The sequence below is a fragment of the Heterobasidion irregulare genome (assembly GCF_000320585.1).
Source record: "Heterobasidion irregulare TC 32-1 unplaced genomic scaffold scaffold_04, whole genome shotgun sequence".
Taxonomy (NCBI): Eukaryota; Fungi; Basidiomycota; class Agaricomycetes; order Russulales; family Bondarzewiaceae; genus Heterobasidion; species Heterobasidion irregulare.
Genome location: NW_009258200.1, coordinates 1,296,594 through 2,303,812, shown reverse-complemented (window position 1 = coordinate 2,303,812; position 1,007,219 = coordinate 1,296,594). Strand labels below are relative to the sequence as shown.

The following is a 1,007,219-nucleotide window of genomic DNA, read 5'->3' as shown; positions in this document are numbered from 1 at the left end:
ACCATCAGCGACCCGAACACGGGACGACGAGCCACCATTCCGACGATCAGACGAGGACCCCCTCGAGTCCTTCACCGAAGACAAGCGGGTTTTCGCGACTCGATGAATTGATCCGAGATCAAGGAGAAGTTGCACTGATCATTTCCACCGATCATGATACCCCCCATTTCCCACTTATCGAAGCGTCCTCAGATTTCCATTCTCCATCTCCCTCTCGTCGCGATCTTTGTCTCAAGTACATTATGGCCTCCGATTTGGGGCCCGAAAATCATCTCAAAAACAATCTCGATTCCGATATGTTGTCCTTATTCTCCTCAGTCGTTCCCGGTTCTCTCCATTCCACTAATATCGCCGACCCGGTCGCCATTTTCGCCGCCAAGCGCAAGTACAAACCGGTCGCACAGAAAACACGACCAGTCTTGGCCGACCTCCCCGAAAAGTTCCGAATCGTTCGGAACATCCTCGGTGACCCTCTCGCTGCCCTTCCGACGCTGACACCGAACCCCCCACCCTTCACGCCGACCGGCAGATACACAGCCGAACGACGCGACCTCACCGACAAAGTCCACTCGGACGACTTCCTTTGGCCGGCCGAACGACAGCTCATGCACCATTTCATGTGTCTACAAGAGAGGGGATTTGCCTGGGACGATTCGGAACGCGGACGTTTCCGCGAGGATTTCTTTCCTCCAGTCAATATGCCGGTGGTCGAACACAAGCCCTGGGTTCAACGCAACATTTCGATTCCACCAGGCATCTACGACGAAGTGTGCCGACTTATCAAAACCAAGATCGCCGCTGGAGTCTATGAGCCGTCGAATTCGTCCTACCGATCGCGCTGGTTTACGGTTGTCAAGAAGACGAATAGCACCTCCACGGGCACCAAACTCCGAATCGTTCACAGCCTCGAACCCCTGAACGCCGTCACCATCCAGCATTCAGGTGTGCCCCCATATACCGATCAGATCGCTGAACAGTTTGCAGCTCGCGCCTGCGGCGGCATTCTGGATCTCTATGTCGGCTATGACGAACGAGGGCTCTCCGAATCATCTCGTGACTTCACCACGTTCCAGACCCCATTCGGCGCCCACCGACTCGTCACCCTACCCATGGGATGGACGAATTCGGTCCCGATCTTCCACGACGACGTCACCCACATCCTCCAGCCAGAGATACCAGACACCACCATTCCTTTCATCGACGATGTTCCGATTCGGGGCCCACCGACCCGATACGAACTTCCGAACGGCGGCTTCGAGACGCACCCCGACAACTCCGGCATACGACGATTTGTGTGGGAACACTTTCAAGGCCTCAATCGAGTGGTTCAGCGAATGAAGTATAGCGGAGGGACCTTTTCGGGACACAAGGCGACACTCTGCGCAGCCGAAATCACGGTGGTCGGCCATCGGTGCACGTATGAAGGACGATTACCCGACGAATCTAGGGTAGAGTCAATTATGAAGTGGGGACCTTGCAGGGATCTCTCTGACGTTCGGGCATTTTTGGGGACGATCGGTGTCGTTCGGATCTTCATTCGGAATTTTGCACACAGGGCGCATGCACTGACAATGTTAACGCGCAAAGATTTTCCATTCGTGTTCGGCCCAGACCAGATAGCGGCCCAGGACGACCTCCAGTCGGCACTTCTCGAATCGCCAGCCCTGCGGCCGATCGACTATGGGTCGGCAGCCAACGTCATCCTCGCCGTCGATACCTCTCAAATTGCGGTCGGCTTCCACCTCTGTCAATGCGCACTCAACAATCCGCGGGTTCGGTATTATGCCCGATTCGGCTCCATCACCCTTAACGACCGCGAATCGCGATTCTCCCAACCCAAGCTCGAACTCTACGGCCTCTTCCGTGCCCTCCGATCGCTCAAAATGTATCTCATCGGCGTTCGGAACCTGATAGTCGAAGTAGACGCACGCTACATCAAGGGCATGCTCACTAACCCGGATCTCGAACCCAGCGCCAGCATCAATCGGTGGATTGTCTCCATCCTCACCTTCCATTTCACACTTGTCCACGTCCCCGGCACCTCTCATGGCCCCGATGGCCTCTCCCGACGACCACCACAACCCTCCGATCGACCCGAACCCGAAGACGACTTTGACGACTGGATCGACAATCTCTACGGCTTCCTCCATCAGATCAACAACACGTTCCCCACCTCCATCTCAACCTCGACAACTGCCATCTTCACCTCCTCGCTCATAGGCGACCTCCTGACCGATACCGAGTCCGACGACGAAGGCCCGACCATCGACTACTCAGATATCCCAAGATCGCAAAAAGCTTTGGAAGCCGAAGAACGCCTATGGTTGGTCCGCGACTGGCACCGAACATTGGTTCGGCCCCCTTCTCTCTCCGACTCCGAATATGCGACTTTTCTACGATATTGCACTGAGTTCTTTATCGCAGCCGACAAGCTATGGAGAAAAGACTCACACGGCCGACACAAGATTGTTGCAGCCCCCTCTAGTCGGATCACAATTCTCACTGCCGCCCACGACGACGTCGCTCACAAGGGTTTCTACGCCACGACTGCCTTGATCGCCGAACGCTTCTGGTGGCCGCACATGAGGCAAGACATTTCCTGGTTTGTTCGGACCTGTCACCTTTGCCAGATTCGCCAGACTTGCAACGTCCTCATTCCCCCGACCGTCGCTACGCCTGCACCACTCTTCGCGAAGATGTATATGGACACCATGCACATGCCGACCGCTGGTGGTTTCAAGTATCTCGTGCAAGGCCGCTGTTCGGTATCACACTACCCCGAATTCCGCATGCTGCGATGCGAAACAAGCTCCGCACTCACCGACTGGATCTTCGAGGATATCCTGTGCCGATGGGGAACACTGGTAGAGATTGTCTCCGACAACGGACCGGCATTCGTCAAGGCGCTCGACCAGCTAGCAAAGAAGTACCACGTTCGGCACATTCGCATTTCGGGCTACAATTCCCGCGCCAACGGCATCGCCGAACGACCTCACTTCGACGTTCGGCAGGCTCTGTTCAAAGCCGTTGATGGAGACCAGGCCAAGTGGAATCGTGCAGCTCATTTCGTATTCTGGGCTGATCGTATTACTGTTCGGCGCCGAATGGGTTGCTCGCCATACTTCGCAGCGACCGGAACCCATCCCCTCCTTCCCCTCGACATCGCCGAAGCCACCTATCTTCTACCACCACCGACCACGGCCCTCAGCACCACCGACCTCATTGCTCGACGTGCCATCGCTTTGCAGAAACGACGATCGGACCTTGCCCACCTTCGCAGCTCAGTAGTCGGCGCCCGTGTCCAGGCCGCCATCCGATTCGAACAACAGCATTTGGCCACACTTCGCGACTTCAATTTCCACCGAGGCTCGCTTGTCCTGATGCGCAACACAGCCATAGAAAAGGCGCTCAATCGGAAGATGCGTCCACGTTATTTAGGACCTTTGCTAGTAATTTCTAGGAATCGGGGAGGAGCGTATATTTTGGCCGAACTCGATGGATCGGTCTTTGATCGACCAGTTGCAGCATTCCGCATTATTCCTTATTTTGCTCGCAGATCTCTGAAGCTCGCCGACCTTGAAGCCCTCCTCGACATCTCGCAGGAACGCCTTCGGGCCATGGAAGATTCCCGATCGAGCGACGACGACGCCGAAGACGATAGTGCCGATGAAGATACCGACACCAGCTCAGTCCGATCGGCGGAGGACGACGACGCGGCTTCGGCAACCTCCGACTAGATCCCACCCTCCCACCCTTCGCTCTCTTCGGTCGGTGACTGGGGACAGTCACGATTTCAGTAGGGAGGAGGATTCACAGATATACCCATTCCTTATCTTCGTTTATTCGTCACAGACATGGACTGACACCCAATCATTTCTACATATCTTAGTACTTTTACCACCGACCGATCGCCGACCGAATAGTCGGCACTCATTTTCCCATCACTCCTTCAAGTACCAAGCCGCATTGAAGACTTCTTCCGATTTGCGCAAAACCATAGGGTTTTATGCCTGTGATGACATACTGAGGCTTCCCCTAAATATTCCAATTTATTTTCTGCATTTCTACCGAACGCTTCGCTTACAACTACATTCACACGCAGTCATTTTGCCGACCGATTTCTCGAACGACACCTCTAGTCTTCGCCAAAAACGTCTCATTCAAACTAGGACAGTCCTTTCACTATTATGTTACATTTTACTGTACTACAGAAATCGCCGAAACTATTCTACTCATCGGGTACGAAATCGCCCGACACAGACATATCCGAATCCTCCGCCGCCGACGAATCCTCGACCAAGACGACGTCCGAAGACGTAGACGGACCCGCCTGCACCTCGAGCGACTCCAACTCCGCCTGCCACATCTTGATCGACCACGCCAACGAAGCCCGCGTACCCTCCGCCACAGCGATCCGGTACCGAAGATCGGACGCGATGCCTTGCGCAACGATCGGCGACAAACGAGACGAGTCGGACAGGGCGGGGACGGCGACAGAACGGGAGCGGGAGGAGGAGGGAACGGCACGGGTGGTGGTGGGAAGGCGTTGGACAGGCTTCCGAGCCCGCACACCTGAGACAACCCGATGAGCTCCCATCCCAGCACTAATCAAACCGGTACTCACCTCTGGTCTGCGCTATGCTTGCACCGACAGAACGTTCGGGCATGAGGACCTCGACCTTGCGTTTTTTTGATGGGCGCAACAGTTCATTCGCTTCCGACTTGTCGGAAACCTTCCCCTTCGACTTCCCCTTACCCGTCGACTTTCCTTTCCCCGTCGACTTTCCTTTCCCCGTCGGTGTCCACCCGGGCTGGAAACTGCACCCCTTTTGCTGGTCGGCGCACTTGATACAAGACACCTGACCAGGCCGGGTGTAGCAACGAAACGCCACGGTCGAGAAATCGGAGGAGCACCGACTACAGGCGTACTCGGCCTAGAAAAGAAGAAGGTCAGTCTCAGGAGGCGGCAAAAGGGAAGGGACGCACCAGGCGATCACCAGATACTAGCCCAGGGGGGTCCTTGAAGACCTTACCGGCACCATTCCGTTCCTCTGGGGCCCGAACCGTCGACATCCGGCCGTGACCAGGGCCCAGCGGAAGCACGACGCGGCCGGAAGATGGCGTCCGTTGACGCGCGAACTCGACAACAACAGCAGCCGCCGACGGCTTGCCGTTCACATTGGTCGGGGCGGCCGAAGCGACCGGGTCGACGCTCATGCGATGCAAGGCGGCGGTTGCGGATGCGAGGTCGGACTCGGCGACCGAGGGATGAGGTTGAGAAGGCGAAGGGGCGAAGGAGGGCTCGGGACGAGAGGAGGACGCGGCAGGAACGGATGGAGAAGGAGAACGAAGAAAGAGAGGGAGGGGAAGAACGGACTCGGCTTCTAGGGCGGCCATCTGACGATCTCCCTCTTCCGCATCGAGCAACCCACTGAACATCGCCTCCACCAGTGCCTCCCGGCGACGTTGACGACCTTCTTCGGCCACCCGAAGGATAGAAGCAGCGCGCGCCACCTCAGCCTCCTCAGCCTCGCGTTCGGCAGCGGCTACCCGCGCAGCTTCCTCCTCCAGGGCCTGTGCCTCGACCGCTTGTTGCTGCGCGGCAAAGCGCACCGCACGCTGCGGCAAGATTCGCGTTCCCCAGGCTAGCCAGTGGTCGGTGGCCATATGATCGAGGCCGCGCTCGGCCTCGGCGATCCAGTCGGCGAGTTCGGGCACTTCCTGCCCACGCGCCGATCGGTCGAACACAGCCTAAGAAGGTGTCAGCATCTAAGCACAAACAAGAGGAAGAGCCGACTTACCACTCGTTTGGCAAACCCCTGCGCCCAGGCCTCGTAATCTTCGTACTCGGCGGCGCCATCGGGAAGGGCGAGCATGTACTCCCCGAGCTTGGTTTTGAGGACAGAGAGGAGGGAAGACATGGTGGGAAGGCCGAAAGGAGTCGGACGAGGAGACGAAGTGGCGGGAAGAGGGCGATGAGGGACTTAGTCGCTGGAGAATCAACGATCATCAGGTGATTGTGGTCACCTGACGAAGCCCCATGCCACTGCGTTTGGCAGAAGCCGCGATACGCGCCACCGCTCTTTGCCGACACGACTCTCACACCAGCGTCTAGTTGGGACACTCTAGGTCTCAGCCACTGCCTCACCTAATCAGTTGCCACGCCACAGGACTTTGCCAACTCAGCCCCGGTCTCTCTTGCGCGCCGACCCGGTCCTTTCTACGACATCTCCTTGCCGATTATTCACCTGTGCCACATCTCTCCCACGCACCCACCCCTGTCCACGCCACCGCTCATAGCCGATCTTTTCCCACGAAACTTGCCACACCGCTCCATTTTCCACGCCACAGCTATTCTTTCCACGCTATCGCTTGTTACCAACTCTTTCCCACATTTTCCACACCACTTTTTTTCCGCTCCGACTCATAGTCGCCGACCACTGACTGAGGACAGTCAGGATTTCAGTAGGGAGGAGATGATGAGCATGCACCCGCGCTAGGGTCCGAGGGAGGTCTTCGGGAAGCTTTGGGGAGATACCGAACAGCGCTCGACAAGTACCGAAGATGCCGACTTTTACCGAACACGATCGGTCCCTACCCGACCGACGACAAGCCACCGAAGGACGTCCGGCAGCACTTGGGTCAGTTTGCCCACACTTCACGTACTTACCATGACCGCATAGGAGTGTTACGATAAGTGTTTACGAGATCGGAGCCAGTATTCTGTATCGGCCGATGTCCTCCGTGAGTCGGTCGGTCCTTATCGCTTATCTTCCTGACTTCCGCATGGTCGGTCAAACGCGATCTTGCACCATTGCTTGGCCACCCCGGTCGTACGACACCTCTTCTTTATTTTTCATTGGCTCTCCAACGCCTGTTCCTGCTACCTACGCTCGGGCAACGGATCCCGAACGTTCGGGATTTCGACATCACTGATTACCTTTTACCTTATCACCTTCGGAACCCATATGGACATCTCACCTACCTTCTTATCTTCTCTGATCGCTGGGGCTTGGCGCCCATTCGACATCTACTCTCATTTCGGGTTCGATATTTTACTTAGGGGCGCTGTTTACTATAAAAACCTACATACAACTCTGGAATAAACCAGCTTTCGCACCCCACAGTTCAGAGCTCATTCGCACTCGTCTCAACCATCGAAATTGTCTTCATCGACTCCCGAAAACTTGTCATCCTCGTCGTTCGGCCTCATTCGCGTTCGTACTCGTCTCTTCACTCGTACCCCCATCCTCCCTCGTATATTGTCAGAGTCCCGTGTGGCTCTTGAAGCACGTAGTTGTCGGTCGCGACACTACCTTCTCGTTACCGACCGAATCCCCGACACGACCGACCGAACGTTCGGTCGGTGTTCGGCGCAGTCCCGAAACCGTTCGGGCGCTATAATCTCATACTCCCCGTTGCTCCTCAGTACGCCATCGATTTCTAAAGTCATCACTAACAATTCCTTGTGTATTAGATACTAGCTCCAGCACCCCCTTGCATTAGAGGTTGTTTTGGTGTTGTGCTCGGCACTTAGAGCCACCTCTAGCGTATCACCGTGATCGCCAGGAATCGCCGATGATAGTCGCCGAGTTCGCTGAGAGACAAGATGCCGACCCTGCTCGTTTTGCCGACTAGCTTGTCCATATCCGATACCGACCATTTGCGTTCTTCCTCCGATCCAGGGTATAGCCTGTAGACCTCTTCGCAGAACTCCTTGAAGGTCTTCGTGGCGTCGGTGAAAGTGGTGAGCGATTCCCAAAGCTCACAGGTGTCGACATCTAGGAATCGGCAAGCGTGTTTCTTTCTTTCTTGTTCGTCCACTACCGCAGACCGAACAAAGTGGAAGTCCAGATCGGAGAAATATCGTCTCAATTCGCGGGGTTGATGGGGGTCAAAGGTCGGGGCCGTTCGATCTCCACGAGCAGGCATGGATGGGGTCGCCATAGTGAGAAAGTCAAAGGTGGGGGAGAAGGTATTGTTTTCTAAGGTGATCGGGGATGGAGTCGCTGGTTCGAAGGAGCATTCTAGTGAAGTCGGTCGGATGGTCGGCGTCCAGAAGACGGGGCTGCGTGGGATTAACGGAGAGATGGAGTCGTGGAGAGATGGGATAGGAGACGGGGGTGATTGTTCTAAGAGTGCAAGGTCGAGGATGGGGGAAATCGGCGGGAGTAGCGATCGGTTCGGCGACGAAGGTGGGGTTAAGAAGAAAGTGGAGTCGGGTGGTGGTGAGAGCGATGGCGAGGATTCGAGATCAAGGTAGTGATGGTGGGATAAGTGTTCTGGGACTATATCGGCGTCTCCGAACAAACTTCGGTCAGCAGATGTTTCCTGAGTATTGAAGCTATCGATAACTGTTTGTCGTTCTTCGCGCTCCGCTGTTGGTCGGGACGAGCGACGTAGATTCCTTGAGGTAATTTTGAATACTAACCCCTCGCGGTGGGCTCCAAAATGATACGCTAGAGGTGGCTCTAAGTGCTGGGCACAACACCAAAACAACCTCTAATGCAGGGGGTGCTGGAGCTAGTATCTAATACACAAGGAATTGTTAGTGATGACTTTAGAAATCGATGGCGTACTGAGAAGCAACGGGGAGTATGAGATTATAGCGCCCGAACGGTTTCGGGACTGCGCCGAACACCGACCGAACGTTCGGTCGGTCGTGTCGGGGATTCGGTCGGTAACGAGAAGGTAGTGTCGCGACCGACAACTACGTGCTTCAAGAGCCACACGGTGTCGCGGAGAGGAATGGTTTCTCCCCTAGATACGATCGGGGTTTCCTGTTTTTCCGGATGTACCTAGTGTTCGTTTGATTGCTGTTCTAGATGATACCTTCTGGTGTTGGCACGGTACACAGATGTTGCTCACAGTTATAGGCAACGATGAGAATATCTTGAGCTATTTAGCGAATTTCTGAAGTGGTGCCGGACCACTAACAAAGACAATACTCCGTAAATGTTGAGAATAATGAGGAGAGGCTTAAGAACTTTGTGATTCAAGTTGCTGAGGTGCTACACAGATTGAAGGCGAGCTACTAGTTCGTCTAGTATCCCTACAAGTCTTGCAGCTTATCTCCAACTGATATCACTCAAAGAACTTATTGACTGGCACTGACTGACTGAGTAAAAGTAAGAGGGAGAGATGGTCTCTGCCTGAAGCAGGACAATCAGCCTTCTTATATACTATTTCAAGTGGGAATCTCCTTCCTAGTATATACAGGCTGAGTAGAGTCATTGTGAGTCACAAAGAATGCTGTAGAAATAAAAAGAATTAGGAGGAAAGCAGACGAACAGAAAGGAAAGTAAAAGAAAGGCTCAGAATGTGGTAGAATATTCCTTCAGCTTCCTTCAGAATTGCTCAGAACCTTCCCCTCCTTTCAGCTTGGAATGCCCTAGACCTTCCCCCTTTCCTAAACATTCTCCATCCTTCCACTAAAGCTCCCTTCTATTCTACCAGATTCCACTGCTTTCTTTCCATTCCTTATTGTCTTGCCATGGTCTAGCCCTTTCTGAAATAGACCCTAGGCTCTGGAATCTGTCCCAAAAGCGAATTATAAGTATGAAAAGGGATAGGAAATCAAGTTTAAGTGGTAAAATACTCGAAAAATATGTAGAAAATCGGAATTAAATGTCCTGTCCCTTCCAGGTTGTTTCTCTTTTCTTTCTTCTAGTCAGATATTCTGCCCTCCATTCTACCATCACTATTTGATGCCTAACAATGTGCGAGCGCGACATCCGCGGGGCACTAGCATTCAACCGTCCCCGGTTGACGGTATATTCTTTTTAGGCTACGTGATTCCATGATTTCAAAAAAAAGAAACTTGGAAGTGCTAATGAATGTTAAAAAGATTGTTGAATCGTGATACCAAAGGCATGTCCATAGAAACTCAAAAGGGAAGAAAGGATAGACTGTAAGAATGTTTATGGAGCATACCGTAAAACAAGATTAGGCATGACGAAAGCGACGAAATATCTGAGCCCCTGCTCCTCCTAATGCCCGCCTGGTGATTTCCTCCACATCCTCAGTAGATGTTACTTCTCGTTCACGATCGGCAATAAAAAGAGCACGAATGTACTCGCCAAAGTTATGATACAGAGCGTATCCCATGGGAGAGGGTGAGTTGACCCGATGAGTAGAGGCGATAACGACGATCTGCTTGCCACTTGCTTTTCCTGAAAAGACCACAATCCTATCATCCCTCCAGATTCTCTGCCCCAGGACAATTGACTGATAGTCAAATACTCCGTTTTCCTTCTTTTCGATAACGTCAATCGACACTCCTTCCTCCAACCATACTCCATCTCGCTCTGTAATCACCGTTACTCCCATCATTATTCCTCCTGCCTGCATTGGTGGCATCCGAATTCCAGGCTCCACGGGGGTAATTGCTATGGTACCAGGCACATTAACTGGTGTTTCTGGAACAGTGATGGATGGTGCGAGTAATGCGAGGTCGACACGGTGTATAGGTTCAGATAAAATAGATGAGAATGAGCGTGGGGGAGGAAATACTGATGCAACATCAATCAAATCCGGCCGTGGGTGAGATGGAACTATAAGTGGCTGGAAGTCCACTGGTGGCTGAGGAAAGATGGTGCTCCGCTTGCGGAATAATGATCGAGGGAGAGTATTCCACCACGACAACTGATCACTGTGGTTAGTCGACATGATGGTTGATACTTGACACGCTTAGTTAGCCTTAATATATTCCCATAGATTATGCTCCCTTCTTGTAATTTGTCCATAGCCAAGCTTTTGAACCCTTAAAGCCGCGACCGCTCTAGATTTTCCGGTATCAACCTTGTGTCGCCACCACATATGCTCCTAAATGCTGAAACCGTCAGCTGTATCTTCATAAGTTCCTGAGTAAAAGTAAACTGATAATAAAATGACAAAAAGCAAAAGTGGTATGAAAATTGTCTGCTCCCCATAGTTATAGTAGAAGAGATTTAAGAGAAATAAGAAAGATTATCTGTTATACTGCCATTCCTTGGTCTCCTTCTCGTCACGCTGAAGTCTGGAAATGAACGCAGTGTGCTCAAATGAGCTGTCAGCTATCTCGCCAAGCCTTGGCACAAACTGTAAGTAAGGACGAGCAAAAAATAGGGTAATGTCTGGCATTCTGAACGAATAAGTGAGGATGCCCATAACATCTGCTGCTACGCTAGGCACCAGAATATGGTCTGCCCACCAGTTAACTTTTCCTGGTTCTTCGCTCCGCACTGATCCTCTAAACAAGCTCACCATCGGGTCTGTTCCCAGATACTGCTGAATATTCACCTCCATCCATGCATCCTCTTCTTCACATCTGGTCAGCAACTGCTTCCCTTCCCATACCGCATCCAGTCCTGCTTTCTCCAAAATCCATACCTTCTTTTCTATCCTTAATCCTCCAGGCACATTGAACAGATTAATCAATCCACGCGTTAAGGTGGGTGCCGCTGAACATAGAGTTGATGGGTCCCCTTCCATGTGCTCCATGATACAGATCGTCCCTGTCGTCGAGCTCTGTCCGGTAGTTACCGGTATAGCGCTATAGGGATAGATATTGATTCCCTGACCAATCTTAAGTAAAGGTTTCATGGCAGATGAGGTAGACGACGTGTTACTGAGGGTGAAGATGATGGCGAGTGGAATGAGGAACTTTGTTTTACAACTTCCCTGTTTCTTTCCCCGTTCATTCCTATGTGCGCTTGTGTGTCCTGATTTTCCGAGCTTCCCTTTTTAATTCCTTGGCATCAGGCTCATGTTAATCCACGTCTTCTTTATCACCGTTCTTCCAGCTTCTTTTCTATTTTTAGTCTTCCTCTTCTGAGCTGCTGTCTTTAGGTTCGGTGCTCCCTCCTCTGTATCTAGACTGCATGATTCTTTGCGCCTTCCTATCTCTGGCAATATATGGTAGAATCCTAAATGCTGCATATTTTTCCCTCATAATTTCCCCGCTTAATTCGCTAAGAATGTAGGCACCGCCTTGATTACGTCGTACTATTTGATAAGGCCCTCTGTATCTTGGCTTGGCCTTCCTGTCTAGACTCTTTTCTATTTCTGTGTGTCGCACCAAAACCAAGTCACCCGGATCAAATGGTCCAAATTGCATCCGCTTTTGGAACTTCTTCTCAAACTTCTCTTTTGATCTGATCCTAAACTTTGTCAGCTGGGCTGCTGCTCTATCCAAATCTGTCTGCCGCTTCTGGATTTGCCGCATCCTCAAAGTTAAAAGATCTGCTCTTGACATACCACTTTTGAAGCCTTTCACCAAAAATGTAGATTCTGTTAAGTCAAAGGGCAGAACTGGGTGAACCCCATGTAAAAGATAGTATGGCGAGAATCCTGTGACTTTGCTGATTGTGATCTTATCAGCAAAGAATGCTTCTTGTACCTTTTCTGGCCACTTCGCAATGTTTCCTTCGCAGGCCTTGACAATTGATTCTCTGATAATAAAGTGCCCTCTTTCAACGACTCCATTGGCTTTAGAGTTATAGGGTGAGATAGTGATTTGAGGGATTCCCATTCGTTCCAAAAGAAGCTTGAATGCTCCTTTGACTTCTGATCCATTATCTGTGACGACTTCGCCGACTGCTCCATAACGACAATAGATTTGTTCCCAGAAGAATTTCATCAGTGTCTTAGAGTCTGCCCTACGCAAGGCCCGTCCTTCTGAGGCTCTAGATAAATCGTCTCTGGCTGCTACGATATATCTGTATCCTTTAGCAAGCGGCATGAGCATTATGTCAACATAAATCTTACTCCAGACCGTACTAGGTGTCGATATTGTCAAGGGCACTTCAACTCTTCTAGTGCTTCTGATTTGGCATTCATGACAAGATCGCACATGGTGACGCACGTCATTGAACATATGCGGCCAAAAGAACCTGATCCGGATAGTTTCAAACACCGCTTGTTCTCCTCTGTGCCCTAATCCTTCATGCGCTCTTGTCAGAATATCTAACCGTTGATTTTTGTCAAAGATAACTTTTAAGGGTGGCTTATCTCCATTCCTTTTGAACATATTGCTTTTCTGAATAAAAAATTTGGTAGCTTTCTGTATAAACCTCCTATCGTCTTGGGTGGATTTAACATATTCCGGATATTGAAGTGTCTGCAGAAATTTGAATATGTCCTGTAGATTCTTTTCCTGAGAGATAGCTGCTGCAAATGTAGATGGAAGGTCTTCTACTTGATAGCTTCTTGTCTTTTGAATGCCTTCTGTTGGGTATTCTTTCCCTACTCCGCCGACATGATAAGTAATAGACTCTAACCAGCTATCATCGTCGAATTCTGCTTCTTCATCTTCTCCTAACCTTCTTCTTGATAGGGCATCCTCCGCCTTGAACCTTTCTGCTGGAACATGGACCAGTGTGAAATCAAAGAGCAAGATTCCTTGAATCCATCTATTAATAGCTGCATTTGGTTGTAAGTCTGGCGAGTTTAACATCCCTTTGATGTATTTTGCATCCACCTCCACATAAAGATTCTTGACCCCTATGATGTATAGCCTATAGTGTCTGAGTGCTCTGTATAGTCCAAATAATTCCAGTTTGGGCTGAGAATATCTAGACTCAACTTCGCTCATTGGTAGCGATCCGTACCGAGCGGGTCTTCTTCTTCCTTGATCATCAAGCTGAGAGAGAATGAAACCTACAGCTACATAGCTGGAGTCAACTGATAAGATGATTGGATTTAATGACTCATAGTCAATTGGTCTGAGTGCTGGCGCCGAAGATACGAGTTGCTTGAGCATATTGAAAGCTTTTTCCCTCCTGTCATCCCAAATAAAATCTGTGTTCTTTCGCACAAGTTCTGTAAGCGGCCTAGCTATCTGTGAGTAATTTGGAATCCAAATCCTGACGGTACCGCATAGTCCTAGAAAGCCGCGCACTTCCTTTACTGTGGCCAGCGTTGGCCATTTAAGAATTTTCTCCACTTTCTTGTCTTCTGGTTTCCTCCCATCAGGAGTACACTTCTGTCCGACAATGACCACTTCCTTTCTGCAAATTTGCGCTTTGTTTGGTGAAAAGGTACCGCCCGCGTGCTTCATTCGATGCATAATCCTATGAACATCAACTGCATGCTCCCAAATAAATCTCCTGATTCCTGGATTTTCTTTTAGAACTTCTGGGTTACCGTTCTCATCAGGATAGGTAGTTTCTGGTCCTGAAATCCCTAAATCATCTACAAAAATGTTTGCTTTATCAGGTATTTCGTCTTGCAGAATAAAAACCATGCTATTCTGAAATTCTGCAACCGAGTTGGTAAATCCCATTGGCATCGAAGTTAGCCTGAGAGCACCTAAAGGAGTCAAAAAGGCTGTCAGGTCCCTGCTATCTGTATGCACTTTTCTTCCGTCAAAACCCCAGAATAAATCAAAAACTGTAGTACAAGCTCTTGCCGCAAAAGGTTCTACAAAGTCATCGACAATTGGAGGAAGTCCTGCATCCCGAATAGTAACCTTGTTTAATGGCTGAAGATCATGAACAATCCTGAGTTTTCCATTCTTCTTCAAGACGCAGAACCATCTTGACCGATATGCCGATTGACTGTGTTCATACACTCCTGCCTTTATTTTGTCTTTGAGTAACTTGATAACCTTGTCCTTGATTCCTGGAGGAATGGGAATATTTTTATGAATCCATGGTGTATGAGGTTCAACTGGAATAATATATGGAGAGAAATATGATTCCTTGAAAGTCCCTCTCTGCTCTTCTTTGAATGCCAACGCCTCTTGATTTAACACCATAATATGTTGAAATAACTTGATTTCTTCTGGCCAAAGCCATCCTTCCTCATTAATAAGCAACATCTTCATTCCCTCCTCTGAAATCCTTTCTGTTGGCTTGAATTCCGGAGGATTAGGAGTCAAAACCGGCAGACTAAGCAAGGGATCTTCCGGGAATTGCCTCGTGACTCGGGCAAACTCCGGAAACGTTCCAGCCACTGGCTTCACCTTTTGATCGACTCGCTTATACATTGTACCCGAGAACTGATTCTCAGGGTGGCTCGGCATATTCCGATTTGCCGCCACTGCGTTCACGTGTGCCACTCGGACCGGTTCCGGCTCCTTGGACTGAGCTTTTGGTGAGCTTGATTTCTCGTCGACATAGCTGTAGACGCGTTCACATTGCTCTACAATATGCGGGCATCTCCAGACCCGTAAAAACCAAGCATACAAGCCTGCTGTAAATGAAAAATGAATGCCCTGTAGGCTCAAAAGAAGCGCGCCACCCAATCCGATCAACGCGAGCATAAATCGCCCATTCTCAAAACGTGCAGAATCGTTGTATCGTACACACAGACCGAATGCATAAGCCAAAAGCATCAAGCAGTCCACTATCATATCAGAATCATTGTAAGGAAGACACATACTGAAGCAGAAAGGAAGGCATAAAATGACTGAGCAGACAAAATATGGAAGTGCGACTGAGAAATTTCGAGATGTGCCCTCAATAGGACCGAGCTGAATACTATGGTCCTCAGGAATTTGAACATATAGGAAACTCACATATGAGTGTAACCAAAATTCGATCCAGCATGAAGAAACAAGGTTTGGGTGATAGAAAAAATGAAACTCGGATGCTGCATGTAAAAAGAAAATAAGAACGAGGCATAGCGTGAAATAACAGAACACTCGCACCCTAATCAATCTCACTAACCTCTGAAGAATTTTCCCCAGGGTATGCATACCAGGGATCCTCACGCAGGATGAGCGCGTGGACCTTCGCTTCTGCGCGCCGAAAGGAATTGTCGTAAAGATCTTGGTGAGTGCTGCGCTGTGGATCCGCGAGGTTGCTGTTGACTAGCCACCGTATAATGTCGTCATCTGCAAAATGGAGTCCTAGCAGCGTATGCAGAGCCTCAGCAAAATCCCACCTTCCAACGAGCCTGAAGTAATCGATGGTCGTCCTGAAGAATGCGCCCTCTTCCACCGTGAAGAGTGGGCTCCAGTCTCGTGGATGCACCAGCAAACTTGCAAAATCCGAGTGACTTCCAGGTGTATCAAGAAGATGGATAACACACGGGTGCTTTAATTCCCTCTGGACCTCTGAGTCCTTCTCTATTATTTCCTCCTCTGACGCCTCCTCCTCCCGTTCTTCAAAGTTCTTTTTTACTCGCAGGACCAAGCGCTGGATCCTTCTTCTCCAGAAGACAACCACTGCGATTGTTGCATGAGCTAGAGCCAGCAAGTACGAAGCGCCAGGGATAAAAGGAAAGATAGGGATGTTCGGCACCATATTAGGTGAGTAGCCGACAACCGTTTGATCCGCAAGTTCAAAGAAAGTAACGGGATGTGTGTGAGCGATGTCGGATAGGTACCCCGCATCAGGGAAACTGCTCGGTGCCTCGTCAAGCCTTGCTACCACTTCACCCGTACTGGCCACCTCAACAAAGCTTCCCCTACGGACGAACTGAGGCTGGTCGTCACCGGCTGAAAGCACTTCAGGTGCCGCTAATGAAGGGATAAACGCGGCCTGCCTTCCATACTGATCTCTCAAATCCACTGAAGCGTACTCCCCACGCGCCATAACAAACGCGGCTGCCTGCCTGTCGTCTGAGCTGTGAGTCCCTTCTTCTTCCCTCTGTCCTACTGATCTGTTTTCCAGGAATCCTTCCCTCGTCGCTACCGGCTCTCTCTGCATGCTAGCTGGTGCGCATTCCAAGAGCAAGACCGATGCCTCGCGAGAGTTGTTCGGAGCAGGAGTGGAGTTATAGGAGTCGACAAGCCGATGAAAAGGAGGCTCTGAGATTTCTGCCATGAGCAGTCCAGGATCAATGGTTCCATCGTTGAAAGGTCCGTCCCCCTGACCTATATTCTGACGCCTCTCGTCACCTTCCATCCAGTCTCCCTCCCTTTCATTCAAAACCCTTCCTTCCCTTTCCCTTCTAATCGCCTCGATCCTCTCAAGCAGCCTCTGAAAACGCACCGACCCTATCCCTTCATTTGCCTGTACTGACACTGGTCCAACCATAGGTCCTTCGCGCTCCTGGTCCTCAAGTTCGTTGTCTTCCGGTAACTGTAGAGTTGGAGCTGGTGAGTCGATTTCTATCGCTTCAATGACCGGAGGTGCGTGAATGCCTGTCGGCGCCGTATTATTACCCTGTAGGTGCGTTTCTTCTTCAGTAAGCTGTCCGCTCACAATTCTATTCACAGGATTTTCCGTATTGAAGAACAGTACCTGGCTTCGAAGCGTAGGGTACTCAACCCTTTCCGACACCCCTCCCGACAATCCAAAATACGTCTTGACGAACGAATGGCCGATCCGCAACGACAAAGGTTCCCCGGGATGCGAAGACAGCTGAGCAACATGTAGCATGATCGAGGAATGATAGGTATATCCATTCTCAATACCGGCATCAAGAGCGATAGAATAAGGTGAGGTCAAAATCTGGTCAGTGAGCTGGTGAGTACGCCGTAGGTATCCAATTTCCGTGAGCCCTTGCTGAATAGCCTGAAGCGCCGTCTGCCTCGCGCCTCCATCCCACGTTGGGAGCGGTAGGTTTGCGACCGTCTCAACGAGCGGTATGTAGTCAAGGCGTATCTCTGCGGTGCCAGACATAGTGGAAAGGGATGCTGGTACGTCCTCTTCTTTAGCTATCTTGTTACTTATACCTTTTGCTTTTATTTCTAGGTGTTTCTCTTCAATTCTCGCTCCTACGGTGACGCGTCCCTCCATCCGGTCCTGTGATACTTTCTTTTGTTCCTCTGCCCTTGCTAACTCTTTTTCTTCCTTTCCAGCCTTTTCTAGCTGATTCTCGCCCATACTCGACCCTTCTCGATCCGTTCTCGAGTTGTTATCACTCGGTGAGTCCCCTACTTCTATTCCCTTCCCTGCATCCACTTTATTGACTTGTCCTATCTTATTATTCCTGGCAGCTCCATTTATACCAGTGGTACTCACACTCGGGCCCCGACGCGGTCCCACAAAATACTGGTGTAAGATTTCGTCCGGATCACCTGGATCTTTGAACAAAAGGTAAGTACCATCTCGTAATTCGTCTAGAGCCACTAGATTAGTTTCTTGCCAGGCCCTACCAAGCAGGAGCTCAAACGACACATGCGGCGCCACAAATAAATCGGCACGCGTTTGAATATTCCCGCATCGAAGCGGAACATTTGCTAGCATTCCCGGTAAGTAACCTTCACCTCCGTTTGCATCTTTCATTGTTATCCCTCGTTTCATATTCATCGGCCAACGCGCAGCTCGTTGCCAAGCATCTTTACTGATTATGTTGATGTTCGAACCAGTGTCAAATATTCCTTCAAGAATTATGCCATTGATCTCAACTGGTATTTTGATCAATGGTCTATGCGACTGATCATCTGTCGATTCATTCTCCAAGGTATTTCTTTCCTTTCCTTTTGAATTTTCCTGTTGATCCCTTTTTGCCATCAGAGACTTTCCTTCTACCTCCGAAGATGTAACCGGCCGCAGATTTTTGGTAAGCAGATTAGCCAGTTCTTTTGACGAGCCTAAAATATCTCCGACAGGCAACTGAACTGGTGACCGCAAGATTTGTCCGAGCACTGCCATAGGGTCTACGATAGTGGAAATCACCGACTGCCGAGGTGTCCTCTTCTTAGCAGGATTTCTCTTGGTTTTGTCCTCTTTTGTAGTACCTTGTGTAGCATCTTCCATAATAAAATCGTCATCATTGTTGGGATCAAACCTCATTGGTTCTTCTATTGGTGTGATCTCCACCTTTCTACGTTTTGGCTCCATCACTCTTGGTGGTAGCACATTCTCAGGCATACTTGCCCGACTTCCTGATCCCTCAGTTTGTTGAGTTCTTCTTGCTCCATCACTATCGCGGTGCACTTTAATTGAAGGTAACTCTTCCTCCTCTTCTTCTTCTTCTTCCTTCCTTCCTCTTGTTTCTTCCCATTGCACTCCTCTTCTTTCAGGTTCCTTACCTTTCCATCTCTGAGGATGACCAACCTTTTCTCCAGGAATTCTAGTTACTTCGATCGGCCTAGGAATTTCTTCCTTTTCTTTCTGTTTCTCTTTAGCTTGAGATTTATTTCTGGGTGGTGGGTATACTCCGTCAAACTCCATTTTTCTTTTCTTGTGCAGAGTCTTCTCTGTCCTTTCGACTGGATATACATCCCATAAGCTGCCTTCTGTCTGCTGTACCATATAGATTTCATCCTCTGAACCTGCGTCTGAATCAGATTCTGAATCCAGATCTGAAGTGAACCTTGCTGTGTGATAGGAATGATGATTGGGTGTGCTTGAACCTCCATCAATGGTGATCAGATTACTTCTAGTTGATCGATTCCTTTCACGTTCAGCAGCTTGAATAATGAATTCCCCATTGAATCTTTGGATTCTTGCTCCATTTCCATGAGTAAGTCTTCCTCCATTATCCCTAGCAAGCATTCCATCCTTGATTAGTTCTGCAACTTTAGCACAGTTTGAAATTCCATGGCCCTTTTCACCACAGCCAAAGCAAATCATTTCAGAGATTGGTGGTCTAGCAGGTGGGAAATTTGGCTGAGAAATTCCTGACGTCATATGGGGTGGTGCTTCTCTAGCAGGAGCCCTACGATCTGGCAAGATTGATGGTGGAGGTGTATCTAATCTAGGAGCCCGCACGACTGCTGCAACTGTTGGATCAAGCTTTAATGCCCTATAATAGACTAAGCCATAGGTTGGATCATTGATATTCATCTTGCTCATTTGCTTGATGAGTTCTTCAATCTCGTCCTGTTGTTCACTCTGTCTTAGTTTCGCAGCAGAAGGAGGTGGTGTACCTCTTCTTTTTGGTCTGCGCTCTTCCCCACTTCTTGGTTCCTTCATGCGACTTTGATGCTCCCTCTCATATCTAACCTTCTTCCTACTTTCCTTCTTCTTCCTCTCTGCTTTGGCTTTCCTTGCCTCGACTACCCTGATATCCTCATCTGTGCTCTCTTCTGTTGAAGATTCTGAATCGCCAGACCAATCTGTTCCAAATTCATCACTGTCATCCGATTCCACATACTCGTCGAATTTTTCTCTCTGCAGAATTTTTTCCGCAATATCTGATACCTCCTTCATAAGATAGGGTTTAGAGTTATCCCTAGTGGGCTGAGATGCAAGCAGTCTTGCTTCAATCCTAGACCGCAGACCACGTCCAATACCTGCCCAGAAGTAAGTATTCAATTCATCTTCAGTAATCTTACCTTTTCCTTTTAACCATCCACCAATCTTGATATAATCTCTAGCATATCTCCACCATGCTGCTAGGTCTCCCATACGCTTGTACTTGGTCTTCTTCACAAACTCTGTAAGATCCTTCTTCTTGAAACGCTGAGTATAGAGAGCAGCATCATAGTACTTCTCTAGATCCTTCTTCAATGCATCCCACTGTCCATCAATAAATGACTTCAATCCTTCAATGAACTCAACAACACTTATAGAGCAGTAGAGTCTAATAGTCTCGCACTTGTCTTGGTCTGAAGTGATGTCATGTTGTTGGCACAACCTTTCAAAGTGTCTGATAAACCTTGAGACTTCTCTGTAATCTCCAGTGAACTTCTTCGGTGCTTTCTTGTTTCCAACAAGAGGTAGGGTAAGAATGGATTCTGCGGTATTGATGATGGGGTTGGTAGGTGCTGTAGTGATGTTATGACCACCACCCATTGTGGGAGGTTGCAAGCCTTGAGACATGATGAATGTATTGATGACTGACTAGTGACCAAAGAATATTCGATAAAATAATAGTTTCTGTGTGAAAATACCTCAACGATGTGAAGGTATATAGCCTAGAATGTCGGCAACAATACCCCCCTCGCGGTGGGCTCCAATTATGTCGCGGAGAGGAATGGTTTCTCCCCTAGATACGATCGGGGTTTCCTGTTTTTCCGGATGTACCTAGTGTTCGTTTGATTGCTGTTCTAGATGATACCTTCTGGTGTTGGCACGGTACACAGATGTTGCTCACAGTTATAGGCAACGATGAGAATATCTTGAGCTATTTAGCGAATTTCTGAAGTGGTGCCGGACCACTAACAAAGACAATACTCCGTAAATGTTGAGAATAATGAGGAGAGGCTTAAGAACTTTGTGATTCAAGTTGCTGAGGTGCTACACAGATTGAAGGCGAGCTACTAGTTCGTCTAGTATCCCTACAAGTCTTGCAGCTTATCTCCAACTGATATCACTCAAAGAACTTATTGACTGGCACTGACTGACTGAGTAAAAGTAAGAGGGAGAGATGGTCTCTGCCTGAAGCAGGACAATCAGCCTTCTTATATACTATTTCAAGTGGGAATCTCCTTCCTAGTATATACAGGCTGAGTAGAGTCATTGTGAGTCACAAAGAATGCTGTAGAAATAAAAAGAATTAGGAGGAAAGCAGACGAACAGAAAGGAAAGTAAAAGAAAGGCTCAGAATGTGGTAGAATATTCCTTCAGCTTCCTTCAGAATTGCTCAGAACCTTCCCCTCCTTTCAGCTTGGAATGCCCTAGACCTTCCCCCTTTCCTAAACATTCTCCATCCTTCCACTAAAGCTCCCTTCTATTCTACCAGATTCCACTGCTTTCTTTCCATTCCTTATTGTCTTGCCATGGTCTAGCCCTTTCTGAAATAGACCCTAGGCTCTGGAATCTGTCCCAAAAGCGAATTATAAGTATGAAAAGGGATAGGAAATCAAGTTTAAGTGGTAAAATACTCGAAAAATATGTAGAAAATCGGAATTAAATGTCCTGTCCCTTCCAGGTTGTTTCTCTTTTCTTTCTTCTAGTCAGATATTCTGCCCTCCATTCTACCATCACTATTTGATGCCTAACAATGTGCGAGCGCGACAACGGGACTCTGACAATAGACAAGGGAGGATGGGGGTACGAGTGAAGAGACGAGTACGAACGCGAATGAGGCCGAACGACGAGGATGACAAGTTTTTGGGAGTCGATGAAGACGATTTCGATGGTTGAGATGAGTGCGAATGAGCTCTGAACTGTGGGGTGCGAAAGCTGGTTTATTCCAGAGTTGTATGTAGGTTTTTATAGTAAACAGCGCCCCTAAGTAAAATATCGAACCCGAAATGAGAGTAGATGTCGAATGGGCGCCAAGCCCCAGCGATCAGAGAAGATAAGAAGGTAGGTGAGATGTCCATATGGGTTCTGAAGGTGATAAGGTAAAAGGTAATCAGTGATGTCGAAATCCCGAACGTTCGGGATCCGTCACCCGAGCGTAGGTAGCAGGAACAGGCGTTGGAGAGCCAATGAAAAATAAAGAAGAGGTATCGTACGACCAGGGTGGCCAAGCAATGGTGCAAGATCGCGTTTGACCGACCATGCGGAAGTCAGGAAGATAAGCGATAAGGACCGACCGACTCATGGAGGACATCGGCTGATACGGAATACTGGCTCCGATCTCGTAAACACTTATCGTAACACTCCTATGCGGTCATGGTAAGTACGTGAAGTGTGGGCAAACTGACCCAAGTGCTGCCGAACGTCCTTCGGTGGCTTGTCGTCGGTCGGGTAGGGACCGATCGTGTTCGGTAAAAGTCGGCGTCTTCGGTACTTGTCGAGTGCTGTTCGGTATCTCCCCAAAGCTTCCCGAATACCTCCCTCGGACCCTAGCGCGGGTGCATGCTCATCACCGGAATGGGTTAGTCATCACTACACCCCCACTTCCACCCAGAGTTGCTGTCTCGCCACTAATCTGAGCTCTTGCTAGGAGTGCTCTGCCATAGCTTCCTCCTCGGCTAGCCAATGCTCTGCTAGCTTGAGCCAGGTGGTACCCCACTTTCCCACCACCTGGTTGAACATATCCAATTCCCTCTTCATATACCCTAGACAAAGCCCTAGCAGGGCATTGGTTTGCCATATGTCCTTTTTGTTGGCAATAAAAACACCCACCCTCAGCTCATAGCCTAGCTTGTTCATCATCAGTGAGGGGAGTGTGGACAGCATCTATAGCCATGGGTACAATTGAATTATTCATGGAGGCAGGAGCATTGGAAGAGTCGTAGCGGAAGGGGTTGTTGCGACGGGGCATCATGGTGGGGACAGAGCTTTTTATGCTCTGGAGCTCTCTCCACTGGTTGTCAAATCTTTGGGTGTATTTTACCCAGTCATTCATTGTAGTCGGCATTTCTGTTAGTCTATAGATTTGTTTGAGGATTTCCAGGTGTATGGCTTGGTGGAAGTAGTCAACAGTGGATTCTAGGTCAAATCCACTGTCTCCGGCAGTCATGAGATAGTCTGTGATGAATTCATCTGCTGAGCGTTTTCCCATCCTCATGGTAAACAGTTTTTGTTATGCCTTCTGTTCTAGACTTTCATCTTTGAATGTGGCAGCTAATTCCTTTAGGAATTCTTTGAATGTTCCCCATGTCAGCTTGGTCTCCATTGCCTTGTACTCTTGGAGTTCCCTGTTGAAATAGTATTTTTGGGCGAACAGTGAGGCCGTTCCTTCCCTCATGTACAATAGTACCATCCAGATTTTGTCCATGTCTGTTGTGTACTTGATTGGGTTGGCCAGGATGTCCATATGGCACTCGTAGATCCATTCTCGGTATTTGGACCTGGTTCCATCAAAGTCTTTTGGTTTGTTTCTTTTATTTGATGACATTTTGTCATTCATGTTTGTTGCTTCTGTACTTGGTGTTGGATCCGGGTTTGGGTCTGGGCATCTCGGGTTACTCAGTCCTGGTGTGGGTTCTGGGTCTTCTTTATCTACAGGGGTTAATACTCCTGTCGGGATGACTTCCTCTTTGATGTCTTCTTTAGGGATGTCAACTGGTGTGTTTCCCTTGAGGATATCAATCGGGGGTAGTGCAGTTTTAGTTCGGGTCGGGGTTGTGACTGTTCTGAGAGGTGCTTTCCTATTTTCCCAGGCTACTAGTAAAGCGTTAATGGGTTTTCCGTTGGCATTTGATTGTCCAAGGGTGGTATATAATGTTCAAATCTAGCTATACCAATGGGGCAGAAGTCTCTCTGACATTGGACCAAAGGTGGCCACCAATTATATCAACCATACAAGACTATTTATCTTGGGGTTCTTGTTCTGTGTCATCACTAAGAGATATTTTAAGATGAGCTATAGGAGGAATTTCCAACAATTCAAATAAGCATGTGGCAGCAGCAAGCAAGTTTGGATAAAAGTAGAAGTGAGAGAGATGTGAAAGCCAAATGACACTGTCATTTGGTTCTTTCATTTTGTGGAAATGGCACATGTAGAGGGCTTCTAGCAAAGGAGTCCATTGGAGCACCTTATATATATCATGAAAGCCTTCCACATTTTCTAGACTGAGATCACGGAGGTTGAACAAGAGGGATGAAGTGGGTGGCACAAATCCACAATTACGAAGCAATAGTCAGTGTAACTGAGGTGTGTATTCAGCACACAGATCTTCTTCCAAGCAAATCCAATTAAACTCGAGAACAAGGGTTTCGAGGAATGGTGCCAGGGTTGACAGGATCGTGGCAAGATGTTGCGTGCTCTCGTAAATTCTCTCCTCGTCGTTGTCATCGACCCCATACCCCAGATAGAGCTCTCTCAGCCGCAAAGGATTGGTGGACAGATGCTTTTGGAAAATACCGTTGATTATGTAGGTTGCGCTGATCTCAACAATCATTGGCTTTGGACTCGAGCGAGATTCGCGGTGATATGTGTCTAGAGACAAGGGCAGTTGAGGGCAATCTGGCGCCACCGACGGCAGACGTGAGTGATGCTGATCCAATCTGGAGAGTAGGGACGCGACCAATGAGTTTTTTTGGGATCAGTACCCGGTGGTTGTACGGCGCACTCGATGAGAATGTAATCGAGTAATTCAACTGGGAGTTTGTGGACAGAATGCGGTACAGCGAGACTATTTAAGAAATGGCGTTGTCTCAGCGGCACAATGTCGAGATCACCTCTATCCATGATGGCTCTATCAGCCTGCGAAGAAACATAAGGCCGTCGAGCGTTTGATCTGGAACGATGAGGGCAGACGTCGATGCGAGAGGCCTACCGGTGCCATGGCGGCTGGTGCTGGAGTATGCACAGGACGGCTTGTGCTCTGTGTTCGGTGCTGGTGGAGCACTGGAGGACGGCTGGACAGGAAGGGGAGCGTGGGGTGCGGAGGTGCTGTTCCCACGCGGAAGGCGCAAACACGTTGTGTGTGCGAGGCAGCGAGGACGCGCAGGGCTGTCTGGGGCTGTCTGCGCTAGCTGCGAACGTCTCCCATGTCCCCGATTTTCTGATTTATCTCCTTGATAGCTGACACACGTCCGCCCTCCCCCAGATTGCGTCAACCCCTCGCCTGCTCGTATCGCTCACTACTGTATTACCCCGCGCTCTATCGCTCACGCCCTAGTCCATGCCCCGCGGCCCGCCGCCGGTCTGACTCTCCTGAGGCCGTCCTACACGACAAATTCGACAATGAACTCTTTTTGGAGCCTGATTTCCCACTATCTCCCCTCGATCCGCATCTACAACGACCTCGAGGACTCTGCGTCCGACTACGACACCTACGACGACGACACCTACGAGCTCCCCACCACAAACACGTACTTCCCCGCCAGCCCCCAGCCCCAGGGGCAGCGCCATGATCGGATACCCGTCATGGACGACCACCCCGCCACTTACAACCAGAACCGCCACAGATGGGACCCCAACGGTCGTGGCGAGGCTCGAACGGACGAAGACGAGGGGCGCCACAAAAAGGAACTCGAGGACCTTAAGACCCAGGTGCACACGTTGCACCACCAGCTCGTGGACCTCCAGTCCGACCTGTCCTCGACCAAAGACGAGCTCCAATTCCAGAGGTCCTCCAACTCCCACCTGCTCTCCCAGAACAACCGCATGGAGAGCGAGCTCGAACAGGCTCGCAACGCGCGCCGCACGCGTTTCTCCGAGATGCAACAACTCCGCGCTTCCTACGCTGACGTCTCTGCCTCCATGCGCACCCTCGAGACCCACAATGAGGAGCTCGCGACGCTCAAATCCTTCCTGAACAAAACGGACGACTACACCGGCGCCCAGATCCTTCAAGCCGTGCAAGATCTCAACACGGAGATCGTGCAGCTCGCTGCTGTCGTCAGCGAGGAGTTCCCTCTAGATCGGCAGAAGGGCGATCTGTCGAAGGAGTCGGATTTCGATATCGTCCGCAACTCGATCGGCGAGGGCATGCTGGAATTGTTGCGGGAGTGCGATCACAACGGCGATCCGACGGTCGTCCAGCTGGCCGTTCAAGCTTGGGAAACGTGGTGTTGTAAACAGATCCTAGACTCTTTTTGCTTCGGGCTTCCCCCAGAGATCAGCAAGTTCCTGAACGAAGTCTTCCGCGAAATGCAACTCGTCGGTATGTGATGAACACCGCTCACCGCAATCGCAGTCTCTCATATTCTCCGCAGAACCCCAACCCACGACATCACGCTGGCGTGCCCTCACCCATACTCACGCGCGCACGGTTTTGTCAACTTACCCTCGCGAACCTGCCCCTGCCTATCCCACCGTCAAAGTGCCTGCATACTCCAGCTCCAGCTCCTCATCTGCCCCCACGTCTCCCCTCTTCCCGCCGCCCTACCCAACGCCCCAGTCAACCCTTAACAACACGCCAGCCTCCCAAATATATGCCCTTCCCCCACCCCACAGTCGCACGCACTCCAACTCGTCTGCCTATTCACTCTCGACCGCGACGTCATCGCACATATCGAGCAACATCCGCGGCCTCCTGGCCATACTGGCCCTCTCGGGGTGCACGGACGAGCGCGGGATCCATCGCGAGCCGCTGCGCGCGCGCTTCGGCGATCAGGTGACACATGTCGCAGACCGCGCTGAGACGCTCTCCAGGATGATCAGGGAGGGGGTCGGGAGCGCCTGGTTCGAGGTGCTAGTCGAGAGCGCGCCCGAGCCAGGCCGGAATGTCCGGAGCCGGAGCGTCGGGAACGAGGTCGGGGTGGATGGGCTGGCGACCGCGCAATGGAAGGAAAAAGAGAAGGAGAGCGCTGAAGACCGGGAACCGTGGCGGCGTATGTTCGATCCCGCGCTGATGGAGAACGTGTATGCTGGGCATGGTAATGAGCGGTCGAGGGTGCTGTGTTCGGTCGAGTTTGGCTTGTCGTTGGTGAAGAAGCGGCCTCAGGCGAGTGTGAACGGGGCTGGGGATGCGTGGAAGGGACGAGAGGTCAAGGGGGCGAGCAACGCCGATGCGAGGGATGATATGCTGGAGAGCACGTTGCTGCTCAAGCCGAAGGTGCTGCTGGAGAGCGTGAAAGAGCTGCTGTGACATGCTATATCCGTCGCTTTGGAGCTTGAGCCCTGGGCAAGCACACGCATTCTCGTTCCTTTCCGCTTTCATTCTCAAGTGAGCCAAAGTCCGCCCTAGATCTATCCTACGAAACGTTCTCACGCCTACTCTTAGCCTCACAAGTCCCTCCCTTTTTGTGACACGTACCAGCACGATCCACCGGCGCTAGATCGTATCCTATGCTTGTGAACCGCATGTTTTACGCATGATTCTCCGCCCGTGAACTTCGATCTACTGCCGGCTTCAGGACCCCCGCATGGACGCTGCACCGCTGTCGTCCGTGCGAAGACCCGAAGCCATCCATTTCCCCCGCTCATCATGGTCGAGTCTAGCTTTTGATTTTCTCCTCGCATCCACCAGTCTTGACTGGAACTGTCCGGTCGCATATATACCTCCCATCCATGTACTTGTCGCTGTCTCGGTCATCCGCCAGATTCCTCTCGTTTTGTGGTTCACGGTTCCTAGTGCTGCTGTCCTGTCGTTCTCGCTCAACTGTTCTGTTAACATTCCCTGCACGATGTATACTACTGTACCACTTAATATAATATATCACTCGTCGCTTGCAAAGTACCGCCAAATGCAGCTAGCTAGTCATTGCTCGCTCGGAACGCCCACGGCCGCGCTCGTTTTGAATTTAGTTACACAACGAGCAGACGACAGTTCATAAGAGATCGCGATCAGAAGACACGATAGAACACGCCCGTTTCGGTACGTCGACTTTCTGGAGTTCCAAGCTGCATACATGCCACCGCCAATGGCACAAGATCGTACACCCCTCACTAAGTTGCCAGGTGGGTGCCAATCACACTCGGGGCGTCTGCGAGTTCCCATTTTTGTACGGCCCACTGCTCCTCAAGGACCATATTGCTTCCGCTCTTGGCGGGCCTAGGCGCTACCGGTATATACTGGGACTGGCGCTTTCCAATGTTGTGCAGCTGCGACCAATGTCGGCGTCTGGAAGATGATCTTTGCGATCGTGCACGATGCACCGGCACGCTTCTCACCTGCACCCTTTGCTGCCGGCGTGTGCGCCCCCTGCTTCTCCCTTCCTCAAACGATCCTCAAGCGCGCGCAATTCTAGAAGACTACACTCCATCGACCGAAGTGTGAACTGCATAAAGTTCCGTCAGGTTCCGACATGCGATCGATGTCTATCTTATCAGATAAGATCGTAGCAGTGGCGCTTAATGATAAAATACATAGCCCAGGCCCACAGGACCTCGAGAAATAATAATACATAGGAAGGAATGGGGATCTAATCCACCGAAAGCGCAAAACGGCCGCTCCGCCCGCGCCTTTGGGCGGGCTCGGGCTCTGCTTGGGGTGCATCGATCAGGTGACGACGATGGTGGGGACAGGCGCAGGGCCGGTCTGCGCGGTGGTGGGGATGGACGCGTGGGCGACCGCGGTCCTGTAGTTCGTTTTGGCGACTTTGACAGACGCGCAGGGGCCGTCGTCCGTCCAGTCTCCGGCTGTGCCTGCGGACGAAGCGTGAGCTGCCACGAAGTCACGAGCCCATCGGACGTGCCGTGGATGTGCGCGAAAGAGAGCTTACCTCCGGGGACGTCGCCGTAGCTCCACCACTTGGCGGTCCATAGATGGCCGCTGGAGGTCGTTGAGCATCGTCGCAGAAGCCCTCCGCGTGGATCGATGGTACTCACTTGTAGGTCACTTGGTCTCCACCCTGATACTTCACAAGACCAATCGAGTCAGAAACGTAGCCGAACAAGGAGCAGAGAAGGTAATTACAGCAATGTTTCTCTGCCAAGCGGCGACGACGCCACAGCTCCCGCTCGAGGGTGCAGTGGTCGTCGTCGAAGGAGCAGAAGAAGTCGAAGTCGAAGTCGTTGCCGGCTTGGACGTTGTAGTCATAGTTGTACTTGTCGTCGAGGTCGTAGTCGAGCCACCAGAACCTCCGCTAGCAAGCGCCTGCTTGATCGCAGCATCGTACCGGCCATTCTCTATCAACAGTCAAGACCCGTCGATGATAAGCACGCTTCCTTCCGAGCAGAACAAGATATGGGATGACGAACCATAGGCTTGCGAGGCGTCCCAAAGCATCACGCCGCCGAAAGAGGAGTATTGGTTCCGGGTGGCCTGTGCGATGCTTCCGAGCGTGCCGACGTCAACGTATCCGGAGCCTGCGGCTGTGCTCGAGGCCGGTGCGCCGATATAAACTTTCACGTTCGGGTTCGGGGAGACGGTCTTTGCCCACGTATCCCTAGAGAAGGCTCTTCAGTGGGCGCACGACGCACTAGCTAGGATGACTCTGTACCATTGGTCGAAATTCCAGTCCTGACGAAGAGCATGATTAGGTTTGTCGTTAGTGAGACGTGGCGCTGCTTACATTCGGATTGTTGAAGTTCCCGAGGCCGCAGTAGTTGTTGTCTGGTATATATCGATATCAAAAAGTGAAAAGGGCCGCAACGAGATCTCTGCGTACAGAACTGAACGTAGACAGCATCGAAGCCGACAGCGTTGATGATCGATCCCATGTACGCATCAGGGAAGGGACATTGCGGGGCACCGGTGACATAGTACCTGAACAGGTTGTGTTGGAAACGCCGTATGAAGACCATAGAAGCACGTACTGCTTGCTGGCACCGCTAGCATGTGACCTGATCTGAGTGATAAAATCAGGCCAGAAGGATGAAGAGCCTCCTTCGAGGTCGAGGTCAACACTTCAACAATACCCATGACATTAGACCTTTTGGGAATCTGGGGCGAGGGAGGGTACGAACCCATCCAGGACGGCACTACCAAAGGGTCTGGTCGAGCTGGAACCGCCAAGGAACGTGTTCCAAATCGTGTCGGCGAAACCTTGAGCTTGGCTCTGGGACGTGAAGCTGACGGCTCCCGTCGCACCTCCAATGCTGATGGTCACGATCTTGCCCTTCGACTGACACGTGGTAATGTCTGAGGCGAGGAAAGAGCAGTTGGGAAGGTTGGTCCCGGCAAAGACGGGGTCGTCGTTGACGTTGCATATCTTCATCGGTCACACACGGTCAGACCAGCAGGCAGAGCAGCAGCCGAGCACACTCACATTGGCAAGGTCTATCGATGGGAGGTTACCGGTGCTGAAAGCCACGTTCAAAAATGCGATAGGGAAGGCGTCGATGCTGTCGTCCTGGTTCGGGTGAGCCAACGTGTTCTAAGATTGTTATCGCGAGGCGTGCAGGTGACCTACCTGGCAGTAAAACGCCAGCTTCTGCTGCCAGTTAGCGGTGTCACTGGTATGGGTAGCGCCATAGGAGTTCTGCCCCCAGTACCTGAAGCGAACGGTCAACTGGTGAACTGGCGGTGACAGCATGTGAAGTCATACACGGCGACCTAACAAGTGAACGTGTGAATGATGTGTATTGAAGAACAAAAAGATATCAAGAAGCTTACATTATCGTTGCGAGAATTGTCGAAGCCAAAGGACAAAGATGCAGATGTGAGAAGTACAAGGAACGAAGTCAACCGAACGAACATCTTGGAAGCTGGTTGAGAGCGAGCACACTGGGCCAGACTCGCAGTGCCTACCTGGCTTTATATGCCCTCAGCATGCGCCAACGCCGACAACGCCTTTATTAGCCTATGGGATGCGCGTGCAGCAGAATGATGAAGCAAGATTGAGGTGCATTGCCGATCGAAGCAGACAAGGTGTGTTGGCCCTGAGGTAGACGAGTATGTCCAGTGTGCAGCTGCGATGGGCCGTCACTGCATCAGCTGCTCTCCCTAGATACCGCTCGCGGAGAAGGTCAGGGATCAATTTCGAGTCGCCGGGTGGTACGCAACACAGTCTCGAATCAGTATGATGCCGGCGTACCCTCGGCCTACTCTGAGAATGGAACATTCTGCTTGAGGACCCTAGCTCGATAATCAGGGAGAGTCAGATGGATGTAGCAGCCCTTAATTTATGTCGCGCCGAGACGATCTAAATGTTGAAAGGTTGTGAGATAAAAGTGGCGCATCAGGATGGCTTTTGAACAGGGGACGACATTGAGGTATGCCAACTGTAGCCGAAGCAAGCGATGCATGTGCAGACAGTTTCTAACGATGCATATCATTCGATAAGACACAAGATTAGCGTAGCTGCACAGATCAAGAACAGAAGCAGTTCGGGAAGGAGTCGCATGCCATGGGTGCACGCGCTGACCCGCATCTAGTTTATGTTCGGGTTCGAGTGATGTCATTCCCAAATAAGCAGAACAAGTATCAGCGATCCACCGCGCAAAAGTTTGCGAGCCTCCATCAAACTCTCGCCTACGAGTAAGCGTCCAGGCTCCATATAGCACGAGAATGTTGAACTTAAGCAAGCACCCTGCCTTCGATTCAACGGACTTGCTGTGCATTATCAACCAACCGTTTCGGGTTGACGACTCACCTCCAGCCTTGGAGAAACAGACGTGCATTACCCCGGGCCTGTCAACAGCGTGCATTGCCAGATAAAATGGTAGTATGATGGCCAGAGGCCTGAGATTTGAGAAAATGAAGCCTTCCGGCACGTGCTCTGACCAAGGGGAGTCGTGAAGCTTGTGTCGGTGAGACCTATGAGGGCTATTCTGGTACCTCACGCAGAAGAGCTGCTCGGCCTTGCGCCATGGGTGGAGTGCAGCACCAACAGAGAAGCATGCCCGGATGCGCACTCTCTCAGGGGATTTCGGATTCTGCCGAACTCACTGATGCCGCAAGTGTCACGTCCTTGGTCTGAAACTCTGTAGCTTCAAGCTTCCGAAAACGGCTTTTCAGCCATTGAACTGTCAGTTATATCCTCGCTTCCTGCTCGACCGTGTGGTCCCCAACATACCAGAGACGGAGGAACAGAGCACGCCTCTACATACTGGCCGCAGCGTGATATCATCGCGATCACATGACCTGCCCGCCTCTCCCTCCGAGATCGCGAGATCTCCTCGCGCACGCGACGGACCGACCGTGCGAACGAATCGATCCGCCCGAATTTCTGCGAAAAAAAATCATCTCTGCTCTGCCACTGCTCTGCTCCGCGGCGAAATCTACTGAGATTCAGCCAGCCTCACCTCGTCCGACGCTGAATCTCCCGAAATAAGGGCTGCCTTGACCCACAAGCGGGTGCTATGCACGAGCCAGTACGTATTCTGACAGGTCCCGCACGCGCCGCGCCGCGCACCATGACCTACCATGACTCGTCCGGACTCGTCTCCTCTACTTTCCACATCCTCCCACATCTTCCCCCTGCACCAAAAATCGGATAACTTGTGCAGTATGACAGCTGCATTCTCCCCGCCCTGGAGATAGAGCGAGGCCTGGCAGGCGAGGACAGACCATGCTTCTGGCGAGTACAAAGCCCTTGTACTCTTTGAGCCTCTTATTTTGACCGAAAACAAACCAAAGGTTCTGCAGGTGCACTGTTATATTCGAGGGCTTGGTGCACTAATTGGATACTTACCCATCTTTGCTCTAGCATTCGCCCTCCTCTCAAGGGCTGGCTTTTGGTTGGGAATTTTCCACCCAACCGCGCGTCCGGACCTGTTCTTCCGATGCCCTGTGCAGCTCGGATCTCGCGGCGCAGGAAAGGCACTTGTCTATGTACCACCACCTGGCTCAATCGGTCGGTTTACAAACAATCCTGCTATACATTGACTCCACGGCGCTATGCTCAAGCCCTGTTGCTAAAATATGCATAATCCATTGCGCCATAGCCAAATACAGAGAATCAGCGGAGGGAGTGCGGCACCACGCTCAAAATACGGAGGATAGAAAGGATGGCAGATAAAGACGACACCCAGTCCATTACTTTCGCAGGGGGGAATAAGGTAAGTAGACAAGACGGGGAACACCACACCTATAGATACAGGTTCGATTAAGCCGGTGGGGAGGAGAAAGCAGCAGTAAGGACAGGGTATGTTCGACCGAGAATGGATGGTAAGATAAGCCCAACATCTATAATGTCCAGGTCAGTGGACAGATTCAAAAAACATATACAATCATGAACGAACCATTGATAATTGACAATCGTGATCAAACAGAAGCACTGAGCCCCATCGCGCGGGCCCCCAAGCCTATTGCGCCTTCCCAGCCCAAGAAGCGCTCGCCGCCGATCGTCGCAACCTTCTCCACGTTCCCATATTCCTCCTCCATCTCGTCCCTGTAGTGCATGAGACCGCGCGTCCGCGCCCACACAGACACGAATAATATTCGTTTGAGCTTGCGGTTCAAGAAGAACCAGTGCGAGCTCCACAGCAGCGCGCCGTGGCGCCGCCCGTGTACATGGCCCAGCACGTCGTCGTCGCTCGAGATCCGCGCGCGGTCGCCCAAACCGTGCGCAGGGCGGTGCCGAGCAGCCTCATCGACGTCGTAGTCGTCAAACGCAAACGTCTCCTCGGGTTCGTCCGACGACGTGTCCGAGTCGCCGACGCTCGCGATGTCGTCTTCGTCGTCGGAGTAGTCGTTGGCGTGCGGGTCGGACTCGATATCGGGGACGTAGGAGAAGACTTCGCACTCGGGGAGGCCAATAACGTCGTCGAGTATGCGATAGAGGGACGGGTGCGTGCCGGTGACGATCTGCGGGGGGGCGAAAGGGCTCGGGAGGAACTGGGGAGGGGAAGAGGAGGTGGGGAGGGATGAAGGGAAGAACTCGGACGAGGTGGGCGGGTAGGCTGAGTATGTCCGCGGAGCCCGCATGCCCGCATGGTGCGGGGCGACGAGGGTGGTGCTGAGAGCATTGAGGACGCCGGCGCCGCTCTCTTCCTTGTTGAAGTGAGCAGGTTTGACGTCTGAGAACTCGTGGTCGGGGAAGGCGATGTTGAGGGTGGCTATGAGGAGGTAGAGGGTCTTGCGGGAGGCGTGCTTGTCGATGGGGCCGAAGGGGGTCATCTCGGCCTCGCGGTCGAGGGCGATGAAGGAGGGGACCGGGGGGGAGTTGGAGACCTCGTCGTTATACGCGTGCTCGAGGGACTTGAAGAGTTTCTTGTCGCGCTTGATGTTCTTGCAGCTGTAGGCCTCTATGCGGGTGTGAACGGAGCATTCGGGGCCCTCATGCGATAGGGCTTGCGCGAGGCGAGATAGCTCTGGAATCTCGATATACTTCATAGGTGGTGTGCGCGAGCGGGTGGGGGTCCTCGGGATGGGTCGTCAGAGGAGGCGTCGAGGGTGGGAGCAGAGATAGAGGATGGCAGTGAGAGAGGATGGGAAGCGTCTGTTGAGTTGAAGACGGAAAGGGGCTGGAGAAAGCGCCTGATGGACAAATCAACCCGGCTGCCTTTCTTGGCCAGGTGGCGCGCACGTTGTCGCGGCGACTCTCCTGCGCTTGTCTCGCTCACGCAGCACACGTTTCCTGCGCACTGCTTGGCTGGCTTGGATCTGCGCATCACGCTCTACCCTTGCATCCTATGGCGGTAGCAGCAAACCTGCTCCGCGACGGTGGGCCCAGCCGCAATCTAAGCAATGTGACGTCCTCCGCCTGACCAGCTTCGCTTCGAATGGGGGCGAAGCCTCTGTCTTGCAGGTCAAGGACCTGATTTAGAGCTCTGCGACCTGCGGAGAACTGGACTGTACTTCGCCCCATGACGCGGCCTCTATGTATGAGTACATGCGCAGGGGCGCACAGAGGCGTATGGGATGCTTAAAAGCGCATCGCTTGCATCCAGTTCGTTACTTTTCATCTTCGTCTTCACCTTGTCGTGTATTGGTAAATTTGTCATTGCCTTCATGGTTTACAAGAACGATGATGCTTCGCTGGCCCGACAGCCTTGGACGTTCATGCCGCCGCAACCGTAGATGGAGGCCTATGCTGTGGTCTTCCATTCTGCGCTCCTAGGCATGTCCAATCCCCATCTGAATTTTACGCATTCTGTGTGCCTTCGGCTCAACATTGTCTGCAATAGCGTCGCTTTTCACGACCTCCGCATAAAGTTGACACTTTTCGTGTTGCTGATCTACCAGCATCGCTCAGTGTGCATTTGTTTCATAGGGTTCTCCATGCGTTTGGGGCAGTCGAAGGGCCACGGCGCGCTTTCGCGCCCATGCACCTGGAGGGCAGAAGCAGGTTGTGTTTGATGTAGATCCAAACTTCGTCCGATCGAGAGCCACAGTATGACGCTATGCACGTTTGAGAATAGATGCCGTTTGCAGGTTGTCCGCCGGTAGCATAAATCTTGTTTGACCAGCAGCAGTATATTCAGATTTAGCACGGACAGCCTAAACTCAAATGTGACGTCATTGTCTGCTTGCGAAACAGGCTGCAGCAGGCCCGTCCATTGCGTTCGACCTTTGGCACGCGCCATCGCACATCGTACCACATGTTCCGTTGTTCCGTGCAATATACTCTATAGCCCCCGTTCGGAAAATCACCGTTAGGTCACTGATATTATACGGATGCGATGAGGGGCCTAGTGGACCAGGATATCACATGAAAGACCTGCGCGCCAATGCAGCACCTATTTTATCCATCGCACCCCAAGCGTCTCGGACTTAGTGCTTCTGCATCCTCCCCACACCCCGTACCCCCACACTCGTCACCCTTCCGTAAACACGTCGTCTCGCCATGTCTGACATCAAAGTTGACGGGTTCAAGGTAAGCGCGCACCGTCCTATTCAGATAGGAGCGCTCGAGACTGATCAAGAGCGGCTGAACCTCCGGCGTGCGTTTCGTGGATCGACAGACCTCAGATATCCTCGCGGGCCTCGCGCAGGTCTTCGAGGCCTACTCAGAAGAAGAGAAAAAGGCGCTCATTCGCAAGGTCTGTCCTCCCCCTTCCCCACCCCTCTCTCACCCCTCCTCCGCCCAATCGTACGCGCGCGCTCAATACCCCACCGTCGCTCACCTATGACAGACGAACGGCATCTTCGAGCTGCGAGTCAAGAACGCCGCGGGCGCCGAGGGCGTCTGGACGATCGACATGAAGAAGGCGGGCACGGTGTATCAGGGCGAGGCGAAGCCCAAGCCCGACGTGACCCTCCTCCTGTCCGACGATACCTTCGCCGCGCTCGCCGAGGGCAAGCTCGACGGCCAGAAGGCGTTCCTCACGGGCAAGCTCAAGACCAAGGGGAACATGATGCTTGCGACGAAGCTCGACGGCGTGCTCAAGGTACATCGCTCACTTGATTCCGCGCGACGTGTAGGTCGCTGATTCGTCGGGGCGCTACGTACAGGCTGCGAAGACGAAGGCCAAGCTATAGATCCAGTTGTACACACCCGCACCTATTTTTCACCGCACTCCCTATCTGTACGGTCTACACCAGCATTTCTATTTGTATTATGCCGTAAAAGTATACCTTTGTCCTGATCATCCGTAGTCCCTACGATCCGCCAAGCTTAGAGGTGGGGTAACATTAACGACAACACCGAATATAAGAACATGTACAACGTGTAAGAAAATCCACCCAAGTGTGAGAAAGTCAAAAAAGTCGAAAACAAAAACAATCAGAACATGCCACCAAACAGTCCTCGTGGACGACGAGGGGTGGGCTGCGCGTCAGTGCGAAGTGTTGATAAGCTGTTCAGCTGTTTCATGACCTATTCACGCGCCAATGTCAGTAACAACGAAAGACGTCCAGCTCGTCGGGAAGAGTGACGCACCTCCTCGAGCTTGTCCTTTCGCTCCTGCAAGTCCAGATGTTTCCGCACCACAGGGTTTTCTCGCGCAAAATCTACGATCTCTTTCCGGTCGAGATTGTAGAGCAGTCTCGAGTCGACCTCCCGAGGGAACTGATAGAAGAACTGGTCGAGTAGTTCGATGTTAATGAACATTGATGACGTGTACGCCAGCTTGTCGGCGACAACGTTCAAGAAGGCTTCTGGGCAGAGGAGGTCAGTCTCTGGGCCTGCACGACACCGTTTGGATTTGAGGGCGGCGAGGCGGAGTTTGAGGATGCTCAGGCGATCAGTGTACAGGGTCGCGTGCCGAGCTGTCAAACGTGGATCAAACCTAGGACACGCTCGCGGACGGAATGCATGACATACCATCGAGGATCTGGCCTGGAGGGTATTTGTAGGATTCTTCCTCGACGGGCGAAATGTCCTCTTCGTCGCCTGCCGCAGCCATTATGAGGCGCTTCTTTTTCCTCTCCTTGTCCTTCTCTTGCAGGTCCCGCACATACGTCATCAGGTTGTTCAGGCGCCTGCTCCCGCCGACCTTCTTTCGTAGCTCCTTGAGCTTCCCCTCGCACATCCCCACCTCCCGTTCGAACAGGTCTACCGCATCCTTCCGTCCGTTCTCCCACTCACGCTGGTCCACCTCCACCTCGTATTTGTACGGTTTGATGCAGTTCTCTACTTGGTCCGCCGTGAGCGGTATCCGATCTCGCAGAATCATGTGCGCGAACTGCACTAGTCGCTCTGCCGCTTGCGGATGGTACGTGAACGGCTCGCCCGCTGCAATGCTGTCGATTAGCGCCCGCAGACCGTCAGCCACCAGTAGCGTCGCGTCGCGCCCGACACCCGACTTGGTCAGCAGTGACGAGGCCGCTTCGAGCTTGTATCTCCAGTATGGCTCCACGTTCTCGGGCTTGACCTTTGTGTCCGCGCCCAGGACCGTGAACTCGCCGACACGCTTGTCGTTCCAGTACAGCTGTTCCAGCACGTCCATCACGCGATCGTCCAACATGCCCTTCAGCTTCGCGCGCACGGCGGGCTTGCGGAACTGCAGCGTAAATTCCTTGAACCGCGCCTTGAGCGCATCGACCGTCTCCGCAACGTACGACTCGGGTGAGATGCGGCGGTCGTTATACTGGACCTTGAACTGGTACTGTGCCTCCTCGAGCTCCAACTGCACTGCATTCGTGATGCCGTGCAAAGAGGAGGCCATCGAGGACTCGAGAACGTCCATGAGGCGTTTTCGGAGAGTGTCGGTACCCACCATGAGAGACGAGGAACCGTAGAACTGTTCCTTGTGGGCGCGGAAAAAGTCGTCCCCGCGGCGGGTAACTGCGTTCGTTGTCTCACGGCGACCCTTCTTGCCTGACGGCTTGCACACCACGCCAACATAGCCCAGATGCAGAGGGTACCTGTTGCCGGACAGGATGACTGCACCTTGATCCGCAGGGACGAGGTCCATTTTTGTCACGACGCCAATGGTGCGCAGACCCAGTGGGTCAACCTTCCGGCTCGCGCGGAGAGCGGGCGAGTTGGCGAGATCGACATCGGCGGCACAAACCGCGAGGATTATGTTCGGCTCGCGGATATATCTTTCACAGAGCGATGCGATCTTCTCTTTCAAAGACTCGGGCTGGTCCAGGGACGCGATCTGCACGTATCCGGGGAGGTCGATAAGGGTCAAGTCTGGGACGTACGGGCTGTATATGCGGAGGTCTATCGGCTCGTTCGAGACTGCCTCAGAAGAGGGGACAGCGAGGTTGAGGTCAGTCAGGGTCTTTTGAATCTGTGCGAAGTCTGTGACTTTGCCGAGTCCGAGCGCAGGGAATTCACCGTATTCCACTGCCTGGGAACCGTTTGTTGCAGGGGTGTGGATGAGTGTCAACTCGATAGGACGGCGGGTGACCATATTATTCCCCCTGAGGTACATAAGAATATATATAATCGAAATATTCTGGGAGACTCACTTCGGGAGGAACTCGTGCCCAACTATAGCCTCCAATACCGAGCTCTTGCCTGAACTTTGGCTGCCAATAACCACGATGCTCGGCAGCTTGAGCGCGTCGCTCTGGTCAATGCTCAGCAGCATGCTCCGGATTTCAATCAACTTTTTGGTCAGATGCATGAGCCCGTTCTGCCGCGAGTCTGAAACGAAGTCGTCCGTGTCCTCGATCGTGACCGTAGAATCCGACGGCGAGGACATCGTCGCCGCCACGAGCGCTGCGATTGCAGCGTCTTCGCCATCTGGTCGCCCGCCATGTGAGGACTCTCCTCCCTTATGATGCGATCCCTCTTGGTGGTCATGCTCTCCTTTCGACGCGAATAAATCTTTAATAAATTGAGGTGTCTCGAACTTGGGCAGTTTGACTTCGGACACACGATCCGACACCGCCCTGAGTCCGTCTGATGCCGTGTCGAAAGCGTCGGTGGCGGTATCCTTGACGGAGTTAATCCATCCTTCTGACTTCTTCCTGAATTCTGGCAAGCGATGGCTATAGCTAACGCATGGGAACACGCACGAGATTTGCTTACCTTCATACTTGTAATTGGCGTATGTAAAGCCCCCGGCGCCTACTGTGGCACCTGCGATGGGCACCCTGAATGCCCGGAGAACAAATTTGGGGATGGCAGTGTATGAGAGCGCGCGAGCATTGGCATGCCGGAATGCAGCAGCAGATGAGGCATAACGCGGTCGCAGACGAGCGGGGTGAGGCGAAAGGATGGTTGTAAAGTGTCTATGCGTATATCTCAGTACCTCCGTCTGTCTACGAGACGCATTCAAGCCGTAAGTCACAGTCTTCTGCGAGGACAGCGAGCGGAAGAAGACCGAAGACATGGTGCTGATGTGTGCGCTACCGACTGTGGGAGCTGTCCGCGGCGCGAAGGAGTATTTCTCAGGTGCAGATAACCTAGAAATTCATAAGATTTTGACAACCGCCGAATCCGAAAAGACGGAGAGTGAGGAGTTATGGCGGCGACTTGGAGGATCGAACTTGGAAAGTGCTCCGATGAGCAGTCGTCACTTCCGTTTCCTTCGGCAGCCTCGGCAACGTGACATAACGTGACAATACAATGTCATTCGAGTCACGCTGTATCAGTCAGTCCCCTGCTGTCCCTAACGCTGTTGACGTTCAATCTGGTCAGAGCTATTGATGCACACAATTATACCATAGGATCTTTGATTAAAGACGCATTACTGGTCGACATATTGAGCTCTCAAAATGGCGGACATTACCCAGACGGATGTTCCACGTCCCTCCGCACTCCCCACAGCCAACCTCCGCTCTCGTCTGGCCCCGTCACAGCCATTTGTTGACCAGACCTCCAATGAATACCTGGACAACATCGAGGAGGAATGGAACAAAAAAGTTGACGTGGAAATAGAAACGCTCGCCGACGGTATGGTAGACCTGGTAAACTTGGCCTCAGTGAGTTACACACGTGAAGATGAGGGTGGCAAACACTGAAGGGCATGCACTCGCGCGTAGATCGGAGACAAGGATAAGTTCAGGATAGCGCAAGAAGCGTTCCAGGCTCAATTTCGCGCAGAATCGATGGTACGCACATATCCAGTCGCCTCATTTTCTAGACATGGAATGACCAGATAATGTGCATAGATCCGAGCGGCGAATTCACTTCTTTCCATCATACACTCCATGAAGCTGCTCTTATTGCTTTCTGATGAAGCCCAAATTGTCAACCGCAGAGACGCCGAGTTCAAAGTCACACAGCGAGAGAAAGAAGAAGCGAAGAAGCAAGTAGCAGGGCTCCTAAGTGAGCTGCTCCGACCGCCCGCCGCTGCACGCAGTGCAAGAAGCCGTGACGATACACTCTGAAGCTCATATTTCCTACTTCGGCACCTTTTGGATATAGTGATGTACTTGATCGTGCATATGAGGGGCATGTGATGATCGTCGCCGAATGTGAGCGCGCATATTACTTTCCCTTATGAGCAGTTTGTTCTGACAGCTTGGAATGTGGCAGGACGTCGATTAGCTCGCCCTGCTGTTTTTAGCCGCGAGGCTTCCCTTCTGTCGGTCTGGCTTTCATCCCTTCGTCCTGATGATTTGGGTTTGGCCCTCTGTTCAACTCTATGGGGGTATCGTCTCAAAGTTGTGGCGACTTCTGCCCCCTGCTCTATGGATGTCTAGGGGCTGGATGCGGAGATAGCCATCGGTTATAAGCCAGTGCTCGCTTCGCTCTATTCGCAGCAAAATTCCCCTGAGATTATTATGTTATCTCTCTTTGGGTGTGTTTCCGCCCTGTCTACGCATTGATGTCCCTTGATGTCCCTATAAGTTGAAAGCTATTATTATTCGATGCCGCGGTGATGAACGGCTCGAGCAGGACGTTATGTTCACCCTTCACGAACCCTGCAACAACTCTCATTGCTTGTTTAGCACCTCCAAAGTGACCACAGCGGTTAGTCTCGAAAGCGAAGAGGCGTCATACTAAGACTCGTACGATACCCTTCCTTCTCAGGTGATACGTCCGAATGAAGTCTTCTGCAGATTGCACAGTTGGACTGCAGTGCAGTCTGTCTTGACGTTGATCACTCGAGGATCCAACTGACCATACGGTGACCACCGTCCAATCGATGCAGTAGATATTGTGGTCCCGCGGACATATTCGTACCTGAGACGTCAATAGATGTTCCCGAGTCGAAGCAGTTTTTGCATCCCCTTCCAGGACTGCAGAAGCTATGCATGGTGTGTACAGAACCTCATTCTATCTGAGACTAAACTTACACCCTCTTCTCTTTCGCCTTATATTCGGCAGGTACCTATCCCCCGACGGTGCTTTCATTTCTGGGGGGTCAAACAGCTCTTCATTGAGGATGATCAGCCGCGGGGATCTGAACTGGAAGGTTGCCAGTGGTCTTGAAATGACATCCTTGGCGAAACAGCCTATCGTAAGTACCTCGGATCGCGTTTGATTGTGTATTCTGGAAGCCTGTGGAAAGTTGACTTCAGGCACTTTTGCTCCCAGAACCTCCTCATCTAGGCAAACGTGATCGCGATCGCACTCTCAGTCTTGTGGAGATAGAGCTTCAAGCCCTATAGGGCGCCATTTATCTCGAATCGCGAATGAAAATATGGAAGTCGAGGTCTATAAAGAGCTCCAGCTTACCTTCATTATGTGGTGCACTGCTCGTGGATGGTTCGAGTCATGCGTTCTTCCAGGTTTCTCGCTTTTTCTTCTCTTGTCGCTGCCTTCGTCGGCGGTGTGGATGCGAACGTCTTCGGTCCCATCGCCATAGATGCGCCTGCCCCTGCAGGTGGATCAGTAGCCAACGACCAACCTCCGACCTCTTTTTTCCAAGGGCATTCGCCACCCTTCCCTACTAACAGCTGGTGGGCCGGCTATGGCGCAGGCGCAGGCGATGCGTAGGTTTTAATGTGGCGAATTTGACTTCGTCTATTAACGTCCCTTTTATTCTGTCACGTAGCATGTGTGCAGGACCCTTTCCATTTGAATCCAGCCTTTCCGCCGATAGCATCCAGTTTGGAATTTCGACGGACCGACAATTTGATGGGACGTCGATCAAGCAGCCTACTCAGACAGATTGGTCTGTGGGCTTTGTCGAGCACTCGGGCAACATGCAAGACCACAAAGCATTGTCGTGGGTAAATCAGACCTTACTCCTTGACCTCTGCATGATCCTGTCCTGATGGCCTCTTGTTTGTTGATAGGATTCCCAATCGGTCACGCTGCAGTACTTCACAGGATCAAGCACATTGACAGCCTACATGGTCCCGGGCTCGCCATATTTGACATTCGTTTTCAATAGTGCGACTCCCCGCTTTCTCAGTGGGGCAGGGTTTGTCACATCTCTCGGTAACACGTCAGTTTCTAGTAATAGCCGTGGTACGTCGTCTGCGAGACCACGGCTGCACATGCCGACACTAACGTATCACAGCTATGGTCTCTGGAACAAAGTTTCTGGTGTCCAATAACGTCGGGGCATATTTGATCTATTCGCTCTCTGGACCCATCACCTTCAACGCCACCAATTCCAATGGTGTAGGAACAATTGTGGCGTCTAGACCGTTCACAGGCGTTCTACGGGTGGCAAAGCTAGATCAAGCGTCGCACGAGGCATTGCTAGATCAATACGTTGCAAACTATGCGACAGCTGTTGAGACAGACTATTCGTTTTCTTCTAGCGACCCGACTGCTGTTCTGCGTTTCACCTGGACCGTAGTTGGGAACGCAGATGACCTTCTGATGCTCACTTGGCCTCATCATCGGTAAGTCTGTTCAGGGTCACGAATACGTCATTCTCGATGGATAAAGCATCTCCTCAGGATCACGATGCAGTCACCCAACTTCCCGTCGACGGACTCTCTGAATTACCTCACGACGAAAGGGTACATGTACCCTGCTCTCGGTAATATCTGGAATTTGGAATATGCCTTGCCGACCATGGATTTTGCTGCACCTAGAGCTCCGGATAGCTCTTGTACTGCGGCGATTATTCAAGGCTTGGAGTATGAAATAGCAAATCTAGGTGACGCCCCCGTGCCGGGAGACTTTTATTACTGGGGTGGTTCTATTGCTGCAAAGGCTCGACTTGCGTAAGTGCATCCAAGACAATGTCGCTCTGTCCGAAGATCGCTCACAATAAGCCTTGCCACGACAAGTTTGATCGCGGATGAGGTCGGTCGCAGTGACCTCATACCCACGGTCCTTGCTTACTTAGAAACCAGTTATGAATACTGGGTGAGTGCTGGGGCCTGAGACTGTCATATATTTTCGGTCCGGACTGATGTGATGACCAGTTTTTATCGTCTTCAACTACCTTACCCGCCTATGAAACTGGATGGGGTGGTATCATTGATGCTGCAGGTTATAACAACGTGAACGTTGATTTCGGCAACGGGTATTACAACGACCACCATTTCCATTATGGATATTTTCTGACAGGTGCTGCGGTGATTGCGAAGTATGCCCCTTTTTATTTCGCGGCTACGTCATACTGATGGCTAACGAAACCCATACAGATATGATAACAATTGGTTGAGCCAACATCAGACCTATGTCAATTGGTTCCTTCGAGATATTATCAATCCCACGAACGCCGATCCTTATTTCCCCGTCACTCGTCACCGAGATTGGTTCGCTGGCCACTCTTGGGGTAAGCTGCCAATGCATATGTATGTCATGGCTTCCATCTCATGGCGCTCACAGCGTCGGGCATCGCGAATGGTGCCGGATCGCGCGACCAGGAATCAGTGGGAGAAGCCGTTAATGCATACTATGGTGCAATGCTATGGGCTATTGTCATCGGGGATACCGATATCAAAAACTACGCTCGCTTGCTTCTCGCATCCGAGCAGCACGCAGCTCAAGTTAGTCTTCGTCGAATGTTCATGGTCAATCAACTGATCATAATGAACTTCAGACGTACTGGCACATGTACCCTGAGGCCAATTCTACAGGCCGCGATCAGCCTTACCCGGACCCGGATATTCGCAGTTTAGTGACCATTGGCAACGTCCAGGATTGGCAATCAGGTGCTTGGTTGTGAGTCGCGACTGTTTCCAGTCTATGTCCCCCGGCGATGAACTATGCCTGACGAGTTCTGCGCCAGGTTCTGGGGTTCTCAGAAGGTCGAGATTGCAGCCATCCAAATGCTCCCGGTTACTCCAGTCAACGAAAATATGTACGATGCGGCCTGGGTGGAGAACGTGTATCAGTACGCATCCGACGAAATCGCCGATCCGACGATCAGCGACGACTGGAAAAGCGTGATCTACCTCGCATACTCCCAGTATGACCTGAAGACCGCCGCCCAGTTATCTTCATCTCTCACAAGTTGGGGCACCGGCAACACGTTCACGAATCAGCTCTACTTCCTGTCGACCCGTCCAAACCCATCCGGGGGAGCGATCTGCTCCTCAGCCTACGCGAATCCGTTGGGCAATTTCACTATTCAAGCTGCCGCTTCCGGAAAATACGTCGTCTCTTCCGCGAGCAACACCAACCTCGTCGCATCCTCGACTTCCCGATCGTCTGCTGCGGTGTTCAACTCTGGCTTCGCGCCGAACGGAGGAACCTTGCAGTTGAAGTCGACGAGTCAGTTTGTGACCGCGGACCAGTCAGGGAATTACACGCTGGCGTCCATTCGCGGAACGGCCTCCAGCTGGGAGGTCTTTATCATCCGCCCAAAAATTGGGACGGCCACCAACGTGTATTCGATTCGTGCTGCTTCTAATCGGCTGTACGTGACAGTGGGGTCGGATGGTGGTTTGATTAATAACGCAGTCACGGAGGCCGCGAGTGCTGGGTTTATCCTGACTGCTGCATGATATGCGCACTAGGTATCGCTGCCTTATCAGGAGCCATTTAATACACGTTATGGTTTTCGCTTGTAAAACGCAGTATGAAGCTTAGGCTCGACCGACCCCCTCCCGAACGCCGAACGCGTGAGGGGCTCGGATCAAAGTAGTTATCAGCTAGGGTGGCGTTATCGGACCGTTATCAAAGACGATAAGACAACGATTTCCATAGATCAATAATGATTAGATTATATTTTGCTGAGATCAGCATAGATTAGATGCGCCGTCACATCGACCGCAGCGCAGCGCTCTCTTGTCTTGACCCCCTCGCCATCCCCTATAAGCTGTCAACAGCGGCATCTTGACAAAATAAATGCAGTTCTCTTGGCTATTAAGGCACAAAACTGGTCAGTCAATAAGTCCCTCATTGCTTTCTACACCTCTGAGAATAAGAGAATCCGAGCTCAACATCAGCAAACCTGTAACCAGTCCTAGCCAGTCCCAGAGCCCCAGATGCTCCTAGATGCTTAGGTCATCTGGGGATATCTGGCTAGATGTCTGTGTATGGCCAGATCTGGGCAGATAAGGTGCTCTATCAATAAGCTGACTAAGAGCACATTTCCGGAATGCAGAGTATGTAAGATTCCCACAGTACCAAAAAATCAAGAAATACATTTGTTGGACTTCAAAGATTTCAATCAACATTGGTGCTATCTGTTAGATTTCAGCTTGTGAGTGGTATTGGGACACTTCCCTGTATCACAGCATTTGAATAATGTATCATATGCCATCATTCTTCTATAGATAGATGCTAAAAATGCAAAAAGATGCTGATTTACCCTACACCATCGACAACCTCAAACCGCCAACTTGACCAACCATCTTCTCCTTCGTCAATGTCCTGCACCAACTGGAAACACCCCTGCCTGGCACAATCATCATCCCTGACATGTAAAAAATGTATCTGAAGAATCTACAGCCTGGTCAGGTTCCTTAGCCATTGATAGTTGCTAAAGAGTGTCTGCCCTAAGGTCCATTGTTCCCCTTGTCAATCATCAGCAAGAGGTTGAATGCATCATTGACCTGGGTTCCCAAGTCATTGCCATGTTAGAAGGCATTTGCAATGAATTGGTGCTCATCTATGACCCCAAAATCATCCTCAATATGCAGTTGGCAAATGGCAAAATCAACTGATCCTTGGGCCTGGCATGCAGGCGGCCATCTGGAAAACCACCCCTTTGTATTAAGCTCTAATTAGTTCTATTTATGCATAATTAAGAACGATTAGGATTAGACATTTTTAGCTTACCCTCCTTCTAAACCTGTTCTAATTAGACATAATTTTGCTAAATTAGGAATTATTAGGATTGATTATAACTTGAAATTTCGGAAAAATCATAATAAATCAAGCATCACAGTTCTCATAGCCTTCTTATAGAGTCATGTCTATTAGAGCACTAGTGTTATGATCACGTTCTATCGGGCCTACACGGCGGTCTATACCGATACGATCATCACAAATATCACGCGGCCTCACAGGTTGAGGCGTACAGACAAGGTACAGATAATAACCTTGGTCATCCACTCCCAACGGATCACCTTATCGTTGGTCGAGTATCACGGGCCTATTGTATTAGCGGGCATGGAACGCCGCCTTATAAATTACTCACACGCAGGGCATGAACCTCCTAGTCTCTCCTGGCCGGAAGGAGACCAACGGAGAAGCACAAGAGTAGTCGTTATTGAGAGAGACGACTTAGAGAATACCTACAGATACATATTCGGTATTCTCACGCCCTACCTCCTAAAGTAGTATAAAAGGCCCATAGAATAGGCTGACGATCTTCAGTCTATTCTCTTCGTTCACTGTGGTCTTCCTACCACAGTACTTCGTTCCCCTGTATCTCCACATACAGGAACCTTCGTTCAGTACTGTCTTCCTACAGTACTTTCTATTGCTACTCTGCAATACACTCCAGGCTCCTGTGCTACACGTACAGTCGAGACCACCGTTCCACACATCCTCCACGAGTGACCTAGGGAAGAACCTCCTACTCTTGGGGTTACCGACGAGCAGTCGTAACACTAGAATAGACTCTTCTGCCCCTACCTTGCTCGCACTAGCTTGCTGCCACACTCTCTCTCATAACCTTGCTCAGTGGGGATATAGACCCCCATTGAGAGAGCGTTACTGCACACACTCTGGAGCAAGACCTAGGCCAGGAATACCCACCCGGCACTAGACTTATCAATAACCAACTCCGTCACAACAATCGCCCTATCCGGCGCGAAGGGGACTTCTGGGTCTACGAAGACAACAACGGAACTGCCCCTCCGAATTACGATAACTGCTCATACCGAAACGGGCGTTATTACTTCACACTTGAAGACGGAACAGTAGAAGAGGATATTTGGAACGAAACAGAAGCTCAGTGGGAACTAGCCCCACAATACAGGGAACCGGCGCCGGTAATCCCCGAAGACTCGGAGCAAGAGGAAACAACCTCGGAATCAGACTCCGACTCACCAGACCAAACACCGATCAACACCCGAAACGAACCACTCGCCGAAATGTCGGGACAAGCTTCGACTTCTACAAACACCCCTTCCGCGACAGTACAACCCGGAAGAGGAAAAGTCAAACTCCCAGACAATTACACAGGCAACCGCATTGAATCCCAGAAATTCATGCTCCAATGCCTCCTTCTTTTCGCAGCAGAATCCGATCGGTACAAGACCGATCAAGACAAGATATCCCTTGTGCTCTCATGCATGAGATACGGCACGGCGGGAGCTTGGGCGGAGAACTTCCTCCTCAAATCAGTAGGAGCAGACCCACCTACCGATCTAGGCACCTGGAAGGACTTTTTAGCCAAGTTCAAATTACAGTTCAGGGAGACGGGCAAAACCGACAAAGCGCGAAGCGCACTCATGGCCTTCTCCCAAGGACGAATGACGGTTGATGAATACTCCAACCAATTCATTCTCATCGCCGCCGATGCCGACATCTCCGATAAAGAGCAGGTCCCTTACTTCCAACGCGGGTTAGACCCGCGCGTCATGGACAAAATATATGACAAGGAAGTTCAGCCAAAGGATACTATTCAGGACTGGATCAATACAGCCTGCGAAATAGATGGACGACTGCGAGCCAGAACCGCTCAAAAGGCCATCCTCGCCAACTCCACCTCCTTTCGAAGCGATTATCTGAATCGTTTCCATAACCAAATCTCTCCCCGCTATAATTCCACAAACGCCCCTCGAAGAATGAATAACCAGGTGGTAGACATGGACATCGACGCCACCAGGAAGCGTAATGCCGAAAGTCAAAAGAGAAAGTTTGACGGCAAGCAACCAAAATGTTATAACTGCGGGCGCAGAGGACATTATAGCGCTGACTGCCGATCCGCTCGTAGAGGCGTTCCACCAGTTCGAGGAAACTCGAAAAGACGCTTGGGTACGACAGGGAGAGGAAACCGCGCGGTTGATTTGGAGGGAGAAGACGACGCACCCGCTATGGGAAACCAAGCGGGAATATATCGAGGAATGGAGACAGAGGATGTTCATCGCAACAACCAGCGGGTACCACAACCTGGTCCTTCGATGGAACGTCCTCACTCTACCCCATCCGGACGACCCCAGACGAACCATGGGCAGCGCACTATGCTACCTAACGGACGACGGGGAGACGGAGGCGTCAGTCATTCTGCTCGAATCGGAGCAGTACTCGGAGAATTAGGAGAAGATGAAGCCAGAGAAGTAATCTTGGGACACGCGGAGCGTTTTTCCTGACCTCTCCCTCACCAGCGAAGGAGAGAGGTCAAGAACGACCCGAGTTTGATGCCCGCACTTGTATTCGTATCGGAGCAATGAACGACCGTATCATCACCCCCATACGCCTGAACGTGAAAGTATCAAACAGGAGTCAAAACGCTGGAGCAAAAGCAACCATCGACTCGGCCTGCGAAGGGGTTATAGTAAACGAAACTTGGGTCAAGAGACATCGTTTCCCCACCTATACACTCAACAACCCCATTCGCGTCCGGAACGTCGATGACACCATTAACAAAGCAGGTCTCATCCGATCCGCCTTGGACGTGAACCTCACCATTCGGGACATCAGTGGACGAACGCATACCGAGCGCGTCCAGATGTTTATCTCCAATCTAGGAAAAGACGACCTTATCCTGGGAACAGATTGGTTGAAATACCACGATCCCTCCATCGAATGGAGGCGACGTGAAGTGCACTTTGATCGGTGCCCCCAGAAATGCCAACAACCATATGGGTTCACTAGGGCAAGGGAAGAACCGCCATACAGTAGGCGGTTATCAGACGTGGAACCACGGCACAAACCACGCATCAATGAGCGCGAGAAACAGCGCCTCGAACATCTCCGAAGACTATCGGAAGATGTAGGACTCCGCGATCACAGCGGAACGTTTGGTGTCCGACTACGAGCATACCTCAAAAGGAAATGGCTCCTAAAGGACATAAGGAAATACGCAGAAGAGAAACGAAAGGCGCAAGACAAGCCATCTCTTTCACCAAACGAGGGAGAACCTGATCTCCCAGACAAACCCTCAGGAAAACAGGCCACCCGGGACCCAGTTATTCGGAAACTGGCCCCCGAACCGTCAGGATTTGCCAGCTTCGACCAAGACCTGGAAGACGAAATCATCGTCACCAATCTAAAGGAAAGAGTTCCCAAGGCGCATCACGAATTTTTGGACATCTTCAGCGAACGAAAGTCGCAGCGACTCCCAGAACACACTTACTGGGATCACGCCATTGACTTAAAACCAACCTTCAAACCTCAAGTGCCCAAAATCTACGCCCTGAGCCCAGAAAAACACGATGAATTAGGAAAATTCATCAAGGAACATCTGGAGAGAGGAACCATCCGTCGATCCACCTCGCAAACAGCAGCCCCATTTTTCTTTATAGGAAAAAAGGATGGAAAACTACGCCCGGTACAGGACTATCGCCACTTAAATTCGCACACCATCCCGAACGTGTGCCCCCTTCCACTAATCCAGGAACTACTGGATGTGATAAAAGGGGCCATCATTTTCAGCAAATTGGACGTGCGATGGGGATACAACAATATACGCATCAAAGAAGGAGATGAGTGGAAGGCGAGCTTCATCACTCCGTTAGGTTCTTACGAACCCACGGTGATGTTTTTCGGCCTGACCAACTCACCAGCCACCTTCCAAGCTATGATGAACATGATCTTCAGAGAGCTCATCACAGCCCGGAAGATAACCGTATATATGGACGACATCCTCGTCTTCTCCAAAACCATGGCGGAACACGTCAAAATCCTAAACCAGGTTTTCCAAATCCTACGCGACAATGATCTATATTTGAAACCCGAAAAATGCGAGTTTTACAAGGAAAAGCTCCAATACCTGGGATATACAATTTCAAAAGACCATGTCGCCATGGAGGACTCAAAGGTGGACGCAATAAAAGATTGGCCAATCCCACGAACAGTCCGTGACATTCGCTCCTTCCTGGGTCTAGGGAATTTTTACAGGCGCTTTATTGACAAGTTCTCACTCATCGCGCGCCCCCTACACGACCTCACCAAAAAGGACGAGAAATGGAACTGGACTACAAAATGCCAAGAAGCTTTCGACCGATTAAAGAAAGCTTTTATCAGTAAACCTGTCTTGAACTATCCAGATCCCATGCACCCATATCGACTAGTAACTGACGCATCACTAATCGCCTATGGGGCTACCCTTCTACAAGAAGGAAAAGATGGTGACTGGCACCCAGTCGCTTTCCTCTCTGGATCGTTTTCACCAGCAGAGCGAAATTACGACGTTCACGACCGGGAACTCTTGGCTATAATCAAAGCGTTGGAACATTGGAATCACTACCTCGAAGGCGCACGACACCCCTTCGAGATTTGGACAGATCATAAAAACCTGGAACACTTCCAAACGGCGCGAGACCTATCACGACGACACGCCCGTTGGAGCCTTTATTTGAGCAGATTCGACTTTATACTCAGCTATAAAGCAGGATCGACAAATCACTCTGATGCTCTGTCCAGGCGTCCAGATCTAAGTGAGGGGGTAGAATCTGACAACAAATCTCAAATTTTACTCCCGGCCAAGCTTTTCAACAAATCCGACGAAACATTGGTAGAACCGTCCCCGACACGGCATATAAAATCCACGGAAATTGCCTCTTCAAACCTCATCTCCCTCATCCGACACTCGAAATCGGAACACGACGCCTTAACAAGAGTAGCTCTTGCAAAACTCTTACGAGTAGGACCACAAGGGATGAGAGGATTATTGGGACATTGGACATATGAGGACGGAATCACCAGACGCAACGGCCACATATGCGTCCCCAAAGATGACGTCATCCGAAGACTCATCGTCAAAACACATCATGATGCACCCGCGGTAGGACACCCGGGTAGAGCAAAAACATTGGAAATGGTGCAACGACACTACTGGTGGCAAAACATGACAAAATTCGTCCATGAATACGTGGATGGATGCGCCATATGCCAATCTACGAAGAATTTGACACACAGGACACACCCACCTATCCACCCTCTGGAAACCACCAACGTTCCCTGGCGATTCATCTCGACGGATTTCGTCACGGACCTACCCGAAAGCAAAGGTTTCGACTCAATTAACGTGGTAGTGGATCAAGGTCTGTCAAAAGGCATAGTCATCACCCCATGCAAGAAAACGATCACGGCAGAAGAAACAACCGTGCTTTTCCAAAATAACGTTTTCAATCGACATGGACTGCCGACCAAAATAGTGTCCGATCGGGGCCCTCAATTTGCGGCCAAATTCACCCGAGAACTCTGGAAACGGCTAGGAATCACCGCCGCTCTCAGCACGGCGTATCATCCCCAAACAGATGGAGAGACGGAACGAGTAAACCAGGAGATCGAGCAATTCCTGAGAACGTTCTGCAACTACCATCAGGACAATTGGGTAGACCTTTTGCCGTTCGCCGAATTCTCACACAACACACGGAAACACTCGGCCACCGGGAAATCCCCTTTCGAAGTGCTATACGGTTTCAATCCCCCCTATTCAGCTGACACGGCACTGGAGACAAAGGTACCTGCGGTAGCTGAACGCATTAGGACGATCACAGAAGTTCAGGAAGAAGCCGCTGCTAGCTTACAAATAGCCAGCAATTACGCCAAAAACCGGGATTTTCACAGGAAACTTCCCCAATGGGAGGAAGGAGACCAAGTATGGTTAGAAGGAACCCATATCCGAACAACCCATCCTAAGTTTAAGCTCGCCCCTAGGCGATATGGCCCCTTCAAGATACTGGGAAAAGTAGGAACCCTGGCGTACAAACTCCAAATTCCTCCGCAGTGGAAAATCCACCCGGTGTTCCACGCCGCCGTGCTCACCAAATATAGAGAAACCGAAGCCCACGGAGAAAACTTCGCGCGACCAATACCGGAGGTATTGAACGATGAAGAACATTACGAAGTAGAAATGATCGTGGATTCAAAACGGCAAGGACGGGGAACCAAATACTTGGTCAAATGGATGGGATATCCCGAAGCAGACAACACCTGGGAGCCCTACACTCTCCTAAAGGGAACAGCGGAAGAAGCCATGAAAGATTTCCATGACCAATACCCAGACAAACCCCGTCCGGGAACAGCCTGAGAGGAGGGACGAAAGATCATAAAAGGAGCGACAAGAGGACTCCAACAAAACATCTTCTCACCTTCTTCCCCTCTCAAACACCTTCCCCCATTCGAATGCTCCTCCACGACGACCACGATGCTTCGTCTCCATCCAGAAACTCCTCCCCCGATGTCGTCCTTATGGTCGCCAATCCAGATGTCGAACGAGTGGAAAGAGGAACAAGTCCTCACCGACCAGATGTTGGACGAATTGATAGAGGAACAAGTCCTCAACAACCAGGATCTACCGGGGTCCTCCTCACCCCTCACACCAACAACTTCTCCGACGACGACGCCGAAGACTATGCCAAGTTCAAAGAAAGGGAAAGAACCCGAAGACCCTCACCGGAGAGGGCCTCACGAGGTACACCACGGCATGAAAGTTCTGATGACCGAAACCAGTCGAGCCCTGGCCCATTACCAGTGGGAGTTCCACCTCCTAGTGAAGGCACGCGTCCTAGTGGAGTTGCAGGTCCCTCGGGATTTCGAGCAAGAACGGCAGCTCAACTCCCAGGCCATGGAGAAGCTGAACCAATACCAGTTCTATCAGAAACTGCACCTCCGCCAGTACCAACTAGTGGACCGATTCCCAGCTCCATGGGAGGACCTACCCCTCGTACAGATCCTCACACCGGAGAACTGGAGCGACACGCGGACGCGCTCCTCCAGCGGAACACCATCTCCGCGGTAATACAAATGGCCACAGCCATGGCCCTCCAAAGACTCGCTAACTTCTCGGCAGGACAACCCGGGAATGAACATAGCGACGTACCTCGACGACTGGCTAGTGCCAGTCTCCAGATCAGAGCGCTCGCCCTCCAAACCGACCCGGACACAGCCTCCTGGTACGCCCACAACGACGGGCGACCCCGAGCCCTCCTCATCCACCCTGACGAGTTCTCCCAATACGTCAACCGAGAGCTCCTTCCAGCTCTCCTCTTCGGAGGAGAACTGGGAAACGTCCAGCCAAGTAGAACCGACCCCTTCCGAGTTGTCACTTGGAACGTACCACGTCCCGGAGAACATCCCACGTCTGTACCAAATCCAAGGAGGGTTCCGCGTACGGTCGTGGAGCGCCCTCCACCGAGACAACGAGAGGTTCCTACAGCGCATAGCCATACCGCGACTCCCCCCTCTCACCGGGTACGAGGTCTTCCCCTATCCCAAGGAAATACCGACGAGGAGGAACCGCCCGTCTATCGAAGAAATGAGGGAAGACGAGGTCGGGGAAGCCAGGCAACCCTCGGACGCGGAACAACTGCTGGCCGGAGTGTTCGACACCGGCCTAGATCGCCTCCTCCTAGTGCTCGATTTCGTACGAACGAAAGAGAGGATAACCGAAGTAGCCGCAGAACTCGCCGCATTGATTCGGAGGCTCGAAGAAATAGCTCGTGGACTAGATCCGAGCTCGACGCATGGGATGCTCTAGACGACCCAGGAAATTACGACGAGGCGGACCCCTACTACCGACCTGACGAAGGCGGCGGGGATTATCAAGGACCTTTTGATTATTAAAAGGACTAATAACAGGGCATAGGGAAAAGAAAGGGGGTAAGGAAGTTAAGGAACTCCTTCCCCTGACAAAAATTACATCCGAAACGATGTAAAACTACAATCGTCCGCAACGACGTAAAACTAGGATCGTCCCCCAAGACGTTAAACTGTACGACCTCGTCCGAAAGAGACGTTAAACTACCGCGCGTCCGGAATGACGTCTAAACTATCGGACCTGCATGTCTTAAAACTGTGAAAAGATAAGAAGGCAGGGGAAGTACCTGACCATTAGTCCTAGGTTCAAATGATGGTACGAATCAAGGACAACAGCGGGCATAATTCCACGTACAGCCTACGGCGGAACCTTTCACATCCTCGCTGTCAAGGAGTTAATCTGACAGATGCATCGAGCGTCCCATTTGGATCCTCAGTTTTACAGGGTTTTTTCCGCATTAGGGAACCCTCTACATGACATATACTCTACTCGTAGGTGTCGACAAGCAGGCCCTTCGCCTTGGTACAGCGAAGTGCCCATACATAACCGGTTGCAAGTCCGAGTCAAGAAATTATGATGCATAACTCGTATCGTGAACCCTCACAGTCAAGGTCTGACTGGTGTTTTGGGACGTCCCACTTTGGATCTCCCGTTTTACAGGATCGTTTCCGCATTAGGGGATCCTACAGCTGGCGCATGAGATGATGTAGAGAGCGGGCCGCCTCTACCTCACAAGTCTTCCTAAATGATGCGAGGCCACAAATTACATCCGGAACGATGTAAAACTACCAAAGGCTTGGTCCGCAACGACTATAAACTACTAGGGTCCGCAATGACGTTAAACTAGTCTTCGTCCGAAACGACGGAAAACTACCCATCGTCCGAGATGACGTTAAACTACCATTGACCAAAGGAGCGTGGTTGTATTCTGGCGAAGCGCGGAAGGACTCGCGTCACAGAACCCTGCCTATAAAAGGTCAAAAGCGCTTCCGATATTCACTCGCTTTTCGGTAAAAGAATATCGGGTCGTCTTGGTTCAAATCCAAGCGAGGGGTCTGGGGACATGGAAGAGCAAGCATCTCTTCATGGAGCGCTCAGTCTAGTCCTGGAGTCGAAGTACAAGAAATTCCGCTCCAAGACCTAGTCAGGAGGCAACTAGGACACGTGCCTCGAGTCAAAGATCTAGTAGGAAGGGACTAGATCACGCGACTCTCGTCTGGCCCACATAGCGGAAGAACGACAAGAGCGGGCCACTCATCCGAAGTCTATTCCGCCAATCGTCCGCGACGACGTAAAACTAGGTCTCGTCCGAAACGACGTAAAACTAGGTCTCGTCCGCAACGACGATAAACTACGAAGCGTCCGGGATGACGTTAAACTAAGCATTGTTTTTCCACAATATTTGTGGCGAAACAACGTCCGCGATGACGCTAAACTATTGTCCCTTTCCACATAGGGATTGTTCGAGGCCAATGGCATCGACGTCCGCAACGACGGTAAACTACGGGCATCCGGAATGATGTAAAACTACTGTCCCTTCGTTCTAGGGATCGTGCGTGGCGATCTTGACAAGATACCATGCGTCCGCGACGACGTTAAACTAGTGCCCCTGGACCTAGGGGTTGTCATTGACGTCCAATCCCCTGGACACCAATGCGTCCGCAATGACGATAAACTACTCGCTCCCGATCGCATGGGAGTTGTGATTCATCAATCTGGTGGATCGTCCGCAAATGACACAAAACTATTTGCTCCTTACCGTATAGGAGTTGTGGATTGACCGCCATGGTGTCAATCGGTCCGCAATGACATTAAACTACGTGCTCCTTACCGAACAGGAGTTGTGATTGTTGACCAAGACCCGGGTCATCAATCGTCCGCAACGACGTTAAACTACTCGTCCCTTTCAGTACAGGGATCATCGGTCGACATCATCCTTGACGAGAATGTGTCGACAACGTCCGAGATGACGTTAAACTACCCTCATCCTCGGAGGAAAAGCCTATCGTGACTCGAGGGACATAGTCAGACGATAGTCCGCCTATCGCACGGCGTTAAACTGCAAGCCGCCTATCGCACGGCGTTAAACTGCAAGCCTGCCTATCGCACGGCATTAAACTGCGAGGATGCCTACCTCACGGCATTAAACTGAGCGGTCTCATAACATTGAGGCGTTACAAGTTATCCGGTTTGATATAGTATAAACCGTCCATCATGCCTCAGTGGAATCTGGAGCGGGTAAAGTCTGGTCTATGGCCCTATGCACACAACCGATGGAAATTCCGGCGTGCAGAAACATCTTTCCCCACAGGCATTCCATGTTGATGATGAAGGACGTCCGCAAAGACGATAAACTACGGATCGTCCGAAACGACGATAAACTACGGACCGTCCCGCATGACGTTTTAAACTGCCAGTCGTGGATATATCTCGCAACCCGACAAATATATCAGCTGTGGTCTTGATGTCCATTCGTGCAAGCGAACGGGCCGATCAGGAGAAGGAGTCAGACTCCTCCTTACTCCTCACGGCACCCTTCAAGTCTAATTCTCTTCACATCCTTGCCTCGAACCCAACACTACACGTGGTATTCCCCACCATAGGCCCACGTTTGTGAAAAACAAACTCTGGACGCCGTAAACTGCCTCACCGGAGATGAGTCCACCGTATGGGGACAATACTGCTTGGGATTTGGCTGCAACCTCACCGGAGATGAGCTCACCGTATGGGAGCGATACTGCTTGGGGCGTTATGACTGGTAGCCTGGAGAAGTAGGCCTAAGCCTTCGTAAAGCGATCAACCTACTTGTCCATGGGCGCCATCCACTGTCGTCAAGAGGAACAACAAATCATGAGGATAGACGACTATCCTGGAAACACTGAGGTTTGGCCCTCGGAGAAGGAAGAAGAAGAACCTGATGACACGAATCGGAACCCACACGCTAGAGTTTCTATTCATCCACACACCACTCGCATTCATACGCCTTTCTTGATACTGTTCCAGAAGAGGGCTGGAAGTAAGACCGCGACAAGCGGCAAAATCAATCCCACGGGTGAAGGAAGAACATCCTAGAGAGCGGAGGCTTGGATACCCTCACGACTCGACAAACAAACAGCTCAACGGAGATGGACAACTCCTAGAGGATCAAACGACGTAAGTCGGTCTTCCTCCCAGAAAACGAAGTCATGTCTCGGAAGTCGCATCCGAAGACCATCGTTGAATCAAGAAAGCAAATCGTATATGGAGTGGCGATGAAGCGCACAGCGCTGTCCTACCAGGCGAATAGGACGTAGAAAGGGGGTATTGTTATGATCACGTTCTATCGGGCCTACACGGCGGTCTATACCGATACGATCATCACAAATATCACGCGGCCTCACAGGTTGAGGCGTACAGACAAGGTACAGATAATAACCTTGGTCATCCACTCCCAACGGATCACCTTATCGTTGGTCGAGTATCACGGGCCTATTGTATTAGCGGGCATGGAACGCCGCCTTATAAATTACTCACACGCAGGGCATGAACCTCCTAGTCTCTCCTGGCCGGAAGGAGACCAACGGAGAAGCACAAGAGTAGTCGTTATTGAGAGAGACGACTTAGAGAATACCTACAGATACATATTCGGTATTCTCACGCCCTACCTCCTAAAGTAGTATAAAAGGCCCATAGAATAGGCTGACGATCTTCAGTCTATTCTCTTCGTTCACTGTGGTCTTCCTACCACAGTACTTCGTTCCCCTGTATCTCCACATACAGGAACCTTCGTTCAGTACTGTCTTCCTACAGTACTTTCTATTGCTACTCTGCAATACACTCCAGGCTCCTGTGCTACACGTACAGTCGAGACCACCGTTCCACACATCCTCCACGAGTGACCTAGGGAAGAACCTCCTACTCTTGGGGTTACCGACGAGCAGTCGTAACAACTAGTTCAATACCTAAACACAGAATATACCTTATAACAAACTTGCCTTCTACCAGAGTTGAACCAACAACCTTATGTATGCAAGCACCCAGGACAGATGCTCTAAGTGTCACAAACAGCTGTTCGAGACGAGGAGATCCTAGGCCACAAACAATACTGAAGAGTGTTAGAGGGAGTTGCGGGACTGATCAGACTAATGCCTTGGAATCAGAGGAGACTGTGTGAACAGCAGTCCTTAGATTGGACAGAAGTGGATAGCCTAAGGCTTCCACCCTGCGCCGCAGTATCTATAAATACATACAAACAGGAGCACGGACCAAGTATCAATGGAGCAGGAACACAAGGTATGGTTGGGAAAAAGGTCCTACGAGTCCTTATCAAGAAGGTGAGAAAAGTAGGTAAACATAAGCAAGGCATTTTGTAACATTACCCCCCCCTCTAGGCCGTCAGTGCCAGAGACGGTAAGTAATAGTCCAGGAAAAACATAAGCAATGCGTGTAAATCGAGTCGTACAAAATAATACTTAGGGCACAGATTCTCGCTGCCCACAGTCGAGCCATGATGCGATAGCCCTTGAGTACGGACATCATGATACCCCACCTTGTTACCAACCATGCGGGGACTGCGTTCTAGAACCGAGTCCCTCGTCTCATCATGGCAGTGGGTACCGGCCCAACGGATTCGAACCGTCATTTGCCCCGGCAGTTTTACGTCATACCAGACGTCATTGTCTCGTTTTTCAGGCACCTCGAGGGCGGAGGACGATGGGCTGGGTGTCGGACTCACTGGAGTCATATTCGACGAAGGGGGGGGGAGGTCGAGTTTGGGTAGAGGAGTGGATTACTCCCAGTCGCGCGGGTATGACGTGGTAGCATGGTGAAATCTGTGCAAATCTATAAATATCCCTTCCCCTGCTGCGTTCCGTGGGATAAGCCCCCGGCATTGGGCGAAGCGGCGCTCCATTTGAGGCCGAAGACGAGGCACAAGATACCACAGTCGTGGTAGGCATGTGATATTCAGTGATGGGGGTGATGTCGTCAGCGGGATGAAAAGAGTCTTGGAGGTGTGGAGTTTGATTCAAACCCATAAGTCTCCTTTCACCTGCATTGATACGGGCGATGAGCATTCCTTCCCTAATCTGCAGAGCCCTTTGCGCTTGTCGGACAAAACTCCTTTCCTCTTCCAAAATCTCCAACGCTCTCTGTATCTCTGGTCGTGTGGGCCCTGACACAAACTCAGTGTTTGGTGTTCCTTCGATGAGTCCCATCATGTAAGCGACGGAGTCGTCAGGTATGTCTCTCTATCAGGAAATATGATCCCTGTGCCCTCTGTGCGGATAAGGGGTAGTGGGGAGGGAGAGCGGGAAGGTGAGGGTCTGTTGAAGTCCTCTGTGAGTCGTCTGATCATCTCGTCTTGTCGTCGTTCGTCCTTGTCCAGTCCCTCCAGATACTTGCTAAATCCTTCTTCTGCTTCCCGCGCTGCCTGTTCTTTGTCTGTGTCCCATGGTACGGACCGTTCTTCTACTATGGACATCTTGGGAGTCGAGGGAATAGAGGGCTCAATGGAGGGTGTCTCTTCGTAAGGTCGTTCGACGAGAGTGTCTTCAGAGGAGAGGTAGATGGACTCGTTGGAAGACATGCTTGTTGGAGGGGTGAATAAGTGATTGAAGGGACAAGGGAATTGTAATGATTGAGTTTGGGGTTTTATACGTTTCGGACTTTGTTTGCTCGATGTTTGCGAGAGCTGCTCGTAGTGGTAGGTTATGACGTTGCGCGTTGTATGCTTCTAAAAGTTCTTTAGCATTCCCTAGGTTTGCTCTTGTGACCCATTCATCCGCGGAGCTCGGGTATCCTTTCCAATGTATTAGGTATTGATACCCGCGTCCTCGTTTCCTCTTATCAAGAATCTCTTCGACTTCGTATTCCTCCTGTCCGTCTATGAGGTCAGGTGGTGGTTGTTCGAAGTTGGGGCTGTGTGCGGCTGTTTCTTGATAGGGTAAGATTAACGAGGCGTGGAATACGGGGTGTATTTTCCATGTTGGCAGGAGCTTTAATTTGTATGTCACTGGTCCTAGTTTGCTTTCTATTTCGAATGGTCTATGCAGTTTCGGGGCTAGTTTGTCTTTCGGGTGCGTGGTGGTGATATTTTTTCCTGATAGCCAAACTTTCTGTCCTGCTTCTAATTTGACTTCGTTTTCGGCTGTTTTCCTTTTCATTAGTTCAGCTGCAACTTCTAGGCTGGCCTTCATTTCTCGTCGTAATTGTTCCAGCCTTTCCAACCTTTGTTCTACGCCTGGGATGTCAGATCTTGGCATGATCGGAGGTACAAAAGTTGGATTATAGCCATACATGAGTTCAAATGGCGATTGGTGAGTTGCTGAATGTTCCCTGACATTGTGTGCAAATTCTGCATATGGCAATAATTCAGGCCAATTCGTTTGTTTGTAGTTGCAGAATGCTCGCAGGTAATGTTCTGGCTCTTGATTGACTCTTTCTGTTTCTCCATCTGTTTCTGGGTGGTAGGCAGTTGATAGTGCTGTCATTACTCCTAGCTTTTTCCATAGTTCCTTTGTGAATCTGGCCGCAAATTGTGGACCTCTATTGGATACAATCTTCCTTGGAAGTCCGTATCGTTTCCAGATGTTTTTCATATAGAGGTCAGCGGTTCCTTCAGCATCTATGGTTTTATCACATGGGGTGTAAACAACGCCCTTGGTGCTTCTGTCTACTGTCACGTGAATGGCGTTATACGGTCCTACTTGGGGAAGATCCGTGATGAAGTCCATTGTGACTGTTTGCCAGGGTCCTTCTGGTATTTCGTTTGGAATAAGCGGGGTGCGTGTGGGGTGCGTAATGTTTTTGGTATTTTGACACGTTGCGCACCCTGTTACGTATTCCTTTATGAATGTGGACATTCCTGGCCACCAGAAGTTGTCTGACACTAGGACATAGGTTTTCCATCTTCCTGGATGTCCAGTTGCTGATGAATCGTGATATATTTTTGTGATTTGTCTTTTAAGTTCGTCGTCTGGTGGAACATATATTTTCCCTCTATGCCAGATGAGGTCGTCTTTGTAATTCCACTCTTGTAAGCCTTTTGAGAGTGCTCTGGGTCCTGATGCTTTGATAAGCTCCATTGCGTCCGTTACTTCTTTATCTTTGGCCGTGACTTCTTTTAACTTTCGTCTCAGCTGACTGTCAAGTATTTTAACTGTTCCTCGTCCTGTTGCGCTTTTGATGAACATTTGGGGTTGTAGTAATACCTGATCTTTGTTGTCAGATTTTACCCCCTCTTTTAGGTCTGGACGCCTGGACAGAGCATCGGGCCGGTGGGTAATGCCTGGTTTGTGGACAAGGGTGAAGTCAAAGTGGGAGAGGAAGAGTGACCAACGTGCTTGGCGGCGGGAAAGAGCTCTTGCAGTAGAGAAGTACAGGAGGTTCTTGTGGTCGGACCAGATCTCAAATGGGTGCCATGCACCTTTGAGGTACACGCGCCAGTGATCGAGGGCGTGTATGACAGCAAGTAGCTCCTTATCGAAGATATCATAATTCCGCTCGGCCGCATTGAAAGATTTGGACAGGTAAGCAACAGGGTGCCATCCGTCGTTGGGCGTTTCTTGCAATAGGATGGCGCCAGAAGCGAAGTCCGATGCATCGGTTTCAAGGCGGAATGGGCGATTACCATCTGGGTAAATAAGGACGGGAGTAGATGTGAAGCAATGTTTCAGCTGTTCAAAGGCCTCGTTCCTTTCGCGAGTCCATTCAAATGGTACATCCTTCTTTGTGAGGTTGTTGAGAGGTCGGGCTGTGGTAGCAAAGTCCTCGATGAATCTGCGGTAGAAGTTTCCAAAGCCAAGGAAGGACTGTACTTCTTTCAGGTTCTTCGGGGTTGGCCAGGCGGCGATTCCATCGACCTTGACTAGGTCCATGGATATATTATCCACAGAAATGATGAACCCGAGGTATTCGACTGTGTCTGTCTCGAAGGTGCACTTGGAAGGTTTCAGGAATAAATCGTTGTCCAAGAGTATTTGCATGACTTGGGTCGTTACGTGTCTATGCTCTTCTATGGTCTTTGTAAACACCAAGATGTCATCCATGTAGACTGCAAGGACCTGTGCAACAATGAGATCATGGAAGATGATGTTCACTATAGTTTGAAAAGTGGCGGGTGAATTGCAAAGACCAAAGAACATCACAAGGCATTCAAACAAGCCAAATTTAGTCATGAAGGCTGTCTTCCATTTGTCACCTTCTGCTATGTGAATGTTGTTATACCCCCATTTTACGTCGAACTTGGAGAAGATCCTTGCTTTCGATTTGGCAATAGTTCTTATTACATCGTCAATTAGGGGCAATGGGTATTTGTTTTTTATCGTCCACTCGTTCAGTTTCCGATAATCTTGAACCGGCCATAAGCTTTCTTCCTTCTTTTTTACGAAGAAGAAGGGTGACACTTGCGGGGATTTGGATATTCTAATGGTTCCTCGCTTCAAATGTTCTTGAAGCATTTCGTGTAGCTGGTCCTCTTTTTCTTCTGTCAGGGGGTATAGCTTACATCCCGTCGGTTCCCATCCCGGTTTCATGTCGATTTTATGGTCCCATTGTGAATGTTCTGGAAGTCGTTGCGAAGCTTCTTGGCTGAAGATTTTGGCGAATCGTTTAAGAACATATGCCAGGACTATTTCCTCAATAGGTCGTTCCGTTTTTGTTTTGTTCGCTTTTTCTGCTAGTTATTGTGACTTGTTTCCGATGGAGCTGATGTGAATTGCTTTGAGGGGATGTACTTCTAGCAAATTTTGGTAATACCATTCTTCGTAGAATTCGGAAAAGAAGGTATCTTCAGTTTCATCTTCTTCCAGATCATCTTCTATTCTGGAATACCCAACTGTTCTGTTTCTTCTTTACTGGGTGGGTACCAGCGCCTGTATGGTGAATTTAGATTGGCTGACTAGACATGTGGTGGCGCAGGTGGAGAACGTAAGACTGTTCTTTACCCAATTGATTTGCGGGTTATGTTCATGTAGCCAATCCGTTCCCAGGATTACGTTTTCTCCTCCTAGGTTAGCAGCTAATAGTTCACATCATTTGTCGTGATAATCGCCTTCTTCGTTTGTCATTCTTATAAGCAGGCAGGCTTTGTCGGTGATTTTTCCTCCATCATTGGCTGTTCCATCCACGTTAAACACAGGGATAGGTTTGTTGATTTTCTGCATCGATATTCAAAAATATTGTTATTTAAACAGAATTGTTTGTCAATGAGAAGCCCTTCTGCTCCTGAATCGATCAATACTCGGGCTTTGGTGGTTCCCTTCTTATGTTTTAGATGCACGTTTATCCTCATAGATGATTTCTGATTGGATTTGGTAAGCCGTATGAATGTCTTTACAGGGGAATTTGGAGTAGGTCTATGGTACACCGGAGCTGTAGGCCTATTTAAAAATCCGACTCTTTCCGCTTGCTCATTTCGTTCAACTCCTGAAGGAGTGCTTCCTGCTTGTCCCATCTCATCTTTCCTATAACCTTTTGGATCTCTTCTCGGCTAATCTCAGGCTCCTCCTCACGTACAAGCGCATCCGGTCTGGATGCGTGGGCTTGGCGAGCTGCGAGTCTGGCTCGGAACAGGTTAGTTGTCGCCATGCTTCTACCTTGCATCGTAGTGCCTCCCTGAGTACTGCTTGGAGTTCCTGTCAAGAACGCTCGGCCATAGCCGCTTCCTCCGCCTCCCATCCTGCTGCTGGCCTGAGCCGAGCGGTTCCCCACCGTTCTACTACCCTGTTGAACATGTCCAGTTAACCCTTCATATACCCTAGACGAACCCCTGACAGGGCATTGATTTGCCATGTGTCCTTTCTGGTGACAATAAAAGCACCCACCCTCCATTCTGAGGCGGTTGCACTCTTCGTCTGTGAGGGTCGTTCGGACCGTATCTACGGCCATGGGGACAACAGAGTTGTTCATAGACGATGGAGCGTTAGAGGAGTTGTAACGGAAGGGGTTGTTTGGTCGAACGGCAGCAAAGGGTATGGAGCTTTTTATGCTCTGTAGTTCCCTCCATTGGTTATCGAATCTTCGGGTGTATTTTACCCAATCGTCCATGGTCGTCGGCATATCAGGGAGTCTATAGATTTGTTTGAGAATTTCCAGGTGTATGGCTCGGCGGAAGTAATCGACAGTGGATTCGAGATCAAATCTGCTTTCTCCTGCCATCATGAGGTAGTCCGTGACGAACTCGTCCGCTGATCGCTTTCCCATTCTCATTGTGAATAACTTCTGTCTCGCCTTCTGTTCGAGACTTTCATCTTTGAATGCAGCGGCTAGTTCTTTCAAGAAGTCCTTAAACGTTCCCCATGTTTTTTTTGTTTCCGTTGCTTTGTATTCTCGAAGTTCCCTGTCGAAGTAATATTTCTGGGCAAAGAGTGACGCCGTTCCTTCTCTCATGTATGATAACACCCTTAAGGTTTTATCCTTGTCGGTGTCGTATTTGGTTGGGTTGGTTAGAATGTACATGTGACATTCGTAGATCTATTCTCTATATTTCGACCTCGTGCCATTAAAGTCTTTTGGCTTGTTTCCTTTGTCTGACATTTCATCCTCATCATCTGTGGTTCCTGTGGTTGGTAAGGGGTTCGGTTGTGGGTTCGGATTTGGATTTGGATTTGGTTGACTCGGTCCTGCTATAGGTTCCAGGTCTTCTTCGTCGACTGGGGTCAATACTCCTGTGGGAATTGGGGTTTCTTTGATATCTTCTCTGGGGATATCAACTAGTGATAAGACGGGTCTCGTTCGGGTGGGGGAGTCAACGGTTCTGAGGGGTGCTTTCCTATCTTCCCAGGGTACTAGCGGGGCGTCAACTGTTCTTCCACTATTCTGTCCTCCCACGTAGACCCAGTTTCCTTTGGAGGTTCTTCTGATAGGTTGTCCAAAATGGACGTATGTGTCTGAATGTTTCAAGTAGTTGGTTCTGTGCGGAACTCGCCCTACGTGTCTTCCTAAACCTTGGGAAGTCGTCTTGTTAGATGAAAGGGCCCGCGCTAGTCTCGACCTGATCAAGGTTCGAGGGTCAAGGCAACAGCAGCTCTTCCTAGCTGGGTACAGTATTTCTGCTTCTGGTATAGTACCGTACATAACGTTGAGTGCAATTGTTTTGGTCGTACCTCCACTGGGTTGATTACCAGATAGAAGTATTCTACAACCTGAAACGACCCACACTAAAGTGGAGTCGTCCAATCGTTTGCTCGAAGTGTATAGTAACTATTATGGTCGACGGACGCTTGTCTTTTGGGACTGCCTAACGCCGTATGTAACTAGTCAATGTTCTGCTGCAAGGAAAAGGCGGAGTAGGATTTTTTGTGAAGAGAGGCTATCCAGATGTCACGAACGGCTGTTCGAGACGAGGAGATCCTAGGCCACAAACAATACTGAAGAGTGTTAGAGGGAGTTGCGGGACTGATCAGACTAATGCCTTGGAATCAGAGGAGACTGTGTGAACAGCAGTCCTTAGATTGGACAGAAGTGGATAGCCTAAGGCTTCCACCCTGCGCCGCAGTATCTATAAATACGTACAAACAGGAGCATGGACCAAGTATCAATGGAGCAGGAACACGAGGTATGGTTGGGAGAAAGGTCCTACGAGTCCTTATCAAGAAGGTGAGAAAAGTAGGTAAACATAAGCAAGGCATTTCGTAACACTAAGCCACTAAGCCACAAAGTCTAAGATATGAACTTGGTAATATAAATAAGTAGACATAATATAGGCAACCTCAACATTTCTGATTCTATTTAACATTTATCTTTTCTCTATCTTATAAATAAATAGGTCAATAAATACCTAAAAAGTCAGATCTTTCAGGATTTATTTTAAACACCAGCTAAGAAGATAATAAACCAATGGAAAATTGATAATACACTTTATATAGGATAAAAATAAATTATGGCACTTATACAATTTGGACTAAGAATGTGTAAAATTATGATTGAGTGTAATATTCAATGGGACTCTACTAGTATAGACAATGCTACCTGAATTTGCAAATTTGATCAAAAACATGATTATGAATAATCAAGATCCAATAAGAGAGAGGGGTTTTCCAAATAGCCACTAGTGAGGTAGAGGGTGGGGACAAGAGTATATGTATGGCATGCCTATATATAAATAAGCACAAGATTGTTGGAGGTGATCTTAATATGCTTAATGCATATATTTCCTATATGGCAGGCAAATATATCATTCTGGCACCACATACCAATATGACTGTCTTTTCCACAGCCTAATAGCTAGAGAAAAACACCAAGTTTGAGCATCTTCTGTATAACAAGGCAATAAACAATATAAATAGTGCTAAAAATTGTAATATCAATAGTGATGATGATTGTGTGCTGCACAAGATAGTATTCATCACTGTACTAATAAACAAGGTCTACAAGGCTGCATATAGCATATCCCTAAGTCCAACCCACATGTTGTGTCCTATAATGACTAGTAGCAGGCATTGGCTAACAATGACAACTTTAATAATCTTGTGTGCAAGGACAAGGTACCTAGGTCTTCATAGCCTCTTGTGGCAGCTGCCAAGCTGCCAACAAAGTGGCTGGGGGCATTAATGCACATTTCTCTCTTTCTATATCCCTTATAAAAGCAGCTGGAAAGTCAGCAAAAGAGCTACAAGATAATGGTATAGGCATATATGAAGGAGAGTAATATGCTGAAATAGTATAGAATGTGCCACATCTTTATCTTCTCACTGATAGAGCAGTAGTACTTACTATTTCCTACTAATAATTAGAGACTTCTTAGTATAGAATTAGTGCTAATATCATGAAATTAGAAACCAATCCAATGTTCACAATGTGTTGCTCCCAATTAGGAAATTAGACACTTTTAGATACTATTAATACTTTTGGTTACTTTTAGACACTATTAGATATAATCCGGAGCTAATACAAGGGGGTGTTTTTCTAGATGCTAAATGTTGAATAAATCAGAAATGTTGAGGTTGCCTATATTATGTCTACTTATTTTGATTACCAAGTTTATATATTAGACCTTGTGGCTTAGTAGCTTAGAGCATCTGTCCCAGGTGCTTGCATATATGAGGTTGTTGGTTTAACTCTGGCAGAAGGCAAGTTTGTTATAAGGTATATTCTGTGTTTAGGTATTGAACTAGTGCTCTAATAGACATGACTCTATAAGAAGGCTATGAGAACTGTGATGCTTGATTTATTATGATTTTTCCGAAATTTCAAGTTATAATCAATCCTAATAATTCCTAATTTAGCAAAATTATGTCTAATTAGAACAGGTTTAGAGGGGGGGTAAGCTAAAAATGTCTAATCCTAATCTTTCATAATTTAGTATAGTAGAGCATGAATTATAGCTAATTAAAGCTTAATACAAGGGGGTGGTTTTCCAGATGTGCAAGGAGAATTGACATGAAAGAAAGATTTAGCAAATCCTTACCTTGATATCCAACAGTAGCACATACTATATGCATCTGGAGAAGCCTAAGATGCTCAAGTCTTGTCAATTTAGCAGGTTTCAGTGCTCTCAATGTGTCCCAGTATATGCAAAAAGCTTGGTGGCAGAAGAATTCCAGTAAGTAACCATTTACTAGATATATCACCTGACAATGTTTGTCATCATCTAAAGATCTGCTACAGGGAGAGCCTGGCTTCCTAAGGAATCCCCTCCTAATTTCCCATATCCATGGAGAAAATGATTAAGTTTTGTGGCATAAGAGACTTGTAGCTATTAAGTACTCATGAACAATATGTCATCATAGGGAACATGGACAATCATGTACCACATCTTGTTCTGGATAGAGAAAAATATTAGAGTATGCACCATATGCTTCTACTCATAGGAGACAGAGATAGACAGAGATGGTACACTAGGTATGTCCGGTAGCAACATCTTTATTTAATGTATCTGACATTTTACTGCAGGCAGTGAATAGAATAGCTATGGACACCTGATGATGCATAATCTATGCCTTACCATTCAGTTTTTTCTTATAAGAAAATTACAGAAGAAGCATAGCACAAATGAACACCAATGACAACCTTAAACCTGGCACACCACTACCAACCAAGCATGTCCCTAACCTTGACCTTAAACCTCAACTGCTTGTACTCAAATATAAGAAACAAGCATAGCAAGTCCTGGATTAAAGTATGAGTTATTAGCAAAGCATCCGACAGATGTATTGACACAAGCAACACAAACTCAAACACTCCCTATTTATGGGACAACCAAATTGACCAATCATCAACTGGGCATTTCTAGACCACTACCGCAATCAATAGACAACTAAACATGAGGTTAAGGGTATCATTGCTTGATACTTCAAGTATCTAGGAGTGAGAGCAGCAGAGATTGAATGAGTGAGTATTCAGTGAGTCTGCTTGTGCATGCATTTCAGACAGCACATTGACATTTATGCATAGTACCACTATGCATCACTTCCAAGATAGAAGGGACTATGTACATGTCTGTATTTATATGGATGATGGATGCCATTTGCATATCCTGACAAACAACCACAAGGGACTGCCTTTTGTGGCCTTGCACGTTCTGAAGTATAAGTGGCAATGGCTCAAGGTCAAATTCATTGAGCAGAGCCAATGAGTTGTAGTCTCTTGTTTCAATTGTAGTCTGTATTATTTGTTTTCTTGAGCATGCCAACATGTTACAATCCAAATACCTTATGGTGCTTTCTCAATTGCAGTGAACTCTTAGGTTTTTTACTAAGTAAGTAGCATTCCTTATACTACTTACAATCTGAGCCCTAGTACTTATGACTACTTACTAGACATGCTGGTAAGTACACTGAGCTTGCACAAGCTCAGGATGCTTGTGACAGCTTAAAGCAGTCCTGCATGCAATTGACACTTGCACAAGCAATGCAAGTCCCGCTAAGCACAATAAGCTGGGTAAGAAAATATGCCTGTTTACTGATGTGAGTCCTGACAATTTTTCACAAAAGGCAGATTTGATTCCGGAGGTATGCCCACTAGCAGGTGATTCAGTTCTGTAAGAACAGTCTCAAAGTTGATGTCATTTGACTTGGTGGACATGGCACAAGTGGGGGGAGTGGGTAACAGGATGTCCAGAGCAGGAACCAATGCAGTCTAAGACTCTGCACTCCTAGACAAAATTATTATTTCACAGGGAAGACATAATTGTACAGCCACAACCTTCAATATTTCCACCCGGCCCTTGCCCAAATATGTACATTTCAATGTAAATTCAAATGCTGATCATTATATACAATTTCGAACATTATTAACATTGTTAGCATCAACATTGTGCTCCCCTGGAGGGGGCCTGATAATAACAGTGTTAATAACAGTGTGAATAACAATGTTAATAGCATAAGTTATTAATATGTTAGCAATTCAGGGATTACTCACGGAACCCTAGTACACGTACAGATAAGCATGATGAGAACACAACGTCTCAATTGCAGTCTTCTCTTTGCCATCGATCGATAGTAGACAGCGTGTGCCGGCTGCCAACGACCAGAGGTATAAAGACCCAGGGAGAACCTCCCTGCTCCTAGCTATCCACTCCCTACCATCTGCTCCTGACCGGCCTGACCCATCGACATTCTTGGACCTCCGCTAGCACACAATATCATGTCTTCCCATTCTCAGCCGACAGCAGCAAGGACCCCCAAAAATAGGGGGGTATGCCTGACCCCCTATCCGGAGAAAATTTGTGAAAAAAAGGCCTAAAAACCAGAGTCTGTCCAGACAAAATGCCACGCTGTGGTGGTAGGCCTGTGCCGTGGTCTGGATTTTTTGGGCTATTGTCGCAGAAAAGCTGATGCCGGGTCCGGATCTTTTGGCAGTAATATGGATGATGAGTCCAAACTTTTGTATCGGTCTTGTAGTGCAATAGAATGACCAGTTTGATTTGAACACAAGAGTATGCAAGATACGAGGTTCGAGCCACGGGCACGGCAGTTTTTTAGCTCAAGGAGTAGAAGGCCAGTCGGGTCCAGGAAGTCCCAAAAATGCTTCGACTTTTTCGTTACGTAGAACAGGCGCTTCTCTCGCGCTCGTCTCTCTTCGTCTCTACTTCATCTTTCTTCATGTTCAACCATCTTTCTAAAGCTGTTCACCTGAGATATCTTCCCTGTTTTTGATTTACAATCTTGTACTAGTCAGAGGCCACTGTAGACTTATTTGTCAGCTCAGTGTTACTATGCAAATATTAGTATTATCTGGCACCGGTCTGGTATCATTTTATTTGCTTGATACAATGACCGAAATTATCCTCCACACATCCGACACTAGCTCTGACATGGCACTGGATCCTCAACTTGATATTCCTTTGGATTATACAAAAATTCTCCCTCATCAACAATTATCGATCACCGAGCTCGTCCACTGCAGCAGCCTCCCCTGTCAGTCATCCGCCATGGTCCTCATGAAGGCTTCCGATGCTTTCAGCACGATCCCTGCTCGAGGTTATGCTGGAATTGTCCTTGAGGATTGTCTAGTCCCGCCAGCTCCATGGCTTTCCCAGCTTGACACTGCTTACACACGCGTCAAGAATACAGCCGTCTGCTCGGTAGTTGATCCTTTCTTCAAGGACATTCAGTGGCCGGTGTGAATAATTGCATTATGGCAAGAACTCACGGTCATTCATAGAAATAGAACACTCTGGATGGCTGCGTGCGATTGGCTTGCTCGCTCTAATACATTGAACACTGAGGCCGAGGTGCAACAAGAGACAAGAAGAGCACAGACCTTGATGATGTCCCTTCCTTGGGGATCTCCACTCTGTGCTTCGGGCGCTTTAGGGACCATGAGCGACCTCACGACACTCCTTTCGAACAGCTGGCTGGGAGATGAGATCATCGACATGCTACTTCAGGATCTGCATCGTCGGGTCTGGTCACATTCAACCCTCAAAGAGACGGAACTTGTCGTACCTGTGCACTTCTATAACCAGATAGTCAGCTGATTCGCCACGAAGAGTTGGGATCAGTCGAGAATGTTGCGCCGCTATGCCACAGACATCTGTGACAATGGTCGAAAGAATCTTTATATGGCCGCGTTCATGGGAGGCAATCATTGGGTTGCCGTTTGTGTTGATTTTGCACAGAAACATATTAGATGTGGTGCGTGTAGTGATCTATATATGGGACTTAGCTTGATGGTCATACTTGCAGGGAATTCTTTGCCAAACACGAAGACCGAGCGGCAGATCATGAGGAATCTGCAGGCATGGTTGAAACATGCTTTCAAGCTGCAATTTTGTGATTCAGGAAACATGCTCACCTGTGGGAAGCAGCAAGACTCTAACTCATGCGGTGTCTGTACAATCAAAACTATTGAACATCATCTTTTCGGCACAGAGGTCTTTACACATGCCAAGCGTCAATCTTGGCGGATTCGTTACTTTATTCGTCTAGCCAAATCCCACAATGATTCCATCGTGAGCATATAAAGCCTGCCGTCAGGAGGTAAAAAGATGCTTACACTGTTTGATTTAGACTACAGAATCTCCGAAAGAGTGCGGATTCTTTCCTACCGGACCTTTGGATTTGCTACAAGACAATGATAATGTGCTTGAACATACCGTGGATCCCATGCCGACAATTGATGTCCCTGCTAGCGCCAATGTTGGTGCTATGTCTTCCCCTGTGCCAGCGCCCGGTAATAGCTTCCAGTTGTCTCCTATGTAAGTCAGCGCAGATATACAAGAAAGCGGCATGGCTGTCGTCGGCACAGATATACAGGAAAGCGGCGCAGTCATTGTCGGCACAAATATACAGGAAAGCAACACAGCCGTCTTGATAGTCGATCTCGGTCTTGACAGGTCAGCAAGTGATACGGAGAAATTCAAGAGTGGTCAAGATGATAGTGGGGCCGAAGTCCCTTGAGCTATGGGGGGCACATCAGCCGTACGGAAGAGATCACAGTCCAAAGTTGATTCAGATGTGCCGCTAGTATCCTCCACTGCAAGCCTCACAACACCGACAGCCAAACGAATGAAGACTTTGTTAGTCAAATCCAACATCGGTTTGGAAGAGGATCTCACCAAAAACAAGTCTCCTCTTGTGCCCAAAATGATGGGAGTTTTGTCAATGCCAGTAGTAGCCCCCAGGTCAATAATGGGTCCCATTGGGATCAGCCGTTCTGCAGTTGAAAGCCGAAAGCTCAAGAAGTCTATGGTAGAGGGCACGTTTGTCATTAATCAAGCCAAGCTAAAGAGATGGAAAGGCGAGTGCTTAGCTTGCAATTTGATGGCAGAGTTCCGCCCTACAGGAGAATCATGGCAGGTTTTCCATTCGCGCTGCGGTAAATGGATCCGGACAGGCAAGGCATATCTTGTGACAAAATTTGCCCAACATGTCGCAGGATGTCGATCCAAGGATTCTAGGATGCACTCGTCAACCTTGCATGCATGGTTCAAAAGCGACTCACCGGAGGATGCGTTGGCACCGCGAGTAACTCTGATTAAACTATCCTCCGAGACTCATGGTCAGATCGAACACTGGCATGCAAATCTCGCATGCACTGGAATCGCTGTCAAGATGGCTTCTGGCGTCTTGAACCTGCTGCAGCGTGGCGTGAAGAGTGGAGGAGGCGTGAGCGAGCACCTCATTGCACAGAAGACATATGGTTGATCAATCTCTGTGTTAACGACTGGAGAGAAGGCTGAAGTTCAACGACTTCAAAACCATTCCCACATATGGGAGCTGCGCACTAGTGAGCACGCCGTCTTCGCAAAAACCTGCCAAAAGACAGTCAATGTCTCTTCCAACTTTGATGGGCCAGTCGTTTGTGGATCCTGCAAGGATATTCTAAACACAAAGCAGTTCAAACATTCCTGCTCTCACCCAGTCCCTTTGAACAAGAATATGAAGTATCTCAACACCCACTATCGAGACAAGGGATCGGCAATCGTTTATGCAAAAGCCTTAGGGCTGCAGGATATATTTGAGGAGGTGCAATTTTTTGTCATTTGCGAGAGACACGTACTAAAATGAAACACCTCTAGGTTAATCAGAAGTCCATCTACGTTCGCTATGTCAAGGGCGTTCTCAAGGGCGAATATGACGATCATCGCGTGTTCAATGGCTTGCTTGCAGCCATTGTCGATGGACGTGAATGCAGTCAAGCCGGCAAAGGACTTCAAAATATGCAATATGCACCTAGTCTCGATAAATTCTCACATATAGCTCTTATTGAGAGCCCAGGTGTGTATAGGTTTATGGCACAACATTTCAATCTTCATAGTGCACGTAGTTTCAAGTTTGTTTTCCTTTCTTCATGCTCCGAATCCGAAACTAAACCAAGCCGGTTGAATGTAGGATGAAACAAGCAGCCATGCCTCGCTTTCCAAGTACAATAAGTGCAGCAACATACGATTGTGTCCGACATATGCTTAAGGCTTTAGATTACAATGGCCCTCTAGGCATCAGCTGCGATGACACTAAGCTACATGCCACGCTGCGGACGTACTGGGACAGCCAGGCGGACCAGCACTTCTTAGTCGGTCACACGGGTGACCCTATGCCCATTGCTAATCCCCAAGAACTGCAGGAGATTCTGCGCTCAGCGGAGCTCGAGAAAGCCACAAAGTTATGGCCTTCCACGTCACTCAACCCATAACATTGCTGTAATAATGCTTGCCCTGTCCTAGGTCCGTGTGTGGACTGTTCAAGTCCTGCTCCCTGGAGCACCCTCAATCATTGCTGCCGTGAAAGCGATCCCAAATTCCATGAGTGCTGAGGCTCTGTTTCAGCTCTCAGACAAAATCCTCACAGGCCTGTTGGAATGCGGCCTCAATATTGTATTGTATGCGTGCAACGGCACCGAGACAGAGCGAAAGCTCCAATGTCTCATAGTCTCAAATTCACCATCCTGTATCACATATATTGTTCCGCATCCAGCTCCCTCACTTGCGCTCGAACCGCTTGTCATCAATCTCCCGACGTACAATGCCCGGCCTCTCAGTATAATCCAGGACCCCAAACACGCACTGAAGACCATGCGGAACAACAACTGCTCGGGCGCAAGGTTTCTCATTCTTGGCAACAGTGTCGCTGCATATTCTGATGCGCTGTCGCGGAGAGGAATGGTTTCTCCCCTAGATACGATCGGGGTTTCCTGTTTTTCCGGATGTACCTAGTGTTCGTTTGATTGCTGTTCTAGATGATACCTTCTGGTGTTGGCACAATACACAAATGTTGGTCACAGTTATAGGCAACGATGAGAATATCTTGAGCTATTTAGCAAATTTTTGAAGTGGTGCCGGACCACTAACAAAGACAATACTCCGTAAATGTTGAGAATAATGAGGAGAGGCTTAAGAACTTTGTGATTCAAGTTGCTGAGGTGCTACACAGATTGAAGGCGAGCTACTAGTTCGTCTAGTATCCCTACAAGTCTTGCAGCTTATCTCCAACTGATATCACTCAAAGAACTTATTGACTGGCACTGACTGACTGAGTAAAAGTAAGAGGGAGAGATGGTCTCTGCCTGAAGCAGGACAATCAGCCTCCTTATATACTATTTCAAGTGGGAATCTCCTTCCTAGTATATACAGGCTGAGTAGAGTCATTGTGAGTCACAAAGAATGCTGTAGAAATAAAAAGAATAGGGAGGAAAGCAGAGGAACAGAAAGGAAAGTAAAAGAAAGGCTCAGAATGTGGTAGAATATTCCTTCAGCTTCCTTCAGAACTGCTCAGAACCTTCCCCTCCTTTCAGCTTGGAATGCCCTAGACCTTGCCCCTTTCCTAAACATTCTCCATCCTTCCACTAAAGCTCCTTTCTATTCTACCAGATTCCACTGCTTTCTTTCCATTCCTTATTGTCTTGCCATGGTCTAGCCCTTTCTGAAATAGACCCTAGGCTCTGGAATCTGTCCCAAAAGCGAATTATGAGTATGAAAAGGGATAGGAAATCAAGTTTAAGTGGTAAAATACTCGAAAATATGTAGAAAATCGGAATTAAATGTCCTGTCCCTTCTAGGTTGTTTCTCTTTTCTTTCTTCTAGTCAGATATTCTGCCCTCCATTCTACCATCACTATTTGATGCCTAACAATGTGCGAGCGCGACATCCGCGGGGCACTAGCATTCAACCATCCCCGGTTGATGGTATATTCTTTTTAGACCACGTGATTCCATGATTTCAAAAAAAGAAACTCGGAAGTGCTAATGAATGTTAAAAAGATTGTTGAATCGTGATACCAAAAGCATGTCCATAGAAACTCAAAAGGAAAGAAAGGATAGACTGCAAGAATGTTTATGGAGCATACCATAAAACAAGATTAGGCATGATGAAAGCGACGAAATATCTGAGCCCCTGCTCCTCCTAATGCCCGCCTGGTGATTTCCTCCACATCCTCAGTAGATGTTACTTCTCATTCACGATCGGCGATAAAAAGAGCACGAATATACTCGCCAAAGTTATGATACAGAGCGTATCCCATGAGAGAGGGTGAGTTGATCTGATGAATAGAGGCGATAACGACGATCTGCTTGCCACTTGCTTTTCCTGAAAAGACCACAATCCTATCATCCCTCCAGATTCTCTGCCCCAGGACAATTGACTGATAGTCAAATACTCCATTCTCCTTCTTTTCGATAACGTCAATCGACACTCCTTCCTCCAACCATACTCCATCTCGCTCTGTAATCACTGTTACTCCCATCATTATTCCTCCTGCCTGCATTGGTGGCATCCGAATTCCAGGCTCCACGGGGGTAATTGCTATGGTACCAGGCACATCAACTGGTGTTTCTGGAACAGTGATGGATGGTGCGAGTAATGCAAGGTCAACACGGTGTATAGGTTCAGATAAAATAGATGAGAATGAGCGTGGGGGAGGAAATACTGATGCAACATCAATCAAATCCGGCCGTGGCTGAGATGGAACTATAAGTGGCTGGAAGTCCACTAGTGGCTGAGGAAAGATGGTGCTCCACTTGCGGAATAATGATCGAGGGAGAGTATTCCACCACGACAACTGATCACTGTGGTTAGTTGACATGATGGTTGATACTTGATATGCTTAGTTAGCCTTAATATATTGCCATAGATTACGCTCCCTTTTTGTAATTTGTCCATAGCCAAGCTTTTGAACCCTTAAAGCCGCGACCGCTCTAGATTTTCTGGTATCAACCTTGAGTCGCTACCACATATGCTCCTAAATGCTGAAACCATCAGCCGTATCTTCATAAGTTCCTGAGTAAAAGTAGACTGATAATAAAATGACAAAAGGCAAAAGTGGTATGAAAATTGTCTGCTCCCCATAGTTATAGTAGAAGAGATTTAAGAAAAATAAGAAAGATTATCTGTTATACTGCCATTCCTTGGTCTCCTTCTCGTCACGCTGAAGTCTGGAAATGAACGCAGTGTGCTCAAATGAGCTGTCAGCTATCTCGCCAAGCCTTGGCACAAACTGTAAGTAAGGACGAGCAAAAAATAGGGTAATGTCTGGCATTCTAAATGAATAAGTGAGGATGCCCATAACATCTGCTGCTATGCTAGGCACCAGAATATGGTCTGCCCACCAGTTAACTTTTCCTGGTTCTTCGCTCCACACTGATCCTCTAAACAGGCTCACCATCGGGTCTGTTCCCAGATACTGCTGAATATTCACCTCCATCCATGCATCCTCTTCTTCACATCTTGTCAGCAACTGCTTCCCTCCCCATACCGCATCCAGTCCTGCTTTCTCCAAAATCCATACCTTCTTTTCTATCCTTAATCCTCCAGGCACATTGAACAGATTAATCAATCCATGCGTTAAGGTGGGCGCCGCTGAACATAGAGTTGATGGGTCCCCTTCCATGTGCTCCATGATACAGATCGTCCCTGTCGTCGAGCTCTGTCCGGTAGTTACCGGTATAGCGCTATAGGGATAGATATTGATTCCCTGACCAATCTTAAGTAAAGGTTTCATGGCAGATGAGGTAGACGACGTGTTTCTGAGGGTGAAGATGATGGCGAGTGGAATGAGGAACTTTGTTTTACAACTTCCCTGTTTCCTTCCCCGTTCATTCCTATGTGCGCTTGTGTGTCCTGATTTTCTGAGCTTCCTTTTTTAATTTCTTGGCATCAGGCTCATGTTAATCCACGTCTTCTTTATCACCGTTCTTCCAGCTTCTTTTCTATTTTTAGTCTTCCTCCTCTGAGCTGCTGTCTTTAGGTTCAGTGCTCCCTCCTCTGTATCTAGACTGCATGATTCTTTGCGCCTTCCTATCTCTGGCAATATATGGTAGAATCCTAAATGCTGCATATTTTTCCCTCATAATTTCCCTGCTTAATTCGCTAAGAATGTAGGCACCGCTGATGAGCATGCATCCGCGCTAGGGTCCGAGGGAGGTATTCGGGAAGCTTTGGGGAGATACCGAACAGCGCTAGACAAGTACCGAAGACGCCGACTTTTACCGAACACGGTCGGTCCCTACCCGACCGACGACAAGCCACCGAAGGACGAGTCGGCAGCACTTGGGTCAGTTCGCCCACACTTCACGTACTTACCATGACCGCACAGGAGTGTTACGATAGGTGTGTACGAGATCGGGCCAGTATTCCGTATCGGCCGATGTCCTCCGTGAGTCGGTCGGTCCTTATCGCTTATCTCCCTGACTTCCGCGTGGTCGGTCAAACGCGATCTTGCACCATTGCTTGGCCACCCTGGTCGTACGATACCTCTTCTTTATTTTTCATTGGTTCTCCAACGCCTGTTCCGTCTACCTACGCTCGGGCGATGGATCCCGAACGTTCGGGATTTCGCCATCGCTGATTAACTTTTACCTTATCACCTTCGGAACCCATATGGACATCTCACCTACCTTCTTATCTTCTCTGATCGCTAAGGCTTGGCGCCCATTCGACATCTACTCTCATTTCAGGTTCGATATTTTACTTAGGGGCGCTGTTTACTATAAAAACCTACATACAACTCTAGAATAAACCAGCTTTCGCACCCCACAGTTCAGAGCTCATTCACACTCGTCTCAACCATCGAAATCGTCTTCGTCAACGTCCGAAAACTTGTCATCCTCGTCGTTCGGCCTCATTCGCGTTCGTACTTGTCTCTTCGCTTATACCCCTCGTCCTCCCTCGTATATTGTCAGAGTCCCGTGTGGCTCTTGAAGCACGTAGTTGTTGGTCGCGACACTACCTTCTCGTTACCGACCGCATTGCCGATACGACCGACTGAACGTTCGGTCGGTGTTCGGCGCAGTCCCGAAACCGTTCGGGCGCTAAAATCTCACACTCCCCGATTGCTTCTCAGTACGCCTTCATGTTCTAAAGTCATCACTTACAATTCCTTGTGTATCAGATACTAGCTCCAGCACCCCTGCATTAGAGGTTGTTTTAGTGTTGTGCTCGGCACTTAGGGCTACCTCTAGCATATCATTCTGGAGCCCACCACGAGGGGTTAGTATTCAAAATTACCTCAAGGAATCTACGTCACTCGTCCCGACCAACAGCGGAGCGCGAAGAATGACAAACAGTTATCGACAGCTTCAATACTCAGGAAACATCTGCCGACCGAAGTTTGTTCGGAGACGCCGATATAGTCCCGGAGCATCTATCCCACCATCACTATCTTGATCTTGAACCCTCGCCATCGCTCTCGCCACCACCCGACTCCACTTTCTTCTTAACCCCACCGTCGTCGCCAAACCAATCGCTACTCCCGCCAATTTCCCCCATCCTCGACCTTGCGCTCTTAGAACAATTACCCCCGTCTCCTATACCATCCCTCCACGACTCCATCTCGCCGTTAATCCCACGCAGCCCCGTCTTCTGGACGCCGACCATCCGACCAACTTCGCTAGAACGCTCCTTCGAACCAGCGACTCCATCCCCGATCACCTTAGCAAACAATACCTTCTCTCCCACCTTTGACTTTCTCACTATGGCGACCCCATCCATGCCCGCTCGTGGAGATCGAACGGCCCCGACCTTTGACCCCCATCAACCCCGCGAATTGAGACGATATTTCGCCGATCTGGACTTCCACTTCGTTCGGTCTGCGGTAGAAGACGAGCAGGAAAGGAAGAAACACGCTTGCCGATTCCTGGACGTCAACACCTGTGAGCTTTGGGAATCGCTCACCACTTTTACCGACGCCACGAAGACATTCAAGGAGTTCTGTGAAGAAGTCTACAGACTGTACCCCGGATCAGAGGAAGAACGCAAATGGTCGGTATCGGATATGGACAAGCTAGTCGGCGAAACGAGCAGGGTCGGCATCTTGTCTCTCAGCGAACTCGGCGACTATCATCGGCAATTCCTGGCAATCACGGTATTTCTCCTCAGCAAGGCACGAATCTCAGTCGCCAAACAAGGACACGCCTTCGCTAGAGGATTCCAACCGGAGCTATGGGCAAGAATCTCTCAATGTCTACAACTCAAGTTCCCCGATCATTTCCCAGACGACCCGTACAACCTCCAGGACATCCACGATGCGGCCCGATTCGTCTTGCACAGCACCACATCCGCCTACAGCACTACGTCTACTGACATCTCTCGAGCAGCCCCCGCCGCGCCGCCCACCAACACAATCAAGGCCGAAGACCTGGCGACCATGTTCGAACGGCTCACTGACACCTTTGTCAAGGCTATTGCAGCTCAAGGGACGTCCAGGCCAGCCGATCGACCATCCCGACAACCAGGACAAGGTGGCGACAACTGCATGTTCTGCGGCAGTCCCGAACACTTCATGCGCGCCTGTCCCGAGGTCACCGAATACATTCGGATCGGCAAATGCAAGAGGAATATCGAGGGGAAGGTTGTATTGTCAAGTGGAGCATTCGTACCCAGAGAAATCACGGGTAGTAATCTGAAGGACCGAGTGGACGAATGGCACCGCAGGAATCCAGGCCAGTTGGCGACGGGACAGATGATGTTTACGGTAAACACGGCGCCGACTCACCCGATGACAATAGCCTCCCGTCACGATTCACCCTCATTGCTGGAGGTCACCCCGACTTACCAACTCACCAACGTCCAGCGGATTGCAAGCCTTGAACGCGAACTATTTGCGCTCCGAACACGGGGCGCAAGGGCACGAGAAATGGCGCAGACAGGACGTTCGGCACCTACCCCTTCACCGGCCCCTGAACGACGAGCGAGGACCGAAACTCCCGAACCCGAGCCCCGACCGACGTCCCCGACTCAGCGACCGCCCCCGGTACCAGCCAAGGACGATGCGCCAATCCACCCATACGCCAAAGCCCAGGACGCCACCTATGCACCACCGCACGAGCGCAACATGGGAGCCCCGGCGAAGATACCCTCGGCAAAGAAGGATGCTCCGGCCTACAGGACTACGGCGCCGATCTATGACGAGAAGGTAGCAGCTGAGGTCTACAACAGGGCGATGGCCACTCAGGTGACGCTTACCCAGTGCGAACTACTCTCCCTCTCCGCCGAAGTCCGTTCGCAGGTCAGGGAAGCCACGTCAGCACGCCGATCACCTACCAAAGACGCCAGCAATGTTCGGACCTTCTACCAAGATGCCGATCTACCCTATGCCATCGACGATCTCGAACCACCAACTCGACCGACCATCTCCTCCTTCGTCAATGTCCTGCACCAACCTGAAACACCTCCACCTGGCGCGATCATCATCCCCGACACGTACGAAACATATCTGAAGAGTCTACAGCCCGGTCAGGTTCCTCTGCCGTTGATAGTTGCTAAAGAATCGTCTGCCCTAAGGTCCATCGTTCCCCTCGTCGATCATCAGCAGGAAGTTGAATGTGTCATCGACCCGGGTTCACAAGTCATCGCCATGTCGGAAGGCATTTGCAATGAACTGGCGCTCATCTACGACCCCGAAATCGTCCTCAATATGCAGTCGGCGAATGGCGAAATCGACCGATCCTTGGGCCTCGCACGCAACGTCCCATTCCTCATCGGCGACATCACCCTGTACCTCCAAGTCCACATCATTCGGAACCCCACCTACGACGTTCTCCTCGGTCGGCCCTTCGACATCCTCACCGAAAGTATTGTCAAGAATTATTCAAATGAAGACCAGACGATCACCATCAGCGACCCGAACACAGGACGACGAGCCACCATTCCGACGATCCGGCGAGGACCCCCTCGAATTCTTCACCGGAAACAAGCGGGTTTTCGCGACTCGATGAATTGATCCGAGATCAAGGAGAAGTTGCACTGATCATTTCCACTGATCATGATACCCCCAATTTCCCATTTATCGAAGTGTCCTCAGATTTCCATTCTCTATCTCCCTCTCGTCGCGATCTTTGTCTCAAGTACATTATGGCCTCCGACCTGGGGCCCGAAAGTCATCTCAAAAACAATCTCGATTCCGATATGTTGTCTTCATTTTCCTTAGTCGTCCCCGGTTCTCTCCATTCCACTAATATCGCCGACCCGGTTGCCATCTTCACCGCCAAGCGCAAGTACAAACCGGTCGCACAGAAAACACGACCAGTCCTGGCCGACCTCCCCGAAAAGTTCCGAATCGTTCGGAACATCCTTGGTGACCCTCTCGCCACCCTTCCGACACTGACACCAAACCCACCACCCTTCACGCCGACTGGACGATACACAGCCGAACAACGCGACCTCATCGATAGAGTCCACTCAGACGACTTCCTTTGGCCGGCCGAACGACAGCTCATGCACCATTTCATGTGTCTACAAGAGATGGGATTCGCCTGGGACGACTCGGAACGCGGACGTTTCCGCGAGGACTTCTTCCCACCAGTCAATATGCCGGTAGTCGAGCACAAGCCCTGGGTTTAGCGCAACATTCCGATTCCACCAGGCATCTACGACGAAGTGTGCCGACTTATCAAAACCAAGATCGCCGCTGGAGTCTATGAGCCGTCGAATTCGTCCTACCGATCGCGCTGGTTTACAGTCGTCAAGAAGACGAATAGCACCTCCACTGGCACCAAACTCCGAATCGTTCACAGCCTCGAACCCCTGAACGCCGTCACCATCCAGCATTCAGGTGTGCCCCCATATACCGATCAGATCGCTGAACAGTTTGCAGCTCGCGCGTGCGGCGGCATTCTGGATCTCTATGTCGGTGATACGCTAGAGGTGGCTCTAAGTGCCGAGCACAACACCAAAACAACCTCTAATGCAGGGGGTGCTGGAGCTAGTATCTAATACACAAGGAATTGTTAGTGATGACTTTAGAAATCGATGGCGTACTGAGAAACAATGGGGAGTATGAGATTATAGCGCCCGAGCGGTTTCGGGACTGCGCCGAACACCGACCGAACGTTCGGTCGGTCGAGTCGGGGATTCGGTCGGTAACGAGAAGGTAGTGTCGCGACCGACAACTACGTGCTTCAAGAGCCACACGGGACTCTGACAATATACGAGGGAGGATGGGGGGTACGAGCGAAGAGACGAGTACGAACGCGAATGAGGCCGAACGACGAGGATGACAAGTTTTCGGGAGTCGATGAAGACGATTTTGATGGTTGAAACGAGTGCGAATGAGCTCTGAACTGTGGGGTGCGAAAGCTGGTTTATTCCAGAGTTGTATGTAGGTTTTTATAGTAAACAGAGCCTCTAAGTAAAATATTAAACAAGAAATGAGAGTAGATGTCGAATGGGCGCCAAGCCTTAGCAATCAGAGAAGATAAGAAGGTAGGTGAGATGTCCATATGGGTTCCGAAGGTGATAAGGTAAAAGTTAATCAGCGATGGCGAAATCCCGAACGTTCGGGATCCATCGCCCGAGCGTAGGTAGACGGAATAGGCGTTGGAGAACCAATGAAAAATAAAGAAGAGGTATCATACGACCAGGGTGGCCAAGTAATGGTGCAAGATCGCGTTTGACCGACCATGCAGAAGTCGGGAAGATAAACAATAAGGACCGACCGACTCACGGAGGACATCGGCCGATACGGAATACTGGCTCCGATCTCGTAAACACTTATCGTAACACTCCTATGCGGTCATGGTAAGTACGTGAAGTGTGGGCGAACTGACCCAAGTGCTGCCGAACGTCCTTCGGTGGCTTGTCGTCGGTCGGGTAGGGACCGACCGTGTTCGGTAATAGTCGGTGTCTTCGGTACTTGTCTAGCGCTGTTCGGTGTCTCCCCAAAGCTTCCCGAATACCTCCCTCGGACCCTAGCGCGGGTGCATGCTCATCATCTCCTCCCTACTGAAATCCTGACTGTCCTCAGTCAGTGGTCGGTGGCTGTGAGTTGGAGCGGAAAAAGTGGCGTGGGAAAAGTGGCGTGGAAAATAAGTGGCGATGTGGCAAGTTACGTGGGAAAATGATCGGTAATGAGCGGTGGCGTGGGAAGACTAGCTGTGGCGTGCGCAACAGTGATTGAAGCGGAGTCGGCAAAGTCCCGTGGCGTGGAGACTGGAGTGGAGGCGTGGAAAAAACTTGAGTGGGATCGGATTAGGTGAGTATGTGGCTGAGGCATGGGAGTGGTGCGGCAAAAGGCGGTGAATCGGCAAAGAGCAATGGCGTGGAAAGACCCGGGTCAATGTGCGAGAGAGACCGAAGCGGAGCCGGCAAACTCCTGTGGCGTGGCAACTGATTAGGTGAAGGGGTGGCTGAGTCCTAGCGCCCAAGCTAGACGCTGGCGTGAGAGTTGTGTCGGCAAAAAGCGGTGGCGCGTATCGCGGCCTCTGCCGAGCGCAGTGGCACGGGGCTTTGTCAGGTGACCACGATCCCCTGCCGATCGTTGATTCTCCAGCGACTAAGTCCTTCATTGCCATCCTCCTGCCGCTTCGTCTCCTCGTCCGATCCTTTCGGCCTTCCAACATGTCCTCCATCCTCTCTGTCCTCAAAACCAAGCTCGGGGAGTACATGCTCGCTCTTCCCGACGGCGCCGCCGAGTACGAAGATTACGAGGCCTGGGCGCAGGGGTTCGCCAAACGAGTGGTAAGTCGGTCCGTCCCTTTGCCTTCTGCTGGCTGCTGACGTCCTTGCAGGCTGTTTTCGATCGTTCGGCGCGTGGGCAGGACGTGCCCGAACTCGCGGCCTGGGTCGCCGAGGCTGAGAGTGGCCTCGATCATGTTGCCACCGACGACTGGCTTGCCTGGGGTTCGCGCATCTTGCCGCAGCGTGCGGCGCGCTTTGCAGCGCAGAAACAGCAACAAGCGGCCGAAGAACAGGCCCTGGCAGAGGAGGCTGCGCGGGTCGCTGTCGCCGAACGTGAGGCTGAGGAAGCCAAGGCGATGCGGGCTGCCGCTGCCTGTCAGTTGGCCAAAGAAGATCGTCAGCGGCGTCGGGAGGCCTTGGTGGAGGCCATGTTCAACGGGTCGCTCGATCCTGAACAGGGTGATCGTCAGCTGGCCGAGCTGGAGTCAGAGTCCGTCTTTCCCATTCCTCTCTTCTTTCGCTCCCCTTCTCCTTCTACCGCCGCGTCCTCCTCTCGTCCCAATCCGTCCGCCGACTCTTCTCATCCCGACCCGTCCGCCGATGATTCGGAGCTTGCGTCCGCAACCGATGCCCTGGACCAAATGAGCGTGGGCCCGGTCGCCGCCGCTGCCCCGACTGACGCGAAGGGCAAGCAATCGGCTGCTGCCGTTGTCATCGAGTTCGCGCGTCAACTGACGCCGACCGCTGGACGTGTCGTGCTTCCTCTGGGTCCTGGCACAGGCCGAATGTCATCTGTTCGGCCTCCTGTGGAGCGGAACGGAGCTGGTAAGTTGCTGCAGGATCCCCCGGAGTTGTTGCCGGATGACGTCCTCGTAAGTCCCCTCCCTCTTGCCGCCTTTTGTTGCTTGCTGACCCTTCTTTCTTCTAGGCCGAATACGCGTGCCATCGGTGCGCCACCGAGTTTACCACTGTAGCTTTTCGGTGCTACACGAGGGCCGGCCAAGTTTCTTGTACGAAGTGCTCCAAGGAGCAGAAAGGTTGTAGCTTCCAGCCCGGGTGGATGCCGAAGGACAAAGGGAAGTCGAAGGGGAAAGGGAAGTCGAAAGCGAAGGCGGCCGAAAAGTCGGGGGAGCCGGAACCATCGCGCCCGACTAAGAAGCGTAAGGTCGAGGTACTCATCCCTGAACGATCTGTCGGCGAGAGTATCGCGCGGACTAAAGGTGAGTAATCAATTCGTCATTGCTGGGCTGTGAGCTCATCGTCTTGTCTAGCTGTTCGGGTTCGGAAGCCCGTCCAGCGTCTCCCAACCACCACCCGTACCGTCCTGGCCCCTTCCCGTCCCCGTTCTTCTGCTGTCCCCGCCCTGCCCGACTCCTCTCGCCTGTCTCCTGTCGTCGCGCAAGGCATCGCGTCGGAGCTTCGGTACCGCATTGCTGTGGCCGAAGGTACTCGTGCCTCGCTGGCGCGTTCGATCGCGATGTGGCAGGGTGAGTTGGAGGTTCTTGAGGCGCGTTCGGGTGGATCGGCGGTTTCGGATGTGGTGTTGGTGGAAGACTCGTCGGATGCCGAGGATTCGGGAATGTCGGTGTCGGGCGACTTTGTTCCCGATGTGTAAAGTAGTTTCAAGGTGTCGGTAGTACAGTAAAATGTAAAATAACAGTGAAAGGACTGTCCTGAGATGAACGAGACGTTTGGCGAAGACTAGAGGTGTCGTTCGGGAAATCGGTCGGCGAAATGACTGTGTGAATGTACTTGTAAGCGAAGCGTTCGGCAAAATGAAGAAAATAAATTGGAATATTAGGGGAAGCCTCAGTATGTCATCACAGGCATAAAACCCTATGGTTTTGCGCAAATCGGAAGAAGTCTTCAATGCGGCTTGGTACTTGAAGGAGTGATGGGGAAAATGAGTGCCGACTATTCGGTCGGCGATCGGTCGGCAGCAAAAGTACTAAGAGATGTGGAAATGATTGGGTGTCAGTCCATGTCTGTGACGAATAGGTGAAATAAGGAATGGGTATATCTGTGCATCCTCCTCCCTACTGAAATCATGACTGTCCCCAGTCACCGACCAAAGAGAGCGAAGGGTGGGAGGGTGGGTCTAGTCAGAAGTCGCCGACGCCGCATCGTCGTCTTCTGCTGATCGGATGGAGCTGGTGTCAGTATTCTCCTCGTCGGCATCGTCGTCTTCGGCATCGTCGTTGCTCGATCGGGATTCTTCCATGGCCCGAAGGCGTTCTTGTGAGATGTCGAGGAGGGCTTCAATGTCGGCGAGCTTCAGAGACCTGCGAGCAAAATAAGGAATAATGCGGAATGCCGCCACTGGCCGGTCAAAGACCGATCCGTCGAGTTCGGCCAAAATATACGCCCCTCCCCGATTCCTAGAAATTACTAGCAATGGCCCTAAATACCGTGGACGCATCTTCCGATTGAGTGCCTTCTCTATGGCTGTGTTGCGCATCAGGACAAGCGAGCCTCGGTGGAAATTGAAGTCGCGAAGTGTGGCCGAATGCTGTTGTTCGAATCGGATGGCGGCCTGGACACGGGCGCCGACTACTGAGCTGCGAAGGTGGGCGAGGTCTGATCGGTGTTTCTGCAAGGCTATGGCACGTCGGGCGATGAGGTCGGTGGTGCTGAGGGTTGTGGTCGGCGGTGGCAGGAGGTAGGTGGCTTCAGTGATGTCGAGGGGGAGAAGGGGATGGGTTCCGGTCGCTGCGAAGTATGGCGAGCAACCCATTCGGCGCCGAACGGTAATGCGATCAGCCCAGAATACGAAATGAGCTGCACGATTCCACTTGGCCTGATCTCCATCAACGGTTTTGAACAGAGCCTGCCGAACGTCGAAGTGAGGTCGTTCGGCGATGCCGTTGGCGCGGGAATTGTAGCCCGAAATACGGATGTGCCGAACGTGGTACTTTTTCGCTAACTGGTCGAGCGCCTTGACGAATGCTGGTCCGTTGTCGGAGACGATCTCTACCAGTGTTCCCCATCGGCACATGATATCCTCGAAGATCCAGTCGGCGAGGGCTGAGCTTGTTTCGCGTCGGAGCATGCGGAATTCGGGGTAGTGCGATACCGAACAGCGGCCTTGAACGAGATACTTGAAACCACCAGCGGTCGGCATATGCATAGTGTCCATATACATCTTTGCGAAAAGTGGTGCAGGCGTGGCGACGGTCGGGGGAATGAGGACGTTGTGAGTCTGGCGAATCTGGCAAAGGTGACATGTCCGAACAAACCAGGAAATGTCTTGCCTCATGTGCGGCCACCAGAAGCGTTCGGCAACCAAGGCGGTCGTGGCGTAGAATCCCTTGTGAGCAACGTCGTCGTGGGCGGCAGTGAGAATTGTGATCCGACTAGAGGGGGCTGCAACGATCTTGTGTCGACCGTGCGAGTCTTTTCTCCATAGCTTGTCGGCTGCGATGAAGAACTCAGTGCAATATCGTAGGAAGGTGGCATATTCGGAGTCGGAGAGAGAAGGGGGCCGAACCAATGTTCGGTGCCAGTCGTGGACCAACCATAGGCGTTCCTCGGCTTCCAAAGCTTTTTGCGATCTTGGGATATCCGAATAGTCGATGGTCGGGCCTTCGTCGTCGGAGTCGGTATCGGTCAAGGGGTCGCCTACGAGCGAGGAGGTGAAGATGGCGGTGGTCGAAGTTGAGTTGGAGGTGGGGAACGTGTTGTTGATCTGATGGAGGAAGCCATAGAGATTGTCGATCCAGTCGTCAAAGTCGTCTTCGGGTTCGGGTCGATCGGAGGGTTGTGGTGGTCGTCGGGAGAGTCCATCGGGGCCGTGAGAGGTGCCGGGGACGTGGACAAGTGTGAAATGGAAGGTGAGGATGGAGACGATCCACCGATTGATGCTAGCGCTGGGTTCGAGATCCGGGTTAGTGAGCATGCCCTTGATGTAGCGTGCGTCTACTTCGACTATCAGGTTCCGAACGCCGATGAGGTACATTTTGAGCGATCGGAGGGCGCGAAAGAGGCCGTAGAGTTCGAGCTTGGGTTGGGAGAATCGCGATTCGCGGTCGTTAAGGGTGATGGAGCCGAATCGGGCATAGTACCGAACCCGGGGATTGTCGAGCGCACATTGACAGAGGTGGAAGCCGACCGCGATTTGTGAGGTATCGACGGCGAGGATGACGTTGGCTGCCGACCCATAGTCGATCGGCCGAAGGGCTGGCGATTCAAGAAGCGCCGACCGGAGGTCGTCCTGGGCCGCTATCTGGTCTGGGCCGAACACGAATGGAAAATCTTTGCGTGTTAACATTGTCAGTGCATGCGCCCTGTGTGCAAAATTCCGAATGAAGATCCGAACGACACCGATCGTCCCCAAAAATGCCCGAACATCTGAGAGATCCCTGCAAGGTCCCCACTTCATAATTGACTCTACCCTAGACTCGTCGGGCAATCTTCCTTCGTACGTGCAGCGATGGCCGACCACCGTGATTTCGGCTGCGCAGAGTGTCGCCTTGTGTCCCGAAAATGTTCCTCCGCTGTACTTCATCCGCTGAACCACCCGATTGAGGCCTTGAAAGTGTTCCCACACAAATCGTCGTATGCCGGGGTTGTCGGGGTGCGTCTCGAACCCGCCGTTCGGAAGTTCGTATCGGGTCGGTGGGCCCCGAATCGGGACATCGTCGATGAACGGAATGGTGGTGTCTGGTTTTTCTGGCTGGAGGATGTGGGTGACGTCGTCGTGGAAGATCGGGACCGAATTTGTCCATCCCATGGGCAGGGTGACGAGTCGGTGGGCGCCGAATGGGGTCTGGAACGTGGTGAAGTCGCGAGATGATTCGGCGAGCCCTCGTTCGTCATAGCCAACATAGAGATCCAGAATGCCGCCACAAGCGCGAGCTGCAAACTGTTCAGCGATCTGATCGGTATATGGGGGCACACCTGAATGCTGGATGGTGACGGCGTTCAAGGGTTCGAGGCTGTGAACGATTCGGAGTTTGGTGCCAGTGGAGGTGCTATTCGTCTTCTTGACGACTGTAAACCAGCGCGATCGGTAGGACGAATTCGACGGCTCATAGACTCCAGCGGCGATCTTGGTTTTGATAAGTCGGCACACTTCGTCGTAGATGCCTGGTGGAATCGGAATGTTGCGCTGAACCCAGGGCTTGTGCTCGACTACCGGCATATTGACTGGTGGGAAGAAGTCCTCGCGGAAACGTCCGCGTTCCGAATCGTCCCAGGCAAATCCCATCTCTTGTAGACACATGAAATGGTGCATGAGCTGTCGTTCGGCGGGCCAAAGGAAGTCGTCTGAGTGGACTTTGTCGATGAGGTCGCGCCGTTCGGCTGTGTATCTGCCGGTCGGCGTGAAGGGTGGGGGGTTCGGTGTCAGCGTTGGAAGGGTAGCGAGAGGGTCACCAAAGATGTTCCGAACGATTCGGAACTTTTCGGGGAGGTCGGCCAAGACTGGTTGTGTTTTCTGTGCAACCGGTTTGTACTTGCGCTTGGCGGCGAAGATGGCAACCGGGTCGGCGATATTAGTGGAATGGAAAGAACCGGGGACGACTGAGGAAAATAAGGACGACATATCGGAATCGAGATTGTTTTTGAGATGATTTTTGGGCCCCAAATCGGAGGCCATAATATACTTGAGACAAAGATCGCGACAAGAGGGAGATGGAGAATGGAAATCTGAGGACGCTTCAATAAGTGGGAAATTGGGGGTATCATGATCGGTGGAAATGATCAGTGCAACTTCTCCTTGATCTCGGATCAATTCATCGAGTCGCGAAAACCCGCTTGTCTTCGGTGAAGGACTCGAGGGGGTCCTCGTCTAATCGTCGGAATGGTGGCTCGTCGTCCCGTGTTCGGGTCACTGATGGTGATCGTCTGGTCTTCGTTTGAATAATTCTTGACGATACTTTCGGTGAGGATGTCGAAGGGCCGACCGAGGAGAACGTCGTAGGCTGGGTTACGAATGATGTGGACTTGGAGGTACAAGGTGATATCGCCGATGAGGAATGGGACGTTGCGTGTGAGGCCCAAGGATCGGTCGATTTCGCCATTTGCCGACTGCATATTGAGGACGATTTCGGGGTCGTAGATGAGCGCCAGTTCATTGCAAATGCCTTCCGACATGGCGATGACTTGTGAACCCGGATCGATGACGCATTCGACTTCCTGTTGGTGATCGACGAGGGGAACAATGGACCTTAGGGCTGAAGACTCTTTAGCGACTATCAACGGCTGAGGAACCTGACCGGGCTGTAGATTCTTCAGGTACGTTTCGTACATGTCGGGGATGATGATCGCGCCAGGCGGGGGTGATTCCGGTTGGTGCAGGACATTGACGAAGGAGGAGACGGTTGGTCGAGTCGGTGGTTCGAGGTCGTCGATGGCATAGGGTAGATCGGCATCTTGGTAGAAGGTCCGAACATTGCTGGCGTCTCTGGCAGGCGATTGGCGTGCCGACGTGGCTTCCCTGACCTGTGAACGGACTTCGGCGGAGAGAGAGAGTAGTTCGCGCTGGGTAAGCGTCACCTGAGTGGCCATCGCCCTGTTGTAGACCTCAGCTGCTACCTTCTCGTCATAGATCGGCGCCGTGGTTTTGTAGGCCGGAGCGTCCTTCTTTGCCGATGGTATCTTCGCCGGGGCTCCCATGTTGCGGTCGTGTGGCGGTGCATAGGTGGCGTCCTGGGCTTTGGCATATGGGTGGATCGGAGCATCGTCCTTGGCTGGTACCGGGGGCGGTCGCTGAGTCGGGGTGGTCGGTCGGGGTTCGGGTTCGGGAGTTTCGGTCCTCGCTCGTCGTTCAGGGGCCGGTGAAGGGGTAGGTGCCGAACGTCCTGTCTGCGCCATTTCGCGTGCCCTTGCGCCCCGCGTTCGGAGCGCGAATAGTTCGCGTTCGAGGCTCGCGATTCGCTGGACGTTGGTGAGTTGGTAAGTCGGGGTGACATCCAGCAATGAGGGTGAATCGTGACGGGAGGCTATTGTCATCGGGTGAGTCGGCACCGCGTTTACCGTAAACATCATCTGTCCGGTCGCAAGCTGGCCTGGATTCCTGCGGTGCCATTCGTCAACTCGGTCCTTCAGGTTACTACCCGTGATTTCTCTGGGTACGAATGCCCCACTTGACAATACAACCTTCCCCTCGATATTCCTCTTGCATTTTCCGATCCGAATGTATTCGGTGACCTCGGGACAGGCGCGCATGAAGTGTTCGGGACTGCCGCAGAACATGCAGTTGTCGCCGCCCCGCCCCGGCTGTCGGGATGGTCAATCGGCTGGCCTGGACGTCCCCTGAGCTGTGATGGCCTTGACAAAGGTGTCGGTGAGCCGTTCGAACATGGTCGCCAGGTCTTCGGCCTTGATCGCGTTGGTGGGCGGCGCGGCGGGGGCTGCTCGAGAGATGTCGGTAGGGGTAGCGCTGTAGGCAGCCGTGGTGCCGTGGAAGACGAATCGGGCCGCGTCGTGGATGTCCTGGAGGTTGTATGGGTCGTCTGGGAAATGATCGGGGAACTTGAGTTGTAGATGTTGAGAGATCCTTGCCCATAGCTCCAGTTGGAATCCTCTAGCGAAGGCGCGTCCTTGTTCGGCGACCGAGATTCGTGCCTTGCTGAGGAGAAATACCGTGATCACCAGGAATCGCCGATGATAGTCGCCGAGCTCGCTGAGGGACAAGATGCCGACCCTGCTCGTTTCGCCGACTAGTTTGTCCATATCCGATACCGACCATTTGCGTTCTTCCTCCGATCCGGGGTACAGCCTGTAGACCTCTTCGCAGAAGTCCTTGAAGGTCTTCGTGGCGTCGGTGAAAGTGGTGAGCGATTCCCAAAGCTCACAGGTGTCGACATCTAGGAATCGGCAAGCGTGTTTCTTTCTTTCTTGTTCGTCCCCTACCGCAGACCGACCGAAGTGGAAGTCCAGATCGGAGAAATATCGTCTCAATTCGCGGGGTTGATGGGGGTCAAAGGTCGGGGCCGTTCGATCTCCACGAGCGGGCATGGATGGGGTCGCCATAGTGAGAAAGTCAAAGGTGGGGGAGAAGGTATTGTTTTCTAAGGTGATCGGGGATGGAGTCGCTGGTTCGAAGGAGCGTTCTAGTGAAGTCGGTCGGATGGTCGGCGTCCAGAAGACGGGGCTGCGTGAGATTAACGGAGAGATGGAGTCGTGGAGAGATGGGATAGGAGACGGGGGTGATTGTTCTAAGAGTGCAAGGTCGAGGATGGGGGAAATCGGCGGGAGTAGCGATCGGTTCGGCGACGACGGTGGGGTTAAGAAGAAAGTGGAGTCGGGTGGTGGCGAGAGCGATGGCGAGGGTTCAAGATCAAGATAGTGATGGTGGGATAGATGCTCCGGGACTATATCGGCGTCTCCGAACAAACTTCGGTCGGCAGATGTTTCCTGAGTATTGAAGCTATCGATAACTGTTTGTCGTTCTTCGCGCTCCGCTGTTGGTCGGGACGAGCGACGTAGATTCCTTGAGGTAATTTTGAATACTAACCCCTCGTGGTGGGCTCCAAAATGATACGCTAGAGGTGGCTCTAAGTGCCGAGCACAACACCAAAACAACCTCTAATGCAGGGGGTGCTGGAGCTAGTATCTAATACACAAGGAATTGTTAGTGATGACTTTAGAAATCGATGGCGTACTGAGAAGCAACGGGGAGTATGAGATTATAGCGCCCGAGCGGTTTCGGGACTGCGCCGAACACCGACCGAACGTTCGGTCGGTCGAGTCGGGGATTCGGTCGGTAACGAGAAGGTAGTGTCGCGACCGACAACTACGTGCTTCAAGAGCCACACGGGACTCTGACAATATATGAGGGAGGATGGGGGGTACGAGCGAAGAGACGAGTACGAACGCGAATGAGGCCGAACGACGAGGATGACAAGTTTTCGGGAGTCGATGAAGACGATTTTGATGGTTGAAACGAGTGCGAATGAGCTCTGAACTGTGGGGTGCGAAAGCTGGTTTATTCCAGAGTTGTATGTAGGTTTTTATAGTAAACAGAGCCTCTAAGTAAAATATTAAACAAGAAATGAGAGTAGATGTCGAATGGGCGCCAAGCCTTAGCAATCAGAGAAGATAAGAAGGTAGGTGAGATGTCCATATGGGTTCCGAAGGTGATAAGGTAAAAGTTAATCAGCGATGGCGAAATCCCGAACGTTCGGGATCCATCGCCCGAGCGTAGGTAGACGGAACAGGCGTTGGAGAACCAATGAAAAATAAAGAAGAGGTATCGTACGACCAGGGTGGCCAAGTAATGGTGCAAGATCGCGTTTGACCGACCATGCGGAAGTCGGGAAGATAAGCAATAAGGACCGACCGACTCACGGAGGACATCGGCCGATACAGAATACTGGCTCCGATCTCGTAAACACTTATCGTAACACTCCTATGCGGTCATGGTAAGTACGTGAAGTGTGGGCGAACTGACCCAAGTGCTGCCGAACGTCCTTCGGTGGCTTGTCGTCGGTCGGGTAGGGACCGACCGTGTTCGGTAATAGTCGGCGTCTTCAGTACTTGTCTAGCGCTGTTCGGTGTCTCCCCAAAGCTTCCCGAATACCTCCCTCGGACCCTAGCGCGGGTGCATGCTCATCATCGGCTATGACGAACGAGGGCTAGCCGAATCATCTCGCGACTTCACCACATTCCAGACCCCATTCGGCACCCACCGACTCGTCACCCTGCCCATGGGATGGACAAATTCGGTCCCGATCTTCCATGACGACGTCACCCACATCCTCCAGCCCGAGATCCCAGACACCACCATTCCTTTCATCGACGACGTTCTGATTCGGGGCCCGCCGACCAGATACGAACTTCCGAACGGAGGCTTCGAGATGCATCCCGACAACCCCGGCATACGACGGTTTGTGCGGGAACACTTTCAAGGCCTCAATCGAGTGGTTCAGCGGATGAAGTATAGCGGAGGAACCTTTTCGGGACACAAGGCGACACTCTGCGCAGCCGAAATCACGGTGGTCGGCCATTGGTGCACGTATGAAGGACGATTACCCGACGAGTCTAGGGTAGAGTCAATTATGAAGTGGGGACCTTGCAGGGATCTCTCAGACGTTCGGGCATTTTTGGGGACAATCGGTGTCATTCGGATCTTCATTCGGAATTTTGCACACAGAGCGCATGCACTGACAATGTTAACACGCAAAGATTTTCCATTCGTATTCGGCCCCGACCAGATAGCGGCCCAGGACGACCTCCGGTCAGCACTTCTTGAATCGCCAGCCCTGCGACCGATCGACTACGGGTCGGCGGCCAACGTCATCCTCGCCGTCGATACCTCACAAATCGCGGTCGGCTTCCACCTCTGTCAATGCGCACTCGACAATCCACGGGTTCGGTACTATGCCGATTCGGCTCCATCACCCTTAACGACCACAAATCGCGATTCTCCCAACCCAAGCTCGAACTCTACGGCCTCTTCCGCGCCCTCCGATCACTCAAAATGTATCTCATCGGCGTTCGGAACCTGATAGTCGAAGTAGACGCACGCTACATCAAGGGCATGCTCACTAACCCAGATCTCGAACCCAGCGCTAGCATCAATCGGTGGATCGTCTCCATCCTTACCTTCCATTTCACACTTGTCCACGTCCCCGGCACCTCTCACGGTCCCGATGGTCTCTCCCGACGACCACCACAACCCGCCGACCGACCCGAACCCAAAGACAACTTTGACGACTGGATCGACAATCTCTACGGCTTCCTCCATCAGATCAACAACACGTTTCCCACCTCCATCTCAACCTCGACAACCGCCATCTTTACCTCCTCACTCATAGGCGACCTCCCGACCGATGCCGACTCCGACGACGAAGGCCCAACTATTGACTATTCGGATATCCCAAGATCGCAAAAAGCTTTGGAAGCCGAGGAACGCCTATGGTTGGTCCACGACTGGCACCGAACATTGGTTCGGCCCCCTTCTCTCTCCGACTCCGAATATGCCACCTTCCTACGATATTGCACTGAGTTCTTTATCACAGCCGACAAGCTATGGCGAAAAGACTCGCACGGTCGACACAAGATCGTTGCAGCCCCCTCTAGTCGGATCACAATTCTCACTGCCGCCCACGACGACGTCGCTCACAAGGGTTTCTACGCCACAACTGCCTTGGTCACCGAACGCTTCTGGTGGCCGCACATGAGGCAAGATATTTCTTGGTTTGTTCGGACATGTCACCTTTGCCAGATTCGCCAGACTCGCAACGTCCTCATTCCCCCAACCGTCGCCACGCCTGCACCACTCTTCACGAAGATGTATATGGACACCATGCACATGCCGACTGCTGGTGGTTTCAAGTATCTGGTTCAAGGTCGCTGTTCGGTATCGCACTACCCTGAATTCCGGATGCTGTGACGCGAAACAAGCTCCGCACTCGCCGACTGGATCTTCGAGGATATCCTGTGCCGATGGGGAACACTGGTAGAGATCGTCTCCGACAACGGACCAGCGTTCGTCAAGGCACTCGACCAGTTAGCGAAAAAGTACCACGTTCGGCACATCCGTATTTCGGGCTACAATTCCCACGCCAATGGCATCGCCGAACGACCTCACTTCGACGTTCGGCAGGCTCTGTTCAAAGCCGTCGATGGAGACCAGGCCAAGTGGAATCGTGCTGCTCATTTTGTATTCTGGGCTGATCGCATTACTGTTCGGCGCCGAATGGGTTGCTCGCCATACTTCGCAGCGACCGGAACCCATCCCCTCCTGCCCCTCGACATCGCCGAAGCAACATACCTTCTGCCACCGCCGACCACAACCCTTAGCACCACCGACCTCATCGCCCGACGAGCCATAGCCTTGCAGAAACGCCGATCAGACCTCGCCCACCTTCGCAGCTCAGTTGTCGACGCACGCGTCCAGGCCGCCATCCGATTTGAACAACAGCATTCGGCCACACTTTGCGACTTTAATTTCCACCGAGGCTCACTTGTCCTGATGCGCAACACAGCCATAGAAAAGGCGCTCAATCGGAAGATGCGACCACGGTACCTGGGACCATTGCTGGTGATTTCTAGGAATCGGGGAGGAGCGTATATTTTGGCCGAACTCGACAGATCGGTCTTTGATATGCCAGTGGCAGCATTCCGTGTTATTCCTTATTTTGCTTGCAGGTCTTTGAGGCTCGCCGACCTTGAAGCCCTCCTCGACATATCACAAGAACGCCTTCAGGCCATGGAAGATTCCCGAACAGGAGATGACGACGCCGAAGACGACAATACCGATGAAGATACTGACACCAGCTCAGTCTGATCGGCGGAGGACGATGACATGGCTTCGGCGACCTCCGACTAGATCCCACCCTCCCACCCTGCGCTCTCTTCGGTCGGTGACTGGGGACAGTCACGATTTCAGTAGGGAGGAGGATTCACAGATATACCCATTCCGTATTTCATTTATTCGTCACAGACATGGACTGACACCCAATCATTTCCACATCTTTTAGTACTTTTGCCACCGACCGATCACCGACCGAATATTTGGCCCATCATTTTCCCATCATTCCTTCAAGTACCAAGTCGCATTGAAGAATTTTTCCGATTTGCGCAAAACCATAGGGTTTTATGCCTGTGATGACATACTGAGGCTTCCCCTAAATATTTCAATTTACTTTCTTAAATTCCGCCGAACGCTTCGCTTACAAGTACACACAGTCATTTCGCCAACTGATTTCCCGAACGACGCCGCGGGTTGGCCCACGGGCATTACTGTACACTCTGGACAAGTTCTATTTTACATTTTAAATTTTTCTACACTAAAAAGTTCTACAAAACTCAGTCATCGGGCACGAAATCACCCGACTCCGACCTGCCAGAATCATCGGCCTCCGACAAATCCTCGACCAGGACAACGTCTGAAGGTGCTGAAGGACCCGACCGAGCCTCAAGGGCCTCCAACTCGGCTCTCCACATTGTAATCGAGCGCGCCAAGAAGGTGCGCGATCCCTCAGCCACGGCAATCCGATATCTGATCTCGGACACGACACCACGGGCAATGGACGGTGACAGGCGTAAAAGCTCGGGGGAAGGGGCGGCGGTAGAGGTCGGGCGAGTAGGGCGACTGGAGCGAGAGGGGACAGGAAGGCGCTGAGTAGTAGTCAGAAGGCGCTTGACCGGCTTCCTACTCCGAACGGCTGCACAAGGATGAGCTCAATTACCATGATCACCAAACAACCACTCACCTTTTGACCGTGCGATGCTCTCACCAGCCGACCGCTCAGGGACCAGTACCTCCACCTTACGCTTCTTCATCGGCCGCTCATTCTCCACCGATTTCGCACCCGACTTCGCCTTCACCTGGCCTTTCCCCTTCTCCTTCGACGTCCACCCAGGCTGAAAGCTACACCCCTTGCGATCGTCGGCGCACTTGAGGCATGAGACCTGGCCCGGTCGGGTGTAGCACCGAGGGGCGACTGTGGCGAACTCGGTCGCGCACCGATGGCAAGCGTACTCGGCCTGGAAAAGGAAGAGTCAGCAAGCAGTAGAGGCGGCAAGAGGGAGGGGACTTACAAGAACGTCACCCGGCAACAGGCCTGGGGGATCCTGAAGAAGCTTCCCGGCTCCGTTCCGCTCTACAGGGGACCGAACGGTTGACATTCGGCCCGCTCCAAGACGAAGCGGGAGGACCACCCGACCCTCGGTTGGTGTTCGCTGCCGAGCGAACTCAACGATAACGGCGCCGGCGCGCTGCTTTCCCTTCGAATCGGCCGACGGAGTAGGGAGGGTCGAGTCCACGCTCATGCGACCCAGGGCCTCAGTCGTGGAAGCAAGGCCGGCGTCAGCAGGGAGCGGGAGGAGGGAAGATGAAGCGGCGGGAGCGGGAGCATCAGAAAGAGTGGGAGCGTCAGAGGGAGAGGGAAGGAAGAGAGGGAGAAGGCCGGCAGACTCTGCCTCCAGCACGGCCATTTGGCGGTCCCCCTCTTCCGGATCCATCGATCCATCAAACATGGCCTCCACCAAGGCCTCCCGGCGACGCTGACGATCCTCTTCGGCGACACGCAGGGCAGCAGCAGCCCGCGCCACCTCAGCCTCCTCAGCCTCGCGTTCGGCAATAGCGACCCGTGCCGATTCCTCCTCCAGGGCCTGTGCTTCGGCCGCTTGTCGCTGTTGCTGCGTGGCAAAGCGCGCCGCCCGTTGAGGTAGGATACGCGTTCCCCAGGCCAGCCAGTCATCGGTGGCCATGTGGTCGAGGCCACGCTCGGCCTCGGCAATCCAGTCAGCGAGTTCGGGAAGGTCTTGCCCACGCGCTGAGCGATCTAAAACAGCCTGAAAAGACGTCAGCGAGCAGCAGGGACAAGAGAAAAGAGCCGACTTACCACTCGCTTGGCGAAACCTCGCGCCCAGGCCTCGTAGTCCTCGTATTCGGCGGCGCCATCCGGAAGGGAGAGCATATACTCGCCGAGTTTTGTCTTCAGGGCGGAGAGGAGGGCGGACATGTCGGAAGAGACGAAGGAATTGAGCGGCAGGCAAGCGGCGATGAGGGACTTGGTCGCTGGAGAATCAACGATCGGCACGTGACTGTGGTCACCTGACAAAGCCACGAGCCACTGCGCGCGGCAGTAATTGCGATACGCGCCACCGCTCCTTGCCGACACGCTCTCACACCACCGTCTAGTTGGGACACGCTAGGCTTTAGCCACTTCCTCACCTAATCAGTTGCCACGCCACAGGACTTTGCCGACTCAGCCCCGGTCTCTCTTGCGCGCCGACCCGGTCCTTTCTACAACATCTCTTTGCCGATTATTCACCTGTGCCACATCCCTCCCACGCACCCACTCCTTTCCACGCCACCGCTCATAGCCGATCTTTTCCCACGAAACTTGCCACACCGCTCCATTTTCCACGCCACAGCTATTCTTTCCACGCTATCGCTTGTTACCAACGCTTTCCCACATTTTCCACACCACTTTTTCCGCTCCGACTCATAGCTGCCGACCACTGACTGGGGACAGTCAGGATTTCAGTAGGGAGGAGATGATGAGCATGCACCCGCGCTAGGGTCCGAGGGAGGTATTTGGGAAGCTTTGGGGAGATACCGAACAGCGCTAGACAAGTACCGAAGACGCCGACTATTACCGAACACGGTCGGTCCCCACCCGACTGACGACAAGCCACCGAAGGACAATTCGGCAGCACTTGGGTCAGTTCGCCCACACTTCACGTACTTACCATGACCGCACAGGAGTGTTACGATAGGTGTGTACGAGATCGGGGCCAGTATTCCGTATCGGCCGATGTCCTCCGTGAGTCGGTCGGTCCTTATCGCTTATCTTCCCGACTTCCGCGTGGTCGGTCAAACACGATCTTGCACCATTGCTTGGCCACCCTGGTCGTACGATACTTCTCCTTTATTTTTCATTGGTTCTCCAACGCCTGTTCCTGCTACCTACACTCGGGCGACGGATCCCGAACGTTCGGGATTTCGACATCACTGATTACCTTTTACCTTATCACCTTCGGAACCCATATGGACATCTCACCTACCTTCTTATCTTCTCTGATCGCTAAGGCTTGGCGCCCATTCGACATCTACTCTCATTTCAGGTTCGATATTTTACTTAGGGGCGCTGTTTACTATAAAAACCTACATACAACTCTGGAATAAACCAGCTTTCGCACCCCACAGTTCAGAGCTCATTCGCACTCGTCTCAACCATCGAAATTGTCTTCATCGACTCCCGAAAACTTGTCATCCTCGTCGTTCGGCCTCATTCGCGTTCATACTCGTCACTTCGCTCGTACCCCCTATCCTCCCTCGTATATTGTCAGAGTCCCGTGTGGCTCTTGAAGCACGTAGTTGTCGGTCGCGACACTACCTTCTCGTTACCGACCGAATCCCCGACTCGACCGACCGAACGTTCGGTCGGTGTTCGGCGCAGTCCCGAAACCGTTCGGGCGCTATAATCTCATACTCCCCGTTGCTTCTCAGTACGCCATCGATTTCTAAAGTCATCACTAACAATTCCTTGTGTATTAGATACTAGCTCCAGCACCCCCTGCATTAGAGGTTGTTTTGGTGTTGTGCTCGGCACTTAGAGCCACCTCTAGCATATCACCGCCGTCACAATCAGATCTTTAACAAGCATCTTCCGGCGCTCCTTGCAGACAAACTGACTAACGCAATGATCGGGGCTACTTCTGGACAGCTACCCCATCATCGGCCTTTGAGTGCCGGAGAGTATACTTATGTCTTGAGCAAGGGACGTCTCTACGTCGCAAAGGGTGAGAAGACCATTTTATCATGATTTATCTCTCACTAACAAGCTCCCTTACATTTATTGGCAGTCTTCTCCATCTATTCGCAAGGCGGAGGCAAATCAGCACCGCATGCCTGGCAACGGAGCTCAATAAGTATCGGCGCTGTGTCTTATATTTCTGCTCAACTATACAAGCAGTCTTATTCCTCAACATTCCAAGCTGTCCACATGTGTTTGGCAGTACTACAAGCTTACCGGTATGAGCACTTCACATCGGACACACTTTTGTGTCTAATGCCGAGTGCCCCAACCTTCGACCAAGATGGCCGACATCTTCAACTCAATGAAGTATCGCTGGTTACCTACATATACCTAAATAAGTATGCTCGGAACCTTGCTATAGCAGTGAAGGAGTTACAGACATTGAGGCACTGATGAAAGCATGCAGCGGCGACGTAGGATAGCTCACAGACACTCTCACATATGCTCTCTTGTATATTATCAGTTCAAAAATGACTTTCTAATGTAGATTCTAACAAAATTATGTCTTTAAAGGCCTGATCTATGTTGTCCGGCGAAAAATTGGCTCTTTTGAGGCCTGATCCCAGCAATCCGAACATTTTGGACATCCGGGATGCCTGATGCCTCCATCCGGCAAAATTATGGATATTGGCCCGAAAACCAGAGGCAAATCCGAACATGTTGAGCAAGATTTGGCTCACTTGTCCGAACTTTTTTCAGGATTTACCAAAAATGTGACTCAGGCATACCCCCCTATTTTCGGGGGTCCTCAGCAGCACCGGCACATAACCCAAACAGGAAAGTCACGCCCCCTGACCAGATCGGCGGCTTGAACCCAACGTTCGCTGCATTGAAACTCGACGTCACTCCCTCGAACAACATGGGATCGACATCGAACGCCGTCAGCGAAGGATATGAGGACTACATGTAGGTTATGCGACTGCGCTCAGAGACTATTGTCTACTCGCTGATTGCTTGGTTCAACAGTGTGAACCACGTCAAAGAGTGGATTGCGAACGACCTCGAAAAACATGAGAAGTGCAATGTCGATGACATGCTAGTGTATTTTCTCAGGCAATGTCTTCACGGCCAAACTCCCGCTTCGAAGGATACGAGCTCGACTTTCTTGCAACCATACCTCGAAGCGGTGCTTCCAATCTGCAACAATGTCCAGATAATGAACCAGCTGACAGAATAGTGCGTCCTTCGTCCACACTAATTCAATCAAGGATTGAAAGACAATTACATAGTTGCGAAATTGGAGGCACCGAACAAGACAGATATCGACCTTTTGTCAAGCTTTTCAATTTAGCGCTCCAGAAACTACGCAGCGTCAAGGTGCCCAACGTTCGTTCCGCGAATGACGATCTTGGGATACTCTTTTATAGAAACAATCTAAAAAGGATAGAGGGATACCACAATAGTGATGTGTCTGATCGTAGCCCCGATGTGGTTGTGGTCTCCCTGGCTGCAGCTCGGGACGCAAGTGACTCTATTAAAATGCAATGGCGGCATGCCACTGGGCCCGCTCCTGAACAGCTTCGCACCGCGTTCGAGTGGTCGCAGATTCTCTGTGTTTTCGAGTTCAAGCGAGTTGCAAAGACGTTGACGCCGCCGCCCCTCAAATACTCTGGTTTTGGGGCCGTCCGTGAACCTCAGCAAAACATATGGAACCTGTTCAATCCCGTTCTAGATCCTTCCGGAGCGACCAGTGCGGAAGCTCATCCAGATGGCGACAGATCTGAAGCGACGGGTGTGAATTCAGGTGGCGGTGGAAAGAGGCCTCGAGCGACAAGTGCGAGCTCGAGTGCACGCGCAAACAAGAAGCCTCGAGGAAGAAGTGCGAACTCGGTTCCACCGAAGATGCACAACACTCGTGGTAGTAGTGCCTTAGCGAATCAACCTCTGAGCGCCTCATCGGCACCCATTGCGCAGGAAGTCGAAGTCAGAATGGAACACGTGGAGCGTCTGGAACCGCCTATTGTCCAGTGCGGATTGTATGGCGTTGAGATGTTGTCACGGGGGCCATGCGTCAACCACGCCATCAATGTACTTATCATCGGTGAGACACGATGAATCTTGTTGTCGCGGGAGGTTTCTCATTTTTCGCCCCAGACGATGTTATGTGGATATGGTGGTACGACAGACAAGGCGCGATCCAGACTCAGGGAATCAACTTTGTTCAAGATCTTCCGCGCTTTCTGATTCTGCTCTTCGCGTTTCAGAGGTTCAAGCTCGAGGATTGGGGGTTCAACACCATCCTAGACCCCCAGTCCAAGATCGTCCATGATCTCAAGAAAGTTCATCAAACCAATCGTTCCCTTCCAAAATCGCATTTCGTGTTTCCGCCACCTGAACTGTCTGTCAGCGCACCGGTTGAGACCACTGTCCTGACGAAATCTCCAGTTTACCACGTATATAGCCTGGTGGGACGAGGCACATCTGTTTTCAGTGGTACTGCGTGTACGAAGGCTCCTTCGACCAGAGGTTCTGGCATACCTCAAGGCTCTGGCAAGGGACCCGTGGCTGTCGATGATATATCATTCGCAACCCCTGACAAGGATGAGAAAGTGGTAGTCAAGATCTATTGGCCGGAAGAATCACGCTTGAGCGAAGGCCGCATTATCAGCGAGGCGTATAAACGAGGGGAGGGCAATCTAGATATCGTGGAACATCTTCCGAAGATGTACCTCGAGCACGACTTCCCCGAACATTCGACAAACCATATCAGGGACGCGCTTCGACTGACGCGGCCTGATGGACGGCGGGCTACTCGTATCCTTCGGCTTGCCGTCTTCCTCAAATTGGACCCTATCATCGCATTGGGCGGGGAGGAGTTCATGAAAGCATATCTGGATTGCGTCCGCTGTGCGTCAAGCTTTAGTCTCAGTGGCGACAAATACTGACCCAAAGGTGCAGGCCACTTTGCTCTTTGGACACTGGGTATTCAACATAGCGATCTCAGCCTGTCAAATGTGATGATCAATGACCAGAAACGTGGTATCCTGAACGACTGGGATCTCGCCACGATCGAGGGAATATCAAAGCACGACGGGTGCGATCGCACTGGGACAGTGCCCTTCATGGCTCTGGATTTGCTGAAGCCGTCCTATTGGGAGGGCAAGATCAAGCGCCAGTATCACCACGACCTCGAAGGCTTCCTGTGGATTTTGCCATATGTATGCTTGCAGTACAAGGATGGTAATATGGTCACGAATCCGCTCAAGTCGTGGAACACGGGACATTACGCCATCTGCAGAGAGAAAAAGAGCGATTTCTTGAGGAATCTCCGCACAAAACCTCACCTGATACCCAAGGCGACCTCTTCGTATGAATGGGAATGGCTCGTATTTCATCGATTTGTACAGCGCATTGACAATAACTGGCGATCACCCCTTACCAATGAGGCCATAGCCGCAGCCATCAAGGGAAATATGGAACTAGCAACGTCGGTACCCACCCCGATGGACATTTATGCGGAATTTTGGGCCAACATCAGGATAACGGCAGAGGACGACAGCGGACACTTGTTGTATCTAAAGAAGTATGTGCCTGACGGCTTTTGAGCAGTATCCTTCTTACTGCCCTAGGCATGACGATTGAATTGTAGCTTGATGCTCTCCTCTGTTGACTTGAAAGTTTGAGCAAAGGCTTTGCAACCACCTGCGACAGATTTCAATTTGTGGCGGTATTCGAGAAAGTTTGGACCAATTCCTATTCTTCAGTGCAGGCTGTATGGCGTTGAAATATTGTCGCGAGGACTGTGCGTCAACAATGCAGTCAATCTATTCCTCATCGGCGAGAATTCTCTGGTCTGATTCTTCTTGCATGGTTCGTTCAAGTTGCCATGTCCTGGATCAGACAGATAAGTGTCGATGTCGAAACGCGTGTGCCGACGTGAATCGATATCGACCTGCACTTCTGTGGCCATCTGTGAATTCGATATATGTTCGATTTCGCCGCCTGTGAGCGGCGCTAGCCGGATGTCCTCAGACCACGACAATTAGTCTCCCGAAGGCAGGAACGTTGACGATTCTCCTTCAACCTCTGACGTGGTCCCTGCATGTCAATCAATACGGTATGCTGCGGACCTGCAGTGCACCATGTAGTACACGTACAAGCGAGGACGACGAGAACTCGACGTCTCGATGCAGTCTTGTCTTTGCCATCGATCGATAGTAGACAGCGTGCGCCGGCTGCCAACGACCAGAGGTATAAAGGCCCGGGGAGAACCTCCCTGCTCCTAACTATCCGCCCCCCACCATCCGCTCCTGATCGGCCTGACCATCGACATTCTCGGACCTCCGCTAGCACACAATATCATGTCTTCCGCCGTGCACTGACTTAAAACGAAGGCAGGTGGGAGTCCACATAGGTGACAAGCGAGTGTGACAAAGTGACCACCACCGATCTGTCTCTCATCTCCCATAGCCTACTTCGCGCTTTTGTACTTTCTTTCAGCATCTGTACCGGTTGAGGATTCTCCAACAGCTCCCTAGAGCTTATTGTCAATGGCATCGTCGTCTTCAAGCTCTAACAATGCCCCCCCAAGTATCATATCTGACGCTGAGCTAGAGAAACTGCTCAACCGCGAAGCCTCTGCCTTCCAGCGCGAGCTTGAGGTAGAGCGGATTCTCCAAGCTTTCAAACTTAAGTGCGTTCATCTCCATCCGGTCGAAATACAAGTTATCTCATCGAGTATCCACCAGTCCATACGATATCCTAGATCTAGACGAGACTGCCAAGCCTGAGGATGTGAAGAGGAAGTATCGACAGCTCTCGCTATGTGAGCATCCGGCGTCCCGCCCCCTCGTCTTGCAATATACACTCTGGTGAATGCATGGCTAATGGATGGATTGTCATTCGTACGTTTTCTGGCTTACAGTCATCCATCCTGACAAGACCCCACATGCACGCGCTCCAGAGGCTTTTGACATATTGAAGAAGGTGTGCATATATCTGCTTTTGCATTGACATATTGACGCTTATCGGACTTCCTCTGTTTCTTAGGCTGAATCTGAACTCAGTGATACTGCGAAGCGAGAGGAGCTGGACGCCACCATCACACAAGCGCGTTCGGTTCTTCTGAAAGCCCTCTCTCTCCCTACCAATACTCCCGATGACCATCCCAAATTGAAGGGACTCGAACCCACATTCAAAGTGCAGCTCAGAATAAAGTCGAAGGAGCTCCTCATCGATGAGGAAGTAAGACGACGAAAGTACGCGCTTGAATCAGTCATCTTCAGCCTACACCCGTCAAATCTGACAATACGGGTAACTCGTTCTGTAGAGCGGTTAAGATGAATCTGGCAAATGAAGGGTTTGAAGCACGCAAAAAGGAAGAGGAAGTCACTGCAAAGAAACGCAAAGCGGAAGACGATGCAAAATGGGAAGGTGAGCACCTTGCATCTTCTCACTCCCCCCGAACCCTAAGTTCACCGCATCATATCATGAATTCAGAGACTAGGGAACAGCGTGTGGGAAGCTGGCGCAGTTTCACCAACAACTCGAAGAAGAAGAAGAAACAGAAGGTCAATATTCTGGGGTGATGTCCGCTGTTTTCAACATGGCCCCTCGCATATTTTCCTAGTCGACATACCCATCTTACTTCGCCCTGTGATACTAATAAACAATAGACATAGTTGCCTCTGATGGCAGGCGTAGTCGCTAATCCGAAATATCGATCACATCTGTGTCGATGTATTCGATGCGTCGTCGCACGCGGCGCGTCAGTACAGGAACATTCTCTTTATCGCCTTCCTCGTCGTCCTCTATTGTGATGACATCTCCACTGATTGCAGGCGGCAACCTATGAGCATGTGAAGCGGACAGCGCATTCGAGGGTTGCACTTGCGTGTTTGCGGCGCTCGCCGATTGGGACTGGGACTGATATTCCTTCTCTATCTGATCCATGAATAGGAATATCTCCTCGTTCATAGGATCATCCCCGAATTCATATACAGTGCTTCCATCGGACCGGATCAGTGGCTTTGGTCCCGACCTAGTCGATGCAGCGCTGCCGCGCGGAGGATGTGATATGTCATCATCAGTGTCTCCAATAGAGTACAATGATATAGTACGCGTTTGTGATAGTGCCCTTGTTGTGGAAAGTTGGTTGACTGCGCGTGCGACAGAAGATGAGGAGGCTGCGTTAGACGTGCTGCCGAAATAGGAGGATTGAACAGCGGTCGAAGTGCTGGTGGACGCAGACGCGTTGCTTGGTTGGCTGGGGATGCGGCGGCGACGAGATCCTGGCTCATCGCCATGGTAGGATGGTATCAGCGTTGGAGAAGGGGATCTGGTGAGTTCACGAAGCGGGGAGCGTGGTTCTGGTTTTGGTGGCGTTTGTGTAGGTGCACGAGGGGGTGCGGGAGCTGTTAGAGCAGGAGGCGGCGCCAAGACTGGGTTGGTAGCATTCACTGGAGCTATTTCAACAACTTCATCCGGCGGTTGCTCGTCGGGTTCGGGAAGATCCTCGAGACTAGAGCAATCAGCCAAGTAAGCTAGAAATCTGACCGTCACGTAGAACATGGACCAACCCCATGCGCGAGCGAAGGCCCCTCACAAAATCACGGTCCTGGTGAGCTTCGAGATCCTCTGCTTGGTGCCCCTTGAGTATGGCATATTTGGGCTCTAGAAACACAATACCGCGCCTGACGAACGCATTTTTAAGCACAAGCTATACACATTTCCACTCAGGCCATTTTCAGCATATGAGGATTATGGTACTCTACCTTGTAACCTAGAGGCGTTTCTCCGAGAATTAAGTCAGGCAACTTGCGAAATTCAATGGCGTTTATGGTAGTAAAGCCGTCGCTGAGCTGTAATCGCAGCATAGACCGTGGGTACCTCAGAACGGGCCCCTCATCTTCTGCATCGTCTCCTCCAAGGCCCGCGAGGTCGGCTCGGTCTATACGAGTCTGTCTGATGTTTTGAAGGGTGAAGGCGCTATGGCCTATCTCTGTCAGAGAGGTAATTTGAACAAGAACAGGAGGGCCTGTGAGGCGACCGTCTTCCATTTCCCCAACGTTCAAAGGGAGCCCCGTTCCTTGGAGCATAGAGTCTTGAAGGTCGGATTGTAGGAGCTGTGCTTCAACGAGTTGGTATATTTGGTCCAGATCGGTCGTGGGTTGCAGCTGGTGTTGGTCTATGACCCATTCGTAGCAAGGTTCTAGCCATTCCTTACTCCAAAGTGTGAGTAGGTGCTACTTCGAGCCAGGATATGAACCCACCGGATCAATCTTGGGTTTAGGATAGAACCGACTGAACCGCTGAATCAGTTGTGCAGGAGGAGGCATTTATTAAGATGCCAGCAGCCTGGTATCAACACAAAAGGATTATGCAACTTTTTTGAGGAGAAAGGCGTTAAATGAGCTCGATTTATTTCTTTATTGAACCAACTCGAAGGCGAGAGTCAAGTTGAAGCATTTGAACGAGAACGATCCCGAGATGCTCGCGTCGCGTCGCGACCAGGACTACCAAAGGGGACTGTGACGTCACCAGCACGTGATGCACTCCGTCACGTTCGGGTGATTTCTTTCATGAAGTGACTCAGTCGCCTGCTTCAGTGAGCTTGCATCGTTAGCCTCGCTATCTTACCTGCTGTCGGGGGCTAATGAACCATTGTCAGACATGTTCTCTGGATTTCAGAGCACATTAGCATGAAACTCAGCCTTTTACCATCTGCACGGCATCATTTCATATCGGCGAGTGCTCGTTCCATGCGACGAAGCTCGACTGGCGCTGCCGCCCCGCGCTCTCCTGCCACTCTTCCTCGTCTTCCAGTGCCGGATCTGCATCAAACATTGAAGAGGTACACTCAGTCTTTGGTACCGTTTTTCCTGGAGCAAGAAGCCCGTGGTGGTCCTTCTCATCATACCGCTTTAAAGACAGCAGCTGAGCGCGCTGACAAGTTTGAGCAGGGGCTCGGACTCACATGTCAACAACGTCTGATTGGTGACTTTTCCCACTATCACTCAACGATGCTTACGATGTACTCATAATGTCCATGTTTGTTTTAGCATTAGACAAGGCTTCGCCGCGAAATTGGCTCGACGACAATATTTGGCTTAAGAAGGCCTACCACGAATGGCGCTCACCTCTTCTCATCCATTCAAATTGGTGGTTGGCGTTCTTCAATGATGTCACAGTCCCAGACATGGTCCTTCAAGGGCGCTCAAGCTCTGTACTGGCAGGAATCACTCCTTGGCAAGTCAGACGAGCCGCTTGGTTGATTCATAGAACACTTAAATTCAAGCATAAATTAAACCGGTATGTCGAAGACTTTGCTCCTGCGTACTGCCTTCGTTGATGTCATGTTGCTCATAGTCAAGACCTATACCCTGATACAACGCATACCGGTGAGTCTCGTTACTGCTTAGAAAGACGCCCAGCTAGCTCATCTGCCTTCTTACAGGCGTATGGTTTCGGGAGACAGTATCCAAGATGTTTAACGTCTGTCGGATTCCTTGTTCACAGTGCGATACCCTCAGTACCCCTTCATTATCGGCCTCGGATAGTCGGAAGGTTCTCGTTATGGTACATGACTGGTTGTATGCCATCGAAGCATACGACATTGATGGGACGCCCATTGCACCGAATGAAATAGAACAGCGCCTTAGGAGAGTCGTTCAGGATGCGGCTAGCCGCATACAAGGGGGCGAACGCGCCGTGCCTGTCGGGTTGCTAAGCGCAGATACCAGAGACCGTTGGGCTGAGGTACGTATAAGCATCGCGATGGAGGGAAGCGTGCTGATGCCTTCATGTTAGAATCTTCAATACATCCTTTCCCTCTCGTCAACAAACCACAGCACTTTTGGCACAATCAAGGATTCGCTCTTCGCCCTCAGTCTTGATCACTATACCTACACTCCCAATGTTTCTGATTCTACCTTACCACCTGTGACGCCTGCCGTTGATTCCCCAGAAGAGATTGATTTTCACCTCCATAATATCCGGTCGTCTTCCAACGCGCGCAATCGATGGTTCGACAAGGCATTCACCTACATCGTCGAATCCAACAGCAGGGCTGGCGCAATGGGCGAGCATTCGCCCTGTGATGCCTTGGTGCCAAGCATAGTTGCCGAATACGCTATCATTCAGAGCATAGATGAAGCGTTATTTTCTGCTTCTGAACCTTCGCACGACTTTTCACAGGCTGACGGTGGAATAGGATGGCAGCGTCTAGATTGGGTTACTGATACCTGCGTTGAATTAGAGTGTGCACAGGCAGAAGAGCGGGCGAAAGGTATCATCGCAGATTCGGATGACAGTGTTCTTTGGTTTGACGCGTACGGCGCAGACTGGATCAAGCGGACAGGTGAGCTCTCGTTGAACCATTGTCTCGTGTCATCGCTAATAGTTGCTCCTTTTCAATCAGCTCGACTGTCTCCCGATGCATATGTGCAAATGGCTTTACAACTAGCTTGGTTCAAGACTCGCGGCACATTCACAGCAACGTACGAGACTGTGTTGACACGTCTCTTCGATCGTGGTCGGACGGAGACAATTCGTACTCTAACTGCGGACAGTCGTGCATTCGTTCTCGCCATGATGGCTCCTTCGAGCTCTGTATGTCCTCTATATTGCTCTCAATAAGGCTCGCCTTCTCATCTCATAGCGCGCATTGATTAGCGTGCTGAACGTCAAACGCTACTTCGTCGCGCGACTCACACTCACACCACGTTGACGCGTGAAGCTGCCACTGGCAAAGGCATCGATCGACATCTATTGGGCCTTCAGCTGATGCTACGTCCTGAAGATGGCGAGCGAAGTCCTCTGTTCGAGGATGAATTCTTTCAAGAGAGTAAGGCTTGGAAACTTAGTACCAGTGGGCTGAGCGCTGGACATCTGTTCAGGGGAACGGGGTGCGTGGATGGTGCTCTACATCAAATGCGATTAGGTCTGATGGTCAAATTTTCGACAGGTTCGGCGCGGCGTATAACGACGGCTACGGTATCAATTGTGAGCATCTTCCCTTTCGACGAAAACATATGTTCTCATTGCGCGTTCAGATCTTGTGGGCCCAGACCTCATAAAACTCGGAATCGAGTCGAAACATTCATGTCCTCACACATCGACTGCAGGTTTGCAAGCCGCCATAGTTGAAGCTTTACGAGAAATGGAGTTGGTCTGTACAGAGGAGCAGACCATTGCGGATCACCCTCGTCATGCTCGTCTCTAACATCGTGAGCTAAATAGATTTGCATAGAGCATACTATAGAACTCTACATTCGTTTCGCGCGCGCGCATTGCGCCTCTGGTCTTATGTTCCACCTCATCAGAAGTTCCCTCCGACAAGGTCCCTCCAGGATATCCAGGCACTCTCACCGAAGTGCGCCGCCATCTTTCCTACAAGGGAGCTTGCGCCCTTCCCGTCCAAAAACTTCTTGCTCGAGGCAATGTACATGCCTCGCTTGCATCGCGTGAGCATCACATTCGTGCGCCGGAGGTTTGAGAGGAATCCAAGATCCTTCGAGCGCACGACTGAGATAATAATGTAGTCCTCTTCGTTTCCTATATGATTGCTTCAGACAGGGTATCTCGACTCGCTACTGAGTTGGCTAACCTTGGAATGAGTCGACATTGAAGCATTTGTCTGCCCACTGAAGTCCTTGCTCTTTTAGAGCACTCTCGATAAGGCTCCGCTGGGCATCGTATGGGGTAATAATACGAAAATTTCTTCCCTCGTCTTGAAGGCGCTGAGCAAGAAGCATGATGGCCTCTATCTCTTTAAGATTCTGAAGCCATCATCAGAGTTGTCGAGTGCATGCCCCTTATATGGAGCTCACCTTCCAACTTGTGCCGTCGTGTTGTTCAAACCCGTCTTCGACATCAATAAATTGACAAGCAATTGTGGATGATTTAACTGGATGGAGAGGATTTGAGTCAAGTTTATTGTCATAAACTTCTTGAGAGATGAAGCTTCCAATCTGAGGAGGCATCCGATCTGGGGTACAAATGTCCAGTTTAATGAACCAAAATTATGAGCATAAAATGCATGCTTACACTGAGTATCCAAGAAATTTCTCTGTAGGTGAGGTTTCTCAAAGATACTTTGCAGATTTTGAATTTCCTCTTGTCCATAGGGAGGTACTATTGTAATATGAGTAAATAAGTTAATCATATGTAAGAAGAGATAAGATAATGCAAAACCTACATTGCTTATCATCCCCAATAAAGCAAACCTTACGGATTGTGTCAAAAGATGTAAAGATAGAAACATAATCTCCAATCTCAATCTGACTAGCCTCATCAATAATAAGGGTAGTTAGAGGTACTGCTCTAATAAAGCCAACATCTCTTAGACGAGAATTGGAAAGCATGGAAAGTGTGCAGAGAAGAACTTGTGAGCCATCCAAGGTTTTGCCTAGTTGAGTGGGTCCTCGAGGGAAATCAGAAGATGGAATAAGGTTGCGAGAAATCTGCTTATAAAGATGTTCATGCCTAAAGCAAATTATAAATAAATTTGAACATTTAAATTGAAATTTCCGCACCAGTCAAAATGAAAGTCCTTAGAGACTATAAGTCTCCAATTAAAAAACCCGACAGCAGCCAGCTTTTCAGCAATATTTTTGACAGCTACATTAGACTGAGCAACTAGCCAGATACCCTTTTGCCCAGCTGCAATGGCAGATAAGACATAAGTAGCAATGACAGTTGTCTTCCCTGTACCAGGAGGCCCTTGGATCAAGGTGATAGGTATGATGGGAAAGGGAGTAAGCATATCCTTTACTGCAACAATCTGTGAAGAATTCATAGGCCGATCAGGATCAAGAGAAATAGGGATCTCAGCAGACACAGGAAGAGGTGTGAGATAGGATTCTGGCCAGACCACATTCTCAGACATATCCCAGATTAACTGCAACCAAGGATTATCAGAAAGAGGCTGAATACCCTGTAGCATGTGAAGAACAGTTTGAGAGCGCTTTGTCTCTGCCTGAGTCAGACTTTGCCGACCAAGAGTAGTAATAGATCTGACAAGCTTTTGATCAAGATTACCTTCAGTTTGAAGAGTGGCCTGACGGCCTGAGACTCTGGAAGCTTGTCCATAAATGGCATAGTTGCCTCCGGAAGCATCTTGTACTTCAACGCGGATCCGCTCGAAGGAAATCAGAATTGATTAAAGAAATCTAGACTTTTCTTCATACCTGATCACCATTCATCACACGAGACTGGAAACGTTCGGATTTGACCTGAAGCTTCTTCTTCTTCCTGTCCCACTCTGCGGTGGAATCATGGGTAACAGAAGTGGCAGCCTTGCTGTTGAGCTGCTGAGAATCAGAAGCAACCTTCGACATAAAAGCAAGTTGCTGAAGAGAGGTATGCAATGGGTCGTCAATATATCGAGCAGTAGCGGAAGGCTTACTTGTTCATTGAATTTTTTTGTGTCAATTTTCGGTGCTTTATAGAAGAAATCCTGCACAGAATCTAACCGAGCAACATAGGAAGCGAGCCATGCTCTCTGAGCCAGATCGGTAAGCTGTTTGGGGTCCCAGATCATTTCTTCGAAGAAAATAGATATGTTCTCAGAATTCACGGGGACTAGATCACCCACCGCGAACTTGACCGCCCCGAGAGGACTCTGGGATAGAATGGGAAAAGCGGACTGGATGTCCACCCCATTCGTAAGATGGAGTTGGTGGTTCCGATGGAGGAGTAGAGCAATGGGACCTAAGTCAAAGGCATAGATGTGAAGCTTATCGCTGCAGAGGATGTCGCTCTCGATCAGACCCCTGCCAGTCAGATCACGCGCCGAGCGCGATCCGTTCTCGGGTTTCGGGCTGTAGAAATGGACGATAAGGATGAGGTGATCGACGCTGAGAGCGATAGCAAGGAGGCCACCGCTTTTCGAGAACGCGGGCGCGATCCCAACAGAACGAGGAGAGTTCCCTGCGCCGACGCGCAGCAGAAATTCGATGTCTTCGGAATTGACGTCGGATTCATGAATGGAATGGACTGTGATGATGGGATGGAATTCGTCGACAGCATTCTGGTGGATCTGTTTAGTAACAACGTTGCGAGGAGCCATCGCGAATGAGGACGAGAGAGAGCAAGCTACGAGGCGACGATGGGCGGTGGTCAACAGTAGAGTGCCAGCTTATCGATGGGTGGCTCGCGCAGTGGCATAAGGTCAGAAATGCGATTATGTCTGAGACTCGGAGTTCGGGACGAACAAATTGGCAGAAAAGAAGGCGTTAGACAAAACAAGACGAATACAAAGACTGACTACGACACGACGAAAGGAACAATGTACCGACTCGATATATCTCTACCACAGCTCGCAACGGAAGTTGTGGGCATATAGCGCAGGTGCGGGACATTCCCAGCCACAAAAGCGTTGTCTTCACGGGATTCACGTCAAGCCGGTTTCGATGAGCTGTGGTCCTTTACGTCGATGGATTTGATCTGGAAAGTCGAAGACATTGGTCACAGAATCAAAAACTAGTATTGGTATATGATATGCAAGGGCTGAGTTGTAGCAGGCGTGCAACACCCTGCTTGAGATGCGTGTACGAAGCATGACGAGCATACAACAATCCGTCAGTGGCTCGTCAAAAGATCCGTGACAATGAACGACTGACCTGTGGTTATGCATTATTTCAAAGGCGAGATACAGACTTGTTGAGAAGGATTGAGACAGCGGTAGCCAGATTTCGAAGAGAAGCCCAGCGTAGGTTGCAATTAGGTACGGTCGATGACAACTGGATCTCGGACGAATGATAAAAAGTAGATGTCAGTCGTCGACATAGATTCGGAAGGTAGGCGTACCATGCATTCCGCTTATACTTATATCTTCGTGCACAAGTTTCCTGTTCGATACGGCTTCAGAGAGGGTCTGAGGATTAGTCTCAAAGCTTGCAGATTATAGCCCAGTATTTAAATCGTGGAAAGGTAGTCCCTCAAGCTTCAGGTCCCATGGCAAGGTTGAAGGAGCAGGGACATGAAAGGCCAAAGAGTCTTCGAAGCAAATCAAAATTATCAAGAAAATAGGTTTCAGCTAGTTGCGATTGAATGACTGGAGGTGCCGGTGACTGGCGGTGTCGGTGAGCGGAAGCAAGAGAAAGAACGAGGTTTGCTGGATAACTCGGCATAGTTCCCACGCTCACTTAATTCCTCCCTACTCAGTCGGCCACACATGGCGACCCCGGTCATCTTTGGTGTTGGTGCTGTTGCAGCTGCATTAGCAGGACGTCACCTCTTGCGTCGTGGTATCATCGGAGGAAAGGGAGCTGCAGAGCAATGGGTGAAAGGGGGGTTCAAGGCCAAGATGGACAGGAAGGAGGCCATCGCGATACTCGGTCTCAAGTGCGCCTCACGTTTGCTTGCGGTATACCCGAATGCTGACCTCCAGGACAATCAAAGGGATGGCCCACTGTTGAAGACAAAACTGAAGGACGCTCATCGTCACATCATGCTTGCGAATCATCCTGACCGAGGAGGTGCACCTTACTTGGCCAGCAAAATTAACGAGGCCAAGGACCTCCTAGAACGCGAATTGAAACGATAATATCTGCTCTCATCTGCTTTGGTGCGTCTATTGTTTCAACAGTGTCTCGTGCCATGGCTTACCGTTTTAACCTCGCAGACCGCGCCTTGTAGTACTTATGTATTCTATAATGTCTTGCATTCCTCCTACATTCATCTCTCCTCACCTACATCTCATTCTCTGCCTATTGAGAGCAGAAACACTACTTCTTCCAACGCACTGAGCTTCCGACATTCGAGAACAGGCTACAGCCATTCTTCGGAGTCTAGAGAGATGGACTATCTGCGTGTCGCCGGGGTTTCCCCAACCCTGAATGCTTATCATGAGTGAAGAATATACACCGATATCATGCACGACAGTTGAGACGTTATTGGGCTCTTCCTCCTCGTCGTTTAGTGAGAAACCGCCTACAAATATGTGCTGACCAAGCCGAGGATGCTATCTTGTACCCTGTCCGCCATGAGCGCAGACGACCTCCAGCCATCGAAGCTGGGCACGAAGCAGCAGTGAGTTGCGGCAGCCTGCGATATCTCCCAGTATCCCAACCCGCTCTCCATAGCTGGGACGATGTCTACCAACGCGAAGTCGCGAACTTCACAGAGACGGGTGACGAGGGCGAAGTGTGGTGAGCTCCCCCTCCCTTCAACGACGCAGCCAAACCCCGCCGCCCCATCGCTCACCGCGCGGTGGAAGATACTCAGGTTCGGCGAAGACAGCGTCGAGAAAATGGTCGACTGGGCCGCCGAGCACGTCCCTCCCGCATCTCAGCCCTTCGTGCTCGAAGTCGGCAGCGGCAACGGCGCACTCCTGTTCTCGCTCTCTGAGGTGGGGTACGACGCCTCGCGGCTTGCGGGCATCGACTACAGCCCCGACGCCGTCACGCTCGCTCGGCTGGTCGCCGCGAACCGGGGGGCGGAGCGGATCACTTTTACTGTCTGCGATTTCTTGGCCGACGTCCCTGTGGGGTTGGACGGCCGGCCCGGGTGGAGTGGAGGCTGGGATCTCCTGTTGGACAAGGGAACGTATGACGCTATTGCGCTAGGCGAGAAGGATGAGGACGGGAAGTCGCCCGTGTCGGGGTACCCTGCGCGCGTCGCAGCGCTGCTCAGGCCAGGCGGACACTTCCTCATAACATGTACGTGCTCGCTCTAGGTCGTATCGTGAGAACAGGGTTCATCCCTGGACAGCGTGTAACTTCACAGAAGAGGAGCTCAGAGCCGGTTTCGCTACTCCGGAAACACGCCTCGTGTACCAGTCAGTCGACCCACCTTCGTTTTATCCTTCGTGCAACTCTCACACACTTATGCAACCCAGCTCTCGAATAAAATTTCCCTCTTTTTCCTTCGGAGGACACAGCGGAAACGTCTACTCCAGCGTCGCTTTCCAAAAGGCTTCCCTCCCGCCATAACACGCCGAGATTCTCCATAGAAAATGTAGAGTAGCAGTGGGTGTACCGAGCCATTGCTCAGAGTGTAGAAATAGTATCCAGCCCCATCCGCAACGTATCCACCGCGACATCTCTCGCCCATGTCACAAAGTTGCCGTCGCCGCCGCCGCCGCCCTCTCCGTCAGCCCTGCGGAACGCGTCCGTGAGAAAGTACACCAGGCCGACCGCGAGCGCCTGCACCCGCGTCGCTCTGGCGAAGACCTCTTGCAGAGGGCCTCGATTCCGCGTCGACGGCATGTTGGCGACGTGGGCGGTCAGGACGGGGACGGACGACTGGCTGCTGACGAACAGCTGCATGCAGAACTCCTTCAAGAAGGCCCGCGCTTGGGGCTTGATCGCCATGAAATCAACCGGCTGCAGCGCGCGACGAGTCATCAACGGGCGGTCCTTCGCCGCCACGCAGCGAGCAGCAAACGCACCTTGAACACGGCGAGGGTGATCGCATCCTTGGCCACCCACCACGCATAAGCCCTCGCCACGTTCCGCATCCTCGAAGACGAGATCTTCTTCACGTCAAAGCCGACGGCGGCGTTGTCGTCCTTGAGGTTTTTGATGACCTCCGCCCCGCCGACGTTCGTCTCGCCGAGGTCGCGCAGAAAGTCCCACAGGCAGAACTGCATCGTGACCTTGTACGAGTGCGAGCTCCGGCAGAGATGCTGGCCCACGAACGTGTAGTAAGGGTTATACGACTTTTCCTGGAGTTCGTCACGAGCAAGGTGAGGCGAAGTGAGGACGCGACGTGAAAAGGCATTCGAAACGCACGTTGCCGCAACAGTGTAGCAGGACGCGGACGATTTCCCTCTGCTGGATCTCCGTAAGGTTGAGCTGCGCGAGCCGCTCGCACGCATCGACGTAATCCTACAATCGTCCATCAGCGATCCTGAATCGGGCCACTCTAATGACGTCGCGGGACTCACGTCGCTGCTCATCAGCACGACGAAGACGCTGCGCCGAATGTCCGTGTTCATCCCCTGCTTCCTCGCCAGCTTGACCAGCGAGCTTTCCGACGCGCTCTCCGGCGGCGCGGCGCCCCCATCGCGGTTCGCGCTGGCTTGCTGCTGCTCGAGCAGAGGGTCGCCGCCCCACGCGGCGCCCACGAGCCACCACTTCCCCTTGGTCTCGGCGGAGTGGAGGTCGTTGAGGCTCACGCGCAACGGATCGTGGGCCGCCACTGCGTGCCCAGCATCGCATCCTGATTTGAGAACACCGAAGAGAGCGAGAAGAGAGACGCGTGCGCACCTTGTCGTTTTTTGCTCAGTCCCGCGAGGAACTTTTTCATGCGCTCGACGGCGTCGCCCCCCGCGTGCTGCGTCGCCGAGCGCTTCGTCTTGTTGTTCTTGAGGTTGACCAGGGTCTCGACCATGAACCGAGTGCGCGAGCTGCGCAGACGTCACGCGTGGTCAGCTGGATGCACATGTGCCATCGATGCTCCGTCACGCCCACCTCGCAGACTGCTGATCGCCCGACGTCTTCCCTTGGACGATCTGGATGATATCCTTCAGCGCAGACGGATCGTCCTGGCGCAGCTGCTGCCCCGAACCTAAACCCACCAGGAGCGCGATCGAGCGATCGAGCGAGACAATGAGCGTGAATCGACGAGACGACGAGAACGCGTCACGCACTGCGCAGGAGCTTCAGCAGCAGCTCGACCCTGAACTCGTCCAGCGCGCCGTCGAGGAGGTTGCGGATGACGTCGTAGACCAGGACGCAGGAGATCACCTGGAAGTTGTACAGCTCTGAGAGGAGCACGATGAGGTTCGAGCACTCCTTCCCGCGCGTCTCGGTCTCGTCGCCTGGGCCCGCCGGCGCGCCCCGCAGCGCGTCGTAGTGCCGCTCGTAGAGGGCGACGACGTGCTGCACGAAGTAGGCCGCTGGGGGACGGCGTCAGCAGGCGACGGCGCTAGCATGCGGAGCGCTATGTAGGCGTACCGAATTCGACGCCGACGATTTTGTGGAGGCTGGACACGAAGGCGGCGTGGAGGACGACGTACGAGTCGAGCAGAATAGAGTGAGCCGCGATGCCCTCGGTGATGAGAGACGTCAGGCAGGAGGTCACGTCTACATGCATGCATGCATCAGGCATCTATTAATATGGCACGCATTTGACATACCGTGCCGTCGATGTTTTCTGTATGCTTCTTCGACGTCGTCCAAGATGGCCGCGATATTTTGTTCGCTCATTCTGATCGGGGACATATCCGTGTTAGGAGTGCAAAGAAACGCGCGACGCGTGGGAGGTAGGACTCACCGGTTGAGCAGGCCTTTTAGTTGCCTGGTAAGTTTAGTCAGAGCTTCTGATTTTTGGGCATCCACCTTTCGGAGGTGCGGGGGTACATAGGCGGAGCCTAGCAGTCGATGTGAGCGATTTCAAAAAAAGAAGAGCATGCGCAGGAGCGACGGGCATACATACCTGCTACAGGGGCGGGGTTTGAGGTCGCTGGATCTGGGAGCAAGGGGGGCGCTTCATCGGTGTCCTCGCCCGCGCTGTGCTCTATAGACTCTCCGAATCCGCTCCATTCCTCGTCGATGATATCTGTAGATTCGGCCTCCTCCAATTCAGCGCCGTCTTCATTCTCAACTCCTTCGTCCTCTTCGTCCGCAGAAGGACTTTGAGGAAGAGCGTCCAGTTTCTGAAAGAAGCATCAGCATACCCGAAAATAAGAAAACGACGCGCATACATCTCGCGAAGAAGACGCGCCGATCGAGTCGAGGTCCATCAGCAGATCTTCGAACCAAAGCGAAAACCTCAGCCTCAGCACCAGCACCAACGAACGCGACAACCACGAAAAAGGCCCCACGCACCGCCAAGCCCGTCCTCCTCGAACTCCTTCGCGAGCCCCGCGCCCTGCCGCTTCCCCCTCTGCTGCGCGCCTAGCTTGCCCTCCAGGAGCGCGATGTACCGGTCCTCGTGCTCCTCCGCGCGCGTGCGGAGCACCGGGCCCGTGCGCACCGCGAGCTTCTCCAGCTTCGTCTTGGGGGGCGCGCGCGCGGACGACGCGACCTTGGGGGCTTCCTTCACTTTCTTGCTACTCGCGGGGGGACTGGCTGCGACAGCTGCGACAGCGGCGAGCCGCGCATCCTCATCGCGGACCACCTTGGCCTTTTTTCGCTTCGGGGACGCCGCGTGCTCCGCCGCCGGCGCGGGGCGCTTCGCCGCGCTGCCCCCCACCGCGCCCGACGCGGACGATATCGCGGCGGCGGCAAAGTGGGTCGCTTTTCTCTGCTTCTTGGCATTGCGGTCCTGCTTGCGCGCCTCTTTGCGCGACGGGCGGGCGGCGCGGTGCGGTGCGCGGCCGGGGGCGGATCCGTAGGTGGATTCTGGGAACGTGAGCGTGTGAGCGTGGGTCGAGGCGCCGATCTGGGCGAGGAGGCCCTGGGGCAGGCGGAGGGACGTGTGCGAGGCCATTGCAGGCCGGATCGAGCGCCACACATCTCTGCGAAGTCTCTGCGAGCGCTGACTCAGGCTCGCTTCGTCAGCCGCGACTCCCACCCAGCATGGCACGTGGGCATGCGTCTTCATTCACTCCCCGTCGACGATACGGTTCTACATTCCTAGCTTACAATGCACGGCTCGCAGCCGCCTCTTTTGCCCGACCCACCACCCACCACCCGACACCGCGCGCCCCGCGTTCACACCTCCCGCCCAGCGAGCTCGCTCGCGAGCGCGAAGGTCGCCTGGACGAACTCCTCCACCCGCCGCCCCTCCTCGTTCCTCTCCAGCGCGCCGTCCCCGCGCCGCGCAAACAGCACCTCCGCCCGCCGCCCCTCGTACGCGCGCCGCACGTTCTCGCACACGTGCCACACCCACCGGCGCACCCGCATGCCCGCCGTGCGGTGGACGTGGCCGAGGTACAGGAACCAGTCCGCGTCGTGCGGCGTCGAGCGCGCGTGCGCGAGCGCGAGCCCGGCCGCCTTGGCTTGCTCGTGTTCGCCCGCGAGCGGCACCGCCCAGCCGAGCGAGAGCACGAGCCGCCGCGCGTGCGGCTGGAATGTCGTCAGCGCGTGCGTGCGCAGCGTGCGGCAGGTCGAGGTGAGCGCGAGGTAGGTGCGGACGTCGAGGTGGGGCAGCAGGTGCAGCAGCACGTCGATCGGGAGCGTCGTCACGCGGTCCGTCGTCGCCTCGGGCCTGCCGACCGACCCGAGCCGCTTCTCGCTCACGGTCGCGAAGAACCTGGGGAATCTGCGCACGGCGCGTCACGTCAAGTCTCGCCCCCCCCCCACGACACGACGCGGGAGATGCAGAAGAGCGCACGCACACGTCGGGCCTGTTGAGCGTCCACGCGAACTCGCTGCCCGCGAAGCCCTCCCAGTCCCAGTTGCGCCCCTGGTACGGCGGCTTGGGCAGCCAGAAGCGCCGCAGGTCGACCGGCGCGCGCTCGCACGCGACGTGCTCGTAGTCGACGTGTCGGAACCGCCCGGCCTCGCGCCCACCCTGCGGCTGCCCGAACACGGACTCGAGCTCGAACAGGCGCACGAACGTCTCGACGGTCCACGCCTCTGCGTCGAGCGCGTGGCGCAGCAGGTCCGCGCAGGTGGTGTGGAAGAACATGCACTGTCGCGCGCGCGGGCGGCGTGGCGGCGTCAGGTCAGCCAGCGGCTCCGGGTCGTAGGAAACTCGCGACTCGCCGTTCCGCCGTCCTTCTCCCACGTGTGCACGATGGGCATCATGCCGAGATCGGCTCCGAACAGGTTGTTATCTGGGTGCGATCAGCTCGCCGCTCGACGTGCGGTCCGCGATCGCGATCGCGGGCGGCGCGAGCACGCACCGAGGTAGTTGAACTTGAGCAGGAGGGTCATGATGCTCTGGCCCCACGCGATAGCCGTCGAGTGGTAGCTCGTCTGCGCGGCGCTCAGGATCCCGCGCGGCGGCGGGTGGGGATTGGTCGACCTCTGCTCATTGGGGACGAACGGAAGGCGGCAAAGGGAGCAGGACATCGGGAGGAGGGGGGATAAGAGGAGAGGGCAGGTGGGCCACCCGTTTTATACGCCCGTGGACTTTTGTCGTCGTGCGCGGAGTCGCGGATCTATGCGAGCGTTCCCCCGTTTTGTGGATGTCACGCCGTGATGCGTCACTCGCGAGCACTGCGACTCGAATAATCGTACACTGGCTTGTACTTCCGGTACCATTACAATATACTTACATAGCATACGCACGGATCTGTCCACCACCACCCCAGCAGCTCAACAGACCCACCACCACCACCACCAGCAGCAGCAGCAGTTGTTGTCCCCAGCGCGCTCACGAGAATCACGCAGCAGGGTCCGCAGAGTGCTCCAGGACCTGCGCGACGGTGTCCAACACCACCTTCGGCTTCAACAGCATCGTGCGCTCCATCCCGTCCTCGCTCACGCTCACGCCCACGAGCGCGAGCGCGTGCTTGCGCGTCGCACACCGCAGCCCGAGCTCCGTCGTGCACAGCACCTGGCCGCGCCCCGCCCCCGCCCCCGCCCCCGCCTCCGAGCCGAGCCCCGCAAACGCGTTCGCCATCGCCACTGCGTCGAACGCGCGCGCGGGCTCGGCGAGGACGACCTCGAAGCGCGTCGACATGATCTCCTCCGCGGTGACGCGCGCGAGGCGGCACGCCGCGAGCGCGATGCGGCGCATCTGCGCCGCGAACTGGCGCTTGAGCGATTCGGCGGAGGCCGGGTTGCCCGCGCCCGCGCTCGGGCTCTGGCTTGGGCTCGCGTTTAAGTTTGGGTTCGGGCTCTCGCCGCCCGCGTACCCGCAGAGCAGAAAGACGTCGGCGAAGGACCGGGCGACGGTCTCGATGAAGTCGCCCACGGTGTCTTCTTCGAGGGCCGGGTACAGCTGCCGGAGGTGGCTCGACGCGAGCGCGCGCCAGCGGGACGACGTCGCCTGGGGCTCTGTTTCGCGTCTCAGCACAGCAGCGGCGCGCGCGACGCAGGGAGAAACGCGGGTGGGAAGCCCGCGGGGGACACGTACCGGTGGCGTGCATGTGCGCGTGCAGCTGGCAGAAGAGCGCGTTGGTCGGCGCGGGGAGCCCGACGCAGAACATCGCGAGCAGGCGCGCGGCGTGCGCGGCGGCGCAGGCCTGCAGCGCGCACTGGATGAGGACGGAGTCCTGCGCGTGGTCGCGCGTCGCGAGCAGGCGCGCGAACGGCTGCCCGAGGCGCGCGACAGTGTCCTTGGCGGCGTGCGCGAGGCGCGCCGTGGCGGCGGCGGCGGGCGACGGCTGCGGCTGCTGCTTATTGGTGCGCTTCTCGGTCGCGGGGACGAGCTCCGTCGCGGCTGCCGCGAGCTGGAGGATCTCGGAGTTGAGGTCCTGGACGGCGACGAGGACTTCGGCGCCGGACCAGCTGTCTGTCTTGGTGAGGAAGGGGTCGTTTGGTTTGGTCGAGGAGGAGAGCGAGTATGAGGTCGAGGAGGAGGTCGAGGAGAGGGTGGTCGAGGAGGAGGAGGACGGCGGGGAGGGGTCTATGGTGCCGGAGAGCGGTCTCTGAGTCGGCGGGGTGGACTTGTGTCGACGGCTGGGGAACGGGCTGCGGGGGCGTCCGTGACGCTTGTCGTCGAGATCGAAGGGCGCGTCCCTGCGCGCGGCGGGGCGATCACCCTGGCGCGAGTCGGGCCTCAGCGGCGGGGCGGGGCGATCGGGCGGCTGGGCGCGAGACGGGCGCTCGGCGAGCAGCTGATCCAAGTCCTTGCGGAGCTGATCGCGGTCCTGCGCGATGCGGTCGCGGTCCTGCGCCAGCTGGTCGCGGTCCTGGCGCAGCTGGTCGCGCTCGCGTGCGAGGCCGTCGAGGTCGTTGTCGCGGGCGCGTGCGGCGTCGGCCGCGTCCTTGAGCGCGCGGTCGAGGGCCTTGCATCGGTCTGCGAGCTTTGCGGCGTCGGCGTGGGCACGGGCGAGGTCGGCGCGGGCGAGGTCGAGCTCGCTGCGGATGGCGGCGATGGTGGAGGGCGGGGGGTCGGGGCGGGGCTGGGGCGAGCGGTTGCTGGTGGGGGTGGGGGTGGTGGTGGTGGTGGTGCTCGCGGGGCGGCGCTCGGCGGAGCCTGCGTCGGGCTTGCGGCGCCGGGGGGCACGTCCGCGCGGCAGCTTGTCGGGACGGAGGGGGACGGGGGCGATGTTGCTGTGTGTGCGGGCCTCGTCGTGGGAGGCGGCGGGGGCGGTGCGGCGGGGGTCGTCGCGGGGATGTGAGAAGCCCTGGAAGGAGAGGGCGGGGCTGCGGAGGGTGAAGAACTCGACGGAGGAGAGGTGGAAATCTGCGGTGTGGGGGAGGGCATCGTCAGCGACGGGGGGCATAAGAGGAGGGGGGAGAGGACGGTACGGTCTGTTCAGGCAGGTGGCTGGCGACGGGACAGCGCGCACACAGAACCCTGCCTGCAGGCACAGCACGTTCCCGGGCGAGTGACGTATTACGCGCTCCTGCAGCCCTCGCTCGTGTCCGCCTCGTGTTGGGCCGTCCCCCGCCCAGGCCACGACACGCCCCGCAGGCTTCTTATCCGCCGTCCTCGCCCCTGCCTTTCCTCTCTGCTATTGTCCCCCTGTCTCTTTTATCTCTGTCTGCTGTCCGTCCAATCTGTGTCCATGACGCTCACGGGCGACACTCGCAAGCCCTATGGCGGGTCCTCGCGCTCCCTCGTCCTCGCCTTCGATCTCGGCACAACCTTCAGCGGCGTCTCCTACGCCATCCTCGAGCCCGGCGAGGTCCCCAAAATACACGGCGTCACCCGGTCCGTTGCTCTCTCCTCCTCCTCCTCGCACAGCGCCCCGCCGCCGTTCTGAACCCCCCCGCGACGTCGACCGCGACGACAGCTTTCCGGGCCAGGAGCACGTCGCGGGCAACTCCAAGATCCCCACCCTCATGTACTACGACAAACACGGCAAGATGACCGCCGCGGGCGCAGAGGCCGACACCGCCGCAATGGCAGACCTCGCCGAGGACGACGGCTGGCTCAAGGCAGAACTGTGCGTCGTCGTCCCCACCGCCGCCCGTCCAAGCAGCCCCCACTGACCCACCCACCCACCCACCCGGCGGACAGGTTCAAGCTGCGCCTCCGCCCAAAGACGATGGCGCTCAAGATGAACGGCATGCGCCTCCCCGCCCTCCCGCGCGGCAAGAGCTCCGTGCACGTCTTTGGCGATTTCCTCGGCTACCTCTTTCGCTGCACGCGCAGCTTCATCGTCGACACCCACGCGAACGGCGGCGCGATGTGGCGCGCGGTCGAGAACGACCTGCAGTTCGTGCTCAGCCACCCGAACGGCTGGGAGGGCGCCCAGCAGACCAAGATGCGCCGCGCGGCCGTGTACGGCGGCCTCATCCCCGACACGGACGCGGGCAAGGCCCGCATCCGCTTCGTCACGGAGGGCGAGGCGAGCCTCCACGCGTGCGTCCTCAACGGGCTCGCAAACGACGTGCTCTCGGTGAGTCCCCGCCCGATCGCCCCGCGGTCCGTGCCCGACTGAAAGTGGGCGCGGGAACGCGCAGAACCCCTCGGGCCACGGGTTCCTCGTCGCCGACGCCGGGGGCGGCACCCTCGACATCTCGTCGTACGCGATCCGCGGAACCTCGCCGCTGGTGATGGAGGAGATCGCGCCGCCGGACTGTGCGTCCTCCGCCCCGCCCGGCGCTCGCTGCCACTGATGAGAGGCTCGATTAGGTGTGTTCGCCGGATCGGTCTTCGTGAGCCGCAGGGCCCGCGAGTTCTTCGAAGGTAGGCCGGCCCCCGTCGTCCGCCGATAGCAGTTCACGATCCGCCCCCCGGCAGAGAAGCTGCGCCACTCCAAATACGGCGCACCCGAAACCCTCGACCACATCGCCAAACGCTTCGACGAGACCACAAAGCGCTTGTTCCGCGACCGAAACGACCTCCAGTTCGTCCCCTTTGGCTCTCCCCTCGACAAGGACCTCTCCGTCGGCATTCGCGCGGGCGCGCTCAAGCTGACCGGGTAGGTCCCGCCCTAACTGCGTCTCCGTCGATCTATGTCCTCATCGTTGTCAGAAACGAGGTCGCCGCCTTGTACGAGCCATCGGTGGAGGCCGCCGTCATCTCCATAAAGTCTCAAATCGAGGCCACAAAGGGCTTCGTCAAGGTATCGTCGCGTCCGATCCCGCCTGCGCGTCTCACACTCAACGCGGGATGCCGCTTTTCAGTCCGTGTGGCTCGTGGGCGGCTTTGCGGCAAGTCCCTGGCTCTTCAGCCAGCTTCAAGAGCGCCTCAGCCCTCTGGGCGTGACCGTCAGCCGCCCGGACAGTCAGACGTCAGTGTCCCGCCCCGCTTGCTCTCACACTCCAAACACTCAGATTTTCGCTCGCAGCTCAAAGGCAGTCGCCGATGGCGCGATTGGATTTTACTGCGACCATCACGTCTCTGCGCGCATGTCCAAGTTCATGTACGGTGTAGAATACTTGCGTGAGTTTGACCCACAGGATCCAGACCACGCGGCACGGAAGGACAGGCTGTGCGAGTTGCCGTCTGGCCCGCGCTTGCTGCCGGATGCCTTTGACTGCATTCTCTCCAGAGTGAGTGCGCGTCTGTCACGGCGATCGCACAGGCTCACCCCGGCGCCGTGTTTTTTTTTTTTTTAGAGCGTCCGAGTGAAGGAGTCGACCGTGTTCAGCCGGAAGTACTGCACCGAGGTCACCAGCCTGTCGACGCTGTCCGTGTTCGAGGTGGAGGTCTGGTGCTTCCGCGGCGGGGACATGGTCCCCAAGTGGATCCTCCGCAAGGACGAGAGCTTCTCGACGCTCTGCGTCGTCCAGGCGGACCTGTCGCCCCTGAGCGGGAGCGCGCAGCCGAAGCATGGCAAGAACGGGAAGACGTATTGGACGATCGTGTTTAGCGTCGAGATTCATTTTGGGCTGACGGAGTTCAAGGCCAGGATCAAGTGGGTGGATAACGTGAGTGTCTCTTCGCCGCCTGGTATCCGGGATTTCGCTGAGCGCCGCGGTTCCCAGGGAACGACGCGATAGTCAGTGATCTTTTGATTTTTGTTGTTTTGGCGCGCGCCCTAATCGTTCACTTGACGCAGCGGGCCGGCCTCCATCGTGTACAACGAGAGCGGGCATCGAGCCGATGAAGACGAGGCAGACAGCGGCGGCGAGGAAGAGGTGGGGCGCTCCGACAGTAGGCATCGATCTTCTCGTACCTCCCGTGCCCCGTCCCGCGACGAAAAGATACCCCCACAGACTCGAGAAGTCACTCTCCCAGTAGCGGAACGGGTCTACCGCGACGTCCCCAACACCGAGATCCGGACCCCGAGCAAGACGGCGTCCCGCTCGCGCACGACCTCGCAGACGGCCTCGCAGGCGACGGCGACGGCGTCCCCCAGGACGGAGAGGAGTGATAAAGGGAAGCAGAGGGAGAGCGGCGCGTTCGGGGGTGGGGCGTCGCGGCCGCTGTCGGGCGCGAGGGGCGTCGGTCCTGGCTACGGCGTCGGCTCTGGCTACGGCTCTGGCTCGTTCGATCTACCTCCCCCAATAACACCGAGTGAATCCTCCTCTTCGCGGCGCAGCGGCTCCGCCCGCCTCGCCGAAACGCTCTCGTCCGTCTGGGGCACCGCCACCGCCACCACGACAGCGACAGCCACAAACGCGTCGTCGGCAAACGCGTCCGTGCTGCCGTCCCCGCGCGAGGAGCGCGCATCGTCGGCTGGAAGGAGCCGCCTGCCGTCCGTAGCCGAGGTCCCTGCCGCCGCCGTTGCTGCGAGAACGCCGCGAGCCGAGACCCCGCGCGCGAGCGCGAGCGCGTCCGCGCCGCGCGGTGCGTCGCCGCTGCAGGCGGGCACGCCTACGCAGGCCGAGCCTCCTGCCGCTGAGCCTCTGGCCGTCGCTCCTGATCTTCCGGTCGCGCCCGCCGCGCCCGAGCCCGAGCCCGAGCCTCCTGCTCCTCCACCCGCGCCCGAGCCGCGGCCCGAAGTGCAACCCGAATCTCAACCCGAGGCACAACCCGAGGCACAACCCGAGTCACAACCCGAGCCGCAGCCTGAACCGCAGCCCGAGCCCGAACCCCCAGTCGTGGAACCGCCACCGCCGCCGACATTGGGCGCTCCCACCTCCAAGAAGGGCTCCAAGGCCGCAAGCAAGGCCGCGAGCAAGGCTGCCAGCAAGGTCGCCAGCAAGGTCGCCAGCAAGGCCGCTAGCAAGGCCCCGAGCAAGGCCCCGACCCCGACGGGGGTGAGGACGCCCAAGCCCGAGGAAGCGCCCGCAGGCGAGCCCCCTGCGCCAGAGGCGGCGCTCGCGTCTGTCGCCGAGGCCAGTGCGGCTGCCGAGTCTGATTTGGCGGCTCCTCTCGAGCCTCCTGTCGAGGCTGCGGTGCCGGCTGCAGAGGTTGTTGCTGAGGCGAACCCGGAGGTTGCTCCTGCTGAGGTGCTAGAGCTCACCGCGGAGGCGGCGCCGGCTGTCGAGGTGGACCCCGCCGTCGTGGGCGGGTTCGATGTCGTGAACCCCGCGGACGCTGCGCCGGGCGGGGACCAGGGTAATGCGGGGTCGACCGGGAGCGGGTTTGGGTTTTCTAGCTGGGGCGGCGGATGGGGTGGTGTGGGTGGGAAGAAGGAGAGCGCGGCGGGTGGAGGATGGGGGAGCACCTTTGGCTCGCTTATCGGCGGTGCGGGGCAGGATGTAAAGGCGGATGGCGTAAGCGCAGGCGCAGGCGACGGCGGGGGATGGAACACGTCTGGAGCGGGCGCGGGGGCCGGGACGGGAGGGACGAGCTGGGGGAATCCTGCGTCGTCGTGGGGTGGAGGCGTGGGCAGTGCCTTTGGAGGCGGGATCAGCAGCTTTTTGGGCTCGTCGGGCGCGTTTGGAGGGCCGGAGGCGATGACGGAGTCGGTGCCCCTGGAGGATGTGGTGGCGCCGCACGTCGAACCGCCGGCGGTGGAGGTACAGAGTACGGAGGAGCTGGCGAAGGTCGAGGAGGGTGCGGAGGGCGCGGCGGCTGTCGATGCCCCTGCTGCTGATGATGGTGGTGGTGGTGCGGCTGCTTGGGATGCTGCGCCTGCTGGAGAGGAGGCGACCGCGGCGGATTGGCCGTCAGTAGAGGCGGAGGCTGTCACGGAGGCGGCGGCGGCGGCGGCAGAGACGGAGGCGGTGGTCAAGGGAGAGTTGCATGTGGAGACGCAGCTGGATCCGGATTCGGCGGCTGCTTCTGCGGGTCCGACGACTGCTATGGAGTCTTCTGCGGCGACTCCGCAGGCTGGTAATGAAGAGGAGGGAGATGGGAAAGAGGAAGAGGAGGAGGTGAAGGAAGACGCGAAGGAGGAGGGAAAGAAGGGGAACAATAAGGGGAAGAAGGGTCCTAACAAGGATGATCCTAAGCCTCCGGTACAGGTGCAGAAGAAGAAGGGCAAGGGTAAGAAGAAGTAAGTAGAGACTCGAGCTCGGTTGGCTTTGAGGGTTCGTGGACTGTCTGCCCCCGCGCTCAGAGGCCGGTTTCCGCGTGTTGCGATCTTGCTCTCTGTGATATCACTTTCCGATCTGGACTCTGTCTCTTTCTGTGTGTGTGTACAACTGCCATCACCATCTACGATTTGTCGATATATCCTTACGATCTTATAGCCTATGTTTTTTTCGATTGCTTGTACGATACCTGTTTTTGTTGTGTTAGATGCGAACGCCGAGCCGGTGTTGCTGGATGGAGGCTCGCTTTGTCGAATTATTCTTGTTTTGGTACCAATGAATTGATAAACAAAAGCGAGAGCTGAGTCCTGCCTGAGCCGATGATCATATCACACATGCTTTGGAGGCATGGGAGCGAGGAATTGGCGCCTGCAAGCGCCCACAAGCGGGTGCGGCGTGATACTATAGCAGGGTGACCGAGCTGTACAATGTACAATGTTCACCCTTTTTTTTGTCATGGCTGCTTGTTCTCTATAGGGAACGGTGTCGTCGACTACTCATACGGAGGCTCGTTGTTCTCGCTTTTGGTCAGACTCGTGACAGGTCTCTTTTGCCTCCGCCACAGCCCGCTTGTCAGCACTGTTCATGGGCTTGGAACGACGATGAATTTGGTTCCATGCGCGCGTCGCTGCGCGTCGTCTCTTGGACTCGGGGTTGTCTGTCCAGTGGCTCAACGTGGCTTGATGTGGCGACTGGTCAACGAGAAGTGGCAGGGACACCGTCTACGTACTCGTACACCCTGGGTGCGGGCATGTTTTTGAATAAAGTTCATGGGCATGGTCGTGGCGGCTAGGGCGACGGGCCAAACATGGGCCAAACAGAGGAGATATGAGGACGTTGGAGAGCACGCGCCTGCCACACCGTTGCTCACATCTCGAACCCCCACCCGACTCCCGCGTGCACTCTCCGTCGTCGTCGTCCTCGTTGCCAGCCCATTTTCATGTCCTTCTCGAGTACACCGCTCGGTCAAGGCAGACGTCTCGATCACCACACTTTCCTCAACAACAAGGCCCCGAACCCTGCCGCCCACGCGCGCGCACCCAACGAGCCCCCGCGAGCGGACCGCATCCCCGCCTCTTACGCTTACGGGTGCGTCACACCCCCTTTTCGTCCTCGGCGCGTGTCTTCATCTCACCCCCCATTCAACCCAGCGCACCCACGCTCACCACACGTTCTCCGCCAAATCACCCCGCCCGTGATCCACGCGAGGAAAACGCAGAGGACGGCCAGGACGACCCCGCGCTCGTCCGCTTCGCTCGCCTTAAACAGCGCGAACAGGCCCTCAGGGCTACCGATTCCGCACCTCGAACCATTCCCGACCCCCCCAACCCCACCAGGTGGGCCGTCAAGGACACCTCTGTACAGATCGCGAGCGCCTTCAACCAGGCCGCCGCGACCTCCACCTCCCAAGAAATGAACCCCAACGACTCGTGGGCCTCCAGCTCACGCACCTACGTCCCCCGCAGCACCTCCGTCGAGTACGAAAAGGAGACTCAGACGACCGCAACGCGCAGACTGGCGCCCCCTCCCAATCGATTCGCGCCCCCCGCCCGCTCAACCGGCGCTGCGCGCCGCGGCGTCGTCCGCAATCACTCCTCGCAGTACGTCCCGGACTCGGAGGAGGAAAACGCCCAGCAGGCGAACGGGGACGCCGCCGGCAAGACCGCCTTTGACGCCGTCGTCGACTTTGCAAAACGGACCGCGTTCTATCTGCGCCAGCCCTCGCAGGAGCCCGAGGGCCCAGAACCCCCCGCCGCAAACGGACACGCGAATGGCCATTCGAACGGCGCCATCGACCCGTCGTACGATTATTCCGCCGAGGAACGCGAGTTCCAGGCACAGCAGAGTCAGAACCAAAACGGTGCATCGCGCAAGCCGAACGCTACCCATCGCCGGAACCGCATGTCCATCGACAACAAGGCGTATCGCCCTCCCCAGTCCGATGTGGACGAGTCGGACGAGTACCTGTCGGAGGATGGAAAGAAGGGACGGAAGAAGAAGTCGAAAAAGAAAGATACCGCTGGAGGCCCGCTCACCACGCTGCCAGTCACCCAGTATGATAAGAGGCGGAAGCGGAGAAAGTCTGGAAAAGGCAATGGCGCTGGGGCCGAGGAGGGAGAGGGAGAAGGAGAGGGAGACGAAGGAGAAGAAAGCGAGGGCGATGAACAGGTGCGCATCGGCTCGCGTTCTTTTATCACCTGGCCTCGTATTCACCATTTTCATAGTTACAAGAACGAGCATCTGTCTCCCGCGTGTCGCTACCGCCTCCATCGCGCGCTTCGATCGTTCGCGGATCCGTGCCTCCTGCCCCACCGTCACACTACGATCAGCCCGTCAACGATGCCTCCTTAGAGTCAGCGGAACAGGGTCTCGACTCGATAGAGGAAGTAGAAGAGCGCCATGACTATCAGAAGAGCTCGGACGAGTACGAATACGAGTACGAGCCCGCTCCCTCCCGCGCTGCCATGTCCATTGGCGGTGCCCTGGGCAGACTCGTCCACTTTGGCTTCCGATCCGTTGGATCCATCGTTGCGTTCTTCCTCCGAGCTCTGGCAATGGTCACGGGTCTCGCTGGACGAGCTTTGGGGATCACCTTCAATATCCTGTTCAACCAGCCGGCGCGATGGCTTTCTAGAGGACACCTGGGCCCGTGGTTGAAATACGCACTCGTGGCCTTTGTGCTATACGCGACATGGATATCGCTCCGCGGCGTCGACTTTTCCAACTTTATTCCATCCCTGCCTTCCCTGTCCTCGTCTCAGCCCTATAAGGCTCCCGACACCCCGCCCGTCGATATTTCTGCTCTGTCTGGCCGACTCATGGAGCTGGAGAAGCAGCTGCACGATATTTCTGTGCGCGCGGCCCAGACGCAGCATGGCGATTTCGAAGCTCGATCGCAGCTCTCGTCGCAGATCCGCAGACTGGAGTCGGAAGTCAAGACGGACCGCTCGCGCGTCTCCGAGATGGAAGTGAAGCATCGAGAGACGGCGAGCCGGGACATCAAGGCCGTCCACGTCGAGATGCAGCAGCTGAGGCATCAGCTGAAGGAGTCGCAGAACAGCCAGTCGGGGCGGGCTGCCAACGACGAGGAGGCGCGGGCGAAGCTGCTCGCCCTCGAGGAGCGGGTGGGGAGCGTCGAGGGTGGCGTGCGGGAGGCGCTCGAGCTCGGGAAGACGACGGCGAAGGTCGGCGGGGTCGCGGCTGGCAGTGGCGCGGCGTGGTGGAACAAGCTGGCCAACGCGGTGACGATCAAGTCGGCGGACGGGCAGGACGTGACGGCCCTCATCGGCCACCTCGTCGAATCGGCCGTCGCGCGCTACTCACGTGACACGATCGCGAAGCCCGACTTTGCGCTCAACTCGGGCGGGGCAGGGGTCATCCCATCGCTCACGTCGCCGACGCTTGAGGTGCGGCCGCACGGCCTGCGGAGCTCGCTGCTGGGGATGGTCACTGGCAGCGGGTACAGCACCGGGCGGCCCCCGATCACAGCACTGCACCATGAGACCCGGAATGGGCACTGCTGGCCGTTCATGGGCTCGCAGGGGCAGCTGGGGGTGCAGCTTGCGCATCCGGCGCGGATCGAGGAAGTGACGATCGACCATGTCGCAAAGGACGTCGCATGGGACATGCGCTCTGCGCCGCGGGAGATGGAGCTCTGGGGCCTCGTCGAGGGCGCGGAGAACCTCGAGAAGATCCGGGTGTGGCGGGAGGATCGGCAGCGGCGCAAGGAGGCTGCGCGGCGGGAGGCGGAGGAGAACGGGCTGGTGATCGTGTCGGAGGAAGCGGAGGCGTACCCGGCGACACTGCCGCGGGACGCGCCGTACGTGAAGGTGGCGGAGTTCGCGTACGACATCGAGGCGGAGGCGAACGTGCAGACGTTCGCCGCGCTGGAGGACGTGCGCGCGCTCGGGGTCGACTTTGGGGTCGTCGTGCTCGTCGTGAAGAGCAACTGGGGCCGTGAGTTCACGTGCCTGTACCGGCTGCGTGTGCATGGGCAGCGCATCGAGCAGGCGCCGGTGCCCGCCGGTGCGTCTCCAGAGGCGGGCGCGAATTCCGAGTGAAGAAGGGGAAAGTTGAATCTGGCGAGTGCTGTGATCTGCCGTTGTATGCTGGCGTGCTGTAGCTAAAGCGTCGAGTCTCTCGTCTCGTGGCCCTCTCTGGCTACCGTTCGTGTCGTTAATCTATTTCTGCTCTCTATTCTAATCGTTATTTGGGCGTCTGCTGCTTGTTACATGCTCCATTTGCTTCTGCTGCGTCTCGTAGTAGGATATCGCGCGTCCGTCTGCTTCTCATTTGCGTCTGCTTCACTGTAACTCATGATGTGAATGCCCCAGTGTAGTACCATGAATCGCTCGGATACATAGACGGTTACCCTGTTACTCTCAATCTTGTACATATATTTACATTCCTATCTCGCTCGCCGCCAAGATTTAAAAAAAAGTAATTCTTGGATGGCCGCCTGGCGGTCGCCTTGCAAGCGCCGTCATCGCGCGTCTCCCTGATTGACATCGTACCACTATGTTGAGCGTCGATCATGTCCCCCTCCCACGCCCCGCGCTCCCATACGATGCGACGCGTCCCGGCGAGCTCACCGCCAGCCAGGAGGAGATGTACGCAAAAATGCTTGCGCACTTCGACAGGCCGGACTACGCGCTGCCCCGCGCAGAGAAGGGAGAGCTTGGCGAGGAGGAGCAGTTCTGGCTGGTGAGTGCCTCTTCGGGCTCGCTCGCTGTAACGCGTCTGCGAACTGTATTGTACTGGGTGTGCTCACTGCTCGTGCGTGGGTGAGGGTTAGTCTCGGGAGTGCATATTGAGGTGGGGTTTCGTTCGTCTGTGGCCGCACTGTGCGCCGTGCACTGACGCGTTTTGGGTTCGATCGACCGGCCGGCGATTAATTGCGTGCAGGTACTTGCGGGCTACGAAGTGGCACCTTGAGCCCGCAATCGTGCGGTTGGAGGACACGTTGAGGTGGAGGCGCGAGTTCGGGCTCTATGATTTCGCTCCTGCAGACGTTGAGCCAGAGGTCAGTGCCGCAAGTCTACGAACATCTGTGCTTTGCAGTCATTCTGAGGGATTTTTTGTTTTATTTAGGCCGTGACTGGTAAGGAGATCGTGTTCGGGTACGACACGCAGCGGAGGCCCGCGTTGTATATGGTTCCTAGTCGGCAGAACACGGACGAGTCGCCGCGACAGATCCAGTACGCTGTGTGGATGCTGGAGCGCACGCTCGACCTTGCGGGGCCTGGCATTGAGTGAGCATCTTGTTCTTGCCACAGCCCTTGCCTTTGCCCTTGCCCTTGTCCTTGCCCTCCCATGCATTGGTGATCGTGTATATGCATTGATCACGATGTATTCCTCTCCCAGGTCGATCGTGCTCATGATCAACTTCGCAGACCGAGCGAAGAATCCGTCTTTGGGGACCTCTAAAACGGTATGCGTCCCTCCTTCCACCCCCTCGCCGTCCCTGACGTTCCCGTTCCATTCTCACTTCTGTCGATGACAGGTCTTGAATATCCTCCAATCGCACTACCCCGAGCGCCTTGGAGCCGCGCTGATCCTGAACGTCCCCTTCCTGATCAACGCCTTCTTCAAGCTCATATCCCCGTTCATCGACCCGCTGACGCGCACCAAGATGAAGTTCAATCCGAGGCCGGTCGAGGACGGGCTGTTCGATGCGGCGCAGCTGATGAAGGACGGCGGATGGGGCGGGGACCGCGAGTTCGTGTGGGACCATGGGAAGTACTGGCCCGCGCTGCTGAAGATGTGCGCGGAGACCCGGGAGGCGCAGCACGAGCGGTGGAAGGCGCTCGGCGGGAAGGTCGGGATCAGCGAATGGGATTTCAAGAGGGGCGCCACCGACGGGACAGGAGAGGCGGTGGACGTGTTTGCGAGGGACGCGCCGGCGGAGGTGGGTGCTGCTGTCTGAGGTCGTGGACTTGTGATACCGGGTTTTCGCGCGGTATGTTGTTTACTCTACTGGATACACATTTTTTAGCTCGCGGTAATAGATGTAGAAGGCGCGAAGAAACGCCAGCCGCCGGCTGGTTGCGTCCTCCTCTTGCTCATGGTCACATCATAACCGCGACACCGCCGTTCTGTTCTCGGAGGAGTTTTTTTAACTGACTAAGACTAAGATCCTGGAAGGTGAAATTTGACGGAGCAGACACAACACCCCATGGCCTTTCACCGATTTTCGGGTTCCATTGTGGTGTCTTAGTAGTCATGCTGCTCTGAACACGTCGTGCAGGTGTCCAAGAGCTGTGTTGCCCTGACGTACATATACACAGGCTCCGCACCACCGAAGCGTTTTGACGGAGAAAATGCGGGAATAATGATTCAAGGTGAAGTGGCCCCCACCTTTGCTTCCATTGTACGTACCGCTATCCTAATCATAGTTTCTACAGCTCCGTCGAACTTCAAGACGAATTCGACTTGCACATCGAGGCCCTGCCGTTAATTTTGTAACCGATGTTCGATATGCTTCGTGAAGACAAAGAAGTGCAAGCCATTGGTAGTAGGAATACGACTTCCATGTCCGCCACCTTCTCGTCGTGTCTCCGATATTACCACTTACAGCGCCGTCTTTTACGGAACGAGAGGCTCCGTAGGTTGAAATCTGAAAACTATAATGGGGCATTTGAATGGCATGAAGGAACAATTCTAACTAATTATAGTGCCTTCGTGGATCTTGGAAGGATCAACTCGATTCTCGGAGGGCTGCACAGAACTTTATTCGGATATTTGGTTATGAGAGGAGTATTGTGACGCGTCGATGTACGTCGACGCGCCGAGGGAGGCCCTCACGTGAGCAATTTTGCCGATCATATGTCTCTTCGAGTTATGCAAGTATGTTCTTTTGTTAATCCTCGGTAGCTCTTCGGTATTTGGTGTGCGTACAGACTTTCTGGCTCGCGACCGGACCGTCATCGGTAACATCCAACATCACCAGTCGAAGCGACTCGATCTTCTCAAAATTCTGCAACCGGATACTCGTCGGTCACCAGTTCAGTACCACACGATCCGAAGGCATGCCAAACCTCGAGACTCAGCGTGCTCATCAAATGGGTGATTTTGTCGAGGAGCCAAGGCAGAGCCGTCGCTGACCACCAGATATCTTCCGAAGCATATTTGCCGAATGCCAGATATTTTCCGAGCCGGCGTGGTATATAACCTGCGGCAGGTTGTCCAGAATCTGCATCGACTCAACCTCGACACTCTTCGACCATGTACCGTTCGGCAGCTCTTCTCTCCTTCTCCCTCCTCGCTGTTGTCTACGGCCAGCAGGTCGGCACACAGACGGCGGAAAACCACCCCAAGCTCACCGTCTCGCAATGCTCAGCGGGTGGCAGCTGCACGACCGAGTCTAGGTCTGTCGTTCTTGACTCGAACTGGCGCTGGCTCCACACCACGAGCGGCACCACGAACTGCTACACCGGCAATACCTGGGACGCGTCTCTGTGTCCCGACCCGGTAACCTGCGCCCAGAACTGTGCGCTGGACGGCGCCGACTACTCAGGTATGTACTACGACCGCCGTCCTATGTTCCACCTCTCACAGTAGAATAGGTACCTACGGTATCTCGACCAGCGGCAACGCGCTTACCCTCAAGTTCGTGACGAACGGCCCCTACTCCACCAACATCGGCTCACGCGTGTACTTGATGTCGGCCGACGACACCAACTACGAGATCTTCAAACTCAAGAACCAGGAGTTTGCCTTCGACGTAGACATGTCCAACCTGCCATGCGGCCTCAACGGCGCTTTGTACTTCGTCGAGATGGACGCCGACGGTGGTCTCTCCAGGTTCCCCAACAACAAGGCCGGTTCCAAGTACGGAACCGGTTACTGCGACACGCAGTGCCCCCAGGACATCAAGTTCATCAATGGCGAGGTATGTTTTGCGTATGTTCTATTTGTACGATCGCAATTGACACAAATTACTTAGGCCAACATCCTCGGCTGGACCCCTTCGTCCTCCGACAGCAACGCCGGAACCGGCCAGTACGGCTCGTGCTGTAACGAGATGGACGTTTGGGAGGCCAACATCAACTCGGCGGCTGTCACCCCTCACGTCTGCAACGTCCAGGGCCAGACCCGCTGCTCCGGTACTCAGTGCGGCGACGGTGACGAGAGATACGACGGCATCTGCGACAAGGACGGCTGCGATTTCAACTCGTTCCGCATGGGCAACCAGACGTTCCTCGGCCCGGGCAAGACGGTCAACACCAACTCCAAGTTCACCGTCGTCACCCAGTTCCTCACCTCCGACAACACCACCACCGGCACGCTCCACGAGATCCGCCGCCTGTACGTGCAGAACGGCAAGGTCATCGCGAACTCGAAGACCAACATCGCCGGAATGAGCCAGTTCGACTCCATCACGGACGACTTCTGCAACGCCCAGAAGACCGCGTTCGGCGACACCAACTCGTTCGAGAACCTCGGCGGTCTCAACGTCATGGGTCAGGCCTTCGACAAGGGCGTCGTGCTGGTGATGAGTGTCTGGGACGACCATGAGGCGAACATGTTGTGGCTCGACAGCGACTACCCCACCACCTCGTCCGCCTCCACCCCCGGTGTCGCTCGCGGCACATGTGCCACCACGTCAGGCGTGCCCGCCAACGTCGAGTCGCAGAACCCCAACTCGTCGGTCGTGTTCTCTAACATCAAGATTGGCCCCATCGGCTCGACATACACCGCCTAGAGGCTGGATGTGAGCGTCGGATGCATTCGCCTTCTGACCGTTTGAGCTGACGACCTGCTTCGGTTACAGTCCCTGATTTTACGCATGTCTCGTCTGTAGTTGATCGTATCGCTTGTTTCTGCTATGTTTGTTTGTTGCAATTTCATCATGGGCTCGCATCAGTACATATGTACGTCCCTCCTTGATGTTTTTCACAGCTTCACCATTGTCGCTAATTTTTCCCTACTTCTTTAGCATGATCGCTCATTTGTGACTACGTGCAAAAATAAAATGGGTATGTGCATTGTCTTCAGTGTCTTGAAAATCCTTACTCATTCAGTGGTTCTCTGCAGTGTACCATGCATTCTGATTGCCAAGATTGTGAACTGTGTGAATCATGGAAATGTTACCAACTAATTGCCTCCTTATTGTGTTGCTGACGCGAAGGGCTGAGCGCTGATAGCTTACAGGACGAGAGTCTCGCAGTGAAGAGTGTCTCTTGTCGGTATTTATTGGGATGTTCCACTTGAATCGTTTCTACGATATACAACATCGGATTGTTCATGATGTCCGCGCTCTCCGGGGTCGCTTTGGATCGAAGTGCCCACGGATGATGTCTGTGATGATGTGGAGTTCGTTTTTCGGAGGATCGTCAGTATGACACCGCCTCGGAAGATGCCGTTGAGTTTAACTCCAAGTGACAGACGATGAACCCGAGTCGATGAACTTGTGGGGATCCTTCAACGTACCAATGCTTGCTCTTAAATTTTGATCAAGGCCGCTACTGAAAACTGTTGGCTCACTGGCATGGAGCTCCCGACCTTTATCGCGAATACTATCTCTCTGCCTGATCCAAGGTTCCGTCACCCAGCGACACCCGCAGCACTACTCCCTGTCTTCGCCTGCTACTATTTGCACGCCATCCTCGTTCTCCTTCCTCAGACATCGGCGCTCAGGTTTGCTTTACTCCCTGTGACCGTATGGCAAGCATGGTATGTGGCAGTGCACTATGACCTTGCTAAAGGCATAGCTGGGTTTCTTGGAGTATCCAGTCACGAGAGAATTGTCTGCTGGAATTATGCGTACGTTGTGAGTGAGCTGCGTCTTTCAGCTATTAATCGTTAGGTGCTCATCCTCAATTGTCAAACTTGAATCAGATTGCCATGTGTGTAATCGTTCTGCGGGCTATAGAATGGACTTCCGTCAAAGGAACACTCAAGCGTTATAGAACTCCAGAGGATGTAGGAAAGGATCCCAAATATCCCCCAACTATACATGGCGTCCTTCTCGATGCTGTCGATCTTATCTTTAACCAACGTGGACAGTCATGGTCATGGTCTCGGCATCCATTCCCCAGCAATTCGCGCGAATCACAATCTATCCCCCGGCTCCTCAGCTCGCTAGTGTTTAAATCTATCGTGTTCGATGCTACACACTATGCGCTGCAGTATTTTTGTCCTTCCCTGGATAGACCAGAGGGTGATACGGTATTTGACACCTCGCTTCCTCCAGCTATGCGCTATCTTAAAGCAATCTATCTCACCATATCTTCCGCCATAATAGTGTATACAGCGGTCGACCTCTTATATTTGACGGCCGTCATTCCTGCCCGGCTTTTGCTTAGACACGATGCGTCCCGCTGGCCTTCTCTTTCCAATAGACCCTGGTTATCGACGTCCCTCGCCGATTTCTGGGGGCGCCGATGGCACCAGTTCTTCCGCCATATTTTCATCGCTGTTGGCTCGAGGCCCTTGTATCCATTGTTCGGCAGACCAGGTGCAGTCCTTGGTTCCTTCTTTGTTTCGGCTGTGATACATGATTGGGGGCTGTGGGGGCTCGGCCGCGGGACGGAGTTCCTCACCGTCGGCGGCTTTTTTGTGCTCATGGGTGTGGGTCTAATCATGGAAGAAATTTGGGCGAAGGTCTTGGGGAGAAAGGTTGGTGGGTTCTGGGGCTGGGCGTGGACGATGACGTGGACGGTCGGTTGGGCAACAATGATGGTAGACGCCTGGGCGCGGAGGGGCCTTGTGGGAAGTGACTTCATGCCTCAAGGTTACAGACCGGGAAAGCCATTGGTTGATGTTATGTTAAACCTTGTACGCGGGACGTAGGTGTTCATGCAGCGCACTACCTGTTCAAACTTCAATCGCTGTTTCCGCAGTTGACACAAATACATATTCTTGGTGAATATCCGCTAGAGCTTGGGGTCATTGTGGAAAGACTCGTCAACCGTGTCTTGTCCAATGCCATCATTCTATCAGTTTATGGATAAAATGCAGTACTTTCACACTTTTATACGGGATTTTTTGGGAATGGATTTCTACGGAAAGCGCGAGCATGACGTCTGTGACTCGGCGTCGGCGTCACGGTCGCGAAAGTCACTTCAACGCGTTGCTGAACGCGTCGAGCACTCCAAGCGACTCTGCAGGTAAGCCCTCCACAGTTTCGTGTCTTCTACCCCGGGGAGAAAAACACAGAGTGAGTTGCACGTTTGCACAATTGAACTTCAGGGTCCTCAGCTTGTGCTCGCAGGAACTTGCTGTCTACATCCACGCAGTACCACGAAATGCCATCTACACCCCCAGCACACAATTATGCCATACCCCCGATTCCTCGTCTGCCTTCACCATCCAGCTCGCGCCATCCGCGGACCTCCATAAACAACTCCTTCTCCTTTGGCCCTCAGTCCCTCGTCAACTCATTCCTGGAGGCCAGTGCCTCCGCCGACAATCATAACTCACTCGCACTCGATCCCAACCGCTCTATCCTCCCTGCATCACCTCTCCGATCGTCTCCGCGTACGCACAGGCGAATAAGGGAAGGCCCGGGACGCCACCCTCTTGCGAATGACAGGACGAACATATTCCAGGACACAGACGACGACGATGGAGAGGACAAGGGCAAAGAAAAGGAGAAGGACGAGGAGCCTGAGTGGCCGGCGATTGATCGCATGCGCCTGTGGAGACACGATGCGCTCATGCAGCATCTGTACGACACCGCTGCCTTTTGGGGAGACAAGATCGTCTCTTGGACCAGTACGTCGCCAATGCGATGCATCGGGCGCACATGTTCAAGTCTCGATTTTATTCAGATGATCCCAACGACGCCTTCTGGCTCGCGCAGACCTTCTTTCTGACACACCAGTACTCGCGCGCTGAGCGCCTGCTCACACGTCCTTTCCCATCGAGGCCACCGTTTCGCGGCCCCCCCAGCTCGCGCTCGCAGTCTATGACCAACGGATTCGGTTCCCCACCTCACCCTTCCAAGTTTGCCCCGCATCATGCCACCGGCATACCCTTCCCTGATTTGAAAGGAAAGGGGCGCGAAGAACCCCGTATTCCAGTTGGTCCGGCAGCTATGATTGATGTTGCGGCAGAGCAGCAGGAGGGCATTTCCAGGCTAGTCGACATGAGTGTTGTCTGTCGATATCTGGCCGCACAGTGTTTGGTGAGGCAGGGAAAATGGGCAGAAGCTACGGAGATGTTGGGCGAGGCGAACCCGTTCAGAAACACAGGTCAGCCATAAACTCGCGCGCGCTGCGCGTTCGACCTCTTGGACTGACTGCTCACTTGTTCAAGGTCGAAGCGGTCCAGCCGTGCCAAATGTCGACGGTGGCATAAAGGTTCGGCGATCTTGGTATGCTGATAATCCAGTGGTTGATCGTCATCCATTCCTTACAGGTTGAGGCGTCAATGTGTCACCTTCGTGGTCTTTTGATGCTAAAACTTAACCGTGGAGATCAAGCAAAAGCTTGCTTTATGGAGGCGCTTGCTCTTGATGTCAAATGTTACGACGCATTTGATCAACTGATTAGCGGTGAAATGATGACCCTTGAAGAAGGTCGTCCACTCTCTTTTGCTCTCAAGTTAGTTGCTGATTGATCAGCTTTTGTTGCCGACGGTCATCACAGAGTGGGAATTTGTGCAGTCTCTCGCGTACAAAGAACAAACGCCGGAAGACGCAGAGTTCATTCGACTCATCTACACCGCCCGTTTGCGGAAGTACAAGCACGCCAATGAACATGCTCTCACACGTCGTCGGCTCGCAGAGGAGTTTGGGCTGTCAGACAATCCAGACGTGCTATTCAGCTTCGCAGACGCGTTATATGCGCAATTTCGATGGGCTGACTGTTTTGTCATCACCTCTCGGTACGGCTTCCATTTCGTCCTTCATAACACCACGCCATGCTAAATACGGCTATGGAACACAGAATATTAGGCTTGGTCTCAGTGCACGCGCCGACGATGCCTTTGCACATCGCGTGTTTACATCATCTAAAACATCTACATTCGAAGCTGTTCGTTTTGGCACACGAGCTCGTAGAGCGGGAGCCCGAGTCCCCAATCAGCTGGTATGCAGTCGGTGTGTGGTATTTGACTCAGAAGAAATGGTCAGATGCGCGAACGTATTTCAGGTGTGTAGTCGTGTAAAGTTCGCTGCTCGCCGTGCTGTACACTGACGGGCAGCCCTATATCATCTCGGATCTTGGATAGCAAAACATCGTTAATGGATCCGCGGTTTGGGCCTGCGTGGATTGCGTTTGCGCACACGTTTGCGTTTGAGGGGGAGCATGACCATGCTGTAACCGCGTATTCAACATGCGCGCGGATGTTCACTGGGTACGTACCTGTCGTGGATCGCTCCACTGACCCACCTCACTATGTCATTGATAGATCGCATTTGCCACTCATGTTTGTTGGCATGGAACACATTGTGCTTTCGAATTACGGACCTGCGGATGAAGCTCTCAACGCTGCAAATTCGATGTGTGACGGCGATCCATTGCTCATCAACGAACGTGGTGTCATGGCCTTCAATCGTGGACAGTGAGTGAACAAAAACTCCTCGTGGCTTCGAAATTGATAGCATCGTGGCTAATGTGATCGTTCAAGGTACGCAGACGCTGCTGCGATGTTCAGACAAGCGCTAGATTATGCGCATGTGACACAAGTGTCGCAGTCGTCGTGGGCAACGACATATCTCAACCTTGGGACGTGCCTACGCAAACTTGGGTAAGAATCCCGATTCTCTAGAGGTGTGCATACTACATGCTCATGATATGTGCAGGCTTTTGGAAGAAGCAAAGGACGCGTACATCAGAGTGTTGGAAATCGACAGCCGTTCGGCAGCGGCACTTGGGTTTCTCGGCCTGGTGTACCATCTTTCAGACCGGGTGCACGATGCGATCGTCAAATACCACGAGGTCCGCTGGTCTCGTCTGCTCGATTCTGGATCATGCTCATCACTCTTGTACGATTGTAGGCACTCTCGATCAACCCCCTCGATGGGCATGTCCTCGATCTTCTCAACCTCGCGCTCGAAGCTACCCTCGACGAGGGCATGTTTGGAAAGAACGGTCTCCCGGGTGGCGAAGCCGTGTGGGAAGCGCAGATGAAGGCCCACGCGGACAGAAAGAGGAAGGCAAGGATGACGCGCAGCGCTACTACGCTGCTGACGGGCGATTCAAGTCGTGAGACGGACTCCGTGTTTGGGAACGGCAGACTACGGCTCTCGCCAGGCGAAGAGAGCATGACTATAGGATGAATGTGTTTTTTTTTGTCATTAGCTCTGTTGTATTGATTTCTGCCAAGCCTTGGACGAAGCACTCGCGATAGATTATTGCGGACAATGCAAGAACCCTTGCAGAATTTTGTTAACCAAATTATTATTACGCATTTCCTGTACATGCTTTAGAAAAGAAAACACAACCCGATAGGCAGGTTGCACCCTATGCTTGATAGCATACGAACGTCCAGGGCTGTCGAATGAAAGACCAGAACTGGGCGCAATGTATGGGCTTTTGTAATGATAGCTTAGAAGCCACCCTGTTAGGAGACCTTCATCAGGGAAAAGCTCCACATCAAATTGACCATAGTTAAGCATAAATCTAGCTAGATTTTTGCCAATTAACTATTAAGGATTTTTAGCTTACCCCCCCTCTAATCCTGAAATTATAAGGTCTAATTAGAGCTAATTATGCTTTATTGGAACTCACATTATCTCCACAATTATTCTTGTCTATCCTTCATACACTTACTTAACTATAATCACAGATTGTTCATTTGATTTTTAGCTTCATAGCACACACAAATATGTATATTGGAGACTAAATTAGAAGTAATTTATACTAATGCTCATCAACACCAAGTTGTTTGGCATTGGCTCCATCCCATCCTCTGCCCTATCCTCCTTCAACATGGCCAGCTTGTTGCCCTTGCCATCAACCTCCTCCTTCTTTATCTTATCCAGGCAGGCTGTTGTTATCCTTTCCCTCTACACCATCCCCACATGCCGGGTAGTGCTTGTCTATGACTGCAATGATCTCACTGCTCGTGCTACCTCTACACCACATGCACATGCATGCACTCCTCCAAGCCTTGCCTCTCTAGATTCAATCACTCTATTGTGCCCCTTCTCACCAATGCTGCATAGCCACCCAGTGCACCACCAAGCACTACCCTCTCAAACATGCTTATCAATGGCTGCAGTATGGAAGTAGATGTGATTAGGTTCTGAGGTTAGCAAGGGCAAGTGTAGTATTTACTAATTAGGAAATATGATCCAGTATCTGCAATGTGTGTAGCCTGATTAGGGAATTAGACACTATTAGATATGCTAGAGTCTAATTGCATTTAAATTAGGAAGGGAGGTTTTCCCTGATGCTTTTGTCTTTCCTATGATACATTCCTCACATATCTTCCAAGCAGGTCCACTATACCTTTGATATATTAACAATTCCTGAATAGTATGCTTTCCAATTCTAGTCCCGCCTTCTTTCTTTTTGGTATGAATAATACCCAACATGCAGGATTACTCTTATCTAGAAAATGCCCTTCTTGTATTAAGCTCTAATTATTGATAATTTTATGAAATTTTACTAAAATAGTATCAGCATTTTTTTTTGCTTACGCCCTGTTATGAACTGCTTGTTTGGTAACCCTAAGAGTAGGAGGTTATTCCCTAGGTCACTTGTGGAGGAAGAGTGGAACAATGGTCTTGACTGTATGTGTAGCACAGGAGCCAGACATGTATTGCAGCATAGGCAATAAAAGTGAAGTTATGTATGCGAAGATACAGGAGGGGCGAAGAGTACTGTAGGAAGATAGTACTAGAATGAAGAGAATAGACTAAAGAACATTAGCCTATTCTATGGGCCTTTTATACTACTTTGAGAAGGGTGTGAGAATACCATATATGTATCTATAGGTATTCCTCTAAGTTATTGTTCTCTTTAAAATGACTATTCTTGCTTCTCTGATTGCCTCTTTCTGACCAAGAGGTCAAGGGGTTCCATGCCCATGTGTGAGTAGTTTGTAAGGCAGGGAAAGTTGCCTGCTGTAATAGGCCTGGGATACTTGACCAACGATGGGTGATCCATTAGGAGTAGATGACCAAAGGTAATATTTGTACCTTCATGTATGCCTTGGAATATGAGGCCACCTAGTAGTTGTGATGATCCTATGGGAATAGACCGCTGTGAAGGCCCAATAAGTCATGATCATAACAATAACCTTATAACTATACACACTCCAAATAGATGCTCTAAGTTACTAAGCCATAAGATTTGAACTGATATCTTGGTAATTCAAATATATTGACATAATTTCAGGCAATCCCAATATTTCTGATCTTATTACTCACTTATTTTTGATCTATTTTTGATCCAAAAATATTCAAAAAAAGCAGGGCTTTTATGATCTCAACTTATATACTAAATAAGGATATGATATACTAAATAAAAATAAAGAATACACTCTATGTAGGGTAAAAAAATATTCTGGCACTCACCCAAATTATGGAGTCTATATTATTGTACTTGAGTTGTAAATTTTGAGTAAACTCTAGAATCATAATCAACATGGTGCTTATTGCAGATTTGATTGTAAAGATGATTATGGATGATTATTTATAATACATTCTAATTATCTTAGATAAGCATTATCAATAATTGGGTATAATTTGGATCTAATATAGGGGGGGGGGGGTTTCCAGATGTAGGATTGCAGTGTGTTGAGATAGGACTCTGAGTAATTGTATGCCAAATAGTGAATAATAGTATGAACTTGGGACATGGTACATTATTGGGTAGTCTCTGGGGCTAACCTTTACACAGGAGACAGTCATTATATGTAGTTATTGGGTAGCAGGTGGGTTGAGGAAGACCTGGGAAGTGGGGCTCTGACATCTTTGATCCCAAAGAAAGACGGTCTCTAGTATGACCCCAAGGACTTCACATGACTTAGCTTGGTACTATGATAGTAAATATGCTCTCACAAAACATGAGCATGAAATTGCAGCCTACAAGATGAGATAAGGCTATAGGCAATGCATGTGGGATAATAGATGAAAGTACAAACTGAGGTGAAACATGGTCACCCTGACCACTATTTTCCTATTTCAGACACAGCCTATTCAATACTCCCTTCTCCAGTCCTAGAATTATTTCCTTCGCCATTCTTCCCTTTTTTCTTCTTCTAAGGGTGCCCTTCATGAACATAGAACCTGACAAGCCCACATTTCAGCAGGCACAAATCGTAGTGAGCAGCTTGACATACAAGTCATCTCAAGGCGAAGAGGAGACTGAGGCTGTTTATGCACAGCCCTCTTTCTCCCCACCCCTGCACTCACGGTTGTCTCCTCCCACGATGGAGATGCCCTAAACCCCTATCCCAGCTGGCTTTGTGGAATCACGCAGCCAAACCCCCTCATTAATGAGTAAGGATCAAGAGAATAGAGATGTTATGATCTCCATCCCCTTGTTCCTTGCCAAAACTGATGCTGTTGACCAGCAGGCTTCCATGGCTATCTCTGCGCTCCACACAATCTCCAACTGGCTTGAAATAGTCGACTGGAATGATGTCTTTGCCCACGCGCCCATCGAAACAGAACAACTCAATACACTCCCCCTCGTCAGTGCAGCCAACTGGGCTGTATGATATCTTAACAAAGGCCTATCAAGCCAAACCCAAAACATGGCAGAGGTAACGCCCGCCGTACCTCAGCCACAACATATGCACATGGCACCACCGCTTATGCACCCCCAGCCAATCCAAGCTGCTCTGGCCTGCTCTTCCTCTGCCATGATTGTGGACGACTCATTGACAATCTCTCCTGCACGCACTTATGTGCAAGCTGCTGCACATCTGTCTTCTGTAAGCCGAGGCAAACATCCAGCCATGCTAATGCGCTTGCAATGGCTCTGCATGCAAAAACACAATACAAAACACACCATTAAACACAGGGTAGGTGGGGAGCTGACTTCACTATAAATATCAAGAGACCCTTGTAAGTTGCAAGACAGGGTGTGAGATATATACTGCAAGATATCGAGGTATCTAGCAAGGTGATGCGAGGTCACACAAGAATACTCTCATGTGAAACAAAGTGGTGGACCGTGGGCCAAGGCGTGAGTAACCAAGGCAACTTTAAGGGCAGTGACAAAGGCCCTGATGATAGCAGCAATGAAGGTGACAAGTGCTAAATTGAGCAAGTGCAATGTCAGTGCGATGCAATATAGGCAAGATCTTTGTGCAAAGTTGAGCTCTAAACAGAGGGGTGTTTGAAACTAGTGTATTGCAGTGTTGTAGGCAGGTATTTATAGTAAGTTGAAGTGAGTATAGTAAACACGAACTCGTAAGGTAAAGTAAATCAATATTGCACCAAGACCATGACATAGAAAGATAAAGAGAAACCATGCGCAGAGGTGCTTGCAAACCATGAGGTTCTGTCATGCCACAGTCGAGAGACAAAGCAATATTTAGTAAAGAGGTGTAGCAGTGAGATGAGGTAAACTCTAGGAAGGTGGAGAGGCAATGGGTCATAGGACCTGTATTACCCAATAAGCACATGCAATAAAGCTTTTTGCAATATCGTGTCACAGAGCTATTTGCAGTGCAGTCCGTGCGGTCAATGCTTGTGAGGCATATGGCGAGAGCTTGGTGAGGTCTTTGTGGGTGCAGTAGGCTTGAGGTTGTTGTGCAATACGCGTGGGGGCTAAGTGAGATGATGCAAGGCGATGACTGAGGGGTGCAAGACAAGACCATGTCGGCCCAATACTGTAATGCTGAGGTCGTAGTGGGCATTGGAGGGAATTCTCTGGGCTGTGGGGCTACCTGGTGGTATCTGGGGTATTCCCTGAGGTCAGCATGCTAGTGCTTGTAGAACTGCGAAAAATGGGGTCCCAGCACGTAGAGAGGTGGCATGCTCATCAACATGCTCCCCTTCCATCCATGCCTCTAACAGAGACGGTGACGTGGCCAAAACCCTTTCCTGCCTGTCCATGGCATTCCCCAAGCTCCTTCTCCCAGAACTCCTCGATATGCAATGGCGCATCTCTTCACCAAGAGCAGCCAAGAAACCCCACACCTCCCTCCTGAAAGGAAGGAACCGTACCACCATGGCCTCCTTTAGTGAACATTGGCCAGACCCGGCTTCTGTTAATATCAGAGAGTCGACAATCTGGCTGAATGTACAGCTCGAAGCCCTCTCCAAGGGGCTGGAGTCTATGCACTAGACCCTTCACAACAACATCACCCTGTGATTCCTTGAGCACCCCTCAGACAAAGCATTAGAACTCGCACAAGCCTTCCTTACTGGGGCATTCCCAGCTACTGCTAGTGACAAGATTGTTCTCACTTGGCCTCATATTACCTCCTCCATTGTCTTCCGCAAGCTCCCGCTACGCAAGCACAATAGCTCTGCCATCTCGCTAGATGACCTTGCTAAGTGCCTAGCAGACAACCCCTTTTGGGGTAATATTGAACTTGCGTGCTCACCATGCTTCCTTACACATGAGGGCTCCAACATTGGCACTCTCTTCATAGACTTCTACAACAATGGAGTGAGGATAATGCAGCATGTAGCCATTAAGTGCCATGTCTTCTTCTTTGACATTTATACCAAGGCCCAATTGACCGAGGATAGGGCAACCATGCACTACTGCACGACATGCATGCAATGGGGCCACTCGGCCCCCTACTGCAAATCAGAGGACCACTGTGATAGGTGTGAAGGCCCCCATAACACCTACTACCACTGGGGGCTAGCAAAGTGCTGCCACAGTGCTGAGCCCACCCTGGCAAACACCCTATGCCCATACCCCTCCAAGTACATTAACTGCAGGGAGGCTCATAACACATCCAACCATGGGTGCACCTTCTAGACCCATCGCTACAATGAGAGATGGCACAAAGCCCACCGCCCCAAACCCACAGATAGTGCATGGGCCTCAACGGGCTGGCCTGTGACTTGTCTGTGGCCTGCAGCCCCTCAGAGGGCCCAAAGTAACACTCCCACCCGCAATGTACGCTTTGCGATCCCCCTCCACTCCACCAACACTGACTCAAATGGCTGGCAGACAGTTTCATCTTGCACTCGCCCCCTTTCTACACAGGGACCTGTTGTGGGTCCCTCATGCTCACGCTAGTTATATATGATTATATGACTTTTATGCCACAATGTGAATCGGTCTTCACACCAAACACACTCCCTACTTGAAAGTAAAAGAGAGGAGTTTGATATTCTATTCCTCCAAGAGCCTTACTGGGGTTTCCTACACAACATACCTTCTACTATATCTGCCACAGGGGAAGGGCTAAATAGCATGCAAGTTCACCCAGACTGGATCCTCCTTGAGAGAGGGGGACCCACAAGAGTCTCAACATATGTCCACAGATGACTGGCGACACTATAGCCCCACCTGTGCACACACATCATTAACCACCAGGACATGTTAATAATATCTTTTTTAGACAACGGAATCCCAAGATATTTCATCAACATATACAACAATAGTGACTCGAGCACCCTCTTCTCTCTCATGGAAAATTCCACCTCATTGCCTTGATTCAACGCCATTATGGGGGACTTCAACCTGCACAACAGCATCTGGGACCCAAAATGCCTAAACAACGATGCTAGAGTCCCCAACCTCTTAGAACTAACCAATAGCCTTGGCATAATCCTCCTCAATATGGATGGTAAGGCCATACATATACCACATGTGCAAACAGTTGAGTGCAACCAAACTGTGATCGACCTGCATTAGGTCTCCCAAATATATGCTGAGTCCCTAGACACTATGTTCCAAGTTGATGCTGATGGACGTATGCTGTCTGATCATGCAATTCTGGCTCTCACTATTGAGACCTCTTTAATTGCCCTGCCTCTGACACCCTGCATTTCAAAGGGCTCAGACGTGGAAAAGGCTTTCTTCGCCACATGTGCTCTTGGCCTCCCTTGTTTCCGCAACCATCCTCTCTCTTCATCTCAGGATATTGAAATGCTATGCTCAGACATGGACACACTAATACAAGAGGTGTATAAGCAACACGCCACCCTTCTGAAACCCTCTTCTTGGTCCAAAAAATGGTGGACTGACGCATATACACAGGCCCGCAACTATTTCCTCATCACGCAGACTCTTGAAGACCACCAAGAATTCAAACATGTCATCAAAGACACACAGCAGTGATGAGCATGCCACCTCTCTAAGCACCGGGACCCTGTTTTTTGCAGTTCTACAAGCACTAGCATGCTGACCTCAGAGAATACCCCAGACACTGCCAGATAGCCTCGTAGCCCAGAGCGATTCCCTCCGATGCCCACTATGACTTCAGCATTATAGTATTGGGCCGACATGGTCTTATCTTGCATCCCTCAGTCATCGCCTTGCATCATCTCACTTAGCCCCCACACGTATTGCACGACAACCTCAAGCCTGCTGCACCTGCAAAGACCTCGCCAAGCTCTCGCCATACACCTTGCAAGCATCGACTGCATAGACCATACTGCGAGCAGCTCCGCGATACAATATCACAGAGAGCTTTATCACGTGCGCTTATTGGGTAGTACAGGTCCCGTGATCCATTGCCCCTCCACCTTCCTAGAGTCTACCTTGTCTCACCACTACACCTCTTTACTAAATATCGCTTTGTCTCTCAACTACGGTGTGACAGAACCTTGTGGTCTGCGAGCACCTCTGCACATGGTTTCTCTTTATCTTTTTATATTATGGTCTTGGCGTGATATCGATTTACTTTACCTTACGAGTTCGTGTTTACTATACTCACTTCAACTTACTATAAATACCTGCCTACAACACTGCAATACACCAGTTTTTGAACACCCCTCTGTTTAGAGCTCAACTTCGCACAAAGATCTCGCTCATATTACATCGCACTGACATTGCACTCACTCGATTTAGCACTTGTCACCTTCATTGCCACTATCATCAGGGCCTTTGTCACTGCCCTTGAAGTTGCCTCGGTCACTCATGCCTTGGCCCACGGTCCACCACTTTGTTTCACACAAGAGTATTCTTGTGTGACCTCGCATCACCTTGCTAGATACCTCGATATCTTGCAGTATGCATCTCACACCCTATCTCGCAACTTACAAGGGTCTCTTGATATTTGTAGTAAAGTCAGCTCCCCGCCTACCCTATGTTTAGTGGTGTGTTTTGTGTTGCATTTTTGCACGCAGAGCCACTGCAAGCACATCAGCAGTATTATTATGACCAAGTCACATATGAGACTGCAGCTAAAGGCAGAGTCTGGGACCTTATGGCATGGACCAGACCACGCCCACTTCCCATGTACTGGGCCCTTGTCCATAATGGGCAGCCTCTCACTTCCATGAGCTCCCTCGTTAAAGGGCTACAAGAACAATTCTACTTGGCTGTTAACAGATAGGTCAACCTTTCATTCTTGGATACCATACCTGCCAAACCTGTGCGAGACTGCTGTCCTATTTCTCTGCAAAAGTGCCATGACACCATCAAAGGGTGCTCAGCACATCCTTCCCCAGACTGTTATGAATGGCTGTTCAGAAAAAGAAGTTCATAGTCCACAAGTCAATACTCCCAAGAATAGGGTGATGGATGTGAAGGAGTAAAGCCGATGATGAGCATGCACCCGCGCTAGGGTCCGAGGGAGGTATTCAGGAAGCTTTGGGGAGATACCGAACAGCGCTAGACAAGTACCGAAGACGCCGACTTTTACCGAACATGGTCGGTCCCTACCCGACCAACGACAAGCCACCGAAGGACGATTCGGCAGCACTTGGGTCAGTTCGCCCACACTTCACGTACTTACCATGACCGCACAGGAGGGTTACAATAGGTGTGTACGAGATCGGAGCCAGTATTCCGTATCGGCCGATGTCCTCCGTGAGTCGGTCGGTCCTTATCGCTTATCGTCCCGACTTCCGCATGGTCGGTCAAACGTGATCTTGCACCATTGCTTGGCCACCCTGGTTGTACGATACCTCTTCTTTATTTTTCATTGGTTCTCCAACGCCTGTTCCTGCTACCTACACTCGGGCGACGGATCCCGAACGTTCGGGATTTCGACATCACTGATTACCTTTTACCTTATCATCTTCGGAACCCATATGGACATCTCACCTACCTCCTTATCTTCTCTGATCGCTAAGGCTTGGCGCCCATTCGACATCTACTCTCATTTCAGGTTCGATATTTTACTTAGGGGCGCTGTTTACTATAAAAACCTACATACAACTCTGGAATAAACCAGCTTTCGCACCCCACAGTTCAGAGCTCATTTGCACTCGTCTCAACCATCGAAATCGTCTTCGTCGACTTCCGAAAACTTGTCATCCTCGTCATTTGGCCTCATTCGTGTTCGTACTCGTCTCTTCGCTTGTACCCCCCGTCCTCCCTCGTATATTGTCAGAGTCCCGTGTGGCTCTTGAAGCACGTAGTTGTTGGTCGCGACACTACCTTCTTGTTACCAACCGCATCGCCGATACAACCGACTGAATGTTCGGTCGGTGTTCGGTGCAGTCCCGAAACCGTTCGGGCGCTAAAATCTCACACTCCCTGATTGCTTCTCAGTACGCCTTCAATTTCTAAAGTCATTACTTACAATTCCTTGTGTATCAGATACTAGCTCCAGCACCCCTGCATTAGAGGTTGTTTTAGTGTTGTGCTCGGCACTTAGAGCTACCTCTAGCGTATCACCGATCAGACCAATGCTTAAGAATTAGAGAAGACTGGTTAACAGCAGTTCCTAGATTGGACAGAGGTGGATAGCCTAAGGCTTTCCTACTGCACTGCAGCTACTATAAATATATACAGGCAAAAGCACAGACCAAGTAGCAATGGATCAGGAATGTGAGGTATAGTTGGGAGAAAAGTCCTATGTGTCCTTATATGGATCATGGGAGAAACAAGAAAGATACAGTAGGTGGTTCATAACATGGACCAAACAGGGTGACGTGGCTCTTAGTTGCCTTACTTATTACAACAGACGACACTGGCCTAGTGCTGGTGCACCTATACAATGACTGCCTCAAACTTGGCCATTGGCTGACACAGTTTAAAAACTCCATCATAGTCATCATTCCAAAACCAAAAAAAGACAACTATTCCAAACTAAAAGCATATCGCCCGATTGTGCTACTGTCATGCCTTGGAAAACTCATGGAAAAGGTGATTATAAACCATCTCCAGTGCAAAGGGAAAAAATTTGGCATCCTGCACCCCAGCTAGTATGGGGGCACTTGTTTTCACTGCACTGAGGATGCGGGGGTGGCACTAACACATCATGTGTGCTCCGGATGGCACAGCAAGCTCTTCACTTCATGCATCGCCTTCAACATTGCACAATTCTTTCCCTTTCTAAACCATGAGATCCTCCTCGGAACCCTCCGTCAACAGGGCTTCTCCAAACGATACATAAATTTTTTCACATCCTTTATTGCTAACATGCGCACTACATTATCATGGAATGACACTTGTTCCAAACCATTCATGGTCAATGTTGGACTTGGACAGGGTTTGGCACTGTCCCCCATCGTCTCAGGACTATATTTAACCCCCATCCAACATGCCCTTGAGCCCCCTGGTCAGCGAAGAGACTAGAACACCCTTCTTTTCTATGTAGATGATAGACTCCTTGTGACATCATCTGCCAGCCTAGATGACAATTGTGCCGCACTAGCAGAGCACTACCACACGGTTGAGACCACACTTGCACATATAAGGCTCATCATAGAACATGACAAGACTGAGCTAATGCACTTTACTAGAGAAGCAAACCCCATACTTCCCCCCATCCATTTGCACAAACAAGACATTGACCCATCCACAACATGGCAATACCTTGGCTTCTTTCTTGACAGGTGTCTCTTCTTCAAGGAACATATTTATTTCTATGCTACACGTGCCATCAGCACTGTAAGATGCACACTCTGCCTCAGTAATTCCATCCAAGGCCTATCACCTATGCAGAGGTGCATGATCTACAAATCGTGCGTAGTTCCTATCCTTACATATGGGTGTTGCCTGTGGTGGTGACACAAAGGCATCAAAGGACTGCTATCCTAGCTGTCCAAGGCCCAAAACAAAGGGGTGAGGTGGATCCTTGCCGCCTTCCAAACATTACCAATAGGAGGCATAGAAGTCCTCACTGGAATCCCCCTCCTCAATCTGCACATTTGGAAGCTTGTAGCATGAGCCACTCTGTGATACTCACACCTTCCCATGCACCACCCACTAGCAATAGCACTGCAACCTGACCAAACACATGTCCTTGCAACACATGTACCATTTCCACTTTGACGATCCAAAGCGACTGCGCATCTGCCTCTATGCGAGGTCCGAGACACCCTTGCCCCTGATGCAGAAGAGTTCATGCCACTCCATCCAGAAGCCCAGCTGGGCCTTCAAGTTATCGATCTATTCCACACGCATATTGCATGGAAACTGGACCATCCATCCAAAGCCTCATTGGAGTTCCCAGCATGGCTAGAGAACCTTTATGCACAGATTAACGCTGCCATCGTAACACTGCAAACCATGGTGTGCTTCTCAGATGGCTCGTACTCCCATCACAGCGGCACCAAATCTGGTGTGGCTTGCATTGTATTCCCACTGAACTGCACCCCCACCATAGAGCAAATAGTGGCATGCGGCAAAGCCATCTCATATAACGCCAAAGCCACTGCCTCGGCCATGGCCATCCACCATGCTACACAGGTCACGGACAGTGACCACCTAATCCTGTATGTTGACAATGAAGCAGCCCTCCACTCACTCCTCAACACATCACTGGATCTATCGCAGATGTGCTCTATACTCGTGTGCCAGCGCCTGAGGGCATGGCTCTTGCGCTCTCCCAATCACCAGATCACTTTAGCCTGGTGCCCAGGGCACGTCAATATCACACTGCAAGAATGTGTCAATCAGTTAGCCAAAAGGGCCTTCAACCTGGAGGCCCCAAATTTCTCATCCTTTGCCCATCTCTGCCATGTCTCCTATAGGAACATGATGAAAGGATGGAGCTTACTTCACAAACATGAGCATACCTTGGTGCCAGCTTCCCACTACACCACAGCCTTCGAAAGGTCACATCAACTAAAAGCCAAATGCTAGGGAAAGTGCAGGATTCTAACACCCTTGCTGCATGGGCCTGCCATCTGGTCCTGAATCATGCACCCACTGGCGAATATAGAGCGCGGTTCTTCCCACATGAAGAGACCAACTGCACATGGTGTAACACACTACAAACACGTCTGCACATCATCTTTAGGTGCACACACTACCAACAACCCCCCTCCCTCACAGAGGCACAGTTTCGAGCAGCGGTCGACCCTGTCCCGCTAATAGTCAAATTCCTTAAGGACAATTTATCCACTTTCACATTCCCAGACGCTCCGCTCAATGCGGAGGACTTAATGGCTATGCTGTTAAACGCTTGAGACTGTACACTCATCTCGCTACCCGCCAGAACCTGCTCGCTGGCAGACATGCATTAATCCTCTCACTGCGGGGATTCACCCGGGCCTTAACTGAGCCATTCACGGCCTAGATTACTAAACCTATCGGCCTTATGCCCCTTACTTACACACCGCCACTGGCTTGCGCTGCGCGGAATATAAATATTTGACCCCCAAAAAAAAAAAGAGGTGAAACATGGTGCGTGGCAGAAGGTGGACACTTGGAAACAGCCGCCGCCTCTATTAGTATGACCCCGGGGACTTTATGGTCCCTCCCGTGTCTCTGCAACCATTCACTGGTATTCCACAACCATACGCATAATTCATCACTTCGATATGGTCCTCGGAAGACTACTCCATTATGGCGTTGACGCCGTTCTGCTCTCTACAGTAGTCGCAGGCATCAGACGGTCTAGTGGCTTCACGTATGTTCCTGTGCTTGCTCTCTGTTGCTCGTCTGATCTACGTGCTATTCGTCATTCCTTCAGGCCACAGACTGAGTCTATCGCAGACCCCACCATACGATCCGTTGCAGAACGGTATCTTGGAATTGGAGAGACCATCTTCGACGTGGTACAGGCGACCGTGGTTAACAGCCAGTATTTCAAACGCGATGGGCAGTGACAGGAAGTGGTCTGGGTCCGGACTATAGAGGGTGGATTCTGTGAGCTGTATATTAGGGCGCATGCACGATGAATCTGTGCTCGGAGACTGGATCGGTGTGTACTTAGGGATCATCGCTTCCTCATTTTATCACCTATTTCTTAGAACTGCCTGACTAATTGGAAATGACTTTCCGTTGATGAGCATCTGCATGTGCCCGACAATGATAAAAGAGCGCACATTCAACAACAAAGCGGGTAGTTGTAAGTACATGCCGGAATTTTTTTGTTTTTGTTACAAGGTCTTATCATGCACCTTACGTCGACGTTCGGCATTAGATCATTTATTGGCCCTACAAAGAGGTGGGACTCAAAATGAACTCCTGGCGGAGAATAGGACCAACATTCAGGATGCCCTGTGTCTCTCCGGATGCAACCCCAGTCATGCAACATTGAACCATGAGAGGTTAGTAGAAGACTTGTTGTTCAAGTTCTATGTAGAAGACGTGCTGCTTGGTAGCTAAACTTCTGCTTGAGAAGAATGATAGTTCGTTCATGAAGTTTACCACGCACCTATATTCAATCACAATATTTCTATGTTACCGAAGTCCAGCACGATACTCGAATGTGTGAACAGAGGAGACCCACGTTGTCGAGTCATCGCCTATCTACGAGGTGATACTTAGAGTTCGCCTCGCTGCAGGTACTGTAAATGAATGCGCGCCGCATGAAGCCGCTTCCTTCCCCCACTGATGTCGGTTCGTCTCTCGTCACTATCGTCGCCTCTCCCACCTACACTCCTCCAACATCTGCGCGATATCAATGTGAGAACAGCAGCTGATTTGATTCTTACGCCGCCGGAGGCACTCTTGCGTCTCCTCCCGCATGGTAGCATGACACTTGGCGAAGTCCTAGACTGCGTCGAAAGCGTGACGCACCAGGTTACAGGGGAGGCAGTATTAGGGGATGCGCTTTACGAGGCTGCTCTATCTCACGAGGCTGAGGGCGAAGATGTAAAGAGCGGGGTGGATGGCTTGGATGCTTTGCTTGGCGGAAGTTTCGGAGGCACGAGTGGTGGAAGAGTCATCGAAATCTCAGGGGACAATGGAGGAGGGAAAACTGTAAGCTCAGATATCTTCTCTTGTACACGAGCTCACCCATGACAAGGTTTTCTTTGTGTGTGGATAGGCCCTTGCGCTACACTTGATTTTTCGTCATTTGTGTGATCATGCGCGGGCTGTCGCCGTTTGGATGGACACAACTGGTGACTTATCTGCGGACCGTATAAAACACACTCTCCTTGCATATGCGGGGCCAGTAAGTTCACTGATGCAACTCATTGCGTCGATTACCTTAACACTAATTCCAAAGGCAACGAGCACGGTCCTTGAACGTCTACACATATCACTCGCTTTCGACCTCCCGAGCGCTTACGATGTATTGGAGAGCATACGCTCTGTGTTCATGGTAAGCTTACACTCACTCGTTTTCCCGAACCCGTATTCAACGAGTATTCAACATTTCCGATAGTCCCCCGCCCCATCTGACACCACGCCTCGTATCTTGGTCATTGATACGATCACACCACTACTTGGGCCACATCTGAGTGCGGTATCATCGCAAGGTATACTCTTTCTCTGGGGAGGGAAAAAAATTGCAGGCCTATAGTCGGTCTTACTCTCCTAAAGGTCATGCAGCCATGGTTACATTCATGCGAACTCTCCGCATACTTGCTCAAACTCATCTCCTGTGTATCCTCGTGCGTCATGTTTGGACTCTATGCTTGAACAACGTGATCATGTCGCTCATGCGCTATTCGCTCATTCGCCCCCAGGTCATCAACTCTAGCACTATCGTGAAGTCTTCGAATCTAGCTTCTATATTGACCACAGCAACCAGAAAACCAGCCCTCGGGCCCTCATTCACGTTCCTCACGGACGCAACTCTTTGGCTTGCACGTCCACCTGCATCCGAACTCGGGGATACCTCGCACGATGCTGCGAATCAGGGTGAGATAGATGAAAAGTCAGCTAGTGATTTGCGCGTCGCAGAGGTGTTGCGTTCACGGATTTCAGTGCGTATAGAATTCCCCTTGTTCGTATCTTGCTCTGGGACAAGTATTCTCATGCATCCCATTCGTGCAGCTATCGAGAACGTCGTGTGCATTCCGAATTCACGACGGAATCATCGGACCTGCCTGATCATATCTAGATTTGACGATCACAGTCACGGCCATGTGCTTTTCGGTGTATGAGGGGTCGAGCCACCTCTACACAAGCAGCGTACCACAGACGTCTTCTTCACCTCAATCTCTTCAACTAAGCCAGCAACACAGAAAAAAACTGTCCAAAATCGAATCGGTGCATGACGAGTGCCTTGTGCTCGGCTGTTGTGCTTCTTGCTGCGGTCGAATGCGATACAGTATGTACATACGAATGCCATGGTCAGCTCTTCTTCCATGTCACAGGGTTTTAATGCGGCGCGCATACGAATATTACGCCATCTTCTCCGGCGTCTGACTGATGATACATAGATTGATAGCTACTGACCTTGCCAATCGACTCCCCGCATACTTCATGACCTCCATGATGAGAGAAAAGATCGACTTTAGTTCTTTTGAGCCGGTCAAACCACAGAAAGCAGCAGACACGAGGGCGCCCTTCGACGATCCAGGAGCAGACATCATCTTACGCTCGTCCGATAACGTCGACTTCCGCGTCCACACCCTCATCCTCTCCATGGCCTCCGATTTCTTCAAGGTTACACTACATGCCTCTTCTCTGTCGCAGCGAACCACTGGTACAGACGGCCTTCCCATCGTGTCTATCCCAGAGCCTTCTCACATCCTCGACATACTCCTCCGCTCATGTTATCCCCGGCGCTTACCGTTATCGAAAACGATACCGCTCATCGACATCGGGCTCGTTCTCGACGCCGCCCAGAAGTACCACATGAACGCATTCGACGACGTCGCAGGATCGCTTTTGATGAACTTCGTCGACGAAGAGCCGGTCACGGTGTACGCGATCGCATGCTGCCACGGCCTGAAGGATGTCGCGGCTAAGGCTGCCCTGTGCTCCCTGAAGCAACCCTTCATGTCCTCCCGCCCTCAAGAGCTAGACAATATATCGGGCACCCAGATGTACGACCTCCTGCAGTACCACCGCACATGCGGCGAGGTTGCCAGTGCAGTCGCATCGTCCGCACAATGGCTGTGTGCATGTTCCAACACGATAACCAAGACACAGCTCTGCACGACGTGTTACACCAAAAGGGCGGGTTCTCAGTGGTGGGCACCGAACGGTATATGGGACCATTTGGTCAAAGCGGGTAAGGTGTTGAAAGGACACCCCTACGGACAAGCGATCTATCGCGAGGGCATCATGCAGCCCTCCATCACATCTTGCAGGTGCGGCAAGGGCATGGATAGGCTAGATGGCCTGGTTCAGCTGTGGCAAATGTTTGCTGCTGAAGTAGATAGGGCGGTATCTGAGGTTCGTCCCAAAGTTTCTGCGTGACGCATGCATGCATCCTCAACGCACTACGGCTGTTGGGCAGGTTCCTCCTCCAAAGATCTGACTCGTTATGCTCGAACTGCTCGTCAATGCTTTTCAGAGCACGTCTGTATTTCTGCCCTGTATTTTTGCATCTGTTATGTGCCGTTACTGTTCCTCAGGCTCTGTATGGTAAAGCTGTGTGCCAACGATTCAATGGTCATACGTTTCTGTATTCTTGGCATCGACGAACCCTTCGGGACATCGATCATCTGTACTGTTTATCAACGCAAGTGCATAAAGAGTGATTACCGAGATATAGTCCCGCAGACCGCACCACAAATACATTTTACAAAACTAACTACCTCAAGAAAAGTGAATGGGTCGGCCAACCATCTACGCCAACTAGACGCACAGGTGCCTAGATATCAGAGAACCTGGGGACCGTCGAAGGTCAGCCAGAACAAAAAGCGCCATCGGGCAGACACAGATCGGACGCACCGATCGGGCATAATCACAGGCGCGAGCAGACTCCAAATATACAAGAGCATGCATACCCACGAGCTAACGATGCGCATCCACATCGCAGTCTCTGAGCGGCCGATGGAGACGTCTTCCGTATCCGAGTCCGGTGACGAGCTCGCTTTCATCACGTTCCTGAAGCGCCGTTTATCCAATTTGAGAATTGAAGATATATATGGGGAAACAAGAAACATACCAGTCTGTGAGCAGCATGGCGACGTACATCGCTCCAATGGCGAAGATGATGTGGAACCAGGTGTACTGGGCGCAATGGAATAGTAAGAAATGGCCAACATATAAACTGGACATACACAACGCACATTATAGCGGGTACCAGACCGTTCATCGTCTCTCATCTCGCCCAACTCAACCTCTTCCTCTTCGCCCTCCTCTTCTTGCAAGGCAGATGCTGGGATCGCGCTGTTCGTCCACATAAAAAAACCTTAGCAAAAACATGACGGAGGTTTTAAAGGCGAATTCATACCCGGCTTCAACAGCTGCAAGCAACGCCTGATACCTTGGAGATTCCGTCCTGCCCGGCTGCGTGCTGACCACACTGACCTCGTGTCCCTCTTCTGGGTCGATAGGCAGCTGCACAGATCCGTACTTCTTCTTACCGACCAACGCTCTGCTCTGCGTGGCTGCACGAGTCGTCGAGTACGCGATGGCCAAAAAGGTGAACGCGGCGCCCACAACGACAGTAGTGGTGCGTGTGCCAGTGGCCGCGCCAGACCGAAGGGGATTGCAGGTTTCGTGTGCGTGGTTGCCCACGGCGGACATGACGAGATACGTGCAGTACGCGGCTACCATGCTGCTCTGTGCAAGGCCCGAGCGGGGGTTATACTCCTGCACCATCGGGTGTATACAGAGAATCGTGATGAGAACACACAGCGCAAGGTTGAAAGAGATAAAGAATTTGTTGAGGGTGCACCCCGACGCTGTAAAAAACGCGTAGAGCACGCCGGTGAGCGCGATCGTCGCGAGATACATCCCGCCGGTGGACCCAATGAGGATCCATTGCCAGAGATTTGAAGACGGAGACGCTTCCCAGTTCTCGAGGCAGGTCTCGGACCATGAATGAGCAAAATCAACAAGGAGGACAAGGCCGAGGAGGAGGAAGATAGTGGCACCGATGAGGGAGACGTAGTTGCCCCAGAAGATGAAGAAGTCGTTCGGGATGAGGAATGATATGGCTACGAGGACAAACCAAAGGAGGACTTTCGGTCCCCACCACCTGAAGATATTCAGTATGAGCGTGATCGGATGAAAGGGATCAGGAATCGCTGCTCACCCGTTCTGAATTGCCGCCCGCGTGTCTCTTGTGTCCTTCACTCCGATTAATCCAACACTCAAAATTGCGTGAAACAAGGAAAGTGCAAAGCATATACGATGAACCTTCATAGTCAACGAGCCAGTCAGACAGCAGGGCTGCACACAAAGATTGTAGGACGGACAGCGAGAACACCATAACATTTATCGCCTTCACAGTCCATCTTGATGTAGTCGTAACTCCATTTCTCGATCTGATGTATCATGAACGACGTCCTCATCGTCCATGCAAGCATGGAATTCAGCGCAAATATCATCTATGTGACCATCAACTCGGATAGAAAGAGGAGTGAGGGCCATGCTCACTGCAAACCCCACACGGGTTGCAATAGAGGAATTGCAGTTGCACGACTTGAAGAACATCGACGCTGGCAATGATTATGAATGGTCTGAGTAGCGTTTGATAACCACGTATACTCACCTGCAGTCGAAGTGAAGCAGAACGCGAACCCAGCAAGACATGATGAAGCTATGGCTCCTAAGGGACCGGCCAAAGGAATCGAAAGTAGGAGGCCCATGATGGGCTAGTAAGACTCCAGATGCCTGGGTTCCTGGTCGATGGCGTGCAACGCGTTCGATGTGGTGGAGGTCGGCGAGCGAGGGTGCCTAAGAAGGGTGGTGGTAGTGGTAAGAGATGAACTGGGTTGGACCCGCGTCATGACACCTTCCGCAGCTGCACCCACACTTTGCAGTCAATCAGAGCTATTATATCTATCTTTTCCATTGGTCTTGTTGTCCCACAAAACATAGAAACATGTCGAATTATATACAGCTGTCTGCTCGTCATGATCACCTACGGGATGCGATGGGCGATCGGCCGACGGTCCGAGGGACAGGTCTGAGTGAATCCTCGCCATCTCGAGTGCTTAGTTCCCACCGATATCGTTCAAATTAACTGCTATCCAGGTATGTAAACTCCAATTATACTCCTGCCTGAGCTGGCAGTGAGCGCTAGTGAGCCCGCAGCCAACTCGATACAAGAATATTGCTTCATCTGCTGCAACCATGTCCCGATCTCTTCCTCCTCCTCCAGGGATATACGTCCCCGCTGTTCTATTTTTCAAAGAGGACGAAGAGCTCGACATACCCGCGATCAAAGCGCATGTCCTTCGCCTAGCCCAGGTCTGTCCCCTTCTCTTGCGTGTGCGATGATTGTCACCTAGATCTCATCTGATCTCAGGGAGGAATCACCGGGATCCTCGTCCAGGGTTCCAACGGCGAGGCCCAACACCTCTCGCATGATGAGCGAAAGCAAGCCATCAGCCTCACCCGCCAGACCCTTGACGAGAACGGCTTCCAAAATACCTTGGTCATTGCCGGCACGGGCACGCAGTCGACGAGAGAGACTAAGAAACTCAACGTCGATGCTAAGGAAGCAGGTGCTAGCCACGCACTCATATTGACGCCCTCCACCTGGAGGCCGGCGATGACGAAGGACCTTATCCTTCGCTTCCACCGTGAGGTGCGTTGGGCATATTATAATGTACTCCAATTTACTCAAATATGGCTACGCTGTATATTAGGTCGCAGATGCTTCCCCAATCCCAACGATGATCTACAACTTCTCCGTCGTCACTGCTGGAATCGACCTCGACTCGAACACCATCGCCACTCTAGGCGAGCACCCCAACATCGTCGGGACGAAGCTCTCCTGCGGCCACCTCGGCAAGCTCACGCGCCTCGTCACAACATATCCCACGAGCGAGTTTGCGACCTTCATCGGCCGCTCTGACTCTTTCCTCCCATCGATCGCCATGAAATCCGCAGGCGGCATCATGGCCCTCGTGAATATCGCACCCAAGGCTCACCGTCACTTGTGGGACTTGTGGGACGCCGGCAAGGTGGATGAAGCTCGCAACATCCAACGCGTGCTGAGCCACTGCGACGGCATTGTGAGCAGGCTTGGAGGTATAGGATTCCTCAAGGCCTTCATATCTCACCACTTTGGATATGGAGGGTCAACAGTGAGGGGGCCATTGGCAGCATCCTCGGTGGATAGACTGACGGGACGCGATGGTGATTATATGGAGGAGTTGATACAGTTGGAAAAGGGCCTGTAAAATATATCACATCACGGCTGCTGTCATACACAAGTTCAATCCAGAATACGTGGCAACGTTCAGAGTAATCCTCATTTTGAGCAAAAATGGTCTACTCCTGGCAAGGCGCTACCAGGGCTCGAACCTGGGTTCCAGGAATTTTGGATATCAGAATCCTGAGTGATAACCACTACACTATAGCGCCATTCTTAATCTTATCATGTGGTTATATTCATCGTTGAGACAGCTCATTTGAGGTGAAGAAACAGCAAGCTTCATACTGCATCTTACAAGACAAAGGCTACCGGGAACCATAACGTGTATTGAATGGCTCCTGATAAGGCAGCGATACCTAGTGCGCATATCATGCAGCAGTCAGGATAAACCCAGCACTCGCGGCCTCCGTGACTGCGTTATTAATCAAACCACCATCCGACCCCACTGTCACGTACAGCCGATTAGAAGCAGCACGAATCGAATACACGTTGGTGGCCGTCCCAATTTTTGGGCGGATGATAAAGACCTCCCAGCTGGAGGCCGTTCCGCGAATGGACGCCAGCGTGTAATTCCCTGACTGGTCCGCGGTCACAAACTGACTCGTCGACTTCAACTGCAAGGTTCCTCCGTTCGGCGCGAAGCCAGAGTTGAACACCGCAGCAGACGATCGGGAAGTCGAGGATGCGACGAGGTTGGTGTTGCTCGCGGAAGAGACGACGTATTTTCCGGAAGCGGCAGCTTGAATAGTGAAATTGCCCAACGGATTCGCGTAGGCTGAGGAGCAGATCGCTCCCTCGGATGGGTTTGGACGGGTCGACAGGAAGTAGAGCTGATTCGTGAACGTGTTGCCGGTGCCCCAACTTGTGAGAGATGAAGATAACTGGGCGGCGGTCTTCAGGTCATACTGGGAGTATGCGAGGTAGATCACGCTTTTCCAGTCGTCGCTGATCGTCGGATCGGCGATTTCGTCGGATGCGTACTGATACACGTTCTCCACCCAGGCCGCATCGTACATATTTTCGTTGACTGGAGTAACCGGGAGCATTTGGATGGCTGCAATCTCGACCTTCTGAGAACCCCAGAACCTGGCGCAGAACTCGTCAGGCATAGTTCATCGCCGGGGGACATAGACTGGAAACAGTCGCGACTCACAACCAAGCACCTGATTGCCAATCCTGGACGTTGCCAATGGTCACTAAACTGCGAATATCCGGGTCCGGGTAAGGCTGATCGCGGCCTGTAGAATTGGCCTCAGGGTACATGTGCCAGTACGTCTGAAGTTCATTATGATCAGTTGATTGACCATGAACATTCGACGAAGACTAACTTGAGCTGCGTGCTGCTCGGATGCGAGAAGCAAGCGAGCGTAGTTTTTGATATCGGTATCCCCGATGACAATAGCCCATAGCATTGCACCATAGTATGCATTAACGGCTTCTCCCACTGATTCCTGGTCGCGCGATCCGGCACCATTCGCGATGCCCGACGCTGTGAGCGCCATGAGATGGAAGCCATGACATACATATGCATTGGCAGCTTACCCCAAGAGTGGCCAGCGAACCAATCTCGGTGACGAGTGACGGGGAAATAAGGATCGGCGTTCGTGGGATTGATAATATCTCGAAGGAACCAATTGACATAGGTCTGATGTTGGCTCAACCAATTGTTATCATATCTGTATGGGTTTCGTTAGCCATCAGTATGACGTAGCCGCGAAATAAAAAGGGGCATACTTCGCAATCACCGCAGCACCTGTCAGAAAATATCCATAATGGAAATGGTGGTCGTTGTAATACCCGTTGCCGAAATCAACGTTCACGTTGTTATAACCTGCAGCATCAATGATACCACCCCATCCAGTTTCATAGGCGGGTAAGGTAGTTGAAGACGATAAAAACTGGTCATCACATCAGTCCGGACCGAAAATATATGACAGTCTCAGGCCCCAGCACTCACCCAGTATTCATAACTGGTTTCTAAGTAAGCAAGGACCGTGGGTATGAGGTCACTGCGACCGACCTCATCCGCGATCAAACTTGTCGTGGCAAAGCTTATTGTGAGCGATCTTCGGATAGAGCGACATTGTCTTGGATGCACTTACGCAAGTCGAGCCTTTGCAGCAATAGAACCACCCCAGTAACAAAAGTCTCCCGGCACGGGGGCGTCACCTAGATTTGCTATTTCATACTCCAAGCCTTGAATAATCGCCGCAGTACAAGAGCTATCCGGAGCTCTAGGTGCAGCAAAATCCATGGTCGGCAAGGCATATTCCAAATTCCAGATATTGCCGAGAGCAGGGTACATGTACCCTTTCGTCGTGAGGTAATTCAGAGAGTCCGTCGACGGGAAGTTGGGTGACTGCATCGTGATCCTGAGGAGATGCTTTATCCATCGAGAATGACGTATTCGTGACCCTGAACAGACTTACCGATGATGAGGCCAGGTGAGCATCAGAAGGTCATCTGCGTTCCCAACTACGGTCCAGGTGAAACGCAGAACAGCAGTCGGGTCGCTAGAAGAAAACGAATAGTCTGTCTCAACAGCTGTCGCATAGTTTGCAACGTATTGATCTAGCAATGCCTCGTGCGACGCTTGATCTAGCTTTGCCACCCGTAGAACGCCTGTGAACGGTCTAGACGCCACAATTGTTCCTACACCATTGGAATTGGTGGCGTTGAAGGTGATGGGTCCAGAGAGCGAATAGATCAGATATGCCCCGATGTTATTGGACACCAGAAACTTTGTTCCAGAGACCATAGCTGTGATACGTTAGTGTCGGCATGTGCAGCCGTGGTCTCGCAGACGACGTACCACGGCTATTACTAGAAACTGACGTGTTACCGAGAGATGTGACAAACCCTGCCCCACTGAGAAAGCGGGGAGTCGCACTATTGAAAACGAATGTCAAATATGGCGAGCCCGGGACCATGTAGGCTGTCAATGTGCTTGATCCTGTGAAGTACTGCAGCGTGACCGATTGGGAATCCTATCAACAAACAAGAGGCCATCAGGACAGGATCATGCAGAGGTCAAGGAGTAAGGTCTGATTTACCCACGACAATGCTTTGTGGTCTTGCATGTTGCCCGAGTGCTCGACAAAGCCCACAGACCAATCTGTCTGAGTAGGCTGCTTGATCGACGTCCCATCAAATTGTCGGTCCGTCGAAATTCCAAACTGGATGCTATCGGCGGAAAGGCTGGATTCAAATGGAAAGGGTCCTGCACACATGCTACGTGACAGAATAAAAGGGACGTTAATAGACGAAGTCAAATTCGCCACATTAAAACCTACGCATCGCCTGCGCCTGCGCCATAGCCGGCCCACCAGCTGTTAGTAGGGAAGGGTGGCGAATGCCCTTGGAAAAAAGAGGTCGGAGGTTGGTCGTTGGTTACTGATCCACCTGCAGGGGCAGGGGCATCTATGGCGATGGGACCGAAGACGTTCGCATCCACACCGCCGACGAAGGCAGCGACAAGAGAAGAAAAAGCGAGAAACCTGGAAGAACGCATGACTCGAACCATCCACGAGCAGTGCACCACATAATGAAGGTAAGCTGGAGCTCTTTATAGACCTCGACTTCCATATTTTCATTCGCGATTCGAGATAAATGGCGCCCTATAGGGCTTGAAGCTCTATCTCCACAAGACTGAGAGTGCGATCGCGATCACGTTTGCCTAGATGAGGAGGTTCTGGGAGCAAAAGTGCCTGAAGTCAACTTTCCACAGGCTTCCAGAATACACAATCAAACGCGATCCGAGGTACTTACGATAGGCTGTTTCGCCAAGGATATCATTTCAAGACCACTGGCAACCTTCCAGTTCAGATCCCCGCGGCTGATCATCCTCAATGAAGAGCTGTTTGACCCCCCAGAAATGAAAGCACCGTCGGGGGATAGGTACCTGCCGAATATAAGGCGAAAGAGAAGAGGGTGTAAGTTTAGTCTCAGATAGAATGTTCTGTACACACCATGCAAAGCTTCTGCAGTCCTGGAAGGGGATGCAAAAACTGCTTCGACTCGGGAACATCTATTGACGTCTCAGGTACGAATATGTCCGCGGGACCACAATATCTACTGCATCGATTGGACGGTGGTCACCGTATGGTCAGTTGGATCATCGAGTGATCAACGTCAAGAGTCCAATCTGCAGAAGACTTCATTCGGACGTGTCACCTGAGAAGGAAGGGCATCGTACGAGTCTTAGTATGACGCCTCTTCGTTTTCGAGACTCACCGCTGTGGTCACTTTGGAAGTGCTAAACAAGCAATGAGAGTTGTTGCAGGGTTCGTGAAGAGTGAACATAACGTCCTGCTCGAGCCGTTCATCACCGCGGCATCTAATAATAATAGCTTTCAACTTATAGGGACATCAAGGGACATCAATGCGTAGACAGGGCGGACATCGCCCCAGAATATTGACCTTCTGTTTCTTCTTCTTCTTCGAGTTGTTGGTGAAACTGCGCCAGCTTCCCACACGCTGTTCCCTAGTCTCTGAATTCATGGTATGATGCGGTGAACTTAGGGTTCGGGGGGAGTGAGAAGATGCAAGGTGCTCACCTTCCCATTTTGCATCGTCTTCCGCTTTGCGTTTCTTTGCAGTGACTTCCTCTTCCTTTTTGCGTGCTTCAAACCCTTCATTGGCCAGATTCATCTTAACCGCTCTACAGAACGAGTAACCCGTATTGTCAGATTTGACGGGTGTAGGCTGAAGATGACTGATTCAAGCGCGTACTTTCGTCGTCTTACTTCCTCATCGATGAGGAGCTCCTTCGACTTTATTCTGAGCTGCACTTTGAATGTGGGTTCGAGTCCCTTCAATTTGGGATGGTCATCGGGAGTATTGGTAGGGAGAGAGAGGGCTTTCAGAAGAACCGAACGCGCTTGTGTGATGGTGGCGTCCAGCTCCTCTCGCTTCGCAGTATCACTGAGTTCAGATTCAGCCTAAGAAACAGAGGAAGTCCGATAAGCGTCAATATGTCAATGCAAAAGCAGATATATGCACACCTTCTTCAATATGTCAAAAGCCTCTGGAGCGCGTGCATGTGGGGTCTTGTCAGGATGGATGACTGTAAGCCAGAAAACGTACGAATGACAATCCATCCATTAGCCATGCATTCACCAGAGTGTATATTGCAAGACGAGGGGGTGGGACGCCGGATGCTCACATAGCGAGAGCTGTCGATACTTCCTCTTCACATCCTCAGGCTTGGCAGTTTCGTCTAGATCTAGGATATCGTATGGACTGGTGGATACTCGATGAGATAACTTGTATTTCGACCGGATGGAGATGAACGCACTTGAGTTTGAAAGCTTTGAGAATCCGCTCTACCTCAAGCTCGCGCTGGAAGGCAGAGGCTTCGCGGTTGAGCAGTTTCTCTAGCTCAGCGTCAGATATGATACTTGGGGGGGCATTGTTAGAGCTTGAAGACGACGATGCCATTGATAATAAGCTCTAGGGAGCTGTTGGAGAATCCTCAACCGGTACAGATGCTGAAAGAAAGTACAAAAGCGCGAAGTAGGCTATGGGAGATGAGAGACAGATCGGTGGTGGTCACTTTGTCACACTCGCTTGTCACCTATGTGGACTCCCACCTGCCTTCGTTTTAAGTCAGTGCACGGCGGAAGACATGATATTGTGTGCTAGCGGAGGTCCGAGAATGTCGATGGTCAGGCCGATCAGGAGCGGATGTTGGGGGGCGGATAGTTACGAGCAGGGAGGTTCTCCCCGGGCCTTTATACCTCTGGTCGTTGGCAGCCGGCGCACGCTGTCTACTATCGATCGATGGCAAAGAGAAGACTGCATCGAGACGTCGAGTTCTCGTCGTGCTCGCTTGTACGTGTACTACATGGTGCACTGCAGGTCCGCAACATACCGTATTGATTGACATGTAGGGACCACGTCAGAGGTTGAAGGAGAATCGTCAACGTTCCTGCCTTCGGGAGACTAATTGTCGTGGTCTGAGGACATCCGGCTAGCGCCGCTCACAGGCGGCGAAATCGAACATATATCGAATTCACAGATGGCCACAGAAGTGCAGGTCGATATCGATTCACGTCGGCACACGCGTTTCGACATCGACACTTATCTGTCTGATCCAGGACATGGCAACTTGAACGAACCATGCAAGAAGAATCAGACCAGAGAATTCTCACCGATGAGGAATAGATTGACTGCATTGTTGACGCACAGTCCTCGCGACAATATTTCAACGCCATACAGCCTGCACTGAAGAATAGGAATTGGTCCAAACTTTCTCGAATACCGCCACAAATTGAAATCTGTCGCAGGTGGTTGCAAAGCCTTTGCTCAAACTTTCAAGTCAACAGAGGAGAGCATCAAGCTACAATTCAATCGTCATGCCCAGGGCAGTAAGAAGGATACTGCTCAAAAGCCGTCAGGCACATACTTCTTTAGATACAACAAGTGTCCGCTGTCGTCCTCTGCCGCCATCTTCATCCTAGCCCAAAATTCTGCATAAATATCGCCAGGGTTAAGTACCGACATTGCTAGATCCGCCTTTTTCTGCTTGGTGGCTGCCGCTATGGTGCCGGTAAGTGGTGATTGCCAGTTATTGTCGATGCACTGTACAAATTGATCAAATACGACCCATTCCCATTCATACGAAGAGGTCGCCTTGGGTATTTCGGTCGGGTCTGTGCGGAGATTCGCCAAGAAATCTCTCTTTTTCTCTCTGCAGATGGCGTAATGTCCCGTGTTCCACGACTTGAGCGGATTCGTGACCATCTTACCGTCCTTGTACTGCAAGCATACATATGGCAAAATCCACAGGAAGCCTTCGAGGTCGTGGTGATACTGGCGCTTGATCTTGCCCTCCCAATAGGACGGCTTCAGCAAATCCAGAGCCATGAAGGGCACTGTCCCAGTGCGATCGCACCCGTCGTGCTTTGATATTCCCTCGATCGTGGCGAGATCCCAGTCGTTCAGAATACCACGTTTCTGGTCATTGATCATCACATTTGACAGGCTGAGATCGCTATGTTGAATACCCAGTGTCCAAAGAGCAAAGTGGCCTGCACCTTTGGGTCAGTATTTGTCGCCACTGAGACTAAAGCTTGACGCACAGCGGACGCAATCCAGATATGCTTTCATGAACTCCTCCCCGCACAATGCGATGATAGGGTCCAATTTGAGGAAGACGGCAAGCCGAAGGATACGAGTAGCCCGCCGTCCATCAGGCCGCGTCAGTCGAAGCGCGTCCCTGATATGGTTTGTCGAATGTTCGGGGAAGTCGTGCTCGAGGTACATCTTCGGAAGATGTTCCACGATATCTAGATTGCCCTCCCCTCGTTTATACGCCTCGCTGATAATGCGGCCTTCGCTCAAGCGTGATTCTTCCGGCCAATAGATCTTGACTACCACTTTCTCATCCTTGTCAAGCGTTGCAAATGATATATCATCGACAGCCGCAGGTCCCTTGCCAGAGCCTTGAGGTACGCGAGAGTCTCTGGTCGGAGGAGCCTTCGTACACGCAGTACCGCTGAAAACGGATGTGCCTCGTCCAACCAGGCTATATACGTGGTGAATTTGAGAATTGGGATCGATAGTGGCCTCAACCGGTGCGCTGACAGACAGTTCAGGTGGCGGAAACACGAAATGCGATTTTGGAAGGGAACGATTGGTTTGATGAACTTTCTTGAGATCATGGACGATCTTGGACTGGGGGTCTAGGATGGTGTTGAACCCCCAATCCTCGAGCTTGAACCTCTGAAACGCGAAGAGCAGAATCAGAAAGCGCGGAAGATCTTGAACAAAGTTGATTCCCTGAGTCTGGATCGCGCCTTGTCTGTCGTACCACCATATCCACATAACATCGTCTGGGGCGAAAAATGAGAAACCTCCCGCGACAACAAGATTCATCGTGTCTCACCGATGATAAGTACATTGATGGCGTGGTTGACGCATGGCCCCCGTGACAACATCTCAGCGCCATACATTCCGCACTGGACAATAGGCGGTTTCGGACGCTCCACGGGTTTCTTTTTGACTTTGACATCTTGCGCGATGCGTGCCGATGAGGCGCTCGGAGGTTGATTCGCTAAGGCACTATTACCACGAGTGTTGTGGATCTTCGGTGGAACCAAGTTCGCACTTCTTCCTCGAGGCTTCTTGTTTGCGCGTTCACTCGAGCTCGCACTTGTCGCTCGAGGCCTCTTTCCACCGCCACCTGAATTCGCACCCGTCGCTTCAGATCCGTCGCCATCTGGATTAGCTTCCGCACTGGTCGCTCCGGAAGGATCTGGAACGGGATTGAACAGGTTCCATACGTTTTGCTGAGGTTCACGGACGGCCCCAAAACCGGAGTGTTTGGGCGGCGGCGGCGTCAACGTCTTTGCAACTCGCTTGAACTCGAAAACACAGAGAATCTGCGGCCAATCGAACGCGATGAAAGGCTGTTCAAGAGCGAGCCCAGTGGCATCCCACCATTGCGTGCCGATAGAGTCACTTGCGCCCTGAGCTGCAGCGAGGGAGACCAGAACCACATCGGGGCTACGTTTAGACACATCACCATTGTGGTCTCCCTGTATCATTTTTGGATCGTTTCTATGAAAGAGTATCTCAAGATCGCCATTCGCGGAACGAACGTTGGGCACCTTGACGCTGCGTAGTTTCTGGAGCGCTAAATTGAAAAGCTCGACAAAAGGTCGATATCTGTCTTGTTCGGTGCCTCCAATTTTGCAGCTATGTAATTGTCTTTCAATCCTTGATTGAATTAGTGTGGACGAAGGACGCACTATTCTGTCAGCTGGTTCATTATCTGGTCATTGTTGCAGATTGGAAGCACCGCTTCGAGGTATGGTTGCAAGAAAGTTGAGCTCGTATCCTTCGAAGCGGGAGTTTGGCCGTGAAGACATTGCCTGAGAAAATACGCTAGCATGTCATCGACACTGCACTTCTCATGTTTTTCGAGGTCGTTCGCAATCCACTCTTTGACGTGGTCCACCCTGTTGAACCAAGCAATCAGCGAGTAGACAATAGTCTCTGAGACGTCGCAGTCGCATAACCTACATGTAGTCCTCATATCCTTCGCTGACGGCGTTCGATGTCGATCCCATGTTGTTCGAGGGAGTGGCGTCGAGTTTCAATGCAGCTAACGCTGGGTTCAAGCCGCCGATCTGGTCAGGGGGCGTGACTTTCCTGTTTGGGTTATGTGCCGGTGCTGCTGTCGGCCGAGAATGAGAAGACATGATATTGTGTGCTAGCGGAGGTCCGAGAACGTCGATGGGTCAGGCCGGTCAGGAGCAGATGGTAGGGAGTGGATAGCTAGGAGCAGGGAGGTTCTCCCTGGGTCTTTATACCTCTGGTCGTTGGCAGCCGGCACACGCTGTCTACTATCGATCGATGGCAAAGAGAAGACTGCAATCGAGACGTCGTGTTCTCATCGTGCTCATCTGTACGTGTACTAGGGTTCCGTGAGTAATCCCTGAATTGCTAACATGTTAATAACTTATGCTATTAACATTGTTATTCACACTGTTATTAACACTGTTATTATCAGGCCCCCTCCAGGGGGGCACAATGTTGATGTTAACAATGTTAATAATGTTTGAAATTGTATATAACGATCAGCATTTGAATTTACATTGAAATGTACATATTTGGGCAAGGGCCAGGTGGAAATATTGAAGGTTGTGGCTGTACAATTATGTCTTCCCTGTAAAATAATAATTTTGTCTAGGAGTGCAGAGTCTTAGACTGCATTGGTTCCTGTTCTGGACATCCTATTACCCACTCCTCCCACTCATGCCATGTCCACCAAGTCAAATGACATTAACTTTGAGACTGTTCTTACAGAACTGAATCACCTGCTATTGGGCATACCTCCGGAATCAAATCTGCCTTTTGTGAAAAATCAATGTTCACAATTGTGTTCACATTCAAAGTCACAATGCCTCAGAAACTAATTCTTGTTCTTGGTGCAACTGGTGCCCAAGGCCTCGCAGTGGTCAATAATCTTCTCGCACCTACTCATAATGGTTTACCCTCACCATACGCTGTCAGAGCTCTTTCTCAGAACCCCGAGAGTCTCTGTGCAAAGACTCTGAAAGCCAAAGGCACTGAGGTCATTCAAGGTGAGCAACATTTGTAAATCATGGTGTCAATGTTTCTGATTCCTCAAAGGCGACACAAACGACCTTGCGTCAGTCACAAGGGTGTTGAAAGGTGCATACAGCGTATGGGTTAACACTGATGGATTCACTATTGGTGAGCAGAAGGAACTTTACACTGGCATGAGGATATTTGAGCTAGCTAAAGCTATGAAGATGGTGAAACATTTTGTCTGGAGCAGCTTAGACTATGGTTTTAAGATTGTATCTATCTTTTGCTTGATCATAGCAATGACTTATCTAGAGAATTCAACATTTCAGAAGGGATAATCCAAATTGATTTATTGCTGTGAACATTACAATGGCAAGGGCCATGTTGCTGACTGGATGAAAGCCTAGCCATTTATCGTGAACGATGCAGATATGACATGGAGCATCGTGACTAGCAGGCCTTACATGGAGATGCTGAAAATGGTAAGTGCATTCACATTCTCCCTCTGTTCATTGATTTAGATGTCAATTCTTTAGCATATGTTTGGCCCCATGTATGAGCACACCGATAGCACACTTGTTTTTGCATCCCTAATTGGGGATGGTTATGTCCCCATGATCGGCATGTCGGATCTAGGATTTTTTGCATGTTACACATTTGACAATCATGCCCTCACCTCCGGCAAGGACCTCAAGATCACAAGCAAGATGGTTGGTTGGTACCATCTAGTCTTGACTTTTATCAAAGTCACTGGCAAGAAGGCCGTGTTTGAATGACTCAGCCTCAAGGAATGGTTTCACCATATTTCTGGCGCAAATTTACTGGTTGCCACGGAGCGGAAAGCTGGTGATGGGTCAATGACATGGAAGCAGAATTTCTCTGGATGGTGGTCCTTGTTTCATGACGATGTGTCGAAGAGGGACATGGAGTGGATCAGGACGGTCCATCCACATGTACACACATTGGAAACATGGATGAGAGAAACAAAGTATGACAGCTCTTGAGATCAAGGAGTACTGAAGCTCATTGAGGACAGTCATAGTGGTCTTCATAAATATATGAAGCCACACCTTGCTGTATTGTAATATACTTGAGAGATTGTACATGGTGCGGTCAGAAAATGTCTGCAATCTTCAGAGGTGAAAAACTAAAAAGCAATATGGGAATGTAATGCTGATTGGAGCCCGAGACTTGAGAATGGGCCACTAGAGTCGAGATCAGGCCCAGGCAAAGCTCGGGGGGATTCGCTTGGTTTATCATGTGACTTCCCATCTCGCTCCGAATCGCGCTGCAGCGCGACAGCAGTGGCAGTTTCTCATCAACCTCGCCTTGCAGTGAAAGGAAATCAAAAATGCATGCCTTGCGATTGTCTGCTAATCGAACGCCAAGTGTCGCTCGGGTGCGTGCAGATCTGACGTTCCCATCCTGTACCAACTGAAACGCTGATCAGGCTTTCAGGCAAGGACCGCCGACTGCCTTCACGCTTCATGATATCCTATGGCAAAATACTACGCGCCTGCCCTGTTATAAGGCTCCGCGGAGGCCATTGTCTACACAAATCCCCCAATCTTCTGCTCCTCATCCGGGTCCCAGATATGTCTCGGCGCGAGAGATGTACGCGCAAAGAAATCGCAGCCTGCTTATGTATACCTCTGCCGTGGTATGTGCTCGCCCACTCCGTCTTCGGACCAAATGACATTCACACCTCAGAAATCTAGATAGTGTTTGCGGTTGGTGTGACTTACGCTGCTGTTCCTCTTTACCGCATGTTCTGCGCCGCGACTGGATTCGCGGGTACCCCTATGGTCGGTACAGGAAAGTTCGAAGCGGAACGCCTAGTACCAATAGAGGGTGCCAGGCGCATCAAAGTAGTTTTCAACGCGGATAGATCAGAGCAGCTGCCCTGGACGTTCACTCCTCAGCAGAAGTTTGTTACTGTGCTTCCGGGTGAAACAAGCCTGGCTTTCTATAAGGCGAAGAATACGTCCTCTGAGGACATTATTGGGATTGCTACGTATAATGTAACACCAGACAGAGTGAGCCTATTCCCCTCCACCCTGTAAATTGAAAGGTCTGTCTGCTGAAGTGCAAGTCAGATCGCTCCATATTTTGCGAAGGTGGAGTGCTTCTGTTTTGAGGAGCAGAAACTGCTTGCGGGGGAGGAGGTAGATATGCCTCTCCTCTTTTTCATTGACAAGGACGTGCTCGAGGATCCGGCGTGCCGAGACCTGGACAACATCGTGCTGTCCTACACGTTCTTCCGGTAAGAGATCGGCCTAGTCGTCTGATGCGCAAATTGCTGAGATTATGGGGTCACTCGCGCCTAGCGCGCGTCGGAATGCCCAAGGACATCTCGAGCCAGACGCGTCGGAAGAGGTCGTGCAGGCATCGCAGGGGTTCGGCGAGTACGAACATGCGCCAAAGACCGAGGTTCGAAATGCCATCGCAGTCGGAAAATCAGCGTCATCTTGAAATCATCCGTGTGCGACTATTGAGATTCTCTGCGGGCCGAGTCCGGACTGGGTTTGCGACATATGGGCGTAGATGTACGGACGATGTCAGTTGTTGGCAATTCATAGCACCTGCATCTTTCGTTCACCGATGCAATATTTGGCGCGCACTCGCAGTCTGGAGGGAGACTGTGACAACGAAAATGGGATCAATATTTAGTAGATGGGGTGACAGGCACTAGACATTTGGCGAGATTATCACAGTTTATTGTGGGGATAGGCGCGGGCTCGGCGCCACTGCTGATCGAATAAGGCATGTTGTAACCTGTACCACTACCCTCCACTACCACCCCTCCGTCCTCAGTCCTGCCCTGTCCCACTGCGCTTGTTTCGGCATCGACAATCATTCTATCATGTCCTCAACGAGCCCCCTTTGGGATAGCAGGAACCGCGGCTTCATTCCTCCTTCCGAACTGCAACAGCTCCGACGCTCTTCCGTGCCGCCGCCGGTCAACCACGACTTTCACTCTCAGGACAAGCCTCAGCCAAACCGCCCTCCAAGCATGGCTCAGCAGCCACCACCCCCGCCAGCCAAACCCACGATGCACGGGCACGCGCGCTCTTCGTCCTTCTTTGGCTTCCTGAAGCCTAGTAACGACCATTCGAATCACCCGGCTCAACATTCCTTGACCATGGGGCCCCAACAAACGGGCACTCAGCCTTCAGACGAACATGGACATATATCTATTAGCGAGATACAGCCTCCCCGGCTCCCTCCTCAGCAGAGCCTCTCGAGCCCTCCACAGGGGCGCCGCTCCTCGATGATTGCAGGCCCTTCCCAACCACCGCAGCTCCATCCCGAAATTCGCTCTGTCGTGCAGCTTACTATGGCGCACGCACACAAGGTGTACTTTTCTGGCCCGCTTGTTCGCCGGATTGAACGACTGCCCGATGGCCATCGGCCGGTGAAAGAGGAAGGTTGGCGGGATGTATGGGCGCAGCTGGGTGGGACAACACTGAGCGTGTGGGATATGAAGGAAATCGAGGACGCAAATAAACAGGGGAAAGAGGCCCCTCCTACGTATATCAATATCACCGACGCTGTGAGTCTTCTTCCTGGTATTTATTGTGCTCGCCGGACATGGTAGGTGCAGCCGCATGCGCCATACAACCTTGTCGTGCACGAATTTGCTTGCTCGTTGCGGCTGTTCATGTGGTCAACGAGCAATGCACGACAGGCTTGGCGATGAAGAGCCAGTCCTGTCGTCTTCACGGCTTCTTGGTATGTAATATCCTTGGTCTAACGAATGATATACCAGTTTGTACAAGTACTTGGGTCTGTAACAATACCCGCGACACCAACCTCTCCAGCCCAGAAATACGCAAATGTTGTCACCGTCAATAGTGCGGGATCAAATCTGTTGCTGTTCTCATGTCCATCTACGGCGGCACTCATCTCGTGGGCCGCTGCGCTTCGCCTTTCTGCATGGGAAAAGTCACGACTGGAGGAAATTTACACAGCCCATCTGATCCGCATAACCCTAAACGATGGTAAGTTGACATCTTCTGATGCACAATCGATGTCATCGATTTCGATACACCCAGGACGCGATGAGCCCTCGCCTCTCATTCGTGGGCGCATGGAAGGGTGGGTTCGCCTCCGTGTGGCCGGCCAGACCGACTGGAAACGCCTATGGATGGTGGTCGCCAGCAGCTCGACCGAGGCTCCAGGATCTCCACCGCAGCCCGAGCATCGACCTAACTCCCCTAGTGCTCCGCGCAAGAGGCGAATCTCTTCCCTCTTCGGCTCGCGCGATGAAGGGTCCCTCGACATCGCCTCGCCTGCGAGTCCCGTGATATCCTTCTATCAGTCACAAAAGGGTAAGGACAGGAAGAAGGCGATGTTGTCGCTCCAGAATACGACACAGGCTTTTGCGGTCTACCCCGAACGCCCAGAGTTGATCAACAGAAGCACCTTGATAAAGGTGGAGGGTTTGATCGGGGACGAAGAGGTAGCCGGTGGGATGAGAGGTAGAGAGGGTTGGGTTCTGATCATGCCAGAATTTGAGCCCGGAAGCCCACAGACGAAAGAAATGCTGAGATGGCTCATGGGTAAGTTATTCGTAGACAGTCGATCTATCTGTGCTGATTTCCGTTCGTCAGCTGTGCATGATGCTTTCCGGCTGTACGGCAGACCCAAACAATATTCTTGGGATCCTCGTGACCCGGCATCTCTAATGTTCGCGTATCCTGTGGGTCCAAATCGAGACGTGAGTGCCCTACATATTTCACATAACATCTCTGTTGAGTACACCCAATAGTTGCTATTTTTGGATCGTGAAATGGCGGAATCCATGGACCCTCGGGACGATCGCACGTCGGCCGTTCGCTCGAGATTATTGAATACGCTTTTGGATCGTATGCAAGGAAAGCCATCTCATGCGCCTCGAGCCAGTTCAAGTCCTCCGACCCTTCCTCCAATTCCATCAGCACGTTCCGAGGAGGAGCACGAGGACGAAGCGAGTGGATCCCGACTTGCTCCTATGCCCCAACTGCCTGCTTTGAGCTTCGACGCACAAGCGCAAGATAGCAAACGGATCCTTACACCAATATCCGAAAGCGAAGGGAACGGCCATAGTCGACCTATGACGTCACAGCAACAGGGCAGGCAAGACTCGGGTAGCAATGAAGTTATGCTGGATAAAGCAGTGCATGGGAGCCCGACCATGATGTCTGCCAGTGAGATTTTTGGGCCTGTTCGACGCTCCAGTGAAGCTTCATCACGGAATGTCAATACATCAAGGCCCGATTCGAAGCTCAGTCACTCTTTTGTAGGCAGTGGGCCGAAATCGAAGACACCAACGGACGATAGCCATGGCCATAATGTGGAGCTCGTGAACATCGCACTGCCAGTGTCGCCGGCGCCAACATCGCCTAGCGTTGGTAGTCGGTCGTTCACGACATCGCCTCCGCCCATGTCGCCCCATTCTCGGAGTGGAGGCATGGCAATCGTCCCACCTCGAACGCCGTCTCCGGCCGGGTTCTCCATTCTGACCTCGCCTCATTCTGCTATTGACTCCCCGAGGCACGGATCATTTATGGCGCTATATGAAGGCTCAGAGCGAGGCGCGCGTCCTGAGGTCTCGGTCATGTCAACGCCAAAATCTGCCAGTTCATCGCTTCCCCTCACGCCATCGAAACTGTCACAGCCTCCTGCCTCAGTACCGAATCCGAGCACATCCGGAGACTCTTCGAGCAACCTGTACGAAGAAGCGGGTGCTCTGTACTACATGCAACAATTCGATCAAGAGACGTCAAGTCAAGCTCCACTTCGTCGTGTTCCACCGATTGATGAGGATGAAGATGAAGACGAAGACGCAGATTCATCCTCAGAGTATGGGCCTACTCCCGCTCTGACTAGTCCTTTATCATCGGGGAGCAACCCTGTGAGCCCGCCGCGCACGGGTGCCAATTCCCCAGCGAGGCATGGCATTGCTTCACGGAACCTTGCGAGGACCTCGACGCTACCCACGGCAGATGCCGGCGCTCCCCTGAAAGTGGTTACTCCTATAGGAAGGCGGCCGTCCGGCGCACGTGCACCGCCAAGCGGACGCCGAGTCGTGAGTGACCAAAACCCTGAACGTCGCGACTCTCCGCGTACCAGCATGGACGAGTCCGACCTTGCCTACAATCGAGCAACATCCTTGAACTCACAAATGGACGACCCCAACGCCGATGCTCTCGCAGCACTCAGTTTTCTCGAGCAGGAAGACAAGCCTGCACCCTCGCGCTTGCCAGCCAAGCAGACTTCTCAGTCGTCATCGTCCCAGGCGGCCTCGCCTCCACCAATCGATGGATCCGCACCGCCCACAATTGTCGAGCCTGAAGACCAGGGACGATCATCGACGCCAGGGAGTGACGCCGCCTCACAGTATCGCTCTTCGTTCGCTCCCTCGAAGACTGCCATGCAGCGCAAGGCGAAGACGGAGGCCCAACAGGCTGCGCAGGAAGCCGCTGCGCATCGCCCTGGTCGCGTGAATGGAAAGCTAAGGGCCAAGACAGGAAACACAGGAGCTTGGGGCGATAGCAGTGAGGAAGAGGAAGACGAAGACGAGGACGAGGACGAGGACGTCGATTCGGATGGAGGAACACCAGCATCGGCACGAGGCAGGGATGACCGTTCTGCTTCCGGACAACCCGTGGACAACCTCTCGCTTCATTCTCAAGCACGAGGGCCGTCACCAGGAGGACCGTTGGCCGATTCGTCCTACCACCCTCAACTACGCCTACCGCGTAACTTGCCGCAAGTTCCTGGCCCGAGGCCCCAAGGTGAGGACCTCGATTTTCCCAACTCATACGATGGTGACGAACGATGATTAGTTCCAGAAGGTGACGAACCGTATGCCCCATTACCGCGAAGATTCGTGTCGGATCAGTACTCAGAGGCTGGTAGACGAACCACGTACGGCGAAGGCATGCCTCGACCACCTTCGGCTGCCAGACCTGGATCCGAATACCCTCCACAACTTCAGGCCCCACCACCAATGCCTTCACGCCAGACTATGTGGAGTCAGGTTCTGGACCCTGGCAGGCAGCCAGGTGTAGTTCCCGACGGATCGAATGGTCGGGATACATTCGTCCAAATTGAAGCTCCAGCTGCAGCGATGACGAAAGCATTTACACCTCATGGACTTCTCTCTGTTGGGCTTCAGGACAAAGAGGACCGGTCTGCCAAAAAGCAGGAAGAGCTTGCTCGGGAGACCGGCGCATCGCTTATCAACGTTCCATATAAGCCTCCACCCCCTCAGACTGGTCTTTTAGGTGCTATTACTGCTCACGAGCGCGAACGCAAGCGCGAAGGTGGTGTCGGCGCGACTCTCACTGAACGTGAGCGCGAGAAGCGCTTAGCAGAGGACAGGCAGCGGAAGCTTGATGATCTCCAGCGACAGCAATTGGACCAGATGCAGCAGGGCGGCTCTGTGTATGGGACTCCCCAGCTCGGTGGCTACAACCCGATGATGATGGGGATGAACCCTATGATGACCGGCATGAACCCCATGATGACGGGTTTCGGTATGGGATATCCTGGGATGATGGGAGGTTACGGAAATCCTCAACACATGTTTGCTGCTCAGCAGGCTGCCCAGGCGTATCAGCAGGCGATGATGTCCTTCTCGCAGGCTGGATCGCAAGCTGGTGGGGAAGCTGGCGGAGGCGGTGGTGCGCTTAATCCTATGATGACTGGCGGAACCATGGCTGGGTTCGACCCCAGGTTTTCGATGATGGGTATGCCGATGATGAGTCCGATGGGTATGGGTGGGGGCATGAATCCCGGGATGGGCGGTGGCTTGAGTCCTGGGATGGGTGGGGGCATGAGCGCCGGGATGGGCCCCATGGGTATGCAGATGACAGGTGGATCAATGTTTGATCCACGCTTCTCTCAATTCGACCCAGGTGCTCAACTTCCCATGAACGACTTCGCCGCTCAAGGACGATTCACCCCGCGCAACGGCTCCGGACAAAATTCGCCTGGGGGTCCTCGGCCTCTCGATTCGGGAGAGGAGGCGCCTAGAAACTCGAACAATGCTAGCCCCAGACCACCACAGTGATTGATCATAGACATAAAATTTGGATATCCTCACGGCATTATACCGCACATTCTCGTTCTCTCCTTGCTCACACATTCCATGCTCTTGGGTTTACGCATCCTTTGTTTTTTTGGTGAAACTATGAAGGCTCACAAGTTTTTTTAATAACCGTCTACACTTCCTAGTCTGTGTTTCGCTTTGTTACACAATAGTTTCTGCCCAAGCTTCTTTTTGAGATTACGTGTGACAACGCGCTTAACGCGTCGCGACAAGTTCGGCATTCGCCTGGCTAGCTGAAATTCACTCTCCATCACTCCTACCACTGGAGTGTCTGGTCAATGACATCCTCCTTCACGCCGTTGGCACTTGAGGAAACGCGACTATGGGTGTCAAGTCATTATGGAGCTTGCTAAACCCTGTAGGCAGGCCGGTATTGTGCGTGAGATCTTCATGCGTGCATTGCTCGATCCGTGCTTGACACATTACTCTCAAGGCTCGAGAATATGGAGGGAAAGACGATGGCCATCGACTCTAGTATATGGATCTACCAATTTCAGGCTACCATGCGAGACAAAGAGGGCCGCGGATTGGTGAACGCCCACGTCTTGGGATTCTTGAGGCGGATATGTAAGCTTTTGTTCTATGGTATAAAGCCCGTTTTCGTGTTCGATGGAGGGGCACCGGCTTTGAAGCGTGCCACTATAGTGCGTGACATCTTGGAACTTCTGGGTGAACATGGAGGACTGACTCGTTCCGAATGATAGGCTGAGCGAAAACGCAAGAAGAGTGGTGCCGCTGCAAGCCATGTTAAGGTTGCAGAAAGACTCCTCGCAGCTCAGATGAGGCGTGCGGCTCTCACTTATGCTCAACAACAGAAGTAAGTTGCGTTGCCCTTCGTACCAATACATCGTTCTTATCGTTCTTAGCTCGGCGAAAGACAAGAGAAAGACGTCTACCAATAGTCTTACTATCGGCGAGGATACCGTTTTTCTAGAGGATATCGATAATTCAGCACCGAAAACGCCAGCGAAAAAGGGTCACGACGACAAGACAACAGGTCCATCACCATTCTCATCGTCCAAGAAGAATCGTTGGCACGACCATGACCCTTATCGACTGCCTGACGTCAATCCAGAAGAGCAAGTGGCTAATGTCACCAAGGCCACGGCTCCAGACCCTCGCCTTGCTACAGAAGAAGAGCTTCAAACCTTCATCGACGAAATGCGCCCGGAGGACTTTGATGTCACTTCCCCCGCATTTCGTGAGCTTCCTACAGAAGTCCAGTATGAGATCATCGGCGATCTTCGCCTGAAATCTCGCCAGACATCATATGTTCGTCTTCAAAACATGCTGAAAAAATCTCGTACCCCTCTCGATTTCTCGAGGCAGCAGATCAGAAATCTTCAGCAGCGAAATACGCTCACCCAACAGCTGTTGACCACCAACGACACAATTGGTCAGGCCCATGTTTCGATTCCTGTGCGCATTGCTAGTGAGAGGAATAAACAATATGTCCTCGTGAAGAACGAGGGTAGTGAGGGTGGATGGGTCTTGGGCATACGCGACGAGGGGACAAAGGCGAAGCCTATCAAAATCGAAGACGAAGAAATAAAGCAGCCAGATGATGAAAGTGAAATGGAAATGGAAGAGATTGAAATGTACGTATATTATTTCTTGAATTGACCCTAACATCTCTCAATAACACGTTGAAGACCTCAATTCGCTGTCGCAGATCCTGATTTGCGGGATTATCATCGAGAAACAGCACTCTCTGCTATTTCTCGAAGACAGTCTTCCAAAGCTGTTCGCTTATCGAAGGAATCTACCCCGAGACAAAACACAGAACAAAGGCGCCAGCCACTATTTGAGCCAGATGACGACGAGTTACCTTTGCCGCTTCACCATGATTTACCTGACGAAGACCCTGAGCTCATGATAGCTATGCAGGAATCTATTGATCAAGAGGAAGAATCATATCTACAGCGAGCTCTAGAGGCCTCGCGAATGTCTACTGCCGGCCCATTACCTACGGGAATAGCCTCTAGCGTCAGTTTCAATGCAGCAGCTAGTGCTATCCGAGATGCATCGGACGGCGAAGATCTCTACATCCCTGGACGTCTTGAGACGGCGCTGGCTATTGCCAATGCCGGCCCTCTGCACAAGCCTCTGTATATGCCACACAACTCTCCCGTCTCACGAGCAGAGTGGCGCCCCACTAGATTGTTGATATCTAAGACTGCTCCCCGGGCGTCCGCCTCGCACATCGTAGTGCATGAATCTGACGACGACATGGAAGAGATTCAAGTCCCACTTGCTGTTTTAGCACCGTCTGTCGAGGCAAAAGCGAGATTTCATACAGAAATATCACGCACACTTTTAGAGCCTGCTTCTCATGCGGTCTCGGAAGCTGTGATGTCCGAATTTGATGATGACATGGAAGTCACTCTTGCAAGCGAATCTGCCACTGTGGACAAATCCTCCAGGAACATGATTGCTGGTGGACTTACATCTTTGTCATCACAGATCCCTATCCTTGTGCTTAAGAACGCAGCATCTAGCTCAGACGATGATATGTACATGTCAGTTAACGAAGGTCATGCCGCGCATATGTCTCCAAAAAACGAATCCGAGCGAGGCATTGTTTCTATTCCATCGTCACCAGCTCCTCCCCTCGTAACCCTGAACACGTCTCGTGAAGACCGACTCACGACTGCTCGTGACGGTGACCGCATCGCCGAGGACTCAGATTCAGAGGACGAACCCCTGACAGACTGGTCCCGGTCTCCATTGCCAGTGACAGGTAGGAACCAGACTGCTGCTCAACCAGTTAGCGAGAATTGGGATGCAGCAGAAGAAATGGACGTTCTCGCCGAGGAAGGCGAGTTCGCACGTTTTGTATCTCAGGTCAAGGGGAAGGATCTGGATTCAGTGCGCCGCGAGATTGACGAAGAGATCAAAGCGTTGAACGAGCAGAAGAAAGTGGCAATGCGAGATTCGGAGGATATCACTCAGCAAATGATCTCGCAGATCATGGTGTGTTGATTTCAAGAAAGATTAGAGGAATACAAGGCTTAAACTTACTATTTGACAGATTATGCTGCGCCTGTTTGGTATCCCGTACATTACCGCGCCTATGGAAGCTGAGGCGCAATGTGCGACACTTGTTCAGCTTAATCTGGTGGAGGGCATAATAACCGACGACTCCGATGTCTTCCTTTTTGGCGGTATGCGAGTATTCAAGAACATGTTCAACCAGTCCAAGACCGTGGAATGTTTTCGCCTTGCGGACTTGGGTCACGAGCTCGGCCTCGAGCGTGATAAGCTCATTCAATTGGCCTACCTTCTAGGTAGCGATTATGTTGACGGCCTTCCAGGTGTTGGGCCTGTTGTAGCGATGGAGTTGTTAAAGGAGTTTCCTGGAAACGATGGTCTGCACAAATTCAAGGACTGGTGGCTAAGAGTACAGTCTGGAAAAGACAGGCCGGAAGACAACAAGAGCAAGTTCCGGCAACGATTTGTGCGTGCGTTTGCGCTTCGGATTGGCCTGACTTCATTTCGGAATTTACAATTTAGAAAAAGAAATTCAAAGACTTGTATCTGCCTGATGATTGGCCCAATCCCGCCGTGGTACGTTTCATTGTGCAGCCTGAGATCGTGTATGATTGATCATATTTCAAGAGGGATGCATACTACCATCCAACGATTGACGAGTCTGACGAGCCCTTCAAGTGGGGCCTTCCTGATCTCGACGGGCTCCGCGAGTAAGGCCCCAATACCCGTCTTACGCGAGTCAAGTACTCATAATGCCCTTCAAAGTCTTTTTCTAGAGGAGCTCGGTTGGAGTCGATCGAAAGTCGAGGAACTCCTCCTTCCGATTATTCAGAGGATGAACAAGCGGGGTCAAGTACGATCTCTCCAATTCTCCCACGTATTTATCCTCACGGGTTGACATCTGCATAGGCTCAAACTATGAACAAGCAGGGAAACCTGAACGATTATTTTGATGTGTTAGGACGCAACGGAGCTTCTTCTGCACCGCGGAAGCGTAATGCGTATGCGAGTAAGAGGTTACAGCAAGTTGTCAATGATTTCAGGGAACAGCAGGCCGCGTCACGGAAAGCGGGTTCCAAATCAGGGGGTTCGTCATCTGCAACTCCTGCTCCCGATGCAGAAGAACTGTCTGAATCGGATCAGGAAAATGAACTTCAGGATGATTCCATTGCGGGAAAAGGGAAGGCCAAGGGGGCACGCAGTGAACGCAAGATTGACGGCGCTGCCAGAGGCAGAGACAGGGCTAGAGGACGAGGGCGAGCCAGTGCCAGTGCCAGTGCCAGAGCTTCTGCTACATCAACATCACGTAAACGCAAGCGGTCCGCTGCAGGTGAAAGTGAGGGTGAGGCATATGAACCTGGCGCTGGTGGTACCCGTGCTTCCGAAGAAGTAGAGGTTACACCGCCTTTGGCGGTGAATCTCCGGCCTCGGGCCCGTCCCGCATTCAAAAAGAAGTCTGGCGAATCAAAGAGCGTCGATGATGAAAGCGCAAGGTGAATGTGGGTATACGTTCCAATTCATTGTCCCATATATTACTTTACCACAGATGCGATATAGTATCGTTTACCTCATACGCAACGGGGAGATCTGGAGTGAATCTTGGAATTTGTCTGTGAGATTTTTGAAATCAGAGCAATGGTACAATGTCTATCTAATTCTGACAGTTGATTGACTACACCATGTGTGAGCTCCCGTGAGGGAAACTCTCTATGCGCGCATCCAGGAAACTCAGGAGAACGTTGGCCGTCATAACTCCCCGGTGTCTAGACTCTAAAGACGGCCGTCTTCTGAAGCATACAAAAAAAAGACCAGTAAAAGATGAGGGAAACAGACGGATGAAAGGGGGACCGGAAGGATTCGCGATAAGCGTATCTAGTTGGGAACTGTGAGTAGCGGGGAGAACAGGTAAATTCTATGGAAGGGAGCGTACATGCTGCGGAAGATAAAGAACATAGATGGAAGAACAGCCATTTACTCAGAAGAGTCGATGTCATTCTGGAGCACAATCCTGAGATGAAATTGGAAGCCCTTTAGCATGACATTCCATGGATCGAGAATGGAACCCACCTGTAACGCACGTCGCCCTTGTCGACCTTTTCAACGGCTTCTGTAGCCTTGCTCATAGGCAAGACCTCGATCCAACTACGCAGATCTTGCTTGCTTGCCAGTTCGAGCATCGATATGGCCTCTCTCTTGTTACCAAGATATGATCCGGCAATGGCGCACCCGTTGACAAGGTCAAAGGCCGCGATCTCAGGCAAAGGTTCTTCGGGCAATCCGACGCATACTAGGTGCCCACCTACGGCGAGGAGAGTGAGCACCTTTTTGAGCGGGAAGCCAGCAGAAACATTTGCGGTCTGTGTTTGTGAGGGCTCGGTTAGTATATCATTCCCGCGTCATTTCAGCGCAGCACTGACGCTAATGATGATATCCAATTCCCCTCGGTACGGGTCCGCGAAGTCTGCTTCGCCAGTATGTAACTAAGGACAGGAAGAGGCATTGAGATTAATGTTCACAAAGATCGCGTGAGATTGAACATAGAGCCACCCACGATATAGTCGCCACCCAGCTTTTTGATATCGTCGTCCTTATCCGTGCTACGGGTCAGCGCATATACTTCTGCGCCAAGTGCCTTCGCCCTAGAGGTGTTGATTAGCACCTCATATAATTGCAACGCAGCGGAATTTTACAAACCACATGATGGCAAAATGGCCCAAGCCACCGATGCCTATGACACCGACTTTCTTTCCAGGCCCGCAACCGTTTCTGACAAGTGGCGAGTAGGTTGTGAGGCCGGCGCAGAGCATAGGTGCTGCGATCTCGGACGGAAGTTGATCCGGGATGGGGAAGACGAAGCGCTCGTGGACGCGTACAGCCGTGGCAAACCCACCGGTCGTCTAAGAAAATGTGAAGTAGAATGAGTCCCGAGAACCTGCCAGATAGTTCTGAAGCAATCAGGAAGATCTTCTACCTTGTCACCATTGGGGTATCTGTCGTTGTATGTGTCGATCAGATCATGGCAGTAATTCTCGTTGTCGTTCTTGCAGTTCTCTTCGGAAGCATGTGTCAGTGCGATTCGAGGTGGTGAGGCAAATGATGATGCAAGATGACGCACTGCAGTCAAAGCATGAGCAAACCTGCGCACCGACACCTGCTCGATCACCGATCTTGAACTCGGTCACTTTAGGTCCGACAGCAGATACCGTGCCAACAATCTCGTGTCCAACAATAACGGGAAGGTCTGGCTTTCCCCACTCCGCCTTTATAGTATGCAGGTCAGAGCCGCAGATTCCACAGTGAGTTATTCTGAGTATCAAAAAAAGTTTAGATGATAGGATACAGATTGGTGAAAGTCGGTCGCTCACGCTATGTCGATGTCATAATCGCCTGCAGTTTTAAGGTCATACGAAATGAGCTTGAAATCATTCCACCTAACGGCGAGGTGACAGGTTAACACTGTTGCTTGGCCCAGAATTGTCGGAGGACAGAGGGAGCATACTTTGTGGTGTCGTGAATGGCGTAACTGCAATGGGCATAGCCTCGTGAATATGATTCCCAATAAGCCGTGAAGACGCGTACCCTTTAGCAGACATGATAGTGATGCAGTATGAAGTGCGGGTTCGTTTTCCATGCTTCATCGAAGACTTATATAGGACTCACGCTGCCGAGACTGCCGCTCCGAGAGCAAGATGCCGAAGAGTATGGTTGAAGCAGCCCGCCGCTGCCGACGTCGGGACGTTGCTTGCGACATGCGCAACATTCACCGAAGTGTGTTGTCATCCGAAGCGAACAGAAATATTTTCTTCTTCTCTTCGAGTCAATCACGGCAATTTTCGAAGCCTCGGAGCTTCCTAAGGGGTTTGACCCTCGAAAAAAGCGAAGGCTTATTGATAAGTGGGGCCAATGTATTTTTGGACGATTTATACCACATACTTGAAGGACATTGCTCTACTCAAAGGAGACCCACAGGCATTTACTGGCGCGCACGCAACGTAGTGACTGTCGATGGGAACACGTGTTATAGCCTCAGAAAGCCTTCCAGGCCTCTCGAGTCTTCTCAGAAGTTCATGGTGATCCCTGCATCCACCAGCTTCTTGCTCGATAACGTCAGAGATAGAGACTGATAGAGGTCCCATAATAGACGACTGACTCACTAAGAGTCACTGAGAAGCTCTCGAACAATAGGCCGTGACTGAGCATGTTCTCTGATATAATCGTTCGGCTATAACCTGAACGACTTTGGGTCTTTAGGTATCCTAAGACATGTTATATTACGATGCATCCACATCTATTCCAGGAGAGTAGAGAAAGCTGACCTGATCGCAGAAGAAGAACAAGGGGACAGGGGATTGCGCGATGCGAATTCGCGAAGAACGATACTGGACCACGCGTCCTGTTTGCCTTTTGTGGTTCCGGTCATACCAATCCGAGACCGCTAACACAGTCGGCAAGTCTGCGGAAAGGACAGGTTACGTGTCTAGTCTCCGACGAATGAAACAGAGGGAAACTGTCAGTCCATGATGATTCGGAGCGTAAGCAATGTCATTGGATAGGATGTGAGGTATCTACACAGACCGCGGCTTTGTTGTTCCGTGGCGAGTGTCGGATTGTCTGGGAAGCTCTCAAATATACCAGAGCGGCATGGCCTCTCCTCCGTAGACCTCCGTAGCCATGAGAAGATCCGTGGTTCGAATCATTTCCCACTAATGAGTTGGCATATCAGGTCATCAAGGGGGTCTACTTGAGCAAAAGCGCAGTTCCAGTTCTCTCCAGTGGAGTTTCGGACGGTGGCGACATAGCCCTCGCGATGACTTATATGTACTCAGACGTACCCTAGGAGTCAGTTTAAGTGTGAATATTAGAGTCGCGAGATCAAATTTGCTGAGATTCATTCTACAGCCTGGACTAGCCGGAACATTCTGGACGACACTGATACGGTGACGGTGTGACCTCGTAGATCTGTCCAAAGGCCCGAAATCAAGAGTATAAACTACTGATTATTATGACAGTAATGCCTAGCATGGATCGCCAAGGATGGAGTGAGGCTAGTAAGGAAGATAGGGATAATAAAAGGCGCCTTGGTTGGACATGATGACAAGTGAGTCGTCAATCGATTACCTACGCAGAATAGGGTTCCGTGAGTAATCCTTGAATTGCTAACATGTTAATAGCTTATGTTATTAACATTGTTATTAACACTGTTATTAACAGGCCCTCTCCAGGGGGGCACAATGTTGATGTTAATAATGTTAATAATGTTCAAAATTGTATATAATGATTAGCATTTGAATTTACATTGAAATGTACATATCTGGGCAAGGGTCAGGTGGAAATATTGAAGGTTGTGGCTGTACAATTATGTCTTCCCTGCAAAATAATAATTTTGTCTGGGAGTGCAGAGTCTCGGACTGCATCGGTTCCCGCTCTGGACATTCCGTTACCCATTTCCCCCACTCGCGCCATGTCCACAGAGTCAAACAATGTCAGCTTGAAGACTGTTCTCACGGAACTGCATCACCTGCTATTGGGCATACCCCCGGAATCAAATCTGCCTTTCGTGGAAAATTCTCAGGACTCACATTATGCATGCTTCCTCAACTTCTCTCTGGACCCTGATCTGATGGAGAAGATCGAAGATGAGGTCGGGGTATTCAGTGAACAATTCAAGTCAGTTTTCGGCTGGCAAACACGGTCGACCGGAGATGGAATCATATCGGAGCTGGTGACTTCTTGTTATTAACACCACTTTCTTTATTAACATGTAAATAAATCAGTTTTTAACATGTTAATAATGCTTTATATACAATTGTTATTAATCTGTTATTAACTCATGTTAGAAATTCCTCGGAGAGGCAAATGTTATTAACATTTGTTAATGACTGTCCGTGAATTACTCACGGAACCCTAACGCAGAAGCATCGATATCATTTTTCAAGACGACTCTGATTGAAGAGCAATTCAATATGCTTGCTTGTTAGTTCAAAAGTTCAAAGAGTCCTACCTATAACGCACGTCTCCCCGGTCAACCTTCTCAGCGCCTTCTTTGGCCTTGCTCATCGGCAGCACCTCAATTCAACTACACAAGTTCTGCCGGCATGCAATTTCAAGCATCGAAATCACCTCTTTCTTGCTACCGATATGCGAGCCTCCAATGGCGCACCCGCCGGAAAGGTCGAGAGGAGCGATCTCGGGCAGTGCATTTTTGGGCAACCCGTCACATATCATGTGCCCACCTACGGCCAGGAGAGTGAGGGCCTTTTTGAGCGGAAAGCGACCATAATGATGATATCTAACTCCCCTTGATAGGAGTCTGCAAAATCCGCCTCGGCAGTGTGCAACTAAAACAAGGCCAGGTTTTGGAACGATGACGCACTGGCAATTTGTGGAAGCACCTACGATGTAGTCACCATCTAGCTTTTTTATATTATCATCCTTGTCCATGCTGCTAGTCAGCGCATATACCTCTGCGCCAAGTGCCTTTGCGCCAAGTGCCTTAGCCCTAGCGAGGTACATGAGCGTCCTCATATGACTGTGTAGTGATGTGCATTACTCACCACATGATGGCGAAATGTCCCAACCCGCCGATGCCTATGACACCGACTTTCTTTCCAAGCCCACAGCCGTTCCTCACAAGCGGCGAATATGTTGTCAAGCCAGCACAAAGCATAGGCGCTGCGATTTCGGACGGAAGTGGCTCTGGGATGGGGAAGACGAAGCGCTCATGGACACGAACGACTGTGGAGACCCCGCCCGTTGCCTACGAAGTCGCAAAATCTATGATTTATCAGTTGTAGTGTGAGTGATTGTCCGCGGCAAGTAAGAAGATCTCATACCTTATCGCCGTTGGGGTACTTCGCACTATATGTATTAACCTGTTTAGAGCAGTAGTTCTCGTTATCATTGTTGCAGTTTTCTAACAATGTATACGTCAAGATTCTCGAAAACGATGGAGGACTATCACACACTGCGGTTGAAGCATGAGGAGACTTGTGCACCGACACCCGCTCGGTCGCCGACCTTAAATTTAGTCGCTTTGAGGCCGACACGAGTGACAGTGCCGACGATCTCGTGTCCCACAACGACCGAGGGGTCTGGCTTGCCCCACTCTGGCTTGATGGTATGCAGGTCAGATCCGCAAACTCCGCAGTAAGTTACTCTGAAAGGAGGGGATTGGTCTTTACGAATCGCGGAACGAGCGTTCATGGTCACTGACGCGATATCGATATCATAGTCGCCTGCTGTCTTGAGATCGTACGAGATGAGCTTGGAGTCGCTCCACCTTAAAGCATGGTCAATAATATCAGCCTTTGAGAAACGAGAAGTGACTTGGGAGCCGCGTACTTTCGAGTGTCATGGATAGCATAACTTGGAAAGTCGTAGGGGCATCAGTATTGTTGGCGATTCACAGAACCCGCGGAACTAGCTCATCCCTTGGCGGACATTATGTACGAAGGTGTAGGAGTTTTCTATTCTTCGACAAGGCTTTATATACCCTCCTATGTCTATCTCCTACGCAAGTGATGAACTCCGGTGCGCACTTATGACGTGCCGATATACGTCCGACCAACTCCCTCGCCGATCTGAAGCATAGACGGCGCCCTTTTGTCGCGAGAGTCGTGACGAAAATGGATCTCTTGAGCTCCATCATCAACTTGGCTGAAAAAGGAAGGCGACTTGCTAGAAATTGGCATAAGGGCTAAAGGGAACGTCGAAAAATTTCGCTACCATACCTGTACGCGGCGTGCTCGAAGCAGAATATCAGAGATATCCGTTCGCAACGAGGATTGTCGAATTGTCTTGCTATCTTTCGATTGTAAGGAGATCACTGCTTTGTTAGAACGAGGTCCTAGGAACGCAAGACTGAACCGGTGCTGAACCATGAGCATCATGTCATCGTGGAAGTTCGCTCGAGAGCCGGGAGAGCGAACTTCAGTGAGAATCCTGATCTGCTTGTGGTACAGAACACCGTAAACAAGAAAAAAAATGAAAACCATGTTATGCACGACTCCGATTGGTATCAGGTCTACCTACGCTCTGCAGTATCTGGCATGCGCCTTCCAACACCTAAAGCGCAAGAAAAAAAGACTCCAGGATTGCATGTATTCCCAGATCCATTATTGGACTTCTCTTATACAGGGTTACGAGCGTAGGAAAGTCTTCGGGCTTGAAGGGAATTGGTAGTGAAATCGTTGAGATCTCAAAGAGCCAACTGGTAAGATGACAGCTACAAACTACTGATCAGCTGATGTTTTGAATAAAGATAGAAAATAGGATTATCAGATGAGATATGTGAGTACTGGCGGGATAGATACAGTTAAGATCTGTTCATTTAAAAATGTCGATGTCATTCTCCAAAACGACCCTAGGATTTGAGAGTTACTTGAGATGCCATCCTGCCCATCAAAAGTAGAAGAACACACCTGTAGCGCACGTCACCCCTGTCAACCCTCTCGACCCCTTCTTTGACCTTGCTCATCGGCAACACCTCAATCCAACTATGCAGATTCTGCTTGCTGGCCAACTCGAGCATCGCGATCGCCTCTTCCTTGTTTCCGAGATGCGAACCGGCGATGGCGCACCCCCTAATGAGGTCGAAGACGGCGATCTCGGGCAGAGGCTCCTCTGGCAATCCAACGCACACTATGTGCCCACCAACAGCGAGGAGTGACAGAATTTTTTTGAGCGGGAAACCAGCGGATATGCTGACAGTCTGTGGTTGCGGTGCTCGGTCATTATCGGCGGAAGGGTTCAGGATGTCAGCTTCGGCTTACGTTAACGATGATATCCAGCTCCCCAATGTGTGAATCCGCAAACGTTTGCTCGCCCGTGTGCAGCTGGATACAGGAACAGGCGTCTAGCTGGTCAAGATAATAACAACTTTATTCAAGCGAACTCACGATAATATCGGCCCCCAGTTTTTTTATATCATCGTCTTTGTGCGTGCTGTGAGTCAGCGCGTAGACTTCTGCACCCAGCGCCTTCGCCCTAGAGGTGTGAATTAGCGTCCCATATGATTGCAACACAGCAGAATTGTGCATACCACATGATGGCGAAATGACCCAACCCTCCTATACCTACAACGCCGACTTTCTTTCCAGGACCACAGCCGTTTCTCACGAGGGGCGAATAAGTCGTCAGGCCAGCGCAGAGCATTGGGGCTGCGATTTCAGATGGAAGTTGATCCGGAATGGGGAAGACGAAGCGCTCGTGGACGCGTATGGCTGATTCGACAACAATAGACGTAATCACAGGACAGATCAACGCCTGTAGGTGGCCAATGAAGATAGTCCTCACCCTGTCGCCATTGGGGTATTTCGCATTGTAGGTGTCGACCATTTTATGGCAATATTTTTCGTTGTCATTGTTGCAATTTCCTGGAAATTCATAGGTCAACATTTCCTGACATTGATGAAAAAATAGAACGCACTGCAGTCGAAACACGAGCAAACTTGCGCACCAACACCCGCTCGATCGCCAACCTTGAATTCGGACACCTTAGGACCGACGCGGGATACCGTGCCAACAATCTCGTGTCCCACGACGACCGGGAGGTCTGGCTTGCCCCATTCCGCCTTGATCGTGTGCAAGTCAGAGCCGCAGATTCCACAGTGCGTTATACTGTTGAAAAACAGGCAAATGGAGGGTCAAACGAGAGTAAAATAAGAGACAGTGAGGATTAACGAACGCGATATCAATATCATGGTCGTCAGCGGTCTTGAGATCATATGAGATGAGCTTGAAATCGCTCCAGCTAGATATGAGGTCAATTTTATCGGCATTGAAGCGGAAGAGAGGCAGCGTACTTGTTGGTGTCATGAACGGCGTAACTAAAATTTCCATAGACGTCAGCGTCGGGCCACTTGATCAACAGCGCAATCGCATTCAAAGAGCTCACCCTTTAGCAGACATAGTGCGTGATTAGAACGAGCGAAATTTTCTGCTCTTCAGCGATGATTCATATACCCTCCGCCGCGCCAGGCGAGGCCAGGCGCCTCTGCCCCGAAGTAGCCGACCCGCGAGGGGGATGCTGACGATTAGACATTAGGCTTTATCTCCCCGACGTGCTCTATCGACGCGATCCGTCCGCCAGCTCCGTTGTCCATCCGGTAGATACAGGTGGATACCTGTGGATACAGTGCAATCTTTCGTGCTGCGTGCACGCCGGCGGAGCCCTTGTGGGTCTCGACTGGCGTTGGGTTAACTGAGAAAGGAAAGTGACCTGCCAGATTGGTAAGGCCTTGATGGCTTCATATCGGGCTGTCCTCAACACCCGTCAGATCCTGTTCAATGTGGCAGTAGAGCCCGCCGATCCCTTTTTCATGAATAGCGCGTGTGGAACGACAAGATCAACAGAATATGTCGAAATTGGGTTTGAGGAATTCTGCTGGCTGATGTAGGCATTTCCAAAAGCCGAGCGTGGCTCGCGCTGAGTTGTGCTTAGCCCTCCTATATCTTCATCTTCAAATGGGAATGGGACTCACCAATTCCTTAACACGACCCGCACGGTCATCCAAACCAACTGCGACATTGCATCAGTATTGCACCACGCTAACGATCCCTGGATGGAGAGCCAATTGCGTCAATCTAAGGTAAGCAGCTCACTTGATCTGATCATAGCCACGCACGCGGGACATAGCAAGCCTCCGACGCTCGCGCACGACTGGCAGAAGAAGAGGGAGAGCTGATACGTTACCACAAGTTGCCACGCAAAGCGGATGTGAAAATGCTACGCCTTCCGAGACCACACTAAAAGCAAGCGATGGACCTGTGGAGTTACGACGGGGGTTACAGGTATGCAGTAGTTAATGTGTACGGCTAGGCGAGACATGGTGGCAAATGCATCTTCTAATAGGAACCCGAGGCAAAGACATAGACGCGGGGCTATCGACTATCACGGACCGCTGCGCTCTCGAGCCTGAGTAGCAGCTGACGAGGCAAATTGGAACAGCGGTTGCCGACCGTGTTCGCATGTGTCGACCGCTAACTGGGTCGACAGCGGCGCCTTTGGAAGACTGATCAGCGCATGGCTATCGGGCCATTGCCACGAAGAAAACAGAATCTGGCGATCATCACTCCTTGTGGCGAAAGGGAGGCGAGTCGGAACTTCTGGACCGAGGGCCCATCGAAGTTCGCGCCCGGTTCGAAGACGCACCCTTCAAAGATTTCTGTCCGATTCGCATCGGCGACAGAATTCGCGCGGTGGAGGAAGTCGGCCTGGACTCCCTCGAGAACCCACGTTCTGTATACTCTGGCATTTCAGTTGTTGCCACACACCACGCGCAAAAGAGAACACACATGACGCACCTGTTGCAAACCTTCTGATCGAACTGTCAGAAGGTTGGAGCATGTCATGGACGCTTATAAGTAAGCACAAGAGGACGCGGCCAAGGCTATTCGTCATGATTTATGTTTGCCACGCATTTCGCTTCGCAAACGCGTTCGGCACCCTGCTGTAGCCTGGCCCACACCTCAACGTCACAGCATCAGCGCCCTCGCGAGGAAGACGCGGAAGAAGACGTGGCTGAATCAGTGAGTGGCTAGGAGTGGCCTGACTACCTAGCATTACGAACTGGCTAGCATTACCCTGCGGCGAAGAAACGGGCTAGAAGACCCAGTGTGCCGTCATGCTGAAGTTTTCACTGGCACTCGTGTCATACCCACATACTTAGATCTAGTACGCAGCTCCTAGCACGCACAGTCACCTTGTGTAGCCTTGTGTGGACACGGCCGGCGGCGTAGGGTTGGCGCCAGGGTCAATCGCAACCAACAATCGACAACAATACACGAGCTATGACGGCAACTCTTCAAGCTTCACGCGTCGCGCCCAATGCGAGTCTTATCAACTCAAGATCTCGAGTTACTTATAATGCACCCGGTCGCAGTAGGACCATTTGATGGATGGAACCTGTGTGGTTGCGATGAGACTGACCCAAGGCCAAGGAGGCCGCCCCGCAAGAGGTGAAAAAGGACGCGACGGGCTAGTGCTCCGGTCCTTGTTCCTGGCCGGGTCTTGATTTGGAGTAGGTTTCTGAGTGCGAACGATCGTGGGTGTATCTCGCTAGTATATCGTTACCTGTTAGGGTGTCCGGAGCTTTCGATGGCTATCTCGGCCGGATTTTGAGCTGCAATGCGGCGTCGATCGAGCGGGACGAGAGTGGGTCATAGGGCAACTTCGCCGAGGTTGTGACTGAGTATGGCGGTGGAGCACCACAAATAGAGAAAATCGAGGGTCAATGAAGCCAAAGGAGATGCAACACAACCGTGTTGGGAAAGAAGTCAACGAAGATGTCATTCTGGATATACAACGGTCACTCCTCGTCCTCCAAACTTTCTGCGTTTTGCTTCACGAAGCATGAATACACGAAGTCCCGTGTCAGATGGCGGTGGATAAACTTACTTTGTTCTCCTCTATTCCACCCAATTCCTTGACCAGACCGTCATACGGGTACTGTCGGGGGATGGACGGGCGCTCGGGTATGAGGATGTACTTGCAGGCAAAGCCAAAGGTAACGAAGCCGAGGGTGGCGATGGTGAAGTGTAGGAGAGCCGTGGGAGGAGGGACATGGGGGGCGTCTGGTCCCCACATCGAGTAGAGCTCCTCCTGCTCATGCAGCTGTTGGAATGAAAGCGAGGAGTTCACATACGGTCAAGGGCGCGGTGGAGTGAAAGGCGGACTGTGTCACCGAGGTTGCGCCTCATCTGCATGTCCCACCAACCCCTGGGAGGCAGGGTCTGTCTGGAGAGATCTGGGAGCTGTGGGTAGCCGTTGAGCTGTGGGTCCAGCTCTTTCTTGTGGAACACGGCGGGGGTAGCATAGCGCCGAAGCGGAGAGGAGGACGAGGTGAGGATACGGTGTCTGGCCTCGAAGGCGACACGTAGGCCTCGGGCAGAGCTCATCGCGGTGCAGGTACGGTTCTAGAGTAAGTGGTGCGGTGCGGTGAGCAGGCGGTGCCAGAGGCGTCGGTCTGGAGGCACGGGACCCCGGGGAGCAGCGGCCGGTCGGACGAGGTCGGATATGTGTGAGCCAGCGGGGCGGACTCCGTTTCCCCTTCGGATTGGGTTGCGAATGTATTTTTCAGCATGCGTTTGCAGATCTCGATCGGGCAGGCCCGCCGTGGTTCTGGAAGATTGGGTGGGACCTAGCTGAGGGCGCGTCCTGACATGTGGTCCCTCAGCTCCCCGCTCCCTCGACAGTAATTACTCAGTTTCCTCCACTCTCCCTTCGTCCACAACACTCTCTCAAGCTGCCTCATCCAACCCCCTCACCCCTCTTCACCCCGCCCCTCAGATACTTTCCCGTCGCCCTCAGACGGAAAGCAAACATGGTGGTCCTCCCAGACCCCCCCACCGTTAAGGACGTCGAACATGACCTGCTCAAAGACAAGGCCCACAAGAGGCAGCCATTCAATTATCCCTTGATCTCCTCTAGTACCGACATGGTCGATTTGTGCGTTCCATTCGACGTCCTTCGTTCCACTCCGCTGACACCGCTTTCCCGCCTCTACAGCAGCGTCTGGGACCACATCTTCCTCACCTCCCTGGTGGGCGGCTTGACCATTCATCAGTTCGAGACCCCTCCATCCATGATTCTTGATTTGGGCTGTGGGTGTGGTTACTGGGATATCGAAATGGCGCGCAAATACCCTGTGAGCTCTCTATCCGCTCCATATTCCTGCCTCTTCTGACACCACAGCGCAGCGTTGCATGGTCGTTGGCCTGGACAAACGCCACATTCAACCAAATCTTCATCGGCTCCCCGACATGGCCAGTATCGCCAGTCGGGTGATATGGGACCATGGCGATTAGTGCGTGCAGTCACATCGCTCATGTCTTCAATTTCTTACCATAGGTCGCCGGCAGCTTGGACAAACTCAATTATGATGCTTGCACGTTCGACATGGTGCGAATATCCTATGGTGCCTTGGGAGTTCCTGAATTCGAAGTGAGTCTCCCCTTGTCGAATGGCGACTGGAGACCGTAGCTCACGTTCGGCGTGTCTCATTTTCAGTGGCAATTTCTGTTGGAGGTCTGTCTATCAGTCTGAGGCTTTTTTCAATTACTTATGGCTCATCGCTGACTCACTCATATAGGAGGTGAATCGCGTTCTTAAACCTGGCGGTGTCTTCGAGGTGAGCTGTTTTGTTCGTCATGAAGCTTTAGTCATCGAAACAGCGATATAATTTTTCAGCTCTTGGAAGATGATCTCATCTTTCCAGGCGGGCGCCCAGTCTCCAAACCGCATCACCAACCGTCATCACCTGAAGCTGAAACTTCAACACAAACATTCAAAACGCGCAGTCGAAACTCGCTTCTCACATATGATACCCGATCATCCTCCTTCAAGCCAAACACCTCATCTGAAGGATTAACCAAGAGCAAATCTGGGAGTCAAGATTCATCTCAGTATCATTCACCAATACCTTGGGACGATGAGAACGTAGAGGACCCCCTCGACCACTCTAAACTGCTGGCAGCATGGCAAGAAATGCTCAACTCGCGCTGGCTGAATGGACAGCTCACCTCCGTTGTCCCACTTTACCTCGCCACCATCTTCCAAGATTATCGCGCCCTCCCCGCGCTTGAGGTTCTCTTGCCTCTTTCGGACACGCCCGTCGTGTCTGGCCGCAACTCCTTCCGTTGCAAAACAGATGGCTCCACGCTAGATCAGATAATCGATCCTGCGCCGTTTCGGCATCTGCGACCTGCGACCGTCAAGGATGAACCGGACGCGTCCTCCATCAGGTCCGACAAAGGTCCCTCACACCACCTTTCTGCGTCGGCACCGATGCATCTGGCCCGTGCGGTGCAGGTCGTGAAGGGGTGCAAGGAAGCAATCTGGGAGGCATATGAGAGGCTCTATGGGAAGGATCCGGTCGTTAAGATTGTCCGGGAACATCCAAAGCGAAATACGGCCAGGGACCAGTTCGAATATGCTTGGATGAACTGGGAGAAGTGAGTAGCTTGTTCGATCGACTTCACACCGAAGCCCTTCTTTCCTTGCTATAGTTTCTGACGATGTATTTACTTCGCAGCGATATGGCAGATCGGATGGGGATGCGCGATGTGGTTCAGGCTTCGCTCGGTTGGTGTCCACCCCCCGATGACCCCCCCGACTGGCGCATCTGGCGCGATCGCATCTCTCGACAGCCTGAAAACATCAGATACAGCTCCGTATCGTCGTCCTCAACTCGCTTCGACATTTGCCGATGTGTGCGCGGATTTGTCGCCTGGAAACGGACTACAGACGAGGCTCCACCTGTTCCAGACAAATCGGAATACGTGTCGAATCGCTCGTGACGATTGCTCCGAAGCGCAAGCTCAAGGGTGTTGTCTTTATAACAGTCTGTTTTCGAGGACTACGTACGATTTATACTAACTTAGTCTTCACTTCGCGTGCCCATTCGCGTCTTTTCGCGCATCTGGTACACACATACATAGATCGACATTGTCGCTGGCGCGCCAGTCTCGCTGGGATCATACGTTTTGATACCCCATCACACATACCATATACCTGCAATCTGATTTTTTGGTACCAATCAGGTTGACCTCATAGTACTACGTTGACCACTCATATACATTTTAGGCTTCAATTGCATCTTCTCTAGCATGACTGATATTGAATGATGGATCCCATAATAGCTCACAGTCAAAGAGTCCGCTTCGATCCGTCAGAACAGTAGACACTACTATAGCTTTCGGAGTGTGAAAGATCACTAGATCTTTGTAGCCCATTTTGTAGTGACTCGCAGCCGCTTTGGAACCGTCGCGCATCGATTCCAAGCTTTTTATCCTCCAATCTCTCTCTGTATCCCCCCCTTGCACATATGTCTGATACAGAGCAACCCGCCACCGTGCCCGTCCCCTCGGCAGAGAAGCCTCGCTCTACTGCGGAGGCCGATGTTACGAAGTACAAGGTCAGTTTTTAAGCATGCTTGCCATCAACTTTCGAGGGAGAAAAAGAGCTGATCGGACCTTGGTTTTCGTGGAGATAGGTGGCTGCAGATATTGTAAATAATGTCATGAAGAAGCTCGTCGAGCTGTCTGTCGAGGGGGCAAAGGTTCTCGACCTATGCATCGAGGGCGACAAGCTGGTCGAGGAGGGCACCAGTGCCGTGTATAACAAGTCCGTGAAGGGTGTCAAAGTTAGCAAGGGTGCGTCTGCATTTTCTTCCCTTTCCCTGCGCTTCCGTCACCATGTGCGATCGATTGACGATGGAGTCGGTGGACTTAGGTCTCGCGTTCCCTACTAGTATATCCGTGAACAACTGTGTAGCACACTTCTCCCCCCTCGCGTGCGTCATCTTCTCTTGTCATTAGCCCTCTCTGATCTCACATGAATCCGCTCTTTTCTTGAAACCCTTTTACACGGGTGCCGTGGAATACAGCTCGGATCCTCTTTCTTCTCAGGCCCTCGCGAAGGGTGATGTCGTGAAGCTCCACATCGGCGCGCACATTGACGGCTTTGCTGCGATCAGCGCCGAGACTCTCGTCGTGGGCGCGTCTGAGTCTGACCCCGTCACTGGACCGCGCGCAGATGCGCTCAAGGCGGCCTGGCACGCGGCCGAAGTCGCGATGCGTCTGATCAAGGTCGGGAACAAAAACTGGGCGGTCACAGAGGCCGTCGGCAAAGTGACAGCCGCGTGGGACTGCAAACCTGTTGAGGGTGAGCGCCGCAGCCTACTGTTGTTCGCGAGTTTTTTTTTGCGCGGACGGCTCTGGAAGGTGTATTGATCGCGTCGACGGATTGCAGGTATGCTGTCGTGCCAGCAAACGCAAAATGTCATCGATGGGAAGAAGCGTATCATCCTGAACCCATCGGAGGGCCAGAAGCGCGACTTCGAGGCGGCGACATTTGCTGAGGGCGAGGTGTACGGCATGGATGTCCTTGTTTCCTCTGGTGAGGACGGAAAGGTCAGCTTACTGCCTTCGACATTTCCCTGCGCAGTCTGTTACTCATGACTGAGCACAGGCCCGGCTGGAAGAATCCCGGACCACGATCTATCAGCGGGATCACACCGTGACATACCAGCTCAAGCTGAAAACTTCTCGCAACATCTTCTCAGAGGTGCAGAAGAAGGCAGGACCCTTCCCTTTCAATGTTCGCGTACTAGAGGATGAAAAACGCGCGCGTATGGGATTGCAAGAGGCCGTGCAGCACAACTTGGTCAAGCCATACGAAGTTATGTCAGTGTCAAAACCTCCTCTCCTTATATTGCAGCTGATCATCTATCAAATGACAGTTACACACCATCGAATACCTTCGTTGCTGCGTTCCACTTCACGATTGCCCTCCTGCCAGCTGGCCCTATACTGTTGACGCACCCGCCGATCTGGTACAAGCCTGAGCTGGTCAAAACTGAAAAGGAACTAGAGGACCCAGAGTTGAAGGAGCTGTTGACCAAGAAGCTGCGTGAGACGAAAAAGAAGGCGAAGAAGACGAACGGTGAGAGCGAGGAGGCAAAGTGAGGCGAGAGATGCTAGGGGCGATTACATCGATGATGGACTTGTCAGAATAGTTGCTCGGGGATGAAGCAAACAAATGAAGCGAAGTCGGTCGTTGCTACAAAATGTATTTTTTTTTCTTGACACGGAGATGCTATGATGCCGAAGCTATTAGAAGTCGCTCTGCCTCTTCACCAAACTCGCTTATCGTTCGCACGACGAGATCTACGCTTTCGAGGAATCCGTTTAGAGTCAGTCGAGCTAAGCGAACTGTCAACGTCGAGAACGTCCTGCACGCACAAAGCGCATCAGCAACTTTGCCGGAGCCTCCTTGACCTCAACTCACGCAACAAGGACATCGCCCTCTACGGCTAGCTCTCTCTTCACAGCATGGGGTTGGAGCTCCCGGTCGACCTCGAGGACCTGCTTCGCGATCGTGGCGTGTTTGGTCGTAGCGAATGGAATTCGGAGTGATCTTTTTGCGGGGTTTCAGCGGTGAGCACACTAACTTGCAATGCAACTATAATTGTGCTCACATAGTGTGCCAATCGGTCACCGCACTTGTGCTATCCAACATGGTGATAGAGCAGGATCTTGTGCGGTCTATATTTGGTTTCCACCACACGAAGTACTAAAAGGCAAGTCAAGTCACTATATCGCTCAACACCACTGCTGACTCCTGAGTGCGAAGATCTCAGGCTCATCTGCCATCTTCAATCTGCTTCAATATCACAAGTGTCAACTAAGGAAGCTTGAAGCATCCTGCATGCCCATTCATCATTCTGAAACACCCTCAAATCCTGGCCGGCTTTTTACGTGCACTACCCTCATTCATCTCACTAAAATTGCTGCAATACCTGGAGCTCTCTCAAGTGGGCTTGGCTGGCCGGGAATCTGAGGCTCTGGACTGAAGATATGTATCGCGCTATAAAAGCCATGCAGCGGCATGCGCACTGACGGTTTCAATTGACGTCTTCAGCACGTGTCCCTAGTGCCGCTCCAAGCCCTCTGACTCTTAATGCGATGGATCAACCCTTTTGTCCTGAACCTAGACTGGTTGTCGCAATAGCATATCTCATACGGATCTACAATGATACCCATACAAGCTCTCAGTACCAAAGAAGCTACTCTAGAGCTACTCGGGCAGGTCGTCTCGGAGCGTCTCGGAAAAGAAGTCAAGGCCATCGATGCCATTGGCAAAGGTGGATTCCATTCTGCTCATTCCGGAGTACGGTTTCATTCACGTCCTAATTCCTCTTGGCTCCCTCAGATGAGCTTAGTAGGGTAAGTCCCGACGTGTTACGCGCTATCGTTCGTGACATGCAGAAATTAAACCATTGCACAGACGTTCTCTGTCAAACTACATGAAGGAGATATGATCGTTGCTCGTGTCGCATCACCTCACATGCCTTCCATAATCATCGAATCAGAGGTGCATCGGATACCCCTTGGTGTCGGCATCTCGCAATACTGAAGACATTTTACGCCTGGTCAGGTTGCGACCATGAAATACATCGCCGACCAAACCACACTTCCTGTGCCCAATATTCTCTCGTATGAACTGGATCCGAAACACCCACTTGGTCCCTTCATCCTGATGGGGAAGGTTGGTCTCGTCTTCTGTTTGGCATTTCCACGCTCCTACAGGTGTCACAGGCGCCAGGTGTAAAATTGGAGAGCATCTTTGATCGCCTCTCTCAAGATACGCAGGATGCTCTGGTTGCACAAATCGCCAGATTTATGCTTGAGATTTCTCATCATCACTTTTCCTCCATTGGCAGTCTTCAATTTCTACGCACGTCTCTCACGCCTCCGTCACCTCCATCGCCTCTCGCCGAACCATTCCAGATCGAAGGGAGCACAGTGGTTGGGCCTCTCACACATCCGTCTTTCTATGTCGACGGGCGTGTCTCTATTCCCCTTGACCGCGGACCTTTCCCCTCCTCTCGTAAATACTTCGAGGCCTGTGCCCAGCGTGAGCTTGATTCTTCTCGAGCGCTCTTCACGCAAGGTGCCCCGGAAGCATACCAACGCGAACTCGAGGACGGCCAATTACTAGTCGAAAGATGTGTCAGCCTCATACATAACATCATCCCCCACTGTCAAACGCTAGACAACGGGGACGCAGAGCTAGCAAAATTCTCGCTGGACCTTCACGAGCTGGGGCTTCAAAGGGTGTTTGTAAACCCGGACGATCCGGCCCAAATTGTACGTCATCCGTCCCACTGGCAGATGCCTCCGATCGTCTGCGATCGCCTCATTTCTGTTGACCCCTCTATACGTAGCTCTCCATCGTTGATTGGGGATCGACCACGACCCGTCCTCTCTGGTGCTGCGCACGATTGCCGCATTGGCTTTCGCCTTCCCTATTGAGCGACCACCACGACACCGACCAACCGAAGCACAGGCTGTCCAACGTCTTTCGAAGGACGATCATGGAGGCAGAGGGGCCAGAGTCTCCGTACTTGCGCGCATTGGACAGCGATGATGTCCGCCATGCGCTTGATGAAGTAACGGAGTATGACGCGTTCAAAGACGGCTTCCTCGTCCTGCCAACGCTCGAGAGCATGTACGCATATCCAGGCCTTCGTCACCGTGTCTTTTGCCAGAAATGTGCTGATCTTTTTGTCTTCGCTTGCTAGACTTGCCACCCTGCCAGGCAAGGAAGACTTGGATGGCCTCAAGAAACTGTTCGACCCAAAGACGTTCACCGGCAGAGCTGCCCGGATTTCCCTGATGACACACGGCTCGAACGCTCTCTTCCTGGCGATGTCTCCTCCAGCAAGCCCCATCCAAGAGATGCCATCTGCGGCTAAGTTTCAAAGGCCCACTCGATATTCGCCACAGCCGTCAACGTAACTAGCTGACGACGGTGCCTCAAGTCAGGTTGTTTTGCACTGTAGGATACAACAGTGTTCTATATGCATCGTCACTCTAGTAGATTACGATAGTATGCGGCCATCATATGTACAACATCTGTGTTGCGGGCCAGCTTCAGTTCGACAAGATAAAAGTGCTAGGTGTTTGATTTGCGTTGCTATGTATGACGGCGCGGGGCCGACAGGACCAACCCAACGCAAAACAACTTCTGTCGGCTCACTTCGTCACGATACACTATGGTACCTATTATTGTACCCCACAACAGAATGACTGTCTGGAGACGGTTACTACCTTGCTAAATCTCAAACGAGCTTAGGCACACCATGATAGAGAATCAAGCAGACGGCAATCAATAATAAAATGTGTTCAGCCATGAAATAATGATAATATATCGAGGTTGAATCCAGATTACCCCCGAAACCGTCATGCTACTCGACATCCCCGCAAAACAAATAGAAACCCGAAGAACCCGCACAGGTCCCACCCGTGACGCAGGAAGAGTAGAATATGCATCCGATCGTCGCCGGGACACCAGCATCGAACGCCATCACGTATGGATAAAACTCGGCAAGTGGAACCGATAGAAAATGAGATAGATAAAGAGGGAAAAGGTGATCTGCGTCAGAGGCTACTTCGCCAGAAGGCCCTCGTGGCGCAGAGGTACAACGACGCTAGCAGATCGTGTGGGTATATACGTATTGTTTGTGGTTACTGGTCTCGCGTCGGAGGGTTGCATCGTTTAGAGGGCGATGGCGAGTGCTGCACCGAGTGCGCCGAAGATCATGGCAGGCTTATAGAGCGAACGAGCGGCAGGGGCACCGCTGCTGAAGGGGTTGGCGCCGGCGTTGGCAGCTCCGAGAGCGCTTACAGTAGCACCGGAGCTCGAGCTGGTGCCAGATGCTACGGCACTAGTAACAACGCTAGCGGGCTTGCCAGTGTATGCGATGCTCAACCTAAGAAGACGAAATTAGCGGAGGCAACACCAAACAAGGAACGCGAGCCCGCGCACGTAGTGGGAACAGCAGAGGTGACGGCAGAGGCGGAAGCGATGGCGGAAGCGATGGACGAAGCGGCGGCGGACGCAGACGCAATGACGCTGGAGGCAGCGGCACCGGAAAGGCAAGAGGTATCGTTGCTAGGTTGGACAACGATCTGCCAAGCGGAGGGTAAAAATCAGCGCTTGGTGGAAATTGTACGGCGTGGGACGGAGCTCACATCGGCGCTCCAAGCCTCATCGGAGGAGCCATCTTCAAGTGAGAGCATCACTTTCGTGCCAGCGGCAAGGTTGACCTTCCAGGTCATGGAAAGGCCATTGTGGTCGCCGAGGTCAGCACTGATACAAGCGGTCAGCATTCCTTTCAAAAATTTGAGCGAGTTCAGATGTAAGCTTACAGAGAATCGCCGCAAGGATCAGCACTTGGGACAATGAGGAGGTTGTAAGGGGCCTGAGATTGCGACCAAGTGATGTGGGTATCCTGGCACTAAAAACGCGAGTACATCATCAGAGATACCATTCGAGAATCTACAAGTCTGTCTGCCATCGCCTCCTCCCCCCTCATATGCTGAGGTGGCGGAAAGCTAATGAACTTGGGACAGGTTACTTACTTGAGTCAAAACGGGAGTGTCGATCGTAAAGGCAGCACGGGCGCCCTGGATGGCGAGAACAGAAACGAGAGTGGCGGAAACGAGTGTGGAGAACATTTTCTCAATCGCGGGAGTGAGAGGGCGAGGGGGGGCGAAAAAGAGGACGGCAGGGATGCCTTTGAGGACTCTAAAGCACGACGAGAAGAGGGTGCGGAAGGAGGATGGAGACGGCGTGGAGCGCCCGTGCGGTTCATAAAACCGGCATTTTTCCAACTCGGCACCGAGCAGGTGCTTGGCAGGAGATTGCCCGTGACCCGCACGTGGCTAGCGCGTTGTGTTCCACGTGTTCCGTGTCTAGCCTCGCGCTAGAACGCGTTTATCGTTATCATCATCGATATATTGCGATCCCAACAGCATACAAAACCTAGTCAAGACACGGGCACTCCCCGCAATCACATCCCAAGGAGGAGCATGTACAAAAACAGAGACCTTCAAAAATGACGGGCTCATAGCTTGGCCTTGCCTTTGTTTGCGGCGAGCATTGTCCGCTTGGTGATTCTAGAGCGGAACCCTTATTTACCACACTGCGATGGCAACTGATTATCTGAATGTACTCACCCAGAGTGCTGAATTGGCCGGGGAGATGCCCGAGCGCCTTCCACTGGTGTTCGCTCCTCCACGGGAACGTAATCGCGTTTGCCAGATCCGACATATACCTGTGATGCAGTGATGATCAATATCAGGACGGAAGGCGATGGCAGGCGTTTGTTCGAAAAATTCGCACCTGTCGTGGGCGCCAGATCTTGACGCCTCCCTCCTGCAACATCATCTGAAAATCAGAAATAACCGTGTCAACCTCGTGGAGACTGCGTGGACCCGGAGACATCATACCTGTCGCCAGTGCGCAAGCCAGCCGACCACACGAGGCACTGCGAACAGCACGGGAAAGAAGTCAAGAGGGAAGCCTATACGGCGCGGTGATGTCAGTTGCCGTCAAAATTACATTTTGCTGCACAGCTATTCAGAAAAGAGGGTTCACCCATGGCGCGATAGATCAGGCCACTCCAAAAGTCGACGTTGGGGGCCAGCCTGCGCTTGACAAAAAAGTCATCTTTCAGCGCAGCATCGTGCAGAGCCATGGCTGTGTCCAGTAGTTCATCCTTGCCAGTCCTGTAATCAGATGTACGAAAGACGTCAGCGTTTGAGTACCGGGCGCGAGGGAGTTGTATGTACACTGCAAATACTTCATCGGCGATTTTTCGAATAACGAATGACCGAGGGTCAGACTAAGAGTCGCCAAAACAGTGAGTCAAACAATGGGAGATCTGAAGAAGACTAGACGCTCACTGTCTTGTATACACTATAAAAGCCACTCATCCTCTTCAGTAAAGAGCAATTTCAATGCTCGCAAATTCATACCGGTGGCCAAAGCCAGACAACACTTTCTCTCTCCGCTTGACCGCCTCGATAAATGCGGGGACATTATCCGGACTAGGAGAATTGCTGTCAGTAGGTACATAGGACACGCATCATGTTCAACGACGGACCTGCCGACAGAAATGAGCATACGAATTACAGCCTCGTTCGCACCTCCTACTCAAGATTCAATACGTCAGTGATCAGGTTTCCAATTTCATGACTGAGAACCGCGGACCGTGAAGAGGACCGCTACATCAAGTCATCAGCGACAGACATTTCGAAGGTAGCAGACAGAAAACTTACTATAGCGAGGCACAGCCAGCGCTGTATATATTAATGGTTGTAAGCGCCATGCACATTGTACGAGATATGCAACTGATATGTCCTCACGCGATAGCAGAGTACGGATCTACCAAAGAACTCCCAGTCTGGAGAACCGTTGTGCACGACGCGTTCAGTTCATGATCCGCATGAAGCAGGAAGAGGACATCGAGTGCCTTCTCGAGTACAGGCGACGGTTTGTAGTCTTGTTGTCCGAGGTGATCCATCTGGTATAGGAAACTTTTCAACGCGAAACAAAAAAGATGAGGAAAGACAATATTCAAGGTAGGTGAAGCGGACGTACGAGCCAGTGTAGCTAAGGCCTGTGGGAGGCGTGACGAATTCACGTCCTTGTCGGACGCGATAGGCCATCCTGAAAAGATATGAATACATTTCATGTAAGACATTCGGAAAGAAAGTGAACTCACGCGGCCAAGGTCGTGGCCTTCCCAATTAATCGGTATATCTGCTTGTCCATATTCGCGAGCGATGCTGGGTTACCCTTTGTGAACAGCGTTTGGCCTGGTGATACGTACATAGCGCATTATGCAACATGAGACGGCCAATTCTTTAAAATGTAAGTCGGGTTTCTGGCGTACCTTGCAACGACGGGTTCGCCTCGCTGTAGTAGGATCCCAAATACGCGAAAGCGCTCGTCAAAATGGCCATCGGGTGTGCGTCGTAGCTGGGCATAGCGCAATCTTGTGAGCTCGTATGCTCACATTGTTACAGAAGAAACTCTGAACAATACCGGAAAGAACGAAAGAACCCTTCTGCATCTGCGTGCACGATGCTGTGGTGCATGGTTTCGCGTTCAAACGTCTTGAACTGCTCCTTGCTGGGCAGGGAGCCATAGATGAGGAGGTATGCGGTCTCGAGGTGAGACGAGTGCAGGGCTAGCTGCTCGATCGGGTATCCTCTGTGTACGCATATTCATATCTAGAGTTTTGGGGGAACATTTGTCTCTACACACCTGTATCGCAAGACTGCAAACCTTTTTGTGAGTATATGCAGCTCTAGCCCAAAACAACGACTATGCATACCTCCTGCCTCTCCATCAATATAAGTGATTTGGCTCTGAATGACAGCCGTATTCAGAAATCCCTTGTCCGATACTCGGAGGCCCTTCTCAGTTTCGTTCTCCTCCCGTTCACCAGGTTTAGGAGCGGCCGCAAGCGCCTTGAACGCGGTCGCCGATATTGTATTGTTGGTGATTCTATAGAAATCCCAGGTCCGATCGCGCGGCGCATGAGCATGAGCTGAACTTGGCATATCGTAGTGCCAGACGCGTCACCTACGGTATGGTGTATGTCTTGCCCGTGCGGTTATCGCGCACGCTGAGGCTCTCGTTGTTGGACTCTGCAGCAGTTGGGCGGCCCATTGTGGTTGATTGCACGACCTATACAAGTGTGTGGGGTGGTGGTTGCGCTTGAGATATATAAAGAGAGCATATGTGAGTGCTACCCCAGGCAAGGCCAAATCACATGGAGGCGCGTAGGCCGGAGAACGTGACGTCGATGCTTGAATTGGGCTCCTTACGTCACTGAGCCGGTCACCAGCATTTCCCGCTCGCTCGGGAACGCTTATGTTCTTCCCAGATATCAGCTCTACAATTTCACCCATCCGAAACCCTCTCAGTGTCGTCTCTCACTACTAGAAGCCCTCAGGACGTAGTGTCGGCGATCAACAAACCAGCGAGAGTCATTCACACAGAGTAACGATGTCCGCGACGGATTTGTTCGCGTCCTGATATAAAGGGCCTGTAAGTACCAGACCATGTGTCATCCCACGCCATGTCTTCTGAGACTCCCTTCAAGCTCGCTATTCCCGACGCCGACCTCGCCACCCTCAAGCAGAAGCTTGACTTGGCTCGCTTCCCCGACGAGCTCGACGGGGCTGGCTGGGACTACGGCGTTCCTCTCGCAGACATCAAGCGTCTCGTCGCGCGATGGAGACAAGGGTATGACTGGAGGAAGCACGAAGCCGATATCAATACGCTTCCGATGTTTACTCGGGGCATCGAGGTGGATGGTCATGGGACGCTGGAGATCCACTACTTGCATCAGAAGAGCAAGGTCAAAAATGCGATCCCACTGTTGTTCGTTCACGGATGTGAGTCTTCACCCTTTTGTGTCCTATTTCTGCCGTGCTTCGGGTTTCAATGGCTGACACTTACTCAAGGGCCTGGAATCTTCATCGAGGGTCGCAAACTCCTTCCTTTGCTGATAGCGTCGTCGCCGGACCATCCTAGTTTCCATGTCGTTCAACTTGGACTCCCTGGCTACGGTTTCTCAGAGGGGCCAAAGAAGAAAGGATTCGCTGGCAAAGAGTATGCTCAGGTGAGCTCATTCAGCACGTGCTCCAGAACCTCGTGGCTATAGCTGCTTTCGTTTTTGTGTAGGTTGGACATAAGCTCATGCTCGCGCTGGGGTACGACGAATACGTCACGCAGGGCGGTGACTGGGGATACTTTGTGCGTACCGTACTCGTCTCAGGGCAACGGCTCGGTACTTACCTCACTGTGTACTTCCGTACCAGGTCACGCGTGCTATAGCCGGCCAGTACGGGCCCAAACATGTCAAGGCCTGGCACACGAACATGCCTGTGTATGTTCTCTCTCGTTTCCTGTCTGTCCTTCGACTGCTCACACGATTGATCTACGAACAGGGCGACCCCACCAACATTTTTTGGGCACCCATATCTCTATATCAAGCATGCACTGTTCTCGTACACAGAACAAGAACTTAAAGGTCTCGCACGTATGCAATGGTTCCGGCAACACGGAAATGGATATTTCCTGGAACAGTCGACGCAGCCTCAGACTCTCGGATACTCCCTCGCAGACTCCCCTGCGGGTCTTCTCGCGTGGATATACGAGAAGCTCGTAAATTGGACGGACAAGTACGAGTGGGAGGACGACGAAGGTGCGGCCGAAACCTAGCGTGACATCCAGCTCCTCTGACGCGTCTAACTGGTCGGCACGCAGTGCTCACATGGATTTCAATCTACTGGTTCTCGCGCGCGGGCCCTGCGGCATCGGTCCGTATCTACTACGAGACGCAGCACTCGGGCGAACGCATGAACCCGCCGACGTCCACCATTCCGTTCGGCGTGTCGTACTTCCCGATGGAGCTCTTGCGGGCGCCACTGACGTGAGCACACACCTCGCCCATAATATCCATCAAAGATTGACCTCGGCTCTTCTAGATGGATTCAGACTATCGGCAACGTTGTGTTCCAGTCTTCTCACGAGAGAGGTGGACATTTCGCCGCCCACGAGAGGCCGGACGATCTAGCTGATGATCTGAGGAAGATGTTCGGTAAGGGAGGGGCTGCGTACGGCGTTGTACCAGGGAAGGATGGGTACGTCTGAAAGTAGTGTGACGTGGGATTGTACATACAGAGATCATGCATATCATGGCTTCGTAAAGTCAAAGTTCGGGACAAATATACGGATTCCACTCGGAGACATATGTTAAGATGTACTGCCTTAATCTCATGTTATCATGGCTACCTGGCGCAATGGTAGCGCGTTTGGCTTCGATTGCCTTACGTAATCTGCTACCAAAAGGTTGCAGGTTCGAGTCCTGCGGTGGTCAATGTTTAGAGAGTGATGTATTTTTTGCCTACGTGAAAAATACATATGCTGATTGCAGATTTTCATACCTCTGAGATGTTGAACACAAGCTAGCCACCAAGACAGCACAGAGTGATTGATAAAATAATAAAGCCCACAATTGTTTAAGGCTTTAAGCTTTAGGTTTAGGCTATATGTTTGAATCATGTGGTAGTCATTAGTAATATACTTTTTGCTCACACAAACGCATATGCTGATTATAGTATCTTGCCAAGTCCCTCTTGCTGCTATCTACATTATTGGCAACTTATTAGCTCTAGTATTGCTATAGCATGAAATGACATTATCACATTGCAATTAAAAAGAAAAGAGCATACACACTTGGCTTTTTTTATTATATAAACCTAGATCCCAATAGCAATTTGTGTAACCAAGTATAGAAAAAGCCTATATAACACTATTTCATTTGAGCTAGCTATATAGAGCTTTTACTCTGTTCAAAAGTGGTAAATTATAATTGAGCAACTAACATTAAGAGCAAGGCTCACAATACATTAAGGAAGCATAAGTGAGAATACAACCCCAAAACATAGCAAGTATATCTAATATGGGCACTTTGATATCATAATCTGATCCCTTAGGCAATTTTCCAACTAGTGTAGTCAAGGTGCCCCTTATGGGTTATTGTGGTAGAGAAATACCCTACAAATGACCAAAAGCATCATTCTTGGTATAAAGGCACAAACTTATACCAAACACAACAACTGCTATGCTCAATAGCATATAGTAATGAACCTATTGTTTCAAAGCAATTAAACAAGGCAAAGGTAGTAGAAAGAGTGTTGGTAGGCAAATATAGTGTGTTTGGTATAAATTACTCAATGGGTTTATATTAGGGTGATAATAAACTGGGCTGCAGTCAGAAACTATGACTTTTTATAGGGAGGACATCAGGGCATCGGCAGGACAATAATCCAGCCACCAAAACCTGATATAGTTGGCTACTTGCGACAATGGGTGCTCCGATAGTGTCAGCATGGGTAAGCCTCATCAAAAGCTGGTGTGTTCGTGTGGCTTTCACATAGGACATGGATGCTCACCATATTGCCATCTCCAGACTTCAACAGAAAAAGAACTCGGACATTGACACTGGATCGTGAGTAACTGAAACACACATGACCTTGACATCATACCGTGGGTAGATGTACTGAATAATTGGAGGAAATCATTGAGCACAGCAAGCGTATTCAGCATGGGCAGTCATGATGGGATGATAGAACAAACTGGATTTGATGAAGAGGCCGGATCCGACCGAACCTCGTAGGACCTGGCTGGCATATGTCGCACTTTGCGTAGAAAAAGAAAACTGCAGTCAATCATGCAAATACAATCATAGGTACAGGCCCTCTGGTGTTCCCTCATTCTTCCGGTACAGCACCTGAACATATTATCAGAGTGTGAATCAAGCAGATTCAAGCGCACGGTTACCTTCTCTCTAGCCGCGGTGAAATCTGCCTTATTCACCCGCATACGCCTCTCACGCAGCGCCAAGAGTCCAGCTTCAGTACATACGGCCTTGATGTCAGCACCGGAAAGATCATCTTTCGTCATGACAAACTCCTCGAGGTCGACATCCTCGTTGAGGCTCATGCGCGATGTGTGAAGTCTATCAAGGACGTGGATCAGTACTGCGGTTCATGACGGTCATGACAGGAGGAGCTTGCTTGAAAATATGCCGCTTGGTCTTGACGTCTGGTAATGGGAATTCGATCTTTCGATCGATACGTCCTGGTCGAATAAGTGCAGGATCTAGCGATTCGATCTTGTTTGTTGCCATGATAACCTTCACGTCTCCTCGGGTGTCGAAACCATCTAGCTGGTTCAACAGCTCCAACATCGTACGCTGGATTTCTCGTTCGCCACCCGACGTCGAATCGTACCTGTGCCACATCGTAGAACCTGCGAACCACGCAAAAGTAGCGTCGAGGAACGCACCGTTTTGTACCGATTGCGTCAATTTCGTCAATGAAGACTATACTTGGCGCGTGCTGCTCCGCCACGCGGAACAGTTCGCGGACAAGTTTAGGACCGTCACCGAGGTATTTCTGTATTAGTTCAGAGCCAACGACGCGCAAAAAGGTCGCAGATGTCTGATTTGCCACAGCCTTCGCGAGGAGTGTCTTGCCCGTTCCAGGTGCACCATAGAGGATGACACCCTTTGGTGGGCTGATACCCATCTCCTCATATAGTTCCGGATGTGTGAGAGGAAGCTCCACAGATTCCTGAGTAAGGAGCGTTTAGTGAGCGTATTTGCACTAGGAATTGAAATGTGGACGCACCTTGATTTCCTGAATTTGTTGTTCCAACCCACCAACGTCTGCGTAACTCTCTGTCGGCGCTTTGTCAAGCTTCATAACGCTAACCATGGGGTCCGTGTCATCCTGCAGGATACCCACAATGGCTTGTGTCTTGTGGTGGAGCAAAACCTGACAGCCGGGTTCCAGGAGATCTTTGTCGACAAAGCTAAGAATCGGGACGTAGAACTCTGGCCCAGAGGCCGTGCTAATGATCGCATGGTCATCGTCGACCATCTCTTCCAAGGTACCAACCGCCATGGGGCTCCCACGCAGGTCATCTACCTTCGTGTTGTCCTCCTCATTCTTCTCTTCCCGCGTCTCTGGCTTCAGTCGTTCCTGGTTCTGGATGAACTCCTCCTCGATGAGCAGGTAGTCCTTGATACGCTCCGACTTGAGCAGTTTGAGGCGGCAGCGAGTGGTGGGGAACACGGCGGGAAGCTTAGAGGCGGCAGCGGGGCCGCGTTTCTTCTTCTTACCGACGCGCGTCGGGAGAGGAGGCTCCCATTTCTTCTTCTGCTCCTTGGCCTCCTTGGCCTTCCCGTCCTTGTTCTGATTGTTGTCGGGTGGGAGATGCGGCAGCATTCCGGATGGTACGTTTCCCTTGAGTTGTGGTGAGTTAATGGATGAAAAGGGCTCAGAACTCCAAAGATACCATTGTGTTGGAGACAAAGGAAGGAGGTGGACGAGGCTGGAATGAGCCAGAGACACTGCACGACGCGTCAGTCTTACCTCTTGCGGCCGCGTCAATTATGTAATATTCTGTCATACGTGTGCACACAACAGTCTGCACCAAGCCAAGGACAGCGCATTCGCCATGGACGCCTCCACACCGCTCACCGCAACCTCCCAGTTCATCCAAGCAGGTAACGTCGACCTTATTTTTTTCTTTCTGTTCTCACCCGGTTACCTCAAGATGACGACGACGACTTGGATGAGGATTCCATCCCCGGATACTCGCACCCCGACCCAATATCTCCTCTACCCGACAAGGGCAAGGCACGCGCTCCCGAACAGCTAGCATCACCTTCCTCCCTACCAACTATCTCTGGAAACATCGGGTCCTCATCGGGCGCGCCGAGGCAGCCCTCAACAAGACAGACCGTCGGCGGGTTGCGAGTTGAAACACGGTGCGCGCCGTTTCCACAAGTCATGATCACCGCATTTTTTAAATGTCCCCTCACTCAGAACGAGCGGGGCCGATACTCTGGACGAACCCATCACGGCCACCATTGTATGTGTACAAGCTTTCTAACGCAACTGATTGTAACCCACATCGCTGCGTAGGGTCGGGATTTGCTATCCATTTACAACAAGCTAGTTCAAGTGCTATACCCTGTGCGCAAGGGGACAGGCAGAGAAGTTCTCAGGTAAGATATCTGCCGCTCGCTTTATCGACTTGGTTTTGAACATAAACAAACAGAGATTGGGACCTCTGGGGGCCGCTTATATTATGCTTGCTTCTTGGGATTATGCTCAGTGTGAACGTGAGTACCTCCAGGTACCTCCTCTCCCAGCTACCCGTCTAATTCAAAATACTTAATTGGGACTTAGGCACCTCCAGATCAAGCCCTCGGTGTTTTTACCTCAGTTGTTGTGATCGTATGCGTTGGTTCACTGATTGTGACTATACAGGCAAAGGTAAATTGCTCCCTTCGACGTAACATATTGATATCTGATTCTTATGATAACAGCTCCTGGGAGGTCGAGTGTACGCCTGAAAAATCCATGCAGTGCTGTCTCCTTCTGACATCTCCTCTTCTCTAGATCATTCTTCCAGGGCCTGTGTGTGCTCGGTTACTGTGTGGCGCCGCTTGACATAGCTGCCTTCATCTCATGTTTCGTGCGCATCATCTACGTCCGGGCACCAATTGCCATCCTCGCCTGGGCTTGGTGCATATGGGGTACGATTTGTTTCAACTCTCCTACCTAGACCAGTTTCCCTGATTATACGCAGCCTCCGCCAATTTCCTCGACGGAACAAAAATGGATCCGCAGCGCATTCTCCTTGCTGTATATCCTCTCTTGTGAGTATTGATATATTGCTGAACTGACGGTGACAATTTGACAATCATCGACATGCAGGCTGTTCTATTTTATCTTGGCTTGGATGATTCTTATCCAATGATCGTCGTCACCGTTCTACGCATATGGTGTTTGCTCTGCAATGACACTGCAATGTTTTCGATGCCAACCCATCACCTCGCTTCCTTGACTTTTCAGGTCAGTCTGTCCTACAAGAGTTCACAACACTGCTCCCCAATTGTGAAGCCAATTCAAGCTCATACCGATCAAACTCCACAGTGATCAAAGATTATAAGTCTACCCCGTTTCTTAAACTTTTTCCGTTACTTATGTAGCAATGTGGGCACAACTAAACCGTGATATAGTTTCGTGTTTACCGCAGAATCATCACCTGACAAGTTTACAAGAGTGCAGTACAAATCATGAGAAACATCACCATCATAAACGACTCTAGCAAATCCTTCCGCGGTACTCATCCCGAAAATCTAAACCCGAAGAATTCGTAGTTCTGCGTTTGTGTATCGTTTCGTTTCGTTCATTGGTCATTATGAGCCAGGAGGTTTACAGTTCCAGATGCTAAAACGGTGAATGAGTATCGCTTGCCTGAATATAAATGCTCTCGAACTCACGGATTCCAGTCAATACCCCGCTGAGACCCAAACCCTTGAGCGTGGAAGTGAGGGATGCGGGAGAGCTGTTGCCGTTGACGCTGATCAAGTAGGCGAGCAGACCAGCGACGTGTGGAGTGGCCATGGAAGTACCGGAGATGGTGTTCGTAGCCTGAGCGCATTCCCAATCAGCTGCTATTCGCCTGGGGTCGGAAGGACAAGCAGCAGTGAAATACGCACGGTGGTGCTGCCGATCCAGCTGCTAGTGACATCAGTTCCTGGCGCGAAGATGTCTACGACGGAGCCGTAATTCGAGTAGCTGGTATCACAGTTCAGCCGACGTTTCTCCTCAGCTCTCAACGATGAGATGTACGAACCTGGCGCGAGCATCGGCAATCGTAGTAGCTCCGATAGTGTTGACTGCGGTAGCGCGTGCAGGGCTGGAGCTACTGGCATCCGTATTCGAATTTCCGGCAGCGACCTGTGCAAAGAAGGTATCAGTTACAAGAATGCACTGTGGACGAGGCAGACAATACTGACTGTAACATGGATACCTTGGTTGACGAGCTGTTTTGGAAGATTGTATTTGAGATTGTCGAGACGTGTTGAAAATACGACAGCGTACCGAAGTGACGGCGTTATCCAGTGCGGTCGAGGCGGAGCCACCTAAGCTTAGAGTCGCAATAGATGGTCTGCCTGAAGATGAGACTTGCGTGGCGACCCAATCCAAGCCAGAGACACTGCAGAGGCCCAGCCATCAAAATGGTGACAGCAGGTGTAGACCGCTGGCAATCTGCCTACATGTCCGAGACGGAGCCAGATCCAGAGTCACTAAGCACTTTCACTGCAATTAAATTTGCCGCCTAAAAGGGAAGCGCAAATCAGAAAGTAGAACAAGGAACTCTGAAAGGAGGTTACTTTAGCGACGCCCCAACGAGTGCCCGCAGCAGTGCCACTGTAACGAGGCCATCAATATCAAATCATCTACACAATGCGGGGATTCGGTCTCACGAGACGTGAGTTCCATGACCATTACCATCAGCATCCTGATACGGAAGTCAGTATAGACGCAAGAAAATAGGCAGGGATACCGGAACGTACAGCGTAGCCGCCGAAGGTAGCCCCCCACCGAGCACGGCCGCCGAAGTCCGACTAAAAACGGACTTAAGTATGAGCACCCGGACGAGAGCAAAACGACCTACATGGCTGGTGTATATGCCTGAGGCGCGCTGTAGAATCAGATCACATTCAGATCGAAGGACCGTGAATCTTACCAGTGTCTAGCAACCAAGTTAGCGCTGAATACGAAGAATAGAACAAGAGCCGCTGGCTCACCGATAACGTAAATGTCAACTCCACTGCCAGCTGCGCTGTTGTATGTGTATGTGTACGAGTTCGCGGTATCAGATCCGCTAATCGCAGACGTCGAGCTTAGTCTGGCGATGCCCCATGGAGCATTTGTTCTGTGGAAGCCTCCGTTGAGACGCGACGGCTAATGAATACTTGCGAGAGCGTCTTACTCCGTCACCTTGATGGACACGACGCCATCTTCGCCGATACTCTCGACGTCGGGGGAGGCGCGAAGGGTTCTCAAAGCATTGTCATCCAAGTTGGCTAGAGCGCAGTCAGCGATGGTAAGCGGGTCCCTGGTCGAGAACATACCGGCATAACCGTTGACGAAGTCTGGGTTCCAGTCGTGGGTGATGTTCGCACCAGCACCAGCAGCTTCATTGACCCATGAAAGATGGTCCGACTTGACAGTGTCAGCTTTCAACGTGACAATGTATCGACCAGAGGTTTCCCCATCGTATCTCTCGACGGACAAGAGACGGTTTGGGGCGCCGAGGACAGAGCTGACGAGCAGAGCGAGAGACACAAAAAGCGCAGAGAAGATCATCGTTCAAAGTGCAGGAGGCGCTGTCGCTTGGGGAACAGTATCGGAAGACACTGAGAAGAATCATTACTCGGTGCGTCCTTTTTATCAGTACCCGATGATTCTCTCCAAATGGTCATGTGAGGAAAATAGAACGCACTGCATCTCGGTCCATGGTACACGTTGAGCAGACGAATGATAACAGAGATCGTGCTCCTGTTGCAATATCAGAGAACCTGTGGGGTGCAGCAGTATACGAGCGTCGACACCCAACATTAGAATGCCAAGACTTCCACTTCAGTGCGTGATCACGCATCCTCAAGCGTCATCACCAGGAATCTCATGGTCTACGAAACGGTCGCCGCAGAACCCTACAGCAAATCGATGTTTTGGGGAGATAAAGAGTTAGGGGTGAGTCTGAGGTTCGGCAACGCGCCGATTGATATGATCCATCGGAAATTCTTGGTGATGGGTGAATTCTTTGAGAAATAGCGATATGCGAGAAGGCACTTCAAAGCGTCCTAACTTCAAGCAGCTACTAGTCCACTGGTGTCTAGTAAGACTGCATGTGATTCTACAGAACAAATGGTACTCATCCATGGAGTCGCGTCAATTCAACGACGAAGCCGAGACCTGAAGCTTGACGACAGCTCTTGGACCCAACCAGTGTTGTTTCCACCCTTCTTCGATAGTTTTCCGCTCGGACATTGAAAGATTCCAGCTGACACGTGCGGGTGAATTTGCAGGGTCATAAATTCGCGGAGTTTTAACTTTGTCTTTATTGATCCCTGCTTGAACGCCTTCTCTGTTCCCTCACTCACACCATCTCTTGTGCAAGGGGTTCTTCATGGTCCCTTTTGTTCCTCAACACATGGACATCGAAATATGCCAAGAGCGCCCCCTCAGTTTCTCTATGTGTATCGTCATTCAGTAAGTCGCGTCTCCAGAATTCCGACCCGACTCCGAGAGAGGGCCTACGTCTACCTAGTGAGTTGAGTCGTATCCTTTGTACGTCGCGCAGAATCATCATCCTACGCCAAGGTGTAAGCCAAAAATGCTACACCGTCGTCTACATCTACTCTTCTGTAAAGAGAGTCCCAAGTCTTGTTGGTGGCTCTGAACCCCTATCTTCGATAAGACGCCATCCTTAGGACTGCTTTACCATCCGCCGAACACCAACAACCATGCGGTCCTCGTTCATGTACATTTCGACAGGTATGTCGGCATCGGCGACATTCTGTAGTCATCCGTCGAAATGCTGGTGCGCAAGATGGGTCCCAGTCTTGACCCTGCCATGTCGCACATGCATCTATCACTCACCATGAGGTTATGGTTCTTCGCGGCGGTCCTTGTGTTCTGTGTATCCATGCTAGTCGCGCTTGGACTTGCTACTCAGATTCTGCTAAGAAACATGTTACGCTAGGAAGCCTCACAAATCACCAGCTTTCGCCTCAGGTGCATGGATGGTACGTAAAGCTGCATACATGTTGACACTTCTTCTTCGAGCGATCCTTGGCCCTGCCGCTATCAGATTGCGCGACGGTGTTGAACGACGCATGCGAAGAGATTTTCTCAAGGAGAGCGTCGACCGCCAGCATACTATGTACGTACGTGGTTGTGGGCCGCGGTGACGGGCAATCGAATGCCATGCTCTTGTTCTCTATGCAGCTATTCTGCTCGATGTCCAACCGTCATCTCGGACGCCCGATGACCCTTCGTGATGCCCAAACCCTCAGACCCTCAGCGTGAGATGATCACTGATACATGAGAGGACAAGACCAAGATCAAAACCGCATCCTTGATGGAGCTCAAAGCGACGAGGTCAGACCATACAAGACAAGAACGCGATCATTCGTCCTCATTTATCGCACAAGTTCAGCGAACCTCACGAAATGCTTTCTTCGGTCCCTCGGTACTCCAGCAAATCAGGTGTGCGAGGCAACGACTGAGGTTCTAGTCCCGAGACACTCGTCGCGTGGGCCCGCCTCAATCCGACTGGCATAGGACATGTCCAGACATGGCCTGTATGTCACCGTGTGCGCAGTAAATGTAGATCACAGGCTTATATATGAGGGGCGACGGGTTGAGCGAGAAAATCGTGAGCAGCGCGCGAGGTGGTGGCCAGTAGTGTGAAGACGCGCGAGAGGGAGACAACGATGGGCTATTCAAGTGCCCGAGTGAGGCTATATATATGAAAAAGCAGAGCAGAATACCAAGACGCTCCTATCGGATCACTCGAGAGCCGGCCTTGAATCCCATCATGGTGCAGTCTCCGCACAGCTAAGCGCGGAGAGGAGGGTAGACTTTCACATATCGTCGTCACAAACATTATCCACGCCAACGCCAACGCCAACGCCAACGCCAACGCCAACAGCAGTGCTAGAATCTATACCAATGCTAGAAACCACACCGGGGCACCGCTGGAAGCATCAACGAGAGGGGTATCGAGGCAGCCTGGACAGGTCGTTGAATTCCCCGGGGTACCGCACGCCTGGTGCGGCAATGATCTTGTGGATCTTCCGTGAGCTGGCACAAGTGCGCGACCCCGCGCCCACGTTGTCCTCGAGGTGCTGTTCCGAAACCACAACATGATCGGAGCGCGTTCCACAGAGGTGGATAGAAACAAGAAAGGGATAAGGGATCAGGTGTCTTGACCTTGTTGGTGCTGTGGACGGCGAGGACCTTGGGAAATAACCACGCAACCACGACGGAGGTGACGCAGTGCTTAGCGCCTGTGGTGGCGAACCCGTCCACGAGCTTGACGAGCTCGGGAAAGTTGTCCGCGGTGAGAAGGGGAATGTGCACGGCGCAGCGGCCGTCGGAAACCGACTCTGCCGTGCGCTGTACAAGGGCTCGAGAAAAGAACAGCGAACCGTCGACGAGAGGCCGTTCGCGGTGAGCAAGTAAAGCGGAGGGATCACGCACGAACGAGCCGGTGAGGAGACTGCGGCCGAGAGGGGAGCAGGCGACGATCGCGATGCCAAGTTCCTGTGCGGTTTGAAAGAGGCCGAGCTTCTCGAGCTTGATGTTGAAGGCTAGCAGCGAATATTCGACCCGGGGAGCGGCAATAACGCGCATAGACGGCGTGCGCGCGACAAAGTACCGATGCAGAGATCTCAGAGACACCTATGGCCTTGACCTCTCCCTTCCAATTAGAAGACAGGCGGCGAGTCTAGTTTGTCTTGACGACATCAGGTAGTAAAGGTCGACGTAGTCGGTCTGGAGGCTCTTCAGCGAGTTCTCGAAAGCGACCGTGACGTGTTCTGCAGAGCCGTTGGGCACGCGGGCGAGGTCGGCGAGACCGAACTTAATGGCGACGCAGATATCGTCGCGCTTGTCGGTCCTGACGAACCACTCGCCAGTCAGCTCCTCGTTGTCCCGGTATGCATCAGGGTGCCCCAGAACTTGCAGCCGCACTTAAAAACGGCGTCAAGGACCTGGAGAGCACCAGGACTGTCAGACCAAGATCGTGCGCGTCGTCAAGCCCCTTTCAATAGAATTAATATCGCCGTATCCGACCGAAAGAGCCATCGGGTGCACGAGGGCGACCTGCGAGTCTCAAATCGGAGGCAGGCCTTCAATACGATACTATGAACCAGATCCAGCGCTTAGGGCCGGAGGGGTGTATACAAGCCGATATAGGAGACATGGCACCGAATCGGACAGTAGTGGCGGTGATGGAATGGGTCCCATCAGAGCGTCGGAGCGGTGGGATTCTATTGCGATACCGATCAAGGTAAATGCTCCCCGGACGAGACAGAAGTGCAGTAGTTAGTCGGCAGACGGCAGTCGAGCTTCCTCTTGGGCACAACGTCGGGCTGAGGGCTCAGTCAGCGACGTCCTCCGCCGCACGTGCGTTTCGCGGTCCCCCGTTTGTGCAAGTACTGCACACGCCCCGGCGTCGCAGGGATTGTTCAGCACGTCTCGATGGCGCATGCGTGCGTGGGCTCCTCGGCCTGACGGCCTGAAGGCCAGCCCCGCACACCGAAACTCTATACCCGCCCGGGAGACACGTTGAATGGAGGCGCTGTCGTCAGCCTAACGACTGCCTCGGCGCGCCGACCCATACCCATCTGTACCCATATCAATCGAGTCGAGCGATGACCTGCGATGACGACGGCGCGCAACCCTTTGGCGTCGAGCTCCAGGATATCATGGCGTCATGAGCGTGCATGGCTGCGGGCGCCGCTCGGGACGCCCTGCCGAGGATGCCGCTCTGCCGCTCCCCACCCAGCCCCACCCGCCTGGACCGCACCGCACCGCACCGCACCGCACCGCATCGCTTGCCGCCTCTGCGGCCCTCGTTCTTTTTCCTCATCGCCCCGTCCCGCCCGATCACTCCCGCTGCGGCGGAGCGTCGAGTAGCTGTGACGCGCAGACGACACAAGTCGTTCTCTCGAACGCTGCACTTCTTCCAACGTCTCGTCTGCAATGCTACGTTTCGGAATACGACGGTGGGCGCGCGTTGAGACTCGCGAGCCCGCCGGGGTTATCCGTTTGTCATGCATGCCGTCTATAAATGGCAGCAGCAAAGATATTCGTTCAAAATAAGTTTTGTATATACGTACGGTCCGCTGCGTGGGGCGCCGGAAAACGAGGGTGTTGGGTGGCGGTGGCTGTCCCGGCCGGGGGAGCTGATTTCGGAGAGGGAAGGTAAGGGTCCGCGGCAGTTCGGTGCACCCAGCGCAGCTGGAGGGTAAACACATGGGGGAGTGCCGCGGTGCGCAGCGTGGGGCGGCTCGCTAGAGGGACGTATGTAATGGACTTGCAGGCGCCGTCGGGTTGTCAGGACGTAGGGCAGACGGGCGCGACCGCTCCGATGAGCGACCGTGAGATGATGCGGGTGCCGGTGTGAAAGGTTCGAGACGAGGCCAGGAGATGAAGAAAGAAGGGCTGTATGGTGGACATTTTTGCTGCAGGCTGTCAGTCGGGGAGGCCGCCGATCGGGGGGTTGTGGAGGTAGTATGTAGCTCAAGTTGTCAGCAAGGACGGTGGGATGAATAATGATAGACGGTGCGGGAAATGGATGGAGAGCGGGTGCTGTCGGGCGCTCGATGAGGAGAGGGTCGAGCGAAGGACGGCTGCCTGCTGGATGGATCGAGGCTGGCGATTGACGTATTGAGAGGGCGATGGGACCAGGGGAAGGAAAGCGAGATTGGATGCAATATAGAGCGCCCAACGGCCGGGGCACGCAGCAGCGGCACCGTCATCTCGAGAGCGCCTCACTCAATATATCAGGGACGCACAGAGACCATGGCTCCCGCCCTGCTCGCCCCTCCCCTTGCCTGTCCCCTGTGTCTGTGCTGCCCCACATGGACGCGTACGACAGCACGCCCCCGCTCTCGTCCTCGCCGTCCGACCGCTCCACCCCCGACAGCGACTCCCGCTCCTTCCTCGACACCCCGCCCAGACCCCTGCCCCCTGTCCCCACCGCCCGCAAGCCGGCCCGAGAGCCGCGTCTCCTCCCCGTTCCCGTTCCCTTCGACCTCTCTCCCCGTCGCCTCACCGTCCTAGCCCCCCGCTCGCCCACCCTTCCAGCTCTCCTCCGCACGCCCCGCGTCCTCGCCTCCGTCCTCCCCCACCTCGCCTGGCCCGACATCCGCGCCCTCGGCCTCGCCTCGCCCGTCCTCGCCCGCGCCCTGCTCCAGCCGCGCACACCCGCGCACGACGCCCTCCTCGCGCGCCTCGTCCCCGGCCACCGCTACTGCCTGCACCATGCCGACCTCCGCGCGTACTACGACGGCCACGACGCCCGCCCCGTCGACCTCGACTTTCGCGACCTCGACCTCTTCCGTGAGTCCCCCCTGTCTTCCCGGTGCCCGCCCGCTGACAGCCACGGTCTGTGGTGGTGCAGTGGAGTCGCAGAACGTCCCGCTGCACAGCTACCCCCTCCACGCCCTGGCCGTCCTCTCAGAGGCGCCCCCGTCCCGACACCACGACGCCCAGACCGCGCGCCTCGCCGCCCTCGCCCTCGCCCACTCCCGCGTTGTCCTCCTCCTCCAATCCCTCATCCACAGCTCCTCGATCCCCCTCCCCCTGTCTCCCTCCCCCTCCACGGTCACCCTAACCCCCACTCCCCCGCCTGCCCTCGTCCGCCCCCGCCCCCGCTCGCGCTCTTTCATCCGCGAGCTCGTCTTCCCTGCGCCCCTTTCCTTCTCTCTCCCGCCCTCCGACTCCGTCCCAGGGTCTACCCCGTCGGGAACGACAAAACACACCGGCCAGCGCCGCGCCTCCCACCGCTTCTCCCTCCTCGGCAAGCCCAAGGTCCCGCCCCCGCCGCCGTCCGCAGACCCCTTCGCCCTGCGCGTCTACGCCGACAGCTGGCGCGGCGCCCGTCGCCGCGCCGCGGCCTCCTCCTCCACGTACGACTCGATCCCCCCCTCTGCGTTCGTCGCCCCGCGCACGACGACGTTGCACCACAGGCCGAAGTCCGCCCACAAGACCCTGTCGCTCTCGCTCTCGTCCATGTCGGCCTTCTCGATCGCGTCGCTCGCGGCCTCGGGCTCGGCGTCCACATCCGGGTCCGCGCCGACGTCGGACGACGAAGGCGCGCTCCGCCGCGCGACCACCTCCGTGCACACGTATTCGTATTCCCACTCGCGCGCGTCCTCCCCCGCGCACACAGCCCCGCCGCTTCCCCCGCTGCGACCTCTCCCCGCTCTCCTCGCCGCACCTTCCTCCGCCTCCGCCTCCGCCTCCGCCCCCACCTGCCCCCACCCCAACCCACACGACCCACACGACCTCCTGCACGCCACCTCCCGCGCCCGCGCGCCCGTCCTCCGCGTCTTCGTCCCCTGCGCCGCCCTCGACGCGCCCGCGCTCGCCGCGTGCACCGCCCAGCTGCGCACCGCAGGGCTCTGGGAGCACCTCTCCGCGGGCGACGTCGTCTGCAACGTCGGCTACGTCCCGCCCGCGCCGCGCCCCGCGTCCTCGTCCGCCGAGTCCGTGTGGGGGTACCCCGCCGACGCGCCCGGGGCCGACGCGGATGCCCCGCCCGGCCCGTGGGAGCGCGCGCGCGACGCCATTCAGGACCAGGACCAGGACCAGGACCAGGACGTGCGCGGCGCGCGGCGCGCGTGGCTCGTCTTTACGGGCACCGCGCTCGTGCCGCACGCGCCCCCCGCCCCGCCGCCCGTGCCCGACCCGCGCGCGCTGCCGTCCCCGCTGTACTACGCGCACCTCGCCGCGCCCCGCGCGCGCCCCACATTCGCGCGCCTGCGGCTGCCGGTGCCGCGCGCGCGCTTGTCGCCTGCGCGCGACTTTGGGGCACACGAGTTTGGCGCAGCGGGGCTGCGGCTGCGGCTGGGCCTGAGGGGCGATGCAGGGGCGGCCGTCGATGGGGACGCGGACGCGGATGCGGAGCTCGAGAGCCTGCTTAAGCTCGTGCGCCTCCCAACGCGCGTGCGCAGCCCGCACTCGCCGTCGGGCGTCGCGCTCGCGAAGCGGTACGTCTGGCTCGCGCGCCTGCCCGGTCCGCGTCGACCCGTCCCCGCCCCCGCCCCTGGTTCTCCGCACTCGCACTGGCACTCGCACCTCGCGGCGCTGCCCATTCCGCCGTTCCCGCGCTCGAGCACCGGACACCGCACTGTCGACAGAGACAGAGAGGCAGACGCGGAAGGCGTCGCCGATGGGGATGGAGACGAGGACGTGTGGGCGGGCGTCGGCGAGGGGTGGCGCAAGGAGTGGGTGCTGCAGGCGGAGGGCACGGTCGAGGGGCGGACGGCGCTGCTGGACGCGCTGCGGGACTCCGCGCGCGCGGAGTGGGCGGGGCGCGACGAGGCGGCGGGGCGCGTGTGGGAGATGGTCGTGGAGCGTGGCGCGGCGGGGTGTGTGTGGCTGAGGTGCGTGTTTCTCTCGTTCGCTCTTTTGTTCGATCGCTGGTGCTGTTGCTGCTACTGTTGCTCTCATTCTCTGAGCCGCGGACGGTTTATTATTGGGGGCTTTCTCTCTTTTTTTTTTCCTTTTTTTTTCTGAGAGGCTGGGTTGGGGTTCTTGGCGACGGAGCGCTGATATCCGTTGTTCTCCAGGTTGTTGACGCCTGCACCAGCTTCGCAGCAGCGCCGATGATCTCCGCGTCTCTTTCCACCCTCGCCTCACCCCGCCTCGCCCACCCTACCGCCACTCCCCACCTTCCCACCTTCCCATCTCCCAATCCCCCTCCAGCTCCTCACGTCTCTCCGCTCCGTCCACGCGCGCGTCTGCCCCTCCGCCGTTCCCGGACTCGCATCTCCCCCATTATCTCCCCTTGGACACCCCAGCAGAGACCAGTAGCCGCTGTCACACGTCCTAATGAAAAAAAAAAACACCAACGAGGCACGTCCGTCGACGCGCGTCCAACGCTGTCTAATAACGTCCACCCATCCATCACGCACAAATCAAATCGCGAAAAAAGAAAAGGAAAAGGAAGAGAAAGCGCGCGTGGCGTCGCCGTCCGTGCCTATTATGCTCGACTCACCCGCGTCGTGTCGCCCACCCGCGTCCTCGTCCGAGGATCCGCGCCCCTCGCCACAGCGTCGCCGGGCGCTCCAGCCGTCTTCCAGCCGTCTGTCCTCTACCTGCCTGCTGCAGGACGCCTCGTGTGCCCGGGACGTCCGGCCTAACTGCACCCGCTGCCCGATCGCCCTGGTCCGCCCGCCTAGTGTGCCTGCCTTCGACCGCGTCGTCCACTTATTCGATCGTCCCAGGAACGCGCGCGTGCATAGCCTGGGGCCTGCTGGAGCCTGCTGGGCGGTGAATAAGTGAACACCCGTCGACGTTGTGGACATCAGGCGAGCGGCGCTCGACGCTCAGCGTGTTTCTGAAGTGTTTCTGATGCCTTGGCGGTCGTGCTTGTTCTCTGATGATGGAGGGCGCTGTCGGACGCTGTCGAACTCATGGACTTTTCGTATTAGCTCGGGCGATGAACCCGAACTTACTGAACCTCACCTCCTCGACTCTTGCATCGTCTCTTTCTGCTCATACTGTACACTCCTAAAGCCTCCGCGTCCCCCGCGCTGGATCGGGGCGCTGCATGGACTACTCGTGGACTACTCATAGACTCGTTTTCTTTCTGGTCTTCGTGCATATCGTCTATCTAACCGATCCATTACTTCTGCGCATCTGTGGTCTAACATTTTATCAATCAGTTCCTAGCATTTATCTCTACTTCTATCTTACAGCCGTACATCTTGTCAATGTTCACATGTCTATTAGCATATGGCTGCAGCTTACACGACCTTCCTATCAAGATCTAAAGACGTTACTCCATTCCGAAGAGCAGGCAAATGAACGGGAACCAAAGCCTTGGGATCACGTACATCTCGGGGTGGAATATACCTGCTCTACGGGCCGACCTCGCCACTGAATGCAAAGCGGGACGATCTCGGGGAGCAGGCCTGCCAGACAAGCAGTCCGTCTCCCTAACCACACGTTCAAGGCCGCCGCGTGGAGCGTGCGCGGGCGACCCCAAATATCAACGAGCCAGGTGTAACTTTCAAAGAGCCTGCGCATCTGCGCGCCGTGTCGCCGCCTGGCTGCGAAGCGAGTTCCCGCGCACGGGCCTTGTCACGTGGGCCCCTCCGCGGGGGCATATAAGTGCTGATAAAGCGCAGGGTTTTTTCTTCCTTACAGTCGACCGGCCCCCGTTGTGCGTGCGCGCGCGTTCGGCGTGCAGATTTTTTTTTGCTCGTTCGTGTGCGCGGATACGGTGCGGGGGCTCGGGAGAGGAGCTCTCTTTTGGGGTCAGTTGCTGGGCATGCCGTTCATCGTTTTACGCTCGACTGGTAGAGTGGCTAATCAGCGACTGATACATTGCGTCGTTGCGTCGTTTGTTACTTTTTTGCGATCGATGGAGGTTGACGTTGTTTCTTCAGTGCACTTGCGATCATCGTCCGATCGTGGTGTCTCTCGAATGGCACGACGTCATCGTCAGCGATTTTTGTCAGGCCAGATAGCTTCGTCGCATACTGTACTGTACACCATAGATACAGCACTTTAATGATAAAAAAGATTAACTTCTGTGATCGTGTTTCCGCGAATTCCCCAGGGTTCTTGTCGGGCTTGTGAATCCTCTCGCCCTGCTCCCTCGATCTTAGGCGTCGCTCAGAGCAACGATCTGGCCATTGATAAAGTCCTGCAAGTCGAACTGCCCACCGGTGGGTGACTGGACGACGCCTGCTGCCTCGAGAACCCTGTGCGCGGTGGGGAGGACAAGTCAGCTTTGAGATGAAAGCGCGAAAAGGTCAGCGCAGGTCAGCGCGCGCCTACTTGAGCGTGTCCGTCAAGACGTTTCTGGGGATCTCCGCGCAATCGGCGGGGTACGCGACGGTCTCGAGCCACGCCTAGCGGCGACGTGTCAGCGCGCAGAGCCGGGCAAGCGGGGCGAACGAGCGCACCTTGACGTCTTCCTCGGGGTACCCGAACTTGTCCGTGATGAACGCGACGTCGGCGCCGGCGCGCGCCTCTGCTGAGTCGAACGCGCGGACGTGGGCGGAGAGCGCGCTGAGGAAGGTGCGGAGCGCGTCGGGCGGGGCGCGCGTGTGCGAGGGGTGCGCGGCGATTAGCCATGATGGCCAGGGCGTGGGGACCGAACCAATCTAGGGCGCGGCTCGCGTGAAGGAGGGGAGGGGAGGGGGGGGGGGGGGTGAAGAGCGCCTGTGCGTCAGCGTGCCGGGTGCTGGAGCACGGATGTGGACGCGGACGGCAAGGGTGCGGTGACTTACGAAGCGGACGGCGCCGGCGTCTGCGAAGGGCTTCGTCGTGAACCATTCCCACATGAACGCGCTCGTCGAGCCGTCGTTGACGGAGGCGATCAACCCGTGGATGTCGTTGTTCACTGGTCCATGGTGATGGTGGCGACGATTACGGCAAGCGTCAGACAACATCGAAAAGACGCTCCCGTTGCGAAGGCGGACGACGTTGCGAGGATTGACTCACCCTTGAACTCCAAGGCGGACGTGTCCCAGCCCTGCTGAAGCGCCATCACGCTCGCCATCGTCTGACTGCCACTACCGGGACGTGAGATGCCCAGCGGCGTGCCCTTGAGGTCGGCGATGGATTTGTATTTTGAATCTTTGCCAGTGATCACAGCCCTACGATACGGAGTCGACGTCAGGAGATACCATTTGGCCTACCAGCTTAGCGCCTGGTGCTCACCAATTGAGCGGCGTGTTGACGTAGCTGCCTATAAGCTTGTACGCCTTGGATCCCTTCGCGATCCCGGAAATGAGGGGGTCCGTGAGAGCACTACGATATCAAGGCCATTCAATAGAGGGTCAATAAGTTTACGAGGAAGAAGCCCTACATCGCGACGTCGATCTCGTCGTTCGTGAGGCGCGCGATGAGCTGCCCCGTACCGCCTGTCAAGAATGCACTGCTGGTTGAGATCGACGTGGTGGTACTATGACGGCATCATACATACTCGGACACTCGACCAGCGTGAACGTCTTCCCCTGGTCGACTTCGGCATACTGCAACAAGGGTGAAGAAAAGTGCTCGCGAACTGCACGAGGCGCGCTCAGCGAATCATCTAGTCATGCCCGTTGATTGACGAGCATACCGTATCCGACCCTGAGAGGCATGGTGGGTTCTTGCGAAGACTGCGATCGGTGGAACGGAGGTGAAGGTGAGACGGAAGATCTGAGATCGAGATCCGAAAGGGATGGTGGGTGTGAGATGCGCTCTCCTGCAGCCCGTCAACGATATTTGTTCGATGCAGTCTCTTACTGCATTCGTTTCTTCAGCCTCATGGAACTGACAATAGCATGTTTAATTTTCGTTATCCCCGTCATCTGTATATGAGGCCCGACCAATTTGACACCGAGTGCTGAATGAATCATACATCGCATTTATGGTCGCATCGGAGCAACAACGATGATCTCGTTGGCTTCGTTGGCTGAAATCTTGGTTTCTACCAACCTTCAAATCCGAACGAGTCCTCCAGCGCTGGAGCTCTACTGTGGGAGGCCGAGATTTTGTCAAGATATTTTGTATCCGCACTGTGTTTGGCCTTGTTGACGCTCAACATCGGAGGTCTTTGCGCCACAACTCCTTATTCACAAACACACACACCAGCACACCATGCCCGACGTGAGCCCCCGCATCCATCGGCGCCGATGCCCTCGCTGACATCCCACCGCAGATACGTCCGCCACAGCAGACCCGCTTCGCAGAGCGGGACATCTTCGGGTCCGACTCTGAGCTCTCGGACGCACCGGACGCAGATGGTACGCCCCGCCTCCCGCCTCCACGTCCCTCCCGCGTTCTCGCAATCGCGGCTGGTTGTTGACGCCGACATGACAACACCATACAGACGAAGAGCTCGAGCGCCCGATCCCCGTCCCTGCGTCCACCTTCGCGCTCGCAGGCGCCGTGGACGACGACGAGTCCTCGGGCGACTCGGGCGACGAGTACATGCAGGACCGTCCTGCTGCGGGGGCGGCGAAGAACAAAAAGCGCGCGGTCAGGCGGTCAGGCGCGGGCAACGAGGGCGTGAGCGGGCGGAAGCGGGTGCAGAAGAAGCGGAAGCGGGCGCAGAGGACAGAGGAGGAGTTGAAGGAGATGCCGCAACATGAGGGTGCGTGGTGTTTTTCATTCTTCCTTCTGGTCTCGCTCTCTCGCTCGGGGCTGACGGCGCGTCGTCGGGTGTGTCGGTGGTGTCGTGGTTCGTGGTCGGTGTGGGGCTGCAGCCGATAAGATGCGGCTGGACATGGCAATCGACGATATTCTCAAGCCAAAGAAGTCTTCGCGGCCGAAGAAGCGCAAAAAGGACGAGGACGTGATGGACCGCGTCGCAGATGAGGAGGTGTCGCGCCTCCGCGAGGCAATGCTCGCCGCCGCCGAGGACGACGAGAAGTCGCGGTCCAACCACCAGCCCGCGACGATGAAGCTCAAGTTGCTCCCACAGGTCATGGAGGTCCTGCGAAAGTGCGCCCCACCTCCTCTTTCCCTCTCTCTCTCGGACGACGGCTGACGCACCCGGCGTGCCCTGGCGCGCAGATCCGGCCTCTCGCAGTCGATCGTGGACAACAACCTGCTCGAGGGCGTGCGGCGCTGGCTCGAGCCGCTCCCCGACCGCTCCCTCCCGGCGCTGAACATCCAAAAGGAGTTCCTCGAGACGCTCCAGAAGCTCGAGTACATCGACACGAACGTGCTCAAAGAGTCGAAGCTCGGGCGCGTCGTGCTGTTCTACACCAAGTGCAAGCGCGTGACGCCCGAGATCGCGCGCGTCGCCAACGCGCTCGTGTCCGCGTGGTCGCGCCCGATCATCAAGCGCTCCGCGTCGTACCGCGACCGCGCGATCCCCGTGCTCGAGGACGCGGCCGAGGACGGGCCCGCGCCGCGGCAGAACCGGCTGACCGCGATCCTCGCGCGCGCGCGCGAGGGCGAGAGCGATCGGAACAGGGTGCGCAAGAACGCGGTGATGATCCCGCAGCGCGAGCTCGGGACGTACACGGTCGCGCCGCGGAACCACGCGGTGTCGGTGCAGTCGAGCGTGACGATGGACACGGAGCGGCGGCGGCGGAACGCGGACCGGATACGGAGCCTGACGAGGAAGCTGTCGCAGAAGTGAGCGTCCGCACGCGGGCGGCGGGCGACGGCGGGTCGTTTGTTTGTTGGGGTCTGTTCGTTTGTTTGTTTTGTATGTACGCTCCGTGTCTCTCGTTGCGCCTTGCGCTTCGCTTCTCTTTTCGGCTGTGTTAATAAACGCTTCGATGAATTAGGGAGCGATACATCGGGCTGTAATTATCTCTAGGCTATATGGGTAAGTAAGTCCATTAAGTAGGGTGTATGTAAGGACTTGGAGCGAGATGCGGGGAAGCTTCACGCCTGGTGGCCAGAGGAAAGTCTATCTAGAAGAGAAGGCAGTGGGGAGGGTCAGGCGACGCGTGCACGTTCGCGCGCCCCGTCGTCCCGAGTTGCGGCTCTGGGCGATGGATGATGGTGATAGTCTCGCGCTAGTCTCGCGCTTCGCCCCGAGAAAGCAGGAACGTGCCTGGGCGCACGGGTCATCTCAGTAACTTACCTGCAGTCGGCCCTGGGGGACTTGCACCCAAGGATCGCTGGAGAAGCGTGGGCGGGGGCAGACAGAAGAGTCGGAGCGGCGACGGATCTGGGGAGGATCGATGTTGATCAGGGGATGACGATTAAGATAAAGGGAAGGCCCGAGGGGGAGGGCAAAGGCTGGCAAAGGAGATGACACGGGGATCGCGTCCGATCGCGCTGCAATAGAGGGTGATGGAACGGCATCGTGGGCGCTCGGAAGGCGTGTGACCTGCAGGGACCAGGGGTGGATCGAGGCCAAGTGCGTGTATTGAGTTGGATGGAGGTATGTCGGGGCGGTATGATGCAGGCCGGGATGTTCCTGGGGCGTGAGAGAGTGCGCGCGGGCAGTGGAGGGCGCGGGGGATGGGCCGGATTGGGAGAACAAAGGGACGCGGGGGGGTTACGTGTGTGCGAGGCGTGCGTGCGCGGGCGGGGGGCGATCGTTGATCAGAAAGGCGGGATGGAAGGGACGCGTTGTGGCGCGGGGAGGGACGTCTGTTTAGGGCGGGCGTTGGCGCGTGGGGACGGTACTAAAGGGCGAGGGCGGACCTTGAACCGGGCGTGAACGTGTTTGCGAGCTCGGCCCCGTCTCTCCCTCCCTCTCTCTTTATTCCCAAAGGCTACCCCCGGATGCCCTCGACGCACTCGGTCCCTCCCCTCGCAGTCATCATGCCCCACCCGCACCTCAGACTGCCCTCCGCACGCCTCTCCCAGTCCTCCGCCCCCCGCACTCCCAGCTGCGGCTCTCCCGTCCAGCCCTCCTTCTTTCTCCCCTCCAACAGCAACAGAAAGAGCTCAGACAGCTGGACGAGCTCCAACTTTGATCCGGACGAGCTCGAGTGGGAGTGGAAGCCAGATCAGTCTTTGCTTCTGGCCAGGGTGCGTGTTTTCTCAGACGCCCGATGCACGCGTCTGCTCTTCCCCTGTCCCCTCGTCTCATCTGTGCCCCCCCTTCCTTCCTGCAGACCCTCGATGCCCTCCCTGCCCACCTCCTCACCCCCTTCATCGGCCCCGTCCCCCCGCCGAACCTCCTCGATAAGGTCGCCCGCGGCGTCGTGAAGGCTAAAGGCCCCCTAGACTGGCCCCATTCGGTCCGCGCGACGCGCTCAAAACTTATCGAGCTCTCTCGCCAGCGCGCCAAGGAGGCACAGGAGGAGAAGCGCAGGAACACGATCGAGGAGGAGGACTTTTTGTACGACGTCGACGGCTTCCACCCGGCCGTGGGACGCCCCCTCTACAGACAATCGAGCATGGACTTTATGCAGTCTGCCAGGCTGGACGTCGGCGACACCGACGCCTTCTCTCGGTCAGTCGCTTCGCTCATCTCTCTCTGCCATCGCTCACGAACAGCCTTGCCCCCAGGGCCATGCACCGTCTCCAACGCACCGAGCGCGCCATTGCGAACCCCCCGTATCATCTTCGTCCACACTCACCCGATACGCATCTCATCTACGCTCACACGCTCAACCCATCCACTCCCTCATCCACCACTCTGCACTCCACGCGATCGGCTCGCTCATCCAAGTCTTCCCTCCGCCGAACCGCGTCCACGCTCTCCAATTCTTCATCGGACAAACATGCGCTACCTGTTCACGACCCTCTCGCAAAGACCGTCCGCCGTACTGATTCTTACGGCAACCTTCGTCAGCCTCTCAAGCGCGCGCCTTCCTACGGCGTCCCCGTCAAGCGCGAGACGCACGCACTACAACAACGCAATTCGCTCACGGAGCCTTCCTCCGACGAAGAGGAGAAGGTTCGCACCAAGACCGCAAAAAAGCCCCGCAAACTATCGGATTCGTCGCCCTCGTCCAGCACGCCCACGACGTCCGATTCGGACCTCGCCCGGAAACCCCCCAAGACCGTCTCTACCACTCCCAAGGCAGCCTCGACCACCGGCGCCGCCGCCGCCGCTCGCCGCCGCGCGAACCCGCAGCGCAATCCGTCCATGTTGGGCCCCGAGCTCCTGCTGCACGCTCAGCCTGCCCATGAGCCCGCATATATGCGCACACAGATCCCCTCCTTTGAACCTCAGCCTCACGCTGTCCTTGCTCCGCAGTCGCCCCAGACCCCGCGCTCGCCTCGCACGCCGACGCGAACGCTCCGCCGCGTGCGCCAGACTGCGTTTCCCCCGCGGGCGGCGCGCCGCATCAGCTTCGGCGGCCTCCTGGCTCCGGCTGAAGGCGACGCGCCCGTTCTCGAGAGTCTAGGCGCAGGCGAGGCCCGTGGACTGGGGTTGGGCAGCGCCTTTGAGCTGCGGTGAACCTTCTTCTCCCCCCGCACTCGCGCCTGCGGCTCGCGGGGTTCGAGGGCCCGGCCGCCCTCTTGTACAGTGTATAGTTGTACGATGTGTACCACCAGCCACTACCATAAGCAAGTCGCGCCGGCTCGGTTTATACATACTACAGGCCGACGCAAGAATCATACTTACATCAAGAACAAACCAAGGAATATCTCGGATTCTCCACTTAGACACTATCGCCTTTTTTTAACCACCCGTCCGCTTCCACTGTGCCATACCTCGCGCGTTCTCGCTCCATCCTCCTTCCGGCTGGTCTGGCGCTAGTGTCCTTGCTTCGCTGTGCATGCTTGTTATTTTGACACTCTTTTCTCTCTGTTTCCTCCCTGTACATCGTGCTTGGCTTTCGACTTCTCTCACTTACACCCGCAGCATCCACGATCCTTGATCGCCGCTGGTTCTTTTTCGCTCGTTTGGCCGGTCGGTCGAGGGCGCAGGATGCCACGCTCCACTCTCCTTCAATTGTACTTGTCTCGGCTTCCCTGCCTCTGTCTCTTCTCTTCACACACATACACTCACACACTCTCTATCCTCATACATCGCGCCTCACTGTCCACGAAGCGGTTCGAAAGCAACGCCACCCGCTCGTGCTATCCTGTCCCTGCTGAAGTTTTCCCTCACCCTCATTCTTTCCATCTCTAACTCTTTGTCACCCCTCCTCTCCTCGCCAGTCTACTCACCCGGTGGAGAGGACTATCTGGAATTCGACCGTGCGGTCGTGTACACTCGTTTCTCCTCTCACTGATCACTCTCATCCATCCCCCTCACATCATCCTACCTTTCAACCCCAGCTCTGCTCGGTCGCTCTATGGCCGCCACCTTGCTCCCATCTCCCCGAAGCGCGGACGGACGGACGGACGGCCGTCTCTTTCAGCGTGTCCCTCTGACGCCTCTTTGCCTCTGTTCTACCCGCCGGCCCGACCGCATGGGCTGTGCCAAACAACCGACAAACACCTGTACAAGTGTGGTGTATTACTCCATTTGTGCTCCATATCTGTTTTTTTTTCTCTGTTCTGTTTTCGCGTCGCAGTCTCTGCTTTGCCTCGCTTCTGCGCACATGTTGTGTGCGTGTTCGGACCGTTTTCTTGGTCCTATTTTTTTCTGCTCAGTTCGATGTTGAAGTTGCTTCAGGGTGCTTTGGTTCGATTCGTCTTATTCGCTCGTTTCGAGAGCTTGTATGTAAATGGGTGTCAGTGCCCTGTCTGTTTCTTATTCACCTTCGTCTTCGTCTCCCACTTCTGCTCGCAAATGCTCCTTTTTGGAGCTTGCGATTGCCATCACATCCCACCCCCACTCGCCTTTCGAGTCCGACGCTCGCTCACACACTAAATTCGTATCTCTTCCCGTGTTCGATCTTTTCATGCTTTCTCTTTCTTGCCGGACGTTCTGCGAACACGGGTGTTCTTTTTTGGCGCTTGTCGCTGCTTACCTTTGTTTCATTCGGGTGCGCGTCGCTCACAGCTGTACTATGTGTGCATATATGCATTTGCTCGAGGTCGTGTGTGAGGTGCAAGCCCAACGCCGCGGTGTAAGAGCGAATGCTCCTGGCGTGAAGGGCGTTCGGTCATGACGGTTTACAATTCCGACGAGTAGCGACCGACGTTCGACGGTGCATAACTGTGTAAGAGGGGGAGGAATGTCGTGATCTCACGCTGAGCGGATACTAGGCCTTTGATCGCCGTAAGAGAGGATCATTTGGAAAGAGTATACACGACCGCGTCCGCTCTCTGTACATTCTGTAAGCCTGACGGGGGCAAGAGACGATCAACAAAGGATCTCGTCCGACCGCACGCATGGAGTAGTAGCGACGAAAGAGCGCGAACTCACGGTGATAATATACACCCGCCCGTCCACGCACTGCGCCCCCGCCTCCCCCCGCCCTCGACCATCGCCAACGCTCATAGGTCCGCGAGGGCGGCCGCGCCATCCGCCTCAGCCGCGGCGATCGCGCGCTGTCTGCGCGCCGCGATCTCCGCGCGCTTCTCGGCGATGAGGACGGCCGCGCGCTCGTCCCACTGGTGCGCCCAGTACCCCGCGTAGCCGAACGCGAGCATGGAGATGACGTGGCCGCCGGGGTCTGCGCGGCGTCGGCGGGCGTCGTGGTCGAGATTTAGAGTGGGAAACGTGGTGGGGGAGGGGGGGAGACAGGATGTGAGGATGGTGGAGGGGGAGGGAGGGGAGGGAGTCTACGCACTGTCGAAGAGGTTGCGTTTTTGGATGCCGAGTTGGCCGAGGCGGGCGGCGAGGCCGAAGAGGGAGAAGCCGAAGATGCTGGTGAGCAGAGCCATCGGTCGGTGTGGGGTGCGGGATGTGGTGTTAGTGGTGGTGGTGAGTTACGGTATCGTCGGGACTCGGCGTCGAGGACGGTGGTGAGGGGCGCGGCAGTGGTCGACGGCCGGGAACGGAAGGTGGTCAATAGACGTAAATACTGGACCCACGCGCTTGCAGAGCTTCAAAATCCCTCGTCGAACTGTCAGCCGCGCGCCACCAACCTTCAGTATCAATTAGCATCCCTCGCTTTCTGCGCCTTTGATCTTTTGCTCGATAAAACATGGTCGCGATTCCCGACAACACGCCCGCGGAGGTGAGGGCGAAGCTCGAAGTTGCTGCGCTAAAGAAAGACGTCGGCGACCAGGCATTCAAGGCGGGCGACCTGAAGGCAGGTGCGTGTCTAGTTATGGCGCTCATGATCGGGATCCATTGCGCGGCGTTTTGACCTGTGCGTCTGCCAGCTCTGCGAGGGTACCACGAGGTGAGTGTGGCGCCCCCGCTCTCGCACGTCCGGTGCCGCGTCTTATTATGTATGGCTAAAGTCGTTGCTCTATCTCCAAGGGATCGACAAGTGAGTGTAGCCCGCGCGGGTCTTTTCTCTCTCTCTGTGTGTGCGGGATGTTTTCTGACAATGTATCTGTAGATCTGGCTTGAAATCAGCGCTTTCGCCACCAAGCGCGGACGGCTCCCTGCCCCAGCAAAAGACGGCGGTACGTCCACGTCCACGTCCCCAAATGGCCGACAGGGGCTGATAAGGGACACGGCAAGGCGGACGAGATGATGGAGAAGATCTACGCCAACATGTCCGCGTGCCACATCAAACAGGAGAACTGGAAACGCGCGGTAGAGACCGCGGACAAGGTGCGCGCGCGCTTGATCCCTGCACCCCCCGAGTTCGATCGACGTTGAGTTTTGCTCGAAAAAGGCTCTGTCTAAGAACGACACGAACTACAAGGCCGTGTTTCGCAAGGCAAAGGCGCTCGGCGAGCTCGGATTCTTCGAGCGGGCAGAGCCCCTGCTCGAAGATCTGATCAAGAAGAGCCCCTCCGGTGGGTGCTTCCATCGATTTCACTCCTGAGCCGGTCTTGAACCGTTTTTGGTTGCGCGTCAGATGCCCCTGCCGCGACTGCCGAGCTCGCACGCCTCCGGGCGATGGACAAGGAACGCGACCGCGCGCACAAGCAGAAGTTGAAGGGTGCGTCGCCGTCTCGTCGTCGTTCACCCCGGCGAGCGGGGGATTTGCTTGCTGACGGTTTTGCCGTTTGTGTAGGCTGGTTGAATCGCGATAAGAAGACGACGCCGGTGGAGCCGCATGCGGGTGCCCAGTCGTGAGCTCATTCGAGGACGATCGCTGGCGTGAGTTACAGAGAAGTGGATTAGCATTCGCCTGTGAAAGATCTGTGCGTGGATGATGAACGTCTTAAGTAGCGTGGTCTTTGGTGTCTCTTTGCATATCTGTACATATGTACGACGCGTCTTGTCGTTGAATATCCAAAAAAATTGGGCAGGGACGCGTTGCCATTTAGAGACTAGGATCCGATCGCGTAACGGTGTGACAAGACGCGTCCAGTGCCAGTCGCCGTCTTCCCACATCCACGTCCCATACACCGTCCTACATTCGCTCAGATTCATTCGACCGGCCATGTCGAGCACGCCGAGAATCACAACGTTGATTCTGCAATCCTACTATCCGACCGTCAGAGACTTGCGGTCGTATCTGCTTGAGGTCCTCGAACCGCCCACGACCAGCAGCGGCTTTCCGCTCTTGGCGACCGACTCTGAGCACTTCAAAGCATTCATATCGGGGACGCAGGTCGCTTTGATGCGTCGGAGTGTGTCCTTGCCGGGAAGGGGTGGTTCGCGGCTGAAGGTGGAAGAGCCGATGGTGCATATGCGCGACGTACGCACGCGTGTTCTCCAGCCGACGGAGTGCTGCTTACTTCATGTTGCATGCGTGGCATAGATCATCGACCGTGCACAGGAGAAGCTGATGTGCAAGAAGAAGGCTCCCAATATTATCACTGCAGGTTACCGCTCGGTAAGTAGGGCCGTGTCGAGCGTGCTCCCGTCCCATCAGTGTTAAACAACGTCATCGACAGGCCTATGACAAAGGCAATCACAGAAAACCGGGGATGGCGCGGTTGGGGGTGTCAAACTACTTCGTGAATACTATAGTCACCGCGCTGCAAGGTCCCGAGTGGGAACGGCTGCTCAAGAGGCAAGCATATACCCATTCTTTTGTCCTACAAACACCGTCTGACAACAGCTAAATGCGTCCTAGAATCGGAGAGGACGCCATGTTTCACCTCTTGACGGAGACCTGTCTTTTTGCACCTTTGCCTAATGATTGCCTGTGCCAGATGACAGGCGAGCCGATCGTATACATGAAAGTGCCGCTGTTTAAGAGAGTGCTGGAACCTGCCGCTGCTGTAGCCGTAGACGAGCGCATCCGAGCGAAACGGAAAGCTCAGGGCCCGCCTGAGGGCGGCGAGGCTCGCAAACGCATGCGTCTCGCGGACGGCTCGGCGTCTTCGTTGCGAACCAGTTCCGCGAATGCTTTGTTCGAAGAGAAATTGACAGCGAACATGCACGTCGTTTTTAGATCGAATGTTTTGCTTAGACTGGTGCTGACTTTACTCGACAGTCGCACGGCTGCAGACGTGTCGATCGCGCGGTCTCGTCTTTTCTACGCGCGGCCGTCATTTGTGCCACACAAACACCACATCATCGTTGGCCTCCCATCGAAGCGTATGCCATCAATCTATGTCTTACACATACCTTTGCTCACTCTGACAATGAAGATATATTGAATACACTAAATCCATCTTATCATAAGAAAAATAACGCCCATCCATACGAGCCGCCAAACCAACGGAAGCAGATGCAAGACGCGCGTCACTTATCAAAATACGTATTTCCCCGGATGTATGCGCTACCTAACGCCTTCACCCTTCCTGCTTCGTCAAATTACAAGACCTATGTAGTTCCAAACTTCGAAGACAGAGAAGCCGAAATCAAGGTTTGCCGATCTTTTTGTTGGCCGTGCCACGTTCAGAGTGAAACTTGCTTTCTCCCAGTTGCAGGGGAAATGCAAGACTCCAAAGAGGCTTGCTTCTGTGATCGGATACCTGGAAAAGCTGATCTACCGGCATGGCAAATGCAGGTACAAGTCTCTCAGAGATCATACCTGTCCTTCAAAGGTAGGCCAATCTCTCGCTCAGAGCTTTCCGATATTGAAGCTATTCTGCACAGTTGAGAGATGAGCAACAGAAGATGATTGATAGCTCCGTCATATTGGTCAATCGGCCTACATCTTCCCCGACTATCGTTCCTCTGCTGACATTTTTCTGCGTCGTCGACAGGAATTAGTCTCAGAGCAGTCCATCCGCCTCAAGTCGCAACAATCTCTGACCACTGCCAATCGATCGATCGACTCCCTGGGGTGCACGATAGTTCCCGGGGGTACCACGCAGGCCCGAGTCGACGTAAAGAGTAAACCCAGATTTACCGAGTTCACATGCAGCCACGTCGAGGTAGCTTTGAACTCGCTGATAGATAGGACAGCTGCTGAACTTCATCCTAGATATTTCGGTACGCGGTTCTTGTGACAAAAGCAGTCATTCCGAAGGCGTTTTGGGGATCCGACAAGAATTTCAAGCTGGTCATGAATTGTACGTCGCTTTCGATCAGACAAACCAGCGCTGACTTGTCTTGTATAGCTGTCAAGAACTTCATTACATTTCGACGTTATGAGACCTTGACTGTGCATCAGATTATGCAGGGATTAAGCACAACTGAGTGCGAGTGGCTGGCACTACACAAATCAACTTCTGAACTACGGAAAAATACCTCTATCTCTGACTCCTTGAAGCGACGGGAGCTGTTGGAAGAGTTTCTCTTTTGGTACTTTAGTTCGTTCCTCTTGCCTTTGTTAAGAGTAATAATTTCATCCCGTCTCGTTCGCGTTTCTCACTGATATCGACCGCCTGTAGACGTCTTTCTACGCAACCGAGTCTTCAGCGTTTCGAAACAGAATCCTTTACTTTCGGCAGGATGACTGGCAGGTTCTTTGTGCGCCGTTGATCGAACGTCTTAGCTCAAATACGTTCCTCAAGCTGGAAGGGGTACGTTCGGCATCTGCATTGTTTCAGGCGAGCCGCGGTTAACATATTCGAAGACCGAAGCAGAAGAGATTCTGCGCCAACGCAAACTAGGCTTTTCTTTTGTTCGCCTGTTGCCAAAGGACACCGGTGTTCGTCCCATCGTGAATCTGAGAAGGAAGAGGCTTCAGCAAAAGGTGCAAAGACCGCATCAACATCTTTGTCGCTTCTAAATTTCACACATCAGGGATCGCTTGCATCAAATCCCCAATCCATCAACGACATCCTACAAGCTGCATTTCAGATTCTTACTTATGAAAAGGTGTGTCACTTTGTGTTAGAACAGACGAATACAAGAGTATATCCATCGAGTGCCATTTACAGAATGCTCAGCCGCACTTGTTGGGATCATCTGTTTTTGGTCCCAACGAAATCTACGGCCAGCTCAAAGCATACAAGTCCCGATTAGCGTTCGATAACCCCACTGGCAAACTGTAAGCTCCCACAAATCTGTGGTCAAAGCAGAGGTTGACGTCATCCCAGACCGAAGCTTTATTTTGTGAAAGTAGATGTTCAAGCCTGCTTTGACACCATAGAGCAAACAAAGCTCTTGCAAATTCTACAGGATGCTATATCCGAGGCGAGTAAAATCTCTGATATTTGTGCAGACGCGGAACAACGTCTCTTATAACAGTGAATACAGGATTCATACATGCTACAACGTTTTGGACAGGTGACGCAGGGCGCCGGAAAGATTAAACGCATGTTTGTAAAGAAGGCGACATCCGGTGGTAAAGGAATTTTCATCTCAATGCGTACATTCACTCAAGTCTTGTCTAGACGAGCATTCGCATTTTGTCCGTTACGCATCGCAACTCGCGGATTTGCTTAGAAATGCAATCTTTGTCGATCAGGTACGGTCCTGTCTCTGACGCTCATCCGCGTGTGACCTCAGATTGTTTCAGGTTGTGTACCCATTCTCTAAGAAGCAAGAGATCCTCGAACTTTTACAAGAACATATCACGGAGAATATAGTCAAGGTAACATGATATTTTCATGGCAGATGAATCATTTTTTTAATAGTGTCTTAAGATCGGCCAAGACTATTATCGACAAATTGTAGGCATTCCACAAGGCTCTGTTCTCTCCGCCTTGTTGTGTTCCTTTTTCTACGGAGATCTAGAGCGCGAACATCTCAAATTCACCAAAGATCAAGGAAGTGTATGTCCGTTCGAAATATGCGTTCTCGCTGCACGACTCATGAGTTCCAGGTGCTATTGAGATTGATCGACGACTACCTCTTCATTACGACCGATATAACCAAGGCTAGGCATTTCCTCAACGTGATGAACAAAGGTACTTGAATTGGTTCATATTACTTTAGTTGTTTGATAATTGTCCGCAGGCCACTTGGAATATGGGTGTTTTATCTCGAGGGAGAAGACTTTGACCAACTTTGATCATGATTCCCAGATCCTGAATGTAACGAGTCCAAACCAGAGGTGTATGTACATTGACCGATTGCTAGATGCTGGGACTGATCACCTCATAGCATTCCCCTGGTGTGGATTCCTCATCAACATGTCCGATCTGTCGGTAACCGCAGACTATGGTCGATACCACGACACCTGTGAGAGCTTTTCAGTCCCGTAGGGTACATCTGCTTATTCCTCTTTCGTAGACGTGGTCGACTCGCTTACTGTCGAACGCGGTCGGCGAGCTGGGGTGGCTTTTCTGAACAAGATGCTGCAGTGCTTATTCACCTAGACACCGGTCCTCTACCCACCCTCTGATTCTTTGTTTCACATCCATCATAGACTAGCAAAATCGAAGAGCCATATCGTGTATTGCGACACCGACCTCAACTCCGAACACGTCGTGTACTTCAACTTGTATCAGAACTTCTTGCTCGTGGCCATGAAAATGCATCACTACCTGAAGTGTTGGGGAACGAATGTTCACAGAAATGCGAGCTTCATTTACAGTGCGTTGGTTAGATGTCTGAGCAATTGACAATTACTCACCTTGTTGTTTGTGTATAGCCACTATCCAGCAGGTGATTCGTTATACCTATGCTACAGTGCGTAATAAGGCGTCAAATAAGGTAGCGCTCGCGAATGCTGGACGGTGCGGGATACAGAAGGCATCATTGATATGGTACGCAGCCTCCTTAGAACTGTTTTGCTGGTCTCTCATTCATATCAGGCTTGGAACGAAGGCATTTCACACAATCCTTTCTCAGAAACCGACTGCGTATGGTGCCCTCATCGCACTTTTGTCGCACGGGCTGAAGAAGGGCCCACATTCCAAACGACTTCGACGTTTGGTCATAGATGCAGGGGCGATGATATCTCAACTATCTTTCTGAATTCCTATCCTGTAACTTTCGACGAGACTACGCATTAGCACACAGACTCGAGAGGTCTGTTTACATGTGCAAAGTTATAGTTTTCGAACGCTAATGTTACGCCTTCATTGATCCAGTTCGTCATGAAGAAACATCACTATAGCTATCGTGGCCCTGAGATCATGGTACGTTTATCATTTATGGACTAATCACATCACGGACAAGATAGACACTATTTTTTCGACGCGGACATGGGGATTCCCGACTGAAGTCAAGACGTGCTTTTCCCGAGCAATCTGCTAAACCCACTTTTCTGTGTTTCTTGTCAGCTCTCCGCCAAATATCATATTCGTGAAGGAATGCTCACCTCGCCGACTAATGCCTTCATCTTGACCGCCCCTTCTCTGTCGTCGGCTTGTTTCATCATCCGCAACCTTTCAACCTCGTCCATCTTGTCTCGCAGCATCTCAGTCGTCTCTCGAGCATGTTTTCGACTCGCCTCGAGAGCCTGTTCAGCAGCCTTGAGCGCGGCTTGACCACGTTCGTGCGCAGTGCGGGCGGCCATGAACTGCATTTCGGATTTGTGCGCTTCGCTGAGGGCGCGGGATTGCATCGTATGCGACTGGGACTCTTCCTGCTCTGCGTGTTAGCATTTAGCGTTCTGGGGACTGTTACAGACAAACCTTGACTGCCTCTTTCTGTATCCTCTGTATCTCTCCGAGTTGCTTGATCGCGACTTCAAGGGCTTGCTTCTCTGCCATTGCCTCACTTCTGATGACCTTCGACAGCGTCCGACCATGTTTATCTGCCATCGTATTCGATTCGGGCTAAATGCTAAGCAGACAGCAATAACGACTCACGTTCTTCTTTAGCGATCTTCGCTCTGCTCTTTTGTCCAAGTCCTTCGTCCGCGGCTGACATCCTTTGTTGTACAGTGGGATCTATCTCCCGCTGCGCCATCGAAGCGGTGGCGGCACCTCCTACAAACGCACCGCCGCTTGCATTCTCAACCCCAGTCTTGCCTGCATTATTCGCTCCGACAGATGCCTGCTGGAACCCATCTGCCTGTTGGCTGATGGACGTGTTCCGTGCCAATCCACCAGAGACGGGAGCATCATACTGGGCAGGCGCTATGGCTGAGCGGGGACTGGACTCTGTGATAGGAGCATTTTGCGCATCATAAGCATTGTTAAGCGAGGCGATGGCTGCGTTAGGATCATCCCGGACGCCAAACGGTTGAAATCCAGATCTCTCATTCGTCATTGTGTCGTTCGCAAGTGGATTGCGTGGATTGCCGGCTTGACCTGCAGATTCCTCCTGAATGGTCAGGGGCTGTGGTTCAGCATGAGATGAGGATCCGAAACCGCGTTGGTCGGTGGGCGCATGTCTGGTGGGAAGGGGCGATCCTGCGCCAGCCACTGAAGGCTGTCGAGCTACATCTACACCACCTGAGAAACCTTCGTCAATCGGGTCGGCCGTGAAGCCTGGTTGTATTTCGTCCACTGGATCTGTTATACGAGTTTGGTCGACCTGATCTATCATCCCTCTGCTGCCGCCGCCATAAGTATCGCTGACTGAAGGTACGTTCTGGGCCATGAACTGGGTCGAGTCAGGCGAGGGGCCCCCCGGATATACATCCGTATCAGCCGCGTTATCCAGAGTGTCGGTCGCACTGGGCTTGGATTTGGAAGAGAACAAGTGCATGTTGACGTATAAGGGAAGGGTGTCGTGGTTATAGTAGGGTGAGTGCGAAGGGTTGTGCAGAACGATATGAGATTAGTGGAGTCGTAATTTGTTGCAGTTCCGCCCAGATGAGGCCGTCTTACCTCTGGGTGGATGAGAGCGATCGGGGACCGGTGACGTCATCCATCTCTCGCCCGGAGTCAAATTGATTCATCGTGGCCAATGGATGGTCTATATCATCTGGTCAACGCGATTACAAAAATCAAAACAAAGAAGCCGAGCATTGATCAAACAGACAATCCCAACTCCTTCACCTTGACAAGTAAATCATCAATCCCCTCTTCGACCATCTGCTGCCAACTCTTCCACTGTTTGATCTCCAAAAACTTCTCCGCATTTTTCGCTTCAAACTTGGCGTATGCCGCCGGGACTGGCTCTGCATTTTCTAGATTGGGCAGACGGTCCTTGAGCTCGGGCCGCACCTTTTCTAAATGTTTCACCGCGTCCTTCCGCAATAGATAGTCGGCATCTACAAGGATCCTCTTGCGCTCCGTTGACGGTGCTGTCTCTAGTGCAAGGACATGTGCTCGAGCCACATCTTCGACGTGGACAACGGCGGGGGAAAGGACACCAGGGCCGGGTACCGGGCGCCCCTTTGGACCCGAAATAAGGGAGTACAAGATGGACGGCGTGCCAGTGAATTTGTCGACGGCTTGATCGGGTGCATGGGGTCCGCTTTTCCCATTCTACTCCAGAGTCCTCTCGGGGCGGTCAAGTTCGCGGTGGGTGATCTAGTCCCCGTGAATTCTGAGAACATATCTATTTTCTTCGAAGAAATGATCTGGGACCCCAAACACAATTGCTTGTCAATTTATTGATGTCGAAGACGGGTTTGAACAACACGACGGCACAAGTTGGAAGGTGAGCTCCATATAAGGGGCATGCACTCGACAACTCTGATGATGGCTTCAGAATCTTAAAGAGATAGAGGCCATCATGCTTCTTGCTCAGCGCCTTCAAGACGAGGGAAGAAATTTTTGTATTATTACCCCATACGATGCCCAGCGGAGCCTTATCGAGAGTGCTCTAAAAGAGCAAGGACTTCAGTGGGCAGACAAATGCTTCAATGTCGACTCATTCCAAGGTTAGCCAACTCAGTAGCGAGACGAGATACCCTGTCTGAAGCAATCATATAGGAAACGAAGAGGACTACATTATTATCTCAGTCGTGCGCTCGAAGGATCTTGGATTCCTCTCAAACCTCCGGCGCACGAATGTGATGCTCACGCGATGCAAGCGAGGCATGTACATTGCCTCGAGCAAGAAGTTTTTGGACGGGAAGGGCGCAAGCTCCCTTGTAGGAAAGATGGCGGCGCACTTCGGTGAGAGGGCCTGGATATCCTGGAGGGACCTTGTCGGAGGGAACTTCTGATGAGGTGGAACATAAGACCAGAGGCGCAATGCGCGCGCGCGAAACGAATGTAGAGTTCTATAGTATGCTCTATGCAAACCTATTTAGCTCACGATGTTAAGCATGACGAGGGTGATCCGCAATGGTCTGCTCTCTGTACAGACCAACTCCATTTCTCGTAAAGCTTCAACTATGGCGGCTTGCAAACCTGCAGTCGATGTGTGATGACATGAATGTTTCGACTCGATTCCGAGTTTTATGAGGTCTGGGCCCACAAGATCTGAACGCGCAATGAGAACATATGTTTTCGTCGAAAGGGAAGATGCTCACAATTGATACCGTAGCCGTCGTTATACGCCGCGCCGAACCTGTCGAAAATTTGACCATCAGACCTAATCGCATTTGATGTAGAGCACCATCCACGCACCCCGTTCCCCTGAACAGATGTCCAGCGCTCAGCCCACTGGTACTAAGTTTCCAAGCCTTACTCTCCTGAAAGAATTCATCCTCGAACAGAGGACTTCGCTCGCCATCTTCAGGACGTAGCATCAGCTGAAGGCCCAATAGATGTCGATCGATGCCTTTGCCAGTGGCAGCTTCACGCGTCAACGTGGTGTGAGTTTGAGTCGCGCGACGAAGTAGCGTTTGACGTTCAGCAAGCTAATCAATGCGCGCTATGAGATGAGAAGGGGAGCCTTATTGAGAGCAATATAGAGGACATACAGAGCTCGAAGGAGCCATCATGGCGAGAACGAATGCACGACTGTCCGCAGTTAGAGTACGAATTGTCTCCGTCCGACCACGATCGAAGAGACGTGTCAACACAGTCTCGTACGTTGCTGTGAATGTGCCGCGAGTCTTGAACCAAGCTAGTTGTAAAGCCATTTGCACATATGCATCGGGAGACAGTCGAGCTGATTGAAAAGGAGCAACTATTAGCGATGACACGAGACAATGGTTCAACGAGAGCTCACCTGTCCGCTTGATCCAGTCTGCGCCGTACGCGTCAAATCAAAGAACACTGTCATTCGAATCTGCTATGATACCTTTCGCCCGCTCTTCTGCCTGTGTACACTCTAATTCAACGCAGGTATCAGTAACCCAATCTAGACGCTGCCATCCTATTCCACCGTCAGCCTGTGAAAAGTCGTGCGAAGGTTCAGAAGCAGAAAATAACGCTTCATCTATGCTCTGAATGATAGCGTATTCGGCAACTATGATTGGCACCAAGGCATCACAGGGTGAATGCTCGCCCATTGCGCCATGCTGTTGGATTCGACGATGTAGGTGAATGCCTTGTCGAACCATCGATTGCGCGCGTTGGAAGACGACCGGATATTATGGAGGTGAAAATCAATCTCTTCTGGGGAATCAACGGCAGGCGTCACAGGTGCTGCCGCGTCACAGGTGGTAAGGTAGAATCAGAAACATTGGGAGTGTAGGTATAGTGATCAAGACTGAGGGCGAAGAGCGAATCCTTGATTGTGCCAAAAGTGCTGTGGTTTGTTGACGAGAGGGAAAGGATGTATTGAAGATTCTAACATGAAGGCATCAGCACGCTTCCCTCCATCGCGATGCTTATACGTACCTCAGCCCAACGGCCTCTGGTATCTGCGCTTAGCAACCCGACAGGCACGGCGCGTTCGCCCCCTTGTATGCGGCTAGCCGCATCCTGAACGATTCTCCTAAGGCGCTGTTCTATTTCATTCGGTGCAATGGGCGTCCCATCAATGTCGTATGCTTCGATGGCATACAACCAGTCATGTACCATAACGAGAACCTTCCGACTATCCGAGGCCGATAATGAAGGGGTACTGAGGGTATCGCACTGTGAACAAGGAATCCGACAGACGTTAAACATCTTGGATACTGTCTCCCGAAACCATACGCCTGTAAGAAGGCAGATGAGCTAGCTGGGCGTCTTTCTAAGCAGTAACGAGACTCACCGGTATGCGTTGTATCAGGGTATAGGTCTTGACTATGAGCAACATGACATCAACGAAGGCAGTACGCAGGAGCAAAGTCTTCGACATACCGGTCTAATTTATGCTTGAATTCAAGTGTTCTATGAATCAACCAAGCGGCTCGTCTGACTTGCCAAGGAGTGATTCCTGCCAGTACAGAGCTTGAGCGCCCTTGAAGGACCATGTCTGGGACTGTGACATCATTGAAGAACGCCAACTACCAATTTGAATGGATGAGAAGGGGTGAGCGCCATTCGTGGTAGGCCTTCTTAAGCCAAATATTGTCGTCGAGCCAATTTCGCGGCGAAGCCTTGTCTAATGCTAAAACAAACATGGACATTATGAGTACATCGTAAGCATCGTTGAGTGATAGTGGGAAAAGTCACCAATCAGACGTTGTTGACATGTGAGTCCGAGCCCCTGCTCAAACTTGTCAGCGCGCTCAGCTGCTGTCTTTAAAGCGGTATGATGAGAAGGACCACCACGGGCTTCTTGCTCCAGGAAAAACGGTACCAAAGACTGAGTGTACCTCTTCAATGTTTGATGCAGATCCGGCACTGGAAGACGAGGAAGAGTGGCAGGAGAGCGCGGGGCGGCAGCGCCAGTCGAGCTTCGTCGCATGGAACGAGCACTCGCCGATGTGGAATGATGCCGTGCAGATGGTAAAAGGCTGAGTTTCATGCTAATGTGCTCTGAAATCCAGAGAACATGTCTGACAATAGTTCATTAGCCTTAGGCTCGGACACAGCCGGTATTTCAAATTCCGCTGCTCCGCTATGCTCCGTCAAGGGCTCCATGAGAGACCGGCTGGTCACGGTTTTGGCGGGGCGCGCCAGGACCCCCGAAAATATGTTGGGAGGCCGGGTGGAAATTTGTCAAAAGTCGGCAAAATTGCTCGGACGCAAAACCCCCAAAATCAGCCAAATTTTGCCGGATAAATTCAGGCATGTGTAAGATTCGCAAAAAATGCTCGGATTGCCAGATCAGGCCTCAGAAAGTCAAAAATTTTACCGGACTGGCCAGATCAGGCCTCAAGAAGTCAAAAATTTTGCCGGACTGGCTAGATCAGGCCTTCCAGTGCCCAAAAATTGCCGGATCGTTAAGTTCAGGCCTTTTTCAAGGCCTACGAAGGCCAGAATGAGTAGTATACAACTAGTATACAGCATAGTAAACATGCAGAATGCGGCAGATGAGAAAAACTACCCAAAACAATCACAACTCGTGGACACAGCCGTCGCCATCCTCCCCTGCGCCACCACTACTCTTCTTGCCCCCCGCGCCACGCCGACGTAACCCTTTTAGTTGCTTCACAGCTGCGACAATAGCCATGGTATGTTTCATTAGACAAGAATAGATTTGAAGGGAGTCTTCGTCGAGGTGAATATGTTGCCGGTCTTGACTGATGGTTGGATCGCCTGGTAGGATACAGAGAAAGTGGTCACAGTGGATGTGTGCAAATGTGTAGGACTGTACAACAGCTACACAACCGTGGATGGCTCGAAAAAGAGCGGTGTACAAGGCCTCATATACCTGCATAGATATGTACAAGATGCCTCCAATGCTGATTGAGGTCTGCTGCCACGAATGGGCACCGGCTTTCCCACCACTCTGAGAGTATTGAGCAATGACTGGCCAATAGAAACATTATCAACATTTGTGGTTTTGAGCTTAGCTGTTGTACTTACCGTGGCCCACAGCAAGACGGCCTTCATGAAGAATGATACCAAATCTCCTTGCCATCAAGACATGTTGTCCCGGCGCCATGGTCTCTGTGCCAATCATGGCACCTCTCAGTGTTGCGACCAGAGCGGAGGGCAATCCGTGCTCTCTGAAAACGTTTCCCCGACATGAAATGACCTAAAGGGTTTGTGAGAAGATTGTCAAAGTGCAATAAATGGAATCTACATCAGGGAAAAGCTCCATACTAAATTAACCATAGTCAAGCATAAATATAGCTATATACCATTAAGGATTTTTAGCTAACCCCCCCTCTAATCCTGAAATTATAAGATCTAATTAGAGCTAATTAAAGCTAATTCATTATATGGATTTTTGGAAAAATATCAACCAACCCAGTTCTATACTTTCCCTAATACTACTACATTTCTAATCATAGAGTCTATATAGAGCTTACTAATCAAACTAAAGTCACACCCTATAGTAAACTTGCCCATGACCAGAATTGAACCAACAACCTCATGCCTACACACCCGGACTAGTGCTCTAAACCACTAAGCCACAAGGTCTAAACTAATTACCTGCTAACCTAAATATGTTGATATAAATAAGGCAATCTCAACATTCCTGATTTTCTTACATATTCATCTCTTATCTATTCTATATATATAAGGGTCAATAAATATCCTAAAAATCAGGGCTTTTAATATTTGAATTTAGACACCAGAAAATAATATAGTAAACCAATAGAAAATAAAGAATACAGTAAAAATAAAATTGTAGCACTCATATAATTTGGATTTGGGATATGTAAAATTGTAATTAGGTTGTAGATTTTAATAGGACTGTAATAATATAGACAATGTTGCCTTAATTGCAAATTTAGTCATAAAGTTGATTATGAAAAATACATTCTAATTAGCTTAGATTAGTATTTTGAACAATTAGATCTAATTAAAAGAGGAGGTTTTTCCAGATGTACGTACAACTTCTGCACGTTGAGCAGCCGCAAGTGCCGCATTCGCTGAGTTCCCGCTGGAGAGACCTCTGGACGCTAAAGCCTTCCACCTTTCCTTGCGCTCAAGACCACTTCCAATTCCCCTGTCTTCCTGCTGTAAGAGAAGGCCTTGCATCTCGCGGATAATCTGCCTCTGTAGAGTCTCTTTGGCCACTTTCTCACTGCCGGAGGATGACACCTCCAGGACAGCATTCTTGCGGACACCCTGAGCTGCGCGACATGTCTGATGCACTCGTTGAATGTCAATGATTGTGGTGAAATTGAGGTTGTCGACTAAGGAATAATGGAAATCGAATGCATGACAAGGTTTAGGAGGTACATCAATGGGAGGGAGCTGTGCAATCCGGAGTGCTGCCAAAAGATGAAGGCGGTCTTTCTCAAGGTTTGCCTCATGTTCTTCTGGTGGAAGCTCCTGGCAATACTCTCGTCTAGATAGAAAGGTGAGTATCTTGAGATCACTGATACTGAGCAATGGAAGCCAAATTAAGATAACTTACAAACGAACCAGGTCTTCTAGGTTCACAGCAACGGCAGCGCACTCCAAATTAAACAAACGCTTGTCCACTGCATGCCTACAGATGCCTGAATCAGGTAATGCTTTGACCGACTTGTCCAGTTCATCAGCGTCACCCATGTCACTATCACCTTCTTTTCTTTCATCATCAGAGGCATCAACGTCGCTCAAGTTGGTGTCTGCCAGTGGATCCAATCCCGGTGCGTACCACAAATCAATACTCGGGAGGGTTGGATGGGAAGTGGAAGCTGAAAGGAAGTCGGACGGTGAGACCCCAAGGATACTGAACAGATTTGCGGCTTCCCCCCAGGCATCTTGAGCGATTGACTTGATCTCCCCATCCAGAGGGAAGCATGCTAGAAGTCCGAGATTGATCCCATGAGAGTCGAAGTAGGTGTGAGCGTAGCCGGCCACACGGGCTTTTGGGTCTGTCGTGACGTTGAGGAGGACTGCAGCTCGGATACTTACATGTAGACGGGGCATCATCTGTATCAGGTCTGTAAATGCAAAATCCTTGACTAGTTTCCGGCACTCTGCAAATACGTGCTCGCAGACTTCACTGGAATGTATCCAGGGAAGCAGAGGGTAGCGTTCATCGCCCATGTGATCTCTATGAACAAAGATGAGGCCAAGGAGCCCCTCGATAATGATGCAAATGATATTGGTGGCCTCATGGGAGATAAAATGCTTGGATTTGACATATCCAACCTGGTCGATAAATAAACTCCAGATGTCCACAAAATAACGTATACGCAAGACCATCTTGATGCGAGCAATGTGACTGATGCTACGATTCTGGTAGGTGTCTATGAGCTCTCCAAATATGAAGAGATAGATGATCTCGCCTATATGGTCGGGAAAGTGGGTTGACAAATACTTGAGGGATGATGCTGAGAATAATTGATACACTGCGTTATCATCCTAATGGTTGAGGTTTTCAATGTCGTGAGGGTATAGCGGGTGAATTCCTGGGCCAAACGCTGCATTGCACGTGTCCGAGTACTTTGCAGTGTAGTTCCCCAACATGAGAACCTTTGCTCCTGAGAAATTATTGTTGCGCATGGTTTTGAGACCATGCTTGGAATCCTGTATCATGACAATTGGCTGGCCCTCCCTTGTTGCAATAACGACAGATATTGCCTGAAGGTGAAGAGCTAGGACAGGGTGTGTGATGGTGTATGTAACGTGGGAAGGCGAGTCTCTAATCAAGCAACGTTGTACCTTGCACTTGGTCTCTGTACCATCACAGGCATATGAGATGATTTTAAGGCCACGACGCACAAGACCACAAATGATTCTGTCTGAGTAAATTTGAAGGTTTTCGGCAGAGAGAGAATTTGGTATGGCCATGACATGTGCGACAATTGAGCTAGCTTTGGGCATCGGTATTTGAACACACCAGACACGGACCTGTGAAAGATTCATCAATCATTGTATCAAGCCTTTTGGTTTCTTGAACTCACCTTGGTCGCTTTTTCCAGCGTCTCAGACTTCAGCAATGCTTCAAGTTTGGCAGTGTCAGCAATAGGGATTGGCTCACCAGTATGGCCAACCAAGAAAAAGCACTCGGCCTGCGCATCCCAGTACGTGCGCAGTGTACTAAGCAGCTTTGTATTGTCGCAACTGAGGCCAAGTGGCCCACTGTAATTGAGATCCTTCGTAATGTAATTGTACACTCTGTCAAAGGTTTCATCACCGAGCTTGATGGGAAAACGGGGCAAAGCTGCACGTTGCATCCTGGGCTCACACAAATCAGTGCAAGGATATGGAAATTTTGTTAGAACTTACTGGATGCTTTGAGGGGCACGAAGTGGTATGTGATTTCAGAGGAGCTTGTAGACCTCAGGGCTTGTCATGAAGGCAACATGGGCGAGCTCATCGAGCACCAGCAGATAATGAAAATTTTGCATCCCAGTTCCTTTTTCCTTTTGCTCCTGTGCCTCCACGACCACCGCAACCATTCCATTGAAGACTTGACGGTCCTTGAAATTGCCTTTCAGCACGCCTTTGACATAGCATATATACACCGGACCCTGATTGTCCTGTAGCACAACAATGAGCAAAAATTGTTGAAATAGAAAGGATTGAGTCCACTTACTTGTTGAAATACATCTTGAAGTCTGAAGGCTCACGCGTATGCCATGATGGTAGATTCATCGCGATAACAAGTGTTTAAGTATTTAGCATTCTTAGGGAGAGGGACCTTACAACACAGGGCATTCTTGAAATCAATTTGCATGCAAGGCGTGCAAACAATGGGTCCTGTGAAGTTGAGAGAGAGAGAGAGAGCTCTCTCACAATTTACGGTGGTGACGATCTTGAGGATAGGATCGCACTTCCAGGTGTGGGACACTGTTTGCAGGTGCCAAACCTCATCCTTCTCCATGGGTGTGAGATCACGGAACTCTAAACCAAGCGAGTCTCAAGAGATATCGAAGACATTCTGTCCTCCTCCACTCCTGACGCCACGCTCGATTAGTTTGGCAACTTCAGGCCAGATGTCGATGGTAATCCCATTGTAGGGACGCACAACGATTCCATCTAGACGAGCGCTCTCTGGCTTTGAGTGGACTTTGTTCTGCAAAATCTGCGGCGCTGGTTGTAATTTGATGGCGGACTTCACTGGCTTGAACCACACATCTAGCGTCGTTGCTCGTGTCGTCTCCTGTGTCTTACAGCGAAGAACGTGCTGCACAAACCTGGAGGCCAGGTAAGCCTCAGTGATCTTCACCCACTTTCCACAGCGCGAGTGGAAGACCTCCCAGCGTGAGTCCTCGGTGCAGAATTGGGCCATAGAGTCATAAGCTGAACACTCTCCTTTAAACCTGGCTAGCTTTTTCTGATTCATGGAAAATGTCCCTTCCAGCATGGCAGCTTTGAGTTTCTTGCTGGCCATTGCTGAGCGGCTGATTCCGACGCGTGCGCTGATATCTGACCTTTCAGTCATAGTCAGTGTTGGCTGACGTGTCGCTTTGATAGCGCAAGGTGCGCCCTGATCTATCTCTTGAACATTCTTCATTTGCTTTGTTTCCGTCTGGGTAGGTAACTGTGACTCGGCCCTCTTGCGCCATTTGCTGATTGTCTCTGCAGGAATAGACGGTGGATCGGGGAGTGTGGTCAACTCATCCAGAGTTTCTAGGTACTGATCAAGACAAGGAACTGGGGCCGGCATCGGCAGGTGCGAGGTAAGAATGTGGGTTCCTTTGCTGTCACTTGAGCTAACATTATCGCTTGCTTTAGATGTTAGCGCATCCGTCAGAGACCCTGGGTTCGTGGCACTAGAAAAGGGGTCCTTTGCAGTGGGTATGGATGGAAGCATATTGATGCTATTTGACGGCATATCCTATGAGTCCACATTTGGTTGTGTCTCGTCGTTATCTAACAAGTCCGCAGGATCATGCAGAAAATAGCCTTTTGTTGGCCACACATTCTAGGAGTCAACATCATCAGTGCGCTGCCAAAGACACAGCAACTACAGTACCCACCGAATAATCATTATGAGCCTTTGCCAGGCAATTAAAATACCGGAGGCGCCAAATGCGATGAGCAGTGTGAGTATACAGCTCCACGCCAAACACGTTATGCTTAATGCAGTTTATAGTGCAGATACCACAGGAATGAGTATCTTCCTGGATGCCATGAGCTAAAAAATTCCTAGCATCATGAAATAAAGTCTTGAAGGCATATTGGAGCCATGACTGTAAGATCTGGATGGCTTTCTTGAGTGACTGCGGGTTCATTATTGAATCCCCTAAGTACAACATCAGTATTGATGGTAATATCAAGCATAACACATTACTCACCATATTCGATACAATGTCTCTGAAAGTCAACGTGCACCAGGACCCAATGGTTCCCATTTACAAAGATGGGCAAAAAAAGGTATCTTCGCCAGGGGTTCTCCCTGATCTCTTTCTCGTACTGAAAGAGCATCTTTGACTGACTTTAATTTCCTAGTGCCAACAGTGCCTCAAGCTTCATGTAGAAGTACACCGGTGCAAGCATCACAGTCTCGGCCTGAACGGGGTCAGACTGTACACATCTGGGTAAGTCAAACACAAGCATGTTGATAATGTCATCACTAAGCCATCTATCCGACAGCAAAGTAGACAGGGTATCCATCCCAGTTGAAGCTCTACATACCCCTAGCTAGACACCCCATGCCAGTGATGACATCAGAGTCCAGGCCATCAACGCTTCCTTCTGGGTCTTTGCTTTGATGTCATAAGTGCACTTCGTGAGCCACTTGTCCAATTGCCGCCATAGATCTCTGCTGTACTGAACAGCAGCTACCCTCTTCCAGAAGATGATCGTCTATAGCGGGTGAAGCAAACCTTTCAAAAAGGGGTTTTCAAAGGAGCACGAGCCCCTCGTGGCCTCTTTTTTTAGTTGGATGTCCAGCTCGGCAAGCTATTTGGTAGGGGGAATAGTGTAGTCCATGATGTTGTGTGCAATAGGATATTCAGGCAGTAATCAACTGAATGACGATGAGGCCTTTTTGAGAATGAGTGCCGAAGACTGTGAAGGAAGATCCACATTGAGAAAATCGGCAATTGAGAGCTGACGGTCTGGAAAAAGACTGAGAAATTCCAGGGGAATAAGAATATGGACATTAAGGGGGGCTTTTGGTTGAGAAGAGGTGAGGTCAATAACTTCAATGTCTGACATTGTGATTGCTGAATGTCACTCGAAAACCGTCAGTCCCAGGCTGACAGCTTATATAGCTTGAACTTGAACTTATAATTTAAAAAAAGTACTCTACAAGGTTCGAACCCGAGGGCCCGCACCAACTAAGTTTCCACACCCAACCGCTAACCATTGACCACTACACTATTCCCACCATGAATTGCCAGACGCCGATCAGGCATACCATCTGGACGCGATTATTTGCAGGACAAACAGGTCAGGCCTTAGCACCACGGAGAGCTATTTTTTCTCGGACTGGATCAGGCCTAGGGCCCAAAAAGCCCAAAATTTTGCCGGATCGGCCACCTGGCCTCCCAACATATTTTCAGGGGTCCTGGCACACCAAATGTGAGTTCGACTTAGCCAAATTTCGTGTAATCTTCAGCCACCACTACTATACCTTGCCTTTCTCCATCCTCTCTCCCTCTCCTGTTTAAACTGACTGTGTAATATTTCATTCATATGGTTAAATGTGTCTCTATATATGAATCTGATTGATTATCATCTGGAAATTCATCTTCAAAATCATCAAATACAAGGTTATCATCCCCCTCCTTGGCATAGTCATCCATATCAAGTGCTACATCCTCCATGGATGCCAAATCCAGGTTGGGTCAAACACCCTGGTTGAGATCCACCTTGTCAAAATTATCTACACTTGCATCACTGTGCCCATCACTATTGTTGGTGATCACATTAGCATCTGCCAAGCTGTCAGTCAGAGAAAGCCACCACATTGGCATAACACTCTTGAGCAATAAAACATACCCATCAATGGATTGCTATCCATGACACTAGTATCAGAAGGGGTTGTTTCACCTTCACAATATTCAATGGCACTGACTAATGGTTTGACTCAGTGCTGCCCTGTTGCAAGTTCTAATTTTCAGGAACATTTGGAGGCAGAATAATATGGATAAACAATTTATTTGTTAAAATATCTACATACATATTTATTTGCTAAGAGAAGTAATGAGTGTGGAGGCAAGGTATAGTAGTGGTGGCTGAAGATTGCACAAAATTCAGCCAAGTCGAACTCACATTTGGCGCGCCCCGCCAAAACCGCGACCAGTGAGCCCAGGCGGTATAGAGCCAGCCCGGCTTGCCCGGCCGTAACGACTCCGACGAAAACGCGCCGTGGCTTTTCAATACCCGCTTGGCCTATTCCGCTTGGTAAGCACGAGGCTACATTAGCCCCCGACAGCAGGTAAGACAGCGAAGCTAACGATGCAAGCTCACTGAAGCAGGCGACTGAGTCACTTCATGAAAGAATTCACCCGAACGTGACGGAGTGCATCACGTGCTGGTGACGTCACAGTCCCCTTTGGTGGTCCTGGTCGCGACGCGACGCGAGCATCTCGGGATCGTTCTCGTTCAAATGCTTCAACTTGACTCTCGCCTTCGAGTCGGTTCAATAAAGAAATAAATCGAGCTCATTTAATGCCTTTCTCCTCAAAAAAGTGGCACGATCCTTTTGTGTTGATACCAGGCTGCTGGCATCTTAATAAATGCCTCCTCCTGCACAACTGATTCAGCGGTTCAGTCGGTTCTATCCTAAACCCAAGATTGATCCGGTGGGTTCATATCCTGGCTTGAAGTAGCACCTACTCACACTTTGGAGTAAGGAGTGGCTAGAACCTTGCCACGAATGGGTCATAGACCAACATCAACTGCAACCCACGACCGACCTGGACCAAATATACCAACTCGTTGAAGCACAGCTCCTACAATCCGACCTTCAAGACTCTATGCTCTAAGGAACGGGGCTCCCTTTGAACGTTGGGGAAATGGAAGACGGTCGCCTCACAGGCCCTCCTGTTCTTGTTCAAATTACCTCTCTGACAGAGATAGGCCATAGCGCCTTCACCCTTCAAAACATCAGACAGACTCGTATAGACCGAGCCGACCTCGCGGGCCTTGGAGGAGACGATGCAGAAGATGAGGGGCCCGTTCCGAGGTACCCACGGTCTATGCTGCGATTACAGCTCAGCGACGGCTTTACTACCATAAACGCCATTGAATTTCGCAATTTGCCTGACTTAATTCTCGGAGAAACGCCTCTAGGTTACAAGGTAGAGTACCATAATCCTCATATGCTGAAAATGGCCTGAGTGGAAATGTGTATAGCTTATGCTTAAAAATGCGTTCGTCAGGCGCGGTATTGTGTTTCTAGAGCCCAAATATGTCATACTCAAGGGGCACCAAGCAGAGGATCTTGAAGCTCACCAGGACCGTGATTTGGTGAGGGGCCTTCGCTCGCGCATGGGGTTGGTCCATGTTCTACGTGACGGTCAGATTTCTAGCTTACTTGGCTGATTGCTCTAGTCTCGAGGATCTTCCCGAACCCGACGAGCAACCGCCGGATGAAGTTGTTGAAATAGCTCCAGTGAATGCTACCAACCCAGTCTTGGCGCCGCCTCCTGCTCTAACAGCTCCCGCACCCCCTCGTGCACCTACACAAACGCCACCAAACCCAGAACCACGCTCCCCGCTTCGTGAACTCACCAGATCCCCTTCTCCAACGCTGATACCATCCCACCATGGCGATGAGCCAGGATCTCGTCGCCGCCGCATCCCCAGCCAACCAAACAACGCGTCTGCGTCCACCAGCACTTCGACCGCTGTTCAATCCTCCTATTTCGGCAGCACGTCTAACGCAGCCTCCTCATCTTCTGTCGCACGCGCAGTCAACCAACTTTCCATAACAAGGGCACTATCACAAACGCGTACTATATCATTGTACTCTATTGGAGACACTGATGATGACATATCACATCCTCCGCGCGGCAGCGCTGCATCGACTAGGTCGGGACCAAAGCCACTGATCCGGTCCGATGGAAGCACTGTATATGAATTCGGGGATGATCCTATGAACGAGGAGATATTCCTATTCATGGATCAGATAGAGAAGGAATATCAGTCCCAGTCCCAATCGGCGAGCGCCGCAAACACGCAAGTGCAACCCTCGAATGCGCTGTCCGCTTCACATGCTCATAGGTTGCCGCCTGCAATCAGTGGAGATGTCATCACAATAGAGGACGACGAGGAAGACGATAAAGAGAATGTTCCTGTACTGACGCGCCGCGTGCGACGACGCATCGAATACATCGACACAGATGTGGTCGATATTTCGGATTAGCGACTACGCCTGCCATCAGAGGCAACTATGTCTATTGTTTATTAGTATCACAGGGCGAAGTAAGATGGGTATATCGACTAGGAGAATATGCGAGGGGCCATGTTGAAAACAGCGGACATCACCCCAGAATATTGACCTTCTGTTTCTTCTTCTTCGAGTTGTTGGTGAAACTGCGCCAGCTTCCTACACGCTGTTCCCTAGTCTCTGAATTCATGGTATGATGCGGTGAACTTAGGGTTCGGGGGGAGTGAGAAGATGCAAGGTGCTCACCTTCCCATTTTGCATCGTCTTCCGCTTTGCGTTTCTTTGCAGTGACTTCCTCTTCCTTTTTGCGTGCTTCAAACCCTTCATTGGCCAGATTCATCTTAACCGCTCTACAGAACGAGTTACCCGTATTGTCAGATTTGACGGGTGTAGGCTGAAGATGACTGATTCAAGCGCGTACTTTCGTCGTCTTACTTCCTCATCGATGAGGAGCTCCTTCGACTTTATTCTGAGCTGTACTTTGAATGTGGGTTCGAGTCCCTTCAATTTGGGATGGTCATCGGGAGTATTGGGAGGGAGAGAGAGGGCTTTCAGAAGAACCGAACGCGCTTGTGTGATGGTGGCGTCCAGCTCCTCTCGCTTCGCAGTATCACTGAGTTCAGATTCAGCCTAAGAAACAGAGGAAGTCCGATAAGCGTCAATATGTCAATGCAAAAGCAGATATATGCACACCTTCTTCAATATGTCAAAAGCCTCTGGAGCGCGTGCATGTGGGGTCTTGTCAGGATGGATGACTGTAAGCCAGAAAACGTACGAATGACAATCCATCCATTAGTCATGCATTCACCAGAGTGTATACTGCAAGACGAGGGGGCGGGACGCCGGATGCTCACATAGCGAGAGCTGTCGATACTTCCTCTTCACATCCTCAGGCTTGGCAGTTTCGTCTAGATCTAGGATATCGTATGGACTGGTGGATACTCGATGAGATAACTTGTATTTCGACCGGATGGAGATGAACGCACTTGAGTTTGAAAGCTTTGAGAATCCGCTCTACCTCAAGCTCGCGCTGGAAGGCAGAGGCTTCGCGGTTGAGCAGTTTCTCTAGCTCAGCGTCAGATATGATACTTGGGGGGGCATTGTTAGAGCTTGAAGACGACGATGCCATTGATAATAAGCTCTAGGGAGCTGTTGGAGAATCCTCAACCGGTACAGATGCTGAAAGAAAGTACAAAAGCGCGAAGTAGGCTATGGGAGATGAGAGACAGATCGGTGGTCACTTTGTCACACTCGCTTGTCACCTATGTGGACCTATGTGCACTCGCACCTGCCTTCGTTTTAAGTCAGTGCACGGCGGAAGACATGATATTGTGTGCTAGCGGAGGTCCAAGACAGATGGCCACAGAAGTGCAGGTCGATATCGATTCACATCGGCACACGCATTTCGATATTGACACTTATCTGTCTGATCCAGGACATGGCAACTTGAACGAACCATGCAAGAAAAATCAGACCAGAGAATTCTCACCGATGAGGAATAGACTGACTACATTGTTGACGCACAGTCCTCGCGACAATATTTCAACACCATACAGCCTGCACTGAAGAATAGGAATTGGTCCAAACTTTCTCGAATACCGCCACAAATTGAAATCTGTCGCAGGTGGTGGTTGCAAAGCCTTTGCTCAAACTTTCAAGTCAACAGAGGAGAGCATCAAGCTACAATTCAATCGTCATGCCCAGGGCAGTAAGAAGGATACTGCTCAAAAGCCGTCAGGCACATACTTCTTTAGATATACCAAGTGTCCACTCCGTGAATCTGCCGCTATCCTGATGTTGGCCCAAAATTCCGCATAAATGTCCATCGGGGTGGGTACCGACGTTGCTAGTTCCATATTTCCCTCGATGGCTGCGGCTATGGCCTCATTGGTAAGGGGTGACTGCCAGTTATTGTCGATGCGGTGTACAAATCGATGAAATACGCCCCATTCCCATTCATACGAAGAGGTCGCCTTGGGTATCAGGTGAGGTTTTGTGCGGAGATTCCTCAAGAAATCGCTCTTTTCTTTTCTGCAGACGACATAATGTCCCGTGTTCCACGACTTGAGCGGATTCGTGACCATATTACCATCCTTGTACTGCAAGCATACATATGGCAAAATCCACAGGAAGCCTTCGAGGTCGTGGTGATATTGGCGCTTCATTTTACCGGCCCAATATTGCTCGTCGAGTAGTTCTAAGGCCATGAAGGGCACTGTCCCAGTGCGATCGCACCCATCGTGCTTTGATATTCCCTCGATCGTGGCGAGATCCCAGTCGTTCAGGATACCACGTTTCTGGTCATTGATCATCACATTTGACAGGCTGAGATCGCTATGTTGAATACCCAGTGTCCAAAGAGCAAAGTGGCCTGCACCTTTGGGTCAGTATTTGTCGCCACTGAGACTAAAGCTTGACGCACAGCGGACGCAATCCAGATATGCTTTCATGAACTCCTCCCCGCCCAATGCGATGATAGGGTCCAATTTGAGGAAGACGGCAAGCCGAAGGATACGAGTAGCCCGCCGTCCATCAGGCCGCGTCAGACGAAGCGCATCCCTGATATGGTTTGTCGAATGTTCAGGGAAGTCGTGCTCGAGGTACATCTTCGGAAGATGTTCCACGATATCTAGATTGCCCTCCCCTCGTTTATACGCCTCGCTGATAATGCGGCCTTCGCTCAAGCGTGATTCTTCCGGCCAATAGATCTTGACTACCACTTTCTCATCCTTGTCAAGCGTTGCAAATGATATATCATCGACAGCCGCAGGTCCCTTGCCAGAGCCTTGAGGTACGCGAGAGTCTCTGGTCGGAGGAGCCTTCGTACACGCAGTACCGCTGAAAACGGATGTGCCTCGTCCAACCAGGCTATATACGTGGTGAATTTGAGAATTGGGATCGATAGTGGCCTCAACCGGTGCGCTGACAGACAGTTCAGGTGGCGGAAACACGAAATGCGATTTTGGAAGGGAACGATTGGTTTGATGAACTTTCTTGAGATCATGGACGATCTCGGACTGGGGGTCTAGGATGGTGTTGAACCCCCAATCCTCGAGCTTGAACCTCTGAAACGCGAAGAGCAGAATCAGAAAGCGCGGAAGATCTTGAACAAAGTTGATTCCCTGAGTCTGGATCGCGCCTTGTCTGTCGTACCACCATATCCACATAACATCGTCTGGGGCGAAAAATGAGAAACCTCCCGCGACAACAAGATTCATCGTGTCTCACCGATGATAAGTACATTGATGGCGTGGTTGACGCATGGCCCCCGTGACAACATCTCAGCGCCATACATTCCGCACTGGACAATAGGCGGTTTCGGACGCTCCACGGGTTTCTTTTTGACTTTGACATCTTGCGCGATGCGTGCCGATGAGGTGCTCGGAGGTTGATTCGCTAAGGCACTATTACCACGAGTGTTGTGGATCTTCGGTGGAACCAAGTTCGCACTTCTTCCTCGAGGCTTCTTGTTTGCGCGTTCACTCGAGCTCGCACTTGTCGCTCGAGGCCTCTTTCCACCGCCACCTGAATTCGCACCCGTCGCTTCAGATCCGTCGCCATCTGGATTAGCTTCCGCACTGGTCGCTCCGGAAGGATCTGGAACGGGATTGAACAGGTTCCATACGTTTTGCTGAGGTTCACGGACGGCCCCAAAACCGGAGTGTTTGGGCGGCGGCGGCGTCAACGTCTTTGCAACTCGCTTGAACTCGAAAACACAGAGAATCTGCGGCCAATCGAACGCGATGAAAGGCTGTTCAAGAGCGAGCCCAGTGGCATCCCACCATTGCGTGCCGATAGAGTCACTTGCGCCCTGAGCTGCAGCGAGGGAGACCAGAACCACATCGGGGCTACGTTTAGACACATCACCATTGTGGTCTCCCTGTATCATTTTTGGATCGTTTCTATGAAAGAGTATCTCAAGATCGCCATTCGCGGAACGAACGTTGGGCACCTTGACGCTGCGTAGTTTCTGGAGCGCTAAATTGAAAAGCTCGACAAAAGGTCGATATCTGTCTTGTTCGGTGCCTCCAATTTTGCAGCTATGTAATTGTCTTTCAATCCTTGATTGAATTAGTGTGGACGAAGGACGCACTATTCTGTCAGCTGGTTCATTATCTGGTCATTGTTGCAGATTGGAAGCACCGCTTCGAGGTATGGTTGCAAGAAAGTTGAGCTCGTATCCTTCGAAGCGGGAGTTTGGCCGTGAAGACATTGCCTGAGAAAATACGCTAGCATGTCATCGACACTGCACTTCTCATGTTTTTCGAGGTCGTTCGCAATCCACTCTTTGACGTGGTCCACCCTGTTGAACCAAGCAATCAGCGAGTAGACAATAGTCTCTGAGACGTCGCAGTCGCATAACCTACTTGTAGTCCTCATATCCTTCGCTGACGGCGTTCGATGTCGATCCCATGTTGTTCGAGGGAGTGGCGTCGAGTTTCAATGCAGCTAACGCTGGGTTCAAGCCGCCGATCTGGTCAGGGGGCGTGACTTTCCTGTTTGGGTTATGTGCCGGTGCTGCTGTCGGCCGAGAATGGGAAGACATGATATTGTGTGCTAGCGGAGGTCCGAGAACGTCGATGGGTCAGGCCGGTCAGGAGCGGATGGTGGGGAGCGGATAGCTAGGAGCAGGGAGGTTCTCCCTGGGCCTTTATACCTCTGGTCGTTGGCAGCCGGCGCACGCTGTCTGCTATCGATCGATGGCAAAGAGAAGACTCCATCGAGACGTCGTGTTCTCATCGTGCTTATCTGTACGTGTACTACCACCGCACATTGCCCCCAAATATCCCCAGGGGATATTCGGGGTATATTAGCAATATACCTGGAATATACCTGGAATATACTCGTCAGGGAATATCCCTCAAATATCCCCCAGTCAATCCCAACTGGGAGATGACTCATCCATTTCGACGGTCACCTGATGAGTGCGCGTCGTCGGACAGCGTCGAGATTTCTCTTAAGTGCTCCCTTCGTCTTACTCTCTAGGAGCCTCCAGTGTGCACATATTTTGGTGAGTCTTTCTCCCACTGAAACATGTTTCCATATGCTCTATAGTTCCGGTTTTCTCATATAATCAGATCTAATGCCTGAAAATGCGGGATCAGAGCGCATATATGCGTCCATTTAGGGCGGGCCGGGGTGGGACTGAAGGAGATTGCAAGCACAGCCTACGACGTGTGTGCGGCAAGAATTGTCAGAACGGTGGGTATTGCGGGTGTGAGCGTGAACATTGGATGGATGAGATCAAGGGTAAGCACAGGCTGAGCTTGGTGGCGTTGGCGTGGGTGCTAGCATCTGTGTTTCTCATGCGCATGGTGGCTCGGATTAGCCTCAGAGTCTGCGGTGCGCGCGCAAGTGCCAATGTCGTCGGGGCAGCAGCAGCAGCAGCAACATCAGTGAGGCCAGTGTTCATCTGGGCTCTCCGTGTCACAGTGCTAACCCCCCGCACGGCAGTACTGACCCCAGCATTACACCGCATTCTTTCCATTCCCCTCGCTCCCTGCACTCGCCAACCTTATCAAGCTGCAACCCTTCCTGGTGACCTTGTCTCTTCCCGCACTGATCTTCTCAGCCTTGACACGCATGCTCACCCCGCTTGTCCGCAGGATGCGCCTCTACGTTGCCGGCACCGATGCACTCGCCAGCGGCTGCGTTTGTGCGCGTGGCGTGCTACCAGATGTGCTCATGTTCGACAGCGCGGTGCCGCAGCCCGACGCACCCCCCAAAATGTACTCCTCGAATTCGAGGCCACGCGCTGACGCACCGCTCCCGCCACCGCAATAGATTCTTGCGTCAAGGTGCTGGTCGTCCCATCCCTGATGCGCGCCGTGGCTGCTTGCGTATGCGGGGGAACATCTAGCCGGGATTCGCACCTCTCGCCTCTTCAAGTATATTTTGTAGATCTTTCAAGCCTTAGAATTGTCGTGTAGCCTTCAATAGCATGTATTAGTTTTATGATTTGTTAATATATTTATTTCTCTATCTATGGAGCGCATATAAAGTGATTGGAATGATATCGAGCTCGAATAAACCCACAATATACTGTGAATATACTCAGTACCCAGGTATATTCACGGTATATTCAAGACATTACCTTGAATCGACCGTGAATATCCCCGGAGGGGAGGTGGGTATATTCGCGGTTGATTCCGGGTATATTGCTAATATACCACAGATATCCCCTGGGGATTATTAGGGACGATGTGCGGTGTACATCAGCACTTTGTCGTGTCTGCTGAGAGCCTGAACGACCTGGTGAGACTTGCCGCAGGCCTTCAGAGCTCTTCAGATCATCAGATAAGTGCTGATAGGGCTTCAGAGTTTTCATGGTCTTCAGGACAATGTGAAGATCGATTTCTGAATCATCAGAGGTCTCATATATGCCAGGGCTACCAGCCAGTGCGGCATTCAGAGGTTCCGACACCTCAAAGTTTCAGACCGATCGAACTTCAGGACTTCCGACAGTGCAGAGGTTCAGATCTGAAGTATGAGAGCCTACATTATACTAGACTCATGTGCATGGTAATCTACATAGGAGTTTACATAGAATTCTTTGAATGTGTCTAACGAGTAAGAAAAATGAAAGTCGAGAGGAATGGGTGTCGTGCCATACACCCCGATCAGCTGGCAAGCACGGAAGATAGTGTCAACATCAGGAAAAGGGCGCATTACTTAGCTAGCTTTTCCGGGCTTTTCCGTACTTGTTCATTCTTATCAGCTTTTTGAGCGACTTAGAGACTTAAAGAAAAGCTCCTTTCCGAGCCCAATCAAATAAAAGTCTAACAAGTTGGATTTAAGAGACAAGCGACTAAAAAGTCAAAAAAAGCGAGAGAAAAGTGAGAAGGCAAAAAAAGTGATTAAAAGGCGATTTCATTCGCATGATGATCGATAAATTTGTTAACATAATAAGCAGCAAAGGCATCGAGTGTGTCCGTGAACTTAAAATCTCAAGGTATGTGGTCGTCTCCGTAGACATCTATTAGATGTGCGCCGCGTAGGATACTGTCTACATGTATCACCGAAGTAATTCTCCCTCCCCCTAAGCCTATTTGCGGCTCCACAATCCACATACCAGTATTTGAACAAGGTTTATCACCAACTGGTACAAACCATTCAACGAGGGCGCATGGATAAGTTATCTGCTGGTGCTTGAATGAAAAAAAGATGACAACGCGCGCAGCGTGAAGCCCACGGAAGCCATCTAATTCTGGATCCTTCTCTGTGAAGATGCAGTCATTTCGTGAATAGGCGGTCTTTCACCAGCATCGCGTCGCATGGATTCTTTCTCGATGCATCCCCCCGACACCAGAGGGGTCACTTGGTGCATAGTACATCAGGGAAAAGCTCCATACTAAATTAACCATAGTCAAGCATAAATATAGCTATATACCATTAAGGATTTTTAGCTAACCCCCCCTCTAATCCTGAAATTATAAGATCTAATTAGAGCTAATTAAAGCTAATTCATTATATGGATTTTTGGAAAAATATCAACCAACCCAGTTCTATACTTTCCCTAATACTACTACATTTCTAATCATAGAGTCTATATAGAGCTTACTAATCAAACTAAAGTCACACCCTATAGTAAACTTGCCCATGACCAGAATTGAACCAACAACCTCATGCCTACACACCCGGACTAGTGCTCTAAACCACTAAGCCACAAGGTCTAAACTAATTACCTGCTAACCTAAATATGTTGATATAAATAAGGCAATCTCAACATTCCTGATTTTCTTACATATTCATCTCTTATCTATTCTATATATATAAGGGTCAATAAATATCCTAAAAATCAGGGCTTTTAATATTTGAATTTAGACACCAGAAAATAATATAGTAAACCAATAGAAAATAAAGAATACAGTAAAAATAAAATTGTAGCACTCATATAATTTGGATTTGGGATATGTAAAATTGTAATTAGGTTGTAGATTTTAATAGGACTGTAATAATATAGACAATGTTGCCTTAATTGCAAATTTAGTCATAAAGTTGATTATGAAAAATACATTCTAATTAGCTTAGATTAGTATTTTGAACAATTAGATCTAATTAAAAGAGGAGGTTTTTCCAGATGACTACCTGTTATTTGTCCATCAATAAATCCTGCCCAACATTGCCTGCATTCTTGACAGTAAAAAATGTCTCTGGCATATGGCGCAATACCATTCATGGCACATTAACAACAATTGTGTGATTATGGCCCACAGCTTGTGCTGTGGTAAGTGAGTCCCTATTGTGAATTTGCTGACTCACACTAATCAACCCTTCAACGCTTCCATTGCTCTCTTGCCCCATGCATGAGCTTTGTCACTTATAATTTTCCAGTCAATTGGACAAGATATTCTCATGAGTTGCAGCCCAAAATGCCAATGGCATGGCCAGATGCAGAGTCATGTGATGAGCGGCTTTGTAGCAGAGATATGGCTATAGACACACATAGGTCCACAATTACGAGCCCCCACACTCATGCTACTTCACCAGTGGGACCCTATAGACCACTTGAGCTCAACAAAAAAAAAGTAAGATTGCCAAAACTTTCCCGCTAGCCGATTTGAACGACTGACCTGATATGGGTGTTCAAAGTGGCCGGGGGGCGCGCGAGCACAGCGAGGCAGCGACCTCCCGACCTTCCCTTTCCGGAACCCTCACCCCCCTTCCTTCAGCCACCCGCCACGCGACCTTCCCTTTCTGGCCCCCACCTTCCATTTCCGGATCCATCAGCCACCCGCCAGCGCGACCTTCCTCCTCCTTCAGCCACCCGCGCGACCGTCCCCGCGCGAGCGAACACAGCGAGGGAGCCACCTTCCATTTAAGGCGCGTACTCAGGCTACCTTCATTTTCCCGTGGATACTAGTGACGCGCTCTACCAACTGAGCCAAGAGGGATATGCTAAATGCACAATAATATAATCCATAACGTCACTAGACAAGTCGTCGCGACTCATAAGAATTAGCTCTTTTTCCCCGTGGATGACAGTACTCAATGTTATACTAATGGGTTGGAATGCAGAGACAAGTATGATCAGGAAGCAGAGGGCATCGCGGATCAGCTCGCAAGAGATGGGAGCAAGTGTGATCTCTCGCCCCAGACAAATCTAGTGACTCCTAGCCAATGGCATCTCAGTCTCTCGCATTCGAAGAAACAACGTTCAAATTGTGGCGAAAATCTGCACACACAAGTTGCGGCTAGAAGATCGGTGGGTTGACGCAGAGCATAGTTCTTCGCCCAACTTGTGGTATAGACACGATCCACACACCGACGATCTGAGGGATAAGCATCGTCTCCGAGGTCGCACATAATCATAACAGAATCAGAATAAGTTACTCTAGACCACATGCAAGAAAGCTCAACACAGCTCGTCAGAAGTCTCCAGAGATTTCCCTCTCGTGGTCCACGAACACATCATACCAGCCGTCGTATAGCGCCTTGACAACCTCCTTCTCCCGCCATCTCTTCTCTCCCGAGGCGGAGGCCGGAAGGGGAACCAAGGTGTAATCTATGGACAGCGCCGAAAGAGCGCCTCCGTATGCGTGCGATATCCCTTCAAGTCAAAACAGGCGTCGTTATTTGCTCGACAGCGGAAAAGTCGAATACGACCTACCAGTATCAATGATGATAATTTTGCCATCGCATCTCGATACGATTCTCTGCACGAGGATATTTACGTATGAGCTCCGGCACCTCAAAGCAAAAGAACGCCGACCTCGAAATCTGGTGTGTGTCCCATGATCATCCTCCTCGTCCCCGTCTTCTCTAGCACACCATCCACAGCCTTGCAGACTATGTCCTCGTTCCCGAGCGCCCATCCCCGATACCACAGCGGCCCGTCAGATTCGTAAAGGGCCTTTTCGTCCTGGGTCGCACTCGCCGGAAGCCCTGGATATGGGTTTGGCGGATGGGGTGGTGGTTGCTGAGCGCGCCCCTGCAGCTTTTGCAGCAAGGACTTTCCGATGGCGTTGATGGCCGAGGGGAAGGGGGAGAGGTGTGCGTATGTAGGTGCGAGGCCTCCGTGCACAAAGGAATAGGCGGCATGAGAGAGCGGGGAGGGCAGGGCACGTAGAGGAGAAGATGAGTCGGGAGGGTAGTCACTGTTGGGGGGGCCGAGGGACGGGTGAAGTGGAAGACGCGAGGTCGTGGTGTAGTTCGACGCCCAAGCACGACCAATTCGACCAGTAGACAGCATCTTCTGGCGGGCGGCGACAGAGCCGAAGGTCTTGATCTCGGTCTGCGGGACATATCTGCGGCGAGATCAGAGCAATTCCATGAAAAGACAAACCGGTCGCACCTCCAGTCGCCTGCATAAGGAAGTGCACACGTTAAAAACGGATCATTGCGATTTACAAACGAAACGTACCGATGGCGTTCATCCACTCGTGGTTGCCCAGGTGGGACAAGACGCGTCCACCAGCCTCCGCAGCCTGCACACGCAGGTCTTCCATCCACAAGAAGAGTTTGACAGTGTCGTCCCCCCTGAAAATTCAGAGCTCTTTGGACCGAGGGAGGGTAGGCGAGGGTGGGCGGCAACTCACCTGTCGATGATGTCCCCGGTCTGCACGAACACATCCACGTCACCAGACCACGCACCTGTAGAGTCAACGACACCAGCCATCTCCAGAACCTTCTGCGCGTTCCCCAAGTCGCCGTGAAGATCTCCAACCGCTACGATCCTGCTCCTCCGCACGTCGCTGAGCGGTGTGTCATACACGTCACTATGCTGCGACGCAAGTTGGGCATTCAGAGACGGCGGGTTGCGATGATAGAACGCGGAGATGAAGATGAGAGGGACAAAGATGCAGAGAATTGTCAAGAGGGTGGACGGCCGGAGGGCCATCGTTGGGAAAATAATGCCTGCTCAAGCAGAGCACCGACGGACGACGAGGGAAGAACGCGATTGGTCATCCTCGCCGAGGATAGATCACCGCGGAGGTACCCCGCTGAGATTCTGATCAGTCATCGCATCCACGCAGTACAAATACTGCCCCGCAATCAACCTCCAACTGTATCTTCAACACAACGATGACAGTTCCTTTCCCGCCAGCTGGACACGTCGAAGACTCGCAGAAGCGCGTGCGCGTGCTCTTCAACAAACACTTCATCGTCGACTCCAAGAAAGCAAAACTGGTGTACGTTTCTGCCGCTCCTGTCCACCGGGCTCGTCGCCAACAGCTCTTTCACACATAGTTGGGAGCACCAGCACTACCCCAGCTATTTCTTTGCGGCATCCGAGGTCCCTACGAAATACCTCCAACAACCGGCAAAGTCGAAGCCAGATACATACGACATCGTTGTCGACGGCAAACGAGCCGAAGGGGCGGCCGTTGTATACACGGATGGCGCTTTTAAAGGCCTGGTGAAGCTGGTTTTCGGTAAGATGGATGCATGGTTCGAAGAGGATGATCAGATATTCGTGCATCCCAAGGATCCCTACAAGGTCAGCCGCGCAGTCTACTCGGTGAACAGGCATTGAGGGGCCTGTCCCTGGATCTAGCGTGTCGACGTCTCTCAGTCGTCCCGCCATGTTCGCGTAGAAGTCGACGGAGTGGAGGTAGCGAACACTACCAAACCCCGGCTGCTATTCGAAACCGGCCTCCCCGTGCGCACCTACATTCCCAAGACGGATGTTCGGACCGACCTCCTGGAACCGACAGACTTAACTACGGCATGCCCTTACAAGGTTTGTGTTCACCTATCTGTCGTTGTTCCCGCCCTGCTGATAGCTATCTGACTTGCCGGTCACCAGGGAGTGGCGAACTACTACAGCGTCGTCCTACCCTCAGGAGAGAGGCGAGAGAACATCGTCTGGTGGTACCGCACACCCCAACTTGAATGCGCCGAGATCAGAGGATTCGCGGCTTTCTATGACGAGAAAGTGGACGTATGGGTTGATGGAGAGAAGGTGCAGAGGCCAAAGTCGGTCTTCTCATGAAGGTCAGACAGGGCCTTGTGTACTCAAAGTCCGAGAAGCTTGAAGTCGTGTAAGTTGTTGTGTCGCGTGTATTCCCGTACAATATAAAACTCTTCTGTTGACCTAGAATTTGGCTCGCGGACTCCCTCTCGTCATCGGCGCTTCTCCAGCGCTCTGTGTCGAATACTCACAGTTCCACAGCTGTTGCAACACCCATCTTCAACTCCTGGATGGCCCAAGCTGCCGCCGACATGTGGGTCTCAGGCAATGCCTCGACGCGCTTTGACTCTATTAATATCGCCGCCGCCCTAAGCATATACGAAACGGCTATTGTGGTACCATGCTCGCTCAATAACGTGGCGTCTTGCGAACATAATGCGAGCGGAATCGATTGGAACAAGCGGGAAGAAGCAGGAACAGATCACAGTGGTTTGCGCCCTACTCACAGTAAATAGGCGGACCACAGCTGCCACAATGACTGACCCTCTCTCCACGCCCTTAAAGCTCCACCCCGTCGCGCGTCGCGGTACCGGTGCAATTTCCTCAGGCCACAACATCAGGACATCCTCTCGATTGCACAGATGCCTCTGCACGACGATGATAGTTGGCAAGATACTCTTTCGAGAACCGGCGACACGCAAAGCCCCGATCCTTTTCCTCAACTGTCGTCGCCCGAACGATTAGCTTGGCCACTCACGCCTCCACCTGGTTATGCTGAGAGTGAGGCAGGTAGTATTGCGCCGAGCACGCAATGGCCGCAAAGGATGTACATGACCTATCCGAACGATATCGAGGAATCGGGCCACCCGGCTCCCACCCTAGAGCCATACCCTACATCCAGAGCTTTTTTACCTACTAGCCGTCGGCTACCAACTCCTTACCCTGGACATGCGACCCTCCCCCGTCTGAATGAGCACTCCGGACAGAGCACACCTCGAATTTCCCCGAATCAATCCAGCAGCCGGCCGATAGCCGGAGAAGGAACCCTGCCCTCGAATCAGTGGCCTTTTCCTGGGCGACCAGTCCACCAGCCATCGCGGCAGGAACAGACGTCGCCTTGGGGTCGGTCGCCGGTCAATATCGAGCCTCGCCCACCCCTCGCCCAGAATCCATACAATTACGGATACAACAATGCTCGTCTCACATCCAATGCCACATTCGCTTCGAACCCATCAACTTCTCACCCTACGTTTGATCACACCTTCCATCGGGGGCAGCCTGCACCCAGGGTCACCTTCCCCGAACCAAGCACAGTTCCATATGCCTATAACTACCGACCTCAGAACTCGCCGATGGTCGGAAGAGGACAGAATGTCTGGACATATCAGACCCAGCCAGGCCCACCGAGTTGGGGCGCGCAAGGCCCCACATCTTATTGGACGCAATCAGTGCTCCCGCCCTCGGCCCAGCCGAGTCGGGGCACGCAAGACCCTACATGTCATTCGACACCCCCGCCTTCGACCGAGCAGAGTGTATGCTATCCGGCGCCATCAGACCACCAGCAATCGGTACGCCAGCCGAGCGCACCGGGGCCATACAATCCAGTATCCGGCAATCTTCCCCTTACTCGCGATTTGGAGATGCCGTCGGGGTATCCTGCGCAGATGCAGAACGCGTCCGATAAAATTCGGATTTCGCTGCTGGCGAATGATATGGAAAATGATTCCGGCGTTAGCATTCGCCTCTTAATGAGTGACAGCGCGCAGTTGTACGATGGGGACAGAAGGCTTTTAGCGTCTTGGGTCGATGATAACGGATTCATTTATCTGAGTTTTGAGGTGAGCAGCGGGCTGTGTCAAGCAAATGATGCGATAATTGATTTTGGAAACAATGCGCCCCCGTTGCACAAGTGGCAAGGGTTAGGCATGCAGAGTGGCGAGATTCATGTTGGCGACGCAACTGTCAATGAACTCGCGGCCAAAGTGGCGAAATTTGTGCATGATAGATTTTTAGAACCCCACGTGAGTGCAAAATGTTTGTAACAAGATTGTTGGAGCGCTAACCGGTGCTATCGATCTCGAGAACAGAAAGAAGACACGAAATGGTGGATCTGCCGGCGCGGAAAAGCAGGAGTTAATGTGGAAGGGCTTGCAATTTCTTACCTCCAGTACCTAGGAGGGAATGAATGGCAACCTGTGATAACCCACGAAGATTGCTCCTGACAAGTTCACCAGTAGAGCAGCGTCATGACATGTATAAAGTAACCTACCTAGGCAGACATATGGGACACGACGGCTAAATCACAGACACCCATGATGATCACGCCCATTTTTATTTCTCATGCTATGAACATGCTATGTTCTAGGCTCCCCTGGAGAACCCAAGGTGTCATGGAACGAGTTCGGATTCGGCGCATATAAGAATCAAGATCGCGAGAACAGTCAAGAGGTACTCACTCAAGGAATGATATATAGTGCTAGGAGGTGTGAGACAGATGTTCTTGACGAAAACTGAAGCCTCCAGGGCCATCGCCCTGCTTGAATCAACAAAGTAATTGCCTGAGAATCAATCGCACACCCAAAGAGTGGGCAGAATACGGAAAAATAACTTATAAGGTGAGAATGTAACACACATGCATACATTAATCGTGCAATCGTGGACTGCCCGGAGGTGGATGGTGGGCTGAGCTGGATGGTTGTTCTATCGCAACCTCGGCACTCAACCGTGAGATCTCCGAGAACGCGACCTTCAGTAAGTCGAGATCAGCATCGAGTGATTCGGCTCTGGTTTTCATCTACGGTGCAGACGTTTCAGGCCTGAGGCGTGCGAACGGAACCAAAGAACATACTGCCGATATGGTGTCCGTAGCAGCGATGAGCTCGTGGTGATGGTTGTAAACCAAGGACTGTCGTTCGCTGTCCAATTGCCGCATGTCTGATGATGATAAATGTGATTTGCGGTCAAGTGAGCTGAGTGGGTTAGCGGCTACCTGCCAGTAGCTCATTCTCTTTTTTCAGCAAGGTCGTTAACGACGAGGTTGTTATTAGTTGCTCGTAGTATGCCTTGGCTTCAAATGCCGGCGAGTCTGCAGATAGCTCAGATTGAAGCGGCCAGGGGAAGCAGGGCTATAAGGCATACCTAAATCCATGGGATCCATGGGTCTACCAGAAGGTGGAGGAGGACCTACACCCAAACCATAGTGTTTTCTTAAAAGATCCCTCGCCCTCGTTTTGGAGCGGTCAAGGCCGGGTGGAGGAGTGGATGGAGAGGTGATAGTCTGTGATGCTTGTCGCGGTGAAAGTATGCCCGAGGAATGGCCAGAGAGCGGCGACGGCGACGTTGGGCGGAGAGGGGATGGGACGGGGATTGGATTGGACTTTGGACGAGGAGGGGTGGAAGGGGTGGAAGACGAAGGGAGGGACATTCTGCTGCGATATGTTCCAGCAAATAGGCTTTACCAGTGCTTTACCTTGCTTCACCAAGCACCAAGCCCGGGTCCGGACACGTCGACGCGACGCGTCACAGCTCATGACTAGAGACCAGTCATCCGTCACATGTCCATCCGTCGCTCTGGTCTCCATCATGAACGACGGCGAGTGGCTCATCTCAGACAGTGAAGGCGAAGACTCGAGAGCCCCAAAACGCCCCAAGAACAAGGAAATTTCTGATCTTGGTGCGTTTACAACATAAGCAACTACTTTGCGCGGGACAGTAGCCACTGACGCCTCGTGTCTCTTCTTTTGTCAGTCACATCTCCACATCGTGTGCCCGCCACACACTCCTCGATATCGACATTCACCAACCCTTCCCCCAAAGTAACAGAATCCACTATCTCAACCTACACACCCATCATGGCCGACACATCGATGTCATCCTCAAAGCCTGCCCCATCTCGTCCGCGTCCTCGCCCGGCATTCAAGAACAAAGCTGCCAAGGCTGGCTCGGACGCGACAGCGCCAACCAGTGAGCCTACTTCGGTCATACAAACGCCTCCAGATCCTCCCCCGCAGCCGACCGTCATTGTCGACACTACCTCCGCGCCGCCGACTGTCCTAGATAACATCACTTCTGTCCCTTTGGACTTCTCTGAGGACATCGCTGAGCGAACAAAGAGGCGTTCGAGAATAGCCTCTAAGAATCCACCGTCATACTTCGACGGTGTCATTGAACTATCATCGGATGACGAACTCGTGGTCGGACCTTCCGTCGTTGCAAAATCCAGCGCCCGCCCGAAGCCACGTCCTGTGAAGCGTCTGAAGCTCGTCCACCCTGAACCTGGCGACGTCTCCATAGCTGAATCGGAGGTCAGGACTATTCCGCTATTGAGCTCGAGTATTCCTCTTCCCCCCTCGGACCCGCCCCCGCCAAGTAGCTTCCCAAACCCATCATCTCCACAAATGAGAGCCCCCAGTGTCATGCCACCGCCACCCGCAGCCAGTCCTCGACCACAGCTCAAGCGAAAGCAGCCACCTGGTCCTGCACCAGAAACCGAAACATCAAGACAGGATGAGCGCGACACTATACAAGCCAATCGAGATGCCCTTCGAATGCCTCCACCCCCAGCCCCATCTCCAGTGTTCATCGGATCGTCGATCGCCAGCCCTGATGCTGAGCCAGAGCACTCGGTGGTACCACCCTCGGACAAGAGCATAACAGCTGGTCGAAAGGGGAAATCCACCACGAAGAAAGAGCCCGGAAAGCCAAGGGCACCTCCAAAGAAACCAAGGGCGAAGAAGGAAACCAAGGGGAAAGGTACACTGCAGGTCGTCATCCAGTCTCCCATCAAAGGCGCACAGATGGCCAAGGCAGCACCCGCAGAAACTGCTTCGGGCGCCGACGGCACGCTCAAACGCATCCACCCTCCGGCAGGCCCATCCACGTCTCGAATCGAAGACGCATATGTTCCATCAATAGACGACAGCAGTCTTTCGCCTGTGCCAGGCTCCGAGGACGAAGATGAGCTGCAGCTGCTCCCGAGAAGATCTTCAGCAATAAGCAGTCGCGGTGCGAAGCAAGTAAAGTCTGCCAAAGGCAAGGGAAAAGCCGTTGTTGATGATGAGGAGGAGGATGAGGAGATTCCGATCAAGAGGCGGTCGGCGAAGAGGAAGGCAGCGTTGATCATTGACGAGGACGATGATGATGCTTCGGTCGCATCTTCTCAGACACCGTCCAAAAGAGTCCGCAAAGAAAAATCACAGGGGAGGGGCAAGAAGGATGAGGAGGGGGGAAACGGTGCTGCGATCCAGAACTCTAAAAATAAGACGAATTCTTCTAATAAATCTAGTAACAAACGGGCAGAGCCCGGAACGCCTATCCGGTCCAAGGTAAGCTCGTATGCAGCTTCGAAGTATTCTAGATTCTGAATTTATATTCAAGGAAAATGTTCATCCTCACTTGTCGAAAGATGATGGGCCACCTGCCGATAGCGCAAAGGAGAAGGCTCCCGCGGCATCCGTCACTTCTGCCAAAGCCACTCCCCCTACTCATTTCGCCCGAAGAAATACCGTCATCCCGCGCCGCGGTGGCGTCAGCGAGGCCATTCGGCGCGCGAGCTCGCATCCCAACAATCCCTTCGCCCCCTCTCCTGCCCGCGTGGGCTATTGCAGCCCCCTCGTCAAGACGAGCAAATCCGCTCTCAACGGTATGGTTCATCTGCTCACCATACGGCGCACCCCTCCACCGCCTCCACCGCCTCCACCGAAGAAGAAGAAGACGAAGAAGGAAGTGGAAAGAGAGGAGAAATGGGAGTTGGAGCTGGAAGACACCGTTGAAGGGTGGTGGGCTCTTAGCGACGAGGAGAGGAAGGCCTGGAGGAAGGCAAAGAGGGATAAGGAGATGGGGTATCTCGATGACTGAAAATATCGACTCCCCGGAATCTTTGGACTTAGTGGATCTCTACCTTCTCGCTTTTAATCGTGGGTTTTCTTCCCGTTACTTACTGTATTTTTTCTGAATTGTGAGAGCACTCGTAACCTGTAGGTCAGTGTCTTGTCTCATTTCGCGCGTGCATGTATACTACTGAACGATGACCACAGCGAGCAGTCTCCGTGGCCGTACACAGAAGATCGTTGTTTGAAGCCGGCTTGTGCTATGTCAAAATTTCCAAGTTAAGAAACTGTGCAGGTACCGGCAGTTTCCTGAGGAACCTCACAGAGCCCGGTCTTTCTCACGGACATCGAAAACTTTCTGAAAAGGTAAAGATGCCATTTTTCGGCTTAATATAGGCGACAAAGGAGAATCTCCAGGCCGACGGTACCTGTGTAGTATAGATGCCGGCCGCCAAGCTCCGGTAGTAGAGGTTTCCACTAGGTTTCCCAGGTTTCCCGACGTCGACAACTGTTTGTCTTGTTGTGGATGCTCACACTATGCTCACGTTCCTGTCGTCCCGACATCACCAATGCATTTCAAACAACTTCAATCAGCAAGCTTAGCCAATGGGTCAGATGGGATTCACTTAGTCTGTTCTCGCAAGCCACACTGCTCAGCCTCACTCGTCCTATCACCTCCTGCCATTCGCCCTTCGGTAGCAAATTGATCTTTAGGAGATTCCGGGAGATTTCGCTCAGTTGCTTGCATTGCTACGACAACGTAGATGTCGACATGTGCTCCAACACCTTCGAAACGCATTTCAAAAGTCTGTTCATCGCTGAAATCATCATGACATTTAACCTCCGGGCATTTTAACCCGCACATGTCGAATTCGGTGACTTTCGAGAGAAAGCGGCATGGATCTTTCACGAGCATCTTGCGACTACTTGTTGACTTTGTCTTCTCAAGCACTCGCCTTCAGACCTCTTTAGACCATTAGAACCATTAAATGATGGATCTGAGCAGCGCTGTTGGCAGGAAATTGTGGACACAACATGCCTTGGCCCGATGACTTACTTATCGACGGAGGGCGCCCTGACGTCTCCTGACGACCTCGGAACCTCCTCGATCACGGCCCTTCACGGTCTCCGTTACGCGTTGCAGTCATGTTGCTCTCATTGGTTTACTTGTGTCTAGATGCCCACCGGGATCGATATTTATTGGCAGACCATACGGATACCATCATCTATGCTTCGCGGACGGCCCGGTTTTTTGACTTCATCTCCTCAACGTTCCGAGTCGCTATAAATTACTGGTGGATGCGGATCTTGTGTTGGCCATCCCTCATTATTTTTGACCCGAACAGCCATGCAGCTCGGCCTAACCTCTCTTTTCGCCTCTTGTGTGTGCATTCACGCCGCCTTCGCTCAAACTGTGTATCTCGCAGGCGACTCCACTATGGCAAAGGGAGGTGGAGGTACTAGCACTGATGGTATAATATTCTTTATGCTCGGTAATACCTTCTCTGACTCCTCGAAGGTTGGGGTCAATATCTCGCCCAATACCTGACAGTCCCGGTTGTGAACAATGCCATTGCGGGCAGAAGCGCACGAAGCTTCTCCGATGAGGGCCGTTTCACCACCATTATCAACAGCGTGAAAAAGGGTGACTACGTGATCATCGAGTTCGGTCATAATGACGGCTCCGCTGGATCCAAGGTGGACAATGGCAGGCAAGAGGCTGTCGGTGACGGGGTGGACACGACATCTACCGTGACAACATCATCGTACGCAAATATTCTAAAATCTTATGTTCTATCTCTTGAATCGTATTAACAGCGGCTCAAAACTTACGATCCACACATACAACTTCTACGTTCAGAACGCCGTCACCGCGCTCCAAGCGAAAGGCGCAATTCCCATTATATCTTCCCAAACCCCGAATAACATCTGGACCAACGGTGTTCTCAACGGCGGTTCTCGCTTTGTCGACTACGCGAAGACAGCCGCATCGCGCACGGGTGTGACGTATGTCGACCACAATGCGTTCGTCGCCCAAGCCTACAATAAACTGGGCGAGACCACAGTCGACACGTTCTACCCCAAGGACCACACACACACTTCGCCGACAGGCGCAAACGTGGTTGCCGAGGCCTTTGTCCGGGGGCTGCTGTGTGGAAGTAGCTCGCTGAAGATAGATGTCAATTCAAAAGGCCAAGCCGCACCCAGTAAGTTCACTGTGACCATGGTCAATAGTTCGCGCTGACCTCTATTCCAGACGGCTGTATCTAATCATGAGAAAGGGACGGATGCTAGCCACAGTGAAGTGGCTTTGGCCTTATTCTTGAACGGTACTGGCCTAAAATATAACATTATTGTTTTGTTGCATCGCACAACCTGGGGGTTCATGTTTGTTCAGACGAAGTAGTCTATACCTGCGTTAGGGAACGCTAATAGACGCCGACGTATCTGTGTGGAGTATAAGACGTCCTATCATCTGCTCATCTGACTCATCAGGTATTCAGCTCCTTCCACCGGAAGTATATCACGTTCTTCATGGTCAGCAGGTTTGTGCCCGATGGGTCAGATTATATCTTACTCTATCCGTACCGGATTCGCTGGGCGCGACAGTTATATTCGGTCTTTTGGTGGTAAATTATCGGAATCTCTCGTCCTGTCAATCCTTTCTAGGACAATGTGACCATCGACAACATATGCTATCGACACCTTCGAAACGGATCTCAGCTGAAGTCAGCCCATCTTGGAAGCTGTCCTGCAGGATATCTCGACCCATATCAACATATCTAGCAAATTCAGCTGATGCTCCTGCGCTCGCCTTCAGACATGTCAAGCATGAATTCGAATATCGCCTTGGCACAATATTCTCGGATGCAGAATGCCCTGGTCCGAAGTTCATGCATCGGCCGGGGGCACCTTGACGACCTCTGAGCTTCTTCAATCATAATTCGCGATACATGTTGCTCTTGCAGTGTCTTGCATATGACTCTGAGGGGTCTGAAGCCTTACATCTAGTGGTCATGATGCTTTCCCAAGCTTGCAGACGCTGTCACTTGGTCCTTCGCGGACGGCCCGGCCGTACCTTAAATTCGTCTCCTCGACATTCCGAACCGCTATAAATTAACGGCGAGGAGCAGATGTGGTATCAGCCGTCACTTGATCATTGTTTTCTTCATTTACCTGAACAGTCATGAAGCTCGGCTTGACCTCTCTCTTCGTCTCTTATGCATGTGTCCACGCTGCCTTTGCTCAAACTGTGTATCTCGCAGGCGATTCCACTATGGCAAAAGGTGGAGGAGGCAATGGCACTGATGGTACAATGCTCTTCCTGCTTGATGGTGCTTCATCTGACTCCTTCCAGGTTGGGGTCAATACCTTGCCCAATATCTGACAATCCCGGTTGTGAACAGTGCTATTGCGGGAAGAAGCGCGCGAAGTTTCACCGATGAGGGCCGTTTTACGACACTAATCAACACCGTGAGCAGTGGCGACTACGTCGTCATCGAGTTCGGTCATAACGATGGCTCCGCTGGAGCTGTGGACAATGGCAGGCAGGAGGCTGTCGGTGACGGATATAACACGACATCTACTGTGACGACATCATCGTAAGCAAATATTTTGAGATCCTGTGCAGTCAGTCTAACTATGGTTTCAGTGGCTCGCAGATTGTCATTCACACGTACAATTACTATGTCCAAAATGCTGTCACCTCGCTTCAAGCGAAGGGCGCAATCCCAATTGTATCTTCACAGACCCCGGATAACATCTGGGCCAATGGGGTCATCAACGGCGCTTCTCGGTTTGTTGGCTACGCGCAGACGGCCGCATCCCGCACCGGCGTGACGTATGTTGACCACAACGGCTACACCGACCAGGCCTACAACGTGCTAGGCGAGACGACAGTCGATACTTACTACCCTAATGACCACACACACACTTCGCCAACAGGCGCAAATGTAGTTGCGGAGGCCTTTGTTCGGGGGCTGCTATGTGGAAGTAACTCGCTGAAAAGCAAAGTCAACTCGAATGGCCAGTCTGCTCCTAGTAAGTTTAATTTTGCGTTCCATAGTTTTGGGCTAAAACAGTTCATCCAGATGGCTGTATTTAAGGTGTCGGAGGTTATGAGTTTCTAACTTATCTATTTCGTCATTGATGCTGGCCCATTATCGTGTCGCTCGATTACTTATCTGCAAACGATGTCGAACTGTTTGGCAAAGAACCCGAATTCTGGAATAAAATCGTAGCCCAAGTGAATCGGCGAACCTGATACGACTGTAAGCACGAAATTAGCGAACTCCAAATGGTAGATGTGAGAAGAGCTGCGGGGGTTTGTGTGATCAATCATCAAGAGCGCTGTCGCAGTGGTGCTTCTGAGATCAAACGATGCCGCCACGGCATCGCCAGAGGCACGGCTGTGACTGCCGCGTTCGCAGGCAACCTGCAACGAGTCCGAGGCTCCTCATCACCCACCATTCGTATCTATCAGCATGAGTACATTGCCGCAACCTCTCCTTCATGCCTTGGACAACATTAGATTCTACACCAAAGACGCGTTTTCATCCATTACGAGCTGCATATGCCAACAGCAGTCCAAGCTGAAGATCAATGGTCGGACGTGTCAGTAGCTAGTTCCCCCTAGGCCCTCCGGACTGCTCGATATATCGCATTAGGGTTAGTTGTTGTGATTGGGGCTCATGCTTTTCTTTGTCCAGTCGCTATCATCAAGGTTCTCGGAGAGGGAGGGTTCTCATTTGTTTACCTGGCGAGAGATGAGAATAGCCAGGTCAGCTCTCAATTTTGCGTTGTCTTTCATTTTCCACTGAGCCAGACCGCGACTTAGAGGGAGTTTGCATTGAAAAAAATACGCTGTCCAACTGGATCCGAAGGCGTCAAGGACGCGATGCGAGAGGTAGAGGCCTACCGACGTTTCAAGTGCGTATGGCTTTCATTTATGCAGGCCGCGTACATATCAAGCAGCTGTTTCTATCAGGCATCCCAATATCATCCGGATTTTGGTAGGATCGTCACTCAGTCCTTCTATAGGTCTTGCCTGATCGATTTCGATGCAGGACTCTGCCGTCATTCAGGACCCGGAAGGCGAGGGGAAGATCGTCTACCTTTTTCTACCAATATATAAGGTCCCACTCCTTATGTTTCACTCTCGACATCCTTATTGACATAAGTTTCAGCGTGGAAATCTTCAAGACGCGATAAATACCAACACTCAAACGAATTCACATTTCTCTGAACGTCAAATGCTCCGCCTCTTCAAGGGCACCTGCGAAGCAGTACGCGCAATGCATACTTACCGGACACCGGCCTCTTCCTCCTCTTCACCTCCGTCGTCTTCGCAATCTCGTGGCCCTGCAGCGCGGGACCATGATGAAGATGACGACGATGACGAAATGTTTCCTCACCCAGAGGGAGATGCAGAAGGTGGCTATTCATATGGTGGATCCGGAGGAAACGCATCCAGTGTTCCTCTTGTGACACGACAGAGACTGGACGATGGCGATGTCGTGTTTGATGGAGACGAAGATGCCTCTAATGTGGTACAAGGTAGTACAGGGGAGTTGGTACCCTACGCGCACAGGGATTTGAAGCCAGGGTGAGCATTCTCATTTGACTACAAAATAGGTAATCATGTACCTACGGACTCTTGACTTACAGGAATGTGATGATTGCGGATGATGGATCAACGCCCATATTGATGGATTTTGGCAGTTGTGTGAAAGCCAGGATACCTATTCAGAACCGGTCGCAAGCGTTGTTGCAACAGGTTTTGATTCTATGAGTTTCCCCATTTCATTTGCTTACGCGCCCATCTTCCAATAGGACATTGCCGCAGAGCATAGCACAATGGCCTACCGTGCTCCTGAACTGTTTGATGTCAAGACGGGTAACACTCTCGACGAAAAAGTCGATATCTGGGTACGTGGATGGGTCATTGTATGGCTGATCGCTGTCTGATCTACTGCAAACGAGAATAGTCACTAGGCTGCACACTCTTCGCGCTTGCCTACTCCCACTCGCCTTTTGAGAACACCCAGACAACAGAACAAGGTGGCTCAATAGCGATGGCTGTGCTGAATGCGCGGTATAAGCACCCGCCTTCGCAGTACTCACCTACTCTCAAAAGCCTTATTGATAGCATGTTGAAAGTCAATCCTCAGGAGCGACCTGATATTCACCAAGTACGCCGATCTCGAACCTTTCTAGTTTCCATAGTCTAATGGATGTGTAGGTGCTTGAAATGACGAACCGAGCGCTACAGGGCTAGTCTTTGGCGACGAGGTGTAACATTTATTTATGGTTGGGTCGAGATTACCTACCTTGATGTCTTGAGACGGACCCCTGTGCTCTTCAACCTATTGTTTGATGCGATACCGACTCGAGCGAAATACTAGGAAGATCGATCATACCCTGCCGCGATACACACCGAGATACTAGTCGATTATCTGCAATAAGGGAGTGTGACTCTTTCCCCCCACCTTTAGTCCCCCATGGCCTCCCTTCGGACGTTGGTGAGAATGTTTCGGGTGATTCAAAGACCTGACGGCGGTTGTAGACGTGCTCTCATCGAAATATCGCTTGTTTTTACGTCTTCGATGTGGATCATTTGTAACAACTGGCTTCATATCTGAGGGTGGCGCATCCTTTTTCCGTCTTTTTGGCTTTGGTTCGTCCGCCATGGAATTGTCTTTTGGAGAAGTTGTTGATGCGCTTTCAGCCTTCATTATCATTTTCGATGTCGGTTTCGATTTCGGCTTTGTCTTTTCTGCGCCAAGTAGCTTGGTTTTGGAGTTCTTTGTTGGTGGAGGGGTATCGCCCGCGCTTGACACGGCTTGTTCATCTGCCTTCAGGTGCTCTTTTCGAGCTATCTTTTTTTGCTTGAGTTTCTTTTGTTTCTCGCGCTTGGCAATGAGCTTGGCCTGTTTGGCTTTCTATTCAAACCAATATTGAATCTGTAATTTCAGATATCTCATGGCAGAAAAACTCACTCGTTTGGCTTGTCGCTTAGATGTCTCATTCGGAGCGACCAACGTGCTCCCTGATGGTCTTGCGAAAAGTTCCACGACGTTGTCGTCGGGGCTAGCTTTTTGAGATAGCTTCTCCAGTCGTTTCAGGCCTCGCGCATGAAGCTGGGTGGTATGTATGTATTTTGATCATGTAGACTTTAGTCGCTCTGGGAATGCGTACCTGAGACCGCATATGCACCTGAATCATGGCTGGGTTTTTGAGTCGTTTGCCCGGACAGAGAACGCACGATTGGATTTCTGGATCCATCGAGACGACATAGAGTGGATCCTGTAGTGCTTCGGCAACTGTGATTTGTGGTCCACTATCGGGATGGTCGGTTTCGTCCTCGTCACTCTCTACGACATCCTCTCCCTCTTCCTCCTCATCGCCGACAACATTGTTTGCCAAGCCTGAATCATCCCCTTCCGATTCGCTGCCCTTCACTCGCTTTCTCTTCAGCATACCAGAGGCAGACGCATCGCCGTCGTCATTGGATATGTCAGAGTCCGAGTCAGAGTCCGAACCTGATTCTGACTCTGAAGAGTCCGTATCCTGTAATCCCAAAACTTCCTTCATCTCCTCGTCGATTCCCAGCTCCTCTTCGTCTTCCCTTCGCTTGCGTCGCTTCTCCACGCGTTTGAACATGATGCACTGAACAGTTGTGAATGCGAAATGGAGGACAGACTGAAAGAACAAGGACTGATACTGAGTGACGCTAGCTAGAAGACTATTGAAGATCGACTAGTAAAAAGCAGGTCATGTGACCACGATACTTTCTACATTCTGCTGGTCCAGTTCTCTGCCCTTCATCCCCTTCTACAATTTCGGAGCTCGAGGGTCCACGGTAGCCAAGGCCTTCACCCCAAGGCCTTCAGACAACGGCTTTTCTTCTGTCAAATATCCTAAACAACCTCTGTATGCACCGCCACGGCGTCCTATGCACGAAACATCTTCGCTCGCATATTGCATCGTCTCGACATGACGCTTTCTCGCTAGACTTTGTCCGAGCGCGCTCTTCGACCACCAAAAAATCTAGTTCTGTCTTTCAGAAGAATGGCCGTATGGTTGAACAGATGACGAAAGCCGTTCTTAGCGCAGCATCGCGTTCAGAAGCGAACTCGGGGTGGAGGCGTTCGCCTACTCGACGTGGAAAAGAGCTCGAGCTCGTCAATGCCATTCTCGAAGAGTCTCAAATGCCTTCCAAAGCATCTGTATTTGCTGAAGCTGAGGAAGCCGATTCAGCAGATAGTCTGGACGTCTCCTCGACCTCTCTTCTTCCGAAACAGCTGCCTCTAGGTGTCGGGCCTGGATCATTTGTTCAAATGCGTCGGTGCGCCACTTAAAGCTTCCCTGTTGGTCATCATCTGAACTTATATGTGCAGTAACTGGGTCGTGATCAGTTGTATCTTTCTCTCTGAGGACTATTCAGGGGGCGAGCACAAGGTTTTGCTTCTCACCATCACAGGCAAATTGATCTATGGTGTCTCCGAGGACATCATGTACGCCATACCCAACTTCGTTGACTCAAACCTCGTAGCTCGAATTGGAAAAGACCCAGTAGCCACAGCCTCTCCTCAGTTGATGGCTCGCGTCGTGGCCCTTCGCAAATTACGCGAGTTCCACAAACTCGGGGAAGACGGATATAACTCACTTGCCCGGCCTTTCAGCAGACTCTTCGATCAAGTCTGCTCACCGGATCCTAACCAATGGGGTGAAATCACTGTCCCAGAAGTTGTGAAGCTCATTGGACCGGACCGTTTATCCCCCGAACTTGCTTCCTTCTGCCTTCACGAACATTTAATGACACGCTCGCAAGAGTATGTCGCCGACAGCACAGATTACTTTAATACACAGAAATTCCTCGTACGCCCGCGCTCACATGTGGAGCGCATCAAGACAGTGAATGATATGTTAGCCAAGGATGACCCCAGCATCTCTAGATTTGTGGAGAAGGCTAAAATGATCATCAATGATTCGAGGCGGAGGGCGGATGAGTCCAACGGAGAAATGCCTAGCTTTTCGTCTTCACAAACACACGAATTCATCGACAACGACCGTATCTTCCTCTGGTTTTTGCGGGACTCACTTCACCAGTTGCGGAGTATACAGCTTGACCCTTATACAGCGAGTGTCTGTGCCCTCGTGAAGGCGATGGATGCGTACTCTGGTGACATCTCGACTGACACTGTCCGTCAGATGCTGATCGAGCTTGGGGTGTTCGCACCCTGGCAAGATCTGGTATCTCTCAGGGTGGAATTCCAACTGGAGGACGAGCATGAGGATTCTCCACGTGCGAGGGAACGCGCAGCCCTTGTTCAAAGGGGGCTCTCTGTTTCTCCATCTTCAGGTCCATTAGGCCCGGAAGATTTTTATCCGTCTGATCGTTTAGAATCCATACGACACGATTTTGGCGACATGCCAGTGTATGTCATAGATGACTACCACGCCGAAGAGCTAGACGACGGCATGTCTGTCGAAATTATCCCCAATGAACCCGACCACTTCTGGCTACATGTGCACATCGCTGATCCGACTTCCCTTCTTCATCCCAACCACATCCTATCTCAACGAGCTCGCAAGGGAGGAGAGTCACAGTATTTCAATTACGTCACATGGCCGATGCTCCCTCCCTCTCTTATGAAGTATGGGTTATCTCTAGGCGTCAACTCAGCCCTCAATAAACCAGATCGCGTCCTGACTTTCAGTGCCAAAATCGATCCCACGGGTGAGATTGTGGACCACAAAGTTCGCGCGGGTCTGATTCGAAACGTACACGTCCTTCATTATGAAGACGTAGACCATTCGATGACTTTTGAAGTAAAACGACCCACTTATCCCTTTGGCCGTTTACCCGGCTTTCGACAGCCCTCATCCCTTGGTCTTGCCCCCTCTGACAGAGAAAATTTGCGTCTCTTGGACACACTGGCAAAGCGACTTTCAGCCCAACGCTTGGCGCTAAACACTGTGATTTTTGACTCCAAGAGGGCTTCGGTATCGTTGTCCCCTAGACCGCTCCCCTTCGGCCCAAACGACGCGCAGCGACCGATGGCATATCGTGGATTCCCAGAGCTCAGCTATCAAGTTGGCGGGGCGGATATTATTGAGACAGGATCACGGAGGATAGTTGCCGAATCAATGAAGGCAGCAGGTCGTGTAGCATCGCGGTTCGGGCTCGAGCGAGGGATCCCATTGATACGTCGTGGATTGGAAAGGCCATCAACCAGCAGCGAGTCTGAGTTCCAGGAGTTGCTGTCGATGCGTAATCAACAAGGCATCGTTGATTATTGGCACGCCCTTCGACTTCACGTGTCCGTCCCCCCCGCAACAAACAGCCTGCAGCCTCAGAGACACTGGACTCTCGGGATTTCGAGTGACGAGGGCTATTCGTGGGTGACGTCGCCTTTGAGGCGTTACTGGGATCTAGCGGCGCATTGGCAGATCAAGGAGGCACTGCTTTCCCCTGGTTCGAAGCCCATGTTCTCAGCGGCCGAGATGCAAGCGTTGATCGATGACAACGCTTCTGGGGAGCGGGTGCGGAAGAGGTTGAGAGAGTTGCATACTGTGTTCTGGTCAGCTCTGTATATCAAACGATGGATGGCGAACAACAAGACTACGATCAACGACACCTCTAGTCCACTGGAGGGACTTGTCGCTTATGTGCTCGGAACAGCGAAATACGATCCACGTCTCGGCCTCCGTTGGCAGAAAGGAATCGTTCCGAAGTTGGGCATACCTGTGTGTATCACGTTGACCAATGGGGAGGCCGCAGAGGTAGGGGACACAGTGGGTGTGAATATCAGCCATATTGTGTTGTCTGATCGACCAAGGGTGTATACGACACTTGCGTAGAGTACTGGTACGTTACGATATTTACTGCCATATAATACATGTTCTACTTCTCAGGCCACATTGAAAAGGACGGAGTCGTCTGATGTTTTGTCCGACCTATTGAATGGGCTCGACGAGACTGGCCCGGCGGCAGCGGTTCCAGTCTGTAGGAATCGCAAGTTCCCACGGTGCAATGGTGCGATTTCTACAGGCCTCTTATATTTTCTGCGGGTTCTAACCTCACACGACCATCCACCCCTCTCTCCCTCGCCTGTTCCTTGCCGTCCACTTTGACGTTGCGGTCGACAGCCATGGAGTTCAACGCTACCGCAGTTCCTTCGTCGGACGCGTGGTCGGGCTACCTTGCTGAAGCGCAGAAACACCTCTCGTCACGGATGATTATCTTGGCTCTCATCAACATACCCGTCATGGCGGTCGTCCTCAACGTTCTCAAGCAGTTGGTACGCATGATATCTCCCGTGCATGTACACACCGAGGCTTATTTCATGTTCAGGTTCTGCCGAGGGATAAGTCCTTGCCACCAGAGGTGTTCCACTGGCTTCCGTTTATTGGCTCTGCCCCATCTTATGGCCACGATCCTCTCAACTTTTTCTTTAAGTGTCGCGAGAAGGTATGTGTTACGGTCCCCTGAATGTTGAACCCCGTTGATGATGGTGTGTGTCTCAGTACGGCGATGTTTTCACTTTCGTGCTGTTTGGACGCAAGGTGACAGTCGCTCTGGGTGCAAAGGGCAACAACTTTATCCTTGGCGGTAAAGTTGCTAACCTATCGGCTGAGGACGCGTACACGGTACGTTACGCGTCGGTTCTTGTGTATTGCTTTGGCATAGCTAAATTTTGAAACAGCATCTTACTACGCCAGTCTTTGGCAAAGATGTGGTCTACGATGTTCCAAACGAGGTTTTCATGGAGCAGAAAAAGTTTGTCAAGGTTGGTCTCTCGACGGACAACTTGCGCGCCTACGTGGGCATGATTGAGGACGAGGTGACCGAATTTATGAACCGAGATTCGACTTTTCGTGTCTACCAGGAGAACGATATCAACGAGTGGGGTCGGTTCGACGCGCTCAAGGTGCTGGCAGAGATCACTATTCTCACGGCATCAAGGACGTTACAAGGCAAGGAGGTTCGAAGTAACTTGGACAAGAGTTTCTCGGAGCTCTACTCGGACCTGGATGGAGGTTTCACTCCCATCAACTTCTTGTTCCCGAATCTGCCTTTGGAGAGCTACAGGAAGCGAGACCGCGCTCAACAGAAGATGACCGACTTCTACGTCAACATCATCAAGAGTCGACGAGAGGGTACCAGCACTGTATGTATCTTTCCAAGTCTACCATTTTGACCTTGAAATAACACCTTGTTAGAATGATGAGACCGATATGATCGCAGCCCTGTCCAATCAGAAATACAGGAACGGACGCCAACTCCCTGATCACGAAATCGCACACATCATGATTGCTCTTCTCATGGCTGGCCAACACACGAGCTCTACCACAGGTTCCTGGGCAATTCTTCACTTGGCTCACAGACCTGATGTTGCGTAAGTGTCCCACAATGTTGCATGATTTTTCTGACCATTATTGTGAAGCGAGGCCCTTTATCAAGAGCAAGTAAAGCATTTCTCGAACCCTGACGGTACGCTCCGCTCGCCGACCTATGACGAGATCAAGACGCTTCCCGTGCTCGACGCTATCATCCGCGAGACCCTCCGCGTGCACCCTCCTATTCACAGTATCATGCGCTATGTCCGCTCCGACCTCATCGTCCCGCCTACACTCGCAGCGCCTTCCAAAGACGGTCAGTACGTCGTACCTGAAGGCTACTACGTCCTTGCATGCCCTGCTGTCAGCCAAGTCGACCCGGAGTTGTGGACGAATGCGTCCGAATGGGACCCGACGCGGTGGAACGACTCGGAGGGCGAGGCACAGAAGGCGTTCAAGCAGTACACGGACGAGAATGGGGAGAAGGTTGACTACGGATTTGGCGCTGTGAGCAAGGGGACTGAGAGCCCATACCAACCCTTCGGCGCAGGCAGACATCGGTGTATCGGAGAACAGGTACCACCCTCCTTGTTTTAAAGGATCTACCTTCGTTTGTTAACTTTCTGGGGCAGTTCGCATATCTCCAGCTTGGTACGTTGCTTGTCACCATGGTCCGCAACATTGAGATGCGGTTAGAGACGCCTTTCCCCGAGCATAATTACCACGTAAGTCATCCCGGCGCTCATAGCCTTCAACGCGTTGGCTGATGCCCGTTTTGTTCTCTAGACGATGATCACGATGCCGAAGGAGCCGCGCATGATCAGCTATCGTCGGAGGAAGTTCGATTAGATCACCAAAAGCTGTCGATACCCTCGCATATATTTTACTTAGATAGCAAGTAATACATCTCTGGAACACAGTCACATTCAACTCAAACGTTACGTTGTTGAGAAACAGTTGTCTGGCTGCTATTGGGGTTTGGTCCTATCCGTGTGAAAGTCTCATTTAACTACCAAACTGACGTCAGATGCGCCGCACATTCCGCGCCAAAGTCGCTCCATACCAGTATTGCTCTGTTACGCCGCCCATCCTCTCTGTATGCGATGGCATCCTCACTGCCTGTTCTTTTCGTGCTCGTCGTCGTCGCCGGCCTCATGGCCGCTTCGTGGGCCTTTACTCCGAAAGGCCCACAACAAACGTATGTCGCGCACCAGCATACACATCTGGGATGCTCGTTGTGCGTCGATCACAGCTGATGGTTCCGGCTTGCTATCTACTTAGGCTCATTCGCACAAGCCTGATGCTCACTTTGGCATGCTGCTATCTCATGTGGATGGTCACGTATCTCGCACAGCTGCACCCGCTCATTGGTGAGTCCGCGACCTGAGGATGTGATGTGTGACGACGCTGAACTCTGCGGTAGCCCCCAGGGTAAATTTGGCCTTGAAGGAATAAGTGGTCTACATGGGATTTTACGTGCAGGGCATCAGGATACACATGGTTGTGGTGCGTGCTTTGTGACTCTACAGCCGACGCTGATCAAACGTTTCAATGCGTCCACAGTTTTGATTTTTGTATCCATTTTAACATATCGGCCTTCAGTTCATGAGCATAATCGGATTTGACTTTCTTCTGTTCTCCTTTCAGCGAAGCGTGTGATTAGATGGTGCTATACGCTATGGAGCGCTTCCCCATCTACCACTGTCTCCCCATTCCCATCTATCTGACCTCCCTCATCATAGCGTCCCCATCCCTCACTTGCTTCCCACTGAGTAGCCTTTGCTTGTCCATCCGTGCAAGGACTGATTATCGCCACTTCGTCTTTCCACCTCAGCATCTCTGGCATGTCCTCTTCAAGGTGTCGCTGACCGTCCTCTAGATCGTCTGACTCACTCCACTCGGAGGCGCATCGCGACTCCTTCGCACACTTAACATCTTCCAAAGCAGGCACACCGCTGGTCAAAACCACTCGCCAATCCTCTTTGCTTCTCGAATCGTCCTTCCTCACCTCAAACGCTCCGTTCCGTACGACCGCATCCAGTAGCACCTCCAACCAGCCCCCGCATGATGCTCGGACACGCTCTTCCCTCCAGAGTTCGCTAACGACAACTTCTGCCTGCTTCCAGCCTAGCATAACTTCCTGGACCGTACTTCCCACTCGCTCACTCTCTACAGGGCATCTCGCTTTTTCGTGTTTGGCGAACTTGTGCGCAACCAGTAACTTGTGTGTCATGCTGGCCGCCTCGCTGACGCGATTTTGAAGCCAGGTTTCACTCTTCTGCTTTCGCTTCTTCACCCAATCATCACCTTCTCGCCTTCGAAACAACACCACCTGGCTTGCGAACCCACAATCGGCATCCCGTCCCCACGGGTCATTCTCTGACGCTTTTCCGACGCCAGAAACGAGTACATCGTATCCCCAATCGTGTGCTGCGGCCTCGCACCATTCCTTGCACTCTTGCGGCGTCCACTCGAATTTATGATCTGGGTGACGAAATACTCGCGTGGTGCGGTGGGTGGGGTCTGGGATACCGCGTGTACCAGTGAAGTTCGGGGGATAAAAGCGGGCATTGAAGGTGTAAGACGGGGTCGTCATGAGCAGAAGGCGAGGATGGTACGCCCCTAACAAGACCGGCGCGAAGCAGTCGAGTACATGATGAGGGAGATGCTCAATGCTGCACCATCCGTCAGTGAGTCTCGATTTGAGAACAACAAAACGAGCGTACACTTCCATGGCCACGATGCAGTCAACGCCCTCCATCTCCCTATTTACTGACTCCAACCCGCCAAACCATACCTTCACGTCCATCTCGTCCCATCTCGGCTGCCAGCTCCAGTCGCGAGGTCCGCTTGGGGCTACAGGGGGCGGCTTCGTTAACTCGATCGCGATTTTCAGATCCTCGGCGGAGATGTCGAGCGCATGTATGGTGTGTAAGTGTAGATACTGTTCCCCCTCCGTGACTGGGTACTCTGTGTCGAGTGGGGGTGGCGGGGACGCGAGGCGCGGTGCGGGATTGCATAGCGATTCGAGGAGTTGTCCTTCGCCGCATCCGACGTCGATGACCTAGCAAGCGCATGCATTAGATTTTCGACAGCCCTCCAAGCGAGGGAGGCGTGTTCAGACTTACGGAGCAAACACGTTCGCGTCGTAAGGTTCTCAGAATCCAGACATGGCGCTGGAGGTATAGCGATGGGATAAAGGTCACATCCAGTTCGGCAGCGTCGTCGGGGCCCACTAGCTTGGGGTTTGCTTCGCTCATCTTCAAAACTATTTTCCGTTCTGCTCCGCGAGAGAAAAGGCTTGTCTTCGAAGAGGGTGTGCGAGTTGGAAGCAATGACAATTATCCTGTGTCACGACCTGTGTTATGTTCGTGCCACTAGGCTGATTGTCTCAGGTGTTGGCGCAGGTTGGCGCGCAGCAATCGATGGAATCGCAATTACCTACTGCGACCAACTTCCTTTGGGCCAGATTTTCAACAAATTCGAATTGCATCTCACGAATGGCAAAGAAATAACTGGTCGTACAGTAGCGAAAATAAGATAGACCCCACAAAAAACCTAGACATGATTTAAAAATCCCAGACATCTACGCGAGCAGCAACAGAAACGCGCCTGACGGAGAAGGACGAAAACAAGAATGAAAGTGACCAGATCAGCCCCCCTCGATTTGAAAATAAAAATAGATGATAAAAACAGGGGGCCAGAAAAATCTATACCGCACAGCGAGCGCAGACGCGACCCCTCACAGCTGCATACATACATGGTATCCAAAGACTGCATGCCAGCACACGCCACTAGAGCAACCCCGCCGCCCGCAGATCGTGTTCCAACCTCGCTTCCTGTATTATCCGCCTCGCGTGCTCCATGTCCACCTCGGCAGTACTCAACTGAACTCTTCCTCCTCGTGGTGGAGGCACGCCAGGAGTCCCATCATCGATCTCGACCCCAAGGCCAAACGCGTCTTCGAGGTTCCGCCGTATCGCCATCTCGCGCTGCACGTCCTCCGCCGTCGGAGGCGGGCCCTGCGCGCGCACTGCGGCCATGCGCACAGAGATCTCAAACCGCTTGACGCGGAAGAAGCCGATGAGCGAAGTGAGAAGAAGGAACCAGCCTTGGTGGGATGTGTCTTAATATAGGAATTATTGCATATATGCAAGAAACGCTTACCCATTGTCATGAGGATGAACGTGATCCACTCGCGTCCCACGTACGACTGGGACGACATATCAGGGTACATGGCTGTCGAGTCGCCTGTCGGCATTGGCACATCGGTCGGATGTGGCATGTCCATCGTGACTGTCTGAGTAGGAGTGTCGTCTTCGCCCGTGGTGGGTACTCCTGCGCCATCTCCCCATCCAGGCAGATCTACTCCTGTCATGGAAGTCCCGAAGCCAAACTGGATGAAGGTGAGTGCGAGGCCCGCGAGCGAGCCGAAACGCGCCGCGTGCGTGCGGTGGAGAAGATACGTGAGGAGGAATCCCGGGAGCTGGAAGAACCAAGATATGAGGGTGGTCAGGATGAAGGTGAGGAAGGGCCCCGTGGGGAGGTCGTCGATAATCATATCGCCGCTGAGATCGTTCATTGAAGGTACGTGGACGGTTGTCTCCCAGTAAGGGGGCGCCGAATCTGCCTGGGCAGATGCATATGACTACACCACGGACAGACAATAGTCAATAGCGATACAAAATGTGATCGAAATGGACATACCGGTGGCGCTTCACTTTGAGCCTCCTCGGGAACCATGTAGATGTCCCCATTTGCCGCGCGCACAGAGACCGTCCGTCCTGATCCCGGCTTGGCCGCCACGTTTGCGAACACGCCATCATTCTCACTGCCGCCTCCCCTGAGACGTGACCGTACCTCATTCACAGGCACGCGCTGATAGTATGATGGCAGCAAAGAACCAAATGTCCTGCGAAAGAAGGATGGACGAGGGAACGCAGATGCGATGGGAGACGTGGGGATGTGACCGTTCGAGTTGCCAAAAGAATTGGGGAGTGCTGTGGAGGAGGGGCCGGGTGGCGAGCCGGGCGGCGGACAGTCGTAGTCTCGCTCGAAGTCGTATATACCATTGCCTCGTATCGTTGTGAAAACATGGCCAGGGTTCGTGCTCGCGTCTTGTTGTCCAATCGTCAGGGGCGTAAGCTCGCCGTGGGAAGTCGCATGCTCGTCCTCATCCTCAGAACTAAAGGCGTCCTCCATCTCGCGCTCCGCATCTAGCTCAGCACGAGGGTTAGGTAGTGGTGCGTACTTTGCTGCGGACATCCAGGACCGTCGTCGACTCTCTGCGAAGATATAGTTGTCTGAGCACCAGACTGGGTGTGATTAAGCTCGTAAAGATATTGACCGACGTCTCGAGGAATTTTCAGCGAAGTTTTCTTGAAAGACGGTTTCCTGACCTCAATGGCCTGATGAACGGGGCAAGCCCGGTGCGCTAGAGGGCAAAGAGGACAGTGTAGAGAAAGTAAGTTACAGAGAAGGAACAAGGGGAGATGTAATAGCGAGGGGCGACGGCTACAGCCGAGAACGTTCGCGCGCGCCTGGCGACGAATTGAATCTGGATCTGATCTCTCGTTATTCCTGTATGCAAACAGCCTCGCACCCTGACCGTCGCCCATCATGATCCTGTCCATTTGACATGCTCAATCACAGAAATACAGAGAAAGAACGCGAGCTTCCTCTTCCAACGGAAATGATCCCACATGGTTAGTAAGTAGAAAGTGTTGTACATAACAAAGCTGGCTTCTGTTCAGCCCAGCAACCCTTTCACGTACTTCAACAACTCCTTACCCTGCGAAAATCCCAAAACAACCCAGAACAAGTCAGCGATCTTCTCAGTGATACCGCAGATATATCGGCTGTGAAGAGAAATATGACCCACCCCTTTGCTCTTGACGCCTGCCATCATGGCTTCTACAGGGTCAGCGTCCGTATCCATTTGATTGTTCGTCTCTGCGTCGCCTCCATAGCTTCTCGAAACACCCGAGTCCATCGTCTCCGACCGCACCAACACAAAGGACGAGTCCGGTGACGCCGCTCCCGAGCTCCCACGGCTCACCCGCTCGCTGATCTCCTGCAACAATCCATCCCGCCGTTTCTGACTCATCCTGTACCGCGTCACCACGGTCAACACCGCCCTCCACCCTTCTATAGCTCCGTTCTGCACCCCGTTTAGCTGCGCCAACGATGCCGAAGAGGATGAATGAGGTAAAGGCGCTCTGGTTGGCGATTCTGTGCTCCCCTGCAATTGGGGTATTGGTAACGATGGCACAGTGGTGGAGCGCACGACATATGGACAGTAAGGCCTGTGCTCTTTCAACAGATCGATCTGTCTGCTTGGCACAGCAGGCGCCGACGAGGATATCTCGCTTCCACGCGGTACAGGGGCAGTGACAGCCCAGAGGCCTATGCGCCTATGACATAGAGCGCAGCGGAGAAGAGACGAATCGCGTTTTTGCAAATCTCCAGAGATGGAGCTTGTTGGGCTGCTGCGCAAAGAGTTGAGCCTAGATAGTGAGAGTCGTGGTGCAGAGGCGGAGGGTGTGACAAATAGATCAGATCGAAGAGCACCGCGTGGCGTTGAAGGTACGGAGAATGCTACAGAGCTTGCTCGAGACATGGATAGCGTGTGAGTACGTGGCGGGGGAGGCGGAGGTGCAGGGGGTGCAAGCGACCACCCAAAGAAAGCAGTGAGTATCGCGATTTGAGAAGGCTCTTGATGGAGAGAAGGAAACGCAAGCGAATCCGTGCCTTCGCCACTCAAAGGCGCAGGATCATTATAACCGTCCAGTCGGACAGAAGCCATGGTTGTCATCAGCTGCTGGAGTTGTTTCGAGGACTGTGTGGCGTCAGTAAAGAAGAAGTAGAGAAAAGACCCACAAAACTTACCAAAGGATGCTGAACATCAACGCCTTCTAAAACTGATTCTAATTCTAGTGCTTGAGTTTTGATCTCCTTGGCCATGGCGGTTGGAGAGGACAGCGAGATACGATAGATATCGGCTGAGAATAGAATGAGAATATTGACCTCTCAAACAAATAGTGACAATGCTGCTCACCATCGCACTGTCGAGTCTTCCAAGGACACCCGTCCTTATGCATATCGACTAAATGAGCCCTTTGTTTCTCAACGAGCGCGTTCGCTACGAAAGCCAGCGGGAAAGACAGCACAGGTTGATATTCGCAACGAGTCCGCACACCTGTGATCAGTTAGACATTGAACTTACCTGCATCCCTGTTCATCCCTTCTCGGCCGGCGAGGACCCATGACACGGCACAAATTCCACAAACGAGCCGATCTTTTCCATCATTGATCCATCCGCATTTTGACGCTGCCACGGCGTCGATGGCGGGAGGCTTGTTGGAGTAGGTGTTGAGTTTGAAAGTGGCAAGGCGGGAGAGGAACGAGGGAGTCGACGAGGGGCGGTATTCCGCTGCCGCCGATGTGAATGAGAGCGGCCGAGAGCGAAATCTGTGTGGAATAGCATTGCGCGTCTTGGAGGCGGTGCGAGCGAGGATGGCTGCGAGGTGGGGCGTCTTCGACAAGTCGACGGATGGAGAGGCGGGCAGGTCACTAGGTAGGGGCGCACAAATCCAATTCAGACTCCGGGCCAGGAGAATACAGACGAGAGCTTGACGAACGAGGACGCTGGCTGCTTCGCCTTCACATTGATGCCGTACTTGGCGAGCGTGGAGTAGAGCGAGCGCACCGTGTGCGCTTTCTTTGCTGGTGAAGGGTAATCAGTGGTAATGGCTCGTGGAGACATGGCATCGTCGAGGCTTTGCATCGCGTCGGCGAGTTTGCGCTGGAAGAAGGAACGCGGTCAGTGACTTTTTGGGCTAAAGAGTCTTCCATGCTGTTATATTCTGATAGAAAAGACATGCACCTTGTTACTTTTTACCGAGGAAGAGGATGTTGATGGTTGCATGTGCGAAGAAATCGAAGCGCCCTGGGGCACGGCCGGTGTCGAGGTTGCGGCGGACATGATGGGAGGAGGTACAGAGTCACTGCAGTGGCGCTCCCGGCCGCACTAGTACGCGTACTGTTACGTAACCTTCCTTTTGCGGCCTGCCTTTCCGCAAACTCAACCTTTCCATTGTGTTCACTGCGTTCATACAGGGCCGACTCCTTTCGAGTACTGCGCCCGATAGTCAAGTAGCCAGTTGTGATCATCGTTTGGAGTTATGGAGAGGACTTAATTTGAATCGGATGTTTGTCGCAGTACTCTTGTCCGTCGGAAGGTTAACACGACATCGCGAGGCTTTGGGAGATAGACTCCCGACTCCCGACTCCCGACGGTTGTCCCGACGGATCGATGTCCCGGCATTCGAGTACATATGTAAGTAAGCTCCAAGGGCGTCTGTCTGCCAGCACGCTGCGGACGCGCCAGCCATCGATCACCTCTCCAAGAAGTGCAGATAAAGTAAATCAATATTCAGTAGGCTGTACACAATATGCAAAGACGTCTACAGTGCAACAGCGCGCCAAGTCCGATGTCGAGAGTCGGTGCGGGTGAGAGGGCGACAGGAGGCCCACGGCGTGCAGCAAGGTGGGCGACTAAAAACGGTATAGATGACCAGAACTGGGAGGAGTGGCGGGCGCGACCTGGAGGAGGGAGAGAGTATCTTTGGCTGATGGGTGCGTTGAGTCGAAATAGGTGAGGTCGAGTAAGTTATGCGGAGTGCGAGAGATGGGAGGTCTATAGATGATTGCGTTGATATGCAGTGCGGAGAGCGTCGGTTTGATAACAAGATTAAAAGGAGAAGCTCGTCGCGGGGCGCGCGCGGCGCATAGTGTATCGATCGTCCGTGGTTTGCTAGGTCCGAGCAAAAGGCATGCGGTGCTCACCCCAATGATCGCGGTCGCAGGTCACCGGCGGGGCGCGAGCGACGAGAGCATAAGGCCCTGCGCGAGCTCCGTTTTCCACGACACGCGCCGGACAGCCTCGGCGTAATCTACCCACTCCCTCTGGCGCTCGCCGCTCTCAAGCCAATCTTGATCTAGAGCTGCGACGTCAAGCTCATAAAAGTGGTACGTTGACGACGCGGTGGGGATGGTGGTGACGAAGCGGGTGATGCTGCCGCGAACGCCCGCTGTGGAGAGCGAAAGCGCGCAAGGATGATGTAATGCGATGTGGCGATTGCAAGGGGCAAGGACGACGCGGCGGGGGAGGGGGTATGTTAGGATGGGTGGGGACGGGTAGAGGGACAAAGGATGAGACCTTCTTCCAAGGCTTCTCGCAAGGCTGCTGCCTCCAGCACGCCATCCGTCGGTTCCCAACCTCCTTTGGGCACTAAATTCCGTGTAGATTGACAGAAAGGGAAACGGTCGGTCAGCAAGCATTCTCAAATGCATGATTGAAAAAGGACGATGGTCACTGGACATACAGCCGCCGACAAGGACAGGAGAAGCCGATTGAGGGTTGGTAGGATAGGTATGGATATTGCATAACATGTGTAGGAACGAAGACTCACAGACCCAATTATCCGGCCGTTTACGACTCGTAACGACCAGGACCTTCCCTGCAGCTCTAGCGATAGGGATTGCACAGCACACGACTCGGGGTTGCGAACGGCCTTTTGTCGCCATTGAATGGAGTTTATGATACTGGTTTTGCGGTGGTGTGGCGAGGGTGGCGATATGGACAAGAGAGCAGTAATACAGAAGGGAAGGGGCAAGTGGCAAGTTGATGGATGAGGTTGTTCAATATGACCTCATGAGTCGGGGACAAGCCCTGTCGCGTGCGTCGGGAGTTCTGTGACGAAGCAAACGTAATACGGAGGAGCCGACGGGTGTTGTGAAGATTCGAAGAAGGTTCAGAGATGGTCAAGGGTCGGTCTCTGGAGAAGCTGAGAGATGGGGCGGGAATGAAGGTGCGATGGGTTTGGTTTCAAGTTGAGCAAGCTAGTTTCGAGAATGCGCTAGATTAGACCAGACCCCGTTGCGGAGACGGTTCCCGACGCAACACGTGGAACACGTACGATGCACAACACCAAAGGCCAGGGAGCAGGATGCAAAGGGAGATGGGGGGATGAGCAGAGGGAGCACTGCGTTGATTGAGAGTTAAAGGAAGAAAACGGTCGTGTGGCTGAAAATGAGAAGTGACTTATGTGCCGCGCTGCCGCCACATCTCCTCCGGGCAAGGGCTGTAGCGAACCAGTGCGGACACGCACGTTCGTACCTCAAACCCTCAGGACACCTCATGATGCATGATATGTACACCCCGACACGATTGTCATCATGCCCAGCGTGCCTATTTACAGCCGTCTCCTTCGCTAGCGTCTACCTGGCATAACGTCCATCAACTATCAGAACAATCGTTCCATCCCACGAGCCTCAGAACCGGCCTGAAGGCTGCACTTCTCATGAGGCCACGGGGTCTTCATTTAAGTACCTCGGACACGAAGAAGGCTGCTGATAATCAGTTCGATTTGTCCAGGTGCGAAGCTTCATATCGCTCATATCGCACAAGTGACCCGTCAGGGGAAACGTTGGCACCCGCCTAGCGGGACGACCCCTCCCACTGGCATGGCAGGCGCGCGGAGGTCCGATCCGTTCAGAGCTCGCGGAATCGCAAAGAACAGCAAGCGGCGTCTGCAGCTCCACGCGCAAACAAAGAAGGAAGATCCCGTATTGCGTATCCTGCTATCCTGATTCCGAAATAAATACCGCCACCCACGATGCACATCCTGTGACCACACCCGACGCCTATCACTCGTTCCACCTATGCGACGCCAAAACAAGTTAGTCAGACTAACAGTTCAGCTTGTGGGCCAAGCAAAGGGGCCGAGGGCAAATCACACTCACGCGACCAAAAACATGCAGAGCACGCCGAACGCCATGGCCCCGAACTGCGATGCGAATCATTAGTAATGGTGGTACCGCGCGAGGTGCTGCCTGCGATCAAGGGACGGACCTCGCGCAAAGCTTGTTTCCCGCTCTTGCTCTCTTCAAGCAGTCTAGAAAACAAACCCAAAATAGTCGTCATTAACACCCGGACAGAAGTTCCGAGAAACCCCATACGTCGGTAAGACTGCTACAGCGCCGATATACATGAAGCCGCCAGCAACGAAGGGGATTACCTGAAAGAGAAAGTGATAAGTATAAACGGTCACTCAAAGGAAACATTTGTACACACGAGATCCGCGAACTGGACAGTCGTGCCGAGGATCCCGGCTGCACTCCGGCGCACGGCCGCGGCCAAATCGTTGGACTGACTGTCGGCCCCAGGCCCAGAGAGATTGTGGACAGCAATACCCATGAATGTTCTAGCGGCGACAGATGCGTCGTGGTTGATTGGCGCGCGACACGCAACGTCAATGACAACACTGGTGGGACTCAAAGCTTGGACACGTACCCGACCTTCGCGGAAGCAGAACGTCAGGAATGGAGACACGAGAGTCAGCAATTTATTCCAGGTGCCCGTCGCCGAAAGGAAAATGGAGCATAAGGCACAGCGCCTTGACACGAACGTGCATCGCCCACGTACGTAGGCCAATATGTGCACATCGGAAACGAAGTTCAATCAGAAGTGAAAACTTACAAATGCGCCTACTGCCGTAAGGAATTGTGATTGCATTGCCTGCCGCTTTGTGAAACCGCTGCGGATGAGGATGCTGTAGTCCGCAATTTCATGAGGAATTTCGTGGGCGAAACACGCGAGCGTGGTGGTCGCGCCGATGAGAGGACTCGAGTAGAAAGATGCGGCCATCCTGTGCGTACAATAGGCATCAGTGATGCCTCGATCAACGAGATCCTCAAGGGACCATCCGGTTAGACGGTTAATCGAAGAGGAGATGACATACGCGAGACCATCAGTGCTGTAAATGGAATATACTTAGTTAGATATTGATTTTTGCCAGAATGAGCTAGCGCATACATGTTATGGACAAAATCCCCAAACAGATTGAGGTACGCTGATAATTTAGACGAGTTAGCGTGCTTCTCTTCCTCCTCAGGATGTCTATGTTCTAATTCTGTTGACTCCACAGTCCCATTAGTCGTGCGGGCGCGCAAACCCTCCGAATTTGCCACCGCGACTCCGGATGCGTGACCCGACGCGCTTGTGTCGTTGTGCTTATGCTCGTGTGCGTCGCTAGAGTGGGAATGCGAGTGTCCATCTTCGCCTCCCAGCACACGTAAAGTCTTCTCCATGATGAAGAACGAGGCGAAGCCCGCAAAGATGCCTAGCCTAAAAGCCGTAATGCGAACGCGAATATGAACGTGCATCAGTCATAGCCCATCTATACTCGGGTTTCTGGTGGAATTGATAGAAGAGGCGGGGAACAGGTAACAGGAACAGGGGAGGAATGGACATGTATACGCACCCAACAAGGATGTTGCGTTTTTCCTCGACCATTACGAAATGGACGGAACCATCTTGATGCTCGCCCATGAACGAGTGTGGGACGAGATGCAGAAACACGTCCGAGAGAAGACCTCCCGTCTGAAATTCGCCTGCGTTTGCATTTTGATATTAGATGCATGTTTGACGAGTACGCACAGCAAAAGCGGTCATGGTATTGAGCGTGTTCCGGTTAATTTGTGCCGGAATGAAAGCGAGGATGAAATTGGGCACGCTGGTAAATGAGTAGAACACATACATGTTACATCAAAATGATTCCGATGTCACAAGCGCGTATTAGAGGACGTACGAGCTGATGTAGAATGTCCCTAGGACTGCCAGCGCAGACATGTGCCAAGAGAGCATATCATTCGCTGCCAAAGCTCGTCTCAAAAACACGAACCAACGTACCCGAATTCCAACCTGGCCCGAAAGGAAACAACCACGCGAATACCTGGCGCATCACGGGCGATTCGTCGCCTGCGATTTCCTCCTTCAACTTGGACAGCTGCTGTACAGCGGTGCATTGCGCTACATCAGCAGCCTGGTTTCCGTGTTAGCAGGGAAAGAACAAGTCGAAGAAGGATATGGGCCGAGGAGATGGGATCCCATGCACGTGGGCGTCAGAATGGGCGTAGCACTCAGGTTGTGGGAAACAGACCAGAATGCTTCCGTTCGAAAGAGGGTCCGCAATTTTGACGGTCGAGCGCGCGGCCACGCGTCCTAGAAGACCTAGCACGGAAAGCAGAAAAAGAGCGGAAAGTATTTGCCTGCGTCGAGGAGGAGACGCCATGGGTAACTAGGTAAATGGATGTCCAGGTAAGATGAAGGGACCGTTTATGACAGAGTTGGCACCGGCAAAATCCGTAGCGAGTTATCTTATCAGCGCGTTTAGGCCACGTGACATGCACGCATCGGACGAATCGATTCCTCGCTTTCAGTGTGCGACGACGATGACCGTGTCTGAAACGACATACCCAACACCAGATGACGCCGCCGCCGTGCGCGCTGCAGAACGTCTCATGGAGGAGACAATGGCGCGCTATGACCCATCCCACGACGCGTATCACGGTATGCTTTCCGTTCAACAGACCCATTGAGCCGCACTTAGCATCTTCAATCAGTGCGTCGCGTACGCAAGACTGCACTAAGCCTCGCACAATCCGTACAGTCTCCCTCCACGCCGCCAGATTTTCTGACAGTAGAACTTGCTGCGCTCCTGCACGACGTGCTTGACAAAAAATACGTGCCCGAGAGCGCCGCTTCTGATCCTTACGCGTACTTCCTTCCCTTCTTCCAGTCTCTCCGTGCTCTTGCCCCATCAATCGATCTTATTGCTGACGGTCGCGCGAAGACGATCGCGAAGATCGTTGAAAACGTCAGCTGGACGACTGAGAAAAAGCTGAGAAATGACGGCAAGTGGGGCGAATGGCATGAGCACTGCATCGAGCTGCACTGCACACAAGACGCCGATCGGTTGGATGCCATCGGGGCCTTTGGTGCGACCCCATCATGTTTGCTTATCTGTTACATTGCCTGGTTGACCGGCGACGCATTCTCGTCTAGGCATCATGCGCTGTTCAGCCTTCAGCTCTGCGACGAACCGGTGACCACTCATTCAAACACCCGGGTGTGCCTCCTTTTTGATTCATATCTTTCATCAGCGTCCTCCACGCACCGTCGGGAGACCCCATTCAAAATGAAACAGCGATCCAGCATTTCCACGACAAGCTGCTTCATATCCGCGAACGGATGAAAACCGAGCCCGGCAAAAAGCTTGCAGAGAGACGCCACAAGCTGGTACGCTACTTCATCTGATACTGTAAGGCTGATCACAAGATTTCGCGGCTGTAGATGCTGGACTTCTTGAGCGCCGTTGACGAAGAATATGAGGCTGCACTATGACAGTTGCACGCTCACTTCGAGGGTTCTAGAACCCAGAAGGTTATCAGATGCTAGCAGAACGAGTGCAAGTGAGAATACAATGGCCGCCAGGGTCTACAGAATGAGATTGACTCAATCCTCGAAGTCTGATAAATCGATACCATAGAAGAATTGCTAAAATGGACCGAGTTTCAGTCGTGGCCTTCCAGATAAGATGTACAACGCACCTTGTACAAGGACATGACTTTAACTACCCACGCTTCAAGATGATATATCTTTTTGTTGCCTAATCGCATCCGTGTTTCCTGCGCCTGAACTTAGACCGAGGCAGACGGTTTAAAATTAAAAATGCCCTCACGTAGATCGCTGCCCAGTGCATGATGTCCGCCTTCAAGCTCTCGTCCACTTGTGCCACAACCGCGTCTGCAACGGTCTACCAAAAACGGTCCAGCAAACGTGTCAATGACCCTTGGAGGATTCAATGTACATACCTTGATGATAACGGTTGGAGGAATACAATGGCTGAGCAGTTCGTACATCTTCGCACGGACATCCATGACCCTTTGTGGGGTCTGCTCAGCTATGATCATGTCTGCGACCTTGCGGCAATAAGTTTCCCAGTCTGGCTTTGCGATCGAGAGAGGGCCGCTCAAGTCTGGTCTACGAAGGGACCCACAGATTGTCTGAATAGGCATACAAGAGGGAGATGGAGACGGCAGGGACATACGACTGCATCTTCAGCGCCTCAAAAACGAGGATGGCTTTGCGCATGTTCCCATTCGCGTCCTTGACGATCTCGTCCGCCGCCTCGACGGGTATCGCCGGTATGCGCGCGCTCTTCGCGACGTGGTCGAGGACGGTGCGCATCTCGTGATGGTCCGGCGCGGCGACGCGCATGAGCAGGCATCGGCTCTTGATGGGCGCGATGAGGCGGCTGGTGCTGTTCGCGCAGAGGATGATGCGCATGTTCGACATGTACTTTTCCATCGTGCGACGGAGGGCAGCTTGTGCGTCGCGCGACAGGGAGTCTGCTTCGTTGATCACAACGACTGGATGGAGCCGTTCGCTTCATGATATCATTGTGGTTCGTATATGACAGGACTCACCCTTGAATCGCTGCCGCGCGTTGAGATCCACTTGTTGCGTCTGCGCGATCTCTTTCAAGATTTCTTGAATGACGACGCGATCGAAGTTCCCGACCTCACTGCAGTATCATATCGGCGAAGACAGCGGTGGCGAAGTCATGATCATCACGAGAAGACCACGTCGACAGAGCAAAAGACATGCCTTGGAGTCAACTCGATGTGGTAGTTGCTCTGCACAATATTCACGTCGAGCTTTCGTTTTGAAGGGGTGAGGAAGACGCGTTGATCGATTTTGAGCTGTCATTTCGATGGCGAGTTCGTGACGCTGGAGGCTGAGCGAGCAGTGGATGCACGCACCTTCTCCACTCCACTCCCGAATAGTTGTCTCAGCGTAGCCGCGATGCGCGTTTTCTTTCCCGCACCCGATGGCCCATAGAACAGCATATGCGGAAAGTCTCCTGAGGCAGCCTACAGCATCGAATAAACAATGATCCAATTATGGGATAGCGGAGCTCAGGACTGACAAGTGATTTCAACCGTGTTGAAAGGCCATGGTGATAATGTAGGTCATCAAGGGTCTTGGGGCGGTACTTTATAGGTTGGAAACGAAGTATAAGCGATGGCGTTGCAAGAATCAGGAAACAGACCTATTTACCAGGTCTACCCAGAGGGACATGGCTGTGGAAGTGGAGGTAAGTGCTGGGATTGAAGCTCTCCGGTCACAGCCAACTTCAAATGATCGACTCGCGTCTGTGACTCCAACGCGTGACGTCACGCGATGACGAGTCGAGATTTCTGTTCCAGTCCCCAGCCCACCTTGCAACAAAACAGCGCCTCAGCTACCCAAGTCGTGTATATATTCATGTTCGTAACGAGTACACCAGCAGCACCAACCTGGACGCCCAGGCTCTTCTACCATATAGATCATATAAAAAACAACAGGAGGGCATCGGACGGCCGAGGCGTGTATGTATCTAGTAGACAACAGGAGACAGACAAGAACGACAAGACACAGACACAAACGCGAAAAGAAACACAGGCGCAGGCACAAAGAAAAACAGAAGTGAAGCAGAACTGGAACTACAACACGGACCAAGAAGACGTACATTCGCTACGGTTTCGCGCCGATCGCACACGCGTCGACATATAATAGTCTCGACCCTCCGCATCTAAAAATTGTTAAGTTACGAGCGCGACCCGCCGATCTCCGGCCGACCAAACCAGGCCGACCGGCGACACGAGGGATCATGATTCGACAACGGCATCCGCGCCGTCGGCGGTCGCGTCGCTGAGCGCCATGTCCTCCTGCTTCAGCTCCGCCTGGCCGCCCTTGTCGACCTCGTCCACGTTCAGCTTCGCCATCTCGCGCACGAACGACGTCCCCCAGAACGCGGCGGAGTATTTCGTGACGTACTGCGGTGAGTGAGCGTGAGCCGAATCCCAAAGCGGAAGCAAAATGCGCGACAGTCGGGGAGACGCACCTTGAACAGTTTGCGATGGTTGTCTGCGCGTGTCTCGGGGTCGGTGGTGACCGCCTCGTGGATCGCGTCCGCGACCTGCTGGCTGTCCCACGGGTTGACAACTATGCTCCCGTTCAAGCTCTGAGCCGCGCCTGCGAACTCGGAGAGGATCATGACGCCTTGGCGCGCCTGCTGGCATGCGATATACTCATATGATACCTGAAAATACGACCATACAACGACGAATTTGATCACAAAGATACACCATTAAAGAAACGTTCGAAAAACCCCAAGATAAAACAAGAAAAACGCACGAGATTCATCCCGTCCCGTGTACTCGACACGAGACACACGTCGCTAACCGCGTACAATGCGCACAGCTCGTCGAACGGAAGCGACTTGTGCATGAAGTGAATCGGCATGAACTCGACGGTGCCAAACCGGCCATTGATCCGGCCGACAAGCTCGTTGACGGTTGCGCGCAGGTTCTGGTACTCCTCGACGTCCTGCCGTGACGGCACTGCAAGCTGCGCCAATACGACCTACACACGGAACCCGTCAATCGGTCAGCAAACGCCACGCTCCGTTAAGCCGGGTGCGGAAATTGAAACGGGACAGAAACGAATAGAACGGAGGAAGTTCGGATATCATAAAATTGAGGGTTCATTAGGGAGAGACGGGACGAGGATGAGGAAGAAGGGAGAGAATGTAGAAACACGCACCTTCCCGATCCATTCCGGATGTTGTGTGAGGAAGAGCTCGAGCGCGTGCAGTTTCTGCGGGACACCTTTGATGTAGTCCAGCCGATCGACGCCGACGATGACCTTTACGCCGTTGAATCGCTGCTCGAGCGCCGCGATGCGCTTCTTCACCGATTCCTTCTTTAAATTCTGTAGGTTTCGGAACGCGAGACGTGAAAAGATAGGAGAACAGAATATGAAGACGGGCGCAATACAGAAAACGAGCGGAACGCACCTCCGTGAACGATGTTGGGTCGATACCGATCGGGAATGTGCCGACATGTGCAAGGCGGCCCTCGAACTCAACGCCATTGGGCATGGTCGGGAGGCCGAGAATGCGGGTGCATGAAGACAAGAAATGCCGCGCATAATCGTACGTATGGAAGCCCAGGAGATCTGAATAGAGCACGCCTAGGAGGATCTCCCTGCGCACAGGCAGAATCCTGTCCAACCGACCCTTTTTCTCAGTAACACGAAGCTGAGCGGCTGAGCACGGAGCCTCGCGCCGTGGGTGTGAAGGAAGAGATGGAATTAGAGGGGAGAAAGGATAAATGCGCACCTGTAGATTTCGCTGCTCGGGAACGGGGTGTGCAGGAAGAACCCGATCTTGACTCCGGGCACGGTCTGGTTCCCTACGATGGGAAAGTCCTCGTTCTCGACGCCCTCGGTGATCTTTGCGAGCTCGTTCTCCGTGAACTCACGAGTGAGCTCTGGGCCGGTGACGAGCCCGCGCAAGAGCATCGGGAGCAGCATCAAGTGATAGTCCTGGACCCAGACCATGGAGCCCGGGCGGACCTGCTGACGCACGACCTCTGCGAAGCGCATGTTCGCCTGGCGGTAGGCAAGCCAGTTCTCCTCGTCGAAGTTCATCTCGCCCGGGTGATAGTGGAAGAGGGGCCATAGGATCGAATTGGAGAAGCCGTTGTAATGGCGGTCTGCGACGTCGTCGTCGAGGTAGACGGCCTGGCAGGAGTACTCGTCCATGAGGCGGCGGTCGACGATGAGGCGGTCCTTCGGGGGGATGTAAAAGCCCGGCCAGCCTATCCATGTGAAGCTCATAGATTTTTTGGTGCCGGAGAGGGCGGAGACGAGGCCGCCGGAGGACATCTTGAAGTGGTACTCTCCATGGGCGTCCTTCGTGATGGTGACGGGGAGACGGTTGGAGACGACGATGAGGTGGGTGTCCTTTGCGACGTTGAGGTCAGGGAGAGAGGTGATGGACGGGTCGGGGGCGAATATCTGAGTGGGCTCGCCAGGCATGGTGACGGTGTGGAGTGCGGGGGGAAACGAGAAACGAGGACGGCAAAGGGAGGCTTGGGTACTTTTATAAGAAGAGAGGCGGGCTCAGGAGGTGGGCATTATTTGAGCGATTATCAGATCTGGGGAGGGTGAGCATATGCAGACATCGTCCCTACTTCGAGCGTGCTCGCTGCCTTTCTGGCCACTTCTGGCCATCAATGCCGCGTCACGTCCGTCCCTGCGCCCACACCACTCTCAGCGCTCTCGACGCCGTCTGTCTGCCATCTTCCAGCATCGCCTCTGCGGCCCGCAGCGGTCCTCGCTCCCGACGTATTACCGCCATCTGCTCAGGACGTCCTTCTGTTCGAGCACGATTCGGAATCACACAGGCATCGATCCCCTCTCTTATCCTCTGCCAGCGTTCTTTCCAACACGGGACACCAAATATCGGAACATCTCGCACAAAAATCACGAGCTATCATCGCACGAGCTGCGCACGTTCCCTAATGGATTCCGTAATGGCCGTCCATTGGGCAACCTCTCGCACTTCCTTGGCCACTCTTCTCACACTCATTGGTCCAACGTTGGGCATGCATCTCATGATTCCAGTGTCAGATATACAATGGATAATATCGAGGAAGCACCATCACAGCCTCCTCTAGTCGAACAGACCGAAGCCCTAGAGTTACTCTTGTCAGCCGAATCCAGACACCAAATGCTCTTCGACGTACCATATCATCGTCGGACTCCTCCTTCTCCTCCTCCTTGGCTTCCTCAGCGGCAGCGGGGGCAGCATCGGCGGCAGCGGCAGCGGCAGGCGCGGCAGCAACAGCGAACGCCTCGGGGTTGGCGAGGTACTCCTTGGCCTAGAGCATTGCATGGTCAATTCACGATCACGATGCCAGCAGCAAAAGAAAAGGAATAAACAATATCGAAAGCCATCAGGATAAATTATATTTCCGCAGAACGCCTCACGGGCGCTCAGTATTTTCAGTGTGTGAATTAAACATCTTTGGACAGAAACCAGCACCCCAAATGCAAGGATAGACGAGGAACCCACCTTCTCGGCACCCTCGAACGTGTAATCGGTGGCCAGCGAGACGGCGATGAGGTTCTTGTACGCATTGACCAACGAGTGGGTGACGGATACGATGGTGGGGTACTTGACCGCCAGCGAGATCGCAGCAATAGTCTTGATACCGACAAGGAAACGGTCAACGAGCTCCTGGACGTCGACGTCGAGTACCGACGGCGGGAACACGTTGCCCTGGTCGTAGATCTGGACGACCGTCATACCGTATGTGAACGGCGAGATGTTCAACATGTTCAACAGCGTCGCCTCGGACGGGCCGACACGCGACCCAGCGGTGACGACCTTGACGTCCGACACGATTTCAATCGTACCACGCGCAATCTTGGTCGGAATACCGAGGGCCTGGAAGAAGGAGGTCTTTCCGGGCTCCATGCCGGTGTTACCACCGGGGATGGTGACATCCTTGGGCGCGAACGCACCGGCACGAGCAGGCGCAGCGACGACGTTGGCGACGATGATCTTGCGGATCTCGGGAAGGTCGTCGTTGGTGAACACGAAACCGATGTTGCCCTTGACGTGAGGGAGCAGACGCTCGAGCACGGGGTTCTCAGCGATGATCGAGCGCAGCGCACGGCGGACCATGGTGTTCTTGCCCATCAAGACGACACCCTTTCCGCGGAGCGCGACACGGATCTGATGCATCTGGTTGGAGCCGACATTGTCAACGTTGACAATAAAGATGGAAGCTGCGTGCGAGGGCCATGATTAGACCCAAAGTCGCGTCAAGTTAGATTGTCTGAGTATGCCCGACGCACCGTATTTGGCGATGAGCTCCCGGAGCTTCACAAAGTAAAGCTCCTTTTCCGCGCGAGAGGCACCCATTGTTGTAGATTTTGAGTAGCTGCGTCTGATGAGCTGGTCGTTTGATGGACAGAGGACAGGACACTCACTGGAAACAGAAAAGTTAAGGATACAGCTGTCGTGAGTGCAAGGGATATCAGTGCCTCCCTATTGACCTCTACGATACCAACGGTCAGCATCCAAGGCCGCTCAGCGATGCAGAGCGCGACATACCTTTGTGCCAATGGATTTTTCAAGGCGACTGAGAGTGTGAGTGACGAGAATACTTGTCTACGCCACATGCTTGTCGGTATGCCGCAAAATAAAGTTAAAGTTCAGGATCACGGTAAATGCCGAGCACTGTGGCGAGCGCGTCTTCGCTGTCCAACGCGTCGAGCACAGCGAGCTGTTCGTCGTTGCATTCGTTGCCTACCGCGCTTTTCTCGCCTGGGACGGATTCCCCAGATCTTGCGATACTCCCAGTGGGCGCGCAAGGCTGCTCAAGTCGAACGCGGCACACGGACTTCCCACGCCTTTCATGCAATGGAATGTTGCGATGGGGTTTGTCGACCGTCCGAAGATTGGGCGGACACGACAGTGCTCTGTGCTCCCCTCGGTATGCGCTCCTATATGATATTGCCAGTCGCATCAAATACTCAAGCCTCTCAAGGTTGCTAACCTCTGTCGGTCATAGCTTGCAACGCACAGACCACAGCACTTATTCCTCAGAAGCGACGAGACATGTAACATATGAACGTGCACCTGGTGTCGATGTGCAGCATAAACCCGTTGGAATTCCGGTGCCGCTACAAGCGTCAGGAAACTCTGCTGTTTCTGTAAACGATGATGGCGATGCTACAGCGGTTAACGACGTCTACGATTCTCGCGGTCGGTCGGTCGACCAGCCCAGATACCCTCGGAGGCCTTCGTCGTTGGACATCCTTCACATCTTCCTCTCTCCACAGAACCTTTCCTCCCCTACTCCTCAGATCCATACCGCCAACACCCTCCGCGCGTTGTATCGTTCCCTTCGGCCTGAAGATCTCTCTAAGCTTAGCTCACAGCGGCTCACTGATCTCATTTCTATCTTCGGTACTCTCTCCGCCGACGACCCGCCATCATCACATAGGAGCGCATTGGCAGCTCATATGGACAAGCGCTCGTTCAGGACCTGGTGGAAAGTAGTTCTGCAGCTCGTGCGGGACAAGAAGAATGCGGGAAAGAAGATGCTACCGTCGGATTACTATTGGTTGGTCAGGGCGAGGACGTCGGGCCTGACTGGGATAGAGATAGATGCTCTCGAGGACTGTGAGCATCGTGCAGCCATTTCCCTCGCACATTGCACTCAAAGTATCTGCATTTACAGCTTCAGGTACACTGTTCGTGGCGCGACAGGCGTATCTTCGCATCGAGTTCGACCATACCAATCCGGATGTCCATGTGCCATATTTGCGCACTCTATTGTTACTTCGGCGGCCGAGTGCGACGACCGAGGTCGTGGGCTGGATATATGCGCTTCTTACTGCTCGTTCAACCTTCACCCCTAGTTTGACGCGTATCCTCTGGGACGTCGTCCTGGGCGAGGATATTGTGGTTCCCGAGCATATGAAGAGCAAGCTTTTAACTGCAATTTGGCGTTGTGTGACTAGGCCAGTGCAGGATGCTCATGATCGGTGGGATAGCAGACAATCCGATCAGACCGAAGTCTCTTCAGGCAGCGGCGAAGCTGATAATGTGATATCTTGTGCCAATGCGACTGGCCTCACACGTGCAGTGCTTGGAGCTGTTTTCCCCCCGCTTTCTCCACAGCCTATACCTACCCCGGCACAGCATCGAATTCGTGCCTGGGCAGTCCACACAGCGGGTCACATGCTCTCTCCCCTCTCCGAGACACCCATCCGATGGCGCAATCTGGCCCTGCTTGCTGTCGCCAATGCCCATACGCCTGACCTATCTTACGTCGGCGCGGCGTTCTCCTCGAGCGGCGAGCACGGCAAGATTGCGCTCGTGGCCACCGATTTCCGCGTCGTTGCTGTACTATCCTTGCTCGAAAACATTGCGCGGACGACAGATCTATCGCCCGAGGTACACGGTTTCGTGCGCGGGATTTGGCGCATCTGGGTCGAGGCCGTGGACGACGATCGGTCGGTGCACCCCGCGGTCGTCCGGCCCATAATCGCGTCGTTCTTGCGTCTAGCCGCGCGTTCGCGGGATGACGACCTCCGGCGATCGTGTGTAGGTCTGTGCGCCACCGGCTTCTGGACGTTCGACGTGGGAGACGATTTCGCAAAGCGACAGGTACAGGCGCTCTCGGCCGATTGCCTCGTCGCCGCAGCCATGTGTGGGAATACAGAATGGGGGGACATGATTTCTTCCCTTCCGCATTTCGTCTCGATACCGCAATGGCAACCGAACCTGACGAGGAATGTCTTGATGCGTTTGGCGAACTTGGATGCGGGGCTGGCACGGGACGTGTACGCCGCGTGGAACACCCGTCTCGAAGTTCCGGTGGACGTCGTAGGGCCGCTCAGTGCGGCTTTGATCAGGCAAAACCACTGGGAATCTGCGATGCATCTGTTACTCGAATCTCAATATCGGTTTAGGGGTGATGAGGGTGAACGTGCTCTGGGGGTCATCTTGTTTCCTTTGGCGAAGCAGGGTGACCGGTACATTGACCTGCAGGTGGCCAGACTAATTGCCGATGCTATGTCCGAGCTCTACCAGTCTCAGTCCTTGACCCCTCCTACTCGATTCAGAGGTCGCATTTCGTTCGCTCTACTCACCCTGGTCAATACCGGCTATCCTACCATCGCAATCAAAGTGTTCAAGAATATAGTAACAAAGAAGCCCCGATATTTCACCGGTTCTTTCGTCCACAATTTTTTGCAGGCATTCGTTGCACATCGGCAGTTTTCAAGTGCTGTCCAACTTGTGGGGGATGCTGCAACTCTATATCCTTCGCAAGCGCGCCGATGGCGCCGGTACATACTCCTAAGGCTATCGCAGAACGGATCCCATCGGCTCGCCGCGACTGTCGCTCCGGGGGTGACCAGGCGTTCATTCGGCAGCGCACTCGCTCACGCGATTAATTTTGATGCGACGTCGGTTCGTCACAGAAGGCTAGCAGGGTTCCGGATGCTCAGATGGATGAAACGACCTCGCCAGGTAGAAGGCTCGGCGAGTCTCCACTGGGCATTGGACCTCCTCGCGCAATCGCGCAGTGTCGGTGCCGTGCGGAAAGTCCACGCACGCCTAGCGCTTGCAAAGGACGATCAGCAGACGCTCGGCAACATTATTCTACACAACTATGTGCGACGGCGGAAGTCCCGTGACGGGCAGAACGTCAGGGACGTGCTGCGCGCGCTGAATCATCTTGTCTCAGAACACGGCTTTGTTCCGGACCGTGTCACGACGAACATCGTGCTCAAGGCGATGCTTAGGTGGAAGGTCGGCATGGACGGCTTCAAGGTCCGCGCGCTGTTCGACCATCTCATCCGCGCTGGCTATCCCGGCGGGCCGAGGTTCTCTGGGGTTGGAGAGGATGTGCCGTTTGGGACGAAGGGGATTGACAGGTTGCCGTCGGGAGTGCCGCTTTCGGGTGCGAAGGGGGAGGTCAAGTTCTTTCGGCACGTGAGGCCGCTATACAAGATGATTATCAAGGCTATGTTTGTGAGAGGGGATGGTGCTGGGGCAAGGATGGTGGTGGGGGTTCTTCAGGATGTCACACAGGAGACCAGAGATCGATCTATGAGGGGAGGGCTGGAGCGGGAGGGAGAGGAACATAGTCAGGTATAATTTATACGGGTTGTGTAGGTGCTATCAACATGGTTTGGGATGCCCCGGAGGAGTCTCGTGCGTTGTGTTTTGTCGTGTATATGCGCATACAGGAAGGGACAATAGAGCTTGTCGCCGCTTCTGAGCATGCCATCTGTTAAGACAATATCTGGGAAGGCCGTGGTGAAGTGGTTCCCGTCGAGCATCAGTACCTCTCAGGAGAAGGGTGAAGTTTGCCTTCAGTGTTTGATTGGGAGGATCCGGTGAACTCGAATCTGCGTGCATCAGTACGTGATACTCGGTCGTAGCACGCAGAACATTCGCATGCTGAGAGCCGTCGTCCTCAATTTTGATCTACTCTACAATGAAAGCCGCTTTGTTAGAGGCTCGTGGATCCTGCCTCAAAGATTTCACAGTTCCTTTGATACACCGCGGATGCGAAGTGGCAATCCTGCTCATTCCAGGCCTGCGTCCCTTCTCTTTGATTCGAATGCTTTTAAGTCCCGAGAACAATGAATCTCGGCTGAAAGCTTCTCTAGAGGTATGGTCGATATTGGCCCCTGGGGACCGCAAAGCAGGAACGTAGGTAAGCTGGAGCTCTCGCCAACGTTCCCACAAAACGTGAGAGCTCCGGTTATGCCTGTAGGGCATGGCCCTTTGACACATGAAGCGGGATGGGAGCCATGTGTTAGGATCTCGTTGTACCCTACATTCTTGAGTATCGGCATCGCGGATTCCCGTGTAGGGTAAGTCCACGGACGGGTGCGTAGACACCTGCCAAAGGCATGCGATCGCACATAGGCAAGGGCGGGTGATCTTCTAGAGGCGAAAGTCATGATTGAAATGAAGCGGAGTAGACGATGAGTTCCCCACCTGTGTTCATCCTAAGTTGTGTATAATCTCCAGGAGCGCATCCTGAATAATAAAACGCGCCTCTTCGAGGAACACTAGTTCGGGGTGCATCACGAAGTAATGGAAATTGAAAAAGAGGAACAAAGCAGGAGAGATCGCGATACCAGGTCCAAGCTACTTTAACGAAGAAGTGTGTCCGGCGAATAGCGCTTCTCCCATGAGGTCGAAATCATATACAAGTCTTCCAACAGTGGAGTAATGTTGATAAATGTATCCTTCATGATCGAAGTTCTCTCGATCGATGATTTTTCAACACAGTGGGTTCCTGGAAACTCTCAAAATGAAGGTAAGCTAGTCGAAACCAAGCAGAGTCTCAGCAATACTACCCAAGCTCGTGGACTATATTCTACTTCTGCGACTAGACATTACATACCAAGCAAACCCATCGTAAGGTGGGACAAGCACTCAAGCTGATATCAAGGTAAGCCCTGTAGACAGCAGTTGTCAGTTCTTTTGATCCTAAATTTCATCTCCAGCGACCTACCGATGATAGGATCGCCCTCTTCCTCGCGATATTCAACTCTACAACCGTCACCTACACAAGCCAGCTCAACAGTAAGGCTATCGCTGCCGCCGCCACAATCGAATTGAGGTGTCGTTGCGTTTTCCCCGAACCTGGCCTCGATGCGACCGACGAATGCACGGCGCGGTGGTCGCGACGCCCAAGAAATGTTTACTTGCGCGAGGTCGATATCTGTCGCGTCGAGCGTATAGATGTCGAGCATCAGGATGCCACCGGAAGCAGCTGGATTTTCCAAAGTGAGGAGTCGCGCCGATTGGATGAGTGCGCGGCGGGGCGGAAGCGAGAGCTCAAAAGCACAAGAAGACTGTTCGACCGGTGTATGAGCAAACTGCATAACAGCGATATCCTGAACGAGACATTCTCCTCAGCGGGAACGTCCAAGCAACTTTCACAAAAGGTTGGAAGCGTACATATGTTGTGACGAGTACCCATCCGTCGCGCGGGTACGGTACGAACGGGTTCAGTAAGTTCACATGAGATATCGCCGTTGCTCGTCCAGGGCCCACAGGCAGAGCTGCCGGCTCTTGCTGCTTCGACGAATTGTGACTCCCGTCATCATGATGGCTCGCAGACGCGTCAGTGAGCGGAACACGCTCGAGTCCCATATAGAGACTCGGCCGGCGAAGTGTGTTCACATCGATGTCGTAGACACGCTGCACGCTTGGCACCAGCGCGCGCGACGTGAACAGAAGCTGATATACGACCAAGAGGGAGCTTAAGAGTGATATGATAAAAGCGACGAAGCTGAAGAGAGTTGTAAGACTGATCGCAGACGGCAGTCGCTGCGTCTGCGTCCTGATCAGTCTTGGTCGTTTGGATGGGGTACCTTCGGTATCAGCGTCGCTCCCTTCATCAAGACCGTCGTATTCCTGATCATCGAGACTTAGGTGACGCCTGAGAGGAATGTAGTCCGCATTTGATGCCATGAAAGTGTTCGAACAGCTCAACACAGGTGAGAATGGAGGCGCAGTGTCTGAGAGAGGCAGGCTAAGCGCGAGATTCCAGATATAGAGCCCAGCGACGTCGGAGTTTAAACAAGCACTGTACCCGCCCACACATGCTCTCAAGAATTTCCACTTGCATACAGTCGCCGTCATTATACAGCTTCATACAGGGTTTCGATAGCCAAAAACCCGACTTATCACGAGCCGTGCGGAACCTGTACCAACGGCACTTCGGATCATTGACATCGGTTTTCTATTTTTGCATCCGTCCTTTCAGATCAACGTTCGTGGGGTCTTCCGGTGTCCCGATTCTGCCATGACGCCGTAGCCAGACTTCACAGGTCGCAGTTGGCATGGGCGGGCGGGCGCTTCGACAGCAGTGACTACGTTGAAGCAGGCTCCCTCGAAATTACCAGTCCGTATCGTTCGGTGCAGAAGCGCAGGAACAATTGTTGACTCGATCTTTAGGGCTGCCACGGAGGACATGCGGGTTGTTCCGAGGTCCTGACGTCGAACATCAGTCGGGGACCAGACTGTACCCTTGATCTTGGCCGTGTATCTGTGTATACCTGTGACTATCAATCAGAACAGTACACGATGTCTTCTCTGTCATTCCGACCGCATCAAGCCTGAGCATACATATACTGTAACTGATCAGCAGTCTGTATCCTGCCCTCTCGATCCAACCCATGAGCGGAACCTTTGCCCCTGCGATGGACGGAGAAGCGTATGCCGCAGTTGTATGCGAGTGTATCCTTTATGGTGAGCTGGCAGTACGCTATCCGTCTTTGTGATCATGCCGTCCTAATCGTGCATCTGCGAACAAGGTGTCTATCTCCTTCTCTTCGTGATTGCGATGCATCTCCTTCTGTGCGTAGTTGCGAAACACAAACGCAGACGATATTCAATGTTCCTTCCAGGCGGGGCAAGCAGCTGTGGATGGCTATCGAGCTCAAGCATGCCATCATCACTGGGATGACTACAATCATGTTCGCTGTCTCCACGGTGCATATCGGTCTCAGCATCGAAGGATTCTACGAAAACTACCTCAAAACGCCCAAGTGGAGTTCCGGTGTCGGCACAGATCCCTCGTGTATAACAAAGCTGTACCTTCCAGCAATCAACGTGAGTGCGGTCGCCCCTCTTGTTTGCGTGTCCGACTCCAACCACATCGCAGTTCATGTTGTCAGATGCCATCGTCACATGGCGAGCCTACGTATTGTGGGGGTTCAACAAGAAGGTCTGTATCGTACCTTGCATCCTTGTCCTGGCAACAGGAGGTAAGACATTACTCCCAAAGTGGTTTGGCTCTGTTTATTCCAATCATATATCCTTCCTTTATACACAGTCGTGGCCATCATCGGTGTACAGCAGAGTGCAGCCCACATGGCAACACTGCAACTCACAGCGTCATACCCGTGGGATTTGGCCATGAACTGCCTCACACTGGCCACAAACGTCATCACGACCGGCCTTGTGACGTACCGCGGGAGGTGGGTTGATCCGTTGCTCGTTCCCAGGTGCGAAATCCGCAAGTTCGCACAGACGATACTTCATCCAAAACAGAGTTGCATTGGGATCGGACGCCAGTGAGCGCAGCAAGGCGATCTTTTACCTCCTCATCGAATCCGGGTTTTTGTATTGTTTCACTTGGGTCAGTCCCCTCCTCGCCCGCCCTCAACGTCGGCATTGTCCCAAGACCGATTCTATCCAGGTCGTCTTCTTCATCGTCTACTGGAGCGGACCACAAGGCAACTTCCTCACCACCGACATGATCTCTCAGCTAACGGTACGTCTCCACATCCCGGCACGCTCACCACCAAACAAATCCGAAATCCGCACGCACAGGGCATCTATTCCACGCTGATCGTCGTGCTCGTCGCGCTCAAGAAGACGCAGGCCGACTCCGTCGGCGTCGACCAAACCGTCACAGACACCTTCGACGACAGCGAGATCGCGGTGCGGCACGAGCACGGAACGACGACCGGCAGCGCGGTGCTGACGACGACCGTCTCGAGAGCGCAGGGCCTCAGCGGCCGCGGCCAGCCCGTCATGATCCACATCACGAACACGGTAGAGCGCGATCGCGGCGATCTGAAAAACATCACGTTGGTCCCGCAGAGGCTACAGCAAGTGTGATCGCGCCGGGCGGACGAGTGCGATGCGGTGCGGCGTGGAAAGACAGACTTCTTCTTGGTCATCGCATGATTCGGCCTGTGCGCATCGTGTTCGCGGCTGACCCATGACCATTCCATGATCATACTCCGGGGGCCTTGATCTTCTGTGTTGCATGTACAACCAGTGCTGTCATCTTCTCATTTCACACATTATTATTTGTTGACGTATAGGAAGGAGAACACTGATGATCCACTACATTATTTGCTATGTACTCTATGATGGCCTGACGAAATTGGGCACAGCAGGGCTATCGAACTCTTGACTTTGTATCGCTTTCCACAGCCGCTCTCAGCCTCGACTGCACTGATGAAGCTTGAGCTGGCTGCAAGTACGATGTGCTGATCGCCCTCTTCCCGGCACATGATATCGTGCGCATGACGTAGGGGCAAAGTCACGAATGATCGCACGATTGAGGAGACGAAGCGCCCCAGAAGCAAAGGGCATAATGATAGGTCAGTGATATCCAAACAGAGAGCGCCAAGATTGACGAAGGAAAAAGATCGAAGGACGAGAGTCTGTAAGTAGGTAGTAGGTGGATATCGGAAGCATACAGATGATCCGCCGCGCTCCTCCGCGACGAATTAGATAGACATGATCGAGCACCGCGCATATATTCACTCCTACTCTTCGTCGTCGCTGCCATCGCCCTCGTCGTCGTCGGCGTTCTGGCCGCCTGTCCATTCGCGTTCCCAGAGGGGGATCTCGTCCGTATGTGGAGGCATAAGGGCTGGATGGCCATGCGGCAGTGCACCCCGTGCCCGCTGGAGTCGGGCAAGGAGACCCTGCCGATCTGCTAGCAAATCCTGCAGATAGTCGATTGCTGCAGGGAGGAGCACGCAAGAGAGGAAGGGAAGGGAGGAGAACAGCGAGATGTGGGTAAGTACGGCGAAACGCGGGGGTTGGGAGATGGCGTCACTCACTCTTCTGCAACACGATGTTCTCACTCTTCGGACCCGCCCGCCCGTCGATCTTCTCCCCGTCCTCAGCGGCCCTTGCTCGCGACTTGCGTCGCCTCCCACTTGCATGTCCGGTGCTGCCTGTAGCAGCAGCAGCGGTCGCTTCCTCTTCGGCCCGGATCGCCTCGCGCAGTGCAGGAATGGTCTCACAGAGGGCCTCGTACCCCCGCCGAATGTTCGCGCGGCGTTTCTGCTCGGACTGGATGTGGTTCGCTTTCTTCTGTGAGGGCGTCAAAAGCGTGGTTTTGCCGCTCGGACCTGCGCTGGAGGAAGTGGAGTCTCGGGGTGTGGGTGGGGTGTGGGAAGAGGAGGCGGTCGAAGCCCGTCGGCGTTTGCGCGTTGTTGCGGAGGAGGTGGAGTCGTCGGAGAAGCCACGCTTCACGGATGGGTGAGTCGAGGAACTAGAGGCGTACGTGACAGAGGAAGACGACGATGTGGAGGGGGGCGGCGGTGTCGAGTCTTTGATCGAGACGGAGGGCGTCACTGTGGTATGTGGAGCGATGTGGGTAGACGATTCTCCGCGAGCATTGCTCGAGTGGGGCTGGTGCAGATAGTAGAAGGGGTTGGCAGGGTGATGGCGTTGCGACGAGGAGGAGGATGGGTTGGTTGTGAAGAAGCTCTGTGGAGGGCGGTTCGCAGAGGATTTGAGGATGGGGGGGAGGTTTTGGCATGTGGAGGGGGACCACGATTGGGGCACAGAGACGACTGGCTGCTGGAGGGACATGAGGTCCTTGGTCGCCTTCGCGAGGGCTTCTTTGCCGGGGGAGGCATGGGGGACGGGGATGTCGTCTGCAAGGACGGACCACTCGGACGCGGTGAAGAGGGTGTCTGCGACGGTGTAGTCGTAGTCGATGGAGGAGAGGAAGGACTGGAAAGCATGGGATTCCGAGGGGGACAGAAGAGACATGGTGCACGGACGAGCGTCGAGACAGACGAGGGCAACGACCTCATGTGATATTCCCCGCAGTGTTGGGCCCTGTTTGCGCCTCATTCCCCTCATTTGGGTCGACCCCCACACTTCCCCGCCCTCTTCCGGCTGCCTCCGACCTCGCTCCCCAGCGCTCCCCTCACCCGGCCCAATCACCGCCAATCGATCCCACCCGCGACGCGTGCTCGCCAATTCACCCCGCCCACCGTCATCCCCCTCGGTCCCGCCGTCGCACGTGCAATCCGCCAACCCTCTCGCTCTCTTGCACGAGAGTAACCCCCCCCCCCCCCCGGGTTTATCGTCGCGCTCTGCAGGCTACAGTACCGATGGAACCATACATCGACTCAATGGCGACCAGCGGTGCGTCCATGCAGCTCAACCTTTGCTAATTGCAAAATAGCAGTCACCCGGCAGGGGCGTGAAGGAAGTCCCGGTTGCATGTTCCGTAAGCCCTTGCCGGTTTGCGGGCCGCGCAGATCTCCTTTCAAATCCTTCGAGGGTCAGATTGAACCCAATCGTGTTCAACAGAGTCAATCAAGCTCGACAGGCAAGTTCGTCTCATCGATCCCACACCCACTCCAAAAGCTAGTAAGAGTACAAAAACAAAACCCCACGCAAGTCCTTCGTCCAGCCATGCATGATCCATGTGCCCTGCAAATCGCTCCGGAGCAGTCGAACAGCGCTCAAACGACTTCGATTCAAATCTCACGACAGCGCTCCAGACAGCTCCAGCCCTTGCCCGCAACTCGTCCTCGTAGCGGCTCCCCGCAAGTGACGTCCCATCACATAATGGTGCACCCCACCCAGCTCGGATACTCGTGCTTCACAATGACTTCAACTCTCTGGACACGTCGGACCCGTCGTCTTTTCGCGGGGCGCTCGCCGGCGTCATAGTCCAAGCCCTCTTCAGCTCGCCCTCGCCTCCTCATGGGGCGCGACATCAATCCTGGCGGAGGCTCCGAGTGCTCACGCACTGACGGAAACCCTAGACCATGCAGGGTCTCGGAGACTGCGCGGGCTCCCGTCCACGATCCGTCTATCTCGTCTGGGTCTTCTTCGGAGTCTCGTCTCCTCGCGCCGCGCGGCCTTGCTTGTGCGTTTACTGGTTGGATAGCCTCCCTCCGCCTCGACGGCTGTGGCGCCCCTCCGCCCAAAGTATGGCCATGGGGCAGCCTATCAGGGGCCACCGGCGCATCGAATGCGCGCGCTTCATCCGATCTATCTGGATCTAACATCTCGATCGGAGGGCGCAAGTATGTAAAGGACCTGGGTGGGTCCCCCTCCGATGTCGTTGCTAGCAGAATCCTGTGTTGGTAATGTTCGGGATGATAACTCGGCTGCCTCGACATAAGTAAATAGCTCCTGGCTTCGCGCGCTTGAAGCACTTCGGGGTATGTCAGAGTCACGCGTCTAGGCGCAGACGAGGCACAGGCATTGACCCCCTCCAAGTCCTTCATGATACTGTTCATGATTACAGTGTCGAGCGGCAGCCCGTCCGTAGAGACATGTCCGTCGTATGTGGACAACTCTCTGGCTCGGCGCATGTGGTGGGGAGAATAACGCTCACAGCATCCCCCGACATAATAGGCTTCGATACGGAACCTCCAGCGGCACGCGGCTCTCTGCAGCAGTAGGAGCGCTGGGAACTCGGAGGAGTAATCGGCGAAGCCGTTGATGTGCCATGCGACGGGCACCGACGTGACGTAGAAGTGGACGGTGTAATCCTCCCAGTGATTGGCCCAGCAGCAGACGGCATCAAGTATAGCATGGAGCTCGCTTGCCGTCGTTGTTGTCGTATATGGAATAGAGAAGATGCTTTCTTTCAGCGCCCAGCCGTACGCGTGGGTGCGAGCATAACCTCCCGTGCCAGTGGGCGAGGCGGCGACGTAGACTTCTGCGAATGGGCGAGAGGTGGAAACGGGGCACGCGAATGCGATGCGCGATTCGGGGAGGTGTAAAAGCCCTGCACCGGGCTTGAGGTAATCCAAAAAATCCCTCGGACGAGTCGAGGTCAACGGGCCACGGTGGTTCTGCGTCCTCCTGGGCGCATCGGGGTGCGTCTCGTACCACAACTGTTCTAGAATCCCGTCAGGGTCATCCTCGGGGTGAGGTGTACAATTGTCAGGGGCAGATAACCCGTCTGGAAGTTGAGGGAGCGGTTCGACGTGGACTAGATCCTGCACCCGGTTCAACCAAATAAGGTGCGAAAGATGCGTACAGAAGAAACGCATGTCGAAGTCGGACGGCAGCGGGCAGTCGAGGTCAAGAGCGACATAAAGGATGAAGACAGGGTCAAGACGAAGATGGAGCAGGCGATCGAGGCCGTGTTGCGGTTGCAAGAGAAAGGTTGAGATGAGGGATTTGGCGAAGGTATACCTCGCCTCCGACACTGTTAACAAAAGAGAGGGATAACAAAAGGCATTAGAACTTGTGCAAGCGCCCGCCACAATAAAACTGAGCGCTCACTAAACAGTCCCAACCGCTGACATTCGATGGCGGATGGGGGCACCACAGATTGAGGGCGCCACGACGCATCATGACCGATGCCATCACTAGCCGTTAAAACGTAGTTGTAAAGGGTGTTGACTCGGTTGGGCCAATGATCCTGGAGCAGCCTCTCGACGAAGCCCCATTGACCTTCACGACGACAATGAGTCAGGATGATGAGAAGGCTGTCGATGGAAGGCTTGTTCAGTTGCTCGTTTAAAGACATGGTAGATATGACGATGTTGTTTCGCTTTGAGAGAAGGGGGACAGACAATTGAGAACGCCAATTGTTATGCGGGGTGGGGGAATACAAAAGACCAGGACGGGTTGGATGGACGCGGACATGACAATTAAATACCCAAGCATTCTGGCTACGTACCAATTGACGCCCCCAGAACTTCACCTTACTTCCCTACAGCAGAAACTGATGAATTGGGAGTGGTGGTGGTATATCTGGGTCACGTGATCTTGAGATGAAGACAAAAACCCTACTAAAGGCAGTCAAAAGAGTAGAATTTAGTCTGTAATGCTTCCGAAAGCACGAACCAATTGTCGCAAAAAGAAAACAGGGCCTATGAATGATAGCGCTCCCTGTAGAGAAGACTGTCTCCGCGTGTAGTAGAGGTTTCCGGGGGTTGAACGTGGCGTGTCGTGCCTGCGAGTGCATTGCATAGGCTAGGCATCAGCAAGACGCCACACCACGAGTTCCGCTCCAGGTATTCCCAAGATCCGAGTCATCCCGACGGCGCCTCTCACTGGCATGAGGATCGGCAGACGTGCTTCGTAGGGCGGTTCAACACGTCAGACGACTGCGACCTTGCATCAAGAAGTGTGGCGAGTTCCAATTATTACGACAGGGCACAGCCAGCGCAGCCAATAAAGTGAACTGGGACCGTATGCTTCGAGTTTTCACTCACACTTTCGAACGAAGAGGTCAGTGCCCAGTCAATACCCGCGCTTTGATGGATAAGAACGGCTGTCAGATGCTAGAGACCGGTTGATGTGATACGATTCTTCCAACCTAGAAGATCATATTTTGACGAGATGTCCATACCTAACGCGTGTAGCTTGAAGTTCGACTGGAACAGTGGCGAACACGGCGAGATTCGACAAAACCCTTAACGTCACGATGCGTCACAGCATATAACGGCGGTAAACGACTCGTAACGCACCAATATATTCCCACGCCTGCTATAACTCGAGTCTTTTGGACTTACGATGAGTGAAAAGAAACGAGGGACCCAAGCTAACGACAGATCCAGGAGAAAATACCGTCATGTCAGCTACCACAATGCTTGATTTTATTGATGACCCATTGCTTTACAGGATGGGACACCCATATGGGGGAAACGGTCAATAGACGGGCCTGGCGTCTGGGTAAGTTGCGTGAAGGGGAAAGAGAAGCAGACTGTAGGCGAGCTCTACGATCTTTTTGAGCAGGTGCGCACATCGAGAACCCGTATGGTAGTACGCTGATTTGACCTCGGAAGCTTGCTTCGGACCTCTGGCCAGCAGAAAACAACGCGATCACTGGCGACGGAGACGATGAAAATCCGACGGATGATATAGAGGAAGATTTGGAGAAACAAATCGCTAAAGAACTGGCGTCTATGAAGAAGCCAAGGAGGGAGCAGATGTTTGGTGTGACTTCATGCTGACTTCCTCTGTGTTGTTTGCTAAATGAGTTTTAGCCAACTGTCAGACAAATACGCCATGTGGTGAGTACTCTAAGAATCGTATGTTGCATCCCTTCCCACTGATCCTTGACGACCTCCTCAGTCGTATTCATCTCATGTAAATCACCGGTCAATCCCGTTAAGCTCGTCCTGAAGCACATAGAGATAGTAGAAAATACGGGAATAACCCAAACAAGGTATTGTTCCTCGCACTTACATTCATGTATGCGAGATTTACTCAGACTCCTATTTATAGGTACACACAGCGCCTGACACCGGTAGTTGGATCATGTGTTGTCAATGTCCCAGAGATACAGGCGCTGTTTAGACGGGTTCTGAATAACTTCATTTCCGATGACCCCGAGCACAAGTATCGTGTAAGGATCAATATCATCTTTCTGATGTGTTCGAAACTGAGATGCAGCGTGGAACCCGATAGTACAAGATCGAGCTCCGTTCGCGTAACCACAACACACTCTCCAGGCAAATTTTGATCGACACCATCGTCACATGTGTGCCAGACGGTTACACTGTTGACCTCGAGGATCCAGATATTTTCATTCTTGTCGAGGTTTTCAAGGTACGTTGTACTACACAATCCTCTACACTATGTGCTCATGCGATCATCCCCGAAGAGCGTCTGCGGTGTTAGTATCGTGAGAGACTATTATAAACATCTAAAATTTAACGTCATGGAGATCGCCAAGGTAAGAAATGAAACCGAGGGCTTCAAGGATGGGGAGGGGCGTATAGTGAAAAACTCTATAGCAGAACAAGATGATCCTGTACCTGCATGACGACTGTATTTGTACTCGTGGGCAGTTGGTGATAAATTTTAAGGGAAATCCTTCATAGTAGTACACTGGAAACGAATCGTTGCTGAAAACTCGTTCCTTCTTACTTTCCGTATTTGGCAATCTTTGTGTGCTTGCAGGTGCCCTGAGTGTGCAAGGCTCCCATCTACTAGCATCTAGCTGTCTGTCAACAAACTTCATCGTTTTATCGTCAACTGTTTAATCACACCCCGTATCATTCCCTCGAACCGTCACTATGGGCGACCTCGTTGATTCCATGCTTGACCTCCTACGACGGCTTCCCCCAACACAAATCGAAGAGAATGTGTCCGCACTAGTACAGATCTGCCCAGACTACGCGGATGATCTCCTTGGAAGCGTTGATCAGCCACTAAAGCTGAAGGTGGACAAGGCGACGGGAAGAGAGTATCTTGCTTGCGACTACAACAGGGATGGGGAGAGTTACAGGTATCTTTCATTTCGGCGTTCATGCTGCGATATTTTGGCACTTCGCGACGGGACTAACGGAACACAAGATCACCATGGTCGAACGAGTATGATCCGCCGCTTGATGATGGCACCGTTCCGTCGCCCAAACTTCGCAAGTTGGAGATCGCGGCCAACGAGGCGTTCGACACCTACCGCGAAATGTACATACTTTGCCGTTCATGTATCAGACTTTGTTCGTTTCACCACTTTTCTTCAGGTACTTCGAGGGCGGTGTGTCTTCAGTGTTCCTGTGGGATCTCGACGACGGTGGCTTCGCCGGCGTTGTGCTCCTGAAGAAGAGTGAGTTTCCTAACAAGCATGATCTTTCATCGATATTCATGTGCTGATAACATGCTAGCTCTGAACCCGATATCACCATCCGAACCATCAGGTAGCTGGGACTCCATACATGTTTTCGAGGCCGCAGAACGAGGACGTCAGGCACACTATAAGCTCACATCGACGATCATGTTACAGCTAATCACAAAACGAAGTGATGATGGCATAGCACCGAGTACAGGCAAAGAAGGAGAGAGCTGGAAGCGCGACGGAGAAGTCAGTTTGAGCGGGAGTATGACGCGACAGGTGCGTTAAACAGTTCTCGAGAGCCCGTTTGCCACTCAACGTGATAACTTTGATATTGGCACTCTCGGTGGATAGACGGAGCAGGACCACTCGCTGCAGGACGCGAATTCTCATATCACCAACACAGGCCGTATGATTGAGGAGATGGAAATCAAGATGCGCAATCTCCTACAGGAGGTCTACTTTGGAAAGACGCGCGACATTGTATACGACCTTCGCAGTACAGAGAATCTGGAGAAAGCGAGGAGACAGCGAGAGTTACAGAAAGAGCTGGTTGGGTTTATCAAGAGATAGAAGTCTACGACCATGCCGGGCGCTAGAATGAAAGGACTTGATATTACAAGTGGACCCGTTGAAATACATCACAGCATTCTCAGATGTTGGTACAAATGGTGAGCTATCCAAAATATGATGCTGGGTGAGGTCAGCAGCTAGAAAGAGGGAGAAATCGCGCTATCTGCTGTCCGTATGGTGAGCAAGTTGCAAATAAGGTAGGTCATCTATTTGAGTTTGCTGACGAGACAAAATTACGGGTTTAGAGACCTTGCAAGTAAGGTAAAAGTACGCAGGGGTTTCTTCACGCATTCACGGGTGTCTATTGTACAATCCTAGGCCAATCCTAGTGACGCTGCAGTAGATTGTCACTATCAGTTGCTATGTCACCTGCGTCAGACGCGCTCGCCCACCTATCGAGCTAGATTTTTACAATCTTACACCGAGAAGAGAAGCTACGTTGAGCATGTCGACGTACATTCGTCATGATCTCAGCTGGGCATCCGCGACTGGATTCGCGTGGATAGTAACCTGAAAAGGAAGGCGATCAAGACATTGAAAGCAATTCGAAGAATTGATGATGACAAGGCAAGAAGACTGCACGTACATGTGTCAATTTGATCTCGTGCAGTGGCCTGTTCTTATTGTTGACCGGGATCCGCTCCATCGCATCGAGCGTAGAATCAGCGCCATCAATCACCTTGCCAAATATTGTGTACTTGGAGTCAAGGTGTGGCTGCTTTGAGTATGAGATGAAGAACTGTGATTTGTTGCTGTCTGGCCCCGAGTTTGCCATAGCTACGATACCCCGGTTGTTAAACTGTCAATTGTGAGCGCTTTAGCACTGAATAACCAGTGATGGGTTCCGACGCGCTAGGACCGTGATCGATGTACCTTGAGAGTGGAGCGAATTTCATCGGCGAAGGGTTTGCCCCATATGGACTGCCCTCCCTTGCCCGAGCCCGTGGGATCACCTCCCTGGATCATGAACGTTTTTATGTTCCGATGGAAAACGGTCCCATCGTAATAGTTGGCAGCACACAGTGCCAAGAAATTCTAGAGATTTTTTTCAGTGAAAGACCACACAGACTGAGCACGAAATGCGTTACTTCGGCAGCTTTTGGTACCGCCTCGCAGAAAACTTCGATCTACACATGGGTAGCTGTAAGTCTGGAGAACAAGCGCCCGAAAGCAGTGAAATGGAAAGAACCTTCAAGTCGCCATAGGTCGTGTGTAGGGTCACTGACTAAATGAGAGCTATCAAGTTTCGATGTCAATGACTAGAAAAGAAACACAGACCATATCGAACAGAGGAAAAGACTGATAGTAGGAACACGGAGGAGAGGGAGTGTCTGGAGTCGGACATGAGAACTGATGGCATCACGTGAAACAGATATATACGGGAGTCCCATCAGCTTCCGGCCCTGCCATTTCTCCCCCTTCCCTTTCCCCCTCCCCTTCAATGCTCCGCACACATCGTCCTCCCTCTGTGTACTCCCAAGACGACCCCCTTGCTTTTGCTTTGCGCCCACCCGAGACAGAAACAGAGACAGAGAAACGAATCAGGCTTCAGGCAGAGGCAGACGCGAAACGAATTTCAGACACCATTGATGAGGAGCTCAAGCAGGAGAGGAAGAAACTCGAAAGGCTCAAGCAGGATGTCAAGGTATGTGCGGCGCATATACTCAACTAACTCATCGTGCTGAAGTCGTTTCCGTAAACCATAGCTGCTTCTCTTAGGGCAGGCCGAATCGGGAAAGTCGACGCTCCAAAAGCAATTCCAGTTGATGTATGCCCCAGATTCCCTGGAAGAAGAGCGTACCTCTTGGCGCATAGTCATATACTTCAATATCGCGCGCTCGATCAAAGACATACTTGAAACGCTCGAGGCGTACGGGGATGTCTATGAAGAGGATCCCGTCATTGAATTATCGGAAGGGGAGGATATTTCTCGTTTCGATCATGACATCTCATCCGGTGAACCTGTCAATCTACTTGGCGGGAGAAGTGGATCGCCCTCACCTGGGACGTCGCCACACCCTACTATGTTATCTCCTGCAGGGGATGCAGCTGCGAGCGCACAGGATCAAGCCAAATATATCGGCACGCTCCGCCATCGCTTATCTCCGCTAGTCGAGTCTGAAAGCACTCTTGCGGATAGTCTTAGCGGGGGTGTGCAGGTGTCTGGCTCCGGAAAGGGAGGCGTCTATGTTCGCCGTGGCTGGCAGTCAACAGCATCTGGTTCGAAGTTTGGCGATGGAGTGCAAAAACCTAGGCGCAGTGTCGGATCCACCAGTGGACGCTCAAATAGTCAAAACGGCACTCGCGCCAGCATTGATGAGAGGAGCTCGTCGGCCGCTGGTGAGATTGTCGAGGTGGTTTGCAAGATCTTGGAGGAATGTCAGGAGGATGTGAAAAGCTTGTGGGAGACCGAGGTCGTGCAGAAGATGATCAGACGAAGGCGTCTTCGGTTAGATGAGTGGTCGGAATTGTGAGTAAACAGACTCCATGCGATAGCCATCAAAGCGACTGACATTTAGACATCTAGCTTCTTACACAATATAGCTCGAGTGGCCGCGCGCGACTATGTGCCAACTACAGGTAACGGTCTTTATGCACAGTTCTCGTTATGAAGACTCTGATCGCTTCATTCAGATGATATCCTCCACGCCCGCATCCAAACGATGGGTGTGGCCGAACACACTTTTGAAGTCCCACTGCATGGGAAGTCCGTTACATGGCACTTGTATGACGTCGGCGGTGCCCGAGGTCAACGTCACACCTGGGTTCCATATTTTGACGATGCGAACGCCATCATCTTCGTAGCTCCTATCAGTGCATTTGATCAAGTAGGTTCAGAGTTATTTCCCACCGCAATTAGCCTGATCAAATTGTGGGAAATCTTCATAGTATCTCGAAGAGGATCCACGAACGAACAGAATCGATGATTCACTGCAACTCTTCACACAAATTTGCTCGAATCCACTCTTGAAAAACGTTCACTTGGTTTTATTTTTGAGTATGTATTTTTGGTCGAGATTTGAAAGGCTCGTTTGATTGATCAAATGTCTACAGACAAGACCGATGTTCTTCAATCCAAACTAGCGAGTGGTTTGCGTGTCAACAAGTAGTCAGTCCATCTAAGCATTATACCATGTTTGAGACACTCATGTTTGTTTGCAGCATCACTTCGTATGGCGATCGACCCAACGAATACGACGCAGTCGTACAATACTTCCGTTCTCACTTTTTGCAGGTCCACAGAAGGAACAACGAGCAGAAGCGGGTCTTGTACACGCACTTCACCAGCGTCGTCGTACGTTACCCCGTTGTCGCTTTCATGATCAACAACTGATTTAGCCAATAGGATACCAAAACGACACGAAGCATCATTGCGAACGGTAAGCATTTTCCACTCATCTAGTGTTTGTGAGCACACTGACGCTCCTTGCGTTGATCAGTCCGGGACTCTATCTTCCGTGGTTACCTCAAATCAGCCGCTCTTGTCTAGATCAACATCGTCATCATCACCATTCTCTCCTGGTCGGATCACGGTTTTAAGCGTCCTCAGTCCCTGAACATTCCTCCTAGAAAGCCGCCCTTGTATTCTATTCACTATCCACCGCACTGTTTCCTCTTGTTCCGCCTGCTTGTCCCCGTCCACGAGCTTTCTCTGTATGGTCGCAGCTCACTGCACTTGTCATATGCATCCCATCTCCACTGTTGTCTGTGTTTTTATTCCCATCAGAGCACGATGGCACGATAGAATCGAACCCTGTGCTTGTTTACTCTAGGTCCAAGTTTAGTACTTAGTTGCCCGTCGCCCGCGTTCACGTATTGTGTATTATGTATTGCTCGTAGTATTTTTGATGCCCACAGAGTTGATCGTTCCTGCTTTACCACATCATCATAACCATTTCTGTCCTAGCGAAAGCCGGCAATATGTGAGCTGATCGATCAGGTTGTTTTATCATCAGAACAACGGGAAGCTGTACAGCAAACGGTCACAATGGTCGCCGTATGGAGCGCACACGAGAGCAAAAGCCTGTCCTATTAATCGTGTATTACAACGCTACTAGGCACATGACGAGGAAACATCATTCCTTGGACTAAGCAGGCGCCTCCTAGTATCTCCTAGCGAACTCCTTTGAGTTCTGCTTTCTACCTCTTATCGTCTTTTTTGAACTCCATCAGTCCCCAAATCGCGAGCCGTCCGTCCTTGCCACCACTGACCAGCCAACGCTCACGGTTCTCCTTCTCGGCTGAACTCATATCGTCTTCCGAGTCGCAGTCTTTCAATACCTCCATGGGCCGATGTTGAGGTAGTCGCGCCCATGCAATCGCCTGAACGCTGTCTTTGTGATAGACGAGCGTGCCCAACGGCTTGAGCGTCTTTGCGGAGTAAAGCCTGATCCTGTGGTTGCCATGATGCATATGGCACGTAAAATGATGCCGAGGCAGGTGAGGTCAAGACCGGTGAAACAGGAGCGTGATGAATGGGTATCTATACTTACTTTCCGTCCCAGCCGCCCACAGCACAGACCCGGCCGTCCTCACGCAACGCGATAGACCCATTTCCTGGGCGCTTTGTTCGATGGGCGGTGCATGCGGCGCCCACACTATTTGCATCGTCATCCAATGCCTGAGGGCGATCATATCAACAAATTTGGTATGAAGACTTGGCCGCATGAAGTGCATCTAGGGGGATCGCCAAAGTGGGACATTGGGTACGTACCGCGAGATTGTACCGTGCGATGAGATGATCAGCAGAGACAGACAGCGCTAGATGATGATTCGCAGAGGCAGCCATAGCCATTACTGGAACCAGAACCAGAACCAGAACCAGAACCAGAACCAGAGAAGGAACAAGTCAAGCAAGGCTGACCATAAACGGATAATTAGATTGCACACAAACCAGATTCAACGTGCATCTTTGTGGACCAAAGGCGCTCCCAACCGATCCCTTCTATTGACTTTTCTTTGTCAACGCTATACTGCCACATTGACACACTGCCATTTTCGTAGGACGTGAGTAATTGTGGATGCTTAGACCTGCTCTCCGAAGAGGAAGGCGCTGCCCCCATAGGAGGACGTCCCGGGAGGAGATGCATTGACATGATAATCCCTGTGGGAGACGGGGTGATTTTTCTTATGCACTGAATAGAAAAGCCCTCTGTCATTTATACCGGTCGAGTTCTTTATCCCTCTTCCGTCGGTTCCCGGCATCGGCAGGGAGTCCAATTTCCCTTTCCCTATTGCGGCATGTATGCGCTCTTGGGAGGGAAGCATCCATATATCCGCCTATCATTCAATCAAGACAATCGTCACCACAAAACAAGACTGGAAAGGAGAATGAATGAGGATTCAAAGATTCATACCAGTGATGATTCGATGAGGTTAGGCAAAGCAATCAACGCCTCTTCTGCCGCAATCGGACTTGATTTACCCAATGGAAGCAGAGAGAATCGACAATAATTGAGCGAATTCACGTCCATTGAATATGCCAGGGCTGGATTGGGAAGTCCTGGGAGCAATGCGGAGTCTCCAACTGACGAATGACCTTGCGTGGGTCTCTTCCATACATGAAGCTTGTGATCTCTGCTATGCCTGTCATGCACAAAGCCCGTTCATGCATGCACGGCGGAGAGGATCAATTTCTGAGCACGAAATGATGTAATTATCTACAAACGGACGTGATGAGCTGTTCATTCCATTCCTGTATGCCAAGGATACCATCGGTATGCGCATTCCAGGAAGCTAACGCGCGCAGCGAGCGTGTTGATGTGATCACGACGAGGCCTGATGAGTCGCCAGAGTAGATCCGCTCATTGTCGTCGGAGAAACACACAGCGCTTACTGGTGAAGCATGCGAGCGTATTAGATGAATTGGTGTCGGTGGATGAGCAGACATTACACTCTAAATGCCAGCTTTGCAATACACAGCAGAGACTCGACGGCTAAATTGGATGATTTGGATCACGGCAGGTGCCTCATGAAAACTCTATTTCTACTTTGGTCCTTATCGGTCCTAATTCACCCTAAATTATCTCTGTTTTTGTCAGATTGTTTTCATAATGGTCATAAGTTACTATTTGAGACATGGGATAGGTTGTTGTGGCCGTTACTGGGGGGTCTTGCATTTCGGACTTTCTTGAGCTCCATGGTTCTGCAAACAGACTCGCTTATATACCGCGTTGTAGGTGAAACATAGCAAGTCAGGATAGAGAACCCTGCAGTATAAGGTAATTACTGATCCAGTATGGACTCCGAAGCGGGTCAGCCAGCAGTATCGTTGGAAGTATGAAGACGTGAGCGACAGACCAATCATGTGGCAGAGGTATCACGGTGAAGTGTCATCAAGACGTGAGAAAAGTAAGTAATGGGTATCGATCACAAGATGATTCGGAAAGACTACATGCAGAAGATGAACAAAGCGGAACTTGCAGAAGAGATGGTTGACATGGTGTGGGAGGGGATCGTACGAGTTAATACACTTGATATCCAGGGCAACGAACGGGCACATAAGGACAGTGAGTGATCGGACGGAAAAGCGACCAAACTGGCGTGAGGATGCAGAATCAGAAGTTTGACCACGAAACAAGCTCTTCTCTGGAGGAGAACCCAGGTCCAGCGTCCATCTCGACGGTGACGCCAAGGCTGCTGCTACGCATCGGGCGCTCCGCCTTGAGGCCCTTGACCGGTTTGACGAACACCCACGCAGGGACGGCGCCCATTTCAACATCTCCTGATTTAAGCATGCTATCGCGTCCGACGATGCACCAGCCATCGTCAAAAGATTGAACGACTGTGATCTTCTCTTCGAGGTTGATGACAAGCTCATCGGGAAGGACTGGGTTGAAGAGCTGTCTAACTTTGCGGCTCTCCACACCGCGACTCGTAGAAGAGGAACTAAAAGCAGAGATAGAAGACGAACGCCAATCAAGGCCGAACATAGAGGTGCGCGGAGAAGACCTATCGGCGGTGAGGAAGGAAACAGTGGATACGGGACGACTGTTGGTAGAATTGGAGGGAGAGTGGCCGAGAATACGAGGGGGCTTGAGAGCAAATGAGAAGGGTCGGGTGATGTTTCCAGCTTCTGTGTGGTACCGAATAATATCATCCTTTGTGGCGTTGGGATTGATTATGGCCTTGTTAGGCATAACAATCGACGGACCCATCTGCGTTCTAGAGAAATCATTTGCAGCGGATCCAATGGAGACACTGGTGTTTTATATGAGACATTGGGCCGTGAATGAGGATGCGAATCCAATTCAAACATAAGACTACTTACCTGGGCAACGACTCCTGGCCATCCTTCACGACACCCTTGACGGTAAGGAAAGCCCCACTCCTCTCTTCCTTCCTCTTCTTAACGTTCCTCTTCCGGAGGAGGCGAACAAACAGCCACCCTATGACAACAGCTACGACGACACCTGCAACCACAAATCCGGTAATGATAACCGGAGTTATTTTGTTGGAGTCATTAGAGTCAGGGGAATCACGGCGAAGAAGCTGGGTATATGAGGTTGAGGGCGCCATTAGTAGCTCAAGCCTTGTCCGATAGTCTTCGGTCACCGAAGGAAGTGTTTGTTGGTGAAAAAAAGAGCTTGATTGGTAGAAACCGAAAGGAATGTCGTAACGGAACACGGAGATAGCCACTTGAGAAATAGCCCTATACAAATGTCTGGAAAATCACAGAGAGAAGTACCAATTGCTCTATGTGCCAGGAATGAAGGCCAAAGAGCGACGGGCCAGAGGCAGATGAAGGATGGGAGGAAGAATAGTTCGGGATGGCAACTCACGCGCTTTAGATAGTGCGACGCAACTGAGGCCGAAAATGGTAACCGCACGTGGACGTCATAATGAAATCTCAGATCCCTCATCTTGATCGGCCCATTCCTGTGCGAACCTAAAAAGTACCTAAAAGCAATTCAGCGCATCTTTCGCATTTCGTATCTCGACAGGTACCAGTCACTTACTGCCAGTGTCGGAAGATCAGGATACTTTTCAACGGTGCATGATTTGGTTGTGGACATCCTCGACACTATCTCAACATTGTCGCCTTGACAACTACCTTGTCCGATGAATATTGCATATCTGTCAGGACGATCGCATCTTCAAAAACACACCTAACACATAGCAATTTGAGAAGAAATATTTGTATTGTACGGTTAGTATAGGCGCTTAAGCAAAGTAAAATATGTTCCGAATACCCTCAAATGAATCAGTGTTCTCTAGCAGCGAGCTCTCGGACCAGATCATGCAAGCCTAGGTCTCTCTCGATCTAAAGGTACATGATCGCGTTCAAACTCGTTCCTTCAAGTGATAATTGCGAGAACGTGTAACATACCTGACTCTTCAACTGTGCATCTTCCTGCCCTACCGATGATCTGAAAACAGCGTCAATTTCCTCCAACGAAATGTTCGCAGTTTCGGGTACGACGTATGTAGACCAGAGGTACGCAGCAAAACAGGCACATGCGAATACCATGAACGTTCCGCTAATCAAGGTCGTCAGTGATCTGCACCAGCGCTGATGTATAAGTGAAATATACCTAGCCGATATCTCCATCAACCCTGGCGTCACCAAACCAACGAGAACTGAGAGGTAGCGGTGATGAATAGCGAAGGTTGTAAGACCTGTAATGTGTGAGGGCTGAAATCACTTACAGTTGTTGGACCAGACGGAGGCGGTTGAGAGGGATACACCCTTGCTTCGCATCGATAATGGGAACACTTCGCTTGGTAAGACCCACCCGACTGGACCGAAGCTGATCCCATAGGCAGCCATGAACAAGTAGAGGCAGCTGTTGACATTCGTTGAAGATGTTTCAGAGGGAAACAGAGCAGCAAGTGATGGACTCACCCCACAGACATGGCAGCTGCTACCCTATGTTCTGCCCAATGACCGCTGAATTCGTAGATCTATTGAAGAATAGTATAGGGTCAACCTCGTATGATAGGTTCACATCTAGTCTTACAAGCAAGCTGACGAGGAGATGAGATATCGTCATGACCGCACTACCTGCTCTTAAGAGTGGCTTTCTTCCTGTAAAAATATGTTTGTCATATCTTCAGCTAGAGGGGAGTCGTTCGCTTACCCCACTGATCAATGTAGACTATCGCAGGCAACACAGCAACGAGTTGAACGATGTTGATACCACCTGCGACTAGTAGGTCCACAGAGTTGCCAGTCAACCCAAGACTCCGCAGGAGCAATGGGCCATAATACTAGATGCATGAGGATGCTTAGATTTCACAAGGTGTACCAAAGGCTCTATGAAGTATGCTCACAATCAATGCATTGATGCCGCTCCATTCTACCCGAGACCCTTTGATATTCGTTAATACGTAAAGACGATCAAGGTAGGCTTACGCTGGAAAAACATGATCATGATACCGATGAGAGTTCGGTCCAGATATCGCCGGTCGAAGAGTTTCACCCACGACCGGGCTTCGTTGCGAAACGAATTCTTGTCGTCAGTGCCAGTCATTCGATAGATGAGATTTGCTTCGACCTGCATTTCCAAGAACTCGATCTAAGACACCTCAAAATCAGCACGTCATGTGTGTGCAAGATGTTCGGCAAACCTGAAGCAGTGGGTCTGTCTTAGCCTCCTCGGAAGAACGAAGACGCAATTTTGCAAGAGATGCAAGTGCTGCATCACTCTTCCCTTGGTATACAAGAAGACGGGGCGATGGGGGTAGAAGAAATGACCCGAATGCCAGTAACAATCCAGGAACCAATTGGAGACCTAAAGGTATGCGCCACGACGCACTCCCAGGGACTGTTACATCAGAGTTGATTATTCGATAAATGATACCTTTTAGTCGGCTAAGGTCTATGGGCTGAGCTAGGGACGTACTGTTGCGGGTGAAGAACCCAGTCCAGAAACCGATTACACAGCCGAGTACTATAGAAAACTGCTCTAATGACATGAGCGAACCCCGAACTTCAGGCGGGCTGATCTCAGCCATGTACAAGGGGGATAGCATGCTACGAGAATGAACCAATCATTATCAAAAGAAAGATGCAGTCACGAAATCTCACCGTACCTAAGGGCACCGATACCAAAGCCACCAATTGCCCTACCCAGAACAACGTGACTAAGAGATTCAGCCCAACACTGTAGTGCAGAACCTATACAGAACACAGCTATGTGGGAGTGAAGAATCAAAGTAAGTAAACATTCGAGTGAGGGCTTCGAACTAGGTCATATACATACCGCACGCAAGAACCATTGAGGTGCGCCTCGAAAACCTGTCCGCCGAGATACCTGCCATCAGAGCACCAAATAACGCCCCCAGCTCCAGTACAGCAGCTATGAAAAGAAACTTAGAACAATATTTTGATTGATCCAAGCTCGAAGATATACTCACTCATTAGACCCTTCTCCCATGGCCCTATAGGCCATCTCTGCATGAAATCTTGCATTATGAGCACATTGGCAATGACACCTTGATCGTATCCAAATGTTAGACCTCCAATCGATGCGAAAATGGCGCATCCACATGCGTAGGAATTGTGCCAGAGGCCCGCGAGACCCTTAGGGCCGTACGCGTAGGAATAGCTTTCGCCATCGGGAGAGAAAGAGAGCGTTCCGCCATACTGCGTTGCGAGAGTGTATCCTGGAAGACGTTCAGGTTGTGAAGATGTCTCTGATTGGGCGCTGATACTGTCTGCGACGTCGGAAGGAACTGCTAAGTAGCCATTGAGCGGTCGGGTTGAGGCTGTCTAGAATCCGCTCAGTAACGAGCAGGTGGGACTTGACTTGATTTCATACCATGCGCTTTCGAAATCTCCAATATTTTCACAGGCTAGGCAGTCAAAAGTGAAAAGGAGAAAGTGCTTGAGTGATGGTGGAATGTGAGTTCCAGGATTCTCAGACGGCACCATTGACCCCGCATTCGAAGCCGCGGCAAGTCGGTAAGGATAGCCGATTGGTCTGTGCTCATTACTGAAGTCCCCCTGCGTGCTTCAAGATCCGATGTTGTACATCCTCACAAAAACACTATAACCCCTTCGCTGCCTCCAACTGTCACCCTTGTGTCACTCGAACTCAAAACCTCGACAACTTCATCACCCTCAGAGACCCCATTAGCATAACTTTGTCCTGCCCACACGACCTTGCTCGAATCCTTCGAGTCCATCCCGGGAGCCGTCATTCGTTTTGCCTTGACTTCCCTTCCTTTCTTCGTGTTTCCCACGTAATCCGATAGATCGACGGAGACAGCGAGCGTGTCTGCTTCGTCTGCAGTTGTCGATGCGTTACGATTGGCTAAGTTGAGGAAAACGAGTCGGCTGAGATCTTGCCGGTCCCACACAGCGTAGACAGCTAGCTGCGGATGTTCTGGAATATCGATGAGGGAGAGACGCGAGTTTCCAGAAGGGCCGACGGCCTCTGTTATGAGCAGGTAGGCGACGTATGAAGGCGAGGCGCGGGCGGCGCCATAGCGGTCGGACTCAACCGGATACCAGAGATTGTACTAGGGGACAATGACCATTAGTTTCCGACAATATCCAAGAACATATAGTACTGAGATGCCTGTGTACCCATGAGAATCCAGGACTCGAAAGACGGAAATATTAGTGGCGCAAACAGAAAAAACGCGCATCAAGTACCTGTTCGCTTGTTGACTGCTTTGAAACACTAATGTCGCGCCCTGGTGCATATACATTCTAGAAATGTTCAAAGAGGCACTGTACAGGACAGCTTCGAATCGGCGTAAGATCAATGTTGCCCAAGAGATGTAGGCTACTCACTGTCTGCCAACCACAGAGCCTGACCAAACGTATCCGATACGTTTTGTTTGCCAGAGCAAGAGATAGAGCTATATTCGCCAACGACGAAACCCTTTCCGACACTGCGAGCGGCCGCAATTTGAGGTTTCCAGAGATCAACGTATGCCTAAACAACGTGAGCAGATAGGTAACAAGGAGTCTTTTCACGGACTCACAGTGATGTTTTGATGATTCACCAAGTTCGGTAATGTCGTCTTAACATTCCTCGCAGGATCACATGTCGAATACTGATACCTATGGTATCGTTACCCAAGATGATGTTGGCATCACGAATGAACCCTTACATGTGTTGGTTATAATATTTCACGACGCCAGTGGTATCAATGCCCTCGTTGATGATGTCGACAGTTTTCATCGAAGCGCTTGGCGTAGGATCATCCGCAAAACTTCCTGCTTGAAAAATATGTGGAGGCAAGGAGAGATTCCTGGATAGCACGTCTGTCCATCCAAGAAATTGGGCTGCGTAGTCTGAAGAGGACCAGCCTGATGGGCGCGAGCCGCCGGCATAATGGTCGGGTTCATTTCCTACTGAAAATTGTGCATGTTTTAGCCCAACGTGTTTACAAGTGACCAACATAAGAAGCCGCACATTCGAGAGCACGTATTCGGTTCCACCCTAAGTGATTGATTGATGCAGCCAATTCATTCCGTGCAATCCCAATAGTATTGTTACCGAGGTTGACGCTGACGACAATTTTTGAAGAGTTCGGAAAGACGCCGTATGATTCGAACAGTCCTGGTCCGCTTGATGAAAGACGCGGCGAATTTTAGAATTTTATAGATATGGTCGATGAAATCTTACTAGGTGGACCGATAAATACCGCCTGACTGCCCGTGTCAACGATCAATCAGTCTTCATGAAAACAAGGTCAGTGAGTACATACCGGGTTTTCTGCCAACAGCAAGGAGGGTCCGTGTTCACTGAATACCGAGCTATCTCTGCTCCTGAGATCAGTACCTTCACTTATTATAAGTTTTAGAAACCTTGCTCACATGGTAATGCCCCCAGGTCGGATATCTGGACCTACTCCGGTCCTCTCTACCAACCTCTGCATCAACTCCCTCGTCAAGATGTTAGGATTCGAGTTGTTGCCTCCAAACACATCAAGAAATGCGAATTCTATAGAAAGTGAGGCAAGGCTTCGATCCAGTATCTGCGATGCATTGGACGGACGAGAAGAAATCTTTGGGAGCGTAACGAGCTGGGAGGCGAAAACGGCTTCCCAAACGCTACAGGCACATAGTAAGTGTGCCTTCAGCAGCATCCTCAAACAGAGCTGAAGACAATGAACATCAGAGTTTGTGGCACTGTACTTATACCCTCGTGGACGACGGTCAGCTTGGTCACAAGGGCGGACGACGAGCACAACCATTCGTTGGATGCATTTCTGGGCGGGCCGTTGCCAACGTCAGCTGGCTAACGGTTCTTCGGCAGTTGGGAATTTGCGAGGAAAGTCTGAGTCAAAGTACATAAATGAGGGGAATTTATTAAGAACCTCAGATATTCGCTCAAGGGAAGCATGGACAGTGTATGAACCAAGACGTGCGGACGATGATTTCATCCATGGAACGGTTGAGACGGCCCGCATTCCCGATGACTAAGGTGCATCTTAACTGAGGTTTGGCCCGTGAGATCGGAGGATGAATCTCGAAGAAATCACGTAGGATTTGCTCCTGTTCTTACTATTGTGTTCATTTCCAAGCCATTTCCCACCACCTCTCTACCATTGACTCGAGATATATCTCATGTCCTGTGGAAATCCAAACGAAGCCTCTGGGGAGGCCCTCATGCCCCGTTGGTCAACAGAACCTAGTTCTTGATCTCTTCTAATTTGATCTCTAGGAAAGCCCAAATTCGACAATCTCAGAGTTTGCGTCAAGTGCAGAACGTCTGGAGGGAACATTGTTATTCGACATGCAGTATATTGCAAGTGTGTTCACCTTTTTGCCTATGCCTGCCTCTATATCGCTAATATTTTTCCACAGGGAATGCTTCACACCTCTCATGACAACGAAATTCCGTCGCGCTCTCGAACCTCATATCAACTACCTCCCAGATGGTCCTCGCCGTTCAGCTTTGAAGCCATCTGGCGATCTACTTGTCGGCTTCTCTGGAGGTTTAGGCTCGACAGTACTCCTCGATCTGGTTCATCGGATTTATATAGCTAAAAGGAGAACAGAGAACGGATCAGGCGGCAAGGCTCACCCAAAGACTACGAGGGTGTGGAAAAATGTCAGAGTCTGCTACGTGGAGATATGTGATGCCTTTCCTGGAGTGTGTCTATTCGATTTTATTATCGTGCGCGCGCTGCTAATATCGAAACAGATGAGAGACAGGACTGCTGAAATCGAGGCTGCTGTGGGTCGGTATGAGGGGTTTGAGTTTATACCTTCAAGGATTCAAGATGCCTTCGATCCTTGCTGGTGGGAGACAGTGTCTGGAGTTTCATCAAAATCTCCGCCGCCTTGGGCGGTTGATCTAAGCAATGAAGGTTGTCCCAATTTTTTCCAACAATGCCGCCGCAACTAGCTCATTGAAACATAGAACTGTTCTTGTCGCCGTCGCCGTCGGAGTCAACACCACTCGCCTCACTTCACGCTTACCTCCAATCGCTTCCTACAACGACTGCTATTACCGCAACCATCTCCACATTCATTCGCCTTCTTCTTCTGTACACTGCTCGCGCTAACGCATCTTCCCATCTCCTTCTCGGCACTTCGTTGACATCACTCTCTATCTCTCTCATCTCATCTATAGCTCAAGGTGGCGGTTTTGTTATCCCGCAAGAGGAACAAGAAGAATGGGTGCCTTTCAGCGAAGAACACTCTAACAACAGTGCCAGCAACGGGCAATGGAAAGGTGAAGTGCGCATAGTTCGACCTTTGAGAGAGATTGGGATGAAGGAATGTGCGGCGTGGGCTTGGTGGAATGACTTGAATGTGATAGGGAAGAAAAGTTTTACCAGTTCGAGACAGACCATCGCCGGTTTGACGAAAGGTGAGCCGCTCAGTGTATCATCTCCTTTATTGACCCATTCATCACTGTTGTCGTGCACAGATTTCATTGTTGGCTTAGAAAAGGACTATCCCTCTACCGTGTCAACTATTGCTCGAACATGCGGCAAGTTAGCACCTAAAGACGATGCCGACAGCCTGTGCGTATTGTGTGAAAGGTATGGTAGTCTTTCATATGAGACTACATCTCCTCACCAAACATAATAGGCCAGCCCAAAAAATGGCGCACGAGTGGAAATCTCGTATATCTATACGTTCCTCATCAGACCAGAAGTCTATTCAAACCGACAGCCCAGCATCTCTCACATCTCGCCTATGCTACTCCTGCCATACGACTCTCACAAGCCGTAGCAGCCGGTCAGCCGTTCCTTTGAAACGATGTGAGGCATCTGGGCCAGCACTACCTGTCCATCTGCCTGTATGGATCAACTCGCACCTGGTGACCGAACCATCAAGCTTAGGTGTGGGCATGACAGTCGTACCAGAGCACACTGCACAAGAGAGCGAGCTCTGGAAGAGGCAGAGGATGGATAATGAGGCGATGAGGGTTGCAATAGGTGAGTTTTTATTGGAAGAGTAAGTTAGGAGGGTTGTCCTCTATCGATACGACATGTTGTAGCGCTACTGTACATTTTTCCAATATCACCTCCCTGTATCGTTCCACTAGGTTAAACCACTACTCGAAAAATAGGCCTTAACAGAGCACTGTTCAAAGCGCTAGGTGTGAGACACGAATCTCGACCAGCGTCTACGATGATGGGAAGAACGACAGCTTGGCTCTCGTCTCATTCCACGATCCCGCGTCATTAGCCGACTCTGCATTTCCGCACAATCATGACATCTAGCAACAACTCTGATCTAAACGTAACACTTTGTCTTGCGTGTTCCTCGTCTCTCCTGCCACGCTTTCTTAAACCGAAATCAACGAGTCCGAACCCACTCGCTCCTATCCAATCAGGACTACAGTTCAGCCCGGATGTCTTCCTCACTCGATGTTGTGGCCGACCCATCTGCCCGGATTGCCTGTCGAATACCCCTCACCTTGCGCGGTACGATCCTTGCCTAGCTTGTTTAGGAGGCGTAAGCGCTGTCGCTGCACGGAACAACAGACGTGTTCAACTGAAGACAGTGAACAATGGCACAGAGACGATGAATGTGGCTGGTGCCTTAAGGGACCAAGATGTTTTTGCCATCGGAGAAGACGACCTTTCGGAGAACGACGACATTGGCGATGGACCAGAAAATCGCTGTATGGAGACAAGTGATGGTGCTACCCCTCCTCCAGTGTATTCATCTTATCCTGAGCTTTCAGGCGGAGAGTCGCCCTCGCGGACAATCACTAGTGACTCAACACCCCCTACTCACCAGGAATACGTCCATGCTCCGGATTTAAAGGGAAGCTCTGCACCCTCCAGATATTATATCAAACCTAGCGACACGCTGATGGGTATCGCCCTTCGTCACGGCGTCGATGTACGTATCGATACATGTCAACTTCGATTTCTCCTCATATTTTTTATTTTCTCCCTAGGGTCGAAATCTCTGTAGACTAAACAATCTTCCCACAAGCACTTTGAACACGACCCCTCACCTCTTGCACACGCGTACATTTCTCACCCTTCCACCTGCGGACAAGCTTCGTACGCCGATCCTCTCGCCTCTCTCTTCACGCTCATTCGACGCTGAAGACGAAGCACAACGAGCTAAAACTCGAGCAATCGAACGTGCGCAGAAGCGTTTCCAATTTGTTACGAAGGAGGTGGACTGGCGCGTTGCGAGAGCATACATCGCGCTCGAGGATAACGATGAGTCTGCGGACAATGGAAACATGAAGGAGTGGGTGAAAAGGGAGAAGAGAAGTGCATTCGAAGGATCCGATGCCACTGCAGTCAGTGTAGAAAACCGCGCAGTAGATCGGTATCTAGATGACGATGAGTGGGAGAGGGAGGAAGGGAAGAACATGAAGATAGAGCCTATTCCACGGCTTGATGGAAAGGATAGGAAAGGTGAGGGCCCGCGCATTGGGCAGGGAATGCGTGGTAGGAAAAGTCCTATATGACGATGAGAAGTGTATTCCTCCTTGCATTCGCACTGAACGTCCTGAACGTTGACTTATGCACAGCCCAAGCCTCGGACTTGATTTTGTATTTGTCATACGTTGTATTAGTACTTGATCCATCAACCTCACTGATGGGCTATCAAGGTTTGTGGGAATCAGGTATGTCCCATTGACAGTGACGATATCTATCACTGATTTGTCTATGTAAATACACCTCCGTGCGTGGCCTCGCACCCTCAAATCAGCCCATATTTAGCAGCGAAAGGGTCTGCGAGGGGATCTTCCGACGGAATGTACTCCAATACCATTGCTGCCTTCTCTGCGACCTCCCTCCCGTACACTTCTTTGATTAACGCGTAACTAAGATCCAATCCAGCGGTGAGACCACTGCTCGTCCAGATGTTTCCGTCGTTCATGAAGCGGGCCTTCGGTATCCAGGTCACATTGGTTCCTAAAGTAGACACCTATCTCGCGCAGGTCAGTCACTCGCCATTCTCCAAATATGAGAGAGCGACTGACCCATGACCAAACAGACTTAGTTCCTGCAGCGCGCTTATTGTCAAGCAGTCCGGAGGCTGCAATAATAGCACCGCCGGTGCATATTCCTATCAGGTGCTTCAAGGTCTACCAGGACAAAGTGCAAAGCCGTTTAGATGTTGTAGAGAAACTGATGTCGGGAAGCGAGCTTACAGGGTATCGTGCCTTCAAAAATTTCGCCACTCTCCCGCTTGATATCACCTCCTCTGTTGTCCCTCCCGGAATAGCAATGACATCCAAATCAGGAGCATTGTCGAGGGAATAATCGGCCACCATCCTTTGCGCGTTGCCCACATAGCTCTGGCCAACCTTTGTGGACACTATGTCGGAAGATGAGGTGCTGATGAGGTGGATCTTGATGGGAAGGTCGAGGGAGATGATGTTGAGATATTCGAGGAGGGTGTAGATGTCTAAGATAGCCATTCCATCGTAGAGGAGGATACCATAGACGAGAGGGAGGTCGGTAGTTGACATCTTGGTGTTAGAAGACTCGGAGAAAAGGCAGTTCGAGATGAAAATTCAGGAAAACACTTTTCATTTTAAATATTGAACAAATCAAGCGCTCAACAATGCCGATGAGGCTCTTGTCCAGCGGTAGGGTCCAATTCTGCATACGCGTTCGTTCGGCGATCAGGCTGTTGGCGCCAACTTACCAAGCATCAGCTCGCTTCGGTGGTTTCACCGAAAGATGAAGACCGTTCATCGCGGTCCGGATAACAAACTCAAGCCCCTACTCCTTCACAATCCCACATGTCGATTTACTGAAGTTTAACAGAGTTTAAGTGATATGATCTCCCGATGATGCCAATAAGAATTACTACTTTGACCTGAATGAACAAGAAAAAAACACCTGCACTGAGGGGGAATTGAACCCCCGGCGGGTCGATGGCAACGACCCAGGTTACCACTACCCCATCAGTGCCATGTGAAGAGAATGTTAATAGGTGGATATAATCGTCGCAAAAACATTTACTGCCCGGCTCATCGTCCAGTCGCAACGTCTCCATATGTTAATTCCATGTGTAATCACATGCCATTGGTGTGTTTAACCCGGTCTCCTTGTGGACTCCTATAAAGATCATGGCTCTGTATCGACGGGTGTTCAATCAGCATCTTCCCCGCCCCCACATTCGTCTTCGCCACCCCCACATCCACCGTCTACCCTCGTCATGGCTTCCAAAGAATTGAAGCAATTTTCCGCCGAGGACGTTGCACAACATAATAAAGATGGTGACCTCGTAAGTGCTTCTAGACTCCAGTTCCCTTTCACAACGACCAATGCATGCTGCATAGTGGGTCATCATTGACGCAAAAGTCTTCGACCTCTCTCGCTTCAAAAACCTGCATCCCGGAGGTGCGGCCGTTCTGCTTGATGGTGAAATTGGTATGTCTCTCTCCCGCGAACGATGACATCAATTGCCCCAATTTACATGAAAGCATCTCGCGTGCAGCCGGGCAGGATGCGACCGATGCTTTCTATGGTCTACATCGCCATGAGATCCTTGAGCGCCCGCAGTATGCGCGTCTCCAGATTGGCACCATCAAGGGCGAGTCGAGCGTGATGCAAGCTCGCACTCCCGGCCAGCTCAGCAAGGTACCATTCGCTGAGCCCACATGGCTTTCTGAGGGATACCATAGCCCATACTACAAAGAGGCGAGTATATTCCCATACTTCCGATTTCACCGTGCTCATAGGGGCGTATCCAGAGTCACCGGCGTCTTCAGCAGGCAATGCGCCAATTGGTTGATGACGTCATCTATCCTGATGCCCAAGCCCGTGAGGAGGATGGAAAGCGCCCAAGCCTGGATGTCATTCATAAAATGGCGTACGAAGTTTCTCTGAGTAACCTTCGATCAATTTCTGAAATTCATTACAGAGACTTGAATATCCACGCTATGCGTATGGGTCCCGGCAAGCATCTGAAGGGTCTCACTCTTGTGAACGGTCTCATCAAGCCGGAGGAAGTACGTGCACCTGCGTTTATGATCATTCAGCATATGACTCATATCTCATCTTCGATCATAGTTTGACTACTTCCACGAGGTGCGAAAGTCGAATGTTTGACCTCTCGAATTTCATCTCCTAACGCACGAGTATAGCTCGTCGTCACGCAAGAATTTGCTAGAGTCGGTGCTCGTGGCTATGGAGATGGTATGCTCACGTACCGCTCAATTCAAAGCCGCTGCTGATGCTGGCTCCTAGGTTTCAACTCTGGCGCCGTCATCGGTCTTCCCCCGGTGCTCAACTTCGGTTCGCCCGAGTTGAAAGCACGCATTGTCCCCGATGTCTTGGCCGGCAAAAAGTTTATCTGCCTCGCTATCTCAGAGGCTTTTGCGGGCAGTGATGTTATGGGTCTGCAAACATCGGCCACGAAAAGTGAAGATGGCAAGCATTGGATCATCAACGGTACCAAGAAATGGATCACCAACGGAACGTGCGTTTGTCTACTGTTCTTTCATTGGCTTTCTCGTTGAAACAGTGCTATGTTCAGGTTTGCCGACTAGTAAGCTTTGACCGCATTCAGTTGTCAAAACGGGTCTCATTATCTCTACTAGCTTCACTGTGGGCTGCAAAACCGAGGTCAGTCCATTTGCCACCGCTTTTGTTGCCAACTCATTTTATAAACGTATATCTTTAAGGATGGATTCACCGTCATCCTTGTTGAGCGTGGCGAGGGGGTCGAGACAAAAGCCATTAAAACCAGCTACTCCTCCACCGCCGGAACTGCATACATCACCTTCGACAATGCTAAGGCTCCTGTCGAGAACACCCTTGGTCCAGAGGGCGGAGGAATTTTCGTCATTCTCAGGTTGGTCTCACATCCCTTTCGTCCGTGACTCCTTCTGTGCATCTGACACATCTTGAATCACCGCGTCAACAGTAACTTCAACCACGAACGCTGGGTCATGTGCTGCTCTTCGGCACGAAGCCAGCGCGCGATCGTGGAAGAGTGTTTGAAGTGGGTCAACCAGCGTAAGGCATTCGGCAAACCACTTTCATCACAGGCTGTCATTCGGAGCAAACTTGCGGCTATGATTGCCCGGGTGGAGAGTGTGCAAAGTTGGTTGGAGAATATCACGCACCAGATGAACAACATGGTGAGTCTTGCTCAGGCCTTCGGCAGATCCATATACTGATATCCTCCATCCAGTCATACAAGGAGCAGTCGCAGAAGTTGGCTGGGTGCGTAGCATCGTTTGGCTTGAATATGGTGTCCTGATCTATTTACGACGCACAGTCAAATTGGTCTCTTGAAGATGTACGCCACGCAAAGTGCACAAGAGACTGCGCGCGATGCCGTCCAGATCTTTGGTGGTCGCGGAATCACGCGGACGGGTATGGGCCGCTTTATTGAGCATGTAAGTCAATATCCACACTTGATATATCACACTCGAAGAGCACTACTTACCATTTGGTTTCTCTAGTATCACCGTACTGTCCCCTTCGATGCAGTGCTCGGTGGAGCTGAAGACGTGCTTGGTGACCTTGGTGTGCGGCAGGCCATGAGAAATATGCCAAAGAACGCTAGATTATGAGCTGGATCCCCCATTTTTATGTATCCTATCCCTGATGGGTATTCTCCTGTATATTTATTGCACTTTACTAGATTCTGTTTCCCTATCTGGCTGTAAGAGGAAAGGAGATTGGCCTTCCGATTTATGAGCGAGCCATAGAACTCCAGCGCTAATTATACGAAGCCAAGCTCGGCCTGGTGACTTCGTAGCAATCCTTACGTACATATATAATGCCCGAAGAAGCTGCATTCACTCGGGCGCTCAGTCGGCCCTCTTTTTGCGCTGGTCGGCAAGCGGACGTATGCCCACATTGGCCGCAGCAGCCCCAGGGACACGCCATCCAAGCCACCCTACGACGTTCCTGGCGAAAATCTCGCCAAAACCAAGCATGACGCCGTTTACGAATGGGAGGAACATGTTGATCGTGAGCGAGGATACCAGGGCCCACGCGCGTGTCCGGACGGAGAGGGTTCCGTCGAAGACTGCAAGCGTCGTGGAGGCGCTCGCAGACGCGTGTTCATGAGCACGCGTGTGTGAGTGAGGAGTATGAGCGGGAGCGTGCGAGTCGTGAACGTGGTGTGTTTGGTCAGCAGGATGGCGATGGTGGTGTTCGGGTGAGTGGGAGCGGGACGCTTCTGGGAAGGACATGGAGGGGAAGGAAGACGTCATGGATGAAGGGAAGTCGTCCCAGTGTGCAGAGCTTGATGGGTGAGAGTCGTTGGCGTTTGAGGGCGGTGTAGTGTTCTCGGGCGCATGCTGGGTTTGGATTCCGATATTCGTTCGAGCTGAACTAGCACCGGGAAGTACAGACTAGTGATATCCATGAGTAAACGCAGCAAGCTTCAATAGTGTGCTTGGAGAGAATGCACCTGATGATCGTGTCCGCCTTGTACCTCGCTTGTCGTTAGGTCACGGACATCTGCAGTGCTTGAGGGTTCCAGCACATCAGAGGGAGGACTGACATGATGCCCTGTGCTCTCTGTGATGCCTGACACACTCTCCCATCCACTCTCACTTTCCACCTTCTCCTTGACCTCTGGAGGCGGCCTCAATCGCGCTTCCTCTCTCTCTCTTGCACGCACTTCTTCCCATCGGGCTCGTTCCGCCTCCGAGCGCTCACGAGCCTCGGCCGACTGCCGACGCCATTGAGCAACGTTAGCTTCATATTCGGCTTTCCACGCATCGTGTTGCTCGGCGGAGGCGGGCGGCGGTGATGCACCTTCTGTACCCTCAGCAGATTCAGCGACAGCCTCCGACTTCGGTTCGGAGTCCTGGCTATAGCTAGTCTGCGTGACAGCAGACTCGCGAGGAAGGTCACTGATGGAGAAGGCATCAGAAAGTGCGGCCTATATATGTGATGGAATCAAGAATAAATCAGAAAAATTGACAGAAGAAAATTCCGATCAATTGGGAATACCTGGAGAAGGTCTTCTCCGTCGGATTGTAGGGGACTCGAGTGGTCCGCCATAACTTAAAGATCGGTCAAGCTGGGACCGCCGTGTGTCGACGGAAGAGGATATGCGACCAAGCATGGACAAACTGCAAACCGTATCTCGCCTAATGATCACGTCATCCTCTCGTCCTTAGATTCACCGTCTGCTTATAATCCCACAAGCTTTCTTCAGTACTAGGCAGTCAAAACAATCCCGAGGCTATCATGTATCCTTTTGCGTGATAGGCAGGAAACATAAAACACGCCTGTGACTCCTCACAATCGGGATTTCAGGATCTGCTGTTACAATGTTCTGAAGCTGACAACGTCCTGATTCATCAACTGCGCCAGAGCTCAGAGAGGCTCAGCGCTCAGAGTCGACTTATATATGACGATGGTATCTCTTAGTGATGTTTTCCGTCAGCGTATGGACCGCTTTCGGTGATCGTAGCGCAATCTTCCACTCGCAGACATCTGGCATTTGAATTTCTAAACCACTCTTCAATGTTTCGTGAAATATTCCCCGTTTATAGGTTCGTTCTCCTCCGTGTCTATGAGTTCGTGGCCTCCAACTCCCCTCTAGACAGGGGAAAAAGTTGAATATTGACCTTTGGTGATATATTCTTAGGTGTCTAGCCTAACATAACCCTTGGTTTGTTCAGAGGGCGGTGATGATGTATCTCATTTCAAACTTCTGATTCTGAACTATCATCCTCCATCGTAGTCGTTCTTGGCCGTGTCTCTAATGCATATATACTTTTTGCCAGGACCTTCGCTATGCAATCAAACCTGACAAACGGGTAAGGAACCAGTCTATCAAGTGCGTCCAGGCTTTACTACATCTACTTATCTGCTTCGATAGAAGTCCTTCAATGTAGTATAGCAGCATCGTCAAGGAATTGATCGAATATTCAGGACATGTGCCCTGTAATAGCAGGCATACGTACAGTCGAGTTATGCTGGTGCGTGTTGGAGATTCCTTTTATACATCATGCTTCCTTTCAACCTTGTCATCTTACATATTTCGCTCGGCTCGCGCCCTCTTATGCCCCGCACGCCCTGTGTTTTGTTTTTTCGTCATTCGCTGGTCATGTGCCTACACAATGCGCAGATTTTGACTGGCTCCATCCTTATCAATCCCACGCACTCTGCTTCGGAAAGCCATTGCAACTGTGCACATGAACGTCGTGATTCTAGATAGCGCACTCCCTCTCATCCCCTCACATACAACTAACGCGAAATAAGTGTATCTCCTTACTACTGCCGCTGCTTTGCTTCAACCAGTGCTTGAAGCGCGTACTCTTAATCCTAGCCATGATCAACAGACCGCCTGTTGAAAGTCCCACATCTTACGGAAATGCTACATCCTTCTGGGTCGAATATCCGTCTGGACTGGTCGATTTAACACGGTCGAGCCCTCTGGTATCCCAGGCGAGCGCCAGCGTTGTACAACCGCCATTGACTGATGCCCATTTGGAAGTTCCCGTCGATGGGGGTCGTATAGTCAGGGTCGATAAGACGAAAGCCGCATTCGTGATTATCGACATGCAGAAGTGAGCCTCTGAGTTTCTGATATGGCTGGTCTAGATATCCCCTGACATGGGACAGTTATTTCCTCCACCCGGACATGAGGGATCATCCCACTGGCCTAGCCTGTGTCGAGCCCCTTCTCAAGGCTGTACCCGCGCTCCGTTCTCAAGGGGTCAAGACCTTGTGGGTGTGCGTATGACTTCCTATCTTATAAATCCGGAATTGGATTGACATAAAAGACGGTCAGGAATTGGGGTCTGACGGAACATGAATTGTCGACCATACCCCCGTCCCTCGTCCGCAGTTTCATGAAAAATGGCAGGGGTGGATTTGGTTCTGACATTCCCGGGAACTGGGGCAGGCTTCTTATGCGAGGCGAGCGGAACGCTGACCTTTACGGACCTCTCCAAGATGAATACCTTAAGGGTAAGGATTTGGGTTCTGATATGTGGATCCATAAGAATAGGTGATGACCCTTCTGATCTTACCTGAGCGCTGCGTGCGTCGCGATCACGAAATTAAAGCGGTTTTTGACCAGGATGAGCGGGATATGGGGATACCAAACATCGTTGGACTTATATTTGGAGCAGGCTGGGATCACGACGTTATTTTTCGCCGGAGTCAACGCTGACCAGGTATGCAATCACGTCGACTAACACTTGTTTCATTCATATATACTATTTTGAATGCCATAGTGTGTGTTGGGCACCATCGTCGACGCTTACTATCGCGGATACGATGTGATTTTGGTAGAAGACGCTGTTGCCACCACATCTCCTGCTGGCGGCCTCGAGAATGTAGTTCACAATATTGGCAACGTGGGTCGCTGTATATATGTAACCTCCCTGCTCTAACCGAAATCCCGTTCACCCCAGAGCTACGGATTTGTTACGGACAGCAGGCGAATTGTCGAGGCTGTCAAGGAGAGTGCAAAGTGATTGGCTTCTGAGTTACCCATATGAATGATTGATCAGTCTGGAGATCCTCGATGAATATGTTCGGGTCAAATTTGATCTTATATTCTTCAGCGATAAAGTTCTATATTGAAGCTGAAACGATAGGGAACAAGAGTCGAATGTCTACCTTTGATCCGCAGTTGACCTTCGATTGGCTGTCTTGAGATATCGATCGCGGACTACACATATCTAAGTGAAGGATTGTCAAAAAAAAAAAGAGTTCGACAATAGAAAAACAATACCTAAAATTCATCTGGCGACCGGAGTCCCGCTCACGATAAAACTTCGAAAGGTAAGCACTTGGGAGGACCGTAGTCAGAGTCGAGGCTGAGGACTCAGCGCTCAATAAGGTCGTAGAGGAGCAGACCACTCACAAGAGTTGCAATCCGCATACACACGGATCTGTGGAGTTCAAGATGATTGATGAAGAATTTCAGGAAGCAAATAATGACTTGATATGCGATGTCATTGGACATTACATATAATCTCAAGAAGAGTTGGCAGGCGTCACTTGATAAACGGACGGTGAACATTATAAAGATTCCGACCTTGCTTGATACTAGCGAAAGGCCGAGGGACATAGCCGCTATATCAACAAATAATCAGCGCTTCTCAACGTCTCAGGTGCTCTTGCTTCGTTTATCACCGACGAGGTGAGAACGAGACAGACACATGATAGTGATGAACCCGAAGAGGACGGCATACGCTATGGACCGTGGAGAAAGATGATCTATGGTGTGTGAAGTAAGTTTTCGGGGTCTAGAGAAGAGCATTGTATTCCACACCGATCCTGATACGTGGCGTGGTTCAAGATTGCAAATTGACAAATGCAAGCCATGGGAATTGGCTGAGATGCTTCCATGATTTCTCTTGGAAAGTTCATCAGTCAACATAGTATGGAGGTAACCTGTTCTTCTCTTCCCACTTATACCGTGCCTTGAGGTGACTGTCCATACATAGCGAAGGTTTGGGTGCGTTTCGTGGAGTCCACTACTTTCAAACCACTCAATATCGACGAACACCAGAAGTAGCACTATATGCCTACCCGGAAAAGTATAAGGCACAGCTATTCTTCGCCGATTGAAGAGAGACTCACCGATGAACGAAACATATTCCTCTTGTCTATACGTGGGTACGGCAAAAGGACCTCAGATGCACTGCCATGACCTCCGACCCGTCAGGTTGAAGGTCTCATGTTCTCAGCAGTAAGGGGTCTTGCTATCGTAAGGCTTCGACAGACGAGATTCTCTGCGAACCACATCTGGGGTCATCCCCACAGGCACCAGTGTTGAAAGACACTGTACGATCAATATGAAGTCCTGCTCAAATCAAGGTGGACGCCATGTTGTTGAGTTACGCCTACATAACGATGCAGAGCTACTGTCATAGAGGCAATGGAAGAAATTGGGAGTAAAGTCTGGATCATGATCGCGCGTATCGTAAAACTGTTGTTCAACAAGTCACGCGAACCAGTGTTCCACCTTCCAGTCAAGAAGGTACTGGAACCGCTCAGTCGGATCTGTTGACACGTAACGACATGAGACAGGTTGCATAGCGAGGCCGAATTCTTGAGCATATTACTTCGTGTGGAACCATAGCGATGGCGACGCAAAGTCCGGTTATGAGCGCCTGCATAAGTGGCCCAAAAGCAAACATGGTGGTCTGATGGTTTCTGACGCGAAAAATAAGTATAGACTTGTGTACTATAACAAGTATCATTACCGCAATTGAGAAGATAAGAACTGACCCGTGACCGCGCACCTAAGGCGACCTGCAGTCGTTTTTGTGGCTGTAATGACAGGCGTGTCGTGGCTCAAATATCGACCTATCAAAAATCGACAGGGTTAACAGAGGGGTCTTCGTCGAGCAAAGATAGCGAGGGATGGTACCTAAGATAAGTTTGCGATGTCAAATTCCCTTGGCCGAAAATGGCCCGCCTGTTTCACCATTGTGGATCCTAGAGTATAAAGAGGACATGCAGATGCACAGTACCTGGCGTACACGCCCGCGGAAATGTATCAATCAGTGAGAGAAAGTGATGTGAGGGAATGTTGCCCCGTTTATGCCGGATATGAGTGGTCTATTCAGTCATGTATAACACCGGGTGCCCCGGACTCAGGAATGTCTCAATGTGCAGCCGATTAAAATGTTTGCGACCGATATAGATGTGTGAGGCAGATGTCATACGTCCTACCTCGTCACAAGGTTGTAGCAGCAGATCTAGTTTGTGAATGGCGTGGTCGACAATTGAAGGGAAGCACTTATCTTTAAAACTGGAGGGACGTGATAGTTCTGTACATGACGATGTGCATGACGGTGTGCATGACGGGTCACTGCAGGCTAGCGTTATAGAGCGTACTGTTATTTGTTTCCAGAGTGTGAACATCCTCTGTATTAGATCGTTGTTGGACAATTGACTCGAAGAAACCCGACATATCGAATCTACCGCAGATTTTCGCGGAATATCACTGGAGGAGAAATTGTCATCGTGTTGCAGCAACGGTCATTTTACCATAGGCTTCCGCTCAAGCCGATAATCAGACCTTTGAAAGCTACCTGGAGTTACTCAACCAGAAATTGAGACAGTCCGAAAAGCGCCTGGCTGAGTGTTAACGTTGTTGATGGTCGAACTTCGACTCATACTGTAATAGGCGACTAGCGCTGAGATCAAAATGAGTTTGTTTGTCCCTATTTGTCGGTCCATATTACCGAGTGAGCTCCTAATTCACCTTTTGTCGCGGTTTCAAAGTCGGGCTATCATCTGCTATCATCTTGACCTCTTTATCTGGAAAGCGGAACTGATTGTATGCAATGAGTTGCGATAGGAAACACTGACTCGACAATAACTTGGAAGTATCAACACTTTTCGCTCTCTATTCGGGACCGTGGGGGTTTCGCGCTGGCAGCGACTTGGTTGCCCTATCTAGCATAAGTGCTGGCGCTGGCCTAGCTCACACTGTACTCCTTGTGATGGAGTTTGGATTGAATTGTTCATGATGTGGATTAGTGATCTGTCGACGTATTACCCGGGCGCAGGTACACCTAGGTCTACCGTCTTCCGCTAAAAGATTTTCTGTCGGTTTCTGAAACACCCCACGACCTAGTGCTAGAGACATCTTGATCATTGTAGTGGTCCTCCAGCGAGACAGACGCAGGATATCAATGCGTGAGTGGGTGGTCTGTATTCATTCCATAGAGGATACGGCATCGATCCCAATAATTACTGTATCCCAGGACCAGTGGGGTGGTTATCATTGAACGACGTGCATCACGTTCGACTGTTGTCAGCGATCCAAAGGCCTCTTCGTGTCTTGTTCTAGACGTATGTAATGTCAGAATGACCAGGATGGGTCTACTCCTTATGGGACTACAGTCATCTCATTAGTTCCGTAGACCTCTATCATCTGCACCCCTTCACCCACTCCTCTTCAAGAAGCTCGTGCATCCTATGGTCATCTTATTGTGTTTTCAGCAGCTTACGAAGTTCTTGCTTAGCTTTTCAGTCGAAGCCGGCGGCGAATGTGGTGCGACGCTTCAACGGTACTTCCCTTCTGTCCTCCGTGTCACCAGCCAATGCTCATAATCCGGACAGTTGTTCCTTATCTGTGTGAGCAAGCGCCGGAGCGGAGGTACCAATCACTTGGGCAGGGGCACTGACGCTGCAGCAATCCCAAATGGCGGCAACACTGTCGGAACGACAACCGCGCTACCGCTGACGGAGTTATGATCATCTGCTACAATTATGATATCATCAGAGAATCGACTGCTATCCATGTATATTAAACTCGGGAGAAGTCTGTTAACGTTGACCCTTGGTCTCCTGGTTTGATGTATGTGATGGAGAAACAGAAAAGGGTGTCTGGTTCTGGTATCAGAACTTGTACCATCTGAAGAACGTTTAGAGGACTGCCGGACCCGACCTTTTCTTTTGGGGATGATCAGGATCAGGACAGATAGCGGCAGGATTGTTGAGATGGTCCCGTGACGGGGACATACGCGGAGCCACGAGTTGTGCGCTCGGTTGCCTAAAGCGTACCTGTACGTGGGCCTTGCAGTCGAAGTCCTGGCATGAGGGCTGGTAATATGGCGTGTAGCTGCCATGCCTTGCTCAGTCCACCTCGGTCCGCCAGGCCCCACCTCGCGCCAGTTCTTTCGTCTGGTTGAACCTTCTTTCGGCACCTCCGAGTATCAACGCCGAAGGCGCGCGGTGGCAGGCCTGATGGTCCTTATATTTTCGCCGTTTCCCTGCCCCACTGCCTAAGCCACCAGATCGGCTCACTTTTGTCCGCCGCAGGGAATTGTCGGAAAGCGGCGCTGATACAGAACCTGATATCTTCGCACTAGCCCGGCTCTCACTGGCCTATATAAGCACGCGGGACGTCCATCTCTCCAGCGCCATCTGAATCATCATTTCCCCGCTCGCTCCTTGCTTCCCTCCCATCCTCGTGCTTTCTTATCACTTCTTTGACACATCATTGCCACTGCAACCAACTACTCACTGGCATCTGAGACGATGTGCAAGGAGGAATGGTATGCATGTTTCCTTATGATGTACGAGTACTTAGCCTTGACCTGAACATAATTTCCCCAGCTTCGGAAATCAATACAGAGGATGCGGAGTAGATGTCGTTTCCATCGTTTCTCGATTGTCGCTCATCCGCTTCTACAGCACTACGTTCGTTTATACTCGACGGGCAACACGACCGACTGTAACTCGCCTCATTGCGCTTTCAGTGCTGCACACATGCACAAAACTGCTCGAACGTGCATGTGCCACAGAGTGTGTATTTTTTGTTGGCCACTTCATGTCTTAGTATCTCACATCGCCTTGCATGCTAGGTCATGTACGATGACCGCAGAGTGCTCAACCTTTTCCAGGAACCATGTGATGACTGCAAAGAAGCAGGCTTCGATCGAGGCCGACGACGTTAGCGCGGGTTGCTGTTTCTCCGTTTACTCTCGCCGACGACCATGCTGCCTGCCACCTCCCGTAATGCCTGCGCTCACACTATGCTTATCCATATCCGCTGTCATCGCTGTCGCTATCGCTGTTTCAGAGAGTCTGTCTTGCAAAGCGTTCACTTGCATATCACCCTCGTCTTGTAATGATGTATTATTTTTAGTATCAACACCTCGAGCATACATCTCAGTGTGTGAACATGACGACGAGGAAGCATCTCCGGAACATCATAGGACTCAGGCATTTGCCGTCTCGCACTGCATCTCTGAAACCATATTTGCTCTTACAGTCCGGGATGCCCAAGAACGTTCATGTGCAATTTGGTATTCGGACTCCGGCCGTCGAAGAGCTTCACTTATCTTGAGAAGGATTAATTACAACAGGGGCCATGTCCCCATTGCATACGCCTATCCTTGTCTCTTGTCATATCACTGTGAGTTAAGTCAAGGACTTCTTTCGGAGACTATCATACTTCGTAATGCCCGAGACAAGAATCAGAACATGCTGATCACCGAAGGTCCGAAACAGGTACGACGAACGATGACGCATTGAAGCTTGAAGAACTATTGAAGACTACTGTCGACACTTGACTGCCTTGAACGGGGAAGTCAACATCATGTGGCAGTCTCTGAATGCTGTCGCGTGGGGTATGACATGTTGTCACGAGGTCTTCCGCCCCGTTGAAAGCCTTCACAAGCTAAACAGCACACTGTCGTCGACTTGCCAAGCGAACCCAGACGCGGAGAATATGTACATTCGCCAGACAAATTCGAAAAAGCGTGTGCACTACAGTGCACCACGAATATGATCGGTATCGAAGAGCGGCCGGGACCGGGCGCAACATTCGATCATGTAAACGTTTCAAAAACGCCGTCCTCGCTGAATGGGCTGCCTTGTCCCGCGTTTACCGGCAGGACGCTTCGGGGCTGCATCGCTATCCTCGCCACCGGAAGAGGAAGGAGCAGGCCGCACCTTCTTTTGCGGACGTGGTGGTATATCCGAGTCTGACGAGGCAATCTTAGACAATGTGGAGCTTGGGTGGCTCTTTGCACCGCCTCCAGAGGTATTACTAGACTTCTGCTCATATGGGACGGGGCTAGCACGCTCTGGCTGGATATTGGGACTGGATGACTTAGGAGAAGCTTTTGCCTTGCCTTTGATGGAAGTCGGCTCAACTGCCGGAGCATGAGCAGGTACCGATGGTGAACCCATATCGTCGTCTGTTTCTGTTTCTGTTCCAGAGCTGTCATCTGCTCGGGGTTGAGCACGTTGCTGGCTCTGGCTCTGGCTCTGGCTCTGGGACCGGTTTCCAGGTCGAGTCTGGTTTTTTAGCTCCTTGTCTCCGTCAACAAGTATTGGTTTCACCTTGATCGGTTCACTGATAAAGTTAGAATTGATCATGGTATCAAGAGAGGCACATGACGACATACGGATGGACTGGACCCCTGTCCTTTACTCTCAGGATCAGTAGAGTTCCCTCGGATCTGAACTTGTTGTAGCGTCATGGACCGCGGAATGACGGGCTTGGGCAGTAATCGAGGTTCGTTTGGCGGCGATAGAGCATCAAGCTTTGGATTTTCCGCATCCGATACGATAGACGCTGTATTCCGGCTCGTGATCAGTTCCGCGGGGACGTTCGCGGCTAACATGACAGATGAATGAACTACGCACGGAGACTTAAATCAAAGTTGAGTAGCGCTGTCATGCGACGTAACGTAGTAGAGACGCGGGGCCGTCCCATAACGTTTCGAGTATGTGTGCCCAGAGTGCGGCGGGCGGTACGACCGACTTTGTCTACGGCCTATGACGGGATCATAAGGCCAGACCTTCAAGTCAGCCGATGGAGGAACAGACTAGATCGTGGACCATACCTTCTCGAGATCTGAGTCAGACAACTTGCTGACGGGATCGACAGAGGTGAAGGCTAGATGGACTGTGCTGATAAGTGGGAAGATGAGATGTTGCGACAGTATTTCTGCAGAAAGCCTGGGACCGAGAAGAAAAGTTTCCCATCGCCACCTGAACGTATCCCCTTGTAATTCAAAAGCAAAATCCTATCATGAATCAATGAGTACCTGGCCTGGAAGGGGAAGAAGTGAACATTACTGAATAGTATGTGTCCGCAACTTCAAACGAGAGTTCATCCATGCCACCAAAGGTATGTCCGTCCGAGAGGAGCTGGAGAACTTGCTTTCTCCATTCTTGATCTCCGTCTGTTTGCTTCGTAGAGTAAGGGGGAGCCGAGTTCAAATTCACGTCGTGCCACCGCCGAGAGATTTGATTACTGGACAGGACTGCCACATGAGAACAGGAGTTTAGAGGGTCGCATACATAAACTTAGCGCCGCAAAAACTCCAATAACGTACCTTCAGCCCATACACTCTTTGTATCTGTAATCATGAGGGCGCAGGAGACATCGTCTTGTGACGTATAGAACTTCTACTGAGGCGATTTCAGGTTGAATCATCATGTAGAGAGAGGCGAAAGCTGCATACCATGAGGTACGGAACAGAATTTTCATTGTCAACTTTCACAAGCCATTCTTTAGAAAGCAACAGCTTCGAGTGTGTCTGTTTTTATTTCAGTCCGCTTGTTCTAGGTTTGTGCAGCTTCGCGGCTCACCTCTGACAGATACTCCATCGAAATTCAGTATCAAAATGGGTAGTTTAAGAGATGCTTGGATCTTTGGCGTCCTGCAACTGGAGTGTTAGGTTTGATGTTTGTGTAGTCCGCCGCCAGGGTGTACTCGTACTCACGTCTTGGTTGGGCAGCGAGTCACAGGTCACATGGAGCCGGGATCGAATGCCGCAATTGCAAATTCCTGCTTTCTTGCTCCGTTCAACTCGCGGGCCTGTGTCCTTCCAAGTGAAGTATATTCATCGAATTAAATTCAGCTCATATATGTGCATCCCATTGACAGAATATTCTGCAGATATCTTCTCAGAATTTCGGGCGCACGGTTGACAGACAGCCTGTGATGAGCTCCGCTGTCGAGGACGGAGAAATCTCAGGCGCTTCTCAACCCCAGGAAGAGGAGTATCACCCACAATACGAATGGCCGGGCGACGACAACGAGTCTCGCCAGCCACGAAATTCATCTACCTATATACCTATCCTCCGTCTGCTCGTCCATCAAAGTGCTATTTTACCGAAGAAACAACGTCTTGCTATCTTGGACAACTACGCTGAGGTTCAGTTCGGCAGAGATATAGCTCCCCCTGCTACTGATACTCCTCGTATCCGTTTGAAAGAGATGGAAGTATCCAAGTTGCATGCCACAGTCTTCTGGGATGCGGATCGGGCAGAATGGGCTGCCGTAGACATGGGATCAAAGCACGGGACTTTCGTCAAGTCCATTGCTCCTGAGGGAATAATTGGGCCGAAGCCGTCAGATTTTTCCGGCCATGAGTCAGACCGGAAAGGTGGTAGGCTGTCAATGCCCCGCATGGCGAGCGTTCCTCGACGGCTGAGGCATCTGGATAGACTTACCATTGGCAGCACAACCTTTCAAGTGCACCTGCATCCTGACAGATTACCTTGCGACGGGTGTTCAGCTTCTGCCGAACAGGTAGGCGACGAGATACCTGTTTTCAACTTGAAGAGTAGAGAGGGAGAGGAGGCGCCCGTAGCAGGGAAGCGCAAACGAGAAATAGAGCCTAGAGAGGATAAGGCAGCAGATGCTAGGAAAGCCTTGATGTTACTCAAACGAGGCCTCCTCAGTCGGCCTTCCGATTCGGATTCGCAACTAGAGGCTATCACAGCAAGCAGGATACAATATGTGGATCGCTCAGCGCGTCGAAGGGCGCTCCATTCCTCTTCCGCACCCGATAGCCCAGGTCTTCCGTCTACCTCTCCTGCTTCGCCAACCGTTAGCCCATTCCGGCAGAATGTCATCACCACGACCTCTGCACCTTCTACACCCCATCCAACGCATCCCGCACCGCTTACTGCCACGAACGTAGGCCATCAATTACTTTCGAAGCAGGGCTGGCAGCCTGGTACCGCTTTAGGACTGCCGAGCGTCGATATCGAAGACGAGAGGTGCAGACTCATCGAACCCCTAGAAGTCGCAGCGCTTGCTCCTAGAGCGGGACTTGGAATGATGAGTCAAGGGTCGGCTAGGGTGTTTGGGAAGGCCGGGACACTTGGATACCGAAGTGATTCTCGGCAGTCTTAGAGCCTGGCAAGTCTCGCGAAGTTCGTGACATTCTTTATTTTGTCCCCGTTGCTTCGCATGCTGATTGAAAATTTGTTCTGCAACTTCCTGTTGACCAAAAATCCGATTTGTGTTGATCCTGATCGAACGAAGTGCCTGCTGGAGTTGGCTTGCACACGTCACTGCCTTCGCTGATCGTGCATCGGGCCCCTCGCAATCCTAGCCTGTCTTCTGGTGCAAGCACATCTGCAGCCTTGTCATGTCCCATGCGGTCTCGAGACTATCACGCCGAAGTTGCAGAGGCGCCTTGAACCAACCCACCAGTCTGTCCTATATCAGGCATCTGAACGACATACATTGCTTGCATATACTGTATACTTTTGATAGTCGAAAGTATGCTTTGGGTACGGTACGTAGCTAGGATACAATAAGGGCGTATTGTCCGTATACACCTTTTATTTACGTGCGCTGCGGTCTTACCACGTTGGAAGCGACGCAGACCGGTGTGCCCGTTTAGGAGGGCAAGTACGTCATCGTCGTCGACGTGGACGCGTTGTTTGAATCTATTGATGCGGTGTCACGTGGCTGGTTCGCGTTTGAGGAAAAGGTGGTTCAGTTCGCAATTCCCTCCCTGACTCTCTACGACCCATTCCTTGTCAGTTTCTTCGCCTGTTCGTCATTCCCGCCCCGCCGTGGACGATCTTTGAGTCTTCAAAACAAGAGGTCTTTGTTCTTCTTTTCATTCTCATCTTCTACCTCTTCCTCCTACAGGACACGCTCCAGACTTCCTTCTCCGTTGTCTCAGTTTCTGCTCACCTTCAACCTACATAGTATATACCTTCGATCGTTCTCCACGCTCAAATGGCACACCGTGTAAGCCTTTGTCTTGTATCGGATTGGGGGGTGCCACGCATACTAATACGGCTACTTCTGCCTTTTGCCATTAGCTTCCATTGCGAAACCGGACTGGCCCACAACGCCCAAAGATCAATGGTGATGAGAATGCAACGAGCAGGTTAAAACAGAATGCAAGCATCACCGTCGCTGGCATGTCCCGCATCGGTCAATCTGTCGTTAACGCTGTTAAGAATGGACCTCAACGCCCCGCCTTGGGTGAGGTAACAACAACCGCTGTCAATCGCAAGGTGTGTTTTCATTTCACCATCTGAGTCCTTCGGTCCAAATTAATGATTCTCGTATCGTAGGACACGAACTTGAAGCTGAATGGCAAGGAGAAGGAAACGGCGGACGCAGGTTTGAAGCGTAGTCGGTCTTCTTCCCTCGCAGCGGCCACCGGTCCTCAGCGGGTGCCTCTTGGTCCAGGCCGTGTAGATGACGGCCCCGTACAGACTAATAATTCGCGCCCTACCTCGCGTACTCTGAAACCTACACAACTTCCTTCTCGCCCATCCCGTCCATTGTCTCAGCATACTGCACCTCCCATCGTTATTACCCTTGAAGAGGATGATGTCGAACAACTCGGCATGGGAGTTGAGGAAGCTCGAATCTCTTCCACGCATATGGCTAACAAGAACCTCCTCGTGGGCGAGGATGAGGTGGAAGGCATGATCGGTGTCACCGACAGCGAGGATGACGAGGAGGAGGAGGAGGAGGCTGCAGGACTTATGGCGTCTAATGGCGACGTTGTTTATGCTTGGCCGGACGTATCGCCTGGTCATGCTGCCAGATATCAAATGGAAGTGGACCAAATACGGGCCACGTTTGAGGAGGATATTGAAGGCCAGATCGATGAGACGATGGTGTCGGAATACTCGGAAGACATCTTTGAGTACATGAGTGAGCTAGAGGTCAGTTTCGCTCTTGATATTACCTGGGGTGCGGCTGAACGGTCCCATATAGGAGGATATCATGCCGAACCCTGATTATATGTCATCGCAAGGCGAGGTTAACTGGGGAATGCGTCAGACCCTTGTCGACTGGATACAGCAGGTTCACCTCCGGTACCACATGCTCCCCGAGACGTTATGGATAGCTGTCAACATTGTGGACCGTTTCCTTACTCACCGCGTCGTTTCACTCGTCAAGCTTCAGCTCGTTGGCGTCACCGCAATGCTCATTGCTTCCAAATACGAGGAAATTCTCGCACCCTCCGTCGACGAGTTCTCCTATATGACTGGCAATGGGTACACGAGGGAGGAGATTCTCAAGGGCGAACGAATCGTTCTGCAAACGATAGAGTTCAAAGTCTCACATTACTGCTCCCCGTACAGCTGGATGCGGAAAATCAGTAAGGCTGACGACTACGACATCCAGACACGGACGTTGAGCAAGTTCCTCACTGAGATTACACTGCTGGATCACCGATTTTTGAGGGTGAAGCCGAGCTTGATTGCCGCCATCGGGATGTACACTGCGCGGCAGATGTTGGGAGGGGACTGGGTAAGTTCGTTGTTTCTAGCTGGCCAAGACTGTTTTATACCACACCAGCAACACGTTTTCGTCTTTCAACCATCACGTGACACTCACACTAATGCCCCTATTATTTAGAATGATGCTTTCGTTTTCTATTCTGGGTACACAGAGGAGCAGCTGATCCCGGGGCATAACCTTTTGATCGACAAGCTTACGGAGCCCAACTTTGAGACACTCTATATATGCAAGAAATACGGGAGCAAAAAGTTTTTCAAGGCATCCGGCTACGCGGTGGAATGGGCGCGATCTCAGATCCCCACCGAGGGCGAGGGCATGGTGTTCGCGTAACGAGCATCAACCTGATACCTTTTTGCATTGTGTCTGACATCACTCCATTTCTGCGCCTTTTCCTCAATCCTACACTTTTTTTCACGTCTCTCCAATCGTCTCCTGTCCCATCTATTTCATCATGTTTCAGTTTCTCACAGTTGATCTCAAGTGTTTGATTATCACCCACTTCATCATCAATGTCCACTCCCACGATGTCTACATGTCTCTATGCCAGTTTTACCCCTCTATGTCTGTCATTCGCTCTCCTTGCTGTCGGATCCACGTGCAACACTCCATCTCTCTTCTTTCTTCCTTTTCTGGCCATCTCGTCTCGTATTTGCAATCCCTCAAACACCTTTAAAGTCGATCATCCTGCACAGTCTTTTTCGCATTCATCCATCGTGCGGGGGCCTTTGAACATCTTTGTTACATATCCGACATGATTATGTCTATGGACTGTGACGACTGTTCTCTCTGCACCCTCCTTCATCTATCTCACTCCCGTCCTCCCATCTACGCCGCGTTTACGTGCTCACGATTGACTTGAATCCTCCCCCTTGATTTGCCCTCTTCTCGTTTTGTGTTATTGGTTCCATCATTGTTCTCCCTCACCTGTGCATCGTCCACTTGACTTTACATTCAAAATGTCTGTATAACCTCTCTTAGTTCTGCACCTTCTAGTGGCTCAGTACTGCAAGCATGCCGTCGCCGCTGTTGGGTATGTACGTACTACTGGCGGTGTGGTGTAGATACAACCGCGCAGTGCGCCGCATCGTCCACTCCATTTATTTATTGCGATCACGTTGATTTCTCTTGGAGGTATGGTGCTCGAGCGGACATGTCGGTGTGATGTACTGTATATGGAGGTCGGACCGATCGTGCTACGACGCGGTCGACGCGGTCGCATCACGTATACGTGTTGCAGAGCCTTGGATGACTCGTCACTTACCACTTGAGTCCGTTTCTTACCAGCGTGCCGACATGACAATCCAGTGAATGTCTTTCTGTGCATTTTTTCCCTCTCGTTAACCCCAAGTTTAGAGTGATGTAGCCGGAACGCTCACGCACACTTGCCTGTCCCTCGATGACACATTCCGCTGACGTTATCTTCTGGGGTAAAGCGCCCAGCAATCACGCCGATGCCCATTCACATGCTTCGGTCAAGTTACTCCCGCCAGCCCCAGCTTTAAGACGCGCACTGGCACTTTGTCTTCATCCACTTATATCTACCCCAGCCAGATTTCTCGACATGTCTCTATCATTCAAGGGCCACACTGTTGTTGTGACTGGGGCTGGCGGCGGTTTAGGGAAGGCGTGAGTACCGTTTCGATGCTGAACGGGACGCGCCTGATACTAGACGATGGTACTAGCTATTCTCTTCTCTTCGCCTCTCGAGGCGCCAACGTGGTTGTCAATGATTTCAATCAGGCAGCGGCTCAAAAGGTCGTCGACGAAATCAAAGCTGGTGCGTAGCCATCTGAACTCCAGGCGCCAGATTGCTCATCGTTATGTTGTGCATTCGCTATAGCTGGCGGGAGTGCTGTCGTAAACAGCTCGTCGGCAACAGACGGTGTCGCAGTCATCAAGACAGCAGTGGACGCCTTTGGCAGCGTCACTATTCTCATCAACAATGCTGGTATTCTTCGGGATAAGGGGTGAGTGCTCGAGTGCGAGCGGACTGATGACAATCAGCGTGCTTATGGTTGTGTCAGGTTCAAAAATATGTCGGACAAAGAGTGGGACCAGATTCAGGAAGTGCACCTGAAGGGTGCCTTCGCGTGCACGAAAGCTGCCTGGCCCATCTTCCGCAAGCAGAAGTTTGGACGTATAGTGAACACTGCCAGCGCCGCCGGTTTGTTCGGTGCGCTTATTTTCCGTGACAAACGAAATACATATGTTGATAAATTTCTATCCGGCGTCTAGGGAACTTCGGGCAGGCCAACTACAGTGCCGCAAAGATGGGTCTCATCTCTTTCACAAAAACCCTTGCACGAGAGGGTGCGAAGTACAACATCAAGGCAACGGCAATTGCACCTGTGCGTCACACGTCCAAGCATCGGTTCCAAATATGACATTGATATTTCATAGATGGCTGCGTCCGCCATGACCGAGACCATCATGCCTCCCGAAATGCTCGCCAATCTCAAGGCAAGTCAACGTAAAATGACTCAAAAGCTTATGGCATTGACAGTATCACCACAGCCTGACTTTGTTGCCCCATTTGTTGTTGCCGTCACGCATCCGGAGGGTCCAGAATCTAGCGGCAAAGTCTTTGTCGTTGGTGCTGGATATGTTTCCGAGATTCGCTGGGAACGTAGCAAAGGCGCTATATTCAAGACGGATGCATCATTCACACCATCAGCGGTAGGTGCTCGTTTTTGGGAGGTGCTGTGGAACTTATCATGGTCGCCGATGCTTAACTTCAGGTCAAACAACGGTGGAGAGACCTCACCGACTTCACCAACGCTGACCAGTAAGATGTTCGAGCCTTTTCTCTTCCAGGCTTTGCTAATTCGGTTTGTAGCCCAGAGAGCATGGCAGACACAGACATTGTGGTACGCAGAATTATTCGATTCAACCTTGTTCTTCAATCGCTGATACTTGTCGTTTTGATTGAAGTCAAAACTTGAGCAAGCAAAGAGTCAGCCAGCCAATACTCAAGCATCGCCGGAGGTCCGATTCGATGGCAAAACGGCCATCATCACTGGTGCCGGTGCCGGCCTTGGCCGGGCATACGCCTTGATGTACGCTCGTCTCGGCGCTAATGTTGTGGTCAACGATGTCAGTGAGAAGGGTGCACAATCCGTTGTCGATGAAATTAAGCAAGGTAAATTGTACCGGGAATTGCTTGTGCTGTTGTATTGACTCTCCATCCCTTTAAATGTATAGCTGGCGGTAGGGCTGTTACTGCTGTTTGTTCAGCAGAGGACGGCGATGCTTTGGTCAAGGCGGCTCTCGATACATTTGGCGGAGTGCACATTTTAGTCGCGAATGCTGGCATCTTGCGCGACAAGTCATTCACTGCGATGACTGAACCCGAATGGGACGCAGTCATCGCAGTTCACCTAAGGTACGTTCGCGGGTTCTCTTTTTTGAACAGCAATAAATAATTTATCTTTCAAATAGAGGAACTTACAAAGTGCGTCCGAGGGGCTTCTCATCGTGAGAGATGTACTAACTGGGTTCACAGTGCGCCAAGGCTGTATGGCCAATCTTCCAAAAGCAGAAGTACGGCCGCATTGTTACGACGGCCTCAGGTGTTGGCATCTGTAAGGCATCTCAATATGATTACTCTAATGTCATTCGACTCATAAGCTTCACTAGACGGTAATTTCGGACAAGCAAACTATTCAACGGCAAAAGCCGCCATTCTTGGTCTCACAAAGACGTTGGCCATTGAGGGCAAGAAGTATAATATTCTGGCCAACACCATTGCTCCTTCCGCGGGCACTGCAATGACGATGACGATCTGGTATGCGCCTGAATCCCGTTATTATCCCCGATCACAGGATTGACGTAGCTATACACCAGGCCCAAAGAGATGGTTGACGCATTCAAGGTCTGTCAATCTTCTGATCTCTTTTTTAGACAAAGTTCTCATAAGCATCCAGCCGGATTTCGTGGCTCCTGTCGTCGGGTATCTGACTAGCTCAGGTATTTTCATCACGCCACTTCAAATGAGACGATAACTAACTTGAAGACTACAGATAATGAGGAAACCACAGGCTCTCTGTTTGAAATTTCTGGGGGTTGGGCTGCACAGACTCGCTGGCAACAAGCCGGAGGTCACGGGTTCCCCGTTAAGAAGCCATTCACTCCAGAAGATGTTCTCGCCAAATGGAGTGTGATCACGAACTTCGGTGAACTCCAACAGTCTATCGACCATGTCTAGTTTAGCTGACTTAGGTGTGCGAAGATGACGGCCGTGCAACACATCCTACTTCAACGCAGGAAGGCATGGAGCAGGTGAGTCGGTGTTAATCACCGTTGTGGCATGCACTCACCGTGTTCAATAGATCATGGCGAACTTCGGAAATGAGGGTGCAGATTCATCGGAGGATGGCCCCTATGCTGACCCCGAGGACGCCGACATCGTCAAGGAGGCGAAGAAAGCTGTGCCTGAGCTTGTTGAGTACAATTTTACGGAGCGTGATGTCATCCTATACAATCTTGGGATTGGAGCGACCGAGAAGGAGCTCCAATGGACCTATGAAGGTCATGACCAGTTCTCGGCCCTTCCAACCTTCGGTGTAATTCCCCAGTTTCTGGCCAGTGGAGGCCTGCCTTTGGACTGGTTGCCGAATTTCAACCCTGTACGTTCACTCGGTGTCATTTTTCTTCCCCCAGAACATGACTGATGCGTGTTGCATCGTGCAGGCAAAATTACTTCACGGAGAGCAATACCTCTCCATTAAGGCACCTATACCTACAAGTGGCGAACTCGTGAGTGAAGCAAGGTTTGTGTCTCCAAAATTATCCTACCGGGCGACAAGCTGACCGGCCGAGGTCTTATCAGACTCTTTGAGGTTCTGGACAAGGGCAAGGCAGCAGCCGTGACATCCATTGTGGAAACCAAGGACAAACATACGGGCAAGGTCATCTTTGAGAACCAGTCGACCGTTTTTATCCGTGGTGCCGGAGGGTTTGGGGGTAAACGTAATGGCAAAGGTAGGCAGCAGTCACGTCTACCATGAGGATTTGTATCATTGATTTGGGGTGATTTTTATGATGCGCCTATGAAGATCGCGGCCCTGCTTCTGCTGCCAACACGCCCCCCAAGAGACAACCTGATGCTGTCGTTGAGGAGCAGACCGTGCCTTCACAGGCCGCTCTCTATCGGTAGGTTGAATGCTTTGAGTTACTATCCGAGCTTGCCGCACAGCCGTTACTCATTGCCATCAATCCCTTTCTAGCCTTAGCGGGGATTCCAATCCATTACACGTGCGCATCAATCTTGAGCTGCATGAATTGCGAGGTAACTTGACAACTTTCCTATTTTGTGTAGATCTTGCCCGAGTTCGCTGCAGTAGGAGGATTTGATAAGCCCATTCTCCATGGTAAGCCACGAGTGTTTGAGTTATTTTTTGTTTATTCGCTCAATTGCCCACGTTGTGCCAGGCCTCTGCTTCTTGGGCATTTCGGGGAAGCATGTCCTGAAGACCTTCGGTGAATTCAAAGACATCAAAGTCCGGTACGCATCTCCGTTATTCTGTTCTTGAGTGCGCAGTCGAATGATTCGGCAGGTTCGCCGGCGTCGTCTATCCGGGCGAGACCCTCATCACCGAGATGTGGAAAGAGGGCGGCAAGGTCATCTTCCGTAAGTTACCTATTGTCTTGTCTTAACGGGCGACTTCCTCATACTACAATCTGCTCCAGAGACCAAGGTCAAGGAGCGCGGGACTACTGTCCTGGCCGCGGCTGCGGCGACACTTGTAGACTCCGGCAAAGCTCTGAAAGCAAAACTATAGGGTTGTATCTATGTAGCTCACTCTATAACATGTCATTGCGAGGCACTCTGTCTTGTTGTATTTGTCTCTCTTGTGTCCCAAACACTGCACAGCCAACAATATATATGGTGTACACCAACAACCACGAGTGTCAACTAATAACACAGACACGCATAGACAGATGAACTAGAAAATCGTCCGCCAAACAGTATGTGAGTATCAACACTGCCCAGGACATCGTATCTGATTTTCTTTGCGGGGTATAAAATTAATCTAAACGAAGGACAATACGCAATAGGAGACAGTCCATGAACCCGTCGTAATGAGTGAATAGCACAATCGGGAAGACAAGATATCGTGACCTCACAGCTCGCTACATACCAACATTAGCATTCACTTCCCACTTCCCAATGGAGGCATGAAAAAAGCTGCCAGGTCATGTGAAGATGAAGAAGAGTATGAAAAGAAATGCGGCACATAAATCAAGAACACGATGTGTAGATGAATGCGTTCTGTTGAGATCCTGAATAAGCGCGAACACGGCTCAGTACCTTGTACAGTGCGAGATATGGTGCTTCAATTCGGACTTACCAGGGTAGAACCAGAATGTGATGGCGACAATGACATATAGACCTGTTCGCATCCGTCGCGTCAGTTTGAGTCAAGTCATGGATTGAGAGGATCACTGACACATGAGAATCATCCCCTCTAGCCAATTTGACTTTCCGTCTTGCACGATGTAGTTGACGGTCAAGACTGCGTGGACAATGAGGTCGGTTACTTAGTGGGAAGAGGGACAGAACAAGTGCGTACCAGCAAGGAAGAGGACAATAGACTCGTAAGGATCAAAGAGAAGTGTCAATGGCTTGCCCATCATCCATGCAAGGGTCACGATGAAGCTGTTGAATATTGTGTGAGTTCAGGAAGCAAGTGAGCTCTCAAGCGATACTCACGGAATGACGAAAAGGGCAATTTGCTGCAAAAAGCGGAATGAGTGTCATGCAAAAATAACAACCGGGGGGTACTTACGATACTTGACCCAACCGCGACGCCCAAACTCAGTGTGAGCTTGTCCTTGACTGACACGGTGACAGCGGTGACATGCTCTGCACGAATCATTAGCTGAGTAAGTTTGACGTAGAATATACTGGCAGACAATGTGCTCACCCGCAGCGTTTCCAACAATTGGCAACAAAATAAGACCAACAAACTCCTCCGAGACGGCTCCCTTGGCCGTCAATCCATCGATTGAATCGACGAGGAACTCGGCAGTGACGGCGACGAGCTACAAGTCAAAGTGAAGAAAGATAATTGATACCTCGCGAACGACCAGGAAAACGAAGAAATTAACATACCACCGTGACAATGACTAGAAGGGCGACGGTAACAGTCACGCTCATTTGGGGCTTTTCCTCTTCTTGCTCTTTCTCTTGCGCGCGCGCCTCGACATCAGCGACAGACTCTTTCCTCTCCGGATGACGATTGTAGGCAACCGATTTCTGGACGTTGGGGTGGTCGTCCTCGTACAAGTTCTTGTGCGAAAACAGCTGGAATACAAGGTAGCTGCCGTAGACTGATCGACGGGACCATCGTGGTAAGAAAAACAAGGACAGTGTAGACAAATGAGGAACGCACTGAACAACAATACGATAGCCACCTAAAGATGAAGGGAGGTTTTCTGAGATGAGAAATGCTCATGTCTAACGAGATAGAGATGGGCGCACTCCGTGAGACAGTTTCAGAAGATCAGCTCTCTCCTCTGCATTCGTGAGCGGGTCGGTCTCTGTGCTGGTGTCCGGCGTAACAGCCATATGGAACGCAGCCGGGAGCAACACACCAATGACGCTCACGGTCAATAAAGACGAATTAAGCTGTGTGGCGCCTGATTGAATACGGAAGCGGTCAAAAACCAGGGTCATCAGAGATATATGGAGGGTAACGCACTGATCCCAAAGCCTTGTTCGGAAAAGCGGGTACCTCCGGCGAAGAAGCACATTCCAAGGACGAGTACTACACGTGAGGATTAGAGGGGGCGTGCGCACGGAGGGAGCAGCGGCTTACGCAGATTGCTGAGGATCGAGCCGACCACTACGATTGTGAACAGATGGCGACGTCATCGTCAGTAAAAGAATTCAAAACCCGCACGATCAAGGGAAGAAGCGCCATCAGCGCCGAAATGGCAGGAGCAGCCCCAACCCCGGTTCACCGTGGCAATCTCAAACAGGCAAGTTCAAATGTTTGCGTGCGTGTAGAAGATTCCTGCCTTTATGCCACGATGCTGAGACGTGTTGCCAGACGTCTAATTTGGGGCATACAGCTGTAAGGGAGCATGACAATGCGGAAGCAGAACGGGAATGCTTCGGTGACACTTCTGGTCCACGGTGGCCGCGCATCATGCCACAGATGGAAATTGTGATAAATGAAGGGCAAGGACACTCACGGGAAGACTGAACGATGCGCAGCTTGCATTGAGTAAGGGCGATGATCTATATCAAAGCCAAGACTATGAGACCCTATTGTTATGATGCGAGGAGAGGTACTTGCCGCTACAATCAGTTCCACGCTGATCAAATATTTACGTGAGATTAGAACGGGTGGAAAAAGCCGGGGATACGCACGCGTTACCCTGGAGGAAACGGCGTTCAATCAGTTCAGGGTCCAAAAGAGAGGGGTAAGGGAGAGGATGGTGGGATGAAACTCACGAGTGTCGCGTTAAGGAGACCTGCCAACGTTTGACCAACGCGTAATGAAAGCTCATCAGTGGCAAACGCGAGGAGCTAAGTGGATACCAATCGTCATTCAATGGGTGTGAGTGGAACAAGTGGAGTCATAGAAAAATACCTTTGCGAGCGGGATGATGGCCAAAAATGAGACTAAATTAAGATTAGCCACAGGGTTGCAGTTGAGGAGATAGAGAGTGGACTTACAGACGAAAATGAGAGTGTCCGACATGTTGGCAAAGTGCATGGCCCACTATAAGGGTGTCAAGGTTACCCAACTTACCATCAGAATGTATGAACGGACGTACAGAAACCGGAATGAAGATGAGCAGGATGTTGATATCTTTGGGGGGGGAGAGTGCGGTGAGCATTGATGCGGTCACAACCGAAGGCGTTGATCTCACAGGACGAGGTTACTACGGCCATTATACTTCTCCACGCCGTAGGAGCATCTCCGACAGGTCTTTGGGGCCTATGCCGACGGATGAAGGCCCTCACCCATGCCCGCCTCCCCGATCGAAACGACGGCCGGTCATCTTGTGCAGTAGTACCCACTCCCGGTATGGCAGGCGCGTCAGCAGGAACACTTTGGCGTGAGCGAATCGAGGATCCGTCGGCCATATGAGCTGTCAGAGGCGCGGATGTCTCTGTGGAAGGGGGAGGAACGGCGGAATACACAAGATGAGAGTTGCTGGACATGAATGCTACGCGCAGGGGCAGGGGTGGTCAACCTATATCCAATAGATGATTTGGGGTAGCGGAGACTCACTCGTCAAGGGAATCGAATGGACGGAAGGGGAAGACACGGAACGGTTGTTGGGGGGATTAAAGGAGCGGAGCGCTGATGTTTATATGTTACCGAGGATGCCCCACTGCCACTGCGTGGCGAAAGCTTTGAGACCGTGGCTTTCACAGGTGGTGCGGCGGACATTCAAATAACAACATATACGAGCCTGCAGCGCCGCCTGTCTGCGCTTTTCTCAACCGCCAACTCTCGCTTCTGCTACACAGCCATACAAGGGCCTGAGTGCAGTGTTTTTCCAGTCACAACAGGTGGGGGACAACGCTCTCGCCACAATGTGGGTCCATGCCGATATCCAATCAGCCGACGCGGCCCGCAGTCTGTAGCGCCGCCGCACAGCATCTGATCGACACAAGCAAACTCAAAGCAGCAAACAGTGCCGACAATTGTCTTTCATTTGTCAAAGCGACCGCCGTAAACCCCTTCCTACTACTGTACAAGTGATAATTAGAGATGAGTAAATGGAAGTACAAAGCAGAAAAAAATAACAATCGAAGCAAATAAAACCCAACAAATTGAGGCGAAATCGAAGCCCAGCAGCACTTTTCTCCCTTCCACGTTAGTATCTCGGTACGTGGAATAGTGGTATCCGAGATACACAGCATTAGAAAAAGAGCTCGCAGGAAAGCCGTGCGCACTGCGCAGTACGCGCTGTTCGTGTGTTTTTCCTATCAAGCCTCGAGAACAAGACAGTACGTATCCCGCGCAAAAAAGCGCTGCGGCGGTGCCCCATTATCCTTGGTACGCAAATGAGACCGCGCCATACAGCCCATCTTCACGCCCCAGGAGACCGTGCCCATGGAGTACCTATTATGGAACAATATATTAGCGTTGAACGTGGGCTGCGAGATCAGGTAAAGGAAGAGAAGAAGCTGTCATCTCCCAGCCTCGCACTCACCTCCATTTTCCTTGCGTGCCACCCAACGCCACTGCCCACGTTGCCGTTCGCGTCCGCGAGGGTTTCCAACGCCTCCCTCCAAGGGTGCACCTTTGCCAGATCCCGCCTCCACACGGGCACCTCCGACGCCAGCCCTTCCGCGCGCGGTTGCGCAACCCACCCAGTAGCCGTGTCCACATACCACCCACGGCCGCCCTTCGACTTGATGATCCTCCACGACTCCGCGCCAGCACCCAAGCTCGCCAACAGCGGGGTCGCAAGCTCGATCACGCGGAGCCGGGTCGGAGCATCCTGCGCAGACTTGTTTCCAGAAATGCTAAAAGAGAACGGAGGCGTGCACAATGGGCGAATGAACTGTGCATGGAGCACAATGGGAGCTTTGCGCGCAGACCCTCGTTGCGTTCCTGCACCTTCGCCGTAGCCTAAGTCAGGTGACGTGCCTACAAGAGTGACGACCTCGACCTGAGGAGTCTTCGTTTTGATAAAGTTGACGATGGCATCAAGCTTTAAGTGAGGGATGGATGACAGGCCCAATGACCTCAGCTTCGGCTGCGGGGCCGTCACTTCGAAGAGCTCCGGGGTCAGTTGAGCGCTGGACAGGTCCAGGTAGAGTAGCTCCCCAGAAGTGAAACACGGGGCACTTGTGAGGACGTCATGCAGCTCCGATGACGAGAGGGGACAAGGGAACGTGCCATCCCCATAGAGGTTCAATTCCGTCAAGTCACGAACTGCTGGGGCTGAGACGAGAAAGTCGCGAATGCTTTCACCTGTCAAACGAATGCAGCGTCCCAAAGAGAGCGAGCGTAGTCGGACAGTCTGCGATAGTCCGAGCACATTCAAAAAATCGGGAGTCACGCGCGTGCAAGACAGGTCAAGATGCGTGAGGGAGGGAAACGCGAGGACGAATGGGTTAAGGATGGCTGGCGGGATGGACTTGGCACCGCGGAGACTCAGACGCTGAAGACCTGGAAAAGACACGGGCTCGTCTAGATGCCGTGATGATCTAGACGATCGACTAGACCGGCCGCGCTCCATATGAGATCTCGCATCCTCGTCCTCGACGAAAGACGAATCTGGTTCAGCAACAGGTAGCAAGAGCTCGTTGACGAACTCCGTCAAGGCATTGACAAAAACGACGCTGACGCAACCCGTGAGGTCGACAGCCTCGATCTCCTTGCACTCCCGCCGCCTCGCATTGTCCTCGGCCTCGACATCGTTCGGATCCTCGATAACAAGACCGCGACCTCGGAGAGGCTGTCCGCGCCCTCGAGAGGGTGCACCGCGCATGAATAGTTCTTTGATCACTGGCAAGGTCAGTGCACCATCCATGTACTCTGTCGCGCCGAAGACGGTGAGGTTCGGGGTTTCCTTGATTCGGATGCGGAAGTTAGTCACGAGACATGGAATATTCACATGGGACGTACCTTGAGCACTGCTTCGAGACGTCCACCCGTCACAAAACGGCTGTTGACGCCCTCTTCAACAGAGCGGCGCATGCCAATCGTCCGAAAGTGGTTGAAGTCAAGATGACGCACATAGCGACCAGGTCGCGGATCATGCACGGCGGGGACTGAGCCATACCGAGACCCAAAGAAATTGCAGCTGTCAGAAAACAGCAATTCATGCCGCCCAAGGCATTCCGGAAAGACGTACCGTACATCCCGTTCTCGTCGCGACCCATAAGGTCCTGCACAGCGTCTGAAATCGAGCGCATGAGTTTCCATCGCGCCGGTGATTTGCTCTTCGCGCGTCTAGGACTCGGATCTCGCGACGCGGGTGGGGAAAGCAGTTCCGGTGGAATAGAGCTATCAGGGCCACTCAGGGATTCGAGGATGCTCTCTTTCAGCTTCATCGCTGCGTCCTGGTCCGGCTCTTCTCCGGTCGCCGTACGCATCGCGAGTGCAGCTTTGGCCGCCTCCGAGATGCTCCGGTCGACGACGAGCGCTGCCTGCTCTACGTTCGCCTCTTCGTCCTCGTCGCCGGCAATCTCCTCTACGAGAGAAAGCCAGCTGCGGGGCAGCCGGACCTCGATCTTGCGCCATAGCCAGGGCTTGGCCGCTTCGGACCATGCGCGACTGACAAGGGAGAGGTTGGCGAGGGCGCGGCGAGCTACAGGTTCGGGCCAGTTAGCGGGCGGGTACGAGGAGGGAAGGGACGAGGGTACCCCAGCTTCTTGTAGGAAGAGGGGGTCTAGGGACGGTATGGATGAGGGTTGGCCGGCGGCAAAGACATGGGCACAGATGGTAGAGAGGAGTTCAGGAGGGTACGAGTTGACACAGGATGTCATTAGTAGACACGTTCTGGCACCGGTGGTTGGTTGTTCTGGCGTCTGGAGTTGTTGCAGTCGACGGAGATGTACTGGCAGAGAGAGGAAGGTCGCAGGAGATGGGTCGGGGTGAGTTGGATGAGACGCACGGGTCCTATATAGGCGGGTCCGGCAACCTGGCCACGTGTAGATCGCATCTCAAATGCGGGGTAGAACGCAAGGAACCGTGGCGGTACTTTAGCTTACCCTACTCTCCCTTCACTTTATTTTCGGCCCTTCCCCAAATATCATCCGGCCGATGAACACGAAACCCACCGTGCATCCTCGATGCGGACGCAAAAAGGGATGCGTATTTCGAACGTGCCATTCACGAAAATGCCAGCGAGTGATGTTACACACGTGATGCACGAACGCGTTGGTTTCACCCTTCGCCACCACAGTGCGCCACCCACCTGCGTCCTAGCGTGCTCACACATTTTTCTGCCAAGTCTACGTTATCCTATCAGCATTGCCCAGTCGCACGCACTCTGCGCTCGTTCTCCTCCCATGCCCCGCACTTTATTCATAAAAAAACGCGTTCTGGCCTGTGACAGGGCAAAAGTGCGCCCCGCTTGACACACATCGTTGCTCAGAGCTCTCGTAGAATCACGACATATGCCGCTAGGATGCTTCGGCTTGTCGCTACCTCTTGTCATTCAACAGCCGACCTCCAATTACCTGGCGCTAAAGTGATCTTTAATCTCGGTTGCCTCTATTGCATGGCTCGAAGACCGCCTCGCGCGAGATTGCACAACCCCGGAGCCCATTCTACATTTGTGAGCATCTCACGAACAGTCATTCTCGACCGTCCGGGAGTTTTTGAATATCTCCAAATATAGCGCCTTGTATAGCGCCACGACCAAACCCTCTCCGTCCTCGACCATGGAGGTCTTCTCCCCTCGAAAATTCTGGACCTGGTAAGCCGAACCGCCTCCGAGCCGCTACGGCAAGTCTCGGCCGTTGGCCCTTCCGTACGAGCAGTTCACCACGCACCAGCTTTTGGCAGCCTCGCAGATGACAAGATGCACCGTTTGAAATCTCTCTCCGTCACATAATAAGTAGGCGATCGACGCGCGTCGCGCACCCGCTGACCCGCCTGCCCTCCCAACGCAGACCACCTGAGGATATCCATCCTGAGGCTATCACCTTGGCGCTCTGCCCGCCCCCGTTTCGCGCCATCGCAAGGGGAGGTCACACGTCGCGGCACCCGTTTTAGCCCATTTGAAAATCCTCGAGCCTGCGTGCTCCCGAGCCCTCTGCACCCTCTGACACGGTCTTCTCTCCAGATTTAGAGCCCCAGCACTGCCCCAGCCTAAGAGTCTCGGGGTCGGGAAATCGACCGGGGTAACGCGTTACGTGTATCGCGTGCCTCTTGTAGTGATGTCGCAAAGACGGGCGCGTAGCGGGGACACATGCCCTCAACACATGTCGTTCTCGTCGCTCTCGAACGGGATGATGCCATGTGCCGTGCTGCTGATGAGATGGCGCCTTGCCCCCATCACCAATCGGCGTTGACGGACTTGAAACAAATGAGAAGGTCCGGACGTTTAAGGTTGCCCACGAACTTTGTTTACAGAAGGCCCTGAACTCTGTCGCCCACAGCCGTCGGACGCACATGCACTCAACCTAGATCCGAACCGAACGCAGCCATTGACTTGACCTGCAGGGCTTGATGTTCGAGCGAGACTTCGGCTAATGAAGAGATTTTGGCGCGCGCCTAGCCGACGAGCTGTATGGCCTGAGGAGCATTCCCCATCGAAGAATGTTGAAGGAAGCACCGGCGGTGCTTGACATTGCAGGACACCCAACGCAGGGATTTCGACAGAGACTGCGGTCGAGTTGCTGAAATCAGTATGAAACGCTGAGCTCCCTTGTTGCGCCAACACAAAGGCGCAATACTTGCGAAACCAATCCGGGTTTTTCCGTGATGAAGCGAAAACCCCACTGACAACAGAAACGGGGGCTGATGAAAGTCGGGAGTTGACGGCTCGATGTTTCGTAGTCCAAGTTGGGACATTTGGTCTAATCGATGCTGCAGAGCACCCGAGGATCCCCATCTAACTTGACAAGCAGGATCCGAACGCAAGTTCCAGCGACAAGGCGCAGAAGGAGCGCATAACAAGAGATGGTATAATTAGAGATCTATACGTGACGATGTAATTTTAGATGCGGTAAGTAAATAAAAGGACGACAGTGGGAAAGAAAACATGAGACCATCACGAGGAACGACACTGGAGGCCCGAAGAGGACCACGGCCAGCAGGCCGTGGGGCCGAATAGCATTCGATCAACGGCAGACCGGACGGGGGCGATCAGTTTTTGACGTAGAAATCATACTGCGAGATCATCCACACGAGCGATGTTGCTAGCGAAGACGTTGTGGGTCAGTTCCGCCTCGTATGCACAAATTGCACATATCAGCTCACTCGCAACAATACAAGGGCTCAATACAGGAGGACCAATCTTCGCGGTGCGGAAGATGAAGATCTCTGAGCTGAAGTGGGCGAAGGCGATGAGGTACGTCATGAGAGCCATGTCATATATCCTTTGAGATTTACGTCAACGCGAGAGGCTATGGAAAACACTTGGACGTACACTTTGTTTTGAATGTGGTATGCGGCGTAGACGCGCACGACGGCAGACGTCAGGGTCCACACGGCGAATGTACGGGCCTGGAGTGCGGTGACTGGACGTAGAAGCGCGCGAGTTGAACTGCCGGGCCTAAAACGGGGATAAACATTGGGCAAGCCGTACCTGGCTGTGCGGGAGGGACTGCGTTATAGATGCGGCGGGTAAACTTGAGGGTGAGGAAGTTCTGGAGGGTGTTGAGGACGGCGACGACGCCGACGAGGAGCTGCCACTTTGGGAGCAAGCCCGCTGTCTGAGGGATGACTTTGGGAATTGAGGCGAGGTGAGCAATGGCGGATGAGATGGGGAACCTACGAGAGAAAAGGGCGGGGCCGAACATGGTATGGGAGTTGCAGGGGGAGTGGGCGGCACCTCTCGGAGATTCGTGTGGAGGGACGTGAGCGGGGGAGGGAGAAACGCGTTAGACGGGCGGGGAGTTTGCTGGCTGTCACTCCGGAGGGGGTGTGTGCACGTGATGGACGTAGCGACGCGAAAGACGTCTTGCAGGTTGCCTGTCTCGTCCAGCGTCGAGCATCGAGGTCCGCCCATGATGGCGTCCTCGTCCTCGTCCTATCCTGTCTTTGACCCCGGTCCCCTCACCCGTCCCGCCGTCTTGCGGTCCAATTCCATCCAGAGCAACGCGACGTCCAGCAGCAATTGTTCCCTCACACGCCAGCCGCGCATAAGAGCCCGCTCCAAGACAGTCACATCCAACGCCTCTGCCAGGAGGAACAGGTCCGGCGGCCCGAATACACCGCCTCCCCCAGTGACCCCAACAAGGCTCCTCGAGGACGTCCCTCCCGTGCCCGACACTCCCTTTGCAGCTGTCAGCGCACAAGACGTCCCTGTTCGACCCCCACGCTCGCCGATGAGATTCACCACTTCGCCCGTCGAGCTTACATACGATGTCGACGACGAACCGATGCCGTGGCCGACCACAGGGCCAGGTCGCCGAACGGTCGATGATGTGGACCTAATTAGTCGAGGGCGGGTGTCTCGCGATGAAGAAGCTGCGGAGGGCTCCACCGTACGTGCTCTCCCTCCTATTTGAGATTGCGGCACGGCTTCTGAACGACCGTCCCTCTAGTCACGAGCGCGCAAACGCTGCTCCAGTGTCCCTCGGGAAGCCTATCGCCTGTCCATGCTCTCAGAATCCTCGCCGCCCACCAGCCCGCTCTTTTCAAACCACAGTCGCTCCCACCCTATGCCCCCTTACACTTCATTCCGCGATGCGCGACAGCGCGTCCGCGACTCCATCATGTCCGGGACCTCGTCCTCAATCTATCCGTTCTCCGTCTCTACCACTTCGGGGACAGATTCGCCCCCCTCTCCACGCTCGCTGGTCGACCTTTTCCCAGACCACCGCATCGCTTCGGTTGACCCCGACGAGTCAGGCGACGACTACAGGAGCTTCAACGTCGACGATGTCTCCTATCGCCTCCGTCTCCTCATGAACAATAGCTACTTTCTGCCGCCGGCACACTCGAAGCCGAAGCCCTCCGACCTCGCACCCATGTCTGCAGCCCTGCCAAAGAAACAGAGCAAATCCTCCGCGCCTGCATTCTTCGACCTCTTCCGTGTTGGAAAGGCTCGATCGAAGCCGGGATCTCCGCTGGCGACGTCGGCGGAAGATCGCACGCCTGTCCTCAGGACGACGTCCGATTCCATTACTGCTTCAGGGTGGACTGCACGTCCCCACGCATACACGCTGCCGCACTCGCCTGCCTCGGCCCTCGTCCGGCCGCAGGAGCGTGTCACAAGGGTCGCCGTCGTCCGCGAAAAAATGGACGATCTCGTGGTCGCGGCCAGGCAGGCAGAGCAGGAGATCAAGTCGCGTGGGGAAGGGCGCAGGTCGGGGGAGATGCAGCGAGATAAGGCGGACGTCAGCGACGACGTCATCGATCCGACCGACTCTGTAGACGTGCCGCCGCCCTCTGCTGATTCTCCCTTCGCGGTCCAGGCGTCGAATGTGCACGGATTGGGCATAGAGGACTCTGTAGGCGCGGCGCTCCTGGCCGAGCGCTTGCCTCCCGCGAGCCCGGGGATCTGGTCCACCGACACCGACGACGACTGGCGCAAGGCACTTTTGCACGCAGCCGTGGGCCACTCGCTCAACTCCCCGGGCACATCCTCCATGCTTGCGTCGCCCGCTTTATCGACGCCTCCTAGATCCTCGACGGGTAGCGCCGATCGGGCATACATTCAACCGGCAGTGACGGGCACGCCGAGGCGCAATTTGGAGCAGAGGATCGTTGAGCCAGAAGCCTTAGTTCAAGCCACCGGTACTGACAGCCGACCCTCTACGGCGGGCAGAAATTCTCGCCGGCCTCCGATCCCAAAGGAGGCCCGCTCTTTCCTGGCCCAAGGCAGAAACGACGTTCCAAGACGCGCGGAGACCCCGTCGGCCCCCGCTCACCCGCTTGCCCCTCCCCCACGCAAGCAGATCATCAACCCCATCTACTCACTTTCTCAGTCGGATTTACCCTACACGAGCGAGGAGCACATTGGAGTGTCCAGCAGATCTTCCTCCGCTTCGCGCGGGGTTCGCCAGGTGGTGTCCTCTCCTACGCTTCATCATTTGCACGAAATGGGTCTCCGGGCGGGAAGAAGCGTAGTGAGCCCGCCGCTTCCATCATGGCACCCTTTGGGCGAAGACCGCATTTCACCTCCGTCGAGAGAGCCACGTGCCTTACCCCATACCATGCATCGTGTCATCAACAGTTTGACGAGCGGGTCTCATTACTCAAGCGACGAGCGCGATGTCATGTCTGAACAGAAGCAGTCTGAAGACGGCACTGTCCCGAGGACTTCTTTCGCGAGCACCTTGCCCAGTCGGCCTTCCCTGTCAGAGTACTCCCAACCTTCCCCTACCGTGTCCGCATTTCAAGACGCTCTCTTTGAGTCTGAGCATCTCCCTCCCCCCATGCCACGCTATGCAATCAATGTCACGACTGCGATGAACAGTCCGTCAGCATCCAGTGCAACCTCTGTCCAGCAAACGCTTCGTCAAGTCAACATGAGCCCGCCTCCTCGCGCCTCTTCATCCCTCAGCGCTACGATCCTTTCTCCACCTCCACGTACCATGTCGCAGCGCGCAAGGTCGCAGCTGTCCTCGTCTCCCCGTCCATCGTTTACGTCGTCAGATCCCGGGCACTCCGCGTACGCTTCTGCGCCTGAGTCTATCGAGATCCATGCCCCGGAGCCCATAACTCCTCCCTTTCCTACTCCTTCTCGACAGTTCCTTATCGCGGAACGCCGGGGCAACACCATCCCCACGACGTTGCACATCCCGACGTCGCCGATACCACAGTCAATACGCAGCGCGCCACCCACCGACTCCTCGATCGATTTCTTCGACCACATCCAGACGCACCCCAACGCGATGGATGATCTAGACGACAGCTCGGAGTCGGAGTTTTCAGACGATGGGATCGCCGCGCCATCGGTGTATTCCAGCGCGCACGGGCATACCGGCGTTGGCGTCGACACCGCCAACCTGATGCCGCCGTTACCTGCACAGACGTCGATCATGCGGCTCGGCAACCATTCGACGCCGTACGTCTCGTCCTCGGCCTCGTCGATGGTGAACTCGCCCATGCCTCGGTCTCCTGCGCGGACCTTCGACCTGGAGGAGCGGCGTCCGGTGGGGAACATCCCACCACGCACGCCGTACTTCAAGCGGATGAAGGGCGAGCAGGGCGTCTCGAACCTCGATCTCCATCAGCTCTCTCGTTCGGTGACCCCACCCCTACCCACCGCCTCGGCCGCTGTCCCGGCGAGGCCGTCCACGTCCGCTGCGACTACCTCCAAGCGCCCTGCGACGTCGCCAGGCAGGGCGTCTAGGAGCGAGCGAGAGACCGAGTCGTTGAAACGGCTCGATGGGCTGTTGATTCAGCACATGGAGGCAGAGCGGGACAGGCTGATCCGGATCGCGAGGACAGCAAAGGTGACGGCACGGACGTGACGCTGTAGCGGGTCAGGTCTGGACAGATTAAATTGGCAACAGGTCCAACACACGACACACGCAGTTGACGCGCCCTGCCTGACCTGCCCGGCTTTGTAGATTTTTAAGCATTTATATTCCTTATTATTTCGTATATACCCCGCTCGTATGATCTTTCTGTTTCTCCTCCTCTCCATCTTACCCTCGACTTTTGAATCGTGCATGTCCAGTATCCCACTACCCCCATGGCGCCGTTAATGAACCCGCTTCTTCATCTTCTTCGTTTGAGCGCTTGGTCGATTCAGGGTTCCATTCTTGCATGTGGTTCAGGTCGCCGTCGTGGGTCGTCGTTCATTTACATTCGTTTCGTTCATTGCCTATCATCGAATATCATACTTTCCTGTAGTATTTTACGACACTGCTTTCCTCGAGCGATCTCTTGGCACATCTATCGTATAGAGATGCATAATGAGGAGCGCGGACTTGCTTGGACGGGGGTCACCAAAAGGATACGCCTGAACCAATATGTCGATCGACTTGGGTTTTAGCCAGAAATTTCATTCAATCATGGAAGTGTTGAGGCTGTGTACAGAGATCTCGAACGCCACTTGTCTATTGAAATGTCGAGCCATATGTTTTGAGATATGTTTCGCCTGCACCAAGTCTCCTAAAACGATACACCGCTGGGTTTCAATCCGGCTTTCTCCGGCGGTCTGATTAGGTAACCTCACCGCACTGACGTACGGCAGCGTGCGGCTTGAGTCTGACACATGGTCACAGGCGAGTCAAGCGGAATTGCTACAGCAGCAGGGCTGAGCTTAAGACCGACGGTCTATTCATTGCGTTGACTATCACAAGAATATTCACGCAGTAAAGCCTCGCATCCGGGGATGAATTGGTCGCAAGAATATCCCAGCTATTCCTATTCATGGCACCAGGTGAGTGGCATGCTGCGTGGGCCACGGTGTTGCTTGCTCGCTAACGCATGTCCTGAGCGCTGCAGTCGCATGACCAGGTGAAGTGAGCCGTGGAATTGAATCCCAATGCCTCGACTCATCCGCGCCCTCATCACCTAGGCTACTGTGTTGCTGCTAGTGCCGTATGAGACTCCGGACGAAGAAGTACAGGTGTGTGGCACTTCGACGTGGAGCGTCGCAGAACGCCAACCCGCATTTGCAGGTGACCATCGAACGCAATCACTTGGTCGCGGGAGTCAGAGGCCAACCACCTGTTGTGAAGGTATGTGAGACCCTCATTCCACGCATTCTCTGTTCTGCTCCTCGGTCTCTGCTCTGTTCCTCGGGACTCACATCATGGTCTAGGGTCGATTGTACGGAAATGTCGATATTGCCAGTTCCGTATGGCAGCTAGAGTCACACGCGTCGCGGCTGTCACTCCGCGAGCGCACGACCTCGACCACCTCGACGGTCTCGACGCGCTCTTCCTACGCTTTCGTCTCGGACCCTGATATATCGAGCAGCTTTGCTGCGTCTGTGGGAAGCGGCCCCACCTCTGACACGGAGGAGTTCCTGGCGTCATCGCCTGCACTCTCCTCGCCCGTCTCGTCTTCCGCAGACGAGCGTGTGGGGTTCGCCACCGTGCAACGCCAGCAATCCAGGCGGAACACGTTTCGAGCAGTGTCGCCCCGAAATGTGTCCCTCAGCCTAGCATCGTCTTTTTCGTCGTCAGAGTCGTTGCATGCTTCCACTTCTGGGAGGCTCTTGACCATACATCTTGAAAAGGCAGATTCTGTCATCTGGCCATCGATGATCGTCGGCCCTGTGCCAGAGACGCTCTCTCCCTGTCATCCCAGCCCTACAGGCCTGAGCACGGATCTCGAGCAGACATACAACATGGATCCTACGAGTCTAGTCCTCCTCGCTTTCGACCTCTTTGACATTCGTCAAGACAAGGAATCTGCTTTCGAATATCTACTGTAAGCGTCTCCTCTTGAATAGCATTTCCCGATTTTCACAACGAGGACATGTCTTACTCTTTTGTAAACAGACGAGCTTGGCATCAAGCACACCTACCGTCCGCCGCAATCAGGCTGGTTACTCACTACGTTCCTCTGCACCTGACCTCTGATGACACTCTCAAAGACCCTGAGACGCCCGTAGTGCCAGGAACGTCTGCTTATTATGCTCAGTGCTTGGGAGGGCCGCTTGGGCTTGCACAGCTATACCTCGAGGCTGGCCTCCTCTACTTGGAAGGCACCGCTTCCGCGCTACTCTCCACTGCCTACTCTCCTCTTTCTTCCATCCGCTTGCCGCCGCAATCGCAGTCCGTCGGGAGCGGCGCGGAAGGAGTGACAGCGGCGTGGAAACGAGACCGCGAGATATCGCGACGCTATTTCCAGCGCGCGCATAATCTGCACCCGAGCCTTGACGTCCCGTTACTCCCGTCTGAAGGCGAGGATGTGCTCCGGGAGAGCACGAGCGACGTTACCCTCCAGATGCCGACCATAGAGGTGAATCCTCCTGTGGAAGATCGTGTAAGTAGGACGCATCCAAGGCAGAAGCGCCGGCAGAAGGGAGACGTGGGTATCTTTGATGATTCGAAGCGTTCCGCGATGGAGGAGCTTGACAATACCTGGTATCTATACTTACCGGGGTTGGTGGGCGCAGGCACGGCTTTGCTCGTCGTAGGGGTTGTTGGGGCCTTGAGCTTCTCCTCTTGGAGGAAGAATCAGGGTTGACACGACGCGCGCGATCTTTCATGCATGTTTTTGTTGTACTGTACGTTGCTCTGTATTTTTTTTCGTCTTTTTGTTTTAGGTCTAGTGCACAATCCTATGTTGTTTTGAGGTATCATTGCTTTGTTGCTTTGTCGAGAGCGCAAGATATCCCTCATAAACGAGTATATGACGTCACCTGTGTTCTAGTCAGTGCTTGGCGAAGTGGTTGCCTTCGACGTTCTCCCGATGTCATCTGATTCTCAGGCAAAGCATTGGTCCACACCATTTCTTCTCCCTCTCTCCGAAGCAGAAATATCCGATTCTACTGGAAACCGCGCGCTGATCATTTTGAACCAACCTTTCTCCGAGTCTCTCTTCTCTCGACTATGGCAATCTACGTCATGGCGCTGTTGTGCTGATGGCGGGGCGAATAGGCTATTCGATCTTTTCGCCTCTGATGAGGCAGCAGAAGAACGGAGGTCGTGAGCCTTACGAAGTTTTCCCCAGAGAGCCTTTTTTGACTACGTGCAGGCTTCATCTGCCCGACCTCGTGAAGGGGGATTTGGACTCTCTTCGCGATGATGTGCAACAATACTACGCAATGAAGGCATGTCTGCTTTTCACACTAATCACTCAGAGTTTCTCATCACGCTGAAGGGCATCCCAGTGGTTCAAGATCACGACCAAGACTCGACGGACTTGATGAAATGCGTATCCAGTTTGGAGGAGAAAGAGCGGAAGGAGGGTAAGCAGGTAAGGCACGACTTCTTGATATCTCATACAAAAGCACTAACTGCTTGGGACTCAGGAGACGTACGACATCATTCTGCTTGGTGGTCTATCCGGACGGTTGGACCAAACGATCCACACCTTGTCGTACCTTCACAAGCTGCGAAAATCAAGCCGGCGGGTCTTTGCTGTGACAGACGAGAATGTTGGATGGGTTCTTGACGAGGTACGCACCACCGTGCTTGCAACAGGTTGGTTTTTGATTGGCCTTGGGCTCACTAGGGCGAACATTACATCTCAATCCCTCATTCCGCTTTGGGTCCGACGTGTGGTCTGCTTCCCGTGGGCGTGGACTCCACCGTTCTGTCGACGTCAGGCCTGCGTTGGAATCTATGTGCGCTCTGTCTTTCTTTTTGATTCTCCGCAAGCCATGTTCTGATGACAGAGCTTCAGCCGACCATGTTTCTGGCTTCGATGGCTTGATGTCGACTTCCAATCATCTCGTTCAGGAAGAGGACACGGTGTGGATAAAAACTTCGAGACCTATATGGTGGTGCGCAGAACTGAAGACAATATGAGAGCAAGATGAGCGCGGCGTTTGTATTTCTTGTTGCTATATTAGAACATACCCACCCTGGTCATCGATCTCTCGTTGAAAGGGACTGCGTAGGTGGATCATGTAGCTTACTAGCTGAAGCGCTGAAGCTCGATCAAGTGGACAATTGTGTGACACGCGAGAGATTCCCCGATCTAATGTGCTTTATCTTATCTTTCCACACACCATCACCTTGAACCTTTCCACTATGTCAAATACGAGGGAGATCACGGTTTTATACTTTGCAGCTGCATCAACAGCGACGGGGCTGACTTCTGAGCGCATCCCGTTACCACCTACCACCGACCCTTTTACTTTATCATCGCTTCCATCCCTCCTCGTATCTCGCCATCCCAACACGCCTTTGGACAAGGTCCTCGAAGGCAGTCAGTGGAGTGTGGATGCGGAGATGGTTGATGATATCAGCAAGGTCGTCTTGAAGGGCGGAGAAGAGGTTGCAGTGATTTGCCCGGTTTCGGGCGGGTGAAGGAAATGCTGACTCGATTGACGAAGGTGAGTTGTGCGGTCAGCTTGTGTTCGAGAACTGCCACAGTGCTTAAAGTGTGATTCGTCGGGTTATCACAAGGCCCTCACGAATGTATGAGAACGTGTGCGATAGTCCCTAATGTCGACCCGTACTGGATCACCGCTATTAACGAACGTCCTACCGTAGGCGTCGAGACATGTTACATATTCTCAGCTCTGTCCCATACATGATACCACTCATTGCCAACTTGATACACCTCCTACTGACGATTACCAGAGGAGTCATGATAGGTTTGAAGAAAAGTATGCGGGACTGGCGGAGCTTCCACGAAGCGGGCGTGGATTGTGAGGCTGGTGAGGTGTCGCATACTATGAGGCGATGTCAGAATGAACATCAAAGGATACTTGAGGACGTACATGTCGTAGATGCACCAAGCGGGATACTCAAATAAAGTCCTATGATGGTCTTCGTCCTTTGAAGATGGTTTGTTCTATATCAGCCAGGAAGGCATCAGTGTCGATTGATCCGGCGGTGCTGCCATATGGTTTGGGCCTCTGGGCCTCCAAGGCTACGAAAGGGTCAGTGACCGTTGGTGGTTTCGTTCCCTCGTCCATGGATGGTGAAGGAGGTATTGGTTGAGAGAGCCTCTGGTCCTCCGCCTTGCCTTTCCCCTTCCGCCTCTTCGCGTCCAGCAGCAGTCTCCGTTCCTCCAATTCCCTCTTCCGCTTCTCTGTAGCTCGACCTTTCAGTCCGTGACCACTAGCCTGCAGTCCATCCACCTCTCCAGGTTTCAAGTCAACAGCCCCCAAGTCTTCCCTGTTCCGCTCTGTTTCCCCTCTCGCCGCAAGCAGCTCCTCCATCTGCTTCTTCCTGGTTTCTTCGTCTGCGGAAAACTGGTAAAACCCAGCTCCCTTAGCACGCACTTCACGCGTCGAATCATAATGAGTATTTAGTGGTTTATTCCCTTCTGCTAGAGCTTCGTCGATGGCTGCAGTGCGTTCGGCAGAAGGCTCGTAGACAGGAAAGAAATTGACGGGATTCTCTACGATCATCTTGATGTAAATTAATCATTGGAAATCCGAAGAAGGTAAACTCACCTATGACATATCCTCTGACACAAAAATCAGCAAGAGATCACTGGCAGGATATTCAGCATTGCTTACTCGTCACCGTCACCATCTCCACCCTTCACATTACGAGGTAATAGATGCCGCGGCACCTCAGAACGGGGCGCTGTGCGCATCCGACCAAATTCATCTTCATATTCGATGACTGGATCAGCCTATCAAATTATCAAGTGAGGCACGAATAATGCATGGCGAGAGCGTACCTCATCTAATGGTTCGGGTACAGTCAAAGATTCATCTATGTCCTCGCTGTCGGATCCGAAATTTGCCATAGGTTTAGAATCGAACTGCCGTCTAAAGGTCAGTTCGTATATCGTGTCTATATGATGAGAATGGGATTGGACGTACGTCGACTAAGAGCATGTCAAATTGTTTGTCTGTGAGTCCACCAGACTTCCCTTTCATCAACTTGTCGTAAATCTTCGCTTTTCGCTCGAGAGCGGCGCGTGCAGACTCCAAAGTTGGCTCATCGACCGCTTCCAGTTCAATATCTCGAGCGGCGCGCGACTTGACGCCCTTGTTTTGGCGGGCCCATTGTGATATTTTCTATGTCGCGTGCTTAAGGTGCAAGTTGAAGGACAGACGAGAGCTGGTAGGTCGAGCGTACCTTATCCCGCCGCTGAACAGCGCCCGCCGCAACCTTACCTGCAGCCTTGTTCTCTAAGACCTCTTCTTCTCGTTTAGCGAGCTGAGCTTTGAGGTCGAAAAACGAGGAAGCGCTGACCCCCGCTGCTTTTGCTTTACTAGCAGGAGCCATCATGTATTAGTACGGAGTGTGAGGAAGGGCGTCTATTCTTAGGCTCGGACACAAACGGCCAGTACAAATTCCGCTGCTCCGACAAGGGCTCCCTTGGTACAGAGCATACGCGGCTCCCCCGGCCGTAACGACTCCGACGAAAACGAGCCTCAGTTATTAGAAGTCCGACGGCCCATCTTGCCTAGTAATCACGAGGCTAGTAACAGGCGCCCATTACCAGTGTGCTCCGAGTTCGATTCTACCACGCCGCCGCTAAATTTTGACGAGGCAGTCTCGCCCCCACATGCGCATGAGGTCGGCCAACATTCCTATGACATTCACAAGTCATCGGGGCTCGGAACAACGACTCTGTAGCAGCATCCGAAGGTAGAAGGGCGTGCTTACCGAACCTCATTAATTCGTTTGATGCGCCCAATAAATGCACCATTTTCTCCTATTCAACCGATTGTTGCTCGGCGCTTGGCGCTTAGCCTCGGCAGACCATAAGACACGCTATCCGGGTCAGTCTTCCATTTATGGTGATTCTCTTTGCTGATTTGCAGAGTACATAGGCGCGAGCGCTACAGCGCTTTCAAAAATCCATATTCGGTCGACAGAATGCCAGGCGCGCACATAGTTGTATTGGCCTATCCTGTACGGATGAATCGCCCTGTGACGACCATATCAAGATCTTTTATATAGGTCACAGAATCTGGTGTTGAAAGGGCTAGAGAAGAGGAAAGCATCTCCGAGGTGTTTAAAATAGACGTCAAGCAACGTCAAGTCATCGGTCCCTTGCGTCACGACCTCCATCAACCAACAGCGTTTCGGCCCAATAAATAAACCATCGCAGTGTTGCGGATCTAAATCTGCCTATATCCTCGAACTTCATACTCTGAGACTTGACCACCTCCTCTTCTCTTTGTGGGGTATCATTCGCTTTGGTTTGATCGCAGTACTGCTCCCATGCGGCCATGGTTCCTTCTACTCCTGCCAGTCGTTCAGGCTGCTCTCGTAAACAAAACGATCGACGATGAGGCAGGTCCGGATCCGTCGACAGGCGTTGCTCCCATTACATTCTTGCCTATAGCAGGATGGACTCAAGGAGCCACTTGCGATGGCTGTGTCGCGACGTTAGACAAAGCGCTGGTGTTCAACCATACTTGGCACGATACTACCCATTTTCCAGGTGATGCTGAGCAGCGCACGGTGACAGTTTCCTTCACTGGTGAGTTTTTTATAGTGCGTGTATGCGCCTGTGTCGAATGAAGGCGTCCTCTCTAGGAACTGCTGTATACGCTTATGCAGTCCTGTCATATGTTCTCACCAATCTGACGTTCAATATCGATGGATCTGATGTGGGGAATTTCGTCTACGTTCCGCCTGCAACTTTTGGAGGCTATCAATATGACCACCCCATATTTTCCAAGGATGGGTTGAAGAACGGATCTCATCAGTTGGTTATGAGCACTACAGGCAATACCAATCAGACAATATTTCTCTTTGATTACTTGGTCTACACGTGAGTGCCCTACTGCTTTCCCAACGAGGTCTGGACGCCTGACAACTCGGTTCAGAGTTGACACGGATCCTGCCACGAGCTCTGCCACTTCTACCTCTTCGACTGCGTCCGTCCAACCTTTAAGCTCGACCCCTGCACCCTCAGTAGACCATTCCAAAAAGACCACGTCCGTCGGCCCTATCGTGGGTGGTGTTGTCGGCGGCTTAGCCGTCGTCGGCGTTGTCGCCGCCCTCCTATTGTTCTGTTTACGACGACGCATGTCACCCCATGTCTACGTCCACGATGACTCCAAGATGCAGATCGAGCCACTCACGCACAATCTTCTACCACCCTCTCCATTACCTTCGGACTCTGGTGGGAACACTTCGTACCCGTACCGAAGCCTGCCGGTAACATCATACACGGCACACGATCCGAACCTTGGTGCCACAGACTCGTCAAGTTCTAGCACCATATCCGCAGGAAATGCGACGATGCAAGCGCGAGCCGCTGCCGTTCGACTGGAGGCGAAACATCCACGATCGAATCCCGGACACACGCAACAGATATCAGACGTCACATTCCCAACATCATCCACACCTACGTCTACACAGGCACGTACCGCCTTGGGGGAGGCTGATCTGCGGGCAGACGCCTCGGGAGCTGACACCGATCTGCGGAACGAGGTAGCGGAATTGCGCGTTAGGATGGAGATCCTCCAAACTCAGCGTACATGGGCTGCATTAGACGAGTCGCCTCCGCAATACGATGGCTAAATCTTGACTTCCCACCGGGGCGTTCGGTGTGTATACCATTACGAATTTTTCCAATTCTTGCAGTCTTTTGGGTTCATTTTTCTTCACAAACCCTATTTACAGCCATGTTGTAGAACCCCAGGCGCGATGTGTTTCCAAATTCTGTAAATCATAATTTATAGCTCGCGCGAGAATGAAATCATATGCTTCAAAACGTGATGGGGTCGGGTACTCCTCCGGTTGATCCTAGGCTAGTCAGTGCGGTGACAGGTCATATGAGAGCTCATCTGTCTGGTTAGTCAAGATATTTCGTCTTTTCTGACCCAGTGCTCAACCAAAATCAACCTCTGAAGCTTATGACCTTGTTCATCGGACAGACGATAACACACCAAATTCAGTTTTTTTTTTGGTCGAGGCATGTCACAACCCAATCCAACTACTCCGTCCTCCCGGATTATGCAACGATGTCTGCCCAATTTTCACAACTCCAGCTTCTATCTTCGCCACGTCCTCTATATGTCTCATCTGTTCCGGCTTTTCAACAACGAAGGGGTTGTCGATAGCATCTATCAGAGGACTCGGGGTAGCCAGCGGTGTTGAAGGCGTTGCGATGAACGAACCCCGACCGTCCACTTTCGGTGAGGGCGATTTATCCGAAGGGGGGTGGAAGACTGGAAGGAAGGACTCGGCATACCATTCGTACCAGACTTGGCGTTGGTTCGTGAGGCGCCAGATGGAGACTTGAAGCTCGGAATTACTCGGCAGGTACAACGGCTCCTAGCGGAAGACGTCAGTTGAAGGAATACGGATACAAGATAGGCCCGTACTTTGAGAGGAAAGAAAAGAGGGAACCAGCTCAACATATCCTTGGATATCTGGTCTTTTCGAAATGGGTGAATACTCAGACCAACGTCGCCGTAGAGCATGGCCTCGAAGTAGCCTGCCAGGCCGTGCAGTACACCCGCGTGGGGGATATGGAAGGTCAACTTGGCCGAGCGCGTATTGTGCGTATTCGTAGGCGGCAAACCTGCACCAAAAATAAGCCATCAAGCAGCCCAGTGAGAATTACAATATTCACCAAGTTCGTTCAAGACAGCGTCTCTTCGCGGATGCTCGAAATCCCAGCACTCTTGTACTTTGGGCCCGCATCGGCCTTCCGCGCCACCACCATCACCACTAAGGATGTTCACCGCTTGGAACATGACAACATAAGGGGTCTCAGAGGCCTTGCTGTCCTTCCCCACTCGAACTTCATTATACAGTTTCGAGGAGGACAGCGGAGCGAGGTACGCTGAATATGATGCAGGTATGGAGATGCCGTCGGCTAAACCAATGAAAGATGTCAATAGTTTGCGTGCATTAGCATGTACAGTAACCACATACGCTTCAAGAACCTCATGGCACCGTCGAGACATTCCGGACTAAGCTCATTGTCCCCAAAGGATCCCAACAATTCGCTGACAATAATGTCCGCAAGTTCGGGCACCTGAATAGTCCGCATGTCGCCAAATAATACATTGACCTTATCCTTCCATTCATGCTCCTTCCGTCCTTGTAATCTGAACAAAGCGCGTGAGCACCAAATCTTTTATACGGGAAGACATTTGAATCACGTTACATATGCACTCGGGTTTTTCTCGAGAGCATAAACGAAGGCGTTTCGCTTCGAACTTTCTATGGCGTTCAGACATCTTGCCACGAGGGGACCTCGTCCGGCACCGGCGACATAGATCACGCTAGGAAGATATCAACAAGGGCGAGAGGATTTTAAAAATGACAGGCGTACATTCTGTCACACTCCGGCCATTCAGACAATGCCATGAAGACGGCCTTGTGGACGACATTGTTCAAAAGAGCGATCAAAAGATATGTGAGGACTTACCTCTTCATATTTTTGGTACTTCACAGGGTCTTGTTCGAATGTTTGGTAGGTGACGCTTTGCAGATTATCCATGAGAGGCTGTACGGGTTTCAGTATAGAAAAGACTACGGTCAGTGTAACATACCTGCAACGGCGCTTGCAGATAATCTTGGTATCCTTGTGCAAAATGTTCGACCGTCCCAGGAGTCTTCACCTGCACAACTGCAGGGCTTGTTTTCTCCAGATAACGTACGTACTGCAGATACGCAGCCTCCCCGCCACGATTGTGCAGCCCAGTAGCAGGACCAGATAAGATCAACGTCGGTCGATGCTAGTCCAATGAGGGATGAGTGAAACAAGACAACTAGCATGCAGAATTATACCTTCATGATATCCCGGATGAATTTCTGCGTCCCTTTCGGGAGGACAGGATAGCCTTTTGTGTTAGCAATAAAAGTTGAGGCTGGGAGAAAGACGTGTCTAATGGGCTCAGCGGCCCATCTGTTGAGCACGCCAGGAACGGAAGGGAGGGGAGGTGTGAGGTCCAAAGCTATTCACCGGCAATTAACGAGGTGGATGGCGAAAAAAGAACCGGCGCACTCAATGTAAGTCGCGGGTTATAGTCGCAGATCGACCGGATAGCATCCCACATTTCCCACGTGGCATTTAGCTCACCCTCTGATGCTCGGGTAGATGGGGGAGATCTGCGCAGGTCGGGTGTGCGAATATCAGGTGTCGATCTCCCATTAGGAGAACCGTGAATATCAGAGAGTGATGTTTCCCGAGTCTGCTTTGGCTCGAATATTGAAGGGTCGTATATGGGGAGACGGACAGAGAGCTGCATATATGGTGTCTGTTCGAGACACTTGTTGATCGCGCGACCATATGATGCTATCTGCTCTCTGTTCCGTGGAGGAGGAAGTATAACAGTTTGGACATTGAGATATGAAGCGTAGGATAATTCTTGTTGGAGAGCCTGTACACAAACCAGCCTTCAGCATCTATTTTACCGACCTGCTAATAGAAGAGACCAAAGAAGTCATAAGTTCTCGGCACTCACGATCTCAGAATCATGTCTAACCCAATCGTCAGATGCGTCCAACTCCAGCCAGTCTGAAACCATCACAGACACGCCGTCTGCTTCGTCTTGTAATAATACAGAAAGTCAGGACCACAAAGCTTTGAGTTACAGGTGCACTCACCCAGGCGCGACATCGTCACTTCGTCCCGTAGAAAGCATGGATTGGCCCTCCATGTCTCAGCTCGTCGTTCTGCCTCCGAGTTCTCTCCCTCCATCTGTCCGACTGGGATCACGCACATACTCCTCCATCGCTCTCTCCAGTTCTCGTTCGACAGCGGCAGACACACCACATCATACGTCCGTTCTCTAGCATCATGCACCACGGAAAGTACGGGAGTGTCGTACGCAGACTGATCGAGCTTCCCCTGCGCCTCTTGCAATTCCTTGAGCGACTGCGACAAGGCGATGTTGGCGGAGTCCCAGGACATGGTTATGCGAGAAAGTCAGCGCCGGAGATGATATATGATGGAGGACGGATTCGATGATGTACGGCGCTCTCAATTGATGTTTGCTCCGAACAAACAGACGCGTCGCGTCGACTCGTCATTTCCGAAGCAATTTAGCTCTATTTGACCTTCGGTTTACTCACTTCCTGATCGTAAGGAGATTCGTGAGCTGCTATCTGGCAAGCGGACACAGCCTATGACGGTGTCAATCTCTCCCACGGCCATCCGCTGTCTTAGTGCTGTCTTCCGCTGTGCCTCAGGGCCGATCAATGCTTAGGAAAAAAGTCAAAATCACTGTCACCAGTCATCACTGGCAGAAGGTATATCGGCATATTCAAATAAAAAGAGGTCAGAGTATGCTGGAGGATGGCGCTGTATGACGCTATGGCCATATCACACTGCGCTCTCTTTATCGTCGTGGGGTCCAGGATTGTCCGCCAGATGAGCAGTCTTCGAGGGACCCAGGAGCCCCCTGGAGCAGCCAGCTTATAAGTTCGACATCCGAAGCGACCAACCGACAGCCTCACTCTCGCCAGTTGCTGCTGAAGGGTGATCATTGTATGTCGTTCCACCATTTTTTAGTCATCCGTTGTCTTCCATTGGAAAGTGGCAGTCGTGTGCGGGCTCGCTAGGCATGATTGAACGACTGAGCTAAAAGGGCGACACGGCGCGCAACTATCCAGGTTCGCGAGGAGGGAGGTGGTCAACCAGAAAGCGCCGCCGATGACACCGCACTGAATGGCTGCCGACATTGGGTTCACCACAAGTGAGATTCATCCATCATCTCTCTTATAACGATCCTCTAAATAAACATTACATCACCTTGTCAACGTTTGATAGCCAAATGGCCAGGCGCCTGATGTATGGCCATGGAAAGAAGCTGAAAAGCTCGCCTGTCGGGTCACTCGCTGGGAAAACATCAATGAAGTCAAGCAACGCTATCTCACGACAAGTCCTAGAACCAGTCCAACTCCACCAGGAGCCCCGCGTTCCTGCGATCATCCAGAATCTTCCCCGCGGACTGTCTAATTACGTACGGTGTCGAGATCCATCAGCGTTCTGCGCTCAATAGGCTTCAATAGAACGAGGATCGCGATCGACCCCTGCATGTCCACCTCCCAGGTCAGTATGTCCGTCTTTAATGGAAGAGACGGTCGTAAGGTCGATCGTAAGCACTCAACGGATTGCGTTCATACGATGCCATGTATGCGCCAAAGATCGAAGCAGGCACCACGCCCGGATCCGAACCGTGCTTCGCGACGTCGCGAAGCATTGCGAGAGCCTGAGAGTTTATGGACTATGTAAGGAAGACGAGGGGACGCAGGACGCTTGGGGTAAGGTAAGGGACCCGCCTGCCTGCGGTACCTGGCCGATCGCTCGAAAAGCAGTGCAGGAGCAAAATAGATTCGAATATACAGATCCGTCGGGATCGAAGCATCAATACGGTGATCGCGACTGAGATCAACAGCAGCTGCGAACATCGCCCGTCGCTCAGCGCCTCCACAAGCCGTCGCAGCTCGGACAGGACAGGCGTGCGTACGTACGTACCAAACGCCCAAGCAGGTCACGCACGCGACCCTTCCGACGCGCCTGTTCGGGGCTACACCCCACCCGGCCCGGGGCCCCCCCCGTCAAGCCTCCTCCTCTTCGCCCCGTCCCCACCCGCCCCATTCGCCTCGCCGCTCGCGCGCGTCCGGTCCCCGCGCCGATCCTCCTGCGCATCCGCTGCGGTCTCGGACATGCCATACCCCGCGACCACGCCCTCCAGCACCGTGCGCCCTACGACCTGCCGCAGCTCCTCATCGGGGTCACGCCCCTCGGCCTCCGCGCGCCCCATGATGTCCTGCACGGACTGCAAGAGCGACGCGGTCAGGTACTCGGACACGGCGTCCTGCGAGTGCTGCGAGGGCTGTGCGAGGCCGCGCGCTGCGCCCGGCGCTAGCGCCAGTGCTGGTGCCGGTGACGCTGGCGAAGGGGTGCCAGAGGCATCCGTGGCGTGAGGCGCGGGCGCAGGCGCAAGCGCGGCGAGGTAGCTGGCGACCTCCGGAAAGTCCTCCGCAAGGTGCTCTGCGGGCTAAGGCGCGCGCGGGCGTCAATCAGCTGGCTTGGCGCGTTTCTGCGGCGCGGCAACCGCGTATGTATGCAGGGGGGGAGAGGGTCGCGGCGAGTTGGGCTGGCCGGGCGTACCTGGATGCCCTCATTGTTTCGTCGGTCGACCGTCGCGCCGTGCTCCACGAGGTACCGCGCGGTCTCGACGTTTTCGACGGTGTAGAGCGGCGTATCGCCGTCATCGTCTGTGGTGTTCACATCACCGCCTAGCGAAACGCTGTCAACTTGGCCGCCTAGAAAAGAGGAAGCTGCGGCAGACGCGCACCTCTGGAGATCAAATAGTCCAGGACGTGCAGCTGGCCGTAAGACGCGGCCGCATGCCTGCAGCGAGCAGGGGCCGCGGCAGGCGGCTACTGGTCAGTACGTGAGGCGACGGGCTGGAGCTGTGAAGCGCACATGGGGGTGTACGTGTACGGGTCTGGCGCGTTCGGGGAGATCGCTATGACGATGGGATGGGACATCAGCTCAGCTGCCGGGTGCTGTTGTGTCAAGGGGTTCGGCGGGAGATCCACTTGCACTGTCGCTCGACTAGCTCCTGCGTGCGCGTGAAGAGATTGGGTGTGGGGCCAGCTTACAACGGTCACATCGCCGGAGCGCTCACCTGGACGCGCGCGAGGTCGCCGTCCCCGGCGGCGACCCATATGTTTTTTTCTGCTCGGGTGGGGACGGGCATTGTGTCTTGGTGAAGATTTGAGTGTAATAAAGTGGATGACTACTGTGATGAGGTCTAATCAAGTGTATTTGGGCATGTTTGTACAGCGCTATATATGCTTAGGCGCTCGTGATTGGGGCATTTTTTCGGCATCATCATCGAATGGTCTTGGAAGGGCCGGGGCTGCAAGCACGGGCCGGGCGTCTGAGTGAGTGGGGGGGCTCTGGAGGAGACGGCGAGGAGGGGAGTGGGTTGTTTGACGAGATGTGGGGACGAAGGAAGGCGACATAAGGGCGCTTGAGTAAAAGGATCTGAGGTTCGGATCTTTGGCATCGATCGTGAAGAACGGATCTGTGGATCACTTTTAAATTACGTGTGCGGGTCGGGCGGTGGCGCGGGTCGGCGCTTGGCCCGGAGTGGGCGGGGGAGGTGGGGGGGGAGGTGGGGCGGACGGCGAGGAGAGGCGGGAGAGGCGGGGAGAGGGGGTGCGGGGGAGCGAGGGCGAGGGGGAGGAGGGTTTGCACCGCGGAGGCTGGCCGGGGTCGGGCTCTGGCTGCGTGACACGGAGTGCGTCAGGGGCGTGACGTCGAGCCGAGGGCACGGACGAGTCGGAGAGATTGAGATGTTTGGACGTTCCCCTTTACAAACCAGCCGCACAGCGTCCTCCTCTCCCTCCTCTCCCCCTCCGCCTCCTCCGCCTCCTCGTTCTCTCTCGCCCGTTTGCTTTCCGTTACTCTACTGTACAACCTACTCGCCTCTGTCTGCGCCCTTCGTTCGAGCCCATGAGCTACCTCACCCCCTCTCACCGCCTCTTCGACTCCCCTGACCTGTCCCCCTTTCCCCCCCTCCACAACAACACCAACAACTCCCCTCCCAGGATGCTCAATCTCTCCTCGTACGACCCGCTCCCGCTCCCGCAGCACCCGCCGTCGCTCGCGCCCGATCAGTCGTTCAGCAAATTCCCCAAAGTGGGTGAAACTCGGTGCTGTAAGTCGCTTCCGATTCCATCATCCGGACGATCGTCCATCGATCATCCGTGACGTGTCCTCTTCCCCGCTAACTCTCCCTTTCTCCCTCGAATACCCTCCGTTGCCGCTCCAGACTGGACCCTCCTCTCCGCGGATCTCCACTTCCTCTACCTCGACCCCGTCCTCGCCCACCATCTCGTCGATCAGGCCAACGACCTCGTCGGCAAGTCTCTCTTCGATTTTGTCCACCCCGACGAGAAGGCCTCGGCCACGCACGACCTCCGCAATGTCCTCGAGAGCCGCACCCTCCACGGCAGCGTCACCCGGTATGCCCCGTTTTCTATCTCAGCGTGGACCCCACGCTGCATTTTCTCTTCACCGCTTACCTTCACACGGCGTGTTCGTCTCCACCAGAATGCGGTATTCGCGCCTGTCCCGCGTGCGGCGCCTCCTCGGTTATCAAGGCCCTCATCACGTCTGGCCAGAAGCGGAGAAGATTGCGATAGATTCAAACTACATGGCCGTGGACCTCGTCATCAACTGGGCAGCGGAAGGCCTCGTCCTTTGTTTCATCCACGCGGTCGTGGACCTCACGCCCTACGACAACGACGAGCACGTGAAGACCGGCTGGACAAACTGGTGCGGCACGAGTGCCATGACTGACCAGGAGGCGCAACTGCTCTACCAAAGGCTGCTCCACAGCATCCCTCAGTCTGGCAACATGTCCAGGGCATTTCAGATCCTCTTGAACCAGTCGGACCGCCCCCTTCTCTTCAGCTGGCCTCCCCAACAGGCACAAGGCCCGACAGCCTCCGACTTCGCCAAGCTGTCCGACGAGGTCCAAATCGAGAACAGCCCACACACCGGCAATGACGCAAAGACCAGCTGCACGCGGCGATACAAGGCGTTGCAAAACATGACCTCCTCGGACGGCGTGAGAGAAGTCGAGAGTATATTCATCCCGCACGGTTCGTTCTCCCCTCTCTTACACCCATCCACCCCCTGACTCCTTTGTCCCCAGGTTCCATCATCTTTGCCTGTCACAAGGTGAACTCGCCCTCTCGTTCCTCTTCGACGAGCAACGCATCTATGCAGCAGCAGCAGTCCAACTACGACACCGGTTATATGGGCTCGCAAAATCAGCAATTTTATTCCGACCAGACGACGGGCTCCTACGCACTGCCTCCTATGCAGGTCTCGCCGACCTCTTCCTACAATTTCCTTTCTCAGAGCTCCCAAGTCCCAGTCCTGCCCCCATTTTCGACTCAGCCGTGGTCGACGGGCCCAGACCCATCGACGTCGCATCAGCTGTTGGGGTCCCAATGGGCTTCCGCAGCATCGACTGCGTCCTATACGTCAGGCACTCCGCAAATGCGCGTCTCTCCCTATGCGTCGCAGCAGCAGCAGCAGACCCAGGCGCCATTACCGCGTCAGTGGTCCCCGCAGCCCTCGCCCTATGCCGAGATGGACAACCCCATGCCCCAGGCCTCCTATTCTCGGCCCTTGTCCCCTTCCTATGGCTATTCGTCCTCCGAAGTTCAGCAGGCCCCGCCACCAAACACGGATACGGTACCGCCGCCAAAGACAGGACAACGTCGCACGAGCCCCAGTAACTCCCGGGACCAATACGGATCGGGGGGCAGGAGCTCGGGGCACCCACCCGTAGGGATCACTCGATGCTCCAGCTGCAAAGTTACTCAAAGCCCAGAATGGCGGAAAGGCCCCAGCGGCAAGAAAGATCTATGCAACGCGTACGTCTTGGTTTACTGCTTCCTGTCTCGGTGCTGACTTGCTGGTCCCTCCAAAAGATGCGGCCTTCGATATGCCCGCTCACGTGCCAAGAAGGAAGGGATCGCCCAGCGTAGGAGGAAAGACAAGGCGAATGGTCCGACCCCAAAGCAAGAGCAGCAATCCCCCAAGCCGCTCTCCGCCACGCCTCCCCTATCGGCGCCCTATCCTGGCCTTCGACAGGCGAGCTACGAGGATACTTCATTCACTTCCACCTCGCCTGCGGGGTCAGGCTCTGGGAGCGAGGTCTACCCGCCGCCTGGTCCGCCTGGTCCGCAGGCCTTCAACAGCCTCACTCCTTCGCCCTCGCCCCCCGCCGGCAACGTCGGCTTCCAACACTACCCCTCTCACCGTCACGCACGGGAGTCGGACGTGCGGCAGCAATACTCCTCAAGCACGCCCTCGTACTATCCCTCGCCCCTTTCCAACACGGGCGTGCAGCACGGCTCGCACGGAAATGGCGGGCACGGACATACGCTCTCGCGCATCGAGTCGCTCCCGCAGCTGGTGAATAGGATGTCGCCGCTGCTCTCGTCCGCGTCGTCCAACTCTCCTGGGTCCGGCCACGCCGCCTCGTACGAACGCGAGCGCGACAGGGACAGGGACTCTATCACGCTGCCGCCCACGCCGCTCTCCGCCGACCCGCGCCACGGGCCGGCGAGTAAGATGACCTTCGTAACTCAATGAACAAAGGGGGGGGGGATTACCTGACCACGTTTGGTTCCTTCATGAAACATCAGCAGAACAATCTCCGATCTGCTCTCAGAAATTTCGTATTAAAGCCTGCAACTCCTATTTTTTCTCCTATTTTCTCCATTTCATTTCGCTCGGTATCCTGCGGTCGGCTACAGGGGTACAAGATCCCTAACTAGCTTGCTTCCCTTTTAGTCCTATTTATCTGCTTTGCGCGTTGATGATCACTATGCCCTGCCTGTCCCACGGACATTCCGCCTTCGCCATAATTGCCTCGCTTCTCATCGTATCAGTATTTGACCAGCACCAGTACCCTCCGCGTGGCGTCCCACTTCCTGTGGTCGCCCGCGTGTACAGTACCTCCGTCTGTATACATGGTTCCCGGAGTGTCCGAGTACTCCAAGTAGGTTACTTAGTTCGCTGTTAGTGCATCGCTCTACCGTACCGCCCTCGGGCGTCGTCCTGCGGGCGTGCATCCGCTTAATCTCCCACCCAGCCCCCTTCTATTCCGTGTACCTGTACAATAAGTATTTTTTTTCCGCGCCTTGTCTTTTTCTCTGCAGCCGTTCTGCAGCTCGAACGAACCTGGCTGAGCACGGATCCTCGTAGATCTCGATGATCGATCAGTGACAACGCACATATGCGTGCTATTACTTATGGGGGATATCTGCTATCTCTATCTGGGTTCGGTGAGGCGGGGCCTGATCTCCGTAATTGAGAAGCACACGATATTGACAGGTCAGGCCTCGGGCAGGGGCGGCGCTTGAGCTCCTTGAGATGCGTGCAAGGGAGACATGATTAAGGTACAGCGCGACGCCGTAACATCTCTGTACACTCGGATCCGCCACAGAGCGCGGAGCCGTGCGCATGAGCAGAAAGGTGTCGTCCAGGTTTCACATCGGTATACACAAATACAAGCAGGCCGTGATGAGCGATGCATCCTACGCTCCCTTCGTCAGTCTGCAAACGTAAACGAGGGCCGTTGAGGAAAAGCACGGGGGAGGAAAGGAGGAAGGTAGACACACGTCGCGTCGATCTGTTTGATCTTGGGGAGGGCGAGCATGATTTTGCGGCGGTAGTTGGCGCCTTCCGCCTGCTGGCAGGGGTTTCCCTCGAGGTAGATCGTCTCTAGACACGGCAGAGGCGCCAGCTGCGATTCGAGCGATTGTAAATTCGGGATCTTGTTGTTGTTGATCTGAGGAAAAATGATCGGCAGTCCATGATCGTGAACGGCGGCATGACGAGGAAGTTCGGATGAACGTACCCATAGTTCCGCGAGCGATCGGAGATAGGAGAGGTTTTCTATCGTGGAAATGAAGTTGTTGCCGACGTCGAGTGTCGTGAGGCGCAACTGGCAGCCAGATCGATATTTTAGTCGGTCGGTCGGTCGGTCTACCGATGATGCCTAGAATCAGGAGATCTCACGTTGTGTTGCAGGCCCTCCAGCTTCTGCACGCCGTTGTGGCTGAGATAGAGTTCTTCTAGGTTCTCTAGTTCGTCTAGACCTTCGATCTTCGTCAGGCGATTAGATTGCAGCGCCAGGATTTTGAGCCGTTTCAGGTTCCCCAGGTTCTGGTGGGGGAGAGATGAGCGTCAGCGAAGAGTCGCGGCAGAGTATGCGGCGTGCAGTGCCTCTAGCTTCGTTATCTTGTTCTTGCCCAACCACAGTTCTTCGAGATTCACGAGTGCATCCAGGTTCTCGATTTGCTGTCGAAAAGGAGGTCGTAATCGATCGCGTGAGAGAGGAGAGGGTCTGCATTCACCCGCAGCTTGTTGCCGCCCAGTTCCAAGCTTCGAAGCGTGGCACCCAGGCCTTGAAGACCGCTGATCGTCGATATTCGGTTCTGGACAAAGTAGACGGTCTTGAGAGCCGTAAGATGCTCCAACGTGTCTGGGATCGCTTTCAGGAGGTTGAACGACAGATCCAATACACTTTGTAGCAGACAGTCACGGTCAACTGAGGCCAAGAAATATACACGCGTCTGACTCACGAGAGATTTGACAAAGAGTTCAGGGAATCGCCGACGGCCTTGAGCTTGTTGTCATACAGATCGAGCTCCTCCAAAAGCGTTAGCTGATTGAACACGGCGGGATCTAGGAATGAAATGAAGTTCTGGCGAAGGCAAAGGCGCTTCAGGTGGCCAGCGAACCGCGCGAGCCGAAGATTCTCCAAAGCGGATATCCCAGAGTGCACGAGGTCAAGGTCCTTTTGGTAACTTGGATTAGCGAGGGGTTTCCGCGCAAGTGGGCGAGATGATCACCTCTGTTTCGTCAGGGAGGTCACTCAATGGATCACCGCCTCCTCCCTGACCTGTTCCTTCTTCAACATCGTCCTCTGAATCCGAGGTTGCGTCCGCATGCTTCTCGGCCTCATGTGGCAATTCTACGCGCGCGGTTCTGTACGTTCCCATTACCATCGATGACATTTACCAGAGAGCTAAAGTGACTTGCCGTTGTGCCACGACCACGTCTCCAGAGTCTGATTGATTGGTGGGTTTCATATGTTCAGACTTGGGGTCAACACTGGGCTTAGATACGAGGAACGTGGTTCCTCTCCTTGCATCATGCGAGGTTGACTCGACCTAAGGAACGATAAGGTCATGGGCGTTACGTAAGAAGCAGTCCGTCAGGAACTGCCAGGCTCCTTTTACGCAGGACCATTGCAGTTACCATTGCATACGTTCCTACGCCAGAATAAATTGCGGTTTTGGCGGAAAAAAACTGCAATACATCCCAAGCGGATATCCGCGGTTAGGTCTGCGCTCACATGATAACGGGCTGAGCCCCCCTTAGCCATAGCCCTCGTTGGCATATAGTCCATTAAGATGAGTATGCACTGAAGAGAAGTATTACATCTCGTGTGGTTGTAAGAGATACAAATGGGTCCAAAGAGATAGAGGTACAACGTTAGTCGCCAACTAAAATTACTACGCATTTGACAGACGAATAGCGCGAACACTAAACAACAACTATGCGATCAAGCCTATGATATTGGCGGTCAATTTGAGCACGAGCTACGCCAAGGAGGAGGGATCTTACCAGATAATTATACGACTTGCGATCGTCGCACCGCTCCAGATACTCACGCTGAGTAAGGAGGGACAACAAGTCAGTCATATCAAATCACAAGCATATGAACTCAACGACCGACCTCTATCAGACCTTCAATCCGCTTCTTGATATTGAGCGGATTGGGCTGGAAACGAGTCGCAAGCTGTCGCGTCGCTTCATTGACGAGATCGATATGTGTCATATGTTTCCTGTCCTTCATGATGCGCACAATACAGGCCTGATCAAAATGAGGGGCGAGATGTTTGTGAAGCTTCAAGGGTCGTAAAGATAGCGACGTGTGACGCACCTCTATTTGATGTCGTCTCTCTTCCTCCACCCTATCATGTGTCTCTTTCCGCTCTTCTCCGCTCTCGACCCTTGACGCGACGGTGCTGATTTTGATCTTCTGTAAGGGAGACGAGAAATCCTGATTGAACGAAAACGAATCGGATGGGTTGACGTCTCGGCCGTGAGGGTGTTTCTTCAGGACCTTGAATTTTGCACACGCAAGCGACTGGAGATTTCTTTGCAGATCTACGTCCGGAATCGATGTGGCTGCTTTGATTTCCTTAACGAACAGTGAAACAGTAAATGCAGTGCCCCGTGAACGGGGAAATTTTCACAAACCTCGTATGTCAGGAACTCGCCTTCGGTCAAGTCCTCGAAGAGGAGTAAGATGACAAGAGCAAACGTCGAGACGTTCAGGTCATGCTTCTTGGCCTTGAAAGTGACGCGCACGTCGGCGTTGCCCATGGATAATTGCCATGTAAGCCGCCGACCAGAATGTCGGCTGAGATAAAATTGCTCGAAGGATTTGCTAGTTTTGACAAGCACATCAGGAAGTGCACAAACTACGCCCATATAAGGCATTGGCCAGAAGGTGGATGTCATGACGATGACGGATATATCTACCTCAGGTGCCTACAGCCAAAATGAGAAAAAAGAGGCGGTTGATACACGGAGAAGGATGCTCACAGTCGTCTTCTCGAGATGGGTCCGATACGATTGCATCGTCTCGGACGAAATCTTCATATCGTGGAACATGCCCTCCAGCTTCTGTGTGAACTGGTAGCCGCACTCCACTTTGAGCTTGGCGAGCATCCCTCGTTCCGCATCATCGGAGACTGACCGACCCAATAGAAGACGTTTAGCTAGATGTCCCTTATAGTATCTTTCAAAAACGTCTTTCTCCGTAATGTATCGGAAGACTGTGATGGTTTTGTCGAGCACAGCTTCGACTTCTGCATCTGTTTTCTGGAATGGGATCAGACAGGATCACGATGTTATAAGTCATGACTTACTCCTTTCAACCCCTTCTTCAAGTTCTCGTCAATGAACAGCGATATGAACTCCGGAGCGCGAGGTTGGGCATTAACAAATGATTCAAAGGCCTAAAATTTACGTTAGTAGGCAGCCTTGGAAAAGAAGTTGGTTCGCCCACTTCGTTCAATCCGCTCTCCAAATCACGGTTGCTGTCGAATGAATTCTTCCATATGTAGTCAAATCTGTCCTTCAAGTGTAGAACATCTTGAACCCATTTCAGGGCGATGGCTAGACTCTGGGCATTGGGGTTTGGAGGTCGAGCCTTGCCCTTTTCTTGTCCTTTCTCCTTACCTTTCCCTTTCTCCGACTCCGCATCATCCTCGTTCTCGCCCTCGCCCAACTGAATATTTGAGCTCCTGCCACTGATTTCTGCTCCTCGTCGACCAACAGAACCTTTCAGAGATTTCCGAAGGCAGGGGAGTCCTTCTGGTACCATACTGAACAATTGATGAAGGCGTTTCAAGTCGTCAAATTTATCTAGATCAATCATGGCATCAAGTCCCGAGTTTGGCATGCTGATGACCTGCCACAAATGGGGAGAAAGGAGAGTATCCTGTAATATCTGTCGTAGAGGTCCTGAAGTTTGCAAGGATAGATATTGATGCGCGCGGGATTGTTCTTCGACGAATCGAGTATCAACCTAAAGGGACATCAGGCAGAAGAATATATCAAAGCGAGAATGCACATACTCTGCGCAGGTATTCCGAGGCATCACATGTTTCCAACAGCTTCTGGCCCTCCATTTTATAAAATTCCTCGCTTTCTTTCAAAATCATCGGCTCGAGATCTTGCTTGTAGACCGTTGTCCCATCCGAGGCACCACTCAATTGCAAAAGTACACGCACACACCCTGTAGCAGCAGATCGATTGATGACATACCCCTCGCGTTCAATACGAAGAATGCTCAAGATAGCAGAAAAGACGTGTTCCTTTATTGGTGGACGAATGATATGTTTCAAGAACAGTCGATGACCCAGGTCCAACACTTCAGGTAACTTGTTAGATTGGGCATAGCCTCGATCCTGCACAGAGATTTGTCTTAGTGGCAAGCAAACATCGAGAGACGTCGGGACAAAGGTACCATGTACTTGAGAATCTGACTCAATTTGACCATGCTCCCTGAGTGATCCTCGAAGACGTTCGTCAGTGCCTTCAGGAGCCTCTCCCCTTCTTGACTTTCGTGAATAGAGTCATCGCTAATTCCAGTGGGGAACGCGGGAAAAATGACTTCCTGGGCCAGTCGATCCAGGTTCTGGACGACGAGAAGGCTGACGCCTTGATAGAGCATCTCGCCGTGCTTTTGAATAACCATTTGATACGCCAGTCGATAGTTTTCCTCGAACGACAGCGTAAATGCCCTGTGATTCTGAATCTCGCGTATGTTCGTAGTCAAAGTTGCCCATGTTTCGTCGACGGATATGACAGGCCCAAGCTATTCATTCTCGTAAATGGCCGACTCTTGGTATAAACTGATCCCGGAAGCATACCTTGCGAGGCTTCTAGAAATAAGAGCAACTCACATGTTACCTTGCCCTGAGAAGCATCACGATATATACTCACTATCTTTCCAGGTCTCATACGCTTTGAAGCTGATGCAAATGTAATGAACTACATGCGTTGATTCTATCCTGATCATGAGCTTACCAGATGCCATCAATCACGAGAGGAGAAAGTAAAATGTGCTAAGTAGCGGTGTACACACCTCAAGTGTATGGCAGTGGCGGATCGGTACATGTTGTTTGTAGTTGTTAGATTCCAAAGCTGTTGCACAACAAAGCCAAATGGCATTCTCGGCTTTAAGCCTAAAAAGTTAGGTCTCGACCGAGCGATTAGGACGAAGACAAGTGTGGGTGTAACGACAAAAGCGACGGCAGTAATAGTAGAACAACAGGTGGAGTGTGCGATAAATGTGAAAACATGGACGAGATTGTATAGTATGGGCAGTGCAGATTCCAATCACAGTTGAAGTAAGTTAGCCAAGTAGCTCTAATGAGAAAAGATTTCTTCCGGTATACGTGTTATGAGGCGGACTGCGAAGCACGCACGAAATCCGAGAAATACTTCCTGAAATTTTTGTTATCGAGATCCCGCATCTTCGTGGTGAACTCGACGGCCGTTTCTGGAGGCCAGTTCTGCGCCGGCAAAAATATAGAGATAAAGAATTCGAAAGCCTCCTGACCCCGTGTCCTGACAATAGCCTGAAGAAGGTTGGCTATCTCATGAAGGACCTACCAACAATCATCAGGGTTGGTATAGTAGGCAACGTGACAATCACGCACCATGAGAATCTGGCCGTCCTTTATATTAAACTCGGGCAATGACAAGACCCGAAATGCAGCAGGAACGATGTTTTCGTAGATAATTCTCTCGAAACCTTGGAGGCCTAGTGAAGTCGCAGAGGAATCTCCGGTTGCAGCAGTCAACGGCTGACCCCAAACATTGATGCTTCTTCCTAAAAATGTGAATGCAGCCCTTTCACTGTACGGATCGGATACATCCCCAGCGAGCTGTAGCATGTTCTCGAGTAAAGGCTCGAACCGATTCTTATTTTCTGGTTTGATTTATAAGTTGAAAGGAGGTACTCATCAAGTCAAAGACTCACGATCAGATATAAAGATCCTGTGCAATTTTGAGGAGACCACGTTATTGAGTAGTGCGAGATAGGCCTTCTTTATTTCCGCATGAGACAATTCATCATCGGTCCCACTGACAGGTTGAGATAGTATTCCGGTGATATGAGCACTGAGCGGGCCAATAAGCTCATTCAGGACGTCAAACAAATCTTGCTGTGAGCATTGACATGAGAAAGCAACATATAAACGAAATCAATAGGACATACTTGAAGCTTGTGGATTAGAAGACTGATGAAGTTCATAAAGTCGACCAACTCGCTTAGCTCAAAGTGGGCGAGCAGGTTGGCCATAAGCGGTGGGATGAAACGTGTGACACTTGGACCAGTCGTTGCTAAGATTCGTGCAAACGCAAAACGAGTCTACATTTTCGCCGCATAAGGTTTTGACAGCTGAAAATAGTAAGATCAAACGTACCGCATCACGAACAGGCTTGAAAACATTCATCGCCGCTAACGACATGAGAATAGCTTGAGCTATGTCCTGAAACACGTCCAGAGGAGGTAAGGTGTATCCTTCTGGAAGCGGGGAGGGATATTCCGGGAACCCCTTTGCAATGTTTCCTAGAGCCATGATAGTATGATGAACTTTGAGGATGGGCACAACGTCCTGCGCGCCCTTGATAGCTTGCAGGCTTACAGACAGCTCGTCCAGAAGCGGCTTGACGAAGGACGATAGCAGGGCTGGCTGGTCAGGCGATTTCCAGAACAGGGAAACGAGTGTGCCGACGGTCTCGAAGAGGTAGAGTTGAGCATCAAAAGAGCTAGTGTTTTTTATGGCTTCAGACAATAGGTCTTGTTCGGGACTTTCGAGTTCGGGAAGCTCGACTTGTATGGCTAAGATGTCACGAATACCTTCAAGTAAAGTCCCAGCAAGATCAGGTGTGACTTCGTTCCGGCTTTCCTTGACGAATCTATGAAACAGATAGTATACACGTGATTGCACGGTCGAGTTTGGGTTGTGCAAGCCCCTATTCGTCCGTTGATCAGACCCAAATGTACTCAGCCAAAGGGGAATCCACATACCTTGTGTCTACCATCGACTGCAATGTTGGGAGAATACACTCTTTGCGTACTTTGAAGAAGTCGCTGTATCGCACAACGGTCTCGAAGAATTGCATCACCACTGTTCGATGAGGGTACGCAGATATTCCAGATTGAATGAGCGTATAGATCATTTCGCCATGAGTAGTCAAAGGAAAAGTCGAGTAGTCGGTTTCTTTTCGCTTTTCCTTTGCTACCGCCACAGGAGTCTTGCAGAAGGCACTGCGCCCTTTGCCGCCAGCTGTCGTGTCATATGTCAGGCGCCTTGTTGAGGAGTTTAATAATAAGAGCCCACTTTTGTTGATTTCGCCGAAGATGTAGACCAAATAGATCGCTAGCTCAGCATCATTCCATTTCACGGAGACACCAGCACTGTATGCGTTCAATATGTCTAACGCTTGCGCTCTCACGGCGTCGGTGACAAGGTCTTGATCAATGAAGATCACAGAGTCCACGAATGAACGTAAGTCCTACAGAATTGCCATTTCAACAACGCGAGATTTTGTTGCTGCCAAAACTGTGATTCACATACCTTTCGGAGACTCTCGAAGGCACCGCGATCTTCATCATCTAATTCGTCTACGTCTGTGTCTTCTTCCCACTTCATCTTTGTGAAGATGACACCGAGAAGAGATGTGAGAAACGAGCGTTTTTCTGACTCCACAGGATCCGACGACGTTTTTCGACTTCGTTTATACTAGCAAAAATGGTAGGTCGACGATTATCACGAGGTGATACGATTGATCGCTCACACTGGCAAGGATAGTTTGAACCATAGGAAATATTGTTGAACACGTATCGTCGTAGTCGTCTGCCATGAAATGGAGCATGCCAGGGAGAGTTTGGTTCAGCAAGCGTGACGCTTCCGACCGGATGTCTTCGAGTGGACACTCCTATATACTGGAAATTAAACCAAATGATGATCCAAGAAACTAACGAACGAACGTCGACGAGTTTCATCAACTCTAAGCCAAGAACGTTAAGCAGCCTGCCAAGGGCCTCACGATAGGATTCTTCTCCTTCATCAACAGCTTCTCCACGGATCGCCTGCTCCGTCCGCGTCTTCTCCTCTAAAGCCTCTAGGACCTGTCCCAACGATAACACTTTGATGAGCTGAAGTTTGTCCCCGGGTTCTTTTAGGCCTTTGGATAGAATTCGGAGCAATGCGACAGACGCTGCGAGACGGATAGCTAGAGACTGATCAGACAAGAGCATGAATAGCAAAGGAACAGTGGTTGGCGTGACAGTCAAGTTGATGTCAATCCACCCTAAAGGACCGGGTAAGCTATGGCTCTTGCACTCGGCTGAAAGCTACACACGCACCGACGTAGGAGCCAAATGTTCGAATTCCCCAATCGACTACTTCAATAACTTCTGTTGATTCTCGTTCAGACGTGGGCGCAAGTTCACCCTTTTGAAGCTTCATCATCCTGTCAGCGGCATCAACGACGATGGTTAAAACCGCTTCATTAATTCGCACAGCATCTCGTTCTCGAACTGCATCCCGAACACGCGCATCCCGAGCATGTCGTACACTGCTGTGTTGTCGTGCAGACTTAATGATCTGATCTGCGACTTCCCCAGAAATTTCAAGGACAATGTGGAAGAGCAAGAGAGAGAGATGTGGATTGAATGAGGGTTGTAAGGATGACTCCGCCGGACGCATCAGAGAAAACAAGTCTATGAAGAATGTTGGCCATTGGTCTACGTATGTTGCTAGAAAAAATAGTGTCAAAGTGTGCGAGAACTTGTTACGCAAAACTTTGTGAACTCGTAAACAATCATATTAGCGCGCGATGTCATTGAAATAGACTCACAGGTCGCGCTGCTTTCCGAGGAACCATAAATATACTCAGATTGTATATAACCCAAGAGCGATTGCTGTAAGGTCTGAAAGGTGACATTGTCCAATGGTTCGAATCTGTTCAAGAAAGTATTAGTCGATGTCTCTCAATCTCAGCTTTTGGGCCTGGATCAGTTCAACAGCAGCTTTAGCATGCCCCGTCTGTTTGGTCAGAGTTTATGAGTGTTGCACATGCCTTGAACCCGCTTTCACAAAAACAATTCCGCACGTAGGCCATGCAACCTCATGATTCATACAAGAGAAGATTATCAGCTCACCGGTTGTCTAGAAACCCATCCAAAACCCTAAGAGCGAAAAATCTCGACTGCGAGGGGTATTTACGCCCTCCATCCGGCGCGGTGTCCAGGAACAAGGTCAACGCCAGTTGCCATGTGTTTTGCGCATTTTTTTCGATGTTAGAGAGATACTCCAAAGCCTGCTCATGCAGAGAAGCTTGCGATGGGTCCGATGCGATGAGAGTCGCCTGAACAAATTGGGCGAGTTCCCGGTCCATAGCAGAAAGATTACTCGGGACAAATTGACTTGACACAAATCAAGGCGGTGGGCCTGTGGTATGATAGTGAAAGGCCGTTATGGCGTAGGGAAATGGTGGAGGATGGAAAGGATTGATTGCGGTCTGACTCGTTCCTCAGAGCTCGAAGTTCGAGCTTCGAGATTATATGAGGTTGGATTTCCAAATCTTCACGCGTGAGATCTGATCAAATTTGACAACCTCTTATTACCACGTGCTTGTTCTTGTACCCAAGACTTACCCAAGTCGGCTTGTAATTCCTTGTCGTGTCTTCCGTATTGACTTTCGTCTTTGTTCAAGCAAACACGCGCATGGCTGTTGTACAATTAATATGTAGATACACTTTCTACCATGTGCATACAGTTCGGCACACCGTGGTAAACACAGAAAGGAATTTTAGTGTTTCCTACGTACAGGTTGATAGCAAGATCTGCAGCACCATTGTGGCATGCACGGACGTGTGTACATCGTCAGTGGTATGATCTTCATGCAATAATAAGTAAGCTTACAAGTTCAATATCAACTGAAATCCAGCATCCAGAGGTCACCCGTGGCCACGCCGACGCATAGTCGACCCGTAGTCTCGTCAAAAGCGAGTGAGTTGCACATTTGTGGCGAGAACGGGAGCGATGGGTAAGGAGGGAGAAGAACGTGCACAGTCGACCAATCCACATTTTCATCGGGGAAGTGTGCTTTGATCACCCTAAACCCATCGGTTTCCCAATTCTGCTCGATCCAAACCGCTCGTCTACCGGTGACACCTATGCGAACGAGTTTGACAGAACTGTCCCTGGGGGCTCCAAATACTTCTCTCTGCATGAGAGAATCCTGCCCCTGGTGACCTGGGTCGAGAAATAGACGAACAAGAACACCCTTGCCTTCGGAATCGCCTAGTGCAGCTGCATAAAAGAGGAAAGAAAGTGATTTCGGTAGAGAAGGGATTGTGTCGCTAAAACTGTCGGATTCGGACACAAAAAAATCCTGGACATTGGGCATGTGGGATATGAGAAACTCTTCGTAATCTCCCATGTCCTCAACAATTCTTGAGTCGTCTCGATTTAGCGGATCCCATACCGACGATCGACCGGCGAGTTGTTGGTGGACCATACACGATGGTAAGTGGAAGGTGCGGACCAAGACATTATCATGGAAGCTTCCTATGAAAAGAATGCGATCATGATAGAGCTTGATGCTGAGGCGTGTGAACGGCTTCGATGAACGGGTGAGGTCCGTTCAATACAAAGGATGAGCAATGTACAGTACCTCATCGAATTTCGGATGAAGGAGAACTTGACTCCATGTATTGGTATTCACCAACAAGACTTGATACGAATGACCAAGAGATTCCGTGCTCAGATCTACGAAGGTGGCAGCGATTACCTTGTCGTGGATTGATACTTCGTGAATTGTACCGCGAGCTCGGGATGGCCGAGGAATGACTTTCTTCATTCGAGGAGTTGAGTTGTGGAGGAATTCAGCCTCTGAACGTTCTATCAGAGGAATATCATAAATTTGAAGAACCCCACTATAGCATGAGTATTAGGAACAAGATAAGATCGCGAATCGTTAACAAGTGCTGACTGGGTCGCATTGTCGATGGTGATTGCTAATGTGGCAAATTTCTCGTCCCTTGTCAAGGACACCGTAAACTTCTTGTAACCGGCAAAGATATCAAACGATGCAGAGCAATATACATCATCCGCATCCTTGAGGCACCACAGCTTAATTGTTGCCCTCGTATATTCGAGGCGAAAGCTACGCTGAGAGGTCATGAGCCATCGACCGGCCGAGAGGAGCTGCATTTCGTCTACAACAGCATAACCATTGGTCCCGTATAAGCAGATCGGCGAGCACTTCATTACACGAGGCGTTCGCCTAGACCAATTATCATCAAGCTTGAAAGCCTTTACAATGGCTGGTTGCAATTCAGGACATGAAAGGCCCTGTGGATCAACATCGCGTGGTAGATCTAAAGGAATCGCGGAGTATTTTGAGATTTGATGCCACAGGTAGTCGGATGACCCCAAGGCGTGCAGGACACGACACGTCTGCACGAAAGTGGATCAGCAAATGAAACACTTCGATCGGGGCACATGACATGCATGGGCGTGCGACGCACTTGCTTCAAAGACAAGATGTCTGGAACAGCAACTTCTAAGAAAATGGCCAAAAGGATATCGATTGGAAGGGCGGTGAAGGAAGGAGAGTTTCTGTCGAGCATGATGCATTCAGTCGTCAGATCAGAAGAGCTGATAAGATAAGCAGAGTACTGTGCTTGTAGCGTGCGAAGTGCGATCCGGCCCACGCCGTGGCGTCCCGAAGCCCCGAGCAGCATACTTAAGGACATTGGCGTGTCCTAGCGCCCCTTTTGCTTTGACCTCTCCAATGGATAGCTCACCTATAACACCTGCAACGCCCAACTTCTCTGATACCAATCACGATTTTAATCTCTCTGAAATAGATAGCATATCTGACTCGGATTGGCTCGATGTTTCTAGCCGTGCGTCCGAAGACGAGTCTGCAGGCATCCCAGAGGACGATCACGACGAAGTGTACGATCGCCCACCATCTCGTCGATCTGTCAGCAGCCGCTCAAGTTCTCGCGATGGCGATGTGGAAGGCTGGGAGGGTTTAGTTGAAGGTGCTGATGTTGACGACGATGTCCTCTTACACGAACACTCTCACAGCGCCCACCTTCCTGCGGACGCAGTAACCCTCGACGTTGCCGATTCTTCAGCCGAGGAGCAGCGTGTGAAGGAAGCTCTAGATCAAAGCATGATCAGCACGTTGAGCTCTTCTCGTACGAGCTCGCTAAGCTCATCCACGCATGGTCCGGCTAGCCGCCCTCGCGACTTGAGGCTGTCGTTCCCAGACCCTTTGACCAGTTCCCAAGACGAGCTCAATGGGTCATACGAAGATGTATTGCCCGCCTTACGAGGACCCAATACTCGATTATCTCGATTCGAGCCTGGTGTCGCCACCCTTGCACCATCATCGTCACCAAAGGATCCAGGCTTATCTTCCATACCTGAGGTCCCCCAGACGGTCGATTTCACACACGTTGATTTTCAGATCGTCCTTTATGGTATTTCGACTATGGGCAAGTGGCAGTTTGTCGAGAAACTTCTGGGCAGATTGGCGCTCGGCTTAGGTCTGGCGCTTTCTCATCGCGACACACGATCGACTTACGTGTCAATCTATACCTTGAATTCGGACCATGCTCGTTTCCTGGCCTCGCAGTACACTATTTCCATACTCGATAGAACGGACTCATCAAGGGAGCGCATTGTAGGTTTGATTTTACTTACTTATCTAACAGTTAACTGCAACTCTTCTAGTCGGACACGGTGTCAAAAACTCTGGCGGTGGTCTTCCTCCCTTCAGCTCTTTCCTCCTTGCCATCTCATACGCTCTATCTTCCTGTCTTTACTTCGCCATCTGTACCCAATGATACAGCTGGTCTGTCTAGGACATTCTTGCGTCAGGCAATCGAAGACAAGTGGCAGGATCTACGGGCGCCCCTCAGCCAGTTGTTGCTCGTGAATGAAGATTATCCCTCCGCAGTTATCAGTGAGGAGGAAGTCGACACCTTGGAGCCGTCTGAGGTGGCTGTCGGCTTTCGACCACTCCTCCCGCACGGCAGGAAGGGGGTGAACATGAAGGCATTGACGGGTCAATTGTCATCCGTGTCTACGATGACTATGTATGCTCTTTTCCCTCATCTCAAAAACCTCCGGACGCTGATGCGCAGCTGTTATCGCTAGCCTTGGGCTGTTGTCGATCGTTCTTGCCTACATCGTTAGTGGGTCGTCTCCCACAGGATCCATACCGGTAGTCTCAAAGGTGGAGAAGCACCCTTCAGCGTCTCTCGCTACTATCATAAGCAATGGTTCTAACCATTCGTCTATCCATGTGACGCCACCCACGTCCACCGCCCTTGGGACAACATCGTTGAAGGAATTTGCTTTGGCTGTCTTCAGCCCGGTTTCTCTTGACTCATCTTACGGATCGCGACGTTCTCGTGCTTCCCCCACTTCAGGGAGTCTACCCATCACGAGCAGTGGGTTACCATTTATCAAGAAGATCGAAGACACATCAGCAAACCATGGAGAGCTGCCATCCAAACAATTGTTGGCCCATCCTCTCACCACGTCATTGTCGTTGACCAGCTTACCCGGATCCAAGGCCGTATCCATCTTTCACGTGGCGGCCGAGCATTGTAAGACGAAGATACCTGCACCGACCGCGCAGTCCATGTACTCGCTGAGCACCCGCCTTGCCAGTTCACTATCAGACATAATCAGTGCCAAAATGATCGCCTCTGCCATCCAAGCAGATGTGAAGGAGCTGCTCGACGCGTTGAACGAACTTTTGCAGGTGCTGGAGACGCAGACTGCCATGGCACTGCGTTTGTCGAAGGCCGCTACAGACGGCTTGCGCGAACATTTGTATCGCGGTCATCGCCGTGCACAGCAGCGTGCGCTACAAATTCGGAGGAAAGGCGAGCAGGCCATCACGACGTTCGGTGAACAAGCGAAGGGACGGATCGATCAAGCAAAGTCGAGGGCCAGAGCGTTCAAAGACAGATTGAGCTCAGAGGTCGCGGTCGCCTATCAGAATCAGCGGGCGAAGGGCATCATTCCGACGTTCAATGAGCATGTCCAAGGTCATAAGGAGAGACGGGCGGCGAGGAGATTAGCAAGGCGTAAGATGAGGGGGCGTTTGGATCTCTAGACAGCAGGTATCTGGATTTTAGTATGTGTCGCGTTTCAATGCGACCTTTTCTCTCTCTTCCGTACTATGCCTCATTATATGCTCGCTGTATTGCACGGTTGTGCGTTTGTACTCCTACAGTCCGTATGCTATGTACATTGATGACACCTGTCGTCTGCCCGGCGTTGTAGGCTACGACATTCATGTGCATGGTCGAACTTGTTGTATGTTTTATATTAAATTGTCGATACTGTGTGCCCCTAGTCTCTAATTTGCATGATGTCGCCTTTGCTAGAATCAAAATGAGGAGTCTCAGCTGGCCTCAGCAAAAGGATCTGGTCAAATGTGTTGGCACCCCATAGGATGCCGACTTTCCGCGCTTTCATCGCCGCATCGCGCGCTGGCTGACTCTCAAGTTCGACACTCCAATTGAATACTCTTCTCCAGAGTATGGGAGAGTATGGGCCTATCGAATCTAGCTGTAAACGCATTGTCCGCGTTCGACTTTTGGCGACTCGCTTAGGAACTCATCAACTTTTCTATCTAGGCGACTACGCCCCTCTTTGTACGCGGTAGGTTCACGTTACCCCGTGGTTTCCGCGAAGCTTCTTTTCTACGTCCTCATCTCGCTAGATGGCCGTCAGATCGCTACTATATTCTACATTAGATCTCTGCGTGATCTCTAAGCTGCTACTATCCCAGGATCACAGTTGAACAGTGGAACAGCTGCTATAGCTTCTTCTGTATTAAAGTGGCTGTCTTATAAATATTTAGGGAGGTTTATAGATGTGTTTAGAATGACTGCATTCTTTGAGGCTTGTACAAAAAGCGCGTGGAGCAGGAGAGAGAAAATAAAGGTAAGTATGGTTCTCTGCTGCATCTAAGAGTCCAGATCTAAATGATCCCCACTCTGAACCTCATCTAGAAAAATATCGGGAGCTATGTGTAAGTACACATCCTGTGAAAAAAATCCGGGGGTGGTCAGTAGAGAGCTTACGCTCAAAATAAAACCTTGACGAAAGAGACTCGAAAGAGGGTAGGCAGAGTGACTTCGGCCTTCGGAGAAGTGACTTTTTGAAACTCCGACATACGCAGGTGGCGGACCTCGCGAGCTACAAGCGTCAGACTTCACTGCGTCCACCGCAAGGATAAACCGTGGATAAAATCCTAGATATAATGGGATATGAGTAAATATCGGATAAACCTAAAGTTTATGTTTTGGTAGTTTCCACAGATAAGCCCAAACAAAAACTTTATTTATATCTAGGGTTTTATCCACGGTTGATCCCGGGAAAAATCCTGCGGTGCACGCAGTGCTTCTAATCGGCACGCGTGACTCAGCGTGACTAAGTGCTCAGATTAATAGTTCAGCTCTGGGGTCTACGCCGTTTTTCGAGTCTCCCTCCTCGGTCACTGCCCGACGCTTTTCTATCTCCTTCAATAACTACAAGAAAATCAACATAATGAAATTCAGACACTTGGTCAGGTATGTACATGCATTTTATAGTGGTTAGAGAGGTTGCGGGAGCTAGGCGACTAAAATGCCTAGACCCTGTTCAATTGTGGTCCAGGGATAGTACCCTCCGCTGCCTTCTGCTACTCGCGACGATCTCCCCGGCTACATGTTCACCGGCCCCGATCGCATGCTTGTCATTCTACCATCCGTCATCAAATACCTTCAAAAAACATCGAAGCAGTTCCGAAGCACTGTGATTCCTAAAGACGATCATTTGCGATCGTCGGTTCTCCCTGCTCCAGGAATATGTTCCAGGCCAGTCACAAAGGTATTCCGGATTTTTTGTACATTTGTAAGCTCTCAGGTGGTACCGGATCTTCGAATACGCTCACGCTCAATATGCATCAGACTCTATCAGACTGCAGTGCCGTAAGAAACATAGCGTACCTTCCTCGGCTGCCTCTCTTCTGAACTTCCCCACGGCGTTACTCAACTTGGTGGTCACCGCGGCCGATTCACCGTGGGTTCATCAGATGTGAATCTTCATCGAAGTACGAGAGTATATGATAGTGAGCTTGACGGTTTCGACAGATGAGTGTCCATCATTGTAGGATGCATCCTCCTCCTCTCTTGAGAGGCGTTTGGGCAAGCCTAGTTTGGCTTTTCCCCCCATGTCACAGGTTGTCCCGTTACTGTATCAGGCTTCTCGTGATCTCTGGTTCAGCCGGAATCTGAACTCTCCAGGCTCCCACTGCTTGCCAGGGTCATACAAGTCGCATATAGCACGCGGGAGCCTGGAGCCTGGACGTACTTTGCGAAGCCATTCGCCAATCATATCAAAAAATTCCTTATGTAGAACGATCTCAGCCCGCGTAACCTTCTAGAATACCCCCATTAGTTGACCTAATGTCACCAGCACCACACTGCGTAACCAAGCCCCGTCGGTAGGTAAAACAAATGGGGTGAAAACCAGCTTCCACCAGCCATACTTATTAAATACCGCAATAGAATGTTCGCGCAGCTATTTCTCCTCTACGATCGACGTCCTTGCGACAGGTGGCCCCCCTCTTCTTTCCTGTCTTTATCCCAGTGAACTCGTCGTACACGATCATCTTCGATGTCGGACGCTGGGGCGACCTTGGCGAAATTGCTGTAAGTCGTTGCACCCATAGAATAGATGACTTAGGTACGAAAGCTGATCATTTCACGATAGCCATGGGCCCATGCTGGCCGGGACGTTCATCAACGCGGTGCTCTATGGAGTCTCCATTACTCAGGTGTACATCTATGTCAAAACGTTCAGGACGTTAGTCATTTTGCTTCAGAGCTCGAGAGGTATCGATGATGTCATTGCGTTATACAGGACCGACAAGCAGTGGATCAAAGGATTCGTGCGTGCGTTCGTCGGGAGAACTGGGTTTTGATTTTGATCGGTTCCGTAGATAGCTGTCTTATTCGCGCTGGACACGATCAACACCGTTTTTGACATGGCTTTCATGTATGACTCTGTAATTAGCCATTTTGGTTCGTTTCTTCCTTATGGAGAAAAATTCGCCCGTCTTGCTCATCGTCCTCATTTTTAGGAGACGTCGCCTATATCCAAAATGCGAATTGGAGTGAGTTATTGTTCTTCCATGAAATATCTTCCATCTGATTTGCTTCGTAGTATTCTGTACAGGTGTGCCATAGAGTTGAACAGTTTTGTTCCTATAGGTGTCGACTGACGGACTGCTCGTTCAGATCCTGCTCTGACAGTGCGTTCTAACTTCCTCGGTCGGGCGATATGCTAACTCCTTTCTTCAGGGTGTTATTGGGGTTACTGTTCAGCTGTTTTTTGCGTGGAGGGTCAAGATCCTCACTGGGAGTACCGCGGCGAGTATAGTGATCGCACTCACCGCAATTTTGCAATGCTGTGAGATTATAGTTTGTTCGATAACTGTTGACATTGTCTGATCTCCTGTCAGTGGCCGGCATTGCAACGTCGATCGCCGTTGGTTTCATCCCTGCCTATCTCGAGTTCCGCAGATTCAAACCTGCTGTGATCGTCTGGTTGGCTGGCTCGGCTGCATGTGATACCATGATCACCATCGTTTTAGTCTGGCATCTGGTACGTACACATTCAATATTCAATCGTACTTCCGTTTATCTTATTGATTTCCTTTTGTGTGCACAGAGGCGCCACAAGGGCGGCTTTTCAACCACGGACGATGTTATCGACAGGATCATTAGAGGTGTGTTCGCGGTCATTTCTCACAAACCCTTGTAGGCAACTGACGTGCTCTCTGCGCATGGAAAGTGACTGTACAAACCGGCATGCTTACTTCACTCGTTGCCCTCATCGACCTCGTTCTTTTCATCAGCAGTGTAAGTTGTGACAACTCCTTATATCTCCAGTTTCCTCAGCTAAATTGTTATATTTATCCTCATCAGCCGTCAGGCTTGTGAGTATCTCCGAGTCTGCAGACTTAGCGAAGATGTTAATTGTCACCCAGGCATCTAGCTTTCAATTTTCCACTTTCAAAGCTGTATACGAACTCCCTCTTGTCAAGTTTGAACTCACGGAAAGGTTGGGCGTTCACTTCAACGTCGGACCAGACGGCTTCAGCAACAGCTGATCGTCGGACCAAAAGGGTCAGTTCTTGCCAATCTCGATGATGCCTGAACTGACATAATGAATGACTAGCGTCCTGACGTCGTGACACTAGGAACTGCTTCTGTCAGGCCAGAGGTTCGTTCTTGCATCTCAACAGCGGAGTCCTTCGTAATCGCGGCTAACTGATACCGAAAAGGTTCATGTATATGTTGAGTCGCATGAGATGCGAGACAATCCACCGCACAATGCTAAAGGCATTCCATCTGATCATGAATTCGACGAGGAGTATATGGATTCCAAGAATGTCACCTCTCCAGTCTAAGTAGGTCCTGGAAAAGAATGAACGCATAAACACCACCAGAGTCTCATGTTATGTTTCTCTAGAACAAGAACAGTTGTTTATCTCGTCTACATACCAGAGACTCGAGGCGGGTGGAAGAAACTTGTAGTTCCCAAAGTCCGTAGCATTTGGCCCTACGGGACGGGTTGTATCGCAACGAAAATATAGTGGCTTTCAGCATACGTTGAACGGGCTTGAAGATGTTTCATACAACGCTAGTGCTGTATGAGGCCCTACGCTATGAAACCAGCTCGACGTGAAGCTCGCCTGAAGATATGGTGTGCATGCATCGGCACTTTGTCCCTTGATAGTAAACAATGTCAATTCTTCGGCGAATTGTTTACTAGACAAGATGTCCGTAGTACCGGAGATGGGAAGACCCAGGAAGACCCAGGAAGACCCTTGCAATTGAGGCTTCACGAGTTCTGCTACTTGACGTGTCGGGCAAGAATACGGAGTAATAGTGTATTAGTCACCTGGTAGAGGAACACCTGTAAGCATGATCACGTACGGCAGTACTCGAGTGGTGCATCGACGACCCAGTCAAAGACGGACGGTTACAAGGAGTCAAGGCTATTCGCACACTCCGTCGATTTCCTTCTTGAACTCTTGCAACTCGAAGTCATCGCATCATATACGTGCGTTCAGCAGTTTCACATCATTACTTCTAAACCCATCAATGGCCGACATCACAAACAATCCGTTCATCGACAAGACTGCTTCCGCGGCCTCTCGTTACCCCAGCCTAGACACAGATCGGTCTTCCTCTCCTCATGTTAGCGCACAATACACATCATGGCTTCAAAGCCCAGTATCCTCATCCTCAGGGCCTTATATCAGTAACGGAGCTCCCAGCCCTATGACCAACAATCCGGTAGGATATCCCGGGGTACAGCCAGTGTACCAGCAGCCGCAGACTCCTTATGCGCAGCAATGGAGTGCGCCGCAACCAGCATATGGGATGCAGCCCTCCCAATATAGTGACCAGGGTACGCAAGGGCTCGCGCCTTCGGGCTCGTACGGCCAACAATTTGTCGCACAATCGACTGGATACCCTCAACATCAAAATTATGCTGGCATGCCACAACAGGGATATGGGGGATACCAGTCGCAATTTGGACACGGACAGCAGCAGCAGCAGCAGCAGCAGACGCCAGCGTACGGCGGCAACTCGTACCTCGCTCAATTTGACCCGTATTCTAACAACATCACCTCCCCTGCCGGCCAAGCGCCTCCCCTCTCTACCAATCCGTCTTTCTCTAGCGGTTCGGTCAACAGCCACTCTCCACATCCACGCATATTTATCAGCACACACAAAGCAGAGCTGGAGCAGTGGGACGCGCCGACATGGAAGCAGGCGCTGAACACGTTTGATACGCTTAAAGGGGCATGGCAGCAGCGGAAGGAGGCGGCCGAGGCGCGAGTGCGGGCTCTTGGAGGTGTGCCTGGCGGCGCGAGCGGATTTTTTGGGGCACCACCGGCCTACGGGAGTGGATATGGCGGGTATGGGTATGGGCAACAGCAGGCGAACCAACAAGAAATAGATCGGTTGAATGCTGTCAGTAGTTTTTTAGTTTCCATGGCTTCACGAATTGTGATACCGATGGCACACTTTCGAACCACAGGTCGCCAAAGAGGCCGAGGCCAATGTCGGTACGTGTCTGTCCCTTACGAGCTGGCTGTTATTTATCTTAATCTCCAGACACCGTCGCCGCGTCTGCGTTCCAAATGTCCGAAGTCTCCACTGGATACCGTCATTCGAACGATCTGGCCAGCAAGCGGCGTGTACGTGAATCGTGTAACGCAGCAATCGCCAGTCTACCGGATTGGCCATCTCCAGCATTCTGAGTCCGTGCCCTCTCCACCTCTGTGATGCTCAAATGTAGTGACGAGCAGGAATACCCTGATGATGCCTGAACATTAACGTTGAACAGGCGGTTATGGGACTCGGCAGTTATATATTTGTACGATTATCTCGTATCGCTATTCGCGTCCTTCGATCGAATTGTTCCCAATATTGTTGTAACACCCCATGTAGAACTACGTACCTGTCCTCTTCCAACTTGTGCACCTTTCTAGATTCTCTATCCGCTGGTTTGTATCGTGACACTATAATGACGAGGTGAATACGGCACTTGCATAATTGAAAGCTGCTGAAGTGGTGTTCAAGCTGAAGATGTGGAAGGACCAGCTACCTGATTTGGATCGCATGTGATTCTGCGATCGTCCAATCCAGAGAGGGAGACTTAAATGTATCTGACTCTCGTCTCAATCCTCGTTCCCACAGATACACATCCCACCACCCCTACCCTGCTGCACATCTCTCCCTCTCCTGAAACCACTAACCTTGCAAACGCTAGCTTGATATAGACTTAGGACCAAAACACCGCACCCATTTCAGGTGCACCACCCACGCCAAATTAAGGGAGTCGGGGGAAACCACTCGAATGAGCATCTGATGGCTGCACAATTATCGCGACATACGCTCCGCCAGCTACGGTTTGTCGTCCCAGGGGGCGCGGTCACGTACTGGCTTCACACACTTGAAGAGCTGCGCACGATGTGGTACGGTGCACGAGGGTGGTCACGGTATGTCCGTGTTTTTCATGCGTGGGTCATCTTGCAACAAGTACTCACGAGAACGCACCATCGTTGCGGTGTTGTGGTGACTGCGTGCGAAATAGGCCGCTCGTACTCACATCGGTGCTATCCGGCCTGCTGACAGTGACGTTGTTCATCTATATTCTGCTTATCCCTGTCATCAAAGGTATACCGCCAAATGTGGGTATCTCGCCTTTGCTGGCGTGAATGAATGTTGATTTTGGATGTATGTCCTATATCTATAGTATCGATCCTGGCGTCAGTCAGGGGAGCTATCCTCAGTCATACCCGTGCGTCCATTCCTTCGATTCCGCTTCCGTGACAAGGCTCTGAGCGTCTTACATGCATGTATGTTTCGACTCTGATACTTGATATAACACATGGCGACGTGATGTATAGATCCTTACAGCTTCCATGATCATCGGGTGGTCGATACTCTCTTTCCTCCTAGGGCGGTACTCAAGCCTAGGATATGTACAAGGCATCATAGGATGTAAGCATCCCCATCATCTCATATTAATGTCCCAATAACACCTTGTTTCTCACTGCAGCATCCGGTCTCTACGCTCTTGCCTTTGGAATCATGGGCCTTCTGCCAGCTCCTCGTGTCCGATCTCCCTGATCCCTGTCCCACGTTTATCAGACTGACCTCTGCTGCCTCATCATAACTTGCTCCTCATGCCAATGAAATCACTTGCATCCCCACTCTACATTGATTTGAACAAATACCTTCTTTCTCAATGGATCTATAGACACGTCGGCATGTGATGTATGTACTTAATCTTGCCTCATGGACTTATATGCATGTTTCACGTTTCAGTTCTTTGTATAGGCCGCTCGAGAGCATCCTGTTCACATCTTGTCCCTATATTTTTGTCGACATTCGGAGAATCTCACCGTACTTATCCTGTTGATCAAGACCTCATGTCATTTCTAAGGGTTTCATTTACAAACTCAAATAGAAGATTCGAAAGATGACGAGGATGGCATGTCACATTACTCTATACGTGGCATACTACGGTATACACTTGGGCAGAGCGGCCGTCCACACGGTACACGGATCCAAAGGCAACAGAAAAATCCAACGTCGGCAGACGTGACAGGTATAGAAAGAGAGACTATATACAGTTTAAAAACTGAATATGCGGGCGAGGTATGTTGGAACTGTGGTGTGGACCTTGCTGTCCAAAACCCAAGAGGTGCAACGAGCGGCTGTCAAAAAGTCCAATGATCACATGCTAAACCTCTAACTTCTACTTCGCGGAAATCAAAAGAGGGCAGCACCAACGAGACCCATGAGGCCCGCAATGCCAAGGCCGGTCACCGTCGAGCGAGAAGCACCGTTCGAGCTGTTGGCTGCAGTGGAAGAGGATGCGGACGCAGCCGAGCTGCTGCTGCTGCCGCTAGCCTTTGCACTGGCTGTTGTAGCGCTACCGGACGAGGCGGCGGCCGAGCCGGAAGCGGCGGCCGACGATCTATAGAAGCGTCAAGTTTCGGTGAGGGGTGCATATCAAACATAAGACGGACCCGGAGCTGCTAGAGGCAGAGCCCTCATCAACAGTGGTGTTGAGGCAGCTGAGTCGCATAGGTCAGTTATATGCGCCACATTCGTATATTGAAGATAAACGTACGTGTTGTCGGAACTGGATTGGATGGTGACCAGAGCACTGTACACCTGGTTACCGGTGGTGTCCTTCAAGGCGATGTTGCTGGAGAGATCCAAAGCGCATTAGACGGTCCATGATGCATTCATCATATACTGGTCAAGCCCTTACAAGTTGGTGTTAGCCTCAAGGTCAGCTTTCCATGTGTACGTGGTGCCAGTCTGAGTTGGGAAAGATTTGATCTAGAAGTAAAGTCATGGTATTAGCGACGGGATGTCAAGCCCGACACAGTCCTCTTACCGCGGCGGCCGAAGGCTGGTTAGCTGTGAAAGCAAATTGAATTAGCTGAAAAGCCGCCGAGTCGAGGAACACATACCAGGTATCAACGAGAGATAGTACGGGGGAGTACCATCGTGCCAGGTGAACTGAATAGGCTCTATAGACAGAAGTTGCTTAGAGAGGATTGCAAAACAGACCGCAAAAATGGGCACTCACGACACTGAACCACGCTCGCGCTGAGGGATAGTGTGATATGTAAATCTAGGGAAACGTATGAAGGGAAACATCCTTACGGAGTATCGACGGTGAGACCGAGGACGGCGGGAACGATGGCGACGAGAGAGGCGACGATGGCGAAAGACTTCATGGCGTGCAAGTGAATGGGTGGATTTAGGATAGTCCAAGTGGGAGGCGAAGAGAAAGAGAGAGCGTAAAGACTGGCGTGGAGTAGTAGGACAAGAGAAGGTTGCTTTTCTTCCGCTCCAAGCCCACGCGTGTCACCATCCGGAGTCCATAGCGGACTTTCGACGGATGCCGACCAACCGGCGATCATACACGTGACACCTCTCCGCTTTCGCCTGCAGGCGCAGTCACCGGTCAGTGCTTTAGCAGGCAGCGTGCAAGGTAAACTGTTGGGAGTCTCCTCTCATGCCCACCGTATCTCCAAGAGTTGCATTTGCCGTCATTCTGGTCGCAAACTGCATCGTCTGGTCACAGAGCAACTACGGCCATGTCCAGGATCCAGGTCGCTCGCTACTTCGCCGTGGTAATGTACTTAAGCGAGGCTTGGATGGTTTGCAGGGCGCAACTATCGGCGAAAAAGAGGTGAGTTCAAACATGCTTACATTAACTCCGTTCCTAAATCCATTCGTCCTCACATTCAGTGTCGACCCATAGCCTTCCCATTCGACGAACAGTGCTCTCACATCTCACGCACTTGTCCCGCCTCGGACACTTTCCTTTCCATCTCTTACCTTCAATCATATTTCTGCTCATCTACAACCGCTCGGCCATTTGTCTTTGCCGGCCTCCTCGTATGGCTTACCTTCCTCTTTTCTACTCTTGGGATCAGTGCTTCCGATTTCTTCTGTCCCAACCTCGCGACTCTCGCCCGACTGCTAGGCTTGGATGAAAACGTCGCTGGTGTCACATTCCTGGCATTTGGGAACGGCAGCCCCGACGTATTTTCCACATTTTCAGCCATGCGGCAAAATTCAGGTAGTTTAGCGATCGGGGAGCTGCTTGGTGCAGCGTCATTCATCGTTTCTGTTGTCATCGGGTCTATGTGCATCATTAAACCGTTTCGTGTCAATCGCGCGCCGTTCCTGAGGGATGCAGGATTCTTTATGACTGCGGTGACCCTCTTCCTTGTCATCTTGTGGGACGGCTCGATACGAGCTTGGGAGGCCGGGATCCTTGTTGCGTTATACGTGGTCTATGCGGTCGTCGTCGTCGTGGGCAGCTGGTGGGAACGACGAATGATGAGGATCCGGTATAGGGACGAGCTGATCCGAAACGAATACGCGGAGGACGAGATGCCTCCCTCACCTTTTCTCGACGACGAGCCTTACAGAGACGAGCGTGAGCTTCATTTCACTCTCAACAGTCACAGGATATATAATTATTGACGTTATAGCCATTCCCATCCCATCCAATCCTTCATCACTGACTCTACCTAGCTACACCAGGGCACGTGCGTCCTCTCACCCAGGACCTCCCCGGTTAGACGTACAAACGGAATTGCCTCCACGCGCTCGTTCACGGACACCCTCGCCTTCCCCTCGTCTTAACGCAATGCCTTCATTCTCTTTCGTTGGCGCGCTCGAGTTCCGGCAAGTGGTCACGTCGCTACAAAGCCAAGCTGCTACTCGTTCGTTGAGCATTTTCGAGTCTCCTCTCACACCATATCCCGGAGGACACTATCATCACCATCGAAATTCGTGGTCGCGACCTCATACGCCTGCGGGGGGAGATGAGAACGTCGACCCCTGGGACGCTTCACTCGGAGTGCCTCTCAATGATCGATCCCCACAACTGATCGTCACAAATCCTCTTCCTGACGATTTGTCTGGACCTGGTCAACTTACACCTTTGATCGAATTTGAAGACGACACGGCCCCAATTCCGACCATCTCTCGCACCCCGGCGTCGCCAATCTCTGACGCAGACTCTTCCAGCGTTACTCCAACCCCAGTGCCGCCTACAAAGAGGCAGCGTCTGCTTCACGTCCTCGGGCACGCGTATCACACATTGTTCCCTACGCTGCAGGACTTCCGCTCAAAGACTGTCCTTCGGAAAGTTGCCGCCGTTTTTGCGGCTCCCGCCGTGTTTGCGCTCACTATCACACTTCCCGTGATTGTCACTCCATATAACAGTACACACGCCCAACACGAAAAGATGTCCGCAGTGGAAGGAAGAGATGAGCAGTTGGTTGCGTTCGAGGAGGAGAGCGCAGGAGTGGACAGGGCCTTGCTCGCAGAAGACGAGGTCGAAGAGGAGATGCATGAGCTGCAGTTCAACAAGTGGCTGATGGCCGCGCAATGCGCCCTCGGCCCACTTTTTTGTGTCGCTGTCCTGTTCAGTGAATCTGTTTCATTATTGCATCGTCTGGTTGGTTGCTTATCAACATTTGCAGAGAACACGAAGCGGGAAGGATGGCTGCTTCTCGGCACAGCTATAGCAGGGCTTTGTGCCGGTGTATTGGTTGCTGTTTTCGCGAAGAGAGGCGACCATCCATCTTCAAGAATGGCGAGATGCTCGATGGGATTTTTGGTCTCCATGGTGTGGATCATGGCCATTGCTGATGAGGTAGTGAATGTTCTTCAGGTATGCTCTCATTGTTTAATTGTTGCACATAGGTTGTCTGATACATGTATTCTCTAGACGTTTGGATTCATCTTCGGCTTGTCCGACGCGATAATCGGCCTCACGATTTTCGCAGTCGGCAATTCACTTGCAGATCTTGTCGCAAATATGAGCGTAGCCGTAAGAGCCTTCTACCGTTCTATGTCCTTTTCGGGTTCATGCTGCTCACTCTTGTGGACAGGTCTTTGCTCCTATCATGGGCTTCTCTGCATGCTTTGGCGGGCCAATGCTCAACATGCTTCTCGGGGTAGGGATATCCGGCTCATATATCATACACCAGACAGGCCAACCCTACGAGCTGCACTTCTCCACGACGCTACTCGTCAGCACGATTGGTCTCATGACACTCCTCCTTGCCACCATCATATTTGTGCCATTGAATGGCTACTTCATCACGAGGGCATGGGGATTTTTCCTTATAATTTGCTATGTGGTGATCATGACAGTGAACCTTATCGTTGAGGTTATTGGGGCGGAGTAGGCCGCTACTGTTTTGCCACGGTATGTGATCGCAGAATATTATCGCTACAATTTACCATGGTGTACATGACGGACTTTTCTTGCCCTTCGGACGTCGAGAACGTGAACTGTAACAGTAGCAGCGCTATTTATTTGATTCGCCCGGAGATTGATAGCTACATATAGCAACATTACGCTATGATATCATCCTTCGATAGCTCAGTTGGAAGAGCGCAAGACTGTAATTGGCTAAACGTACATCTTGATGTCGCTGGTTCGATCCCGGCTCGAAGGATTTTCTTTTTGCCGCCACCCCTCCGATTGGTTTGGCAGCTTTTGCTTTGCCCTAGCCTGCCCCGGCCACCATGCATCATGCATTATGTCCCCAAACTTCCTGATGGTCTTTTGATCAACGGCTTGATTTCTCGAATTCAACTGCCGTGTACAAGAGCATCTTCTCTTGAAACACAGAAATAAGACGAAGCTTCGAGTCTGATAGCTGGTGATGAAAGAATCCTTGAGATGCGCCCGTAGCATGAAAGTCTGAGAGTCAACATCATGAAACATATTACCTAATCAGCAGGGTGCACACAGGATTCTCATAATCACACTAGATTTATGAAACAGGCTTTGTTTACTCTTGATAATCAACAAAGCATGCTAGTCACTACACCCTGTCTCCTGCCTCCATCACTTTCACCTCTTTTCTTTAACCCAATCAGATGAGAAGATACTAGACAAAAACGAATGAAGGCAGAACACCTAGCAGCCATGGTCACACCAATAGCCCGCACTAGCCACGTGTCCGAAGACCGAGAGCTTTGCACAAGCCAGCAATGCGCCGATGACCACTGGTGTTCGAACACGGGGTGTGCAACGAGATGTCCTGGGGTATTTAATTTGCAAGAGATACTGTGGGATTCAGTCAATGATTGAGCAACATATGGAATAGAATAGAAGCCTTACTTCGGCCCTGAAACAACAGAGATCCGACTTCGAGTGCAACTGGCACTACACCAACACCCGAAAATGAACTGGCGGCTATTATGAACAACCGTACAGGGGATGCGGCTCACCGAGCCAGAGGACATACTGAAATCATCGGCCATCGGAATCAGCATCCACACAACAAAAACTCAAGGAAGCTCAAACCATACCTGGAGTTAGTTTGACACTCAACCAGACCAATTGAAAGAGGACTCGGCACTCGAAATCTTATCGACATGCCCACCACAATCATGGCGCAGAGCCATTCTACCTGCCAGCATACAACGACTAACGCAGGTTCGTTAGAACCATGTGCAAAAGGAATTGAGGGCACGGTCTGTGGCATGAGCTTACCGCGTCAATCTTGACGCTACGTCGAGGGGGGGCGAAACGACCCAGAGAAACGATTGAGGCGGGCCGTCAATATATATACAAGCTGCTGACATAACTTAGAAGAATCAAAAGAATTCCCACGACTGCGCGCGGTCCGTGCGAATATTTGCGCAGATCTAATTAAGTTAATTTACCAGGTATCCGTCTCGTTCTGAACTCATTACTGGAATATCTGTCTACTCTGGTGCGAATACTGAAGTGCATAATGGAACTGAAAAGATCAACCGATTTTTTGATAGAAGATAAAGGTCACCGCGTCTTGCACAGTGTTCTCGATTCCTTCCCTGGATCCCCGAGTGGCTAACCGCATCTATGATCATGTTTCGCCTGATATGAAAAAGGTGTACTGTCTGATTTGGTTGTCTGGTGCTGATTGTTGACGTGATTGTACTCAGTGATAGTTGGCATCGCGGGATGGCCTGATAAAACATGGTAACCTTGCCTCCATTGGAGATTGAGACATCCAAGCTTGTGTCGCAGTAGGCGATGCATTGTCAGCTCGTTGAATCATTCACAGTGTCGCTTGACGCACCTGGAAGAGTAGGAGCATGCGTTCTGGTTGTGCAGTCACGGGTGTGTCCCGGAGACAAGAATAGGCTTGGATTGAAATGTCATGACTCATGGGTCATTGTGGGCGCAGCGTGTGCACTTTCTTGTGCATTGTGGTTTGGAGCGTGCAGGAATATCCCGGGAGTTCACATGGGAAGCCATGTCCCATTGCTCTTGAATTAGGCTGTACGTGGGCACACAGTCGCTACACGGCTGCACGTAGACAAATATCCTGGGGGAATGCGACGACGGAGTTAGCCGGCCAGGGTACGGAATGAGGGAAGCGGCTGAAAGCAGCGCTTGACCTGACTTATATTCTCTCCTCAGCTCGAGATGCCCGTTCGGTCTCCGTCGTCGTAGGCTCTTCATCCCCGCCTCTTTGCCGCCGTGCACAATGTTCCTTCTCCCCCTTGCCCTCGTCTTTATCCTTGCCGTGCTGGACGTGGCCTGGGCGGGTTCCCGCATCGGCACCGTCGCCAGCCCGACTGTACCGCACATCCTCCACGAACGCATTAGGCGCCAGGTTTCGCAGAGCACAATCACAAATGGCACGTCTGCCAGCACGAACGGTTCCACCATCGTTCCCATCTCACTCTCGAAGGACCAGCAGTGAGTTTACATCGTCGTCTGAGCCGGCGTGCAAGCCCGTCTCATTGCTGTGCGCGGAACTGCGTCTCCGCCCTCAGAACGTACTATACGCTTCTGTCCGTGGGCAATATCAGCTTCCGTGTGAGCATCGACACCGCGTCCTCCGATCTCTGGCTCTTCTCCTCGGACTGCACATCCGGGGCTTGTAAATCTTCCCCAAAATACCCGCTCTCTTACGACAGCCACTCATTTGTTTCCGTCAACGGCAATTCGACCACGTTCAATGTTAGCTATGCCGACACTTCCAGTGCGTTCTACATTCGATGTGTGCGCATGATGCTCAGGTCGGTTCTTGCACAGTGGCCTCGGGGTTCATAGCCCGGGAGAAGGTCGATCTGGGGTACTTGACCATTGCAAACCAAGCTTTTGGTCAGTCATGGCCTTAGCCTTGACGTTTGCCCCGCTGAACAGTTGCTCAGGTCTGATGAACTCTTCTAACGTTTCGTTCGTGGATCAAGTCAGCGGAATCATGGGGTTAGGTTTCCCGAGGCTGTCAACGATCAATGCCAAGGCATCCAACGGTTAGATCTCTCGTTTCATCCCATCCAGTCTTGAAATCCCCTCATCGTTTCATCAGCAACCCCGTTCTTCGTTCAACTGGCTCAGCAGGGCCAACTTGATTATCCCGTCTTCGGAGTAAGCCTCACACGCAATGCGTCTGCTGGCTCTCTAGCTGTTGGTTCGTACTTTCTTGTTCATAAATCTATAATCGGATCGTGAAATGTTCTTTTCTACTATGCAGGTGCGGTTGATTCCTCCGTGGTTCAGAATGCGAGCAGCATATCTTGGAACGAAGTCGTTCCTTTCCGGCCTTTCAAGGCTGAAAGCAATTCGTCTAGCTATCTGCAGTGGGCAATTCACTTGGCTAACATATCAGTAAGCGCTAATGTCATTCTTTGTCCGACTGTGTCTTCATACTTCGTTGGTAGGTGGGCACAAACGTCATCACGCCTCAACCAACGTATCCTATTCCCGACTCGAATTTATCGATAGCTCTCTTAGATGTGTGAGCCTTATGAGTGTTTCTCCTGGGGCGTAACCTCACCCTTCTGCACAGGGGGACAGCTGGCATCTTTGGTCCTTACCAAGACGTACGTTCGTGCTGATGATTCACGCTCAATACTCATCAACGGCACAGGTCTCTCGGATATTTTCTGTGATGAGCTCAAGCCGCCTGATTGACGCTAGCAGTACGTCTCTTGCCAGATTCGTCTGAATCTCTCTTCTTAATGTATCACAGGTGGAACATGGGCGGTACCGTGCGACACAAATGAGACAATGACCTTCACATTTGGGTAAGCTCATTTAAAACTTCTGTCTTCCTCAAGTCTAACACTATCACAGCGATCAAAATTTCACGCTTCTCCCATTGGATTATCTGATTGGACCCGTATCCACAGATCCTAACATTTGCTTGTCGTGGCCCCAAGCTCTGCCTCCTAGTTCTGATGGTATAGACTGGCAATTTGGCTCTGCGTTCCTACGAACTGTATACACGATCTTCAGGTATTTCTCGTTGCACTTTTCCCTGCCAGGTGTTGGCCCCTGACGATCTAGCAGCTACGGGATCACTGCCAAAGAGGCCCCCATGATCGGCCTGTACCCCCTAAACCCCACAAACGCGACGCCTACCGCAACTTCAGAGGCCTCTTTGTCCGCCCTCTTCTCCTCCCTTTCACTCACTGTCGCCACCGCATTGCCCAACTCGCTGATCTCTGCGCCCATGTACACAACTCCGACATACCTCTTCAACACGTCGGTGCCCACCTCAGCCCCAGTGACAGGTCTCGCTACCTCGACTTACGCGCCACTCTTCTTCACCATCAACGGCGGTGCTGTAGGCGCGGAGAAGTTCAACATCAGCGCGCTGCCGCAGGTATCGCCCAGCCCAACGCGCGCGACGCTGATCCTGACGGACTCGAGCGGAGTCGTGCACACGAGCACGAGCTTCGCGCCCACGCAGAGCCCGCAGCTGGGCGTGCCATATGGGTGGGATTCGGGCGCTCAGGCGCTGCGGGCAAACCTTGGCACTTCCATGTTGCTCGCCGGCACACTTTTGTGTCTGCTGCAGCTCAGTGGACTCGGACTCGGACTCGGACTGGTTTGAGTTGCCACCGCTATACCCCTTCTTGTCGAGATCGAGCGCTGGCAGACGAGCATCTTCGCGTGCTGCCTACCTTATCCTCTCATCAGGTACTTTTACACGGACATATACTTTTTTCGCTATTCGCTTTTCCTTTCCTGATCACTACCGGTATTTTCATGGACTTTGTTGGGATAGTCGTCGTCAGCAGTTTGATGGGCCGATGTATTGTAGCACGCATAATAAGTACACAGCTAGTGCGAGGACGTTCGTGCTCTGGCCGCTCGCTATGTGAGCAGGCCGCACTGGCGTCCGCGTCAGTTCTTCGTCTTGCCCTTCTCGCGTTTGAGCCACTCTTTCCACCACGCAGGTGCTGACTGCGGAAATTGTTCGCGCGCGTGCTTCATGGCTTGATGAGCTTTTTGCCGTGCTTCAATCATAAACTTTGGCGGCTTGGCGTGCGACGGCAGCCTGTTCATTCTGTGTTCTGCAACCTGCAGGGCAATGCGCGCAAATGAGCACGCGTCGAAGGAGAGGAGGGTGAGTCCGAAGGACGGGCGGGGCGGGTCCTACCTCGAAATCCGCTTCCATGATGGCAAGCGTATCACTGAGGTGGAGGAACCGCAGCACGTCGTACGAGGCGTGCTCCGAGTACGGGCGCACCCTGAGGTCGTGCATATCCACCCGCGTCTCCCCGGCCGCACCCCGCCCCAGCCATCCCGCCGCGCGCGCCTCGATCGCTCGCATGGCGGCGAGCTGGTCGTGGAACCCTCGCAGCGCGTGCGCGGGCGCGGCGAACCCGGCCGCCTCGTTGATCTCGCGCGCCGCGCCGCCCCCGATGGAGACCTGCGAGTGGTAGTAGTTCAGCATCTTGTTGATGCTGGGCATGGGCGCGGGCGCGGCGTCGGACGACAGGTAGCTCAGGAAGGGGTAGGTGCGGTCGGTGCTCAGTATGCGGTCCTGGGGCAGAGCCATGAGCGAGGAGGAAGAAAGAAGCGGATGGAGGCGCGCGCGCGCACGTTGTGGGCTTCGTATATCATGGTGAAGGGCTCGCCGTACGCAGACTCGTACTCCGCGAGATAGAGCGGTAGGAGGACCGGGTGGGCTGCGAGCTAGTCAACGTGTTCGGGAGCCCCGAGCGGTCATGGGGGCGGGGTCGACGCGCAGAGACGGAGTGGGGACGCACGAAGTTGAATCGGATGGTGGACGGGTCGAAGCGGAGCCCGTCCTTGATGATGCCCTCGCGCGGGCTTACTTTACGGAGCTTCTCGAGGATAGGGAACGGGGAGATCTGGAAGGGAAGGCATTGGACCGGCACGTCGTGTTGGGTGGCCAAGGAGGACTCCCACGGGAGCGAGTCGAGAGGAGACATCGGGTCAGGATAGCGATTGAAAGAGATGCGGGAGAGCGGCTCGAGTGTGTGCCCTTCGCGGCGATGTCAACGTCAGATATCATGGGAGAAGACGAGGGCGCTCACCTGGCATGTAGCTTGGTGGAGGAACGTGAGATCCCGTTCATGAGCAGGATAGCAGAGAAGGACAGGGTGCCATATTTACCCGTGCAGAACCTGCAGCAGCGCCTGTCGACGATGCGTTCACGAACGTCAGTTCTCCGACCTCCGAGTAAGGCATCGCAGGAGGGGTAGAAGAGATATAAAATACGCACTGGTTTCTCCTGCTCATCGTCGGCAGACACGTTCGCCCGCACGTCCGCATCGACGATCCACGCGGGATAATAGACAGCTTGGAACCGCGTCGGCTGGAACGACTGGAAGCGCGAGGGGAAGTATTTCGCGAGCCACGAACGCCACGCCAAACCTGTGCGGAGTGCGGCGCCGGCGGCTTGTGGCCCGAGGTTGGTGATGGCCTCAAGGGGAGAGCGGACGAACGGAAAGGCTAGTAGTGGTGGATGAGATGGCAATCGGTGTCATGCATCGTGGGCGATCGATGTTCTGCTTGCCTTGGACTTTGGGCGAGTATGTTGGGATTGAGCTCGTAGCCAGTGATCTGCTGCATCGAGGTGAGCGCGCATGAGCTCGCGAGACCGGCTTGGCCACCGTGAGGCGTGCATGTAACATGATGTATCGAGATTCCTGGGTGAGCACGGTTTCGGACCAGGAACACAACAATGCAGAAGGGCGAGCAGTCCTGAGCGGAACCGTGCTCTGTTATCGGTATGTTGGTGTATGTTGTACTTCAGAAGACCTCGAGTGGCTGGGCGGGCTGGGCCATCATCAGCCCACAATTCGAAGCAGGCAAGGCTGCTTGAAGCACAGAGAGGTGATACAATGCAAATAAAATAATATCCAATGCGACCATCCCGCGCCAGACACCCTGCAGCGGTGTGTACATGGCATATATAGCATCTATTCTATAGCTCATCCTTTGCATGGCCCTTGCCATAGAATGCTTCCGCCAGGTCTGAAGGAATGCGTCAATAAAGCAAGAGGCGCAGCCGAAAGGGTACTTACGGCGTCGAGAGTCGGAGGAGAGCTGCGTTGGGAGTACGACGACATACTCCACGAAGAGGTCGCCGTAAGTAGATTGCTCAAAGAGCGGCATGCCCTCGCCCTTGATCGTCTGCACGAAGCCTATAACAAAACATCATTTCATGAGATGAATACAGAGAAAATGGGATTGGGCAACGAACCCGGTTGTGTAACGCCTTTACGGACGAGGGGAACGATGTGCCCATCTAGGTGGGTCAGATTACGCTCAAATCCAAGCAAAGCCTGCGATTCATATGCTCAGCATACCGAACCGCGTTGTGATAAGGAGAGCCCATCCTCACTTCGTCGACGCCGATCGTCTCCTTCCAGTACAGACTGCTCTCCTTCCTCCTCCATCCACCTCTCTCTCCCCTGCTCCTGACCCGAAGCACGACATCTCCCGGTTCCCAATCGGGACTCTCGTCGCCCTCGCCCTCGAACACGACCTCGTGCCCCTCAGGCGCGCCGCGCGGGACTTCGAGCGTGTAGTGCGCGGTGTGCTCGCCGACCTTGTTCCCGCCGCACGCGGGGCACGGGCGCGCGATGACCTGCCCACGCCCGCCGCACTGGTTGCACGTCTGCTGCGACTGTGCGAACATGCCCGGGAATATCTGTTGCTTCACGATCCTGACACCGCTTCCGCCGCACCCCGGGCACGCGTGGATGTCCCCGTCGGACGCGGCGCCGGTACCACGGCAGTGATCGCACAGAACGCGCTTCTTGATCATGAACTAAGCGGGATCGAATAGATCAGGTACGCCGAGGCAGCTGGTAAGGTGAGTTGGACGCACGTCTATGCTAGCTCCCTTGTAGACGTCCGCAAGTGACACTTCAAATTCCGTAACAGACGTGGGCCCACGACGGACTTGCTGTTGTTGTGCAGCATCTGGGCAGAAGATGATGCCGTCTTAGCTGGACTGGCTTTAAATCGATCGTAGAGAGTGTGCTTACGGCCTCCACCGAAGAAATTCGAGAAGATATCAAAGGGGTTCGCGTGTTGTTGCTGCCCGCCTTCGTGCGCTTTTAGGCCCTCCTACAATACGCAAGGATCATCAGCGTTACAGGCAGTGTCGCTATAAATTGAAGAAAGTCGAGACACACCTCTCCATGTCTATCGTAGATTTGCCGTTTCTGCGAACCTTGGTCAACTAGTATTACAAACGAAGATGAGCATACTCACTGTGGAATCCGAAAGCACCTCGTATGCTGAGCAGACAGGTCAGCGGCACGCGTCCCTGCAGATTGCGCAACTCACTCACCATGTGCGACCTCCACGAATCTGTCCTCCGCGTCCGGCTCCTTGTTCTTGTCCGGATGGTACTTCCGGCTGAGACGCTTATACGCCTTTCTGATATCCTGCTCGGATGCTGACTTGTGCACTGCCAGACGCGAAATGAGATGAATATGAAGGGTAGAACCAGGGCACGTACGGTCGAGAACTTTATACAAGTCTGCAGCCTGCACGAGCACGGTGCACAAGAGCAAAGCGGTGATTATGAAGAGAGAGGGGAAGAGCATTTGTGTGCGTGGATTCTGAGCATAGACCAGAGGAGAAAGGACCGGGAGGGGAGGGGCTGCTGCGAGCCAGGGATGAATGCAAGCCGTATACGTGTGCTGGTGGCGTCCGCGACGGGGACACGTCGCGCGGCACTGAGTCTGGGGTTAGGGTTCATGATCGCTTGCGCCGGCCCTTGCCACTTGCCTCCGATGCCCCTCCCTGCGTGCTACCGGAAGGGTCCCCGCTCGTCCTCCTTTGTCCTCTGCTTGGCCATATTCAGCGCGCCCGAGGGCCGCATCGTGAGAACAGCGTCTCCTTTGGGCAGCACACCCGCCGGGGAACCGAACGTCGCTCGATATGGAAGGCGACGCGCCAAATCCGGCACGCCGTGCACGCCCGCCTCCCTCTCGCTATAAAAGGCGGGCGTTCTGCGATGTCGGAGCCCCGTTCGCAAGGCCCCGTCTATTGAACATTCCTTTCTTTCGCACATCGCTATCCAGTCATGCTTGTCCAGCTTTCAGCTCTCTCTACCGTCTCTGTCCTTGGTCTGGCTCTCCTCGCGTCGGCAGCACCAAGCGAGCCCATCCCGTACGGTTCATCGTACGGTGCCGCGGCTCCTGCGTCGTACGCACACATTCCATTCCCCCTCATCCAAGCATACTGATCCTCCTTCTGCTTCGTGCAGCGCATCGTCTCTCGCCCCCGAACTCTATAGCTCGGCCGCCGCTCCTTACAGCCAGCCCTCTCCTTCTTCTGAGGTTTCCGCCGCGGTTCCAGCCCCGTACAGCTCTGAGTCTCCGGCCCCGTACAAGGAGTACGCTCCTGAGGTTTACAGCTCTGCTCCGGCCCCGTACAGTTCGGCGGCACCTGAGCCGTCCAAGACTCCTGAGGTCTACATCTCAGCCCCGGTCTCGTACAGCTCTCCTGCTCCTGTGCCCTCCAGGGCTCCTGAGGTCTACAGCGCTGCTCCAGCGTCTTACAGCTCGGCGGCTCCTGCGGTCTACAGCTCTGCTCCGGCTCCTTACAGCTCGGTGGTTTCTGGGGCGTACGCCTCCGTCCCGGTCTCGTACAGCTCGGCGGCTCCTGAGCCCTCCAAGGCTCCCGAAGCCTATAGCTCTGCTCCGGCTTCTTACAGCTCGGCGGCACCTGCGCCGTACAAAGAGTACGCTCCTGAGGTTTACAGCTCTGCTCCGGCACCGTACAGCTCGGCGGCTCCTGAGGTCTACACCTCCACCCCGGTCTCGTACAGTTCGGCGGCACCTGAATCTTCCAAGGGTCCTGAAGTCTATAGCTCGGCGGCACCGGCACCGTACAAGGAATACGCTCCTGAGGTCTACAGCTCTGCTCCGGCACCGTACAGCTCGGCGGCTCCTGAGGTCTACACCTCCACCCCAGTCTCGTACAGCTCGGCGGCACCTGAACCTTCCAAGGGTCCCGAAGTCTATAGCTCGGCGGCACCGGCACCGTACAAGGAATACGCTCCTGAGGTCTACAGCTCTGCTCCGGCTCCATACAGCTCGGTGGTTCCTGAGGTCTACAGCTCTGCTCCGGCGGCGTACAGCTCGGTGGCACCTGGGCCATCCAAGGCTCCCGAAGCCTATAGCTCTGCTCCGGCTCCTTACAGCTCGGCGGCACCAACGCCGTACAAAGAGTACGCTCCTGAGGTTTACAGCTCTGCTCCGGCACCGTACAGCTCGGCGGCTCTTTACAAGGCTCCTGAGGTCTATAGCTCTGCGGCACCGGCACCGTACAAGGAATACGCTCCTGAGGTCTACAGCTCTGCTCCGGCTCCTTACAGCTCGGTGGTTCCTGAGGTCTACAGCTCTGCTCCGGCGCCGTCCAGCTCGCCTGCACCTGAGCCGTACAAAGCGTATGTTTCCGAGGTTTACAGCTCTGCCCCGGCTTCGTACACCTCAGCGGCACCTGAGCCGTACAAGGCCTCTCCTTCGGAAGTCTACAGCTCCGTGGCCATGCCGTACAGCTCGTCTACCCCTCAGGTTTACACCTCTCTGGCGCCTGAACCTTACAAGGCGTATGCTCCTGAATACAACTCGACATCTGCCCCATACGCCAAGCCTACTGCTGAGGCGTACAGCTCTGCTCCAGCTCCATACAGTTCGGCGCCACCTGAGGTCTACAGTCCTGTTATGGCATCGTCCAGCGCCTACACTATCAAAGTATACAGTTCTGCCAACAGCTTGCCTGCTCCTGCACCCACGCCCTATGCCACTTGGGGACCCAAGCCGGTAGCTTACAAGAGGGGCGATTACAAGCCTGGGGAAGAGCCAAAGGTATACAAACCGGAGGAGAAGAGGCCGGAGGTGTACAAGCCTGAGGCGAAGAAGACCGAGGTTTACCCAGCTCCTGCACCGGTCTACCAAGCCATCGAGGAACACGATGTCAAGCAATGCAATGTCGGCGAGCTACGTTGCTGCAACACTGTTGAGACGGTATGTCGTCGTCGCTATCATTATCATGATCTCATTACATATGTCTCTGTATCCAAGGCTTCCGCCACCTCTGCCAGCAAGGAACTTGCCGTCCTTGGCCTCGTCTTGCAGGACCTGAATACGCCCATCGGGCTCAACTGCGATGCTCTTAACACGGGAGGGTTTGGCTCAGGCAGCAACTGCGCCCAGCAACCCGTATGCTGCGAGAAGAATGAATATGTGAGCCCTTTGACCTCCTTGATCGCGCTTATTTCTGACTGAATTGCACGCAGGGTGGCCTTGCGATCGGCTGTACTCCCGTTAATGTCGTCCTTTGAGAGACAGCCTTTTATGAGAGGTTGTAGATCAGGGAGCAGTGATTTTCGGGTTTCAGTCCTACTATTATCACATACTATATATCACCACCTGTCTTTACTGCGTTATTTCCTTTTCCCGTACAGGGTTTTAATGGTCCGCTATACATATGCGGTTAATATGCTGTGCTAGTGTGTCAAGCCTGCTCAACTTTGACGCCGTGAGGAAATTGAACGCAGGTCTATATGGACCCACTGCGTTGATATAGCAAACCGGATCCCTCGGCGGCAGACGAAAGTTTCTCGAACCATGATCAGTACATTGACAACGTATCCGACTCCACATCCAGCCGCACATGACTACACCAATAATACATCCAAGAGGTGATCGAAGACAAGGAACGGAGAATGGGACAAACAGCGGGAGCCAACAAGACGGTCCGGATGTGTACGCGCATAGCCGGTCACCTAAATATACTGAACTGACGGCAGGAAGTGAACCAAACAATGACATATGGATAAGGACAGGAGATAAACAAGTTTGCGGGGTAACCAGGAAGGGAAAGGGTAACGAAGCTGTGATGTAGCTGTTTCAAAAGGACACGAAAAGAAGGAGAGAGACGGAGCGCGGATAGATAGATAGGCGGAGGCGGAGGCGGAGGCGAAAGAAAGGGCGGACCTAAAGGAGGGGAGAGGAGTGAGAGACGATATTGTTATTATGGACAGGAAAGGAGAAGGGGTCCTGGACGACGACCATAAAAAGAGGAGAGAAAGGGAGGGCACGCATAAACAGAGAAGGGGAATGAAAAGGAATAATAAGTAGACGGTCAGAGCGAAGCGAGGGCCAAAGGCACGCAGGAAAGGGCATGCGCATGTGCAAAAGACGGGTAGGCGGGCGGGCGAACGAAGAAGGGCGGGTGGTGGGGAGGCAAGGACAGGACAGTGTCGTTCATCGTTTGGCGAAGACCTTCTTGAGCAGGGCGAGGACTTTGGGCACGTTCAGCTGCACGTACTCGAGGTCCAGCAGGTGCTTGTTGTCCTTTTGCTGTGGAACGAGCGACGAGGGCGTCAAATTTAGGGTGCCGTGAGCAGAAGCGGAGGACGGCGTACCTTCTCCAACAGGTCATCGATCTTCAGGTCCATCTCCAGAATAGCCTTCTCGCGGCCCTTGTAGTGCAGCGCGATGATGAACGTCCCGGGCGTCGGCGACGTGATGTTGAAGTAGATGTTCGGCCGTCTGCGAAAAGTGGATGTGAGAATGTGAGAAAAGGAGGGTTGGCGATCAGCAACCATGCGGCACGCGTGCGTCTGGGCCGCTCAAACGACAGGGCACGCCACGCACCTGTTATCGGGCACGTTGCTCTCGACAATGATGCCCTCCTTCTCGAGCTGTGCATGCGTAAAGCGGTACGGGCCCAATACGGTCGCCTTCACGGGCTTCTTCTCCTTCCCACCGACGGTGACGACGCCAACGCCCGTCGAGGCGCCTTTGTCCTTGGTCGCGGTGAGGCGCACGTTCTGCAGATACGCCTTGTACTGCTCGAGCTGCGAGCGCATGTAGTTGTTGTGGTCGCAGATGGTCTTGTAGACCGCCTCGAGCGACTTGGTCTCGAGCACGACCTTCTCACGCAAATTGCCGAGATGCACGAGCTCCGCAGAGACCTCGTCTTGCATGAGCTTGTAGTCGTCCGCGCGCTCGATGATCTTCAGCTCCTCGAGCTCGCGCAGCATCTCCTTCACCTTGATTCCCTTGCGCACGAGCGTCGCGTCCTTCGTTGTTGCCGCGCGCTCTGCGATCGCGGCGAGGTTGTACGGGCGCTTCTCTGCCGCGTGCGGGAGCGATCGGATGAGCTGCACGAAGATCGACTTGGTCTCCATGTAGAGCATATCGCTCGAGGAGACCGTGTCGGCGAACGCGCTCTGGATGTCCTGCACCGGCGTCTCCCAGCGACTGTAGAGCTTCAGCTCGATCGTGCGGTTCTCCTTCCGCGGTACCTGCGCGGGTGCAGGACCAAGTTCGTCCGTCAAGATACGGAGATGCTGTTTGTCATTCGGCGACTGGATAAGGATAGCCGGCGATGAGCTGCAAGACCCGCCCGGAAACACATGAAAAAGCACGTACCAGCGTCTCGATGTGTTGCAAAATCAGGGAATGTGTATTGTACAACTCGTTCAGAGTAATGTGGATCATCAGGTCTTTCTTTGAGAGGGCCATGTATTGGTCCATCTACGATGCCACGGTCAGCGTCAGATCGATCGCAAGAATATGATCGTAGAAGGGTCACCTCGAGGGTGTCATAGAAGTCTCCGACTTCGCAAAGGTTGTTCAAGAACTGGTTGATCCGGGCCTTGTTGTTCTCAACAAACGGGTTTAGTGTCATCATATATTGTTCTTTCGCGTAAGATGGCTTGTTGGCCAAGTTTTGGAGCATCTTGGCAATCTGGAGACGTTCGCAGTCAGCACAATTGTAACACAACGAGAGAAAATTCGAATACCAATGTCAATGTCCGTCGTGGGTGCTTCGCAGGTACGCCATCCACGAGCATGTAAGCCTGCGGCGTCACGATAGCAGGATTGATGAAACGGAGGAAGAAGAAACCGCCAATGAGAGAGCAGATGGCATAATCAGTCGCCTCCGGGTATTTCCTCTGCAGAACCGTTCATAAGCCTACTTCTAGTGATATGAGCGCATCGGCCTTCGACGACGACTTACCCGGGTCAGGCTTCGGATTTGTTTGCATATCCACCGGATGCCGTACGGCACGCTCTCCATGCTGTCGATAATCGTGACCAAGAAGCTGTTCGCGATCTCCATCAGCATCGTTAATCGTGGAGCGATGATGGCTTGGACATCGGGGTTTGCAGATGCGACTTCCGGCGGGACACCTCTAGGCAGGTTCTCTGGAAGCGACCCGGTCTCTTCCTCGATTTGGTTGATCATTTGCTCGTACACCTGACATTGGAGATAAATTAATATCCGGCGTGGACTTTATGAGAGGCACAGAAATAAACCGACCTTCACAGGATTGATCTCCAGATTGAGGTCCTTGTGTTCAATGAGACTGTTGATTCGCTCGGCGAGGACGCTCTTCAAGTAACTTTGACCCGGCCCTCGACGAGTGTATGTTGTCATCATACGTGATACAGGAGTGTTGGCGCGCAGAAGCGAACCAAATTCCGTAGCAGTGTCGAACTGTGCAGATAGCACGGACTGGAACATGGTCAACAGCAAATGTTCTTCTCGGCTCTCGTACTGGTTTCCATAGAGGGTGAACATGACGGTTTGAAGTAGGGTATCGATTTCGGAGAGGCTGACGAGCCGGCAGAGGGCTGCAACATGGCGGGGCTCGGATTGGAGTAGGAAGAACAAGTTTGAATACTGCTGAAGCTTGCGTTCGTCTGGGTAATGACCCTCTGTTGGATCGACCTCTTCGAGATGCCTTTCGACTTCACGTTGCTGGGGGGGATGATCTGATGAGCCGGAACGCATGTACGCGAACGGTCGGACGCACCTCGTCGAGCGCCATCCTGTTTTGGATGAGAAGGGCTATCCGCGAGTCGAGATAGCGGACATCACGCTCTAAAACGAAGTTCTTTTTGGACTGTGCGGAGATGCGAGCCTTGAGATCACGCAGGCGCTTTTGCGCTGGGCAGATATGTTGCATGAGAGGTGTCGAGTCGACGGCGAAAAGAGCGGCTCACCTTTGGCAAGATCGTCCTCAACCTCAACATCCTGTTCAGCGGCCATACTGAAGAGAGCGGTGACGCTGTAGCGATTTGTATTCCTGTTCGTAAGACGCCTGGCGGACAATGAGCCCGGCGAGGCGGGGGGGTCGGCAAATGCAGACATGACGGCTAGCGGTAAGAGTGGCGGTTGGGAAGAAAGAGGGATCGTTGTTGAGTAACAGAGACGATGTCGCTGGAGTCAATAATGACGGAGAGTGGTGGGTATGATCCCGGGCACGACAGCGACACCAGCGCTTGAGACGAGTAGGAGAAAACGAATACGAGAAGCGAGGGAGGAGAGGAGGAGAGGAGGGAGGCGGGATGGTCGTGGTCGTTAGACTGACTGTGAGGAACGGAACACCTTCGGCGAATGCCACGCTCTTCGTCTCAGCCACTGCTCCGCCAGCCACCCCGTCCGCCAGACATATACACCCACTGCCAGCCTCGTTCTGTCCATTCTTCATCATGCATAGCACCCGACCATCTGCCTTGTATCTCATCCACGCACAGAATGGCCCATCGCATTCCTCCTCTGGGATTTCTATTCGCACAGCCTCTCGAGTCTGCCCCGAAAACATCTCCCTGATTGATTCTCAGTGTGCGATGTGCATCCACAACTTTCCGTGCATCAGTGCTCCCAAGACGCGCCATCGCAGGCCTTGATTTCTTCGAACCGTCACGACTCACCGGGACACATCTCACTCACATGGCTGATCCACGAGTGTATACTGCTCGTGTGAATGAAGTACGTTCTTCATCCATTCGCCCGTCGGACCACACGTTCCTGACTGCATCATAGACCTTCACTTATATACAGCACGCGAGGCGCTCGCCCATCTAAGAAGGCCCCGTGTAGCTGTCTAGCGCGGACGGCCGCCGTCGATCAGGCCTGTTGCACGTCTATAACGTCGTTCATACATCTAATGCGCATCGATGCTCCGCATCTGTGCGCTTTGACATATTCACCATGGCTGTCCTGGCCGCACAACAATATATATGCTTCTCTCATGACCAGCCCCTGTTTGCTCATTGATCCCGCAGCTCGAAGACGCTACTTGCCAAGTGCTCCAAGGTCGCGGTCACACGTATATCTCGGCGCCAGACAACACGACGCATCTTCGGTCTACATCACACTACTCTGCATCATCCCCTCGTGGCCGTGATCAGGGGCAGATGGAGCAGCCCCCTGACAGCCTCGAAGGATTCGCTATTTGTCGTTCATTACCGAGTCCAATGACAATCGTGCGCTCGGAAGTCATTCCGTCCACCACTAAGTGTCTTTGACCTCACCACGGTTCCATCCCAGCCTTTTCTCGATGGAGGTAACATATCCCCTTCATCAGCTCCATCGCTTGTTTTTTTTTTCTATTCGCTCGCTTACGCGAACCTTGGTGCGATCGTGATTGTGGCACAGGTAAGTTAGGTTTGGCAGACAGCTTCCATTCGATGTTCTCTCGGCGCCCCTGGGGAGCACGGCATAAGACCAACGACCGCGAGACGCCGCAATCAGCGCCCCCCATGCTGCCTTCGCCCATCACCTTATCCTTCGACGCGTTCTCTGGACTCTCAGGTTCCTCAGATCCGTTAAGACCGATCTTCTCCGAGCCGCGAGCCACATCCTTCCCCTTCCGAAGATGGTTTGATCGACCTTTCCCCACGTTTTTTCCTGCGTGTCTCCGGCATCTTAGTTATCCTCGTCACAGCGGGATGGGTCAGTGGAACTCAATTGGAGGGCGAGCTCCGTCCTATCTTCCAGGGCGTGATATCTATTTTACGTATCAATCTACTTATCTTCGGCCCACAGTCTTATGCTTCCCGTAGTACGCTCTTGTTTCAAGAACCTGTTTCAGTCCCACCACTCAGGAAGCCAGGAAGCCCTCGCACTGTGGCGGTCCATCGGAGACGGGGGGGGAGAAGGGTGTACGAGTTCGCCTGACGGTTCGTGTATTCGAAAGAAGCTGATATGCATGATACATATGTAAGTGGGAGAGTAGCAAGAATGTAAATAGCGATGCATAACAGGAAAGAGAAGGGCATCTGGGTTGCACACGCGTCTATCATACATAATTATCCGGCCAAAAATACAACTGTGAGAATTGCGACGAGGAAGGAACGAGCACGAGTGTGCATGTGCGCTAAGGGCTCAGAGAAGAAGGCGGAAACTCCCCAGTGGTGCGCATGTTGGTGTCGGGCGCGATGTACTCCACAAGGTAACCCAAGCCGAAAATCTAAAGACCTTTTCAGAAAGAGGGCAGTCTTGCTAGCGATTAGAAGACGGACCTGTTGGCAAAATTGGAGCGCGCTGAGAATGACGCCCGCCGCCCAGACGTTCGTGGTAAGACAGACGCGAACGCGTTGATTCTATGAGAATAATCGGATTTCGGTGAATCAGCAGAACATCGATACGCCACAGGAATCTACTCGCCTTCACCTTGAAGGGCAAATATAGATGTAGCGTAAGCCGAGAGACAGGAGAGAGGGAGGGCGAGAAGGTACTGACAAATTTGGTCAGCGACGACCTAAGCATGGTCTGTGGAACCGGAGGCTGGGTGGCGAACGCGGGCTGCGCGTGATAGGGAGGGGGCGGGTTCATGTAAGTGCTGGGGAGGGAGCCGTACTGCGGCTGGGCCCCCCATGACTGCTGAGGAGCAGAGTTCTGGTAGGGGGGTTGGTGGGTGCCTCCGTAGACAGGAGATGAGTTGGAGTGAGGTGGGTATGGGTTTGAGAGGGGTGGGGCAGAGGTGTGAGGGTTCATGGCGGTGTACGGAGGGTGAACGGACTGAGAGGGTAGAAGGATAACAGGGATGTTATATAGGATGAGTCGAGGATGAGATCAATCTGTTCGGGACTTTGCGTCGCAGGTATCGTAATGGCTCTGGTAGAGAGCGAAGATGCATCGAAGCCTGGCAAGGGGGACCGATGACAGATGTGGTTCGGGACAGGGATGGCGCAAAGAAGGCACTCGTGACACGGAGCTGACGAAGTGTCTTTCAAGGCCCCGCCCAGGATCACGATGGGCTCAGAAGCAGCCCAGTCGGCGCCCATCAGGTCAACATCTGGTTGCAAGGAGCGGGCAACTCAGTGCGAGAGGATCGTGCACAATTCAAGGCGACAATCAAATTGTCGCGGCGGACGGCGCTGTTGTTTTGAATATGTCGTTAGTTATTAGGACGTACAGATATCGATATCAGGAGACCGAGGCACGGCTGGCTTCATGAGAACTAGCAAGTGGGAGCCTGAAGGTCCAGCGAATATGGATCGCACTAGAGTCCCCGGGACCACGTGACCCGACGCGTGTGCAAGCAGGTTTCTTTGGTCTCGCCTGTCCTCCTCCACAGCAGTCCCTTGGTTTGCTGCTTGTTCTCTTCGACGTCCCCTCCGACGTTTAATTCATCTGTCTGCAGGCACAGACGCTCCGACGACGAGCGCTCTACCGCAGAGACGTGCTTCCTTAGCCCGAAGTGTGAACAATGCCCAATCAACTCTCCATCCCGTTCAAGAAAACGTACGCCGTCCCCCTCAAGCAGGCAGTCTACAACCACATCCAAGCGCGGCACCCCGGTACTCATCCCGATGCGTTCAGATACGACATCTCACAGTGGGAACTGCTGCGCAAAGAGGCGATCAGCTCCGTGGTACACATAGACCGGACGAGGTCTTTCATAACGTATGCGAACACTTTTGTCTGCATGACAACCCTAACGATCTACGCAGTTACCATGCTCAGCTTGTTTTCATTCTCACCAAGCTTCCTGCAGACGTGAGTCCTTCCGCTCTTCCTTCTTCTGTACGTTTTTCGACCGCTCCGGCCAGATCGGTCTCGAGATACCCTACGCCCCCGTCTTTGCCCCGTCTGCCCTTCCGGTTACCCTGAATAACCTCAATTACGAACGTTGCGCGATCTTGTTCAATTTAGCCGCCCTCTACTCCCAAGTGGCCACCGCCGAGGACCGTTCAAATCCGGAAGGGGTCAAACGGGCAAGTGCATACTTTCAGGCAAGACATGCTATCTGCGCTTCGTTTCATTCTGCGTGCTGACCCCCGTTCATTCTGCCTGTCAACCATCTGGAAGAGCGCCGCCGGCGTCCTCTCGTACCTTGCGGCGTCTGCCCTGGTGAAGCTACCGCCGACCCCCGGAGATGAAGGGGAACTCTTAGAAGACCTGTCAGAACCCTTCGTCAAGTCGCTGGAGTGGCTTATGCTGGCCCAAGCTCAGGAGTGTGCATGGCAGCGCGCTGTGCTAGGTATGTAGGTGCGTCATCGTGGCCGTTTCAGTACCCAACCTCGCCTGGCCTTAGACAACCGCTCGAACGGAATCATTGCGCGTTTGGCAGCACAAGTCCGTGCCGTCATATTCTTTGATGCTCCAGATCCCAGATTTCTGACCTAGGCGTTTCGAAACGTTAGGTCTCCGCCTACTATGGGTCCTCTATTTCCGCTGTTCGTGACGCCTCGCTATCAATTAGGCATATCTTTCCTTCAGTCCGCTCCGTTCTCTTTTACTTTTCTTTTAGCGCGCTGAAGGGCACGTGCCGCAGGACTGGTTGCCACATTTAGAAACGAAGCAGATGCATTTTGAGGCCGCCGCGCAATATCGCAAGAGCGTGGACGATCTCGAGGCGAATCGGTGGGCGCGCCCAGCTTCCATCGATGATAACGGCTGCTTCAACAGTTTCCCCACAGGTACGGAGAAGAGATCGCCCGTCTGAGTGTCGCGCAAGTTACGGCAAAACGGGGTTATGACATTGCACGCCGAGGCGGGGTGACACCGACCGTCCTGCAGGACATCAAGGTGAAACTTTGCGATGATCTTTGTTTGTTTCCAATTTTCATGGCTGACGGACATCATCTAGTCACTTCTGGATATTCTGGAAAAGAATATGATACGTGCCAATCGAGACAATGATTTGATCTATCACAAGGATGTGCCGCCTGGACCTGCGCTGTCCGCGATCTTGCAAACTTCGGTGGTGCAGAGCAACGTACCTCCACAATTGCAAGATCCAAAGAGCGCGATTGGGAGCTCCCCGATGATATTTGGTGAACTGTTGGGTTGGGGCGCTGAAACTGCCATAGGTCAGAATGCCGTTCAGCCTTAGTCACCTTCGCTCACGCTTGTCGAATAGACATCTACAACGACAGAAGGCAAAATTACATCAAAGATGACATAGTTAACCGTGGACAGGAACTCGATGATCAAGCCCATGCGTACGAACTCTAAATTCGTTCAGTTGCATTATTTCATTTCCGCTTACATGTATCCTTGACAGTATACTACGTTCTCTCAACCTCCCAACTGCGTTGGATGCGCTCGAGAAGCCGATCGGACTGCCTCCCAGCCTGCTCCAGAAGGCGGAAGAGGTGCGGCTAGAGCACGGCCCGCAACGCATCGAGAAATCTATAGACGATGTGCAAATGCTCGCGCAAAGGGATATGAACATCTTGAATGAAGTTAGTTCTCCGCTTGCGCCGATTCTCCAGATCCGGTCTAATCAATTTATTGTATTGCAATTCAAGGCGATGGACATCTTGGATCAAGAAGCGTCTGAGGACGAAAGTTTCCGAAATGAAACTCCAACGTCCCGTTTGCCGTCTCATGAAGCCAACACGGACCTCATAGAGAAAGAGCAGAGGTATCGGAATATATTGGAGCAGGCTGCTGACAGCGACGCTGTCATTCGACAACGTTGGGACGAATGGGAGCGGCCCATCACAGAATTGACATGGGACGAGGTCAGTAGCATGGACTATATGTATAGCGCGCACATGTGCGAACTTGGTCTTTTTCCGTTAGGCGACTTTAGAGGCGTCTGTCCCGTCCTCCACAGTGAACGTTGCGACATCGAATCGAGCTGGGAACACGTCAACTCAGACACATGCCCGTGGACTTCGCGCTTTGTTAGAACAGCTGGACGATCTGTGTCGTGCCCGCAGTCAGCTTGTCACACGCGCGCAGCGGCTCGCCGACGCCGATGACATACAGCCACGCGTCCTCAAGGCGGCTGCAGCCGTGGAGCGGTGGGTCGAGGTGCAGCCTTCCATGTTCGAGGACGTCTTGGACGAAGAGCTTTCCAAATTTGATAAATTCCGTAATGACATCGAGGCCGGTGCCGTGAAGCAGGAAGAAGTTCTCGAGTCGGTCAAGGTGAGTCCAGCGAGCGTGATCTGGCCTCGGTCTCTCGGGGCTTGGCCGAGACGGACGTGCCCGGCTGATGCTCTTTGTTCAGACTCGGAACGAGTCATTTTTGCTGTCCCGGCGAGATGATCCATCTGTGAGGGAGCGAGAACACGCCCTACAATCGTTGGATCTCGCGTATCACAAATACAAAGAAATCACTCGACATCTGGATGAGGGCCTCCAGGTACGCCCTCCTATCTCCTGTTTCAAGCATGTCGGCTCATCGCGCGCGCTGTGACACAGTTCTACAACGACTTCGGGGATATCCTGATGAAATTCAAGGAAAGCTGTAAAAATTGGGCCGACATGCGGCGAGACGAGATGCAGTACGTACAATTATGCCTATGGGTCCACACACGTGTTAACGACACCGCTGTCATTCTCTGCAGCTCGATCTCACGCCCGATGGAGTCTCTTTCAATACAGCCCGAGGAGAAAGTGTCGGCATCAGCGCCTGTGTTGCCATCGCCACCCGTGTTCCCTACTTCGCCACTGACACGTTTAGGCGCCCGTGGTGTTCCCAAGGCGCGCCAGCTGGCTTTGGACCTGCCTCCGCCGAATTCAGATGCATGGCAGACATTCGAATTGCCTCCTTCCCCCGCGAAGGAGCGGAAGACGAGGCATGCGGGGAAGATGAGCTAAAACTGGTTATGCAGTGTGCGGGAACGTGGGGGGGAGACGATGGTAGTGGCACTGCTTTGATGTACTGTACAGCACTTTGCGTGTGAATGCTCTTACTGTAGCTTGAACGGACCAGGCCGTGGTAATATGTCGGGTGATTCGGGCTGGATTTTTTTTGAAATGCTATTGTCCCTGTTGTACCGGAGTTTCATTTTGTGTCTGTTCTTGAAGACCTGCCAAATTCAGAGCGCGCGGTGCCTAACCCGAGGACAACCGTCCTAGGCAAGCCACAATAGCAGGTTTGTTCCATCTCTCTCATCGCCATCATGGGCTCTCACCGCCGTCACAGCTCTTGCTCGTCCTCCTCGTCCTCGTCTTCATCAGACGGTGATTCGAAGAAGTGGAACAAGGAAAAGAAGAGCAAAAAATATAAGATGCACTTGAACGAGGCTGATGAGCAGACTCACGGTTCAGGCCACATCTCCATGCCGAACCCGACCCACGTCCTCGACGGCAAGGGGAACCATCCCCCCCCGTACGTGCCGCACCCCCAACCCCAGCCCCAGCCCTCAAATTTCCCGTCGTCCGGCTACCGCATTCCCCTCACCGCAGACGCCGCCTTCCCTGACGTGCAGCTCACGCGCTACCCGCCGTTCTTCGACGCGGACGGCACGTCCCCCGTGTTCATCGGCTCCGCTATTTTCCAGAGCTCCGTGCACCCGTGCAAAATCGCCGCGCGCCTGCAGCCCCCGTGCCGTGTCCCGTACGGCGGGGTCGAGCACGAGCACCGCGGGCGGTACGACCTGCTCCCGTTCATGCCCGAGACGATGGAGTGGGTGCGCGCGTCGCACGGGCGGCTCCCGCAGGACAGGCGGCCCGTCGAGGGCGGGTACGAGGATAACGGCGCGAGGCTCTATCACGCCGTCGCGACCGTCGAGGGCGTGCAGGTGCCAGGAAAGGCCGGCGCCCATCTGGTGAGGCGCATGCGTTCGATTGTTGGAGTGGCTCGGGCTGATGACAGCCGTCATCTCTGCGTCTAGGGTGGCTGCCACGTCGCGTTTGGCGGCGGGGAGCATGTCATCAAGGAGAACTATGATGTCCTGTGAGTGATTCTCGTCGATTTGATGCTCACGCTTCAGGCTCATTGGACGGATCACTAGGTGCTGGAAGGTTTGAAGATCGCCAGGGATATTTTGGATCTTGGGTCGCTTCCTCGGATCCGTTGTACAACTGTCTGTCATGATCTATGCAGTGCCACCGGGGCGCTAGCCTAGATATAGAGAAGTCGAGCTAGGTGTTGTTGTAATACCATGTATGGTGAATCTGAGTTCCGAATGATATCACTTATTTCTTCCATTTATGCGTTGCCGATACACGTCCAATAAAACTATAATAGCTACACCCACTGCTCACTGCTAGCCTGCGTGCTCTATGCGTGATCGCCTTCCCAGTGATGGGTCCCTTTAGGTGTCCCACAAGCAGAGCAGGCGAGATGATCGGCCTCATTGTCACTGGCGAAAATGAATCAGGGTTGGACTACAGGGTAATGCCACGGTATTGTACCTACAGTGTACACACAAGGCAAGACCACGCAAGACTAGATTCGGCGTTACGCTCGCGACTGCCATTGACTGCATCCGAATTTGATCCCGCGCAGCCGGGATCCCCACCGCTGCGCGAGGGAGGGTTGTGCGGCGCATTGCCAAGCGTCCTCGCGTTTCCCGTGGCCGCGAGGCCCAGCGATTCTTTCTTCCTGTATTCCACCTCGTCTAGAACAATGTTCCCGATCCCCCGTCTCTTTTTGGCAGCAGGGGCGCCCGACCTTGCTCGCGCGGCGGATGGTTTACTTGGCGTGCCTTGTCGCGTGTCTGTGTCGGGAAGAGACGACGGGCCAGCCGTCGCCGTTTGCCTGCCTTTCAGGTTGGCTTCGGCTTCGGCTGGAGGAGGACCCGTGCGTGGCTTGGTCGATTTGGGAAGTATGAAGTCGCGCCAGCAGTCATCCAAAGTCCCTGATTTGAGCCCATCGAGATCGGAACTTTCCATCGAGTCTAGCATGGTACGGCGGCGGTCCTGGTCTGTTTCACGTAACTCCTCGGTGCCGTCTGATTCGCTGCCTGATCCTTCAGGGTCTCCCTCCAGTTCGGGGGGAGGAGTCTCTGATTGGAGGAAGGCTATGAGGTGAGCCATCCTCATAATGGTCGTGATCGACTTGCCGTGTCCTTTCAGAGCCTGGATACGTCGCTCAGCAGCGAGCGCGCGTTCGGCTCGTGCACGCTTGCTGTCGGCCCGTCAGTGTTTCAGAAACAGTATGAGCGCGCCGAACCGCAGCACGGACCTCGTCGCCTGCTTCCTAAATCCTGCGCCTGCCTTTTTGTCCTCCTCGTTTCCGATGTCTGCATTCAGCGCGCGGCCGCCACCCGCGAAGGCGCCCGCGGTGGTGACACGCGTCCCTGCCCTGCGCTTCCTGGCCGTCTGTGCCCCGGTGTGGGTTGAGGGTCCGGGCGCGGCTGCATGCCGGCGTCGCGGGCGCGAAGTAGGGCGCGCACGGCTCTGCGCTCCACCGCACTATTCGCGCCAAATTTGCAAAAAGGCTCAGAAATGGGGCGAGACGCGCCGGGAAGGTCGAGGAGCTTAGATACCATGTATTCTGGGAGATCGCCCGCTTCGAGGCCGTCCCCCTGCACCCGCGCCGCGTCTGCGAGTCTGGTCCCGGAGGACCAGTATCCTGTGGCGCACGCGATGAGTAAGAACGACGCGGTCAGGATTGGCCGATGGTTTGTGGACTACTACTCACCGTCTCCGTAATACCCTTTTTGTTGCAACGCTCTGACCTCCGTTCTTAATCGAGACCAGAGCGCCTGGAAAGCGGGGCCGTGGTTCATGTGCTTGGTGGACTTTGTGTCAGCTATGGAAGGATGCACGCTGAGAGGTCGTGAGCCTACTTTAATGTGGGCTAGCTGGGTTTGAGGGTCGGTCAAAGTCTCAGATGAAGAGGTGTGTAGCGTACCTCGTGGCACAAGGTGCTCATCAGCCACGGCGTCGGCTGGAAAGTGCTATCTGGGCGACGGAGGACCAGCTCTGACGGTCGTATGGGTGTGCAGATCGTCTGCACCGGTATGAGCGCGGTTGGCAATGAACGGACGTACCGACGACCTCCCCGGATTCCCAGTTCCTTCCCGCAAACACGCTGTTGTGCTCATACTGAACGACACTCGTATGTCGCGCCGTGATCTAGGGGGAGGGCACCCACCTCTTCGAGGCTGTTCACGACGAAACCATGGGTCTTCATGACGGGCTTGACCTGTGCGGCGAGGGCGCGCAGGAGCTGACGGGCGCGCTCTTGGTCTTCCGGCCGGGGCATGGGGAGCGCGGTGATGAAGTTGATGTGGGGGTTGGGGATGGGCTCGCTTGTGTTTATTCTGTGGTGGACCATGTTGTGAGGGGCGAGTCGGTCACGTTTTCCGCCCGACGCGTCAATTCTCCTCGCCGCGTCCTGGCCGAGTCGCTCCCGAAGAGTCCTGGCCGGTGCCCCAGGCCCTTAGCTCACACCGCTGTCCTATCTCGGCGACAACTCCCCTTGCTCTTCACCACCACCACCACCACCACCACCACCACCACCTCTCCATCATGCCAAAGGACGAACACACAAAACACAGAATGAAGCTCGCCGTCCTCACCTCCGGCGGCGACAGCGCCGGCATGAACGCTGTCGTCCGCGCCGTGGTCAAAGCGGGCATCCTCAAGTCCGTCCTGTTTCCCCCTCCGTCCTGTACCTCGCACTGATGTCGCCCGCCCCTCGACAGGGGGTGCGAGACGTGGATTGTCCGCGAGGGATACGAAGGCCTCGTCCGAGGAAATTCGGAGGCCGAGGCGCCGAGCTCCCCTGACTTGACCCCGACGCAGTCCGTCCAAGTCCACGACCCCGATTTTATTAAGAACCTCCGCTTTGGCGACGGCGAGCTCTTGCGCGACGGCACGGGCGATCATCCCGGTGGGCGCTCGCTCAAGGGCCGATACATCGTCCGCGTCGGCTGGGACGACGTCCGAGGTTGGTTTGCGGAGGTGAGCAGACAGTTCGACGCTGTCTAGATATGCTAACTCGGCCAAGGGTGGCACTTTGATCGGCACTGCGCGGTCGGTCGCTTTCAGGACCCCCGAGGGGCGTCTGACCGCCGCGCACAATTTGATCATCGAGGGGATCGACGCCCTCGTTGTATGCGGCGGTGACGGATCCCTCACCGGCGCAGACGTGTTCAGATCAGAGTGGCCCACGCTCGTCGAAAAACTGCGTGCAGATGGTCCGCCCCGTTGCTTCCTCCCCAAACGAGCCCTTTTTTGCTCACCCACCCCCTCTCTTCGCCGCCGCCCACAGGCCGCATCACGGACGAGCAGGTCCAGCGACACGGGCACCTCAAGATCGTCGGCCTGGTCGGGTCCATCGACAACGACATGTCGCTGACGGACATGACCATCGGCGCGCCCACCGCGCTCCACCGCATCTGCGAGGCCATCGACAACATCAACTCGACCGCCATCTCCCACTCGCGCGCCTTCGTGCTGGAGGTCATGGGCCGGCACTGCGGGTGGCTCGCTCTGCTCGCGGGTGTCAGGTACGCCGCCGCTCTCGCTCTCGTCGCGCCGCGTCTCGCCCTCGGTCTGATCTGCGGCCCGCTCTAGCTCAGGCGCCGATTTCATCTTCATCCCCGAACGTCCGCCCAAGGCCGACCCATGGGAGGACGAGATGTGCGAAGCGATCCAGCGCGTCAGTGACCATTACCATCGCCCTCTATCCCCCGATCGGTACGCGGCAAGTACGAGGCGCTGACCTGACCCTATTTGTCGGCCCGATCGCAGCACCGCGAGGTGGGCAAGCGCAAGACGATCGTGATCGTCGCAGAGGGCGCACAGGACGCCCAGCTCAAGCCCATCCACGCCGAGTACGTCAAGAACGTGCTCGCCGACCGCCTCGGCCTGGACACGCGCGTCACGACGCTCGGGCACACCCAGAGGGGCGGCCGCCCGTGTGCCTTCGATCGCATCATGGTATGCCTCCCGCGCGCCGTATCGTATGACGCAAATCACTCAGTAACAGCGCCCAGCCTACGCTCCAAGGCCTGGACGCGGTAGACGCCCTCCTCGAGGCCACGCCGCAAACGCCTTCATACATGATCGGCGTGCGCGAGAACAAGATCCATCGAGTCCCCCTGATGGAAGCGGTCGCGATGGTACTCTCTCTCTCTCTCTCCCTCGTTCCTCTCCGTGTTTGGCTGCTCACATATATACCCAAACGCCCGCCTCTTTGTGTTACAGACGCGTGCCGTGACTCAGGCGATTACGGAAAAAGATTTCGAGAAGGCCATGTCGCTCCGCGATCCCGAGTTCCGCGAGAGTCTGGAAGGCTTCCATACGACGTCTGTGCTGGATACCAACCAGTTGCCTGCTGAGCAGGTACGCCCGCGCGCAGTTTTTTGGTACGAGACTCGAGAGGACGTTGCGCCAGCGTTGGACACATTCTACTTTAATTGGGCCAGGACATCTTCTGTCCAAAAATATGGTTCTCGGTTCTGATTTCGTTCACTGACCGGTCAAATGCTTATCTCAGAGAATGCGCGTCGCCATCATGCAGTGAGTGTTCAATCACATCACATTTCTACATCGACAAACACGTCCCGTAGCATGGGGGCTCCCGCCGGAGGCATGAACGCAGCGACCCGCACGGCGGCGCGATACTGTCTGCGGCAGGGCCACACGCCCATCGCGATCAACAACGGCTTCCGCGGCCTGCTCGACGACAACCTGCACGAGCTGTCCTGGCTCGGGGTCGACAGCTGGATGGCGCGCGGCGGGTCGGAGCTGGGGACGAACCGCACGCTGCCGGACGTCGACCTCGGGGCGGTGGCGGCCAAGTTCCAGCAGCACGACCTGCACGCGCTGTTCATGATCGGGGGGTTCGAGGCGTTCAACGCGCTGCTGATACTGGAGAACGGGCGGAAGCACTACCCCGCGTTCCACATCCCGATGGTGCACCTCCCCGCGACGATCTCGAACAACGTGCCGATGACGGAGTTCAGCCTCGGGAGCGACACGAGCCTGAACGCGCTCGTGGACGCGTGCGACGCGATCAAGCAGAGCGCGTCGGCGAGCCGGAACAGGGTGTTCGTCGTGGAGACGCAGGGGGGGAGATGCGGGTACATCGCGACCCTGGGTGCGCTGGCGGTTCGTGTCTACTATCTGACGACTAGCGCCCGTGGGGGGGACCTTGGCTCACGAACGCGCAGGTGGGCGCCAGTATCGTCTATACGCCCGAGCAGGGGATCACGCTCGACACGCTGCGCGACGACGTCAGGTTCCTGAAGACGCGGTACAGCCTGGACGTCAAGGGCAAGAGCGAGGGGCGGGTAGTGCTGCGGTGAGCCCGTTCGATGAATCGCGTTTTTTCCGCGACCGTCTCACCGACGATGGCTGGGCTGGTGTCAGGAACGAGACGTCGTCGTCGATCTACACGACGGACGTGATCACGAAGATCTTCAAGGAGGAAGGCGGGGCGCTGTTCGACGCGCGGCAGGCGTCGCTGGGGCACACGCTGCAGGGCGGGATCCCGTCGCCGATGGACCGGGCGCGGGCGGTGCGGCTGTCGCTGAAGTGCATGGCGTTCATCGAGAGGCACCACGAGCTGCTGCGGCGGCAGCCTGCGAAGACGCGGGTTGCGAGCGGGGAGTCTGCGGCGGTGATCACGATCCAGGGGTCGAGCGTGCAGTGGGTGCCGGTGCAGGAGATGGTGGCGCACGCGGACATGAAGAACCGGAGGGGGAAGCACACGTGGTGGGAGGGGACGAAGGAGCTGGTGGAGGCGTTGGTCGCGCGGCCGCAGCTGATCTGAAGCGAGGCATCGTTAGAAGTGTACCCGTGTCGTATTACTGTAACAGCAAGGAGAGAGAGGTTGAAGCTCCGCCCGAAAGCGCGAGGCATCGTACACCAAGGATAGACGTTGGACGTTGTTGTGGAGGTTGAAGCTCCGCCCGAAAGCGCGAGGGGCGTGCCACCGCCGCATGGCAGTTGGGCGCGCCTGCTCGAGTCGACCCGCCCGCACACACACATGCCCTCGCACACACAGTATCTGGCCCCGCTCTCGGGGGCACCGCGCCCTGCCCTCCCCATCGAACACATAAACCCCTTCGTTAAATCCCGTACGTCCCCAGCCCCGTCCAGCCACCCGCACGCAGATATCCTGATCTCTCGCCCAGTCACGCCCTCCAACGTCCCGTCTGTCAAGTTCCAGGAGATCATCAGAGATGGTCAATCCACCATAGTCAGTCCCGCGCAGTACCCTCTATCCCCCGCGCCACCCATCCCTGACCCCCCGTCTGCCCCCCAGGTCGCGCGAATGAAGGTCCAGACAGTGCGTCCCGTTTCTCTCCCCCCGCTCTCCCGCACTCATCGCCCCCCGCCCATCCACAGCCCACCGGCCACGCATTTATCCTCCGCCGCCTCGACACCGGCGCCGTCAGCCTCACCACCATGTTCCGCGCCGCCTTCCCGACCGCCAGCGACGACGCCGAGCGCGACGAGTCCGCCTGGGTCAAGGCCAACTACGACGTCGCCGCCACCACCCGCTCCGGCAAGGCCCGCTTCGCCGGCACCTGGGTCAGCCCCGCCGTCGCCCTCGCCATCTCCGATGCGTACTCCCTCCACGCCGTCCTCCTCCCCCTCACAGAGGCCGAGCCCGATCCGTCCACCGAGTACCGCAAGTCCTCCAGGGCACAGCAGCAGCAGACCCCGGACAAGGCAGACAAGCCGCCGTCCGCACAGAAACAGCTCCCCACCCCCTCGCCCTCCGTCATCACCCCGAACCCGGCAAAGCGCCGACGGGAGGCGTCGCCCCCACCCAAAACACCCGCCGCGACCCCCGCCAAGACGTCCCCGACCGTCGTCGTCCAGCCGTCGACCCCAAACAACGCGGGCGCCGCTGCCGTCACCGCTCCCGCCCTCCGGCGCTCTGCCCGCACGGCGAGCCCGGCCCCTGTGCCTGCACCAAAGCCCGCCACAGCCCCCAAGACGCCCAGGTCGACCCTCAAAATCGTCCGCCAGCCCGAGCCCGCCACGCCCGGTGGATCGGACGAGACCGCCGTGGAAGACGAGGTCCCGGAGGTCCCGGGCCCGGACGCCAGCCGGGATATCGCCGAGCAGAAGGAGATGATCGAGGCCTTCAAGGCGCAGAGGGAGCAGGCGCAGAGGGAGCAGAACGAGCGGGGAGAGGAGCAGAACCAGGCGCAGAAGCAGGAGCCCGCGCCCGCCCTCAAAGACTCGGCGAAGCGCACGCGGGAAGAGGAGGAGCCATTGCGGTTCAACTTCAAGGAGCCGCAGGAGCCCGAGGCGGAGACGCGTCCGATCGCGACGAACAGGCGCGTTCGGATGATAGAGATGGGTCCGGAGAGGAAGTCGTTTGCGTGGGGCATCGCCGCGTTCGCGGCCGCGGTCGGCGCCATGTGAGCAGCTTCATGATTATCGTCCGTGTATTCACTGACCCTGACCGCCCACTCTTTCTACCCAACAGGACGTATATCCCTTGGTTCTGAACGCCCGATTCCTGCGTGCCGACGCTCGTCTCGTGTCCTATCCTGCCATGACTATCCTGTACACTCCTCTCCCGACCCGCCACCGTCGACGCCATACCTACCCTACGTATCTACATTCTCCGCTTTTCCCCACCTCTCGTTTTATTATCGTGTGTTTTTAGCTAGTCGAATCGGCCGATGCGTCCTGTTTTTTCCGCCCTAGCCCCCGCCCCCACCCTCGCCGCGCTCTGCCCGGCCCCGTCCCCTTATTACCTGCTTTTTGTGGATGCTGTTTGCCTTGCCTTGCCTTGCCTTCCGACTCATGATTTGTAAGTAGGGTTATCGGCCGAGATATATACATATGTCTGCGATGCGTGAACGAATTGTTTGGGTGCGCTTTTGCGCGAGGTAGGGTCTGGCTGGAGGCTTTGGGAGCGCTCCGGGAGAGACGGAGGAACGCCGTCGACGTCTGTCAGCGACTCGGCGTGTCTCACCGCGGTCTCGAAGATCTCACACTGTTCGTGCGACGTGCCACGTTTCTGTCGCTCCTTGGCATGGTTCGCCCCCCTCCTATCGACCCTTTGCTAGTCTAAATCATAAGCTCCCATCGGCGAACGACAATCGAGGGGTCTTCCCGACCAGTTGGACAAACATGCGCGTAACCAGCTTGTGCCTGCTTTGGCTCCAGGCTTCGACTGTGAGGACTTGGGCGTGACTGCTATAGGAGGGATGAGAGACTCTCGAGCGCCGCATGCCACGTACAGCGATGGTCGAGGATGCGCTTCAGTTGAGCATATACATCTTTTACGCGCATTGATTTTTTTGGAATCCTTTGGGGACATGCAGGAGCACTGTAGGAACGCTATCTCCCCATGCTCATCGAGACGCCTGCGAGGGATTTCTCGTGTGGGAACCGATCGGATGCACTCGGTGAATTATCACGGTATCTCGCCGTCTATCTTTACAGCACCCAAACACAGAATCTACGTTCGACCGCGAACCACATATCTTAGACGCATAACTTAACCCCGCGCGCGCGCACCCCGGCTCGCCTTGTCAGGCGCGCACACGAGGAAGCCCTCTTCGTACAGCCCGGTGACATATAGCCTGCCCGTGGTGGCGTCCCTCAGCGCAGTCGAGGACGACGAGAACGCCGTGCCGTCGCTCTGGTACAGCGTCTGCGCCTCGTGGCTGCGCGCGGGCGGCGCCTTGCGCGCCGCGGGGACCGGGGCCCGCGCGTCGTACGCATCTGGCAGGGCCGCGCCGGCGGGCGCCTGCGGGCGGGGCGTGAGGGCCATCGCCCAGCTCGGCGCGCGCGCGCCGGCGACGCTGCGGGCGACGGCGGTGAGCGAGGGGAAGTGCGGGTGCCCGGCGACGAGGAGGGCGCCCGCGTCGTCGAACGCGATGTTGTCCGGGGTGAAGGGCATCGGGACGCGCGCGGCGGGGGCGAGCGCGTTGCTCGAGGCGTTGCGGGTGTAGAAGAGGACTTGGCCGAGGGAGGTGGAGGCGACGGCGACGGTTGTGCCGTCTGGGGAGATGGAGACGCCGTTGGCGAACGGGATCCCGAGGCGGGCGAGCGAGTGTGTGATTGTTGGGGCTTCGCCGGGGGCGGGGTCGTTCACTGTGACGTGCGCGAGCCAGCCGAGGGGGAGCCCGAGGAGCGTCTCTGCGAGAGGGAGGGTCTGGCCGAGGACGGAGGGCAGGCGGCGCGTGAGCAGGTGGTCGTTGGTCACGTAGAACGAGGTGGGCGAGGTGAGCGCGAGTGCGTTCGGGGAGACGAAGTACGGGGAGGAGAGCGTGCGGACCCACGTCGCGCGGGTGGGCGTGTCCCACTGCATCGTGAACTGCTCGATGGTCGTCTCCCGGCGTGCGTGGTTGACGACGAACAGGTTCGACGCCTTGCCCGGATGGGAAGGGTAGACTTCGGCGCCTAGGGGGTGGAAGTCGTGTCCCTGTGGGTATTTTTCGAACACGACACGCTGGGGCCTGCCAGTTGCATCGCGCGTGCGGTGCACCCACAGCGCTCCAGCGGGGACAGGGTCATGCAGGGGTCCCATGACGGTGTTCCATTTCCTCCGCCCGGGGTCGCAGCTCATCAGAAGGATCCTGTCCTGCAGCCCGCCCGCGTCGTCCACGCGGTCCCAGAATGTAGCGTCTTCACAGAACTTGAGATCGTTCCCCGGTTCGTCTCGTACGATTTCACACTGCGCGGTGTGGTCCCCGTCAGCGTAGTATCCCACAGGGAAATCAGGCGTCGAGATGATGAACGCCCGCCACGCACGGCCATTCCGCCATGCGAAAAACGCCTGCAACGTAGAGTGTCTTAGTCCTCGATCGATCGCAGCGTATGTTGGGATGCAACGTGCACGTACCAATACAGCGAATATTGAGGCAAGCACGGATAAGCGAGACATGCTGCGCTCCTGGAAATAGCAAAGTTAGCGGCCAGCTATCACAGCGCGAAACACGTGTCCGGCCGCGAGAGAACGTCGACGACAGCGTCGAATCAGGCCGGATCCTCTGGTGCAGGAGTGTGGTTGGCTCACCTGGGACTATTGGAATGAGATGTCGACGACCGACTGAACGTCCACTGCGCGGAGCGTCACGGACCCCCAAGGCCCATTCAGGCAACCCACGCAAACTCCTTATGGTATGTTCTGCATCAAGACCAGGGGACCCGCTGGGACCCGTCATGGGGGAGCCGAACTTTAAGTTTTCTGTGGCCATCTGATTCTGATCGTAAATGCAGATGGAGCAACCTCCGTCTTAAGTCCCATCCGTAAAGCCTTGTGCGTGATGATATGATATATTAACGAGACTACCACTATCCAAAGTGTCAACCAGCAGCAACGCATTCATGTCGTGTAATGGTTCGTGAACATTCAGCGAGTGAAGAACGCAAGTCCAAAATTAGCATCAGTCAGACGGTCAGAGGCTGTCGCACGAAGCAGTGAGTTCCATGTTCTCGGACTTTCAACGACCCCGAGGCACGCTCACCGTCTCCTTTCTCTTGAAGTCCTTTCCCCTCGATCCCGATTCCATTTCCATGATATCCACGTCGGTCGCCGAACCCTCGCCATGTGCAATACCACCTCCAGCGGACCCTAGGACCCGAACCTCCCTGCTGCTGCGTACCGCCGTGCCGTGGGCGAAGCGCAGGTTCTCTACTCTGATGGAATTGATGCCTTCAGTGGAAGAATTACCGACTGACAAGCCCTGCCGCATGGAATGTCGGGCGTTGAGGGTAGCAAGAAACGAATTTGCGTAGACTGAATGGATGCCTGATGTGTGAGCAACGGAGTTCTGGACTGAATTGCGGCAGAAACTGACGCTTTCCGATGACAAAATCAATTGCAACGAACCAAAGACTTCTTGGACTTGTCGCGAACTGGTCGAGGGCCAGTCAGCGATCACGCATTGAAGGACATAGAGATACTCACGGCGATGACCTCTATAACAGCGACAATTCTGATATACGTCGAGGCTCATCAAACAGCTCTGGTGATGTCACAAAAAGCTACGCACGAAGTGAGCAAGCACCTATTGATTGCGTAAACTATCAGCGTGTTGACAAGCGCTTTTGTCCTAGACGTGCGCGGGTGAATACTTCCATGGACGAGCCTGCGTTGTGAACACTGTACCTCTTGAAAGTTGTCTTATGCCCATTGAGAAGCACACACAGAGAAGCGGCAATGGCCACGTCTGACAGCACCGCGAACAAGGCGAAGGGCATCGCAGCGATAAGCTATACGTGATAGTGGACAATGCGTCAGACGGCAATTTGGTAGGCGACGAGGCAAGACTGACAGTGATCTCGTCGAGCTTTGCAAGCTTCTTCTTGATGAATCTGTCGATGAAACGCTGGGTTCAAAAGACGGCGGGTGAACACACTAAACTTACATTAACACTACAGTTTCTAGAATAGGCGTATGCAACGGATTAGTAGAAGCATTAGAAGTCGATGAGAGGGGTCGATGAATTCTTACCAATCCCTAGAGCTATGAATTTGTCGCGATCAGGAAAGCTTTCACTGCCAAGCACCACGACACAGAAGCTCACCAAAATGGGCGAACACAAGAACCAACTGCGTAAGAATAGAGATCAGTTCCATGCCAAGTCGAATCCTCGAGTCACCCACAATGAAACCAGTCAACCACCATCGGAATTTCTGCCCGCTCACTGTTCAAGGCTCAGCGATCTGTTGTGACTCAATCGCGTATAGACTACTTACGACGAAATATCCGAAGCGCAAAATATCTGAAGGTTATGAGACTTGGGACTAGTGGATAGCATAGCTTCCCTGACTTACACTTGAACGATGATGGCAATAAGGAGCTGAAACGCCCAAACACTTATTATTGAACAGGAAACCTAGGGCTGCTGAGACGCACATTGATTGCGATGGACACCTATAGATTCGGGCGGTCAAATAACGCTGAGATCAATATTGAGTACGAAGACGTACGAACAGAGACCTTGTTATGCAGAAAGTCAAATTAGCAATGGTATAGCATCTGTAATACAAAGAGATCATACCAAACACCATTCAATAGCGTTTCCGGGATACCATAGTTAGCGACCTTCATCGGACGAGAGCGTTGGTAACTTCATTCTCTCCCTCTAATTATCGAAGCGTACCAGATAATAATACATAGCATGGCATACTGGAACAGTATCAGAAAATGAAACGCGCAGGTAGTTGCGAGCAGGTGGCTGTGCTACTTACCGAGGACGATATGCACACTGTCGATGACCCTAGACAGTCGACAAGTTGTAGTATAGATATGATTGAACATCAGGACTCGACCAACCACACAAAGAGGACCTGTAGAAGTCAAAATTATTTCGGAGAAACCAAGGAAGATGGTTCGTACCAATCCCTTTAGAAATACACGGTCTTTCGGATAATAAAGATAGTACATGTACGTCTATTTGAGACGTCAGTGACTATCGCGCGTACTTTTTGGGCGTTTGAACACTTGCTTGTAACGTGGTCAATCCATACAACGCGAGAGTGACCATTGCACCGATGTATGCCGCCCCTGGGAAGCACAAATATGCATTTCAAATATATCCTCGACGCAGCAGAACAATCAAAGAACATACCGAACGTGCTACGTAGATTGGGCATTTGGTCTGCCATGAGTCGAAGTCCGGAGGGCGCCTACGCGAGAAGGGCTAGGAGTGAGAAGAGATGAAGGGATGAGACGGAGCTGGGAGCCGTATGAAGAGCAGATTGCACGATAATATATAGCACGGTTTTTCTCGACTTTCACTGGGCCTGAATCAGGGCTGACATCCCGCTCTGATCTGAGAGCACTGATGAAGGCCCGAAGTGGAGCATTCTCACAAGTTCTCACTCGATGGGTCCATCAATCTGCTCATGGGGAGAGCGTGCCCTCCCTTATGGAAACATCAATCTCCTACTCCGAGCGAGGGATTTGAGGCGGCTCGAGAAGGACGCACAGCTCGTGGACATGATGTCGGATGAGGATAGAGCGGATCTCATTCACGTATGATGCCACGAAGTCACAGACCCAATCGAGATGATGTGCCGACATGGAAGAAGACAAGGGGTGAGAATTCGAAGCCTGCGATGTGCTAACCTAAAAGTGCTGTAGGGGTGCTATGGACTTGATACGTTACTGAGGTGGCGCACCGGTGTCAACGACTCCATCGAGGCTATTCGACTTCGACAGCAGCAATGGTGCGTGCTTGACACGAGGTATGAGGAAAATTCCCCAAAGTCAAAGTTGCAACTGTATCGCGGCGTGCATACTTTGAGAGTTTGTCATGAGCCGCAGCATCATCCAAGTTACAGTAATTCCGCTGTGCAATCTCCTGTAATCTCCCGTTGAGGAATAGACTCATGACAAAGTCCTTGACCTTGTGATACATGTATAAGCTTTCGCTCTCCTTCGCTATGGTGACAGTTGGATATGCCCAGACCTATAGTAGGCGATGATGAGATAGACAGATTACGCATCTTGATAGCGCAATATTGAGCGACAGGCTTTACAGATAATTATTCTGCCAGATCCTGCTGAGCATCTCAATGTATAAAACGTCTATCAAGCTCTAGCAAAGAGGACAATCATTAGAGCATGAAGATATGGTCGACCTATACATCTGCCTACATCTGCGCTCTTCCAGTTGATGATGCGTTTGCTGGCCATCTTGTGCTCCTCGAAGAGAGAATCCCACAAACAATGACAGTCGTGCGGCAAGTCCAAGCCTGTCCAAGCGTGAAAATGCAATATGATATGTATCGCGATTGGAAGAACTTTGGAAGGATGCAAGCGCAAAGTTTAGGACAGGAGGAGAAGCGGCTGCCGCCTCGTGGCCCATGCATATTTTCGTCAGACAGGACTTATCAGTGACTCGTTACGGGCGATCGCGAACCGCTTCAGCTTGCGGCCCAGACCCTCCCAGACCGTCCTTGCACTCCAACTTAGAACGACGAGTGGTTGGACTGCGATTGGGCCCTCGAAACGATCTTGCTGTGATTGACGGTAACGATAGCGTGTTGATGCAAGATCGAAAGGTGTCTGCAACATGATCATGATGAGAGGGCTAATCCTCGAAGCATAAAGGCTGTGGTCATAGCGGATCTGCCTGTATACGACCAGGTATCAAGGCCTTCAGCTGGGCCCGGTGCTCATCAACTCTGATATTTCAACGGCGTAGTGTAAACTGAGACCCTGAACGCACCTTGCTGCTGGCAGATGACTCGCAACAATCAAGTTCACATAGGTTGAGAAATTCAAGTACCGGAAAGAGGTCCTTGAATTTTGTGTCTGCCTTTGAGACTAGATGTTGCCATTATCGTTCTGTTGTATAGCGGCGCCGGAGATATATGGAGATCTAGACCAGTTACAGTAGCCGCCATTCGTCAGTCATCGTCTTGAGAGGCAGTACATGTGACACCGAACAACATGCATTTGATCATCTTGATCACGATGTACTTACAGCCTTCAGCCTCGCCGACATCAGGCACCAATGTTGGTTCATCTTCCTCACCTTCACCTTTGAATTTGAGGTACAAGCTACTTCGTGAGGGTAATTCGACGCACAACCACTGACATATCAATTCCGAACATCGTATAAGATCGCTTTTCAAAGGGTTTTACATGTTGTTCTGTGAGTACACCCCAATCTTGTGATTACCCCGGCACCGCCATTCAACTACCCGGCGAAAACTGTCCCGCGGGATCCCAACTGCGAAACAATTGTTGTACCGGATTTCCTGGACACGCTGTGCCGGAAGCTGCTCTTATAAGACCACGACCACCCCATCACATACATCATCTCAAAGATACAGCATGAGCCCATCTCACTACACTCGCATCGTCCTCAATGAGAGACCCGTGAGCGACATCGACGCCAACACATTTCGGCAGGAGAGTGTTCCGTTCGACTTGAAACCTGCGACTGGCCAGGTGCTCGTAAAGACGACATGGCTTTCCACCGATCCATCCATGCGTGCTTGGTTGAACGACAAGCGAGGGTATCTACCACCAGTGCAAATTGGAGAGACCATGCGCGCTGCTGGTCTCGCGACTATCGTGGAAGCGGGAGAGGGCTCTAAACTGCCGTCCGGGCAGCTTGTTGCATGTGTACCTGGTAAGTCTCCATGCCCCCATGTATTGTTCGTTTGAAGCTGAGAAATGATCAATAGGCTGGGCCGAGTATGCGGTGCTGAGCGAGAAGGACGTCACACCGATTCAGTGAGTATTGAAACAAATTGCATCAAAAATGGTGCTTCATGAACTCCTTGAATGCGAAAGTTTACCGCCTGGTGCACAGGCGCTGGATTTTCTGGGTCCTCTCGGATACACAGGTTCGTGTATAAATAAGTGATATGCAATCGAAGACCAGAATAACATGATCCGATCATCAGGCTTGACCGCTTACTTTGTGCGCATATCCTGCCTTTGTTCCGATTTCAGCATCTGATGACCATGCTCGGGTCAGGGTCTCGATGACATCGCCAAGGTCAAGCCAGGCGAGATAATGGTCGTCTCAGGCGCGGCCGGGGCTGTCGGTTCCATTGCCTGCCAAATCGGAAAGCGACAAGGCGCGAAGGTGATCGCCATTGCTGGAACGGACGAAAAATGTCGATGGCTTGAAAAGGAGCTTGGCGTTGACAAGGCGCTCAACTACAAGAGCCCCACATTCCACAAAGAATTTGTCGATGCCGTGGATTACCTCGATGTATTCTTCGACAATGTCGGGGGTGATATCTTGAACTTCGCCTTGACTCGGCTGAAGCAGCATGCTAGAATTGTACTCTGTGGTATGTTATTCCGTATTCGAATGCGTGTCGTCTGCTCATGTTGCTCGCTTAGGTGCTATTTCGGATTACAGTATGACTTTTTTGCATTTATAGCAAACATCCCACTGATGTACCCATTTTGCAGACAATGCAAAACCCAAGGGCCTCACGTCATATATGAACATCATCACTCAACGCGCAAAACTCCAAGGATTGATCATGTAACCAATTCATTTTGTACTTTCAAGCCTGATTGTTGACTCGCGCCCACAGCCTGGATTACGCACCTCAATACGCTGCTGCAAGGGAAGTAATCGCTGGCTGGTTGGCCGATGGTTCCCTTAAGCGCAAGTTCCACATCGTAGAAGGCCTCGAGAACGCGCCAAAAGCTCTTCCGATGCTCTTTAATGGTGGAAACACGGGGAAACTGTGCGTTTTGAGTCATCTTGGAGTTTTGCTTTACTCATATGTAAGCGATGCCTTTTCCAGAGTCATTCACGTCTCGGGGCCGTCTGCGAAGCTCTGAACATTTGATTGAAATGTACTTACCCGGGGCGAGGGACTCGTCAGTGGGTAGCCACCAACGTTCAAAAGTCTGACGTCAAACATTTGACTTCGGTAAATGTCCCATGTAGATCTCGAGGATAGGCTTCTTTCTTGGATGAGACTTTTTGGCTGCATCTAATTTAACTTCTTGATCGCACTTCAAATGACTCGTAACAAGCAAAATGATCTTGTATGCTTGGATATTGCTCTCGAAGAAAGAGTTGTGTTGCACACGTGATTACATTGAACGCGACGCGAGCGAGACGCGTCAACAAGGCAAAACAAAGTTCAACTCTTCGCAAGAAAGTCACGACGGCGCCGCATGTTATGGCAGCGCTGTCCTCGTCGTCATCAGCACATCCTGAACATCTTCAACAGCTATCAGAAGAAAGTACTCGCCTTCGGACGCAAATCAGAGCCGACATTGATGAGGCGGATGACCCGCTCGCGCTGTACGACCAATTCGTGAAATGGACGTTCGACAAGTATCCACCGGAATACATCGGCTCTTCTGGACTGTTGGAACTATTGGAAGAAGCGACGAGGAGGTTTAAGGATGATGCGAGCTACAAAGGCGACTTGCGATACTTCAAAATGTGGTCTATGTATGCATCTCTGGTGGACAAACCTGGTGTTGTTTTCAAATTTCTGTTATCTCGAGGAATCGGCACTGTGTATGCGCAGCTATACGAAGAGTACGCTCTTGTATTAGAAAGGGACAATCGGTAAGTGCGTTGTCGACTACGGCTGGTTGACGTTATGTTCAGATCAGTGCAGCTACCCAGCAGCCGAAGAAGTTTATCGAGCTGGTATACAGCGTAAAGCGCGTCCTACGGAAAGGCTCAAAAAGCGCTATGACCAATTTCGTCAGAGAACCTCTACGAAGCCACCGACGCCCGCTCCTCTCCCTGTTCTCTCTCTTCCGAAAATCAAAGGTACTCCAGAAGCAGAGGTCTTGCGACGCCACCCTCTCAAGAATCACGACACACCCCATCCGAAGGCGGCTGCTGCGAGCCTTCCACGCTCTGTCTCATCGGCGACTATATCATCATCATCCTCCCTCCCCTCTGTTTCTTCCTCATCTGCTGCCCATGATCGATATGCCCCCATGCTCGCGCCTCCAGTGCCGGGAAAACGACCGGAGAAGTTGCGTTTCGACCTTTCGCTGTTATTCACGGAGGATGCCATGGAATACAGCATTCATGAGGCGCGCGCTCGTTCTATGGGCCTTCTAGGCAAGAAATGGGGCCCACCGCCGCCATCTGAAATGACCCGTTACGCGGGCTCATCTGCACGCGTCAACTTTAATGACGACGGTACGAAGTCTAGCCGCGTCTACACTTCCACTGGTCGAAAGAGTCTTATGACGGCCGAGCCCACTGTGACGATCAACACAAAGGAGGCGCTTGCCGACGTCTTTGGGATGTACAACTCTCCGGAAAAGTCCATGCGGTTTGCGACGATGCCGGGGAGCAAGCATGCTCCAGTCCGCAAAATCGAGCCTATTACTCCGATGGCTTCGTTGCTTCCACACGGTCGGCCGATGATGAACAACGAAAATGCGGTACAGGGCGTCAAGACGCCCGGTAAGCATACATTTTCGGTTGTGACCAACGTGCAACTGATCTGTTTCTAGTCGCATTCAGGCCATTTGTCGACGAGAATATGAACCGGAAAGAGAATGCTACTCCTGGCCCTGCGAAGGTATGCTGACTTGCGACCTGCACCAGGTTTGCCTTCCGAAGTAACCCTCTTTCTGTAGTTTAAGCCTTTCGTGGACGCCGATCTAGCTCAGAAGACCCCGACTGTGGAGTCCGATAACGGCCGCAAGGCACTGGGGAGCAAAGAGTTTGGCATCGCACGAGGGTCTATCCTCAAACCGAAAACGGGCGAGAATGCTCTGGGCCCTGCACTCTCGCAAAACTCTACTCCTCGTTCCAGATTCGACCGCAAGCCCATCTCTAACGTCTTTTCTGACGAAAGAGAGGAACCCGTATTTCAGCCGCACCCAGAGACCAGCGTTTTCAGTGCCGTTGAAGAGCCTGAGAACGCGGGGATCAACGCTTCACAACCCGCAAAATTCACGCCGTTTTCCAACGCTCAGCCGTTCAGGGTATTCAGCCAGCCTGCAGAGGATGAGAACGAGATTCCTCCACCACCGCCCAGATCGGTTGGCTTTAAGCCCTTTATCGATTCTGAAAACGCCGCCCCTCCTCGCCGCCAGATTCTTGGCGAACGTCCACCACTACGGGCATTTGCTCCCGAGGAGGCGGAAGTACACGAGCACGAGGAGGACAGTATCATTGATTATGATGAAAGTGAAGCGTATGAAAGCCACGAAGAATTAGAGCAGAATGCCTCAGTCGATCCCGCGGAGATGGAATATGGCTACGAGGATGAATCTCACACCGACCTGAAGGCACATCGAACACCTCTGGGCGGCCGATTCGGGCAGTTCAATGTCATGACACCCATCACCGAGCGGACGTTTGAATACACGTCCACCAGTCGAACATCGGCTTTTGCTGAACACACAGGGCCCGTTGACAAGGGTTTTGTGCAATCGTTGGCCATCGAGAATGCCGAGCGTTTGGCGGCTGAATTGCGAGAGGAGGAGGAAAACACCCGGAACACTGGACGTTCTGTGTTTCAAGCTCACGCTCCTTCTCCACAGGAGGAATATGGGGACATCGACGAGCACTCACATCTTGGATCCTTCGACGAGCCCCGGCCGCGCCCATTTCGCGTGTCCGACGGCCATACCATCTCCGTTGGAATGCTTCAATCTGCCGGACTCGGCGCTTCGTCTTCGATGTATATCGAAGAGAGGACCGAAACCCTCAGTCTATCTGATTCTCTCGCTCTGGTGTCGTCATTTAAACCGCCGAATCCGTGCAATCCATTCGATCCGCAGATCATCGCCACCTTGTTATCCCTCTTGCCAGCCGATCAGGATCCTGCTTATTTCAACTTTCCCCGTCAAGAGATCGGGCTACTCGAAGGACTCCAGAAGTTCGGTCGGAAGAACGCCAGACGAACGAGTGGCAATACTAGCAGCCGCTCCGCCGACGGCCCTCACTACTTCCCTGTAAACCTTGGGCAGCAGCGGTTTCAGGTGTACGAGAAGGTGGGCGAAGGTGGTTTTGGGGCCGTGTTTGCAGCAAAGGACGTGACCTCCAAGCCTGAACCTGACGGCAGCGACGACGAGGACGACGACCTGGACGACGAGGGCGAGGACGAGGACGAGGAAGGGAAGGACAAGGTAGCTCTCAAAGTCGTCAAGCCACGGAACCTATGGGAGTTCCACGTCCTGCGCAAGGTCCACAAGACGCTCCCCGAGCGATTGCGCACGTCGATCATCCAGCCCCGCGCGCTGCACGCGTTCAAAGACGAGAGCTTCCTCGTCCTCGACCTGTGCACGCAGGGCACCCTGCTCGAGATCATCAACCGCGCCAACACGGCCGGCATCTCGCAGCAGGGCGCGTGCCTGGACGAGCTCCTCGTCGCCTTCTTCACGATCGAGCTCCTGCGCCTGATCGAGGGCCTGCACGCGGCAGGCTTCATCCACGGCGACCTCAAGATCGACAACTGCCTCCTGCGGCTCGACACCGTGCCCGGCGCAGGCGTCGCCGCGTGGTCCGGGACGTACGACCCCGCCGGTGGGGGCGGGTGGGCGCACAAGGGCATCCGGCTGATCGACTTTGGGCGCGCGATCGACGCGCGCATGTTCCCCCCCGGGCAGACGTTCGTCGCCGAGTGGCCGACGGACGCGCGCGACTGCGCCGAGATGCGCGCGGGGCGGCCGTGGACGTACCAGGCGGACTACTTTGGGCTCGCGGGGATCGTGTACTGCATGCTCTACGGCAAGTACATCGAGGCCGCGTCCGTCGCGCCCGTGCCCGGCGCACCGCCGGGCACGTGCAAGCTCGCGACGCCGTTCAAGCGCTACTGGCAGACGGACCTCTGGACGCGGCTGTTCGACGTGCTGCTCAACCCGTGCGCGGTGCACCCCGACGGGCGCCTGCCCGTGCCCGACGCGCTCGCGCGCGTGCGCGTCGACCTCGAGGCGTGGCTGCAGGCCAACTGCAACCGGAGCAGCAACACGCTCAAGGGCCTCCTCAAGAAGGTCGAGCTCGCGGTGATGAGGGGAGAGTGACGCGCGCGTCGTGCATACCCTACGGCATACCATAGAGACGAGGAGCCTCGTCACGCTATTTTTAACCCTGTACCGTTCTTTTTTTTGCTGTTGTCCTCGCTCTTTGCGAAACCACGACCGTGCACCGTTCGCGTGCCAACACCGACGACAGATTGAACGCAAAAGACGACCTAGGTACATCATCGACATCGCGCTCGGCCCTTGGGGAGGGTAAAAAAAAAACGCAGCAAAGCCTGTGTATGTACCGCACATAGTGACACAACACCGCGCCCGCGCGCCCCGAGGGAACGCGCCGGGGCTCGCAAGCCAACACGCGAAGAATGAAAAGAAAAAACCGAAAGAGAGGAGCGACAACACTACACCATCACGTGACCGACCCCACACGAACAGACCGCACGCGACCGACCGACCGCCCGCCTCCACAGACCTAACCCCCACGCCCCGCCCCCTCTCTGCGCACGCGCCCCCTCACGCGTGCCCGATGCCGCCCATCTGCTGCTGCGGGCCCGCGTCGTACCCATGCGGCGGCGGGAGGCCCTGCTGCCCGGGGCCGGGCGGGGGCGGGGGCATCATCATCGGGTACGGCACGGCGTGCTGCACTGTGAGGGAGGAGGCGGGCGGCGGCGTGAACACTTTGCCGCTCAGATACGGGTCTAGCAGGGGGGGTGGGGGAGGAGGAAGCATCGTACGCTGTGGGCTCTGGTGGTAGTACGGGTGCGCGGGCGCGGGGATCGGCGTCGGCGGCATCGACGGGCGCGGGCCGCCGCCGCCGTTGGGCGGGGGGCCGTACGAGCCCGGCGGCGGGGGCGGGTGCATGTAGGCTTGGGGCGCTGTGGGCAGAGGTCAGCGCGCGGGCCCCGGGCGAAGCTAAAGCGGGAGGACGGAGGACGTACGAGGCATCTGGCCCATCTGTGGGGACGCGTACATCGCTGGGGGCGGGAGTGGATCAGAATGTGATCAGGGACGACGACGCGGGGGAGGAAGGCTCGCGCCGGGGCTTACCGTTGGGGGGCATGGAAGGCGGGTAGTGCATCGGCTGCATGAACGGGCCCTGCATGTACGCGCCGGGCGGCGGGGGCACCATCCCTGGCATCATGGGCTGCGGCACGGACGCGGCACGGCCAAGTCGTTCTCGTCAGCACGCGGGGGGCGGGGGACGGACGAGCGGGCGGGGCGCCCGGCGCCGCGGGGGGAAGAAGGGGGACGCACCTGGCCGGGGTACCCGTAGGGCGGGTACGCGTAGACGTATCCGCGCGCGGCGGCCTGCGCGGCCGAGTCTTCCTCGTACGACGGCGGCGGGGGCATGGGCGGGACGGGCCCGGGCGGGGGCATGTGCGGCGAGTGCTGCTGGGGCGGCATCTGCAAGGGCATGAACATCTGCGAGTAGCGCTTGCCCTGGTACGGCCATATGGAGTCTGCGCGGCGCACGCGGGCGAGTGCGGGCGGGGCGTGAGTTAGCGAGCGAGCGAGGAGGGGGCGCGCGAGAGGGGAATGCACGCACTGATAGCAGACGCGTCCGCGACCTTGTTATACTTGAACGGGTTAAAATCGTCCTTGACGTGCACGGGCTGCTTCTTGAGCGGGCGCGCGCCGAAGAACGGGTTCGGCGTCGCCGGCGCGTTTGCGGCCTGCAGCGGCCACCACCGCGACGGAAAGCGACGAACGAGACGAGCGACACGTCAGCGCCCGCCGAGCTCTCGAGAAAACACGGCCACGGCCACGGCAAAAAAAAAAAAAAAACAGGCAGACGCACGCTGTCGGACTTGCCCTTGGGCGACGCGGTCGCCGCCGTCGACGGGCTCACCGCATTGGGCGACGACTGCGAGCCGCGCGCGCGCGCGCGCAAACAACAACAACAACAACACGACGACGGTGATCAGCGCACACGAGCACACGAACGCGCCGAGGACCACTCACGGGCATAAACGCCACCGCCTTCGGATTCGGCCTGAACGACGACGCGTTCACGTTGAGCCTATTCGCATGCGCCTGCGCCTGAGCCTGCGCCTGCGCCTGCGCGCTCGCGCTCGCACTCGCGCCGGCGCTCTTCACTCCCGCCACAGCAGACGCAGACGCACCCAACGCCGCAGACGAGCCCACAGCGCCCGCCTTATCGCCCGCGCCGCCGTGCTTCCCCGAGCGGGGGCCCTTGAACGGCGGGATCGGCTGTATGACCATGCTGATCCTGCCGCTCTTACCAACGGCCTGCTGCTGCGCCTTCCCCGTCGCGCCATCTCCAGCCTTGCCCAGCGCCGATCCGGCGCTCGCGCTCGCGCCGACGGCGGCAGCGGCGTGCTTGGCGGACGCGAGCGCCTTGACGGTCGCGCTCGCGGGGACGGCGGGCGCGGCACCGTGGGCGTGGGCGTGCGGAGCGGCGCCGGGGCCGAGGAGGGCGGCGGTGGTGGAGGTGACGCCGATGGCGCGGGCCTGGGCCGAGGCGGCGTCGCGGGAGGACTTTTCGCGGATCTGGCGCTGCTTGTCTTCGTCCTTGGCGAGGATGGAGACGAGGTCGTCCGGGATGGGCTTGTTGAGCTGCGGCGCGGGGTCGGGCGGGGGGAGGTTGGCACGGGGGCAACGCAGGGCGCGAGGCGGAGAGGGGGAGACGCACCTTGAAGCTCTGGCTGAAGCGCAGCAGCTCCGCCATGCGCTTGTCGCGCTCGTTCTTGACCAGCGCCTGGCGCTTCTGCGTCAGGCGCTGCTTCTCGTTCGTCACAAAGTCGCGGAACGCGGGCAGCGGGTCCGCCGCGGGCTGTGCGCGCACGCAAAAAAAAAAAAAAAAATCAGCTCGTCCCCCCACGAGGCGCCGCGGGCGTCGACGCACCTTGCTGTTCGCGGCCGTCGGCGCGGGGGACGGCGCCTTGGACGTACCCGCGGCTCCCGAGGCCGAGCCGGAGCCGGAGCCGGACGACACGGGGGTCTGCACGCGCGGCGAGAGCGCGGAGCCGTCGGGCGCGTTGACCGCGACGCGCGGGAGGTCGGGCGCGGCGGGCTTAGTAACGGCGGCGGGGCCGTTGGGCGGCGCGGAGCCGGGGGCCTGCTTGCGCGCGCCGGGCGGGACGTAGGCGTTGCTGCTGCGCACGACGGCGCCATACCTGTCTTCCTCGTCGGCGCCGGCGCCGTCGACGTTGTTCATCACGCGCTCCTCGGCGATGTGCGGGTTGTTCGTGGCCGACTGTGTGCGTGCGTGCGCGCGCGCGGACACGTGAGCGGCGTGCCGATGAGGACGCAAAGGGGACAGACGCACCGAGCTGATCTCGCTGGCGATGGCGGCGGCGCGGCGCTCGCGCTCCTTAAAGTCGGCGCGGGTGCGGTCGATGCGGGTGGTGTACGCGTCCTCGTCGAACTGGGTGCGGACGCCGAAGAGCTGCTCGTTGGCGGCAAACTGGTCCCAGCCCTGGGCGTGTGCGCCCGTCGCGCCCGCGCCAAAGGTGATGTCGTCGTGGTGCCCGCCGCGGCCCTGGGCGCCCTGCGCCGCGGTGGGGGTGGCGCCGGCGGTGGCGGCACCGACGGCGGAGGAGGGATGGTGGGTGGCGGACGAGGGCGGGCCAAAGGTGGGTGTGCTCATGCCCGGGGGGACGTCGTCGGCCCAGGCCTGGAGGTCGCGCTCGCGGCGCGCAGGTGCCTTTTGTGAGATATCGGTGTCTGTTTTGAACGCTGTGGGACCGGGATCGGGTCAGCGGGGGGGGAGTGTTCGAGGGCGAAATAAGTGGGGAGAGGATGGTACCGTCGCCGTTGGTGGGGGCCGTGCTGGGTGCGCGGGCATCTGCGGGGCCGGAGGCCCAGGAGTCAAAGTTTGTGGCGGCGACGAAGAGGGCGTCCTTGATGGGTGCGCCGGGGACGGAGATGTCCCTGACGTCGCGGAGGGTGACGCCGCTGGTGTCGCCCTCTGCTGCGGTGGAAGCGACGACGCCCTCGTAGCGCTGGCCGGACTTTGTGGTGAGGGTGATGGTGGTGCCCTGGCGAGGGAGGCGGGGGTGATGAGAGCGCGCGGGGGGCGGGGGCAGGGGAGGGGAGGGGAGGAGACGTACGGTGAGGCCTGTGAGGGCTTGGAGGGTCTTATCGTGGGGGCGTGGGAGCGTGGACGGGGCGCCGGCGGTGGGGGGCGGGAGCGGGGGGAAGGCGGCCGGGGCGGGAGGCGCGGAGGGGGCGGGGGACGAGGGCGGGAGGCGGTTGTTGTTGTTGTTGTTGGCGGCGGGGGAGAAGGGGCGGTTGCCCCACGCTGGGCGGCTGGCGATCAGACAGGGGTCAGTGCGAGGGGCGGGCAGAGGGCAAGGGGGGGCAGAGGCGCACCGGGGGCCTGTGTCGTTTGGTTTCTTTGGGTGCTTCTGCGGTCGCACGGAGGGCGTGGCCATCTCGGGGCGGGGACAGGAAACGACGGGGGATTCGCGGGAGACTGGGCACAGACGGAGACGGAGAGCGAGAGCGAGAGCGAGGAGACGAGAGACGATAGGAGAGAGACGAGAGGAGAGAGAAGAGAGGAGAGAGGCGAGAAAGAGAAGGAAGGAGCAAGAGAGAAGGAAAGAGCAAGGCGAGGAGCGGGGCCGGGGGCAGCGACGGAGTGTGGGCGAGGACGAGCGTGCGCGTCGACGGCAGAGGGGACGACGGCGGGTGCAGCGAGGGGGACAGACAGAGCAGCGATGGCGCTGGCAGCGTCGCCGTCCAGTCCCTGCAGAGGGTCTGTGCTCCCACACAGGACCCCGGGACCCCCGTTGCCACCCCTCCGTCCCTTCTTCTCCTCGCGCTTCCCGTCCCTGCACCGCACACGCGCCAGTAAGCCCGCACCTCTTCTACGCACGACGCACGACGCACGACGCACACCTCGCCGCCACCGCCGCCACCGCCGCCGTTCACCGACGCACGGTCCCCGGCCCCGCCGCGCGGCACCCGCACCCGGGGTCCCGACGCGAGGCAGCCGCGCCTGCACCGTCCCCTAGCGCCGCACCCAATCAATCCCAAACGCCTTCGTCTCACCCGTCGATCGCGCGTGTCCAAAAATATAATGCAAGCTACAACAGTGTCCTCGATACCCGCCCTCAGCCGTCCTTCGCCAGGAACCCCAGCGCCCCCATCTCCATCGTCGTCTCCCACAGCTCCACCCGCGCCCGCTCCAGCTCCGCAGCCACCTGCACCCGCCGCTCCCGCGCCCGCCGCAGCGTCGACGCCTTGTTCTGCCCCCGCCCACCCGCGTGCGCGTGCTGCGCCAGCACACGCGGGTCCAGCACAGACAGCAGCAGCGCCGTCGACGTCAGCGCAGACGGGTCAGCCGCACAGCTCGTGCTCGTGGCCACAGTCGCGTCTCCACCTGCACGAATAAAATAAAATAAAATAAGAATCGAACACCACCACTCAGCAACCCGAACGACTCACCGATCACAGACGCGCACGGCGCCTCCGCCTCCGTCTCCGCCGTCCCCACCGACGTCGGCGTCCACAGCCGCCCGTCCGACTCCCCGCCCCCGCTCGCGCTCGACCCCGAGCTCGACCCCGCCCGCACCGAGCCCCACCCCCCGCGCGCCCCCTCCGTGCCCACGCCCACGCCCGCGCCCACGCCCGCGCCCGCGCCCACGCCCGCGCCCACGCCCACGCCCACGCCCACAGGATCCACCTCCATCGCGCCCGTCCCGAGCTCCATCTCAAAATCCCCGCACGGCGCACCCCCCGCGGGCTGCGACAGCGCCCTCAATATCGGATCGATCATCTCGTCCCCAACGAGCCCCCCACCTCCGCCCTCCATCCCCGCCCCCGCCCCCGCCCCCGCCCCCGCCCCAGCAGACCCAAACCCAGTCTCGGGCGCCGGCCACGACCACATCCCCTGCTCCTGCTGCTGTTGCCGTTGCTGCGTCTGCGTCTGCGTCTGCGTCTGCTCCAGCTCCCCAAACTCCACCCCCCACCCCGCCCCATCCACAAAATCCGCGCCAAACTCCCCACCTCCGAACCCGTCCCCACCGCCGCCGCCCTGCCCATCCACGGCCGGAAACGTCAGCGCAGACAAGTCCGCGCCGTTCAGCATCGCCAAAAACCGCTCAAAGTCGGCCGAGATCGCGTCCGCGTCTCCTCCCGCACTCTGATCGTGCATGTGATCCAGGAACGGCGGCGGCGGCGGCGGCGGCTGAGACGCAAGCGCGGGTGCGGGCGCGGAATCAGGCCCCAAAGGCGGGAACCCGCCCATGGACGGCGAAGGTGCCGAGGAGGTGCCAAAGAGGGACGCCAGCAGCTGGTCGAACGGCGTCGTCTCCGGCTCCGTGTTCGTCCCGAACGATGCAGTCGCGTCGCCGGGCACGGCGCCCGCCAACTCCAAATTCCGCACGATCTCGTCCTCGTCCGTCAGCGCGACCTCCCTCTCCTGTTGCCGTTCCTGTCCCTGTCCCTGCTCCCGTCCCCGCCCTTCCTCTCCCACCGCCTCTGCCTCTGCCTCTGCCTCTACCTCCGGCTCCGGCTCCGGCTCCAGCACCCCCCTCCCCCCCTCCCTCACATACGCCCTCACCGCCGCCGCCCGCACCGCCTCCCGCACGAACCCCACCAGCTGCGCCACAAGCCGCCGGAACCGCTCCCGCGCCCACCGCGCGCGGTACGCCTCGGGGCCCTCCCCGCTCTCAAACGGGTACGGCACGTCCCAGTCCGCCGCCCCCGCCGGCACGCGGCTCAGCCGCCGCCGCTTCGGCACCGGCGTGCGGTGCACGGACCGCCGCGTCGTCTGCGTCGTTGGCATCGCCTGTGGCGTCTGTGTGGGCTGTGTGGGCTGCGATGGCGCCGGAGGCGGGTGGGCGCGCGGCCACGAGGGGTGCGACGGGAAATGCAGGTGCGGGTACGTCTGACCCTGCAGCTGCGGCTGGCTCCACGCGCGGTGCGGCGGCGGCGGCGGCAGGGGCGGCTGAGCGGGCGCCTGCTGCTCGCCAGTCACAAACACCGCGCGCCGCCCGGCCCCGAAGCTCTCCACGAGCCGCAGCAGCGACTCCAGCACGGGAAACACGTCTTTCTGGCGCGCGAGCGCCGCCAGCACCGCCGTCGCCGACGGCGGCGGCAGCTGCGCAGGGTCGAGCGCGAGCGGCCGCCGCCCGATGCGCTGCCGCTCGCCCACCGCGCCCGCGCCCACGTCCAGAGCCACTCCCACTCCCGCTGCTGCGGCCCCCCCGCGCGACGCGGGCGCGTGCGCGTGCGCGGCGTCGTCGTCCAGCACGATCGGGTTGTGCGCCGCGGACCCGCGCGCGGCGGGCGCGAGGCGGCGCGGGTGCACGCCGGCGACGAGCCCCGCGAGGCCGAGCAGCGCCTGCTGGTTCCGCAGGAAGTGCGCGGGCGCGCGCTCGCCGGGCTCTGGGAGCGGGATCGGCGGCGGCGGCGGGCGCGGGGCGGGCGCGGTGGCGCCGCGGGTGCGCGCGCGCGCTGCTTTTTGCGGCCGTGCCTTTTTGGGGAGTGGGCGGGGCGGGGGGGAGGAGGTCGAGGCTGCTGCTGCTGCTGCTGTAAGGTGCGAGTGCGGGTGCGGGTGCGGGTGCGAGTGTGGGTGCGATCGCGATCGCGATTGTGATTGTGACTGTGGAGGTGGGGGTGGCGGGCGCGGGGGGAGGCTACTCAGGAGCAACGCTGCCGGAGTGAGGGGAAGTTCAGAATGGGCTTGGGAACCAGGAAGTGCAATGGTCCCCACATTTTCAGCAGCGCGCGGCGGCCCGGTGGGGAGCGCGAGCTGCGGCGACCTACCTCTGGGCGGGGACGGCGGGGGGGAGCCGAAGAGGGAGCCGTCATCGTTATCGTGGTCATCGTCGTCGTCAGCACCCGAGTGATGCGCGTGGATGGCGGGTTGCATGCGCGGGGTGGTTCTTTTGAGTGGGGTGAGGACGACGGGGGCGCGAGAGCGTGTGTGGAGAAGCGTGCACCTTTTGTGTGTATCAGAAGGAGAGCTCTAGATAGACTCGGCGGCTAGTATATGTGCGCCTGTGTGCGCTCTCGGTCTGCGAATAGCGCGAAGAAGAATGGAAGGTGGCGTGGTGGCTGGTGTGGTGAGGATAAATGTGATGGCCACAGGTTTCTGCGCAACCGAGGTGGATGTGTACGCGTTCGAATGCAAAGACTGATGGTCTATAGGGCGGAAAAACGCGCAGCAGCGATTTTTTCTGATAAACAGAGGTGGAGGGCGTAGCGGATGTTGTTAATGGCAGCGTGCACAAGTAGTACGGGTGAAGAATTGAAGACGAGAGGGTGCCAAACGAGGCCATACACACGCCGCCACCGAGGAGTGGCGGGACTGTGGCGGGCAAACAAGCCATTCTGGCCGCCTACCGCTCGTCTACTCCTACCTCCCGTACACACTTGAGCGAATGTCTCAATTTCACTATCACGCTTACCGATTAGAAGTCGCTGGCTTGACCTCAAGGACACATCAAGATTTATCAGCAGGACTTGAAGTCTCGCAATGAACCACCTCGCGCCGACACTAGCAACACGCGCTCGTCGGGCTGCCTCAGCAACTACGACTTCTCGGGCTCGCCGCAGCAGACGCTGTCGATGATTTCCGGGTCAAACAGCCTCGGAGACGGCGGCGGGCCAGAGCCCCGGGCTCAGCGTATCGTGCGCACATCGTCACTGCGCTGTCATCACCCATGGCGATATACACGAGCTTCGACACCGACGCCTTCCTCGAACGCTGTGACCCCCGCAACAGGCGCACCTGCGCGCGCGACGGTGACAGTGACGCCAAGTTGGCAGCGCACCCGTGGATCATGATGCCGACGGACGGGGCTGCAGTTGGGCGCATCCGCCACCGCATCCCTGCCCCTGGGCCCTCACACACCTTGGGATCATGTTTCCCTGCACAGACCGGACGATGCTCGCACCACATCGAGATTGATGCTATCACCGGGGGCGGGATCACATAATACACTCGGAACAATACATCCCTCTAGGTATATGTTGCACCTCCTGCGCCGCACCTGTGCTGATATCTGTACATGCTGAATATGCTCCTTTTCTTGTGTGCAACCGCTCCGCACGATTTCTCATACACGCTTCCCATCAACTTTTCTGTGGTGTCTGTTAACAGAGAGTGGCTTGTTTTGACGCTCCGACGTGCTTCGTATTCAACTCAGCATAAATAAGTAGAGCTTCCGCGGCTTTCCCGGCCGTAATGGCTCCGACAAAAACGAGCCGTGGTCTTTCAAATCTGCACTACAGAGTACAGCCCGGACGGCCGGCGATGCCGTGCACACGAGGTTGAGGCCCTCGATGCCACTTTGACAGTCGATGGGGTATAAAATGGGGACTATAGTATGCCGAAATCTCAGGCTCAAGTCTACAACCTACCCATACCGACATGGCCTCTCATCGCGTCCTCTTGGTTCTCACTCTCTGGAATTTCATCCTGCTAGGGGCATGTCATCCCATTCAGCTTGACGTCAAATACCGCATCGCCCAATACAGAGAGGTGAAGCTTATTGGTGTGCTATCTTACCTTCTACTGGTTCTTGGTGCATTCTCAGTGGAGCTGTCACATGCAGATACATTTTCAGGCCCTCCCGGCTTATATGTCCAGGTACGTGGTGCTGTTACTCACCCACTTGTTACTCTAATAGAACTCCAATGTGAACCTAGCCGCTCGTGACGCACCCGTGGAAGACTCCGTGGTAGTCTCCGCACATCAACAAGTCAGCAGGGCCTGCCAGCGTCTGCCGACCGTTACCACTTTCCTCTCCAACGCCCATACTTCTCAAGTCTCGAGCGGCTTTTGTGAAACCACGTCAGTCTACCTGTTCCCTCCCTTGCATCGTTTCCTGACAAGGTTTTAAACGAACGTTAGTCTCACCATCTCGAACACACTCACCCCTCGACGGCCAACCAATATAGAAACGATGCTCCCTTTGCACACGAGCCTCTATCACGCCCATGACATATCTAGCGTCGATGAGACACTACCTTCTAGCACAGACCCTGCAGCACCTTCAGGTACCACCCTATCCCCCATACACGCGCCTACCCCACCCAAACAAAATGTCGTCGCCGAAGCCATCGCCTCCGTCGCTGCATGTCTTGATGACCTCGCCGAGTCTCTAAGATCCATCCGCATATCGATCTACGACATTGTCCTTGCTTCAGTGAGCATTGTAGCTGTGCTCATGGGGCATCCATGCTTGCACACGCTCAGTCGGTACGTGGTATGTCTTCACTGCCCATGTAGTTCCTTCCGCAGCGCGTTGCCGACGCGCCTCTTTTACCGGCACGACATCTATCTAGGAACGGAAGAGAGTACTAGCACGGGTAGCACGAGTACTACAGGTAGAAGTATGGATCCGGGTGCGAGGACGACCTTTGAAGGAGGCCAAGCAACATGATCACGCTCACGATGGACTAGCTAACGAAACGCACTGGACCATAGACCGACTCTATCTTTTTCCTTCCGTCTCTTTTCCTTCACCTGGTGTGGAGTTTGATTTGCTCTGATATCTGACCGTTTTAATTTCGCGTTCGAGTTGTTGTAGCTTTCGAATTGTCGCTTTCTTTTCGTCACCGCATTGAACTAACAATAGGTACCATCATATAACGAGCCTACGACTCACGATTATACCAGCTGTATCAATGATCAATACTCCTCTATTGTCATGCCCTGTACGGCGTGCTCGCCCTGCCTGAGAGGACAAGACATGAGGCCCAGTGAAAACCCGGTCTAAGATGGACAAGTCCCATGTAGTCTGACATAAGAATAGTCTCAAAATATATTCCTAGATAGGACAGATTTGTGTGAATAGATCGAGTGACAGCAGCGTACCTATTCCAGCCTATCTAGATCTCTGGAAAGGCTCATTCTCGACTTTGCTGTTTTCAGTTGCACTCAGCCCTCCAATTCACATTTGCTTCCATCTATGTCGTCCTATGCACCACGCGAGCCTCAAGTCTTTCGGTGTGGGTGTGAACAAGGCTGCAAAGGGATATCTAAGCCCATATCTCGGGCCCAATACTACAGACATGCCAAGTATCGGCAGCCCGGGCTTTCTCAGACCCTCCAGACCTTCGTTGGAGCCTCTTCGAGTGCGAGTGTCACCGCGACAGGGAGCACTAAGCGAGGCATTGAACCAGGAGCAAGTACAGGTGCCGCTGACAAGCGCACAAGACTCGAACACCATCACGCTCGTCTGCAGACAGTATGTTCCATTCTCTTCTCTTGTATTGTCCAATTCTTATCATGTATCTACAGGATGAACCGCAGTCCGATAGCGCATATGATCTTGAACACCAGGCTGAGCCGCCTGCCGCTGGTGAGACACACAACACTCGCTCTGATTCATTGACACTAATCATCTCGTGCACATCTGATATTTGATGTTCATCTAGAGTCACAACGATCTCCCTCATCCCAGATGAATCCCCCGCCTCACCCTGGTCTTGCATCTTTGCTGACGCTCCATCTGGGCTCTGATCGTGATGCGGCGCCATCCACACCGCCGCAAGAGCTCGCTTCACCTCTTCCAGAGGATCTCGAAAATCTCGACGACATCTCGGTGGAAAATGATCTTGATACACATGTAGATGAAGAGCCGGACATCCTGGAATACACGGCTGAGACTCATCCTTCCCGCATCGATGACATCCGCCTCACCCAAGAGTTCATCGATGCTCTCAAACGAGCTTCTCTCGATGATGACAATTTCGATCCAGCTGATCTGGAGCGTCTGCGTCATCCTCCTCAGGAGCCTTTGAACATCACGGACCCTGATCTCCGCCTTTCGCTAGACATCTTCTTGGCTGTCAGCAATGCTTCGGAACAAACCTACCACGCGGTCCGTGCTGCACTTCTACGATACAACCCGGAATGCGGTATTCTCTCATACCATGACATCAAACGGCAAGTTGCAGAGCTCAGTGGTATCGTCCCGTTACTACATCACATGTGTATAAATACCTGCATCGCGTACACTGGCCCATTTAGAGACCTCGAGACCTGCCCTATCTGCCATGAGCCTCGGTATGAACAGCTGAAGCCTCACTTGAAGATTCCGCGTCAAGAATTCCACACGATTCCTATCGGACCGCAGTTACAGGCACTTTGGCGCACAACCGAAGGAGCGACAAGCGCTCGTTATCGAGCGCGCTGCACCGAACAGATACTCAAAGAACTTAGCCATTCTCACGGCGTCATGGAAGCATGGGAAGATATCTATCATGGCAAGGATTACCTTGATGCTGTTCAGGACGGAAAAATAGGGCCAAACGACATGGTTCTTCTTTTCTCGATTGACGGTGCTCAGCTCTACGAGAAGAAAGCCTCTGACTGTTGGATATACATCTGGATTCTTCTTGACCATTCTCCCGACCTTCGGTATAAGAAAAAGCATGTTTTTCCGGGTGGTTTCATTCCAGGGCCATCGAAGCCCAAAAATCTTGACTCTTTCATCTTTCCAGGCTTTCATCATCTTGCAGCTCTCCAGAACGAAGGGCTTTCAATCTGGGATGCAGCTCTAAATCTAATTATTCTCTCCTTCCTGTTTTTAATTTTTGGGACAGCCGATACCCCTGCTATGAGTATTCTGAGTGGAACCGTAGGACACACCGGTGCCCAGGGCTGCCGACTTTACTGTCCAATGCGCGGCCGACATAAACCGGGCGCCCCACAGTATTATCCTGCACGGTTGAAACCGGATGAATACAATGTGGTAGGATGTGACCATGAAGACTACTCGCTCCGGCAGATTGACCAAAATTATCCTTCCTCGGAAGAAACAGAGGAGCGGTAATTCATTTATTCACTATACACATCGTTCTTTGCTAATTGCTGGCTAATTATAGATACAAAAAAAACCTAGCATATGTCTCGGCTTCGCAAAACCAAGCAGAATACAAGAGACGCCGCCTTGAAACCGGCATATGCAAACCTAGTATCTTTAGCGGCCTGCCTCGTAATCTCGGTATTCCGCGCTGCTTTCCTGCAGACCTCATGCATCTGGTCTCCTTAAATCTCACTGAGCTGCTCATCGGACTCTGGCGTGGCACTCTAGATGGCCATGCTACTGACTGGGAATGGGCAACATTGAAAGGGGCGACTTGGCAAAATCATGGGAAATCAATTGCAGCTGCGACTCCGTATCTTCCTGGATCATTTGATCGACCGCCTCGGAACCCAGCAGAGAAGATGTCTAGTGGCTATAAAGCTTGGGAGTTCTTGATGTACATCTTTGGCCTCGCTCCTACACTGCTCTATGGTGTCTTGCCTGACAAGTACTGGAAGAACTTTTGCAAGCTGGTCTATGGCATCCGGATCATCCAACAGCGTCGCATCACTGCGGCACAATTGCGATCAGCTCATACTATGCTAGTTGAATTTCTAGAGGAATATGAGATCATTTACTATCAGCGAAAGGTGTCTCGCATTCACTTCTGCCGGCAGAGTATCCATGCCATCGGGCATCTTGTGCGGGAGGTGATTCGTGTAGGGCCTGCAGCATATGTGACACAGTGGCCTATGGAACGAATGATTGGTGATCTCGGCAGCGAAATACGACAACATTCAAACCCCTTTGCTAATCTCTCGCAACGTGGTGTACGTCGAGCCCAAGTCAATGCCCTCAAGGCAATGATCCCAGATCTTGACCCGGATCAGAATCATCTACCACGTGGGGCACAGGATCTTGGAGATGGCTATGTTCTTCTTCGGGCAGTGGACACTTGTGCACGATCTGTTCGTCCTTGTGAAGGGGATGCCATTAAGAGATATTTCCGGTCTATTGGAGGGGTGATACAGGACGACACTCGACATATTCAGGTGACACGATGGGCTCGTCTTCAACTTCCCAATGGTCAAATTGGTCGGGCAGCTTGGAAAGAAAAATTGAAGCCCCTTGAGCAAGTCCGAATGGCAAGAAATGTAAAGGTACAGCTTATAGTCCCCCGTATGCTTTCTGTGGAACTTACTCATGATGTTGTGTTACTAGGTGGAGATTAATGGGCAGCTCCAATTTGGTGAAGTTCAATTTTACTTCAAAATTCTAGTCCACAACGAAGAGAGAGGACTCGCATTACTGTCCCTTTACACTAGACCTGACAACACCCTGCTTCAAATGTCCTCAAACACGGTCTATTCCTGCCAATATCGAGGAGATGAGGGCTTGATTGTTGTGGAAGTCAAGGCCATAACGGCCATTGTTGCGATAATCCCTCACAAAATCCGTTTACCAACTGCTCTTGTTGCTAATGAACCAATAGAAGAGCATGCTCTCGAGGATCGTTATTTTGTGGTAGAGAAACCAGGCCTTGATGTTGCCGAGATGGGCGGAGTGGTTGAAGAAGTTGAGGAAGATGATTGATTTATACTTACTCACACTATATCAGCCTGCAAGAATATGTTATATTTGGTGTATAGTAATCTCAGTGCAATAAAGTCCTTGTATAACCTGTATTGTGAGTCCGCAACTTGGCTCACGCGCGCGAGTGCGTGCCCAACATTCCTGCACATTGTCGTCATGAGACGTTCAGTGCTGCACGCAAAGCAGACAAGCCGCATGCGGCCCAAGCAACTACGCCCTATACCCACGCAGATTCCGTATCGACCACTGATGCCGCTTGGGGAGGTTGCGAAGATGCAACAACGTCAGTGCTGATATAAATTTAATGACAAGACACACATGACTGACACCTGAGCTACTCTCTCACGAACATATGCAACAAATGACTGAGACCCTCTCAGCCAAGCTAACAAACCTGTGTAACCAGTCGGCGATGTGCATCCATATACCTGATACCCACTTGCTCAGCGCGCGCTTCAGGCCCGTGCTCAGGAAGGTTGCTCTCCCACTAGCACGCATGGTGCGTGACCTGGCCCCGGAGGTTGTGTGCCTGTATGAGCACCGCGAAGAGCGAGCGTGAGGGCGTGCCTATGAGCGTGGAGTTGTTGCTCCGCGAGGGCTCGCGCGCATGCAGGGCGCTGCCGAGCGCGAAGTCCTGCTCGTCGCACGGGAGGAGGGCGCTGATGTTGCGCAGCAAGAATGGGGCAGGGGTGTTCATTGCGGATTGGAGGTTGTCCTGGCCTGCAGGATTTGGGCGGGCATCAGTGCGGTTTGGGGGGGAGGGAGAGACGGGGCGAACTGGCTATCATCCAGAATGTGCGCCTAGCAACTTCAGAGGCGATGACATCTTCTGCAGAGGCATCTGGCAGGAGGCGGTAGGTCTCCTCTCGGTGCAATCGGAGAAGGCCGGCCACTGTGAGTGCTCGCCGTCAGTGGATTTGAGGGTGGGGGTGCACACACAATGCTTACTGCGCGCGGCGATGCCCATGTGCATCTAAACACGAGAGCTACGTTGAATACACGACGATAGTATGGTGCGGCTGAATGACAATTCACAAAGCTCCGATCCCGGTCCCCGTGGCACTCCGTGACACTGAGGAGAAAATGCGGGCAGTCAGATGGCGGCGCTGTGGATGGGAGGGCAGGGAGCACGCATGAACCCTGCGTCCGCTCAAGGCTGGGCTTGTACATCTCATGCAGGACAAGGCCCACGGCCTGCAGCATGAAGTGCTCTGTGGCACAGTCGGGGTCGCTGTAGCACGCTGCGAAGCAGGGCGTGAAGTGGGCGGAGAGGCTGAGGATGACGTGCGGAGTGCTCGACACGTGAAACTGTCTGCGACGCTCACCTCGCCATGCTGATCCCTTCTCCAAGGCAATTGCGGCATGTGTGCCGCAGCAGCGTTGTCAAACACGCGCTGCTTGTACTCATCTGCACAACATGAGGGATATGGAGGAGAGCACGTTGAGTCCCTTGTCGAGTTGAAGTTGCTGTCTTCGAGCTTGCTAATGATGAGGTGGCGGTGTGCGACGAACAAGTTTGCATATACGCCGCCAGTACGGCAATGCCTATAACAATGAGTCTGCTCTGTTTGAGCTGATGCACACTTGGAGAAAATATAAGTTAAGCAAATACAAGAAAAGTGATAGAGTGAACTCACTGCTGCTCCTAAGCTTTGTTGTACCAACCACAAGCCCAGATCCACGTAGCCAACCGCACTTCATGGTAATGGAGCAATGCACTCTCGGTGATGCATACTATCTCAGTGCCTTGGTGAGACTCATTGAATGCATGCATTATCGAGAGTGCAAATACAGTGGCAAGGGTGGATAGAAGGTAATGAGTAAGCGCGAGGTTAGAATACAGGAGCATAGACCTGGCTACAGCACGGGCTTCCTGTTTTGGGATGCCCTTGCGAGCCTCGACTTGCACATAAGTCGACAACTTGACTCTGACCACGACCTTCCTTCCAATAATAGTACAGAATGGATTTATTTTCACCCCAGTCCCCATCACCTCTGAATAATTTTCAGCAGCTCCATCCTGCTCCTCCAAGCAGCAACTTCACTATGTCTTCAACAGCTCAAATGCCTCCACAACACAGAATCCTATTCGAGCAACAGATTTCACATCCAGTGTCAGACGACCATCATAGCTCGCATACAATAAGTCCAGATTCCTCTTTTCATCATGAGCGTGAGCATAGCATGGGGTCTTGGGAACGGCAGCCAGTGAGCGCTTCTCCGTTTGATCTCCCACAGCACCAACACGCATTAAAATATTGTTTTTGCCATCGTTGATTTGATTTTTCCATTGCTTGACATATTGTTCTTTGTCTGATAGATTCCGGTCCGCTCGTCAGGGACTCGTGTGGCCAATGCGCCAAGCACCGACTATATGCACGCATATACTCAGGAGGTACAGAATAACATCCGTCTCAAGGCTGAGAACGAGACATTACGGTGTGTGATCATACATCACAGTGTTGAATGCATGCATGACTTCACTTGTATTATAGTTTTGCCCTTGTCCAGCTGTGCAGTGCCGTCCCAGAACTCTTGCAAGTCACAAACCCATTGCCTCTGAATCTGAATCTTCCGCTACCAACTTCGGCAACAATTTCTTCTCCTTCCGACCCATCATTTACACCTACTCTGCAGTCTGCACCCCTTAGTCGGCTCCGCCTTATCGCATGTCCAGACCTAGCCACGCTCAATCAGAAAGATTATCCCCATGTGAACTACTGGAAGAAAGAGCAGTGGACGGCCAAGCTAAAACACGACACATCTATCACAGATCCAAATCAGTCCCCTCGCAAAAAGGGAGCATTAAAGGCACGTGAGGGCATCAATGTACGGATGTTGTATGTTGAAGAAGAAAACGGTAATATGATCGATGGTTTCCGAGCAAAGGCGATTCGTGAATTCGCCAAGCGAATATTTCAGGAGCTGTTGGCTCACAATCTTGCACCGGCAACATGGGGCCAGGCGACCATGACGGCATTGAAGTACTTCCTAAGCGAGATGGCTTACCAGTTTACAGAGCTCCGGTTGTGCGCCAATGGCTGGAAGGCATCTCAGATTGCTATCGACAACTATCCCTCTTGGCAGCAGGGAAGGAGGAAGCGGACTGGCAGCTGTGTCAAGAAAGAAGAGGATGTAGTATCTGGCGATGAGGCCCCAGCTAATGACGCATCTACACCGCCACCACTGAAGGATACGGACCGCAAGCGCAGTGCTGAAGAAAGTCATCTACCTGTTGTCGCAAACAAGAAGCGCAAGGTCCAACAAACAGCGGCGTATCCTGAGTCTGCACGCATCATAATCCTGGACCCTTTGTATCTATCTTTATTCTTCATTCTCTGTGCAGTGCTGACCGTTTCCTTATCTTCAGGAACGATGTTGTTCCTAACACCGAACAGCAAGATGGCTGTACGTTAATAGCTAGCTCATCTGCAGCCCCGCCAATAGTGCCCTCGGCGGTACACCATCCCGCTACTCCAAAAAGTACTCTACCTGAATCAAGTGGTCCAACAATGGACAAAGGCGACATGCTTGGTCAGTCCCTTTTATTTCTGTCACCACTTTAAATTCGTAATGTGTGACCAGCAACAGTACCGCCTGTGCCGTCTACTAACGACATAGACGAGACATCAGGAGCATCTCAAATGCTAGGTAATATCCCCTCGCAAGGAGCATTGGCATTAGTCAATGGCTCTACAACCTCGACAGACCAGATCAGCTCAAAATCACAAAATAAGCGAAATGGAAGGTTTGTCGCTGGAAAGGCAATCACTCCAAGGCAAGTACCACTTACTGCCCGTCTCACTCTCTTATAATTCAACTCCACAGGAACATATGTGGTCGTGATTGGGCAGCAGATAATCCTGACGGAACGACAAAAATGTTCAGTGATTATTGGGACGGTCTCTCTAAGGCTGCTAAAGCAGTAAGCTATTTTCCTCTTGATGTCTCCCTTCTAAAAACATCTTTTCACAGGAATACAAGAAACGTGTAGAAACAATAGTATGTGCCTGCCGCCTTTACTATTGCTTTCACTAATTTCCTTGTACCTAAGAAATCCAAGAGCAAAATGACAGCACATTCATCATCATCGGCGGCGGCGGAGACAGCGGCGGCAGAGGATTAGCTTGATACCCATAGTATGTAATTTTTTTCCTACCATGCTATATACTAACCTTCGTCTGTAGATCTCTACTTTTTCCATTTGGCACTGGCCTTTGTCCTTCGCTAGCTGGCGCTCGTGTCTGCACATGTGCGCCGGCGCTGTGTTCAGTCCTGGGTGTTGCGGCGCAGTGCACTGTTGCAAGATGCACAGTCGTGCAGGTGAGCAGGAAAGCCATTTCATATGGCTCGGTTGCAATATGTACGAATAGATTGGCAACCATGAATGGTGCATATGTGAGGCTATATCACAATCTGTACAGATAGACAGTTGATAATAGCATAATCTGCGGGGCTATACCGCAATATATATGAATAGAATGAGAATCATATATCAGAAATTCACTTATATGGAGGCATACAGAGAGATAGATCAAAAATTTTTGTGGCTAGATAGGACTGTACAGGAATATTGGTCAATATAAAAAAATTATAGCATAACATATGCAGAGAAATTTTGTCGGGAAGGATCTGTAGACCTGGCTCGCAGTAGATCAGCATAGATTTTTTTCTATCCACGTCTCAAATCTGTATCCACATCTAAGGTAGTCTACAGCTGTCACTACTATAGGTAATCTTAGCTCAGACTTTCTCTTCTTAGACCGGATTCTCACTGGGCATGAGGTCGAACATATTCGTATATCAATATGATATGGTACCACCCTGAGTCAGTTCCTCGACTGTGTACCAAAGACGAGTGTGCGGGCAAGAGCGCAATCGGTAACGATGACCACCTGCCATTTACGCCTCGGTGCTTCCTCATCAGATACACCTCGCTCCGTTGAGAGACTGGTGAATTAGTAGGACACGTCTCGCACGTCCAACGTTCGAGATCGTGACAAGGAGGAGACCCAGCAAGCAGGCACGGGGGAACGTGTCAGTCAAACCACGATCGAATCGACGAGCTTGCGCACAGCCTCAATGGCGCAGTCGTCGCTGGAGATCGATCCTATGGCGTCGAGGGATGCTTACCTGCATGCGTTCGAGAGCACGAAAAGAGGTCCCGCATGGGATATCTGCGACTATAGCGACAGCGCGCGCGAGCATTATCGTGACTTGACTTGGGAGCCCGACGGACCACTCAAGCCAGCCGTACAAATGTTTATTATACAAGGCGATCCGGCCCTGTCAGCCTTGCCTCAAGCGCCAGGAAGCGCCGAGCGGAGAAGGAGAGGAGATAGGCTAGGTCGGGCACGGCAACGAAGAGTCTGCAGGTCCCAGGCGTTAATGGTCGGTGGTCAATTGGCATTTATTCGCAAGATCCGACGGTGAAGGTCAAGTCCGCAAGTCCGCCGTGATTGCGTGGCGAAGTGGCTATATGGCTTGTGGTTTGGAGACAAGTAGACAGCGGATTCGAGGCCAATGGAGATGGGCAAGGATAAGAGCCCGAATTGTGCGAAAACCGACCTTGTCATTTTGTTGCGTCGACGGACATGCCGTTGCCTCTCTGTAGTCAGAGACGGTCATCCGGAGACCGCGTCATAGGTTGAGGAGGATCGCCACGGTGCTGCCTTCGGGAGACTATCTCTGTGCACGATTGCCGGGTGACCCACCCAATCAATTCGTCATCGACTACCCACCAGTCTGCTGAGGGGACTAGGTGACCTAGAGCGACGGGTGGACATGTCGTGGACGCGACCGGGATGGACCTGGGCATCGGGGGCAGTGATGCAGTGTTGTGGGTGGAGCATGAGGAGGAATGTGACCGTGTGTTCTGAGCACGGAGAAAAGGAGCGACGCGCGCCTGTGCAATCAAGCAAGCCCCGACCGGACGTGATGTCTCCCTCATCCTCCTCATCGCCGAGCACGACCAGCAGACCCCACCCCCACCTCGACGTCCACAACATCCCCACAGGCACACGCCCACCAGCCGTGCCCAGCGCAAGCCAGCAATGGCCGCCCTACGCCTTCGAGCTCGCCGAGCAGCCTTCGCCGCGGTCGTCGTACAGCTACGCCCCGACGAACCCGACGTACGCGTTCCCTCAGCCGCAGCTGCTCTCCCCCGACGATGCATACACCCCGCACGCACACGCCTCCTTTCCTTATCCTCCGGACGCATCCCGTCTCGGCCCGCCCGCCGTTCCACCGCGCCCGCGCGCAGTGAGTGCGTACGAGCCCGACGCCGCCCTCTTCGCCTTCCCCGAGCCACTCCTCCACCGCTCTGCGTCCCAGCGCGCCCCCACACCCCCACCTAAACCGGATTCTGGCCCCCGCCCCACACATCGCAGCTCCAAGAGCGACGCTTCTGCCTTTGCGTCCCCGTCCCCGTACGCGTCCGAGTCTGTGACCAGCTTCAGCGTGTACGGCACACCAGAGGTAAGTGCGCGCTTCTCTCGCACTAGTCATGTCCCATGTTCTCATCCATACCTTAGTCTCAGACGCACGATCTTCCAGATGACTTCGCAAGCCTCAGGTGCGTCCATCTCTCCTATCTCCCCCTGATCCGTGGCGCGAATAGACGCTGACGCCTCCGCGTCGTAGCCTCGACTCGGAAGAGGGCCTGCGCCGCTTTCAGGCCGGACAGGTCCCAGAGAAAGATGAGCAGTGGCACCGCTTCGTCCCGCCCGAGGCCATTGACGCCCTCGGCAAGCACGAGGTCGAGCGCCAGTCCGTCATCTGGGAGGTCTTCACCTCCGAGCGCGACTACGTCTCTGATCTCGAGCTCATTCGCGACGTGCGTTCTCCTCGCTCCCCACCCGATCTCTCGCTGACTCCTCGCCCCAGATCTTCATTGAACCCCTCAGAAATGCCCAGCCTGAGGTCATCCCCCAGCCCCGCCTCCACGGCTTCATCACCGAGCTCTTCTGGAATATCGACAAGATCCGCGCCCATCACCAACGCATGCTCGCCTCCCTCTTCAACCGCCAGCGCGAGCAGCACCCGCTCGTATCCAGCGTCGCTGACATCGTCCTCGACAGTGCGTCTCCCTCCCCCCGCGTGCTAGCTCCTTTTCAGACTGACCCCGATGCTCCCCCGCGCCCCAGACGCCCTCCTCTTCATGTCTGACTACGAATCCTACATCAAGCACTCCCCCCTCTCCCTCTCGCGCCACCGCACCGAGCTCGCCCGCAACCCCGCCTACGCCGCCTTCCTCGCGACCCAAACCGCCCGCGCTGACCCCCGCCTGCGCCGGCGCGACCTCAAGACGCTGCTCTCGCGCCCCGTCACGCGCCTCCCGCGCCTCAAGCTCCTCCTCGAGCGCGTGCACTCGCGCACCGACCCGGAGCACCCCGACGCCGAGACGCTCCCGCTCCTGCTCACCGTCCTCGGCGACCTCGTGAAGAGCGCGGAGCCCGGCATCGCCGTCGCCGAGGGCAAGGTCGGCTTCTGGGACGTGTGCGAGAGCCTGGTGTATTCGCGGGGCGAGATCATCGTGCGTCGCGTCGCCCTCTACTCGATGCCCCGGGGCTGACGCTGCCCCCCCGTGCTCGCAGGACATGGACCTCTATGACGATAGCCGCACGCTCATCTACTCGGGCCCGCTCGCGCGCAAGTCTCGCTCCGACAACTGGCACAGCTGGTCCGAGCTCCTCGTCGCCCTGCTCGATAACTACCGTGAGTGCTTCCCGACTCCACATAATACTCGACGCATATACACAATACATTCCGCATTCTGCACGCAGTCCTGCTCTTGCGGGAAGAAACCCGCCCGAACGGGGCCGTCAAGCGGCTTGTCATCTCCCGAGTAAGTTTCTCCACTCAACATAGCACGCACGCGATGCCCTCCTAACATCCTGCCCAGCCCATCCCCCTCGACTACCTCCGCCTCGGCTCGTTCACCGACCCGCCAGATACGCGGCGCGAGCGCAGCGCGGACAACGCGAGCTCTGGCGGGCTCGGGCTCGGGCTCCTGCATAGCCTCACGGGCGGCGGCGCCGCGCGCGAGGAGGTGTTCCCGTTCACGCTGTACCACGCGGGCGCCAAGTCCGCACGGCGGTACACGCTGTGGGCGCCGAGCGCCGCGGCGCGCAGGCGGTGGCACGACGCGCTAGTGGACGCGCTCGGTGTCAGGCGGGTGCGCCAGGAGGCGAACATGGTGCGTGCGCGCGTGGCTTGCGGCGTGTTTTATGGATAATGATGATAATGATGATCGCGCGCGCAGTGGTTCGCACCGCAGGTGCTCAACGACGGGTTCTTCCGCGTCGGGTCGCCGCGCGCGGTTCAGGGCCCCGATGCGGGGACGAAGCTCACGGGGAGGGTCGCCTGCGCGGTGCTGTTCTGTACGTTCCGTTGTCGTCGCGGTCGTCGTCGATGAGGCGCCTGATGCTGATCGTGAGTGGCTCGCAGCCAGCGCGGGGAAGCACTTCCTCGCTGTGGGGTGCGCGGACGGGATCTACGTCGCCGTGCGCGGGCAAGATTGTGCGCGTTTCTTCCTCGCCCGCCTCGCCGCCTTACTAACCTTCCTTCCGGCCCCAGCGTTCATGCGCGTCCTTTCGCTCGCGAGCCCGACGGCGCTGATAGCGCTGCAGGAGTTCAACAAGCTGCTCGTGCACCACGAGGCGACGCTGCTCTCGTACTCGCTCGACCTCCTCGCGCGCGTCGCGCTCACGCAGGCGCCCGCGCGGAGCCTCGCCGCGTCGCTCGAGCACGTCGCGCCGCTCGACGCGAGCGTCGCGTTCTGCAGGGCGGGGCGCTTCGGCGAGCGTACCCTCGGTGAGCGCCGCTGTTCCTTCTCGGACGTGCGGGGTGTCGGTGCTCACGCGTCGTGCCAGTCGTGTACGCGGCGAAGGGTTTCTTGCAGATGACGCTCCACGCGCTCGAGGTCGTGCACATCGCGGAGACGGGCGCGGTGCCGCGACGGAGCCAGACCGGCCCGCTCGGCTTCCGGTCCTTCGGCTCGGTGCGTTCGATCGTTGGCGTCTCTTCACTTTCTCACGATCTGGTCACGCGCGAGCAGCCGTTCAACGCGCCCAGGGATACACACGACGCGACGTTCCTCGCGAAGAGCGTCGCCGTGTGCGCCGGCTCGAGCATCCTCATCCTCAAGCCCACAGAGTGCGTGCTCACCGTCCCTCCTTTTTCTGTGCCGACGCCGCGTCCTGACGGCTTCGCTGTTCCTGTCTCTATTTGCGCGCACGCGCCAGCTTCGCGAGCGCGCCGCCGACGGTCGTGCCCGACTTTGCGCAGGCAAGCCTGAACACGCCGATGGCGTCGCTCAAGGCGCGCTGCGAGGACGCGCGCGTACTGGGCATTGTGCGGCAAGACACCTCGGAGCTTCTCGTGGTTTACGACGGTGAGCCCCAGCTCCTCCTGATTCCCTTGCACCGCGTGATCCACAGCCCTGACCTCCCTCACCGCGATGTGTGCGCGCCCACACACAGACATAGGCTGCTACGTCGACAAATACGGCACGCCGAGCCGCTCGTCGGGGTACGTGCGCTGGGAGACCAAGGCGGCGGCGTACGCGCAACGCGGCGGGCACCTGCTGCTCTTCTCGTCCGCGTTCGTCGAGGTGCGGCAGGTCGCGACGGGCCGGCTCGTGCAGGTGATCGAGGGGCAGGACGTGCGGCTGCTGCACGCGGGCCTCGCGGAGAAGGACGCCCTGCTTGTGGGCTGGACGGGAGAGCGCGCGGGCCAGGCGGGCCAGGCGGGCGCGAGCGAGCGGATCGTGGAGCTCGTGCAAACGGCGGAAATCGCGCCTGCGACGCCATCGAGCGCCGTGCAAGGGGTTTGGGACGAGTGGGACATGTGATCGCGAACGGGTCTCTTCATCGAGTGATAGCCATTTTGATTAGCCGTAAGTTATCTTCTTCAGCGTTGCATGTGCCTTCTTATGGAATCGGGACACTTTGTTGCTCGCGCGTAACATCCTGTAAGATCTCTATTTCTTGCCTTTGTCGGAACGTCTGGAAGGGCGCAAGCCGCCTCGCATTGAAAGACATCACAAATACAGAACAGAGGCAAGCTAATTCTACAGGACGACGTCGGGGTATATCAAGTGCACGTGAACCGTGGGATAACGGGAGAGGGAAAGCGAGCGAGGACAGCGGGATCAAACGAGGCGCGCGGTCGCGCTCACGCCGTGACGAAAGTCGTCATGCCCTGGAGGTTATCCTTGCCTGAGAAGAAGAAAACAGACAGCGGAGGTCAGGGACGGTGGCGCGGCGGGGTCGAGCGCCGGGCACTCACTGATGCTCAGGCCGACCTTGGAGGCGGGCCCTGCGATGTCGAGCTTCTGGATGTTCTTGGCTTGGCCGGGCGCGTTCAAGGAGAGGACGGCGACGGACGTCGAGTTGGGCTGCAGCACGTACATGAAGCTGGAACGGAGCGTCAGCGGTCAGCATAGTCTCAGGACGGAGCGCCGTCGTTGACAGGCACGCACTCGTTGCTGCCCACGGTCGCGATGTCGTTGTCGATGGTCGCTGTGCCGTTGCCCTGGGGGTATTGCTAACCGAGCACGGAGATGTCAGACAAGGCTGGCAAATCGGGCAGAGAGCCAGAACACGGTACCTTGACGATGGTGCCCTTGAGGTTGTTGTCGACGTTGACCTCCGTCACCTGGGCGGTGATGATGTCGGTGAGGTAGAAGTTACCGGTCTTCTTGCTGAAGCTGGACCAGCACGTCGCGCCCTGTCCGGCGATGGGGACGACGCTCGACTTGGTACCGTTCGACGACGCGGCCTTGATGTTGGACATGTCGAAGATGTCAAAGCCGACACCGGCGTCCGTGGCCAGGATGGCGTTCTTTCCGGGGATGACGGTCTGCAAAAATCAAGACGTCAGCACGGTCGAAATGGCAGGCGATGCGGGGAGCGCTCTGACCATGGAGAACGGAAGGAGGCCGCCCTTCTGAGGAGCGATCTGGGTTGCCTTTGCGGAAAGCGTGCCGTCGGTGTTGACGTCGAAGACCGCGAGGAAACCAGGCGTTGGAGGTACTCCCTTGACCGAGGCGACCAGGCTCTTGCCATCCTCCGAGAACACGATATGGCTGACGGTACCCGCAGGGCCAGTGGCGGGGGTCGTCTGGTTGAGGCCAAGCGAACGGAGGGTGTTGCTCATGGCCACGAGACCGAGCTTCTGGTCGACCTTATAACAGCTTCGCGAATTCAACACCGGGCACTGCAAGCGCATGCTGAACAGGGGACTCACTTCACAGTGTTGACCGCCCCGCCGTTCAGCGCGCACACCTGGTTCCCGTCCTTGTTGATGGCCAGGGAAACTGGGAACTCGCCCTCGCTGGACACGGGCGTGCCGATCTGCGTGATCTGCGATGGGTTGGTGGGGTTGATCTTGAACACCGACAGGGTATTCGAACCAGGCTGTGGAGGCGGGCGTGTCTCATCAGCTTGACCCTGAAACGATCGCCAGGAGCGTCACTCACGTTGACTGCAGCTAGAATTTTGCCCGTGGCGGACGCCTTGATGGCTCCCTGGGAGAAAAGTGCGTCTGGACCAGTAGAATTGCCGTGCTGTCCACGTCCGCCAGTGTGCACGGCCCTGGACAGAGTCTACGAATTGATCAGCCCACACCCGGAATGTCGCATACTGACCGGCTCACTAGCTTGCCATCAGATCCAATGTCAGCTGATACGATGAAGTTCCCATCTGGCTGATTCGTGATGACTGCTCAGGCCAGGGTCAACACCGCCAAATGGGAATAGTTGAGACCCATTAATTTTGCTCACAGTAGGCAGCGCCTTTTGAACCAGTCGATGCGGTGGTGTTCATGACCTTGACTTTGCTAGAACTGCGAGAGTCGAGGGGGCGTGCAGAGACGACGGCCGGGGCGACCAGTGCAAAAAGAGCAATGAAAGAGGTGGAAAGCTTCATGATGTCGCAGAAAGTTCAGTGGGGCACGATTGATGACGTGTGTCGACCAGCGGAAAGAGCGTGAAAGTTAGAGAACGACGAAAGAACGAGAGCACAGCTACTCGTTGGAGAGGATGACCTGAAAAAGGATGTGGTAAAGCATCTCTAACTTATCTGCCGGAGCTTATATAGGCAGGGCTTCCGGCCTGGGGAGAACATGGGAGAACATGAACGATGGATTGGCGTAGCGTCTTTCGAAAAAGACGGATCTGAGTTTGTCGGGAGAACAAGGGGCAAAGATGGCTAGCAACGGATCAAGGTCACATCTGATCACATATGCGGGACGCGCGATTCTTTTGGCGGAGGGCCACGGTCAGGAAGGGTCAGGACTGGTCAGGAACCTGTGAGCCACTCGCATTCACACTGCATTCACCCGTTCAACATGCAGGTCACCATGTGGCCTTCGACGTATCAAAGGCGACCGTTGCTGCTTGTATGTGTAAGGAAGCCTACAAACTGACATGAGCTGACCAACACTCAACTATCGGGCATTCTACGCCGGCAAACCTCAGGATCTCGTGTCGAATGGACTTTCAAGGGTTTGCTATCGGAGCTGATGTCCTAAGACCTGAATGAGTTCTACAACGCGTGTTGCAAGTTTGGTGCAAGTGAGTGCAATCAGTGTGCAATCCTTCCAGCCCTCGATCGCAGATCTGCGGGAACGTCCCATTTGGATACCGCTCATTATGTCTATTCGGATGTCGGCCAATGAGATCGCGGTGCACTCCCGAGGCGGAGTGCAATTATGATCCATGTCAGTTGACTTTAAACTCGGTAACAGAGTTTGTCTTCGTCAAGTCCCTTGACTCCCAGCAGTCTCCCAGCAGCCGCCCAGAGCCTCCACGAGATGCGTGAAAGCCGCATCGAAGCGAAGTCTTGAGACAACTTGTGCGTCGCCCACGCTGCTGACTACAATGAGGCGTCCGAGGAGGCGTGAGTCCGAGTGAGTGAGCGGAAGTGCGGCGGATCTGCCCCGGACGTTGCCACGTGGATTTAGCCTATGGGCAACGCGGCCTGAGATGGCGAGTAGACGGCGCCGCCCGGTTGGCGTGAACAGGTCCCCTCTCCAGGCTTTATGAAGCTTCATATCATCAGTCATGTACAGCAAAAGGTTCCTCATGAGCGCCGAGTGGCTGCTGCAAACTCGCCTATGAGGGTCTGAAACCAGAACACCAAACCTGAAGATCAAAATTGCAAAGTTGGCATCATCCGCCACGCAACCTCACGCAACGTGGCGCGTTTCGCGACGAAGGGATACATAATGAGAGGGGATACCACTCTGTCGGGCCCATCGGGACTGACCGGCATAGTGTGTGATAGGACTGTGATAGGTTGGAACCGAAAATATGATCCTCTAGCACGTCCACGGATGCCTTCTACGTAACACGTCGAGCTAGTCAAAACCAATGAGGCTCACCCAAAATTTAAATGCTCAAAGACTGGAGCACTGAACTCGGAGTACATGCATGGGCTTCGAGCAGCTAATCAGCTCAGGACTCTAAGGTACAATCACAACAGGAAACGCGCCCATATACCAACGTACATTTTTTTTCATCTCAAATGACGGAGGTCACTCCGTTCCGAACACCAAACACACACCATCGTCGCCAGCAGAGACGACCACTTGACCATCCATGCCTAATGCAGCGGCCAATACAGGCCCTTGGTGTCCTTTATGTTCACGAACGAGCGTGCCCGTCCGCGCGTCCCACGTCTTGAGCGTCTTGTCTGCGGACGCAGAAACAACAAGGTAAGGTTTCGTCGGGTGGACCAACAGCGTTGTGATGGCATCCTGCCGTACGCGAACCGATCAGTCAGATTTGATCGGATTTCGAAGAAGCGGGTCGGAGGATAAGAGGCACGAACGCACCTCATGTTCGAGCGTAGCCCTCAGCCGCATCGTGTTTAAATCCCATATACACGCCTTTCCGTCTGTTCCGCCCGTTATGACCGCTCCACTACCTGCAGCACCCGCAGAGGCGTTTGATCCTCCTACAGCAGCTAGGATATTCACGAATACCGCGGCCTCTACGCTTTCGCCGTCGGCATGACCACCCAAAGCGGTTATCACCTCGCCCTTGCTTAGAGATACAACACGGACGCTTCCGGCTGCACCGCCGACAACAGCGAGGGTGGATGCAGGGTTGATGGCGAGCGTTGTGATCCCGTCGAGGTTGAAGCGAGCATCACCGGGAGACAATTTGAAAATCGGGGTAGGCGACCGGGGATCCCAGTAGATGAGAGTGTTGTCTGAGCATGCGGTAACGATGCGCTTGCCTGGATGACACAGGGGGCAGATGAGTTGATTGGGTCTCAAAATAAACGCCACGATCACTTGCCATCCGGGGTGAACTCGCCACATTGCACGGGCCCAGTGTGTCCCGCAAAAACTTGCATGATGTTGCCAGACGGCACTAGAGGCCATGCATTCAATGTTGAGTCCTATTGTTGCGGAGCTATATACGATATACTTACATTGCCAGAGCCACACCGTGCTGTCATTCGAGCCCGCGAGCAGAACGCTGCCTTTGGGGTGCCATCTTAACCACTGGAGATAACCACCGACTTATCCATTAGCCTCGCCGTATGTATCTCGCGTTGCGCAACGCACCATGACTTCGTCGGGTCCTTGCAGCTCTGTCAAGAACTCCCAAGTCTTGTAGTTCTCACGTCCCACCCTTCTCCATACCCTGACTTTGCCGTCCATACCACCCGTGGATGCCATCTCCCCGTCTGAACTGAACGCTGCGCAAGCCACGCTATCCGTATGTCCGGTCAGTTTGACCACCTCCTCCCCACTCGTCATATCCCAGATATATCCAAGATCATCTTCGGCCCCGGATATGGCCAGCGGCTGGGTGGGATGAGTCGAAATGGCGAAAACAGACTTGCGGTGATCTGGGAAATGCTGTATCGAGTTGTCTTCCCAGACAATATCGTCGTCCTCTGGTGCACCGCCGTCTTCTTGGCCCTCAAAGTCATCTCCTTCGCCTTCGTCCATAGGACGATCCTCGTCGTCGGGGACTTCTGCTAATACATCGTCTTCCTGCAGAAACTCGTCCTGTTCGGCCTCCTCCTCCACATTGCTATCCTGGGGGCGTTTGGATGACATGGATGTAGACTTTCAGCTCAAGATGGGTATTGGCGAGGATGAGTTTGTGAGAGCTTGAGTGACTACAGATCCTCAAGATTATAAGTACGATGCTGAGTAACCAAACGCTGTCTGCTGAGCGAGCAAGACTTGTGCAGATGGTGATTTTATTGATGACTCCACCGGCTGACCTGTGACTCGAACTATAGTAGCAGGCTTGACGGTGATTTCGAATGAAAGGCAGCAATGCGACGAAACCTGCGCGAGAGCTGGTCAGAGTCTCAGAGAGGGAAGGCTGGAAAGAAAAAAACTGATCGGAGCGCACGATCTTATCGGGGGGAGGGCCACGTGTAGGCGGATCTAAGATTGGAGTCCGGAAGCAGGATCCTCTCCCTGCTTCAAGTGACTTCAAACCTGGGAAGCCATATACGTCTGAGAACGTTGAGTATGGGATGTTGCATTCCTGAACCATCGGATACTCAAAATAGATCTGAAAAGGATTACCGCTTGACTTCCTTCCACGAGTGTGGCAATCTCGCCGGAACCCGGATTTCCTTGGGATGGTGACTGCCCAGAGCCGTGGAGCCTGGGAATAGAGCCTTCTATTATATTTTGAACGCACCTACTCACTCTCCAATGGCTGTCGAGAGGTTGTCGAATGCGATTTTTCTAGTGAGAGCACAACCTCGGGCATGCTTCGGGCATGAGCTGACTAATGCAAGTTACATATTATCGCCAAGTTCCACGTCAGTCGCGCCGTAACAGTCTCTTTCACTCTCAAACTACCACCACCATGCGCCTGCTTTCGCTCTTTCCTCTGGCACTCGCGACCGCGGCGTACGCCTCCAACGTCTTGGATCTTATTCCGGATAATTTCGACAACGTCATCGGGAAAGGAAAGCCTGGTCTCGTTGAGTTGTGCGTTCATAATTTCGGAGTGTAAACGTGCGCTCGGACTAATCGAATTTCTCTGGTCAGCTTCGCACCATGGTGGTATGTCATTTTATCTTGAATTACACTTTCCAACGCGTATGTTGACTAGCCACTTCCAGCGGCCATTGCAAGGTACGTTGCACTGTTTCCTCCGAAGTGCCATGACTAATTGTTTACATCAACATTATAGAACCTCGCGCCCACATACGAGCAGCTCGCAGATGCCTACTCGCATGCTAAAGATAAGGTCGTCATCGCCAAAGTGGACGCCGACGGTGCCGGCAGGCCTCTTGGGCAGAAATACGGTGTGACTGGGTACCCCAGTGCGTCTCGTGCAGCCTTTTTAAAATTGTACAGCGGTTTTTGATACACGATCATCTGCGCCACAGCGCTGAAGTGGTTTGACGCGGACGGCACGGCCACGCCGTATGAGGGTGGTCGTGACCTCGATGCCCTCACTTCATTGTGCGTAATATTTCCATGCAGATCAGTATGGCATAACTTAGAGATGCATCCATGAATAGCATTTCCTCTAAGACGAACGTCAAATCCAACATCAAGCCGCCTCCCCCACCCTCGACGCTCATCCTCGACACTCATACCTTCGACGATGTTGCATTGGTAAGCGCTGACTGGATGCACATGCGAATATAGCTGCCTTAATCCTGAACTTCTTCAATAGAATGCCGATAAAGATGTCATTGTCACCTTCACAGTGCGTTACGATTTCTGCAATTAAAAAAAGGTGCTGTAAGCTCAAAGCGCTATCACTAGGCTCCATGGTGCGGCCATTGCAAGAATTTGAAGCCTATCTATGAGCATGGTGAGTTGTGGCTCTACTCAGGTACTTGCCTGCAGAATGCTAACCTACTTGAAGTTGCCGAGGACTTCCTCTCTGAGTCCAACGTAAAGCTCTGCCTCAACTCCGTGAAGTGCCTGTACTGACTGACTGCACAGTGCATCGTGGCCAATGTTGATGCCGATGCTGAAGCCAACCGCCCCCTTGCGCTCAAGTATGGCATCCAATCTTTCCCCACGATCAAGTTCTTCCCAAAGGGCAGCGGCGAGCCTGAGGACTACACCGGCGAGCGCACCGAGCAGGCCTTTGTCGACTTTTTGAACGAGAAGTGCGGCACTCAGCGTGCTGTCGGCGGAGGGCTGAACGAGAAGGTGCGTTGATCTTCGTATGATCTTAAGGTTTTTATTCGGTGATCTTGCTTACGTTCCCACCAGGCCGGCCGTTGGCCAGAGCTGGATTCTCTGGCGAGCAAATTCCTTGTGTCGACCGGCGAGGCGCGTGATGCAGTGTTCAAGGAAGCATCTCTACTGTCTGGGTCCGTTGGTCCCTCGGCAAAGCACTACCTCCGCGTAATGGAGAAAGTTGTCAATGGAACTGAGGACTACATCACCAAGGAATCCAGGCGGTGCGTTTTCCACTTTATCCGATTGGCTCTCAGATACTTGTTCCCGCGTTTGCATCCTTCGGGGAAGGCCTTCTCAGACAACAAACAATCCGACAACTGTGTTACTGTGTTCAGTATGTGCTGATTCTGATCGCGTCATCATTCTAGGCTTTCATCGATCCTCAGCAAGCGCACGTTGTCTGCCGCTAAGCTTGACGAGATCAAGATCAAGGCGAACGTTCTTTCCGCGTTTAAAGCTGAGAATGTCGAAGCGAAGATCGAGCGCGCGACTGAGGAGCTCTGAGTTGTGGTCGTCGTATAGCCCTCACAGCCTCACTCGTTGTAAGGTTCTTATGCTGTGGCATTAAATATATAATTCATATGATCTCCTTGAGAGCGGAAAGGAATAAATGTGACATTCGTATACACTGGAAGTGGACCGAGAAGAATCGAAGTCGATGGCAGTGAAGGCGAAGTTGGAAGTCTGATGATTTGACATCTGATACGGATTAGGCAATAGAGGACGCTCACGATTGAGTTATCGGAAGTCCGCGCCTTGCCTTCTCCCTGTGTTGTGGGTGTTGCAGCATAGGCTCTTGATAGGGTTCATAAACGCAAGGCAGGTCAATCTGCAAGAACAGAGACAGATTCCCCTCTACCCTCGTCCTGCTTCATCATCCTCCACTTCCTCCAAATTGCACCTTACGCCGAGATGACAGACATACTGAGAAACATACCGATCGTGCGATGGTCCCAGCGCGCGGACTCTTGGGTTCTTGCTAAAAACAGACCAGATGCGTATCTGCCTATGAGTATCACCCTCCTCACCTGGAACATCCAACACGATGTGCCGAACGCGTGGGAGCGACACCAGGCAGCGATGACGTATATTCAGCACAAGGCGTTCGGGTGCTACGATGGCCGCGCGCCGCGCCCAGGGGTGATCATGCTGCAAGAGGTGGGCGCAGATGCCTTCAATGCGCTGCTCGAGCACGCGTGGGTGCGCACGCACTTCGTGGTCATGCCGCCCGGACCGCAGTACTGGCCGTACGGGGCGCGCTACGGCGTGGTGACGCTCGTGCCGCGGCACATGAGCATCAGCGCCGCGACGTCAGTCGAGTTTGGCGGGTCGCGGATGGGGCGGAACATGCTGATGGTGGACGTGTGGGTGAACATGAGCTTGGATGCCCTTGGATGCGAGCCGAAGATCATCAGGATCGCGAATACACATCTGGAGTCGCTGCCAGGCGGTGTAATATGGCGGGCAGGGCAGTTACGGACGGTCGCACAATGGTTGAAGGACTTCCAGGTGAAGGGCGGGGTCGTGTGCGGGGACATGAACGCGCTGGTGCCGGCGGACGAGAAGTTCGTGGCGATGAACGGACTGGTCGATGCGTGGGAGAAGAGTAGCGCTCACGTCGCGGCGGTGGGCGATGGTGACATGGAAGAGAATGACGGGACGACGTGGGGATTCCAGCCTAGGAGCGACTTCAAGCCGGCGCGGCTGGACAAGATGCTGTACGCAGAGAAACGAGCGTACGAATTGGAGAGGCCCTGGGCTGTTGGAGTGGGATTGAAGACCAAAAGTGGACAGTGGGTGTCTGATCACTACGGGCTGATGAGTATCCTGCGCGTGTTGGGGTTGTAAACAGGAAATGCGACGGCCTGGCCGTCTACAAACATGTAACATATTGGACAATCTGCGAGCACAGCGATGAGATGTTCATCGGGTTTTCGCCCGAGACTTAGCTGCGGTGTGCAAGCCAGACGAGTAGCTCCCAGGTCCTTCCAGGCGCTTGTGACTGCCCCGTGCCTCGTCGTGTCACGGAGATCCGTTGGCTCGAGCCTGGTAATAGAGCTGGGCGTGATGGTCAACGTGCTCATAGCGGCGATTGCTGGTTATTTTTATCTCGTGGAGACGCTGACGTTACAATGCCTTGTCCGCCAGCCTCTACGAAAAGCCAGAGTCGCTCGTGGGCAGTCCTGAGGTCGTACAGGGCTGCCATCTGAGTGAGGTGTGCATTGAATGCTGTCGAGAAGGGCAAGAGAGACCGCAGGCGCAGTTGATACGACAGCGGCACTTGGCGCGGAGATGTTTGGTGACATAAACAATGTTGTTATTCCCGGCGGCCTTATAAAGTCCGACTGAGGTTCTCGCACCACCATCGCTGCTTTTTTCCTCTTCCACAAGCTGTGTCCGCCCGTCCCCACACAACGACAATGAAGTCCGCTTTCACTTCCCTCGTAGCCGTCGCCCTCTTCGTCGTCGCTGCCGTCGCTCAGAGCACGCTCACCGTCAATACCCCGTGCGTTCATTTCCCATTCCGGTCCCATCCGTGATCCTCCCCTCATACCCCGCCTCGTCTCCAGGGCCAACGTTGTCGTCTGCCAGCCTCTCCAGATCACTTGGAGTGGAGGAACCGGTACGTCGTTGTCCTTTGAGCGAGACAATCCAATTAATTCTCGATTCACCGACCCTAGCTCCCTACTTCCTCGTTCGTAGTCCCCTTTTTCCCTATCACGTGGTTGTTTGTACTGATGTTTGAACATCATTTGGCCCGTGGTCTTTCAGAGGTGGGCATACCTCTCATCGTTCACAATTTCCGCTCTGAATGAATTCCGTCTTAAGCGTTCTCCCCGGTGGTGACCCGTCTGGCTCTGCCCTCGAGGACTTCGGTCAACAGACCGGTACCTCTTTCACCTGGACTAAGGTTAACCAGCCTGTCGGTATGTGTTTAGGGGAATATTTCCCAGGGAGCGATGTTCATATTTGGAGATGCTAGGCACTTCCCTCGGTCTCACTCTCCGTGATTCCAATGGTTTGACCGCCCAGTCTGCACCTTTCACGGTCAACAGCGGCTGTATGTGCATTGTTCCTGTATCTTTCACTGTTTTATCTTACAAAGATTACAGCGGATACCAGCTGCTTGACTGCCAGCGCGTCTGCCAGCGGAACCGCCTCTTCCGCTTCCGCCAGTGGTACTTCAAGTTCGTCGGCTGCTGTGACTTCGTCTGCCGTAGGCAGCTCATCTGTTTCTTCGGCTGTCGCCACTACGTCGACGACGCCGGCTACTACAGCCGCTTCGTCTGCATCTGCGGCATCTTCTGCTGCTTCCACTACCAGGCCGGCGAGCAGCGCCACGTCGTCCTCGTAAGTGACATCCCACACTCATCGCCCAATCTCCGCAGTTGTCTTATAAAACGCTCTGTTGCGCCCGTCTAAGTGCGTCGCGCTCCTCCTCCGCTGCATCTTCCGCGGCATCTACATCTGCGAACGCCGTTCCCACGCTTGCTGCGCGCTACGGCGCTGCTGGCATTATCGGCGCCGTCGTCGCCGCTGTCCTGGCCTAAACGATATCCCTTGGATCGGGTTTGAAGTAGCAAAAGCTGAGATAGGCAGGGAGGCGCGAGCAATTCACCGTCCCCGTGTCCATCCTGTGAACTTGCTTCTTGGACATTCAGCTTTTTCCCGACGCCTTTGACATTCCGACGCTCTGCGTCACGCCGCTCTTTTGTAGAAATACCTTGGTTCTCAGATAACGAGGAACGTTCGACCGCTTGCTTCTCAATCTTTGTCTCTTCTAATCTCCTCATCCGCACCCGAGCGTCGGATTTTTGTGTCTCCATCTTCTCGTACTCTATTACTGGATTTTATCCACTTTGTTGCCATTCCTAACACCTTTATATTGTTTCAGTTTGGGCCTAGCTATCTTCCTTGAGGCTTCGGAGGCTTTGTTTGTATGTCCATACCCACACAACGTAGCTCACGAAACGCACGCTAGGTTACGAATGGATTTTTGTTACGTCCCATATGTACGACGGCATGACCTCAGGACAATGACTGTCACGAAAGGACTCGCAAGGGAGCCGGTGATCATCCGCATGTATGGTACGATGGATAGTGTGGGAGTGGTTGTCTTGTCAGTTGCACAAAATTTTGAGATGGATTTCTGTCGAGCGTTGCCGAATGGTGGCGAGAATGATGAAAAGTGCCAACACCTTCATTTAGCTTGTAGCAGCTCAGACGATCCGCAGATCATACATCATGTGTGCTGAAAGGTGCTGAAATACTGATGCCGCAAACATACGATCTGATCGTATGCGACGCTCTGCGGCATTCATCTAGAGGACTGTACAAATGCCAAGCGGATGCATTTGCCAGTATGGTAGCAAATGAAATCAGTGAGCGTATGCATGATGCATTGATGCTCGTAGCGACAGATGAAAGCTTATAGGCATCGAACCGAACCATACAAGGGAGAACCAGATTGAGGGCTTCCCCGGAAACGGTGGGGATGTACATTCATACTGTACGCGATGGTTTATGAGACTATAAAATGCGCTGCTTGAACCGGCCGAGCGGGGAGGGCTATTAAAGATAGACCTCGGGCGACAGTGGCGACTGCGGTGGTCCCGTTCCCTTGCTGCCAGAAATGCTGGTGCGGATGGCCGCCGTGGGTGAAGCCTCTGAGAATGCGCGCGCGCAAGCTATCTTTGAAATCGAAGCAGAATTCAACCGGAAAGACCATGGGTCTAGTGTGATGCATATACGAAGATACGTGAACAATGTAGAATTGTACAGAGTCAACCTCCAGATGGATGCCTGAGGGTGAGGCAAGTGTAGGGCAATCCAATACACAGTCTGAGCTGAGCGCTGAGTACTGATGGCCCTTTGAGCTAAAGATAGATTGAGACGACGCTTTGACACATCCAAATTCAATCAAGATGTTAAGGAGGTGCAGAAGGGAAGGTTGTCGGTATTCAGATGTCGAGTTAGCATCTGCCGGTACCGCAAGTTTTAAGCGCAACGGGAAGACGTCGTGGATTCTCGCGAATTGAGTTGGAGAGCAACTGCAGGGGCCATCTGTGCTATGAGAATCATGCTTCCTGGGAATCTTGTGACTATGTTGTTATATGGTCGTCGCGAGTCATGGCTCGAAAGATATCTTGACTAGAATTGCCTGGGCTTTCTACACGGCGACGGAGGAAGTGACGGTGGCCAATAAGAGGTCATCGTATTGGTCTCGAGGCAACTTCTGTTCTGAATTTCCTTTTCTAGATTTTTCGACCTCCTGATCTCCTTCTCCGGTCATGTCTTTGGGAGGTTCATCATACTGCACCCAACATTGCATCCATAGCTGTCTGTTGACACTCTCTAGCACCTTGAACTGAGCTGTCCTCGTGATATCGCTTCAGCGCCGGACATAGAGAGGAATATACACGAGAATTGTCCGCGATCCCCATCTTGTGCAGCAGGCCAGCGGACCGCCGGTTTTTATCCGCTCAACCCGCTCACCTGTGTCTCTCGTGATGAATGCCCGCCTGAGTTTCATTACCCCGCATTCGACGTCGTCATCCCGCGAAGCTTCGGGCCCATTTATACATGGGAGCCGAGGTGTGCTTGGTACGTATTTATGTGTGCACCTGAGCACGTTCAAGTGCTCCCCACAGCGCTTCGCTTTGATGCCATAGGACCCTCTGCCTTTCATCTGGTGAAATGTCTCAACCAGAGTGGACTGTTGCAGATTTTATCTATCGGGGCTGGTGGTGGAATAATCGCGGTATGTTTGCTATTCAATGCTCTAGAATTTGATCTATTACTACATCTAAACTTATCCCATAGGCATTCTATTGTTGAATGTATATCTTCTACTGCCGCTTCTAACTTCCACGGTCAATGGACTTGATTCATCCCTGGTCAATGGTGAGGGGACCAATGGGTGCTACCATAGCAAATCCCTGTTTTTGACACATTTCAACAGGTCTCCAGATTCTACCAGCTTGGCAGGATCAGTTTGGTCATCCAAAAGGAAAAGCGTTGGGTGTGTGGGATGAGCACTCTATTGAACAATCACTGTTGCTCACTTTGACTTCTAGGCCTGATCAACTCTGCACAGATGATCGGAGGTCTTGTGGTAAGCAGGTCAACGAGGTTGCGATTGCAAAAATAGTCACGGTTTCTCAGGGCCTTCCGTTCACTCCCTTCTGCTCTGACAAGTTTGGTCGGCGAGCAACGTTGTTCATTGGCTCATTGTTCATGCTGGGGGGCGTTGCGATGCAGTCCACAGCAAACACAGTTGGCAGATTTGTAGGCGCCCGCGTACTCAGTGCGTTAACATTCAATCTGAGTGAAACGCCTTCGCTGAGCAGAACATGAGTTGGATCCGGACTCACTTTTGGCACGAATGCAGCTCCACTGCTTATTACGGAGCTAGCGTATCCCACACAGGCGAGAGTGGTATTTATGACCGATGCACGGAATCTGAAAGTGCCGGCAGCGTGGTAAGCTAACCTCCATATACAACGCCTCATGGTATATGGGGAGTATCATCGGTGCGCATGGTTTCTGGCCGAAAATCTTAGTTTTTTGAATGGTTCCTCTCTCTTAGCTGCATGGACCTGTTTTGGCGCGTTCAATGGAGCCCCGAACTCCCTCTGGTCTTGGCGAATCCCAACTCTCATCCAGGCGCTGGGCCCCTTGCTTCAAGTGTGTTTGATTTGGTGAATGTCGATTTAATTCACTGTTGACAAGTTTCTAAACGACACCTAAAAGGTTGATTCCAGAAAGTCCTCGCTGGTTGGTATCATCAGGACGTGTAGGTGAAACCGTTATTTAGCATCAAGTCACCAGCTCATCCACATCGCTGGGATCACTCCAGGAGGGCCAGGCAGCAAGAATCCTTGCCAATCTACACGCTAACGGATTCGACGAAAGAGACCCTTTAGTAATATTCGAGATGGCACAAATCCGGCATGCCCTCAATATGGAGAAGGAAATCTCGAATTCAACTTCGATCAAGGCCCTGTTTTCCACGCCCGGTAACAGAAAGCGGATGAGGCTCATCGTTGGCATAGCCCTATTTTCACAATGGAGGTGTGCTCAACCCATTCTCATTGGGCAGTTCACGGCTCATTGTAACCCGTGCTTTTAGCGGAAGTGGCTTGGTCTCTTATTACATCAACCTTGTACTCGAAGGGGTGGGGATTACGAGCACGTCTACAAAAGCTGCTATCAACGGAGGATTGCAGGTGAGGCACATCGGTTCAAATGAATGTGCACTGCTGAACAATATCCAGATCTGGAACTTGACTGCTGCCATGACTGGTGCTCTGCTCATTGATAGACTCGGTCGAAGGACGCTCTTCATTATATCTAACGCAGGCATGCTGATTGGTATGTCTTGAATATGTGCGACTGGTATGATTGTTCTCATGAGCATCCAAGCCTTTTCCATATGGACGCTAACTACTGCTCTCTTCGACACTATCGATTCTGCGCCAGCTGCAAGAGGTTTGTTCACTGATTTTCCTCGTTCTACCCTCTCTAAAAATCGACAACAATGCAGCGACCATTCCCCTCATTTTTGTTTTTTATCTGTTCTATGACGTGGCATATACTCCAATGCTCGTAGCATACACACTGGAAATTCTCCCATACACCATCAGAGCTAAAGGCTTTGCCCTCATGGTACGATACATTCCTCGATTATGACATAAGTGCAAAGTTGACATCCTCTCCAGAACTTGACGGTGTCGCTGACATTGGCCTTTAACCAGTTCATCAATCCATGGGCTCTTGAAGCCATTGGCTGGAAATATGTGTGGCCCTTCTCCTTGCACAACACAATCTGACAATGCTGATTTGTTCGTAGTATCTAGTATATTGCGGATGGCTCGGTCTCGAGCTGATCTTCGTCCTTATCTATGTCGTGGAGACTCGTGGTAAATTTTCTTCAGTCTCTCTTACGCGTGATTGACTGGGAAACCCAGGACGCACACTGGAAGAAACAGCGGCTCTATTTGATGGTGAGGACAGACCAGCAGATCTTGTCCAGATGGGCGGCGAAGCGGCGACCATGACCATGAGTCGGGGCGCCGTAGCCATTGAGTCGAGACGGGAGACGCCTACATATGTGAGGCCAGAAAAAAGGTTGACAGGCGAGAGCCACGAGCTGCGTATGACTCGTTCGACATTCGAGATGGATCGATGGGGAGAGTCTAGTGGAACCCACGCGTTGTAGTTAAATGCATCCATATTCAATGTATTTGTGATGAGAGTATAGCTATGCATATGCCAGTATCCAGTGGCTCAAGAGCTGATAGTGGTCAGTAGAATGCGATGATGTGGTGAGTCTGATTGAGGTCAAGGCTCTGGATCGATGAGAGTCCAAACTTGGATAGAGCCCGGTTGACACGAGAAGAATCCCCAGCCATCCTTTGTGATGTCGACGCGCGCGAAGGGCGCGAATGCCCCCACGTATGCCGTACTTGTATGGTGCTAGTACAATGTCAGTTCTGGTTGTATAACATGGGAGAGCGTCTTACAGGACCGACGTTCATGCGAATTAAATGCGAGTGATCGTTGGTCCTGAAAGAGGTATGTCAACGCCCGTATTTCTGGTCGATTCCGTCAGCTGGTATTACCTGGCCTCTGGCCTCGCGTTGGAAATCACTACTACGCAACCCCCACCATGCTCTGGATCTCCTGTCCGGACAAACCCGATGCAGTTTGGGTGGTGAAGATACTCCCTGAGCGAGCCATGCGCGAATTGTTTTCGAATCCTCATGAGCACACGGAGCCCGCGTGCAGTGTGTTCATCGTAACATTCGTGATTGGGGTACAGGTCTCCGTAGAACACGCAGCTGTTATGAGCCAATGGTTACTGGTAATCCATGAAACGCCTATGTCAGTCATCTTCACTCACGGATGTCCCTCTCCTCGAAGCAATATCAATGCATAGGCTTGTAGTTTGAAATTGGAGTCGACCTGAAGGGGGTTTAGTGCGTAGAATTGGACACAGATCGCTTGACACACCCAGCTCTGGAGGGTTTGTCCGATTTGCTAAGCGAAAAGATGATAACACGTTGAGCACGCTTCTACCATGCAGTAGATTTGCGTTCACCGTACTGTTGGAATGATGAGCGCTGAGCGCTGAGGTATTCATGTCCAAACAAGGCGATTTTGCTTACTCGTGATTGTCCACGAATATAACGGCATCGCCCGGACGTGCCTTGAGAACACTGGCATCTAGGATCCTTCGCAGATCATATTTTGGTCCCCTCTGACTAGCTTCGTGAAAATTACTATGCAAAGGGACATCGAAGAAGGCCAACTGTGCACGTTAGTATCAAGTTGTCTGTGAAATGTCATCTAACTTACTTGTCCTTTAAATGCTCGGATGTATGATAGAATAAGTTTCACGCTGATACACAAATTAGTTCGGATCGTGACAATTCGAGTCCCAATAGCTTACTTTCCTGACCAGTACTCGCCTACAATGAACGCACGAGATCTTTTTGGACCTTGGCGGACTCTCCTGATCTGTTCCCATGAGCTTTTCCCCGAGTTCTAATGTGCTATTGTCGGACTCACCCAGTCGCTTAAAAAGCGCCTGTCCATATGTTTGATTGCATCTAGACGAAAGCCTGTAGCGCCTGTTGTCTAACGGTTCATATTTGAATAAGATAAGGCATGGCGATGCATAGAGAACATACGCCTAGCACCCAATCCGCCCAATTCACCAGATCTTTTCGGACGTCTGGATGGCGATGGTCGATCTGTTGATGACTCTCAGTGGTCATAGAGATGCCAGAGACCGGAATACTCACATCGACCCCTAGCAGATAGTCATAGTTTCCAAATTCTTTATCCACATTTGGAGACCATTTTTTGTTGCTATCGCCGGCAATGCGGTAAATACCCTGGGTGCGACTTCTGTCATCCCAGTCGAGTCCTGCTAATCTCGTGAGTTGCAAGCTCATGATGAGTATATCGAAATGACCTGTAAAATGCTCGTGGTTCCATCGCATTGAGCTGTACTATGGAATTATAAGATACGTCACAGCGTTGAGGTATTGAGGAGATAAATACCTTTCCAGCTCTCCCAGGAAAATCAAACGCAGTCCACCCCTAAGAGCCTACATGTGAGCTTGGACATAAATGACACATCATTAGATGTACATTTATCTCTGTCACAGGTCCCAAGTCTTTCAGACGGTTATCGCTATCTACACGAACCGCAAGGAAAGTCTCCACCCGATCCGCGCCCAGCTTATGCTGGCAAAACATAGATTGAGCTTGACCCCTCGTGTCTAAAAAGTGCTTACACCTACATTTAGGACAGCGTCAATCATGACGTCAATTCCGTTCGCTTTTGCGACTGAAATGGCTCTCAAAAGTTCCTGTTTAGTGCCCCACCTGGTGCTAACTGAGCCCTTCTGTTCGAACTCCCCAAGGTCCCACTAAACCAGCTTGAGATCAAGAACAGATGAAGGATCCGTCGAGAAAACTAACCAGGTCATAAGCGTCATATCCTTGCCCGAGCTACATGACACCGCGCATGAATTATGGAAGTAATGGATCGACCAATGACAATTCTACCTGGTGCGTTGCCTTATTGGGTGGAGGAAGCCAAACCTGAGTGACACCCAGATCCGCAAGGTTGGGCACCTCCTGTTCAAAATGCGCCCACCAGCTCATATTAGGGTGCAGGGTGTCCCACGTAAAGAATTGGATCTTGTTCAACATTAGTACAACTACATGCGTCGTACACAGCGGCGAATTAGCGCGACCTACCATCAGGCTGTTTCGAGAGTTTTTCCGAGGACCAAGATCCATCTTTGAGAGTGATCCATCCAACCTATTCGAGGTGCCTAAGTGATGCCATGGTATGCATTTTATGACCATCGCTCGCGAGGCGGCCAGCGACGTGTAGTAATGCTGGTTGGCTGGTGAAGTAGTGACCAGGAGCGTCATGGCCTGCCACTGGCCTGCCTAATCTAGACATATTCGAACTCCGCCAGTGACCATATAAAACTTTTTCGAATCTCTTTCCACCTTCATCCCATCCTTCACGGTCATCGTGTATCCTCGCTAGCGTTCCGCTGGAATACGGGTCATGAATCATGATCAGTAGATATGCATCTTTATTCTTGTGAGGGATGAGATGGATGGCCTCCTTAATCGCTCTGATCACGCTTCATCTACGTCGATACAGAGTTTCATGACGTGGCAACATTTTCTCTTAATATACCGGTTGCTTTTATCTTCTCCATGATGTTCAACTTGACCAGTCTCATCACTGGCAATAGAGTGAAGTATGTTGGTAAGTTTACGGGCATCGTTTAGAGCCGCTCTTTTGCAACTCTCCTAGGTGAGGTTCAGATTCCACGAACTTAGCTTCACGTCGGATAATTTGGCAAGATGAAACTTCATTGTCTCAATGACAATGAACAATCGTACATAGTGGATGTGCTCAACATCTTCGAGATTCTCAGCGTTGCTTCAATGTCCCAGCATAATTAAATATTAAGCATTTTTCAGGACTCGATATTGAACAAACGTGAAGGGCCTGATTATCGTTTCCCGAAGACTGCAGAGGATATCGAATTGGCGGCCTTGCCGAAGATTGCACGCTGAGGAACAGGTCCGGTATCCTTCACAGGCGAAAGTTCCCTAGGGATTCCCAACATATCCCCGTCCTAGGAGGAGGAACGGTTGTTAGGCAATATGATAAGATTCAAGATGTAGAACTTCACTGACCTCGTTAAACCCCCAATCGAACGTCTGAGGCTGAGCAGAACTGAAGGCATTGAGCTTACGCATCTTCTTTTTCTTTGGCGCCGGAACATCCTTCTCTGAATCGCTGTCGACTTCAGGCAGCTTGCTCCCTGCTCGAATCGACGGTTTCCGCTTGCCCTTCACGTCTGTCCCCGCAGCTTTGATCGCAGCTTTCTTTTGAGGTACAGTGTCCTCACCGGCCGACTCGTCCTCGATAGGAACCTTTTTGCCGCGCTTCGGTTTCCTAGAGTCCTCAATTACTTCAGATCGTTTCTTCCCCTTCCTATCCTCGGGGCTTGCACTTGTGTGGGTCGCAGCGCGCTTGCGCTTTGCTTTCGGCACGGGAGACGCAGTTAGAGGATCTTCTGTGTCAGCTTGCGTCTGACGTTGCGGTTTCTTCGAGCTGCCTGCAGCTAGTGGAGAGTGCGCATTGTCTGAACCGCTATCCTCTAGCAGATTGCCACGTTTGTGAGAGCTTTCTGCTATAGTGCTGCTTTTTGGAATCACTGCCTTTGAATGTGCCGGCTTAGGCTTTGCGCGATTTATCGAGGCTGGTTTCGAGGCGGGCTTGGTTTGGACGGGTGCAGGGTGGCTATCTGACACCATTACAACATCTGAGTCCGAATCCTCCGGTGGGGGATTTTTCTTCCGCTTTATATGAAGTTGGAAAGTAAGCACGTGTCGTCATTCAGAAGAACGCACCTACACTAGACGATTGCTTAGTTTTAGGGCGCTCGGCTTCCTGGGTCTCTGCCTGAGAGGGTTTCAGATACAGATTTCAAACATCGGGAGAAGATGGCTTGTCTACCTTATGTTTGCCCTTGACGTTTGAATCGCCGATCGGCACCTTATGTCGTAGCTCGTCCAACTGTTCTGATAACTTTGTATTGCTGCGCTCCAATTCTCCCTTCGTCTGTTTCAAATCGTCAAGTTCGTGCAAGAGTCGCTTGGAGGTCTTCCTAGCTTCTTCGTAGTTGGCCTCAGCTTCTTCGAGCCGTTGCTTTGCTGATAGTTTAGCGCTGGATACAAAACGTAGCAGATGAGTGACTTACTGCATGCTCCTCCAAAGACTGTCTCAACTTCGCCACCGCTTTGCTTTGCTTCTCAGAAGCTTTCTCACTCAACTGTTCCAACTCGCCCATCTCTCCCTCAAGGGTTTTCACCTTGATTTCCAGTTCGATCTTCTGCTTCCGCATCACTTCTGCCTCTTCACCGCCCTTGTTTTCGAGCGTCTGCCATTTGTCCAACTGCGACTTCATGTTGGAGTTCGCCGTCTCGAGGTCAGTCTTGATACGTGCCATCTCGTCTTGCGCTGACTGAGATGTCTCAACTTGCAGTGTTGCTCTGTCAAGTTTGGTGGTAAGGGTGGCGATTTTGGCGTTGAGAACAGGCTCATTCTGACGCATACGAGATACTTCTTTCTAGAGGGCATTGAATCTGGACGCGATCCAAGAACAATCAAGAGCTACGCACCTCAACAGCCTCCTTGGCTTTCTCAGTGACGTCGAGCTGTTCCGCCTTCTCTTTTAGTTCTGCTGTAATCTCGGCGATCCGCAACTTCAAACCCTTGACCACCTCAGTATGCTGCTCTGCGACACCGGTCAATATCTCATCTAGCTCGTCGTTCTTCGTTTCCAGCTCGGTTTCTTTGACCTGAAACATCGTGAGCCTAAAATCCCTTTGCAGTCGTGCAAGGCGCTCTTTACGCGCATTGCTACGTTCCTTGAGCACGTTCAGACGCTCGTTCTCGAGCATGACCGTCGTCCGTAGGTGAACGATGCGATGGCATGCCTGCAGTGAGTCGCATCCGTCGATCCATTCCTTCAGCTCGGCTTTGAATTTCGTGTGAACGTCCTGCATTTCGCCGTCGTGGAGTTCGCGCTTGTGCGCAATCTCATCCTTGAGGAGCTTGTGAGTCTGTTCGAGGGAACGATTCTTCTGCACAAGTTCATCAATATGCTTTTGTTGTGATTTTATCATGGCCTCGTGCGGGACGGAGGAGGGCGTAGAACGGATGGGAGTCGGTCCTTTGCGAAACATTATGATAGACAAAAGTCACAAGATGACTCTATGTATTTAACTCGACAAACTAGAAGAGAGGGCAGAAGTTGTTGTACGGCGTGGTGAGGACTAGGATATTTAATTACACCACCTGAGGGACAATGGCCTAACCACCTTTTAGCATGCGTGCCCAGATTGTCGACAATGGCCTACGATAGCAACCCGAGCTTTGGTAGATCTCTCTGAGCGGTTTGTCTGTCGTGGAGAAGTGCGGGCAGGTGACGGTAAGAAGGAGGGTCGGGGACGGCAATAGTGGCTTCAGAGAGAAGTGGCGTCCGCATTTGAGTCATACAATCTAGAACTCTTCAAACATCTTCGAACATGTCGCCCAGTCGACCTCCTACCAATACTAAAGTCCATGTTCCCCGTCATAACACAGCTCGCATCGGACCTGCGCTGACGGCCCAAATCACATCACTCGCCACGGAGCAGGGTATCAGAACAGATCTACGACAGTCGAACCATGATCCATCAAGCGCCATGGCTCTCGCTATCGTTAGCCCTTTTGACCATGGTAATCCCCACTGATAACAGACTGATTCGTTCCCCTGATTCCAGGAAAGCGCATCGGATTGGAACTCACGATTAATTGCAGCACGGGCGGAACGTGGTCCCCAATGGGATGTTGGAACACAACAGTAAGAAGACATATTCCATCACCTTTACCATCTCCAATTTTTGGCTTCCACAGATTTCACGTAGACGAGGAGTCCGACCTTTACTATGATCCCACACCTCTGTACGAATATTTGAAGGAAGAGCGGGAAGAGAGCGCTCAATCATCAGATCCTGTTCACCATGAAGGTCCTACGCCTCTCATGGCCCATCGCCAACTGCAATCTAACATCAGTAATCAATATTCCATGAACGGCATGGGTGTTTCATCCTCGATTGCAGCTTCCCCTAGACATCTGGGCGGGCCTATGGGCACCCCGCATGGCGGGTCGTTTGCTGCTATACCTCCTACTCAGTTCTATGGCACTGATCGAGGATCTCCAATGGTACCACGAGGAGGCATGATTATGGACGGGATAGGTATCACTCCTGATATTAGGAGGAGAATGTAGGCATCGCAGCGTGTATCTCTAGGTATCCTTTTATTCCCCTGTTATTTCCGCTCGCTAGCGCGCTCATCGTATGCCGAATGGTACAACTATTCATATAGTGGATGAATCTGATCCAGAATAGTCAACGGCCAAAATACGGTGGCTTCTGTTTCATTCTTGAATTTGTGATCTTTACAAGGGTTCTCGGGCTACGATGTATCTCTGTCACTGTGACCATGTGTAAACAATCCGTTCATGATGCATGAGCTAGTTTTTGCCTGTTGAGATTACAGTCCAGGAAATCGAAGGTGCAAGGTGTAATGCAGGGTAAACAAAAGACAACAACGCGTACGCGCGCCAAGTCAACTTCACTGAATCACTCGGACACAACTCCAAACAGTCGCTATAGACGTGCCTTGCCATTGAGATCTCTAAGTCTGTTTATAAATTGCAGGCATTCTCATATTTGATTGCGATTTTCAAGTGATACATCATCTAGCAAACCATGTCATCTGACGAAGAATCTCCAGACCATAACAGGCCGCCTTCAATCCCAGATCCTCAACCTCCTCTCACTGCATCGTACACCTATCATTCCCCCACTCCTACCGCTAAAGGGCCTTATGTTCTGGGCGTAGATGAGGCCGGAAGGGGACCGGTTCTCGGGCCTTTAGTGTATGGCGTTGCCTACTGCCCCGCTGCCTATGAGGAGCGGCTTAACGAGATGGGTTTTGCTGGTATGTTTACTTCGAGCATCGATCTTCTATCAAAGCTATAAGCCTCAAGCCACTCAGATTCAAAAACTTTGAACGCTCAGACGCGCTCAAATCTGTTGAGATCACTGAGCGGGAGCCCTGCGAACCTAGGGTGGTCCGTGAGGGTCGTCAGGTATGCTTCCAACGTACATCGAGGCTTCGTATTCAAAGAGCTTGATCGTGCTGCATTGTCTAGCCCGCAGGCCATCTCAAGTGGGATGCTCCGTCGTCCACCGATCAATCTCAATCGACAATCTGAAGATGCTACTATCCTTCTCATTCGCGAAGTCCTGCAAAGCGGACTCGAGTTATCTGAGGTCCCTCTTCGTGCCGCCTTGTCTCGTAGTTCCATTCTCATACCGTTTAAAGGTGTACGTTGATGCACTTGGGCCAACAAAGGCCTGGGAGGCGAATCTTTCTGCTCAATTTCCTGGTATCAACTTTACGGTCACCGCCAAAGCTGATTCAAAATTCAAAATCGTGGGTGCAGCAAGCGTTGCTGCCAAAGTAACAAGAGACGCGTGGATTGAAGGGTGGGTATTTGAAGAAAGCGCACCAGGCGTGCCAGATGATACCATGACCGACGGCGCCAAGAAGGTACCATGGAGCCTCCAGCTTGGTAGCGGCTATCCTTCAGGTATGTGGCTTGTGATGTATGTACTTGAAAAATTATTTGACGAACGCGTCTAGATCCTAAAACACAGGCATGGATCAAATCATCGCTCGACAAGACTTTTGGGTTCCCTTCAATAGTGCGCTTTTCCTGGACAACGGTTAAGGTCGTGCTCGAGAAAGACGGGCATGCCTTGGAATGGTCTGCCACGCTCAGTTGAACGTCTTAACCGCATATTTACCATTGATTGATCAGGATCGACGATGGTCAAGCATCGCTCGTCAAGGCATTTGAGAGCGAGACGGGGCGGGATAAAGACCGTTCTGCCGTAACAAGAGATCTATGCCTAAGTAGCGTTGGGAGTTTCTGATAATTACTATGAGGTTGATGTTAAACTAGTAGTAATGGTGTTGGTTTTTCGTGTCTCATCTATATGGTAGCTGCATTAGTTCGATAACTACCGATATTTTGAGACTTCGCATGACCTGGAGAACAAACAGCTATTCAATTGCCACATCTGCTTACTGGGTTCGATGAGTTGCCTGATACTACCTTGTGCAACTAGCAAGGTCGTCAATGATATGTTCTGGCGTGATATTCTCTATAGATTTCCGTACATCGCTTACCATGACATAAGTCCGTGGGCGGGCCACGCTGATATCTATCCCTTACAGTACTGTTGTTACAGAACAAAAAACTATCATCATTATACAACACACAAAGCCAATCCGTACTCACAACATCAAGCGTTCTTGAGGGCCGAAAAGCTGTTTAAAGTGTCTTCGGCATAATCAGAGTGAGTAACAGTAGTGGATATAGATCCGAGATCGTGAATGGATGTTCAGATAAACAAGTCACAGGAGCGAGAAACCAATTAACGCCTCTTCGGCGGTGGGGTCCCAGCTGCTTCGTCCCCAGCTTTTCTCTTTGTTCCGAAGCCGAAAGCGACCTTGGTTCGATCCCCGTTTACAGGCGTACCGTGGCCTGATACACTCTCTGTGACTGCACCAGCGCCAATTCTCGAGAACCCAGGTCGGGGGGCTGGCGAGCTCGTCTCGTGCGGGCCGACGGATGCAGGACTCGCGCTCGAGCTTAGATTGTGCGAGAACTGTGGCGCCGGAAGAGTGATGAACCCGTTGTCCAAAGTCTGTGGGGCTGAAGACTTATTCCCATCCTTTTTCTTGCCCTTCGACTTCTCCGTTTTGCCCTTGGATAAGGGCTGTGGGTCAAGAAACTCCGCGGCTTGTGGGACGGCACTGTGATAGGCATGAGGATTGCTTGATGGTGACGTAGGAAACGACATACCCCCTGTTGCCCACCGACAGTACGAAGTGAGCTTGACCTGTCTTTTCCTGGCGTCTTTGAAAGGCTTCGTTCATACCAAGTGGTGTGTCGCCACTGATCATGGCCTCTTTCTTCTTTTCTTCCGCAATTTTCTTCAATCGTTTCTCCGTCTTCATCCTCCCAGAACCCTTGCCGTGGAATTTGTGCGACAACGCCTTCCATGCTTCCTTGGGTGTCAACGAGCGCCCAAACTCGTCGTGATAGACGATGTTGACATCCGGCTTGTAGTTTTTGAACGCTTCTAGGTTTGCGCGCGCCTCTTGCTGCTCGCGCATACGGTTTTCGTATTCGCGCTGCGCCTGATCCTTGTTACTTCCTCGAGACCTGAGCTTCTCCATTTCGTTTTCTGCTACACGCCGCCGTTGGGAAGCCAACCAGACGTCGCGCTGCAACTGTATGCGTTCCCGTTCCGTTTGATCTGCCGAAGGTGTTGCGAGTATTCCCTGCTGTCGAAGAATAGTGAGCGTCGAAGCCATGCCTGTGCTGAAATTCTGCTCGGTCGATGTCCCAACATCCAGATCGCCATTTGCCGCTTTCGCTATTTCCTCGGCCTCGGTAGCCTGGATAAGATCCTCGATGGCGTTTAACATGGCTTGTTCATCCTCCTCATCCTTGACAACAACTTCTCCTGCTTCTAGCTCCTCAACAACGTCCATGGGTACGCTAGTAGGCGGTGTGGGCTCGCGAGGGGCCGTCGTTTGTGCTGTTTGCTGATCCTCCCTCTTGACTACCACGGGATCATGAGTGATACCGCGAACAAATTCGGATGTGTCATCAAAAATAAGGCCAGGACCGTCCCCATCATCTACCTTTATGATTTCTACGCCGTTGTTCTGTTCTGTTCGTGCCCTTTCCTGATTGACTGAAATACAAGAATAAGATAATTGTTGTTGATGCTGGTCAATAGACGCACTTTTTCTGGCGATTTCCTCGGGCGAGACCTTTTTGGCTTTGATCTTTACCCTTCTTGACTGCGCAAGCGCGGCCTGAAGCTCATCGTCATCAACGAAATTGACATTCAAATCACGCTCCACAGGAATGATAGATGTTGAATCGACTTCCATGTCATTCACGGTGATGGGAGCAACGTCCGACTCGTCCGGAATCCTCCTTGAAGGCCGCTTCTTCTTAGTCTGCATATGGTTTTGTTTAAGAACATAACGTCAGAGCACGGTAGATGATATATACATGCCTTGGGTTTTTTGAAGCCGACATCGCCCTTCTGTAAATAGTCAGCAATTTCGAGGTTCTCTATATACGATTTGTCAGGGAGATTGTCATTTGCAATGAACAGGCACAGATTGCGTACTGGCGTAATCGATGGAGAGAAGTGATTTCTTGACGACAATGGCAGCCTGCCCCTGATCTTCTCGTGTTGACTTATTGACGAAAGACTGTGAGCTCCCTAAACGGAAACCCTGCATAGCATACAGTCTGAACACAGACAACGAAAACGAAACGAGGGCCGACTTACCGACTCCTTGGGGCCTTCCAAGAACTCGTCATACTTCGACAGAACTGCACGCTTCATACCCTCTCGGCCGTCCACGAACTCTTCGTCGTCGTACCCCGTGTAATCACGATTCTTGACTTTAAGCTCGTTTCTCTCCTTTGTCCGCTCATGTTCAGCCATCTCGACGTTCTGTAATTCATCCTCTGCGAGAGATGCCAAGGATCAACATGCGATCACCACAACAGCTAAAGGAACGACACTCACCTTCGTTATCAAGTATACGGCTGTCTTTGAGTGTGAGTATCCGGGCTTCACCGTCTTCCAGTTCGTCGAAGTCATGGCTGACCTTAAGCCCTGCGAGGTCCTCTGTATCCCGAGTAACATCAGCAACTGTCCGCATTAAGGGAAGCACGCGACGCACTTTCTGTATAATCAGCGCCCTGGAATACTTGATCCATGCTCTCGAGCTCAGCCTGCCGCCTTTTGGCCAGCTCCTTCTCCCGTTTCTTAGCTCTCTTGATCCATTTCAGGGTGTCGTCTGTGTCCGCATCGGCGTCACCAAGTGTGGCTCCTTTCAGCGATGTATTGAGCTCCTTCTTATTTCTCACCCTGGAGAGAGGGTCACGTAAGCAACTGTGCTTATCCAGATATCACAACCTGGGGTCGCCTGAAAGCCCAAGCAAGGTAGAAGCAACTGATGGGCACATAGCAAATAAAAACCACTTACTTCGCGATGCGATCCCTGATTCTCCTAGAAAGACGCAGAGTATGGTTAGAAACGAGATAAGAACATGAGATATGACGAAGAATCACTTTTCTTCCTTGGCCTTCGCCTCTTGTTCGCGCTGACTGGCGTAGTTCTGCTCAGCCTGCTTCTCCTTGTCGTCTACCGGGGCGCTATCATCGGTCAAAGGCTTGAGACCGAGAGAGATACGGATTTTGTTTGTCTCTTCGAGACTGATACTTTCCTCCATGTTGAGTACGTTTATCAGAGAAGGAGAGAGCTGGAAGTAGAGTTGAGCAAGAGAGAAGGCTAATGACGCTTTGTCAACTGAGCAGACTGCTTGTTTGGTCACGTTTGTTGTATCGGCCCGGCCCGTGCACTCCGGTTTGATCTCGCACTCGAGGCAGTGCAGTATTAGTACTTTGTTTTACTTGTGCATGCAAGACCCTCATATGCCGTAGCGACGTAAGGGCAACTATATGTTACGTTGAGTAGGGAGGCATCAATTACGTGGATGTATGAAGTTACACAAATGAGTGATAGCGTGGAGATGGGGCGACACATGAGAGGCAAGTTAATCTTAGGAGATACTGTGAAGATCAATCGTAGAATGAGTAGCATCTGTAGATGATGTAAAGTGAGCCTCAAGCCAACTTTGCACCTTGACTTTCCGGCTCTTCAGAATGCAAAAATTCGGGGACATCACGAACCAATACCTTAAAATATTTTGAGCAGTCACACACTGGGACACATGAACATGAACGTACAATGATGACCTCGACAGCAATGAGAGCTATAATGACAAGTTCCATCCGAGCGGCAGAGGTCTAAAACAAGATGAGATGTAATATTCACATCATTAGAAATTGAACACACCTCCGTCAGGAGCTGCCGCAACACTGATTGCACCTGCGAGAGGATTAGCTTTCATGCCTCGATCTTGCAAAGGGCTGCACTGGTACCTCGGCAGCGTATGTGATCTTTTCGTTGACTGATCGTATGCGCGCTCTCACTTCCAGCGCATTACTGAGAGAATTGAAGTAGCCTGAACATTTGTCAGCCGACACGGTAGACACGAGGCGAAGTGACAAACCCTCAAGAACAGGTTCTGCCCAATAGAAATCCGGAGTATCGTAGAAGTTTTCCCGATTCAGGTTTAGGCCTTGACGGAATTTGAGGAGCTCTCCTAATTTTTGTACAAGGGCTCGACGTCCTAGCCCCGGCTTCCCAGTGCGTTGGAGAGACAGAGGGAGAGAAGATACAGAAGACAGATAATTCTCTAATGACACCTCGAGCGCTGAAAGGGCAGTAGAGCGTGAGAGTGCCTGAGAAAACGCGTATCGTGCCAGCAGAGTCTCCTGATCGAAAGCAGACGCAGGAAGCGAGCTAGGCAATACATCTGGAGTGCTTAGGGAGGGACTACCGCCTAGAATGATGAGGTCCCCTTGCAAACGCGTAATTCTATCGAGGCGATGGTAGAAAGTCGGGATCAGCCAACGAGTATGTAGATGACCTTGACTTACTCTGAAGAATCTGTCACAAACTCGAGCTCTTCCGTCTCCGCCTCCACCAAGGGGGCGACCTCAGCCTCTGAGCGAGCGATCACTTCTTTTTGAAACCTCTTCGCATCCTCTTCCGAAAGACCCCAACATACAAAGCTCCCATTCCCAAAGACGAATACCTCACCTTCTTTACCCTCAGCGCCCCATTTCGGCACCCAGTACGCCTCATGCAATGGCCGCGCGGTAGGCGGGAGACGGTGTCTCAGACGCGTCAAGATGTATCGTTCAGCAGTGGCAAGCGTCGAGATCGGCTGTATATCACTCCGCGTGGGTTTAGGATTGGCACGAATGGGGAGGGATTCAGAGGCAGTTCTTCGAAGAGGCGTGAAGGCTTTCGGTTTTGTCTTCATCAGCGATTCATCATCAGACATACTGCGCACTCCAGACGCGAATCCTCTTTGCGATGGAAGGCATCGGGGAACAGTAATCCGTTTAACCAGCGATGCGGTCGTCTTGGATGAGAAGCCCCGGAAGAGAGATGAAGAACGTTGCATGCTGGCCTGTGGTGTCTAGAAAGCAAAGAGTGCACCGGAGTTGAATCGACGGCCGGGTTTTTGAGCTCGGAAGAGGTTCAAGAAATTGGTGCCAGACGTGGATACTCGGCAGAAGCAGGCGATGTGTAAGATGCTTTACGTCATAGACAGTAAACTCGGTGAAGTCGCCGAGTCGCCGGCTTCGGAATTGACATCGATCCGTTTGATGATCGACCATCCTGACAGCAAAGATTGCTAATCCGAGAGCAAGCTGCATACATTATACGCGGTCTAGAATTACTTTTATGAGGTATGGCTAGACAAGTAAACACTATGGCGAAGTCTGAAGGAAGGTCGAAGCAACCTAGTGCAACAGAGTGCGAGTAATTCATGACATTTCAACGTCGTTGTCTGAATCCTCTCCTTCCGCATCTTCCCAGTCGTCATTGTCGTCTGCCTCCTCTTCCGGTGATGGCCGAATACCCAACTCTTCCAGCTTGGTTATCAGCTCATTGACATGATCTAGTAGAGGTCGATCGGGATGCTCCTGATTGACGTGAAGCTGCATCATGACAAGTAAGGGCAGGAAGACAATTTGGAGGGCAGTGAGGCGACATACTACTTTGCAAGTCTCTAGACAATCTCTCGAGTCCCTCCCTAGATCTTCCCAAGACATGTCCTCTAATTTGCCCTCTTTTTCGTGAGCTTGCTCGGCCATGAGGAAGAAACACCACCCTTCGAGGTACCACGCCTCGACTTCCTCATCATCCGCAGCCATGATGCCATGGAGAACCAACAGCGCAGGCGTGTATAATGAAAGCTCGAGGAACAGTTTTGTCAGGCCGAGCCGGCTGGGTATTGGTGGCAGCTTGGGGTCATCTGAGATATGTTCAAGTCGATTGAATGTTGTGCGACAATTCGGAAGGCTTACCGGCCTCTAAGTCCTTCCATGATGACCATGCCTTCTCTAGCATCGCCTTTGCGTCGTCAGGCCGTTGTTGCGACATGCGAACGGAAGCGAGAGCTTGCAATGCCTCGTTATTCTCCGGGTCCGTCTGCAGCGCCAAGTTTAAGAGGTCTTCACAGGTCTTTTCTGCTGCGGGATCAAAACTGGGCCACGATCAATACTTTGGTCGGTCGATCCTGTTCTGAATAAATCACTGACCACAGATCACACGCAGGATCCATCCAAATCTCGACTTGGCCAATGAGAGCGCGTACGATTGTGGTTTTTATCTCTTGTTCATCGTTTTTAGAGGAGGGGCTGTCCATGGCGCGCTCCTTGCCTTTCAGCTGGGCGAAAAGTATGTCTACGGCTGCGCTGTAGTGCTGCAAAGCCATTTGTGGATCATCGCTGAGCTGAGCGAGATAGAGATGTGCGGCCGGCGGTGGTGATGGTGGTGCAACGGGGCTTGGAAAGAGCAGAGATTGGAATGTCTGATCAAGTCATTGTATGTTACAGCATGCTTAATGCCCACAACATGCAGAAGACTCACCTGCTTGGCCGCATCAAGATCACCCGTCTCGAGCTGCACCACACCCTGTATTTCGAGAGCCTCCGCATTATTTGGCGCGCGCTCCAAGGCGCGCACGATAAACCGACCCGCAAGCTCGTAATCGCATTGCACGATCAGATCCTGTGCTTTTTCTAGGAGAGCGGAGATGGTTGGTAGGGGATTGTTAACTTTCTCCTGCACTATCTCGGTCGTAGGTGGGGGCGCTTTGCGTGTCTTTGTTCGAGTGCGGCCCATGCTTAATGAATGGCGGCGATCGCTGTTGTGCAAATCGTGCAATGCAAGTCGAGCCTTGGGAGAACGGGGGAAGCCTCAAGACGCCGGCGGGTCCGGGTGCCGTGCCGCGGCACCACTGATAACCTTGTTCTAACTTTTCGACGAATACTTCTTATGCACAAAATGAGATACCTACTGTACTTTGTGTGGCTCGGATGCAATCAGGTCTGACGCTTGAAATATAACGATGTGTCTTTCCTTGCGCATCGTTTCCTTAGCTTTTAGCCTACAGTTGAAGACGGCATTCTACACGAGGCTTCGGCGATGTCTCAGTGCTGGTTCCAGCCGCCACCGGCAGCCTTCCGGTCTGAGATAGCATTCAGCACTAATAGCATTTTAGTCTCCCTTCGACCCTTCCACCATCATGTTCTCTTCATTTTTCTCGTGAGTCCAGACTGACCTGATATTGTATATATCTTGACATATCTACAGAACTTCACCCCCTGTCGATCCGACAGCTCCCAACTTCCATCCCGTCTCGTCGAGATTCGCAAAGGATGAGTTATTTGGGGAGCTCGAGCCGAAGGACACTGAGTGGACATGCGCTGGTGGGTTCGCAACCGAGACACAGATCTGGTACAATATACTAGAGGATGGCACATCTGTCATGTGCCAGGTTATCCATTCTTCCATCGGGTGAGTGCTGTCATTTTGAAGGATGCTGTCGAACTCCAACCCTGATATCATCGATCTCAGAGTTTGGTATCCCACCATCCAGTTCACCTGCAAGATCTTCAATCCCAACACCGGAGAGAAAGTCTGGCGATCAGTCAATGTCTCCAATTTTGTGACGCCGCCTCCGGGTCTGGACAAGCGATCAAGCAAGGCCGACCAGTTTACCATCACTCATAAATCGGACCCCGACTCTGACTTCCCTGAGTCTTATACCCTCTCCGTAAACCTCTCCACCGACTTCCAAATTTCTCTCAACGTACGCCGCCCTGCATCCGTCCCGGGGTACAAAGTAGGTAAGGGACCTGAGGGAGGGTTCTCATACTTTGGTCCGGATTCTGCAAAAGCAGAGGGCTATGTCATTCATCGATTCTGGCCTCGCGATGTCGGTTCCGGCCACATCATCTTGAACGGCAAGGCGATCACTGTCGAGGGTCCAGGCATGTTCGTCCACGCCATCCAAGGGATGCGACCGAACCTCGTAGCTGCGCGCTGGAACTTCGCCCACTTCCAAAGCTCCCAGCACGGCGGCGTGTCTGCGATCCAGATGGAGTTCACTACGACCGATGCCTACGGGCGGAAAGGGGCTGGGTCTGGGTATGTGACGGCGAACGTAGGTTCGCTCGTCATCGGGAACAAGCTGGTGTCCGTTACGGCGGAGACGAAGTGGCCAGATGAGGAGCAGCCAGAGAAGCCGGATGTCATCTCGCGTGCGCTGCATCTTAAGTCCGCTCATGACCCTGACACGGGGTATGCACAGCCCACGGAGCTCGTTTTCCGGTGGGCAGGCCCATCATTGCTCCTGGATGCTCCCGGGTTGGTTGATGCAACGCTCGCGGTGAACGTCGGTAACCCCACGTCCCCTCAAGGCCTGATCGAGAAAGTCGATGTCCTTGCGGAGATCCCTGGTGTAGTCAAAGCTGTCGTGAGCTATGTCGCGGGCACCAAACCATACATTTATCAGGTAAAGAATTATCTAATATCCGCAATAACACGAGTTGCTTATGTGCTCCTTGCAGTGGATCAATCCAGCAAAGCTCATCGTCACTGGCCCAGATGCAATCGTGCCGGGGCTGTCTGGAGGTCTGGAGGTGGACGGTCATGTGTATAATGAAGCAACGTTCATCTCAGCTTGAGATTGTAGTCCTGTAATTCCGCCCTGTATCATCTTGCATGTCTGCGCCCATCCAGTAGCTGCTCTCGAATATAAAGCACAGTATCTGTCTCTTCTCGGTCTGTGCCGTTCATGTTCTCCTCGTATGAGAGATTTGCAGCTGAGAACGTTTCGGCCTGCACTCGGGGCGGTATACGCGTCTACCCTTGCCGCGGCATGTGAGTCAAAGGGCACATGCCGACACGTAACGGTGCTTCGGGCGGACCCGATAGTAGTGCAGCATTGATATTGGCCATAGACCAAGTTGTGTTCACAGCACAACATGAGCCATGTTTCGTCTATTGATTCGTCAAATCCTACACAGGCCGATTCGAAATCAGGCTTTAACTCGCAGCTTCAAGAGGTCTCGCTCCTCGTCGAACCAGGCTCCTCCCAGATGCTGTTCTCAAAGGAGCCACCTGTGCATCCCGATCCGCGCTTCTCCTGCTCTCCTCCAGATTGATTCCTCATGTCGTTTCAGGCAGTTCAGCTACGGCGGGAACGGAATATGGGTTCCCATTGCCTCCTTTCACTCGACATCGCGGAAAGAGGCACTTCCATTTGTTTCTCTTGTTGCGTTATTCAAGGTAAGTGCGCCCGCCCTCGGTTCGATCGGTTCTCTTTCCTAGTCGCTTCATTGATCCTGCCAAGGCATCAACTGCCCTAGAGCTTGCGCGCACAGCTGCGCGAATAGCGTTCACGTTCATACCCGTCATCCTTGTGAAGAACCACAGGACCCGCAAAATATTGAAGCATGTCGAGGATGCAAAGAAGAAGGATCCAAACGCTGTATTTCCCGCTAGGTTTGATAAACTGGTTGAGAATAAAGGAGACGTTCTAAGGAGGATACGCAAGAGGACCATTCTCTTTCATGGCCTGCTGTTCACTCCTATTTTCCTTTTCTGGGCAGCCATTGTCGCAAGCCTAGAGAGAACACCTCTTACCGGACGGTACGTACACATAACCATGACTGGCGATCTTTATTGACATGAATGATACGCCTTAGATGGCGCTTAATATTGTTGTCACCAGAGGAAGAACAGGACATTAGCTCACAACTCGCTGGCTCAGGATGGTACCAAGCAGTGGGTGAAATTATCGCAAAAGATGGTCCCCCGAAAATCATCCCTCCTAGTGACTGGCGATATGCATGGGTCCGAGATACTCTCCGTGCTTTGGAGACGGCGATTCCTACGTTAGGGATTGAGCAAGCTTTGGAGCCCGCGTGGCTTGAGCGGGGGCCAGATGACGTCCCATTACCTCCGCCCGCAAAGTTCCCTCTCCGGCCACGACCCCGCGCGTCTGAATATATACACTGGGTGTGTCAAGTCACAAACTCCCGGCCTGTGTCGTCAATCCCACATATCATCCCAGGTCCCCCATATTCTCTCATCGTTGTCGATAACCCAGATTCATGCAATGCATTCTCATACGGCTTTGGTCCAGATGGGGCAGGTGGGATTGTGGTATTTTCGGGCTTCCTGGACCAAATCATGCGAAATCATCCACCATTGAAGCCGACAATAGCTTCCAACGTCCCTCGCTCAGAGGAGACGTCCTGGTGGTCTCACCTGTTTGGGAATCTCTTTGTCGTGACGCCACCCATAAACCAGTATCAACCCACATCCGAGCAGACCTCGGACCTCGCAATCCTCCTCGCGCATGAGCTTGCGCACCTCGTCTTATCCCACCATCTGGAGACGCTTTCTTCCAGGACAGTCGTTGTACCAGGCATTCTATCCATCTTCTCGGACGTCGTCCGCACGCTCATTTTCCCCATAACCATGTTTCTCGGGCCGTTCGTCAATGACGCTGTCGGGCAGCTTGGAACGGTTGGCTCTGGCGAACTCACCAAGCTAGGAGAGTACTGCACCAGCCAAAAGCAAGAAATTGAGGCCGACGTCGTCTCTGCAAGGCCAGTACACTTACACGCTAGCCCACTGCACTTCGGGTCGATGCTGAGTTTGGCTTTCCATATTTAGGTTGCTTGCCCACGCAGGCTTCGATCCTCGGAGAGCCGTGCAATTCTGGCAAAATCGCTCCGAAACACCAGCGACCGCTGAGTGTTCCCCCACTCTGGCCAAGGAGAAAGAGAAAACTGACAAGAAGCACAGCATGTTCCCGTTGGGGATCATGGGCTCTGGACATCCAATGAACGAGGTGCGCGTAGCGAAGCTTAGGGGAGAGATCGAGCGATGGCAGGAGGAGAGAATCAGAGTGCGTGCTGAGCGGCAACTCGGAACAGTTGGACCTTAGATGAATGCGTACCGAGTGTGGGATCTCTTCAGACTATTTATTTGTTTCATCTCTTCTATCTATGTCGACAAGAAAGCAAGCGTTACAAATGACGCTTCATTTTTCTTTGGATCTCTCTGTTCAAATTATTCACTTTGTGGTTTCCTTCTGGTCGGCGATCTTGCCGTTTCGTTCTATGTAGAGTACATACGATGTAACAGTAACTTGAGATATGTCAATATTCCACTCATCCATATGAGGACCTTTCGAGTTGTATCAAATTCTGCTCTGCATTTATCGAGCTGATGGATCTGTTAGAAAGGGGGTCGAAAGGATATCGGTTCGAATTGCAGGGAGACCACAATCATAAAGTATATCTATACTAAGAGGATATTGGACTATGAGCACAGAAAAAATATCAACAACTACGGAATCTACGGACTGGTCGACAAAAGGAGGGGCTGCTGCTCCGGGGAACGAATGTCGCTCTGCAGAGGCTTTCTAACCAGGTGAGCGGTGCGTGCACCATCATCTAACTCTACAATCTCCTCCACGATCTCATATCCACCCCATTTAGGGAGAAGAACAATCCACACATAGTAATACAAGCCACACAGCTGCATAATTAATGTCGTGAGTGATAGATTATGACAGGAAAGGAGATGGACATACAGCAAGAACGCCAAGGCCGACGACACAATACCTAATGTGCATAAGCGTTCATTAAATTTTGGAGGCGATCAATCAATGCTTGAGACGCACGTGGCATACCAGAAGGAAACATCTGAGTGTCCTTTCTCTGGGGGAACCCTGGTACGGAGAAGGTCAAGTGTTCGCTCGCGAAGGATGACTAAATGTCTCCACATACCATGGCATGACAAGCAAGAGGGTGCAATTCAAAACGTACAATATCACGGCAATATTCCAGACCTTAAACACCGGCTGGGCATGCCCTGCAGCCGCATAGCGTCGACGGAGAATCCACACACTGATCGCGGTCGCAGCAGAAAAAATCTATTGGTAGCCGAAGCGAAACATATCAGCACCATCATAGGCTCGTGCAATGAAGCCCTTGAGGAATATGCACCAAGTGAGGATAAGAAGCAAGATCGAGGAGGAAGTTGAACGCGTCTTTAGCAGGAAGTGCAAGGATGACCACGAGGGTGAGGAAGTACTTGAGTGCCACGGGCGCAAGAGGGGTGCCAAAGGGTTTTGTCGAGGCAAAAAACTCGGGATAGGGGAGGAGGCCTTGGCGAGCAACCTCCCGAAGGACACGAGCTTGACCGACTGTCTGCAGCAGGACGAGCTTGTTAATCAACAGGAAACCACGAGTCTCAGGTGTACTCACGACAGCAATCTGTAGCAAGCAGTGTTCAGATATTTCACCAAACAATCCTCGAAATATAGATGTAACGTTTACTGACAACATTTCCTACGCAGCTCAACGCTACCATGATGGGCAGAACCTTCGATGCCCAATGATCGCCATACACATGCTTGAAGAACAGCACAGCAACAAGCTGGCCAGACCCCTTGATTTCATCTGCTGGAACGGCGGCAACGTACGCGACATTTGTCAAGAAGAAGAGAATGGTCACAGTGACGAGAGAGATGATGCCCGCATTGCGTACAGTACGGACAGGATTCGAGCCTTGGACTTCATTCAGGACATTGAAGGCGTTCGACCAGCCGACGAATGCAAAGTTCGCTTTGACGAGAGCGGTGGCCAGTGCGTTGGGGTTCGATTTACTTCCCTGCCAGATGTTGTAAAAATTGGCAAAGGGGTCTGAGACCCTAGTATACCCAGCAAGTACCGCAACACCGGTCAGTGTGACACTGTAAAGAGTATCAACAATGGACATAAAAAATTATTAACCGTGTAGCAGGACTCACAATGCTAGAGACGCGACTTTGAAAGCAGTCAGGAGGTTCACAGCCCGAAGGGACCATTTCGAGGAAAGGCCAACGACTGGATCGTAGTGAGAACAAGCTGGGGAACATGAGATGGCAAGTTTTACCTCCTACACTAAAAGTAACCATGGCTATCGCAATGGTCGTCTGTCGGAATCCTGTCACCGGGATATCAAAGAGAGAGAGAACATATTGAGCAAAGACTACTGAGTTTGTCGCGCTGAATCTGAAGGAAAGGAAGAATATCAGCATGTATTTGTAAGGTAGCAGCCGAATGATACAAACGATGTAAGTACAGAGGTCACTGCAAAAGTGATTGGGACCAGGAAGCGCGGTCGAGGATATGCTTGCTCTAGATAGATGACCTCAGCGCCAGCTCTGTGTGGGAAGAGGCTGGCAAGCTCTGTGTACACAAAAAGAGCAACTGGAGAGACAGTTACGAAACGCTATTGAGAGTTCCAGACCAAGGACCTACCGAATGCAAACACAGGCGCAATGACCCAGAAGCTGAGAAGCAGGCCGACCGAGCCGACCGAGTTCAGTATGACTCCTGGGACAGAAAATATCCCAGAACCAAGCAATTGTCCTAAGTTCAGCATAACAGCAGAAGTCAGGGTGACCTCATGACCGAGTGGGTTTGTCTTCGTACAGATGTCAGTCAGTCATGAACTATCTGGAGAACGCAAGTCACACACTTTCTCGACCGGCGCGCCTGGGGCTAGCTCATCGTCGCTAACATCCTCTACTTCGATGTCCACGGCAGGGGATTTGGGAGAGCTGGAGGTGCTCCCGTAGTCCTGCGAGAGGGAGGGCATGTCGGTACACGATCATGCAAGTGCTGCGAACCCTTAAGATAGAACAAGTTAGATAGGTGACGAAGTCGATTATACATGTATGTTCGCACATGGATCACTACTGCGAAGTGTCATACAGCATAGCTATGGCGCCATCTGGTACGGTTTGGGCATTGTCGGGCATGATGCGTGATATACCATGTCCTGTTGAATAAGCTACTGGTAGCATCAGTCAGAAGCCTGTTTCAGACGAGCATGCACGAATAAGTCATCAATTGATCTCAAGAGACGTTCAAACAACGCCCTATCATCGTCGAGCATGAGCACACCGACGCGACATCGACGCGAATGAAGCACGTGTCACGTGAGAGTAAGACGTACAGTCCTCAGTCTTCCTCAGTTCACAAATTTTCAATCGGATTTTTCTGTCGATGAAGGCGATGAAATTCCTTTGGTACGTGCAGGTATCGAATTACGGAAAGGTAAAAAAAATCTCTACAGCATAAATATCTTCACAATCCACGACTTCACGCAGATGCCGCCGCATTGCACTGGGTTTGCTGGTCACCGCACGCAGTGACCGTCAAGGTACCCTTGTTGCCGGACGAGTTCGCAGCGTTAGCGCACTTGTTGTGCTGAACATCACTTTGAACGGCCAGATGAATTAGGATTTGGACAACATCACGGAGAAAGAAAGCGCATACCACGAACGAACGAGGGCATTCTGCTTGTTCTTGAAGTCGGAGTTCCCATCAACATGGAATGAACCATTTCCGAGGTCCGTCACAGTAGGCGCAGTGACACCACCGAGAGCACCCGTGAAGGTCTGAAGGTTGCCGCTGGTCGCTACAGCAGCGTTAGTGGCAGCGGCGCTGGCCTAAAGACCAAGGTTAATGCATGAATGGTAGAGGTGAAAAGTATGTCACTGACAGACGACGCGGCCGAAGAGGCAGGGGTCGTGGCAGCAGCAGCCGCAGAGGTCGTAACGACTGAAGCAGACGAAGCAGCAGCCCCCGAACCAGTTCCAGCAATGACGCGGCCTTGGTCATCGACAGAGGCAACGGCAGCAAAGTTGGTCTTGATGCCGAATACCGCATTGAAAGCATCGGCCTGAGCACCAGTCTTGGGGGTCTGGGCCTTCGAGGCAGTTGTCGCAGACGCACACGTCGCCTTTGCGGTAGCATCAGCACCGCACGAGTTAGTCAAGGTATCGCAGATAAACTGGGTAATGATGTCGATGTTCTGAGCAGAGCCGTGGCCGTATGAAGCTAACGATATACGTCAATCACACGATTCGTCAGTGATCAAAGAAAGTGACCCACTCCTGTCAACAGGCTCGAAGCTGGTCTCCTTGCGGTTGTCGAAGCCGGTAGCAAATTCAATCTGGGGAACGGAGCATTTGCCGAAGTTGCCAATGCCACCGGCAGAAGAAGCGGTGGTGGTAGCAGCCTGGTTGGCGCTCGCGGAAGAGCTGGCACTTGTTCCGGCGGCAGAAGAGGCAGAGGCAGAAGAGGCAGCGCCGGACCCGGTGCCGGCAATGACGTTACCCTGGTCGTCAACGGCAGCGACAGCAGCGAAGTTCGTTTTGATACCAAAGACAGCATTGAAAGCTTGCGTCATGTCAGCACGTGAGACACGACGATATGGAATAGCCAAGCCCACCATCAGCCTGAGCGCCAGTCTTCACGGCCTGACCCTTGGAGGCCGTAATCGCAGACGCACAAGTAGCCTTAGCAGTCGCATCGGCGGCGCAGGAGTTGGTCAAAGTATCACAAATGAACTGGGTGATGATGTCGATGTTCTGAGCAGAGCCATGGTTGAACGAGGCTGGAAATTTTAAGGTCAATTCAGCAGTCGAGGGCATGGACAGGAAGAGGCTCACTCTTGTCAACAGGCTCAAAGCTGGTCTCCTTGCGGTTGTCGAAGCCAACACCAAACTCGATCTGGGGAACTGTGCATTTGCCAAAGTTACCAATGCTACCCGCCGCGGCAGTTGATGCAGCCGCGGCACTAGAGGTCACAGCCGATGCAGCCGATGCGCCGGAGGCAGCAGTAGCAGTCACGATTGCTGTAACGGTAACCGCCGTCTGGGGTAGTCGTGTCAGACGTTTGTGAGCAGTGAACAGATGGACGAACGCACAGGACAAACATCAGACACGGCGTCAACATTGCCAGCAGAAGCGGTGACAGTAGCCGCTGCCGAAGTAGCAGCGGATGCAGCTACTGAGGTCACTGCTGAGCCAGAGGAGGCAGCACTGTGTTGAACAAAATCTCAACGCTCAATTTTTAAGGGAACGTGATTGTGATACGTACGCCGCACCACCAAAGGGAGAGGTGTTCGCCTGAGAGCCCTTCTTAACGGAAGCCTTGGTCGCAGGGTCGAAAAAGAGATTGGGGTCGTTGGCAGGATCTTGAGCTTGAACTAGACCATTGAGCTCCGTGTTCTTAGGCGCCTTCTGGCAGAAGACGGAGTTACGGTTCGTGGGGGGATTGGTCGTAAAATCCTGAAGACGATATTAAGACATGCGATTGCTTTCATCGGTTAACAGAGCGACTTACTGGGGGCGTATTCTTCTCTGCCTGGCGATACTCCTTAGCAAGAGCGACCATGTTGGCCTGGGTCGCAGCATCAAACTGCTTGGAAGCATCTAGGAGAAAAAGGTAAGTTACTGTAAGGACATATTTATTTCATGATGAACTAACCAATGATGGCATCCGCCATATCCTGCTGGGTGCACTCTCCTTGAGCAGCAAGGAGAGGGGTAATAGCCTGACCAGACAGGGTACCACAAACCTGGCCGGGGCAAGCGGCCGAGAGCTTGTCGATGACCGCAGGGTGCTCCTGGCCAAAGCGACGGGGGTTAAGAAGGACGGCACGATCGTCGCGCTCCATCCAGCGCATGCGACCCAGAGCGGGTTCGGAGAAGGTCAAGATGGACAAGGCCGCGAGGGCAACGAAAGATTTGCTGAGCATATTTGCAGGACCAAAAGAGTAAAGCAGGCGTGGAAAGACCGGAAGTGGATAGCAGAGGGAATGCAAAGAGAACTGCGTAGAGAGACAAGACCGCGATGGCCTAGAAAGAATGTGAATTGACACCTGGTCGGAAAGAGGGTACTAGGCAAAGGAGAGCCGTTCAACGACAACAGGCAAGCCTGTAGAGGAGATGAAAACAAGAAAGGGTGAAGGTCGATATACCCACTGACATGCTTTATACTCGGGAGACAGGAACATAGGGCGATAATATTCCGGTTGCCATCCGAGCCGGTAACCACACGAGACCAGCATCGAGAGGGTTCTAGTCATCATGTTTTCCAGTGTCCCATGTGGCTGGCGTTGCCAAGTCTCAACCATCCTCCACGATCCCTGCCTTTTCTGGCTGCTGTGCCTAGACGGCCCGGGCGACCAGTGGGCGACCCAGCCTCCACGCCCATTCATACTTACGCCACACTCACCTTCTTCGATTGTCTTATGATATCTTACGACATGTCATAGAGGCGTGTAATCCTGATGTACGAATTCTGGACACTCAGCTTCTGAAAGATATAGAATCTTAGAAGTTTTAAAGCCTGGATATCAGACAATTAAGCTACAATGAATCGGTCATTTCACAAAGGCACCGAGGCGTCCGTCCATAGGACAGAAGCCCTTCTGTGAGCTTCTATGTCTTCCAGTTCCAAGCTCGTACAGGTCAGCATCTGCAAATAGCACAGTAATAGCACTTGAACTTGAACGCCTTTATACTGCCTTTATTGACAGGCCACCACAGTGTCCCCATGTACCAGTCAGGCACCAGTGCCTGCAAATCGTTACGCAGGAGCAACCCGTAGCGACTCCCGCTCCGGGGCATTGAACCAATTGACGTCCTTCACGACGCCCCAATCAACCATTCCGTCAGCATGACCGCATGCACGTAACAGCTTCACTCCCTCCGATATCATGCTTTTGATGTGGCCGCATTTCACTCCGAAGCCTGGGCAATCGCACCAAAGACGGTGTCTCCATGCCGCAGCGTTAATGAGCTCCCATCCGTGCATGACCAATAAAGAGCGTTGATATGCCCTCCGGTCGCTACTCGAGTGGAGAGGCGGGAGGTGGGCCGAATACAGAGCTGATGCGAATGCCCGCAGGATGCGCTGATGCTTGTGATCGGCGGCCTTGAGAGGCGACAAAGTTGAAAGATGGAGGTAGGCTCCTATGATAGCCAGTCATGATGGCGATCACTATGGAATCTGCACGCAAGGCTGCCTACTTACCAAGTTGGGCGACGTCTGCCGCTAGATCATTCGGTCCCGCAAACTCCCAGTCGCAAATCTTTAGGATGGGAGCGTCGGATGTCGCGTCAACAAGGATTGTACCGAACCATATATCGCCCTGTGAGAACGCAATCTTCTTCCTGGTACGCCAGTGCTCACGCGCGCGATGTCCGAGATCTTCATGGTCGGGCACCCCAGCATCCTTCATGAATGCTTGAACATTGTCAATCACCTGATTCATGACAATTTCTCCATCCTCGTTCGTAAACAATTTGAACAGCTCTCCATGGGCTGTGGTACTGATGGTTGAGTTGTCATCGCACGCGTGGTGAATTGATGCGAGGAAGCGCCCTAGAGACTCGCCAGCGATAGATGCCGACTCGGGCGTAGTCGACGGAGAGTCGAGGAATTCGTCGAGGGTAGGATGTGCGCCTAAGTCGGACTGGATGAGGACGTGCTGCGACTTGTCATAATAGAGTAAGTTTGGTACGCGAATACAAGGATTGCCTTGGAGCGCGCGAGACAAGGGAGAAGCTTTTTGAAAGAGGTGAAGGGCCCTGGCCTCAATAGTCTACGTACGTGAGTAGGAAGCGCAATAAGCCAGCCGAACAGTGTGATATCATATAATACAACGCACCTGTCTCGTCTGTGAAAAGGCAAATGCAGGGAACTTGGCAAAGTAGGGAGGAGCCTGCTTGAGCACTATAGACGCGCAACCCAATAGCTTCTCTTTCAGATTACTCTCTGTGTCTTCGCCGGTATCAGGCGTCCAAGATGCAAGAGTTGGAGGATTCGCTTGCACTGCTCGGACGACGAAGTTGGCATTCCCTCCGGAGAGTTCATGAATAATCCATTCAACGTGCGTCAGATCGAAGAGGTATTTGTGGAAGTCAAAAGAAAAAACGTCAGCTAGTTCCGCATGAGGCATGGCGAGTACACTGGAAGGGAGGATATGAGGGCATAGTAGAGATAAACCGTCGGCGACGAGCGATTAAATATAAATGTATGGCTATGTGGGCGCAGCTGCACGAGCTGATAACGAGTTAATAGCCCCCGCAATCCGGCCAGTTTTAACACATCAGGGCCCATATAGAAACATCCCATGGCGGAGAACTCGGACGTATAAAAGCGCAAGTTCCTGCGTAAGGAGTCTGCTTGACTCATCTTGCGCAGAAGGCAATCGTTTCGTGTGTGCTGCGATCATTCAACACGAAACGCTACTTTAATATCTCAAGCGTTCCGCGGAGGCGTGTGCGATAGAAATGAAAGAAAAATATTGTTCTCCCCACGGAAGCTACATCAACAGTCTAATATGCATCTCCAGTTAATGGTGGTGGACCTCGTGAACAACAGGGCCAGCGGCGTCCTGCTCGAGGGCGTATGCTGCACGCATAACATAAGTTACTGCGCCGCAGCGAGCGAGGCAAAGGCACTCACCTGATCCACACTCAGGGCATCGCCGCACCTTCTCCTTGGTGAGGTTCATCCACAGGATATCGTGTGAATCCGCAGGGTAGCCGGTGCAACCGATGATACGGTCGGGTTCCTATTGAAGTATGCATTCATGAGCGCGAATGTATAGGATAGAAGCCTCCTTGAACAGCAATGTCGCACCACGCCGCAATAGCATGTCAGGACGGAGGCAAAACACGCACCACGGAGAAGACCTTGATAGGGTCGGCAAGGGTCCCAATACGACTCGCATCCAGCGGGTTCAAGTCGAAGACCTCAACACCCTCCAGGTTACCAAGGACCTGAACACGGTCAAGACCAGTAGACTGGGCCTCGTCGGTAGGGACCTCTCCCTCCTTCGCACCAGTACCGTAAAGAGAGGGGGCAGATGCGTGGTGGCCGTCCGAGCGGCGGATAACGGTCGTAGAAAGTGCGCGCAAAGAAGCGGCGTTTGCAGACTTGACGCCGACGCGTGCGGCGAGTACCGCTGGGCGGGCAGAGCGCAGGGCTGCTTTGAACATGATTTTTGACGGGGAGTCGGTCGTGCGGTTGCGGGTAAAGTGAGCGTGACGACGTAGGGGATATATGTCACGGACGTCACGCACGGTTCCGCATGGTCCCGGGCCAGTCAGGCCTCCTGCAATTCGAGGCGCATCGAGTGTTGGCTCGACCTGATATCTACGCGCCTGGCAAGGTAAGATACAGTAGCGCTCAGGATTGAACGTTGAATATTGAACCCCAAAAACCACGGTCAACAAGGGTCGATACAGCGCAAAAAAGGCCGCCCGACCGCCATACGGTATACCTGACAGACTCCCTTGGGGCACATCCGGTGTCCAAGCAGCCCCGGGGGAGTCAGTGGGGAGTCCCGGGGGTATATACAAATAAGTGCTCCACGGCTATCCCATCGGTCTTGGAAGACGCTGGAAGACGACGACGCAAGGCTTTGCCAAGCTGGTAAGTATGATATTACAACGACCTCAACACGCTATTTCACACTGAAATTTCCCTTCCACTGTGCAGTTTTTCTTCCATTCACTTTTGAGCGGGTCCAGAGCCCCATATCTACTAATAGCCAAGCTAGTCAAGCTTCAATGACTTTGAGTGCGCCACCACGTCATTGAAACTTTGAAGGCGTTGGCTGAGCCGTTCCGCCCACTTGCCGAGCGGTGCCGAGGGCTGCCGATCACGAAAGCGGTGACGCTCGGCCCAAACTAGGCAAGTGTGAAGAACGGAACTAGAAGACGATGGGGATGGATATTTATTTTTGTTGTTTGGCAGAGACATGCCCGATGCATCCCCCGCCTGCATCCTCGACGCTTGAGCTAATCATAGCATCCCTGGAAGCGGGGATCAAAGTCCTTCAACGTCGTCGTGCGCTCGCCATCCGTTCTTTCTTCCCGCTCCCTTGCTCCCCATGGCCCCTTCTCCCTCTCGGCAGTCGACGCTGGACATCGAGAACATCCTCACAGATTACTACGAACCTGCTAGTAGCAACCCTTACCAGAAGCGCGCGAGCGGCACCAGCGTCCGCTCTCGCCATGACTCGATCCCACTCCCACCATTCACACGCACGTTGACTGCGCAGTCTACCTCGAGCACGTACACTGTCAACTCGACCACAGACCTCATGGGTCCGCACGCGTCCAAATACCATGAAGGCTCGTTCTCCTGGCCATGGCATGCACAAGATAACTCGGACCGGGAGAAGATGGCGGGCAGCAGCGAAAAAGACCCTAATGTCAACAAGCCGGCAATGAGATTATGGGAAGGTTGGAAAGTAGTCGTACTTGGCTCCTGTGCGTATTCTCATAAATGTCCAAATTAATATTCATAATCTCAAAAATGTATCTAGGGATGAACGTTCTTCTTGTACTATTGCCAGCATCGGTATTGCCCATCTTACCCTATCTTAATTCTTTCTAACACAATATCTTGCAGTGGATTGTGGAAGCTGTGGTCGAGGAATCGCGGACCCTCGTCTTCATATGTACGTTGCGAATACACTAGGTCAGTTTCTTCGCGTATCCATCTAACGGATTGTCCAGTCTGCGTTCTCTCGATGGTTCCGCTTGTGAGAGTGAGTCCGTCCGCGACCGATAATCATCATCATCATTCTGACTCTTAGCTTTTCACCAGCTGCACGATCTGGCTACTAGCGAATTGGCCTTGCGAATGGGAGGGTCAAAGGCAGGGCTCCTCAATGCTAGTATGGTATGTGACTGAATGATCAGTTGGAGATTCTTTGTATGATGTACACTGACGCGTTGATCTCTGCAGAGCAATATGTGAGTTCTTTTCGCAACATCAAATGACTTTTTGAAATGTTTATATTACTGAGACAGTGTAGAAATAGTGGTTGCCGTAAGTCATTGTATTCCGAAGCATTCATTTCAGATATCGTAACGAATTGAAACCAGACTACCGCACTTCGCAAATGCCAACTTCGCGTTGTCCAATCGTCCCGTATGTTGCCCCCGCTTTCCATAGCTGACGAGTGATATGAAAACTGAGGATTTGCTGGTCAAGTGATTGGCTCGATGCTCAGTAAACTTCGTACGTGGATGGGGACGGGGGATGTTATCACAAAGGGCGTATATTGACGGACTTGTTTGCAGTGCTTGTGTTGGGCATGTGCTTCTTTGCAGGCGGACTACGCTTTTCTGAGCAAGCATTTGAATCAAGTATGTGGCCAGTCCTCCATTTCTATGAATGGTCGGATGTTGACACGTTTTGACAGCTACGACGCAAATACATTCGTCTCTTCTCAGCATCAGCGTTGGCGCTGTTCTCCTTCCCGCTGCATATCACTTCTCCCTTAGCGGAGGAGAGGGTCTGGCTTCCAATGAGCAGAAACGCGATATTCTCCAAATGAGCCATGGGGTGAGTGATTTGCAGTCAGAACATGCCCACTTGAACTCTATTGGTTCTCATGCTGCTTTCTAGGTTGCAGTCATCCTTCTTATCAGTCAGTGCATGTAACGAGCTGTTCGCCAACATGAATTGCTGATTGATCCTCCTTCCAGTTTATATATGCTACCTCCTTTTCCAACTGTATTCACACACTCACTTGTACAAGGATCACAAATCCACGAGCAACCGACATGATCTCAAATCTCTTCATCTTCACATCGCAGTCCCCTCCGCTTCCTCCTTCCGCCCTGATAAAGGTCGAAACTCGCCAGGTTTGTACCAGTCGACAGCAGTTGACAGTCGCGAGTCAAGCCCTAGGGGGCCTCAGTCGCGTGTGAACTCGTATTCCGGCCCACCACGCTTCAGTTCGCCATCACCGTACGCGTCTGCCTCGAATTCGATATCGGAGATCGCAGTGCCAACGACAAACGGCGGCGCAAGCGCGAGTTCATCCACTGTCGGGCTCGCTTACCCGAAGGGTAGGGCGATGCCCGCTCCCGCGCAGAACTCCACAGTGAAGCTGGTGAATGACGGGCGGCACTCACCTTCGGACTCTGCACCCAGGGTGATTCGTACCGACTCTGAGACGGTTGTGGGTCACAGTCAAGGCGTCGTGCATTTCGACGAACAGGCCCATGTCGGCATTGGGGAGTCCCCAGCGCTCGATGAGAAACAGCAAGCTAACGAGGAGAAGGAACATAAGCCGAAGGAGCCGAAGTTGAGCTGGCCATTGACCATGGCATTGCTTGTTGTTGTCACCGTTGTGAGTCATCGCGTTCCTTCATATAGGACCTCGAGATCGTAATTGTTCGTATCATAGCTGGTTGCGATCAACGCAGAATGGCTGGTCGAGTCCATGGATGGAATAAGTACCACCATAATCAGCAAGGAGTGGATTGGTCTTATCTTACTGCCCGCTGTCAGCTCCATCGCTGGTGGGTTTATCTCTTCTTCGAGCTCAGACATTGGCTGATTTGCACTCGATACGAAAGAGTGTGTTACGACTATCAACGTGTCAAGAAAGGATCAGCTCACGCTGAGCATTGGCGTAGCAGTCGGTTCAACTATCGTAGGTTATCTGATCATTGAGCACCCATAGATTCTAACGCTCCTCTGTAGCAAACTGCCCTTTTCGTCATCCCGTGAGCCTCATCTTGTCTGATTGTGTAAAGGTTGCTTATAATTGCCTTTATGATACTTAGGTTCATGGTCATCTTGGGTTGGATATTGAATAAGCCTCTCGCCTTGCTTTTTGATCCCTTTGAGTCTGTGGTAAGGACTGTTACCTCCTCCAGATGAGACTTCTTCTGAAGACTTTACTTTTATGTTCAGGTCATGTATATTTCCGGTAAGCTTACATGTTGCATTTTGACTCATGGGACAAACGACAAGTTTCACAGTGCACACCATGGGTTATGTCGTGGCTGATGGCAAATCAAATTGGCTGGAGGGTGCTATCCTAATCTGTAATCCTTTTCTCTTTGGCTCGAGTTCACGTACATCCACTAATGCTAAAGCTCATGAAGGTCTTTACATGATCATCGCCGTCTGCTTCTGGTTCTATCCAGGTGAGCGGTGGTGGACTCAGGGCATCGAGGCGTGTGACTAAATCTTGAAAAGGGTCAACATTTTCCAGCACTCTCGCAGCTTGCCAGTTGGATCACTCCGCCTGAGACGCATATCACTTGTCGTTTTGTACCCCATACCCCACATTCACTAGCATACCACCATCGAATCCTGCATTATTGTCATCGTCTTCGGCTCATGGACCATTTACCCATGCGCTCATCTTGTCACGCGTAGATCTGACCGATCCTATGGACCCCTAGAGAATGGATTGCGCCCTGCATTGTTTGACATCATGAATAGGTTCCTTCCCCAATTTCATATGGTATGTACAGCATAATGCGTGTTTATAATACTAGTCGACTAGTTTACTCCCTGCTGCATGCTCACTAGCTAGAAAGTGTTAGTTTAAGGCGAATGCACACTGTCGACTTAGCGTTCAAGATTCGATGATCGAGCCTTAGTGCAGATCTCGCTACTTTTGGGGCGGACGCATATAAAATCAGCTCCCTTTGCTAATCCTAGTCTTCTGTTCGAGGACAATATGGTGCCGTTACATCAGCAGAATAAGATGGACAAACGACCGTTTTATGATGATGCCAATGGTTGAGGTGAATATATGCGTAGATGATGTCGGTATATATATGCGCCCATGCAACAATGATTCTCCAGATCCCTAAGAATGCCTACCCGCGAGCTCACGCGTTATAGATAGTATCGATCACCTGCGTTCAATGTATTCAATCAGTCGCATGCGCTGTAAAATAACAAGATTGCACGAACCAATCTGCCCCATCCCAGGTTCGACGGCCCACACCTTCCTCCCTCTAACTCCCTCCTCACCGTGCAATATCTCCTGATCGCTCTCTTCGAGCCAGGCCTCGCGTAGATTATCGTCCACAGCACCCGTGACGATTGTGACTTCGGGAAATGTTCGGCGCAGATGCGCGATCCCTCCACTTCGCGCGACGAGGAAAGTGACAAAGATGATGTGGGAGGGCGGCACGCCGTGATCGAGCAGAACTCGGATGGCCATGAATGCCGACGCACCCGTACCGATCTGCCGAGAATTTATACATATAAACAGTGATGACGGCAAGGGGAAAAAACCAATCAGACCTGGGCATCAAGAAGGAACACCCATGTTTTCTCCGCACGGTGTCGTTCGCGGATGCAAATAGGAAGCATAACATGGAGAAGGAGCGGCTCGCCGGTTTTGGAGTCCGATTGTACTAAGAGAGAGCCCATCGGAACGTCGTTGATGACGCGCTCGAGCCCTCGCTCGAGAGGGCCGCCGCTGTAGCGCGTGCATATAAGAAACAGCGCCCCAATGCCGATAAATAATACTTACGATCGCAAGATTGTCACACCGCAAACCGACTTAGAGCCTAAAGTTAGCACGTATCACCGTTTGACGCAATAAATTCACTGACCTCTGCGTCAATAGTCTTGCCTGTCGTTTCAGCTCCTACGGGTGTCTCAATAACTTGCTCTCGATGAGGCAGATTTTCCATCGCCTTCTCAACCAAAATCGTTGCCAAACGATCCACAAAGAAAATGAAATCCTGCCTGTTCGTAGTCACATCGCGTAAGATAGTGTAGATCCCCTATTGTATCGCGTATCAGCAATCTTACATTTATGCAATGAGCAGACCAAAGCAAACCTTCAATTGGGGAGTCTGGGGAAGTACCACCATGCCTAACTCTTCGTTCGTCAGGGGCCGAGGTGGACCTCGCGATATTGACCGCTGCATGGATGCCATCTTACGACGAAAATGACGGGTTCGCTGCTCTAGTTGTCGTCGAATGTGTGTCGAGATCAACTCAATAGCAACGGAGTTGTCTTTTCCCGGCACGATCTGATATGTAAGTTCAGTTGATATTCAAGACATGCCTAACAAACAATGTTTCGGATACACTCACGATGTCCGCATGACTAGAGCTTGGACCTACAAAGTGGTCGTATGACGGTTTGACATAGCGAAGATACCTGTGAACAATCAGGAGAGGGTTCGGAATGGAGAATAGTTTGTGAGACAATGTATGTACTGTTCGAGGATGCCATCTACGGAGCGCCCGCGCTCTTTAACATCGCGAGTAATTCGACGTGCAAGCATTAAGTCGGAATCACATTGAACGAAAATCTGAAATTTGAATGTGAGACTTGCATTTCAACCGTCGAAATTATCAGTTTACCTTCAGGTCGTATAGCTCTCGGAGTCGCGGATCATTGAGTGCCATGATACCCTCAGCTATGATATAGTTTATTCATACAGATCCAGCGCTGGCCTGGGAATGCACGCACCGATGATGATGGTTGCACCATAGAGATACTTCGTCTCATCCTGCCGCTGATGCTGTTCGAACGAATAAACGGGAATGTTTGTTTGCTTGAGGTCCTTGAGATCTGCAAGGCACTGGGACAGCTTGAGTATCCTTCTTCAATGAGATCGACAGCAGCTGGAGCAGCACAATGCGCATCGTGGTGTACGCCCGGTGACTGGATATACCTAGACGTAATAGCCAGGGGCACACGTCCCGTTGGGAAGAAAAATATAGAAGGAGCTGGGTACGCACGGCAGAGAAGGATTCCATGTCTATAGAATCCGGATGATCAAAGTCAAATCGAGAGGCAAATGCGAGTTTGATCTCTTCCGGAGTATGACGCTTATAGAAGCTATCCTGGAAGCATCGTCAATAATTCTCAAAGTCTGGCAGTCAAAAGATGAAAGAATCAACTGACCTGTGACATTATGATCACTGTGGGAATAGAACCCAATGAGCGAACTATCTCGCGCGCAACGTATGTCTATGAGGCTTCATTAATTCCAGTGGTGTCGTATGAGGGCGATCAGTCACACCTTGCCACTAGAAGAACCGCCTATGAATTGACGGTCGTATGAACATATGACCAGTCTGATGATGGCTGGTACGCACCAGCAATTCCGACGACAAATGCTTTGGAAAAGGGCAACCCATCTTCGCCATACCTATAGTTCGTGACTTGAAACGATCGTCCAGGCCAATGAGGCAAGGAGAAGATCCTACCATGGAGGTCTCCCATGACTCTTCAGGATGGTGTTTTTCAACGTCTTCGTCGTCAGCAGAGGATCCGGGCGCGGACTTGGGCTGGGACTTGGAGACACTGCCGGTGAATGACCTACACTCGGGGGTGCACTTTTCGCCGAGTCAACGAGCAGAGACATGGGAGTCAAAGAAAGGTTCTGGCAACTTGAGACAGCACGTCTGCGTGACCGCCTCCTGCAGGATTTAGGTGTGACCGCATGATTGCCATTTTCGGCCATGTGGAAGTGAACGATTGTGACTTCATGCGTGACTCGCAGGCCTTCGCAAGCGCGCTGTGATCAGTTACCAGTAATAGCGCGTCCACATCTCTAGCGTTCAACGGATCCATGACATCCCCTGCGCCTGCGCACCAAGACAACTCTCATATCGTTTCTCTTGTTCTACAGTCGAAGAAGGCGCTTCAGCACGGCAAGACACTCTGTTCCCGCGCGAGTGACCTGTCCAACTCCTCCGCCCAGGATGCGCTCGACATCCTTGCGTTAAATGCCAAGGTCAAATGGCTCAGTGATGCTGTGTTGGAGCAGCTCAAGGTTTGTGCGTCATGTGAACCATGGCAATTGTATTTGATAGAGCGTCAATATAGTTGTCTGCGAGTGTAGCGAAGGCCATTGAAGAGAGGAGGACGAAACTGGAGAAACAAACTCGGGTCCGTTCCCTCTCAAGTTCACTAACAAGTTCACGAAGGTCTCATGATTCTCAGGCCTGGGATACCCTTCGTACTGAGCGTACGGACATTCTAGACGGGATTCTCGAATCCCTAGGACGCCAGCTCGTGCCTCCCGACTTTCATGAGAACTCTTCCGATTCATCCTTATTTGGAAGCCAAGACTCCGAACCAGAACAGCAGGCGCAACCTGGCGAGTCGTTCATACCGGGACAGAGTCCCACCTTGACTATTCGACATTCGAATGGTTACGAACAGCATAGACGTGCCAAGGCCAAGTCTCAGAAGCACGACAGAAGCCGCTGGAGGTCTTTGCGCGACTTTGTAGATGAAAGAGCCATCGAAGATGCTCTTGAAACAATTGAGAGCGAGCGAAGCGCGCTTGATGTATGAGGCTCCTTTCATCATTATCAAACGAGACCTGTGCTTAGAGACGTTGCCTAGGATGTTCTCGCGACTACAGCTGACTATCCGGTGACTTTGCATGATACGCTGACCGCCATCCGGAAAGCCTTACCTCCGTCACATTCTGTCAATATTGAAGACGTTCTGAACGTGCAGGATACCATATCAAATTCTATGGCCGAACAGCTTGCCAGTTTGGTCGGGCATTATGATGAAATGGAAAGTGCGCTGAGAAATAGCGAATCTGGTGAGGTTTTTGGAGAAGAAGATCTGCGAGGTCAGTCCTATACATGAATATCTTACTGCTTACGAGCCATATTGACGGCAGATATACGCCTGTAGATATGAATCGAGACGCAGATGAGCTTCCTTCTATTATTTCTGAGCTCGAAGAATCATGTTCATCAATAGAGAGCAGCCAGTTAGTGATCATGTTTTTCACAGAGAGTTCAGTCCTGATTTTGCCGTTGAACGTAAGTGAAGAACTACTTGCCGCTAAGAGCTTGATGCATCAGCATCTGGAAATACATCGAACTGTCTTAAACGATCTAGAAGAGCTCGGTGATATCATGAGCGAGATGCTCCAACGAGAGCAAGAGGTTGAGGTAAGTATGGCAGGCTTCACCTCCCATGGTAGGATACGGCAGCGTGAATTGTCATCCTAATCTCAATTTCAGAGGGGCTGCCTTGAGCGACTTGAAACTCTCCATCAACATCTACAAGACTTTGAAGCCCTGTCGAACCAATTCGAATCTTATCAATTTTCGTTCAACAAGCTTCTGATCGAGATGGCTAGACGGAAACAGTACAAGGAAGCGGCAGAACACATTGTACGAGGCATGCTTGCTCAATTAGAGGCCATGACAGAAGGTACCAGTCCATCTCCCCCACTGGCCGTTTATCAGTGGCTGACTTGGCTTTGTGAATGCGTACCACGTAGAGGAACAACAGATGCGACGGGATTTCAATGTGGAGCACGGCGTGCATCTTCCAGCGGATATTTGTCTTAATATCGAGAACCCACCGACACGGTGGGATGTTGTTCCACTCGATGGAGATGCGATCGAGACGATTCCTGATATTGACGACGATTTGTTGACGCAGGTGAGCAGGACGCCATCGCATGACTTTCTTGATATCAAGCCTTGTCTTTTCAGGCAAAGGATGTCGTCGCGCACGTGGAAGGGCCCACCCATGGCAGTCAGAGCTTGTGACATTATGCTTGATGGCATTCTTGACTATAATATCTTAATGGATTCAGGATTTCCTCGAACGATCCTACAATTCGTATACACTTGTTTGAACTTTTCCGTTGTTGTCTACTGCATCTTCGCTCGTAAGGCCTTGGTGAAGTCTGTCACAGTCTCGATCACGACCTGATGATCGTCCTCCTGAGCCAACCCGCTGACTATAATGACCCCGACGACGCCTTCCACGCCGGTGACGCGAATCGGCACACCACCTCCGTGGATCGCATACTGTCCCGCAGCCTCCCCCAAGCCATACTTCGCCGCAAAGGCTACTTCATTCCCTTGGAACTTGCAGTGCATAAACCATGTCGAGCAGCCGAAACGCAGCACGGTCTGGCGCTTCCGCGAGACCCAGGAGTCGTTGTCGGGGGTAGTCCCGGGGCGGGTGACGGTGTAGAAAAGGACTTGTGGGAGGGGTGCGGAACTCGCTAGGGAAATAGAGATCGCGACGGGTTTGGAGGTAAGCGTAAGAAGGCGTTCGCGCAGAGAGACACCCAGCGACCACGCAGTGTCGCTGGTAAAAGTGGGGAAGACGATGGATGATTCTTGCGCGGTAATGGATGGCAGCTGCCCCAGGCAGGGATGTCAGCAGATCCACACGCACTCAGCTGGTCTGTTTCGTACATCGGTGGGTGCTGCTTCCTTGAGGGGCAGAGAGTAGGGCAGAGACATCTTTGTACCTCAGATTTTGAAATGTTGTCGCTGATTAGTAGATGGTAGATTTAGATGTACTTGATCTATGATATACCAGTCCAGCGACCCACCACCAGTCCGCTTTGCACATGTTATGAGGTCAACTACTGGTCTGCTATACTTAAGACTAACTACGGTGCCGGAAGTTATGTTTGTATCATTATCCTCCGCTACGACACTATTTACATCTGGGTTGCGTATAAGGACAGAAATTGCTCCCATCTATAGATAGTGACTCGTACATCCTGCATCATGAGTCACGCCGTCGTTTCTTGAGAGCATGTCCAGTGGACACGAACATGCCGAGATCATCCTGCTCGTTCAAATCATTATCGGAATCTGACGGGGGCCCAGATAGAAAGGGTGATTTGGACTCCAAAGAATGAGCGTTCGATAGAAGGTGAGAAGCCGTATTGGACGATGATTCAATTGGAGGTACCGGGTCAGCATTTGACATAGTTGAAAGGTAATTTCCTGACTGTTGAGGACCTTCTGGTGAACCCCAATCACACGTTTGTTCCCTGAACAAGCTTACCGGTGAGACGACCGGCCAAGAGGAAGGCCCTGATGCGTCCTCGAGATTGGCGGTCAGCGATGATGAACCCGGAGCAGATGCAGTTATCGAGGAATCTTGTCCGTCGAGGTGGTGGAATATTAGGCTTTCGTTCCGCAAGCACTCCTTCAGCCGCTTGTTTTCTGCCACTGTCAACGAAGATGGATTCCGCTTCGGGATATCTTTGGGCCATCCGTCTATACGAACCCCGTAGGTTTGCAAGAGATCATGATTTGTCCATCTCATTTCCGCGTTACGGATGCCAGATGCCATTCTGTCAAGAATAAATAGGGCTTAACGAGTTAGAGAAAACGAGCGGAGCATACCTAAGAGCAGTTCTGATTCCAGCATATACCTCGCTTTTCAGTCGCTGCGCAGGGGTTCTCTTATCCATTGATGTGCTCGGGGCTTGATGATGATCATGAAATGACTCCAGAGTTGGTGAATGAGAGGACATGGCTTGCATTTTGAACGCTTTTGCACCGTTCACCCCGCCATTGCGAAGGCCCCGCCAAAACTCCCTTCCAAGCACTGTACCCCCGAGAAAGCCGTTGTCGGTTGGATCGGTCGGGTCAACAGCAAGGAAGAAAGAATGCAGTCCCGCCGTCTGATGCAATGCTTCGAGCGTCTGAGATGTAGACACCAAGATCAGATTGACTATGAGAAAGATCTGGCTCAATAAGTGCTAGAGGTTAAAATAACCGTAAAATATACCTCTCTGCCGTCTGTCTTCCGGTGGCGATGGGGATGCCGCGGAAAATAAATACTGGCTGTGCCATTGCGCTACATGCCGTCTAACCTACGGCACATGAGGAGGATGTTGGTGATGAATATATCGAGAGGGGTCCATCTAATTATGGCCATGAACATACGATATCCAAAGAGCATCCCTCCCGCTCTGCGAAAGTCTTCATGTCTGAGAGCGTTTTGTCTATGAATACATCGAGCCTCTCAAGGAACAGATCGTCAAGTGCTGAGTTCCCTGCTCGACTGAACGAGTCCATTATTGAGGACCATAAGATCGTCGAGCAGTGTTTAAATGTTGGTGCCGGAGCTCAGATTTGGAGTGAAAGTAATCGGTGCAGCCCACAAACTGGGATATGGACAAGGGATGGTGGGATGTAAAGAGCGGGATTTCAAATTCAGATACTGAACTTAGGCTTCTCGGAGGTTTGACTTTCTTTGCATTCACATATCATCGGACTAGGCAAGTCTCCACAAAAAAATGGCGGTGGGTTCAGCAGGACCAAAGGTCTGTATAAGATGGATATACTTTCCCTCTGATTTCTTCCGAGACTGTCCTTGTTGAACTTATGGACAGGAGAAAACCAAAGCCAAAAAGCGATACCTCAAAGCGAAAAAAGAACGACGCAAAAATAAGAAGCCATCAGCAGCAGCACCTGCGGCATACGGTTCCCGTCATGCAGAGTCTTTGCAAGGGGACGCTTCCGAGGGACAGAGCATAGAAGACGAAGTGGAGCATCAAGATGTGTCTGAAGAGGTGGTCGAATTAGCGAACGCGAAGAAAGATGAAGAGTCTGGAGCAGAGGTGGAGGAAGGAGAGGAGGAGAGGAAGGCGCGTAGGAAGAGGGAGAAGAAAGAGAAGAAAAGTAAGTCCAAGGAGCATGAAAGCGAAGAGACCACTCGACCTCGAAAACGCCGAAAGCTCAGTCCTCCCAACTCTCCTCCTTCCGACATCGAGCTTGCACCTGCGTCACCCATACGTTCCCCATCCCCACAGCCCGTTCTCCGCAACCCCACACCGCCGCCGCCATCCACTCTGCCCTCTTTCCCGCTCCCCTCGCAGCCCAATGCTCCCGCCAAATCTGAACTCGCCTCGCAGGGTATGGACCGCGCGTTGGCACGCGCGCAACTTGTCGATCCGGCTCTTTCGTCAAAACTGTCATTCGAAGGTGAGGAGGATACCCAGACAGGTCTGAGCGCGCGCACGAGGGCCAGGTTGAAGGAACTTGGGATTGAGGAATTGTTTGCAGGTGCGTGACTCTATTGTTTCGACATCTCTTTCCGAGGAGACCGTCCGATGTGACAGCACTAGATGTGGTGATTGCTAATTGATTCCTCTGTGTTGTCCGCGTGTAGTACAGACCACGCTACTTCCGTTATTGCTTCCCTCTGGCCGGCTTCAGCGGTCATTGTACCTCCCGTATAATCCACCTCGTGATATATGTGTGTCCGCGCCAACTGGGAGCGGAAAGACACTGGCCTATGTTCTCCCCATCGTAGAGGTAAGCTTCTCGGACTGCAAAATGTTCAAAAACAACAAGCTCGAAGCAGGTGTTGATATCATGCATTGCAGACTCTCTCTGCTCGCATAGTAACCTGCTTGCGCGCTTTGATTGTGCTGCCTACGCGTGATCTTGTCGCTCAGGTGCGAGAGACTTTCGAGGCGGTAGGCAAAGGGAGAGGCCTTAAGGTGCGCTCGAGATGTCCTTGAGTCTACTTAATCCGCTTAGTATATCACGTCAGATAGGAACTGCAACGGGTCAGCATTCGTTCGCGCACGAGCAGTCGCAACTCATCGCAGACAAGTCGTCACAGTGAGCTAGAACGACGTGGTCAACCTCACTAGGAAACACTCAACTCCAATTCAATTATAGCTTGCAGGGCGGTTCCAGCAAAGTGGACATCTTAATTTGCACCCCAGGACGGCTGATGGACCACCTTAATGAGACACCAAATTTCTCACTCCAACATCTACGATTCCTCGTGAGATTTTGTTCACTTAGACTCAGTCTTTTAGACCAATTCTCAACTTCTGCAGGTGATAGACGAGGCGGACCGTCTCCTAGCACAGTCCTTTCAAGACTGGCTTGCTCAAGTTCTCAATGCCACGCGCCCCCCTCCACTCTTGTCCGATGCCTATAACCCCATAGCCTCCCCGTCGTCACTTCCTTACCCCGACGCCCTGTCACCAGCATTCTTGCACCTCCTTTGGGATGTCCCAACGATCCACACGGACATCGACGAGAACAAGGAAACATCGTGTCAGAAATTGCTATTTTCAGCAACGCTGATGAGCGACCCGGGGAAAATCGCGGCGCTGGACCTCAAGAATCCGAAGTATATCGTCGTGCAGTCGCAGGGCGCAGGGAACAATGAGGGCGTTCTGGGCGTTGTGATGGAGAAGTTCAGCATGCCAGCTACTCTGAGGGTTTGATCTTTCCACCTCTGTTTTGTGAGATCGAAGCTTACGCGTCTCTTACTTTTCCTCACAGGAACACATGCTGGTGTGTGACTCTTCTCAAAAACCACTGATGCTTTTCCACCTGGTGCGCGCACATCAGGTGAAGAACGCTCTGGTGTTCACAAAATCGGCCGAGTCGACGATGCGCCTTGTGCGGCTCTTCGAGTTCTTCGAGACAGCGCGACATGCGTCAGGTGCTGAGTCCGAGTCTAAGACAATCGTCGTGCGAGCATACTCGAGTGACTTAAGCCCGTCCGAGCGCAAATCCATCCTGGAGAAATTCAAAGCGCAGGAGATCGACATGTGCGTACCGGATTCATCTAAGTGCACCACTACGGAAATGTTTATTCTGTTGTTACCGCGTTTGGGATAGGTTGGTCTGTTCGGATCTCGTCTCGCGAGGGATAGATATCAGTCACGTCGCCCACGTCGTGAGCTATGACGTCCCGGTTGACATGCGAAAATACGTGCATCGCGTCGGGCGTACGGCGCGTGCGGGGAGAGAGGGCGACGCATGGACGCTTGTCGAAGAGCAGGAGGTGCGTGTGTGGTTCCTTAATATTGGGAGTAATCTCGGTGTTGACGAGTGGTGTCGTTTTGAATTTCTGATCTCTTGGTGGACTTTTGGGGAACCATTTCTCCCATCTTCGTCTGCTTATGATTCGGACTCCACTATGTGCGGGCCGATTCCAAATCTCAGGCGCGCTATTTCAAGGAGATGCTGCGGGCAGCGGAGCATGTGGACGCCGTGAAGAGGGTGCGGGTATCTGAGAAGCAGCTGGAAGGGCTGGTGCCACATTATGAGGTGCGCGTTGTCTCGGCAGGGTTTCGCCGCTCTCGAGTCACTCATTGATGGAAAAACATCGTAGGTGGCGCTGCAGCAGTTGAAGGAGGTGTACGCTCGGGATCGCCGCGTCAGTGCTTGATAAAGACGGCCATCATGTCGTACATGATGGTCCGATGGGTGAGGGTGGGATCTGTGGAGCCGTCGGCTGACACCGCAGTTCCGTCGGATGCAAACAAGTACAGTATCAGACGACGCTTGGGCCGCTCAACATTTTGTGCATTTCAACGTGTTGTGCTTTCTTGTTTTTGAGCAATCAAACTGTGTGGAAGGCTCATAGAAATCTCCTTAGCCTAGAGGAGTAGCTTTAGTTGAAAGATTTGCTTTTTGGCTGATGGGCGGTATCGATCGGCAAGTTCCGCGTCAAGTCCATTGCCGACGGCTAGCCAAGGCACCGGAGAGGGTTTGTAGTCAGCCATTTACGATGAAGCGATGAGTAGGCACTGCTCTACCAAAGTGGCGGCGGCTTGCTCGTCGTTTTGGCTTGCCATTGCGTGCTTCAAAGACTGAATACTATTAGGGCTGTGCAACGTCTGAACACCATAATCGCTGAGGCGAACCATTCCAACTATTCCAGCCGCCCGAGTGAGTAGGATGCGCGGCTGGGAGACGCGAGCCAGAATCGGAGAGAGATGACGGGTGCTATGCGGTATCCCACCCCGCTGTTGTCATGCGGTTGAGTCATTTGGGGTTTGAGCCGAGAGAGCCGCGTCTTCAAAACCGGGGACCCAAACCGTCAGCCTCGACGACTTTTCCTCGAGACAAGCATCCGCCGACTGCCATGGGTAAGTCTCATGAATCCAGTGACGGTTCGGAGAAAACTCAGCCCGCCAGTGAGGTTGAGCGGGCTGTCAACGTCGACTCTGCCGAGAAGTCCTTGCCGCGACGGCTTGGCAGGTAAGTCCATGTCCTCGGTATCCTTGTCCTTTCCATCCATCTCGGCCTATTTTCTGTCATGGACGGCTCACTTCGTGTATTTGCAGGTCTCTCAAAGGCGTCTTCATCCCCTTGGACCCTCCGCCGCCCAAAGAGTCTATCGAGGAGTCAGAATGGATCCCCGAGATGACCGCCGGCTGGTTCAGCTTGCTCACATTTAGCTGGCTCAATCCGCTCATGAGTTTGGGCTACGCTCGCCCGCTCGAGGCACCCGATCTGTACAAGCTCCAAGAGCATCGTTCGTCCTCCATCATCGCCGACAAGATCACGACCTCCTTCGAGGCTCGTGTCAAAGCCGCAGACGAGTATAATGCTCGGCTTGCGAGCGGGGAGGTCAAGCCCTCGTTGCGCCAACGCATGATATGGACACTGAAGAGGAATCGCGCAGATCGAGAGAAGCGGTGGAGAGAGGTGGATGGGAAGAAGAAGCCAAGTTTGGTCTACGCCATGAACGACAGCGTCAAGTGGTGGTTCTGGTCGAGTGGTCTATTGAAGGTCATTGGTGATACCGCGCAGGTGACAAGCCCTCTCGTTGTGAAGGTGCGCCATCTCCATCTTTTCTCGCTACAACCTTCTCTGATGTTTTGCTCCACTCAGGCTTTGATCAATTTTGCTACACAATCGTATGCCGCACATCGGTTGGGCCAACCTGCGCCGCCGATTGGCAAGGGCATCGGGTTGGCTTTCGGGTTGTTCCTGATGCAGGTTGTTGGCTCGCTCTGCCAGCATCACTTCTTCTACAGGAGCGCCTCTACCGGTGTGCTGCTGCGAGCGGGACTGATCACAGCAATCTACTCACGCGCACTGAGACTGACGTCGCGTGCACGATCGTCGCTCCCAAACGGCAAGCTCGTTAACCATATTTCGACTGACGTTTCGCGAATCGACTTCTGCTGCGGCTTCTTCCACATGTTCTGGACGGCGCCGATACAGATGGTCATTTGCCTTATTCTGTTGATCATCAATCTCGGGCCCAGCGCCCTTGCAGGCTTTGCGTTTTTCATCATCGTCACCCCGATGCAAATGACCATCATGAAGTCGCTGTTCAAAATTCGGCGCAAGACTATGCAGTGGACAGATAAACGGGCGAAGCTGCTGCAGGAGCTTTTGGGAGGGATGAAGGTGATCAAGTTCTTTGCATGGGAGACTCCGTTCTTGAAGCGCATCTCCGGGTTCCGCATGTCAGAAATGAGGTACGTTTTGGGAGGATCGAGCGTTACATGCAGTACATCTGATCTCTTCATCATTTTTTTTCAACATAGTGGTGTGCGATCCTTGCTCATCATTCGTGCGGCGAACACGGCTCTGGCGATGTCGGCCCCAGCGATGGCATCGGTCATTGCTTTCTTGATTTACGCAGCGTCAGGACATACTCTGAATCCCGCCATCATCTTCTCGTCACTATCTCTTTTTAATCTCCTTCGTATGCCTTTAATGCTTTTCCGTGGGTTATCTTCTCGTCGTCTTCGCAATATTTGCACTTGCTCATCGAATTGTTACTTCGTGTAGCCGTATCCGTCAGCACCATTGCTGATGCACGGAACGCCGTCGAACGTCTTCACGGCGTTTTTGTCGCGGAGCTAGTGACCGAGAATCTAATCACCGACCCGACACTCGACTGCGCCGTTGAGGCTAAGAACGCGTCTTTCACTTGGGACAGCGCTCCTCAGGATCTTCCCCAGGGTCTTAAGAAAGCGAAAATTTCCCGACGACGTACCGCGGCCCCAGCTCCTGCTCCCGACGCTCCAAAGGAAGTTGCACCGGAAAAGCTGTTCAAGATCGACAACCTTGACCTCGTGATCCCGCGAGGGCAGCTCATCGCGATCGTCGGGCCGGTTGGCGCGGGCAAGACGTCGATGCTGCAGGGCTTGATTGGCGAAATGCGCAAGACAGAGGGGAGCGTCAAGTTTGGTGGGTCTGTCGCGTACTGTTCGCAGAGCGCGTGGATTCAGAACGCGACGATCCGCGAGAATATATGTTTTGGGCGGCCGTTTGAGACAGAGCGGTATTGGAAGGCGGTGCACGATGCGTGTTTGGACGCGGATCTGGATATGTTGCCGAATGGCGATTTGACAGAGGTTGGAGAAAAGGTAAAATATATTCCTCTGTGAGGGTTTATTGGTGTCATGGTGCTGATGAAAATGTTGGCATGCACAGGGTATTTCACTTTCGGGAGGACAGAAGCAGCGATTGAATATATGTCGTGCCATCTATTCTGCCACGGACATCCAAATTTTCGATGTGAGCTCAACAGGGATTTGTTGTATTTTTCCAAAGAGCTGATTGTCTATTGGTTTATAGGACCCACTGTCAGCGCTTGATGCCCATGTCGGCGAGTCTGTGTTCAAGAATGTCCTGCTCAATGGCACGGCCGGCACCACCCGCGTGCTCGTGACGCACGCACTCCATTTCCTTCCTCAAGTCGACTATATCTACACCATGATCGATGGTCGCATTGCCGAGTGGGGGACGCACGCGGAGCTCATGGCGAATGACGGCGCATTTGCGAAGTTCATCAACGAGTTTGTCACGAAGGACGAAGGGAACGAGAAGCAGAGCGAGGGTGTGGACGAAGAAGACGAAGACGAAGACGAAGACGAGCAGAAGAAGAGGCGGGGAGCAGTGAAGGGGGCGCAGCTTATGCAGCAAGAGGAGCGGAGCACTGGCGCGGTTAGTTGGGAGGTGTATAAGGCCTATGCGAAGGCGGGGAATGGAGCGATTTTATTGCCATTGCTCGGGGTCTCGCTTGTTCTTATGCAGGCTGCGACGGTTCTATCATCGTATTGGTCAGTGTATCCCGGATTCTCAGATTTCTCTCTCCATTTGCTGACTGGAAGGCTTATACAGGCTCGTGTGGTGGCAGGATAAGCAGTGGCCAAGACCTCAAGGCTTCTATGTACGAACGACAGACCGTGCCATATAAATTGTCGAAAATTCATCTTCCCTTTTTCTTTAGATGGGCATATATGCAACGCTTGGTGTTGCGCAAGCCCTCACGGCCTTCATCATGGGTATAATATTTGCCTATGTTATTTACTCTGCCTCCAATCGGCTTCACAGGGTTCGTTCGCCATTCACTCATACAGAGATGGTATAGCTCACGTCCTGATCAGGATGCCATCAACCGCGTCATGCACGCCCCCATGTCGTTCTTCGAGACTACGGTAAGTTGATCATTGTTCGTTTGTGTATCACATGCTCACAGATGCTCACTCACTCCCGTTCGTAGCCGGTAGGGCGCATCATGAATCGCTTTTCGAAGGATATCGACACCATTGACAACATCCTGGCCGACTCGTACCGCATGTTCCTCAGTACTCTGTCCACCATAATCGGCGCTGTCATCTTGATTGCCATCGTGCTCCCGTGGTTCCTCATTGCTGTGGCCGTCGTGTTCGTCTTGTATGCTACTGCGGCTGCGTTCTATCGTGCAAGTGCAAGAGAAATCAAGGTCAGTGGGTTTCGGTTTGTTCGAATCTATTTTGGTACTGACGCCCTGGTTCCAGAGACTTGGTTGGTTTTCGCAGATGTTGCATTATAACTGGAGAACAAATGACTGACTGATTTTGTTAGATGCCCTATTACGATCTTCGCTGTATTCTCATTTCTCTGAGTCTCTGTCTGGCCTAGCGACCATCAGGGCATATGGCGAATCAGAGCGGTTCTTCCAGGAGAACAGAGAGCGTGTCGATGTCGAGAACAGGTTCGTACATTGATGCTTGACCCCTGTTTCATCTCAGTTGATTCGGCGCTCCCCCTCCAGGGCATACTGGATCACCGTAACTAACCAGAGATGGCTCGGTATTCGGTTGGATTTCTTTGGAACGATATTGACCCTTGTCGTTGCTCTTCTCACCGTGGGCACGCGGTTCAGCATCTCGCCTGCTCAGACTGGTGTCGTCCTCACATACATCCTCTCCGTTCAACAGGTACGCTGGTTCTCCTGAATCGATTTCTTCCAACATAATTTTCTTTCAATACTATGATTGACAAATTTCCCGGTATAGGCGTTTGGCTGGATGGTCCGACAATTGGCTGAGGTCGAGAACGACATGAATTCGGTCGAGCGAGTTGTCCACTATGCCAAGAAGATTGAGCAGGAGCCTCCGCATGAGATCGCCGACCAGACACCCCAAGCACCATGGCCCGGCGTTGGACAGCTGGAGCTGAAGGACATTGTTCTGAAGTATCGCCCCGAGCTTCCGCCCGTTCTCAAGGGTATCTCGATGTCTGTTCAGGGAGGCGAGAAGATAGGTATTGTCGGACGGTAAGGTCGGCTTTGTTTTTTGGGTGATTCTTCTTACGATAATTTTTTTTACAGTACTGGAGCTGGGAAATCCTCCATCATGACGGCGCTGTTCAGGATCGTCGAGTTGACGTCTGGCTCAATGATCATTGACGGAGTAGATATTTCCAAGATTGGTCTCACGGATGTCCGTAGCGGGCTTGCAATTATTCCCCAGGACGCTGTAAGTTGCCATTCCCTCCCAAACTCCTATAGCCACTGACATGTTCTTTTTTCTCAAAGACATTATGTACGTTCACATCTTTTTGGTGGTCTACCAATGTTGACGAGGCCACAATCAGTCTCCGGCACTCTACGTAGTAACCTTGACCCCTTCGGTCTGCATGATGACGCGCGCCTTTGGGACGCTCTCAAGCGATCGTATCTTGTCGAGCAGACGAAGCCCGGGTCTATCACCGTGGATGGCATTGATCCTGAAGACGATCTGCCCACGGGTGCGAGCACACCGACGGGACGGCGGTTCACACTCGATAGCCCGATCGACGATGAAGGCGGAAACCTTTCGATAGGCCAGCGATCACTCGTGTCGCTCGCTCGCGCGCTTGTCAAGGACAGCCGCATACTCATCCTCGACGAGGCTACTGCGTCCGTCGATTACGAGACCGACAAAAAGATCCAAGACACGATCGCCACAGAGTTCCGCGACCGGACGATTCTGTGCATCGCTCGTACGTCCCTCTTACCCGCCGATCGTCCACAGAGCGTTTCTTACTCATCTTGGCTGCGTGTAGATCGCCTGCGCACCATCATTTCCTACGATCGCATCTGCGTCCTCGATGCCGGACAGATCGCGGAGATGGACACCCCTGTCAATCTGTACCACAACGACGGGATCTTCCGCGGGATGTGCGAGCGGTCGAGCATCTCGCTGGAGGATATCAAGAAGGCTGCGAAGGAGCGTGAAGTGCGGGATGACGAGGATGCATGATTCACGTGGGGCGTCGATTTTTTTTTCTTTCTGGTTCGTGCAGATGGTGTTTTTAATGATTTTCACGCGGTGAGACGATTAGACACGGTAGCCTAATGTGATACGATATGTGATACGAATCTAGAAGGGCATCAGATGCGCAGATTTGCGACTCATAACTTACATGTGCCGTATGGATCACTGAGCCTGAAGCGACATGCGTGAGCATGCGTGGCAGCGTTGATTTGCAGCGCATCATCAAATCGCCCAATACGCGGTGTACGCGCCGCCGCTGCGATCATCTCGATCAGGTCCGATTGTACACAACGATTACATCTAGTGAGACAAAGTAAAAAAAAAAACACGGAAACAGAGCCATACTCCTACACGCGAGGCCGAATCACAACCTCGCGTTCTTCGGCATCGCTCTGATCGCCTGCCGAACGCCCAAGTCTCCCAAGACGTCCTCGGCTAGACGAAGAGGGGTCAGTCGAGCTGCCACGAGACGGTACCGGACACGAGCGGGACTCACCTCCGCCGAGCAGGGCGTCGAACGGGACCGTGCGGTGGTACTGTAGATCGACGCGGGGTAGTATATTCATCAGTATACAGCAAGATGGAGATCGAAGCGGAGGCGGGACACTGACGTGCTCGATGAAGCGGCCCATGCCGGTCTTCGTGATCCCGCGTCCGCCGAAGATCTGCACGGCGTCCTGCGCGGTCTCCTGGGCGCAGCGCGTGCTGTACATTTTCAGGAACGCAATCTGGCCCGCGAGCTTCGTCGACTGCTCCTTATACGACTGCAAACCAAAAACGACGCGGGACCATGTCAGTCGTGATGTCCTGATGGCAGAGGCTGAGTGAGAGAGGAAGCTGTTTGGGGATGCGCACCATGTTGCACATCTGGTGGGTGATGTTCTCGAGCCAGTTCTGCACGCTCTCCGTGCGGGCGATCATCTGTGCAATTTTGCTTCGGATGACGGCTTGCGAGCTGAGCGGCTTCCCGAAGGCTTTGCGCTGCTGGATCCACCTGGATAGAAACGGGGCATCTCGTCAAGCACGTGCCAGAACGTCGCTAGCGAGACCTACTTGAGACACTCCTCGACGATGGACCGCTGACTGCGTGCGGAGGCCCCGCACATGACCCATCGCTCATGGTTGAAGTTACTGCATGCGGTTTGGATCTTGAGCTACGCTCAAACGCGGCGGAGGCGGCCTACCTAAGGATGACGAAGATGCCTCCGCCTTCAGGACCTAGTGTGTTCTCAACGGGTACGCGGACGTTGTCGAAAGTGATGTAGGCAGTGCCCGCCGTGGACGAATAAGACGTCTTGATGGGCTTCGTCGATAGGCCCTCACTGCGTGGGATGAGTATCACGGTGAACCCATCCTAGTGCGAGCTTCAATGGAACAGAGCGATGGCACGACGAAAGTACAGAGCTTACCTCAGTTTTGCAGCCTGTTGTGAAGCTGACCGTATGGTGAGACACCTCCGGAGTGCACAGCGGGGGCGCGAATACTTACTAGTCTGAGAAGCTGTTCGGAGTCGAGTGAGAGGAAGCTCATCGTGACCATATCAATCAACGCACTGTCCGTTTGTGATCCACTTCTTGGTACCATTGACGATCCATTCCTTCCCGTCCTCGCTCTTGACTGCCGTCGTCTGCAAGCCCATCACGTCACTGCCAGCCTGAGCCTCTGAGATCGCGAGGCATATGAATTTCTTCCCAGAGAGCACTTCCGGCACGATCTGAGACGTCAAAATAATATGACTTTGTCACGGCTTCGCACGCGGCGGCACGGAACTCACCTTGGCTTTGAGTTCCGGAGAGCCGAAGTTCAGCACTGGAGGGAGTCCGATCACTTTGCCTCCTAGGAGACCTGCAATTTCGCCGGGTGAGGGGCTTGCGCAGAGTTAGAGCATGGGTGCCGGTTTCGCGTACCGTCTCCGTAGCCTCTCGCTCCGCAGCGCACAATCTCTTGCGTAATGATGAGCTTTTAGTCAAAATCATACGTTGCTCAGTTATGAGCGATATTATGATTTCCCGAGGCGATATGGACGCGTGCTTACCTCGTGGAAATAATTGAACTATGTCGGCGAAGCGAATTGTCAACATATGTATTGGACGTTCCGGGCGGGGACAGAAGGGGGGTTTACATACCTCCTCGGGGGAGACGAGGCCGTTCATGAGCGTGAGGCCCTTCAGATGTTTTCCAGGCCCCATTCGCATGGCATGTAAGTTCAGGGCGCTGCGTGGGGTGCCGTAAGATGGTAGCGAGAAGAGAGGCACGAGGTGTAGGAGACATACGCCATTTTGTCGAAGACCTCTTGGCTCGCTCGCTTCCCATCCTCTTCTCGCGCCTGCGCGTCAGGATAGATGACCTCGTCGACGAACTTGCGCACTTCCTGCTGGAACTTGCGGTGATTCTGTTCGGTGGGTGATGGCATGGCGGCATCAATGGTCGGGTTCTGAGCCAGGCAAGGCGCAGCTGGCCGTTCTCGACAGGCCGACACGCACCTCGGTGTAGAAGGGGCTCGAGAACCCGTCGGACAACCATGTGGGCTCGGCGTAGGGCACTGTGCTAAGCGCTCCTGGGATGCGTCCGAGAATCACGCTCTTCTCGCCACGCAGGATGCCGACCTGGAGACGCGCGTACTGGGGGCGTTCGAGAACCTCGTGTCTGTGGAGGCCGTAGAAAGTCTCCGTCGCGTCTTGGCCTGCGACGTCGCCGTCGAGCAGCACGGCGAGGCCTCCGGGGTGCATGGCGGCGAAGCGCGAGAGGTCATAGACCTTGGCGTCGACGATGACCCACTGGCGGGAACGAGCTCAGCGGTGGACGGTGTACGCACACGCAAGTGCGGCGCACTTACCAGATCGCCTGGCTTGTTGTGCTGTCGTGACGGCGATGGTTATTCGATGCACGCGACGTGGGAAAAAAAGCGAGACCGCACCTTGGCCACATCGTCTCTGTCGAACTCGTTGAGCGATTTTGCTGCCATTGTTGGGTGGAAGGCAGGTGAGGAGGAGTGCAATGCGTGCAATGCGGTGGATCCCGAAAGCACGGGGTTTTGTAGTTCGCGGGGCAACAAGCGGGGCAGGCACAGATTCACGCGTATCGGCCTCGCCGTGCTCTCGGGCCGCCCAACGAACAGACTGGGAATGCAGAAGTGACGGCGTGACATCTTGCGATAAGGAATGTGACATGCCGGATCCGGGCCCCGCCCAGGAGGCGTCTTCGTGGATCTGCACAAAAAATGGGGCAACGGCGATGCTTGAGGCAGATCTGTGGAGAAGCGTGATGGCCAAGGGAGAGATGTTGCGAACAGCGAACAGCTTGGGCGTGGGCAGATCAGGCCCGACGATGTCCGACGTGCTTCGGCGAGGTTCGGTGCGCGGTGGTCACGGGCCTCCGTCCGTTTCTGACATCGGGAGAACATGACTGGGCCAGCCACCGCCGCCTACATTACAGCCCTCTCCTCAGAAAATTTCGTGAGCCCTCTTGTCCCCTCTTGTCCTCCTGCCTCCTCCTCGTCGCCATCGCACACGTCCCCCTCGACACCAGGCTCTCCGCTTTTGTCCATCGTCATCCCATAGGTCTATGGCCCCCGACTCGTCTCCTATCCGCAATGATTACCTCGATCCGTCCGTCCCTCTAGTCGACGAGATCTCCTCTCCTAGTGCCATCGACAGCTTCAATGCCGTCCAGCGCGACCCTGACTCCTGGTCTGGTGCCATGCCCGCTAGTCAAGGTCTCTACTCGAACGAGCTTGAGAAGGACTCGTGCGGTGTCGGCTTCATCTGTCATATCAAGGGCGAGCAAAGCCATAAAATCGTTTCCGATGCCAGGCAGCTCCTGTGTGCCATGACTCACCGTGGCGCCACTGGCGCGGACAGCCGCGACGGAGATGGAGCGGGTGTCATGACCGGCATCCCGCACCTTTTTTTTAAGCGCGAGGCCGAAAGGGACATCGGCTGCGCACTCCCTGAACCGGGAGAGTACGCCGTCGGCAACGTCTTCTTCAAACCCAACGACCCTATCCAGCTCCAGAAGCAGCAGTCTGTCTTTGCTAGATCCGCGAGCGACCTCGGCCTCAGGGTTCTCGGCTGGCGTGAGGTCCCCACTGACGGCTCCATCCTGGGCCCCGCTGCGAGTAGCAAGGAACCCGTCATCCTTCAACCCTTCGTCGTCCTCCGCTCCCACTACGGGGATGGCAACCAGAGCCAGTCGGGCGTGTTCGACGCAAAGCACTTTGAGCGCCAACTTTACGTTCTCCGCAAGCACGCAACGCATAGCATGTTTGTGATTTCCTGCTCTTCTGACTGCTACGACCTCAGCTCAACCTACCGGACTTGCCCCTATCTAAAGTACGCTTGCCAAGGGCTTCTACGTATGCTCCCTCTCTTCCAAGAACATCGTCTACAAGGGACAGCTCTCCCCCCCTCAAGTATACAATTACTATCATGACCTCAACCACGTCCTGTATCGTTCTCATTTCACGTTGGTACATTCTCGTTTCTCGACGAATACATTTCCCAGTTGGGATCGTGCCCAGCCTATGAGATGGGCTGCACACAACGGTTCGTAAAGCATGCTTGAGTCGCGAGGTAAGATCTTACTGACGTCCCCGCTGCCGATAGGCGAGATCAACACCGTTCGCGGCAACAAGAACTGGATGCGCGCGCGCGAGGGCGTGCTCACGTCGACTTCGTTCGGAGAGCAGCTCGATCTCCTCTATCCCATCATCGAGGCCGGCGGTTCCGACTCGGCGGCGTTTGACAACGTCTTGGAGTTGCTCGTCGTGAACGGCGTCGTGACTTTACCTGAGGCCGTCATGATGCTCATCCCTGAGGCGTGGCAAGGAAACGCGCAGATGGAGCCAGAGAAGGCTGCGTTCTACAACTGGGCTGCTTGTCTCCAGGAGCCCTGGGATGGCCCCGCTCTCTTCGCGTTCTCTGACGGGCGCTACTGCGGTGCCAACCTTGATCGCAATGGCCTCCGACCCTGTCGCTTCGTCGTCACGAATGAGGACATCATGGTGTGCGCCTCCGAGGTTGGCGCGCTCTTCATCTCTCCCGAGAAGGTCGTCCAGAAGGGGCGTTTGAAGCCAGGGCGCATGCTTCTCGTCGATACCCTCGAGGGCCGTATCGTTGATGACAAGGAGCTCAAGCGCAACACCGCTCGCAAACAGAACTTTGCCTCGTGGGTGGAGACGCACATGCTCACGGTCCCCAACATCGTCAAGCGCGTCAAGCGCAGCCAGTCCATTGATGCTCGCCCCGACGGCACGTCCCTCAGCACCGACCCTCGCCTTCTTGCCTTCGGTTTCACCGTCGAGCAGCTGAACCTCCTTATGCTTCCCATGGTCACCGACGGAAAGGAGGCTCTGGGTTCGATGGGTAACGATGCGCCCCTCGCGGCGATGGCGACGCAGCCTCGTATCATCTATGACTACTTCCGCCAGCTGTTTGCCCAGGTCACCAACCCGCCTATCGATCCCATCCGCGAGAGCATTGTCATGTCGCTCGAGTGCTATGTCGGGCCGGAGGGCAACCTCCTCGAGATGAAGCCTGAGCAGTGCCATCGCATCCTCCTTCCTTCCCCACTCATCTCTATCGAAGAGATGAATGCGATGAAGAGTCTTAAGGTTGCATATGCGACTTGGCCTTCGAAGACCATCGACATCACCTTCCCAAAGGCAGAAGGTCTACCTGGATACAAGGTTGCGCTCGACCGGGTCTGCAGGGAGGCCACCGAAGCCATCGACCAGGGCATCAAAGTCATCATCCTCTCCGATCGAGAGACCGGCCCCTCGCGTATTCCTCTATCTGCGCTCGTTGCCTGTGGTGGCGTTCATCACCATCTCGTTTTGCAAAAGAAACGTGCGAAGGTCGCGCTCATGGTCGAGACGGCCGAGGCCAGGGAGGTTCATCACCTTTGCGTGCTTGTAGGTTACGGAGCAGACGCTGTGTGCCCTTGGCTGATGATGGAGATCGTCCACAAAGTTGCTCGGGAAGGCTTGTGAGTCGTTTGCTTCATCATCTTTCACGCTTCTTACTGACTTTCGCTCTCAGAGTGAAGGACAACAAGACCTTGGGTGACCTCATGAACAACTATCGTCACTCTGTCGACAATGGCATCCTCAAAGTCATGTCGAAGATGGGTATCTCGACCCTCCAGTCTTACAAGGGTGCCCAGATTTTCGAGGCACTTGGTCTTCACCACGAGGTCATCGAACGCTGCTTCATCGGCACTGCGAGCCGCATCGAAGGCGCCACTTTCGATCTTCTCGCCATGGACGCCTTCGAGCTCCACGAACGCGGCTGGCCATCCCGTGAGACCAAAATTCCTCCTGGAATGCCCGAATCTGGAGAATATCACTGGCGTGACGGCGGCGAGCCTCACATCAATGACCCCACCGGCATCGCGAACCTCCAGGACGCTGTTCACGAGAAGAACCAGAAGGCTTACGACGCGTACGCCGAAAATGCCATCAACCAGGGTAAGCGCGTACAGATCCGCGGCCTGCTCGATTTCCGCTTCGAGAGTACGACTCCCATCCCGATCGACCAAGTCGAGCCCTGGAACGAGATTGTGCGTCGCTTCGTCACGGGCGCCATGTCGTATGGGTCGATTTCGATGGAGGCCCACTCGACTCTAGCCATCGCCATGAATCGTCTCGGGGGCAAGTCCAACACGGGTGAGGGAGGCGAAGACGCTGAGAGGTCGCAGGTCCTGAACAACGGGGACACGATGCGTTCCGCCATCAAGCAGGTCGCTTCCGGTCGTTTCGGTGTGACGTCGAACTATCTTGCCGATTCCGACGAGCTGCAGATCAAGATGGCCCAGGGTGCCAAGCCCGGCGAGGGTGGTGAACTTCCAGGACACAAGGTCTCTGGCTCGATCGCTCGCACTCGTCACTCCACCGCTGGAGTCGGTCTCATTTCTCCCCCTCCCCATCACGATATCTATTCCATCGAGGATCTGAAGCAACTCATCTACGACCTTAAGTGCTCCAACCCCCGCGCGCGCGTGTCCGTGAAACTTGTATCCGAAGTCGGTGTCGGTATCGTTGCCAGCGGTGTCGCGAAGGCGAAGGCCGACCACATCCTCATCTCTGGCCACGACGGCGGTACCGGCGCTTCTCGCTGGACTGGTATCAAGAACGCCGGCCTGCCTTGGGAGCTGGGGTTGGCGGAGACGCACCAGACGTTGGTCTTGAACGACTTGCGTGGACGAGTGACCGTGCAGACTGATGGTCAGATCCGCACCGGCCGTGACATCGCCATCGCGTGTCTCCTTGGGGCCGAAGAGTGGGGTTTCGCGACTACGCCGCTCATCGCCATGGGTTGTATCATGATGAGGAAGTGCCACCGTATGTCCATCCAATGATTTTGTCTGTTGACATGATCTTATTGTCTTTTTGTGTTTGTTAGTGAATACCTGCCCCGTCGGTATCGCCACGCAGGACCCTCAGCTTCGTGCCAAGTTTGCAGGCCAGCCTGAGCACGTCATCAACTTCTTCTACTACCTTGCGGAAGAGCTCCGCGGGTACATGGCGAAGCTTGGCTTCCGGACCATCAACGAGATGGTCGGGCGTGCAGATATGCTCAAGGTCGACGAGAGCCTCCGTACTCCCAAGACCGCTCACCTCGACCTGTCTGCGATCCTCAAGCCGGCGTGGCAGATGCGCCCCGGTGCTCCCACGCACCGCGTCCGTCAACAAGATCACAAGCTCTACATCCGTCTCGACAACAAGTTCATCGACGAGTCGGAGCCCGCACTCACCAAGGGTCTTCCCGTTCACATCGAATGCGACGTAACGAACACTGATCGCGCGCTGGGCACCACCCTGTCCTATCGCGTGTCGAAGCTCTATGGCGAAGAGGGTCTCCCGCGTGACACCATCCACATCAACATGAAGGGATCTGCCGGGCAGTCTTGCGGAGCTTTCCTTGCGCCTGGTATCACGATCGAACTTGAGGGCGATGCTAACGACTACGTCGGAAAGGGTCTCTCTGGAGGTCGGCTCGTTGTCTACCCCCCTCGCCAGTCCACCTTCAAGGCTGAAGAGAACATCATCATCGGCAACGTCTGCTTGTACGGCGCGACGTCCGGTGAAGCTTTCATTCGTGGTATTGCGGCGGAGCGCTTCGCTGTGCGCAACTCTGGAGCGAACGCTGTTGTGGAGGGTACCGGCGACCACGGATGCGAGTACATGACAGGAGGCAGGGTCGTCGTTCTTGGTACTACGGGACGCAACTTTGCCGCTGGTATGAGCGGCGGTATCGCGTATGTTCTGGACCTTGCCCACACCTTCGCCTCGAAGGTGAACATGGAGATGGTTGAGCTTGGGAAGGTCACCGAGCCCCGCGAGATCGCAGAGCTTCGCAGCCTCATCGAGGATCATCGTCATTTCACTGGATCCGAGGTTGCCGACCGCGTCCTGCGCGATTTCCATCATCTTCTGCCCCTCTTCGTCCGTGTCATGCCCTTCGACTACAAGCGGGTCATCGAGGAGCAGGCCGCAAAGGCGAAGGAAGAGAAGCTGCGCCACAGCGTCATCGATCTCGTGCCCTCGCGGACTGCCAGCCAGGTCGACCTTGCTTCGGAGGTGTTGGAGGACCTCCTCCTGCCAAAGGAGCCCCAGTCTAACGCCTTGATACATCACAGCAAGAAGCACGAGCCGTCGGTCGTAGACTTGGAGGACTCGATGGTCGACGATGCGTCGACTAAGCAACGCCTGCACAAGCTCGACAAGACTCGCGGCTTCATGAAGTACAAGCGTCTCGGGGAGGCATACCGGCCCCCGCGCAAGCGCACCAAGGACTGGAAAGAGATCTCGACGCGTCTCACGGAGAGCGAGCTCAAGTACCAGTCCGCACGCTGCATGGACTGCGGCGTGCCCTTCTGCCAGTCGGACACCGGTTGCCCGATCTCGAACGTTATCCCCAAATGGAACGACCTCATCTTCAAGGGTCAGTGGCAGGACGCGCTGAACCGTCTGCTGTTGACGAACAACTTCCCGGAGTTCACTGGGAGGGTCTGTCCTGCTCCTTGCGAGGGTGCGTGCGTGCTTGGGATCAACGAGCAGCCCGTTGGCATCAAGAGCATCGAGTGTGCCATCATTGACAAGGTATGTGGCTCACCGCTATCGTTGCGATTGGTTTCTTACACGTTGTTGTACAGGGCTTCGAGATGGGTTGGATGGCCCCCAGTCCGCCTACGTTCAGCACCGGCAAGAGTGTGGCCGTCATCGGCTCTGGCCCGGCTGGATTGGCCTGCGCTGACCAGCTGAATAAGGCTGGACACAAGGTCACCGTTTACGACCGCAACGATCGTATGGGAGGGCTACTCATGTACGGCATTCCTAAGTATGTGCATTCCTCCATCCTGCTCGTCTTCCCGTCCTCATGAATATGTGTCGTACAGCATGAAGCTTGACAAGGCTGTTGTTCAGCGGCGCATCGACCTCATGGCGGCGGAAGGTATCGTAAGTTTGCCATTCGGATACGTCTTTGTTGGATTCAATTAAGGTTCCTCCTCGTCAATCTAGACATTCGTTCCCAATGCCCATGTTGGTGTCGATGTCGACATCGAAGACATCCGTGCTAGCCATGATGCCGTCGTTCTGTCCACTGGTGCTACCTGGCCTCGTGATCTCCGGATCCCCGGGCGGGACGCCGATGGCATCCACTTTGCAATGGAGTATCTCCAGGTACGTTTAACCTGGCTCTGATCCTCTTTACGGGCGTGCATCTGACGCCGATCGGTTCAGTTGAACACGGCCTCGCTCCTGGATTCAGAGCTTCAGAATGGAAATTACATCAACTCGAAGGGCAAGGATGTCATCGTCATTGGAGGTGGTGACACTGGTAACGACTGCATCGGTACTTCCATGCGCCACGGTGCGAAGTCTGTTACGAACTTCGAACTGCTCCCCAAGCCTCCTGTGTCACGCGGAAGAGACAACCCATGGCCGCAGTGGCCAAGGTGAGACGCTCGTCACCTGACGCTCTTTGGCATTGATTGACAATCTTTGCAGAATATTCCGTACGGATTACGGTCACACCGAAGTCGCCGCACACTTTGGGAACGGTGCGTCTTGGGTTGATATATATCACGTTTCTATAATCTCACAGCGTCGGACGCAGATCCTCGCGAGTACTGTATCTCGACGAAGGAGTTTGTTCTCAATGATGAAGGCAAACTTCAAGGCCTCAACACAGGTAAGCCTTTTCTGTTCCAAAGTGTCCCATCTGATTGACCATCCTGCGTCCTCAGTCCGCGTGGAATGGACCAAGGATAGCGGAGGGCGTTGGAAGATGGAGGAAGTCCCTGGGTCCGAGAAGTTCTTCCCGGCTCAGCTAGTGTTCTTGGCCCTTGGTTTCCTAGGACCACAGCCCGACGCCATCAAGGCTCTCGGTGTCAAACAAGATGCGCGTTTTAACATCCAGACACCACACAAGAAATACTCCACTAACATCCCTGGCGTCTTCGCTGCTGGTGATTGTCGTCGCGGTCAATCGCTTATTGTCTGGGGCATCAAGTAAGTACACTGCTATGCTTCTGGAGACAATACCTTCGGGTCTTACCTATCTGCTATTTTTCCAGCGAAGGGCGTGGTGCTGCTGCTGAGGTGGATGCCTGGCTCATGGGTGGTACCAGACTTCCCAACGCTGGAGGAATAAAAACAAGGGTCAGTCTATCTCATGCTTCTCACGTTGCTGCTCTGATCGTACTGTTGCAAACAGGCCTTTGTGCCCCCTCCAAGCACGGTTCGCGACGATCGCCCACAGGCAGTCGCTGTCTCAGCCTGAACACGACTCACATGGCCACATGTTCCCTCTCTCTCCAGATGTCTCTCTATGGCGACAGGGCTTCTGCACAGCGGCGATCTCAATTCACAATGTAACGAATGGGCTTCAGGATGGATATGTTGTATTGTTGGTTATCCTATCATGTGTTCATACATCTTACGTCCTTGTATACGATCTAGTTCTCGAATATATCATATTATCTGTTCTATGTTTATGCTTTTGGATATGGTGACATCGAGGGTAGCCGTCCGCCTTCGATCCCGAGACCTTGAGAGCTTTGACCCTCTCAAGGTTAATCTGCGCAGCATCAGCGACGCAGGACATTTATAACTTTAGCTTCAGGCTTGGGATCTGGCCGCGTGGTTTCTCGCAGGCCTACACACCACAGCATCCTGTCTTCAGAGTTAATATCAACAAGAACGCGCTTCTCTCGTTCCTCCACATCAACTTCTCTCATGGAAGAACACGTTTTAGTGGTCTTTTTGCTCGACACGTTGCTTGCGCGGAGTTCCCGCATCTTTTGAGGCATTGGTAAGGACCGCCGACCTTGCTGATGTCGCGTTGACATACGCAAAAATTGACCAGTTCTTTCATTGACTCTGGCATTGCACACGGTCGGAGTATGTGCGAACAGCGCTGCGCGTTCTGACCATCGTCGCATGGGAAAAGATACATAAAAATACTGATACAAGGTCGGTTTGCCGACCCCCGCATCGAGAGCTACAACAACCGATCCTATGATGAATACAACCACAGGACGCAAACTCAAGCATAATTCTGTACGAAATCTGCCTTTGCCGCATCGATGCCCTGCGTGATGCCATGCTCTGCCAAACGATCACCAAGAGCCTGTGGATGGGTAACGAAGAACGATGGCACTCACCGTACTCCCACAAGTTTCCCTGGCCCCTCTCGCGCGCGTGTGCGGCAGCACGTCTCTTCGCCCACGCACCTTTGAACCCAATCTCTGGGATGGAGCCGCCGCGAGTCGGTGGCGATGAGAAAAGCATGTAGGCGTCGTTCCACCCACAGATGAACCCTTCGCTGAAACGCCAATGCTCGTAGTGTCCAGGATGCTTTGACCACCATCCGGTATGTGCGCCTGCTTGAGTAAATTTATCTTAGTGATTCCATTGTTAGTGGAGGAAAACAGAGACAGACTCAGTGCTTGATCCCTCGCCTGATCCCGCCTCCACTGTCTGCCATCGTCTCCACGAGGATCCTTATTTGCCTTAGTGCCTACCCACGACGGAAATACGCCATACGCGACAGCATCCCTCATCGCCCACCCACTGTCGCCTCCCTGCTGTTTCTTCAACGTCCAATAAAACCACCCTGCACACTCCCGCTCGTACAGAGCGAGCTGGGCATCGACAAAGTTGCGCTTCTCCGCGTGCTCGTCAGCCGTGCCGCGGAAGGAGTCCGGGTTGAGCGCGCCGGACCATTCGCCTACGACGAGGCCGGCGCCAGCAGAAGCAAGGGCAGGCACAGCTGCGGAGAAGGGGGAAGACTCGCGCAGGGCCTGGGCGTGCCCGGCGGCCGAGGTGGAAGCGTCCTGGGAGGTGAAACAGCGATAGAGGTGGTGGTCGAGTGCCACGAAGGACGACGACTCCGAGGATGCGTGCGAGCCGAGGGATGTGATGAACTCAGTGTATTCGGAGGTACGCCAGGAATCTCCGATGTAGAGGGGCATGTCAGGGTCGATCCGACGCATCGCTTCGAAGGTACTCCTATACCATTTCTTCAAGGCGGAGTGGTCTCCTCCGGGTGGGTTAGGCTCGTTGATAAGTTCGATCCCGACAACGTTTGGAAGGGGAGGGTCGTGCGTGCGGGTGTACGTTGTTAGGTTAATCAGGAGGGACGTGAGAATATGTTTCGTGTGTGACATGTTGGATGAGCTAAAGAATGCGACCTCAGGAGATGAGGTACCTGAATGCGCGTCCGCGTTCTGCTTGCCGGGAGCTGCATGCAAGTCTGCAGGACTGTCAACATCGCCATCGAAGCGAGACCAAAGGAGAAGCGAACCAATAAGCACACCGATGCCATAGCGGTGGGCGGTCGCGATTGCACTGGTGATCCTGGCCCACGCGCCTTGAAAGACGCTGCCGAGGTGAGCAAAGTCTGTGCCGTTCAGAACCGAAGGATCTACGCCGCACAAATGATAAAACGCGATCTGATGACGGCTGAATGAGTCAAGTCGGAAGTGACAAATCGAAAGAGAATGAGAGAAGCGTCCCCACCGGAATTCGGACGGTGTTGATGCCCCTGTCAGAGATCCACTGCCAGTCCTCCTCAACGATCCAGTCATTCCAATGGCGATCGAGAACGTTCTGGCCATACGAACCCTTCGCGACATCGTGGTCACTCTGTCCAGGCTGCTCCGCAAAGCGGAAGGGGCTGTCAGCAATCCATCTTTCGAGGACGAACCAAGAACCTAAAGGACTTAAAATTCAGTCGACGTTTTCAAGATGCCTAATTGTGGGATCAGACCAAGGTTGACGCCCCTCTGTTTTCTGTAGCGATAGAAATCGTATTCAGATGGGAAGTCTCGCACAGGGTTAATCGGAAGTTGTGGTGTTTGTTTGGACTTGAGGTGATGAGATGAAAGAGAATGCTTGTCCAAGAAAATTTTGAGTTTGTCCATGATGATAAGCACTAGAAGGCCAGCGACAGCCTACGATTCTAATGCCTTGATACAAGGTGAAGCAAACATAGCATACTTCCCGCTGCGGTCGTAACGTTGGAGGCCTTTGTAAGGCTGCCATGACGTCACAGAAGCACCACGGCGAAGCTTATTCGAAGAGAAAGAAAAAAAGGCTATTGACGACCGAGTTCCAACACACCCAACGGATGAAGCATCGTTTAGAATGGTCTCGAGGTCTGGTCCAGAGCGTAGAAAAAAACCACTGAATCATATCGGACGGGAAAGCCTCCGTGACCCAAGACCGGGTCCGAGGAAAGCAGCTGTTTGCAACGTGGCGAGTGTTTGAGGATGTTCGACACGCGGACCCTCAAGCTCTCGAGCAAAACACGTTCTACCGAGAGAATTTGAGTGCGAAGAGAGGTACTTACTACATTGTCTGTTTGAAAATTTAAGCTCGAAGACGGAGCGCTGACAGGAACGTGTGGTCTGCAGGGGTGTAGACGCGGAGGTTGGCCACCGAAATGGACACGTGTTTGTTCGAATCGTGACTAGTCCGAAGTCGCGGCGGTCATCGGTGTCGTTTCTCGGCGGCGGCTGGATGTTTCCATCCGTCTCAATATCAGTATCATGAGGTGGTATAAGAGCCATCGCACAATCTCGCAAAGCAAGCACTCCTTTGCTTGTGTCCGTTCGCAGTATTTCCGTGTACGATTACCCCCACATCCAACGCTAGGATGACTTCTCCACCTACAAACGCTGGTCCTCTAGCAGGAATCAAGGTCATCGAGGTAAGCCTACCCTAGCTCCTTCTGAGTTGCACAATCTGATCAGCCTATATCATGTAGTTCGCAGGGCTCGCTCCTGTACCGTTTGCAGGCCTTATTTTATCCGACTTTGGTGCTTCAGTCACCCGCATTGACCGGTGCACCCCGCACACCATCATACATGAGTCGCTCAACACCGATATTCTATGCCGCAACAAGCGTTCTATTGCCGTAGACTTAAAGAGCCCGAAGGGCTTGGAAATCGTCCGCCGCCTCGTCAGGAACGCGGATGTCTTGATTGACCCGTTTAGACCCGGGGTGCTGGAGAAGACAGGCTTGGGGCCCGAAGTGTGGTTTGGCAAAGACGGCAAGGGCGAGGAGCAGAATGACAGGCTGATTTATGCAAGAATAGCAGGGTGAGCCATCCATTTTATTATTATTATCATCACTATTATTATTCGCCCATGCGCTGAACCAGGTTGGACCTCGCCTTAGCTTCCGCAGGGATGGTGAGTGCTATGACACCTGAGAATAGGACCCATGACTCTAATACATTCCCATAGGTCCGCATAAGGACATGGCAGGTGAGGAACCTTTGTTTCCCTTTCACCCTACAATGACTAATCCTTTGTTAGGTCACGATCTGAATTATCTGGCACTCAGTGGTGTTCTTTCGGTATGCCCCCCCCCCTAAAGACACCCAATCGTCCAATGGACTGATATCTGATCATCTTTGTCTTTGACAGCTCCTCCCCGGCACAGAAGAGAAGCCTGCATTCCCCTTGAACCTTCTGGCCGATTTTGCTGGTGGAGGGCTGACCTGTGCTTTGGGAATTCTACTTGCCCTATTTGAGCGCACTCATAGTGGCCGTGGCCAGATTGTGGATACCGACATGGTAAGTAGTACCACGATGTTGACCATGGCCAAAAAAATCAACCCCCTGTTTTGTTTCTATCTAGGTATCAGGCGTCAGGTACCTCTCGACGTTCCCTTTCCTGCACGCTTACCTCCGTACACCTATGTTCGCGAATCCCGCTCTCCCCCGACAATCGAACATCCTCGACGGCGGCGCCCCCTACTACGGCATATACACGTGTGCAGACGGGAGGCACATCGCGGTTGGGTGCCTCGAGCCCCGATTCTTCATGATATTTTTGGAGAGGTTCATGGACGGCGTACCAAGTGCATGGTTGGAAGTCCAGAAAAAACGGGGTTGGGTGCCGGATGCAGGGTCGCAGAGCAGAAAAGAGGAGTGGGGCCACCTGCGCGCATTTTTAGAAAGGGGGTTCAGGCTGTTGGAACGCGACGAATGGACGAAGGTTTTTCATGGTCAGTTCGCGCTGGTTTATTTTAATTTTGTCGAGACCTTCATTAATTTAACTTGAACCTCGATTTATTCGCAACAGGTGCCGACGCGTGTGTGACACCGGTCCTCACACCTTCCGAGGCTGCCCATCTGAGTGCGCAATCTTTGTCTTCCGCTTCCGCTTTCCATTCGCCCTCTCGCCCTTCGCCGGTTCCGCTGCCAGCGCCCAATCTTTCTCGTACTCCTTTCTCTGCCTCCATAGGCCGGTTGACCCTGCTGAGGCCGGGGCAGCATACCAAGGAGATCTTACACGAATCTGGGTTAGAAATCGAAGAAATTGAGAAACTCGTCCGAGAGGGCGTGGTTGGTGTTGATGCCGATGATGCAGCGGTCATGGCGAAGCTATAATGTTTTCCGTGAATGATCTGGGAAAATTGTAATATGGGATATCCGCTTGCCCCATCTTGTACATATATGTACATGCATTCGTTGTGTACAAACAGTCTCTCACTATGTGCCGTAATATAGAACTGCGTTGACATGAAGTTCTAGCCTTGAGGACAGCGTCGCTGAAGCGCTGAATCCTCATGTTCGCTATGTTAAGGCTTTGTCAAGTGGATGATGGTACACTTCCCTGCGGTATCGATAACGATGCAAAAGGTTACAACAAGTACGCCAGGTATCCTACATAATCTCCAATGTTCAACTCGAGCAACTGCACTGGAAGCCCAGCATCTTCCTCTCCCCCACGGCACAAAGCCTCCTCTCCTCTCTAACCTCCTCGTCTAATACCTCTTCTGGTCTGCTGTCGCCCTCTGCGCCCCAGGGTGCAAATGGGCTACACGCCATCTGCATCACCTTTGCAAGCACACGCTTTCCGCTCTTTGGATCCTTCTCCACCTTTCCAATCACCTCCTCTAACACCCACTGCCTGAGAACGAAGCGTGGGTTTGCCGCCTTTGTTTCCCGCTCTCGTCTCTCATCCAAGCTAAAGGCCGCAGCATCGTCGTCAACCCACGCGTCCTTCTCCGCTTCGATCCGAGCAGCGTATTTCTCCAGCCAGCGTTTCCACGATCGCACGGCTTCATCGCGCTGAATTGACTGGGAGTCGGACGTGTAGTCCAGAAGTCCATCTACAAATTGATCGAGGGCGGCCGACTCGACTGCCAGGAGCGAAGGGCGGAAGGTGGTGAGATGGCGGAAGGAGAGGTGGAAGTCTAGTTTCTGGCTCTCAAGGATTCTGAGAAGCGGTCGAATAAGTGTCGCGTCGTCATCTTGTAAAAGTCGCCTCAGTCCAAGGCGCTACACTCGCGCGTCAATCAGGCGTTCTTGTCTAGACACAGCAGGCAGATGCTAAGTTAAGACGCAACCCACCTTGTTCATCCGTGCGTGATACTCCGCCTCGAACTCGGTCTGGAATGTATGATTCAATTCTTCCTCGACGAGGTCCACGCCCGTAGAACGCAGTTCTTTGATCTTTTTCTCATCAAATTCGTTCGCCCATCCCGTGGAGATGGCCTTATTCCCGAGCTCAGCCTCGGCACCAACGAGAGGCGCCAAGGCATTGAGCAGAGCGCGTAACGCAAAAAGGCTAGGTTTCAAACGTTCATTGAGAAATAAATATATTATCTCCACAGAAATGGGCCTTACATCATTGCTGGCTGGTACTATAAGACAGTTTTAGGTCGAGTACTAATAGAGAATGGCTTCAAATGCTACCTACCTTGTAAGCATATCTTCCTTCTCCATCAGAGTGGTTGCATATATGCATGTCGTTGAAGACATCCATGAAGGCATATGGACCTAAGCAAGTGAATGAGCCAATCTGCATGGAAAATTGTGAACGTGCGAGACTCACCATAGTCGATCGTTAATCCAAGGATTGAAACACTATGGAATGTCGTCAATCACAGTTAGCTTGAACTTTGAAGTTGATGCCTACTTGTCCGTATTGATTACTCCATGCATGAACCCATACGCCTGCCATCCTGCCACCATTCTCGCATTTCTCCTTGCCACTTCCAAGAGCAACTCCTTACCCCAAGCGCCGTCTGGACCTCCCTGTCTCTGTACACGTACCACATGGTCTGAGACGAACTCGCCCAAAACGCGCAAAGCATCGAGGTCTTTCTCCTGTTGTCCACCGCCAATGAAGAACATCTGGGCAGGCGGATTGAGCGCCTCGAAGGAGCCTATGCGGAGGAAGGAAGGCGCGACGCGGGTCACTATACATGCGGCCTCACGCAGTTCACGAAGGACAGGGAGCGAAGGAAGGGAGACGAGGGACAAGGAACGGGTGGTAGGTATATGAAGGGCATGCATCGCTGTGACATAATGCATAAGACCAAAGCAGTCATTCATTCGCTCAGTATCTACATACCTTCAGCACAGAGGTACTCGCGAATTGAGGAACGAACGACGGCGAGTCCATCAGCAGAGCGTGAGAACGGTGTGCGCCCGCCCCCCTTCAGTTGGAGCTCATAGATAGTATCTGGGTCAGACGGATGGGGGGTCGCGTCTGCACAGAGGAGTTTATTGAAAGCCTCGAAGACTCGAACCCCCGCCTCTGGCGAGATTGGACTCACGAACAGTGATGGCGCGGCCGTCTCCCAATTGTCCTGCCCATACGCCAAATTGATGACCGCTATACCTCAAGGACCAGGGTGCGAATGGCGTTTCCGCATCCTGACCAGACATAAGTACTGCATGACCACCGAGCACATCGACGAGCTCCTGCCGTGCTGCATTCACCGGACTGGTGTCCTGCTCCTTTCCTCCGCCAGCCTCACCGTCTGAGGCTGCCAACGCTGGAACCCCCAACACGTCAAAGGCATCTCCAACGTCCAAATGCGGCAGACAATCCCTCAATCCCGTTTCCGAAAGACCGATAAGATCCATAAGCTGGTCTCTATTCTTCGGGTACCATTTGCTCAGTGAGGCCCTACCGTTCTCGTCTGCTTTCTCGTGCAGTGCCTCGCGTTCACTTAACCACTGCTCGACATACGCCGCCTTGTCCGTTACCTCAGTATCGGTTGGGGGCTCGATCTCGTACGGAAATGGGAGTGGGAAGGGCGTGACATGGGAGAAATGCGACTGCGACGGGAGGATACGTGAGCGGCGCTGGACAGAAGGGCTTGCTTGTAGAGCTTTTTTGAACTTGGAGACAGAGGGCGTCGCGGTGTCTGGTGTGAGGTTGTGAATAAGAAGTTTCGAGGCGTGAGGAAGAGGAAGCGCGGAGATCGGGTGTTTCGTGATGGTCGACATTGTTCGTAGTGTTGTCATCCAAGAAGAGTTGATTCACATATGTTGTCGGGTGGAAGTTTAACGTGATCAATAAAGATTGTAATTCAGATACTCGTCATCGTTCAATGATACTTCGACGTCAGTCTCACCGGTACTGGTAGAAAAGGTAAAGGAACGAGACGATCGAGGCAAGCGACAGAATCTGGCTCCAGGTGGCTCCAGTCTAAATTTACAAAATGATAGGAAATGTACAATATATATACAATGATAGAATGTGTACTGCAGGGAGATGAACCGATCAATGGTCGTATGCTACCTCTGCAACTACGCCCATTCCCTCAATTTGCGAACGCTGCACAGCAGTATCATTCAACGCGCGGATGGGCCGTGCCTGGTAAGCCACTCTATCGCCTCGAGATCGGATCTTAGAGTACTTCTCCACAACCAAGTCCATCCCTTGGCGAGACTTGCGAAGATTTTGAATAGATTCTGGAAGCTGTAGACCCTCCCGGCTTAGAAGCCCTTCAGCGATTGCCCTCCTGGTCACGGTGTCGGCTGAAGTTCCCAGGGAATCCCGCCATACGATTGAAGCATTAGGAAGCTTGTCGGTTAGGCGTGCAGCTATAGCAAGTCTTGCCATTGCAACATCGAGTATGTTTCGTAACTTGATCTCGTCCAACCGAGGTGTATCCTAGAATCACCGTTGAGTGAGGTGACATTGAGATAAAATCAAGATACACTTACCATCACCACAATCCATTCGGACTCTGCATCTGCGCCAGACAGCGATTGGCGTGTCTCATAGAGGATCTGTGTTAGGGTACTTATCTGCTCGTCTTGCTCCCTTCCTTGTTCAAATAACTCATTCAGCTTCTCGTCTTTCTCCCTTCCTTGTTCAAATAACTCATTCAGCTTCTCGTCTTTCTCCCTTCCTTGTTCAAATAACTCATTCAGCTTCTCGTCTCTCTCCCTTTCCCTCTTGTCTCTCTCCCCTTTCCTCTTGTCTCTCTCCCCTTCCCTCTTGTCTCTCTCCCCTTCCCTCTTCTCCTTCTCCCTCTCCTGCTTCACTAACTCTTCCATACGCTTGTTTAACTCATTCACCTGCTCGTCTTTCTCTCTCACCTGCTCTGCTATTGCATCGATCCGTGCCACCAGAGTCTCCTCCATAGCGTGATGCTGAGCCCTGAGTGCCATCTTCTCTTCTCGCTCCTTCTTGAGCTTTTGGTGCAAGGGCGCAGTAAGGCAATCCGACATCTTGAAAGCGTGTTTATTAGGCAATGCAGCACCGGCCGATCGCGATGGAACGAGTGCATAGAAGTGGTCATCTTTTGAACAGATGTCCCCGAGTCTGGTGGAGTTGGTTTCAAAGGCAGTAAGCCCATGGGTATCTATACAACTAATATCAATAACCGCGGGAAGTGTCAAGAATTTGCCCTTACCGGCGGCAATGCCTATTGCTCCTGGCTTGGGGTATATACAGTCTTCCACCTCCCATTTGTTCAAGAGCAGGGATTGGGCTTTACTATGTACTTTGGCCCCAAGATCGCCAAGTGTCGCTGTGGGAGGCATGTATATATAGTGGGACGTCGATCTTTCAATGTAGAAAAATGTGACAAGGAAGTTGTCACGAGATTATGTAGCGCTGGACATGGGCGGTATGAGTTGAGGTTAACAACGGAGAAAGCAAAAAAAAACCTACAGGACCCTAATGCATCAACTGTTGGTCTGCGTCCAAATTCGACACTTCGACTGGCTGCTTTCAGAAGGACAGATGGCAGTGCCTTGCGTAAGGACTTATTAGTAAGGACTCGCATACACTCCCACAACCTCGAGCAGCCTTGAGCCTAGTGATTGGGAGTCGCTCACCGTCGTGCATGATCTGTAGACAACGTCGTGATATGGTAGAAACCAATACTTTACAATGTTGTCCTCTCACAACCTACCTGAACGGCCACGGCCCTTCAACTGTGCCTGCTCTTCGAGTCTTCATCTAGAGCCCTACACCCAAGGTCTCGTGGAACTGCTCCGTATCTTCCACCTCCTGAGTATCCCCCAGCTTACCCCATCCACGCCTGATCTACGTTCCGCGCCTCTTGTTCGCAATCCTCAGACGACGGTACTGGATATCGATGCCCCCGACTCGTCCCCCTCATTCTGCGACGTCGACCGAGACATCGCATCGTCGTTGTCCGCATCAACAGCATCGTCAGCGTCGTCGCCCCATTCCGCAGAAGAAGGCGCCTTCTGGCTATGCATCAGCACGAAATTCTCGTCCTCATCGAACTCCAGCGTCATGCTTCCGAGATCCCCGCTCATACCAAGCGTGCCATCCGGACTCGGAATCACCCTCGGCGAGCGGACCCCTCCCGATCTCGCGCTCAAGCCGCTCCGAACCGTTGCTCATCCCGTCACCAATACCGGCAGCCATGCGCTATACAGGCAGTGGACTTCTGAACGAGCTTGGATTGGAGCCAGACGCGCCCTTCGGTAACACCGGGATGGTGGACGGAGACAAGGGGTAGACCCCGTCGCTTGAAAGCGCCGACAAGAGCGGCTCGTCGAAGGACGAAGAGGGACGTCTGATTGCAAGGGGAGAGTGAAGCCCTTGAATAAAGCCTCGCTGCTGTCTGTGGAATACGCGCTGACCTCGACCTCCTTGCGCACCTCGATGTTTATGGTAGGAACGTCGAAGTGATAGCGCCCAACGATGGCATGATAATCCTCGCCGAGAGCGTGGGGGGGGGGGGGGTAATTGATGTGATAAATGGATAGACTTCGGGAGTACAAGTGATGATTCAGAGCTTGTCAACCGTTCCGCATGCCGTAGCCAATTTTCAGATCTGCCGGTATGAGCAACGGCGATCAGCGAGAGACAACGGGTAAACTCACGAGACGGAAATCTGAACCGCATCCCGACTATTTACGAGAGTTCGGTACTCATGCAACGTGGACTTGAGCTCTGACCAATCGTATTCTCGTCTTGAATTCCACGTCGCAACGTCGACCTCGCGCGCCGAAGGCTCCGCAGTTCTTTCCACATCTTCGCCAATCCCGAAGTCCTCACCTTCTGCCCCGCGGTCGGTGGCGGCGCATTTATCCAATTGAGAGGCGTTCTCGAAGAGAGATACAAACCAAGGATGGCTCCGGGGAGGACAGGGCTATGGTCGTTAGCATAGAGGTCAATGAAGAAATGATACAAAGACGATGTTCCGTCCGTCTGGTGATGGTTCTTTGGCTGATGAGAACACGGTGGTAGAAAGAGGGGCTCGGATTTGTGGAAAATGTGATCTAACGTCCAAAGGCGGAAGTTTCTCAACCTTTCCAGCCATAGCCTTTCATGCACCCGTCCGCAGGAGTTTATATCGCAGTCCACTTTTCAAAAACAATTTGGGTTTCCATAGTCCATGAGCTGACAAAACGTACATTACTTCCCAAGGCTCTCCTCTCTATGTCGCACTGCCGAATATCTGGTAACGCCTGCAAATGCTTGGGCCAATCTCGTCATACTGTGCCTTGGTATGACACGACGAATAGAACTCGGGCTGGAGAGGGTTATCAGGGCAAATGATTATATGCATGATGAATGGGCTTACAAGAGATGCAAGGAGAGAGCCGCCAAACCATACAGCATAGCTGTATAACCATAGTGAGAATGTGGCAGCAAAAGTGAGCAAATTTGAGAAATTAATGAAGGGACTTACCGCTGGCGTTTGTGTGAGATAACATTGACGTCAACACCTGAAGACTGAGCATGGATGCATTTTGAATCGCCATGCTACCATCATAATCATAAAGGACTCACCTTCTGCACGCTGCCGCTTGAAACAGCGCTCGCCTCCAAACGCTGATCAACCAGCTGCTTCAGGTCCCGTTTCAAACGGTGACCAAAGTGTTGGAACATTGTTGAGCCTCCAGAGAGAACAATATTCTAAGGGATCAGGGATAATCAATGCAAGGAACTGATATGGAAGAACGGCGTGCTGGCTGACCTTATACAGGCCTCTGCGAACGTCGATGGGGGAAGCTTGGATGACGCCGTCGACAATCTCTGGTAGTGGAGTCAAAAAGTCCGAAGAGTAGATTTCAGGGTTGAAAAATATCTCAGGGGCAAGGAATCGCTCGTAGCCTACGTCCACGGAGTATTTCTGCGATCAGGCCCAGTATCAGCAGAGATTACGCGTGAGCCATCTCACAAAGCCTGAACGTACCCTCCCAGTAACGGAGTACTCGCCCTCATACCTCTCGAAGAACTTGTATGGCTCGGCATCGTACTTCCGGAATTCCTTCACGATATCTTGGCATACATAGCTGTAGTTCTCCTTCACTTTACCCGCAACCTTGAGTTGGTCCTCCGGAGGCACGTTCGCCATCTCTCCACGCTCACGCATAAGGTTGAGTACGAACTGCGAGATATCGCGACCGGCGATGGGAATGTGCTTGATGGCACTGCCGATGACATAACCCTCAGCGCATGGAATGACGTGCGTAACACCATCGCCAGAGTCGATAACAGTACCAGTCAGTGTACGATCAGTGACTTGGTTTGAGGACCACGAGGCCGCAAGAGCAAGAACAGCTTGAACAGCGATATAGAGCCCTTGGATGTTGAAGGACTCGAAAAAGATTTCTGCGGTCTGCTCGCGATTCTCGGGAGGGTTGAGAGGAGGTTCAGTCTGATATCAGGCGCAAAGATCAGCGACAAATGGTGTACACAGGAGGAACGACTCACCAAGAGAAAGTAGTGATCCTCAGGCTCTGCACGAAGATACTTGAAGATGGTCTGCTCCCAATAACGCTCCATGTAATCCCAGTTATCAATCTGACCATGGCGAATTGGATAATTTATGCCGTATCCGGGGGTTTTGGCGTTCGCGAGCGCCTCGTCTCCGATGAAGAAATCAAGGTCCTCGACACCACGTTTGGACGCGAGGTTGCCAGGCTTTGCCGGCACGGCAGGACCTGTCCTGCTTCCCTGAGAGGCGGGTCCACGCGTGGCGATCGCGGTCGGAAAAACACTGTGTAATGTGCACGAACGTACTCGGCGTTTGGGTCAGATATTGGAGAACGTGCGATTCAATCACTAACAAGGACGGGTCCGAGTTTCCTGCAAAGCTATGGATCATCGATATCTTGGTGAGCTTTCCGCATACGCCAAACATTCTAATAGCGATTTGCATACCCCACTTTCGAGTATCCGGTCCCATTGTCGCAGATGATGGGCGCGAGGAGCGACATCGTGCTATACGAGCTGCGCTAATAATGAGTAACCAGTAGGCCTTCGGACAGTAATGACCATCATATTTGCACTTGTTGTGCAACAGCCTTGACTTTCAACAAACACAAACAACGCTTTCTCACTTCCACTGTTCTTCCAGCGGCTCGCCACATTTATTTCCTTCCTAGATTCTCACACAAGGCTTTCACCTGCAATTCAAGAGAAAGAGAAGCTTTTACCGGATGGTCTGTACTCCAGTCTTCCGGGAGTTCATTCACTCCAAAGACCTGTTATAACATGTGAATACAGCTAGCTATGTGATACACGGTTAGTGATGAAGTATAGTATGAATACAATAGAGGCTGTTCGATCCATGTCGTCGACCGCTTTCCGCTTGCAGCTCGATGGTCACATCGCCATCGTGATCCCCATCAACGCCGGCCACAGAATGAACACAAGCCTAAACTTGATCTTCTCCATGTCCATCCGTCCCGCCGCCGAATTCGTCTGCGCCACCGTCCTGCCTGATTGCGTCGGCGCCGTCAGAGAAGAAGCGCTCGATGGCGCGGGCGTGGGGTGACTTTGCGTCGGTGTCGTCGCGTTCGCGGTGATCATGGTGACGAGCGGGTATATTTTGTAGGACGTGGAAGCAGCAGCGGCGGTCGGCGTACCGTGCTGCAGCTTGTCCAAGGCGCTTTGACTCGTAGAAGAATTGCTGGATGCAGAGTTGGCGTTTCCAGAGCTGGCGGACGCAGGGCTGGCGGACGCGCCGTCGATGGTAAATTTGGCGCTGTAGAATTTGAGTGGAGGATCCTCGCATACGAAACGAAGATAACTGTCCAAATACGCAAAACGGTGAGACCGGTGGGCTAGTTTGCGTCGAGGTAGAACACTGACTAGTCTGAACCGTCGGGGCCCACGGAGGGTGAGATGGTGATGTTGTAAAATAGACTTGTGGGATCTATGTTCGTCCCAAGCGTTCCCACCAGCGTCTGTGAAATATTAAAGTTGTCCAAATCAATGCCAATCCAGAGAGGAGAGGAGGGAAAATCTCGACATACGTCTGCTGTACCATAGAGCTCAAGTTTCAGCGGCTTCAATTCCGCAAGAGCTGGACTGGTCCCGTTGTCAATCCATGAAACTTTTGATAATTCTCCTGCGTGAAATACTGTGCCCGAAACAGGTTGAGTTGTGTACAGAGATGCACGAGAAAACCCAGTGCCCACGGCCAGCGTGGCGAAGATAGCCTGTAAGAAACGCATGTCGGAGATTCTGAAGATGTCTGTAAGAGTCTCCGTCAAAAAAATGTGTTCGAGTCAATTAAGATGGACCAGCCCTATGTGTTGAGTGAGCGGCGGAATCGCCTTAGATGGTTGCGGTGAAGCAGAAGACGACGCGTTAGAAGTCGAACGTCCAACACGCGTAGCGCGTCTTTGTCACGTGCAACCTCAACAAGATCCAAATTGTCCTCCGAAAGCTGTCGTTAGTGCGTCATTACACATCATAGTATGTGTCCCTGCCCTAGAAGAAACAAACAAACCAAGCGCACGAGGAAGAGAAATGACAAGGCGTATGCTACAGACTTCGTTGTAACAGTCACCTGATAGACCCCCCTCCAGATGTTCGAACAGTACACAAACTCACTTTACAACCCCAAACCTACGGAGCCCACAGAGTCCATCATCAATCAGTCGTTTGCGAACAGTTTCTTCAAATATTCCCCGGCCGCCTGTCGGACGCCTCCATCCACGCTGGGATTGGACAACAGCTCGGTGGCGAGCTCGGACCGCTGTTTCACCTTTGCGTCGCGCTGTAAACGCTCCCATTCTGACGCTTCCCTCTCTTGGCGTTGCTTCTCTGCCTCGGCGCGCACGCGACTTTCCACTTCCTCCCTCTCCTCTCGCCTGCGAAGATACTCGAGGCGGATCTTGCTGTCCTCGGACTGGGCTTGGAGAAGCCTCATGCAAGCGGACATCATCGTTTGCGCCATGGTCGCGAAGTTCGCCATGTTCTGGTCTACAGGACCAGGGACCGTGGTTGGCCCTGCCGCAGTTGAGACGGCATACCCGTGTGCCCCGGCGTATTGCTGGCTGGCGGGGACCGTGCTAGGCGTATGGGGTGGTGAGGGCATCGACTCGCCAGGATCATGAGTAGGATAGGCGGAGGAATGGTGATCATGTTCATAAGTACGTTCATGAGATGGCCCAGCAACGGCGTGGTCATGAACGGGCAGCCCCTCGTTGCGAATGATAGGCTCGATATGGGGCTCTTCGGGTACTTGAGTGAGCATTGGAACTGTGGAGGGAGGACCCATAGTGCGTGCGCGGCCAGGAGGACGACGTACGCCAGGATCACCGTTCCATCTGTGATGATCAACGGCGTCAGAACCAGGCGGTGCATACGTAGACAATACCGAGACGTGCCTTTGGAAAAAGACGTTGTACCATCCCATGCGGTGCCAGTGATCGAGGATCCGCGACGATAGGTTGCCAACATGGAAGCCAGCTTTTCGAGCCGCGTAGATACGCCGCTCATACTCCCTCAACCTATCGACCTCGCTCTCAGAGTCGACGTTGTTGTGTTGCATGTGGGTCGTGAAAGTTTCGAATGCATATATCTGCTTGAAGACTACGAAATTGCGCTCATAGCAGCCCTTGACGGCGAGGAACGTCTTCCGTCCTCCAAAGGCATCGAGCGCGCACTATGGCCCATTTTGGAGTCAATTCAGTGGGCTGTCATCAGAGAAGTGGTGCGGCGTCAAACTCACGTCTCGAAAGCAAGTGTTCTTCTTCGTCCGAAGAGCATCGAAGTGCTCGTCCTCCCCCGGACCCATGAGCCAATTGAACAGCTTCGTTTTCTCCTCGTCTGTCCAATGCCTAGCGCCCGACCCGCCGCCGCCGTCGTCTCCGTCAGGGTTATCTACATCTGGGTCGGCATCGAAATCGCCGTCCCCCTGTCTGCGTTTCTTGCCAGCGCTGGGGCCATAGGGGGTCTCCACCTGCTTTCGCTTCGGCGCGGACGATGTCTGTTGCCGATCGACGGACTGTGCGGACAGCTCATGCGTGGTTGGGTAGAAATTGAGGTGATCAGAGCGATGTGCCTGGCTGCCGTGATCTTGGGAGATGATGTGCGCGGGGGAGTAATGATAGTGTTGCCTCGAGTCAAGGCCGACTTGGGAAAGATGTGGGTCCAGCGCCTGATTAAGTGACTGGACAGTCCAGTCCACGATCCGCGCAGTGCAGGGAAGAGCGACGAGCACGAGGATGAGGTGAGGAGGACGGTGGGATCAAGCGAGAGGAAAGACGGACCTGAGCGTTGGGGTCGACATGGGGATGGTCGACGGTGGGATCCTGGAGGGGGTTGTGGCTGCGGGTGGAGGAGGGGATGAGGAGGGGACGGGGATGTGTGACCCTGATTTACCTTTGAACTGAGGCTGCCATCGGCCTGAACGTCTGGCTTGAACTTGCTTGGGCACTCGGTTTGCTTTCCCTCTCGGTTTGAAACACGACGCAGTCCGTCGCCGGTGGCGCTGCCCCGCGCACGTGACTCGCTCCCCGAACTGACTCGGCGACGGCTAACTTACTATAAATACGCAATAATCTACTTACACAGGGCATCACCGCCATCCATCAAGCAGCGGGAGATCACGTCGATCCCAACGTCTTTTGCTACATCGCACTACATCGCTACGTCCACGCGTCTCTGTACACCCCTCACCACACTCTTCACCACCTTCAGCCACACCTCCACCTTCTCGACCTCCTCCAGCGCGAGGTCCACCTTGCCTACGATCTTGTGCTTCAGCAGATGCTGCAGCCCCCGCGTGTCCTCGTCGATATCCTCGGCATCGAGAGTCGAAGACAGCGACGTCACGGAGGAGCCTGCTGATGAGTTCACAGACACGCTCAGAGCGGTGCTCAGAGGAAGAGCAATTTCGATGGGATTGATGACTACATCAGTCGAAGGCGCGTCAGATGCTCGCCAAGAGAAGACGGCTTCGATTCCCGCGTCGACAGTGTTCGCAAAACGGTGATCGTAGATCAATGCCTCGCGAGTCTATTGAATGGCGAAGGATCGTGAGCAGAAGCACGGAGTGCTCATGAGGCCAGAAACGAACCTTGATGGCCTTCGTGATGCTCTGCTCCGTCTGCACGATACACCGATACGCAGACGCGATGAACTTGTCGGTCTAAGCCCACAGCGCAAATTGATTTTGATTCATTCCATGAAGAAAGCACAAGCGACTCACATTCGATATGCATTCGTCGATCCGCGCGAGGTCCTTGCCAGCAGCCGCGAGCGCTCGATAAGACACGCGCTGCTCCTCCTCGGACGGCGGCGAGCTGCCCTCCTTCTCTGCGCCCTCGTCCTTCTCGCACAGAGTCGTTAGCGATGGCCTCGGCTCCGTGGACGTCCTCGGCACCACAGGAAGCGGCTTCTCTGCCGTCCGATCGGACAGAATCTTCCGCTTGAACCATGCCTTGAATCTCGACGACGTCCCGCCCTTCTGCGTCTGAGTCTGAACGCCGTCCTTGTCCTTTCCGGATCCTGAGCCAGAGTCGCCGTCGCCCCTTTCGTTGCGCACCACACCGACAAGAGTGTCAGCCCTCGGCCTGCGTGCCAGCGCGCGCGTCGGAGAGCTTCTTTGCAGGAGCGGCGGGCTCGTGCGGTGAAGGTCGCCCGTGCTTTTGTAAGACTTGAGACGCATGTGTCCTAGTCCTCTCGTAGATGCCGCGTCGGAAACAAACCGACCATTGTGAATGGAAGAGGCATCAGCGTCGAATGTGGGAGGCCAAGCAAGGCCTCCGTACGCAGCATCAGTGTTGTCGATGAAGCTAGGAAAAATAAACCGGGGCATCCGTCAGTACCTTCGAACAAAATATCAGCTAAGCTTGCACTCTCGACATACCGATCAATGTCACTCCCGGCGTCCTCAATATTGTCGTCCGATACGGCGGTCAGTTGAGAATCTCCGGAAACTGTAGTCCCGCTTCTCGATCGCCCGTGAGGCTCTAGAGGCCAAACCTTATCTCTTTCCTCTCGCTCTTTGACAGCCTTGTCCTCGACAGCCTGAGATACTGTATCCAGAAGCGAATCGATCTTTGCCCACGTATCTTGGGCTCCATGCAGACCGTCCCTCGCTTCATCCACCTTGGTGCGCCATCGGCTGAGTAAATCGCTACTGCGCGCAGCGGTCTTCCTCAGAATACTGTCCAAGTTCGCGATGTCAGCCACCAAGGTATGGGATGGTTGACAGAGTTCACTGGAGATAAAGCGGAGGTCGCGGAGAATTCGGTCCGCAGAGGACGAAAGCGTCTCGTCTTCGGCGTTCGCAAGGGAGGGAGGGAGGGCCGATGAATACGACAGTGGGAAGTGGGGTCTGACGATCGGAGAATCTGTGACAAATGAACAAATCGAGGGCACGGAGCTGTACGAGTGGAGTGGTCTGACAGTGCGGAGCGACGCAGACGAAGACGAGCGTAGGCTGCCGTCATGCGTGCCGAATAGTGCGTGAAACTCGGATCGCGAGACTTCGACAGCAGTAAGCCTACAGAAAAACAAAATCAGTCAGAGATCACACGACGAGAATAAAAATATGACGGACCCTCTTGAGTTCCGCACATCCCTCACCGTCCCGTCAGTGTCGCAGTCTAAAAGGGCTCTGAGCACCTCCGCGCTATCCCCATGCTCAGCTGCAATATGAATACACGTCTCCCCGTTGGGGTCAAGCGCCGCCAAGGGCGCTTTTAGATCACAAACTATATGCACAACAAATTGGTACAACAAACGCGTCATTGCGGGGCTCCTGAAAGAATCGGGGCCGCGTTTCTTGCGTGCGAGGCAGTGGAGAGGGGTACAACTTCCGGTTTTGGAAAACAGACTGACATCGGCGCCAGCACGGTAGAGTGTGTCGAGAACGTCAACGGAGGGAAGGCGAACCGACACACAATAGTGAATGGGACTCCAGTCCTGGGCATCGGGGTGATTGACAAGAACTGGAGCTGGGGTGACCAAAGAGCTCTGCGACGCGTCGGAAGAAGGAAGTGGGGGTGGGAAGAGAAGAGAACGGAGAACGGGGAGATCAGCGGAGATGATCGCATTGATGATATTTTTACGCGCTTCAAGGATGTCCGAGCGTGCAAAGAAGTGCGGTGGAGGATATGTGTGCACGTCAGATAGATGCGCGTCGTCCAAGAGAAGAGCATCGACGTCCGCTAGCGCTGAAGAACTGAGCTTTCGCCTGTTATCCGACTTCAAGGCGAGATAAGTGCATCAGCACGCGCGTCTACTAACTAATCCTGGAACATACCTGGGCCTCGCGCGTTCTGAGTCTCCGCAAGGCATCTTCACATAGCCATAGGACCTGGGCGTGTTTCAAGCAGTACTGGATCGAGGTATGGTGATTGCTATCTCGGTAATCAGGCCGAGCACCGTTTGACAACTAGTCGACGCGTCACAAATAAGCAAATAAGTGTCAAGTGAGACGGAAGAGAAGGGAAGGTGACGCACCAGAAATTTAACAAGCTCGACAGTGCCGTCGCGAGCGGCATCTGACGCGTGGATTGAAATATGGTAAGCTCGGTGCTCGCTAACTCCCAGACATGTCCGAGACTTACACATCAGCGCCGTCGCCTCATGGCCATCCATGCCGTTGACAGAGACCGCGCCGGCGCTGGTCTCGATAAGTATACGGACGACCTCCGGTGCGTTCAACCATGTGGCGACTCCCAGTGGAGTCGCACCGTTCATAGCTTCCTGAGGCGCATTGAGGGAGTATAATGAGATGTGAGGGTGCTCGACCAAGAGCCGAATAACGTTCAGTCGGCCCGGGGTCATGAAGGATGCATCCGACGCATCGGCAGTGCTCCAGCTGGTCCCGGTGTCAGTGCTCAATGGTCTCGCGTCCACAGGACGAGACCGAGACTCACTTTTCCCCCGTTATAGCACAAGCGATTGCAGACCGACCAGTAGCGTCCGTCACGTTGACGTCTGCATGGGCCTCCAGCAGTCTCTGGACGTCCTCCTCGTCTCCACGAATCACGGCATCAAGCAGTCGGGCGTTGCGCGTCGTACCCTGGGACGTATGAGGTTGTCGTACAGAGGAATGGGTCATGGCAGTCATAGCAAGCAACGTTAGGGACAGAGGGAATGAAATGAACGACGAGTGGGGTCAGCAAAGGAGCAGCAAGCTGGGAAGAAGGAAGTTAGAAGGGTCTGAAGAAGATTCTGTCAGATGAAGGCAAAAGGGAATTCGGAGGGAGAATACGGCAGAGGCGGACTACTTATTGCTGTTGGGGATGTACACGAGGCGTACAAACATACGGCCATCAATTGTCGAGTTTGTCGCCCGTTGGGCTCGACGACCAATCGCTGACTGCGACGCGCACATAATGGCCGTAATTCCGCAACAAAACAAATGCCTTTGCCATGCAGAGGGGCGTGTTCCAGCCACCTCCACTCGCCTCCACTGTTCCCTAGCCGCGTGCATCGCACGTGGCAACCCTTTGTTCTTTCCCTTTTGTGCTTTTGGCCACAGAGCAGCAGCCGTCCTGACCCGTCTGGCTCGTCCAAACCCGCTCTGTTCTCGGCTTCACGATCTAGCCGTTCGTGAAAGTGTTTCGAAATCTCGCACCAGGAGGCTACCATTTACAAACGCAGAGGCGAGGCGCGAACTCGAGGCAAAGATGCAAGAGACAGAGGCTAAACCATATCAAGCATCAAGGAGATGGGGAGCTTATGTTATAATTCGTCGATGATTGGATAAGTTTATGGAAGATACGTGAGGGTCTGTTACATTATGACAGTTCGCGACGAAAAACCATCAGACACAGGATGAAAATGCCAACAAAACTTGAACAAATTGAGTAGCTAGTAGCTATGGCGGCGAAATCATGCATTGCTATGGTGGACACGAGGTCCGAGATTCAAACAAATGCGTCCGGTCCGAGCGTGTTCTGTTTTGTTGCAAATAATCAATCACAGCGCCACAAGGCTAACTATACATGTACCCACCTTCACTTGCTCGAAGTTGGCTAACGCTTTCTCCAAGACCCAACCATTTCCCTCGAGACAGTCCACTGCAAATCGTACGTTCAGTCTGGTACGCTGGCTTATTTGCAAAACGAGCGAGCGCTGTGGTTCTGGCTGCATCGAAGAGAAGGATGAGTTATTCATACGCATGATGCCAAAAGCAGTACGGGCTTGAAAGAGATGTCGTAACGCTTACAATTACAGACAGTGCCTCTTGCATGGCTGGCGCTATGGTTATTTGGGGCGCAGGCGCGGAGAGCGAGGATGTAGAAGGATTGGCCTGCACGAGCAGCGGGCCCGGCTTCCATGCCTCGTGGCTTGAGTAATTACGAATGACCAGTTGGTCCGAGAGAATTTCGACACCCCAACCATTCACTTGGGCTCTAACGCGAGGTACCGCCGTCAGAAAATTGCTCTGATGTCAGCTAGTGATCACGATGGACGTACCTGGACCCTGGTGATGCAGGAGCAAGGACGAACGACCGATCGAAAGATCGAATGCCTCCAGCAGGTGCTGAGATGCGACGGGTCAATATTGGGGCTTACTCTGTAACATTTGCTCTTGACGTAAGAGTTCGCACCTTCGATGAACTGCCCATGAACCGAAAGAAAGAGAATCGTCTTTTCGTCTTGGGTGATAGGCCAAGCATCGACGCAAAACTTCTCCGGTGCAGCAGCTACATCATGTATCGTCTGCGGAAGAGATGAAATCGCCTTCACCACCTCCTCTCGCCCCACATGCAAACTCTGCACCATCTTGTCCACGGCACCGGCCACCCTGCTCAAATTCCTTGATCCTGCAGCTAACCATGATGGCCATTGCAGATGTGACTGCTTTGGCATTTCCTTGGAATGCTGGAACCCTTGTATGCGGGCGCGGTCGGGGATGTGGGTGTTTGCCTGGAATGAGAACGTTGCAGATTCGTAGTAAACATCCATGAGGCCCGCACGGTGATTATCGAATAAGGGGAAGAAACTGCGAAGCCGCTGAGTCGTCCGAAATCATCGAGTCGCATGTGGCTCACCGTGCAAAGAAATTGCTAACGATGCTCCCGTCTACCCCTGTAACGAACGGAGGACGCATCTCCGAAGGGAACGCTGTTGCAATCGGGCGGCGCACAGTGGAAGAGGCTGGCGCTGAAGCAGCAGGGTTATCGAAAGCGATTTTCGTGACAGCTTCTTTGTCCAACATTTCTAGCGTTGGAAAACGACGGATGATATGGCTACATCATGTATGGATCAGTGTGATATTATCTTGGTCATCGAAATGCGCCATACTTCTTGTATTGATCCCCCCGGTTTTGCTGCTCCCGGACTGGATTTCCCAATAAAATGAGCTCTCGCAAATTCTTCAGCTTGTCCCTCTTGTCCGATACTTGGGAAAGAGAGTCGATATCTTTCCATGTCCGTAGATTGTTATTCTCCAGTGAAAGATTCGCAAGGTCCGGTAGATAATGCGGGAGAGTGGAGATTATGTGTGTACTCGAGAGATTGTTGTTGGCGAGGGACAAAGACCGCACCTTTTTTGTTGATATCCGCGTTCAGAATGGTAGGTCCATGACAACCAAGAGAAAGCTTACTGGAGGCCTAAGCTGAGATGCCATCTTGAAGATAACTGCCGCTTCCTTCCCAGAACTGCCTGGAACACCTGGAGGAACTAAACAAGCCTTGCTCAGAATTGTATCCTCTGACATTCGCTAGACGACCCCATGGTCAAGACTGATTCAAAGCATGATCAGAGAGTTGGCATTACCTCGAGATTCAGGAAGCGTAGGTCGCGGTTGTATCGCTTCTGCACAAATTCTCTCCATATTTCAAGCGGCTTTCCAGTGATAGTAGAAGACTTGGCGGTGTTGACAGAGATTGCATTCCTTCGGATGCGACCCGCTGCTGTCGGCCTTGCAGCGCCACGGATGGATAGAGGTTCAGAAGAAGCAACTCCCATCCTCGAGGCAAGCTTCATGTGCCGACGTGCGCGGTGGCGGAAGATGAACAACGTAAGCTCGATGTTATCAGAAAAGAAGGAGGGCGGGTACAAGACACGACTTGTGTATTGTGGGCCCTGCACTAGATGTAGGAAGTAGCATAAACAACCGTGTATTTACCATAGAGTTCCGACTTGGGCCTGCTGGGTCCTTAATAGCATCAATGAGACGCGGACGATGCGACCGAATCTTGGAAGTTCCCTTCCGCCCTCCAGGCTTGTCAGTGGCATCCCGCATACGCTCATCGCGATCCATGAGGCCCGCACTGCGCAAAGCGTTTGTCGCAACTGCGCTAGAACTGGCGGCTGGGGTAGAAAACATGGATTAAGGATGCGTGAGCCCAGAAACGTGTGCTGGTAGGAGTGTGGAGTTTAGGGACAAGGAGAGGACTGAGGCAGGAGGCGGAAGGTAAGAGGTGAAGAACAACGACATCGCCACCGCCACACGCCAGTCACACACTGGGCCAGCTGACTCAGCCGTGAATGACCGCATGAGTCACTGGCTGTGGCCCGAGTCCGTGGGGCCGTACTTAACTACTGGGCAAACTACTGGCAAACTTCGGCTGTTGTATTAACACGCATTCTTCCAGATTTCACCGGAACATCTCGGTCGGGAAAAAAGACGATGGGCGGATTCCAGTGGGAGTCCCGAGCTGGCGAAGATGCCGAAGTGGCGCTGTGGTAGGCTGCCGAGCGAAATGTGACGGGAAGTGACATAAATTTCAGACGGAGATTGGCGGCGGTGCAGGGAAAATGGACTTGTCGACAATCAATGTCGCCCACGAGGCGATCGATTCTCACAATATCTCAGTGGCAGAGCCTGGCCTGTCGGTCGTCGTCGCCGCCCTTGCTCGATATTTCACCCCCCTTTGTAGCCGTAGCCTAATAGCATTCCATTCCACCATCTTGTAATGGATAACCCGCAACATTATCAGCCGCTGTCGCACGCGCTCCATCCGCCACTTGTCCGCCAGTCGCGGTATTCGACTTTCAACGCGTCCGGTCAACCCTACCCCGCGAACGGGACGCAGAGAGAGGAGGAAGAGGAGGAGGAGGAAGACATTGTGGAGGAGGAACTGGACGAGCAGAACCACGACGCGAGCACTCCGGAAAATAGGGCAACCACAGGGTGTGTCAAAACTGTCACGCAGTGTCTTTTATTGCAGAATACACATTTATTGACTCTTTTCTCGCCGAAAGCCCGGCCGCTTCGAACCAGCACTCGACCGACCACGCTGGGACACAAGCAGGCGCCTCTCATTCGCAGTTTGGAGCCAATTCCAATGACCCCGATTCTCCCCAAAACAAGCGTCGGCCGGGTCGTCCCAAGGGTTCTCGCAATCGGAAGCCTCGCGAATCCGGCGGCAAACCCCAACACGCCTTCCACAACTATCCTCCCCCGCCAGCCGGCGCACCCACCCTCCCCGGCGTGACCCCTCAGAACCAGCAATACTACGAGTTTCAGTGGCGGGTCCTCAACCTGTGCTCAGAGTTCTACGGCGCCGCAGAAGAGCTCGTCGTAAGTATTTCATCGCAGCGCCGTACCATCTCATTCCTCACCCACCGCCTGCATAGAAAGCCACACCATCACTGGTCATCGCCCAATCATATCAAATGGGCCCGTCGAACAAGGTTGATCCGCTCCAAATGTTGGGGGAGGCCAAACGGATCTGTGATCAACTTGTTCGCATTTTGTCCGTCGCCATATGAGTCTATATTGACTGATAGTCCTTCCTGTCAGCTTCAAAACCCCAGCCAGCTTGTCGGGCACACTCCACCACCGGTATACCCCACCATCCCTTATGCGCCACCTCAACAGCAACCGTCTACATCGGCGCCTGCCCCTACCAGTGCACCTTCCATGATCACCAACGCTCAATCGTTCGTCATGCCCCTAGCTCTACCTCAAGGACCGCACCCCCCTCCTGCTATGTACCCTGCCGTGTACGCAACGCCCCAGCCATCGCGTTATCCCACCGCCCCGTACTACCAATATGGGCCTGGGCCAGGTGGGTACTATGCTGCGCCGCCACCCCAGCCCCAGCTTCAGCTTCAGCCTCAGCCTCAGCCCCAACAGCCAACGACAACGCCATCAGCCCCTCAATATGCCACTCCCAATCCAGGTGGGATGACAGCCACCATCAATATGAATACTGCCAATGTTGGTAGCGCATCTGGCGCATGGGCTGAAGAGGAGACAGAGAGGTTGAAGAAACTGGCAGAGCAGAGTCGGACATCGGGGACATCTGCTGAAATTGATTGGGACTGGGTAGTTAACCAATGGGGCAACACCCGTACAAGGTGAGGTCTCATGGCATCAGCCATATCAGGATTCCATGCTCAAAGCACGACGCCAACCAGGCATCAGATCCTATTGAAGGCCACATCCCTTGGCCTTAAAGAGAGTACTACACGGGGAAATAAACGAAGGCGTGAACCTGAAGCTACACCTGGCGCATCAGGTGAGACCGCCAGCCCTCGACCGGCGGCTCCCAATCCGCCAACTAGCACCACCGGTGCAGCAACAACGCTTACAGCTTCGCCAGCTCAAAGTCACGCCTCCACGTCCACACCCTCTGCACAGCAATCTCCTGCAATCCAAAACCGTCCTCCTTCTTCACAAGCACGGCCCCAATCATCAGCCTCTACTCCTGTAACCAGCCGTCCAACCACTGCCTCTCAGAGCATGCCCTGGCCGATGCCCACAGTCGCAGCAACCACGTCGCCGGTGCTCACACCATCCAATGCGGGACAAGCTGAACCTCAGCGCCCCAGCTACTACCGTGCATCAAAACCATCACCACACGGTAATTCTTCCGCCGGACATCCATACATGTATCAGCCAAACGGTGCCGGCTCGAGGGAGGCCCGCGCCCAGACTTGACCCATTGTCTCGAATATGCGAGTAGGACGCTCTAGTTTTTGTGGGATCCTTCTACTTTCTACTGCCGTTTTTTCCGATTTTTCTTATTCCATTTAGCTTTTTGTTCACTTTTCCTACCACGTCGTCGCTGCCTAATTATTTGCTCGATGGACGCTAGCTGTTCATCCCGAATGCGGAGATAACGAGCTCTCAGTACCTTGGGAGACAAAATGCCAATATGTTTTCATACCTCTCCTGCACATATCAGAACCTTTCCTGTTTGTACGGTCTGTCCTCGAATGTATTCATAGTTCTCTCGCGACCATCCGCGAAGGGAGCAACTTGACCGCGCGTTTGTACTATGAAACTGTCACGTGTTGAAGGCCTTTCAAGAGTACCGACTTCCCGCTTAAACTTGGCCACCATTATATGGTCGTCGTCAGATCCATATAAATGCCTCCGTTTGAGCGTCCAGAGACCGTCTTGACTGGGTTCAAGGAGCGGATAGAAGCCTTGACTGTGCAAGGTACCCCAACATGTCCAGGAACGAGCTCAGTATTGAGGATGTTCATTTATCTATCTAGGGGACCGACTCTATGTTGGTACAGGAACAGGGAACTTGCATGTCTATAGTTTTTCTGGTGCGTTTCAGGATGTTCGCTGCTGAGCGCTGCTGACCCATGTATAAGGGGACGCTCGAGAACCAGCTGAGTTGATCAAGAGTAAGCAAGGGTTGACCCGAAGAGCTATTGAGCAGCTCGGTTACGTGAAGGATATTAACTCCCTGGTCGTGCTGTCAGGTACGTTGTAGCAAATGTATATATGCAATCTCTCGAATGGTTGTTCAGAGTCGCAGGTCACTCTGTATCCTCTGCCTGAGTTTGCCCCGCCTACTCTATTGCTGAAGGCCAAGTCCGCGTTCTCTTTCGCCGTCCATACATCCGTGCAACACATCCTCCCTAATGGGGCCCCCGTCAAGTCATCAGACGCACAGTTTAGCAAAGCAACAACTGTCCCCACTGTGGTGACAAACCTCATCGTGGGATGCCGAAGGAAGTTGATCATTTATTCCTGGAAGGATGGCGAAGCTCAGGAGGTCAAGGTATGCGTGGAATATCCTCTCGTTTATGTTGATCTTTAACGAGAATCAGGAAGCAACCCTGCCCCATTCAGCTCGAACGATAACATTCTTGGATAATGACGTTATATGCCTGGCATATACACCGACAGACTACATCTTATTCTCACTTTTGACTTTATCGACTACCGAGGTTGCTATACCGTCCACAACGAGCCTTTCTGTCGCCGGAATCAGCAACATGGGCGTGGGCGCCCTCTCGGGACTTGGTGGCTACATGACTCTGGGGCTTGGTGCTAAAGCTAAGCCGTGCGCAGCGAATGTCGGCGAGTCAGAAGTCCTCATCACGAAAGACAGTAAGCGATACCCTCTCTTCTGTCAGGCTAGCAGTCTACACGATGCGTGTTACTAGATCTTGGCTGGTTCATTGGTGCTGATGGTAGACCATCGCGTACTACTCAGGTCGACTGGCCGGCGCCTCCAGAGGATATCTGTAAGTGTTCCGCACTCTATCGTTATTATGAGCCAATACCAATTTGTTCTGAAGCCTTTGTCAAGCCATATATATTCGGTATCCTCCCTGCTGGAACCGTGCCGATCGATTTCGCCAACATCTCCCCATCAACACATTCACCCCAAGCGTCTTTTCACCCATCTCCAGTCCTACAAATCCGATCATCTCTTTCCCTTTTACCTTCACAGACTCTCCCTTTCCCTTTCCACTCTACGACCACCTCCGCTCCAGCGTCACAGTATACCTTACGATTGTTGGTGGCATCGCCAGCTGACAAAACTTCGCTTTTTCTTGTCAGCACCCCAGCAGATCGTGCAGCCGCGAATCTCGATGGTAGTTCGATATGGCAGTTCCAGATGAAGTCTTGGGGCGAGCAAATCGACGAGTTGGTTGGTGCAGAGCTGTATCTTGATGCTTTGGCTCTACTGGAGACCATCGACCCTACCATCCTTCCTGACAAGGTCGGTGCGCCCCATCTGAGTCAGATCACAAAAATGGAACCGTGCTCACATAGTGTAGGAACATCGTCGGAATCTAATCAGAGGCCTCAATGCGATCTCGCAGTTCAAATCGGGGAAATTTAACGAAGCTCTGGATACACTCATAGAACTCAACGTCAATCCTGCGAAAGTCGTCGCACTGTATCCAGAGATTGTCGCCGGACGTCTATCCGTTCCACAGGATCAGTGGATACCTCTGTATGGAGGACCCAGTCGGGATCATCCGAGGACTCAGAATGAAAACGAATTAACATCAGTACACGACAGGAGTGGGGATGGCAATACGGAAGACAACTCTTCTGACCATGCATCATCAAGAGGACGATCTCCGCCTCCAAAGGATAGAAAGAAAATGAAGAGCCCGCTAGATGCCATCCGGCCTTCCCCTCAGAAAGATTCCGATTCTGCATCAATAGCGAGCACCAGAAGACTACGCCCTAATGGTATGTTCTATGACATTTGAAAGCAATATGAAGACCTGTACTCATTTCACCCGCAGACGATTTCAGCCGCTCTGTTGAATCACTGCTTCGGTATCTTCCCGATCGGCGACAGAAGGTCGCTGGTGCTTTGGAAGCGTTTCAGATCACCACGGCATTGTCTCATCAATATTCAGGCATATCAGATTCCTCGGTTGAAGAGTTGTTTGAGATACCGAGCTCGCCGATGTCTTCGCTAACCCCAGAGCAATTAATACAATATTCGCGAATTGTTGACACTGCGCTGTTCAAGGCGTATCTAATCGTTCGTCCAGGTTTACTAGGGTCACTATGCCGCCTCCCAAATTGGTGTGAGGTGGAGGAGGTGGAGGAAGTTCTGACAGCACGAGAGGTATGATCGGTCGACGGTTCTGAAGCACTTGAGTTGATCAATGTGAGTTCCACAGCGATTTACCGAGCTCATCTCTCTGTACAATGGGAAGAAGATGCATGCAAAGGCCCTAGATCTCCTGCGCAAGTGAGTAATTGTCTGATGTCCCCCATAAAAGGCATCGATTTATCCCCCATCACAGGCTCAGTGAGAAAGAGACAGATATCAGGGACCGACTCGGACCATCGATCTCATACCTGCAAAGACTCGGCCCTGAATATATTGACCAAACGTTCAAGTCATCCCGTTGGGTATTCGAACAGGACGCCGACATGGCATTTGAGGTATATGCCATTCAATTCGATATGCATACAGTCTGTTCATCAAGATGTCCATGTAGATCTTTACAACTGAAGAAGTGACTCTACCACGAGAGCCGGTCGCTACTTTCCTGGAGAGCTTGAACCCCAGATTCTGCGCGCGATATCTCGAGTTTCTCATAGACGAGGGTGGGGAAGAACTACCTCAGTTTCATGACCGCCTGGCAGAACTCTACTTGAAGATGACGAGAGATGCTAAAAAGAGAGGGGACAACGGTTAGCGACTGTTAATTGCGGAGACCTTTCAGCTGAGTGATCTCTGGTCTACAGAAGCGCAGAGGGTGGTGTATGCCAAACTTCTCTCTTTCATCGACACAACGAATCACTATAGAGTGGATCGTTTATTCGGGCTGTTACCGACCGATGGTAGGTTCCCTTTGAATTGTTGCTTTGGAACGTAACGTTGAACATTCATTGCGCAAGACTTTTTTGAGGCGAAAGCAATTCTACTCGGACGTCTCGGTCGACACAATCATGCACTCGAGTTATATGTGTACCGTCTGCAAGATTATACAAAGGCCGAAGAGTGAGCCTTTCTTTCATGGTTCAATGATAATCGATTCGACTGTTCTATTCCCAGATACTGCAAACGCACATACCAACCAGGGACAGAAACAAGTAATATCTTCCTGACACTTCTGCAAATCTACCTTCGCCCAGTGGTGAAGACATCTGACGACCTCCTCCACCCTGCACTTGGCTTGATCAGCCGGCATAGTCCGCGACTTGACGTCGAAGAGACTCTGCAGCTGCTTCCACCTCTTGTGACAGCTGAAGAGCTTCGCATATTCCTCCTTGAAGCCCTCCGTGCGCCTGTCTTTGATACGAAGGTTCTTCGCGGCATTAGCAAAGCACACAGCGAGCAGGTTGCAAGGAAGTTAATGTACCTACAGTCCAGGAGGGTCAAAGTGACCGACAGTCGGATGTGCGAACTTTGCTGCCCACCGTTCAGAATACTCCTCGTGACTGACTTCTTCATAGATGCCCTCAATGCCACAAACGGATTGGACATAGTGTTATTGCGGTCCATGCTCCAGGGTAAATTGTTTAGCGCTGTTCGATCGTTTTGCGCAGTATACTGACTGGCTTCCAGAGGCGAAGTCACGCATTATCAATGTCGTGAGGCATTTTCGCGCAAGTTGAAGGAGATGAGACATACGTGAATAAGCGTTCGGCAACCCATCATCATGGACACTGTTATAATACTATTACGGAGAAGGAATCATCATTGACTATCATCTTCTGGATCATCCCAAAAAAGGCGGGGTCCATCCAAAGCACTTTCGTCTACATCGCGCACTGATGGATTCGTTTTCGATGCGGGAATGTCGTGAGGCAGACTGGAATGAGGGGAACTAATGAGCAGCTTGGTGTCGCGTGAAATACGCCGAGCCATAAGGGAAGGCAGAACTGAAACGAGATCAAAGCCCGAGATGTCAATGAACAGGTCACTGCGCATGGAGCGAGTGTCTGTATCGCTTTGGAAAGGTTGTGTTGGGACGTCAGCTGTCAGAGCTATAGAAAGCATGATTTGAGACGTCGAGGGAGATGACGTCGCGCGAGGCAGTGAGTTCGACAGCTGCCCATCATTCGATTGACTTGCAGGATTTGCATGCCCTTCCACCATGTCCATATCTATGTCCAAGGGTTCAAAAGCACCCTCTTCACCCATCAAAGTTTCGGATATAGCATCATCGAAGGGATAGATTAGACCTCGACTAGGCGAAGTCCAGCCAACTCCGTGTCGATTGTCTGCCTTCAAACCTGCGAAACGACCACCAAGGGGAAGGGCCTTCATTGTATCATCGCTGGAATCCAGAGGAGGAAGATCAAGAATTTTGCCGATCGCATTCCATGGATCAGGATCCTCGAGAAGGCGACCAAAGCAAAAAATATCTTCAGGAGCAGATGGGACATCGTAAGTTTTGAAAGACGTGTGGTTGGATGAATCAGGTGAAACCCGACTTGAGGCATGGTTTGACCCTAGACTTTGAGCTGCCCCTTTGATAGCGAACGGGTAAGGGTATGCTGGAGAGCTGGTAAAAGGTGATATCGCCTCCTTGACAGATCCTGTATCTCGATGTTCAAGGCCGAATAGTGGGTGTGGGATAGATGTTAGTATACCAGTCGATTTCTTCGATGAACTAGACAAATCAGTGTGATCTTTCGAGTCTGGGCTTTCCATACAAGAGAAGCTAGAAGAGCGAGGGTGTGGTGGGGAGGGCGGATAAGGCATCATTGAGTTGTCAGATGATATGACCGTCCTAGTACTGTGCGTGTGAGTAGAAAGCCAAGCTGCGTTGTCCTGCGGATGGTTAAGCTCCAGTTCGTCGGTGTCCTCGTAAACGTCTAGTGCGTCATGATCAAGCGGATGATTCTCCGAGTACTCGATGATAGGACTTGACCGTGATCCGGCCAAGCTACAATCATCATGCAAGATGTTTTCCTTGTTTCTATCGTCAGCGCCAGAGAGTAAGTTTAAGTGTTCTGTGAGTCCATGATTTGACCCTGGCTCGGAGGAAAAGCGATCTATTGTTCGAGTTACTCTTAGCGCTTTGCAACAGAAAGTCCACTTTTCAAATACCTGAAACCTGTTGACGAGATTGTAAAATCGTTTGTGGAGGAGTGAGATCTGAACTACCGGCTTTCCCTCGTATTTGAGTGGTCTTTTGCGGTCAGAAGGTGTCAACTCAAAGTAATATAAGTGAATACCTTTGTATCGCAAAGTACTTTCGTGGCCTCACGAGACCAAGAAGACGGCTTCTGCAGTGTGTTTGAATGATTCATACTAGTCCGCATAGGAAGACCTGCGAGGTTGCTGGCCATCAGAACTCGACTTCTAGTATTCGCATGAATGACTAGTATTTATCTGTTAGTGCAAAACAGAGCCATTTCAAGGAATGCTTTACAGTCTATGGTATCCAAGGCCTGCAGGACTCTCGGCGTATGGTTATTATGATTGCTGTCAGCAGTCACAGAAGACAAGGTTCGGGGGTTTGGAACAGATGATGACTGAAGGAAGTTTGACCCCACTGTATGCGCTTGAGTCATATGTTTCATGCGGCTCGAAAGAATGTCTTTCTGAGCATGGGCTAAGTTGATGTCGATGGCACTGCTCTTGTCCGATGGGAGATTGGGATTAGGCTTCCCTGATTTTTTACGGAATATCTCCAAGCGTTGCCGCGTGAAGTGACCTTTCTGTGCTCGGCCATTCCGGTCTTTAGAGCGAGCTTTTGCAGCATTTCTATTCGACCGGCGGTGAGATGCATCGGATAGGGGAATATCACAAAAAAAACAGAAAGACAGACCTCTTCCCGCCCATATAGTTTGCTCCCGCCATGATGCATGTGCATGAGTGCTGGCTCAGGAATTCACCGCTTCGGGACGCTGAGAGAAGATCAGCGGCACGGAAAACCAAAACAAGCTCCGACTCACTCCGGCGCACTCCGTCTGCCCTCCACGTCGCACGCGGAATTAGAACACAGAGGCTCCGACGACGTTAGGGACTCGTTCGGCGTATAGTCGACAATGCTAGGTGGTCAGCCCGTGACCCGACAGACCCAGCGGGGCGACGTGGGGCCGACAGCGGCGACGATATCTACGTTCACGACGACACAATATGTTCGCACGCGCCGATTTTTCAGCTTGGAATCTTTAGAACAAGCTTGTCTTGCTATTAAGCAAGTAGTACGCTGTACTATAGTAGCTTTCAAATAGGCGGTCTTTCATTGAACTGCACCATATCCTCCTATCTGCTATGAATACCAGTATCTTATGGATTCAATTGTAGTGCTTGACACGTATCCCGCCCACCACCTCCTCTTCGATACCCTCTTCTTCACCTTTCTGCAAGTTGGAGGTACCGTAAGCGGCCGCCCTGGCTTTCCTCCAATCTCCCATGAAAGGTGCCTTGCCTTCGGGGGCATGCCGTGTGAATCCCACGCGCTGGAGGACAGGACTCTCTGTGAGAGGCTCCAACTGGACATCATCATCAGCGTAGCCAAAGTAGAATACGCCAAGCCTGTTGTAGCCCTGTTGATCTTCTGGAGGCTGAACGACACGATGAATTGCAGACTTATAATAATCTCCAGATAGCATTTCTAGACTGTCGCCGCAGTTGACGATCTGCGAGAAATGCGGGGTAGGTTTGTCAGATCGAAAACCTCCGGTCGCTTGGACGTGAAGACATACGAGAGCATTCTCTACGTGCCTCACCCAGCGCCATTTTCCATCTTCGTCACGAATCTGGAGAGCAGAGACCGGCTGACTCCATAGGATAGTCAAAAGGCCCTGATCTAGAACAGCCAATGAGTATGTATATTCAGTGGATTATCAATCCGAAATGATTACCTGTGTGTCCTTTGAGCCAAACGCCCTCTGTCTGTATTTCTTCGTCTTTCGGATGCGGGTAGCTACAGCAGTCTGTGATGACTGAAGTTTGTAGGATAGGAACCAGTCTTACTATATCATGAAACTGCCTGACTCGAGCTCTGGAATCAAGGTCTTGATATAGACATATTCCGGAACTCACAATTCGCATTGTTCTTTTCTTCGTAGCTGAATTTTTTGACGAGGGCGTCTTCAGGTAGTTCAAGCCCGAGCGCCAACAAGCTGAAAAAAGAAAAAGAAATGGACCATGCTGCCCGAACTGCACGGCGAGCTATCCACTTACCCTAAGAGCTCTTGTCCAACGTCAATATGATTAAATTTGATGAATGATTGTATCTCTGGGAGAAAAGGGCGCAAGGGGACCGGATGTACCGTAGAGTCGACGTTCCGATTGACTGGATCCTCATAAGCAGTAAACGCGGTAGAGTTAAGTGGCCTTTACTGACGGCGATAATGCTCAATTCGGTCTTTGACTCCATTGGCGATGTGCTTCGAATATTCGATATAAGTCCCATCGATACAGTTAGTTGGAAAAATACGTACCCAATATTGAGGGAGCTTGTATCCCAAGAAGGTGCCAGTTTTCTTGATATCGGTTTCGTACTGCTTCTTCTCCTCCAACTCGACCTGGAGAAGTGACATGGCTGCAATGTCAAAGATACGATCAACCTATCATGACGCGTTCGTGAATGAAGCACTACTTCTACAGGCCATTATGTAGTATGCTCACTTGCGATTTATCTAACCCATGATTCACGACGTAAAAAAAGCCCTGCTTGCGCATTGCATCACGGGCTTTGATAGCCCATTCTGCCCTTGCTTCGGGAGACCTGGCCTTTGCTAGGTCTATCGTTTCCAGCTCGGCCCATTCGACTCAATTTAGGGCGAGGTCATCATCAGTCAGTATATCGAGTAAATAAATGATGAACGCACGATCCACATTAGTGGGCGGCGCCGGCACCCATCGCAGAACTGAGGGAGAGGTCGTTGCAGGCATAGCCAGGCTGTCAGAGACGTGACTGAGATGTAGTGCTTGAGATACGAGTTTATCGCGGGATGATAAGTGTGGCGGAACAGCTGGAAGAGCAAGGCACGCCGAGGAGGGAGACAGCTTTGAAAGCACGCTTTATATGGGTCTTGAGCAATGCATTGGCATCGCAGACTGTATCATCGAATGCTGGTTCCATATGCCGGCAAGCACCACTCGCGTTCCGTGGCGCAGCCCTGTAAAAGACAAACGTCGTAACTTATGAGACCACGCACCAAGCTGTATGGGAGCACATCTGGAACACCTGACCACACCTAGCCTATAACGCTATGAAGCGCCCCGACCTATAGCCACCATGAACACTCGTGAGATTAAGGTCGTTGACGTTGACGCCGAGATCAGGCCGTAGAGGTATGGGTAGATGTCATTTCTGAACGAGACCTTCTAAACCAAGACTCCGCTGAGGGCTCCATTTTATCAAACGAGCAACGGTCTTCCGATCTGTGCCCGCTCTCCGATGCTTGAGGTAATCATATCAAGGTTCTATGGTAAAAAGTAACGCTACTCAGCGTGTTTTCGGGGCATTGCTGGTCAAAGCCTACAAAAGTGCGTCACTATCCGAACTTGAACAAAACACATACATCAGCGGGTCGACAATTTCACATATGGGAGGACTAGTTATAATGCCTGACACGGGCGCCATTCACGATCTCATACTCAATCCCTTGATCTGCATCTTTCTTCAGCTCAGAAACCCCGTAAGTGGCCGTGCGCCCGACCCTCCAATCATGCATCGTCGGTGCCTCGCCCTCGAGTTTCTTGGAGATGCCCTCCCGCTGTAAGACAGGACTCTCCAACAACGGACTCAAGCGCACATCGTCGGCCGTGTAATGGAAGTAATAGAGGCCGAGTCTCTTGTACCCATGTTGATCCTCAGGAGGCTGGATGACACGGTGGATGGCGGACTTATAATAGCCACCAGAGAGATATTCGGTAAAATCTCCACAGTTGATGACCTACGGCACGATCAGGCAAACACGAAACCAAAGATAGAACCATATACTTACCAAGGCATTGTCTACGTGTTTGATGAATCGCCATTTGCCATCGTGATCCATGATCTGCAAAGCAGTGACAGGTTGACTCCACAATGCTGTAAGACTGGTATGGTCTAAATCGATAGTGAATATAGAATAGACTCGGGACTGCAAGAAAAGATGTTATCAGACCTGCGTGCCCCTTCATCCAAACGCCTCCTGTCTTTGTTTCTTCATCCTCAGAGCGAGGGTTGCTGCAAAGCGATGTCAGATAAGTGATTGCAATGTTGGTCATACAGATTGAGGCCTCACTAAAGCATGAACCTGACTGCAAGCGTATTCAACGATCTGAAGCGACGATCTGATAAGAGCAGATATCAACTCACAGAAAGAGTGGTTGCTTTCGTCATAAGGGTGCAGGTCTGGTAGCGTATTCTCCGGAAGCTCAAGGCCGAGTGAAAGCAAGCTAGAAATGTATTAAAGCCGTTATATGTATGATATGATGTGTCGCACCTCTCGACTTCGTTCATGACCTTCTTATGAGTGAACTCGATGAAGTCTTGAATCTCTGGTAAGAATGGACGCAGAGCAGTAGGGTGCTCCCTCAGAGAGACGTCTCGGGTGACTAACGAGGTAATCAATCGTTGAACGTGGAAGCCATGCAGGTGATAATGAACATACAATTATAATGTTCAATTCTGTCTTTGACTCCATTCGAGATGTGCTGCAGGAGTTGATCGGCATAACTCTGTAGATACGAGTAAGTGTCTTCTTACCCAGTATTGAGGCAGCTTATAGCCGTAGTAAGTGCCTGTCTGCTTAATCCTAGCTTCATAACGCCGTTTTTCTTCGTCTGCTACTTGCTGGAACGGTACAGCAGCGATGTCGATCATACGGTCGACCTAATGTCTCAAGGTGAATACGAACTTCGCGACAGCAAGATACAATGATGGACTGACCTCTGCTTTGTCCAGCCCGTGATTAATCACGTAGAAAAAACCCTGCTTGTGCATAGCATCGCGGGCGATGATAGCCACCTCCGCTCGGCCCTCTGGTGTCTTGGTTTTGGAGAGATCGATGACCGCAAGATCGGCGAATTCGACTATCAGGCGTTAGGGTAAAGTCCATGCCGCCCAACTTCAAAGTCCACTTACTCTCCTGCTTTGTGACAGGTGCGGGGACCCAGTGAGCGACAGGTGGAACTGTGAGGGCAGGCATCGTGGTTGGAGGACCATGATGGAGTGAGAACGCTACTTATATTGTAGCGGCACATTCTGTCCCCGGAGCACAATGCTTGAGGCCAGTGACGCTCTGCGTGTGTCAAGAGGTCAAAGACAATGTCGTCATGAGATCCAAGGGCATGCAAAGTTAGAAGCAGGCGTACGGAATTAGTTTCCGAGGTAGCTTTTACTCACCAGAAGCACGATCCGTGTGTATTCCGAGTGACTGATTGGGGATGCGAGCACATGCGGTTATGAAGAAGACATTCGGCGGTATGATATTCGCGAATGGTGGTAAGATGGACAGCTCACTAGCCTCTAGGTACTGCGAAGATTTTACTGTCTAAGTTGTTGAGGTCTGAGCACATCGAAGTGCAGAAACTCGCCTGGCTTATGTCGGCAATGCTGAAATGGCAGCATAGTTAAAACAGCCGTGAACATGATTCTCTGGCACATCACTGAAAGGTTCCTCGGGAAGAGCAGTAGAACCTGGTGGAGCTGAAGAGACATGAATGCAGCAGTGAGCCAACATCAGGTGAACCGGGCCGAAGAGTGCCGCTCGAATTCAGTTGAAACGCGTCTGTAATACGACGCTACCCTGCACACAGCTGTCTAGACCTATCTGCCTCGTTGCAGGGCCCATTCATTCGCGTTTCCGGACAGTAACTTCGGGTTTCGAGCAACATGGACGAAGAGGGCGATATTGGATTGGTGTGTTCCTCGCAGGAGGCGTCTTCTTCCTCCCTGGCGTCTACTTCGGTCCTCAGCTCGTCCACATCGGATTTTCGGCGCGAGACCGACAGCGTTGTGATGCCCAAACTAATGTTATCGAATTCTCCACGCTCTCCCTCTTCTCCAGACCTGATACTCACGCCAACAAAAGCCACGAGAACTGTCTCGCGATCAAGAACGCTCCCGCTGAGAATGAGTCCAGGTAGGCGTGCCAGCATCCCCACGCTGGAGGGCGTATCTCTCGAAATATCCAAGCTGGAGCGTTTGCGAAGGTGGATATTAGGGCTGGCAATAGGCACTGCTATTCATCTCCTTTCTCGTCAATCTATGCTCATGCACAGTTTCCAGTCAACTTTGACCTTGACCTCGGCCCTGTCCTGACTTGTGTATTTCCGCCAGCTCACTTATTACCCTCGGAGGTAGAAAACATGTCAGTCGCATGTCTACCGCTAGTTCTCACTCGTATATATTAAAATCTGTCTTGGTATATGTAGAGCGTTTTCTGCTTTTCCCGACTCCCCTCAGTTTGAAGAAGGATCTCAAATTCATTCATTCAGAATACGGGAAAGCTCGTCCCAGGAAAAGCGCGGGTCATTGAGCGAGCCTCGCTCGACATCACTATCAGATGGATACATCTACGGCTACTCGCACTTCAGCCAGCGCAAAAATCTTTCTTTAAAGCGCGGTTATGAACAGGTGATCTTCCACGACTTTTTCTCAACATGCCGCTGACTTCGTGGAAGCGCTCTATCGTGATACTCAGTCACTATCCGTACCCCGCTCTATTCTTTCATGTCATATCGAAGCTAGGACCCTTATTTCACACACACGGGGACCCGATACTGGAAGTCGCGTGCCATAATATAGCTAACTGGTAGGCCAAAGTTGCAATTTTTGGTTATGTAGTCGGCCGACATTGCATTGGGAAGGATAGGCCCAGCCCTGCGCCTAGTACAACGATAGAACTGGGATTCCTTGGTTCAGTTTTCCACGCAGAATTACCCCTGAGCCTGGACGAGCAGCAGCTGAGCAGCACAGCCCATCTTCATAGTCAAACGGAGCAAGATACCCATGTGAGTGCCCATTATTGGATATTGCAGAGTTGACACTGAGCTATTCGAAGATCCTCGTCTCCGCTCCCCCACCCACTCCGCCGCCGTTGCTTCTGTTCGAGGCTTCATTCTCCCACTTATGGACCATTTGGGAGGTCCTTATACTCAGCGAACCATTGCTAGTGTATGGACCTTCTCCCGCTATGACAAGCCAGGCCGTCTGGTGGCTCCGCGATCTTTTTCGTCCGGTAAAGCGCCGCTTTCGATTCTCGTAGACATCAGAAATGAACAACGTTCTACAGATACCGTGGCCGGGCGATTTCCGACCGTATTTCACAATTCACGATAAGGAACACAACGCCCTTGTAAACAACAAGCGGCCGAAAGCTGGCTTATTGCTTGGAGTCACTAACCCTTTTTTTGAGCGTGCATGTAAACACTGGCCACATAGTCTTAGTCTCGGAAAGCCACGGTGAGTTTGTACGTATCGTGAAGCTTACGTTCATTTGACATATTCCGTACAGCCCAAAAGGTACGAAGAGTATGACTCCAATCGCCGCCGGTCAGTCGCCGGGGTGGAAAACCAAAACACACAAACGCTACACATTGAAGGACCGACAATTACTTCAAGAGATGGAGGACGCTGTCCAGAGTGGACCACAGGCCTGTAGGCGTTTGTTTTGCGCTCCTTGTGCTGATGTTAATGTGTCCTCGGTCAGTGGACACAGCCTCCGCAAACATGAGACGCCATTTCTCGTCCCGTACAGCCGCACTACTCGTCCCATTCAACCGCTATCTCAACACGCTCATCCCATCCCCTTCCGAGGCCTTGCACAGCTCGAGGTCGGACCGCACTCCACGCCTCAAGCCGTTCAACAACGTCAACTTCCTCGCGTCACTCAAAACCCACGGCACTCCATTACCTTTTCGGTCAAACAGCAAACAACGAGAGTTTTACGAGAGGTGGCTGCGTACCCCGGCATTTGGACTGTGGCTTGCAAGACAAGAGGAGGTCGTGGAGAGGGTTTTGAGGGAGAATGCCGAACGAGGTCTGGGAGGGCAATCATAGTAGAGCCAGTCGTAGTATGAACAGTTTTTTCGATGTTGTCCGAGGATGCGAAGTCCTGATCATATACCCATCACATTCGTCGGACAACGTACACGAAAATAAATTCATTGCATACATTCATATCGTGCAACGACAGACACGATGCATGACAGCATGCTAAGCCAGCTATCAAATGCTTGCTTTAGGCGCCCATTCGCGACGTTGACCGAGTCGAAGTCAAATACAGTACCCCAGCCTCTAACTTTGTCTTCAGCATGCGACCGCTATGACCTTCCTGAAGCACGAGGACCTGTTGTCCTCGGACTATCGGCCATACGATTCAGTCGACGTTTCTGGCGTGCAGATTGCGCAGAACAAAATAAAGAAAAAGATCTCACCAATGCACCTCGCTTCGCCGCGTCCATCGCCTGCGCGTTCTGCTCCCGTCTTACCAACAGAAATTGCACGCTTACGTCGAACTTCTCCCACTTCTCCAACCCGTGGAGAAGGATCTCCCACAGATCCTTGTTCTTGACTGACTCCCTCTCCCGCGTGCGCCACTGTCTCTGCTGCCACTTGCGCAGGTGCTCAGACGCGCCACGCATGACGTAGTCAGAATCTGTGCCAATGACGATGCACTGGAACCCCTCGGCGGCTCAGTCGCGCAGCTGCAACGCCATGATCGCAGAACGAAGCTCTGCGCGGGCGGGGGTCGCAGCAAACCCCAACGTCGACTCCAGTGGGAGCGATATGACCGTTTGGACATCGGGGCGAAATACGAGGCCACAGCCAGCGTGGGGTTCCTTCTGCTCGCTGTCGACGACGGCTCCAGCCGTGAATAGGAGCACAGAGTATTGATCTGTACCGTCTTTGTAAACCCAGCAAGGTGCACGTATAATTGAAAGGTTGATCATGGGCACAAAGAGGCTGGTGCCGTCGGTGATATCCTTCCGAAGGTTGAATTGCCTATGTGCATCCTCAATAGGAGGGCCGACGATGGTTGGGGGAGGCATCCTCTCTGGTATGGGCATGCGCGGTGTGGTTTCGAATATGGCGTTTGGAAGGTCTGGATTGGAGCCTGTGGCTACGATATCTGGGCATTGATGCTCATTTGCGAGGTCCGAATCGAGACGCATGCGACTGTTAAACAGTAGACTACTTATCAACTTGCTGTCAATCCTTGTGTGTCTGCGACGCACCTCTCAGTTCCATCTTCATCGTAGTCGTCTTCGTATTCCTCGTCAGAGTCTGCCTGACAATGGGCATTCGCATAACGTACGAAAACGAACGGGACATTCATCTCATCAACAGGAGTTGTTATCGGATTGAAACCCTTGCCCTTTGAAGAGGCACTGAAGCACCATTGTTTGAGATCGCGCGGTTCGCCTGAGGGGTCAGGAAACATAATTGCGTCTTTAATTTTCTGCCAGCCTTGAACCCCGCCACAGCCTTCCAATGGGCCGCCTCCGACGGCTTTGATGAAATTTAATCGCTTCCTGTCCACTGGCTCAGATTTGACGAAGTTGACCTTGACCACTCAGAGATCCTAGAACCCCAAAGCTTTCTGTCATTCTGATAAATTCAATGGAACATTACTAACCCCAGAGCCGTAGGTGTACCACAAAGGTGCAATGCGACCATCCATCATCGCCATTTTTCGGTAACGTCCATGCTGACCCCAGATATGGCCGAGATTGATAGACCTTTCGTCAACAAGTTCAACAGTATCAGGCAGGACCTCTTGACCTACAAGGCCAGCTTTGTCAAGTAACGTGCCAACGCGCATAGCAGAGAGTTCATGTTCGTCGTCTTCGAACGATCCAGGAGGACCAGGGCGAAAAGCAAACTCGTGAAGATGCTTATTCCGCTAGCCAAAGCCGAATTGAATTGAATGATGAAGACGGCCAAAGCGAGACGTAGCAGGAATAGAAAATGTGCGGGTAGCGAGAGGGTCGTGTGATCCTAGAAGCTCAAGGCAGAAAATATAGCTCGTCGTCCGAGTATTGTTGGCAGAAGTCATCCCAGTTTTTCCAAGCAAAGAGTCGTCGCTTATTAGACAAGAACAAAAAGAGAGTCCCCAGGCCCGAGATCTCCTAGCTCTCAGAACCGGTGGAAGCAAACAGAAACCAGGGTAAGATCACTACAAAACAAGGTGGTGCCAGCGAGCGCTTGAGCCGTTTGCTTGTGTTAACAAACAGACACAAATAACGCAGAATGCACAGCCGTTCTTGATCTCCTTTATAGAGTCCAGCAGACTTCCTGATATTTGGACACTACGCAATAATTCGGGGGTCCCTCTTGGATCCGATTCATTGAATGTGTGCACAGCTCTCTACAGCCGTACTCTCTTCACCGGCCCAATTTTAGTTGAAGGAGAAGTCCAGACAGCCTCTAGTAAGGTAAGTTAGTTACGTCCAGGTTCAAAATCTCCAACACCTTGAGGGACCTGTCAATCAACCGCCTCCTGAGACTCAGGCGCGTAGTCATTTTTCAGGGCTTACGGCTGTCCATGTCCGGAACTTACCCGACCTATCGATAAGTAGTCGAACACTTGATGCAGAATTCTCACAGTGCCCGCCCTTGTTCGCATTTACTCCTCATACTTCCTCGCAACTTGCCAACACCGGTGAGTCTCACAAGTGTCGATTCCAACAGATTCTAACCCCACACAATTGCCCCCCAGAATACCTTGGAACTTAGGATTTATCGATCTTGATCATGTCCGATCCCTCCATCTCCATCCTTTCCTTCAAACCGGACAACCCGTGTAACACTTCGCTCGTTAACGAAGAAGGAGTAGAAATTTATGCCGTGCATACTGATTTTGCCGACGAATTGAAGCCTACAACTCGTGTAAATGACGCGTATGGCAAATGTATCGCGGAATGGGTCTGGCGGGATGTCCGCTCCGACCTGCTGACCTTCAAAGACAAGCCGCAGATTCCCGCTAGTGCATGGCTGCATAAGTCGCTCATTCCTTTCAACAGGTGCGGCCCTTTCGTAAAGGATCGTCGTTACCCCTCTTTTAATTTCTCTCAGCGATGTTACATTCGAGGACGGCTCCGGTCGGAAATACAAATGGAAGAACATCTCTCCTGGAGTCTACCCCCAGGTCAGTAGCTCACCATTGCGTGCTCTGCCGCTGCTCGAACGAACATCTGAAAACTTCATTCCCCATTCATTCAAAGCTCTTTTCCGGCGAGTCGAAAAACCAGCCAATCGCACGCTTTCAGCGGGCGCTGAAGGACCCCCAAGGGGTCAACCGCCCTGTTCTGCGGTCAGCACAATTGCTTCTTGACGCACGCGCGGACGAGATCCGGGACATGGTTGTTGTCTCGTTTCTCATTCTCGAGCGCCGGCGGCGGGAGTCCTCAATAGAATCGGACAGCCGTGCGTCGGTAATGGCCGTGTCCGTGTCAATGGCAGGCTCCTTGGCCTCCGGCAGTTTCTGATGAACGTACGTCATGTTGGTGCGCATTTGCTCGAGGAGTCTCAACGGCAGCCTTCTTTTTTCCGCATAGTCTCCGTCGGGCTCCTGTTTCCCGGTGTCTTCGACCTTTACTTACTTGCGAAGTCTTTCAGCCTCATAAGTATCAAATCATATCACCAATCATTTCAGATTTCAAACATCACCCGGTTCTTGTAATCTCTATTTAGGTTAAGTTTATTTGAGACAATAGACTGTATCTGAAGTGCACTTTTCTCTACACTTAAATCTTCAGTAAATTTCTCTTGCCCAGGAACAGTGTGGAAGCACTGCCATAACTAAGCTCCTCTGTATACCCCTAAGGCCTCGTTTGAAATGATTCAGGGATCTGCTGAAGCAAGATCAATTTGAACAGAGAATCGGCTTGCAACTAAACCAGAACAGAATCAATATGAATTACCAAACTCACCTGTATCTCAGCTTCCAAGCTGAACCAGAGTTGAGTGTGAAAATTTTAGCATCAATTCAGCATGTTGAGCCGAATCTGTGCCAAACCAGATATTATATAATCATCACTAGACCCGATCGACTCTGAAGCCTCGCACTATGTGCGCCGCACGGTTTTTCCCGGGATAAACCATGGATAAAACCATGGATATAAATAAAGTTTTTGTTTGGGTTTATTCACAGGAATTACCGAAACAAAAACTTAAAGCTTATCCAAGGTTTTGTCCCAGGACAAAACTGTAACATAACCTTATGTTTAAGCCCAGACATTTTGTTTAAGTTTGCCCTACAGTAAATCCTGGGATAAAACTCTGGATAATCTTTAACTCTTATGTCACAGAATTTATGTCACACATAAAAAATTGCAAATAATACCATGAAAATCAGTGATTAATTCAGTGTTCATTACACAGCCCTTTGGGCACTGCCTAGTACCAAATGTTAGATAACCTTTTTATCCACAACATCTCTTGACCAACCTCAATAAACATGGCCTTCTGCAAAGACCACCTTGCTATAGAGAGTTTCCTAAAAAAAACAATGTGTAATTGTAAATACAAAGTGAAGCAGCATGGACAAAATTAGAAAAGTGACAAACAAGAATCATACTAGCAATCACAAATCATTAAGGCAATACAAGGGCTAGCCCATAGCTAAATTCATTGCAATAGTGTCTAGTCTTAGAAAAATAGGGATTGTTAGTATCAAATCAAAAAATCAAAAAAAAAATAGTGAGCTGTGCACATTGTCTAATCCTCTAATGATCTATTAGCCACTGGAATAATTGTTTTTTGTAACAAGTGGCAGACACTGCAACAAACCACTGTTGTACCCAGTGCCAAATGTCTGACACTGTGACAAACCACTATTGCACCCTGTGCCAAGTATCCAATGCTGTGACAAACCACTGTTGCACCTTACACCAGGTGTCCAATGCTATAACAAACTACTGTTGCACCCCATGACAAGTGTCCGAAGCTATGATAAACCACTGTTGCATCCCATGACAAGTGTCCAATGCTGTGACAAACCACTGTTGCACTATTGGACACTTGGTGCAGGGTATGATAGTAATTTGTCACAGCTTCAGACACTTGTCATGGGGTGCAATAGCAGTTTGTCACAGCTTTAGACACTTGTCATGGGGTGCAACAGTGGTTTGTCATAGCATTGGACACTTGGTGCAGGGTACAACAGTGGTTTGTCATAGCATTGGACACTTGGTGCAGGGTATGACAGTGGTTTGTCACAGTATTGGGCACTTGTTATGGGGTGCAACAATAGTTTGTCATAGTGTCAGATACCTGGCACAGGGTGCACTAGTGGTTTGTCACAGCATTAGACACTTGGTGCAGGGTGTAACAGTGGTTTGTCACAGCATTGGACACTTGTCATGGAATGCAACAGTGGTTTATCATAGCTTCGGACACTTGTCATGGGGTGCAACAGTAGTTTGTTATAGCATTGGACACCTGGTGTAGGGTGCAACAGTGGTTTGTCACAGCATTAGACACTTGGTGCAGGGTGTAACAGTGGTTTGTCACAGCATTGGACACTTGTCATGGGATGCAACAGTGGTTTATCATAGCTTCGGACACTTGTCATGGGGTGCAACAGTAGTTTGTCACAGCATTGGATACTTGGCACAGGGTGCAATAGTGGTTTGTCACAGTGTCAGACATTTGGCACTGGGTACAACAGTGGTTTGTTGCAGTGTCTGCCACTTGTTACAAAAAACAATTATTCCAGTGGCTAATAGATCATTAGAGGATTAGACAATGTGCACAGCTCACTATTTTTTTTTTGATTTTTTGATTTGATACTAACAATCCCTATTTTTCTAAGACTAGACACTATTATAATGAATTTAGCTATGGGCTAGCCCTTGTATTGCCTTAATGATTTGTGATTGCTAGTATGATTCTTGTTTGTCACTTTTCTAATTTTGTCCATGCTGCTTCACTTTGTATTTACAATTACACATTGTTTTTTTTAGGAAACTCTCTATAGCAAGGTGGTCTTTGCAGAAGGCCATGTTTATTGAGGTTGGTCAAGAGATGTTGTGGATAAAAAGGTTATCTAACATTTGGTACTAGGCAGTGCCCAAAGGGCTGTGTAATGAACACTGAATTAATCACTGATTTTCATGGTATTATTTGCAATTTTTTATGTGTGACATAAATTCTGTGACATAAGAGTTAAAGATTATCCAGAGTTTTATCCCAGGATTTACTGTAGGGCAAACTTAAACAAAATGTCTGGGCTTAAACATAAGGTTATGTTACAGTTTTGTCCTGGGACAAAACCTTGGATAAGCTTTAAGTTTTTGTTTCGGTAATTCCTGTGAATAAACCCAAACAAAAACTTTATTTATATCCATGCATCTAGAAAACCACCCCTTTGTATTAAGCTCTAATTAGTTCTATTTATGCATAATTAAGAACGATTAGGATTAGACATTTTTAGCTTACCCCCCCTCTAAACCTATTCTACTTAGACATAATTTTCCTAAATTAGGAATTATTAGGATTGATTATAACTTGAAATTTCGGAAAAATAATAATAAATTAAGCATCACAGTTCTCATAGCCTTCTTATAGAGTCATGTCTATTAGAGCACTAGTTCAATACCTAAACACAGAATATACCTTATAACAAACTTGCCTTCTGCCAGAGTTAAACCAACAACCTCATGTATGCAAGCACCTAGGACAGATGCTCTAAGCCACTAAGCCACAAGGTCTAAGATATGAACTTGGTAATCTAAATAAGTAGACATAATATAGGCAACCTCAACATCTCTGATTTTATTTAACATCTATCTTTCCTCTATCTTATAAATAAATAGGTCAATAAATACCTAAAAAGTCAGGTCTTTCAGGATTTAGTTTAAACACCAGCTAAGAAGATAATAAATCAATGGAAAATTGATAATACACTTTATATAGGATAAAAATAAATTATGGCACTTATACAATTTGGACTGAGAATGTGTAAAACTATGATTGAGTGTAATATTCAATGGGACTCTACTAGTATAGACAATGCTACCTGAATTTGCAAATTTGATCAAAAACATGATTATGAATAATCAAGATCCAATAAGAGAAAGGGGTTTTCCACATAGCCACTAGTGAGGTAGAGGGTGGGGACAAGGGTATATGTATGGCATGCCTATATATAAATAAGCACAAGATTGTTGGAGGTAATCTTAATATGCTTAATGCATATATTTCCTATATGGCAGGCAAATATATCATTCTGGCACCACATACCAACATGACTGTCTTTTCCACAGCCTAATAGCTAGAGGAAAACACCAAGTTTGAGCATCTTTTGTATAACAAGGCAATAAACAATATAAATAGTGCTAAACATTGTAATATCAATAGTGATGATGATTGTGAGCTGCACAAGACAGTATTAGCCACTATACTAATAGACAAGGTCTATAAGGCTGCATATAGCATATCCCTAAGTCCAACCCACATGTTGTGTCCCATAATGACTAGTAGCAGGCATTGGCTAACAATGACAACTTTAATGATCTTGTGTGCAAGGACAAGGTACCTAGGTCTTCATAGCTTCTTGTGGCAGCCACCAAGCTGCCAACAAAGTGGCTGGGGGCATCAATGCACATTTCTCTCTTCCTATATCCCTTATAAAAGCAGCTGGAAAGTTAGCAAAAGAGCTACAAAATAATGGTATAGGCATATATGAAAGAGAGTAATATGCTGAAATAGTATAGAATGTGCCACATCTTTGCCTTCTCACTGATAGAGCAGTAGTACTTACTATTTCCTACTAATAATTAAAGACATCTTAGTATAGAATTAGTGCTAATATTATGAAATTAGAAACCAATCCAATGCTCACAATGTGTTGCTCCCAATTAGGAAATTAGACACTTTTAGATACTATTAACACTTTTAGATACTTTTAGACACTATTAAATATGATCCGGAGCTAATACAAGGGGGTGTTTTTCCAGATGAGGGCTTGGCGCCCATTTGACATCTACTCTAATCTCTTGTTTAATATTTTACTTAGGGGCTCTGTTTACTATAAAAACCTATATATAACTCTGGAATAAACTAGCTTTCGCACCCCACAGTTTAGAGCTCATTTGCACTCATCTCAACCATTGAAATCGTCTTTATCGACTGCCGAAAACTTGTCATCTTCGTTGTTCGGCCTTGTTTGTGTTCATACTTGTCTCTTCACTCGTACCCCTCGTCCTCCCTCGTATATTGTCAGAGTCCCGTGTGGCTCTTGAAGCACGTAATTGTTGGTTGCAACACTACCTCCTCGTTACCGACTGAATTGCCGACACGACCGACCGAATGTTTGGTTGGTGTTCGGTGCAGTCCTGAAGCCATTTAGGTGCTATAATATCACACTCCTCGCTGTGTCTCAAGTGCGCCATCTATTTCTAAAGTCCTCACTAACAATTCCTTGAGTATCAGATACTAGTTCTAGCACCCCTGCATTAGAGGTTGTTTTGGTGTTGTGCTCGGCACTTAAAGCCACCTCTAGTGTATCAGCGCTCATTACCGCCCCTATCGCATACCTCATGGGGCTGATAGAAGGGTCACCGAGCACAGAGTTCATGTCGGGACCTACTCGATCAGATATATAGAGAGGATTGGGAATCTTGGAGGAAGAAAGGGCTTTCATACAGCATGCACAAAGGGCTTTGCAGATACAAGAAGGGACTATCATCGCCCACATCAATGCAGGCAAGAGAAAGCTCATGGGACTCAATCACACTGAACCTCTCCATGACACATTTTATCCCGCTGATGACCCCACTCCTGCCAATGAGTACTATATGCCATCCACAGCTGTGGTATCTTGTGCCTCGTCTTCGGCTTCAAATGGAGGTCTGCTTCACCTGATGCCAGGGACTTATCCCAATGCTGATGGAGGGGTCTATAGGTTCACACATCCTTCCCCTCACTTTCAAGCCATACCCTTGACTTTTGGCCTCCAATGCCCACCCAAGCACACTAGACCCCCTGTCATCGAGTACGACTTTAGCAACTCTGAAGCCCTCCTTCTTGTCAACTACTGCCACACCCTCTGAAAGAAGTCAACCACCATCCAGTAAGATGTTAAACTGCTGGAGCAGACGACAGTTCAAATCTATCGGGCCGGTACTCACTGCCACAATGAGAAGAGGGATTCAGTTCTAAGATGCAGTTCCTATATAGTTCTAACAAGGTGAGGTATCATGGTGTCCGTACTCAAGGGCTATCGCATCATGACTTGGCAGTGGGCAATGAGAATTGGTGCCCTAAATATTATTCTTCTATGACTTGTGATTCCATATGCATTGCTTATGTTTTTTCTGGACTTTTTACTCATTGTCTCTAGCATTGACAGCCTAGAGGGGGGGTAATGTTATGAACCGCTTAATACACCTTTCTTGTTTTACCACGATCTGTATAAGGACTTATAGGACCTTTCTCCTGGTCCATGCTTCCACTTGTACATATTTATAACAGCTGTAGCATAGTAAGGAAGCCTTAGGCTATCCACTTCTGTCCAATTTAGGAACTGCTGTTAAACCAGTCTTCTCTGATTCTAAGACATTAGTGATCAGTCTCAACCTTTTCACATCTATCACTCCCATCATTACCTCAATCATGGTAGTATTGACTTGTGGACTAGGAAATCTTTTGTCCCAAACGGCCGTTCATGACAGTCAATAGCAACAATTACTTTCTTGCACAAGCACAACAAGGAGCTATAGTCTTTATCTATTAGACAGTTACCATTCACATAGCCTAGGAAACCCATCTTAGTGCTTATAGCATGTGATAAGCTTAGTGGCTTAATATTCTCCAGTTGTGATATTTTATTGTTTGATATGCTGTCTCTAATTGGGCCTATCATGACAAGCCTTGCACAGAGAGCAGAGGGTAAGGGTTGCCATGGGCATCCCTAAACGGTGCAGTCTTATCTAGACAATGAAATGCTGAAGAAATATCTTAGGTCTAAATTAGCTCTCATTGAATCAATGACTGCACAAGACAAACACAAGTAAAAGGATGTGCACTTATAGTATGCTTGAATTAATTTGATGAAGCACTGATTTTTGGAATGGACAAGGCATGTAATGGTACACACATATAATATCTAAGATGATGGGGACATCAACTGTGAAAATATCGCATCGTTCGACTGAGGGCGACAACGATGGGAAAGAAATGGCCTGAGGATATAAAACTGGCCAATGAAGTGGCAACCCCAACGGAGCGAGAGCGGTTCGCGACCGAACCGAACCACTGCGATTGGACGAAGTGACGTAAGTGGATAGGTACCCCCGTTTACAACCCCAGGTTCCCACAACGTCTGTACTCTACTTAAACCTCGGGATGCAGATGATCCCTCTCACACCTCCCTTCTCTTCTGCACCCTCATCCTCTACCTATCTGTACCTCCCGCCAACATGAATGCCCTCCGAATTGCCAGCAAACACACCCATTCCCTTTCCCAGAAGTTCCGCGTTAACCCTCCTCAGACGCGCTCTTTCTACTCCCCTTTTGCTGTCCTTTCCCAAAACTCGCCCTCGTCATCTTCCACCAAGCCATCGTATGAGAAGCCCACACAGGACAACTTTGAGGTTGAACACGGCGCGGGTACCGTCTACGTTGTCTCGGAGCCAGACCCCTCCGATCGCCCCTACGCGGTTCCCGCGGGCGCATATCCGACGTCATTGCCCTACGTCAACTTTACCCAGACCGAGGCACCGGATGCCAGTGGTGCCAAAGTGAGTTCGACAAGCCCTGACCTCGCACATCCAAACCTCATCAGGCGAGTGCCAACAAACAAAGTAGGCGTAGGCGAGAGTGCGGCTGTGCGGAACAGTGACGCTCCAGGAGAGATGGGAACTCGGGGCGGCGGTCATGGAGACCTAGGCCCGATGGACGAATCTTCGACGGAAGAGGTGGAGAGGCCTGGAAGGTGAGGAAGTAACGAGCTGCACTAGACTTGATCTGGGAGGTAACCATGGACCCAAGAATGGCCCATATGCATTGCATCGATATGTGAAATTGTATGATATATAATTCTCTTTGCCTCGTTCGAGCTCGTTCGACGTCCGCAGAATGCCTTGTAATGATCCGCCTGTACATGTGAATTTTCTTACCTCTTGACGAGGCCCAAACCCATTTAGACGACTTGGAAAAGTATATGCTTTGAGACGGGAACCTTCTCCTGGATCCAGCCTCTGTACGAGCTCGGTCTGGTGCTCAGACGTGGTTGTTGCGCCCGACCATGACCGCGAATCTAGAATTTAAAAACTCCTGGCTGACACAGTCAGACGTGCCCTGAACCATATATTGACGGCCTTCGAAACAAGACGCCTTCTGCGCTCCAGAGCGTTGTTGCGTGCATGACTGCCGGTAGGGACACTGGAAGCTACTGGAAGCCGTGTTTGCCCCAGAAGTGGTCAGTTACACGGGGCCAGTCGTGCGGAGACGCCTGCGCCGTGGGGTCACCGGCCTTTCCCAGCCTTTCCCTCCGCCACTAGTTTCCAGTCCGTCCAGGTCTTCTCCACTTGGCCTCGAATTCCGCCACGAGCAGCCCTAGCATCTTTCCGCCGCCGCCACCCCGGAGAAACTGTCGGCTGGTGACGATGACCATGCCTTTCTTGCACCGGGTGAGCATGCGTTTATCCGGTTCTTCGAGCGCAGGAAGCTAGGACCTTTCGAGCGAACAGCCGAGACGATCACGTAGTCCGCCTCGTTGCCTGCAGTTCACAGGAGTGTCAGAGCTAGACACGGCGATGAATACGAAAGGAGATACCTTGGAAACTGTCAACATTGAAGACGCGATCAAAGCGCAGGTTCTCCTTCTTCAGCTGCATTGATATGGCCGCTCTCTGAGCGGCATATGGCGTGATGACACAGAAGTCCGTCTTGTTATAATACTGTTTGACCAGTCGCACGATTGTGTGCACCTCTTCTATGTTCTATAGGTCAAACGTATGTTTGTTGAAGCCTATTCGTGCTGTGTTGGCCACACAACTACGCACCTTGGACTTACTCCCCGATCTCCGCTCCTCTCCTTTGCAAACATCCATGAACTGAATACGACTTGGTCTCTTTATAGCACGTTCGGAGCGAAGCTTGTTGTCGTACACATGTTTGGATAGAAATCGGAGAGTAATAAGAGTTTTATAGTGTGTATCCAAAAGGTAGGCTGTTTCGGAGATGCTTGATATCGAAGATGGGATGATTTTGAGCTTGGCCTGCTCGGCCCCACGCGGTGGGACTATACAGTGGATTATTACTAAATACGCACTCAAGCAACCACGCTGCTTTGGGTCACCGAAGAAGGAAACCTTGGTTTGATCTTTCTTGAACTTGTGAAAGACGTGCTGTAATCTTGATAGTCCAGCTCAAGTAATCAGATGAAAAAAGAATAGTGCGTATTACTGGCCATGAACTCGAAAGCGTCGATCTGCGACGCTTCGTCAAGGACGAGCCGAGCCATAGGCGACACAGAGAATGCGCGGCAATTGAGCAACGTTGGGTTGGACAGCATATTCAGCGTGCAAAGCACGACAGTGCTTCCGAGAAGATGCCCAATCGCGACTCCAAATTTACCGTGATTCAGCAAGTCGTCAAGATATACCTCTTTTCCCAACAAATATGGGATATGTGGTTTTCCGTGGCAAAAGCGACAGCTGTGATGGAGCCTGTGTCATTGAGCCCGACAGAAGTGCCGGGGATTGGTGGGGATAGATTGTGAATGGTAGTGACCATATCATGAATGGTCTTCAAGTGAAAATATCGAACATGACGCCCCGCGAATGTCGTCTTGTTGAATTGTGTTAGGGTAGCCTACATCATGGTGGTTGGAGAGAAAGAGAATGCAGGCTGTTCACCACCGTGTTACAGCACCGAACTGGTGAGGCCTAGCAACTATAGCACTCTAAGCGCCCTTCCATATCGATTTCCGAGACTGGATGATGCTGTATATGTTTAGATCGTTGCGCTCAAACTGCAGCTCTTGGTCGCGAGGTGAGAAAGCACGCGCCGATGATATAGATGAAACTGAGAAGACCTAATAGAACACAGAGACCCGTACGTAGATTCAGAAGTAGCTGGAGTGGACGTTACAGCATGAATTTGGGCTGTGAGTTGCCAAGTTCCGCGTCTGCTACTGAGGAGGCCAAGAAGGAAAGAAAAATATTGATACAGCGGACGGATGTGAGAAACGCATAGCATGACGTACCATATAAACTGTTGGCTTTCTATCCCCTTGGCTGCAGCCACTGTCAAAAGGACGAAGAAGAATAGCCTTGCCCGAGATTGCGTGCATGGTCCGATGCAGCTTGAGGTATGCTGACGTCTGGTGTCGTGGTATCCACATCCTCGCAGCTTGTAGACCCCAGTGCTGCGGTTTGCCATTGCTTTCCGAGAATAAACAAAGAGAACGGCGGTAATCTGGGTGGTCAACAGGCTTTCGCTTCCGATGGAAGGTGGATTATAGGTTCTTCCATGGCTAGGGCTATGGTTATCACAACATCGAGTGTGTAGCGTCGGGATGTACAGCAACACCGATGGCTTCTGCGGGGAGATACGTGATCGCAATGTTTACATCTCTGATCAGAGGGGACAGCGTACCGTACGAACAGATGATCGTCCCTTTACTAGCGTCTCTTCGGCGCCAGAGAGTCAGGAAGGCGGAGCAATCTTACCTCATTGAATTCTTATATCAGTCCGATGTTGTATGCCAAGATACAATCTTCAGAAATTGAGGGCGGCTAGTCTGCTACTGTTTGCATGGCCCGTCTCGGAGTCGGCATCACTGTAATACATTGAAGTCAACAATAACACAAACCACTTGAACGAGAATAATTGCCTACCGTCCATAGTTTGAGGGCATCGCAATTTTTGCCCAGAGCCATGGCTTGGGCAAGGGTTTGAATTTCGCGGCGAGTACACAAACTGTATGCTTCAGCCAATCACAAGGATCACATGTCCAAAACGTCCTGTGAGGCTGTGGAAGCATTCATAGATTGCATGAAGAATGTATTGGAACGATTACGATTAATGACCCAACTGCTTCGATAAAATAGCGATCTGTGAAAAGGCGGAGGTGATGGAGGCCTGCGGAAAATACTATCCCTGTGTTCTACGGGTAGGTATTCAGAGTCTCCCGGCGCATAACGTCCAACGGTCAACGCCGACGCGTGGCGGGAACATGTCCTAGACGAGCGTGACAAGTAGAAAGGGACAAGGGACAGACCAGCAGAAAATGTGAGATCTACTTACTATATGCACGCGAAAAAACCAACAAGAAAGTCGAAGAACAGAACAACGGAGACGATGGACCAAGGACGGACGGGGTAACAGTAACTGATACATCAAAGAAGCGGAGAACAAATAGTAACACGGAGCAATAAAACGAAATAGGTATACGTCGTGTCCAGCATTGCTTGATGATGTCCCTGACAATGTATATGCGTAGGCGCAGGTGAGGAAATGGCGCGGTGGTGGAATGGGTGGATTGTGCAAACGAGCGGATGTTCGATCGTAGAGATATATATGGCCGGGAAGTGGGCGGCTAGGGCAGTCCTCCTGCCCTTCTGAATGATGTGGCGAGGTGATGGGGTGCGAGTGTAATCTTGACGATCGGCGAGTTATGCAAGGATACGGTGTAAATCGTGATGTTGGTCGTGAAAACGTCGGAGTGCAAGGCTAGAGATCGTTGAGATTAGCTGCCAATTACGTGGGTATTTTCGTGACGTCAACTCACAGAGAATAATATGCCGCAGGGCAAGCGTCAAGCGTCAAAGATGATGAAGGAGATAAAAGAGATCGAGAGGCAGAGCTGTCCTCTATCCTCGACAGCAGAACATGCTGAAGAATCCTTTTTTCCTGACTCCACCATGGCCGTCCTCATCCTGCTCACCCACGCGTGCCATTTGCTGGTCGTAAACACCCATTCCATTAGCTCTGCCCTCCCGCTGCATCGCAGAGCTGTCACGCATGTCCCCAACCTTTCTCCCGTGCGCGATTTGGCTGCCGTACATGAACGAGTCTGAAGTTCCATTTCCGTTCCCATTGGCCAACGCGGCGCTGGACCCTCCAGCGGTTCCATTGGCCAAACCCATGCTCCCTGACGGCAATGCCGGGCCTGCATAAGATCCCGTGCCCGGGCGGTAAGCCGTGGGGCTCGGCGCCGCAGCATACGGATGGGGAGAGAGCGTGACCTCACCGCGCGACATTTGCTGCTGGCTGGCACGCCTGCTCGCAGGTGCCAGTGGCTGCACGCTGACATCTCTGCTAGGGCCACGTGACTCCTGCGGTGTTGCCCGCCGAGTGGAATGCTTCAGGTGTGCGGCAGAAGGACTAACAAGTAGAGGGGGTTGGTTGGGGTTAGCATCCTGCAGAGCCTGACGAGATCCACGCCGGTGTTCTCTCTGCCGGTGCTCGCGAGGCAACGGACTGCCTGCGTTCGCGTGTGCTTGGGCGAGAACCGCCGCTGGTGTCTGTAGGAGGAATGTCAGCGCCGGAAGCGAAGCAACACACATAAGACAAACCCGTACGGGTCCAGCCTCCCAGCCCTTGCCGTTATTCAACAGCATCCAATCGTAAATTCCGTCCTCTTGCTCCCCCAAATTCTTCAGGACCTTGGTGAACAACTCCCGCAGAAAATCGTAGTCGGGGCTTTCCTCGAAGCCGAGTCTACGGACATAGGTCATATAGATTGAGAACTCCTCTATGAGAAAGCGATCAGCGACCGCCCGGACGCGTGGTCTACGATCACATATGAACACACCTGGAAAACCTTCACAAAGCTCCGGAATCGGAGTGCTCTGCTTCTTCTCCCCGATCTTCTCATACTTCTGCTTGTTGGTAGCTGCCCGCAAGCCCTGCCACGGGAGGCCGCCGCGAAGGAAGTACATGAACACATGCCCAAGTGACTCGAGGTCGTCTCGCCGGGACTGCTCGCGACCCAGATGCGTGTTGATGGACATGTACCGCGCCGTTCCGGACAAAGATTTTCGCTCACGGTAAGGAATATGAACCTTTGTTTTGGGGTCGCGATAGTGCTTGGCCATACCAAAGTCTGCAAATGTAACATATGACGTCAATTCTGCGTCTGGGCAAGACCGTAACAACGAAGTGTAAACTCGACAAAGCCTGCAAGATATATTATGTGAGAATGCCGCCAGGCCTCCCTCTTTGCACGTTGAGGGTTCCCCAACACGCAGGCACCATTTAAGCATTGAGATTAATGCATCAGTTTTGTTCACCATGTATATCCAAAACACGACAAGATGCCCAAAACAGACTGAAATTGAGACTTAAATGTCTTATATTTTACGCACCAATTACATGGATGGTATTAGCGTTCTTGGTGGCCGGAACACCAATCAGGAAATTATCTGGCTTGATGTCACGGTAAATGAGGGACTTGTCGTGGATAGCTTGAACGCGTGTAACCTGAGTGAAAAAAATAATCAAACATTAGAAGGATCGAATCTGAGGAGGGCTGCAGCAAGAATGCTCGACGGCGCGTGACATGCATGTTGGAGTAGAGTAGTAGATGAAATGCCAACCATTTGCTTTGCTGCCATGCAAACGGTTTTGATGGAGAACTTGCGACCGCACATGTCGAAAAGGTCCTCCAGATTTGGGCCCAGAAGGTCAATCGCGAGGACATTATGGAGGCCCTCTTGACCAAAATGGTGAACTTGCGGGACACCAGCTAGTCAAGGAAAGTTGATGAGATGCAAGGAAATAGCATGTCAGTACGTCGTGAACGCGAAGTGGTGCGGCAATCAGAAACGGGGTACTCCCACAAGACGACAGAAGGACATACGAGTGCCATTGAGGGTCCGATACGAGCGGTATTCATCGCGTAGCTGAGGTGCATCTGACTTGCGAGGTTCCTGTGCAAGTACAGATAGTTAGTGAAGTGTACATACTACCCTAGTAGGTACTCACGAATTTGATGGCGACGGGTTGGTTGTTGATAGTGTTGGTTCCTATAAGCAGGTACAGGATCCAGTGTTTTTCAAGTCATTTCATGAGCGTGACGACGCAACAACCGACCTTCAAAGACGACACCAAATGAACCCTCTCCGATTTTCTTCCCGACACGAAAATGACTGCCGACGATGCCGTTGGTAGTAGCAGATTGAGAGGCCATGGACGAGGACGCGATTACATGTGGGGTTGTCATTGGAAGGACTGGAGGAGGCAGGGGGACAGAGGAGGGTTGAGGGAGGGGAGGGAGAGGGAGGACGGAAATGGAGCGGGTGTGAGGGGACGGACGAGGAACTGACCGCCGAGTGGGCGGACTTTGAATCCGTCCACAACGAGCGGCTCGGCTCGTCCAAGCCAACTCTGGCACCGCCGCATGGCCCTCTGCTTATCTTTGCCCTTCGCGGCCATCTCAAGTCTTTCATTGTCATTATTACTCGCCCAGCATCTTGCAGCGCAGTCAACGACCGCCAACATGCTGTTCGCCTCACCTTTGAGGTGCAATTCCCCACTTTTTCTGTGCCCGGTGCCGCTCATAAACAGTTGCTCAGTGTCACCCGCGTGCAACCGTTCGTTCAGTTTTCACACTTGTTTCACTTCGCCACCGTTAGGGCCCCTGTATGTCAGATCCTGGAGCTCCCCTGCACGTACCATGGCATGCTCTTGCACACGGAGCACAGGTGGCACTCATTGCACTATCACCTTCTCCCACCGCTGTATGCATCAATTCTGAGTCTCGGGCCAATTTGAACAATTTACAGTGTTTGCATTCAATCTCAAAACCCCGGAATCGTCGATAGCGCCCGAACTGCAGACTTCAAATATGAGACAGTCATCCAATAGGTAACCGAATTTCGATACAACGAATATGAATAATACTCAGGTCGCTATACCTACCGTCTGCAGCTGTTCGGTAGCAGCCTGTGCAGTCACCGATATGTTGAAGAGGCAGAAAAATTCTCGTTTAGCACGCAAGATACCGGCAAAACGACACCAGCAGGATTTGAACCTACGCGGGCAGAGCCCAACAGATATCATGCCGAAGGCATTCGAATCTGTCGCCGTAACCACTTGGCTATGGTGTCGTGATAAGCATATCTTAGGAGGATGTATCAAATGGTGGCGAGCTCAATATGAGGCCCATGCATGTATGCTAACCATGTTGAAATACAGAAATTATATTCGCGCGAGCGCTTCTACATCCTGCGGGGTTGGTTTTCTGAGGAATCGGACATCGGGCGAGTGCCCTGAAACTGTGAGAACGTGTGGGAATTCATTGAGATCGGAGTATGATGAGAACAAAGTGACGTAGCGAGTCGTAGGCCCGTGACATGTGTAAGGTAAGTCATACAGACGATGCTGACATCGACATGAATGCAGCACGAATCTAACGTCCCTGAGACTAGACGACATAGCGAAGCTGAGGGCTAAGCAAAAGAGCCCTGGGGCTTAAAGAGGTGACACCACTCGATGGACATACTCTGTCACACAGCTCACTATCAACCTGGCAGATGAGCCAAAAGATGACCGGATGGTGCCGGCGTAGCTAAGCTAGTGAGTGTTCTGCTCACAAATCCGTACCAAATCCGTCAGTCCCGGCGCTTGTCCGAGTGCTGTACATGTTCCGACACCCTTGCACATTATAAACACACTCTCCAGCCCGATATATCATCTTTCTCATCCCATTACTTCCACCGTTCCATCACATTGACGATTCTCGACGTTCAGTCTCATTTAAATTCAGCGGTCGCTCCTTCAGAATGAGCACACACAAAGTCAAGCTGATAGTCTTGTCCGACTTTGTGCGTCATTTTGACTTGCAGCTCATTCGTGACATGGAGATAATTGACGCGCACCTTATGATTCTGGTTCAATAGCTCTGTCCGTGGTGTTACGTTGGCTACCGCGAGCTGCAGACCGCGATCTCACAATGCGCCACGCTTCCCGTTCTATTCGAGCTCGAATACCGCCCATTTATTCTGCATCCTGCGCTGACGGACGATGCCATCGACAAGCACGAATGGCTGATGAGCAAATTTGGAAAGCCGAAGAGTGACGCCATAGTGCAGATGGCGACGGCGAGAGGTGAGACTGCAGGGATTAACTTGTGAGCGCGAATCTTCTGCGTTGCCCCCCTCCCCCTTCGTCTTGCTTTGGGGTACGATGTAGCGCTTCACAACTCTGCGATCAGGGGTTAGCACCCGTCGGTGCATTCTAGCAAGCGTCGTTCTGCTCTGTATCCCCTTCGGAATGACTCATGCATGTATTAGCACTCCATACCCATCAGACCCCTAGCTCCTTCCATTTCCACAGACAATAGTTCTTGCTATGATACCCTTTCCTCGCTCACATGATCTCCCTCAACAGCTCCTTCAACGGCAAAGTCAGTCAGACGACCCGCGCGCACCGACTCACGATGAAAGCCATGCAAGTTGGCGGCTCGTCTGTACAGCAAGCCTTGATACGGCTTATATTCAAGGCCTACATGGAGGAAGAGCAGGACATTGCCGATATTGGGAATCTTTCAGAGATGGCGGAGTGCGCAGGCGTGATGTCCAAGAACGAGGTGACTGTTCATGTCTTTATTCTCTTAGTAAGGCCGGTGCACCACAGGTCAGGTTGTATATGATGCGCTCGTCCCCCCTTATTCTTATGTGCCTCCATGAGCTCAGATGATGTCAGTGCGCTGACTGAACCTTTCCTTCAGGCGGTTGCTTTTCTCAAGAGCGATGAATGTCTAGCTCAGGTTGAGCAGCAGGTTGCCGAGGCCCGCGAAAAGGGTGTTACTGGCGTACCTTTCACGATCATAGATGGAAAATGGGCGGTCAGCGGTGGTCAAACAGCAGACGTCTTTGTCAAGGTACGCTACATGTGCTTTTTGTTGCATGTCTGCCTGATTTTCCTCTTTACAGATCTTCAGAAAGCTTGCACAGATACCTGGAAATCCTCATCAGACGGAAACTCCTATCGCCGTGCCTATTGCCGCTTGACGTGCTGCGTGCATTCGCCCATCCTCTCATACTCACTCCACTCCAATCCACCTCTCTCGATCAGCGGTCATAACCACTTGCCATCTACGACCCTCTATTGCCGCCCTCTCTGCTTTTTCTTTGTTCTGGTTCCTCTTGTTGTTATCACTGTCCTTTTATGCCGCTATCCACTATCTCTTACGTTCCTCTTGTTTTCCTCTGTTTCATTTATCAGCAGAAGGCTGCACACAAACGATTACTTTGCGACATGCTTTGAACGCACTGACTGAGCAATCAAACTCCCGAAAGATGTGTGGCGGGACAGGCAGTGCTGGAGCCGGTCAATGACGTCAGGCAAACTTCCGCTTCAGGCGTGCAACTCGGAGCCTCAGACACCGCCTGAATGTTATATAGGTGAGGGGGTGGAGTGAACTCTGCCTTCTACACGCCCACCTCTCCAGGCGACCACACGGCAGGGAGTCAATTACATCACAATCATTAGAACATGGCCCTCTTTGCGCACCGATACCATCATTGGGCATATGTCTGGATTCCTGCGTTCGGAGCGTTCATCTGGTTCGGTTCGTGCCAATGGTATGCCATGGTGTAGGACAGTGATGAGAACTGATCTATTTCATCCATAGGGACGCTACTTTCCATGATATTGACGTGGGTGGGCCAGGGCCGGCCGATCTATATTTCCGAGGACGGCACGATACCGTACATCTCAGACATCGGAGCAGACATTTTGAAACCGCTCTTCGTAGCAGGATGCAGCGTCACAGCAATCTCGTTTATCCTCTCGCTCAGCATTGAGCGACTGCTACGACACACGGGCAGGTGCGTGATATCAATACTTCTGTTGCTATCTACGCCATAACCGCTGTCTCGGAAGGCTGCACCCTGACATGCGAAAACGCGAGTTCGCGTTTTCCTACCTCGCGATCCTCGGCTCCGTCATCGGCGGCGCGGGACTCATCTTGCTCTCTTGTTTTGACACCAAGCGCCATCCCTCGCTACATCGAGTGTTTCTGCTCGTATTCATAGTTGGCGTCGCGCTCAGCGCTCTGTTCACTATCGCCGAGGTATAGCCGTTTTCATGCTGCGCCTTCTTCAAATGCGACGCTCACCCCTCCACCTTGCTATTATAGTATCGATGGTTGAGTAAGGGTTGTGCCGATGAGAGAGAACTGAAGATTGCCTACAGCGCGAAAGCCATAATTGCCCTTATTCTCATCGCATTAGCCATCGCATTCGGGATAACGCTCTTCAAGAATACGAATGTTGGCGGTCTGTCCTATTTTCCCTGTCAAATCCATCGCCTACGGCTCACCTATGATGTCAAGGTATCCTAGAGTGGATCATCGCCTTCGGCTACACCTTTTACCTGCTATCGTTCGTCTACGATCTCAGACTGTCGAAGAATCGCCATCGAGGCGAGTTGTCGCGTGAAAGGCTGACACCAGGTCAGCTACCAGAGATGAGTCGTGTATGATCTGATGAAGATGAATTCAAAGTGGTCAATCCTAGACGTGCAAACATTACGGACATATATATTTGTGGATCTGCACGCGACTAATATAATACTTCCGCTGCCTACTCGCAAGTTGTCATTGCTTCAAGGTCCACGGTCCTACATATAGCTATGGATGTTAACCAGCTTACATGCAGCCTGCAGGGGTGCTTGATTGCACCATGAAAGGAGGGCAAACAGCGGAGTGGTCCACGTCTCACCTATGTTCGTATTGTCCTTTCGTAAGTTGAATAGAGGCACAGTTAAGAGATGTCTCCTTTTCACGGAGCACATGAGCAAACTGACCTGGATGCGAGAGTCGCTGTGATCATCGTTGCCAGGTGTGATAGCAGTCTTGGAGAGAATTTGGGACGCGCAGGCATTCTGAAGACGGACAAACTGAGTCAGCGCTAAAACCACTGCGGTGCATCGTCATGACTTCCTTGCAGCGGGGTGGCGCCAGCGAAGGAAAATCCCGATGTACTATAACGAGACAGGAATCTAGAGAACAGCTGTATGAACTCGTATGGAACACTGCCGCGCAAAGGAGTCTAGGAATCAGACGGTTGAGCTAGAGCCGCTTACATGGCGTCGAATCCTGTGAGAACTTAAGGAGGTGCAAGGGTTTCCACACGAAGAACGAAGAAAGCACGTTGAATTGAACAATGAGGACACGATGGGCGACGTGAGTACGACGTAGCGAAGAGGCTAAAGGCTGCTAAAGGTAGATCTGGGAAGAGCAAATTGCACTGATCCGCCAGGCACAGCTTTAACCGATAATATGCGCCAAACACAGCACAAAAGCAGTGGCGAAATTGGAACAAACATCTACAAAAGCATCAAGACACAGGCGCTGGATCAACACTACTTTGACCATCATCGCTGGCATGTCTCACGAGAACATCCTGGGAACCCTCGTCGTAGTCGCCCTCAAAGCTCAGCATTTAATTGACAATCATACGTTCTACAAACAGGATCCTTATGTCCGCATCTCGTTGAACGGTACGGTCAAGAGGACCAAGGCCGATCCGAAAGGCGGCCAGCACCCCGTTTGGGATGCTGAGTTTCGCTTTCCGATCTCAAGGGAAACTTCGGTGAAGACTAGGAGTCTCGAGATATCTTGCTGGGCCGAGGAGAAGAAAGAGGACGAGCTGCTTGGTGAGGGCAGAGTCGATATTGCCACGACGTTACAGTCAGGGGAATTTGATGGTACGTGGCTTCTAGCAAGCACGCCTCATCCTAACATTGAACTTGAATTGTGAAACGATAGACTGGGTTCCATTGTCGCTTAACGGCGCTCAGAGAGGAGAGGTTTACTTTGAAATGACTTTCTTCGCTGCTGGCCCTGCGCCTCTCAACCGGCGTCAATCCAAGTTCAAACCGAATGAGAGGCTTGCGCGCCCTGGCGGCCTCCCCGCTTTCAACCAGATACCAGAGAATCCTCCTGAACAAAGACTGCAAAGCTCTCCAGTATCTACATCTCCTCAGCTTACATCTTCGCATTCTCCACCTTCCCAGTTCCTCCCTCTACCCCAATCTCGCAGTCCATCCCGATCGCCCCACATAAAATTGGCACCTCTACCTCCTCTTCCTGAAATTTCTGCACAGAAATCTGAGCTTCTTCCTTCAATCTTGCGGGCGGGGCCACCCCGGGCACTCCAACCCGCTGGAGATATTCGCTCTGTGCCTCCTGACGCAACAATTAATTCACGCTACCCAGAGACATTCGGAGGTTCTCCCGCTTCTGGTGGATACAGGGTGCCTTCACCTCCAAGAAACAGACTGCACCCAACTCAGACTCCACGAATTGCTGCAGCATCCTCCCAACGTCCTACGTCCTATTATCCTTCGTCGACAAATTCTCAGCCACCCAATGCATCATCATCTGGCCATCGTCATAGCCAGTCTTTGACCAATCAACCACCATCCCAGTCTCCATATCCGCCACCATTTTCGGGTGGCTATCAGACGCCTTCTGTATCTCCACACCCTCCACACCTTGGGCCAAATTACAGCCCCCCTCATGCACATTATACTACGCCCTCTGTACCGGACTACGCATCTCCCTCTGCGCCTAAGTATGTTGCACCGTCTGTGCCTAACTACGGTGCTCCCCAGGCGACAAGCCATTATCCCTCGACATCAATTCCGGCGCCTGCTGCACCATCATACCACCCTCCATCGACATATTCGACGCCACATGCACCAGCGAATGGGCCATATTCCTCGTTCTCGTTCCCTACACCTCAAGCGCCCGAATACTCTCATTACTCACACCCTCCAGCTCAATCAACACTTGATAGGGACAGAGATCTTCCAGATCCTTATCTCATAAACCGTTACCAGTCTCCTCTCCCCCTTCCACCGCCTGCGCAAGTAAATAACACCGCCCAAGTGGCATCTCCACCCTTTGACATTCGCCATGTGCCCTCACCAGGCATACCACAACCTGCTCATACGCCGAATCCTGCACCTGAGCCATTCACAGAAGAAAAGATTCGCAGGGAGCAAGAAGAGCGAGACGCAGAATTGGCTAGAAAGTTGGATATGGAACTGAACCTAGGCGTGGTGGATCCGGAACGTGTCGTCTCTCAATCGAGGCAAGGGAAACATCCTGTGGGAATTGGGATGCCTGGTGCATGGTAGGGATGCATTGTGTTCACAGAGGGACGAGATATATCTTTATTTCTGGCATTTATTCGACGAGCGTTGCGAGAAACCATTCGGTTCTTGGGGTCTCGAGGGAGATATCTACTCGCAATATCTTCTGTTTTCATAGTGCGAAAACTTGTGCAAATCTATCTAACCGTAGTATCTATTATCAGTTTATTTCTCCGGGCTGCCGCGTACAAAGCTGAAAACCTTGAAGAAACCTAAGAAGCCCAGCGAAGGCAAATCGGGACATTGATCGATGACGTAACTTCTCACTTCCCCAATTTTTTCTGCCCACCCACTGGAAGTAGCTTCCAAGGTTTCAACTACATAATTGTGTCTTTTCTAAATCACATCTGATATCATTGCTGGCATACTTTTGTTCGCTCTTCAAGGCTGCAGCTCCACCGCCCCGTGTCCCGGGCCGACGCGGTGCGTAGTGACTGCCCCGAGTTTCGGTGGAAGGCTGAAGAAGACGGGCGGATTTGACCTATGCTGGATAATCTTCATGAAATAGGTAGGTGTCACTTGTCATAGCTGAAATCCCACTTCTGTGCATCGCCGTGATGCGCCGGTGCTGCGATCTTCTCAGGATACGTTGCTTGGTGAACGACACGATGTTCCGATGACGGGCCGCTCTCCCTCTGCGTGACGAAAAGACACACCCTCAGGTACCTGTCTTGAACCTTGGAAGTCTGCAGATCTCTATGCGCTGGTCACAATCCTACCTTGTGATACGATCCCATGGTAGCCTTGAGCCTGCCAGGAGCGCTTGCATTTTGCAAGTTGAAACTCTTCTTCTTCGGCCATCTCGAGCCATATGGGATAGCATCGGGGCGAGGGCCGGTAACGCTTCGCATTCAGAAGAGCGGACTCCGTATATAAGCGTTGCATACTGGACACTAGGGTGGTCGGATGCCAGCCATAACGATGATTTCGCTATTTTCAAGAGGAGTCTTGACACTGTTCATCACCTCTGCGCTCACGGTCGCTCAGGTGATTGTTCCTGGTGCGACTTGGACCGATACGAGTGGGAATGTTATTCAGGCTCATGGTGGTGGGATTCTCAAAGTACGCCTGAGTCGCCACCTGTCTCGTCCCGTGTACGCCATGCTGACCACTTTCATTGCTAATTAGGTCGGGAGCACTTACTATTGGTTCGGAGAGGACAAGTCGGCCAACAGTGCACTGTTCAAAGCCGTATCGTGCTACTCGGTAAGAAGGATGGCCTCAGAACTGAGCCTATCTGCCAGGACTGAAATCTCAACCTTGTTGTGTCTGTAGTCGACGGATTTGGTGAGCTGGGCACGCCAGAATGATGCACTCACGCCGATCAATGGCACCATGATCTCGGCGTCCGATATCGTAGAGAGGCCCAAAGGTACGTGTGCAGATAACCTCTCAGAACAAACCTTGAGTTATTGTTCGTGACAGTCTTGTACAATGCCAAGGTGAGAACCTCGCCATTGGACATGTTGTTGATCGCCTCATGGCTCTTTCTCTCTCTAGAACTCCGAATACGTGATGTGGTTCCATTCAGACACAAGCAAGTGAGAACCAAATCAGCATCATCGTCACTGTGGATACTGAAGGTTCTGTAGCTATGGTGCGGCTATGGTCGGAGTTGCTACAGCCAACTCACCGTGTGGTCCTTACACCTACAAGTCAAGCTGGCAACCTCTTGGCAAAGAATCGCGTGACATGGGCTTATTTCAAGACGGTGTGTGTTCAGATTGTGGTGATACATAGATTGATTCGAATGTGTCACGACGAAATAATTAGATGACAGTAAGCATGTTTCGCTCCGCCGCAAACGGTAAACTTAACAGATCATATAGCTGCGCAGACATCATATCTTCTCTATGCGTCCGACAATAATCAGAACTTCAAGATAACCCAATTGGATGCTGATTATTACAATGTGACGACACAAGTAAACGTCCTCACAGGTATGTTTTGCAGGAATTCTTTGGGCAATGATAAATAAACGTTCTATTTCTTTCAAGGTGCTACTCTGGAAGCTCCCGGTATTGTGAAAAGGGACGGTGTGCGTGAAATCAATTAGAAAGGTCGCTATTCTGTGGCTGATCATTTTCACGGATGTAACAGGTCTACTACCTCTTTGCCTCCCACACAAGCGGCTGGGATCCCAATCCTAATAAATTCTTCTCTTCGCCGGTAAGGAACTCATGATCCGCAGGACCACTATACCTTCGCACTCACACCCTGCACTGCAGTCTCTATCTGGCAATTGGTCTTCCCAGGCGGATATTGCACCTTCGAACACGCGCACCTGGTTTTCTCAGAACAACTATGATCTGCCCCTTGGATCTAATGCGATTTACATGGGCGACCGGTGGCGTCCCAGCCTACTCGGTAGCAGCCGGTACATATGGTACCCGCTCGATTGGTCGAGTGGTAGCCCACAGATCGTACATGCCGATGTCTGGAAAGTCAACCTCGGTGCTGGTCAGTCGCAGATTGACAGATAGTCGATGTTCTTTAAAATTGATGCCGGTCGCAGGCACTTATTCTACTGTCAACGGGACCAGCTACGAGGCTGAGAACGGTACACTGGGTGGGGCCGCAGTGTTGTTCTCGGATCCTTCGTTCTCCGGGGGTGGGGCTGTCGGGTACCTTGGTGGGTCGTGCTATTGTTCGCTCAGAAAAACGATGATGAACGTTTCTTTGATCAGGGAACGGTGGGACTGTGACGCTCAATAATGTCCAAGGCACTGGAGCGGCTCAATGGGTGGCTCTGTATTACGCTAACGGTGATTCTTCTTGGAGAAACACGACGGTCAGGTGCGTTTGCGCTGTCACTTGTGGCACCTGGGCTATTGATCGAACGTTTTGGTTAGTGTGAACAGCGGATCGAGCGTCGTTGTTGACCAGCCTAACACCGGCGGCACTCACGTCATCATCAGTGTTCCCGTGAAGTTGACCTTGCGGCCCGGCAGTAACTCGATCACATTCGGCTCTGCTGGCACCAGTAAGCATCTATCCATCTATACAATCTTGTGTTGACCATAGTCTACAGACTATGCTGCTGATCTTGACAGGATCGTCGTGTACCCTAACTAGACTCCAAACAGCCCCCGTAGCATGTATGGTGTTGCGATACTCGTGTTCAATTTTCAAGATGACATTCGTAGTACGATTCATCTCGATGCCTCGCATCTTGAAGCATAAAAGACAAACCAAGCCGACGGACAAGCGTGCGGCAATTGAAAGCCAGAACACTACGGAGAAAGGGCCTCTGTGGTTCAGAAACAATGGCAATGGAGTTCCATTCAAAGTAAATTAATATAAGTACAGTTGAGTGCGCTCCACATTCCGCTCATTTGTAGCGATCGACAGCAAGCAATTTTTCAATGGGTATCCGTGCTATAGGCAAAAGCCTTCGACGCTCTCAATTCTCCTGCGGGCGATAATGTATCATATTGGGGAACGGCTCGTAGACCGACTGTTTGACAAATGGTGTGAGGACCAGCACTGTCAAAGTGGGCAGAAGAAGAGAAGCGCTCACGTCACGGTACAAGCCTTGGATCTTCATCCGTACCAGACACTTGCCTGACACACTCTTGCCCTTTTCACCCATCCACACGTCCCATAGCCAGTTGCCCTGCTTCACATGTCGCTCCATATGTTCGCGCACAATATCCCAACCTCTGCCGTCGTAGTGCAGGCCGAGGACACGCACTAGGCGCTGTAAGTGGTTGTGCACGAGCGTATGGTACAGCTTCTTCGCGGCCTCCTCGCGCGTGCCCGTGACGACACAATGCTCCGGAAGGAATTCGAAAGGCGCGCCGATGGAGGCGGCCAGAGAAGGCGGGTGCACGCGCAATCCACCGAGATCACGTAAGACGAAGCCAATGATTTTGCCTGTGCTGCGCGAGACACGCATGAGCGTGTTCTGTGGGTGCGCTTCGAAGGCGAGGCCGTCAAACAACAGCGGAGGGAGGACTGCGTCCACTAGGGTGCGAGCGTAACTGGTGAAGCACTGTAAGCATATTTTTCCAAATGGAAAAAGTCGGTGTACGAACTCATCGAAGAAACTGAGCCGCTTTTCATCCGTGGTCAGGTCAAAAATGTGTTGCACTACGGAGACGCCGCTCGGCACGTTGCAGTGGCCAGTCTCCGACAACGCCGCACATATGATCACCGCTTCGTCCTCCTTTGGAACATATGGGCTTCGCAGGACGGCTGTGAAGTGCTTCACGGTGTCAGGGCTGATCGCGTTCCCCGCTGCGTCCCGCATACAAATTGCGCTGGCGGTCTCGCGTTCAAGATGAAGGATATCGCTGTCTATATGGAGCTTAGAGATGATATCCGAGAACCGAGGGCCCAAGTTCGCCGTGAAATGCGAGATTGTCCTCAATGCGGAGGAGACAGTGATGCCGACGGCGAGTTTGAGTGCCAAGTGTGGTGCCTCGGGGATCACGACCGTTCTAGAACGGAGAGGGTAACGAATTCGTCAGCTCTCTTTGCCTTTACGCTCGTGTTGGAAAATCGTACCGGATGCTGGCCTGACCAAGAGCCTCCAAGCTGAATGTCTCGTCCAGCATTTCGATGCCGTCGAATTTCGCTTGCAGATTCGCCACCTGCAGATCGTAGACGGGCATGATCACGCGGCCGTCCGCGCCCTCGAGGGGCCATTTTGTGCCGCTTCGGGCTGCGGCGATTTGAGCGAGCGCAGTGATCTCCTGCTCAAAAGGGCCAAGAACGTCGACGCGCTCGCGCGGAATGAGCGCAAAACGGATGCGAGGATGATACCAGTCCCTCGTCTCTGGTGTCAGGGACGGCAGGGGGGCGAGTGTGCGGCGCGCGCGATGCATCTGTCCAATAACGTTAATACACTATTCACTGACGCAACCGGCGGCAACACCGACGCTAGATTTGACTTACCGGATGCGTTGGGTGGCCCTCTACCAAGCATTGCTCCCATTCAATGGACGGGGAAGACAGCATTGGGCAGCGTGGAGGATTTTGATAGACAGCCCCTGTGATATAATGAGGTGAATACGGTAAACAGAACTTTCAGGGAGAAATGAGCTTACTTTGCCAGACATAGGAGCTCGATATTTCTCCGGCAATGCTTGCACGGAGGTCGTCTCCCATCATGATTGTATCAGCAAACTTGCCCCACCAGTGTAGAGGATCCAGGGCTTGAAAAAGCGACGTGAAGGTACCTAGCTCCCAAGGAGGGGGTGCAAGGCTAGACAGTATGGCCGTGCGCAGGTCGTTCTACGAAACGAAATTTGTGAGTGTCATGGTCGTTGTAGATGATATATGGCCTACGTTTAGGGGGTCACTGGGCTGGCGGTCCCGAAGCTCGTACACTGAAGGTAGCATGTCGAGCGGGTCCAGAAGCCATACAGGCCTACCATGGACACCTTTTTCGCTCTTGAACACAGGAGCATGATGGAGGGGAATGACGGCGAAGACATCAGATGGTCTGAGGGACCGCTCGAGCACAGAACGCTCGCCGATGACATGGGTAGAGAGGATGACACAGACACCAGCAGCGTGTTCTGCATCAACAGGGACGTAGAACGCCCGGAGCAGATTCTCGGTGACGATGGAGGCAAGGAGGCGTGAGGTGACCGCAAAGGCGGCTCTGTCGGCGGGCGCGAGGATTGCAACGGCCGAGGCCGTCGACAGTCCGGATCCCGTGCGCAGTCCGACATAATCTTTCTTGAAAGTCAGTGCATCGAGCGCGAGCATGGCCTTCTGGGGGCTGAGGTGAGCAGCGGGAAAGGGGTTGGAGATAATGACGGTCATTGCGAGGGGTGTCTATGAGAGCAGCGGGCGTAGAGCTGAGGTACAAGACAGGGGGAGCCTGGAGTGATGTGATGGCGACGAATAAATGATATGGGTGACGAACGTGGGTCGTCGGATGAAAGGTGGAGGCACAGGAGGCGAGGATAGGTGGCGAGCATGGGTCGAGCAGAGGGGGTAATTATACATCTGGACTGGAGAACATCGATCCGCCATGGTGCCCGCGCAAATCTCAGATGGTCGCGACTTCCCATCTGATAAGATTCCATCTTATCTGTTCGCCCCGCGATTGATCATCTTTCCCACCGGCTCTCGCTTAGATCACGCGCTGTCCCTCCTTGGCCCCCGTCGTCCACCGTTTCTTAGCTCCGTCTCTTCCTCTTTTCTCCGCCTCTCGTCACTCGTGCTTCCACACGTTGACGCATCAATCAGAACCTGCCTGCGCATTATCACATTCCTTTCGGCGCGAGACTGTCAAGGGTTGACATCGTCCCTTACCGACCAGTAACAATGTGCAGTCAGATGAGAAAGTAGCATCGAGTCTCACACCACCCTCGCCCACAGTTTGTGTTTCCCTCGTAATTTTACCTCTTTTGCATTACTGTGAACTTTGCAGTCCTACGATCGTCGCACTGCGCCCAGTCCCGTGGACACGGTAGTGCGCCATTCACCTTCTTCTCCTTGCGTCATTTCCAACAAGGGGTGCGCGCGGTGCTCCAACGGTCTTTTCTCACTAGTCCGCCGCCACGGTAAGGTGCTTACACGTCGATGCGGCAGATCTAAGCGTTCCTGCCCTCCGGCAATACGGTCACCTCAGGTCCTAGCCGGTGAGTACTCAGAACCTCGATGGAGTCTACGGAGCTCCATCATCTATTCCCGCCGTGCCTGTTGTTTGCATGATGAAACTTTGATGAAAATGTCCAACTTGACAGTGTTAAGTGTCTCAGGCCTCATGGCCCATCGGTCTCGGTCTTCGTGCTGCATCAGAACTCACTCTCGCGGAAAATGAACCCACCCCTGAACAAACGTGGACCTACGTGGACAAGGCCTTGTTTGAAGGACACTTTTGACCCTGCTTCTTTACATCGCTACGCCCGAGATCACCTTACGCCGCTTTTCTGACAAGCGACCAGATCGTACACGACATCCCGACTCCATCGATCGTCGTGTTTTAATTCAAAGTCTGCCAAGCCCTCTGGATCGGGTGGCCGCCGTAAACTACCGAGCTTAAACGCGATGTTCCGATTAAGAGTTTGAGTTCTAGCTCACACCCGAAGTAAGCGCAGCATTTGGAAACAAAATTCCGCTGGAGTCTTCTAATGGTGACCCACTAGCAACTGTTCTTGTTTCCGATTCGCCAAGAGGAATAATCACAGAAATTTCTTCTGAATTCTCGAGCTATGATGCCTATTGGCCTCCATGAGCGTTCATTCTGCATGGGCCATCACCACCTCCCAATTCTGAGATGTCAATGAGGGTCCATAGCACCATCATCTTTTCCAATGAGCGTTTCTGTCAGATTAAGGCGCTCGGTCGGGTTGCAGCACTCCGTCTTGCCCGATCGGGAACGAATTATGACGTCCGCGACCATCCGCTACAACGCCTTCGGCAACTCGCAGCGTCTGTTGGCTCCACTTTCTCGTTTGGCAAGAAGACTCTCTAGCACTCCGTTTCTTCTCAGGAAGCCTATCCGTTGTTCAAACTACCTACACACAGTAGAATCCTTATGCCAAGCATACTACTGTATCCGATTACAAAGAGGACGAATCCTGTCGTAAGCTGAGTGGATGAAATTCTCTTTCGTCACGATTGAAGTTACTCCAATTCTCCTCACAAGTTACGCCGACGCCTCTTCCTCCGCGCTTGTATAGTGAAGAAGGTTAGGAAAGGGGTAGTGGAGATGCTGTGGACCAGAGATCGTTAGTTCCGGTCGAAGAGACAGCAGACGAATAAGGATGCTGACGTGTCTGTACATCCCAACCATTCTCATCCTCATGAAGCACTTTCCGGGTACCGTCTTCGCGTCCTTGTCCAACCACGCCTTTTCAAACGGATGGCCAATGGGCACAGCCTCTCTCAAGCGCTCCCTAACCACGGCCCATCCCTTACCGTTGTAATGCAGTCCAAGTACACGTACGAGCTGCTGGAAGTGGTTGTGCACGACGGTGTGATACATGCGCGCGTACACATCGTCAAGCGAGTCCGCGATGATCGAGTGCCCGGACGCGATGTCAGGCGAGACCCCCGTGGACGCGAGCAGAGTCGGCGGGTGCACACGCAGGCCGCCAAAGTCACGGATCACGAACCCCGTCAAGCGAGGTGGTTCCGTCAACGTGTAGCGCGCGAGCGTATTCTGGGGATGCGCCTCGAATCCAACACCGTTTTCGAGCATGGGTGGGAGGAAGGCCGCGAAGAAGACGCGCACGAACCTGTGTAGACCGGCGGAGAACTCAGCATTTGTAAATGGGCGGAATTAGAGGTGGCCGTGACGAATAGAAGGAGGTGTGTACTGGGAAACTGGGGTGGAGGGAGGAGCGCCAAGAGTGGGGAAGAAGGTGGGAGGAGGTGTGACGTACTCGTCGAGCCAAGCGATGCGCTTCGCTTCGGTGTCCAGTTTGAAGACGCGGACGACGCTTGGGACGCCGTAGGGCGCGTCCGCGTGGCCGCTCTCGACGAGTGCCGTGCAGACGATGAGACGCTCGTCACCGCGCTCTTCGCTCACATATTCGTGGCACTCGCGCACGATCGTAGCGCAGTGCTTCGCGATCTCCCCGTTAGGATGAGTATGCACGACGCTCGCGAGCTCTCGCGCGACTGTCAAAATACTTCGATCAATCTTCAGCACCGGGACGACTTGCGAGGAGAAGCGAGGGCCGAGGTATGCGGAGGCTGGGGAGATCGTGCGGATGGCGGACGTCAGTTTGATCCCGACGCCAAGCTTGAGCGACGTATCCGTGAGTGTTCCCGGTAGGATCATAGACCTATATTCGTTCACATCAACAAATACAAAGGCGTTGTGACGGAGAAGGCAATACCGTATGCTCTGTTGTGCGCGTGCAGCTACGCTGAACTCCTCGGGAAATATTTTGGCTTCCTGAAATTTGTCCTGGATGTGATGCACCTGCAGCTCATGGACGGGCACGACGACAAATCCCTCGGGTACCTCAAGCGGCTTTTGCGCGTTCCTTGCAGCGCCGTCGAGTATGTCTTGCGTGTATTTCTCGAAGTCGCCGGTGATATCCAGGCTCGTTCGAGGAAGGGCAATGAGCCGAACACGCGGAGTGTACAGGTCGTAGCTCCCAGGCGTGATCGGCGTGATGGGAGGTAAGAAAGCCCGTGTTTTGTGCATCTGTGAACCGTGAGATGTTGTCGGAGATGTACGAGATAAATGAGCAGACATACGGGGTGCGTAGGGTGACCTTCGACGATGGATTGTTCCCAATCGATGCTCTGGGAATCGAGGGACGGAGCCCGAGGAGGGTGCTCGTAGGAGTAAGTCTGCCATACGACAGAGTTGGCGAGCTCCTCGGCGATGTCGACGCGTAGATCGGCCTCAAGGTCGATGTTGAGAGCGAATTTGTCCCACAGTGAGACCGGACTCGTAGACACGACAAGCCTCGTTGCGTCTGAGAGCTTCCATCCAGGTCCGGAAAGCTTGCGCAATATCGCAGTTGATAGATCTGCGTGCTGCGCGACATGTAAAATCAGTCAGAAAAATTCGACGCGTCTCCAAGGGGGGGAAGGGTACCTCAGGATCGAGCGTCCCATTATTGGACCCGGAAATTTCGAAGACCAACGGTAGCATGTCGAGGGGATCTAACAATCCGATCTCGCGCGCTCGAGGGTCAGAGGAGTCATGCTTGAACATGGGGGCGTGTCGCAGCGGAATCACGGCGAGCACGTCATCTGACGCATACACCGGACATTCCTTGGGAGACTTTGCGGAAGTGTTACCGGAGAGAATGATGGTGATGCCGGTCGCCTCGAAGCCAGCGAGAGGGAAGTAGAGGGCGCGAACGAGGGACTCGGTGACGAGGCAGGAGAAGAGACGCGCAGTGGTAGCGAAGGCAGCGCGCTCAGACGGGGGAAGCGAGGAGAGTGAGGGCATTGTGGGTGGTTGGGATGGGCGTGAAAGCGGGCACGAACGGCATGACTTTCAAGAGAGAGAGATGGCGAGCGCGACTCGCGATCAGAACAATCATATCAGATAAGATGGTTATCGTGCTTCGACTTCTGATCAGGGCCAGTAGGACGAGGCCACGGCTGGCGACGCGCCAGGGTGGCGGGCTGGCTTGGCGGGGAAAGGCAGTTTCAGCCACGCTGTGAGCGCGCAAGGAATGCGACCACTGTTCTTTCCACAGCTCCTCTTCCGAATCACACAGCCTATACGTTTTCTCACTCGGACCTTATCGCCCCATTTTCAGATTCATCGCACCATCTGCTCCCCAATCGCTCCCCAGATCCCCCTCTCATGCCCTAGAAGCCTCATGATCTCCTCCCCCAGCTACCGGTGTGGTCTCCTCAACGGTTTTCTCCGAATGGCGCCAGTTCACTCCCTCGTGTCAACATCACAACGTTACCCGGCTTAGACGGGCCTTCTGCGGCGCGGTTCCTGCTATGTTTGTTCGGGGAGGATGATTTGACGTGCCGTACATCACCATGCATTTTTCGATTACGCGAATCTACTTTTCCACTACTTTCTTTACTTAAGTTCGAGACGCTCGGAGGGCCGCGCCCTACCCTTGCTATCGACGACTTAGTCCTCCCCACCCATCCCTCTCCTTTTAAATTATCGCGAATGGAGGAGAAAAAAGGCAACTCTGCTCCGACAGAGCCCATCCACGAGACCACTCCTCAGGTTCACCTGGCTGCCGGTGTGCAGCGCGCCAGATTCCGTGGCCATTGGTGGCAACTATGGTGAGTTGATTGTCATGTAGTCGATCGTGATGACACGCACGAAGTGCCGGCGATTGATCGTTCTTCTCAGGCTACCGAAAGATCCCCCATCCCCGGCTCCCTTGTCTTTCGACGAAGCAAAAGTGCGTACTCAATTCAGGCTTTCTCACTTACTTGTCCCGATAGAAGATCTTAACCACGCGCACAGTTCATTCCACTCGCGAACGCGTCTCTTCTTTCCCAATTGACCTACGCATGGATTACCGACATCATGGTGCTTCTTCATAGTGATCTCCTTTAATGCTTCTGGCTTCTGACTCAGCCATGTCTAGGTCCTTGGCTATCAGCGGACACTTCAAGCGACAGATCTTTGGAAACTTGATGAGTCTCGACAAGTTCACGGTCTGTCCGAAAAGCTCGACCAGGCATGGTTCCGACGTATGCAGGAAGCTAATGAGTGGAACGCGCGCCTGGCGACTGGGGAAATCAATGCGAGTTTATTGAAGCGTTCGCTTTGGAATGCGCGCGCGCTGGCGAGCGGACGGGGGAGGCAGAAGCGCCGCGCGAGTCTGGAGGCGGGTTGGAGAGAGAGTGCTGGTAGGAAGGAGGCGAGCCTGGCATGGGCGCTGAATGATACTTTCGGGTGGTCATTCTGGGTTGGCGGGCTGTTTAAGGTACTTGATCCCCTTTTGACTTGGAAGGCTTGATCCGATTTCTCTGTGCAGGTGACGGGTGATGTTATGCAGTTGATGGGCCCTTTACTTGTCAAAGTATGTTTGGTGACTTGTCTCCTAATCTGACCCTAACCCCAATCCCTCAGGCGATCATTAACTTTGGAAAAGAAGCCCTTGCTGCGAAGGATGCTGGCGAGAAGCCGCCCAACATTGGACGAGGGGTCGGGATGGCGCTCGGCCTGTTCTTCCTTACAGCTCTTACGAGCGTCTGTCAGCACCAGGTGATCTTTCGTGATCTCCTCTGGAACGCCCTCTGGATTGTTGTTCAATGGTATTAACTTAAAATCTGCTTTGGTATCAACTTGCAGTTCTTCTGGCGCTCGATGACAACCGGTGTCCTAGCCCGTGGCGCACTGACATCGTCTATTTACAAGCGCGGTGTGCTCTTTACGCCAAAATCGCGGACACAGTTCTCTAATGCTGAGATCGTCAATCATATATCGTCCGATGTGAGTTTCGGAGTTTTGGGTCACGCCTGGGATAAGGGCGCAATGCTAATGCCATTCTTCCTTCCAGATTAGCCGCGTTGACGCGTGCGCGCAGTGGTTCGTGAGTGCTATTTTCTTCGAAAACCAGTTGCCGGAAAGTTAACAGATTCTGTGTTGGTGTCGCCCTTAGCATGCTGGTTTGTCATTTCTGCTTGATTGCGATTGTTCGAGCTTGTTCTGACTTCCGATATTAGCGTGGACTGCGCCAATTCAAGTCACAGTCTGCCTTATGATTCTTTTGGTCCAGGTCAGCCCTATCTTCATTGTTTCAGTTTTAATTCTTATATATCACCATCCGCAACTAGCTCGGCCCCTCCGCCTTAGCAGGCTTCTCCCTTTTCTTGTTTATAGCTCCCCTTCAGCAACGTGTCATGGCGATGCAATTCAGGATTCGAAAGGAGTCGATGAAGTGGACGGACCGCAGGGCCCGATTACTTCTCGAAGTTCTGGGTAAGTGTCTTTGAACATCGACATGCGCACTTTCTAAATATGCGACTTACACGATAAGGCGCCATGCGCGTGGTAAAGTACTTCACGTACGAGACGCCATTCTTACAGCGTATTTTTGACACGCGAAAGAATGAGCTGAAGGGCGTGCGTAAGATCCAGTTCGCTCGCTCTGCGAAGTAAGTTTGGATGTTGGATTTAGAGGAATGCTAACTTACGTTTGTATTATTTCTATGCGCACCGGTGATGATCTAGCATCGCGTTCGCCTACTCCATTCCTGTGCTCGCGGCCAGCTTGTCATTCATTACTTACACGCTCACTAACAATTCCTTTGACCCCGCTGTCATATTCTCGTCCTTCAGTCTCTTTCAGGTAGATATCATACTCAACTCGTTCTGTGAGAGTGCTCATGGTGCATCGATTCAGCTCCTCCGCCAACCTATGATGTTCCTGCCACGGGCGCTCTCTGCCATTACAGACGCCAATAACGCGCTCGTTCGCGTTGCGCATCTCTTTCACGCCGAGACGATACCCGAGGCTCCGATCGCTGTGGACACTGACCAGGAACTCGGACTTCACGTTGAAAACGCGACCTTCGAGTGGGAGGAAGCTCGGGCTATCGAAGAAGATGCGAACGGCAAGGACGGCAAGGGACACGATGGCAGTGATTCCTCGACAGAGACACTACCTGTCCAGAGGAGGCCGTTCCAGGTACGAAGTGTCTCAATGGATGTCCCTAGGGGCGCCCTTATTGCAGTCGTGGGCCCTGTTGGCAGCGGCAAGGTACGGGTTTTGCAGAAAGAAATTCATTGTGCTGCAAATCAAGTAATTGTCTGGGTGTGCAGTCGAGTTTGCTGCAAGGCTTGATCGGGGAGATGAGGGCTGTCAGCGGGAAGGTCTCGTTTGGTGGTCGAGTCGGTTATTGTCCGCAGACCGCCTGGGTCCAGAATGCTACTCTTGTGAGCCCATTTTGTATCTTTACATTATTCGAAGAATGTGCTGACTCTTTTATCAGCGAGACAACATTCTGTTTGGACAGCCATTCGATGAGGATAAATATTGGAAAGTACTCGAGCACTCATGCTTGTTACCAGATCTCGATGTACTTCCTGCCGGAGACATGACTGAGGTCAGTTTAATTCTGCACATTCGAATATGCATCACACCGATCCATGTTCCTTTACAGATCGGGGAAAAGGGTATTAATCTGAGCGGTGGCCAGAAGCAACGGGCGAGTCTAAGCTCCTATCAATGTTCTCTCTCTCTCGGCTGATCGATGTACTGTAGGTAAATATTGCTCGTGCTCTGTATTTCGACGCCGACATCGTCCTTTTTGATGATCCTCTCTCGGCTGGTAAGTGGGCTCATTCTTTTCTATTCAATCTGCTTATATGAGAACTAGTTGATGCACACGTCGGACGTTCACTTTTTATAAACGCGATTCTCGGCGCCTTACGAGGCCGCGGCAAGACGGTGATCCTCGTCACGCACGCGCTACACTTCCTCCCGCAATGTGATTACATATATGCGCTGAACGGTGGGTATGTCGCGGAACAAGGGACGTACGATGAGCTCGTCAGTCGTGGTGGCGAGTTCGCTCGGCTAGACAGGGAATTTGGTGGCGGCGGGGAGACTGATCAGCAAGAGGGTCATGGCGGGAACGTGGACAGTAGCGTGGATATCGCCCAGTTGAAGAGGGAATTGGCCGAAAAAGGCGATGTAAAGAATGGTAAATTGGAAGGGAGACTCATAGTTGCTGAGACGAGGGAGACGGGTTCTGTTCCTTGGCGAAGTATAACTTTCACCTCCATGATGATTGCTAGCAATGCTAACATCGTGCTTGGTCTTCTCAGTCAACTGGACCTATCTCATGGCGGGCAATGGTCGCGTGACTGGCCCACTAATCATTCTTTTTATGATCCTCATGCAAGGGAGCCAAATCATGAACTCATATACCTTAGTGTGGTGGCCAGCTAAGTGCGTACTTAAAATTGAAAACAGGATATCTAACTAAGGCCGCTCCGCAGTCAGTTTGATCGTCCGTCTTCCTTCTACCAAATACTTTACGCTGGTCTTGGTGTCTCGCAAACGCTTTTCACCCTTGCTCTGTACGGTTGTCCACGGCTTCTCCTTTGAACACTCTGTGCCTGACAATTTGCATAGGGGTCTTTCCATGGACATGCTAGCCTTCTTCGTCTCCCAGAACTTGCATAGCGATGCTCTGAACAAAATATTCTTCGCTCCAATGTCATTCTTTGATACCAGAGTAAGTCTGTCTCTTTCAGATCACGACTTTTCTAATTATACTCGTAGCCTTTAGGTCGAATCGTCAATGTATTTGGAAAAGACTTCGACTGTACGTATCGGCTCATAACCAAGAGGCAGGCAGGCTGATGCATCATCATCCCGTAGCAATCGACAATCAGCTCCCTGGTATGCACGGCTATCTTCTCACTGCGTCCCAAGCTGATTTCTAGCGTGCACTCAGTATCTATGCGGCTATGTGAGCGGAGCATGACCCTTTATGTGCTATAATATTTACAAATCCCGCGTAGTTGCAATCACTCTCGCTAACGTGCTGGGCGCCATCATCATTATCACTATCTTGGAGCACTATTTCAGTAAGCTTTGCTTGCTCACAACATTCCCCGCGGAATAGCTTATCTTGCGCAGTTATTGCTGCCGCCGCCATCTGCGTTGGCTATGGCTATTTTGCAGGATTCTATCGAGAAAGTGCACGGGAACTCAAGCGACTAGGTAAGTGTCCTCTGTTTTCTGTTTTCTGTTTAGTAAACAAATATGGCCATAGATGCTATGCTGCGTTCTCTTCTTTACGCTCACTTCTCGGAGTCCTTGACTGGGCTCTCGACCATACGGAGCTATGGCGAGTTGCCCCGGTTCATACGTGATAATAAGTATTATATCGACTTGGAAAATCGTGCACTATTCTTGACTGTGACGAACCAAAGGCGACGATATTTTCTCTTCACAGTTGCCTGCCTCTGATTAGCAGTTTCCAACAGATGGCTTGCAATTCGACTCGATTTTCTCGGTGCTATAGTGGTCTTTGTAGTCAGTCACCCGCCTACTTTCTAGTCTCTCCTTCTCGGCTTTATACAATCCAGGTTGCTCTCTTTGCTGTTGTCGGTGTCTCTGCATTGAATGCTGCCCAAATTGGTCTCGTTCTGACCTACACCAGTGAGTTTCAAGACAAACCCGGACTACACTGCTCGCTGATTTCCTTCATAGCGACGCTAACGCAACTTTGCAGCTTGCTCACGCGCCAATCTGCTGAGGTCGAAGTAAGCGAAATCGTGTTCCTTTCCCTTGAATTCTCTTGATCGGGCCACGATTCATAGAACTACATGAGTGCCGTAGAGAGAGGTAGGTCTATCCGAGACTTATGAAAGGAAAGAATTAATGCTAATGCTAGCGACTAACTCACAGTGGTACATTATAGTGAAGACGATGAAGTCCCCCGAGAAGCAGCTTATGAAAAAACGGATACCCAGGCACCGTCCACATGGCCCTCGCTGGGGGCTGTTGAATTCCAAAACGTAGTCATGAGTTACAGACCAGGTTTGCCCAACGTCCTTCGCGGAGTCTCGCTGAATGTCAAAGGCGGTGAGAAAATCGGCGTGGTCGGCAGGTAAGTAATTCAACTCATATATGGATAATGCTGACGATGGAGAGCAGGACGGGAGCCGGAAAATCATCGTTGATGATGGCATTATTTCGCATCGTTGAACTCAACTCAGGGTCGATTAGTATTGACGGGTGAGGAATTCTTGTAAGTTTACCGGCCGTGCACCACCAACACTCCTTCCAGAATCGATATCTCGACTCTTGGGCTTAGACAGTTGCGTTCAAAAATATCCATTATTCCTCAGGAAGTGAGTAACGCATCATGCTGATGTTTAATTGTCACTGAGTCATTCATCTTGGCCATACACAGCCACTTCTATTCAGTGGTACGTTTGAATGAAATTACGCTGCCCCAATTTAGGACTCACGTAGTGATATCTCAGGAACCGTCCGATCCAATCTAGACCCGTTCTCTCTGTATGATGATGCACTCTTGTGGGATGCGCTTCGCAGATCATATTTGGTCACGTCGAGCAACTACAGCTCTGTAGAGAATGTGTCAACAGGAGAAAGCACTCTCGCTTGTGTCAGTCGGATTGACTTGGACACAGTGATTGAGAGCGAGGGCGCCAATCTCAGCGTTGGCGAACGGTCTCTTCTCAGCCTTGCTCGCGCTTTGGTGAAAGACAGTCAAGTAGTCGTGCTGGACGAGGCGACGTAGGCTTCTTCACCTCTTACAGTGTTCCTGTAATTGACTATTATATGCACAGTGCGTCAGTGGACTTGGAAACTGATAGCAAAATCCAGAGAACAATTCAGACGCAGTTCCACGATCGCACGCTCCTGTGTATAGCTCGTATGATATTTTGACCATGATTACACCGTAGTCGAAAGCTAACCTCGTGTCAGATCGCTTGAGAACAATCATATCTTATGACCGCATCTTGGTTCTCAACGAAGGACAGGTCGCGGTATGTTCCGCTTACCGTTCTCCATCCTTCTGATGACAGAATTACTCATTCAAATATTTTCAACAGGAGTTTGACACGCCTATCAACTTGTGGGCAAAGGAAGATAGCATCTTCCGTGGGATGTGTGATCGAAGTAATATCACGCTGGAAGAAATAGAGAGGAGCGGTGAACTATTTCTGGCAGACTTAGTAGTATGAGCTCTTCCTCCGTCTCGAACCAAAAGGAGAAGGATATCCAGTATATTGCATCGACTTCAGCCCACAAACTATGAGCGCAACGGCGTTTTGAGCCATCGTCTGAAAGGTCTACAGCCAAAATCGGTTGATAAGATATTAACTTACCATATTCAGACATCATTGACACTCCGCCGGCTGCGACGCATGTTGAACTTACTTTCGCCTTCTTACTTTACACGGGTACTGAATCATCTGAGCCCTGATGATGTGGTCGGGCCGTTGCATACATTTGGCTAACAAGCTACTATGAATTTGCCTCGTGTTCTCGCGCGTAGTCATCATTCCACAACTCTAAAAGACTGAGTCGTGAAGTCTCTTTAAAGGTAAGTCACCTTTAACGCCAATGCTTCTAGTTCGTTACACCAAAATTTAGTTCAGAAAACTCACGAATACATCGTATGACCTCAACGGCGTAATCGGTGACTTGGTATCCCGAATGTGTGTGCACCAGTGAAGACCGTCAATCTCACGACGCTTTTTCTCAAAGTCAGCCGAACTCCCATTACCCAATGAGCGGAACGAAGCGATCGAATATAGATGATAACATCGGGTCCGAAAGCGCGGAGGAACATTCCAAGCTTTTTTGTAGCTCTTGTCTTCGCGGCCATCGACTGCTTCTCGGCCGTTGAAGGAGCTAATTTCTCATCAGCTCGCCGGTAAGCGGCGTTCTTCCCCTCTGTTCCTGGGAAATATCTTGCGTTCCCCGATCATACTTACCACTCCACAGGAAACATACCACGGACTGTGACATCCTTCTCTGACTTGGCGAGGCACAGCACCACCAGGTGAGAGGGCGGAACCACTCGGTTGGGAGCGATTACTCCTTGAATCGTAACTCAAATTCAGTCTTGCATCCCACGCGTAGGCGTGGTCACCCACGACCCGTTGGAGCTCAATGTTCCGGCGTCGGGACAGCATAATCTGCTCGTGAATGATGTTCGTATAGAAGGTATAAAAGGTAGAGGGATTTTCGATGTCCTCTTCTGTGTCTATATCCTTGGTACTCCTTGAGACATGGCGCGTCTCGCTTCTATAACTATCCTAGGCCTGATATTCTCTCCTGCAGTTTGGGCAGTGACGCGACATTTCAACCTCACAATCGGCAATAAGGTCATTGCACCCGATGGCTTTGACCGAAGGTGACTTACTTCAGTCAGGCTCTGATTCTGTACTTGATTTGACCTGTGTCCTTGCAGTTCCATCGTGGTCAACGGCATATTTCCTGGACCAGGTATGCCAGTAGTCCCATCTGTACTGAACGTTAAGTCATATCTTGTTCAGTCTTGACAGCCTCCAAAGGCGACGATATGGCGGTTCGTACTATGGCCTCGCAAAGTTAACTTGCCTTTCTCCAACTACGCATCTATATAGATCAGCGTCCATAACGAATTAACTGATCCAACAATGCGGAGGAGTACATCTATCGTATGTGTTGGTACCCATCCGTCATACCATACCTGAAATTGGACCAACAGCACTGGCACGGCTTATTCCAAGCACGAACCTCAGGCATGGATGGCCCTTCGTGTGTAGCACCTTTGACAATTGGGAAATCTCACTTACTGTGCTATCTTTAGATTTGTCAACCAATGTCCGATTGCCCCGAACTCCACCTTCTTGTGTGTCGTGTGTTATGTAGACGACTGATGATACTGATTCTCGAGCAGATATCAATACCCATTGAATGAGCAGACTGGGTCATTTTGGTATCATTCTCACTTGTCGACCCAGTATTGTGACGGCTTGCGTGGGGCATTGATCATCTATGGTAAGCTTGAAGCCGTTGAATGTGATCACATACTCACTTTTCACAGATCCGAACGATCCCCTGAAATACCTGTACGATGTTGATGATGGTAAGATCTGTGTCGACAGTCAAAGGCTATCCCAGAATGACAGCTACACTTTCAGAGAGTACTATCATCACTCTCGCAGACTGGTACCACGATCAGGCTCCCGATGCCCAGAAGGGATTTTTCGAGACTGGAAAGGTCCCGTAAGTGAAGCAAATCATGATCCCTGCTCTAACTGATATAGTAGCTTGTAGGATTCCTGACGCCGGTTTGATCAATGGCGTTGGTAGATTTGTTGGCGGCCCAGAAGTCCCTTTCGCAGTCATCAACGTGGTACGCGGAAAACGTTACAGGTCTATCTTCTGATTGTCGATCATTACGCATCGACTGACAAGCTTTTAGATTGCGACTGATTCAAATAGCCTGCAGACCTTTTTTCACGTTCTCGGTGGACAACCACAACCTCACCGTAATTGAGCTCGATGGTGTAGAACACGACCCGGTTGAAGTGCAAAATGCAGATATCTATGCTGGTCAGTATCCACGCTCTATTTGTGTTTGATCGTGTTTGACCAAGCTGTTGTGCAGCCCAACGATTGTCCGTCATCCTGCACGCAAATCAACCGGTTGACAACTATTGGATCAGGGCACCGTGAGCGTTCATACCTGACGGGACAAAGAAACTTTCTAATGTGTGCATAGCGGTACTGGAGGTGTGGGGGGCCCAACAGGCAACCCGAACTGTGAGCTCATTCAGTCCAAACTTCGACTTGAATTCACTAACGAAAATTGCATCTGCATCCTAGTGGATGTCAGCCTGACGAAAGCTATCCTTCGCTACAAGGGGGCTCTGGCTATCGATCCCGTCACAAATTCTACACCGGGTTTGAAGATGAACGATGCAGACATGCACGTGAGCAATTTCAGAGTCTATCCATTTTGATTTCATAAGAAACTGGTTCTCGTCCAGCCAATTGCACAAGTGGGACCCGGAAATGTGAGCATTGCTTCGCTTAAGTATGTGACAAGGCTTGCTCACGACTTTGCGCCGTAGCTTGGAGATGGCCCCGCCGATTTTGCCATTACTCTCAGCATCTCACAGGTGATCTATTTCTATGTCTGCTATCTGATTATCAGAACTAAGACGGAACATAGCCAAACCCCCCTTTCTTTGACATTAATGGCATATCCTATGTGTCTCCTTCCGTTCCAGTGCTTCTCCAGATACTCAGCGGGGCTGCACAACCAACAGACTTCTTGCCTTCCGAGCAAGTAATAGTCCTACCCCCCAACAAGATAATTGAGGTATCTATTCCCGGCACAGGAGGTGTGAAAAACTGTCACATATCATCTAGAGACACTACTGATGATCTCGGTATACTTTAGCGCATCCTTTCCATTGTAAGTTGTTCGAGTTCCCTATCTTCCACTTTTGCTTACGGTAGAGTCTAGTGCATGGGCATACTTTCGACATTATAAGAGTATCAAATAGCGACGTCGTGAACTTAGTCAATCCCCCTCGTCGTGACGTCGTCCCCAGTAAGCGTTTCCGATTTCCAGTATCTTCCACCACTTACCTGTTAAACTTTCGGGACCTTTCTCAAGTTAACGGTGGTAACACAACTTTCCGCTTCTTCTCCGGAAATCCTGGTGCTTGGTTCTTGCATTGGTAAGCACTTGTTCATATGTTTGTGATCTGCAGATGTAATCTGATTCATCATAGCCACATTGACTGGCATCTGGAGGCTGGCCTGGCAGTCGTTTTCGGCGAAGACCCTGCCGGTAGTCTCACAGGGAATCAATCGCAAATTGTGCAACAAGATTGGTCGTACGTTTCCGATAATCTTCGATTATCCAGGTCATTCTTGACGTGAGATCCACAGCGCGCTTTGCCCTGAATATAACGGTTTGGCCCCCGAATTCCAGTGACTATTCAACATGGTCATGGACAGTGCACCTTTTTTCTTATTATGTATATTATTGTCTCGTCCGTGTATACCGTTCTTGCTAAGCAATGCCGTTTATTCTGGAAACCGCCGAGAAGTCAGTGCGTCGTGTTTACAAAAGACTTGGCTACAAGAAGTGAGCTCTTCAAATTAACATCATGATACACCAGCAATATGTTAGCGATACAATAGTGGGCAAGAAAGCAACATGTCAGACGTGTCAATCCACCTGGGCGAAACCAAGAAGTCAGCGGAAGTTCGTTAGTTGAGGAGCGCTTTCTAGTGGCGGCATCTGTCCCATCCAGCCGAACCCTACTAAGAACTTCAGGTAAAGATATACAGCCGTTGACGCGCGAGGTGCACTCACCGGGCATCATGTCCGACAAAGATGATATGGACTGCATCGATTGCAGAAACTCCAGCTCGAATGGCATTGGCTGCCGGAAAAAATCTGCGGCTGCCAGTCCCAGCCCATCCATTTCTCCCAGATATGAGGGCTGCATGTAAAGCTCCTGTCCCATAAAAGCCGAGGCATGATGATCGGATGACAGCGGTTGATGGGGAGGCTGTGGAGTATCCATTTGGATTGTGGCGGCCGCAGGTATGTTCTGCATTGCACTTGTCGGTGCTTCGGGCGCAGCTTGCGAGACTCTTGTCTTCGCTGCATTCCGCTGGGAAGATCGTCGCACAAGCGGAATAGGCGGCCGGTCTCTCACGCTGGCCAACAGTCCTCTGATAAAACGCGAATAGAGTCGCGGACCGTGTCGATCGTCGATGGCAATGTCTGGGGAGTCGAGAAAGTCTACGGCACGTTGCACTATGCCTGTGATCTCCTTCCGTCTGTCAGGAGTGATATAGCGAGTATATTTCGGTTGGAGCAGCTATGTTACACATAAGATATTGTCGTTGCAAACAATAAAATATAACCATACCTTGATCATAAATGTGCATCCGAATGTGACGAAGACCGTCTGGGCTTCTGGCCCATGCCGGAGGTAGATTCCTTCGATGATGATGAGTTATATTTTCGTTTCTAAGAAGAGTTGTTCATACTCTGACTCGGAATACCAATGTCGTCTACCACAGCGCTCACGACGTCAGAGGCAGCACGAATACACTTTAATTAAAATTAGTAGGTCAGGATCAAAAAAGCCGAGAACAAGAACGCGCGCACCCTGATCAAGAAGGGGTTGTCGTCGGCTTCATTCTTGCCAAAAGCATGTTGAAATCCGTAGGAAAGGGTGAGTAGGCGAGCATAACTGTACGCCAGCTTAAGCAGACCAGTACGATATCGGTTCTGAGCATTCGTCTTGTCTGTCTCGTCCAGACGAGCAAACCATGCGGCCCTCAGTCTTTCCAACTTATCGTCTGTCTCGATTGCGAGCCGTTCCAGGTTGATCTCCTACAAAATCATGTTTCAATCCGTGAGACTGATAACTTATCAAATTGATAATTATTCATACCTTGTTGAGACCAGTGGGATGCTTGGGGTCGCTGTAGACCTCGGCCAGGAATTCAGCCATACACATTAATTCAGCGTTGTACACGCATGTATGAAGATCGAAATTCTCCATATTGAATTCCGAAGAATTCCACCATGTCGCTGACTGGTTCGCGACGAAATCCGTGTTCCTGATGACCGGCACTTTCCCGTATTGAGAGCCCATTGACCTGTCTAGATTTACGCAGTTTAGCCAAGTCCGGGTGCGGTTGAGCATCTCGCGCGCATGTTCTTCGTTCTGCGGCTTTGCGGTGTTAGGGTGATGCAGGTTCATGTCGAGCGCAGTGCGGATAGCGTGGCCCAAGTAAATCCAACACCGATCTTCTTCCCAACGCCTCACAGGCGTCGGGTATAGGCTAAGCAGGATGTAGGCCTGTACAGTCTCGACGCGCTTCGGCCCACTCGTGAAGGCTATGCCAGCTTCTTGACGCGCATACTCTATGGCTGTAGGATAAAGGTCTGGGCGCTCGTCGTAATATCGAGATGCAATTGCGCAGACTTCAATGATATGATGAGGTTGGGGTCGCAACAAAGGGGCCAAGGAAGTGACGTACTGACGGTGAACAAGAAAGGGGAACGAATGTAAACCTTCTGAGCTGTGTAAAGAATAGGGTCCAACAGGGAACAAGACGCGTTCATCCAATCGAAGTATCTGTATGGAAGAAATTTAGCAAAATTTATTAAAAGGAATCATCAACTATAGCTCACATTTTGAATAATGTCTCGGCCTCTGCGGGGGTAATAATGTTCTTCTTCAGGAGTGGTGGCGTGGGCTCTTCACTGGTCGGACTGAACGGATCCAGATCGAAAGCTGTAACGCCGAAAACATAGTCAACACATTAGAGCTTGACGTCTCTGACCGCGTAGACACGTGACTAACTTGGTCGAAAGAAGTCTTCATGAGCTACGCCGACATCCGATCTATCGCTGGACACACTGCTTGACCGCTTTGTCCTTGGTTGTTTCACGCTCAGGGTCGCCATGAGTCCGAATGGGCTGGCCTCCGTCGGGATACTCGACATCTTTTCCTTCCCACTCGACCCACTTGTGTCCTGCCTTTTCGGCCGTGTCCCTTGAACCGGGGCTTCCATGCGAATATCCACCGCTTCGTCCTCACTGTCGGTGTGGTCTTGTACAAGAATATCGTAATCACTCTCGCTTGAGGACTCGTCCTCAGGATCTTCTTCCGTGAATAATTTCCGGCTGATATTCCCGCCGCCCAGGCCAATGAAGCCTCCAAAGGCCATGAGTTTCTCTCGTGCCTCAGCGATCCACTGTAGGCTCTCGCTTGATGTCTGGCCCTCTTCAGGGGCAGAAGATTGAGAATACGAGGTTCCGTCGCCTGAGGTGGATAGTGTCCGCGTGAGACTGCGAGGCGAGCTGACCGAGGAAAGGGTGAGCGTGTTGGCGATACGGGCCGTCTGCTGATCCGCGTTCTGCACCAATTCCAGCTGGGACATTAGCTCCTCTATCTGCGCCGCCTGGTCACGGATCTTCTCAAGTAAGACCTCGCGCTTTCTGTTGCGCGGTTGAGCGAGTGTCAAAATTGAGTCAGTGGTTTTCCGAAACGGGAATATAAGGTTAAATGCATACGGAGGCGGACGTCTCTTTTTGCGGCCCGGGATCACACATTCCTGAGCTGCTCTTGAGCACCTTTCACACGAATCTTGGTCATCTCTGAATTCGCATCGTACCTATCATAATATGGCGCTCAGCATACATAGACTTGCATGGAGGAAGATGGGGGATTCAATGGGTTATCATACTTTGAGACCTCTGCACCGTACACATGCCCTTTTGAGCCTGGGTTCGTCCGATGGACCATGTGGTGCGCATTCCATTTGAGAAGTGGGGCCTGGGTCAAAGTGCCCGCTTCCGCTTCCATCCTCCCCCTCGTTATCGTAATCGCCTCTCGACCGGTGGCGTTTGTGGGGATAGAGATTCGCGTCCTGAGACTGAGGTAGGCCTGGTGAAGATTCATATTTATAATGAAGTGGTGGGTAGTTGGATGGACCAATGGATTGGAAACCAGGAGAAACGGATTCAGGAGAGGTGGTGAAGGGCTGAGAGGATATGCCCGCGCTGAAGGGGTTGGCTGTGACTACAGGTGCCGGTCGGGAAAGCATCGATGGTGGGAAGTGGGCAGGATACTGCTGAGAGGAGGTTTGAGGATAGAATGACGGAGCGCTGGTGGATGGATGGGGTTCGATGCCTATGGGCTGTGCCATGGCATGGCTGTATAGTTGGGAAGGCTGCTGTCCCACATATTCTCCACCGTTGAATAGTTGATACTGCGAATGCGATGGACTAGACTGCTTAACAGAAGCATAAGGAGGGTGAGTGGGGTATTGGTCAGCCGTGATAGAGTATGGGACATTCGATGGAAGCGCAGACGGGTGGAAGCCCTGCTCATCTTCACCCAAGTGCTGTTCCCATTGCTGGTCAGGTACGAAAGTATTCGAGGGGATGGACATTTTGCCGACTGCAGGGCAGTGTATGATCGCTGATCACCAATATACAGTTATTTGAGACCGCCGCCTCTACTGTGCTATGAACCAGGCGTCAGTCAGTGTTGTCGAACTGTGTCAGTCGTGCAGGGGTTTGGAAGCACACAAGCTGAAGGCAGGGTTGCGATAGCGAGAAGAAACGGACGTGGGCGTCAAAGCGCCTCTGTCTATAAGTACCAGCGTCGTCTCACCGTGAAGATCTATGCAACACCATCATGTATCAGCGCTTCAGCGCTCAAGCGCTCGACGCAGCAATTATGCAGCCTCAAGCATACTTGTCCATCACGTGGACGGTCTCTGGCTGCATTTGGGGTAAAAACTATCAAAATCTATGTAGAGAGAGGATCTGTGCGCATTCTCCACACCCTTTGGCCTTTCCGTTGCCCTTTTTGGAGCTGTCCGTAACTTTGCCGCGCCCATCGAGCGACCCAACAGATCACAATGCAGCTAGGTAAGGAGAGGCTTCAAACGTTCATACTCACGCTCATTTATAGTATGCTGCTGACCTTCGAATCCATCTGACTAGGTCAAGTAAACCAGGTACTTTGTCGGGTATCCTAACTACCCTCATGTGCGCTCAGCGTCTGCTGCGACTAGAGCAAGCTAGGGCATTAGCTGATTGGCACAATCACGCCTTCTTTCCCTCTGCGACGATGATACATACATAGTACACCTGTCTTGTACTGGCTTGTATTTCCTCAGATGAGCTGACAATTCCTTCAATGGGCTTACCAATCCTTCGATGACAACAACTTACTGTAGCAGCAGCAAGGATGACGTAGGGATTACTGTACCGACCGCGAACTTTGGATAAATAGCGTCGAATGCCTCTCCCTATCCTTTAACGCTTAGCTCTCACAGAACACAGAGCACACAAGTCAAGGAGTCCCACAATCACCGAAATGACGCCCACACCCACTCACATCTTCATCACAGGTGTCACAGGTGGGCCTGTCTTGTATTTTCCGGTCCGCTCAGCTGAACCTTTCGCGGCTTTCAATCAGGTTATATTGGCGGTTCTATTCTTCAGCGTCTGCTCGATCACCCCAAATCGGATACTTTTCAAATCACCGCACTTGTGAGGAACGAGGAAAAGGCAAAGAAGCTGCATTCTATCGGAGTCAAGGCAGTCGTAGCATCTTTGGACGACTCTGACAAGCTCAAAGAACTGGCTTCGGCAGCGAACGTCGTCATTCACACGGTAAATCAAGGTCGCATACCTTCAACTTTCCATAAGTTGAGTTAACGGTTATCAGGCCGACTCCGCGGATCACCTCCCTGCGGCTAAAGCAATTCTGAGCGGCATCAAGCAGAGGCATGAAAGCACATCTGATGTGCCGATCTACATACACACGGTAAGCATGCTCTTTTCCCACGTCATGTTTATGTCTTGTCTTGACCTTATCACTTTTCATCCGTCGTCCAGTCGGGGACTGGTAAGCAGTCCATCTCTCTGAACACTCGTCTGCAGTGCTTACCGGTTGATCCCAACCTCTTCTCCCGCATTCTTGATCACTTGATATGCAGGTGTTTTGACCGATACAGCTGCCGGTGAAAAGACGACGGATACCATCTACCACGACTCTCGACCGGAAGAGATTGAATCCCTAGCTGATACGGCGTTCCATCGGAACGTGGACCTGGAGCTTGTCAAAGCGGACAAAGAAGGTTTGCACCCCCCACCCCTTGACTTCGTCTGAATTGACTGTATCTTAATGGTCTACGCTCCATCAGGATATGTGCGCACATTCATCGTGGTGCCTTCAACCATCTATGGAATCGCACAAGGGCCACTCGTGGATCTTGGGATCCAGAACCCGTACTCCATCCAAATTCCTGCGCTTATCAGAGCCAGTCTCGACAGAGGCCAAGCAGGCATGATAGGCCAAGGTAAGAATTTATGGCCAAATGTTGAGATCGGAGAAGGTGAGCACTTCAGCACACGGCTTCTCGCCCGAATGTCTTGCCAATGACTCTCATCTTTCTTTTACTTGTTGATGTTGGCATGGCAGTGGCGGACTTGTTTATCGTCATCTTCAACGCGGCACTCGCGGACCCAAAGACGGCACACGGCCGCGAAGGGTTCTACTTTGGCGAGAATGGCGAACACGTCCTTTCTGACATCTCGAAAGCGATTGGGAAAGTCATGGTTAGGCTTGGCAAAGCCAAAACTGCTGAGCCGACGACGTTCACAGAAGATGAAGTGTTTAAATACTTTGGGGTGTGTCGGGACGTTTTCCTCTGCCGCTAAATTTTCCTGATTGTCTGTTATTTTGTGTAGAGCGCCTACCTCGGCACAAACTCTCGCGCGCGCGCGGAACAGGGGAGGGCGCTTGGGTGGAAGCCGGTCAAGACGACCAAGGACTTGTTAGCGAGCGTACAGCCTGAAGTAGAGGCTATTGTAAACCGGCAGTGAGGCGTTGAGATGTAGGGTGGAATGTAGCGGCACGAGGCTCGAGAAACGAAATATATACCGATGGAAGACCTTGTAGCAGAGCACTGTAGTCTGAAACTATCTTTGTATCTAGTCATCGTCTCTGCGTGTATGTTCCTTTCTTTGCGGCAAGCCTGCAGGCACGGAGGCAAAATATGCATCGTCAAAGTTGTCCCTGAGTGCATCAATCAAACATGTCGCCTGCAGATCAAAAAGGCCGGATATATGCAGGCTCTTGGTATTCATCTCCATCACTCATCGTTATGAACTGTCCGTCTACTCCTATTGATCGTCTCGGGTGCAAAAGTAAATCTACTCAGAATGCATCGGATGCTTTATGTGTGGCTAAGTTAACGACTTGCAAGGCTACAATATTAGAAAGTTAGACATGAGTCGATGATAGCATTGGAAAGCTTTCGGCATTTGAATTTGCAGAGCTTGAGGCCTGGAAGACGACAGAAATGATGAACGAGCATGACGACGTCGACTTCCAGCCGCTGTTGCTATGCGGGCACGTGTTTCGGTGATCTAATTGAGGAGCGGCGGCCCTGCTCCGCAGTGTTTGTGTGGCCAAATACCAGCCAGGTCGACCTCACTGTCGACAATAGAACACAAAATTCCGACGGTGTTGGCCGACTAGCGCTGTTCGTTGATACTCTCTTTCGCCGCTTCTTGCTGGTCGTTGAATGTCATCGTTGTCGTGATTAGTACGTTTGCATCATCCTAATTTTTCTGCCGTCTACTGACCGTTTCTGTCCCTGTATCTTGTGTTCGTGATGGTGTATCATGACACTACCCCCACCCAGCTTGCAGAGCCCCGCCCTGCCATCTTTCGCCTCGCATTATTTATCTCGCAACTGCCTGCACGTCCGGCAGTCTCTGTACACTCGTTGATCACTCCCGCTCATTGTACGAATTTGTCGTCCTCCCTCCATCATTCCCGCCCAGATGCATATTGCACGGAACCACCACGTCAAACGTCAGTCATCGGATGACCCCCTCTCAGTCGCAGCTGCAGCCGGCATTGGCTCTGCGACTACTGCTCCTGCAGCCTCCGTCATCGCCACTGGCAGCCTCCTCCTTGCCAGCCAGTCCGCGGAGGCAGTGGTCGCTTCTTTCAACCTCGTACCCACGGCATCGGGGGCCATAACTGTCAGTTCAATCCCGAGTGCCGCCATCTCTCCATCTCCTTCACCTTCCGCCGGTGCCGCCGGTGCCGCCTCGTCCAGTAGCTCCTCTATATCCATGGGCACCGTTATTGGCATCTGTGTCGGCGCATTCGCTGGGCTTGCTGTCCTTGTCTTATTCGTTGTTTGGATCCTCAAGAGAACGTCTCCAACATCCAGCCGGCGAGCTCAAGGTGGCCCCTCGACGCCATCGCCCCTTAATGCCCGCGGGGAGGATGACCGTCGCCGGTCTCGCTTAGAGCCTTGGAGCAAATTAGGCGACGATGACGATAGGTGGGACGGCATGCAACATGCGACCGAGAAGGCTGGAGACCACTCTGGCCAGAGCGACAAATTCTCCATGTTTCATAAAACGCCCAGCATGCGCTCTGCATCGGACGAGAAGGGTCACAACGACTTTGACATGTCCACCATGCCGAACTTCGCCACATATCATCCTGATTTAGCGGAAGAGTTCGCTAAAGCCCCTGAGCGGCCCTTTATGGGTCGGATTGATGGGGCGCCTGTCATCTCCTGGGACGGAGAGACGGTTGGAGATGACTCTTTCCTATCGATGAGATCCGTGCGCATGTCGGATACCGCTGTACTAGCAACATCTCCAACCACAGTGATGGCACGACAGACGCCCCAGGCCACTTCTTCTGTACTGCACCGTTGGGAATCTGCGGAGGTGCTGACCATGGACATCACCGACACTCCGGCTCCACAGGATGATGATAGCAAGAATCCGTTCGCTGATGAAGTTGAGCATAGGAAGAGCACGACCAATCCCTTCTTCAATGCACAGCCTGGCGTCATGCACAATCCATTCTCAGACACATACACTGTCAAGGGACGCAAACGTCGCTCTTCCATCAAGTCACGATCAATCTCGACCCAGAGCGACGATCATGAACAGGCAATGCAGTCACTCATCGCTGCATTGGACATCCCGGAAACGCTGCCTCCTACCCCAGAGAGGGACATGGCGAGCAGGGTGTCGATGCAGCCGTCCATCAACTCGGAGCTTTTGACCGCCGACAACGAGACCATGAGCGCATTCCCCATGCCGCCGTCTCCCAAAGCTGTCTAACGGGGTGGATTTTCCCTTGGCCTTTTGAACTCCATCTCACATCCGTCACGCACCTTGTCCGCCCTAGTCACTTTCGATTCAAGCCTCTCACCACCATCTCTTTGCACTGCTAGTCCCTCCCTCTCTCCCCGTGTCACTCCGATCCTGCTACTTGACTCGCGTCCATCACGTGTTGTGCCTATATCCCCGACTTGTCCATGCCATTCATTCTTTCTCAACCCGCATGTTCACGTCTTCACGATCCGGCATCGAATTTCACATCTTCTTATAGTTCCCCGTTACGTTCGAATGTTCAGCAGGACCTTCTGTTCAATGCAGGTTTACGGTGTCTATACTCTTTCTATAGCTCTTGCTATTTTTTTTAATAATTTATCGTGCTTGCTTGCGCGTCCTCAGGCTGGCACACGAGGCTCATACGATACGGCTGATCAAATACTATATCTGCTTGGAAGGGCAACCCTTTCACGTGTAGACCTGCAAATTGCGATATGTGGTCGGTGAGTACCGATACATTCATGACAGGTATGCTTTGCCCTATAGTTCACTGAGGAGTATTGAAGACTATCGAAAAGTAAATCACCGGACAAGCAAAAGATACTGTAGCCCACCGCGAGGGTCGAACTCGCAGCCTTCAGATACCCGCCTGTAAGAGTCTGACGCTCTATCCGATTGAGCTAGGCGGGCAATGTATAATTTCATTGTTTTTAAATCATGTCAGATGGACTTAGGCTGCTACTTCTCTTCATTATTAAGGCCCTGGGTCAAATCCACGATAAATGCTCTATGATGTGTGTGGACCATCTAAATATATTGTGACTGGGTCAATGAGGGTCAATGTCATTTTGTCTAGGTGGATCCAGTATAACCTAGAGTAAAGACCATAGATAACCTGGCATTCCGTTAGACTGACTTGGCCAAGCCTTTTAGGCCCCACATCTAGTTAGCTTTGTAGAATCTCTATGCATCCTAGAGAGACCTGCAAAGACCTTAAGGCTTTGTTGAATACTTGAATATTTTAAATAGTTAAATTTGACCAAATTCAATGAGATTAGACATCATTGAGACATTTCAAAATACATTGATCTTAGTCTCAGACCTAGGAAGTGGGGTAAAATGCTGGTACCCATAGGTTTTATCAATATACTATCACTGGCCCTAGATTCAAACAAACTGGATGAAAAAAAAAATCCTACCCTCTCTAGACTTCACCTGGTTACCTAAAAACTTATATGAACAATGCCCACTAGATCTTTTTAAAGCCTATGTGCTTTGTTTTGGTGGAAGTGGGGAGAAAAGTTAGAATAGCTGAATGGTAAGAGGATAGTCTATTAGACCAATAGACCTTGCAATCATAGACTAATAGACTTGAGACTTGTAGGCATATAGACCAAACTATGTCCTCCATCCTACTTTTATCTCTCTCTATCCTCAGCCTTGTATGAGGCACTAATGACACCATATGATATCTACATTATCTCTAAGAACACTTTGATATTTGTAAACACAGTTACAAAGTGACTGGAGGCTGCATGAGAAGCTTCTGATCAAGAAGATCTTTCTAGTGTGTTTTTCTTTTTCTTTCTTTCTTTGGGAGGGAGAATGTTTGGAGGTTTAGATGAAGCAATTATATGGCATAGTATTAAGCTACTAGGCTTATCATGTGCACTTGATGCACTAAGAAGGGTTTCCTACGCTGATTGTGACAGCCCAATGAATAAAGACTATTGTGTATCTTTGGGCTTGTATGAGAAAGTCTTGGTTACTGTCAATTTTATCTTTGAAGAGGTGGAGAAGATATTGATTGATAATAGGACAATGTTTGTCACTGACTAGAAGGTCTTCCCCAATACAACAGATGACCTCTAATGGATTCCAATATATGAATTGGTATTCAGCAAGTCCTTGATAAGTTGTAGAGATAGGAAAATGATAAGAGCTTTGAGGCAGATCCAGTGCTTTATTAGACTAGGTATGTTTTGATCAATCTAACAAAGTTTGCAATGCATAGACTAAAAGGAGCCAGATGCTGGGTGTAGTGTAGAGATCAAGATATATATGAAGTGAACAAGCTGAGCTTCTTAGAAGCTTATCTTGACTATTTATAGTACAAGCTATTTGGGGCCAGATCTGAATCTGGTCTGTGTACCTAAGTGGTAAGTACAGTAAGTAATCAAGATGTGTCATCCTTAATTAGACTTCTACAAGTCTTGATCATGATTGTGACTTTGCATTTCTTAACTTTAACTAAGTATAGTAATGATATTAAATGTCTGTCCACATCAGTAAGCAATTAGGAACCAATCATGATTAACATCAGTAAGCTGTATAGGTAAGGAGAAGAAAAATGAGTTATAACCTTATAAATATGTGTTACCATATAAATAGTAATCAATCTGAGTCATATGCATAGCTCATGACCATGCCTTGAATCATGTGCCTAGATGTGTATCAAGTCATAGTCCTAGTTGTTAATATCTGAGTCCAGTATGTGACACCTAACCTTTTTCTCTATCCATATATGAAGCATGTGTTAGAATGTGGTCCTGACACATAGAGTATAGATAATTCAATAACAATGTAATATTAACATTGATAAGGGATATGTTGTTTGTCACACCTCAAAGCACACATTGCTATTATACTTGCCTACTGCTCAAACATTTCAAGCTCCCCAACCTATCCCTTGCACCAACATGTCTTCTTATCATAGGTGCACCCTCTCATCTCTGGCATATTTTTATGTCCCCAGTGTGCTCTCTTGTCCCTGCTAGCGGTGCTTTCTTATTTATAGCATGCCCTCTTGTAGTGCACCCTCTTGTCCCTAGCATGCTCTCTTGTGGCATGCCCTCTTGTTCTTAGTATGTTTTCTTGTCCTTAGCATGATATGTTGTTCCTTGCTGGCACATGTTCTTGCCTCTAGTGTGCCCTCTTATTTCTGGCATGCCCTCTTATTCTCAGTGCATTCTAGCATCCCTGGTTAGCATATTTTCTTGTTTTTAGTGTGCCCCCTTATTCTCAGTGTGCTCTTGCAAACTTAGCTGTTATGCCCTTGCCATATCTTCTTATCCTTACTATGCCCTCCCATCTTAGTATGCTCTGTCATCCCTGGCCAGTGCACATTCTCATTTCTAGCATGTATTCTTGTCTTTAATGCACCCTTATTTCTAGTGCACTCCCTTGTCTCTAGTGCACCCTCTGATCCCTTACATCCTTCTGTCCTTAGTGCACTCTATTATCCCTGGTCAGCATGCATTTTTATCCCTAGCATGTGCCCTCATCTCTAAAGTGCCTTCTTATTCCCGGTGTACTCTCCTAACCCTAGTCATTGCACTTTCTAGTCCCCAGCATACCCTCTAATCCTTGGTGCATCCTGCCTCTGTCTACAAAATAAATGCTGCCTACTTGCCCAGCTAGTGCATGATAGCATCACAGTTTGCCACTCATATCTCATACAGGCCCTCCTCTTCTAGTACCTTTACCACAAACATCTGTGCCATAATCACACACTGGCATACCTCTGCCATGCCCTTACTTCTGCTATCAATTGTATTTATTAACCTAGGCCCTAGCCTAGGCTCAAGCCCATTCCCTTGCCCACTTCCATTTTTACCATCATCTACTATATTCTTGTGCCTATGCCAGCAATCATATATGTAAGCATGAACTCTTTGCCTATGTGGATGGGACACAGGGTAGTAATAGGGTCCTAGGCTGTGGTTGTAAATTACAGATCATCATACTGATGTACTTATTATGTTGTTATCTTTCTTGTCTGTTGTAAGTCAAACATATTGTATTTTCTTGAGATGTGTAAACTTGCCTTCCATATATGCATTACCTAACAATAAATCAGATTTCTTAATTCTGTCCTATTAGATTCATACAAGACAGTTAGGATTTTAATGCCAATAACTTGGTACATACTGCCTTTTTTGTGTTTTTTCATCTTTTGCTAAGTTGTTCTAAGTCACAATGGTGATAGTCCAAGGTCTAGAAGAGGTTTATTTATTTAGCATTATTTAGATCTTTGAAGAAGCCAGATACTTCTAGCCATGCACCAGTCCCAAAGTCCCAAAGTTTATAATATTTTGAGGTCTATAAGCTCAAAAGTCTATTATTCACTAGTCACAAAGTCCATTGTCTACTAGTCTAATAGAATGTTCTCTCTCTATTCAGCCATTCCCAGAAAAGTAGAGATTTATAATGGAGCATTTGGACAGTTTGGTCACATTGGGTTACAAATCCATATTACACAGCTAAAGCAGCCATCTCTGATTTCAGACCATGACACCTGCACCTGTTACCTTGGATAAATGTAAGAGTGGGGGGTAGTTTGGTACTTAGGAGACTGTCAGTTCAGGATGGTCTATGGCATAGTTAAGAAGGGGAGACAGTGGGGACAATGGTTGGACATGACTTATTGGGATGCTAGCTGGTTGCTGGTGGAATCATGGGCAGAGAATAGATTTGCATTCTCCTTCGACAATGCTCTGTATCTGAATGTCATACTTGATGCCTTGTATTTTCATACAAGTGCAACAACATGCTGTATATTTTCTTCGTATAGCAGAACCAACATATATAAGCTATAGTAGGTTACAAAAAAAAATATTGACCATCAAGATCTTTCCTCATGTGCTCCAACTCATCTAAAGTATGGCATTAGGCTGGCAAAGATACATTTTTGACAATTAAGAATGTAAATCACCTTTCAAAAATCTCAAAATTTCAGACACCAAGTCTATACTATTTAATATGATTTATGGTCAAAAGAATGAGGCTGGTATATTAATCAATGAGCAAGAAATGCAGACTGTCCAAACATTAGTCTTGTCCAAACATAGGGCCAGTAAATGCATTTCCACAGGCCTTTAGAGCAAGTTCTAAATGCCAGATTCTTCTAATGGCTTAGTTGCCACATTGGCACAAGTGAATCCATTTTGTTGGAGCTTGAGACCCCTCTTCTAGATTTTGGAACTGGAAAGGGGGGGCCCTTCCTTTCCAGTCCAGATTCACTATTGTAAACATGTTTTTTGAACTCTGCTTGAATCTTGTTGTTGCTATCATCCAACTGCTGTTCTGCAAGCTAAGGCAAAAACACTAACACAGACAAGAGCTTCGCTCCAGAATACCTAATCATCATTGTGATATCAGAATCTAGCAAAACTAGGATATCAAGATTTACTGCATATGCCATTATTTAATATTATCGAAGCTGAACAGTAGATGATGGGCTTGTGGTATATCTGCAATAGACTTACCCATGCTGGCTGCACAGAGGCAGATCATGATTGAAGCTCTGCTTATATCAAGTATGTGCATTCACCAAGTCATAGATGGTCTTATGGTTCTGTAAGATTTCTAGTTTCAAATCTAAAACAAGGTTTGACTCTGATTTATTAATCTAGGACTGCTCTAAAGCCTGTGGAAATACATCCAGTGATAGTATACATACTTAACTTCTCAGCATCAAGTCAATGGATGCATTTCCACAGGCTTTAGAGCAGTCCCAGATTAATAAATCAGAGTCAAACCTTGTTTTAGATTTGAAACTAGAAATCTTACAGAACCATAAGACCATCTATGACTTGGTGAATGCACATACTTGATATAAGCAGAGCTTCAATCATGATCTGCCTCTGTGCAGCCAGCATGGGTAAGTCTATTGCAGATATACCACAAGCCCACCATCTACCGTTCAGCTTCGATAACATTGGATAATGGCATATGCAGTGGATATTGATGACCTGGTTTTGCTAGACTCCGGTATCACAATGATGATTAAGTGTTATGGAGCGAAGCTCTTGTCTGTGTCAGTGTTTTTGCCTTAGCTTGCAGAACAGCAGTTGGATGATAGCAACAACAAGGTTCAAGCAGAGTTCAAAAAACATGTTTACAATAGTGAATCTGGACTGGAAAGGAAGGGCCCCCCCCTTCCAGTTCCAACATCTAGAAGGGGGGGTCTCAAGCTCCGACAGAATGGATTCGCTCGTGCCGACGCGGCAACCAAGCCATCGGAAGAATCTAGCATTTAGAACTCGCTCTAAAGGCCTGTGGAAATGCATCCACTGGTCATGTCGGTTTGATGAGAGTTTCCGTATGATAGAAGACAGGCTCAGCTTCAACTTATACACAGAACGACTCTCTTCTGCGTAAGCTCAGCCAGAGACTCATAATACAAGCTTCCGCGAGTGCCCGTGATTTTTCAGCGCCGCTGGTTGTAACGACGTCGTTACATGTGTCGTTACAGTAACAGGTTCCAGAACCATACACAGCAGAGCGACACACTCGGTCGACGGTCGCGGGCCTTGCCTGCCTGAGAACTTTCTTCGATCTAGCCATTTTCTGGATCTTTAGCAAGGTGGCCGCGACCCGCAGGCGCAACCGGCGCCTGTGGATACTATAGCCACGTAGCCATGGCGAAGGCTGCATGCCAAGTAAACAAAAGTAGCAGAGAATGTTCGAACTCGAACTTCAACCTCGACCTTGTGTCGACCCCGCCTTTCCTCTCCTTCTCATTCCTATCTAGCAGGTCTAAGACCGAACCCTAGTGGTTCTGGTCGGCGGTGCCGACATTTCTGTCCATCTTTCAATTCTTGTCGCATCGTCCCGCAGTGCGCGCGGATTCCACGATCATTTTGTAAATCGACGCGTGCATTCCTCCCCGCAATATGGGAGCATGGTCATTAGTAAAGTACAAAGTGGAGCAGCTCGTGAGTTGGACAACGTTCAGACAGATCAGCCTCTCCTGATCGCATCTTGGCCTCTTCATCATCGAAAAATTAGCGCCTCCGCCTTTTCTTGTGTCGATTCATCGCATGCTACTTCTTTCTCGCCTTGGCATACTTCATAGGTCTGACTGTACTCCATTCCATGACCCTTATGGATGACATGGAAGGCGTTACGGTCGTCGAAGAAATCCTTGAACGACATAAGATTCTCCCAGGCCTGCCTATCATTTTGGACGGTGTCTTACAGCGCTGCAGTGACTTGGTGTCCTCCCAAGGGAAAAATTGTACAGTGATATCTGGAGCAGGGAATTTGAATGAATCCATCAGGATACTTTCCCCTCAGTTGTCTGAGGATATTGTGAGTGCCAGTTCTTATTCATGGCTGGTGTGGATCTACTATGACGTCGGACGCAAACTAGATTTTGTCGACAAGTCCAATCTTAGCAGCGTCAAATCAGACCGACGCTCTACCATTTCTTTCCGATCAGTGCGCTCAATCGATGACTTGGTTATTGGATATGTAGGCGCTGCATTCTGTTCGGTCGCTGGATCTTACTCATCTAGAGTGGAGCTTCCGGGACGCAAAACGAGAAGATCTAGCTACGATCTTCTTTCAAGTCTGGCTGTTGATCATGTCTCTGACAGCCGTATGCATGCTTCCTGCTCTGAAAGCATGTGGATAACTCACAGGCAGCGTCTTCAGGTTCTTTCCGATTCCATTCCTCATTTGTCGGTCTATCCTACGGTCTACTACACCTCATTTCCGTAGTACTGACAACTGTTCTGCTTTGTTTAAGAATCGCTGCACTGGCCAGTCACGTCCTAGCTACAGCATGGGCAGGCTTCAATGTGCACAGCTATCTCAAAGTCAGGAATGAGTACATGGAATTCGTTGTAACTGGCGCCTGTGCTGGGGTTGACGTGCTTGGTGGTTGGTGGGATGATCGCCTGAGACACACAGTACGCGTACTCTACAATGAGTGTTTATTTCTCTCTGAACTTCGTCCCTTCCGCAGGTCCCTGCCATTGTATGTAACGGTGTTACGCTGATGATGATGCTGTTGCTCTCATTCAAGATATATCAAGTAAGTATCCAATCAACCATCTTCTGCAATATCATTGACGTAGTTGGTTCGCTAGCGATATGCGCGACAGTCGTTCAACAGCGTGGGAGCTCCTGCTAAGATCAATCGCATGCACAAACTCTACCTTTTTTTCGTCATGACACTGCAACTGGCGGCATTCTTTACCATCGCAGCCACAGGGCTGTGGATTAACAAGCTCACCGAAGATGCGATCAGTCAGGCTGCCCACCATCTCAGATTGTACATGGCCGCGTTTATTTTCTCTGTTATCGTAAGTTCCCAGTCGATTCAGCGAATCAATTTGTCATACTGATGAACTACATAGCTAGAGGTGTTCTGGGTTGTCTTTGTGAGCGCACATGTATCTCTAACGGGTTTTCATAAGTTGAGCTTGTCAATCTTAGGGATGGTTATCCATTCGTCGAGAATATCGACCAGTATTCTGGATGTTCTTGGGCGCTAGTATCTTTGTCACCGTCATCTGGACACTCATGTTTTTTAGCCCCGTGTACCGTTTTGTGTTCAACACCTGGCCGTTCTTCGCGACCATGACGGTGACCTCATATATCTTCTTGGTTGCCACATCCGTCCTCGGTGCCCTGTGCAGACTCAATTTTGGCAAGGGACTAGCACACTACCGTAGGTCTTGATTCAGCTTCAAATCAAGCACTGGATTCGTTACTGATTTTGGCTTCGCCCATGCAGTCATTGTACTCGAGGCTCTCGCAGACGACAACTTCACCCCGGCCTCATTCACAAACGACCCCGAAGCCGCCGAGGGCAATATCCCCCGCTTTTCCGTCCTTTTTGACGACACCATCTCACGCCCAAAACGGGCAACACTCACGGGCATGAGCAATCTGTCCTACAGCTCAGATAAGACTGATGCGGGTGCAAGTTTCTTGGCGCTCGACGCGGAGAAGCATAGCAGTTTCACAATCTCTGTGCTGCACAGGGAGAGACTGAGGACTCCATTCAAAGTAAAGATGGACAGGGTGGCCCCCAGTGAGCCAATCTAAGTGCTTCGTGTGCGGGAGATTCGTAGCTGGTAGGGGCGATTTCGGGACCGTTATTGTAGCATGAGAGGTTGGCCCCATCCTTGCGGAGAGTGGATATGTCCAACATAATAGGGGTGTGTGATTCACGGTTGTAGCTGCGGTTGTATTGATCGCTACGACGGTGAGATGTAATGTGACAGCGCATACGACGCTGCCACAGTAATTTAGCAGATTGTCCGGAGGCTGGTCGCGATTTGATCAGTAAATGCGCAGTTCATGCACCATGGGAACACTGATTTATTAAAACCCTCACGCGGAAGGCTCTGTACCAGGGACTATCGAAGCGGGCAACAAAAGGTAACTGGTAACCTTCAGACAGATATATAGATAATGGCAAGAATAGACAGCACCGATAAGTTCTCTGCGGTGAGTTTAATCCAATTAACACTACGCTCTTCGATTCCGTTAAATTGTCAGTTCTTCAATCCTGGACCATTCGCATAGCTCGCTTCAAGTTCTGCGCATACACTCTTGAATGCCTTTCCAAGGTAGTCAAAGTCCGAGATCTGCCCACATAACGCGCTAAGATTCTCCGCATCAGCAAAGCAAAGGCCACATCTTCACACACCTCGTTCCAAATCTGCGCGCTGGCGCGCAGGTACCATTTTCCATTGTGGAAGAAGTGGGCCGCATAGGTGTTCCACTCGACGAGGAGCTTCTTCTGGAAATAAACGTTGACCGCGCCGTCGTTGGGCACGTTGGCGGAGAGCGGAAGTTCCACGTTGGTCATGTTCAGCGTGAGCTCGCCCGTCTCGTCTAGCACGCGCGTGCCCATGACTTCCGCGAGGCGTTTGCCGCCTTCGAGCGCTAGCGAGTGACAGTACTCATTGATCTTTCTCTCACCGCCAAGCCATTCACGGAAATTTAGGGCTGATAGACGGCATCGTGTTGAGAATCGACAACCGTGACTGCATCAGATAATTTTGCATACCTTCGTCGACGCTGAGGTATGGGGCGTAGTCCCGCGTTCCCGTCCCTACGGCTAAACTGAGTAAGAGAAGTAATTGCGATCATGACTCCCTCTGTCTTACAACCGAATTGTTCGATAAAATTGGGCGCTTCAGGGCCGCCCTGAGGGTCGGTAGGAGAGACATAAGCATGCGGGGTTGGAAAGGCAGACTTGATGATATGCTGATTCCTAAGGAACAACGGTTTGAGCTTCAGAATAACTCATAAAGGCAGGATTGTTGAATTACCGCTTGGGGACATACAGCACGGCACAGCCGCGCTTTGCATACAGCCATTTGTGGCAGTTCTTCGACATGTGCGTCAGCAGCGAAGGGTCTCATAGAATATAAATGGCCTACTGAAACCCAGAAATCCGGCTTGACTTCGCTCAAGTTGATGTCTACCTCTTGTCCAATGCAATGGGCTGCGTCGACGACACTCCAAACGCCCTCCTCATGACATATTTTCGTCAACTCCTTCCAGGGATAGGCAACGCCAGGATTGGAGACGATCCCGTCTATGACTGCGACGATTTTTGGCTTCGGTCCGGAGCCATCGTAGTTCTGCGTGGCCTTCAGGGCCTGTATGTGCGCGCGGAACGCGTCCACAATCGCCGAATGAGTGAGAGGCCAGTTGAGTTGAAATTCTCGGACTCTGGGGTGGGGAGGGATATCGCCCAGGTAGCGGATGTTCCTTTCAACCGCGTTGTAGGTCGTGGAGGCTGGTCAGATGACGGTCAGCAGGTTGATCTTTGCGAGGGAAACAAGCAGGGAGGCTGAACAGAGGAAATGAAGTGACACCGACTGCCAACGAGGATATCCTGCTCGTGCCATTCAATATTCCAGAGGACGGTGCTGACGCCGTGCGACGCATTTGGGACCAATACGATCTCGTCCCTCTCGGCGCCAACAAGTTTGGCAATGCGAGCCCTGAGCGGGCGCATATACGATGCAAGCTCGACGCGCATGAACCTATCAGGGCTCGCTTCGATCTGACGGCCGATTTTTTCGCAGTAGGCGGCTACCGGAAGGGGGAGAGATCCATAGGACCCTGGTAAAGGCGCGGTGGCCTCCATATCAGTACGCCCAATCCTGGATCATACCGCGCGCACCATGGTTCAGATTGACATATTTAGGGTCGAACCCGAAATACTTGTGCATAGCATGGCCGAAGGGCGGCGGGGTCCCACTATACGTCTCCAGTCTTTCGACAACAGATGCATCTACGGCTGACATGGTCGAAGCGCTTGATGATGCACTATGATAATAAATAGGTTCGATCAAGTCGAACTGAACGAGAAAGTGAGCTCACGAACGTTATGCTCGGATCTGGCTGCAGCGGAGCAGTGTGGGGATGGGAGAATGTCGACAAGTTGTGTGCAGCACAGGCACCTACTTATAGTACCAAGTGAGGGCGGTTTGTGAGTCACATGTGGGACGGGCAACTGACGGGCAACAGTTCTTGACTCGACCCAGTGCCGGCGGCGACGAGATTCAGGCAGGAACACTGCAGGAATTGGCTGCAGTTGGTCACAAGCTGAAGCGGATCGTTCCCACAGTCCGAGGGCGCTTCGGATAAAGGACCCGTTCTTATCAAGATCTTGAATGTATCTAGCCTCCGTGCCTGACCCCAGTCGCTTTATATACTAGCTATCACTCCAGGTTGTCGAACATCGCAGACAACATGTCGTCCGCCTTTTTCTACGGCACCTTGTTGCACCCAACCATCCTGACGAATGTCATAGGCAACGATGGTGGGCATCTTGAACTCTGTCCAGCCGTTCTGATGGTAAGATGGTTCTCCCGCCAGCGTCAGCTGTCATTCCAACTCGCGCTCAAGCTTTTCTCCTCAGGACCACACGCGGCACCACGTCAAAGTAGGCATATTAACATCCCCCGCGATGCAATCTAAACCAAACCTGCCTGGCCCCAGCGAGCAGACTATCCCGCCGTTCTTCCTTACGCGAAGAGCAAGCAAATGTTCGATCGTGATCTAAACTACGAAGAGCGATCGGTTCGCGGGACCTTGGTCATTGGCTTGACCGAATCTGATATCCGCTTGTTAGATCTGTTCGAAGGCAATGTTGTGCCCTCTCTCTCTCTCTCTCGCAAATCCCTGCTGCGGCTAATTCAATCGGTCAAAGGAATACGAACGTACACCGGTGTTTGTGCACCCACTGGCACCATTCTTAACTTTGCCATCTAGCGTTGTCCCCACAAGTGAGGCCCAATTATCGGTTGCGCCGCCGACAGCTCCTCCTCTTCCACTCCCATCTGAGCTTGCAGAGGCGGTTCCAGCAGAAACATACATCTGGATTGATAAGGTCACGTATCTGGATGCGAAGCTCTGGTCGTACGACGACTTCATCAAGGAAAAACTTCATAATTGGGTCGGGAAGGACAATGAGGAGTACAAAGAGGTGCAGAGAAGGATAGAGATGCAAGGAAACATCGTTCGGGACTTCTCAGAGTAGATTAGATTAGATGAGATCCGGCTCCTTACCGTTTGATATGATGTCAGTACGTGACACATTTCCCCCCCCATCTCCTATCGGCAGTGAGCCAAGGTAACCGCCGACTCCCATGACCGAGTCTCCTCTTCGTCGAACGGCCTCCTTTACCGTCGTCTTTATTTTTCTCGTCGTCATCCTTTCTTTTGGCATCGGTAACGAGCTTTCGGAATATGCTGGTCTTTTCCCTACCAATTCAGATAGAAAATGTAGGGCTCGACTTGACGATTCGTCTTTAATCCCAGTTGCCGTAACTTACCAGGTTTGTTGCAAAATAGATCATCCAGATTTCGCTCAATACATACACGTCCGTAATGTTTCTGCAAAAGAACTGTCTCTAGGTGTGCACATCTTGCTCGAATGCTATGGTTCCACGTCGATTGACCTGCATGTTGCAGACCAAACAGGTAGGCGCGCAATCGTCATCGGCGACATTCATGGCATGGACCAGGCCTTCCAGTAAGCCCATGATTCTCGAGTATCAGCGCTCTCAAGCAATACAACAATTCATTTGACTTGTCAGCGCCCTCCTGGAGAATGTCTCCTACGACTCCAAGGTTGACACTCTAATTCATACCGGAGACATCTGCGCGAAAGGACCACACGACGGCTCCCTCTCCGTCTTATCCTACATGGCGTCTCACAACGTCACAGGCGTACGGGGGAACCATGACCAGATGGTCATAGAATGGCGGGCATGGCTCGACTGGATACAAGGCCTAGAGAATGGATACGGTGGGAGGTGGCTTCAGGAGGCGGAAGCCCAGTGGGAGAAAGACAATGAGAAGCGGGATGAAGATGAAGAGAAGTGGACGAAGAAGCAGAAGAAACATGCGAGAGGAAAGGATCGCAAATGGTGGGAGAGGATCCCCGATGGGTGGGCGATGTTTTCAGACCACTACAACATTGCGCGGTATGATCTTCTTTCATGATCGTTCGTGTCCCTCATTTCACAACGAATCTCAGCGCGATGTCGACAGCGGATTATAAGTACCTTCGCTCGCTCCCATTGATCCTCCACCTCCCTTCGGAGCACACCTTTATCGTACACGCGGGCCTACTTCCCCATGACCCTACGCATTCGATAACGGACCGCCGACAGCCGCTCTCTCATCTCCCTTCGCTCAGTAAAACGATCACCGACTCTTCACTCCTTGGTATAGACTGGCCCGCGAATGTGCGGATGAGACCCACTGTACCTATCTATCGGCAGGCGCAGGAGATCAACTTGATACAAGAAATTCCGCAGAACACGGACCCCTGGGTTCTTCTGAACATGCGAAGCTTGCGGAGGGACAACAAAGTGACCAAGTACGTTTGTTTGTTCGACATATCCAGTAACCAAACACATTAACAATCTATCCCATGACGTTCAGGTCTAGCAAGACAGGTAAACCATGGGCCGATATTTGGAATGAGGTGATGCCACAGTGCAAAGGGTTCAGGGATGCCGCAACGCAAAGTCAGAACAGCAAATTGCGGTGCTATCCGTCAACGATCATCTACGGGCATGCTGCCTCTAGGGGACTTGACGTTAACCGTTGGACTATTGGCTTAGATTCGGGTTGTGTACGTCATGCTCATTGCGTCCTGAGCACTCGATTGACAGACGAATTTCGATAGGTATATGGTAGACGCTTGACGGCTATGATCTTAGAGGCTGCTCACAAGCACAAGTTGGACGTGGTCGCCCGGGCAGACGACGAAGACGATGAAGACGACGAGACCGACGCGGCTAAGAAGACGCCGAAGGTGATAGATTTTGGTGACGACGGTGAAGCTCGGCTTGCCAGTGTACAATGCAAGGAACAATGAGAGTGCTGCACGGAGGACGGTGTATATCTTATTTTACTTTCTCGTTGTTTCTAATGATATGGGGTTCAGAAAGCATCTCATTCGCGTAGTTTTCTCTTGCGTTTATGTTTGGTCATTTGTGCTTTACAACTTTCTTGGGTAGTGGTCGTTTGATGTATTGGTAGCGTCTGATAGACACTGAAGTACACTGATCCAGCGATTCCACAGTCCGAAGATATCTTCGTCCGTGGATGCATGGAGTATGTGTTTATACAAAGGTCCATTTCTGAATCATAATTGAAGATAGTACAAAACTAACATCACATATGTCGGTGTCAAGTGTCCATTTTATGCACAAGACGCCAACGATTCGATACAATTACACGGGAGTCTCACAAGTGCCGTGGGTCAAGAATATCGGGCTCAGCAGATGAACAAAAGTTCGGTTTGCTGGAATGATGTCAGCGCAATGACCTGTGAACTGGAATTCAAAAGGACTGACCATCGGGTGAGAGCTCGACAGCTGTGGCTTCTGACTGTACTTTGCCTTCAGGATGCCACTGGTGTAAGCACATTGCATCAGCAAGCCCATAATACACTTCCATTTTCTGAGGATACTGACCGAAGGTTGCCCAGAAGCTGCTGGTAGCTTTGCTGGGGATTCTCACCTGGATGAGATAATCAGTTCATCGTACCTGGTAAAGCGAGCATGTTCCGCTTACCGAGTGCAGTCATGAATGCCTAGAGGGAACATCAATTTAGAATTGTTCTATGTCTCTCGAAACCCCATGGAGACTCACATAGCTCATAGCCCCAGTCGCCGCGCCAGCTTCGTAAGCATCTGCGCTCGTCTGTGAATCCTTGCATCCGCTCCACGAGATCTGCAGAGCGGATTAATTCAATCCAAGGCGACCAAGTGGATGAGAACAAAACGTACGACGTCAGCAGGGCTCGTCTTGGTTCGCTTGGCGTAATCGTTGGCTTTTTGACCATTACCGGTCGCGGTCTTGAGCAGCCCAGAAACTGAACTGAACACGCCGCCCATATCCCCGCGAGCATACGATGAAACAGCGCTGAGCAGACCCTGGCCAGCTTCTGCGGCAAGGTTCGGCTCTTTAATTTTACCTTCCGTGGAATACTGCGTAGGCATACAGTGAGTTGTAAGTAGTGACTATCATGTATAGGAACGCACAATGTACGGCAAATCTAGAGCACTCCGGTTAGCATCTTTCGCGATAAAGATAGAATCAACACGTACCGAGAACGGAGCCGGAGTGGCAGGACTAGGTTTGGAAAAGGTAAATAAGGAATATACAAGGATTGAGTGGGACCTACGTCAAAGATGGCTGTCAACCGACAGCCAGGGGGCAAAGGCCGGACCATGATAGCATGCATTTCCTGGAAATTTTGATCAGTATGACTGAATCAGGAAAACCACTGTGAAAGATGCGCTACATCATCGACAATATGGCCGTTCTGCTTGAAGTCTACAGGATAAATTACTATGGATGTATGCCATTCTTGTCATTTGCTTGTGTGTCATTCGATTGGGGAACGAACCTTCATCGAACCCATCAGCTTCATCGCCGTCCAAATCTTTCGTCTGTCCACCATGCCCCGAGTCTGCGCCTTCGTTCAGGAGGGCCAGCAGTCAAGGCATCACGATCACTCACAGTGGAAGAACAAGGAATCATTAGGGCGAGCATCTCGTACAAGCCATTCCATGGCACGGAGCTATCACTTCGTGAATAATCTGTGCTCATTGATGAGGCGTGCAAGTTACCATGTTATCCTTAGTGGGCATCGACCGAGGACCGTTCTGATCGTCAGTCAGAACTACGATGTCCTCTTGTTTGTAACCAAACCGAGCTTTCAAAGCCAGATTGAACTGCTGAAAAGGGGTAGCCAAAAAAAAACTCACTGCAGAGAAACTTTTCGATATTGCGCGCATCGTTGATACACCCCTTCAACTCTGCACTCTGTCCAACGTAGTTGATACCGATCTGCCCCAACCGGCGAAATGTCAGCAGTGATAAGGGTAAAGCGTTCAAAGTTGTCATACACAAAGTGCTTTCTTTTTTCCATTGCACTGTGAATACTGGAAGTATGGCTGCTGCTGTTGATGGTTCGCGCCTTCGAATTGAGGCCCGTAATGCTGCTGGCCTGACGGAGGCCTGGCTGGGGGCGGTCCACCTGTTCAATCGGTTTGTACAGGTAAAGAACAGGACCTCTTCTGACAGAGAAAAGTACACACTGGGAGGAGCGAAACGTTCATATGGGCGGCTGTTCTGATGACTAAACACCGCGCGTTAGGCGGCATATGTTACACAGAGCAGAGATGCGCACGGCATGGGAGGAGGGCCAGGTGGGGGGCCACCATACTGATGTCCGCCCGGATAATTATGCATGGGTGGAGGAGGAGGGCCAAATGGAGGGCCATAGCTGAAAACAAGATAGTGTATTGGTTTGATGTAACACAATGTGTATATAGATCTCTCACCCAGGAGGTGCCCCCGGCGGAGGGCCATACGAAGGCGCGTACCCAGGTTGGTTGAATTGACCACCACTGATTGAATTTCAACAAAGGCATATGAATATAGGAAGATCTGGAGCTGACGTACGGAGCGGGAAACCTGCCGCCCAGAGGTTTTCATTAGTTGTTTGTGTCTGTGTCGGGAATGCATTTAAAACGAACATACCCATTTGGCGGAGCTCCATACGCATTATTCGAGGGGCCTCTCGACTGTCCAGGATAATTCCACATGCCGTTTGAATATTCTCAGTTGATAGGTGTTGAAGGTGAGCGAAGGTAGCCACCACCTGCAATGAACTCATCACCGCCCCCGGCCGGCAAGAAGCGGTCGCATCCGGTACTCCCGGCTAAGTCCGGTAGCTTCACACGGTACATTGTCACGTGACGTGACGCGACGCGATTCCGTGCGACGCGTCTGTTGGCAGTTGCCAACGACCATCTTTCACGTGCTGGTGCTCATTCAAAGTCAGGAATGTCCCTAACTATACTTGAGTCTCTCAACGCTGCACAAATAAAGGGTATATGACTACTCCATACCTATCACTGGGTCAAACTACTCACCATGTTCCTAGCGGTGCGGCACCCACCGAATAAACCGCTGCAAATTCTGGCAGGTCCAGGAAGTGGCAAGACGAAGGCAGGCACATTCTGCTCAGTAACTAATCACTCGTTCTAAAGTTTGGTACATCTTTACAGGTGCTAACGTCTCGTATCGCCTACCTCATCTTGGAGCACTCGATCCCTGCCTCATCTATATGCGCTGTTACCTTCACCAACAAGGCTGCAAACGAGATGAAGGAGCGACTGAAAAAAATGATTGGAGATGATCAAACAAACATGTTGAAGATGGGAACGTTCCACGCCTTCTGTGTTCCATTTTTGAGGAAGCATGCAAAGTCAATATCTATTCAAAGTAATTTTACAATATGTGACGCGGCTGAAAGGTAGTGTCGCGTATACGCTCCTCATCTAGCACGCACTGAATTATTTGATATACAGTCAAAAGATTATCACCAAGCTCCTGAAGTCTTATGCTGATTATATCCAGGAACACGCAGTAGCACTGAGCGATGGTCAAACACAATCAGCAATCTCGAAGGCGAAATCCAAAGGCCAAAGCCCAGAGGATATGGCAAAGCTACACGCTGAGGCCAAGGCGAAATCGGGTAGAGCATCCCCATATCTCACGGTGCTGATTGAAATCTTTCGAGATTATGAACGGATATTGCGACAGAATAACAGCCTAGACTTTGATGATTTGCTAGTTTTTGGCACGAAACTTTTTCAACAACATCCTGACGTCGTATCCTGGTGCCGTCATGTCCTCGTGGATGAGTTGTGAGTGCTTCAACCATGCCACAAATCTCGTCTTGACACGGCCTACATAGCCAGGACACCAACAGTATTCAGTATGAACTTATGAAAACAATTGCATCGTCCCACCACTGCGTAACGGTCGTCGGGGATCCAGATCAGTCTAGTGAGCTATGACACATTTTTCACATGACTTACATTTCACCAGCCGTCCTCAAGTCTATGGGTGGCGATCCGCAGATATAACAAATCTCCAGAATATGGAACGAGGTATTACGATCCGGAACGTCTTGTGCTTATAATCGTTGATCTCATTTTCCTTGAAAACATCAAGATTTTCCCGCTACTTCCCAGATTCTTCTTGAAGATAATTATCGTTCAACTGCCTCAATTCTGGCGCTGAGCTTGGCTATCATCTCCAAAGGTGTGTCGACAAGCCACAATTACTTTTCTTTCTTTCATACTACTATCTGCTATACAGACAAATCCCGCATTTCGAAATCTCTCCGAACGTCACATCCGGCAGGGATCAGCCCTGTGTTACAGTCTTTTGGATCTGACAGCAACGAAGCTATATTTATGGCCACTGAGATCAAACGCCTCGTCGCCGCTAGCGGGGGAATGTTCAAGTGGAGTGATTTTGCAATCCTTCGTGCGTGTATTGTGCCAAAGCCCCACATCTCAACATTGATCACCTGCATCACAGTACGTTTCAATGCATTGTCTCGGGTAATAGAGTCAGCATTGCAAAAGGAGGGCATACCCAACAGAGTCCTAGGAGGACATAAATTCTTCGAGCGAATGGAGGTATGCATGTTTCGTTGACCATTGGGCGATATAATTTTACACCTACGGCTTTCAGGTGAAAGATATTCTCGCTTATCTGCAAGTAGTCGACAACTCGTTGTTCGTGCCAGCTTTCATGCGTGTCATCAATGTTCCCCCTCGAGGTATAGGCAAGAAGGTGGGTGCTTAAAAGCATTTCATCAAGTTCTTGTATAACATCCGCATGGCTCTACATATCGCAGTCTGTTGCAGAGATTGTCGCACGTGCGGAGAAGGCCAAGTGTTCACCCCTTGAACTCGTGGAACAAATTCATGATGGCAAGATCCCAGATATCAAGCCGCCTGTCAAGCGTAAGATTGGGTCCTTTGTCACAACTATACGCAGTCTCCGCAAATATGACAACGAGGTAGAGCCACCTTCCTGGTCTGATTCCTTCTGGGCTCATTTTGTTGGCCTGTGACAGCGAGAATCGCCCCCCGATCTAATTCGTCGCCTTCTTGATCTGATCGAATACGGACAGTATCTCAAGAAGACGGAAGACTGGGCGAGCCGATGGGAGAATGTTCACGAGTTGATCAATTTTGCTAGCCAAATTCATGAAAGCCTCAATACGGACATAAACTTCGACCAGCTACTACCACAATCACACGACACAGACGATGATTTGAGGGGCGAGCTGGAGTATGAGGGATTTGTCACGGGAAACAAGAGTGCGAAGGCCAAAGGCAAAGAGAAGGCACCAGACTTACCAATGTATGTTTGGATTTAGTTCTCGTTGTGGCGTCCGCATTGGTTTATCTATTAACTTGTTGTAGAGAGACCCCCCTTCGAGCATTCCTTCAGGCTTCAATGCTATCGACAGATACTGAAGAAACAGACGATGATTCAAATGAGGTGAGGCAAGATCAGTAGTCACGGAGAATCTGCTCTAACCTGACGAACAGAAAGTGACCATATCCACTTGCCACTCGGCGAAGGGATTAGAGTGGCCAGTGGTCATGGTACCTGGTGGTAAGTTCTGCGATCTTGTCTTGAACTCCTCGCAGCTAAACAGCTCGCAGTCGAAAGCCATATCTTTCCGTTCTACCGAGCGGAAGACGCGGAAGAAGAAAGGCGAGTTTTATCGGATGCCTGGGCATTTGTGCACTGACAGTGCAATCAAACAAAATTGTAGACGTCTTCTCTACGTGGCTTGTACACGGGCGCAAAGTCTTCTATATCTGCAGCATACAACTGGTCGTGGCATCGCAGGGGACAATCAGCCAAGGGAACTTTCGCCCTTTATTTCAGCCGTTACGGCAGATAATTGGGTACGACGAACGTCTTTGTGTTGTTGTAACTATCGCTTATAATGCTGCCAGAATCTATTTTCGTCCCATCCACCAAATCTATCGGTCACTGACCTTGAGGCGATAGCAATAGTTCTGGGTAGACCATGCCCTGATCAGAGCGAAGTCCGAAAACGTATGCTCGAGTGGTAAGCTTGTCAACCACTAGATTGGATTCCTCTGATGGTTTCATAAGGGAGCGTACCGGGGCGCAGACCCGCCAGGCAGAAGCGAAGTTGGATTTTAATATTGCTGGACCATGGTCTCGCGCAGATCCTCCAGCCTCAGCGGCCTTCACAAGTACCACGGTATTTTTTTTGGCACGTCACGATCACCTCTGATCCGAACTTCTACAGCTTCGAGGAGTATTCTTGTGCCAGCGAATTCAACACTTACGAGTCAGAACCCAAGTACGGAGTCGAAACCTCCCAGTACGAAATCGAAACCACCCAGTACGAAATCGAAACCATCAAGCACCATGTCAGAATCATCAATCATCAACGTGGGACCACCACGACGAGGCCTCACATCAGCGCTCGCGAAGGAATCTGTCTCTACGAACTTGTCTGACCGGAACGCCTCACGATCATGGCCCACCAAACCGACCTCCGCAAATGATGGGTTTCTCCCCAGCTTCCCAAAGCCCTTGCTGAGTGTCAGTTCAGCACCTGAGCTCCCTGTAGGCAGCACAACTGGCCTTGTCAGTGGAAGCAAGCGAAGACTAGGAATGGGACGGCCTGCGATTGAATATCCTAACAAGAAATTCAAAACGCCTGTTTAATTACATAGTACCTAGGGATTGCCACAACACATACTCGACACTGATGTGACAGATGTTATCATGAAATCGATACACGCACAACTATTTTTTTTCTCTTGGCCCTCTTATCGAAAAGCGACGCAACTAATCGGGACTGAAAGAAGGATCGCGTTTTAGTAACCAGTTCAAGAGTGAGACTATGTGAAGGAATCAGGAGTCGGAAAGGTATCCACATCCTCGAAGAGGGATTGGTAGTCTAACATGCTTTTGACTGACAGCCCGGAGGCCCATCATGGAAAAATAATGGGAGTTGAATACACACCTGGCATGAACACGCGCCCAAACATTAGGAATACGGATAAGCAAAGACCCGTCTGCCCTTGGTAGATATATGTATCACGCATCAATGGCCATTGCAATGCAGACGATGAACAATGGGCAGGCAAGGACTGCAATTGAGCTAGCCGTCGGGGGAGAGGTCAGAAGGTTTTCTTCTGTCTTGAGACTCCGGAATCGGAGCTCGAATCCACCTACTCAGCGTTCTTCATAAGACCGAGTGAGGAAACTCTTCTAGTTAGTGTTTTAAACATCGTCCTGTTCTAGCGAGCGCTGCCCAGCCTTTTGGTGTCTTGTAACCACACAAGCTTGTTTAATGCATATATTCGTCCTTGTTGGGCTTACGGGCTGTCCATCCGCTTCGTCTACACTGTGTCTTTCAAGTTGCCATCCAGGGTATCACTTCGCCTCGTGGTTTCCGTGAGGCAAGCGAATCACTATGTGACCACACGCTTACTCACTTCCGTCCTGTGGATTCATGATATATATGATTGCCATCTTATTTGGATGTGGCCACTGGATAGTGATTCCTTATTGCCTTCGGTCGCCTTACACTCAAGCTCTTCTCACAAAACTCGTGTATACTAGTGATAAGGCAGAGAGCTTGATGCAAGGTATTTCACAACGATTATGCCAGTCCAAGATCGCTCACTATTGATTGTACCAAGATAGCATATCAGCTTCGGACCTTTAAAGTGCTCCAATTTCAGCAAGTCACCCTTGTCCGCTACACGCCATCTGGAAACAAACTCTCGCCTCGACCATGCCTGCAGGCTCCCACAACGTCAGAGACGACGACGACTACTTGCATTCCTGGGAAGCCTTCGACAGAGTATTTACCACCCAGCCTGTGCCACCAGGAACTCTTACACCCAGTCAGCTTCCGGACGCTCAGTCCTTTTCCCGTGGCATACAGACTCGACCAATGGCTCCTGAACCATTCTCTACTCCCCATCACTCCCATGCCTCTACGAGTACTGCTGGACCTTCGACGCCTCCCGATTCTGACTCCTTAGATCGCATATGGAGCGAAGTCAGAAAGAACAAGGAACGTGCAATGGTCGTCTCGCCTTCGAAAATAAAATCCCTCGAGGTATGGTCTGCAAGCGACCAGTCGTCACCTGCCATACCATCCTCCCCTCCTGCGGATCACAGGCCACACATGAAAAGGCGGAAGTCGTGAGTGTTCTACTTCGATTCGTCGCAGACGATGTTAAGAGCCTGGGTTTGTATTAGTGTAACTTTCAAAGAGTCTCAAGATGGTCGTAAAGTACAATATCTCTATGTCTTAGCTCTATTACACATCTCTATCTCACGTATTTCCGTCAGGTCATGGCCGTATTCGATCTTCCTGGCGTCAAAAAGCAAGATATGCACGTCAGCTACCAGGGTAAATGCCTAGTTGTGACATGGGAAACCGTCAAGGTCACGGAGCGAATGGAAGAGGGCACAGTGCTGCGAGACCGAGAACAGAAGAAATTCAGCAGGACAATTCCTCTTCCGGAGGGCACGAAGGTGAGCCACCTTCATCGGATGTGTGTCAGATTGATGATTCTCAAACCTTCGATAGTTTGAAGAAGTCCGGGCTTCAAAAGATCAACAGCGTCTCATGCTCACCTATCCGAACATGCGTGCCGTACGCACAAAGCCTAGGCCCATCGACGGATCATGAACGTGCCAGACGATCGGGAGGACCCTGTGTTGCGTGTGCCAGTTTTGAGTCCCATTCACTTGGTTGGTATTTGTATTGTGTGTAAGAGCATCGACCCTTATGGTTGCGAACAATGTTGTACTTGTAACATGAAAGCCTTGGTGCTACAGTATGTACCGCTTACTTGTATCTCAACACGCAGAGAAGTCCGATCGAGACAGCAACGCTGACAGGTCAGTGTATCCTAAAGAGCTCTCAAGATCGCAGGTGACGTAGAAAAGTCAGGTAGCAAGTCTCCGTTGCTTCGGTTCGACCATCGTGGTAGTGACGGTTCGCGCAGTCTCTCTGAGGAGGCCCATGAAGGAAGTCAATTGAAGGAACGGCTTCACCGAGGCGCGTGTTGGAGGGCTGTTGTTCATCACTGGATTGTCGAAAGAACTGTGCTGATAGGAGGGACCTGCAGGTAAACCGGTGGGCTCATATGGATACGTGGATGAATGTCGGTTGTTGATAAGGGCGCCAGCATTTTTCGATTTCGGAGCTGGTGAGAAGTTCGCATGTATTGTACTCTCATTGTTTTCAAGGGCCAATTTTGGAGTGACCCGTAAGCCACTGGGTACATATACCATGTCAACGACAGTCTCAGTGTTCGCCAAGAGAGAACATGACATCAGACCTCGATGGGTATCGTTTATTCTTCATAGCTTCCTCGTGGGCAGTCAGAGGGACCAAGAGGAGAGGAGGGTAATGGGTCTGTTGCGAGCGCGAAGCGTCAGGCAGATGAGCCTTGCGAGAAACATTCTGATCCGTGTTTTGAGATGGTAGGGTTGTCCGGTAGCGATCCATTGCTCTTCTAGTCCCCGCGTGTTTCGCAAGAGGCTTGGTGCCATGTATGCGACCCATAGAAGTTCCCCCAGAAACGAAACGAGCCGAGGGTAAATCAGTTGCGTACTTTCGAGGGTCCACAAGACATGTTTTCCGCTTTCCAATTCCTCCTGGTGGTGAGACAGGCACAAAAGATAGAGGTCGCCGACCAGTCGTCAACGCAGAATCTAAATCCTGCACAGAGTTAGACTGGGGCAATTGGACGTGAGAGTACACAGCAGCCTGTAGCAAGCGTTGGGCCAGGGGCTTCTTGAGGCGTTTATTATTCTTCCGAGGCGGTCGCATCCTGTCGGCAGAAGCAGAGGCTAGGGGGGAAGAGACTGGAGGACCATCAGAGAGCATAGAGTCGCGACCACTCGGTGACCGAGCTGTTACAAAATTTTTGTGTCGGCCATATCGCTTTGCGGTGCGACCCCTAGCAGACCGCTTGAGGAAGCTATGGACAGTGAGCATTGGTGCACCGATTGGGTCCGAGCTCAGATTGTCTTCATGCATGTCATGGACGTAGTCTTCGTTATCCTCAACAAGAGGAACTCCCAACGGGGTGATTGTATGCGCAACGTCAAGGCGGGAAATTGATTGCGAGTCATCCGAGAATTCTAAAAGCGCGCTTTGCGAGGGTGACAGACTGATTTCGAGGGAATGGTCAAGTTTTCTCTCTTGAAAACCAGGTCGCTTTCTTTTCCTATTGACCTACTTGGAAGTAAGGCACAACAAATATATATTGACGGAACATATCTTCGATGGGTGGTGCTTACGATGACGTTAACAGCTTCCACCGGTTCCAAATGCCCTTCCAGCGCCATTTGGACCGTGTATGTATCTGAGGCTGGAGGTTGAGACAAGTCGGTATTGGCACGGCACGATATTGCCTTCGGACCCTGCCGTTTCGGAAATACCCGAGACGGCCTGGGATACCAGCCCGCGGAAATCTAACGAAATCATCATAGCACTAAGATGATTCAAGACACTCCTACACAACGCATTCTACTACACAACCACCAGCAAGCCAAATAAACCAACGAAACGTCCTGCTCACTTAGGCAGCGCGGCCAGCTCGGCCTTCAATTTCTTGAGGTGGTCCACAGCAGCGGTGATCTCCTTATCCAGCTCCTCCGTCTTGGGAGTCCGACCTTTCAATTCCCGAACCACAGTGGCCTGTTCCGCCACCTTCGCTTCCCACGTCAGCACCTCCGCAGACTTCGGGCCTTCGTCCTTCGCAGCAGTGGGAGTCTTCTGTGCTGCCTTCTTCGCTGCGGCGGCCTTGCGCTTTGACATGGCGGGTGCAACGTGCGTCGCGTCTGCGCTCGGCTCCGCCACCACGGCGGGCTTCGACCCGGCGAACTTGTCCCTCCAAATGTCGGCCATATTCTCGTCGATTTTCTTGAACAGGTGCTCGGGCTTGCCGATGTGGTGGCCGGGGAGGATGTCCACGGAGAAGACGGAGGGTACCGCACGCGGGGGCGCATTTAGCTGGAAAAGGATGGCTTCGGAGGTGGCGGGCATGAAGGGGTAGATGAGGACGGAGAGGACGTAGATGAGGTTGGCCGCGCGCGTAACAACCTGCGCGCAGCGTGTGGGGTTCTCTACCATCAAGGCCTTGTTCAGACCTGATGCTTGGAGGTACAGATTGCCTCTGGCGGAAAGCTGCATGACGATCTGCAGGCCGAGGCGTAACTTGACGACGTCCATAGCTTCTGTGTAGTCTTTGATGAGACTGTTCACATCCGACACGAATTCCGCATCTATTTCGTCGTTCGGAGAGAGGGGCCCAGGGACATCCTTGCCATCGGGAATAACGCCGTCATATTGAGATGAGATAAATTTAAGAGCGCGATTAACGAAGTTTCCGAAGCTGATGCAAATTATTAGGAGTGCTTTCGATAGAAAGAAAAAAAGGAGAAATCACTTGTTTAGCAGGATATTGTTATTTGCTGCGATACAATCTGCCCAGGAGAACATAGCGTCTGCAGTCTCAGGTCTTGTCGAAAGCAGGTAATACCGCCAGACCGACGCTGGTAAACCTGTCTCCTTCGCTGCGGGCCCAAAGACTCCGCGATTGTGGCTTTTTGAGAACTTTCCACCTTCGTAATTAAGGTATTCTGTTTATGCAAAGACAAAGAATGGTGAGCGGACAAGAAAGCACCAATGTGGAAACGGTGTACCTGTGGTGGATAGATGGTGAAGTTTCGTCCAATCCCGCCCATCACCAATTTGTATCGAAGGGAAGAAGATCGTGTGGAAGTACACGTTGTCTTTGCCCATGAACTGGTATAGGCGGACGTTCTTGGGGTTGAACCACCACTGCTTCCAATCTGGCGTCAAATTGGAGGTGATGCTTGGATAACCGATACACGCATCAAACTAAGCCCGGGTTAGTCGCTGAAGTTCTGAAAAATTAGTGAACCAAGGCATACCCAAACATCTAGAGAGAAATCAATATAGCTCAACGTATGCATCGAGCGACGTACACAAGACTTTTCCCCGCATTCCCTGGTCGTCCTCTCCCTCTTTGATGGGGACGGGCACACCCCACTGGAGATCTCTCGTGACGGGACTTGGTCTGAGTCCGCCCCTCAAACGGTCGTCGACCAACTCTCCATCGCTGTTGATCACTGAGTTCGGGGACCATTTTCCTGCCTTGAAGGATTGCTTGATCCATTCCTCTGTGTGCGGCTGGATCGTGTCTAACTTGACGTACATGTGAGCAGAAGATCTAGGGACAACTTTATGTGTCTTGTCGATGAGGCACCGAGGTTTCACCAGCTCTATGGCATCTAGAGTTCGACTGCAAGCGTCGCATTGGTCACCCCGTGCATCCTTCAAGAAACGTCAGTGACGAAGTTTGTGAGCATCGAATGACTTACGTCGGAATGACAGTGCGGACATATTCCTTCGACAAATCGATCTGCGAGGAACCTTACGCCTTGATGAGATTACCATACCCCATATATTGAAGCACCCACTTTTGACAGCCTTCGCAGTAAGTCTGTTCCTTGGTCTGCTTTTCTAGTAGGCTGTGGTCTGCCAAATTCAAGTATATTTCTTGGCAGATCCTGTTTTCCCCCATTTAGGTGTATGGTCACGGTAGTCAGTGGTGGACGTACTCAGTGTGATGAGGTGTAGACGTGCGGCCAAAGTAATCAAAACTTGGAAGCGAAAGATCAACGACCCAGGTTGATCATAAATAGGCAGAGATGATCTCACCCGATGTTGAACCACTTGTAAGTCTCTGCGTGAAGTTCGTGATATTTATCGCACAGCTCTCGTGGAGTGATGCCTTCTTTCAATGCCTGCGTCTCCGTAGCCGTTCCATACTCATCCGTTCCGCAAACGTAGAGGGTCCTCCGATTTTGTGTCCCTGCAGATGAGTTGCGTTCGATCACTAAAAACAAGGAAGGGGTAGTGCCGCCCACTCACGAGAGTATCTGTCGTTTTTGAATGTTTTTAGTGCTCGGAGGGGAAAGCTCTCATGCAATCACGTACCGACTGTATACGTCGGCGCTCAGAGTGCTCCCAATGATATTTCCTACAATTGATGATCAATTTTTAAGAGCACCAGATCAACGGGGAAAGCGTACCGAGGTGGGGAACATTGTTGCAGTAAGGAAGGGCGGATGTGATTAGGATATTGGTCTCGCCGTCCTTCGGCAGGCTTCACAGGCACCGTGCACACGAGACGATCAGGACGAAGATGCAGCTGGTGCTTTGAGATGACATACACGACTTTCTGGCCGGGATCTGGAATTGCTCTGAGCAAACCGTCTGCCGAACGTATTTTCTGGGCCATGGTGGCGAGGAGCCTGGGGAGGATGGGTTTGAAGCGGGATCTATGATACAGGGAGAGAGCGGAGAACTGGTGGCGAAGCAGGATGACGGATTTCTGAATAAGTTAGGATCGATGTGACTCGAGCTGCTCTATATCAGCCCGAGGTGAGCCAATTCAGGAGGACCGCACAAATACAGCCCAAACAACACGCTTGGCCAGACACCCCGCCCGCCTCGCTTGCTTCCTTACGTCGTCCACAAGTCATGGGTCCCCGTTCATGGCTTCGGTGAGCACAGCATATATCCAGATATATCCTCTTCTCAAACATCTCCCCTCGCTCGTATCTGCAGACGCTCGGTCACGAAGGCGTTTAGCCAGCACCGCGACGTCTTCGCGGCTGACGCGTCGGCCAATCCAGAATTCACTGTGCGTGTATATAGTACATCGCAAATTCGAGTCCTTGTCAAATAGTCGCCTACTCCGAGTAGCTTCGGGCGGTCTCGCTAGGCCTGCTCATCGGGTGCCTGCTATGTTTCACGAACCTGTACTTCGGGCTGCAGACGGGATGGATCAGCATGTGAGTCTCGTCGCCTTCGGCACCAGGGCGTTGTCTTTATGGACACATCATCTTTAAGGATGTCTCTGCAGTCGGCTTTAATTGGCTTCCTCCTAGCCCGCCTTTGGCCGACGCCTATGACTCCCCAGGAGAATGTCGTCGTGCAAACAACTGCGGTTGCGACAGGGACGGTCAGCAAGTTCACCCTCGGTGTTAATGTGCAAGGCTGAGCCCCCTCTATGACCAGATGCCTTTAGCAGCAGGATTCGTCGGTATCATACCTGCTCTGGGACTACTCGACAAGGAGAGAGACGGCACGCTCCCCGTAAATTTATCTTGGTTCGGTGCCATTGGCTGGTCATGTGCCGTCGCATACTTTGGGTGCGGACAGATCTCATCCTGCATGATATTCATACACTGAGGCTTCACCTCCCCAGAGTCTTCATGTCACCGCCGATTCGCAAACAAGTGGTATGTGCATGTGTCATATGCGGCATGAAGGCGTGAACACTAATCCTTAGATTCGACAAGATCATCGAAGAGCAGCTTGCGTTCCCATCAGGGACGGCTACCGCACAGTTGATATCCGTGCTTCACAAGGTCCCACCTCCCGACACCGGCTTGCGACGTCGAGCGGGCTATAGCGAACTCAGGGCTGAGGAAGATGCAGAACAGCCGATCCCCGATACACCACGAACCAGCGCTTCCGACATCCCCACGGATGACATGGCTGAGACGGTCAAAAGTGAAGGATGGGCGGCATTGTCTTGGAGTTTCCTGGCTTCTGGCTGTCTTACGGTTAGTACCATCGTCTCAGCCTCTCTCATCAACAATTGACTGGCCATGCAGCTTGTGTCTTATTTCTTCCCTGTTGTGTTTGCAATACCTATATTTGGCACCTATGTAGCTCAGCATTGGTTGTGGACATTCACTCCTAGCTTGTCTTATGTGGGTCAAGGTTCGTTCATCATAAATCCTTGGAAATCCGCACGCTCATTGAAATTCACAGGGATTATAATGGGCTTCCCAACTACTTTGAGCATGAATTTGGTATGTTGTTTCAGGATCGACGCCCGTGCTCTGCTCAAAAACAAACAGGGCATGTTAGTCGGTTGGGGAATTTTATCACCCATATCTCGAAATTTCGGTTGGGCACCCGGCCCTGTCGGCGACATGACGACTGGTGCTCGTGGCTGGATTCTTTGGATATCACTAGCAATTATGTGTGCCGATAGCGTGGTATCGCTCGTCCCCGTGATGTGGGAATCGGCGGAGAAGATTGTCCGCGGTCGAAATGCGCCCATGCTGCAGGGCGATGGCGATCGTGACAAGGACGACAATGAGTTCGAGACAGAAGATCGACTGGTGTCTAACCGCTGGGTCCTTTGGGGCTTGAGCGGGAGCGTGTTCGTCGGTATCGTGATTGTATGGTTTGTATTTGGAGATGAGGGTATCAAACCCTGGGCCACGTTTGTTGGGTTCCTAATGGGGGCGTTGTTGAGTATATTAGGGTTCGTCAGGATTTTTAAGTCCCCTTGTGAGATTTCGTCTGACGGCTAACTTTTTCTCTGAAGTGTCCGTGCTCTTGGCGAAACGGACCTTAATCCCGTTAGTGGTCTGGGCAAGATCAGCCAGCTGTTGTTTGCGATTATTCAACCAGGAAATGTTGTGGCGAATATCATTGCTGGCGGTGTGGCGGAAGCAGGTGCACAACAGTATGTCGATAATGGACAGATGTCGTATTGTGTCAATATTGATCTTGGACAGAGCTGGAGATCTTATGCAAGACCTCAAGACTGGGCATCTCATCCAGGCCTCGCCTAGGGCACAATTTTACGGGCAGATCATTGGTTCAACTCTGTCGATTTTCGTGACTGTCACCGCATACACGCTGTACAACAAGGCGTATACCATACCTGGGCCTTCGTTCCCTGCGCCTACTGCCTATGTATGGCTCGGTCTGGCGCGATTGCTACGTAGGTCTTTACTTTGCAGGAGCATCTGAGACGGTTTGTTGATCTATACATTTATCAGGCGACGGGCAGCTCCCAGCAAAGAGCAGCGTCTTCATGCTCTCGTTCGCAATCATCTTCGGTCTTGTGTCTGCTTTCAAGACCGTAGCCCAACGCCGGCAGTTGTGGTATGCGAAATGGATACCCTCCGGCGTCGCCTTCGCCATCGGATTTCTCAACACGCCATCTTTCTCCCTCGCGCGTCTTGTCGGCGGCATCGTCGAGTACGTCTACCACACAAGAGTGGCAGATTCGGGGAGCAGCGACATCCGCTTGATCGTCATCGCTAGCGGATTCGTATTGGGTGAGGGCGTGGTGAGCGTTGTGACCTTGGTACTGCGGACGCTCGGTGTCGGCGCCGCGAGTTGTTGGGGCTGCGATTCCGGGATGTGTGGAGGATGCCCATCATAGACTTTAGTTTATGCTATGCAATATTCGATCTGTATGTTTTGTACACTAGACCCTATTAGACCGCGGTGGACAGCTATAATACTTAGATCGCAGGGGTATGGAGCTGCGTACTGAGAATAGACATGAGATGTACACGTTGATTGTCAACGTGTCCACCAGCTTGCTCTGACTTGCTCTGACGCACGGCCGGGTGGTGGCGCCTTGATCATAATGTTCGAGAGTTTTCCAAAACCATCTCTGCACTACTCTCACTCTACCAGAAAGTGTTCCAAGCCAAGCCCCTGCGAGTCGCTACCTCGACAACAACGGCTCAAGGAAAATGTCGAAAGTTGCTCTTGACAGCATCCAAGCTCTCACGTTCTACAATGATGCCCTGACTACGTCAAGACGGGGATCGGCTCTTCCTCAGCTTGTATGTGTAGGGAAGGCCTGTAGTCTCTTCACCCCCGATGTTGTTCGGTGCCTTAATGTTGGTGGGAGGGGCAGTGAAGTTGACTGGAAGGTGCGTTGTCGCGGCTCTTCGCTGCGTTAATTTGCTTTGGCTGCATCTGTTTTCCAGTGTGAGACGGATCTTCCTGAGAGGCTGCGGTTAGGGAGGGTGCAAGTATCTTGTGAAGGCTGGTCTGGTCCAGGAGATTCGAATATCCTCAAAGGTGGTGCTGAGATTACAAGTATTCATTACCTTGGACTGACATACATATTTTTGAAGGCTCCTGCTCCCTTGAGTACCGCCTCCTCGAGATCTCAAAAAACTTATCTGGCGACGGACATGGGCCTCGAATTGGCAGTTGGTTTACCGGTGTGGTCTCCTTGTCTATGATACATCGACGACGAACTCAACGCTGCGGCTCGCAGTGGACAACTTCCTCACCGTGGCGTTCTACGCCATTTTCATCTGTGTTCTCTACATTATTCTGAAGCCTTGCCTGAGCAGCTACTTCTCATTAGGCTCGTGGACAAGTCGACGTCCAGGTGCACCACCACCGTCGGGTCATGGCTGGATGCCATTCAACTCCCGTCCTCACGACAACCCTCCGCCCCCATACAGTAAATATCCGACCAACTCCTCGCGGTCGGACCCTGCCACTCGAGATGGCCCAGGCTTTTGGACTGGCATGGCGCTCGGCGGTCTGGGTACCTATATGCTCAATAACCGTACAAGGCGAAGTGAACCAAGTCAGTATGACTGGGAGCGCGAACGATTTGTAGGAAACAGACCGTTGCATAGTACTGCTCAACCATCGGGCGTACGACCTTCGAGGTCCTCCTATGAGGATCGAGGGGAAGGATCGTCGAATCTCGGCTCCATCAGACGAAGCACAGGCTATGGAGGGTCGAACGTGAGATGATGCCTGGAGGATTTTTGCGGACATTGGTCGGGATTTTCGACGTGAGTTTTTGTTTATCCTGAATTACGGACTTTTCTAATCACACATCTATCCAGTTAGCTAACTTAGTTCCTTGTGACCTTGTGACTAGATATATAGCACAATTCTACGGCTGATCCTAATTATCCGGACGATTTACTCCTGTCGCTTTCGCTTCACTCTCGGTGTACGAGTACATGACCATCGAGCCGTCTGAAATGGTAAGTTTTTCTACGGAAAGTTATCGGCATCTGTTTTAAATCAAAAGAACTACGATGGTTCGTACTCTTATTGCACATGGACTTTGCTGCGGCTCCTCACCAAAACTACCCAGAACGCGTACGAAGTCTGTTACGATGTTTGTGAACGGGGGAACCCGATTGCGTGTCTTCCTCGGGCACTCTTGCAAAGACGGCAACCCGACCATCAGTCCGAGAGTAGCCCAGAAGGACGTCAAATTTGAGGCGCATCACCTCTTCGCTCTGGTTGAGCGATTGAGCATGTGACGCTCTCTGTTAGATGTGCAGGGTGTATATCGGGATATAGGCGGGGTAGAATCCGTAATACACCGCTCTGGGCATAAATACGCAGGGCGGGGAGCGATGTTTTGGACACGAAGACCATCTTTCGCCCTTACCGACATGATGAAGTCTTTGGTATCCGTCGCTGTCGCTCTCGCGTTGAGCACGCCTGCTCTCTCAGTCTCCGTCTGGGGACAGTGCGGAGTGCGTTTTGTCCATTTCCTTGTGGGCCAGTGGCTAATCAGAATATGTATAGGGTCTGGAATACTCTGGATCCGCTGCTTGCGATGCCGGTGCTGCTTGCGTTACCTTGAACGAACGTTCGAAAACCGTTTACTTGCTCGAGAAGCCTGTCTCTGACGTCCTTGCCATACAGACTACTCGCAATGCCAACCCAGCTCGCCCTCGACACCCAGCTCGCCGTCCACTACACGTTCGGCACCCTCTTCTGCTGACAGCGTCTGCTCTGGGTCGCGCACTAAGTTTGCGTACTTCGGCGTCAACGAGTCCGGTGCTGAATTTGGAAATACTGTCATCCCGGGGACCCTGGGCACAGACTATACCTGGCCTTCCCCTAGCAGTGTCGATGTACGCAATTTCTCAAGCTTGTTTGCAGCACAAGGGCGAGAGCTGACTGGGTGTATTTGAAGTACTTCATCAGTGCAGGGTTCAACACATTCCGCATTCCTTTCTTGATGGAACGGTTGAGTCCTCCTGCGACTGGTTTGACTGGATCCTTCGACTCCACCTACCTGAGCGGTTTGAAAACGGTAGCGTCCTCGTTTCAAGCTCAAGATCGGGCAATGGACTTACATTTCTCATCTTAGATCGTCAATTATATCACCGGCAAGGGAGGATTTGCACTCGTAGATCGTAAGAGTATCTCTGCACGTTCAAATTTATTTCACTGATTCAAATATCTCTCTTCTAGCTCACAACTTCATGATTTATAACGGTGCTGCCATTTCCAGCACTTCCGCGTGAGTAGATTTCAGCGACTCTCATCGGCTTAATGTTGACTAGAGCAAATTTAGCTTCCAAACTTGTTCGTGCATATCTCATCTCCTCCGAATGCATCTTTAATTGATGCCGTTATGATATAGGGTGGACGAACCTCAGTAACGAATTTGTGAGCTTGTTTGTGCTATGCATATATGCCGTTTTATTAACACTCATGCTAGAAATCCAATGACCATGTCATCTTCGGTAGGCCGCTTTCCTTCTTCTTAATCTACCAGCTGACAGAATCTACTGGCTCAAGACCTCATGAACGAGCCTCATGATATACCCGCCTCAACCGTTTTTAATTTAGTAAGCGTTCCTGTTTGTGGGATGTAGCTACGGGTCTCATGACTTTGCTCAGATGCAAGCTGCTGTTAATGGTGTCCGATCTACTGGGGCTGGTAACCTGATCCTCGTAGAAGGTACTAGTTGGACTGGTGCATGGAGTGGGTCATTTCCCCAGGGATACCAGGAACAGTTGACCCATCGCATATACTCTAGCTTGGACCACATCTGGTAACAGCGATGTTTTCGGTGCCATCCATGATCCCTTGAACAACACAGCCATCGGTACGTACCTTGGCTTTCCACATGTCTACAGTTTCATCTCAAAGTTATACAGAAATGCATCAGTACCTGGACTCCGATGGCTCAGGCACATCTGCCACCTGTGTTTCCAGCACCATTGGCGCCGAACGCCTTGCCGCCGCGACCTCGTGGCTCCAGGCTAACAACCTCAAAGGCTTCCTAGGCGAAATAGGTGCTGGTTCAAATGGTTCGTATCTGCTAGGCGATTTTAGGGGCTGTATTAACGTGGATGTACTTTTGATCAGCCGACTGCATCTCGGCTGTGCAAGGTGCATTGTGTTCGATGCAGCAGAGCGGCGTCTGGCTTGGTGCTCTTTGGTGGGCTGCTGGGCCTTGGTGGGGAGATGTGAGTAGCATTATTCTAAATTCACGACAGAGCTCACCTACCGTTGATCAGTATTATCAATCTATCGAGCCTCCAAGCGGCGCGGCTATCGCACAGATCTTGCCTCAAGCTCTGGAGCCATTCTTGTAGATGACAACGACCTATTGTTTGCGTATATATTATATTTTTCATGCCGGATGATACAGCCCTTGTGTGAACGGTGACAAGCGCTGTTCACGGAACACCATCAAAATCAATTACCGCCCACCGACCATGTGAAGGCTCAAGACGCCTTATTTTTGTTACCCTGGGGCAGGTTCTTCCCTGATTCGGCACCGTGCCTGTCTTTGACGGAAGATCCACGGAACTACTCAGGTGGCGCGCCAGTGCTCTCCAACTTGGAGGACCATTACCTGAATGAATTCCAACAATGACAGCCAAATTGTTCAGGGAAAGTAAGACTTGCGCGCCTGAGCTAACCCACCCCAGGTCTCCATCATGACAGGTCTGTGGGTTAAACAGCCCGTGCGCGCTCCTGCATTCTAAATGTGTGAGGAATGTGAATGGGATCGGATAGCACTTCCGTAACTCATGACCGCAGAACCTCCATTTCGACCGATCCAAAGGTGTATATAATGGTGCAACACATTCCGAGCGGTCTATCGTCCCTATCTCCTCCGTGGCGAATCACTCCTTGCTGATTGACTGACCATGGCAGGGGGCACAGATATGGGGAACTCTGGACTCGCTTCAAAGCACAGAAGAGCCCTTGCTGGCCAGTCTGGCTGGGTAAGTAAAGTCTAGGACACAGTCAAAATGAAGACAGGTCGGCAGCAATCTTGACACTCTTCTTTTCAGGCGGGGCTTGTTCACAACCGGAGAGTCTTCGCTATAGCTGTATTTGCTTCCCTCGGTGGATTGTAAGTCTTCGAACTGGTCAAATCCCGGAAAGATCACTCAAATTGTAGTTAGACTATATGGTTGGCCCTAGCCGTCCTGTTGTTTCTTCGTTCTTGACAATGTATTCTTCTCAATACAGGATACAATCAGGGCGTGTTCTCTGGTGTATTGGGGTGAGCCTGTTCGTCTCATCTCTCTGGTAATGATGATTAACCCTTGCGAAAGAATGAACACATTCGACCAGAGAATGGCCTCCGCGGTCCTTCACACCGGTACGAAAGGCTGGCTCGTCTCCATCCTCGAACTAGGGGCTTGGTTCGGCGTGCTGGTTACAGGCTATCTTGCCGATAAGCTCTCGAGAAAGTATACTATCGTTCTCGGTGCGTCCATTCTTCGACTTTACGATTCTCATCAGTCACTTAGGATCTCTGTACCGCTACTACAAAGCTGTATGTGTTTTCTGCATCGGTGTCATTGTCCAAACAGCGGCATTCAAACCGTCATCAATATATGGAGGTGCGTTTGTCGTGTTGATTGCCCCTTGGACCAAGATGTATTCCTCGTGCATGCACCACTCAGGGCGATTCGTGACTGGCATGGGTGTTGGTTCTCTCAGTATGGCTGTACCTCTCTATAAGTGAGTTTCCAACGTGGACTGTTCGGGTCAGGGATAGATTCGACCTTGCCACAGTGCAGAGCTCGCGCCGCCAGAGGTTCGCGGAAGTCTTGTCGCCCTGCAACAATTGGCGATCACCTTTGGTATCATGATATCCTTCTGGATCGACTACGGCACGAATTACATCGGCGGGACTGGCGCAACGCAGAGCGAGGCAGCGTGGCGCATTCCAATCGCGCTCCAATTGGTTCCAGCGATTATTCTGGGATGTGGCATTCTTTTCATGCCATTTTCGCCCAGGTACGGCCGTATCATCTTTGAGTGAGAACTAGATACCGATCGCGTTGATTTTCTCGTACTCAGGTGGCTTATTAACCAAGGTCGTGAAGATGAGGCTTTAGAAGTTCTCAGCCGAGCAAGGAACCTCCCTGCGGACGACGACCTTGTGCAAATCGAATTCCTGTCAGTACTATCATCTCGACTGCAGTTCATCAACTCATGGTCGACGAATGATGCAGTGAAATCAAGGCCCAGTATCTGTTTGAACAGGAGATCTCCGCAATCAAGTACCCGCATTGGCAGGATGGCTCGTTCTCCTCGAACTTCAAGCTCGGCTGTTACGATTATCTGAGTTTGCTCAGAACCAAGAGTCTGTCCTTCAGCCATGCCTGTCTTCGAAAGATATCTGATACTTTACGTTTCTTCGCCTCTCAGCCTTGTTCTACCGTGTTGCTGTTTCGACCCTGTCTGCATGATTGCTTCCTCTCTTCCCTGATATTACGCTCATTCTTCCGCAATAGGACGATGTTCTTTCAACAATGGACTGGAGTCAATGCGATTTTGTGGGTCATAGTCTTCACCGCATTCTTCAGTGACGTTTTCATGCTCCCTTAGATACTATGCTCCGAGCATCTTCCAGTCACTCGGGCTCACAGGAAACACCATTTCCCTCCTCGCCACAGGCGTAGTTGGGATCGTGTATGCGCTCTTCAGCTTCTTCGCGTCTCTGTGATATATGCTGAGGCTGTTGACAGGATGTTCATCGCAACTATTCCAGCCGTCATCTGGGTCGACAAAGTAGGTCGCAAGCCCGTGCTGATCTCCGGCGCTTTCTTGATGGCCGCGCAAGTATCTACAAAGTCTCTGCGGCCGTCGTTCAGCGGGCTGATTTCCGCGCAGGTGCCATCTCATCGTCGCCGTGCTCACTGGTCTGTACGAAGACTCTTGGGTCAAGTGAGCCGGTTTAGCTTTTTGCTATGATATCGCCGAAAACACTGAGACGCTCTCCTGTAGCCATCGTGGTGCGTTGAGCACAATCCAATCGACCGCGCGTCGACGATGACTCACTGGCAGTGTGCGCGATTCCCTAGCTGCTGGGTGGGCAGCCTGTGTGATGGTCTGGATTTTCGCCATGGGTGCGTCTGCGAAATCATAAAACGCATTACATGCATGGCTGACGATCGAGGACCTAGGTTTTGGCTACAGCTGGGGTGAGAGATTCTCTATGCTTCTTGGGGGCGTCTAGGTGCTGATTGTGTATTCTGTGCAGGTCCTTGCGCCTGGATCCTCGTCGCGGAAATATGGCCCCTGAGTGTGCGCGGTAAAGGCATCTCCATCGGTGCCTCGTCCAACTGGGTGAGCATTGCTATTGCCTGCAACGGGCGCGAGGGTGACCCGTAGGCTCGACTACTGACGACCTGCTTCGCAGATGAACAACTTTATCGGTAAGCGTCTCTGCTCATGATGTCCTCATGAATGGACGATCCCGACAATCGCGCTGTGGTTTTCAGTCGGCCAAGTGACCCCTACGATGTTGAAGCACCTCCGCTTCGGCACGTTCGTCTTCTTCGGGGTACGTGCGGGCATCCTACCCGGGCCCAAACGCGCGGCTCCTCGTTCCCGCTGACGATCGCCCGCCCCGCTCCGCCCCCGCAGGTCTTCTCCTTCCTCGGCGGCGTCTTCATCCTCTTCTTCGTAAGCACCCCCTCAGCCCGGGTCTCCCCCCACCCCACCCCCACCGCTCTCGGCCGGCTCACGCTCACGGGACCGCCCGAGACTAGGTGCCCGAGACGAAGGGCCTCACGCTCGAAGAGATGGACGAGGTCTTCGGCGACGTGGACGGCATCTCCGCGCGCGACATGGAGCGCCAGGCGGCCATCGCTAGGCGCATTGGGCTCGACGCGTTCGTCGCGGGCGAGAAGGTCGACCGGTTCGAGGTCGACGACGGCGGCGTCGCGCGGGAGAAGTCGGGGGCGTAGCGCTGTCGAGTCGGCCGCGGTAGGACTACAGAGTGCTACTTGCCAGGTCATCGGGGGGGCGGAACGGGGAGAGTGGGCGGGGGTCGGTGACGAAATTTGATGACCGTGATGCCGCAGCAGGCCGCTGCCATCGCTGAAACGTCTTTTCTTCTTCTTTGTTCTTTTCTTGGGTCTTTTCTCTCTCAATGCTTGTAGTCCGCGACTCTGCCCAGCGCTAGTCTTGTATCGCGTCTTTTGTTCAATGCCTGTTGTCTCGCTCAATATCATCTCTTCGAAACACGACATGAAGCATGCGCCAAAAGACTCGGATGAACGCATTCTAAACGTCGGGCTTTCTCTTCATTCGTTTCGACTAGCAGCGGCACAACACTGGTCGTTGGTACACCCGCAACGTCTGTTTCCAACAATCGAGCCGCAGCCGTACGCTGTACTCGTACATACCCCTCAAAAAACATACACTACCCTCTGAAAACTTAAAGCCCGTCCCATTCACTCGCAAAAACAGCATCAAATGAAACGAACTCGACCAGAAAAAAAAGACACCAACGACACACGGTCGAACAAAACAACTGAATTGGCAGCGAGAAGGTAATAAAAAAAAAGGACCGGAATAACCAAACGATGAATGGCTGGGTGTGTTTATGTGTATGTATGGCGTGGTTGGGGTGGAGTGGAGTGAAGTCGAGTCGAGCGTGACGATGCCCCTGGGACAGTTGAAGATAGGCAGACGGTAGAGTGCACAAAGACAAGGGAGAGGGACAAGCAGGCAGGGATTCGAGGATGAGTAGGATGGGGCGGGACGGGTGGGAAGGGGGCAGTATGATGCCTATCTTATTGCTCGGAGAGAGATGAGGAGAGAGCAGACGCGTTGTGTTAGGTTTGGGATGAGGGTCTGCGATTAGACGCAGACAGGAGCAGACGGGTCATAACAGCCAATACTCGGATGACGCATGGTAAGGCGTACTGTATGCCCTGATGTGCGGCCACCAGAGGTGAACATTCTGAGAAGGGCGAAAGTTCGGTACAAGGAGGAGGAAAGGCCAAGCGAGATCGCCAAACGGTGCGCGGGGATCAGCCCGCATTTTCGGGTTCGCAATAAATATGTATGTTGCGGGACGTCGGCGGGCACGGCGGACTGGGTCGTTGCATTATATCAAGCGTTGCGATCGAGCTACACCCCCTGCGGCGTCGGCTGCTGCACGGGCAGGTGTGGGTGCATGTCTCTCGCCTGGCCCTGGATATCCTGAAAATTCGCGGCGCGGTGAGCATCGACTCGAGGCGTACGATTACACGATAAGAGGGAGCGCGATCATCGCCTGCTCGCCCGTCCGCCCGCCCGCTCAAACGTATCGCACGGAAGGCCGAGACCATCGATGGAACGGCCATCGAAGAACGCGAAGACTTACCACGCGCTGTTTCTTCACCGGCCGCGGCCTCGCGCCCGGGACACCGGCCTTCGAGGCCCCCACGGGTGTCGGCGCCGACCCGTTTTTCATCGGCCCCGCACCGTTCGTGGCGAACCCTGGGCCCTGGGTGTTCGCGTGCGATATGCTTTCCTCGTGATCACGCTTGACGCCCCTCGATTGTTGGTAGTGCTGTTGCTGCTGTTGTTGCTGAGGCAGGACTGGGGGCGGTGGGCGTGCGGGGGTCGAGGACCGATGGGGCGTGCTGCTCCGGGCGCGAGCTGGGGCGGGTGGCGTTGGTGCGGCGGCGGCGACGGGTGTGGATATAGGATTGGCGAGTGCGGTGGCGCCTTGTGCTTTGGCGAGTTTTTTGAGCTCTTTCTGTGAGGGGAGGCGCGATAAGAAGGGGTGGATGACGACGATCAAGGAGAGTCACGCACCCGTTTCTTCCTATCTTCGCGGGCCTGCGTGGACTCGAGGACAAGCGCATGGATATTCCACTGGCATCGGGTGCATGAGAGGGACGATACGCAGAAGGGACAGCGGTGGACGTACGCCCTTGAGACCTTCCAACGAGACGGAGAACGCATCGCGCTGTGTGCGCAAGTCGAACGGGGCGATTGTGATGCGCTGCTTGGGCGGAACCTGGATGATGTCGGTCAAGAAGTCGTCCTTCTTCATCGAGTGACGACCTGGGAGCGGCGGTGGCGCGGATCAACATCGGGGATCGGGGATCAGGGAGGGCGGGACAGACGCACCAGGGATGCCCTTGATGAGGTGCTTATAGCTATTCTTCTTCTTCTTTCCATCCTTCCCGTCGTCGTCGTCTGCGTCGGGCTGTGCGCCGGGGCTGAGGGCGTTTGCGGGCAAGGGTGTTTCTGGCTCGCGCTCTCTGCCCTTGCCCTTGTCCTGCGCTGGTGCCGTGGCAATGGCGGTGGGTGCGGGCGTTGGGGGGTGGTTGGAGGATTGGCCATCGACGGGGGCAGCGAAGGGGCGGACAAACTTGTCGTACGCGGGGAGGAGGTTGAATCGGGAGATGAGGTCCTGTGTGCTGGTGAGGAGGGGAGGTGGTTGTGGAGCCCCTGCGCGCGAAAGAAAACAGTTAATTAAGCGAGAGGTCGGCGGCGTGAAGCGTACCTGGCGGGGGGAGATAGAGAACGGGGAAGTGCGGGTGTGAGGAGGGGCCAGCGACTGCGTTGGTGTGCACGGCGGGGGCGGGAGGGATAGAGGGGTCGTCGACGTCCATGCCGGCGAGGAGGAATGACGAGACAAGGGACCGTGACTGAGCCTCTGCCACCGCGGCCAAGTCGGGCACTCGGCCGGCGACTCTCACATCAGCACAACACTCCGGCCCGAGCACCGGCACGCGTGGGTGGCGGAGCCGGCGGAGGCAGATGGGACGGCGGTTAGTCAGCTGGGGCGCCCCACGCGTGCTCGAGCGGGTTTATCTACGGTACAGCGGTTCTCCTTCCGCTCGTTTGGCATCGCCATTTGGCCTCCCGCAGGCCACGTTCCCACAATGTATAACTCCTCATCCGACCCCCTCGACCCTGCTCACCCTTTTGACCCCATCATCTCCCCAGATCTCTCTACTTTCTCTCCTTCCCACCCTCACTCCCGCGTCAGATCCACAACAGCCTCTCAGATAAGGCCTTCCACCACTGGACATCGTGCCATGGACGACCCCATACAGGAGCGCCCGCGCTCAGTCTCAGAGTCCGACCCTTTGCTCGGCAGCGAACGTCGTGCAAAGAAACCGTTCTACCGTCCGCGTCCTCTATGGTGAGTCCTGACTTGCCGTCGTCTTGTGGCAGGCTATCTCCTTGCCGAGCATAGTGAGCGCATACTTTGCTATCAGCCGCGGGTCATCTCATGCTCTCGGCTCTTGCTTATATGCCTCGGCTCAGCCATAAGATGAGAAGCCTGCGTATATACCGTTCAAGTCGACGTGTACGCGGTTAAATCTCAAAATGGTCAACATGCTACTCGATGTGCCGCAGTACTTCTTCAGTTGCTGTTCTCACGATGCTCCACCATTCCCTGTGGAGCGCAGGCATCCTTTCGACGCGCAGTAGTAACAGCCGTCGTGACTGATGGGGCGTGCATAGCGCTCAGCCCCAGCCTGCCACGAATCACCTCGCTATGGCAGGCAAGTCTGAGTGCTGTTCGGATACCTTCTCGCATGGAGTGGCTATTTTTGCACCCGAAAGCATCTTCTTTCTGGAAAGCTCAAACCTTTTCATGCATCCTGTGCCCCTTGAATAGTCCCCTGTACCTTCTATTCGCTAGAACTTGGTTTGACTGCTACGTGATCTGGCTTTGCTAATATCCCATCCCAGGATAGTCCCATTCGCGATCATTGCATCTATTTCGGTATTTGCTCTTCCTTCTAGAGGCGAGTCGACATCTAACACTTTACAGCGAGGAATGACGCTTGCACCTCGCGTCGAAGTCTACACACAACTCTCATGCAACGCACTACACAATCATTACAACCACACTTCCGGCGACCAAGTTTCCAGTCTATATCTAAATAGTTTATCTTTTGCCGGATCACCACCCACGCCGCTCCCTATCAACTTTCCTCTGACTGGCGCTCAGGATGACAGCGAGGACGACGACAGTGATGACCCTCGACGCCTTCCATCACAGATCTGCCTATCCGATCCCGCAGTGCAAGCCGGTGCCGCGCGCCTGCAGACAATCATGACCACTACTATGGGTGTGCTGAGCGCCGTCACGACCGGTTGGTGGGGCCGCTTTGGCGAGAAGCACGGCCGAACGAAGGTCCTCGCTGCCTCGACGCTCGGCCTGCTCCTCACGTAGGTCCTCGTGATTTCTCGTCCCGTCTCGGCGCTCAGTCTGGTTCTTACGACGCAGCGATCTGGCTTTTATTCTCGTTTCGACGCCCTCTTCGCCGCTTTCTCACCACGGCCACAAGCTCCTCTTGCTCTCTCCGATTTTTGAAGGCCTCCTCGGGGGCTGGTCGACCCTCCAAGGCGCCACTTCCGCCTACGTGTCAGATTGCACGTCAGATGGGTCCCGCTCGCATATTTTCTCGCGCTTCACCGGCGTTTTCTATCTCGGATTCGCCATTGGCCCTACACTCGGCGCCTTCTTCATCCGGCACCCTCTCCTCAACCCTGACTCCGCCGGCCACCCAGACACAAAGGGCGTGCCGACGGTGACGACCGTGTTCTGGATCGCCATCATGTGCAGCTGCGCCAACCTTCTCCTTTCGGCGTTCGTGTTCCCCGAGTCGTTGGGCAAGGCAAAGTTGAAGGCTGCCAGGAAGGCGTTTGCGGCGTCTTTGACCGCCGTGGACGACGGGGCCTCGCCTTCGGGCGATAGTAAACAGCTGAGGGGCGGCGTGGTGGGTTTCGTGGTGGGGTTCTTCAGCCCGTTGATGGTCTTCGCGCCTAGGAAGACGGATATGGGAGGTAAGAGCCTGAGGAAGAGACGGGATTGGAGCTTGACGTGGCTGGGATGCGCTTTGTTTGCTTATATGCTCTCGATGGTCGGCCGGTTTCTTTTGTGTCATCGGGGGGAAAGTGGTACTGATGGCATTGGTTGGTGACATTGCAGGGTGTGTTCCAGCTGAAGTATCTGTATGCCGAACATGTCTTCGGATGGGGTGCTGAGCAGCTGAGCTACTACATCTCGTTCGTCGGGGGCGCTCGCGCAATTCATCTTCTTTTCATCATGCCATGTTTGTGCTCTCACCAGCCTCATTAACGCCGCAATTGGTCTGACCCTACTCCTGTGCGCAGGGCTCATATCCGCCTTCAAGCCTGCACCCGTCGTGACATCCGGCCCCTCCTCCGGCCCCTCCTCCGCAGACCTCCAGCACTCCATCTCGTTCGACCTCGCGATCATGCGCTCCTCGCTGTTCTTGGATATCCTCTCCCACACGCTCGTCTCGCTCCCGCTGACCACGACCTCCGTGTCCTTCACCGGGCTCACGGTCATCAGCTCCTTCGCGTCCGGGATGCTCCCCGCCGGCCAGAGCCTCGCGATCTGCATCATGCAGCGGAACGGGTTCGGCGAGGAAGGCCTCGGCGCGCTATTCGGCGCGATCAGCGCGCTGCAGGCCGTCGGTCAGATGATCCTCGGGGTGCGTGTTATCCTGGCGCTTCCTGTCTATCTGTCTATCTTTGCGCGCGGCTGAACGCCTCGTGTGGGGAACGCCCCTCCGTTTTGTCTGTTTATAGCCCCTTCTGTTCGGGATGATCTATTCGAGCACCGTCGCGCGCTTCCCGCAGGCGATCTTCGTGCTCGCCTGCGGCCTCGTCGTCTTCTCGCTCTCCATGCTCCTCCTCATCCGCGCCGACCCTACGCAGCGCGCTGCCGCCTCCACCGCCGGACCGAGGGCGAAGGCCGCCGCGGGTGCGAAGGGTAAGGGCAAGGCGAAGGCGAAGCTTGGGAAGCTGCGTATTACGGACAAGCCGGAGCCGGAGCGCGGGAGGTCGCGCGCGGTTAAGCATGTTGGGGACGGGCCGAGCGCGAGCCAGAGCGCGGCGAGCGTGTCGGAGGCGGGCCCGAGTGTGAGTGCGAGTGCGGCGACGGTCGCGGCCGCGGGCGGGTCGTCGGACGCGGTCTGAATCCTGTGTTGTCGAGCCAGCAGGACGAGGGGCGACGTTGATTATAGGTGACGGGTGCGTGTGTATGATTAGACGGCTATGTACAAAACGGTTATGCGGAGGATCTTTTTGGTTATTAGATGGCGGGCTGTATACTATTATTCTCAGTTAATTTTATTGTATGCAGATGTACAGCACATACGATTCCAATGCGACGAGCACCATACCATGATGAGTAGTACCGCGCTGTGCCGAGTTCATGAAGTCTATGAATAGGCGAGTTTTGTGACTTTTCCCGAAAGGGGACACTCTAGGTACCAAACGCTGTCCCTGAAACTGTGCGCAAGATAGCAAGCCTCGACATAACGCAGCTTGTGCTCCTGGCTCCAGATACCCGCCATACTTATTCACGACGCGACGAACTGACGCCAGCTCCTCCCCATGGCGAGCCCCGCGTCCGTGCAAGCCATCGCCGACCGGGCCGAGATACACAAGTCTTGCAGGTCGCTCGAGAACATCGTGAACCTCCTGAACGACTACTGCGAGGCCGCCCGCGCCGTGGTCACGCTCCAGAAGAAGCTCTCGAAGGCCCTCAAGGACGCTGCGGGGCTGAAGGCTGCGGGCGAGGTCGCTGGTGCGTGGCGGTTCTCTTCGGCGGGGCGGCGCCTGGTCGTGTTGAACGCTGACTGCGGAACGGCGCTTTGACTTTTTTGGGGCTTAGCGAACGCGCTGGGCACGAGCGCGAGCGTCTTCGAGGTGCTGTCCGACGTGGACGCGAAGTTCGCGAAGCTGATCGATAGGGAGTGCGACGCCGTCAGTGGGGAGGTGAAGAAGTGGTTCAAGAAGCTCGCCGTGAGTGCTCCCGTTCCTCCGCGCGCGCATGACGTGACGATGGCGTCCGCGCGGCATGGCAGAAAGAGGAGAAGCTGCACGACGAGAAGATCACGAACGCCAACGCCAAGATCAAACAAGCTGGTGCATCCCTCTCTCTCTTTCTCTGTCACGGCCGTGGTGCGACGTGCTGAATCTGGACGGACAGGTCAGCTGTACGAGAAGAAGGTCAAGAAGAACAGCTATGACGCCGTCGAGGAGCATGCGCGCTACATGCACCTGCTCACGTCGATCGGGCCAGAGGTATCACAGGAGAAATAGTAGGTCGATCGTGCTCGTCGTCCAGATGCGAGCTCACAGTGTCTGCAGCAACCATTCTCTGATGGTCAGCCAGCGCAACACCGCCATTACATACAGCGTGGCGGCGTGTCTGTCACGGGTCGCCGACGCCGAATGGCTCCGCTCGACTGAGGACGTGCGCCGGTTCTCGCCCTTGGTCGGTCCTCTGGGCGAATGGCGCACTCTTTGTGAAGCAGGGTGGACTGGCTCCCTCCCAGGTGACCTTCCAGATGTCAGTGCTCCTCCGGAGCGAACGCAGCCAAGACCAGCAGAACCGGTGGACCCCCTTTATTCTACCGAGCCTTCCGGCAAAGATCAAGGTATTTTTGCTCGATCCCGTGAAAGTATCTCATGCGCTCATGCTTGGTCCAGGGTCCTCTCCTCTGTTGCCTCAACGTGCTCCACATTCGGAGCAATCAAATTCGGACACTCTTTCGAGGCCTTTTCCCTCTGTGGAGGGAGACAAAGGGAATCGTTCGCTCACTTCTCTGGCGTCTCTCGCCTCATTCCCGACGCCTCCCTCGCATTTCCCGCTGCCTCCGGTGTCTGGCAGCGGCCCTCCTTCCCCGGTTCCTCCGTCTCCAATCAAGCAGCATATCGCCACCCCTCCTGAATCCGTCAGACAACCAACCCAATCCCAGTCTCGGACGTCTTCGGACATCTCTCATTCCAGTTCTGCTGCCGCAGGTGCAAGCGGTACATTGCCGAGAGTGCTCGAATCCCACCGCGAGGAAAAGGTCAGTGAAGAATCGACCCCGGCCCTGACGGACGGCTCGTCCTCCCCTGCGACTCCTCGAGAGGTGCCGCCGACGCCGTCGAATACTAATGCCAGAATCTCGGAAGAGAAGATTCAGGGACGCGTAGGATTGGGCATCGGTGTATCTGCGAATGAGAAATCTATGCAATCGCTCGCAGCTGGTGAAAAACATGATTCGGCGAAGGCCGTGCAACCCCCTTCCGACGCTACGCAAACAGCTCAGGTTGAAGTGTCTCAGAGAATGGACAAGGCTTCGGCACCCAGCAACTCCCGTGCAAGCTCTTATACCGTGGTGAACACGTTCAAGAAAGGTGATTACCTCGACGAACAAGAGTTCGGCGTCGAGAAGGGCGGGAACGATGCACAGATGAAGACGAGGAGTTTGGACGCCGCTCAGTCGAGGCGGGTCGAAAGGACGGATACGATGAAGAGCAGCGGAAGCGTTGTCGCAACTATGAGGGAAAAGTACGCACGATCGGTATGTGCTGTCAGATCTTTCTGCGCTTCTATGCTGGATTGACTGGGCTGTAGACGGGGCCCGCGTCTCCTCCGCCGCGCGATGTCCCTCGGTTGCCTCTCAGCGTGACCAACCTGGCGAGCAAATACCAAACGATCAGCGAATCTTCGGGTCCTCCCTCTCCGCAAAAGCGCGCATTCTCGCCTTCCACAGATCAGCGGCAACCTCTTGATATCCTACCGCCCCCAACGCCCTCGCGCGCGGACCACCGTTCCCTCGTCCCGCCCGGGACGCCGACCTCGGCTGCTTTGGACGACATATCCCGACGGCGCCAGCGTATCGAAGCGCTCGAAGAGCTGGAGCGGCGTGAACAGATCCTCGAACTGCGCGCGCGCGAACGAGAGCTGGATCTGCGCGCGCGCGAGCGGGATCGGGGCCGTGCCGGCGAAACGCTTCGGGGCAGAGCAGAAAACGGATACACCAGCGACACGTCCCCGTCGAGACAGCCCATGCTCACCCACCGGCCCTACTCTCAGGGAACCGTCCAGAGCGCGCACCTGCCCCCGCCATCGCTCACCTCCCGGTACTCGCACAGCACCACCAACCTGCACAGCAGCCACTCGTCGCTCCCGCCTCCGAGCCCGATCAGTCCGCGGATGATGCGGCGCTCGCCCGAGCCCGTGCACCCACCCAACTGCACCTGCCCCGCGTGCACCGTCGCGCGATACGCCGCGGAGCCCGCGCCCAGCATCCGTCCCCCTGAGAAGCAGAAGACCGGCTGGAGAAGGCGGCTGAGCATGCCTGTCATGATGGGCCTCGATTCGAAGAAGGACAAGGGTGCGTACGCCGTCGGCGCCGGGATCGCGAGCAGCAAGAACTCGCCCGGCGGGGTTGGGGGATTGGACGCCGCCAACCGCAGCGTGGCGAGCTTCGGTCGGCGGTGACGTGACGTACCACTTTTGCACCTGGACTTGATTGCTGTGTTGTGTTAGCTTTGATACCCCCCCCCCCTTTTTTTTCACTGTGTTTTGGAAGTTTGCATCGCACGTCTTGTTCGATCGAGGTTTTACTTTATGAGCTTTTCTCCTAATTTGCTGGTGTTCTATCAGCGGATCTTGCGTCCCCCAAATGGTTTCTTCTCTAATTTTTTATGGTCCCCTAGTCACGACATGACGATGATCAGCTTCGAGTTGTATAGTACTATACACTTCGTCTACGAAGAAATTATGACATAGCCTTGGTTCGTACCTTCAGTGTCTGCCATACATTCAAGGGAATTATTCGAATGCAAATGTCAAGTGCGTACACTTTGACGTCACAAAGGTGCGTTCCCAATGGGCGTGCATCGGCGTTGCGTCAACTGTCGAGTGTGGCAGTCCCTGATCGGAGTCGAGTCCGGATTCGCAAGCGCGTTGATTACCACAAGTATTTACAATATATATCACAAAAAAAAAATCCATAGAAATGTCCACTCAACCGCTAGGTATGTGCATCTCCACGTCCGTCATTTGGTAGGCGGAGTAGATGTAGATCACGCCGAAACAGAGGAAGAGCGCAGCTCCACCGAGTGTGACTATGAGGTTGTGATGGTAATGAGCTGTTTGCGGGAACAATAGAAACACGTAAAAAGGGCATACCATGTTTTGCGGAGATCTTGGTGGCAACATAACGGCCTGCAACGACTGCAAGCGCCGTACAACATGAATGGCCAATAATGGTGCCGATGGTGACGAGGTAAACGTTCTGTCCGCCTCGACGTCTCAGAATCCATCACCAGGATGGCAAACAAGGCGAACTCACATGTGCCGCCGCAAGTACAATGGTCGCAATTTGGCTCCTGTCTCCCCATTCGCCGAGGAAGGTCAGCGCGAACGCTTGGACGAACACCGGACCCAGGATGTAGCTGCACAGATTCCGGACGCCCTGGACTGTTTGCCGCAGCGGGGAATTCGAAACTGGCTCTTTGCTGATCGATCTCCGCCGCGCATGCCCGTTCGCGACCCCATTCGCCGCCCGCCCGCCCTCCTCGATCTCCTCCAGCGGAATGACGCTTCCGCCGTTCTCGACCCTCCCCGTCCCATCGTGCTCGGCCTCATCTCCTTCTATTTCCTCCTCCGCTTCCCGCATCTCCTCCTGGATTTCCTCGTTCCCGCCACTCATCGCCCTGCCCTCCAAGAACATCTTCACGCCAAAGGCGAGAAAAAGCACCGCCGCCACGGCCTGTGTCCACCGCTTCGGAATGAGACTGGGTAGTATGTGGCCTAGCGCCGCTGAGAGGATGGACATGACGACGAGAGAGCCAAAGGCGCCGGCGAAAACGACGCTGCGGGGGTGTCGCATTGCCAGGATGGCGGCTATGAGGAATGTCTTGTCACCGATTTCGGAGAATATGATCATCGCGAACGCCTGCACAAATGCTTCAGCGCGCCCCTCGACTGGGGGGACGGTGCCGTCGTTCATAGCCATTTAGCGGTGGCCCGTGTGTGTGGTGGGAAGTTGTGCACCGCCAGGAAGCTGCTGAGTTGTGAAGTGGCGGATCCGGCGGGGTGTGGAGTATGAGCTGGTGAACTGAGGGGGTGGTTACGGCGGTTCAAGTGCAGGTCACGGGAAACATGGATAGAGAAGGGAGTGCGGGAGAGAAGAGTGATAGCTGATGATCTGCGAGCTATATATGCATGGCGGCACCGCGTTGAGGTGTTTGTGAAGCGCGCAGTTCTCTCCGAACTTCGGGCGCGTATTTTATTCCCACCCCGCGACTCCGTGCAAACATCGTCCTTCCTCCAATGACGGGTGCGGGGTTTCGCGCTGTCTCGTTCAGTCGTACTCTTTTCTCTAGCATCGTGTCCATTTCCGGCATACTCTGTGTTCAAACGTTGCGCCGTGTACGGTGATTGAACATCATTGCGGCTTTCTCCATCTCGATATCCCCAATAAAGCCCGAATCAATACACTTCCGCATGGTGAAGACCGTAAGTTTTCCACAGGAACGCGTCGGATCCCTGGAGCTTCCTTCCTTCAAGGTCTAGTCCCCATTGACACCGCGTTACTTTTAGGGTCATTATGTTTATTCTTGCCACGATCTCAGCTGAATCTATAAATAATATTATATAAGTTCGACTCCCACAGGCACCCGAAAGACGTCTTTGAGAGGATGGCCGGATGACCTCTCACGATCTTCCCCTCCAGGCCAGCATTCGACCTGACTGCGGACTCGTGCACGCGTCCACCGCGCTTCATTTTTAGCTTTTATGGACTCAATCGGGTTTTGCGGAATCAATGCTCAACTAGCATCTCACAATGGTTAATTTGAGGGGCTGCACTGCCCTTGGGATGCTACGTATTCACGCGAAGATATGCATGATCCTACCGGGTTAGCTATGGTATGTTCTGTTGATTTGCAGTAGAAATATCTTCTGACGTCGGTGTACATAGTTTGATGACGATGATTCGCCGTCAACAGCAACATAGTCGGTAATGGCCCATGAAACTCGAGAACTTCCTCTCACCTGACGAGTCACGACAGTCTGCGAGGATTGATATAATAAAGGCCGGGGTCCATTGCCGCCTCTAAGAAATTACAGACATTTCAATCACAGAGCTATTGTGTGTGATTGTTCCGTGTCTGTGTCAAGCCTCAAGGTCTAACAATTTCACAGCTTTTATCTTTATCGAGATTTTGGTCCATGTGTTGCTCGTTGTCATGCGACGTGGGCTCTCTCGGAACTTGGCACTTTCATTATAGCTTGAGCGCTTCCACAAGCTCTTGTTTATTATTATTACTTAGATTCGAGATGGCGATATGGGGCTAACCTCGACGGACAAAGCACATTTCACAACTAGGTTTCAGCCACAGCACTGCGCGAAACTGATCTTTATTCTACAGTGATCATCTGTGCCCGCTTTATCTTGGGACAGCGCTGTGATTGGTATACTGATGGATCTCAAACCGGTCGTGACCTTCCCCTCTGTGCTGCTTTCCTCTTCGGCTTACTGCCGAAAATGTTGACGTTCATTGAGGATGCTTAACATCTATGCCTCTTCCAAATATCGTCGCGATCCCAAAATTCCTTTCACACACCTTACGCCCAAACCTGATAATAGTCAACTGATGCGGAAGACCACGGTTGGGTTTTAGCGCATTCACTTGCCGTGACTCATCATGATCAAGGTGTGATAGGATCATTCACAGTTTGTCAATCAGAGGCACTGTATGAGACTGAAGATACTTTGGCTATTGGGTGGGGCATCATTACGCTCATGCGTAGACCCCATAATTACCGCGTGTAGTTCACTACTCAGATAGGCCACTTTTCGCCTCACCACCTCCACAGCATACTCGATGGCGATCTCTGTCATAAAAGCTGAGTTCATCTCATTGTTTCTCCAAACTTTTATGTATGGTGAGTGCTACTCACTTTACCATGTTGTCCCGCTATTGATCGCTCTCTTAGGTATATTTTTTCCGTTATGCGTGATTACAATCATCCTCCTTCTCCGTGTACGCCAAGGCACAAACACCGAGCGTACGCTGCTCCCTGTTGCAGTTCTCATGCTCGTCATAGCTACCACAGTCCGTGGCTCTCTCGTCTACCTCACATTTTGATGCTGACCTCGCTTAGCATATAATCATAGACTTCGTTCGAGCATTCAACGCCTATGTACTTCACCCAGATGAAGGCCCAAAGAGCGTCGCATTATACTACAGCAATTTTGCTGATCCGACTTTCGTCGTCAAAACTACGTTATACTGGATTCAGACAATGCTCGGGGACAGCGTCATCGTACGTACCGAGTTTCTCCATCTCAGTGCACCGCTTTGCTCACGATCCTCGAGATATGGCGGTGCTATGTTGTTTACGACAGACATTATAGAGTCGTCCTCCTCCCATCAACTCTTTTTGCTGCTGCATTTGGTGTGTACTCTGCTTGCAAACCATATTCTAGAACGTACTCAAATAAACTCATCTCGGTTCTCCGATGAGATTAGCATTTGGAGTCATCATCCTACGAACGTTCACTCATTTCGTCCGAGGAGCTACGGTGTATGAGACTGCACATAAGTTCATCACTACTTTCTTCGTCCTGACGATGGTCATCAACATCTACTGCACTTGTACGTTCGACTTTGCTTTTACGGTGCCCCACTCATCGGTTGTGGCTAGCTCTAATTTCTTGGCGAATCTACTCTACGGGTCGATTTCTTCCCGCATTTGGGAACCTGGTACCCGTCATCGTAGTTATCATAGAAAGCGGTGCAATCTACACTTCTAATCTTATCATTTTCCTGTCAGCATTCTTGAGGTCTGTCTCATTGACTGTGAAAAGCATCACCCTTCTGACGCTGCGTCTAGTCACTCCAACGGCCAAACCATCCCTCTCGATCTGATAACACCGGTAGTGGTGAGTCTGATCGATTTCAGCTCGGGAAACTGATGTCCGACTATGTCTTTGAGCTCAGGGTATAGTGTTCTGTCTGATCATCCTTCAAGTGAGGTATCACTTCGGCATGCGGTCAGGCAACAGATCGAGTGGCAGACGTGATGTCTTCCAATCTACGTCGCATCTCGGACAATCGACATACCAAAGCTCGCCTCGCGTGATAGAAATCAGGAATCATACTGAGAGGTCGTTCTCAGAAGATCCAAATATAGAACTAGGGCTGGCAGGAAAGGGGGTAGTGTCGAACGATCCCGTGTGATATCAATATTATCTGTACTTCAATGTAGAGTTCAGAAACACTTAGATGCATAAAAGGATTGGAATCGACATAACAGTGTGAATGCGAGTTGGCCATTTTGAACGATTGGGCATGTGTCGTATGATGCTCTTTATGAATCTGAATTACGCAGGATACAATACACAAGCAGCACGACAGCATGATCGACGTGCGAACTATTCCTATAGGTTCCTAGACCACGACGATATTGAATGTCAGTGCTATTGGTAGACAATTCAATCTGTGCGATAATTATACACATCGCTGAGTAATGAGTCTCAAGACAAGCTATGCAACAGCGGGGCGCCTTCGTCCGCGTTCTCTAAGGCTTCTTCAACTCGCTCATCGAGCTCGGGAGACAACTGTCTTAGCTGCCTCTGCATGAGGGTGTAGACAATCCTGAAAGGGAATTCATGAATTGCTAAAGACGCTGTTTTCGTTGCAGTAACTTACCAGCTGGCAATGACGCTGATCGTCAACCCACCCGCGATCAAGAAACCATTGATGATCTTGGTTTCTAAACAGACATGTGAGGATGAAATCGACGACGACATAAATACCGCTCACGAGTGTCCATCTTGTTTCTCTGATTACCATCGGACAAGGCAGCCATTCGCGATCCGATGAAGACATACAAAAGAAATCTTGGGAAAATACAGATAGTAGCCACGACGAACTGCCAGATCGACACAGTTTGGATGGACTGGTAGAATATATATGAATAAAGCGTCATAGAATAACAAGCGTGAAGCTAACCGCAAACAGGGTATTCGAATATACCCAAGGAGGGAACGACGAGACCCGAATAAGGATGATCAATGGAAGGCCCTTGGCATTCTAGCGAAGTATTGTCACGGTGAGCAACGAGAGGAGGGAGGTTCAAGACAAACAATGACTGTCTCGAGAGCTTGCCATTTGTCGTTGCTTGAAGACCATGCACGAAGTTTCTTGCCGAACAAGAAGCGCAAGGCAAGAAATACAGCGGAAGAGCCGATGACGGATGCAGCCGCTGCCAGTGGGAACCCCTTAAGGCCATAGGCAAAACCGCAGACATGAAGCATTGTTGTATGCCCGATCATAGGAGGGATCGAGATGATCACTGCGTCAGCAAAAAAGCAAGTATGAGCATAATCTAGCAGGTATATCCATTGAGGAGAGAACGTCACCGATAACCAGTCCAATTAAAGCCCATCCGAACGGTAGATTGTTCAGTTTCTGGGCTCCATCGTAGAGGAACTGGGCGATACGAGCTGGAGTGACGACAACGATAAAGAGTCCAAGGGCGAGATAGAACAGGAACAATAGGCAGACGAGGATCTATGGGGTGATACTGAGTGACGAATGGCGCAGATGGTCATCGGAGCACACCTTTCCAAAAAGATGCAGCTGCTGAAACCGGTGAAATGCGAGCGCAATGTAGTGCTGGCTCGTTGATAGAAGCCGAGATGGCAGTCCTCTGTCTGCCTTGTTGGTTGGCGTCATGTTGGCGTTGCGCGCTGTCGCAGTCGCGGGGTAGCAGGGCAATTGAGATAAGATAAGCACGTGGCCTTGCATGATGTCATCCCTCTCCCCTTACATCTTGGTCCCGGTTACCTGTTGGCCTCACCAAGGCGCCTCAACATAGATCTTGTACAATAAGACTGTTACAATTCATCATGCACGTTGATGCATGACGAGAACCGAAGAATACAATGATATGTCTACTCCTCTGAATTAAGCACCCGCCTTCCAGTATGCAATATCCCCATCCACCACTAAATTCAACAAGCATCAGCAAATGGTTACAGCAGATCATGAAGAATACGCACTCTCGTAAGGCTTGCCTTGCTGTCGTAGCTTGCCAGCAGCTTTCACCGCGGCTTCGCTGCCATACTCCTTGAGGTCTTCGAAAGACATTATTTCTCCACAGACAAACTTGTTCTCAAAGTCGGAGCTGTGCGAAGGCGTTAGCGCACAGGCGCACCAGCTTCTGATGTAGAGCTACGTACTGGATGACACCTGCCGCCTGGGGTGCCTTGGTGCCCTTCCGAATTGTCCAGGCCCGGACCTCGACCGGACCACAAGTGAAGTACCGAATCAACTGGGATTGTACGAGTCAGTTGAGAGACGATGCACAGAAATGATAGGCGTACATCAAGACTGGTATATCCGATGTGGGTGATCTTACCAAGCGCGCTCGTAGCGCCGATGTTCTTTTCCTCTTCTGCCTTTTCCTCTGGCGTCGCAAGGTCTGCCAAACGTTGCTCCAAAGAGACCGAGAAAGGAATTAACATATCGCCCGGATTGTTGGTGTCGATCCAAGCCTTGATTTTGGCCAACCTTTCAACTCAAGTTCAGACCTTGCGTGACGATACAGTAGAATGGACTGACCATTTGTTCTTTTTCCGGATATAGTCCTTCTCGCTGAGGTTGACAAGATACGTCACAGGTTTAGCGGTCAATAACGAGAGACTGTTGACAACTTCGATCTGCGATGAACACGATGATCAGAAAGAGTTCCAAACATCGCGGCGACAGTTGAATGGTAGATCAGAATGATAATATCTCTCATGGATCTGGGGCGTTACTCCCTTCTCGACGAGCTGGGTTAAATCGAGTAAAATAACTCTTTATCGTCATGCAAGCGGGCTTGTCTAACAGTCCGATTGTGGTTTTATATAGAACATTCACCTAGAAAGAAAAATCAGTTAGTACACAGTTTAATGTTATTGAGTGGAACAGAAAGCGTGGTATTGGTTCAGAACGAAATTTATCTCATGGCAATGGGGCGTTACTCCCGCCTCAACGAGCTGGGTTAAGTTCGAGCAACAAGCTCTTTATCGTCATGCAATTGTAAAGGAAGACCGTGAAGGGCGGCGAGAATACGGAGTTCAAATTTACCTGGAGGAGCAATGAATTAGTATGCGGTATGAGGGATCGAAATAAGGATGGAAGCAAAGATCAGAATAAACAATTATCTCAAGGACATATGGGGCGTTACTCCCGCCTCAACGAGCTGGGTTAATTCGAGCTGAAAGCTCTTTGTCATCGTGAAATAGAAGAGTAGGGAGCAGAATCGAAAAGTGATGGACGAACCTCTTTATTTGTCCAGTCACCTTTCCGAACATCTTTCTTCTCCTCGGTCAACATTTTCAAGACTTTCTCCACGGTGGCCTATGGGCACGTTAATATACCACTAAGGACAAGAAGAGAGTCCTTACGATTTCTTCCTTCTTCGCTTTGTCAGCCAGTGAATTGTTACCCAAGGACCGGCCGGTCTTCTTGTAGCCCTCTAAAGCTTTCTGCACCCAATCGATATCTTTGAGTCGTAGTTCCGTTTTGATAATCTCCATGTCGCGTATAGGATCGATGTCCCCTTCTACATGTATGACTTCGGCATCATCGAAGGCGCGGACAACTTGAAAGATACCGTCGACGGCACGAACGTGTGACAAGAAAGCGTTCCCAAGTCCCTCTCCTGCTGAGGCACCCTAGATACATGAAATCGAATTCCTTTGGAGATGACCTAGATTTTATCAACTTACAGAGACAAGACCAGCGATGTCTATGGTTGTCAAGAAAGCTGGCACTCTTGAACTTGGCTTGTACAGATCACATAACCAATCGAATCGGACATCTGGAACGGGTATCCTCGCTTCCTCGGGTCTGCAAAAAAAATCAACATGTAAATTAAGCAATTTTTTGTCAATTGTACGTACGCAATGGTAGCAAAAGGGTAATTCGCTGCGAGTGAAAGCTCTTTATACCACGATAGACATGGGTAAGACGCAACGAAACCGTTGAGAAGTCATTCGCGCGCACCGGCTTGAGAGAGAAGGTTGAAAAATGACGATTTCCCTACATTAGGCAGACCTAGACACAACGCGTCAGACCGTCAAACGAGTCAACAATAATTTCGGACTGACCTACGATTCCAATCTTAAGATTGTTACTTGGACGGCCGAGGACGACCTTCTTCTCCTGGACGGGGGCTTTTTTGGGAGGCATCCTTTTCTTGACTGAAAGAGGAGATGACGAGGAGAAGTATCTACAGAAGTTGAAGGTACAGCGGGAAGGAGGGAGGGGACGGTGAATGAATAGCAAGCTTGTGGACAATCGATCCAGCATCGAAAAAAGAAATCCGAGTTGGAAAGAGAAGCGGAGTTGGAATAGTCGACAAAATAGGATAAAGTTCCCACGGTCCAGGTGCTTCTGGAAAGAAATCTCCCAGCTGCCAGGTCGTTCTTATATCTGAGCCTTGGATATAGATTCTTGACGCCGACAATGAATAGACTACAGTGAATGACAGTGTGGGTTTCCACATGCATGAGGGTCTCCCGGCGCTTGAGCGCTTGAGTCAGATGCAAGTATTTTTGGAGCGTGGCAATTTCATGGAGCTACCCTGCGGTGAGAGGCGCAGCTACAAATCCGCACCCGCCTTTACCTGCCCTTCCCATCCCTTTTTGCCTCGTCTTTACGCGCAAGCCTCTTGCCTCAGAGGCATCATGGGCACGATGCATGTCTTCATTGTGGTGTTTGCATCCTTCGTCGCTGCAGTATGCGGTCAATTGCTCATCACAACGTCCGACGCGTAAGTCTATATACATCCGATGTAGATCTGGACATCCACAGATCCTCGCCTATCCAGCTTTGGGGATACCATCGTAGAATCCATCGGCATAAACTTGTCTGGTTTACCTACCACCATATTGTGAGTTTCTGGTATTTTTCTACATGATGACGCCAGTTTGCCTTATTTTGTCTGTGCAGGCAAACGCTTGCACCTGGGACAACAAGTATAGCAACAACAACAGCAGCATCAACAGCAGCAACAAGTGCAACTGCGTCGCCGACCTCGTCGATCGCCGCTCTCACTACTCAGCAGCAGGGACCAGTGGGGCAGCCTGCTGCCACAGCCCCTAACTCAGGAGAGACACCTTACACCTACACGACGACAGATGCGAATGGTGCTTATACCGCGGTCGCCGCCATCTTTACCCCTTCGTTCGCCGCGACGCAGCTACCAGTGCTCACAACGACGGGCACTATTTTGGACTATAGTGCATGGATCGGCCTGATCGGCAACGCTACAACTGGCCTGAACGGTGCCTCTACGAGCCAGGGAGCAGCTCTGTCTCGCACAGGGACGGGTTCGTTGGGTGTCATTGTCAGCATCGCAGCTGGTATTATTGGAGGTGCAATGTTGGTGTTGGTGTAGTCGGACCTTAGATGATGGGGCGAATATTTTTGGGCGTTGGTATCTCTGTAGCTGGATCTCTACTAACCCCATGGACAGTGATGTATACTTTGTTATTTCTCCTCGGCCATGTACTCCTTACGATACCTTACGATTATTCTCACCTGTTCATATCAGAGACAGGAGGAAGTAAAACATGTGCATGAACGTACACTTATGTGGCAGACAGTCTGAATATGGTCATGATTAGATCTCAACATCTCAAGACTGCCAAGTTCCATCCCGGCTGTTCTCCTTCCACCGCTTGCAGTCGTCCTGCCATAATGAATCCGATTATAGCGGTGGCCTGCCTCGTCGACACGAGTCTTGTTCTTGCATCTGAATGGGAGAGAGCTTTGGGAGAATACTTGACACCTTTTCTACGCAGACTGGCCGAGCTTCATCAGGGCCACTCTGTACGTTGACCAAACTCACCCTTGTAATACATCTCACCTCCTATACCCCCTAGGTTCGCATGGCTTTGGTAACATGTGGTCCCGCAGATAGTCATTTGAACCCTGTGTGTGCCAAACGGTTCTTTGGGACACCACAACAAGCCATCATGGAGCTACAGGAACCCAAGGGACTTTGTCTTGGTACAACAGCTGCAGGCGGCTCGTCAGGCATAGCTATCCTCGATGGATATGCAGCTGTGATTGAAGTGAATCCCTCCTCTATGAAGTCACTCTCAAGCTGATGGCGAAGGTAGATGTTCGATCTTCTGCGAAATAGGGACGAATACAAACCTCTGCGTCCACACTCTCCCAACTCCTCACCACAAAATGATTCGCAAACCATTTCATCATACATCATACATATGGCTGCGGTACCCCCAGACGTTTCTCGACAACCTCTGTGGAATAATAACCCCGACCTGGATTCCCTTACGTGGGAGACCCTTCCAACAGAGTTACGAAACGTACGTCCACAAATATGCAGCTCATGGTAAGCAACGTACTTAACCATCGCCCTCGTGAATTCTATCCGTACAGCGAAGTATTCATGTCAACATGTTCCTGTTACGTCCCATACCTCAACTCGTCGAGTTGTTCTCCAAAGTAAGTTTTTCATGATTCGCGCTATGCTCAATTAGATCAATTCGAGCAGGTACATACTGGTCCTCGTATTCCCCCAATCTTCAGTACACGGCCTCAACACTCATGCTTGTTATCTGGTTTCCCGACGGGTAAAGGTGTGGTTCCGCACAACCTCTCAACAATTTCCATACTTACAGACATCGACAGGCAAGCGCTACAGCGATAATAATCCGGACCGTTCACCGGTGGCCAAGCGGTCCCGAGTAACGACCTCGAATGTCGCTCAGTCCACTCAAAGCCCCTCGAATAACCCTCCTCATGCAAGCCCTCGCAATGCTCCTGCTCCTGCTCCTGCTCCTGCTCCTGCTCCTGCTCCTGCATCCACCACTCCAGCCGCTTCAGTACCAGTACCAGTACCAGTACTAGCACCAGCACCAGCACCAGCACCAGCACCAGCACCCGTTCCAGCGTCTTCCTCCGCCATGACTGTACCTCCCGCACCCGCGCCAGTAATGACAGGGCCTGTACCCAATCTTATGACCGCCTCTACATCTGCTACATCTATACATTCACAGCCCCAATCTAATTCCGAGCATCCACCAGAATCTCAACCACAAGCATCCTCTTCTGAAGCTCAAGGTTCCAACGGCCACGCAGTTCGACCACCCGCCCTCACTCCCGAGAAGCTACAACAAATCTTTGATCACTTCCGTTCTCTGGATGTGCAGATACAGCAGCTTAGAGCCGCAGCAAATGAGGCTTTCCAGGCGGGCCGTACCGAGGACGCCAACAGGCTGAGAGAAGAGGCGCAGCAGAAGGCCGTGATGTTAGCGAAGTCAAAGAATACGGTACAGAAGATGATAGTAGCGCAAAACGCACCAGGGGTAAACGCTGCGCACTCTCAGGGTTCTGGTCAGAACCAGAATCAGAACCAGGGCCAGGGCCAGAACCAGAACCAGAACCAGAATCAAATACAGAGTCAAAATCACAAGATCGCTGTCACGAATGCTCCTGCAGCAGCAAATGGACTGGTACCGCATAACGCTTCCTCCAATCCCCAGCAGGCCACACCATCAAATAACCTCCCAGTAATGTCAGCCCCAATGCAGCATGCGATAGCTGACGCCCAAGCTTTCGCTCGGATCATGCAAAGTCGGGGTCTCCAGCCGCAAAATCTGCTCAGCGTTGGTGCTTCTCAACCGGGGCATCAGATGCCACCGCAAATCTCGCCTGAGATCACGGCACAGATGCAGAAACTCATGGAGCAGCAGCGCGCACAGCAGCCACAGCAGAATACCCCTCAAAGGACGGGCTCGCAGCCCATAGCTCCGACAGGCGCTTTACAGAACATGGCGGCAAATATTGCTGGGTCAGGTCGGATGGTAAATATGCCCAATAAGTGGCACGGAATGCTCAGCTGGGCAGGCAAAGACACAATAACACAGGGGAGGAAGGAAGTCAAAACAGCAGTGGTGGCAAATGCAACAGCCGGAGAGATGTGAGTCATGATTTCCCTTCTCCCCTTTGACAGTGCTTATAGATACTATCACCTAGACAAGCAGATACTTGGCCTTCGACATTGACTCTTATCCCTACTCAGAGCATAGCGAGTTCCATCCAAGAGCTAAATGAATGGGTACAGCGAAACAAACTGCCCACGGCCTCATTTGAGCCTATTCCAGGCAGTAATTCTAACCAAGCAAGTACTAATATGGGTTACTATCGATCCTTAGTAACGCTTTTGCATGAGAGAAACCTTGTGCGTCCTGTCCCGTCCTTTGTATCACTCGGCTGCGACATCATTGACATACTTGTTCATTACAGTATGCTATAGCTACTTGGGCGCTCCCTGGACAGCAGCCCACAAACAGACTCATCATTGCGCCTGTTGAGAATCGCCTAATTGCGATCGTCCTTCCTACGGGCCCAATACCAGAACTGCCTCAATCGAAGACGGCGCCAACGCTGACGCCGCAACAGCAAATGCAGCGCATTCAGATGATGCAGCTGGCAAATTATTTGCCAGAACATGTTCGTGCCATGCCCGAATCAGAGCGTCGTGTTATCCTTTCACAGATGTTCCATCGCCGCATGCAAGCGCTACAGCAGCCCCCGCCACAGCCAATTCCTTCTCAGCAACCTCATTCGCAAGCCTTCAACAACCGGCAGCAGCAGCAGCAGCAGGCTAGTATGATGATGAACGCCGAGCAAACGGGGGTGAACCAATTCATACCCGGCGCGCAGGCAAATAATGCTATCAACGGGTTCCTCAATGCAGGCCAGATGTCAGGAATAGGAAATAACATCCTGATGCAGCAGGCGATGCAACAACAGCAACAGCAGAGTATGATGGGTATGAATGCTGGTGGGCCTGGAGGAATGAATATTGGTGCGGCAGGCGGTGGGAATGGAGTATCTCAAGAGATGCTACAGTCCTGGATGCAACGTAATGAGGGCGGAGCGGCACCATAAGGACAGGCTCATGGATAATGCGCGATGCATCGATGAACGATGTGAGCATGCACGATATTCTTCTTAGGACGGTCAATTTGCTTTTGGTATCAGCTTAACTTATATGTTTTTTTTGGGATGTTCTCGATTTGTTTTCGATGACTTTTTGGATCGGAGGTGTTGCAGAATATCACGACGAAAATCGATCGCTTGATTTACTCTAGTGAGTATCAATGTCCGCACGTGTAATTGTGGCATGAGCACAACAACAATCGAAACGAAGAAAGACTGGCGAAAAATATAAGCAACGCAGCAAAATTGCCCCCACCGGCCTGGCAGTTGACGATACCTCTTTGGAATGAGAACCTGGTTTCTGAAGCCACAGGCGAACGAGGGAAACTATCGGTCATGATGGATACAGATTGACAGTTGAGCCAAGAGATATGATATAATACATGATGCATTTGATTTCTTCTTACTATGGCCATCTAAGTTCCGGATGCGCTGAAGTTACCTTCCGTGCCCGGAATTTTCTCGTGGTCTGCCAGATTGGCTTGTGTCTCGTACACGGTTATCACCGGTTCTGTTTTGCGCTGCGGGAGCACAGCACGAACCTATGTAAGTTATGACTGAAACGGCAAAAATCGGTGAAGAACATGCCTCGCTCCAATGCCCCAAAAAACCGACGTAATAAATGCGAGTGCTGTCTGCGCCCTGAGACGATGGGAAGAAGAGCGTGATTGAAGAGACATTGGGGAATCTCGAGGGTCTAGATAAAATGCAAGGGCTTATTGTACGATATCCCAAAGGGTAAAGGGAAGGTATTACTTGACTGTGTACTCTCCTGCTTCCCTACCCTGAGGTATAGTAAACTCCTGAGTAGGCGTTTTTTCATTGGCGTCGGAAAAGTCGAGATTGTCCTCATTGGCGAACTGTGATAGTGGATCAGATATTCACAAGATTATTTTCACAGGACAGCCTGAAGGACGATCACAGACCAGAGACACTTTCGCAGGCGTTTGGTCTCCAGGCCCGGTTTTTAACAAAATCGATCGAAGTTTTACGGATCCTGTGAAAGGGACACGTATAATCCTACCTCGATCGATTGAATGATCAATCGTGAGTGCAATGGCAAAATAGAGGACGTACAATTGATCATCTGCATCGGATTCGAGGAACTGGAGGGTGGATTGATAAGAGGCATAAAATGACGATATGTTCCAATGTGATCAATGTTCAGATACTTACTATTTCCTCGTCGAGCCGGTTATTCCATGGCTTGATGACTGCCGATCCCTCTCCTATAGCATTCAGTGCGACGACATTCGAGCGGTCAATATGAATGAAAAGGTTGTCTCGGGGACCACTTTCTTGAATCGAATGGTCGTGGTCGTGGTCATGGTCATGACTCTCGTCGCTGCAATTAGCATGATTGTGATTGTGATTGTGCGACATAGCTTAGGACATAGAGAGCTTTTGAACGATAGGGCTGACTCTGAGCTCGACTCCAATGAATTTCGCGTGATACCACGTGACCTCTGCAGAATATATAAGCGCCATCTTCGTTTTTTCTTCCGTGTCCTTTCTCTTGCTGCTGAAATCGAATATCTGGTTGGAAGTTTCTAGGCATCCTCCACCACTATGGATCACATCTCTCACAATGCTGTAAGTGAGGTTTCTTTACTACATCGCATGATGTGTACTATGTAATTTGCGTTCGATCGTCGTCATCCTCATACCAAAGGGGTGCAATGCCTATGTGCCCTGGGGATGGCGGTATGAGACAATGTTTACCTTGACTGAACTTTCTTGTTTCTTAGTGAACTGTGGCTGAATCTTGTTCTCTTCATATAGGATTCCATTCACTTATGACGACGGGAGAAATTTCGATGACACTATGCAACGCTGGGCTGCTTGCAGGTCGTTTTGATTTCTATTCCATCTGATCCTTTTGCATTCACGTTTTGCAAGTAGCGTGAAATCTGTGAGACGTAGCTTAGTTAGTTTTTCTTATTAAATCGTCATGCATCGTGTCGGTAATATGCATATGATTTTCCGAAGACGATCAGTCCAGCTGTTGTGATGTGACTGTGTCAATCCTGCTACAGCCTACTACAGTATTTAACATGAGTTGAACATTGGATGGACGGCTACGGACGGAGTATGACCAGATGCGATATTGAGATCTTGAGAATCAGAGTGCTGTACTGTGGCTATGAGCCAAAACAACCTTGCAAGCAAACCACCATGAGCGGCGCCGTAAATTCTCCTCCAGAAGATAAGCAGTCTAATACAGAGACTCCAGCTGTACCGGAACCACCGTCCTTCAAGGTGTACAATCCTCCTCGGACCGCTGCTACCTCCCCGCGTACGCATACTCCACATTTGATGATCGGCCTCAAACTTGCACGATCTTCGAACTTCGTACGAAACTACTCCTGACACGTTCTGCCTGTTTACAGGTGATTTGCCGGATGACTACTTCACGCCGTCGGCGGCTGACCTGAAGTTGGCCCAAGCCGCCTTGCACTCGCGGACACAAGCACTAGTCAACGCGCCTTTCCAGACGCGCGCGCTGAGGGAGCAGACAGAGAAGGCGAAGCGAGAGCGCTGGCCCACTGTACGTTGATCCTAAATTCTGCTTAGATTCGCGACCCGACCTCTATGGCAGACAACTATCCGTGTGAGATTCACGGATCGCACGCAGCTGGAGAAAGTGTACCCTTCGACGGACAAGATACGCTCCGTGTACGCCTTCGTGCGAGGCTCATTGAGAGAGGACGTGAAGCCTATCAAGTTCATCCTATGTATGTCTCTCTCCAGCGTTTTTCGCCAACGACGTCTCATAGCTCCCATGAGATAGATCAGAGCCCTCCCAAGAGAGATCTGAAGGTTTCCGATCCCAATGTTCGAGATCTAACACTGGCGGAACTGCAACTCTCCCCATCGTCTGTTTTGCTGCTTCGCTTCGAGGACGAATCGATGAATCGTGAGTTTTCATATGAGCGCACACGAGAGTTTATGGGAAAACTCTGCTTCTTTTAGACTCGGATTATCCTGCACCTCTCGCACCATCTGTTCTCGAGCAAGCCGTTGATCTTCCAACGCCGCCAGACTTCGATGCCTCGCCCCAAACTAAATCGCAATCCCAGGCGCAATCTCAAAAGCAGTCTCATACATCCTCAGCGTCGAGTCAACCTGCTCAATCCAGCGGCGAGAGGAAGATTCCCAAGTGGTTAAAGTTGGGACCAAGTGCGTATCATTGGCCTATTCGTTGGATGCACGAGTCTCACTGCAATTGCGATTGACAGAGAAATGAGGTCTTAGATTGTGATCACCTTTTTGTTCGAAAGCAAAGGTTCAAGGCTGTACTTGTAGTTGTTGTAGAGTATCTCATCACACGATCTTGGATGGTATGTAGGTGTATCACAAGTGGGACTTGAAACTCATCGGATCTCAAGTTGCGGGCTGATTGACCTTCGATGGATGCATTCGTATTAATATACAGGGAAGGTGTGATCCGCCTCTCTTGCCCATGCCTGTAAGCCGCCAATCAAGTCCTTCACCAAGACCTTCGAGTTCGCTCCTCGAAGCGCATCTGCAGCAATCTGTGAATCGTTGCCCAGGCGGCAGACAACGTAGATCTCTTTCGAAGACGATTCGTCATCGGAGCTCAAAACTCTTGAAGGATCCGCGACGATCTCGTTTAGTGATACCCCTATGTCAAAAGTCCATCAGGAAGACCCCGACGCAAGACAAGATCGATAATACAAACATGTGGATGAAGGCAAGTGGCAGATTCCGTACTCAGCTTTTGGGCGTACGTCGATGATTTTGACATCTCTTGCATCCACGATTGCCTTCAGATCCTGATCTCCAACTGTCAAAAAATAGATCATATGCGAGGCAATGGACATACCGTGGCGCTTATTCGCGTCTGTGCATCACCAGGCACTAAGCCTTTCGTGTACCAGTCTGGCCGCTCTCCACCGCAGAATTGCACATAATCAATATCTGCAATTTCGCCCACCTTCTGGCCTTCGACTCCACATGCCGGACATGTAGGTCGGCGAGTGCGCAACTTGATGCTCCGGAAAGGGGGGAAGCTTAGTGCGGAGTATATGAGAAGGGATGATTTTCCTTCTGGATACGAAATTATATCGTCAACACCATCGCCCGATGGACGTAAGGAAATGTACCTACCGTGCAGACCAGTGATGATCTTGATGGCCTCCAGTGCTTGCAAGTTCCCAATGACGCCAGTGACAGCGCCTAAAATGCCAGTCTCTTCGCAGCTACCAGCCATCTCAGGAGCTGGAGGCTTTGGAAAGAGGCAGCGATAGCATGGACCATCCTCGCCTAAATGATACGTGCATAACTGACCCTCGAATTTCTGCGCTGCGCCGCTAATGAGTGGTTTGCCGAGGCGTACGGCAGTGTCGGAAAGAAGATACCGTGTAGGGGCGTTGTCTGTACAGTCAAGGATGATGTCGTATGGACTCAAGAGGGATACTGCGTTCGAAGGAGAAAGAGCTTGAACAACGGGTTCGACCACTACACGAGAGTTGATTCTGGGTAAATGAGACGAAGAGGTCAGAGGTCGGGGGGTCAGGCAAGGGAAAGGTAACGACAGAACTGTTTGATCGCTTGGGCGGCGGAATTAGCTTTTGGGAGACTGATACGGGATTCAGTGTGTAGTATTTGTCTCTGAAGATTAGACAATTCTACAACATCGTGATCGATGATCCCCAGTCGCCCTTGAGTGATCAAGTTAGTTTTGCGTTAGCCAGTGTGGTCAGTGAGGTCTCCAGCCTGTGGCTCACCTACACCGGCTGCTGCAAGATATTGAAGGGCAGGGCAACCTAGTCCACCTGCTCCCACGACCACCACAGACGCCTCCTGCAGCTTCAGTTGACCTAAGCAGGGACAACTGTAAGAATTTCGTCTACGCATGCTAGGAAATAGACACGCGAACCTGGAAGGCCGAATTCATCCAATATCATCTGTCTTCCATAACGTCGGTAATCATCGAGGTGCTGCAGATTTGAAGTGTTCGGTTGCATGGTCGTTCGTGCTAGATGATTGAGCCAAGGCTGTTTGCTGAGACAATTGGCCTTCGCGCGGCCGCTTAGATCTGTTAGATCCGATGATTTCATAGATCCCGATGCTCGATCGCGGCTTGCTCGACTGTCTGCGCCGCGTTGTCTTCGCTCTAGCCTCCCGCCCACCCAGCACAGTTGCCTCTTGATGAGTTTTCGTATTCAGTAAACCCGAGAGTGAACTCGACTCGTCATTGCATCGTCCGGGTCGTCGATTTTGACATTTTCACACACGTCCTCATCATGTCGGTGCCCGGATTCCCGTTGGCTTCCGCGACCAACAACACTTACAGCGCTCATGAGATTGCTCCTATTGTGTATGCAGGTTCGCATAAACTCTGCTGTTCTGAGCTATTCTGAGTGGTTTGATTTTGGATCTCTGACTAGCTACTTGTGATACCTAGGAAGAAAGCCACCACCTCTTCCATGGAAGGACATCGGCTACGTCGCGAAGTGGTCTGTTTCGTCATTCAAGTTTGGTTTCGGTCCTGAGTGTCTGCAGGACGACGACCCCGACACATTCTGGCAGTGAGTGTTTCATTGTCGTATCGTTGCTTAGCTTCACACTAGAGCATGTGTTCCATAGCTCCGATGGCCCTCAGCCCCATTTCGTGACGATCGAGTTCCCGAGAAAGATGGCTATCCAGGTTCGCATCTCTTCTCGCGTTATCCTGTACATCTCAAACCGCTGCCACCAGAAAATCAGCCTCTTTCTCAGCTTCCCTCTCGACGACTCGTACACCCCCGCCGTGCTTTCGATTCGCGCAGGCACAGGCCTGGGCGATCTTCAGGAAGTACGCTCCATCACCCTCGAAAAGCCGGATGGATGGATCACGTTCGACGTATCAACAGAGCCCAGCGAAGATGGAGATGGCTTGTAAGAGTACCTATCCAACCTCCTGACGGAGCTGACTGGTGCTTTTGATTCATTAGCAAAGCTGTGCATGCATACATCTTGCAGATTCTCGTCCTCACGAATCACCAAAACGGCAAGGACACGCACGTCCGTGGCATGCGTGTTCTGGGACCTATAGAGCAAGCCTTTCTTTCATGCTTGGTCCATCTTTCATCCGCTCACGCGATACCCTGCAGAGACCAGACTTCGTGGGACGACCCGTTCCCCTTCGTGACTCCCAAGTTCAAAATGTTCGAACACATCCGCTAATGCGGGTCACGACGCTCCATCACCCTATGTGATTCTAGCTTTGGTTTATGGTGCAAGTCATCCACATTTGCAGTCCCGATCCAAATAGCACCTCGACTGACGGTGATACACTGCGAGTAGGATACAGAAAACCAGGAAGAATCATTGTCAGTTAGAATCGAGAATCTAGTGACCGTATGCAGAGATAAATTACAGACAACATTATGCACACCGCCTCCTGTACCTTGTACACACCTCGCTGATCGCAGCAGAGCCCCATATGGCACAATTACCGACCCACGAGTATATACAATATTGAAAGAATAATCAACTGAACGAAATGAAAAAAAAAAATGATGGGACAGTCAAGCAAAAAAATCGGAAAAGACGAATAGGGGAAAGTCCACGCCACATCATGATAATCTAGGCTGAGATCCAGATGAATAATGATATTGCTCCGGGGCGTACTGATGAGCTGGATGGATGGGCTGGCCTGCTGAAGGGCCGAGATACGAAGATGATGGCGGGGCTTGCGACCATTGGGGGTGAGCCGCAGCGGCGTTCATGTTGACGCCACCATGCTCATGAGAGGCCCCAACCGAGGACCGTTCTGCGCTCGAGGTGTACTGACTGTAGCCGTTGGTCGGTATAGGATTCATCGGATTTGAGCCGTAGCCTGGTGCCGCTTTGCTCGGCTGCGCCTGAACGGCCGCCGTGGGCCGGTGATTGCCATTTGAGATGGCGGGCATATACGGACGATGAGTGAACTGCAAAATTCTTGTCAGCTAACATGATCGATTACGAATATTCAAGAGGTCGAGGTACCTGCTGGGACGGCGCAGACCGATTCATTGACCCATTTATGGGGCCATGGCCATGTCCATTACTACCAGGAGAGTATGCTGGTGGCTGAGGGTGCGTCGTTGAGAACCCTTGCTGCTGAGGCTGGTAATGTGTGAAAGTGAAGGCTGTCTGCTGATGATATGGCCTCGAGCCCGTCGCCTGCATACGTGCAGAGCTCTGGTCATACCGCGGGTCTTTTGCAGCGTATGGATTTGTCTGTCCATAGCTATAGGCCGTCTGACTCGCTAGACCGGGCTGGAAAGCCTGGTAGGATGCCCTCCCGACTCCAGTGTTATAGTCAGGGGCACCGGTGCCGTTCGTCCTCTGCACGTCATTTGATCCAGAGTACCCACTTGGGAACCGACACCGCCGGCACATGAACTCTTCTGTGTCCCAGTTGCGCCTTGGGTGTCCGGCTGCCCGGTCAGCTTGGTCGTGGCAAGCGATGTGTTGCCACTTGGAACACTTGCCGCAGCACAGGAGCGGGACTCCATCGTCCTGGGAATATCAAGAAGCTTGAGTTTGACAGCCAGTCAAGAAGCGTCGATATTGCCCTACGTACCTGATTCACACCCCTTTTGTGGCAGATCTCGCAGTCCAATTCCCAGTCTTCACCAGCGGGTGTCCGCGACCCACTAGCACTACTCGTTTTTCCTGTTTTCTTGGCTGATACATGATTACGGGAAGCACCATCTCCTACGACGTCAATGGGTGTACTCGCACTGGAGCTAGAGAGAATTGGATGTGTGAAACTGTTGCAGGATGCACGGGGATGAATTGTTTCTCACCTTTCCTCCAGCTTTCTTTTCTGCGATTTTCTGTCTTCTCGCTCTTCCCTCTCTCTCCGCCGCTTCTCCCTCGCACTCTCTTTTTTCTCGCGCTCTTCTTCCTCTCGCTTCAGGCGTGCCTCCATTCTTTTTGCACGGCTTCTCTTCTCTTCCTCCTCTGCCTTCCTGACCGCAGCGAGACGTATCTCTTCTTTCTCGCTTTCTTTAATGGCAAGTCTAGACGAACGCTTGCGGCGAGTAATTGCTTCTTCCAGGCGGCGCTTTTGCTCAGCTTCCTGTGAATCGTGTGGTGATCAGTGCGCTTGAAGACGATGAGGACACGAACGCAGGGACGTACCCTAAGTTCGGCAGTGATCGGCGGTATGATAAAGTCGTTCAACATCTTATACAATGCTTTCTCGTGGTAGTGTGTTGCCTTCTCAAACCGCTCAGCGATGTGCTCCCAATCGTATAATGTGACGCAGATCTGTGAGGATTCGAATGGCATCAGCACGATGTCGAACAGGGTACAGTACATTGGGCCTCACCGTTTCCCATTCGACGAAATCATCCGGGGGGTGCCATTCAGGCTCTAGTTCTTCTGCAAGTTCTGGTTCCTCGATGTTTGTATCTTCTGCAGACTGCAGAGCAGACGCTTGGCGGACAGTGCCCCGACCCTTCCCCCGTGACCTTGAGTTGGTCGCCTTCTTGCTACCAGCCTTCCGCTTGGAAGCCTGTTTCTTCAGTGGCTCGACCGGTGCAGGATCATCCGTCTCGTCGCTGAGCGCCGTCAACTCACTGACTGCGTCATCGTCGCTCTCCAGCCCTGTTCTCAGCGCGAGGTTCTCAGTCTTTTTCGAGTCGGCGCTCTCCGCCTGCGCACCAGCACTCTCAGCCTTGCTCGCTCCTCCGCTCCCCTCGCCCACTTGATTACCCGACTCATTGAGCCACTCCGCCGGGATCTCTTGCCACTCATCTTCGACAGTAGCAGCGCCCCTCAACCTCGCACTCACCCGAGTCCCCACCGCCGTTTTGCGCGGACTGTGTGTCGAGAGGGGAGCATATGACGATGCCGCTGCTGCGGTACGTTTTCCCACACGCTTGCTCTCAGCCGCTGCTTGCCGCTGCAACTCCGCCAACTCCTTTGCCTGTGCGTCCAGCTTGATGTTTGCCTGCGTCTTGGCCGCGCGCGAGCCTCGGCCAGCTGACGGCGGATCCTCGACGGCGGGTGCGCCGCGATACGCCCGAGTGGCGCGCGCGGGAGTAGAGGGTGGTGGAGGGGCAGGCTTGGATTTAGCAGGCGCTCTGCGTTTCTTGGTTGCAGGTGAGGCTTCGCGATCGGATTCTGACTCGGAGATTTCGGGGGCGCGCGCGCGTTTGGCTTTCTGGCTGGCTTTAGGGGCGGGTCGTTTGCGTTTCAAGGTTCGCGGCGGCTTGGGTAGAACACGCTGTATCCAAAGACGGTCGGCTAGATGAGCGATGGTTAAGCTTAGTAGATCACGAAGAAAATAGTCAAAAGAACTCACGGCCAATGAGCCAGTATGCATTGGTTTTCGCATCGTAACCAATAGGCTCAACTCGCTAAAGTCACGGTGACGATGGCGTCAAAAATCGTAGAAAGCCTCAATGTCATTGAGACGTACCCATTGAGCAGTTTCATCGTCGTCCTTCATTATTTGTCTCAGGCGGTTCGTATTCTGAAATTGCCATTCGGTGAGCAAGTGAAGTGAGTCCAACTTAGTGAGCATGGGCAGGTCGAGCCAGTTCTTGCTCTCTTCTGCTGCAGCCCGATCAAGCTGGTCGGTAGGAAGAGGCTCGTCCTTGATCAAGCGAAGTTCGGTCCCGGAACGAGAAGGTGTGGGTTCAATTATAAGGGGCTCAGGATTAGGTTCAGGGTCCGGGTCCTGCATATTAGATGTGATGTTCCCGTTGATAGGTCCCAATGGCATCGGAGAGTGCGCGGTAGACATTTGTGAATGTTCCTTCACGTCCTCGGCTGGGGATGATTGTGGCTCAGGAGAGGGGGTGGATACGTAGACGACGGGTTCGGGGCCAATTGGATTGGCTACCGGGTCGCGACGAAAGTACTGTTTGCGGAGAACGGTTTGCCAGTTGTCGAGGCTGTCGAAAGCCCTCAGTATCCTGAAATTTTCAATCCTGAAGACTCGATGACGCACTTTAATTTCCTGTCTCCCGACAGTGTGAACAAGAGCCGGTGCACGATCCGTGGTAGCACTATGGATGTCGAACGAGTCAAATCATCCTCGATGTCCTGGGAGAAGAAAAGAACGATGAGCACGTTCGGGAGGACGTGGCAGAAACAATGTGGAATTCTGGAGCACAGAACCGACACGGTCTCGAGGCAAAAGGGCGCGTACCGTCAAGTTAACATCGTTCATCGCGAAGAGGGGTGCGAATGTGTAGAAGAATTGGCTGAATGCTGCCCACTTCCATTGTCGTCGGAGGAGAGTAACCCGCTCGTGGAAGGGATCGTCGGGAGGGGGAACAGTAGCAGAAGGCCTGAGGGAAGTGGAGGGCGCGGGAGTGGCGGGCGCGGCGGTGCGTCGAGGCATCGGGGCGCAGCTGCTGCAGTTATATTTCAGAGACGGATTCGGTTATGTTAGGCCTGGGCGTCCCTCGAAAAACTTGTACCTCGCCCGAGCAGGTCAGCCAGTACAGGTTCAGTCCAGACTTCTATCACTATTCCAGGTGTCTGGCAACCCACGAGCAAGGTGCGTGAAGAATAGAGCAGAGAGGCGTGGAGGACGCCAACGACAGCGAGCACAGGCTTTCCTTTCCTTGACCGGCACAGACAACAAACAACATCACGCTCGGCTCGGCTGTGGCCGGCCATCCAACTCCGCTCCGCCTAGTCTCGTCCTGCTTCCGCGACGTCTACACTTTCGCGACCTGCTACGAGGCAACCGCAAGCCCCGTAACACAGTTGTCGTTGTTCCCTTTAGAGACGAAGCATCTGCTTAAATACTGTTGTACTGGGTAGCGCGTCATGGTGCCCTCCGATGCCTGTCGTCGCGTTCACGTTCGGGTCCCTCGGCGACCTTCTTTCCCTTGTCGCACTGGTTCAAAAGATCCTCTGCAGCAGCACCGGCGCCTCTTACGAATATCAGGAATTAGTCAAAGAGCTTGACTTGTTTATTCAAACTGTTCGCGAAGTTCAGGACGCACTCTTTCCCCGCGGTCTCGTTGCCTCTCTTCCTACCTCCGTTGAGCGCGGTCTATGGAACGCCCTTCTCCATGGTCACACGCTTTTAAAAGACGTTCATTCGAGGATCGCTAGCTATCAGAACAGCCTTGGCAAAAACGGTTCTGGTAGTATGGTACGCGACACTTGGAGAAAGGTGGGCTGGGGGTTGTTCAAGGAGAGCGAGCTGAGAGAAACACGGGCGAAGATTCGTGCCCAGATAGACGTGATTCATACCTTGCTGGCTTTATCTCAGTGGTAAGGCATGTTTTCGTTCGTTGTCCCGACCACTTCATTGACTACGTTGCCTCAGTCAATCGTTAGAGCGCCTGGAGGATCGTGCGAAAGCGCACGACGTTGCGCTCTCGACGATTCGCAGCCGTGTAGAGGAACTCCCGAAGCAGTTAGGATTTGCATGGGAAGGAGGCGTGGACTCAAAGCAGCGGCTCATTGTCTTGACAGATATGCTAGGGACAGATATACTCGTACCCGCGGATTTTTGCCAGGCGTTTGATGTACGTTATGACATTTCCTCATCGAAGAGTTAAAAATTTGACTGTAAAGACCTTATTGATCAGATGTTTCACGACTTCTTAAAGTTTTACTATAGAAGATTGGGCAGAGTAGGGACGCAGTACGTTGAACGTGGAGACTATGACCTGGCACTGCTCTCGGATGAACTCCAAATCATCGACTCTGCATCTTGGAACACGCTTGTGCACCCAGGGATGAAAATTGGCATGAATGCTGTCCTTCACTTAGACAACGTCGACGTGCATTCCTGCCCTAGTTGCAAGACGGATAATGCCGGTGCCCGAACATATCAAGGTGGAATTAGTTGGTGCGTGATATCACAACAACAACCTTCTGAGGTCGCTGAGTTGCTCTCTCGAAAGTATAGCAGACATTGTCAGACCTGGTTCAGAGTTTCCGATAGCTACATTGAAGAAGTCGGTGACGAACGAGCACAGGAACCTGTAACATCGTCTGGTCCCTCGCAAACGCAGCGACCCAGCATCGCAATGGAAGACGACGCCCGCTTCCTCCGTCGCATTCGCGTCATCCGGACGCGCGCCGCCAAGATACGCAAGGCCGACGAACATACAAATCCGATCCTCATGAGGATGACTATAAAGTATGTTCAGGTCTCGGAGGAGGAAATGCACAATCAGGGCGTCCCGGGACAATTCATCGAATACATCGTGGCAAATCGGCAGGCGATTCTTCGCTACCTGCAGGGCCGGGGTTTTGTATCTCTCGATGGGTTTGTCACGCCCACGGGCCTTCGGATTGGTCAGGAAACAACAATGCAATGACAGCGGGTAATGTGCACCTCAAAGTCGAACAGTGACTACTGAATGTTGAACACTATTCACATACTGTATAGCTTCGCCTACTGCGGGATTGGTGCGACAGGTTTTGAGAAGGTAAATGGAGAATACCGATACACAGAGCGGGGCCTAGATAATATTGAAAAAGCCAGTTACCCCGTCGGGCTTCAGAGGAAGAGATGCGGAAGGCGTCCCTCTCGAAGTCTTTCATCAACCTTATCGTGACGAATTGGGAGAAGGTCGTACATCATAGTCAGTCGTTGGGCGATATGCCTCTCTTTGATCAGGACTCAGTAGACTATACGAGTTCGACTGGTATGTGAACTTTGGAATCGAACAGCGATTATTATTCACTCTAATACTTCCGATCTCTGAAACACCTAGATCGAGCCACATCATTTCTTGACCGAGTATATTCTGCACTTGTCGGTATCATCTTATGAAGTTTGCGATGCTCCTAGAGCATATTCTTGCACAGGGCCAGTTAGAGCAGCGTCTGTAGATTGGTCGTCGCCGTCCGCATGGGGTACACGGCGTTTATGTGTATGGACTATGACTGTTCAAACTCCAAATTTAGACTCTGGGTTACACAAACGCCATCCACATAAGGGTCTGCTTCGCTTGATCTAACTGTGTTGCTCATCTCTTATCCTCCTGATGCCACTCCTGAGCTATGAAACCTATTCCCTAGAGCCTGCGTCTCTGGGGAAAGGATACACTCTCTGGGAGCTTGACCTTCAAAGGCGCCGCTGAAGTTAGATTAGGTATCGAGTACACAGCATCATGCATATGGACTGGCTGTGTTATGAATCCAAGTTTAGACTCTTCGTTGCACAAACGCCGTCCATATAAAGGTCTGCTTCGCATTGTCTAACCTACACGTCCTGCTCAACTCTTACCCTCATCATGCCACCCTTGAGCTGTCAAATTTACAGCGAAGGACTCGCGTCTCTGGGAAACGGATATGCTCTCTGGGAGCCTGACCCTCAAGGTGACCCTCAAGTTGAATTAGGCGACGTGGGGTACATTCGGAACGGTGGCTTCCATCGCTTGTTCAACGTACACCTTCAACCCGACGATCCCTCTCAGCCTCGTACCTTGCCTCAGGGCTTCGAGGTCTTGTCATCTGAATCGTCTCGTATACGTCCTCGCACTCTGCGACCAGGTGCATATTTTTCACATGGTGTGAGGTCGACTGAGCTCGCAAGTTCAATATCAGTGCCGTAAGCACGTAGATCACAATTCCACCGATACATGCTCATAAACAAGTTCTCGCTTTTTAGGACAGTGCCGTTGAGAAGCGGACTCCAATTCTCATGTCACAGACAGCAAGGCGCGATCCTAGCATTCCCGAGTGATGCACAGGCTCAGGATGTACACAATATAGAAGCATTCAGAAGATTCATACTTGCCAACATAGATCAGTGGTTTAGGTATGCCGAGTCGCTGGACCTTGGCCTTGACATGGAGGATATCTTACTGGTAACTGGACGTCATCTCACCACATCATGGGCTGTCGCCGCATTTACACACACAACGAGTGATGCAACGATTGAAGTGGATCTTGGAGTCACAGTTTCTGCGAGCGCATCCATCTCGTGGAAGAATTGCGTAAATGTCCAGTATAATTGGGGGCCAGGTCAGAACGTTTTAACCCTGGGCAGTCAACAAGCTGATACTAATGGTTGCCCTACGTCGGTCATAGATCAACAAAGTGCTCCTGTGCAGAATCAATGCATCTTTATCCGAGGGTTTTGCGCGAAACGGCGACCTCTCTTCCCAGGGTTGCGATTGAAGGCAGCGGCTGAGCCAAAGGATCTGGAGAAGAACAAGGATGATGACGACGTACAGCCCGGTGTTCGAGCTCACGATGACAACGAAGGACTATCCTCATCAAGCGATGAAGTGGCCCTGGAAATCGAATCGTTCCCTGAGGTCCACGAAGTAAGTCATGCAGTGTTTGCATAATACAGTATCTGACCGGAGGCTTGCAGGACGGAAACTTGCTTGCACCTTTACTCGACTATATACTGGAGGTACGACGACCACCCGGGAAGCCTTACCATACTCATGAGCGTTTTGCAGAACTCAAACGTCGATATTGCAATTGCCCATCATGACGATGCCAAGGAATATCTGATGGCAAGTCAATATCTCTAGCAGATATGATTAATGTAATTATTATCTTTCTTTAGGATGGATGGAAAGCCTCAGAGCTCCCCTCACCACTATCCAGAGATCGTCCATACATCAGAGACATCAAGCAACCACCGACGGCACTTCACGATTTGCATCAGGCTAGCTTCGCCCCCAATCCAGTCGTTGCAGGCTTCTTGGATTACTTTTGTAAGGTTTACATGTAGAATGCCTCTCTTCGGCTCTCTCACGTGCGTTGTTAGATACTCCAACGGTAAACTTGAGGTCGCAAGGTAGGTAGCGGAAAATCCCGTCTAAATGATACCTGACGCTGGGGCTCGGGATAATCAACGCGTTGATGCAGATGCTGATCGTCCAATCTCGTTGAACAACCTCGCGGATGCGGACTTGAGACGAGTCCAGCAAACCGGGCAGGTGATAGACCCGGAGGAGGCCATTTTACTTCTCCGAGAATCTCTCAACCTCCGCCCTGCCCCACACCCCGATCGTGCGATGTCGCTGAGGAACCTTGCGGATGCTATCTTAACACAGTTCCAACAAACCAGGCGGGTGGACGACCTGGAAGAAGCTATTTCGCTTCACCGAGAATCTCTCATGCTCCGCCCTGAATCACATCCTGATCGTTCGGCTTCTTTGAACAACCTCGCGAACGCGGTCTTAACGCGATTTCGGCAGACAGGACAGCTGGTAGACCTGGAGGAGGCCATCTCGCTTCACCGAGAATCTCTCATGCTCCGTCCTGCATCACATCCCGATCGTTCGGCTTCCTTGAACAACCTCGCGAATGCAGTCTTGACGCGATTTCGGCAGACAGGACAGCTGGTAGACCTGGAGGAGGCCATCTCGCTTCACCGAGAATCTCTCATGCTCCGTCCTGCATCACATCCCGATCGTTCGGCTTCTTTGAACAACCTCGCGAATGCAGTCTTGACGCGATTTCGGCAGACAGGACAGCTGGTAGACCTGGAGGAGACCATCTCGCTTCACCGAGAATCTCTCGTCCTCCGTCCTGCATCACATCCCGATCGTTCGGCTTCCTTGAACAACCTCGCGAATGCAGTCTTGACGCGATTTCGGCAGACAGGACAGCTGGTAGACCTGGAGGAGGCCATCTCGCTTCACCGAGAATCTCTCATGCTCCGTCCTGCATCACATCCCGATCGTTCGACGTCGTTGAATGACCTCGCAAATGCATTATTATTACAATTCCAGCAAACCGCACAGGTGGTAGACCTGGAGGAGGCCATCTCGCTTCACCGAGAATCTCTCGTCCTCCGTCCTAAATCACATCCCGATCGTTCGGCTTCCTTGAACAACCTCGCGAATGCAGTGTTAACGCGATTTCGGCAGACAGGACAGCTGGCAGACCTGGAGGAGACCATCTCGCTTCACCGAGAATCTCTCGTCCTCCGTCCTGAATCACATCCCGATCGTTCGGCTTCCTTGAACAACCTCGCGAATGCAGTCTTGACGCAATTTCGGCGGACAAGACGACTGGTAGACCTGGAGGAGGCCATTTCACTTCACCAAGAATCTCTCATGCTCCGTCCTACATCACATCCCGATCGTTCGGCTTCCTTGAACAACCTCGCGAATGCAGTCTTGACGCAATTTGACCAAACGGGACAGCTGGTAGACCTGGAGGAGGCCATCTCGCTTCACCGAGAATCTCTCATGCTCCGTCCTGCATCACATCCCGATCGTTCGACGTCGTTGAATGACCTCGCAAATGCATTATTATTACAATTCCAGCAAACCGCACAGGTGGTAGACCTGGAGGAGGCCATCTCGCTTCACCGAGAATCTCTCGTCCTCCGTCCTAAATCACATCCCGATCGTTCGGCTTCCTTGAACAACCTCGCGAATGCAGTGTTAACGCGATTTCGGCAGACAGGACAGCTGGTAGACCTGGAGGAGGCCATTTCACTTCACCAAGAATCTCTCATGCTCCGTCCTACATCACATCCCGATCGTTCGGCTTCCTTGAACAACCTCGCGAATGCAGTCAAGACACGATTCGAGCAGACTAGACAGATGGTAGACCTGGAGGAGACCATCTCGCTTCACCGAGAATCTCTCGTTCTCCGTCCTGCCCCACATCTCGATCGCTCGGCCTCCTTGAGCAACCTCGCGAATGCAGTCTTGACGCGATTTGACCAAACGGGACAGCTGGTAGACCTGGAGGAGGCAATCTCGTTTCACCGAGAATCGCTCATGCTCCATCCTGCCCCACATCCCGATCGTTTGACGTCGCTGAGGAACCTCGCGAATGCGGTCTTGATACGATTCCAGCAAACCGGGCAGGTGGTAGACCTGGAGGAGGCCATTTCGCTTTATCGGGAAGCCCTCATGTGTTTACCTCCCTCACATCCTGCTCACTGCCTCTATTTGACATTGCTTGCATCCTCCCTCTGTGATAAGTTTGGTTTGGGTGATATGTCTTCGCTGGAGGCATCCATGAACATGTTTCGCACTGCAGCCAATCACGAAACAGGATCCGTGTTCGATCGCTTGAAAGCTGCTCAAATATGGGCAAGACGTGCCGATGGCATGGATCATCCATCTGCCTTGGAAGCATACCAGACTGCTATACAGTTCTTGCCTCATGCTGTGACGCTCACTTCGGTCACAAAGTCGCCTCGTCGGCTACTAGCTGATCACCTTAGCTATCAACTTTATAGCAGTGCTGCGGCTTGCGCTATTCGTTCGGGCCAGACTGAACAGGCTGTTGAGATGCTCGAAGAGGGAAGATCTATTTTTTGGTCTCAGGCGCTGCAACTTCAGACCTCCATTGATGGCCTTCGCCGTGACTGCCCAGAACTCGCAGAAAAACTACAGGGGATCTCTTTAGCTCTCGAGCGGAACTCATTTGACGAGGAGCCGGTTGCGATCCGCACTGAGGTAGGGGCAGTGATGACGATGGAGGCTAAAACTGCGCGATTTCGTCGGCTGAACGAGGACTGGCAGGCGACATTGGAAGAAGTTCGAGCCTTGGAAGATTTTACGGATTTTCTGCGTCCCAAGAAGCTGGCCATGCTAAAGCGGGTGGCAGGTCATGGTCCCGTGGTCCTGCTCAATGTATCCAAGTCTTCTTGTGATGCATTGATCGTTACATTCAGGGGCGTAGAGCATGCTCCACTCCATCCCCAGTCAACACAGGAGCATGTAGTACTCCTTGCTGAGTCATTACGCATCTCTGTGACCGACTTCCCCTCGTTCACGATCCACCACAAACTCTCTTTCAAAACCCTCCTTGGAGCCACCCAAACTTTCGGTGAGATTAGGCACGGGAGACGTCACGAGGTACCTCTTGAAAGTGCCGACGATGTTCTTCGGTGTGTTCTATCGCTGCTCTGGGAGTGGGTGGTCCATCCCGTGGTTCGTCATTTGAAACTTGAGGTAAGAATATCCCGCCAGAAACCCCCTTTCGCACTTTGGTACTCATTTTACGGTGCAGAAATCTGACTCGCCTCCGCGTGTGTGGTGGTTCCCCACTGGGCCTTTTGCTTTGCTCCCGCTTCATGCAGCTGGCATATACGCATCAGGCACGAACACGGGAGCCGTCGAGAACATATCAGATTACATGGTGTCGTCCTACATCCCAACGCTGAATTCTCTCCTCACTCCTCCACCTGTGCCGAATGTGGATCCATTCCAGATGCTAGTCGCCATACAGCCCGAGACACCGGACCAGGCCCCATTGACCCAAGCCCGCGAAGAAATGCGTCAAATCGAGAGACACGTGCCTGCCTCTTCTCTCATCAAGCTAGGCTCTGTTGACTCTCCGCCGTCCACAGTAGCGGCGGTTCTCTCTCATCTTTCTCGGTCATCGATCGCTCACTTCTCGTGCCGTGGAATCCACAAACCGTCAGATCCACTGGAGAGCGCACTTCTCTTAGATGATGGTCCTTTGAGCGTTTCTACAATCATGGCACAATCCCTGCCACACGCATCCTTGGCGTTTCTCAGCGCAAGTCAGACCGCGATGGGAGGCGTGGACGCTCCTGATGAAGCCATGCACCTCGCAGCGGCAATGCTGTTCTCCGGGTTCCGCGGAGTGGTAGCTACGATGTGGTCGGTGGCATTCCCTCTCCGATTGTCCTGAGCTTATCATTGCTTGCCGTACGATAGGCCAATGCATGACATCGACGGGCCAAAGATCGCAAATGAGTTCTATGCTCACCTCTTCGAAGGGCATGAAGATGGCTCGGCCCCCGACACTACGGAAGCTGCTCGTGCACTCCACCTCGCCGTCAGAAAGCTGCGTTCAGAGTGTAACAACAGATCCTTCATGCGTTGGGTGCCGTTTGTTCATTACGGACTGTGATGAATCCGCGCGAGGCGCACGTTTTGGGCAATCATAGTAGGTTCATACGGACAATCGTGTGTGCATTGTTCCGCAGCGTTTCCCTGTCTGCTAATCCTCTTCTTTTCCTCCATCACTGAGTTCAATTCTTGCGTTGTTTGTTCATCGTCGCGGTAATAACATCTTGATTCTGAACATGAACCATGTATTCCAATGTTCTATAAACATCTTGTGACGCGTCTGTATATCGGATCTTCGTTATAGGGACCCAGCCCTGTGCGATACAGCATAGGTCGAGAAAAGAGCTCGATATCAACGGCCAGCAGCAATGGGTCCGTCGAGGGTCCAATGAGTCGGATAGCATTGCAGCGATGAACGCTTCGGATGATGCTCTGGCAGACTCAAGTTACAGATGCGTTCATGCACCCCGAACGGATACTCGCGAGGGCGAGAAAACAAGTGGTACCCGTGTCGCTCCACGCAGACGTGGCCTTGATGCTGTCAAGAGCCTGCGCAAGGGCGAAGGTATATTGTGCCGACACGTCTATCCTACGCGCCGATACATAAATATCACGCACGTCGCCTGGCAAGAGTAAACCACGAAGACCACATCGACGCTCTAGCGGTCCTCTGGAAAAAACCAGACGAGGCATGTACGGCGGGCGCTCAACGAGACGAGGTGCTGTCAAGTCCCCTTGAAGCGCTTGTACAGCTGTGGGACGGGGCGCCAATGGTTGACCGCGCGGCTCGGTGCGTCCGAACACCATCAAAAACTGGGCGGTGGGGCTCGGGTCGACGTCTCGAGTGCTCCGAGGCTCTAGACAGGTCGAGCGCCAATTTCCACGGTCAGCCCTGCAGGTGGCCCGTCGACGGCGGTGCGCCGCCCTCGCCTACGACGGCCGGCGCCGTGAAGACAAGAAGCGCCTCCGCAGGATCCAGCCGCCCCTCCGCCCACGGCGCTCGCAATGCGCCCCGAGCTAATGTTCGCCTCGTCCAACAGTCCGCCGACCGCTATGCCGAAAGCGCCGCTCGCCGCGCGCGGCCTCGAACGGCCGTGAGCCGGCCGCGCAGGACGGGCGCGTGCACGCCGGCTGAAGTGCAGCCCCCTCGGCACGTCCCGCCGTGCTGGCGTAGGTACATGCGGGGACGACGAACGAGGGATCGGCAGCGAACCCGCCGGCACGACACGAGCCGATGTCGGAGGGTGTGTCCGATGACGAGACTTGTGGACCGCGGGATTTACGTTGTGCTGTACCGGTCGGCAGGGCTGCAGGCCCTACAGCATAGTCTAGACATGGACAAAAGTCAGGCTCGCCGTAGATGGACTTTGGTTCTCGAGAAGGCCGGTCTAGGTATGCTGGGGATGACGTTGAGCGTATAAGCGTGTTTCGAGATACGGCCGCTGGCCCTAGAGATCGCTCGACGCCGGACGGGCTCTTGCGGCTGTCGAGCATACAGTATGATGGGACGTTGCAGGAATTGGTTCCGTCCTTTGCAGTGACGTAAGTGATCAACGCTCTGTGGACTGCAAGCCGTCAAACCACCGAACAAAGCGCAAGGAAGGCGGGTGTTCAGTCCAAGCCTTCGTAAACGAGACACGCGTACGTGCGTACACGTCGCGATGGACGAATGCACCGCCACGAGCGCGCCCGAGTAGAACGCGAGCCCGTAGCCGAGCGAGGGCCAACCCACGAAGCGTAACTTGGCAGAGCGAGCGACGGGGATCGAGAATCGCAGCGCGGGCTCGAAGGTCGGCTGGATCATGGCAGGGTAAGCACCGCGGCGCTCTGGCGACGCAGTGCCTCGCGGTACATGAGTAGTGCGCGCGCAGCGAACGGCATCATTGCCCGCGGCGGGCGCAGGCGCGGGGCGCTGCCGTCACAGCACCCCGCGACCCCGTTCGTCGTCGTCGTCGTCCGCGGACATGCGCCCGGCGCAGCGGGCCCATACGTGCGCGGTGCACGCGCACCGCGGGGGCGGCGATCAGTCCAGGGTTCGCGAGACGAGGGGAGGAGGACGTGACCCGGCGGCCGCGAGATCGTCGAGTCATCGATCAGGAAGCTTCGGCCAGGGGCAGATCTGGGCACCCGTCAAGACAAAGCGAGGATTCTAGCGCGGGGCGGAACACAGAATGCAGGGTCGAAAGGAAGGGCAGGGCGCGGGCCAAGGAGAAGGAGAGAGGTGCGACGGGGACGGCGAGGAAGAAGGGGCTGGGGACAATAGGAACGCGGAGGGCGTCCCTAGCCGGCGACAGGTGCAGGTCTCCCAGCCGCTGTCGAAATGTTGGCTGCGCGGAGTCGCTGTCAAGTCAGTTCAAGCCAGCATCGGCGTGATCCCGTCGCCGAGCACCGACGTCGCTGCCCGTCGCCGCCGTGGCCATCGCGGCTGTGATCCCGCCTCTGCGCCCATGGCAAAGCCCGCGCCGAACCGCGCCGAACCGAACTGCGATTCATGACACCCGCGATGCCATCGAATGGGGCTGGGCCCGCCAGATCGAGCAATGCAGATTGAGTTGGCGTTGTTGTCCTGGGGCGACACGAGCGTTCCGAGTCGGCGAAGCGCACGCCGGGTCGAAATAGGAGGCCGCACATCACCGCCTACTGGCTCTGCTGGCCCGCGCGCTTCGTCTCGTGCAGAGGGCCCCGGGACACCCCTACACACCAGATCACGTAATATCGTGGGAGCCCACGCCCGGCGCTGGGCATCCGCGTCCGTCCTTCGAGATCGTCACCGCCAGTTTCGCCACCGACGCCGGCACGCTGCGTCTTCGACCCCGAGGGCCCGAGCAGCGCGCACCCACAGACGCCAGCGCTTGATCACGCGGATCGCAGCGCCCCGCGCGCACATCATCCAGGTCCCGATACGCCGTTTCGAGCAAACGCACGCACGAACGCACGAACGAACGAAGCAACCTGAATCAACATGTCCGACGCCCGCGCGCTCCTCCAAGCCCGCCGCAAGGAATCCGCCGCGCGCGTGTCGCACCCGTATGCCACGTACACCGCCGCGGGGCAGCTCCGGTGCGTCGTGTGCGGGACCGCCGTGCGCGGCGCGTGGGAGGGGCACATCGGGAGCAAGGCGCACCGCGTCAACGCCGTGAGGGCGCGGGAGGAGGCGGCGAAGAAGCGGCGCATGGAAGAAGAGGAGGCGAGCGCGGCGAAGAAGCGGAGGGTCGCTGAGGAGCGTGAAGAGGAGGAGGAGGAGGAGGAGGGTGATGAGGAGGAGGGTGGGAGGCAGGAGCGAAGGGAGGAGGAGGAGGAGGGTGGGGAGGAGGGCGCGAAGCCTGGCGGTTTTCCGGCCGATTTCTTCTCGGACCCCACGCGCGCGCCGCCTGTGCGCGATGCCGACGAGGACGAGATCATGGAGGACACTCAAGCCGCCGGCGGCGACTCCGCGTCCGCACCACCACCACCAGCGACAACAACACCAGCAGAAGCAGGGACAGCACTCGACGCGGAGTGGGCTGCGTTCGAGCGCACCGTGCTCGCCGCGCCCGCCGCAGAGGTGACAGACGACGACCGGCGCGCGGCGTTCGCGCGCGCGACCGTCTTCGCGGAGCCCGCACCCGCGGCGCCAAACGAGGGCATGCCCGCCCAAAGTGGTGCGGCGGATGGTACGGCGGCGGCGACAGCAGCGGCGTCGGAAGCGAAGGAGGAGACGCAGGAGGAGCGGAGGCAGCGCATCGAGCGGGAGGAGCGGGAGCTGATCATGGACCGCATGGTCGAGGAGGAGCGCGCGCAGGAAGAGGCGGACGAGCGGGTGAGCGCGCTCAAGGGGAGACTGGAGATGCTGAAGAAGAGGCGCGAGGCGACCAAGGCAAAAAAGATTGATCGGACGTTAGTAGGTTGACTGGACGGACGATCCATTTGTTGTCTCTTTCCGCTGTTATCATTTTGAGCGATGCGGTCGGGCAAGTGTTGTGTACAAATGTAAAGTATGCGTTGCCTCGTGCCCATCCCTCCATCAGGTCAGGCCGCAACCTCCTCCTCTTCGTTGACAAGCCCGAGCCATTTCCCCCAGTCCATCCCCTTCTTGTGCACCATCATCAGCCCCATCACGACCGGCAGATACCACAGACTATGGTGAAACAACCGCCGCGCGTGGTGCTCCCCGCCCTGCTTCCAGAACCTCCACGACGCCTGCACGAAGACCGCGTTCGGCACGAGGCTCGTCAGCGCGAACGCCCACGTCGTGAGCCCCGACAGCGGGACGAGCACGGAGCACACGCCGGTGAGCAGCAACGCGTGGCGCAGCGCCGTCGCCGCGTTCCGGCGCGGATCGAGCACGGAGAGCATGTAGTACCCGCCGCGCGCGTACGCGCCGCGCACGACGTACGAGAGCGAGTTGAAGTGCGGGAACTGCCACGCGAAGTGGAACAGCCCCAGCGCGAGCGGCGCGAGGGCGAGGCCGTCCGCGGCCGCCGCTATGCTCGCGAGGACGTCGCCCGGGGCGCCGCCCGAGAGGAGGGCGGCGGACACGGTGTGCAGCGCCTCGGAGGACGGCAGCAGGGCGCCGCCGCACGCGGCCCAGCCCATGAGTGGGGGGATGGCGCCGACGACGGCGCCGACCCAGGTGTTCCAGATGGTGCGGCGCTTCATGTAGGTGTATGCGCCCGCGTACAGCGCGATGTTCGCCGCGCCCAGCACGGCGGTGGTCGGGTTCACGACGGCCCAGAGCAGCGCGGGGCCCGCTGCGCCCGTGAGGCTGGCGAAGGCGGCAACGTGCAGGGGGCTGAGCGCGCGGCGGATGAGCGGGCGGGAGCGGGTGCGGGCCATCTGGGCGTCGAAGGGAATTTCTTGGAGCTGGTTGAAGGCGTTGGCGGACGAGGAGCAGAGGGCGGTGCCGAGGGCGGTCGCGAGGAGGACGGGGACCGAGACGGGGGCGGGGGAGAGGGCGACGCCGGACATGGCGGTGAGGACGACGAGCACGGAGAGGCGGGATTTGGATAGCTGTACATAGAGGTTGAGAAGGCGGGGGAGAGTCAGGGGCGGAAGCGGTTTGTAGGCGGTGAGGGGGAGGGAAGGGTAGGGGTGGGACGAGGACGGGACGAGGGCGGGAGGGGACGATGGGGGGTGGTGGGTCTCTGGGCGCATGGCGTCGGCAGACCATTGCTCGTTGTGGAAGAAGTAGGAGGTGAAGTCGAGAGGCCTCGCCGAGGTGGAGGAGGACAGGCGCGTCAGGGCCACGGGTCGCAGCCGTCCTGGTGCGCGCGGGAGAAGTCGTGCGGACGAGGCGAGGCGGCGATGTTGGCGCCTGCAGACATTGAATGCCAGCATCGTCCTGGGGAGCTGTTCGTGAACGGACAGCGGGGAGCGTTCACATCGCGGATACGCACCTTGGAGGAGGAGAATGCAGCCAGGCAGGCCGTGCCGGTGGCGGCGAACGTCGCGGCATGGCGGGGTTCCAATTCGTCGTCGCTTCTGTTGTCCCCGTCTTCGCCCTCGCCGTTCTTGTTGGCGTGGCGTACATCCCCCTCTCTCTCCTCCTTTCTCTCTCACGACGCACAAAATCCCTGCTACACTAAGTCCCCTCTCCCCCTCGCTCACAAAACCGGCCCACTCGTCGGCACATACACACCACCCGACTCACAGCGACAGCGACAGCCCAGCATGCCTGGCACCCACCTGCTCCCCCCGAATCTCCTCAAGCTCTTCGCCCCGCGCCCACCGCTCACCTATGCCCGGCCTTTGGACAAGGACATCGACCGCGTCGTAAAAAAACCCGTCTCGCCCGTGGGCCCGCTCCTCGTCATGCTGCGCGAGTCTGCGGCGCTCGCAGAGGGCGAGGGCATGGAGGAGGGTGAGGAGCCCGCCTTCACCCACGCGGAGCAGACAAAGCGCCAGATCAGGAAGGAGGAGCGCAAGAAGCGCAGGACGGAGGAGTTCAAAATCGCGAAAGAGAGCTGTACGTGCACGCCCTTTTTCTCATCTTTCCCTGTGGCGTGCGTTTGGCAGGTCGCGCGCGCTGACCCTCGTCGTCTCTGTCTCCTTGGGCCACAGATAAACCCTCAGAGGATGCCGAAGCGGTCGGAGACCCGTACAAGACGCTGTTCATCTCCCGTCTGGTGCGTTCATTCAGCTCTCCTACTTCCCGTGCCACACTGACGAAGATCACGCTGCACTCTCATAGCACAAGGGTGCATCTGAGAGCGACATCCGCCGTGAATTCGAGACGTACGGGACCATCGAACGCGTACGCATTGTGCGCGATAAAAAGGGACGCGGGCGAGGCTACGCGTTCATCGTGTACGAACGCGAACGTGACATGAAAGGTCATTACTTCACTCTGCGTCCTTCTCTTTACGTATCACGAACCAGCGCTGACTCCCGCGTGGCTCACTTCTTACATCCTTTCCTCTTGCGCCTCATGTTTCTCAGCTGCCTACAAGGAATCCGATGGACTGCACATCATGGGCAAGCGCATCCTCGTCGACGTCGAGAGAGGACGCACCGTGCGTGGATGGAAGCCCCGCCGCCTCGGTGGCGGCCTTGGTGGGCGCCCCAAGCCCGTCGAACAGGCAGCGGTCAGCAGTAGCCGAGGCGGATTTCGAGGCGGGTTCGCGGGCGACAGAGGTGGTGGACGCGGTGGGTTCAGCGATCGTGGAGGTGGGTTCCGCGGAGGTCGTGGGGGTGGGTTTGGTGGTGGTCGTGGTGGAGGCGGGTTTGGGGATCGTGGTGGAGGAGGTGGGTTCCGTGGAGGCGGAGGCGGAGGGTTTAGGGGCGGACGCGACGATTTCGGCCCGCCGCCTCGCGGTGGAGGATTTAGGTGCGTGGATATTCCTTTGCCCTCGCGAGTGGCGATGCGATCCCATCATGCTCACATCTTGTCTTTTGGCGCGCGTCCCTCGCCGTCCCCTTCTTTTTTCATATTTTCATTTAACCATCTTTATATGTCCATGTGTGTGCACGATCACTCTCGATGTGCGTGCGCGTACGTATGCAGGGGCAGTCGCGGAAGTGGAATCGGCTTCCAAGGCGGAGGGGGCTTCAACGATGGGCCACCCCCCAACAGGTATGGCGGGCCACCCGGTGCCGGCGGGCCTGGGGGCCCGGGCGGATATGGCCCTCCCGGTGGTGGCGGGGGTTTCGGGGGCGGAGGCCCTGGATACGGGCCGCCGAGCGGGAGAGGAGATTTCGGGGGTGGGTACCGAGGAGACCTCAAGCGCGAAAGTTCCGGGTTCGACGAGAGGGACGCCAAACGGCCACGGTACTAGACGATGCGACGAGAACAGGACGGTGCGACGCGGCGTGGATCGGTCGAGGTATGCTGCTGTATATGATGCTGCCCTCCGTGCTCGGCGCGTGTGCGTATATGTTTGCGTGGGCGTGTAAGTTGCGGGTTTGGTTTGGCTCGGTACCATGATTTTTGCTCTCCTTTCTATCGCTGTTTCGGTTTCAGTTTTTTCTTTCTCGTCTCTGCTTTCTCCCTCTGCTTTTCTCGTTTCATCAGCCACCCCCCCCCCCCTGATCTTTGCTCGGTCGTCTCATCTCGAGCCGCGCGCTCTGTGTTTATGTTTGCGTAAGTATTATGGTTGCCGGACACGTTACACGGCGACGGCCTGTGATGCCGAGGCAAGTATAGTACGACATTTCCGTTTGGTTGACACAGACGTTCGCACAGGAACAGAGAACCGAACCAGAAACCAGAAACAGAAGCGAGAAACGAAAGCGTGCAGGAAAAAGGTGACATAATAGCAGGTGACCTTGTTACAACGTCGCGGTGCTGTCTGTCTGCTTGTCCGTTTGATCTCTCCCCTCCCCTTGGATCCGTGACCCGCCGAACATGTCTGCAGCCGCCTGTCTTGTCCTTGTCCTTGTCCTTGTCGTGTCTTTTTTTGTTATCCCCTTTTCTTGTTCTTGTGGCTGTCTTTCGATCTCTTACCTCTTGTCCTGTCAAGGCAGGCAGCTTCTTGCGTTTGATGCCTTGATGCGATCAGATCATTGTCAGGCCCCCGCCGTTAGAGGTTCGGGGTGGGATCAGGATCAGGACATCAAGGATCAAGGATCAGACCGACGCCCAAGCCGCCGCGGGAAAGGAAGGGACCGCGCCGACGCATCTGGTATATCGGGCGCACATGGGGCTGTTTTGGGGCGCGCGCGATTACGAAGACGCGGGTTTGGGCTTTGTCAGTGCTTTGTCATCGCGAGCTGCAGGCCCGGGGCGCGTCCGGGTGGACGGAATGCGCAGCAGCGATTGGGGCCATCATTCCACGGGTGCCTTTGAAGAGTGAACAATGCAAGCTATGCTGTATGCGCTCGCGCTCGCGGTCGTCGTCGTCGCGCCATGGCGCCCGGCGCACGATGGCCATTGAGCGTCGTGTGCGCCTTGGTCTCCGCTCGCGCTGTGTGCCGGATCGTGGGATCTCGACAGGGGCGTCGACGGGGTCGGGGGGGAGATCGGGGGTGGAATGCATCTCTGTGCATCTGTGGCTGGGCGAGGGACGGCATCACGATTCGCGATTCGCGATTGGGCCGAGCGTGCAGTATGGGATTTATTGAGATCCCGAGAAGCTCTGGCGGGGGAGCGTAAAATGTAAACGTGAGTATGTAATGTTTCAGGTGCCTAGTATTGGGAGTGCGCAGGAGACCGGGAACGGCCGGGCGTTGCGGAAGCGCAGTGTGGGCGCGCGTTACATGCGTACGGTGCTAGTACATACAGTAAGTGTGTGGGTGAATGGGATTCTCAGGGGACGCGAGCGCTTGGTGGGAACAGCGAGCGAGCGAGCGACACGCGCGTCTCGGGATCAGTGGGATGATCCACGTTGTGCGCGGGGATGTCAATGGGAGGTTGACAGGTCTGACTGCGAAGGCGTGATGGATCGTAGCAGCGGCTAGCGGTAGCCAATAGGGCTGCCCAGGCGAGGGGCTAAGAGGAGAGGCTGGCCGCGATAAATTCAGGCGCCTGCTGTGCTGATAGACACACGCGGACGTGATCCTGCTGCAGACCGCGATGGCTGCAGCGGGTTCATCACTTGTTGGACGGCGGGGAGGCTGGTAGTTCGAGGGTGGGGATTGAGAACCAAATACGGCGTCGGGCGATAGGATCCGCTTCCGAGTCGGGTGTGCAGGTGTGGTGTTGCACGGGGGGTTCATTAGGCCAGGTGTGCTCGCCCGCGGCGAGGGGCTAGCGGGATCTTGTTTAATTAAACTGCGATGGTCGGCACAGCCCTCGCTACCTGCTGCTACCGTTCGAAGACGGGAATCTGTGATTCATTCGAAAAAAGCGAGAGGAAGGCAGCGGGGACGTGCACGTGATTGCGAGACGTGACGGGCCCCACTGGAGGACGTCTCAGGTCCGGGGTCCGAGCGACGAGTGATCGCTGGCGGCTGGCGCGATGGTCTCAGCATCCCCGCGTCCGCTCTTGCCACGCCGCCGCACACACACACATGCGGGCTGTGCGCCTTACTAACGTCAGACAAGCGCCCCGCCGACCCTGACGCTCAGCTCCAGCTGCTTCAGCCCAGGCTGATCGCAATCGGCGCCATCGCTGCACTGTGCCCTCGGGCGCTTTTGCGCTGCACGATCGCCCCGGCGCGTCGCGGGTGGTGGCGTGTCTGGCGTTTCCGGGGGAGCATGCACCGGACGTGTCCTGCTGCTGGCTGCTGCTGCTGCTGCTGCTGCTGTGACTGCCGCGACCGCCGCCCGCACTCCCTGCAGGCGCGCGTGTCGGCTCATCAGACGGTTGCAGCGAGCTGGGGTGGGGTGGGGGCTGTCTCAGCTCGCAAGGGCAACTGCAGTGATAAATTCATTGCTTGCTGGATCGCCCCGCGACTGAATGGCTTGGTGCTGGTCGGGCTGTCGGCACCGCCTGCAGGATCGTGTTCGTGGGTGGTGGACTGAACGTCGGGCCCCGAGATGATCCGGGACAGGAAGGAGCTCGGTTGGGACGGTGGGTCATGCTGGGCGCGGGGCCCTTCGAGTCGGTTTCCTTGCCAGCGAAACGAATCTCGAACTCTATGGCGGCGGGGGGCGTTCCTGGCAGATCCGATCTCGTCTGCCGTCCCCTGTTCGAGCGCCCAGTCCAGTCCAGGCTCCGCTCCTGCGAACCGACGGAGCCTTGTCTCTCCCTCGCCATTCGCTCCGCTCGCCCGCACAACACACCTCTCTTCAGCGCCAGCCCCCTGCCCTCTCCCCTCCTCATCCTTTCTCCGCCCATCCATCCACCAGATTCAGCCCCCGACCTACCCTCCTCATTGAAAGCCCCGCCCTGCTGCTCTTCCCCCCCGCGCCCACCTTTGCCCCCCCCCCCCCCCAATCCCACTGACGTCCCGTCCGAACCCTGCGTTCTGCTCGCTACCGATCATCGGCTTCCAAACTTGACTCACCTGCACACCACCCTCGCCCCTGAAACTCACGCCTTGACCCACTGACACCGCTTGCCGCCTATTTCCATTATACATCTCATACCTAGTCGTCCCGTCGCCGCGCGCTTGGCGCCATTGGCCACCATCCTACTCTTGCGCCGTCCCCCTCCTCCCTCCTTCACTCCTACCACCACCACCACCACCACCACCACCCGCTTCCATCCTGGCTGTATCACTCTTCCCCCGTCCGACTTGGGATTTCCCCTTGATGGATTGTGAGTCCTCCGACCCCTTCGATCTAAATACGCGTGCCCTGCGCGTCGTGCCACCGCCTAGCCCCCCGCTAAATTCTTCGTCTGACATCGGCTCCTGTCCTCCCGCCCTAACAGCCATGGACGCACGCATCGAAAAGTACCCCTCCCTCGAGGCGTCCCAAAACCAGCTCCTCCCTTTGCTCCCCCCACCACCGCACTCGATGCCATCCTCCTCGCACCCGTCCCCTCGCGATAAATCGCCCCTTCCCGGCACATCTCCTGACCCAGGCAGCAGCGCCGCCGTCTCTCCCTCCGCGCACGACCACGACGGCGACGACGCGGCCTCGGAGCCCATCTCCGAGCCCGCTGGCCGCCGGCGGTCGACCTCGAGCACGAAGAGCTCGGGCGACCGCGAAAAGCGCAAGCGGTCGCGCGTCACCCCCGACCAGCTCATCCACCTCGAGCGGTTCTTCTCTGTCGACAGATCCCCGACCGCCGCCCGCCGCCGCGAGATCAGTCAGATGCTAGGCATGCAGGAGCGGCAGACACAGATCTGGTTCCAAAATAGGTACGCGCGCTTCCTCTTCCCCGTCCCCCGTCTGCGAGGGGGCGCCGGGTTTGATGTGAGCGGTGTATTGATTCGTCGCGTGGTTCGCTCAGACGGGCAAAGGCGAAGCTGTTGGATGGGAAGAACAAGACCCATCTTCCGACATCGCCCCCAGAAACGCCCCCAGAATTGCAGCCGGGTTTCCAAGCAGAGCTCCACAGCCTCATTCACGAAGATGAGGGTGCGTACGCTCTCCCTTTTGCCGTGCGCTCAGCTCCAGCTGATGACCCTGCCCCACTCTCAGCCGTGACCGTCATTCCCTGCACGGACCTTACCATCGGGACGTGGCGACGGATGGCGACCACGGTGGGCAAGCATGACCTTGTCGCGTACCTCTGCGATGCGAAGCGCTGTCTCACGTGGTTCATCCACTCGGCGGGGCACGGCTTCAAAATGGAAATCGCCTACGACAGCGTAGTGAGCACCGAGTTCGCCAACGCCGCGCCCGGCGCCGGCCTCGCGACGTTCATCCTCGCGCGCCCGCCCGCGTTCTTCCTGGAGGCCCCCGCCGTCACGTCGTCGCCGCAGGGCGACCGCTGCGCGCTCCCGGGCACGCGCGTGTGGAAGCGCTGTGCAGACTGGACGGAGGGCATGCAGGCGACCAAGGTGCTCCGGCACGAGCTCGTCGGCTCGGCGGTCCAGCTTGCGCACGTCCTCGCATCTTTCCACGCCGGCAAGGCTTCCGGCGAGGTCCGTCTCCACGAGCCCGCGTACACCGCGGCCCCAGCCTCTTCCTCGAACCCCACGTCGCCGCCATCGCTGCCCCTGACATCTTCCTTGCAGCAGCAGCAGCAGCCGCCACAGCAGCAGCATCTCGACCTTGACCTCTCTCCCGCACTGGCGAGCGGGCTCAGCGCGCTGCCGACATACTATACACAGGCACAGGACGTCTTCGAACCGTCGCACGTGCCACGGCGCTCGTTCTCTGGCACCCCGCTGCTCCTCGCACCGAACCCGCCCGACTACCCCGCCGCAGCCGCGTCGCCGAGCATGCAGCCGTCGTCCTCGTCCTCGTCAGGCCATCCATCGCCGTACACGCGACACGCGCTATCGAACCACCCCTCGCCGTACATCCAATCGCCATCAAACCACCCCTCGCCGTATGCGTCCTCGAGCAACCCCTCTCCCACACCGTACGCTCGGTTCCCCGGCCTGCAGCAACAGTACCCACAGCCACATCAGCATCAGTACGCTTATGGACAGGGCCCATCACAGCAGCCCGGGATGAGCTTCTCGGCGCCGGCGCCTGCGTCTGCGTTCACGGACTTTGCAGAGCAGCAGGCGCAGGCGCAGGCGCAGCTGCAGGCGCAGGCACAGGCGCAGGCGCAGATGCTCGAGTACACGCTCCCGCTCTCCGCCCGCGCGTTCCCGAGCGCGCCGGCGTACTTCTCGCCGCATGCGCCGCCGCGCCCGCTCTCGCAGTTCGGGACCCCGTCGTCGCCGCTGCTCACGGCGACGGCGGCGCCGTTCGCGCCGCCCGACGCGGACCTCCAGACTATGCAGATGCAGTACGACGCGCTCCGGCGGCCGTCGCGGTGATGTCTTCGACGCGGGAGCGGTCCGTTTATGCCCCTCTCATCATGATTTGACCGCTCCGTCGGCGTGTTTTCTGTCCGCGGGCTCCCCCGTGCGATCCCGCTTTCGTCGCCTCCTCCGTTGCATTATTAGGGCCTCTGATACCCCGTGCCAGACCTCCTGCCCACATTTCTCGCTCGCGTAGAATTCGTTTTCTTTCTCTCTTTTTCTTTTACGAGTCGCCGGTGGTCTCTGTCTCCGCGTTTTTCTGTTCTTTTTTTTATATTTACGACACGCCTACCGTTCAATATTCACGTTTATCATGAGCACCCGACATCGACGTCGTTCATCCCGGACTATACACCTACTAGGCATGCGGATGCGCCTGTATATATGTTACATTACTTGCGGTCCGGGCGCGTCCTCGGGCGCGCGTTATTTATATCGTTCTATGCGGCGAGGAGCCCCGGATCTCAGATCGGGGAGTCCCGTTGTGTTCATTAGAGTTGCTTCTGCTGCGTGCGTTCGCTGTTTATGGGACGCGTATACGGGATGGGGAAAGCGCTTGGCTTGTGTAGGTAAGGAAGGCGAGACAGGCGGCTCGGTTGGCTGTCAGGTTCGATGTGAAGAAGGAACGGCGGCTCGATTTTAACGTTTAAGGATACGTATCGGTGCGCAAACGGCGCTTTGGATTCGCCGAGTCTGAGCCGAGGACTCAATACTCAGGGAACGATTATTTGCGGCCATCGCGAGGCTGAGATTGGGTGCTTAGATAGACAGTGTACGAGGATGGGAACCTGGTCTTTTGAACAAGGCGGGACGCCGAGGCGTGGGGAAGCGGGAGACTGGCGGTGGCGTATTTAAGCGGTGCTAGCGGGTGGGAGGAGGACGTAGTATGCGAAACGTAGAGTAGCGATCTCTAGAATTGATTGTCTGCACGCTCCTTTGCTATCCGGCTCGTGTAGGCTCTGCTGACGATGTTGACTGGGACGCCGCGCGGGTGTGAGTGAGTAGGCGGAGCCGGGATGGCGAAATGACAGGGACTCACAGGCTTCCATGTACCGATCCAGACACCGTGCCAGACATGTCTGTAAGAGAGAGAGGGGGGGGAAGGGGGGGAGACGGGCGTCAGTGGACGCGACAGCAGCAGACTCGTGTGGGAGGGGGCGCGTCACCTCTTCCGAGCCAGACAGGGAGGTGGACGGCTTCGTGACGCACTTGGCGAAGCACTTTTCGTTTGCTTTCTGCGTACGTACAGAGACGGGGGGAGTGAGCGGTGCGCGGGCAGGGGGGGCGGGACACTGTGGTGCGCACGTTCATCAGCTCCTGCGCGTTGACGAGGGCGAGCTCGTTCCGGACGGAAGCCATGACGGCTTCCTTGCGTGCTGCGGAATCTACAAAGACATGTTCAGAGAGGACAGACGCGAGCGGCCACGCAGGAAACGCGAACCTGCAGGCGAAGCTGGTGGTAACGAGGATTTGAAGAATTCAGCCATGGTCGTCGTCGTCGTCGTCGTCTGCGAAGCCCACAAATAGCTAGCTGGCAGCGCTCGCGGAACTGAAATTCTTCTTGCCGCCTCGGAGCACGTGATGCATTTCAAGCCGTCCAATTTCATCATGCGTCCGAACTCTCTGCTGTTGCGGTGTGTCGAGGTCAAATCCATCGTTCCGCCAGCGACGTAGCCGCGGCTCGCGTTTGCCGACTTCTCGAGATCTCGAGAGGAGGAAATTGAAATGGGTGCGGGGGCATCGCGCGCGCAGTCGGACAGTGCGGGGGCAGGGGCGGGGGGTGTAGAAGATTACTACGCGCTGCTCGAGGTCGAGGAGTCTGCGACCGCGGACGAGATCAAGGTGCGTTTGACGCACAACACGCCCTGGCCCACATCGCCCTCACCGCTCACCCTCCCGGTCTCGGATCCTGACGGACGCAGCGCGCGTTCCGCCGCCTCGCGCTCCTCCACCATCCGGACAAGAATCCCGATGACTCCGAAGCCGCGACGCAGCGCTTCGCGGCGCTGCAGCAGGCGTATGAAGTGCGTGCCGAGACTTCGTGCTAGCGTGGCTTAGCCAGCGCACGTATGACCCAGAGCTGATGGCGTGGACAGGTCCTGAGCGACGAGCAGGTGAGGTGCTCCCTCTGCGTCGTGCCGTGCGACGAAACCCATTGAACACCGCGATCGCACCGAAACAGGAGCGAGCATGGTACGACTCGCATCGCGCATCGTTGGTCCCAGAACCGGACGTAGAGACCGTGTTTGAGGACATCAAGAAGGGCACGACCCCTGCTCGCGCGCGCGATCGCGGCTTGAGTGTGCGACATCTAGCACCCTTCCTCAACCCGTCCATCTGGTCTGCCTTGGACGACAGCGACAACGTAGGCTGCTGATTTTGACACGCGTCTATGCATCTAAAGGGGTGATCGATCTTCAAGGGCTTCTTCACGATATACCGCAATCTTTTCGCCCGCCTTGCCCACGATGAGGCGCCATACACGGACGTCGAGTTCCCCTCGTTTGGGGACTCTACATGGACATGGACTGCACCCTCCAAGGACAAGCAGATGGAGGCCGCGCGGACGTTCTACAATTACTGGCTCAATTTTGGCACCGAGAAAGATTTCACTTGGTGCGATATGTACAATCTCTCTGAGGCTCCAGATCGTCGTGTGCGCAGGTCGGTGACCCTGATACATAATTTGTTCGGCGTTTCTCATGCATCGCGTAGACTCATGGAGAGAGATAACAAGAAAGCTCGCGACGACGCGCGCAAGGAATACAACGAGACAATCCGAGTACGTCCTCTGTTTCACACAGATTCCAACACGATCAAACGCCTGTGATTTACATGATATACGCAGTCTCTCGTCATGTTCATCCGCAAACGCGACCCCCGGTACAAATCCCATCTCGCCCGGCAAGCTCAGCTAAACACCCCATCCCCTTCGAAGCCTACGTCCGGCGCAGCAACGCCCACTCAAAAACGCTTTGCCCCACCGCCCCCTTCATCTTACGTAGAACAGGACTGGCAGAAGGTCGCGGACGCACCCGCGAACGACATCGAGTGGGCGCGGGCCGAGAACGGTGGAGACGAAGAATGGGAATGCGTCGCCTGCGGGAAAACATTCAGGAGCGAAGCGTCATGGGACAGCCACGAACGGAGCAAGAAGCATCTTAAGGCGGTAGAGACGTTAAAGCGGCATATGGAAGAGGAGGAAGAAGAGCTGGGGTTAGCCGGTGACGGCGAGGACGAGGACGAGGGCGAGGACAAGGGTGAAGACGAGGGTGAAGACGGCGAGGCGGAAATTAATGCGGATGCCCGAGAGATCCCAACCTCAGCGTTGCCATCGTCCGAGCCCCAAGACGAATTCATAGCTGACGAGTCACCGCAAGGAAGAAATTCCCCAGAGATCTCGGACGGTGCGGTTAGCGAGCCAGACAGCTCCCCGGCTCAGAAGCAGAAACCCAAACGGAGGAAAAAGGCGAGGAGCGCGCTCCCTCCCGACGCACCCAACGGCAGCCCCCAGCTGACGATGTCAAAACGGGAGATTAAGGGGCAACCTAACCTGAGCATTGAAAATCCGGGACCTTCGCAAGGTCTTGCGGACGTAGAAATTCAGGGTCGCAGGGAAGCGGACAGCACGCGTTCGCAACCAACAGAGCCTCCGCAGCCGTCAAAAAAGGAAAAGCGGAGGGCGCGAGAGGCAGCCAAGAAGGAGCGGGAGGCCACCGCAACTACCGTTGTAAGCTGACTTTCCTCTCGGATGCTTTACCCTGCCTTTTATCGCGACCCCCACGCGGCGTGTTTCACGGATGCGTTTCAAGACGCCATTGCCATTTCTATACTTATCGGCCGCACCAGCTATCTATTCTCGCCTGGTTTGCTTTTCCGCTCCATCTTTTTTTCTGGGTGGTGTATCAGGCTGCAGGCTGACGCATTCGCTTCGCTTCTAGCAACGATGTAACGTGTGCTCGAAGGAATTTGAGAGTAAAACCAAATTATTCGCGCACATCAACGAGACCGGGCACGCTCTGGCCGATGAGTCAACGCAGCGCGGGCGGATACAGAAAAAAGGGGCGAAAGCGCGGCGATGAAGGTCACAGTCCTTGAGGTCCCTCGGTTCAGCTGATGGGCGCTTGAGTTAGAAGACAGTCTATAGGATTGGGGCACCCATGGTACGGATTAGGCTGGGAGTAGCTTGACTCGTGATGGAGGGAGCCAGCTCACATCTGCTCACATGTGTCGCGCTGTGCAGTCAATTGTATCGATGGCCCGACGTGCACTAAAAAGATCAATGTATCCGCAATAGGTATTATTACAATGCAGCAAGCGCGTGTGTACACTGGCAGAATCAAACATCAGGTCTCAGGTCTGGAGAACATAGCACAGCTTGATCGTGAAAACTGAAGAATGACATTGATGTGATCAAAGATGCGACCGAGCCGCCAGGCATCAAGAAATACATGCCAGATGCCGCAGATACTCGCCACGGGTGGCATCGTGGCTGTGTATGCCGTGTCCCTACCCCATGAGCTGCGATACGTCTTCGGGAGGATACTTTGTCTGTGAGAACGTGAGCAGCCTGGAAACCAGGGGAAAGTAAGGCAATCGCCGATCAACGCCTAGTCCATATTCGTCGACGGATGGGATCACGCACCGCTTAAGGCTTTGTATGTACTTTCGACTAACTTCGTCGTTCAACACGTGTGCGACCTGGTCTGAAGAAATTTTTTCGCGAGCTGACCGCTCATGGATGCTATAAAATAATTTGTAGAATAAGTACCGGTTCACACGGACCGTCATCAAGGCTTCAAGAAGAACGATGGTATGTTCGAAGGATATACGTACCCAACCATGGTTACACCGATAGGCCAGGGAGCATTGCCGATGGAAAGGCGCAGGTACGAGTCGTTCGCGCGTTGATACTGCCTCTTCTGCATGTGGTGCACAATCTCTGCTATGCGTGCGAGGACATCTGATGGGAGAGACTGGAAGTGAATGGGGGGTCAACACTGCACGTTGCTCGACTGAGGAGAAAGAGGACAAACTCGTGAACGGATGATTTTGAACAACGGTTTGAGATACTCTGCTGATTGGACCTGCGTTGCCGCCGCCAACTTCCCCTGCGTGGAGCGTTTGATGTGTTCTGGTCAAAAGTCAGTATGCCGGTGGGTTGTCAACAAAGTCGGGTTTCGCACCTGGTCGTTCAGCTAAGCTCTCCTCCCACTCCTTCAACGTTCGTTTGAGAGCAAAATAGATTATAGGATACAGCTTGTCCGGGTCGGTCTTGATAAGTCCCAGATCCAACACACCTCCCTCACCTTCTGCGTCGCCCTTCTTCTTCCCCTTTCCTGCATCGGAGGCAGAGGTTCGGTCTTTCAGCTCTCGCTCTGCGCTCTCGACGTCCTCAAGCGCCTTGCGAAAGTCGTTTTGTCCACCCGCACGGTCGTGTCCCTTTTCCTCGATGAGCTCAAGGGCGCGGAGTCGCAGGCGGCGCTCCTTGTCCGACTCACCGAACAAGCGGACAGGCTGGCCCTTGGCGCGGAGACGACGAACTGTCTCGTCGTTGGAGATGTTAAATGTCGTCGTGATGGCCTCCAACGTGGAAGCGTCAGGTGGAGGTGAAGCGGTCAAACGGGATGCACTGGGATGCGGAGAAGAGGTCTGGGAGCGGGAGGCGGGGGTCTGGACTCCAGCTACGTGTTATTGTAAAGGATTGCAGGCATGGAAAATGATAGGCGTACTTTGGCTTTGGGAGTATTGCGTTCTGCCTCCTCTTTTGCAAGGCGTTCTGCCTCCCGCGCTTTGCGTTCCTCTTCCTCTTTCAACCGTTCAATATCGCCCCTGCGCATGTATTTACTGGGCTTTGACGGCATCTCGTCGAGTGCCTTGCGTTTGGTCTGAATAGCAGCTTTGAGAGCGTCCATTTTGTCCGAGAAAAATGGACAGAGAGATGGGCAACTGAGTGGATTGTCGAGAGTGGGTCTGGAGGCTGTCTGGAAGGTCACACAGTTACATAATCGTCCATCCGACGAGTTCCGACGACGTCTTCAACCGAGCGACCACACCTCCTTTCCACCTTCCATCATGTCTGAGACCGACCTCCAGAGGTACGCCGCTCTGCTCTCGACGTCCCATTCGACCTTAACATTCTCCTGCTTTTACAGCAAATACGTCCTTCAGACGGCTGGGTTTGATGGTCAGTAGGACTGTGACGCTGGCATAGCATGCTTGTCGTTCATGCTTTTTTCTAGCCCGGTTCCCGTACACCAATCAGACAAGGCACTGGTGAGTTGTTGCTTGTTGGAGCACGCCAACGCATGATTAATGTGTCTGCAACAGCTACCAAAACTACACCGATTACTTCAAGTGCATATCTGCAAAGGGTGAGGACTTCGCGCCCTGCAAGCAGTTCAAGCGTGCCTACCACTCTCTTTGCCCCAGTATGTTCGTTCTGCTTCGCCTTCTCATCGTCCACTAAATATGTTCTTCCTCACCAGATGAATGGGTATGGCTGGCTTCTCCTCTTGACTCGATCGACTGACCAATGTTATATGTATAGATTGGGAGATGGGATGATCAGAGGGAGAATGGCACTTTCCCCGCCTCCCTGGAGCCGTGATTCTACTACCACGACACTCGCTCTAGGTCAATAGAACGCTTGGTGTTTCGGGGCGATTAATCATTACTAGCCTTTCACTTTTCATCGTTTCCAAATCACGCGACTGAGCAACTCAGGGCTGAGCTATTCGTCTGGACCTGAGGCTAGTTCACACAGTGTAAAGCTCGACTTCATCGACTTCATAAATTATCTCCAAAGAGTATTACACGTAAGGTCGTTGCGCGTCTAGATGGTGCTGGGCTATAGTAAGTAGGGGGAATCCGGGTTTATCTAAATGCTAGCTCTAAGGGTATCCGAGGGTATATGCGAAGTTTGGGATTGTGTTACAGGAAGGTCAAGAGTAGCGCCTCAGTATCGAATACATCGACGCCCAGACCGGCGGGTACTGTCGTCACACTGAGATCGCCCGAAACACTCCCATCCGCCGTCTCGTATGTCTGTCCTCCCCATGTAATACCAGCCGTGGCGTTGGCCAATCTGTAGATAAAGTTAAAGACGATCGTGGAACGGAGGAGTCACGACCATCGAGACGTACGGAATATTCAGCCGCTTGACCGTCATTTTCGTCGTCGTATCTATATCGTCAAATTTCAGGACGACATTCACGGAGCCCCTTTCCCCTGCGCTGCCGGTATATGCGCGCAAATTGATGAGGACTGCCCGCGCAAGAGCCCCGCCGTCATAAAACGCGTAGCCCGACACGTGGTCAGATCCAACGTCCAGTTCGACAACCTGCGTTGCACCAGAATCACCAATAGCTTCCGCCGCGATGACTGCTGCATAGTATGCGGGCTGGATGTGCGGCGGCAACGGACGAGGCAGTGGGCGTGCGTCTAGGATGGAGCGATTGAGAGTGATTGGTTGGATCTGAAGTTGGTAAGATTAGAGATAGTCTAAGGTTGATATACGAGAAGAGAACCATCATGTAGAACATACGCACAAAGTTGTACTTGTTCCCTACGCCGTGATGGAAATACACCCGCGATATACCGATCTGCGACGCGAACAGAGCATAGTCCAGCGCCCAAAGAGCCGCACCAGCGGTATTGCTGACTCCCGGTGCACCATGGCACGAATAGCTGTTCGTTTCGCCCAATATGTAATCCAGACCCTGAGCGTGCACAGCAGCGATGTCGGTGCTAAAGACAGTAAGGTTACTGCGGATGCTCGACTTTGTCATGAGATCCTGCAGAATACCATTGCTGCCGCTGCAGAAGGAGCCGCTGTAATGATGTTGCGAGACACTGCAGCCGCGACAAATTCGTTACATTCGGTACGAACGATCGAGAGTGTGATTCATACGTGGTAAGGAGAGATCCAGCATCGGAGTTGAGGATGCCTTGCTTGAACATAGATTGTGGAGAAAACCCAGTGTCGGTGTGCGTAGACTCGGCGCACGAAATCCCAAGGAAAGGAACGGTGAATCCTAGAACGTTGCGCACAGCTAGTGACACGTTAGTCGCAAAAGCCGTCCACCTATCGAGTGCAAGCGGTTAGTATCGTCATCAGCACATGTCAAGACAAGTGCGCGCAGCAAACACACTCTTTGACATATTCCGCAGGATTCCAGTACCAGCGCAAGCCGTGACGCAAATACAAGTCCGGCTCATTCCCAATCTCGATTGCCTCTAGCGCCACACCTGCCTGCTGCATCTCAGGCGAAGCAAAGGCCTGCGCGAGTGCTGTCGCTTCCAAGTATGCTGCGCTCAGGTTGTTCATGCCGAGGTTGACGCCCCATATAACCTGCGTCCCTGTGTATGGTTGGCGTCGGGATCAGGTATCCTGCACAGTACAGAAGCAATCTACATACCTGCGGGTAGCAATGACGCCAGACGATAGAAATTGTCCCCAACTACGATTTGCGCAGCTTCTGGATATGGAACGACCTGACTCGGAGGTGGAAAAGTCGCATCCGAGAACTGGAACCCTGAGTTCAGAATGGACTGAATCCTACAAGGAAATCTGCCCTCTTATGCTAACCTGGATAGCGGAATTGAAGTCGGTGTGGTCCTCGGAATCAGCACCAATCCGCACCCTCGCAGGCTCTCCCGTGATCATCTTCAGATTGTTCAACAAGTTGAAGAAGAACTGATTCTTGTTTTGAGCCCCGCTCCCGACCCAATCGACCCATCGATCCTGCTCTATCGAGAACGAGACATGCGACTGCGAGATGACGGGGGCGGATGCGGGGGCGGAAGTAGGGGTCGTGACAAAGACGGACGAAGCAAACAGGACGGAAGAGGTGGACAGAACGCGAACGGTGAAGAGCAGCAAGACCTTGATGAAGTCCGGGATCTCCATGGCTGGCAAGGGGCGATATGCAAGGATACCCGCACGGCGGGACGAAGGATACGCTGAGATCTTTTATACGCGACACAGGGTCATGGCGCTTCGAGCGCGGAAACTGGATTGACCGGCTAGGATGGGCGCAGCGAGAAAACACAGTGATCCGATGCCATGCGCTGCCGGCTTGTGGCATATGTCTAGCTGAGTACGAGAGACCGTAAGTGAAATGCATGTGGAGTGTATAGGAGACTGGGGATCGCCGCCACGACGTCACCACAGCCGACGACGCAAGCCGATTGAGCGATAAAAATAAACAACGCTCACCTCAAAGCGATTCACTCCCCCAGGCTGAAGCACATAAAATTGTTCAGTGGTTGTTTGAGAGGTCATTTTCCGTGAGGCTGTGAGCTGCTGTGAGTCATGATCGCAGGTAGTGTGCTGCCGGAGCGACAATCATGATATGTCTGCCTGCACTTGCTGATGCTGGAACGGGCAATAGTTGGCACTATCCACTGCCTAGATGTTTTCTCAGAGATCTGTGTACTTGGCTAGAGGACCTCTAATAATGCTCGAGCGTGCGAGCTGGAAGTGCTCAGAGAAGAGACTCTCAGGCACAGCGATAGATATGAGTCATCACAAACCAACCGTACGCGGCCGTACGCGGTCTGCACGCGATTTCGGCGGACAAGACCAGCATCTATACCACTACTTATCACTCGCCGACTACTTGAAAAGGTCTGCAGTAGCGCACTCTTCCGTTTAATGTAATCATAATGGGGCTAATCGTCCGAACGTTGGATGCTGCGGTCTGCGGTCTTCGTCGGTGCGCAGATAGGCGCCAACAGATGTGGTCGGTCTGAGATATGCCCAATAAAAAAGAAGCGCAGCTGAAGTGTTCATAGTAGTGGTTCAATGCCGCCAATGACCTACACTCGATGTAGGAGACGGAATCAAAGGAAGAGTGTGTTTGTTGATACATATTGATTAATCCGAGATGACACAGTATTCAACGGGACATCATCGTTCTCCCACTATTATAGATGTTCATAAATTTCGAGCCAAAGAAGAGCGTTTAGGACACACCTGGCAGTTTTCCTGTCTATGGTCGCTACTTCTGTCTTCGCTCTGTTCAATACCTTCTGGAATTCGGCAACGCGATGCCGCATGCGTGAGTGCATGTACGCTTTAGAGCATTTGATGTGGTAGTGAAGGTAGTCACGAAAGAGTTGGATGTGGGAGATGGTCGATGACGCGACAGTGGGGTTGTTGAAGTGACGAGGGAAGAGGATGAATGTAACATAGCCAATATCATCTGAGTCTCGGAGGCCCGCAAGGTTTCGAATTTCAAGAGGAGGTTCGCGATTGGTGTAGAATACTTGAGGGGCGTTCTGGATTGTAGGTAGACGTCTTGCATCGACGAATTCCTGAGATTATCTTGATTGAATCATTGACAATGGTTTTCGAATGCAAACCGGCGCACCTGAAGGAACACTTTGCCGAAGATGCGGTCTGTCTCTTCTCGGAAAACAGTTGAGAAGATAACGGTGACACGATCGGGAGCGGCTTGAATATAGATCGCCTCCTCATCGCGATAGTGAATCTGCAACAGTTCGCCCTGCCCTGATCCTGATGACTCCAATTGCTTCTGCGTATTGAATGCGAGCTCAAACGGCGCAGCCAACGCATTGCGTTTCAAGAGCGAGATAGACTGGATGAAATTGACGCGCTCCTCTGTACGTTGACATGGGACAAGGTTTGGAACCACATCACTCGTAATGTTGGGAGACATGCTCACCGCCTTCAGGTGGAGCCTTCTCCAAATCAATTTCTAGACTGACGTTGTAGTCTGGCTCAGCCTGCGCCTGCACCAAGGACCCATATTCACGCTGGAGCACTTCCATTGCACCGAACTTGACAAGCTCATCCCAGCAGCGGATGTTCATAGACAGTAGAAGAGAAGTCTTGCGCTCCGGAGTAGACAGGCGGAATCTGACGCCATCATAGTCGACGAACTGAACATCCAAGGAGCTTGGTCTGTACCGACGAAATGTGATCTGTGGGGTATCACCGCAGAGCAAGGCTTTGAACTGACTTTGTGAACTTCTCTGTCAGGGTATTTTGAATGATGACACTGTGGGACTGAGGTCACCATTAGCCCGAGCAACAAATCTCCGAACGAGGAGAACTGACTTCAAGGAGGATCATATTGTATGGATGAAGCGAGGCGGCAGTGCTATATCGCTAAAGTGACACAAGAGTGAAGTTAGGCTGCCACAGTGGCCAAATAACAGTAAGCAGAGCGAATTTCCAGCTTCCCACTCATCTCTCAAAAACTTTGTCGGTAATCCCGTCAAATATTTCTCAAAAATGGGTCGGATACGATTTCCTTGTCAATGTGCACAACGATGCTGAGAGATGCTTCATGTAGCTCCGAAGAAAGGACAGAAAATGTCTCTGAATGAGTTCCTGGGTGATAGTGGTAAGCGATTCGACTTCCGAGATCAAACGTTTGTAAGTCCCTCACATCCACGTTCGCAGCTCTAGGATCATGGGCAGACGAAATGGATGCTTTGCCTACCGCTCGTAAGTTACTCTCGATTTATGATGTTACGAATCGGGTGTAAACTGATTGAAACGCTTCGTAGCTGCCTTAAGGGCAGATGGCGACGGGCCTGGACGGAGAGACGATTACATGTCCAATAGAGGTATGTAGACTCCTCGCTCAGCTCCGTGTCATTTTCTACGCACTGATGTCTTTTGTGCTTAGGGGACAGTAGGCAGATGGGTCCGCCCCGTGAGGATTTGCCACTTCCCACCCAGCCCCCGTACACGGCTTTCATCGGAAACCTTGCATTCGATCTGACCGAAGCTGATTTGGAGAGCTTCTTTGGGACCTTGAAGGTGCATCTCAGACTTCTATTGGCTTGAGGAACGCTCTGTAATGCTCGCATCTCAGGTAAAATCTGTCAAGGTGATAAAGGATAGGGAAGAACGGCCGAAGGGCTTTGGGTATATTGAGTTCGAAGACTTGGAGGATCTGAAAGATGCCTTAGCTAGGTCGGGCTCGGTGCGTTTGGGCTCTCGCAAACAGACGTTTTGTCTCACACAACACACAGGCTTTATCAGGTCGAACGATCCGGGTGAGCGTTGCAGAACCACGTGAGTTTATTCACGACTTTCCCATTCTCTGTTCACTCTGCTCATCGGTCCTCCGCTCATGCAGCGAAGGAGCGTGGCGGGTTTGGAGGGGGCTTCGGAGGTGACGATGCTAAGTTTGCCGGCAACTGGCGGCGCGAAGGCCCGCTTCCCGACCTGCCTGACTCTCGTGACTCTTCTCGGCGCCGCTTTGATGGCCCTCCTGGTGGCGACCGCGAGCGTCCCCCTCCCAGTCTCTCTGATAATGCTAGCGATTGGCGCTCGAGTCGCGCTCCTGCCCGCGCTGAACCAGAGGCTCCGGCAAGGCGCAAAGCTCCAGGCTTTTTTGGTGCATCGGATGGACCTAGCGCAGCTGACAAGGAGGAGACGTGGACTATTGGTGGTAAATTCAAACCGAGCACGAACGGAGAGGAAGGAGGGACAGGTAGCAAGTTTGGGCGGTTTGCAGGGCGGGGAGATGGGCCCCCACGGAATGATCCTCCTGCTGCCCCCGAAAGTGACTGGAGAAGCACGCCAAGGGCAGCCATTTCCCGGCAAAGCACATCTCGTACGTTCATCAAAATTCGCCGATGACTTTTGCATAATTTATGAAATCTCGACTTGTACAGCCAACTCATCTACCCCACCTACCCCTCAAATGGGTCGCCGAAAACTCGAGCTTTTACCTCGCTCTGGCAACGTCTCCGTGTCTCCTTCTCCTCTTGCTTCCCCCAAAATGCCCCATAGTGCAACTAGCACTGCCCCGCGCGCCAATCCGTTCGGAGCAGCCAAGTGCGTTGACTCAAATATCTCCTTTTGTCTAGCTTCGAATCAATGCTTACTCCTGCTTACTCTCACATCAATTGCAGACCTGTTGACGTCAGCGCAAAAGAAAAGGCTGTTGCTGAGCGTTTGGACAAAGAACGTGAAGTGACAAAGGAACGTCTGGCACATCAACAGCCCATGTCTCGTACGAGCTCACGCGCCGGCTCCGACCGTACCGGAACGCCCAAGATACCGCAATCAAACTCTGTACCTCCCTCACCTCGAGCGACATCAGCAGTAGCCAGCATCCGTCCCGCTTTCAGCTTTGCTGATGCCGCTGGTGCGAAGAAGGCTGCTGCCGCAGCCGCGGCTGCGGCTGCCTCGGAGTCCAGGGAGGAGCGCGAAGAATCGGAGCCCAAGGATGAGAGTTCTGTAGTCAAAGACGTGACAGAGCAACTGGGTGAAGTCACTATCTGAGTCAAAGGATCAGGAAACAGACGCGTGCATTAATATATCCATCTTCTGTCTATCTTATCCCTCTGACACTTCAGAACGCAAACCATCCACCCCTCCTCTCCACTCTCTGCCATCGTGCTGTCTTTCGCTCCCCCTCTACCATGCGCTCGTGTTTGTGGACTGTTTGTTCCCATAATCATCTAGCCCTCGTTTCATCCTCCACAGCTTTTCCACCCTCAGTTGTCTGTTTTGATCGTGTATCTCAGGCTGTTCAAGAGAGTAACATTATATGGTTATGGTTTAGTCTTTTTGTCTTGTTTCAAACATGTCTCTGTTGCTCATGTACATGCTATACATAGCTAGACAAGAAAAAAAAGCATTTCGCTCTAATTTCGCTCTGTCAAGTCATAATCAGGCTGATATCCTGTCTTAGCGACTGCTGTGAAGTTCAGGATCGACATATTTCATCTTCCCTCGACCTATCAACGAAAGAATCAGCGAATGGCGTCAATGAACTGGGGATTCCGCACCCTTGAATCGCACACCGCCAAATGACTTCTCCGTTTCACGCTCATGCAGCTTCGCAAGTCTTTCGAGCTCAGTCTTCCGTGCTGCCTCAATCCGTTCGTTCTCCTCTCGTTCTAACCTTGCATCATACTCTTCTTCCGTCTCCTTCTTCTGCTCCCCTGCATCGACAACTGCTGGGACGCGTTCAGGAGACCTGGACTGGCGGGTATCCTTACGCTTGGATTTATGTTTTCGTTTTCTCTTTTTAGCGCCGTCAGAATCATCTGGAGAACGTGAGCGATGACGGCGTTTATGTCGCTTGTGGTCCTTTTCGCTTCCTGACTCAGACTCAGACTCAGAAAGGGAAGTGAGTTTAGAATTTTCCTGCTTGGCTGCTGTGATGGAATGTTCAATATGTAAGAAGATCACTAGACACGAGTACGAGTTAACTCACATGGAACAGGTTTCAGTAGCTTGCGTAGCTCGAGTTCACCACAGTTAGATATCGTCACGGGAACAGTCGGACGGTCTTTTGCGTCCACAGGAACTTCGGCGATTTTTTTGACCACGTCAGCGTAGCCTCGAATGATCTTACCGAATACGACGTGCTTGCCTATTGTGATATAGCAATTTCTATTAGAGTCTGGGAGGAATGAAGACGCAAAGCAAGACAGACCGTTCAGATGGGGGCAATCGCGCAGAGTGATGAAGAATTGTGAGCCGTTCGTATCGGGGCCTTTGTTGGCCATGCATAGCAGTCTAAATAGACATAAGCCGTGCTGCCATCGGCTGAATTCGAAGAAGTTGGGGCACGTACGCCTCTGCGTCTAGAGGACGTGTCAAATCTTCGTCCGCAAACTGGCCACCATATATCGACTCGCCACCCATGCCGTTTCGTTTTGTGAAATCTGTGGCACTCCGAGCTGTCAGGAATTTAACTTCACAAATCATGCTGCCATACCTCCACCCTGAATCATGAAGTTGGCAATGGAGCGATGTATGATGCTGTTCTTGTAATATAAAGGTAGACCGGAACCGTGTGAGACGCCCTTTTCACCTGTGCATAAGGCTCGAAAACTGATATCATTGGGAAAGTTCATTAGAACAAGGCAAGGATACATCTTACTTTTCTGCTGTCTTCGGTGCTGTATCGTTGTACAGCTCGAATATGATGCTGGAGGGCGTGAGCCAAAAATAATGGAGCAACTGATGCTACGCACCGTCCTATGGGCTGATGGTCGACGGTGAAATCCATGAAGACTCGCGGTCGGGCCATGATGAAGAGGCACTTCGGGAAGAGAGGTTGTCCAATGTGTTCGAGCAGCTTCCGAAGGGAATGAATAGAAACGGGTCAAGCTCAGTAGGTCAGGGTTAGCCCTAACCCCAACTCAAGGTGCCTAATTGAACTTGCCTATCGTCTCCCTGCAATCTGCCCCGAATGATATTTGACCGCATGCCGATCGCTGGCAGGAGCTGAATTAACGTCTGTCCTGCGATGCGCGATTTCAACGCCGTTGTCCTTGGTGGTGAGCATCTCATTTCTCCGTATTCTCCGTTCAAATGAGGTGGTAACTCGCCGGTTTCTAGCCGGAGGTGTGGGCAAGTCTGCTTTGACTGTTCGGTTTGTCCGTGATGAGTTTGTAGAGAACTATGACCCCACTATCGAAGGTGCGCAGCTGTATGCTCCCCCATGTCCTTAAAATGATGCCAACCCGAGCCTCGTCTATTCATCTAGAGGAATACCGTCAAATCGTCGAAGTTGATGGAATATCATCCTCAGTACGTAAAACCCTCTTCTCCTTGATCAGGCTTCGCTTTTCCGCATCGTTCAACATGCATCAGTGGCTGGTTCGCATCTGAGTTCTTCCCCTCGCGAATCTCGATACTGGCGATGTGATCAAACATCCCTATGTTAACCAGACTTTTATCTGTACGCCTTCTATAGCTCGAAGTCCTCGACACGGCAGGAGCAGAACAGTTCACTGCTCTTAATGAGGTCTATATCAAGGTGAATAGCAGCTCTGGTTGCTTATTTTTCCTCGTCTGAACATTGGCGGACTGCAGTCAGGCCGTGGATTCATCCTTGTCTTCAGGTGGGCTTCGAACATTGCGAAGGGATCTTCTGCGAAGACTATTCACCCGCTGTTCATTCCAGCTTAATACAAGAAGCTACTCTCATTGAAGTTGACAATCTGCGTCAGCAGATATACAGGATTAAAGGAGAAAATACTGTGGGCCCCGTTCCATGTCTGCGAGCGAATCTTGCTTACTAGCTTTGCGGCCCGGACTTCTAGGGCGTGCCTATCGTTGTCGTGGGCACGAAGTCGGACCTCATCAACGAACGTGAAGTGCAGAGATCTACTATTCAGGAACTCGCGACACGTTGGGGTCTCCCTTTTTACGAAACCTCCGCCAAGAGGAACTGGCATGTAAGAGATGTCTTCGAGGAACTTGTGCGGCAAATGCGTGTGCATTATCCCCCAGAAATTTCCAAGAAGAAAAGGAGAGGCAAGGATGGGAAGTGCATCATAATGTGAATGAAGGCCGTCAGGACACTTTTCTCTCCTGATTTCGTCCAGTGGTTCATGACGCTGAAGCGCTGAAGCTTACTTGTACATTCTACAGTAATTTCTTAAACTCTTTCTGCTGTCTCATTCTCGTGTATAAGACATACTACATACTTCTCTAGAAGCGCTTGTTAATCTCTGTCTTTCTTGGTTTGTTGGAGGATAGGACAGAACTGCACGATAGCTCTGTCTACGATTATTGGTATATATCTCGGCTTGTATTGGTCAGTGCGCCCAGCATGTGGGGCACAGGTCCGTGGGACCCGTGGGAATATATGGGGCTCTTATATAACCGGCATCTCCGGGTTGGACCAAATTTCTCTCTTTTCCTCTCCCTCATCATCACTTATAGACCCTTCACGAGTCGAGCATCATGGTAAGTTTTTCCATCCTTTCATCTGAATCGTGCTCAACTTCATGATTTCCTTTCTCCGAGCAGAGTTATTACGGCAACAGTACCAGCGGAGGTTACGGTGGAGGTCACAGCGGGGGTTACGGCGGCGGTGGAGGTGGAGGCTATGGCGGTTCAGGCGGTTCATACGGTGGCAGGGACAGCGGCTCTTGGGGCGGTGACAAAATGTCAAGTCTGGGCGGTGGGCTGCGCACGATTGACTGGGCTGCCCAGAAGTCGTCGCTTTTCGAAAAGAACTTCTACACAGAAGACAAACGGGTCACCGCTCGCAGCGAGCGCGAGGTTGAAGAGTTCCGTCAACTCAAGGAAATCAGAGTGAGTATCTGATTTTTTTTATCACTCGCCTCGCTGACGACTTCAAAAAGATTCAAGGCCACAACGTTCCTCGACCTGTGACTTCTTTTGATGAAATTGGGTTTCCTGATTACCTCATGACCTCCATCAAGGCGCAAGGCTTCACCGAACCTTCCCCAATTCAATGCCAAGCGTGGCCGATGGCTCTGTCTGGTAGAGATGTTGTGGCCATTGCGCAGACCGGTAGTGGCAAGACCATCTCGTTTGCACTTCCTGCTATGTTGCATATCAATGCGTACGATACTTTCTCCATCTATTGCTACTTTCGTTGACACCATTTCTCTTAGTCAACCCCTGTTGAACCCCGGCGATGGACCTATCGCCCTCGTACTTGCCCCTACCCGAGAGCTTGCAGTACAAATTCAGCAAGAGTGCACCAAATTTGGGTGCGTCTTTTTCCCATTGCTTGTCTTTGCTCTGTCTCATTGTCCATTAGCTCGAACTCTCGCATTCGTAATACTGCCATCTATGGTGGTGCCCCTAAGGGGCCCCAGATTCGTGACCTCCAGCGTGGCGTTGAAGTCGTCATCGCAACTCCCGGCCGTCTCATTGACATGCTCGAGACTCAAAAAACAAACCTCCGCCGTGTGACTTACCTCGTGCTGGACGAGGCTGATCGCATGCTTGACATGGGTTTTGAGCCCCAAATTCGGAAAATCATTGGCCAGATCAGACCTGACCGCCAGACGCTGATGTTCAGTGCGACTTGGCCGAAGGACGTTCAAAGGCTGGCAAGCGTAGGTCTTCTCTTCACAATTCATTATACATCTCTCATTGGGCTTTTAGGATTTCCTGAAAGATATGATTCAAGTCAACATCGGGTCGATGGAACTCACTGCGAACCACAACATCAAACAGCTTGTGGAGGTTTGCAGTGATTTCGAGAAACGCTCGAAGTTGATCAAGCACTTGGATCAGATCAGTGCCGAGAATGCGAAGGTTCTCATCTTCGTGGGCACAAAACGTGTCGCTGATGACATCACGAAATACCTTCGTCAAGATGGCTGGCCTGCGTTGGCCATCCATGGTGATAAAGAGCAGTATGTGTTTCATCAAAACTCCACAGTCGTTTTTTTTCTAACTGAATCTCAGGCGTGAGCGTGACTGGGTCTTGGGTGAATTCAAGGCCGGCCGGTCGCCAATTCTCATCGCAACTGATGTTGCATCCCGTGGTCTCGGTACGTTCTCCTTGACTGATGCAAGCGCTCCGACTACGTGTCGAAGAGCGATGGGTAACAAACATTCCGTTTGCCGTTATGTTATGGACGGCGTCGGCGCAGACGTCCCATGTGCGGATGGTTCCTGGTATGATGTGGTTCCCCGAGATCCGGGGAACTTCTGTGTTTGTCTTAACATACACTTCGTCAGCCAGGTTCTAGGGTTCGTGTCTGGAGCATGAGACAGGCCGAGGAAGGTCACGCACATCAACAAGCGAGGGGGCTCCCGATCTTTGCTAAATACCCATGGCCCGCTGGACTCTAGTACGACTTCCTCATTGGAGGAGGGTCGTACGTAAGTCTTATTCCAACGAACATTTATCTCGTTCTTGGTACAGCCGCGGTCGTGGAAAGAAGCAGTGGATTCTTGTGCCATCGTTGATCCCCTCGATCCATTGGATAAATGCGTGTCAAGAGCTCTTGCCTGTCTGTAGCTTGGATGCGATACGCCTCTCGATCCTGTGTGTCAGGGTGAGGCGGCCCGTCGGACGGTGTTTGTCATCTGTCTTTGACAACCATGTTGAAGCGCTTGTATTGAGGCCGATGCTATGTTATTGACGAATCCTTTCTGTTGCATGTAACGTTCTCGGCTTGCAGACGTCAAGGACGTAGGCTACGTCATCGTGAGCGATTGATTCATTGTTTTATATATTGCTTGCTAACCGTCGAGTGCAGAATTATGATTTCCCAAACAACTGCGAAGATTACATCCATCGCATTGGACGCACAGGTGTAAGTGCTATAGCTTCATTGTTGGTTATCTATAGCTAATATATATCGCATCATAGCGCGCTGGTATGAAGGGCACTTCCTTCACTTACTTCACCACAGATAATGCCAAGTCTGCCCGTGACTTGCTCAACATTCTGCGGGAAGCCAAGGCTGACATTCCGCCACAGCTCGAAGAGATGGCAATGTACGGCGGTGGCGGTGGAGGTCGCAGTGAGCATACCGGAGTTCTGTCTTACTATCCTTGCTCACATCTTTTTGCAGGCCGTTTCGGAGGCGGTGGCCGCGGCCGTGGTGGTGGAGGCGGTGGAGGGAGGTACGGAGGCGGAGGCGGAGGCGGAGGATACGGTGGCAGGAACGAACGCTGGTGATCAATCTCACCATCCCTTCTCTTGATATTTCCGTCTTTTTATCGCGTCGGCCTCTGGACCTCAGTCTTTTGGCGAGTTAGGTTGGCCTCCTGCTTCCTGCCGAGCCTCCGTGGTGATGTCCGATCGTGCTACGACTACCGTTGGTCTTTGGGTGATGGACTCGAGGGTTTGCTTCGAATCATGTTTTCATAGACTGACATGGCACTCTTATACTCTAGAATATGTTCTTAATAGCCAATGCCATGTATTGCTCTATGCATGTTTCCCTTTCTTTCGTCATGGTTCGTCCGGCTTCCTGATCCCCAAGGGGTTCCGGTCATCACTTGACCGCATTCGACAATTGTGTGCATAAGCAAAGGTATGAATATGCCATATCCTTCACTCCTCTCTCCATATTGTGCCGATGTTTGTGACGAGGCAAAGGTTTGATATCGGTGGTCTTAATGCCAACGTTTACTCAGCGGGGGGTTTAATGGCTGGGGGGCGCGACTCCCCACTCGCAGCTCTGCTCATGATCCATGGCCGGGTATCGTCATCTGAGGCACAAGACATTGATTCCACTGCTAGAACAGCATTTGTGTGGACGGACAATAGACGAGTGTTGGACGGAATGGCGCAACGAGACTTCATCGTGATTACTCTGGTGGGCGTTGTTCTACTATCTCACAGTGACCTCAGTTTGTTGTGTGCTCCGATGCTGATACTTACCTTTGCGATTGTAGGACCTGAGAAACCATGGTAGTAGGACGGTAGACCCGGAAGCCAATAAGCCACAGAGTTTTCGCTACAGGCAAATTTAGTTCCTCTATCGTCGTTGCCGTCTGCCTCATGTTACTTACCATCTCTCCAGCATGAACATGGTTGCCATCGAAGGTACTGGGTTCGTCCAACTCAAGTGGCAGGATGTTCTGACGGCGATCTTCCTTTGCATGGCAGTTGGCACAGCCAGAGATATATCCTTTGTGATAGACTTCCTGCCAGCATTTCTCTTTCCCAACGAGGAACGCAGCGTCACCGAGTGGGCTGTTGCTGGTATCAGCTTGGGCGGCCAAACGATGTGGCTCGCGTTCAAAGACGGTGCGCCGCTCAGCGTCCCTTTCGTCCCATCTGGTAAAACGCCCTCATCTGACTGTTTGTGCTAACAAACATGATCCGCGCAGACCGGCGCATCAGGACAGGCATTTCCATCCTCGCATGTCCGGATAATTTGGCGGTCATCGACGTACTGGGGCAGTCAGCTCATCGCAAACTCGTCGACCCACCGGCTGCAATCCCAGACTCCATGGTTTCGTTCCTGCGCATGCACGACACGGTCTCCTCCCCATATCGTTCGCTCGGCCCCGAGAACCCGTTTCTCGGGAAGAGCTTGCTGGTCATACAGGCGGAGGATGATCAAGTTGCGCCGTGGGCCCTGGCGAAGGAGTTTGTGGAGGGCCTCGAGCTTGCGGGTGGGAGGAAGAAGGTCGTGCATTTCCCGGGGAAACATCTATATACTGAGAAAATGATGGTCGAGGTGATCAAGTTCTTCTGGGAGGAGGTATTGGTCCAGAAGACGGGGCCAGAGCCCAGGTTGTAGATGCGGACGTGCCTTGCCTCTCGAAACTCAATAGATCAGTCGGATATAGTTCTAGATACACGAGCAAGAAATATTGTTACAAATGCGCACACCAAGTTTTACAAATCGCTGGCACCATGACGCCAATCACAGAGCTGGCTTCGGATCAGTCACCAACGCCTCCTCCCAGAAGAACTTGACAAGTTCAGCCTTCATCCTGTCTGTATACTCATGCCCTGCACTCTCCTCAAGTACGACCTGCTTTCGCCCACCCTCACCCACATGTAGTGCCTCCACGAACTCCTTCGACGCAACCCACGGGACAAGTTTGTCGGCCGCGCCGGACAGTACGAGGATCTTCTTGCCGAGGAAAGGGTTTGCAGAAGCCTCGGAAGCGCGGATGGACACAGCTGCAGGGTCCTCTCGCCGTATGATGGAGAGGAGAGAGGCAGGGACATAAGGCGGGGCGAGAGTGACTCCGGCGTGTTCGGCACGCGATGCGAGGAGGGCAAGGTAGTCGGGGCACCCGATGACGGGAATGCCGATCTTGACGCGTGGATCTGCGCACAAACGAGGTTTGGGCGCCTGGTCTCTTCAATGGTGGATGGAGGAAGTAGGGTGGACGTACCGTTCTTGAGGGCGATCCAGGTTGAGTGCCCGCCGAGGCTGATGCCCGCAACAACCCATTCAACGATGGTGCGCTCGTCGCGTGGGAATAGATATGAGGGGAGGAAGTCGATCAAGAATGATACGTCCCTGGCTGTCCCGGCTGCAAAAACGTCAATAAGAAAAAAATAGGCGGTACACGGTGCGGCGAATACTCACTTTGAATGGCATACATGTCGACTCTGAAGACGAAATCGAAGCAAGTGAGCACTGGTCTGAGTTTCGGAAAGGTGGAGGGAACACGATACTTGCGCATGACGCTCATTGTGATCCTCAGATTTCTGGTCTTTCTTCCATCCCTTGTTACCGAGTGCGTCGACTAGTCTATGTCCGTGATTACGGTGGTCCTATGCCCCTAGGTTAACAAACATATATATCTGACGACTGATGATGCCCTGGGGGATGGACGCGAGTGCGAGGACAGAGGACTCACGAAGGCGATCACGATGAAATCGCGCTGCTGACCAGGGTGTTGTTCTGCCCAGTCGAAGGCAGATTGCGCAGTCCCTCCAATGTAGGGATCGTCTGCGGAACCTGTCCTTCCATGAAGAAGGAAGAGAGCTGCGATCTCCTTTGAGGCCCCAGAGACAGAGAGCAGGTTGGGCTTGGAGTAGATGTGGACGAGAAGCCCCCCGACGTTGTACGTATTCTTTACAATCGGGGTAGACATGGTACACTATCGAGTATGATGGCTGTTAGCGCGAGAAACCGGCGTTGAACAATCGGTATCCCCCAGGACTCGCCTATCTTCTCACAGTAGATGTTGCGTGATTGGGGCAGAAATAGACATAATTTGTGTCACTGATGCTTTATGAATCGAAGATGTAGATGACCGAAGCGGAAGGGACACCCACATTACAAGAAAATTCGTGTCAACGGAGAGAATGGAGCATAAATTTCTGAGAGGCATGCATGAGGACAAACAAGACGATCGAGATTCAGTCGCGACTTGCCACAGGCACTCCACAGGCGCATCAAGTGCCTCTTGCTTTCTGGACCCACAACGCGTACACCGGCGGGGCGCATTGCTCCAACTATCTTTCTACTCATTCCATGGCATCCGCGGTTCCACCAACAGTGTCCAATGAAGCCACGGAGCCCGCATATGACTTTCATGAGATGCGCATAACGAACCACGGTAAAATCAATGCATGGGTGGACTTTGCGCTTCAATTCTTCGAGGTGAGCAGTGTCATTTTGTCTTGGCACCCTTCTTCGACTCAAACATTCTATGTTTCACGTCAGGCGAACGAGGCAAAAGCACTGGTATTGCATACTCTGCCCGTCAAGCAGGCAGCTGCACAAATAGAACCGACTACTAAAGAGGATACGGACGAGATAACCGCGCAAGCGTCCGCTACGTCCAAACCGGGACCCACGAGAAACGTTTCTCTTCCAACCACAACGATCCCTCGACTCATTTCCGTCGTAGAGATCATCAAGCGAGAGTATCTGAAGATGATGAACGAGAAGATGTGGCCGGGTATGGAGGGATTGCACCAATACAATGAGATCGGTTGTCTGGAGGACATGGATGAATGGAACGTTCCGATCCAAGAGCAGAGTGTGGAAGATCGAGCGAGCGAGTTGATCTCAGCATTGGGAGGAACGAAAAAGTGAGCATTAGAGTGCGCCGCTACTTTTGACGGTATGGGCTGACTGAACACGTTGAAGTGTGAGGGAGAAAAGGACGGCATACATGAAGGTGACCCTATGCCGGCAAGAGATCCCGAACTTAGGCGGGAACGGTGCAACGTGAGCATTTGATTGGGAGGTTGGAGGGATGGCGCATGTTGAAGACTGAATTCTACAGGTACCAGCGGCCGATGAAGCGAAAACTGACCAAGTCGGCGAAGGGAAGGCTGAAGAAGCGATTGAAGAAACAAACCGAGAGGGTAGAGGATGACTAAGCGTAGTTAGTCTAGCACATACTTCACTTCGACTTGCAAAGTCTCTGTACGGTGTCCACGCAACATGCCTCGTCTGCCTCCCCAACTATCGCGCCTCCTCGCCAGCATCCCCGCCACGTTCCAGCGGACATCGGCCGCACCGCTCGTGTCTCCCTTGCTCAAGGCCTCGTCATCACACCTGTTCCCATCATCTATTTTCCAACGGTCCCCTTCTGCCTTCCTCGGGCCCATTGTGCCCTCGTTGCTGGGCACCGCGCACGCGTCGCCTTTTTTTACGCCACTGGCGCAGCAAGTGCGCTTCCGCGCACGGGGTAACGAGTACCAGCCGTCGCAGCGCGTTCGGAAACGGCGGCATGGTTTCCTCGCAAGGAAGAGGAGCGTGGGCGGGCGGAAGATCCTGGCGCGGAGGAGAGAGAAGGGGCGGCTGTATCTGACCCATTAACTGTGCGTCATTCCATCTTGGTCGTTAAGTCTGTCGTGCATTCGCTAACTGTGCTGCCGGGACAGTGCGATGGGGTCGGTGGCCTTCGTGCTGATTGTGGTAGAGCAGACTTGCCCTACTGTGTGCGTTTCCTTCTCTTGAACTTGCCCTTCGGAGCTGCTCACCACTTTCACGATAGATTGAACGCGTTCGTCGCGAGGTTCACTGTGTAGGCCTAGATACGGCAAAATGGTTCATACCGTCTGAGAACAAGTCCATTCACAGTAACGTTTTGCGCTAATAAATGCATACATCACACGTTCAGTATCAGATGCCAACTTCTGGACGCATGCATTCAAGATATCCCAATCCACATCTAGACACATGCAAGCTCCCCTCGAAGAACGTTCAACAGGAAAGAATGATCAGGTGCAATTGCAGGACTTGGCTTGAGAAATTGCTGGCACAACAAATCTACCTCTTCGGGATGGGGACAGATGTATCATAATACACCTGTGCAAAGCCGTCATCTCCGCCCAATGCCTTTTGAATCAAGGAGCTCTATCTCGGCGACGTAGGCGCAAACCACGGAACGCTGAGACGAGAGCAGCCGACCTGTTCTGACAGCGACACCCATTCAAACACATGTACTCATTTCAGACGGCGGTTCCGGAAACGACGTGTTAGACGTGTGGTGTGAGAAATAAAGCAGTATCTAGAAGAGCAGTGTCGTCCAATAACAGCGACAAGAAGCGTAACACCAGGATGCCTTTGTGCACGCACAACAAGTGCAGCTGTCAATATGAGCGATTTCAGACAATAATCATCTTCCGAAATCGTTTCTCACCGCATGAGATAAATAGTTCAATATCAAGATATACAGATGATCTCTGCGACTTCTGGAACTATATAACGTTCCTCGTCGACGGGGCTTGCCCCGCTCGCGTAGAGCTGTCTCTGTGATCAATGTCCTCGTACGCCGGCGGCGCCTCTGAACCCTCTGGGGCAGCACCAACCTCATCGTGTGGGCGAGGCCGTTTCCGCGTGAACACCCGCAGCGGCCGTTGTCGCGGAGGCGACGGAAGGGATGCTACGGGTGTTGAAGCAGACGCCGGGCTCGCGCCGCTTCGCGCGTCGGGCCTGGGCATGTCTGACGCGGACGGCCAGGAGCTCGAAACAGCGGGACTCTGCAATGTGGAGTCGGCAGTGGGATGATCTTCGCCATGATGCGAGCCTGAATCGATTGTGGAGGGAATTGTTGAAGGTATGGGAGCAGCTGTAGATGTAGGTAGACGAGGAAGCTTTGAGGGGCCCGGTGGAGGTGCGTTGGTATCTGGGAGCGTTGGGTCGATGCGGAACGGATCAGTAAGGGATGGCCTGTGGCGAGGTGCTTGGGACAATAATCGTGAGGAGGGACCAGGGCTTAGATATGGGCCTTCGTCGGCAAGGAAGTTGCTAATGTTTCGAGGGTATGGCTGGTGTCTTTGGCGACGGAGGAAATTGAAGAGTCCTCCAAGGGCGAGGATGAATGCAAGTCCACCAACGACTCCACCAATAATAGGCGCGTGGCTGACGGATCTAGAAGATTTTGAAGTGGCTGAAGTGTCAGTGCCTGCGGGGGATGCAGAACCGGCGGTGCTTGATGCAACTTGAGCATCAACCTGACTTCGATCCAACTTCGATCAGCGAATGCCAGTGACTTGCGTAGACCTGCCGACCCCAAATCGAGACCACCCACCTGTACATGATCTTGTCTAGCAGTATCAAAGAAAACAAACCGCCGATCCGACCATTCTGTATCGTGAGATTGTGGAGCCCATTCGGAAGGGATTCGTTCACGTAGACAGGGACATTATAGTCGTAGACAGTGCTGCCAGTGGGCTGTAGTCGGTATGTCCCTACAAGTTGACTGTCGATGAAGAACTGCAAATCGGTATTCCCGTCGGGTGAAGAAGAGGTGTGTGTGATAATGCAAAAAACATAAATTGCGGTGCCTGGTCACGAAGAAGATTTGGCTTAGATTGAGACAGCTGAAAGTAGCGAACGCGCACGACGCACCAGTGAACGGAACATATGCAGCGGTCACTGTATTGCTCGAAGTTGGATGAAAAGCAGAATCATGCCAAGTGCCATCAAATGCCTGTGCCGGATCGGGATGCGCGGCGCATGTGTTGCAAATCTCTGCAGAGCCATGCCAAAACGTAGAGTTGGGGAGATATTGGATCAGGGCGCCGGTCACTGGATCTTTGCCCGAGTCGTCGATCGTGACATTGACGAGCTTCGCAGCCGCACAAGCGAAATGGAGAAAGGATGAGAGCACGAAGCAAAGGCGCGCCGCCGACAGTGGTAGCCCGAGGAAAGGCATAAGTTAATTAATGTTGGGTTGACGGTGATCGAAATGGCTATGGGAGTGGCCACTTGGATGAGCACATTAGGGAAGGAAAAAAGAGAGTGAGAAGGTGGCTAGTATATATGGGATCGAATGATGAGCAGTTCGTGCATCAGATGCGACCAATATGGTATCCGACTGAGCTATTCTGGAACGCGCACTCAAAACGTCGCGAGATGATGTGCAGGTCCTAGGGAACATCAGTGCTTTGTGTTTTGGATGCGGGGGGATGGATCGTGGAGGGAAATATACTGTCCATTGAAGAGATGATGATGAGTTCATGGACTTGGAAAGGAACATGTAGCATCTAATAATGACCGTGAAAATGGCAGCCAGACGGGACCAGGTTGCGCCCGAGAGGCTGTGATTAGTGGTATGATTGATAGTAGTATCTGAGAGGGAAAGAGAGAGGCAGTGATTCCCGTCAACAGCCAATCCGTTGGCCCTTCGGTCCCAGGATGAATTGACACGAAAGTATGGCCTGCAGCTCAGTGTTTTCATTCCAGCTGGTGTGCTCACCTTCCGACGCACGCTTGGGCTCGAAAGTATGACATTATTTATCGCTGAAAAATCGAGCGCTTAACAATGGATGGTCGAGGTCGTTACTCACACTCAGTAAAAACAGAAATTCAAGTGAACGTCATGTCCAGTCACGAAACTGGGCTTTTGTCATGTATCCGTCAAGAAAGCGGTGGAGAAGTCGTGTAAAAGTCGTATGCAATTCTAGAAGTTTCTGACTTTTGCATGACTTTCTGCGCCACGTTCTTGACGGATACAGTGATCCACCGGTCCTTTGGGCACCACTGCTCCTTTGGGCAGTTTTGCTCATGGAATGGACCTCCATTCTGCAGACAATAAAATTTAGTAAAATTTAGAATCAAATCCGGAGGCATCGAAAGCTCCGGTTACATGTCTTTTTCATAAGGTGGCGTGCCCATGGCATACGAGGATGAGCCTGTTCAGAGGGGTTCTTTTTGGCATTTCCCGTTTTCGGCAAGCACCGGTCCTTTGGGTACCCCCTTTTTCACTCTGCAGGTGGAAGAAATCATTGTCATTGTCTGGGTCTATAACAAAATGTATTCTTAGGTTTATTTAGGATGTCATGAATGAGAATAAAATGGGTGAAATTTTTGTCTTGTGTGAGAGGAGGGACATTGCATTTTGCTGCCCAAAGGGCTGGTGGATGACTGTACTCGCTAGTTCAAGCGAGGTCGGTAGTTTCCCATGTGGTCCGGCTAGGGTTCCGTGAGTAATCCCTGAATTGCTAACATGTTAATAACTTATGTTATTAACATTGTTATTAACACTGTTATTAACAGGCCCCCTCCAGGGGGGCACAATGCCGATGTTAATAATGTTGATAATGTTCGAAATTGTATATAATGATCAGCATTTGAATTTACATTGAAATGTACATATTTGGGCAAGGGCCAGGTGGAAAAATTGAAGGTTGTGGCTGTACAATTATGTCTTCCCTGCAAAATAATGATTTTGTCCGGGAGTGCAGAGTCTTGGACTGCATCGGTTCCCGCTCTGGACATTCCGTTACCCATCCCCCCCGCTCGCGCCATGTCCACCGAGTCAAACGACGTCAGCTTTGAGACTGTTCTCGCGGAACTGCATCACCTGCTATTGGGCATACCCCCGGAATCAAATCTGCCTTTCGTGGAAAATTCTCAGGACTCACATTATGCATGCTTCCTCAACTTTTCTCTGGACCCTGATCTGATGGAGAAGATCGAAGATGAGGTCGGGATATCCAGTGAACAATTCAAGTCAGTTTTCGGCTGGCAAACACGGTCGACCGGAGATGGAATCATACCGGAGCTGGTGACTTCTTGTTATTAACACCACTTTCTTTATTAACATGTAAATAAATCGATTTTTAACATGTTAATAATGCTTTATATACAATCGTTATTAATCTGTTATTAACTCATGTTAGAAATTCCTCGGAGAGGCAAATGTTATTAACATTTGTTAACAACTGTCCGTGAATTACTCACGGAACCCTAGGTCCGGCATGTTACTCCTTTGCGGTACCCTTTACTTTCAAGTTTGTTACCTGTGATTCCACTCATCTTCAACTGCTCAGCTTCAAAGAATGATCATAGGCCTTCCTCCAAAGCAGGCTCAAAGAGGCAAATTTCTTGAATTTTCACATGCACAAGTGGCCTAACTGATGCATGCCGAGAATCTGGCCGGAGGACTTGAAATTTTTTGGTTTTGTGGGCACAGACACGTAGGCCAAAATGGGGAGGAGATATATTTATATTTGAGGTTTTGAAAACATACATTATTCCAGATATTCAGCAAGAATTTGAAGCAGGACAAAGTAGGAGGCAGTGAGTAGGAGTAACGAGTACAGACAAAGACTAGAGTACGGGATCACGTGAGCACCGGAGACCAACTGCTGCGTTCGATTTTTCAGCGAAAAATAAACTTATACGAAAGCGTCCAGGAGTTTGCCCGGTGCTAGCTAGTTCCTACGGTCACGGGGCCTCCAGAATAGGCAACCAAACAGCGTCACACTCGCACTCGCCGCCGAACGGCTAGCAATTCAGTGTTCGGGCAACCTGTCTCGCTTTCATCTAGCCTGCAGCACTCAGCATGGACAAGAACACCGATATCACGAGGGCGGACAACAGCGGGTTGGATCACGCCGATCTCTCCCATCTCACCCACCTCCCCCTCCTCATCCAAAAATCAGCGCCCGTCGTCCTTGCACGCAATGCCCTCCAGCTCCCGCTCGACGACTCGGACGACCCCGCGTCCGTTGCATACGGCGCTGACACCGACACCGACACCGACACCGCCTCCCCTCGGGGCTCCGCCGCCATCGCGAACACGCGAGCTCCATCGACGACTCGTCGGGCTCGGGCGTCTCTTGCGCCACGCGCACACGCATGGGCAGCGATCCCGTCCCTCGCGCCCAAGCGTGCTCGAGAGAGCCGCCAGGCGTGCGCCACGAGGACGTAACCAGCGCTCGCGGGCCGCCGGTCGAACGCGAGATCGCGCGCGCGGCCGGACCGCGACCGCGTCCCCTCTCGATCCTACGGAACGCGGCGCCGTCCGTGCGCCCGTGCGACGGTCGAGCGTCGAGCGGGGGCTCTGCCCGCCCCGTCTCCCCCGCTCCGGCTCGTGCGCGCGCGACTCGATCGACGACTCGGGCGTCACCGGTCGCGGCGACCGTGCTTGGGCCTTGTCTGTGTATGTGCCGCCGACGGCGGACGCGGCGGACGCGGCAGAGGCGAAGCAGGGGGCGGCGGGGCGAGTGCGGGGGCGGGGCGCCTGGGCACCTGGGCACTTACTCATAAGCCGCCGGACGTTTCAGCTCTGGACGGACGTACGTACGTGCGGACGGGACGCGCAAACTGTAGACAACTGCGTCGTGTGAAAATTCCTATCTATTGAAACCGCGAGACCTGCGGACGAGCGCCGGATACAGAGTGATCGCACAACAACAACAACGGCGACAACAACAACAGCAGCAGCAGTTTACGTCGTCCAGCACGCGAGCGCCTCCCGACGCCAACGCCGACGTCGATTTCCGAGCATAAAAGCACAGGTTCCGTGGCCGCCCAGCCACTACGACAAACCATACAGCTCCTTGACGCGCGCGACCGTCTCCGGGTCCCCGGTATTCTGCGCGCCCGCCGTCGACGCGGTCAGCACAGCGCGCGCGCGAGCAAAGAACCAGAGAAACGAAGAAACAAAGGAGGATGGGAGGGAAGGGGGCGGGACTCGCCTTGGAGGGGTCGTCGCTGAGCTTGACGCACGGCGCGCCGTCCACGGACGCGAGCTTGATCACGATGTTCAGCGCGCGGCTGCGCACGCGCTCCTCGCCGCCCGACGCGGCGCAGAAGTCGTTCGTCAGGAACGTGCCGATCCCGAACGACGCTGAACCCGGGTAAAAAAATCGGCACGCGCAGCGTCGGCGTCAGCGTCAGCGCCGCCAAACGCCGTCGACGTCGACGTCGACGGAGACGGAAACGGAAACGGAAGCACGCACGCGCAAACCCCTCCGCCGCGCACGCCGCGCGCAGGGCGAGCGCCTTGTCGACGTCGAGCGCGTCCGAGTACACGATCGCCTTGCCGCGGTGGTCGACGCCCGCCCGCGCGTACGCCGCGCGCGCGCGCGCCGCGAACGCGTGCGGGTCGCCCGAGTCCTGCCGCAGGCCGCGCCAGCGCTGCGCGCGTGCGGGGTCGCGCACGAGGTCCTGCGGGCCGTCGGGCGGGCCGTCGGGCAGGCGAATGAGCGGGGCGATAGGGTGATGGGGTGATGGGGTGCGAGGGAGGAGGGCCGACGGCGTACCTCGAAGAAGACGTCGGAGGAGAACGTGTCGGTGAGGGCGACGAGCAGCGCGTCGGGGTAGACGCGCTCCCAGAGGTCCATCGCGGTCGCGTTGGCGTGCGCGTACCCGCGGAGGGCGGCGACCTGCGGCGGGGCGCGGGGCGCGGGGCGCGTGCGGTCGACGGGCCAGTCGGCAGGGGTTCGCGGGCGGATCGGATCGGTGAGAGGTCAGGGATTAGAAGTCAGCGGTTGGGAGGCTCGGTGTGGCGCGGGGGGACGTACGCCCATGACCCACTCGCTGGGAGGGGGAAACGCGCGGCGGGGCGCGGGTGAGCGTGCAGGAGGGCAGGAGAACGGGGAATGGGGAATGGGGGACGGGAGATGGAGGGACGCACTGCGCGATGGTCCCGATCGGCGCGATGCCGTGCTTCATCGCGAGGTACACCTGCCGCGCCGCAGGGGTCAGAGCCGCGCCATCGAGAGGAGGAGCGTAGCGCGCGCGAGCGCGGACGCACGTTGGATGTCCCCGCGAGCTTCCCGACGGCGTCGGCGGCAGGGGCGGCGGCGAGGTCGCGCTGGGCGCGCACGAAGGCTGCGACGACGGTGTCCTGCACGGCGAACGCGCGGCGCCTGCGCGTGCCGAACTCGCTGACGACGCACCCCGCCGCGAGGAGGCGCTGGGCCTTGGCGTACGCCAGCTCTGCGATGGGCGGCATGCGGGCGGGCGGGGGCGGGCGCGTCGAGGCGAGACGAGGCGAGGGAGTCAACAGAGGAGGAAAGGGGAAGAGAGAAGAAGGGAGGAGAGAAGGCAGGGAGAGAGGGGGAGGGGCGACGCACCGTCCTGGCCGTCGAGGGACCAGTCGGTGTCGGCCGTGCGGTAGTATATCTCGCTGAGGGTCGCCATGAGCGGGACCTCCCAGCAAATGGCGTCGACCCAGGGCCCCGCGACGGCGATCTCGATGCGCCCGCGCTCGTCGGGGTCGCCGCTCCCTGCGCGGTTCCTGTCCGCGTCCGCGAGAGTGTCGGCGGCGGCGGCGGCGGCAGCAGCGGCGGGGACGAAGGCGACGGAGACCTGGGCGGGGTCGAAGCGGTAGGCAGCGAGGTAGGACAGGTAGGCGGGTGTGAGGTACGGGCACGCGTGGGCGAGCCACGCGCGCTCGGCGGGGGTCAGCGCGAGCTCGGAGAACCCTGCGTGATAGCGTGCGCCGGGGGTTTCAGCTCAAAGCCGCCGGGGGACGCGGACGAAGACGGAGGGGCGCGCGGGGGCGAAGGGGCGAGGAGGAGGAGGATGGGACGCACGGGAGACGGAGCGCGCGAGGCGGGCGGCGCAGGCGCGCGTGAAGAGGGCGGCGGGGTCGCGGTGCGTGAAGCGGTATGTTGCGCGGGCGGCGGGGAAGGTGTGCAGCACGGCCTGCTGCATCGTGAGCTGTGTGCGTGGGCGTCAGCGGGTGTGAGCTGCACGGGCGACGGACGGACCTTGTAGAGATCGGTGTCGAGCAGCGAGCGCGGGAGCACGTCCGCGTCCATCGCTGGCGTGCAGGCGAGAGACGACGGCAACAGATATTCGATGGATAAGGCGATACCCAAGTCAGCCGTCGCCGCCGACGCGCCGCAGTGCACGTGCCCCGCTCGTCCTCCCTTCCTTCTCCACCACAACCCCTACAAACAATGGTACGCCCGCCCGCCCGCCTGGCCTCGCCGCGCACCTGACCCCACACAGAGCTCGCGCATCGAGATCCTCAACGACGGCGGCTTCCGCTCCGACGGACGGCGCCCCGCCGAGCTGCGCGCGACCGCGTTCGACCTCGCCGCCCACGCGGGCGCAGACGGCGCCGCAGCCGTGTCGCACGGCCTCACCCACGTCCGCGCGGCCGTCTTTGGCCCGCGCGAGGCACGCGTGCGCGCGCAGACGCTGCACGACCGCGCGCTCGTCGTCGTCGACGTCGCGTTTGCGCCCTTCAGCGCCGGCGAGCGCCGCCGCCGCCCGCGCGGCGACAAGTTGCGTCCCCGTCCCTCCCTTTGCGTCCCCGTCCCCGTCCCTCCCTTTGCGTCCCCGTCCCCGTCCCCGTCCCCGTCCCTCCCTTTGCGTCCCCGTCCCCTCCCTTTGCGTCCCCATCCCTCCCTTCGCGTCCCTCCCTCCAGATCCCGTGCTCACCGCGCACACAGACGCGCCCTCGAGCTCGCCGCGACGCTCAAAAGCGTACTAGACGCCACGATCCACACCGCGCTCTTCCCGCGCGCGCAGATCGACGTGCACGTGCACGTCCTGCAGCAGGACGGCGGCGTGCTCCCCGCGTGCGCCAACGCCGCCGCGCTCGCGCTCGCGGCCGCCGGCGTGCCCATGCGCGGGCTCCCCGCCGCGCTGTCTGCCGGCGCGCACCCCGGCGCGGGGCGCGCGGCGGGCGGGGCGCTGCTTGATCTGAGCGCGCTCGAGGAGGCGGACGTGCCGAGCCTCGTCGTCGCGCTCGCGCCTGGCCCCGCGACGGCGGCGGCGACCGCGAGTGGGCAGGAGCAGGAGGGGGGGCCGCGGCTGGCGCTTGTGAGCATGGAGACGCGGCTGCACGTGGACCGCTTCGCGGAGGTGCTGCGCGCGGCGTGCGAGGGCGCGGTGGTGCTGCGGGGCGAGATGCGCGCGGCGGTGTTGGAGAAGACGCGTGTGCTTGTGGGGGCTATGGATGCGGGCGCGGGCGGGGCGAGGCTAGGAGGCGGGGGAGGCGGGGAGGAGGAGGCGGGGATGGGGATGGAGGAGTGAGAGCACTGGGGGGTGTTTTTTTTTCATTGTCTTTGGTGGCGGTGTGTATGACTATGACTAGGGGCATGCGAGTAGGAAATACAAAAGCCGTAGCATGTGAGATACACTACATCTACGCTCACGACGACATGTTGTCGCCGCCGCCGCCGTCGCCGTCGCCGCCGCCGTCGTCGTCGTCATCGACGCGCTGGACGACGACGCGCCTGAAGCACGCCAAAAACTTATCGCCGCCGTTCCTCTCGACCTTCTTCCCCTCCTCCGTATTGCGCATAACAGCATCCAAGACCGCGCCCCACCCCTCCTCCCTGAGCCTCTCCTCGGCGACGGCCTCGAACAGCGGGCTCTCCCGAAAGTGGGCCGCCATCCAGCGGTGGAGGTCTGCGACGTCCGTGACGGTGAAGGCGACGGCGCCGGGGCGGAGGGCGTACGCGTACTCTGCGAGGAGGGTGCGGGAGACGATGCGGGCTTTGTGTTTGCGGGCCTTGAAGTGGGGGTCGGGGAAGAGGAGGAAGAGGGCGCGGAGGGAGGCTTTGGGGAAGTAGTTGGGGAGGAACTTCATGGCGTTGGCGCGGACGATGGAGATGTTTTGGTAGGGGCCCGGGGTGGGCGCGGCGGCGACATCGTTGGGGGCGGCAGAGGCGCGGAGGGCTGCGATGCGGTCTTCTACGTACTGGGAGACCTGCACGCGGATCTCGAGGCCTGCGGGGGTGCGTAAGCGAGCGTGGACGGTGCGCGGGAGAAAAGACGGACCGAGGATGAGGGCGTCGGGGAAGAGCGGGGCGAGGGCGACGAGGAGGCCGCCGAAGCCGCAGCCGATGTCTGCGAACTCGGGGGTCTTGCCGGTGGCGGCGAAGGCGGGGTAGTGGGCGGCCCAGTCGACGGCGGCGGGGTGGGCGGGGTAGGCGAGGGCGTGGTCGGAGAAGGGGTTGGCGTGTGCGCGCTGGCGGTAGTGTCTTTTCTGCGGGGTGCGGGGTGGGTCAGACGGCTGGGACGGAGCACGGCAGCGAGGACGGGGCACGGACCTGGGGGAGCAGGGCAGCGGTCGAGTCTGCTGGCTGACGCTTGCGTTTGGCCATGTCGATGGGGTAAGAGAGCGACCCGGCCCTTTCCGTTCCCGCGCCCGTTTAAAAATCCGTCGCCGCCTCGCCCGCTCTCTTCCACCCCCCGTGTCCAGTCCCTCCCAGCCCACCCAATGGCCGCCCCCATCCGCTCACTCCTCAAAAAGGTGCGTCCGTCCTCACCGTCCTGGTGCTCACGCCCACGCCCACGCCCACGCCCACGCCCACGCTCACGCTCACGCTCACGCTCACGCCCACGCCCATTCAGTCCGTGTCGCCCATTGCGCGCTCGGCCCGGTTTGCCTCGTCCGCTGCCAGCCAGCCCACCCTCAAGGACCGCCTCGCACAGCTCATCCCCGCCGCCCAGGAATCCGTGCGTCCGCCCTCTGTCCCAGCCACGTCGAACCAACTCACCCACTCTGCCCCTCCAGGTCAAGGCCGCTCGCGCAGCCCACGGTAAAAAGTCCTTTGGCCCCGTCCTCGTCGACCAGCTCTATGGGTCCGTCCTCCACCTACTACACCTCGCCGCGTGCTCTCATTCACACTCCCTTCTAGCGGCATGCGCGGTCTTCCCGCTCTCATCTGGGAGGGCTCCGTCCTCGACCCCGGTTCGTCCCTTTTCCACCCTCTCCTCCCTTGCATCACCTCACCCCACCTCACCCCACCCCACCCCACCCCACCCCACCCACAGAGGAAGGCATCCGCTTCCGCGGCAAGACCATCCCCGAGATCCAGGAGCTCCTCCCCAAGGCACCCGGCGGCTCAGAGCCCCTCCCCGAGGGCCTCTTCTGGCTCCTCGTCACCGGCGAGATCCCCACCCAGGAGCAGGTCGCCGGCCTCTCCCGCGACTGGGCCGCCCGCGCCGCCATCCCCGAGTTCGTCGAGGAGATCCTCGACAGGTGCCCCCCGACCCTCCACCCCATGAGCCAGTTCTCCCTCGCCGTCACCGCCGTACGTGCCCCCCGCTGCGCTTCACAGTCCGCACGCTCGCTCACCCGTCTCTCCCGCAGCTCAACCACAACTCGGCCTTTGCCAAGGCCTACGCCGAGGGCATCAACAAGCGCGACTACTGGGGCCCCGTCTTTGAGGACTCGATGGACCTGTGAGCGCCCACACGCTCTCTCGAGCGTACCCCCCGCTGACCCCGTCCGCCCCCAGCATCGCCAAGCTGCCCAACATCGCCGGCCGCATCTACCGCAACGTCTACGGCCAGGGCAAGCTCCCCCCGATCGACCTCCAGAAGGACTACTCCCACAACCTCGCCACCCTCCTCGGCTTTGGCGAGAACCCCGCCTTTGTCGAGCTCATGCGCCTCTACATCACCATCCACAGGTGCGCGCGCGTCTCCCCCCCTTCGCACGCACGCACTGACGCACGCACAGCGACCACGAGGGCGGCAACGTCTCCGCGCACACGGGCAAGCTCGTCGGCTCCGCGCTCTCGGACCCCTTCCTCTCGTACGCGGCCGCGCTAAACGGGCTCGCAGGCCCGCTGCACGGCCTCGCGAACCAGGAGGTGCTCGTGTGGCTCACGAAGATGCAGGCGCAGCTCGGCGCGGACGCGGACGACGCCGCCGTGCGCGAGTACGTCTGGGCGACCCTCCGCGCGGGGCAGGTCGTGCCGGGCTACGGCCACGCCGTCCTGCGCAAGACGGACCCGCGCTACGTCGCGCAGCGCGAGTTTGCGCTCAAGCACCTCCCCGAGGACAAGCTGTTCAAGCTCGTCGCGCAGGTGTACAAGCTCGTGCCGGATATCCTGCTCGAGGCGGGCAAGGCGAAGAACCCGTGGCCGAACGTGGACGCGCACTCGGGCGCGCTGCTCACGCACTACGGGATGCACCAGATGCAGTACTACACCGTGCTGTTTGGCGTGTCGCGCGCGTTTGGGGTCGCCGCGCAGCTTATTTGGGACCGCGCGCTTGGGGCTCGTGAGTTCCTCTCTTCCGTCTCTTGCGTCTCTCTCTCTGTCCTTTCTTCGCTGTCTTTCCTCCCTGTTTCGTCTTTGTTTCGTGTCGCGTTTCGTGTCTCGTTATTTTTTTATTTGTGGCCTTTGGCGCGCGCTCTTTTTCTTTTTCTGCATGTTTTTTTTTGGCTGGCGTTTCGCTCGCGGGCGGCTCGCGCGCGCGTTCTGTTCTGCGCTTCGCGACCGATGCGCTCGCTCGCTTACTTGCTCGCTTGCTCGTTTGCTCATTTGCTTGCCCCTCGGACCCGACACGATCCGACCCGACCCGACGTGACGTGACGCTGACCGCACGCGCTTCCCTCTCACACAGCCCTGGAGCGCCCCAAGTCGTACTCGACCGAGGCGATCAACAAAATGTTCGCGGACAAGAACTGAGCGCGCGCGCGTGCGCCCTCTCTCTACGTCCGGTTGCGTCTTTTCCTTCCCTGCCCAGGGAAGGACGGAGCGGAGCGGAGGAGAGCAGAGTAGAGGAGAAGAGGGGAGGGGAGGAGAAGAGGGGAAGGGATGGGAGAAGGGGCTATAGATACGGATACGGATATGGGATGTATGTGGCTCGTTCTATAATACGCTTATCATCCTCTTTTTTGCGTTGGTCGTTGGGTCTCGAGGCTCGGAGGCTCGGAGGCTCGGTGGCTCGGAGGCTTGTATGCTCGGAGGCTCATATGCTCGGATCCCAAGGTGGGTTGCGCAGAGCGACTGTGGATTTCACCGCGGAGATCGTGGATACTGGCGCGGGCGGGGCTGACTAGGCTCTACCGCGCGCCCAGACGGCGTAGGTTGGTGTTGTGCGAGGCTGCGCTCGCCCGGGCTAACTTATAAGGAACCGGAGCAGCAACGGAGGGGGTCCTGGCAGTCTACATCGTCCATCGGGCCATCGTCAGTTCGTACACACATATTACACACACCCCTCCCGTTCAGCCTGAGAGAGAGGAGGACGTCGTAACTGGGATCGATATGAGCTTGTCGCCATGAGCTTGTCGCCATGAGCTTGTCGTCGCTTACTACAGACCCGTATATATTCGTTCGTTTGTGGATGTCTCTTTCGGCCGCCAGCGGGATTTGTTACGACTTTGCTCACCGGTCGCTCGCTCGGGGATGTTTCCAGGCTCCGCCGCCGTCGGGGTGAGCTCGGCTCGGGTCGCCTCGGCCCGGGTAGTCTGCCGCCTCCGACTGTTGAGAATATGCGCAGTATGCTCGTACATCGAGCGTCGGTAGGGAAAACGCTGAGAGCTGAGGCTGGGGATTCTCCAGCGAAGAAGAGGGGAGAATCGGGGTCGAATTTATTGAGCAGACGCGTACAAGGAAGGTAAGGGAGGATTCATAAGGCTACAGCAGCTACCAGTTGAACGATCGTCCACAAGGAATACATATAGAGTACAGCGACGAGAGGGGTTAGAGCGAAATAGTGCAAGTCAGCGGAGAATATTAGAGTCAATTTATGTAATCCCATCCACTGTGATAGGGCTGGGTGTGCTCGAGAGATCTCGAAGTCGAAGACTCTACTGTGTTCGCCGTCGTCATCTCGTATTGAGACAGGACGTTCAGATAGTCCTCGAGAATCGGGCCCTCGAGGTCGAGTTCCGGGCAATACGAGACCGAGGTCGTCAGATCGTAGCTCTGCTGTTCGTTCCCATACGAAGGGGTGAAGGTGTAGAACGATGTCTCGGGCAGTGGCTGCGTGGTCCCCATAGACAAGGGATAGGCCGGCACAGGCGCAATATCGAAGATCTCAGAGGAGAGGTCGGTGTAATCAGGGTAAGCAGCGTCCATAGTGGACTAAAGGGCTATCAGAAAAATGAACAGCGAGATGTCAAGGCGAAAACGACGCACCAAGGACACATCATAGGCCCAGGAGGTAGGTCCAGCTGGGGAGTCAAAAGGAATCATCGGCTCGGTGAAAGCTGCAGTCTCGACGTCGACAGTGACGCCAACAGAAAGCGGTTCACCGTTCTCGCGCTCACATCCAAACATGTTCACAGTCGACAGATCGGTCTGGTGCTCGGCCGCATCAACGGCCCTCGCCTCATACTCCACTTCACCCTCCACCGCCTGCCCCAAGCTCGCGATGTAATAGTCGTGCAGCATTGCCGTCGCGATGATCTCCTCCTCCGGCCTCTCCTCCCGAATCATTCGCGCCAGCACCTGCACCTTCTCCATCTCCGCCTTCCCATTCCGCTTCGTCCTGCGCTTCTTCCGATCCCGAGCAACAGGCGTGAACTTGTAGTCCGGGTACTTCTGGTCGTGCGCTACCTTCTCCGCCTCCGACGCAGCGAACCATGGCTGCCTCTCCGCCATCGTCATGTCGCGCCACATCTTCCCTGCCATCTCGCTGAGCTTCCGATGGTCCTTCTCGATCATCATCAGCATGTCCCTCCTCTGCGCAACGAACTGCTTGCGGAACAGCATGAAGGCGTTCAGCGGACGCTTGATTCGGTCTGGGTCATTCCGCGCCAACGCCTTGTGCCCGACCTTCCTCGGCGCACGCTTCGCCTTCGTACTCTTGCGTGGGGAACGAGAGGGAGAGGGCGACAGGGCATCGCAGACGGTCGACGACGGTGAGTAGACGAGGGTAGCACCATCGGAACTAGCAGGAGAGAGAACAGGAGGGGGTGGGTGGGTCAACTGGAGGTCGTGGGAAAATGGCTCTGAGGGTGAGGAGACCTGGAGAGGTGTAAAGTCCGACAAGGGGACGCCGGACGAGGGGGTGAAGGTGAAAGGGTGATTGACGTCATAGTCGGATCCCTCAATACCACTGTACTGAGTCTCGAAAACGACCTGGGAGGAGGAGGGAATGAAGTTTGCGGGGTACGGAGAGTACATAGCGCTCTTTGGTGACGATAAAGCTTCATTTTGGGCTCCTTTTTATACCGCTGTCCCGTCGACGTCGCGCACAGCGAGCAGAGGCCTTCGACGAAAGTTACCCTTCGCTATAAGAACAGCGTGACTTTGAGAAGGATGGTTTGGACGGAATAGGCAATTGAATTTCACCTGCCTGTCCTCGCCTTCTGCCAGCTTCGCCCAGATATCACTCGTGCAGTACATAGCAGCACGGCACGAGGCGCACAGAACCGCTTGGCACGGATTATTAGGTGAGGACGATGGCTCGTGTACGTGGAAGATGGCCTCTAGCCGCGTGACCACCACTGGATCCAGAGAGTGAGAGTAAAGCCCCTGCAACAAAACATCTCAGCAAACTTGGAACTTGGAAACGGGATCTATTGAGTGTGGGGTTCCTCAGATGCCATTGAATGACATGGGGCTCGGGCAGACTTACGCTGGCCCTGCGACGCGAAAGAAACACGCGTGTGCTGTGGTGAGGGTTATACGTGATAAGGCGATGGGGTGAGTCCCCAAACGAGAGAGATCAGGTCAGCGCTATGACATTACAAAAGCGTGGGATGTGAACAGCAGAGAGATGTTATAAAAAAACGCAGTTCATGGTGTGGCGAACGCACCTGAAGCGCTACGAATGTGAGTTAGTAGTCGAGAAAATCTTCAAGACGTAGGCCTAAGATTGCACGCTGTATATTGACTGTAGGAGCAGTGGAGCATGTACAACGATCCCCACAGGATATCCTTCTATATTTTCATGGGTGGTATCGATGCCTGGCAACGTCATTGCTTTGTTGTGCACAAACCACGAATGGCTATGTGCTCCCGTGACGAAAGCATTTTTTCACACTATCAAATGTGTCCCACACGTTGAAAGAAAAAAAAGAGACCGGTATCGCAAACGGCGTGTCGACGCAGTCCAATTACCTGAAAGTCAAGCTTGTTTACGCGAGCAGGAGGAAATGGACATTACTATAGCTGTGGCAAGGATGACCTCACTGGTAACATCGTTCGAATCGTGTCCACGACCCATAAGTAGGTTATGGATGGGGCGGCTAGATGATTTATTTGAATCATTGAGGTCGCGGGGACTGCACTCAGACAGCAGACATCAAACGGTGGTTCACGCGACGTTCCCACGCCCGACCCGCGTCAGACACCGTGCGGCCCGTCCAAGTCGACGCTCACAGCAGCCGTGAGCCTCACCCACTGACCTCGCAGTTTCTCGCCGATGTCTGGGCTCAATCTGAACTCATGGACGGAAAATGCGTCTCGCCTAGGGATGCGCCTTCAGGAGACCCTCTCCGAACACACCAAAGACCTTGCGCTCACGCGCGGCGGCGGCGCCGCGTACTTTGACACTGGCGAGGACAAAGTGCGTAACATACGCAAGCAGCTCGACTCGAACAGCGACCGCGAGAAGCTCGAGGCCATGAAGCGCCTCATCGCAGTGAGCAAACCTCCTAGCCCGATCTCAACTCGCACCATGCCTGACCCGCCCGTCCCAGATGATCTCGAAGGGTCGCAATGTCTCCGAATTCTTCGCCCAGGTCGTCAAGAACGTCGCTGTCTCGAACATTGAAGTCCGCAAGCTCGTCTATATTTACCTCCTCCGCTATGCCGAAGCAGAGCCCGACCTTGCCCTCCTCTCCATCAACACCTTTCAACGTGACCTCGCGGACAGCTCTCCCCTCATCCGTGCTATGGCCCTCCGCGTTCTCTCTGGCATTCGCGTGCCTAGCATCGGCGCTATTGTCGTTCTCGCCATCAAGAAGTGCGCTGCCGATCCCAGCCCGTACGTTCGCAAGGCCGCGGCGCTCGCCATCCCCAAATGCTACAGGTGCGCACTCCCATAAACTTTCGCATGTTCTCAGGCCTTCTCGCCTGCACAAAGAAGTCTACAATAGCACTGACTATACACCCTCCAGCCTCGATAGCTCCCACCTCCCCTCCCTCATCCAGGTCCTCTCCACCCTCCTCCGAGATCGATCTCCACTCTCCACCGGCTGTACCGCCGTCGCCTTTGATTATGTCTGCCCAACTCGCCTCGACCTTATTCATCCGCACTTTCGCCGTCTCTGTCGTCTTCTTGTCGACGTCGATGAATGGGGTCAGATTGACCTCCTCGATCTCCTCGTGCGCTACGCTCGCACGATGCTCCCGCGCCCTTCGCTGCTGAGCGATAATAAGAATATGGGCGAGGAAATCGGTCAGGAGGAGGAAGTCGATCCGGACCTGGTGCTGCTGTTGAAGTCGGCGGAGCCGCTTTTCCAGTCGAGGAATCCTGCGGTGAGACTTGCTCTGAGTCCTCGGACCAAGTTGTAGAAGAGCTGTTTTATTCTGCGCACTGACCTTGTCCATCGTTCTCGTCTACAGGTTGTGCTGTCTGTATCTCGCGCGTTCTACTACCTCGCCCTGCCACCACACCATCACAAGGTAGTGCGTCCTCTCCTCCGGCTCCTCGGCTCCTCGCCCCAAGTCGAGCGTGTCGTGCTGGCGTACATTCTCTCCATCGCGCGGACATCGCCGGTGCGTCGATCCTCTGCTTGCTCACCATGAACCACCGTTTCCTGCAACAAGTCTCTCATCAACATATCAAATTCGACAGCACCTTTTTGCGCCTTATTACGCCTATTTCGTCGTGCGCGCGGACGACAGTGTACACGGCAAGGCCGACAAGGTACGCCTCCTGGAGCTGTTCGTCAACGCGGAGAACCACCAGGCACTGTTGCGCGAATTCATCGTGAGTGTGCTCTCGCCCATCTGTCGCATGCCTCAAAATCGTGTCATTAAACTTGGTCGGCACGTAGGACTACGCAGAAGATGTGGACGACGCGCTCGTCGCAGGCGCGATACGTGCGATAGGGCATACAGCGCGCGTAGTGCCGGGGTCGACGCAGCAATGCCTCAACGCGCTCTTGACGTTTATTAAGAGCAGACACGGTAAGTCCTGACCTTCTCCCCATGCGATGTTCATTTTTAGTATATCATCTGTCTGTCTCTTACCCCTCTCGCATCGCGGCAAACAGACGTCGTCGTGACCAACGCTGTACTCGTCCTCAAGTCCCTTGTCCAAGCTCAACTGCACCCCTCCTCCCAGCAATCGACTTACAACGCGGCGTCGGCGTCGGCGTCGGCATCGCCGCTCACGATCGTTGAGCGCCTCGCATACAGAATCGACGAGATTCGCCACCCTCAGGCGCGCGCGTGCGTGTTGTGGCTCGTGGGGCAGTATGCGGCAGACGGGACCCAAAAGGGGTCGGATTCATTGCTGGGAAGGGGGGGGGAAGGTGTCGAAGGCATCGCATTCTGGGCGCCGGATGTTTTGCGGCGAACAACAAAGTCGTTTTGCGAAGAGGTGCGTCTCATTTTTATTTGTCGTGCTACGACTCTGTTTTTGTTTTGCAATCACTGCGGGCTCCACTGTATATTTCTTGCATGCTTTCCCTTGTTCCGGCACTCACGCTATCATGGCCCGCGCTGTTCACCCTTCTCTAGACCCCATTGGTAAAACTGCAAGTCATAACGCTCGCCGCAAAGCTCCTCGTCCTCGCGCCGGCAGACCGCACGCTCGGCCTCCTCGCGCGCTATGCCTTCAGCCTCGCCCGGTACGACCTCAGCTACGACGTGCGCGACCGCGCGCGGATGCTCCACGCCCTCCTCTCGGGCATCGTGCCGAGCCTGCGCCTCGAGGGCACTAACGGCAGCGAGGATGGCGCAGACGAGGACCAGGAGGACGTGCACGGCGCACGGGGCGGCGTCGTGCTCCGGCGCGAGCAGATACGCGTCGTACTCTTTGAGGGGAAAGCCGGCGTGGTTGAGAGCGACGGGGGTCCAGGTAAGCCGGATGCCCCGCCTTCTCTCCATTCGGGGGCGAATGGGTCGTTGCCTTGGGACACGATGCTGATCCTGGTAGTGTATAGATGACGAGCGCGCGATGCTGGGCACGCTCACGCTCATCACGGGCCGCGACATGCGCGGCGACCGCTTGCTCCCCGACTGGCTCGAGCAGGGCGCCGAGCCATCCCTGCGCGATGCCGAGGACGACGTGCCCGCGTCCGCGCCGGCGCCGACGGCGTTGGGCAACTACGCGACGCCCCGGGCGATGGCGGCGGCGGCTGCCAGTGGGCCGGTGGTGTTGACGCCTGTGACGTCGGGAGGGCCGTCGCCGGTGGGGAGCGTGCCGAAGAAGGGAGCGTGGCAGGATCTAGATCAATTCTATGCGGAGGAGGAAGCGGAGAGTGAAGAGGAGTCAGAGGAGTCAGAGGAGGAGGGCGAAGAGGACGAAGGGGGCGAAGAGGGCGAAGAGGAGGAAGAAGGCGAAGAGGGCTACAGTGGGTTTCGTCCCGAGGAAAGCGAAGAGGAGGACGATACCGAGGGAGAAGACGAGCAGGAGGAGGAAGGCCAGGAGAGCCGGCTGCTCGACCCACGGCGATATTTATGATATCCAACTGTGCCCGATTGCCATGACTCTATTCCTGGTCTCGTAGGGAGCAGGTCTCATCCTGTTTCATTCCAGCTATTTCGTGATGTGTCGCCTGAAAATTCATTCGCAGTGACGAGGTGTCGGTCGTGAGTGTACATAATAGCGGTAGAGGCTAGGCCAGGACTGACACAATCTGCATTGCATGGAGGCATGGATTGAGGGTCGGTCGCTGGCAAGCGAGAGGGCTTGTACACCGAGGGAGACCGGTCTGGAAAGGGCAAGTTAGCAAGGCAGGACAGACCTACATGCACCAGACGCTTTCCGCTTCCTGCTCATGTCAAGCCCGTGGGGGCTGATGATGACCATGGACATCGTGAACACGAGTACTGGTTGGGAACTTATATTGTTAAATTGTAAACCTGTATGTAGTAGCAGGACAATGTATTTGGCTGTGTTCGAAGTTCAAACTCGTTCCACGTTGCCCCTGTCGCGAGACGCCGCATGCTATGCTATGCTACATACGCTATGGCTATTGCGATAATTTAGGAATAGGTGTCGTACATAGTAAAATGTAAGCTCTGAAATATAGGAGGCAGGTCAAGTCCGCAAGGGTGAATGTACACAATCAAAGAATGGGACAATCATATAGAGGCCAGTCAATCGAACTCCCATTGGGAGCATACAGCGGAAATGTACCACAGTGGCACAATCTCCGGGTCAACCCTGGCGGCTTTTTACATTCGACCTAATAATAGTAGACATTGTTCATCTGTGGGCAACTCCTTGCAACCCTCGATGGAAAGATTGTCGAGCATACACAGAAGAAAAGGTGTTCCAGGTGCATTCAGCACACTCTCCACATACACTGGCCAGCCAATTGTCTCAGTTAGACACTTCACAGCCAACATCTTGACCTTATGGCTGATGACTCCAAGTTGGGCGATAACTTGGATGTCAGGGTTGCATGACCTGGCCAGTGTAAACATCTTCTCCAGAGATAGAGAAAGGCCATAGAAGAGATTTGGAAGAGTTCTACCAGGTTTGGGTGGAAGAACCTGAGGAAGATGACACATGGGTGGAGCCATCACTACTTCATCCATTGACTGTAATAACAATGGTAAGATAGAGTATGTGCTGTGATGAGGGTGACTGACATAGCATCTGGAAAAATCTCCTCTCTTAATTAGACCTAATTATTCAAAATGCTAATCTGAGCTAATTAGAATATATTATTCATAATTAAATTTATGATCAAATTTACAATTAAGTGGATGTTGTCTATACTACTATAGTTACATTGAAATCTACAGCCTAATTACAATTTTACACTTTCTAAATCCCAATTGTGTGAGTGCTACAATTTTACTTTTAGTTTATTATTTATTCTCTATTAGTTTAATATATCATTATCTGGTACATAAATCAAAATATCAAAAGCCCTGATTTTTGGGTATTTATTAACCACTTTATATATAGAATAGATAAAAGATAAATATGTAAGAAAATTAGAAATATTAAGATTGTCTTATTTATACTATGACATTTAGGTTACCAGGTAAATAATTTAGATCTTGTGGCTTAGTAGTTTAGAGTAGTAGTCTAAGTGTATAGGCATAAGATTATTAGTTCAACTCTGATGATAGGCAAGTTTATTACAAAGTATAACTTTGATTTGATTAGTAAGCTTTATACATATTCTATGATGAAAAGGTATAGTAGTAGTAGAGGAACCATAGAACTAGGTTAATGGATATTTTTCTAAAAATCTATATAATAAATTAGCTCTAATTAGCTTCAATTTGATCTTATAATTTTAGGATTAGAGAGGAGATAAGCTAAAAATCCTGAATGGTCATTGGCAAAAATCTAGCTAGATTTATATTTAACTATGGTTAATTTAATATAGAGCTTTTCTCTGATGTTGCCCTTGGCCAGAGTTAAACCTATAATCTTATGACTATACACACTCTAAATAGATGCTCTTAGCCACTAAGCTATAAGGTCTAAACTAATATCTTGGTAATTTAAATATGTTGACATAATTTAGGCAATCTCAATATTTCTAATCTTATTACTTACTTATTTTTGATTTAGAGCCTGCATTATTATACTTGAGTTATAGGTTTTGAATAAACTCTAAAATCATAATCAATATAGTGTTTATTATAGATTTGACTATAAAGATAATTATAGATAATTATTCATAATACATCCTGATTATCTTGGATAAGCATTATTAATAATTAGGTATAATTTGGATCTAATACAAGGAGGAAGAGGGTTCCGGATGCCATGCTGTTAATCCCTAGACAAATAAAAGAAAATAAACCAAAAAGTATAATATAAGATCTGTCAGCAATATATGCTGCTTACTACTCTTGCAATAAGCTCTATAAGTCATGTTCCTTACCTAGCTTGCAACTATAGCTTATAGACTACTTGTGAATTATGACCTAGCTAATTACACTTACTGTAAGCTGACCACACTTGCTATAAGCTACAGCAAGTGACTGTTACCCACTCCTTACAAGTTCCCTATACTGATACATATGGAATAAGACCTAGCTAATGATACTTGCACAAGCTATCATCTTACATTACTTGCCATCCTTGCATCCCTTGCCCAAGTACCATAAGCACTCTTTAAGTTCAACAAGCATATATGCCTGTTTACTAATATATACTAGTGTTAGGTGGGCCTTCAAATTCATCCAGTGTTCCAGAAAATGCCACTGAGTCTTTTAACAATGATTTGGCTCTGCCTTCCAACTACATATCATCTAAACCAGCAGTTTCCCATAATATTCCACATCCTACTGAGTGACTGTGGAATCTGAAGAAAATGAACATCAATTATGAGGATCAGATCCCCAACTACACCACATATAGGTGTATATGGGATGAGCACACTCTAGGGAATCTCAAGCTTTAGTTTAACGAGAAATCTTGCAGTAGTGTTTCTAAATGGTGACTGGAGACTTCATGTGAATATAATGCAACAGAAATACAGAAGTAAAATCTGTTGCATCTCGGTTGTTCCCAATAGTGTTATCCCATACCCATTTCTCTCTGTGGCCTCGGCCCTGTGTCGCTTTCCTTGATTTTAAATTAACATCCTGGAACTTCTCAAGCTCAGGGGGTCCCGGAGGGCCATGACACAATGCAACAGAAACACAGAAGTAAACTCTCGAAGCAGTGGAGAAAAGAGCGGCAAAAATTGCTGTCATAATGCCGTTATTGGGGAGAGGTCAATCCTGAAAACTGCTAGTTGTACCGATCATCACTAATATACTACCAAAGTCTGACTATGAGATATTGGACTTTGCCTGAGGAGAAACGGAGGATGAACCACTACAAGACGAAACTGTCGCATTTGACAGAACATACGGAGTTGCTTCATTTAATCACTTCACATAGCCGAGATACCCTGTCGGTCGACTTCGCTCCGGCGCGCCTTGTCTTGTCTTATTACAGGATTACAGACAAACAACACAGTGCGGCTACAGACAACCCTCTACAATACAACATTATCGGGGAATCCGTAGTACAGAGGCTATTGAGCAAGAATCAGAACCAGCAGGCCGGAGAGCAAGCGGCAGGAAGCGAGAAAGGCGCACCGTATTGAAGACATGGTAAAAATGCCCTCTACGGCCAGGACTGTAGTATTCCATCGGGAACCACTGCAAGCGCGCGCATACAGTCAGCGGCAACTCCTTTGAAGCCTCGGCGAGCGAGATGCGATGCGAGAGGCAGACGCGACGTACGTGTTCCTCCGGCAGCTGCTCCTTCCAAGCGCGCAGGTATCTGTCCTCCTCGGTGTCGTTGACGACGGCGTGGCCGTACCGCGGGACGACGAACTGGCCGATCTGGAGCTCGGTGTCCGTGATCGTGCTGCGCGAGACGCGCGCATAGGCCGTGCGGTACAGCCCGCGGTAGAAGATGTATTCGCACCTGTGCACACGGTCGTGATAAGCATTCCCGAGACTCGAGTGTCGTGCGGTCTCCGCTGGCGAGACTTGAGCGTCGGTGAAGAGGGCGAAGGGCTCACCAGCGGTCCCAGTCTTCGTGGTCGATGTCGTGCACTTTGCCGTCGGTGACCATGATGTCGTACGGTGCCGCTACATCGCATACAACGATCAGGGTGGTTCCGTATAGAGGGGGAGATGGCTTCGCTCACGACGTAGAGCCTTGGGCTTCGTGACGACGTAGCCGAGATAGATGAGAGGATCGGGGTACGACGCAGCCATTATACGCGCAAGCTCCGTGGCTTGCAGCTCGCGGTCCAGCGGGGTCTCCTCTGAAAAGCACACCGTCAGCCAGACGCTCAAAGGAAAAGTTCCTTCGCGCACGACGGCGACGCAAATATATATATATCGGCACCCACCTTGACCGTTGTGGGCAACGAGGACGGTGACGTTTGTTCCGTATATGTCCAAGATCGCTTCGATGGCGGGAGCAAGCTCGCCATCGGGAGAAGGCAGCAGGTGGTGCGTGGACTTCAAGATGGGGAACTGCCTCGCGGACTTCAGACCATGCCCTTGCGTGGATTGCGGAGCGAACGCACCTTGGACATCAGGACGGCACCCCAGGTGTGTTGATTTGGCCCCGGACCGATGTCTACATACTTTCGTCACTAATGAGTGTTGCATCACGCAGAGGGAAGGCAGGGACACCAACATATCCTAACTCTTTGGACATGAGGCGTGATCTACAACCGCGCATACAACCGCGCACGAATATCAACATAGAACCAGAAGTGCCATCAAAGCAAAGCACGCACAGATCCCTATTTCCAAAGACCGGCCGCTGTGTGCGTTCAATCGCATCCGACGGTGCGCGCACGAGGGTGGTGAGTGAGGCAATAAATCAACAGGATCGCTGAGAGAGCGGGATGGTACGCACGTGCAGATCGGTCTCCAGTAGGCCGACGACGTCGAGCTGCATGTCGCGGACGAGGTCGCGCATGCGGCGCTGGCTGTCCCGCCCCGCGTCGTCGATCCCGAAGTGCACGGTCCAGATCCCCGCGTTGAGCAGTCGCGCGCGGGCATGTGCGGGCGCGGGTGCGGGCGGGGGAGAAGGCGCGTGGGCGGTGAGGGGCGCGAGGAGACCGAGGAGGGCCACGAGTGCGAGGAGGGTATAGGTGCGCGTGTGGGTTGCGCGCTGGAGGGCGGGAAGTGAGGGCGTGAGTGGGCGGGTGAGCGATGGCCAGTGGAAGGCCGGTGTCAGGAGGATCAGCTGCGATGCGAGGACGCTACACGAACGAGGAAAAATAAAATATGAATCCAAATCAGTCATTCAATCAGAAGGAGCGACTACTTGCGCCATACGTGACATGGCACTCACAGGTCTGTGCGCTCCCTGAACGACCACGCGCCCGGCACGAACGCGTACGCGACCGTAAACGTCCCCGAGAACAGGAGCACGACCCACGTCGCCCACGCAGCCACGAACACGCGCGCGGTGCGCCTCCCAGTGCCCCCTGCGCCCCGAGCAGCCGCACCCGCGGCGCGCAGGACCTGCGGCGCGATGGACACAAGGAAGACGGCGTGCGCGAGCGCGCCGAGGTAGCCCGCCCAATCTTTGCACGCGTAGAGAACGCCGGCGCTCGCCATGCCGAACATGCACCACGCTGGATGAGCGAGGAAGCTGGCCAGACGAGGCGAGGACGCAGAGAGAGCGAGGGCGACGCCGAGCGCCTGCGCGACGAGCGTAAGGGGCGCGTGCGCGTGCGGATGCGGCCCGCTGAGCGGGTATCCGGTCCAAGACCACGCGACGAGCGTGCTCGGGTCGGTGAGGCGCTCGTGGAGCGCATAGAGGAGCGCGCCGAGGGCGAGGGCGGACGGGAGCCAAGGTCCGGCTTTGGCGTTTGCGTACGCATCTGCGTTTGGGCGCGCGGTGTGCTTGCTCGGTGTCTGTTCCGTTGAAGAAAGTGAGGACGGAAGGGAGAGCGCGGGCGGGTAGGGAGACGACGCGGGCCGGGTCATGAATTCCACGAGCGCGAGCGCGCTGAGAATGAGAATGGACTTGTGGTGTCCGCCCGACTTCTCGTCGACGATGGGCCACCCTACACACGACACGGTGCAAATACCAGTGAACCGAGCTGTGAGGAAAAAAGACTGCGCGTCGGACACAAACCTGGGTTATTTCCGTTATTCAAGTGCTTCGAGAGCGCCGAGACGAGCAGGCCCAACAGAAACACTGTTTCCACCCTTCAGTACGTCACAATCTTAGCGAATGCAACCGGCACGCACCGATCCCATGATGCCCACCCCCCTCCACCGCCGTCTCCTCCCACTCCCCCGCCCACCTTATGACACCCGCCGCAGTCCCCATCACCACGCCCCCGAGGCGCGCCCACACGCTCTCCGCGCCCCAGCTCCCGATCCCCGCGCCTGCAACGATAGTAGCAAGCACCGCGCGCCCCAAGCGCGTGCGGCAGGCTTCGCGCACGCGACGCGACGCGAGGAAGACCGGAGCGAGCGTCGCGAGCGTGGAAAACTCGGGTCCGGCAAGCGCGAGCTTCCAAACGGAGAAGTAGAAGAGGGTGACCGGGAGCGCGGTCAGGACGGTCCATGTTTGATAGGCTGCTCGTGGGATTCGAGTATTGTTCAGATTAGGTTTTGTGTTCAACGAGGCGTTTGGACATTCGGTCAGAGGGACGTGAGCGTGCTGTGTGCGGCGGTTCGAGCGAGGATGAGAACGTACAGAAATATACGTCGGCCAAAAAGCTGAAAGCCGGGCGCTGGGCGGAGAGGAAAGTACCGAGCGCGCGCGATGCCTCCGGTGTGCCTGCCACCTCTGGAGCTGTTGCATCAACAGACTCTACCTTTTCACTTACCAGCGCAGAGGGAGCAAGGCCGTCTTGCGTGTTCTTGGATGCAGATGCGTGTCTATATGTATGTGGTATGGTATACACGCACGGCATACAAGAAGGGCAAACATAAGAACAGAAGTGCTCGATGAGCACTGCGCCTGAGAACAATCACGCGAGACGGTGGGCGTGGGCGTACGTTTCGTCATACGTCCCTCCATCTCCATTGAAGTCAGTAGGCGCCGCCCCGATAGAGATCTGTCCGGCACGCATACAATCAGTCCCAGCTTAACTCAATCGAACGCTGCGCACTCGGAAGAACGAAGGAAGGGTGGGGGTGGGTGGTTCGGCGTACCTTGAGGCCACTGTCCCGGAACTCGAGCTCGGCAGTGGCGTCGTAGAGCACGTCAAAGAGGATGAGCGACCATTCGAAGAGACTATAGCGCGTGTATGCTGTGTGTGCACGTGTGCGGGCACGCTAAAGTGAGTACAACAAAAGCAGGGGAAACGAAGGGAAGACTGACCGCCGGGGACGTGGTGCACCTTGTGTTGGATGAAGAAATATACCATGGGGATGAGAGAAAGCCAGAATCTGCACGGGCAGCGGTCGGTCTGTATGATATTTATGATGCGAAAGAAGGCCACGCCTGACTCACGATGAAGCAATCCAGATCCTACAACACACCGAAAAAAACGCGCGCGCTTGAGTCTCGCGAAAATGACAACGCGTTATTTTGAAGAAATTTCCTTACCTGCGCCTGCGCGCCCTTCCAACTGCCAACCTTGCGTTCGCCCACATCCAGGGGATATTACACACGATGTAGATAATCATGAGGACGTCGTGTGCGTCGTGGTCATCGCTGGACGTGATGTAGACCCATCCGCCGCAGCTGAGAGTGCGGACTACGCCGGTGACGAGGAGCAGGGACGGGAGGGACGAGGACGGGAATTTGGAGTGAGTGTGGAGGTAGGTGAGGAGGAGGACGATGAAGCGCGGGCCTGTGGGGTGCCGAGCCACGTGTGGGTGCCGGAGGAGCTTGAAAACGAAGCGGGGACGTACCGGAGTTGAGAGCAATGAGGATCTGGAAGATGTTGCGCTCGGGATACCAGTCTCCGATTCTGCGCGCCGCGTTTGGCACACGCAGCACGTGTCGCGGCGTCGACGTCAACCCTACGAAGCGGGCATTCACGGGTGGAAGGCACTCACGTCGCGGACACGCTGGGGAACCATTCCTGGGGCCATCCCGCGACGCCGTTCTTGACAATCTTGCGGAAGTGGAGGGTGCAGCCGAGGGCGAGGGCGCTGGCGAAGGCGGCGAGGGAGAGGACGGTGTGCGCGCGGGCGAGGGACGCGGCGCGGAGGCTGAATATCGCGGGGTATCGTGCGGGGTCATCGGCTTTGCCGGGCGGCATCTTCAGCGGCAGGCTGAGTGCAAGTCTGGGGAGACGCTGGTTGTCGTCTCTTAAGAGCGAGTACAGGTGGTTTTACAACAGGAATGGTCAGCAAGAGGGAGAGGATGATGGCGTTGGACGGCCTTTGTGTATATAAGGCCGAGCGTCTAGCAGGGCCGTAGGCTGACGCACCGCGGCTGTGGTCATCCAACCGCCGGCATCATCCAGTCCGCCCTCTCGATGCCTGTCGCCTCCGCCAGCACACCCACACCCATCCAAGCCCTCTCCAGCGCTCGCCATGCCCGACCACAACGCCCTCCTCGCCCACATCGTCGCACAGACCCGCCAGAACGTCGAGTTCCTCATCGCCCAGAACGAGATCCCCCGTGCCGCAGGCTACGACATCCTCGCAAAGCTCCCTCCCGCCTCGTCCTCCGACTCCTCCGTCCTCGCCCTCGCCGACCAGACGAGGCGCCTCACCATCCCCGAGCCCTCTGTGCGCTCATCGTCTCCATCTTCCATCTCTGACTTAGGTCCGCCCGCCCGCCGCGGCATCCCGCCTGCGCCCTCGCGCCACCCCCGCGCCAAGGCCCTGTGGGGCTACAACGAGAGCGGCCAGGTCAGCTGCCCCTAGCTCCCCTCACCACTTCTCGCCCTCGCCGAACGCGCTCGCTGACCATCGCGATCCCATCGCGCCATCAGGAGCAAAACGACCTCTCCTTCCGCGCAGGCGATATCGTCGAAATCGTCGCCGAGACCAACGCCGACTGGTGGACCGGCAAGATCAACGGCCGCCAGGGCCTCTTCCCCTCCAACTACGTCGAGAAGCTCTCCGACAGCTCCTCCTCTTACGTGTCCCCGCCCGCGTTCTCCCCGCCCCCGGACACCCGCGGCCCGCCCCAGTCCTCATACAGCCCCGCGTACCCTCAGTCGAGCTACCAGCAGCCCCCACCCCCGTCTTCGGTGTACCAGTCCGGCCCTCCCGTGCAGTACCAACAGCCCCCACCGCCGCAGGCGTACAACCCGTACATGGGCCCGCCGATGCAGCCGCCGCCGCCGCAACAGCAGCAGGTAGTACAGCAGCAGGAGGCGCCGCAACCCAAGCCGAGCAAGTTTGGGGGGCTCGGCCAGACCGTAAGTGTGGCCGCATCGGGTCTTTGTGCTTACGGTACTGACTGTCGCCATTTCTTTCCGTGCAGCTCGCAACGTCGGCTGCTGGCGGTGTCGGTTTCGGTGCAGGTGCGTGTCTTGTAATTTGCTTCATTTTTTTTTCGGCATCGTTTGTGGATTTAGGCGACTGACGGCGCTCTTCATGGACAGGATCGGCTGTTGGCAGTGGCCTCATCAACGCGATCTTTTAGAGCATCGCTACCCGTCTTTGGCATGATTGCCCCCTCGCTTGTTTGTACCTATATTTCCACGCGCCCCATCGTGTGTAGATCTTACTCTCGTTCTCGGTTGTCTGACTCTGTTCAATTCTTTTACATGAATTGTGTGTGGAATACACAGTGGACAGTTGGTTCCGTTGGATTTTTCACGTTTGATCAGGCTCCTGCGCCAGCCCGAAATCGGGCTTACACAGCTACTCACTTCAGAAGAAAGTACCTTTTGGACAGCGAAGCCGGCAGCCGGCAACGACTTGCCGTGCACACAGCACACAGCACACTACACTACATGCACACAGGAGCACGACCGACGACTCCTCTGTCACATATCGCATGTCTGTCGCGGGGATCCGTCTTCGATCCTCGCATGGAAACGGTGCGGTTCATACTCGTGGAGGCAGACATTCCGAATGTTCCGCTCTGCGGCGTGTAGCATGTGCACCCGATGAGCGCTTGCTTGCCTTCGCTGCTGCTGTGATCCGCGGTGCGGTGGCGCCGGAGAGGCAGAGTGGCCGCAGCGGCCGCCTTACTCGCGCATATGAGTGCTTTATCCGTCTGCGTCGCGAAGCCGGGCCTGGGGCTTTTATAGCGAGCCCGCGTCGGTAAGCACTGACCTTAATCCTCACAGAACTTTCTGGGCAGCAGCACTGCGTGGTAACGCCATGGTCGAAGTCCAAGATCTCGCCATGATGCTAGCGGACCGTCGTACGTGTTCCTCCTCTGTCCCGTTCCCTATAATTTCCATTTGTCACCTTTGTTTTTCTTTTACAGAGGCGCTGGACAGGTCCATGCACGTCTTGAGCGGCTTGTACATGTGCGTGCGTCACCGGCCTGCAGATGTGAGGCACCGTGCTAACGCGCTTCTTAGATGGGAATTCTTCATGACCTTCGACTACGAGTGGGCCCTATATCGACGCCGGATGCCCTTCAAGTGGACCATGCTGGTGCGTCCAACACACCGTGTGCACAGTCTTCTGTGCGCCGCTGATCTTGTATGGATTGCTCATGCGCAAATGCAGCTGTACATCGGCTCGAGATGGCTCACGCTCGTTTTCGTCGTCTGTGTCTTTATCCTGTTCGATCGGGCCACCGAGATGGATTGCGACGTGAGCTGCTCTGGATTTCGGTTCGCGCTTCTGCAACTGACTCTTGCTCCGCGAAAATCGCTCATAGGCGGTGTTCAAACTGCTCATAGTACGTCAGTTCGACGGAGAGCCCGGAAGCATACGTGCCGTGCTGACCGTCGCTGACAGGCTACCTCGTACTCTGCCTTGATTTGCACTTCTGCAATGTCTGTCCTCCGCGCGTGAGTGTTTCGTTCGGCCCTTCTCGCCAGGGCCGATATGACTAGATGTTTGGTCCAGCATCGCCATCTGGCGCTTTGCCACGGCCGTGGTCGTCGCCACCGCGAGCATTCAGCTCCTTGACGTGGCCTGGGGAATAATCGGTGCGTCGCACGCGCTTGCACACTCATCCCATCGCCCCCTCCATGCGTTGCTCAAGCCCTCACGGTCGCAGGCATCACACGGGTAAGTCCCTCGCGTACGGACGATGACAGCGAGCGCAGATATGCTGACGTGCACCGGGGCGTGCGTGCGTGCGTGCGTGCGTGCGTGACATTGCACAGGCGCGCGCGGCGTGGGACCCCGAGCTGGGGCTTTGCGTCGTGAAGGACACGGCGCTGCAGCGCGACACGATGCTCGTCGACCTCGCGTGCCAGCTCTCGCTGCTCGTGATCATGTTCGTCGGCGTCCTCCGCATGCGCGCGGAGAATGGGCTGTGGCGCGTGCTCTACCACCAGGTGCGTGCTCGCATTCCGCCGTCAGAGTGTCGTTCGCTTCGCGGGCCGCTGAACGTTCTTCTCCCCTACGCGGCGGATAGGGCATGCTGTGTCTTCTGCTCGCGGTGCTCGCGCTCGTGCCGTCGAATGTGCGTCACCATCCTTTGAAGTGAGCGCGCGCGACCATAGTCGATACTGAAGCGCCCCTGTGCGAACAGACTTTGTTGATCTTGAACCTCAATGGTCAGGGGGATCTCCCCTTCTCGACGACTGCGCGCGCTGATCTGTTCGCACACTGCTTGCTCGGTATGCATGCATGCATGCAGATTCCATGAATCTAGTACGTTCCGTCCCTTGTCATATTCGCTGACCGCGCGCAGGCGCACTCGATGCTGAAGTTTTGGGCACAGATTTCGCAGACCCCGCACCGTACGTCGCGCTCTTCTTCGTTGAGCGCGCGCGCTGACGTCACGTTACGCTTCCGGAACTGACCCGCGTGCAGTTATGATCATGTGAGTGTCGCCAGCACGTTCCTCTCCCGTGGCGAATGCGCGTGCGAGCTGTGCGCTTTGATGCGTCGTCTAGGGTGATCAGCACAGCGCGCATCTATCGCTCGCTGAACGAGTACTGCGCGCCGGGGCACGACCTGTACGTCCTGCACCCTCCGATCACAGCCACCGCATAACCTTCCCGCGCAGCACGACGGTGACCACACTCGACTTCCGCACCATGGCCTCGATGGTCGACGGCGCCCAGACCCAGACGCTCGACCTGCCCGGCGCGCACGAGCGGCGCAAATCAAACTTGGACAGACGGCTCGGCGCGCAGCACGGCGGCTCGCCGTTCGCGTCCCTGTCGGCGGTGGGAAGCGACAAGCCGCCGGATGTGGAGGCGCGCGGCGCGGCGGAGCCCTGGCGCAGGCGGAACGTGTGCGTGCAGGTCGGCGCGGGGGAGGAGAGTTTCGGCGTTGATTTCGTGGACGAGTGGCGGCGAGAGAGCTAGGGGCCGTCGGGCGGTGGCAATCAAGGTCGTTATACGCTGCGGCTTGCGCGTGAAGGTGGACGGCTATGGAATGATGTCCGCGCACGGTTGAGCCGGGACTGTCTCCGGACGAGAACGCATGGTTCGGAGGTACCATAACGAGAGCAACGTCGCTCACAGCTTCAGCCTGCCACGATCCTCCGGTTGCTCTGTAGTACGTCCGTATCTGACCTGAGCTCTCGCCTCAGGGTCATACATTTAATAAATAAAGAGAGAAACACTCTGCTCGGATGCCTCGGTGTGCGAGGCTGCTGCGAGCGTCGACGGCGGACGGCGGGCCGGACGCCGTGAGTAGGGCGTGGGAACGTCGGTCCACCACCGTTCAACAGACAGCGTTCAATGTTTGCCAGTCCACACGACATGGATAGTTTGGATTAAATTTTCTAGTTGCCACGGCACCAGTTCGGACGGCGTTACCACAGGGACCCTCTTTGATCCAGCTACAGTAATGTCCATTTCTCATTAGCTGCTCGAGTCAATAGACTTGACTTCCTTTCCACGTGCGCTACACCTGTGACGGACTCAAAGAATACTTTCGCCATGGGGGCAGATAATAGCCAGCCATTCATGGTAAGCAAAGCAACGACATTGCCAGGCATCGACGACTCCCATAGCAATACAGAAGGAAATCTTGTGCCTATGGCCTGAAAAACCTCTCGACTACCAACCCACATTCATAGCGCTTCAGGTGCGTTCGCCACACCATGAACTGCGTTTTTTTATAACATCTCTCTGCCGTTCACATCCCACGCTTTTGTAATGTCATAGCGCTGACTTGATCTCTCTCGTTTGGGGACTCACTCCATCGCCTTATCACGTATAACCCTCACCACAGCACACGCGTGTTTCTTTCGCGTCGCAGGGCCAGCGTAAGTCTGCCCGAGCCACATGTCATTCCATGGCATCTGAGGAACCCCACACTCAATAGATCTCGTTTCTAAGTTCCAACTTTGCTGAGATGTTTTGTTGCAGGGGCTTTACTCTCACTCTCTGGATCCAGTGATGGTCACACGGCCAGAGGCCATCTTCCACGTACACGAGCCATCGCCCTCACCTAATAATCCGTGCCAAGCGGTTCTGTGCGCCTCGTGCCGTGCTGCTATGTACTGCACGAGTGATATCTGGGCGAAGCTGGCAGAAGGCTAGGACAGGCAGGTGAAATTCAATTGCCTATTCCGTCCGAACCATCCTTCTCAAAGTCACGCTGTTCTTATAGCGAAGGGTAACTTTCGTCGAAGGCCTCTGCTCGCTGTGCGCGACGTCGACGGGACAGCGGTATAAAAAGGAGCCCAAAATGAAGCTTTATCGTCACCAAAGAGCGCTATGTACTCTCCGTACCCCGCAAACTTCATTCCCTCCTCCTCCCAGGTCGTTTTCGAGACTCAGTACAGTGGTATTGAGGGATCCGACTATGACGTCAATCACCCTTTCACCTTCACCCCCTCGTCCGGCGTCCCCTTGTCGGACTTTACACCTCTCCAGGTCTCCTCACCCTCAGAGCCATTTTCCCACGACCTCCAGTTGACCCACCCACCCCCTCCTGTTCTCTCTCCCGCTAGTTCCGATGGTGCTACCCTCGTCTACTCACCGTCGTCGACCGTCTGCGATGTCCTGTCGCCCTCTCCCTCTCGTTCCCCACGCAAGAGTACGAAGGCGAAGCGTGCGCCGAGGAAGGTCGGGCACAAGGCGTTGGCGCGGAATGACCCAGACCGAATCAAGCGTCCGCTGAACGCCTTCATGCTGTTCCGCAAGCAGTTCGTTGCGCAGAGGAGGGACATGCTGATGATGATCGAGAAGGACCATCGGAAGCTCAGCGAGATGGCAGGGAAGATGTGGCGCGACATGACGATGGCGGAGAGGCAGCCATGGTTCGCTGCGTCGGAGGTGGAGAAGGTAGCGCACGACCAGAAGTACCCGGACTACAAGTTCACGCCTGTTGCTCGGGATCGGAAGAAGCGCAGGACGAAGCGGAATGGGAAGGCGGAGACGGAGAAGGTGCAGGTGCTGGCGCGAATGATTCGGGAGGAGAGGCCGGAGGAGGAGATCATCGCGACGGCAATGCTGCACGACTATTACATCGCGAGCTTGGGGCAGGCGGTGGAGGGTGAAGTGGAGTATGAGGCGAGGGCCGTTGATGCGGCCGAGCACCAGACTGATCTGTCGACTGTGAACATGTTTGGATGTGAGCCCGAGAACGGTGAACCGCTTTCTGTTGGCGTCACTGTCGACGTCGAGACTGCAGCTTTCACCGAGCCGATGATTCCTTTGGACTCCCCAGCTGGACCTACCTCCTGGACCTATGATGTGTCCTTGGTGCGTCGTTTTCGCCTTGACATCTCGCTGTTCATTTTTCTGATAGCCCTTTAGTCCACTATGGACGCTGCTTACCCTGATTGCACCGACCTCTCCTCTGGGATCTTCGACATTGCGCCTGTGCCGGCCTATCCCTTGTCTATGGCGACCACGCAGCCACTGCCCGAGACATCGTTCTACACCTTCACCCCTTCGTATGGGAACGAACAGCAGAGCTACGATCTGACGACCTCGATCTCATATTGCCCGGAGCTCGACCTCGAGGGCCCGGTTCTCGAGGACTATCTGAACGTCCTGTCTCAATACGAGATGACGACGGCGAACACAGTAGAGTCTTCGACTTCGAGATCTCTTGAGCACACCCAGCCCTATTACAGTGGATGGGATTACAGCAACTGACTCTAATATTCTCCGTTGACTTGCACTATTTCGCTCTAACCCCTCTCGTCATTGTACTCTATATGTATTCCTTGTGGACGATCGTTCAACTGGTAGCTGCTGTAGCCTTATGATTCCTCCCTTACCTTTCTTGTACGTTTGCTCAATAAATTCGACCTAAACTCTCCACCTCTTTTTGAAACGAGAACCCTCAGCCGCCGGGTTTTTTCCCTATCGACGCTCAATATCCGAGCAAAGAGTGTATATTCTCTATGTGCTTCCTGAGCGATGCTACGTGTACATAGACCAAGCCGGTTACCCCCATCGCGCGATATCAGGTATTTCGAATATCTCTCCTTTGGGCAGTCCCTCTAACAACTCTTCTAAAGTGTCAAGATGTTGCTCGTCGATCTTATGTTGTTTGAAAATTGTTTTGTTCTCCATCTCGAAGTCGATCATCTGTAAACCTTGGACGTGTATGGTGAAGGCAAGCTCGCTATGCCGCCCACCTGCGGATCTGAATCCGGCGCGCGAAGGACGTTGTACCAGCGAACCCGCTCATAATTCAAGATTCCGAGATACGTGAGCTCGTGGTAGAGGCTTTTCACCTCATTTCTATAGGTAGGATCGAATGAGGGTGTCAATATGCGCGGTCAAGATGAGATTTGGCAAGTCATACTGTAAACTCACGTAAGATCATCAGTCATGGGCTCGTTGATCAACAGCTTCCCACCCAGCTTCTCCAAAACAAGGATGTAAAGTGTTTCATGCTCGCTGAGAAGCGCTCGGAGCCGGGAATCCAACAGAGGGTCTTGCCAGTTCAAGGATAGCCTAAAATCAGCAGCGCTGGCTGACTCACTATTCCGTGGGCGAAGGAGGGACTGCTGCACGGCGGGGATCTTTGCGGAGAAGAGACCGTAGCACCGCAGGACGGCAACGCCTTGGAGGCATTCCATATCCTCGTAGAACCAGGCCGAGCGAGCGGGGTTGGCGCAACGCTGTTGTCTACCCATCTTCAGCACCAACTGTGGAGGCCTGTAACCGTCTTCATTCGGCAGAGCTTGAATTTTGACCTCTGCCCATCAGGATCTCTCACTTCTTGAGATTTAGTCCCATATACCACGCCACTACTTCCGTTACCAACGCTCTCATCGAGGACACAAGACAGTGTGAGGTTGCCGTCAGGAGGTAGTGCTGGCGGCGGGCACTGTGGCTGTTTCCGTTCGAGAGATAATGCGATGGGGAAAGAACTTCCCCCGATCCGAGTGTTAGATATGGGTGAACAAGATTGGACCACTCTTCTTTGTTGATGCGATGAAGGGTTAGGGGGGTTCCATCTTCGCCTTTGAAGGCGCCGGTGACAACGAGGATATTAATGCCATTTGTGGGCTGAACAACAGATGGTGAGCAGCATTCGTAATGATAGATATGAGAGTAAACGGTTCAGTTACCAAAAGGCCGTTTGTCTGAGGGATTGGAGCCATGGTAGGGAGACTGAGGGTGTGAAGAGGGCAACAAAGGCATTATGGGGTATGATGTGTCGCATTGGACACGCTACATCAGATAGAATGGACTTCGTGCCGACGTTCGGTACGTACGAAGAGCGACAACACGCTGACGGCAAGCCGACATGTGTACGTGTTTAGAGCGAGTGCTCAAATCGTCACACGATGTGTTGTGCAGGAAAGCCATGTATGAAGTCACATATACACCTATGGCATTTCCCTGCAACATCTATCAACCTATATTGACTAGATCGATATCTTTATGTCTGGAGTCTAGCGAGAAAATGAGGAAGCTTTATCTCAAGGCAACTCGTATGGCGTTCCACTGAGCAGGCTACTCAACACGTCCTCGAGAATGGGAAGATGTAGCTGGTCAATTTGACTTGGTGTTGCGTTCGTTGATTTGCCATTTCAAAGTCGACCATGCACCACCCGTAGACCTTGGACGTGTAGGGCGAAGGATGCCTGGGGGTGCCACCGAGCTGTGGATCCGGCGCACGGAGGATGTTCTGCCAGCGGATGTGTTCAAAGTTCTCGATTCTCATGTACGAGAGCTCGTGATAGAGGCTCTTCAGTTCTTCTCTGTAGCAAGTGTAAATGAAAATTGCATGCAGACAAGTTTGAAAACTCACGAGAGTTCATGGCTGACTGACTCTACTAATAAAGGCAACCGCCCTCCAGTCGCTCCAGGACGAGCACGAAAAGCATATTCCGCCTCCAGACGAGCTCTGCCATTGCCTCGTCGTCATCGTCGGGCGTTGTATTTGGTTTCGGGTTGTAGTCGCCAATGTACTCCCCCTGCCACGGGCGAAAACCCGACCGGATCTCGCGGTCAGGAATCTTGACGAAGAAAAGGCCATAGCCCCGCGGGATGGCAACGCCCATCTCCTCGTAGAACCAGGCCTCGTGCACGAGATTCGCACACCGCTCTTTTCTGCCCATCTTCAAGACCAACGGCAGAAGTGCATGACCATGACCTGCGCCGTCTGCAGGGGCTTGTAGGTCTAGCGATTTCGTGCCAAAGACGACACCGCTACTTCCATGCCCGATACAATCGTCAAGCGCACATGACAGCGTGACGTTGCCCTTTGGCGGGAGCTTGAAAGACGGGCGCGCCTGTGGATCGGACAATGGTTGGGTACCTGTCTATCTTCACGAAGTTGTCTGGGACATCAAAGCGCTTGAGCTCGAGGACGTACTCATCGTGGCCGACGACAGCGTTCTTGATGATAAGGGTGGCGATGGCATTAGCTGGCTAGAGCAAACATGACGACAATGTACCTAGAACTACCTAGAAGCTTGCCGCATTCAGCTGCTTACCAAGAGGTCCATGCAAGCCATACTCTGGACGTTTGATATGAGAAAATTGGTATGCCGCCGTCCTATAGTGCAGCTGAACAATATAAAAGGTTTCTAAAGGAGCTCCTGCATGATGCAGTCGTGCATTGCATGCATAGATCGCGTCTGGGTCCATGAGTTGAACTCATTGAGTTCAGGTTGAGGCTGGTAACAAGGCGTCGACAAACTTTCGACAAGCGCTGCGGCTAGAGCCGAGACTCCTTTGATTGATACTGTCATGCAGAAGAGGGCCACGAATCCATCATGTCAATAGGGCATGACATATCTTGCCAGCCTGCGCTCGGGTTCCACCTGTAAATTAATATGGCAATGCTGTGGGGAGAGGTAGGACATCTTTGAGGTCGAGTGGTCGATCGCCGGAGAAAGTCCCCAGGTGCTTGTTTATTCAGACCATCATGACTTGTGCGATATCTGACAGATATCTTTGTAGGTAGGCTCCTTGAGGGTCGGCTGTCCGGAGTGCCAGCATCATCAATGCGATCATTTGTGTAATGTACATCCTTCTCCGTCGTGTGTCTAGGCGCCGTCTCTTGACTATATGATTCTGCTTGATGTTGTGTGAATGGTGTGGACAATCATAGTACAAGGTGTTTGGGGGCTTGTTCTACAGGCCTCTCAGCTGCAGTCTGTAATCAAACTCTACCGCAAAAGTGAGATCATCATCAGTATGTGTCGTTCGATTCTTTGTGTCGGTAGTTGCAACGACAAAAATAGCTGGACTAAATACATCAGGTAGATGATACACGGCGAACGGGTGATGCTGTGAGTCTCACGTTGTGAGTTCCTTTCTGATTCTCGCGTCACATCACATCCTTTTTTTTACTCGTGGTACAGCGTATGTGTAACAACGCTTCACGAGCGACCTCGATACGACGGGCTAAACTCAATCAGAACCCCCCCCCCTCCCCTACCCAATATTTCGGCGCATATATCTGGATTTAGACACGGCATATATGACTTCCGCCGAAAATGTCGAACATTGGGTATGCGTTGGGAGAGAGAGATGGTCCCCACGCTTAATGATCAACGATCGTGTGTCAGGGCTAAGTGAATGAGTATGGACCGCATCAGACGATGAACAGCGACGTCTAAACAATCTGTTCATCAGGGAAGGCTTTGGCTCTGCCCTGCTTATAGGTAGCATCCCGCTTCAAATGCTGCTTCTCTCGTTCTAACTCTGAAGCAAGGTATCATGGTCAACTTCAAAGAGCTTGCGACAATCGCTGCTGAACTCCGTGAGTGTTCCGTCCACCTTTGGCCTCTTTGTTGACAAGGTCTCTGTGTTTGAATCTACGCCTGTAGAGGCATTTGACCGATCTCTGCACGCCTTTAGCGGTTTGTATATGTACGTGCACATTCTTAGGCTCTCGGGAGATCAGCGCTTACGCACAACAAGTTGGGAGTTTGTCTCGACCTTCGATTACGAATGGCAGTTCTATCGACGAAGGATGCCTTTCAAATGGACTATCTTGGTGCGTCCGCAAATCGCACAAGCCCCCATCTGCACCATTGAGAAGCACTCCTTGGTGAACTGCCTTATACACACAGTTGTACATCGGTGCAAGATGGCTCACGCTCGCCTTTGTCGTCTGTGTCTACATCCTATTGGATTCACTCACCGAGATTAACTGCAATGTATGCCTATTTCACGCCTTTGGAACTAAGTGCTGATAGTTTGTTCAAAGGCGGTGTTCAAGTCACTGATAGTACGTTGATCCGACGAAGAGTTTGTAGGACATACGATGCTAAATATCGACGACAGGCCACCTCGTATTCTGCCCTCGTCTGTACCTCTGTGTTGTCCGCCCTTCGCGCGCGAGTCGTTCACCTAATTATACGTACGGTTCAGTTTTGATTGAATTTGTTGTGCAGCGTTGCTATCTGGCGCTTTACCAAGCTCGTCATCGCCACAGTCATCTGCATTCAACTTTTCAATACATCTTGGGCTATTCTCGGTACGTATGCTCTTTGATCTTATATCCATGCCTGCTCAAGGTTTACATATCTAGGTGTGACAAGAGTAAGTACGAGACTGTCGATCGAGGGCGGCACGAAGTCTACTGACTCCCCCTCCCCTCTTCTGGAAAGGCACACGCGGAATGGAATCCCATCTTGCAAATCTGTGTTATCACGGACACGGTGCTTCAGCGAGACACGATGATTGTCGACCTTGCATGCCAGCTCTCGCTGCTCGTGATCATGTTCGTCGGCGTCCTTCGGATACGCTCGGAGAACGGACTGTGGCGTGTGCTGTACAATCAAGTGCGTTTCATTATTTGATGCTCATATCCACGCATAAGGTCATTCATCGAACGAGTCTCTTCCATGACAGGGTATTCTCTGGCTTCTGCTCTCTGTGCTTGCCGTCGTACCGTCCAACGTGCGTTACCATCTGGTTGAAAGTCAGGATCTCGACAATATTTAAAGGCTCTTGGAATCTAGACTCTATTGATCCTGAATCTGAACGGTATGGACGATTCCTTGCCTCGACATAGAGGTTTCTGATTGATCTGTATGCTGCTCACCACACAGATGTTATGAATCTAGTGAGTCTCGCTCACTTCGGAGTTTCATGTAATCTCAAATTTCGTGATATCGGCACAGATTGCACAAACCCCACATCGTACGTCGCAGGGGTTTTGAGGTTGGAGATTGCTCACACATCTTACTGACTGACTCGCGTCCAGTCCTAATCATGTAAGTACTCCCACCGTAGTTCTTCCTTATGCTTAATATTCGTTTCCTCCCAGGGCGATTAGCACCACACGCATACATCGCAAGCTCAACGAGTACTGCGCGCCGAAGCCAAACTTGTGTGTCATCCTTTCAACACCACCTTTGACTTCATAACATCCCCACCCAGCACGACCGTGACTACCATCAATTTCCGACCCGTGGCAGCGACCGTCAATAGCGCCCATCCTCCCGAAGCGACCTCTGTGCGCGAGAAATGTAAATCGGACGGACCGCTTGACGACCCTTCCGTTGATTCCCGCCCTCTGTATGCGTCCCTGTTGGTGCACAGAGACTCGCTTGATATAGAGTCTCGAGGAGGCGCAGAATCCTGGCCGAAGCGAAATGTGTCCGTCCAGGTCGGCATGGGAAGGGAGAGCTTCGACTCTGATTTTGTGCAGTGGCAGTATGAGGGCTGATAACTGTTATGGTTGATTGATATATGGTCTGTATTCTGCCATTACTTGACATCGTGATGGGGTCTGTACTTATTTCTTTTCTGTCAGATTCTCCTGGATAGCGTGGGAGAACAGGGTGCAGGAACATTCTGATAGACACCTCTCAGGATCACAGGCTGGGCCAGCCCTTCTGCCTGCATTAGTATCTATGTTCTTGTTAGCGGCATACCTGAAGCTTGTATTTATATTTCTCTTTTTGTTTTCACCGTCCATTTAGACTAGTGTACAACAAATTTTCCTGCCAAATGCGAGTATTCTTGGACAGGATGCCGCCCGTTACGATTCCTTTCTGATACTTCGATGACGATCGCATCATACTTGTTAAAACCGGCTTTCACGACATTCAAATTTTCGTCGGCCCCAAAGATGAACAGATCGATTGTGCTGGTTTTCTTAATCTTCACCTTGACCCGCGATCGTTGCTCTGCTCACACCCATTCAATACTCATCATGTCTTGCTTGTGGCAAGGCTATCCTGAGAAACAAGGCGCTTGTCAAGAAAATAAATTGGAGAAATCATCCTACCGACAAAAAGAAAGCGCCAGTCATGGTCGGACTAAAAGTAAGCCACATTATAATAATACTAACCCGCAGGCACAACCAACCAAATATGCAATTGAGACAAGGAGATGTTAGGCACGACAACGGGCACACTTTGCGGAAGTGGATTCAAGGTGAATGCTGATGTGAAGTAAGAAACCGAACTGACTCTTAGGCGCAGCATTAATCGGCATACAAACACAGAGGCGTGAAACTGCGGGCACGTCGAACGTAAAAAATCTTGCGCCAACACCGCAATGCCCCAAAGACCGCGTTATGACGTCGAAGATGAATCTTCTTGAATAGTACTAGACGCCTCGAGGATTGATCTCTCTCGAAGCCACCGTAGATGTTCCGCGCGGTGCCCGCGGACTTTTCTGCCCACGAGCATTATCCAGAAAGGTACCGCGATCTGCATACCGGCTACATCAGCCACGAAAGCCAGAAGAAAGGGGAGTTGCACGCACGAAGGCAATAAAGTCGAACAGGGCGTCGAGGAGCCAGTTCCGCCGGGGGGCTGCTCCGCGGCTCGACGCGCGGAACAACTCCGTGATGAAGTTACCCGTGATCTGGAACTGGCCGTTCTTGACACCTTGTAACAGCATGGCCCCAATCAACCACAGGTCCTGATGATGCACGTTTCCGGCTCGGTGTACCTTTTAACAGAATACGCGCAGCCTCTTCTGGCGTGAGCGGCGTGTCGTCGGCTTCGAAATCGAGAGTCAGCCGTGGCTTGGTCAGGTTTTCGACCTCGTAGCCGGGCGTGTACATGGTGGGCGGGAAGTAGATGTGGACGTCGATGTCGTAGAGCATGAGCTCGACGGATAGCATGTCGGCGAGGCCGCGCAGAGCATGTTTCGCGGGGACGTAGGAGCCGTAGCCGGGGAGCGTCATTAGGCCTAGTGTCGAGGAGATGAAGACGAGTTTGCCTGTGCGGGATTGCTGCACCATAAGTTTTGTGACGGCCTATGGAGGGGTTGTGTTTTGAATAGATGGATCGACGGATGGAGGGTGACGAGGATGCGATTTCCGTAAGGATTGAGGATGACAGTCCGAGAACTCACGCGTGCTGTCCATACTTGAGCCCAATAAGAGGTTTCCATCCCCTCCTTCAGCTCCGCATCCGTATACTCCAGAAAGAACTTCGGCGTCGACGATCCGGCGCAGAGGAACACCGCATCGGGTGCGAGACCGCCATGAGTCGAGATGGCGTCATGGAGCGCAGCGCGGGATCCGTCTGGGGTCGAGAGCGAGTGCGAGAAGGACTGCAGGATCTGAGAGGGGGATGTGCGAAGTTTCTGAGGCGGTGTGAGTTATGGCACTTGCCGTCAGAGTCGACCACGCGAATGTACCTCGATGTCGGCCAGCGCATCGGCCAGCTTGTTCTTGTTGCGGGCAATGATGGAGACGTGGGCACCCTGAGCTGTTAGGGCTTTTGCTAAGGCCAGGCCGAGGCCAGAGCTGCCACCCGTGATGTACACATGCTGCACAAAATGCCATGGGTTCAGGAGCAGAGCGTTAGACAATTCAGCATACCTTGCCATCAGCGACCCACCCGTCAGATCTCCAAAACATGCCAAGCTGTTGACTAGGAACGATGAAACAATTATGTCGCTGCAGAGAATCGACCCGTGCAAGTCCGACTTCGAGGGTTTACAGGGAAGGTATAGACCGAGGAGAAGAACGAAGGCGGTCACGTTGAACACTAGCGACTGAACAAAAGCCAATGCGATTGTGGTGGGACCATGAAGCTGTTACCGTTGTAACATATCACCACAGCCCACCCCGACCACCTCCTTTTGTTGTGGGCATACGTACATAGCCGCTGCGCTCGAAGGGGGATTGATACGGCGGTGACATACACGCGACGGCTTCCGAACTGAACGTAAGAGGCTTCATCATCGTACCCTCTGTCTGCCTTCTGCACATTCCTCCACCATCTCTTGAGTCTTCTTCGACGTGTCGTTGTGCTTAGCGCTCGCGCACACAGCGTTCTTTCCCCTCCCCTCTCTCCTCTCTTTGCCATCCGACCCGTCTCTTGAGCCATCCCACTCCATCCCCGCCGCCGCTCTCACTGTTCGCTCAGGACCATGACTTCAACTGTACCCATCACTATGCACGATAGCCCTAATATTCCGGAGGGCGATAGTGGCCCGCCGCAGCACTTGTCGTTCGGGAGCGACCCGTTCCGCTCCCCGCGTCCAGGTCCGTCGCCAACGTTTCTTCTATCACCTTGCTCTCTCCCTGCTCATGCTCACACACACACCGCACGCGCTATCTGCGACCACGAAACCGAACACGCACACGTTCGATGTCCCTGCGTCCACGTCCGATCCGAAATCCCAACATGAAACGCGAAAAGGCCACCCCAACGTATTCTCGCGCCTGCAAGCGCTCTTCCCCGCCTCGCCCTCCCTCTCCTCGCCCCTGCCCCCGCGCACCCCGAGCCTCGGCACCGACGCGTCCAACAAGCACGCGCACGCGATCCCGCCCCCCGCAAAGTCGCTCAAAGTGCGCATCATCACGTGGAACATGCACGAGTCCCTGCCCAAGGTGCGTCCCCGCTCCTCCGTGCGCCTCCGCGCCCGAATCCCCTCTTGTTCTTCTCTTCTCTTCCCCACGCCGCTCGTTCTTCTCCCTATATGCTCGCCGTGGCGCGCGCGTCCCGCGGTGATCCACATTCGCCTCCGGCTATGAACTGACTTGTTCCCCGTTTGGAATTCGTGCTGCCGATGCGCCCGACGCGCGCACTTAGGGCGACCTTCGCGAGCTGCTCGGCGAGGTCCCGCCGTACACACCCTACATCCCTCTCGACGATCCTGCCGCATTCCCGTATCTGCCTGCCGAGGCTGAGCACCCGTACCACCTGGTCGTCGTGTGCGTGTGGCCCGTTTCCCCTTTCGCATATTATGTGCGGGCTGATATGAACCCGTGATCGGTGCATGTGTACATCAGTGCGGGACAGGAATGCCCGAGCCTGTCACGTAGGTCGTGTCTTCGAGCGTGAGGTGCCTGTAGCGCTTATGGACGCGCTGTGTTTTCGTATTATAGGCTTGCCTATGGCACTTGGCGCAGGATTCAAGCTCAAGGAGAAGGAAAAAGACAAGGAAAAAGATAAAGATAAAGACAAGGAAAAGGACAGGGAAAGGGACGCCGACAGAGAGGAGAAAGAGGCGTTTAAAGACAACCTGAAGGATCTCCAGCACCGGCTCCTCAAGCACGAGCAAGACGAGCACGCGCACACTGCCAGCACCTCCGGCTGGACGTCGATCCTCGAAGATTGGTTCTGCCACGGCGTGCACCCGCACATGCTCGCGGTGGCTCGCGCGCCGCTCAAGGACGTCGGGCGCGCGTTCTCATCGGGCGATGTCAAGCGCCGCCACACGACGTCGATGCCGACCAAGGTGTCCGCGACCGCGATGGCACGCGCAGGGAGCCCCGCGGCGCCTCCTATGCCCGGAGAACCGGTCCGCAGCTCGAAGGGTCCATACGAGATGCTGGTGAAGGAGCGCATGATGGGGCTCTACTTGGCTGTATTTGTGCATCGGGACGCAAAGCGTCTCGTCACGGGTGTGTATTTTCTCCGTTGCGTTGCGCGACCAGCACTCATGTGTGTGTTCCTTGTTAGGAACGTCACACGCTGCGGTTACTGCAGGGCTGATCGGTGGCAGGGTCGGGAACAAGGGCGGCGTGGGTGTGAGTCTGAACATAGCGGGCAGCACGATTTTGTTTCTGAATGCTCATTTAGCTGGTGCGTTTTCCTTTGGTCCGTTCAACGATTTCCTCGTCCTTACTCTATTGCCTTGTAGCGCATGAAGGGAAAATTCTGCACCGCTTGGCCAACTTGTCGAAGATCAAGGTGGACGACGCGGTTTTTTTTGAAAACGTCCTTGAATGGCTGACTGCCCGTCCTGATGTCATGCAGAACGAACTCGCGGTGGACGCGTTCTTGAAGTACGATGATCCGCGCATGGTGGCAGAGGGCACGATTCACTTCTCTTCGCATTATCAGGATGGCGGGGCTGATGCGCATCTCGGTCTTCTAGATCTCACCGACAAGTTCGACTACACGTTCCTCTGCGGGGACCTCAACTTCCGCCTCGACATCTCGCGCCTCCACGCAGACTGGCTGATTTCGAAGCAGAGTAACTGACACCGTGCTATATGCGTCGAGTTTGCATTGATATCCTGTTCGCAGAATACGCCGAGGCCCTCGCCTTTGACCAGCTCTATAACCTCATGCGCAACGGCCAGGCGTTTGTCGGGTTCAGGGAGGCGCCCATCAACTTTCCACCGACGTTCAAATACGACGTGCTGCGCACGCTCAAGGGCAAGCGCAAGGGTTCGACCAGGGAAAACACGGCGCCTTTCGAGGAGGCGTCCGCGCCGCCCGCAGACGTCGCCCCCGTGGAAGCGCCGCAGCCCGAGAGCAAGCCGAGCTCCGACGGCGAGGAGGAGCACGACAACGGCGAGGCAATGAGCATCATGTCGTCCGGGACGTCCTACTCCAAGAAGACGGTCGACGACCACGAGCCGGACGAGAGCGACGACGAGGACGACGAGGACTTCGACGTGTCGCCGCTCAAGGACGCCGAGGCGCGTGCGCAGGAGCTCAGCCGCCGGCAGAGCGGCGCGACGCGCATCGTGAAGCGCATCTCGAGCACCGCCGCGCACAAGGCGAAGCTCAAGTGGAACGAGCTCATCTCCCCGGCCGCGTCGCCGCAGTCTGCGACCAAGTGGCCCCGCGCGCCGGGCAAGCGGCAGAGCGCGGGGCAGGCGATGCTCGGCCCGGACAGCTACCCGGCGTCGATGCCGTCGACGCCGGTGGTGGGCGGCAGAGACTACCCGAACGTGCCGACGAGCCAGAGCGCGGCGGACCACGAGGCGCTGCTGCACTCGCCGCTGTTCAAAAAGAGGGCGAGCTCGACGAAGTCGGGAACGCGGCGGTTGAAGGCCGCGCTCGAGGAAGACAAGGGCGTGTACGACTCGTCGAGCAAGCAGCGGGTCCCGAGCTGGTGTGTCTTCATTCTTTTGCCAGCTTTATATTCGGTGGCTCATGGATGGGACGGCAGGTGCGACAGGATTCTCTGGAAGTCTTCCGTGAAGCCTCGTCTGGATGACGAGGACGAGGATCCGACGCAGCATCGCACGCAATTCGGGCAGCTCTTCGTCAACGCGTGGCGCACCATCGCGTCTCGCAGCCGTAGGGGATCAACGACATCCTCCCGCTCTATAGAACTATCCCCCTCTCCCTCAATACACACCTATGACTCGGGCCTCCCGCCAATATCTCCCAGCGACTCTGTCGCTCTTGCTCGTTCGGTCTCGGGGACTCCAAACCTCTCCAGCCCCTCCCAAGGTGCGCGGCGGAACAGGCGCCCTAAATCCGTAGAAATCCCCTCCACGTCTTCCCCGGACTCGCTCTTCCGCTCGCAGTCCAGCACACACCTAGACCAGTCCCTCACCTTCACGCCCCATCTGCCTCCTATATCATTCACGCCTCCCCGTCCCAACAACACGCCGAGCGTCCCCGTCCGCTCCTCGACGTCACCAGAGCTGACGTCCCCCACACCCTTCCCATTCGCGCCGATGACCGCGTTGCCGCGCCAGAGCTCCGACACCCCGCCGCCGGTACCGCCGAAGGATCCGGTGCACATCATGTCGACGCCCTACCGGTGGCGGTTCCTCCCCTTCATGGGCCGCGACTCCACCTCCGGCTCGCAATCGGGGACCCCCGCGCTGTCGGAATTCGGCCACGGCCGTGACGCGCCCGGTGCGCCCGCGCACAAACCGAAGCGCGGCGAGGTCGTATGCTTGAGCTACCAAACGCTCGACGACCGAGGGATGCGGAGGCTGGAGGGCCGGAGCGATCACAGACCAGTCATCGGGAGCTATGCGATCTATATCTGACGACTTTTTGCCCTCGCCCATACATACCCCCTCGCGTGAACCTGGTGTTCTCCACGTCGCATCTGCTAGTTGCCAGTGCCTATAGAGGGCACGTCGTATCTTATTCGCAGGTAATCCATGTTAGTCGTACGCTGTAATATACCCCGCGAACGTTGCCGGGTCGAGAAGGATTTACTATAGGGTGACGTCTATAGCATATACGGCATCACCACGGGGATTCCATAAGAAGAGGTCTGCTGATCGACAGACACTTGCACTCCTTAAGATATTTTCGTCCGCAATGAGTTGGACTTGGGCGATGAGAGATGGTCTCTTCGCTAGGCCAAGTATCGCGGTCGAATGCCTCGGTCGCGCCGACTCAGCGCTTCTGCGAGCCGCGGGCCGTGTTAGGCCCTAGACCACTCCCCAAGTTTGCCCGAGGCTTTCTTTCCTCGAAGAGGTGCGAACATAATCGAGGAGTCCTTCTTACACTCAGAACAACTATCTTCTGTGTTTTGTTGCCATACTGCTTTGAGCTCAGATAGAGATGCGATAATATGTCCGACTCTCATAGAATTCCTGACAACCGTGCACCTTCAATTCCTAGTGATTCTCATCAGGTAGGATCATCATCATACAACATATGATCTAGGCATGTTCAGGCAGAGATCGTGACCTCGACCTCGACACCAGGCTCCAAGCTGATGCTCGTCTGTATGCGATGTGAAAATCAGGGTCTGGCGGGAGCAGGTGGGAGGAATCACGCACGATCTGCTTGACGATCTCGCTGGAGGAGTGCAAGTCGATCAGGCGCTTGTGAACCTTGAGCTCATAGCGATCCCATGTCTTCGAACCCTCACCACAAGGCTATAAATTATACGTAGGTGACATATTCACAATGACACAGAGAGCAGAGCACTCACAGTCTTACGGGTGGTGATCTTAAGAACCTTGGTGGGGAGACGCACGGGGCCCTTGACGCGGAGCTGCTTGTCCTTCGCCCGGTTGATGAGGTCGTTGGAGACTGTAGAAAGCAGATGCATCAGACGAAAAGCGACAGATTATGAGAGCGGTAGGATATCCTTACACTTCTCCAAGTTCCGCACGTTGCTGCTGGTCAACGTGATGCGGATTTTGTGCAATTTAGCGGCGGGCACAGGGGCACCGGTCGCGTCGTATTCCTTTTCACCCTTAGCGACGTAACTCATTCTGGAGACAGAGGTGACTGGAAAAAGTGGAGGATAAGGAGGTTGAGTGCAGAGAGCCGAGGACGGGAACGCACCTTGAGGGTCGTACTGGTTCGATGACTGAAAATTAGAGTTTGCCAAACGTGCCAGAGGAAGGTTCTCGGTAGATGCCGATAATGCCGACAGATGCCGAACTATGACGTCCACTCCCAGATTCAAACGTTCAACATCGATTCTAGCAGCAGCAGCCGACAACAATGCAAGGTTGGTTTTGGCGCCGCGGCTGATAAAATGACATTCAAACTTACATACATCAAGGATTCAACAAGTATTACCCCCCAGATTATGACGGTGAAAAACACAAGAGTCTTAACTCGTATCGGGGTATGTTGGGCACAGACCACAGCTTAGACGGTCATTCTGACATCAACAGGTAAACATGCCTTGGGCGACCGAGCTCGCAAGATTGACCAGGGAATCCTCATCACCCGTTTTGAGCTGCCTTTCAATATCTGGTGGTACGTTGCACCTTCGTATTCCCTTAACCAAATCTCTTTGACGGCTTCTCGAATAGCGGCACATGCAACGCTCACATCGGCATGGGCGTCCGATACAACGCTGAGAAGAAGAAGATCGGCAAATATTACTCTACGCCCATCTTCTCCTTCCGGTGTAAATGCCACCTCTGTAGTGGTTGGTTTGAGATTCAGACAGACCCGCAGGCATGTCTCCATCTGTAACACTTCGCTCGCCCATCCATTCTGAGCGACATGCTCCCAGAACACTCGGTACGTCGTCGTCTCTGGGGCGCGGCAGAAAGACGAGGACTGGGATCCGGAGGAGAACGGTGGCTACGCCATCCATGGTTCGCAGATATCGCGCCCTCCGTGGATGGCCTCGCTCCGCTCACGCCGACCGTTTCAGATACCGAAGGAAAAGACGTAGCCGTCGACCCGCTGATCGCGCTCGAGAAGTCGGTAGACTCGCAGAACTTTGCCACCAAAGTGCAAGCCCCGCGGATCGAGCAGCTGCAGAACATGTCCGAGCACTATAACGCCGATCCATACGCGCACTCGCTGCGCCTGCGGAAGCGCTTCAGAGAGGAGAAAAAGGTGGAGAAACAGAAAGAAGAGGCAGACAATAACATCAAGGCGCGATATGGGCTGCCATCGGAGCTTTCACTTTTACGAGACGACGACACTTCCATCCAAGAAGCAAGTGACGCATGGGCAAAGGCTAGGAGCGACCGGGTGAGAGAGGAAGCCAGCAAAAGACGAAAGCTGGATCTGGACAAGCCACTGCTCCCGTCGAGTGCGAGATCGGCATCAGGCTCCAGGAAACAGTCAGGGTCGAGCTCCAAGGTCAAGCTATCCTTGCCAAACTCATCGTCTGACATGGTATCGTCCCTCCGAGCACGTATACTGTCTAACACGAGTCGCCAATCGGGCGTCTTTTTGACCAGTATTCCGCAGCCGGGAAAGAGGTTTCCAGACGAGAAAGCGGCTGGGTTTCTGAAAAAGAAAGGCTGATTCATGTACTACCTTTTCATACCGTACATCTTTCGCGGCATGGCTGAATGATCTCTTGTACGCAATGCTGTATATCTTGTGCAGTCCGCAACATGGATTCCTTCACGCGATCGGTCACTTATATCGTGCTCGTTCGGCCGACATCTACGATTGTCCAGAACGCCTCGGTATCATAACAAGCCAACAAGGTAGAAATACAGAGAGCAGATGAGATATAATCAAAAGAGAAAAGGCGATAACTATGAAGAAACAGAGCGGCATGGGGATGGGGGGCAGGTCAAATGGGAGATGAGGGAGTGAAGCCGACTTCATGAACCCAGACTAGTGATACGGTAAAATAATTCAGCAAACAATTGAAGAGAGAGAAGAACAACGGGATCACAAACAAGATAAATAAAGGACAGTAAAGATAGAGCACAAGAAATTCAAATCCTTTCTATGAAGTCGAGATCGCCCAGGGTTGTTCCGTCGTAGGCATCGGGCCATCCCATTTCCACCCCGTGGATTGATAATAGGCAGCCTCGCCTCCATCAATTTCACTCCAAAACCCAATGTGCAAAGGGTCAGGCTCGTTCAGGTCATCCAGCGGCGCTTTCGCATTGAAGAGCTGAGGTGACGAAGATCCTTGGGCTCTAGTATGCCCCAGAGTTTCCACTTCTGAACCAGATCCGGGACTAGGATTGGTGGAGGTAGTCTGCACGAGGTCGGGCGTCGCAACTTCACACGATGACCAATCAACGAAGTCCATGCATTCGTGCAGTTGCGCAGATGACGGCGATGGCGGAGCTAGGAGGGTGTCGAGGGTATCCAGAGTGGACGTCGTAGAATCCACATAATCAGGATATGCAGTTTCAACGATAGATTCCAACAAGGTTCCGATATGGGACTGAAGCGCTCCATCGCCGCTAGATTGTGCTAACCTGAGCAGGTCGTCAATCTGAGCCAAGTATGATTCCGACTTCGCTGGATCAGCAATGGCGGCATCAGCAGCCTCCTGCCTCTTCTGCTGGACATCACTAAACTGTTCCTCTTCGGTTCTAACTCGCTTCGGAGAGGGGGCTAGAGGTGGCGCCTCGTTGCCCCCCGCGTCTTCTTCTCGAGCACGCTTATTCCCTGTTTGTGTTTCGCTAGAGGAGACTGGAGTCGCTGGAGTAGGGGGTGCGACGGATAAGGACTCGGCAGGCACAGGTGCTGTAGCCTTCGATGTCTTTCGACGAGCCGCAGGTTTCTGCTTTGGAGTTGCCTTGGCTTTGGGTGACTTCGGCGTCTGAGGGGAGGTAGCCAGGAGAGACGGTGTTGCAGCCTGAGCCGTTGGAGTGGAATTTGATGGGGGTGTAGGAGTTGAGGCTGTCACTGTTTGTTCTGCTGCAAGAGACGGCGGCTGCTTGCGGCGATTTGCAGGTTGCGAGATCGGTACTTGGCGAGGAGGCGCAGTGGTGGGAGGGGTGGGCTGTTCAGGTTCAGGTGGAGCGCGAACCTGGTTCGGGTATATGTAAGGTGGGTGTTCAGAGCCGCCGAAGCCACTCATACCCCCAAAGGGACCAGCACTGGGTAGCGGAGTGCCCAGGGCAGTGCTTATCTCCTTAGTGAAGGCATTGTTTGCGTTTGTCACCTGGTGGAACATGTTGCGCACTGTGGTCAGATCCAGTACATGACGGGTGTCGTTTTTCTTAGCTTCGCTGCTCTGATACCGTGCCGTCAGGCACTGTATAGAAAGACGTGTGAGACGATATATGACGATTATGTTCAACTAGACGACGTACAATGACCGCAAGCTTGCGGACAGCCATTTCTTGTTTAGTGATCGCAAAAAACATGGGCATTCTCGGCTCGAGGTCTTCGACGCCTTGCATCAATCGTGTCAAGGCCTGATTATATTCAGAGAGCTGAATATCCGGGATGGAATGTGTAGGGAAAATCTCGAACTCTGATGAAGACCGATCGAAAAGGAAGGCGAAAACAGATACAGACGTCAACAATTCGTTGGCCTTCGAGGAGGCAGTGACTCACTCTTGGTATTGGTCCAGTGGTCAGTAAAGTTCTTGATGAGTCTGCGCGCCTCCTCCACTTCTTCTGCTGTCGGAGGTCTTGGGTTGGGTCGTGCATTGCGATCCGCTGGCAGTAATTCTGCTCGTAGGCCCTGAGAAGCCTGAACACCGCCCGTTTGTGCCGACATGACGATATTACCCATGCCCATCTGGACTGGCATCTGTGACGGCGGAATCTGTGAGCCAGACATATCCATCATTCCCGTAGGCACACCGGACGCGCCCGGAGTCATATTCTGTTGAATCATTGCGGCTCGGCGCTGTTGCAGTAGCCCCATGTTTGCGATGAGACGCTGCTGCTGCTGCTGCTGCGATAGCTGTGTTTGCTGACCAGGGTGAGATAACTGTCCAGGCTGAAGCACTGGCAGACCATTGCCCGACTGCAGGTTCTTCGTAAGTCCACCGCGGAAGGCTTGCTGGCTTTGATAGGTACGCCGAAGCTGCTCGCGGTTGCCTTCGACAAACCGAATGAAGTCGTCCGAGAGGCCCTTGCTTCGCATTTCCGCCTCGGAAGTGTGAACGTAATGCATAACCATGTTCCACATCATGGGGTTCTGACTTGAGGTAGGCATTCGATCGTTCGACATCTGCGGCTGAATCTGAGAATGCTGCTCCATGGATGCCTGCTGAAGCTGCTGCATTTGCTGCTGCTGAGCGTTTGATGCGGCTTGTTGCTGGCGCCGCACAGTGTGTTGCATCATCGCCTGACAGACTCTGTCGAAATTCACAAGGTATTGCTTGTAAAAGAGAAAAAGATGCTGTGCGGTAGCGGTGGTCGACTTTGCAGGCTCAGAATTGACGGCGGGGATTGCTGCGAAGCCTAAGCGGCCACCCACGGCTTGCCAGAGCTGATTTCGGGAGACCTGAAGCCAAGCCACGATGTCAATAGACTATACAAATGGACAGAAGGAACCAAAGACGAACGTTTTCCCACCCTCCTAGATAGCGAACGGTATCATAAAGCTTGAAGACGTCGATGGGGCGTCCGTCGATGTTCATGAAGCGCTCATCAATCTGCACGCCTTGTGATTGCCGATAACGGGCCCATATCATAAGGAACTGTTTTTCATCCGGCAAAATCTCCCTGGGTTGCGCGGAGGACTGAGCTTGAGCCTGAGCCGGCTGCGAATTCCGGCCTGAGGCCTGTTGTTGCATATCGCTCAAAAACGAGGTGCCTTGTTCCATATGTGGCGATGGATGAGTAACATTCGATTGATGCGATGGACTGACGCCAGCCAGCATCTGCTGTTGGGTCGGCGTTGGTATGGAGCGTGGAGGATGGGATTGCGCATGAGTGCCTGGACTCCGGTGGATGGACTGAGCTGATTGCTCGCCCGGTCGTTTGGTAAAATGGTCGGGAGGATATCCCTTCTCCATCAGCCACAACGGGTTCGTCAGGCCATTTTGCAAATACTGCGGAGGCAGCGGCTGCCCTGCTTTACTGTAAAAAAGAAGAAAAAGGATATCGCATCGGTGAACGTAGACAATATATCGTTCAAGCTTACATGGTCCCATCAGGGTTTCTTATGGGGATGATATGCTGAATGATACGCTTTTGTATCGAATTCTTTTCCTCATATTTTTTCCGTAGATCTTGAGCCCTAGCCTCCGCCGCGACTCCACCGCCGGGATTGTTCTTCAAGTTCGCGATTTCGTTTGAAAGCGCCGTCAGATCCGACTTCAACCGCTCATAAGCCTGCTGCAGCTGTCCTTGGCTCATCTTGCCGATCTCCCTCTGACCTTGAACAGGTCCATTACCGGGTTGAGATGCAGACAGAGCGGGGGATGCATGAGTACCGGATGGACCAGGCATGGTAAACGTTCCCTGTTGCTGCGGAAGCTGCATCTGCGAGGCGCCCATGTGAGGCTGTGACTGCATGAGCTGTTGATTGACCCTCGAGAGGTGATTCTGCCCGTTTTGCGGCTGCTGATTGTGAGCAAGGCCCATCAGGGCTAGTTGACGAGATGCCTGCGCAGGATGTCCTTGTAGTGCTTGCATGAGGGGATTGGAAGCGGCATCCTGTGAGTTAGAAGTCCGCATGGCCATAGCAGCCTGCATCTGATTCATGTTCGGGTTATGAGTGAGACCGCCATTGAAGTTAGGTAGCTGCTGTTGATTGTGCGTCGGATCCTGCATGGGCGCGTTGGACTGGAGCGAAGCAGGATTCATGTTGAAAGGTTGCTGGAGCTGTTGATTCCTGAGCGCCGCTTGCTGCCTCATCATGGATATGTGAGCGTGATATTCTGCAGCCTGGAAATTCGGTCAGCGCGAGTAAAAGCGTTAGTGTTGGCCATAGAGCGAAAAGAAGACCAAGCGCCACTGATGACTAAGCGAAGGTTGGTCCTACAGTAGCTCCCTGTGGGGAGCGCCTGCAGAGAGAATTGGAATGAAGACCCACGAAACAAATATCGTAGTCATAAGGAGCATAATTTCTATTCAAGAGATAATCATGGAGAAAATGGAGACGGCGCCAAGCACGTGAAGATTTTTTTGGGGGGAGGGGAGAAACATAAGAAAGGAAGAGAAGCGTACCTGTTGCGGATTGATACTCTGGCCATTCAACATGCCTCCACCAAACGTATTCCGGTGTTGTTGTTGCATCTGCTGCCATATTCTCCCGTGCTCGGGGTTCTGTAGACCGCCGATGGTGGCCTGCGCGTCTACTTGCTGCATCTGCTGCTGCTGCTGCTGTGAAAGCATCGCAGGGTTGAATCCAGGGTGGGGCATTCCATAGCTGGCGCCATTGAGGCGATCCGCCATCGCTCAAGGGGACGAAGAGATGAGGAGGTGCAGAAAGCTGTCGCGGAGGTAAATGTGGAAAGGGCCGAGGGTATGCCTCCGCAGTAAGCGGTGAGTGCGTCTACGATTGTTGCGACCTGTACAATGAGCACAAAGGGAACAACAACAAGGAGGGAGGGAGAGGGGCGACGATGGGGGTGGTGGTGGGAGGGAGAAGCGAGGCGGGAGAGATGTGACGGCCACAGCTGTTATCCATACACTGCAGTCCATGGCGGAGTTGTAATTCCTCTTATATATCCCTCTCCATGTCACGCCTGACTTATTGAGCTTTTATTGCTTTACTCGTTCCCCAGCATTCTGACTCCATCTGAGCACCTACTCAACAAGCACTACAGCTCTGGGCATACAGCAGTCGTCTATGACTGAACGAGGACCCTCTCCTGGGTCCAAGAGTCAAAGCCGGCCGTGAGGCCATTTGAATTGATTATGTAATTATTCAAGCCGTCGCCTTCAACGCTCTCATGTTTTCAGCCTCCGCAGTGCGCACCTGAAGCCATCCTCAAGCGGCTCGAAGGTTTGTCTCTGCAACAAGACAATTGTCTGCTGAAGACTTCGAGACTGGCATGACTTCACTCCAATTTTTCTTCTCCCATTCTTGACAGCTCCTATAAATCTGACACAGTATTGATACGTGTTTCATCCTGCATCATCGCCCCGCAAGTGTCCATTCGGAAGCAGGCTCGGAAGGAGGGATTTCAGTCAGATCTCATTCAACAGCCGGAAACCATCCATATATTATACGGGCTCTCTGTTTTCAACAACAGTCTTATTTTCGAATCTCTCCAGAAAACGTTCGAGCCTTTCGCTGTACCGCCGCACTTCCGGCCCGCGCTCGACACACCAACCCGTCATCTGCATTGGCAACTATATAATCATTCATCACGGATCTTTCCCTCACGTCTATGCCGCCGCCTCTCTACCGTACAAGCCACATTTTCTGCTCATACACACGCACAGACCTGCTCATGCCACAGGGGGCAATACGGGATATGGGACGTGACTCGGAAGCCGACCGGAAATGACCGGTCGTCCATTCTCATCCGAACGCACTCTACGACCCTCCGTTAAATAGCTTGAGGTGCACTTATATGTACATAACAGTGCCCAAAGTGTCGCTCTGTACGTTCTACGCTTCATTTCCTTTTACATCTGCTGCGGCTTGAAAGCTTACTTAAATCGCTAGTCGTCTGGCCCGCGCTTCCTCTTGTCACCAATCAGCCACCACTGATCTCATCCGTTTTGGGTTTCACCCCCCTCGACGAACCTTCAGTCCGTTGTCATGGCTGCATCTCCTTATTTCACCCTCTTCGCTCACTCAGTGAACAAGTGACCTGCCCAGGTGCTTTTGTATGTTTACAGGTCTGTCCATACTTCGACATCGTTCATCCAGCTGGCGCTGCGGTCAACCGACCAACCTGACCTGGCCGTCGGCCGCCGCATTAGCGCTCACAGGGCATGCTAACTGACTCGGCACCCCGCTCTGCCCTGGAGCGATGATGCATGGGCGGAACACCAGCAAATCAGCTATTTCCGCTTCAACCGCCGAGAGCGGTTCCTTACTCAGGCTACGCGCCTCTTGCCAAAATGCACTCAGAAATGCTGCATACAGTATGTTTGCGGATCCCGGAAGGGGTTGGTGAGTTTCGCCTTCCGGATACATGGCGCTAAAGGGACTCAGCCGCCTTGTGATGTGACCTTAGCCCACTTCAACTCCCCGCCTTCTACCCGAGGTAAGGTGCACGACGCAACAGACAGCAGACGACGACTCAGATGGTTTCGCGGTACGTGTCGTGCTCACACACCGCCCGAGATATACCCACGTCGACAGATTTTCTCATCTGCGCGAGAGAATCCGAACGGCCAGTTGACCCAGGCGCTTGCTTGCTTCATGTGGCGCCCCTCTTTCGTCTAACACGTAAGGACTTAATTTACGCGGAATAAGTCGAAGTTGAAAGCTATTTACTTAAATTTTATTTGCCAATTTGATTGTTCTGAGCAACGAGCAACGGGAGGCAACGGGGGAGTCTGCTCAAAAAGGAGACCTGGGTCCGAGACAAAGGATCGTAAACGTGAGGCGCCCCTATTCTCCCCTATTGAGCTACATCGTGCTCGGCATTCGGAGCGTGGGTCTCGCAGCCTCGCACGGTCGTAAGAAGGCGCTCCACTCACAAAAGATTTCGTGGGGGCATGCGATCTTGTGAGAACCATGACGGTTCGAGCATCCCTCAGCTGGGAAGCAGCGTCGAAAGGGCAATGTCCAGGATTATAACGAGGGTGACGTATGCAGAGAAACCCTTTGTGAACTCTCGATACTCACCTAAACATTGAAAGTTCGCCGGGCTGGCGCAAACAGCATTATTGCACGGATGAATGTCATCGCAACAGTCTGATTGAAACGACGACCAGTCATTCGACCAGGAAAGAACAGAACAATGTACTTTTGTTAGCCAAACGGTGGTTATTAGACAGAATGCTGCTGATCAACAGGTAAAGTACGGTGTGTACGTATCTAATCGACTCAGTCGAGCTCAGTCGTACTTACTGGATGCGTCGGCTGACAGGCGCCCTTCTGACGTTAGCGGAGATTTTAAACCTATGGCAACGTGGAAGGGAATACTTAATGGACAATAGGTAATGATAGAGCGAGGCCTGGTGGAGATGAAAGGCGCATGCGTAAATAATACAACACGTGAGAGTCACAGATGAAAGAACAGAGCGCGTGACGGACTGTAAGGTGCATGTCCGAGAGAGCAAGATGGTGCTACGGGCATCTGGTTTGTTACTCAAGTAGGGAGTGTGTATTGTCCGAAGGCGTAGAGGCGCGGGAGCCCTGGGGGTCATTGAGCCTCGGTGATAGCTCGTCAGCCTTGACCACGAGCGCAGGTCCCGCCTCCAAGATGACATCGCCGTCACTCTCGTTACCACTGTCCGCTAGGAGATCCTCATCTTCTTCGTCGGACAGGAGCACTAGTTGAGGAGTCTTTCCCTTCTGACCCGGGACGACCCTTGGGCCCTCCGCCAAAATGGTATCGCCCTCGACGCTCTCAGCCGCAGTTTCTTCCACCTCTTCCTCAGGCAACGCGAGCGCTGCTGTCTCACGTTGGAAGACGTAGCGTATACCGACAGGGATCAACACGCCCACGACGACGGCCGACAGTCCGAAAAAGTTCCTCCACGAGATCAGGTGGAAATCGTCGGCACTCGTCATCTGGTCGAGTCCTCCGCCAATAGTCGTATGAATAACTGAGACGCCAAATATGCCCAAGAAAGTGCTGATCCAAAACGGAACGATGCCAATACCGACATGGGGGCAGATGACGTTGACGACCCAATGCGGGGGGAGTGGCGCTATGCGGAGGACGATGAGAAAGGGAATTATGTTGGCGCGTTGAGCGTGGATTTTATCTGTCCACTTGTCTAGGCGGGATTGAATGCGCGGAATGGTGAGGAGGGCGGGGCCGAGAGCTGCCGAAATGAGGTAGCACAGTGTACCGCCCGTTGCGACGCAGGCACAAGCGAGAGGAAGGGCGCGTGCAACGCCCCACACAGCACCTCCGAGGATGGATAGATACATTGAACCTGGTAATGAGAAGGCTTGAAGGCTATGGGGGGTGATCGCCGAAGGCGAAGATTGAATGACGAGAGATCCGGAGGTAAAAAGTCCGGACGCACAAGAGGTATGTTGTTACATAGCACACAACGATGCGGTACGGGTAGATGTCGCGGTACTTCTTGAGAAGGAGGTTGAGATCTTGCAGCTGAGCGAATGACTTTGGGATACGGAGGAAGGGCCGATCATCCCTGGATGAACGCGGGGATCAGCCAACGAGAGAGGGAAGCGGGACACAGGGGCGCACTCGTCTAGGGTCGGAAGGGCGAGCCAGAGGGTGCCGCCGAGGAACAGGGAGCTGACTAGGAAGATGACACCCATCTTGAGCGCCGCGTTGAATATGATTCTGCGGGAATTATTGTGCACGGTGGGAGAGAGCGGGGCGGTGCCATAGGAGGGCTCGCGGGGGGTGAGGGGGGAAAGGAGGGGGGCGGTGTCGCCGTCGCCATTGTCGTCGTCGTCGTCGTCGCGAACGGTCGCCAGGGTGTACGCGGACGCGTTTGAGTGGACTGTGTCGTTGAGGCTGCGAGCGAATGACGGGGACATGATGGAGGGACGTGCACGGCTGGGGGACTGAGATGTGATGGAGTGGGACGTTCGGTGACGTTCGGCACACGGGTGACTTTGTGTGACCGTGTGACCGAGATGGGCCGGAGGACAAAGAAAGGATCAGGGCGACATGAACGACGCCGACGAGGTATTATTTCTTGAACATGACCCACATCCTTCCCCCTCACCAGGATCTCAACATCGCACCACACTCGTCTCTCCAGTCGGCGCTCCAGATGGATCCTGCAGCCCAGCCACAGCCCCCGCCTCCTGATCACCCTCAGCCCCAGCCTGCCGCCCCTCCATCAGCCGCCCCCCCTTCCAGGAAACGCAAAAAGACCGACTCGAATGGCCACGAGCCCTCCACGCCCGCTGAGCCACGACGGCTCAGGCGATCTCATGAAGCCTGCGCACGCTGCAGGAGCAAGAAAATCAAGGCAAGTCCCGACGGGTCCACGGGCGACACCGCCGGCAACTTCCCGACCCTTCGCTAATTTCACCTTGTCTGCCCTCCGTTCCCGCTTTCCTACAGTGCGACTCCAAGCATCCAAGATGCACCGCCTGCGCGACCGCAGGGACCCCCTGCCATCAAGAGGACAGACACAGGCAGACGCTCACCCCCCGTGGATACACTGAGCGCCTCGAACGCCAGCTCTCCCAATGCGACGCTCTCTTGAAGCGCCACATGCCAAACTTCGACATCAATAATTTGGAAGACATCTGCGCCCGCGAGGGCATCGACGTCGAAATGCCCATGGCCCAGCCTGCTTCAGCGTCTGCTGCATTCCAGTTTGCCCCTCCAGGTGAGAAACTCTCTATCTCTTCCGATCCAGTCCCATCAAGCCTAATCGCATCTGCAGGATCGTCGCCCCCTAAGGGCTACCCCCCCTCCTTCCCCCCTCCGCCTCAACACATGCTTCCTCCTGGCTATCCGCACCCAATGCCAGGGTACTATGGCGGGCCGCCCCCTGGCTCACCGTATGCTCACCACCCCCACATGGCCATGCATCCACCTCCAGGATTCAACCCACACATGGTTCCCACATTTGTTCCTCCTCCGCCTCCTCCTCAACTTCCGCACGTGCCGCACGCCCCGCCTGCACAGCCTCCCCGCCCCTCCTCGTCGGGCGGGGGCGACATCAAAGGACAGGACCCTCAATTTAATGACATGTCTAACACTCAGGTACAGCCGCGCCCAGCGTACAATTTCTGTCTGCGACCCGCTAATCGTGATCTATTGCCCACAGGCGTTGGCCAAAAACTTCGGGGTCTCTCAGGCCATCGTGCAGGATATGAATTTAGGGCCACAGCCCTTGGACAAGGAAGACATCGCCGTCGGCTCGAACGCCCTAATATCCGGCCGCGATCGTGACATTACAGAGAGTGCGCTCCCGCGTGATGCTGCTAAATGGGTTCACATCGCTGTCCGACGGAACAGTGTTGCTGCTCCTCCGGTCCCGTCCGCCACCACGAGCCCGACGCAATCCGCAGCCACCCTGGCCACCCAGTACTCGGTTCCCGTCTGGCTCCCGAAGGACCGCGACATGGTGCGGACGATTTTGGATGTTTACTTTGAACGACTCAACCATCATCGGCCTGTGTTCCTCCGGCCCGAGTTTGAGCGCTCACTTGAGGATTTATACGCGGGCGAGGCCGTACAGCATGACCCTGGGTTCATATGTTCGGTCTATCTTGTGCTCGCGTTGGGTACGTTGAGCGAGCTTAACCATCGCGCGTGTGGATTGGACCAAGAGGCAAAAGCGAGCGCAAAGAGCGGCAGCTTCTCGAACCCACCGAACGTGAAAAAACTGATGCCGCCTGAGTGGCCAGAGCATGAAGAGTTTTTCGCGCGCGCGTTGGCCGTGAAGTCTGAGTTGAGGGTCACTGTCAGCAGTCTCCAGGCGCTGATCCTCCTCCAGTGGTACTTGTATACCGAGGTCAGCGTTTTGTGATCTCATCCGGGATCTACAATATCTGACTTTCTTAATAGCGACAAGGCCGTACGCTTTGGCGTCTGGTTGGAAGCCTGGTTCGCCTTGGAATAGAGCTCGGCCTGAACCACGATCCGACGACGCAAAACATCTTTGACGAGTCCGAATGCCAGCTGCGTATCAGGTTGTGGGGCATTGTGCTCATGCACGACCGTGGAACTTCTATCTTACTCGGCCGGCCCTTGGCGATCGCGCCTTACGATACTAACACTCCGCGCCCCATGCCGCCGAAGAGCGGTCGGTCGGACTTGAGCGAGCACTTCTTGCTCAGCCATCCCATTGCCGAATTGCAAGCGGACATCATCAATTCTCTGTACACGCCACAACGCCAGTCCGCTGACGCCATCATGCGCCACACGAGTCGTATCTTGAAGCAGATGGTCGAGCTCAGGAGGCAACTGCCGGAGGGCTACAAAGACTTCTTTGGCGGAACTGAGAAGTGGCCGCTCGAGCAGAGATGCAAGCTGGTTCAGGACATCACCGCAGACCAAGGCTTGACGTTGTTGAAGATCGGCATCTCCAGGATCTTGCTGCTGAGAGCTTTGTTTAGCAGCAAGGAGCTGCCATATGCCCAAAGGCACAAGGCCTTGGTAGACGGTAAGCAAATCATTTAATTTACGTGATATGTGCTGATCATACCTATGATTTATCGCAGCCATCTTCGTGTCTCATAATATCATTGTTGTTCACCATCAACTCATCCGATTCCCCGACATCGCCTTCTTTGTCTCTCCCATTCCGCTGCACATTGCAGCGATGGTCATATTGTATGGCCACATGTCACGCTGCGAGAGTTTATCTCGCCAAGTCGCCCTCGAGGATGTCTGGATGGCTCTCGACATGCTGCCCTCATTCCGCTGGAGATGGGAACGCAAGGATTTGAACGGCGGGCACCCTCTCATCGCAAAGCTGGCGGAGAAGGTGCTCGACGTGAACCTGCACCAAGTCGGCCCGGCGAGCCACCCCGTCCTGCTGAGTGAGCTGGATTGGGAGAATGAAGTCATGGGCGTTGCGGGAGGCGGCAGGGATGGGAGCGGCGCCACTCAAGGATCTCACGGGGGACACGGCGGGCCGAGCTCGGGCGTGCATCACACGCCTCCGATGTCGCACGCTCCGTATGGTGGCATCGGGAGCACGTATGGTCCAGGTACTCCGTTGAATGGGAACATGGGCAGCGCTCATGGTAGCCCTCGTTCTACTCGCACCCTGAGTACGGGCGGCGCGACGCCCGCGCCTGGAGACCAGAAGCTCGCCGAGGTGCCTCCGGGTTTGTTCTATCCGTTCTACCCAGAGTCGAACGTCGTGCCTCCGGAGCAACCCAACAACGGCGGTCCACTCAGCACCAGGCCTGGTGTGAGAGCAGATGGGGGAGCCGGGGCCGCTGCCGGAGCGACCGCGAACGGAGACTACACACAGCTGTTGGCGGCCGCGGCGGCTCAGCAAACGGGGGGACAATGGGGGGCTTCTAATCAGGATAGTTATATGCTGGAGGAGAAAGATGTCGGTGTGAGTGGGGGCGTTGGGGTTAACATGTGGATGCCCGACCAAAGGACGATGCAGGGCTTTGCGATGGGCCCTCCGGCATGAATCCAGTTGTTTCGGGCAGATGATTGCTCCACGAGATGCTGCTGTTCGTCTCTTTTATAGTAGCGGACATTTCGATCAACATCCCTTTGTTCTGCTCTGGATGGCTGGCTTTTACCTCGGCGCCTCGCGTTGCTGGCACAGTGCACGCGCGTGAAGCGTCCCTTTATGCCCGTGATGGTCATGGACGTTCAATTGTACAAAGTTGATCGTTTTATTATTTCTTTCACACTATGGGCTGGTTATATTGTGCGCTTCCGTTCCTCTTGCTCTTGATCTAGCCTCTTGTCTTGAACCGTTTGCTGTGTATCGCTCATCAGTTTATCTCATAGCCCTGTAGTCAACTCCTTTGACTCTCTTCGACTTCGTTTTTCTTCCATTAATGCGGGTGGGGCTGCCTACCCTCGCGTCGTACATTCCACCTATGCTTGTCGGCATTCCTCCGGTCCTCCCGATTCATCACGTTCGTGTTCGTTCGTGTCTGCTTAGTGCCTGATTATACGATTATGAATATCTCTCTTTTTCTTCATTCCGCTAGCTACTTTCCGTCTAGTCCTTCCCCGAGACCGGATTTGGCTTGTACTTTTCTGTACTGTTTTATTTGGGACGTAGCAGCAGCCCCTAGTAATCGGATCACGACCTTTTAGCTGTAGGCCCCTTGTTCACACCTCTGGGGCTGCTGTTTTTTTGCCAGAGCATGTATTTATAACTCACGATACTGGAGGGCGCCCGAATTGGATGGAGCCTTCATGTCGTTTTGTTTTGGTCGAGCTGACTCGCTGAGGTAGTCATGAAGAGACGTTAGGTTTGGGACTGCTAGTACATATTGATATACATGTGCACTGAGCACGGTAAGTTCACGTTTATGGTGTCTAGGATGTGAGCATAGCATGGGATAGCGAAGTAACGACGGGGAAGGGGGGAGGGGGGATAGCGTGACGTGTATGAGGGACTGTAGAGAGATAGGCTGGGACGTAGAATAGATAGGAGGAAGAAATAACGACCATCGAAGAGGAAGCACACCAGATAAATATGATCAACCCGAGACATGACATATAATATATCCGAGAAAAAACGGAACAAATGAGAGAGATGCAGAAAAAGGGACGAGGCACTGGATAAACGTTATTGCAGTGCCGTCTCCATCCGCTCCAGGACCACGACGAGTCCTTCGATGAGCACCAGCATGCGTCGAGGAAGCATCTGAGCACTCTTGTAGTCTCGCTGCTCTTCCTCGTTCGCGCCCCTTATTCCGCTGGGCCCGTTATCTTCGTGTTCGTGCCACCGGCGCCTTCTTGCACGACTACGAGAGCGAGCGCGGCGATGTCGGTCCACGGCGTCTTCAAGAGCAAGGGGGAGACCGAGAATGATGCGGACGAGACGCAGAGTCAAGCGCGCACGGGGGCGGATGGATAGATATGATAGCCGGGACAGGGATGCGTGGGTTTCGAGAAGATGGGAGAGCGTCCCGAGGAGGGTGTGTGTGAACACCCGGCAAGCTGCCGCGATAAGATCGTCAGTCGTCAGCGAGGGAGAAAGCACAATAACGAAAGGGCGCACTCAGGGCTCGTTCGCGGATGGCTTGGAGCGTGAGAAGAACAGACTCGATGCCTTCTTCTCCGAGTCGTAGCGATGGATTGATATCGTTCATCGCACCTATCGGGTAGGAAATATGATGTATCAGGTATCGTTCCTTGCCGGAATACCATCCAAAAATACTCACGCAGCAGAGTGTGTACCAGCTCCATATCGCCGTCCAGAAAGTCATTGAACACGCCGATGACGACACTCCTCAAGGTCTCTTCGGCACGCATGCTAGAACTCGAGCCCATGCTTGAAAACTCTTGCGCGCCGGGGTGCGAGTCATAGAGGCGCTTCGAGGCTGGGCTGGACAAGACGTCATAGGCGACGGAGACCTTCTGGAAGGCGAGCGTTGCCTCGGGGTTGTCTGGGAACTTACTGCGTAAAATGCCGAGAGGTGAGAAACACATGCCGGCACCAAGTGAGGAAATATAGACACGGGCTCCACAACATGTGGACCCTGAGAGATAGAGATAGAAGATGGAAAAAAACATACTCAGGGTGACAGGCTTTGCTGCGCGCGATGTATGCTCGTCTGAGCTCCATCTTGTCCAGATTTTGGCCGCGCTGCACGCCTAAAATCTTGTACAGGTCATTTTGGGCAAGGATTTCGGCGATGGCAGCACGTCGCTGGCGCTGCCGTTGTTTGGATGGTTTCGCGTGTGAAGAACTCGACGAGCGGGAGCTGGAGCGGGATGAGTCCTGATCCTCATCCCATTGAATGTGCTTCGAGTGCGGCGGAAGCGGCTCCTCCTCAACCTGCTCGTCGTCAATGGGCAGATAGAAGTAGTCGGACGCTGTGCGATGCTTTGAGATGCTATAGGGCTGGCGCGACGGTGGGAAACATACCTGATGAAAGGACGTATCTAAACATTGGTTGAGAGGAACGGGGGGAGATTGCGCAAGAACATCAACAAGGGGACAACGGCGTCGACGACGTTAATGAAGATCGCAAAACATACTGCCATGTGATTCTGTTTCCATTCGATCACGTGCTTACTTAATCCCAAAGAAGTGTCGAGCCCTGCCCGCCAAGTCCTCGGACCAACAGATTCTCTCGACGATGCGGAAGGTGTAAAAGACTCAAACTGCCACCCTGGTCAAACGAGATGCAGAGACATTATTGCGGGCTGTAACGCGAATGCATAGGACCTGCAATAGCAGTGACAACCCTTGGGCAGAGCCATATTAGGCCTTTGCCGAGGGAAAGGTAACCACTCAACGAACTTCGCACGGTGTTCCCTGGCATTAAGTATAGCGGAAGACTATTCTGGGCGGCGAGCTGTCGTAAGACAACGCGCTCTAGATATTGGAAGCAAGTGGAAGTGCTCGAATCACAATAATCATATGTTAAAATACAATTCAAAGCTCTATCGCGTCTATTACTTACTTATCATGCGACATTGGCTTCGAGGGCCTCTGCAAGCTTTCGCGCCGCTCTGCGGACCTCACCTCGTTCACCCATCATGGTAAGTCTCACCACGTCCCCTGGATCTCCGCCATATTCCCCAGACAGAGCATGCAGCTCGTATCGCCCAAACGCCCAATTGAGGATGCGGTATCCTGCTGGTACGCGTACGAAACCCTTGACGCGATACACGGTCTCTTTAGACAGACGAGAAAGGCCTTCTTCTAGCTTCTCCTCGTCGATAAGTCTTGAATCACCAGGGTGATCTGGCTCGGATTCAACTTTGTCACGATCTGCGTGGTTGCATGCATCGGAATGCACATGGCCGTTCACGGGATTCTTCGCTCCTCGCCAGATGGTAGCAGTTTCTACTTCATCATGATGTGATGAATCTGTAACGACGTTGGCAGTGTCCTTGGTTCCGTCAAGGAATAGCTTGGAGTCCAGGCCAAAGATAAGCGATGGGTCGACGCCTGTTCGACCTTGACATTTGATTTTGGGTGTAAGATCGTTAAGGGTATTGAGATGTTCTAAGACGTCATCTAATGCACGTTCAGATACATGTTCCCACTTGTTCTGAGTGCATGATTCCAGCATAAAGTTAGTTAAATGTGGGGAAAGGCAACGTCAGGCGTTGAGAGCTCACAATGAGAATGACATCTGTATATTGTGCTTGCATACGAGCGGTCATGCTCGTGTCTTCGTAGCCTGTGAAGTTCTCTGCGTCTACAACCGTGACAATTGCATCTAGAGCAAGTGCTCGATTCGTCTCGCGCTCGAGCTCTCGGATCTGAAACGCAAGGGTTGCGGGGAACGCGGAACCACTAACCAATTAGACACCATCGTGAATTTGAATACAGGATCTTAGAGGAAATGGACGTACGAGCATTCGATGATTATGCGATCAGGGCTATGTTTCTCTGAGTACGCATCAGACGACACCGTCGATGATGAAGAATCATGCATAATACATACCGAGAATTTCGAGGAGAGCGGTCTTCATTTGACCAACGAGCACACAGCACCTGCTCTTCCACTGGTGTCAGGAACGTGGGATTCGCCAAATATGAGCGTGCCCCACTCACATGCACCCATTCAAGATCTCACTGACTGCCGCCAGACTACTCTGCTTCGCCAGCTGACTGTCAACTAGGACATCGTCATGATGTCACTTCTAAATGAATACGAATATGATCAAAATACCTTCGATGTCTCCAAACTCATTCTTCAGAAGTACGGTGCGATAGGTAGAGGGCAGCTGAGGGAGGAGTGAAAGGATGATGGATGTTTTTCCTGCGCCGAGAAAGCCTGTGAACACGGTGATGGGAATGGGTGCTGGTTTCAGGTCAGAAGGCATTGATATTGTGTCTCTAACACAGAGGGGTCCCGTGCTATGATGGCTTAACAAAAGCGGACGCGGATGGCAGAGCGACGGAACTGGAGAAAACAATTATTAGGAAATTAGCGCACGTGGTAGCGCGTCAAGCCGCGACCTGCTGCTCAGCCTCCTCCTCACCTCTCAGCTTGACTCGCTGCCTCACGATACCTCATTCATAAGCTCCTTGTTGCAAGCTGCAACATTATACTTTCCTGAAGGCATAAAAAATCTCTGAGCGACTGGGCCACACTGGCCTCTATATAACAATATGAACGTCGGTCAATTGGCTGTGCAACCTCCGTCTCAGGTTCAGCGAGTTGCGTCGGACGCGGAAGATGTCTCGTCAGAGGTGAGTTGACGGTCGCTGTTGATATCTCTAATCACAACTTCGGTTCGCTCAGTTTCTGTCAATACGGATGCTCAACAACCGCGCCCGTGTGAGACTCTCAGAGCCTCTCGACCTCACTCGTTTCCCCAGTAAGGCGCAGCTGCTCACTGTGGCGAGTGGTCGAGGATGGTTTGTAGCGATCAAACGAAGCTCATCCACAGGGCTAAGTGCTTACCTTCACATCGAATGCCGCGTTTTGTGTTTTGACCACATTGGCTCCCGCAGGTCTCATAGCATCCACCGTATCTGACCTCCGCGCTCGTCTTCTATCAGCAGATGGTAAGAATGACGAACCCATCGCTGTGAGCAGGACTGTGCCGCTGCCACAGGGAGTAAATCCGAACTACTTGGTCTTCGCGTCTAACGAAAGCAAGCTGCTGGTGGGCCTAGCTGAAGGAGCCATCGTTGTTTATGATGCCAATGCTATCTGTTCAGCTGGGACAGAAAATATTACCCCGATACATACCTTTCCTGCTACGACCTCTACATCAGCGCGCCACATTTATCCAAATCCAGGAGACCTACCTGACCTCGTCGCTGTTCTTCGGGAACCGGATGGCAACCTCAACACGCAACTCGTCGAGATCCTCGATGTAACCGCCTTACAATCCGTTGCAGGGTGGCGAAGTGGCGGTACACCCCAAACACTACCTATGAGCAGTGCGCTGATTCTAGATCTATGTAATCGGATTTTTACTGATATCCTGTTCAGTATCGTGGTCGCCGAAAGGAAAGCAGATTGCAATTGGCATGCAAAGCGGTGATATCATGACGTTCAGCCCGACGGAAGTAAATCAACCTAAAATGTTCATCCCCAAACCTCTCTCTGCTCGAAACCAGAGCGCCATCCACACGACGTGGTTAGCCAACCCCACGTTCTACACCATCTATGCGCCTTTGCCACTCACCGAGGAGACCGACCAGGCGCACTTCATCATATCGTACGACGGCAAGCGTAACAGTGCTTCGGATGTTGCTGTCCCCATTTCATTCTTCTCATCTGGTCTTCGACCGCCCGGGGCATTCACCGTGGTCCTCAGAAACTGGGGTCCCGCTAAGATTATGCTTATAGTCGGTGATACCACGACTGCCGACATCGGCGTCATTGTCTCCGTCGCCAAATCGGCGACTGAGGACAAATGGCAGAGACTTACCTTGGATGATGTTGCCACGCCGAGTATGCCTCTAGGCGAGGAGGCGTCGGAGACGACGATGGTCGGGTTGGAACTGGACCTCAAGAATCAGCAGCGATACAATCATACTATGCCCTCTGGTGAGAACCTTGAGGTGCCTCCGCCGCCTATCATGTTTGCATATGCAAGCGATGGAACAGTGATAGCTTGGTATCTAATCAATACGCAAGGCATCTCCTATCCTGGTATGACTACAGATTCAACTGCTACACCCTCTGCTGTCTCACAGCAATCTGCACAACCTGTCCAACCTGTTCAGCCCGTCCAACCCGCTCAAACTGTGAGTGCGTTTGGTCAGCCAGTGCCATCTGCATTTGGACAGTCATCAGGCTTCGGCGTCCAGCCTGCGTCGGCGTTCGGTCAACCTGCGTTTGCACAACCCTCGGCTTTTGGACCAGCCTCAGGATCTGCATTCGGACAGTCACCCGGTTCCGCGTTTGGACAATCAAACACAGCCTTTGGCCAGAACAACACGGGCGAATACAGAGCATTTGCGAACGTGGGTCCCTCCGGCTTTGATACAACTTCGACGTTTTCTTCCGCACCTACCACGCCGGCGCAGCCTATGGTCTCAGAATCTACAGATTCGATGTCTACTGACGCGGGTCCGGATTTCGGAGGACTATCATTGGGTGCAAGTTCGAACGATACTGCACCAAAGGCTGGATTTGGCACTACAGGTCTGTTTGGCGTCACTTCTCAGTCAGCACCTGTGCCTAGCCAACCAGCGTCCGCATTTGCGAACTACATCAAACCGTCTGCTGGGTTCGGTGCATTCTCAAACTACGTGCAACCCCTGGCTCCAAGCAAGCCTCAGGTCTCTGTGGAACCCCTGAAGGCCTCTTCGGCTTTTGGACAGACAGGTTTCGGCTCCCTGACAACAAGGTCTGTATTTGGGCAGCCCGCGTTCGGGAAGCCGGCATTTGGACAGACTGGGTTCGCTAGCTCACCGATGTCGACGACGCCTCAGGCTTCGCCGATGTCCGCCACTTCGTCGTCGGCATTTGGGAGCGGGAGTGGGGGCGCGTTCGGGAATTATGCAGGCGGACAGTTAGCGTTTGCGGCGGTTGCGCAGAATGCGACGCCTACTGTACCAGTGTGGAAGACCGCGGCAGCCGACAAGCCTACTGGTGGGTTCAGTGCTTTCGGTGGTAGTGGAGGCTCGACAGTCTTCGGGCAACAGGCGCCTGCTGTGATTCCACAGGCCACTTCCTCGACACCTCCATCAGTGCCGGCGCAGCCGGCGCCATCGACGACAGCATTGTCAAACACGCCACCGCCGGTCATCGCGCTCGAAGGTCCTACCCTTACTCGTCCCACCGTCCCCGCTACTCCAGCTGCGAGTGCGCCCCCTGTCACGTCAGCGACCAGCACGACGCCGACCACACCACCTCTCGCTGGGGCTTTTGCCAATCTTCAGGCCGTCCCCGCTCCATTCGGCAACATGTCAAGTTTCGGTGGCACCTTTGGAGTTTTCAACAAGGACTCTCCTTTTGCCAATCCCAAGCCCGTGAGCGGAGGGGCAGATTTCGCGCAACGCATGTCGGCGTTCAGCACTCCTGCACAGCCGACGCTAAGCACTTCGGGGAGCGCGCTTGGGCAGACCTCTGCGTTTGGAGTGCATCAATCTGCGTTCGGACAATCTTCTACTCCTCCGGCGACAACGACGCCCAAGGCATCGCCGTCAACTTCGGCGTTCAGCGCCTTCAGTGGGCAACAAAGCGCGTTCAATCAGTTCGCGGGTCCGCAGAAATCGTTCAGTGACATGTTACGAGAAGGAGAAGACGAAGACGGGAAGGGCAAGGGCAAGGGGAAGGCCCCCGTTTTGGCGCTCAGTTCGACGCCCCAAACTCCTGTCAAATCGGTGGAGGAATCGACGAGCACAACGCCTGCCAAGACGCCCCCACCTTCGTTGTTGGCGCAGCAAAAAGGAAAATCCAAGGAGAGCTCGGTTGAGCCTGCGGAAAATGATGCGGAGAAGGCGAGCAAGGGAAAATCTACCGATGAGGTCAAGAGCAAAGCAACTAATCCGCGCGTCAAGATCTCGGCAGACGAATCTTCCCTTTATCTATCTGAGAGTCTCTCCTCTCTGTCGTCGTCATTCGTGGAGGTTGATGCCCTTAAGGACCTCGAGGGTGACGGCGATGCGGATGCGGATACGATCCGAGAACCACCCTCGCCTGACTCCGAAGAAGGCGAGCTTGAGCGCGTAGACGATGGGATCGATGGTTTCTTGTCTAGCCCAGAGCAGTCGGAGGGACAATATGAAGGTGATGAAGAAGACGACTCGGGTGCTGAGGAGCTGGGACGAATCACGGAAGTTGAAGAGGAGGCCGAGGAGGCGGATAAGGACGCGACCCAAGCCAGTCCATTGACTCCCACCAAGGTGGCTTTGCCGCCATCTAGATCTCCTTCTACTACACCCAAGCCGCAGACGCCATTCATCAAACTTGAGCCAAGCACTCCTAAGCTCGACCGAGCCCAAAGTACTACCCCACCTGGCTCACCTATCAGGGACCCTCCAGAAACGCTTTTCCCACCACCTATCATTGCTCAGCCATCCCCGATTGTACCACCCCCATCACAGATACCGTCGTTGACCTCATTGAACATCGGGATTGGGCGACCTAGCACACGGCCTCTCCGCAGCTCGCCATTGGCGAGCACTCCGCTCTCAGGAGTGAACCATGATGAGGAAGGCAAACGTGAGTCTGTTGGTTCCGCGAAACCGAGGCCAGCTTCGCCAAAAATACCGTTTGGTCAATGGGCCGCGTCTGAGTCGAAGCCTTCTTCTTTTGGTCAGCAACTTAGCTCACCATCCATCGTAGAATTACCTGTAGGAAGCTCGTCGTCCGAAAAGAAATCGCCGCGCCCCAAGACACCACCGCTCTTGTCTTCGTTTGGATTTGCAAAGCCTGTTCAACCAGTAGCCACGAGCTCAGCGGCTGCCAATGCCCCACTTCCTGCAGGATTCCCACCTCCGATCAAGCCTTATGGACCCAGTCTGATGGGGCCGCCTGTCCTTCCCAGCGGGAGCCCATTCGGGCAGCCGGCGGTAGCGCCTGCGTCAAAGCCTTTGGGAGCCCCTGCTCCTCTGTTTGGTCAGGCGCTCCCAACAGCACAGAAAATCGTGCCTCCACAGCCGCCAAAAGCTGAAGAAACCCTTGAAGAAGGGATTCAGAAGGAGTGCGCTTATCTGGTTGCTGGGTTAGCCAAGGAATTGGAAAGTGTGGGTGGATTGATTTCGTCACTGCACGAGAATGATTGCTGAAATGCGACGCATCATGTAGCTACGCCTTCTTGCGCAAGAGGCAAGCAAAAAGAGGGAGGAGCTTAACCAGCTGAAATCTGCTCCTTCGTCTGGTAAAGGTGCCAGCGTTACTTTCGATGATGTCTCTATGCTTGGGAAATCGTTGAAAGCTACGATGAAAGAGATTACCGAATTGGAAAATATGAGGGAATCGTTGAAAACTTCAATCCGAGAAGTGCAGAGTAATATGTTGAAAGGTTCGGCTCTTAATTATTTGCTTGTCAGCGAATTGTTCACCTTTGGCCTCTTTAGCGAAAACGAGGAAGGAGGAGATTATTCGGTTCGACAAGGCGAAGTCGGATGTCGAATTTACCAAGATGCTAAAGACCAGATCTCTTGGTCCAGAGTATGTGGAGTCTCAGACTCAATTAAGACGCGACATCCGGGTATGTTGTTTGGGTTTCAGGCTTTTGATGGAGATCTAAATTTACTCATAGGCCATGAAAGAATTGATTGAGAAGCTGGAAGGTCACTTGCAATCGTCGAAAAGAAGGCTCAACCAGCTTAGAACAGGGAAGCCAGGAATCAAGTCAGTCCATCTCTCTATGTTGATCTCAATCCTCCATACTGAACATCCACATGGGGCATCAGTCCACCTTCCTTGGACACCATCAACAGGACGTTCCGAAACATTGATATCACTGTTGAACAACAGACTTCTGATGTCAACAATCTTGCTGCTAGGATCGCACAGTTGGATCTCCAGGGGAACCTTGGATCACCCATCCGCGACAATCGCTTGCCGGATGATGTTTCGAGACGCCCTTTGAATGTAACGCCACACGTCGCATCTTCAACGGCAGCAGCTCTCAATGCGGAGCGCTCAGCGCATAGGCTCAAAGAGGCTCTGCTTAGAGTCCGGAAGGAGCCCTTGTTGAATGTCACGGCGGCCAGCGCGCCACCTGCTCCGCGGAGCTTCGAGACTCCGAAGAAGACAACTGGGACGAAAGACTTTGATGCGTCATTCAGCCTCAGCGATTTTGAGAAACCTCTGCCTGCGCTTTCACTCCCAACGGAATTTCCCCCATTCTCAATCGACCCACACGCGTCTTTATCGTCTGGTTCGTCAAGGAATCGAACGAACTGGAAAAGTCGACACCATCATGAGCATCCCCAGATTCCTGCGAAGTCCGGAGGTGTAGGAACATCAGCTGTCCCTCCTGCGTTTGATTGGGGGCCATTACCTGGTGTCAAGCCGATGACAATTTTGCCTATGGACGTTAGAAATCATTTACGGTAACAGTTGTATACGCTTAACGTTGTTCACGTCTTCATACATTGTGTACATTTGCCATGTTGGTCATGATTTGTGGTTGTGATACGTGTAAATCGTTATGTATCCTTGTGGTTGACAATGACTACTTATTGTCCTGAGGTTGCATGTCAGAGTGTCAACTCGCAGTTTTCTCGTCATTCTCTGTTCCAGCTGATTCTTCTCCATCAGAGAATTGACCATCTTCCTGCTCGTGCAACTTCCCGTTGATGCCGTTGGGTTCGGCTCCGACGCCTGACTCGTTTGTGTGCTCATTCGGATAGTCTATGATCGACTCGAGATGTGCAAGAGCAGCCTGCATGGGAAATGAAGGAATCAAACGGGTGCATAGGTCTAGTACGGCGCATAACGGCTATTATTAATGAAATCGCTGCGCACCCTGCCCACTTCGCTCAACTCCTCGTCTTCGTCCCCAGTGAACGTTTCAAAGCTATTCGAATCGATGAAAGCGTCGTCCCGATCGTCTTCCTCATCCAAAACGCTGGGATGAAGAGATACACAGTATGATAGTGACTCATATATTGCTTCAACTGGTAAGGAGAGATGTGAGTAAGAATTGGAAAGAAGAAATCAATGAGAACATACGAGATGAAGGGTTTTGGGTTTTAATAAAAAGCTCGCGCAAGTTAGGGATCCCATCATTTAGTTCAGGGACTGAAGGGTCATCAAGTTGGCAATAGACTGAGCGCCTTGTTTCGTCAAGAGAGAGAGCGTGGATAGTTATGAAAGGGTATTCGACTTGGAAGCCTCGACCAGTCGAAGATAGAAATACAAGCGCGCTGGGAGGCAAGTTGGTGAGTTCGAAGAATGGATACTACATGACGATGTACCTGTCTATAACATACAACGTCCCCTGGGCCCCGTCCTCAGCAGAAAAGTCTTCAACAGGGGGAGTGAGAATAGCGGATACATTCTCCTCTTTGTGGCGCAGAACCGACGGTATGTCACTAAACGATGCGGGCGTAGATACAGTGATCTGTGCATGCTCCTCCGGTGAGATATAAGGAGGCAAAGAGGAGATCAGAGTAATGGGAGGCATTTTAGATCGCACGGCAGAGCTTGCAGAGCAGAAACGGAGAACTGGCCACATATCTACGCGAGACACACGTGATGCATTATATACACACGTCTTTGTCTCCAATTATGGACGCGCGGCGGGTGCCTTGACAAGCTGATCGCAACTTGGGTTGCACGAGTCATATAGACGCTGTTCGGCCTCATGATGGGAACCGGTGGGAGTTTGGGAGTGCAGATATATAAACACTCACAATGAGTCTGCTGTGTTCCTCGTTCAACCTCCTTATCATCACCCATGGCCACGCCTACAGACCCTCAAGCTGCAGCACTTCTATACCACGTTGTTGCTCAGATGCAGCAGAATGTAGATTTCCTTGTCTCCCAGAACTATATCTCGTCTGCAGACGCCTCGAACATTATTTCTAGGCTGCCATCTAGTGTTCACGGGGGGGCAGCATCTCCGCGAGGTATATTGTCTTCGTTTTCTGTGCGAAAACGTAGCGTCCCATCGACCCCTGCGCGCGCCAATCAAGCGCGCGCGTTGTGGGCGTATAACCAAGGTGGACAGGTGTGTGTTCATCAATATTAGCAAAACACTGTCGTGATCGGTATCTGATCGTTAATGGCGTCGTTAGGACCCGAGTGATCTCTCGTTTTCTGAAGGGGACATTATAGAAATTGTTTCTGAGACCAACGCAGATTGGTGGACTGGAAGGGTGAACGGCAAGGAGGGATTATTTCCCTCTAACCACGTCGAAAAAATCGCCGTAAACTCCCCCGCGCCGCCATATAACGTGCAGTCTGCCGTTGGCGCTAACCATGCATTTGAGAAGCCTGTATATAAGCCTTTCATGGCCGCGCACCACGGGATCGACCAGCCTCCTCCGCCTAACGGCTCGACGAACTCAATTGGTCTGCAACAAGCGGCGGGACAAGAAGAAAAAAAGGCCAAATACGGCGCGCTCAAGAACACAGTAAGTCCGCCAGCATAGCAGTCGCGAACATATGGCTGACCTGCTTTTCGTACAGATGGCACACTCCGCTGCCGCTGGCTTGGGCGCGGGAGCAGGTAAATCTCTTTCTCACATCTTCCAATATATACTGATGCACCCTCATCGCAACCTAGGTATGGCACTCGGCGGGGGGCTTGTACGCAAGATTTTGTGAAGCGTGGTGCGAATGCTGGCGGGACCATCTTACTGCTGAAGCCCAGGTCACATTCTAACTTATTGTCTATACCCAATGTTGTGTCGTTTCCAGTGTATTGGTTAACACATAAATCTTGTGTCATTCGTCAGAAAGTTGCAAATCCGACTGAGATATCGGTTTTCGATTCGGGGCTACAGACTAGTGCTGACTAACACCGGATCACCCTAACCCTCTAGCGGGACTGCATCATGCTTGGCTACAAACAACACTTTTTAGTCGCTAATCCTTGCGACGAGCTCTACGACTTCACGAATTCGAGGCAGTGCCAGAGCGCACAGGCCGCATAACATAGCCAAGTCATAGCCATCGCTTTGATATTGTACACAGCCTCCTTCGCATATATCATCAGACTCTCGCACACATCCGACTGGTGTTGTCTACCACACTTCTCCTGAAACCCTATCTTGATTCGGCCAAACACCTCACAGACATTCGAGGATAAACAACACGCATAACCCATCGGTCTCAAGCCTCATCCAGTTTTGATAGCATGTCGTTTTTGGATAAACTGAAGGACGGCGTATCGAGGGTGCTTCCGGACAAGAACTCCAGCCAACCCATGTCGACGTCGGTGTCAGGAGGAATTGGGAATGGGCGCGGCGCAATGGGTTTTGAAGACGATGTACGTGCCACCTTTTCTTGTTCATCTCCGTGTTCGGGTTCTATCTGGTTTCATCGATGCGCAGCCCATCCTGAGCGCGAGGAGAAGTTGCAACTGTGTTACGTAATGCTCTTCTACCTCGACGTTCATGGACACGGCGGGAGCACTTGTGTTCATCCTCTTTGTTCCGCTGCTATGGATGATATGGATTGTGGTTCATTTGTTTCTCCTTCGATTGGCAGTGGTTCTTATGATCGACTAATGTTTTCTCGTCTGGTGTGACAGATGATCGTCTCAAAGCCGGCAATAATATTCCACACGTCACAAATATTCTTCAACTTCCTTGCAATGTGCTGTTTTGCTAGTGTTGCTGCTTTCCAGGCGCGTTGGGGTGTTGGACCATGTGTGTCATCTGACTGCTTTCTGTCGATGTGTTGCTCACTATATCACGAAAATCTCAACAGCTGGGCTGTCAGGATTTGCTCTCTTTGTGTCCATATCCGGCATGCTCCTTTCCACATTCATGCTATTGGTTCCAGTCGTATACGAAAAATATGACAAACTCATACGGCTGGCCCGGGCGTTGAAAGAAATTCGCGTTGGCTTCATTCTTGTCGGGGCAGGCACCGCCTTCAGTCTCCTTATTGCGTACGTGTTTCCCCTGTCTTCTTATTCACTCGAACGTGATGGCTCAGCCTTATACTACCATAGTTTTATTACGACAATCTCCGCGTGGACACAAGCGGGGTGTAAAAAGGCTGCTAATGACCCCAACGCCGACAAAGGCGATGACTTCACGAAAGGTCTGGATGGGTGGTGTAGTACTAAGAAGGCTGGAGCAATCTTCTTCTGGCTAGCTTTTGGTCAGTCATACTCTAGAACCTGATGGTCATTGGCTGACTCCACATAGCGTCTTGGGCTGCTTCACTCGGCCTCGCCATTTATGACTGGAGGTCGGGCAAATCGACGCGACCACGTGATCCTCCCTTTCAACATCCCACCGAGTACGACGAAGGCGGGGATGGCGACGAGGAGTCCGCCTATGACGTGATTCCCCCTCCTCGGCGTCCAACATCGGACAACGCTGCGGGGTCGCCATTCGCGGACACCAATCGCTATTCTGGCACCTCGGCCAGCACCGCTCCTTCTGGAGGATTTAACATGCCTACGCCAGCTCGACATGATAGTCCAATTGCTGCTCAACCGCGACCAAGCATGGATGCTTATGGCGCATTCTCTGATCCCGCGCCGACTGGATTTGGCGCTCCTGCTTCTGCCACAGAAGAACCCCGCATTAGCAGGACCATGCAGTATGCTGACCCATATGCTGCGGTACGCGCGACTGTCGCGGGGGCCGGCAGCGGGCCTCCTAGCTACTCATATCAGGGCTACCAATGATCTGTAGAACACTGCTGATTTGAGAGGTTAAACATCTATTCTAGTGTAGTTGTATGTTTTTTAAACCTAGGAAGATCTCCACAGCTGGACTTTCGCGCTTTCGATATACTCCTTTGCCATCTTTATACTCCTTGACGACTTTTATGTTGTGTACATGCCTTCTTCCATATCTATGACACATTTGTAGTTTGCCTGGTGGGCTGAGACAAGGCAGCTGTGTGTCAAAATTGGCAATTTGAATGTCGCGACGCGTTTGTTTATCCTTGTTTATCCTCCTCATCTTGAACCACGACGAGCCTGTATGCCTCCCTCAGCGCGCAACCCGCCCGCTCAATCTGGAATATTTTCCAGTGTTTTTGGATTCATATCTCGAGAGGTCGAAAATTTTGTGAGCAGTGCAACTGGTGCACCCAGAGCAGAGGTGAGTAGGCCTCATGATTCACAGACCTATTGTTCAAATTTCAAGACATAGGAGTCTTTGAAGTCAAAACCTTCGGCACGACGGCGACGTCGCATTGACAAAACATCGAAGGCTTCCGCTTTGAGAATTCATAAACGGCAGCATGAGGGGAATAGTACTGTCAATCAGAAGAGGAGGGTGAAGGGAGAACGACGGGACCGCAGGAACTCTAGGAATCTGCCCGTTACGATTTCCTCATCCGAGCAGGAATATTCGGATGCATCCCCTTCTCCCTCGCTTAGGAAACGCCCTTCACGAGCACCATCATTGAGAAGGTCGCCGTCACCTCACTACGACGCCACGAACAAACAAGGTGTGTGCAGCTTTTGCCACACGCCCCCTGGGCGTAACGCTTACCTGATTTCAACACCTCCCTAAGCTTCGTCGGTATCAGAACGTCCAGAACTTTCTATGCCACCGGTTCCTCGTGCTTTGCAGCGCTGTCGGTCCGAGACTATGCCAGGGTCATTGTATCCCCGCTCTCCGTCTCTGGAGCCTGAGCATCACATGAATGGAGGGGATGATGCTCATAGGAACTTCCGCTTTGAATCGAACACGTCTCGCCATCGTTCCGGCAATCCTAGCAACACTCGTTCCGCGCTATCCTCTCATATCGAAATGCCTGAGGCCGGTCCCTCCAGCCCGCGGAGCCCCATATCTCGAAATGCAAGCACGAAAAATCCCAGCATTTTGAGATCACCGTCACGTCCTCGCCCTGGCTCGATGATTGACGATGCAGTGCGTAGATTTAGCGACGACGCTGATCCGTCTCTTTTACTTCCATCGGTTCAGTTATCTCCGAATATGCATAGGAATGGTCGTTCCAGGATGGCCAAAGGCAAGGCAAAGGCTATCTCGTTTGAGAGCTCAGACGCAGAGCGGTCACCTGAAAGCTCAAGGTCCGCATATGACTATTCAGAACCAATCCACGGAGATAGTTCTGGGGAGATTCGAGTGCGTGGCAAGGAACGAGAGTTGATCGCTGTGATAGAAGAACAGAAGGAAAAGGAGCAACACTGGGAAGGTGGCCCAGATACCACACAGATTTACGAGGATAGACTTGATTTTCAAGAGAAGATCAGGCTACTTGAAGAAGAAGTGCGCCAGTTGAGAGAAGAGGTGAGATACCCTTTTCATATTTGTTCACTATCTTATACTTTGCATCAGCTAGCTAAACGGCCGTCAACATCGTCAAATACACATGCAATGCCTCCTCCCCCTCCTCCACCTCCACCGTTTCCCATGACAAGTATTCGTGCGCCCACTTCATCCTCAGCGGATACAGAGAGTTTGTTCGCCAGTGTTCGTGCAAGCCTTAGACATGCACCGACGCCTGTTGAAGCGCCCATCAACTCCGTCGTTTATGGTGGCGCACCGCGGATGAGACGAACCGGCCAACCCACTGTAAATGTTCCATCGGACAAGATGGCTGCATTTTTAACAGAGATGAAGACTGTTCGATTGCGCAAGGTAGGGGGAGGATTGACTGAAGCTCAAGGATCTGGATCTGGAGTGGGCGAGAAGCGTAAGCGGGACGGGTACAGCGCTGAGGAGGTTCAAGCCGTCAAGCGCCGCCAGACAATGGCTCCCGTCGAGATCACAAGACAACACTCATCAGACCTTCTGTCACGATCATTCAGTGGACTTCCTTCCACTCACAGCCTACCTGGTCCTTCATCACTATCTCAATCGCTGCAATCATCCTCTGTTCGCAACTGGCCTTCGGTGACAGGTGATGGGGCTGATCTTGCTACACCTTCGTTGACGTCTGATGGCGACCTCGATGGGGAAAACAGCCTGGAGGAAAGGTTACCGCCTACGCCGCCCATCATCCCTTTGAACGAAATCCGAGGTCCCATCCGTGTGCCCTCCATCAACAAACCTCTTGGCGGGGAGGAGATCTCGGATATCAGCATCTTGTCTTTCAGAAACGAATCATCTACATCTCAACACCACGTAAATCTTCCACGACATACTCAGACTGCATTCGACAAACGCGTCCCAGGCTCTCCCATGCCGGCGGATACACCCAAAAAACCGAACCCACCTGCGCGTACTCGAGCCCAATCAACACCCCATCCGAAGTCCCTGATCGTAGATTCCGATGATGATGATGATGATGATGATGATGATGATGACGGCATCCGTGATGACGCTGATCAGCTTGCGGCGGAAGCCGCGGTTCCTGAGCCTGAGCTGCGACCTTCAGCCAAGGGAAAGAGGAGAGAGAAGGGACGAGCTGCACCTGTGGCCAAGTCTTCACGTATCCCAGTCGCATCTGCCGGTAACAAGACATCATCGAATTCGTCACGCAGCACTGGTGTCACCTCCGCACGAAACGCTTCAAATCAAACTTCTAATAAACGGCAGCGGCGTCGTACACTGGATGAAGAGCTACGGCAGGCTGAAGATGTGTTGCAAGGCGAGGGTTTGAACGGCGTAGACCTCGAGGATGATGAATTGCTAATTGGTGTGGGTTCGCGAAGCAAGAAAAAGGGATTTCTTGCGCATGGCGGTGCTGGCGGACAGCCAGTCTTCATGGGAGTGGGGTATGTTGAGGGTGTAGAAGAGATTGAACCTGAGGAGTGGGTAGAGCCTGTGCGGAGGAAAACAAGGAAGGGGAAGATGGCGAATTAAATTCCGCGGGTTCAATCTGCCAAGATTTATTTTTATTTTTTGATTTGCGTTTGCGTTGAGTGCTCTTGAGCGTCGATGATACCCGTAATCAATCGGCCCCGACCAGTTGGTGGTGCACAGTCGTATCTAAAGTTGTATTTCTGTGTTTTTTAATCTGTCGCGAGACGTTTCCCAAGATTTGTATATTCAGGGACTCTTACAATTCGGATTCAGATGTTTTATTAAAAAAACCACGAAATATCTCGACAAATCAAGGCGGACGAACGGACGAGAACAAGAGCCCGCTCTGTCATGCAACATTACGCAGACTGAGTATGAGCCTATATACACCAAACAGGGGCATAAATATGATCACTGCGATATGGAACACAATATGTTTGATAAGCGGCGTATGTTCGATTTGGTGGTTGACCTAGAGTGTAGTCTGGTGACAACAGATTAACCCTCTCCTCATTCACTCATCTAACAACCACGAGTCACTGAGCAGTTCCCTGGCGGTTGCTCTCTCTTCCGGGACGAGTCGCAGACAACGGCGTAGATATAGCTCGGCTGCTTTTGCGTCCGCACTCCCTGCTTCTAAAAACGATAACTCGTCGAGAAGTCTCCCGAGTGGCCAGGTGGGTTCATTGTGTGTTGTGAAATGCGCGAATGAGCCTGAAGCATAGCAAGTCGGTCAGGGGGCAGTTAAGCGAGAAAAATACCGTGTCGGAATTGACTCACTGTCTTCCTTAAAGAATTTATTCTTGTGATCGCATTTAGATAGAAAGGATGGGTTGAAGGCTGTACCGAGCGCTTCCGTCATCCGTGCTAAATGATCTTCTTCCGCATCCCATTTTGTTCCATTAGCCCCGAAAATAGCCAGCATCCAACCAGTAGCTCTGTGATCTGCGACCAAAAGAATCCCATCTGTGAAAGAGACCCATCACATTATTCGAGTAATGCTACTGACGAGATAGGCAAAATCTCATATATCAGCTGATGCATTCCATGGATATCCCAAAATGACCTCAGGGGCACGTAAAGCGTTTGGCTGAATGCGCTCTTGGAAATGACGATCTGTCCAGTGAGCTGACGAGCTATTAATCTAATATGATAGATAAGGCAAGGAACAAATTACTGACAATGTCCAACATCTGCTATGACAGCCTGAAGATAACCTTCACGGATCAGAGGATCAGTGGACAACGACAATCCTTGAGAGACGACCGGGACAATAGCGGGGGAGATTTTGGTTCCACAGTCATATGATACGGATTGGGTGGCTACTAGCTCATGAGCAATGATTGCGTTGACATCGATCGGGCGGAATAAAATATCATCATGCTTGATGTCTATACATTTAGCTCGGGATAACACCTGTCAAAGAGGAGCTAGAATGTAATTTGGCTGAATGAACAACACCACACTCGTCGTGTAGATATTCGAGGCCACAGAGGACCTGCTTTGCCACTCTTTTGACAATGCTGACTCGCAGTGACGACAATCGCCATCGTCTCCGTTTTTGCGCAAATAATCTAGACTGAAACCAAGGACTTCTGTGACAAGACATAGGTGAGTGCCGTGCGGCCCTTTGAATTCAGATGAGTCATATAAAGCAAGGTTGTGCTTGAAACCATGATGCAAGGGTCGAGCAACCATGATCTTGATCAAAACTTGCAATTCATCCGACCTCTGCTCAGCACCAGATATTGCTTTGGTTGCTTCACATGTCAGGATTTTGAGTGGAACAAAACGATCATCTCTGTGCATCAAGGAACGCCGATTGAGTGATTCTCTTTGAAATGTCCAATGAGGTGACACACTTTTTATCCTTTGCTAGCCAAACACTCGAGTATTGACCCCACCCTGATTTTCGTATAATGCGATAACGACCTTGTTCCAGCGGATGCCCTAGCCTTGCAGGAAAGTAACCGAGATTGTCGGGACCCCCTTCTCGAAGATCTTCCTCGGGAAAGCCGCTCACACTTCCCGCAGAGCTGCTGATAGCACTTCTGTCCACGGATAATGAATGTGACGGCATGATACGTGAAGCTGCGTTCAGGTGTTGTGATCCAACCCTACAGAGAGAACGTTGAACGAGTGGTTGTGCGTCATGGACGAAAGATCGTAAGATCAATATTCGAGAAGCGCGTTCCTGACGGAGTTCTAAAATCGGACATCGAGAAAGCAACCTGGAAGATGGTGCGTAAATCGCCGAAAAATTCAAATGATCCAAATGATTGAGACATTAGTCTCAGGAAGTCCAGCAGTTGAGTACTTTAGGACCTCCTCAAGCAGTCGGCCCCTGCTGAGCTTTGTCTGTCTTCCCTTCAGCCTGTACAGACATCAAGGGATCATCGCATTCAGCATTGTCACGACTGGTATGCACTTCATGGTATAATGTACACACCTGCGGACGGTTCACACCCTTGAGATAACATGCGGACTGTGACATGCATATGTACGACGCGTGAATAGGCTCACTGTGTCGAGATTCGATTGCTCCGCGACGCCTTCTCATAGTGAAGGGAGAGAATAGCAAAATCAATTCATCGATCGATCAGGAAAAAACCTCGCATTCAATCTATGATCCTGATGTCCCTTGAGCATGTCTCTCTGCCTGTGAAATAAGATGTTTCGCTGATATCGTCTTCCGCCTCCTTGCGTAAGTCCGCCTGCGTTCTTCAGCAATGAGGTGATAGTCGAAGACGTCAAGTGACGATGAGTAGGAGACTATTAGACACGGCGAAGGCAAGGACAAAACCTGGCAGAAATGACAGCAGAGACAACCTTCAGAATTGAGATCCACGACCATGCCATCAAGCTCAATAAATATGTCCGGACAAGCCGTGTCAATGCTATGCTTCTGTATTGGTACGAATCAAGGCAGCAGCGACTTCCATTACATCTATAGATTTTATGCTGGTCCCATATTCGTTATGATCTAGGTTGAAAGGGGAGAATTCTATAGGGATATCAGAGCTCTTAAATAAGAGTCACAGAGGTGATGACGGATCTGTAAATTGTGATCAAGTCCTCGCTCCATCCGGCATAGAAACTTGAGAGGTTTGATATCCTATGACGCTCTTGCCATCATTTTCAAGGACGAGACGAACAGATGCAAGTCCAGATAATTGGCCAGGGGCCCAACGCTCGTAAGCAGGCTCTCGTTCATATGCAATCTCAGCAGTGAAGATCTGCAGAATACGAGTCAGGACAGGATGCCAGATCCTTAAATACATCGATGATACCAGAATATCCGATGTCAACCCTTTAATCGGGGACGCTGTGGTCCTAAATCGATGCATGCGATATAAGCTGTCGCCGAGGAGCGCAAAATGATTGTCGGATGTGTTCTAGATGATCGAATCAGAAGTGAGATGGTCTTTGAAATGAGAAAGTCCCCACGTGAAGTTCAGTTTCATATGGCCAGTGCTCGCCGCCTATTGGCACAAGAGATTCCTTCCTCGAGATGGTGGGGTCGAGGAGTCCTTCGAGAGGGTGATCAAAGATATGCTCAACCTCCTCGTCAGACGCTTGAAGCTCATCTAGCAATGATGCATCGTCCAGATACGCCACTACCGGTGTGACCAGTAGCCTATATGGAGAGAGGAACGGCCTGAGCGTGCATACTGTATGTACGTGTGGCGATTCAAGAGGCAGTCTGACTTCCTCATTCGCTTCTCGATACTATGGACGGACGAGAAACCCTTACTTGAAGGGAGATGCATGAGGACTTTTCGACGTACCGCAGTATGTATGGCATCACGATCTGTCTCGTCAACTTTGCCACCGGGGAGAGCAGTCTGACCAGGGTGAGATCGGAGAGACTTTGACCGTGTAGTCAACAGAACTCGCAGCTCGCCTGCCTTGTCGTAAAGAAGGATCAGCACTGACGCTAGTTTGGATGCCGGATAGGTTGTTCTAAAGAGAGACAGCAACGCCCAGCATAGTATGATTCAGCTTGAATGGAAAGAGGACTCGATATTGTATTATATTATACGAACAGATCAACCTGTTCTGGTTGGTGAGATTGCAGTCGTTCAAGGCATGCCCTAGACTGGTCTGAGAGCCCAGTAAGAGTCGCCACAGGTGCTATCGAGTGATCCATAGCGAGCAAGCCAAGCTTAAGTAAGGTGACGCCAGTGAGCGTCAGTGCCAAGACGACTGTTTGTGCTTGTTGTCCAAGAGCTTTTGATCCTAACACGAACAAATCGAAGAATCGCGTCTCGCCCTGTCTCGCCGGACATCCGGCTCCCGACACAACTCGGATGACCAGACTTGCAACGCATGTCTATCCTCTTCAAGAACCTGCGCGTGCATCAGATTTTTGGAGCCAATACTGATGTCGGAAAGACAGTGCTTACTTCGGCTCTGGTTCGCGCTTCCGCGGCCTTGAAAAACCAGGTGTTCTACCTGAAGCCGGTCAGCACCGGGCCTATGCAGGATGCAGACGATGAGTGAGCCTTGTTCTTCCTACAATTTCTGTATGTCACTGATCTGTACATATTGTGTTCAGATATATCTGGCGTCACGCAGGCGCGCGCAAAGAACTCGTTCATACTCAATGTCTTTTCCGCTTTGACGAACCATTGAGTCCGCATTTGGCTGCTAAAATGGCAGCAGAGAAGGATGGCAACGTCGTAAGCTTCTTGAGTCTGTTTTCTTGTCTGATTATGTACTATAGAAATTTAGATCACGATCCCCTCTGACGAAACGTTTGTGACTTCCGTCGCGAGCCATATTCGCCAGTGTGCATCTCAATCGTCTGCAGGCGCACACATGTACGTCGAGACTGCTGGAGGTGAGGAATAACCTCCACAGTGAGTGGCAGGGAGTTTGCACCCCCTCACATGCTCCTAATGATGTCTAATGTCTCGTTCATAGGCGTGCATAGCCCGACGTTGTCTGGCACCACACAACTTGACAGTTACAGGCCGCTCTTCTTGCCCACCATCTTGATCGGAGACTCAAAACTGGGTGGTATCTCCTCGACAATTTCGTCATACGAATCGCTTCTCCTGCGGGGCTATATCGTGGACTCCGTGTTGATATTCAAAGACGAATACTATCGCAACTGGGAGTATCTGGCATCGTACTTTGCCGAACGTGGAGTCAACGTCTCGGCATTTGATCCCCCGCCTCCTCGGGAAACTGATCTGGAAAAGAATTTCGTTTCTACGGAGCAATATTATGGATCTATTGTACCGGGCGACAACGAAGGTGGTTTATTCGAGGTACTCCGCGTTCTCGATGATTGCCATAGTCAACGAATAGCCGAACTAGAATCCATGCCTAGTCGGACCCTCGATACCGTTTGGTGGCCCTTCGTTCAGCATGGCCTAGCCAAACATCCAAAAGACGTCAATGTCATTGACAGCGCGTGGGGTGACTACTTTTCTGTGTATAATGGCCATAAAGGCGCTTCGCAGCTATCCATCCAAGGTGCTACCCACTCTGTCCTGACTCCTCAATTTGATAGCTCGGCATCATGGTGGACGCAAGCCCTCGGGCATGCGCATCCGTCCCTTACACTAGCCGCCGCGCGCGCTGCAGGGCGGTACGGACACGTCATGTTCCCCCAGGCGACGCACCTCCCAGCGCTCAGACTGTCTGAACGCCTCGTCAAGGACGGGCCAGGAAAAGGCTGGGCATCGCGCGCGTTCATCTCTGACGACGGATCTACGGCAATGGAAATCGCGATCAAGATGGCGCTCCGCGCCTGGTCTGTTCGTGAGGGCAGGGACCTGGTGAACACGGACAAGAAGAACTTGGGCATCATTGGCCTCAAAGGTAGCTACCACGGCGACACCATCGGTGCCATGGACGCGTGTGAAGAAGGGGTCTATACGTGCGAATGGCATCAAGCGAAGGGCTACTGGTTTGATACTCCTTCCGTATCAGTGCGTGGAGGGCGGACGGTTATCACGGTCCCCGAAACCATTTCCCAGGAGGGACAAGTGGAGGTTGAATCTATTGCTTGGGCTTACGATGTTGCAAACCGGCTGGAGACCCCCTTGGCCGATTTATATCGGAAACACATCCAAGGGAGCCTGCAAAAATTGCGCGAAAAGGATGGACCGCCATTTGCTGCCCTTGTGCTAGAGCCGCTTGTGCTGGGTGCAGGCGGCATGGTATTCGTTGATCCTCTATTCCAGCGAATCATGATCGATGTCGTCCGCGGCTCCTCGCCCTCACCTACTTCCTCGAACGAATGGTCCGGCCTCCCTGTCATCTTCGACGAAGTCTTTGTCGGCCTCTACCGCCTTGGGCTACAAAGCACCGGACCTCTCCTTGGTGTCAACCCCGACATCTCGGTCAATGCTAAAATCCTCACGGGGGGTCTCGTGCCCCTCGCAGCCACGCTCGCGACGGACTCCATCTTCCAGGCATTCCTGAGCGACAGCAAGATCGATGCCTTGTTGCATGGACACAGCTATTCCGCCCATGCCGTGGGCTGCGAAGTCGCGAACGAGGCACTGAACATCGTGGAAGGACTTGCGGAGGGCGAGGCTTGGAATGAGGCTCGGGAGATGTGGAGGGGCTTGACGCCGGAGAGGGAAGTCGCGAACGTGTGGAGTTTCTGGGATCCTGGCTTCGTCGATGCCGTATCCAACCTTAGTGCGGTCAGCGAAGTGATGACACTGGGTACGGTGTTAGCAATCAAACTCGTGGATCGCCACGGCGGTGAGTGTCATCCATGACATGCATCTGATATCAACGTGCTGAGCATGGGGCGTGTTCAGGATATCAGTCGCACTCGGCAGAGACTGTGCTCAAGTCGTTGAACTCTGCGATTCACGGTAAAGATGGTGGGTCGCCTGCGCCCGGGGGCGCGCAGTTTGGCATGCATTTTCGGACATTGGGTAACGTTGCGTACTTCATGACCAGCTTGAATACCTCGCCCAAAACCATCAGGTCCGTAGAAGATGGCATATGGTCTGTCCTAGAGAAGGCGAGCACGTAGATGTGTCAGAAGTCAAATGAAATCTGAAGTTTGAACCGGGGATTAGAAAGCTGTTGAAAGCTGTGTTTGTGAGTTTGTATTCCCCTGAGAGGAGCTTGCTGGCTGGGATTTAGGAAGATGCTGCAACGTGTCGCTTCGCACGACACCTTGAGCGAGGACGTGCCGATAAAGAAAGGAACGTGACATTGCCAGACACATGCGCGAGTCCGTAGTGGGAAAAGATCTTTTAGGTAGCATCCCATCCCAGCCCCACCGCCGTGTGAACACCGACCGCTTGACCATGTACCGTGTGACCGTGCGCACTCAACCAAGGGGTACGCGAAAGAAGGTACATATATTACTTCGTGAAGGCACGGATAATCTTCGCGGAGATGTGGAGGAAGAAGATGGATGCGATGAAGGACAGCGAGAGGACAAGGACGATGAATGGGTCTCTGTGGGTTTGTTATGTGCAAGGTTGCAGGGATGGGACGACGTCAGTGTTCATGTCGCTCTGGTGAAATGGGATGTATATGACGCACACTCGGAGGCCTGGTGAGTCGTCGGTGTAGAGCTTGAGCATAGTGTTGGAAGACCCGCCGGCACCCGCTGCACGCGATGAGTTTGGCTTTGAAACTTGCGAGGCGCCAGCGCGACGACTACATTCCACAGCGCAATATCGTGACGATGGTCAGTACTCGTCCAAGACGGAGAATGTAGCGAGGGATTTCATAACCAGCACACGTACCGAATCTGTGCACCTGGTGGTTTCGCAACTGCGTTTGCGCCGGCGGTGCGGGGGGTTGCGGGGCGGGCAGAGTCAGAGTCAGACTGCGAAGACATTGTTTGTTTTTTATAAATTCCTGTGCAGAAACACGTCGTAGAAGGAGATGAAAGAGGTGCTTACCATGGTGTGGGCGAAGGTTGGGTTGCTTTGCTGGTCAGTTAGCTGGCATTCCTCGATTGGGGCAGGAAGGACCCCGGGAACTTCATACTGACACGTGGACCTTGAGCGTCGCTGGCTGACTCAGCTCAGCCACGGCGAACTTGACCTTCTCCTGTGTTTGACCTCTATCCTCAGCTTCGACAATGTCTACGACCGTGCTTGTCTCCACTTTCTCGCCTTTTCCGACCCTTGCATTTTCCGCACCATCAGAGACGACAATTGATGAACTTTATGGCGTTTTATCGACACGCTATCCATTCCTCCCTCCAACATCCGACCTATTTCTCGCACCTCACTCTCGAGCCCTCTCAAACGGCTCTTCCACTCTCTCATCACTCCATTCCCCCGATGAAGCACTGGTATCGCTGAGGCTTACGCCTCGCATGCGCGGTGGGAAGGGAGGTTTCGGGTCACAATTGCGTGCAGCTGGTGGACGGATGAGCAGCCAGAAGACGAGTAACAATGACTCGTGCAGAGATCTGAGCGGTCGGAGGCTGAGCACTATCAAGGAGGCAAAGAAGTGCGCCTGTTCTTCTCCACTCGTTGGTTGCAGATCGATTGACCCCTTGCGTTCGCATAGGCTTGCGGAGTACCTTGAGCAAGAACCCGCTCGAAAGAAAGCTGCGTCCGAGGCCCAACGCGCCAAGCTTGAGGCTCTTGAGCGCAAGCTGGGACTTGGCAAGAATGGTGGCCCAAGCGGGAGCGGAGAACCCGAAACACTTGCTGGGAAGAAGCATCGGCTTGATGACACGGAGTATCTCGAGCAGAGCAGAGAAATTGTAGACAACGTCAAGAATGCTGTAGCAGCTGGTCAGATCATTTCTCTCATCACTCTAAATGAAAGTTAACCTCCAAGATTATTGTAGGATTCTTGAAGAAGAAGAAAAAGGCTAAGTTTGCTCAAAGCCCAAACGAAACGTCCCCGAAGGACGTCACAACTATCAAGCCTGTAACAGCATCTTCAACTTCTTCACCAATCCCTCCCGCTGTTGAAGCATCCCCCACTATTGTCTCTGTCTCTGACGTTGCGGCTGTTGGCGCTTAGGGAGGCGTGCTGTATCTGCTATATTATTCTTCTGATGTGGGTTCTGTCAGTAGCTTGTTTGTAAAGATATGACCACTTCGTTGTCTCCGGCAGGTAGATTACACTATTTTTTTTGTTGATATAACTTCACATTGCGCTCGCAATGTGCGTCTTTCTGTCATATTCCCAATAAATGGAGGCTTCCTTGGGTGTTACTGAAGCCCCCTAGGATGGAATCTTCTTATCTGGTCCCAATGTTATTGACTCTTGGCGGATCAGATCTTTGTTATTATTCAAGCCCTCATCCTCACACTTTGAGCGGACAGGTCAATCCAGGACGAGTCATTCTGTTTTCGATACAGAAGCCAGTCCCATCATCTCGTCACAGCTAGTACACACTGACGCGCTGACGGCTGCTTCGAAGTAAACAACATTGATAATTGAGAAAAAACTATGCTACAGAATTATCAGTACGATTTTGTAGCTACGGTCGTTATCTAAGTATGTGGTGCTAGTCAGAATGTGTTGATACAGACTCTAGGCGAACTAATGGAAGCCAGTTGATGACTCCACGCCCATATACAAACGGCCATACCTCCTATACTCTTTGTCCTGCCTCTTCGAATGTCTGAAGCACACTCTGCAATTTTACGATCATCTCATCCCATTCTGCGTCCTCATCAGAAAGCGCGGTGATGGCACCGCCTGCACCGATCGTCCATTCCTCCTCTTCCACATCTTGTGCGTCTTTAGACGCATGTTTGCCGCCATCGTGTCCGCGTGGGGTAGGATAATCATACCGATCGTCGTGTTTGAAACAGCTGCGAATGACGACAGACCAGTCACCTCCGCCACTTACGCACCAGTACCCGAAGACACCTGAATATATGTTCCGTTCATTATCTTCAAGGGTTTGCAAAATTTCCACACTTCGTTTTTTGGGTGCCCCAGTCATACTCCCTATAGGTGCAGGAATGGTATCAGACAGCAACTCGGAAATACGTGACATCCCACTCGCAAAGTACGTACCTGGAGGCAGGCTCCTTCGGAGAACCTCCCATCCTAGTTCGCCCTCAGAGTCCAGATCGGGGCCATCTGCACCCTCGGATAATCTTCCCTCTATGACACTCACGAGCTGCCACACAGTCTCGTATTCCTCTACGCTGCAGAACTGCTTGACCGTGACGTCATCCCCCACGACCCCGTGCAAGTCGTGGCGGATGAGGTCGACGATCATCAGGTTCTCTGCCACTTCTTTGGCGGAGCCCTTCAGCGCCTGTTCAGCAACTTCGCGGGTGATGCCAGGGCCTTTGCGGACTGTCCCTTTGATTGGACGGAGCTGGCACAGAGTGGAGGACGGACGAGAGAAGGAGAGAAAGCGCTCCGGGGACGAAGAGACGAGGGTGGTAGGATGAAGCCGAAGGTAGCCAGCATGTGGGGCGGGATTACGATGCTGAAGGAGCTTGTAGAGGTCCCATGAAGTTGATGAACCGGAGTAGCGTTTCCAAGACGATACGCGGATACGTGTGAGGGCGGTGAGACAGAGCTCATACGAATCGCCAGCAAAAAGATGCTCCTTCGCCAGCGCGATACGAGATTTGTATAAGGCTTTGTCGGGTAGCGTAACACGAGGTGCATCGAGAAAGATGGGTCCCGTGATGGTGTTTGAAGCTTTTTCAGAGCAGCTGTCAGATTGGCTCCTCAATTTCGCAACCGTGTCTCTCAGCCACGCTTCGTCGTTTGCTTTAATTGTTTGAACGTAAGCCTTCCCGGTCAACATGTCCTTGACGACGCTCCGTTCGACGAAAACGAGATTCACATCCGGAGGTCGCCGCTCGGTACTATTGACACAGCCTCGCGATGGTAAATGTACGCCGATTGTGTTGACGCCGATCTCGTAGCCTAGATAACCAACAAGCCCGCCCCAAAAAGGAATTTCGGGGGCACCACCACCTATCTTGCGGCAACGAACAAACGAGGCGATCCAGGACCAGATATCATGGCTTCCCAAAGACTCCAAAGTAGATTTACTTCCTCTGGTAAGGCGCACATGCGCCTCGCCTGCGACGTAGGTTATCCTAGGCGAACCGGCAGTTAAGGAACCAACGATCGAGAATCGGCCTGGTTGAGCAGCCGATTCTAAAATAACAAAAGGTGAGGCTTCGTCACGAGCACCGAGGAGCTCACATAGAGAGGACACGGACATCCTTGGTAGATCTATAACCGAAGTAGCAACTGTCGATGTAGTAGGTCCTCGTGGGGAGCTGGGAGGGGAATGCGGACGCAGGTGAGGCCAAGGCGGACCGACCAGTTGAATGATCTCCGGTTCAAAATGCCGAACCATTCGCGCGAGAGTAGCAAGCCAGACCTGTGCCAGGCACCAGAAGTTGCGGAGCACATCAAGACCACCCCCTGCGGTGCAGATGGATTCCGGATGATATTGGACGGCCCAAAAGGGTTTTGTCCTATGCTTTACGGCCATGACAACTTGTCCGTTTTCAGCACCGTCGTCGGCCCATGCAAGTCGCTCTATCTCGCCATTTTCGGGTAGCTCGACGTGGAGAGAATGATAACGTACAGCACATGCGACCCCAACACCTTGAAAAAGATCAGTCCCATCGTGATGTATTCGTGAGATCTGTCCATGTTTGACAACATGTAGTCTCTTCAAACTGGCCCCAAATTCAATGGCAAGACTCTGGAGTCCTAGGCAGACGCCAAATATTGGGAGCATGATGTCGTCTGAGATTTTCCACAAATGTTTGACTATCCCAATATCTTCCGCATTCTCTGGAGATCCCGGCCCCGGCCCAACGATCACGGCAGAGAAGTAAGGGAGGACACTGGACAGCTGTTCAACAGAGAGAATGTCGTTTTTTATGATATGTACGTGACAGCCGGGAATGGCTTGACGACATAGCGCAGCAAGGCTAACAAAATACTTGAGTTGGTCTGTGCAAGAATCGAGAAAGGAACAAGTACAGACTTGTGAGTGAAGGAATCGTACGAATCAACGAGCAACAAACGAGGCCCGTCACCGATAGGGATATCTAGGCAGCTCATGACAAAATATGTTTAATTTAAGTAGTGCAGGAAAACTTGGAAGCCGATTGAGAAGCCTAAATTCTATAACGTAGCATCCTAAGGAGAGATTACGGCGCAACGATGTTGTTGGAGATGTTCTCTGTCCCTGGTCGGCTCAAGAAGTGTTGGAGTATCAGCGACTGCGAGCAAACCAGATGTTCCCGCCCTCTAAGCTGAGGAGGAAGGAAATGATGACGGCCCTATTTCATTCCCCAAAAGGCGTGGAGGTATATCTCAAGGGATGGAGTGCGGCGAACGCGTAGATGGGAGTCCGCAAAGAGGCAGGGTTGAAGGAGAGGAGGTGGTCAACTGCCAGAGGCAAGCCATGACTCGGCCCGCGGCAGGATTCGGCTTGGCGAATGTCACGCCGTGACGCACGCGTTTTTGGCAAGTGAGAGCGCCGAAGTTGTGTGTTGCGATGGTCCCTATTTTTCCATGCATAAATCTTGGGTGCTTCACATAGAACCCATAGGCATACGTGATCTGCATTGCAGTGTGTGAGCATTGCGACGGCACTGAGTCTCCTTTTAACGAGGTTGAACTTTATGAATAGACAAACATCGCCCTCTCCATGACGTCTATGACATCCCAAGATGCTTTTCGACAGGTATTTTCTTCTCCATAGAACTGACCACCGATCGTTGAGTTTGATCTTTGTTTTCAAGCTGAAAACAATATGCGTGCCTCTGCTGGAACACTCGCTTTTGACACCGACACAAACTCCTCGCGTGCTATCCCTTCTATCTCGTTTAAATGAGATGCTACAGGAATTCCACTTATCAGGCTACACCCTGGAGTCGCCTATGGTCTCGTACGCTATGTTTCCTCTGACATCGATGCTACGTCGAAACCGCCCTTCAGCGATTCCGGACCAAGTCATGGAGAGATTGTTTGACGCGCTCTGCTTGCTGTGCGAAAGCTGGTGGTGGGACTGTGATATCCGTGCATGGGAACAGATCTTCATGCTATGCGGGGCAGTAATTGGAGGCATCGAGAGCAAAGAGAAAATCAGGGCTGACGAAACGAAGGAGGCCGCCGTTCGATGCCTTGTCGCCCTCACGCGGGATCGAGGAGACACTGAAGATCTCACACTATCTTCCACTCACCCTTCTCCCGCCCGCGACATCTTGACTCGGTTGAAAAATCACGCAGAATCTAGTCACTTCATACCCATTCTAGGCCAGACCATAAATTCTTTAATCATCACCGCAGGATCCTCACACACAAATCTTCAAAAGCAATCTCTCCGTGCTTTGCACATCCTAATCACACACTATTCTACCGTCGGATTTGTACCATCCATTCTCCCTGGAGTCGTGAGCGCGATGACACGGATCTCTTTGGGCATCTCATCGTCCAAGGGATGGACCAATGGCGACATAGTTGTCGAAGCACTAGCAGTCATGCAAGAGGTAATCATCAGATCTATTGGTGATGACATCTGTCTAAGGGAAGGTGCGGTGAGGGGCATCGCAGAGTTAGACAACCTTGCCGACCTTTTGAGCGACACGTCAGAAGCTCAAGTCGACAGTAAACCTTTTTCGGTCCATCGAACTTCGACATGGTTGCGCGCTACATCCTCCCAGCTGCTCATGGCTCTCAAGACTCTCACACCCCTTGTATCCCACCCGACGCCGGTTGCATTGCGTGCTTTCTCCGTGTTTTCTATATCCATTCTCGCTGCCACACCACTTTCCATGCCCCAAACACAGCCGCTCCTACTTTCGTTTCTTCTATCTTTATCGCAATCACAGTTGCCATCGGTATCCACATATACTCGACAATCTCTCAGCCGACTTTTTCTTCAACCCTCGGAGATCCGACACTCCCTTCTTCAGACGCTACTACAAACGACGCGTGACAATCTCGCTACCCTCCCTCGGCTGGTGAGTTCCCATTCGGATGCCAAAGTTGAGCATGTCGCAGGTCAAGTCGAAGCTGCATGTCTTCTCGCTATTACCGACACGACCAAGAGTCTGGCTTTGGTTTCTTCTGGGCTCGGAAAACTACTAGGGCCGATGGGAGGTATCGAGAAATGGGGATGGCGTCTATTGTCAGTGTTAGAATTCGACGCACCAGCAGTCACCGTAACAGGCACTTCATCAGCGCAGCTTCTGCTTGAGAATGATCCAGGTGGTTCTGCATCAATGGTCTTCCCGGAGATAACCTTGAAACACATAGCGACACGATCTACGCAAGACGCTTTGGAGCGGATGCTTCGTGCTTTAGGGCAGGCGGCAGGCGGCGAGTGTCTCTATTCCGTGGAGTGGTTTTTAAGCCTAGGTAGGAGCAGAGGAGACTCTAAAGGAGCCGCTTCCCTATGGTGTGCTTGCCGACTTCTAGAGGGCGTTTCTGGTATCTGCCTTTACACTTCTGACGTCGGTGATGGTGTGCAAAGGATTCAGGACCGGCGAGTACGACAAGTCGTTCGTGGAATCGCGAGGAGCATCTCAGACTTGTGGGACGTAGATGATTTTTCGGGCCTTTCTACAGAATTACCGGAAGATTCTCAGGACGAAGTTGCTGTCACTGAGCATATCAAGGGGTTGATCGTCCTGGATCCTTCGCTGCAAGTTGGTACTGCTGGTGTCCCTTCACTTTCTGCATCTGCAGGCCGTTCGACTTCCCAGCCTCAACTGCATAAAGCTCTCTCACTTCACTTGCTCTCCCTCGCGGCTGGTATCATGGAGGCACGGTTCGCACCAATGCTTCTTTATACTCTCTATCCTGTCCTGCACTCCATCGTATCGCTCGATCTCCACTTATCCACTACAGGCTTGGCTGCCCTCAGCTTCATCTCTTCTAGCATGTCTTTTGCCTCGCCAGCCAATCTCCTGCTCTCCAATTTTGATTATGCGCTCGATGCAGTTTCGCGTCGGTTGACTCGTCAAAGGCTTGACCTCGACGCGACAAAGGTTCTCGCTGTCCTCGTGCGCCTTGTGGGCCGCGACGTTGTTCAAAAGGCAGGTGATGTCGTCGAAGAGTGTTTCGATCGGCTAGATGAGTATCACGGTTATAATGTCATCGTGGAAGGCCTTGTCGATGTCCTCGGTGAAGTAGTCAGAGTTATCGAAGAAGACGACGAGACCCATGTCACCCGCGAGGAGGACCTAGTTTCAAGCTCTGTATCGCCTCCAAATAGCGGACGGCTGGAATCTTTCGTGCTTTGGTACACACACAGGCATGACTCGCAGAACGTAGAGGAAGACAAAACTGATTATGGTCCTGCTCCTCGGATGGATTGGGGTGCGGGAAAGGAGGCAGAGAAAGAGGATGCGGATACCAAGACAACTGATCCTAATGCTGAGCCTCCTGCAACTCCTACCCAATCACTGACGAAGCAAATCGTTTCTCGGTCGATGTATTTCATCACTCATGGATCGCCACTCATCCGGGCACGAATTCTTACCTTACTGAGTTCCTCTGTCCCTGTCCTTCCGGAGTCTGCCTTGCTGCCGTCCATCCATCAAGCATGGCCTTTCATTCTAAACAGGCTGGCGGACACGGAGACCTTCGTAGTAAGTGCCGCGGCTATGCTAGTGGAGTCATTATCAACCCATGTCGGATCATTTATGTTTCAACGTATCTGGGACGATGTCTGGCCGCGTTTCAAACTGCTCCTGGGTAAACTCAATGAGGCCGATTCGAAAAGCGCTCTCACGAGGCGGGGAGCGGCTTCTTCTGGGACAGAGTCGGCCTACACGCATTCGCATCGACTATATCGGGCGATCTTGAGAACGATGACAGCGACGGTCAAGAATGTCCAGATGAAGGATGCGGCGACATGGGAGATGCTATTGGCCTTTCGGCGGTTCCTGCACCGCCACGCACACGAGGAGCTGCAAAGTTGCGCCAAAGAATTATACATTGCTATCGCAGAGAAGAATGAAGATGCGGTCTGGTTAGTTCTTTGTTCGACGATGGGTGCCGTGGGCGGTTCGCTGGCATTTTTGACAGAGGAAAAATGGGACATCAAAGGCAATGTAATGCATATTCTGCCATCCGATGCCTTCGACGGCGACGTAGCATAGGCTTCAGAATTGTGATGTAGGTTATCTCTGTAATTTGTATATCACCGGGTCATCATGACGTCTCTTTCACAGCTTCCTGAGTCTAGGAAGACCTCCCACGTTCCAGCCAAATTTCGTGAATCCAACCAACGTACGCGATCCGACTCCCTGAGGACAGCTCGGGCAGTGCTCCGCGGCGTTATTCCCATCTGTCTTGGTATCCACTCCCCTTCCCCGCCGCTAAGCTCAACCAAGGCTCAATCTACGTCTATCTTCGCCAGCTCTGTTCTATGGACATAGTTGTCTAGCTGTGACTGGAAAATTTCAGACTCTACGATGCGACCAGGTAAAGCGTCAACGACATGGGCACCGGGTCGGTCCTGTGGGATCACCGCTTGCAGTTGACATTGCTCAGGCGCTTGTTTGCTACCGTTAGTAAAAGATATTAGTCCGTAAGTATCGTCTATGCTTCAACACCGCTACTTACGTGTTTTGCTCACATAAATATGTCTTCTGCTGCGAGAAGTAGATACAGAGACTTAATACTACTCAACACAATTATCCGAAACCCGTTGTCCGAAACCCGTTGTCCGAAACCCGTTGTCCGAAACCCGTTGTCCGAAACCCGTTGTCCGAAACCCGTTGTCCAGGATGAAAACAGATGCAAGTCAGCTGGCGAAAATTTGTCCACGTTGATCCGGGACCGTAGTTTGGGCACAGCTATGTCATAAAATTCGTATAACACCCTTGGCTGTCCACCCATACCAGTACAGGTATCGTACACGGGGATCAACAAGATTCCATTCCACATGTAAAATTTTCATTGTTGCAAATGCGGTCCTACTGGCGCCGGGTTAGCTGATATCTTCGGCCTTCCTAATGCTAGGTTCCTTTTCCGCAGCTCGCACGACCATTCGAGTAACGTCAGCAACATCGATTGCATCAATTTGTATCAGAGGCTTGTTCCTAAATGAACAGGCCAATGCATCAGGTGTCCTCATACCTGGCGGGCAAGATCCATTTCACTAATTTGACATAGCTTCAAGTCCTCGCGACCATTTTACCGGTCATATTAGTGCTCCCAAAGACAGCTAGTGTGAGTGGCCAACTGAGCCCGATGCCCTATTACACAAATCTTAGCAAGGTGCCAGGATTTGGGCTAAGATCTACAAACAAAGAGTATGATCAATGAACATGTCCGGCCACAGAACAATATAAATACGCGGCGATTTGCTTGCACCACGACATTGCCCTTTTCTCGGCCTCCTCATGTTCAGCATGTATCATCTATCACGACTGTGAGTTCCTTAAGGCTGGTATCCTAGGTTGCTGATTGACACCATTTGAATGTAGAGTACCTGAGGAGCCGTGTTATGACAAGCAGTTCATTCGTACAACCATTCAGCGCTTCATCACCCTTCTGATGAAGATTGAAGCCATAATGGCCCGGCAATGTTGCAGTGAACCCAGCGCAGCTTTGAAAAAAGTGCGGAAAACTATCGACTTGCTGCGTGCCGTCGATGTTTGTATCATGTCCATGGAGGACTTTGCATCTCCGGACATGCAGGAGGTATTACGAACCGGCAAGTTGTACTTCCATGGCGTTTCTCACGCATCTGATCTGGGCTTGTATGTGTGGACTTGCGGTGCGTAGGATGGGCGCACATCAAGGCCAGGATCAGGACCGCAGGGCGCAGAAAGCCAATGACCATACCCCAGACAAAGAATAGACTGACATGTTGTTCCCACCAGTGTCCACTGACGGGATCCCCTGCGCCCCCGGTTCAATCAGTTGAATATACCTCTCTGTTCCATGACAGTTCGACAGGAACGCCCCAAGGCACCTTCTGGTCGGGATCATCCTTGTCTCCGATGCAACCACCCCCTAACCCTCCCCCAGTACAAGCGCTGACAATTCCGTCTTACTCGCGCCCAGCTGCGCATCCAGGGCTGATCATGACAGTGCCTACATTGTCTCGCGGGTTCCCTTGTCGAACAGAAACACCATTTCCCCCGCCTGCGAACCCCCCCTCTCTTATCCCACTTGCTCTCCCGCCCCCTTTCATCCCACTCGCTGCCCCTCCTATGTCCGTCGATGCGAGTTCAAGCAACCACAACCCATATCCTCTTCCTGCTGATGTACCTCCATACCCTCCACCATTGTCTGACTTCTCGGACCCTGGATGGCGCCCAAACCCAAGGCGCCCGCCCACTGGCGACCCTCGTTACCTCATCGACTCATCGCACACCGCCTCGTTATCCTACCCGGACGGATCCGCTCGCATACCCCACCCTCCCAGCAGTTCAGTCCATAGCAGGTCTATGGCGCCTGCTATACCACCGTCCTCGGGCACGCTGTTTTCCGGCAGCGTGGGCTGCAAGAACGCCGACGAAACACCTTTGGAAATCTCTGAGCGCCTCATAGATACCCTTCTCATCGCAGTGAAAGTCATCACCGACTATGGTCCGCGTTGACCCGATTGCTCAATCTACTACTACTAGTGCCTCTGATATCGCATAGAAGCTTGATTCATTTTTCACCATGTTCGTGTTTGTTGGCACCCTTAGCACTCTATACCCACCTGTATTGATACAATATTACATTGCGAGCCGTGGACATACAACTCCCGGCACCGTCGCCTAGATACAAACTTTTGTGTGTCTCGAGATCCGTCTAAGCATCAGCCTCGATGGATTTCAGGATGTACCCCTCCAGACCTCCACAGATCCACAGCTCCTGCACGCTAGCGCCCACAGGCTTGATCTGATACGTCTTCGGCCCGCCCTCGAATCCAGCGACGACGACCTTCCCGTCCGCCATGCCGACCGTGATTTCCAAGCCGCCGTGCACCGTCAGCGCCCCGTCCACGCCCCCGGCGCCGCGCGCGCCGCCCCGCGCGTACGCGCGCGTGAGGTCCGCGACGAGCGCGGGGCTCTCGACGCACACGAGCCCGTTGTTGATCGCGTTCCGCTTGAAGATGTCCCCGAAAGAACCCGCGACGACGAGCGGGACACCCGCCGCCTTGAGCGCCGTTGCGGCCTGCTCGCGCGAGGAGCCCGTGCCGAAGTTGTACCCGGCGACGAGGACGACGCCGCGCTGCACGCCGGGCCCCGCCGCCGCGTGCGTGCGCACGCCCTCGTCCTTCAGGAGCGAGGCGACGAGCCCGGCAAAGGCGGGGTCGTAGTTCTCCATCACGACCTCGGCCTGGCGCGCAAGCGTGATGTCGTCCTGGTACGTGTATTTCCCGGGGTAGATGCCGTCGGTGTTCAGGTTGTCCTGGGGGGCGAAGAGCAGGGTGCCCGCGAACGTCGAGGGGAAGCCGGGCACGAGGGGCTCGCTCGCGGGAGGCGCGGCCGCAGACGCAGACGCAGGCTGCGACTCGGGCGTGGAGACGGAGAACGCCGGCGCCCCCGCGGGCGGGAGCGAGGCGGGGTCCAGCGAGTCCGGGCTGCAGATGTATCCCCTGACGGCGCTCGCGGCAACGACGGCCGGGCTGGCGAGGTATGCCTGCGCATTCGGGTGGCCCATCCGGCCCTTGTAGTTCCTGTTCGTCGCGCTGATGCCCACCTCGCCCTCCTCCAAGAGCCCGGTCCCGAGGCCGATGCAGGGCCCGCAGCCCGCGGGGAGGACCTTCGCGCCGCTCGTGATGAGCGTTTCCCAGTCGCCGAGGCGCTCGCTTTCCTGCTGCACGGCGGAGCTCGCGGCTGCGATGTAGAACTCGACGCCGGGTGCGATCTTGTGGCCGCGCACGACGGCCGCGGCGGCGGCGATGTCTGAGACGCGGGAGTTGGTGCAGCTGACGAGGTAGGCTTTCTGGATCGGGATTTTCGCGGACTCGAGGACGGGCAACGGCGTGGAGACCTTGACGCTATTTGGGCCGGAGACATGTGGGACGAGCGTGGAGAGGTCCAGGATGAGGTGCGAAGCGTATTCCGCGCCCTCGTCGGAGGAGAGGGGTGCGGCCCGGAGAGCGTCGAGTCGACCACGGTTGATACGCGGGTGTTCGGGAGGCGGGGGGATAGAGGCATCGGGGGAAGGGAACGTCCTGCGCTCGATCTTGCTGAGCGCGCTCTCGTACCACCGCAGCGTCACGTCGTCAACGGGGAACAGCCCTGCGAGCGCGCCCCACTCGGTAGTCATGTTCGCGATGGTCAGGCGATCGTCGACGGACAAGGCCGCGATGCCGTCGCCAGTGAACTCGATGGCGGCGTTGAGCACCTCGTCCTGGTTGAACGAGCCGCACAGCGCGACGATCACATCCTTGCCCGTCACCCCAGGTGCGAGCCTGCCGCGCAGCTCGACGTTGACCATGCGGGGGATCTGCCACCACGTCTTCCCCGTTGCCCATATCGCCGCGGCGTCCGTGCGGACGATGGGCGTGCCCACGCACCCGACGCCGCCGTACATGTTGCTGTGGCTGTCCGACGCGACGGTGAGCGTGTACGGAAAGGCATAGCCTTCCTCGACGAGAACCTGGTGCCCGATCCCGCGACCGGCGGGGTAGAAGTCGATGCGGTGCTGGCGGGCGAAGACCTCGATGCCGGCGTACTTGGCGAGGTTCTTCTCCGACTTGTTCTGGACGTCGTGGTCGAGGGTGAACACCGGCTGCGATGGGCTGTGTATGCGCTTTGCGCCGATGGACTTGAACCTGGCGCGCGCACGCTGTTATTGCGAGCGCATGTGTGGTCACTGGAAAAGCGGGACGCACTTGGATATGACGGGGCCTGTGTTGTCGTGGGTCATGACATGTTCAGGGCGGATCATGACATAGTCGCCCGCTTTGACGAGCTTGCCCTCGGGCAGACCCACGGCGTACTTCTGGACGACCTTCTCGATGATCGTCTGAGGGACCCTCGCGCGCTCGGCCGCGGTCGCGAAGTGCCTGTGCGTGTGGTGGCGGGTCCACGGAGCGGCTGACCTCCAGAACAAATGCATGGTTTGGGCGCGCGGCCTTCTTGGAGGGGAGAGGTAGCAGACTGCAGACCGCCCTTCCGCCTTTCAAGTGTGTTCAAATGGAGACGGAGGTGGAACTTGAAGCCTGCGCTCCGAATCTTAAGACCTCCGATAGGCCGACGACTTTTCACCCCTAACCCTAGTTCGGTGTTACAGAGTGCGGCATCCTGTAGCGTACAACACTAGATACAGCCCTCGCGGCATCGTCAACTCAACCCACGGCCAAAAATCGGGCAGCATCATAGCCCGACGCTCCACACTCCACGTCTTGCAGCAGGCACATCTCGAGACCCATTCTCCGCTTCGCTCTTACCGAACCGTTCGGCCAAGACACTCAGACGGGACCGGAACTCGTCCGCGCCGATGTAGGCCCCGCACATGCGGCGGGTGCCCGTGAATGCGGATCGGCCATGGAGGACACGATGATTGTCGACCGCTGTTGACAAGGGGTCATCAGCACGCGAGACAACGCGACATCAGCGAGCGGGCGTACCGACGGCGGTGCCAGGGGCGAGCTGCACCCAGTACTCAGAGTCAGGGCTCGTGAGGAACTTGTTCCACGTCCGCATGGCGTCGTACCACTGGAGCATGCTCCCCGCCGGCACGTCGCGAAGCACACTGCGATCGTCATTGTTCCACCGCACAGACTTCAGCTCGCCGGTGACCGAGTCGTGCCCGAGGACGGGCCGCGTGGCTTGATAGAACGTATCTTCTTCGCCGGCGGCGTGCGCGGGGACGGGGATGGTGGAGAGCAGGTGGTAGACGTCGGGGTGCAGCTCTTTGAGGATCGAGGCGACGTAGAAGCCGTCGACGAGGAGCGTCGCGCCGCCTGTGCCGTCGGTGTGCGAGAGGAGATGGAAGAGCTGGACGCCGCAGGGATCGGTCTGTCGTGTGTGTCAGTATCAAAGAATGCGGGGGTGGAAGATCGGACGCACGAAGTAGGTGTTGTCGGTGTGGGCGCTGAGCGCCATGTTTGTGTATGCAGTGTCTCCGCGCGCGAGGTCTGCCGTGAAGTCCCAGAACGCGCCATCTACATCGCGGTGTCAGCGCGCGGCCTGCAGTACAGTCAACACTGATAACTCACAATGCGTTTCTCGGATGAAACCAATGCGTCGTGACAGCTCTTCGGTCGCCTCTGGTGTTTCGGGCACACCAGAGACGAAGCAGAAACCGAACTTATGCTGTTTGACGGAGAAGTGTCAGTCATCAGGCCTTGGGTATGAATCGAGGCTCTCTTACGATTCCGCTCAGCCACTTGTACAAGCCGTGTCCATCTTCCGCCATGACCTCTTCGTACGGGACAGTGGGCGGATCTTGGACGATTCTTGACCCCCAGAGGACCTTTCTGAGAGGATGGAAACATCGGCACGGAAAAACGGCCACCATTGGATAACGTACTCATCTGCTGCCTGTGTCACTGGTGGATCGTACCGATTCTGACGCAGCCATGACCAGGGGTACAGAGATACATGAGGCTGAGATGGGGATGGCCCTTGAGAGAGAACATCATAAATCGAAGGCCGGAATCATATAGAGATGTCGCGCACAGGTCACTTGCAGCCCCTCCGGCTTCGGCTCGACAGACGCGGGCTCTAGATCTGGAGGGATCTGAGTTTTTGATCATTGATCACGACCGCGACCTCAATTCGAATGAGACTGAGCTTGCCTCGAACGTGTCGACCAGGCGCTGCTTCGTCGTCGGGTGGAAGCAGTCGGCACAGCGGCAGTGGTCTCGCAGCCAGATATTGTGACTGGCGGAGGGTAAGGACCTGGGGGACTCAGCGCGTCGAATTATGGGGCTCACAATCTGGACCAATTGGCACCATCCCAGTGGATGAACACCTCCCTCTCGTTTGCGCTGCTGGTCGGGAGCTCGGGATCCCTCGTGGGCGTCTCGGCGATCTCAGGCAAGGGCGGCGGATGAGGTTTTCGGGCTGCCGCGAAGGACGCGGGGCGGACGAATTGGGTGTGATGCCTCTTTTGACATGGTGCGGCGGTGGGCGCGCTCTGGGAGTGGATTCGGTGAGCTGATCTTGGGGGAGGCGAGCTGCACGCACGACGATGCTCTTCTGAGCGGTCAGGGCCTTTTTTACGGCGCTGGAGGCCCTGAGGAAGGGTGCTGAGGTGTTGTGGAGCCTGAGCATGTCGCGGCGGGTGTTTCGAATGTCGGCTGGTGTGGGGTCACCACTGTTCTACCATTTATGGAAAGTATGTACATGATTCGACTTTTCAAAGAGGTTGCGATGAAACTCCCCCATGTATGGGAGTTTGAGGGCAACCGGGACAGAGAGCAGCCTACAATACAGTATTTGGTTGTTGGACACGCACGGCAAGCATCGAGCGTCAACGGGGACGTGTATTGGAAGGAGGAAGCCAGCTGATCGGCAGAGGCCGGATTTCGGCGTCGGAGTGTCGGCCGAGGGGTGACTCGCCCAGCTCAAGAAAAAGTCGAGTTCGCACGTTCTCGTTCTCCACCTCCACCAACAAAAATGGCCTCCTTCGCCGCTCGCTCCTCCCAAGCCCTCCGCGCTGCATCCCGCCGTGCGCCTCGCGTGGCGTCTCAGGTTGCCTCCAAGCCCGCACAGACCGCAGCCTACTCCTTGCTGGCGCGCTCTGCCGCTGCTGCGGCCCCCCGAAGGGCGACTGTCGAGGTCGGTGTTTACGTGGCGATCCAGGTCGCTCCGCTGCAACGAAGTTTGCCTGAGCACTCTTTTTTTCTGTTGTTTTTAGGCTGTCCGTGGTCTGAAGACTCTGGACTTTGCTGGTCACCAAGAGGTCGTCTACGAGCGCAGTGACTGGCCCTTGGCTAAGCTCCAGGACTACTTCAAGAACGACACCCTCGCTCTCATTGGCTATGGCTCTCAGGGTCACGGTCAGGGCCTCAACGCCCGCGACAATGGCTTGAATGTCATCGTTGGTGTTCGGGAGGGCGGCGAGAGCTGGAAGCAGGCACAGGAAGACGGCTGGGTATGTCTACGCGCACACGTCTAAAATTTTGATTCTCATACTGATCCACCGTAGGTGCCTGGCGAGACCCTCTTCTCCATCGAGGAGGCCATCAACCGTGGTTCCATCATCATGAACCTCCTCTCCGACGCCGCCCAGTCGACCACCTGGCCGACCATTGCCCCTCTCATCACCAAGGGCAAGACCCTCTACTTCTCCCACGGTTTCTCCATCGTCTACAAGGAGGACACCCACGTCGTCCCCCCCGCTGATGTCGACGTCATCCTCGTCGCCCCTAAGGGCTCGGGACGCACCGTCCGCACTCTTTTCAAGGAGGGCCGTGGTATCAACTCGTCCATCGCCGTCTGGCAAGACGTCACCGGCAAGGCCAAGGAAAAGGCGACCGCCCTTGGTGTTGGTATCGGGTCTGGATACATGTATGAGACGACGTTCGAGAAGGAGGTGTACTCTGACCTCTACGGCGAGCGTGGTGTGGTGAGTTTTGGACACGCATTTTGCACGCCGAATTTTCGCTGATTCGATTCTTTTAGTTGATGGGTGGTATCCGTAAGTCGAACGTAATTAGCCTTTCGGATAGGGTGCTCATGCATTACCTGTCTTACAGAGGGCATGTTCCTTGCGCAGTACAAAGTCCTCCGCGCCAACGGCCACTCGCCCTCCGAGGCCTTCAATGAGACCGTGGAGGAGGCCACACAGTCCCTCTTCCCCCTCATCGGTGCCAAGGGGTACGTGATCTGTTCTTGCCTACTACTTCGTTCCATTTCGCTCATTTAGCTTTTCCGCCAAACAGCATGGACTATATGTACAACGCATGCTCCACGACCGCGCGTCGCGGCGCGCTCGACTGGGCCCCGATCTTCGAGGCGGCTAACCGCCCCGTGTTCGAGAAGCTCTACGAGAGCGTGAAGAACGGCACGGAGACGCGCAAGTCACTCGAGTTCAACTCGCGCAGCACCTACCGCCAGGACCTCGCGAAGGAGCTCAAGGAGATCGACGACCAGGAGATCTGGCGCGCAGGTTCGTTCGTTCGGCTCTCCTTGTCTGCCTGCTTTAAGGCATCGTCGCGTCTGCATGTGCTGATATCTCGTTCTTCGTTCAGGCAAGACCGTGCGCTCTCTGCGCCCCGACTACAAGCCGTGAGAACCTCGAGCGTGATTGTGGATTTCTTTGGCATCGTAGTTTTCGCGTTCCTTCTTTGTTTGTTGTTGCGACAAAAGCACGCCCGTGCATTGCTTTCTCTTGATAATAATCTCTCTTTTCCGATCTGAACCGTCGTTGCGTGATTCGTGTCATCTGTCATCACAGATTGTTCTATGCCTTGGTCGTTGAATATTGAGCTGAATTGGAATCGCAAATCCTGGTTCGGCTCTCAGAGTTTCGGTATGGCCGTCTAATGATCGTCAATCCGTGCACGCCTGTTGACCCTCGATTCTCATCGTTTGCAGGGACCGTCAGCAGTCTCACGTCAAGAGTGATTGCGCAGGTCTCGATAAGGGAACGTCGTCGCCCGCCTCAGTCAGCATCTGAATCCTGAACGAAACGCTGACGCCGATGCTACTGCAAGTGGCGAACGACAGTTGCGGCTTCTCGCCCAAACATCAGACAGGTGATGGTTGACGACATCTTGCGTTGGCCTGCGCATGCATGCTGCTAATGAGGCATTGGCGCCTGTGTTTTGGACATATATATAAAGAGAGAGGAGGTGCGCACCTACAGAACTGGGTCCGCGCTGCTGAGCATCTCCCTCGACACACGTATTGCACGCTATGGCCTTCAAGACTTTTGCGGTCGCGGGAGCCGGGAACATCGGTGTTTTCCTCGCGGAGGAGCTTTTGAAGCAGAAGGCGGCTGGGAACGCTGAGGAGGTGCTGGTGCTGGGACGTCTGGTGCGCTTGCTCGCTCGATCGATCTTACCACCGATTTGCGCCGCGAAGATTTACGCGCGGGCATCTTGTTCTGTCATAGGGGAGCAACAACGGGGCGCTCGCGAAGCTCGCGAAGGACGGGGCGAAGGTCGTGCTCGTCGATTTTGCGAACACGGCGAAGGTCGCGGCGGCGCTGGAAGGCATCGACGTCGTGCTTTCTGCGATCACGTTCAGCGCGATCGCCGAGGCGCAGGTGCCTCTCGCGGAGGCGGCGAAGCAGGCCGGCGTGAAGCTCTTCCTGCCGTCCGAGTACGGAGAGAAGACGGACACGCTGGAGGGCGGGATACTGCTCCCGAAGAAGCTGTTTCAGGATAAGCTGAGGGCGCTGGGGCTGCCGTTCGCGCTCGTCTACAACGGCCCGTTCCCAGATTTCGTCCTGACGCCGTGAGTAGTGCAGCCGTTTCGTTCGCTCGGTGACAGCGTCGGGGTTTTTTTTTACAAAGGATGTCTGCCTCTTGATGCAGGTTCATCGGGGTGGATTTCGAACATGGGAAGGCGGCTGCTGGGGGGGATGGCAGCAATCCTGTGTCTTGGACGGCGCGTCGCGACGTCGGGGCATATGTGGCATACGTCCTGACACATTTACCCGCCGAACGCCTCAATTGGCGAATTTTCAGGATCGAGGGCGATCGCCAGGTGAGACGACGGCCATGGTTGCACCGCAGAATACATCTGGACCTAATGGCGCTTTATTATCTAGTCCTTCAATGAAGTGTTCGCGGCCTACGAGGCTCGGACTGGGAAGAAGCTGCAAATCACTTACCGATCCGTCGAGGAGCTGGAGGCGGCTCTTAAAGTGAACCCGTATGATTTCGGGACGGTGCTGCAGCTGGGCTGGGCGAGGGGCGAGGGGATCGTGGGGGAGAAGGGCGAGCTCACGAATGCGGAGTTTCCGGGCTGGAAGCCCAAGAAGGCTATCGATGCCATTCTTGGGAATTAGAGACATCGTCGTCTGTCTGTATCAGCGTGGTTGTGAACTGTGATATTTCATGTATCTCACTCAGATGCAGCGTTCCAACAGTGCCCAGGTGAGAGTGTGTATCGCTTGCCCTTGCGACGGAGATATCCTCATTTGACGGCCAGGTTGTAGTTAGAACCGCGACATTTCGTCTTTGAATTTAAATGGTACACAAGTTGCACAAGAACTTCCTCCAACACCATCTGATACTGTGTCACACCATTGACCTTCACCACAGCAATTGACATCCGATCCCCTCAATTTCCCTTCCTCAAGACGTCCACCGAGATGGTACCGAGCGCGCCGCTATCCAAGTTCTGGCCGCTGTACTCGATCATCCACTTGGAGTTCGAGCCGCTGACCGTGAACGTGTTCCTCTTGGTGCCCCAAGGGCAGTCCCAATAGACGTGGCGAATAACCTGCTGGGTAGCCACGTCGACGAGGTCGAACGAGCCCGTGGTGCCTTCTGCCGCATCGGATCTGCCGCAGGCGTTGATCCTGAGCTGCTGGTCCGCCTCTACCACCTTTCCCTCGATGGTACTCTTGTTGACCTCTGTGTCCTTGTCACCTGTAGAGTCACGCACATCAGCGGTATGTCCCGTCAGGAGAAAGCGACGCGTGGAATACCCTCGGCATGGAGCTTTCCCCAGGAGGGGTTGAGATTCTTGATCGAGAACTTTGCCGCGCCGACGTTGCGGATGATGATGATGACCCACTGGGCATAAGCCATGATGATTGAGATGCGGGGTAGGGTTGGCCTTTGGAGGTCTCTGGGTAATCGATGCAGAAAATAGTGAGCATGGGGGCAGGCTTCATAAACCGCGAGCTTAAGGGTGGGCTACGCTACGTGCAGTGGGTTCCATGCATCCTGTTGTTGGGACACGAATGGGCGTACCCCATGGTGATTGTTTCGGTTTCGCGGTGTATGAATATGGAGCCCAGCTGTCCGTGAGTTTCGATCGATCCCCGGTTTACCTCACGAACTAGTTTAGGCAAACACTTTACTTATCTGCAGGACGTGCTCCATGTCACTCCTCTGGGTGCCAAGATAATAGCAGTCCACGGGATACCCAGCGGAACGAACAAAGTGCCAATGTGACGAATTAGGCTCGTCAGGCTATTTTCTTTTCAGATCACAGGTTGCTGATTTTGCTTGTGCTCGAACAGGTCGACGACGATGATCCCCTCTCAGGCGTCGTCATGAATGTTTTCAAGTGATTTTTACTAGCACGACGCACACCAGCGGACATCTGGTGCATTGCAGTACTCTGAGAGCTCGAGCTGTAAAAACAGCGCGACAGACAAACAGGGCACCCCTCGTTTCGTTATCGCTTCCCACAGAGCCGTATTGACTTCCGTGTGGACATGCTCTCGAGTAATTTCATTGCTGAGTTCGACTTCTACATATAACATATCAACCGAAGTGTCAATCCGTCACGGCGCACCATTCCAGTCATCTGACAAGCTGTTTTTTCTGCGGCGAATGTTCCATCGCCTCTCACTCACCCTAGCAGCCCGAACTCATCTCGCTAAAAGACGTAAATTGCTCGAAGTACGAGCGGAGCCCAATGTCTGGCTTGAAACTCCGCGCGGACGAGCTCGCGGGTAGGCACGCGTTCCACCCGCCCTGCCTCCGCAACACCCATCGGCGGCGTATACTATCGTTGTGGGTTCCCGGCACAGAACTGAACATTTTGCTAACGCTCTGTCGCGTCGCGCATCACGTCGCGCTATGCTTGGTGCGCGTACCCACTATCTTGCGCTGCGGCGCCACCTGAACTACCTGGAGGCTGGTGATGTATGTGTGCTCGAAAATGCGTAAAGCATACGCACTGCCTTATTAAACGGTGCTGACCTGCTGCTGCGACTTTCTTTTGCCACTTGCGCATGCTTCTGATCGCTACATTGCGTTCACAGCTGGCGTGCGTGGGTAGTGCAGCACGATCACGCGATGGTATGTTATGGCCTCGAGGATGAAGAGAACTTCTATCATGACATTCCTGCTGCCAAAGAAGCAGCTATCATGCTCGATGCTGCGCGAAATCGCGGTGGGGAGCTTTGTGGAGGTCAGGGCGGAGGTGGAGCCCGCCCTCGTGCCCATGCATGCTCCTCGAGGATGGGAGGAGGAAGTGGGTTCCATTCATCCTGTTCACAGTACAAGAGCAGTCACTGGAATATAAGGCGAACCTGTCCGCAAGTCTCGACCAGTCACCTCTCACGACAAACAGGCCGCATTCCTCTCACTAGTCCTACCCGCTTCAAACGACTTGGAGAGGCTTCAGATCTCGACTCCTATTTTTCTTCGATGGATTATCCGATTGTTACTGTGCGTCATCTCTCTCAACGCTATCGTCCGCGGCGTGGCTCAAGGTGACTACGTTCAGGACGTGCTTCATGGCAGCGTGCGTGCCAAGGTGTCGGCAGCGATTGCCGGCGATACCCTCAACGAAGTCAACAACGATCCTGTACAACGAAATAAACTGGTCAGGCTGTAGTGTTCAGATCCAAGCTCGCTGCATTATGCTGATCTTGCTTGCAACTTAACAGATCGACAATAATAATCTCCTCTCTGGTGTCGTCATGACGTCCGGCAGCCCAGTCATCAGCTCTCGGAAGCTCATCGTCCGCCCAAACATTCTCAATACTACCATTGACAACTCAGCCGGCATACGGACGACCATGGTTGAGGCGGAGTTCAGCAACACGCTCATGGAATCTAACTATACTTCCGTTGCGGTCAAGGTGTCGACCCCTTAGTGAGTGCTTCAAGTTGATGTTATTGGCGCAATGCTTACTAGGCGACCGCTGGTAGCGTTGCTGCTTCGGTGGAATACTCCGAGAGCTCGAGCTACAAGAGTACTGAGACCGAAAAGACGGTGTACTCCTCGTCTTGTTATCGCTTCCCGCAGGGCCGTATTGATTTCAATCGACCTTCCTCGGGCTCAGGCAGCATACTGCTCTCAACTGAATTCACATCTGAGATCAATACCGCTCTCGCCAAATCATCCCTACTTGAGAAGAGGGAAGCCCTCTATAACATATTTAACGAGTATGGTCATGTTTTCCGCAACCAAGTCACGATTGGTGGGGCACTCTCCGCACATACACAGGAAACTTTTTCTAGAAGCGTACGCTCACCTCCAGTTTATCATATCATCCATCAACTGATAGTCAGTTTGCTTGAATAGGAGAACGAGGACGAAGTGAGGCAAGATATCAAAGTTGCTCTGGAGGGCGAGCTGAAAGGCTGGGGTGGCAGCGCCTCGGCTGGCCATGGCAATAGCAAGACGACCATAACTACCAAGCAGGGAAAGAATCTTGTTACCGATTATATTGTCACTGTACGTTCCTCCCGTACAAGCGGTGAAATCTTTGCACCAACTACAACTCTCGTCAGGGTGGGGACTACACGAAGATTCAAAACACTGCCGACTGGATTTCTACTACGAACAGGCCCGAGTACTGGCGAGTCATTGAAGTCACTTCAGTCATTCCTGTGGTCGACTTGCTTCCGGAGCAGCAGAGTAGTCAGGTGAAGAGACTGCTCAAGCCGCTTCTGGGAAAGTAAGCCTTGTCAGAATCTCGTTCATTGCGCCGCTTCCTTACTGCTTACCATAGATGGGTCGACGTAGAGAAAATGCAGGGCTTCGACCACCTACCGATAGCCATCTATCGACCCATCTCTATCCCCTCCGGTTGGTTCTGGCTTGGACACACTGCCGATTCCAAAAAGGCGCTTCTCGTCAAGCCGACTCTGCCAGCCAAAGGCGGTCGCAATTTCGTCCTCAGCGGCGGGCATGCCAATTCCTCTGGTGTATCCACACAGCTCCTTGCCGACCATGCTCACTACCAGTTTCTGGCAACCTACTTTGGCCAGCTGGATTTTACCCAGAATCCGGGGGCCTCCATCCGAGCTTTAAGGCCTGATATTGCACTCCTAGGACAGTACACCATGGTAAGTGGTTACCACCGATGTGGAGCGCACCACGGCTGAAACAAACACGCTGTTAATCAGTATGGCGATTCTATCGACACTGCTGTGTATGTAACGGTAAGTCCAATGCATTTTTTGCGTTTCCACTGCCGCTGTGAACTGGTATCGTAGCGTCCGATCAGTCCATTATCTCCGGAAGACGAAGGTTTGGACTTGCAGTCCACGGTTCGCGTCAAACTCGTCGGAATGGGCAATGTTCCAAAGCCCAAATGGGTCCTCAGGAAGGACGCGGTACTGTTTGACTCCGGCGAGGAGTGATGTTGTTCGCGATTCAGTTGCTGTGCACACGTCAATTTTGTACTCGGTATGATTTCGGTTGCAGAATTTGAACACGAATTGGGCGAAGCGCAGCTTTAGTCGAAGCGGAGCCCTCCAGATCCGCTTTCTTTTCTCTGATACCTGGCTTTAGATGATCACGATGTTTTGCACACTGGGCTCAACCGTCGTCAAGCTCGGAAGCTTTGCCAGTGTCCCCGTTTTGTGCTCGGTACCGAGGTTTTCATTGACCTGCCTCTTTACTATAGGGTGCTTGAAATTCATCATGAACATCTACTACTGGTGATCCGCCGCGCGGAGCTCTTCCTACACGAGTAAAGCCGCTTCGGAGGTCATCCATAATTGGACACCTTCATAAGATCCACTTTCTATCAATACCGCTGAGCTTTTCTCTGGGTCATGAGTCGCCTGTTCCTTGAACAGCTATGCAATAGCTATATTCCTCAAGCAGGAATCACGCTTCGTCAACACTGTACTCAGAATCTTGAAGTGAGCAATACCAACCCTCGCCATTTCCTCCGCATCGACTGAAAGTCTCCGTCTGATAGGTATGTGCCTCTGTCACTGACGCTCTAAAAAATGCTGACAACCTTGTGTCATCGTTGAATATGTCAACTTCATTATGGCTCAGGCCAGCTGATTTTTATAATATAACAGACGACCCATGTATACACAGCAACCCTCTTTCTCTTTCCCTCCACATTCAACCCAAACCCACTATACGATCCTTCAATCAAATTTACGGAATACACCAAATGTCCTCGACGGACTCCGAAATTCGGCACCTCATGGGCATAATCTTGACTGATGCGGTGGAAGCCATGATACAAAGTGCGTTCTATGGCAGGTATCCCGTTTCTAGTTGATGGGCATATAAATTGACCCGGACGTACTCTAGGAATCTTCGTGGCCCTCATTTTCTTCTCGACCCGTACCCTCGTGCGCGCCTTGGCTCACAGCAGTAATAAATGGTATTGATCATGAGCAAGCTAAAGGAATCCAAGACAAGGGCGAACATAGTCATGTTGGCTATAACCCTGTGCATGTTCGCGAACTCGAGCACTGTCTGGGCGGTGGACTTGGCGGGCATGGTCAAAGTGATCACGACCATTCAAGTGATAGACCCGACAAGTCCACCCGAGGGCATGCCCAAGAAATCATCCCACCCGCGCAGTGCTTTGTACGAGGTTACTGAGCTCATGCTCGCGATGAACGTGCGTAATTTGCATGAACCCGTTTGAAGAGATTTTGATCGGAAACTCCATGCTTCCCCAGCTTACTCTCAGCGACTATGTCGTCGGCTATCGGGCATGCGTGTTATGGTAAGGTAAAAGGCACATCAAGATTTTATTTTTGGGTTTTCTGCTAATCAATGGCCCGGGTGAGTACTCAACGAGAGATTATCCATGACTCAAACCATGATTGTGTATGACAGCGGTGTTGGTCATGTTCTCAGGATGCACTGTAGATCTCATTAAAGGCGACGCTCTTTGTGTTGATATGCTGTTTATTGGCTTGGGGATATCTCTGTCGACCAATGTGATTGCTACATCTCTGATCGGGACCACTGCTTGGTGAGTACGCGACAGACGTATCTTCCTTGGTCTCTCAACCACTGCCTTCGTGAGGAGACACAGGCGATTCATCACGGATAAGCTGGGTCAGAACAGCAGGTGAACACAGGTCGAGAAGATCTTGATCATCCTCATATAGTCTAGTCTGCTTTATTGCTTGGTTAGTGTGAGTCTGGGTGGTATATCGAGAGAGAGAAGTGCTATTTGACGTTTCGGCAGGTGATGCTCATCGCATCTCAGGTCATGTACCTTCCTCGTAGCGTTGACTCTTCGAGCCGATTGATGTGGCCGACAAGCACGCATGTTGCGGTGAGCTCTTTCCCTGTTCTCCTCACGCCCTGACATGACAACGCTGAATTTGGCGACCAGGGAATCTATCCTACCGTCATTCTCCTCCTCATCTCCCTCAAGCGCACAATATGGGACGCACTCAGCCTTTCACCTCAAGCTACTCTGTCCGGAATCCGCTATGCGTCTATAGGTGTCACAGAGGAGGCGGAAGATCGGCAGTGCCGGCTTTCCACATCTTGTTGACGTTACGACCTCCTCATCATGAGTACAGTAGCTATCACGTGACTTATCTTTCTGTTTCCTCTTTGGCTTCGGACTCGAGTAGCGGACTGATTATATTTGCGGATGCCGAGACCTGCACACATCAGGGCTCATGGACGTCTTATGTATACGGACCGCTGAGGTGAGCACTCTCGTTACTTACAGAACTAACCTCGTAATGCTTAGTACGTCGCACCTAGTTTTACCGATTCGTTCCCCAGGTATAGATGATTGAACTTTCTTACCGATCCCCTAAGTCCGCTAATCATGTACTACATCTACTGAGTACATACCTATCTTTTTCGGAATTGAGGACGTAGCACTTCACTGGCTACACTACAGAACGATTAAGTGCCATTCTACTATTCCACTACACAGCACAATGACAGCAAAGACTATTTTAACATATCTGCTCGGGCAAAGCAAGGTAAGTAACTACAGTGCAACATGCAAAGAAGTGTCCGAGAGAGTCCTTCGAAGGGCAAAAAAAACACGAGTGCTACTAAAACAGTGGTGAAGGGGGTCCGATTCTGTGTCCGTGTCAAGGTGTCCGTGAAGCAAAGCTCATTCTGTCGTGAAGGTCCGAGTCATGATTGTATTATCCGTTAATCTGCTCATTGTCATTCCGCAGCTCATTTGGTGATGGTGAACTGCGGGCTGAAGTTGCCAGAATCGCCAAAGACTGGACAAGGACAGGGCGGTCAGCATCCGGAAGATCGAAGGCGATCGCAGGACGTGAATACTCACGGACGAGTGAATAGTCGTCTGCAGGATTCACATCGGGAACCGTGACCTCGATCCGCCCAAGGAGGATGTCGAAGCCAGAAGCGAGAGTGACTGCAGAACCGCGACCATGCATCAGCGGCCCATCGCACGCAATCGAGAATCACACGCACCGTTGTTCCAGCTGTACTCGCCCTTCCTCAGCGTGATGCGGCCGTAGCGGTTAGTGATCTGGGCAGGGGGATCTGAGGTGTCCCTGCGTTGATTGAATGCGATGAGCGCCCGACGAGGCGATGCAGACCGGCATTGCGCTTACCAGGTGACATTGTGGCGGTTTCCGACCTTCCACACCGTCCCGGCGTGGGGGTACAGAATAGGGGGGACATAGACGTCCCGCTTGGCCAGAGGGGCGGCGGCCACGAGCGAGACGAGAGTTGCGATGAAGACGAGGAAGAAGTTGATGAGGGAGTTCGTAAGCTTCATGATGAGTATTATTAGAGAAGTCGCGGGGGATGCGATTCGAGTGGATACGATTCTGTGAGGGCGTCGAGGGGCAGAAAACCTGGAGTGAGTGGCGCAGGCCAGCGGCTTTTATAGCGCGAGCAGCGGCCGGTGGATCGAAGCCGGATGAAACTGGCGGGCGTTCTGGAAAGAGTCACCGGGCTGTCCACTCACAAAGCAAGCGCTCGACCGATCGGTCCGGACACCGCCGCTCCGGCCCTCTCCGACACTGTCTCCATTTGCGGTGCTCTCGGTGGGCCCCAGAACGTTTCAACCGTCTATGAACAGTTTCACACTCGGCGTGGCGAGGCCTCAATGATATGCGAGGCTATGTCCCCAGCCGAGAGGCTTGTGTCATGGCAGACGCTCATCCCGATTCCCTATCCCCCATTGCGACGACGTCCGAACATGTTAGCAAACATGGAGCATTCATGATACCTGCATCATCAAGAGGGACACTAGAGTGCATTTGGAAAACTCTCAGCATGCTATGTAGCACCAGGCTCGTAACCGACGCATATCAGTCATCGCACTTTACTCCGACCCCAACTTTGTGGGTGCGAGAGCTGCGAGGCATCTCGGCCTTGAAACGGACCGCGTAGCTCCTGTTCACCACCCTCACAAGCCCGACTTATACTCCTCGACGCGCACATACTGGACCGAGAGCGCGATCACGCAGAGAACGGGCCCAATGAGGAGATTGCCGGCGAGGAGGCCGGCGATGACGGTGCCCCACTTGTAAGTGCGATGGACAAGATCCGACCGCTCGCCCGAAGCAGCAACAGCAGCGTCCTCCGCAGCGCAATTTACTGAGGACGTTGAAGAAGAGGAGAACAAAGGTGAGTGACGATACAGATGAAGACAACTTCGACAAGTCATTCAACGGACTTGGCCACATGCACGCCGCGCATCGTAGGTGTCTGGCAGGTTTCCGTGCATATTTATAACTCGACCGAGTAGGCCTGGAAGAGATCGAAGCAGGCATTGTCAACATCCCTGCTAGAGAGTATCTGTATGTAGTCAGCTCGCCTGTCCCAACCTGTTTGCTTAAGTCTGCGATGCAACAACCACCCGACGTTGCATGAAGCTAACTTACCTCCTATAGGAACCGACCGCATGGCCTACGATCATGACACCCGATTCCGAACCGCCCTACACTGGATTAAGTGCTGTAACAATACCGTCGGGCTCAGTGAATGTCACCTTCAACCGAAGGCAGCTTTCCCCTCTCCACATCATTGTAAAATAAACAGAAAACGACGAGTCCATCAAAACGACAAGTCCATCAAAACGACAAGTCTATCACACGACTTACTCGAAGCTAGACACCTCGCGGAGCATATCGGCGGAACATTCACAACAATAAATATTCCGTTGCAATCATTGTCTACAGGCGATTTCGAAATCGTTTGTATGACATGCCTGAGTCGATGACACTGGTCAATGGGGATAAATTTTCGTCACGAATGAGTCGTCCACCGTCGCTCATCTCTGTATAATATCGTTCGAATCAAGATGACACAACACAATTCAAATCATCACGCACCTACACCCCCCATGTGTTATATCGATCAAATACGCGAATGTTTAGAGGCGCTTTAAAATCCAAGCTGGCCAAATCCTCACTCGCAATCATATTGTCAGCAATCACGAGGTTGACACTATCACAGAGAAACGTCTTCACGGCGAAAGTGTATACGGGGATTCTCAAAACGCGTCCTTGTCTCGCCCTTCAGTGAAAGACGGCGCTCACCTACTTCCGCAACCCTCTATCGTTTAATGCTCAGGGCCAATAGCTATTCATCAGATAGGAAACTCAAGCCTCGCGTAATTCTTCACCGGGCGCTCACTTGATAGGATTGAGAAACAACGTCTGAGAATGTTTCTCTTGCTATTGAAGGACAGGCTAAAAGCAGAGGACCCTCATTCAGAGAATTCGGGTGAGATTTATCCACAAAGAAGTGAGGTGGATAGAGTGTTGCCGTCATGTACCCTCGGGCCTCGTAGTCACTCTAAGTTTGACGGAGGTGAATACCCCATGCGTGGAATTCAGCATTTCGGTAGTCGATCAACGTACCTCCAGTAGCACTTCACACAAATTCTGTCCACCAACGGAGATGATGGTGAGACAACAAGAACCGAAAGTCCATGGCGGTGAATGGTCATAAACAAGTTGAGAACAGTCGGGACCCGGGAAGCCTTGATGACGTGGACAGATGATCTTATCTGATATTACCATGACGCACGATGTCCCTTCCCTTTCCACTCTCACTCAGGTCTCAAAACTCATTGAAAGATGTCATATCTATCCACATACCTTAGCCGCTCGAGTAAAATCCTACGAGACGGCACATCTCGAAGTCGGTAGTGCACACAGCTTTCTCGTAGACACAGTCACTGACATGCCGAAACCCTCTCCTGCCAGTCCTGCGCATGCAAGGCGCAGAGGCGCCCTCACGCGCGCCGCTCACGCTTTACACTCTCAACTCGCGGGAGGACCTTTCGCACTACGCCACGGGATGCGACGCAGACATCGGAGGCACTTCGTCGGTGCACCTCGACCTCGACGAGGACCCTGCGCACAACACGTCCATCGGCAAACCGGCGACAGCTAAGTTCTGGGGCGACATGCGGCTAGGCGTCAAGGCGGGACTGGAGGGAAAACTTCGGGGTGGATACGCAGGGTTCCGCAACAGGGTGAGCGGTGCTTCCCAGCTCTCGACACACGCCATTGACTAGACTATTTCATAACAGCACCGTCCGACGCTCTTTGGAGAACTCACGGATGATGTTTCACAACATCACTACCTCGCCTTGCGGCTGCGCGTCGCCGGGCATCCACGCACCCGCAACTCCTATTTCGTCAACATCCAGACGGACGGGCCCATCACATCCGACCTCTGGCAGCACCGCCTCTACTTTTCGCGCACCGACGGTGGTTGGGAGGACATATTCGTACGTCTCGTGCCCCTGTTTCTCTACCCGCGCGCATTTTCACCGTGTTTTTCCGCTGCGCAACGTTTTCCTGTGCTGCAGGTCCCTTTCAACGCGTTCGTGCTGACCAACACGGGCGAGATCGCCTCCGACCAGATCTCCATGTTGCGTGAACGCATACGCACCATCGGTATCTCGCTATTAGGTGGCAACTCGGGCGTCGAGGGACCTTATGAGCTGGGCATCGATGAGATACGTGCGGTCAATGAGGAAGATGTAACAGTCCTGCCAAGTAGGTGCCTTGATCCCCCGCACTCGCGTTCAGCGCTGATTTGGCCGGCAGAGATTGAGCCTAGTACAGAGGGAGAGGGGGAGCGAGGCCCCTTGTGAGCTCTTAGGAAAAGCTGAGGGTTCCCTCCTTGTCCGATCCGTATACACCGTTTGTGTTTCCGTTTGACAGTCGACATTTGACATTCACATCGAAATGGACGACACGCTGTCGGCTTGGTGCGAGAGCACGTACGTTTCTGCGTCTTTGATTCCCGACGAATCATTGAATGTGTCAAACTTATGAGCTGCTTATGCAGAGCCGCACTAATCTTGCATTATCGGGGCTGTCTCTCAGCTCACATCTGAATTTATTGACCGAGGTATGTGACTTCTCAGGAATGGCCAGGGTCATCATCTTCCATGCTACCGCGATGCGGAGTGGCATTGGTGTAATCGATTTAGTCCGTTGTGCCGTCTACCATTTTTATAGCGGCATTGGGTCTACGAGCAGGATGTGCTCAGATCAAGGAACACAAAAGCGTGAACTAGGAATGGTCGCATAAACTCCACAAAACGCAGAGAGCTATCGAGGCAAGGAACCGCGGTAGAAGGAAGCAAAGCAGTATCTGCACTAGCTTTTAATGTGCAGCATGGACCAAATCACAAAGCATTAGGCCAAGTCCTCTAGTGCTATGAGTATCACGGAATGAACAATCAATGCTTTTGTCCATTCGAAGTCATCTGGTTAGAGGCCTGACGGAGAGCGCATCCTTGTCCCAGCTGCCTCTTTGTCTGAACGTCAGTCGGATAACCCAGCCTCACATTTGAATGTCAGAAGGTTCTTTGGACAGGTCTCGCGGAATGGCCTTCCCTTCGTCCTTTCGCATGCTCTGTAACTTACACATGTTTGCTCGAAGCTGTTTTCACGTCTCTCGTATTGTAAATCGGCCTGCCTTCTCGGAGGATGGGTGTCTTGCAATATCATAATGACTTTCCCTTATGGTGACAGTCCGCATGCAGCTACATGAAATTGGGATATCCAATTGGTGTCCGTTGAACAACGCGTGCTCCGAGGCCTGCAGCCGGTATACTACTACAGGTATAAAAGCTATCAGAAGGCCGGACAGGAGAAAGAACACAACCGTTTAGCCTGAGATGCTATAAAGTTATGGGGAAGGGCAGCGAGTTCAAAAGGCAATGGTAGGTTCATCGTGATTGGCTAGAAGTGGCAATCAATTTGAACGTGGAGGCCCTGCCAATGGGGATCAACCGTGTCCATTGAGCGAGGTACTTTGCGGGCGCTCGGACTCGAAACAACGGCAGTACTGAGAGCCAATCAGGCTGGGGAGCTTCTCGTGCAGTGATCTCGGATCGGAGACTAGATAGATATGCGGCCAATAGATATTGATGGCTTTGTGAATATATCTTTGAAACTCCAAGCTCCGGCGGGATGTGGTGTGATGGTTCCGCACACTACATCTTCCAGACATCGCCTGGCAGGGCGCGATACACGAAGATGGCGTCGCTACAGGAGCATTGAGCACGTCACGGAGGCAGTGGTTCCATTCGCGGCGTAAAGGTCGCGAGACAGACCCGTACAGCAGGACGAGTCACCACAGGCGTAGTGGATCAAGACAGAATGATGGGCGCATATCGACAGACATGAGAGTGATTGGGCTTGACATAGACAGAAGTTGGACAGGAAATCCGCTGTTCCCAGAGTCGTGGAACAGTGGTTGTTCGAGGTGAGATGTTCATCCCAGTGCAAGCAGGCACTGATGGAGATGCGCGCGCATGGATGGAGATCGGAGAGAGCAGTGATGCGTACTGGGTGATGCTGGAAGAGGTACGGGGCTAGAGCACAGGAGCACGAGAGTGATGCACCAATGGCGCCGTGGGTAGCAAGACGCTGGAGCAGCAAGGCACGCGGCGAGGGACCCAAGGACGGCAGCCAGTGGACTTGGAGGCGGAGTGATGAGATCAATTTCCGTCGGCGCAAAGGAGGTGACGAGCCCGGGGATTGCCGAGGGATATTAGGGGATGTGACCGCTTCCGCTCGTTTCGCTGCCCTCCGCACGGATATTAGCCTCCCTCCCTCCCTCCCTCCTCCTCCTCCTTCTCCCCACAAATACCCCCCCCTTTCCTCTTTCTTGCCGTTTTTCACTCAGCAGAAATGTCTAAGGTGCGAGAGCGCACCCGATCGGCCCCTCTGGGTCCCAGATTCGCTCACACGTTGCGTCTATCAGGCTCAGTTTCTGAGGGAGTACAAGCTGGTGGTCGTCGGCGGCGGTGGTCAGTTTTCATGGCCATCGATCTCTCACTCTATGCTTGATGCTGAAGGCGCCATCCACCTCACTCATAGGTGTCGGCAAGTCGGCGTTGACTATCCAGTTCATCCAAAGTCATTTCGTCGACGAGTACGACCCTACCATCGAGGGTACGCAAGTTTCGCGCCTCCCTGGTTCTCATATGTCTTACTCACCTATTCTCTATAGATTCGTATCGGAAGCAGTGCGTCATCGACGACGAAGTCGCGTTGTTGGACGTCTTGGATACGGCTGGCCAAGAAGAATATGGGTAAGCGTCGTTACTGCCGCATCCATCGTTTCTTCCACACTCGCGCCGGCGAAGTTTCGAATTTTTTGTCGTATCTTGGGCTCCTCGGGCTGCCCACCGCGATATGCTCGTCCATCAGTTCCCATGCTCTGTCCTTCGATCAATGCATCATCCCTTGATTGAACATTTTCTGTCTGGATACCCCAGTCTCCCACTCGTCTGCTTTTCCCTCTGTGAACACAGTATTGATATTTCTCGACTCACACAGTGCCATGCGTGAGCAGTACATGCGTACGGGCGAAGGTTTCCTTCTTGTCTACTCGATTACGTCGCGGAACTCTTTCGAGGAAATCAGCACGTTCCACCAGCAGATCCTCCGGGTGAAGGACAAGGACTCCTTCCCGGTCATCGTCGTTGCGAACAAATGCGATCTCGAGTACGAGCGTCAGGTTGGCATGAACGGTACGTGCGGGCCTCTCTTGATCGGGAAGTGACGGGCGCTGATGACGTCCCTGACCTGATCTCACCCTGTGCATTGGCTCCGTTCCTGCGCCCTTCTGCTCGTCGGTCGTAAATGACAGAGGGTCGTGATCTCGCGAAGCACTTTAACTGCCGGTTCATCGAGACGTCCGCCAAGCAGCGCATCAATGTCGACGAGGCGTTCTCGAATCTCGTCCGCGAGATCCGGAGGTACAACAAGGTATGGGTTTGATTCTGATTCTCGTACGTGCGTCACTGATCCTAGTGTGTTACGCCATCACAGGAGCAGCAAACCGGACGTCCCATGCAACCGAATGGACCTGGTGCTCCCGGTGTTTACAACCACCCCGACGGCATGGACCAAGGCTCTGCGGGCTGCTGCTCGGGCTGCGTGGTCGCGTGAGCGTTCCGTGCCCCCGCACACATTTGGCATTGCTATCCTTTACCGCCACTTACCTATCTTCTCTCACCCCTTTTATTGCGGCCTCACATGCCATCCCTGTTCATCGTCTCTCCTTCCCTTATGTTTGTCCCGTCTGCTGCTCTCCGCACGTTCATGTACGTTCCTCGTTGGTTCCCTTATTCTTTCTTGGATTTTCCCTTTCTTTCCTCCGTTTGTCACGTTCGGTATCGGTCCCTCGGCCCTGCTCTGTACGTCCTCCTACATACACGGTTTCGTTCGCCACATCAGTAACCCACGCATGCCTCATGGTCCCTCCACATTCGCATCCCTGTTCCCTATATCTCCTACCTACCTAGGATTTATCGTAAGCCTTGCCGTTGGACACCCTCGCTCACTCCATCTGCGTTTATTTCCGCGTGCACACTCCGTCGAGTCGCGCATATCTGGGTCGGATCAGTGATCGGGACTTGTGAGTACGTTTTTTTATTGGTGTGCCGAGTCCAAGCCAAGCGCGAGCGCCTCGTGTATTTATTTTACGACGTCTTGTGGATTTCGAAGATGGCGTTGTTGGGTTTTGAATCGACGCTCGGCCAGAGACACAGTGACCACACGATCAAATAAATCTTGAATGTATACAGTACCTCCTGAATGTATCTTTCTTCCGCGACACGTCGAGTGCTGTTACATCCACTCTTTGTCATGTTATAGAGTTCTTAGCAAAGTCCCTGACGCGCCCAAACCCACGCCCTAGTCCCACCAACCCCAAAATTGGTAGATAACTTCTGCATTCGAAGATGTTCACATTCCCTCCACCTGAAATCCCTACATATGTTTTATATTAAAGGTAGCGAAATCCAAGAAACGGTTGCTACACTCAGTGCAGGCCAAACATCGCACTACATGCTGAGACCAAGAAAACTAGCGAACGACAGACAATGCAATGAGCGATACAGATGTGCGTGACAATGTGGGATCTCCGTAAGCAACGAATAGAAAGACAACATGCAGATAATCTGCGAACAAAACATGGAAAAACGAAGGTAATAAATAACTACACACCAATACATCGAGTATAGCGTGGAGATGCAGGCACCCAAGATAGTCTCTAGAAACACGACAGATCTTGATAGGATACAACGACTGGACACTGTCCGCCTAGACGCAATCTTCCGCTAGGATGGACGTCCATTGGAAGGCGACGACATCGACGTCGCTGCTTTCCGATAGCTTCCCCTTCCCCTGGCCTTCGTTCAGATGAACCCATACGACCGCGCACTTTCCATGGAGCTTCCCAAACTCGAGCTAGACTCTGTACGCACGCGGCTCGCCAATCTAGGCCCCGACGGCATGACCGCCCTGCCAAACTGCGGCCGAGCGGCCTGCACCTGCCGCATGGTGGCGTACGGGTCCGCCGCGGCGATCGCGCCAACCCGCGCCGCACTCGCCGAGGCGCTGGGCTTGCGAGCGTGCAGGCCCGGCACGCTCTGTGGGGTGGGGAAGTCAGTGGAGCTGACGGACGACTTGCGGGACATGGAGCCTATCGAGCTCGGTGTGCCAGGGCGCAGCACCGACGGAATCGGCCCTGCTCTGCTGTCGACGGAGGACTCCCTCGCCAGGCGCTTGGAGGGTCTGCGCTCTGTGCTCTCAGACATTACACGTGCGCCGTTGGAGGACGCGGCGCCCGCGACGAGAGTCGCGAACCCGATAGATGACAAGCCGCCTATAGACTCCGGTGTCATGGTGGCGATGCGCGCCCGAAGCTCTGAACGAAGCGTCTGGCTCACGGTCGGCTGGCGAGCGAGGGCGGGGGTGATCTCCGATGTCGGGTCAAGGTTCGAGAGCTCGGAGGTGTTGAGCGAACTGCCGCTCTGCGTGCTGACTGGTGAGACGTCGAGGATTGTCGAAAGTCGTAGCCGCGGTGGGAGCTCCGACACGACACTCAGCGATGACGATACGTTCTGGGTACGGTCCGGGTCACGATCAAAGCGCGATGAGGCCATTTCGAGGAGTGAAGGTCGCGGAGAGACCTGCGGGGTTGGACCGGCTGCGGCATCCAGATCGCTCGCAGAGTCAGTTTGGTATGCGGCATGCCTATTAGGTGTAGCTGTCTCATAAAGTGTGTCAGGTGTGAGCGGAGTCCTAGGTGGATGTACCAATGGGGGGACATGATACGTCTTTGTGGGCGGGACACCAACCGCGGTCATAGACACAGAAGCCTGCAGGTACGGTCTTGATGGGGCATCCGCCACCGGAAGGTCTGACGATCGGTTCGAACGTATAGGCGATGGTATGGAAAAGGACCCGTCTGATCTAGTCGGAATCGAGGGGACCATTTCATCCGGCATGTCGAGGGATCTGGAATAATACATGCTGATCAAAGAGAGACTTCGCTGGCTCGAAACTGCTGGCGATTCGTTTGGGGTATCCTGTTCACCTGGAGAGCCTTTCATCAAGATGGGGATGGACAGCACCGGTAGAACTGATGGCGATGGCATTGAAGGTCCTTCAGCGGGTGCTGAAGGGTTGGGCGAAGGGCTGGATGACCGAGGTGAGTCGATATTAGGTGCATATCGATGAACAATGTTTGTGGCTCGTCTGGGTAACCCCCCGGACGGTGTCATGTCTGCAGCGATATTTGACACAGTGCTCGAACGCCTAGAATGAGAGGGGGACTTGCCCTTGCGGGGGGCGGCAGTCAAACCACGAGTTTGTGGTGTTGTTGTTATATGAAGCTGGGGAACGACAACTGGATTCTGTTGAATGAGCGCAGGGGGGAGGGGAGTCAACACATCCTCATCTAGCGTGATATGTGGTGAGATCGCGTGCTGAAGAGATGCGGCGGACACTACTGATATTGAACTTGCGGCACTCAGAGTGTGTGCGTGCCCGAGCCTGGATGGCGGTGCGAGCAAACGCGCGGAAGAAGACGAGCGGGAATGAGAGGTGGCCCAAGGTCTATCATGGGTGAAAGGAAGAGAGGACGACGATATTATAGATGTCCTATCGTATTTGGCAGGAACGCGCCTCAAGCTCTCAAAGCTCTTCTTCGGCGGTGAAAAGTGCTGGGCGCCCCCCAAGAAAAGGGGTCTCAGTGCTGGCTTTTCCACCGGCGATAACCTATTGTCAGGGGACCCGAAGCTTTCAACGTCAGAGCGCGGCGGTGGAGATGAGGATGTCCCGATGGCTGGCCCCAGTACGCGCAAGACGTTGTAAAGAATAATAACGTTTACCACACCTGTGAGCGATGGTCAATTGGGGTCAATTGACTGAAGAGATGCTGAAGCTGACCGAGCAACAGCTCCAAGATGTACGCAAAGGACAAGACTCCGAATGATACATGCACATCAGATATGTCCATGAGCTGGATGATGGACGATGGGACAAGAAACAAGACGAAGGCTACAATCGATCAGTCTGAGGCGCGAGGCATGAACAAAATTACAAGACAGACCAACAGGAAACCTAGGGCTTATATTCAGACAGATTCGCTGAAACGCAATCTTGTACGTACCACAACATGCTCCGCGCAATGGAATTTAGGAATCGTTGGTATCCTTCCACAGAGTCATGAGTAGTCCACCGAGACGGGGCGTCCAAGTTCAGCCTCAGTCCTCCGTTGATAACTAAGGTCCCACGGAGGATTAGGAAAATGAGCGAGTAGATGACCGTCGAAAGGAGCGCGGCAGTGAACATCTGAGAGATGTTCAGTGCTTCTTATCAAGAGGGCTACAATACGGCATACCGGAAGCAGTCGAAGAATTAGCCTCAATGTCGGATAGGACTCTGTGATCGCACACATAGCGCCAGCACTCCCATACACCGGACCTGACTTGATGTTCGAAGCAGACGAGGGCCCTACACCTAATTGGCGCGCGTACGGAGTCAGACGCGAAACGTGCATTATATGAAGCGGGCTATACCAATCGCAATCATTCCTATCAGTCCGAGCATCAGGAAAGCAGCTATTAACCAATTGGGCTGACGGTGTCGGAGAACGAGGGTATTGAAGGTGTGAACACCCATAGCCACGATAAAGTAGGCAGAGCCAAAACCGCCCATCCCGGTCAGGACAGCTGAAGAAGGAGAAAATCGTGAGGGACCCAGATACACCGCTTTCGGTTCGTAAATCGTCAATACCTTGTGCAATGCATAATGTCCCTAAGTTGACGATGAGGTGTCATCGAGACCGTAAGTAGGAGGGCGAAGACTTACCTTGAGTTACCCCGCCGTCCATCAACCAGCGCGCACTCAGAATACCGCTGATACTGCTAAGTAAATAGCTGCCAAGCAAGCACGCTGCAAACTGTCCGAGGTGTGTCTTGAAGAAGAACCCGGACCGAGAGGGCCTTCTGCCTGCCCCATTGTTGAACAAGGAGATGATTATGACCCATACCATATGAAGCAGTACAGCTGAGAGTGCCAGTGTCGAGATTACGGAAATCGCGAAGACAGCCTAGTTTCCATTTGTTGAAACACATACGCAGGGACAGCAGCGTCAGCATTACCTCGGAAGTGCTGTCCGAGGATTAGGAACTTACCCCCACACCCGTGCTTTGTCCCCGCTCGAATGGAATGAGCGGTCCCGTACTCATGACGAACTTGTTGCGACGTTGGTGTAAAGAGAAGACGGAATGAGAAGGGCTGGTCTACAGCAAGAAAGGTGCTGTCCCGGACAGACTTGGAACGAAGTAGCGGAGAGCAAAGGCTATCCCGCGCCTTGTCGTCGATTGGCCGTAAAGGAGGGAGGCTAATGGGAACCAGTCCTGAAAGTAGGAAGACTGAAGAGAGGTGGAGAACCTGAACCGCCTCAAGTTTGCGGCTCTGGGATGGACAGGCGACATCATTCAATTTCCTCGGTTACGTTGAGCTTGTTGATGCGAGTGATTACTTTGATGATGGCCACGTTTCTGCGGCCAATATCCTCGCGTGCTCATAGGCTCCTCATCTGAAATTTGGGAGCAGAATTAGCGACAGACCCGCGACGCTCCTCGTTGACTTATACAAATTATTCGAGCAATCGCTGGAGGCTAGTCGAGTCAAAACTTGAAACTCGTCGTCTTCCGGAAAGCAGTAGCACACTGCGTTTCAATCTGTCAAATCGTTACAATACATTTCCAGTGCAAACTTCACAATACGTAGATACAGGCGAAGGCCAGCCTAGAGACGCCATCTTGGAAAATGTCATGATCTTTTCAGGAAAAACTTGGCGATTCCCTCGCCATCCTTTCCCTTCGTCTTCCCCTCTTTCTTCTTCTTACGCTGCTTCCCAGGGGGTTGATCCTGGATACGCAACCCCTCCGACGACCCTGTATGACTACTATTCCCAGGCTCAACAGCTCGTGACAGGTCCTGTGCAAGATGGAAATCGTCATGCTCCATCCGTAGTCGAGTCAGAGCAATTTCGCGTTCGTCTGGCACATCCTCCTCGAGACGGATCCGCTTGTGACACCTTGGACAAACGTACGGGCTTGATGTGGAATGCTGTTCGTCTAGTTCGCGTCCTACATCGAGAGGCGAGTGTTGTTGTGGTTCTGTCGACGCTCTTCGTTTTCGCTTGATCCCAGCAGCGGAGCCAGTGTCTGAGCGAGAAACAGGCTTGGAAGGGCCAGCTTGGAAAAATCCTTCGATATTCTGTTGTCCGTTCTCTCCGGCCTCTAAGCCTGAGAAGCCTAGAGCGACATTTGTGACGTTAATCGCTGTGTCTTTGTTGTCGCCCATAAGCTCCTTCCAAAGTTTGTCTCCGGCCGCGGCAACGACGTCCACCGTCAAGTCTCGAACGAATGGAAAACCCGCTTGCCGAGAGCGGGAGGTTTCATAACCTGCACAGATGCTAGTGAATGAATACACAGAAGAGTCATTGCCAAGGATATTACCACGCCTGACGTGCAGAACAATAGATTTTGGCCAAATTGAAGAGGATGAACTCCTCGCTTCGTTCAATCGCAAAGCCAATTCCGCGGCTAGAACACGGAGCCAATGTGGACCTTCTGAGATTTTCGTGATTGGTTGAGGAAGGTTCTTGGATGCCATCATACTCTTTGCCATTGGGGGTTTTTCCTTCACTGCATCAATGTTGAGGGGGCCCAAAATAACACAAAAGGGGAACACCCTACCTTCAGTCCTATCTATGCCGCTGGAAGAAGGTTAGGGCCTTGATCATGACATGGTGACGAACAGCGAGTATCTTTTGATGGAGGACGGGCTTACCGGAGAACTTCGTAGACCCAGATAGATTCTTCTCCAAATCTGCCTTGCATCTCATCTGCGTTGTATGCGCTGCGTCAGTTGAAAGCCATTTCGTAACTACCTCCCAGCAACACCGACTGACCTAAACTAATCAATCTACGACACTTTAGGTATGAACCATCTGACTCTCCATTTAAGCAAGATCAATTGCTTACAACAGGCTGTCCACAGTGGAGGCATCATAATGTTCTGCTATCGCTGTCCCGAGCTTACCTCCCAGGAAGCGGATCTGGCGATTGGACAATTAGCTTCATGCTACCGACTAGCAAGGCATAACAAACCTTACCTTTTGAAAAGGCATGGGCTTGAGATAATTGGGTATTGCCGCATTGCGCAGTATGCTCTGCGTCCGCTTTGTGAATTGAACGTAGATACGATCAAAGGCGGAAGCAAACCTGACTATCAAATTTCTTGTACGAGGCTGTGAGCTGCATAAGAATCAATCAGTCCTGGTGGGCGCAAAGTCGACGTCAGACCGTAGTGTAACTCGCCTTGGCCAAAAATTTGTTCCGTGCAATGCCCTGGGCAAATCGGAACACCGATGTCAAGGTTGGAAGGGAACCACAAGCTGCTTGTGTAGACAAACCGCAGAAGTGGTGTATCCCAACTGGTCGCGCACGGCACCCCGTATCTTGTCCATCATCTCAGCACCGATAGATAGGGCCATGTCGTGCCATGTTGTTTGCGTCTCTTCAGTGTCTGTTATCCCCTCGGCAGTTTCTTCCACTTGATCCGAAGCGGATGTTGATGATGGATTTATAGGTATCACTATGCCCTTTCCTTCCCATGATATTGGTGGTGGAGGGGGGAGCACGGTATCTGATCCGTTAGGCGCGTCGGGGGGTACCGTAGCAAGGTAAGGAAATCGCTTAAGCAATTCTTCGCGGATGGGCTGCGTGAAATCAATGAAAGCTTCGTCAATTGAGGCCTTCTCTGCATCCTTCAGTCAGATAAAGAAATCAAGGTAGTAGGATTGTGGCTTCCTCACCTATCTCTCCCCCAGGCAGACCTTCTTTAAAAATACTGATGATCTTGGCACTTTCACGTCGGTAATAATCCAATGAGACCTGAGTGGCATCATGTCTCCAACGTGAAACACCAACATAGGCGAATCTCTCGCTCACCTATCCAAACGTCGACACCATGCCGTCGACTGTCAAGGCTCAAAGATGCAGGAACGCGTACCTTGTGCGTCGTCGTATCCACATTATCCCAGTATCCCGGCTCCTTCTCACCTTCCTTGTAAGTTGCGACGTGCACCACAATCAGCCCCGGGCATTTCTTCACCGCGTCTTTCCACTTGCTCATCCGTGTGATCCCGTATTTTCGCGCTGGATAGTTGACTGCGATAAGCGCCTCCCACTGTCTCACCACCAGCGGGAGCGAAGGGTCGACTCCGAGCCGGCGTTGTTCACAAGCGGCGTAAAATGCATCGCTGTCGCATAGTGCTATCACGCGAAGAGGATCGCGCACGCCGAGGGCCGATGAGAGAAGATGACGGTAGGTTATTGGGGGGTTCAGATCCTCGAACGCCTTGGGTGTGATGGCAGCGGCATTTGTTCGCTTCCACAACGCCGAAGAAGGTTTGGACATCGAGATGAGAGCTGGTCAATAAATCATTAACTTACGAGAGAATAGATGAGGGAGATGACCGCTGTGAGTCTGCTGTGCGGCTGCAAGTCGTGGATCAAAGAGTGAGTATCACGTGAATCGACGCGTCTCAGGCACAGTTTGTTTAGCTGGATTTTGAACGCGACTCTGCTCCCCGGTGACCCCATAGAGTGGGTATTTCTAAGACACCGATATATTATAACCACCAAGATTTTGGAAAAAAACCTCTTCGGTACAATTACAACACAATGCGACTAGAGTACAAAACACAACAAATGAGACCAGATGCTACTTCTTCTGTTCGTTTACCTTCGCCATTACCCTCGCCGCGAACCAATATTCACCAGATTTAACCTCACAGATTCCACATCGAATCACGCGATCTATCTTCCCTCGACTGTAGCCTTTGCACCAGTAGATGCTATGTCTATCTCCAGCAAATCCTGGACAATGAATTTTTGATTAGTTCAGCGGACATGCTCGAAGGGAATTGAACAGTTGAGAACAAACCTTTCCGGCCTTCAGTTCCTCAGGAGTCGGCATCAACCCCAATCGTAGCAGTTCTGACGCCTTTGAGACCACAGGATCGTTCTGCATGCTAAGGCACGACGTCATACAAGGTCACGAAGGAGAGCCCGAGTGGCCTACCTGGCGACAGCGACGGCCTTTCCGCCCTTGAAATAGTACGCGATGAACTTCATCTCGCTAGGGTCTCCCTTGACGTGGATATCATCATACCCGGCGCCGACGCCGCAGTAGCGCAGCTGCTGGCCCTCTAAGCGACGTTATCAGCTGCCAACAGGGTCACAATGGACCACCGACACGAAAGCGACAGAAGGAGATACGCCAACGCACGTGCGCTCCAGAATACGGGCACTTTGACAAACGGCTGTGGGTGTCCTGCAATCGTCTTCCCGACTGCTCGCCCATGATTACCAGCAACCTATGTTAAGCATTTGACCGTATCAAATATTAGATAAGAATGAAGCATATCCGCTGCACGCACATTCCAGTGTTCAATCCTCCTCGGCTCCCCGTCAATCTGTGGATATGTTGCAATGTCTCCCACCGCATAAATATTCTGCTTTCCTATGACCTTCAGATGATCATCTACGCGCACACTCCCGTCTTGCTCGAGCGCCCACCCGCTTGCATGTAAGTAGTCCGTCGCAGGGCGGACGCCGACACCCATGACAATGACGTCCGCCAAAATCACCTCCCCCGATGCGAGGATGACTTCCGCAGCAAGATGGGGTGCAGATGAGGACGCACGAATCGACTGCACAGAAGTTGAAGAGTGCAATATAACACCTTGAGATTCGTGAAACTAGGAATCAAAAGTGAGCAGTGAAGACAGCCCCGCAAAATGATCAAGTTACCTTCTTGAGACCCTTTCCAACTTCTTTCCCTAAGACAGCTTCAAACGGATACTCCTCCATTCCAATAACATGAATGGACTCGAGTTTACGCTTCGAAACAGCGACTACAAGTTCCATGCTGATAAAAGAGCTGCCTATGACAACAAGTTTTTTGCCTTCTTGACATGCTGATGTGTCGCATCGCATCGCATCACATTAGTGCACGCGATAGAGGATGATATTTTGATCCGATGGACGAAGACGACTGACCAGCATCAATCTTTTGAGCATCTTGGATGCTTCTCAGCGTAAATACGTTCTCAAGCGAGGCCCCTTCTACGGGAAGCCGCCGTGGAATTCCACCACTTGCGAGAATCAAAGTTTCGTATGGTATCTGTTCCTTCTCGTCAAGTATCACTTTCTTTGTGGCTTCATCAATAGAGGTGACAGTCTGCCGATGGCAATAATAAGACCAAAAGAATTTCGCGAGTATTTAAGAACCTACTGCGTCCGTTCGAAGAGTGGTATTATATTTGATTTTGAGATCCGCAGGCGTACGCCATTCGATCTTCGAAGCATCAGTAATAAGAGCCTTACTTAGCTTGGTCCTGTCGGTAATGGACTGATTCAGATTCTCGGAGGACAAGTATACAATGAGTATAATATTACCTGTCGATAGGAGCGTGCTTCTCCTTTGATAATACGGTGATCGGACCTCTAAATCCATGCTATGTCGTAGACGCATGTATTAAATGGATTTCCTCGCACAAGTAAAGTCAAATGAGAACCTACTTCTCGCAGACTTTCAATAGCATGAAATGTTGCGGAACCGCCACCAACGATGACCACTCCAGGGCCCCCAACATCGCCACCCGATGTGAGAAGCGTCGGAGGGCGCGACTTCTTCTCCGGCGTCGTCCGAGCAGCGTCGGCCGTTACGTATATCTTACCGTTTGCAATGTGAGCCTTGAACAAATGGAGGGCCTCCGGGGCGGGTGCGTCCTCTATGCAAATTCAAAATGAACTCCATTTCGAGGAATTGTTCTAGGATAGGGGTAAGGACTGTACCGATGTCTCCGGTGCATACGTTGAAGCAGGCTAGACCGCACCTGAGCAAGGCGTCTAGTGCATAGAGAGAGAGGGAACCCTACCTCCGTGCCAAGGGCTACGCGACGGCCATGCTCCGAATGAGAAAAGCTTGGATATGATGAACAGTTGAACACCTCACCAGACAACTCTTCCATCGGCGGTCAGCACGCCTTTGACAAGCGGTGCACCATAATGGGTGCAGAACGCGCTCGTCGCGTGAATCTTATCTCCCAGCCTCGACAACAGAACCTTTCCGGACTCGAACTGAACCTCTTTCCTGGCCGTCCCCGCGTTCTGGTTAGCGCCCACGTGTCGACGAGCCAGAGTTTTGATTCCGTTTTGTCTTACATTTGTCCATCTTGAAGCTCGCTTTCATTCAGCACGGCTAAGGTCTTGACGGACATTGTTCGGAAGGGTGAATTCAGCGATATATGGGAGGAAAGTCGACGAAGTGTGGGGGAAAGAGAGAAGCGGAGCATATGAGAGGAAAGCCCTCGCCCAATCCTGCCCAATCGCAATGATGTTTTTACATCTCGTTATGACGTCACTCCTCGAACCCAAACCTTAGGTTAGGCTAGGTTAGGGCCTCAAGGCCTCATGGTTCAAACAAATACTTCCGATTTCCGATGGGGTATTTCAAGGTGCAACAGGGTATGTTCTGTACTTTATATATACAGTAACAAGTCGTCACACTATCTAAGACAGTACGGCAAATCCGAGGACGATGCAAAGTATAGATGTTGAAGACATTGACGATATCGATGATGGAGCGCCCGAGGAAGGTCTGACGATATCACCAAGCTTATGTCAAACTCGCAGGGAGGAGCATCTATAGAAGATAGACGTACGTGGGACTGGAAGCCGTGCTCGATCCGGCTGCCGAAGTGGAAGACACACGGTTTGGATTCCCCACTTGCCCATTCCCATTGAATGCTCTTGTCGTGTTTGACTGCAACGCCCAAGTGATCCCACCGCCGATATGGGCGAGGAACATTTTATCCTGATTGTCTGTTAGACTTTGCGCAAGCAGAGAATGCCGTCTCAGCTGACCTGCCAAGTCTGATTGAGATGTCCCAAGCTGGTATAGAAGCTTCGTCCTGCAGTTGCGCCGCTCTCGACACCAGCTCCATGTTCTTGATACCAAGCTGCGCGCAATGGCACTGAGAGAAGGTTGAAGAACGGAATCGAGTAAGAACATACCCGTCGGATGTGGGGTGCCTTGATTGAACTTCCGAGGGCCAGGGTCTGCCAGTCAAAAGTCAGAATGCGGAGGTAGAGACAAATAATTATATGATTATTGAGAGAGAAGTGTACATGCCTGTATAGGAGGACTCGTTTGCCGAGAGAACAACCACGGCACCCACCGATCTCGGGTCAGACTTGAAATTGTACCTTGAGGAAGGAACGGAAGGATGACGATACCGATCAATCAGACGGTTCTGGCATCCGGAGCTTGATTGACTCACATTTCGTCTTGGATATGCCATTGAGTAGGCAGCATACTTGTACTGGGATGCGAAGCACCGATCACGTCTACAGTCTTCATGACGAGTCAGTCTACCATATGATGATATGACACACGCCTCAGCATACTTACTGCATTCTGGATCTCGGGGTGGTAGTCAAAAAACGCTCCTTGAATGAGATCACCATGAACACTTTATGATCCCAAGAAGACGCTGGCTCAGACTGACCAACCTCCTGCCCGTAGAATGTAGTGTTCCTTAGACAATCTGACGCCGAGTGAATCGCGACGAAGTTGCCACCGAGATTCAAGTATTTCTGCAGTGCCGCCTTGCCATCATCATCAAGTACTGCAGACAACGAATACAGTCAGTTTGAAACAGTTTCTCTGTAGAATTACAGGTCCAGGGACAGACCTTCGCCTGTATTCATCAAGAACAGGAGTACATCGTAATCTGCCAATCTGGCGTCCGTAAACCACCCTTTGTCCTCCGTCGCATCGAACACCACACTAAGATTGGTGCCCTGCGCAATGAGTGCATCTCGCGCCGTAGGGATCGAGTCGTGTCGAAAGTCTGCAGTCGCGGAGTAAATAAGGCCACGTGCGGATCCTGCTTGTTCCTGTGCGAGGGTGGGCGGCAGATATACTAATTCAAAGAGTGTCCATGCAAGAGAGAAGGAGAAAGAGCGAAGCATCATGACGGGGATAGGATGTCGCAGTAGTACTGGTCGCAAATTTGGTCGTGGCATTACTTAGTGGGGAGCATGGGACTCTCACATTTGCAAATTGTGCCACAGTCCGTACACGAGTCGTGAGCAAAGATGACCTTTGGACACCAGTCGATGGACGCATGACGGCAAGGCGCCGATGTCCTTGCATTATAGGATGAATATATAGTTCATCGTGGGCGAGTGTGGGTAAGCAAAAGTGAAGGTAGTGAGTAGTGCATTTCTATGTATAATGTCGACATTAATGGGGAGTGATGAGCTAACGAAGTAGCAGAGATAAACAAAAACAATGAAAGACACTGATTCCCAAATCGGAATTGACGTGCCTCCGTTCAGCGACCGCGTCGTGAACATGAGATAGCGAACATCGTGCTCATTGCGTCCGACATTCGGGCTCAGCACCGCCCTCGTCATCATCGTCCTCCCATGCTTCTTCATCCGCACCCTCGCCGAACTGCGATGCAAATGCAAATCCTTGATCAAAGAAGTCCGAATCCGCTGGAAACGACCGTGCACGCACTTCGACCATATCACTCTCTTCGTACTCTGCCTCGTCTACCACAGCTGGCTTGGGCTCTACATCTGTCTTCTTCGGGGGAAGAAGCGCTTCAAGAGCCTGTCCGAGGTTGTGACATAAATTGCAGTGCCATTGAATGGCGATGTATATGAAACGTACTGTGCGGTCGATAGTCTTCATCCACTGCTGATCAGGCATCTCGATGTCGAGGATAACGTAGAGATTTCCTCGTTCATCTGGGGTCTTGTAAACCGGCATGCCTTCTCCATGGAGGACGATAGATTGCCTCGGATTGATGACTCGACCCGGTGGGCTCGATACTCGCAATCCCCGCCCGTCCAGATGGTTCACAAGGATGCGATCGAACCCGAGTAGCGCCTCGGAGAGTGTAATTTTGACAGTGGTGGCCAGGTCGTTTCCCGACCGCTCAAACGACTTATGCTGTTGTGCTTTGAGAACAAAAATCACGTCTCCTGCGGGAAGACCAGGCTGTATAGGCGGCACATGAGCACATGTAACATCTTTGTCCTGGAGGATAGATACCCGCACCTCTTGATCACCGGCGCCTGCCATTATAATTCGCTGGCCGTCGGACATACCACGTTCCACAAAGATTTCTTGCCGTGTCTTCTCCTTGACCACCTTATCCCCTTTGCACTTCTTGCACCTGATAGCAACGTCAACCGAGCATAAGGAGCAGGTGAAGAAAGAATAAGCGAGGTATCCTCGCGTACCTATCCTTCTCTCGCAGCTTGTCTCCATGGCCTTCACATTCTGGGCATACCGCCCGGGACGTGCCTAATTGTGAGGGAGCAATTTGAGTTTGCACATATGTCCATCCCTTGCCATCGCACTTCGCGCATTTTTTAGGTTTCGCGCTACCCTTGGCCCCTGACCTGCGGAGCTTTCAACATCACCCTCACGTGCAGGCAGGATTCGACTCACCCCTTACACGTCCCACATTCAACCTCTTTCTCCATCATCATCTTCACACTCTTACCGTTGTACAGGTCCTCAAGCGAGACCTCGTACGGTATCACAGAATCCTGTCCCTTCCTCCGTCTGCCTGGTCCACCCATGCCCCCGAAGTCGAATCCCGTACCGTTGCTGTTGCCGAAGAATTGCGCGAAGAAATCATTTGGATCCATCCCTCCTGCTGGGCCTCCGGGGCCATGACTGCTGATCCCTTCCATTCCATGTGCATCGTATGCAGCCCGTGAGTTTGGGTCACTTAGGAGCTCGTAGCTGCGCACCAGGCCGAGGGGTGAGCCTTGGACAAAAGGCAATAGTATGTGACGCACGCAGCAGCCATCTCCTGAAACTTCTGTATGGCTTCCGGGTCATTTGGGTTCTATACAGGTAGAATTAAGCACATGTTTTTCGAATATATGACTGTACACACCTTATCCTAATGCACGACACAGCAGGTCAGAACATCTTGACATATGAAATGCAAGTGGCGCAGGAGATACTTACCGGGTGGAGATCTTTGGCCTGCACAAATATAAGGACTCAAAGACGCAATATCACAGAGAACTATAAAGACCTTTTTCCGGTACGCCTTCTTGATTTCTCCTACGATAATCACAAGGCGTCAGCACCCGTACTCGGACAGCGCGTATAACCAGCACCTTCGTCGGCTGTTGGGCTGACACCTAAGATATCATATAGGTCTGTTTCGACGGGCACTGAGTGTTAAGACGTTAGGAGCACATATGCATAGCACACAACAAGGACTCAGAATTAAACTGACTTTCGAGTGGAAATGTGGGGGAGACGGAACAACTTCAGCTCGCCGGCGCCACCATGCACGAAAATGGTAATTCTGTCGGAGTTTCAAAATTTGCATACAATAGCCAATCGAGGCATTTTCTGAACGACTCGTCTTCCACCATCTCTTCCCAACTCGAGACATCGTCAACCTAACTTGTGAGTGTACTCTTTTATCTTCAAAGTTATCGTATGATGTTTTCTTTTAACTTATCTACATTGCCTGACTGGACTCTGTTCGGACTTGAAGAAAATCAATTCATCTGACTTTCCGCCTATCATTCACTTTCCCTCGAGACAAGAGCTCACGATCCTTCTTTACAGGACGCTGTTCATGATTGCTAATAGTTGTTTGGAGGGACTGTCAAACAGCATGTCGCCTTCATAGTTCCCTCACCAGAGCGGACGCTAATGTCCTTCCTGTCTACATAGCTACATGCAATGAATTTTTACTTTGAGGCTGCTAAGACGCTCGATCGCCTAAATGCTAAACAAGGCTCCGTGAAGTCAGTTCTCAGCACTTTGCCTGACAAAGACCGCAAGCGCACCGCTGCCCTTGTCATTGAGACGCTCAAGTGTAAGACTCACTGTCGTCGCCGTCGCAGCGTGTGTTTGACCTTCTTTCATGTAACAGACAAGTCAGCGTTGACAGATGTGATTGTCGCGTCCAGGCTACTTGAAGAAGAGCGAAAGATAACTTCACGTAGCCTCGCACTGGTCTTGGTGCATGATGTTCTGCTTTCAAAAGGCATTCAAGCTGGCGACGGACCTATCAAACAGGCCATTCTGCGACATAAGACAAGGCTCCACGCCGAGTTCATTAAGATCAAGATAAAAAATGGTGCAAAAGCCAACATTGAACTAGCGCAAACAGGCGATGCTAGAGCGGGTAAGCACGCTTCATCAGTCGACTTCTTTTCGCAGCCCTCTCTTACAATTGACCCTCGCTAGAACAAATGCCTCGCTACGTTCGCGTCAATACTTTGAAGACTTCATTAGAAGAGACTATCAAATCGTACGTTTCAAAAGGCTATGAAATAGGCGATCCACTCCAGGCAAAGTAAAATATCCACATGCGCGTCATGTATGACTCAAGCTGATTTTGTTGTGTGCAGGAAATTCGCAAAGGATCAGCATATTCCAGACCTACTACTTTTCCCGCCACAAACACAGTTTCACGAAGATCTTGCTTACACGAGTGGCAGGATCATCCTTCAGGATAAAGCTTCGTGCTTCCCTGCTACGGTCCTCGCCCCTCCAGCGAGAGATGATTGTGTCGTCATAGACGCGACAGCAGCTCCTGGAAACAAGACTTCACATCTCAGCGCACTCATGCAAAACAAAGGGAAAGCCAGTATATTCCTCTTGACTTAAATCGACGTCAGCCCTCATGTTGTCCTTACACTTTCCAGCTATTCGCTTTCGAACGGGATCGGAGGAGGTTCTCTACTCTGAAGACCATGCTTGATAAAGCAGGCTGTCGGAACACGGAAGCCCTGAACATCGACTTCCTCACTACAAATCCCGAAGACATTCAATTCGCCGAAGTCACCCATATGTATGCCGTTCTATATCATATCCCCTATTTTGATTGCGATACTGATATGAAAGCCTCCTTCAGTCTTCTCGACCCATCATGCAGTGGTTCGGGCATCGTCAATCGCCTTGATCATCTCCTCGAACCAGGTATGAGTACATCTTCATCATCGTCAAATCAAATCAAACTCAAATCAGTCCGGTCAATAAGAGGAAGTAAGTCAAGAAAACCTGGAAGGAAGACTAAACAAACTTTCATCATTTCAACTAATGATGATTCGACATGCGATGAAATGTACGACCTTATCGACATCGTATCTCATGGTCCCTTCGCTGACCACCAATCTTCCCCACAAGTCCCTTCTGTTCAAAAAATCGTGTACTCCACCTGCAGCATCCACGCGATCGAAAACGAACACGTTGTGCAGGAAGCTATAAACAGCGCGGAGGCCCGCACAGGAGCGTTCAAACTCGCATCTCCTGATATGGTCCTCCCGAACTGGCACCGCAGGGGACTACCGGACAAGCTCTCCAACCCAGGTCGGCGTTTCTTCTTTCCCTCGTTTGTGGGAGTACAGTATGCTCATATAGCTAGCCGTGGTGATATCAATCTAGTGGACGCCGCAGCTTTGGTGCGCTGCTCTCCCGGGGAAGATGCGACAAACGGCTTCTTTGTTTCGTGCTTCGTGAGATGTGACAGCTCGATGACTGATCCCACAGAACGTAAGGACCCGAAACACCCCTCCAAGAAAAGACGTGTCATGGAAGGGAGTGGGGATAATGCGTTGTTCGAGCAGGGAAAGGGTCGGAGGCATAAGAAGAGAAAAACGAAAGCGGGGAACGCGTGACGGCCTCCCTTCGTTCCGCATGCAGGGGCTCACGATATACCTTTCCTTCCAACGGCTACATACATCACACATGAGTTTACAAGCTGCGCTCACTTAATTAGTTTTTTTAAACGTGCCGTCGACATAACAAACACACAACCAAGTCAACTAAGGGTGAGCTACAACGCGAGAGTTCACAGGAAGGCAACCGTGACGTTACGTGGATGGAGTGGTCAAAGATGAGATGGATTTACAGAGGGGCTTCCGTAGAGCGGGGTCAACCTGAAAATGAGTAACAGTCTGCGAAAGAGAGAACCAGGAACGCTGCCGACCGGCCTGATGTGAAATACATAGTGCTGCAAACGCAAAAGCCTTCGATGCTCCTGAGACCGATGAGGTTTGATGGTGGTTCGTGTTCTGAGCTGTGAGAAACGCATGGAGAACGAGCGTTAGACAGGGGAGAGAGTAAACGGTGATTTAGTGCGCTGGGGTGCTGGTTTGCTGAGCGTATTGATTCTGATAATATTGAGCGTAGTTGTAGTCCTGGGGTTGTTGATATGGCGCTTGCTGCGAGTAACCAGCCCATGCCTGTTGCGCGTTCGGATCGTAGCCACCAGGAGCCCCACCGTAGCCGCCATAGCCTTGTTGAGGTGCTCGATAACCGCCCTGGAGTGCGTTTTGGTTCTGATTCTGGTTAATGTTTGAGACCCAAACTTCGGGCCTACGCCAAGGAGGAATGTTCGATCCGCCGCCTGTGATGTCATGCCCACCTGCACCTCCGCCCCAGGGGCCTCTTCCAGCATCGCCGCTAGACCCCTTCCCACTCTCGCCTAATTCAGCCATCAGACTGGCGTATTCTGAATCGAAGCCGCTCTTGTTCATGTTCGTAGGCGGGCCTCCAAAGGCGGGGGCGTTAGCATCCTTGTTGACATTGCAGTCACGGGCCATATGGCCGGCGCTGCCACAAACTCGACAGATGATGTTAGCTGTGAAGTTACGCTGCTCCGGACAGTCGTACTTGCGGTGGCCAACGCCACCACAGTTCTGGCAAATCTGGTTTTCGTCATCACGGAGAGTACCATTAAGAGCCGCGAGTTCGCGCAGCTGGTTTCGCTTGTGGTCGTTCTGTCCCTCGGGAGTAGATGCAGCCTGGGGACACAAAAGCATCAGCTCACATTCATCCATTGATAAGGAAATGAGTGCTCACAGTCTCGATAACCCTGTTGATCATCTTGACACAAGCAGTAACTTTCTCGTCTGTATCAGCAAGGACAAGGCAATGCAAGTCTTCCTCTGCGTCCTCGGCAAATTGATCTGGGCGAGTCTTGCCTTCCTTGACACTACCCTTTCCCCTGATGCTGATCTTGGCCCCGCTTTCCCTTTCCATCTTCTTCAAACTATTTCCGCGGGGACCGACGAGAAGCCCGAAGAAATTTATTTCCGGAAACTCCTTGACGGGAATGTAAACTTTTTCGGAGGGGCGCTGGGAACGCTTCTGCTGATGATACTCGACCGGCGGGCGGAAATTGGGGTCATTCTTCATAGCACGGTCGACGAGGCGGATACGCTCGTCTTCTAATTTTTTACGATAGCGGACCTCGCGCGTGTTGGTGCGGCGACCATGAGCATCGTAGGTAGGCGGGGGAGAGGGGGATCTGATGACGTTGAGATCAGTACATAGTGGCAAATTACCAAGCCAAGGCTTGGTTATGTAGATCATTTACCGCTCGCGTTCCGGGGGTACGAAGTCATTAAGCCTCAATTTACGATTAATTTCTTCCAATCGAAGATGAATAGCGTAATTATCGAGCTGCGCCTGGGAGACGCCAGCCGCCGAGATGGCAGTAGGTAGACCCGGTATATCGGTCTTTGCCTCACCCCATCGACTGCGTTTTTTGCGGGCGCCATGATCAGCTAGTGGGGCGGGTCAAGATGTCAGGGTTGTCAGTGTTAGTATGAGAAACGAAAGTCGGAAGCGAATGATGCCAGAGGCGGCATTGAAGATCAATGAGCTGTTAGACCGCCTGCGCACTTGGAGCAAACGATCGATGAGGTCAATCACTGGTTCAAGCGACTTACCTTCGGCGGGTATATAAGACGGAGTCTCTTCTTTGACCCTCCGGTCTTCGTTTTGAGCGGGCCGCGGGTAAGCAGACGGAGACGGTTGGGCTAATTGAGGGGGAGCAGTTTCCTCTGCCGGGGCAGGTCCAAAACGACGGCGGTTCCCCAGCGGGACTGAAGTAGATTATTAGCGAGACGAGCCGCGCGAAATAAATGGAAGACAATACCATCATTAGTCCCTGTGATCTGGCGGGTCGCGGGCCTCCACATGTCTAGATACAAGATAAGAGTTGCTGGTGGGGACGATGGGTCGGGGAAGAAAGAAAAGTGGACGAAGTCGACGTCGACGATGTGGACGATGCAACAAGACTTTTGGATCTCCGAAGCTGAGTCAGTGTGGCGCGTCAAGCGATGACTGAACCAGAGGCTCCTCGACATCCGACTTCACTTGTCGTTTTTGCTCCTGTTCCTCCCAAGTATACACCTACCGATAGAGTCCCGAGCTTCACACCTACACTATTCAAAGGAGATTAACTGTATGTTAGGTAAACGCAATGTGGGAGGTAAAGTGCATGGCCTTCTTCATCTGCAACGTCGCTCAATTCTGTCCAGAATATGCTGATTCCTCGACCTCGAACAAGAGGCCTAGAAAAGCACGAGCTGATGATGACTATATTGATGTCGACGACGACTTGTACGAGCAGAATGCCACTCAGTCTTCTCAGGTTCCACGCGGGGCCACAATCAATCTGAGTGCGCTCACTCGGAAGCTAGCTCAGACACATCGGGTGGGAGATGGCGACGGGCCTCCACTAAGTGCCCACCGCCGTCAACAGGAGAACCTTGTATCCCACATCTTTAGCGACCAGGACTTCTCCTGGCTTCATCTCAAGCCCGATCACGCATCGCGTCCTCTCTGGATCAGTCCTGAGGATGGCCATATCATACTGGAGGCCTTTTCGCCCATTGCAGAGCAGGCACAAGACTTTCTCGTAGCCATCAGCGAACCTGTCAGCAGGTGCGCATCGCCCGCGCTGTCGTCATGTAGATACGGTCGTTTATTGTCTCCAGGCCAAGTTTCATTCATGAATACAAGCTTACGTCGTATTCACTATACGCCGCCGTCTCTGTTGGCCTGCAGACTGAGGACATCATAGAAGTTCGTGCACTGGCATATCCGAGTGTTCGCGCTAACCACTTGCATCTTAAAAGGTCCTCAACCGTTTATCGAAGGTGAGCGAGCGCTATATGAGCTAACAAGTACCACTTCATCAACACCTCAAAGGTCCCGGTTCCGGAGGCCATCATCACGTTCATACGCGAATGCACGCTCTCATATGGCAAAGTCAAGCTTGTACTCAAGCACAACAAGTACTTTGTCGAGTCGAGTCATCCCGAGACTCTTCAGCTGTTATTGAAGGATTCGATTATTCGGGACGCCAGAGTTGTCTCTCGATCGAATGAGACTAATAAGATGACTACCTTTACCACGGCAAAAGCCCCCGTGAAGGGAAATCTGGTCATCCCAGGTACCAAAGATACCGAGAAGAAGAACGACGATGCCTCCAAGACCAGTAGTGCGTCCGTCGGTAACGGGAACACAGACGCAGAGCTATTCACATCAGTAGTCGGGGTTGATGGTGGTATGGCCCTTTGCTGACGTGATCACTTGGTTGCTCATGTGGCTAATCGATCATCTCACCAGATGAAATTGACGAGGACGATGACAACGTCCACGCTTTTGAGATCGACGATGCAAAGATTGACGTGAGCCACGATCTGTCCTCAGTTTGATATGGTAAATTTCGTTGGTTATTCACTAACTTCTACTCGCCCGCTAAGGATGTGAAAAAACGATGCAACGAACTGGAATATCCAATGCTCGAGGAGTACGATTTCCGAAACGACACGATCAACGCGAATCTCGATATTGATCTCAAACCGGCGACAGTCATCCGTCCCTACCAGGAGACTAGCCTGAGCAAGATGTTCGGAAACGGGTATGGAGACTCTTGTCATTTGTGTGTGTCAGCTCTTATCGATATCCGGTGACAGTCGCGCGCGATCTGGTATCATTGTCCTGCCTTGCGGCGCCGGGAAGACCCTGGTGGGCATCACAGCAGCCTGTACCATCAAGAAGTCATGCCTTGTCTTGTGCACATCTTCGTGAGTCCGCTGACGCCCACTTTTCTGCACCGCGGCCGAACAATGAGCCTGACTGAGACTCAAACGTGTGGTTCAGTGTCTCCGTGATGCAATGGAAGCAACAATTCATGCAGTGGTCCAATGTCACAGACAGACAGATCGCCGTCTTTACAGCTGACCAGAAAGAGAAGGTAGGCCACCGTCTTTACGCCGACCCCTTTGCGCACGCTTATGACCCCCACAGTTTGCTGGGGAGAGCGGGATCGTCGTTTCGACCTATTCCATGGTGGCTAACACGCACAATCGATCATATGAGTCAAAGAAGATGATGGAATTCCTCACTTCAAGGGAGTGGGGATTCATCCTCCTCGACGAGGTCCACGTTGTGCCAGCGGCTATGTTCAGACGGGTGGTTACCACCATCAAGGCGCACTCCAAGTTGGGCTTAACGGGTTAGTCTGGCGATTTGTTATCTGATGTTACTGTATTTGACAGTGTATGCTTTTTCCAGCGACGTTGGTACGTGAGGATGACAAGATCGCGGATCTGAACTACATGATTGGGCCTAAGTTGTACGAGGCAAACTGGATGGACCTCGCAGCCAAGGGGCATATTGCTAATGTCCAGGTACGTCGCTGGTGCTACCGTCTCAGAGGTGCTAGACTGACCTGTGAACGGCCAGTGTGCGGAGGTCTGGTGTCCGATGACGCCCGAGTTCTACCGCGAGTATCTCCGGGAACAATCCCGAAAGCGGATGCTTCTGTACTGCATGAATCCTAAAAAGTTCCAGGCTTGTCAGTTTCTGATCAAGTATCACGAAGACCGAGGCGACAAAATCATCGTCTTCTCGGACAATGTCTTTGCGCTCGAGGTCAGTGCCTAGACGGATTAGCCCGTCTCGGAACGAACACTGACCGTGCCTCGCGCAGGCTTATGCAAAGAAGCTCAGAAAGCCGTACATTCACGGCGGAACTGGGCAGGTGGAGCGGATGCGAATCCTGCAGTTTTTCCAGCACAGTCCCGAAGTGAATACTATTTTCTTGTCTAAGGTAAGCAGTGGTAGGCGGTGATTACAGTATAGAAGAGTGATGGCTGTGCTGCAGGTTGGGGACACCTCCATCGACCTTCCCGAGGCGACATGCCTGATACAGATCTCCTCGCATTTCGGCTCACGGCGGCAGGAGGCACAGCGATTAGGTAAAAAGAATTGACCGAGTCATGAGGTCACCCTGCTGAAGTGAAGAACCATCCCCAGGTCGCATATTACGTGCAAAGCGCAGGAACGACGAAGGCTTCAACGCGTTTTTCTATTCGCTGGTGTCGAAGGACACGCAGGAGATGTTCTACAGCACGAAACGGCAGCAGTTCTTAATCGACCAAGGATATGCTTTCAAAGTGATCACGCATCTGGACGGACTGGAGGGAATGCCGGATTTGGTGTACAAGTCTCGGGACGAACAGATCGAGTTGATCTCTTCTGTGCTGCTAGCGAACGAGAGCGCGGCGGAGCTGGGGACGGACATTCGCGCTGGCGAAGGGGACCTTGCAGGGACCATCACTTCGAAAGATTTCGGGGGCCCGCCTGGCAAGTTCGGAGCTGCGCAGCGGACGACTGGGTCGTTGACGGCGTTGAGCGGGGCGCAGCACATGTCGTACGTCGAACAGAACAAGAGCGCGAACAAGAAACTCGCGCGGGAGGCGGCGCCACGCCACAAGCTGTTTGCAAAACGAGATCGGGAGGTAGCAGCAGCGAAGAAGGAAGCCCGTGCGTCGGGGCGGGCTGGGTGAGGTGTGGAGAGGGCGTGCCTAGGTCTGTCGGAAATTCGGCGGGCATAGAGAGTGCTGGAAGGGAGAGGGAGATCTTGATCAGTGTACGGGCGTGGATTATATATTATTGCTGTGCGGTGTCGCTAGCAGGTCATTGTGATCTCGTCAGTGGAGAAGGGGTCGAGGAGAGGAAGAGGCCGATAGAATCAGAAGGCAGAAAACGGGGTAAGCGAGTCGGAAGAAATGATGGGTTGTTTGCTGGGCGACGTCGTCACGGCGTCGTGACGGTCGCACCCCAAAAAAGGAAGCTGCAGTGATCGACGCAGCTAAACGCGGCTGACGCTAGTTCCTCCAAACGGACTGCACTCATGTCCTATATATGTTCACACTCAGCCCCCCTGCAATTCAGCTCCGCTTCCTCCTCGCTCTCCCGCCTCCCGTTCCTCTTTGTCTCTCTGCTCCATTCCTCCCTCCACCATGTCCTCAAAAAGAGGCCGCAAGCGCAACGACAACCTCCCCCCAAACCGCGCTCGCGACGTGCAGCGAGCCTTTCGTGCGCGTCGGGCCGCACACCTAGAAGTGCGCGATCTCCAGATCTCCCCTCGTCCCCTCGCCCCCCCCTCCCTCCGTGCTCATCGATTTTTTTTAAACACTCTTCAGGCCCTCGAGCAGCGCGTCTCAGAATTGGAGGACGAGAACAATACCCTCCGCGCAGCCCTCAACCTGCCCCCCGCCAATCGCCCCGTCCTCGGCAAGGGCCCCACGGGCAAGGATAAACCCAAGCCGTATTCTACCTCTGGCTCGCGCAACGCGTCGGGCACCTCCGTCCCTCCCGCGCCGACCAGCCGCGGTGGCTCTTCTGCCGAGTCCCCATCGCCCACCAGGACAGACTCCATTTCCCCCTCGACCATCACGGCTAATATGCGCCCGTCCCCGCACTCTGGCCATAATGTCGATGCTGGCTCGTGGGATCAGCACATGCTCCTCGGCGACGACCAAACCGAGTCGCACACTTCTCCCCCATCTGCCGGCTATTCCCTATCGAGTATCAACGCCCACAAGCCTCCGCAATCGCAATACTCCTTCCCCAGCCCCTCTTCCTCCCGCAATCCCCTGTCTAATTCGATGTACATCCCTCCGGTCCAACAGAACACCCAAAACTTTGCGCACACAGCTGACCGTCCCATGGGAGACGCATACGGCAACCCGGGTTATCCTCTTCGTGATATCCGCGAGGAGCCGCAGCACTTCTCATACACTCAGTCGCCGTTCTCGCCTACCGATGGCGGTCAACGGCATCACCACCCTCCCGCGACGCCTGCCATCCACGCTGTGCACCCTCCGCCGCGTGATCACTCGGGGACCCTTCCGTATGGGCATGGGAATAGGCGCTCCGGCAATGAGCCTCAGAGCTATCAGAACATCGTCAACCACCACTACCCTCACCTGCCACCACCCCAGTCCTCTACCGGCGCGCTGCGACGCCTCTCCCCGCCACGCATATCCGATCTCTCCCACCCGACCTTACGTCCTCCTTTCAGTAATGGCGGGGATTGATCAGATCCGGCCCTTCGATTTATCAGCATCCCGCGACTGCAAATGTACCGCACCGTTTCCTCGCACGCGCACACACCTCGTTCCCACCCTTTCATCCCTCCAAGCGTCCCGAGCGCCTTTACCATTAGGCCGCTTTCTGTATCATTATTCTCTCGAACAAGCTCCTACGTTCCCGCTATGTTGTTTTACCTCTCGCGGGCGTTTACTAAGGTATCCTGTTCCAAACGGATCCCTTTAGACTAATGACGCCACCGCATGGACACTGTATCATTCTCAGGGCGTCTCGCTTCCTTTTGAGGTCGTGCGGTACTACTTACTTCGGTCTCTACCTAGTACTTACCATCTACCTGATCCCCGTCGGAACAACCACATCTTTAATCGCTTGATCTGCGTGTCGGGCCATCGAAGCACTTATGATACGGTGTTATTAATTTGCAAGTACGATACAATGTATGTTCAAAATGTGGGGTATGCAACATGCCCTCATGCTATCCTCCCACTCACAGATACCTAGGCATCAGATCAGCCCATCAAAACACTACCCGGGTCCGCCGCGTCGGCGTCCCACCGATCACTTCGCCCTCGGAAATGTCGCGCCTCGTTGTCATCATATGACTGCATCCAAGCGGCACCAGTCAACGCAGCCATCTTTTCCGTACCGTTGCTCCAACCAGTCGTTGGCTTTCTTGAAGTGGCCGTTCCCTAGAAACCCTTTGTGTGCGCTGAAGGGGGAGGGGTGCTGATTGAAGGCAAAAGACCAGGTGAGCATGTGCACACACAATAGAGACGCCCACAGGCATGTGTGGAGTCCACTCACGGCACTGGTCAAGATGAGATGTTTGTTCTGTTGGAAGAGGACAGCGCGGCACGCGAGAGAGGGTCAGTAACCGATCGATCGATCGACTTGGCGCAGACGTACCTTGCTCAGCTTGGCGACTCGCTTTGCAGCCCAAGCACCCCAGGCGAGAAAGACGACACCGCGGCCGTGACCTGTCTTATCGTCAGCTTTCACAGAGGGCAGGTTTGCGCCGCCGTAGCGATCGACGACGTCGACGACTTTGTCTGTGAACTGCTCCCAGCCGTGGTTCGAGTGCGAGCCAGGGGAACCCGCTCGGACCGTCAAGCACGTATTCAACATAAGGACGCCGTTTTCGGCCCACACTGTCAAGTTCCTGCCACGGACAGTCATGAGCCGAATTGAACATGTGATTGGACGCGCAGCGCAAGACCACGGCCTCTCGAAATAGGGAAGCGAGTGAAGCTCCGCCCCATTGTTGACACCCGCCTGGCAGAGCAGCGCACTCACCCATGCTTCGGCGGAACGAACTCCGGATACTCCGCTTGTATTTCCGTGTATATCTAGAGTGCCGACTAGGATCAGCACTGTGGAGCGGACAGGAGAGAGGAGACGCGATGGCTCGGCACGTTTTTCAGCGAGGGAGGAACAGAAACGTTGGGAGGAACAGAAAACGAGAGCCCTGCGATGATAGCGATGATCAGGAACGGAAAGGGCGGAGGGTGACCAGGTACTGACCATGCGCCTGACCGGCTCCATGATACGGATCCTGGCCGATGATGACCACCTTCACCTTTCCGAGAGGGGTAAAGTTGGACCAGGCGTAGATGTTTTTGGCTTGCGGGTCGTCGAGGTGAAGACCGTGATGCGAAGGAGAGGAAGAAGAGGAATGTACTTACGCGCAGGGTATATTTTTAGCGACTTCGCGCTGTCATCAGGACCTTTGACGCCTTCGCCCCAGAGGAACTCTTTCAGCGATGTGAAATAAGATTTCTTGATTTCATCTTTGAGAAGCTTAAGCCTGTGGAGAGATATGAAATGATGGACGTGTTTGCGGAGCAGGCGCAGAAGCTCACCAGCTCTTCCCCATTGTCTCGTATTCGAGCTTGAGCAGCCTCTTCTGGTCATCGGTGAGAGACTCGATGAATGCGGAGAGTGAGAATGGTATTGAATTCAACGGCTGCAGTCCAAAGTTTGTCGCCGAGGACACCGCCTTGGAGGACACGGAAGCAGATGACACGCTGGAGCTGGTGAGTTTCTGTTTTTTGTTGCTAGGCCCGGCGGTGCTGCCATTGGACGAGAACATGTCCATCAACGTGCGCTGACGCTTCGCAGTAACGTTGGTCGTCTTTGTCTTGTCGACCGTCACCGTCGCGTCCTTGGGGTCTGCGGGGGACGCGTGGACGGCGTCATTCTCGTCAGTCTTCTGTGATGAGACCGGTGTTTCCAAGTCCTCGAGATAGACGACGCGTGGTTTTGAATCCATGAGGGATGTGACACGTCGCAGGGCAATGCAGGACGAGTCGGGATCGTTGTGTATTGACGCGTCGAGGACCAGCGAGGTTGCGAGTCAAGAACGGCGCAACCTTCGCGGACCCTGAATAGCTGTTAGCTTGGTCGTATTTGGCGTGTTTCTCACCGCTTCGGGGCTTCTCTTCCACGTGCGAGGCTGCGCCTCGAAGGCTCGAGCTGATCTAGACAGCTCCCGTTTGACGTGTTGGCCACCGGGTGGGACGGTCTTGAAACGCTGGGCCCGCTGCCCTTGGGCCGTGGGCGATTCGTCTCCTCCCCTGTGCCTCCCTGCCCAGGTATCGCGTCCCTCGCTACCTCCGCCGAAAAAAAATATTCTCGCGAAACCCTCCCTTACTAGCCCAGGAACTCTTCTCCCTCCTAACCTGACTCGTGCGGAGTCCGCGCTCCACGTGCCATGCCATTCGGGGTATCGGGATATCACGCCCCTCTGGCCGTGCGTCAGGCCTAGGAACTGGGGCCCAAAACCCGATGCGGACACGGCCGGTTCACGCCCGTCGGACCTCAGCTCAGCGTCCTTGCAGAATTTCCAAGCCTCGATGTGGACTTCGTCGATCTCGTCGAGCCAATCTATGCCACATGTCGCTCAACCGAGTCCATAGCCTCACCCATTTCTTTTTAACCTGACGGTCATTCCTTTACCGAGTCGATGTCGTCAAGGGTCCCGTGCCAGCGCAACGTCCTTGCAGCACTCGAGAGTGAGCAGGCGCCATGCGTGCTCCGTGCACGCGCGCATTCCGTAAATCGGCCCTTTTCTGCGCGTTTACGTTATGAGGTGCTGTGAGTGTCCGAGGATACCGTTCCGACTAGGGTTGTCCCTGCCTGCCGCTAGTTCAGGCGTCGCGCGTGCGTTCGTCGAGGGAGACGGCTGTGCGGTAGAGTAAGTGCACGCATGCGTATTACGCGCGCGGAGCGGATGCGGCGGACGACGGAGGATAACGGATAACGGGGGTGCATCAGGCTGCTAGGTGATCGTGTGTTGCTCAATCCGATCCCCCTCATCGTCGCCGACACGGAAAAATAACGTAGATAGTCTGACCTGACCTGTGACAAGGAGACGAAGAGACCGTGCGTTGACGCGGACGGGTTGAGCGTGCGTGGATACGGACCACACTGTGACAGCCTGGGACTGTGTACTCCCGATTCTCGCTGTTCGATTGGTCGGCGACTCGAGATGCGGGGAAAGCACCCTTGTCAAAAGCCTATTCTTGCTCGAGAAATATCTCGCGCGTGAAATCGACAAATCGGTAAATAACATTTGATATATCTGGGGATGGAATTTGAGTCTCCGATCGCGATTTCATTGATTTTTAATTGCGGTCAATGAAGAGGCTTTGAAAAGCAGAAAGTGCGCGACTGGGTGGGCGGCTGTGGGCGGACGAGATTCGAGGCTCGGTGGCGGTCCACCTGCGATGCATGGGCGGCCGCAAAACCCCAGCAACGCGAGTCGGAAAGAATCATGCATGCATCAGGGACTGTCGACGGTCGAGAGATATGTGACGCTATGTGACATGTGTGTGACTGGGCGTTGTGACGTTGTGCGTTGGCGGCGTTGGCAGTTGACAGTGTGGTGTGTCCTGGCTCAGCTGTAGTAGTAGTAAGTGAACGCTCCAACCAACTCACTGGGTCATCCCTTGGCCCCCTCCGCCTGCGCCATTTCAAACCTACCCCGCTCCAAGTCCTCTCCGTCGCCCCCGCCGTCAACACTGGCTCCCTCCCGCGTGGACACTCTGCGCAAGGCTGCTGCCGGCACCCGCGCTGGGCGGCGGCGGCTGAGCGAGCTTGGTGCAGATGCAGCTGCCAACGCATCCCAGACCCTGGACTGGAGCACAAGCTATCAGGCGGGCTCATCCAGGTCAGTCACGTCTCCAGACCACCTCGTCCGAATGTCGGGCGCCTGTGTCGCGGCCGATGCGCCCCTGCGCGCAGCTATCTTGCGCTCCATCGCAGCCTCTGCCGCGGTTGACCCGTCGCTACGCTCGCCTAGCGCCCCCTTGCCGATAACGCACCGCCCTCGTTCATCATTGTTGTTGTGCCCCCTTGCTGATCCCACGACAGCCCTGCCTCTGGTGCCAGTTCCGAAGACGACGACAGTGACGATCAGACCGTCGTCGACCAGCGGAGCTCCCACCAAGAGCAGCGAACTAGCGCGCAGGACGTGCTTCACAAAGCCCCCGTTCTCAATCGTCGCCCACCAAGCCCTGTACACCACCTTTCGAGCTCTGACGGCTCCAAAGGCAGCGGCAAGGCGCGCTCAGGCCCCCGCTCCTTCACTCGTTCCAGATCGCCCGCCCCTCAATCCGTTCATTCCAACGGCCCTGGCCTCCCCCCACGCACCCCATCCCCCAGCGCGTTCTTCAGGGCGCGGCACATCCCGACGTCCGCTTTTCGGTATGTGCTCCCTGGAATGTTGTCTCTATCGTTCCACGTCCCTCTGTCATCGAAGGTGTGCCAGCTCGCTTTGGACGCGAAGTACGCGGCGGAATGCTCGTCTTTGCTCCTGGCGCTCGGATGCGTTGCATGGAAACTGTCCGAGTTCGACCCGGACTCCCCCAATGTATGGTTATCGATAGGTAGCCGCGCCTTTGCCTCTTCGCCCGTCTACTCTGCTCATCGTCTCGTAAAATAGAGCTTTTACTTGTTATTTTAGCATCGCTTATCTATGTCTTCTGCACGCACTTCTCCATTTCGACGTCCCCCGCTCCGACGAAAACGCAATCTGTGACATCGCCTGTTCTACTCCGTTCTGCATCCCCTCGTTTCAACGAAGCCCGCGAATTCAAGCGGGCTTCTTCTCACCTTCCTGTGCCTCCCAAACCGGTCTTTGGATACGTATGGATGACTGTGCCCAAAAATTACAGGTGTGACATCGTGTTTACGTTTGCCGCGATACGAATGCAGCGCTGATTTTCGCTCAGAAACTCTACGGACGACGGTATGCTGTCCGGACTAATTCTAGGCCCTCTCATCGCCTCCTCCCTTTTGTACGCCTCGCAGAAAATGCAGGCCTCGGCAACCTCACCGGACATGCTCCGTTCGCCTTCCCATTGGTATATCGAGCCTCCTCCCGTGCTTTCCAATCTCGGAAAGCCGCTGTCATTGCTCCAAGCGCTCGTCCTTTCTCGACGGAACGCCGTCAGCCTAGCTACGCTCTGCTCCGCGATCCTTTTAGTCCACGTCTGCGCGTCGTGGGGGTTCGAGGCCCTCTATCGTCGGCGCACAAACGTGGCAGAGGGGGAGCGTGCCTCGGTGCCACGGAGTGAAGCCCGCAAGTCGTGGCTATATGTGCTCTTCACGTCCGCGGTTTGCCTCGGCCTTCTCGCTCTGCGGTTCCTGTTTGAGCGGGCGCATCTGGGCGTCTGGCAAGGTGCCTCGTTTTTTCACCCTTGTTTGACGGACGATGGCTGAACATTCCTCATCCGTTTATACATAATCTTAGCGATGTCCTACTGGGAAATTGCGTGCGCGTCGGTGTTTTATCAGTTGTCGCTGTACATCGCCATCCGTCTCGCGCACCGTGGGTTCACCCTCGGCGAGCTGTCGTTGGTCGTCTTTGGCGCGACAGGTCTATATATGGAGCTGGTGAATTTGACCATAGCGAGGGCAAGTCGGCTTCACTGCATGTCCTGTTCGGGCGTAGAGCTCATGTGTGAATTGATACCGACACGACGCTCAGATATGGCCTGTCACGACCCCTTTCATCAAGACGTACCGTCTGCCCACGCCACTGTTGATCTACCAAATTGCGCTCATCCCCGGATCTTTGCTGACCGGGTTCCTGCTCTCGCCGCTGCTCGTGCTCTCGCGGCAGATCGCCCAGCGCCCCGTGCGTCGCCTCCGCTTCCCACATGAAAAGCAGGCGCACCGCCGCGCGCTCGCTGCGGGCTTCTATTTGGGTGCCACGCTCATCATCGGTGGGCTTATCGGGATGTGGACCCGCTGGTGCCTTCGAAACCGCGACCCGTGGCTGTGGGTGGTCTATTGGCTGCTCGAGGGCCGGAAGCAGTGGACGCGGCCCGCGTTGCTGGTTTATTGGGCGCTGCTGGGCATCATCAGCGTGGCGGGGTGGAACCGCCAGCTGGCGCGCTCGCGGCGGTATCGCCCTCGGAACGCCATGGGCGGGATGGGCGATGGGCAGAACGGGGGCGGCGGGACGCCCGCGAGCGAGCCGAGCCGGCCGTCGACGCCGCCGAGCTCGGCGTCCGCGATGGGGCTGACGTTCGCGAGCGTGGCGATGCCGCAGCTGCCCGCGTTCCCGCACGGGGCGAACCTGGGCGCTGCGCTGGGGGCGAGCGAGTGGCTGGACGCGGCGGACCGGCGGGTGCCGACGCTGGGGCTGAACGGGCGGCGCAAGTTCTTCCACGCGCTCGCGGTGGTAATGTTCCTGCCGGGGGTGGCTGCGGACCCCGCGTTCGCGCACTTGGCGTTCAGCGCGGCGTTTGCGCTGTTCGCATTTGCGGAGTACGTGCGGTACTTTGCGCTGTACCCGTTTGGGGCGTCGGTGCACCTGTTCATGAACGAGTTCCTGGACCACAAGGACAGCGGGACGGCGATCTTGAGCCATTTTTACCTGCTGACGGGGTGCGCGGGCTCGGTGTGGTTCGAAGGGTGCGTGGTGATCAGGGGGTGGCAGCGGACTGACGCTTATTCATTTGTTTATCTTTATTTTTTCCAGATCATCGCGACTTCTGCTGTATACGGGTACCCTGGCTGTCGGGGTCGGAGATGCAGTGGTACGGTCTCCTTTTTTCCGCGCGCGGTGATGGACACGGGGCTGATGATCCGGATTGTTCGCAGGCGTCGATCGTGGGGAAACGGGTGGGGAGGCACCGGTGGTCGCCGACGACGTCAAAGACGGTGGAGGGGAGCGTGGCGTTCACGCTGTCGGTGGCTGGGTTTGCGTGGGCGCTGGGGCTGTGCGGGCTCGCGGAGGACTTTAGCGTGAGCGGGTTTTCTCTCTCTGCGCGGGCGCGGGCGGGGAAACGGACACGCGACTGACTCGGATTTGGCGACAGGTGGTGCGGTACACGGTGATTGTCGGGCTGTCGTCGGTGCTGGAGGGGCTCTCGGGGCAGAACGACAACCTGACTGTGCCGGTGTACATGTGGAGCATGCTCGTGATCGGGGACGTATAGGTAGATGTAATTGCCTTTGTAGCAGTGTCGTCGAGTTGTGTGTGGGGCGGGGGACAGGGGCGCGGGTTTGCAATGAGATCAGTTACTCTGCGTGCGTCGTCAGAGGGGTGACCGGAGGCGCTGCGTGTGTGTGTGTGCCTAATCGGGAAGATGATCGCCCTAGGGAGGGCGAGTGATGACGGGGTGGCCGGGGGCGTTGCTGGAGTGCGTGGGCGAGCCGCGGCCCTGCTGGTTCAAGTGCAAGCGAGCCCCGCTCCACTCCCGAGCACGCCATGGACGACCAGCAGCGTCCGTCCCCGTCGTCGCCAGCACCGAGCGCGTTCGCGTTCCCCGCCCTCGTCCTCAACGACGTCGCCATCCCGCTCTCGCTCACCGCACAGCAAAACGCAGTGTCGCTCGTGCCCCACGTCCACCTCGCGCACGCCAAACGCGCCATCCGCCGCCCCCTCCGTCCGTCCACCGCCTCTGCGGTCGAGGAGAAGCACTTTATCTTGCCGTCGTCCACGCATGTATACCCCGCCAGCGAGGGAGACACGCCGCTGCTGACCCCGGGGTCTGACCACGGCACGGCTGACAGATCGTCCCTCGAGCCTGATCGAGGCGGCGGCGGGCTCCAGGCGTCCTTGGCCGACAAGCCCGTGCCTGCCCCGTCCTACAGCCTGCGCGACAGCCCCCCCAAGCGATCAGATCACCGTACGTCCCAGCCTACGACACCGTAATATTCGCACCCTCCCTCACGTCCCGCCCCAGCGTCCTCCAGATCCCCCTTTGATGTATCTCCCCCCATCGAGTCTGCCGCCGCATCCGAGTTCTCGCTCCTCCAGCGCATCTCAGAGGCCGCCACCAGCGATCATGACTGGGCCACCTTCGTTAGCGCGTACGCACTCGGCGGCTGGGACCCCCACAAAACTCCAAATCAGCCCAGATCGTGCTTCGAGCCCTCGCTCACCATCTCCGAACCCTACGCGTCCCCGAAGGACCTGTCGTCCGCAGAGTTCGCAACGCTCGACCGGCCGCGGCTCCCCACCATCGCTGCGCGCAGATCGACCACGACAGACGTCTCCCATTTCCCTCTAGGAGGCAACGGTGCCGTGCCTCTCCAGAAGCTCACTTCACGGGCCATACTCCACGACCATCTGCCACAGGGGAGCAGCGCCCTCTCTGTCCCCCCTCCAATCGCCCGCGCCTCGTCGCTCTCTCGCCGCCCCACCGTCCCCATATCCTCTTCCTCAGCATCGCGTCGTCATCGAAACCCCTTCGCAGATGTCCGCTCCCCATCAATCCCACAGCCCCCGACCCTCTCGCTCGGATCTCTCCCTGCTACGGTCCCGCACGCAGACAGCACGACCACCGCAGCCGCGATGCGGTGGGCTGCGGCGCGCGTGAACATTTCCCCTCTCGCGCTCCCGTCGCCGGAGCACGAGCTCACGGACCCCATGCGCGGCGCAATCGCAGTCATCCCAGGCTCGTATTCCCCCGAAATGCCCCCTGCCCAGGGTCCACTGTCCCCCGGAGGACGCAAGTCGCGCTTGGGCAGCTTCTGGGAGGGCACGCAGGACGTGGACAACGGTCCTCCGGCGAGCGCGTCGCCCTCGCCGCCGTCCGTCAACCATTCCTCCCCCAGCCAGCTGCACGCCGCCCTCAACGCCGCCCTGCCGATCGCGCCGACGCCCACAGCCGCACCGCCGACACTTCCGCAGGGAGTCCCGCTGGCCACGGCTCCAGTCCAGCATAGCGTACAGCAGCTGGACGATTACTTTGGCGACACGCCCCTCGTGCAGGCGTCCTCGTCGCACCCCAGCCCAGAGCAGCCGCACCCCATCCATTCGGGGACCTCGCACGTCCATCGGCAGAGCACGGTCCCTCCGTTCGACTCGATCGTGCAGACCGTCCCTGCACTCCCGCGCCGCGTGTGCCTCACGCGGCAGACGTCGTCGCCGCTGCCCAACGCCCAGCCGGTCTTCGACTCCCGCCCGGGGACGCAGCGCTCCGTGCCCGATGCGCTCGCCTCGCTCAAGGCGGGCCGCGCGGTGAAGGAAGAGTCGATGTTCACCGAGTTGGGGTACCTGACCGCGCCGCACCCGCCGGACGAGCTCGAGCGGCGGCGGGCGCTGTACCAGTTCAACCTGCGCAACACGGGCGCGGACGTGAACTTTGACCGCATCGAGCGGCTCACGAAGCTCGTGTTCAACACGAAGACGGTCGCGATCAGCCTGATCGACGGGAACGAGCAGTGAGTCCGCGGCCCGTTCTACTGCATTTTATTTCGTTTGACAGCGCGTTGACGGCCGTGGTGTGTTTGATCCGTGGAGGTGGTTCAAGGCGGAGTGTGGGTGTGGGCTCCTCTTGGTGATGCGTGATAGCGGCTTGACTTTTGGCTCTGTTTTGCAGCTGGTTTAGGATTCGATACGTTTCCGCGGACCGGGTCGATATGCGCGCACGCGATCCTTCAGCGGTAAGGTGTGCGTCCTCGGGGGTATACGTCGTGCTCACATGGACGTGTCTGTGCGGACAGCGGCGACGAACCCACCGTCATCCTCGACACTCACGAAGATTGGCGGTTCGAGAAGAATGTAAGTTTTGATCCCTTGGATTTCCTTTTCGCGTTGATGGACCGATGGCATCGGTCACACAGCCTCTCGTCACCGGTCCCCCCCACGCGCGGTTCTACGCAGGGGCACCGCTTCGGACGCAGGACGGATTTAACGTGGGGACTTTGGCGATCATGGACGACGTCCCGCGGCAGGACTTTAGTCCTCGGCAGCGGCATACCCTGAAGGAGTTTGCTGTGCGTCGAATTCGGTTTCATGTTTGAATGGAAGCGCGCTCAACTGGAGCTGACAGGCCATCGCCATGCGCGAGATGGAGTTGTGGCGCGACAAGGCGCGTCGTCCTCATCTTCGCCCCCCCTGTGGTCACGGCTGACCCATCCACAGATCCAGCTGCGGATCCGCGACCGCATCCAGACATCGGTGCGCCCTTCCCAGCCCAATACGGCGTTGCGCTCACTCATCACGTGCTCTAGATGGAGCAGTTCACGCGCGAGTGCTTGGAGATCGACACCGACGCGGGCGCCGACGGCGACGCCCGCCCCGCCAAGGCGTTCTCGATGGACAAGGTGTACGAGCGCGCGGCGAAGCTGGTCAAGAAGACGCTCGACGTCGAGGGCGCGATTGTGATGGACGTGTCGCACGCGGACGTGCTCGAGACGATCAGCGCGGAGGGAACCATGTCCGTCGTCGTGCACAGCGCGGACGCGCCGGAGGGCACGCGCACGCACATGCTCAGCGCGGAGGAGTACGCGCGCCTGTACGAGACGTTCGTGCGGTACCCCGACGGGAAGGTCTCCGAGGGTCTCGTGCCCGCGCCCCTGCGGCCGTTCATCCCGACGGGGATACAGTACGCGCTGAGTGAGTCGCTGCCGTGGGTTTGCCGTGGCGAGCATCAGACACCTGACGCGACTCGCTTCGTTAGGCGTGCCGATCTTCAATATCGACAAGCGGCCGTTCGCCATGCTGTGCGCGTACAACTCGTCCGAGCAGGGCAAACGCTTCGTACGTCGCGGCATCTCTCGGCTGCTGTTTGTGCGTCTGACGCAGAGGAACGCATGTGTAGCTCGAGGGTCACGAGCTGTCTTATTTGCGCGCGATCGGCACGTATTCGATTATTTGCTCGGCCTGTGCGACGCTCATCTCAGCATTACAGGCGTCATCATCCTGTCCGCCGTCCTGAAGCGACGGATGACCCTAGCCGACAAGGCAAAGAGCCTGTTCATATCAAAGTGCGTCCTTTATTAATCATGATATCAGATCGCACGCATATATGCTCATGAACGAATGTGTAAATGAATGAATGAACGAACGAACGAATGAACGAACAATCCATTCCCGCCGCCCAGCATCTCGCACGAGCTTCGGACACCGCTGCACGGCATCTTGGCTGCGGCCGAGCTGCTGGCTGACACGCCGCTGAACCACAGCCAGATATCTTTTCTGCAGACAGTCCAAGCCTGTGGGACGTCGCTTGTCGAGACCGTCAACCATGTGCTAGACTTTACGAAGCTGAGCGGAAACTCCAAGGCAGGTGGCGTCGAGCACGTCATCCGCCCTAGCAAGTGAGGCAAAAGCCTTTATTCTCCGTCGTCGTCAGTTTCTCACGTTTTGGCCTTCAAGGGTCGATCTCGTGCAGCTGGTCGAGGAGGCGATCGAGGGCTGTTGGATTGGCCATCGAGCCCGGATGTCGTCGCTGAACGACTCGGAGATCGGCAGCCTGTACTCGCCCCCTCGGCAAGACCGCAGCTTTGCGAAGACGCCCTCGAAGCACGTCGAGATCGTCGTCGAGATCGGCGAGCGAGAGCAGGTCCGTCTCGTTCTTTCCTTCTTCCTCTCGCACAGGTCGTGCCTCGTCGCTCACATCGGCGGGACAGGGCTGGATGGTGAAGTGCGAAAAGGGCGGCATCCGCCGGGTGCTCATGAACATCTTCGGCAACAGCCTGAAGTTTACCGTGGTAGGGTTTGACCTTTTGGGCGGACAGCTGTCGCAGGATCGTTTGCTGAGGGATTTGATGAACAGGACGGGTACGTGCATGTGATCCTCCGACAGCTGCCCACAGCGCCGGACGCGGCGCCGAGCAAAGTGAGAGTCGAGCTGTCCGTCGTCGACACCGGAAAGGTTCGAAGACACACATTCATTATCTTTGCGTGTTGATTTTGACGTCGTGCGATCAGGGGATCAGTCAAGACTTTTTGAAGGTAACGCACAATGCTTGACTCGTCTTGCATCGGCACGAATTGAGCGTGAGCCTTGACATCGACAGAACCAGCTCTTCCACCCTTTTTCGCAAGAAAACCCTCTGCAAACCGGCACGGGTCTTGGTCTCGCAATCGTAAACAGCATTGTTCAATCCAAAGGCATAGATGGCAAGGTTGACGTCTGGAGTGCAGAGCACGTCGGGACTGAGATCAAGGTCACGTTGCCGATCGAGGCTGCGGAGGACGATGAAAAGTCGACGATCATGGAGCCTCTCACGACCGACGAACCTTGCACTGTCTCCCTGTCCGGCTTCGACGACCAGCACAGGGGTGTTCGGCTCTTACGCGAGGTGCTCACCAATTATATTGTGTCGTGGTGGGGGCTGCAGGTGGCGCCCTTGGACTCGCGTGGCCAGATCAACGTCGTGAACGAGGATCTCACGCCGCTGGTCCACGCGATCGAGTGCAGGGATCCGAGCCGACCGTTTATCATCCTCACGACAGGCCGCGGCGACGACCAGCTGATGACCACCGTCAACGAGTACGAGCGCATCGGCGGCTTCTGTCGAGTGCTGTATAAGCCGGGCGGGCCTTCGCGTCTGAGAGCGATGCTGAAGCTGTGTTTGTATTCTCTCAAGATCGGCCAGCAGACGTCGGCCAGCACGCCCGTGCCGGAGGCCGCAGCGGTCGCCCCGCATCCTCTGGAGAAGGCCATGTCCCCCGAGGTGTTGGTGTCTGAATTCAACAGGCTGTCTGTGCAAGGACTGGATAACCTCCGTCGGAATTCGGAGGTCATGTCTTCGGGACCGAGCGCTCTCGCGAGGCCCGGGTTGGGCATGCGATCTATCACCGCCCACCCTGTAGCTACGTGGAATGACATGCCGGTTCCAGAAGAGGAAAACGCGGCTGCTCCTACTCCATCGCCGGGAGTTCGGCCTAGAGCGCTCAGTCATAACATGCCCAGCCCGACCATCTCTGTCGGCTCGGGGGGCACGCTTCTCAAGTCATCTGTCGGGTCACTTGAGGCTAGGGAGCGCGTCCGCGTCTTGGTCGTGGAGGACAATAGCATCTTGCGTAATCTCCTGTACGTCAATGTGAAACCCACGCTGTGCGATTAGCTCCCACTGACGACGACGACCGGTCCGCAGTATTCGGTGGCTCCAAAGCAAAGTTAGTGGTATCGCTAGCGTGGTGGTCTCGAGGCGATCGGCACTAAACCGCCATTGTTAGGGCTATGAATTCCGCGATGCTGTGGACGGCCAGGAAGGGGTCCGTATGTTCGAGTCAGAAGAGCGTTTCGAGTGCGTAATCCGAGCTACGGCCGCTTGACGATGCGGGCAGTAACCTGCGTTTTTCTTTCTTTCAGTGTCATTTTACTCGACTTGTCCATGCCAATCCTGGACGGTGCGTGCGATCTCATCTTCTGGTGGGGATATCGACTCAAGTGACTTATCCCCAGGCGTCGGAGCTACTGTCGCGATCAGAGGCATTGAAGCGATGCGCTCTGAAAAAGACCACCCTGCTCGTATACTAGCGCTGACCGGCATGTCTTCCCTCGAGGACAAAAGAAGAGCATTCGAGGCCGGTGTTGATGGATAGTATGTCATCTCTGTTCTTCGCTTCCGCTCGAAGAAGCTGATCCGGGTCACATCCTTCTCCTAGTCTCGTTAAGCCCGTCGCATTCAAGACTTTAACTGAGATGTTCAGTCAACTTGGAATACCATGACACTCACCGTACTATACTATAGATTTCGCACCGTCGAGGCCCGCGTTTGCCGGCTCGCCTCGTCGCTCTCTGCCACTAACTCGTTCATCTTACATCTGATCGCATCCTGCGCGCTGTCGTCTATTTTACTCTCTGTCGCTGTCTGCAGGTTCCCTGCACCGTCCCGCTCTACACGCCCGGTATCTTCCTTCTTTCCTTCGTCTGTCTGTCCCTCTCGCACTCTTGCTCTGCACCTCGATCTTCTCCCCTTGCATCTCCCCGGTCACTTGTAGCGCTCTAGTTATCATATCCGTATCTCACCCCTCTTTTTAATCATCTCTCGTCATGTTTAGGTGTACGATCGTTCCTGTTGCTGCTCGTATTTGTGTGTACCTTTTCCAAGTTTTGTAGCCTATCTTTTGCGCGCGTAGGAATCGCGGGGGAATCTTGGTGTGGCCCGATATCACTCAGGAGTCTGCGTCCAGTGCATGCGACATAGGTTGTATAAGTTAGAGTGATGCAAGCGACGGATGAAGTAGACTAGGTAAATTATTAGATAGCAGGTTGGAATGCACATTTTATACTGCTTTGTCCATCAACCCGCAATATGTAAACGAGCGAAAACGCGAGCGCATCATGAATATCGTAGAAATGCACCGGGACAGCACAATCCCCGAGAGTCCAAATGTCTAAGAACCCCAATCAGAGACTTATTGATCAATCGCTGTATCTCGCAGCGAGAACCTCCTCTTCCCTAAGCGCTGAGTCTTCTTTGAATCGCACGGGCACATAGCTAGGCGACGCGGTGCGCGCCCGCGTGCCCACGCTCGTGGCGCCGCGGCGCACGCACATGGACAGTGCGAGGATGCAGATCACGATGCCCACGACCAGGTTGCCCGCCAGCAAGCCGACGATGACCGGGCTCCACTGGTCCATGCGGCTGACGAGTGTCGAGAGGCTGGAGTCTCCAGAGTCGGAGGTGGTGACGGCATTCCCCACCGACTTGTCCAAGGAGGAAGAAGCACCAGACGACGAGGAGGTATCAGGAGAGCTTGTTCCTCCCGCGCTGCTGTCTCCCAATAGCTGTCTGATTTCTTCAGGCGTCGCCTCTGGGGGTGACTGCGAGAGGGTGTGGAGACGGTTCTTGAAGAATTCCGTCCCATCTTTGACGGGGTTGGTGAGAGGGAGGAGCTGGATAAATGGATTTTTGATAACGTTGCCTTTGCTATCTGAAACGCCGTAGTCGAACCTGTGTATTGAGGGCGGTGGCGATCATCAGCTGAAGTCAATGGAACAAGCGGAGTTGGCTAACAATGCGTAGACATTGCGCAAAAACGCGTCGCCTAAAAGCATATCAAAGCCGGAAAATCCAGTGGGATCTAAGGCATTGGGCTGGTAAGTCCCACCACACAGAGTCCTCGTCGTGTTATCTGACAAGGATACAGTCATAGGAAGTGTCAGATCGAGCGGGTTGATCGCTATCTCCTGACCGCTACACACACGCATTCAGAAACGCCGACAACATACTGCGCATTCAGCGATGTTCAGACGCACCCAAGAACAAGACGAACGTCGGCCGTCGATGTGCATGGCACTGCCCATATGTTTGTTTGTTCGGAGAAGATTGCGCCCGGTATGGAGCCATATATGAAGTCAGATATATACTTGGGGACCAGCGCGTTGGTTGCGCCTGTGTCAAGCACGGCGACAGCTTGACCCTTGGGCACCCCTTTAGAGCTCGAATTCAGTGCGAGCTTCGTCCCGTTGATTGATATGCCCTCGACGATGACCGCCCATCGCGCCAGGTCCAAGTCTCCACCCGGGACTACTCGGGGCTGCCGCGGCGACTTGGCAATGTGCTCGAGGCCCTCAAGATATTCGCTAATCGTGAACGCCCCGTCGGCTTCCTCGCCCTGGTCGCCCTCACGCCCCAGAAGGATGGAGAAGAAGTTGGGCAGCTCAGGATCTTGCATAAAGATGTTAGCAATGGCATTCTGGCCCAACACCGTGTCGTTATGGTTGGCGATCGCAACAGCGTTCGTGATGGGAGATGTACGAAGGCCGTTGAATGAAAGACCAAAGATACCACGAGCTCCTAGGGGGAACAAAATCTGTTCAAACAATGTGACCTTTCGGAGATCGGGTTTGAGTGTCTCTGATAGATACAAGACAAATCATAGACTGACCGACGTCGCATTTACAAACGCTGCGGGTGTACTACTATCAGCTGTTTACACATGCAATACACACCGTGCATTACTCGCCTTGAGATTTGACAGAATAATTCCCGAAGCTGAACGGCGCGAATGCGATGGGACCCTTCGCCGAACCCGTCCCATAGGTCAAATTCACCACTCCTGCATTGCTGAGCTTCAAGTTCTTGAGGGGCGTCTCTGGTAACACCCAGAGATCGGTCGACCCGGTGTCAATCTGCACAGTGATATCTGTCCGGGTACTCAATCACACAGTCCAGATAGAAAAGAGGTATTATGACGAACTCTGTCCGGCTATCGTGACATTGGTCAAATACTGCGGCGAAACGTCAGAATTCCGTTTTCGTCTTTAGTGAGGCCTCTTACCAACAGGTTGCCCCCGTTCATAAGATCGATGGCATCAGGATCGTCTCCTGCTCTCTGGGTGGGATACCTCATCGCAGCGGAAAACCCATGAGACGAGTGCACATCTCGTTTGAGGATAGGTAATTTGATGCCCAGCGAGGGCAAGGCTGAAAGGGCTACGAGGCCAATAGAAAGGAGCGACGAGCCCTTCATAATCAGTGCACGAGAACAGGAACAAAAAGAGAGAATGAGTATCACTACCTTCACCAACATACAACTTTTTTATATGACTTTTGGCGAATCGCAAAATCAAGAGCGCCGGCACGTCGAGACCTATTCGGGAAGATCAGGGCCGTGCAATGGAGTATTTGTGAGGAAGATTGGCGAGGCTTGCGGGCGCTTGTCGGCTAGCAAAAATGCGGTGGAGGCGTTAGTGAGCATCTTGCATAGATGATCGATCTGCGCACGGGCTATATAAATCGACAAGACACAGCTGATGCAGAGCCATACACCAAAGAATGCTGGAAAACATACTGATTCTACTGTAAATTAGGCTCTGAGAGATGGTTGTCTACACGAGGAGATGTGATATCATACCGACACGGCACCTTAGCGCGCATATCGATGCCCCGAGGCGGTGATGTTGATGAAAATTCGGTAGTGAGCGCACGCAATAGCATCAGCGCCGAGGCACATCAACTACCTTTGAAGAGCCAGAATCCGTAAGACCCTACCTCAAAAGTCTGAGCCATAGCTTGGATGGCAATGGTGGTTGAGGCCTAAAAATCGATCAAGACAAGAGCTACAACGATGGTGGGAAGAAGCGACATGCGCTCCCCATCATATTTCGGTATACAACAGAAGAAGAGGGAGCTTACCTTGATCGCGCTCTGGCTTCTAGACATCCCTCGCCGGTCGCAGATTTGGGAATACCGAACGTATTATGCCTTTGGGACAGAATCAACACAGCGTTTCAGGAAATGCACTGCCAGTCAGGGCCCTAGGCGGTGAATTTGGCAGGAGAGCCATCGGAAAGCACGATTCGGCTTGGTGGTTTATGACAGAAAGCACCTTACAATTGCGAGCGTGTTTGTTATCATACCGGATAGTGCTGTGCGCTGATGTTCGAGCGCCAACGCGCATGCGAATCGGGGCACTCTCTAGAGTGAGCACCTTAATACAGCGTCGACGTGAGGCTTTAGCACGAGAGCGGGTAGCTCAAGGTAGCTCAAGCATACGAAGGCAGTAGTGGGGGCTGGTCACGAAAGGTCACGGAGGGCCAAGTTGAGAACTCCCACGATTGATCGAGATCTCGAGCTCTGACCTCCAAAAGATAAGATTAGATCTGGCACCGTCATCTCAACCTCCACCGCCATGTCTCCAATCCCCTTCATCCAACCCATCCTCGCTGCAACCTTCCACTATCCCCTCAAACTCTGTGCAACGACCACCTTGACCACCTACATTCTCTCCCTCGTCACTGGCAATGTTTCTCAAGTTGACCGCGTCTGGACGTTCTTGCCGACCATCTACACCGCCTACTGGGCTCTCTTTCCTCTCTGGTCAAGGCAGAACACGGTCGCGACATGGATCTTCCCTTATGTGCCCGCAGAAGTACCTAATAATCTTGTAAGAGCGTTCAGTCCGAGAGCAGTGCTGATGTTTGGGCTGGTGGTGAGTGACCTCGTAGCTTCAATAGGGGTGTCCCGCGCTTCACACCATTGCAGTTCACTTGGATGTGCAGGCTGTCTTACAATACTTGGAGACGCGGCTTATTCAACCTGTAAGCTCTTGTGTATGCTCCTTAATTAACTCACAAATACTCATTTCTCACTAGTCAAGACGAGGACTACCGATGGGCTGTTCTCCGTACCAAAATCCCAACGTGGCTCTTTCAATTCTTCAATCTCACGTTCATCGGTAAGTTTCTCACCACCACCTCATGTCTTCAACAGTCCATGAAGTTCCGTTGTGCAGCTATAACACAAAACATCCTGCTGCTCCTTCTTGGCCTCCCAACCCACCGCGCTCTCATGAATCCCACGCCCCTCACCCCGACTGACTATGCCCTCTCTCTCGTTGCGCTTACCCTCCTCGCCCTTGAATTCACCGCTGACAACCAGCAGTTCGCGTACCACGCCTTCAAAGCCAGCGAGCCTGGTGCCTACGACACGCGCGCGCAGTGGCCGGGGGCGCGCCTAGGCTGGACGGAGGCGGACAAGAAGAGAGGGTTCGTGACGCGGGGGCTGTGGGCGTGGAGTCGTCATCCCAACTTCTGGTGCGAGCAGTCGTTCTGGGTACGCATCCGCAACCGCGCTTAGCCGTCTTCTGACCGCTCACGTTTTTGACGTGTGCTATTCAATCCTCATTGCAGGGCGTGATCACGCTCTTCCCTCTCCTCTCCTCGCCCACTGCCCCTCTCGCGCTCGCTGATTTCTCGTCCACTTTGTACGCGCTGGCCCCGCTCGCTCCCGCCCTCGCGCTCTGCGTTTTATTCGTGTCCTCGACGGGATTCACCGAGGCTATCTCGCTCTCGAAGTACCCGGAGGCGTACGGTGCGTACCGGAAGCGCGTTGCGATGTTCGTACCGTGGGTGACGCCTGTGTGGGGCGCGCTTTTGCGGGCCGTGAGCTCTCCCGAAGAGGTCGAGAGAGTAGAGAGGTTGGTGTGGGGGCAGGTAGACGAGAAGGAGAAGGTGGAGTGAGCGCGCACGATTTGACGTGGTTATGGACTTCCGACGTTGATGGACAGTATACGTCTCGATGTTATTTCTTGTGTGTACGTAGCGACGTGCAAGTATTCTTTCAATTCCAGTCTAGTCGTACGGAAGAATATATAATCCATAATGATGTGAAGGATAGCAGGTGCGAGGACAGCAAATCGAAAGGAAAGCACAACAAACAACAGATCGGGACTATTCTACAGAGCTGCCTGTCGGGTGGCCGTAATTATCTATGGTATCGAATACGAAGGTCACCCGCAGCGAAAGAAATCAGCCACAAACACGCCAGAAGAGCAACAGCCAAGAACAAGACAGCGAGCAGAAACCGCGGCGCACGAAGAATCTTCCAAACAAGAGAGCACAGTCGCCGAGTATCTTGTAGGCCTTCTTCCAGGCATTCGCGGAACACAGTAACAAGATACTGCGAAACGCGTCAGCGGCGAGATTTCCGTGCAGCGCAGATGCTTACATGGTCCGAAGAGCTCTGATGTCGTCGGCGGGTGGCTTCGCTCAGGAAGAGTTCGTCTTTCAGAGCTCTGGCTTCTTCTTTGGCAGCGGGAATGCCATGATAGAAGCCCTCGTCGTCCTCGGTGCCATAACACGCCATCGCGTCATCGTTCTGCGCTGCCCACGCCTGCCAATCTGTGAACATGGCCATAGATATCACAAAGTCACACCAGTCGCAAAAGGGATTTACAGCAACCAGTCAGCACCATCAAACAAGGCAGCGCGTGTGCTTTACCGAGCTGGACCGGATCTCCGACGAGGGCGCCGTGCTCCTTGACGTACCGGCCGACCGCGTCCTCGCGGTGGTTCCGCACGAAGTACAGCTCCCGCAGATACGCGTCGAAGCGCGGCGAGCGCCAGCTGTCGTCCATGCGCCTCGGCCTCGCACTCTCGCCATTTTGCCGGATGCCGCTCGTGTTGGACTTGGCGTCGTAGAACTTCGCCCTCACGTCCTCGAAGAACGCCTCCCGCACGGCGTTTAAGAACACGAGCGCGCGCTCCATCTCCGCCCGCACCTCCGCCTCCGCCTCCGAGCCCGAGTCGGCAGCGCGCGTCCCTGCGACGTCGCGCATCATCGAGCACACGTACGCCACCAGGTAGTTCAGATGGCGCAGGCGCGGCTGGTACGCGCGCGGGACGAAGATGGCGGGGACGCGCTCTGAGGACGGCGCGTTGTGGTGCGCGGCGCGACAGAACACAGGGTGAGCGTTCAGTGCCGCGTTCAGGGGGGTCACGCAGCGATAGCGCACGCTGCTGATGGATGCTGCGGAGGCAGGGTGGGCGTCCGAGGGATAGGGAACGCGTTTGGCACGCATGGGATGCCGTATGTTGGCCATTAGCTACCATGAGTACGTCGGAGCCTGTTCGCGAGTGAGTTTGCGCGGAGTCAAGCGGCAACCTAATATAACCTGGATCGGAGTCCATGGACGGCACGGCACTCTGTCTCCGATTACCGACACAGAAAAAAGAACATTCGGCCAAGGTTGCTACTGCAATCGTTTGTACTACTTGGATGCTCGAAGGTCCCTTGGGCCTTGCCACACCTGGACCAAGATCAGCTAGAAGCTAATGTCTGGATATAGGGAGCTGGTGCTACTGATCTCCCGTTTCCTCTGTGACATGCCCAGCCGCAAAGTGGAGGCTAGATAGAGTAGCCTGAGGGAAACCACTGAGTGAATCCCATATTGTGTGCTTGAGGGCGACGAGGAGGAGAATGGCGATAGGATATATACCCTAGTGGCCAATTAAGCGTTGTCATGCCAGGGCTCGAAGATGACGAAAAAGATACTCGCCGCGATATGAGTGCTTATCGGCCACATGTGTTGGCTTAGAGGGTTATGACCAGGAAGGCAAATAGTCCGACAGGAGGTGAGTATGACCTGCCAAATCGTCAAGAGCTTGTCTCTCAAAATATAGCACTCGGACTCACATTGGCCAAACAGTAAAGCAGACTAGACTCTATGACGAGAATTAAGATCTTTTCGACCTGTGTTCGCCTACTGCTCTGTCCCAGGTTACTCATGAGGGATTGCCTGTGTCTCCTAACGAACAAAGGTACTCGTTGAGAACTAAGGAAGATACATTGTTCACATACTCACCAAGCAGTGATTCCAATTGAAGATATAGCAACCACGTTAATCAACAAAGATAGCCCCAAACCGACATAAGCCATGATATCACCCATATCATCACAAAACGCGATGTCTTCAATGAATTTCGCAGTGCATCCTACGAAAACGATCGCTACCGCTGTCATTCCAGAGCGTTGTTTTCGTTCCATGAAGATCTTATTGAGTGCTCACCCACACCACTGCTTGACAGAAAGAAAAAAAAAGTATTTTGCACTTGCTACCCTGCCATAACACGCATGCCCTCCAAACGACGACACAGTCACTGAGAATGAGCTAGGAAAGCGAGAATTTTGACATCAGAGATACTTCAAACGGATCCATACAAGCCACGCACATTGATCACGAATACGCACTGAGCTGCATTGTACAAAACACCGGATGATTGATTTAATTCAAGTGCTATGCTCTTAGGAGACCTTGTAGGGTCAGATAAATATACAATCATTTCGACCATGGAAGCCAGGTCTAGCGCCCAGACAGTGCTCGAGATCGCGAACATGCACAGGGTTATAGCCAACATGGCTATATTTGCCTTTTCCTTGGTTTTCTGTCGCCTGCTCATTGTCAATCCCTTCCTCCCTCAGCAATGAACAGATATTTTAACGTACAAAAAAGTGTTTGTCGAGAAGATAATGAGAGCCACGAAGATTCCTAGAGCAAGTCCAGGTCATTTTCTGCGTCTAAACAAGTGGAAACGAGCTACTTGCCATAGAATACACTCTGAATCATAGCTCCCACGGTTGCATTATTTGAGATAGCGCCGGAGAGGTGCCAAAATGCGAGGTCAGTCGAGGACATTTAGCATTCGGTGGAGTCAACCAAGCAGCATATAGTGAGTATGAGTTGAAGGGGAGGATTATGGTGTATACATGGAAGTTTGTTGGTCAGCTGTCCTGAATCATCGTGAGGTTGATGTATCAATGATGGCTGTCAATGTCTGCTAGAGCATCAAAAATATATATAGCTATGCATATCAGTCGAATAATGCGAGTGTACACAGAGCAAGAATTAAGGAATATTATTGTTGACTTGACCCTGAGCCTAAACGGAGCAGAAAATGGACGCTTAAATACTGTAGACCTGTGTCGAAGAGGCAAAGATTCAGCCTATTTTTGGTCTAAGGCAGTAGGAAGCATGATGCAACAGACGACCGCGACCAGAAATACGTAGCGGGTATTAGGGTCTCCATTAAGATAACCAACGTTTATCGAAGAGAGCGCTTGAAGAAAATTAGCCTTCAAACTTAGACTACTGTCTCGCCTGTATGGTTTTCTAAAGACTGGATGACGGTGGAAGGTCCGTGATCTCTTGTGCCTTCCACTGTGTCTCGTGTGGAATTAAATAGGATGGACGATAAAAGGCTGGGAGTCATGCCACCCAGAGAATCCCATGATATGCTCTCGAATGTGACGAGGAGGAGGAGGAGTGTGGGATAGATACCCTGATCATGAATGACCAGTCAGCTCCTTCGAAATTTCTAGGTCAAGGTTACTTGCGGAAATATGTGTGGTCATCGGCCACAGGTATGTACCTCCGTCGAAGTCCCCAAGACCGGGCCATATGAATAAGCAGGCGAAGGGTATCATCTGGTATACTCATAAGGGACAATTGCCTGGAGAACATAAGGTCAGACCCACCAATGTCGAACAATACAATACATTGGACTCGACCAAAAGAAGTAACATCTTCTCGCCCTGCTTTCTTTCACTGCCGCGTCCAAAGGTGGCCCTGATCATCAGCCTGTGTCTCCTAAAAACAGCGCTGAGCATTGAAGGCCTACTCAAATGCCTGCTGAATGACTGACCATGCTGTGATGGCAATCAGAAGCATTGATGTGAAGTTTGTTGTGAAAGAAAGCACCAAACCACCATAAGAGGCGTAATTGCATAGCGTGTTGTTTTTGAAGATTTTACCAGTGCATCCAATGAACATGATCGCTGAAACTGACAGAGTAAAGTCAGAATAATTGTTATTAACGACACGAGAAATATTTCTCACCTGTAGTAGCTCCCAGAAAACCCAATATTATGACGATCACGATCTTGCTACCGGCCCAGAGCAAGGACGCCCGCCAGACCATAACGCTGTCGCTGAGGATTAACTAAAAAAAGTTCAGCGAGTGATAAGGGATTCAGTTGTCCGTTATGAAGTGACTCATACATTGACCACAAACATGGCCGCGGCCGATCCGCTCAATGCATGGAATCTGCCCTCTGATAACTGCCCAGGACCGGAAAAGGTCTCGATGAAGCTTGCCAGCGACAATGCTAAGACACCGCTCGACATTGTAAACATGAAGAGCGATATGAACAACATGACTATGTTGACTTTGGATTGTAATCCCTTCCGCCTGAAGGCAATTCATATTCACCAAAGCACCGAATGTGAGACATGGAGAGCTCACATAATTGTATACGTTGTGATGATTATGAGAGCCACGTATATACCTAGAGAATAGACGAATCAACCTCTATGCACTCGGGGTGTGAGCGAGATGCGCGCCATAAACCACGCTTTGAACAGAAACCTCGATGACAGGCCCTGTAATGACATGTCGAACGTCGAGGCCAGTGGCGGACATTCGGTGGGTTTCACTTGACGAAGCAGATGCGAAGGAGGATGTAGGAACTGATCACACAGTCATCCTGTTATATGGGTGGGTGAGTGAGTCATCATTACTGTCAGATTGCTGGAGAATCCACATAGCGTACGGCAGTGCACGAGCGGACAGAGAAGAAGAGAATGGATGATCATGATGATTTCTATTTTAGGAGTAGCCGGTGGCTCCAGAGACGTCGCTCCTTCCATCCACAGACAGAGAAAATGGTGAGGAGTTGTGAGGACAAGGGTTGTCATGCCAGACATATGGGAGGGGCGGAAGTATCCCTCTAGGGACAAAGCAGCTGCACAACTTGTTTGAATCGAAGTTGAGGGGCAGATGACTCAGAGCCCGGAGAGGACCTGTAGCCAACAAAAAATTGAAGGTGTCCCGATGTAACCTCCGGAGCGGCTATAGTCATAGAGGAACAGTTCCGGGAGGCGAAGTATCAGTACACGTCGACGAGGATTCTCTGAGCACATTATAGCAAAAGGCATATTGATGGATGCTTCGATATGAAAGCAGAAGAAGTGTAACGACACTGGCAAAAGGTCCTGGGCTTGACACCGATTAGGCCCGGTGTGTACGAGCTTCGAGATCATCTAACCACAGTTGTAAGAGAAAATATAGCGCGGTGCTGAGCAAGTACGCGACCTACTAAGTCAGAGCCTCATCTATATCACCGACAAGGATGCACCAGTCGTTCACACATCAGCTAGCCAGCTGATCACGTCCCAAAATAATCCTACAAAAATGTTTCATTGCACAGTACAAGTATGCCTTGCGAAGCGCCGCAGTGATTCCGCAAGGACATGCACAAAATTAGTATACATCAAGAGTCTTCTGCAGAGGTGCACTCTATACACCGAGTATGTAACGATGTTCCTGCGATGACATCACTGGCCGGCTACACGCTGGCTTTTGTATGCGAGAGATGGAGGCGGGAGGGCTGACAAGGTGGCGAGGGGGTGTGAATGTCGAGGTATGTGTCCAATGATATGGAAGAGGGTGGAGGGCGGCGAAACAGACACTCATTCCGTGACGGCATGCTGCTGTGCACGGTGTTCGCGGAGCAAACGATCCAGCGCCTCCTTCTGTCCGACGGCAAGCTCACCGGACTGGATACCGGAGTGATAGACACGCAGGAGCGAGTCGACGTCGTCCATGGATTGTGTCCGGACATCAGCGAGCTCCTTGATTTTGGCGGTGGCGTCTTTGATCTCCTCGTCGGTCAACTCCAAGCCTAGCTGCTCAACACGAGACTTGACCGCGTTCCAACCGGTTAGACGGTGTCTACGATTGAGAAAATCAGAAGGGAATGCTGATAAAGTTGCATGACAGGCCTACCCAATGGAAACGTAGCGGGTGAGACCGAAGTCCTCGGGCTTGAGGATTTCGTATGTGCTAGGATTGTTGAGGATAGCCTTGGCATGGATGCCAGCCTTGTGAGTGAATGCACAGTAGCCACTAAGACATGATATTAAAAAAGTGTATAGCGCTGGATTGGAGGGTGACATACGTGATGGGGTTCATGAATGGAACGTTGACCTCGACGGCTTCGGCGACGAGGTTCTCGATTTCACGAAGTAGGGGAAGATTGTACTTGGCCTTGACATACTCAGGGTTGGCGGCGTACATGCATGCAACGAGACCGCCAAGGGACGTGATACCGACGCGCTCGCCAATTCCGAGAACGGCTGTTTTTCGAACAATTGTCAATGATAGATTGAGGATGGATTAACTTGACTTACAAGTGTCAATATGAGTAGCGCCAGCCTCGAGTGCGGTATATGCGTTAGCAATGGCTACATAGGAAGAAACACTAATTAAACGATGCCAAAATGACAGGAAACCATATTCGACGCACCCATGCCTGTATCGTTGTGCAGATGGATCTCAATATCACATCCCACGACGCCACGGAGAGTCCGCACGAGGTCATATACTTGTCTTGGGTTGGCACCACCGACGGTATCCGCGATACCTACGCGATTGACACCGATCTTGTCGACGGTCTGGTAGATAGAGAGGAGGTCGACAAGGTCGGAGCGAAAAGAGTCCTCAGTCGAGAAGCGAACTTCAATGTTCTTGGACTTGACAAAGTTGATGACCTCGATGGCAGTCTTGGTGATGTAGGTCATGTCCTTCCCGTGAGAAAACTCGCGGAGGAAGGAGGAAGTGCCGATGACGACGTCGACACCGTCGACACCTATTATAGAAAGTATTATTAGATAGATTTACGTGACAATTCAATCGACAGAGAAACTGTGGGCGTATTACTTACCAGTCTCGACGGCGATCCGGGCATCATCCATATGACACCGAATATGTGTGAGGATTTTGGCCTTCAAGCCGAGCTTGCAGATGGCCTCGCAGTCGAGACGCGACTGCTCTGACGCAGCGGGTGAGGTGAGTTCGATGTACTCGACGCCAAATGAGTCAAGAGCCCTGGCAATAGCAATTTTGGTCTTGGTGTCGAAGAAGGCGTTAGCAAACTGCTCCCCCTCTGCGGACACGCCGATGAGTATTCTCGTGTCAATACTAGAGGCAGAAGGAGGATCGGAGCATACCTCGGAGTGTGGATTCAATGATCTTGAAGTTGGAGACATTGTTCAGGAAGTCGGCAGCGCGAGGAGCGTAGGGGTTTCGACGCTGAGCCTCAGACACATGGTGGGCGGTGCCGTTAGTGCCATTGCGAGTGTTTTCAATACCAACCATTTCACTGGTACCGCTGGGAGGGGCGCCACCGTTTGCGTGAGGGCACATTGTTGTTTTGCGGGAAGAAGGAGTGGAGGTAAAGATTTATGGAGTGAAGAGGTTTTTGAAGCTGAAAAGTGGAGGTCATAAATCTTCGAGTCATGCCTTCTCGGCAGTTGCCGTGTCCTATGACGCTCATATCCCGGCCGAAACTACGGATATCACGGCCGAAACATGATAGGCTGCTATGTCGTGAAGCCTCCAATGGCAACAACCAGTGCTGCGTTGGTGATTTGTCGCTGATTCTCAATTGGTGTACAGTTGCCAACATCAAACGGTTGAACGCTGTCGTGGAAACTAAACTTGAGGAAATCAAATCCAGCATGAAAGGCCACAGATTGCCATTTCGCATGATTGACACCAAGTGGTCGAGGATAGGGCGATTGATATTAGTTTTGTTCTCCATCGCTCATGGTTTCACTATGGTTTCTGACCGCTCTCCAGGATAGCTCCCTGTGAAATATGAGGTCAACTAGGTCCATAACACCCCGCCCTCTTCGGTACCAGCCAAGCTGCTTTAGGGGCTACGCAAAGTGGTGCGCAATCTTCGTCGCTACTGTATACTATGCGGAATAGATAATGCCAGGACTGGCTCATCTTCCAATTATGGGATTGCTTGTCGACGCGCTAGCGCACAAGATAACCATGAGAGGCCATATATATATAAGTGCTTAAGAGGGTGGTTGGAGGCGCTAACATTAGGCTCGCTGGCTCGATGCAAATGCAGTGGTTTTGAGTTCTAAGCTGATGGTAGACTAGATTCAGGTCATAAAGATGATTGTATGGAGAACCTGCATTGACCGAAGTGTTGCTATATATTCCTTGGCATTCGAGTGAAGTTAGAATACGAATCGGACCTACATTAACTAATGTCCAGATTCATCTGCGGATAGAGCACTGGACTAGAAAACGGCTCACGCTTGAAATGGAGGTGCGAGTAGTAGACATTGGATTAAAAAACATCACCCAGATGACTATTGTTCAGATCTTCAGATAAGGTACACAGGTGAATCGAGAGAGAATAATGCAGCCTACGATTATACAACACGCTTCTCGCACCTCGTCTCATCGTGCACGGCCTCACAATTCAGATCGCAGTACGGCATCGCGCACTTCTTACATTTGTATCTGCCCCAGTAGCCGCACACTGAGCAAAGAAGACGCGGAGGCTCCCGCGGCGGGGCTGTCACTGCGGTGAGATACGTGGGTATGTGAGCAGGGTGATCCGCTATGCGCTAGATACGACGGTGAAAGATAGCAAGGGGGAATGACAAAAGGGTGACCGACCGATTCCTCTACCAACTCGGCCAGTTTCTTCCTGTAAAGAACAGCAGTACGGATGTTCATCGTGGACTTTTTTCGCTTCGCTCCCGGTCCAGTGCCACTGATATTGCGCTTGTCGGAGATTGTCTGCCGAGCACGGCCTTTGGCGGTCTTCCCAGGGCCATCCTCGTCATCTTCGATGCCCGCAGAGTGTTCAGCATAGTTCGACCTCTGGCAAACCGAGTAAACAGGAGAGATCTGATGGATCAGAGAACGATGCGCACCTCCAGTTCAGCCAAGTGCCTCTTCGTGCGTTTTGCTAGGACATCCGCGCCAACCTGGAACTGGGCGGTAGAATGTGCCTGTCTCGCCGCTGCAGGATGCGGAAAAAGCAAAAGATATCGTATGATGAATGACAAACCTCCCGAGCAGGATATAGCTAAGAGAGCACAGACGCTGGTGTCGTCTGGGAGCCATCAGCCCCCGTAATCATCGGCCGAGCAAGCAAAGTAGTATAAGTAAAGCGAAGGGGAGGCGATGAGAGCGGTTGCCTCGTTTGCTGATCTGAATTGCTCAGTCATCTCGCCATCGGGTCTCACGCCCTCCAACACTCGTATTTCTCCACGTTCTCGTTCCACCCTCTGTACACTAAACTTCACTCCGCATTCCAACAAGGGGGACGTTTGTATCGTCTATAATTCTTATTTTTGCCATAGATGCCGCCCCAAATCAATTCAAAGGCGGAGGGCATCTTGATCCCTTCGCACGACCTCCCGACCCCCGAGCCCGAGTCACCACTTCGCCCCCGCCAACCCTACCGCTTTGCGACTCTCTGTGCCACGGTCGAAAATCCGGACCGGAAAGACCAGTACGGCTCAAGCTCTGTGCCTATCTACCAGACGTCCACATTCAAGGGCATCGGCGGAGAGTATGATTATACCAGAAGCGGGAATCCGACCAGAAGTCACTTGGGTCAGTCATATTCTTGATTACTGCTATGGATGTTGGCTTTCGACGTACCCATGACCGTACGATGAGGCGCTGTCTTTCTTTGATTGGTCGGGTCTTCAGGAAGGGGGATGCATTATGAAGTGAATGCAGATCAACTACTACATCTGGTCATCGACAGCAACGCGCTCTCGTGGAGGCTTCTATCCCCGTGAACATGAATCACTGATTCTATGTTTTCCGTAGAACATCACATCGCGAAAATATCATCTGCTTCTCATGCTTTCGCGGTCTCGTCCGGCATGGCCGCTCTGGATGTCATCCTCCGCCTCCTCAAACCCGGAGACGAAGTTATCGCCGGTGATGATATTTACGGCGGAACCAACCGTCTTCTCGGATATGTGAGAGAGCACGTCGGTGTTATTGTTCACCATGTCGACACCACAGATCCCACCACACTTCACGCGCACATCAAGGCAGGCAAGACCGCCATGGTCCTACTTGAGAGCCCTACCAACCCGCTTCTTAAAATCGCCGACCTTGCGACGATCGCTGCAGATGTGAAAGAGCGCGCCCCCGACGCGATCATTGTGGTCGATAACACAATGATGAGCCCATACCTCCAGCGGCCACTTGAGCACGGTGCGGACATCGTATACGATAGTGCGACGAAATATCTAAGTGGACACCACGATCTTATGGCTGGGATCATCACCTGCAACCGTGATGACATTGCCAAGGTTGGTTTGAATCTTCATGTATCTATTGATGATGGGCGCTGACGAGGGGCTTCGGTCTTCAGCAAATGGCATTCGTGATCAACTCCATCGGAAACGCGCTCACACCTTTCGACTGCTTCCTTCTCCTTCGTGGTGTCAAGACTTTGGCCATTCGGATGGATAGGCAGCAGACCACTGCTATGAGTGTTGCCAGCATGCTCGACCGTTTGGGGTTCAAAGTGCACTATCCAGGTCTGGCCAACCATCCCGGCAGAGAAATCCATGAACGCATTGCAGATGGGTATGGTGCCGTGCTCAGCTTCACGACTGGAGACAAAGCCTTGAGCGAACGCATCGTCGGCGCCACCCGCCTGTGGGGTATCAGTGTTAGCTTCGGATGCGTTAACTCGCTGATCAGCATGCCATGTGTTATGTCGTGAGTGGCTCATTTCTCGTTGTCTTCGTCGTGTGCACGATCTCACCCTGCCCATGTACCCGTAATCAGGCACGCCTCCATCGACGCTGCAACGCGCGCGGAGCGCGGTCTTCCAGAAGACCTCATCCGCCTGTGCGTCGGTATCGAGGACCCCGCTGACCTCATCGATGATCTCGAACGCGCACTGCTCGAAGCTGGTGCGATCACGGTCTCCGCCGGTGCGGACGAACAACAGTTCGTGAGGGCTTCGTTGAGGGAAGGCGTTTCGATCAGCCGTGCGGTTGAGAAGCTGGCCTTCAACGAGAACAAGCGCCCGCTGGAGAATAGGGAGTGGTTCGTGAGTGCTCCGGGCAAGGTCATCCTTTTCGGAGAGCATGCTGTCGTGCATGGTGTGGTAAGTGCGATTTTTGGATTGGCTGAGCTTGTTGGCCCTGAGAGCTGATGTCACGATGCATGGAAACGCCCTACTGACATGTTCCGGTCGTTCTATTGTTGTGTAGACTGCTGTGGCGGCGTCAGTGGACCTGCGCTGTTATGGACTAACTTCGCCACGGCATGACGGCAAGATCTGCGTTAATTTCGCCGATATCGATGACTTTACCCACGAGTGGGTTTTGGACGATCTTCCGTGGGATGCCGTCACCTCCATACGTGTGGGGGACAAGCACCCCGAACTCCTGGATCAGAAGCTCGTAGAAGCTATCATCAAAAGGGCTTTGCCTGATGATATTGAAGCTAAGGCGAAGATGGCCGCGGTTGCGTTCTTATACCTTTACATGGTAATGGCCCACGGTGGCGAGAGGTGAGGGCATAATACCACCATTTAGTTTGTGTCGTGCTAACTCAGTTTGATTCTAAAGGCCCTCATTCGATTTCTCTGTGAGATCCACCCTGCCTGTCGGCGCCGGCCTTGGTTCTTCGGCGTCCTTCTCTGTTTGTGTAGCCACTGCGCTGTTGCTACTTCACCAACGTATCTCCCTTCCCCCTCTTCCTCCCCCTGCTCGCGAGCCCGACACGAATGATCCGGGGCATATTCATATTTCTCACAAGGGCCGAAGGGCCCTCCCTACCGACATTGCCGAAGAAGCCAATCTGTGGGCTTTCGTGGCCGAGAAAGTCTTGCACGGAAACCCTAGTGGGGTTGACAATTCCGTGTCAGTGTACGGAGGCGCTTTGGCCTACACTCGTCCGGGCTTCTCTCGTAATAAAGGCGGAATGGAAGCCATTCAAGGGTGAGTGAACATTAAGCCGTATTCCCCGGTTGAATTTCGCTTTTGTATTAACACTGTTGGCCGCCACAGATTCAAGTCTCTCAGGTTTTTGCTAACCGACTCCAAGGTCCCGCGCGATACAAAGCGCCTGGTGGCAGGCGTTGCTGCGAAGAAGCTTCAAGTTAGCTCTTGTTCCTCGATCTGGCATCGTTGTTGTGGATGTGCTGATTAACCGTGAATCTATCAAATGTCACAGGAGCCGGAACTTGTGGATCATATTCTAGATCAGATACAAAGTATCATCGACGAATCTCGACGTGCCCTGTTGGACCCTGAGCTACCCAGGGAATCATTGCTTTCAGCGCTTTCTGTAAGCCTTTCAGGGCAGCGTTGATGAATTGCTCTGATACCATGTGTCCGACCAGGCATTGATTGACGAGAACCATGCTCATCTGGTCGCTCTTGGTGTATCCCATCCTGTGCTGGAAAATATCAGGGCAACGACCGCTGCGCCACCGTACTCGCTTAGTACGAAGCTCACTGGCGCTGGCGGAGGTGGATGCTCCGTTACACTCGTACCTGATGGTGAGTCGCCTGAACTCAAGGATTATGAGCGCCAATGCTTAAATTTAATCCATTCCCAGATATCAACGAGGCTGTCCTCCGCGAGCTTATGGACTCCTTAACAAGCAGCGGCTACGCAACGTATTTGACATCTGTCGGGGGGAGTGGGCTCGGAGTCTTATCTCCTTGGACCGACATTTACCGAGGTCCGGTGACTCCACCGGAGTCAAGGGATGAGATTGCGGAAGGTACAGCTCAGGACAAGCACAGGGACTCGCTCCGGAAGGCGTTCAATGAGCAGTCGATCACGAAGCTGACGGAGTGGGCGGATGGGAGGGGCAGGTGGTTGTACGTTTAATAGATTTCGGCGGCTTCAAACCGCGAACGCATAGATTGCACATTACCCGGTGCTTTTACTATGCTGTGTATGATATCAGGGACGACGTTTTCGATGGCGTTGCGCTGTCATCCCAATTGTGTTCAAGGGTCGTTCTCGGCGTTTCCGGTAACTTTGATGCAAACGATAGCCATGGCAGATGAATGTTCAAGTCGAATGGCCTTATCGCTTCGAGAACTACAAATCAGCCAAACTGCATATGTTTGATGCAACGAGTTAGAAGGGGCTACGACGGACGCGCCACATAATAAATCTCGAAGATCTTGAAGCTTAAGTGGCCAGACTCCTTGAAAGGAAAAGGAAACATTGAAGCGATGAAGTCTTTACAATATGTTTACGAACTGCACGGTGTTAAACCTATTATCGATACATCTTGATTAATTAAGTGCCCCTCGACTAACCCACGAAAAATGTAATTATAGAGGACATTAAGCGCAGAAAGGTAAGGTGAAAGATGATAGAGGCAGAGAAATCTTTGAGACAACGGTGTTCACCTATCCGTGCCGGTGATGCTGTCAGCTCAGGCTGCAGGGCTCAAATGAGGTGAGTGAACGTACAAATTAGGCTTTGCACGGCTTGAGAGTGACTAGGCGCGTGCGCTTGACATCATCGTGCCGAGGACCGAAGTAACGATTGGTTTCGAAACTCCACTCCAAGTTCCCGATGGGCCAGTTTTGCAAAGCTCGGACATAGAGCGCGACGTCAGCATCGACTGCTGCGCCGAATGACGGCAAACGGCTCCTGTCTGTGAGGTAGCGTTCCATCAAGCCCTTGTAATATTCTCCGATGTAGTCGCTAGCGCCCTGCAGGTCGAAGCCCCGAGAGTTCATGAGGACGGTGACGATGTTGTTTCCGGTGTGACCCATGGCCTGCTCCATGTTGTAAGAGTAGACGTCCTGATGAGAAGCAACGTTTCAGCGACGATCAACGCAGGACGTCACTGAGGAGGCTCACATTCGAACAGCAGACCATGTCTGCGGCTGCCCAGTAAAGGTTCATGAAATTCGGATCTTCGAAGACCTCATCGGGGAGGTCGATGCCGAGCGTATATTCGAAAAGACCGAAGCACAGGCGGATTGCACTGTTCTCCCGACGCAAATGTTTGTAAGACTCTTCATCGAGAACTTCGCCACGTTCACGGTACTCTGCCTCCTTCGCCACACAGTCAATATAATCTTCGCTATGCTTCAAGAATCGACGAAAGGAGTTGGGGCCTGATGAACGGAAAAGGCGTGCGCGGAATCTGGAATCATTGTGAAATGTAAGGCGAATATCCATGGATGTCATTGCAAGCACTCACTCTCGCGTTATCTGAGCCAGTTTTGAACCGTCATCCCATTCGGGGTCGCGCATGACATTGAGGTAGACCTCGCCCGTGCGCCGCGCGTCTGCGCCGTTCTGTTCGTCGCTGATTTCGTCGACGACAAATAGAAGATTGATAAAATCGCAGCATGTGCGGAATTCATCGTAGCCAGCATGTGGATAAGTGTGCGAAACGAGGAGTTCGTTGCAGCCTTGGATGAAGAAGGCACGCTTCCTGTCGGTGAAGACATTGAAAGAGTTGATCCAAGCCCTTGATTCGGCGGCGCCCCGCTTATAGTGAGGGTTGGTTGACCCCTTGAATGGCGTAGAGAGAGCGAGAAGATCCGGAAGATAGAACTGGCTGGTGATAGCAGGCATTGTCGCAGCAATGAAGATGTGTATAATCAGCAAAGAAGAGCGGGTGCAGTCGAAAGGAGGATGGAAGTGTAGTGCTGGACATTGTGTTGCACCGACTTTTATACACGAGACGTCCAGCTGTATGGGGTAAACACCAGTCAGACGTATGTTTTACAAGTCCACTGTCGAGATTGGATCTGCATACCAAATCACAGCTTGACACCCGACGATCTCAGATCCACCTTCTGTAAGAGTCAGAGAATTATGATGTGAGCGCCACTTCCTGAATCCCGGACACTCAAGGTGGATCGAGTCGGGGGTGGACCCGTGCCTGTGTCCGCAATAGTCTACGCGAATCGGTCATGGAACAATGAAGAACGTGGAAAACTGGCGCTCTTACCTCTTTCTCTGCGATAGAGGCGGGGCTGCTAGCATCTCAGGGGTATTGCATCTGTTCCACCTCGAAAGTTTGGCAGAGCTGATGGAGACGGAAGACGGATGAGCCGTCACAGCAATGTAGTTGTGACTGTACCGCATCAATTGATAAATCCCTAAATCGCCGAACGAGTCCCCCTGCGCAAGTCTGAATAACTAACTATAAAGCAGAGTAGTTTATCCCCTCGTATTTGATTGCCTTTGCAGGAGTTTCGAAAGGGGGCTGTGCCTATAAGCGCTGAGCGCTGAGCGAGAGCATTGGACCAATGTTGATGGCGTTAAGAGGGCGGTACTACGGTGGCGCGGGCTCGAAACCTCCGGATTGAATCGTAGAGGGGTTGAACTACACATCCGGATAAGTGTAAGTTGTTTGTAATATCGCAGGCATGGTACCAGTGGCGTCTACAAATCGATGCGCAACTAAGCCGATCCCGTTGATAAGATATCCTCCAGATTTAAGACTCTCACCGTGCACTCACCTGGTTTCAAGTAAGCAAAATCACCAAAAAGGAAGGTGTACAGCCTGTCCTAAGACTCCGTCTATGACGTAGTCACATTTTCAGGCTGAGAATCCGGTTAGGAGGCGCCCGGGTGCTAGGAATGTAGCATGCAGTCAAAGACGCTGACCACGGATATAATCTGAGCAGTGCCGTGAGCTTAACTGGTTTGGAGACAAGGAAGAACTACCGTCTGTGCCATCGAGTTTCGTGATCGAGCTCAAGAAAATGAGGTTGAGATGAGTGATATGCAACAATTTTGTCTATGCAGGGACACCGTGAATGGCCGTCAGTATAGCTCACGAGATTCGAATGATTTTGAAACATAATTATACATATGATTCACCCTCGCTCAGCCATGTTTCGCGACATGAAGAATTCGCAAATGAAGGGTGTCGAGACCTTTCTTCCAGGTGGAAGGCAACCTGTGACAGGGTGATGCTAAGATGTGGAGACAGTTGAGAGGGATGAAACAAACGAACACTGACACCGCACGCAACCTACTTGAACTTGAGACAGATGGTCATGTCGGTGTCAACGATTGTTGCAGTCCGAATGCTGTGCGAACTTGACTTGCACAGCGTCTACGGGAATCAAAACGCAGAAGAGTGCTACGTCAATGATATAAAGGACCATGCAAAGAATCTACATCTGTTGGACATGACCAGTGTTTGAGTACTAACAGGAACATAATGGTGGCGCGACCCACAGTGAACATTGTGGTGAGATATGGCCCTGCATCACTAAGTAACAGGGGCTTGAACGTTGTTAACCGAGAACTCGAGGCATGATCCTAAAAGACTCTCATAAAGATGCTCCAAATAATTTTGATCTCCAGGATATTGTTGGTATCCCCAACAAAAATGCTACGGCACCGCCATCATTGAGCATCCACCACTCGGGACGAGCTGGCTGGCACCTGCTAAGCGCTCGTAGATACTTTGTGAGCGCTTCCTGAGAAATAAGCCTGAAACAAAGATCTTTATGGGCCGAAGATAAGATTTCGTGATGATGTCACACTTGGCCATGTAGAGACTGGAGCAGTTTAAGATTTGCGCAGATAATTCTGAAGGATTTCTAGAATCGCTGAATATGCAGTTAATATTACGAACCCTCACCTCAGGCCTTGAGCAGAATCACCTGAAGAAAAAAGACAATGATAGAAGGACTTCTCAGTGGATATGTCTATGAGTCGAGATTTTTTTTGTGCTCGCGGTTCATAGCGAGCGCTAGATCCGGTCGCTGAAGATTTCTGGCGTTCACCCTGCATAGCTGTGCAGCGTTAGTGAGAATCTATGCTTAATGAGCGCAAAAGGCTTTTTGCACCCCCCAAAAGGAACCATTCATGCAAGCCCTAAGATGGGGCGCCCTAGCGGAAGTAAAGAAAAATGGAAGTGCCTGTCGAGGACGCAACGGGGTTTCACGGAGAAATATACCAAGCATTGAGATTAATGATAAGATTGACCAACTCACTCACTAATGTTCGATAAGGACATCCAATTCTACAACAGACCGTAGAGAGGATAGTATGGTCCTCGAAAACCTGTGCGTGGTGATGGTGGCAAATAGTCTACACGCGGAGTCGAAACAGAGGCAGTACAGGAGACTAAGATCGACGGGACCAGCAAATTATGCGATCTAGAATACTAGCCCTACGCAGCATCGAGCGGTGCTCGAAGGGAGGCATGGTTCAGAAACAGATGCGATAGCTGGCGTAGCGACCGCTCGTCTCACTCGGCCTGGTAATTTTGACGACTTGTCCGCGTCGGAGACCATAGTATCGTGCGATGGGATCTGCGATTTGGATACGTGGTAGCTGTGTTTCTTTCAGGCGACTATAACACCAAATCACTCGCACATCACGTCTATGGCAATCAAGATGAAAGCACACGCACTATCGGTCCAGGAGGAGTTTTTTTTCATCGACGGTAAGGACCTCGTGGCGAGGTACAAGCCTGTGATGTGTGATGTTCACGAGAAGGTCGGCTTCGGCGAATTCTTCCAGCTTGAATTTGTTATGCATAGCAAGGATAACCTATCCATATATCATAAACGCATATTGTTGAGCTGGGCGCAAATCTGCGGACCTTGCGCGCGGAGGAGGTCATGGTGCCCGGAAAGATGATGATACCGCGTTCAATTTTTTTCTCATCAAGGATGCTGAGGAGTCTGGAATGACGTTAAAATGAGGGGTTCATGAGCTGAGAGAACGGTATACGGACTTTCGCATTGTTTTGACGCCAACACTCTTTTCGTCAGAAAAGAACACGAATATCTGATCGCTGGAGTTTGTCCGTGAATTCGTGAAGAAGTTCAATTGATTTCGACTGCGGAGATGATATTTAATGGATGGCAGATGAGTGAATTGGCAAGCCACACGCACTCGACACTATCTCCGCTGTTCGCATACAGCGACTTAAATGTGGCCAAATCCATGTTGATTTCATCGTCCGAGACTTGGAAGCCCTGTAGAAGGATAAGGATTGAGATCGTCATATTATACATTGCTGGGATTTACTGACTCTGTCCTTGACGAGTTCGTGGATCGTTCGATTGACCTTCCATAGTTTTGCAGCGTCGTCGCCATCAGACATGGCAGGAGAAGGTCAAAAGTGATTCGGACTCCGCACGCGATTCTCAAACGCGTCTTTCATTGTTCGAGGTCGTTCCTCGATTTACACTCTTTCCTCAAGGCCCCAATGGCTCCGTCTATACCTCCACAAGCACCGACACTCGTCTTGACGCCGGCATTGATGGTACGAGGACTGCCTTTTCCCAGTCAATCTACTCAGCTTCTGCACAGAGCAAGCTAAAGCCCGCAAAAATATTCAAGACCGCAGTCGACCCCGCAGCCTCGCCAACACCAGGAGGTCGGTCACCGCCCAACCAAGGGATTCGACACATAACTGGCATCTCGTTTGACGACAGAGGGGACCAGCTCATCACCGCTGCAGAGGACGAGACGTTTCGTCTATACAACTGCAAAACCGGAAAGCAAGTTCTTTCCACGCGTTACCACCCATTATAGCCTGTTCCAACTGAAGCAGCATTCCAGACCTATCAAAACACTATTTTCGAAGAAGTATGGTGTCGATCTACCCCGTTTTACGCACAAAAACACAGCCATCATACACGCGTCGACGAAGGAGGATGATACCGTCCGATATCATTCTCTGCATGACAACAAATACTTGCAATATTTCAAGGGCCACAAGCAGCGTGTGATCTCACTTGAGATGTCTCCCGTAGATGATACATTCATGTCTTCATCTATGGACCACACCGTGCGACTGTGGGACCTCCGAGCTCCGACATGTCGCGGTCTGCTTAACCTTCCGGCACCCTCCATAGTTGCCTATGACAGTAGTGGTGTCGTCTTCGCCATTGCTGTCAACCACTACTCCCGTATCCTTCTCTACGATCACGCCAACTTTGACAAGGCACCGTTTCTTACCATTACTCTGGAGGATCCGACGCTTTCGCTCGTCAGCTATCCGCCACGCGCCATCTATATCACATCTATGGCGTTCTCAAGCAGCGGCAAGTACCTTTTGATTGGCTGCTCTGGAGATGCGCACTATGTGATGGATGCGTTTGAGGGTCACCTGCTTGCGAAGCTAGAAGGGCATGTGGGGCTTGAACGGAGGCGATTAGATGCCCCACAGGGCATTGAGCCCCAACGAGGATGCAGTGGCGAGGAGGTGTCGTGGACACCTGATAGCAACTACGTATTAGGCGGTAGCTTGGATGGACGGGTATGCGTTTGGGACTTGCAGAATTTGCAGACAAAGACCGGCGCCATTGATTTGAAGGCACCACCGTTGCGATTGCAGCCTATCGCAAAGATGGATGGACATCCTAGCCCTTCTCGGTGTCTCAAGTTCAACCCTCGACTGGCAATGATGTGTACTGCGGGTGCCGAACTAGTACGTCAGGTTCTGTGCCCAAATCGAGGTGGTTCTAATATTTAATTCGTCAGGCGTTTTGGCTACCAGACCAGTCTGCGGATGTGGACGAGGTGGCAAAGGAATTGCTTAAAAAGCCTCCTACCTGATGTATGGTTCAGTTTCTTTGTTACTGCTGTTATGTTATCTTCTTTTGTGTCCACTGGATTTCTCTGCCTGTATGCGGAGGATATTGCAAATATAGCACGTGGCGCTGAATTTGAAATTGTGTGATGGGACGTGGCGGATTGAAGCCCGTTGCCAAATAACAACTCTTTGGTCTTTTCATCCCGGTCTACCACTTTCTAAATGGTCAGAATGCGCGTCTGGTCCTTGCTCTGTTTTTCTGCTCTATTAGTAACATGCGTGTTTGCTGTTGAAGTTTGTGCGTATACTTTCACAATATGGCCTAGTGACGTAGAGCGACACATCGGAGGAGTCGTCTGAACTGAACCTTTGCATGTTACACCAGCTCCGGTAGAGGAGGCTGCCGACTCTACAGAGCTGGAGCTCATCATTGCCACGTCATTCCCCGAGAGTAACCCATTCGGTCGTGAGTGATTTCATCCATCTCCAGATGCTAGGGGTCTCCTTTCGTCTTGCTAATTTATCACGGTATGGGGGTATAGATATAGTCAATGGCGAAACGAACCAGCTGTTCCTAGAGATAGAGAACAAATCTGGAAAGAATATCACGCTATTGAACGTTGCCGGCGAGCTCCATCACCCAGAAACCGACAAACTGATCAAGGCGGTACGTTCTTGCGGTCGCTGTCACCTCGCACACGTAGGGGCGTGTCTCATGTGCGGCCCTGTGATCATTTTCAGACGAACAACTTGACATATGGCATCAACTTGATCGAGGGAGCCAAAATTCGTCTGCCGTATTCATTCTACAGCGAGTAAGTTGACTGTCATCTTTAGCGTCACGGCGTCTGACGGTTCTCCACCCAGGTTCAAGGTACTTGACGCTGTTGCTAAGTGCAATTCACGGGGTACTGATCAACCGTGCAGACAGGCGACGTGAAACTCAACCTCTGGCTTGAGCACATCACTGACGTACGATTCCCGCTCATCGTGTATCTTTTCCCGGCTTACCTTTTTCTTGCATGTAGGGCGCGAAATATCGTGTATCCGCATACGATTCCGTTGTCACCATTGTCGAGCCGGAACTCTCTATTTTTGATTTGAAGCTGTGCGTCTAAGCAACTTAATGCGTCGTTGCATGTGCGTTCTCACGCTTCCCGGTTTCTTGCTTCCCTTCTCTAGTCTGTCAACGTATGCCATGGTCATCGGTGTTCTGTCTGGCCTCGGCTATTTCGCATACATCACATTCGTACCCCAGCAGGCCAAGAAAATCCGCAAGCCGACGATCTCCGCTCCCGTGAGCACCGTTATCGCAACCGGAGCCGGCGGATACGAGGAGGAGTGGATCCCCCAACATCACCTCAAAAAGGGCAAAGGAAAGAAGGCTGGGGCCGTGAGCAGTGGGGATGAGCTCAGCGGTGCTGAGACGAGCGGAGCTGAGGGCAAGAGGAAGGCGAGGAAGTAAACAATATCACTATTCGGGGTGGAATTGGGAAACCAAAATTGCATGCTATAGATATCTAGTGTGGACCGCTCTTCGCGTTCAAACCTTTCTGCTCATCCGCTTTGCAAGGTGATGCATGTTTGTACATAGGATTTCCTTGTGCTAACATGGCACACAGCAACTGGGTGGGGGTGGTACTCAGTGAAGAGATGGAAGGAGCCTTAACGTAGCCGATCTACATCATGCATCGACCTGCTTGTAACCCTTGACCTGGGGTGTGAAAGAGTAGCCCCACCTGTCAGCCGTGTCGGGACAGAGAAACGAGCGCGAAGACGATACGTACCCTGTTCTCCCGGAGCAGCGTGATATACTTGTCAGAGAGATCACGGCAGGATTCATAGTGGTTGACGCCCTCTATGCGGTAGCACTCCTGCACCTGGTCGCGGACGATGCGGGCCTCCATGGCGCGGATCCATGACTCGCGGATGTGGGCATCGCGGGTGGCGACGCGGGCTGTTGGGTAGCAAAAGCGCAGATGTGCAAGCGTGAGTTGGCGTCGAGGAATGAAAAAAGTGAAGTAGCGAAGACCTTGGAGTTCTGCAATTCTGGACTTGTCGGCCATGGGTACGCTATGAGGACGTGACAGAGAGCGGAGGTGGTGGCGTTTGCCCTTGTTTGCTCGCATTTTACTAGTATACTGGGTGACCTCAATATCAATCATCCATGCATTCATGTTCGATCCTTGAGGCCAGTCGAGTACTCTCACAAAATCCAACAACGAATCGTAGCCTACAAAATCCTAGGAATCATATCGTGTAGGGAAGATCAGAAAAAATATAACATAGAACTCATGCATTAAGAGGGAATCGAACCCCCGGCGGGTCGATGGCAACGACCCAGGTTACCACTACCCCATTAATGCTTGACATGGTGAAGGACACAAAGGGCTATGGCCCTGCTCGAAGGCAGAATCACATGGACGGTAATGCACCGGCGACCGATCCCACCAAGGTAAGTTTGGGTTCAGGTGCGCCAACGACCACGGACATCTGCTCACCTTTGTCCTCTTCCACACACCCGCTAACAAATGTCCACCGCACAGCCCATTCGTCTCCCTGCAGGCGCGCCCACTCCGCTGCTCACCCTAACCCGCCGTAAGTCCCCCATCACTCTCTCACCCGACGCATCCGGTCCCGACCACCCAGGCGCGTTGCATTCTACCGAGCTCAGCCAAGCACACGGTCTGGCAGATCGAACTTCACAACGGCGCTGACTCGCGACTCACGCGTGACCTCGTCGAAGGCGCGCTCAAGCCTGCCCTTAACATTGTTGAGCGCGAATGGCGCGCGGGATGGCGTGCAGCTGTCGCGTCCAAGGCGAAGGACGAGGGTGCGGGCGCGCTCGTGATCGTCGGAAACAGGGCGCAGGATAAGTTCTTCTGCAACGGTGAATTCCTTCCCGCTGTACGAGGTGGGCGCGCCGGCTGAACAGCGGATGTACACAGGTTTCGACTATCAGAGCGTCATCTCAGATCCCAATTGGTTTGCTGGTACGTGTTCACGCAGGCGTCTATTCTTTCCTCGGAATGTTTTTGATGTACGCGAATTGGACCCGCAGTGACATTTGACCCCTTGCTTGTGCGGCTCTTGACGTTCCCTAGTAAGTCACGCGCGCGTCTATTGATGTTGATGCTTCGGTGCTGAATCGCGCTCGTTTGCCAGTCCCGACCGTCGTGGCCATCAACGGCCATTGTTTCGCCGCGGGATTCATTTTCTCTCTCGCATGTGACTATAGGGTGATGACAGACGGATCCAAACGGAACTCTTGGGTGTGCATGAATGAGGTTTGACACCCTCCCACCTCAAATCTCCTTGCAATTCACCCCGAAATTATGTCCCGTGGCAGGTACACTTCGGCGCTCCCTGGCCAACTTCCTTCGCGTACCTCCTGCGGGGGAAAGTCACCCGCAGCACCATCCGCAGAAAACTCGCGCTCGAGGGACACCGTTTCACGCCGAAGGAGGCGCTGGACGCGGAGATCGTTGATGAGCTCGTCGGCGGTAAGACAGAGGACGTGCTCGCGCGCGCATTGGCGCTTGCCGAGAGCAAGGCTCCGCTCGCTCAGCAAGGCGTGTGGGGGCTGATCAAGGTCGGTGTCCAACGTGTTCGGTTTCGCCGTGTGATGGTCGCTGATGTCACCGTAGACGGAAGTGTATCGGGACGTAGTTGAAGGCGGAGAGAGGGACGTCCGGACCGTGACACTCGCCATGCACGACGCGGCCGCGAAGGCGAGACTTTAACGGCATAGCCATTCACATTGCATCTGTAGGATTTGCAGAATTTCAGCGGGGAACTGAATCGTTTTACATATTGTACAGTATGGTCGTAGAGACTTCACGAGAGGTATATCAGCCAAGGCATCAAGAAGAGAATACAGCACAGATCCCCGACCGAAAAAGGTGGTCGCATCCGAGCTCCGTCTGTCTACAGCAAAGCTTGCGAATACAGGAGCATGGGTTAGTCGTATCCACCCCAAGGCCAGAAGACGGGCACCGTCCTAAAACGGAAGAATATACGTCAGTGTCGCACTCAACGTGTATATCTCAGAGCTGTCATGGAAGGTCAGATATTTCACTTTTTGTATTCCTTCCATTTGGGATCTTGGCCGAACTTCTTGTCGCCCGATGCCTACATCCGATAGAGCGTAAAACAAATGGAGTAGATCAGCGGTAGCAAGGAAGACACGCACCTCCAAGGGCGGGACGCCGGAAACCTGGTAGAAGTATACACAAAACATGAGAAGGACGGGGTGCAGATACAGCGAAAGGGCTCAGACATACGTTGCGAAGGAGCGTGTAAGTCGTGATCGGACTGATGGCGGCCAGCGCGAAGGTGTACGCGGGGAAGTAAGCTGTCTGCAGAGATCCGATGGCCAGCATCCATATGCCAGTCCATATGCCGACCTCGCCGACGTAGCTATGAATCGACAGAAGTGAGATTTTGGATCTAGATCAGTATCAACTATGGTGAAAATCACTTCGGGTGTCTGCTGAGGCTCCAGAGCCCGATAGTGATGAACTTGTCGTCGTGCTGCTTGTTTTCCTTCTCGTGGCGCCAGGCAGATTTTTGGCGGTCGGCTATCACCTCGAAGAGGAGGGAGGAGCCATAGATGCCGATGGCGGCGTAGTCCCGGAGGCCAAGGGCAGGGTGAAGGTTTGAAGGTAGGGTGTTGACCTGTACCAGGAGCATGAGAGAGCATGTGGATTTGTATACTATTTGACGCATACCAGGTAGACTGGGAGGCCAACCAGGAAGACCCAAGTGGCTGTAAATTGACAAGAGGTGGATAGATAAAAGACAAGTGATCAAATTCAACGGATACCTTGCGCCATCCAGAACGCAGTGAACTTGGTTGGCTGGTGCTTCACCTCGTCAAACCTAGAATCTCCACCAGCTTTGATAGCCCTCTACTCACGCACAGTGTTCGACACACCGAATCCAATCAAAATCAAGACGACCTCGAGCGGCGAGCGGACGCACCTGCACAAGGAAGCTCCCGAGCCGCACACTCCAAATTCCCAACGCGGCGCTCAATAGCAGCTGCCGGGGCGCGAAGCTCGAAAGAGATGGAAACGGGGCCGCTGCGCTGCCATATCGAATCTGTGCTCGGACAGCTGGATAGTAGAGCGAGATGAGCGTGGTAGAGATAAAGCCCAGGGCGCCGCCGAGGTCGTAGAATTTCTCGTTGGCTTGAGGGACAAATATTGCAGCGAGTGCTGCGTGCGAATACTATGAGTATATATGCGGGGTAAGGTTGGTATTGTGGGCGTACCGGCTTGGAGGCCATAAGCACTGCCTAGAACAGGGAGCAGCCTCGAGAATGCGTTCATGGCGGGCGGTCTGAACTTGGAATTGTTTTGTCGCAACGCGCGAGTCGAATCTGGAAACAAGTTGTCTGCTAGGCAATGACATCACCTACTATAGTCACGATCGGTGACGTCGTCTCTGATTAGACCTCTTGCTACCTCTTGTCACTGGGATCAATTTCAGTCATGTTGCTCGAGTCTCATTGTAGTCCTCGATCGTACGTTGGACCCAGTGTCGCACGAAAACAGGGTGACATTCTACTTCGTTTCTTTGCTCGTTCAAAAAAACAAAAAAATCGTTCATTATCGTGGTATCCGTTACAAGCACGGGCTCGACTACAAGAAAACATATCCAAAAGCGCACAGTCAAGCCCCCATGTCAGTGGTATCAAACTTCCTTGACCGACGCGGCGCTCTCCTTCTCCGTCTCTGGGAAATCCTGAGAGTTCTCGGTACTGCCGATGCCCATGAGTGTGGTATCCCATCCGTGTGCCTCAAGGTATGCACGGAACTGTCGAGCAGCGAGACGGATCAGCGATGATGGCTACAATAGGATGTTAGGTATTACCTCCTGATCCTCCTTGAGCATCCCGTCCTGGGTGAGAGGCTTGATGCCGAAGAACGTGATGAGGGCACTCAATACAGCAAGACCTGCCAGAGCGCGATTGTCATTCCGTGCATATTCGGCTTCTCCGACCGCAGAGACAGTCAAGAAGAGAACGTACCGCTCGCAATCCAGAAAGGTCCGGTGTTTCCCTTGGTCGTTGTGTCACCGCCAAAATCAGCGATGATGGGAGGGAAGGCTATATAGGTGCGCAGGAATCAGAACTGGGTCGGGAGAGAAACCGAATTACCCACCCCAAGTCCCGACGAAGGCTCCAACTTTCCCGACAGCGGCAGCCAAGCCATAGAATTGACCACGCACGGCCGTTGGGCCTGTTTTGGCGGCCAGCAGACCGAGACAGTTTCCAGGACCTGAAAAAGACGATAGCGCTCGATGAGTGGCGATAAGGAAGACAGAGAGGTAAGTGTGCGTACCCAGCTCTCCAAAGCTTAGGAAGATGCCGTATACGACCTGGGAATGACAACAATGTCAGTGAATTGGAAATAATTTCGAGGAAGAAAATGGATACAGCAAAGGCCCCGATATGGTCCGTCAATCTGGACGATGCTCAGGTCAAAAGCGCAAATTAAGAACGATCTCGTCTGCGTACTGTTTGTAGAGCCCACTCATGATGAAGCCAATGATGGCTTGGAGTAATAACCCTGTGATCTGGTGAAAATGATCATTGGAGCATGGTGACTTCGGTCAGAATCAACATTGCGCACCATGGTATTCTTCGGTCCCAGATAATCAACAATGAATGCGCCACCAATGGTTCCTATGACATAAATGTGAGTAAGTGGGTATATATCCGTAAATGTTCACTATCCCACCTGGAATGTAGAAGAGGCTTCGTGAGGTCGATACGTGTTTGTATGAGAGTAAATATGAAATTTACTTGATGACTACGTTCCACCCGAAAACAACACTCAGTGATGTGGAATTATTGGTGATGCTGTAAGGACCGAATCAGCTCTAGGATATGACGCGCCCTGACCGTTATTGCTTACTTGGAAACCACGGTCGAGGAGTAGATGGAGAACTGGTCAATAATAGGTGTCATTGAAGCATCGGAAATCGCAGATCTATAGCCATACCGGATACCTTTGATACCCCGCGGATATTGAGTGAAAATTACGGAAGAAGGTATCAAAGTACTCACACAATGAAATCATAAATGAACCTTGAATTGCGTTTTTTTAGAGCCCGAACTTTGGGAACTAGATGAAACCAACGCACCAGGTTGTGGAGATGGCAGCCAGACTCTTCCAATATCTTCTTATGATTAGTAAATATGGGATCTTGGTGTTCTTCATCGAGTCCTTTTTGAACCGAGTTGGCTCTTCCATGTTTAGACGCCAGATGAATACCGCAACAGCGGGAATAAGGCCTAAGCCAAGAGATAGACGCCATACGGCACGGAGATGGTTTGGACCAAAACTGTAAAGTGCATGAATGGATATATATATGTTGAGCAGATGATGTAGGAGGACACTTACATCCAATAGAGAACGAGAGGGACAAAGGCTGCGACAACGAATCCAAAGTCGATCATAGTATCTGAACCAGGAATTAGACTTGAGGTATATACGAAAAGAATGGACTAGCTCGCGTACTTGTCGCAAGAGCAAACCATCTATGCTGAGCCTTCTTGTTGATCCCTTCCTCCTCAGACTGCTCGGATGCGGCAACTGACCCACAAGGGTATTCAGCGCCTACGCCAATTCCAAGCAAGAAACTGCGCGCGTAAATTTAGTCCTGTGATATCGGGTGGAGCTAATGTCGACGCACCGGCAGGCGCTGAGCATGGCGAGCATACCGCCGAGACTGTGATGCGCGCCTGAACTCGCGGCAGACAGGCCCGAGAACAGTGCGACGATGCCGGTGGCAAGCATCTGCCATTCCTTAGCGTGACAATCAAGAGCACCGGCAGACCACATACCATGCCGAATTTGCGACCGAGCTTATCAGACAGATAGCCGAAGACGAGCATTCCGACGACGGTACCGGCGAACGCGACACTGGTCAAGGTTTTGCTGTAATTATGACCATTGATGGCCTCCTTGCCGTAGATCCGGGTCAACACTGTAAACAAACCCAGTCGGCCCGCCTGGTTCGAGCAAAACAAATGTACGCACGCGTATTTACTGCGGAGTGTCAGAACACGAAGGACAAGGTGGAATATGAGGGATTCACAGCCTGAACGGGGTAACGCGCACCTGAGCCAATGACACCGTTTGCATATCCTTCGAGCATATCGAACATGTGTTAGGCCGCTTGCTACAGTCAGAAAAGATATGCAAATACCGTCTGAGAAAAGTGCGGTCCCAGCACTGAGGTGGAATGAATGATCCGGGGCTAAGCTGAACACAGGAATTTCTGAATGATAGAACAATGCGACACGTACGCGAAGATAAGGGAAACCTTGGACATTCGCGACTTGACTGCAACCATCGTGTTCAACAAGCTTGTCCGAAGGGTGACCTTACCCGGTTGATAACGATGAAGGCGCGAGGGAGTGGACGGCGCAGCGCTAATTTCGACAGCGGGGTGGATTTATATATTGAAAGGTGATACGGAGTCCAAACGTCATGACCACCCATGCGCCTGCTCCTCTGCGTCTGATTGGTTATCGGCCGAGTCGAATTTTCAAGGAACGAGGCCTCAAATAGCAATCACCAGACACGCTTTCAAGGGCAGAACATCCATTGGAACCAACAAAGAGGCTCGAAGAAAGTGCTCGAGCGCAAGTGGCTTCGCGTCGTGGGGCTTACATACGTCCGCCGCCGGCCCCTCAGTGCCGCAGCGCTCGTTTCCACACTGCCAGCATGCACGTTCTCAGTACGTCCCCCCCCTTCGTGACAGCGCTGAGGGCCCTCCCAGAACTCACACATCCCCCATCCTTTCCCAGAAGACTGCTCCCCACGGAGCATTGCAGACACTGGCTAGAGATCCGCCCGTGCCCCGCGGTGATGGCGGCGACGCTGCGACAGAGAGCCTGATTAGGCCCCCGAAGCTCCTATGAAGATTTCCCCGTCAAAGTGCCCCTAAACAGGTCAGAAAAATGCTAACGTTTTCCCGATTTTGCCTGTGAAACATGCTAAAACCGGGAAGGGTTGTCATGTTTTGTCATGTTTTGTCACGGCTATTTTGAGACAGTATAAACTACCCTGCGGCACTGATTTCTTCTCGCAAACAACAAAGAATGAGTATATGAGATATATAAGGTGCATTCTCAGGCTCTGGAATCTGACCACTAGGAACCACAGGTGTTGGCATAGTCAGAAGAACCTTCTTCACCTTTAGACAAGTAAGAGCTTTTTATCTCAGCCCTGCTATTGGTGTTAAACACATTCAGTCTCACTGCTATCTAACTACAGAGTATTGTGCCAGAAAAAAACTGGGCTCCTAAGCCAATACCTACCTAACTGGGCACTGTAGGTTAGAATAATTAGCAAAGCCCTGTTATACTCTCAGGCCTGCTGGGGCTAATTCTCTTAGTATATTGTGTGCTTACCTTTTTGTATTGTGTGCTTACCTCTTTGTAGTACTTTATCTTACCGTGGCTCTATTTATCCCTCTTCTACCATCTCTAGGACTTTTGATTGAATAGAGATCATAAACAATCAAATCTTGAAGATAGTAGCAGAGTATGATTACTAGGTGGGTTATATAGAAAGGCCCAGCACTTTTCTCCCATATCAGGAGTGAAGTACTTAGGAACCTGGTTTTTTTCTAGCATAATACTCTAGAGAATTATGCAAGACCCTATAGTGCATTGGGTCCAAGGTGTTATGATCATGGTCTGCCAAGGCTCTTTAAGGTCTAGTCTAGTTGGCAACTAATCATAACAAGCATTAGGTAGTGCTATCTATGGCACAGACATTATAGTCTAAGAGATTATCCTTAGGTCATTGACTCCTAGCAGATATCATTATTACTAGTTAAGCATTAAGAGATATATTCTAAGAGAAGAACCAAAGGAAGGTCTAGATGCTACTCTACAAGGGAACCCATTCCATCAGAACTCCTAGATTGAAAGGAGACAATTAAGAAAGCACAAAAGTAGGTGCTGAGAAAAAGCAGCAACCATTGGAGAATTCCTAGAAAAAAGTATCAGAATTCTTATGATTCCCCAAAGTAGTATAAAAGCCCATAGAGACGGGGCGCCCCTTGAACCTGAACCACCACATGGTCCAGTTTTCCCACACCTAAACACTGGGCAAGGGTGGGTCTCCTACCCACACACAGGATGACTATAGTGCCATGAGCGGGTGGCTCGTCCTAATTTTGGTAGTACAAGACCCTCAGAGAACACCTGGTGCCCCACATGTGTAGGAAAGAAGGGGCTCGAGCCCGTCGTCCACCGTGGAGGTGACACCCACATGCCACCCTAACCAGGGCAACATCGCCAACCAGCGTCAGGCAACCATAGCATAGTAGACACCACAGAATATGTACAATTCACAACATGAACAATAAACATGCTAACACTACAAGGAACCATTGAGAACAAAGTCCCAACCACACACGAGAAGGACATCCCCACTTCCGTGAAAATCATATGATGGAACGTGGATGACGCTGACCAATAACCATCCATAACTGACAACCCCCCCTCACTGACAAACCTCTCCCCTCACAGACCAATACTCACATCGTATAGAGAACCCATAACCAAGCCCACTAGTTGTCAAATGGAATGCCAACACGGTGGAACACAGAGCCAAATCACGCCCGAGTCCACAGCAGATCCTCATACGGGACCCTCCCAGTGCAAGACATGTCTGCCAAGCACAGGGGACGCTCCAAACACGGCGATCCAGCACACCATAACCCACACTCCAGCCCTCCAACACGAACATTAGAATAACATCAGGACAACCTGCCACGTGACTAAGCCACAACAAGTAAGTCGACTATACAGCAGTGGGTCGCCCACCTCGGCATATCCCGAGCAAGAAAAAGCGCTGATGAGCATGCACCCGCGCTAGGGTCCGAGGGAGGTATTCGTGAAGCTTTGGGGAGATACCGAACAGCGCTCGACAAGTACCGAAGACGCCGACTATTACCGAACACGGTCGGTCCCTACCCGACCGACGACAAGCCACCGAAGGACGTTCGGCAGCACTTGGGTCAGTTCGCCCACACTTCACGTACTTACCATGACCGCATAGGAGTGTTACGATAAGTGTTTACGAGATCGGAGCCAGTATTCCGTATCGGCCGATGTCCTCCGTGAGTCGGTCGGTCCTTATCGTTTATCTTCCCGACTTCCGCATGGTCGGTCAAACGCGATCTTGCACCATTGCTTGGCCACCCTGGTCGTACGATACCTCTTCTTTATTTTTCATTGGCTCTCCAACGCCTGTTCCTGCTACCTACGCTCGGGCGACGGATCCCGAACGTTCGGGATTTCGACATCACTGATTACCTTTTACCTTATCACCTTCGGAACCCATATGGACATCTCACCTACCTTCTTATCTTCTCTGATCGCTGGGGCTTGGCGCCCATTCGACATCTACTCTCATTTCTTGTTTAATATTTTACTTAGGGGCTCTGTTTACTATAAAAACCTACATACAACTCTGGAATAAACCAGCTTTCGCACCCCACAGTTCAGAGCTCATTCGCACTCGTCTCAACCATCGAAATCGTCTTCGTCGACTTCCGAAAAACTTGTCATCCTCGTCGTTCGGCCTCATTCGCGTTCGTACTCGTCTCTTCGCTCGTACCCCCCCGTCCTCCCTCGTATATTGTCAGAGTCCCGTGTGGCTCTTGAAGCACGTAGTTGTCGGTCGCGACACTACCTTCTCATTACCGACCGCATCGCCGACACGACCGACCGAACGTTCGGTCGGTGTTCGGCGCAGTCCCGAAACCGTTCGGGCGCTATAATCTCACACTCCCCGATTGCTTCTCAGTACGCCTTCAATTTCTAAAGTCATCACTTACAATTCCTTGTGTATCAGATACTAGCTCCAGCACCCCTGCCTTAGAGGTTGTTTTAGTGTTGTGCTCGGCACTTAGAGCCACCTCTAGCGTAACATTTTGGAGCCCACCGCGAGGGGTTAGTATTCAAAATTACCTCAAGGAATCTACGTCGCTCGTCCCGACCAACAGCGGAGCGCGAAGAACGACAAACAGTTATCGATAGCTTCAATACTCAGGAAACATCTGCCGACCGAAGTTTGTTCGGAGACGCCGATATAGTCCCAGAACACTTATCCCACCATCACTACCTTGATCTCGAATCCTCGCCATCGCTCTCACCACCACCCGACTCCACTTTCTTCTTAACCCCACCTTCGTCGCCGAACCGATCGTTACTCCCACCGATTTCCCCTATCCTCGACCTTGCACTCTTAGAACAATCACCCCCGTCTCCTATCCCATCTCTCCACGACTCCATCTCTCCGTTAATCCCACGCAGCCCCGTCTTCTGGACGCCGACCATCCGACCGACTTCACTAGAACGCTCCTTCGAACCAGCGACTCCATCCCCGATCACCTTAGAAAACAATACCTTCTCCCCCACCTTTGACTTTCTCACTATGGCGACCCCATCCATGCCCGCTCGTGGAGATCGAACGGCCCCGACCTTTGACCCCCATCAACCCCGCGAATTGAGACGATATTTCTCCGATCTGGACTTCCACTTCGTTCGGTCTGCGGTAGTGGACGAACAAGAAAGAAAGAAACACGCTTGCCGATTCCTAGATGTCGACACCTGTGAGCTTTGGGAATCGCTCACCACTTTCACCGACGCCACGAAGACCTTCAAGGAGTTCTGCGAAGAGGTCTACAGGCTATACCCTGGATCGGAGGAAGAACGCAAATGGTCGGTATCGGATATGGACAAGCTAGTCGGCGAAACGAGCAGGGTCGGCATCTTGTCTCTCAGCGAACTCGGCGACTATCATCGGCGATTCCTGGCGATCACGGTATTCCTCCTCAGCAAGGCACGGATCTCGGTCGCCGAACAAGGACGCGCCTTCGCTAGAGGATTCCAACCGGAGCTATGGGCAAGAATCTCTCAACGTCTACAACTCAAGTTCCCCGATCATTTCCCAGACGACCCATACAACCTCCAAGACATCCACGACGCGGCCCGATTCGTCTTGCACGGCACCACGTCCGCCTACAGCACGATCCCTACCGACATCTCTCGAGCAGCCCCCGCCGCGCCGCCCACCAACGCGATCAAGGCCGAAGACCTGGCGACCATGTTCGAACGGCTCACCGACACCTTTGTCAAGGCCATCACAGCTCAGGGGACGACCAGGCCAGCCGATCGACCATCCCGACAGCCAGGACAAGGCGGCGACAACTGCATGTTCTGCGGCAGTCCCGAACACTTCATGCGCGCCTGTCCCGAGGTCACCGAATACATTCGGATCGGCAAATGCAAGAGGAATATCGAGGGGAAGGTGGTATTGTCAAGTGGGGCATTCGTACCGAGAGAAATCACGGGTAGTAACCTGAAGGACCGAGTTGACGAATGGCATCGCAGGAATCCAGGCCAGTTGGCGACCGGACAGATGATGTTTACGGTAAACGCGGTGCCGACTCACCCGATGACGATAGCCTCCCGTCACGATTCACCCTCATTGCTGGATGTCACCCCGACTTACCAACTCACCGACGTCCAGCGAATCGCGAGCCTCGAACGCGAACTATTCGCGCTCCGAACGCGGGGCGCAAGGGCACGCGAAATGGCGCAGGCAGGACGTTCGGCACCTACCCCTTCACCGGCCCCCGAACGACGAGCGAGGACCGAAACTCCCGAACCCGAACCCCGACCGACCACCCCGACTCAGCGACCGCCCCCGGTACCAGCCAAGGACGATGCTCCGATCCACCCATATGCCAAAGCCCAGGACGCCACCTATGCACCGCCACACGACCGCAACATGGGAGCCCCGGCGAAGATACCATCGGCAAAGAAGGACGCTCCGGCCTACAAAACCACGGCGCCGATCTACGACGAGAAGGTAGCAGCTGAGGTCTACAACAGGGCAATGGCCACTCAGGTGACGCTTACCCAGCGCGAACTACTCTCTCTCTCCGCCGAAGTCCGTTCACAGGTCAGGGAAGCCACGTCGGCACGCCGATCGCCTGCCAGAGACGCCAGCAATGTTCGGACCTTCTACCAAGATGCCGATCTACCCTATGCCATCGACGACCTCGAACCACCGACTCGACCGACCGTCTCCTCCTTCGTCAATGTCCTGCACCAACCGGAAACACCCCCGCCGGGCGCGATCATCATCCCCGACATGTACGAAACGTACCTGAAGAATCTACAGCCCGGTCAGGTTCCTCAGCCATTGATAGTTGCTAAAGAATCGTCTGCCCTAAGGTCTATTGTTCCCCTCGTCGATCATCAGCAGGAAGTCGAATGCGTCATCGACCCGGGTTCACAAGTCATTGCCATGTCGGAAGGCATTTGCAACGAACTGGCGCTCATCTACGACCCCGAAATCGTCCTCAATATGCAGTCGGCGAACGGCGAAATCGACCGATCCTTGGGCCTGGCACGCAACGTGCCATTCCTCATCGGCGACATCACCCTGTACCTCCAAGTCCACATCATTCGGAACCCCGCCTATGACGTTCTCCTCGGTCGGCCATTCGACATCCTCACCGAAAGTATCGTCAAAAATTATTCAAACGAAGACCAGACGATCACCATCAGCGACCCGAACACGGGACGACGAGCCACCATTCCGACGATCAGACGAGGACCCCCTCGAGTCCTTCACCGAAGACAAGCGGGTTTTCGCGACTCAATGAATTGATCCGAGATCAAGGAGAAGTTGCACTGATCATTTCCACCGATCATGATACCCCCAATTTCCCACTTATCGAAGCGTCCTCAGATTTCCATTCTCCATTTCCCTCTCGTCGCGATCTCTGTCTCAAGTACATTATGGCCTCCGATTTGGGGCCCGAAAATCATCTCAAAAACAATCTCGATTCCGATATGTTGTCCTTATTCTCCTCATTCGTTCCCGGTTCTCTCCATTCCACTAATAATCGCCGACCCGGTCGCCATTTTCGCCGCCAAGCGCAAGTACAAACCGGTCGCACAGAAAACACGACCAGTCTTGGCCGACCTCCCCGAACAGTTCCGAATCGTTCGGAACATCCTCGGTGACCCTCTCGCTGCCCTTCCGACGCTGACACCGAACCCCCCACCCTTCACGCCGACCGGCAGATACACAGCCGAACGACGCGACCTCATCGACAAAGTCCACTCGGACGACTTCCTTTGGCCGGCCGAACGACAGCTCATGCACCATTTCATGTGTCTACAAGAGATGGGATTTGCCTGGGACGATTCGGAACGCGGACGTTTCCGCGAGGATTTCTTTCCTCCAGTCAATATGCCGGTGGTCGAACACAAGCCCTGGGTTCAACGCAACATTCCGATTCCACCAGGCATCTACGACGAAGTGTGCCGACTTATCAAAACCAAGATCGCCGCTGGAGTCTATGAGCCGTCGAATTCGTCCTACCGATCGCGCTGGTTTACAGTCGTCAAGAAGACGAATAGCACCTCCACTGGCACCAAACTCCGAATCGTTCACAGCCTCGAACCCTTGAACGCCGTCACCATCCAGCATTCAGGTGTGCCCCCATATACCGATCAGATCGCTGAACAGTTTGCAGCTCGCGCTTGTGGCGGCATTCTGGATCTCTATGTCGGCTATGACGAACGAGGGCTCGCCGAATCATCTCGCGACTTCACCACGTTCCAGACCCCATTCGGCGCCCACCGACTCGTCACCCTGCCCATGGGATGGACAAATTCGGTCCCGATCTTCCACGACGACGTCACCCACATCCTCCAGCCAGAAATTCCAGACACCACCATTCCGTTCATCGACGATGTCCCGATTCGGGGCCCACCGACCCGATACGAACTTCCGAACGGCGGGTTCGAGACACACCCCGACAACCCCGGCATACGACGATTTGTGTGGGAACACTTTCAAGGCCTCAATCGGGTGGTTCAGCGGATGAAGTACAGCGGAGGAACATTTTCGGGACACAAGGCGACACTCTGCGCAGCTGAAATCACGGTGGTCGGCCATCGCTGCACGTACGAAGGAAGATTACCCGACGAATCTAGGGTAGAGTCAATTATGAAGTGGGGACCTTGCAGGGATCTCTCAGATGTTCGGGCATTTTTGGGGACGATCGGTGTCGTTCGGATCTTCATTCGGAATTTTGCACACAGGGCGCATGCACTGACAATGTTAACACGCAAAGATTTTCCATTCGTGTTCGGCCCAGACCAGATAGCGGCCCAGGACGACCTCCGGTCGGCGCTTCTCGAATCGCCAGCCCTTCGGCCGATCGACTATGGGTCGGCAGCCAACGTCATCCTCGCCGTCGATACCTCACAAATCGCGGTCGGCTTCCACCTCTGTCAATGTGCGCTCGACAATCCCCGGGTTCGGTACTATGCCCGATTCGGCTCCATCACCCTTAACGACCGCGAATCGCGATTCTCCCAACCCAAGCTCGAACTCTACGGCCTCTTTCGCGCCCTCCGATCGCTCAAAATGTACCTCATCGGCGTTCGGAACCTGATAGTCGAAGTAGACGCACGCTACATCAAGGGCATGCTCACTAACCCGGATCTCGAACCCAGCGCTAGCATCAATCGGTGGATCGTCTCCATCCTCACCTTCCATTTCACACTTGTCCACGTCCCCGGCACCTCTCACGGCCCCGATGGACTCTCCCGACGACCACCACAACCCTCCGATCGACCCGAACCCGAAGACGACTTTGACGACTGGATCGACAATCTCTATGGCTTCCTCCATCAGATCAACAACACGTTCCCCACCTCCAACTCAACTTCGACCACCGCCATCTTCACCTCCTCGCTCGTAGGCGACCCCTCGACCGATACCGACTCCGACGACGAAGGCCCGACCATCGACTATTCGGATATCCCAAGATCGCAGAAAGCTTTGGAAGCCGAGGAACGCCTATGGTTGGTCCGCGACTGGCACCGAACATTGGTTCGGCCCCCTTCTCTCTCCGACTCCGAATATGCCACCTTCCTGCGATATTGCACTGAGTTCTTCATCGCAGCCGACAAGCTATGGAGAAAAGACTCGCACGGTCGACACAAGATCGTTGCAGCCCCCTCTAGTCGGATCACAATTCTCACTGCCGCCCACGACGACGTTGCTCACAAGGGATTCTACGCCACGACCGCCTTGGTCGCCGAACGCTTCTGGTGGCCGCACATGAGGCAAGACATTTCCTGGTTTGTTCGGACATGTCACCTTTGCCAGATTCGCCAGACTCGCAACGTCCTCATTCCCCCGACCGTCGCCACGCCTGCACCACTTTTCGCAAAGATGTATATGGACACTATGCATATGCCGACCGCTGGTGGTTTCAAGTATCTCGTTCAAGGCCGCTGTTCGGTATCGCACTACCCCAAATTCCGCATGCTCCGACGCGAAACAAGCTCAGCCCTCGCCGACTGGATCTTCGAGGATATCATGTGCCGATGGGGAACACTGGTAGAGATCGTCTCCGACAACGGACCAGCATTCGTCAAGGCGCTCGACCAGTTAGCGAAAAAGTACCACGTTCGGCACATCCGTATTTCGGGCTACAATTCCCGCGCCAACGGCATCGCCGAACGACCTCACTTCGACGTTCGGCAGGCTCTGTTCAAAACCGTTGATGGAGATCAGGCCAAGTGGAATCGTGCAGCTCATTTCGTATTCTGGGCTGATCGCATTACCGTTCGGCGCCGAATGGGTTGCTCGCCATACTTCGCAGCGACCGGAACCCATCCCCTTCTCCCCCTCGACATCGCCGAAGCCACCTACCTCCTGCCACCGCCGACCACAACCCTCAGCACCACCGACCTCATCGCCCGACGTGCCATAGCCTTGCAGAAACGCCGATCAGACCTCGCCCACCTTCGCAGCTCAGTAGTCGGCGCCCGTGTCCAGGCCGCCGTCCGATTCGAACAACAGCATTCGGCCACCCTTCGCGACTTCAATTTCCACCGAGGCTCGCTTGTCCTGATGCGCAACACAGCCATAGAGAAGGCACTCAATCGGAAGATGCGTCCACGGTATTTAGGGCCATTGCTAGTAATTTCTAGGAATCGGGGAGGGGCGTATATTTTGGCCGAACTCGACGGATCGGTCTTTGACCGGCCAGTGGCGGCATTCCGCATTATTCCTTATTTTGCTCGCAGGTCTCTGAAGCTCGCCGACATTGAAGCCCTCCTCGACATCTCACAAGAACGCCTTCGGGCCATGGAAGAATCCCGATCGAGCAACGACGATGCCGAAGACAACGATGCCGACGAGGAGAATACTGACACCAGCTCCATCCGATCAGCAGAAGACGACGATGCGGGGTCGGCGACTTCTGACTAGACCCACCCTCCCACCCTTCGCTCTCTTTGGTCGGTGACTGGGGACAGTCATGATTTCAGTAGGGAGGAGGATGCACAGATATACCCATTCCTTATTTCACCTATTCGTCACAGACATGGACTGACACCCAAGCATTTCCACATCTCTTAGTACTTTTGCTGCCGACCGATCGCCGACCGAATAGTCGGCACTCATTTTCCCCATCACTCCTTCAAGTACCAAGCCGCATTGAAGACTTCTTCCGATTTGCGCAAAACCATAGGGTTTTATGCCTGTGATGACATACTGAGGCTTCCCCTAAGATTCCAGTTTATTGTCTTCATTTCTGCCGAACGCTTCGCTTACAAGTACATTCACACACAGTCATTTCGCCGACCGATTTCCCGAGACGACACCTCTAGTCTTCGCCGAACGTCACATTTCATCCAGGACAGTTTTTTTTTCTTTTATTTACATTCTAACTACTGTACAAGGGCCTGAATTCATTCGCTGGGTACAAAATCCCCCGACTCGGACATCGCCGAACCTTCCGACTGCGACGAATCCTCGACCATCACCATGTCCGAAGTCGCAGGACCCGAACGCGCTTCGAGGGACTCTAGCTCGGCCTGCCACATCGCGATCGAACGCGCCAGAAAGGCACGCGAACCCTCGGCAACGGCAATCCGGTACCGAATCTCAGAAGCGATGCCTTGCGCAACGGTCGGCAACAGACGGGAAGAGTTGGAAAGGGAGGGAATGACGGACGGACGGGAGCGAGGAGGATGAGAAGAGGAAGGGACAGCCTGGGTGGTCACCGGCAGGCGCTTCACCGGCTTCCTGGTCCGAGCGGCTGTACAAATCGCGATGAGCCCCTCCAAAACTTTACCGAACGACAACTTACCTTTGTTTTGCGCGATGCTGTCCCCGACCGACCGTTCGGGAACAAGCACCTCCACCCTACGTCTCTTTGTTGGGCGGGATGGCCCCTCCTCCACCGACTTTTCGATCGACTTCGCCTTACTAGCCGACTTCGCCTTCCCGGTAGACTTCCCCTTCCCCTTCGACGCCCCCTTTCCCTTGTCTTTTGATGTCCACCCAGGCTGGAAACTGCAACCCTTCCGCTCCCCGGCGCATTTGATACACGATACTTGGCCGGGCCTCAGGTAGCAACGGAACGCCCTGGTGGTGAAGTTGTCGGCGCAGCGATGACAGGCATAGTCAGCCTAGAAACGAAAGAAGATCAGTATCAGGACGAGGCGGCAAGAGGGAGGGGACGTACCAAGACATCACCAGGAAGTAGTCCAGGAGGATCCTCAAGAACCTTACCAGCGCCGTTCCGTTCCACCGGGGGACGAACCGTCGACATTCGGCCTGTGCCAGGACCTAGAGGAAGCACAACCCGCCCAGCAGTCGGCGTCTGTTGGCGCGCGAACTCGACGATAACAGCAGCGGCCGATTTCTTGCCCTTCGCATCGGTCGGGGCGGTGGACGCGACCAGATCCACGCTCATTCGGTTCATAGCGGCGGTCGCGGAGGCGAGTTCAGGATCGGCGATTGGAGACCCGGGACGAGAAAGCGAGTCGGCGACGGAAGGAGCGGGATGGGAAGAGGACACGACGGGAGCGGAAGGAGAGGGAGAGCGAAGAAAAAGGGGGAAGGGTAGGACGGACTCTGCTTCTAGGGCGGCCATTTGACGGTCCCCTTCTTCCGGATCCATCGATCCATCGAACATGGCCTCCACCAAGGCCTCCCGGCGCCGCTGACGATCATCTTCGGCGATACGCAAGGCAGCAGCAGCCCGCGCTGCCTCAGCCTCCTCAGCCTCGCGTTCGGCAATGGCGACCCGTGCCGATTCCTCCTCCAGGGTCTGTGCTTCGGCCGCTTGTCGCTGTTGCTGCGTCGCAAAGTGCGCCGCCCGTTGCGGTAGGATACGCGTTCCCCAGGCCAGCCAGTCATCGGTGGCCATGTGGTCGAGGCCATGCTCGGCCTCGGCGATCCAGTCGGCGAGTTCGGGAAGGTCTTGCCCACGCGCTGAGCGATCTAAAACAGCCTGAAAAGACGTCAGCGAGCAGCAGGGACAAGAGAAAAGAGCCGACTTACCACTCGCTTGGCGAAACCTCGCGCCCAGGCCTCGTAGTCCTCGTATTCGGCGGCACCATCCGGAAGGGAGAGCATATACTCTCCGAGTTTCGTCTTCAGGGCGGAGAGGAGGGCTGACATGTCGGAAGAGACGAAGGAATTGAGCGGTAGGCAAGCGGCGATGAGGGACTTGGTCGCTGGAGAATCAACGATCGGCACGTGACTGTGGTCACCTGACAAAGCCACGAGCCACTGCGCGCGGCAGTAATTGCGATACGCGCCACCGCGCCTTGCCGACACGCTCTCACGCCACCGTCTAGTTGGGACACGCTAGGCTTTAGCCACTTCCTCACCTAATCAGTTGCCACGCCACAGGACTTTGCCGACTCAGCCCCGGTCTCTCTTGCGCGCCGACCCGGTTCTTTCTACGACATCTCTTTGCCGATTATTCACCTGTGCCACATCCCTCCCACGCACCCACTCCTTTCCACGCCACCGCTCATAGCTGATCTTTTTCCCACGAAACTTGCCACACCGCTCCATTTTCCACGCCACAGCTATTCTTTCCACGCTATCGCTTGTTACCAACTCTTTCCCACATCCACGCCACCACATTTTCTACACCATTTTTTTCCCGCTCCGACTCATAGCCGACGACCACTGACTGAGGACAGTCAGGATTTCAGTAGGGAGGAGATGATGAGCATGCACCCGCGCTAGGGTCCGAGGGAGGTATTCGTGAAGCTTTGGGGAGATACCGAACAGCGCTCGACAAGTACCGAAGACGCCGACTATTACCGAACACGGTCGGTCCCTACCCGACCGACGACAAGCCACCGAAGGACGTTCGGCAGCACTTGGGTCAGTTCGCCCACACTTCACGTACTTACCATGACCGCATAGGAGTGTTACGATAAGTGTTTACGAGATCGGAGCCAGTATTCCGTATCGGCCGATGTCCTCCGTGAGTCGGTCGGTCCTTATCGTTTATCTTCCCGACTTCCGCATGGTCGGTCAAACGCGATCTTGCACCATTGCTTGGCCACCCTGGTCGTACGATACCTCTTCTTTATTTTTCATTGGCTCTCCAACGCCTGTTCCTGCTACCTACGCTCGGGCGACGGATCCCGAACGTTCGGGATTTCGACATCACTGATTACCTTTTACCTTATCACCTTCGGAACCCATATGGACATCTCACCTACCTTCTTATCTTCTCTGATCGCTGGGGCTTGGCGCCCATTCGACATCTACTCTCATTTCTTGTTTAATATTTTACTTAGGGGCTCTGTTTACTATAAAAACCTACATACAACTCTGGAATAAACCAGCTTTCGCACCCCACAGTTCAGAGCTCATTCGCACTCGTCTCAACCATCGAAATCGTCTTCGTCGACTTCCGAAAAACTTGTCATCCTCGTCGTTCGGCCTCATTCGCGTTCGTACTCGTCTCTTCGCTCGTACCCCCCCGTCCTCCCTCGTATATTGTCAGAGTCCCGTGTGGCTCTTGAAGCACGTAGTTGTCGGTCGCGACACTACCTTCTCATTACCGACCGCATCGCCGACACGACCGACCGAACGTTCGGTCGGTGTTCGGCGCAGTCCCGAAACCGTTCGGGCGCTATAATCTCACACTCCCCGATTGCTTCTCAGTACGCCTTCAATTTCTAAAGTCATCACTTACAATTCCTTGTGTATCAGATACTAGCTCCAGCACCCCTGCCTTAGAGGTTGTTTTAGTGTTGTGCTCGGCACTTAGAGCCACCTCTAGCGTAACAGCGCTGACAAGAACCCATCCTTAAAACGCAGAAAAGCTCGAGTAACACACCAGAATCCCCCAATAGCCCGAAGGATGTCCGAAGAAGCCCAGACGATCAGAGAAACTCCCGAAAAATTGGTAACAGCAGTACGGAAGTCAGTCCTTGCCAGACCCGCTGCCTCTACCAAGACAGCGAGACTTATTAACAAGCAGAAACTGGGGGATAAAGCCAACGGAAGTAAGAGCCAACAAATATTGACATAGAGGTTAATTCACGCCCCAACCAACGCTGAGCAAAGCGATACTCTCCTTGACCCTAGAGACTCTGAACCATGGAAAGCGGTAGACATAGGGCAGTGGCCGGCTGATGCCATAGCATACATCAAAAAACTACGCCGTGACCTAGCTGCTCATCCTCACAACCGGGACAAGCCTAACACGACCTCTCCTCACATGAAAGCAGATGTCCAGATGACCGAAACAGTGGCACAACCGGAGATCCCACACGCCAAACTGAAGATCACCTCCCGAGCGCAAACAGTGCCCAAGACCCCAACAGGCTCGAGGCTCCTTTCACAAATAGCAGCAGCATCCACCCACGCCCCCACGATTGCATCCCCTAATGGCCCAAGGCCTGCCCATGGCGCCATTTTCACCACAGGTCCCTTCCCCCCTATCCATTACTCCCACCCTATGGCACACATCGACAACATTGACCCTAACTAAGTCACAGAATGGGAGCGTAACTGGACCCCAAGGTTTCTGGCATCCCCTTCGAAAACGATGCGCGGAATCCCTCCAACCACAGTGCCACAGCAGAACTCATTCAGAACACGGTCAGAGAGGCTACAGGAGTAAACACACTGAGCGTCGTAGTGCTGGTAAAGTCTTACAAAGTAATCTCGACCTACGACTTGCCAAACACGTTCTTAGTCTACAAGCTCACCCCGGAAGCAGTTACAACAATGATTGAACACAAGATCTGGGTGACTGAGAAGCTCACCTTTTACGCAATCCCTCTGGACCCCCACCATCCCGCTCCACCTCTTCGCCCTGGGAGAGTTCACGACCATGGACACAGACATAGTCCGAGAAATTGTACACGACCACTGGATGAGAGAAACCACGCTCAATCAGATAGCGAGAGTCATTGACACCTCCACTGAAACAACCAGCCCCATCTCGGAGGAAGATGCGAGCGAGTTCATTGACTCACTAATAGTCAAACACGTTGATACGCTAGTGATGCCTCTGAGTGCGAAACACACCCAAGAAACACCCCTACAAGCGCAGGTAGGCAGGAGCTAGTTCTAGTGTGCAAGGAACTATAAGCTGTGCAACAACCAACAAGGGAGCATACTAAAAGTGTTCGGAGTGTAGTGAACAAACAACTCCAAAATCGAAGTATTCAGTTGGTCAGTCAGTCGGTAGGTCGGTCAGTCAGTCGGTAGGTCGGTCAGTCAGTCGGTCAGTCGGTAGGTCGGTTGGTAGGTCAGTAAGTCGGTAGGTCGGTAAGTCGGTTGGTCGGTTGGTTGGTTGGTAGGTTGGTCAGTCGGTTGGTCGGTTGGTCGGTTGGTCAGTCGGTCGGTAGGTCGGTTGGTCGGTAGGTCGGTTGGTCGGTAGGTCGGTTGGTCAGTAGGTCGGTTGGTCGGTTGGTCGATGTTTGATCGGGATTAGATTGGGACGCAAAGAGAAGGGAATGGGTGCAAGGCCACACTGGACACTAGCAGAGGATGACAAACTAGATGAGAGGGAGAGAGCAAGACGATGAGGGCTCTGGCGGAGGGCTGTGATCGAACGCAACAACACAAACAAAAGGGCAAAATGCGAACAAGGATTGGAAGGCAATGGCTCAAAGTCTCATGGACACAAGCGCACAAATGGAATCGGAACAAGGGGGGAGCCAAAGCTGATGTATTGCAAAGCCATAGGTGCCCTTTTATAGTAAGTCCGAACAGGTACAAGATAAGGAGATCGGCAGAGGCATAGAGCAATCGGAAATGCGTGCCAAGAGTGATCAAAGGTAAAGAAGATAAGGGAGTGATGTTGCAAACAATATAAGATAAGAAGCAATAACTCTAAAGTCTAAATAAGTGGAGAGATTGCCAAGGTGAGTCTACATGGACCTGGAGATAAGAACCACATGCCACATGGGTAAACCATTTAGAAACTTGGGAGCTCTGAAGATAACAAAGGATAGGTCAACAGAAGGCATAAGGATGATAAGAGATAGAAAGACAGATCCGTTCTGAGTCAACAAAGTGTTCGGCCGCCTCCGATTCGGGACACCGAAGCCGACCGAATGTGCCGACCATGTGAAGTGTACCGAACCGATCGGCGATCGGCCGCGACAGTCTGTGGGAAGCCCCTACTGCTGAGAGTGATGATAGATGGATAGGATGACTATGAACAGCTCCGAACGACTGTGCGGAGGTCTAAATGCAAAGTCGGCACCTGACAAATGGCTGAGATCGCAGAACGGATCGGGATCGGTCGGTCCTAAGTATGCCGAACGGTCAAAGAATACTGAAAAGCTGCGAAAAGTGGGGTATTGGTGCCTAGAGCATACCCATGCTCATCAACGTTGACACCAGAGCGTCCGGGGGAGTCCTTATGACCAGATTCACTATCTTCGCCGACAGCACCGTCCTCCAAGAAGACACCTACTGGTACAAAATATGGGAAATTCTAAGCAAGATCTCTTACACCTCCCACATAAATGGAACCGGCACAATACTTAAAGCGCTACACTGCAACATCTGCCACGCGGTGGACCATCCAAGAGGACTATGCCCATTCCCGAACCTCCTGGGATGGAAGGGACCCAAACACCGACCCGATGCCCACTCCTCAACGTAGCATGTACCAGGAGGAACATACTTCAATAAGAGATTTATCGTGCCAGGAAGGGGCAGAGGAGTATAAACACGGAAGGGCGCACACACGGACGCTACATACATATTGTTTCTTAAAAAGCTAACCCCACCCACAACACACCCCCACTCATATTTAACCTGCTACCTTAAACTGCTGAAATACGAATCTGTGAACTGATACCACAGCATGGCATCCAAGAGAAATCAGAGTGACGGGCACCAATCTCGGAATGGCGGGCCATAGCATGACACATCAGCCGAAAGGCACGCTTATTGGAGTACAGGGTGATGATGATAATACAAACCCAAAGTGCTTTCCCAAATATACTGACCGCAGCAGCGGGACAGGAAAGTTAGCACCCACCCTTGTAACTAGATAAGACCTAGGTGGTGACCTATTTAGGTCCGGACGAGCCGCGGCGAGAGCCTGAAGTCTTTCACACCCACCCAGTAAGCCGTCCGAGCCCGACACTGGGAGGGAGTACTGACAGGTCCAACCGAGCTGGTCGGACTACCAGACGAACCCACGAAAAAGTTGTAAGTGGGGTATAAACGTGACTGCATCCTCAAATAATAATACACAACCTATAACGGGAGTTTCATATGGCAATGGTTTGAGCTTCCTCGGGCACGGAAGGGGAACACCACCAACTGCCGTGGATCCCACAGATGATGTGCGCGAGGAGAACGGTGGCGGAGCCACACCAATGGCAGGACAGACACAAACATTACTGACGATAAATAGCACCACACTAGGACACAACCGATCCAGGCAGAGAATTCAGAGAAACATGAAAGCAAATATCACAATTGTAACTTTAAACATGAAAGGACAAGCGGCAACAACCCTTGGCCCTAGCCCCATATCCAAGTGGGCAGAAATTAGTAACCTGATGAAGAAAAACAGAATAGGGGTCCTTGCGCTACAAGAAACTCATCTGATGGATAAGCATCTCGATGAAATCCACAAACTACATGGCCGACAAATATTAGTGTTAAACTCTAGCATGGGGACAAACATGGGAGGAGTCGCATTCGTATTAAACAGAGAAATAACAAACACACAGAACATAGAAATGACGACAATTGTACCAGGTCAGGCACTACTAATAACCCTAATGTGGCATCAGACTAGTAAAGTCACCTTGCTAAACATATACGCACCTAATGACTATGAGTCACATCCGCTCTTCTGGGACACTATCCGCACGCAAATATTGAACACAAATGCAAGACCAGACATAATGCTGGGGGACTTCAACCTAGTAGAAGACCCAATTGACCGGGCCCCAGCGAGACCGGACAGCGAAGAGGCAACAACAGCCCTAAGAAAACTGAGGTCTGCTCTGAATCTCCAAGATGAATGGCAACATACCTTTCCCACTACTAGGCAATTCACTTTCAGGTCCCACACAGAAACCATGTCGCGACTCGACAGGATATATGCTGAGACTTCACACCAAACCTACCTTTTCCAATGGTCATCCGGACTAACCAACGTCCCAACTGACCACGATATGGTCTCAGTGAGATATGCCCCAAGGGATGCACCACAAATAGGACAAGGGCGATGGACCTGGCCACTATACATGATAAATGACGCTGAGCTACTAAACACAGCCATTAAAAAAGGGATAGAGCTAAAACACAAACTCACAAGATAAATAGCCTGAAAAAAGATCTAGCAACAGCGGCAAATGAATCAAATATAGACACAAACCTGGGCGCCCGCATGAATGAAGCCATACTACATAGTGAACTTGACTACCTTGAAAAGAAGAGACGGTCCAATGCGCGAAGTAAAGCACAAGCGCAATGGTCGTACAAAGGCGAAACTATAAGCAAGTATTGGTCCAAAATCAACAGCGCCAAGAAGCCGAGGGAAATCATTCAAAGACTGCACATACCAAACTCATCACCACCCAAGTACACATCCAACAGCATTGAAATGGTGGACATAGTAAGGAATTACCACAACAAGATACAAAACAACCCCCAAACAAGCCAGCAAATGCAAACTGATAATGACAGGATATGCCAGGACGTACTTCGGGAGATACCAGAAACACAAAAACTCCAAAATGCTGAAAACTCCCCTTTGAACAACCTCGTGTCCAAACAGGAGGTAGAGAGAGCAATACAAGCAGCAAAGACTGGGAGCGTAGCAGGGATGGACAGAATACCCTATGAACTCTGGAAAGCGTTGGCAATAAGGCACAAGGCAACACAGAATAAGAACAAAGAAGTGCCCTCGTTTAATATAGTGCAAACACTCACCATTGTATACTGAGATATACAAGAGAAGGGAGTCGATACAAACTCTAACTTCACCTTAGGATGGATGTGTCCAATATACAAAAAGCATGAACGCAGCACCATTGAAAACTACAGGCCAATCACTCTCCTAAACTCGGACTATAAACTACTCACGAGAGTACTAGCGATGCAACTAGCGATGGTCATCCCATTCCTAATACACAAAAATCAGGCAGGGTTCATAACAGGAAGATCGATATTTGACCAGACCAGGCTCTCCCAATCAATGATAGACTACGCCGAGGCAACAGAAGAGAACGGAGCAATAATAGCCCTAGATCAAGAAAAAGCATACGATAAGATCGAGCATGAATACCTGTGGGAAACCCTCAAAGCTTTCCGGCTTCCTACCCGGTTCATACAAACCCTGAGATCACTCTACACAGGAGCCAAAACCAGAATCATGATTAATGGTGTACTAAGCCAACCCATGGATATATGAAGAGGTACAAGACAGGGTGATCCTGTGTCAGCCTTTACCTTCGACCTAGCGATAGAGCCGCTAGTGTGCATGGTTAGAAACTCGGAGAAACTAAAAGGCTTCCAAATACCTAACATACCTGAAAATGTTCTCATCAACCTCTTTGCGGACACCAAAACAATATACCTAGCTAAGAATGACCAATACAAAGACTTGTCAAATATCCTGGACTGCTGGTGCCTTGTGTCAGGAGCAAAGTTCAACATAACAAAAACGGAAGTCATACCCATAGGATCAGAAGAACATAGAAACAGAGTCATCAGCTCTAGAAAACTACACGAGGACAATAACCCCCTCAACCAAGACATAAGAATAGCCAACAATGGCCGCGCGATCCGGTCGCTGGGAGCCTGGATAGGAAACAAAATAAATGACATGACGCCATAGGAGCCAGTACTAGATAAAATTAGAACAAACCTTGAGAGATGGAAACTTGGCCACCCAACACTAGACGGCAAAAAACTAATTGTACAGATGATAGTAGGGGGCTTCACACAGTACCTATCCAAGGCTCAGGGAATGCCAAACAGGATAGAAAAAGCCCTTGTTAGTATGATACAAGACTTCATATGGGATGGAAGCGTACCAAGAATAAACCTGGACATTCTATCAAGACCTAAAGAAGAAGGAGGGATTGACCTCCTGGACATCCCAGCACGCAATGAGGCAATACAAATTATGTGGCTAAAAGCATACCTAGACCTCATAGAGAGAAGACCGACATGGGCCTTCATAGCTAATGCATTAATTAACCAAATAATACTACCAGAAGTTACAAGCATGGAACAAGTGAATACCTTTTTACAAATGTGGGATGTGCCAACACAAGGCCCAAGGGCACACAACCTCCCTAAATACTTACTACGCATGCTACAAACAGCAAAGAAATACCACATAAATTTTGCGGCTCTAAAACTCTCCAAGGAACTGAAAAGCCAAATGCCAGTGTGGCACCATCTTGGATTGACCCCCAATCACTACAAGAAACAAAAAAACAAATGCTTGCTGGAAAATCACGCCATACCAACCATAGTTGACATGGTCAAGTTGGCAAGGCGAACGGAAAACCCTACCTATAGTGAAAGGAGACACCATCCAAGAAGTACTTGTGCATGCAACCCATGCAAAGACGACAAGAGAAGAGGCTGCCCAAACCCAAACAAATGCAGCAGAATGGCACACAAAATCCTAAAGGGGCTGCACCCTAAATTTGATCCAAAAATCACCCCAGTAGACGATGGCCTAACGCTCACGCACCAAAGGACAGAGAAGAATAATACAAACCGAGCACAAAAAAAGGGAGAGATCTTATTTGACCCCTCAGTAACCCTGCAAACAGAGTTGGTGGATGGCTTCAGAATCTTCACTGACCCGACAAAAATATCACCTAACCCGGCACATAGACTAGTCAACACCCGAAGAGGCATCTCAGTAGATGAGGAAGCCATAACAGCCTTCACTGATGGCTCATGCATAATCAATGGCAAAGCCAACGCCCAAAGTGGGGCAGGTATCTGGATATCTGAAGGACACCCCAAGAACCAAGCCATAAAAATTGCCAACATGTCCCACTCGAATCAGTCAGGGGAACTGGTTGCAGTACTTGCGACACTGATAGACGCACCAAATTATGCACTGGTACAGATCCAAACGGACTCCAGGTTTGTAATAGACGGGCTGACAAAGCACTTGAAAGATTGGGAAGACCGTGGATGGTTAGGCATGCACTACAAAGAACTATTTAAAGCAACAGCGTACCAGTTGCAGCTACAATTGGCTACAACATCCTTTGTCTGGATTAAAGGACACAGCGGAGATATGGGGAACAAAAGAGCAGATGCTCTAGCCAGGAAAGGAGCAACAAAACAAAACTACAATGAAATAGACCTAACAGTCCCCCCTGAATTTGACCTACAAGGAGCTAAGCTTGCAACGATAACACAAACAATGGCCTACCAAGGAGTTCTGAAGGAAAAGCACAAGAAACACACTGACCAAAAGACAACAATGATGCGGCTAGACATAACCCAGTACGCAATTGAACGGATAAACGGCAACTTGGAAGCAGACCAATCTATTTGGCATAGCTGCCAAAGCAAAGATATTAGCCTCACCATACGACAATTTATCTTTAAGGCCCTACATGACACACATCACATAGGACAATATTGGGACCACATACCATAATACGAACACCGAGCAAGATGCACCAAATGTGACTATCCAAATGAAAACCTGAATCACATTCTACTAGAATGCCCAGATGAAGCCAGAACAACATTATGGAGCTTCGCAGCGAGACTATAGCTGCATAATGCCAGCGACTGGCCTGAAATACAACTAGGGACAATCCTAGGGTGCGGACTGATCAGAGGAAAACCACCAGAAACAGAGAATGAATGCGACAAACATACCAGAAGGAAACTCAAAGGCAAAGCACGACTACTGAGAATACTACTATCTGAAACGGCCCATCTCATATGGGTACTGCGCTATGAGAGGGCGATACAAGACAAACAACACTCCCCGGCCTCAATACAAAAAAGATGGCTCTCCGAAATCAACCATCATCTTAGCACGGACAGAGTGACAGCAACTAAGCTAGACTGAAGGCCTAAAACAAAAAAAAGTCTACACAACCTGGAACCCATTGATCACCAAGAACACTCAAGAACAAGTAGAATGGTTGGACGAACCTGAGGTTTTAGTGGGTATTGGACTGCCATGAAGCCTGGAAAAGGGCCTATCTGGGGTCCCGAGCCCCACACTGCCCGGCACAGGGCATGTGTAAAGGCATTTTTTCTTCCTCGACCAAAATGACCTAAAGCGGGGTAATTTCGCTATAGCAATTTACGTAGCGCTGAACCAATTGTTAGTAGCTACGCAAATACATTGCTTGTCAAAAAAAAAAAGCCCATAGAATAGGCTAAGGATCTTTAGTCTATTCTCTTTATTCTCTACTATCATCTAATAGTAGAACTTTTGTTCTTGGGCATTTTCCATACTATTCAGTTCAAGTACTGTTGTCTTCTAGTATTCTCTGCAAATAATATCTTCTCTTATACAGTCATATAGTTAAGACCATTATTCTTATCTTCCTTGTTATGTGACCTAGGGAAGAACCTCCTACTCTTGGGGTTATTGAATAAGTAATTTATAATACAAGGTTATAAAGTATTTGCAAAGCCTTTGCTTGGGTCTTGGAAAATGATTTGTATGTTTTGGAATTATTACACATGCTGATCTAGGCTTATAGAAGAAAAGTTGAGAGCTTCTATTATATAGATGTCTAAAAAAGCATACAATTAGAGACAAAAGGGATTCTTGAATATTCTATGACAAGCTGACCAAAATTTTTAAATTGGTAAATACTATAGAAATCCCAATGTTTCCCTAACCAGACCCAAACTGCCCTCAAAAATGCTAACTACCAGGAAATATGGTATGATTTTGACCTAGAAATATGCTAAATTCAGAGAAGAATTTGACCAAAATCAGCCCTCAAATATGCTAATTTTTGGGGAAACCTTCATAGGAGCTTTAAAAGGCCTGCCTGATTTTATGAATGAGCCCTCTTATTACTAGATCTCTTAGGTAACAAATTTCTACCTAGGTATTGCTGGTAAGAACTTATTATACTATGGTTGTATATATTTATCAATTATATGCCTCTCAAATATCAGGCATCTGGAGCCAGTGCTGGTGTGTATCGACTTTGCCAATATTATCCATTAGTCTTTTTGAGGATATTCTATACAAGTAAAATGATGCTGGATCTTCAAACACTAAACACTGGCATTATCACTATTCTCAGAGTCTACACAGTTAGTGCAATACAAGCTGCCTTCTTATCCATGATCTCTTCATAACTTGCCTTACCTCCAACACTTATTAGGCATACCCTTCCAAAGGATTATGTATTTATGATGCTTATGAAAATGAGCCCACTTTTGGGCACAATTGACATCATACTCTTTTCAATACTACAGACATCCTTTTGTCTTATCTAGAATGAAGATTAAAGTCTTTGTTTCTTCAACACATGAAGGTGAGTAGATTAATAGGTATCTTTGATTGGCCTTATCACTTACCACAATAAAACCCATATACACCTGGTAGATTTAGTAAAAAAAGAACAATGACTAGAGTGTGTGTTATTTTGTTCTTGCCATTTTATTACTGATAATTCCATGGGCCATCTTTTGATGCATGAGTTATTAAAATGTCAACATCAAATATCTAGACTATATGATCCACAACTTTTAGAATAGGGACATATGTAGAGTGTTTGTATTATAATCTATCATAATACAAAGATGTGGGGCCAGCCTGGTATAAGCTCTGCATATAGTTTTGGGGTCTATAAGGCTGACAATTATCCAAACTATTAGATGCTGTACCATTATCTTGCTGTGAATCATCATCAAATCAGACTTTTGAGGGGAAGAGAAGACCTAGACTTTCTTGCTAGAAAGTTTTGTGATTTCTGAGTAGCAGATGTCTTATACTTAAGCTGTGTCCAGAGTTTTTGAGATTCATCTCAACAGCCAAGTCAACATCTGCATTTCCTGCTTTGGCCTCCCTTAATTAGGATCAAAACACTAGTGTATGCTCTACACTTTGTTTTATTTGCCTACTTCTACCCTTAGAATCTGTTCTAGCCCTGGTCATATTGGTTCTCTTATTCTTCTTTACACATAAGAGCCAGCATCATCTAGTTTTTGCACTTAATCTCACTGCATGTATCAGTGGAATCTACTTGGCAGTCCTAGTTGTTGTTAATAAAATAGGGACCATTCTTTACCCTGACAAAGTGGCTTCTCAAAACAACTTCATTGTTATCATAACCTTTTCATTCTTCTTTGCCCTCTTTGTTAACTTGATCCTTCTTATATATCTACTTGCCCTCTTTTGGTAACAAACTATGCCCCACTACATGTATATTGTGATCATGGCTACTCTAGTCTACCTCAAATATGGTTGACTTATCATCATTATCTTGTACATCAATTTACTTGCATATCTGACTGATCTGTAATGGAATATGATGTTCATGGCTTTATTGATGTGGAAATGCAATCCCTGCTTGATCAGCAAGTATGTGTTAAAGATGGTGGATAATTGATATCTTCATTTCTTCTTATAAAGAAATTGACTTGTTCTTACCAAATTAATAGTATAGCTATGTCTTATTTTGGTTTATATATAAGCTACACTAGTTTCAAGGGGCTACTAAGAAACAGGGCATAGGGAAAAGCTGTATCTTTATGATCCTTATTTTTATTAAATCACCTAGTATATGCTCATTGGTTTTTATTAGAAAATCTTTTAGCATGCATCTGCTCCTTCCTTCTAATTGCTCTTGGAAATTCTATATTTCTGTTAGTTGTTTCTTGTACCTTAATTGCATTTTCTTATTAGACTGATTTCATGCCTATAATTCCCTCCACAGTATTATTATGAACATTGTCCAACTTATATTCACTCTATATGATGCCAACTTTAATAATAGTTTATACATCTTGCTCTCCAGAAACTATATTGCAATTCTTGAAGTCATGTTTACCACAATATAGATGGACCAACAGAGCTGGAATAATAGTGGTACCAGAGTTGAAGGGTCCAAGAATGCTGACCCTTTAACATAAGATCTAGTCCCCAATAAAAGGTTTTGGTTGACAATTACCTTTGGTACTGCTTCCTATATTATACTACATAGTATTGTGGGAGCAGTGGAGAATGATATTCTACTTTATGAGAAGCTAAGCACTTGTCATATGTCAAGAGACAGGTCCAAACATAGTGTATTAGAAATATGAAACAGAAGATAAGAGGAAAGAAAAGAAGTGTAGAATATTCTGTACTATCACTATGAGGTAGTTATTTATACATGAGGGATATATATGCACTATATTCTAGTGCAGTTATATAGATGAGTAAATAGGTGGTAAGTATTAGTTGTTAATATAGAGATGAGTGCTTGTTGATAGATCAGAAAGGTATAGGGCTTGAATAGGTAATAGTAGCACTATATGTGGTATAGTTATAAGCATAGCTTATGAAGAGTGGGTTACAATTGTGACTCATTCAGATTAGGGGCCATGTAATAGTGAGGTGCTTGTGGTGTACTTATGTTCTCAACTCTTTTATAAAAGCAGACACTATGTATTTGGTATAGATAACTACCAAGCATATATTAAAGTTTTTTTTTGCAGTACCTGGTGGCACAATCATTTTAATAAAAGGAGTTAGAATTCATGTTCACATACAATAATTATATAGGTATTTTTGGTATCACCAAAATCTCTGTCCTTAGGCATAGCTTGCCAATCCTAATTGTTAGGGAAATTAGGGAAGTTTTGAGATAAGTTACAATTGAATTATAGAAACAACCAATCAGAAAAACTCAATTATTACTTAATAAGCTTAGGGTCCTTTTTTGGCCATTTCAAGATAAATTAAGAGCAATAAAATGCTTAAGATCTCTATTTTAGTTAAGATTTTGCTCTTAATTTGTCTTAAAATGGGTAGTTAAGGACAGTAAGTTAATTCAGTAATTATCAAGTTTTTCTAATGCCCAAGATATATGCCCTATTTGTTCCTAGTTTCTTTAGTAGACTAGTTAATAGTCAATGATAAATTGATGGGCTAGATCTTTTTAGAAGGAAAAGAGTTGCTTGGGAAAATCTACCCTTTTTGGACCTGTTATCTGAGGACTTGAAGAACTCTTAAAGCTTAAAGCTTCAATATTGAAGAGAACACTAACTCTTACCAACTCTCATTAGCTGTTATTATAACCAAACAATCAATTTATTTTGTATCAATTGCTGGCAAACCTTATATAAATACTATAATTGCCAGCAATTATAAAAAATTATTGGCAATTGTCTATAATTGGCAGGTAATCTCTTATCAGCAATTGTTAGCAATTGTCATTAATCAGGCACCATTAGCAAGATATGTCAATTGCCAATAATTATCCACAATTATCCACAACCATAGTTGCCTTTTGATCCTGCCCAATCTCAATAAGGGCCCAATAGATAAAGACAATGGATTATTTTTGGGTATATAAGAGGAGTTCTAGGTTTTATTTTATTTTTATTTTAGAATCCTGTTTATTGTCCTATCAGGATACTAGAACCCTATGCTAGATATCATTAATTACTATAGACTTGTCCCTTCTTTTTGCTTACCCAATCATGTCTCTAAGCTAGCTTCAGTTGTTTGGTTGATAAGTTGAGAATCTTGACAAGATGTGGTCATATAAGGACATAGGCATGGTTGAGTATAATGCTTGCTTACTTATGTGAGCTTGCACAAAGATAAAACATAAGGCCTATGAATTGGTGAGAAATTACCTTGGAAAAGTGAGTTGAGAAAGTAAATAGGCCAATGGTGAGAAGTGTTAGATGGCATCAATAAAAACCAGTCTGCTAGACTAGAAGAAGTATAAAACCCACCACTTCTTTTTAAGCTGAGACCTCATATATTCTGCATACCTAATTCCCTTCCAAGAATTCTAAGTTACTGTTAGCTTTGTCTTTGAAGAGATGTTGAAGGTAATCATTGAGAATATCACAATATTCTTTGGGCACATGATTGTCTTCTCCTATCCAACAGATAACTTGAGGAGGGATCTAACTAAGGACTTTATATGCTATGAGTCCTTTATATATCATAAAGACAAGAGAGTAATATGAGTGGTGAGATAAATCTAGTGCTTTATTAGACTAGGTATAATTTCTCAGATCTAACAGAGTTCATAATGTGTAAGCTAGGAAGATAGTCAGATGCTAGATATAGTATAGAGATTAAGTATATACAAAGTAAACAAGCTGAGCTTCTTGGGAGCTCATCTTGGCTATTAATATATACAAGCTATTTAGGGCTGGACCTGGATCTGGTCTGTGCTTCTAAAGGCTAATCTACCTAATAGGTATTAAGATACTAAATGTTATAATCTAGTTTATTAGAGGTTTTTGACCATCTATTCCAATAACAATCATCACAACTACTAGGTGGCTCCAATCATAAAGTGTACATTATAGTATAAGGTAATATCCTTGATTATTGACTTCTAGTAAATATCATTATCACTAGTCAAGTATCACAGAATAAAGATATAGATGGCTAATAGTGGGCTTATATACACATACTTACAGAGAAACATAAGCCATTATTATCTTAGTAGAAAGGAGATGAATAGTAAAGCACAAAAGTAGTAGCTGAGAAGAAACAGTAACTTAGCAAAATACCTAGAGAATACATATGGCATTCTTACATTTTTCTAAAGCAGTATAAAAGGCCCACAGACCAGGCTGAGGATCTTTAGTCTATTCTCTTTATTCTACCATAGTCTCCCTACTGTAGTCCTCATACCCTTTTATCTTCCTATACAAGGAATCTGTTAGGTAGTATAGTTTTCCAACTATACTCTCTCTATTATTTGCTCCTATATCATTATATAGCTGAGATCATTGTCCTACTCTCCCTTATCATGTGACCTAGGGAAAAACCTCTTATTCTTGGAGTTATTAGATAAGCAGTTCATAATACTAAAGCTAATTATGATCTATAAGTCATTGATCTGCAATCTGTCTATTTATAGTAATTATAATCAAATGTTCTGTTTGCATTATTAAGAATCAGAAACTAATCTCAATTGTCATCAATAAATATTCATGCCAAAGTATGTGAATAGATAAGTATTATAAGTATTTATGTGTCACTATGTCAATAGTAATCAAACACAAGTCACAGTCTGTGTTTAAGTTATGAGCATATCACTTGACTATTCTCCTAGGTCATGTGTAAAGCACATATTAGAACATGGTCCTAACAATACTATGCTACACTACTTATAACCCTAGCTAATTGTTAGCAATTGTTAGATATTATTGGGTCCTAAGCTAGGCTGTAGACTTAAAGATTGCTGGCAAATGTTGACAATTGTTAAGTATTTGGGCAGAGTTTTTAATGGGCTAAAAATTAGTGAGTCTAGTAGAAAAGAATTGTCAAAGTGATGGCTAGATGTATTGCACCCAATGTCAGAAAAAATAGTTGGGCATTATAATGCCAAGTCTTGGTATCATAAGATGTTAAGTTTGGCGTTATAATTTCGATAACTCAATTTATCATGTAGAAATTAGCCCGGAGGCCATTACTAAGTCAAAACTAGGAATAATAATCAATTGCAATTCTCATTGTGATGGCATCATAATCTATCACAATGCCCTGACTCATTTCTCATAATGCATTATAAAGTCCTGTGACATTAAAGCTTTATGATACATTATAAGGGCTTATCATCAAGGTTTGCTTTTTCTGACAAATTGCAGCAATTTGCAACAATCATATTTGGGCATTGTTACAAATTGCTAACAAAAGCCGGGGATTGCCAACAATTCCTGCCAATTAGCAGGAATTGCTAAGATTTGTTGAAAGATAGGTGATGTTGAGGTAAAAGTTTTGATTTTTGTCCGGGTTGGTCCCTCATAAAGATGCGCAAGCTTGATAGTTTCTTCCGCGAGGCACAGTGTTTTGAAGGACTAGGAATTTGTACGACCCCTCCCCCTTCTTACCTGATTACCTATCTAACGGTCTCTACAATATATTATTCAGTAAACATGCCACGTCTCGTCCTTAAGCCCTTCACGTTCTCGAACGGCTTGTCAGTACCTCTAGGAGCGACGTGGTCGGTTGCTATGCGCCCCGCACACTATGATGAGGAGAACTATGCTGATGCTGCCCTGTTCAACCCTCTTCGATTTTTGGACCGCACTGAAGATAATGAGTCAGAATCTAGACACTAGATGGTTCCTACTAGTACTGATTTCTTGGACTTTGGGCATGGCCGGCATGCATGGTACGTGTTTCACTGCTGGCGGTGCGGTGAGGCTGAGTAGTTTTTCAACAGTCCTGGGCGATTTTTCGCTGTCCACGAGCTCAAGACTATGCTTGCAGAAGTCGTGCTGAATTATGATGGTCGGTTCGAAGGCGGTCAGATGCCTTCGCCGTGTTATATTGGGAATGCTTGCGTTCCTAGCAAGGGCAAACTGATGTTCAGGAAGCGATAACGATAGCATTATATGTAAGGCTCACCATTGTTTCACCCTTGATCACAAATGCTTGCGTGTTGACTTGCTTCAATATATATCGCATGAGCCAAACTAATGTTTCAGTTGTGCAGTATGTGAAACGCCACGACAGAAGCTTGTAACTTGAATAATGTGAATTGCTTTATGTCATGTAAGTGGAGTATACAGAAAGTTGTAAATTTGACCACCATTTTCCGATCGACCGAGGTCAAAGACGCCGACTGCGGTTGGGATAGGTAAAAGCAACACATGCCTGAACCAGATTAATGCAAAGCATAGCTGTGTAAGTGATAGTGACAGCAAAACAAACGGATACACAAGGCAATTCTAAAAGTTACACCAAACAAGCGGTATAAAGAGTACTACCATACGGGATGAGTGATATGTATACATGCACCTATAGCCCATCATCCGGTTCACCCTCAGCGTCCATATCATCATCTTCCCCCTCAGCGTCAGCTTCCGCATCGAGATCCCCACCCACATCCATGGCAGCACCCTTAGAAGGTTCCAAACCTACTACTGCAGCGGCGTAGACAACTTGTGGACTGGAAGGATGCGGATCAACACCCGCGACGTCACCATTCAGTTTGTTGTCCAAGGTCGTGTCTAATTTGATAATTACGTCCACGTCTGGGTCTGGGTCTGGGTCCGCATCTGCGTCAGCATCAGCATCAGCGTCTGCGTCCACCTGCATGTCCACAACGAGGATGTCCTCCTTCGCGCTCCCCACGACCTCAACAACGAAGACCGTGTCGTCGCTCGGGGCACTCTGCCGACTGGCACCAGTGACTGTGAATGGCGTCCCAGAGTCTGGGTCCGACTTCATGTCTTCCATTGGAGAATCCAACACGGGAGCAGATTGGGGGTCCGCTGGAGGAAGGCCCTGATCTGACTGATGCACGTGAACGTCGACATCGGCAATAACGCTCGAGCATGAGATGGGCGAGTCGTCCTCGGCAGTCGACCCGGTCCCGTTCAGCCCTGGCTGTTGGGGCGTATTGTCAGGCGTGGCATGATTGAGGGACGGTAAAATGTCAACATCATCATCCATCTCTGGAGAAGAGTCGATCCGCTTTCTTTTCCGCGTTGGGATCCTGCTGCTCACCGACGTAGAGCGCAGCACCTGGGCCGTTCCTGACCTCGATCTCAATATCCGTATGGGAAGACTTTCCTCCATGGCGAGTTGCGCGGCTAATGCCGCATCCTGGTCAAAGCTATCCTTCTTCGCTTGTGCACGTGTCGATATGAATGGCGTGGCAGTTGAAGAAACAATAGGACGATTGCTCGACGAGCGCGTGCGTACGGTAGGAGGTTTTGACGGGCTCACGCTCGAACGCAATCGTGGCGTGCCATTCGTGCGTTCGTAGATGGGCGAGACGTCCGCATCGAGGTGTCCTTGGCTGCGTAAGCGACGGAGGGGAACAACTTCGGGTGAACGAGTTGGTTGTTTGATAGACGAGCGTGAAGAGCGTCGCGTCGCAGCCGGCGATGCGGGCAATGCATCTTCTTCAGGTTCAGCCGATGCCGACACCTGTGTAGCCTCGTCCACTGGGAGAGGATCGTTTGCGGTAGCAGTAGCCAAGGCAGGAGTGTTTTCCACGTCGGCCAAACCACCCTCATCAGGCTGATCGATCTTTTTGAATCGTGACAACAAGAAGGGTTGCCACCTTAGCTTCTCCGGCCTCAACTCCAGATACCCCTTTGCTTTCCACTGAGCCAGATACGCACTGACATCCATCCGGCTCCAATGAATATCGTAGTGGGAAGGAGGGGTGAAGGGGCCTCGACCCAAGTCCTCTTCCTGCGTATGTGTACGCGCAAGATTCCTGCGTGCCACGCCGTTTTTGCGACCTTTCGGGAACTTGATGGATTGCCCTGGTAATGGCTTGGGCGGAGCAAAGCTGGACCCGTTTGAAAGCATGTTGTGTTCTTCCAGTGTGGCACAAACATCTTCCACAGTCATACAGGTGGCGCGGCTGATGTCTAAAGTTAATTTGAATAAGCTGAGTGAATACGCGACTCTCGTGCATAGAGCATACCCTCCAAACGGACTCTATCTGGCGCTGAGTCAAGGTAACGGAAAACAGCCAACTTCCAGTAATTTTTATATCCTAACGCCCCTAGCCCCGACAGTGGCTTCTCTGGCGTTCCGCATCGACGCTCCTTCTTGGACAAGAGGTAGCCTTACCGAAGCTCGAATCAGCCATTTGATCTACGTAAGGTCAACTAGGTACTCACTGAAATCGATGAGCAAGTTTCCCCACCCTTGCCTCTGCCGTACGGGTAACGTCATTATGCAGCTCAGATTGTAGTTCTTCGGGCACCGTTTCTCCTTGCTGAAATATCCGATGAAGTGACACCCAAATTCGTCCACCTCAGTCATCACGTAGAAAAGGAAAGGTTCGACGTCATAGAAAAGAGATTTATGGTCAAGAAACATTTTAGAGAGCAGACAAAGATTTTGACAATAAATCTGCGCAAGCAATACAATGAGCGTGAGGGTCGGGTTCGAGGGATGGTAGAAAACAAACTTTATTTCGCCGACCATCCACTTCGAATATGGATACAGTCCCGTCGCGATAGATTTCGTCCCCTGGGGGATGTCGAGATTTACACTTCATCTAAACAGAGGTTTATCTTTTGCGTTCTTCACTATTATAATGAGGAATAGTACTGACTCGATGCCGAGCTGCCCCGAAACGGCTCTTCATGTACTTCAAACAAAATTCGCAGATCCAGAGCCGGCCCTCGGGTATATTGGCATACTCCTCGGGGAAGGGCGCATCAAACCATGTTTGTATGTCAAAGAGCCCGAAACGAATAGTCCGGATTCGGAGGCTGGGAGGCTTGGATAGCAAAGGCCCAGGTGTAGAGGGAGAGGGAGAAGTGGAGCGTGCGGGTGTCATCGCAAAGGATTGGAGGGACAGAGCCATGGAACGGAGAGGGCGTGAAGAGGGACCTGCTACTGGCGTCTCAGGAATGGCAACTAGCTTGGGTAGCGCCGGGGTGAGTTTCTCCTGTAAGAAAACGCTGTAAGCACGACAGTTATGGTGAAGGTGCGGATGCATATTACCTCCGCGGACTTCCTGCTGCTTTCGAACCTGAGCTTGTCTCTTACAGTTATAATGGTCTTCGTCGTGTCTCTCTGCACAGGGTTCAAATAGTCATCAAACATTCCTTTCTGCGGTTCTTCGTCGCTGCTCTCTTCCTTCGCCTTGCCTTTGGCACTGGGAAGCTGAGAAAGACGTAGTTTCACCGATAAGTGTGGCGGTTGTGGCAGTGTGATCTTGAGACGGGGCCGTTTCACAGTCGAAGGTGAACCGAGACTTTCAATTTCTCGATCCCTGTTAGCACGGGATGAGTAAGTGGATTTCCGACGCGGACGCGAGGGGGCGACAGGTGTCTCATTTTCGACATCGACATCGGACTCTTGCTCAGTCATTAGTCCTGCTTTGATTTTTGCCTTCTTTTTACTGCGAGATTTGTGGATTGTAGACTGAGGTTCGGAGCGAGATGTAGATGTGACAGAGGACTCTCCGTCAGATGGCTCAGTTTGTTGGGATTCGAGTTCAGGTTTGTGTTCAAGTTCAGGTTCCGGTGGTGCTTGTTCCATGGCAAGTTGTTCTTCTTCCGGAGGCGCACAGATTCCTGACGGTGTTTGCGTGCAAGCTGGACAATACCACTTCCCAGGTGGTGACTCCTCTAGTGGTGGCTGCAAACAGTCCATGTGCCAGCCTATGCTACGAATAAGGAAGGTAAGATGTGTGTGACTCAAAGAACGGACGGACCTCTATCGCAAGAGTCGCACAGCAACAGTCGATCCTAGGATATGGGCTTAGTATGGCGGTAATGTATAGAATGAGGTATACTCACGTCGCCGCTCTTCTCTTCGCATATCTCGCAGGTCTTGCATTCGCTGCATTGCCAAGGATAGGTGTATAACACTTGT

At 52.7% G+C, this 1,007,219-nt stretch overlaps 420 protein-coding genes across 421 annotated transcripts; 210 read left to right on the top strand and 210 right to left on the bottom strand.

Annotated features, from left to right (window-relative positions):
• Positions 1–4,228: 4,228 nt before the first annotated feature.
• Positions 4,229–5,921, bottom strand: HETIRDRAFT_450882 (uncharacterized protein; the record flags this gene model as incomplete). The annotated part of the gene is made up of 4 exons (XM_009547234.1): positions 4,229–4,572; positions 4,625–4,934; positions 4,987–5,751; positions 5,802–5,921. 4 exons carry the CDS (start codon positions 5,919–5,921, stop codon positions 4,229–4,231), a joined length of 1,539 nt encoding a protein of 512 aa, XP_009545529.1.
• A 1,624-nt stretch (positions 5,922–7,545) lies between these two features.
• HETIRDRAFT_316068 (uncharacterized protein) lies at positions 7,546–7,947 on the bottom strand (the record flags this gene model as incomplete). The annotated part of the gene is made up of 1 exon (XM_009547233.1): positions 7,546–7,947. One exon carries the CDS (start codon positions 7,945–7,947, stop codon positions 7,546–7,548), a length of 402 nt encoding a protein of 133 aa, XP_009545528.1.
• A 1,998-nt stretch (positions 7,948–9,945) lies between these two features.
• On the bottom strand, positions 9,946–10,668 carry HETIRDRAFT_119323 (uncharacterized protein; the record flags this gene model as incomplete). Its single annotated transcript, XM_009547232.1, has 1 exon — positions 9,946–10,668. One exon carries the CDS (start codon positions 10,666–10,668, stop codon positions 9,946–9,948), a length of 723 nt encoding a protein of 240 aa, XP_009545527.1.
• A 1,201-nt stretch (positions 10,669–11,869) lies between these two features.
• On the bottom strand, positions 11,870–12,538 carry HETIRDRAFT_14927 (uncharacterized protein; the record flags this gene model as incomplete). The annotated part of the gene is made up of 1 exon (XM_009546299.1): positions 11,870–12,538. A coding segment is annotated over one exon (669 nt), but the record flags the coding sequence as incomplete, so codon positions are not given.
• A 2,196-nt stretch (positions 12,539–14,734) lies between these two features.
• HETIRDRAFT_48778 (uncharacterized protein) lies at positions 14,735–14,968 on the bottom strand (the record flags this gene model as incomplete). Its single annotated transcript, XM_009546336.1, has 1 exon — positions 14,735–14,968. A coding segment is annotated over one exon (234 nt), but the record flags the coding sequence as incomplete, so codon positions are not given.
• A 664-nt stretch (positions 14,969–15,632) lies between these two features.
• HETIRDRAFT_106817 (uncharacterized protein) lies at positions 15,633–17,552 on the bottom strand (the record flags this gene model as incomplete). Its single annotated transcript, XM_009547231.1, has 1 exon — positions 15,633–17,552. One exon carries the CDS (start codon positions 17,550–17,552, stop codon positions 15,633–15,635), a length of 1,920 nt encoding a protein of 639 aa, XP_009545526.1.
• Positions 17,553–20,120: 2,568 nt separating this feature from the next.
• HETIRDRAFT_54739 (uncharacterized protein) lies at positions 20,121–20,615 on the bottom strand (the record flags this gene model as incomplete). Its single annotated transcript, XM_009546361.1, has 1 exon — positions 20,121–20,615. A coding segment is annotated over one exon (495 nt), but the record flags the coding sequence as incomplete, so codon positions are not given.
• A 2,040-nt stretch (positions 20,616–22,655) lies between these two features.
• On the bottom strand, positions 22,656–23,226 carry HETIRDRAFT_107338 (uncharacterized protein; the record flags this gene model as incomplete). The annotated part of the gene is made up of 2 exons (XM_009547230.1): positions 22,656–22,859; positions 22,912–23,226. The coding sequence occupies 2 exons, from the start codon at positions 23,224–23,226 to the stop codon at positions 22,656–22,658; spliced, it is 519 nt and encodes a 172-aa protein (XP_009545525.1).
• Positions 23,227–23,241: 15 nt separating this feature from the next.
• Positions 23,242–23,962, bottom strand: HETIRDRAFT_119785 (uncharacterized protein; the record flags this gene model as incomplete). The annotated part of the gene is made up of 2 exons (XM_009547229.1): positions 23,242–23,736; positions 23,903–23,962. 2 exons carry the CDS (start codon positions 23,960–23,962, stop codon positions 23,242–23,244), a joined length of 555 nt encoding a protein of 184 aa, XP_009545524.1.
• A 1,383-nt stretch (positions 23,963–25,345) lies between these two features.
• HETIRDRAFT_409136 (uncharacterized protein) lies at positions 25,346–27,782 on the top strand. The gene is made up of 2 exons (XM_009547227.1): positions 25,346–27,277; positions 27,335–27,782. Exon 1 carries the CDS (start codon positions 25,351–25,353, stop codon positions 26,278–26,280), a length of 930 nt encoding a protein of 309 aa, XP_009545522.1. The 5' UTR covers positions 25,346–25,350; the 3' UTR covers positions 26,281–27,277; positions 27,335–27,782.
• HETIRDRAFT_433846 (uncharacterized protein) lies at positions 26,325–27,782 on the top strand. Its single transcript, XM_009547228.1, has 2 exons — positions 26,325–27,277; positions 27,335–27,782. Exon 1 carries the CDS (start codon positions 26,765–26,767, stop codon positions 27,197–27,199), a length of 435 nt encoding a protein of 144 aa, XP_009545523.1. The 5' UTR covers positions 26,325–26,764; the 3' UTR covers positions 27,200–27,277; positions 27,335–27,782.
• A 770-nt stretch (positions 27,783–28,552) lies between these two features.
• On the bottom strand, positions 28,553–30,694 carry HETIRDRAFT_107336 (glycoside hydrolase family 18 protein; the record flags this gene model as incomplete). The annotated part of the gene is made up of 14 exons (XM_009547226.1): positions 28,553–28,698; positions 28,776–28,827; positions 28,884–28,904; positions 28,970–29,181; positions 29,254–29,441; positions 29,496–29,515; positions 29,568–29,608; positions 29,664–29,761; positions 29,812–29,901; positions 29,962–30,206; positions 30,264–30,347; positions 30,408–30,489; positions 30,543–30,550; positions 30,611–30,694. 14 exons carry the CDS (start codon positions 30,692–30,694, stop codon positions 28,553–28,555), a joined length of 1,371 nt encoding a protein of 456 aa, XP_009545521.1.
• HETIRDRAFT_474390 (uncharacterized protein) lies at positions 30,408–31,397 on the bottom strand. The gene is made up of 3 exons (XM_009547225.1): positions 30,746–31,397; positions 30,613–30,694; positions 30,408–30,489 (listed from the first exon to the last, which is right to left on the bottom strand). The coding sequence occupies exon 1, from the start codon at positions 31,056–31,058 to the stop codon at positions 30,798–30,800; it is 261 nt and encodes an 86-aa protein (XP_009545520.1). The 5' UTR covers positions 31,059–31,397; the 3' UTR covers positions 30,408–30,489; positions 30,613–30,694; positions 30,746–30,797.
• A 1,577-nt stretch (positions 31,398–32,974) lies between these two features.
• On the bottom strand, positions 32,975–33,183 carry HETIRDRAFT_163642 (uncharacterized protein; the record flags this gene model as incomplete). The annotated part of the gene is made up of 2 exons (XM_009547224.1): positions 32,975–33,124; positions 33,181–33,183. 2 exons carry the CDS (start codon positions 33,181–33,183, stop codon positions 32,975–32,977), a joined length of 153 nt encoding a protein of 50 aa, XP_009545519.1.
• Positions 33,184–33,202: 19 nt separating this feature from the next.
• HETIRDRAFT_315020 (uncharacterized protein) lies at positions 33,203–34,273 on the bottom strand (the record flags this gene model as incomplete). Its single annotated transcript, XM_009547223.1, has 1 exon — positions 33,203–34,273. One exon carries the CDS (start codon positions 34,271–34,273, stop codon positions 33,203–33,205), a length of 1,071 nt encoding a protein of 356 aa, XP_009545518.1.
• Positions 34,274–35,695: 1,422 nt separating this feature from the next.
• Positions 35,696–37,685, top strand: HETIRDRAFT_409133 (uncharacterized protein). The gene is made up of 6 exons (XM_009547222.1): positions 35,696–35,756; positions 35,845–35,922; positions 36,016–36,270; positions 36,335–36,698; positions 36,762–37,090; positions 37,146–37,685. Exons 1-4 carry the CDS (start codon positions 35,727–35,729, stop codon positions 36,359–36,361), a joined length of 390 nt encoding a protein of 129 aa, XP_009545517.1. The 5' UTR covers positions 35,696–35,726; the 3' UTR covers positions 36,362–36,698; positions 36,762–37,090; positions 37,146–37,685.
• On the bottom strand, positions 36,411–39,612 carry HETIRDRAFT_383311 (uncharacterized protein; the record flags this gene model as incomplete). Its single annotated transcript, XM_009547221.1, has 5 exons — positions 36,411–36,698; positions 36,762–37,090; positions 37,146–38,695; positions 38,744–39,254; positions 39,309–39,612. 5 exons carry the CDS (start codon positions 39,610–39,612, stop codon positions 36,606–36,608), a joined length of 2,787 nt encoding a protein of 928 aa, XP_009545516.1. The 3' UTR covers positions 36,411–36,605.
• Positions 39,613–39,997: 385 nt separating this feature from the next.
• HETIRDRAFT_315835 (uncharacterized protein) lies at positions 39,998–40,612 on the top strand (the record flags this gene model as incomplete). The annotated part of the gene is made up of 3 exons (XM_009547220.1): positions 39,998–40,204; positions 40,265–40,348; positions 40,394–40,612. The coding sequence occupies 3 exons, from the start codon at positions 39,998–40,000 to the stop codon at positions 40,610–40,612; spliced, it is 510 nt and encodes a 169-aa protein (XP_009545515.1).
• A 1,333-nt stretch (positions 40,613–41,945) lies between these two features.
• Positions 41,946–45,171, top strand: HETIRDRAFT_439700 (glycoside hydrolase family 81 protein; the record flags this gene model as incomplete). The annotated part of the gene is made up of 11 exons (XM_009547219.1): positions 41,946–42,163; positions 42,226–42,403; positions 42,470–42,644; positions 42,697–43,027; positions 43,085–43,354; positions 43,421–43,499; positions 43,559–43,722; positions 43,781–43,914; positions 43,968–44,128; positions 44,182–44,303; positions 44,371–45,171. The coding sequence occupies 11 exons, from the start codon at positions 41,946–41,948 to the stop codon at positions 45,086–45,088; spliced, it is 2,550 nt and encodes an 849-aa protein (XP_009545514.1). The 3' UTR covers positions 45,089–45,171.
• Positions 45,172–46,081: 910 nt separating this feature from the next.
• HETIRDRAFT_54561 (uncharacterized protein) lies at positions 46,082–46,252 on the top strand (the record flags this gene model as incomplete). Its single annotated transcript, XM_009546351.1, has 1 exon — positions 46,082–46,252. A coding segment is annotated over one exon (171 nt), but the record flags the coding sequence as incomplete, so codon positions are not given.
• A 268-nt stretch (positions 46,253–46,520) lies between these two features.
• HETIRDRAFT_314955 (uncharacterized protein) lies at positions 46,521–46,871 on the top strand (the record flags this gene model as incomplete). Its single annotated transcript, XM_009547218.1, has 1 exon — positions 46,521–46,871. A coding segment is annotated over one exon (351 nt), but the record flags the coding sequence as incomplete, so codon positions are not given.
• A 758-nt stretch (positions 46,872–47,629) lies between these two features.
• HETIRDRAFT_315070 (uncharacterized protein) lies at positions 47,630–48,850 on the top strand (the record flags this gene model as incomplete). The annotated part of the gene is made up of 1 exon (XM_009547217.1): positions 47,630–48,850. One exon carries the CDS (start codon positions 47,630–47,632, stop codon positions 48,848–48,850), a length of 1,221 nt encoding a protein of 406 aa, XP_009545512.1.
• Positions 48,851–52,317: 3,467 nt separating this feature from the next.
• Positions 52,318–52,647, top strand: HETIRDRAFT_247624 (uncharacterized protein; the record flags this gene model as incomplete). Its single annotated transcript, XM_009547216.1, has 1 exon — positions 52,318–52,647. A coding segment is annotated over one exon (330 nt), but the record flags the coding sequence as incomplete, so codon positions are not given.
• A 185-nt stretch (positions 52,648–52,832) lies between these two features.
• HETIRDRAFT_316464 (uncharacterized protein) lies at positions 52,833–54,272 on the top strand (the record flags this gene model as incomplete). The annotated part of the gene is made up of 1 exon (XM_009547215.1): positions 52,833–54,272. One exon carries the CDS (start codon positions 52,833–52,835, stop codon positions 54,270–54,272), a length of 1,440 nt encoding a protein of 479 aa, XP_009545510.1.
• A 3,279-nt stretch (positions 54,273–57,551) lies between these two features.
• Positions 57,552–57,902, top strand: HETIRDRAFT_315687 (uncharacterized protein; the record flags this gene model as incomplete). Its single annotated transcript, XM_009547214.1, has 1 exon — positions 57,552–57,902. A coding segment is annotated over one exon (351 nt), but the record flags the coding sequence as incomplete, so codon positions are not given.
• A 1,538-nt stretch (positions 57,903–59,440) lies between these two features.
• On the bottom strand, positions 59,441–59,812 carry HETIRDRAFT_450871 (uncharacterized protein; the record flags this gene model as incomplete). Its single annotated transcript, XM_009547213.1, has 1 exon — positions 59,441–59,812. One exon carries the CDS (start codon positions 59,810–59,812, stop codon positions 59,441–59,443), a length of 372 nt encoding a protein of 123 aa, XP_009545508.1.
• A 2,014-nt stretch (positions 59,813–61,826) lies between these two features.
• Positions 61,827–62,096, top strand: HETIRDRAFT_316863 (uncharacterized protein; the record flags this gene model as incomplete). Its single annotated transcript, XM_009547212.1, has 1 exon — positions 61,827–62,096. A coding segment is annotated over one exon (270 nt), but the record flags the coding sequence as incomplete, so codon positions are not given.
• Positions 62,097–63,077: 981 nt separating this feature from the next.
• On the bottom strand, positions 63,078–63,254 carry HETIRDRAFT_54460 (uncharacterized protein; the record flags this gene model as incomplete). Its single annotated transcript, XM_009546346.1, has 1 exon — positions 63,078–63,254. A coding segment is annotated over one exon (177 nt), but the record flags the coding sequence as incomplete, so codon positions are not given.
• Positions 63,255–63,609: 355 nt separating this feature from the next.
• Positions 63,610–64,683, bottom strand: HETIRDRAFT_426576 (uncharacterized protein; the record flags this gene model as incomplete). Its single annotated transcript, XM_009547211.1, has 1 exon — positions 63,610–64,683. The coding sequence occupies one exon, from the start codon at positions 64,681–64,683 to the stop codon at positions 63,610–63,612; it is 1,074 nt and encodes a 357-aa protein (XP_009545506.1).
• A 3,943-nt stretch (positions 64,684–68,626) lies between these two features.
• HETIRDRAFT_163636 (uncharacterized protein) lies at positions 68,627–68,800 on the top strand (the record flags this gene model as incomplete). Its single annotated transcript, XM_009547210.1, has 1 exon — positions 68,627–68,800. One exon carries the CDS (start codon positions 68,627–68,629, stop codon positions 68,798–68,800), a length of 174 nt encoding a protein of 57 aa, XP_009545505.1.
• Positions 68,801–71,176: 2,376 nt separating this feature from the next.
• On the top strand, positions 71,177–71,632 carry HETIRDRAFT_315428 (uncharacterized protein; the record flags this gene model as incomplete). The annotated part of the gene is made up of 2 exons (XM_009547209.1): positions 71,177–71,303; positions 71,355–71,632. The coding sequence occupies 2 exons, from the start codon at positions 71,177–71,179 to the stop codon at positions 71,630–71,632; spliced, it is 405 nt and encodes a 134-aa protein (XP_009545504.1).
• Positions 71,633–73,049: 1,417 nt separating this feature from the next.
• HETIRDRAFT_417196 (uncharacterized protein) lies at positions 73,050–73,803 on the top strand (the record flags this gene model as incomplete). The annotated part of the gene is made up of 3 exons (XM_009547208.1): positions 73,050–73,136; positions 73,190–73,443; positions 73,503–73,803. 3 exons carry the CDS (start codon positions 73,050–73,052, stop codon positions 73,801–73,803), a joined length of 642 nt encoding a protein of 213 aa, XP_009545503.1.
• A 1,754-nt stretch (positions 73,804–75,557) lies between these two features.
• On the bottom strand, positions 75,558–76,187 carry HETIRDRAFT_426574 (uncharacterized protein; the record flags this gene model as incomplete). Its single annotated transcript, XM_009547207.1, has 1 exon — positions 75,558–76,187. The coding sequence occupies one exon, from the start codon at positions 76,185–76,187 to the stop codon at positions 75,558–75,560; it is 630 nt and encodes a 209-aa protein (XP_009545502.1).
• A 300-nt stretch (positions 76,188–76,487) lies between these two features.
• HETIRDRAFT_426573 (uncharacterized protein) lies at positions 76,488–77,102 on the bottom strand (the record flags this gene model as incomplete). The annotated part of the gene is made up of 2 exons (XM_009547206.1): positions 76,488–76,598; positions 76,764–77,102. The coding sequence occupies 2 exons, from the start codon at positions 77,100–77,102 to the stop codon at positions 76,488–76,490; spliced, it is 450 nt and encodes a 149-aa protein (XP_009545501.1).
• Positions 77,103–78,757: 1,655 nt separating this feature from the next.
• HETIRDRAFT_417195 (uncharacterized protein) lies at positions 78,758–79,090 on the bottom strand (the record flags this gene model as incomplete). Its single annotated transcript, XM_009547205.1, has 1 exon — positions 78,758–79,090. The coding sequence occupies one exon, from the start codon at positions 79,088–79,090 to the stop codon at positions 78,758–78,760; it is 333 nt and encodes a 110-aa protein (XP_009545500.1).
• Positions 79,089–79,475, top strand: HETIRDRAFT_27684 (uncharacterized protein; the record flags this gene model as incomplete). The annotated part of the gene is made up of 1 exon (XM_009546318.1): positions 79,089–79,475. A coding segment is annotated over one exon (387 nt), but the record flags the coding sequence as incomplete, so codon positions are not given.
• A 1,976-nt stretch (positions 79,476–81,451) lies between these two features.
• HETIRDRAFT_450867 (uncharacterized protein) lies at positions 81,452–82,312 on the top strand (the record flags this gene model as incomplete). The annotated part of the gene is made up of 2 exons (XM_009547204.1): positions 81,452–81,934; positions 82,001–82,312. The coding sequence occupies 2 exons, from the start codon at positions 81,452–81,454 to the stop codon at positions 82,310–82,312; spliced, it is 795 nt and encodes a 264-aa protein (XP_009545499.1).
• Positions 82,313–83,124: 812 nt separating this feature from the next.
• On the top strand, positions 83,125–83,439 carry HETIRDRAFT_315458 (uncharacterized protein; the record flags this gene model as incomplete). Its single annotated transcript, XM_009547203.1, has 1 exon — positions 83,125–83,439. A coding segment is annotated over one exon (315 nt), but the record flags the coding sequence as incomplete, so codon positions are not given.
• A 496-nt stretch (positions 83,440–83,935) lies between these two features.
• On the top strand, positions 83,936–85,610 carry HETIRDRAFT_450866 (uncharacterized protein; the record flags this gene model as incomplete). Its single annotated transcript, XM_009547202.1, has 4 exons — positions 83,936–84,055; positions 84,106–84,867; positions 84,924–85,215; positions 85,267–85,610. 4 exons carry the CDS (start codon positions 83,936–83,938, stop codon positions 85,608–85,610), a joined length of 1,518 nt encoding a protein of 505 aa, XP_009545497.1.
• A 483-nt stretch (positions 85,611–86,093) lies between these two features.
• HETIRDRAFT_315669 (uncharacterized protein) lies at positions 86,094–88,724 on the bottom strand (the record flags this gene model as incomplete). The annotated part of the gene is made up of 1 exon (XM_009547201.1): positions 86,094–88,724. One exon carries the CDS (start codon positions 88,722–88,724, stop codon positions 86,094–86,096), a length of 2,631 nt encoding a protein of 876 aa, XP_009545496.1.
• Positions 88,725–89,722: 998 nt separating this feature from the next.
• On the bottom strand, positions 89,723–91,189 carry HETIRDRAFT_417192 (uncharacterized protein; the record flags this gene model as incomplete). The annotated part of the gene is made up of 1 exon (XM_009547200.1): positions 89,723–91,189. The coding sequence occupies one exon, from the start codon at positions 91,187–91,189 to the stop codon at positions 89,723–89,725; it is 1,467 nt and encodes a 488-aa protein (XP_009545495.1).
• Positions 91,190–91,225: 36 nt separating this feature from the next.
• Positions 91,226–91,969, bottom strand: HETIRDRAFT_417191 (uncharacterized protein; the record flags this gene model as incomplete). Its single annotated transcript, XM_009547199.1, has 1 exon — positions 91,226–91,969. The coding sequence occupies one exon, from the start codon at positions 91,967–91,969 to the stop codon at positions 91,226–91,228; it is 744 nt and encodes a 247-aa protein (XP_009545494.1).
• A 1,399-nt stretch (positions 91,970–93,368) lies between these two features.
• On the top strand, positions 93,369–93,563 carry HETIRDRAFT_314782 (uncharacterized protein; the record flags this gene model as incomplete). Its single annotated transcript, XM_009547198.1, has 1 exon — positions 93,369–93,563. A coding segment is annotated over one exon (195 nt), but the record flags the coding sequence as incomplete, so codon positions are not given.
• On the bottom strand, positions 93,558–93,818 carry HETIRDRAFT_315433 (uncharacterized protein; the record flags this gene model as incomplete). Its single annotated transcript, XM_009547197.1, has 1 exon — positions 93,558–93,818. One exon carries the CDS (start codon positions 93,816–93,818, stop codon positions 93,558–93,560), a length of 261 nt encoding a protein of 86 aa, XP_009545492.1.
• Positions 93,819–96,751: 2,933 nt separating this feature from the next.
• HETIRDRAFT_119768 (uncharacterized protein) lies at positions 96,752–98,412 on the bottom strand (the record flags this gene model as incomplete). Its single annotated transcript, XM_009547196.1, has 4 exons — positions 96,752–97,110; positions 97,159–97,432; positions 97,487–98,242; positions 98,293–98,412. The coding sequence occupies 4 exons, from the start codon at positions 98,410–98,412 to the stop codon at positions 96,752–96,754; spliced, it is 1,509 nt and encodes a 502-aa protein (XP_009545491.1).
• Positions 98,413–100,260: 1,848 nt separating this feature from the next.
• On the top strand, positions 100,261–100,608 carry HETIRDRAFT_316769 (uncharacterized protein; the record flags this gene model as incomplete). The annotated part of the gene is made up of 1 exon (XM_009547195.1): positions 100,261–100,608. A coding segment is annotated over one exon (348 nt), but the record flags the coding sequence as incomplete, so codon positions are not given.
• Positions 100,609–100,675: 67 nt separating this feature from the next.
• HETIRDRAFT_383307 (uncharacterized protein) lies at positions 100,676–100,965 on the bottom strand. Its single transcript, XM_009547194.1, has one exon. The coding sequence runs from the start codon at positions 100,872–100,874 to the stop codon at positions 100,680–100,682; it is 195 nt and encodes a 64-aa protein (XP_009545489.1). The 5' UTR covers positions 100,875–100,965; the 3' UTR covers positions 100,676–100,679.
• Positions 100,966–102,093: 1,128 nt separating this feature from the next.
• Positions 102,094–103,684, top strand: HETIRDRAFT_439698 (uncharacterized protein; the record flags this gene model as incomplete). Its single annotated transcript, XM_009547193.1, has 3 exons — positions 102,094–102,256; positions 102,310–103,062; positions 103,114–103,684. Coding segments are annotated over exons 1-3 (1,434 nt in total), but the record flags the coding sequence as incomplete, so codon positions are not given.
• A 915-nt stretch (positions 103,685–104,599) lies between these two features.
• On the top strand, positions 104,600–105,885 carry HETIRDRAFT_439694 (uncharacterized protein). Its single transcript, XM_009547192.1, has 6 exons — positions 104,600–104,848; positions 104,904–104,980; positions 105,080–105,141; positions 105,205–105,413; positions 105,485–105,588; positions 105,655–105,885. The coding sequence occupies exons 1-6, from the start codon at positions 104,706–104,708 to the stop codon at positions 105,741–105,743; spliced, it is 684 nt and encodes a 227-aa protein (XP_009545487.1). The 5' UTR covers positions 104,600–104,705; the 3' UTR covers positions 105,744–105,885.
• A 1,004-nt stretch (positions 105,886–106,889) lies between these two features.
• Positions 106,890–107,492, bottom strand: HETIRDRAFT_316277 (uncharacterized protein; the record flags this gene model as incomplete). Its single annotated transcript, XM_009547191.1, has 2 exons — positions 106,890–107,375; positions 107,427–107,492. 2 exons carry the CDS (start codon positions 107,490–107,492, stop codon positions 106,890–106,892), a joined length of 552 nt encoding a protein of 183 aa, XP_009545486.1.
• Positions 107,493–107,915: 423 nt separating this feature from the next.
• Positions 107,916–110,377, top strand: HETIRDRAFT_316055 (uncharacterized protein; the record flags this gene model as incomplete). The annotated part of the gene is made up of 9 exons (XM_009547190.1): positions 107,916–108,150; positions 108,216–108,465; positions 108,523–108,554; positions 108,611–108,912; positions 108,964–109,513; positions 109,574–109,764; positions 109,828–110,060; positions 110,120–110,157; positions 110,208–110,377. The coding sequence occupies 9 exons, from the start codon at positions 107,916–107,918 to the stop codon at positions 110,375–110,377; spliced, it is 2,001 nt and encodes a 666-aa protein (XP_009545485.1).
• A 4-nt stretch (positions 110,378–110,381) lies between these two features.
• Positions 110,382–113,274, bottom strand: HETIRDRAFT_444627 (uncharacterized protein). The gene is made up of 9 exons (XM_009547189.1): positions 112,562–113,274; positions 112,344–112,505; positions 112,195–112,278; positions 111,690–112,090; positions 111,353–111,639; positions 111,202–111,288; positions 110,985–111,142; positions 110,762–110,933; positions 110,382–110,709 (listed from the first exon to the last, which is right to left on the bottom strand). The coding sequence occupies exons 1-9, from the start codon at positions 113,222–113,224 to the stop codon at positions 110,474–110,476; spliced, it is 2,250 nt and encodes a 749-aa protein (XP_009545484.1). The 5' UTR covers positions 113,225–113,274; the 3' UTR covers positions 110,382–110,473.
• A 521-nt stretch (positions 113,275–113,795) lies between these two features.
• On the bottom strand, positions 113,796–113,975 carry HETIRDRAFT_148610 (uncharacterized protein; the record flags this gene model as incomplete). The annotated part of the gene is made up of 1 exon (XM_009547188.1): positions 113,796–113,975. A coding segment is annotated over one exon (180 nt), but the record flags the coding sequence as incomplete, so codon positions are not given.
• A 419-nt stretch (positions 113,976–114,394) lies between these two features.
• HETIRDRAFT_28638 (mitochondrial import inner membrane translocase) lies at positions 114,395–114,688 on the top strand (the record flags this gene model as incomplete). Its single annotated transcript, XM_009546322.1, has 2 exons — positions 114,395–114,501; positions 114,559–114,688. Coding segments are annotated over 2 exons (237 nt in total), but the record flags the coding sequence as incomplete, so codon positions are not given.
• A 453-nt stretch (positions 114,689–115,141) lies between these two features.
• On the top strand, positions 115,142–116,090 carry HETIRDRAFT_450856 (uncharacterized protein; the record flags this gene model as incomplete). Its single annotated transcript, XM_009547187.1, has 5 exons — positions 115,142–115,188; positions 115,242–115,307; positions 115,384–115,817; positions 115,870–115,936; positions 115,997–116,090. The coding sequence occupies 5 exons, from the start codon at positions 115,142–115,144 to the stop codon at positions 116,088–116,090; spliced, it is 708 nt and encodes a 235-aa protein (XP_009545482.1).
• Positions 116,091–116,147: 57 nt separating this feature from the next.
• On the bottom strand, positions 116,148–118,472 carry HETIRDRAFT_244965 (uncharacterized protein; the record flags this gene model as incomplete). Its single annotated transcript, XM_009547186.2, has 10 exons — positions 116,148–116,483; positions 116,549–116,824; positions 116,892–116,987; positions 117,047–117,300; positions 117,369–117,508; positions 117,573–117,669; positions 117,752–118,000; positions 118,059–118,187; positions 118,241–118,311; positions 118,378–118,472. Coding segments are annotated over 10 exons (1,743 nt in total), but the record flags the coding sequence as incomplete, so codon positions are not given.
• A 1,154-nt stretch (positions 118,473–119,626) lies between these two features.
• Positions 119,627–121,127, bottom strand: HETIRDRAFT_439691 (uncharacterized protein). The gene is made up of 4 exons (XM_009547185.1): positions 120,896–121,127; positions 120,756–120,826; positions 120,386–120,681; positions 119,627–120,309 (listed from the first exon to the last, which is right to left on the bottom strand). Exons 1-4 carry the CDS (start codon positions 121,062–121,064, stop codon positions 119,760–119,762), a joined length of 1,086 nt encoding a protein of 361 aa, XP_009545480.1. The 5' UTR covers positions 121,065–121,127; the 3' UTR covers positions 119,627–119,759.
• Positions 121,128–121,377: 250 nt separating this feature from the next.
• Positions 121,378–123,388, bottom strand: HETIRDRAFT_450852 (uncharacterized protein; the record flags this gene model as incomplete). Its single annotated transcript, XM_009547184.1, has 2 exons — positions 121,378–121,994; positions 122,074–123,388. The coding sequence occupies 2 exons, from the start codon at positions 123,386–123,388 to the stop codon at positions 121,378–121,380; spliced, it is 1,932 nt and encodes a 643-aa protein (XP_009545479.1).
• Positions 123,389–123,673: 285 nt separating this feature from the next.
• On the top strand, positions 123,674–126,059 carry HETIRDRAFT_316826 (uncharacterized protein; the record flags this gene model as incomplete). Its single annotated transcript, XM_009547183.1, has 10 exons — positions 123,674–123,819; positions 123,902–124,054; positions 124,129–124,510; positions 124,575–124,692; positions 124,747–124,800; positions 124,855–125,035; positions 125,089–125,179; positions 125,241–125,347; positions 125,405–125,609; positions 125,676–126,059. The coding sequence occupies 10 exons, from the start codon at positions 123,674–123,676 to the stop codon at positions 126,057–126,059; spliced, it is 1,821 nt and encodes a 606-aa protein (XP_009545478.1).
• Positions 126,060–129,423: 3,364 nt separating this feature from the next.
• On the top strand, positions 129,424–132,686 carry HETIRDRAFT_157271 (uncharacterized protein; the record flags this gene model as incomplete). The annotated part of the gene is made up of 4 exons (XM_009547182.1): positions 129,424–129,605; positions 129,635–130,652; positions 130,709–132,509; positions 132,607–132,686. The coding sequence occupies 4 exons, from the start codon at positions 129,424–129,426 to the stop codon at positions 132,684–132,686; spliced, it is 3,081 nt and encodes a 1,026-aa protein (XP_009545477.1).
• A 315-nt stretch (positions 132,687–133,001) lies between these two features.
• HETIRDRAFT_67076 (phosphatidylinositol transfer protein) lies at positions 133,002–134,585 on the top strand (the record flags this gene model as incomplete). Its single annotated transcript, XM_009546409.1, has 6 exons — positions 133,002–133,187; positions 133,279–133,298; positions 133,389–133,506; positions 133,575–133,735; positions 133,848–133,914; positions 133,987–134,585. The coding sequence occupies 6 exons, from the start codon at positions 133,002–133,004 to the stop codon at positions 134,407–134,409; spliced, it is 975 nt and encodes a 324-aa protein (XP_009544704.1). The 3' UTR covers positions 134,410–134,585.
• Positions 134,586–134,951: 366 nt separating this feature from the next.
• HETIRDRAFT_163611 (uncharacterized protein) lies at positions 134,952–135,248 on the top strand (the record flags this gene model as incomplete). The annotated part of the gene is made up of 1 exon (XM_009547181.1): positions 134,952–135,248. The coding sequence occupies one exon, from the start codon at positions 134,952–134,954 to the stop codon at positions 135,246–135,248; it is 297 nt and encodes a 98-aa protein (XP_009545476.1).
• Positions 135,249–135,689: 441 nt separating this feature from the next.
• On the top strand, positions 135,690–137,732 carry gh7.1 (glycoside hydrolase family 7 protein). The gene is made up of 6 exons (XM_009546333.1): positions 135,690–135,999; positions 136,049–136,374; positions 136,429–137,196; positions 137,257–137,356; positions 137,422–137,461; positions 137,520–137,732. Exons 1-3 carry the CDS (start codon positions 135,708–135,710, stop codon positions 137,185–137,187), a joined length of 1,377 nt encoding a protein of 458 aa, XP_009544628.1. The 5' UTR covers positions 135,690–135,707; the 3' UTR covers positions 137,188–137,196; positions 137,257–137,356; positions 137,422–137,461; positions 137,520–137,732.
• A 241-nt stretch (positions 137,733–137,973) lies between these two features.
• On the top strand, positions 137,974–139,331 carry HETIRDRAFT_126468 (uncharacterized protein; the record flags this gene model as incomplete). Its single annotated transcript, XM_009547180.1, has 3 exons — positions 137,974–138,255; positions 138,324–139,273; positions 139,328–139,331. 3 exons carry the CDS (start codon positions 137,974–137,976, stop codon positions 139,329–139,331), a joined length of 1,236 nt encoding a protein of 411 aa, XP_009545475.1.
• Positions 139,332–139,909: 578 nt separating this feature from the next.
• Positions 139,910–142,494, top strand: HETIRDRAFT_245129 (uncharacterized protein; the record flags this gene model as incomplete). Its single annotated transcript, XM_009547179.1, has 11 exons — positions 139,910–140,201; positions 140,258–140,680; positions 140,745–140,788; positions 140,847–141,006; positions 141,077–141,314; positions 141,377–141,580; positions 141,660–141,785; positions 141,840–141,992; positions 142,059–142,178; positions 142,234–142,369; positions 142,429–142,494. Coding segments are annotated over 11 exons (1,962 nt in total), but the record flags the coding sequence as incomplete, so codon positions are not given.
• Positions 142,495–147,207: 4,713 nt separating this feature from the next.
• Positions 147,208–147,679, top strand: HETIRDRAFT_107306 (uncharacterized protein; the record flags this gene model as incomplete). The annotated part of the gene is made up of 2 exons (XM_009547178.1): positions 147,208–147,305; positions 147,409–147,679. The coding sequence occupies 2 exons, from the start codon at positions 147,208–147,210 to the stop codon at positions 147,677–147,679; spliced, it is 369 nt and encodes a 122-aa protein (XP_009545473.1).
• Positions 147,680–152,473: 4,794 nt separating this feature from the next.
• Positions 152,474–152,677, top strand: HETIRDRAFT_55155 (uncharacterized protein; the record flags this gene model as incomplete). The annotated part of the gene is made up of 1 exon (XM_009546372.1): positions 152,474–152,677. A coding segment is annotated over one exon (204 nt), but the record flags the coding sequence as incomplete, so codon positions are not given.
• A 2,564-nt stretch (positions 152,678–155,241) lies between these two features.
• On the top strand, positions 155,242–155,529 carry HETIRDRAFT_316666 (uncharacterized protein; the record flags this gene model as incomplete). Its single annotated transcript, XM_009547177.1, has 2 exons — positions 155,242–155,330; positions 155,394–155,529. The coding sequence occupies 2 exons, from the start codon at positions 155,242–155,244 to the stop codon at positions 155,527–155,529; spliced, it is 225 nt and encodes a 74-aa protein (XP_009545472.1).
• Positions 155,530–156,259: 730 nt separating this feature from the next.
• On the top strand, positions 156,260–157,761 carry HETIRDRAFT_314894 (uncharacterized protein; the record flags this gene model as incomplete). Its single annotated transcript, XM_009547176.1, has 6 exons — positions 156,260–156,589; positions 156,696–156,824; positions 156,879–156,974; positions 157,038–157,131; positions 157,196–157,266; positions 157,342–157,761. The coding sequence occupies 6 exons, from the start codon at positions 156,260–156,262 to the stop codon at positions 157,759–157,761; spliced, it is 1,140 nt and encodes a 379-aa protein (XP_009545471.1).
• Positions 157,762–158,082: 321 nt separating this feature from the next.
• Positions 158,083–159,248, top strand: HETIRDRAFT_148604 (uncharacterized protein; the record flags this gene model as incomplete). The annotated part of the gene is made up of 2 exons (XM_009547175.1): positions 158,083–159,001; positions 159,066–159,248. Coding segments are annotated over 2 exons (940 nt in total), but the record flags the coding sequence as incomplete, so codon positions are not given.
• Positions 159,216–161,459, bottom strand: HETIRDRAFT_458668 (uncharacterized protein). Its single transcript, XM_009547174.1, has 9 exons — positions 161,274–161,459; positions 161,159–161,220; positions 160,978–161,109; positions 160,815–160,918; positions 160,008–160,757; positions 159,844–159,943; positions 159,720–159,784; positions 159,503–159,658; positions 159,216–159,438 (listed from the first exon to the last, which is right to left on the bottom strand). Exons 1-9 carry the CDS (start codon positions 161,368–161,370, stop codon positions 159,423–159,425), a joined length of 1,482 nt encoding a protein of 493 aa, XP_009545469.1. The 5' UTR covers positions 161,371–161,459; the 3' UTR covers positions 159,216–159,422.
• A 274-nt stretch (positions 161,460–161,733) lies between these two features.
• On the top strand, positions 161,734–162,912 carry HETIRDRAFT_157267 (uncharacterized protein; the record flags this gene model as incomplete). Its single annotated transcript, XM_009547173.1, has 4 exons — positions 161,734–161,758; positions 161,819–161,974; positions 162,033–162,314; positions 162,376–162,912. Exons 2-4 carry the CDS (start codon positions 161,858–161,860, stop codon positions 162,910–162,912), a joined length of 936 nt encoding a protein of 311 aa, XP_009545468.1. The 5' UTR covers positions 161,734–161,758; positions 161,819–161,857.
• Positions 162,913–163,255: 343 nt separating this feature from the next.
• Positions 163,256–166,398, bottom strand: HETIRDRAFT_107301 (glycoside hydrolase family 81 protein; the record flags this gene model as incomplete). The annotated part of the gene is made up of 11 exons (XM_009547172.1): positions 163,256–163,973; positions 164,041–164,162; positions 164,216–164,376; positions 164,430–164,563; positions 164,622–164,785; positions 164,845–164,923; positions 164,990–165,259; positions 165,317–165,647; positions 165,700–165,874; positions 165,941–166,118; positions 166,181–166,398. 11 exons carry the CDS (start codon positions 166,396–166,398, stop codon positions 163,256–163,258), a joined length of 2,550 nt encoding a protein of 849 aa, XP_009545467.1.
• An 857-nt stretch (positions 166,399–167,255) lies between these two features.
• Positions 167,256–168,432, bottom strand: HETIRDRAFT_474343 (uncharacterized protein; the record flags this gene model as incomplete). The annotated part of the gene is made up of 6 exons (XM_009547171.1): positions 168,184–168,432; positions 168,052–168,128; positions 167,891–167,952; positions 167,619–167,827; positions 167,444–167,547; positions 167,256–167,377 (listed from the first exon to the last, which is right to left on the bottom strand). Exons 1-6 carry the CDS (start codon positions 168,324–168,326, stop codon positions 167,256–167,258), a joined length of 717 nt encoding a protein of 238 aa, XP_009545466.1. The 5' UTR covers positions 168,327–168,432.
• Positions 168,433–169,214: 782 nt separating this feature from the next.
• Positions 169,215–171,973, bottom strand: HETIRDRAFT_383269 (uncharacterized protein). The gene is made up of 5 exons (XM_009547170.1): positions 171,915–171,973; positions 171,641–171,850; positions 170,776–171,587; positions 169,970–170,722; positions 169,215–169,918 (listed from the first exon to the last, which is right to left on the bottom strand). Exons 1-5 carry the CDS (start codon positions 171,959–171,961, stop codon positions 169,272–169,274), a joined length of 2,469 nt encoding a protein of 822 aa, XP_009545465.1. The 5' UTR covers positions 171,962–171,973; the 3' UTR covers positions 169,215–169,271.
• An 821-nt stretch (positions 171,974–172,794) lies between these two features.
• On the top strand, positions 172,795–173,950 carry HETIRDRAFT_126462 (uncharacterized protein; the record flags this gene model as incomplete). The annotated part of the gene is made up of 5 exons (XM_009547169.1): positions 172,795–172,978; positions 173,028–173,218; positions 173,354–173,428; positions 173,483–173,710; positions 173,783–173,950. The coding sequence occupies 5 exons, from the start codon at positions 172,795–172,797 to the stop codon at positions 173,948–173,950; spliced, it is 846 nt and encodes a 281-aa protein (XP_009545464.1).
• A 336-nt stretch (positions 173,951–174,286) lies between these two features.
• Positions 174,287–175,547, top strand: HETIRDRAFT_383265 (uncharacterized protein). The gene is made up of 5 exons (XM_009547168.1): positions 174,287–174,345; positions 174,397–174,606; positions 174,665–174,982; positions 175,043–175,209; positions 175,274–175,547. Exons 1-5 carry the CDS (start codon positions 174,298–174,300, stop codon positions 175,416–175,418), a joined length of 888 nt encoding a protein of 295 aa, XP_009545463.1. The 5' UTR covers positions 174,287–174,297; the 3' UTR covers positions 175,419–175,547.
• A 262-nt stretch (positions 175,548–175,809) lies between these two features.
• HETIRDRAFT_458662 (uncharacterized protein) lies at positions 175,810–181,223 on the top strand (the record flags this gene model as incomplete). Its single annotated transcript, XM_009547167.1, has 6 exons — positions 175,810–176,499; positions 176,716–176,947; positions 177,002–177,508; positions 177,560–177,666; positions 177,718–179,725; positions 179,777–181,223. The coding sequence occupies 6 exons, from the start codon at positions 175,810–175,812 to the stop codon at positions 181,003–181,005; spliced, it is 4,773 nt and encodes a 1,590-aa protein (XP_009545462.1). The 3' UTR covers positions 181,006–181,223.
• A 74-nt stretch (positions 181,224–181,297) lies between these two features.
• On the top strand, positions 181,298–185,708 carry HETIRDRAFT_157263 (uncharacterized protein). Its single transcript, XM_009547166.1, has 12 exons — positions 181,298–181,419; positions 181,478–181,688; positions 181,749–181,861; positions 181,911–182,642; positions 182,697–183,577; positions 183,731–184,017; positions 184,076–184,501; positions 184,558–184,611; positions 184,663–184,745; positions 184,801–184,888; positions 184,945–185,319; positions 185,353–185,708. Exons 1-12 carry the CDS (start codon positions 181,367–181,369, stop codon positions 185,530–185,532), a joined length of 3,483 nt encoding a protein of 1,160 aa, XP_009545461.1. The 5' UTR covers positions 181,298–181,366; the 3' UTR covers positions 185,533–185,708.
• A 298-nt stretch (positions 185,709–186,006) lies between these two features.
• On the bottom strand, positions 186,007–193,944 carry HETIRDRAFT_107295 (uncharacterized protein; the record flags this gene model as incomplete). Its single annotated transcript, XM_009547165.1, has 10 exons — positions 186,007–186,043; positions 186,103–186,392; positions 186,453–186,515; positions 186,587–186,674; positions 186,730–186,932; positions 187,007–187,149; positions 187,181–187,341; positions 187,401–187,466; positions 187,535–187,558; positions 193,931–193,944. 10 exons carry the CDS (start codon positions 193,942–193,944, stop codon positions 186,007–186,009), a joined length of 1,089 nt encoding a protein of 362 aa, XP_009545460.1.
• Positions 193,945–195,104: 1,160 nt separating this feature from the next.
• HETIRDRAFT_163593 (uncharacterized protein) lies at positions 195,105–195,382 on the bottom strand (the record flags this gene model as incomplete). Its single annotated transcript, XM_009547164.1, has 2 exons — positions 195,105–195,283; positions 195,340–195,382. The coding sequence occupies 2 exons, from the start codon at positions 195,380–195,382 to the stop codon at positions 195,105–195,107; spliced, it is 222 nt and encodes a 73-aa protein (XP_009545459.1).
• Positions 195,383–196,343: 961 nt separating this feature from the next.
• Positions 196,344–196,944, bottom strand: HETIRDRAFT_433822 (uncharacterized protein; the record flags this gene model as incomplete). Its single annotated transcript, XM_009547163.1, has 3 exons — positions 196,711–196,944; positions 196,433–196,648; positions 196,344–196,376 (listed from the first exon to the last, which is right to left on the bottom strand). The coding sequence occupies exons 1-3, from the start codon at positions 196,930–196,932 to the stop codon at positions 196,344–196,346; spliced, it is 471 nt and encodes a 156-aa protein (XP_009545458.1). The 5' UTR covers positions 196,933–196,944.
• A 320-nt stretch (positions 196,945–197,264) lies between these two features.
• HETIRDRAFT_433821 (uncharacterized protein) lies at positions 197,265–199,679 on the top strand. The gene is made up of 8 exons (XM_009547162.1): positions 197,265–197,482; positions 197,543–197,681; positions 197,734–197,840; positions 197,896–197,977; positions 198,044–198,061; positions 198,126–198,164; positions 198,224–198,987; positions 199,068–199,679. The coding sequence occupies exons 1-8, from the start codon at positions 197,358–197,360 to the stop codon at positions 199,330–199,332; spliced, it is 1,539 nt and encodes a 512-aa protein (XP_009545457.1). The 5' UTR covers positions 197,265–197,357; the 3' UTR covers positions 199,333–199,679.
• A 74-nt stretch (positions 199,680–199,753) lies between these two features.
• HETIRDRAFT_148596 (Metallo peptidase M24) lies at positions 199,754–201,679 on the top strand. Its single transcript, XM_009547161.1, has 7 exons — positions 199,754–199,949; positions 200,028–200,187; positions 200,267–200,327; positions 200,421–200,698; positions 200,786–200,946; positions 201,005–201,219; positions 201,276–201,679. The coding sequence occupies exons 1-7, from the start codon at positions 199,860–199,862 to the stop codon at positions 201,499–201,501; spliced, it is 1,191 nt and encodes a 396-aa protein (XP_009545456.1). The 5' UTR covers positions 199,754–199,859; the 3' UTR covers positions 201,502–201,679.
• Positions 201,632–202,054, bottom strand: HETIRDRAFT_426547 (uncharacterized protein; the record flags this gene model as incomplete). The annotated part of the gene is made up of 3 exons (XM_009547160.1): positions 201,632–201,767; positions 201,824–201,952; positions 202,014–202,054. 3 exons carry the CDS (start codon positions 202,052–202,054, stop codon positions 201,632–201,634), a joined length of 306 nt encoding a protein of 101 aa, XP_009545455.1.
• Positions 202,055–202,567: 513 nt separating this feature from the next.
• On the top strand, positions 202,568–204,336 carry HETIRDRAFT_426546 (uncharacterized protein; the record flags this gene model as incomplete). The annotated part of the gene is made up of 7 exons (XM_009547159.1): positions 202,568–202,679; positions 202,748–202,761; positions 202,823–202,909; positions 202,973–203,083; positions 203,125–203,685; positions 203,763–204,046; positions 204,120–204,336. The coding sequence occupies 7 exons, from the start codon at positions 202,568–202,570 to the stop codon at positions 204,334–204,336; spliced, it is 1,386 nt and encodes a 461-aa protein (XP_009545454.1).
• Positions 204,337–204,706: 370 nt separating this feature from the next.
• Positions 204,707–204,895, bottom strand: HETIRDRAFT_163587 (uncharacterized protein; the record flags this gene model as incomplete). Its single annotated transcript, XM_009547158.1, has 1 exon — positions 204,707–204,895. One exon carries the CDS (start codon positions 204,893–204,895, stop codon positions 204,707–204,709), a length of 189 nt encoding a protein of 62 aa, XP_009545453.1.
• Positions 204,896–205,096: 201 nt separating this feature from the next.
• Positions 205,097–206,058, bottom strand: HETIRDRAFT_417157 (uncharacterized protein; the record flags this gene model as incomplete). The annotated part of the gene is made up of 5 exons (XM_009547157.1): positions 205,097–205,310; positions 205,367–205,509; positions 205,573–205,690; positions 205,750–205,838; positions 205,963–206,058. 5 exons carry the CDS (start codon positions 206,056–206,058, stop codon positions 205,097–205,099), a joined length of 660 nt encoding a protein of 219 aa, XP_009545452.1.
• A 263-nt stretch (positions 206,059–206,321) lies between these two features.
• HETIRDRAFT_157258 (uncharacterized protein) lies at positions 206,322–209,062 on the bottom strand (the record flags this gene model as incomplete). The annotated part of the gene is made up of 18 exons (XM_009547156.1): positions 206,322–206,499; positions 206,560–206,657; positions 206,726–206,770; positions 206,833–206,906; positions 206,981–207,111; positions 207,175–207,227; positions 207,289–207,301; positions 207,361–207,432; positions 207,489–207,534; positions 207,596–207,609; positions 207,664–207,684; positions 207,751–207,921; positions 207,986–208,054; positions 208,110–208,203; positions 208,281–208,366; positions 208,433–208,600; positions 208,721–208,897; positions 208,980–209,062. 18 exons carry the CDS (start codon positions 209,060–209,062, stop codon positions 206,448–206,450), a joined length of 1,467 nt encoding a protein of 488 aa, XP_009545451.1. The 3' UTR covers positions 206,322–206,447.
• A 412-nt stretch (positions 209,063–209,474) lies between these two features.
• HETIRDRAFT_157257 (uncharacterized protein) lies at positions 209,475–211,134 on the top strand (the record flags this gene model as incomplete). Its single annotated transcript, XM_009547155.1, has 7 exons — positions 209,475–209,793; positions 209,863–210,020; positions 210,083–210,154; positions 210,220–210,287; positions 210,349–210,605; positions 210,668–210,833; positions 210,889–211,134. The coding sequence occupies 7 exons, from the start codon at positions 209,475–209,477 to the stop codon at positions 211,052–211,054; spliced, it is 1,206 nt and encodes a 401-aa protein (XP_009545450.1). The 3' UTR covers positions 211,055–211,134.
• A 1,388-nt stretch (positions 211,135–212,522) lies between these two features.
• HETIRDRAFT_148593 (26S proteasome regulatory complex, ATPase RPT2) lies at positions 212,523–214,290 on the bottom strand. Its single transcript, XM_009547154.1, has 6 exons — positions 214,268–214,290; positions 213,598–214,215; positions 213,254–213,540; positions 212,983–213,198; positions 212,747–212,924; positions 212,523–212,696 (listed from the first exon to the last, which is right to left on the bottom strand). The coding sequence occupies exons 1-6, from the start codon at positions 214,268–214,270 to the stop codon at positions 212,649–212,651; spliced, it is 1,350 nt and encodes a 449-aa protein (XP_009545449.1). The 5' UTR covers positions 214,271–214,290; the 3' UTR covers positions 212,523–212,648.
• Positions 214,291–214,429: 139 nt separating this feature from the next.
• On the top strand, positions 214,430–215,740 carry HETIRDRAFT_417152 (uncharacterized protein; the record flags this gene model as incomplete). Its single annotated transcript, XM_009547153.1, has 10 exons — positions 214,430–214,478; positions 214,529–214,742; positions 214,801–214,846; positions 214,900–214,982; positions 215,036–215,099; positions 215,167–215,253; positions 215,307–215,323; positions 215,380–215,516; positions 215,570–215,639; positions 215,698–215,740. 10 exons carry the CDS (start codon positions 214,430–214,432, stop codon positions 215,738–215,740), a joined length of 810 nt encoding a protein of 269 aa, XP_009545448.1.
• A 432-nt stretch (positions 215,741–216,172) lies between these two features.
• On the bottom strand, positions 216,173–218,142 carry HETIRDRAFT_315128 (serine protease S8; the record flags this gene model as incomplete). The annotated part of the gene is made up of 13 exons (XM_009547152.1): positions 216,173–216,213; positions 216,267–216,417; positions 216,486–216,564; positions 216,623–216,726; positions 216,786–216,812; positions 216,871–216,985; positions 217,047–217,108; positions 217,164–217,200; positions 217,257–217,291; positions 217,347–217,397; positions 217,564–217,708; positions 217,766–217,859; positions 217,908–218,142. 13 exons carry the CDS (start codon positions 218,140–218,142, stop codon positions 216,173–216,175), a joined length of 1,176 nt encoding a protein of 391 aa, XP_009545447.1.
• Positions 218,143–220,547: 2,405 nt separating this feature from the next.
• Positions 220,548–223,026, bottom strand: HETIRDRAFT_107283 (uncharacterized protein; the record flags this gene model as incomplete). The annotated part of the gene is made up of 7 exons (XM_009547151.1): positions 220,548–220,688; positions 220,774–221,233; positions 221,306–221,534; positions 222,247–222,462; positions 222,521–222,631; positions 222,687–222,882; positions 222,922–223,026. 7 exons carry the CDS (start codon positions 223,024–223,026, stop codon positions 220,548–220,550), a joined length of 1,458 nt encoding a protein of 485 aa, XP_009545446.1.
• A 1,932-nt stretch (positions 223,027–224,958) lies between these two features.
• On the top strand, positions 224,959–226,718 carry HETIRDRAFT_107281 (uncharacterized protein; the record flags this gene model as incomplete). Its single annotated transcript, XM_009547150.1, has 2 exons — positions 224,959–225,959; positions 226,166–226,718. Coding segments are annotated over 2 exons (1,554 nt in total), but the record flags the coding sequence as incomplete, so codon positions are not given.
• Positions 226,719–228,187: 1,469 nt separating this feature from the next.
• On the bottom strand, positions 228,188–229,676 carry HETIRDRAFT_316275 (uncharacterized protein; the record flags this gene model as incomplete). Its single annotated transcript, XM_009547149.1, has 9 exons — positions 228,188–228,287; positions 228,364–228,437; positions 228,492–228,692; positions 228,819–228,931; positions 229,033–229,187; positions 229,252–229,341; positions 229,400–229,454; positions 229,517–229,597; positions 229,655–229,676. 9 exons carry the CDS (start codon positions 229,674–229,676, stop codon positions 228,188–228,190), a joined length of 891 nt encoding a protein of 296 aa, XP_009545444.1.
• A 497-nt stretch (positions 229,677–230,173) lies between these two features.
• On the top strand, positions 230,174–234,453 carry HETIRDRAFT_458652 (uncharacterized protein; the record flags this gene model as incomplete). The annotated part of the gene is made up of 8 exons (XM_009547148.1): positions 230,174–230,184; positions 230,237–230,321; positions 230,408–230,671; positions 230,784–231,021; positions 231,094–231,663; positions 232,677–233,019; positions 233,106–233,446; positions 233,503–234,453. Coding segments are annotated over 8 exons (2,750 nt in total), but the record flags the coding sequence as incomplete, so codon positions are not given.
• Positions 234,454–234,529: 76 nt separating this feature from the next.
• HETIRDRAFT_439664 (uncharacterized protein) lies at positions 234,530–235,934 on the bottom strand. The gene has a single exon (XM_009547147.1). It carries the CDS (start codon positions 234,945–234,947, stop codon positions 234,606–234,608), a length of 342 nt encoding a protein of 113 aa, XP_009545442.1. The 5' UTR covers positions 234,948–235,934; the 3' UTR covers positions 234,530–234,605.
• Positions 235,935–236,334: 400 nt separating this feature from the next.
• Positions 236,335–236,724, bottom strand: HETIRDRAFT_316714 (uncharacterized protein; the record flags this gene model as incomplete). The annotated part of the gene is made up of 2 exons (XM_009547146.1): positions 236,335–236,513; positions 236,631–236,724. The coding sequence occupies 2 exons, from the start codon at positions 236,722–236,724 to the stop codon at positions 236,335–236,337; spliced, it is 273 nt and encodes a 90-aa protein (XP_009545441.1).
• Positions 236,725–236,987: 263 nt separating this feature from the next.
• Positions 236,988–238,039, top strand: HETIRDRAFT_107276 (uncharacterized protein; the record flags this gene model as incomplete). The annotated part of the gene is made up of 8 exons (XM_009547145.1): positions 236,988–237,099; positions 237,169–237,188; positions 237,250–237,278; positions 237,351–237,417; positions 237,476–237,568; positions 237,633–237,756; positions 237,819–237,902; positions 237,978–238,039. 8 exons carry the CDS (start codon positions 236,988–236,990, stop codon positions 238,037–238,039), a joined length of 591 nt encoding a protein of 196 aa, XP_009545440.1.
• Positions 238,040–238,349: 310 nt separating this feature from the next.
• HETIRDRAFT_450818 (uncharacterized protein) lies at positions 238,350–238,977 on the top strand (the record flags this gene model as incomplete). The annotated part of the gene is made up of 3 exons (XM_009547144.1): positions 238,350–238,607; positions 238,671–238,745; positions 238,807–238,977. The coding sequence occupies 3 exons, from the start codon at positions 238,350–238,352 to the stop codon at positions 238,975–238,977; spliced, it is 504 nt and encodes a 167-aa protein (XP_009545439.1).
• A 27-nt stretch (positions 238,978–239,004) lies between these two features.
• HETIRDRAFT_450817 (uncharacterized protein) lies at positions 239,005–241,305 on the top strand (the record flags this gene model as incomplete). The annotated part of the gene is made up of 10 exons (XM_009547143.1): positions 239,005–239,267; positions 239,352–239,455; positions 239,509–239,726; positions 239,785–239,907; positions 239,960–240,004; positions 240,070–240,240; positions 240,291–240,378; positions 240,859–241,004; positions 241,055–241,129; positions 241,192–241,305. 10 exons carry the CDS (start codon positions 239,005–239,007, stop codon positions 241,303–241,305), a joined length of 1,347 nt encoding a protein of 448 aa, XP_009545438.1.
• Positions 241,306–243,425: 2,120 nt separating this feature from the next.
• Positions 243,426–244,858, bottom strand: HETIRDRAFT_450816 (uncharacterized protein; the record flags this gene model as incomplete). The annotated part of the gene is made up of 4 exons (XM_009547142.1): positions 243,426–243,467; positions 243,522–243,788; positions 243,838–243,959; positions 244,015–244,858. The coding sequence occupies 4 exons, from the start codon at positions 244,856–244,858 to the stop codon at positions 243,426–243,428; spliced, it is 1,275 nt and encodes a 424-aa protein (XP_009545437.1).
• An 833-nt stretch (positions 244,859–245,691) lies between these two features.
• HETIRDRAFT_433809 (uncharacterized protein) lies at positions 245,692–246,269 on the top strand (the record flags this gene model as incomplete). Its single annotated transcript, XM_009547141.1, has 3 exons — positions 245,692–245,758; positions 245,810–245,981; positions 246,034–246,269. The coding sequence occupies exons 2-3, from the start codon at positions 245,834–245,836 to the stop codon at positions 246,267–246,269; spliced, it is 384 nt and encodes a 127-aa protein (XP_009545436.1). The 5' UTR covers positions 245,692–245,758; positions 245,810–245,833.
• A 1-nt stretch (position 246,270) lies between these two features.
• HETIRDRAFT_439662 (uncharacterized protein) lies at positions 246,271–247,505 on the bottom strand (the record flags this gene model as incomplete). Its single annotated transcript, XM_009547140.1, has 5 exons — positions 246,271–246,528; positions 246,579–246,616; positions 246,676–246,908; positions 246,972–247,162; positions 247,271–247,505. The coding sequence occupies 5 exons, from the start codon at positions 247,503–247,505 to the stop codon at positions 246,353–246,355; spliced, it is 873 nt and encodes a 290-aa protein (XP_009545435.1). The 3' UTR covers positions 246,271–246,352.
• A 127-nt stretch (positions 247,506–247,632) lies between these two features.
• On the bottom strand, positions 247,633–248,893 carry HETIRDRAFT_417140 (uncharacterized protein; the record flags this gene model as incomplete). The annotated part of the gene is made up of 5 exons (XM_009547139.1): positions 247,633–247,785; positions 247,837–248,138; positions 248,195–248,226; positions 248,284–248,404; positions 248,599–248,893. 5 exons carry the CDS (start codon positions 248,891–248,893, stop codon positions 247,633–247,635), a joined length of 903 nt encoding a protein of 300 aa, XP_009545434.1.
• Positions 248,894–249,424: 531 nt separating this feature from the next.
• On the bottom strand, positions 249,425–249,994 carry HETIRDRAFT_163565 (uncharacterized protein; the record flags this gene model as incomplete). The annotated part of the gene is made up of 2 exons (XM_009547138.1): positions 249,425–249,840; positions 249,898–249,994. The coding sequence occupies 2 exons, from the start codon at positions 249,992–249,994 to the stop codon at positions 249,425–249,427; spliced, it is 513 nt and encodes a 170-aa protein (XP_009545433.1).
• An 845-nt stretch (positions 249,995–250,839) lies between these two features.
• On the bottom strand, positions 250,840–253,157 carry HETIRDRAFT_107270 (uncharacterized protein; the record flags this gene model as incomplete). Its single annotated transcript, XM_009547137.1, has 4 exons — positions 250,840–251,335; positions 251,405–252,342; positions 252,703–252,831; positions 252,885–253,157. The coding sequence occupies 4 exons, from the start codon at positions 253,155–253,157 to the stop codon at positions 250,840–250,842; spliced, it is 1,836 nt and encodes a 611-aa protein (XP_009545432.1).
• A 392-nt stretch (positions 253,158–253,549) lies between these two features.
• On the bottom strand, positions 253,550–253,807 carry HETIRDRAFT_163562 (uncharacterized protein; the record flags this gene model as incomplete). The annotated part of the gene is made up of 1 exon (XM_009547136.1): positions 253,550–253,807. The coding sequence occupies one exon, from the start codon at positions 253,805–253,807 to the stop codon at positions 253,550–253,552; it is 258 nt and encodes an 85-aa protein (XP_009545431.1).
• Positions 253,808–253,843: 36 nt separating this feature from the next.
• Positions 253,844–254,740, bottom strand: HETIRDRAFT_107269 (uncharacterized protein; the record flags this gene model as incomplete). The annotated part of the gene is made up of 1 exon (XM_009547135.1): positions 253,844–254,740. One exon carries the CDS (start codon positions 254,738–254,740, stop codon positions 253,844–253,846), a length of 897 nt encoding a protein of 298 aa, XP_009545430.1.
• A 24-nt stretch (positions 254,741–254,764) lies between these two features.
• Positions 254,765–255,354, bottom strand: HETIRDRAFT_163560 (uncharacterized protein; the record flags this gene model as incomplete). Its single annotated transcript, XM_009547134.1, has 3 exons — positions 254,765–254,851; positions 254,907–255,172; positions 255,225–255,354. 3 exons carry the CDS (start codon positions 255,352–255,354, stop codon positions 254,765–254,767), a joined length of 483 nt encoding a protein of 160 aa, XP_009545429.1.
• Positions 255,355–257,615: 2,261 nt separating this feature from the next.
• HETIRDRAFT_126445 (uncharacterized protein) lies at positions 257,616–259,246 on the top strand (the record flags this gene model as incomplete). The annotated part of the gene is made up of 4 exons (XM_009547133.1): positions 257,616–257,685; positions 257,866–258,179; positions 258,235–258,374; positions 258,433–259,246. 4 exons carry the CDS (start codon positions 257,616–257,618, stop codon positions 259,244–259,246), a joined length of 1,338 nt encoding a protein of 445 aa, XP_009545428.1.
• HETIRDRAFT_439661 (uncharacterized protein) lies at positions 259,223–260,505 on the bottom strand. Its single transcript, XM_009547132.1, has 6 exons — positions 260,257–260,505; positions 260,125–260,201; positions 259,964–260,025; positions 259,692–259,900; positions 259,517–259,620; positions 259,223–259,450 (listed from the first exon to the last, which is right to left on the bottom strand). Exons 1-6 carry the CDS (start codon positions 260,397–260,399, stop codon positions 259,365–259,367), a joined length of 681 nt encoding a protein of 226 aa, XP_009545427.1. The 5' UTR covers positions 260,400–260,505; the 3' UTR covers positions 259,223–259,364.
• A 430-nt stretch (positions 260,506–260,935) lies between these two features.
• Positions 260,936–262,661, bottom strand: HETIRDRAFT_439658 (uncharacterized protein). The gene is made up of 3 exons (XM_009547131.1): positions 262,499–262,661; positions 261,693–262,445; positions 260,936–261,641 (listed from the first exon to the last, which is right to left on the bottom strand). Exons 1-3 carry the CDS (start codon positions 262,563–262,565, stop codon positions 260,995–260,997), a joined length of 1,467 nt encoding a protein of 488 aa, XP_009545426.1. The 5' UTR covers positions 262,566–262,661; the 3' UTR covers positions 260,936–260,994.
• A 1,915-nt stretch (positions 262,662–264,576) lies between these two features.
• Positions 264,577–265,054, top strand: HETIRDRAFT_107265 (uncharacterized protein; the record flags this gene model as incomplete). The annotated part of the gene is made up of 2 exons (XM_009547130.1): positions 264,577–264,666; positions 264,737–265,054. The coding sequence occupies 2 exons, from the start codon at positions 264,577–264,579 to the stop codon at positions 265,052–265,054; spliced, it is 408 nt and encodes a 135-aa protein (XP_009545425.1).
• A 1,073-nt stretch (positions 265,055–266,127) lies between these two features.
• HETIRDRAFT_417135 (uncharacterized protein) lies at positions 266,128–266,597 on the bottom strand (the record flags this gene model as incomplete). Its single annotated transcript, XM_009547129.1, has 3 exons — positions 266,128–266,208; positions 266,245–266,523; positions 266,577–266,597. 3 exons carry the CDS (start codon positions 266,595–266,597, stop codon positions 266,128–266,130), a joined length of 381 nt encoding a protein of 126 aa, XP_009545424.1.
• Positions 266,598–268,638: 2,041 nt separating this feature from the next.
• Positions 268,639–270,110, bottom strand: HETIRDRAFT_426532 (uncharacterized protein; the record flags this gene model as incomplete). Its single annotated transcript, XM_009547128.1, has 6 exons — positions 268,639–268,820; positions 268,881–268,926; positions 268,983–269,517; positions 269,565–269,574; positions 269,634–269,749; positions 269,809–270,110. The coding sequence occupies 6 exons, from the start codon at positions 270,108–270,110 to the stop codon at positions 268,639–268,641; spliced, it is 1,191 nt and encodes a 396-aa protein (XP_009545423.1).
• Positions 270,111–270,295: 185 nt separating this feature from the next.
• HETIRDRAFT_315349 (uncharacterized protein) lies at positions 270,296–271,205 on the top strand (the record flags this gene model as incomplete). The annotated part of the gene is made up of 4 exons (XM_009547127.1): positions 270,296–270,402; positions 270,461–270,710; positions 270,768–270,953; positions 271,020–271,205. 4 exons carry the CDS (start codon positions 270,296–270,298, stop codon positions 271,203–271,205), a joined length of 729 nt encoding a protein of 242 aa, XP_009545422.1.
• A 209-nt stretch (positions 271,206–271,414) lies between these two features.
• On the top strand, positions 271,415–273,346 carry HETIRDRAFT_315983 (uncharacterized protein; the record flags this gene model as incomplete). The annotated part of the gene is made up of 3 exons (XM_009547126.1): positions 271,415–271,631; positions 271,689–273,145; positions 273,212–273,346. The coding sequence occupies 3 exons, from the start codon at positions 271,415–271,417 to the stop codon at positions 273,344–273,346; spliced, it is 1,809 nt and encodes a 602-aa protein (XP_009545421.1).
• A 419-nt stretch (positions 273,347–273,765) lies between these two features.
• HETIRDRAFT_107262 (uncharacterized protein) lies at positions 273,766–274,548 on the bottom strand (the record flags this gene model as incomplete). The annotated part of the gene is made up of 4 exons (XM_009547125.1): positions 273,766–273,918; positions 273,973–274,058; positions 274,114–274,209; positions 274,263–274,548. The coding sequence occupies 4 exons, from the start codon at positions 274,546–274,548 to the stop codon at positions 273,766–273,768; spliced, it is 621 nt and encodes a 206-aa protein (XP_009545420.1).
• Positions 274,549–274,706: 158 nt separating this feature from the next.
• HETIRDRAFT_450807 (uncharacterized protein) lies at positions 274,707–276,980 on the top strand (the record flags this gene model as incomplete). The annotated part of the gene is made up of 3 exons (XM_009547124.1): positions 274,707–274,797; positions 274,872–276,448; positions 276,501–276,980. The coding sequence occupies 3 exons, from the start codon at positions 274,707–274,709 to the stop codon at positions 276,978–276,980; spliced, it is 2,148 nt and encodes a 715-aa protein (XP_009545419.1).
• A 1,410-nt stretch (positions 276,981–278,390) lies between these two features.
• Positions 278,391–279,223, top strand: HETIRDRAFT_107260 (carbohydrate esterase family 12 protein; the record flags this gene model as incomplete). Its single annotated transcript, XM_009547123.1, has 4 exons — positions 278,391–278,424; positions 278,472–278,718; positions 278,771–279,159; positions 279,210–279,223. The coding sequence occupies 4 exons, from the start codon at positions 278,391–278,393 to the stop codon at positions 279,221–279,223; spliced, it is 684 nt and encodes a 227-aa protein (XP_009545418.1).
• Positions 279,224–280,139: 916 nt separating this feature from the next.
• On the top strand, positions 280,140–281,057 carry HETIRDRAFT_163550 (carbohydrate esterase family 12 protein; the record flags this gene model as incomplete). The annotated part of the gene is made up of 4 exons (XM_009547122.1): positions 280,140–280,263; positions 280,311–280,554; positions 280,605–280,993; positions 281,044–281,057. 4 exons carry the CDS (start codon positions 280,140–280,142, stop codon positions 281,055–281,057), a joined length of 771 nt encoding a protein of 256 aa, XP_009545417.1.
• Positions 281,058–281,436: 379 nt separating this feature from the next.
• HETIRDRAFT_316384 (uncharacterized protein) lies at positions 281,437–283,229 on the top strand (the record flags this gene model as incomplete). The annotated part of the gene is made up of 10 exons (XM_009547121.1): positions 281,437–281,566; positions 281,662–281,732; positions 281,790–281,881; positions 281,940–281,964; positions 282,019–282,087; positions 282,139–282,557; positions 282,620–282,728; positions 282,785–282,880; positions 282,940–283,143; positions 283,194–283,229. The coding sequence occupies 10 exons, from the start codon at positions 281,437–281,439 to the stop codon at positions 283,227–283,229; spliced, it is 1,251 nt and encodes a 416-aa protein (XP_009545416.1).
• A 112-nt stretch (positions 283,230–283,341) lies between these two features.
• Positions 283,342–284,671, bottom strand: HETIRDRAFT_409079 (uncharacterized protein; the record flags this gene model as incomplete). Its single annotated transcript, XM_009547120.1, has 3 exons — positions 284,150–284,671; positions 283,951–284,091; positions 283,342–283,893 (listed from the first exon to the last, which is right to left on the bottom strand). A coding segment is annotated over exon 1 (442 nt), but the record flags the coding sequence as incomplete, so codon positions are not given.
• A 215-nt stretch (positions 284,672–284,886) lies between these two features.
• On the top strand, positions 284,887–287,818 carry HETIRDRAFT_163547 (exoribonuclease; the record flags this gene model as incomplete). Its single annotated transcript, XM_009547119.1, has 2 exons — positions 284,887–285,299; positions 285,352–287,818. 2 exons carry the CDS (start codon positions 284,887–284,889, stop codon positions 287,816–287,818), a joined length of 2,880 nt encoding a protein of 959 aa, XP_009545414.1.
• Positions 287,819–288,192: 374 nt separating this feature from the next.
• Positions 288,193–290,146, top strand: cpm117 (cytochrome P450 monooxygenase 117; the record flags this gene model as incomplete). The annotated part of the gene is made up of 8 exons (XM_009546352.1): positions 288,193–288,258; positions 288,312–288,428; positions 288,485–288,607; positions 288,664–289,128; positions 289,181–289,356; positions 289,405–289,873; positions 289,930–290,022; positions 290,084–290,146. The coding sequence occupies 8 exons, from the start codon at positions 288,193–288,195 to the stop codon at positions 290,144–290,146; spliced, it is 1,572 nt and encodes a 523-aa protein (XP_009544647.1).
• A 254-nt stretch (positions 290,147–290,400) lies between these two features.
• Positions 290,401–290,684, top strand: HETIRDRAFT_316470 (vacuolar H+-ATPase V0 sector, subunit M9.7; the record flags this gene model as incomplete). The annotated part of the gene is made up of 2 exons (XM_009547118.1): positions 290,401–290,495; positions 290,579–290,684. 2 exons carry the CDS (start codon positions 290,401–290,403, stop codon positions 290,682–290,684), a joined length of 201 nt encoding a protein of 66 aa, XP_009545413.1.
• Positions 290,685–291,293: 609 nt separating this feature from the next.
• On the bottom strand, positions 291,294–292,521 carry HETIRDRAFT_237411 (uncharacterized protein; the record flags this gene model as incomplete). The annotated part of the gene is made up of 3 exons (XM_009547117.1): positions 291,294–291,972; positions 292,024–292,361; positions 292,426–292,521. Coding segments are annotated over 3 exons (1,113 nt in total), but the record flags the coding sequence as incomplete, so codon positions are not given.
• Positions 292,522–293,091: 570 nt separating this feature from the next.
• HETIRDRAFT_316296 (uncharacterized protein) lies at positions 293,092–294,562 on the bottom strand (the record flags this gene model as incomplete). The annotated part of the gene is made up of 3 exons (XM_009547116.1): positions 293,092–293,408; positions 293,465–293,945; positions 294,005–294,562. 3 exons carry the CDS (start codon positions 294,560–294,562, stop codon positions 293,092–293,094), a joined length of 1,356 nt encoding a protein of 451 aa, XP_009545411.1.
• Positions 294,563–294,910: 348 nt separating this feature from the next.
• Positions 294,911–297,277, bottom strand: HETIRDRAFT_474283 (uncharacterized protein). Its single transcript, XM_009547115.1, has 7 exons — positions 297,183–297,277; positions 296,938–297,101; positions 296,523–296,869; positions 296,355–296,438; positions 296,186–296,298; positions 295,179–296,135; positions 294,911–295,088 (listed from the first exon to the last, which is right to left on the bottom strand). Exons 1-7 carry the CDS (start codon positions 297,222–297,224, stop codon positions 295,047–295,049), a joined length of 1,749 nt encoding a protein of 582 aa, XP_009545410.1. The 5' UTR covers positions 297,225–297,277; the 3' UTR covers positions 294,911–295,046.
• Positions 297,278–298,165: 888 nt separating this feature from the next.
• Positions 298,166–298,885, bottom strand: HETIRDRAFT_417121 (uncharacterized protein; the record flags this gene model as incomplete). The annotated part of the gene is made up of 3 exons (XM_009547114.1): positions 298,166–298,389; positions 298,518–298,589; positions 298,771–298,885. 3 exons carry the CDS (start codon positions 298,883–298,885, stop codon positions 298,166–298,168), a joined length of 411 nt encoding a protein of 136 aa, XP_009545409.1.
• Positions 298,886–299,475: 590 nt separating this feature from the next.
• On the bottom strand, positions 299,476–302,479 carry HETIRDRAFT_444599 (putative zinc transporter). The gene is made up of 13 exons (XM_009547113.1): positions 302,302–302,479; positions 302,052–302,184; positions 301,951–301,975; positions 301,800–301,875; positions 301,624–301,742; positions 301,176–301,487; positions 301,102–301,116; positions 300,835–301,008; positions 300,435–300,564; positions 300,320–300,378; positions 300,213–300,255; positions 300,104–300,147; positions 299,476–300,020 (listed from the first exon to the last, which is right to left on the bottom strand). Exons 1-13 carry the CDS (start codon positions 302,431–302,433, stop codon positions 300,008–300,010), a joined length of 1,275 nt encoding a protein of 424 aa, XP_009545408.1. The 5' UTR covers positions 302,434–302,479; the 3' UTR covers positions 299,476–300,007.
• A 114-nt stretch (positions 302,480–302,593) lies between these two features.
• Positions 302,594–303,545, top strand: HETIRDRAFT_316843 (uncharacterized protein; the record flags this gene model as incomplete). Its single annotated transcript, XM_009547112.1, has 5 exons — positions 302,594–302,711; positions 302,765–303,139; positions 303,207–303,246; positions 303,305–303,440; positions 303,495–303,545. The coding sequence occupies 5 exons, from the start codon at positions 302,594–302,596 to the stop codon at positions 303,543–303,545; spliced, it is 720 nt and encodes a 239-aa protein (XP_009545407.1).
• A 111-nt stretch (positions 303,546–303,656) lies between these two features.
• Positions 303,657–305,285, bottom strand: HETIRDRAFT_417118 (uncharacterized protein; the record flags this gene model as incomplete). The annotated part of the gene is made up of 10 exons (XM_009547111.1): positions 303,657–303,698; positions 303,752–303,829; positions 303,883–303,957; positions 304,016–304,184; positions 304,252–304,573; positions 304,631–304,728; positions 304,812–304,906; positions 304,967–305,077; positions 305,134–305,199; positions 305,265–305,285. 10 exons carry the CDS (start codon positions 305,283–305,285, stop codon positions 303,657–303,659), a joined length of 1,077 nt encoding a protein of 358 aa, XP_009545406.1.
• A 569-nt stretch (positions 305,286–305,854) lies between these two features.
• On the bottom strand, positions 305,855–307,916 carry HETIRDRAFT_54829 (glycosyltransferase family 20 protein; the record flags this gene model as incomplete). The annotated part of the gene is made up of 6 exons (XM_009546364.1): positions 305,855–306,022; positions 306,091–306,288; positions 306,384–306,611; positions 306,792–306,959; positions 307,045–307,252; positions 307,369–307,916. 6 exons carry the CDS (start codon positions 307,914–307,916, stop codon positions 305,855–305,857), a joined length of 1,518 nt encoding a protein of 505 aa, XP_009544659.1.
• A 708-nt stretch (positions 307,917–308,624) lies between these two features.
• Positions 308,625–310,193, bottom strand: HETIRDRAFT_409064 (uncharacterized protein). The gene is made up of 6 exons (XM_009547110.1): positions 310,156–310,193; positions 310,032–310,099; positions 309,897–309,982; positions 309,109–309,827; positions 308,780–308,914; positions 308,625–308,727 (listed from the first exon to the last, which is right to left on the bottom strand). Exons 3-6 carry the CDS (start codon positions 309,961–309,963, stop codon positions 308,707–308,709), a joined length of 942 nt encoding a protein of 313 aa, XP_009545405.1. The 5' UTR covers positions 309,964–309,982; positions 310,032–310,099; positions 310,156–310,193; the 3' UTR covers positions 308,625–308,706.
• On the top strand, positions 310,138–313,835 carry HETIRDRAFT_458637 (uncharacterized protein; the record flags this gene model as incomplete). The annotated part of the gene is made up of 4 exons (XM_009547109.1): positions 310,138–310,191; positions 310,250–310,537; positions 310,701–311,229; positions 311,288–313,835. 4 exons carry the CDS (start codon positions 310,138–310,140, stop codon positions 313,714–313,716), a joined length of 3,300 nt encoding a protein of 1,099 aa, XP_009545404.1. The 3' UTR covers positions 313,717–313,835.
• A 1,093-nt stretch (positions 313,836–314,928) lies between these two features.
• On the bottom strand, positions 314,929–316,083 carry HETIRDRAFT_383197 (uncharacterized protein). The gene is made up of 3 exons (XM_009547108.1): positions 315,541–316,083; positions 315,092–315,476; positions 314,929–315,035 (listed from the first exon to the last, which is right to left on the bottom strand). Exons 1-3 carry the CDS (start codon positions 316,054–316,056, stop codon positions 315,013–315,015), a joined length of 924 nt encoding a protein of 307 aa, XP_009545403.1. The 5' UTR covers positions 316,057–316,083; the 3' UTR covers positions 314,929–315,012.
• A 130-nt stretch (positions 316,084–316,213) lies between these two features.
• On the bottom strand, positions 316,214–316,675 carry HETIRDRAFT_144228 (uncharacterized protein; the record flags this gene model as incomplete). Its single annotated transcript, XM_009547107.1, has 3 exons — positions 316,543–316,675; positions 316,352–316,489; positions 316,214–316,280 (listed from the first exon to the last, which is right to left on the bottom strand). Coding segments are annotated over exons 1-3 (197 nt in total), but the record flags the coding sequence as incomplete, so codon positions are not given.
• Positions 316,676–316,930: 255 nt separating this feature from the next.
• On the top strand, positions 316,931–318,213 carry HETIRDRAFT_450790 (uncharacterized protein; the record flags this gene model as incomplete). Its single annotated transcript, XM_009547106.1, has 6 exons — positions 316,931–316,944; positions 316,995–317,199; positions 317,252–317,354; positions 317,423–317,567; positions 317,641–317,863; positions 317,923–318,213. The coding sequence occupies 6 exons, from the start codon at positions 316,931–316,933 to the stop codon at positions 318,211–318,213; spliced, it is 981 nt and encodes a 326-aa protein (XP_009545401.1).
• Positions 318,214–318,872: 659 nt separating this feature from the next.
• Positions 318,873–320,115, bottom strand: HETIRDRAFT_450789 (uncharacterized protein; the record flags this gene model as incomplete). The annotated part of the gene is made up of 2 exons (XM_009547105.1): positions 318,873–319,072; positions 319,173–320,115. 2 exons carry the CDS (start codon positions 320,113–320,115, stop codon positions 318,873–318,875), a joined length of 1,143 nt encoding a protein of 380 aa, XP_009545400.1.
• Positions 320,116–320,998: 883 nt separating this feature from the next.
• lep12 (lignin medium expressed protein 12) lies at positions 320,999–321,538 on the top strand. Its single transcript, XM_009547104.1, has one exon. The coding sequence runs from the start codon at positions 321,064–321,066 to the stop codon at positions 321,451–321,453; it is 390 nt and encodes a 129-aa protein (XP_009545399.1). The 5' UTR covers positions 320,999–321,063; the 3' UTR covers positions 321,454–321,538.
• A 2,303-nt stretch (positions 321,539–323,841) lies between these two features.
• HETIRDRAFT_316629 (uncharacterized protein) lies at positions 323,842–325,096 on the top strand (the record flags this gene model as incomplete). The annotated part of the gene is made up of 8 exons (XM_009547103.1): positions 323,842–323,901; positions 323,950–324,063; positions 324,114–324,264; positions 324,315–324,341; positions 324,403–324,496; positions 324,556–324,676; positions 324,739–324,879; positions 324,935–325,096. 8 exons carry the CDS (start codon positions 323,842–323,844, stop codon positions 325,094–325,096), a joined length of 870 nt encoding a protein of 289 aa, XP_009545398.1.
• Positions 325,097–325,281: 185 nt separating this feature from the next.
• On the top strand, positions 325,282–326,546 carry HETIRDRAFT_148568 (uncharacterized protein). The gene is made up of 5 exons (XM_009547102.1): positions 325,282–325,561; positions 325,630–325,743; positions 325,800–325,882; positions 325,941–326,167; positions 326,243–326,546. The coding sequence occupies exons 1-5, from the start codon at positions 325,350–325,352 to the stop codon at positions 326,459–326,461; spliced, it is 855 nt and encodes a 284-aa protein (XP_009545397.1). The 5' UTR covers positions 325,282–325,349; the 3' UTR covers positions 326,462–326,546.
• A 377-nt stretch (positions 326,547–326,923) lies between these two features.
• On the bottom strand, positions 326,924–327,806 carry HETIRDRAFT_107239 (uncharacterized protein; the record flags this gene model as incomplete). The annotated part of the gene is made up of 6 exons (XM_009547101.1): positions 326,924–326,971; positions 327,048–327,260; positions 327,335–327,496; positions 327,550–327,588; positions 327,651–327,682; positions 327,740–327,806. 6 exons carry the CDS (start codon positions 327,804–327,806, stop codon positions 326,924–326,926), a joined length of 561 nt encoding a protein of 186 aa, XP_009545396.1.
• A 96-nt stretch (positions 327,807–327,902) lies between these two features.
• HETIRDRAFT_315894 (uncharacterized protein) lies at positions 327,903–329,951 on the top strand (the record flags this gene model as incomplete). The annotated part of the gene is made up of 9 exons (XM_009547100.1): positions 327,903–328,106; positions 328,168–328,931; positions 328,989–329,041; positions 329,096–329,289; positions 329,351–329,459; positions 329,516–329,570; positions 329,624–329,756; positions 329,808–329,841; positions 329,902–329,951. The coding sequence occupies 9 exons, from the start codon at positions 327,903–327,905 to the stop codon at positions 329,949–329,951; spliced, it is 1,596 nt and encodes a 531-aa protein (XP_009545395.1).
• A 671-nt stretch (positions 329,952–330,622) lies between these two features.
• On the bottom strand, positions 330,623–332,339 carry HETIRDRAFT_238895 (uncharacterized protein; the record flags this gene model as incomplete). Its single annotated transcript, XM_009547099.1, has 7 exons — positions 330,623–330,854; positions 330,955–331,082; positions 331,176–331,258; positions 331,350–331,565; positions 331,627–331,741; positions 331,819–332,047; positions 332,134–332,339. Coding segments are annotated over 7 exons (1,209 nt in total), but the record flags the coding sequence as incomplete, so codon positions are not given.
• A 299-nt stretch (positions 332,340–332,638) lies between these two features.
• Positions 332,639–334,211, bottom strand: HETIRDRAFT_383186 (uncharacterized protein). Its single transcript, XM_009547098.1, has 2 exons — positions 333,732–334,211; positions 332,639–333,661 (listed from the first exon to the last, which is right to left on the bottom strand). Exons 1-2 carry the CDS (start codon positions 333,977–333,979, stop codon positions 333,019–333,021), a joined length of 891 nt encoding a protein of 296 aa, XP_009545393.1. The 5' UTR covers positions 333,980–334,211; the 3' UTR covers positions 332,639–333,018.
• Positions 334,212–334,664: 453 nt separating this feature from the next.
• HETIRDRAFT_126418 (major facilitator superfamily) lies at positions 334,665–337,606 on the bottom strand (the record flags this gene model as incomplete). The annotated part of the gene is made up of 14 exons (XM_009547097.1): positions 334,665–334,724; positions 334,791–334,941; positions 334,996–335,041; positions 335,111–335,247; positions 335,307–335,365; positions 335,422–335,489; positions 335,542–335,671; positions 335,800–335,979; positions 336,003–336,049; positions 336,109–336,437; positions 336,497–336,596; positions 336,667–336,762; positions 336,821–337,011; positions 337,446–337,606. 14 exons carry the CDS (start codon positions 337,604–337,606, stop codon positions 334,665–334,667), a joined length of 1,755 nt encoding a protein of 584 aa, XP_009545392.1.
• A 298-nt stretch (positions 337,607–337,904) lies between these two features.
• Positions 337,905–338,820, bottom strand: HETIRDRAFT_163514 (glycoside hydrolase family 79 protein; the record flags this gene model as incomplete). The annotated part of the gene is made up of 5 exons (XM_009547096.1): positions 337,905–338,010; positions 338,064–338,154; positions 338,205–338,349; positions 338,399–338,477; positions 338,528–338,820. 5 exons carry the CDS (start codon positions 338,818–338,820, stop codon positions 337,905–337,907), a joined length of 714 nt encoding a protein of 237 aa, XP_009545391.1.
• A 224-nt stretch (positions 338,821–339,044) lies between these two features.
• On the bottom strand, positions 339,045–339,616 carry HETIRDRAFT_163513 (glycoside hydrolase family 79 protein; the record flags this gene model as incomplete). The annotated part of the gene is made up of 3 exons (XM_009547095.1): positions 339,045–339,071; positions 339,128–339,182; positions 339,237–339,616. The coding sequence occupies 3 exons, from the start codon at positions 339,614–339,616 to the stop codon at positions 339,045–339,047; spliced, it is 462 nt and encodes a 153-aa protein (XP_009545390.1).
• A 373-nt stretch (positions 339,617–339,989) lies between these two features.
• On the top strand, positions 339,990–341,838 carry HETIRDRAFT_417100 (uncharacterized protein; the record flags this gene model as incomplete). The annotated part of the gene is made up of 7 exons (XM_009547094.1): positions 339,990–340,038; positions 340,087–340,174; positions 340,230–340,518; positions 340,570–340,735; positions 340,789–341,241; positions 341,302–341,416; positions 341,466–341,838. 7 exons carry the CDS (start codon positions 339,990–339,992, stop codon positions 341,836–341,838), a joined length of 1,533 nt encoding a protein of 510 aa, XP_009545389.1.
• Positions 341,839–342,122: 284 nt separating this feature from the next.
• Positions 342,123–343,239, top strand: HETIRDRAFT_240198 (uncharacterized protein; the record flags this gene model as incomplete). Its single annotated transcript, XM_009547093.1, has 2 exons — positions 342,123–342,731; positions 342,790–343,239. Coding segments are annotated over 2 exons (1,059 nt in total), but the record flags the coding sequence as incomplete, so codon positions are not given.
• Positions 343,240–343,553: 314 nt separating this feature from the next.
• HETIRDRAFT_316216 (uncharacterized protein) lies at positions 343,554–344,328 on the bottom strand (the record flags this gene model as incomplete). Its single annotated transcript, XM_009547092.1, has 3 exons — positions 343,554–343,781; positions 343,837–343,941; positions 344,008–344,328. 3 exons carry the CDS (start codon positions 344,326–344,328, stop codon positions 343,554–343,556), a joined length of 654 nt encoding a protein of 217 aa, XP_009545387.1.
• Positions 344,329–344,958: 630 nt separating this feature from the next.
• Positions 344,959–347,475, top strand: HETIRDRAFT_433781 (uncharacterized protein). The gene is made up of 15 exons (XM_009547091.1): positions 344,959–345,092; positions 345,148–345,238; positions 345,306–345,508; positions 345,562–345,680; positions 345,732–345,819; positions 345,881–345,898; positions 345,955–346,006; positions 346,058–346,289; positions 346,347–346,358; positions 346,411–346,435; positions 346,495–346,664; positions 346,737–346,953; positions 347,007–347,038; positions 347,094–347,214; positions 347,281–347,475. The coding sequence occupies exons 1-15, from the start codon at positions 345,024–345,026 to the stop codon at positions 347,389–347,391; spliced, it is 1,560 nt and encodes a 519-aa protein (XP_009545386.1). The 5' UTR covers positions 344,959–345,023; the 3' UTR covers positions 347,392–347,475.
• Positions 347,476–347,631: 156 nt separating this feature from the next.
• On the bottom strand, positions 347,632–348,838 carry HETIRDRAFT_426508 (uncharacterized protein; the record flags this gene model as incomplete). Its single annotated transcript, XM_009547090.1, has 3 exons — positions 347,632–348,180; positions 348,333–348,716; positions 348,788–348,838. The coding sequence occupies 3 exons, from the start codon at positions 348,836–348,838 to the stop codon at positions 347,632–347,634; spliced, it is 984 nt and encodes a 327-aa protein (XP_009545385.1).
• A 1,278-nt stretch (positions 348,839–350,116) lies between these two features.
• On the top strand, positions 350,117–351,186 carry HETIRDRAFT_315978 (uncharacterized protein; the record flags this gene model as incomplete). The annotated part of the gene is made up of 5 exons (XM_009547089.1): positions 350,117–350,355; positions 350,411–350,521; positions 350,580–350,798; positions 350,871–350,967; positions 351,028–351,186. The coding sequence occupies 5 exons, from the start codon at positions 350,117–350,119 to the stop codon at positions 351,184–351,186; spliced, it is 825 nt and encodes a 274-aa protein (XP_009545384.1).
• Positions 351,187–355,815: 4,629 nt separating this feature from the next.
• HETIRDRAFT_163506 (uncharacterized protein) lies at positions 355,816–356,220 on the top strand (the record flags this gene model as incomplete). The annotated part of the gene is made up of 3 exons (XM_009547088.1): positions 355,816–355,818; positions 355,880–356,068; positions 356,128–356,220. 3 exons carry the CDS (start codon positions 355,816–355,818, stop codon positions 356,218–356,220), a joined length of 285 nt encoding a protein of 94 aa, XP_009545383.1.
• A 727-nt stretch (positions 356,221–356,947) lies between these two features.
• On the top strand, positions 356,948–357,276 carry HETIRDRAFT_409047 (uncharacterized protein). The gene has a single exon (XM_009547087.1). It carries the CDS (start codon positions 357,053–357,055, stop codon positions 357,254–357,256), a length of 204 nt encoding a protein of 67 aa, XP_009545382.1. The 5' UTR covers positions 356,948–357,052; the 3' UTR covers positions 357,257–357,276.
• A 402-nt stretch (positions 357,277–357,678) lies between these two features.
• Positions 357,679–358,884, bottom strand: HETIRDRAFT_458627 (uncharacterized protein; the record flags this gene model as incomplete). Its single annotated transcript, XM_009547086.1, has 7 exons — positions 358,871–358,884; positions 358,744–358,818; positions 358,615–358,687; positions 358,355–358,542; positions 358,120–358,302; positions 357,920–358,049; positions 357,679–357,848 (listed from the first exon to the last, which is right to left on the bottom strand). Coding segments are annotated over exons 2-7 (747 nt in total), but the record flags the coding sequence as incomplete, so codon positions are not given.
• A 341-nt stretch (positions 358,885–359,225) lies between these two features.
• On the top strand, positions 359,226–360,425 carry HETIRDRAFT_315009 (uncharacterized protein; the record flags this gene model as incomplete). The annotated part of the gene is made up of 1 exon (XM_009547085.1): positions 359,226–360,425. One exon carries the CDS (start codon positions 359,226–359,228, stop codon positions 360,423–360,425), a length of 1,200 nt encoding a protein of 399 aa, XP_009545380.1.
• Positions 360,426–361,924: 1,499 nt separating this feature from the next.
• Positions 361,925–363,125, top strand: HETIRDRAFT_315249 (uncharacterized protein; the record flags this gene model as incomplete). The annotated part of the gene is made up of 3 exons (XM_009547084.1): positions 361,925–362,212; positions 362,265–362,804; positions 362,913–363,125. The coding sequence occupies 3 exons, from the start codon at positions 361,925–361,927 to the stop codon at positions 363,123–363,125; spliced, it is 1,041 nt and encodes a 346-aa protein (XP_009545379.1).
• Positions 363,126–364,341: 1,216 nt separating this feature from the next.
• Positions 364,342–368,694, top strand: HETIRDRAFT_458625 (uncharacterized protein). The gene is made up of 26 exons (XM_009547083.1): positions 364,342–364,421; positions 364,478–364,572; positions 364,636–364,762; positions 364,820–364,968; positions 365,031–365,143; positions 365,196–365,471; positions 365,534–365,580; positions 365,632–365,662; positions 365,727–365,934; positions 365,997–366,177; positions 366,234–366,246; positions 366,298–366,376; positions 366,432–366,579; positions 366,639–366,666; positions 366,719–366,761; positions 366,815–366,967; positions 367,024–367,073; positions 367,124–367,420; positions 367,485–367,564; positions 367,624–367,775; positions 367,850–367,946; positions 368,021–368,048; positions 368,113–368,164; positions 368,226–368,298; positions 368,351–368,424; positions 368,484–368,694. The coding sequence occupies exons 1-26, from the start codon at positions 364,357–364,359 to the stop codon at positions 368,573–368,575; spliced, it is 2,751 nt and encodes a 916-aa protein (XP_009545378.1). The 5' UTR covers positions 364,342–364,356; the 3' UTR covers positions 368,576–368,694.
• Positions 368,695–369,036: 342 nt separating this feature from the next.
• On the bottom strand, positions 369,037–371,973 carry HETIRDRAFT_126409 (H+/Ca2+ exchanger Vxc1-like protein; the record flags this gene model as incomplete). Its single annotated transcript, XM_009547082.1, has 18 exons — positions 369,037–369,077; positions 369,146–369,187; positions 369,245–369,310; positions 369,368–369,453; positions 369,508–369,530; positions 369,584–369,660; positions 369,722–369,839; positions 369,910–370,127; positions 370,190–370,211; positions 370,279–370,436; positions 370,499–370,564; positions 370,616–370,642; positions 370,995–371,040; positions 371,257–371,331; positions 371,396–371,427; positions 371,482–371,527; positions 371,583–371,617; positions 371,679–371,973. The coding sequence occupies 18 exons, from the start codon at positions 371,971–371,973 to the stop codon at positions 369,037–369,039; spliced, it is 1,473 nt and encodes a 490-aa protein (XP_009545377.1).
• An 835-nt stretch (positions 371,974–372,808) lies between these two features.
• On the bottom strand, positions 372,809–375,261 carry HETIRDRAFT_316497 (uncharacterized protein; the record flags this gene model as incomplete). Its single annotated transcript, XM_009547081.1, has 4 exons — positions 372,809–372,883; positions 372,975–374,342; positions 374,399–374,544; positions 374,628–375,261. 4 exons carry the CDS (start codon positions 375,259–375,261, stop codon positions 372,809–372,811), a joined length of 2,223 nt encoding a protein of 740 aa, XP_009545376.1.
• A 2,329-nt stretch (positions 375,262–377,590) lies between these two features.
• HETIRDRAFT_316224 (uncharacterized protein) lies at positions 377,591–378,246 on the bottom strand (the record flags this gene model as incomplete). Its single annotated transcript, XM_009547080.1, has 4 exons — positions 377,591–377,643; positions 377,705–377,823; positions 377,874–377,964; positions 378,033–378,246. 4 exons carry the CDS (start codon positions 378,244–378,246, stop codon positions 377,591–377,593), a joined length of 477 nt encoding a protein of 158 aa, XP_009545375.1.
• A 666-nt stretch (positions 378,247–378,912) lies between these two features.
• Positions 378,913–382,126, top strand: HETIRDRAFT_433775 (uncharacterized protein). Its single transcript, XM_009547079.1, has one exon. It carries the CDS (start codon positions 379,048–379,050, stop codon positions 381,868–381,870), a length of 2,823 nt encoding a protein of 940 aa, XP_009545374.1. The 5' UTR covers positions 378,913–379,047; the 3' UTR covers positions 381,871–382,126.
• Positions 382,127–382,739: 613 nt separating this feature from the next.
• On the top strand, positions 382,740–384,547 carry HETIRDRAFT_474236 (uncharacterized protein; the record flags this gene model as incomplete). Its single annotated transcript, XM_009547078.1, has 6 exons — positions 382,740–382,787; positions 382,853–382,864; positions 382,926–382,976; positions 383,029–383,088; positions 383,172–383,785; positions 383,857–384,547. 6 exons carry the CDS (start codon positions 382,740–382,742, stop codon positions 384,545–384,547), a joined length of 1,476 nt encoding a protein of 491 aa, XP_009545373.1.
• Positions 384,548–384,772: 225 nt separating this feature from the next.
• Positions 384,773–385,833, top strand: HETIRDRAFT_163496 (uncharacterized protein; the record flags this gene model as incomplete). The annotated part of the gene is made up of 6 exons (XM_009547077.1): positions 384,773–385,008; positions 385,058–385,133; positions 385,184–385,279; positions 385,335–385,481; positions 385,538–385,649; positions 385,709–385,833. The coding sequence occupies 6 exons, from the start codon at positions 384,773–384,775 to the stop codon at positions 385,831–385,833; spliced, it is 792 nt and encodes a 263-aa protein (XP_009545372.1).
• A 225-nt stretch (positions 385,834–386,058) lies between these two features.
• HETIRDRAFT_417083 (uncharacterized protein) lies at positions 386,059–386,337 on the top strand (the record flags this gene model as incomplete). Its single annotated transcript, XM_009547076.1, has 1 exon — positions 386,059–386,337. The coding sequence occupies one exon, from the start codon at positions 386,059–386,061 to the stop codon at positions 386,335–386,337; it is 279 nt and encodes a 92-aa protein (XP_009545371.1).
• Positions 386,338–386,448: 111 nt separating this feature from the next.
• On the bottom strand, positions 386,449–388,224 carry HETIRDRAFT_474233 (uncharacterized protein; the record flags this gene model as incomplete). The annotated part of the gene is made up of 7 exons (XM_009547075.1): positions 386,449–386,705; positions 386,754–387,379; positions 387,435–387,448; positions 387,501–387,619; positions 387,668–387,751; positions 387,813–388,010; positions 388,072–388,224. The coding sequence occupies 6 exons, from the start codon at positions 388,222–388,224 to the stop codon at positions 386,793–386,795; spliced, it is 1,155 nt and encodes a 384-aa protein (XP_009545370.1). The 3' UTR covers positions 386,449–386,705; positions 386,754–386,792.
• Positions 388,225–389,166: 942 nt separating this feature from the next.
• On the top strand, positions 389,167–390,477 carry HETIRDRAFT_315667 (uncharacterized protein; the record flags this gene model as incomplete). The annotated part of the gene is made up of 3 exons (XM_009547074.1): positions 389,167–389,428; positions 389,485–389,722; positions 389,778–390,477. 3 exons carry the CDS (start codon positions 389,167–389,169, stop codon positions 390,475–390,477), a joined length of 1,200 nt encoding a protein of 399 aa, XP_009545369.1.
• A 399-nt stretch (positions 390,478–390,876) lies between these two features.
• HETIRDRAFT_417080 (uncharacterized protein) lies at positions 390,877–393,826 on the bottom strand (the record flags this gene model as incomplete). Its single annotated transcript, XM_009547073.1, has 12 exons — positions 390,877–391,233; positions 391,284–391,483; positions 391,535–391,780; positions 391,840–392,015; positions 392,070–392,192; positions 392,243–392,286; positions 392,339–392,416; positions 392,463–392,648; positions 392,701–392,867; positions 392,918–393,293; positions 393,378–393,463; positions 393,520–393,826. The coding sequence occupies 12 exons, from the start codon at positions 393,824–393,826 to the stop codon at positions 390,877–390,879; spliced, it is 2,346 nt and encodes a 781-aa protein (XP_009545368.1).
• Positions 393,827–395,564: 1,738 nt separating this feature from the next.
• On the bottom strand, positions 395,565–396,602 carry HETIRDRAFT_247006 (uncharacterized protein; the record flags this gene model as incomplete). Its single annotated transcript, XM_009547072.1, has 5 exons — positions 395,565–395,918; positions 396,032–396,159; positions 396,219–396,274; positions 396,350–396,417; positions 396,555–396,602. Coding segments are annotated over 5 exons (654 nt in total), but the record flags the coding sequence as incomplete, so codon positions are not given.
• A 158-nt stretch (positions 396,603–396,760) lies between these two features.
• Positions 396,761–397,389, bottom strand: HETIRDRAFT_450763 (uncharacterized protein; the record flags this gene model as incomplete). The annotated part of the gene is made up of 3 exons (XM_009547071.1): positions 396,761–396,916; positions 396,979–397,158; positions 397,357–397,389. 3 exons carry the CDS (start codon positions 397,387–397,389, stop codon positions 396,761–396,763), a joined length of 369 nt encoding a protein of 122 aa, XP_009545366.1.
• A 94-nt stretch (positions 397,390–397,483) lies between these two features.
• HETIRDRAFT_458619 (uncharacterized protein) lies at positions 397,484–400,604 on the top strand (the record flags this gene model as incomplete). Its single annotated transcript, XM_009547070.1, has 5 exons — positions 397,484–397,592; positions 397,707–397,899; positions 397,988–398,541; positions 398,595–399,324; positions 399,382–400,604. The coding sequence occupies 5 exons, from the start codon at positions 397,484–397,486 to the stop codon at positions 400,046–400,048; spliced, it is 2,253 nt and encodes a 750-aa protein (XP_009545365.1). The 3' UTR covers positions 400,049–400,604.
• Positions 399,822–400,604, top strand: HETIRDRAFT_439620 (uncharacterized protein). Its single transcript, XM_009547069.1, has one exon. The coding sequence runs from the start codon at positions 400,275–400,277 to the stop codon at positions 400,479–400,481; it is 207 nt and encodes a 68-aa protein (XP_009545364.1). The 5' UTR covers positions 399,822–400,274; the 3' UTR covers positions 400,482–400,604.
• Positions 400,605–400,704: 100 nt separating this feature from the next.
• Positions 400,705–402,471, bottom strand: HETIRDRAFT_126398 (uncharacterized protein; the record flags this gene model as incomplete). Its single annotated transcript, XM_009547068.1, has 9 exons — positions 400,705–400,721; positions 401,078–401,249; positions 401,319–401,405; positions 401,480–401,535; positions 401,560–401,626; positions 401,687–401,761; positions 401,818–401,986; positions 402,046–402,260; positions 402,316–402,471. The coding sequence occupies 9 exons, from the start codon at positions 402,469–402,471 to the stop codon at positions 400,705–400,707; spliced, it is 1,014 nt and encodes a 337-aa protein (XP_009545363.1).
• Positions 402,472–402,882: 411 nt separating this feature from the next.
• HETIRDRAFT_474227 (uncharacterized protein) lies at positions 402,883–405,830 on the bottom strand. The gene is made up of 10 exons (XM_009547067.1): positions 405,510–405,830; positions 405,118–405,450; positions 404,547–405,068; positions 404,407–404,496; positions 404,081–404,359; positions 403,733–404,026; positions 403,413–403,673; positions 403,206–403,343; positions 403,094–403,141; positions 402,883–403,037 (listed from the first exon to the last, which is right to left on the bottom strand). Exons 1-10 carry the CDS (start codon positions 405,738–405,740, stop codon positions 403,032–403,034), a joined length of 2,202 nt encoding a protein of 733 aa, XP_009545362.1. The 5' UTR covers positions 405,741–405,830; the 3' UTR covers positions 402,883–403,031.
• Positions 405,831–406,226: 396 nt separating this feature from the next.
• HETIRDRAFT_433769 (uncharacterized protein) lies at positions 406,227–410,588 on the bottom strand. Its single transcript, XM_009547066.1, has 13 exons — positions 410,223–410,588; positions 409,919–410,022; positions 409,425–409,862; positions 409,047–409,369; positions 408,854–408,994; positions 408,634–408,798; positions 408,397–408,571; positions 408,084–408,342; positions 407,476–408,028; positions 407,268–407,420; positions 407,031–407,214; positions 406,708–406,979; positions 406,227–406,656 (listed from the first exon to the last, which is right to left on the bottom strand). The coding sequence occupies exons 1-13, from the start codon at positions 410,456–410,458 to the stop codon at positions 406,447–406,449; spliced, it is 3,213 nt and encodes a 1,070-aa protein (XP_009545361.1). The 5' UTR covers positions 410,459–410,588; the 3' UTR covers positions 406,227–406,446.
• Positions 410,589–411,024: 436 nt separating this feature from the next.
• Positions 411,025–412,668, bottom strand: HETIRDRAFT_152727 (uncharacterized protein; the record flags this gene model as incomplete). Its single annotated transcript, XM_009547065.1, has 4 exons — positions 412,596–412,668; positions 412,058–412,524; positions 411,740–412,001; positions 411,025–411,685 (listed from the first exon to the last, which is right to left on the bottom strand). Coding segments are annotated over exons 2-4 (1,200 nt in total), but the record flags the coding sequence as incomplete, so codon positions are not given.
• Positions 412,669–412,861: 193 nt separating this feature from the next.
• HETIRDRAFT_152726 (uncharacterized protein) lies at positions 412,862–415,455 on the top strand (the record flags this gene model as incomplete). Its single annotated transcript, XM_009547064.1, has 3 exons — positions 412,862–413,764; positions 413,815–414,148; positions 414,228–415,455. 3 exons carry the CDS (start codon positions 412,862–412,864, stop codon positions 415,208–415,210), a joined length of 2,220 nt encoding a protein of 739 aa, XP_009545359.1. The 3' UTR covers positions 415,211–415,455.
• Positions 415,456–417,719: 2,264 nt separating this feature from the next.
• On the top strand, positions 417,720–419,300 carry HETIRDRAFT_474219 (uncharacterized protein; the record flags this gene model as incomplete). Its single annotated transcript, XM_009547063.1, has 13 exons — positions 417,720–417,797; positions 417,859–417,951; positions 418,009–418,036; positions 418,088–418,169; positions 418,229–418,261; positions 418,312–418,323; positions 418,386–418,399; positions 418,449–418,557; positions 418,610–418,752; positions 418,819–418,876; positions 418,942–419,009; positions 419,076–419,086; positions 419,138–419,300. The coding sequence occupies exons 1-13, from the start codon at positions 417,763–417,765 to the stop codon at positions 419,298–419,300; spliced, it is 849 nt and encodes a 282-aa protein (XP_009545358.1). The 5' UTR covers positions 417,720–417,762.
• A 957-nt stretch (positions 419,301–420,257) lies between these two features.
• On the top strand, positions 420,258–421,426 carry HETIRDRAFT_315135 (uncharacterized protein; the record flags this gene model as incomplete). The annotated part of the gene is made up of 3 exons (XM_009547062.1): positions 420,258–421,136; positions 421,204–421,231; positions 421,281–421,426. 3 exons carry the CDS (start codon positions 420,258–420,260, stop codon positions 421,424–421,426), a joined length of 1,053 nt encoding a protein of 350 aa, XP_009545357.1.
• A 610-nt stretch (positions 421,427–422,036) lies between these two features.
• HETIRDRAFT_315296 (uncharacterized protein) lies at positions 422,037–422,801 on the top strand (the record flags this gene model as incomplete). Its single annotated transcript, XM_009547061.1, has 5 exons — positions 422,037–422,167; positions 422,263–422,359; positions 422,425–422,469; positions 422,579–422,672; positions 422,731–422,801. The coding sequence occupies 5 exons, from the start codon at positions 422,037–422,039 to the stop codon at positions 422,799–422,801; spliced, it is 438 nt and encodes a 145-aa protein (XP_009545356.1).
• A 645-nt stretch (positions 422,802–423,446) lies between these two features.
• Positions 423,447–424,429, bottom strand: HETIRDRAFT_450757 (uncharacterized protein; the record flags this gene model as incomplete). The annotated part of the gene is made up of 8 exons (XM_009547060.1): positions 423,447–423,654; positions 423,707–423,754; positions 423,811–423,888; positions 423,955–424,025; positions 424,084–424,106; positions 424,160–424,219; positions 424,279–424,298; positions 424,356–424,429. 8 exons carry the CDS (start codon positions 424,427–424,429, stop codon positions 423,447–423,449), a joined length of 582 nt encoding a protein of 193 aa, XP_009545355.1.
• A 257-nt stretch (positions 424,430–424,686) lies between these two features.
• HETIRDRAFT_157213 (uncharacterized protein) lies at positions 424,687–427,542 on the top strand. The gene is made up of 6 exons (XM_009547059.1): positions 424,687–424,887; positions 424,947–425,643; positions 425,699–426,643; positions 426,698–426,888; positions 426,946–427,047; positions 427,109–427,542. The coding sequence occupies exons 1-6, from the start codon at positions 424,711–424,713 to the stop codon at positions 427,406–427,408; spliced, it is 2,412 nt and encodes an 803-aa protein (XP_009545354.1). The 5' UTR covers positions 424,687–424,710; the 3' UTR covers positions 427,409–427,542.
• Positions 427,543–428,011: 469 nt separating this feature from the next.
• Positions 428,012–428,591, top strand: HETIRDRAFT_409035 (uncharacterized protein). Its single transcript, XM_009547058.1, has 3 exons — positions 428,012–428,298; positions 428,353–428,420; positions 428,545–428,591. Exons 1-3 carry the CDS (start codon positions 428,158–428,160, stop codon positions 428,576–428,578), a joined length of 243 nt encoding a protein of 80 aa, XP_009545353.1. The 5' UTR covers positions 428,012–428,157; the 3' UTR covers positions 428,579–428,591.
• A 1,118-nt stretch (positions 428,592–429,709) lies between these two features.
• HETIRDRAFT_107207 (aspartic peptidase) lies at positions 429,710–432,070 on the top strand (the record flags this gene model as incomplete). The annotated part of the gene is made up of 12 exons (XM_009547057.1): positions 429,710–429,924; positions 430,002–430,210; positions 430,264–430,332; positions 430,383–430,484; positions 430,541–430,642; positions 430,706–430,839; positions 430,893–430,969; positions 431,021–431,054; positions 431,102–431,153; positions 431,204–431,258; positions 431,308–431,469; positions 431,524–432,070. 12 exons carry the CDS (start codon positions 429,710–429,712, stop codon positions 432,068–432,070), a joined length of 1,758 nt encoding a protein of 585 aa, XP_009545352.1.
• On the bottom strand, positions 431,522–434,065 carry HETIRDRAFT_439614 (uncharacterized protein). Its single transcript, XM_009547056.1, has 7 exons — positions 434,006–434,065; positions 433,712–433,941; positions 433,524–433,625; positions 433,233–433,471; positions 433,066–433,158; positions 432,620–433,006; positions 431,522–432,540 (listed from the first exon to the last, which is right to left on the bottom strand). Exons 3-7 carry the CDS (start codon positions 433,528–433,530, stop codon positions 432,364–432,366), a joined length of 903 nt encoding a protein of 300 aa, XP_009545351.1. The 5' UTR covers positions 433,531–433,625; positions 433,712–433,941; positions 434,006–434,065; the 3' UTR covers positions 431,522–432,363.
• Positions 434,066–434,321: 256 nt separating this feature from the next.
• Positions 434,322–436,160, bottom strand: HETIRDRAFT_157210 (molecular chaperone, DnaJ superfamily). The gene is made up of 10 exons (XM_009547055.1): positions 435,965–436,160; positions 435,794–435,913; positions 435,715–435,740; positions 435,636–435,665; positions 435,486–435,567; positions 435,326–435,420; positions 434,837–435,265; positions 434,696–434,777; positions 434,517–434,636; positions 434,322–434,466 (listed from the first exon to the last, which is right to left on the bottom strand). The coding sequence occupies exons 1-10, from the start codon at positions 436,050–436,052 to the stop codon at positions 434,417–434,419; spliced, it is 1,122 nt and encodes a 373-aa protein (XP_009545350.1). The 5' UTR covers positions 436,053–436,160; the 3' UTR covers positions 434,322–434,416.
• Positions 436,161–436,494: 334 nt separating this feature from the next.
• Positions 436,495–438,961, top strand: hbf1 (hydrophobin 1). Its single transcript, XM_009547054.1, has 4 exons — positions 436,495–436,656; positions 436,718–438,482; positions 438,540–438,701; positions 438,755–438,961. The coding sequence occupies exons 1-4, from the start codon at positions 436,535–436,537 to the stop codon at positions 438,797–438,799; spliced, it is 2,094 nt and encodes a 697-aa protein (XP_009545349.1). The 5' UTR covers positions 436,495–436,534; the 3' UTR covers positions 438,800–438,961.
• A 108-nt stretch (positions 438,962–439,069) lies between these two features.
• HETIRDRAFT_474203 (uncharacterized protein) lies at positions 439,070–442,626 on the bottom strand (the record flags this gene model as incomplete). Its single annotated transcript, XM_009547053.1, has 10 exons — positions 439,070–439,820; positions 439,886–440,012; positions 440,118–440,833; positions 440,898–441,002; positions 441,061–441,216; positions 441,272–441,424; positions 441,490–441,729; positions 441,793–442,233; positions 442,289–442,422; positions 442,479–442,626. 10 exons carry the CDS (start codon positions 442,624–442,626, stop codon positions 439,725–439,727), a joined length of 2,316 nt encoding a protein of 771 aa, XP_009545348.1. The 3' UTR covers positions 439,070–439,724.
• Positions 442,627–444,637: 2,011 nt separating this feature from the next.
• HETIRDRAFT_426484 (uncharacterized protein) lies at positions 444,638–445,257 on the bottom strand (the record flags this gene model as incomplete). The annotated part of the gene is made up of 3 exons (XM_009547052.1): positions 444,638–444,730; positions 444,783–444,863; positions 445,003–445,257. 3 exons carry the CDS (start codon positions 445,255–445,257, stop codon positions 444,638–444,640), a joined length of 429 nt encoding a protein of 142 aa, XP_009545347.1.
• Positions 445,258–445,972: 715 nt separating this feature from the next.
• Positions 445,973–449,322, top strand: HETIRDRAFT_126386 (uncharacterized protein; the record flags this gene model as incomplete). Its single annotated transcript, XM_009547051.1, has 16 exons — positions 445,973–446,169; positions 446,217–446,262; positions 446,316–446,498; positions 446,575–446,746; positions 446,801–446,841; positions 446,910–446,984; positions 447,041–447,129; positions 447,186–447,294; positions 447,356–447,578; positions 447,629–447,710; positions 447,773–447,953; positions 448,020–448,235; positions 448,297–448,647; positions 448,730–448,864; positions 448,924–449,006; positions 449,070–449,322. The coding sequence occupies 16 exons, from the start codon at positions 445,973–445,975 to the stop codon at positions 449,320–449,322; spliced, it is 2,436 nt and encodes an 811-aa protein (XP_009545346.1).
• A 312-nt stretch (positions 449,323–449,634) lies between these two features.
• On the top strand, positions 449,635–450,659 carry HETIRDRAFT_409024 (uncharacterized protein). Its single transcript, XM_009547050.1, has 3 exons — positions 449,635–450,275; positions 450,342–450,403; positions 450,462–450,659. Exons 1-3 carry the CDS (start codon positions 449,736–449,738, stop codon positions 450,475–450,477), a joined length of 618 nt encoding a protein of 205 aa, XP_009545345.1. The 5' UTR covers positions 449,635–449,735; the 3' UTR covers positions 450,478–450,659.
• Positions 450,660–450,730: 71 nt separating this feature from the next.
• HETIRDRAFT_450748 (uncharacterized protein) lies at positions 450,731–452,734 on the bottom strand (the record flags this gene model as incomplete). The annotated part of the gene is made up of 8 exons (XM_009547049.1): positions 450,731–450,812; positions 450,869–451,579; positions 451,637–451,808; positions 451,868–452,026; positions 452,096–452,258; positions 452,309–452,379; positions 452,448–452,502; positions 452,552–452,734. The coding sequence occupies 8 exons, from the start codon at positions 452,732–452,734 to the stop codon at positions 450,731–450,733; spliced, it is 1,596 nt and encodes a 531-aa protein (XP_009545344.1).
• Positions 452,735–452,958: 224 nt separating this feature from the next.
• On the top strand, positions 452,959–456,181 carry HETIRDRAFT_474195 (uncharacterized protein; the record flags this gene model as incomplete). The annotated part of the gene is made up of 12 exons (XM_009547048.1): positions 452,959–453,044; positions 453,105–453,363; positions 453,410–453,599; positions 453,674–453,911; positions 453,979–454,063; positions 454,156–454,344; positions 454,401–454,526; positions 454,612–454,749; positions 454,904–454,926; positions 454,977–455,517; positions 455,580–455,710; positions 455,779–456,181. The coding sequence occupies 12 exons, from the start codon at positions 452,959–452,961 to the stop codon at positions 456,179–456,181; spliced, it is 2,409 nt and encodes an 802-aa protein (XP_009545343.1).
• Positions 456,182–458,771: 2,590 nt separating this feature from the next.
• HETIRDRAFT_383119 (uncharacterized protein) lies at positions 458,772–460,436 on the bottom strand. The gene is made up of 3 exons (XM_009547047.1): positions 460,403–460,436; positions 460,229–460,279; positions 458,772–460,162 (listed from the first exon to the last, which is right to left on the bottom strand). The coding sequence occupies exons 2-3, from the start codon at positions 460,268–460,270 to the stop codon at positions 458,879–458,881; spliced, it is 1,326 nt and encodes a 441-aa protein (XP_009545342.1). The 5' UTR covers positions 460,271–460,279; positions 460,403–460,436; the 3' UTR covers positions 458,772–458,878.
• A 209-nt stretch (positions 460,437–460,645) lies between these two features.
• On the bottom strand, positions 460,646–462,990 carry HETIRDRAFT_409023 (uncharacterized protein; the record flags this gene model as incomplete). Its single annotated transcript, XM_009547046.1, has 20 exons — positions 460,646–460,791; positions 460,854–461,125; positions 461,187–461,244; positions 461,297–461,324; positions 461,382–461,441; positions 461,498–461,601; positions 461,664–461,703; positions 461,757–461,772; positions 461,843–461,854; positions 461,916–461,940; positions 461,995–462,035; positions 462,088–462,113; positions 462,166–462,191; positions 462,248–462,265; positions 462,322–462,331; positions 462,393–462,436; positions 462,495–462,520; positions 462,583–462,784; positions 462,840–462,898; positions 462,963–462,990. 20 exons carry the CDS (start codon positions 462,985–462,987, stop codon positions 460,777–460,779), a joined length of 1,107 nt encoding a protein of 368 aa, XP_009545341.1. The 3' UTR covers positions 460,646–460,776.
• Positions 462,991–465,173: 2,183 nt separating this feature from the next.
• nor1 (NADP-dependent oxidoreductases 1) lies at positions 465,174–466,865 on the top strand. The gene is made up of 10 exons (XM_009547045.1): positions 465,174–465,479; positions 465,535–465,583; positions 465,644–465,696; positions 465,757–465,773; positions 465,831–466,152; positions 466,205–466,222; positions 466,277–466,352; positions 466,405–466,560; positions 466,621–466,700; positions 466,767–466,865. Exons 1-9 carry the CDS (start codon positions 465,179–465,181, stop codon positions 466,655–466,657), a joined length of 1,029 nt encoding a protein of 342 aa, XP_009545340.1. The 5' UTR covers positions 465,174–465,178; the 3' UTR covers positions 466,658–466,700; positions 466,767–466,865.
• A 139-nt stretch (positions 466,866–467,004) lies between these two features.
• On the top strand, positions 467,005–470,833 carry HETIRDRAFT_54628 (uncharacterized protein; the record flags this gene model as incomplete). Its single annotated transcript, XM_009546353.1, has 6 exons — positions 467,005–467,402; positions 467,455–467,587; positions 467,654–468,263; positions 468,314–468,381; positions 468,440–469,321; positions 469,403–470,833. 6 exons carry the CDS (start codon positions 467,005–467,007, stop codon positions 470,831–470,833), a joined length of 3,522 nt encoding a protein of 1,173 aa, XP_009544648.1.
• Positions 470,834–471,700: 867 nt separating this feature from the next.
• On the bottom strand, positions 471,701–473,477 carry HETIRDRAFT_107193 (uncharacterized protein; the record flags this gene model as incomplete). The annotated part of the gene is made up of 7 exons (XM_009547044.1): positions 471,701–471,762; positions 471,836–471,932; positions 472,043–472,248; positions 472,335–472,461; positions 472,587–472,652; positions 472,751–473,365; positions 473,442–473,477. 7 exons carry the CDS (start codon positions 473,475–473,477, stop codon positions 471,701–471,703), a joined length of 1,209 nt encoding a protein of 402 aa, XP_009545339.1.
• A 5,665-nt stretch (positions 473,478–479,142) lies between these two features.
• On the top strand, positions 479,143–479,700 carry HETIRDRAFT_107191 (uncharacterized protein; the record flags this gene model as incomplete). Its single annotated transcript, XM_009547043.1, has 2 exons — positions 479,143–479,178; positions 479,263–479,700. 2 exons carry the CDS (start codon positions 479,143–479,145, stop codon positions 479,698–479,700), a joined length of 474 nt encoding a protein of 157 aa, XP_009545338.1.
• Positions 479,701–480,114: 414 nt separating this feature from the next.
• On the top strand, positions 480,115–481,422 carry HETIRDRAFT_433754 (uncharacterized protein). The gene is made up of 3 exons (XM_009547041.1): positions 480,115–480,353; positions 480,413–480,557; positions 480,618–481,422. The coding sequence occupies exon 3, from the start codon at positions 480,670–480,672 to the stop codon at positions 481,147–481,149; it is 480 nt and encodes a 159-aa protein (XP_009545336.1). The 5' UTR covers positions 480,115–480,353; positions 480,413–480,557; positions 480,618–480,669; the 3' UTR covers positions 481,150–481,422.
• On the top strand, positions 480,135–480,448 carry HETIRDRAFT_417056 (uncharacterized protein; the record flags this gene model as incomplete). The annotated part of the gene is made up of 2 exons (XM_009547042.1): positions 480,135–480,353; positions 480,413–480,448. 2 exons carry the CDS (start codon positions 480,135–480,137, stop codon positions 480,446–480,448), a joined length of 255 nt encoding a protein of 84 aa, XP_009545337.1.
• Positions 481,423–482,172: 750 nt separating the features above from the next.
• HETIRDRAFT_315219 (uncharacterized protein) lies at positions 482,173–485,112 on the top strand (the record flags this gene model as incomplete). Its single annotated transcript, XM_009547040.1, has 3 exons — positions 482,173–483,542; positions 483,599–484,679; positions 484,741–485,112. 3 exons carry the CDS (start codon positions 482,173–482,175, stop codon positions 485,110–485,112), a joined length of 2,823 nt encoding a protein of 940 aa, XP_009545335.1.
• A 487-nt stretch (positions 485,113–485,599) lies between these two features.
• Positions 485,600–486,445, bottom strand: HETIRDRAFT_450741 (uncharacterized protein; the record flags this gene model as incomplete). Its single annotated transcript, XM_009547039.1, has 5 exons — positions 485,600–485,832; positions 485,891–486,004; positions 486,061–486,085; positions 486,148–486,385; positions 486,438–486,445. 5 exons carry the CDS (start codon positions 486,443–486,445, stop codon positions 485,600–485,602), a joined length of 618 nt encoding a protein of 205 aa, XP_009545334.1.
• Positions 486,446–487,074: 629 nt separating this feature from the next.
• HETIRDRAFT_417053 (uncharacterized protein) lies at positions 487,075–489,238 on the top strand (the record flags this gene model as incomplete). The annotated part of the gene is made up of 8 exons (XM_009547038.1): positions 487,075–487,320; positions 487,433–487,551; positions 487,608–488,426; positions 488,483–488,646; positions 488,704–488,890; positions 488,941–489,037; positions 489,088–489,114; positions 489,167–489,238. 8 exons carry the CDS (start codon positions 487,075–487,077, stop codon positions 489,236–489,238), a joined length of 1,731 nt encoding a protein of 576 aa, XP_009545333.1.
• A 2,514-nt stretch (positions 489,239–491,752) lies between these two features.
• Positions 491,753–494,965, top strand: HETIRDRAFT_314827 (uncharacterized protein; the record flags this gene model as incomplete). The annotated part of the gene is made up of 13 exons (XM_009547037.1): positions 491,753–491,947; positions 491,998–492,190; positions 492,258–492,646; positions 492,708–492,828; positions 492,897–492,958; positions 493,016–493,309; positions 493,376–493,493; positions 493,561–493,632; positions 493,690–493,926; positions 493,986–494,113; positions 494,171–494,268; positions 494,358–494,506; positions 494,595–494,965. Coding segments are annotated over 13 exons (2,427 nt in total), but the record flags the coding sequence as incomplete, so codon positions are not given.
• A 357-nt stretch (positions 494,966–495,322) lies between these two features.
• On the bottom strand, positions 495,323–496,529 carry HETIRDRAFT_315222 (uncharacterized protein; the record flags this gene model as incomplete). Its single annotated transcript, XM_009547036.1, has 5 exons — positions 495,323–495,530; positions 495,596–495,660; positions 495,724–495,975; positions 496,036–496,309; positions 496,363–496,529. Coding segments are annotated over 5 exons (966 nt in total), but the record flags the coding sequence as incomplete, so codon positions are not given.
• Positions 496,530–497,206: 677 nt separating this feature from the next.
• HETIRDRAFT_439599 (uncharacterized protein) lies at positions 497,207–498,000 on the bottom strand. Its single transcript, XM_009547035.1, has 2 exons — positions 497,564–498,000; positions 497,207–497,508 (listed from the first exon to the last, which is right to left on the bottom strand). Exon 1 carries the CDS (start codon positions 497,833–497,835, stop codon positions 497,626–497,628), a length of 210 nt encoding a protein of 69 aa, XP_009545330.1. The 5' UTR covers positions 497,836–498,000; the 3' UTR covers positions 497,207–497,508; positions 497,564–497,625.
• A 344-nt stretch (positions 498,001–498,344) lies between these two features.
• Positions 498,345–500,425, bottom strand: HETIRDRAFT_474177 (uncharacterized protein). The gene is made up of 5 exons (XM_009547034.1): positions 499,693–500,425; positions 499,557–499,629; positions 499,421–499,495; positions 498,952–499,358; positions 498,345–498,873 (listed from the first exon to the last, which is right to left on the bottom strand). Exons 1-5 carry the CDS (start codon positions 500,191–500,193, stop codon positions 498,652–498,654), a joined length of 1,278 nt encoding a protein of 425 aa, XP_009545329.1. The 5' UTR covers positions 500,194–500,425; the 3' UTR covers positions 498,345–498,651.
• A 506-nt stretch (positions 500,426–500,931) lies between these two features.
• On the top strand, positions 500,932–502,908 carry TRX8_PDI (thioredoxin protein disulfide isomerase). Its single transcript, XM_009547033.1, has 12 exons — positions 500,932–501,090; positions 501,151–501,165; positions 501,225–501,237; positions 501,296–501,428; positions 501,495–501,570; positions 501,630–501,726; positions 501,788–501,820; positions 501,880–501,928; positions 501,983–502,011; positions 502,063–502,275; positions 502,339–502,529; positions 502,677–502,908. The coding sequence occupies exons 1-12, from the start codon at positions 500,966–500,968 to the stop codon at positions 502,810–502,812; spliced, it is 1,110 nt and encodes a 369-aa protein (XP_009545328.1). The 5' UTR covers positions 500,932–500,965; the 3' UTR covers positions 502,813–502,908.
• Positions 502,909–503,086: 178 nt separating this feature from the next.
• On the top strand, positions 503,087–504,232 carry HETIRDRAFT_439594 (uncharacterized protein). The gene has a single exon (XM_009547032.1). The coding sequence runs from the start codon at positions 503,221–503,223 to the stop codon at positions 504,154–504,156; it is 936 nt and encodes a 311-aa protein (XP_009545327.1). The 5' UTR covers positions 503,087–503,220; the 3' UTR covers positions 504,157–504,232.
• A 440-nt stretch (positions 504,233–504,672) lies between these two features.
• HETIRDRAFT_439593 (uncharacterized protein) lies at positions 504,673–506,390 on the top strand. Its single transcript, XM_009547031.1, has 7 exons — positions 504,673–504,814; positions 504,879–504,931; positions 504,990–505,003; positions 505,136–505,235; positions 505,292–505,369; positions 505,422–505,659; positions 505,733–506,390. The coding sequence occupies exons 1-7, from the start codon at positions 504,729–504,731 to the stop codon at positions 505,857–505,859; spliced, it is 696 nt and encodes a 231-aa protein (XP_009545326.1). The 5' UTR covers positions 504,673–504,728; the 3' UTR covers positions 505,860–506,390.
• Positions 506,391–508,005: 1,615 nt separating this feature from the next.
• HETIRDRAFT_55094 (MFS sugar transporter) lies at positions 508,006–510,529 on the top strand (the record flags this gene model as incomplete). The annotated part of the gene is made up of 17 exons (XM_009546369.1): positions 508,006–508,069; positions 508,132–508,212; positions 508,271–508,330; positions 508,386–508,423; positions 508,474–508,615; positions 508,667–508,743; positions 508,787–508,841; positions 508,898–509,009; positions 509,062–509,104; positions 509,168–509,382; positions 509,441–509,537; positions 509,586–509,682; positions 509,734–509,799; positions 509,855–509,976; positions 510,030–510,107; positions 510,161–510,230; positions 510,279–510,529. The coding sequence occupies 17 exons, from the start codon at positions 508,006–508,008 to the stop codon at positions 510,527–510,529; spliced, it is 1,668 nt and encodes a 555-aa protein (XP_009544664.1).
• A 122-nt stretch (positions 510,530–510,651) lies between these two features.
• HETIRDRAFT_55172 (glycoside hydrolase family 13 protein) lies at positions 510,652–513,195 on the bottom strand (the record flags this gene model as incomplete). The annotated part of the gene is made up of 17 exons (XM_009546373.1): positions 510,652–510,786; positions 510,834–510,876; positions 510,933–511,151; positions 511,214–511,350; positions 511,493–511,621; positions 511,669–511,711; positions 511,763–511,830; positions 511,882–511,950; positions 512,004–512,066; positions 512,118–512,245; positions 512,291–512,327; positions 512,380–512,418; positions 512,470–512,565; positions 512,622–512,750; positions 512,803–512,832; positions 512,890–513,024; positions 513,085–513,195. The coding sequence occupies 17 exons, from the start codon at positions 513,193–513,195 to the stop codon at positions 510,652–510,654; spliced, it is 1,611 nt and encodes a 536-aa protein (XP_009544668.1).
• Positions 513,196–513,705: 510 nt separating this feature from the next.
• HETIRDRAFT_458595 (uncharacterized protein) lies at positions 513,706–516,341 on the bottom strand. The gene is made up of 6 exons (XM_009547030.1): positions 515,542–516,341; positions 515,121–515,489; positions 514,877–515,068; positions 514,771–514,822; positions 514,051–514,517; positions 513,706–513,989 (listed from the first exon to the last, which is right to left on the bottom strand). The coding sequence occupies exons 1-6, from the start codon at positions 516,106–516,108 to the stop codon at positions 513,864–513,866; spliced, it is 1,773 nt and encodes a 590-aa protein (XP_009545325.1). The 5' UTR covers positions 516,109–516,341; the 3' UTR covers positions 513,706–513,863.
• A 69-nt stretch (positions 516,342–516,410) lies between these two features.
• Positions 516,411–517,436, top strand: HETIRDRAFT_152706 (uncharacterized protein). The gene is made up of 4 exons (XM_009547029.1): positions 516,411–516,624; positions 516,688–516,767; positions 516,821–517,218; positions 517,295–517,436. Exons 1-3 carry the CDS (start codon positions 516,451–516,453, stop codon positions 517,194–517,196), a joined length of 630 nt encoding a protein of 209 aa, XP_009545324.1. The 5' UTR covers positions 516,411–516,450; the 3' UTR covers positions 517,197–517,218; positions 517,295–517,436.
• Positions 517,437–517,680: 244 nt separating this feature from the next.
• On the top strand, positions 517,681–518,763 carry RNase_H_1 (RNase H type II; the record flags this gene model as incomplete). Its single annotated transcript, XM_009546349.1, has 5 exons — positions 517,681–517,912; positions 517,970–518,063; positions 518,127–518,247; positions 518,300–518,567; positions 518,621–518,763. 5 exons carry the CDS (start codon positions 517,681–517,683, stop codon positions 518,761–518,763), a joined length of 858 nt encoding a protein of 285 aa, XP_009544644.1.
• A 350-nt stretch (positions 518,764–519,113) lies between these two features.
• HETIRDRAFT_66930 (uncharacterized protein) lies at positions 519,114–522,314 on the bottom strand (the record flags this gene model as incomplete). The annotated part of the gene is made up of 9 exons (XM_009546408.1): positions 519,114–519,799; positions 519,849–520,749; positions 520,801–521,020; positions 521,050–521,138; positions 521,197–521,305; positions 521,362–521,543; positions 521,623–521,706; positions 521,762–521,973; positions 522,154–522,314. The coding sequence occupies 9 exons, from the start codon at positions 522,312–522,314 to the stop codon at positions 519,418–519,420; spliced, it is 2,340 nt and encodes a 779-aa protein (XP_009544703.1). The 3' UTR covers positions 519,114–519,417.
• Positions 522,315–522,708: 394 nt separating this feature from the next.
• HETIRDRAFT_107175 (uncharacterized protein) lies at positions 522,709–523,997 on the bottom strand (the record flags this gene model as incomplete). Its single annotated transcript, XM_009547028.1, has 6 exons — positions 522,709–522,780; positions 522,832–522,891; positions 522,941–522,973; positions 523,027–523,109; positions 523,158–523,525; positions 523,588–523,997. 6 exons carry the CDS (start codon positions 523,995–523,997, stop codon positions 522,709–522,711), a joined length of 1,026 nt encoding a protein of 341 aa, XP_009545323.1.
• A 490-nt stretch (positions 523,998–524,487) lies between these two features.
• HETIRDRAFT_314869 (uncharacterized protein) lies at positions 524,488–525,850 on the bottom strand (the record flags this gene model as incomplete). The annotated part of the gene is made up of 5 exons (XM_009547027.1): positions 524,488–524,661; positions 524,719–524,978; positions 525,031–525,209; positions 525,265–525,536; positions 525,596–525,850. The coding sequence occupies 5 exons, from the start codon at positions 525,848–525,850 to the stop codon at positions 524,488–524,490; spliced, it is 1,140 nt and encodes a 379-aa protein (XP_009545322.1).
• A 362-nt stretch (positions 525,851–526,212) lies between these two features.
• HETIRDRAFT_439588 (uncharacterized protein) lies at positions 526,213–527,813 on the top strand. The gene is made up of 4 exons (XM_009547026.1): positions 526,213–526,273; positions 526,322–526,525; positions 526,586–527,525; positions 527,581–527,813. Exons 1-4 carry the CDS (start codon positions 526,254–526,256, stop codon positions 527,695–527,697), a joined length of 1,281 nt encoding a protein of 426 aa, XP_009545321.1. The 5' UTR covers positions 526,213–526,253; the 3' UTR covers positions 527,698–527,813.
• A 370-nt stretch (positions 527,814–528,183) lies between these two features.
• Positions 528,184–529,970, top strand: HETIRDRAFT_163437 (Metallo peptidase M48; the record flags this gene model as incomplete). The annotated part of the gene is made up of 4 exons (XM_009547025.1): positions 528,184–528,301; positions 528,382–528,664; positions 528,721–529,629; positions 529,697–529,970. The coding sequence occupies 4 exons, from the start codon at positions 528,184–528,186 to the stop codon at positions 529,968–529,970; spliced, it is 1,584 nt and encodes a 527-aa protein (XP_009545320.1).
• Positions 529,971–530,383: 413 nt separating this feature from the next.
• HETIRDRAFT_163436 (amino acid transporter) lies at positions 530,384–532,675 on the bottom strand (the record flags this gene model as incomplete). The annotated part of the gene is made up of 12 exons (XM_009547024.1): positions 530,384–530,566; positions 530,622–530,652; positions 530,712–530,759; positions 530,818–530,963; positions 531,037–531,240; positions 531,298–531,306; positions 531,374–531,785; positions 531,843–531,918; positions 531,968–532,086; positions 532,146–532,284; positions 532,336–532,501; positions 532,556–532,675. 12 exons carry the CDS (start codon positions 532,673–532,675, stop codon positions 530,384–530,386), a joined length of 1,653 nt encoding a protein of 550 aa, XP_009545319.1.
• Positions 532,676–533,056: 381 nt separating this feature from the next.
• HETIRDRAFT_408998 (uncharacterized protein) lies at positions 533,057–535,955 on the bottom strand. Its single transcript, XM_009547023.1, has 11 exons — positions 535,859–535,955; positions 535,358–535,807; positions 535,214–535,302; positions 534,968–535,158; positions 534,795–534,909; positions 534,537–534,741; positions 534,317–534,481; positions 533,977–534,264; positions 533,585–533,922; positions 533,359–533,531; positions 533,057–533,299 (listed from the first exon to the last, which is right to left on the bottom strand). The coding sequence occupies exons 2-11, from the start codon at positions 535,626–535,628 to the stop codon at positions 533,182–533,184; spliced, it is 1,953 nt and encodes a 650-aa protein (XP_009545318.1). The 5' UTR covers positions 535,629–535,807; positions 535,859–535,955; the 3' UTR covers positions 533,057–533,181.
• Positions 535,956–536,461: 506 nt separating this feature from the next.
• HETIRDRAFT_315256 (uncharacterized protein) lies at positions 536,462–537,836 on the bottom strand (the record flags this gene model as incomplete). The annotated part of the gene is made up of 3 exons (XM_009547022.1): positions 536,462–536,847; positions 536,909–537,479; positions 537,546–537,836. 3 exons carry the CDS (start codon positions 537,834–537,836, stop codon positions 536,462–536,464), a joined length of 1,248 nt encoding a protein of 415 aa, XP_009545317.1.
• A 396-nt stretch (positions 537,837–538,232) lies between these two features.
• Positions 538,233–538,913, bottom strand: HETIRDRAFT_474153 (uncharacterized protein; the record flags this gene model as incomplete). The annotated part of the gene is made up of 2 exons (XM_009547021.1): positions 538,564–538,913; positions 538,233–538,454 (listed from the first exon to the last, which is right to left on the bottom strand). The coding sequence occupies exons 1-2, from the start codon at positions 538,879–538,881 to the stop codon at positions 538,233–538,235; spliced, it is 540 nt and encodes a 179-aa protein (XP_009545316.1). The 5' UTR covers positions 538,882–538,913.
• A 1,614-nt stretch (positions 538,914–540,527) lies between these two features.
• HETIRDRAFT_383078 (uncharacterized protein) lies at positions 540,528–543,215 on the top strand. Its single transcript, XM_009547020.1, has 18 exons — positions 540,528–540,574; positions 540,641–540,648; positions 540,706–540,724; positions 540,781–540,826; positions 540,890–540,916; positions 540,979–541,044; positions 541,101–541,243; positions 541,307–541,328; positions 541,387–541,496; positions 541,983–542,036; positions 542,094–542,208; positions 542,266–542,342; positions 542,393–542,415; positions 542,476–542,545; positions 542,606–542,621; positions 542,674–542,739; positions 542,800–542,841; positions 542,894–543,215. Exons 1-18 carry the CDS (start codon positions 540,536–540,538, stop codon positions 542,944–542,946), a joined length of 996 nt encoding a protein of 331 aa, XP_009545315.1. The 5' UTR covers positions 540,528–540,535; the 3' UTR covers positions 542,947–543,215.
• Positions 543,216–543,544: 329 nt separating this feature from the next.
• HETIRDRAFT_157190 (uncharacterized protein) lies at positions 543,545–546,045 on the bottom strand (the record flags this gene model as incomplete). The annotated part of the gene is made up of 15 exons (XM_009547019.1): positions 543,545–543,564; positions 543,623–543,899; positions 543,959–544,136; positions 544,191–544,219; positions 544,273–544,446; positions 544,504–544,698; positions 544,763–544,829; positions 544,889–544,983; positions 545,036–545,091; positions 545,145–545,256; positions 545,417–545,521; positions 545,583–545,648; positions 545,701–545,720; positions 545,777–545,829; positions 545,888–546,045. The coding sequence occupies 15 exons, from the start codon at positions 546,043–546,045 to the stop codon at positions 543,545–543,547; spliced, it is 1,605 nt and encodes a 534-aa protein (XP_009545314.1).
• Positions 546,046–546,252: 207 nt separating this feature from the next.
• HETIRDRAFT_107165 (uncharacterized protein) lies at positions 546,253–548,209 on the top strand (the record flags this gene model as incomplete). Its single annotated transcript, XM_009547018.1, has 9 exons — positions 546,253–546,456; positions 546,510–546,572; positions 546,627–546,977; positions 547,035–547,272; positions 547,338–547,416; positions 547,474–547,600; positions 547,673–547,865; positions 547,936–548,099; positions 548,153–548,209. The coding sequence occupies 9 exons, from the start codon at positions 546,253–546,255 to the stop codon at positions 548,207–548,209; spliced, it is 1,476 nt and encodes a 491-aa protein (XP_009545313.1).
• A 144-nt stretch (positions 548,210–548,353) lies between these two features.
• Positions 548,354–548,812, bottom strand: HETIRDRAFT_242829 (uncharacterized protein; the record flags this gene model as incomplete). Its single annotated transcript, XM_009547017.1, has 1 exon — positions 548,354–548,812. A coding segment is annotated over one exon (459 nt), but the record flags the coding sequence as incomplete, so codon positions are not given.
• Positions 548,813–549,080: 268 nt separating this feature from the next.
• HETIRDRAFT_408997 (uncharacterized protein) lies at positions 549,081–549,537 on the bottom strand. The gene has a single exon (XM_009547016.1). It carries the CDS (start codon positions 549,393–549,395, stop codon positions 549,189–549,191), a length of 207 nt encoding a protein of 68 aa, XP_009545311.1. The 5' UTR covers positions 549,396–549,537; the 3' UTR covers positions 549,081–549,188.
• A 41-nt stretch (positions 549,538–549,578) lies between these two features.
• On the bottom strand, positions 549,579–550,495 carry HETIRDRAFT_240155 (uncharacterized protein; the record flags this gene model as incomplete). Its single annotated transcript, XM_009547015.1, has 4 exons — positions 549,579–549,765; positions 549,818–550,148; positions 550,206–550,290; positions 550,364–550,495. Coding segments are annotated over 4 exons (735 nt in total), but the record flags the coding sequence as incomplete, so codon positions are not given.
• Positions 550,496–550,691: 196 nt separating this feature from the next.
• HETIRDRAFT_383070 (uncharacterized protein) lies at positions 550,692–553,816 on the top strand. The gene is made up of 11 exons (XM_009547014.1): positions 550,692–550,743; positions 550,813–551,485; positions 551,592–551,737; positions 551,809–551,925; positions 551,979–552,049; positions 552,110–552,218; positions 552,274–552,663; positions 552,728–552,999; positions 553,070–553,235; positions 553,397–553,501; positions 553,566–553,816. The coding sequence occupies exons 1-11, from the start codon at positions 550,717–550,719 to the stop codon at positions 553,620–553,622; spliced, it is 2,133 nt and encodes a 710-aa protein (XP_009545309.1). The 5' UTR covers positions 550,692–550,716; the 3' UTR covers positions 553,623–553,816.
• A 723-nt stretch (positions 553,817–554,539) lies between these two features.
• HETIRDRAFT_38632 (ABC transporter) lies at positions 554,540–559,828 on the top strand. The gene is made up of 16 exons (XM_009546332.1): positions 554,540–555,016; positions 555,074–555,669; positions 555,739–555,920; positions 555,986–556,566; positions 556,634–556,717; positions 556,778–557,262; positions 557,324–557,372; positions 557,433–557,537; positions 557,590–557,640; positions 557,706–557,931; positions 558,050–558,179; positions 558,240–558,405; positions 558,484–558,743; positions 558,798–558,949; positions 559,064–559,450; positions 559,514–559,828. The coding sequence occupies exons 1-16, from the start codon at positions 554,603–554,605 to the stop codon at positions 559,708–559,710; spliced, it is 4,065 nt and encodes a 1,354-aa protein (XP_009544627.1). The 5' UTR covers positions 554,540–554,602; the 3' UTR covers positions 559,711–559,828.
• Positions 559,829–559,945: 117 nt separating this feature from the next.
• Positions 559,946–562,707, bottom strand: HETIRDRAFT_474137 (uncharacterized protein). Its single transcript, XM_009547013.1, has 17 exons — positions 562,643–562,707; positions 562,562–562,582; positions 562,209–562,502; positions 561,999–562,117; positions 561,852–561,939; positions 561,761–561,778; positions 561,633–561,684; positions 561,500–561,570; positions 561,279–561,439; positions 561,214–561,225; positions 561,135–561,159; positions 560,910–561,079; positions 560,779–560,856; positions 560,581–560,719; positions 560,337–560,489; positions 560,222–560,261; positions 559,946–560,160 (listed from the first exon to the last, which is right to left on the bottom strand). Exons 1-17 carry the CDS (start codon positions 562,688–562,690, stop codon positions 560,090–560,092), a joined length of 1,560 nt encoding a protein of 519 aa, XP_009545308.1. The 5' UTR covers positions 562,691–562,707; the 3' UTR covers positions 559,946–560,089.
• Positions 562,708–563,289: 582 nt separating this feature from the next.
• Positions 563,290–570,722, top strand: HETIRDRAFT_433732 (uncharacterized protein; the record flags this gene model as incomplete). The annotated part of the gene is made up of 14 exons (XM_009547012.1): positions 563,290–563,987; positions 564,058–564,269; positions 564,330–565,710; positions 565,764–567,064; positions 567,126–568,825; positions 568,879–569,063; positions 569,122–569,182; positions 569,246–569,407; positions 569,468–569,682; positions 569,735–569,787; positions 569,844–569,918; positions 569,974–570,238; positions 570,304–570,388; positions 570,444–570,722. The coding sequence occupies 14 exons, from the start codon at positions 563,290–563,292 to the stop codon at positions 570,507–570,509; spliced, it is 6,459 nt and encodes a 2,152-aa protein (XP_009545307.1). The 3' UTR covers positions 570,510–570,722.
• A 415-nt stretch (positions 570,723–571,137) lies between these two features.
• On the bottom strand, positions 571,138–573,153 carry HETIRDRAFT_66893 (glycoside hydrolase family 5 protein; the record flags this gene model as incomplete). The annotated part of the gene is made up of 6 exons (XM_009546407.1): positions 571,138–571,336; positions 571,393–571,611; positions 571,671–572,483; positions 572,535–572,682; positions 572,750–572,943; positions 573,000–573,153. 6 exons carry the CDS (start codon positions 573,151–573,153, stop codon positions 571,275–571,277), a joined length of 1,590 nt encoding a protein of 529 aa, XP_009544702.1. The 3' UTR covers positions 571,138–571,274.
• A 700-nt stretch (positions 573,154–573,853) lies between these two features.
• HETIRDRAFT_444548 (uncharacterized protein) lies at positions 573,854–575,734 on the top strand. Its single transcript, XM_009547011.1, has 8 exons — positions 573,854–573,941; positions 573,999–574,333; positions 574,413–574,426; positions 574,481–574,501; positions 574,553–574,593; positions 574,664–574,813; positions 574,878–575,237; positions 575,325–575,734. The coding sequence occupies exons 1-8, from the start codon at positions 573,888–573,890 to the stop codon at positions 575,340–575,342; spliced, it is 993 nt and encodes a 330-aa protein (XP_009545306.1). The 5' UTR covers positions 573,854–573,887; the 3' UTR covers positions 575,343–575,734.
• A 192-nt stretch (positions 575,735–575,926) lies between these two features.
• HETIRDRAFT_315131 (uncharacterized protein) lies at positions 575,927–578,488 on the bottom strand (the record flags this gene model as incomplete). The annotated part of the gene is made up of 8 exons (XM_009547010.1): positions 575,927–576,526; positions 576,599–576,815; positions 576,875–576,891; positions 576,948–577,027; positions 577,083–577,114; positions 577,167–577,548; positions 577,605–577,742; positions 577,810–578,488. 8 exons carry the CDS (start codon positions 578,486–578,488, stop codon positions 575,927–575,929), a joined length of 2,145 nt encoding a protein of 714 aa, XP_009545305.1.
• A 277-nt stretch (positions 578,489–578,765) lies between these two features.
• HETIRDRAFT_107156 (uncharacterized protein) lies at positions 578,766–579,721 on the bottom strand (the record flags this gene model as incomplete). Its single annotated transcript, XM_009547009.1, has 2 exons — positions 578,766–579,158; positions 579,212–579,721. The coding sequence occupies 2 exons, from the start codon at positions 579,719–579,721 to the stop codon at positions 578,766–578,768; spliced, it is 903 nt and encodes a 300-aa protein (XP_009545304.1).
• A 667-nt stretch (positions 579,722–580,388) lies between these two features.
• On the top strand, positions 580,389–580,958 carry HETIRDRAFT_450713 (uncharacterized protein; the record flags this gene model as incomplete). The annotated part of the gene is made up of 1 exon (XM_009547008.1): positions 580,389–580,958. The coding sequence occupies one exon, from the start codon at positions 580,389–580,391 to the stop codon at positions 580,956–580,958; it is 570 nt and encodes a 189-aa protein (XP_009545303.1).
• An 878-nt stretch (positions 580,959–581,836) lies between these two features.
• arp3 (actin-related protein 3) lies at positions 581,837–583,719 on the bottom strand. The gene is made up of 9 exons (XM_009546406.1): positions 583,647–583,719; positions 583,553–583,579; positions 583,197–583,482; positions 582,676–583,140; positions 582,457–582,612; positions 582,270–582,395; positions 582,169–582,212; positions 582,061–582,100; positions 581,837–582,009 (listed from the first exon to the last, which is right to left on the bottom strand). Exons 1-9 carry the CDS (start codon positions 583,700–583,702, stop codon positions 581,914–581,916), a joined length of 1,296 nt encoding a protein of 431 aa, XP_009544701.1. The 5' UTR covers positions 583,703–583,719; the 3' UTR covers positions 581,837–581,913.
• A 371-nt stretch (positions 583,720–584,090) lies between these two features.
• On the bottom strand, positions 584,091–584,944 carry HETIRDRAFT_450711 (uncharacterized protein; the record flags this gene model as incomplete). The annotated part of the gene is made up of 3 exons (XM_009547007.1): positions 584,091–584,517; positions 584,580–584,674; positions 584,744–584,944. The coding sequence occupies 3 exons, from the start codon at positions 584,942–584,944 to the stop codon at positions 584,091–584,093; spliced, it is 723 nt and encodes a 240-aa protein (XP_009545302.1).
• A 203-nt stretch (positions 584,945–585,147) lies between these two features.
• HETIRDRAFT_408987 (uncharacterized protein) lies at positions 585,148–587,057 on the bottom strand. Its single transcript, XM_009547006.1, has 3 exons — positions 586,450–587,057; positions 586,106–586,383; positions 585,148–586,045 (listed from the first exon to the last, which is right to left on the bottom strand). The coding sequence occupies exons 1-3, from the start codon at positions 586,513–586,515 to the stop codon at positions 585,370–585,372; spliced, it is 1,020 nt and encodes a 339-aa protein (XP_009545301.1). The 5' UTR covers positions 586,516–587,057; the 3' UTR covers positions 585,148–585,369.
• Positions 587,058–587,332: 275 nt separating this feature from the next.
• Positions 587,333–591,012, bottom strand: HETIRDRAFT_433727 (uncharacterized protein). Its single transcript, XM_009547005.1, has 8 exons — positions 590,612–591,012; positions 590,193–590,553; positions 589,993–590,124; positions 589,288–589,934; positions 588,592–589,230; positions 587,932–588,517; positions 587,800–587,871; positions 587,333–587,738 (listed from the first exon to the last, which is right to left on the bottom strand). The coding sequence occupies exons 1-8, from the start codon at positions 590,803–590,805 to the stop codon at positions 587,361–587,363; spliced, it is 3,009 nt and encodes a 1,002-aa protein (XP_009545300.1). The 5' UTR covers positions 590,806–591,012; the 3' UTR covers positions 587,333–587,360.
• Positions 591,013–591,373: 361 nt separating this feature from the next.
• On the bottom strand, positions 591,374–594,045 carry HETIRDRAFT_408984 (uncharacterized protein). Its single transcript, XM_009547004.1, has 10 exons — positions 593,819–594,045; positions 593,467–593,670; positions 593,294–593,410; positions 592,992–593,233; positions 592,739–592,936; positions 592,295–592,689; positions 592,161–592,227; positions 591,910–592,096; positions 591,696–591,827; positions 591,374–591,637 (listed from the first exon to the last, which is right to left on the bottom strand). Exons 1-10 carry the CDS (start codon positions 594,017–594,019, stop codon positions 591,608–591,610), a joined length of 1,773 nt encoding a protein of 590 aa, XP_009545299.1. The 5' UTR covers positions 594,020–594,045; the 3' UTR covers positions 591,374–591,607.
• Positions 594,046–594,608: 563 nt separating this feature from the next.
• On the top strand, positions 594,609–596,811 carry HETIRDRAFT_458578 (uncharacterized protein; the record flags this gene model as incomplete). Its single annotated transcript, XM_009547003.1, has 5 exons — positions 594,609–594,826; positions 594,898–595,216; positions 595,273–595,380; positions 595,439–595,998; positions 596,059–596,811. The coding sequence occupies 5 exons, from the start codon at positions 594,609–594,611 to the stop codon at positions 596,579–596,581; spliced, it is 1,728 nt and encodes a 575-aa protein (XP_009545298.1). The 3' UTR covers positions 596,582–596,811.
• Positions 596,812–597,013: 202 nt separating this feature from the next.
• HETIRDRAFT_433724 (uncharacterized protein) lies at positions 597,014–601,085 on the top strand (the record flags this gene model as incomplete). Its single annotated transcript, XM_009547002.1, has 17 exons — positions 597,014–597,086; positions 597,145–597,201; positions 597,250–597,360; positions 597,409–597,662; positions 597,712–597,994; positions 598,051–598,131; positions 598,186–598,613; positions 598,672–599,095; positions 599,152–599,483; positions 599,539–599,609; positions 599,665–599,806; positions 599,863–600,058; positions 600,113–600,208; positions 600,266–600,368; positions 600,423–600,767; positions 600,824–600,880; positions 600,936–601,085. 17 exons carry the CDS (start codon positions 597,014–597,016, stop codon positions 601,003–601,005), a joined length of 3,123 nt encoding a protein of 1,040 aa, XP_009545297.1. The 3' UTR covers positions 601,006–601,085.
• Positions 601,068–602,078, bottom strand: HETIRDRAFT_119652 (uncharacterized protein; the record flags this gene model as incomplete). The annotated part of the gene is made up of 1 exon (XM_009547001.1): positions 601,068–602,078. One exon carries the CDS (start codon positions 602,076–602,078, stop codon positions 601,068–601,070), a length of 1,011 nt encoding a protein of 336 aa, XP_009545296.1.
• Positions 602,079–602,389: 311 nt separating this feature from the next.
• HETIRDRAFT_163413 (uncharacterized protein) lies at positions 602,390–603,182 on the bottom strand (the record flags this gene model as incomplete). The annotated part of the gene is made up of 5 exons (XM_009547000.1): positions 602,390–602,433; positions 602,484–602,508; positions 602,555–602,700; positions 602,752–603,086; positions 603,151–603,182. 5 exons carry the CDS (start codon positions 603,180–603,182, stop codon positions 602,390–602,392), a joined length of 582 nt encoding a protein of 193 aa, XP_009545295.1.
• Positions 603,183–603,622: 440 nt separating this feature from the next.
• HETIRDRAFT_315947 (uncharacterized protein) lies at positions 603,623–604,873 on the bottom strand (the record flags this gene model as incomplete). The annotated part of the gene is made up of 6 exons (XM_009546999.1): positions 603,623–604,137; positions 604,193–604,254; positions 604,358–604,453; positions 604,515–604,626; positions 604,678–604,720; positions 604,775–604,873. 6 exons carry the CDS (start codon positions 604,871–604,873, stop codon positions 603,623–603,625), a joined length of 927 nt encoding a protein of 308 aa, XP_009545294.1.
• Positions 604,874–605,766: 893 nt separating this feature from the next.
• HETIRDRAFT_152691 (uncharacterized protein) lies at positions 605,767–607,474 on the bottom strand (the record flags this gene model as incomplete). Its single annotated transcript, XM_009546998.1, has 10 exons — positions 605,767–606,235; positions 606,287–606,390; positions 606,449–606,510; positions 606,569–606,584; positions 606,643–606,722; positions 606,770–606,881; positions 606,938–606,980; positions 607,033–607,158; positions 607,216–607,358; positions 607,411–607,474. The coding sequence occupies 10 exons, from the start codon at positions 607,472–607,474 to the stop codon at positions 605,894–605,896; spliced, it is 1,092 nt and encodes a 363-aa protein (XP_009545293.1). The 3' UTR covers positions 605,767–605,893.
• An 824-nt stretch (positions 607,475–608,298) lies between these two features.
• Positions 608,299–610,329, top strand: HETIRDRAFT_126344 (uncharacterized protein; the record flags this gene model as incomplete). The annotated part of the gene is made up of 9 exons (XM_009546997.1): positions 608,299–608,503; positions 608,557–608,638; positions 608,703–608,904; positions 608,952–609,082; positions 609,143–609,281; positions 609,332–609,508; positions 609,563–609,732; positions 609,785–609,927; positions 609,980–610,329. 9 exons carry the CDS (start codon positions 608,299–608,301, stop codon positions 610,327–610,329), a joined length of 1,599 nt encoding a protein of 532 aa, XP_009545292.1.
• A 249-nt stretch (positions 610,330–610,578) lies between these two features.
• On the bottom strand, positions 610,579–610,913 carry HETIRDRAFT_107144 (uncharacterized protein; the record flags this gene model as incomplete). Its single annotated transcript, XM_009546996.1, has 2 exons — positions 610,579–610,632; positions 610,707–610,913. 2 exons carry the CDS (start codon positions 610,911–610,913, stop codon positions 610,579–610,581), a joined length of 261 nt encoding a protein of 86 aa, XP_009545291.1.
• Positions 610,914–610,964: 51 nt separating this feature from the next.
• HETIRDRAFT_107143 (uncharacterized protein) lies at positions 610,965–612,094 on the bottom strand (the record flags this gene model as incomplete). Its single annotated transcript, XM_009546995.1, has 3 exons — positions 610,965–611,448; positions 611,508–611,836; positions 611,909–612,094. 3 exons carry the CDS (start codon positions 612,092–612,094, stop codon positions 610,965–610,967), a joined length of 999 nt encoding a protein of 332 aa, XP_009545290.1.
• Positions 612,095–612,872: 778 nt separating this feature from the next.
• Positions 612,873–614,046, top strand: HETIRDRAFT_458575 (uncharacterized protein). Its single transcript, XM_009546994.1, has 5 exons — positions 612,873–612,934; positions 612,992–613,295; positions 613,348–613,420; positions 613,497–613,765; positions 613,830–614,046. Exons 2-4 carry the CDS (start codon positions 613,027–613,029, stop codon positions 613,758–613,760), a joined length of 606 nt encoding a protein of 201 aa, XP_009545289.1. The 5' UTR covers positions 612,873–612,934; positions 612,992–613,026; the 3' UTR covers positions 613,761–613,765; positions 613,830–614,046.
• Positions 614,047–620,677: 6,631 nt separating this feature from the next.
• On the top strand, positions 620,678–621,999 carry HETIRDRAFT_408978 (uncharacterized protein). The gene is made up of 2 exons (XM_009546993.1): positions 620,678–621,017; positions 621,085–621,999. Exons 1-2 carry the CDS (start codon positions 620,697–620,699, stop codon positions 621,088–621,090), a joined length of 327 nt encoding a protein of 108 aa, XP_009545288.1. The 5' UTR covers positions 620,678–620,696; the 3' UTR covers positions 621,091–621,999.
• HETIRDRAFT_152688 (uncharacterized protein) lies at positions 621,224–624,164 on the bottom strand (the record flags this gene model as incomplete). Its single annotated transcript, XM_009546992.1, has 8 exons — positions 621,224–621,946; positions 621,967–621,998; positions 622,055–622,220; positions 622,284–622,522; positions 622,553–622,635; positions 622,886–623,094; positions 623,489–623,650; positions 624,123–624,164. The coding sequence occupies 8 exons, from the start codon at positions 624,162–624,164 to the stop codon at positions 621,776–621,778; spliced, it is 1,104 nt and encodes a 367-aa protein (XP_009545287.1). The 3' UTR covers positions 621,224–621,775.
• Positions 624,165–625,832: 1,668 nt separating this feature from the next.
• Positions 625,833–627,519, bottom strand: HETIRDRAFT_383028 (uncharacterized protein; the record flags this gene model as incomplete). The annotated part of the gene is made up of 7 exons (XM_009546991.1): positions 627,322–627,519; positions 627,214–627,254; positions 627,089–627,158; positions 626,826–626,974; positions 626,595–626,709; positions 626,042–626,332; positions 625,833–625,981 (listed from the first exon to the last, which is right to left on the bottom strand). Coding segments are annotated over exons 1-7 (945 nt in total), but the record flags the coding sequence as incomplete, so codon positions are not given.
• Positions 627,520–628,922: 1,403 nt separating this feature from the next.
• On the top strand, positions 628,923–630,633 carry HETIRDRAFT_439564 (uncharacterized protein). Its single transcript, XM_009546990.1, has 5 exons — positions 628,923–629,054; positions 629,130–629,359; positions 629,620–629,818; positions 629,960–630,112; positions 630,165–630,633. Exons 1-5 carry the CDS (start codon positions 629,013–629,015, stop codon positions 630,240–630,242), a joined length of 702 nt encoding a protein of 233 aa, XP_009545285.1. The 5' UTR covers positions 628,923–629,012; the 3' UTR covers positions 630,243–630,633.
• A 129-nt stretch (positions 630,634–630,762) lies between these two features.
• On the top strand, positions 630,763–631,632 carry HETIRDRAFT_242467 (uncharacterized protein; the record flags this gene model as incomplete). Its single annotated transcript, XM_009546989.1, has 5 exons — positions 630,763–630,802; positions 630,866–631,061; positions 631,117–631,306; positions 631,373–631,511; positions 631,568–631,632. Coding segments are annotated over 5 exons (630 nt in total), but the record flags the coding sequence as incomplete, so codon positions are not given.
• Positions 631,633–632,621: 989 nt separating this feature from the next.
• On the top strand, positions 632,622–633,087 carry HETIRDRAFT_316169 (uncharacterized protein; the record flags this gene model as incomplete). Its single annotated transcript, XM_009546988.1, has 2 exons — positions 632,622–632,943; positions 633,005–633,087. Coding segments are annotated over 2 exons (405 nt in total), but the record flags the coding sequence as incomplete, so codon positions are not given.
• A 2,227-nt stretch (positions 633,088–635,314) lies between these two features.
• Positions 635,315–637,549, top strand: HETIRDRAFT_157171 (glycoside hydrolase family 43 protein; the record flags this gene model as incomplete). The annotated part of the gene is made up of 15 exons (XM_009546987.1): positions 635,315–635,457; positions 635,524–635,601; positions 635,671–635,767; positions 635,821–635,837; positions 635,896–635,936; positions 635,988–636,106; positions 636,169–636,174; positions 636,225–636,335; positions 636,393–636,433; positions 636,496–636,564; positions 636,624–636,855; positions 636,911–637,027; positions 637,083–637,191; positions 637,248–637,378; positions 637,427–637,549. Coding segments are annotated over 15 exons (1,355 nt in total), but the record flags the coding sequence as incomplete, so codon positions are not given.
• Positions 637,550–637,656: 107 nt separating this feature from the next.
• Positions 637,657–640,170, bottom strand: HETIRDRAFT_444537 (uncharacterized protein; the record flags this gene model as incomplete). The annotated part of the gene is made up of 7 exons (XM_009546986.1): positions 637,657–637,852; positions 637,916–638,378; positions 638,433–638,837; positions 638,905–639,224; positions 639,295–639,389; positions 639,447–639,633; positions 639,688–640,170. 7 exons carry the CDS (start codon positions 640,168–640,170, stop codon positions 637,799–637,801), a joined length of 2,007 nt encoding a protein of 668 aa, XP_009545281.1. The 3' UTR covers positions 637,657–637,798.
• Positions 640,171–641,843: 1,673 nt separating this feature from the next.
• On the bottom strand, positions 641,844–644,275 carry HETIRDRAFT_458567 (uncharacterized protein; the record flags this gene model as incomplete). Its single annotated transcript, XM_009546985.1, has 6 exons — positions 641,844–642,070; positions 642,131–642,596; positions 642,678–643,148; positions 643,203–643,516; positions 643,570–643,854; positions 643,916–644,275. 6 exons carry the CDS (start codon positions 644,273–644,275, stop codon positions 642,005–642,007), a joined length of 1,962 nt encoding a protein of 653 aa, XP_009545280.1. The 3' UTR covers positions 641,844–642,004.
• Positions 644,276–644,965: 690 nt separating this feature from the next.
• Positions 644,966–651,581, top strand: HETIRDRAFT_157168 (ABC transporter; the record flags this gene model as incomplete). Its single annotated transcript, XM_009546984.1, has 37 exons — positions 644,966–645,084; positions 645,155–645,206; positions 645,272–645,337; positions 645,396–645,737; positions 645,789–645,833; positions 645,884–646,018; positions 646,106–646,246; positions 646,591–646,735; positions 646,794–646,911; positions 646,988–647,105; positions 647,160–647,516; positions 647,579–647,692; positions 647,749–647,862; positions 647,920–647,964; positions 648,021–648,087; positions 648,136–648,525; positions 648,587–648,710; positions 648,761–648,841; positions 648,897–648,999; positions 649,047–649,089; positions 649,146–649,166; positions 649,222–649,236; positions 649,289–649,354; positions 649,407–649,490; positions 649,543–649,702; positions 649,757–649,805; positions 649,859–649,931; positions 649,983–650,035; positions 650,093–650,117; positions 650,181–650,382; positions 650,430–650,510; positions 650,563–650,626; positions 650,689–650,704; positions 650,762–651,035; positions 651,089–651,174; positions 651,228–651,289; positions 651,356–651,581. 37 exons carry the CDS (start codon positions 644,966–644,968, stop codon positions 651,485–651,487), a joined length of 4,182 nt encoding a protein of 1,393 aa, XP_009545279.1. The 3' UTR covers positions 651,488–651,581.
• Positions 651,582–652,540: 959 nt separating this feature from the next.
• On the top strand, positions 652,541–655,248 carry lcc6 (laccase; the record flags this gene model as incomplete). 2 transcript variants are annotated; one of them, XM_009546982.1, is made up of 22 exons in its annotated part: positions 652,541–652,665; positions 652,723–652,757; positions 652,808–652,839; positions 652,898–652,951; positions 653,002–653,051; positions 653,104–653,145; positions 653,194–653,294; positions 653,341–653,382; positions 653,438–653,522; positions 653,574–653,672; positions 653,722–653,852; positions 653,908–653,971; positions 654,022–654,062; positions 654,126–654,232; positions 654,290–654,316; positions 654,374–654,421; positions 654,475–654,646; positions 654,706–654,720; positions 654,772–654,858; positions 654,925–654,988; positions 655,043–655,147; positions 655,203–655,248. In XM_009546982.1, the coding sequence occupies 22 exons, from the start codon at positions 652,541–652,543 to the stop codon at positions 655,246–655,248; spliced, it is 1,572 nt and encodes a 523-aa protein (XP_009545277.1). The 2 variants fall into 2 exon arrangements, with proteins under 2 accessions (XP_009545277.1, XP_009545278.1); XM_009546983.1 differs by having other exon boundaries at positions 652,817–652,839; positions 654,772–654,988.
• Positions 655,249–655,864: 616 nt separating this feature from the next.
• Positions 655,865–658,681, bottom strand: HETIRDRAFT_383013 (uncharacterized protein; the record flags this gene model as incomplete). Its single annotated transcript, XM_009546981.1, has 10 exons — positions 658,533–658,681; positions 658,360–658,460; positions 657,647–658,284; positions 657,475–657,577; positions 657,321–657,418; positions 656,729–657,264; positions 656,440–656,667; positions 656,319–656,382; positions 656,198–656,268; positions 655,865–656,146 (listed from the first exon to the last, which is right to left on the bottom strand). Coding segments are annotated over exons 1-10 (2,196 nt in total), but the record flags the coding sequence as incomplete, so codon positions are not given.
• An 852-nt stretch (positions 658,682–659,533) lies between these two features.
• On the top strand, positions 659,534–659,944 carry HETIRDRAFT_144155 (uncharacterized protein; the record flags this gene model as incomplete). Its single annotated transcript, XM_009546980.1, has 2 exons — positions 659,534–659,720; positions 659,780–659,944. The coding sequence occupies exons 1-2, from the start codon at positions 659,715–659,717 to the stop codon at positions 659,939–659,941; spliced, it is 168 nt and encodes a 55-aa protein (XP_009545275.1). The 5' UTR covers positions 659,534–659,714.
• A 183-nt stretch (positions 659,945–660,127) lies between these two features.
• On the top strand, positions 660,128–661,837 carry HETIRDRAFT_408967 (uncharacterized protein). Its single transcript, XM_009546979.1, has 8 exons — positions 660,128–660,218; positions 660,278–660,474; positions 660,530–660,628; positions 660,700–660,709; positions 660,801–660,941; positions 661,008–661,199; positions 661,286–661,494; positions 661,555–661,837. Exons 1-8 carry the CDS (start codon positions 660,176–660,178, stop codon positions 661,687–661,689), a joined length of 1,026 nt encoding a protein of 341 aa, XP_009545274.1. The 5' UTR covers positions 660,128–660,175; the 3' UTR covers positions 661,690–661,837.
• A 467-nt stretch (positions 661,838–662,304) lies between these two features.
• On the top strand, positions 662,305–664,430 carry HETIRDRAFT_444533 (uncharacterized protein). The gene is made up of 2 exons (XM_009546978.1): positions 662,305–662,414; positions 662,514–664,430. Exon 2 carries the CDS (start codon positions 662,656–662,658, stop codon positions 663,964–663,966), a length of 1,311 nt encoding a protein of 436 aa, XP_009545273.1. The 5' UTR covers positions 662,305–662,414; positions 662,514–662,655; the 3' UTR covers positions 663,967–664,430.
• Positions 664,431–670,839: 6,409 nt separating this feature from the next.
• Positions 670,840–672,801, top strand: HETIRDRAFT_426430 (uncharacterized protein; the record flags this gene model as incomplete). Its single annotated transcript, XM_009546977.1, has 9 exons — positions 670,840–671,055; positions 671,222–671,331; positions 671,495–671,657; positions 671,714–671,725; positions 671,774–671,782; positions 671,838–672,053; positions 672,108–672,131; positions 672,187–672,421; positions 672,488–672,801. 9 exons carry the CDS (start codon positions 670,840–670,842, stop codon positions 672,799–672,801), a joined length of 1,299 nt encoding a protein of 432 aa, XP_009545272.1.
• Positions 672,802–673,055: 254 nt separating this feature from the next.
• On the bottom strand, positions 673,056–675,023 carry HETIRDRAFT_444532 (uncharacterized protein; the record flags this gene model as incomplete). Its single annotated transcript, XM_009546976.1, has 8 exons — positions 673,056–673,346; positions 673,409–673,710; positions 673,772–673,816; positions 673,872–673,978; positions 674,037–674,095; positions 674,148–674,509; positions 674,593–674,838; positions 674,900–675,023. The coding sequence occupies 8 exons, from the start codon at positions 675,021–675,023 to the stop codon at positions 673,254–673,256; spliced, it is 1,338 nt and encodes a 445-aa protein (XP_009545271.1). The 3' UTR covers positions 673,056–673,253.
• Positions 675,024–675,436: 413 nt separating this feature from the next.
• Positions 675,437–676,330, top strand: HETIRDRAFT_439553 (uncharacterized protein). The gene is made up of 4 exons (XM_009546975.1): positions 675,437–675,576; positions 675,641–675,664; positions 675,721–675,870; positions 675,932–676,330. Exons 1-4 carry the CDS (start codon positions 675,472–675,474, stop codon positions 676,259–676,261), a joined length of 609 nt encoding a protein of 202 aa, XP_009545270.1. The 5' UTR covers positions 675,437–675,471; the 3' UTR covers positions 676,262–676,330.
• Positions 676,331–676,362: 32 nt separating this feature from the next.
• Positions 676,363–678,186, top strand: HETIRDRAFT_458561 (uncharacterized protein). Its single transcript, XM_009546974.1, has 7 exons — positions 676,363–676,506; positions 676,576–676,638; positions 676,696–676,756; positions 676,821–677,210; positions 677,264–677,608; positions 677,674–677,866; positions 677,921–678,186. The coding sequence occupies exons 1-7, from the start codon at positions 676,371–676,373 to the stop codon at positions 678,110–678,112; spliced, it is 1,380 nt and encodes a 459-aa protein (XP_009545269.1). The 5' UTR covers positions 676,363–676,370; the 3' UTR covers positions 678,113–678,186.
• A 172-nt stretch (positions 678,187–678,358) lies between these two features.
• HETIRDRAFT_38579 (uncharacterized protein) lies at positions 678,359–680,884 on the bottom strand. Its single transcript, XM_009546331.1, has 20 exons — positions 680,791–680,884; positions 680,713–680,724; positions 680,592–680,657; positions 680,438–680,533; positions 680,346–680,386; positions 680,154–680,284; positions 680,013–680,094; positions 679,875–679,960; positions 679,765–679,825; positions 679,652–679,714; positions 679,547–679,593; positions 679,427–679,489; positions 679,350–679,374; positions 679,284–679,297; positions 679,029–679,229; positions 678,892–678,972; positions 678,814–678,832; positions 678,714–678,759; positions 678,594–678,651; positions 678,359–678,541 (listed from the first exon to the last, which is right to left on the bottom strand). Exons 1-20 carry the CDS (start codon positions 680,853–680,855, stop codon positions 678,515–678,517), a joined length of 1,284 nt encoding a protein of 427 aa, XP_009544626.1. The 5' UTR covers positions 680,856–680,884; the 3' UTR covers positions 678,359–678,514.
• A 212-nt stretch (positions 680,885–681,096) lies between these two features.
• Positions 681,097–684,834, top strand: HETIRDRAFT_316471 (uncharacterized protein; the record flags this gene model as incomplete). Its single annotated transcript, XM_009546973.1, has 18 exons — positions 681,097–681,142; positions 681,197–681,279; positions 681,321–681,568; positions 681,624–681,962; positions 682,013–682,104; positions 682,158–682,208; positions 682,273–682,362; positions 682,420–682,590; positions 682,645–682,745; positions 682,801–682,902; positions 682,967–683,131; positions 683,189–683,478; positions 683,541–683,619; positions 683,670–683,736; positions 683,794–684,035; positions 684,087–684,202; positions 684,250–684,353; positions 684,410–684,834. 18 exons carry the CDS (start codon positions 681,097–681,099, stop codon positions 684,832–684,834), a joined length of 2,811 nt encoding a protein of 936 aa, XP_009545268.1.
• A 1,525-nt stretch (positions 684,835–686,359) lies between these two features.
• On the top strand, positions 686,360–686,821 carry HETIRDRAFT_316353 (uncharacterized protein; the record flags this gene model as incomplete). Its single annotated transcript, XM_009546972.1, has 3 exons — positions 686,360–686,419; positions 686,479–686,664; positions 686,720–686,821. 3 exons carry the CDS (start codon positions 686,360–686,362, stop codon positions 686,819–686,821), a joined length of 348 nt encoding a protein of 115 aa, XP_009545267.1.
• A 1,695-nt stretch (positions 686,822–688,516) lies between these two features.
• On the bottom strand, positions 688,517–691,520 carry HETIRDRAFT_458559 (uncharacterized protein). The gene is made up of 13 exons (XM_009546971.1): positions 691,408–691,520; positions 691,267–691,340; positions 691,168–691,214; positions 691,106–691,109; positions 690,893–691,046; positions 690,793–690,834; positions 690,652–690,741; positions 690,553–690,604; positions 690,157–690,505; positions 690,103–690,110; positions 689,851–690,049; positions 689,595–689,787; positions 688,517–689,540 (listed from the first exon to the last, which is right to left on the bottom strand). Exons 1-13 carry the CDS (start codon positions 691,473–691,475, stop codon positions 688,721–688,723), a joined length of 2,100 nt encoding a protein of 699 aa, XP_009545266.1. The 5' UTR covers positions 691,476–691,520; the 3' UTR covers positions 688,517–688,720.
• Positions 691,521–691,669: 149 nt separating this feature from the next.
• On the top strand, positions 691,670–694,590 carry HETIRDRAFT_66846 (oligopeptide transporter). The gene is made up of 13 exons (XM_009546405.1): positions 691,670–691,740; positions 691,805–691,880; positions 691,943–692,031; positions 692,090–692,201; positions 692,258–692,391; positions 692,448–692,481; positions 692,542–692,808; positions 692,860–692,968; positions 693,020–693,060; positions 693,109–693,521; positions 693,585–693,725; positions 693,778–693,986; positions 694,045–694,590. Exons 1-13 carry the CDS (start codon positions 691,718–691,720, stop codon positions 694,431–694,433), a joined length of 2,037 nt encoding a protein of 678 aa, XP_009544700.1. The 5' UTR covers positions 691,670–691,717; the 3' UTR covers positions 694,434–694,590.
• A 43-nt stretch (positions 694,591–694,633) lies between these two features.
• On the top strand, positions 694,634–695,954 carry HETIRDRAFT_382989 (uncharacterized protein). The gene is made up of 5 exons (XM_009546970.1): positions 694,634–694,935; positions 694,993–695,086; positions 695,143–695,232; positions 695,289–695,823; positions 695,878–695,954. Exons 1-4 carry the CDS (start codon positions 694,753–694,755, stop codon positions 695,780–695,782), a joined length of 861 nt encoding a protein of 286 aa, XP_009545265.1. The 5' UTR covers positions 694,634–694,752; the 3' UTR covers positions 695,783–695,823; positions 695,878–695,954.
• A 490-nt stretch (positions 695,955–696,444) lies between these two features.
• gh5.1 (glycoside hydrolase family 5 protein) lies at positions 696,445–698,436 on the top strand (the record flags this gene model as incomplete). The annotated part of the gene is made up of 15 exons (XM_009546404.1): positions 696,445–696,525; positions 696,578–696,641; positions 696,698–696,909; positions 696,972–697,091; positions 697,149–697,194; positions 697,253–697,301; positions 697,356–697,366; positions 697,425–697,450; positions 697,503–697,527; positions 697,583–697,632; positions 697,685–697,769; positions 697,825–697,893; positions 697,946–698,098; positions 698,157–698,257; positions 698,309–698,436. 15 exons carry the CDS (start codon positions 696,445–696,447, stop codon positions 698,384–698,386), a joined length of 1,170 nt encoding a protein of 389 aa, XP_009544699.1. The 3' UTR covers positions 698,387–698,436.
• Positions 698,437–698,965: 529 nt separating this feature from the next.
• On the top strand, positions 698,966–702,010 carry mfs1 (MFS sugar transporter; the record flags this gene model as incomplete). The annotated part of the gene is made up of 22 exons (XM_009546370.1): positions 698,966–699,025; positions 699,095–699,156; positions 699,209–699,216; positions 699,276–699,309; positions 699,362–699,516; positions 699,584–699,652; positions 699,716–699,773; positions 699,828–700,052; positions 700,116–700,214; positions 700,271–700,401; positions 700,467–700,497; positions 700,553–700,594; positions 700,647–700,730; positions 700,787–700,891; positions 700,932–700,985; positions 701,106–701,167; positions 701,225–701,242; positions 701,302–701,387; positions 701,461–701,476; positions 701,543–701,604; positions 701,688–701,726; positions 701,813–702,010. 22 exons carry the CDS (start codon positions 698,966–698,968, stop codon positions 702,008–702,010), a joined length of 1,698 nt encoding a protein of 565 aa, XP_009544665.1.
• Positions 702,011–702,548: 538 nt separating this feature from the next.
• On the bottom strand, positions 702,549–703,251 carry HETIRDRAFT_439545 (uncharacterized protein). The gene has a single exon (XM_009546969.1). The coding sequence runs from the start codon at positions 703,090–703,092 to the stop codon at positions 702,934–702,936; it is 159 nt and encodes a 52-aa protein (XP_009545264.1). The 5' UTR covers positions 703,093–703,251; the 3' UTR covers positions 702,549–702,933.
• On the bottom strand, positions 702,549–705,786 carry HETIRDRAFT_444527 (uncharacterized protein). Its single transcript, XM_009546968.1, has 7 exons — positions 704,972–705,786; positions 704,551–704,827; positions 704,172–704,495; positions 703,969–704,105; positions 703,854–703,913; positions 703,417–703,794; positions 702,549–703,253 (listed from the first exon to the last, which is right to left on the bottom strand). The coding sequence occupies exons 1-7, from the start codon at positions 705,080–705,082 to the stop codon at positions 703,182–703,184; spliced, it is 1,359 nt and encodes a 452-aa protein (XP_009545263.1). The 5' UTR covers positions 705,083–705,786; the 3' UTR covers positions 702,549–703,181.
• On the top strand, positions 704,983–708,014 carry HETIRDRAFT_157157 (uncharacterized protein; the record flags this gene model as incomplete). Its single annotated transcript, XM_009546967.1, has 8 exons — positions 704,983–705,195; positions 705,753–705,786; positions 705,835–705,927; positions 706,015–706,235; positions 706,294–706,930; positions 706,999–707,122; positions 707,184–707,527; positions 707,625–708,014. Exons 1-8 carry the CDS (start codon positions 705,089–705,091, stop codon positions 708,012–708,014), a joined length of 1,950 nt encoding a protein of 649 aa, XP_009545262.1. The 5' UTR covers positions 704,983–705,088.
• A 420-nt stretch (positions 708,015–708,434) lies between these two features.
• On the top strand, positions 708,435–710,622 carry HETIRDRAFT_54714 (uncharacterized protein; the record flags this gene model as incomplete). Its single annotated transcript, XM_009546357.1, has 8 exons — positions 708,435–708,627; positions 708,715–708,845; positions 708,908–708,968; positions 709,033–709,144; positions 709,194–709,440; positions 709,577–709,835; positions 710,253–710,398; positions 710,452–710,622. Coding segments are annotated over 8 exons (1,320 nt in total), but the record flags the coding sequence as incomplete, so codon positions are not given.
• A 1,227-nt stretch (positions 710,623–711,849) lies between these two features.
• Positions 711,850–712,837, bottom strand: HETIRDRAFT_54992 (transmembrane protein PFT27; the record flags this gene model as incomplete). The annotated part of the gene is made up of 4 exons (XM_009546367.1): positions 711,850–711,950; positions 712,015–712,120; positions 712,178–712,336; positions 712,379–712,837. 4 exons carry the CDS (start codon positions 712,835–712,837, stop codon positions 711,850–711,852), a joined length of 825 nt encoding a protein of 274 aa, XP_009544662.1.
• Positions 712,838–714,716: 1,879 nt separating this feature from the next.
• HETIRDRAFT_416980 (uncharacterized protein) lies at positions 714,717–716,075 on the top strand (the record flags this gene model as incomplete). Its single annotated transcript, XM_009546966.1, has 8 exons — positions 714,717–714,947; positions 714,997–715,158; positions 715,212–715,290; positions 715,365–715,490; positions 715,540–715,678; positions 715,729–715,777; positions 715,836–715,914; positions 715,981–716,075. 8 exons carry the CDS (start codon positions 714,717–714,719, stop codon positions 716,073–716,075), a joined length of 960 nt encoding a protein of 319 aa, XP_009545261.1.
• Positions 716,076–716,371: 296 nt separating this feature from the next.
• On the bottom strand, positions 716,372–717,575 carry HETIRDRAFT_433701 (uncharacterized protein; the record flags this gene model as incomplete). The annotated part of the gene is made up of 7 exons (XM_009546965.1): positions 716,372–716,492; positions 716,547–716,610; positions 716,661–716,796; positions 716,850–716,930; positions 716,984–717,192; positions 717,260–717,410; positions 717,462–717,575. 7 exons carry the CDS (start codon positions 717,573–717,575, stop codon positions 716,372–716,374), a joined length of 876 nt encoding a protein of 291 aa, XP_009545260.1.
• A 141-nt stretch (positions 717,576–717,716) lies between these two features.
• On the bottom strand, positions 717,717–720,146 carry HETIRDRAFT_433700 (uncharacterized protein). Its single transcript, XM_009546964.1, has 11 exons — positions 719,999–720,146; positions 719,895–719,945; positions 719,792–719,831; positions 719,618–719,738; positions 719,294–719,563; positions 719,169–719,246; positions 718,464–718,561; positions 718,226–718,412; positions 718,082–718,173; positions 717,902–718,026; positions 717,717–717,847 (listed from the first exon to the last, which is right to left on the bottom strand). The coding sequence occupies exons 1-11, from the start codon at positions 720,078–720,080 to the stop codon at positions 717,807–717,809; spliced, it is 1,185 nt and encodes a 394-aa protein (XP_009545259.1). The 5' UTR covers positions 720,081–720,146; the 3' UTR covers positions 717,717–717,806.
• Positions 720,147–720,577: 431 nt separating this feature from the next.
• HETIRDRAFT_163365 (uncharacterized protein) lies at positions 720,578–720,995 on the top strand (the record flags this gene model as incomplete). The annotated part of the gene is made up of 3 exons (XM_009546963.1): positions 720,578–720,635; positions 720,689–720,783; positions 720,843–720,995. 3 exons carry the CDS (start codon positions 720,578–720,580, stop codon positions 720,993–720,995), a joined length of 306 nt encoding a protein of 101 aa, XP_009545258.1.
• A 97-nt stretch (positions 720,996–721,092) lies between these two features.
• Positions 721,093–721,362, bottom strand: HETIRDRAFT_163364 (uncharacterized protein; the record flags this gene model as incomplete). Its single annotated transcript, XM_009546962.1, has 1 exon — positions 721,093–721,362. The coding sequence occupies one exon, from the start codon at positions 721,360–721,362 to the stop codon at positions 721,093–721,095; it is 270 nt and encodes an 89-aa protein (XP_009545257.1).
• A 143-nt stretch (positions 721,363–721,505) lies between these two features.
• Positions 721,506–724,817, top strand: HETIRDRAFT_416977 (uncharacterized protein; the record flags this gene model as incomplete). The annotated part of the gene is made up of 8 exons (XM_009546961.1): positions 721,506–721,724; positions 721,778–721,969; positions 722,018–722,227; positions 722,301–722,366; positions 722,416–722,500; positions 722,553–723,843; positions 723,900–724,104; positions 724,170–724,817. The coding sequence occupies 8 exons, from the start codon at positions 721,506–721,508 to the stop codon at positions 724,815–724,817; spliced, it is 2,916 nt and encodes a 971-aa protein (XP_009545256.1).
• Positions 724,818–725,284: 467 nt separating this feature from the next.
• On the bottom strand, positions 725,285–726,251 carry HETIRDRAFT_416976 (uncharacterized protein; the record flags this gene model as incomplete). The annotated part of the gene is made up of 6 exons (XM_009546960.1): positions 725,285–725,389; positions 725,457–725,565; positions 725,625–725,728; positions 725,795–725,888; positions 725,946–725,974; positions 726,045–726,251. The coding sequence occupies 6 exons, from the start codon at positions 726,249–726,251 to the stop codon at positions 725,285–725,287; spliced, it is 648 nt and encodes a 215-aa protein (XP_009545255.1).
• A 792-nt stretch (positions 726,252–727,043) lies between these two features.
• HETIRDRAFT_426413 (uncharacterized protein) lies at positions 727,044–728,268 on the top strand (the record flags this gene model as incomplete). The annotated part of the gene is made up of 7 exons (XM_009546959.1): positions 727,044–727,164; positions 727,259–727,416; positions 727,468–727,603; positions 727,660–727,785; positions 727,842–728,048; positions 728,150–728,154; positions 728,218–728,268. 7 exons carry the CDS (start codon positions 727,044–727,046, stop codon positions 728,266–728,268), a joined length of 804 nt encoding a protein of 267 aa, XP_009545254.1.
• On the bottom strand, positions 728,263–729,859 carry HETIRDRAFT_444524 (uncharacterized protein; the record flags this gene model as incomplete). The annotated part of the gene is made up of 7 exons (XM_009546958.1): positions 728,263–728,514; positions 728,572–728,665; positions 728,716–728,939; positions 729,000–729,367; positions 729,433–729,553; positions 729,620–729,712; positions 729,772–729,859. The coding sequence occupies 7 exons, from the start codon at positions 729,857–729,859 to the stop codon at positions 728,294–728,296; spliced, it is 1,209 nt and encodes a 402-aa protein (XP_009545253.1). The 3' UTR covers positions 728,263–728,293.
• Positions 729,860–730,017: 158 nt separating this feature from the next.
• HETIRDRAFT_458552 (uncharacterized protein) lies at positions 730,018–731,109 on the top strand. The gene is made up of 6 exons (XM_009546957.1): positions 730,018–730,220; positions 730,300–730,423; positions 730,482–730,542; positions 730,594–730,772; positions 730,829–730,930; positions 730,988–731,109. The coding sequence occupies exons 1-6, from the start codon at positions 730,139–730,141 to the stop codon at positions 731,058–731,060; spliced, it is 621 nt and encodes a 206-aa protein (XP_009545252.1). The 5' UTR covers positions 730,018–730,138; the 3' UTR covers positions 731,061–731,109.
• Positions 731,108–735,198, bottom strand: HETIRDRAFT_433697 (uncharacterized protein). The gene is made up of 10 exons (XM_009546956.1): positions 735,028–735,198; positions 734,827–734,921; positions 734,293–734,770; positions 734,176–734,230; positions 733,198–734,117; positions 733,008–733,136; positions 732,671–732,945; positions 732,445–732,610; positions 731,865–732,380; positions 731,108–731,806 (listed from the first exon to the last, which is right to left on the bottom strand). The coding sequence occupies exons 1-10, from the start codon at positions 735,046–735,048 to the stop codon at positions 731,453–731,455; spliced, it is 3,009 nt and encodes a 1,002-aa protein (XP_009545251.1). The 5' UTR covers positions 735,049–735,198; the 3' UTR covers positions 731,108–731,452.
• A 1,231-nt stretch (positions 735,199–736,429) lies between these two features.
• HETIRDRAFT_382970 (uncharacterized protein) lies at positions 736,430–737,771 on the top strand (the record flags this gene model as incomplete). Its single annotated transcript, XM_009546954.1, has 3 exons — positions 736,430–737,173; positions 737,239–737,497; positions 737,567–737,771. One exon carries the CDS (start codon positions 736,430–736,432, stop codon positions 737,165–737,167), a length of 738 nt encoding a protein of 245 aa, XP_009545249.1. The 3' UTR covers positions 737,168–737,173; positions 737,239–737,497; positions 737,567–737,771.
• Positions 737,362–737,625, top strand: HETIRDRAFT_163356 (uncharacterized protein; the record flags this gene model as incomplete). Its single annotated transcript, XM_009546955.1, has 2 exons — positions 737,362–737,497; positions 737,567–737,625. The coding sequence occupies 2 exons, from the start codon at positions 737,362–737,364 to the stop codon at positions 737,623–737,625; spliced, it is 195 nt and encodes a 64-aa protein (XP_009545250.1).
• Positions 737,772–738,088: 317 nt separating the features above from the next.
• HETIRDRAFT_54447 (uncharacterized protein) lies at positions 738,089–739,150 on the top strand (the record flags this gene model as incomplete). The annotated part of the gene is made up of 2 exons (XM_009546345.1): positions 738,089–738,405; positions 738,466–739,150. The coding sequence occupies 2 exons, from the start codon at positions 738,089–738,091 to the stop codon at positions 739,148–739,150; spliced, it is 1,002 nt and encodes a 333-aa protein (XP_009544640.1).
• Positions 739,151–739,636: 486 nt separating this feature from the next.
• Positions 739,637–743,666, top strand: HETIRDRAFT_54556 (uncharacterized protein; the record flags this gene model as incomplete). The annotated part of the gene is made up of 4 exons (XM_009546350.1): positions 739,637–742,222; positions 742,265–742,738; positions 742,797–743,413; positions 743,471–743,666. 4 exons carry the CDS (start codon positions 739,637–739,639, stop codon positions 743,664–743,666), a joined length of 3,873 nt encoding a protein of 1,290 aa, XP_009544645.1.
• Positions 743,667–744,491: 825 nt separating this feature from the next.
• Positions 744,492–746,495, bottom strand: HETIRDRAFT_107105 (uncharacterized protein; the record flags this gene model as incomplete). The annotated part of the gene is made up of 7 exons (XM_009546953.1): positions 744,492–744,622; positions 744,655–745,170; positions 745,259–745,400; positions 745,424–745,724; positions 745,772–745,945; positions 745,999–746,298; positions 746,377–746,495. The coding sequence occupies 7 exons, from the start codon at positions 746,493–746,495 to the stop codon at positions 744,492–744,494; spliced, it is 1,683 nt and encodes a 560-aa protein (XP_009545248.1).
• Positions 746,496–746,567: 72 nt separating this feature from the next.
• Positions 746,568–747,494, top strand: HETIRDRAFT_450666 (uncharacterized protein; the record flags this gene model as incomplete). The annotated part of the gene is made up of 1 exon (XM_009546952.1): positions 746,568–747,494. One exon carries the CDS (start codon positions 746,568–746,570, stop codon positions 747,492–747,494), a length of 927 nt encoding a protein of 308 aa, XP_009545247.1.
• Positions 747,495–747,613: 119 nt separating this feature from the next.
• On the bottom strand, positions 747,614–748,552 carry HETIRDRAFT_315597 (uncharacterized protein; the record flags this gene model as incomplete). The annotated part of the gene is made up of 1 exon (XM_009546951.1): positions 747,614–748,552. One exon carries the CDS (start codon positions 748,550–748,552, stop codon positions 747,614–747,616), a length of 939 nt encoding a protein of 312 aa, XP_009545246.1.
• Positions 748,553–748,646: 94 nt separating this feature from the next.
• On the bottom strand, positions 748,647–749,039 carry HETIRDRAFT_107102 (uncharacterized protein; the record flags this gene model as incomplete). Its single annotated transcript, XM_009546950.1, has 2 exons — positions 748,647–748,925; positions 748,981–749,039. Coding segments are annotated over 2 exons (338 nt in total), but the record flags the coding sequence as incomplete, so codon positions are not given.
• A 215-nt stretch (positions 749,040–749,254) lies between these two features.
• Positions 749,255–751,284, top strand: HETIRDRAFT_157151 (uncharacterized protein; the record flags this gene model as incomplete). The annotated part of the gene is made up of 5 exons (XM_009546949.1): positions 749,255–749,549; positions 749,645–749,709; positions 749,775–749,916; positions 750,023–750,410; positions 750,588–751,284. The coding sequence occupies 5 exons, from the start codon at positions 749,255–749,257 to the stop codon at positions 750,856–750,858; spliced, it is 1,161 nt and encodes a 386-aa protein (XP_009545244.1). The 3' UTR covers positions 750,859–751,284.
• A 461-nt stretch (positions 751,285–751,745) lies between these two features.
• HETIRDRAFT_450663 (uncharacterized protein) lies at positions 751,746–752,058 on the bottom strand (the record flags this gene model as incomplete). The annotated part of the gene is made up of 2 exons (XM_009546948.1): positions 751,746–751,792; positions 751,857–752,058. The coding sequence occupies 2 exons, from the start codon at positions 752,056–752,058 to the stop codon at positions 751,746–751,748; spliced, it is 249 nt and encodes an 82-aa protein (XP_009545243.1).
• Positions 752,059–752,327: 269 nt separating this feature from the next.
• On the bottom strand, positions 752,328–753,720 carry HETIRDRAFT_107099 (uncharacterized protein; the record flags this gene model as incomplete). The annotated part of the gene is made up of 6 exons (XM_009546947.1): positions 752,328–752,510; positions 752,591–752,768; positions 752,831–752,971; positions 753,028–753,038; positions 753,078–753,296; positions 753,451–753,720. The coding sequence occupies 6 exons, from the start codon at positions 753,718–753,720 to the stop codon at positions 752,328–752,330; spliced, it is 1,002 nt and encodes a 333-aa protein (XP_009545242.1).
• Positions 753,721–754,424: 704 nt separating this feature from the next.
• Positions 754,425–755,578, top strand: HETIRDRAFT_316855 (uncharacterized protein; the record flags this gene model as incomplete). Its single annotated transcript, XM_009546946.1, has 3 exons — positions 754,425–754,771; positions 754,864–754,991; positions 755,055–755,578. Coding segments are annotated over 3 exons (999 nt in total), but the record flags the coding sequence as incomplete, so codon positions are not given.
• A 1,666-nt stretch (positions 755,579–757,244) lies between these two features.
• On the bottom strand, positions 757,245–757,714 carry HETIRDRAFT_54511 (mitochondrial import inner membrane translocase; the record flags this gene model as incomplete). Its single annotated transcript, XM_009546348.1, has 4 exons — positions 757,245–757,309; positions 757,374–757,413; positions 757,501–757,569; positions 757,640–757,714. Coding segments are annotated over 4 exons (249 nt in total), but the record flags the coding sequence as incomplete, so codon positions are not given.
• Positions 757,715–758,059: 345 nt separating this feature from the next.
• HETIRDRAFT_66827 (uncharacterized protein) lies at positions 758,060–760,671 on the top strand (the record flags this gene model as incomplete). The annotated part of the gene is made up of 9 exons (XM_009546403.1): positions 758,060–758,176; positions 758,257–758,358; positions 758,431–758,448; positions 758,517–758,699; positions 758,757–758,998; positions 759,050–759,116; positions 759,183–759,670; positions 759,752–760,061; positions 760,276–760,671. 9 exons carry the CDS (start codon positions 758,060–758,062, stop codon positions 760,414–760,416), a joined length of 1,668 nt encoding a protein of 555 aa, XP_009544698.1. The 3' UTR covers positions 760,417–760,671.
• A 172-nt stretch (positions 760,672–760,843) lies between these two features.
• Positions 760,844–762,249, bottom strand: HETIRDRAFT_426408 (uncharacterized protein; the record flags this gene model as incomplete). Its single annotated transcript, XM_009546945.1, has 6 exons — positions 760,844–760,904; positions 760,980–761,078; positions 761,171–761,310; positions 761,371–761,468; positions 761,521–762,007; positions 762,067–762,249. The coding sequence occupies 6 exons, from the start codon at positions 762,247–762,249 to the stop codon at positions 760,844–760,846; spliced, it is 1,068 nt and encodes a 355-aa protein (XP_009545240.1).
• A 137-nt stretch (positions 762,250–762,386) lies between these two features.
• On the top strand, positions 762,387–763,101 carry HETIRDRAFT_148489 (uncharacterized protein). The gene is made up of 6 exons (XM_009546944.1): positions 762,387–762,432; positions 762,490–762,521; positions 762,577–762,610; positions 762,665–762,765; positions 762,823–762,830; positions 762,885–763,101. The coding sequence occupies exons 1-6, from the start codon at positions 762,410–762,412 to the stop codon at positions 762,942–762,944; spliced, it is 258 nt and encodes an 85-aa protein (XP_009545239.1). The 5' UTR covers positions 762,387–762,409; the 3' UTR covers positions 762,945–763,101.
• Positions 763,102–763,103: 2 nt separating this feature from the next.
• On the bottom strand, positions 763,104–765,270 carry HETIRDRAFT_38551 (glycoside hydrolase family 79 protein). Its single transcript, XM_009546330.1, has 7 exons — positions 764,925–765,270; positions 764,755–764,863; positions 764,488–764,695; positions 764,247–764,420; positions 763,885–764,188; positions 763,480–763,811; positions 763,104–763,421 (listed from the first exon to the last, which is right to left on the bottom strand). Exons 1-7 carry the CDS (start codon positions 765,243–765,245, stop codon positions 763,268–763,270), a joined length of 1,602 nt encoding a protein of 533 aa, XP_009544625.1. The 5' UTR covers positions 765,246–765,270; the 3' UTR covers positions 763,104–763,267.
• Positions 765,271–766,199: 929 nt separating this feature from the next.
• On the bottom strand, positions 766,200–767,442 carry HETIRDRAFT_458546 (uncharacterized protein). The gene is made up of 6 exons (XM_009546943.1): positions 767,421–767,442; positions 767,323–767,369; positions 767,026–767,264; positions 766,711–766,961; positions 766,314–766,654; positions 766,200–766,261 (listed from the first exon to the last, which is right to left on the bottom strand). The coding sequence occupies exons 1-6, from the start codon at positions 767,433–767,435 to the stop codon at positions 766,237–766,239; spliced, it is 918 nt and encodes a 305-aa protein (XP_009545238.1). The 5' UTR covers positions 767,436–767,442; the 3' UTR covers positions 766,200–766,236.
• Positions 767,443–767,654: 212 nt separating this feature from the next.
• Positions 767,655–769,481, top strand: HETIRDRAFT_238319 (uncharacterized protein; the record flags this gene model as incomplete). The annotated part of the gene is made up of 9 exons (XM_009546942.1): positions 767,655–767,709; positions 767,775–767,813; positions 767,876–767,939; positions 768,005–768,131; positions 768,187–768,297; positions 768,347–768,389; positions 768,454–768,933; positions 768,995–769,157; positions 769,235–769,481. Coding segments are annotated over 9 exons (1,329 nt in total), but the record flags the coding sequence as incomplete, so codon positions are not given.
• A 1,040-nt stretch (positions 769,482–770,521) lies between these two features.
• On the bottom strand, positions 770,522–771,369 carry HETIRDRAFT_316187 (uncharacterized protein; the record flags this gene model as incomplete). The annotated part of the gene is made up of 6 exons (XM_009546941.1): positions 770,522–770,706; positions 770,770–770,852; positions 770,911–771,001; positions 771,055–771,170; positions 771,220–771,267; positions 771,314–771,369. 6 exons carry the CDS (start codon positions 771,367–771,369, stop codon positions 770,522–770,524), a joined length of 579 nt encoding a protein of 192 aa, XP_009545236.1.
• Positions 771,370–771,588: 219 nt separating this feature from the next.
• Positions 771,589–772,630, top strand: HETIRDRAFT_316248 (uncharacterized protein; the record flags this gene model as incomplete). The annotated part of the gene is made up of 7 exons (XM_009546940.1): positions 771,589–771,619; positions 771,681–771,761; positions 771,829–771,872; positions 772,039–772,101; positions 772,158–772,186; positions 772,249–772,324; positions 772,388–772,630. The coding sequence occupies 7 exons, from the start codon at positions 771,589–771,591 to the stop codon at positions 772,628–772,630; spliced, it is 567 nt and encodes a 188-aa protein (XP_009545235.1).
• Positions 772,631–772,991: 361 nt separating this feature from the next.
• Positions 772,992–776,022, top strand: HETIRDRAFT_439534 (uncharacterized protein). Its single transcript, XM_009546939.1, has 11 exons — positions 772,992–773,036; positions 773,100–773,387; positions 773,438–773,661; positions 773,714–773,812; positions 773,863–774,163; positions 774,213–774,466; positions 774,519–774,604; positions 775,241–775,266; positions 775,319–775,375; positions 775,432–775,585; positions 775,637–776,022. The coding sequence occupies exons 1-11, from the start codon at positions 773,034–773,036 to the stop codon at positions 775,741–775,743; spliced, it is 1,599 nt and encodes a 532-aa protein (XP_009545234.1). The 5' UTR covers positions 772,992–773,033; the 3' UTR covers positions 775,744–776,022.
• Positions 776,023–776,681: 659 nt separating this feature from the next.
• Positions 776,682–777,208, top strand: HETIRDRAFT_242621 (uncharacterized protein; the record flags this gene model as incomplete). Its single annotated transcript, XM_009546938.1, has 2 exons — positions 776,682–776,820; positions 776,904–777,208. Coding segments are annotated over 2 exons (444 nt in total), but the record flags the coding sequence as incomplete, so codon positions are not given.
• A 237-nt stretch (positions 777,209–777,445) lies between these two features.
• On the bottom strand, positions 777,446–778,634 carry HETIRDRAFT_54410 (uncharacterized protein; the record flags this gene model as incomplete). The annotated part of the gene is made up of 4 exons (XM_009546344.1): positions 777,446–777,858; positions 777,927–778,067; positions 778,206–778,311; positions 778,398–778,634. The coding sequence occupies 4 exons, from the start codon at positions 778,632–778,634 to the stop codon at positions 777,446–777,448; spliced, it is 897 nt and encodes a 298-aa protein (XP_009544639.1).
• A 383-nt stretch (positions 778,635–779,017) lies between these two features.
• Positions 779,018–779,874, top strand: HETIRDRAFT_316269 (uncharacterized protein; the record flags this gene model as incomplete). The annotated part of the gene is made up of 5 exons (XM_009546937.1): positions 779,018–779,146; positions 779,210–779,248; positions 779,303–779,580; positions 779,639–779,719; positions 779,778–779,874. 5 exons carry the CDS (start codon positions 779,018–779,020, stop codon positions 779,872–779,874), a joined length of 624 nt encoding a protein of 207 aa, XP_009545232.1.
• A 289-nt stretch (positions 779,875–780,163) lies between these two features.
• Positions 780,164–780,316, top strand: HETIRDRAFT_28844 (uncharacterized protein; the record flags this gene model as incomplete). Its single annotated transcript, XM_009546323.2, has 1 exon — positions 780,164–780,316. A coding segment is annotated over one exon (153 nt), but the record flags the coding sequence as incomplete, so codon positions are not given.
• Positions 780,317–781,200: 884 nt separating this feature from the next.
• On the bottom strand, positions 781,201–782,660 carry HETIRDRAFT_426400 (uncharacterized protein; the record flags this gene model as incomplete). Its single annotated transcript, XM_009546936.1, has 3 exons — positions 781,201–781,873; positions 782,034–782,289; positions 782,354–782,660. The coding sequence occupies 3 exons, from the start codon at positions 782,658–782,660 to the stop codon at positions 781,201–781,203; spliced, it is 1,236 nt and encodes a 411-aa protein (XP_009545231.1).
• A 2,593-nt stretch (positions 782,661–785,253) lies between these two features.
• On the top strand, positions 785,254–786,088 carry HETIRDRAFT_408942 (uncharacterized protein). The gene is made up of 2 exons (XM_009546935.1): positions 785,254–785,983; positions 786,039–786,088. Exon 1 carries the CDS (start codon positions 785,295–785,297, stop codon positions 785,661–785,663), a length of 369 nt encoding a protein of 122 aa, XP_009545230.1. The 5' UTR covers positions 785,254–785,294; the 3' UTR covers positions 785,664–785,983; positions 786,039–786,088.
• Positions 786,089–786,272: 184 nt separating this feature from the next.
• On the bottom strand, positions 786,273–788,505 carry HETIRDRAFT_416954 (uncharacterized protein; the record flags this gene model as incomplete). Its single annotated transcript, XM_009546934.1, has 10 exons — positions 786,273–786,329; positions 786,433–786,584; positions 786,697–786,904; positions 787,000–787,122; positions 787,261–787,276; positions 787,374–787,423; positions 787,494–787,678; positions 787,816–788,166; positions 788,278–788,404; positions 788,455–788,505. 10 exons carry the CDS (start codon positions 788,503–788,505, stop codon positions 786,273–786,275), a joined length of 1,320 nt encoding a protein of 439 aa, XP_009545229.1.
• A 40-nt stretch (positions 788,506–788,545) lies between these two features.
• Positions 788,546–789,730, top strand: HETIRDRAFT_315522 (uncharacterized protein; the record flags this gene model as incomplete). The annotated part of the gene is made up of 2 exons (XM_009546933.1): positions 788,546–788,976; positions 789,145–789,730. 2 exons carry the CDS (start codon positions 788,546–788,548, stop codon positions 789,728–789,730), a joined length of 1,017 nt encoding a protein of 338 aa, XP_009545228.1.
• A 118-nt stretch (positions 789,731–789,848) lies between these two features.
• Positions 789,849–790,806, bottom strand: HETIRDRAFT_163333 (uncharacterized protein; the record flags this gene model as incomplete). Its single annotated transcript, XM_009546932.1, has 3 exons — positions 789,849–790,429; positions 790,481–790,688; positions 790,753–790,806. 3 exons carry the CDS (start codon positions 790,804–790,806, stop codon positions 789,849–789,851), a joined length of 843 nt encoding a protein of 280 aa, XP_009545227.1.
• A 116-nt stretch (positions 790,807–790,922) lies between these two features.
• HETIRDRAFT_450643 (uncharacterized protein) lies at positions 790,923–793,125 on the top strand (the record flags this gene model as incomplete). Its single annotated transcript, XM_009546931.1, has 9 exons — positions 790,923–790,955; positions 791,057–791,161; positions 791,220–791,287; positions 791,344–791,396; positions 791,480–791,739; positions 791,799–791,890; positions 791,947–792,120; positions 792,171–792,715; positions 793,061–793,125. 9 exons carry the CDS (start codon positions 790,923–790,925, stop codon positions 793,123–793,125), a joined length of 1,395 nt encoding a protein of 464 aa, XP_009545226.1.
• Positions 793,126–793,502: 377 nt separating this feature from the next.
• Positions 793,503–793,952, bottom strand: HETIRDRAFT_107078 (uncharacterized protein; the record flags this gene model as incomplete). Its single annotated transcript, XM_009546930.1, has 3 exons — positions 793,503–793,604; positions 793,654–793,751; positions 793,829–793,952. 3 exons carry the CDS (start codon positions 793,950–793,952, stop codon positions 793,503–793,505), a joined length of 324 nt encoding a protein of 107 aa, XP_009545225.1.
• A 1,006-nt stretch (positions 793,953–794,958) lies between these two features.
• Positions 794,959–795,180, bottom strand: HETIRDRAFT_18788 (uncharacterized protein; the record flags this gene model as incomplete). Its single annotated transcript, XM_009546313.1, has 1 exon — positions 794,959–795,180. A coding segment is annotated over one exon (222 nt), but the record flags the coding sequence as incomplete, so codon positions are not given.
• A 1,633-nt stretch (positions 795,181–796,813) lies between these two features.
• HETIRDRAFT_474009 (uncharacterized protein) lies at positions 796,814–800,210 on the top strand (the record flags this gene model as incomplete). The annotated part of the gene is made up of 9 exons (XM_009546929.1): positions 796,814–797,032; positions 797,091–797,422; positions 797,511–797,871; positions 797,959–798,111; positions 798,191–798,325; positions 798,393–798,525; positions 798,612–798,940; positions 799,081–799,420; positions 799,506–800,210. 9 exons carry the CDS (start codon positions 796,814–796,816, stop codon positions 800,024–800,026), a joined length of 2,523 nt encoding a protein of 840 aa, XP_009545224.1. The 3' UTR covers positions 800,027–800,210.
• A 413-nt stretch (positions 800,211–800,623) lies between these two features.
• On the top strand, positions 800,624–801,022 carry HETIRDRAFT_163329 (uncharacterized protein; the record flags this gene model as incomplete). The annotated part of the gene is made up of 1 exon (XM_009546928.1): positions 800,624–801,022. The coding sequence occupies one exon, from the start codon at positions 800,624–800,626 to the stop codon at positions 801,020–801,022; it is 399 nt and encodes a 132-aa protein (XP_009545223.1).
• Positions 801,023–803,522: 2,500 nt separating this feature from the next.
• On the bottom strand, positions 803,523–808,306 carry HETIRDRAFT_458538 (uncharacterized protein; the record flags this gene model as incomplete). Its single annotated transcript, XM_009546927.1, has 19 exons — positions 808,027–808,306; positions 807,880–807,938; positions 807,572–807,818; positions 807,476–807,493; positions 807,344–807,411; positions 807,175–807,272; positions 807,019–807,077; positions 806,714–806,898; positions 806,260–806,592; positions 806,144–806,206; positions 805,352–806,072; positions 804,911–805,259; positions 804,573–804,632; positions 804,393–804,519; positions 804,186–804,305; positions 804,057–804,126; positions 803,773–803,959; positions 803,626–803,688; positions 803,523–803,561 (listed from the first exon to the last, which is right to left on the bottom strand). The coding sequence occupies exons 1-19, from the start codon at positions 808,230–808,232 to the stop codon at positions 803,523–803,525; spliced, it is 3,072 nt and encodes a 1,023-aa protein (XP_009545222.1). The 5' UTR covers positions 808,233–808,306.
• A 182-nt stretch (positions 808,307–808,488) lies between these two features.
• Positions 808,489–809,745, top strand: HETIRDRAFT_458537 (uncharacterized protein). Its single transcript, XM_009546926.1, has 4 exons — positions 808,489–808,830; positions 808,914–809,345; positions 809,411–809,450; positions 809,532–809,745. The coding sequence occupies exons 1-4, from the start codon at positions 808,510–808,512 to the stop codon at positions 809,570–809,572; spliced, it is 834 nt and encodes a 277-aa protein (XP_009545221.1). The 5' UTR covers positions 808,489–808,509; the 3' UTR covers positions 809,573–809,745.
• Positions 809,746–810,258: 513 nt separating this feature from the next.
• HETIRDRAFT_450637 (uncharacterized protein) lies at positions 810,259–812,378 on the top strand (the record flags this gene model as incomplete). Its single annotated transcript, XM_009546925.1, has 14 exons — positions 810,259–810,301; positions 810,368–810,410; positions 810,465–810,540; positions 810,616–810,702; positions 810,770–810,790; positions 810,850–810,902; positions 810,961–811,043; positions 811,100–811,125; positions 811,224–811,397; positions 811,478–811,525; positions 811,595–811,682; positions 811,757–811,805; positions 811,879–811,888; positions 811,962–812,378. 14 exons carry the CDS (start codon positions 810,259–810,261, stop codon positions 812,376–812,378), a joined length of 1,218 nt encoding a protein of 405 aa, XP_009545220.1.
• A 1,752-nt stretch (positions 812,379–814,130) lies between these two features.
• Positions 814,131–814,352, top strand: HETIRDRAFT_18769 (uncharacterized protein; the record flags this gene model as incomplete). Its single annotated transcript, XM_009546312.1, has 1 exon — positions 814,131–814,352. A coding segment is annotated over one exon (222 nt), but the record flags the coding sequence as incomplete, so codon positions are not given.
• A 1,211-nt stretch (positions 814,353–815,563) lies between these two features.
• HETIRDRAFT_450635 (uncharacterized protein) lies at positions 815,564–816,592 on the bottom strand (the record flags this gene model as incomplete). Its single annotated transcript, XM_009546924.1, has 5 exons — positions 815,564–815,723; positions 815,799–815,892; positions 815,968–816,143; positions 816,205–816,497; positions 816,560–816,592. 5 exons carry the CDS (start codon positions 816,590–816,592, stop codon positions 815,564–815,566), a joined length of 756 nt encoding a protein of 251 aa, XP_009545219.1.
• A 678-nt stretch (positions 816,593–817,270) lies between these two features.
• Positions 817,271–817,945, bottom strand: HETIRDRAFT_458535 (uncharacterized protein; the record flags this gene model as incomplete). The annotated part of the gene is made up of 3 exons (XM_009546923.1): positions 817,271–817,729; positions 817,770–817,868; positions 817,934–817,945. 3 exons carry the CDS (start codon positions 817,943–817,945, stop codon positions 817,271–817,273), a joined length of 570 nt encoding a protein of 189 aa, XP_009545218.1.
• Positions 817,946–819,164: 1,219 nt separating this feature from the next.
• HETIRDRAFT_107069 (uncharacterized protein) lies at positions 819,165–821,124 on the top strand (the record flags this gene model as incomplete). Its single annotated transcript, XM_009546922.1, has 16 exons — positions 819,165–819,207; positions 819,275–819,317; positions 819,369–819,444; positions 819,521–819,607; positions 819,658–819,678; positions 819,735–819,772; positions 819,845–819,927; positions 819,982–819,992; positions 820,061–820,234; positions 820,305–820,352; positions 820,415–820,439; positions 820,505–820,518; positions 820,577–820,595; positions 820,660–820,669; positions 820,723–820,785; positions 820,836–821,124. 16 exons carry the CDS (start codon positions 819,165–819,167, stop codon positions 821,122–821,124), a joined length of 1,044 nt encoding a protein of 347 aa, XP_009545217.1.
• Positions 821,125–821,977: 853 nt separating this feature from the next.
• Positions 821,978–823,278, bottom strand: HETIRDRAFT_315282 (uncharacterized protein; the record flags this gene model as incomplete). Its single annotated transcript, XM_009546921.1, has 6 exons — positions 821,978–822,115; positions 822,171–822,295; positions 822,360–822,669; positions 822,768–823,001; positions 823,056–823,187; positions 823,240–823,278. 6 exons carry the CDS (start codon positions 823,276–823,278, stop codon positions 821,978–821,980), a joined length of 978 nt encoding a protein of 325 aa, XP_009545216.1.
• A 675-nt stretch (positions 823,279–823,953) lies between these two features.
• On the top strand, positions 823,954–827,613 carry HETIRDRAFT_426389 (uncharacterized protein; the record flags this gene model as incomplete). The annotated part of the gene is made up of 8 exons (XM_009546920.1): positions 823,954–824,256; positions 824,459–824,580; positions 824,659–824,687; positions 824,755–825,273; positions 825,332–825,454; positions 825,513–825,848; positions 825,902–826,718; positions 826,776–827,613. 8 exons carry the CDS (start codon positions 823,954–823,956, stop codon positions 827,611–827,613), a joined length of 3,087 nt encoding a protein of 1,028 aa, XP_009545215.1.
• A 538-nt stretch (positions 827,614–828,151) lies between these two features.
• On the bottom strand, positions 828,152–828,862 carry HETIRDRAFT_408934 (uncharacterized protein). Its single transcript, XM_009546919.1, has 4 exons — positions 828,680–828,862; positions 828,516–828,616; positions 828,361–828,459; positions 828,152–828,304 (listed from the first exon to the last, which is right to left on the bottom strand). Exons 1-4 carry the CDS (start codon positions 828,798–828,800, stop codon positions 828,251–828,253), a joined length of 375 nt encoding a protein of 124 aa, XP_009545214.1. The 5' UTR covers positions 828,801–828,862; the 3' UTR covers positions 828,152–828,250.
• Positions 828,863–829,093: 231 nt separating this feature from the next.
• Positions 829,094–830,308, top strand: HETIRDRAFT_163319 (uncharacterized protein; the record flags this gene model as incomplete). Its single annotated transcript, XM_009546918.1, has 5 exons — positions 829,094–829,163; positions 829,213–829,297; positions 829,354–829,501; positions 829,560–829,644; positions 829,704–830,308. Coding segments are annotated over 5 exons (993 nt in total), but the record flags the coding sequence as incomplete, so codon positions are not given.
• A 124-nt stretch (positions 830,309–830,432) lies between these two features.
• Positions 830,433–832,683, bottom strand: HETIRDRAFT_408933 (uncharacterized protein). The gene is made up of 3 exons (XM_009546917.1): positions 832,319–832,683; positions 832,072–832,235; positions 830,433–832,013 (listed from the first exon to the last, which is right to left on the bottom strand). The coding sequence occupies exons 1-3, from the start codon at positions 832,632–832,634 to the stop codon at positions 830,745–830,747; spliced, it is 1,749 nt and encodes a 582-aa protein (XP_009545212.1). The 5' UTR covers positions 832,635–832,683; the 3' UTR covers positions 830,433–830,744.
• Positions 832,684–837,935: 5,252 nt separating this feature from the next.
• Positions 837,936–839,312, bottom strand: HETIRDRAFT_316448 (uncharacterized protein; the record flags this gene model as incomplete). The annotated part of the gene is made up of 3 exons (XM_009546916.1): positions 837,936–838,758; positions 838,829–838,957; positions 839,014–839,312. 3 exons carry the CDS (start codon positions 839,310–839,312, stop codon positions 837,936–837,938), a joined length of 1,251 nt encoding a protein of 416 aa, XP_009545211.1.
• Positions 839,313–839,479: 167 nt separating this feature from the next.
• HETIRDRAFT_426384 (uncharacterized protein) lies at positions 839,480–842,893 on the top strand (the record flags this gene model as incomplete). Its single annotated transcript, XM_009546915.1, has 5 exons — positions 839,480–839,766; positions 839,868–840,498; positions 840,563–841,252; positions 841,306–841,903; positions 841,962–842,893. The coding sequence occupies 5 exons, from the start codon at positions 839,480–839,482 to the stop codon at positions 842,891–842,893; spliced, it is 3,138 nt and encodes a 1,045-aa protein (XP_009545210.1).
• Positions 842,894–844,015: 1,122 nt separating this feature from the next.
• Positions 844,016–845,345, bottom strand: HETIRDRAFT_450624 (uncharacterized protein; the record flags this gene model as incomplete). Its single annotated transcript, XM_009546914.1, has 5 exons — positions 844,016–844,389; positions 844,451–844,546; positions 844,614–844,849; positions 844,968–845,268; positions 845,321–845,345. The coding sequence occupies 5 exons, from the start codon at positions 845,343–845,345 to the stop codon at positions 844,016–844,018; spliced, it is 1,032 nt and encodes a 343-aa protein (XP_009545209.1).
• Positions 845,346–845,864: 519 nt separating this feature from the next.
• HETIRDRAFT_314873 (uncharacterized protein) lies at positions 845,865–847,236 on the bottom strand (the record flags this gene model as incomplete). The annotated part of the gene is made up of 7 exons (XM_009546913.1): positions 845,865–846,149; positions 846,213–846,455; positions 846,526–846,703; positions 846,763–846,799; positions 846,855–846,904; positions 846,965–847,028; positions 847,083–847,236. The coding sequence occupies 7 exons, from the start codon at positions 847,234–847,236 to the stop codon at positions 845,865–845,867; spliced, it is 1,011 nt and encodes a 336-aa protein (XP_009545208.1).
• Positions 847,237–847,525: 289 nt separating this feature from the next.
• HETIRDRAFT_433675 (uncharacterized protein) lies at positions 847,526–853,528 on the top strand (the record flags this gene model as incomplete). The annotated part of the gene is made up of 8 exons (XM_009546912.1): positions 847,526–847,606; positions 847,659–847,812; positions 847,871–848,305; positions 848,358–852,067; positions 852,129–852,345; positions 852,401–852,534; positions 852,586–852,677; positions 852,740–853,528. 8 exons carry the CDS (start codon positions 847,526–847,528, stop codon positions 853,386–853,388), a joined length of 5,472 nt encoding a protein of 1,823 aa, XP_009545207.1. The 3' UTR covers positions 853,389–853,528.
• A 30-nt stretch (positions 853,529–853,558) lies between these two features.
• Positions 853,559–854,460, bottom strand: HETIRDRAFT_416935 (uncharacterized protein; the record flags this gene model as incomplete). The annotated part of the gene is made up of 5 exons (XM_009546911.1): positions 853,559–853,565; positions 853,661–853,716; positions 853,800–853,951; positions 854,007–854,200; positions 854,252–854,460. 5 exons carry the CDS (start codon positions 854,458–854,460, stop codon positions 853,559–853,561), a joined length of 618 nt encoding a protein of 205 aa, XP_009545206.1.
• A 273-nt stretch (positions 854,461–854,733) lies between these two features.
• On the top strand, positions 854,734–855,605 carry HETIRDRAFT_315471 (uncharacterized protein; the record flags this gene model as incomplete). The annotated part of the gene is made up of 3 exons (XM_009546910.1): positions 854,734–855,006; positions 855,074–855,412; positions 855,468–855,605. The coding sequence occupies 3 exons, from the start codon at positions 854,734–854,736 to the stop codon at positions 855,603–855,605; spliced, it is 750 nt and encodes a 249-aa protein (XP_009545205.1).
• A 244-nt stretch (positions 855,606–855,849) lies between these two features.
• HETIRDRAFT_433674 (uncharacterized protein) lies at positions 855,850–857,914 on the top strand. The gene is made up of 5 exons (XM_009546909.1): positions 855,850–856,269; positions 856,534–856,651; positions 856,713–856,896; positions 856,960–857,111; positions 857,159–857,914. Exons 1-5 carry the CDS (start codon positions 856,138–856,140, stop codon positions 857,644–857,646), a joined length of 1,074 nt encoding a protein of 357 aa, XP_009545204.1. The 5' UTR covers positions 855,850–856,137; the 3' UTR covers positions 857,647–857,914.
• A 33-nt stretch (positions 857,915–857,947) lies between these two features.
• Positions 857,948–860,743, top strand: HETIRDRAFT_107055 (uncharacterized protein; the record flags this gene model as incomplete). Its single annotated transcript, XM_009546908.1, has 5 exons — positions 857,948–858,067; positions 858,119–858,419; positions 858,486–858,844; positions 858,899–859,204; positions 859,274–860,743. The coding sequence occupies 5 exons, from the start codon at positions 857,948–857,950 to the stop codon at positions 860,741–860,743; spliced, it is 2,556 nt and encodes an 851-aa protein (XP_009545203.1).
• A 1,359-nt stretch (positions 860,744–862,102) lies between these two features.
• On the bottom strand, positions 862,103–862,763 carry HETIRDRAFT_54479 (uncharacterized protein; the record flags this gene model as incomplete). The annotated part of the gene is made up of 2 exons (XM_009546347.1): positions 862,103–862,482; positions 862,544–862,763. The coding sequence occupies 2 exons, from the start codon at positions 862,761–862,763 to the stop codon at positions 862,103–862,105; spliced, it is 600 nt and encodes a 199-aa protein (XP_009544642.1).
• A 988-nt stretch (positions 862,764–863,751) lies between these two features.
• HETIRDRAFT_54650 (uncharacterized protein) lies at positions 863,752–864,833 on the bottom strand (the record flags this gene model as incomplete). Its single annotated transcript, XM_009546355.1, has 5 exons — positions 863,752–863,919; positions 863,974–864,078; positions 864,131–864,412; positions 864,472–864,646; positions 864,730–864,833. The coding sequence occupies 5 exons, from the start codon at positions 864,831–864,833 to the stop codon at positions 863,752–863,754; spliced, it is 834 nt and encodes a 277-aa protein (XP_009544650.1).
• A 179-nt stretch (positions 864,834–865,012) lies between these two features.
• HETIRDRAFT_316475 (uncharacterized protein) lies at positions 865,013–867,689 on the top strand (the record flags this gene model as incomplete). Its single annotated transcript, XM_009546907.1, has 5 exons — positions 865,013–865,182; positions 865,242–865,365; positions 865,418–865,526; positions 865,610–867,409; positions 867,469–867,689. The coding sequence occupies 5 exons, from the start codon at positions 865,013–865,015 to the stop codon at positions 867,687–867,689; spliced, it is 2,424 nt and encodes an 807-aa protein (XP_009545202.1).
• A 337-nt stretch (positions 867,690–868,026) lies between these two features.
• On the bottom strand, positions 868,027–868,511 carry HETIRDRAFT_450617 (uncharacterized protein; the record flags this gene model as incomplete). Its single annotated transcript, XM_009546906.1, has 3 exons — positions 868,027–868,123; positions 868,211–868,327; positions 868,417–868,511. The coding sequence occupies 3 exons, from the start codon at positions 868,509–868,511 to the stop codon at positions 868,027–868,029; spliced, it is 309 nt and encodes a 102-aa protein (XP_009545201.1).
• A 246-nt stretch (positions 868,512–868,757) lies between these two features.
• On the top strand, positions 868,758–869,462 carry HETIRDRAFT_316158 (uncharacterized protein; the record flags this gene model as incomplete). The annotated part of the gene is made up of 2 exons (XM_009546905.1): positions 868,758–869,134; positions 869,195–869,462. 2 exons carry the CDS (start codon positions 868,758–868,760, stop codon positions 869,460–869,462), a joined length of 645 nt encoding a protein of 214 aa, XP_009545200.1.
• Positions 869,463–870,057: 595 nt separating this feature from the next.
• Positions 870,058–872,701, bottom strand: HETIRDRAFT_157133 (uncharacterized protein; the record flags this gene model as incomplete). Its single annotated transcript, XM_009546904.1, has 3 exons — positions 870,058–870,598; positions 870,668–872,568; positions 872,625–872,701. 3 exons carry the CDS (start codon positions 872,699–872,701, stop codon positions 870,237–870,239), a joined length of 2,340 nt encoding a protein of 779 aa, XP_009545199.1. The 3' UTR covers positions 870,058–870,236.
• A 614-nt stretch (positions 872,702–873,315) lies between these two features.
• Positions 873,316–876,753, top strand: HETIRDRAFT_314966 (uncharacterized protein; the record flags this gene model as incomplete). Its single annotated transcript, XM_009546903.1, has 1 exon — positions 873,316–876,753. One exon carries the CDS (start codon positions 873,316–873,318, stop codon positions 876,751–876,753), a length of 3,438 nt encoding a protein of 1,145 aa, XP_009545198.1.
• A 1,248-nt stretch (positions 876,754–878,001) lies between these two features.
• Positions 878,002–879,207, top strand: HETIRDRAFT_163302 (uncharacterized protein; the record flags this gene model as incomplete). Its single annotated transcript, XM_009546902.1, has 3 exons — positions 878,002–878,030; positions 878,086–878,315; positions 878,387–879,207. 3 exons carry the CDS (start codon positions 878,002–878,004, stop codon positions 879,205–879,207), a joined length of 1,080 nt encoding a protein of 359 aa, XP_009545197.1.
• A 199-nt stretch (positions 879,208–879,406) lies between these two features.
• On the bottom strand, positions 879,407–881,668 carry HETIRDRAFT_314980 (uncharacterized protein; the record flags this gene model as incomplete). Its single annotated transcript, XM_009546901.1, has 2 exons — positions 879,407–881,381; positions 881,442–881,668. 2 exons carry the CDS (start codon positions 881,666–881,668, stop codon positions 879,407–879,409), a joined length of 2,202 nt encoding a protein of 733 aa, XP_009545196.1.
• A 146-nt stretch (positions 881,669–881,814) lies between these two features.
• Positions 881,815–883,831, bottom strand: HETIRDRAFT_473978 (uncharacterized protein; the record flags this gene model as incomplete). The annotated part of the gene is made up of 10 exons (XM_009546900.1): positions 881,815–882,122; positions 882,180–882,570; positions 882,622–882,716; positions 882,771–882,867; positions 882,926–883,031; positions 883,085–883,178; positions 883,234–883,294; positions 883,353–883,437; positions 883,491–883,693; positions 883,744–883,831. Coding segments are annotated over 10 exons (1,417 nt in total), but the record flags the coding sequence as incomplete, so codon positions are not given.
• A 320-nt stretch (positions 883,832–884,151) lies between these two features.
• Positions 884,152–885,939, top strand: HETIRDRAFT_408926 (uncharacterized protein). The gene is made up of 7 exons (XM_009546899.1): positions 884,152–884,337; positions 884,417–884,653; positions 884,708–885,127; positions 885,184–885,199; positions 885,258–885,378; positions 885,444–885,670; positions 885,753–885,939. Exons 1-7 carry the CDS (start codon positions 884,176–884,178, stop codon positions 885,791–885,793), a joined length of 1,224 nt encoding a protein of 407 aa, XP_009545194.1. The 5' UTR covers positions 884,152–884,175; the 3' UTR covers positions 885,794–885,939.
• A 480-nt stretch (positions 885,940–886,419) lies between these two features.
• HETIRDRAFT_473974 (uncharacterized protein) lies at positions 886,420–887,571 on the top strand (the record flags this gene model as incomplete). Its single annotated transcript, XM_009546898.1, has 4 exons — positions 886,420–886,539; positions 886,619–886,962; positions 887,043–887,214; positions 887,279–887,571. 4 exons carry the CDS (start codon positions 886,420–886,422, stop codon positions 887,516–887,518), a joined length of 876 nt encoding a protein of 291 aa, XP_009545193.1. The 3' UTR covers positions 887,519–887,571.
• Positions 887,572–887,664: 93 nt separating this feature from the next.
• Positions 887,665–888,303, bottom strand: pria1 (putative aegerolysin). The gene is made up of 2 exons (XM_009546897.1): positions 888,164–888,303; positions 887,665–888,104 (listed from the first exon to the last, which is right to left on the bottom strand). Exons 1-2 carry the CDS (start codon positions 888,264–888,266, stop codon positions 887,794–887,796), a joined length of 414 nt encoding a protein of 137 aa, XP_009545192.1. The 5' UTR covers positions 888,267–888,303; the 3' UTR covers positions 887,665–887,793.
• Positions 888,304–889,759: 1,456 nt separating this feature from the next.
• Positions 889,760–892,080, top strand: HETIRDRAFT_38497 (uncharacterized protein). Its single transcript, XM_009546329.1, has 9 exons — positions 889,760–889,862; positions 889,921–890,019; positions 890,084–890,292; positions 890,349–890,664; positions 890,725–890,877; positions 890,934–891,100; positions 891,155–891,491; positions 891,552–891,587; positions 891,642–892,080. The coding sequence occupies exons 1-9, from the start codon at positions 889,842–889,844 to the stop codon at positions 891,786–891,788; spliced, it is 1,485 nt and encodes a 494-aa protein (XP_009544624.1). The 5' UTR covers positions 889,760–889,841; the 3' UTR covers positions 891,789–892,080.
• A 481-nt stretch (positions 892,081–892,561) lies between these two features.
• On the top strand, positions 892,562–893,914 carry HETIRDRAFT_450607 (uncharacterized protein; the record flags this gene model as incomplete). Its single annotated transcript, XM_009546896.1, has 5 exons — positions 892,562–892,637; positions 892,705–892,745; positions 892,796–893,020; positions 893,600–893,689; positions 893,750–893,914. 5 exons carry the CDS (start codon positions 892,562–892,564, stop codon positions 893,912–893,914), a joined length of 597 nt encoding a protein of 198 aa, XP_009545191.1.
• Positions 893,915–894,237: 323 nt separating this feature from the next.
• On the bottom strand, positions 894,238–895,208 carry HETIRDRAFT_439512 (uncharacterized protein). The gene is made up of 4 exons (XM_009546895.1): positions 894,972–895,208; positions 894,829–894,911; positions 894,680–894,769; positions 894,238–894,614 (listed from the first exon to the last, which is right to left on the bottom strand). Exons 1-4 carry the CDS (start codon positions 895,136–895,138, stop codon positions 894,565–894,567), a joined length of 390 nt encoding a protein of 129 aa, XP_009545190.1. The 5' UTR covers positions 895,139–895,208; the 3' UTR covers positions 894,238–894,564.
• A 566-nt stretch (positions 895,209–895,774) lies between these two features.
• HETIRDRAFT_107040 (uncharacterized protein) lies at positions 895,775–896,054 on the bottom strand (the record flags this gene model as incomplete). The annotated part of the gene is made up of 2 exons (XM_009546894.1): positions 895,775–895,965; positions 896,045–896,054. 2 exons carry the CDS (start codon positions 896,052–896,054, stop codon positions 895,775–895,777), a joined length of 201 nt encoding a protein of 66 aa, XP_009545189.1.
• A 1,398-nt stretch (positions 896,055–897,452) lies between these two features.
• Positions 897,453–898,480, top strand: HETIRDRAFT_315977 (uncharacterized protein; the record flags this gene model as incomplete). The annotated part of the gene is made up of 4 exons (XM_009546893.1): positions 897,453–897,516; positions 897,582–897,853; positions 897,911–898,111; positions 898,193–898,480. The coding sequence occupies 4 exons, from the start codon at positions 897,453–897,455 to the stop codon at positions 898,478–898,480; spliced, it is 825 nt and encodes a 274-aa protein (XP_009545188.1).
• Positions 898,481–900,437: 1,957 nt separating this feature from the next.
• HETIRDRAFT_66761 (uncharacterized protein) lies at positions 900,438–902,192 on the top strand. The gene is made up of 7 exons (XM_009546402.1): positions 900,438–900,542; positions 900,607–900,652; positions 900,723–900,797; positions 900,856–900,937; positions 901,185–901,378; positions 901,498–901,616; positions 901,680–902,192. The coding sequence occupies exons 1-7, from the start codon at positions 900,534–900,536 to the stop codon at positions 901,797–901,799; spliced, it is 645 nt and encodes a 214-aa protein (XP_009544697.1). The 5' UTR covers positions 900,438–900,533; the 3' UTR covers positions 901,800–902,192.
• A 503-nt stretch (positions 902,193–902,695) lies between these two features.
• Positions 902,696–902,866, bottom strand: HETIRDRAFT_163289 (uncharacterized protein; the record flags this gene model as incomplete). The annotated part of the gene is made up of 1 exon (XM_009546892.1): positions 902,696–902,866. One exon carries the CDS (start codon positions 902,864–902,866, stop codon positions 902,696–902,698), a length of 171 nt encoding a protein of 56 aa, XP_009545187.1.
• A 1,240-nt stretch (positions 902,867–904,106) lies between these two features.
• HETIRDRAFT_38489 (uncharacterized protein) lies at positions 904,107–906,252 on the bottom strand (the record flags this gene model as incomplete). Its single annotated transcript, XM_009546328.1, is given in 9 exon segments — positions 904,107–904,422; positions 904,477–905,034; positions 905,088–905,198; positions 905,281–905,287; positions 905,307–905,492; positions 905,542–905,654; positions 905,720–905,872; positions 905,937–905,957; positions 906,012–906,252. Coding segments are annotated over 9 exon segments (1,647 nt in total), but the record flags the coding sequence as incomplete, so codon positions are not given.
• Positions 906,253–906,980: 728 nt separating this feature from the next.
• Positions 906,981–909,638, bottom strand: HETIRDRAFT_314946 (uncharacterized protein; the record flags this gene model as incomplete). The annotated part of the gene is made up of 10 exons (XM_009546891.1): positions 906,981–907,618; positions 907,673–907,861; positions 907,913–907,932; positions 908,007–908,075; positions 908,201–908,274; positions 908,332–908,397; positions 908,522–908,566; positions 908,632–908,978; positions 909,034–909,112; positions 909,231–909,638. The coding sequence occupies 10 exons, from the start codon at positions 909,636–909,638 to the stop codon at positions 906,981–906,983; spliced, it is 1,935 nt and encodes a 644-aa protein (XP_009545186.1).
• Positions 909,639–910,118: 480 nt separating this feature from the next.
• On the bottom strand, positions 910,119–912,507 carry HETIRDRAFT_316240 (uncharacterized protein; the record flags this gene model as incomplete). Its single annotated transcript, XM_009546890.1, has 13 exons — positions 910,119–910,254; positions 910,305–910,431; positions 910,512–910,599; positions 910,663–910,983; positions 911,036–911,202; positions 911,285–911,465; positions 911,520–911,622; positions 911,684–911,742; positions 911,807–912,018; positions 912,083–912,112; positions 912,166–912,179; positions 912,243–912,380; positions 912,452–912,507. 13 exons carry the CDS (start codon positions 912,505–912,507, stop codon positions 910,119–910,121), a joined length of 1,632 nt encoding a protein of 543 aa, XP_009545185.1.
• Positions 912,508–912,932: 425 nt separating this feature from the next.
• HETIRDRAFT_416911 (uncharacterized protein) lies at positions 912,933–914,420 on the bottom strand (the record flags this gene model as incomplete). The annotated part of the gene is made up of 9 exons (XM_009546889.1): positions 912,933–913,103; positions 913,154–913,248; positions 913,304–913,348; positions 913,422–913,495; positions 913,570–913,643; positions 913,701–913,738; positions 913,798–913,917; positions 913,984–914,188; positions 914,346–914,420. 9 exons carry the CDS (start codon positions 914,418–914,420, stop codon positions 912,933–912,935), a joined length of 897 nt encoding a protein of 298 aa, XP_009545184.1.
• An 86-nt stretch (positions 914,421–914,506) lies between these two features.
• On the bottom strand, positions 914,507–916,585 carry HETIRDRAFT_473955 (uncharacterized protein). Its single transcript, XM_009546888.1, has 11 exons — positions 916,567–916,585; positions 916,445–916,501; positions 916,360–916,388; positions 916,286–916,307; positions 916,115–916,166; positions 915,759–916,058; positions 915,548–915,709; positions 915,363–915,480; positions 914,973–915,302; positions 914,817–914,912; positions 914,507–914,750 (listed from the first exon to the last, which is right to left on the bottom strand). Coding segments are annotated over exons 1-11 (1,248 nt in total). The 5' UTR covers positions 916,568–916,585; the 3' UTR covers positions 914,507–914,669.
• Positions 916,586–917,024: 439 nt separating this feature from the next.
• HETIRDRAFT_126266 (uncharacterized protein) lies at positions 917,025–918,967 on the top strand (the record flags this gene model as incomplete). Its single annotated transcript, XM_009546887.1, has 10 exons — positions 917,025–917,160; positions 917,218–917,472; positions 917,535–917,643; positions 917,699–917,933; positions 917,996–918,141; positions 918,205–918,269; positions 918,331–918,414; positions 918,477–918,659; positions 918,735–918,805; positions 918,869–918,967. The coding sequence occupies 10 exons, from the start codon at positions 917,025–917,027 to the stop codon at positions 918,965–918,967; spliced, it is 1,383 nt and encodes a 460-aa protein (XP_009545182.1).
• Positions 918,968–919,042: 75 nt separating this feature from the next.
• Positions 919,043–921,321, bottom strand: HETIRDRAFT_433661 (uncharacterized protein). The gene is made up of 5 exons (XM_009546886.1): positions 921,235–921,321; positions 921,026–921,181; positions 920,671–920,860; positions 920,154–920,601; positions 919,043–920,095 (listed from the first exon to the last, which is right to left on the bottom strand). Exons 1-5 carry the CDS (start codon positions 921,275–921,277, stop codon positions 919,424–919,426), a joined length of 1,509 nt encoding a protein of 502 aa, XP_009545181.1. The 5' UTR covers positions 921,278–921,321; the 3' UTR covers positions 919,043–919,423.
• Positions 921,322–921,579: 258 nt separating this feature from the next.
• Positions 921,580–925,064, top strand: HETIRDRAFT_473951 (uncharacterized protein; the record flags this gene model as incomplete). The annotated part of the gene is made up of 13 exons (XM_009546885.1): positions 921,580–922,025; positions 922,079–922,166; positions 922,293–922,650; positions 922,713–922,774; positions 922,850–923,007; positions 923,063–923,173; positions 923,250–923,343; positions 923,397–923,604; positions 923,664–923,779; positions 923,835–924,023; positions 924,082–924,201; positions 924,256–924,349; positions 924,408–925,064. The coding sequence occupies 13 exons, from the start codon at positions 921,580–921,582 to the stop codon at positions 924,938–924,940; spliced, it is 2,577 nt and encodes an 858-aa protein (XP_009545180.1). The 3' UTR covers positions 924,941–925,064.
• A 1,011-nt stretch (positions 925,065–926,075) lies between these two features.
• HETIRDRAFT_439508 (uncharacterized protein) lies at positions 926,076–926,859 on the top strand. The gene has a single exon (XM_009546884.1). The coding sequence runs from the start codon at positions 926,202–926,204 to the stop codon at positions 926,712–926,714; it is 513 nt and encodes a 170-aa protein (XP_009545179.1). The 5' UTR covers positions 926,076–926,201; the 3' UTR covers positions 926,715–926,859.
• Positions 926,860–927,083: 224 nt separating this feature from the next.
• HETIRDRAFT_316253 (uncharacterized protein) lies at positions 927,084–928,578 on the bottom strand (the record flags this gene model as incomplete). The annotated part of the gene is made up of 8 exons (XM_009546883.1): positions 927,084–927,215; positions 927,294–927,320; positions 927,396–927,648; positions 927,783–927,835; positions 927,902–927,954; positions 928,011–928,109; positions 928,172–928,293; positions 928,349–928,578. The coding sequence occupies 8 exons, from the start codon at positions 928,576–928,578 to the stop codon at positions 927,084–927,086; spliced, it is 969 nt and encodes a 322-aa protein (XP_009545178.1).
• A 1,636-nt stretch (positions 928,579–930,214) lies between these two features.
• HETIRDRAFT_444487 (uncharacterized protein) lies at positions 930,215–940,840 on the top strand (the record flags this gene model as incomplete). Its single annotated transcript, XM_009546881.1, has 32 exons — positions 930,215–930,340; positions 930,482–930,657; positions 930,861–931,375; positions 931,453–931,663; positions 931,721–932,169; positions 932,242–932,384; positions 932,479–933,410; positions 933,478–933,535; positions 933,600–933,743; positions 933,818–933,900; positions 933,960–934,065; positions 934,101–934,141; positions 934,176–934,630; positions 934,688–936,170; positions 936,329–936,397; positions 936,453–936,510; positions 936,573–936,725; positions 936,760–936,909; positions 936,963–937,347; positions 937,412–937,491; positions 937,537–937,718; positions 937,836–938,051; positions 938,110–938,296; positions 938,364–938,514; positions 938,550–938,608; positions 938,665–938,688; positions 938,754–939,772; positions 939,837–939,858; positions 939,919–939,989; positions 940,055–940,092; positions 940,148–940,286; positions 940,351–940,840. 32 exons carry the CDS (start codon positions 930,215–930,217, stop codon positions 940,412–940,414), a joined length of 7,989 nt encoding a protein of 2,662 aa, XP_009545176.1. The 3' UTR covers positions 940,415–940,840.
• HETIRDRAFT_439507 (uncharacterized protein) lies at positions 939,919–940,840 on the top strand. Its single transcript, XM_009546882.1, has 4 exons — positions 939,919–939,989; positions 940,055–940,092; positions 940,148–940,286; positions 940,351–940,840. Exon 4 carries the CDS (start codon positions 940,411–940,413, stop codon positions 940,684–940,686), a length of 276 nt encoding a protein of 91 aa, XP_009545177.1. The 5' UTR covers positions 939,919–939,989; positions 940,055–940,092; positions 940,148–940,286; positions 940,351–940,410; the 3' UTR covers positions 940,687–940,840.
• A 270-nt stretch (positions 940,841–941,110) lies between these two features.
• Positions 941,111–943,164, bottom strand: HETIRDRAFT_107026 (aspartic peptidase; the record flags this gene model as incomplete). Its single annotated transcript, XM_009546880.1, has 7 exons — positions 941,111–941,642; positions 941,706–941,885; positions 941,948–942,488; positions 942,580–942,599; positions 942,654–942,837; positions 942,892–942,922; positions 942,973–943,164. The coding sequence occupies 7 exons, from the start codon at positions 943,162–943,164 to the stop codon at positions 941,111–941,113; spliced, it is 1,680 nt and encodes a 559-aa protein (XP_009545175.1).
• A 1,161-nt stretch (positions 943,165–944,325) lies between these two features.
• HETIRDRAFT_416900 (uncharacterized protein) lies at positions 944,326–945,655 on the top strand (the record flags this gene model as incomplete). The annotated part of the gene is made up of 5 exons (XM_009546879.1): positions 944,326–944,625; positions 944,679–944,734; positions 944,789–944,871; positions 944,929–945,248; positions 945,326–945,655. The coding sequence occupies 5 exons, from the start codon at positions 944,326–944,328 to the stop codon at positions 945,653–945,655; spliced, it is 1,089 nt and encodes a 362-aa protein (XP_009545174.1).
• A 210-nt stretch (positions 945,656–945,865) lies between these two features.
• Positions 945,866–946,995, bottom strand: HETIRDRAFT_107024 (uncharacterized protein; the record flags this gene model as incomplete). Its single annotated transcript, XM_009546878.1, has 4 exons — positions 945,866–945,903; positions 946,010–946,094; positions 946,143–946,315; positions 946,371–946,995. 4 exons carry the CDS (start codon positions 946,993–946,995, stop codon positions 945,866–945,868), a joined length of 921 nt encoding a protein of 306 aa, XP_009545173.1.
• A 429-nt stretch (positions 946,996–947,424) lies between these two features.
• On the bottom strand, positions 947,425–947,864 carry HETIRDRAFT_416899 (uncharacterized protein; the record flags this gene model as incomplete). Its single annotated transcript, XM_009546877.1, has 3 exons — positions 947,425–947,559; positions 947,610–947,721; positions 947,779–947,864. 3 exons carry the CDS (start codon positions 947,862–947,864, stop codon positions 947,425–947,427), a joined length of 333 nt encoding a protein of 110 aa, XP_009545172.1.
• A 1,723-nt stretch (positions 947,865–949,587) lies between these two features.
• Positions 949,588–950,392, bottom strand: HETIRDRAFT_426357 (uncharacterized protein; the record flags this gene model as incomplete). Its single annotated transcript, XM_009546876.1, has 5 exons — positions 949,588–949,754; positions 949,810–949,912; positions 949,972–950,161; positions 950,216–950,258; positions 950,290–950,392. 5 exons carry the CDS (start codon positions 950,390–950,392, stop codon positions 949,588–949,590), a joined length of 606 nt encoding a protein of 201 aa, XP_009545171.1.
• Positions 950,393–951,441: 1,049 nt separating this feature from the next.
• On the bottom strand, positions 951,442–953,176 carry HETIRDRAFT_316739 (uncharacterized protein; the record flags this gene model as incomplete). Its single annotated transcript, XM_009546875.1, has 7 exons — positions 951,442–951,703; positions 951,758–951,877; positions 951,930–952,107; positions 952,162–952,215; positions 952,278–952,619; positions 952,695–952,916; positions 952,981–953,176. The coding sequence occupies 7 exons, from the start codon at positions 953,174–953,176 to the stop codon at positions 951,442–951,444; spliced, it is 1,374 nt and encodes a 457-aa protein (XP_009545170.1).
• A 1,028-nt stretch (positions 953,177–954,204) lies between these two features.
• On the bottom strand, positions 954,205–954,907 carry HETIRDRAFT_416896 (uncharacterized protein; the record flags this gene model as incomplete). Its single annotated transcript, XM_009546874.1, has 4 exons — positions 954,205–954,402; positions 954,455–954,661; positions 954,715–954,768; positions 954,848–954,907. 4 exons carry the CDS (start codon positions 954,905–954,907, stop codon positions 954,205–954,207), a joined length of 519 nt encoding a protein of 172 aa, XP_009545169.1.
• Positions 954,908–955,088: 181 nt separating this feature from the next.
• Positions 955,089–958,869, top strand: HETIRDRAFT_439505 (uncharacterized protein). Its single transcript, XM_009546873.1, has 10 exons — positions 955,089–955,402; positions 955,625–956,118; positions 956,181–956,533; positions 956,603–956,927; positions 957,034–957,335; positions 957,394–957,765; positions 957,835–957,925; positions 958,001–958,114; positions 958,170–958,329; positions 958,389–958,869. The coding sequence occupies exons 1-10, from the start codon at positions 955,147–955,149 to the stop codon at positions 958,664–958,666; spliced, it is 2,745 nt and encodes a 914-aa protein (XP_009545168.1). The 5' UTR covers positions 955,089–955,146; the 3' UTR covers positions 958,667–958,869.
• Positions 958,870–958,994: 125 nt separating this feature from the next.
• HETIRDRAFT_382866 (uncharacterized protein) lies at positions 958,995–960,806 on the bottom strand. The gene is made up of 6 exons (XM_009546872.1): positions 960,765–960,806; positions 960,570–960,711; positions 960,006–960,502; positions 959,660–959,948; positions 959,263–959,601; positions 958,995–959,199 (listed from the first exon to the last, which is right to left on the bottom strand). The coding sequence occupies exons 3-5, from the start codon at positions 960,383–960,385 to the stop codon at positions 959,266–959,268; spliced, it is 1,005 nt and encodes a 334-aa protein (XP_009545167.1). The 5' UTR covers positions 960,386–960,502; positions 960,570–960,711; positions 960,765–960,806; the 3' UTR covers positions 958,995–959,199; positions 959,263–959,265.
• Positions 960,807–962,986: 2,180 nt separating this feature from the next.
• On the bottom strand, positions 962,987–963,890 carry HETIRDRAFT_315674 (uncharacterized protein; the record flags this gene model as incomplete). Its single annotated transcript, XM_009546871.1, has 6 exons — positions 962,987–963,131; positions 963,192–963,331; positions 963,384–963,465; positions 963,519–963,623; positions 963,680–963,762; positions 963,819–963,890. 6 exons carry the CDS (start codon positions 963,888–963,890, stop codon positions 962,987–962,989), a joined length of 627 nt encoding a protein of 208 aa, XP_009545166.1.
• Positions 963,891–964,556: 666 nt separating this feature from the next.
• Positions 964,557–965,350, top strand: HETIRDRAFT_450585 (uncharacterized protein; the record flags this gene model as incomplete). The annotated part of the gene is made up of 2 exons (XM_009546870.1): positions 964,557–965,222; positions 965,276–965,350. 2 exons carry the CDS (start codon positions 964,557–964,559, stop codon positions 965,348–965,350), a joined length of 741 nt encoding a protein of 246 aa, XP_009545165.1.
• Positions 965,351–965,558: 208 nt separating this feature from the next.
• On the top strand, positions 965,559–966,792 carry HETIRDRAFT_107017 (uncharacterized protein; the record flags this gene model as incomplete). The annotated part of the gene is given in 8 exon segments (XM_009546869.1): positions 965,559–965,625; positions 965,713–965,793; positions 965,870–965,994; positions 966,069–966,144; positions 966,155–966,157; positions 966,253–966,299; positions 966,356–966,435; positions 966,510–966,792. The coding sequence occupies 8 exon segments, from the start codon at positions 965,559–965,561 to the stop codon at positions 966,790–966,792; spliced, it is 762 nt and encodes a 253-aa protein (XP_009545164.1).
• A 219-nt stretch (positions 966,793–967,011) lies between these two features.
• HETIRDRAFT_450583 (uncharacterized protein) lies at positions 967,012–967,393 on the bottom strand (the record flags this gene model as incomplete). Its single annotated transcript, XM_009546868.1, has 3 exons — positions 967,012–967,041; positions 967,115–967,284; positions 967,360–967,393. 3 exons carry the CDS (start codon positions 967,391–967,393, stop codon positions 967,012–967,014), a joined length of 234 nt encoding a protein of 77 aa, XP_009545163.1.
• A 465-nt stretch (positions 967,394–967,858) lies between these two features.
• HETIRDRAFT_315489 (uncharacterized protein) lies at positions 967,859–969,070 on the top strand (the record flags this gene model as incomplete). The annotated part of the gene is made up of 7 exons (XM_009546867.1): positions 967,859–967,925; positions 968,002–968,217; positions 968,276–968,320; positions 968,389–968,430; positions 968,493–968,614; positions 968,677–968,919; positions 968,975–969,070. The coding sequence occupies 7 exons, from the start codon at positions 967,859–967,861 to the stop codon at positions 969,068–969,070; spliced, it is 831 nt and encodes a 276-aa protein (XP_009545162.1).
• A 217-nt stretch (positions 969,071–969,287) lies between these two features.
• Positions 969,288–970,660, bottom strand: HETIRDRAFT_315577 (uncharacterized protein; the record flags this gene model as incomplete). Its single annotated transcript, XM_009546866.1, has 9 exons — positions 969,288–969,327; positions 969,406–969,458; positions 969,520–969,543; positions 969,611–969,746; positions 969,808–970,004; positions 970,058–970,095; positions 970,153–970,237; positions 970,311–970,546; positions 970,603–970,660. The coding sequence occupies 9 exons, from the start codon at positions 970,658–970,660 to the stop codon at positions 969,288–969,290; spliced, it is 867 nt and encodes a 288-aa protein (XP_009545161.1).
• Positions 970,661–970,916: 256 nt separating this feature from the next.
• On the bottom strand, positions 970,917–973,742 carry HETIRDRAFT_157116 (major facilitator superfamily). Its single transcript, XM_009546865.1, has 21 exons — positions 973,648–973,742; positions 973,548–973,573; positions 973,460–973,486; positions 973,379–973,387; positions 973,183–973,325; positions 973,032–973,135; positions 972,857–972,978; positions 972,740–972,800; positions 972,480–972,680; positions 972,401–972,423; positions 972,251–972,287; positions 972,139–972,195; positions 972,074–972,090; positions 971,966–972,018; positions 971,851–971,909; positions 971,770–971,797; positions 971,675–971,711; positions 971,495–971,611; positions 971,362–971,439; positions 971,205–971,287; positions 970,917–971,147 (listed from the first exon to the last, which is right to left on the bottom strand). The coding sequence occupies exons 1-21, from the start codon at positions 973,692–973,694 to the stop codon at positions 971,025–971,027; spliced, it is 1,452 nt and encodes a 483-aa protein (XP_009545160.1). The 5' UTR covers positions 973,695–973,742; the 3' UTR covers positions 970,917–971,024.
• Positions 973,743–977,797: 4,055 nt separating this feature from the next.
• HETIRDRAFT_416887 (uncharacterized protein) lies at positions 977,798–980,044 on the top strand (the record flags this gene model as incomplete). Its single annotated transcript, XM_009546864.1, has 1 exon — positions 977,798–980,044. One exon carries the CDS (start codon positions 977,798–977,800, stop codon positions 980,042–980,044), a length of 2,247 nt encoding a protein of 748 aa, XP_009545159.1.
• Positions 980,045–980,086: 42 nt separating this feature from the next.
• HETIRDRAFT_54371 (uncharacterized protein) lies at positions 980,087–980,530 on the top strand (the record flags this gene model as incomplete). Its single annotated transcript, XM_009546341.1, has 1 exon — positions 980,087–980,530. A coding segment is annotated over one exon (444 nt), but the record flags the coding sequence as incomplete, so codon positions are not given.
• A 513-nt stretch (positions 980,531–981,043) lies between these two features.
• Positions 981,044–983,674, top strand: HETIRDRAFT_315151 (uncharacterized protein; the record flags this gene model as incomplete). Its single annotated transcript, XM_009546863.1, has 1 exon — positions 981,044–983,674. One exon carries the CDS (start codon positions 981,044–981,046, stop codon positions 983,672–983,674), a length of 2,631 nt encoding a protein of 876 aa, XP_009545158.1.
• A 482-nt stretch (positions 983,675–984,156) lies between these two features.
• On the bottom strand, positions 984,157–985,876 carry HETIRDRAFT_450577 (uncharacterized protein; the record flags this gene model as incomplete). The annotated part of the gene is made up of 4 exons (XM_009546862.1): positions 984,157–984,506; positions 984,558–984,879; positions 984,936–985,706; positions 985,757–985,876. The coding sequence occupies 4 exons, from the start codon at positions 985,874–985,876 to the stop codon at positions 984,157–984,159; spliced, it is 1,563 nt and encodes a 520-aa protein (XP_009545157.1).
• A 1,711-nt stretch (positions 985,877–987,587) lies between these two features.
• Positions 987,588–988,220, top strand: HETIRDRAFT_119555 (uncharacterized protein; the record flags this gene model as incomplete). The annotated part of the gene is made up of 2 exons (XM_009546861.1): positions 987,588–987,732; positions 987,835–988,220. The coding sequence occupies 2 exons, from the start codon at positions 987,588–987,590 to the stop codon at positions 988,218–988,220; spliced, it is 531 nt and encodes a 176-aa protein (XP_009545156.1).
• Positions 988,221–991,194: 2,974 nt separating this feature from the next.
• On the top strand, positions 991,195–992,660 carry HETIRDRAFT_426345 (uncharacterized protein; the record flags this gene model as incomplete). Its single annotated transcript, XM_009546860.1, has 2 exons — positions 991,195–991,896; positions 992,031–992,660. The coding sequence occupies 2 exons, from the start codon at positions 991,195–991,197 to the stop codon at positions 992,658–992,660; spliced, it is 1,332 nt and encodes a 443-aa protein (XP_009545155.1).
• A 780-nt stretch (positions 992,661–993,440) lies between these two features.
• On the bottom strand, positions 993,441–993,817 carry HETIRDRAFT_163255 (uncharacterized protein; the record flags this gene model as incomplete). The annotated part of the gene is made up of 3 exons (XM_009546859.1): positions 993,441–993,517; positions 993,585–993,614; positions 993,754–993,817. 3 exons carry the CDS (start codon positions 993,815–993,817, stop codon positions 993,441–993,443), a joined length of 171 nt encoding a protein of 56 aa, XP_009545154.1.
• A 28-nt stretch (positions 993,818–993,845) lies between these two features.
• RNase_H_3 (ribonuclease H) lies at positions 993,846–995,354 on the top strand (the record flags this gene model as incomplete). Its single annotated transcript, XM_009546858.1, has 1 exon — positions 993,846–995,354. One exon carries the CDS (start codon positions 993,846–993,848, stop codon positions 995,352–995,354), a length of 1,509 nt encoding a protein of 502 aa, XP_009545153.1.
• Positions 995,355–1,002,670: 7,316 nt separating this feature from the next.
• cpm116 (cytochrome P450 monooxygenase 116) lies at positions 1,002,671–1,002,982 on the top strand (the record flags this gene model as incomplete). Its single annotated transcript, XM_009546857.1, has 2 exons — positions 1,002,671–1,002,728; positions 1,002,792–1,002,982. The coding sequence occupies 2 exons, from the start codon at positions 1,002,671–1,002,673 to the stop codon at positions 1,002,980–1,002,982; spliced, it is 249 nt and encodes an 82-aa protein (XP_009545152.1).
• Positions 1,002,983–1,003,385: 403 nt separating this feature from the next.
• Positions 1,003,386–1,005,191, bottom strand: HETIRDRAFT_458501 (uncharacterized protein; the record flags this gene model as incomplete). The annotated part of the gene is made up of 1 exon (XM_009546856.1): positions 1,003,386–1,005,191. One exon carries the CDS (start codon positions 1,005,189–1,005,191, stop codon positions 1,003,665–1,003,667), a length of 1,527 nt encoding a protein of 508 aa, XP_009545151.1. The 3' UTR covers positions 1,003,386–1,003,664.
• A 68-nt stretch (positions 1,005,192–1,005,259) lies between these two features.
• On the bottom strand, positions 1,005,260–1,006,176 carry hat1 (histone acetyltransferase 1; the record flags this gene model as incomplete). Its single annotated transcript, XM_009546359.1, has 4 exons — positions 1,005,260–1,005,453; positions 1,005,509–1,005,743; positions 1,005,802–1,005,891; positions 1,005,949–1,006,176. 4 exons carry the CDS (start codon positions 1,006,174–1,006,176, stop codon positions 1,005,260–1,005,262), a joined length of 747 nt encoding a protein of 248 aa, XP_009544654.1.
• Between the last annotated feature and the right edge of the window lie 1,043 nt (positions 1,006,177–1,007,219).

Coding starts and splice junctions, on each gene's coding strand:
- lep12 (XM_009547104.1), top strand. CDS start 321,064: ATGGGGCGCGACATCAATCCTGGCGGAGGCTCCGAGTGCTCACGCACT.
- HETIRDRAFT_433769 (XM_009547066.1), bottom strand. CDS start 410,458: ATGGACCGGGAACTCGCCCAATTTGTTCAGGCGACTCTCATCGCATCG. Junction 408,572..408,633: donor CCTTCGAGAGTCTCCGAAAG/GTATGTGAATCA, acceptor GCAATTCTGTAG/GACTTACGTTCATTCGTGGA. Junction 408,343..408,396: donor CTTCGGCGAAATCAACAAAA/GTGGGCTCTTAT, acceptor ATGACACGACAG/CTGGCGGCAAAGGGCGCAGT.
- HETIRDRAFT_439658 (XM_009547131.1), bottom strand. CDS start 262,565: ATGTATGGCGCTGAGATGTTGTCACGGGGGCCATGCGTCAACCACGCC. Junction 262,446..262,498: donor CATCAATGTACTTATCATCG/GTGAGACACGAT, acceptor TTTTCGCCCCAG/ACGATGTTATGTGGATATGG. Junction 261,642..261,692: donor ATATCTGGATTGCGTCCGCT/GTGCGTCAAGCT, acceptor CCAAAGGTGCAG/GCCACTTTGCTCTTTGGACA.
- HETIRDRAFT_38632 (XM_009546332.1), top strand. CDS start 554,603: ATGACCGCCGGCTGGTTCAGCTTGCTCACATTTAGCTGGCTCAATCCG. Junction 558,180..558,239: donor CGTGTCGATGTCGAGAACAG/GTTCGTACATTG, acceptor CTCCCCCTCCAG/GGCATACTGGATCACCGTAA. Junction 559,451..559,513: donor GACGATTCTGTGCATCGCTC/GTACGTCCCTCT, acceptor GGCTGCGTGTAG/ATCGCCTGCGCACCATCATT.
- HETIRDRAFT_474177 (XM_009547034.1), bottom strand. CDS start 500,193: ATGTCATCCAAACGCCCCCAGGATAGCAATGTGGAGGAGGAGGCCGAA. Junction 499,630..499,692: donor AAGGACCCGACGAAGTCATG/GTGCGTTGCGCA, acceptor GGTTATCTCCAG/TGGTTAAGATGGCACCCCAA. Junction 499,496..499,556: donor CACGGTGTGGCTCTGGCAAT/GTAAGTATATCG, acceptor CATGGCCTCTAG/TGCCGTCTGGCAACATCATG.
- HETIRDRAFT_433700 (XM_009546964.1), bottom strand. CDS start 720,080: ATGCCTCCCAAAAAAGCCCCCGTCCAGGAGAAGAAGGTCGTCCTCGGC. Junction 719,946..719,998: donor TCTTAAGATTGGAATCGTAG/GTCAGTCCGAAA, acceptor CGTTGTGTCTAG/GTCTGCCTAATGTAGGGAAA. Junction 719,739..719,791: donor TACCCTTTTGCTACCATTGC/GTACGTACAATT, acceptor TTTTTTTTGCAG/ACCCGAGGAAGCGAGGATAC.
- HETIRDRAFT_383070 (XM_009547014.1), top strand. CDS start 550,717: ATGGCGGTGGGTTCAGCAGGACCAAAG. Junction 551,926..551,978: donor GCAAAGGGAGAGGCCTTAAG/GTGCGCTCGAGA, acceptor ATATCACGTCAG/ATAGGAACTGCAACGGGTCA. Junction 553,000..553,069: donor AAAGCGCAGGAGATCGACAT/GTGCGTACCGGA, acceptor CGTTTGGGATAG/GTTGGTCTGTTCGGATCTCG.
- HETIRDRAFT_458559 (XM_009546971.1), bottom strand. CDS start 691,475: ATGGCCCAGAAAATACGTTCGGCAGACGGTTTGCTCAGAGCAATTCCA. Junction 691,215..691,266: donor CAACAATGTTCCCCACCTCG/GTACGCTTTCCC, acceptor CATCAATTGTAG/GAAATATCATTGGGAGCACT. Junction 690,605..690,651: donor TACTGCGAAGGCTGTCAAAA/GTGGGTGCTTCA, acceptor TCAAGGCGTAAG/GTTCCTCGCAGATCGATTTG.
- HETIRDRAFT_433754 (XM_009547041.1), top strand. CDS start 480,670: ATGCTCCCTTTGCACACGAGCCTCTATCACGCCCATGACATATCTAGC.
- arp3 (XM_009546406.1), bottom strand. CDS start 583,702: ATGTCGCTCCTCGCGCCCATCATCTGCGACAATGGGACCGGATACTCG. Junction 583,483..583,552: donor GGAAACTCGGACCCGTCCTT/GTTAGTGATTGA, acceptor CACATTACACAG/TGTTTTTCCGACCGCGATCG. Junction 582,213..582,269: donor CAAGCGGCAGCGTGCAGAAG/GTGAGTCCTTTA, acceptor ATCCATGCTCAG/TCTTCAGGTGTTGACGTCAA.
- HETIRDRAFT_439691 (XM_009547185.1), bottom strand. CDS start 121,064: ATGTCCTGCTCCCTTTGCCGCCTTCCGTTCGTCCCCAATGAGCAGAGG. Junction 120,827..120,895: donor GCTCAAGTTCAACTACCTCG/GTGCGTGCTCGC, acceptor GATCGCACCCAG/ATAACAACCTGTTCGGAGCC. Junction 120,310..120,385: donor ACGCTCAACAGGCCCGACGT/GTGCGTGCGCTC, acceptor CGCCGTGCGCAG/ATTCCCCAGGTTCTTCGCGA.
- HETIRDRAFT_408987 (XM_009547006.1), bottom strand. CDS start 586,515: ATGGGTCCGGGGGAGGACGAGCACTTCGATGCTCTTCGGACGAAGAAG. Junction 586,384..586,449: donor AGAACACTTGCTTTCGAGAC/GTGAGTTTGACG, acceptor AATGGGCCATAG/TGCGCGCTCGATGCCTTTGG. Junction 586,046..586,105: donor TACAACGTCTTTTTCCAAAG/GCACGTCTCGGT, acceptor TGATCATCACAG/ATGGAACGGTGATCCTGGCG.
- HETIRDRAFT_38497 (XM_009546329.1), top strand. CDS start 889,842: ATGGATTATCCGATTGTTACT. Junction 890,020..890,083: donor CTGTACAACGAAATAAACTG/GTCAGGCTGTAG, acceptor GCAACTTAACAG/ATCGACAATAATAATCTCCT. Junction 890,878..890,933: donor TTACCGATTATATTGTCACT/GTACGTTCCTCC, acceptor AACTCTCGTCAG/GGTGGGGACTACACGAAGAT.
- HETIRDRAFT_408978 (XM_009546993.1), top strand. CDS start 620,697: ATGAATGCCCTCCGAATTGCCAGCAAACACACCCATTCCCTTTCCCAG.
- HETIRDRAFT_458625 (XM_009547083.1), top strand. CDS start 364,357: ATGTCTCTATCATTCAAGGGCCACACTGTTGTTGTGACTGGGGCTGGC. Junction 364,763..364,819: donor GGTATTCTTCGGGATAAGGG/GTGAGTGCTCGA, acceptor TGGTTGTGTCAG/GTTCAAAAATATGTCGGACA. Junction 365,581..365,631: donor GACTTCACCAACGCTGACCA/GTAAGATGTTCG, acceptor TTCGGTTTGTAG/CCCAGAGAGCATGGCAGACA.
- HETIRDRAFT_439588 (XM_009547026.1), top strand. CDS start 526,254: ATGTTCTCTTCATTTTTCTC. Junction 526,274..526,321: donor ATGTTCTCTTCATTTTTCTC/GTGAGTCCAGAC, acceptor ACATATCTACAG/AACTTCACCCCCTGTCGATC. Junction 526,526..526,585: donor GTTATCCATTCTTCCATCGG/GTGAGTGCTGTC, acceptor CATCGATCTCAG/AGTTTGGTATCCCACCATCC.
- HETIRDRAFT_148489 (XM_009546944.1), top strand. CDS start 762,410: ATGTCTGAGACCGACCTCCAGAG. Junction 762,433..762,489: donor TCTGAGACCGACCTCCAGAG/GTACGCCGCTCT, acceptor CTGCTTTTACAG/CAAATACGTCCTTCAGACGG. Junction 762,611..762,664: donor ACCAATCAGACAAGGCACTG/GTGAGTTGTTGC, acceptor TGTCTGCAACAG/CTACCAAAACTACACCGATT.
- HETIRDRAFT_408967 (XM_009546979.1), top strand. CDS start 660,176: ATGACGCCCACACCCACTCACATCTTCATCACAGGTGTCACAG. Junction 660,942..661,007: donor TGTCAAAGCGGACAAAGAAG/GTTTGCACCCCC, acceptor ACGCTCCATCAG/GATATGTGCGCACATTCATC. Junction 661,495..661,554: donor AAGTGTTTAAATACTTTGGG/GTGTGTCGGGAC, acceptor TATTTTGTGTAG/AGCGCCTACCTCGGCACAAA.
- HETIRDRAFT_439508 (XM_009546884.1), top strand. CDS start 926,202: ATGGCGGTCAACGGCATCACCACCCTCCCGCGACGCCTGCCATCCACG.
- HETIRDRAFT_383197 (XM_009547108.1), bottom strand. CDS start 316,056: ATGGCATCAAATGCGGACTACATTCCTCTCAGGCGTCACCTAAGTCTC. Junction 315,477..315,540: donor GGGTACTCGTCACAACATAT/GTACGCTTCCAA, acceptor TGTCTCGTTCAG/GATATCGCTGTTATGCAGTT. Junction 315,036..315,091: donor AGAGGGCGATCCTATCATCG/GTAGGTCGCTGG, acceptor TGCTGTCTACAG/GGCTTACCTTGATATCAGCT.
- HETIRDRAFT_383265 (XM_009547168.1), top strand. CDS start 174,298: ATGCATGCCTTGCGATTGTCTGCTAATCGAACGCCAAGTGTCGCTCGG. Junction 174,983..175,042: donor ATAATGTAACACCAGACAGA/GTGAGCCTATTC, acceptor AGTGCAAGTCAG/ATCGCTCCATATTTTGCGAA. Junction 175,210..175,273: donor CTGTCCTACACGTTCTTCCG/GTAAGAGATCGG, acceptor ACTCGCGCCTAG/CGCGCGTCGGAATGCCCAAG.
- HETIRDRAFT_408998 (XM_009547023.1), bottom strand. CDS start 535,628: ATGCTCAGCAAATCTTTCGTTGCCCTCGCGGCCTTGTCCATCTTGACC. Junction 535,159..535,213: donor CAGAGAAGAATACGCCCCCA/GTAAGTCGCTCT, acceptor TATCGTCTTCAG/GATTTTACGACCAATCCCCC. Junction 534,482..534,536: donor CTTTGAGCCTGTTGACAAGA/GTGAGCCTCTTC, acceptor TAAAATTTCCAG/CCTCGTTCAACCATGGCTCT.
- HETIRDRAFT_444533 (XM_009546978.1), top strand. CDS start 662,656: ATGCATATTGCACGGAACCACCACGTCAAACGTCAGTCATCGGATGAC.
- HETIRDRAFT_148596 (XM_009547161.1), top strand. CDS start 199,860: ATGTCTGATACAGAGCAACCCGCCACCGTGCCCGTCCCCTCGGCAGAG. Junction 200,328..200,420: donor GCACACTTCTCCCCCCTCGC/GTGCGTCATCTT, acceptor CGTGGAATACAG/CTCGGATCCTCTTTCTTCTC. Junction 200,947..201,004: donor CCTCTGGTGAGGACGGAAAG/GTCAGCTTACTG, acceptor GACTGAGCACAG/GCCCGGCTGGAAGAATCCCG.
- HETIRDRAFT_382866 (XM_009546872.1), bottom strand. CDS start 960,385: ATGCCTGCTATCACCAGCCAGTTCTATCTTCCGGATCTTCTCGCTCTC. Junction 959,949..960,005: donor CTGGCTCAGATAACGCGAGA/GTGAGTGCTTGC, acceptor CAATGATTCCAG/ATTCCGCGCACGCCTTTTCC. Junction 959,602..959,659: donor ACATGGTCTGCTGTTCGAAT/GTGAGCCTCCTC, acceptor GCTTCTCATCAG/GACGTCTACTCTTACAACAT.
- HETIRDRAFT_458668 (XM_009547174.1), bottom strand. CDS start 161,370: ATGGGCCTCCTACTTTCGATTCCTTTGGCCGGTCCCTTAGGAGCCATA. Junction 161,110..161,158: donor CAACCCGTGTGGGGTTTGCA/GTGAGCATGGCC, acceptor ATGGTCACATAG/ATGATATTTGCGCTGAATTC. Junction 160,919..160,977: donor AATGTTATGGTGTTCTCGCT/GTCCGTCCTACA, acceptor TTGACTATGAAG/GTTCATCGTATATGCTTTGC.
- HETIRDRAFT_383269 (XM_009547170.1), bottom strand. CDS start 171,961: ATGGGATCGACATCGAACGCCGTCAGCGAAGGATATGAGGACTACAT. Junction 171,851..171,914: donor GAAGGATATGAGGACTACAT/GTAGGTTATGCG, acceptor TTGGTTCAACAG/GGTGGACCACGTCAAAGAGT. Junction 170,723..170,775: donor CATCAATGTACTTATCATCG/GTGAGACACGAT, acceptor TTTTCGCCCCAG/ACGATGTTATGTGGATATGG.
- HETIRDRAFT_439620 (XM_009547069.1), top strand. CDS start 400,275: ATGATCACTATGCCCTGCCTGTCCCACGGACATTCCGCCTTCGCCATA.
- HETIRDRAFT_439614 (XM_009547056.1), bottom strand. Junction 433,159..433,232: donor CCACCATCCGATTCAACTTC/GTGCGTCCCCAC, acceptor CACGTTGACTAG/CTCGCAGCCCACCCGGTCCT. Junction 432,541..432,619: donor TCATGGAAGCGGATTTCGAG/GTAGGACCCGCC, acceptor ATTGCCCTGCAG/GTTGCAGAACACAGAATGAA.
- HETIRDRAFT_433775 (XM_009547079.1), top strand. CDS start 379,048: ATGCTCTCAGAATCCTCGCCGCCCACCAGCCCGCTCTTTTCAAACCAC.
- HETIRDRAFT_157210 (XM_009547055.1), bottom strand. CDS start 436,052: ATGCTCTTCCCCTCTCTCTTCATAATCACCGCTTTGCTCTTGTGCACC. Junction 435,914..435,964: donor CTTGTATAAAGTTCTCGACC/GTACGTGCCCTG, acceptor CGCGTCTGGCAG/TGCACAAGTCAGCATCCGAG. Junction 434,778..434,836: donor AGACGATCGGCGTCGACGAA/GTGAGGATGGGC, acceptor TATGAATCGCAG/GCTTTGCTTGGATTTGAGCG.
- HETIRDRAFT_444527 (XM_009546968.1), bottom strand. CDS start 705,082: ATGTCCAGTGGTGGAAGGCCTTATCTGAGAGGCTGTTGTGGATCTGAC. Junction 704,496..704,550: donor TCTCTATCTCCCCCCGCCAG/GTACGCTTCACG, acceptor TTTCGCGCGCAG/GGGCTCCACAACCACCTCCC. Junction 704,106..704,171: donor CCTCATCAAGGGCATCCCTG/GTGCGTCTGTCC, acceptor CGCCGCTCCCAG/GTCGTCACTCGATGAAGAAG.
- HETIRDRAFT_444548 (XM_009547011.1), top strand. CDS start 573,888: ATGACTTCTCCACCTACAAACGCTGGTCCTCTAGCAGGAATCAAGGTC. Junction 574,594..574,663: donor CACTCAGTGGTGTTCTTTCG/GTATGCCCCCCC, acceptor TGTCTTTGACAG/CTCCTCCCCGGCACAGAAGA. Junction 574,814..574,877: donor AGATTGTGGATACCGACATG/GTAAGTAGTACC, acceptor GTTTCTATCTAG/GTATCAGGCGTCAGGTACCT.
- HETIRDRAFT_439661 (XM_009547132.1), bottom strand. CDS start 260,399: ATGGCATCGTCGTCTTCAAGCTCTAACAATGCCCCCCCAAGTATCATA. Junction 260,026..260,124: donor GTATCGACAGCTCTCGCTAT/GTGAGCATCCGG, acceptor TCTGGCTTACAG/TCATCCATCCTGACAAGACC. Junction 259,621..259,691: donor GAGGAAGTAAGACGACGAAA/GTACGCGCTTGA, acceptor CTCGTTCTGTAG/AGCGGTTAAGATGAATCTGG.
- HETIRDRAFT_408942 (XM_009546935.1), top strand. CDS start 785,295: ATGGACAAGAACACCGATATCACGAGGGCGGACAACAGCGGGTTGGAT.
- HETIRDRAFT_473955 (XM_009546888.1), bottom strand. Junction 916,167..916,285: donor CAAAGATCTCCACCCGGTAA/GTATCTCCTGCG, acceptor TTCTACCTGTAT/AGAACCCAAATGACCCGGAA. Junction 915,710..915,758: donor GAATGTGGGACGTGTAAGGG/GTGAGTCGAATC, acceptor AAAGCTCCGCAG/GTCAGGGGCCAAGGGTAGCG.
- HETIRDRAFT_408933 (XM_009546917.1), bottom strand. CDS start 832,634: ATGGGGCTACTGCAACAGCGCCGAGCCGCAATGATTCAACAGAATATG. Junction 832,236..832,318: donor CCACTGGACCAATACCAAGA/GTGAGTCACTGC, acceptor GGTCTTCATCAG/AGTTCGAGATTTTCCCTACA. Junction 832,014..832,071: donor TCCGCAAGCTTGCGGTCATT/GTACGTCGTCTA, acceptor CTTTCTATACAG/TGCCTGACGGCACGGTATCA.
- HETIRDRAFT_409133 (XM_009547222.1), top strand. CDS start 35,727: ATGTCTGACATCAAAGTTGACGGGTTCAAG. Junction 35,923..36,015: donor AAAAGGCGCTCATTCGCAAG/GTCTGTCCTCCC, acceptor CACCTATGACAG/ACGAACGGCATCTTCGAGCT. Junction 36,271..36,334: donor AGCTCGACGGCGTGCTCAAG/GTACATCGCTCA, acceptor CGCTACGTACAG/GCTGCGAAGACGAAGGCCAA.
- HETIRDRAFT_409024 (XM_009547050.1), top strand. CDS start 449,736: ATGCACTTGAACGAGGCTGATGAGCAGACTCACGGTTCAGGCCACATC. Junction 450,276..450,341: donor GAAAGGCCGGCGCCCATCTG/GTGAGGCGCATG, acceptor CTCTGCGTCTAG/GGTGGCTGCCACGTCGCGTT.
- HETIRDRAFT_383307 (XM_009547194.1), bottom strand. CDS start 100,874: ATGTTCGGATTTGCCTCTGGTTTTCGGGCCAATATCCATAATTTTGCC.
- HETIRDRAFT_458561 (XM_009546974.1), top strand. CDS start 676,371: ATGACCGAGTCTCCTCTTCGTCGAACGGCCTCCTTTACCGTCGTCTTT. Junction 676,757..676,820: donor GGCATGGACCAGGCCTTCCA/GTAAGCCCATGA, acceptor TTGACTTGTCAG/CGCCCTCCTGGAGAATGTCT. Junction 677,211..677,263: donor GACCACTACAACATTGCGCG/GTATGATCTTCT, acceptor AACGAATCTCAG/CGCGATGTCGACAGCGGATT.
- HETIRDRAFT_383078 (XM_009547020.1), top strand. CDS start 540,536: ATGGGAGGGTCAAAGGCAGGGCTCCTCAATGCTAGTATG. Junction 542,343..542,392: donor TAGCAGTCGGTTCAACTATC/GTAGGTTATCTG, acceptor GCTCCTCTGTAG/CAAACTGCCCTTTTCGTCAT. Junction 542,416..542,475: donor ACTGCCCTTTTCGTCATCCC/GTGAGCCTCATC, acceptor TATGATACTTAG/GTTCATGGTCATCTTGGGTT.
- HETIRDRAFT_408997 (XM_009547016.1), bottom strand. CDS start 549,395: ATGTCAAATGCTGACCCGGTACCTCCAATTGAATCATCGTCCAATACG.
- HETIRDRAFT_409064 (XM_009547110.1), bottom strand. CDS start 309,963: ATGGGTGCCTCTCGCGCGGAAAAGGAGCTTTACTTTGTGAAGCTCCGG. Junction 309,828..309,896: donor GGAGCTCATCGCCAAATACG/GTGCGTCGGGCA, acceptor CCTCGCACGCAG/CTTCCATCTTTATTGTCAAC. Junction 308,915..309,108: donor CGTTCGAGGGTGCCGAGAAG/GTGGGTTCCTCG, acceptor GCAATGCTCTAG/GCCAAGGAGTACCTCGCCAA.
- HETIRDRAFT_458537 (XM_009546926.1), top strand. CDS start 808,510: ATGCCCGACCACAACGCCCTCCTCGCCCACATCGTCGCACAGACCCGC. Junction 808,831..808,913: donor GCTACAACGAGAGCGGCCAG/GTCAGCTGCCCC, acceptor TCGCGCCATCAG/GAGCAAAACGACCTCTCCTT. Junction 809,346..809,410: donor TTGGGGGGCTCGGCCAGACC/GTAAGTGTGGCC, acceptor CTTTCCGTGCAG/CTCGCAACGTCGGCTGCTGG.
- HETIRDRAFT_409136 (XM_009547227.1), top strand. CDS start 25,351: ATGAACTCTTTTTGGAGCCTGATTTCCCACTATCTCCCCTCGATCCGC.
- HETIRDRAFT_383119 (XM_009547047.1), bottom strand. CDS start 460,270: ATGTCTCGCTTATCCGTGCTTGCCTCAATATTCGCTGTATTG. Junction 460,163..460,228: donor CCTCAATATTCGCTGTATTG/GTACGTGCACGT, acceptor TCTACGTTGCAG/GCGTTTTTCGCATGGCGGAA.
- HETIRDRAFT_439545 (XM_009546969.1), bottom strand. CDS start 703,092: ATGCGGGCTGATCCCCGCGCACCGTTTGGCGATCTCGCTTGGCCTTTC.
- HETIRDRAFT_474227 (XM_009547067.1), bottom strand. CDS start 405,740: ATGGTTATTCAAAAGCACGGCGAGATGCTCTATCAAGGCGTCAGCCTT. Junction 405,451..405,509: donor GTCAGATTCTCAAGTACATG/GTACCTTTGTCC, acceptor ATCTCTGTGCAG/GATCGAGGCTATGCCCAATC. Junction 403,142..403,205: donor GGATTGAAGGTCTGATAGAG/GTCGGTCGTTGA, acceptor CTCCTTACTCAG/CGTGAGTATCTGGAGCGGTG.
- HETIRDRAFT_439564 (XM_009546990.1), top strand. CDS start 629,013: ATGAGCACACACAAAGTCAAGCTGATAGTCTTGTCCGACTTT. Junction 629,055..629,129: donor TGATAGTCTTGTCCGACTTT/GTGCGTCATTTT, acceptor CTGGTTCAATAG/CTCTGTCCGTGGTGTTACGT. Junction 630,113..630,164: donor CAGCAGACGTCTTTGTCAAG/GTACGCTACATG, acceptor TCCTCTTTACAG/ATCTTCAGAAAGCTTGCACA.
- HETIRDRAFT_433727 (XM_009547005.1), bottom strand. CDS start 590,805: ATGACTGCCATGACCCATTCCTCTGTACGACAACCTCATACGTCCCAG. Junction 589,935..589,992: donor TCAGAACGCGCGAGGCCCAG/GTATGTTCCAGG, acceptor CTCGCCTTGAAG/TCGGATAACAGGCGAAAGCT. Junction 587,872..587,931: donor TCGACGAATGCATATCGAAT/GTGAGTCGCTTG, acceptor CTGTGGGCTTAG/ACCGACAAGTTCATCGCGTC.
- HETIRDRAFT_474390 (XM_009547225.1), bottom strand. CDS start 31,058: ATGTTCCATTCTCAGAGTAGGCCGAGGGTACGCCGGCATCATACTGAT.
- HETIRDRAFT_439593 (XM_009547031.1), top strand. CDS start 504,729: ATGAAGTCCGCTTTCACTTCCCTCGTAGCCGTCGCCCTCTTCGTCGTC. Junction 505,236..505,291: donor TAAGGTTAACCAGCCTGTCG/GTATGTGTTTAG, acceptor TGGAGATGCTAG/GCACTTCCCTCGGTCTCACT. Junction 505,370..505,421: donor TTTCACGGTCAACAGCGGCT/GTATGTGCATTG, acceptor CAAAGATTACAG/CGGATACCAGCTGCTTGACT.
- HETIRDRAFT_433846 (XM_009547228.1), top strand. CDS start 26,765: ATGATCAGGGAGGGGGTCGGGAGCGCCTGGTTCGAGGTGCTAGTCGAG.
- HETIRDRAFT_157116 (XM_009546865.1), bottom strand. CDS start 973,694: ATGGTTGCAGTCAAGTCGCGAATGTCCAAGGTTTCCCTTATCTTCGC. Junction 972,196..972,250: donor TCCTCGACCGTGGTTTCCAA/GTAAGCAATAAC, acceptor CGGTCCTTACAG/CATCACCAATAATTCCACAT. Junction 971,712..971,769: donor ACCATATCGGGGCCTTTGCT/GTATCCATTTTC, acceptor TGTCATTCCCAG/GTCGTATACGGCATCTTCCT.
- HETIRDRAFT_157263 (XM_009547166.1), top strand. CDS start 181,367: ATGGGTGTCAAGTCATTATGGAGCTTGCTAAACCCTGTAGGCAGGCCG. Junction 181,689..181,748: donor CTTTGAAGCGTGCCACTATA/GTGCGTGACATC, acceptor TCCGAATGATAG/GCTGAGCGAAAACGCAAGAA. Junction 184,612..184,662: donor ATTGGCCCAATCCCGCCGTG/GTACGTTTCATT, acceptor TCATATTTCAAG/AGGGATGCATACTACCATCC.
- HETIRDRAFT_458595 (XM_009547030.1), bottom strand. CDS start 516,108: ATGTTTCGCAAAGGACCGACTCCCATCCGTTCTACGCCCTCCTCCGTC. Junction 515,069..515,120: donor AGTCTTTGGAGGAGCATGCA/GTAAGTCACTCA, acceptor CTATCAGCAAAG/CAACGGCTCGAAGAAGCTGA. Junction 514,823..514,876: donor ACGTCAAGGGCAAACATAAG/GTAGACAAGCCA, acceptor AAACCCTCTCAG/GCAGAGACCCAGGAAGCCGA.
- HETIRDRAFT_409047 (XM_009547087.1), top strand. CDS start 357,053: ATGATCGGTATCGAAGAGCGGCCGGGACCGGGCGCAACATTCGATCAT.
- HETIRDRAFT_439664 (XM_009547147.1), bottom strand. CDS start 234,947: ATGTGTGTGAAGAGAAGAGACAGAGGCAGGGAAGCCGAGACAAGTACA.
- HETIRDRAFT_458575 (XM_009546994.1), top strand. CDS start 613,027: ATGTCCGATCCCTCCATCTCCATCCTTTCCTTCAAACCGGACAACCCG. Junction 613,296..613,347: donor TCGCTCATTCCTTTCAACAG/GTGCGGCCCTTT, acceptor AATTTCTCTCAG/CGATGTTACATTCGAGGACG. Junction 613,421..613,496: donor CTCCTGGAGTCTACCCCCAG/GTCAGTAGCTCA, acceptor ATTCATTCAAAG/CTCTTTTCCGGCGAGTCGAA.
- HETIRDRAFT_474137 (XM_009547013.1), bottom strand. CDS start 562,690: ATGGCAGCAAAATCGCTCAACGAGTTCGACAGAGACGATGTGGCCAAG. Junction 562,583..562,642: donor ACAGAGACGATGTGGCCAAG/GTGCGGTCTCGC, acceptor CCGTCACGACAG/CACAACAAGCCAGGCGATCT. Junction 561,940..561,998: donor GAGGTCTTCGACAAAATGGC/GTATGTCTCCTA, acceptor CACCCCACGCAG/CGCCCTGAACTTACATGCCA.
- HETIRDRAFT_433661 (XM_009546886.1), bottom strand. CDS start 921,277: ATGTGGAGGCCCGCGACCCGCCAGATCACAGGGACTAATGATG. Junction 920,861..921,025: donor GTCTTATATACCCGCCGAAG/GTAAGTCGCTTG, acceptor CCGCCCCACTAG/CTGATCATGGCGCCCGCAAA. Junction 920,602..920,670: donor GTACCCCCGGAACGCGAGCG/GTAAATGATCTA, acceptor CAACGTCATCAG/ATCCCCCTCTCCCCCGCCTA.
- HETIRDRAFT_408984 (XM_009547004.1), bottom strand. CDS start 594,019: ATGTTTTCTACCCCAGCCGCCAGTTCTAGCGCAGTTGCGACAAACGCT. Junction 593,671..593,818: donor GCCCAAGTCGGAACTCTATG/GTAAATACACGG, acceptor CGGCACATGAAG/CTTGCCTCGAGGATGGGAGT. Junction 592,228..592,294: donor TCATGGGCAGTTCATCGAAG/GTGCGAACTCTT, acceptor GTCGCATCTCAG/CACCTGCTGGAGGCATTCGA.
- HETIRDRAFT_433821 (XM_009547162.1), top strand. CDS start 197,358: ATGGTGGTCCTCCCAGACCCCCCCACCGTTAAGGACGTCGAACATGAC. Junction 197,483..197,542: donor AGTACCGACATGGTCGATTT/GTGCGTTCCATT, acceptor CCGCCTCTACAG/CAGCGTCTGGGACCACATCT. Junction 198,988..199,067: donor GCTTGGATGAACTGGGAGAA/GTGAGTAGCTTG, acceptor TTTACTTCGCAG/CGATATGGCAGATCGGATGG.
- nor1 (XM_009547045.1), top strand. CDS start 465,179: ATGAGCCCATCTCACTACACTCGCATCGTCCTCAATGAGAGACCCGTG. Junction 465,480..465,534: donor GCTTGTTGCATGTGTACCTG/GTAAGTCTCCAT, acceptor AATGATCAATAG/GCTGGGCCGAGTATGCGGTG. Junction 465,584..465,643: donor AAGGACGTCACACCGATTCA/GTGAGTATTGAA, acceptor TGAATGCGAAAG/TTTACCGCCTGGTGCACAGG.
- hbf1 (XM_009547054.1), top strand. CDS start 436,535: ATGCTTGTCCAGCTTTCAGCTCTCTCTACCGTCTCTGTCCTTGGTCTG. Junction 436,657..436,717: donor GGTGCCGCGGCTCCTGCGTC/GTACGCACACAT, acceptor TGCTTCGTGCAG/CGCATCGTCTCTCGCCCCCG. Junction 438,483..438,539: donor GCTGCAACACTGTTGAGACG/GTATGTCGTCGT, acceptor TCTGTATCCAAG/GCTTCCGCCACCTCTGCCAG.
- TRX8_PDI (XM_009547033.1), top strand. CDS start 500,966: ATGCGCCTGCTTTCGCTCTTTCCTCTGGCACTCGCGACCGCGGCGTAC. Junction 501,821..501,879: donor ATGTCATTGTCACCTTCACA/GTGCGTTACGAT, acceptor CGCTATCACTAG/GCTCCATGGTGCGGCCATTG. Junction 501,929..501,982: donor GAAGCCTATCTATGAGCATG/GTGAGTTGTGGC, acceptor ACCTACTTGAAG/TTGCCGAGGACTTCCTCTCT.
- HETIRDRAFT_38579 (XM_009546331.1), bottom strand. CDS start 680,855: ATGTGGAATTATCCTGGACAGTCGAGAGGCCCCTCGAATAATGCGTAT. Junction 680,285..680,345: donor TGAACGTTTCGCTCCTCCCA/GTGTGTACTTTT, acceptor CCGATTGAACAG/GTGGACCGCCCCCAGCCAGG. Junction 678,973..679,028: donor AGACGAGCCCTGCTGACGTC/GTACGTTTTGTT, acceptor TCCGCTCTGCAG/ATCTCGTGGAGCGGATGCAA.
- HETIRDRAFT_458546 (XM_009546943.1), bottom strand. Junction 766,962..767,025: donor GAAGGCTCCACCTGAAGGCG/GTGAGCATGTCT, acceptor GTCAACGTACAG/AGGAGCGCGTCAATTTCATC. Junction 766,655..766,710: donor TCGGCAAAGTGTTCCTTCAG/GTGCGCCGGTTT, acceptor AGATAATCTCAG/GAATTCGTCGATGCAAGACG.
- HETIRDRAFT_148568 (XM_009547102.1), top strand. CDS start 325,350: ATGGGCGACCTCGTTGATTCCATGCTTGACCTCCTACGACGGCTTCCC. Junction 325,744..325,799: donor TTCGACACCTACCGCGAAAT/GTACATACTTTG, acceptor ACTTTTCTTCAG/GTACTTCGAGGGCGGTGTGT. Junction 326,168..326,242: donor GCGGGAGTATGACGCGACAG/GTGCGTTAAACA, acceptor CTCGGTGGATAG/ACGGAGCAGGACCACTCGCT.
- HETIRDRAFT_152706 (XM_009547029.1), top strand. CDS start 516,451: ATGTCGCCCAGTCGACCTCCTACCAATACTAAAGTCCATGTTCCCCGT. Junction 516,625..516,687: donor GCGCCATGGCTCTCGCTATC/GTTAGCCCTTTT, acceptor CCCTGATTCCAG/GAAAGCGCATCGGATTGGAA. Junction 516,768..516,820: donor TGGGATGTTGGAACACAACA/GTAAGAAGACAT, acceptor TGGCTTCCACAG/ATTTCACGTAGACGAGGAGT.
- HETIRDRAFT_439505 (XM_009546873.1), top strand. CDS start 955,147: ATGCCGCCCCAAATCAATTCAAAGGCGGAGGGCATCTTGATCCCTTCG. Junction 956,534..956,602: donor AGCATGCCATGTGTTATGTC/GTGAGTGGCTCA, acceptor ACCCGTAATCAG/GCACGCCTCCATCGACGCTG. Junction 957,336..957,393: donor ATGGCCCACGGTGGCGAGAG/GTGAGGGCATAA, acceptor TTGATTCTAAAG/GCCCTCATTCGATTTCTCTG.
- HETIRDRAFT_409035 (XM_009547058.1), top strand. CDS start 428,158: ATGGTCACACCAATAGCCCGCACTAGCCACGTGTCCGAAGACCGAGAG. Junction 428,299..428,352: donor TATTTAATTTGCAAGAGATA/CTGTGGGATTCA, acceptor TAGAAGCCTTAC/TTCGGCCCTGAAACAACAGA. Junction 428,421..428,544: donor CACCAACACCCGAAAATGAA/CTGGCGGCTATT, acceptor TCAAACCATACC/TGGAGTTAGTTTGACACTCA.
- HETIRDRAFT_439599 (XM_009547035.1), bottom strand. CDS start 497,835: ATGGATCATAATTGCACTCCGCCTCGGGAGTGCACCGCGATCTCATTG.
- HETIRDRAFT_439534 (XM_009546939.1), top strand. Junction 773,388..773,437: donor GTCAACTCAAGGAAATCAGA/GTGAGTATCTGA, acceptor GACTTCAAAAAG/ATTCAAGGCCACAACGTTCC. Junction 773,662..773,713: donor GCTATGTTGCATATCAATGC/GTACGATACTTT, acceptor CATTTCTCTTAG/TCAACCCCTGTTGAACCCCG.
- pria1 (XM_009546897.1), bottom strand. CDS start 888,266: ATGGCTTATGCCCAGTGGGTCATCATCATCATCCGCAACGTCGGCGCG. Junction 888,105..888,163: donor GGGAAAGCTCCATGCCGAGG/GTATTCCACGCG, acceptor GTGACTCTACAG/GTGACAAGGACACAGAGGTC.
- HETIRDRAFT_439507 (XM_009546882.1), top strand. CDS start 940,411: ATGACACTCACCGTACTATACTATAGATTTCGCACCGTCGAGGCCCGC.
- HETIRDRAFT_408926 (XM_009546899.1), top strand. CDS start 884,176: ATGGCCTCCTTCGCCGCTCGCTCCTCCCAAGCCCTCCGCGCTGCATCC. Junction 884,338..884,416: donor CCCGAAGGGCGACTGTCGAG/GTCGGTGTTTAC, acceptor TGTTGTTTTTAG/GCTGTCCGTGGTCTGAAGAC. Junction 885,671..885,752: donor CCAGGAGATCTGGCGCGCAG/GTTCGTTCGTTC, acceptor TTCTTCGTTCAG/GCAAGACCGTGCGCTCTCTG.
- HETIRDRAFT_66846 (XM_009546405.1), top strand. CDS start 691,718: ATGGGTCCCCGTTCATGGCTTCG. Junction 692,482..692,541: donor CGCCGATTCGCAAACAAGTG/GTATGTGCATGT, acceptor AGATTCGACAAG/ATCATCGAAGAGCAGCTTGC. Junction 693,726..693,777: donor GCGGAAGCAGGTGCACAACA/GTATGTCGATAA, acceptor GATCTTGGACAG/AGCTGGAGATCTTATGCAAG.
- HETIRDRAFT_474283 (XM_009547115.1), bottom strand. CDS start 297,224: ATGCAACCATCAACATCCTCTTCCTCGGTAAAAAGTAACAAG. Junction 296,439..296,522: donor AGGGATGAACAGGGATGCAG/GTAAGTTCAATG, acceptor TGGCTTTCGTAG/CGAACGCGCTCGTTGAGAAA. Junction 296,299..296,354: donor GAAGACTCGACAGTGCGATG/GTGAGCAGCATT, acceptor TTCTATTCTCAG/CCGATATCTATCGTATCTCG.
- gh7.1 (XM_009546333.1), top strand. CDS start 135,708: ATGTACCGTTCGGCAGCTCTTCTCTCCTTCTCCCTCCTCGCTGTTGTC. Junction 136,000..136,048: donor GGACGGCGCCGACTACTCAG/GTATGTACTACG, acceptor ACAGTAGAATAG/GTACCTACGGTATCTCGACC. Junction 136,375..136,428: donor TCAAGTTCATCAATGGCGAG/GTATGTTTTGCG, acceptor CAAATTACTTAG/GCCAACATCCTCGGCTGGAC.
- HETIRDRAFT_382989 (XM_009546970.1), top strand. CDS start 694,753: ATGTCGAAAGTTGCTCTTGACAGCATCCAAGCTCTCACGTTCTACAAT. Junction 694,936..694,992: donor GCAGTGAAGTTGACTGGAAG/GTGCGTTGTCGC, acceptor TCTGTTTTCCAG/TGTGAGACGGATCTTCCTGA. Junction 695,233..695,288: donor AATTGGCAGTTGGTTTACCG/GTGTGGTCTCCT, acceptor TGCGGCTCGCAG/TGGACAACTTCCTCACCGTG.
- HETIRDRAFT_439553 (XM_009546975.1), top strand. CDS start 675,472: ATGTCGTCCGCCTTTTTCTACGGCACCTTGTTGCACCCAACCATCCTG. Junction 675,577..675,640: donor TCTGTCCAGCCGTTCTGATG/GTAAGATGGTTC, acceptor TTTTCTCCTCAG/GACCACACGCGGCACCACGT. Junction 675,665..675,720: donor ACACGCGGCACCACGTCAAA/GTAGGCATATTA, acceptor GCCTGGCCCCAG/CGAGCAGACTATCCCGCCGT.
- HETIRDRAFT_458552 (XM_009546957.1), top strand. CDS start 730,139: ATGTCGGTGCCCGGATTCCCGTTGGCTTCCGCGACCAACAACACTTAC. Junction 730,221..730,299: donor TGCTCCTATTGTGTATGCAG/GTTCGCATAAAC, acceptor TGTGATACCTAG/GAAGAAAGCCACCACCTCTT. Junction 730,773..730,828: donor AGCGAAGATGGAGATGGCTT/GTAAGAGTACCT, acceptor TTGATTCATTAG/CAAAGCTGTGCATGCATACA.
- HETIRDRAFT_38551 (XM_009546330.1), bottom strand. CDS start 765,245: ATGGAGATCCCGGACTTCATCAAGGTCTTGCTGCTCTTCACCGTTCGC. Junction 764,189..764,246: donor GCTGGATCTCTCCTTACCAC/GTATGAATCACA, acceptor TCGCGGCTGCAG/TGTCTCGCAACATCATTACA. Junction 763,812..763,884: donor TAGGGAACAAGTACAACTTT/GTGCGTATGTTC, acceptor TACCAACTTCAG/ATCCAACCAATCACTCTCAA.
- HETIRDRAFT_157213 (XM_009547059.1), top strand. CDS start 424,711: ATGCCCACCGTATCTCCAAGAGTTGCATTTGCCGTCATTCTGGTCGCA. Junction 425,644..425,698: donor CGAGCCTTACAGAGACGAGC/GTGAGCTTCATT, acceptor TTGACGTTATAG/CCATTCCCATCCCATCCAAT. Junction 427,048..427,108: donor TCGCAAATATGAGCGTAGCC/GTAAGAGCCTTC, acceptor TCTTGTGGACAG/GTCTTTGCTCCTATCATGGG.
- HETIRDRAFT_66761 (XM_009546402.1), top strand. Junction 900,653..900,722: donor GGTGGTCGTCGGCGGCGGTG/GTCAGTTTTCAT, acceptor CCTCACTCATAG/GTGTCGGCAAGTCGGCGTTG. Junction 901,617..901,679: donor AGATCCGGAGGTACAACAAG/GTATGGGTTTGA, acceptor ACGCCATCACAG/GAGCAGCAAACCGGACGTCC.
- HETIRDRAFT_444599 (XM_009547113.1), bottom strand. CDS start 302,433: ATGGCGTCTCCTCCTCGACGCAGGCAAATACTTTCCGCTCTTTTTCTG. Junction 301,488..301,623: donor AAACGCAACATCCTTGTTGG/GTGCGTATACAT, acceptor TACGGCTTTTAG/GCTAGGCATCTTTGCGGGCT. Junction 300,379..300,434: donor CTGTCCAGTTCGCGGATCTC/GTGTGTACAAAT, acceptor TTTCTCTTTCAG/GTAATCCCCTTCGTTGCTGG.
- HETIRDRAFT_444627 (XM_009547189.1), bottom strand. CDS start 113,224: ATGGCTCCTCGCAACGTTGTTACTAAACAGATCCACCAGAATGCTGTC. Junction 112,506..112,561: donor CAAAAAAATTCAATGAACAA/GTAAGCCTTCCG, acceptor ACCTCTCTTCAG/CAACTTGCTTTTATGTCGAA. Junction 112,091..112,194: donor GGCCACTCTTCAAACTGAAG/GTAATCTTGATC, acceptor CACATGCTACAG/GGTATTCAGCCTCTTTCTGA.
- HETIRDRAFT_439694 (XM_009547192.1), top strand. CDS start 104,706: ATGGCATCGTCGTCTTCAAGCTCTAACAATGCCCCCCCAAGTATCATA. Junction 105,142..105,204: donor CTTTTGACATATTGAAGAAG/GTGTGCATATAT, acceptor TCTGTTTCTTAG/GCTGAATCTGAACTCAGTGA. Junction 105,589..105,654: donor AGACGATGCAAAATGGGAAG/GTGAGCACCTTG, acceptor TCATGAATTCAG/AGACTAGGGAACAGCGTGTG.
- HETIRDRAFT_408934 (XM_009546919.1), bottom strand. CDS start 828,800: ATGAGTTACGTCGCTAAGGGTGAAAAGGAATACGACGCGACCGGTGCC. Junction 828,617..828,679: donor CGTGCGGAACTTGGAGAAGT/GTAAGGATATCC, acceptor TGCTTTCTACAG/TCTCCAACGACCTCATCAAC. Junction 828,305..828,360: donor GCGAGATCGTCAAGCAGATC/GTGCGTGATTCC, acceptor CATCGCATACAG/ACGAGCATCAGCTTGGAGCC.
- HETIRDRAFT_433697 (XM_009546956.1), bottom strand. CDS start 735,048: ATGAACGATGTTAACTTGACG. Junction 734,922..735,027: donor TGAACGATGTTAACTTGACG/GTACGCGCCCTT, acceptor TTCTTCTCCCAG/GACATCGAGGATGATTTGAC. Junction 732,381..732,444: donor ACAAAAGGGGTGTGAATCAG/GTACGTAGGGCA, acceptor TGATATTCCCAG/GACGATGGAGTCCCGCTCCT.
- HETIRDRAFT_148593 (XM_009547154.1), bottom strand. Junction 213,541..213,597: donor AACAAATTCAGGAAATCAAG/GTGCGTCCACAT, acceptor CTCCTTACTCAG/GAATCTGTGGAGCTTCCTCT. Junction 213,199..213,253: donor GACGCAATCGGTACAAAACG/GTGCGTTCCTCG, acceptor GATGTGGCACAG/GTACGATTCGACGTCGGGTG.
- HETIRDRAFT_439594 (XM_009547032.1), top strand. CDS start 503,221: ATGACAGACATACTGAGAAACATACCGATCGTGCGATGGTCCCAGCGC.
- HETIRDRAFT_439512 (XM_009546895.1), bottom strand. CDS start 895,138: ATGAAGCTTACGAACTCCCTCATCAACTTCTTCCTCGTCTTCATCGCA. Junction 894,912..894,971: donor AACCGCCACAATGTCACCTG/GTAAGCGCAATG, acceptor CAATCAACGCAG/GGACACCTCAGATCCCCCTG. Junction 894,615..894,679: donor AGACGACTATTCACTCGTCC/GTGAGTATTCAC, acceptor GTCCTTGTCCAG/TCTTTGGCGATTCTGGCAAC.
- HETIRDRAFT_383186 (XM_009547098.1), bottom strand. CDS start 333,979: ATGGCGCCCTCAACCTCATATACCCAGCTTCTTCGCCGTGATTCCCCT. Junction 333,662..333,731: donor GGCCAGGAGTCGTTGCCCAG/GTAAGTAGTCTT, acceptor ATAAAACACCAG/TGTCTCCATTGGATCCGCTG.
- HETIRDRAFT_433674 (XM_009546909.1), top strand. CDS start 856,138: ATGTCGTTTTTGGATAAACTGAAGGACGGCGTATCGAGGGTGCTTCCG. Junction 856,652..856,712: donor GCGTTGGGGTGTTGGACCAT/GTGTGTCATCTG, acceptor AAATCTCAACAG/CTGGGCTGTCAGGATTTGCT. Junction 856,897..856,959: donor GCCTTCAGTCTCCTTATTGC/GTACGTGTTTCC, acceptor ATACTACCATAG/TTTTATTACGACAATCTCCG.
- HETIRDRAFT_433781 (XM_009547091.1), top strand. CDS start 345,024: ATGGCTTCCAAAGAATTGAAGCAATTTTCCGCCGAGGACGTTGCACAA. Junction 346,007..346,057: donor TGCTCGTGGCTATGGAGATG/GTATGCTCACGT, acceptor GCTGGCTCCTAG/GTTTCAACTCTGGCGCCGTC. Junction 346,436..346,494: donor CTGTGGGCTGCAAAACCGAG/GTCAGTCCATTT, acceptor TATATCTTTAAG/GATGGATTCACCGTCATCCT.